Raw genomic sequence first — 1,153,433 nt, forward strand, 5'->3', positions numbered from 1 at the left:
GATTAATTTTATTATTGAACAACAACCATGTTCTCAATGAACCCAAAAAACTCATTAATATCAAAGCTGAATATTTTTGGAAGTAGTTTTTAGTTTGTTTTTAGTTTTAGCTATGTTAGGGGGATAGCTGTGTATGCAGGTGACTATTACTGTGCATAATTATTAGGCAACTTAACAAAAAAAATATATACCCATTTCAATTATTTATTATTACCAGTGAAACCAATATAACATCTCAACATTCACAAATATACATTTCTGACATTCAAAAACAAAACAAAAACAAATCAGTGACCAATATAGCCACCTTTCTTTGCAAGGACACTCAAAAGCCTGCCATCCATGGATTCTGTCAGTGTTTTGATCTGTTCACCATCAACATTGCGTGCAGCAGCAACCACAGCTTCCCAGACACTGTTCAGAGAGGTGTACTGTTTTCCCTCCTTGTAAATCTCACATTTGATGATGGACCACAGGTTCTCAATGGGGTTCAGATCAGGTGAACAAGGAGGCCATGTCATTAGATTTCCTTCTTTTATACCCTTTCTTGCCAGCCACGCTGTGGAGTACTTGGACGCGTGTGATGGAGCATTGTCCTGCATGAAAATCATGTTTTTCTTGAAGGATGCAGACTTCTTCCTGTACCACTGCTTGAAGAAGGTGTCTTCCAGGAACTGGCAGTAGGACTGGGAGTTGAGCTTGACTCCATCCTCAACCCGAAAAGGCCCCACAAGCTCATCTTTGATGATACCAGCCCAAACCAGTACTCCATCTCCACCTTGCTGGCGTCTGAGTCGGACTGGAGCTCTCTGCCCTTTACCAATCCAGCCACGGGCCCATCCATCTGGCCCATCAAGACTCACTCTCATTTCATCAGTCCATAAAACCTTAGAAAAATCAGTCTTGAGATATTTCTTGGCCCAGTCTTGACGTTTCAGCTTGTGTGTCTTGTTCAGTGGTGGTCGTCTTTCAGCCTTTCTTACCTTGGCCATGTCTCTGAGTATTGCACACCTTGTGCTTTTGGGCACTCCAGTGATGTTGCAGCTCTGAAATATGGCCAAACTGGTGGCAAGTGGCATCGTGGCAGCTGCACGCTTGACTTTTCTCAGTTCATGGGCAGTTATTTTGCGCCTTGGTTTTTCCACACGCTTCTTGCGACCCTGTTGACTATTTTGAATGAAACGCTTGATTGTTCGATGTTCACGCTTCAGAAGCTTTGCAATTTTAAGAGTGCTGCATCCCTCTGCAGGATATCTCACTATTTTTGACTTTTCTGAGCCTGTCAAGTCCTTCTTTTGACCCATTTTGCCAAAGGAAAGGAAGTTGCCTAATAATTATGCACACCTGATATAGGGTGTTGATGTCATTAGACCACACACCTTCTCATTACAGAGATGCACATCACCTAATATGCTTAATTGGTAGTAGGCTTTCGAGCCTATACAGCTTGGAGTAAGACAACATGCATAAAGAGGATGATGTGGTCAAAATACTCATTTGCCTAATAATTCTGCACTCCCTGTAGGGCATTTCTCAAATAGACGTCTTTTTTACACACTGTCTTACATTTGGAAGGAATAAAATATAGAGAAAGACAAGGGGTAATTACACTTGTTCTTCCATTCTGAGTTCCCCCAAGTCTCCAGATAAAAATGGTACCTGACTTGAGTGGGTAGGCCCAATGCCCGCAACAGGAAACGCAACATGGACACATCACATTTTTACATTGAAATCTGACGTGTTTTTTGGAAAGTGCGGAGCTGTGCATTTTGGCCTTTAGCTCAGCTGGCACCTAGGGAAACCTACCAAACCTGTGCATTTTTTAAAACTAGACAGCTAGGGGAATCCAGGATGGGTTGACTTGTGGGGCTCTCACCAGGTTCTGTTACCCAGAATCCTTTGCAACCCTCAAAATGTGGCAAAAAAACACTTTTTCCTCACATTATGGTTATAGAACTTTCTGGAATCTGAGAGGAGCCACACATTTCTTTCACCCAGCATTCTCCCAAGTCTCCCGATAAAAGTGGTACCTCACTTGTATGGGCATGCTTACTTCTCGCAGCAGGAAATGCCCCAAAACACATTGTGGACACGTCAAATTTTCCTAAAGAAAACTTATCTGTTTTTTGCAAAGTGCTTAGCTGTGGATTTTGGCTTCTAGCTCATCCGGCACTTAGGAAAACCTAGCAAACCTGGACATTTCTGAAAACTAGGCACATAGGGGAATCCAGTGTGGGGTGATTTGTGGCTCTCTGACTAGGTTCTGTTACCCAGAATCCGTAGCAAACCTCAAAATGTGGTAAAAAATATATTTTCTTCACATTTCGGTGCTGCAAAGTTCTAAAATCTGAGAGAAGCCACAAACTTCCTTCCACCCCAGCGTTCCCCGAGGTCTCCCGATAAAAATGGTACCTCACTTATGTGGGTAGACCTAGTGTCCGTGCCAGGAAATTCCCCAAAACACTACGTGGACACATCAAAATGATCAAATACAAAACTACCTGTTTTTGCGGGGGCACCTGTGTTTGTGGTCCTGGGCTCAGCAGCCATCTAAGGAAACCTACCAAACCCAGACATTTCTGAAAACTAGACACCCAGGGGAAACCAGGGAGGTGTGACTTGTGTAGATCCCCCAGTGTTTTCTTACCCAGAATCCTCAGCAAACCTCAAATTAGCTAAAAAACCTTATTTTTCCCACATTTCTGTGTGGCAACACTGCACCGGCACAAATTTCCTACCACCCAACGTTCCTCTCAGTCTCCAAATAAAAATGATACCTCACTTGTGTAGATGAGCCAAGGGTCTGTGACAGGTAAGAGCAAAAACATGTTGAAATTGATGGGGAACCAAAGCGGGTCCATAAGGGCAGTTTGGAAAAAAAAATGTTTTTAGGCCGACTTTTTATCAGTATAGATGCGACAATGCTGGGTGGTAGGAATTTTGGGGATTCCTGCTGATTCCGGAAGGTTCCATCACAAAAATATGGGAAAAATGTGTGATTTCAAGCAAAGTAGTGGTGTGTAAGGCATTGTAGGTAAGAAAATGTTACGGGTGCATATGAAGCAAACCACCCTAGACTCACACAGACGTTTAATTTTCAGATGTGTCTACGTCTCGTCAATTTTTCTACTGCTATGGCAGCGTCCAAAAAGTGCAGCCCTCACCATTCCAAGTGGGACGATTTTGAGCGTTAGACAAGCTCCCATGGCCCAAATGTAAAACCAAAACCCAAACTAATCAAATGTCCTCTTGCTTGCCATTGGGATAAGATATTTTAGTGTGTGTGGGGAGTCCTGAAAGACTGTTACCCTCATCAGTTGGTGTGGGGGCATAACCATGCCCATACTGGTTGGTAGCTATCACCCCACGTTTTTTTTATTTTTTATTCCCTGGCATCTAGTAGGCTTTCTGCTTGCCCCCCCGGGGAATGGATCGGGGTAATTGCCCCATCTGCCCACCGGTGGGCAGAACAACTTTGTCCGCATTTATTGGGGGTGGGGATATGGCCATACCCCTACCCTCTTTAAAAAAAAAAAAAAACTTCCCTGATGTCTGGTGGGCTTTCTGCCCTCCTGGGGGGGCAGATGAGCCTTACAAAAATAAGCCAATCTGCCCCTAAGGGGGCAGAAGTGCCCTAAATTAAATTTGCCTCCCAGGGGAGTGACCCTTGCCTAAGAGGTCGCTCCCCTTTGGTGAAATTGGCGCAAATAAAAATGAATTAATTAATATACGCTGGGCAGAGAAGGCCTAATAAAAAAATTGCCACCTGGGGAGCGACCCTTGCCTAAGAGGTTGCTCCCCTTTTCAGTGTAAAAAAAAACAAAAAAAATCCCTGCTATCTAGCGGCTTCTACCCACCATGGGCAGATCGTCCTAATTAATAAAGGCCAATCTGCTCCCGGTGGGACAGAAAAGTCCTAATAAAAAAATTGCCTTGCCTATGGGGTCCCTCCCCTCATTATTGTTAAGGTTAACGCTGACTAGCGCCATTTTGTAACGCAACCCAGGTGTCATATTTATACTATGTCGCTGGGTGGCACTAAAAATAGGTTAGAGTAATTTTTTCCAAAGTTAACCATTGCACCTTGTTGTAAGGCAAAATGATGATAAGGGAGGAAAAATTAATCTAATCAGGTTCACATGTTGCAAAACGGAAATGAGTCATTTTTGCCCACAATAGCATAAAAAACAGACGCTAACGTAGAAAACAGTGCAAAGGAGAGGCACAATGGAGCCATGAATCCAGGAGAGACCACAGGGAGACCTTATTCAACCAGGAACCAGCCAGGAGGACACATACAAGACCCAGGGGAGGGAGAAGAAAAAAGAGGAAGTGTTGTTTCAGTGCACAGGGGGCATGAAATACTGGTGAGAGATGTGAAGGAGCATAAAAATTAACTCTTCGTCACCTCTATATTGCAAATTGGAAGGAGAGAGGAAATCTGGCTGCAGATACTAGATAAGATCATTAGTGTGGCAGAGGTCAGGAGAACTGTAACTGAGTGCAAGAAAGCTGGCATGACTGCAAGCGAAGGACAAAGGAAAAAATGGCATGGAACAGGAAGGCAGCACTGCAATCTGGAGGCAGGAGTCCTGCACCACAAGAGGACGTGGACGAGATGGAGGAGATGGTTGCAGGGGTCATCCCGGAGGAAATTGTCATAGGAATCGCAGGACAGAACAGCACAGACTACCAGGAAACACCACAAATGCAGGGTAAGTTGCATGGGGTAAATTTATGCTAAAATGTCAAGTGCAAGAAGGGAGAGGCACATAGGACTCACATAATGCATGTCAAAGGAGCGCAGAGGGACACAATGCACATGAAGCAAGTTACACCATGCCGATGTAATCTACACATGTACCTATACCTTAGTAGTGCCATGAACCATGTCACATACACAACCTGGACATATGTTGAACACCAGGCCTGAATACCTACGTGTATATATACAGCACATGGGATGGATGCCATGTATAATCACTGCATGTAGTCATATCAACACCACCAACATGACCAAGACCTCAGAGACCAGGTAGTCAGTCAATACCCTTCCTGGGGTTACATCCTTGCAGTAGCACCTTGCAACTGCCTCGCCTCATTGCCCAAACACATGTGTGCTACATCTCACAGCACACAAGTCATTGCAACTGTCTCATCAGTACCCAGGCATGTGCACCACCACACCGCACATAGACAATACATCCCCATGAGGCAGCCATCCCTACAGAATGCAGTCAGGGTGTCCCCTGGGAGCATGGAATAATGAACTGAACAGGCACTGGGGGCATAGCAGACTGGACTCTGTATCATTGGTAACATGCCACTACCCAGACCAATCAAACTGAAGTAGTGTTGAACCACACATCTTGATGCTGAACTGAAATGTGCCACTACAGTAAATGTGTACAATAGATAGCAAACAGTAGGTCACAACAGTCACAGGCTGAGGCCAGAACTCCTCTGACACAACCATCTCAGACACAAGGGAATGGGGAAATAAACACACACATACAACACATGGGGTGACTGTGAACATAATGGTTGATAATTCCACATGGACGGGCGGGGGTGGTGCATGGGCAAGTCCGGTGTTGGAAAAACTGCCAGTGCAGTGTACCCTTGGTGCTTGGGAGTGTGAGTCACACGTTGGGATGGTGGCTGGAAATCTGTCTGCTCATGGTAGCTCTGTGGGGCACTTAGCACAACATCCTTGATAGATCAAATAGACTTCATGCCACTCAGGCAGTGGAAAGGGGAAAGGGCCAGCGCATGGGACACCCTGCACTGCCCATGCCAAGTGCATGGGCTGTGCAGGAGCAACCAGGGCCACACCACATAACCAACAACAATTTCGCTTTCAGTGATGCTCCAGTGATGCTCCAGTGGCGCTAAGCACTGCGCCGTATTGTCAAGGTGGCGTTAAGCCACTTTTTGTGGCTTAACGACACCGTGTAAATACGGCCCGTTCCCATGCATCACTGTGCGTGAATGAGGCATGCAATGAGTGTTGCTGTGTGCGTGCCACAGCAACACTCATTTCATTTTGATGCTACCTCAGATAAATTGAATTTTATCAACCTGAGGCAGCGCCAAAATGTTAGGGGTGACGTTAGCAGAGTGCAGCAAGGAGAAATACACTTATCATACCTCCTCGTTTTTTGCTTTTCCAATGTGTGCTGCATTCTGCAGCATTCATAGGAAGAGCAAAATGCAAAAAATGGTTGTTTATGTGTGGGAAGGTGTCCCTTTCCGCACATAAACAATCATATGAAAATGAAGCTTTGCCACTTCTGTCTGTGCTGCATTCCACAGCTCACACAGAAGTGCCAAAGCGCCACTATTGATTGTTATTGTGCAGGAAAGGACACCTTCACGCACATACACAATCACACCCCTCAATGCATACATCCTTGCATGATGGTGCAAGGATGCCTGCGTTGGCGATGGGAGCTGAATTTTGCGCCAGTGCGGGGGATAACACATGGTGCGCTGTATATACTTACATAGGGCGCATTCTTGTGATACCAAAGTGGTGCAGCGCGGCGCTGCCAATTTTTGTGATGCACGCGCTGCACCACTTTTCCATATATCTGGCCCTAAGATGACAATGAGCCTCAAATATCAAGTCAGTGACATGACATATCAACTGCCACAACAGAGATAGACTGATTTTACACCATCTCATTGCAGAGGATTATGGCTCTCCTGCGGATCTACCTGTCCTGGAGTACCCTCATGACCTGGATGATCAGCTGGCAGCTATCAGCCAGGAGACCCTCCCATAAGTCCTTATGAACCTCCAGACACCACCTCCAGTGGCAAGGAGGAGTATTGATGTAACAGACGTCCCACAGGCCCCACTTAGCACCCCGATAGTATGACCTGCCAGCACCGACACAACTGAGGACTGCGAGGACCCAGGGACCAGCTTTGAGAGGACAGTGGTAAGAGTCCAGCGAGAGCTGTCCAAGGAGGAGGGTGCGGGGATTCAAACTATGGCAGCCAGCCTGTAGGGGATGCGGACATGCATAGTTACGGCTACTGATCAGACTGCAGCCAACCCACGCACACACTCCCCAATGCGTGGAGTCCAGGAGTGTCTGAGGGACATAGCTTCTGCCATGAGGGAGAGGCCCCAAGAACTGCCCTCCCAAACTGGCATCAGCGTGCTTGAAGACAAGATGGACTCCATGCACTGGGAAATGGTCTACCCCAAGGCAGACATGGCTGCCTACCACTGGGATGTTGCTGCTATACTAAAAAATCAGCAGCTCCTCCTTGATGCAGTGATGCCATATGTAGTTCCACAGAATTGGGAAGTCCACATCCCCAACCACTGAAGTGTGTGTGGCCACTCTACCCCCTCACTACCACCATCAAGGGTAAAGGAGGCACCACACACATCAGAGGATAAAGATGTGGAACCCGTAGGAGTTCCTGGTAGCACCAGCCCATGTCACATGGGCAGTGTTTTCCTTTGTCCTGTGCTTGATATCATGTGAGTGTTAGCATTGTTGCAGATATGCACTCTTCATTGACATACTGTTGGCCTTTCTGCTATGGACTGCAATTGTCTCTAACTTTTCAATTGGCAATTTATGTTCCCCTGCAATGAAAGACCCTTTACCCAAGCATGTCCTATGACATGTCCGTCAACCCTGGACTTGTGCTGTGTCACAATTGGATGGTGTCACACACCTGGACATTGTAAATATTGCACTACAACACTTGTTATTAAACACCACCTACACAACCAGCATGTCTTTTTGTGTTGTGACACATCTACTTACGCTTAGGAATTGTCTTTAGTCACAGAGTGTCAGTACAAGAGTGCACGAATATGCGGGCACATATCAATGCACATGGTACCTACATGATGAATGTCAATGCTGGTCTCATCCCCTACAAGCAATTCACTGAATATGTAAAAAATGTTGAACACATGTATGCTGCAGCCACTACATATGGCAGGAACGGCTGAGAAACAGTTCTTGGGCAATGTTGTCAGCTGGAAGCACCAGTAGAACACATTGGTGTGAAACAGAGGGACTCAACCTCATCTGTAATTGCCACTGGTCACTTTAGCAGGTTAGGAATGAAGTGCAGGCTGTTGTCAGATGTTCCACAGTGCCCAACTATCTGACACAGGACCCACACAATGACAGCCGAATTACCACACCTACCTGTCCTATACCTGGTCACCATAGTCAGCTTGAGTGGTGGGTACACTGGATGGCAGATGCACAGACAAGTAGATGTGTTGTAGCTGCCAACGTGACAGCTCAGTTGTAAGAAGGTGATGAACATGTCAAGAGAGGGACCGGAGGCAGGACAAAATCCCTAGGACAACACTCAATTTGCACTGTACACCCATGGAAAGACTCTGAGACCCAAACATAAGACACATGAAGTAAGGAAATATCCAAACAAATTTTATTAGAATTTAACTAAACCAAAAAGAATTAAGAAAACCTATCCTAACCTAACCTATCCTAACTATACAAAACAAACAACAGACCCTAACTACTCTATGCTAAACTTACCTAAAAACATTTAGGGCCAGATGTATCAAAGATCCGTTTTGCATTTCTTAAATAGCTAATTTAAAGAAATTGCTATTGAAGAAATGCAAAGTGGGATGTATGAAATTTGCGATTCGGTAATAGTGATTTCTTAAAATTCGCAATCGCTATTACAGAATCACAATTAGTGAATGGGACTCCATTCATCCCTATGGGCCTGTCGCCCCATAGGTGTGAATGGTTTTGCATTTCCCAATTTGCGAATTCCAGTTAGGAATTCGCAAATTAGGTAAGGCAAACCCCAGGGTGTAGGGCCTAAGGCCCCCTTCGATGCACCCGAAAAAAATATTTGCGGACATGTGAAGCACACACATGCCTTAGGGGCCTGTGTGCGCTACATGTCATTTTAAAAAATGCATTTTTTAATGCATTTTATTTAAAATGGCACATGCTTACCGTCAAATTGGATTTGGTGGTAATTGCATTTCCTAAATGCCCAATTTGCATTTAGGAAATGCTTGATACATGTGCTTTGGAAATTGCAAATCGGAATTCCCTATTTGCGATTTCCTATTTAGAGAATCGCAATTTGCGATCCTCTAAATTGGGTCGCAATTTTAAGGAATCGCTATTTTAGCGATTCCTTAAAATTGCACAGCAAATGCCTTTCATACACCTTGAAATGCATTTTTGCATTCACAAATGGCTGAATTTTGCGATTTGCACCATTTGCGAATGCAAAATTGCTTGATACAGCTGGCCCGATATGACACACTCTAATCATTGGCCCCCCAGCCCCCTTAAAACATGAGACACTTGTAGGACAACATATACTAAACTGCACTTATACTGCCTATTACTAAACAAATATATATTTTTTTGGCATATTTTTTATTTTTTTATATACATATATATTTTTTATATAACACATAAAAGACCCAACATCACCCCATCCACCAACCCACATAGTAAAACGTAAAAAGTAGAAAACCCACCCCAAAAACCTAATTATCCTAACTAAACTACTAACTTAATCTAACCTGACACTAACCCCCTAAAACCCACTAAAAAACATTAAAATAAATGAGGGAGGGGACTGAGATGGGGATGAGAGTCATTATGCCTTTCACAGATTGGCCCTCTTGAGTTTCCTCTTGATGAATTTTAGTCTTTTTGTATCCTTCTCCACCTCCTTCTCAAGAGTGTCCAACTTTCTGAGGACTAGTGTGACATCCCTCTGTAGGTCCCTAATAGCACTCATGTCTATGGCAGCAGGTGTGGTTGGCTGTGGCACGGGTGTTGAGGGTGCAGTGGCTGGGGCTTTTGTGGTGGTGGCAGCTGTGGCCCCCTGCACAGCTGTGGTGCATGGTCCTTCCTGTGTTGGCAGTATGGGTCCCCCTTGGGGAATTCCCGCCACTTACCGGTGGATCGCTCCGTGCTATATCGGCGTGCCGTCCTCTGGAACCCAGATTCCACTGCCAGTATCTGCTAATAGCAGACTGCCCTCTTCTGAAAGGCACGCAGCTCTTCGTTGTTCATGTTGGCAGCTGTTAAAATGAGACAGACAACCATCATTGTAAGCATTGTGTGGAGTATGTACAGATTATTAGCTTACACTCTACATAGAATTGCACATGCACTCCAATTTACATACCGGATTATACAATGGCCCTGATGGATGAAACGACAATGCTATCTTTGCATCATTTCAATGACACTATGGCCACTCACAACAAGATTAGGAAGCAAACAAAATTAGATGTGCATTGATTTTGTGCCATGTGTAACAATGCAAAGGCAGCGTCAACTTCACATAGATCAGGGCCACTATTCCTCATCATCTGTTTCAATTTTTGACCATACATCACCAGTAACTTGTATCTGTTATTGGGAGTACGGGATGCAGTTGGTAACCTTAAGGGGTCAATGTTGATAGATACACATACAAGCCTGATCAAAATGACTGTCACCTACACTTTAGGCATCACATCTACCTACAATTGTGTTGTTCCTCACCCTCTTTGCCTCAGGGTGGATGGCCATGCAATTTATCATCTCAACTGTCCAGGTCACCCACCAAGGCATGCCCACTCTTACATGGAGTCAGGGGGTGGACCATATGTTAGGAGTGCTGACAACTAGGAAACTGGTAATCATAGGTCTTTCACATCTACATTTATGTGTCCAGTTGTAGACACCCATCAATACCTGATCAGCCAGTACCATTCCTTACACACCCATATCCATGCCAGCACACATTTGGACTTGACCTCCATGCACGCCTATTACATTCCATATAAGTGTCACGGAAGTGGGGTACAATATATGGCACCATCCTGGGGTAAATTGCCCACCCAGTCCTACTTGTGCATTACAGTACAGGGATGCACCAATTTGTGTACAAAATGGTGCACCACTGTGTTGTGAGAATGAATGTGTGTCCCAGTGCCAGTATATTTTCACAACGGTGCACATCTAAGTCACATATGGGCCTACATGTGGCTTGTCATCTCCTTATTTACATGATGCTGCCCATTTAGTGCCACAAGCCTCACAAGATGTGACTCTCTGCTTGTGCATGGGGAACCCTTAAATGGGACACAGTGTCACCATCCAGCCTACTTTGATATCTGATCATTTGACAGCTCATCACTTCTAGCTTTGGGTGCAACACTCATGACTCACTAACACACTACACAGGACAGACATAATAACACTTACTGGATACATCTGTGTCCTCAAATCTTGCCACTTCGCCTATGGTGTAAGGGGCAGGTCCACCTGTAAGGTATGGATGGAAAACCATGGTTAGTATCATATCACTGTCACTACTAGTGGACAACATATTACAGTGTGTACTATTTTAGAGGAGTAAGCTAATTATCCATGTTGAGGACAGTGCAACAGACACACCACTGCAAACACATGATGACACTGACACTCTGGTGAGTGAGAGCCACACATCTGCACCCTTACACTGGGCCTGAGACTCATGTAGTGCTACACCCTGCAACAACCATACGTGGGCAATCTGTAGAAGATGGAACTGCGTGGTATGAGGGGGAGTTGGGTGACAGATACATGACAGTACCCTGGTGCTCTGCAAGACAACTGACTCAGGTATTCTGGCTTGTCCTGCAATGCACACAGAGGCACTTTGTAAAGGACAAGCGGCTCAATTTTCATTCTGCAATGCTCATGCATTGAGTAGTCCATGACTGATGTGTCAAAGTTGTCTGATGGTATCAAATACCCCATTGCCAGTGGCCCCTATGGCAGGGATGATGTATGTGAAATTATGACAATGTAGTGCCATGCATGGATTGCCCTACTTTGTTACCACAATCCAGTTACATATGGTATGCTGGTGGTGTCTTGGCAAATCATACATGACACAATGCTGGGGCACAGATGTTGCCATGGCCCCTGAAATGTGTGACTTAGTGATAGTTGTGCATGACTCACCAAACATCTGAATTGCATTGGTAAAATGGTAGGATATGTGAACTCTATGTCTATACTGGCGCAGTGAAACTTCATTCTGGTTGCATGCCACCTGTCCAAAAGCATTGCAATGCGCACGCCAACAGTTCTGCTACTGTCATTAAAATGCGGTGAACAGTAAATAGTTTGCTAATGAGAGACTCACTAACAGGGCCATCGATCACCACACCAAGATAGTCTAGTAGATCCTGCTCCCTGGCCACCAGATCTGCCCAGCAATGCTTCATCTGGTGGTCATTGTGGCTACTGTGGTACACCCTCTTCAGGTGGTGGCGCACCTTGCCCCACTGCAGCCGTCTCGCCTCCGTTCGGTAGCCCTGTATCACACGGCCCCCCATCACCAACATTAATGGGAGGTAGTAGGCTACCAACCACACAAAGCCTCCCAGCTCCTCCTCCCCCATCCTAGCCAGCCTTATCCAACCAGACATATCTCTGGGGTACAGGTTGACAAAAAATATAAAACTAATTAAGTAAAGGAAACTTAAGCCCCACAAATAAAATTCCCAAATAACCCAACTTAAGAACTATCCCAGACAGACACCCCACAGTACAAATACAATGAAAGATACAAAAAACACAAATTCACTAGCACTGGGATAAAGTACATTCAAATACACAGAAAACACAACAGGTGGGACACCACAAGATACAATACAGAGCAATAACACACCACCAACTCCAAGACACAACCACACAGTCAAAAGGGGCACAGACTGTAAAGAGAAAGTGAAAGTACACCCACTGTATCATGCCTGTAAACAGGATTTCCTATTACATCACTTCCTGTCCCCGTGCATCACATTTTCTGTAATGCGTGTATTTATTTGACGCATCTCAGATTTGCGTGAGTATTTCTGACGCATGATCTAGGCACATCTTTTTTTTATTGACGCATTACTTTTACGCGTCGATTTAAAAGTAAATCAGCATTGAGATGAGTGCGAAGGTGGAATTCACGCTAATCGGCATTTGTGTCATTTTGTTTTACTCTATTCCTGATTGCGTGATTTTGTCCATTGTCAATGGATGCACCCTGTATCAACATACACATGGAATGGGCTGTGCTGCAGTGTGGCATTTTGTGTATGGCCACATGTGGTACTTCATACAGCAATGTGATTTGGGTGTGATTGGTCAGTTACACCAATGTGTGTGTTACAGTTTTGACAGCATGCAATTGTACTCACGTCATGCATATGTATGTATTTGTGACAACAGTGTATCCACATATGCATGGCAGTCAGTACTATGCAACAGTTATGGAATGTGATTGTGAAATGTGTTTACCTATGTGCGTAGTTGTCTTACAGAGCATTAAGTTTCAGACGACATACACAGCTCGGGCATTGTTGATGATGACTGACACATGCTATCTAGCAAATGTTACCCGACAACTGTCTCCATATGTTGATCTTGAGTACATGGTGACTTGTGTGTGGACTACACATTTGTCTGACGTGTACATATTTAGTAAATACAGCAATGGACACACTCTGCCTACATTCCAACCGTATCATGTTTCGAACACAATAGTCAGATCAAAGTCATTACATTTAGTAGTGTTAAATTAATTTTTCAGATATGCATTCCACAGATGTGTCTGTCCAAAGTGTGAGTTCATGTGTACCCAGTGTCAGGATTGGGCCCCATGGTAGCGGCAGGACTGATTTCCATGGATGTACTGCACAGGCTCAATTTCTCACACTGCTTGTCATACCTGGGTTAATCATTATGACCATCGTCACCAATGATGTCCCACCCTTGTCATACATGCTCCATGCAGCCATTGCAACTTACCCACTGAGTTGTGTCAGTGGTCTGTTCAAACATTACAGTCTCACCATGATTTGACATCCACTGCCTCATGTGTGGGCCCCTTGTTTGCCTCCTATTTGGACATGTAGTTGTGTGTGATGAGCTATTGTTGTACAAGTTGTCAATGTGGATGTAATTAATATGTTGTGGTCCATAGATTGTGTCCTTCAGTTGTCACATTCAAGTGATGAGGCTATCTGTGATATGTGTTATGGTAGCAGTTCAATCTTACGCATCAAATGTGATGTTGCTACTGAACTCATCAGATTAGTGTTTGTGACATGCTCACTGAGATTAGACTCACAATCCTGTGGTATATGTTCTGTAGTTTGAAGAGACCAAAGCCAGATTTTGTGAATAAGTAAGGTGTTTATTGACAAAATGTACAAGGTGAGTTATGTGATTATTAAGTGAAGAGGTTTTCAATGATGTGCAGTCCGTGGCAGCTGTGTTGTGCTGTTCCCACTCATTTTCTTCTCCACCATCCTCCTCCTCCTCCTCAGGCAGGTCATCTACCTGCTCATGTAAGGGGACATTCATCTGCACACATATGTTGCGCAGGATGGCACATGGCATGATTATCTAACAGACAATGTGTGGGGCATATAGGAGGCTGCCTCCTGTGATGTCCAGACACCTGCATCTGGATTTCAGGGTGCCAAATGTCCCCTCCACAATAGTCCTGTGTCCTCCGATGTCCCTCATTTTATGCACGCTCTGCTGCTGTGCTTGGGTTGGGAAATGGGCTCATTATCCATGGCTGTATGCCATAAACCTGATCCGCTGCAAAAGATTAAAGGAGTAAGTTGTGGTTAGGGCTTGCAACAGGAATGTAATGTTGCATGGCAGTTGATATTTTGAGCTGTTTGTGACTCATGTATTTGTGGTATGTTGTGAGTTCCTATCCTTGTGTAATGTCTCCTCAGCACTAGGTTGTTGGACATGACAATCTTGTGTTTAACTCAAGGACCTGGGACATATGATTTGGATTCCACACTGATGGCCATTATGCATGTACCATGCACTGTGTAGTGCACCTGTGTCTCAGTGTTCTATCAATAGAGGGGACATGACATATCCTCACAACACAATGGTGTCAGATGTGGTGGCAACATGGTATCACTACAGAGCCTGGACATCCCATCCCTTTTGTCATGTGTCATTGCAGATGATGTGTGACACTTAGGGCCTTTGAAATTGGTAAGTGAGAATGCACAACATGTCTCCAAAATTGGCTGCACTGTCCTGCAGCATTTCGTCTATGCAAGAATGCCCCATGTGTGATATGTTACTTGGCAACCCTTTGTTGTCCCCTACACCAGTTGCTCATGTGCAACCTTGCACGGACACAATCTACTCTGCACCAGGGTACTTGGCTTGCTGCCTTGTGGAGGTGGATGTATCTGTGCAGGAAGGTACACCAACCTATGCTTATGCTGTTTTGATGGCTAATTGGCTCTTTCTGTGTGTGCAGCAGTCTGGAGCATGCATTGGTGGCAAAATCATCTGAGTTCAAAGCGCAGTATACTTCCTTATTGCAACCTGCATGCAGCACCCCGGGGTGGTGTTTGTTGTTGGCACTTCCTCAGGTTTTAGGTGAAAGCTACACATGAGACAGCATCATCATGATATGTATCTCATGGTGACAGACCTGCAGCAACACACATTGCACACCCTTTCCACACTACATATAGCATGGGGGGGGGGTGGCCAATTTACAATGTGGCTTCAAGTCATTAGTAAATATTCATCTGCCAAGTACATACAGTGCAGGACATGCCAGTGGAACTGTGGGCTATTACATAAGTCCCTTGGTGATCCAGAGTGGCAGTTAATGTTTGTGGCAACCATGAGGTGTCCAAGGGTGTGTATCCCATTGTCGCAGGATGATCAACATAACTACCAGTGTCTCTCCTGTCTTCTAAAATATTAATGTGCATTTATACTGTCGACACATGCACAGTGAAGGCTATGGGATGGAGCTCAGCTACTTAGCAAATGTGTCCCTTGCCACAGTGCATGTGAGGTCAGTGATGTCCTGTTTTCTCCTACTCGGTACCACTATAACATCCATGATCTCCACTGTCTGACAGTGAGTCCGCCCCATGTTATATGGTACAGACATGATGGTGTGTGAGTCAGTGAGTGTTGCATGTGAGGTGACATTACAGTAGGGGTGGTACCACTTATCACACATCTGGCACATGGTATGTGATGGGCATTGATCTTGTATTCCTAAGTGTGTGAGCCAATGCGTCAGGCAGATGTCTCTGCACACTACAGGTAAGTCAGGTATGTGTTGATGAAATGCTGTTGATAGAGGTGCAAGTTGTCTGGTATTTGATATTTGTTCTGGCAGTGATTTGCACTGCATGACTTGAGGGATCTGTACCTATTTGGAACTTACATGACATGGGCATGGTGTATGCCATTGACATATTTGTGCTATTCTTTGTTTGGTGTACTGTGTGTAAAGGGTACATAGTAGGAAACCTATGGGAACTTGTAGTGGTCGGTCTGTCTAGTTCTTTTGTTAGCAAAGGGTACACGTCTGCACTTGTCATTCACGTGGTGTGCCTGTCAAGATGTGGGTGTGTTACATACATGTGGGTGTATGTATTTGTGTCGTGCACTGATTGTGCTGTACTGCAGCATTGTGCATATGTGTTATCACCTGCACATGTGTGTTACCCTGGCCATGTATTACTGTAGTGGTGTCTTGTGTGTCGGACAGGGTTGGTGTGTTGTGTGTATATTGCTAGATCTGTTGACTGACCCACAAGTAGGCCATTTCCAAATTGTCCATCCTGGAACTGTTCATTGATCCTGCAGTGCCGGAATATGTAGGCGTCATGGACACTCCCAGGATACTTGGCCAAAATGTTTCTGAAAAGTCCCCGGTGGTCCACTATGCCCTGCACATTAATGGAATGCATGTGCTTGCGATTCTGGTATAAGTGTTCTGATGCTGCAGGTGATACAAGCCGGACATGGGGAGCAGTCAATTGCACCAAGCACATGCGGGAAGACATGGATTTGATAGAACTCCTGTAGTTCTCCTTCTGCTTTTGCTGGGTGTTGGGGAAGCTGATGTGGCGGGTGTCAGGAAGATGATAGCATCTAACAGCTTTGTCAGGAATGCAGAGAACGATGGCTGTGAGACACCAGCAACCAGTGCACCCATTGTTTGCCAGCATGTGCAGGACAGCAAGCAACTTTGTTACAGGTGATATGTTGTGTGGGGTCTACAGGCTGGCTGTAATTTGTGGATCAATGTGGTGCAGCAGGTGTAGTAAAGCTTACCGGTTCAGTCTGTAGGTCCTAATAATGTCCAGGTCCCTGAGGTCGAGGAGGGTTGTACTAGTTCTGAAGACCCTCTCCTGCCTTCTGTGTTGCCTTTGTGGTCTGCGTTGTCATGCTGGTGATTGCTGGACTTGTTGCTGTCTTCTGTGCCATCTAGCAAGCTGGATCATTATCACCTCCGTCTTCTACTATGGGCTGGTAATATTGCTTCTGTGTGTTCTCCTTAAGTAGTGTTGTGTTTGCCTCATTTTAATGCCTGCTCTGGGCCAGGTGTTAAATTTTGACGCAAATCGGTGTTAACGTAATTTTTTTGGGTCCGCCTCCCACCCGTGCATCTTTTTTGCCCAGGTGGATACATATGGTGCTAGGGTATTTGAGTCATTTTTTGGATGGGAACGCCTACCTTGCATCTCATTGACGCAAGGAGGTTTCGCACATCTGAAAAATGGCGTTAACACTAATATTTTGAAGCTAGACTGGTCTAGCGTCAAAATATAAATATGGCGTTGAGTTTTCACTGAATTAGCATAAAAAATGATGCTAATTTAGCTCAAACAGAGTAGAAATATGTCCCTTAGCGCCCGTGACTTAATGAGACTCTCACTGCAGTGAAAAAGCACTGTAAAACTCTGGAGCCTTCCTGGAGGAAGACCTACCACCCCTCCTTGAAGGCTTAGTATAGGTCTGCTATTAAGGACTATCATAAAATGATTTAAAAAAATAAGCCAATTATTTTTCTGAAACTATTAAAAATAGTTCCAATCCTACTATGGAAATCTTTAAGGAGTTAAATGGCTTACTAAACCCTCACCTTCTGCTGACCCGATCTTTTCCTCTGACATCCATTGTGAAAAATTTGCGGAATACTTTGTCAATAAAATACTTCACATTTATGCTACATTTCCCTCTAGCTCTGCCAACAGTACAGCTTTAGAACCACTGAACTCTAAGCCAGTGCTTAGTTCCTTTCCTCTTCTGGACCTAGAACTGTTGTTGGCTATATGTCAGACCCACTGAAATCTGTATTTTCTGTAAGTTGGCTGCCTCCCTTCTGCCTCTTTGCCTGCAAATGATTACCTCTTCTCTGTCATCTGCTCAGGTGCCCAGCATGTGGAAACACGCTAAAGTCATTCCTCTGCTGAAAAAAACGTCCCTGGATCCAACTCTGAGAATTTTCGCTCTCTTACCATTTTTAGCTAAGGTCACTGAGAAGCATGTAAACAATGCTTTGGTAAACGTTTTAGATGACAATCACATACTTGACATTTCCCAGAATGGTTTTAAACCAAGGTACAGTACGGAAACAGCATTACTTGCAGTCTCTGAGCAGCTTTGCTGGACCTTGGATGACGGATGTACTTCAATGTTAATTCTGTTAGACCTGAGCGCTGCTTTTGAGACAGTGTCTCATGAGATCATAATCCAGCGGTTGCAGAGCATTGGCATCAGTGGGTCAGCTTTGAGCTGGCTCGCGTCCTTTTTATCAGAATGCTCCTTTCAGGTCATTGCCCCTCCCTTCAAGTCCAAAAGTCATAGTGAACAGCCTTGAGCCCCACTTTGTTTAATGTTCACGTTCAGACACTTGCTCAGGTTGTAGAACCTAATGAAATGACCTTAATATCATATGCAGATGATACTCAGTTAGTGCTTTCTTTTGCAGATAATCCTGCAATTACCTGCGACCATCCCTCTTATATGATTTTCGTTACGTGCTTCCTAATAAACATTATTACGGGTCGAACCATTTTGCAATGAGGAACACCTTCCCCCCCTAAAACCCCTCCCCCCACCAGAACCCTACCCCCATCCTTCTCTACTCCCTCTCCAATCCCCTCCCTCTCGCCTCCCTGGCGAATCCCCCCATCTTCTTGGCTGTTAAGCCATTTGGCGCTGCTAGAACCCCACCACCTATATTCAGAAAAAAAACAAAAGTAAGGGAGCAAGTCTTGAAAAAGTGAGCAGGTAGCCCAGCTTAATTTTAGTTGCTCGTAAATTTCTCGAGTAGAGAATCTGCTTCATGGACATCCCGTAGGTTATACATCCAGTTTTCTCTCATCACTCTCAAAGTCGCTGGGAATTTTTATTGGACCGTGGCCCCCAACTTCCTAAAATCCTCCATCCTCCTGCCGAGTTCCCATTGTCGGTTGGAGGTCACCCGAGATACATCGGATCTTATTTCAAAGGAGGAAGTCACTTGCATCCAATGTTCTGATTTTCAATATTCGAGAGAGGATTTTTTCCTTAATACCATATGTGAGAAAATTCACCAGTATCCTCCTTGGCTTGACTGCGTTTGGTGATTTTCGAAAGGGATCCCTATGAACCCTCTGTAAGTCTTGGGATAATAAGTCCTCAGGTCCCTCCCAAACCCTGCCTTGTTTCAGGAGACCTACCACAAACATTTTAATATTATCTCCCTCAGCCCCTTCTGGGACATTCATTATTTTAAGGTTATTCCTCCTAGCATTGTTTTCCAGCACTTCCAGCCGCTCAGCATTCTGGTTTCCCATAGTCTTTAATACTTCGATTTCACTGGTATGCTTCTCCACCGTTTCATTAAGTTGAACATCTTGGTTTTCCAGGATCTGAGTTTGTTGTGCTAATATATCCATCTTAGTCACCAAAGCTTCACAAACCTCTTGAATCCCCTTCTGATTAGTCTGTGATACCAGGAAGCCCTGCCTGATTTCATTAGATAAGGAGTGCAACAGGGATTCTATAGATGGCTGAGTAGGCACTAAGTTTGTCACCACTAGTGGGTCCTGTTGAGATTCCAGAGGGTCTTCTGTTATCACCTCTGAAGTGATATTCCTTTGTTGCAGGGGAGTGTCTTCTCCTATATCGGGAGGATCCTGCTCCTGCGTTGGCATACCTATGCCTGATGTTCCACCCTCCTTTTCACTTAAAAGGGGCGAATATGAGGGTGAAAGATTTTTCCTAGGCAAGTCTACTTGCTCTCCCTCCTCATATTCAGACCAAAAGGTCTCATTTGGAGTTGTACCTAAGGAGGCGGGGCAGATGTATTGGAGACGGTCATGATGTTGTCAGAATTCTTGGCCTTGAAATATGCCCTTAATGAGGGGGTTATTCTCCATTGGGGGGGGGGAGGGCTACCTATTCCTTCTCACAGATTTCTTCTTTTGCTGCGGGAACGTTACCCCCTTCCTCACCATAGGAGCATCAACAGAGCCTTCCGCTGCACTCACTGTGTCTTTGTCTGCTTGACAAGGCCTTATACAAAAAGGACCCCCCCCCATTAAATTATTAACCTCCTCAGGATCTATGCATCCTCCCCCCTCTCCCGGTACCTGATTTACGTCGTCCGTGAAGATTTGATGTAAGCTGGGAGCTCCCGGTGCTAGAGGGAGAGAAAAAGAGTCCTTCCTGCTCCTGTTGGGCAGCAACTCTTTAACCATGCCTTCCATGCCGCCTCGCCGTCTTGTGCTGCCCCTGCCTATCTCACTGCTGGTCGCGATTCTCAGCGCGACCCTAGAGGTGAGGGCACGTACTCTCCTGACCTCGAGAGCGGCGCGCTCCCAATTGCCGCCACTCTCCCTTGCAGCAGTTCCTGTTGTTGGCATCCCGACTCGTGCCAGGACGCGATCGCACAACCTCTGTGGCGGCATACCGCCTTTCAGGTAAGAGGATCCCCCCGACCGAAGATACGGGGGAATTCCTATCTCTTGTTCCCCATCTTCTGTGCCGGTCGGGTCCGAGCAGCGCTGCGGCTGTTCTAGCAGCGCAAGCGCTCCTGACCTTCAACCGCCATGTTCCCCTCCACTCCGACCGCTCCTGCAACAGTTTTGTTGCCCATCATGTTAGATGTTTGTGGAAAAAGGATGAGATAGATGGAAGAACAAATGCATGAAATCCACACACAGCATTAAAGAATATGTTGCCTTCATGTCCAAAAATACTCTATTCTTGAAAAAGGCTAACACACAGTTGGATATCTTGAAGATGAAGTCTTCGTTCTTTGGTGTTCAAGATGTATACTGCCAGAAAAAGTATCACTGCTAGAACTGCCTTTGACAGCATAACTTGAACTCTAGGACCTTATTCCGAGGACTGGGATAGAACGTTTCCTGATCTGGATTGCTGAGATATTTGAACTAACTATGTTTGACAGCCAGCTGCTTGTTGGGGAAATATGTGCCTTTAAAGACTTTGGTCCCATAAAATTGAGATGTTTCATGACCAGAAGAGTCCGTTGACCAGTTCACTGAATCCCAGTTAGCCTGTATGATCTCATGGAGACTGTACTCAACTTGGCCAGTGATTTATCGATCACTCTTTGAGTCATTATTCTCTAGAAGCATCCTGCTGTGTTTTTAATCTCACCAACAATCACCACCAATACACAGGAGATTGATTATGTGATTTTAGACTCTCTGTAGTACAACTGGATCCAGATTTTATCCAGATTAACTTTATCTCTGCACTCCCTCCAAGTTCTCTTAACAACGAGGTTGAATCCATCCAGGTGGTACTATCGTACCTGGATGGGGTAGGTGGTCATATGATGAGGCATGACACTATATAGTGTGTGACACCACCTAGTCCGTAAGGAGAAATTCCCCTCAGCCTTTTCTGATAACCACATTCAGCACACATATAGGTCCCGAAGTCCAGGAGATACAGACGGTCTAGTAAAATTTAACTTTATTTTGTACCTACATGAAACCCCATACACTTTGTGTTATTTATTCCTGTGCTCAGCCTTCATCACTCAAAAAGACCCCCTAAAATAGGATTCAAAGAAACCTGGGAAAGCGAAGGCCAGTCCACAGTACAGAGCTTAAAAAAAAAAAGTTGTTTTTATTGCTTGGTTTTTTGGGGGGAATAATCACTGATGTGCAGGACAAAAGTTCCATATCAACAACTTTGAGGATACTCACTTGCAGGATAATTATCCATATGGCCATGGTCTTGTTCCACTCTTCACCTTGTTATGTTATTTCATGTCATGTCTTCATGTCATATCATGCAATGTTATGTCATGTCAAATAATGTTATGTTATGCTGCTATGTTATGCTATGTTTGTACCATTTGGCAGAGAGAGCTTTGGGACCAGCAGCTGTTTTTCCTACTCCTGGCCACATACACCTGTCATTTTGGGATGGTATACATTCTAGGGGCCAGGAATGCACATTAAGGCACATGAGAAAAGGAAGCCAACAGTGCGTACGCACCACTGATGTGCCAGACACACCAAGGGCAAACCTTTCTATGCCCATCTGCTCCTGGCCAATTCCTGCCACTAGAACCCCTACTCCTTGGCCTCTAGATCCTGGGACAAGGCTTAAATATTCCAGTAAGGAACTTGCCTTGTTTCAGTGGCAGGCTCAAACAGTCTTATAAACACATGCCGGTTACACTTGTAGAGATGTTCTACTGTATCACGTGCCAATTTTCCTGTTTGGCAGCCTTTCCCCCTCCTGGGGATACGGAGACAAGTTGTGGCTTAAGCTATCGCACTCTACGGTGTTGGGTAAGGGGACCAATTCATATCATGGTAAAGGAGGGTCGACAGTTAGGGAGGTTTGATCCTCTTACTCCTAGGGAGGTTCAGGAGTTAATACTTAAGGTTAAGGCTATATGCAGTTCCTGTTTTAGTATTTTTTGTCTGCTCATGAAAGTTTTTCCCTAGCTTCCTCTTAACGGTAGAACATCCATCACACAGGATTTTATAACCAGCTGTCTGGACTACAGAAATAGGCTCTAGGTTGCCATGAATTAGTCTTTTTTGTCACAAATGCAGGTGATTAAAAATACAGCTGCCTGACTGGTCTGTCATCTTCTGTCGGGCTTCCCTTTGGGTTCATTCCTAAGGCCATAGGTCTTAGATCATCGAACACTGCACTTGTGTTTCCCCGTTTCACTTGAACAGCTCGTAACGGGTGCCACACTTTTTCTTAGCTGGCTCCACATCATTGGAATATTCTGCTGACCCAGATTTGTACTTGTTAAAACATACTCATTTTAATATTTTAAAGAAGGGATAACAGCCAGCAGTCCTGTAAGTTCAAAACGTTATTGCCTGGACATTCCTGTAGAAGTGGGCTCTTAGTGCTATAATAAATTGCTTTAACAGGGTCACAAGTTCAGGCTGTCAATGATGGAGCACAAACACCTGCTAAAACTCAGTCCTCCTTTGTGATACTGTCTGAGAGGAATACTTAAAGGCCAACTGCCAACTACTCCTGGTCATGTGACCCAGGAAACTGGCTGCAAGTGCCAAATGGTTAGGATCAGAAAATGGCAACTTTCAAAAAGTGGCATTTTCAGAATTGCAACATAAAACCCAACTTTTACATTAAAGAGGATTTTAAATTACAATTTCTTTGAGACTAAAGTTGACTTTCCACCTGTTCCCAATCACAAGTAGCCACTTTGTAAATAATAAAGTAAACCAAAGTTATCCTATGGGATAGGTAGGCCTTTCAGTGGTGAAAAAACACTTTTTCATTACCAGGACATATAAAATTTAAAAGTACATGTCCAATTTTTTTAAAAATAATGCACCCTGCCCGCTGGGCTGTTTAGGGCCTACCATAGGCGGGATTTGCACATATTAATTTTTTTTATTATTGGCTAAGGTTTATATTGTCAGGCCAAAATGGCAGTTTAAAACTGCACATATGCTGTAATGGCAGACCTGAGACATGTGTAAAAAGGCTACTTATTGGCACAAACATTCTGTACCACTTTACTAGGGAGTTATAAGTAAATTAAAAGCGCCATTTGGGTGGAAGCCAATTTTACTACATTTAGAGGAGCATGCACAAACACTTTATCACTCTTTAGCAGTGATAAATTGTGCAGAGTTGTAATGCCAACAAAAATGAATTCAGCAAAACAGACGGAGTGAAGGCAAAATGTTAGGGAAAAATCACACCAAGGATGTAAGGTCTAACAGCTTGTTTCACATTCTTGGTCCTTTTGTCATGTGAATTTTCCAGAGAGGATTGGCACTTACTTCTGTTATTCTAAGATCCTCTATGAATAGGTGAGTGTGCCTCCAATGAACAATCAACTAATCAATATAAAGTGCCTATAAGTTATGCATTAGATTTTGAAGGATATCTGTGCATCAACAGGTAGCCAGTAGACTAATCAAGAGTGAGTGACACGACCAGACACATAGGTACTTATGACGAAAGAGTGTAGCGGATAGCTGTTTAACAAGGTCAATGCAGACCTGTGGACACTGACAAAAGGAACCCTTCACAAAGTAGCTGCAGTTGGCCTACCACTGTCCCCAATGGCCAAATAGGTTGGGTCAAAGTGAAAATATAATTACTGCTTTCTGACTATTATTTATGAGGATGCTCATTAATAAAATGTCACCACAATGTCATGACAAAACTAAGGGGCAGGGATACAGTGGGTCAGTGGAGCTAGAGTAATACATTCACAGAAGATAACTAAACTGGAAAGAAAGGAAATATACAAAGAGAGAGAGAGAAAGCGAGAAAGTGAATTTGACTGAGAGAGTGAGAATATAAGAGCAAGAGAAAAAAGACAGAAAGGGAGAAAGATGGAGAGAGAGAGAGAGAAAGTAAAAGTTATAAGATGCAAGTAAAAAGAGATAGCATGAGTGAGACAGGAAGTAAATTAAAAATAGGAAGCTGAGAAAACGAAAAAAGCAGGGAAGAAATAAAAAGGGGAAAGTATCAAAATGAAAGAAAGAAGGGAGGACATCTTAACACCTGGGCAGTAGGTGAAACTTAGCACTTTGGTAGAACTTTAGTTTTTTGGATCATTTCGTGGCTGCCCTTCCAGAGCCATTTTTGCTTTTTGGGCAGTAAATCCTTAAAAAATTAAGCTTTAAGATGGATTGTTATTCGCCCTTTTCTCAGAAGAAAAACATTCCTAGAAGCATGACACTTCCTTAGCACCAACAACTTAAAACTAGAGGGATGGTTGGACTCACTCAATCTGCACACAACTGCCTTATAATTATGTTCAAAGTGGAAGGGGGGTATTTTAATTTCTGCTACTCCCGTGTGCGAACACGTCATAGGTTGGCATTATCTTCATCTATGTTTGTGATGTCATCGACCTACACAACAGTTCATAAATCCTCGCCTTTGTCTCTAGGAGGCAAAGTTAGAAAAGTAAAGGTGGGTGAAACTTGCAGAGTTTTACTGTGCGGAATTCTGCAGAGTTACCTAAAAACGCTGCAAGATTCCGCAGAGTTTCACAAGCTATAGAATTCCGGTTCATCATGCTGCAGGGAGCTTCTCCCACGCTGTAAAATCTTTGCAAACTGCACGTTGTTGCAAGCCAAAAGGTGCTGTTTCTTTCTGCCGCTTGAGTAGATTTTATAACCGAGCGTCAGCTTTTGCAATGTGAATAGCAACTTATTCAATTTGAGCGGTACCAACCTGCTGCGACTGCCCACATTGAGAAATCTCACCAGGAGGCTGTTTAGCGCTAATTTTCTCTCGTTCACCAATATAACACTGGCAAGCCTTGGGAGAGAAAAACTTCGCCACGTGGCGGTGGGTGGAATTTTTGCCAAACTCCACACGCTAAGCGGAGGGCAGAGTGGGCAAAACTCTGCGAACTGCGGCAGAGTGGAGGTTACCAACCACCCTTAGAAAAAAGGAGATTTTGACATTCTGGTAATGGTAAGGTTCAGCAATATTTATCATCTAGATTGAAACTAAGAGATTTCACCTGTGTCAAAGAAGAGATTTTAAGGAGAGACACTCTTTCTAGCCTGAGCTGACCTTGATTAAGATTCGTGTATGAAAGGCAGAAAATTACAAATGTCACAAAGGTGAAGCACAGAAGGATAATAAGAACAAAAGACGAGTTTTCCCACCCAGACTAATATGATCCTAGGAAATGCTGAGAGCACAGAACAGGGAAGGTGGAGAGCTCAACATCCCAACTCGAAACATGACGAAAACCCTAGTGCATATAATATTTGGTAACAGTATGTGAATTAACTCTCATCAGATATGCTTCCACTGGCTTGTTTTGCGCTTATATTTTGCCTGTATATTTGGGACACATTTCTTGTGGCAGGGAAGGTGTATCAGTGCTATTTATAAATAAAGTAACAATATCAAAGGTTACAAATATCAAACAGAGTCATCAATAGTTACATCACAGTTTATGGAATGAAGTACAAAGACGGTATCAAATAACTGTGATTTGAACTCAGAAATATGCAGTGCAATTTCAGCAGCAGCCATGTTCACCAGTCAACAATGGCTGAGATATTTACAAAGAGATCCGAGATCGAATCATAGCCCCAAATTGAAAGAGACAAGGAGGCGGCAGAACACGGCTCAGGTCAGCAAGTTGACAGTAAAACATATTTCTGAATGGTATTAAAACAGTACTTAATTGGTGCCGGTGTTTGCCAGTCCTGCGCACAGGAAATGATTTCTAAACAGCAGCACTTTTCTTTAGCAGAACTCCTGAACAACTAATTCAATACACTTGAGAAAAGATGCAACAGGTCTAGGCCATATTTACACTGTTTGGTAAACCTGGGATACACATAATGTCACACTCATATTGTGTTAAGGTTAGTGTTTAGCAGTGCTGGCAGAGATAGTGGGCACTGCCAAACACGGAGCCCTCCTGAGAAATAATTCGGGCCCTGGCACTTAAATGTTTACACTGCGTGAAAACTACTTTCAAAAGAATGAACATTCTTGACAGAAGAGAAGATGCTACCAGAATAGTTCAAATGAGATATTCCAAGAACATTTACATTATCTACGGTACAGAAAACATCAGAGCTTGCATGCCACTTTACAATTGAAAAGTAAGCGGTACGATTGACTGAAAATGCAAATCACTTCAAAGCAACAATGCCATGTTTGCATTTTTTGCAGAAAGAGAAAGTCCACTGATCACTTCTAGTGGTTACCATCTTCTGCAATACACATTAACAACATTCTGTTCCTCACTGAGTTGTCTGTGAAATACTCTGCCGCGTTTAGCCACAAATCTCTACATAAGTGCAATTAAAGCAATGAGCCCTGATGAGCACCCAAAGGATAAGTGCAGTAATTGAGCAATAAGGCTTCTGTGGGATCCCACCCAGTTCCCAGTAAAACAATGACTTTGTTTATCATTAAGAACTTACACTGTGCACTGCATGTATTATGCGCAAGGGATGGTGCCTCGGTACTTACTTCACCACATAAAAGAGTTCCCATGCTCTTGGCAGGGCATCTGCGCAAGATAGTTCATATGGCTTGATCTTATAAACATGAGATATAATAGTATATCCAGTGTCACTTGTCCCAATGGCACATCAAATATTTAGCCCTTGTGATTGGACACACTGGGCCAGATTCACAAAAAGCCTCCGCACTCGTGGCGGAGGCTCCACAGACGTGACGGCGTCTCCACAATCGTGGCGGAATCTCTCCAATGAGAATTCTCATTGCAGAGATTCTGCCACGATTGAGGAGACTCCACCACAAGTGTGGAGGCTGTTTGTGAATCTGGCCCTGTGACTCTAAGGGGTAATGATGAGAGCACTGTCTGTGTTCTGAAATAGGAGAATAGAGCTAGAGATGATGGGAAACTGAAGAACAGGTATGTGCCATACTGAAATCACAGACTCGTGACACCAATAGTGTTGCACTAGGCACAGCCAAAAAATGCTGTAGTGAGGTCCGGGGCAGTGCCTTGCACTGGGCAGACCTGGTTCACCAAAATGTAACCAAGTGGACTAAAAATCCAGATGACTAATTTTAGTAAAATAAAACTAAACTCGAATGTTGTATCCCTCATGGCAGGAAATAAAGTGTAGTCCTGCAATAAACCTTTAGTTATTTAGGTGCAATGTGCTGTTTAAGGGGCAAGGGGGTTCTAGATCACAAATGCACATAGCCACTAGCACATGTTAGAATGCAAGGGGCAAATCCATGTCTGTGCATTGCAAATAAACTGGGAGACCTTCCCGCTAAAGGCAAACAACCACATAGGCTAATTATTAATTTTAATATGAACCACTACGCAGCCCTAACAATTACACATGATGTAGGAGACATTACATCAAATTCTAATTCAATCTAAATCATTGCCCACAGCTGCAGCCATTTTTAGCTGTTAATTGCTCACTCTGCAAATATGGGCCAAGACGAGATACAAGGGAGGATGGACAACTAACAATGACTGGCATCCAATAGCATGAAGGCAAGAAGATTATTAGACCCCCCCATCAAGGTCACTGTCTCACACACATTCATAAACACACTTTTTCACCAGCTTCTTATTCTTTCTACACGCTTCCATGAACTGAGTATTCTGATTGGCTGAGCCAATGCCATCACAACTTAGAATCAGGGGATGTGACATTTTGAATTTTCAACATTAATTCGTTCAGCAGTCACAGATTGCAGAATTATTCAGCAAACAAGAATATCACTTTCAAGAGATGCTGTTTAAGGTGAATCGTGTGAAAGCTTTGCATATTAGCGGGAAAGTATCTCTTTTTGCAAGACCCATGTTTTATCGTAGACAAGCCATGGCACAGGACAAGTAGTCCATTTAAAGTCAGAGTTGTGTGTCAGGCACATGGTCGAAGGCTGAGTAAATGTGGCAGGTACCCTTTCATCCAGTGCCATAACATGACATATACAACATGTCCTGGACCAAACTCAACACAAGCACTCTCAAATGTCCCTAAAACAACATTAATCCCTCCAAACATCAGTTTATGTAAATTGTCATTTTTCCTATCAGCAAAAATAGATTTTTTTCAAATCCAGCTGTCCATCTTTGGGCTAATGGACAGACTCTGCTCCAGGTTTTCTTGTTTAACCCCTGTCCATGTAAGTGGTTCAATTTAGATGTGCTGTGTGTACATGCATTAGGTGTGGATATCCTGAAGGTCTAGGTTAACTGGTCCTCATGGACCAATGTCAGTTTCCACTGCTTCAAGCACTGTGAAGACTAGCTCCTCATTGGTTCATTCCATGTCACATTTGTTAAGCAGGCAGCTTTATCAGACTGATGCCACTGATCTCTGTGTCCTTCGTGCCAGACATTTAGTGCCCACTAACAAAAATAAGCATTTGTGGACCTGAGTCACACGGCCATAAAACTTAATTGAACTATTGTGCTTCCAAGACTCCCTCTGAGTCCAGCTTTCTACAAATCAGTGTTGACAGTCTGTACGTTGGTGGTGGAGCGGATGCTCTGAGAGGACGGCCCTTGCTTTAGACTCGCTTGCTCTATCCAAGCTTCTCTGTAGGGTAGGTTGACAGCTGGGAGTGTATCATCCTGGGATTGAGGCACTCTCCTGCACATGCGCAGCAAGGACTTCAACTCCAGGCGAAAGCTCTCATTGAGCCAGCAGTAGATGAATGGGTTGTAGCAGGTGCTGCTCATAGCAAACCAGTGCAAAGCAAAATAAAGGGCATTTTTGGTTTGAATGTTCAAGCTAGAGACAAGCAGCACATAGCAGTTCAAGGGGAACCAGCAGACGGCAAAGACCACCACAACCAGCACCAGCATTTTAATGCTCTTCTTCTTGTTCTTGCGGTGGGTGATGAACTGCTCGGTGGTAATGTCCCCAATAGCATTGCGCATCCACAACTTCTTGGCCAGGCGGGTGTAGGCAATGGTGATGATGACAAGGGGTAATAGGTACAGAAGTAAGAAGGTGCAAAGGTCAAGGTATTTCCAGAACAGTTTGGAAGGTTCCGGAAAGTCTGGTGTGCAAAGGCTCCGCACTGTAGTTTCACTAAAAATGAAGAAAACAGACATGTCAACTACAGTTTACAACTGCATTATACAGAACAGTTTTTCATTAACTCTCATTATTTTTTACACATTAACCCTTAATGTTGGACTTTTGAACGATTTATTTGATTTGGGCAAGTACAAGTGTAACTCTCACATTAGCAACCCATTTCAGAACTTCAGCTTATGCTTAAAACTCAACCACATATATTAAGTCTCTGTGCCACTGTGAACGCAAGGGCAATATGGCTGCCCAACCCATGTAGGGTGTTTGGGTGTTTCCTTCCCCTCATGTTTTAATAAGTAACTTTTTGTTGAAGTGATTCACATCAATATAGATAAAACATGCATGACCACCAAATCCGATATTTGTCTCCTATTTCTGAATATTTTGCCATAATGTACACTGTCTGAAAGTTTAAAAGAAAGGAAATGTACACGGATGAACCAAACTATGTGCCAGATTTACAATAATGTAAAATGCAGTACACACAGAAATAGGAAAATATGAGGAGAAATAATCATGGAGGTGTAGCAGTTTTGGAGCATTTTTAATGTATACCACTCATGGTAAATCTGAAAATGCAACAAAACCCATTGGTGCTGTGCCAGAACACCCATGCTGCACCCATGGAATGCCTCCTCAGGGAAGAGTAACGCAACACATCGATTTGCGCAATGTTACTCTGGATTTATCAAGCCACACAAGGTGCCTTGTGTGTTTTGATAAATACTGCTTAAGGGTTGCGTCAATTTTGCGCCCCATTGCATGATGCTAAAGCAGTGCAACCATTTGATAAGTCTGACCCTCTTTTTTAAAACTCTACTGCAAAGAAATTGGTGACAAGCAGAAATGTGACAGTAAATTTGTTCTGCTTAACTGGTTGTGAAGTCTTCTTTTAAAAATATCTTATGGGTTTAAAGCAGTGCCTAATTTGTAAATAAAAAGGTGCTGGTGCACAAAGACCTCCTCTTAAACACGCGCGGCCGCTGCAGTTAAATGTGTGAACATGGAATATTGAGGCGGACTAATCCTGAAGCCATCTCAGGCCTCTTCTATCCATAGAAAGCCACTCCCTGCCCCATCAGCTCTCTCCAGCAGCTTTCTACTTTCTTCCTTTGTGACGCTTTTTCGTTTTTCCCTTTTTCTGTCTTTCCCATGTGTATCTTTTGCTAGCAGCAAATGCTTGAGGCAGAAGAATAACCCCTGGCACTCAAAAATAAATGCTGGTGCTCAGCACCGGAAACAACAAGCACAAATTAAGCACTGGTTTAAAGCACCTTGTAACACTCACTGTCTTATGTAACACACCCTTTACATTGATTTACAAACATATGATTTATTCTCAATGTATAATGTGTACATGTAATATAAAGCGCTCTGCCATCTGACATCCTGCATTTGGATGAGTAGCGCCATAAAAGAAATAAAAGAAAATAGTGGTAGTTGAATTTTTATTTGTGTAAATACTGAGGGAGACCAGCACTTCTGACATTTCTACAGTGCATGCATATCTCTTATATAAATGGGGTGACCAAACTCAAAAGCATGCTTCTCCTAAGTATCTATTAAGGGATAACAAGATGTGTCCATTTGTTTACCCTCCATTGCATTTGCATCTAGATGGGAGGATCCACATAGCTCTCCTGGCTAGGCCACTGGAATAAAAGGATGTCTGATGTCCCCTTAAATTTGGCCATGGCTTTGAGCCCAGCTGAAAATTACACAGGAACCTGCAAGAGCAAGATAAAGGGTGTATGAAGTGTCTGGCAGTGAAGTGAAGAGGGATCAGTTGGATTCAAGACTACGCTGCCACCGAAAGTTATTCTTTTACAAATAAAGCACTGCCCGGCTGTCCCTGGAGGACAGGATATTTGATGGGGCAGAGCAGGAGACAAGTTAGGGTGGAAGAGTAGAGAGCCATAGTGGTCAGGACCCATGAAGACGGTGCGAAGAGGGGGTAGCCAGAATTTGTAAAGGAGACCTTAACCTGGAGGCAATAGTGCCTGAAAATATGGGATTGTATGAGGGACTGAAGTGGGGTAGGAAACATACCTGGTTTGGGGCACCAAATGGGGACAGGTGGCAAAGACTACCAGGGGATGAAAAAGAGATTTGCGCTTCAGAATGTGAGACTTACACAACTTGGAGTATATCACACATAAAAAATTAAAACAAATAATAACAAATTACACCACATAGGGAGCAGTGTCAGATAATTTATAGCAATTGCAGTTTCTAGACCCATTTCACAAAAGTTAATCATTGCAAACCAATCCGAGATCTCCTTGAGGATTACTTCAGACAAACATTTCACTTCCCAAAAATGTCCTTCTCCAAAATTCAGCTAATCGGACTCAGTTCCTGCATATTTCAAAGTATCGTACGTGGGTGAGCTCAGTCTCAAGAAAGCATCTGGCCCTTCCATACCTTTGCTGGACACCCCTGTTATGAGACAAGGCTTAAGTAACACAACTGTGCCCTGAGCTAACATAGTCATGCAAGACATTATTCGAACTCCATTTTAATTTGGATAGAGAGCAGTTTCCCATTTACCCTTGGTCTCTTCTCTACAAAGAGGCGACATGTCAGCATTAAAATCTGTTTTTGATCCGGGTAGCCTAATAACAGATCATGGGCTGCGTTGAACAACCTTCTGATAAGTACTGATTTGTTACAACCTGTTTTTAAAGTAATTATTATTCCAAGCACCAAACTCAGAAATTGTGACTCTTCTATAAGAGGTGAAGCCTCAAAAAGACCGCCCCCTTTGTAGCTGGCAGTAAAATACTCATAACAGAGCTGGGGAAATCAACTATTTTACTTTGGAAAATATGCTTTTATCTTTTTTTAGTTGTAGTGTTTCGAGAATGGATAAGTTTTTCACGTTAAAAAAGCTTAAAGGAAATAATAATAAAACGAGTACTGACAAACCAGTGAGTTTGTCTGTAACCTGCTAACACGTCAACAGCATTTGTACATTTCCGAGCCTATGTTTGCACATTAAAGCCAGACCTACTGACTTTGCCAGTGCTTGTTTGCTTCTCAGAACAAAGGTTCTGACAGACAGCTAAGCCTGCACAGTCGTAGGATGTGGACAGGGTTGCTAAACAGGAGTTTGTCTTATGCAAAAACTTTCCTACAGCCTGGTGTTAGCCACTGTACTAATTAACTGGGTACAAGGGAAATGGAGGGATATTCTTTAAATGACACTGAAAGCAAAGGAAAGACTTGATGTTCTCTAAGTTGACACTCTAGTTATTTTAAGACCACTTTTGTAAGGGTGTCCCAGCCACTTCTTCCCCACCCTGCAGTTCTTCTTCTCCTTTCACTGCTCATGCTGGAGACAAGAATCTGGTTCTTCCATGCTGAAGAAACCACCAAATGGGAAGCCCCAACTTGCTGCAGGGACTAGGGACCATATTTATGGGCTTTTGGCGTAGGGCAGCGCAGCGTCATCTTGTTGAGCTCGCTGCGTCAAAGGCAAAGGGGAGGAATGTACCGCATCTACGGCATATGGCCCATTCCTGTTCTTTCCCTCTGCACTGGTGCTGTTTCAGCAGGTTAGTGCCGACACAGGCATTCTTGCACCATAAGGCAAGGGTGCCTGCATTCCATGCAGGATTGTTTTAGTGCAGGAAGGGAGACCATCCTGCACAATAACAATCCTGGGAGCCTTTCTCCTCTTTCTATATGTGCTGCAGAATATAGCACACATAAAAAGAGGAAAAAACAAGGAGAATTACAGATATTGGGGAGGCGTAAAGTTTTGGCACATCCCCAGGATTACAAGGTTGGGTAAATCTGGGGATGCGTCAAAATCTATTGGTGTTGTGTGGGAACACCAACCACAACACCCATGGAATGCGTCCCTAATGCAGAGTAAGCAAGTGCAGTGATTTGCACTGCCTTGCCTTATTACTTATCTATGAGGCCATTCAAAGCCACGCTAAATGGCTTTGCATGGCCGCACAGAGATGATTTAAAGGTTTGCATTGCCATTGCATCACAAAAAGCAACACAACAGCAGTGCAAGGGGCTCGTAAATATGCCCATAGTTCTTTTACTGTGGTTAGAGGTACTGCTCCCTCTTATCACCCCTTCGTCTCTGTTCACCTGCACCTTAATCCCTATCTCCAGCCACCTCAACTCTAGTCAGTTGTCATATGATACAGACCACCTCATACATCTGTCCCCAGGACACCACCACTTCCCCAGCAAAGGTCTGTAAATTATTCGGCAGCTGGTACATTGGTTGTTCTTTAGTTGCAGAACTTCCAACTGCACCAGCAGACCCAGAATCCACAGCACTGGCTGCGGATGCGTAATTTTTGGACTCACTGCCCCCACCTTGTATGTCAGAGTATAGAGGACAAAAACATTGAGAAGGTAAGTATTCATACATAAGTATAGATTTTGGTGTTCTTAAATCCACACCAACTCACCTTGAAGTTATATATTGTCATGTATATGAAATTAAAAATAGCAAATCTATACTTAGGTGTGTATACACACCTTCACAATATTGTGGTAGTCAACACTGTGGCCACAATACTTAGATTGGTTAATATTAAAAAAAGCTCCACTTGTTGTACAAAGTCTGTAGTTAAAGAATAACACCACGAGAACAAGCACTAGATATCACCATGGATATATATATATATATATATATATATATATATATATATATATATATATATATTTCCAACCAATTGCCACTAATTACTGCTGATCTTTCAGTATGAGTGCTTATGTCACAATTGTGGCCATCACGTGATAAATTCCAAAAGAAAGCCCCAAAACAGAGAAGAACAGAGCACTCAGCGGACTCCAGCCATAGCGTTTATTCATCTAATGCGTTTCGACGTACAAGTCTTTTTCAATGTTGGTGATTAACAAAATGCCACAGCATAGATCTTTAAATGCTGCAAAGTTCAATCCTATTGGATGAAAGGCCACATTTAGCAGATAGCAAAAGAGGAATGCTCTTTTCATGTATCTTAAGTAGATGTTATTCCACATTGGTGCACCCAGTCAGCAGCATTGGGGACTGTCGGCACCCAGGTCACATGGCTGGGCCCCGGGGATGGGGTCCCTGGGGCCAAGATCGCCACATTCTCCCAACCCCACCTAAAAAAACAACTAGGCCACGCCCTGAGAGATGGGCTCCCAGGGGCCGAGATCAGCCTGGGGAAGGGGGCCGCACAGCCCATTCCCCAAAAGAATGAAATGTTTAGGCCAGACCCCGGGATAGGTTCCCCTGGGCTGAGATCAGCTTGGGAAGGGGCACGCAGCCCCACTCCCAACCAAAAACAAAACTGTATGCTGGGGCCCTGCGGATGGGGTCTCCGGGGACGATATCGGCTTGAGGAGGGAGGGCCATGCGTTAAAAAAACATAGAAATTCACTAAAGAAACAAAGGTTACACGGTCGTTTTAGTTAGGAAATAGAAATTTTAAAAAACATAGAAATTCACTCAAAAATCCAAAGGTTACAGGGACGTTATAATTAGGCTCCCATTTTGAACATGCAAAACCATATATATATATATATATATACATATACATATACATATATATATATACATATATTTATATATATATATATATATGTATATATATATATATATATTACTTTACATATTATTATTACCATGGATATTAAATATACTGTTGCATAAATGGAAAGCAAAAACATATTAAATTACCTTTATCCCTTTTCAGTCATATTCTAAGAAAAACATGACTCCGTTGCAGAAAAACCTCAGGTGTTCCTCTGGTATTCCTTAGAGTTAAACAGATTGTAGGTTTATCAAAGTTACCTGAGTTTTTTCTTGTTACATATTAGGCGCAAACACTTTGGCCCATATTTATACTTTTGTAGCGCTTTGTTTGCATCATTTTTTGATGCAAAAGTGGCGCAAACTTACAAAACATAATTGTAAAATTGAAAAAGTGGCGCTAAGAAAAGTATAAATATGGGCCTTTGTTGGTGGCAGGTTCAGCTAAGAGGGCAGCAATTAAAGCCACCTTGATTTGTTTATGTTGTCATCTTCTTAAACATATGAAGCCCAAATCACAAAGGTAAACATATTCTTTTGGTCTAAGTCTAAGATTACAACTTTTGGGTATTCACAAAGGTAAGTTATAAGTAGTATCTTTATGTCCGCATTTGGGGTGGAATCTCTGCCCTCAGGGTGCAATCTCTGCACTAGGGTCGGAGATCCATCCAAAGTGTAGAGATTCCACTTCCGATGCGGAGAGTTCACTCCAGGTGCTTAGATTACAATCCGGGTGCAGACGTAAAAATACTACTCATAACTTACCTTTGTAAATTGCGAAAAGTTATAAATTTTGGGGCTTTTTTAAGAGCCCCCAGCGCCATTCGAATGCCATATTAGCATAATTTTTTTACACTAATGTGGCGTTAGAAGCCCAAAAATGGCGTGCCATATATACAAAGTGGCGCAAAGCATGCATTGCGCCACTTTGTAATCTTTGCGGCAGGCATTATGTATGCAAAGGGGGCGTTCCCCCATTAAGGGGGGGGGGCAAAAAAAATGGTGCGAGGAAATCTAAGAGATTTCCTTGTGCCATTTTTTTCAATTGCTTACAGTGGGCCTCCAGTGTTTTGCAGGATTAGCGTCAGAATTTTTTACATTAATCCTGCAAAGCGCCAGAGTAGCGTAACAAATTCTGATATGGTGCGCCATATTTTAAATACGGTGCACACATGGTGGCGTTAGGGGGGGTGGGCTAGTGCAGCACCACTTTTCTTAAATATGCCCCTTCGAATTTTGGCCTAAACAAAAACCCGATGTTTAATTTTGTGAATCGGGCCATTGTTTACAAAGAAGCGATAGATGGAATGCTTGAACTAAACTCAGCCACTGGTAATTACTCGGGCCGCATCCCAGTCCATCACTATTTTGCACACTATGCTACCTCAATTTGGACCCAGTGATATGCAAATCAGCCTTGACCATGCTCCAACAGGAACAGTCCAGCCCAAACAGCGAAGCCAGGTACTCCCCAAGTGCAGACCTAAGATACTAATGGTAAATGCTGTTTCTGAATTCCCAAAGTTGTAAACTTAGACGTGTGGTCTACGTTTAGATCAAATGTCTAAGTTTACCTTTGTGAATCGAGCCCAAGAAACACAGTAATTACCAGTATCTGAGATTAATTCAAGTTTTCTCTTCATCACTTTTTGTATACTTTAGGGTTTAAAGAACTGACATATTTTATATTAAAATTAGGTTGCACAAATAAGCTGATTAAAAAGCAGCCTGCCTGTCCAGGGCCTAGTAAATGAAATGAATGAGTCATGCATGCTCGCGTCCCCGGAAAATAATTTCTCTCCAGAGTCGTTTGCTATCTCAGCCTTTTCCAACTGCTTTAAAACCTGCTTAACTCGACTAAAGACAGGCGGTGGGGTTCATCTGGCAGCACTCACCTTTAACTACAAGATGTATTTATAAATTTAATTTGCAAGCGGCGGCGTGACCTTTCTCGAGCGACTGCCATAGCTACTTACTTATCTTTTTTAACTTAATGTCATGGACCAAGATGTTGCTTCTTAAAGTAACACTTCTTGTTACAGCAAGCACAAACCTACATACTTGAAATAAGAAGAGAAGCAAGCATTTGCACTGCAATGGGTCTCGCATTTGCTCGAGTTAGAGCTATTAGCGTTGTAAACTCCTAACCAGACTTTTCTTGCCACATAAACTGAAAATGAAAAGTAAAACAGTGTCACAAGAAGCGAGCCGACGGCCGCCATGAGCGCAAAGCAGACACACCAAAGGAAAGAGAAGTTCACTTGCAGTGAAACGTATCAGCAAAAGTTCACTTATCCATGTAACAGGCAAAAGTGCAATTATCCAGGTAACAGGGTTGATATCATGCAAAGAGCTCGACTACTGCCCAGAGAGATCGTGCTGCCTACGAAATAAAGAGAAAAAGTAGTCCATAAACCATATGGAAAACATGGAGCCTCGTCTGTTTTCAGTAGTTGGCCAGTGCTCTCGAGAAGGGCTAAACTCAGGAAAAGGCATGACGTATGCATGCCTTTCACTATTGAAATCAAGTAAATTTAAAAAGGCAAGCCTACGAACCAACCAAACTGATGGGCGTGACATGGGCGTGGTTACAACAGGGACAGAGCGCTTTCTGCGCTCGACCCTTAAAAATGAACCAAGACTTAGATTAAATGAAAGATGGGCTGATAAAATGAACACACAATAATGCAATCTTCCTTTTGTATCACTAAGCTGCAGTATTTAGGAAGTAGGGCACACTGCACACATGAACACATCCGGAATCCCTCAACAGAAAGTAGGGACAGAATGACATCACCTCCTGCTTACAATGAACCCTCTTTATCAAGGTGATGTAGAGCTCCAGCCTCCAATGCTTCTTGGTCGGCACAATGGATGCTTTACTGACGTGTCTATTGCATGTGCCCCATCAGTTCTTAGTGGTAAATCGTAGACCGTCAACTAAGGAGGCTGCGATTATAATAATCTTGGATCTCACTGTGTTGTGTGGACCGGAGGGAGAGAGAAAGAGGGAGGGAAAGAGATAGAGAGTGCACACTGACTACATCTACAGACCGCTCTCGCCTTATCCAATCATATCTCTCAAAGGGACTGTGCCAATTAAGGGGAGGCTTTTCAGGACAGTCATCAGCCGCAACCTTAAGCGCTGATGGTAAGATGACCAAGATGGCGCCTGTAAAAACCCTGCCACCATTTTGCACCATATTTCCCAATGGGACAGAGACTACATATATTTGAAACTATGCCACCAGCACCCCAATCCTCGTGCCTAAAGGTGATGTTGAGTAAGGAACGAGCATGGCACAGCAGGCTGCTTCAAAGTGAAGCCACTTCAACCAGAACATTTTTGTTCACTCAGCTTTCTGACAGCTGAGACGGGAAACCTTCAAGCAACTCCTGACTCTGTCAGAGTAATTTATTGTGCACAGTGCAGACACCACAGGTAGCCAGACATGTAGACATACAGGCAGGGCCTCCTCCGTGCTAAGCATGCATACATTTACCCAAATAAACAAAGCTCATTGGCAGCAATAGTGGGGTCTCGAGCTGAGCTAAAAATAAACAGATGCCAGGAAAGCAAGCTTTTGAGGTTTATGAAATGAACACCACGAAATCAGGATAATACAGTTAATACTGCAAGTACCTGACATCCATTCTTATATATTGCATGGTGTTATTGAACACACAGTAGTAGTTTCAAAGCCAATTACAGAGGGGGGATATATCCCACCTGTACAATTCATTCCATAGTTTATCGGAAATACATCATTTAAATGAGCCGATGGCCGCAAAGCAAACACGTAAAAGGAAACAAGAGATAGCTCGCAGTTAAACTATCAAAGTGCACTTATCCATGTTATAGGCAAAACTGCAATTATCTATGTAAGAGGGTCAATGTCTTGCAAACCGTTCAACTACTGCCCAGCGAAATCGCGCCGGATAAAATAAAGAGAAAAAGTAATGCAGAAACCATACGGAAAACATGGAGCCTCGTATGTTTTCAGTAGTTGGCCAGTGCGCTCGAGGTGGGATAAACACCCGAAAAGGCCTGACATATGCATGACTTCCACTAATGAAAGCAAGCAAATTTTAAAAGGCAAGCCCTCGAACCAACCAAACTCATGGGCGTGGTTATAAACCTGTAGAGAGAAAGCAACAGAGACAGAGCCCTTTGCGTGCTGGACCTAAAACATTATGCAGTAACACTTCTACGTGGCTGTCATCTTTACACTTCGAGGTGGCTGTTATCTTTACATCATCTTTTATCATTTCATGAAGGATAGTTTCTGGGGCCCCCTGTGTAATGATTGAGGAAATATGCAGCCTGATTTAGAGTTCTGTTCAATGGATAACAAAGGTGTCATATGTAATGCAAGCAAGAAAAATGGACCCACCACACCTTATCATCCGCTTTAGTAGTAACAGAAATATAAAATTAGGATGCAGTTGGTCTTCTTGGACTCCCACACCCCGGTGTCACTGCACCTGCTGCACTGTTGTTATCTACCTCCCTGGCTAGCTTCTGATGATTGCTGGAGCACATGCTAAAGTCGGTGGGGCATCCACCGATCTCATTTGTGCAAGCGTCCCCTATATTCCTGGGTCTGCCCTTTCTTTATTTAGGGAATGTCATTACAATCGTTAGTTGGTGTTTCGTTCTCGTCTTTTGACTGAGCCGTGTTTTATGCCCTGTTGTGATGTGCGGTCTCTGCTGCTGCACCCGCAGGGATTTCAGCGTGAACATCTCTGAAGGAAAGAAGCATTTTTGTCGATTTGTACATATGGTAGAGCAGCTGCTGCTGAAGGTGTTAATTACTTGCATCCCCAAACGGACCCTCATTCGTATCCTATTTTTCTGGTTATGGATGTAATTTTATTACAGCAATCATAAGTGTGTGTAGAAAACCAGACATACCAGCTAAAATGGATGCCAGCATCATCATGCTGACTTGTCAGGGACAATTTAAAGACATGTACTTTAAGTCTCCTTTCAGCAGTGCTTAATTTGTGCTTGTTGTTTTCGGTGTTGAGCACCGGCACTTATTTTTGAGGGCCATTTGCTGGGAGCAAAAGACACATATGGGAAAGACAGAGGAAGGGAAAAACGAAAAAGTGCCACAAAGGGAAGAAAGTAGAAAGCTGCAAGAGTGATCTGAAAGGGCAGGGAGTGGCTGTAAATGGCTTAAAGAGGCCTGCAATGGCTTCAGGATTACGCTGCCTCAGTATTCCGTGTTTGCACATTTAATTGCCGCAGCCGCATGTTTCAGTGGAGAGCTCTGGGCACCGGCACCTTTTTATTGACAAATTAAGCACTGCCTTTCTGAGTAACCTTTGCTTCCTAATGCTCATATAAAACAGGTCAAAGCAGGAAGGACTCTACCACAAGTCTCGGGTTCCAAATAAACTATATTATTTAGCATTGCTTAGGTCTATAAAGGTAAACACGGATCGGTGATGCGGACACAAGACAATGAAATGGTTAAGCAAGAAGGAAGGGGCAGAAAGAAAGAGTGTGAAAGCTGTGTGCCATCTGTTCTTTCAGTAAAGAAGAAAGGTGGAAACTGAGAAGGAACATGGAAAGGGGAAATAACATAGAAATGAATGAAGGAAGGGACGTGAGGGGGAGATAGAAAAATAGGAAAAGAAAGATCGGGTGAGAAAAGAGGAACGCGTGGAAGGTGGAGTGTGAAGGCAAGAGAGAAGGAGTGAAGGGAACAAGGATGCTAGAGAGGGACAGTGAAGAAAGGAAAGATGAAAGAAAGGGAAGAAAAAAATGAAGAAAGGAAGGGAGATGAAGAAAGGATTGTAGAAGGAAGAGCTTTGAAAGAGAATGAAGGGATGGAGGGAATTGGAGGGGGAGATGAAAGAAAGAATGAAAGAAAGAGAGAAAGGAAGAAAGAAAGTGTTGGAAAATGATGATTATGGAAGGGAAGGAGGTGAGGAAAAAAGTAGGGATGGAAGAATGAAAAGCAGGACGGAAGAAAGGAAGGGAGCAATGTAGGAAGGAAGGAGATAAGAAAGGGAATACATAATTGTGAAAGTATTGAAGGCAGGAAAGAATGGAAAAATGAAGGGAAAAGGGAAGCTGGGAAGTAACATAAAAAGAAAGAATAATGAAAGGAAGGATGGAAGAAAGAAAGAGGACAGACAAGCAGGACGATGAGGAAGTGGTCAAGGGTAAGAAGAAAGTAGATAGCAAGAACGAAAAGAAGGAAAGGATGGAGAAAATAGGAAGGACAATGGAAGGAAGGACATGAGGTTAGAAGGAATGAAGGAGGGAAGGAAAGAACGAAGGCAGAGACAGAAGGAGTAGGGGAGGGAAGGAAGGAAGTGATAGACTGGACTAAAGAGGGACACATTGGCCCTCATTCTGACCCTGGCGGTCGGTGATAAAGCGGCGGCCAACCCGCCAACAGGCCGGCGGTCCAAAATATGCAATTCTGACCCTGGCGGGAACCGCCAACACAGCCCGCCGCATTAACACTCCGCCCGCCACGGCGGAACAAACAAACAGCGCGGCGGTCCCCGCCAACAGCCAGGCGGCAGACAATGTACCGCCCACCCTATCATGACCCACCAATCCGCCACCTTTTCCGGGGCGGGAGCACCGCCGACAAAAACACGGCGGAAACAGACTACGAACGGGAAAACGCTCACCTCCACACACCCACCCACCCACACCCACTACAACACACACATCAATGCATTCCCACAGATCACTGTCACAACCCACAAACCCCCCCCTCCGAAATAATGCAAAGACCAAAAGAAGAGATCTTAAACGGGCAGATATATTGAAAAATGGACAGCAGTAATCCAAATAAATAAATAAACTATGTACACAATATATACATCTACTATATGTAGTCCAACCACTGTCCGTGGACCATAGGGGTCCTGAGCAAAGGGGCAAGGCCCAGTCCCACGACAAGAACTCCACGGAGAGAACACTGCAGGGGCATCAGAAAGAAAAAAGGACAGGCACCTCAGGGGGAAGGGAAGGGGGGGCACCTCAGCCACTTGAGTACACGACGCCAGATCCACGAGGGGACTCCATGACCACTGGCCCATCCTGGGGAGAGCAAAGCCACAGCCCATACAGTCCATACAGTGGGTGGCCTGCCCACTGGGCCATCCTGGGGAGAGCAAAGCCACAGTCCATACAGTCCATACAGTGGGTGGCCTGCCCACTGGGCCATCCTGGGGAAAGCAAAGCCACAGTCCATACAGTCCATACAGTGGGTGGCCTGCCCACTGGGCCATCCTGGGGAGAGCAAAGCCACAGTCCATACAGTCCATACAGTGGGTGGCCTGCCCACTGGGCCATCCTGGGGAGTGCAAAGCCACAGTCCATACAGTGGTTGGCCTGCCCACTGGGCCATCCTGGGGAGAGCAAAGCCACAGTCCATACAGTCCATACAGTCCATACAGTGGGTGGCCTGCCCACTGGGCCATCCTGGGGAGAGCAAAGCCACAGTCCATACAGTCCATACAGTGGGTGGCCTGCCCACTGGGCCATCCTGGGGAGTGCAAAGCCACAGTCCATACAGTCCATACAGTGGTTGGCCTGCCCACTGGGCCATCCTGGGGAGAGCAAAGCCACAGTCCATACAGTCCATACAGTGGGTGGCCTGCCCACTGGGCCATCCTGGGGAGTGCAAAGCCACAGTCCATACAGTGGTTGGCCTGCCCACTGGGCCATCCTGGGGAGTGCAAAGCCACAGTCCAAACAGTCCATAACAGACTCCACTGCCACTGGAGGAGGCATGTTGGCCAGAGGACATCCTGCAGCCCTGCCCGAGACAGATCCTGCCCTGCCACGTCTGCCAAAGGGCCATCGGTTCTTGCCTGGAAGGGCCCAGTTCAGCGGTTCTTGGGACGGCGGTCCCCAGCGGAGCGGTGCTGGAGACGGCGGGGCCCAGTTCAGCGGTTCTTGCCTGGAAGGGCCCAGTTCAGCGGTTCTTGCCTTGAAGGGCCCAGTTCAGCGGTTCTTGCCTTGAAGGGCCCAGTTCAGCGGTTCTTGAGACGGCGGTCCCCAGTGGAGCGGTGCTGGAGACGGCGGGGCCCAGTTCAGCGGTTCTTGCCTGGAAGGGCCCAGTTCAGCGGTTCTTGCCTTGAAGGGCCCAGTTCAGCGGTTCTTGCCTTGAAGGGCCCAGTCCAGCGGTTCTTGAGACGGCGGTCCCCAGCGGAGCGGTGCTGGAGACGGCGGGGCCCAGTTCAGCGGTTCTTGCCTGGAAGGGCCCAGTTCAGCGGTTCTTGCCTTGAAGGGCCCAGTTCAGCGGTTCTTGAGACGGCGGTCCCCAGCGGAGCGGTGCTGGAGACGGCGGGGCCCAGTTCAGCGGTTCTTGCCTTGAAGGGCCCAGTTCAGCGGTTCCTGAGACGGCGGTCCCCAGCGGAGCGGTGCTGGAGACGGCGGGGCCCAGTTCAGCGGTTCTTGAGACGGCGGTCCCCAGCGGAGCGGTGCTGGAGACGGCGGCCATTCTATGGCCAACTGCTCATTGCCTGGTGGTGCCCTCCTGGGCAGCGGGGATGGTGCTCCTTCAATGCCCACCTGGGCTGTGGGTGGTGGGGCCCTCCTGGCCAGCTGGGCTGGGTCCTCCCTGGGCAGCGGCTATGGGGGTGGTGGGCTCTCCCGGGGCAGCTGTGCCGGTTCCTCCCTGGGCAGCGGCTATGGGGGTTGCGGGCTCCTCCTGGGCAGCTGTGACGGGTCCTCCATGGGCAGCAGGCCTGCTGCCTGACTTCTCCGCCTTGCTGCCCTTGCCCTCCTTAGTCAGGAGTCTGTGGCCCTTTCCTCCCTTTGGAGCTGTGGCTGTTGACGGTGGCTGGCTAGTGTCCTGGGGGGATATAGAACCCGGGCTCCTGCGGCGCCCCTTCCGCCTTCTGCTCCTCTTCCCAGGGGGTGGGCTGGCTGTCCCCTTGCTTCTGGGCGAAGATCCAGACCTGCGGGCTGGTGGGCTCCAATACCCCTGCACCCTTGTCAAGGGGGCTGCAGGGCTGGTGGTGGCTGAGGTGCTCTTCTTACCCCGACGAGAAGGAGGGGGGGGCTCAGGGTCAGGAAAGAAGGTAGCAGTAGAGAGATAGATTTTCCTGGGACAATGGATAGTGGTAGGTACAGTGGGTATGGGAGTGGAGGGAGAGGATGTGGTTGTAGGCGAGACAAGTTTGCTGTCTTTGGGTGCAGGTGCAGGAGCGGGAGGCTGTCGTGAGGTGGATGGCTGTTGGGTGGGTGGGTGGCTGCGTTTGTGTGGTGTGGAAGAGGGGGTGACAGACACAGTGGGAGAGGACACAGGGGACGTGTAAATGGCAGTGGGGGTGGTGACTGCACGTGTGCGGACTGTACTGGAGGGTGTGCTGGTGATGGTAACACTGGCTGATGGTGAGGTGAATGAAGGTGTGAGTGTAGACGTCACAGGGAGGGAGGAGGGAGACGAGGAGGTGGGGGTCACAGAGGTGGTAGTGACTGTTGGCATGTCTGCATCGGAATGTTGCTTGTGTGAATGTCTGCGTGATCTGTGGTGCTTATGTTTGGATGAGCTGCTCTTGGGTGTTGAGGTGTGTGCAGGCTGGTCTGATGGTGTGGGTGGGACAGGCAGAGGAACAGGAGACTAGGAAGAGGGAGTTAGTAGAGGGAGGCAGGAGACAGGGACAATGGCTGCCGTCAGTGCTGAGGCCAGAGCCTGGAACGATCGCTGATGGGCAGCCTGACCCGAATGAATGCCCTCCAGGTACGCATTGCTGCGATGAACCTCCCTCTCCACCCCCTGGATGGCATTCAAAAGGGTAGTCTGCCCAACAATGAGCGTTCGGAGGAGGTCAATGACCTCCTCACTGAGGGCAGCGGGGGTAACAGGGGCAGGGCCTGAGGTGCCTGGGGCGAAGGAGATGCCCGGCTTCCTGGCAGAGCGGGCACGGGGCGAACGCTGAGGGGCTGCTGGGAGGGCGGAGATGGTGCGCTGGGTGGCGGCTGTACCTGTAATGGCGGGGGGCACGGATGGTGCCACCCCCGCAAGGGAGCTCCCTTCCGAGGACGTGTCCGTGTCGCTGCAGGGTCCAGTCGTCCCCGTTGTGGAGCTCCCCTCGCCCTCCGTCTCAGTGGTCCAGTCAGACTCTGTGGCATGGCCCTCCTGGGCCATGTGAGATGCAGCTCCCTCCTGCCCCGATGCCACTTCTCCTCCGCCTGATGATGCTGATGCACACAAACACAGAAAGACAAACAAAAAGGGGGGGGAGAGAGAAATAAAGAGATTTTGAGTACATGGATCACCGGTACAGTTAGCGGTAATGACAGACACAGATGCCCCCTGCACTAAGTTGCGCACTTGGGGTCCCCTACGCATTCCGTGGAACATGCCCTACACGCCCAGAGTTGACAACTGCACCCATGGATGACACGGCCCAGGGATGGCTGTACTGGCACACTACTGAGGGTGGTGGCTGGGGACACAGGGGCTTACGGGGGTGCCCAGCCTACAGATATGGCCCTGGCCTAGGGGGACCCACAGCCCTCCTCCCCCACCCAGACACCTCCACTGCGCGACAACAGAGTAGATTATGCTTGTACTCACCCCCTTGTGTCTGCTGTGCTGCCCTCACGCGCCCATCCAAATCAGGGTAGGCCACCGCCAGGATCCGGAACATCAGGGGGGTCAGTTGACGGCAGGCACCCCGCCTACGTTGGGAGGCCATCCCCAGCAGAGACTCAGCGGTCTTCTTGGTCCCGCGGCGGATGTCCTCCCACCTCTTGCGGCAGTGGGTGCCCCGTCGATGGTGGACCCCCAGGATCCGGACTTCCTTGGCGATGGCACGCCAAATCCCGATCTTCTCATGGGCGCGGACCTATGTGACACGTACAGGGAGGGAGAAATACCACGTTCAAGTTTGTCTGCATTATCGTTGCCAGTGGCCCAACGCCCCCCATCCCCGCCAGGCCCCCCGCCAGGCCCCCCGCCAGGCCCAACATGCCCCCCATCCCCGCCAGGCCCCCCGCCAGGCCCAACATGCCCCCCATCCCCGCCAGGCCCCCCGCTAGGCCCCCCTCCAGGCCCAACATGCCCCCCATCCCCGCCAGGCCCAACATGCCCCCCATCCCCGCCAGGCCCCCCGCCAGGCCCCCAAGCCAGCCAGCGGCCCCAAATCCATATTGAATTAAACTCACTTGTTGGTCTGGAGGACCGTAGAGTAGCGCATACTGGGGGAGGACCCCATCCACAAGTTTCTCCAACTCTTCTCCAGTGAAGGCAGGGGCCCTTTCCCCAGGCGCAGCAGCCATTATCCCTTCCAGACCGAGGTCACAGCAACACTTGCAGTATAGGTCCTCTCCTGTGAAGGTTCAAGTCGCAAGTGAATAAGTAGATAGAAAATGGCGGTCACGTCCGCGGCGGTGCGTACCGCGGCGGTGCGTACCACCACCGCCGGCGCCCTTCGCCATTGGCTCCTGAAACCCATAGGCTTCAATGTTAACCAATCCGGCTTCGCGCCGCGGTCTTCGACCGTCCAACCGCCACGGTGTGCCACGCCAGCGCATTGACCTCACATCCCATTGTCACACTTCACAGGCCAGGCAGCCGCCATTTCGAGGGTCCACATGGCTCAATTTCAACTGCGTCACACAGGCCTAGGCCTTGCATAGCCACTCAGACACGCCATTTACTGCATAGAGAATCGTTTACTGTGCAAGCTGTGAGTACGTACCTGTGGGTTGCTTGACTGTGTGCTCCATGTTGTCTTTCCTAGGCACCGTCCGCTGGGTTTGGCGAGGAGACGGATGAATCCTCCCGTGTACAGGCCGCTGGTGGACCTGTCGACAATGGAAGCACGCCACATTATCCTGACCTACCGGCTTGACCGTGCCACTATACATGAACTGTGTGCCCAGCTGGAGCCCGACCTGATGTCCCCCATCCGCCAACCCACAGGGATTCCCCCTCTGGTGCAGGTCCTGTCAGTACTCCACTTCTTGGCAAGTGGGTCATTTCAGACAACAGTGGGAATTGCTTCTGGGATGTCTCAGCCCATGTTTTCGAAGGTGTTATCCAGAGTGTTGTCGGCCCTGATGAAATACATGAGGAGCTACATCCTTTTCCCTGAGGTGGGCGAATTGGCTGCAGTGAAGGGTGATTTCTATGCCCTTAGACATATTCCCAACGTCATTGGTGCCATTGATGGGACCCATGTGGCTTTGGTTCCCCCAAGAGACAGGGAGCAGGTGTACAGGAACAGAAAAAGTTACCATTCCATGAACATCCAGGTGGTGTGTTTGGCTGACCAGTACATCTTGCATGTAAATGCCAAATTCCCTGGGTCAGTGCATGACGCCTACATCCTAAGGAATAGCAGCATCCCTTACGTGATGGAACAGCTAGAGAGACACCGTGTATGGCTATTGGGGGACTCTGGGTACCCCAACCTGTCGTGGCTACTGACCCCAGTAAGGAATCCCCGGACCAGGGCAGAGGAACGGTACAATGAGGCCCATGGGCGTACTAGGAGGGTGATCGAACGCACCTTCGGCCTCCTAAAGGCCAGGTTTCGGTGCCTGCATATGACAGGTGGATCCCTAATGTACTCACCTAAGAAGGTGTGTCACATCATCGTGGCCTGCTGCATGCTTCACAACCTTGCTTTGCGCCGCCAGGTGCCTTTCCTGCAGGAGGATGGTCCAGATGGTGGTGTTGTGGCAGCTGTGGAACCTGTGGAGAGTGAAGAGGAGGAAGACGACGGGGATGAAACAGACAACAGGGACAGAATCATTGCACAGTACTTCCAATAGGACACAGGTAACAATTCAAACATAATTTTGTTAATGTAAACTACTCTCCTGCATCTCTGCTGCCTGTCTATTTGCCCCAGTGTATGATGACTGAGTTGTGGCTTTTCCCTCCCTATTTCAGATCTGGGGTCCCCACTACGAGTCATGTGCTTCGTTTCCCCATGGACTACAGCTTTGTGGCAGCTGTTTGTTGACTTCACTATGTACAAGGACATATTTGCACTGTCATGTCAATTACAATATTTTGAATTCACAGCCAGACTCCAGATAGTTTTGTGCAAAATAGGTGTTTATTTCAGTGCTCAAAATGGGATGGGTGGTTTCAAGTGGGTGGGGGCTATGGTGAAGGAATGTCCATGGCAGAGTCCAGAGTAACAGTCACACAGGTGCATTGTCCATAGGCCTGTGGAGAGATGGAGCATGGGCAGTTCAAGGATGGACAGGGTGACAATGTGGGACAGTGGGATGACATCAGGTGGTATCCTTTGCTGGCGGGGGTCTTGACATCCTACTCTGTCTTCTTGCGAGATCTCAGGGCCCTCTTGCGGGGTGGTTCTTCTCCTGCAGGAGGTGGGGGTCTGGTGGGCTGCTGTTGTGCGGGGGCCTCCTGTCCACTAGCGCCGGCGGAGGTGGTTGGCTGTTCTTGGTCCAGGCTAGTGGCAGGGGCCCTTTGTTGTTGTTGAGTGTCCGTCCTGGTGTTGATGAGTTCCTGCAGCAGCCCTACCATGGTAACCAGGGTGGAGGTGAGGGCTCTGATGTCCTCCCTGTACCCCCAATAGTGTTCCTCCTGCAGTACCTGGATCTCCTGGAACCGGGCCAGTACCGTCGCCATCGTCTCCTGGGAGCGGTTGTATGCTCCCATGATGGTGGTGAGGGCCTCGTGGAGAGTGGGTTCCCTGGGCCCGTCCCCCCCCTGTCGCACAGCTGCCCTCCGAGTTGCCCTGTTTCCCTGGGCCTCTGCCCCCTGGCCGGTGTGCCCACTACCACTGCCCCCAGGTCCCTGTTGTTGTTGGGGTGGTGGGTTATACTGGGTGCCCTGTAGTGGTAGACACACCGCAGATTGACGCGCCCTGGAGACAGAGGCATGGGCCCGCTGGGTGGGAGCTGTGCTGGTGTTCCCAGAGGGGTTTGGGTCTGTAGTGGCCTGTGCCTGTGTGAGGGGAACCGACTGTCCAGAGGTCCCCGATGGTCCGGGCTGGTCATCAGTGTCCAGGTCGACAGAGCTGCTGTCATCGCTGACGCCTCTTGGGTGGGGGGTGTGGAGAATTCTGGGCCCTCCGTGGCGGTGTGTTGGCGGTCGGGTCCTGCAGGGGTATAGAGGTATGGTTATAGTTTCAATGTGTGCCATATGGGTGTATCTGTGGGTTCCCGTGTCCCCAAGTGCTGGCATTCGTGTGTGGGGGCTTTGGTGAGGGTGGCTTGTGGGGGGGATGTGTATATGCATTGGGCATGCTTTGATGATGGGTGTCCATGCTTAGTGGACGCATGCAGGCCTAGGTTTTGGGATGTGTGGGTTGTGATGGTGAGTCATTGGCAGGGAATAGGTGTGCTGGGGGTGGGGGTGAGGATGGTGGTGGGGGTGAGGATGGTGGTGGGGGTGAGGGTGGGGGTGAGGATGGGGGTGGGGGTGAGGGTGGGGCTCGAGGATGGGGGTGAGGGTTGGGGTATGATTTGGCATGCAGGTGGGGGGGAAGCAGTAGTGAAGCTTCAACTTACCAGAATCCATTCCTCCGCCGACTCCTGCGAGGCCGTCAGGATGCAGGATGTTCAAGACTTCCTCCTCCCATGTTGTAAATTGTGGGGGTTGAGGTGGGGGTCCTCCGCCAGTCTTCTGCACGGCGATGTTGTGCCTGGATACCATGGAACGCACCTTCCCCCGTAGGTCGTTCCATCGCTTCCTGATGTCTTCCCGATTTCTGGGGTGCTGTCCCACAGCGTTGACCCTGTCGACAATCCTCTGCCATAGCTCCGACCTCCGGGCAATGCTGGTGTATTGGATCTGTGTGCCGAAGAGCTGGGGCTCTACCCGAACGATTTCCTCCACCATGACCCTGAGTTCTTCGTCTGAGAAGCGGGGGTGTCTTTGGGGTGCCATGGAGTGGTGTGTATGATGTGTGGGGTGGAGTATGTGTAGTTAAGTGTGTTGAGTGTGGTGGTGTGTGTTGTTTTGTGTGTGGATATTGTGTGGGTGATGGTGTAGTGTGCCTCTGTGTGATGGTGTTCTGTGATCGCTGCTGTGTCTCTCAGTGCTTCTTTTTGGATTTTGGTCGAAGGGGTTTGTGGGTGATGTGGGTGTGTGTTTTATATTGTATTGTGTGTGTGGGAGTGGTGTGTGTATGTGTATCAGGTGTGTGGAATTCAAATCAGCCAATGTGGCTGAGTTTTGTTCGTTTGTGTGTATTCTGACCGCGGCGGGGTTTACCGCCAATGGAAAACCGCGTTTGAAAGACCGCCGCGTGGATTCGTGGGTCGTAATGGCATGGGCGTATTTCTGTTGGCGTGACGGTGGAGGTTTTGTCACCTCCACTTTTCCGCCGACCGCTGGTCTGGCGGTCTGTTGTGGCTGTCGGATTTTCGGAGGTTTGGCTGCTGCGGGTCAGAATGACCGTGGCGGGTTACCGCGGCGGAATTATGGAGGATTTCTGACCGGCGGTAGGCGCCTTTTACCGCCGAGGTCAGAATGACCACCATAGTCAAGAGAGAAAGAAAGAGTTGGCAAAGAAAGTGACACAACAGAAACACCTGACACGGAGATAAGGATGAGCCCAATTGAGCAGCAGGAATGGAGAGAACAGCTAGAGATTAAAATGATTTTTTTCACTAGCAACTTTCTCTCCTACATTTTTAGCTTAATGCTCATAGCTTCCTGTTAGAAATGGGGTTTCTAGATGGCTAGGGTATGCACCTGAGCCAGGCAGAACCCACCCGCTCTAGTCAGGGCAAGGGAGTTACACGTCCAAGATAACCCCTGCTCACCCCCTTGGTAGCTTGGCATGAGCAGTCGGGCCTAACCCGGAGGCAATGTGTACAGCATTTGCACAACACACACAGCACATGTGAGGCAAAATGTACACCACAAAGTAATCACAACACTGAGCTATGTAAAAATAAACTGTATTGCACAAAACATAATTAGACAAACATTACACATTAGTAATACCCTGCTACCTTAGCAGTTGTCAGAACGTTACACAAGTTACTAATACTCTGACGCAGTTGTCACATTAGAACACGTAAGTACTCAGGTTTCTGCAACATAAGCAGTAGTCAGGAATTACAGTAAGAATTCTATGCACTTGTCATGAATACCTCATAAATACCCATAAAAGGAACATTAGAGAACATATCACAAATCATAAAAAATACATATCAGCATGTCATGCCCATAAAAGGAACATCAGCACATATATGTAATATGTAATGGGAGGAAAGCAGGTAGGAAACCTGTAAACCCCCCAAGGTCTATGCTAGGCTCCTGGAGCCAATATCTCCTAGAAAGTGCCTGGTGTCCTGAAGAAGAGGCACTCCCTGTGCCTAATGGAGGAGCCTAGGGGGCCCCCTGCGCTCCTGTGCGCACAACGGGGCCACACGGTGCTCCTGGGGAAGCGGGCGGTTGGCACCCTCTCCTCATGATAAACAGGCCCCACTGGGGGCCCACGATCTTGGTGGGAGCCTACCTCAGCCTCCTCACACCCTGTCCGTGGGGTGGGGGCTAGACGAGGCCCAACAAACAATTATTGGGGCGAGAGGAAGGGGGCCTCCATCAAGGTCTCCCTTCCCCATTTTCAAAAAGAGAGGAGCGTCCTGCTCCTAGGGCAGAGACCGGGGGAAGGGGCGTTTCCCTCCCCTTCCCCTAGTCCTGCGGTTCCGATTCTTGAAGCTCGGACCCCTCCAGGGCCCGAGAAGACACTCAAGTGTATAAAGCTGTTCTCAGGCCGACGCAGTGATTCCTTCAGAGCCAAAGGCGGCAGGTGCCCCGGGGGCGCTCCCAGGAGCGGACTGTGCCCCAGGGGTGCCAACAGGAGCATGCTTGCTCCGCTTTGCTTGTGCTCGTGCCCCGGTGGAACTGGAAGGGGTGCGATCTTCGCGCTGGGGGATAATCCGATGCCCGGGTTGTGGCGGTGATTTAGGGGCATAAACAGAGCACTTTTCAAAGTGCTAAGGCCAAATCTGCAACCCGGGCTGCAGCGCTGATATTCTTCAGCAGGCAAAGCGCACTTTTGAGAAGCGCTTTACGGTCACAAAGTAGAGCTCTGGAAGGGCTATGCAGCTACAGCAGCACTCCTGGTGCTGGAAGAAGTTTACAGAGATCAGGGGCCACAGCATTCTGCCTATGGAGACTACAGATGAAGAAGGGGGCACAGGGCTGGCAAACCCAGCAGGTCAGCACAGCAGCAGCAGTCTAAGGTGGTCCTGGTGAGTCCTTTCAACAGCGTCCTGTTCAGCTCCAGGGAAGGTTCATGGAGTTCCCAGAATGTCCAAAGTGATGTCTCCAAATGATGTCTAAATTGTGGGGGAAATTCCCCTGTATTTATACTGAGTTTACAGTGTGTTTTGCAATGGGGAGAGAGGGGGTTCCAACCAGTTACAACTGGTTCTGGGAGTGCCCTTTCTCTCCTCCAGCACAGGCTCCAAACATCAGTTGGGGGTAAACAACCCTATTGTGCGAGGCCAGGGCACAACCTTTACAAATGCAAGTGTGCCCCGCCTCTCTCTTCTCTCAGCCCAGGAACGCTTTACAATATGTAGATGCACCTCTGTGACACCTCCACCCTCCCTGTGTTCAGGCTGTCTGAAAAGTATACACAAAGCCCCAACTGTCAGTTTGCCCAGACGTGGATCGGAGTCAAGCTGCAAAACACCAAAGTCATAAGCACAGATAAATGCGCACTTTCTAGAAGTGGCATTTCTGTAATAGTAATAAAAAATACACCTTCACCAGTAAGCAGCATTTCTTATCACTATCACAACCATACCAAACATGCCTATGCTACCCTTCATAAATCAGACAATACCCCTTACACATGAGGCAGGGCATTTCTAATGCAATCCTACGAGAAGGCAGCACTCACAGCAGTGAGACACCAGGTTAGTCTGTTTGTCACTACCAGGACAGGCCACGCAACCTGGCACAATTCCTACCTTCTACATACATGGCACCCTGCCCATAGGGCTAGCCAGGGCGTACCCTAGAGGTGACTTACATGTACTAAAAGGGGAGTTCTGGGCCTGGCAAATAAATTTAGATGCCAGGTCACTATGGCATAAAACTGCGCACCCAGGCCCTGCGCTAGCAGGCCTTAGATAGGTTTGACAGGCTACTTCAGTGGGTGGCGCAAGCCGCGCTGCAGGCCCACCCACTAGTAGCATTTAATTTACAGGCCCTGGGTATAGGGATACCACTTTACAAGGGACTTATAGGTAAATTAAATATGCCAATTCGGTATAGGCCAATCATTCCAATATTGTAAGGGAGAGCGCATGCACTTTAGTACTGGTTAGCAGTGAAAAAGTGCTCAGAGTCAAAACGTCAGCCAACAAAGGTCAGAAAAATAAGGAGGCAAACGGCAAAAAATCTGGTAAATGACCCTGTAAAAGGGCCAGGTTCAACAGTTCCCAGCAAAGAGATAAATAGGGGCAAGCACTTCTATGTGTGTGGTGGTATTTATGTAGTGGTTACCTAGATGGGAAGCAAGGCAAGGGTGTTCAAGCAGTGCTTCATTTGTAAATAAAAAGGTGCTGGTGCCCAAACTCCTAAACACGGGGTGTTGCAATTTTAATGTGCAAACACGGAATACTGATGCAGCGTAATCCTAAAGCCATCTCAGGGCTCTTTAATCCATTTACACCCACTCCCTGCCCCTTCAGCTCACTCTTGCAGCTTTTTGCTTTCTCCCTTTGTGAACCTTTTTCCATTTTCTCTTCCTCCGTCTTTACCGTATATGTCTTTTGCTCGCAATAAATGCTTGAGGCAAAAAAATAAATGCCGCCCTCAAAAATAAGTGTTGGTGCTCTGCACCGGAAACAAGCACAAATTAAGCACTGCCCACCCTACAAAGATGGTGGGAAAGGAGTCACACACTGTAACTGTTAGCTATAGAGGGCCTCATTAGGAGCCCCATGTTAATTCTCACCAGCGATACCATGTATAACCTCAGAGTGAGGTGTTTACTACATGCAAGAAATATATCCTATTTCAACTTTTTAACTTGCAAATGAGGCATAACATGCAGAATCGGGATTTAACACACCAAAGTGTGCATGTTATGTCTTTATTACAGACCTTTTCCCCCGTTATATTTCAGCAGGTTTAACCTACCGGAATCTATAAGGGGAAAACTGTGAGGGTGTGCTAATTATCACACAACTTGTAATTCTGATTTGTGTCCAAACAAGCACTTGTACAGGGATCAGAACATAGACCTGAACCTGTAATAAGGTCCAAAGAGTCCCCCCTGGAACTAGTGAAACCCACAGTATGAGGAAAATTCAGAGAGGATACAGGGCTGTTTTCTAGCCCACTCGATATGAGCTCTGAGTGCAAGACAGGCAAGGAGCAGTACACTACATTAAAAGGGAAGACTTTAAATGTGAGCCATGTGTGCAGACAGTAACTGTACTCATTAGAGAATTAATAAAGATAGTAGGTGTTAAGTTAATCAGAGATCCATTAGCTTCTGTGTTAGATAGTTAATAGTAAATTACTAAGTCATTTGGAAGTTAATTAAATAGTGATTGTTCCAATAGTACAAGGATTTCTAATTACTCAGGGATTCATAATATAGGTAATTAGTCAATATTAAAGTAGCAAGCAATTAGGCAGTTAATTAAATAGTGAATACCTTCTGCAGATGCCCATTCCTGTCAGGCCAGTTTATGCAACGCACGAAATCACAGGGGCTACTGAGTTCTCCTAAAGAGAGAAAGCTAAGGGTCGCTAGTAACCTTTGCTCAAGATACAATGCGTACGATTTATCAAGGTTTCACGCAACGCAGAAAGACACCTTTCTGTGATGTCTGAAATGGAGCAGGCAGGAATACACCATATTTAACTTTTTATGGTGCATTCCTGACCTCTGCTTGCTGCGCTGCTTTATGCCAACGCAGACATCCTTGTGCCATGGTGCAAAGTGCCTTCCATGTAGGCAGGATTGTGCAGGCAACTACCTGCTAAAAAAAAATACTAAGAGGCATTTTCTTCTTTTTAAGTGTGCTGCATTCTGGAAACAACGAGGAGAAATAATAATATTTCTCCTTGATGCGCCTCGCATGAGAAGACATAGCATTTTGAAGCATTCCCAAGTTTACCTGTCTTGGTAAATCTGGGAATGCGGCAGAATCCATGGGACACATGGGAAAAGCCACGCTGCACCCATCGAATGCCTTCCCAGGGCAGAGCAACAGAAGGCAGCAACTTATGCTGCCTTGTCTTACTCTGGATTTACCAAGCTACACAGTGCGATGCAAAGTGTTCTTGCGTGGTTGGATAAATCTCATTCTAGGTTTTGCATTGCCCTGCATTGCCTAGTGTGACGCACGGGTCATGCAAAACCATGATAATTCTAGTCTGCAACAGAAAGTGGGCTTCACGTAAGCTTCCATGACTTTCAGGAGACGTAGGCTAGCAGCTAAGGCTTAACTCAAGGGGGGGAGTGGAGGTAGTCCATGGACATGACAACCATCACCACCAGCTGCATATGTAGTAAATATTTTTACAGTGTAAACAAAATCCAGAAAATAGAAAGCACACACTAAACAAAAGAAATGCATAATCATGCAATGAAACTTGTAATCTCACAATGAGAGTAGCAGTGTCACATAAAAACCAGTAATCAGATAAAGAATATGTTAATGAAACCAGTCATACACATTAAATAGTGTTTGAAAAAATTCTAGCATTCCGGTAGCAATGATGTTTACAATGCTTGCGAAGCTCAGAACATTTCTATAATAGGCGGAACACAGAGCCAATTTAAGTACAGAATTGGTGGCACAAGCTTCTCAAATGGCTAATTTGTGCAAACCTTTAAAAGAAAGCTATAGCCAATTTTCCTTTCAAAACCTGTTATTGTGCATAATTTCAGTATTGATAAAGGTTCCTACACCAAACAGCAGGGGAAATACATCGGCAACTGCAGTGTTCATGGTACCTGTGAATGAATGAAGCCATGTCTCGAATTTCATATGTGCACATGCTTATAGCCACATAGGAGGTATACCGACCTCGAGGGGTGGAGATAAGAATGGGCTACAAGCCCCACAGTGCATGGTGCTCACAGCAGACTATGAGGGGTCCATGCATCCAGCAATCTTTCTAGTCAACAGCGTGCTTGAAGACCACATTCAGAAAGTCAAGTGAGTACCACTTAAAATAATACAAGTCAGTCAGAGGAGGGAGGGATTCCTTTGCTATATAATTTGCCTGCAGTAGCCCTTGATATCTGAGGCAGTCAGTCTCTTCCTCTCATATGGGACTCGAGGGGCTCAGTGGATGTTTGTAAACGCTAGCAATTGTTTGGCTTGTTTCTTCAACAACATGCCTCTGGTCTTGATGTAAGTGGTCTTTCTAGAGTGAAGACAACCGCCTTCAGACTTAGGCCCTAATTTAGAGTTTGGTAGACAGGGTACTCCATCACAATGGCAACGGAGTACCCTCTCTGCCAAACTGAAGTTCTGCCCCCCTCATTTAGAGTCGGGCAGAACTTAATGATATCAACAAAGGAGAATACTCCATCCTCATTGCTGACATACTCCTCCGATGGCCCAAAGGGATAAGGGTCTCTGGAGATTTGGGCCCTCATTACAACCCTGGCGGATGGGGGAGAAGTGGCGGTAATACCGCCAACAGGCCGGCGAAAAAAAAAATTGAATTATGACCATGGCGGTTACCGCCATGGTCATCCGCCACTTCTCCACTCCAAACGCCAGGGCGGTGACAACCGCTGGGCTGGAGACTTCGGTCTCCAGCCCCGCGGCCGTCACCAGACCACCGGCGGTATCAGGACCCTGCATACCGCCATGGATTTTGGGTCGCTTGGAACCGCCACGAAATCCATGGCGGTAGGCACTATCAGTGCCAGGGAATTCTTTCCCTGGCACTGATAGGGGTCTGCCTCCCCCCCATCCCCCACCCCGAGTCCTCCACCCCCCCCACCGCCCAGCCACTCCCCAAAGGTGGCAGGACCCCCCTCCCCAACCCCAACATGCACATACACACATCCCCTCCCCACCCCCACCCCCAACATGCACATACACACATTCCTACACGCACACATACACTACAACAGATACCTGCACACATACAAACAGACATGCACACAGACCGACCCGCACACATTTCCCATACACACAACACACTCCCCGCATGCATACACGCACTCACACACCTCCTCTACATAATCACACGCACACCCCCATGCACGCACACAACACACAACATCCCCCCCACCACCCTCCCCTAACGGACGATCAACTTACCTTGTCCGTTGATCCTCCGGGAGGGTACGGGATCCATGGGGGCTGCTCGCCGCCAGCACCCCATCACCAGAACACCGCCACACCGAATCATGGGACGTGATTCGGTGTGGTGGTGTTCTGATGACGGGCGGTGGAGGTGGAGCAACCTCCACTTCCCCGCCGACCGCCAGTATGGGTGCTGGCGGCTCTCCGTCCAAAAAAGGACGGAGGGCTGCCAGCAGTCATAATACGCTGCGCGGAAAACCACCTGCACTGGCGATCTTTAGCATGGCGGTACCTCTGCGGTCTTGAAAAAAGACCACTGAGGTCGAAATGAGGGCCTTGGCCTTTTGACCACCCGCCCGACTTAGATAGAGCAGCCAATAGCTAGTTTTCACTGTTCATCACCACCGGGTGAAACATCGCAGTAATGGGCTGTGAAAACTACAAAATGTCTACCACACCTTGGAAGACAACTCCCATAGTGTGAGGGGGTGCCATTCTTTTTTTGTTTTCAAAAACAAAATCCTGTTTTTATATTTTGGGGCATATTTACATTCTGTTTGTGCAGGATTTGCATTTTATTTTTACACAAATCCAGCGCAAACCTAATTCCATAATTATATTTTGACGCTAGACCCGTCTAGCGTCAAAGTATTGGAGTTAACGTATTTTTTTACTGTGAAAACCTACCTTGTGTCAATGAGTTGCAGGGTAGGCGTTAACAGGCAAAAAATGACTCTAAGGACTTAGCGCCTTATTTATCCTCCCGTGCAAAAATCACACACGAGAGGAATAATGGGTCTAAGCTTGCTTAGCAGCATTAATTAACGCCTGGGTCAGGGAAGGCTTTAGGGGACCTCTGGGCTCATTTCCATAGTCAGAGACCATGGAAGCAGCCCACAAGTGCCCTTCCCTACCCCCAGGGACACCCCCACCCACACCTGGAGGACACCTAAGGATGGGAGGACCCATCCCAGGTAAGTTTTTTTTTTTTTAAGTGCCATGGGGGGCCTACCCTGGGTCCCTCTACATGGCATTGTGCCCAGTGGCCATGCCTAGGGAACATAAGTCCTGCCTATTTAGGAAGATGCCCGCTGGGCTGGTAGACATCTCTAGAGTTGGAGTATGGGTACTCCATCAGAAAGATGAAATATTTTACTCCGTACCTGGGATGGAGTAAAGACAGACCTCTGCTGCTTAAATTAGCCCCTTAGTGGGCAGCATGTGAAAAGCATTTAGCTGCCTGTAAACACTGGCTTGAATCCAAATGATACTCAGTGAGCTGAGGAGCAGCTCTTGCTCATGTGCACACAGGCAAGCAGTTGGCAGAAGCCAATTGCCATTCATAGTTAGTGCATTTATCAGTGTAGAATTTTCAGCCAATCAGGCAATAGCAAAGTTGCCATTCTCAGAGAAGTGTCTGCAGTATATTCTTTCCACAGAATACTTCATGAAGAAGAACAAGAAGGAGATGATGAACAATTGGGGGTGGACACTTATCTTTCACCTTGTGCAAATTATGTTCTTATAATTTTTAATGTTTGTGAAGGTTTGGTGCAATATTTCCAAACACTACATTGATTCAAAACAACAAACGAGAGAGGGCCCAGATTTGCCTCAAGCCACTGGACTTCAATTTACAAATAGAAGCCAATAAGAAACTCACCCCAGTGCCCTGGGCACCCAAAAGCCATAGTCAACTGACCTTGTCCAGGACATAAGGACAGAGGTCAGGGGAACCATCCTCTTGATTTTGCTATAAAGGCAAACAACTGGTGGTTCACCCATGTCTCCGCATACTTCTAGCGTATCAATGCCAATTTGAGGGCTGTTTAAAGCAATAAAGCAAGAATCCAGGGGATCATCTATGAACAACGGAAGATGTGTGTGATTGACAGAGCCCCTATGGTGGTTCTGGACTTTTGTCCTACTAGTGTGCAGCACAGCTAAAAGTTCCAAAAAGAAAAAATATATATTTTGTGATTTGATTGGCGCACAAGACATGCACCAGGGAGGGAATACAACAGCACAGTCATGATGGACAAAGAAAGAGTACTTGATGGAGGAATCATGGTGCGAAACTCACAAGTCTCTGCTGATGTATTTTATTTACCACAAATGAGCCTTGAAAAAGCGCCCCAGGCAAAACTGCACTATGTCTCTGGAGCACTCCTTATCCCCGTCAAAACAGACATTTTTGGAGCCCTGTTTTCAGTTATATGGCATCACCTCATGTTGCACATTTAGGCTTCTACCTTTCATATATTACCAGCGTATCAGCACTGCCTTAAACACCTTCAAACCTCAGCTCTTTCACAACGGTTTCTCCATCTTTCCACCTTGCACATTGTTGCTCTACAACATGTCTACTAACAATGGCAATTTTTTCTCACCTTAGGGAGAGTGGTTCATCATCCGGCCTCTCCTCACTCTGGTCTGGTGAAGGAGGTCAACCTAACCAAAAATGTAACTATGCCGTAGTAATCAGTTTAATTTTGGTAATTTTGTGTTCTGCTTTTTACGTGAAATTTCCAGAAATTACGCAATTACTCTTGTTTGCATAATTATGGGTAATTTGGCACAAAGATTGTACCACAGAAGCACAGGAACAACAAATTTAGGGGAATATTAATGCAGCGCCACTTTTCTTCCACCCCTTAGCACACACCCTAACGCCCCCATGTGTGCACTGTATTTAAAATACAGCTCACCATGGTGGTAGTCAGGGGTACTAGCATCATCATTTTTTTCACTAGTCCAGCGCTTTGCAGGATGAGCGTCAAAAATATTGAAGCTAGTCCTACAAAACACCCAGAGGCCCAATGAAAGCAATGGGAGTCTCCCTTTAACGCCTGCTCTTAGCAAAAAATGACGCTAATGTGGCATTGGAATGGCGATAGGGCTCTTAAATCTGGGCCTTAGTGAGCTGGAGCAGCTGCTTGCTGCCATTTGGCTTTTCTTGTTCTGCTTCATTGACCTTTACTTTCTTAGTGCAAAATGCATCCTCTGGCCCCTTTTGGATGCAAGGGTGCATTTTTAGCTAATGAAATAGCGCTAAATGCTATGTTACACTTCTTGGCAATTTTGCGTAATCACACTTAATGTTGCTGTAATTTGGCATCATTATGCAGCTGCAAATTACACCCACCCCTACAAGAATGGTGTCTTGAAGCAGACCTGTGAAAGGCTTTGGGGACAGCAAGATGTAGATTAGAATAGAGATTTGGATTGCACAAACTGCTTAAGACATTCATTTTACCTAAGCATCGGGAAGGTCAGAAGATGAATTGATTAATTAGACAGCCTTCTTCATCCATTTGTAATCTGAGAATTCCCTTATCAAATACAATATCAGTAGTTTAGTGCACTACTTATCAGCAAAATACTTCAACCTTTTCAAGAGCTTTAAGGGGGGCCTACTGTGGATCTCACTGAGAACCATAGTGTGCAGGGACCCAATGATGACGCATGCCCATCTTGTGGATGGGGTTCATAGTCCATTTTAGGGAACACATAATCCTATTGACACATTTAATTACACTCCTCACCCTCGTTCAAGACATTGAACCCACTGTATTCCCTGTTGGTGTCATAGTATATGTTTGATACACAACGTCCTTCAACTGTAACACGGCCAATGCACAATCATCTTTTGAGAATGGTTGGTGGTTGCTAACATCCCAAAATCCCGGGGCCTGCGGGAGAGTGTGGGTGCTTGAGTGCCACAGGAAGTTCCTTATGCCAATGCTTTAAAATGCCCTTTTCGGAATTAAAAAGTTGAGGGAAAGACTCTGGGCCTCATTATGACCCTGGCGGTAGAGAACCGCCAGGGCCAACGGGGGCGGGAGCACCGCCAACAGGCCGGCGGTGCTCCCTTGGGCATTCTGACCGCGGCGCTTTGGCCGCGGTCAGAAAGGGAAAACCGGCGGTCTCCCGCCGGTTTTCCACTGCCCCTAAGAATCCTCCAAGGCGGCGCAGCTCGCTGCGCCGCCGAGGGGATTCTGACAATCCTTACCGCCATCCTGTTCCTGGCGGCTCGCCCGCCAGGAACAGGATGGCGGTAAGGATTGTCGTGGGGCCCCCGTAAGAGGGCCCGCTAGTATTTCACTGTCTGCGTAGCAGACAGTGAAATAAGCGACGGGTGCAGTAGCACCCGTCGCACCTTCCCACACCGCCGGCTCGATTACGAGCCGGCTTCATGGTGGGAAGGTCGTTTTCCCCTGGGCTGGCGGGCGGCCTTTTGGCGGCCGCCCGCCAGTCCAGGGGAAAACTTGGAATACCCTCCGCGGTCTCTGGACCGCGGAGCGGTACTTTGGAGGGGGGAAGTCTGGCGGGCGGCCTCCGCCGCCCGCCAGACTCAGAATGAGGGCCTCTATGTGCACCTGTACTGGCCCAGCAAAGGCCTGCCTATATTTAGCATAGTTTCCTCCTATTTTGTTCTATAGTATAGAGTTGTCCAGCTGCGGTATCATGCTTGTGGAAACGATGCAAGATAGCATAAAGTGATACCTAGGTCAAGTGTAGGTATTTTGCTACAGTGCTATTGAATTTTAGCATCCTCCATGTTATATTCACCTGAGGAATTTTTCTGTTGCATGGGCTTCTCTGCATACCAGACATAGTACTACTTCCCAGTGCATGTTGGTGGCAAGTACACACTGTCAGTGATATGGCATGGTGGCAACTCTTCCAATGTCTTCCTTATGGTGATGCAAGATTGTCAGTATTTTTAATGAGATACCCTCATAATTATTCATGTAATGGGAACAAATATTTGTCCATGTGTTCATTTGTATGCATTATTAGACTAAGATCAGGTTTATTGGCTTTGCCAAAGCTTGTTTTCTTTGAAATGGTGTTGTCCATACTGCTGAGTCTGCCAAGCCCTCAGTTATAGACCTAATTGTCCTTATTACCTTCTCTGTATGGCTGTGGAATATGGCACAGAAAGTACACAACTGGTGTGCATGTTAAATGTGTTATGCGGGCTGCAGCATGAATCTAATATTTGCTCTGGCTGGGATGCAGTTAAAAAATACTGCAGTTGCACGTGGCAAGGAAAAGCGTCTTTGCCTTATATACATTTATCTAAATAACCCCTAAAATGTGTCTTGCAAGGCTACAGGTCTGGGTGCTTAATATGTACAATGAGTACGTAAGAGTTACAAAATGTTGTTTGCACTGTGCAGAGGAAGCTGTATTTTCTATGAACAGGTCTAGTTACAAAGAAAATACATTTTCCTATCTTGGAATTGGAAAATCGTTTAGCAGTCTATTAAAGTTATTTTCCACTTAATTTGAAAAAACTAATTCAATAGTGTAAATAGAGTTTTGACAACTTTAGTGGAAAAGTAGTTTTAGAACAATGTACTTGTACTGCCTGAGAAAAAATCGGTTTACAACTAGTTTAACTCCCAACTCTGCTCCAATGACTGAATAAACACAGCTAGCAGGCTTTTCAAAACAATTCTACTGAAAGACAATGACTTGGCCTCTGGCAACAGGAATGTGAGCACTTAGCATATTTTAGAGCTGTAAATATTACATATCAGCATTTGTTTGTCTGTTGTGCTTCATTATTGATGTAATATTAATATATCATAACCATTGATTGTTGTTGCAATTGACTCATTCCCACATGGAATTCCTATTCTCTATATGTGTTATATGGCCACAGGTTCCAGGAGCATTTTTTGTACATGCAGCTCGAGTTTTTGTTGAGTTCTGACAACATAAATTCACATGTGGTGCTAACAGAAGCATTTAACAGGGATTAGCCATCTGAGAGGTGTGCAGGAACATTGGACAACACCAAGGGCAACTTCCCTTTGAACTGGAAATCACAAATGGAGCTGTCAGAAACTACAACCATTGGTTCTCAAAGCCAGCCTAGGATTTCTCTCTGACTCCCCAGTCGATCGATAAACCATTTCTAGCACTGACAGGGAAGGGAACCTCTAGAAGGCTAAATGATAGGGTGAAATCCCCTGCAACCGAAAAAGAGCTAGGGCCCTCTTAGCTTAGGGATTCCTAAGAAGTTTGCAGTGAAGTGAAAAAGTAAGTGCTGAGAAATAAGGTGGGAATTCTGTGAAAAAATGACCTAGATTGGGCCTAGGGAATTCTTCAGTCATTGGCTAAGACTGGCACTGAACAATCTCCTCCTCTGAACATTCCTGGACCTGGGAAAAAATCATTTTAAAGATGGAAGATTCTGCCTGACTGCTGAAGAAAGGCCCAAGGACTACTAATTTCTGCTAGCATCCTGGGACAGGAACTGCTCTTCAAGAGTCAAGTGGTTGGCCTTCGGTTGCTGCTTCAAGGACATAAAACAGAAGAACTCTTGACCTTAAGAAGGGCCAGCTGGCTACTGGGGAATGGACCCAGAAAGGGGTCCTGGCTAGAGTAAACCTTGTGCTTAGAAGTGTGCCCTGAAGACCTGCAAGCTGCAGGAGTGACTGAGAGTGAATTAGTAATTTCTTCCACCTCTACAGAACTGGAATTGAGTGCAGAGGCTTCTTAGGGTAAGGAGAACACTTAAAGGGCAAGTAATACAGGTTTGCCCTACTCTGAACTTTTTACCAAAACAAAAAAAGGTTCAATGGGATCTTTCACTGAAGGTACCTGCCCGTGGAAATCTGCCCAACTACAGTACTCAGCCTTACCACAATGGTTTAATCTGAGAACCAAAAATTTCACTACGTCTGAAAGTAAAACCTTGGAGAAGAGTGAGGTTGCAAACCTACCCAGCGGAGAAGTGACATTGATGGCTGAGGAATTCTACTTTATACCTGGCCGTGCCTAGAGCCAGTCTGTCCTCAATAGCACAACAGTGGGCGAAATCTTGGATGGTGGGTAGTTGAGCGTTCTTAGGTAATCTCTCAGCATTGACGCAACTTGATCACCACTATATAATGAGGCATTGTGCACCGTCACCATAGATAGATGTAAGTAATGCTATTGGACATGGGTTTGCCAGAATTATTTTGCTAGATATTTTTTGTGCTTTTAGACTCTGGTGGTCATTCTGACCTCGGCGGTAAAAGGCGCCTACCGCCGGTCAGAAATCCTCCATAATCCCGCCGCGGTCGCGGAAACCCGCCACGGTCATTCTGACCCGCAGAAGGCAAACCTCAGAAAATCCGACAGCCACAACAGACCGCCAGACCAGCGGTCGGCGGAAAAGTGGAGGTGACAAAACCTCCACCGTCACGCCAACAGAAATACGCCCATGCCATTACGACCCACGAATCCACGCGGCGGTCATTCAAACGCGGTATTCCATTGGCGGGACACACCGCCGCGGTCAGAATACACACAAACGAACAAAACTCAGCCACATTGGACGATTTGAATCCCACACACCTGATACACATACACACACCACTCCCACACACACAATACAATATAAAACACACACCCACATCACCCACAAACCCCTACGCCAAAAAATTCTGAAAGAAGGCCAGAGCGAGACACCACCATCCACAAACTAGCAGCCACAGCCACTCCACACCATCACCCACACACTATCCACACACAAAACAACACACACCACCACACTCAACACACTTAACTACACATACTCCACCCCACACATCATACACACCACCCCATGGCACCCCAAAGACACCCCCGCTTCACCGACGAAGAACTCAGGGTCATGGTGGAGGAAATCGTTCGGGTAGAGCCCCAGCTGTTCGGCACACAGATACAATACACCAGCATTGCCCGGAGGACGGAGCTATGGCAGCGGATTGTCGACAGGGTCAACGCTGTGGGACAGCACCCCAGAAATCGGGAAGACATCAGGAAGCGATGGAACGACCTACGGGGGAAGGTGCGTTCCATGGTATCCAGGCACAACATCGCCGTGCAGAAGACTGGCGGAGGACCCCCACCTCAACCCCCACAATTTACATCATGGGAGGAGGAAGTCTTGAACATCCTGCATCCTGACGGCCTCGCAGGAGTCGGCGGAGGAATGGATACTGGTAAGTTGAAGCTTCACTACTGCTTCCCCCCCACCTGCATGCCAAATCATACCCCAACCCTCACCCCCATCCTCGAACCCCACCCTCACCCCCACCCCCATCCTCACCCCCACCCTCACCCCCACCACCATCCTCACCCCCACCCCCAGCACACCTATTCCCTGCCAATGTCTCACCATCACAACCCACACATCCCAAAACCTAGGCCTGCATGCGTCCACTAAGCATGGACACCCATCACCAAAGCATGCCCAATGCATATGCACATCCCCCCCACAAGCCACCCTAACCAAAGCCCCCACACACGAATGCCAGCACTTGGGGACACGGGAACCCACAGATACACCCATATGCCACACATTGAAACTATAACCATACCTCTATACCCCTGCAGGACCCGACCGTCAACACACCGCCGCGGAGGGCCCAGAATTCTCCACACCCCCCACCCAAGAGGCCGTCAGCGATGACAGCAGCTCTGTCGACCTGGACACCGATGACCAGCCCGGACCATCGGGGACCTCTGGACAGTCGGTTCCCCTCACACAGGCCCAGGCCACTACAGACCCCAACCCCTCTGGGAACACCAGCACAGCTCCCACCCAGCGGGCCCATGCCTCTGTCTCCAGGGCGCATCAATCTGCGGTGTGTCTACCACTACAGGGCACCCAGGATAACCCACCACCCCAACAACAACAGGGACCTGGGGGCAGTGGTAGTGGGCACACCGGCCAGGGGGCAGAGGCCCAGGGAAACAGGGCAACTCGGAGGGCAGCTGTGCGACAGGGGGGGACGGGCCCAGGGAACCCACTCTCCAGGGAACCCACTCTCCTCTACCACCATCATGGGAGCATACAACCGCTCCCAGGAGACGATGGCGACGGTACTGGCCCGGTTCCAGGAGATCCAGGTACTGCAGGAGGAACACTATCGGGGGTACAGGGAGGACATCAGAGCCCTCACCTCCACCCTGGTTACCATGGTAGGGCTGCTGCAGGACCTCGTCAACACCAGGACGGACACTCAACAACACCCAAGGGCCCCTGCCACTAGCCTGGACCAAGAACAGCCAACCACCTCCGCCGGCGCTAGTGGACAGGAGGCCCCCGCACAGCAGCAGCCCACCAGACCCCCCCCTCCTGCAGGAGAAGAACCAGCCCGCAAGAGGGCCCTGAGATCTCGCAAGAAGACAGAGTAGGATGTCAAGACCCCCGCCAGCAATGGATACCACCTGATGTCATCCCACTGTCCCACATTGTCACCCTGTCCATCCTTGAACTGCCCATGCTCCATCTCTCCACAGGCCTCTGGACAATGCACCTGTGTGACTGTTACTCTGGACTCTGCCATGGACATTCCTTCACCATAGCCCCCACCCACTTGAAACCCCCCATCCCATTTTGAGCACTGAAATAAACACCTATTTTGCACAAAACTATCTGGAGTCTGGCTGTGATTTCAATATATTTTAATTGACATGACAGTGCAAATATGTCCTTGTACATGGTGAAGTCAACAAACAGCTGCCACAAAGCTGTAGTCCATGGGGAAACGAAGCACAGGACTCGTAGTGGGGACCCCAGATCTGAAATAGGGAGGGAAAAGCCACAACTCAGTCATCATACACTGGGGCAAATAGACAGGCAGCAGAGATGCAGGAGAGTAGTTCACATTTACTAAATTATCTTTGAATTGTTACCTGTGTCCTATTGGAAGTACTGTTCAATGATTCTGTCCCTGTTGTCTGTTTCAGCCCCGTCGTCTTCCTCCTCGTCACTCTCCTCAGGTTCCACCGCTGCCACAACACCACCGTCTCGACCATCCTCCTGCAGGAAAGGCACCTGGCGTCGCAAAGCCAGGTTGTGAAGCATGCAGCAGGCCACGATGATGTGACACACCTTCTTAGGTGAGTACATTAGGGATCCACCTGTCATATGCAGGCACCGAAACCTGGCCTTTAGGAGGCCAAAGGTGCGTTCGATCACCCTCCTAGTACGCCCATGGGCCTCATTGTACCGTTCCTCTGCCCTGGTCCGGGGATTCCTTACTGGGGTGAGTAGCCACGACAGGTTGGGGTACCCAGAGTCCCCCACTAGCCATACACGGTGTCTCTCTAGCTGTTCCATCACGTAAGGGATGCTGCTATTCCTCAGGATGTAGGCGTCATGCACTGACCCAGGGAACTTGGCATTTACATGCGAGATGTACTGGTCAGCCAAACACACCACCTGGATGTTCATGGAATGGTAACTTTTTCTGTTCCTGTACACCTGCTCCCTGTCTCTTGGGGGAACCAAAGCCACATGGGTCCCATCAATGGCACCAATGACGTTGGGAATATGTCCAAGGGCATAGAAATCACCCTTCACTGTAGCCAATTCGCCCACCTCAGGGAAAATGATGTAGCTCCTCACGTATTTCATCAGGGCAGACAACACTCTGGATAACACCTTCGAAAACATGGGCTGAGACATCCCAGAAGCAATTCCCACTGTTGTCTGAAATGAACCACTTGCCAAGAAATGGAGTACTGACAGGACCTGCACCAGAGGGGGAATCCCTGTGGGTTGGCGGATGGGGGACATCAGGTCGGGCTCCAGCTGGGCACACAGTTCATGTATAGTGGCACGGTTAAGACGGTAGGTCAGGATAATGTGGCGTTCTTCCATTGTCGACAGGTCCACCAGCGGTCGGTACACGGGAGGATTCATCCGTCTCCTCGCCAAACCCAGCGGACGGTGCCTAGGAAGGACAACATGGAGCACACAGTCAAGCAACCCACAGCTACGTACTCACAGCTAGCACAGTATACGATTCTCTATGCAGTGAATGGCGTGTCTGAGTGGCTATGCAAGGCCTAGGCCTGTGTGACGCAGTTGAAATTGAGCCATGTGGGCCCTGGAAATGGCGGCTGCCTGACCTGTGAAGTGTGACAATGGGATGTGAGGTCAATGAGCTGGCGTGGCACACCGCGGCGGGCGGCGGGCGAAGACCGCGGCGCGAAGCCGCATTGGTTAACATTGAAGCCTATGGGTTTCAGGAGCCAATGGCGAAGGGCGCCGGCGGTGGCGGGACGCACCGCCGCGGTACGCACCGCCGCGGACGTGACCGCCATTTTCTATCTACTTATCCACTTGCGACTTGAACTTTCACAGGAGAGGACCTATACTGCAAGTGTTGCTGTGACCTCGGTCTGGAAGGGACAATGGCTGCTGCGCCTGGGGAAAGGGCCCCTGCCTTCACTGGAGAGGAGTTGGAGAAACTTGTGGATGGGGTCCTCCCCCAGTATGCGCTACTCTACGGTCCTCCAGACCAACAAGTGAGTTTAATTCAATCTGGATTTGGGGCCACTGGCTGGCTTGGGGGCCTGGCGGGGGGCCTGGCGGGGATGGGGGGCATGTTGGGCCTGGCGGGGGGCATGGCGGGGGGCATGGCGGGGATGGGGGGGCATGTTGGGGCTGGCGGGGGGCCTGGCGGGGATGGGGGGGCATGTTGGGGCTGGCGGGGGGCCTGGCGGGGATGGGGGGGCATGCTGGGGCTGGCGGGGGGCCTGGCGGGGATGGGGGGCATGTTGGGGCTGGCGGGGGGCCTGGCGGGGATGGGGGGGCATGTTGGGGCTGGCTGGGGGCCTGGCGGGGATGGGGGGGCATGTTGGGGCTGGCGGGGGGCCTGGCAGGGATGGGGGGCATGTTGGGCCTGGCGGGGGGCATGGCGGGGGCATGGCGGGGGCATGGCGGGGGGCCTGGCGGGGATAGGGGGCGTTGGGCCACTGGCAAGGAAAATGCAGACAAACTTGAACGTGGTATTTCTCCCTCCCTGTACGTGTCACATAGGTCCGCGCCCATGAGAAGATCGGGATTTGGCGTGCCATCGCCAAGGAAGTCCGGACCCTGGGGGTCCACCATCGACGGGGCACCCACTGCCGCAAGAGGTGGGAGGACATCCGCCGCGGGACCAAGAAGACCGCCGAGTCTCTGCTGGGGATGGCCTCCCAACGTAGGCGGGGTGCCTGCCGTCAACTGACCCCCCTGATGTCCCGGATCCTGGCGGTGGCCTACCCTGATTTGGATGGGCGCGTGAGGGCAGCACAGCAGACACAAGGGGGTGAGTACAAGCATTATCTACTCTGTTGTCGCGCAGTGGAGGTGTCTGGGTGGGGGAGGAGGGCTGTGGGTCCCCCTAGGCCAGGGCGATATCTGTAGGCTGGGCACCCCCGTAAGCCCCTGTGTCCCCAGCCACCACCCTCAGTAGTTTGTCAGTACAGCCATCCCTGGGCCGTGTCATCCATGGGTGCAGTTGTCAACTCTAGGCGTGTAGGGCATGTTCCACGGAATGCGTAGCGGACCCCAAGTGCGCAACTTAGTGCAGGGGGCATCTGTGTCTGTCATGTCCGCTAACTGTACCGGAGATCCATGTACTCAATATCCCTTTATTTCTCTCTCCCCCCCCCCTTTTTGTTTGTCTTTCTGTGCTTGTGTGCATCAGCATCATCAGGCGGAGGAGAAGTGGCATCGGGGCAGGAGGGAGCTGCATCTCACATGGCCCAGGAGGGCCATGCTACAGAGTCAGACTGGACCAGTGAGACGGAGGGCGAGGGGAGCTCCACGACGGGGACGACTGGACCCTGCAGCGACACGGACACGTCCTCGGAAGGGAGCTCCCTTGCGGGGGTGGCACCATCCGTGCCCCCCGCCATTACAGGTACAGCCGCCACCCAGCGCACCATCTCCGCCCTCCCAGCAGCCCCTCAGCGTTCGCCCCGTGCCCGCTCTGCCAGGAAGCCGGGCATCTCCTTCGCCCCAGGCACCTCAGGCCCTGCCCCTGTTACCCCCGCTGCCCTCAGTGAGGAGGTCATTGACCTCCTCCGAACGCTCATTGTTGGGCAGACTACCCTTTTGAATGCCATCCAGGGGGTGGAGAGGGAGGTTCATCGCAGCAATGCGTACCTGGAGGGCATTCATTCGGGTCAGGCTGCCCATCAGCGATCGTTCCAGGCTCTGGCCTCAGCACTGACGGCAGCCATTGTCCCTGTCTCCTGCCTCCCTCTACTAACTCCCTCCTCCCAGTCTCCTGTTCCTCTGCCTGTCCCACCCACACCATCAGACCAGCCTGCACACACCTCAACACCCAAGAGAAGCTCATCCAAACATAAGCACCACAGATCACGCAGACATTCACACACGCAACATTCCGATGCAGACATGCCAACAGTCACTACCACCTCTGTGACCCCCACCTCCTCGTCTCCCTCCTCCCTCCCTGTGACGTCTACACTCACACCTCCATTCACCTCACCATCAGCCAGTGTTTCCATCACCAGCACACCCTCCACTCCAGTCCGCACACGTGCAGTCACCACCCCCACTGCCATTTACACGTCCCCTGTGTCCTCTCCCACTGTGTCTGTCACCCCCTCTTCCACACCACACAAACGCAGCCACCCACCCAACAGCCATCCACCTCACGACAGCCTATCCCTCCTGCACCTGCACCCAAAGACAGCAAACGTGACTCACCTACAACCACATCCTCTCCCTCCACTCCCATTCCCACTGTACCTACCACTCTCCATTGTCCCAAGAAACTCTTCCTCGCCACTGCTAACTTCTTTCCTGACCCTGAGCCCCCCCCCTCCTTCTCGTCGGGGTAAGAAGAGCACCTCAGCCACCACCAGCCCTGCAGCCCCCTTGACAAGGGTGCTGGGGTATTGGAGCCCACCAGCCCGCATGTCTGGATCTTCGCCCAGCAGCAAGGGGACAGCCAGCCCACCCCCTGGGAAGAGGAGCAGAAGGCGGAAGGGGCGCCGCAGGAGCCCGGCTTCTACATCCCCCCCGGACACCACCCAGAGACAGTCACCAGCCACAGCTCCAAAGGGAGGAAAGGGCCACAGACTCCCGACTAAGGAGGGCAAGGGCAGCAAGTCGGAGAGGTCAGGCAGCAGGCCTGCTGCCCAGGAGGAGCCCACCACCCCCATAGCCGCTGCCCAGGGAGGACCCAGCCCAGCTGGCCAGGAGGGCCCCACCACCCACAGCCCAGGTGGGCATTGAAGGAGCACCATCCCCGCTGCCCAGGAGGGCACCACCAGCCAATGAGCAGTTGGCCATAGACCGGCCGCCGTCTCAAGAACCGCTGAACTGGGCCCCGCCGTCTCAAGCACTGCTCCGCTGGGCCCCGCCGTCTCAAGCACCGCTCCGCTGGGCCCCGCCGTCTCAAGAACCGCTCCGCTGGGCCCCGCCGTCTCAAGCACCGCTGAACTGGGCCCCGCCGTCTCAAGAACCGCTGAACTGGGCCCCGCCGTCTCAAGCACCGCTCCGCTGGGCCCCGCCGTCTCAAGCACCGCTCCGCTGGGCCCCGCCATCTCAAGAACCGCTGAACTGGGCCCCGCCGTCTCAAGAACCGCTGAACTGGGCCCCGCCGTCTCAAGAACCGCTGAACTGGGCCCCGCCGTCTCAAGCACCGCTCCGCTGGGCCCCGCCGTCTCAAGCACCGCTCCGCTGGGCCCCGCCGTCTCAAGAACCGCTGAACTGGGCACTTCAAGGCAAGACCCGCTGAACTGGGCCCTTCAAGGCAAGAGGCGCTGAACTGGGCCCTTCCAGGCAAGAACCGCTGGCCCTTTGGCAGACGTGGCAGGGCAGGATCTGTCTCGAAAGGGCTGCAGGATGTCCTCTGGCCAACATGCCTCCTCCAGTGGCAGTGGGGTCTGTTATGGACTGTTTGGACTGTGGCTTTGCACTCCCCAGGATGGCCCAGTGGGCAGGCCACCCACTGTATGGACTGTATGGACTGTGGCTTTGCACTCCCCAGGATGGCCCAGTGGGCAGGCCACCCACTGTATGGACTGTATGGACTGTGGCTTTGCACTCCCCAGGATGGCCCAGTGGGCAGGCCACCCACTGTATGGACTGTATGGACTGTGGCTTTGCACTCCCCAGGATGGGCCAGTGGTCATGGAGTCCCCTCGTGGATCTGGCGTCGTGTACTCAAGTGGCTGAGGTGCCCCCCCTTCCCTTCCCCCTGAGGTGCCTGTCCTATTTTCTTTCTGATGCCCCTGCAGTGTTCTCTCCGTGGAGTTCTTGTCGTGGGACTGGGCCATGCCCCTTTGCACAGGACCCCTGTGGTCCACGGACAGTGGTTGGACTACATTTAGTAGCTGTATATATTTTGTACATAGTTTATTTATTTATTGGGATTACTGGTGTCCATATTTCAATATATCTGCCCGTTTATGATCTCTTCTTTTGGTCTTTGCATTATTTCGGGGGGGGGGGTTGTGGGTTGTGACAGTGATCTGTGGGAATGCATTGATGTGTGTGTTGTAGTGGGTGTGGGTGGGTGGGTGTGTGCTGGTAATCTTTTCCCTCCCCTGTGTCGTAGGTGCAGTACTCACCGATGTCTTCCGCGCCGCCGGGCGTGCTCCTGGTATATGAGCAGGTATAGGAGTGCGGGGATGACCTGCAGCTCGGGTTCCATACTGCCGGAATCTCGCGTGGAGTGCGTAGAGGTGAGCGTTTTCCCGTTCGTAGTCTGTTTCCGCCGTGTTTTTATCGGCGGTGCTCCCGCCCCGGAAAAGGTGGCGGATTGGTGGGTCGTGATAGGGTGGGCGGTACATTGTCTGCCGCCTGGCTGTTGGCGGGGACCGCCGCGCTGTTTGTTTGTTCCGCCGTGGCGGGCGGAGTGTTAATGCGGCGGGCTGTGTTGGCGGTTCCCGCCAGGGTCAGAATTGCATATTTTGGCCCGCCGGCCTGTTGGCGGCTTGGCCGCCGCATTATCACCGACCGCCAGGGTCAGAATGAGGGCCTCTGTCTCTATGTGATTTGTGCTCTGATTTGTTAAAGACATCAGATTTAAACGCTGCGGCATACTCGTTTACATCTCGCACGATATGCACTTTATTTACTTGAGGTATTTTCTTCCATTCTGATGTTTTGGGCAGCTATAGGGGGACCTATTGAGGCATTTGGTTCGAGTATTGCTCTCGAAGGCGTGTTAGTAATTGCTTCCAGTCTGCCCTTGATAGCACAACAGAGGATGCCATCTGTTTGGTCGGCAGTCCAGCTTTCCTAGGTAGTCTCTCAGCATTGATGTGATCCGACCACCACTATATAATGAGGCCTTGCGCGTGGCCACGCCACTGATGTGCAGAAGTTGCGCCAGGGGAGAGCCCGTCGGTGCCTGTCTGCGGCCTGCAGGGACCCCGGACCAGAAACCCTGGTCCATCCACAAGAGGCAGGATACGGTACACATCAGAGGAACTTAAACACGTCAAACAGGAATCTTTGGAAGTGTGCTTGCACTCCCTAGACCCAGTAGCCATCCCAGGTAAATACCGGCAGTGTGGCCAGTTATCTGATTATAACCTCGTCACCACATCCCAGGAGGTGGTCGTGGCGGGTCACAGCTAGTTGCAACAGCAATGAAACAGGTATCACAGGACTGGCACATGCTTCTGATGAATTGTAGGTCTCTTCCTAAACATAAATTTGAGATGTTTACTTTATTGGAAGAGCTAAACCCAGATTTACTTTACTTTTTTTATGGAAACATGGCTGGGGGAAGATAGTTGGGCAGATATTGCAGTAGCTCTGTCACCCCGTTATGCAATTAGCAGAAAAGATCTGCTGGGGAGGAAAGGGGTAGCCATTATTTTTGAGAGAACACTTTCAGTGTAAATCCTCTTCCGTAGTTACTACGAGGCTGTGAAAGCCTGTATTTTTCATAACACTGTCCCTGTTGTTTACCTTTTCAGGTATGCTTTTATAGCAGCAAAAAGTATACAGGAGTTACCTGAAATTGTAGCTGTACATAGTCTTGAGTCAGATAATTTTACGCTGTTAGGGATTTTAACATTAATTTTGAAGCTAGCCTGTGCACATCAGCTAATGTGATCACACAAGATCTATTAGCTTTACAGCTTACACAGTTAGTGAACCATTCCACTCTCTGTAAAGGACATCTCTTTATATTTTCAAATATCGTATCCAGGAAATTCTCCACCCCTCCACCAGTACTATCCTGGAGAAGATCTTTAATGTTTTCTCTCAAACTTCTTGGAAACTAATAATTTGCTGCATCACACACAAACTGGCTTTCGCTGAGGATGTAGCAGTGAGACAGCCCTTTTGTTGGCCACACAGGACATAAAAAGGATGCTGGCTAAGGGAGGGTCTGCTGTGCTCATCCTTTTGGATTTGAGCACAGCTTTTGATACTGTGTCACACACAGTCCTGAGGGACAGGATGAAAGCATTAGGGATTACAGGGGCAGCCTTAGAATGGTTATCACCCTTTGTAACTAATAGAAGCTTTCAAGTGAGTGAAGGACCTTTTTTGTCAAGCATGCATACATTTGACTGTGGAGTGCCCCAGGGTTTTTCTTTTAGCCCGACACTCTTCAACATATATGTTCGACCACTTTTGCACATTATCTTCTCTAATGGATTCACAGTGGTATCTTATGCAGATGATACTCAGGTTGTGGTCTCTCTAGCACCAGATACTACTTCCTCCTCCAAGGAGCTGACTACATGCATCGAACAAGTGGCGTGCTGGATGGCAGCTAGTTGCATAAACTGAATGGGGATAAAACTTAGGTGTTTGTGGTTGGAAACAAGTCATTGTGGGACCAATATCTATTCCTCCCCCCCCCCGTTTGGGAAATCCTCCTATCCCCAAACTTGAAGTAAAAAGCCTTGGTGTTATCCTGGATAAGGATTTAACCATGACTTCTCAGGCTAATAAAGTGTCAGGTATTTGCTTTCGGTTAATAAGATCCCTCTGGAAAATACTAACGTGGCTCCCTCTACAATGTAGGAGGATAGTGGTCCAAGGACTTACCCTGTTGCGTCTAGACTATGGGAATTCTTTGTACCTGGGAAGCCCAACATATGTTACAAAAAGGCTGCAGGTGATCCAAAAAACGCTGCAGCGTGAGCATTACTATGTCTGCCGAGAAGAAATTCTGCCAGCTCAGCATTAGCGGATCTACATTGGCTACCAATTCAGAAAATAATAAAATGTAAAGCTTTATGTATTATTCACTGGTTGAAGTCTCCAGCATACCATTACTCAACACGTAGCTCAGAGAGTGCTAAGGTCAAATGCTCTCTCCTTTCTCGAGGTTCCTAGAATTAAGAGAGAAAGATGAGGAGGTTGATCATTTGCATATTGTGCCGCCAAACTGTGGAACACTCGCCCAGTTCAGGTCAGAGGGAATAGTTATCTCTTAAGGGCTGGGAAGCCCCTTGTTGTGTAGTTGTTATTGCTTTATGAGATGAGATAACATAACATAACGTGTCCTGCTCAGAGCTTTTGGTGCCAGAATGTAATATTTCAGTACAAACTCAACACCCAAGTATCTAACTTTGAGGGGCCATAACTGGCTGCAGTTTCCCACCATGTCTTGCTACAGAAACTGGTGCTACAAAATGTAGAGTAAGCCAGATGGCTAAATATTTTACCACTGTGACCCACTCAGCCTACCCGACCGCTATTCCTTTGCTGTCAAAATGAAATCATGGATAGGTCCTGGTTAACCGTGAACTATAACTTCTTTAATAATGTCCTGATTGGCGTTCTGTATTTTCTTTGTGCCTTTTGCCTCAAGATTTTGAAAATTCATATCTCTGGTTCCCTCTATCTGATTATGAACTTTTTGCTCATTACAGTTTTCAAAATTGATTTGAGAATGTTCTTATATTGTTTTCTTTCCTTTTTAATATGTTTTTTTTAGGCTTTTTAGATATAGTCAACAGTCATGATATAAGGCTATTAACAGTCAGAGCAGACAAACAATATTATCGGGTCCGTTACAGTAACCAGAGACTTTCTTACTCGCATATCCTTGATGGGGACAGGAACAGTAGGTTAGAACTTCATGCAGCCCTACAGCTAATATTGTCGGCCTCAAGAGTTCCTCCAGACTTACTCTAGTCCATCACACAGTCGCCCCTCTCCCCAAGTGCTTGCGTACGCTCAACAAATTAGGTCAATGCATCTCTCCCATCTGTTGGTGCAGCCAAATCCCGTATTATTGAGGCTCATGCCTGGCAATCCTCCTCTTCATTTTCATCTGTCCTGACCTCTTGCATATGTCTTTTTCTCCGCCAGTTCCCATTCTGTAATGTCTCTGGCCCTCATACATAATGTAGGAGCCACCAGAGATAACCACCCAGTGGCCACCCTGCGCTTTGCCAAAACTAACTGCCAGTTTGTATTTCATCCTCCTATTTTTACATGTGATGAAAGTCAGCCCCCCATTCCGCATCCGGGGCATGCATCAGAACTACTTTAGTGTATGCGGTTCAATACAAAGAATTGCACCACCTTGGTCCTGGCATTGCTCAGCAACGCACATGCCACACTCCACTCCTTATCCGTCAGTGGCTCCAACAGGTCTCCATCCCACTTTTGTCTCACTAGCAACTCCTTTCACTGTCTCTCTTGCATGAAGGCTGTGAGCAATCGATACAACAGGTGTCTAAGGGAGTGCGTCCCATATCGATGAAGTATCCGGATTGTCCGGCAAGAACAGACATATTTCGCTGACTTACACCTTTTTAATATCCAAAACATCCAAAGCAGCATTTAAGTCTGTGCCCCGAATTGAGTGCATGATGAGTGTAAGCCGGCAGATATGTATAAGCGTACTCCAACCTGGCATAAACCCACATCAATGTTCATGTATCAAGGGGGATGTAGCTATCTTTAGCCAGTTAGCCAGTACTTTTGATAACACTTTCATGTCAGTATTAATAATTGAGAGCGGGGGGGGGTCAGAACCCAGCCACACAAGGTTTCTGTCCAGCTTGGGAAGCATTCCTATGATTGGATTGCCTCTTGCATAGACCGCGAGAACTCCCCCTATGCCCAGGACTCGGTAAAAACCTCAATTAACTTGACAGCCAATAACTCTGCATATTTATAATAGAATTCAGATGGAAGACCATCAGTCGTAGGTGTTTTCTTCCTGAGTAGCTCCTTAGCCACCAAAAGTAACTCTTCCATAGCCAAGAATATCTCCAGTTCTGTGAAGTGTTCATTAGTAACCTCTGGCAGCTATAGCATGTTCAGGAAGATTCCTAACACTGTATCTTCCAATGCCTTTGGCCATAACCGTTGCATAACCACCTTCAAAGCTTCCTACTCATTAGCTCTTGTAATGAAGGTATCCCAGTTAGACTCTTTATTGCTCTAGCACTGTCTGCAGATCTGTTTGCAAACCCGGGTCCTTCATGGCCTCGGATCGAAGTCACCAAGTGCGGATTGGGGTAGGCTTTTGGGCCCAGGCGTACTCCAGCAATACTGATGAGTGGTCAGATAAGAAGCGACCTAAATCCCTTACCCCTGCATATATCTGCTCTCTGACCCCAACACTAGAATCCTATCCAGCCTACTATACATGTTGTGAGTAAGTGAATGAAAGGTGTACTTTCGGCCTCCAGGGTGGAGTGCTCTCCATAAATCCACATAGTCTAGTCATACCATTAACTCAGCAAGGGCACTTGTCATGTCAAGCTTAGTTTGAAGCTTTGGCGCACATCAAGGGCTCACCCACATGCAGAATTAACACCTCTAGCACCCTCTCAAAACATTTTATCATCACATTTGGGAGTGCACAGATTCATGAGGCTAACTACCCCACCATCCAGCACACCAAAGATCAATAGGAAGCATCTCTCCACATCTGCATGTGCTTGACAGAAGTGGACAGGGCTCCCTGATGCCTTCCAGATGGCCACCACCATACATAAGCTGGGTACATTGATACATAAAGCAGTCCCCTCCATTTCTTCCATGTTCAGTGTCTCCTGAAGGAATGCTTTTCCCACCCTGTGTCTTCAGAAGAGCATGTGGATCTTGTAGCACTTAGTATAATCCTGTAGACCCTGGATGTTCCACAATGTTACTCTTACATCACCCCACTGTTCATTATTTAATGAAGGCGGTGCAGGGTGCCTGCCTCGGGGGAACCTCCAGCTGTCCATCTTGTGTCTGTAGCCTGTGAGGTCCACCTGGTGCTCTACCCATGCCACCACCCCGCTACATCCCTCCACCAATTGCGCCCCTCCCATGTTTCCTGCCCACACCCTCAAAGCCCTGCAAACCAAAACTTGAGAGGTAAACTAAATCACAAACAGTCCTTGCCCCCCATCCGCAGTGTAAGCACCCTGAATGTTGATGTGTGTGATGTTTCCACATGTATTACCTACTGAGTGATACTTTTGGTCCCCTCACTTCTCATAGCACACCTTCTCACGTCAGATCATCAATTACAAGCAGGTAAATTGTGCAAACAAGCCTGTTTGCAATATCTATTATCCCTATTGTAAGCTTCAGTAAATATGCCAGAAGAGCTCCCAATCCCTACGGGCTGGAGTGTGAAAGACCATCCACCCCCACATTAATCATCTTTATATGATGTGCTGTTTGGTTCCATGGGCAAGGACCCTGTGCTAACTCACATAATACCTGCAAAGCATGCTCATGGCAAACACAATGCTATGCTGCATCTCTATATCCATCAGTGACAAATCTGGGCACCAACTAACAGTTTAGTGACTATTCAAGCCCCCCTAGGTCAATTATTAACAACCTGTGTATGTAGGCCATCACTGTCTAAATGTTATAGTCATTCATTAGTCCCTAGCCCACCAGAGATGGAGCCCCCAGCCTCCTCTATATATGCCGGGCCCATAGTGCTCGAAAGTTCCAACAGATTGATTTCCAATGCCGGCTCTATCAGCTTCGATCTCCATCTTCACATTCAATTAGGCAGCATGGTGGACTATGCTTCTCTGTCTCTGTGGTCCACCATGATATTATGGCTGAGTGCGATGGTGCAATATCCGGGGCTAGGGAGAAAAGGACACCTGCAGCCAGTCCAAACGTTCCATTTTTGTGCACTTCAACCCAAGGGATGGTCTGGTTCACCTCCATGCCCCACCTTTGCCTTTCTGCTGACCTGCTAGGCCTAGGCCGCATTCCTCCATTCCTGCCAATTCTTTCTACACCTCGATGTGGGGCAGCATCCTGGTTCTGTTCCAACAATCCCAAATCTCTTCTGGTCTGTGAAAGAAATATGAGCGGCCCCCATTCACCATCCATAGTTTTTGCTGGAAGTAAAAGGAGCATGTATTTGATATTCAGGGTGCACAATTTCTGTTTTACAGTGAGGAATGATTTTGTGGACTCAGATGATTCCACTAGTGGACAGTCAGCACTCCCTGACCGTCACACAGTCAAACTGCTGCTCCCAGCAAACTGGTCAATCCTGGGTTGCTGTGAACTTCTGGTGCTCTAATCCCACCCTATGGCATGTGATGTAGTTGCAGGCTCACTATTTGGGGTTCAGGTACACTCAGAGGTTTGTGAAGTAGTCAGTTTAATCACAAGGAATAGTTCATTCTAATCCTGCACCACCAGGGATGGGAAAAATGCTCCTCCTGAGGGATCACACATTCATGATTGTTAGACCTGACAGCCTTAGGGTGGTCACCCCAAACTTTTTGCGTGCCTCCCTACACTTTTTGGACACTGTTTTTGCTGGATTTTAGCACCAGAGTGTCCAAAAAGGTAACTGGGGGGGACACCCACAAAGGTGGTCAGGGTTCCCAACAGAAGAAAGAGGGGGAGATAAACTTACAGATAAGGAACTCTCCAAAGGCCCCCAAAAGAATTCCCAGGGAGGGGGTGGCAACCATTCCTTTTCCAGATTTGGGAAAAAGCCAGGGACTTATGATAAATCAGGGAGATCCAACCCCAAATGCTTAGAGTGCTACCAATATGGTCACTATAAAGGCGACCCCCAGTGCTCCAAGAGGGCACCGTCCACTACTGGACAGACACCTGGGTTGACTAGTGTAGTGCTCGGGAGGGGAGATGGACCCAGATAGCTTTGGGGAGCAGGTAGAGATTTCCCTAGTGTCCCTGGGAGAAGGAGAAATGGTGCCCAAAGCCCACATGCCCCAAAATACTTCCAAGTACAGGCAGTGGGTTACCATTGATGGGAAAAAGGTGGAGGCTCAGCGTGACACAGGAGCCAGTATGACTACTATCAAGAGTCAGCTGGTGTCAACAGAGCAGATAGTCCCTAATACATTCCACCAGGTCATAGTCGCTGACAATTGTGAGAGTCACCTACCGGTGGCTCTGGTTCCCTTTGAGTGGGTGGGGTGGTCTCTGGTACTCTGAAAGCAGCTGTGAGTCCTGCCATGTCTGTTAGGCAATGATCTTGAGCATACTGCTTGGAAAGAAGTAGAGCTCAGATCTCACCTGGAGATGTTAGGGTTACCTGAGTGGGTCTGCATGACCTCACTGTCCATGGCTGACCGAGAGGGAAGTCAAGGGTGTCTGGAGCCTGGAACAATGGCCCAGAGAACTGCCAAGAGGAGGGGCAAGGGGCACGGGAGACCGGTCCCAGAAGTTCCCGCAGTAGTTGACGGGACTCCTGAGGAGGAGGCTCCCGAACCAACTGGGGAAGACATTGCCACCCTAGGTGATCTACCTGAGCTTGCTGGCTGGCAAGTTGAGGGTGGACCCACCACGGAGGAATTCTGCAAGGCGCAGAAAGAATGTCCCATTCTAGAGTATCTGAGGAAGCAAGCCTCAACCCAGGCAGCAGGTGAAACCTCTGGCGATCACCACATATATTGGGAGAACGATCACCTCTACAGTGAGCCTAAGGTTCCGGCCATTGGGTTAGCGTGTGCGCTGGTGGTCCCCCAGTGTTACTGAACCTTCCTACTGGGTCTGGCTCACGACATTCCCCTGGCAGGACATTTGGGGCAAGACAAGACCTTTGCCAGTCACCCACTTTTATTGGCCCAGAATAAGGACAAACTCAGATACGTTCTGTAGATCTTGTCCTACCTGCCAGGGCAGTGGTAAAACAGGAAAAAGGGTTAAGACCCCCCTGATTTCACTTCCTGTCGTTGGCACCCCCTTTTAAAGGGTGGGCATCGACGTTGTTGGTCCTTTGGACCCCAAAACTGCCCTAGGCAACAGGTTCATCCTGGTTTTGGTGGACCATGCCACCCGTTACCCAGAGGCAATCCCTCTGAGGACCATAACTCCACCGGTGGTGACCAGAACTCTGATGGAGATATTTACCCGTGTGGGATTCCCAAAGGAGGTAGTGTCTGACAGAGGCACTAACTTCATGTCTGCATACATGAAGGCTATGTGGGATGCATGTGGTGTAACCTACAAGTTCACCACACCCTATCACCCCAATCTAATGGTCTTGTGGAGAGATTCAACAAGACCTTGAAAGGAATGATTGGTGGCTTCCCTGAGGCCCTGAGGCGTAAGTGGGACGTCCTCTTACCATGCCTTCTCTTTGCTTACAGAGAGGTACCCCAGGAAGGGGGTAGGGTTCAGTCCCTTTGAGCTTCTCTATGGGTACCCTGTCAGGGGACCCTTAAGCATTGTCAAGGAGGGGTTGGAGAAAGCTCCAAAGGCACCCCTCTCAGGATGTGGTCAGCTACATGTTGGCCCTCCGCAACCAGATGACCCGCTTCTGGAAAGAGACCAAAAGTAACCTTGAGGCCAGTCAAGAGGTAATGAAATGCTGGTATGACCAGAAGGCCACCCTGGTAGAGTTTCAACCTGGAGACAAAGTGTGGGTAATGGAGCCAGTAGAGCCTAGAGCTCTCCAGGACCACTGGACTGGCCCATTTGAAGTAAAGGAGCGAAAAGGGGAGGCCACTTACCTAGTGGACCTCCAAACCCCTAGGTACCCCCTAAGGGTGCTCCATGTCAACCGACTGAAGCCTAATTTTGAGAGGTCTGAAATCAACATGCTTCTGGTCACAGACGAAAGAATGGAAGAGGAGAGTGAACCTCTCCCCGACCTCCTCTCTGCCCAAGAAGGTGATGGGTCAGTGAAAGGTGTAATTCTCTCTGACTCCCTGACTCTAAACCAGAGAGGAGACTGCTATGAGCTGTTGGAGCAGTTCTCCCCCCTGTTCGCCCTTACTCCTGGACTGACCCACCTCTGTGTTCATGACATTGACACAGGTGACAGTCTCCCTGTGAAGAACATAATTTACAGGTTATCGGATAAGGTGAAAGCCAGCATCAAGGAGGAGGTCTCCAAGATGTTAGCTTTAAGGGTTATCGAGAAATCCAGTAGTCCCTGGGCCAGCCCGGTGGTGTAGGTCCCTAAGGCTACTGCCCCAGGTGCGAAGCCAGAACTCCGGTTCTGTGTGGACTACTGGGGTCTCAACTCAGTCACACAGACTGATGCTCACCCCATCCCCGAGCTGATGAGCTCGTTGACAGACTGGGCGCTGCCAAGTTCCTGAGTACGTTTGATCTTACTTCAGGGTACTGGCAGATTGCCCTGACTGAGGGGGCTAAAGAGAGATCTGCATTTTCCACACCTGATGACCATTACCAGTCCCTGGTGATGCCATTTGGGTTGAAAAATGCCCCCGCTACCTTCCAATGGTTGGTTAACGGGGTCCTAGCTGGCAAGGATGCCTTCTGTGCAGCCTACCTGGACGACATAGCTGTCTACAGTTCCAGCTGGGAGGAACACCTGCTCCACCTCAAGGAGGTGCTTCAGGCCCTGCAAAAGGCAGGCCTGACCATCAAGGCTAGTAAGTGCCAGATTGGGCAGGGTTCCGTGGTGCACTTGGGACACCTAGTGGGTGGTGGCAAGGTGCAGCCACTCCAGGCCAAGATTGAAACTATCAAGGCCTGGCAACCACCTACAACACAGACTGAGGTGAGAGCCTTTTTAGGCCTCACAGGATACTACCGCAGATTTGTCAAGGGCTATTGTACCATTGTGTCACCCTTGACAGAACTCACTTCCAAGAAACAACCTAGGTTGGTGAATTGGACAGAGGCTTGTCAGAAAACCTTTGACTCTCTAAAGGAAGCCATGTGCATGGCCCTGTGCTCAAGGCCCCTGACTACTCCCAGGAATTTATCGTGCAGACAGACGCTTCAGAGCATGGCATAGGGGCGGTCCTAGCACAGCTAAATGAGGAGGGCCTAGACCAACCAGTAGTCTTTATTAGCAGAAGGCTATTACCACGGGAACAGAGTGGAGTGCTATTGAGAGAGCAGCTTTTGCTGTGGTCTGGGCACTGAAGAAGCTGAGGCCATACCTGTTTGGGACTCACTTCCGGGTTCACACAGACCACAGGCCCCTCAGATGGCTCATGCAGATGAGGGGTGAAAATCCTAAACTCTTGATGTGGTCCATTTCCCTACAGGGGATGGAGTTTACGGTGGAGCATCGCCCAGGGGTTGACCACGCCAATGCTGATGGCCTCTCCAGATACTTCTGCCTTAGCGATGAGAGCTCCTAGGAGGTCGGGTAGCTCTCCCCACTTTCAGCTGGGGTGGACGCATGTTAGACCGGACAGCCTTAGGGTGGTCACCCCTAACTTTTTGCCTGCCTCCCTCCACTTTTTGGACACTGTTTTTGCTGGCTTTTAGACTCTGCGCACTTTATCACTGCTAACCAGTGCTAAAGTGCATATGCTCTCTCCCTTTAAACATGGTAACCTTGGATCATACCTGATTGGACTAGTTAATTTACTTATAAGTCCCTAGTAATGTGCACTATATGTGCCTAGGGCCTGTAGATTAAATGCTACTAGTGGGCCTGCAGCACTGGTTGTGCTACCCACTCAAGTAGCCCCTTTACCTTGTCTCAGGCCTGCCATTGCAAGGCCTGTGTGTGCAGTTTCACTGTCACCTCGACTTGGCATTTAAAAGTACTTGCCAAGCCTAAACCTCCCCTTTCTCCACATATAAGTCACCCCTAATGTGTGCCCTAGGTAACCCCTAGAGCAGGGTGCTGTGTGGGTGAAAGGCAAGACATGTACCTGTGTAGTTTACATGTCCTGGTAGTGTAAAACTCCTAAATTCGTTTTGCACTACTGTGAGGCCTGCTCTCTTCATAGGCTAACATTGGGGCTGCCCGCATACAGTATTGAAGTGGTAGCTGATGATCTGAAAGGAGTAGGAAGGTCATATTTAGTATGTCCAGAATGGTAATACCAAATCCTGCTGACTGGTGAAGTTGGATTTATTATTACTATTCTTAAATCTTTCTGTGCCTTACAATCCACGCCTGGCTGGGCTTAGTTGACAGCTCCTTGTGCATTCACTCAGACACATCCCAAACACAGGGTACTCAGCCTCACTTGCATACATCTGCATTTTGAATGGGTCTTCCTGGGCTGGGAGGGTGGAGGGCCTGCTCTCACACAAAGGACTTCCACACACCCTACTGGGACCCTGGCAGACAGGATTGAACTGAAAGGGGACCTGGTGCACTTCTTAGCCACTCTTTGAAATCTCCCCCACTTCAAAGGCACATTTGGGTATAAAACAGGGCCTCTGCGCTACCTCATCAGACACTTGCTGGAGAAGAAACCTGAACCAGAACCTGCATCCTGCCAAGAAGAACTGCCTGGCTGCCTAAACGACTCACCTGACTGCTTTCTACAAAGGACTGCTGCCTTGCTGTTGCCCTGATGCCTTGCAGAACTATTGTCTGGCTGTAAAAGTGCTCTCCAAGGGCTTGGATAAAGCTTGCCTCCTGTTCCCTGAAGTCTCAGGACCAAAAAGACTTCTGTTTTCATTTGGACTCTTAGTGCGCTGAAAATTTCGACGCACAGCTTGCTCCGCGGCAAGAAAAACGCCACACACCGACGCTGATCGACGCAACGCCTTCGGGACGACCGGAACTTCGATGCACGGCCTCACAAAGACAACGCCGCCCAACTTCCAGAGGGGAAATCGACGCAACGCCTGCCGTGAGAGCGAAACTTCGACGCACAGCCCCGCGGAACGACGCGCAGCCGGAAAACAAGCAGGAGAATTCACCCCCAACCCTGGGACATTTGGTAATCCCGCGACCCACAGAAAGAGACTGTCCGCACGCCGGAAAATGACGCACGACTTCCCCGCGTGAAAAATAATGACGCAAGTCCGTGTGTGCAGGGGAGAAATCGACGCACACACCATTTTTCCACGTATCTCTTCTTCTGCGGCCCTTTGCGGAGATTTTCCACTTTAAACCAGGTACTTTGTGCTTGAAAGAGACTTTGGGGGTTATTCTAACTTTGGAGGAGGTGTTAATCCGTCCCAAAAGTGACGGAAAAGTGACGGATTTACCACCAGCCGTATTACGAGTCCATTATATCCTATGGAACTCGTAATACGGCTGGTGGTATATCCGTCACTTTACCGTCACTTTTGGGACGGATTAACACTCCTCCAAAGTTAGAATAACCCCCTTTGTTTGCTTTTTAAAGACTTAAGACACTTTATATCACTTTTCAGTGATATCTCTACAATTTCACATTGCATCTTTATTCGTTTTGACCTACAATTATCCTGATAAATATTATATATTTTTCTAAACACTGTGTGGTGTATTTTTGTGGTACTATATTGTGTTATTGTATGATTTATTGCACAAATACTTTACACATTGCCTTCTAAGTTAATCCTGACTGCTCGTGCCAAGCTACCAGAGTGTGGGCACAGGATAATTTTGGATTGTGTCTGACTTACCCGGACTAGAGTGAGGGTTCTTGCTTGGACAGAGGGTAACCTGACTGCCAACCAAAAACCCAATTTCTAACAATGATGGTCTTGATGCCCCCAGGGGAACTCACCTCCACAAAGTGGTGCCTCCAGACAGTCTCAAAGGCAGAGTACCCTTAGGGGGTGATTCTGACCTCGGCGGTAAAATGCCCTTACCGCCGGTCAGAAGACCGCCATAACACCGCCGCGGTCAACCGCCACGGTCATTCTGACCCATAACGGCCAAACCTCCAAAAATCCGTCCTCCACTGCAGCCCGCCACATCGGCGGGCAGCGATAAACTGGAGATGACCAAACCTCAACCGTCACGCCAACAGAAATACGCCCATGCCATTACGGCCCACCAATCCACACGGCGGTCATTCAAACGCGGTATTCCATTGGCGCTACACACCGCCGTGGTCAGAATACACACACATCACCAAAACACAGCCACATTGGACAATTTGAAAAACACACACCTGATACACATACACACACCACTCCCACACAATCAACCAACTATAAAACACACACCCACATCACCCACAAACCCCTGCGACCCCAAATACTGAGAGAAGGAGAGAGAGACACAGCAGACAATCAAAAGCAAGACACACTGAGGCACACTACACCATCACACACACCACATAGTAGCACAAAGCACCACTCACCAACACACTCCTCATCACATACACCACCCCACACCTCACCCACACCACCCCATGGCACCCCAAAGGCATCCACGCTTTTCGGACCAAGAACTCCGGGTCATGGTGGAGGAAATCCTAAGAGTGGAACCCCAGCTCTTCGGCTCGCAGGTGCAGCACACCAGTATAGCCAGGAAGGCGGAGCTATGGCAGCGGATCGTGGACAGGGTCAACGCGGTGGGACAGCATCCCAGGAATAGGGAGGACATCCGCAAAAGATGGAACGACCTACGGGGGAAGGTCCGGTCGATGGTCTCGAGGCACAACATCGCGGTCCAGAAGACTGGCGGCGGACCCACACCCACCCCTCCCGAATTTACATCGTGGGAACAAGAGGTCTTGACCATCCTGCATCCTCAGGGCCTCGCAGGAGTAGCCGGAGGAATGGACTCTGGTAAGTCCCATCTCAACTACTATATCCCCCACACCCCACCAGCATGCCAACCCACACCCCCACCCTCACCCCCAACCCCCCAGCACACATCCTTCCTGACAATGTCTCACCAGCACAACCCACCCATCCCAACACCAACTCCTGCATGCCAACACAAACCATGGGCACCCATCACCTAAGCATGACCACTGCACTAACCCCTCCCCCCCACTAAATACCCTCACAACACCTCCCTCCAGGGAATGCCTGCACTGGGGGACAAGGGCACCCACAACACGCATGCTATTGCACACACAGAAACAATAACCAAACTCTCTTACCCCATGCAGGACCCGAACGACAACACACCAGCCAGGAGGGTCCAGAAGTGTCCATCCCACCCCCGGAACAGGCCCACACTGAGGATAGCAGCTCTGTCGACAGTGAACCTGATGACCAGCCCGGACCATCGGGGACCTCTGGGCAGTCGGTTCCCCTCACCCAGACACAGGCCACACCAGACCCGACCCCCTCTGCCGACACCAGCACAGCTCCCACCCAGCGGGCCCATGCCTCTGTCTCTAGGACAGCTCAATCAGCGGTGTGTCTGCCACTACAGGGCACCCAGGCTAACCCGACACCCCAACAACAACAGGGACCTGGGGGCAGTGGGAGCGGGCACACCGGCCAGGGGACAGAGGCCGGGGGAAACCGGGCAGCTCGGAGGGCTGCTGTGCGACAGGGGGGGGAGGAGAGGCCCAGGGAACCCACTCTCCAAGAGGCCCTCACCACCCTCATGGGGGCCTACCACCACTCCCAAGAAACGATGGCAACGGTACTGGCCAGGTTCACTGAGATCCAGGCACAGCAGGAGGAACGCTACATGGGCTTCAGGGAGGAGCTGAGAATCATTGGGACCGCAATGGGGACCATCGTCCTGGCCCTCCACAGGATAGAGGACGCGTTGCGGGACCATAGTGCACCACACAGGGCCCCTGTCACTAGGCCGGACCAGGAACAGCCTACCACCTCCGCCGGCGCTAGTGGACAGGAGGTCCCAACACCTCGACAGCCCCCCAGAACCCCACCTCCTGCTGAAGAACAACCACCCCGTAAGAGGAGCCTGAGACCAAAGAAAAAGACAGAGTAGGATGTCAAGACCCCCGCCAGCAGGACATACCCCCTCAAGTCTTCCCACTGTCCCACATTGCCACCCTGTCCAACCATGAACTGCCTATGCTCCATCCTTCCACAGGCAAAAGAACAATGCACCTGTTAGACTGAGAACTGGACTCTGCCATGGATATTCCTCCACCCCCACCCATCACCCTTAGAATTACATGTACCGGTATCTAGCACTGTTAATAAATCACATTTTGCACACAAACCTGTTTTGAGTCATGCTGTATTATTAACAAAGGGATAACATATTACTGTTCAATTTCTGTTCTGTCAATTAGTCATGACAACATACCAATGTCAATACGCTGTATTTCATGGGCGAACCAAGCAGAAGTCAGGTACTGAGTCAGACAGCACTGAGGAGGGAAGGGAAAGGCATAAATTAATAAAAAACATCTGTGGGGAACTACAGAAAGTATAGATGCAGGAGGCCAGAAGCAATTGTGAAATGGCGTGGGTGATTCTTACCTGGGTGTTACTGGAAATACTGTTGTATCACTCTGTCCCTATTGTCTGTGTCGTCCTCAGAGTCTTCCTCCTCTTCACTCTCCACAGGCTCCACGGCTTCTACAACACCACCATCTGGACCATCCTCCTGCAGGAAAGGCACCTGGCGTCGCAAAGCCAGGTTGTGAAGCATACAGCACGCCACGATGATATGGCACACCTTCTTTGGTGAGTACATTAGGGATCCACCAGTCATATGCAGGCACCTAAACCTGGCCTTCAGGAGGCCAAAGGTTCGCTCAATCACCCTCCTTGTACGCCCATGGGCCTCATTGTAGCGTTCCTCTGCCCTTGTCCGGGGATTCCTTACTGGGGTCAGTAGCCACGGCAGGTTGGGGTAACCAGAGTCACCTATTAGCCACACACGTTGTCTCTGTAGCTGCTCCATCACATAGGGGATGCTGCTATTTCGCATCACATACGCGTCATGCACTGACCCTGGGAACTTGGCATTTACATGGGAGATGTACTGGTCAGCCAAACAGACCACCTGGACATTCATCGAATGATAATTTTTTCTGTTTCGGTACACCTGCTCATCGTCTTTTGGGGGTACCAAAGCCACATGGGTCCCATCAATGGCACCAATGATGTTGGGGATATGTCCAAGGGCATAGAAATCACCCTTCACTGTGGGCAAGTCACCCTCCTCGGGGAAAATGATGTAGCTCCGCATGAGTTTCATCAGGGCAGACAACACTCTGCTCAAAATCTTATAAAACATAGGCTGAGACATTCCAGATGACATGGCCACTGTGGTCTGGAATGACCCACTGGCCAAAAAATGGAGGACTGACAAAACCTGCACCAGAGGGGGAATCCCTGTGGGTTGGCGGATGGGGGACATCAGGGCTGGCTCCAGCTGGGCACACAGTTCATGGATAGTGGCACGGTCAAGTCGGTATCGAAGGATTATATGGCGTTCTTCCATTGTCGACAGGTCCACCAGCGGTCGGTACACGCGAGGATTCCTCCTTCTCATCCCAAGTCCCAGCGGACGGTGCCTAGGAAGGACAACATGGAGCACAGAGTCAGCCAAACCACAGGTACGTACAGACAGCTTGCACAGTTAAAGAATGGCAATTGGTTGAAAGGCGTGTATGTGTGGCAATGCAAGGCCTAGGCCTGTGTGTCGCAGTCAAAATTAAGCCATGTGGGCCCTTGAAATGGCGGCTGCCTGACCTGTGAAGTGGGACAATGGGATGTGAGGTCACTGCGCTGGCGGGGCACACCGTGGCGGTAGGCGGTCGAAGACTGCGGCGCAAAGCCGCATTGGTTAACATTGAAGCCTATGGGTTTCAGGAGCCAATAACGAAGTGCGCCGGCGGTCGCGGTACGCACCGCCGCGGTACGCACCGCCGCGTACGTGACCGCCATTTTCTATCTGCTTAATCACTCGAGACCTGATCATCCACAGGAGAGGACCTATACGGCAAGTGCTGCTGTGACCTCGGTCTGGAAGATACAATGGCTGCTGTGACTGGGGAAAGGGCCCCTGCCTTCACGTCTGAAGAATTGGACAAGCTCGTGGATGGGGTCCTCCCCCAGTATGCGCTACTCTACGGTCCTCCAGACCAACAAGTGAGTACCCCGGGTGCTAATGGAATGGGCTATGCCTGTGTGGATTGGGGTGGATGTAAGTTGGTGGGGTGGGGTGGGGGGCGAATGAGGAGTGCAACGCCCGACAGATGAGAGCATGTGCCATATGGCAAAGTGGGTGGGGGGGGCCAATTACATCTAACATGCAGGCCATTGATGATCTCCTCCTTTCCACCCTGTACATGTCTAATAGGTCAGCGCCCATCAGAAGATCGATATTTGGCGTGCCATCGCCAAGGAAGTCCGGACCTTGGGGGTCCACAACAGACGGGGCACCCACTGCCGCAAGAGGTGGGAGGACATCCGCCGCGGAACAAGGAAGACCGCAGAAACACTGCTGGGGATGGCCTCCCAACCTAGGAGGGGTGCCAGTCGCACCATGACCCCCCTGATGTCCCGGATCCTGGCGGTGGCCTACCCTGAATTGGATGGGCGCTTTAAGACATCACAGCAGACACAAGGGGGTGAGTATCATCACATTCTCCTATCTTTCTGCGCAGTGGAGGCGTCTGGGTGGGGGAGGAGGGCTGTGGGTGACATTAGGCCAGGGCGCTTTCTGTAGTGTAGTCCTCTCCCTTAGGCATGGCCCTGTGCCCCCGGCCCCCACCTCTGTAGGGTGACAAGTACAGCCATTGAAGGTCCAGCATCTCCCATGTGCGCGTTTGACGTCTCTTGGCCTGTTGTCTTAGTCAGTAGTACTGAGTAGTGTACCCCGAATGCGCGGCTTAGTGCATTAGGCACCTGTGTCTGTCCTCTCCGCCAACGGTGTTGACATTGCATGCACTCAACCTGGTCTTCTTTTTTCTCCCCCCACCCTTTCTCTTCATCTTCTTGTGCATGTGTGCATTAGCATCATCAGGCGGAGGAGATATGGCATCGGAGCACGAGGGAGCTGCAGGACACAAGGCCCCGGTGGGCCCAGGAACAGACACCGAGGGCACCAGTGATCCGGAGGGCGAGGGGAGCACCACGACGGGGACCGCTGGTGAGAGCAGCGAAAGCGACACGTCCTCGGATGGGAGCTCCCTAGGGGTGGCGGCAACATCCGTGCCCCCCGCCTCTACAGGTACAGCCGCCACCCAGCGCACCAGCCCCGCCCTCCCAGCAGCCCCTCAGTCTTCGCTCCATGCCGCTTCGCCCAGGAAGGCGCGCGTCTCCTTCGCCCCAGGCACCTCAGCCCCTGCCCCTGTTGCCCCTGCTGCCCCTGCTGCCCTCAGAGCGGAGCTCATTGACCTGGTAAGGACGCTCATTGTTGGGCAGACGACCCTTCTGAATGCCATCCAGGGTGTGCAAAGGGAGGTGCAACAGAGCAATGCGTACCTGGAGGGCATTCATTCGGGTCAGGCTGCCCATCAACGAGCGTTCACTGCTCTGGCCTCAGCACTGACGGCAGCCATTGTCCCTGTTTCCAGCCTCCCTCTTCTGACTGCCTCCAGCCTGTCTCTGTCTCCTGTTCCTCAGCCTATCCCATCCACACCATCAGACCAGCCTGCACACACCTCAACACCCAAGAGCAGCTCATCCAAACACAAGCACCACAGATCCCGCAAACACTCACCCGAGCAACACCCAGATGCAGACATGCCAACAGCCACTGCCACCCCTGTGTCCCCCTCCTCCTCGTCTCCCTCCTCCCTCCCTGTGACGTCTACACTCACACCTGCATGCACCCCAACATCAGCCAGTGCTTCCATCACCACCTCACCCTCCAGTACAGTCCACACTCGTGCAGTCACCACCCCCACTGCCATGTACACGTCCCCTGTGTCCTCTCCCACTGTGTCTGTCACCCCCTCTTCCAAGACACACAAACGCAGGCAGCCACCCACCCAACAGCCATCCACCTCACGACAGCCTACAGCACCAGCACCTTCAACCAATGACAGCACACCTGACTCTCCTACAACCACCTCCTCTACCTCCACTTCCATCTCCACTTCTCCTACCCTTTACCTTGGCCCTAAAAAACTTTACCTGGCTAACCTTAACCTCTTTCCCCCCGATGACCTCCCCCATCCATCTTCAAAGAGTCCCAAGAGCACCGCAGCCACCACCAGCCCAGCTTCGGGTGTCACTGTTGTGCCTGGGTTCTGGAGCCCACCCTTTGCCAGCAGTGACACATCGAGCTGCAGCAAGGACACGTCCAGCCCCCCCCCCGGCAAGAGGACCCGCAAAACCAAGGACCGCCGTGCGAGGACCGACAGGGCTGCCCCCAAGGAGCAATGTGCGTCCACTTCACCACCCACACCATCTGGGGGAGGCAAGGGCCCGAGAGCCCCATCAAAGGAGCGGAAGGGCAGCAGGAGCGCGGAGAAGGTGGACCCCACATGCCACATCCCAGCTGGGAAGGAGGACACTAAGGAGGCCAGGAGTCCGTCCCCGAAGGGTCCAGATACGTCACGGTCCGAGGGCGACTGAACAGGGAGTCCAGGCCAGGTCTGGCTCCCTTGACCTGCTGGATGGGCACCGCTGAACAGGGCCCGCGGTGCAGAAGAGCACCGCTGAACAGGGCCCCGCCGTGGAGATAGGCACCGCTGAACAGGGCCCGCGGTGCAGAAGAGCACCGCTGAACAGGGCCCCGCCGTGGAGATAGGCACCGCTGAACAGGGCCCCGCCGTCTCAAGCACCGCTCCGCTGGGCCCTTCCTCTCAAGCACCGCTCCGCTGGGCCCTTCCTCTCAAGCACCGCTCCGCTGGGCCCCGCCGTCTCAAGCACCTCTCCGCTGGGCCCTTCCTCTCAAGCACCGCTCCGCTGGGCCCCGCCGTCTCAAGCACCGCTCCGCTGGGCCCTTCCTCTCAAGCACCGCTCCGCTGGGCCCTTCCTCTCAAGCACCGCTCCGCTGGGCCCCGCCGTCTCAAGCACCGCTCCGCTGGGCCCTTCCCCTCAAGCACCGCTCCGCTGGGCCCCGCCGTCTCAAGCACCGCTCCGCTGGGCCCTTCCTCTCAAGCACCGCTCCGCTGGGCCCTTCCTCTCAAGCACCGCTCTGCTGGGCCCCGCCGTCTCAAGCACCGCTCCGCTGGGCCCTTCCTCTCAAGCACCGCTCCGCTGGGCCCTTCCTCTCAAGCACCGCTCCGCTGGGCCCCGCCGTCTCAAGCACCGCTCCGCTGGGCCCTTCCTCTCAAGCACCGCTCCGCTGGGCCCTTCCTCTCAAGCACCGCTCCGCTGGGCCCCGCCGTCTCAAGCACCGCTCCGCTGGGCCCTTCCTCTCAAGCACCGCTCCGCTGGGCCCTTCCTCTCAAGCACCGCTCCGCTGGGCCCTTCCTCTCAAGCACCGCTCCGCTGGGCCCCGCCGTCTCAAGCACCGCTCCGCTGGGCCCTTCCTCTCAAGCACCGCTCCGCTGGGCCCTTCCTCTCAAGCACCGCTCCGCTGGGCCCCGCCGTCTCAAGCACCGCTCCGCTGGGCCCTTCCTCTCAAGCACCGCTCCGCTGGGCCCTTCCTCTCAAGCACCGCTCCGCTGGGCCCTTCCTCTCAAGCACCGCTCCGCTGGGCCCTTCCTCTCAAGCACCGCTCCGCTGGGCCCTGCCGTCTCAAGCACCGCTCCGCTGGGCCCTTCCTCTCAAGCACCGCTCCGCTGGGCCCTTCCTCTCAAGCACCGCTCCGCTGGGCCCTTCCTCTCAAGCACCGCTCCGCTGGGCCCTTCCTCTCAAGCACCGCTCCGCTGGGCCCCGCCGTCTCAAGCACCGCTCCGCTGGGCCCTTCCTCTCAAGCACCGCTCCGCTGGGCCCTTCCTCTCAAGCACCGCTCCGCTGGGCCCTTCCTCTCAAGCACCGCTCCGCTGGGCCCCGCCGTCTCAAGCACCGCTCCGCTGGGCCCTTCCTCTCAAGCACCGCTCCGCTGGGCCCTTCCTCTCAAGCACCGCTCCGCTGGGCCCCGCCGTCTCAAGCACCGCTCCGCTGGGCCCTTCCTCTCAAGCACCGCTCCGCTGGGCCCTTCCTCTCAAGCACCGCTCCGCTGGGCCCTTCCTCTCAAGCACCGCTCCGCTGGGCCCTTCCTCTCAAGCACCGCTCCGCTGGGCCCCGCCGTCTCAAGCACCGCTCCGCTGGGCCCTTCCTCTCAAGCACCGCTCCGCTGGGCCCTTCCTCTCAAGCACCGCTCCGCTGGGCCCCGCCGTCTCAAGCACCGCTCCGCTGGGCCCTTCCTCTCAAGCACCGCTCCGCTGGGCCCTTCCTCTCAAGCACCGCTCCGCTGGGCCCTTCCTCTCAAGCACCGCTCCGCTGGGCCCCGCCGTCTCAAGCACCGCTCCGCTGGGCCCTTCCTCTCAAGCACCGCTCCGCTGGGCCCTTCCTCTCAAGCACCGCTCCGCTGGGCCCTTCCTCTCAAGCACCGCTCCGCTGGGCCCTTCCTCTCAAGCACCGCTCCGCTGGGCCCTTCCTCTCAAGCACCGCTCCGCTGGGCCCCGCCGTCTCAAGCACCGCTCCGCTGGGCCCTTCCTCTCAAGCACCGCTCCGCTGGGCCCTTCCTCTCAAGCACCGCTCCGCTGGGCCCTTCCTCTCAAGCACCGCTCCGCTGGGCCCCGCCGTCTCAAGCACCGCTGAACAGGGCACCGCCGTCTCAAGCACCGTTGATGGTTCATTGTGCCCACCATGCCTCCTCCTTGACCAGTGGAGACTGTCATCCACATGATGGACTGTGGCTTTGCACTCCCCAGGATGGTCCAGTGGGCAATCCACCCACTGCAGAGACATTGAGAGACTGTGGCTTTGCACTCCCCAGGTTGGTCCAGTGGGCAGCCCACCCACTGTAGAGACATTGAGAGACTGTGGCTTTGCACTCCCCAGGTTGGTCCAGTGGGCAGCCCACCCACTGTAGAGACATTGAGAGACTGTGGCTTTGCACTCCCCAGGATTGAACAGTGGGCATGGTGGCTCCTCGTGGATCTGGCGTCGTGGACTCATGTGGCTGTGGTGCCCTCCCCTTCCCTTCCCCCTGAGGTGCCTGTAGTTTTTACATCTGATGCCCCTGCAGTGTTCTCTCCAAAGGACTCAGGTCTCCTGTGTGGGCTTTGCCCTTGTTTCTCAAGACTTTGGCCCACGGACATGCTGAATTCGTAGGATGTGCAGGACTTGGTACTTCAGTTATACACTGATGTGTATGTCATTTGTTTTGTTGTGGATATCTTTCATGGTTGTACGCTAATTTTCTGGAGCTTTTTGGTACATAAATATTTATTCCAAATATTATTATGTCCTAGCATTTTTCAGGGGTGTTTGGGTGGTGTCACTGTGACTTGGTGCTCTGCATTGGTGAGTACATGATTGGGGGGGGGGGGCGCATATGTGTGTGCCCGTAACCTTTCGTCCTCCCCCTCCCGTGTGTCGTAGGTGCAGTACTCACCGTTGTCGTCTGCGCCGGACTTCGTACTCGTGGTAGATGAGAAGGTAGACGAGAGCAGGTATGATGTTCAATTCGGGTTCCATGCTGTCCTCCGTCCTCGTGGAGTGCGTAGAGGTGAGCGTTTTCCCGTTCGTAGTCTGTTTCCGCCGTGTTTTTATCGGCGGTGCTCCCGCCCCGGAAAAGGTGGCGGATTGGTGAGTTATGATAGTGTGGGCGGTACATTGTCTGCCGCCTGCCTGTTGGCGGTGACCGCCGCGCTGTTTGTCTGTACCGCCGCGGCGGTCGGAGTGTTAAGTTGGCGGGTTGTGTTGGCGGTTCCCGCCAGGGTCAGAATTCCATTTTTTGGACCGCCAGCCTGTTGGCGGGTTGGCCGCCACTTTAACACCGACCGCCAGGGTTAGAATCATCCCCTTAGTCTGTAATAGGAGGGTACCCCCGTACCTTTCTCTTTGCTCAGAGTTCCCCTCCTTCAAGCTGCACTTGACTGGGGTTTGCAGTCGACCAGTGCTGCAGAGACATGCTCACATCCGCACCCTTCCTTCACTTTGACCACCATCACCACTGCTCTTCCAAATGTCAGGTTCTGCTTGTCCCTCAAGGATCGTCTGTGCCTTGGCCCTCTGGCCTCTGTGCTCAGTCAGGCCTAGTGTCTCGAGACAATGCCAGTTCCCCAACTCTCTATCCCTTGGCACCACGGTCTCCCCAGCCCCCATAGGCCCCCATGCCAGCCTCCACTGTTGCCTCACCAAGGAGATCCCTCAGGATCGATCCACCATTACAAACTCCACTCTGCAGCAGCTTAGCTCTTTGCTCCTTTAGCTACTGGAGCACCGTGCACTGACGATCTTACCTAACCATTGCTGTCTTTCTTCAGTCTGCAGGGCAAATACATGCTACTGTGCAGGATTCCAGATGACTCACGGAAGCCCCCAGGCCTTGCAGTCGATTATCTGCCACCCATGGTCAGAATCGGGCAGCAGGGGCACAGGATACTGCAGGATACTGTAGGGGTGTTCTGGGCCCTGAGGCTAGTGCATGTAGTCAGCCATCTTGCTCGGCCATGAACCCTATTTTCTTGACTTTAAAATTGTTTAGTACTGCAAGAAATTAACATGCATTTCCTTGTGGATTTTTGTCTCCTCTCTGTGCTACTCCTGTGAGGGTTTGAGTTGAGACTATTTTAGAAATGCGTTGTGACCTAAACAGATCATGTTTATTAATTTGGTAGGGGGAACCTTTTCCCAGGCTAATAGCCAAATTACTGACAACTAGAAATCTGCTGGGTGCTAAATTTGCATATGTTATATCTGGCACGGACATAATGTAGTGCAAAGGGTTACAAAGTGGTGCAAAGCATGCATTGCGCCACTTTGTAAATATGGTGCAGCATTTTTGGCCTTTTAACGCCACGTTAGCATCAAAAACTGATGCTAATGTTGTGTTGGAATGGCACTATAGGCTCTTAAATATGCCCCAATATTTGTACATCTCAAAGTGAACAAATGAGTTTGGGTCATTGTTCTACTCTCAAACCACAGGCACCATGTGTGCATATGGTCTTGTGTGTGACGTATGCTTGCATGTTGGAGACTATGCACAGTCCTTTATGCATGAGAAAATTTTGATATTAGCATTTTGGTGGGTATGAGATGCAAGCAGCAGCTTATCTTTTGTATGAAATAAATAGAGTTCATAAAAGATACTGGACAGAAGCACTTTAGAGGCTATCACATCTATCACAGGATGCAAAACACATTGAGGGGCTTATTTACAGGCCCGTGGTGCAGGGCAGTGCAGCAATTGCCCTTGCTGAGCTACCCTGCGCCACAGAAAAAGGGCGGAAATGCACTCTATCCCCAACGATACAACACATTTTTGTCCTTTCGCCCTGCGCTGGTGCACAATGGGCTGCTCAGCGCTCGCTGATGCGGGCACACTTGCATCATGGATCAAGAATGTCTGCGTCAAAGACAGGATTGTTTCAGTGCAATAAGGGACACCTTCCTATACAAAAACAATCCTGGGAGACTTTTCCCTCTTTCTATGTGTGCTGTAGAATGCGGCACATATAGAAAGAGTTAAAATTGATGAGAAATAAAGATGTTTCTTCTCATTGCACCTCCCCTGGGAAGGCACCAGATTTTGACTCATTCCCATGTTTACAGATTCTTGTAGATCTGGAAATGTGTCAGAACCCATGGGGGATGCGTGGGAAAACCCACTGCAACGCCCTTGGAATGCCTCCCTTGTGCATTGGAAGATAACTCATTGACTTGCGCTGCTTTGCCTTACACCATATCTACACGACCATAAAAAGCCATGTAAAGTTGCTTTGCCCAGCCTTGTAGATATGGCCCTGAACTATGCGCTGCTGGTGAGTCATAAAAATAAGCCATGCTTATTCAGAAGAAAAGTAGCTACATTTTGTCATTCATTGTGACTGCCACTACAGCCACAGAAATTCTGTACTGTGGGCTCATCCAAAATGTGAATGACAATACCAACAAATCAGTGACTGTAATAATGTGACATACTGTCCCACACTATATATGATGTCCTTTGTGCTTATCCAACAAAGGAGTACTTAAAGGGGACTGACCCAAGGACCTTCGCTATGTATTATTTTTTAAATGTTTAAATCTTCATTAGAGCTGACACTGTGAAACCAAACCTACAAAGGAAATATGGAGATTACATATTAAAATAATCTAACATTAATCCAATGTAATGTCCGGAAGACTCCCTTAAAGAATGTTCAGGATAATTATTGCCGTTAAATTAACACACTTTGAAATAGATTTGTAATAAAGAATACTATCATTTAGAATCATAATTCGAGAATGAGTCACATTCCTATGATAGACACCAACAATGGATCTACTATCATGTTATATTAACAATTATTCAATCAACTATGTCATAACAAATATTTTATGAAACTTTACACTGATTTTTATTTGCAAAAAATGAAAGAGTATGCTTCAATATGGCATAATATTCACAAAAAGTTGCACGAATCACAAAAACAGTGTGGAATTTTATTGAAAAAGGCATGTAAGCTTTCTGCAAATTCCATATTTGCTGCGTTTTGAAGTAAACTTAAGATACCAGTGAATTTAATTCATTCTATTCATATATGATACTAAGGTTTTTAACTGAGAAGCTATTATGAGTGCCTTGGTCTCTTTTGTGAGGCCTTTTCTTCATTTGTGAAGGATACTAAAGAGATACAGGGTCATCTTTTGAAAAGACATTCTATTTGGGCTTGATAATAATATTATTTTTACCCTGATGTGAACGCTCAAACATGTTTTTTTCTTGTGCATCTTGGTTTTCGCTCCCACTACTGAGTAATACTTGAATATCACCGCATTAGCTCCCACATGTTAAAGGGCTTTGTGCTTGTGTCAAGTGCATCTACCTTGAGTTGTCTGTTACACATTACCTACAAAACTGGATTAGTCAAATATTATGAGTCATTACTTAGAATAGCCTTTTCTCAAGTAAGGTTTCTTTCTCTTTTAACAAGGTATAAACGTATTGCTCTGTCACTTTCCAATTTAATTATGTTCAAGGTTTGAATTCAATGGAGCTGCTAAGAGGCACTGTTGAGGTACATTTTTGTGGATGTTTTCTCCGTAATCATATTTGGCATGTCATTTTACATCATTGCCAGAAAAAAAGAAGGACCAGTGCCTTGCAGGGAAGGGGGAAAAAGTTCCTCTTGCATTGCGAGGCGACGCCCTGCTGGCGCTGGACCATTGGATTAAAATAGCAATAGAAATAACTCCTCCAGATGGGAAGCTGCTGGCAGACCAGGAGAGTCACTGGATACACTGACCAGCACCAGTGACCTCAACCCCTCTTTCGGGAGTGCCCACGACACCACCTGTCCCCTGGCCGGAGATAACCACACCGACAGCCCACAACAGGATCAGTGACCACAACCCCCACCCCTTCAGAGAGTGACCACCCACCCACCTGTGTCTTGGACACAGACAACCACACAGAAATCACCCAACAGGATCAGTGACCACCCTCTGCCCCCTTCAGAGAGTTCCCACCAAACCATATCCCTGGACACAGACAACCAGACAGAAAGCACCCAACAGCACAGCAAACACACCCACTCCTTTCTACCCCTCTTGCTGAGCGACTAAAGGGCAGATTTATGGAAAGTGGCGCTACACTGAGTACCCCCACCATGTGTGTGCCGTATTTAAAATACGGTGTACCATGGCGCAGGGTAGGGACCAATAGCGTCATTTTTCATGACGCTATTGAAATGCTCTGTAGGAGGAACACCAAAATATTGGTGCTACTCCTGCAGAGTACATAGGGGCTCATTATAAATAATGAAGCCCCCTTTTAATGCCTGCTCTGAGCAGGTGTTAAAAGTGCCTTAAAAAATGGCGCAAGGAAATCTCATAGGTTTCCTTGTGCTTTTTTTGTCACCCCCCACGGGGTAACTCCCCCTTTCCATACATTATGCCTGGTGCAGGCATAATATAGTGCAAATTGCACCACTCTGTAAATATGGCGTAGGGATTTCATCCTCATTGGGCCACATTAACATGACAAATAACTACGCTAATGTGGTGCAAGGTGGCGCTAGGGGATTATAAATATGCCCCCAAGTATTAATCAGCCCAACCCATCCCATGCACTTCCCAGGAGTTCCAACAACAGAGCAGATGCATGATGCACACTAGTTACTAAAGATGCGCTTTAGATATTAGTTCATCATTGTCAAACAAGTATTGTTTAAATGTGTCTGCAAAAAATTGTTGCTAACTTCAGTTTAGTTGTTGCAAAAGCAACATGTTTAAAAACATGCAATAGGTTGCAACAGGGGTTAGCTCACGCGTGCGTTTATTTACAGTGAGCTGATTCCTTTATAACAAAAACAACTTATTTGCAAAATTCAAAACAAAGTACAATCATTTTTACTGAGTCATTTTGTCTGAAGGAACAATATATATATTCCATTAATGTACAGTAGAGATACAACCAAATATACATTTGGGTTACAGCTAACATGTGTTTTGAAATATGGGAGGCTAACCTCGGGAATTCTGAAGGCTGGAATGGTATTATGCTTGTTATACATGATGAAGGTAATGCTTATACAACACCAGCTATCGTCTGAGTAAGCCATAGTCTCCTTGGATGCAGCAAACCTACGACATGACACTCACTAAAATTATATTTTCTCATTTCGGAGCAACTTGAGTTTTGTGAATCAAATGTGATGTCACTCCTAGAACAAAGTAAAATAGTTTTTGAGGTGCAGTTCGTGTTTTGTTCACACACACACACACACCCATACACACACACACTTTTATTAGTGTTAGGTAGGGTAATGGCCATTGATAGAACTTTGTAACTAGGATGCTTTGAACTCTAAGTCAGTCTGTAATAAACAAAAAATGTAATAATAAAAGGATCCGGGCAGAAGCAACAAAAGAAGTAGCCGGATGATGCGGTTTCCATTTCATGGTGTGGCATCAATTTCATTGCTGACTACAAAATAGAGGTATGGTCAAAACTCGTTAAAAACATTTTCCTGAATCAACAGTGTAGCCAGCGTGCCCAGTGTGTGGTGACTGTATAAAATCTTGTAGCTGTCGATAAGGAGGTGTGCCTGGCATAAGGTGGGTTGTTGAACTGGAAGTAAATCAAGTCAAAAAGATTCAACTGAAATCTCATAATGACAGGTAACACTGGTCGAAAGCAAAGGATCATGATACGGAAACACACCCAATATTTGGCGCCATCACAAAGAGGATACGGTCCTACAATTGTAACTTGACCAACTGTATGTCTGAAAACCCAAAACGGATACATCCTTGCAAATGTCCGGGTATTGGAGAGGGGCAGCTAACCTCTACATCCATCCAACTATTATGTCTAATGGACTGCTCGGTGGATATTACTGTATTGTCCAGACTACATGGTGGGGTTTTCGCTTGGAAGTGAGGCTCTGCTTAGTGCAGCATGTTAGTCTGCACGTAGGAAATGTTCAACCTGCGCCTGTTGACTTCATAAAGCGAATTTGTCATTAAAGTCTGAGCCAAGCATTAGCATGTAACATACAGCTGGTCAGAGTATGCTTGTATCTTCAGAATACATTCGGCATACAAACATATGATGGGGTGCCTGGGCCTTTTTCTCACCATTCCTCTTGCGATAGATCTTTTTAGGATGTCAGAGAGGTAAAAGAGAGCTAGTTCAATCCACAATTCAATTAATTGTGCAACCCATTAAGTCACCCATTAGGAACCAAGAGCCAGTACATAGAGTTAAATAAGTTTACAAAAAATGTAGGACCAGACTAATGTGAATGAATCTCAAAAACATGCTGGGCTGTACATAAGCACAAAAGCACCAAGGGTGAACCAAAGCGTCAAATAAGTTTAAATCACAATGACATATGGACTACAAAGATTTCAGTTAAAGCAATGCAAAAGATAAGAAATAGGATCTGATGATCAGTGTACTTCTTGATCCCTTGTTGTTAGAAATGGGGTCTCTAGTTGGCAGAAGTATACACTCTTGTCCAAGTAGGGACCCGAATCCTAGACAGGGTAAGTCACACACAATCCAAATTATACTGTGCCCACCCTCTGGTAGCTTGGCACTGAGCAGTCAGGCTTAACTTAGAAGGCAATGTGTAAAGTACTTGTGCAATAAATCATGCAATAACACAGTGAAATCACCACAAAAATACACCACACAAGTTTAGAAAAATATAGGATATTTATCTGAGTGAAATAAGGTCAAAGCAATCAAGATTTGATAAGTACAAGTTGAAATATCACTTTGGTAAAGATAAGAAGAGTCTTAAGTCTTTATGAAGTGATAAGTGTCTATTGCAAGAACAAAGTACCTGGTATGCGTCACAATTATACACACGGAGACTGCAGAAGAGGGTATGCGAGGAAAACAAAAGGTGTGCGTCGGATCTCCGGGCGCACACAGACAATGCATTGATTATTTTCCACGCAGCAAGGACTTTACATCAAATTTTGGTGTGCAGGCATGAATCCTCTGTGCGATGCAGGGTCTTTTGATGTCCAGGGACGATGAAAGGAAATCCTGGGCATGCAGGACGAAGTCACAGGTGCTGTGTCTATCCGGTGGGCGATGTATCGGAGTTTCTGTCGCATGGCAGGCCCTGTTTCGATTCCTTCCGCAGGAAGTCAGGCTGTGTCATTTCGGCTTGGCAATGCGTCGATCCAGTGGGCTGTGCGTCAAAGTTCCTGTCGCAGCCTTGGTTCTGGTTCAGCGATGCTATGTTTCTTTGCATCGATTCCGGCAGGCAGTGTGTCAATTGTTGCCACTCAAGGAGTTCCTTTGCAGAAATGAAGTCTTTTTTTGCCCTGAGACTTCAGGAAATAGGGTCCAAGCCTCTGGAGAGCACTACTCAGCAGAGCCAGAGGCCAGAAATGCAGCAGGACAACAGCAAGGCAGCATTCCTTCAGAGCAAAGCAGTCTAGATGAGTCCTTTGAGCAGCCAGGCAGCTCCTCTTGGCAGGTTGCAGGGTCGGGTTCAGAGTATCTGTCCCAGGAAGTGTCTAAGTTGGTATGGACCTAGTTTATATTCCCAAAAATGCCTTTGAAGCGCGGAGACTTCAAAGAGTGGTTTTGAAGTGCACATGGTCCCCTTTCAGTAAAACCCTGTCTGCCAGGGTCCCAGTAGGGAGTTTGGCAGTCCATTGTGTCAGGGCAGGCCACTGTCCTTTGAAATGTAAGTGTTAGGCCCACTGCCCTTCCAGCCCTGGAAGACCCATTCAGTATGCAGATGTGTGCAGGTGTGACTGAGCATCCTGTGTTTGTGGTTGTCTGGGTGAAATGCACAAGGGAGCAGTCAACCAGCCCAGCCCAGATGTGGATTGGAGTCAGGCTGTAATACACAGAAAGATTTTAAGTGCAGAGAAATGCTCACTTTCTAGAAGTGGCATTTCTAAAATAGTAATATAAGATCCAACCTCACCAGTCACCAGGATGTTGTATTACCATTCTGGCCATACTAAATATGACCTCTCTACCCCTTTGTGATCAGAACCTACCTCTCAAACAGTATATGAGGGTAGCCCTAATGTTAGCCTATGAAAGGAGCAGGCCTCACAGCAGTGGAAAACGAACACTACCAGGACATATAAAACACACAGTTGTATGCCCTGCCTTTTACCTACATAGCACCCTGCCCTGTGGGTTATCCAGGGCCTCTATTAGGTGTGACTTATATGTAGAAAAAGGGGAGTTGCAGGCTTGGCAAGTACTTTTAAATGCCAAGTCGAAGTGGCAGTGAAACTGCACACACAGGCCTTGCAATGGCAGGCCTGAGATATGGTAAGGGGCTACTTATGTGGGCAGCACAATCAGTGCCACAGGCCCACTAGTAACATTTAATTTACATGCCCTGGGCACATGTAGTGCACTTTACTAGGGACTTACAAGTAAACTAAATATGCCAATTGGGTATGAGTCAACGTCACCATGTTTTAAGAGGGAGAGCATATGCACTTTAGCTCTGGTTAGCAGTGGTAAAGTGCGCAGAGTCCTAAAACCAGCAAAACAGTGTCAAAAGGTGGAGGGAGGCAGGCAAAAAGTTGGGGGTGACCACCCTTAGGCTGTCAGGTCTAACACTTGTCTATGTATGAATGAATCTAAAATAGTATAAACTAATCCTAAACTAAGTTAAATTCAGGAAACCCTAGTTAATTCAGGGAAAATAGTAAGGTGTCAGCATAGAGGAGACCTCAGTAGAAGTTCTCCATTTTAGATGTTGAATAGCATAAAGTCACACAAAAGAATAGGGGCAGAGAGGTCTGTATCCGTCAGATTCCAAGGAAAATCTACTCTCTTGACTAACAGTGTGACTATCAAATAAACCCACAGAACCTTTGAGACATCAACGGCATCAACACCACTAGTTTTTGTCATCCCACAGTTGAAGTTGGCAACTCCCTTTTGATTCTCTACTCCCATGGTTCAAACGTCAGGACACCCTTGAGAGTCTCTATTGGCCTGATACAGTGTGAACAGAAGCTCTTTCTTCTTAGTTCATTAGCGCCTCTCATCCTTGCTGAAGTATCCTCCTGGACCTCACTGTCTCTAATTCATAATATGCCTTTCACTAACTATAGAACTACATGAGCACACCTGCAAAGGAAGGAACCTAGCAGCGCAAGTAAAATTTCACGTTAAAGGTTAAACACAAGAAACCGAGGGACAGATATAAGAGCCCCTCGCGCCTCCTTGCACCACATTAGGGTAAGTTTAATGCTAATGTGGCCCAACAAGGCCAAAACCGCTGCGCCAAATTTACAGTGGCGCAATGCATGCATTGAGCAACTTTGTAACCCTTTGCGCTACATTATAACTGTGCCAAGAATAATGTATGTGAAGGGGGTGTTCCCCGTTGGGGGGGTGGCGAAAAAATGGCACAAAGAAATCTAAGAGATTTCTTTGCATTATTTTTTTCGCCACTTTAAACGCCTGCTTAGAACAGGCGTTAAAAGGAGGCACACCATTGTTTTCAATGGGCTTTGCAGGATTACCATCAACATTTTTGACGCTCATACTGCAAAGCTCCGAACTAACATCATAACTTTTGACACTAGTTCCCTAACTACCGCCATGGTGCGCCTTATCTTAGATAGGGCGCACACATGGAGGGGTTGGGGGGGGCAGTAAGGGGCACAAGGAAAGTGGTGCTGCACTGAGAGCAACACCACTTTCCTTAAATCAGGCCCCAAATGCTTAAGGCCTTTGGTCACACTAACTTAGTTAAACAACCAATGCACATTCAGACTATATGATTGTAAATGCATCTTTATGAATACAGAAGAAAAATAGACATTTATAAATGAAACATGAGTATATAACTTGACATGCACAAGTGTATATGTGAATGAGAACTACAAACTTTCATGTTAGTCTAGAAATTAGAAGCATATATGAATCTCTGTCCCTCACTATTAATAATATGTTTTGGTGCTTCACTTTCCATTAATAATGTTAAGGCACAGTGTATATATAATGTTGGGCACATGTTTATATGATTTCTGTAGCATACAAGGGTGGAATCAAAACTAGGCTTCTCCACATACAGCTGGCCAGAGTATGGCTATAGATTCAGAAAACATCCCCTGCCGCCTCATATGAAGTAGAGGGTCCACACTGCCCATAAAAGGTGAGTCAACCGTCAGGCTTTATGGACCAGCTCTTTGGAGCCACTAAGCAAAATCTACCATCCACCATGGAAACTCAGCTACTATTTGCTAACACTTCTACATTCACTATCTCCATCAAATACTATAATGATGGTCTTTTTTTAAATTATTTTAAGTCAGGATGCCCTAAATTGACTGTGTCAGAAACGTATTAGCTAAATTGGGATCACTTTCATCTTGAAACAAATATGTAAATATTTCTTTGAGTATTTTCTAGAGGTAAAAGAGACTGCAATTAAAAGATTGATTTGAATTTCAAGTTTAAAGCTAATATGAATATAGGCGCGTGTTTGAGGGGAAAAACAATGTTCTTAACGTCTTGCTCAATAAGAATGACCAGTATTGTTCATTATTTTCTTAAATTATGAGTTACTTTTAATGAAAGTGATACAATGGCCCTCATTCTGACCCTGGCGGTCTTTGACCGCCAGGGCGGAGGACCGCGGGAGCACCGCGACAGGCCGGCGGTGCTCCAATGGGGATTCCGACCGCGGCGGTAAAGCCGCGGTCGGACCGGCACCACTGGCGGGGTCCCGCCAGTGTACCGCGGCCCCATTGAATCCTCCGCGGCGGCGCAGCTTGCTGCACCGCCGCGGGGATTCCGACCCCCCCTACCGCCATCCAGATCCCGGCGGTCGGACCGCCGAGATCCGGATGGCGGTAGGGGGGGGTCGCGGGGCCCCTGGGGGCCCCTGCAGTGCCCATGCCACTGGCATGGGCATTGCAGGGGCCCCCGTAAGAGGGCCCCTACATGTATTTCACTGTCTGCTGCGCAGACAGTGAAATACGCGACGGGTGCAACTGCACCCGTCGCACAGCTTCCACTCCGCCGGCTCGATTCCGAGCCGGCTTCATCGTGGAAGCCTCTTTCCCGCTGGGCTGGCTGGCGGTCTGAAGGCGACCGCCCGCCAGCCCAGCGGGAAAGTCAGAATTACCGCCGCGGTCTTTCGACCGCGGAACGGTAACCTGACGGCGGGACTTTGGCGGGCGGCCTCCGCCGCCCGCCAAGGTCAGAATGAGGGCCAATGTGTGCAACATGTCAAATAATCTTGCGCCATGCTTATGAGAATAATCTTCCCAAACGCTACAGTATATTAATTGGAACACTATTAAAAGCAATGCCGATGTAAGCAGGTTAATAAAGTGGTACTAATACAGCACGGTAAAAAAAGAAAAAAGTCACAAAAATAAAATGTATGTAAGGCAAGGAGGCCTGCGTCTAGTCTGTTAACTGGTAACAGATGATAGGAGTGACTGCCTCCACCTCATTCCCACACAACACCGCTCCATCACAGAATGGGACAAAATGTGTCATCACTTGCCCTCTAATATAAAGCAGGAGTAGGGCACAGAGCAAAGAGCTGTTTGTCCCTCCATCACCCACACACAGAGAAGCCTCGGACCACTTCAGCGGGGGAAGCAAAGTACAAATGCCAGGGCCATGGATTAATGCGTCCGGATATGACGTCTGAGCAGCTGCTCCTTCCCATACCGCCATAGAAAGGGTGAGTGAGGCAGTGAAATAGCACCTTTTCAAACCACATTATGCCCCTTACGGGCCCAGCCACGTTTTAACAAGGGGAATGTTAGGACATGCTTGCCTGACATGTTGGTTTCGCTATTAAAATGTGTAACATGTTAAATGTGTATGTTTCTAACATGTACGAATACTTTTTAAATTCTCATTTCTTATATTGTCTTTTTATGGAGAATATTGTAATGGTTTTACTCATACAAAGGAAGATATACATCACACAAAAGCTGAAAATGTCACACTAAGGTGGTCATTCTGACCCTGGCGGTCTTTGACCGCCAGGGCGGAGGACCGCGGGAGCACCGCCGACAGGCCGGCGGTGCTCCAATGGGGATTCCGACCGCGGCGGTAAAGCCGCGGTCGGACCGGCACCACTGGCGGGGTCCCGCCAGTGTACCGCGGCCCCATTGAATCCTCCGCGGCGGCGCAGCTTGCTGCACCGCCGCGGGGATTCCGACCCCCCCTACCGCCATCCAGATCCCGGCGGTCGGACCGCCGAGATCCGGATGGCGGTAGGGGGGGTCGCGGGGCCCCTGGGGGCCCCTGCAGTGCCCATGCCACTGGCATGGGCATTGCAGGGGCCCCCGTAAGAGGGCCCCTACATGTATTTCACTGTCTGCTGCGCAGACAGTGAAATACGCGACGGGTGCAACTGCACCCGTCGCACAGCTTTCACTCCGCCGGCTCGATTCCGAGCCGGCTTCATCGTGGAAGCCTCTTTCCCGCTGGGCTGGCTGGCGGTCTGAAGGCGACCGCCCGCCAGCCCAGCGGGAAAGTCAGAATTACCGCCGCGGTCTTTCGACCGCGGAACGGTAACCTGACGGCGGGACTTTGGCGGGCGGCCTCCGCCGCCCGCCAAGGTCAGAATGAGGGCCTAAGGCTCTTATTACAAGTGGCAGAAATTTTTATGAGTTAATTACGTTTGGGTAACACCTGACATCAAACCATTCTGATTTTATCGGATGCAATATTATCACATATTCAAAGTTTTTAGGGAATAATAAAATTGGATTGGTCACTGCACAAAAATCCGCATGTCCCGGTGAAAGCAAAGCCTTTTCCCCTTGTGAAATTCAATGAAATTTAATGAAATGTGAAGAATTGTACGATCTTTGTTTCACCTGGGCTTTACCAGGTGCAGTAAACGTTGCAAAACGTGTAAATGAGATTCATGCACGAGCAAATGTTTGTAAATGAATCACAATTTAATAGGCCACTCGTAATGTCGGCCATAGTCTTTGAGGTGCCTGGGAGGCACCTCCTTCTGGAAGCTGCCTCACAGGCCATCTTCCTTCTGAAACTTCCCAGCTGTTTGTGCCATGTCAACATCCTAGAGATGATTGCCAACATTGACCAACGTATGGCTTACTTGAGATAGCAAACACTGATCAAATGAGGAATCCTCCAACGAGTTATCATCTGTTTCAAACTGAAGATCCCAATAATGTCCACATTACCTTTTTCCTCCACAAACATGTGATCCTTTCCTATTTGTTCGCTTTGAAAAGTTTGCTGAGATTCCACCAGGTCTTATTTTCCAGTTTGGCTGAAGATGTACCCACATATACCACTTTACAAATACATGAGCAAGTACTAAGACACCCCTTTGATCACATGTTTAGGGTTCTCGAATTTGACTCAATTACCCTTACCAGTTGTTCTGTACTTAGCTTCTTTTCTACAATCACTTAACAGTTTACTCTCAAATTGTTTAGACAAAGCATTGTCCATTGCATTCCAATGCGGATTAGTATCACAGCTAATAGATAGGAGATGTGTAAGCCAAATGGACACATGTCAGAGTGAGTTACTCATTTTGTTTTAACATTTCAAAAGGTGAAAAATGGTTGTTGTGTGTGGTGAATGATGATATGCACTTTTTTTCTCATTAAAACCCATTGCAAGCCATTAACAAGGGCCATTTGTGCTCTATCTACTAATATTTTATTAACCCTCTTAGCAAGAGCATTACTATTAAGAAAATAAAGGGGAGTGTAGTTATGGACTATGCCATTGGCTTGAAGAAAAGTTGACATTGTGTGTGAAGTTAACTGTGCTCCATTATCTATGGTAAGAGACAAATGAAAACGTTACCTCATAAGCAGTCTTTCAGAAAAGACAATGCCACTTCCATATTGGAATCTTTGGCAAACCTCCACTTCACTCATTTGGAAAAATAATCCACTAACATTAAAATGGATCTGCATGAAGCAGATAACATCTGAAGAATCAGAGACGCAGCAATAAAGACAAAGCAGAAAGAAAGAAGGGCAGTACCTCCTTGTGCTTCCACTGAACAGCTCATTTTAACTATTGATTTTACTTAGTTGGCCTCATGTTGTCTTCCCATTCATACCTGGGTATGGCTTTCTCTTTCACAAAATAGGTGACATAATCATATAAATGCAAGCACCCAATATCATTCAGACAATATCATTGTTTTAGAGCACTCACAGGCAATAGCTTACATACATTTCCAAATTAATTATCGTACAGTATGTTTAACAGTTTACTCAATAGTCCCACTAGTATTTCAATTCTTGTACATCAATAGCGAAGGGAGCAGCCAACATGTGCATCACCCCTCACTAGTGCTCAGACCTGATGCTTTTTTAAAGACCTAGGAAAGGGTTCTCTGACAGAAAGTGAGCTTGATTTTGAACGTGTTACCCATGATATCATCAGCAGAAAATTGGATCTATTGAGTCTCAACAAAATGAAGAATCAATCGTCAGAGACAAAATTGTGTGATATTGAAGAATACGGTGGTTCTTCTAGAGAAGAATGTAATGTGTGTAATGCTGAGTGTGCAAGCATCCATACTTGAATGTTTCTTGATTTCAGACCTGAATTTGAACTTGATCTTGGGAGTAGCCAGGGCACTCATTGCCCCACCCGCCCTCCGAGTACCTAGTATAGAACTTGTGACTCTGCACAAGACTATGTGGATCATCTTTGAAGTGTAAATGTCAATCTGTCAACTGCTTCTATAAAGTTACTGTAGTCACCAGCTGTCGTGTCTACTGGAGCTGTGTATCTAGGTAAGTAACACATTTTGCAACTATCTTCCCAGTAGATTTAATAGTAATGCTTTCTACTTAAGGACAGGATCTGTCATTAATAGCAATTAAATAATTGTTGGAAAGGTCAAACCATGTTTCCCATTCACATACATGCAAATAGACCCTATTTATATACCCAAAACCATGAGGAAGGGCCCTTGTAATCCCACTATACCTGAGCTAGCTAATGAAACTAATATATAAGTGGTATAGAGCAGGGAAAGATGCACAAGTATTCTACATCACAGTGAAGACATTAAATAATCACTGGAAAATGTGTTATTTTTTGCACTCACACTTTATGTGCACACGTTTATATTCTTCTCACTTTATCTCACTCCTCCTCCTAAAAAAACACATATAGTATATAGTGTTGACACAATGCACGACACTGTAACATAAATATACATTACATCACAACAAAAATATATACATCACAATTTCCAGACAAAAGGTACTGAGTGCATAAGCACTCAAAACATCCAATGTAATTCGGAAAGGTGAGGTGCCAAACAATTTTTCAAGGCAGTCCTCTAGTCGAGGTAGTGATAATCTATACCGTCACTAGTTGCAAATTGTTCATACTGAGTAGGTGTGGTATAAATATGTATGAGCAAGACCATCCGAAATTCTTCCAAAACATATATCAATGTAAGCACCGGGCACCTCCACTATGGTTCATGTCATGACTTGAACATCAAAGGCTTTTTGTGGAAACCTTTTTGTACACATTGGAATGAACCAGGTTATCCCATGTGTGGTTTATGGTTATGCCTTTAGCTATTATAAAATCCTGAGTATAACACAAAAAAGAAAGATTTCTTAAGACAAAGTAAAAGAATATAAACTTTGCACATAAAGTGTGAGTGCTAACAATAAAAAAAAGCCCGGTGATTAATTAATGTCTTTCCTTGTACCTTTGTTTCTGCACTATTAACGCCTGCTTAGAGCAGGCATTAGAAGGAGGCTTCGATTGGTTCAATGGGCCTCTCGGTGCTTCGCAGGATAGCGTCAACATTTTTTATGCTAATCCTGCAAAGCGTCAGACTAGCATAAAAAATTATGAAGCCAGTACCCCTGACTACCGGCATGGGGCGCTATAACTTAAATACGGCCCACACATGGTGGCATTAAAGGGATGCAAAAGGGTGCAAGAAAAGTGGCACTGCACTAGGTGCTGTGCCACTTTTTATAAGTCTTCCCCTTATTGTCTAACATATACCTGTTAAAATCTCTCCAAAGCAATTTATCCTGATAGGGATTCTAGGAATTGGGTTCCAGTAGTACACTTATAATCAATATCATGTATGTAGTAAAGACATACATAGTGAGAACTTATATGTAAATCAAAGGAGCAGTAAATGGGAGTTTTTGCAGGGGTCGTTTTCAGCAAATTGTATTTTTGCAGATTTTTCCTCTGGTTTTATTTTTGAAAAAAACACATGGAGTTTGTGAGGGAAATCTTTTTTAACTTTGCAAACATCTATGAAACCTCATGCATTGCACAGGTTTACTTGCTTTTCCCTCAGAATATTTATTCGACTGTAAAACCTCAGTCATTTTTATGCAAACGAATGCTTTAAAACTGGACAATCAACATCTTGGTCATATGGTCAAGACTGGCTGCCTCTCAAGAACAAGCAGTTGACCTCTGAAGATGGCACCTGTGAGGCTTTGAAAGCTAATTTACTAAACCATCTCTTCAAAATCATTTCAGCAAACTATAATATAATCCACAGAAAACACAATGCTTTTTAGACTGGCCAGGGATTACTGACACAATATTGTGGTGAAAAATATACTTGACAAAAATATTGTGTCAAAAATATTGGTTACCACAATACTGTGCTCCTGTACTAATAATGGTATCTATATATATCTAGTGTAACATAATTAATAAAAAAATGTATTTTAAATCATGAATATATATAGAAGTATTCTGAAATGAAAACACTCGCTCACGACACGTTTCTGTAAAATGAACTTTACTACCCCAAGCTCATGACTCGTTTTGAATGACTAAAGATCTTGCTCACCTTACCTGAACATGTCCTGAATTTTGGGTGTTACATTTCTGCCGTTGTGCTCCTCCAGCACTCTGCTCCACCCCTCATGGGTCCCAGGCTCCAGGGGGAGCAGCAGCTTGCCTGCTGCCCGGGAAAGAAGGATCTGGACTCCGTAGTACAGTAATATTTAATACAAGATTACAGGACTACAAGATGTGGGAGCTTGTAATTCTGTAACCTTGTATCAAATATTACTTTGGCAGTACTACGGAGTTCGGATCCTTCTTTCAACTAAGGAGTTTACATGCGTACAGATTGGATTACCAGAACCCAATCCAGACCACCCCATCACAGCCTCCATACTCTGGGCTTATATATATATATATATATATATATATATATATATATATATATATAATACATTGAACATATGGACATATTAATATAATCAACCTATTAATGCAAAATTGATACATTTGATTAGTTATGATTATTAATTATATATATATATATATATATATATATATATATATATATATATATATATATATATGTAATATATATATACATATATATATATATATATATTTTACCTATTTATATATATATAATTACCTAGTGGTGGTCTCCACTATAGTTAGGACCTAGTTCCTATAGAAAAGCGTTTTTTGTTTTGCTAATAACTTTGGCGCTGTTTGATGAATCTCCACAAAAGGTTTTGAGGTGATTCGTCTAGCAGGGGCCAAGAAAAAAGGGGGTCCCAAAACGCTTTTTTACCCTATGCATTTTTCCATAGGGATTTTGAACAGGAATAGCAGGTGAACCCCTTGACAGATTTACACCACACTTGGCAGAAAGCTAGCTGTTGGTCCAGAAAGCACCCTTTTTGTTATTTGCTGTAAATTGATTCATGTAAATTCAGTCAGTAGTTTTTCAGATATTGAAGAAAATTTAATTTTGTATATATGGGGATGCAAAGGCTCTGCAAACCCTCCCATATTGAGATTTGATAGGCTGCCAACACTTCAACCTGGAAGTATTGGCAGCCATCTTGTGACTCGGCTTCAGCCGAGTGCCAGAAAAAATGATTAGAAAAACAGAAAAGGCGCCGGGGTAGGGACACACTGACCCCTTAGCTCTGGTGCTGGAGTCCCAGAGGGAACTCCAAGTACAAAAACATTTATTTAAAAAACGTTTTGGTGGGTGGCGCAGTAGTTTCACCAAAAATGCAAAACAAAAAAAACAAGCGCGGGCTCCTGCGCTTGATTACATGAAGCCCCCAGGTGGGCCAGGTCCTGGGGGTATGTTAAAAATAAGGAGGGGGCACATGGGGCCCCACTCTTTGGCTTACTGAAGCCTGAGGACCGCCGCCTACCTGGGGTTATTATTACATTGCATGAAGCAATTTTCAATGAAGTGTGAGGGGGTAGTACCCACCCGGAGCCCAGGGACCTCCACCTCCCCAGGGGTTTTAAACTAAATGAATGGGGGGGACCCCAGATCCCCTGCAGACCCAGGGACCGTCACCTTCCTGGGGCTTTAAACTAAATGAATGTGGGGAAGGCACCCAGATCCCCTGCAGCCCCGTGGACCGCCACCTCCCCAGGCCTGGATTTAATTAAGATAGGGGTTCTGTTGGGGGCTTCCTACCCCGGGGACCACCATCTCCCTTGTGCAAATTCTAATGGTGGCCCCTCTCATGGAGCCAATAATGGCCCTGAAGACCATCAGCCCCCAGGGCCAGCTCTTTCTATGTCCTGGGGTGCCCACCCTCGTGACATAGCTGTTTGTTCTGACTTAGCAAGAACTTTGACAGCTCCCACCAAGTCAGAGCAAACATTCCGGTTGCAGCAAGTGAGAGCTGAAAATGTTTAGGTCCGGTCCTGGAGAATGGAGTCCCTGGGGACGAGATCGGCCCAGTGAGGGGGAGCCACACGGCCTCCCTCCACAAACAAATATATTAATGCCGGGCCCTGGGGGATGGGTACTCCAGGGCTGAAACTGCCAAGGGGAGGAGGGCCACATGGCCTAACTATAATGTCCCTGTAACCTTTGTTTTTTCAGTGAAAGTATATATTCACCACACTCCACAGGTTCCTGCATATCACTTTAATTACAAGCAGTCAGTAACCACCAACGCTTTTGAACTTACAACAAGTTTTGTTCATGGCTAAGGAGTCCTTTTACTATTTTCTTTATATAGTAAAATTCTAACCTGCTCAACATGATGCATTCTGGACATCGTAGTCACCAAATACGAAAGTTACATTAAAAAAATCCACAAAAATGAACAAAAAATTGCAAAATGTACTGTTATACATATTAATATAGACTATGATGGACACTCAGACATAAATTCACATATTTTATGAGAGACTTATGAAAATATCCTAATTTAGAGGATGCAGGATGTTATGCCTCATTATTGACATGTTATGTTGTTTGACAATATATAACAGCTAAGTTCCTATGCTCTAAATTAGGCCTCAACATAAATTAGCGTAATTCATAAACTGGACTGTACACCACTGTAATACTGGCTAAGTGCGTACTGCTTGCATGGTATGTGCCTATGTCAGGCAAATCACCCTAAACTATGAAACGCTCCACTTCCCACATCTTATTTCGTATTTCTCACATAAAATGTTGGTATCATCAGTCATATAATGTCTCTAATAATATTAGATATTTTCAGCTTCCACCTCAATGTTCAATGTCAACTCCTATAAATGTACAAAAAGCTCCTCATCAACACTGAGTCGATAAGGAATTTTAGATCGGAGTTAAATGACGAATTTACTCTCGAGTTGGTGTAATTTCAATGTCCTGTTGCCTCCCCTGACCCTGGCCAGACCAAAGAACTTAATACTTCTCCAATCCATAGTATGTTGTCTGTTATGGTGTTTGGCTAAAGCATAGCTGTGGTCACAGCGCTGGTGTGTTCCAATATCCGCTTTTTCAGTGGGCAAATTGTACTTCACACATACTGTAATCTACATTCACACTCAATTACATAGACCACATATTGACTATTGCATGTTATTCTTTGTAAAATCTTGACTTCTTTTTCTCTATAACCTGTAAAGGTTTTCATATTTTTAGCCACTTGACATGCCTTACAATTGTTACATTTGTGGAAACCAGTTGATTCCTTATTTTGCCAGGTTTTCATTGGCTGTGGAGTGTAATGACTTCTCACCAAAAGATCTTTAATTGAACTTGATTTCCTATAGGTAATCTGCGGTCTGGTACCAACTGTTCGCATAATATCCTGGTCACTCCTCAGTATCCTCCAGTGTTTCTTAAAAATGTTCACAATTGCTTTGTTTTCCTTACTATGCATAAGTATCAATCATGGACATCCATTATCCTCTTTTGGAATGTCTATTGACGTGTTTGAGGTAGAGTCACCCTGATCCCTTAGCTCTGGTGTTGGGTTCCCAAAGAGACCTCCCTCGAGCTAAAAAACATTCTGGGGCATATGTAAGAGACCCTAGTGCCACTGAGCTTTACTTTTCGCTAAGCACTGTTCCACATTTACAAAGAGGTGTAATGCCACTTTTTTAGCGTTACACCTCAGTTTTCTGCGTCAGAGGGGAGTGCAGTGGGTGTTGTGGTGGGCGTTCCACCGTAACAGCCACTGCTTTTGATGCTGCCTCAGATTTACGAGTTGTAAACCTGAGGCAGCGCCAGAAACTAAAGCCACCCCAGGGGTTTTGTTAGCATGATGAAACAAGGAGGAATGCTTTTATGCATCCTCGGTTTTTGATTTTTCTATATGTGCTGTATTCTGCAGCACACATAGAAGAAGCAAAATGCCATGGACGATTGTTCCGTGCAGGAAGGTGTCCCTTCCTGCAGATAAACAATCATTCAAAATTATACTTTGGTACTTCTATGTGTGCTGCATTTTGCAGCACACATAGAAGTGCCACATCACCATTATAGATTGTTTGTGTGCAGGAAGGGACACCTTCCTGCACATAAACAATCTATCCTGTCAATGCAGACACAATTGCACTATGGTGAAAGGATGCCTGCGTTGGTGCTAGGCAGCTTAATTCAGCACAAAAAATGTAGGGGTGCCCCTTATTCCTCTACATATGGTGCACCTCTGTGTTTCTAAAGTGGCACAGCACTGCTCCGCTATTTTTAGCGCAACACCACGCTGCACCACTTTTACATACATCTGGGCATTTGTTTTTACATTTTTGCAGCAATTTGCAGCGGATCATTAAATTTAAAAAGAAAAGCAAGTGCGGGCTCCTGTGCTTGTTTAACTATAGACCCTGGGTCAGCTAAGTCCTGGGGGCATTCATGTTTTAATGCAGGGGGCTGTCTGGCCTCCTCCGCAGCCCTGGGGAAATGGTGGTCAAGTTTAATGTGGGGGACGACAGTTGCCACCATCAGAAAGCAGAGTTTTCATCTGTCTTCCATGCGCGCAAATATGTGTGCAGGGAAGACAGATGAAAACGTTGCTTCCTCCTGTAGGGAGCTGCTACTTAAGGCAGCTCCCTGCTTGCGGCAGCAGTGCCGGCTCTCACACGATGTGGGGAGCTGGCTAGGACAGCAGGGGTCTTGAGGCTCCCCCCTCAGTCCTGTCACTCTCTGAGAGAGAGATAGTCATTACAATGGTCTCGCTAAGCAATGACTACAGTAAGTAGGTACCTGTGGCATAATGTTCAATGTCGCAGACCCTCACACTGAAAGTTGAGGCTTCTAGTCCAGGTGTGTCTGTGGTCATTTCCCTCCTTTAATTTCTTTTAAACTTTAAAAGTTTAAGGTTCATATTGAAATGTGATCTCACTCTTTTTAATTGATAAATTCATTTTTCTTTTCAATTTGTCCAGAAATATCTCATTCTAAGTATATCATCCATCTAAGCTTAAAAATCTCTCTATCTCTCTCCCTCTCTTTCTCACTCTCTCTCTCTCAATTTCTCTTTTTCAATCTCTTTCACCAACTCACAAACTCACTCAGACCCTTACGCACTCGAAGCCTTACGCAGGGTGGGAGTCTCCCTGCTGCCCTCAATGAGGAGGCTGTTGACTGCCTGAGGTCCATCTCTGTGGGGCAGACAACCATTGTGAAAGCGATCCAGGGACTGTCATCTCAGATGCAGCAATCCAATGTGTTCCTGGAAGGCATTCATGGTGCCTTGTCTGGCCTACAGAGATCGTTTCAGGCTCTGGTCTCTACGTTGACGGCAGCCAGTGCCTCTTCATCTTCTGTCCCCTCTCCACCTACCTGTTCCCAATCCACAACCCCTTTCCCGTCTGAAGCACACCTACAGACCAGCATACACCCACTACAACAGACAAGGTGCACAAAGACAGACATAGGCATCATACACATTCCCACAGGCATGCACACACAACACACATCTGCATACACAACAACAGACACTTCCCCCTCCTTCTCCTCCCTTACCGTGACATCTGCACTCACACCTGCCATCACTGCATCATCATACACTGGTCCTGCTAGCATTCCTGTCATACCCTCAATCACCACCACAGCACACTCACAGACACACACCCCACACACCACATCCGCACTCACCATGACTACTGTCTCTGCCATCTGCAGCACATCCACCTCACTTGCACACACCACTGCAACATCTCCCATTCCCTCTCCCTGCATCTCTACCCACCTCCTCCTTATGAATGCACATGCACCCCCTCACCCACCCAGCATTCACCCACCACACACATGCACACATTCCACACACCAGTATCCACTTACAGCACACCAACTCCTCAGACGAGCACTCCTTCTACCTCCACTCCCAACCCTCAATCATGTGACCGCCCCTGTGTTGATAAGAAAGTTTTCCTTGCCACCTTTGACCTCTTCCCTACTCCTCTCCCACCCTGTGTTCCCCATAAACTTCATGTCGCCCTGCCCCTCCCAGGCCCTTATACCTCTCATTCCTCTGGTGGCCCCTCTGGTGGTTCCCCTGCTCCTCTACTCAGCAAAAAATCTATCCCGCCCAGTGGCAACGTCACCCCTCCCAAGCCGAAACCGAAACATGCTCCTTCCAAGTGCAAGCCACCCCCATCACCCCACCATGCCTGAGGTGCCTGCCTGTCCCATTGATGACCCTATGATGTGGAGGCCTATTTGTTGTCAGGAGTCAACTTGGGAGCATGATATACGGACAATGTGTCCTGCATTTCTGGACATTGGACTTGCCATTTGGCACATATTGTATATAGATTATGTTTATATTTTGTTGTACAATACAACTGCCCACAAGTTGAGATGCTTGTCCTGGTTTCCTTCTTCATGGTGGTGTGACATCTGTGTGCAACGGTGTGTGAGGTCTGTGTATGGATTCTGTCTGTGTTGTTGCATGCGCTGGGGGGATGGGTTTTGCCATGGGCATGTTGTAATGTGTCTGACTGCTTGCCTGTGGGATTGTATGGGGTCTTGGTGTGCGTCTGTGTGTATGGTGCTGCATGTGTGGATTTCCTTGATTGTTGGTTGTACGTGGTGTGTCACCTGTGTCATTGTTTGGATTTGTGTCATTGCTACATACAGTTCATGGTGTGTGTGGGTGTGTATGTGTGGTGTTGCACAACGTGCCTGTCTATGCCTGTGTTGAGGTGTTTGTGGTCTAGTTGTCATTGTGTGGCTATGGGGTGTGTTGGTGGTGTTGGTGTGCGTTGTGCTGTATGTTTGGCACGTATCTACTTGGCTTTTTGTGTGTATTGGGTACTTGGCACTGACGTATTTTGTGTGTGCCTGTGTGTGGCCTTCGCTGTCTGTGCGAGGAATGCATGCTATGTGGAGGAGTGTATCACTTCCATTTCCTTCACTCTGTGCTAGGCATACTTACGGTTGTTGTCTTCGTTGCTGTCGGTGGCCCTGAAGGTGTATGGCGAGATACAGCATTGGGAGGACTAGCAGTTCTTTGCCATAGCGGCCGCGGCCGCGGCCGCGTCTCTGTGCCTGGAGGTGGGTGTCTCCTTTTGTACTTTCTGTTTCCGCCAGGTTTTTCATCCCGGCCAGCATACCCCAGATATTCTGGTGGTGTGGTGACTCGGAATATGGTAGGAAGGACATTGGCTTTTGCAGCCTGAAGTTGGCTTCCTTTCCGGATGCTGCTCGTCGGCGGAGGCGGTGCTGGCCGTGAGTTGTCTGTGTTGCATTGGGTTCACTGCCTTACTCGTTATATGGGGGTCTGCACTGCCACCCAGGCGGCGGTCACAACCCCGCCATCGGTGTGGCTGTCAGGTTACCGCCAAACTTGGAATTAGGATCTCAGTCACATCTGCATTTATCTCCATACTGAATGGGTCTTCCTGGGCAGGAAGGGTGGAGGGGCTCACACTTACATTTCAAAGGCCAGTGGCCTGCACTCACACAAATAACTAGTAATCCCCCACGGGGACCTGGCTGACAGGATTGGGCTGAAAGGAAAACTTGTGCATTTCATAACCACTCTTTGAAGTTTCCCCCACTTGGAATGCATTTTTGGGTATATAAACAGGTTCTCTGACCCCAACAAATCAGGCACTTCTGGACCTACACTTGCCAGAGGAACTGCCTGCCTGCCCAAAGGACTCATCTGGACTGCCTTGCTCAGAAGGACTGATACCCTTCTTGTTGCCCTGCTGCCCTGCTGCCTTCCCCCTGAAGTGCTCTCCAAGTGCTTCGATTGAGTGTATATCCTGTTTCTGAAGTCTCAGGGCCAATAAATACTTCACTTCTTCAAAGAAACTCCTTGTGCACCAAAAATCGATGCAACACCTGCAGAAATCGCCACAAAGTCTGCATTGTGGCTGAGAAATCGCTGCACTGTCGACCGGAATGACACAGCACCGACTTCCCGAATCGAAATTTGATGCAGTGCCTGCCTTATGACAGAAAATTTGACGCATCGCCTATCGGATCGAAGCAGCGCCTGCTCCTTCTACCAGCGCATCAAGGATTTTTAACACATCATCCCTGTGCATCATAATAACCTCACATCGCACTGAGGAACCAAGACTGCAAACCGGAAAAAAACAAAGCAAACACTTGCAGCGTGGAAAGAAACAACACGTCTGTGCCGTACTGGAAAATTAGACGCAACACCTTATTTTTCCAAGCATCCCCTCCTCTGAGGTCTTTGTGCGTCCTTATTTTGGACACATGCCAGGTACTGTATGTAACAAAGAAACAACTTTTAATTTCTAAGGATTGAGACTCTTTTAAACTTTTTAAAAGTGATATTTCAACTTGTGCTTATTGGATCTTTGATGTTTTAATCTTACTTTATTCAGATAAATATTATCTATTTTCTAAAGCTGTGTGGTGTATTTTTGTGGTGTTTTCACTATGTTACTGTATGTTTTGTAGCACAAATACTTTACACATTGCCTTCTAAATTAAGCCTGACTGCTCAGTGCCAAGCTACCAGAGAGTGGGCACAGGATAATTTGGATTGTGTTGTGACTTACCCTGAATTGGACTGTGGTCACTACTTGGATAAGGGTGTATACCTCTGGCAACTAGAGATTTCCACAATATGGCCTTGAGCTACTGGCGTGCTTCAGGGCGGCGCTGGCGTGGGGCTGAGCCGACTGCCCATTGATTAACTTTGCACACAAAATTACACCGCACTCCATAAACTCCAAATTTCCCAATTTATTTCTCACAACAATAATTCCTTCACCAACACGTTTTGACCACTACCGGTATTTCTCATAGTAGGTGAGTGTTCCATCTTGGAGGTATTTATTCATGTCCCACTTAAGCCCATTAACAGGCATTGTGGGATCTAAAGGTCAGATTACAATGATAAAAAAATGTGAACAATAGTGAATTAAAAAACATTGCACACTTATATTCCACACAATTCATGGATAATGATCAATACTTTGTATCACATTATTGAGATATTTCATTGCTGCATTCTTTTGGTTACATTGGTGCTATGTTTCTCGCTATCAATTAATTGTTTCCACTTTGTTTGTTCACCACCCCCTCAGTATAGTACTGAAATGCTATATTGTTATCTGTGTACTTAGTTCATATTATATATCAATTATTTTCCAGATATGAAAAATCGGGTCTCACACTTGACAGAACCGTTATATTCTGGAACAGTGCTATTTAATCATTATCTTGAATTAATATATACAGGTAATTCCCTATGAAATGAGCTTCAATCATTACTGCATTCTATGAAGCACCAAACTGCAAAATTCTATCTATGCAATAGCCTCACTGGTTCAAATGTAATTAATGCAGCTTTTTACACATATGATTCTTTCAAATGATCTTAAGTGTACATAAATGTCTTCATCATTATTGGGCCCGTAGAGGCTCTTGGTTTTTATTTGAATAATATATTTTGATTCCAATTTGTTAGAAATGGGGTTTCTGGTTGGCTAGGGTATGCACCTAACCCAGGTAGAACCCACCCACTCTAGTCAGGGCAAGGGAGTTACACGTCCATGGTAACCCCTGCTCACCCCCTTGGTAGCTTGGCACGAGCAGTCAGGCCTAACCCGGAGGCAAGGTGTAAAGCGTTTGCACAACACATGTGACAAAGTATATACTCCACAAAGTAAACACAACACTGAGCTATGTAAAAATAAACTGTATTGCACAAAACATAATTAGACCAAACAATACATGTCAGTAATACCCTGCTACTTTCAGAATGTTACACAGGTTACTAATATTCTGCAAGAATAAGCAGTAGTCACATTAGAACACACAAATACTCAGAATTCTGCAACATAAGCAGTAGTCAAGAATTACATTACAGAAATGCACTTGTCATAAACATCTCATAAATCCATAAAAGGAACATTAAAGAACATATGGCAAGTCATAAAAGAATATCAGCGTATCATGCCTATAAAAGGAACATCAGCCTATATATGTCACACCATTAAAACAGGATGGCATAACAATTCCAGCCAGTCCATAATAGGAACATGAGAATTATGTTATGTCTTTGAAAAAGTACCTGTTTTAGGATGAAAAAGGCACTTTGAGTGCCAAGAAGATCAATATAGGGGCCCCCGATGCTCCTATGCACGAAACAGGGGCCACGGGTTGATCCTGACAAAGGGGGTGGTACGTTCTTCCTCTCGTTCTCTGATCGGGCCCCTCCTGGGACCTGCAATTCTGTGGATTCCCTCCCGGGCCACAATGGGCCCTCTGACCGGGGGGGGGGGGGGCAGAATGAAACCCCTGCCAAAAAGGAAGAGGAAAGGGGAGACCATACGGTGTGGGGGCCTCCGATGAGGCTTCCGCCTGCCCATGGTCGCAGGGGCCAAAGAGGGGGACAGGGAGCCTCACTTGAGGACTCCCCTCCATAGCTCACTCTCCTCACTGGGGCCGGAGGCCTGGTGGAGCGGGATCCTCCGACGAGGCTTCCCACCCGCTCTACAGTTGCACCCGATGCAGTGCACTGGCCCGTCCTCAGTCCTTTCTCTGGGCCGCAGCTGTGACAAGGCTCACAAGCAGGAGCCCTGGGGGTGTCCCAGGGGCACTTCTCCGAGTGAAGCGTGCTTCGGTCGGGCTGAACCAGCCCGGGTCGCGGTGGTGAGTTTTCTTCCACAACGTGCTTGCCAAGGCACTAAGGGCAATTAAGACCCCATGATGCAGAGGTGATTCCAGGCATCAGCAACACACTATTTCAAGTGCAAAGGACACTTTAATGAGCTCCGGGTTGCGGCAGTGAATTTTCTGCACAGCAAGGCGCTGCGAGTGCAGGGGGGCACAGCAAAGCACTCTCCAGGTGCTGTATACGAGAAACAAAAAACAGCACTCCTTGTGTTGGATAGTTGCAGGGGTCAGGGGTCAGGGGCCAGGGCACCCTGCCCCTGGAGACAGAAGAGGGAAGCACAGGGATAGCAGGCACAACAACAGGCCAGCACAAGGATGCATATGGTGGCATTTCCTCCTAGTGGCACAGCAGGTCACAGTTCAGCACAGCAGCAGCAGTCCAAGGTGTGTTCAGGCAAGTCCATTCAGAAGCATCCTGTGTCCAATTCCGAAGAGTCTCTGAGTCCCAAGAATGTCTAAATTGTGGGGAAAAATCCCCTGTACGTATACTTAGTTTACGTTGTGTTTCACAAAGAGAGGGGAGAGGAGGTTCCAACCAGTTACAACTGGTTCTGGGTGTGTGTAGGAGGCTGGACTGGCTTGTAGTGAGTACCAAGGGGTACTTGCACCTTGCACCAGGCCCAGTTATCCCTTATTAGTGTATAGGGTGTCTAGCAGCTTAGGCTGATAGATAATGGTAGCTTAGCAGAGCAGCTTAGGCTGAACTAGGAGACGTGTGAAGCTACTACAGTACCACTTAGTGTCATATGCACAATATCATAAGAAAACACAATACACAGTTATACTAAAAATAAAGGTACTTTATTTTTATGACAATATGCCAAAGTATCTTAGAGTGTACCCTCAGTGAGAGGATAGGAAATATACACAAGATATATATACACAATAGCAAAAATATGCAGTATAGTCTTAGAAAACAGTGCAAACAATGTATAGTTACAATAGGATGCAATGGGGACACATAGGGATAGGGGCAACAAAAACCATATACTCCAAAAGTGGAATGCGAACGACGAATGGACCCCAAACCTATGTGACCTTGTAGAGGGTCGCTGGGACTATTAGAAAATAGTGAGAGTTAGAAAAATAACCCTCCCCAAGACCCTGAAAAGTGAGTGCAAAGTGCACTAAAGTTCCCCTAAGGATAAAGAAGTCGTGTTAGAGGAATAATACAGGAAAGACACAAACCAACAATGCAACAATGATGAATTTCCAATCTTGGGTACCTGTGGAACAAGGGGACCAAGTCCAAAAGTCACAAGCAAGTCGGAGATGGGCAGATGCCCAGGAAATGCCAGCTGTGGGTGCAAAGAAGCTTCTACTGGACAGAAGAAGCTAAGGTTTCTGCAGGAACGAAAAGGGCTAGAGACTTCCCCTTTGGTGGACGGATCCCTCTTGACGTGGAGAGTCGTGCAGAAGTGTTTTCCGCCAAAAGAACGCCAACAAGCCTTGCTTGCTGCATATCGTGCGGTTAGCGTTTTTGGACGCTGCTGTGGCCCAGGAGGGACCAGGAGGTCGCAAATTGGACCAGGAGGTAGAGGGGATGTCGAGCAAGACAAGGAGCCCTCTTAGCAGCAGGTAGCACCCGGAGAAGTGCCAGAAACAGGCACTACAAGGATGCGTGAAACGGTGCTCACCCGAAGTCGCACAAAAAAGTCCCACGTCGCCGGAGAACAACTTAGGAGGTCGTGCAATGCAGGTTAGAGTGCCGTGGACCCAGGATGGACTGTGCACAAAGGATTTCCGCTGGAAGTGCACGGAGGCCGGAGTAGCTGCAAAAGTTGCGGTTCCCAGCAATGCAGTCTAGCGAGGTGAGGCAAGGACTTACCTCCACCAAACTTGGACTGAAGAGTCACTGGACTGTGGGGGCCACTTGGACAGAGTTGCTGGATTCGAGGGACCTCGCTCGTCGTGCTGAGAGGAGACCCAAGGGACCGGTAATGCAGCTTTTTGGTGCCTGCGGTTGCGGGGGGAAGATTCCGTCGACCCACAGGAGATTTCTTCGGAGCTTCTAGTGCAGAGAGGAGGCAGACTACCCCCACAGCATGCACCACCAGGAAAACAGTGGAGAAGGCAGCAGGATCAGCGTTACAGAGTTGCAGTAGTTGTCTTTGCTACTTTGTTGCAGTGTTGCAGGCTTCAAGCGCGGTCAGCAGTCGATTCCTTGGCAGAAGGTGAAGAGAGAGATGCAGAGGAACTCGGATGAACTCTTGCATTCGTTATCTAAAGTTTCCCCAGAGACAGAGACCCTAAATAGCCAGAAAAGAGGGTTTGGCTACTTAGGAGAGAGGATAGGCTAGCAACACCTGAAGGAGCCTATCACAAGGAGTCTCTGACGTCACCTGGTGGCACTGGCCACTCAGAGCAGTCCAGTGTGCCAGCAGCACCTCTGTTTCCAAGATGGCAGAGGTCTGGAGCACACTGGAGGAGCTCTGGACACCTCCCAGGGGAGGTGCAGGTCAGGGGAGTGGTCACTCCCCTTTCCTTTGTCCAGTTTCGCGCCAGAGCAGGGCTAAGGGGTCCCCTGAACCGGTGTAGACTGGCTTATGCAGAATTGGGCACATCTGTGCCCAAGAAAGCATTTCCAGAGGCTGGGGGAGGATACTCCTCCCCTGCCTTCACACCATTTTCCAAAGGGAGAGGGTGTAACACCCTCTCTCAGAGGAAGTCCTTTGTTCTGCCATCCTGGGCCAGGCCTGGCTGGACCCCAGGAGGGCAGATGCCTGTCTGAGGGGTTGGGAGCAGCAGCAGCTGCAGTGAAACCCCAGGAAGGGCAGTTTGGCAGTACCAGGGTCTGTGCTACAGACCACTGGTATCATGGGATTGTGCCAACTATGCCAGGATGGTATAGAGGGGGCAATTCCATGATCATAGACATGTTACATGGCCATATTCGGAGTTACCATTGTGAAGCTACATATAGGTAATGACCTATATGTAGTGCACGCGTGTAATGGTGTCCCCGCACTCACAAAGTCCGGGGAATTGGCCCTGAACAATGTGGGGGCACCTTGGCTAGTGCCAGGGCGCCCTCACACTAAGTAACTTTGCACCTAACCTTTACCAGGTAAAGGTTAGACATATAGGTGACTTATAAGTTACTTAAGTGCAGTGTAAAATGGCTGTGAAATAACGTGGACGTTATTTCACTCAGGCTGCAGTGGCAGGCCTGTGTAAGAATTGTCAGAGCTCCCTATGGGTGGCAAAAGAAATGCTGCAGCCCATAGGGATCTCCTGGAACCCCAATACCCTGGGTACCTCAGTACCATATACTAGGGAATTATAAGGGTGTTCCAGTAAGCCAATGTAAATTGGTAAAATTGGTCACTAGCATGTTAGTGACAATTTGGAAAGAAATGAGAGAGCATAACCACTGAGGTTCTGATTAGCAGAGCCTCAGTGAGACAGTTAGTCACTACACAGGTAACACATTCAGGCACACTTATGAGCACTGGGGCCCTGGGTTACCAGGGTCCCAGTGACACATACAACTAAAACAACATATATACAGTGAAAAATGGGGGTAACATGCCAGTCAAGATGGTACTTTCCTACACAACCCCCCCCAAACGAAGGACAATAAGACTAGCCATGACCTGATGAGTCTTCATTGTCTAAGTGGAAATATCTGGAGAGTCCATCTGCATTGGAGTGGCTACTCCCAGGTCTATGTTCCACTGTATAGTCCATTCCCTGTAGGGAGATGGACCACCTCAACAATTTAGGATTTTCACCTTTCATTTGTTTTAGCCAAAGTAGAGGTTTGTGGTCTGTCTGAACAATGAAGTGAGTGCCAAATAGGTATGGCCTCAACTTCTTCAGAGCCCAGACCACAGCAAAGGCCTCCCTCTCTATGGCAGACCAACGCTTTTCTCTAGGGGTCAACCTCCTACTAATAAAAGCAACAGGTTGATCCTGGCCCTCAGAATTAAGTTGTGATAGGACTGCCCCTACTCCTAATTCAGATGCATCAGTTTGGACATAGAATTTGTTAGAGTAACAAGGGCTTTTCAGGACAGGTGCAGAGCACATGGCCTGCTTCAGCTCCTCAAAAGCTTTCTGACAGTTTGCTGTCCATAATACCTTTTTAGGCATTTTCTTGGATGTGAGGTCATTAAGAGGGGCTGCAATGGAGCCATAGTTCTTAATGAACCTCCTGTAATACCCAGTGAGGCCTAGGAAGGCTCTCACCTGAGTCTGAGTGGTTGGGGGAACCCAATCAATAATTGTTTGGATTTTCCCCTGCAGTGGTGCAATCTGTTCCCCACCAACAAGGTGTCCCAGATAAACCACCTTACCCTGCCCTATCTGGCACTTTGAAGCCTTGATAGTGAGGCCTGCCTTTTGCAGGGCCTCCAAAACTTTCCATAGGTGGACCAGGTGATCATCCCAGCTGGAGCTAAAGACAGCTATATCGTCCAAATATGCTGCACTGAAAGCCTCCAGCCCTTGCAGGACTGTGTTCACCAACCTTTGAAAAGTGGCAGGTGCATTTTTCAAACCAAAAGGCATTACAGTAAACTGGTAATGGCCTCCAATGGTTGAAAATGCAGTTTTAGGTTTAGCATCTTCTGAAAATTTGATCTGCCAATACCCTGCAGTCAAATCAAAAGTGCTTAGATACTTGGCAGATGCCAGTGTATCTATGAGCTCATCTGCCCTGGGTATAGGGTGAGCATCAGTTTTGGTTACCAGGTTGAGACCTCTATAGTCTACACAAAACCGCATTTCCTTCTTTCCATCTTTGGAATGGGGTTTTGGTACAAGTACCACAGGAGAAGCCCATGGACTTTCAGAGTGCTCAACCACTCCTAGTTCTAACATTTTCTGCACCTCTTGCTTTATGCAGTCCCTGACATGGTCAGGCTGCCTATAGATCTTACTTTTGACAGGTAAACTGTCTCCAGTATCTATAGTGTGCTCACACCAAGAAGTGGTACCCGGCACAGTAGAGAAGAGTTCAGAGAATTGATCTAGGAGATTTATGCAATGGTCTTTCTCCCCCGCAGTAAGACAATCAGCCAAAACTACACCTTCCACAAGAGCATCTTGTTCTGTGGAAGAGAAGAGATCAGGTAGAGGATCACTGTCTTCTTCCTGTCCCTCATCAGTTGCCATGAGCAGGGTGAGATCAGCCCTGTCATAGTAGGGTTTCAGGCGGTTTACATGGAGTACCCTAAGGGGACTCCTTGCAGTGCCTAAGTCAACTAAATAGGTGACTTCACCCTTTTTCTCAACAATTGTGTGGGGTCCACTCCATTTATCTTGGAGTGCTCTTGGGGCCACAGGCTCCAAGACCCACACTTTCTGCCCTGGTTTGTACTGAACCAAAACAGCCTTCTGATCATGCCATTGCTTCTGGAGCTCTTGGCTGGCCTGAAGGTTTTTACTGGCCTTTTTCATATACTCAGCCATCCTTGATCTGAGGCCAAGTACATAATCCACAATATCTTGCTTTGGAGCTTTTAAAGGTTGTTCCCAACCCTCCTTGACAAGTGTTAGTGGACCCCTAACAGGGTGACCAAAGAGGAGTTCAAAGGGGCTGAAGCCCACTCCTTTCTGGGGTACCTCCCTGTAGGCAAAAAGGAGGCATGGTAACAGGATATCCCATCTCCTGCGGAGTTTTTCAGGGAGACCCATAATCATGCCTTTGAGAGTTTTGTTAAATCTCTCCACCAGTCCATTTGTTTGTGGATGATAGGGTGTAGTGAATTTATAAGTTATACCACACTCCTTCCACATGGCCTTTAAGTATGCAATCATGAAATTGCTTCCTCTGTCTGATACTACTTCCTTTGGGAAGCCCACCCTAGAAAATATTCCTAGGAGGGCCTTTGCCACTGCAGGTGCTGTAGTGGTCCTTAAAGGAATTGCTTCAGGGTATCTTGTGGCATGGTCCGCTACCACCAAGATAAACCTATTGCCTGAAGCAGTAGGAGGGTCAAGGGGGCCAACTATGTCAACCCCTACCCTTTCAAAGGGAACCCCAACCACAGGCAGTGGGATAAGGGGTGCCTTTGGAGTGCCACCTGTCTTGCCACTGGCTTGACAGGTTTCACAGGACTTACAAAATTCATTTGTGTCCTCAGACATCCTAGGCCAATGAAACAAGGGGACAAGTCTGTCCCAAGTTTTCATTTGTCCCAGGTGTCCAGCTAGGGGAATGTCGTGGGCTAGAGTTAGGAGGAACTTTCTGTACTCCTGAGGAATCACTAATCTCCTGGCAGCTCCAGGTTTAGGATCCCTATGCTCAGTGTACAAGAGGTTGTCCTCCCAGTAAACTCTGTGAGAGTCACTGACATCCCCATTAGCCTGTTTGACAGCTTGCTGTCTTAGACCCTCTAATGTGGGACAGGTTTGCTGTGCCACACTCAGCTCCTCCCTGGCAGGCCCCCCTTCACCCAAAAGCTCAGCAGTGTCTGCTTCAAGCTCCTCTGGTGTAGGTTCTGCACAGGGAGGGAATTCTTCTTCCTCAGAAGTTGAATCCACTGTAGAGGGAGGGATAGTAGGAAGTGGTTTGCTTCTACTAGCCCTAGCTTTAGGGAGCACTTGGTCCATTGTTCCAGGATCCAAGCTTCCCTGTCCTTTTTGCTTTTTGGCCTGAGCCCTTGTCAAAGCAGAAATATGCCCTGGGATGCCCAGCATTGCTGCATGGGCCTCCAACTCCATATCTGACCAAGCTGATGTCTCCAAATCATTTCCTAGTAGACAGTCTACAGGTAAATCTGTAGCTACCACAACTTTCTTTGGACCAGTAACCCCCGCCACGTGAGATTAACAACAGCCATGGGGTGGCTAAGTGTGTTGTTGTGAGCATCAGTTACTTGGTACTGGTGACCAAGTAGGTGTTGTTCAGGGTGGACCAGTTTCTCTATGACCATAGTCACACTGGCTCCAGTGTCCCTGTAGGCCTGAACCTCAACACCATTTATTAATGCTCCTTGTACTTATCCATATTAAGGGGACAAGCAACTAAGGTGGCTAAATCAATAGCCCCCTCAGAGACTAACACAGCCTCTGTGGCCTCCCTAACAAGGCCAACCCCAACTAAGTTACCAATAGTGAGCCCAGCTACTCCCTTGGATTGGCTATTAGTAGGTTTGCTCCCACCACCACTGCTATTAGTAGGGACACTAGGGGTAGCAGTAGGGGTTGTAGTGGTAGGAGGCTTGGTGCTTTTCTTTGGACAACTGGGATCTGTTGTCCAATGGCCTTTTACTTTACATAAATAGCACCATGGTTTCTTTTCTTTGTTTTGATTAAAGGAGGATTTGGACCCACCACCCCCACCAGAGTGTTTTTGTGGGCCTGATGAAGACTCATTTTTAGATTTGTCCCCACCCTTGTCAGAAGACTTACCATCCTTCTTTTTGTTGCCATCTTTGTCACCCCCTGTATGAACTTTTCTGTTCACCCTTGTTCTGACCCATTTGTCTGCCTCCTTTCCCAATTCTTGGGGAGAGGTCAGATCAGAGTCCACCAAGTACTGGTGCAACAAATCAGACACACAATTATTAAGAATATGCTCTCTCAGGATCAAGTTATACAGGCTGTCATAATCAGTAACTTTACTGCCATGTAACCACCCCTCCAAGGCCTTCACTGAATGGTCAATGAAATCAACCCAGTCTTGTGAAGACTCCTTTTTGGTCTCTCTGAACTTTATCCTGTACTGTTCAGTGGTTAAGCCATAACCATCCAGGAGTGCATTCTTAAGAACTGTAAAATTATTGGCATCACTTTCTTTCACAGTAAGGAGCCTATCCCTACCTTTTCCGCTAAATGATAGCCATAGGATAGCAGCCCACTGTCTTTGAGGGACATCCTGTACAACACAGGCCCTCTCAAGTGCAGCAAACCACTTGTTAATGTCATCCCCCTCTTAGAAGGGGGAACTATCTTATGCAGATTCCTGGAATCATGCTCTTTTGCAGGATGACTATGGGGAATACTGCTGCTGCCACCATGGGTTTCTAAACCCAACTTCTGTCTTTCCTTCTCTAATTCTAAAGACTGTCTATCCAAATCCAGCTGTTGCTTCTTAAGCTTCAGTCTGGTTTGTTCCACCCTCAACTTATTGAGTTCCCTTTCTAACAATCTGTCATCAGGGTTGGTGGGAGGGACATTTCTAGATACAGAGTTATGATGGGAATGAACAGAAGGAGACCTCTCCCTTACAGAGGGCACCCTAACAGCTTGGCTGACAGTGTAATGTGAGAGCACATCATCTGTATGATGTGACTCCACCTCAGTACCAACTATGCTAGACTGTCTTGTAATGGGAAGGCTAAGAAGTTTCTTTCCTGAACCTTTTCCTGGGGGAGTCCCTGGATCAGATTGAGAACCATTAGCTACTTTTTCAACAGATGGGGCACTTTTAGCCTTATCTTGTTCTCTAAGCATGTTAAGTAACAGTTCCAAGGAAGGATTCTTCCCTACACTCAAACCTCTCTCTATGCAGAGACTCCTTGCTCCTTTCCAGCTAAGGTGATCATATGCAATCTTAGACAGGTCAACATTTTGGCCTGTGCCAGACATTTTTAGAGAGAGTTAAAGTGATAGAAAAAGAGAAAAAAGTTTGTCGGAGCTTTTAGAAAGACAGAGAAAAAAACTTTTTAAACTTTTTAGAACTTTTTAGAAAGTTTAGAAGTACTTTTCAGCACTTAGAAAAGAGTGAAAAGAGGAAATGCAAAACCTTTTGGCTATGTGTACATACACTGACCTTGTTTTGTATATTTTTCTCTTATGAAAAGTACAATGACAAGAGTGGTAAGTAGTCTCAAAGCACTTATCCCACCGCTGCACAACCAATGTAGGAGGCTGGACTGGCTTGTAGTGAGTACCAAGGGGTACTTGCACCTTGCACCAGGCCCAGTTATCCCTTATTAGTGTATAGGGTGTCTAGCAGCTTAGGCTGATAGATAATGGTAGCTTAGCAGAGCAGCTTAGGCTGAACTAGGAGACGTGTGAAGCTACTACAGTACCACTTAGTGTAATATGCACAATATCATAAGAAAACACAATACACAGTTATACTAAAAATAAAGGTACTTTGGGCCATATTTATACTTTTTGACGCTAAACTGCGCTAACGCAGTTTAGCGTAAAAAAAATTCGCGCCGTCTAACGCCATTCTGAAGCGCCATGCGGGCGCCGTATTTATAGAATGGCGTTAGCCGGCGTTAGCCGACCGGCGCTGCCTGGTGTGCGTGGAAAAAAACCACGTACACCAGGCAGCGCCGGCGTTGGGGAAAATGGCGTATGGGCGTCTCAAAATGGGGCAAGTCAGGTTGAGTCATAAAAATCGCCTTAACCTGATTTGCGCCATTTTTTTACGACGCCCATCCCCCATTAACATGACTCCTGTTATAGCAAAGACAGGAGTCATGCCCCCTTGCCCATGACTTATGTCCCCTGGGCATGGTCATTGGGCATAGTGGCATGTAGGGGGGCACAAATCAGGCCCCCCTATGCCACAAAAAAAAAAAAAATACTTACCACAACTTACCTTTTCTTCCCTGGGATGGGTCCCTCCATCCTGGGGTGGGCAAGGGTGGCAGGGGGTGTCCCTGGGGGCAGGGGAGGGCACCTCTGGGCTCATTCTGAGCCCACAGGTCCCTTAACGCCTGCCCTGACCCAGGCGTTAAATTCAGGCGCAAATGCGGGGTTTTTTGCCCCGCCCACTCCCGGGCGTGATTTTTGCCCGGGAGTATAAATACCACGCACATGCCTGGGAGTCATTTTTTAAGACGGGAACGCCTACCTTGCATCTCATTAACGCAAGGAAGGTGTTCACGCCAAAAAATGACGCTAACTCCATGAACTTTGGCGCTAGACGCGTCTAACGCCAAAGTATAAATATGGCGTTAGTTTTGCGTCGAATTTGCGTCGGAAAAAACGACGCAATTTCGGCGCAAACGGAGTATAAATATGCCCCTTTATTTTTATGACAATATGCCAAAGTATCTTAGAGTGTACCCTCAGTGAGAGGATAGGAAATATACACAAGATATATATACACAATAGCAAAAATATGCAGTATAGTCTTAGAAAACAGTGCAAACAATGTATAGTTACAATAGGATGCAATGGGGACACATAGGGATAGGGGCAACACAAACCATATGCTCCAAAAGTGGAATGCGAACCACGAATGGACCCCAAACCTATGTGACCTTGTAGAGGGTCGCTGGGACTATTAGAAAATAGTGAGAGTTAGAAAAATAACCCTCCCCAAGACCCTGAAAAGTGAGTGCAAAGTGCACTAAAGTTCCCCTAAGGATAAAGAAGTCGTGTTAGAGGAATAATGCAGGAAAGACACAAACCAACAATGCAACAACAATGAATTTCCAATCTTGGGTACCTGTGGAACAAGGGGACCAAGTCCAAAAGTCACAAGCAAGTCGGAGATGGGCAGATGCCCAGGAAATGCCAGCTGTGGGTGCAAAGAAGCTTCTACTGGACAGAAGAAGCTAAGGTTTCTGCAGGAACGAAAAGGGCTAGAGACTTTCCCTTTGGTGGACGGATCCCTCTCGCCGTGGAGAGTCGTGCAGAAGTGATTTTCCGCCGAAAGAACGCCAACAAGCCTTGCTATCTGCAAATCGTGCGGTTAGCGTTTTTGGACGCTGCTGTGGCCCAGGAGGGACCAGGAGGTCGCAAATTGGACCAGGAGGTAGAAGGGACGTCGAGCAAGACAAGGAGCCCTCTTAGCAGGAGGTAGCACCCGGAGAAGTGCCAGAAACAGGCACTACCAGGATGCGTGAAACGGTGCTCACCCGAAGTCGCACAAAGAAGTCCCACGTCGCCGGAGAACAACTTAGGAGGTCGTGCAATGCAGGTTAGAGTGCCGTGGACCCAGGCTGGACTGTGCACAAAGGATTTCCGCCGGAAGTGCACGGAGGCCGGAGTAGCTGCAAAAGTCGCGGTTCCCAGCAATGCAGTCTAGCGAGGTGAGGCAAGGACTTACCTCCACCAAACTTGGACTGAAGAGTCACTGGACTGTGGCGGCCACTTGGACAGAGTTGCTGGATTCGAGGGACCTTGCTCGTCGTGCTGAGAGGAGACCCAAAGGACCGGTAATGCAGCTTTTTGGTGCCTGCGGTTGCAGGGGGAAGATTCCGTCGACCCACGGGAGATTTCTTCGGAGCTTCTAGTGCAGAGAGGAGGCAGACTACCCCCACAGCATGCACCACCAGGAAAACAGTCGAGAAGGTGGCAGGATCAGCGTTACAGAGTTGCAGTAGTCGTCTTTGCTACTGTGTTGCAGTGTTGCAGGCTTCCAGCGCGGTCAGCAGTCGATTCCTTGGCAGAAGGTGAAGAGAGAGATGCAGAGGAACTCAGATGAGCTCTTGCATTCGTTATCTAAAGTTTCCCCAGAGACAGAGACCCTAAATAGCCAGAAAAGAGGGTTTGGCTACTTAGGAGAGAGGATAGGCTAGCAACACCTGAAGGAGCCTATCACAAGGAATCTCTGACGTCACCTGGTGGCACTGGCCACTCAGAGCAGTCCAGTGTGCCAGCAGCACCTCTGTTTCCAAGATGGCAGAGGTCTGGAGCACACTGGAGGAGCTCTGGACACCTCCCAGGGGAGGTGCAGGTCAGGGGAGTGGTCACTCCCCTTTCCTTTGTCCAGTTTCGCGCCAGAGCAGGGCTAAGGGGTCCCCTGAACCGGTGTAGACTGGCTTATGCAGAATTGGGCACATCTGTGCCCAAGAAAGCATTTCCAGAGGCTGGGGGAGGCTACTCCTCCCCTGCCTTCACACCATTTTCCAAAGGGAGAGGGTGTAACACCCTCTCTCAGAGGAAGTCCTTTGTTCTGCCATCCTGGGCCAGGCCTGGCTGGACCCCAGGAGGGCAGCTGCCTGTCTGAGGGGTTGGCAGCAGCAGCAGCTGCAGTGAAACCCCAGGAAGGGCAGTTTGGCAGTACCAGGGTCTGTGCTACAGACCACTGGGATCATGGGATTGTGCCAACTATGCCAGGATGGTATAGAGGGGGCAATTCCATGATCATAGACATGTTACATGGCCATATTCGGAGTTACCATTGTGAAGCTACATTTAGGTAGTGACCTATATGTAGTGCACGCGTGTAATGGTGTCCCCGCACTCACAAAGTCCGGGGAATTGGCCCTGAACAATGTGGGGGCACCTTGGCTAGTGCCAGGGTGCCCTCACACTAAGTAACTTTGCACCTAACCTTTACCAGGTAAAGGTTAGACATATAGGTGACTTATAAGTTACTTAAGTGCAGTGTAAAATGGCTGTGAAATAACGTGGACGTTATTTCACTCAGGCTGCAGTGGCAGGCCTGTGTAAGAATTGTCAGAGCTCCCTATGGGTGGCAAAAGAAATGCTGCAGCCCATAGGGATCTCCTGGAACCCCAATACCCTGGGTACCTCAGTACCATATACTAGGGAATTATAAGGGTGTTCCAGTAAGCCAATGTAAATTGGTAAAATTGGTCACTAGCATGTTAGTGACAATTTGGAAAGAAATGAGAGAGCATAACCACTGAGGTTCTGATTAGCAGAGCCTCAGTGAGACAGTTAGTCACTACACAGGTAACACATTCAGGCACACTTATGAGCACTGGGGCCCTGGGTTACCAGGGTCCCAGTGACACATACAACTAAAACAACATATATACAGTGAAAAATGGGGGTAACATGCCAGGCAAGATGGTACTTTCCTACAGTGTGCCCCCTCTCTCCTCCAGCACAGGCTCCAAACATCAGTTGGGGTCAACTACCCTATTGTGTGAGGCCAAGGCACAGCCTTTATAAATGCAGGTGTGCCCCGCTTCTCCCTTGTCTCAGCCCAGGAAGACTATTCAGCATGCATATGCACCTCTGTGACACCTCCACCCTCCCTGTGTACAGGCTGTCTGAAACGTATGCACAAAGCCCAACTGTCACTCTGCCCAGACGTGGATTGGAGTCAAGCTGCAAAACACCAGAGTCATAAGCACAGAGAAATGGTCACTTTCTAGAAGTGGCATTTTTGTAATGATAATAAAAAATCCACATTTCCAATGCAATCCTATGAGAAGGCAGCACTCACAGCAGTGAGAAACCAAGTAGGCTGTTTGTCACTACCTGGACTGGCCACGCTACTAGGCACATGTCCTGCCTTGTACATACATGACACCCTGCCCATAGGGCTAGCTAGGGCCTACCTTAGGTGTGACTTACATGTAGTAAAAAGGGAGTTCGGGCCTGGCAAGTAAATTTAGATGCCAGGTCCCTGTGGCAGAAAAATGCACACGCAGGCCCTGCGCTAGCAGACCTGAGGAAGGTTTGACAGGCTACTTCTGTGGGTGGTTCAAGCTGCGCTGCAGGCCCACTAGTAGCATTTGATTAACAAGCCCTGGGTATGGAGATACCACTTTACAAGGGACTTACAGTTAAATTAAATTTGCCAATTAGGTATAAGCCAATCATACCAAGTTTACAAGGGAGAGCACATGCACTCTAGCACTAATTAGCAGTGGTAAAGTGCCCAGACTCATAACATCAACCAAAAAGGGTCTGAAAAATAAGGAGGAAAAGGCAAAAAGTTTGGGGAATGACCCTGTAAAAAGGACCATGTCCAACACAATTGTCTCAATTTATTGATTCTGTTCCCTCCTCGGTTATGTGGAGGAACCATATCCAGTCCATACTAACGTGATATCCCCCTGTTGTGTTCCTGTCGTTGTGCAACATTGTTTGCCGTGGCATATGCAGGATTTCTATTCATTATAGCTCTTATATGTTCTAATGTATGCTTTTTGAGCATACAAATTGTACTTCGTACATAAAGTAATCCACAAGTACATTCAATAATATATATATTACATTTTTAGTGCTACATGTAATTTTATGTCTGATATGAATCTTATTTTTGTCCCTATCTTTTATAAATTGCCAATTTTGCATGGTTTGCAATTGTTACATTTTGTGAATACTTTTTGCACGCACTCCAACCAATTGCTAGTCCGATATTTCTGGAAATGGCTCCTTACCAATTGATCTTTCAATGAATGAGTTTTTCTGTAAGTCACTAGAGGGTGATCACCTAAAAGAGTGCCAATATCTGGATCCTTGGATACAAGATATCAATGTTTCTGGATTAAACTGACAATCTTTTTGCTTTCTTTACTATATGTCAATATCAATCTGGGTGGAGTTTGGTCTTGATGGGACTCCTAATTGATTCTCTTTTCATGTAATTAATGTTTCTGCTTGAGCCTTCTTTCTCACTCTTTCTAAACTTCTTGTTAGTTCCCATTGTTGATATCCTCTTTGTTTTAATCTCAATGTTGTCAATGTTGTTATTATTAATGGAAGGACGAGTATAAGAGCACTGAGCATAAATAATACAGAGCCTGTGATGACCTCTCATAGTTTGTTTGTTTTTTAAATTAGCTAACCGCAGATGTTTGTCTGATTAGCCACAGTGAAATAAGGACTCTGAAAGCGGCACTTTGAATTACAACTCCCAGAATGCCCTTGTGATTATAAAAGACAAATAAATGAGAACCATGTGTGCATACAAACTGAAACCACCTGAGGAAGACAAAATGTTGAAACACATTGTGGTGTTTGATGTGCTGCTCTGTGAATAAATGGAATCTGCTAATCCATACCTCTGGGAGTGCAGCAGTTCTTGTTGGATTATTTTGTGAGGGTCGTGGTTTCAACCCTATGCTTGCACCGGAGGTAAGAGCCCTCCACTTTTTAGACCATTTGATATATTTATATGAATATATAAATATCTCCAACAGATTGTCCGAGTACGGAGGCTGTAACTGGGCAGTCCGGATCAAACCCCATCCATATAAACAATACCTTCTTAATGGAAAGAAGAATCTGGACTTCGTGGTGCGGCAAAAATGCTATTTAATATGAAATCACAGGATTACAGGCTCCCACACCAACCTGTTTCAGACGTAGCCTTGTACACAGTCGGGCAATTCAATCATTAGTTGCCAATTAATTCTTAACAATTAAATATTACTTAATGAACTTCTCGTCCTATGCCCTACAAACCTAACAGCCTGCAAATAACATATACTGAAAAAAAATTGTATTTCTTAAATTATGTAATACGTATAAATCATAAATGAAATGTATTCAATATTCCTCAATTAACTTCCAACCCTATCCCGCTACAACCAGCTACACCACTATCAATTACGATTAAAAGTTAATTAAAAAAAATTAAATCACTTAAAATTACAAGTTATATTTTAAAAACAATAACATTTATATGAACAATAGTAGCACATAGAATTAATATATACACTAAATTACACTAAATTAATAAACAATACTTTTAACAATTATACTAGTGAAAACGATATTACAATATAATTATTATTTAAAAGGATATTACTTACCTCAAAAAGTGATATTCTTGTTAATGATATTTGTGCATCATGATATTTGTGTGACATAATATTCAATTTCCAATATTTCTGTCTCCTGGTATTTTTAAATCTATATTTTTCCTAAACACCTCAAACAGTGCTAAGACCACACTCCCCTTTTCTCAGATCCCCTGATTTATTTAATTATTTATTTTTAATTTTATTTCTAACATTTGTACAGCATGACTGTCACCGAAACTGATATCCTGGCACTGAGAGCTTATATACGGTACCACACCACAGAAGCATTAGGGAAGTAGGGGCAAAATTATTGGGGGGAAAGCCAGGTCTTAAACGCTTTCCTGAATTGTAACAAATCTGTAGATGTCCCAACAGTGGGTGGCAATTTGTTCCACAACTGGGCCACCTTAACTGTGAAGGCCTGACCACCTCGTGTTATTTTGCGGAACATGTTTATGTAAACAAGGGTTGCAGAGCACGAGCGAAGATATCTCCTGGGAGCAGTGCTTAATTTGTAAATAAAAACGTTCAGGTGCCCAAAGCCCTCCTCTTGAGCATGTGGCTGCTGCAATTAAATATGGAAACACAGAATACTGAGGCAGCGTAATCCTGAAGCCATCTCGGGCCTCTTCAATCCATATAAAGCCACTCCCTGCCCCTTCAGCCTACTCCTGCAGCTTTTTACTTTCTCCCTTTGTAACGCTATTTCATTTTTCCCTTCTTCCGTCTTTTCCATATGAGTCTTTTGCTTGCAGCAAAAGCTTGAGGCGGAAACAACATGCACTAATTGAGCACTGCCTGGGAGTATAAACGCTCAGTTTTTGCTGTAGACACACCGGATCCTTGCCTTGCCTTAAATACAATACACATGGCTTTAAAGGTGATCCTCTTCTTCACTGGAAGCCAGTGCAATTCCTTCAGTGCATTGAATGCTGAGGGTCTACGGAGTCTATTTAAGGAAGTTTAGCTGCTGTCACCTGGACCCTGTGTGGTCTTTGATCAAATAGGCAGGAGCTCCAAGTAATGGTGCATTGCAATTGTTATAGCTCTTAGCCCTGCTCTGTAGGGTGAGATGACTTTTGTAGTGTAAATGTCCATTAGGCAGAGCAGATTCTTGCAGGTTTTGTCAATTTCAAATTTCTGAAGAATCCTGAAAACACACCTATTCTGTTCTGCACGTGCTGGGACTCCCCAAACGGCAGCTACAATTATGCCCTGCTTCCTGCTCCAGTTTTAGTCATGCTGTATGGCCACTCAGACCTAAGAATAGTAAGTCAGCCGTAAAACTCACCTTAACAGTTTTCTGATCATTGAAAATATTCTTAAGACTTTTCCTCATAGAAATGATTTGGGTATTTTTGTTATCAATGCCACCTCTATTCCATATCCATTGAAGCAGCAGATTATCTCTCTTCAACTTTTTTCTCCCTCTGCATCATTCTTTGATGGAAATTTGACATTTATGTGCTTTACAAAAAATGGAAATTAATAAATAAATGCATAAATATTGGTGAGGATAATGATGGTGGTGAATGAGGATTTGTTGTGTAACTGAATGCCATTGAGATAGGCTCTGGGGTGCCATTTCCAAAAGCATCAGTGATGGTTTCCACAGGGCAAATTCCTGTAAGCCAAAAGAGATGGTCCCTTAGGAGGGATTCTAAATTACATTGTAAACTTGTGCAAACTACATTTATGGCCCAATTTACAATGAAAAGTCAGACATGTGCAGCATAGATTTCCTCGAGCTTTTAGAAGACTTTCATGCATGAAGTACTCCACAGATCTCCAAAAATGCTCCTCTGCACTATAGCAGGAAGAAAATCATTCTAACTATTTACAAAATGTTTTTAATCCACATGTAAAGTGCATTCCTCTGCCGAAAATGCCTTAGCCTAAAAGTTCATGCAATGTGGGCGTATTTCTGTCCCATTCTCACCATGAAAAAAACTGTTAAACAATCTTATTCATTGCAATCACATCATCTACTTTAATGTAACCTGATACACAGAATCCAAAATTGCCTTTAATATCAAATATGCACTATTTATATGCACAGAAATGGTTGTGAGTGGGCCCTAAAAATAAAGACTGCCACGAATGGACACTGCTTCATTAGGGAGCTCTAAAATACATTGGGGTAGCATAGACAGTGCTTCATGTCTGAAAACCCATGTATTTATCCACCCACACCAATCTAATCCAACTATCCTGTAGTTATTCAGATCACCGACCATTCTCCACCCCCCTTTCTTTAATATTTAAGGATCACAGATACCGTTGTTCCTGCATCCTCCTTTACCCCTACCAAACACGAATAGAGAGAGTAGAAAGACTGCTGGAACTGTTATTGGGTACATCAGAATGTCACTCACAAAAACATAGCCTGACAGTGTGTCTAAAATATTGTTTACAGAAATGTTGCCTCCTTGAATGGAGATTTTTTACTATTAACTCCAATGGAGCAATATTTTTGTAAAATAGTTTTGGATCTATCATATTTTTGTTAGATATTTAATCCACTGTATTGTGGTACCATTCAACTGTTACAAAAGGGGGAGATAATCTTTTCACTACCTCTATTACAGTAATTCCTTGAATATTTTAAAAGCACAGAATTCTTAAAACAATAAACCTCCAAACTCTCTGATACCCTCCCCAGAAGACGTCCCTTCATGAAGGATCTAATTTCCTGTTTCTCATTTCAGTAAAAGGTTATGCTCCTTAAGTTATCAGTGCTATGCTTCTGTTGGTATAGATCCAATGTCTGTTTCCTCCTAATGTTTCTCCCACCTTTTACCTTCACAATCCACTCAATACCTATGTCTGCTGCATTTTCATCGTCTTGGTCATAAATGAGCCCCTTAAATCTTTTTGTCGGTCTCTGGCTGATTGTAGAACACTTTGTAAACCCCCCTTTTCCCCTCCTCCCCCCATTCTCCTAATTTCTGTTACCACTTTGGCCTTAGTAATGAGTAGCTATGATTTCCCCAGGTAAGCCCACCTCCAGGAATCACCACGACCAGGGATAATAGTAATTCCAAATAGTGTGGGGTGTTGTTTATACAGATTACAGAACGAACCTTAAGCTTCCAATGAGAAATGAAGAATACTGGGGGAATCCGTAATCCCTTATACAACTGCCTGATAATTCCTGTTCCTCTGTTACTTCCTCATCTTCCCCTAAAGTTTCTCCTGGCTTGTCTCACCTTCTTTGGGTGCATCCCCTGCTGTACTCAGCTGGGTACACCTGCTTCTTTTTCATTACTTTTTAAATCTGTGACATTCTGTCTCACAAATGTTAACACATTATTACGTTTTGCTCTTTTGTACAGTCTTTTGAAATGCGATTTGGGAAGAATGCACCATGAATGCTCAATGCGACATCACTTGTAATTTATACTACATACAATTAAAGTGGATCATTTAAACTGGCAATTTAAGTTACTTGAGGCTTTTGAATTTGCTTTTCAGCCAAATAACCCGAAGAATCTAATTCTAATGATCTAATTTATGAGACTACAGAGTCTGCTAAATTTACATGTTCCCGAAATATTTAGATGCATTCAGATTGTTTTGCATGTTAATAAACTGAGGTCTCAGTTCGAAGGAAGACGTGTGTGCCCTCGCATGTGTTTTGTAAGCATCTGCCACCGAAGGCAATGGAGCAGGCCTGGTAATCTCTTCTGCAGAGAGAAGCAAGCTGTTCAGGGTAGAGGTTCACTCATACTGAGCACAACACAATTCAGATTCGAAAATTGTACTCGCAAATGTGGCAAGAAAACATGTAACTTGCAAACGTGCATAATATGTCTGATTTAGACATGTAAACCAGGCCCATATTCAGGAGTAGATGCTATGGGGGCCATGGTCCCAAGGAAGAGCTATTGTATAAGATGGGTCTCAAAGTTACATAAGGGTGTCTACCTCAACATCTTTTAAATTAGGAACAATATGGTGACATTTTAAAGACTGCAACATATTTTAATCATATTCAGTGCATTGTCGTTGTGCTACCTTTACAACTGTTTGAGATAATGAGTAGGAAAATGTGGCATTCAAAGCACAGACAGGAACATTGAGAATGCTCAGGGCAGTGACATTGATGAAAACTGAATAGAATATAAGTGAAATCATGCATGGCATTGTGCCTTCTGCCTTAAGACACCTTTGGGAAATTACACCATATTTGTATGCATATTTCACTAACAACCATACATAATAATCAAAAGGGCAGTTGTAAACAAAGTGAGTATACAGGCTGGGGGAAATGCACCCTCCACCCCTGTGAGCTTGCACTGCCGGATAGACTCTGAGTGAACAGCTAGCAGGACAGACAGGCAAAATAGGCATAGGCTGTTGGAAACCATGAACACAGCTCATGGGGTGATTGTGGCAATGGATCCACTTCCATAAGTCACAGGAGCAACACCTAGCAGAACGCTATGCATTAATTGTTCAATATCTAATTTTTCGAGGTGGTGGCCACCAATACACATTTTTAGGGACCCAGACTTACTTCGATCTGTACCAAAAGAATGAAAAGAAAAAGTAAGAGGAAGAGAAATATATGAAAACAGAGATAAAGAAATGAAGAAGAACCTGTAAGAGAAAGAGACATGAAGTGTATGATAGGAGAGGAAGAGGGTTGCAGTGTAATCAAAACTAGGGCACCTCGGTATTCTGCAATCCTGGAATTCAGTAGTACTGCCAGTGGGAGCCTAGGAAAAACATTGGGGCCCAAGTCACTGACAGTGAGTGGCAGTGATTCAGTTAGGGTCCAGAAGCTTACTCTATACTTGCCCCTTTTTTAGGTTTTGCCTGCACAGCGCTTGGGCTGTTCTCATTAGGTATTGCCTGCACAGAACTTGCTCTGTGCTAGTGAAATCTATAGAATTTAATATAAATCTTTAAAAGGTGTTACATCCCGCACCCTTGCTTTCCTTGCTTTTCATTGGTTCCTGTGCTTGCCACTTACATTTCCTCCAGTTCTATTGGCTGTAGCATTATTTCCTGCATTTACTAATGCTTGTTTCTTGTGTGTTTGGTCTTATCATTGTCCAGAGACCCAAGTACTTTGTTCATCCGCTTTGGTTTCGGAACACCTTTTCTTAATTGATTTGCTACTTTACACGTAGTGTGAACCCCAAAGAAGATATTGGAGTGCTTCACAGGCACTGGATGTTGTCCCTCACACCGAGGCACGAACCCTGATCACAACTGCACTCTCCAATCCCCTATAGGCCACGCCCACTCACCAGTCCCCCTGGGGTGAAGCAGGCACCCACTCTAGTGCTCCCTTTAGTTGCAGAGGCAGGCGCTTGTTACTGTTTGCTTTCTTCTCAGCAGTCTCTGATCACCTTCTGTCTCTGTGCTCTTTCTCATCTGCAGTTTCAGCTTGTTCACCATTTCCCATGCATGTTGTCCTTTTCTTAACCATGCGTGTTCTCTGGTTTTCTGTGTCCCTGTTTGCATTCTCTACTGTCTTCTTTCACTCCATTTCTCTGTCTAGCTTTTTAAATGTTGCATCCTCTGCTCTCCCTAATTCTTCCAGATGTTCACCGCTCTTTCCCCTCAGCAGTTTTTTACACTCCAAATTTTCTCCCGACTGCCTCACATTCTCCTCAGTGTTGTCCGCTCCACATCATTTGTATAAAATTGGGGGGGGGGGTAAAGCACCACTCACACATGTGGCCAGGAGATGGTGCCTGATGGCGCCTAATGATGCTCTAAACTTAGGATCCCCAATTTGAGAAGGTATTTTCAAACAAAGTAGTTATGCGTTCACTTGATTATTTCAAACTGCTGGATGGGATACTGGGCTAAAAAGTAAAAGAAAAAAAGGCATGTGGCAGTACTGGAGCAGAGGTTGGAGCGAGGAATACATGGAGTAAGAATGGCTTCTTAGGGTGCTGGATTGACAAAGCTCAGATGTCATGCAAATCTAGGTCATTTTTACCTTTTCTCCTTTTGTTAAGCTCTATGCATGCCCCCATGTTAGGCAGAATTATTTTCTTTATATCCATTTAGGTGGACAACAAAGATGGAAAACTGGAAACTTTATTTCTAATTGCTATGTGTGGGGATGGTGTAAATGTACAAAAAAAGAAACATTCAGCTCATTTAGCCTCTAGATTGCATTAGATTGCTACTCTAAATCCATTTACCTCTACTCTGCCACAGAGAACGTCTGCTCAAACAGTAACGAGCCTCATTAGTAGTCTATTTCAAGCAATGCCATCATTATCACCAGTGTCCCCTTTGATTTTATTTATTTTTATTTCATTGCTTTCAATGCATGTTTTTTCTCTTAAAGAGAGACACAAGATCTTCAATCCAAATTGTATCATATTGCACAACTGCTCACAAAGCAACAACTTACAACTAGAAACGGCTTATTATTAATCAAATAGGCAAAACCTATTGAATTTACCAATGCTTGTTCTCTATGGCTACCTTCACAGTGCTTCGAAATTGACTGAGCATGTGGAAGCTAGTGCAATTAAAATTATGAAGAAGGCTCAACGAACAAGTGCAAGAAGCACCCATCTCCTCCCCTCAATATTAGCAGTTCAAGCCTGATTAAAGTCCCCTTATTTCTGCAAGTGGCATCACAAATGTATGGCTGTCTCCCAGTGACTTTTTCCCAGAAATAAAAAAAGTAATATTCTGGCTACTGATATTAATTGGGGTTATTTTAGGCAGGACTAAGGAGTTATTGTAAATGAGAAATGATAGGAAGTCTTATTATTCCGAGGATAAAGGTCAAGGAATGTTGTTGATCAGCAGCATTTGCCCACAGTATGCCCTATTCTTGCTGAGTGCTGTTAAAGAACATTGTCATTTAGTTGAGACCACATTCTAACTTGTTCTTATGTCAATAGTCTGAGTGTTCATGGTCTCCTCATCAGTCTCTTTCACCTTGTCTGTATGTCCACACATTAGTATCCACGTGTCTACCTGTGGCAGTGTCAATGAGCTTGTGAAAATACCCACCCCTGTGTCTGTCTTACAGTATCATTCTCTATGCCAGTTTTAATGTCCATTTATAAGTGTCCCTATATCAGTGTCTTAGGGTCTGTGTCCCCATGTTGACACATATCCCTCTGTCAGTTTCAATGTCCCTGAATCAGCAGCTGAATGTCAATACTCCCAGCTCAAAACCTGTGGCATTGTTGCAGTGACACTACTCCAATGCCAGTCTCCCTATGTTAGTGTTAATGCCCCAGTGTAAGTGTCTCAATTCATCTGTGATTATGTCTCAGTGGATTAAATGGACTTTGCAGTGTCTTTGTTAGCGTTCACGTGTTGCCTTTGATATCCCTGTTTCCCAATGTCAATTTATCCATTATCCATTTAAGTCTTCTATCAGTTTCAGTATCCAAGTGTCAGTATCCCCCATCATTATTCAGGTGCTAGTGTTTGATGCCCCAGTGTCTGTGTTCCCCTTGTCAGTTTTCCTGTGTCTGTGTTGTGGATCTAACACTAGCAACCCAGTGCCAGCGACTGGGTGCCCTTGCATTGTGTCACACTATTTGTCATAGAATTCCTGACCGTGCCATTATACTGGTTCCTTTGTGTCAGTGTCTCAGCATAAGTGTTTGTAGACTCATCAGTGCATCCATGTTAGTGTTATTACATATGTACCAGTGCCCGTCTGCTTGTTTCACCATCAATGCTCCAGCATCATTGTCAATATTCCTATTTTCCTATTTACACATGTCCTTGTGCCAGTGGCCTAGTGTGAGTGCCTAAGAGTCAACATCCTCATACCACTTCTTCTATATAATTTCCCCCATTGCAATCTCAGCATCCCTGTGTCAATGTCCCCATGTTATTTTCAGAGTATCTGTATCAGGGTCTGTAAGAAAGTGAATTATAAAATGTGATGGTAATTGGTGGTCCATCACAGGTAATAAGGTGATAAATGTGTTAAGTCCAACACAAGGTTTCAATAGTTTAAACCTGAGCTCAACCCTTGGTAGCTACAAGCTTCACTCAGAGAAAATATGTAAAGCACGTAGAAGTAACAAAACAGTTAAAACGTCACAACAAAGAAAAATCCAACTTAAATTTATAAAAATAGAGACAAATATATTCAACGCAGATTCGTCCTGCTTAAAGACTTTGCCGTGTGGCTTAGGATCTGATTAGAGTTCGGAGGATGGGCTACTCCATCACAAATGTGAAAGATATCCTGTCCACCTTATTACAAGTGCATTATACACATTAGCACTTGGAATGAGCAGATCAGTCCACCAAACTCTAAACCAGGCCCTTAGGTGGTCATTCTAACCCTGGTGGTAAAAACCGCGGTAGCACTGCCAACAGGCTGGCGGTGCACCGCTGGGCATTCTGACCGCGGCGGTTCAGCCGCGGCCAGAAACGGAAAGTCGGCGGTGTACCGCCGACTTTCCGCTGCCCTTGAGAATCCTCCATGGCGGCGGAGCGCGCTCCGCCGCCATGGGGATTCTGACACCCCCTACCGCCATCCTGTTCCTGGCGGGTCTCCCGCCAGGAACAGGATGGCGGTAGGGGGTGCCGCGGGGCATGGGCACTGCAGGGGCCCCCGTAAGAGGGCCCTAAAAAGAATTTCAGTGTCTGCCTAGCAGACACTGAAATTCGCGACGGGTGCTACTGCACCCGTCTCACTCCAGCAACTCCGCCGGCTCCGTTCGGAGCCGGCTTCATCGTTGCTGGCTCTTTCCCGCTGTGCTGGCGGGCGGCCTTTTGGCGGTCGCCTGCCAGCACAGCGGGAAAGCCAGAATGGCCGCCGCGGTCTTGTGACCGCGGTGAGGTCATTTGGCGGTAACCGCATGGCGGGCGGCGACCGCCGCCCGCCGCGGTTAGAATCACCGCCTTAGTCTCTGAAATGGAAGTCACAATCCTCCCACAGGGAAGGGCTTTAGTCTGTATCTGGCAAACCCCCTTCAAAATCCGTTAAGCATTGAGTTGGGTCCCCCGAAGCTGTTGATTTTGGTGGAACAATCTCAAAGCAAGAAAAGTAAAATTTCACACCCAGGGAAGTTCCATCATCGGCAGGATAGTTTTGGCACCTCTTCATAGTCACGATTTCTACCTTTGAACCTACTGTATTTTCTAGAGCTTGAATTCTTTCACAAGGGTGGGGCAGCAAGCGGTACTGGATTTTCAGGCAGCAAAAAGCTCCATGCCTTCAGAACAGTTTTCATGCTTCATTAAGGTCAAGCACTGGCTAGGGTAGCTACTGGACGACTAATACACATTAGCTTTCAGGAGTTTCAGGCACCAAAAAGGTAACTTGCTAAAAGTTATTTTCTTAAGTATGCATTAAGCATGTACGTACACCATTAAATTGGATTTTTATAAATATTAAAATTAGTGACTGAACAATTTCTCCAGCATGACCCAAACTAGAGTTAGAATAATGAATATATTAATCTGCACTCTAGTCTCCGTCATTGACCAGCCAGAGCCTTCCATAGTGAAGAAAGCTTTTGAAAGCTTCTCACTGTAGGAACATGCCTACATTAAGGCCCTCATTATGACTTTGATGGGCATCAGAGGCCACCCGCCAAAGTCCCGTGTTGGGATAACCGTATATGCGGGCGTCCCTCCGCGGTACCTATTATGAGTTTACTTCCGGGCCGGCCCAGCGGGAAACACACCACAACATTGACGCCGGCTTGAAATCGAGCTGGTGGCAATGTTGCGGTGCGTCGGGTGTGACAGCACCTGTCGCGCTTTTCGCTGCCCGTAATTCGGGCAGTGAAAAGCGCAACGGGGCTGTCCATGGGGGCCATGCCAAGTGCATGGGCAATGCAGGGGCACCCATGGGGCCCCCGGCACCCCAGTTCAGCCAGCCTTTGTATGCAGTGGGACCGCCATGCAAAGTCTGGCGGAAACGCGGGTTGCGGGTCCGGAGGGCAGCGCTGCCCTGGTGGATTTAGGCCGCCGGCACCGCCAGGCCATCGGCTGGCAGCAACCTGGCGGTTCCGGCAGTTAGACCATGGCGACTCCACCACGATCATAATATAGCGGTCAGACCACCCCTGTCAGCAGTGGTCCAAGTGCCACAGCAAGTCTGGCGGTCAGTGGACTGCCAGACTTATACTGGTACCCTCAATGTTTACAAGTCCCACATTTAGATACTAGGCATCGTACCTTGTGGGCTACAGGCCTACTTAGGAGTAACCTATGACTATTTAAAAGGAAGGTTTTACTCTTGTTTAAAGGGCCATTTTGATTATTCAGAGTGCAGGTTTAAATTGCAGCAGTTAGGCTACATTGCCTCGTTTTCCTTGTCATTCTAGTGGATTGCACAATATGTGCCAGGTTTTCCTTGTCACACCAGAGGATGGCACACTAAGTGCTGTAGTCCACAGGTGCCATTTAAATTCTATTGTCATGCGTGCCATTTCTATATCATATGCTACGGCCTTCCAGGAGAGTTCATTCTGCCAATCAGGGATTAGCCAATTTTTACATGTTTTAGGGGCCAGAGCACATGCACTGGACACTGGACAGAAATGCCTTAGTGTGCAGAGTCCAAAAACTAGGAATAAAGTTCAGCAAAAAAATGGGGGTGATCATGCAAAAAGGGGCATTATCTCAAAGTGTCCTCTTGTCCCAGTGTCTGTTTATCCAGGCAACATTGCTGAGACAGTAACCCTTGGCGGTGTTGCAGTGCCCAAATGTCCATTATAGTGTTTCAATGTCAGTGTCAATGACTGTGTCCCAATATGAGTATCCTTGTGTCACTACCCCAATGCTACGTCCCCTAGTCACTGCCTTTTTAATAATGTTGATGTATTGTGTCACTGCCCTGGTGTTGTGTCCAAACATCAGTTTCTTAGCATCAGTACCCTATTTTCCATGTTTCAGAAACCCTGGGGCACTACCAAATTCCACTGACCGAACATCAGTGTTTGTGCTTGCTGTCAGCATTCCAGAGTCACTTTGCCCAGTTTAATGTCCCCACATCAGTTCTTTTCTGCTTCTGTGTCTGTATTCCAGTATCTGAGACTCATTGGTAGGGTCTCAATATCAGTACCCTTGGGCTGGTGTCACATAGTGATTGATGGTGCAACTGTGTCAGTGTCCTACTGTTGGTGTTATGCCCTGGTGCCAGTGTCCTGGTGTCTGACCAATGACAACATTCTAGAACTCCTATCCACATTCCAGTGTTGTTTTTTTATGTCAGTGCTCTACTGTACGTGTCCCAAGGGCAGTATTCCAGTGTTTATTTATCAGCACCCTTGTCAGTGCTCTCCATAATGTCCCACTTGATATCACTTATAACATCCTACGCCCACCGAAACATGAAGGGAATGAAAGAGCTCTGCAGGTTGAGCGTAAACAATAACAAGAGATTTGGTGATTTTTTAAGGCAAGATATGATAACTTGAAAAAAAGTGTGAGAAATATTTTTGTTACAGAGGCACACCTCAAAATGGGAGTTGACAAGTAACAAATGCATTTCACTAATGTATACATTACAGTGACTCAAGTAGAATTAAGATTTTTCCCCATTTATGTCAAGTTTTGTAGACTGCCTTGCATTAGACGCTTCACTGATCATTTGAAAATTAAATAAATAATTTGAAGTTTGCTTCACATTGCAGCTAAGGTATTTATTTTTAGCTAACATTCTGAACACATTCAAATGTTAAGCAAGTGTTTTGAAAGTAATTTGTTGACCACCCAGCCCTTCATGCTGCCAGTTGAATTTAGGAGGCCAGTTATTCAATAGGGTGTCTGACTCTGCTAGCACCTACCTCCTACTCTCCATTATCCACCCTTTCCTGTGGGCTGGAAAGTGTGAGATTTGCAGGCTGAAAAACTTTGTTCAGTCCATGACTAACTTTAACAACTTAAAGGAGCAGTCCTCAGAGTACATGTAAAATGCCAAAAAATCTAGGATGATTCATTCTAGGTGAAAAACTCAATCTATAAACCTTTATAAAATCAATGACAAAGGAGCTCAATATTAGCTGAGATTCATCAAATCATTAAATAGATGTGTTGCCAACGATGAACGCAAACAGTTTGTACAGTGGTTTGTGATCTCAAGGCTAATATAAACTACTTCCTCACTATCCTCCCCACCTTCTGGATTACCCCTCTGAAACCCATCCTTCATGCTACTGTAAGACAGATCATTAACACCAGGATGTTTGACTCTATCATACCAACACTTACTTAAATCCAATGGCTCTTGTTCGAAGCCTGCTGCACATTCAGACCTTCCTGCATTGTCCCCAGAGCAGTGAGGTTGAACACCCCTCACTAAGTACAAAACAAAGTAATGCTATTAGGAAGTTGAAAACACTCCTGCAGCAACAAACAACCTCTATCTGGAAGCAATTTACTGCAAGAAAATCTTCACAGGATCTCAGTTCTTCTCTGGTTTTGTCCCTATGGTTTAAAACAACATATATTGGGTATCAAACAAGACCCATCCTTAACACTCTTCAAAGAGGGACTGAAAAATCACTTGTTGCTGAAATGACGATACCTCCTGATAGACACCTGTCTATCCTACGCTTGACCTTTTACCTACATGATCTACTAATCCCCTTTGCAGACAAAGGGGGTCATTCTGACCCCGGCCGGCGGCGGAAGCCGCCGGCCTGGCTGGAACCGCCAGAATACCGCTGCGCGGTCAAAAGACCACCGCGGGTATTCTGGGTTTCCTGCTGGGCTGGCGGGCGACTGCCAGAAGGCCGCCCGCCAGCCCAGCGGGAAACACCCTTCCATGAGGATGCCGGCTCCGAATGGAGCCGGCGGAGTGGAAGGGGTGCGACGGGTGCAGTTGCACCCGTCGCGATTTTCAGTGTCTGCATGGCAGACACTGAAAATCTTTGTGGGGCCCTGTTACGGGGGGCCCTGCAGTGCCCATGCCCCCAGGCGCCCCACGACACCCCATACCGCCATTCTGTTCCTGGCGGCCAAAACCGCCAGGAACAGGATGGCGGTATGGGGGTCGGAATCCCCATGGCGGCGCAGCAAGTTGCGCCGCCATGGAGGATTCCCCAGGGCAGCGGGAAACCGGCGGTACACCGCCGGTTTTCCGTTTCTGACCGCGGCTGTACCGCCGCGGTCAGAATGCCCATGGGAGCACCGCCAGCCTGTTGGCGGTGCTCCGGCAGGTCGTTGGCCCTGGCGGATTTTACCGCCAGGGTCAGAATGACCCCCAAAATGGCTACAACACAGGCCAGATCAAATACATCATACATTGCAAATTTCTACCTCTTCAGAATCATTGGCTTGTGTCCACCTTGCTCACTAGAGGACACCCCAGTATTTAATCTACAACATGCCTTGTAGTTTGTGTTCTTACACCAGCAACTTACCCTTCTTTGTGACTATTATATTTATGCACTTTTGAGTGTTTCTTCAATGTCCTATACCTGTACTTTTGCAGTACCTGTAACTCATGTTATTATCTAATATCTTCTATCTGTATCCTATAATCTCTAAATTATCACTATACATTGTGCACTGTTTATCATTCTCTTACCAACTTCCAAAGTGTTCTAATATCTTTCTTGGATTATCCCTGCACTACAGAAAATTCCCCAAATATTATCAGCTTGGCCATTAACAACATAGTCATGCCCTAGCCTGTTTAGAAAAGGCTGTGATTTTTATGTGGTATTTGCTCCTTGAGCATTTTTGGAATGATTACCAAAGGGGTTCTATATGGGGGAATGCAGTTCCTCTCTCTCTGTCCAAAGCTATTGGTGATGGTTATAATATCCAGGATACATATCTTCATGAACAGCCAACCACAGTGCCAGTGTGTAGCATAGGCTTGTTGGTGACAAGAGTGCATTCTCTCTGTAGGAGTGATGTTTAAATCATCATGAAGAATCAAGACGGGCCTCCTGGGGGCAGTGGGGGTTTACAGGTATGATTCCCAAGGCTCAAGGAGCACCAGGGGCTACTGGCAGGTTGGACGCCACAGAAATGAACTGCACCACCACAGGTTAAAAAAAAAAACAGTTTGAGAGATGGTAACAGCTGTAGGTCACATATCTAAATTTTGTGTCGTTCCAACCAGCAAAGGGTGAGTTAGGATAAAGGGAAATGAACGGTAGAGGGACATTAGTGGTTCAGCTAGAGGGATTTCTAAATGGGGTGGTTTTATGCATATTTGGGAGCTCTGGGCCAGATCCAAAGTGTGGGAAAGGCCACAGATTGCAAAGGTGCGTGCTCAAAACCAACCTTTTATGATGGCAAAATGCTCCTTTTAGCTTTTGACGTAATGGTGTAATGATGTAATGGCATGCAATACCATAAAGCCAATATAGTGATGATGGCATTGAGATGGATCCCTTGGTATTAGCAGCTCCATCCAGCCACTGCTCTACCAAGTAGTGCACATATCTGCCTGCTGTCATCAGATCAATGGTTACACCTACAATGTGGTCACTCTATTTGGATGTACAAACTTCAAATCATAGAAGATTCTGATGCACATCCATCTCTGCAGTACAGTAGTACCTGCATGCCACCCTACAATGAAAAACATTTTGGCCATTCTATGGTGGTGAGGGCCAGCTCCTACAATGTCTGTCTTGAAGTAAAACCAGGGAAGCAGGCAGGTGTACAGGGACCTGAGTGGAGCCAGCCTGTGTGCATGTGCCATGCACATATGACAAGAAGTTTAGTCCCTGTCATGTGAGTAAATGAGCCTCCATTCATCAATAGCATCTGGCCACACATCAGTTTGGTTAAGAGACCACGGTCCCCAGTGAAGTCTTTGTGTGACATTTCCGATCTATGCAGGATGCCAATAGTTATGTTCCAATCACCCACTATTGTTGTTTTCCAGTAGCACTGTAGACAATGTTGAGAAAAATGGGTGCTTGATATCATTCAGGAAGTCGATTTAAACTACCATCAGCATTGTCTTCTGTATGGACATTTTTATCAACTTTCATCGTCCACCCAGGTTTTCAACAGTGAGGCCGATAAGGACATTTCAAGGGGAATGACCAATAATGCTGAGTGAAATTATACCTAGTGCTTTATAGCATGTGTAAGGAAATCTTTTATGGTTTCCAACTAATTGTGCATGGGCAGATGGAATAGGAATGGATCAATAAAGCAAGACAGAGGCTGCTCCCTGAGAGATTCGGTCATTGAGCAGACTGGTGTATGGGAGATGTTAGCCATTGGGTTGTTGGTTGACTGGTTTTATGAGCCCTGGTCAAGCAGCAACCACAATCCTAGTCAGGCTAGGGTATAGGCAAACCATAAATTAATGTTTCCTCACCCTCTGGTAGCTTTGGCAGAGATCAATCAGACTTCACTTAGAGGTAGTGTGTTAGGTATTTGTGCAACACTTCAAACAGTAAAACAGTAGTAAATAAACACAAAAAGGTTCCACAATAAGTTAGTATCAGGAATTGAGTCTCTAGTTGGCAATGGTATACACCCTTGTCCAAGTAGGGACCACAATCCTAGTCAGGGTAAGTCACAACGCAATCCAAATTATCCTGTGCTCACCCTCTGGTAGCTTGGCTCAGAGCAGGCAGCCTTAACTTAGAAGGCAATGTGTAAAGTATCTGTGCACTAACTCATACAGTAACACAGTAGAAATACCGCAAACGTACACCACACCAGTTTAGAAAAATAGCTAATCTTTATCTGAATAAAATAAGGTCAAAATGTAAAAAATCCAATGTCTACAAGCTGAGAATATGAATTTTTAAAGATTAAGGCGGTCATTATGAACATGGCAGTAAAGACAGCCGACCGCAGTGGCGGCGGTAAACAGAATCCCGCCAGCGGCGGCGAATGGAAACTCACCATATAATGAACAAAAAACCCAAGCCCGCCAAACATTCCCACACCACCACTCCCCGCGAGGACCCTGTCGGCAGGAATCACAGCCCACAATCCCTTTCAAGGAAACCAGGACCGGAAGATGGAGAGCAACAGAGCCAGACAGAGAATGCCAGCAGACAGGAAACGCATAGCGAGCCACGCAGGAGCACCCAAACACCGCCCCCAGTCCTGATGCCATCCACCACCCTCAACATGTCCCCCCCCAAAAATCCACGCTTCACCGAAAGGGAGCTAAGGACCATGGTGGACGAGATCCTAAAAGTGGAGCCACAAATATTCGGCTCCGAGGTGCAGCACACACCCATCGCCCGGAAAATGGAGCTGTGGCAGACCATCGTCAACAGGGTAAATGCAGTGGGACACCATCCACGCACCAGGGATGACATCCATAAGAGATGGAACGACCTGCGGGGGAAGGTCCGGGCCATGGCATCCAGGCACCATATCGCAGTGCAGAAGACTGGGGGAGGGCCGCCACCAACACCACACAACTACACCAACTGGGAGGAGAAGGTACTCGCCATCCTGCACCCAGAGGGACTCACTGGACTCTCTGAAGGAATGGACTCGGGTAAGTCATCTACATTTACCCCATATACACCATACCTGTAATGCATGCACCACCCCACCCCACCCACACCCACCAAGACCCACACCCCTCCCAGCCATTACCGACCACATCCACCACCCTGCATCACCCACAACTCACTACCATGCTCACATCACTCCCGCTGTGCACAGCCACCCACCCCTGCAGGTTCCCACAATGGAATAATAACCCCCACCACAATGTAACGCCACCACTGCCACTAGATGCTATGTCTACCTCACAAAGTCACCCCTGAAGGCCTCTAAAAAGCACACCGGCACTAAATTGTACAGTACTGCCCACCTCAGACCCTCCTGCATATGTAACAAACACTTCTATGTCCCCCAACAGGCACCACCACCCACACAACCTTAATGGAGGGGACAAGGAGTGCCACAGCATTCCAGGGAGACAGAGGCACATCACAGGACAATGGTGATGGATCCCTGGATGCTGATGAGCAGGCAGGCCCCTCACACAGCCCTGGATGCTCACCATGCAGCAGCCCCACCTAGGAAAATACTGACACCCCTAACAACCAGTCAAGACCAGAAGGCCAGGGGAGGTGTGCCCACACCAATTGACCCAGGGCACAAATAGGTGGACCACAACATCAGAGGCCACAGTCTCCCACCCCTAACATGCAGGAAGACGAGTGCCCCAGTACTAGTGGCACGCCCAGACCTGTGCAGGGTACACAGGCACAGGGGGCCAGGGCAAGGTCAAGTGCCCCAGTGGGTCAGGGGGTAGGGCACTGGATAAATTCAGCAGCCCAGGACATCATTGCAGAGGTATTGGGGCATACCAACATACCCAAGACAAGTTGGCACAGAATGTTCCCACCCTGGAGCAAAGTCAGAGGCTGCAGTTGGAACACCACCAACAGGCCATGGAGCACTGGAAAGAACACAATGCCACAATTGGCACCATTGCTGGAGCACTGCTGCAGTTGGGCAACAAACCTTCAGACACCCACACTGGACAAGAGGCCCCCACAACAGCCCTGGACAAACATCAACAGTTGTCCCAAGCAGCTGAAACAGCACAGGAAAAACCCTCCCAGGAATCACAAGGGCCGACCATGTCACCCCAAGTAGCTTCACAGCAGGCACCCAAATTTAGTCTCATGCCAAGATATGGCACTGGAAACCCAGCAAAGAAAAAGCCCCCTACAAACAATTAACACTGCTGCTACTGCCAAGCAACCAACCCACCCATTCACAAACTGCACTTAGCTGAGGGCTAAATGATGTACAGAACTACAAATAGGACCCACCTATGAAATCAAACAGACCTGCCACCATGTGGGTTTTGAGGACAACCAACTATACCGACTTCCATCACTGCACATAGCACATTTCACTGTATTCCACCAATAAACAACATATTTCACCTGTAACACTGTCCTCTGTTTTCAATGTTGAACAAAGTGGAGTAATGATGTAACAGGCAGGGATAAACTTTATTGTCAAATTGTGCATGCTGCTGGTACAGTGTGTTTCTAAAAAGTAAAGAAGGGAATGTTTATGTTGTCTGTCTGTACCATGCTGAAGAGGTCCATGACTCGCATATCATGACCAATTCCCCCTAGTTGACATGGCACACTTACAGTATCAGTCACTAACCACATATACAGGCTGAAGTCCCAGACAGTTATTGGAAATAGAGTTGTATCAGTTGGTTCCTGGAATTTACATCTTCCCCTTCCTCATCCTCACCATCACTCTCCTCACCTCTCTGAGGTAACAGATCAGGAACTATAGCACCCTCCACCTCCAAAAGGGGGATTGAATGTCGCCATATTGTGCAGCATGCAGCAGGTCACCACTATCCTACACGCCCATAGGCCAGGGAACCCCCAGAGATATGTAGGCACCGAAATCTAGCCTTCAGGAGACCTATAGTACGCTCTATCACCCTCCTAGTACGTCCATGGGCCTCATTGTATTTCCTCTCTGCATCCGTCCTGGGATTCCTCACGGGTGTCAGGAGCCAACGCAAGTTTGGATAGCCAAAATCACCTAGAGATATGGTCAATACAGGGTCGTCATTGGAATGTCCTTAGTCTGACAAGCTGTTTTTCAGCAATGTGTCAGTTAGTGACAGACACACTTACCTATGATCCACTCTCTGTCGTCTTGGAGTTGTTCCATCTTTCGTGGCACACTACTGTTCCTCAAAACAAATGAATCATGGACTGAACTAGGAAACATTGCATTCACATGGGATATGTACTGGTCTGCTGTACATACCAATTAGATGTTCATGGAGTGAAAGTTCTTCCTGTTTCTGTACACCTGTTCACTCACTCTTGGGGGGGATGATGGGCATGTGGGTCCCATCGATGGCACCAATAACATGGGGAATGTTTGCAAAGGCATAGAAGTCTGACTTGATGGCAGGGAGCTCAGCACTTTGGGGGAATTGCACGTAGGATTGCAGATGTTGTACAAATGCATTTAGAAATCTTGTAAGTACCTGGCTGAACATTGGCTGTGAGAAACCAGCACCCATGCCCACTGTCACTTGAAATGAGCCTGTGGCCAGGAAATGGAGTGTGGAGAGCACCTGCACCTCAGTTGGAATGGCATGCTGATTACGATTTCCGGGAGTCAGTGCAGGATCCAGTAATGCACAAAGGTCCTGAATAGTTGCAAGTGTGAGTCTGTAAGTGATAATGATCTGACGCTCAACCATGGTCCCCATATCCACAAGTGGTCTGTACACAGAAGGTGCCCTTCCTCGCCACAATGGTCTGTACCTGTGAGGGGTAAGAACAAGGAGTCATGTGCACACATACACAGGCATATTTGCTAAACACATTCACAACATTCTTCATAGTAGTGTCTGTAAAATAACTGCAACCTGACAGATGTACATTGTCATCACTAAGAGGTAACGGAGTAAATCATGTGTGATAATATACTCTATGGATAGAGACATATGTGATTCATATGGCTAGTAGGCCCAGCATTGTGACTAAATTGAATTTCAAGATGCGTAGATAATGGCAAAATGTCTGCCCACTGTAGTTCTGCCCCTTGGTTGTGGAAGTGACCTAAGACCGCTTGCGGTTGACGTCACAGCGTTTGGCGGTGTTTACCGCTGTTCGCACCCTCATTGGATAACATGGATGCCAATGGGGAATCTTGGCATATCATGATCGCCGCCGGCAGTGACAGTGCATTCCGCCGCAGAATGTACGCGCGTTCGTTATCGTGTGCTCACTTGACTCCCTGATCTTGTGCGGACAAGTACTCCACTCCGTGTACTGCTGTGGCCTGCCTCTGGCTATGGATGTTCCACATGGTGCAGGGGAAAGGGCCCTGGCCTTCACCCAGGAAGAACTGGAGAAACTGGTGGAAGGGGTCCTGCCCCTGTACGGCAGACTCTACGGCCGGCCAGAGGTACAGGTGAGTCCGGGTTTGGGGGGCACTGTGTGTGTAATGGATGGAGTGGATTGCTCTGATGGGCATTCCTGTGAGCCAGGATGGGGCTTGGTGCATGGAATGCTGCGTGCCACTGTCCTGCATGTCTGGGAGTACTGTCTGTCCTATGTCTTACAATCAGCCAGCCATTGCCATCGTGCAGGTGCCTGACCTCTGTGTTTCTTCTCTGTGTCTCCCTTCTAGGTCAGCGCCCCCTGGAAGAGGGCACATTGGCATGCCATCACCAAGGAGGTATGGACCCTGGGGGTCTACAACCGGCAGAGCACCCACTGACGGAAGAGGTGGGAGGACCTGCGGCGCTGGGCTCGGAAGATCAGTGAGGCCCAGCTGGGGAAGTCCTCTCAACGTGGTAGGGGTGCCCGTCGGGCACTGACCCCCTTAATGCGAAGGATCCTGGGGGTGGCGTACCCAGACCTGGATGGGCGCTTGAAGGCTGCACAGCAGTCACAAGGGAGTGAGTACTCACAACCCATACTTCAGCCTGGAAGGATGAGTGTGTGGGAGCGATAGGGCTCGTGGGGCTTAGAGCAGCGTTTTGACTGGTGTCCAGCTTTTGTCTGCTCCCCAAAGAGTGTAGGGGTGTCCCTGTCAGGTTTCACCTACCTCAGCTTCAATGTAATGACAGGATATGGGTGTAGGTCACTATACTGCTCAGTAGTCAGGGCCATGGTCATGGGCCTAGTGCACTGTGATGCCTGTTGGGTGTGTCTGCTGGGTAGGTGTATGTCTGGCCATTGTGTATCAGCATTCAGCTACTCACAAGTGTCTCTCCTGTTTTGTCTCCCCATCCCTGTTCTCTTTTGTGTGTCTGGTACAGCATCAACATCAGGAGAGGGAGCTGAGGCACCGGCTAGTGGGTAGACAGCGGCCCACGGATCCCCAGAGGCAGAGACAACAGATGCCCAGGGGACCAGTGGGTGTGAGGGCGAGGGGACTTCCACGGGGGAGGCTACTACCACCGGTGGAAGTGACTCTGAAACGTCCTCCGACGGGGGTCCTCCGGCGGTGGCGGACACTAGTGGACAAATCACAACCGTGCCCTCCCTTCTGCTCCCCACCGAGTTGGCTGTGCCCGCCCACTCAGAAAGGTGGGCGTCTCCTTCGCCCCAGGCACCTCCTCTCCTGCCCCAGTCAGCCCTGCTGCCCTCACAGAGGAGGCTATTGACCTCCTGAGAACCATCTCTGTAGGGCAGACAACCATTGTCAATGCCATCCAGGGGCTAGCATCAGAGGTGCAGCAGACTAATGCCTATCTGGATGGCATTCCTGGTGCCGTGTCTGCCCTACAGAGATCTTTTCAGGCTCTGGCCTTCTCTTGGACAGCAGTCAGTTTCCCTGGCCATTCCGTCCCCCCTCCAACCTCCTCTACCCCACCCAGCACCCCACTCCCTTCACCCGTCGAAGGCACACATTCAGACACGCAGTCAAGCACTTCAACACACAAAAAACACACTTCCAAACACAAGCACCATACCTCCCACCACAAGCATTCACACAGCCAACATACACCTGCACACACAACAACGTCCACTTCCCCCAGTGTGCCTGCCTCTTCCGCCTCCCTGTCTGTCCCCTCTACATGCACACTCTCATGCACTGCACTGTCACTCACTGTTACTGCTCCTCTTCCTGCACTCCACAATAGCAGAGAGCCACACATGCACCCCATACACCACTCCTGCACTCACCACCTCCACTGTAGTTGACACATGCAGCACACTCACCCGACTTGCAGACACCCACCCAACATACATCCACACTAGCTGACTGTCTTCTCCCACTGTGTCCACCCCCCCACCTCCCAAAACACTCAAACACAGCAAGACACCCACCCATCAGACATCCACCACACCACAGCATACTGAGCAGTCGCAGTCACGCACTACACGCACACCTACCCCCCATACATCAACTCCCTCTGCCTCCACTCCCACGCCCTCAACCACGCCCACCCCAATTGCTCCCAAGAAACTTTTCCTCTCCCGCGTAGACCTGTTTGAACCCACTGGCCCACCCCATCTTGTCCCGAAACTTGCCCACCTCCTTGCCCTTTCCGCTCCGTCCACATCGCAGCCCACCCCAGTCCAGGTTTCCCATTCCCGTGCCCCTTCTCCACTTAAGAAGAAGGCCCGCTCTGAGCCTAAGGCAACCAGCTCCGCCTGTGCCAAACAGCCCCCACCCCTTCTAAGGAGAAGCCCACCCCCCCTCCAACCTCCTCACGTAAGTCAAAGTCCCCCCCATCGTAAATCCCCACCCCCATCACCCCTGCCCCCATTCCGTGAGGTGCCTGGTTCCCCCTATAGTGCCCTGTTGAGTGGAGTACCCAGCACTTGTGGGAGTCAGGTGTGGCCAGTTGTGGCCAAGGAAAATTTACTTTTTATCGACACGCCATTGGCCCTGTTTTCATCATTTCGCACAGTGAGCTTCATAATAAAGTTTCGGTGTGGCCTGTGTTTGGGCTGCACGCAGTTCCACCCTGGTGTTTGTTTAAATAATTTATGGCTGTGGTGCTATTGTATGTCCTATGGCCAAGTTGCAGTGGCCTTCAGTCGGGTACGTCCCTCTTGGTGTGGGGTGTCTGACTATTGCTGCTGGGTAGGGTTGGGGGGGCTTTGCGGGGTGGGTGGAGTGGGTGGGTATGTAACTTTGCCCTTTCCTCCCTTGTTTTGTATGTTGCGGTACTTACCCTCGTCGTCTTCGTCGGCGGTCTCGGTCTTGTAGATATATGGCAAGGAACAAGGCTGGCATGATCTGCAGCTCTCTGTCCATGGCTGCAGCTGCACGTTTTGTTGAGCTCCGGTGAGTGTTTCCTTCTATTTTTTTCATTTCCGCCTGGCTTTGTGTGGAGGTGGTTCCCGCCCCAGTACTAACGGCGGAATGGTGGTTCATAATTTGATGGGCGGGTTGGGCCTTTCCGACGGCCTATGGGCGGCCTCTGCCGTAGTTAGCGGGAATCCTTTCCTGGCAGTGGGTGGTGCGCGAGATGTGTGAGTTTTGTTTGGTTCATTATTTGGCAGTCTGGACCCCTCCTCTGTTGACGGTTTCTGCCGCCACCGCCGGCAGTGCGGAACGGATCGCCATATTCATAATGAGGACCTAAATCCCAATAATGCGCTTAGAAGCGCAGTAGCTCCAATTGGGGCCATCACAAAGTTGTTGACGGAGTCGTTCCCAATAGTCCAACTTCACTGGCACTGGTCACAGAGTCGCATGAACCCCCAGGTACAGTACCTTTGAAAAATGAAGAAACAAAGATGTTGCATGGAGTTGGGGAGGAGAGGTGTCGCTGGAGCCGGTGCTGCTTCTGTCCCTTACGGCATCTGATGAGGTGAGGCATCGGTTCTGCAGTGCGAGGCAGGGGAGGTGAGGCGTTGGTTCCATCTGCTTGCAGGAGAGCTGATGCAGCGCCTATGGCGAGGTGTCAATTCCTTGTGACCCGGCGGGATCGATTAATTCAGTCATTCAGGACGTGATGTGTCGACTTCGCAGTGTTGTGATCACACGGTAGGACGTCAACAGCATTGCAGCGATGTCAGACTTGCGGCCGCAGTTGTTGCAGCAGTGAGGACTACTGCAGTGGTGCGGCGTCAGGCAGTGGCGTCAGTGCTAGAGTCGATCAAGTTGGTGTACTGGCTAGAAGCTAGTAGATGAAATCTTTGTTGGCCTTGAGACTTCAGAACAGGAGGCAAGCTCAATCCAAGCCCTTGAAGAGCACTTGTGGGGAAGGAAGAGTCCTTCTAGCAGAGTCAGAAGGCAGCAGGCACAGGGCAACAAGCCGGGCAGCAGTCCTTCCAAGCAAAGTAGTCCAGATGAGTCCTTTGATCAGCCAGGCAGTCCCTCTGACAGAGCCCAGTTGTCTTATTTGGTGGGGCCAGAGACCCAGTATATACACCCAAAATGTATTTGAAGAGCGGGAAACTTCAAAGAGTGATTTTGAAGTGCACACGTTCCCCTTTCAACCCAGCCATGTCTGCCAGGATCCCTGTGGGGGGTTATCAGTCCTTTGTGTGAGCACAGGCCACGGGCCTTTGAAGTCCAAGAGAGAGCCCCTCCACCCTTCCTGCCCATTCAGTATGCAAATGAATGCAGATGTCGGTGAGCGGCCTATATTTATTGCTGTCTGGGTGGAATGCACAAGGGGAGCTGTCAACCAGCACAGCCCAGGCGTGGATTGGATACAGGCTGTAAGAAACAGATGGCAGTAAGGGCAGAGAAATTCCCACTTTCTAAAAGTGGTATTTCTAAAATAGTAATATTAAATCCAACTTTACCAGTAAGCAGGATTTTCTATTATCATTCTGGCCATACTAAACATGGTAGAGCTACTCCTTTCAGAGCAGAATATACCACTTTAAAGAATATGAGGGCAGTTCTAGGCTGGCCTATGAGGGGAGCAAACCTCAAAGTAGTGGAAAACAAATTTGTGAGTTTTCTACTACCAGGACATGTAAAACACTTAAGTTCATGTCCTGCCTTTTACTTACATAGCACACTGCCCTATGGGTAACCTAGGGCCTACCTTAGGGGTGACCTATGTAGAAAAAGGGGGGTTTTAAGGCTTGGCAAGTAGTTTTAGATGCCAAGTCAAAGTGACAGTGAAACTGCACACACAGGTTTTACGTTGGCAGGCCTGAGACATGGTTAAGGAGCTACTTGTGTAGGTGGCTCAATCAGTGCTGCAGGCCCACTAGTAGCCTTCATTGTACAGGCCCTAGGCACATGTAGTGCACTTTACTATGGACTTACAAGGAAATTACAAGTAAATTAAATATGCCAATTGGGTATGAGCCAATGTTACCATATTTCTGGGGAGAGAGCACTGGTTAGCACTAGTAAAGTGTCCAGACTCCCAAAGCCAACAAAATGAAGTCAGAAAAAGAGAATGAGGAAGGCAAAATGTTTGGGGTGACCCTTCAGAGAGTGCCATTCCCCACCAGTTAGGAAAGTAGATAAAGATTTAATAAATAAAACAAAACCAAAAGCAGAAAATATCCAATGAGTAGACCTGGAGAAATTGAACTTCAAGTTTTTTTAGTAAAATAGCACTAAGTAGCATATAGAGTTAACTATGGACATCTAGTCAGGCCAGACTGGGACAACGTCAAAAGCAAGGCTTCGGTGCAAGGTTCTTTTGCGTCGACATCTAGGATCCTGTCGATGGGGCTTGTGATGCGAAGGACGGTGTTGAGGATGTGTTGCGCAGCCGAGGTGATGTGTCATTTCCCATTAGCAATGAAGCTGCAATGCGGAGTTTTGGCATAATCGTCAGGAGGTGCAAGGAACTGTCTCCAGGTGGTTTAGAAGGCGATGCGTCGGTCCCAAATTGAGGGATGTGTCAGTGATGAGAGTCTTTTGCAAAGGTTCCAGGTTGGCACCCCTTGGCATGACAGAGTCACAGATGGCAGAGTCCAAGTACAGGAGCAGGGTGGTTGGAAGTTTTTTATGTCCCTGACACTTCCAATCAGGAATCCAGCCAGTTAACCCTCAGAGCGACTCTGAGTTCAAGTGATGTCGGTCCGGTCATTCTCACCCAGGCAAGGAAGCAGCAGGCATGAGGGCAGCAGAGCAAGGCAGGAGGTATAGGCCACCCTCATGTGAATTGATGGAAGAGACCCTGCCAACCAAGAGGAAGAGAGGTCGGATCATACTAGAGGGATACTAATAAACCAGTTATTCCACTTCTACCATCAACAGAGGTCTCTGTGTCACATATCTAATCCAGGCAACAAGGATGTACTAAAGGCTAAAACAGCAACATAGTGACATAAAGACTTAACATCAGCTGGATGCAGCATACTAATCTCATTCTTACAGCCAGCCCCATGACGGTATCCAACAACATTGTAGATGATCACCTCTGTCTTCCCATCATCTTAGGGGTAATACAGTGATCTGAACTTATCTATATTTTTGTCCTTGAACTGGAATTACTCAGACAAATCATTTTTGCCAGACTAGTGGCCTATGAGACTCCAGCCTATTCCTTTCCTCCATCACACCAGAAGAAGAGGTTCCCGAGATGGTGCAGAGTTCCACAGGCAAAGCTAGCAGCAACATCTGTTTTGCAGTCGCCTGCTTAGAAGTATTCATAGCTCCAACTTCCATGTTCTCCAGGAAAGTGTCCACATCCTCCGGAAGTACTCTATTGTTTCCATCAATTCTGGTATACATAGTAACTGGTTCTAACAAGTCATAAAGGAAGTCCCATTTTGCAGTTGTTCATGTAGTGTCAAGAATTATTTCTCTTGATTGTTGATTCATGGGAGAAGTCCACCAAAATGGATTTTCTATGGCTGCTATCCCCAAAAAGTCCTTTCTTCCATCTTGCAGCTTACAAGATATGCCTGACAGGTTGATGTTGAGGTAGATGAGAGTCAGGTGCAAGCCTGAGTTACATCCTATATGGCCTCTGAAACTGCAAAAGGGGATTAGGGTGATCTCGCTGGGAAGAAGTCGAGCTCTTTGCATGACATCGACCCTGTTACATGGATAATTGCACTTTTGCTGGTTACATGGATAATTGCACTTTTGCCGCTAACGTGGATAATTGCACTTTTGCCAATGAGTTTCACTGCGAGCGAACTTCTGTTTCCTTTTCTGTGTCTTCTTCACACTCATGGCGACCATCAGCTCACATATGTGAAACTGTTTTACTTTTCATTATTAGTTTATGTGGCAAGAAAAGTCCAGTTAGGAGTTTACAAAGCTAATAGCTCTGACACGAGCAAACGAGAGACCCGTTGCATTACAAATTCTTGTTTAGATAATTGGTTTAACAATACGTATTTGGAAATTATATTAATTGTAAACAACAAACCCCAATGCATATGTTTTGCCACATATTGTTTGTAGTCCTTGGAAGTAATCACTGGAAGGCAGAATGTGGACTCCATCATTGTTCCAGTGGTCCTGATGTTTGGTATTATTATGTGACTGTCGGTCTTTTTCCATGTTGTCCTCTGGTATCATGTGGATGGTGTTTGCAAGAAGGTGATAGTTTGACTTTCATATAGAAAATGCTTACAATGAAACTCATAATATGTTTTTCTTATTGACTACATCTTGCTTTGTTGGTGTTTTTGAATGCCTCTGTGTGATGAGGTTTATGGATGCGTTTAAAAACTTTAAATGAAAAGCTTTATTTTCATTTTTTTTGAGTGGGCAGTGGTGTGTGGGGCCACTGACTGCTCTGAAAAATTCTGGTGCCCCTATTCACTAAGAGGAAGGGGTCCCCAGGGCCCTCTTTCCCATTTGTGAATGGATTACTGCATCCTTCAAGGAGTCAGTAAAGGATGAATGTTTTGCAACTGCATTACCAGCCACAAAACATTCATACATACCAGTGCAAATTGCTACTAGGAAGGGAGGCCTTTTACATGTCCCTTCCTAATAGTGACCCGCAAGCCCTATTTTGTGAGCCTGTAATAGCTACCACCTAACATAATAGGGTTGGTAAGTAGGGAAATGCATTTTACCGGTCACAAATGGCCCAATGGACCATTTGCGACTCCTAAAGCGCGTCATACATCTGGCCCATAGATTGAGGACTGGTGACTGTACCCTGTGAGAAGCACACACAAGAGATCAGCAGCAGTGATGAAAGGCCTTCTTATTTATTAAGAAAACAATGAAATAGAAGAGATAACGATAAAGGGGCAGAATATGAGATATGAAGGTAGGGGAAATGTGAACACTGGAAAACAGGCCCTTAAAAGATAAAAGAGAGTTGGTTCAGGATTACTGGATGGGGCAGGGAATGTGTATTTGCGCAACCCTCCCCCAAAAGGGAGGAGGGTAAAGGAGATTTGAAGATATGCTGAGATGGGAAAAGAAGAATGACTAAAAGAGCATAAGCCCAAGACAATCTACAAGGGTATATGTCAACAGAAGAGAGGAAGAGATGGTTTTATGCAGGAGAAAGCAATAAGGGCACATCAATATAAGATAGAGAAATGGATATATAATGATTTGGTTGAAGAGATGATAATATAGTTGTAGGAAAGTCCTTTTTTTTGCCTGATCACCCCCACTCTTTCTGGATAGGTACTGGTGGTTACTGACTCTTGGCTGTGCCCTGGGTACTGCTTACCAGTCCCAGGGCCAGTGCTCTGTGTAAAATGGATATGCAAATTAGGCTAATTATAATTGGCTAAGTTAACCTACCTATAAGTCCCTAGTATATGGTAGGGCATGTAGGTTTAGGGACCACAGCATAGGTGGTGCACACCTAGGTGCATTGCTGAGGTGCCCAGTGTCATTTTAAAAGCAAGCCTGCCTTGCTGGCTGCTTTTAAATTAAAGTTATATGCAAATTCGACTTTGGAATTAAAGGTACTTCCAAAGTTTTAAACTACCTTATTTTTACATATAAGTCACCCCTAAGGTGTGCCCTATGTGCCCCTAGGGCTGGGTGCCATGTAACTATAAGCAGGGACTTTATAAAAATAGATTTATAAGCCCTGGTGAGGTAAAAACAGCCAAATTCGTTTTTCCCTCATTGAAGTAAATGGCCTTCATAGGCTAGAATGGGCAGACTTTATTTTAAATTTTAAAGTATCCTTAAATGTTACATACCAAGAATTTGGTATCAAATTGATTGTTATAATAAATCCCACAACTTCCAGTTGTTGGATTTAATATAACTAGTGCAGGTAAAAAGTTTAGACTTTACCTAAAAAGTTGCCAATTTCAGCTCTGCATTGTTTTTGCTGCTGTGCTCTGATTGGCCAGCCTGCAGCAGCTTCTGCCAGGCCACTTTAATGAGGTGTGAAGTGGCCTGGCTTTACACAAAGGAATGTGCTTGGGGGAGAGAATCTCCCCTCAGCAGATGGGGAAGCAGGAAGGGGGAGGGCTGCCAAACTGGTCTTCAAAGGCAGAGAAGGACATTTGGAGCACCCAGCAACACCCCCACATCCTGCAACCCCAGACAATTAGGTGCCCCCTTGATTAGATTAGGAGAGGGCAGGAGAGGGGTGTGTTTATGATTTTTAGCCACACCAGTGGGTGGGCTCAGCCAGATCTCTCCTCCAAAAATCAGATTCATCCATTTTGGATTTTTAGAGACTGTTGCCTTCTGGGATGGATTTTTGCCACACTTCCCAGGAAGTGGTCATCACAGGGGGACGACCCTGTCCCTGATTGGAGAACCAGGGCCCCCCTGCTTTTCACCCAGGAGCAAGGATAAAACTGGCCGACCTGCACCCACGCCTCAGATCCCCACCAAATTTCAAGAAGAAAGAACTACAAGGAGAAGAAGGACTGCCCTGCTGGACCCCTGGCCTGCACCTGGACCCTGCACTCACAAAGACTGCACCAGCTGCACACTTGGGCTTCACCACAAGAAGGACTTTGCCTGGCTTCCACTGGTTCAAGGAGGGACTCCCTGTTTGCTACAGGTGAAAAATTGCTAACCAGAGTCCCCTGCACCAACTCCTGAAAGAGTGACCAGCTGACCACTGTCCAGTGGCCAAAAAGGAGTTTGCGCCAGGTGTATTCTGGGAGTTGAAGTCCGCACTTCCCAAGGACCATCACAGAACTTCTGGACCCTTGGGGTGAGCTGTGGACCCCAAAAGAACCTTAAAAGAACATCTGGGTGAAGCCCCAGAAGTTTGGAAAAGATTGGAGAAATTTTAGAAAAAAGCTCCATAAAGTGACCGACTCGACGCAGAAATTCTAGCCGGCTTGCCTCAACCGCGACCCGGCCTGACTTCGTGGTTCGTCCCGGTCAAGAAAAACATCCGAAAAAGAGACTAAGTCCGAACGTAAAAAGTTGACCGGGACCTTCCAGCCATCGTATCCGAGAAGGGCTCCACGGACGTCGGATCAAGATCCAGGTTTACCCCGGTCGAAGGATTTTCATCTCGAAAAAACGACTAAGTCCGAAGGTAGAAATCACCACCGAGGAAACCGACTTCGCGTATCCGGACAAGGGCTCCAGGAGGTCGGATCCAACTGGCAGGTTCGTCCCGGTGAAGAAAAACTTCAAAATAAAGACTAAGTCAGAAGGTAACTTTTTAACCGAGGCCTCCCGCGACCTGTAGCCGAGCAGGGCTCCATCGCGGTCGGCCTGAAAGTTTGACTTTGTCCCGGTCCTGGTGCAACCAGATGACCCGATTGGCGCTTTTTGTTTCTATGCGCTAGAAAATAATCATACTTTAAAAATTCATATCTCCGGTTCCCCTGAACCGATTTTAATCGTTTTTGTGTCATTTTAAAGATAAAAATATAAGCTATTTTTATAAATTGGTTTTGGATTTTTAAACTGTTTCCTGTGTTTTATTTAATTACTGTTTTGTGATATTTGAATGCTTTACACTTTGTCTCCTAAGTTAAGCCTTGACGCTCGATGCTAAGCTACCAAGGGTAGAGCTGGGATTAATTTACTGAGACCTAACTGTACTTTTGTGGAGGTTTGTGGCTTGTTGCTAGGTGTAGGTACCTACCTGCCCTATCAATAACCCATTTTCCAACATAATTGGAAGCAGCAACGGGATCCTGTACTTGTGTTCAATATCACGTTACAGTTTTAGATAAAACAAATTAAAAATCCTTTAAATTGTCCTAGTGCAAAAATTGTTTTTAATTTTTAATTTTAATTTTTTTTAAATTAATTTGGATTAATTTCAATTATTGAATTTTTGTAATTTTTCTAAATTCTTGTTTCCAATTTTTGCAAAAAGCTTTTGTTGACACAAAACTAGGGAACCATGGAGCTTGATCTGGCTAGCCTACCCACACTGACAGTAGTCCAGCTTAGGGGGTTGTGTATTGAGAGGGGGTTGCCTGCAACCACTAATCTCAGGAAGGAAATCCTGATTAAATCCCTGACAGCATGGGCTGAGGCCCAAGAGGTAGAGACAGAGGAAGCTCCAGAGGAGGAACCAAAAGAAGATGATGCTAACTCTAACCACTCAGGGGAGGAAAGGCATCAGACCCCAAGTGAGGAAGAGGAGGAACGGTCCTCACTGGACACAGTCACTAGGGGCAGACCCAAAGCTAGTGGTAGGAAGAGGGTCCTTTCAGGAGGAGAGAACCCATCCATCAGGGAGAGAGAGCTGGAAGCCCAGCTAGCCTACATAGCTTTGGAGGCAGATAAGCTTGCCCTAGAAAAAAAGAAGTGGGCAAGCAAAGAAAAAAAAGATGGAAGCAGCGAGAAAGAAACTGAGGTGTCCCTGGGTGGGGGTTTTGCCCCCAGATTACCCAAAGGGGTGGTTCCTGCCTATGTAGAGGGGGATGACATCGATAAGTGGCTGGGGGCCTTTGAGAGGGCCCTCCAGATGAGGAAAGTCAAGCCTCAGTACTGGGGTTCACTCCTTTGGGAGTTAGTTCCCAACTCTGGGAGGGATAGGCTCCTAACCATGAGTGGGGAGGATGCAGACTCATACCCCAGTATGAAGAGTTGCTTGACTAAAAAGTTTGGTCTAACCCCAGAGCAGTATAGGCTTAAGTTTAGGGACACCCAAAAGACAAGCACCCAGTCCTGGGTGGACTTTGTGGACATTTCAGTAAAAGCACTGGAGGGCTGGATACAGGGCAACAGGGTAAGTACCTTTGAGGGGCTGTACAATTTGATTATGAGGGAGCACCTTCTAACTAATTGTGTCCAAGAGAGGCTCCGCCAGTATCTAGTAGACTCTAGGTTGACCAACCCCAGAGAGCTGGGGGAGGCAGCAGATGACTGGTTAAGAACTAGGGTTAACCAGAGACCCCCAGGGGGTGATCAGAAAAAGGGAGGACATGGTTCTTCTCAGGGGAAGAACCAGGGGAAAGATGACAAAAAACCCAAAGAGTCCTCACAAGAGTCCCCAAAAACTTCTCAGGGAGGGGGAGCCCCGAGCCAATTCACTTTTAAAGGGAAAGGGTATCAGGGAAAGAATTTTGATCCTGCTAAAGCAGGAAAGTTTCAGGAGCTTGCTAAGGCCGGCAAGTGTTTTGACTGTTATCAGCCAGGACATAAAAGAGGAGATGCTATCTGCACCAAGAAGCCCCCCACTGGTGGGCAATCCCAAGGGATTGCTAGTGTAGGGTTGGGGGTGGAAGTTGGCCCAGGGGTGGAATCAGGGTACACTGAAGTCACCTTAGTATCCGTGGGTGGGGTGGACATTGCAACTATGGCCACCTTACCTCCCATCATGCAGAGGTATAGGCAGAGGCCTAAAGTCAATGGGACTGAAGTGGAAGCTCTGAGAGATACAGGAGCCAGTGTGACAATGGTCACAGAAAAGCTGGTTTCTCCAGAGCAGGTCTTACCTGCTGTCTTCCACCAGGTGACTTATGCAGATAGCAGAACCAAACTCCATCCCATGGCTATGGTGAGTCTGGAATGGGGAGGTGTGACTGGCCCTAAAAAAGTAGCTGTAGCTCCTGCCCTCCCAGTAGAGTGTCTGCTGGGAAATGATCTTGAAGCATCTGAATGGTCAGAAGTGGAGAGAAGGGTCCATGCAAAGATGCTGGATCTCCCTGAATGGGTGTGTGCTGTGACCAGGTCACAGGCAGCACAACAGGGAAATGCTGGACACTTGGACCCTGGAACAATGGGCCAAGCCTCCAAGAAGAAGAGAAAGGGCACTGGGTCTGGCTTACCAGCCCCAACAAGTACAGAGGGTCAGGAAGAATCCAACCCTGAGGGGGAGGATCTGAACTCTGAGGGAGGGACACCTTCCCTGCAAACTCTGCCTGACTTGGCAGAACTGCAAGGGGCAGGTGGGCCCACCAGAGAAGATTTGTGCCAGGGACAAAGAGAGTGTCCCACTCTTGAGGGCCTGAGGCAGACTGCTGCCAGGCAAGAACAAGGGGATACCAGTGGTACCCACAAGGTTTACTGGGAGGATGGAGTTCTCTACACTGAGGCTAGGACCCTCAAAGAAGGGGCTACTAGGAGAGTAGTGGTCCCCCAAAAGTATAGAGAATTCCTCCTTACCTTAAGCCATGATATCCCCTTAGCTGGTCATTTGGGACAGACCAAGACCTGGAACAGGCTGGTCAACCATTTTTTTTGGCCAGAAATGTCAGAAAAAGTCAGGGAGTTTTGCAGCTCCTGTGTCACCTGTCAAGCCAGTGGCAAGACAGGGGGCAAGCCAAAGGCTCCCTTAATTCCACTGCCAGTGGTTGGGACTCCCTTTGAGAGGGTGGGGATTGACATTGTTGGTCCCCTAGACCCACCAACTGCTTCAGGTAACAGGTACATTGTGGTGGTAGTGGACCATGCCACCAGGTACCCTGAGGCAATACCCCTCCGGACAATCACTGCACCCACAGTGGCTAGGGCCCTACTTGGTGTGTTCACCAGAGTGGGATTCCCAAAGGAGGTGGTCTCAGATAGGGGCACAAACTTTATGTCAGCCTATCTGAAAGCCATGTGGGAGGAGTGTGGTGTTACTTATAAGTTCAGCACACCCTACCATCCACAGACCAATGGTCTAGTGGAAAGATTCAATAAGACCCTGAAGGGCATGATCATGGGTTTGTCTGACAAACTCAGGAGGAGATGGGATGTCCTCCTCCCGTGCCTGCTGTTTGCCTACAGGGAGGTGCCACAGAAGGGGGTTGGATTCAGCCCCTTTGAGTTACTGTTTGGGCACCCTGCAAGAGGCCCATTGTGCTTGGGGAGAGAGTCTTGGGAAAAGCCTCTCAAGGAAGCCAAGGAGAATGTGCTGGATTATGTACTAGGCCTGCGGTCTCGCATGGCTGAGTATATGAAGAAGGCAAGCAGGAACCTGGAGGCCAGTCAGGAGCTCATGAAGCTCTGGCATGATCAAAAGGCTACCATGCCTGAGTATCACCCAGGACAGCTGGTGTGGGTTTTGGAGCCCATGGCTCCTAGGGCACTACAGGCCAAATGGACTGGGCCCTATCCAATCCTAGAGAAAAAAGGTGAGGTCACCTACTTGGTGGACCTTGGCACCCCCAGGAATCCTCACAGGATCCTGCATGTTAATAGGATGAAACCCCACCAGGACAGGGCAGACATGACCATGCTGATGGTCACTGATGAAGGGAAGGAGGAGGAGGGTGAACCTCTGCCAGACCTCCTGTCCTCAAAGGAAAAAGATGGGTCAGTGGAGGGAGTGGTACTCTCTCCCAAACTGACAGATCAGCAACAACAAGACTGTAAGCAAGTCTTGGGACAGTTTGCTAGTCTGTTCTCCCTGACCCCTGGACTCACCAATTGGTGTGTCCATGATGTTGACACTGGTGACAGCTTGCCTGTCAAGAACAAGCTATACAGGCTGTCTGACCAGGTCAAGGCCAACATCAAAGCTGAAGTGGCTAAGATGTTGGACCTGAAGGTAATTGAGCCCTCTGATAGTCCTTGGTCCAGTCCAGTGGTACTGGTACCCAAAGCTAATCCCCAAGGTGGGAAGAAAGAATTAAGATTCTGTGTGGACTACAGAGGTCTAAATGCAGTCACTAGGACTGATGCTCACCCCATACCTAGAGCTGATGAGCTCATTGACAGGTTGGGGGCTGCCAAATTCCTGAGCACATTTGATCTGACCTCAGGATATTGGCAGATTGCCTTAAGTCCAAGAGCTAAGGAGAGGTCAGCATTTTCCACACCAGAGGGCCACTTTCAGTTCAAGGTGATGCCCTTTGGGATGAAAAATGCTCCTGCCACCTTCCAACGGTTGGTGAATAGAGTCCTATCTGGGTTGGAATCTTTTAGTGCAGCTTATCTGGATGATATAGCTGTATTTAGTTCCACCTGGAGGGACCACCTGGTCCACCTGAAGGAAGTGCTTCAGGCCCTGCTTCAAGCAGGCCTGACTATCAAGGCAAGCAAGTGCCAGATAGGGCAAAGTTCTGTTGTGTACCTGGGCCACCTTGTTGGTGGAGGCCATGTACAACCTCTCCAGCCCAAGATCCAGACTATCCTGGATTGGGAGGCTCCAAAAACCCAGACTCAGGTCAGGGCCTTTCTTGGCCTGACTGGGTATTACAGGAGGTTTGTTCAGAATTTTGGGACCATAGTGGCCCCTCTGACTGAGCTTACCTCCAAGAAACAACCCAAGAAGGTCATTTGGACCCCAGAGTGTCAGAAAGCTTTTGACACCCTAAAACAGGCTATGTGTTCAGCACCAGTGTTACTGGCCCCTGACTATAGCAAGGAATTTGTAGTGCAAACAGATGCTTCAGAGGAAGGGATTGGGGCAGTGTTAGCACAAGTTAATGAAGAGGGCCATGATCACCCAGTTGCCTTCATCAGCAGGCGACTACTCCCCAGAGAGAAAAAATGGAGTGCCATTGAGAGGGAGGCCTTTGCTGTGGTTTGGTCCCTGAAGAAGTTGAGGCCTTACTTGTTTGGCACTCACTTCCGTGTACAAACTGACCACAGACCTCTCAGATGGTTGATGCAGATGAGGGGGGAGAACCCAAAACTGTTAAGGTGGTCCATTTCCCTACAGGGGATGGACTTCACAGTGGAGCACAGACCTGGGACTGCTCATGCCAATGCAGATGGCCTTTCCAGGTTTTTCCACTTAGCTGATGAGGACTACCAGGGTGTAGGTTAGTACCCATCACCTTTCATCTGGGGGGGGGCAGTGTAGGAAAGTCCTTTTTTTTGCCTGATCACCCCCACTCTTTCTGGATAGGTACTGGTGGTTACTGACTCTTGGCTGTGCCCTGGGTACTGCTTACCAGTCCCAGGGCCAGTGCTCTGTGTAAAATGGATATGCAAATTAGGCTAATTATAATTGGCTAAGTTAACCTACCTATAAGTCCCTAGTATATGGTAGGGCATGTAGGTTTAGGGACCACAGCATAGGTGGTGCACACCTAGGTGCATTGCTGAGGTGCCCAGTGTCATTTTAAAAGCAAGCCTGCCTTGCTGGCTGCTTTTAAATTAAAGTTATATGCAAATTCGACTTTGGAATTAAAGGTACTTCCAAAGTTTTAAACTACCTTATTTTTACATATAAGTCACCCCTAAGGTGTGCCCTATGTGCCCCTAGGGCTGGGTGCCATGTAACTATAAGCAGGGACTTTATAAAAATAGATTTATAAGCCCTGGTGAGGTAAAAACAGCCAAATTCGTTTTTCCCTCATTGAAGTAAATGGCCTTCATAGGCTAGAATGGGCAGACTTTATTTTAAATTTTAAAGTCTCCTTAAATGTTACATACCAAGAATTTGGTATCAAATTGATTGTTATAATAAATCCCACAACTTCCAGTTGTTGGATTTAATATAACTAGTGCAGGTAAAAAGTTTAGACTTTACCTAAAAAGTTGCCAATTTCAGCTCTGCATTGTTTTTGCTGCTGTGCTCTGATTGGCCAGCCTGCAGCAGCTTCTGCCAGGCCACTTTAATGAGGTGTGAAGTGGCCTGGCTTTACACAAAGGAATGTGCTTGGGGGAGAGAATCTCCCCTCAGCAGATGGGGAAGCAGGAAGGGGGAGGGCTGCCAAACTGGTCTTCAAAGGCAGAGAAGGACATCTGGAGCACCCAGCAACACCCCCACATCCTGCAACCCCAGACAGCTAGGTGCCCCCTTGATTAGATTAGGAGAGGGCAGGAGAGGGGTGTGTTTATGATTTTTAGCCACACCAGTGGGTGGGCTCAGCCAGATCTCTCCTCCAAAAATCAGATTCATCCATTTTGGATTTTTAGAGACTGTTGCCTTCTGGGATGGATTTTTGCCACACTTCCCAGGAAGTGGTCATCACAGGGGGACGACCCTGTCCCTGATTGGAGAACCAGGGCCCCCCTGCTTTTCACCCAGGAGCAAGGATAAAACTGGCCGACCTGCACCCACGCCTCAGATCCCCACCAAATTTCAAGAAGAAAGAACTACAAGGAGAAGAAGGACTGCCCTGCTGGACCCCTGGCCTGCACCTGGACCCTGCACTCAGAAAGACTGCACCAGCTGCACACTTGGGCTTCACCACAAGAAGGACTTTGCCTGGCTTCCACTGGTTCAAGGAGGGACTCCCTGTTTGCTACAGGTGAAAAATTGCTAACCAGAGTCCCCTGCACCAACTCCTGAAAGAGTGACCAGCTGACCACTGTCCAGTGGCCAAAAAGGAGTTTGCGCCAGGTGTATTCTGGGAGTTGAAGTCCGCACTTCCCAAGGACCATCACAGAACTTCTGGACCCTTGGGGTGAGCTGTGGACCCCAAAATAACCTTAAAAGAACATCTGGGTGAAGCCCCAGAAGTTTGGAAAAGATTGGAGAAATTTTAGAAAAAAGCTCCATAAAGTGACCGACTCGACGCGGAAATTCTAGCCGGCTTGCCTCAACCGCGACCCGGCCTGACTTCGTGGTTCGTCCCGGTCAAGAAAAACATCCGAAAAAGAGACTAAGTCCGAACGTAAAAAGTTGACCGGGACCTTCCAGCCATCGTATCCGAGAAGGGCTCCACGGACGTCGGATCAAGATCCAGGTTTACCCCGGTCGAAGGATTTTCATCTCGAAAAAACGACTAAGTCCGAAGGTAGAAATCACCACCGAGGAAACCGACTTCGCGTATCCGGACAAGGGCTCCAGGAGGTCGGATCCAACTGGCAGGTTCGTCCCGGTGAAGAAAAACTTCAAAATAAAGACTAAGTCAGAAGGTAACTTTTTAACCGAGGCCTCCCGCGACCTGTAGCCGAGCAGGGCTCCATCGCGGTCGGCCTGAAAGTTTGACTTTGTCCCGGTCCTGGTGCAACCAGATGACCCGATTGGCGCTTTTTGTTTCTATGCGCTAGAAAATAATAATACTTTAAAAATTCATATCTCCGGTTCCCCTGAACCGATTTTAATCGTTTTTGTGTCATTTTAAAGATAAAAATATAAGCTATTTTTATAAATTGGTTTTGGATTTTTAAACTGTTTCCTGTGTTTTATTTAATTACTGTTTTGTGATATTTGAATGCTTTACACTTTGTCTCCTAAGTTAAGCCTTGACGCTCGATGCTAAGCTACCAAGGGTAGAGCTGGGATTAATTTACTGAGACCTAACTGTACTTTTGTGGAGGTTTGTGGCTTGTTGCTAGGTGTAGGTACCTACCTGCCCTATCAATAACCCATTTTCCAACAATAGTGGAACACCGCATTGCTTGGTGACAAGTGTGAGAACAAAGAAGCAAAGTTGCAGAGAGATCCTCATGCAAGGCAAATAGTTCTCAGAATTACTTGGGAAAAAGAAACAACAAACAGACAAATCAATCAACTATCAGAAGGTACTAAGGAAGACGTGGGATAAAAAGAGATAACCATGTAAATAATATGTTAAAAAGGCTGTACATGGTAAACCCAGAACAATTTTAGAACTAGGCAAATAAAGTTAGTAGGAAAGCTAGTGTTCTGGTCCAAAGCCCAAGGGGTGTGAGGCAGTACTAGATAGGGAACATGTAGAAATACAATGAGTATATGGAGGCAAAAACAGTAGATTGCAGACAGGATTAGAGATATGTTTAGTATGCTATGCAGTGGCCTAGACAGAAAGATGGATTATGAGCTTGAAGTATGCCACAGTAAGAAAAGACCAACCAGTGGAAGGAAAGGAAGCAGTAGAAGAAAGGAGAATTATGTAAAATTAAAGCTCATGCAATCCCAACTCTTGCCAGATTGGAAATTGACATATCTTATCAGGGATCAGAAGCAATGTCTGGTGACTGTTATCAATGTAGACAATCTGCCAAAAGAATGAAAATGGCAATGGTCACACAAAAGATGTAACTAATGCCTAAACTCTCTCTCATCTGGGTTACTTTTAACTATCAAATATGTAATGAGTTTAGGAGGTTTGTCAAGGACTGGGGGAGTTAGCCACTGAGGAGACTGCTTGACTTAGTGGGGCATGAATGAGGACTCAAGGCTCTCAGAAAGAAGAAAGATGTGACAAGAACCAGAGCTTGGGAATTTGTGGCTGACAGAAATAGGAACTATGATAGTGCAGGGCAGGTGCACGATATAGTATGAGGATGAAAAATGCTTGAATTAATGGTTTAGGATATATTCTTGTGGCCTGTTCTTCTCAGAGGATGGCAGTGAATGAATGTTAATGGATTAGGATAAAGCAGGAAAATAATTTGTGGCAATCCAGGGCTCACAATGGGATTCGGGTGAGAAGCTGATATTTTGTAGTGAAAATGGGTTTTGGAGGAGTCTATCACTAGGACATAGTGGTCATGCGTCCATTGTTTGACATGAGAAATTTCAACGTTCACACAATGATTCCATTGACCTGGAATGACAGACAATTAGGAAGGGGAAGAAATAATACCCTCTCAGGAAGATTTTCGAATGCGAGAAAATCTGCTTATTAAGAAAACCTAACTTGAAATTGGGTCTTTTTAAGGTTACCGACTTAGGCAAATATAGTAAGATCTCTGAGATAAGCTAACTTTGGCCCAGGTACAGACAAAGCCACTGGAGGAATGGTAGGTGCAGGAAGACTGTGCAGGAGATAAGAAAAATTCTATAAGATATCAGTGACATCAAACAAACCTGGTCTGGAGCATGAACCAGGGCACATTAAGGAAATAGGAAGGAAGTGGCTGGTAGGCCAGTCAGGTGACTGGTAAGTTCGGAATGATAGGGAAAGTTTTAGAAAGCAGAGAATTTTGAAATGTAGGGGACCTGGATCCAAGAAAGGTATCTTTAGGAGCAGAAGGTATTCAACGGATGGCTGTGTATCTTGGGGGAAATCTTACTGGTGGTGTAAATATGATAGTTCAACTAAAGTAAGAGACACTGTTACTGAAAGTGAAAATTGCAATATAATTCAAACACCGGTGCTCACTACATTTTTATATCTTTTCCATACTATTCGGTTGTATATATTTGCCAAACTACTAAATCAGAAGTGGCTGGGCCTTACCAGATGTCAAATTTTATCAGTAGGCGGCCATGAAAAAAAATATGGATTTTTGATAACATAACAGTCCTTGGAGAGGATCTCCACCTAATACAATCTTACCCTTAGGGAGGAAGCTGCAGCCTAATACAACCTTACCCTCAGGGAGGAAGCCGCAGGGTATTTTCTAGAGGTGTACGAAATTCACATAAATTGCTTTGACGTAATTACGCAAAATTTAGGAACAAATACAAGCATTTATACATAGTTATGTGAAATGCAAATCCATCATTTAGTGCTATATCTTAGTCTGAAATGCTCCCTTGCATCAAATTTTCATGCAAGGATGCATTTTGCACTAAAAAAGTAGCGAGAAAAGCATAAATGCTGCAAACAGCAGTCGCTTGCATTCTGGTTGTTTGTGTTGTTACTGTGAACCTGTGCTATACGTTTGCTGGTAACATCACGTTAATTATGTAATGTACCATAATAGTATAATTTTGGGAATTTTGCATCAGAAGTGTGACACAAAATTAATACAATTACCCAAATTATGCCCACTTAATTTATATTTCTCTCAAGCCTACCATTTTCTCTGTTTTATGAAGTCTACCTATTATAAGAAAGTACATTTTAAGATAGTGAGGTCGGCGCTTGGCTTCGGGATAGCATGGCAACACAATTTTAAAACAGCCTAATAGATATCCACCTCTTTCCAAGAATAACACAAATATTAGAATTTAAACCTTTTTAACTATCTTTAATGAAGCCCAGATTCATGATGTAAAGGATCAAAGTAAGCTACTGGTGTGTTTAGTTAAATAAGGATAAGGGGGCTAATATTAATATGTTAATCTCTTGGTTTGAGGTCTTCAATTTGTTAATTATTACAAGATACTTTTTCATATGTGCTATACTCCAGATGGGGCTATTTAAGAAGGACTATCATAGCGGATCTAAATGCCTGAGGTGTTGGAAGGGGGTGTTGACCTTATCCAAATGTTTCCTGTAAGCTTTGCCAAACAAATATTATGGAGGCAAGTTTTGATAAATTAAGGGCCTGATTTAGATTTCATCGGACGGGTTACTCTGTCACAACGGTGACAGGTATCCCATCCGCTGAAATATAAATCTCAATTATTTCCTATGGGATTCATATTTTGGCAGATGGGATATCGTCATCTTAGTAATGGAGTAACCTGTCTGCAAAAATCTACATCAGGCCCTAAATTGTATATTGCACAACCATATATTTCCATGTGATCAATCAATTATTGTGTGTTTTTTCCTGTCTATTCTTTGCGATTTACAGAAGGAGATGATGGGACTTATGCATAACTGTAACAATGATACAACTTTCCAGAAGAGTTCATACTCATGGGGTCATCACATATGTAAAAAGATCAAAGCTGCTCACTTCATTACTCCCTACAACTTCCCTAGGTGTGACATTTACAAAATTATGCTTACATTTTGGCACATTCTGACTCTAGATAACACCTTACAAACAATTGTCTCTCACAAACCATAAGTAGCCTATATACCAGGCAACCCTTACAAGACAGACTGTGTCACAGCTTTTTACAAAAAAAAAGCTTCTGGCAGGCAGGTCGCTCCATACACTGATGCCCCGTGCCGCCTCCACTCAGCTGCCACTGTTCTTGCCTGGTCTCCTGAGCGCTTCCTGAGCACTTCCAAGCAACCTGCCACTGAGCCCCGCGGCCCCGCCCCCCTCCCTCCTCCTCGAATCTCTATCCATTTTGCCCATTCCCGCCGCTGAGCCCTGCAGCCCGCCCCCTCTTCCTCCTCGAATCTCTGTCCATATTGCCCATTCCCGCCGCTGAGCCCCGCGGCCCCGCTCCCCTCACCTTCCCATTCGCCGATCCCTACCTCCTCCAAGCTGCCACTACTTCCACCTCCCCTCTTATGGCATCCGCGGCGCGGATGCGCCGCTAGCGCGGCAAAGGCAAGCCCGTCTGCGTCTGGACCGCGCCCAGTACCTCCCCCCTGGCCCGCAAGGCCCCCACACCTCCCCGTGCCGCTATACTGCCAGTCACCTCCACACCCTCAATCCAGGACGCCCCCCCCATCTGTTTTCAGTCCTCCCCAAAGAACACCAAGGGAACTTTCTCCTGCCAAGCCTGCCGCTTCACCTGCACCCTAAAGCACCGAGACAGACTTGCCAACAACCACCTCAGCTGCATCCTACTCAGCACCCGCTCCATCCACAAACACGCAAATTAACTATGGGACCTACTAACCTCAACCTCACCGGACATTGCCTTCCTCACCGAAACCTGGACAAACTCAGCCTCAGAACCCAACATAGCCATAGCCATCCCTGAAGGCTACAAAATCACCAGAAGAGACCGCATCAACAAACCAGGAGGAGGAATTGCCATAGTCCACAAAAGCACCATCAAAGTCTAGAGCAGCACCCATGACACCCTCAACCTCGCCGAGCACCTCCACTTCAAAATCTACATCAACGCCAACACCACCCTCAAAGGAACTCTGATCTACGGACCCCCAGGCCCCCGTTCTCAATTCTGCGACGCCATTGCTGACATCGTAAGTGCCAACACCCTCAACTCCACAGAATACATCCTCCTCGGTGACCTGAACTTCCACCTAGAAAACAACAACGACACCAACACCACCAACCTGCTGGACAACCTCACCAACCTCGGCCTCAAACAGCTCGTCACCTCACCCACCCACTCCGCAGGCCACACACTCGATCCTGTCTTCTCAACCAGCAACCACATCTCCTTCAGCCACACCACCGAACTCAGCTGGACAGACCACCGCTACATCCACTTCTCCAACCAGAAACCAGTCACTCACCACTACCGCACACAACCCCCCGACACAACTGAAGCAAAATATCAACTGATTTCCACCCTCACCCAGGCTCCACCCCCTGGGACCCCGGACCCTAACACAGCCGCCACCAACCTGCATCGCTGGATAGAAGACTGCGCCAAAACCCTTGCACCGCTCCAAAAAAAAAAAAACACCCTCCACAGAATCAAGGCCAGCTGTTTCACCCCAGACCTACAGGAATACAAACGGCTATGTCGCAGAATGGAAAAAACCTGGCACGTTGAACCTACCAACTCCAACCACATCGCTTTCAAGGATGCCATACCAAACATCACCAACTGATCCGCACCACCAAAAAGACCCACGTCAAAAACCACATTGACACCAACGCTCACAACAGTAAAGAGCTCTTCAGCATCATCAAAGAGCTCTACACTCCCAGGACCTTCTCCAACGAACCCCGCCAGGAGTTCTGCAACTCGCTCACAACCCACTTCCGTCAACAGATAGAAGAAATCCACAACAGCTTCAACCCCCAGACCCATCAGCTGACTACAAACACCCACGAACCCAACGCCCCAAGCAACACCCACCTCCTCCACACATGGACCCCCGTCAACATAGAAGACACCGCCAAACCATGGCCTCCATTCACTCCGGATCACCATCGGACCCTTGCCCTCACAATATCTTCAATAAAGCAAAGATCATCATCGCTCCCCACCTCTGCAACACCATCAACAGCTCCTTCGAGTCAGCCACCTTCCCAGAAAGACGGAAGCATGCAGAAGTCAACGCCCTGCTGAAGAAGCCAAAGGCAGACCCAGACGACCCCAAGAACTACCGCTCGATCTCCCTCCTCCCCTACCCAGCCAAGGTCATCGAAAAAATAGTGAACAGCCAATTATCCTGGTTCCTGGAAGACAGCAAGGCGCTCGACACCTCCCAATCCAGGTTCTGCAAAAACCACAGCACCGAGACCGCACTCATTGCTGCCACAAACGACATCAGGACCAGGCTCGATGAAGGAGAAACAACAGCACTCATCCTCCTGGACCTCTCTGCAGCCTTCAACACGGTATGCCATCACACTCTCCGCACACGCCTCCACAACGCTGGAATCCACGACAAGGCACTCGACTGGATCTCGTCATTTCTTGCAGGCAGAACCCAGAGAGTCCGCCTCCCACAGTTCCTGTCAAAAGCCTCCAGAATCATCTGTGGCATCCCCCAAGGATCATCACTCAGCCCCACGCTCTTCAACGTTTACATGGCCCCAATCGCCAACATCGCACAAACCCACTACATCAACATAGTTTCCTACGCAGAGGACACTCAGCTCATCCTCTCCCTCACGAAAGCCCCTACAACTGCAAAGAACAACCTTCACAACGGACTTCACGCCATCGCCAGCTGGATGGAATCAAGCCGCCTCAAGTTAGACACGTACAAGACAAAAATCCTCATCTTTGGCACCAACCCCTCAGCATGGAACGACTCCTGGTGGCCCACCTCCCTAGGATCCGCACCCTCACCCACCACCCACACACCAACCTGGGATTCATCTTGGATTCCACACTTAGCATGACTCAGCAGGTCAATGCCATCTCCTCTTCCTGCTACAGCTCTCTCTGCATGCCCGCAAGATCTTCAAGTGGATCCCCGTCGAAACCAGGAAAACCGTCACCCACGCCCTGGTCAGCAGCCGGTTGGACTACGGAAATGCCCTATATGCAGGAACAACAACCAAACTCCAAACAAAGCTGCAAAGAATCCAGAACGCATCCGCCCGCCTCATTCTTGAAGTCCCACGCCGCAACCACATCTCTCCCCACCACAGAGACCTACACTGGCTACCAGTATCAAAAAGGATCACCTTCAAACTCCTCATCCACACACACAAAGCCCTCCATGACACAGGTCCAGCCTACCTCAATGAAAGACTCACCTTCCACATCCCCACCCGCAATCTTCGCTCCGCCAGCCTCGCCCTCGCCTTAGTCCCCCGCATCCGCCGCACCACTGCTGGAGGAAGATCCTTCTCTCACCTAGCCGCCAAGACCTGGAACTCCCTACCGCTCCACCTTTGCCAGACCGAAGACCTCTTGACATTTAGGAAACGCCTCAAGAGATGGCTTTACGGCCAGTAGGTCCCCCCCCAGCGCCTTGAGACCCTAATGGGTGAGTAGTGCGCTTTATAAATCCTTTGATTGATTGATTGAACATTAACACAAGACCTATCTCTGGGTTACTGGTGAGACCCACAGGCTTCTATAAGTGTGACAACTGTTACGTGTGCTATTAGGCTATGGACAAAAAGTGGATAAGAATTGGCAATACAAAATGAAAATTATTGGATTTCAATAACTATAACACCAAGATTGTGATCTATATTATTACCTGCATTGTTCACTAATCAATGTAGGTAGCACTTTAAGGAGTACCAAAGAGCGTAAACAAGAAGATGTCAGAGCTAATGCAATCACGCTGAGTCTTACCCATTAGCAAGTCATTATAACACACTTTCTCTTGACAGCATCTCATCAAATGCAGTCCCAAGGGTAGCAAAAAAACACTAACACTCCACAAGAGCAAAGCTGGGTTGATCATTTGACTATGTAGTAGACAAGGGCCTCAACCATAATTGGGAACTACCTAATTTTCTAATATCCGAATCATCAATCATATATGTAATTTTGCCTAATTCTACCAAAATCTTCACCAGAGCCTTATGATAGTTAGTTGGATGGTCAGATATTTCAGGTACACATCTGAAGTGCCACATTCACCCATACATGTTCAACAACATTTGTCTCCCTTTTGTTTGTGCTGTAATATCTACTCTCAAACCTTCACAATGTTTACTGATGATGATTACAGATTGCACAGCCCATTGTTGAATGTAATAGATTCATGTGCGACATCTTGAATACAATGTCATTTAGTAATAAATGGGGATCTCTCAAAACATGTCAATGATTACTGACTGTCTAAAATTATTTATAATTACTATGCTGGTTACAACACGGATATGGATACTATTTCTAAAGAGCGAATCAGGAACAACTACAATCATTGTTGTGATCTTAATGCACATATTCCTTTTACACTCTATCTCATTTATACTTTTGTATCCCTTGTCTTACTAAATATTTCTTACCTCTCTCTCCAATATGACGTGACTCTATTTCTCTTCCTAGGTTAGTGTAGCCAGCCTTGTCACCTTCCTTTTACAGAACACAAGATGGAGACATTTACTCAGCATCGCTCTCTAACATAGGTATGACCAATATGTCTCAAATTTTCCCTTTTTCTGTACCCTTTCAATTCTGTCTTACAAGCATTAGAAATCACTTGTTCATCCTCCTCCTAACTTCTTTTCCAATATGGTGAAGCCATTTCTTGTACCAACATAACTGTTTAATCCTCTCTTTATTTTCATCACAAGACGCTTTGTACAGGTTCTGAAAACCACACCACTTTGACATTTACTGACTCCGTGGTGCCATACATCACAGCCTGCTCTGAATAGTAAGAACTTCTTGTGCCAACATCAACTTCACGATCACGGCTGCTCCTATCTGTATACCATCTGGAATATAGCCTATATAATATAAAGGGTGCCGCAGCTAGGAAAAAAGGCTTCAAAATTTGGGTACGTCTCGTCTCATGGCTCCAGGGCTCAGAGAGTGGGCTGGTTAAAAAATTAATATGTTTTTATTCTGTATATGACAATGATGGTAATATCTGATTTTTGAGATTCATGTATGAATTACGACGACCTTTCCATGATGACATTTTTCGTACTGTGTGTGTCCATAAAATAAAAAAATTAAAAAAAATCACGATCACGGATAGTGCTATGTTTGCTGGACTATGTCACCATCACTTTTGCAATGCTTTATCATATACACCAGCTCCAGCAGATCTGCAATAATTTACTTTGTTCTTATCGCCCCCATGTTTTCCCCTTATATTGGTTAAGTCAACATCTTATTGTCCAAAAGTTCCACTGGTGCGTTATAGGTAGCTATGTTATCTCTTACATACATCAGAATCTATCTTTTGGTGCACTTTTCCAGCTGATCTTAAAAATGCTTTTAATTTTGGGCGCAACCCATCAATTGCAACCATCAGTTTACTGTACCTTAATCTGTTGGTGCATGGTGGACTGTCCTATCACTTGCAGATGTCTTTCAAACCAGTATGATTATCATCACATGGTGCACTTTAACTTAACTGACCTTTGCGGGCAATTTCTTAATCGCCTTCTTATGCTCATTTCTGACCGCTCTTTTCTCTTTTTTTTCTTCCTTCTCATTTTTTCTTCATTTAACGAAGCCATTATATTGATTCTTTAGTTGTGGCCTTTTCAACTCTTCTACATCCCTGAAAACTCATATTGACGAAACACTTGTCGGCTGTGCTTTTAATACCTATCATGATTGCGATACAATACTGCTGGTCCCATATGACAAGGATTCCTACGTATACCTTAGAAGATCACTGTACGCTTACATTTGAAAATCTTTTACAGCTTCGATTATAGACTAATGTTTTACCACATCCTTCTATGAATGCAACATTGGATTAAGTTCTACCCTATGTATGGAATACATAGGACCTCTGGTCAATTATGTGATCCTGAACTGATTCTTTGCATATTTTCTGGTACTCTGATCGATGATCCTTTGTGTGCTCCTGACAATTTCTTTGCATTTTGAGTGTGGAATTTTTCCCCAGTTCGAAAAGCACCTTTTTGGTAGCATAGTGCTGCGTTACGAAGTCCTCGTTGACGTCAACATCTGTATTGCTGATATATTGTGCTCATTTACATGTAACCACAATTTGCTGGTGATGTGTGGATAATCAAACCCGCTGCTACCATTGCAGAGTTGATTTCCTCAGGGATGTGCCTGGTTCAGCATTGGTGTGAATGCCAGTTCTAGACTGTGCATTGCTAAGGAAGGGCTCACCCAGATCCTCTGGGTGGATGGCATTGGTGGGCAAAATATATGGCTTGTCTTTACCTGAAGGCTCCGCTCTATTGTTCAAATGGAAGTTTGAATCGTAATAAGTGTCAAAAGATCTGGGGACCCTTAGCTGAAAGGATAAGACTTAAGTTGAAAGATGACCCAATGACTTTTAATCGTCACAATGGTTTTGTTAAACGGGAAAACGCAATTCAGGAGACAACATGTAACATCAGTTTATTGGTAAAATATTTTACGATTTTATGAAGATGACATTTTGTTCGTATTTTTTTTTTACGTTTTCCCTTTCATGAAAATAAATATATGAAAAAAAGGTATTTCTCGTCAAGTGTGGCTGCGTAGCGCAAATAACCTGAGAAAGCGGGCATAAAGCGGGAGGAGGAAGGGACCCCGGCCGTCCTCGCCGCTAATCTTCCGACACACTCCTTCAGCCTGCTGCGTCGGCGACGGCGCCCGGACGCGACGAGGCCTGCGGGAGGGACGGAACTCCGGAGCAGACTGAGCTCACCACAAGAATGAAATTCGGAATGAATTAGGATGTGGATGCGCCTGGAACGACAACCGTGAAATTAGGAGCGAGGTGTGGCGGTGAAATGCGATTTCACGCCTTTCAGGTGCCCTCGGTGTGTCCGCATTGAGAGAGGAGGTAGCAGGCCAGAGACGACGCAGGAGATCTGCGCTGCGGCGCGACCGCGAGACAGTAGAAGAGGGCGCAGGGGTGGCACGGTTGCGGAGGGCTGACCGGAGCTGTCTCGTTTTGGCTCTCGGTGGGGCCTTGGCTCCCGACCCCCTTTCCCCTCCCGTCACTTCACTCCCTCCCGACGACGTATGCCGCGGGCAACCGATACCGCCCTCGACTGCGGGAGGCTCTCCCGGGCGGCTTGCAGTAGCACGTAGCACAGCGACAGCTGGAGAAGGAAGACATCGGCGACCCTTGAGCAGAGGTGGGGACTTTTCACCGGGGGCAGTGCGAGTCACATGGCCCGAAGTCTTTCCTGTGGAATACCACCTTAGAGAGCAGTGGGAGCACCCACCTGCCTGCTCCTCTGAGGTAGGGAAACTAGCGCTGAACACATGCTCCCATGAAAAATCCAGCACTTGCCAGGCTTTAACACAGGACACCTGTAATAACACCTCCGCCGCCGCCGTCTCTCCCTCCGCCTCGGCCGCAGCTCTTTGTTTATTTCGCGTTGCGCGAATACCAGCTCGGCGGCGGCCATCTTGGGTAAGGATCTGCGCCATATTGAGTCGGGACGTCAGATGTGCCCTGCAGTGAAAGCCGCCATTTTAGATGAGGGAGCAGCGAACGCGCCCACTCCGTACCTGGCGTCTGAACGGGTAACCGGAGGAGCCATTTTCCCACAGGGTCACAACCGTCGCCAGTGAGGTCGTACGCCATCTTGGTGATGACACGCTCCCTCTCCAGTGGAGACATCTGCATTAGGGGCAATCCGTATCTATACGTATGAGGCGGCCGTCTTGGAAAAGGACGAACTCCGTCTAGAGTGAAGACTGCGCCATCTTGGATAAGGACGTACTCCGTCTAGAGTGAAGACTGCGCCATCTTAGATAAGGACGTATTCCGTCTAGAGTGAAGACTGCGCCATCTTGGAAAAGGACGTACTCCGTCTTTTGTGAGGACTGCGCCATCTTGAATAAGGACGTACCCCGTCTTCTGTGAGGACTGCGCCATCTTGGATAAGGACGTACCCCGTCTTTTGTGACGACTGCGCCATCTTGGATAAGGACGTACCCCGTCTTCTGTGACGACTGCGCCATCCCGGGGACTACGGAGCCCGTAAAATAGACGAGTCCCCAGGGAGGACCCGAAGCGGCTGGCCCCACTCCGCTGAGCTGAGCCGTGCTTGCCTCTGACACCCTGCGGAGAGAAGGAAAGCGGAACACCGGTGACCTGATCGGGGTCAAGGAACAAAACTGGCGAGGCCCTTTGACTTGGGGCCCCTGGAAAACTAACTCTAGAGACCCCTACTCGGAGGTCCGACAGAGCACCACTGGGGGCACCTGAAGACAAGATTGTACAAACGCAGCATTAAGGGGAGAGCCTCTGGGAATATAATGGAAACACCCCTGGTCCTGGGAATCACCTGGCGAGTTGAATTGAACCAGATCCCAGCAGGGACTATTTCCAAGACTCTGCACTAAGAGGGGGGTTTCAAGACCAAAGCAAGAGTAAAAGCGATCCACCCAGTTTCTTTCTGACCCCAACTATGGATTGTGGGCTCTGAGAGTAACTCCACACCTTGCCCCATCACTCGAGCAAACTACAACGATCTGTAGGGAAACCACCTACATTTGGGACATGCACATCACCGCAAAATGGGTAAAACGGGCCAACGCCGTGCAGTACAGTCCTCTAGACTCTTAGGGCATTTGGAGGTAGTTCTGTCTGAGGTAGGAGTGAGATGCACTCCTTGCACCATTTCTTCACAGCTGTGCAGCACGTAGTGCCAGTTGCAACGTTTAGGTTTGCGCAAGTACGCACGCTGGTCTTTCGCTGTATTGGCAGCAGCCCCAACATTCTGGACACAGGGCATTTGAGCCCCTTTGGGATGGCCAGCTGACTAGGGGTTCCTGGTGGTTTGTAGGGCGCCAGGCCCCATTGTGTATCTGTGGTAATAGGAAATGTATTTCTGGTAGTTTGTTTTTCAGACCCTGTTCTGGCTACCTCTAAATTGTGTTTTATGATTTTGAGGTTCTGGCATACTTTGGGTGATGCTAGTGTAATTATGTTCCACCCTGTGCTTTTTGCCCATAATGATGCCGATACTTAGGAGATAAGTATCTAATATGAGACTGTTGAGATTTGGGGCGTACAATGTCTTTGATACCTATTGTGATGCTGTGCTTTATGTGGTTTATATCTCAGGAGGATAAGTACAGTGACTTTCCCCTTACACCACTCCATCTCCTATCCTATCTTGTTGAATCAGCCCTGTTCTGAAGTAACAACCTATCCCTAATCGCCTCACTTTCCTGTCTCCACTATAACTCAGGTTCCTTCACCCGATGTCTGGATTACGTGCCCCCTTCTTGCCCTCATACTTCTCCTCACCGCCACCGTCCTAGTAACACCCTTCCCTTTTCCCCACCACCCTCCTCCTCCACAATTTCCCAACATGGCCACCGCTCGAATTAAGTCTGGAATTAATTGCTACAAAATGATCTACCCTTCTAACCTGTCTAAAGCTGCAACAAAACGTTTCAAGCATAACACCATTGAATATTTCCCCGATTCCCTTTTTGTCGATCAGTTTTACAATGGTCGATATGGGGGGCTCAAAAACGATCTAATTTTTTTCACGCACGACATACCCTCTTGGTCTACCAGCTTTTACAATTCCTTTAACGTCACCTCCTCCTCCTCTATCCCCCATGGGAAACAGCTAAAAATTTCCCCCTCTGCGTGTTTTAACGGCTCCCTCACTATCTCACTCTATAACAACGGTACTGTTATGATCCAAGCCAAAGACTCCTGTCTCTCTCTCTTTGACCGCCTCTTCCCTTCCCTACTCCCCTCCCCTGCTACCGGGCTATCCCTTGACTCTCCATCTAGCTCCACCAATTACTCCCTTTCTCCTCCCCTGACCCCCCCACTCTCCAACAGGCTGCACCCTGGGGAGGCACCGGTCGACCCTCTTCTCTCCCCTCGGACCTCCCCTCGCATTCTTCCCCCCTCACAGTGTGCCCCTCCCCTCTTCACTTCAGCGTTACCTCTAGCTAACACGCTCCTCGTCCATTCCGCACCGTCCCGGCACTCCATTCTCATCTCCTCCCCCCTATCGCTTCCGGCCACCCCCCTCCTTAGACCACCTCTCCTCCAGCCCTCTCCCCCTGTCTATGTTCCCTACACTCCCCTTGTTCCCTCCTCCGCTCTTCTTTTCCGCCCACTCCTCCCCTCACTATGTACCCCGATTTCCCCGCAAATACATTCCATCTCTCTCCCTCCCCACTCTCCTCCAGCACTGCTGTGCTACCCCCTTTCCTCCCCTGGTAACCCCTTCCCTCCCTCGGACCGAGCAGAATCACTTCCTTTCTTCAACTTCCCTTTCTCCCAATCCCCCCCATTCTGCCCGATACCCGCTCCATCACAGCCACCTCACTCAGCTGCCAGGACCTATCCAACTCTATCCAACTCCCCCCCCTTCCTTTCATACCTCCCTAATCCCTACGACTCCTCACACTCCTCCCCTCTCCTATCGCCCCACCGCCCCACTCCTCTACTATCGCCCCCTAGTTCTGCCCTTAATTCCTATCCTTCTTGCAACGCCAACAACAACAACTCTCCTTTCACCCCTGGTGCACCAACTCCTGCTCTCACCCTAAACCTTTCCCCACCTCTGAACCCTATACCCCTACTCCCCTCCCGTTCCCCCACCTCTTCCTGCCGTACACTGCCTAGTGCACCCCCTCCTGTTTCCATCGAGCCACCCATTACACCGTGCTTTTCCTTACTCTCTCTGGAAAAAAAGCTAGGCTCTCTAATCACCGCCATCTCCCAACTTGAAGCTACCATTTTAGTTTTAAGCTCCAAGATCTCGACTTTTCCACACACCTCAATTCCTTTGGCTAACACTCACCCTTCCACGAGATGCACCTCACCACCTCACCCCACTATAGCTAAACATAGCCAGTCGTCTGCAAATCCACACAAGCACTCGAACGCCACCCTTCCTTCACTTCCACTTCCCAGTAACCCTGTAATCTACACTATTCCGACCATCTCCTCTGTCAGAACCACTCGCCCACCTAAATCCTCCCGAGCGCCCTCATATAAGCACAATATCCCTATCACCCCTCATAGCCCAAGTGCCCCCGTCACCAAAACAGTTGCGTCAGAGCTGCGCTGTCTGCTCCACAACTGCAGATCTGCAATAAAACACAAACTTGAAATCTCCGATACCATCAACCAGCACAATATTGACATGATCTTCCTCACAGAGACCTGGTTCAACGATACCTCTCACTCTATGTTTGATCTCCTTGTACCCACAGGCTATTCTATACTCAGAAATGACAGAATTGACAAAGTGGGGGGAGGTGTTGCGGTCATCTTTAGAAACTCCCTTCAACTTAAGGCTCTTCCTAACAGCTCCTGCCACACTTTTGAATGCCTATCACTTGAGCTTCAATTGCACCACCGCTCACCTCTCAGATTCCATGCTATTTACCACCCGCCTGGTAGCAGCCCTTCGTTTATGGAGGAACTCACGGACTGCATCAGCGACCAATTCACGCAAAGTGACAATCAGATCTTTGTGGGTGACTTCAATGTCCACTGGGGCTCGCCTCAAGACACAAATGCGAATTTGCTGGCCACCTTCCTCTCTGCAAACGATCTTATCCAACACTGCACAGAAACAACACACTCTAAAGGCTCAATCCTAGACCTTGTCATTTCTAAAGCAGGCTTGCTGACTATCGCTACCCCTATTCATGTAGACTGGTCGGACCACCTCCTCATCCCATTCTCTCTTCACCTATCACACTCTATAACTCTGGGCCAGCCTAAGAGGGCTACTTCCTGGTTCCGTGACACTAAAAATATTGACCTCAGTACCCTCTGTAATTCTGCCTTGCTATCACTTCCAAGGCTAGACCCGGACCTAGATGTCAACGAACTCACCTCCCAATGCCTCACAGTCCTTGCAGTCGAAATCAATAATGTCGCTCCTCTCCAAAGCAAAAAGAAAAGGCCCACTCCCTCAGCACCTTGGTTCAACAAATCCCTCTATGAAGAAAGGAAGTTCATAAGAGCCCTTGAGAAACAATGGAGACAAGCACCCTCCACTGAAAATTTGGCCACGCTTCGTTCAGCAAGATCCAAGTACCACAATCTCATCTTCCTTGGAAAAGCGTCGCACTACAAATCCCTCCTTGACTCAGCCAAAAATAGACCCAAAAAACTATTCGACCTCATCAAGAACCCTAACAGCTCTCCCCCAACCTCCAAATTGGAAGATTCCACAAAGAAAGCAGCGGAATTCGCTATATTCTTTGACGAAAAGGTAAAATCACTTGTAGATCAGGTCATTCATCCTACCCCCACAGAGGAGTGCAAATCCTTAACCATTTGGCAAAACTTTGACCCCATCTCTGACGATGCTCTCCTCAAATGCATCCTCGATACAAAGCCCTCTAACCATTCTCTTGACCCCATCCCTAGTGCCATTGCCATTGACTTCTATACTAATTCTCTTTCCTACTGGACCACTCTGGTCAACCTCTCCCTCAGTCAAGGCTCCCTTCCTGTGTCCTTCAAAACTGGGCAGGTCACCCCTCTGCTAAAAAAAACCACTGCTGATGCGAACGACCTCAACAACTACCGTCCCATCACTAACCTACCCTTTCTTGCGAAAATCACAGAAAAATGTGTAGCGAAACAACTCTCTCGCCATATCAAGGAAAATGATCTTCTTGACAATTTCCAGTCTGGCTTCATTCAAAACCGCAGCACTGAAACAGCCCTGCTGCTAGTGATTGATGACGCGCTGCGGATACTCGATTCAGGGGAGTCTTGTCTTCTAATTCTTCTTGACCTTTCTGCAGCCTTTGACACTGTCAATCACAACACTCTCCTTAACACTCTTCAACAGAGAATGGGCATGGAGGGCACTGTGCTCAAATGGTTTGCCTCCTTCCTCTCTGATAGATCCCAAATGATCAAAATAGCGAACAGTCTTTCAGCTCCTGTAGCAGTCAGTCAAGGTGTTCCTCAAGGCTCCATACTTGCGCCCACACTGTTCAATCTCTATTTAGAACCGTTGGGAAATCTGCTGAGTAAATCCGGGATCCACTATCATCTATATGCGGATGACACTCAGATTTACCTTAAGGTGGCCTCCAATCACGATCTCTCCTTCCTTAGCTCTACCCTCGACTCCATTCAAAACTGGATGGTAACTCATCAACTGATCCTGAATCCCTCCAAAACAGAATTCCTCCTCCTTTCCTCCTCCCTTTCTCATCCCCCAGTGCAAACATGGATGGATCAGATCAATCTAATGAACAATAAGCCCATCATTGTCGAGAGCGCAAAATCCCTTGGTGTCATTCTTGACAAAAAACGTAATCTACTCTCCCACATTAACTCCATTGCAAAGTCTGCTCGACACCAACTGCGCCTTCTTTGGGGGATTCGTCGCTTCTTCCCGGAGTACGACCTTAAAACCCTGGTCCAAGCGCTGGTTCTCTCCAGATTGGACTACTGTAACTCTCTTCTTACTGGCCTTCCCAAATCCCACCTTTCCCCCCTGAAGTCTATTCTCCATTCAGCAGCTCGTTTCATATATGGGGCCAAAAGAAGCGACCACATCACACCCATTTTATCCACCCTCCGTTGGCTTCCCATAGAGGCAAGATCTATCTACAAAACTGCATGTATCACCCACAAAGCCTTGCACTCCTCCTCCCCTCGCTACCTGGTGAATAAACTGAAACTCTCTGGGGGCTCCAGACCATCACGTAATGCAGAAAAGTTATTGCTTGAACCCCCCATTTTCAAGAAGGAAAGATTGATGGCCCAATCCTTTTCAGGCAACGCGGTGAGAATCTGGAACTCACTTCCGCCTCAGCTTCGGACCACCACCTCTTCCCAGGCCTTCAAAACTGACCTCAAAGCTCTCCTCCTTCAAAGACACTTCCAAAGTTAATGCAAGCCCTCTGTTTTCAGAAGGAAGTCCTTCCATTATAGGATATTCTGTTCTCCATGCCTGTAGAAGTGCCTTCCCAGGGTGTTTTTGTGTTTTGAGTGTCTGCCATTTAGTGCAGTATTTTACCTCTACCTGTATCTTGTACTCGTTTGTAACATGCACACTGCACCTTTCCTTTTCAACGTATCATTTGCTACCTCTTATATCTTGTTTGCTTTTGATACATGCACAACGGCCACCACTGCCTCATGTAACATAACTATTGTTTTAGTGTTTCGAGTGTCTTCCATTGATTGCAACTTTTTTTACCTCTATTCGTACTTTATTTACTCTTGTAACCTGCACACGTCACTTTTTCCTCTCATAACGTATCGTTTGCTACCTCGTTCATTTTTTGCTCTTGATACGTGCACAATTATCACGATTGCCTCTTGTAATGTAACGCTTGTTTTTGTAACAGGCTCACTTGTAATTTTTCTCCTCTTGTATCTTTACTTTACCTATTGTGAAGCGCTCTGACACCTTCGGGTAAAGTCCGCGCTATATAAAAACGCATTAAATAAAAAAATAAAAAAATAAAAAAAAATGCGTTCTCTGAGGATGTGTTAGCTGCTCGACAATAAAGCGACCATTTGTCAAGCTGGCTAGACAGAGAGTTTGCGAAAAACGTACACAAATTAAAGCATTAAACATTTGCTTTTTCTGATTCAGACCTATGGCAATCACTGCATTTTCCGCCGACCTTCATTACAAGAGGTATTTTGTATGATTTAAAATGACAAACACTGGTGGAATGCACACAAAGGAAAAAGCCAAGATGCGGGGGCGCACGCTAGCAGTTGCTCAAATCAGCAGTAACCGAGCCCTAAGAAAGAAGCATTATAAAGAGCCACACGAGCTCACTGACATTTTGGAAAGATTCAAATGTCTTTCTTTCAAGGATGCATTTTACATATTCATTTGCTCTTGCAGCGATGTGAAAAAAACATATATTTTTCATATTTGAAGGTCACAAATGTCTCTAAGTTGTCAACGATCACCACGCCGCTTAAAATACACATCTTAAAAAACAACTCACAATGCCATTCTGAATGCATATCGCTTTACATTTAGGTCTGGCTACAGACAGTATAGCTAGCTGGCAAACCATTATTTCAGCCTAAAGCACAAAATGCATGCAACGCACCACAATACTAAACACAAAACATACAACCAGAGAAAGGATAGAAAGGGACTTTCGCTCAGCCTTCTTAAGCCATTAGGTTTTTTGGGTGACTTTCTTTTGGGCATTCCTTCCCTGGGTTTTTTGTCGCATTCTGGGGCCTGTCCACGCCATATTGAGGATGCTTGCAATACCCCACTTACACTTTCTACTGTGACACAGGAAAAAAAGCATTTGTTTGGCTCCTCCTGTGGTTTCTGGCATTATCTGTCCATTCCACCCAAACAATCAATCAATCAATCAGGAATGTGTAAAGCACACTACACACCCATGAGGGTCTCAAGGAGCTGAGGTCGGAGGGGGGGGATGCAGCTATTGCTCGAACAGCCAAGTCTTGAGAAGTCTCCTGAAGGTAAGGAGGTCTTTGGTCTGACGCAGGGGGGTGGGAAGAGTTTTCCACGTCTTGGCAGCGAAGTGCAAGAATGATATGTCGCCGGATGAAGTTCTGCGAATGCGTGGGGCGGTTGCGAGGTCGGCGGAGTGGAGTAGCCAGGTCGGGGTGTAGAAGGAGAGCCGTCTGTTGAGGTATTCTGGTCTGGTGTTGTGCAGTGTTTTGTGAGCGTGGGTGAGGAGTTTGCAGGTGATTCTCTTGTTGACCGGGAGTCAGTGCAGGTCTCTCAGATGGCCTTTGATGTGGCAGTGGCGGGGATTGTCCAGGATGAGGTGTGCAGAGGCATTCTAGATGCTTTGCAGCCTCTTCTGAAGTTTAGCCGTGGTTCCTGCGTAGAGGGCATTGTCGTAGTCCAGTTTGCTGCTTACGAGGGCTTGAGTGACTGTTCTTTTGGTTTCGGTGGGGATCCATTTGTAGATCTTTCGGAGCATGCGGAGGGTGTTGAAGCAGGAGGAGGAGATGGTGTTGACTTGCTAGGTCATGGATAATGAGGGGTCCAAGATGAATCCTAGGTTGTGTACGTGGTCGGTGGGAGTCGGAGCGGATCCGAGAGTGGCAAGCCACCGGGATTCATCCCATGTGGAGGGGGTGGAGTCGAAGATGAGGACTTCCGTCTTGTTGGAATTGAGTTTGAGGCAGCTGTTCTTAATCCATTCGGCGATGGCCTTCATTCTTTTGTGGAGGTTAATCTTGGCGGTGTTGTTGTCGTTGGTGTTCTCAAGGTGGAAGTTTAAGTCCCCAAGGAGTATGTTTTTAGTGGATGCAAGAGTGTGTGTGCTGATGACGTCGGTGATGGAGTCGCTGAACTGCTGTCGGGGGCCGGGTCGCCGGTAGACGAGGGTCTCTCAGAGGGTAGTGTTTGGATCTGGAAGTGCAGGTGTTCGACGGTGATGAGGGTGTCTTCGGTGCTGGTCGTGATCCTAAGGGTGTTCTTATGGATCGCGGCAATGCCTCCTCCTGGTTTGTTGGAGCAGTCCCTGCGAGTGATCTTGTAGCTGTCCAGAATGGCTATGGCGATGTCAGGCGCTGAGGAGGGGTTCATCCAGGTCTAGGTCAGAAAGGGGAAGCAGAGTGAGTAGATTCCAAAGCTCTACTGCATGTTTGTCGACAGAGCGGGTGTTCAGGAGGATACATCTGACATGGTCGGGTCCTGCCTTGGTGGGTGGTTGGCGTGGAGGCTGGTGAAGGTGCAGTTCCGGCAGTAAAAGGGTCCACAGGTAGTCTGCGGGGAAGCTTGAAGGCAGGTGGTAGAGCGGCCGTGAGGAGGGCGCGGAGGGTGACCTCGTCATAATGAGGGCAGTGGGGGGACGAGAGCCTGGGGTTCTGGTGCGGGGCACGGTCCAGGCGCAGACGGGCTTGCCTTTGGCGCGCGCCCACCATTTAGTAGGGAGGTGGGGGGAGGAGAGGACAGCTGGGAGGCGGGAGAGGGGGTGAAAAACAGCGCGAAAAAGGGGGCAGCCTACGGGGCATCAGTGGCGGGAGTGCAGCTCTGGAGAGAGGAGGTGACGGGGTCCACAAGGGCAGCAGCAGCGGGGGAAAGAGATGGGAGGAGAGCGAAAGTGAGAGAGAGAGAGAGCAGAGTGAGGGGAGAGAAAAACAAGGAAGAGTGTAACGCAGAAGCAAAAGGAGCACAAAAGGGACAGACACTGAAGAGAAAGTAGAACAGAGAGCAAAGCAGAAAAAAGGAGGAGAGAGGCAGAGGGCAGCCTAGTAGGAAAGTAGAGCTCTCTCACTAGACACCAGGGATGAGGCACAGACAGAAGCCTGCGGGTGGAGGAGGGCCTCGAACTCCTGACAGGGACTAGGAGTTCAGAGGAGCAAGGGATGAGAGCTCTCCTTACCAGGTAGAGCCAGGGGAGGCAGAGTAGTGCCTCCCTTGACTCCACTTGGTAAGGTGGCTCCATCTGGTCATTCTGTCCTCGCCATCACTTCCACTGCCTGTCCTGTGCACTCTCTTTCACTTCATGGCAAGGCTGTGTATGGCAGATGAGCAGCATCTGCATGACTGTATCACCACACCCTGTGGTATTACTGTTACATCAGGAGGATGCGGGCAAGCATTGACCAAGGAATCACAGTGCAGATGCAGCTGCTGCATGCAGGCCCTCTGCCTCTTCAGCGTCCTACTACCACAGTGGGGACAAGGGAAAGAGGTGCAAATCTACACACCACACTGTAACCCTTCCTTCTGCACATTATTCTGTGCAAGCCCCCTTCTCCCCTTTTATCTATCATGAAACAGAAATAGTGTACAATCAGAATTCTTGTAAACAAAGGCCCAAAGAGAAAAATAAAGCATTGTTGTATTGAATTGTATAATTTAAACAGACACACAAAGTACTTGACATAAGTGATTCCTGCCAGTTGCCACTCAGGTTAATTCCTCAAGTTTGAACTAGTCACTTCTGGCATGGAAGTGCATCTGTGCTGGAGGAAGGAGGGGGTGCAGGAAGAATGTTGCCTAAACCACCGGCTATAAATGGCAGCGGCAAACCTGTGGCTGGGAAGGCTGCGGTGCTGGCACTTTCACAGGATCTGCGACCCTGCTCTGCCTGTGGCCCATGTCAGCAAATGTTCAGCATCACTTGCTTCCACACTCAGGTGCAGGGATCCTGAGCACACCATAGGGAGGCCATCACTATCTCCCCCAGTGCAAGGCTCTTCCACAGGCTTAGTGACCCATACCAACAACTGTCCAGCATCACTTGCTTCCAGACTCAGGTGCAGGAGGGTCCTGAGTGCACCATAGGAAGTCCATCACTATCTCCCCCAGTGCAAGGCTCTTCCATAGGCTAAGTGACCCCACTTGTGGCCCATATCAACAACTTTCCAGCATTGCGTGCTTCCAGACTCAGGTGCAGATGATCTTGAGAGCACCTACTGGGAGCCCCTCTTATCTTCCTCAGTGCAAGCCCATTCCTGCCTGATCATCGCTCCAGCATTTGTGCTACAACAGTTGTGTGCTTCATTGGGCCTACCCTGTATACCCTAATGGGAGCCCAGCTGCACCTGCTCTCTGCAAGACTGGTACTGAGTACCACAGCAAGACCCTGCCTCCCTGTCCCCAATACATGGGCCTTTCCTCTTCAAGGACCTTTTCACTAATACTGGTCTCCGAGGACTACCCTGTAATACATGGCACCCCCTGCACCCCAATGCGAGATCTTCCAATTCTGCCACCAGTGCATACCGACTGGGGAGGCGGCACTCAGAGAAGGGTCAAGAGTACTGCACTTACATTTTACTGTTTCTATGTTGCTATCTCATGCAAAACCCAATAAACAGTGTTATAAAAAAGTGCCACCAGTGCAAGGCATGTCACCGATTGTGCATACCGTTTCATTATTATATTAATGCTTCTCAAACCAGGCCACTTGACTTACTGGGAGCATCCAGCTGGAAGGTGCACAGAATGGATGTAAAATGGTTCTGAAAACCGACCGTGGATATATGAGATTGCCACTGCTCTGAAAATTCACCAGAATCATTCCTTGAAAGGAAAAACTGCTAATGCCCCATCTCAAACTTAAACAATAACTGGGCATACGTGGGCACAGCAGAGTCCACAACCACAATAACACAGTAGTTACAGATTACCAAACTTTCGACCATGCTTTCCCCATGCTTCTTTCACTGTTGTGGATAGGCGTACGGAGCATCTGTTCATCCATTCCCTGGAGGGGGTATGTTGATGCTGAGAATATGCAACAACGGGGATCATTCTGATGGGTGCAGTCTGGTGGACAGCATCCTGATGTGTGAACTATACTCCTAACCACATATAGGGATTGTAGTTGAAAGATAAACTTGTTGCGTACACACACATGCATGATTTAAGGCTGGTGACACTTCTACCGTGATAGAGTCAGCGAAGGTCATATGTCGGGGTCATCAGGGAGCCCTGTTTACAACACTGATCTATCATGCCTACTGAAGAGGTAGCAAGGCCCAGAAGTGTGAGTCCGCACCAGCCATCTGTGGCAGACATTGGTGCGATCCACTGGTCCAGTGGCTGGTGGTGCTGCCAATAATTGCTTGAGACTTAGGGGCATATTTACATGCCCCTACCGCAAACGGAGCGTCACTTTTTGTATGGGTGCGGTGGCACTGTGCACTGCGCCGTATTTACAAGGCAGCGTTAAGACACTTTTTTTGTGACTTAACGCCACCTTGTAAATACAACCCCTTCACTTGCAGCACTTTGTGTGAAAAGTGTGTGCAATGGGTGTTGCTGTGAACGTTGCATTGCATTTTGATGCTGACCCAGATTTACGAGATTTCTTAAACGTGAGACAGTGCCAAAATCTAATGCCACCCCAGGGATGGTGTTAGCATGGCGCAATGAGGAGAAATGCTTTGATTTCTCCTCTTTTTTTGCTCTTTCTATGTGTGCTGCATTTTGCAGCCGAAACAGAAAGAGCAAGTCGTCATTGAAGACCACCAAGGGTGACTGCATTGGTGCACAGCAGCTAATTTAGCATGGGGGAAACAAAGGGATGCGCCATATTCTAGTAAATATGGAGCATCCCTGCATTTTAGAAGTGATGGAGCTGCACTGCCAATTATGGCCCAGCAGATACGCTGCACCACTTCTTGTGAATATGCCCCTTAGGCTGCTAATCAGTCCGCAATAGCAGATGAAAAGCTAATAAAAATGAAAGGATCCATTGAAAACCCTACTGCCTTAAACCACAGTCAGAAACAAGTGCTAATTTTGCGGACCTATTGCTGCCACCTGTCACCCCTCCTGTTTTTGGAGGGGAGTGAGGGAGGCATGCATCAATCACTGCAAGAAAATCACCATAACCCCACCCCCTCACTTCAAAAGAGCCGACACTGAGGATCCCGCGCAGGGACAGCTGGGTATCTCAAACCTTTCAGATACAGCAACAGATGTAGTGGGCAGACTGGGCAGAGCTGTTATATTATAAATGCATGACTCGATGGATAAATAAGGGCCAGATGTACGAAAGGATTTTACCCATTCTGTGCCTATGGGAAAAAGCTTTCGTACATACGGCCCTAACTTCTGTATATCTAACCATGCCATGACTAGTGAGGGTAAGAGAAAAGGAAATGTAAAAAAATAAATCCCTGGTTGCAAACTCCCAGCCGGTCATGTGAGGCTCCTCCACTGTGGATGTCTCCGGAGGGAGTGCGCGGTGAGAAGGCTGCAGTCATTCACCCGCTGGTCATGTCCAGGATATATACCGAGGGCAGTGAATATTTCATAGCCTTATCTTCAAGATTCGTTGAACGTGCACCTTTCTGTAGCTACTTAAATGTTCTTATTCACGGGGAAGAACATAGGTAGAGAGTTACAGCTGGAATTTTAATTTCTGTGTCATGGTCAGGTACAGCCCTAGTGGTGCCCAGTGCGAAAATCTTTGTAGGTTCCCCCACCCCATGACCTTTTCCATGGATTCCCACACTAACGCCCTCCAGCAGTGCCCCTCATCTTTCCATAGCCTCACACTCAAATATTTATTTGTTAAATAGCGCTACTCATACCAGTGCAGGGTGTCAGAGCACTTTACATCACATACGCTATACTGTGACAATGAATCATATGTGTGTAAATCAGTCTATGGGGTTTGTTACATAAGACAATGGGGACTACAAGGTGTAGGAGTCACACGTCATCCATGCTGGTAGGCTGTATATTTTAAGTGAGCTTGGACTGGAGAAACACACACTCAGGAATTTAAATGTAACACAGCAGTTGGGTTTTGCTTTACTGATAAGAATTTATTTCTATCCAGACAAACCCTTTCCAACAACAGTGGGATAATGAAAGACCAGGAAAAAAACAATGTTCTAAAAAATCCATTACAGTTTGCATGCAGGTGTTTGATGTCAGTTCATAGCTCACTGTGCTATATTAGGACTGCAACTTGAGAAGTGCAAGTAACAGAATGATATAATAATATATAAGGCATATTAATCCTCTGTGCATCTTTATTATAAGTCAAAACTGCCTCTAGTCCAAATTCCAATTTCTCTTCACCAGGTATATTAATCAACAGATTATCTTGACATTTTTATTGTTGCTTGAAAACTGCTGGACACAAAAGGAGCTCTGAGGCAAGTGCTTTTAATCCCATAAAATATTTCAAAGCACAGCTCCCCTTCACACCCCTTGGCCACCTGAGCTCAGTGCCCAGTGCAGTGCCACTGGTCGCATCAACCAAAAGCCTCCCTGGTCCATGTAAAAGAAAACACAAGCACACAGGACAGCGTATAGAAGTATAACATACGTTTGATGCAAAAATGGTCAGCAAGCATTAAAAATAAAAAAGGCTACTGCCATTTCACCAGACCAGAGTAATGCTTAATTCATATATTGTGGTGCTACAGTTATACATGTCTCCACAATTCAAGTGAATAGAATCAACAACAACAATGAAGCTTACAAACAGACACCAATGGGCACATGCCACCATTTTCATGCCTAAAAAATACACATTGTGGAGACTCAGAAATATTTCCAGCACATCACACAAGAGGATTGAGGAAACACATATGAATGCCAAAGTTGAAAAGTGGAATTGGGTGCAAGCACATACACACACTGCATGTGTATGGTGATCCCTGATTGTGTGCAAATTCATGTTTGTCTGGCTAGAAACAATGGCCCATATTTATACTTTTTGACGCTAAACTGCGCTAACGCAGTTTAGCGTCAAAAAGTTTTGCGCCGTCTAACGCCATTCTGAAGCGCCATGCGGGCGCCGTATTTATGGAATGGCGTTAGACGGCGCAATCAGACCGGCGCTGCCTGCTTTGCGTGGGAAAAAACCACGTAGACCTGACAGCGCCGGCGTAGGGGGAAAATGGCGCATGGGCGTCTTAAAATGGGGCAAGTCAGGTTACGTCGAAAAAATCGTCTTAACCCGACTTGCGCCATTTATTTTCGACGCCCATCCCCCATCAACATGACTCCTATCATTGTAAAGATAGGAGTCATGCCCCCTTGCCCAATGGCCATGCCCAGGGGACTTCTGTCCCCTGGGCATGGTCATTGGGCATAGTGGCATGTAGGGGGGCACAAATAAGGCCCCCCTATGCCACCAAAAAAATATATAAAAAAAAAAAAATTATACTTACCTGAACTTACCTGAATGTCCCTGGGGTGGGTCCCTCCATCCTTGGGTGTCCTCCTGGGGTGGGCAAGGGTGGCAGGGGGGGTCCCTGGGGGCATGGGAGGGCACCTGTGGGCTCATTTTGAGCCCACAGGCCCCTTAACGCCTGCTCTGAGCAGGCGTTAAAAAGTGGCGCAAATGCGCCGTTTTTAGCCACGCCAACTCCCGGGCGTCTCTTTTGCCCGGGAGTATAAATACCACGTAAACTCCTGGGAGTCATTTTTTAGACGGGAACGCCTCCCTTGCATATCATTAACGCAAGGAAGGGGTTCACGCTAAAAAATGACGCACATTCCGGGAACTTTGGCGCTATTCGCCTCTAACGCCATAGTATAAATATGGCGTTAGTTGGCGTTAGTTTTGCGTCGAAATTGCGTCAAAAAAAACGACGCAATTTCGGCGCAAACGGAGTATAAATATGGCCCAATATTTTTGTAACCTGGGTGTGGATCACCTGCATTGCACCTGTGGATTTTAGTCAGTGTTTTCACTCTGGTGAGCAGGAAATTGAGCCCAGCCAACACCTGTAAAATGACATTTACATAGTTAAAAGAACCACCTGATAATGACATTTGCAGTGATCATTTACTGCAAAAGAAGATTAGAATACACAGTTCCAGCAGCTGTGACTAAAACAGAACCCCAGCACACTCTTGATTAGTGACCTAATCAACACATAGGGCCTCATTTACGAGGTAATGTCAAAGCGTAGAGCTGTGCCAAATTTGGCAGTACCGTGCTCCAACATTTCAAAAACACAGGGATGTTCCGTATTTACAACAATACTGTGCACCCCTGTGTTTTCCCTAGAGCTGGCTCTAAAATTAGCTGCCTAGAACCAACACACCAACACAAGGGTGCCTGCATTGCAGGGAATGATTGCTTATGTGCAGGAAGTTGTCTCTTCCTTCACATAAACAATAAATACTGGAGATTTGTTACTTCTATGTGTGCTGCAGAATGCAGCACACATAGAAGTAGTAAATTGTCACTATTTAATGATTGTTTATGTGCAGGAAAGGACACCTTCCTGCACATAAACAATCATTAATGGTGTTTTGCTCTTTCTATGTGTGCTGTAGATTGCAGCACACGCTGAAAAAGCAAAAAAATGGAGAAATAAAAGTATTTCTCTTGGTTGTGCCATGCTAACAACACCCCTGGGGTGGTGGTAGTTTTTGGCGGTGCCTCAGGTTTACGATTTTTCATAAATTTGGGGCAGGATCGAAATGCAATAGGTGTTGTGATGGAATGCCCACAGCAGCGCCCACTGCAAGCGCCTTTCACACTAAGTGATGTGGGCAAAGGGGCCATATTTACAAGGCGGTGTTAAGCCACAAAAAGTGGTTTAACGCTGCTTTGTAAATATGGAGCCGGGCATTGAGCCAATGGAGTGTCATTGTAAGTGAGGCTTCAGTGGTGCTCGGGGCTTGTAAGTGAGCCCCTTAGTCTCCTTCCTGGTACTCAGCTGCTACCGGAACTGCTGCCACCTTGTGCACAGAAAAGCAATTAATCCAAATTTGAAAGTGAGCACACCCCAAGTGCAATGAAAAGACAGAAGTTCAAACATCCATTTAAAACGCCTCATTTATATTCAACAAATCAAACAACCAACCAACACATTTCGTTCTTTGAAATAATGGAACATCTTCAAGGCTGTAAAGTGAAATAAACATAAAAGACGATTTACACAAAAGACAAATTTTTTGATTTCCTTGAGAATGAAAACAAATTAAAATTAGATGCACGGAAATTCGCCTCAAATGACCGTGAAATGAGAAATAAGATTTCTGAGATAAACAACATCAATTGAAACAATCCCCATCATTTTTTTAAAATTGTACTTTATTGGCATTTACAGGTTTAGACAACAGTAAACACAGAAAATATGCATAAGAAGTCTCAACTGGTTCACATTGTTCTGTGGTCAACTAAACAATCTCATTTACATGATGTCAGGCTGCAAGGTTGCTGGAGTGGTGTTAGTGGGCATGGGTAGGCCATGGCTCCCTCAGTCAACCAAAGTACTAGGTAAGCATTAGAAGTGACGGCAGGTCAGGATATCCCTCCCTCTGTTTTATTAACCCATGGGTGAATCTGAAGCACTCAAATCATTGGCAATGTAGAAGTATACGTGGTATAGTCTGGTCAGCCTAATTGCGCATGGAGGGGAATGGGGACAGGGTGCAGGGATCCATACTGGATAGTGTTTATGTAATGATGTCACATTTGTTCTGGAGCCTAAGTACATAGATGTCCCACAATGGCACAATGACTGTGGTAGAGTCACTGGCCCCTCTCACTCTGCTGTCCCGCACTATGGCGTCAGTCTCAGCCATTGCTCAGCAGAGTGTGACCTGAGCCAGCTATCAATTATGGATGGCTGTCTGGCCTTCCCCGACCTGGCTATCAGACGCTGAAAGAGGGTCATTGCCAGAACAGCAAATTTTAGTGTGGATTTAGTGTGCTACAAGCACTTAGGCCCATATTTATACTCTGTTTGCACCGGATTTGCATAATTTCTTTTACGCAAATCTGGTGCAAACTTAACTCCACATTTATTTTTTGGTGCTAGACATATCTAGCGCCAAAATCTAAGAGTTAACTAAAAAGAATTTCCTGCGGAAAACTAGCTTGCGTCAATGAGATGCTAGGTAGGCGTTCCCGGGCAGAAAAAGGCCTCAAAGGCCCTGGTGCCTTATTTATCCTCCAGTGCAAAAATCCCGCACTGGAGGAGGAAGGCCTTAAATAATGGCCCTAAGCCTGCTTAGTGCCATTATTTAACACCTGGGTATGGGCAGGCGTCAGGGGACCTGTAGGCAGAGTTCCATGGTTGGAGACCATGGAAATTGCCCACAGGTGCCCTTCCCTGTCCCCAGGGACACCCCCACTCATCCCTGCCCACACCAGGAGGTCACCCATGGATGGGGGACCCATCCGAAGGTAAGTCTGGGTAGGTAATTTGTTTCTGTTCAATGCCGCTTGGGGGCCCTGAATTGGGGCCCCCTGCATGGCGCTGCCCCCAGTGGCCATGCCCAGGGGACATTTGTCCTCTAGGCATGGCCATTGTGGTTGTTGGCATGGCTCCTGTCTTTTCTAAGACAGGAGCCATGTCCATGGGGCTTGTGTGCTAGAAAATGGCACTACACTGTTTAGAGTCAGTTTTCTGTTAATGCAGGTTTGCGGCAAAAAGTATAAACCTGCCCCTTATTGACCCCAAGCAAGCAGAACAGAGGGTCTGGGGGCCCGGCATTTCCATTATCTCTGATATGAGCTCCATGACCTGCACCTGATTCTGTGCCAATGGGGGACATTCCCATACCACATGGAGGAAGGTCACATCCTGGTGGCCGTATCTGGGGCCTGTTGTGGATACTCCTAGCAATATCTTGTTTCATCGATGGGTGTGAGGTATGGGCAGGGTAGATAATTGAATTGGGTAAATTTCAGTCTCATAGTACTGGACATATGTTTCACTTGTTCGAGTGCTATCTCCCAATGTTTGTCAGATATGATCATGCCTAGGCGTTCCTCTCACCTGGGTTTACCCACCTACGAGAGAGCTGCACCCTTAGCTTGCAAAGCTGTGTATATGATTGTGACCTCTTTGCGGCCTAATCCGTGGTTCAGCACATACTGAAGTCCATGATGTAGGGACGGTGCGTCCTGGCCCACTCCCCATGGTTGTCTGAGTTCCAGCACTAGGGCATTATATGTCAAAAACTGGCCAGTCCACAGGCCATTGATGTCCTCCAGGTCTTGGAAGAAGTGCAGGGTGTCATCTTGATACAGGTCTACTAGAGGTAACAATTCCGCCTCTCGTCAAGGCCCCGGGTCATAAGTCCCCAAGTCTAGGCATACTCCTGATCGGAGTTGAGGGGCATATGGTGGTGCTGCTGCCGCAGCTGAATATATCTGTTCCAACAAATCTTGCCGACCCGTGCCAATTGGCTCAGGGTGGATTGCCAGGGGATACTAGCCAATCAATCAATCTCATGTTTCCTAACTCTTCACTCACTGCCGTCCCCTATCCCATCCCATCGACTGACAAGCAGTGCATTGGCCACTGCAGCTGCACTTCTGAGAAATACGATTCTAGATCAGGAACACCCAGGCCGCCTTCAATCAGTGGCCGATGCAATGTATGGACAGACACTCGCTGGCATGCCCCCTCCCCATATGAAGTCAGAAATCAAGCTCCACAGATCTCTAATAGAAGCCCTTGTGGTGACCACAGGCACTGCCGCTAAGAGATAGAGACACAAAAGCATTAACATCTTTGGGATGGATACATGACACATGGGCAACCTGGGTAGGTGCGGCCAAAAGCCCAGGGACCGCCTTGCCGCAATGTGGGCTCTGTCATGATTACCATCTAGGCGAGCTCGGTCCATGTGGTAAATATGAAATCAAAGGTAGCAAAACGTGTCTAGCTGCCAAGGCAAATGGTTCGTAACAATTTGCTCCTCATTTACGTGCCCCAGTTTTCCCAAAGGATAAAGGCAAGACTTTCCCCAGTTCACCTTTAGGCCCAGCATAGCAAAAAGGGCTGGGAGCTTCCTCTCCGGACTGTGCATGTACCCCAAGACGTCATCCCCTAAAGTGATATGATGTGCCAATAGGGACCCATTGCTATGCCCCATCTAGGTCCTTCAACTCTCAGTAGAGTGGCCAAAGGTTCCATAGTCAGTGCAAAGATCACCGGTGATAGTGAGAAACCCTGATATGTACCTCTGATGATGTGAAATTGACAAGAAATCTGGCACCCCATCTGCACCCTTGCCCAGAGTGTCATATATAACAGTCAAACACAACCTAGGACTTCAGGACCTATCCCAAAGGCCTCGAGGACAGCCATCCAAGAGTGTCAAAGGCCTTTTCGAAGTCCAGGGGGATTGCCGCTGGGACGCCCCAGATTGTTCAACCGCACCCATGATCAGTGGCAAAGAATGATATTAGTGATGAAAAAGGATCTGAAAGAGTGAAATTGAGGGCCAAGGAGTGTCTGAAGGTGGATTAAAGACGCATGAGGTGGGATTAAGACTAAGCAGTCTTGGTATTCAGCACTCCTGACATTCAGTGGTGCTGGCCGTGGGCCTCTGAGCAAACCTTTGGGCCCCTACACTTTCTTTTTTGCAAAGTAAATACCTGATCCTTAACATAAGATGTATATCTGCATCCAGAACTTGGGCAGAAGTTTAAGAAGGCATACATCTGCATGTGTGGAAATTACTGCTCACAGATTTATGCTTTCAAATTGGGCTCTTTCTCTTCTAAAACTACAACAAAGCAGATTTAATTAGAAAGACAATCTGGTTCGTGGAGGTTGAGAAATAGGTAGCAACCAGATAGTGGATGCTAAAATCTGTAGAGGTTCCTCCAGATCTGATCAATGTTCTAATTTGATTACAGTTGTAACTTTGCCAATATAAATTAGGATCCTAACAGGGAATTAACTGAACTGTCCTTTAAACCGAGACATGTGGGCTGTGTTCCCTTTTTGGTACACACTGTATTTAATCAGGTTGTGGGAGTTCAGGGTAGAAACAAATTTCTGACCCTATTATTTGATGATAACACATGAATAATTATTTGATGATAACACATTAATAATCTCATATTCATCTATAGGTCTTTAAAATAATTTAAACAGGTTCTCAGATTTGTAGGTCTTGGCTAGACAGCGCATGCGAAGTCTCTTTGAGACATGCTGTTTACAGTTAGTGGGCATACCCATAGGCTTACCATTTGGTCACTTCAATGTCACTCTCACAGCCTTCGTTCCTATTTGCCATGACATGCATGGGTCATGTCTCTTCTTGTGTTTTGCCCTCCCCTAGAGCATTGACCAAATCCGTGTGGCGATCCACTGCTTTCTTTTTTGGGGCTACCTTTTAAATAACTTTTAAGCTCTCCATATGAGTGCTTGTGTTTTCATTCGCTCCTTCCAGAACCCCCGCCACAACATTACTCTCTTCCCTAAATTCTCCCACCCCATCCTAGCCCTCCTCCCACCCTCTGTGCTTTATTGCTCCCAATAACCCCCACAGGAAGTGCTTGGGTGTTTTGTTTGTGACTGCATTTAAACTCGGAATTCGCTGTGAAAGTAAGCCAGTGGGCTATTGACAGACGATGCAAGGCGTTTTTCTTTCTACAGGACAGGCCTCCCCTTGAAAAGAATATTCACTTTCCTGCAGGCAAGCAGCCACTGTGGGATGGAAAGGGTGTAGGCAATGAACTGGTCCAAGGCACAGAGGCACTCACAAGCCACCTGCCTCTGCCAGTGGCAGGTCTACCCTGGTCAATAAATGTTTTACAGAAATCGTAATAGGAGATAAGAGACTGCTGCTGGCATTTTCAATAGAAAAATACACCATTAGCCTGGCTTCACAGCGAAATGTGTCTTTGGCAATCCTTTTTTAATGAAATAAGAAAAACGATCTGCCAATCTCCGCTCCAATGCAATTTCAAAACTGCCCGATGCCTGTAAAGTGGAAGCCTCTTATCACGTTTTTTTTTTTGATGTATTTGAACTTTCCGTTCGTGACTTGAATGTGGTGTCTAACTGTTAAGGCCCCAGATTGAACCTTGTGTTTGATTTTTTTTCTTTTCACATTAGTTTGGCTATTACCGGTTTGAGGAGTGGGTGTACTTGGCTTCGTCCTCCCCTCACAGGAACAGTACTTTGGATACATGAGTGCTGGGCTGAGGGCTCTATGTGCCTATGGTGCAGACTGTAAACATTCCTGTAATGCTGGTGCCATACTGCAAATAGGTGTTTTCTGTTTGTTGCTGTGCTGTTCATCAGTCTAGTGAGATTGTGGGTATTGGATGTCTTCTAATATGAATTTCAGCTTCTGCTTGACTTGTTGATTGTCTTTGGACAAGACTTTCAGCTTCACATGCACTCCATGTGCAACATGTCTAAAAAAACATTGACAAAGCCAATAGATGTTGCATAGGCAAAACCTGTTGGTTTCCAATGCTTATTCCCATTGTCAGTGTTGGAGAGTCCGGTAGAAAAAAAGCTGGATGCCATTATGCTCTGTGTCTCACTGCACAGGTATCCAGTACTCCACCCTGCTCCTCTACTTTCTTCCAAGGTCAAGGTCCAGTGACAACTCTCTAAACAATCTTCACTTCCATTCCTGGTAAGCTCTGTAGGTGAGCCACTTAACATTTACCGGGTCTCCACTGTGAACTAGAAATACACTCCAGAACTAAAGCACTCCTTTGCACATCCCTCTAGGTCACTCAGTATCCGTGTCACCTTTATTTATGGTTCCCATATCCAGAAGCCATGAAGAATCCTCCAGGGTTGCAAGGTTTACGTGATGCCCGATGCCCAGCTTAGCCACACCCAGCCTTGAGTTCTTCTTAAAAAAAATCAGGATATTAGGGGGCAGATTTAAGAGCCCCAGAGCCCCTCCTATTTAGCTCGGAGCAGGCATTAAAAGGAGGTATGCCATTGTTTTCAGTGGGCCTCAAGGGGATTTGCAGGATTAGCGTCAAAAGTGTTTATGTTAATCTTGCAAAGCTCCGAACTAGCGTCAAAACTTTTGATGCTAGTTCCCCTAACTACTGCCATGATGCACCGTATCTTAGATACGGAGCACGCATGGTGACGTTAGGGGGGCGCTAAGGGACGCAAGAAAAGTGGCACTTCAATGGGTGCAGCGCCATTTTTCTTAAATCAGAGCCTAAGTATGCTCACTCAGAACAAGATAGTTGCTCTTCTGGGGGAAACAGATTCTATCACTCTGATCCTATTTTTGAACTTTGTAACGTCCTTTCAATCAAAACACTCAGGCTTGCTCCTCTCCCTCAATACCAGGTGTACGTAGGAAGATTATCTGCTAGTATTGGTGGGAAAGACTTACAAGATCCATAGTGCTCACACTAGTAGAATGACTATGTATTTACTGCTCATTGATTTACTGTGGGCACTGAAGCGTTTTCAGAAAGGATCATGATTTTCAGCATGATCAGAAAATGCTGTACATCACAATATGTGGATGTATTGAAGTGTTGTGAAACACACAAAGCCATGACGAGCATAGGTGCTGGTCTATGTATGTAGATGGTGAAGACAGACAGTGGAATGAAATATGTAATTTACTATGCGGACCCTGCATTTTGCAAAATTAATGCAAAATTAGTTGTGAAGGTCGTGCCTCTTACATTTATGGTCCTGAATGAAAACTCTGTAAGACGTTTCATGAATTTGTGTTGCTTCTTTTTCCCATCCTCCTGTCCCCCCATCCTTCTTTCTTCTTTTCTATCTCACCCCCCCACCCCTGTCTATTTCTTCATTACCTCCTCACTACCCCGCCCATGCCCTCGCCGGGTTCAGCCTTTTTTTTATGGGAATGGGGAGACTAAAGGCCTGATTTAGATTGTTGACGAACAATTTACTCCGTCACTGTGGTGATGGACATCTGGTTTGCTGAAATATAAATCCCATAGAATATCATGGGATTTATATTTTGGTGGACGGGAAATCAGCCACTGTTGGGATGGAGTAACTCGTCTGCGAAGATCTGAATCAGGCCCTAAGTGATTTGCCCAGAATCACATGATGTTGAACTGTCACCGAGACTGGAACCTGGTTCCCCAGTTTCAAAGTCGGCAGATCTGGTCACACCCTCTCAGTTCACTTATTACATGTAGTTCGAGGACACCCAGAAACATATGTTTCAATATATTTTACTAAGGCTAAGGATGAACAGATCTTCAGAATCAAAGACGACGGTTGCTCACAGACATTGCAGTAATACTACAACCTCATGTTAATTATAGCCCTGTTTTTCAGCATTTTGGGGGTGGTGCTTGTTTTTTACTTCTTTTGGTAGTGTGCAGGCTGTTTTTTGCCTTGTTTTTCAGTGAAAGTAAGGAGTGGGATTTCCGACCTTATGTTTGCTTCTGTGTTTTAGCAAGTGACCCTTTGGATTAAAGCAGCTGGTTGACCCCTTTTGGTCCGGGTTCAACATGGCTAAAAGACATTCACACTGACATTACCAATAGCTCTGGCATTGCCAAGACCTATTGGCTTTGCCAGTGCTTGTCGTAAAATGAGTGACCTGTCCATAAACATGAAAGTGCCAAATTCTTAGCAACAAAAACGAAAAGTCATTTAAAACAATGAAGATAATTGCTTTTTACAAGTGGTTACTGATAATGATTACCTGGTACCATGATAGGATCTGACATATAGACGATCAAACAGCTCATTAGCTAACGTGGGAGTGCCACCTTGAGTGTTTCTACGTGATTGTGAGGTGGCGCAATGTCCACGGCCCTTAAAGATAACAAGACACAAGCACAATAAGCAGACACATATGTGTCAGACATTTCGAAGATTGAAGTTGTCTGCATGTTGGGCGTGTATAAAAACAATTTCTGAAAAAGTGAAGTTGTCAGAGTACATTTACTATTCATTTGTACATGGAATTGTGTTTCAGAAATATTGACTCCATACTGCTATTTGAGTCCATTATTACATTGAGTTTTAATATGGTATTATGTTATGTTTGGAATAATTGTATAGTAAGCATCTCACATGGGAGAGTATCTGTGTGCTAGAAAGAAGGGGCTGTGCTAGCTTTGTTTGGAGCCTAATCGGAAACCCAAGTTTTCCATTTCTTGTGAAAATCAAGGATTGAGCTGGTGGCTCCGATGTGCAAGGGTAGGTAGTTCCATGCTTTAGGAGCCAGTCATAAGAAAGTGCTGCTACCAGCTCTGGCTCTTCGGATGCAGGGGATGTGCGTCTTTTAAGGTATATGGGTCCTAGATTCTGTAGGGCTTTGTATGTCAAAGAAGCCTGACGAGTGTGCATTTGTGGATGGAGAGCCAGTGGAGATCTTTGAGATGTGTTGAGATGTGCGTGAGGGATGGGAGTTTGAGCATGACCCCACATACAAGGGAGTCTGGGCCTCTTTGTGCATCTTCTGGCACTATCCTGGTGACCCTGGCTCAGATCAAACCAGGAACACAGACATGTTTTCTTTCTATTGTTCCAACTCTTGTCTCAGATAATTTTTCATGATAATGTCACTGATGGGTTTCTTTTTTATGATTTTGTAAGTTTCCACATGTGAGATAATGTAGGAAACTGATATTGGTTGAAGAGGGACAAAGCCCCAGTCAGGCAGCAACCACATCCTTGTTAGAGTGAACCACAAGAGTCACTAAAATAACCTATGCTCAAGCTTCTGGTAGCATGCCACAAAGCAGTCAGCTTAACTTAGAGGCAAAACGTAAAGTATTAGCGCTGCACACAAACAGTAATCAAGTTATAACGCAACAAAAGAAAATCCCAAACCAATTCAGGAAAATTAAATGAATTTTAATAAAAATAATACCAGAGCCAGGTATTCTGTTTTAAGGTTTTTTAGTGAAAATAGCACCTAAAAACAGAAATCACTGATCATGGTTATCTGGTTGCACTAGATCATTGGAAAGTCACATGTTCCGGCTAACCACGTTGGAGTGTGGTCCATAAATAGGGATCAGGGTACACCTGTTGAAAATTTACCTTCTAAGTCTGGCGCAAAGAGTTCTTCTGATGTTGGAGGAGGCTTTCAGGAGCATAATGAGTGGTGTGGGTGATCATAGCTGTAGAATGAAGAGCAGGTCGGAAGTAATGGATAGTTGTCGATGTAGCACGACGAGCCGGTCAAGCGTGATGGACAGTTGATGCTGTAGCTTTGTGTTGGCAGTCATCCAGGGCTGCCATTGCTCTGTCTCAAAGCGCAGGTCCCTCGTTGTCAGTCACCACAGACTTGCATAATCGGGGCAAAGAACAGGTTTCACCAAAGCGTTGCTTTGTTGGTCGTTATGGGTGGCAATGATTCAGCATGATCAAGAGGCTCACGATCTTCACGATTTTCACTTTTTCTATGGGAGGAGTACACTCTGATGCCAGCGAATGGTCCAGAACCTGGAGAAGCAGTTCTTGGAGATCAGGCACTCGCTCTAGTTTAGGCGGCCAGCAGGGCTCAGGCACATCCAGTTGCAGGTCCAGGCAGCTCCACTTGCAGTACGTCTGCTTATAAATTGCAGGGACGCCTCTGAAGCTTGCTGTGATCCTGTAGCTCAAATGAGTCAGCCAATTGACCTTTTGAGTAACTCTGGTTAGCCTAGGCTTAGGGCATTCAGATCTAGTCTTCCCTCTCAGACAGCAAGGCAGTCGTTCAAGAAGCAGGGTAGACCTCTGGCAGCACAACTTCCACATATCCACCAGTGTTTAGATGAGTATATCTGAAGGTCCAATATTTATACCTGGTGCCAGCCTTTGTCTGGGGGGAACATCCTGTTTGACCTCCAAATCTGATTCTGCAAAGTTCTTCCTCTTATTCCTCCCCTTTCAGGGCTCCTAATTGTCTGGAGGTATCAGATTTCTTTGTGTGTGCAGGATGCAAAGGCTCTCAAAGTGTAAGTGGGGCTGTTAACAGTCCCTTCCCAGGCAGGAAGGCCCATCCTGTCCACACCTAAGACCCCTTTGTGTTAGTCTGGAAGTAATAAACACCCCCAACAGCAGAACCATTTGCAGTCATGTCAACCAGAACACTGCCAGAAGGTACAAACTGTTCAAGTAAATTACAACATTCTAAAAGTGCAATTTTTCTGTATTCTAACTTAAACCTCAACTTTACCACTAAAGAAGATTTTAAACTACAAATCATCTAAGTCTAAATAGCGCATCTCTATCTGCTCCCAAACCAAAGTTAGCACATAGTAAGTGTAATAAGATAACCCAGTGTTAGTCATTGGGAGCGATAGGAATTGCATCAGTGAAAAATGACTTTAGGAGTTTTCACTGCCAGCAAATGCCAACCTTGAGTACACATATCCTACTTTTTAAATACAATGTACCCTGCCATATTAGCCTTTAGAGTCTAACCAAGGGGGTGACTTATAAGTATTAAGAAGGAAGGCTTAGGCCTGCCAGATGTTTTATTTTGCCCAGCCAAAATGGCAGTTCAAAACTGAACTACAGGTTGCAGTGGCAGAGCCTTTAGTAGCATTTAATTTACAGGCCGTGGGTACATGTAGTACCATTTATTAGGGGTGCACAAGTTAATTAAATGTTCCAATTATGTGTAGACTAATTTAACCATGTTGGAAGGAGAGAGCACAAGCACTTTAATACTGATTAGGAGTGGTGATGTGCACAGAATCCTTTTGCCAACGAAAATGGGTTCAGCAAAAATCAGAGGTTGAATGGAAATAGCTTATGGGTGACCCTGCAAAAAGACAGGTCCAACAGATACTTTAAAAAATGGAACAACATCTGCAATGTAATTGTAAAGACTCGCTGAGACAAGAGGAGCAGCAGCAATCCAACAAGATGAAATGCTGGGGCATTTTAACATCATTTGAAGGTATGTGTAGTTGAAAGCACAGACATAATGCAGATCCTTGCAGCACAGGATGCCCCACCTTTCATGGGCGCCCCTCACAGCTCAAGGCCACTAAATATATGTGAGATATGGGAGTGTCAGGGGCCCCTCACCACATTTTGCAGTGAGGTCCCATCATTTTTCTTCACACTACTGGTTTTAAAGGACAGCACAAGCCACGAAGTGCATGTGGACGTGAATCACCCAGCAACAGGACACCTGAGCCAATTATCGAGTTTTCATGCAAGACAAAAACAGCTGCAGTGTAAGCTTACTGGTGCTAAAGGACTGAAATCCTCCCACAAGATTCTGCATCTTAGCATAATAAAGATGCTTTATAATCCCTGTATGATAACACTAAAATCTCTTGAAGGTCAGAGAGCTTTTATGTTTCAGGTTTGATTTACAATGTGTGATTTGAAAAAATGTATTAAAGGTGCCCAGGCAAGATTTCCAAAACTAAGGCCCGTATTTATACTCCGTTTGCGCCGAATTTGCGTCGTTTTTTTCGACGCAAATTCGGCGCAAAACTAACGCCATATTTATACTTTGGCGTTAGACGCGTCTAGCGCCAAAGTATTGGCAAATAGCGTCATTTTTTTGCGTGAACGCCTTCCTTGCGTTAATGAGATGCAAGGAAGGCGTTCCCGTCTAAAAAAATTACGGCGACGCAAATGCGTCGTATTTATACTCCCGGGCAAAAATCACGCCCGGGAGTTGGCGGGTCAAAAAACCCCGCATTTGCGCCACTATTTAACGCCTGGGTCAGGGTAGGCGTTAAGGGGCCTGTGGGCTCAAAATGAGCCCACAGGTGCCCTCCCCTGCCCCCAGGGACCCCCCCTGCCACCCCTGCCCACCCCAGGAGGACACCCAAGGATGGAGGGACCCACCCCAGGGACATTCAGGTAAGTTCAGGTAAGTATTATTTTTTATATTTTTTTACTTTTTTTTGGGTGGCATAGGGGGGCCTTATTTGTGCCCCCCTACATGCCACTATGCCCAATGACCATGCCCAGGGGACACAAGTCCCCTGGGCATGGCCATTGGGCAAGGGGGCATGACTCCTGTCTTTACTAAGACAGGAGTCATGAAATGGCGTCTGGGCGTCGTAAAAAAATGGCGCAAATCGGGTTGAGGCGATTTTTTTGCCTCAACCTGACTTGCCCCATTTTAAGACGCCCTAACGTCATTTTTGCCCAACGCCGGCGCTGCCTGGTCTACGTGGTTTTTTTCCACGCACACCAGGCAGCGCCCGTCTGCTTGCGCCGGCTAACACCATTCCATAAATACGGCGCCCGCATGGCGCTTCAGAATGGCGTTAGACGGCGCTAAATTTTTTGACGCTAAACTGCGTTAGCGCAGTTTAGCGTCAAAAAGTATAAATATGGGCCTAAATTTCCTTTTGCTGAGGGGAAATTCTAAATGTGCCACACGCATGCAGTGTAATACTTAACTGCACACCATCTCCAAAGTATACTGACTTTGAATCCACTGTGTCAGCCTTTTGTGTGAATGTGGTCTGTAAATCCTATATGCATCAAAGTCGAAAACCAGCAGGTTTAAAAGAACTGATTACTGGGTAGTTTGCGAGGTGGGGTTGCAAGTGAAAAGTCCAGAGTGTAAGACGGAGGTCTTCTCAGTTTTACCACAGAGGGAAAAATTACACAGCTACTTTAAAGAACACTGTTGAATTCTGCTCCCATGTATCAAAGAAAGTATTTCCCAAAAAACTGCTCTTTTGTAATGGATCACTTTGATGGAAGAGCATATATGCTACTCAGAGGTTTCTGGAGCTGAGGTTCAGTGTTGTACACCCAGAACTGTGATGTGTTGATCATCTGGTAACTCAACTCAGGGTGGATATCCAGAACAGAGAGGACTGCTCTTATATCTGGCAATGTGTCTTATAACTTCCCCTATCACTAAGGGCCACATGTACAAAAGTCACAGAATCAGCCCGTTTGTGACTAGAAAAATGTTTTTGGGGATGTACAAAGCCCAAATTGCGATTCGGTACCTTGTTACTGAATTGAAATTTGGGCTTTGCGATTCGGTATTAGGAAGGGGCTTGTTCAGGGCGTCCCTTCCTAATACCGAAAATGAATGGCATGTATGATTGATTTGCCACCGTGTATGCGGTCAAAACAGTCTCAGTTAACACAAATTTCAATCAAATTAGTGTTAACCCATTCGTAAGGGACCTCTTCCCCTTTGTGAATGGAAGCAATTATTTTTTTCATCGCAGGTAGTGGTCTCACGGACCACTGCCTACCTGAAAAAATGAAAAGAAAACGTTTTATTTTTTGTTTCAAATGCATCCCGTTTTCCTCAGAGGAAAGCGGACTGCTCTTAAAAGAAAAAATCTTTATTTAAAAAGCAGCCACAGACATGGTGGTCTGCTGTCCCCAGCAGGCCACCATCCCGTTGGATGCAGACATTCCCAATGGGGACGCAAATTGTGACCTACCTCATGAATATTGATGAGGTAGGTCATTTGCGATTCCATTGGAAATCTCAAACAGTGTACTTAACACTGTTGTACATTTTGTTTTGCGACTCGCAATTTGTGATTCCTAAATGGATAACAAATTGCAAATCGCAAAAAAAAGATCATACATCTGCCCCTTAATTTCTTAAATCTTGAGCGGACGTGGCATTACGGCCACATATGCTACCTTTGAAACTAAGGAACTAAGTTTGAGTTTCAGCATTGACTGAACATCATGTGATTCTGGGCAATTTACTTGTTATGTTATGTAACTCTTATTTTTGAAGTGCACGTACACTGAAAGGTTTCAAGGCGCTGGTGAAACAGAAACATTGCAGGCAACATACAGTGTAATCACACGGTAGTTTGAAAAGCCAAGTCTTCAAGAGTTTCCTTAATTTAGAAAAACAGTGGGCGGACCTAATATCAGGTGGATGGGGTGTTCCAAATGCGAGGGGCAAGTATGGAGAATCTGGAGCAGCCAAGTGGCTTTTTTTAAATTGAGGAAATGGTGAGAAGGTTCATGTGTTAGAGTTTTCATCCTTGGCGTGGTCTCCCCTAACTTTTTGCCTCTGTTTCTGAGGTTGTTGATGTGTGCTGGACTCTGATTTTGCTGTTTTTGTTACTCTGGGCACGTTTCCACTGCTAACCAGTGCTCAAAAAGTGCAAGAGCTCCTTTACAAAATGTGCATGTAATTGGCTTATCCATGATTGCCATATTTGATGTATTAGTAAGTCCCTAGTACAGTGCACTAGAGGTGCCAGGGCCTGTAAATCAAATGCTACTAGTGGGCCTGCAGCACTGGTTGTGCCACCCACATAAGTAGCTCTGTAATCATGTCTCAGACCTGCCACTGCAGTGTCTGTGTGTGCAGTTTCAACTGTAAATTTGACTTGGCAAGTGTATCCACTTGCCAGGCCTAAACCTTCCCTTTTCTTACATGTCAGACACCCCTAAGGTAGGCCCTAGGTAGTCCCACGGGCAGGGTGCACTGTATGGTTAAGATAGGACATATAGTAATGTCTTTTATATGTCCTGACAGTGAAATATTGCTAAATTCGTTTTTCACTGTTGCAAGGCCTGTCCCTCTCAGAGGTTAACATGGGGGCTACCTTTACATCTGATTAAAGTGTAGATTCCCTTTGGGAGCCGATGGACATGTGGAGTTTGGGGTCTCTGAGCTCACAATTTAAAAATACATCTTTTAGTAAATTTGATTTTTAGATTGTGTGTTAGAAAATGCCACTTTTAGAAAGTGAGCATTTTCTTGCTTATACTATTTCTGTGACTTTGCCTGTTTGTGGATTCCCTGTCTGGGTCAGTTTCACAGTTGGGCTGGTTGCAGCTCACACTACACAGTGACACAAAGGGAGCTGGGGTGTAGCCTGCATATCCTGATGAGCCATCTGTGCTAGGAGGGAGGAAAGGAGTGGTCACTCACACCTGAAAGGGCTGTGCCTGCCCCCACACAATGCAGTCTCCAACCCACTGGTGAGTGTCTGGGGCCTGGCCTGGGCAAGGCAGGATTTTGCATTCAAAAGAGACTTTACTTTGAAGTAAGTTTACTTCAAAGGAGAAACTGGGTATAAGAAGGGCACCCAAAACCACAGACTTTAGAACACTTCTGGAAACAAGATGAACCTCTGCCTGAAGAGCTGAGGAAGAAGAGCTGCCCTGCCTGTGACTGTGCTTTGTGGAGCTATCCTGCAGTTGCAGTTTCTGCCAGAGTAAGAGAGCAAAGACTGGACTAGGTGTGCCTTCCATCTTGAGAAGAAATCTCCAAGGGCTTGATTTAGAGCTTGCCTCCTGTTGTTTGAAGTCTCAGGGACAGCAAAGACTTCTTTCTGCCAGCACCTGGAGTCTAAGGAGAGACTCCTACACTGCCCTGTGGTGCCTATCCAGTCCCTGGGACCCTGAAAGGAGAAGCTGTCAGCCTATAGACAAGGAAATCCATGCACAGAGCACAGTGCGGGGAAAAGATCGACACAACTCTGATCTGCGGCTGAAGAAACGACGTGCCGCCGGTTCAGCAGCTGAGAATCCTCACTAGACGGAAATGTGACCAAAGAATCGATGCACGGAGCAGGAGAAATGACACCCAGCAATGCTGATGGAGGCTGGGAGATCACAACCCGCACTGCGGGGTTTTTGTATCATCATGCAGCTGGATTTCCGACTCAAATACCGCTGGGCGTGTAAAAACAACGCAAGGCCTGCCCGGAATGACGCGCCCGACCTGGCGAAAGGAGGAACGCCGCAAGGTCCCGCTCGTGAGTGGAAGCAACACATTGCAAACCCTTTTTGATGCGCACTCCCCCGTGCGGGGTTATTTTTGACGCACCCAAGGTACATTTTCACGCTAACAGTGTTAGTGTGTGTTTGAAACTACTTAAGGACTCTTTTTGATTTTAATTGATAACTAGACTTGTGTAATGTGGATTTTTGTCATTTTGGTCTTGTTTTGTTTAGATAAATATTTCAAATTTTTCTAAACTGGTGTTGTGTCATTTTGTAGTGTTTTCATTAAGTTACTGTGTGTGTTGGTACAAATACTTTACACCTAGCACTCTGGTAGAGTGCTACAATACTTTAAACCTAGCAGTTTGGAAAGAAGTAATACTATGGAGGGCAGTAACTGGTAGCCTGTCGAGTGTAATAATCTCCGCTCCTTAGAGGTGTAGTTAAGATTTTGGGCATTTTGGGCACAGTAACTGACCCCTAGCCCTGGTTGGACGTGGATGGGTGCAGAAAGGATTGCCTTTGGTGGCCGGTGGTGCGTCCGCGCTACAGCTGCCATTTAGAGGGCTTGGAGCTCTAACTGACTCCTCCCCCTACTTCCTAACCAGTTCTACCCAAACCAACTGAGCAAAGTATGACAAGTCCAAGATGACGAGTTGTTTAAGCAGAATATGGCGATTTAAAACATATGTCAGTGCAAATAGCAGTAAGTTAAAACCAAAGTGTAAAGTACCAAAATGACAAGCGCTGTTTCTGTATTGAGCACGTCCATACTACAGCTTGCATTTAAATGGCTTACATCCCTGTACCTAAAACATGAATGTGACATTTTGTAATGTACCTGGTGCTCAAATAAAGCTCTCCAATACCTTGGGGTCGTGTTTGTGATATAATACAAAACTCCCAAAAAGGTATATCATGAATGCCTCTACTGTGTAAACGTCACTCTGATTCCAAACTTGTGTCTTCCATACACATGCAGAGCCCAACTCACAGACAGCGTCCACATTCATGGCGGAATCTCTGCAATGAGAAACTGCAGTGTGCAACTTTCGTCACGTGTGGAGACTCTGCCACAACTGCGGAGCCTCTGTCATGGCTGCGGAGGCTCTTTGTGGAACAGGCCTGAAGTGATCAGTACTTGTGATATTGTTTTTTCTGTTTTTTTACCATTTCTTGAGTAGCTAATAATCCCTTCCATAAGACTGTGCTCCGATGTTTGGAACCCTATACAATAGATGTCAATCTTATTATTTCCTGTGTCTGATAGATGTGGAATTGTCACTACAAAGCTCAGTAGAAGGCTCAGATAGGTCTGTTTATATCCCTCGTTTGGGGGCCTCTTGCTCCTGCTTGTGCACACATAGCCTGATGTGCTGCATGTGTGCCCTGTGGGCAGGGTGTGCTAGCTATCGCTCCTTTCTCATGGACTTTCAGATTTTCTTTTGCCCTACTATGCCCCTTTTCAACTGGTAGTTAATTAGCTGTTGCAATATGTACAAATCAGCCTGTAAGGACTGCCAGCATTTGAAATAGTTTGGGGCCCTCCTGAGGTAGCCTCCTTTTCTGCACAAGTTACCCATGCTCCACTAACTGCCAAATCCATTTCCCAGTTTTTCCACATACAGGATCAGTCTTAGCTCGCTTCTCAGGCGCTCTTCTGTTCTTTGGGACAATACTTTTTCAGCTTTCATTTATTTTTTATTTTTTATTTTTTCAAAGCATATTTTATTGTTTTAATAAACAACATCGGGATACTCACATTTGCTAACATGGGTAGCAAAATGCGTCAGGTTCACAGTGTACACCTCTTTGTGTTTCTGGCATATCCCGTCCCAGTTTCCCTGTTCCCCCTCCCTTCCCTTATCCCGCCCCTTTTTTTATACTACCCCCCCTTAACTGTGCAGTGTTACCTTCGATAAAACACGCCCACGTGTCTAGCCCCAAGCCTTGCCCCATACTTACTTCTCATGCATATTCTGCCCCGCCCCAGTACCTCCTTTCACCCCTCCTCATTGTGCCCAATCAGGGGGTACCCGATGGCGAGTTAGTTGTTGGCCTTGTCAAGTGTCTGAGTTCTTCCACTAATTAGAACCATCCCCTGACCCTCTCTGTTGGGCAACCTTGCTTCTGCACCTTGAGTGCCAGTACTGCTCCTTCAGAAGGTGTATACTTTTTATGCTACTGCCAAGACTACATTAAAAGAACTTGCCTTCTTCTGCTGTATGCTTGATTGAGACTAGCTTCAGACAGTTCATTGGCTGTGACAATCAATTCTCGGTGTCTTGCTCACAAAAATTCTGAATTTTGAGCACTGGCACGTGCCAGCTGGTGAATTTTTGATTCTTCTGAACAGGAAGCATCTGAGGTACTGAAGAGATGTTGCCTTTACATGTCCTTGAATGGGCCGCTTCATGTGGAGACCCTGACCTCTGTGGGGCAGAGGCTGTTGCATCTATCAAACATGTCAGGCTCAAAAGCAGTATCAGTGAAGTTGCTGAGAAACTGATTGCTTTCCCTGTCACGTTGCTACCAAGCCACAGCCATCAGCGGGCGCAGGGCTACAAACTCTGGTATCCGGATCCCTTAATCTCATATCCTTAGCCAACGTCAGGCTGATTTATTTATTTTTTATAGTTAAGCGATAATGTAACATGTTGTTGATGTATTGCATTTTTAAGTGGATGTATTTTTTTTAGCACTGTGCAAAATGATGACGGCTCAGTTTAACCAAGCATATGGTGGCGTTTCACTGTGATTATTTTGAAATTGGCAATATGGTCTGTAAATGAAGCATTGTCATGCATGTTTTAAATGGTCATTTGCACACTAGAATGCCCCTAGTAAACAATACAACATGCTTGGACCATTTTATTGTGCGTTTTCCTAAAATGACTTGCAAGTTGTATAATTAGCTCATGCTATGCATTATAAGAGGAAATATGTACGTAGGTCCTCTAAAAGTGAAGTGTTGGGAACAGGACCAACTACTTACAACGAGTCGCGGCTCGCTGGTGAAAAAGGGCAGGGCAGCGCAACGAGTGGTGGGAGGAGACCAAACAAAGAAAAACTGTTTTTTTAAAACTTACTTTCCTCACCGCCAGGCAGATCCTCGGTCCTCACACAGCAGGCACAGGCTCTGAGCCTGCCCTGCGTACAATCCTAAGACTGCTTTCATGCTGCTGGCAGGATGAAAGCAGCACTAGGATTGGATGGAGCTCTGAGGCAGTGTGGGAGCCCCTGCCTTCTCTCTCCAACTCGGCAACACAGTGCCGGGTTGGAGAGAGCCCTATGCGCATGTGTGTTTGGCCATCCCATGACTGTACTCTCCCCCTCCGCCCCTGTCATTGCCCATGGCCCAGCCTGTTTTGGAATAAAACCATAATAAACATAGTTAATTATGGTTTTATTGTAAAGGTTTTGCAGCTGCTGCTGCTGGTTGGGGGACTGGGGTGGGGTGTGTGGGGGGGGTGATGCCACTGCTTACAATATGTTCACAACCCTCCAAATGAAGTCAATGTGGATGTCTTCTGCTTGCTACGATGCACTATGCATTTGTTAAATTTGGCCACATCATGCATGCATGTATGAAGGCATTTTATCAAGATACTGCACAATTCAGTGACACAAGAGCAGCCACTGTGTCCTGTTCATTAAGGTAGGTGGATGTCCTGCTCCTGCATCTAGGAGGATCAGCATTATCTGGTAGTCATTAAACAGAGGACCCGAAACCTCAGTTGTTCATAGTGAACACTTTAACATATGCACTTTCTTAACCAGAGTTTATTGGGGAAACTTTGATCAAATGACTTCTTGTCACTTTACTGGAGATTTTATGAAAGTTGTGTAATGTGTGCTTCCCTTTTGGAGGCATTATTAGAGGACTGTATATAAGTCTTCCATCAAATCAGGGTGACTTGGTGTGAACTCATCCTGTTTTCAAAAAGTTTTTTATTTTTTATTTTGACTTACATTTAGTAGATAGGCACACTGGTCATTTGAATGTCCATACTATTTGTCAGGCTTAGCCTCCCTCTGGGTTACTTGTGTATAATTTAGTATTAGGGTTGGTGGTTGTAGGAAAGTACCATCTTCCTTGGCATGTGTTGGACTTTTTGCCTTATCTGCATAGTCTTTTTGCCTCCTTCCTCCTGGTTTTTCTGACCTCTCGCTGTTGGCTCTAGGACTCTGAGCACTTTATCAGTGCTGACCAGTGCTAAAGTGCAGGTGCCCTCCCATCTAAAGTAGGTATGATTGGCTTATACCTAATTGGCATATTTAATTTACCTATAAGTCCCTTGTACAGTGGTATCTCTATACCCAGGGCCTGTAAATTAAATACTACTAGTGGGCCTGCAGCGCTGCTTGCGCCACCCACTGAAGTAGGCTTTCAAACCTGTCTCAGGACTGCTAGCGCAGGGCCTGTGTGCGCAATTTTCTGCCACAGGGACCTGGCATCTAAACTTAATTGCCAGGCCTAGAACTCCCCTTTTACTACATGTAAGTCACCCCTAAGGTACGCCCTAGCTAGCCCTATGGGCAGGGTGCCATGGATGTAGAAAGGCAGGACATGTGCCAAGTTGCGTGGCCTGTCCTGGTAGTGACAAACAGCCTAACTGGAAATGCCCTGCCTTATGTGTAAAGGTATTGTCTGAGTTATGAGGGGTAGCGTAGGCGTGTTTGGTATGGTTGTGATGGGGATAATAAAAACTGCTTACTGATGTGGGTGTATTTTTTATTACTATCACAGAAATGCCACTTCTAGAAAGTGCGCATTTATCTGTACTTATGACTCTGGTGTTTTGCAGCTTGACTCTAATCCACGTCTGGACAGAGTGACAGTTGGGGCTTTGTGTATACTTGTCAGACAGCCTGTACACAGGGAGGGTGGAGGTGTCACAGAGGTGCTTCTGAATATTGAATAGTCTTCCTGGGCTGAGAAAAGGGAGAGGCGGGGCACACCTGCATTTGTAAAGACTGTGCCCTGGCCTCACACAATAGGGTCGTTAACCCCCCACTGATGTTTGGAGCCTGTGCTGAAAGGAGAGAGGGGGCACTCCCAGAACCAGTTGTAACTGGCTGGAACCTCCTCTCCCTACCATTGTAAAACACTGTAAGAACTGACTATAAGTACAGGGGAATTTTCCCCACAATTTGGAGACTCTTGGAATCATCTTGGAACTGGACACCAAAGGCTGAAGGGACTCACCAGGAACTGCCACGGACTGCTGCTGCTGTGCTGACCTGTGACCTGCCTGGTCACTGTGAAGGACTTGCCACTTGCTGCCTTTCCCTTGTGCTGGCCTGTAGCTGGGCCCTCCACCTGAGGACCTTGTCTTAAGATTCTGCTCCCCAGGGGCAGGGTGCTGTGGCCCCTGACCCCTGCATCCATTTCTTCATGAGGGGTGCTTCACCGTGGTTGCGGATGCCATAGCGCTGATTGCAGCGAGCTTATGGAGCCTTGGGAGCTTATAGGCTCCTTGCTGCATTGTGCCCCTTTAAATAAGATCACCGCAGCGGCCCGGGAAGTTGGAAGAACACTTGCGCACCGCATCAGGTGCAGGCAAGTGTCTGCTCGGGCCCCAGGAGGGGTCCGATCTTCTTGTGGCTTCATGGCAGGACCAGGGGAAGGTGCGGGGAGTGCCCCCTTCCCCCTGGCCTCTGCGTTAGGAGCAGGACGCTCCTTTTCTGCTGTTAGGTAAAAAGGGCTTTATTGTGGCCCCCCCCTTCGTGGAAGGGCCAGTGGAAGCCCGGGGGGGCCCCCAGAGATCGCGGGTCCCGGGAGGGGCCTGTCATTAAACCAGAGGGGGTGCATGGTGCCCCCCTCCTGCCCTAAGTTGTTTTTGCTGGCTTTGGCCCCCTCGTGAGGGCCGGTTGAGGCCCTGGGGGGCCCCCAGTAATCACGGTCCCCAGAGGGGCCTGTCTATAAAAGAGAGGAGGTGCATGTTGCCCTCCTCTGACCCCAGAGTATAAGGGAGGCCCCTGTTTTGCGCATAGGAGCGCTGGGGGCCCCATCGTTCGCCTTCTAGGCACTGGAGGTGCCTTCATCCAACCAGGTACTGTTTAAAGGACCAATATAGTTGCAATCCAAAGATCTTTCTACAGACTTTTGTTTGATTCATATATTACCTACCTGCGTTTGATGTTTTTACATATGTGTATGCAAATGTTCCTTTTATGGACATGCTTGCTAATATGTTTTTCTAACTTGCCATATGTTTTCTAATGTTCCTACTATGGGCATTTTATGATATTCTTATGACAAGTGCTGTGATGTAATAACGTGTTTTCCTGACTACTGCTTATGTTGCAGAATACTGAGTAACCTGTGTGTTATGTGTGACTACTGCTAGTTTGCAGAGTAACTAAAGTGTAACGTTCTGACAACTGCTAAGGTAGCAGGATAGTACTGATAGGTGATGTTTGGTCTGATAATTGCGTTGTGTACAATACAGTATATTTTCATATAATCTGGTGTTGTGTTTCCTTTGTGGTAGTGATATTGCGTCACATCTGTTGTGTGTGTTGTGCAAATGCTTTACACATTGCCTCCGGGTTAAGCCTGACTGCTCGTGCCAAGCTACCAAGGGGGTGAGCAGGGGTTATCTTGGACGTGTAACTCCCTTGCCCTGACTAGAGTGGGTAAGTTCTGCCTGGCTGAGGTGCATACCCTAGCCAACCAGAAACCCCATTTCTAACAGCATGTTACCCCCATTTTTACCTGTATGTCAGTATGTTTTTGCCTATATCACTGGGATCCTGCTGGTCAGGACCCCAGTGCTCATAGTTTATGGCCTAATGTGTGTGTCTGTGTAGTGCTTAACTGTGTCACTGAGGCTGTGCTAATCAGAACCTCAGTGCTTATGCTCTCCTTGCTTTTAAATTTGCCACTGTAGGCTAGTGACTTCATTTACCAATTTCAATTAGCACACTGCCCCCCCCTTATAAGTCCCTAGTATATGGTACCTAGGTACCCTGGGCATTTTGGTTCCAGAAGATCCATATGGGCTGCAGCATTTCTTTTGCCACCAATAGGGAGCTCTGACAAACCCTTGCACAGGCCTGCCATTGCAGCCTGCATGAAATAAGGCACATGTTATTTCACAGCCATTTTCACTGCACTTAAGTAACTTATAAGTCACCTATATGTCTAACTTTCACTTGCTGAAGGTTAGGTGCAAAGTTACTAAGTGTGAGGGCACCCTTGCACTAGCAAAGGTGCCCCCACATAGTTCAGGGCCATTTCCCCGGGCTTTGTGAGTGCAGGTACACCATTACACGCGTGCACTCCATATAGATTAATACATATATGTAGCTGCACAATGGTAACTCCGAATATGGCCATGTAACATGTCTAAGATCATGGCATTGTCCCCCCATTCCAAATCTGGTATTTGGGAGCCAATTCCATGCATCCTGGGGGCTCCACCATGGACCCCCAGTACTGCCAAAACCAGCTATCTGAGGCTTGCACTGCAGCTACAGCTGCTGCCACCTCACAGTCAGGGTTTTGCCCTCCTGGGGTCTGGGCAGCCCAGTCCCAGGAAGGCAGAACAAATAATTTCCTCTGAGAGCAGGGTGTTACACCCTCTCCTTTTGTAAATAGGTGTTACAGGATGGGGAGGGGTAGCCTTCCCCAGCCTCTGGAACTGCTTTGAAGGGCCCAGATGGTGCCCTCCTTGCATAAGCCAGTCTACACTGGTTCAGGGACCTCTTGTCCCCTGCTCTGGCGCGAAACTGGACAAAAGAAAGGGGAGTGACTACCCCCCTGTCCATCAACACCCTAGGGGTGGTGTCCAGAGCTCCTCCAGTGTGTCCCAGACTTCAGCCATCTTGCTTTGCAAGGTGTGGGGGCACTCTGGAGGGATCTGAGTGGCCAGTGCCAGCAGGTGACGTCAGAGACCCCCCTGATAGGTCCATAACTGATAAGGTAGCCAATCCCCCTCTGAAGGCTATTTAGGGTCTCTTTTGTGGGTTCTCTTCAGATTCTGCTTGAAACAATTTCATCATCCTCTGACCTCAGATCAACCACAGCCTACTCCAGGAACCGCTGTAACTGCAACAAAGTATCCACAAGGGATACTTTTCTCTGCAACCTCAGCAACTGCAACAGTTTCCATGGTGTGCACGCTCTAGGGGCTCCCTGTCTTCATCCTGCACCAGAAGGACCGAAGAAATCTCCTGTGGGGTGACGGAGTCACTCCCCTGCTCCAGCAGGCACCTTCCAAGATGATGACCGGTACCCTTGGACTCCTCTCACAGCGACGAGCGTGCTCCTAAGGACACAGAGGGTAGACATCACCAACATAGACTGTCCTGAGGTCCTGCTGCCGCAATTTGGAGGAGGTAAGACCTTGCCTTCCTAGCGAGCAATGGTACCCCTATGTACTGCATCTTCTTCACCTCCTGAGGCCTCTGTGCACTATTTGCAAAATTCCTTCGTACACAGCCTGACCCAGATCCCCAGCACTCCATCCTGTGACGCTCAACTCGCTGAGTTGTTCTCTGCGGCGTGGGACCTTTCTTTGTTGTGCTGCATCAACCACATTTTGCACCTCCTTTGTTCCGATGTCCTGGGATCTTTGGGGGTGCTGGCTGGCATCCTGAGGGCTCTCAAAAGTGCTGAGAGCCCCCTCTTCCTTCTCACACAGAGTTGAGGCCCCCAGGTCCCTCCTGGGTCCATCTAGCGCCATATTGATGCAAAATACACTTTGTTGTAGCCAAGGCTTGTTGGCGACTTCCAACACGAAATTACATCTGCAACAATCTTCACGTCGTGGGACATCCTTTGCATCATGCAATAACCCATTGCATCTTCCTAGGGTGCATTTCTGCAGCCTTCGACTAACTGTGGACTCTTCTTTTGCACCCTCTTCTGGTTTGGCAGGGGCTCCTGTCCCCCCTTTTGACTTCTGGACTTGGTCCCCTTCTTTTGCAGGCCTTCAGGTCCAGGAATCCAACAGTTGTTGTTTGCAGACTTGGTTGGTTACTGCATAATCCCAATCAAGAGGTGTAGCGTGTCCTAAGGAAACTTGCAGTACTTTACTCCTGCTTTTCTGGGCTCTGGGGTGGGGTAATTTACTTACCTTTACTGTATTCTTACTCTCCCAGTGATTCTGCACACACTACACTTGTCGGTGGAGGAATTTGTGATTCACATTCCACTTTCTTAGTATATAGTTTGTGTTGCCCCTAGACCTATTTTCTAGCATTGCATTCTATAGCATTTCCTATTGTGTGCATTGTTCTATGACTATTTACCTGTCTAATTTTGGTGTATAGTGTATATATTGTGTATAATACTTACCTCCAGAAGGAGTATTGTCTGTAAGATATTTTTGGTTCTGTGTCACCCAAATAAATACCTTTATGTTTGGTAACACTGGGTATTCTCTTTACTTGTGTATAAGTACTATGTAACTATAAGTGGTATGGCATGAGCTTTGCATGTCTCCTAGTTCAGCCTAAGCTGCTCTGCTATAGCTACCTCTATCAGCCTAAGCTCTAGAACACTCCTACATTTCACTAATAAGGGATAACTGGACCTGGTATAAGGTGTTAGTACCCAAGGTACCCACTACAAACGAGGCCAGCCTCCTACAGTGGTGCCTGGGTGGTGGGGGAGAGGGAACATTTTAAAAAAAACAAAAAAACGTACTTGCACACCGCTTTGCCGCTGATCCTCCATCTCCTCAGCAGCAGGAAGCCACAGGCTCCCAGCCTGCCCTGCGGCAAATCCTGACGCTGCTCAGAACAGCATTAGGATTGGCTAGGAGGGCCCAGCCAGGGCTCTCCCAGGCAGACTGGGAGCCTGTGTCTGCTCTCTGTAGTCCGGCAACACAGTGTTGGGCTTGAGAGAGCACAGTGCGCATGTGTGTTTGGCCGGCCCGAGACAGCCAGCCAAACACACATGCAGACTGAGGGGAGTGTACAGTGCACTTTCCTCATCTCAGTCATCCCACATGGCCCTGCAGCTTTCACAAAAAAAGGATAATAAACACAGTTTATTATCCTTTCGCTGTAAAAGGTTTGGAGCTTCTGCTGATGGTGGTGCTGCTGGCACAATTGAACAGGACAGCTGACACCAATTGGTAGGAACTAGAGGGACCTATATGCAATAACAAACCTGTCACGGCATTAAAGTTGTAAAACAAGAAACCTACGCTGTTTACTAGCTAACTGATCATTGATCGTATCACTAATACTAAATAGGTGAGATACAGGAAAAGCCTTTGCTGCCCACAATGTGTTTTGGGAGGGGACACTGAATGATCTAGCTCCCTCAACGAGAACATCTATAATGGCATTTTTTCTTAATACCTGTTGGGTGATGTTGAGGGACTAAAGATGAAAAATAATTCCTAGTTAGTGAAAATGCTACAACTTATTCTAGACAACAATTACATCAAACCCTTCACACAGTTTTACAGATCTGGAAATATTTCAATTACCAGGGGATGCCACTTGAAAAAAGAGTACATCATCACCTGTGTAGCAGATGTCAGTTTATACTATTTCACTAATACACTTACTCTTTTTTGTAATTGACAGCACTGTCCAGGTATATCCACGGGAAAACTATATACATCAGCCCTAACACTATGACTGTGTGTTGTTCACACACCAGGAAATTTGCAGACATAGAAGGAGCATCAATGTACAACTGCAAATTCAGAGCCTCATTTACAAGAAATGACACATCGCTGCTGCAAAAACAGAGAGGCATAAAAAATATTAGCGCCGAGGTATGACAGATCCTAATGGCATGCTGAGGTGACAAAGCATCAACACAATCTATTTGCCACCTCGAAATTGCCATTAGAGAGGAAAGAGGCCATATGGCAGTCTATTGTGGACAAAGTCAATAGTGTGGCAGAAGTCAAGAGGACAGTGATCGATTGTAAAAAGCACTGACACGTTTGCAAGTGCAGGACAAATGAGATACTAGCCAGTAATCACAAGGCAGCATTGTAGATCAGAGGTGTAAGTCTGATGCCCCAGGAATAGCTGGATGAGTTGGAGGAGATGGTGGCAGCCATCATACCCAAGGAGTTGGTGACCGGCATCCCGGCACAGGATACTGCGGCCTATGATAAACAACAAAAACCATAGGGTATGTTGCACGGAGGGGCATTGTGGCAACTAGGTCATGTCGTAAGATCCAGGCATCTATTTCCCAGTGCTACAACGTACTGTCAGTAGGCCAAAGGGTAGTGTGCTGGCACATCTATGGTTAAACAGCAAAGAAATGTAACGTCCACTGACCACTCATAATTTGCACAGCCCAGTACAGATCTGTCACCTTACTACCTACAGTGTATGAAGTGTAGCACCAGCTCACTTTACTTTTCTTTGTATTCTGATATATGCAGTGCGATGTAAAATAGTACTCACCACAACTACAACTCTCAGACCTCACAGCAAAAAACATGGACTGGAACAATACACCAAGCATGTACACTGCTACCCTGTGCAACCTGACTTTGACAATACAGGCCCCCTTGCACCACGTAGCTACTCTGTCCTACTTGGACCCACGCACACTAATCTAGAATGTAAATCCTCCAAATGGAAGGCTGTGTCACAGGAGAAACAACTCACCTGAGAGGCAGGCCAGGTGTGGGTAATTGGAGGTATCCAAACATAGGGGCATGGCAAGAGACAAGTCTATAGTACCATGCATGAAACTATATTGCACCCAGCAGACCTGGCATGCAGAATGAGTACACACAGGTGTCGGCCTCCATTGAATGGACCACAGGAACCCCTCACAGCAAATCAATCGGAGTGGGTGTGGGGGGAATGCAAGAGATGCACACCACAGGACCATGGGTGTACAAACTAATGATGATGTGTGGACCTTGGGGGCCACTGCTACTGCTGTGCATCATAGGTGCTGACTGCGCATGTCAAACTGCTCTTCGGTCTGAATGGATATACTGTGCATACTTGGGAGGTGGGAATAAACATATGTCCTGCAATGTAGGCACACAAATACACATGCACTGCTGGATCTGACTTGCAATGTTTGTGTCACACCTGGGGAGGGATGGCAGGGAACAAGCCATTGGGGGACTACAACCTACATGTCGTGTGGACCTGGGGGGACATGAAGCACACGCCGGGAGGGAGTGTGGTGCAACACTGTCTCATGGTGCCACATGGAAAATTCAGAGGATGTCAAACAGGAATCTGACAAGGGATACCAATAACCACTTAGCCATTACAAATAGCAGGAGTCATTGAAATACCAAGGCTAAAGTGGGTGGGACTAGTGATGTGGAAATCATATGTAGGTACGTCCAGCTATTTACAACACTACTACCATTTGGGGTGATGCCAGACCCATAGCTTTCCATAACAGAGCAACATGTAGCACCATTGGATATGGTCACACATAATCCATGAATGAATGTATGATCTGGATAGCATCACTGTGTGACACTAACCCATGCACCAGGACCCAAAAGTGGCTGATCAGAGGATGCATGTACACATACAAGGGCTAGTGCCTGAGTCACATGACATATGACATTCTGCATTAACTACTCTGAGTGTGATGAAATGGGGGGAATGTCAGTGATTGTCAACTATCCTGAGAGACAGGGCCCATCCACACAGAGTATGGACACAGTGCTTTTGAGAACAATGAAGAGATACTGCCATCATCAACTGAAATACTGTGACATTTGGCATCAATACCCATGCCTAACAGGTGTACTACACATCATTGTAGAAATGGAAGTGCTACATCAGAAACCTTGAATGTCAACCTGATAATTCATGTTGACATCTAAAAAAAGAGCACCATTAAGCTTTCTCCAAAGTGGCACCAGCAAGGTTGCCAACTAGCTGGGCGCAATCAGAAGTGTCTTGGAGTCCATGGAACGGAAGCAGGACTCCCTCATTGCCACTATGGGTGCCTACCACCATGACGTTGCTGCTGTGTTGTAAAACCTGCAGATCGTCCTTGCTGCTGTGCTGTCTTATGTGGTGCCACAGATGAAAGCTGCTGTGAACAAGGGATCTACATCTTCAGCCTCTGATGTCTGTGTGCCTTCCTCTACTTTGATACCTACAACACCCCTTTCATAGGAGGCACCTCATACATCAGAGAAAGAAGAATTTAAGTGGACCGCACATCTTTTTCCAGAAAAAGTGTTCAGTAGCATTTCTCAGTAGCACATACCCACTTTCCTCTTTGCCCCTTGCTTAATAACATGCCAGTGTCAAAACAACTGGCACTATCGTCAATTTAACTTTCCCTCTGTTGACCCCACACATTTGTGAACTGTTATAGTGACCAATCTACCCTAATGGAAATGTGGCCTTCCTCCTCACTGGAGCACTCCTCTTCTACACATATCCCATGACATGTTCTCCCCGTGGACTCTGTTGTCTGGGTATCCACTGGCTTGCAACATCTGTTGGGGTTGCTGTCTCATGAATTGTCCTTCTGAACAACATATCATTTTTCACTTGTAAATAAATGCACTAACTACAACCTGTGTGTTATATGTGTGCCAGAAGCAGGACTAATTTTAAAATATTGCCTTGTGTGACACTGACTACCTGCTAAAGGAACATGCTTTACTCTTTTCTTCACATGTACATGACTATGCTATATACATCAAAAGTTCATTTAACGGATACTGGAATCTGTCAGAGCTGCATAGTCATAGACATCAAACATAAATGTCTTGTGCATCCCCAAAACTCAATGTTTTAAAATCTGACACACACATGTGTGAAATATATATTCAGATGTATGACAGTTCATATGTCAGACTTATGTACAGAGTTACATATATCAGGCCTCATTAACATGAGACATGATCAACTGGAATGTCACAAAGTAGAACAGCTCCTGAAACAGCACGTCCCCGAGGGCAGCACAAATTAGAACATTTATTTGCAGCATTCCAAAGGTGCACATATCCCCAGGTAGCGCACACCACATCTGTTAACATGTGCCCCGTGGTGCTAACAGAGCAAGTGGACACCAGGTATGCTAGGGTCGCTGCTCAGCATAGGTGCATGACAGCCAGGTATTCTGAAGCCTCTGTGCCACTCTTTGTCTATCAAAGATGTTTTGTGGGGTGATAGCATTTGTGCGCTAACATATATGACCCACTGACACTATAGGCCCCATTTACCAGCCCTAGCAGCTCACTACACCACCGGAGCATCATTTTCTTGACCTTCTGGTGCCACAGTGTGCTATCCCATATTCACAAGGCTGGGAATGCATCAGATTCCTACAACACCTCAGGGGTGGTGTCACAGTGGCACAAAGGTGAGAAATTGCATTCTTTCTGCCCATATTTTCCTCTTCCTATGTGTGTTGCATCTACAGCACAGATAGACATAGTAAAATGTCACTAATGATTGTTTATGTGCAGAAAAGTTTTACTTCCTGCACATAAACAGTCATCCCTGTAAACCAGGAACCCTTGCACCATGGCGCAAAGGTTGATTGATTTTCACTCATGCTGATGGTGGAATGGTACAACACCATGCATGCCTTTAGTGACCTTTGACATGGTAAGGACAGCAAAGCAGCGTATGTCACAACATTACTACACTCTGCAGTGGTGTTGCTTATGTGTAGGAGAGGGAGTGCACATGCAATGCCCATGCAGTTTGATACTGTGACAGGCAATGAGAATTACATGGACCACGCCATGTCCCAAACTTGCCAGACATCCCCAGACAAGGATGGATCAATTGATGTGACTTTGGCACATCTGTTTCCATGGGCTTTGCATTCTTTTGCTCACATTGGCCATAATGTGCCATAGATGGTTCATGTACATGAAGATGTTGAGTGAACTGTAATGCAAATTGAAAGCAGATTGGGTGGATTTGTGAGCCTTTTCTAAAGCCCCATGTTGGCATCCACATGTTTACAGTGGTCTTCCAGATTATCCATGTTATTTGTCCAGCACTGATGCACCAGCAAGGTACCTGTAACACTTGGGGTGTGTTCAATTTCATCATAGCTATGACTCCAGGATGATTCACACAACTGGACTTTGCTTAGCCTCATGGATATTGTTGAGAGGCTTGTTCCACTAGATGGGCCGTGAGAAGGATGACACCAGCGTCATTGGCCTGTGGTACCTAGGTTCTTACCTGTCTAACTTTATAAATTGCCATCCTAGGATGCCTTGTGATTGCAGTACAGCCAATCAGGCAGTAACCGACCTTGTGTGTTGCAAACACTTTACAGTGTAATTGACATGCAGTTGACAAACTAGCTCTCTACATTTGCAATGTATTTGTGGTATCATTATTGACCCATGGTGATATGTGCAAACCATTTGTGAGCAGAGAGCCTTCAGAAACCCACATCATTATATGTTATACACCACACACATCGACTAGAGGGCTTGTGTTTTGGAGGATATGTGTTTCACATTCACATGGAAGCAGCTCCTTCTCTTTTCCCACAGGTGTACTCCTGAATTTGTGTATCACAAAGGTACCGTCTCTATACACAACTAGTCAGGTGCAGTGCAATTATGTATATGTTTGCCATTGGCACCCATCATAGTATGTGTCTGAAATATGTGATTACTTGAATTTGTGTGATGGGTGTGCATTCAGACATGGGCCCTCCTTATGACATTGGCAGAAAATCCTGCTTACTGCCACAGTGATGGCCGCCAACATACCGCTGCGGTGACGAATGTCCGTTCGCCATATAATGATACACATACACCAATCTGCCAGCCCAAAGGTCAGTGGTAAACTGTTGGTACCAACACCCATACCGTTACGCCAACAAAACAACGCCCACTACATCATGACCCACAAATCACCACAGAGGATATTCAGTGGTGGTAAGCCATTGGCGGTACACACCGGCGCGCTCAGAATGGACACCCAAATACTAAACCACACAACCTGACACTCATACATACACCACACCCACCCATCCACAACACTATAAAACACACACCCACATTACCTACAAACCTTTACGAATACAAATTATTGCCATCAGACTGACACCAAGACCACTGTACAACTAGACAAACACACCACAAACACCCTATTTGAAATGGGGTCTTTGGTTGACAGTCAGGTTAGCCCCTGTTCAAGCAAGGACCCTCACTCTAGTCAGGGTGAAAGAGAATCACCCTCAGCTAACCCCTGCTTACCACCTTGGTAGCTTGGCAGAGCAGTAGGCTTAACTTCAGAGTGCTAGGTGTAAAGTATTTGTACCAACACACACAGTAACTTAAAGAAAACACTACAAAATGACACAACACCAGTTTAGAAACATAGGAAATATTTATCTAAGCAAAACAAGACCAAAACAACAAAAATCCACAATATACAAGTCTAGTTATCAATTAAAAATCAAAAAGAGTCCTAAAGTAGTTTCAAACACACACTAACACTATTAGTGTGAAAATGTACCTTGGGTGCGTCAAAAATAACCCAGCACGGGTGAGTGCGCGTCAAAAAGGGTTTGAAATGCGTTGATTCCACTCACGAGCGGGAGCTTGCGTCGTGTCTCCTTTCGCTGGGTCGGGGCACGTCATTCCTTCTCTCCGCATGAGAGCGATGCGTCGATCCGGTCAGCACTCTCGGGTCCGGGCAGGCCTTGCGTTGTTTTTACACGCCCAGCGGTACTTGAGTCGGAAATCCAGCCGCACGATGATCCAAAAACCCTGCAGTGCGGGTTGCGATCTCCCAGCCTCCGTCAGCGATGCTGCGCGTCATTTCTCCTGCTCTGTGCGTCGATTCTTTGGTCACGTTTCCGGCGAGCGTTGATTCTCAGCTGCTGAACCGACGGCACGTCGTTTCTTCAGCCGCAGATCAGAGTTGCGTCAATCTTTTCCCCGCACGGCGCTCGGTGCGTGGATTTCCTTGTCTATAGGCTGCCAGCTTCTCCTTTCAGGGTCCCAGGAACTGGATGGGCACCACAGGGCAGTGTAGGAGTGGCTCCAGAGACTCCAGGTGCTAGCAGACCCTGAGACTTCAAACAACAGGAGGCAAGCTCTAAATCAAGCCCTTGGAGATTTCTTCTCAAGATGGAAGGCACACAAAGTCCAGTCTTTGCCCTCTTACTCTGGCAGAAGCAGCAACTGCAGGATAGCTCCACAAAGCACAGTCACAGGCAGGGCAGCTCTTCTTCCTCAACTCTTCAGGCAGAGGTTCCTCTTGTTTCTAGGAGGGTTTCTCAAGTCTGTGGTTTTGGGTGCCCTTCTTAAACCCAATTTCTCCTTTGAAGCAGGCCTACTTCAAAGTAAAGTCTATTTTGAATGTGAAATCCTGCCTTGCCCAGGCCAGGCCCCAGACACTCACCAGGGGGTTGGAGACTTCATTGTGTGAGGGCAGACACAGCCCTTTCAGGTGTGAGTGACCACTCCTCCCCTCCCTCCTAGCACAGATGGCTCATCTGGATATGCAGGCTACACCCCAGCTCCCTTTGTGTCACTGTCTAGTGTGAGGTGCAACCAGCTCAACTGTCAAACTGACCCAGATAGGGAATCCACAAACAGGCAGAGTCACATAAATGGTATAAGCAAGAAAATGCTCACTTTTCAAAAGTGGCATTTTCAAACACACAATCTTAAAATCAACTTTACTAAAAGATGTATTTTAAAATTGTGAGCTCAGAGACCCCAAACTCCACATGTCCATTCACTCCCAAAGGGAATCTACACTTTAATCAGATGTAGAGGTAGCCCCCATGTTAACCTATGAGAGGGACATGCCTTGCAACAGTGAAAAACGAATTTAGCAATATTTCACTGTCAGGACATATAAAATCCATTACTATATGTCCTACCTTAACTATACACTGCACCCTTTCCTTGGGGCTACCTACGGCCTACCTTAGGGGTGTCTGACATGTAAGAAAAGGGAAGGTTTAGGCCTGGCAAGTGGGTACACTTGGCAAGTCAAATTTACAGTTAAAACTGCACGCATAGACACTGCAGTGGCAGGTCTGACACATGATTTCAGAGCTACTTATGTGGGTGGCACAACCAGTGCTGCAGGCCCACTAGTAGCATTTGATTTGCAGGCCCTGGCACCTCTAGTGCACTTTACTAGGGACTTACTAGTAAACCAAATATGCCAATCATGGATAAGCCAATTACATACACATTCTGTAAAGGAGCACTTGCACTTTAGCACTGGTTAGCAGTGGTAAAATGCCCAGAGTAACAAAAACAGCAAAATCAGAGTCCAGCACACATCAGCAACCTGGGGAGCAGAGGCAAAAAGTTAAGGGAGACCGTGCCAAGGATGAAAAGTCTAACACACCCATACATCCATCACTCACCCCACTACGCACACCCAACCACAGTTCCCAGCACCAACACTCCTACACACACCAGAAAACACCCATGTCCCCACAAAGGCTCCCCTGTTTCACAGATGATGAGTTGTGGGTCATGGTGGAGGAATTAATCAGGGGAGAGCCATAGCTGTTTGGAGCACAGGTACAGCAAATCTCCATTGCCAGGAAGATGGAGCTATGGAGGAGAATCGTGGACCGGATGAACGCCATGGGACAGCATCCAAGAACAAGGGATGACATCAGGAAGAGGTGGAACGACCTACAGAGGAAGGTACGTTCCATAGCATAATGCACCAACTTGCCATACAGAGGACTGGCGGTGGACCCTCACCTTCTCCCCCACAGCTCACTGCATGGAAGAAGCAAGTCTTGTCATTACTGCATCATGAGGGACTCATTGAGATGCCAGAGGACTGGACACTGGAGAGTCAACATTTACTACTTATCACCCCCTATACCTGCATGCCATCTCACCCCCTCACCCTGACTTCCATCACTCCACTCCACTCCATCCCACACACTGCACATCTCACATATGATTAACCCCAATGCCAAGCCCTGCATGCTATACCAATGCATGGACAGCCATCCCAGCCCTGCATGGACACCCATCACTAAAGCATGGACAGCATAGGGGAACTAACAATCTAACAATTCATCAACACACACAATACCAAGGTGGCAGGGCAACAGCAACGATTGAGGGGAAGCTAGGGATGTACAATATGTCACAGGCATGAAGCATAATACATTACTTACATCCCCGCAGGTGCCCCAGCCAACATTAGCGGAGAGGAGGTGCCACAACAAACCAGTCCCCCAACAGAAGATGCCCCAAGTGATGACAGTAACTCTAGACTTAAGGATCTGGATCAACAACCTTGCCCATCAGGGACCACTGGACAGTCGGTCACCCAAGGCCACTCACAGTCCACCACAGAGCCTCCCCCATCAGTATCCAACACCACATCACCCACGCAGCATCCCCACACCTCTGTCCCCAGGACACATCAATCAGCAGTGTGCCCACCTGTACAGGGATGCCAGTCCTCACCTCACCCCCAAGACAATCAGGGACCTGGGGTCAGTGGCAGTGGGCACACCATTCAGGGGACAGGGGCACAGGGGAACAGGGACACTGGGAGGACCACTGTGCGCCAGGGGGAGGACAGGCCCAGGCAACCGACTCTCCAGGAGGCACTCACCAAGATCCTGGGGGCCTACCAACAATCCCAGGACACGATGGGCCAGATCCTTGACAACATGCAGGAGGAACACCATCAGGAGATCAGGGAAGACTTGCAGGCCCTTAACACCACCATGATCTCCATAGCATGGGTGCTGGCAGACATGGCCAACATCATGCGGGAATGGACAGCACACCAGCGGGCCCCTACCACTAGCCAGTCTATTGACCAGCCCACCACTTCCGCTGCAGCTAATGGGCAGGAGGCCCCGCCCCATGACCCACAGGCCATCAGCACCCCTCCCCTTGCAGAAGGTCTGAACACTGTGATAGCATACAATTAATGACCTGTAACTGTCTGTTGTAATCACATCAGGACACTGTTGTCATGTCACCAACATCTGTAAAATGACAAGCCATAGTTGACAGTAGGATGAGATGCAAAGGAAGTGAATGCCATCATACTACTGTCAACATCAGGATAGTGCGCGCTCTACGGGCGACGTTAATGCAAAAACCCAGTCCTTATGCAGAGGCATATTTCATGCATTGTGTTTCTATGCAGTACGTTAACCTTTTGCATTGCAGAGCTTTCACCTTGAAAAGTCATTAATGCTGTTTGTGATTCATTGTTCATTTGCAAGGCTTGTTTGCAGGACTACAGGGTGTGGTCCTTTATTTTAAGACTTTCTAGAAGCCTTTCTTTCAGCATGGTTGGGTGTGGCTCATGGGCGGGGCTTGGCTCTATATGAGGGAGCCAGCCCAGCTCCACGTGCTCACTATTCAGAAGTCCCGGAGCAGAGCAGCAACAGCATTTTCAAAAGCTCCTGTCCCAGAGGCCTATCCAGTCATTTCCAGACCTGCACTTGCTTATTTGGTGATCTTCAGGCAGGGCGGTAAGGCGGAGGTCGGGTTAGGCCCCTGATTCCTTTTTCGCAGTGACATTCGAGTTTTGGGCCTAAACTTGAAATCGCGTGTGCACGATCATTTCATGGCATTTGCATTGTGAATTCCGAATCGGCAACAATGTGCACGATTCTTTCCAGGCATTTATTTCTTGGCATTCAGATCGACAGTGTGCACGATCATTTCATGGCCTTGGAATCGTGTACTCCGAATCAGCAACAGTGTGCGTGATTCCCTCCAGGCATTTACTTCTTGGTATTCAGATCGGCAGTGTGCGCGATCATTTCATGGCATTTACATTGTGAATTCCGAATCGACAACAGTGTGCGCGATTCCTTCCAGGCATTTACTTCTTGGTGTTCAGATCGGCAGTGTGCACGATCATTTCATGGCATTTACATTGTGAATTCCGAATCGGCAACAGTGTGCGCAATTCTTTCCAGGTATTTATTTTGTGGCATTCAGATCGGCAATGTGCGCGATCATTTCATGGCATTTGCATTGTGAATTCCGAATCGGCAATAGTGTGCGCGATTCTTTCCTGGCATTTATTTCTTGGCATTCAGATCGGCATTGTGCACGATCATTTCATGGCCTTTGACTCGTGAACTCCGAATCAGCAACAGTGTGCGCGATTCCTTCCAGGCATTTACTTCTTGGTATTCAGATCGGCAGTGTGCGCGATCATTTCAGGGCATTTACATTGTGAATTCTGAATCGGCAACAGTATGTGCGATTCCTTCCGGGCATTTACTTCATGGCATTCAGATCGGCAGTGTGCATGATCATTTCATGACATTTGTATCGTGAATTCTGAATTGGCACCGGTGTACGCGATTCTTTCCCTGTATTTAAATCTTGAATCATAGATCGGCGTTGTGCGCAATCATTTCATTGCATAAAAGTCTAGATGTTCGAATCGTCAACAGAGTGTGCGATTCTTTCCTGTGGTTTAACTTTTGAAATACAGATCGGCGGAGTGCGCGACCATTTCTAGACATTGAAACTTAGATGCGCAGTTTTGATTAAAGTGCATAATATTCCGTGAACATTTAAGTCTTGAAACTCTTAATCAGAGAGTGACTTAGAAGTGTTATTCATGGTATTTGTACAGTTAATTTATGTAGAGAAAAAACCATGTGCTCTTTGATTCCTTCTACAATGCAGAGATTGTTCTAAGCAGTATTTTGGGGAGAGTTTATTGTTCAAAATATAATATGCTAAGTCTGGAATGTTCATGTGAAAACTTTGCATAACCTTTCTTGTTTTCCAGGTACCTAGATCCTTAAGGCCTAGTGTTAGAAATGGGGTCTTTGGATGACAGTCAGGTTACCCCCTGTTCAAGCAAGGACCCTCACTCTATTCGGGGTAAAAGAGAATCACCCTCAGCTAACCCCTGCTTACACCTTTGGTAGCTTGGCAGAGCAGTAGGCTAACTTTAGAGCGCTAGGTGTAAAGTATTTGTACCAACACACACAGCAACTTAATGGAAACACTACAAAATGATACAACACCGGTTTAGAAAAATAGGAAATATTTATCTAAACAGAACAAGACCAAAACGACAAAAATCCGACATACACAAGTCACGTTATGAATTTTTAAAGATTAAACTTAAAAATAGCGCTCAGAAACAAAAATGCTTTGATGAGATGTTAACACGGCGTCGTGACGGAGTCGTTCCCAACAAGCCGACACCAGCGGCGCCGGACACGGAGTCGTGTAGACCCCCGAGTACAGTACCTTTGGTGAAGAGTGAAAACAAGCCGATGCGCGAAGTCGGGGATCGTGGCGTCTGTGCGAAACGTTGAATCTGTGCACTTCAAGCGGCGTCGGTCACGACGTGTTGCGGTGACTTCCACGGAGTCGCTGACTTCTGCGGGGCTGTAGCGGCGTCGGGCCTGCGAAGAGCGTCGCGTTCCAGCGAAGGTCCCGGCGTCGGGTGCAGGCGGCGTTATCGGATTCAGCAGCGGCGTCGGTCCGGAGTCGTCCAAAGTCGATTTCCTTGGACTTCCACCAGCTTTCCTTTCAAGGGCCCAGGAACTGGATAGGGCACCACTTGTCAGAGCAGGAGTCTCTCCAGAGACTCCAGGTGCTGGCAGAGAGAAGTCTTTGCTGTCCCTGAGACTTCAAACAACAGGAGGCAAGCTCTAAAATCAAGCACTTGGAGATTTCTTCACAAGATGGAAGGCACACAAAGTCCAGTCTTTGCCCTCTTACTCTGGCAGAAGCAGCACTGCAGGAAAGCTCCACAAAGCACAGTCACAGGCAGGGCAGCACTTCTTCCTCAGCTATCAGCTCTTCTCCAGGCAGAGGTTCCTCTTGGTTCCAGAAGTGTTTCTAAAGTCTGTAGATTTGGGTGTCCTTCTTATACCCATTTTAGTCTTTGAAGTCACCTTTCTTCAAAGGGGACTCACACCTACTTGTGAAATCCTGCCTTGCCCAGGCAAGGCCTCAGACACACACCAGGGGGTTGGAGCCGGCATTGTCAGAGGCAGGCACAGTCCTTTCAGATGAGAGTGACCACTCCACCCCTCCCTCCTAGCTTGAGATGGCTAATCAGGAAATGCAGGTTACACCCCAGCCCCCTTTGTGTCACTGTCTAGTGCGAGGTGAAAAACAACCCAACTGTCAAACTGACCCAGACAGGGAATCCACAAACAAGGCAGAGTCACAGAATGGTTTAAGCAAGAAAATGCTCACTTTCTAAAAGTGGCATTTTCAAACACACAATCTTAAAATCAACTTTACTAAAAGATGTATTTTTAAATTGTGAGTTCAGGGACCCCAAACTCCACATGTCCATCTACTCTCTAGGGGAATCTACACTTTAATCATATTTAAAGGTAGTCCCCATGTTATCCTATGAGAGAGACAGGCCTTGCAACAGTGAAAAACGAAGTTGGTAGTATTTCATTGCCAGGACATATAAACCACATTACTATATGTCCTACCTTATCCATACACTGCACCCTGCCCTTGGGGCTACCTAGGGCCTACCTTAGGGGTGCCTTACATGTAAGAAAAGAGAAGGTTTAAGCCTGGCAAGTGGGTACACTTGCCAAGTCGAATTTACAGTGTAAAAATACACACACAGACACTGCAGTGGCAGGTCTGAGACATGATTACAGGGTTACTTGTGTGGGTGGCACAACCAGTGCTGCAGGCCCACTAGTAACATTTGGTTTACAGGCCCTGGGCACCTCTAGTGCACTTTACTAGGGACTTAACAGTAAAACAAATATGCCAATCATGGAGAACCAATTACGCACACATTTTAAACAGGAGCACTTGCACTTTAGCACTGGTTAGCAGCGGTAAAGTGCCCAGAGTAACAAAAACAGTAAAATCAGAGTCCAACACACATCATCAACCTGGGGAACAGAGGCAAAAAGTTAAGGGAGACCACACCAAGGATGAAAAGTCTAACACCTAGTTATAGTGAAGCCTTTAGCCATTCATGTTTTATTTGAAACAAAACTTATTGAAAGTCATTGTGATTAATCTTGCAATTTTGTTAACTCTTGCTTCCACAGGTCTCCTTCCCCGCTGTTCCCAACCCAAAACCTATTCCCCCACTTGGTCATTCTTTAACTCTGTGCTATATAACTGGTGGAGTTTGGAGCTGCCAAGAGGTGGACATGTTGGGAATGTGCACAAGCCCTGAGGATCTGGTCTCCTTGACACTACAGTAACACAGAGTAAATCAATAGAGCAATGATCAGTTCCACTGTCTCACCTGTGTGTCATTGGAGGTATTGACGTATAACTGATGTTCTGTTGTCCACATCCTCATGCTCTGCCTCCTCATCCTCACTGTCCTCAGGGTCCACTGCTGTCACAAGGGCATCTCCAGTCTCCTCCTCCTGCAGAAAAGGTGCATGTCATCTGAGGAACAGGTTGTGCAACATGCAGCATGCCACTACTGTCTAGCAGAACCCCCGGGTGAGTAGCACAGGGATCCACCTGTCAGATGGAGGCACCTGAACCTGGCCTTTAGGAGGCCAAAAGTCTTTTCGATTATTCTTCTGGTTTGCCCATGTGCCTCATTATAATGGTCCTCAGCCCCTGTCCCGGCATTCCTCACAGGGGTCAGGAGCCAAGATAGGTTTCGGTAGCCAGAGTCACCTGCAGGTATTGAGGGACAAACATTAGTCTAACACAATGCTATGGGGATAATACCTGAAGGCATACACTGACATACAGTGGGTGGGGACTCTGGCTCACAAACTCAGTGTACATACAGCATCAATATGATGGGACAGTGAGAATGGCAATGTATGTGCAATTCTAGGCAATGATGCAGTTATGGTTAATCTGATTGTTGTCCACCACCACAAAATGTCGTCTGCCTGTCCTGTATGTAGGGACAGGTGGAAGTGAGGTAACTCTGCCGACGTTGGGCATTGTGGCGGAGGGCAGTCTTGCACCGCCGTGCAATTGCTCGTTGGCTAATATGGGGCTCTATGGAATACAGTGGCTAATGGATATCAGCACCAGCGGTGATGGTGTACATCGCCGTCAATGTGACCGCCATTTTCAATCTAAATCCTCACTTATTTCCTGACTTTCCACAGAACAACACCTACAATGCATGTGCTGCTGTGACCTGTGTCTGGAACCTACCATGGCCCGTGTGACCGGGGAAAGGGCCCCTGCCTTCACTTCAGAGGACATAAAGCGACTGGTGGGGGGGGGTCCTACCCAGTATGGACTGCTGTATGGGCATCCAGACCAACAGGTGAATACACCTTGGGCACGATGCATATGGGAAGGTTGCATGGAGATGTGTATGCAGGCATCATGTAATTTGGGGGGAATGTCTGTTGGTAGTGTGTAGGAGGCTGGGCTGGCTTGTAATGAGTACCTAGGGGTACTTGCACCTTGCACCAGGCCCAGTTATCCCTTATTAGTGTATAGGGTGTCTAGCAGCTTAGGCTGATAGATAATGGTAGCTTAGCAGAGCAGCTTAGGCTGAACTAGGAGACGTGTGAAGCTCATACAGTACCACTAGTGTCATATGCACAATATCATAAGAAAACACAATACACAGATATACTAAAAATAAAGGTACTTTATTTTTATGACAATATGCCAAAAAGTATCTCAGTGGGTACCCTCAGTATGAGGATAGCAAACATACACAAGATATATGTACACAATACCAAAAATATGCAGTATAGTATTAGAAAACAGTGCAAACAATGTATAGTTACAATAGGATGCAATGGGGACACATAGGGATAGGGGCAACACAAACCATATACTCCAAAAGTGGAATGCGAACCACGAATGGACCCCAAACCTATGTGACCTTGTAGAGGGTCGCTGGGACTGTAAGGAAACAGTGAGGGTTAGAAAAATAGCCCACCCCAAGACCCTGAAAAGTGAGTGCAAAGTGCACTAAAGTTCCCCAAAGGACATAGAAGTCATGATAGGGGAATTCTGCAGGAAAGACACAAACCAGCAATGCAACAACGATGGATTTCCAGTCGAGGGTACCTGTGGAACAAGGGGACCAAGTCCAAAAGTCACAAGCAAGTCGGAGATGGGCAGATGCCCAGGAAATGCCAGCTGTGGGTGCAAAGAAGCTGCTACTGGACAGTAGAAGCTGAGGTTTCTGCAGGAACAACAAGGGCTAGGAACTTCCCCTTTGGAGGACGGATTCCTCACACCATGGAGAGTCGTGCAGAAGTGTCTTCCTGAAGAAAGACCGCCAACAAGCCTTGTTAGCTGCAAGTCATGCGGTTAGCGCTTTTGGATGCTGCTGTGGCCCAGGAGGGACCAGGATGTTGCCAATTGCGTCTGGGGACAGAGGGGGCATCGAGCAAGACAAGGAGCCCTCTCAGAAGCAGGCAGCACCCGCATAAGTGCCAGAACAGGCACTACGAAGAGGAGTGAAACGGTGCTCACCCGAAGTCGCACAAAGGAGTCCCACGTCGCCGGAGGACAACTTAGAAAGTCGTGCAATGCAGGTTAGAGTGCCGTGGACCCAGGCTTGGCTGTGCACAAAGGATTTCCACCGGAAGTTCACAGAGGCCGGAGTATCTGCAAAAGTCGTGGTTCCCAGCAATGCAGTCTGGCGTGGGGAGGCAAGGACTTACCTCCACCAAACTTGGACTGAAGAGTCACTAGACTGTGGGAGTCACTTGGACAGAGTTGCTGGATTCAAGGGACCTCGCTCGTCGTGCTGAGAGGAGACCCAGGGTACCGGTGATGCAGTTCTTTGGTGCCTGCGGTAGCAGGGGGACGATTCCATCGACCCACAGGAGATTTCTTCGGAGCTTCTAGTGCAGAGAGGAGGCAGACTACCCCCACAGCATGCACCACCAGGAAAGCAGTCGAGAAGGCGGCAGGATCAGCGTTACAGAGTTGCAGTAGTCGTCTTCGCTACTTTGTTGCAGTTTTGCAGGCTTCCAGCGCAGTCAGCACTCGATTCCTTGGCAGAAGGTGAAGAGAGAGATGCAGAGGAACTCGGATGAGCTCTTGCATTCGTTATCTAAGGAAATCCCCAAAGCAGAGACCCTAAATAGCCAGAAAAGAGGGTTTGGCTACTTAGGAGAGAGGATAGGCTAGCAACACCTGAAGGAGCCTATCAGAAGGACGTCACCTGCTGGCCCTGGCCACTCAGAGCAGTCCAGTGTGCCAGCAACACCTCTGTTTCCAAGATGGCAGAGGTCTGGAGCACACTGGAGGAGCTCTGGGCACCTCCCAGGGGAGGTGCTGGTCAGGGGAGTGATCACTCCCCTTCCCTTTGTCCAGTTTCGTGCCAGAGCAGGGCTGAGGGCTCCCTGAACCGGTGTAGACTGGCTTATGCAGAAATGGGCAACATGTGTGCCCATGAAAGCATTTCCAGAGGCTGGGGGAGGCTACTCCTCCCCTGCCTTCACACCATTTTCCAAAGGGAGAGGGTGTAACACCCTCTCTCAGAGGAAGTCCTTTGTTCTGCCATCCTGGGCCAGGCCTGGCTGGACCCCAGGAGGGCAGAAACCTGTCTGAGGGGTTGGCAGCAGCAGCAGCTGCAGTGAAACCCCGGGAAAGGCAGTTTGGCAGTGCCAGGGTCTGTGCTAGAGACCCGTGGGATCATGGGATTGCACCAACAATGCCAGGATGGCATAGAAGGGGCAATTCCATGATCTTAGACATGTTACATGGCCATATTCGGAGTTACCATTGTGAAGCTACACATAGGTAGTGACCTATATGTAGTGCACACGTGTAATGGTGTCCCCGCACTCACAAAGTCCGGGGAATTGGCCCTGAACAATGTGGGGGCACCTTGGCTAGTGCCACGGTGCCCACACACTAAGTAACTTATCACCCAACCTTTACCAGGTAAAGGTTAGACATATAGGTGACTTATAAGTTACTTAAGTGCAGTGTAAAATGGCTGTGAAATAACGTGGACGTTATTTCACTCAGGCTGCAGTGGTAGGCCTGTGTAAGAATTGTCAGAGCTCCCTATGAGTGGCAAAAGAAATGCTGCAGCCCATAGGGATCTCCTGGAACCCCAATACCCTGGGTACCTTAGTACCATATACTAGGGAATTATAAGGGTGTTCCAGTAAGCCAATGTAAATTGGTAAAATTGGTCACTAGCCTGTTAGTGACAATTTGAAAGAAATGAGAGAGCATAAGCACTGAGGTTCTGATTAGCAGAGCCTCGGTGAGACAGTTAGTCATAACACAGGTAACACATTCAGTCACACTTATGAGCACTGGGGCCCTGGCTAGCAGGGTCCCAGTGACACATACAACTAAAACAACATATATACAGTGAAAAATGGGGGTAACATGCCAGGCAAGATGGTACTTTCCTACACAGTGTACATGGCGGGCGCCAGGGGATGTGTGTGCCAATGGTGATGGAAACGGGATTGGTGGGCCATATCTGTGACAGGCTGGATTGTATGTGAAATATTGTCCTCCTGTCTGTATCGCCTCTGCAGGTCAGCGCTCATCAAAAGGGATTGTAGAGTGCCATCGCCAAGGACATGCGGACCCTGAGGGTGTATAGCAGGCGGAGCACCCACTATCGGAAAAGGTGGGAGGACCTGAAATGCTGGGCACGGAAGACCGAGGAGGCCAAGCTGGGGATGGCCTCCCAATGAGGAAGGGGTGCCCGTCAAACCCTGCCCCCGCCAGATGGCCCGCATACTGGTGGTGGCCTACCCAGAGCTGGATGGGCACTTGAGGACATCACAGCAGCCACAAGGGGGTGAGTACAGTGGGCGTTACAACAATAATTGGTAGGTAGAATGGGATCCGGGTGATGGGTGTGAGTTAGTGGGTGTCTCTTTTAGACTACATGTCACCCACTTTGTGAAACGTGCTGTTGGACCCTAAAAATGCTAAAGAAAGTCTTCCCCTACCTTCAAAGGGAATGGAAAATTACAGTAACCTTGGCACTGGTGATGTCCAAAATGGACTACTGCAATGCCCTGTTAATTAATATGGACAAATCCTCTCTGAACAAGCTACAGCTGATCCGGAATACGGCTGCTAGAGCTATCCTGTACCTCCCTCGCTCAGCTTCGGCTGGTGAAAGTTTAAAACAACTGCACTGCGCTCCAGTGGCCCAGCGTATTATTTTCAAAACTTTATTACTGACTCACAAAGCAGTTCATGGAATCGGCTCCAATTATCTGATTTCTAAACTTTGCTGGCATAGACCCAAGCGGCCTCTTCGTTCATCAGTAGCCTACAGAATTCAGGCCCCCGCACTAACAAAGCAAAATGGGGAGATAAAGCCTTTACAGTGGCCGCAGCAAAATGTGGAATTTGCTTCCCTTGACAACCAGGAAGGAAAATAATCTCTTAACTTTTAGGAAGTTTGTCAAAACTTGGCTATTTCCGCGCTAAGTGCCGCCTTCTTTCTCTCCCTCCCAGCGAATGCATGTCTTACCTTTTTGCTAGCGCTTCGATGCCTCGGCCGGAATGGGCTTTACAAATACAAATACAAATACCTTAATGCAAGGACAGACATTGCAACGTAATTCAGCTCAAAGATAATGGTTGTATGGCAAATCCAAGTAACCTAGCTAGGTTGCATTCCATGTCAGACAGGGCTTAGTGGGTCCCAGGAGGGGTGCAGTCGGCGGTGGTTGGCCCTCATCTTGCTGTGGTATCTAGCCAATTGAATGCCAGTGCAATGCATAATGCTCAATCCTGATCCCTGTGTGTAACGGTAATGTGTATGCCAACTGTGGTGTTGGTGCTGTAATTGACTCAGTGCTCCCTTCCTCGTCCTCCACCTCCTTTCTCCTTCTGTCATCCTGTTCATGTCTGCATTAGCATAATCTGGCAAAGGAGCAGGTGCACCGGCAACAGAGGGACCTGCATCCGACAGTACCCAAGAGGCAGAGTCCACCAATGCTGAGGGAACCAGAGGGACGGAGGGCGAGGGGACAACCACAGCAGAGACAGGAAGTGGCACCACTGACACCTCCTCCAATGGAAGCTCCCTGGTGGTGGCGGACACCTCTGTGACCACCCTAGCTGCAGGTACAGCTGCCACCTCCCATACCAGCACTGCCCTCCCAGTAGCCCCTCAGCAAGTTGCCTGTGCCCGCTCACCCAGGAGGGTGGGCATCTCCTTCACCCCAGGTACCTCAGGCCCTGCCCAAGTGAGCCCTGCTGCCCTGAGTGAGGAGGCTACTGACCTCCTGAGATCCATCTCTGTAGGGCAGTCAACCATTGTGACTGCCATCCAGGGGTTAGCATCCCAGATTCAGCAATTCAATGCATTCCTCGAGAGCATCCACAGTGGATTGGCGGCCCAGATTGAATCAGGCTCTGACCGCCTCTCTGATGCCAGCCATTGTCCCTGTTCCTTCCGTCCCCCTTCCAACTACCGCTACCCAGTCCCAGTCTCCTCAACCCCAACCCATCCCTTGCACACATACAGATGAGCATGCACACACGACATCACACACGAGTGGCACAGTCAAACACAGGCACCACACTTCAATCCACAAACACTCACGCAAACACCAGACAATGGCACACACAACCACATCCACTGCCTACACTGTCTCCCCACCCTCCTGCTCAGCCTCCCACACAGTCACATCCACACTCACACACCTGCATGCACTGCTTCAACATCCACCACCAGCAGCACCATACCAAGCAGCACACACACCTCATTAGCAGACACATCCACAACCTCCATCCACGCGTTCCGTGTGTCCTCTCCAGGTCTATCTGTCCCCCCTCCTAAAGGACACAAATGCAGGCACTCAGACACACAACAGCCATCCACCTCACATCAGCACACTGCCCATGCACCTGCACCCAAGTCCAGCAGACATACTCCTATAACAACCACTCCTTGAGCCTCCACTCCGTTCCCTCCTCCCTCATCCCACCCCACCGTCCCTAAAAAGCTTTTCCTTGCCCTCTTCCTTCCCTCTCCCTCCCTCAATCCTGCCTGTAAGAGCAGGGTCCAAACGACCCAGCCCAGCACCTCAGCCAAACAATCCACGGGAACAGTGGAGGCACCTCTTAGTCGTGGAGGCAAGATAGTGAAGGATCCCACTCCACCAGCCAGGAAGGGTAAGGATCCCACTCCGCCAGCCAGGAAGGGGAAGGATCCCACCCCACCAGCCAGGAAGGGGAAGGATCTCACTACACCAGCCAGGACGGGGAAGGAACCCTCCACTGCCAGGTAAGGGAAGGAACCCTCACTTTTCAGGTAAGGGAAGGAACCCTCACCTCCTGCCAGGAAAGAGAAGAAGCCCTTACCTCCTGCCATGAAAGGGAAGAAGCCCTCACCTCCTGCCATGAAAGGGAAGAAGCCCTTGCCTCCTGCCATGAAAGGGAATAGGGCCTCACCTCCTGACATGAAAGGGAAGAAACTCTCACCACCAGCCGTCCCCTTCAACAGAGGCTGCCCAGTAGGCCGTTCACCAGCTGAGACACTGAAGCCCTCACCTCCAGCAAAGGCTGGCAGGGTGCCAACACCACCACCAGTGGTCACAGAGACCTTACCTCCAGCTGAGACAGTGGATCCCTCACCTCCAGCAGAGGGCATGTAGGACACCCTCCAGGGACTGCTGTACAAGGAGCCCCCTCGATAACCAGTGGGCAAGTTCCCCACCTGAGAGACTGTGACCTGGCACTCCCCAGCAAAAGATAATGGGCATGGAGCCCCCTCCAGAACCAGTGGGCAAGTTCCCGACTTCGGCTGACGTTCCCCACCCCTCTTTCCCCTGAGGTTCCTACCCACTTAAAAAATGATGCCCCTGCACAGTTTTGTGCTGATGTTGTCAGGAAACAAGTTGGGCCTTGGACTGTACCCTGTGGCCATGTGGGCCCTTAGTACTTTGGACTGGGCATTGGCCCTTTGTGGACAATTGTACATATCTCTTTGTTAACCAATTGGTTCATTTGGTGGCTGTTCCCATTCAATAAATTCTCATTACTGCCTTATTTTGCATTATTGTGATGTGTGTTGTGTGCCATTGTTTTCTATCTGCAGCTGGTTGTGTGTATGGTGTGTGTGTGTGTGTCTGGTGTGTGTTGTGCGTGTGTGTGTCACTATCCTTTTCTTCCCTCCCTCCCTTGTGTGCTAGGCGGCTGCACTGACCATCGTTGTCTTCGTCGGCGTTGGTGTTCAAGTTAGAGCATGGTGTAGAAGAGCATTGGTAAGACTTGCAGTTCTGGTTCCATGGCCGTGTTATTCTTCTCTGTGTCTCTGATGGTGAGTCTTTGGTCTTCTGTGCAGTGTTTCCACCAGGCTTTTGATGGCGTTGGTACTGCCCGGGAAATTATGGCGGATTGCAGTGTCATGATATGGTAGGCGGTACCTTGTCTTCTGCCTGGCTGTTGATGGCTATGGCTGTGGTGCATGGTGTGGTACATTGTCTTTCTATGGGAGTTCTCACTGCCATGGTCTTAATTTGGCGGTAATTACCTCCAGCCTTGTGGTGGTATTTCCGCCACTTTATCACTCACCGCCAATGTCATACTGACCACCATGATGTTCACCTATGAAGTGTCCATCACATCCAATAAACATATCTTGCAATGAATCAGTGCTTGGCACCTTGGGTGGATGTACCTTGCCATTTGTGATTTGTAATGGGAAATTGCTTCATACTAATATTCTTGGTGTTGTGTATTCACATTTGCACTAAGGGGAGTGTAGCCAACATTTTTATCAGAGTGCAACACACCAACATGGTAGGCTACATCACTGCTTTTTCCATTGACATTGTGGCTTAGTGGGGCAAATCTGTGTACATTGTTACTAGTTAAGCACTCTTTGTAGGAGGCTGGCCTGGCTTGTAGTGGGTACCCGAGGTATTTACACCTTGTGCCAGGTCCAGTTATCCCTTATTAGTGTAGAAGAGGTGTTTCTAGCAGCATAGACTGATAGACGGTACCTATGGCAAAGCAGCTTAGGCTGAACTAGGAGACATGTAAAGCTCCTACTATACCACTTATATCATATGCACAATATCATAAGAAAACACAATATACAGAGTTACTAAAAATAAAGGTACTTTATTTTTATGACAATATGCCAAAAGTATCTCAGTGAGTACCCTCAGTAAGAAGGTAAGTACTATACACAAGATATATGTACACAAACCAAAATTAGGTAAGAAATAGCTAGAAAAGTAATGCAAACAGTGTAGGATTACAATAGGTTGCAATAGGCAAGCATAGGTATAGGGGCAACACAAACCATATACTCCAAAAGTGGAATACGAACCACGAATGGACACCAGACCTACGTGAGCTTGTAGAGGGTCGCTGGGACTGTAAGAAAATAGTGAGGGTTAGAAAAATACCCCACCACAAGACCCTGAAAAGTAGGAGTAAAGTGCACCTACTACCCCCAGAGAGCACAGAAGTTGTGATAGGGGGATTCGGCAGGAAGAACACACACCAGCAGTGCACTGACAATGGATTTATGGACCTGAGTATCTGTAAGACAAGGGGACCAAGTCCAATAGTCGCGACAGTGTCCAGGGGGGCAGGAGCCCAGGAAACCCCAGCTGAAGGTGCCAGGAATCAGCCACTGGTTAGAAGAAGCTTGGAGTTCTGCAAGAAGGTAGAGGACTAGGAACTTCTCCTTTGGAAGACGGATGTCCCACATCGCGATGAAGCTTGCAGAGCTGTTCCCACTCAGAAAGACCGCAAACAAGCCTTGTTAGCTGCAAGGGTCGTGGTAGAGGTTTTTGGGTGCTGCTGAGGACCAGGAAGGACCAGGATGTCGTCTTTTGGAGGAGGAGACAGAGGGGGCGCTCAGCAACTCAGAGAGCCCTCACAGAAGTAGGCAGCACCCGCAGACGTACCCCAACAGGCACCGGAGTCCATGTGAAGTTACAAAAGGGGGTCCCACGACATCGGAGGACAACTCAGAAGGTTGTGCACTGCAGGACGGAGTGCTGGGGACCCAGGCTAGGCTGTGCACGTAGGAAATCCTGGAAGAGTGCACAGGAGTAGCTGCAAATCACGTGGTACACAGCTTTGCAGTCTAGCATGGGGAGGCAAGGACTTATCTCCACCAAACTTGGACTGAAGAGTCACTGGACTGTGGGAGTCACTTGAACAGAGTTGCTGTGTTCCAGGGACCACGCTCGTCAGGATGAGAGGGGACCCAGAGGACCAGTGATGCTGTCTTTTGGTGCCTGCGTTAGCAGGGGGAAGATTCTGTCGACCCACAGGAGATTTCTTCGGAGCTTCTGGTCCAGGGTGCAGGCAGGCTACCCCCAGAGCATGCACCACCTGGAAACAGTCGAGAAAGCCGGCAGGATTAGGCGCTACAATGTTGCTGGTAGTCGTCTTGCTACTTTGTTGCTGTTTTGCAGGCGTCCTGGAGCAGTCATCGGTCGATCCTTTGGTAGAAGGTGAAGAGGGAGATGCAGAGGAACTCTGGTGAGCTCTTGCATTCGTTATCTGAAGAACTCCCCAAAGCAGAGACCCTAAATAGCCGGAAAAGGAGGTTTGGCTACCAAGTTAGGAGGATTGGCTACCAAGAGAGGTAAGAGCCTATCAGAAGGTGCCTCTGAAGTCACCTGCTGGCACTGGCCACTCAGAGCAGTCCAGTGTGCCCCAACACCTCTGTTTCAAAGATTGCAGACTTCTGGGTCACACTGGAGGAGCTCTGGGCACCTCCCCTGGGAGGTACTGGTCAGGGGAGTGGTCACTCCCCTTTCCTTTGTCCAGTTTCGCACCAGAGCAGGGCTGGGGGATCCCTGAACCGGTGTAGACTGGCTTATGCAGAGATGGGCACCATCTGTGCCCATCAAAGCATTTCCAGAGGCTGGGGGAGGCTACTCCTCCCCAGCCCTTCACACCTATTTCCAAAGGGAGAGGGTGTAACACCCTCTCTCAGAGGAAATCCTTTGTTCTGCCTTCCTGGGCCAGGGCTGCCTGAACCCCAGGAGGGCAGAAACCTGTCTGAGGGGTTGGCAGCAGCTGCAGTGGAGACCACGGAAAGGCAGTTTGGCAGTACCCGGGTTCTGTGCTAGAGACCCAGGGATCATGGAATTGTCACCCCAATACCAGAATGGTATTGGGGTGACAATTCCATGATCTTAGACATGTTACATGGCCATGTTCGGAGTTACCATTGTGACGCTATACATAGGTAGTGACGTATGTATAGTGCACGCGTGTAATGGTGTCCCCGCACTGACAAGGTCTGGGGAATTTGCCCTGAACGATGTGGGGGCACCTTGGCTAGTGCCAGGGTGCCCACACACTAAGGGCCACATGTAGCAAAGTCCGATATTGCGACTCGGAAATTGCGAGTCGGTGCGACTCGCAATTTCCGAGTCGCAATATCGGATGCAGAACGGTGTCTCAGACACCGTCTGCGACTCGCTATGGGGTCACAAAGACCCACCTCATGAATATTAATGAGGTGGGTCGCATTTTGCGACCCCATAGCGAGTCCCTGCACTCACAGGGATGGTGGCCTGCTGAAGTCAGCAGACCTCCATGTCTGTGACTGCTTTTTAAATAAAGCAGTTTTTTTTTTCATTTTGCAGCCCGTTTTCCTTAAAGGAAAACGAGTTGCAAAATGAAAAAAATTACGAAACCATTTGGTTTCGTTTTTTCAGTGTAGGCAGTGGTCCATTGGACCACTGCCTGCTCTGAAAACCCCTTTTTGCCCACATTCACAAAGGGGAAGGGGTCCCATGGGGACCCCTTCCCTTTTGAGAATGAGTTACTACAAGTGTGACACTGGTGGTAACTGTGAATTGCGATGCGAGTCGCACATAGGAAGGGAACACCCCTTCCTATTTGCGAGTCGGTAACCGACTCGCAAATTGTGAATGAGCATCGCGTTAGGCTGTTTGCATGGCGCAAACTGCGATCTTCGCAGTTTGCACCATGCAAATGGCTTCCTACATCTGGTCCTAAGTAACTTTGCACCCAACCTTCACCAGGTGAAGGTTAGACATATAGGTGACTTATAAGTTACTTATGTGCAGTGGTAAATGGCTGTGAAATAACGTGGACATTATTTCACGCAGGCTGCAGTGGCAGGCCTGTGTAAAAATTGTCAGAGCTCCCTATGGGTGGGAAAAGAAATGCTGCAGCCCGTAGGGATCTCCTGGAACCCCAATACCCTGGGTACCCCAGTACCATATACAAGGGAATTATATGGGTGTACCAGTATGCCAATGTGAATTGGTAAATTTAGTCACTAGCCTGCAGTGACAAATTTGGAAAGCAGAGAGAGCATAACCACTGAGGTTCTGGTTAGCAGAGCCTCAGTGAGACAGTTAGGCACCACACAGGGAACACATATAGGCCACAAACTTATGAGCACTGGGGACCTGGCTAGCAGGATCCCAGTGACACATAACAAACACACTGACAACATAGGGTTTGCAGTATGAGCACTGGGCCCTGGCTAGCAGGATCCCAGTGAGACAGTGAAAACACCCTGACATTTACTCACAAACAGGCTAGAAAGAGGCTACTTTCCTACACTCTTGCACTGGCAAATTTAATATTTGGACTTTGTATGTATGATATCAGATCTCCTAATGGTTCTGATGTGTGGTTGCAGATTTGTATGTTGCATAGTTAGACTGTAGGTGTTGCTCTGTGTTCCCATGCATATACTATGTGGGTCACGTCTCAGTCATGATACTATGATTTGACTTTACTTTCCTCCACAGCTATGAGGCCATCCAAAGCATTAGCTGTACAAGGGACACATACAGTAATTGCACACTATCTACATTAGTATACCATGTTCATTGTGTTTGACAATGGAGGACTTATTGGTAAAGGTCTTTTGCCATGCATACTATTGTAGGTGTACCAGATGTTCCATAGCACTGTTTGTCACACGTAGCTACATTGGTGTCCTGTGTGGCAAGTACGAGCAGATGTGATGTGAGTGTTCTGATGTTTACTGTGACTATGCAGGTAACTTGCCTACACACTGGTTATGCTGATATGTGTTGTTTTACATAGATGTGCAAATTAATTTAGTCATAAAGTGGTGACATCGTGGAAGTCATTCATGCATGTGGCAAACAAAAGTTCTAGTATATGGAACATCACCCATGATACTGCTACTGATGGTACATTTTGGACTTGCTTCTCATCTTCCTCATCCTCATCGTCCAATCCTTCCTGCTCCTAATTGTCACTGGGCCATGGGACATTTATCCATGCACAAATATTCTGCAATATTTATTACTTAGGAAACCATCGTTGGCGAGCAGTGTTTTTGACCCCCAAACATATCCTGATTCCTGAAGTAGTACTTGTGGGTTTTATGACAGAACCATGCATGGCAGAACTACGCATGGCTTAACAACGTGGTCAGAACCACAACTGTGTCTTTACCACGCATGCCTTTACCGTGCATGCCTTTACAACAAATTTGTATTGTAAAAGCATGCTTAGTAAAGGATTATGTGGTAACGTCATGCGTTATTGTGTGAAACAACCCCCTGACCCCTTGCCCCGCCTCAAAGACTACCCTGACCCCCTGCCCTAAACCCTAAAACCAACCCTGTCCTAAAAACTGCCCCACACTGTCCTAAAACTACCGACCCCCTGCCCCACACCAAACCCTAAAACCTACCCTGCCCTGTCCTATAAATTACCCCTAACCCTGCCCTAAACCCCAAAAGCTACCCTGGCCTGTCCTAAAATCTATCCCGCCCTGTTCTAAAAACCACCCGACCCCTGCCCTAAACCCTAAAACCGACCCTCTCCTAAAAACTACCCCACCCTGTCCAAAAAACTATCCTAACCCCCCAAAACCATAAATCCTACCCTGTCCTAAAAACTACCCCGACCCCCACCCTAAACCCTAAAGCCTACACTCTCCTAAAAACTACCCACTTTGTCCTAATAACTAACCAACCCCCAACCCCCTAAAACTATAAAACCTACTGTGCCCTGTCCTAAAAACTACCCTGACCCCTGCTCCGCCCTAAACCCTTAAAACCTACCCCACGCTGTCCTAAAAACTACCCCATTCTGTCTTAAAAACGACACCAACCCCTGACTCCACCATGAACCCTAAAACCTACCCCTTTCTGTCCTAAAAACTACCCGACCCCCACCTTGAACCCTAAAACCTACCTTGTTCTAAAAACGACCCCGCCCTGTCCTAAAAACTACCCTGACCCCTCTTCCCCACCCTGAACCCTAAAACCTAGCCAGCCCTGTCCTAAAAGCTACCCCGACTCCCCGCCCTAAACCTTAAAGCCTGCCCTGTCCTAAAAACTACCCTGACCCCCCGCCCTGAACCCTAAAAACTATCCTATCCTAAAAACTACCCCAACCTGTCTTAAAAACTACCCACCCCCTGCCCTGAACGCTAAAACTTTCCTCGCCATGCCCTAAAAATTATCCCCACCCCAACCCTAAAAGCTACCCTGTACTAAAAACTACCTTGACCCCGTCACCGCCCTAAACCCTAAAACCTACCCCAACCTGTCCTAAAAACTACCCTAACCCCCTGCCCTGAACCCTAAAACCTACCCAACCCTGTCCTAAATACTACCCCAACCCCCCACGCCATCCGGAACTCTCGAACCTACCCAGCTCTGTCCTTAAAAATCCCCTCACCTGCCCAGCCTCTCTTACCAGGCGGCGATGGTCCTCCCCTGGCTGTTCCTGCTTTCTGCCTGAACCATCCATATGCATTGTGTCTTAATCACGCATTTGCATGGTTCAGGCAACTGGGTGGTTCAGGCAAGTGTGACAATGCGTGTGTGGCTAGACTACGTTTCCTGTACTTGTGTACACTGGAAGTCCTGTCCACAATGTGCAAAGTCCTGTTTAAGACATGAATGTGGGTCTACTTGGCTTTCGTATGGGTGTGTTTATGACAATTGCTCACCCACAGCTGTAGACTATACCCTTTGTCAGCTGCACAGTTAGTAGGGGTGTATTTGGCCTTGACAGCTGACCATTGCATAGTCACATATCTCGCACTGATCTATTGTCTCGGTTTATGACCACTATTTTCCTACATTAGCATCAAGATCGGGCCTAATGCATCACGTAGAGTTCAGAACTGTCTGTTTTTCTTTTTTACCAGTACATACTTGTCTGATATGTGTGTTTTCAGTACAACATGATTGTTCAACAGGCAATGCAAACATTACACACCACACTTTTCAGAAATCAGTACATTGCGTCTGGCACTCTGTTGATGATGACAGGGTTCTCCCTTGATTGATGACTGTTGTAGCCTACTTGTGTTTTCCTGGATGTGGGTGAGTTGTTTTTACTGGAACTGTGACATAAACTCCAAGACATATGCTACATTTTATCATTTATTTAAATTTTAAAGCACTAGCATACATTCACAGACGTACTCATGCGAAGAAATTGTGCTTAATATGTGGGTGTCTGCGAGCACCTGCAGCTGTGTTTTGTATGTTGCCATCATGAGCTGGCTCTTCCTCCTCCTCCTCTCTTGAGTCCTTGGTTGCTCATCTCCATCCCAGGGGACATTTGTGCACAGACAGATGTTGTACAGTATGGCACAGACCACACTAATTTTGCAGACTGGGGGTGGGGATATTAGAGTCTACCACCAGAAATATCCAGGCAGTAGAACCGGGCCTTAAGCAGGCCAAAAGTTGGCACCACAGCATTATGTGTCCGGATGTGGGCCTGGTTGTATGCCTTCTCCGGCTCGGTCTATGGGTTTGAATATGGGGGCATTACCCACTGCAGTATCCCATATTCTTGGTCAGCTGAAATGTAAAAAATAGACTGTGTTGCTAATGTCCTGCCCATCTGTGTTAGGTGTAGTGGTATTGTCATGTACTTCTCCCAGTATTGATCACATGATATGTTAATCATGCCAGTGTCATGACATTTAGAAGGGTGTGTTCAATCAATCTATGTGATGTCAAATGCAGTGCATGAGCAGATACATCTTATAATTCAACATCCTGAGTGTCATATTTCTGGAGCAGATTTTGGTTGTGGCTATTTCCCATTGCTCTAGTCCACTCAATGTTGTGTGTTCACACTACATGTGTGAAGAGACACAGGCCCTCATTACAACCTTGGCGGTCAGTGATAAAGTTGCAGTAATACCGCCAACAGGCTGGCGGTAATTACAGCCAAATTATGACCATAGTGGAAAGATCTCCGAAAGACAGCCAATGTACCACACCCACCGCCCACAGCCAGGCGGAAGTCACCATATTACAACAACACAATCCGCCACCTTGTCTGGGGCGGTACTAACAACATCAAAAGCCTGGCGGAAACTGAGCTCCGAAGGGAAAGGACTCACCATTGAAGACACAGGGAAGAACCACGCCGCCATGAAATCCGAACTGCATGTATTTCCGATCATATTCTGTGTTCTGCTCCACCACGAACACCAACGCCGGTGAAGACAACGACGGTGAGTACAGCTGCCTAGCACACAAGGAAGGGGGGAAGGAAAAAGAGAGTGACACACGCACCATACACACCCCAGAAACAAACACCATACACACAACTAGCTGCATAAGAGAACAAGTTAAACCCCCTAATTTGGCTGAATAATGCAAGGACAAAACAAATTTACTAAAGTGATTGTAATAATATCAACACATTAAAAAAAAAATAAGTTAGCCAATGTAGCAGCTATTTACAAATGAACAGAACAAGGAACACTGCCCAGTCCTGAGTTCACCTGGGCCACATGGCCACAGACCAAAGTCCAAGGCCCCACTTGTCACCTGCATCAACACGGAGAGAACACTGCAGGGGCATCAGTTGGCAAGTAGGCAGGCACCTCGAGGGGGCACCTCAGCCGGTACTGGAAACAAGACCACTGGTTCTGGAGGGGGCAACATGCTCTGTGCTTGGTCCTGGGGAGATCAAGGCCACAGTCTCTTGAGTGGGTGAATACCCCACTGGTTCTGGAGGGGGCCACATGCCCTGTGCTTGGTCCTAGGGATTGATAGGCCACAGTCTCTCAAGTGGGTGTCTTGCCCACTGGTTCTGGAGGGGGCAACATGCCCTGTGCTTGGTCCTGGGGAGTACACGGCCACAGTTTCTGGAGTGGGTCACTTGCCAACTGGTTCTGGAGGGGGCAACTTGCCCTGTGCTTGGTCCTGGAGATTGATAGGCCACAGTCTCTCGAGTGGGTGTCTTGTCCACTGATTCTGTAGGGGGCAACATGCCCTGTGCTTCGTCCTGGGGATTGATAGGCCACAGTTTCAGGAGTGGGTGTCTTGCTCACTGGTTCTGGAGGGGGAAACATGCCATGTGCTGGGTCCTGGGGATTGATAGGCCGCAGTCTCTGGAGTTGATGTCTTGCCCACTGGTTCTGGAGGGGGCAACATGTCCTGTGCTTGGTCCTGGGGAGTGATAGGCCACAGTCTATGGAGTGGGTGACTTGCACACTGCTTCTGGTGGGGGAAGGCTGTACAGTAGCCCATGGAGGCAGGATTACATTGTGTCCACTGGCGGTGACGGCGGCACTGTGGTGGTGCTGGTGGGAGGCTCCTGAACAACCCCTGCACCCTCGGATGGATGCACTGTGGTGCTGCTGGTAGTGGTGGGAGGCTCCTTCACATCCCCTGCACTCTCAGATGGATGCACTGTGGTGTTGCTGGTGGTGGTGGGAGGCTCCTGCACATCCCCTGCACCCTCGGATGGATGCACTGTGGTGCTGCTGGTGGTGGTGGGAGGCTCTTGCACATCCCCTGCACTCTCAGATGGATGCACTGTGGTGCTGCTGGTGGTGGTGGTGGGAGGCTCCTGCACATCCCCTGCACCCTCAGATGGATGCACTGTGGTGCTTCTGCTGGTTGTAGGCTCCTGCACATCCCCTGCACCCTTGGATGGATGCACTGTGGTGGTGGTGGTGGGATGCTCCTGCACATCCCCCTGCACACTCGGATGGATACACTGTGGGGGAGCTGGTGGCGGTGGAAGGCTCCTGCACATCCCCTGAACCCTCAGACGGATGCATAAACATGGTAGGTGGTGGGGGCTCCGTGACAGCTGCTGGTGCAGGCTTCTGGCTTTTCTTGCTTGCTGGTGCAGGCTCCTTCCCCTTTTTGTTGGCAAGTGTAGGCTCCTTTCCCTTCTTGCCTGCTGGTGCATGCTCCTGGCCCTTTTTGCCTGCCGGTGCAGGCTCCTTCCCCTTCCGTGAATGTGGCCTGGATTTCCTTCCACCACGAGTAGGTGCGGATGGAACTGGGCCCGTGGACTGTGTGGCTGAGGTGCTTGGCTGGGTTCCTACCCTGGCCATACGTGCAGGACGGGGGGAGGGGGAGGGAAGAGGTAAATGGTGGATAGGAAAAGTTTCTTAGGGACATTGGGGTGGGAAGAGGGAGAAGGAATGGGAGTGAAGGATGAGGGAGTGGTTGTTGGAGGTGTCTATCTGCTGGATTTGGATGCAGGTGCATGGACTGTATGCTGATGTGAGGTGGATGGCTGTTGGGTGTCCGAGTGCTTGCATTTGTGTTCTTTAGGAGGGGTGGACAGACATAGTGGGAGAGGACACAGGGGACGTGTGCATGGCTGATGTGGAATTGTCGGCCAGTGAGGTGTGTGTTCTGCTTGGAGTGGTGATGATGCTGGTAGTGAATGATGATGTAGTGCATGCAGATGTAAGTGTGGACATGGCTGGGAGTGAGGCAGTGGAGGGGGAGCATGGGAAGACAGTTTAAATAGTTGATGTTGTAGTGTCTGCGAATGAATGGTGTTTGTGTGAGTGCCTGTTGGATGAAGTGTGGTGCTTGTGTTTGCCTGCGCCACTCTTGTGTGTTGTCTTGTGTGGATGCTCATCTGTATTTGTGCCTGGGATGGGTTTGATTTGAGGAGAATGGGTCTGGGAAGTGGAAGTTGGAGGAGGGATGGTAGAAACAGGGACAATGGCTGCCATCAGAGAGAAGGCCAGAGTCAGAATCGATCTCTGTTCGGTCGCCAATCCAGTGTGAATGCCCTCCAGGAATGCATTATGTTGTTGCATCTTGGCTGTCAGCCCCTGGATGGCATTCACAATGATTGACTGCCCTACAGAGATGGATCTCAGGAGGTGTGAGAAAGTAGCCTCTTTCTAGCCTTGTTACCCCCACTTTTGGCCTGTTTGTGAGTATATGTCAAGTGTTTTCACTGTCTCACTGGGATCCTGCTAGCCAGCACCCAGTGCTCATAGTGAAAGCCCTATGTTTCCAGTATGTTTGTTATGTGTCACTGGGACCCTGCTAGCCAGGACCCCAGTGCTCATAAGTTTGTGGCCTATATGTATGTGTTCCCTGTGTGATGCCTAACTGTCTCACTGAGGCTCTGCTAACCAGAACCTCAGTGGTTATGCTCTCTCTGTACAAATGGTCACTAACAGGCTAGTGACCAATTTCACCAATTCACATTGGCATACTGAAACACCCTTATAATTCCCTAGTATATGGTACTGAGGTACCCAGGGTATTGGGGTTCCAGGAGATCCCTATGGGCTGCAGCATTTCTTTTGCCACCCATAAGGAGCTCTGACAATTCTTACACAGGCCTGCCACTGCAGCCTGAGTGAAATAACGTGCACATTATTTCACAGCCATTTACCACTGCACTTAAGTAACTTATAAGTCAACTATATGTCTAACCTTTACCTGGTAAAGGTTGGGTGCTAAGTTACTTAGTGTGTGGGCACCCTTGCACTAGCCAAGGTGCCCCCACATTGTTCAGGGCAAATTCCCTGGACTTTGTGAGGGCGGGGACACCATTACACGCGTGCACTATACATAGGTCACTACCTATGTATAGCGTCACAATGGTAACTCCGAACATGGCCATGTAACATGTCTAAGATCATGGAATTGTCACCCCAATACCATTCTGACATTGGGGAGACAATTCCATGATCCCCCAAGTCTCTAGCACAGACCCGGGTACTGCCAAACTACCTTTACCGGGGTTTCACTGCAGCTGCTGCTGCTGCCAACCCCTCAGACAGGTTTCTGCCCTCCTCGGGTCCAGCCAGGCTTGGCCCAGGAAGGCAGAACAAAGGACTTCCTCAGAGAGAGGGTGTTACACCCTCTCCCTTTGGAAAAAGGTGTCAGGGCTGGGGAGGAGTGGCCTCCCCCAGCCTCTGGAAATGCTTTGATGGGCACAGATGGTGCCCATCTCTGCATAAGCCAGTCTACACCGGTTCAGGGATCCCCCAGCCCTGCTCTGGCGCGAAACTGGACAATGAAAAGGGGAGTGACCACTCCCCTGACCTGCACCTCCCCTGGGAGGTGCCCAGAGCTCCACCAGTGTGCTCCAGACCTCTGCCATCTTGGAAACAGAGGTGCTCTGGCACACTGGACTGCTCTGAGTGGCAGTGCAAGCAGGTGACGTCAGAGACTCCTTCTGATAGGCTCTTACCTGTGTTGCTAGCCTATCCTCCTTCCTAGGTAGCCAAACCTCCTTTTCTGGCTATTTAGGGTCTCTGCTTTGGGGAATTCTTTAGATAACGAATGCAAGAGCTCATCAGAGTTCCTCTGCATCTCTCTCTTCACCTTCTGCCATGGAATCGACCGCTGACTGCTCAGGAACACTGCAACACCGCAACAAAGTAGCAAAGACGACTACTGCAACCTTGTATCACTGATCCTGCCGCCTTCTCGACTGCTTTCCTGGTGGTGCATGCTGTGGGGGTAGTCTGCCTCCTCTCTGCACTAGAAGCTCTGAAGAAATCTCCTGTGGGTCAACGGAATCTTCCCCCTGCAACCGCAGGCACCAAAAGACTGCATCACTGGTCCTCTGGGTCCCCTCTCAGCATGACGAGCGTGGTCCCTGGAACTCAGCAACTCTGTCCAAGTGACTCCCACAGTCCAGTGACTCTTCAGTCCAAGTTTGGTGGAGGTAAGTCCTTGCCTCCCCACGCTAGACTGCATTGCTGGGTACCGCGTGATTTGCAGCTGCTCCAGCTCCTGTGCACTCTTCCAGGATTTCCTCTGTGCACAGCCAAGCCTGGGTCCCCGAAACTCTAACCTGCAGTGCACAACCTCCCGAGTTGTCCTCCGGCGTCGTGGGATCTTCTTTTGTGACTTCGTGGGAGCTCCAGTTCACTCTTCTTTGTAGTGCCTGTTCCGGCACTTCTGTGGGTGGTGCCTGCTTCTAAGGGGGCTCCTTGTCTTGCTGGGTGCCCCCTCTGTCCCCTCACGCAAATGGCGACATCCTGGTCCCTCCTGGGCCACAGCAGCATCCAAAAACCCTAACCGTGACCCTTGCAGCTAACAAGGCTTGTTTGCAGTCTTTTTGCGTGGGAATACCTCTGCAAGCTTCTTCACGACGTGGTACATCCATCCTCCAAAGGGGAAGTTCCTAGTCCTCTTCGTTCTTGCAGAATCCACAGCTTCTACCATCCAGTGGCAGCTTCTTTGCACCCTCAGCTGGCATTTCCTGGGCATCTGCCCAATCTCGACTTTGTCGCGACTCTTGGACTTAGTCCCCTTGTTCCACAGGTACTCTCATCTGGAAATCCTTTGTTGTTGCATTGCTGGTGTTGGTCTTCCTTGCAGAATTCCCCTATCACGACTTCTGTGTTCTTTGGGGAACTTAGGTGCACTTTACAACTACTTTTCAGGGTCTTGGGGTGGGCTATTTTTCTAACCCTCACTGTTTTCTTACAGTCCCAGCGACCCTCTACAAGCTCACATAGGTTTGGGGTCCATACGTTATTCGCATTCCACTTTTGGAGTATATGGTTTGTGTTGCCCCTATACCTATGTGCTCTCATTGCAATCTATTGTGACTGTACATTGCTTGCATTGCTTTCTATTGCTATTACTGCATATTTTTGGTATTGTGTACATATATCTTGTGTATATTTACTATCCTCATACTGAGGGTACTCACTGAGATACTTTTGGCATATTGTCATAAAAATAAAGTACCTTTATTTTTAGTATATCTGTGTATTGTGTTTTCTTATGATATTGTGCATATGACACTAGTGGTATAGTGGGAGCTTTGCATGTCTCCTAGTTCAGCCTAAGCTGCTCTGCTAAGCTACCCTTTTATATCAGCCAAAGCTGCTAGACACCTCTTCTACACTAATAAGGGATACCTGGACCTGGTGCAGAGTGTAAGTACCCCTTGGTACCCACTACAAACCAGGCCAGCCTCCTACAGGAGGTCAATAGCCTCCTCACTTAGGGCAGCAGGGCTAACTGGGGCAGGGCCTGAGGTGCCTGGAGCGAAGGAAATGCCCACCCTCCTTGGTGAGCAGGCACGGGCAACTCACTGAGGTGCTGCTGGGAGGGCGGTCCTGGTACAGGGATTGGCGGCTGTACCTGAAGCTGGGGTGGTCACAGAAGTGTCCGCCACCACCAGGGAGCTTCCATCAGAGGAGGTTTCTGAGTCTGAATTGTCCCCTCCATTCTCCGCCATGGTGCTCCCCTCGTCCTCCGTCTCACTGGTGCCCTCGGCTTCGGGGGACTCTGCCTCCTGGGTCCTGAGGATGCAGCTCCCTCCATTGCCGGTGCCTCTGCTTCTCCGCGAGATGATGCTAATGCACATAAGGACAGGATGACAAAACAAAAGGGGGGAAAGAGAAACAAAGGATACACTGGGTCAATGGCTGCACCAACACCACAGTTGGCGTACACAGCACCCTCACACACGGAGAGTAGGCCTATGCACTATGCATTGCACCACAACTGATCTCACTATCGACCAAGGCATGAGGAGGGGGGCACACACCGCCAACTGCAGCACACCTGGGACCCACGCGTCCCTGACCAGTAGTGGATGCTTACAAGCTAGGTAGGCAGGGTAATCCCTTCAGAACCCTAGCCCCCAGAGGACCTATGCTGTTTTGTAAGGCCTGGCCTAGGGGTGCCCACTGACACACATCCACCACCCTGATACTACCCCACCAGGCGCAAGTTGCAATGATGGGCACTGTACTCACCCCCTTGTGGCTACTGTGATGCCCTCAAGCGCCAATCCAGCTGTGGGTAGGCCACCGCTAGTAGGCAGGCCATGAGGGGGGTCAGGGTTCGATGGGCACACCTTCCTCGTTGGGAGGCCATCCCCAGCTGGCCCTCCGTGGTCTTCCGTGCCCAGCATCTCAGGTCCTCCCACCGTTTGCGACAGTGGGTGCTCTGCCTGCCATTGACTCCCAGGGTCCACACCTCCTTGGCGATGGCACACCATATACCCTTCTTTTGATGGGTGCTGAACAGCAGAGGCAATATACACAGGAAAATACCATTAGACAAACAGTCCAGCCTGTTACACATATGGCCCACCATACCCCTTCCCATCACCATTGGCACACACATAGCCCAGCTCACAAGCTGAACGCCGCAAAGAGGACATCCACCCACCCCCCTTACATGAGGCCTTCACACACAACACTCCAAGCCACATACATCGTGCCCACAGTGTACTCCCCTGTTGGCCTGGAGGCCCATACAGCAGTCCATACTGGGGTCGGGCCCCATCCACCAGTCTCTCCAACTCCTCTGAAGTGAAGGCTGGGGCCCTTTCCCCGGTCACACGGGCCATGGTAGGTTCCAGACACAGCACATGCAGTGTAGGTCCTCTCCTATGGAAGGTCAGGTATCAAGTGAGTAATCAGATAGAAAATGGCAGTCACATCCGCGGCGGTGCATACTGTCACCACCGGCGTAGATCACCATTGGCCACTGTAACCCATAGGGCCCAATATTAACCAATGAGGAGCTGCACAGCGGTTCCCTCCCACCTCCCACCACGGCGCACAACGTCAGCAAAATTATCTCACTTCCACATGTCCCTCCACACAGGACAGGCGGATGCCATTTCAGGGGAGGCGGGCAGCCCTATGGATTCTTGCTGTGTCACAGGAGAAATAGGCACATACTGGACAAATCACACTGACCCATTACAAGTTTACAGACTGCAAACTCCTGTTGTGGCTCCAATGTTCAGTTTGTGACAGCCTCCCCACTCTTTTGTCCCTTAGATACCTACCACTGCAGATGAATAGGAGATGGAGACATACCCCCATGTACAGACCCCTGGTGGACTTGGCAACACTGGAGGACAGGCACATTATCCTCACCTATAGACTTGACAGGGCCACTATCACAGAGCTGTGTGCCCAATTGGAGACTGAAATGATATCTGCTATCCATCACCCCACAGGGATCCCCCCTCTTCTGCAAGTGCTATCTGTACTCCATTTCCTAGTAACTGGTTCTTTCCAAATGACAGTGGGCTTGGCAGCAGGAGTTTCACAGCCAATGTTTTCAAACGTTCTGACAAGTGTTGTCTGCCCTGATAAAACACATGTACAGCTACATTGGTTTCCCCCATGTTGAGGATTTGGCCACAGTGAAGGACGAATTTTATGCAATGGGACAAATCCCCAATATAATTAGGTCGATTGATAGCACTCATATTGCATTTGTTCCCCCCCTGCCAGAATTAACAGGTGTTCTGGAATTGTAAGAGTTTCCACTCATGAATGTTCAGATGGTGTGGTTGGAGGACCAGTACATCTCCGACATCAATGCTAAGTATTCTGATGCCTTTGTCCTGAGGAATAGCAGCATCCCAAATGTGATGGCCCAACTACAGAGGCACAGGGTATGGCTAATACGTGAGCCCTTGTTCCCACCCAGTATATGTTGGTGTGTGGGTATGGTGTTGGCCATATAGGATAGTGTGTGGCTAAATGTTGTCCCTCAATTTTTGCAGATGACTCTGGTTACCCAAGCCTATCATGGCTGCTGACCCCTGTGAGGAATGCCAGGGCAAGGGCAGACGTACATTATAATGAGGCACATGAGCGAACCAGAAGGATAACTGAAAGAACCTTTGGCCTCCTGAAGGCCAGGTTCCGGTGCTTTCCATCTAACAGGTGGACCCCAGTGCAACTCACCCAAGAAGGTCTGCTAGATAGTAGTGGCATGCCGCATGTTGCACAACCTGGCCCTCAGACGATATTGTCCCTTTTCTGCAGGAGTAGGAGACGACTGGAGATGCTAGTGTGGCAGCAGAAGACCCTGTTGACAGTGAGGATGAGGAGGCAGAGGATGAGGACCACAGAACATCAGTTATTCGACAATATTTCCAATGACACACAGGTAGGACAGTGTTACTTTACATTTAAATGATTTTGGTTGTAATCTGTGTGGCAATGGCATGCTGATATTTTCCGCTTCTATGCCCACTTACTGTTCCTTCTAGCAATTCATTTTGCAGATGTTGGTGACTTGACATATACTCCTGGTGTGATCACTACAGCCAGCTACAGGTCATTTATCTATACTCATTCTATGTACATTTCATTTTCTATGTTTGTACCTGTTTCAATCAATACATATTTGATATACATGACATACTCCAAATGGATTTTTTTCAAAGGGTGTTTATTGAAGTGCTACGATATAGAGGGGCAAGTGCAATGGGATTGGGTGATGATGGAGGAAAATCCATGGTATTGTTCCAGTCTGTTTGTAGCACAGGTGCATTGTCCAAGGGGACATAGGAAGGGGAGCAATGGCAGTTCAAGGTGGACAGGGTGACTGAGTTGGACACAAGGGGGACAATCAGGAGAGTCTCATTTCTGGGTGGGGGTCTTGGCAAGTGCCTCTGCTTTCTGTCTGGATCGCAGGTAACGTTTGCGGGGTGGTTCACCTTCTGCAGGGGAAGGGGTGCTGGTGGCCTGTGAGTACTGTGGCGGGGCCTCCTGGCCACTAGCGGCAGTGGAGGTGGAAGGCTGTTCAGATGCCTGGCTAGTGGCCTTCTGGTGTGAAACTGCCTCCCTCATAATGTTGGCCATGTCTGCCAGCACCGCTGCTATGGAGATCAGGGTGTTGCTGATGGCCTGCAAGTCCTCCCTGATCCCCTGGTACTGTCCATCCTGCAGCCGCCTGTTCTCTTGCAGGTTGTCCAGGATCTGGCCCATCATGTCCTGGGAATGTTGGTAGGCTCCCAGGATCTCAGAGAGTGCCTCCTGGAGATTCGGTTCCCTGGGCCTGCCCACCCCCCACACACAGCAGTCCTCCCAGTTTCCCTGTTGGCCTGTGCCTCCGTCCCTTGAACAGTGTGCCCACTGCCATTGAGCCCAGGTCCCGGATTGTCTTGTGTGCGAGGTGTGGCCTGGGGTCTCTGTGGTGGTGGACACACTGCTGATTGACGTGTCATGGGGACAGAGGTGTGGGTACCATGGGTGGGTGCTGTGGTGGTGTTTCCAGATGGGAGAGGCTCGGTGGTAGTGTCTGACTGGGCCTGGGTAACCGGCTATCCAGTGGTCCCTGATGGGCCAGGTAGGTCATCCAGATCCTGAAGTCCAGAGTTGCTGTCATCACTGTGTGCCTCTTCAGTTGGGGGACTGGATAGTGCTGGCACCTCTTCTCCGCTGACATTGGCTGGGGTACCTGTGGGAATGTAAATGATGTGTTATGGTTTATGTGTCTGACATATTGTACATTTGTGGCTTCCCATCTATGGTTGGATTTGCCCTGCCAGCTTTCACTTGTGTATGTTAGAGTATGGTGGGATTGTTAGTTCTCTCTGCTTTGCATGATTTAGTGATGAGTGTCCATGGAGGGCTGTGAGGGGTGTCCATGCAATGGTAGAGCGTGCAGGGCTTGGCATTGGGATGAGTGAGATGTGATGGCGGGATGTGTGGGATGGAGTGGAGTGATGGGAGTGAGGGTGAGGGTATGTGAATGCATGCAGGTAGGGGGTGAAAATAGTAGAGAGTTGACTTACCAGAGTCCAGACCTCCTCCAACTCCAGCCAGGTCCTCAGGATGCAGTATTGCCAAGACTGGCTCCTCCCATGCTGTGGTTTGTGGGGGAGGAGTCCACCGCCAGTCCTCTGTACAGCTAGCTGGTGTCTTGCTGCTATGGAACGTACCTTCCCCCGTAGGTCGTTCCACCTCTTCCTGATGTCATCCCTAGTTCTTGGATGCTGTACCACGCCGTTCACCCTGTCCACAATTCTCCGCCATAGCTCCATCTTCCTGGCTATTGATATTTGTGCACCTGTGCTCCAAATAGCTGTAGCTCTAACCCGACAACTTCCTCCACCATGACCCTTAGCTCCTCCTCTGTGAAACGGGGGTGTTTTTGTGGTGCCATGGGTGTTATGTGAGGTGTGTTGGTGACGGTGTGTTAGGTAATGTGTTGAAGTGTATGATGTGGAGTGCGTGAGTGGTGTATAGGTGTGAGTAGTGTGTAGCTCTGGTTGTGTCAGTGGTCTTGGTACCTGTCTGGTGGCAATGCTTTGTAGTCGTAAAGGGTTGTGGGTAACGTGGGCGGTTGTTTTATAGCGGTGTGGGTGTGGTGTGTGTTGCTGTCCGTGGCTGAATACTGTATGATTGGTGTGTGTATTATAATATGGTGAACGGATATCCGCTGCGGTAAGTTGGTAGCCGTCAGTGGGATTTACAGCCAATGTCATAATGAGGGCCACAATGTGGATGGGAATAATTTTTGTAGGTCCTCCCAAGGTAGGTAGTAACATATCAGACATGGTTGACACAGACACTTTCATGGGTTCATGGTCATCCCTAGATGTTGGTGTTGCATAACATTACATTGGCACAGGCATTTGAGAGTACAATATTTTGCAGGGCAGTTGACATAATGCTATCCACACAGTATGCACTAACACATACCAACTGAGTGACATGGTGTCACACCTGCCATGTCCCGATCCATAGTTGCATGTCACAATGGGGGAACATTGTGTAGATGTGTGACAGCATTGTGCCCAATTTGTATACATGACACATGGATTTTGAAGCTTTGGGAGTGGTCCTCTGCAGTCCAGCTACACAACTCCCTGCACTGTACAACGTCTCTGAGAAGGGGAATTAGTACACAATATTTTGGGCCTCTTGCAGTTTATGGTTCCTTACAAATAGACTTGCACACAAGTTGCCTAGCAAGCACACAGTCACACTTGATCCTTCTCCTACCTAGCAGCCTGGACATGGAACACACTTCCCCTGAAGCTCAGGCAGACCGCATCACTGAAGCAGTTCAGGAAGGACCTGAGGACCTGGCTCTTAAACTGAGTTGCAAGCCTTCATTCAATGCTTTCAGACGTATGGGTGATTAGCCGCGCTTTACAAGTCCTGATTGATTGATCCACTTGCATCAGGGACTATAGGGGTTCTTCAGGATTGTATTTGTGTGAGCAGCTCTACCTTCTAGCCAAGGCTGATGCCTCAGAGGCATGGTGAGCGATGAATGTCTGTAGAATTACACATCACATATGCAACAATGGGAACCTTGCACCTAGTTCCCGATGGGGAGCCATGACAAGGTTGATGGACAATGTGTGTTGTATGGGAACACACCCCCAGTGGACATGATTCACCTCCCTTTCACCGAGTAATGTTGGCCAGATTTTCTGCCTGCCATGTATTGTTCTGTGCCTTTACATCATGTAACCTCTGCAAAACCAGCTTGCAGTGCATTCACAGGGGAATTTGCATTGCATTTGTAACATGAAGCATGGTGCATGTATGAGGTACAGTCCTCATCCTGAATTCCCTATTTGTGTAGGCAGACAGTGAGCTGTGTATTGTGTCCCCCATTTCTATTTGTTATTGTGTCTGTTAGGTACTTGCTGTCTGCTTACCTACAAGCACACCATTCCCATATTGTGCATCCTGGAATTGTTGATTGAGTGCCAGAATATATATGCATCATGCACACAGCAGAGGTATTTTGCCAGCACATTAGTGATCAACCCATGATGGTCAACAATGGCTTGGACATTGATGGAGTGTGTGAGTTTCCTGTTGCGGTAGAGATCGGTAGGTGAAGAAGGGGGAACAAGTTGCAAATGTGTGAAGCTCATGACATCCAGCACATGTGGGAAGCCAATAATGGCATGAACTCCTTGTTTGGACTCTGTTAGAAATAGGGTCTTTGGTTGACAGTCAGGTTGTCCCTGTCCAAGCAAGGATTCTCACTCTAGTTCGGGTAAAGGAGAAACATGCTCAGTTAACCCTCGGTCACCTCCTTCATAGCTTTGCACGAGCAGGAAGGCTTAACCCAGAGGCAATGTATAAAGTATTTGTACCAACACACACAGTAATACAGTGAAACACTACAAAATGGATACCAAACAGGTTTAGAAAAAATAGTAATATTTATCTAAATAAAACAAGACCAAATATGATAAAAATCCACCATACATGTGTAAAAATATGACTTTAGCAACTAAAAACAGCGGCATCGGGACAGAGTCATTTCCCACAATGTAATGCACAATGCAATGCCACTGGAACCATTTACGGAGTCACATGGACCCCCAGGTACAGTACCTTAGCAAAGTGTCTGGAAAACAGGCCAGTGCATGGAGTCGGGGAGCGAGGTGTTCTAGATCCAATGCAGCGTCCGTTCCTTTGCTGCAAGGCAAAGGAGTGGAGGTGTCACGATAGGACGTCGGGACCTTTTTGCAGAGCAGTGGAGGTGAGGGGGCATCAGTTGTGAAGAGCCGGTTCCTTGGCACCTCCAGCAAAGTTAAAGTCCAGCAAAGTCATATGGCTGTAGGGCGGCCTCACGGGGTCGCAATCACATCACAGGGTCACAGGCGCTGTGACGGGCCGAGTGTCACGAACATCAGGTGTGTGAAACTCCAACTTATGAGTTTGTGCGGAACTCAGCAGCTGTATCGACGTTGGGCCTACATTGATGACGGGGTCGTCACGCCTCAGACAAGTCCATGGATCCAAGTGTAATTGCATTGCAGGCTTTGTGCAGTGGCGTCCTTAACGAGGTCGCACCGAGTCGTCCAGCATCGTCCAGTGTCGTTTCACAGGATTTTCACCAGAAATTCACTTCTATGGCCCAGGAACTGAAATGGCACCCTCTAGTAGGCTACAGTCCTCAGCAGGCAGGCTCAGAGACTGGTTGGTGAAGCCTTTGCTGTCCCTGAGGCTTCAAAAACAGGAGGCAAGCTCAGTCCAAGCTCTTGGAGATACCTCTCAAGCAGGAATGCACAACAAAGTCCAGTCTACGTCCCCTCACACAAGCAGAACCAGCAACTGCAGGTTAGCTCTACAAAGAAGAGTAACAGGCAGATGCTCTTCAGCTCTTCTCCGGCCGTCTTGAATCCTTGAAGTAATCTGAATTTTGTGTTTTAGGTCTAACAATCATGTCCCTTTCTGCCTTTGTACTTGCCCAACTTCAAAGAAAAGGCTCTGCTATTTACAGGATCCTGCCTTGCCCAGACCTGGCTCCAGACACATACCAGGGGGTTGAAGATTGCTTTGTGTGAGGGCAGGCACTACCCTTTCAGATGTAAGTGACCACTCCTCCCTCCAGCCTAACCCAGATGGCCCATCAGGATAAGCAGGTTACACCCCAGCACCCTTTGTGTCACTGTCTAGTGGAGATACACAAATAGTCCAACTGTCAGTCTGACCCAGACAAGGAATCCACAAACAGGCAGAGTCACAGAATGGGTTAAGCAAGAAAATGCATACTTTCTAAAAGTGGCATTTTCAAACTAGCAATCTAAAAGTCACCTTCAATAAAATATCTTTTTTTGTGAGTTCAGAGACATCAAACTCCATATTTCAATTTGCTCTCAAAGGGAAACTTCACATTAAGAATATTTAAAGGCAGCCACCATGTTAACCTATGAGAGCGATAGGCCTTGCAACAACGAAAGACCAATTTGGCAGTATTTCACTGTCAGGACATGTAAAACAGATTAATACATGGCCTACCTTTAACATACACTGCGCCCTGCCCATGGGTCCAGCTAGGGCCTACCTAAGGGGTGCCTTATATGTATAAAAAGGGAAGGTTTAGGCTTGGCAAGTGGGTGCACTTGCGAAGTGGAATTGGCAGTTTAAAAACCACACACACAGACACTACAGTGGCAGGTCTGAGCCATGGTTACAGGGCTACTCATGTGGGTGGCACAATCAGTGCTGCAATCCCACTAGTAGGATTTGATTTACAGGCCCTGGGCACCTCTAGAGCACTTTATTAGGGACTGACTAGTAAATAAAATATGCCAATTATGGAAAAGCCAATTACACATACAATTTCACATAGGGAGCACCTGCCCTTTAGCGCTGGTCAGCAGTGGTAAAGTGCCCAGAGTAACAAAACCAGCAAAAACAGAGTCCAGCACACAGGAACAACCTGGAAAGTGGAGGCAAAATGTTAGGAAAGTGGAGGCAAAACATCAAGGAAGCCAGGTCTAACAGTCTCCTACTGCAGTTTCTTGGTTGCTGGGAAAGAGGATGCAGTGGCGTTTCAGCTGGATAATGGCATCAGGACAGATGGTAGAAATGAGGAGAATGATGGATGAGAGATTCTGGCCACTCGGATGCTGTTGCCTTGAAGGACCCCGAGGCCAGCAGGTTTAGCACAGCCATGGGTTTTGTCTGTGGAGGGATTTTGGTAACCCTGTTGACTGTTGTCTGTAGTCTTGGCCAATGAGGTGGGAACTGTACGACGGGCTCCCTTCTCAGGCGGTAATGGGTGATTCTCTCTTCCTCCCTGAGTCTAATTAGTGAGGTACACTGTTTATATATGTGCTCCCTTCTCCTGCACTGCCTCAGGTGGTGGTGATGGTGGTGGGTGTGGTGGTCTTCCTGGTGCACCAAACTGCATTAGGAGTCGGTCCATGGTGTCCTAGAGCTTGCCAGAGTGATTTGGGAATGTTCTCCTTATGTACCTGTGTCAATACATAATTTTTACGCCTAGTCTGTGCAGGCGTTATTTTTAAGACCCATTGGAGACTCTACACGACTTTTGCACAAGGAGCGTTATTTTCCAAAAAGCTTGTAATACGGCTGTGTTAGTACTGTGTGTTTTTAAAGGAAGAATGCCTACCTTGCATAATATTGTCGGAATCTGATACAGCCGTATCTGACGCTAGGAGAAAATGACGCACAAGGGGGAAAAGTGACGGTAGAGGCCACTAGTGTCACATCCTAAACATGGAGTTAAACTTGCCCCCCCCTGCAGTGTAAAAAAAATTACGCAGCGGAGCAAGTTCCTTGTAAATGAGGCCTTCATTTTTTTTAACTTTTCATTGCCACATAGAAAAAAAAAAAAATCACTGTACTCCCAGGATTAATGGGGATGTTCCATTCCCCTTCCCACCTCAACTGATTCTCTTGTGTTTAACTTTTTAAAGTGGTTAGCGTGGGGCATAGTTTGAAAATATTGTTGAATTACCCTCAAGACTAGGACATGGGCATTCCTAATGTGCAATTCCTTTGACTTCACCTTCCCCCCAAGGAATAGCCATGTTTTCAACACTAACCCTTACATATAACAGTGGAAAATTAAATTAATTTGGTACATCCTTTGGTAACTTCATTGAGAGTTATCCTCTTAGTCTTGCACAAATCCTGATCCTGTTAAACAGTTTTGTTATATATGATGACAAATGCATCTTTGCCCATGTCTTATGTTCCCTTAGGTGCACAGAATTCTGTGTCACCCATCCTCCTCACCAGAAAGAAGCCTGATATCAGATGCTGGTCATTGTACTTGCTGTTAAGTTACATAGGCTGGTACTCTTCGGACGTCTTTGCTAAGACAGGAGTCATTTCAATGGGGGTTGTGCTTCAAAAATGGCGCAAGTCCTGACTTGCACCATATTTTGACGTACAACCCCCATTTTCCCCTACGCCGGTGCTGCCTGGTTTGAGTCTTTTTTTTTTTTTACTCTGACCAGTCCGCAGCGCCGGCTAATGTAATTCCTTAAATAAGGCGCCCGCATGGCGCGTAGAAATTACGTTAGCCGGCGGTAAAATTTTTGATGCAAACCAGCGCCGGTGCTGGTTTGCGTCAAAAAGTATAAATATGGGCCTAGGTTTAAATTTTTTGTTAGAAGGGAAGCCTAACAAATATTTTTGAGAAGGAAGAGACTGCCAGTAGCTGGAAGTAACTGAAGCGGTCAGAAAAAGAAAGAATGGGAATAATAAATCACTGCAGTGGAATACATGCCCAAACTAAAGAAATACTTGAAGGAAGTGCATTAAGAGACACTCCTCAAACCGCCAAAACTAAATCAAAATAACAAATTGTTTAAAACTAGCAAAAGTACATTCACCTGAACCCTAGAAAACATATCAAACGTAGGCCGAAATCAGGCTAACTACACCAAAATACACCAAAAAGCAACCCTTTGTACACGAATCCGAGCAGCAGCCCTGTATCCGAAATCCACATCCTGCAGACCTGCCCCAGAAACTTAAAAGCACAAACTAAAACTGCAGCATCAACTCAGAAATGGATTAGGTAGACAAAAACTATTTAAACAGATGAATAATACACCTTCTGCTCTACTATCCCTTGAGCTAGCCCTTCCCTTTCGGTCTAACAAGTCCTGTCCATGCCAGTAGCCCTTTACCCTCAGTCCCAGAAACCCTGGCCATCGTCCTAGCCCTTTCCTCATGGCAGCCCTCATAGCTAGCCCTGAACTGCATGTCACCCGAGAACCCTGAAGAGCTAGGTGAAAGCATGAGTGCCAAAATACACCCAGCCACACCCCTAGACCATACCACCCTTAATCACAACTCTGATCTAGTTACTGTAGGAAAGTACCATCTTGCCTGGCATGTTACCCCCATTTTTCACTGTATATATGTTGTTTTAGTTGTATGTGTCACTGGGACCCTGGTAACCCAGGGCCCCAGTGCTCATAAGTGTGCCTGAATGTGTTACCTGTGTAGTGACTAACTGTCTCACTGAGGCTCTGCTAATCAGAACCTCAGTGGTTATGCTCTCTCATTTCTTTCCAAATTGTCACTAACAGGCTAGTGACCATTTTTACCAATTTACATTGGCTTACTGGAACACCCTTATAATTCCCTAGTATATGGTACTGAGGTACCCAGGGTATTGGGGTTCCAGGAGATCCCTATGGGCTGCAGCATTTCTTTTGCCACCCATAGGGAGCTCTGACAATTCTTACACAGGCCTGCCACTGCAGCCTGAGTGAAATAACGTCCACGTTATTTCACAGCCATTTTTACACTGCACTTAAGTAACTTATAAGTCACCTATATGCCTAACCTTTACGTGGTAAAGGTTAGGTGCAAAGTTACTTAGTGTGAGGGCACCCTGGCACTAGCCAAGGTGCCCCCACATTGTTCAGAGCCAATTCACTGAACTTTGTGAGTGCGGGGACACCATTACACGCGTGCACTACATATAAGTCACTACCTATATGTAGCTTCACCATGGTAACTCCGAATATGGCCATGTAACATGTCTATGATCATGGAATTGCCCCCTCTATGCCATCCTAGCATTATTGGTACAATTCCATGATCCCAGTGGTCTGTAGCACAGACCCTGGTACTGCCAGACTGCCCTTCCTGGGGTTTCTCTGCAGCTGCTGCTGCTGCTGCCAACCCCTCAGACAGGCAGCTGCCCTCCTGGGGTCCAGCCAGGCCTGGCCCAGGATGGCAGAACAAAGAACTTCCTCTGAGAGAGGGTGTGACACCCTCTCCCTTTGGAAAATGGTGTGAAGGCAGGGGAGGAGTAGCCTCCCCCAGCCTCTGGAAATGCTTTGTTGGGCACAGATGTGCCCAATTCTGCATAAGCCAGTCTACACCGGTTCAGGGACCCCTTAGCCCCTGCTCTGGCGCGAAACTGGACAAAGGAAAGGGGAGTGACCACTCCCCTGACCTGCACCTCCCCTGGGAGGTGTCCAGAGCTCCTCCAGTGTGCTCCAGACCTCTGCCATCTTGGAAACAGAGGTGCTGCTGGCACACTGGACTGCTCTGAGTGGCCAGTGCCACCAGGTGACGTCAGAGACTCCTTGTGATAGGCTCCTTCAGGTGTTAGTAGCCTTTCCTCTCTCCTAGGTAGCCAAACCCTCTTTTCTGGCTATTTAGGGTCTCTGTCTCTGGGGAAACTTTAGATAACGAATGCATGAGCTCAGCAGAGTTCCTCTGCATCTCCCTCTTCACCTTCTGATAAGGAATCGACCGCTGACCGCGCTGGAAGCCTGCAAACCTGCAACATAGTAGCAAAGACGACTACTGCAACTCTGTAACGCTGATCCTGCCGCCTTCTCGACTGTTTTCCTGCTTGTGCATGCTGTGGGGGTAGTCTGCCTCCTCTCTGCACCAGAAGCTCCGAAGAAATCTCCCGTGGGTCGACGGAATCTTCCCCCTGCAACCGCAGGCACCAAAAAGCTGCATTACCGGTCCCTTGGGTCTCCTCTCAGCACGACGAGCGAGGTCCCTCGAATCCAGCGACACCGTCCAAGTGACCCCCACAGTCCAGTGACTCTTCAGCCCAAGTTTGGTGGAGGTAAGTCCTTGCCTCACCTCGCTGGGCTGCATTGCTGGGAACCGCAACTTTGCAAGCTACTCCGGCCCCTGTGCACTTCCGGCGGAAATCCTTCGTGCACAGCCAAGCCTGGGTCCACGGCACTCTAACCTGCATTGCACGACTTTCTAAGTTGGTCTCCGGCGACGTGGGACTCCTTTGTGCAACTTCGGCAAGCACCGTTTCACGCATCCTCGTAGTGCCTGTTTCTGGCACTTCTCCGGGTGCTACCTGCTTCAGTGAGGGCTCTTTGTCTTGCTCGACGTCCCCTCTCTCTGCAGGTCCAATTTGCGACCTCCTGGTCCCTCCTGGGCCCCAGCAGCATCAAAAAACGCCAAACGCACGATTTGCGTGTAGCAAGGCTTGTTGGCGTCCATCCGGCGGGAAAACACTTCTGCACGACTTTCCAAGGCGTGGGGGATCCATCCTCCAAAGGGGAAGTCTCTAGCCCTTGTCGTCCCTGCAGTATTCACAGTTCTTCAGCCTAGAAAGAGCTTCTTTGCACCAACCGCTGGCATTTCTTGGGCATCTGCCCATCTCCGAGTTGCTTGTGACTTTTGGACTTGGTCCCCTTGTTCCACAGGTACCCTCAGTCAGGAATCCATCGTTGTTGCATTGCTGATTTGTGTTTTCCTTGCATTTTCCCTCTAACACGACTATTTTGTCCTTAGGGGAACTTTAGTGCACTTTGCACTCACTTTCCAGGGTTATTTTGCTAACTCTCACTATTTTCTAATAGTCCCAGCGACCCTCTACAAGGTCACATAGGTTTGGGGTCCATTCGTGGTTCACATTCCACTTTTGGAGTATATGGTTTGTGTTGCCCCTATCCCTATGTTTCCCCATTGCATCCTATTGTAACTATACATTGTTTGCACTGTTTTCTAAGACTATACTGCAGATTTTTGCTATTGTGTATATATATCTTGTGTATATTTCCTATCCTCTCACTGAGGGTACACTCTAAGATACTTTGGCATATTGTTATAAAAATAAAGTACCTTTATTTTTAGTATAACTGTGTATTGTGTTTTCTTATGATATTGTGCATATGACACTAAGTGGTACTGTAGTAGCTTCACACGTCTCCTAGTTCAGCCTAAGCTGCTCTGCTAAGCTACCATTATCTATCAGCCTAAGCTGCTAGACACCCTATACACTAATAAGGGATAACTGGGCCTGGTGCAAGGTGCAAGTACCCCTTGGTACTCACTACAAGCCAGTCCAGCCTCCTACAGTTACAACTAGCAATACGACAACCCTCTAAGCTTCTACACACCAAAAACACCTAGGCCGAATACCCTCTGACTAGAAGTATCAGGGGCATATTTACAAGAAATGCATCGCCCTGCGCCCCCTAACGACACCATGTGTGTGCCGTATTTACAATACGGCGCACCATGGTGAACGTTAGGACAATAGCGTCAAAACTTTTGATGCTATTGTGGCACTTTGCAAGATTATCACCATCATTTTTGCTGGTTATCTGGCAAAGTCAAGGGAGGCCCATTGAAAACAATGGCAGCGTCACTTTAACGACTACCTCAAACAGGCATTAAAAATTACGCAAAAAATGGCGCAGTGAAAGTTTGTAAATTTCATTGCGCCATTTGTAGGGGCCTACCCATGGGGGAATGCCTCCCTTGCGTACATTATGCCTGGCGCAGGCAAAATGTGGCACAATGGGTTACAAAGTGGCGCAATGCATGGATTGCGCCACTTTGTAAATATGGCTTGGGGAAATGGCCTCCTCAACGCCACATTAGCATAACAAAATGACGCTAGTGTGGCGCAAGGAGGAACTAAGGGCATGTAAATATGCTCCTAAATCTTCCTTTTTTACCAAACTAAAAGACTGACCTTTAAGCCCTCATCAACCATTAGCAACTTAACAAAGTCACACTTACTATCACAAACAGACCAAACAAATAAAGACAACAGAAAAGGCGTACAGGAATAATAGGAACTGTGTTTAATCCATGTTCCTTACATTAATTTCGCCCTGTTGTCGACCTTGACATTTTATTTTATTTTGTCCTGCTTGGAAATAGTTTTCGATGCAAAGCAATACGTGTAAACCTTTTGTACAGTTACAATTAAATGTATTATTTTCAGTTAAAGGCACATACGTCAACGACGAAATTCTGCATATAGATGTTTTTTGACATGTAGGTGGAGATAACTTTGACAAATGTGGATAACTTGTTTTGTGTAACTAAATGTCATTGTGACTAAATTACATCTTTTGGGACATACTTAATAGTACTTTATAACATTTCCATGGTAACTCCTGCAGACTTCAGATGGCTGTTCCTGATAAGCAGTGTTTCAGTCTACCAAAGACAAAGTTCAGTAAGAGGCTATATGGATTGGGTTATCTACAGTGGTATCCCTAATTCTTATAGGCTATCTAAGGAGATTGGCCTCACTCTATCCCACAGTAAGATATTTCGAAACTTAAGTGCATATTTATGAGAGGCTTGCACCACCGGCGCATCAGTTTTTTTTACTCTCCAGAGGCGCAAGCATCTCAACCATATTTATGAGGCCACGTAAATCCATTTTGCGTGGCTTTGAATGGCCTCATAGATATGGAGTAAGACAAAGTAGCGCAACTCACTGCGTTGCCTTACTCTTTGACAGGGAGACGTGCCATGAGAGCACACATGGATTTTGACGCTGCCCCAGATTTACTTATTGACGTAATCCTGGGTCAATGCCAAAACCTTACGTCTCCCCAGAGGAGGTGCGACATCGAGAAATATTTGTAGATCTCCTCATTTTTTCTCTTTCCATGTGTGCTGTATTCTGCAGCACACATGGAAAGAGGAATATACCTCTCTGAATTGTTTTAGTGCAGGAAGGTGCACCTTCCTGCACAAAATCAATCCTGCATGCAATGCAGGCACCCTTGCACGATGGTGCAAGGGTATTTGCGTTGGCGCTAGGCAGCAAATTGTGTGCCAATGAAGGGGGAAAGGACAGGAGTACACCATATTTCAGAAATACAGTGCATTCCTGCCCTTTCATATTAGAGTAGGGCAGTGCAGCAAGAAGACTTGTGGGGCTGTCCTACACATATTCCCTATAAATTGGGCCATAGGTTCTGTGAAAGGGGGTTCCACAGCTTTAGGCCGTGCAGCAGAATGGATCTTCTCCAAGGCAGGTGATAGAACAGTTTGCGTGGAGACAGAGATAAAACATTTCTAGGGGACATTTCCAGGGGACTGGTAGGCATTCAATTGTCCAAAAGTGTTAATCAAATTGTGTTGTGTTGAGTTGAGGTTAGGTCCTGGACTGTCTTGTGCCCAAAATGTATGTTTTAGCACCTTTATCGCAACATTTTGTTATATAGGAAGCCCCAGCCCAGGCTTCATGCCTGAGAAATTGTGGTTGGAGGATCTCATGCAACATCAAGTACTGAGCAATTTATGAGGAGCATTACCATAACAAGGGTTAGAACAAACCACCTTAGGTGTAGCAGAGGAAGGCGAGTATGGATTGAGAGAAGTTTCACTTTAGACACTGCTGATAAAAACCTACAGTGGTAGAAGGTGTAGGAAAGGAGCATTCCTTATAAATCTACCTGCCAAACGGGAGGAGAACTAGCTTCACTTGACCCAGAAGAAAGATTTTTGCCATTGCCACAAAGATCAGGTCTACTGCATGTCAGGCAATGTGTGACATAGTGGTGCGCACTACACTCGTAATTTAAAAAAAGTCTGGGTATTGTCGAAGTCCAGTTTAGCTAATCCTCTAGTTTTTCACTTTTCACTGATGTTTACACTTATCTGATAAAAAATAATACATGTCTATATTTCATGCTTGAAAATTAAAAATACTCTAGTAGATTCTCCATTGGCTGTCTTTCCATGGTTTCCAGCATAGCCATCAGTTGAATACGCTGCGTGTACTGAAAGCATATGGCAGTAAGGAACTGAACAAGGTGTTTTAATGAAGCTTGAAAAGTACAGTTCCTAAATAAGGTGACAATTAAAATAAAAGGAAGGAAACAGAAAAATAAAAGGAGATACTGGATATATGTTTTTTTAAACAAAAAACATAAGTAAAAGGAAAAGAGCTATTCAGTTCAGTTACTTTTATGAATTGCTTTTATTAATGTTATAGTCCGAATCTTTTGTTTTTCTAATTCTATTTTATTATTGTTCTTGTTGCTAAGATTTTAATTAATCATGCAAATAAATAAATAAAAGAGCTATATGAGGCAAGTGGGATTAGAAAAGGCACACAGAAAAAGACAAATAAAAACAAGTTAAGAAAAATGTAAAAACCGGAGGGCACAATTGTTAGGAGAGATCTCCTCCCCTAATGTTAAGAAGAAAAAAAACACCTGTATTAAAACAGATTTCCCACCTGAAAAATGCACTGCATTTTTTAATCAAAAAAACAGTACTCTGACATTATTCACCCCGAGATTAATTTCCTGAGTTTAACTCGAATTGATAAATGGTTCTAAGACAATCATAGGTGTCAGTACCAATGTGCGGTACTACAATGTGGTGTCTTCAGGTCAGTGTGTTGTTCTATTCATGTTGCTACTGAGCGCAGTAATACTTAGTGTGAAAGACGTCAAATGGGGGTGGTGAGCTGCTTTTGTAGAAAAACAAAAAAGAGAACCAAAAATACATATGGATAAATAGCCAATAAAACAATGAACATTTAATTTGGATAAATACAGATGGAAATGTGCAGAAGAAAATACATCAATTGTGAGCCTTGTGTAAAACATGAAAAGGTAAACCAAAGTTTCTTCAGTACCCATAAAGCCTGTGGTTGCCAAGACCAAAATCTTCAAAAACATAATGTTTTACCCCTGTTTGATTCTTACAGCATCACTGCATTTGGTTGGTAATTGCATTAATTTACCAAAAGCATTTTAAAAGTAAAATGGGATGAATGAGAAACATAACCCTTTGGAGATGCTTCTGAAAAAAAACTAATACACTGTAGGCAGTGTGAAAGATAAATGAGCCTGAAATTTAATTCATTAGATAGACATGTTTATTCCTTTTTAGCATTCTGCTGAGATGCAAAACTCAGCAAGTGCCATACTGTCATTTTTTAGTTCTCTTGTAAGATTTTAATTAGAAGTCTTGGTAATTTCAGTATCAGTATAAGCAGGAAACATCTGTTGAAATATAATATAAGCCTAGGAAAGGGGAGGACAGACAGACTAGGAGGGATGGAATTGTACTGTATGTCTGGTTTCCAGAGCACCTTGCATGACATTTTATTCTTGGCTCAATGACTTTATACTTAGGTCAACCAGGCATGACTATGTAGGTTCTTGACTTCCCACAAAGTAGCAACAACCAACTAAACAGTGCCAGCCTGTCAGAATGGACTGCCCCGCAATGCATACGTGCAACTCATGTTTCATTCTCAACAACCCCTCACAAACCCCTCACAAAGTGCCACCACATTTACATAGAACTTTGGAGATTCCCAGTTCTATGCAGGTGTAGGCCATTCTGTCATGTTTTGTCTTTGGGGTTTGTTACTTCTAGTCATATTCATCCCATCTTAAATTCAGGACTACAGGTAACAAAATGCAAAGAAGAAACAGCACTGATGGGATTTGTGTACATGAAACGGGGAAACGCAAATGTTTTGTGAATAACTGCATGGGACAGTAGTCCTTATGTGGTGCCATGCCAGGCATGAACAGATTTTACAACTCTAATTTTTGCCCTTGCATTCTACCACTCTAGGTTTGCTACTCATACTATCAGTGCAGGACATGTCTCAAATATCTTGGATATAAGTGTGAAGAAGCAGTCATTCTGTCACCAGTGTGGAGGGACAGTGAGAAATCAGATGTATGCAAGTAAATGTCTTAAAAACGTGTAACCAGATAGTCAGATATTTTCTAAATTCACTCCATCAGAAACTCCAGATTGGAGTCTCACAGAATCCTACTGATGCTTTATGCTGCTTCCAGCACTGCCTGCCCATTCCATCCATGAGCAGCGACTGAACCTCACGCTGTGTCAATGGTCTGCTGAATCATTACGGTGCTTCTCTAGCTGATGGCAATGCCTAGGTTGCTAATAGAGGGATAAAATGCACTGTAATTAATCTAAAGTAGCTCTGTGCCCTATCCTGCCATGGTGACAGCAGCTTGAGGGCCACACATAGACACGCTGCTCCGGGCTCGATATGGAATTGTTCCAAAATCTGGCCTGGAATTGGATGAAGGACTATTGATGCAGTACTTTAATTACATATTTAAAGTATTTGTAAGAGTCTACAATTACCTGAAGGTGTCCTGGAACTGAGAATAATCAGAGAAGTGACTGAAGCTACTGGGGAATTTAATGACCACTAACTAATCAGATTTTAAGACATTTTCTGAAGTTCAACAGATTTGTTTGGGCTCTTAGGTTTAGAGGAAGAAATTTCTAAATAACTGCAGGCTGCTATGCAAAAGAACTGTAGCAGTCGCCTGGGAATACCGTACTTGTAGTGGTAATCTGTGGATCTTTAGTACTGACTGCCATTTAGACTCTGACTAACTGCCAACTAATGCATTCTGGCATCACATTATGAGATCAGGCACAGAGTGCCAGTTTGGCTGCAGCAACCATTCATTGGGTTACATCAGTGCATGAAAGGCCAGTGCACCGAATTAAACAAAATGGACCAACTGCACCACAGTCTAGAGCTTCCCTACACTGGGGAGAGTGTTGCCGTGGAAGACACAGCGGGCGTTTCAAAGCGCTCCACCTCATTCAATGCATTTTTCAATGCCGGTGGCAGACAGCAGTAATTTTGAAGAGAAGGATCAGGGTCCTACCACATCTGGATGCAACATCCATGTTGAGGCCAATGATAACCTATGACAGAATTACAGCTCGACCACCTCAGTATTGCCTCACCACAACAGGGGCATAGTCATATCAATACCTAGTATGCATACTGTAACGGATGGAAAAACAAGAAAAAGGGGAATTCAATAGCACTAAAAGTAAATTCAACTACAAAATTGCTGGGTTCAAGAGACATGCAAATGTATCAGGACTTAAAGCTGATCAGACACTGTGCATGGGATGAGTTAATATGCAATCATAATAAGGGACAGTACTTTAAATCATGTGGGAAGGGGAGTAACCACTAGTTCCTGGGGCCATCAGTCTTACTGCAAGGAGCACATGAGTTGCACACATCTCATATATCATTGCCAACAGCCAGGCCCATTCTTCCAGCGCTATCATTTACAATGCGGAGATAATGGCACTCAAACTTGAGCCACATCATGGCGCCTACGCTCCTCCTAATTTGAGTCTTCAGCACAACTTCCTCATATTTAGCCGATCTCTTGACTTCATTGTACTACCTACCAACATTAGGACTAGGTCAAACTCTTCCAATGCATTGCTATCTATCGCCTGCCTAGCCTGCACAAACAATAGGTCAAGGAACCTGGTTATCACCTTTTTATTCCTGGTTCTTGCAAAAGAAGCCCAGCAGACATACTTACAGAGTAGTTGGGATTATTCTATTTATGGACGCTTTGATAATGTATAACACGACATTCCAATATATACGTAGTTCAGGACAGGTCCAGCTCCACATCATGTGGAAATAAAGCAGTCTCCAGAGTATTGCATCTAGGACAGCCAACATTTACCTAGGGAAACTTGATTTTTTTTTTCTCTTAGCGGTAATACATACCAGGTAGTAATATTGAGTTAATTTTAATCTAGAGTTCAGTAATATTTTTGGAATGTAGTACAATATGTATAATACAGTCAAAACAATTTTAGCTTGAAATAGCAACCTGTACAGAAGGGGTATCGCTCTAAGTTTATGTATAAATTACCCAAAGAGGGATGTTTGCAGGCTCCGATGAAACCATTCTCAACCATTTACAGAATGTAGTAAATACAGCTGTATGCATCAAAAACAGCCCATTTGGGATTTTATATTCTTTACTTCAATCTCTAAACCCAATAATGCTGCCCCCACTCATAATTGTCTAAGAGAGTAAGGGCCAGATGTACAAATCATTTTTCAAGTCGCAAAGGAGCCGATTAGCAGAATCGGCGCGCTTATGACTCGAAAAGTCCTTTTTGGGATGTACAGAGCCCAAACTGTGATTCAGCAACTTGTTACCGAATCGCAGTTTGGGTTTTGAGATTCGGTATTAGGAAGGGGCGTGTCAAGGGTGTACCTTCCTAATACCGAATCCAATGGTATGTATGATTGTTTTGTGACTGCGAATGCAGTCGCAAAAAAATCGAAGTTAGCACCAGTTTCAAACTGGTGCTAACCCATTCGCAAACGGGAACCCCTTCCTCTTTGTGAATGGCAGCGAAAATATTTTTTCAGAGCAGACAGTGGTCCCAGCGACCACTGCCTGCTCTGAAAAAATGAAAAGAAAACTTTTTATGTTTGATTTTGAAATGCATCTCGTTTTCCTTTAAGGAAAACGGGCTACATTTAAAAAAAAAAAAAAGATTTATTTAAAAGCAGTCACAGACATGGGGCCAGATGTAGCAAAGAAACATTTTGCGACTTGCAAATAGCGAGGCATAGCGACTCGCTATTTGCAACTCGCAAAATGTTATGCAGAACGGTGTCTCAGACACCGTCTGCGAGTCGGTATGGGGTCGCAATGACCCACCTCATTAATATTAATGAGGTGGGTCGCAAATTGCGGCCCCATACCGACTATGGGCACTCGCAAACATGGAGGCCTGCTGTAGTCAGCAGACCTCCATGTTCGTGACTGCTTTTGAATAAAGCAGTTTTTTTTTTTTTTTAAGTGTAGCCCGTTTTCTTAAAGGAAAACGAGCTGCACTTAAAAAAATCCGAAACCTTTAGTTTCGGTATTTTTTCAGGGTAGGTAGTGGTCCTTTGGACCACTACCTGCCCTGAAAAAATAATTTGGGGTCCATTCACAAAGAGGAAGGGGTCCCATGGGGACCCCTTCCAATTTGCGAGTGGGTTACCATCCACTTGAAGTGGATGGTAACTGCGACACCATTTGCGACCGCATATGCGGTCGCAAATGGTATTGCATACCACTAGGAATCGCAAATAGGAAGGGAACACCCATTCCTATTTGCGATTCTGAAATGCATTTTGCGAGTCGGTCCCGACTCGCAGAATGCATTTCTGCATAGGAAAATGCGATTTGCGACTCGCAAACGGCAGTTTTTGCCGTTTGCGACTCGCAAATCCTTTCCTACATCTGGCCCATGGTGGTTTGCTATCTCCAGCAGGCCACCATCCCTGTGATGGAGGCCATTCCCAATGGGATCGCAAATTGCTACCTACCTCATGAATATTCATGAGGTAGGTAATTTGCGACCCCCATTGGGAATCTCAAACAGTGTAAAATACACTGTTTTACCTCTGGTTTTGTGACTCACAAATTGCGAGTCTCTAAGACTCGCAGTTTGCAATTCGCAAAACCGGATCTTTTTACATGTGGCCCCTAATCCTTTGTGCTCATATCCCCTGATGTGGCAGCATATTTAACAGTGTTCAAGGGATCTCCAGCTTATAGGGGAGTTTAGTGTGTGTCCTTTGACCTTTTGGTTGAAGTTGACACACTTGGAAGATTTATTATGGGCCAGATGTAGCAAAATTGCAAATTGCGACTTGCAATTTGCGAGTCCTTCCGACTCGCAAATTGCAAGTCGCAATTTGAAATGCAGAACGGTGTCTCAGACACCGTCTGCGAGTCGGTATGTGGTCGCAAAGACCCACCTCATTAATATTAATGAGGTGGGTCGCAAATTGCGGCCCCATACCGACTATGGGCACTCGCAAACATGGAGGCCTGCTGTAGTCAGCAGACCTCCATGTTCGTGACTGCTTTTAAATGAAGCAGTTTTTTTTTTTAAGTGTAGCCTGTTTTCCTTAAAGGAAAACGAGCTGCACTTAAAAAAAAATCCGAAACCTTTAGTTTCAGTATTTTTTCAGGGCAGGTAGTGGTCCCTTGGACCACTACCTACCCTGAAAAAATAATTTGTGGTCCATTCACAAAGGGGAAGGGGTCCCATGGGGACCCCTTCCAATTTGCGAGTGGGTTACCATCCACTTCAAGTGGATGGTAACTGCGACTCCATTTGCGACCGCATATGCGGTCGCAAATGGTATTGCATACCACTGCGAATCGCAAATAGGAAGGGAACACCCCTTCCTATTTGCGATTCGGAAATGCATTTTGCGAGTCGGTCCCGACTCGCAAAATGCATTTCTGCATAGGAAAATGCGATTTGCGACTCGCAAATGGCAATTTTTGCCGTTTGCGACTCGCAAATCCTTTCCTACATCTGGCCCTATGTCTTTCATTTATCCCGCCTTATTCATATGTTCCGGATTCTTGTCATCACCTTCCGCCTCAGCCTTTGTCAGGGCAACCTAATTATAAGGTTCAAGAAATTTGTGATTCTCAGACGTTTATCCTCTTAGTGGGCATTCTTGGGAGGATAGTCCCTCAGCTCTTGCTTCATTGTTACATTGCCATTTCACAGCGCCCTGATAACCCCGGAGCTTCAGGAAGGTGGCACACTATTACGTCCGTTCTGAGGTCTGTGCTGGGAGCAGTATTTGGCAGTAGCAACATTTTACGAAAGGCTTTACAAATTCAGAGACAGAAGGAGCACCATACATGCTGTCGGACAGCATGGTTTTTGGTTGCAGTCCTGCTCTTAACACTGTGGATTCTGCAGGTGCACCACACCTGAAGTTACCCAGGGCTGTATTCTGCAAGACACTTGGTACATATCGGGCATCCCTGCGAATGCAGAATCTAGCATGGCATGAGGGATGTCAAACGGGGTCTTATTTGCTTGTCAGACAAATGGTGTGAATTCCAGGAAAGGGTTGTGGAACACAGGGTGACAGTTGGAATGGGATTGCAAAATTCACTGAGGCACGCTTGATGTCAAATGTGGTCTCCTTCTTTGCTTGTAAAACCAATTATATGAGTTGAAGGGAAGAGGAGTGGTCAGACCTTATAAAGAGCCCTTCTTCAGATTGTGGTTTGTCCATACGTTATCTGAAGTTCCTAATCTACAGAGTTGTAAATGTAATATATAAGAAGACAATCGTGCGAGGAATATGTGTTGCAACACATTTGTTCCCTGAGTTTTTATCTAATTCTTTACCTACTGCTACAATGTTTGTCCCCGAATTTTGCTCCTAGTAGTTGGTTGGTCTTTTGGATTCTTCTTCTGGTTATAATGCCTAGCTGCTCTTCTTCCTGGTGTCAGGGAAGCTTGGTGTGTTGCTGATCACTTAATTTACAAACAAATGTTACAAGATTGTCAAAAGAGTTTTTTGCCCTTTGTGTTTTTTTGCTCCTAAATGGGATTATCCTAGGTAGACATTTTCATCGATGCTGTTCTGTACAAGGGTAGATCTATGCTACTGGGAAGAATTACCTATGCCTCAGGCAGTCAAGTAGGGAACTCATAAGAGCTTCTAAGCATCCAGTGCTTGACAGTTATCCGAGCTTTGAGGTCTTGGCACTGACTTCCAGCTCAGAAACGTGTTGAGATCAAAATCTTGTTCATTGCAGATGTAAAGCTCCCTCAACCGTTTGCGCTCCAATTGCAAGAGACCAGATGCCTATGGTTGTGTGCTAAAAATAAAATAATTCTCAGCAGACAATCATGCAATGTGGTGCAAGAGCGACGCAACGCAAAAATCAAATTTATGAAGCCACGCAGGGCCACCTTGCATGTCCATGAATTGCTTCATTAATCTTGAGTAAAGAAACGCAGCACAAATTACTGTGCTGCTTATTCTGCACCATGGAGAAGTTCCATGAGTGTTGTGCAGGTGTTTCCACACAACATCCATGGATTTTAATGCCTTCTCATAATTACCAGAAGTGTCACAGCTGGGAATGCGCTAAAACCCTACGCCTCTTTGGTCAAGGTTTTTTACTCTTTCTACGTGTGCTGCACTTTCCAGTAGAAACAGGAAAAAGCCTTAGGGGATTGCTTTTGTGCAGGAAGGTCATCCTTCCTGCACAAAACAATCTTACATGCAATGGAGGCATCCTTGCACCATGGTGCAAGGGTGCCTGCATTGGCACTAAGCAGTACATTGTGTGCCAGTGCTGGGGAAAGGACAGGAATGCTCTATATTAGGATAAATACAGCCCATTCCTGGCCTCTCCCTGTGACGCAGCTCAGCAAGGTAATTTGCTGCTCTGCCCCACTTGGCCATAAACATGGCCCTAAGTGTAAAAATAAAAAGTAGTACAGCAGGCCTTTTCCATCTAAGCACTCAGAATCAACATACCCGTATCTATTGGTACCACAGCAAATCTACTCTAATTTAGAAAAAAGTTGATGACTCACCCCTTTGTAGAAAACGACATCACAATCCATTAACAACCCATATGTCAGCTACCTCTTCTATCACTCACTGACTTTATGCATGTCTTTGGCCCTGTACTACCATGATTTGTACAATGTCTGACCTTTTATCGCTGTGCTGCTAATGCATCTCCCACATTACTTATTCTACTTAGTTCCACAGAGAGTATGGAGAGCAGGGCTGCTTTCTGCCTCAGTTGTGAGCAACGTCTGTGGAAGTTTAATACAGGTGAGACATTTACCTGTGGAATATTTACCTAAACAATAGCAAATGTATGCAAAAAATTTATTTTTTCATGTTCACCTCTTTAAGTTAATAACCTGACACTTTTCACCTAGTTTACAAGCTTTACAATTCAAACACTTTTAATAATTAGACAATTGTTTTTAAACGTATTTTGCGCATTACAAACTTTAGAGTTTGGCAGATAGGGCATTGCGTCACCTATGTGATGGAACACCTTGCTTATCTTGCCCACAAACCCCACTCATATAGTGATCGGAGGACCTTAAGAATTTCCTTAATTTACTGTTGGTTAAGCCAATGGAGTATTTCCTTCAGTAAAAGCCTGGTGTTGAGGGACAAGAAAAAATATTGACCCACACACCCTGGGAGAAGCCTCCAGGCTGTTAGTCATTAGCTGTTTTAAAAAAAAAAAAAAACTCCAGTTTGAGGAGTTTTCTAAATAAAAAAAACAGTTTGACAAATGGCTGCCAAAACTGATGGTGGCACAATGAAAGGAACTGCTGGGATGGCAGTTCATTTTAATGTACAGAGAAGCCCACTGGGCTGATGGTCATCTCTCAATTGGGCATATTGTAGTGGATCAGGGTGCTCCTTTGCCACCCTGATTGACTATACTCTGTCCACCAAACCTTAAATATGGATTTACATCTAACTTTTAGAAAATATCTAAAGAAAAGCTTCCAACTAATTTCAAACTTCCAAAAGTACCAAAATCATTTACAAATGGGTGCCTCTCTGTCTCTCAAATTTATTAAACACAGGCATCACTATTAAAAATGTGCAATCCTATGAAAATGCAACACACTTCTAAAAGAACTGGCTCACAATCTGTTAGCATAAAAATATCTGTTAGACAGAAGGGAATGTTGTGTCAAACACAATTTTAGCAATTGATATCAATCAAGAAATTGTTTGTTCATCTCCAACTTCATGAAATTAAAATAAATTACAGAATTATTTTAGACTATAAAAATATAGTGGTTGAATACAAAACAATGCATAAGGCTGATGTAGTGGTTGGTGTCTGGCATTCTGAAGATTCTCTAACTTGAAGAATGCAAAGTTGGAAAATTAAGGCTTCTCAGAAAACTGTTAGACCTGACAGCCTTTAGGCTAGTCTTACCCCAAATGTTTTTCCTACTCACCTCCTGTTGCTGAAATTATTTTTTGTTGGTTTTAGGGCTCTATGCACTTTACCACTGTTAACCAGTGCTAAAGTGCTTGTGCTTACTCCTTAAAACATGGTAAGATCTGCCTACACCTGATTGACACATTTGATTGACATGTAAATCCCTAGTAAAGTTATACAAGGCATGTAGATTAAATGCAATGCAAAGTAAAAAAAGACAGACATGTACTTTTCACTTTCAGATGTCCTGGTAGTGGAAAACCCATAGAATTGTTTTCACTATTTTGAAGCCTACCCCTCCCATAGGCTGATATTGGGTTGCCTTATTACAGTTAATAAGTGATAGCTTTTGATTGGGAGTTGATAGGAGTGTTGTGTTTACACTCAAATGAATTGTAATGTAAAGCCTTCTTTAATGATAAAGTTGGATTTTAAGTCACAATTCTGAAAATGCCACTTTTAAAAAGTTGCCATTGTCTTGGGTCACATGACTTGGTGTAGGTGGCAGTTGGTCTTTGTGTGATAGCGATACAAAGGGGTACTAGGGAAATCCATAACCAATTTTAGGGGGTTAGGAGGGAGTCTAGAAGTTTCTCCCACTTCAAAGGTGGTTACCAAGTATAAATATTGGACCCTCAGACCAACTCTTCAGTACAGTCCTGGACCCGTGGAAGACTTCAGAAGGACTGTCTTTTATTTCAGAAGGCTGCCCTGCTGCTTGAGGCCTGCCTTGTTTCTCAGAGAACTGCCCTGCTGCTTGAGGTCTGAATTGCTGTTTGAAGGAGAGGACCCTCTCATTGATTCCACGATAACCTGGTTGACTCCAAGGGTCAGTTGGCTGACTTCCTGTTTTCAGCTACAGGGACATGACAAGCTCCAGAGGCCTCCCTGGAATTGCCAAGGTGACTTCCTGCTCTAGACCTGCCGGGATCTGCAACTGGACTTGCATGAGCCCTGCTGGCCTCTGCTGGAGTGAGTCCCTGATCCCCAAGAAGTGCCTCCCCAGGTCCTTGATTCTTAGCTGGCATAATAGAGAACTTTCCCTTGCCTAACTGAAGGTTCCATCACATCTGTCACAAAGCAATGTGAAGCTCCGCAAGGCCTTGCAGAGTCTCACCACACACCTGATAGCTTCATTGGAGCCAACGCATGGTGACGCAAAGCACCACAAAGCCTTGGTGCACAGGTCAGAGCTTCATCAGAACTGACGCCAAGCAGTGCAAAACACCTCAAAGCCCCGCAGCACAGCTGAAAGCTTCATTGGAATTGCTAAGTGCTGCAAAGCATGGAAAAACCTTGCCACACAGCTGCAAGCCTCAAGAACTGATGCCAAGCGGTGCGAAGCCTCACAGAGGAACTTCATGCAGACATCACACCAAGACATAAGGTCAAACTCCTAGTGGGACAAACGTGGTCCTTTGCCCTAACAGTGCTCCATCGTGGTCAGTCTGAACTTGTGACTTTGTCCCAGTCCAGCGCGAGCAGATAACCACTGTTAGTGATTTCTGCTACATGGCGTTATTTTTACTTAAAGCTTTGAAATTGCATAGTACACCATGGTCCAGTATAGAAAACCTTCATTGTTAAACAGTGCGCTCAGACTGAATGTGTGTGCTGAATGTATGTGTACTTGTAATAGTAAAATGCATGAAGGTAACAATGCTGGACAATTAGTATGCTGTGAAAGAGTGTCTGCAATGGTACTTTACATTGAGGACCTTGGGTTCCATTTTGGGAAGTCCAGGCCTGTCTGGTGAAGTCAGGAGGAGTAGATCAATCTCCCCAGACAGATTTGTGTATTGCTGCATTTTTGTGATCTGGGAGGGGCTCCCTTTACACTTGTTTACTCTTTTATTCAGTGATAATTTAGAAGGAAAGGGCCTGACCACCTAATGTGTAGGGCTAGGAGCCTGGAATTAACCGTTTGATGCACACATCGCTCTGGTTGACATCCAGGTGTGAACTCTGGTCACTCCCATGAATTTTGTTGTGGGACAATCAGTGTTGGAGTCTTGCCTGCTCTGAAAGGCAGCGTTTCATGAGGAAAGAAGGAAAAAGAGAAGTGCCCACCTCAAAAGAAGCAGACCCCCATCATAAAACCTTTTTGGTGACTGGAAATGGACTATAAGAAGGAAAGGTTGAGACCCCAAACTTTTTCATCTGCCAAGAAGCCAGATGGGCTGTGGAAGGCGGGGAAGTTCTGCAAGACTTCTGCCTGTGACCAAGACTGGGGACAAAGGCCAGCTTCTCGGTGAGGGGACATCACCCAAAAACAGAGATCACCGTCACTAGAAACTGGACCACCAGTGCCTGCCTGCTTGCCAAGAACAGTGTGCCCTGTAAGGATGAGGAGAGCATTGGACGGAACAAAGTTCCCCTCAGGGCTCCAGTCGGGAGCTGAGGAAAGGATTTATTCCCCGCTGTTAATCATTTTAAAAATTGATGAACTGGTAAAAAAGTAAACATGTATCTGCTATTCAGCCCTAAAATCTAGGCAGTGAAAACAACAATACACCAATAATTCCTAGATTTAAAATGCGTATGTTTAGGAAAACAATCATGAGATTGAACAAGAAAAGAAAGTTGCAGTAGTATTTTCTCTTTTCTACTGCCAATCCCACGAAAGCAGCATGAAGGGACAAAGCAGGAGCTAATGAGCCGCTGAAGCAGCTAAGATGGAAACAGTAGAAGTGTGAAAGGGCGAGAGGGGGTAGGACTGGGAAGAATAATGGATGGGTGGGGTGGAGCGGAGAAGAATGTTCCATTAAAAGAGGAGAGTGAGGGGAAGGTAGAAGGGTATCAGAAGAGGCTGAAAAGAAGAGGGAGGAGAAAAGGACGCAATGCGGAGGGGCTGTTAGGGAATCTCACCCTACCCCTCTTTAGAAGGCAGGGAAGAGTGACCAGGGAGAAGAAAAGTGGAGTTACAGATGGTATCCTGTTGTCATTGTCTATGGTAGTCATTCAAGCTCTTCTTGCACCACCCACTTCCTGTCATGTTGTTTAAGTTTAGCTGCATTTGGACCAGTGTGGAGCAAGCAATACATAGAAATATACCTTTTAGAAGCATGTACAATGCTACACATTTTAATCAGATTATTTTTTGTTGCATCTTGGATGTTTTCTTGAATGAGCATTGTACTCTCTCCCCTTCTGCATTTCTGGTATTTTTAACTGCTGTATCCCAAAGCCTTTACCACCACCCCACATTACCATATAATTTGCATTAGGTCTGCATGTTCATCCGCACATTTTGTTCAACCCTCTGGTCTATGTGGTAAATTTTAGGCATAAGCACTGGTGTGTAGTAAATTCTATGCATGTATTTCAGCTGTGTAATCTTACATCTGGCATACATTCTGTGGTATAAACAAACACTCTCTTCCAGTCTACCTCAGACACGTCCTCCCTCCAGTCACCATCCCGTTGGTCTCATACTAGTGTAGGGTGTCAAAGCACTTAGGGGCATATTTATACTCTGTTTGCACCGAATGTGCGTATAAAATGTTGACGCACATTCGGCGCAAGCCTTGCACCATATTTATACTATGACGACAGACCCTGCGAATGTCAAAATTCCTCTGTGTGTGTCATTTTCTGGATGCGGGAAACCGCCTTGTGTTAATGACATGCAAGGTAGGCGTTCCCATCCAAAAAAATGACTTTGAGGCCTGTGTGTCTTATTTACACTCCTGCGTCATTTTAACGCACAGGAGGGGGCGGGCCTTAAAAAATGGCGCCCAGCCTGATGTGCACCGTTTTTAACGCCTTGGTGAGGGCAGGCGTTAAGGGACCTGTGGGCTCATTTCCATGGTCTCTGACCATGGAAGCAGTCCACAGGTGCTCTTCCCTGCCATCCCCACCCACCCCTGGAGGACATCCGTCTGTGAGAATAGTGAATATTGGTGCACTTTCTCATACTTAGTTCCCCAAACTCAGATGGATGTGAGAAATACATTGCAAAGTTTTGTGAAAACCCTGGAAGTTAAAAGTGTGCATGTTCATCTCATTTGGATTACATTTTACTCAGCATCTAATAATGGAGAAAATCTGCATGAGTAGCTGGTGACCTGAGTAAGTGACATCCATGTATGTAAAATAGGCTTACAGATTTCAATTCATGTTTCAAGTTGGTCTTTTGAAAATGGATTTAGGAAGTCCTTGTGCCACGGGCCCAGCTGCACGTGATTACAGTTACTGTGCAATAACACTAAGCAATCTCTTAAAGTATCAGGCTATTTCCATAACAGGCTACGATACATCAGTCAATCAGTGAAGTATTTATTTCCATAGTTTATAACTTCATGCTACAAGAAACTGCATTAAATGACAATGTCTCATATTAAAGTGCAAGATTGATGCAATCCTTACCAGATATTGGGGCATATTTATACTCGGTTTGCGCTGAATTAGCATTATTTTTTTTACACTAATTCAGCGCAAACCTAACTCCATATTTATACTTTGGCACTAGACACATCTAGCGCCTAAGTTATGGAGTTAAAGTCATTTTTTGGACGTGGAAACCTTCCTTGCATCAATGAGATGCAAGGTAGGCATTCCCGTGCTAAAAATGACGATGTGGACCCTAGCACCATATTTATCCTCCCGTGCTAAAATCAAGCACAGGGGATGGGAGCCTTAAATATTGGCGCCAAGCTTGCTTAGCGCCATTACTTAACACCTGGGTATGGGCAGGCGTTAGGAAACCTGTGGGCATATTTCCATAGTCGGAGACCCTGGAAAGAGCCCACAGGTGCCCTTCCCTGGCCCCAGGACCACCCCACCCACACCAGGAGGAAAGCTAAGGACAGGGAACCCCATCCCAGGTAAGTAGTGGTAAGTAGTTTTTTACATTTTTTGTAGTGCTACAGGGGGGCATAACGTGGGCCCCCCTACATGGCACTTGGCCCAATGACATATGTCCCCGGGCATGGCCATTGGGTTGGTGGGCATGACTCCTGTCTTAAATAAGACAGCAATCATGTCCATGAGGTTTTGACGTCAGAAAATGATGCTAGTCTGGTTAGAGGCATTTTTTATTCAACTGACATCGAGGGTCCCTGCAATGATATAGTAGCTACTCCAGGGAGACAAACTGCATTTAAAAATCTGTATATAGCTACCACTGATTCTTTCTGTATATATTTACATGTAGAGACAATATTGAAAGATATATTTGTTGTGAATATAACAAGAAAATGTCTCGCAAACCCAGTGTTATTAATTTATATGTAAGGCAACCTACACTTCAGTGAATTAATGACACATCTAATGTCATTTTAACTCTGCCTTGTTCATTAATCACTTTTCATATATATATATATATATATATATATATATATATATATACATACAATTTCACTGGACAAACATGCCTTTATTTCCAATCTTTTATATGTATTTAATCTGTATTATATTTTCAAATACTAAGGCCCATATTTATACTTTTTGATGCAAATCAGCACTAGCGCAAATTAGCATCAAAAAGTTTACCGCCGGCTAACGCCATTTCAACGCACCAGCGGGCCGCCTTATTTATGGAATGACGTTAGCCAGTGCTGGGGCCTGGTTAGTGTCAAAATAAATGACTAACATAGCAGCGGAGGCGTAGGGAAGAATGGGGGTTGTGCGTCAAAGAATGGTGCAAGTCAGGTTAGAGTCAAAAATATTGACTCAAACCTGACTAGCCTCATTTTTTGATGCACAACCCCCATGGAAATGACTCTCCTGTCTTAGTAAAGAAAGGAGTAATGCCCCCTGCCCAATGGCCATGCACAATGGCATGTAGGGGGGCCAATTTAGGCCCCCCTATGCCACTTTAAAAAACAAAAAAAGACTTACCTCTACTTACCTTGGGTCCCCCATCCATGGGTGTCCTCTAGGGGTGGGCGAGGGTGGCAGGGGGTGTCCCTGGCGGCAGAGAAGGGCACCTGTGGACTGCTTCCATGGTCAGAGACCGTGGAAATGAGCCCACAGGTCCCTTAACGCCTGCCCTGACCCAGGCGCTAACAAATGACTCTAAACTGATTTAGAGTCATTTTTTAAGGCCCTCCCTCTCCCGTGCGTTATTTCTGCACGGGAGTGTAAATAAGGCGCAAAGGCCTTAGAGTCATTTTTTGTCCTGGAACACCTATCTTGCATCTCATTAACGCAAGGTAGGTTTCCCCGGTAAAAAATGACTCAAACTCCATAAATTTGGCACTAGACAGGTAAAGCCCCAAAGTATAAATATGGAGTTAAGTTTGCACCGGATTTGTGTAAAAAAAATGACGCAAATCTGGTGCAAAAAGAGTACAAATATGCCCCTAAGTGTGAGACCTGACAGCCTTAGGGTGCCCACCCCTAACCTTTTGCCTGCCTCCCTCCACTTTTGAGATACTTTTGTTGCTGGTTTTTAGACTCTGTGCACTTTACCACTGCTACCCAGTGCTCACTCCCTTTAAACATGGTAACATTGGATCACACCCAATTGGACTATTTAATTTACTTGTAAATCCTGGTAGTATAAAACTCCTAAATTAGTTTTTACACTACTGTGAGGCCTGCTCCCTTCATAGGTTAACATTGGAGCTACCCTCATACATTGTTTGAGTGGTAGCTGCTGATCTGAAAGGAGTAGGAAGGTCATATTTAGTATGGGTAGAATAGTAGTACAAAATCCTGCTGACTGGTGAAGTTGGATTTAATATTACTATTTTAGAAATGTCACTTTTAGAAAGTGAGCATTTCTCTGTACTTAAATCGTTCTGTGCCTTACAATCCACATCTGGTTGGGTTTAGTTGACAGCTTCTTGTGCATTCACTCAGACACACCCCAAACACATGGTACTCAGCCTCACTTGCATACATCTGCACTTTGAATGGGTCATCCAGGGCTGGGAGGATGGAGGGCCTGCTCTCATACATACGACTGCCACACCCCCTACCGGGACCCTGGCAGTCAAGATTGATCTGAAAGGGGACCTGGTGCACTTCTAAGCCACTCTTTGAAGTTTCCCCCACTTCAAAGGCACATTTGGGTATAAAAACAGGGTCTCTGCCCTACCAAGACAGACACTTCCTGGAGAAGATACCTGAACCAGAACCTGCACCTTGAGAAGAAGAACTGCCTGGCTGCCCAAAGGACTCACCTGACTGCTTTCTGAAGAAGACTACTGTCTTGCTGTTGCCCTTCTGTCTTGCTACTCTCTTGCTGTGCTGCAGAGGTGCTCTCCAAGGGCTAGGATAGAGCTTGCCTCCTGTTCCCCGAAGTCTCAGGAACAATAAGACTTCTCTCCTGCAGCTGAAATCACCGTGCAGTGAAAATTCGATGCACCGCCTGCCAAGAACAGTGCAACAGCTTGCTCACGGTGAAAAATTCACAGCACGCCAAGACCTTGACACAGCACCAGCGACGCGACTGGAACTTCAACGCACGGCCCTACTGGATCAACGCAAGCTGACTCAGAACGACGCTGCCCGACTTCCTGAGAGGAATTGATGCAGTGCCTGCTGTGCGGAAGAAAATTCCATGCATCGCCTACCGGAATCGACGCAGGCCCTGGGACTTCGCTCTGCAAGCCCAGGATTCCATGCATCATCCCTGGGGCATCTGGAAACCCTGCAACTCGAAGAGGATCGAAGTCCGTGCAACAGAAATTGACGCAATGTCTTCCCCATGTGGAAAATAACGACGCAAGTCCATGAGCGAAGAAGCGAAACAGACGCACACTCACCGTTTTCCACGCACCCCCTCCTCTGAGGTCCCTTGCGAGGATTTTTCCGCGCAAACCAGGTACTTGGCCCTCTGCAAGAGACACTTGTTGTTTCTAGGAGAACTTAAGACACTTTTTTATTGCTTTTACAGTAATATTTCAACTCTAAGACACTTGATACCACTTTTAGTGACATCCCTACATTTGCTTATTTCATCTTTAATCGTTTTGACCTGCATTTATCCAGATAAATATTATATATTTTTCTAAACACTGTGTGGTGTATTTTTGTGGTGTTATATTATGGTATTGTATGATTTATTGCACAAATACTTTACACATTGCCTTCTAAGTTAAGCCTGACTGCTCAGTGCCAAGCTACCAGACGGTGGGCACAGGATAATTTTGATTGTGTGTGACTTACCATGACTAGAGTGAGGGTCCTTGCTTGGACAGGGGGTAACCTGACTGCCAACCAAAAACCCCATTTCTAACACCTGGCAAGTAGGTACACTTGCCAAGTCGAATTAACAGTTAAACCTGAACACACAGACACTGCAGTGGCAGGTCTGAGACATGATTACAGAGCTACTTATGTGGGTGGCACAATCAGTGCTCAGGCCCACTAGTAGCATTTGATTTACAGGCCCTGGCACCTCTAGTGCACTTTAATAGGGACTTACTAGTAAATCAAATATGCCAATCATGGATAAACCAATTACATACAATTTACACAGAGAGCATATGCACTTTAGCACTGGTTAGCCGTGGTAAAGTGCTCAGTGTTCAGAAGCCAACGACAACAGGTCAAATAAATAGGAGGCAGGAGGCAAAAAGATTGGGATGACCCTGCATAAGCAAAAAAGTCCAACATGGGCCAACAAATAGGCAGAGCTGAATCTAAGCTAATTGAATCATTGATGACAGTTATACTTAGAGTAGGTTGTCATTCGACCAAATCATGTCTAAAATGCCAATAGTTTTATGCAACCTGTGTCCCTAATATTCAGTAAACAAATTCTTGAGGTAGAAAATATTTTTCTTCTTGGTTAGTGGGAGTGGGTATGCGTAATCGCACAAATTGACACAACAATTGATGTTTAGTGTAGGCTAGAGCGCTCTGTAGATGTTACACTTTTAGGATATCTGCATAAGATACATTTGCATACACTGAATCAGAATGTTAGTAATTTATGTAGTCAGTGGTTAACCTGAAAGCCAGGAATGGATCCACCCCGAATGCTAGACATGTTTAGCAGAATATTACCAACGACTGTGATAAGGCCTCAAAGGGAGACTGTGAATAGGGCCACTATACATCACATGAATACAGTAACTTAAATAGGGAAAAACCGGCTTGGTGGATGTTGACGAAAGGCTGGAAAACTAAGCAAGAATAAGAGTGAATGCAATAGAAAGGAACGTGGGAGCATCAGGGACAGTGAGGAATGGATATATTGTTGCAACTCACCTGTAGTTGAATTGGAAAAGTTTCTGGTAAATGGCATGCGGGAGGGAGAAGCATGTTGCCATCACCCAGATAATTGAAATACTCAGGACACCTTTTGTGAGTGACATTCGCGGCTTCAGCGGGTTCAGGATAACCTATAATGCAAAGAATAGACATTTTCAAAGTGCACGTCTATTTTTCCACCTGGCGCATGCAACAGCAACACAGTGGAAACACTCCTGTGCAGTAATTGTAGGCAAGCGTGATAGTAGGTGTTAATGTCAAGGCTGTTATTAAATGACAAGAACATTTTGCACTTACCCAGCATCCCCTCTGGGGGTGCAGATTTGGAAAGCCTTCAAATGGAGCAAGCAGACTGACAAAATCAGATTTATTCAAAATCAAAAAGTTCTCTGATTCAGTTACAAAAAACCATAACAAGTTGGTGGATGAAAAGAATTGGCTGTTTCGGCAAACTCAGCTGAACCCACAATGCATCATAAAACGAATCTCGCACCAAAACGTGCACTCTAACACATACATGTAGCACGTACGCAAGTAATATTCTACTTAATTGCATCCGTGACTAAAAAGAGGCCTATTATAAACATTGTTTTGCTTGTTGCAGGGCTATGTTGACAAATGAGGTGGGAGTGTGCTGTTTTGGGGGATTCTCCATATCCACAGCAGTTCAAGTAGGTCAATGAAGTGGCCACCTTTTCTGGGCCTGCCAGCTACATAGAGCTAATGATCACATCCTGGGGTTTTCAGGCTCAATGTGCACAATTAATTATATGCACTCATCCAAAATAATATTTGTAGGAAAATGGCAGTTACCCTCCCCACCCCACGTTTTGCCTGATATTGATGCTGACTTGACTGAGAGTGTGCTGGGACCCTGCTATCCAGGCCCCAGCACCAGTGTTCTTTCACTAAAGATGTACCATTGTTTCCACAATTGGCACACCCCTAGAACACAGATAAGTCCCTTGTAAAAGGTACCAGTGGTACCCAGGGCCCTGTGAGCAGGGAAGCTCCCTAGGGGCTGCAGAATGTGTTGTGCCACCGTCAGGGACCCCTCACCTAACACATGCGCACTGCCATTCCAGATTGTGTGTGTTGGTGGGGAGAAAAAGGCAAAGCCGACATGGCATCCCCATCAGGGTGCCATGCACACAAAACACTGCCTGAGGCATAGGCAAGTCACCCCTCTAGCAGACCATAAAGCCCTAAGGCAGGGTGCACTATACCACAAGTAGAGAGGGCATAGCTGCATGAGTAATATGCCCCTTCAGTGTCTAAGTTAATTCTTAAACATTGTAAGTATATGTTTTGGGAGTTTGTCAAAACGAACTCCACAGTCCCATAATGGCTACACTAAATACTGGGAAGTTTGGTATCAAACTTCTCAGAATAATAAACCCACACTGATGCCAGTGTTGGATTTAAAAAAAACAAAAGGCACACAGAGGGCATCTTAGAGATGCCCCCTGTATTTTACCCAATCCTTCAGTGCAGGATTGACTGGTCTGTGCCAGTTTGCCACTGAGAGATGGGTTTCTGACCCCTTGGAGTGGGGGCCAGAAACAAAGCCTGCACTGGGTGGAGGTGCTTCACACCTCCCCCCTGTAGAAACTGTAACACCTAGCAGTGAGCCTCAATGGCTCAGGCTTCGTGTTACAATGCCCCAGGGCACTCCAGCTAGTGGAGATGCCCAGTCCTCCGGACAAAGCCCCACTTTTGGCAGAAAGTCCAGAGGAATAATTAGGAAAAACAAGGAGGAGTCACCACCTCAGCCAGAACCACCCCTAAGGTGTCCAGAGCTGAAGTGACCCCCTCTTGCAGAATCCTCCACGTGGTTTGGAGAACAGGGACCAATAGGGATAGGAATGTGGCCCCTCCCCCAAAGGGAGTGGACACAAGGTGGGTGTGACCACCCTCAGCAACAGTAGCCATTGGCTACTGCCCTCTGACCCCTGAAATGCCCCTAAATCTTGCATTTGAGGGCTCCCTGAACAAGCTAGTCAGATTCCTGACGACCTCACAAGAAGAAGGACTGCTTAGCATAAACCCCAGCAGAGAAGGAAAGGAGACAACAACTGACTTTGGCCCAGCCCTACCGGCCAGTCTCCTGCTTCAAAGAAACTGCAGAAGAAAAGCAACTTGTCCTGCAGGCCTAGCAACCTCTGAAAAACCTCCAGAGGACTGCGTGCATCACAGAGGATCAAGAACTCCTGCGGACATCGGCCATGCCCAAAGAACAGAAGAAGAAACCACTTCTGAAGGAGTCCTAACCACTCTGCACCCAACACCCATGGCCCGAGTCCAGGTGGCCCAACCAACCAGAGAGGATCCCCGGACGACGGCGACCAAGTGCCTACCCTGGGTGGACATCTCCACCCCTCCACGATGACGCCTGCAGAGGGAATCCTGAGGACCCCCTGACTGCGACTGCACTGGACGAAGATAACCGACCCCAAAAGACACACTGCACCCGCAGCCCCCAGGCCTTGGAGAAATCGACACCCCTGCAGCAATGATCAACAGGCAGCCCTGTTTGCACCCTGCACCCAGCCGCCCCAGTGCCTCTGAGGGTGCAGGATTGGTGCCTACTTAGGGCCCCTCCAGTGCCACTCTGAACCCCACTGGTCTGCCCTGAGAGCCACGGGTACTTACCTGCTGGTGGAATTAGACCTGTCTGACTTAGAGAGGTCTTCCTGCAAACCATTTGCCTTCTCCCCTGTTTTTTTGCCAAATTCATGTTGGCCTTATTACTCTATGTATTTTACCACTGCTAACCAATAGGTATATTGTATTTAGTTATAGGTTCCGAGCAAAGTGGTATACCACATACCCAGGACCAGTAAATTAAATGCTAATAGTGGGTCTGCAGCACCTATTATGCCACAGACATAAGTAGCCCCTTAAAACATGTCTCAGTCCTGCCACTGTAGCCTGTGTGCAGTTCAACTACCAATCAACTTTGCAGGCCTAAAGATCCCTTTTTAATACATATGTTTTGCCCATAACGAAGGCATTAGACATGTGCTTTAAAGTTTTACATGTCCTGGTAGTGACAAACTCACAAATTCATTTTTCACTACTGAGATGCCTGCCTCTCCCATAGGATAACATTGGGTTACCTTATTACATGTACAACTTTTGTGTGGGTGCAGGTTGCAACTCTGAGTTATAATGGTAAAATTAGGACCCTCCGACTCAATCTTCAGTTCACTTCTGGACCTGTAGAGGACTCTCAGAGAACTGCTCTGCTGCCTGTGGCCTGCTGTGTACTTCAGGGGTTGTACTTCTGCCCAGAGAGGAATGTTCTGCTGCCTGTAGCCTGCATTGTGTCCTCAGAGGACCTCACTGCTGCTTCAGACCTTTCTTTCTGCTTGAACCCAGTAACACAAGAGTGACTCCAAGGGCTAGTTGGCTGGCCTCCTGATCAGAGCCTCAGGGACGGAAAAGGCTCCACCCATCTTGAACCCACACCTGGAACTAGCCTGAGTGAGCCCTGATCCTCCAAATAGTGCCCCTCCAGGTCTGGACCCTTGGAAGTGGTTCCAATGGAGCCCAGATAGCACATATCCAAAGTTTGGGACGTAAAAAAGTTCAGTCAAAACGTGCTCTGAGAACCACAAGGAGACAGGTATCTACTTGCTCAGAGATCCAACCATGATGCATCACCAGTTATCCAGACTTTGCTGTAGCTCCTGCTACTTTCTTCACTGTAGCATGTCTCATGGCTCCTCGGAGAAGGGGAGTCCCTCCTCCTGGAGCCCACATCAGACATAGCCTGCAAACTTGTCCCCCTGGAGTTTTTCTACTTCCAAAAAAAAACTAAGAAGTCCTATCATGAAAATTTTCATTACAACTTCGTCCAAAGGTTTGATGATGATGATGCCTTCTCCACGGACACTCTGAGCTGCCTTGCTCCGTAGAGCTTTACCTTCTCAGACAATTTTCGACTAAATTCAAAGGTAACTGGAGACATGGCCCAACCCACTTTTTGCTTCTGAACCACGCTCCACAGCTGTTGTCCATAACTTTCGCCTTTGCCACAGTCTTGTGCAACTAGATGTCCGCGGTTGGTGCTTTGATCTTTAGGGCGCTATTTTCTTACTTCAAACTTTAAAAATGTGTAACTCCATTTCTACTGATTGGATTTTTGTCATTTTGGTGTCAAATCATTTTTTTATTTTATTTTACTCTATTTCTTCTAATTAGTATGGGATTTTTGTTGTGTTCTGTTTTCACTTAAGTACTCTTAAGTGCTGCATAAATACTTTACACATTAAGCCTGACTGCTTTAGTTTCAAACTATAAGAGGGTTAAGCACTGTTAATTTAGTGACTTTCTATCGTTCAGCCTGACAAGGAGTATGGCTGTTGCTTGAGAAGGGCAACCAACAACCCAATTTCATACACTAGGGTACCTGTAGATATGGTTGAATGTATAATTTGCAAATGGATTATCCAGATGAGTTAATCCTATACAAAGTGTTAGCTGATCTCTGCATTTTCTGGGTGTTTGTTGGTTTTTCTGAGTTTGTGCACCTGCTAGAAAATATTCTCACTCCCTAAAGTTGGGAGGGAGCAATATTGTGACAGTCCCTCTATTGTCACAGGCGGTAATGACAATTACCACCCTGTCATCCAAAGGTCTGATAGGAGGAAGGTTGCAGAGGAGGGTTGGAGAAAATATAGCTTTTGGTTAAAGGTTGGTTTGGAGCTACTTGTGTGCAGCCTCTTATCTCAACATGTGAACGTTTACTATCAAGTTAAATCTTTCACGTCTTCCATAATATGAATTTCAAATGTCTTTTGAAACTGATATACTGACTGCAACTGCATTGACAGTCGAGGCTTAATCACAGTGATCCCAATACATGATTGCAGGTGATGCACATTCACAGGGCATGTGCCCACTCTTCTCTTATGCATTTGTTTGTATAGACACGTGATAATGCTTAGATTTACGGTTTTACTTTTAGGACAAGGGTAATGGTATAAATATGTACCACACTGCTCATGTGTTTCTGGTAGTTTGTTTCTGTGAATGGCATGGTCGTCTACCCAGTATTAGAACACAGGAATGTTGAGCGCTCTATCATAGACAATGGAGTGCTCCGGGCTTCTAATGGCTGGTAAAAGCCTGGAGCATCAACATTCCAATGTTTGTTTTTCAACAAAGGCCTCATGGAGCCCAAGGGGATTTTGACCCCTTCAGTCTCCCTGACGCCTTTGTTTTACTACTTAAAACATTCCACCCCATAGGGCAGAATGTTCTATTAGCCTTACAGGCCACTGTAGCTGGGCTGTACCAGCCATTAAAGGTCTGCTCTCTTGTTAAAGACCTCTCCTTCGGCTCGGGCCTTTAACCCTGGAGCGGATATTTAATGGCTGGTATAACCCGCAATGGCAGGCTAGAAGGCTATATTACATTTTGTGTCAGCAGAAGCTCTTTGGTGTTCAGTCCACCAGCTCGCTTGAGTAGCAGAGGCTCTACTTCTCTATGACAGGCTACCTACTATATTCTTAGCTCCCAGCCACTTTGGCACAGTATCCAAAGAAAGGGATCTAAACAACCTGCTTAGCAGTTCGGCTACATGGATCTATTTCATAATATATAATGACTGTTTTTTATACATTATTTCCTGTTTTTGGAGGTAGAAGTTTGGCTCCAGGAACCATGTGGTTTTTCAAATTCCATATATTAGAGCAACAGCACTGTGCCCTCAGCCCTCGTTGAGGAAGTCTTTTTCCAGGCTCCAGCCACCTGAGGCTATCACTTTCACGCTTTCTGTGGAGAAAAACAGGTCATTCCAGAGGTTGATGTAATAAAGGAACTGAAAAATTAAGGGGATGTGTGAAGAGAGTGCATATATTATTGTTCAAGAAATATGAAATCCCATATCAACTGGCCACACCCAAAAATGCTTATTCCATTTCAGTTAGGTAATCCAGTCGTCCCACACATCTTCTTGAAAGAGTGGTGGGTCTCTCAAGGAACCTCGGGCCAGATGCAGGAAACGTTTAGCGAGTCGCAAACGGCAAAAATTGCCGTTTGCGACTCGCTAAACGCATTTCCCTATGCAGAAATGCATATTGCGAGTCGAGACCGACTCGCAATATGCATTCCAGAATCGCAAATAGGAAGGGGTGTTCCCTTCCTATTTGCGATTCGGAGTAGAATGCAATACCATTTGCGACCGCATATGCGGTCGCAAAGGGTATCGCAGTTACCATCCACTTCAAGTGGATGGTAACCAACTCGCAAATTGGAAGGGGTCCCCATGGGACCCCTTCCACTTTGTGAATGGACCCAAAATTATTTTTTCAGGGCAGGTAGTGGTCCAAGGGACCCCTACCTGCCCTGAAAAAATACCGAAACTAAAGGTTTCTTTTTTTTTTTTTTTAAGTGCAGCTCGTTTTCCTTTAAGGAAAACGGGCTACACTTAAAAAAAAAAACCTGCTTTATTGATAAAGCAGTCACAAACATGGAGGTCTGCTGACGACAGCAGGCCTCCATGTTTGCGAGTGCCTAGACTCGCTATGGGGTCGCAAATTAAGACCCACCTCATGAATATTCATGAGGTGGGTCATTGCGACCCCATAGCGAGTCGCAGACGGTGTCTGAGACACCGTACTGCATACCAATTTGCGACTTGCAATTTGCAAGTCGCAAATTGGTTATTTGCTACATCTGGCCCCTCGAGTCATACCTACCAGCTGTTTTATATAGCATACATATCAAGCAAATTAACTAATGCTGGATAAAGCAGCAACAGCCACTTCATGACTTAAAGTGCAAGCACAAATTAAGCACTGCCTTTGCAACATCAAAAACCTGTAACTGGAGGTATTATATGAATGAGATATAGTTTGCAATTTTCCGGGACATGGTGTACTTTATGGACCCCTCACAAGCCAAGGTGCCATATTTGAAATGAGCAGGAGAAAACGAGAGAGAGAGAGAGAGAGAGAGAGAGAAAGAGAGAGAGCTAGGGCACGAGTTATAGTTCAGGGCATGAGTTCTAGTTATTGAGATAACTAGAACTGGTGAATTTCAGTAGTTTTGACATTTCCTCTAACTATAACATCCCTTTAACCTTAGTTTTTTCTGTGAATTTCTAAAGTTTTTTTTAAAATGGAAAGTAAGATATTGCCATTCCTAACTATACTGTCACTTTAACTTTTGTGTTTACCAGTAAACCTCTAGGGGTTTTGTTGGACATTGCTTTTCTTAGGGGATTTTTCTAAAACCTTTAGCTTTTTCCTCCTGGTGTTTTTGCTGACTCTCTTTGCTTGGCCTTAAGACCCTGGGCACTTTCCCTGTATACTGCAGTTGGAAAGTGTGTGTGCCCTTCCTGCACATGCCATGAAAGGGCAATTATGTGATTGGTTTAGGTGCTGTATCCCGGAGTGCCTTGTAAAAAAGTACACCACATAACCGAGGCGGGTACGGCCCTGGATAGTGGTAGGACGCAGCACTAAGTGTGCCCACCACCAGAATAGCCTGTTAAACATGTATCAGGCCTGCCATTGCAGGCCTATGGAGGTACAGTTGCGCTTGTACTTAGAGTGGCATCACTTACTCCTTAGCCAGCCCTGAGTGGGCCTTTCACTACCCCTCGAGCACCCTCTGAAGGGCAGAGCAAGTGGTAGATAAATGGCTGAGCAGGTACACATGGATGTTCCATGACCTAGTAGTGAAGAACCCCCACATGCGTTTTTCCTACATAAGAGATCAGTTCTTCTCATAGGTTTGGCTGATTTTCTTTTAGTGGCCTTAGGGCTCTGGGCACTTTCCCACTGTAAGTACAGTGTGAAAGTGCATGCGCCCTTCCTACATTTGTTAGGAAGAGTTGCTTACAAGTGTGTACGCACTTAGATCAAGGTTGTTTTCAAACCGGTGCTAAGCCTGCCATTGCAGGCCTGAGTGTGCATGCTTGCACCATGGTGTAGTAAACAGGTGTCAAGCTTGCCATTACAGGCCAGTGTGTGCACACTTGCACCAAGAGTGTTTTTAAACATGTGCCCAGCCTGCCATTGCCGTCATGTGTGAGCACTATTGGATGCATACTCGGGTTGGCCTTTCTAAATCCCCAGTCAACCCTGAGGAGACCTTTCACTACCAATAGGGCACCCCTAGGGTAAGTCCTAAAAGGATGAAGTGAGTGGTAGGTGATAGGTAGGGCAGGTACACAGAGGTGTTCTCTGCCTAGGTAGCGAAAAATACCTATGTGTGTTTTCCCTATCTCTGAAGGTTGCTCTTCTCATAAGGGTAACATGGAGGACTGATTAAAATCACTGCAAACTGCAAACATGGATTGCAGTGGAGCAGCCTCATAATGTTTCCTATCATTGGATTCGCAGTGACAAACCCATTACTGTGGTAAAGGTGGTTTTATCATTACTAGCTTAGAAATGCCACTTCTTGAAAGTGGACAGTTCTCTGTTCTAAAATTGGTTGTGTGCCTTTCTACTTGGCCTAATCCACATTGGAGGCTGTGGTACACATTTGTGCATTCCCCAGCAACAGCTATAAACATTAGGAGTGCAATTAGAACAACAGACCTCTGCCATTGAGGACCTGGCTGGATAAACTGGCGGGAAAGGTTTTTACACTTGCCCTCTGGGAGCCAGATCATGGCTCCACTAAAGATTAAGATCTGCATTCCACGGCCCCATGGCAAACAGGTCTGAAATTTAGAGGAGACATCTGTGGTTCAAAGAGAGAACCTCTGAACCAACCCCACCTTCAGAGGCACACTACAGTATAACTACTAGAGTAGAGCAGCAGAGGCTCTACTTTTCCACAACAGGCTACCTTCTATATTTTTAGCTCCCTGCAACTTTGGCACAGTATCCAATGAAGGGATCTAAATAATCTGCTTAGTAGTTTGCCTACATGGATTTATTTAATACAAAATAATGACTGCTTTTTAAACATTAGTTCCTACATTTGGAGGTGGGATTTTGGCTCCAGGAACCATGTGTTTTTTTAAATTCCATGTATTCAAACTGAGATACACTCGTGGGGATGTGGGACTGGAGCACATGATCCACACAGACCACTCTGCCAGAGGAATCTCATGTGCACGAGAAGGATTACTGCCATTAGAAGGGACCACACACCCTCCCTCAATAGTGATTAGCCTGGGCTGGCTAACCTGCTCCTGTGTGGCACCTTAAAGTGTGCTCTCAAAAGGCTTGTTGGCTTGTCCCTTGTTCTCTTGTGGAAGTCTCAGGGACATCAAGGACCTCCTGTGAGGGATTCCCACTGAATACTTCTGACTCCTGAAGAGAAGTGCCCTCATAAGTGCCCACATCATCTACTGAATACTGTTAGAAATTGGGTTTTTGGCTGGCAGTCAGGTTATCCTCTGTCCAAGCAAGAACCCTCACTCTAGTCAGGGTAAGTCACACACAATCCAAATTATCCTGTGCCCACCCTCTGGTAGCTTGGCACGAGCAGTCAGGCTTAACTTAGAAGGCAATGTGTAAGGTATCATACAATAACACAATATAGCACCACAAAAATACACCACACAGTGTTTAGAAAAATATAGAATATTTATGTGGATATTTGTAGATTAACACAGTCAAAGATGCAATAAGAATTTGTAGAAATATCACTGAAAGGTGATATAAAGTGTCTTAAAAAAGCAAACAAAGTTTCTTTCAAGCACAAAGTACCTGGTTTGGAGTGGAAAATCTCCGCAGAGGGCCGCAGAAGAGGAGATGCGTGGAAAAATGGTGTGTGCGTCGGTTACGCCTCTTCACACACGGACTTGCGTCGTTATTTTTCATGCGGGGAGACGTGCGTCGTTCTACGGGAGGAAAAATGGTGTGTGCGTCGGTTTCGCACCTTCACACACGGACTTGCGTCGTTATTTTTCACTCGGGAAAGACGTGCGTCGTTTTCCGGCACGCGGACCGTCACCTTCTATGGATCGAGGGATTACCAGATGTCCCAGGGTCTGTGCGTGGATTCCTCGGCTTGTTATCCGGCTGCACGTCGTTCCGGGAGGCTGTGCGTGGAATTTTCTTTCTCACGGCAGGCGTTGCGTCGATTTCCCCTCTGGAAGTCAGGCGGCGTTGTCCATGCGAGGCCGTGCGTCAAAGTTTCCGGTGGCATTGCAGGCGTCGCGTCAAGCATCGTCTTTCTGGATCACCGCGGAACAAGCTGTGCGTCCAAAATTTGGGTGCACGAAGAGTCCAAATGAAAAAGAGAAGTCTTTTTGGTCCTGAGACTTCAGGGAACAGGAGGCAAGCTCTATCAAAGCCCTTGGAGAGCACTTTTGTAGCCAGACAAGAGTTCAGCAAGGCAGCAGGCCAACAGCAAGACAGCAGTCCTTTGTAGAAAGCAGACAGGTGAGTCCTTTGAGCAGCCAGGCAGTTCTTCTTGGCAGGATGTAGGTTCTGGTTCAGGTTTCTTCTCCAGCAAGTGTCTCAGGTGGTACGGCAGAGGCCCTGTTTTATACTAAATTGTGCCTTTGAAGTGGGGGTGACTTCAAAGAGTGGCTAAGAAGTGCACCAGGTCCCCTTTCAGTTCAACCCTGTCTGCCAGGGTCCCAGTAGGGGGTGTGGCAGTCCTTTGAGTGAGGGCAGGCCCTCCACCCTCCCAGCCCAGGAAGACCCATTCAAAATGCAGATGTATGCAAGTGAGGCTGAGTACCCTGTATTTGGGGTGTGTCTGAGTGAATGCACAAGGAGCTGTCAACTAAACCTAGCCAGACGTGGATTGTAAGGCACAGAAATATTTAAGTGCAAAGAAATGCTCACTTTCTAAAAGTGGTATTTCTAGAATAGTAATATTAAATCCGACTTCACCAGTCAGCAGGATTTTGTACTACCATTCTGGCCATACTAAATATGGCCTTCCTGCTCCTTTCAGATCAGCAGCTGCCACTTCAACAATGTATGAGGACCGCCCCAATGTCAGCCTATGAAGGGAGCAGGACTCACAGTAGTGTGAAAACGAATTTAGGAGTTTTACACTACCAGGTCATATAAACTACACAGGTACATGTCCTGCCTTTTACCCACACAGCACCTTTCTCTAGGGGATACCTAGGGCACACATTAGGGGTGACTTATATGTAGAAAAGGGGAGTTTTAGGATTGGCAAGTACTTTTAAACACCAAGTCAAAGTGGCAGTGAAACTGCACACACAGGCCTTGCAATGGCAGGCCTGAGACAAGTTTAAGGGGCTACTGAAGTGGGTGGCACAACCAGTGCTGCAGGCCCACTAGTAGCATCTAATCTACAGGCCCTAGGCACATATAGTGCACTCTATTAGGGTCTTAAAAGTAAATTAAATAGCCAATCATGGATAAACCAATCAACAGTACAATTTACACAGAGAGCATATGCACTTTAGCACTGGTTAGCAGTGGTAAAGTGCCCAGAGTTCAAAAGCCTACAACAACAGGTCAGAAAAAATAGGAGGAAGGAGGCAAAAAGTTTGGGGATGACCCTGTCAAAAAGCCAGGTCCAACAAATACCAACTGGTACCACGGCATGAGCGTGGAACAAAGAACTGTGCCTGGAGAACGGATTATCTGGTGCATTGCCTGCATCTAAGGAGCATGCCCCCCACATCATGGGGCCTCTACAATCATAAATGTCTTGTTGGTGGTGAATGGATTCACCGATTGCGGGACCCCGCATGTGTCATTTTGTTGAACTTGCAGCTTCTTTCTTGTGCGACATGCGGTCTGCACGCTCATTGCATGCGGTGTCCGATTCACAGGGGTGACCCTCGGAGGTGAGGGCCCACCCTTAGTAGTGCCTCATTCCCCTTCATGTGGCACTGCTGAACTTGTGCCTCTGTGTGTGACTGCTACTATCTGTTGCAACCAGTACCAACTTGCACTGGGCGTTGTGCCTCATTTCCACAGACACACGGAATTTGCGTCTTTGTTGTGTGTTATCAGAACTGTCTGGTGCGACCCATATCAACATGCACCAAGCACTGTGCCTTGTTTCAAGGCTGAGATGGCCAACCTGTAATTATTAACAGATCTGTAGGACCTACCTGAAGCTGCCAAACGAGATAAGAAATTTAGGATCATAGAACAAACAGCAGCTGGCATTGGATTTGATCACAATCTCCGGAGACGAGCCAAAGATCACTATGCCATTTCAAGCATCCATGTGATTGAGCCACCATTGGGTCTCGGTCCTGGCCTTGGATGAGAGGGAAACTAGGGCACAATAGCTGAGGCCCTTTTGGATATGGGAGATCTTCAGACATTGAAGGGCCCAATAATGGAGGGGACTCAGAAATATAGCATGAATGGATGAGGAAAGGAGGTCCACCATCTGTGCTAGGTATTGCAGAGATACCATCTGTTTGGACAACATAGTCCTCAACTCCTTATTTACGTTGTGGACTGTAAGAATGACCAGCAGGGTTCGACACTTGTGGAGGTTAAATAGAAAGCAAGTTTATTCTGAAAATAAGTTGTATGACAGGTCCTACACCATCCACGTCCTTATCTCTTCATGCCGTCTCTCCCTCTCATTCTCAACGGCCTCTTCACTCACGCCTCCCACATTCCATTTACCAACATTCCACATTCTCCTTATTCTTATGCTCGTTCTTACTCTGACATTCTTAAGCTCGTGCCAGAGCAACCCACATAGAGGATACCACACCATCTTCCTCATATCAACTCGAAAAGGAATAAATAAGTAAATAAGTAAACAGCATATTAACGGAACTACACATTAACAACACTTAAAAATTAATAACGCTTGAGTAACAAGTAGATTATGTTACATGCAAACCAACACAAGCCGCCTAAAGTTAGCATCACAACATCCACGAAGAAAGTGCAAAGCTCAATGTTCACGTTACATAGTCTTTGAACCATAACGGTGTTGATGCATTTCTCTTCGGCCGAGTTTCAGTTGGATCTCGTATGCTAGGAACACTTAAAGCATTTCGAGCCTCTCGAGCAGTAACATCTGAGAACATGCTTTGACCTACAACAGGCCCCAAACATTTGGCCACTCTGTTCAAGTTCCAAATCCTGTGATCATCCGTTTTCACAGCATTTTTGAACAATTTTATGACTTTAAAAGGACCTTTGAATTTAGATGATTTCCCTTCCTTTCTAGGAGACTTTATTTTAACATAATCACCTTCACAGAACACTGTTCTCTTTACAGCTTTAAGCTGATCATACCACGACTTTCTTTTCGCTTTCACCTCTCTCTCTCTCTCTCTCTCCAACCTTCAATGTTACCCACTTGATCATTGACTTCCTTTCTTTTCTCCGTTACCCAACTAGGTTCCATCTCACTGTAAGGTGCCCTACCCTTAAACAATTGAAAAGGAGTGACCCCTGTGGTGGAGTGTGGCGTTAATCGATATTCTCGAACTTTTCTTTTTACATCACCCTCCCACTCAACACCATTAACTAGCGCTAATTGCATGCATTGCTTCAACACCTTAATAAAGCGCTCAACAACTCCATTGGACTCTGGGTGATAAAGAGCTGTTCTCTTATGTACTACATTTCTTTCTTTCAAGAAGGACTCCGTTGCTTCAGAAACAAATTGCACTCCATTGTCAGTTAACAAAGTACAGGGGAAACCCTCCCTTTCAAATAGATCATCTAAAAAATTAATAATGTCCTTTGATTCAACAGAATTCACGAATCTGACTTCTGGCCAACGTGAAAACATATCAATGCAGACTAATATATAACGGTCAATTGAATTCAGTCTTATTGGACCTAAAATGTCCAAAGCTATATCAACCCAGGGACCGGAGGACTCCTCACGCATGACCATAGGTTGAATCCTACACTTCAATACTTTATCAGAACACCCGCACTCTTGACAATTCCTCACTGCCCTTTCTACCATCATGTCCATGGCAGGCCACCAGTAGGCATTCCTTAATCTCTCCTTTGTTTTGGATATGCCCATGTGACTAGAGTGAGCACAATTTACAAGTTCCATTCTCAAGTTAGTTGGGGGAACCAACTTGCTGCCTCTCATTAAAAGCCCTTTTACCACAGATAATTCATTTTTAACCTGCCAGTAACCTGACAATTCTCCATCTATTTTTCCTTTGACACCCCAACCATTAATGACCTTATCCAGCACTAGCTGCAACGTGGTATCTTTAGACAATTCATCCATCCATGTTGGTTCTGAAATCACTCCCTCTGTAACTAAACAAACTTTTATCTCCTCATCAGCCACTATGTCTGCAAAACACCCTCCTTCAAAAATCTCATCTTCTTTTCCTGTGTTTATACAAAGTCTCGAAAGACAATCCGCCTGAATATTTAATGTGCCAGGCATGTAGGAGATCACAAAAATAAATTCTTGCAGTGCCACTACCCACTTTCTGATCCTATGAGAAATCATCTCTATTCCTTTTTTAGAAAACACCTCTATGAGAGGCTTATGGTCCGTCACAATCTGAAATTTATGTCCCCACAAAATTTTTCTCAGTTTCCTCACTGCCCAAAAGACGCTAAGCGCCTCTTTTTCAACCACAGAATAGTTGAATTCTGCTTCCTTCAAACATCTGGACACAAAAAGAATCGTTCTCACTTGACCTTGTTTTCTTTGCAATAAAACCGCACCAAGCCCTTTTGAGCTAGCGTCAGTCATCAGAATGATATCATCACGTGCATCAAAACTTCCTAAATCTTCTGCTTTATCTAGGCTAGCTTTGATATCTTGATACTCTCTTTCACATGCCTGATCCCACTTAAATTCCGCTCTTTTCCTTAATAACTGTCTCATGTTATACGTTCTTTCTGCAAAGCATGGGACAAATTTATTATAAAACTCCGCCATCCCTAAAAACTTCATAAATTCTTCCTTATTTTGTGGACTTGGTAAATTTTTGATAGTATTGACTAAACTCGTCTTCGGACGAATTCCCCTTGCCGAAATTTCATGACCCAAGTATTCAATGTTGGGAATGTTTATCTTGCACTTCTCAGCCTTGAGTGTCAGACCATTGTTGCGTAGCTTCTCTAAGACCATTCTCATTCTCGTATTGTGTTCAACTAGATTGGTCCCTGTGACAAGTAAGTCATCCTGATATACTTTCACCCCTTCCATGCCTCCCAAAATTCTTTCCATGACCCTCTGAAAGACTGATGCCGCTGAAATTAACCCAAACGGCATTCTTAGGAACTTAAAGGTACCAAATGGTGTGATAAAAGTGGTCAGTTCCTGAGAAGACCTATGCAAATTAATCTGATGGTAAGCAGAGGTTAAATCTAGGGTAGAGAAGTGCTTTGCCCCACAAAGTGAACACAACAACTCAGTAATATTTGGGAGTGGATAGTGATCTATTATGACATTCTTGTTAAGATCTCTAAGGTCAACACAGAGCCTAGCGTCACCATTGGCTTTCCTTGCCATCACCACTGGTGCCACCCATTCTGAAGCTTCCACCTCCTGAATAATTCCACTCGTAATGAGTTTGTCTATCTCAGCTTTCATTTTTTCCCTTACCAACAAGGGAACATTCCTTACTTTCGCTGCCCTCGGCTGTGCTCCTGGTTTCAGTCTGATTCTATGTATATAGTTCTTTAGACAACCTAAACTCTTGCTAAATACATCTGGAAACTCCTCCACCCAACCACATAGGTCTTCTGACACAGATTGAACCGTGTGATATTCCTTAAGTCTTACTGGGGGATCTTCATTTGGATCAAGCAAAATTCGAAGATCACGTTGATGAAACCAACTAATTAAAGAGTCTCCTATTTCAGAAATATATATCTTTGCAGGAATTAAGCGTTCTTTAAATTCTATACTTCCCCAAAAGTAACCCAACAGTTTTATTGGCTCACCACCATATCCCTTGGGTATCACGTCTGGTTTAAATAACTTAACCGACCCTTTTAAATTCTGATCATAAAATGTTTTTGGTACTAATGTGATTTTTGCCCCAGAGTCAAAGAGAATTTTCAGGGATTTACCGTTAACCAAGATTGACTCTACGGGACCACCAAAAGACCCAACACCCATCTGCAAAACCTGGACAACATTCACCGCTTCCGTACCATCTGTGTTACTATCACACCACACTTCTCTTATTTTTTTTACATTATTGTTCATCCTGCAACACTTTGCCAAATGTCCAACTCTACCGCAACTTCTGCAGAGCATTTTTAGGGCAGGACAATCTTTGTTATTGGCCATATGGCCAATATTCCCACACCTAAAACACTTCCCAGTAAAAGTTTTCTTCGTCAATGTCATTGCTGATTCTCCAGCACCTTTATTGTCATTATTGTTGCATCGTATCACTTTCACAGAGGCTCCTTCTTCTCTTGTTGTGTCCGATACAATGGAGTCTTTGCGAAGAACCTCAACACATTTCTTGGAGTGTTCACAGGTTCTGGCCAATGTTAGGACTTCATCTAGGGATGGATTATCTTTCTGCCACATGCTCTCCTTTGCTTTTTCCAAGGAGCACCCTAGCATGAATTGATCCCTTAAACGTTCTTCAGAAGTACCTCCAAACGCACAAGTGGAAGCAAGTCTTCTGAGTTCTGTTATATACTGTTCCATTGTCTCCCCTTGACGTTGCATCCTCTTCCCAAACTGGTACCTTTCTAGAACAGTACTCACTTTTGGTAAAAAATGTAAATCCAGTTTTTTTAACGAAATTTCAAACTCATTGAGACCATTTGAATCTCCATCAGTGAGCTCCGGAAGATGTTCAAAGACTTCTTGGCCCTCAGTCCCTAAACAGTGCATTAACAGTGATGTCTTCCTTTCTGCACTCAGAGAAGTACCACACACCCTAGCATAATTGTTAAAAACTTTTTTCCACTTCTGCCATGGAATAGGTGGATCCCCTGGAGAGGTTAAAAAAAACGGTGCAGCGGGTACGTTCTGCATGACTTTTGGAATAGAAAACAAGTGGGTAGATGCAGTTACTCTAGCCTCAAGACAAATAAGTTAATAATGGAAGACTTGTCTTTTCGTTCTGAACTGAATCTCCATTAGTGAGCTCCGAGATGTTCAAAGACACAGCATTCCCAAAGATAAAATTCAGAATCCCAGTGAAAAACGCGTTGATTCAAAAAAAATGTTACAACATTTTCCTGGAAAAAAAAACACAGTTGCTTGAACTGAATCCATTTAATTTCGTGCTTCTGATAAGACGCGACGGCTCAGCGCGTCCTAGTTACTGTTGCCAAGTGCGAGGTTCGTGGTTACGGCACGAAGGCCCAACGCGTGATGGTTACCGTTGCTATGCGCGAGACGTGTGCTTCCTGAAAGACGCGTTGGTAAGCGTCGTCAGGGCCGCGCATAAAAACACTTGCGCTGTAACAATTTACGGCCGAAGAGCGAAAATAATAATAATGTCTCACGGATCGTGTTGTCAGGACCGCCGATACCTGTTCTTCACCGTAGGAATTTGCCTGCATCCGATCTCACTTCATTTTCTCGGTGGATCCTCGTCGCCAAATGTAAGAATGACCAGCAGGGTTCGACACTTGTGGAGGTTAAATAGAAAGCAAGTTTATTCTGAAAATAAGTTGTATGACAGGTCCTACACCATCCACGTCCTTATCTCTTCATGCCGTCTCTCCCTCTCATTCTCAACGGCCTCTTCACTCACGCCTCCCACATTCCATTTACCAACATTCCACATTCTCCTTATTCTTACGCTCGTTCTTACTCTGACATTCTTACGCTCGTGCCAGAGCAACCCACATAGAGGATACCACATGGACCTTGGAGGGGGGGAAGGATCAATTGAGCTAGGACGGAGTCCATGTGTAAGTCCAGAAACTCCAGCTTCTGGGAAGGAACCAGGATGGACTTCTGACTTTTGATGATGAAACCCAAGTCCTAAAGGAGAGATATCACCCACTCTAGATGGGTCAGTATAACAAGAGGACATTGAGAAATTATGATAAGGTCATCGAGATATTTGAACCCTTTGGCCCGAATGTGTCCTGCAATCAGGCACATCACCTTTGTGAAGCCCCAAGGTGCTGAAGACAGTCCGAAAGAAAGAACCTTGTATTCGTAACGGCCCTGCCACAGAAACTGAAGAAATCTCAGATGACGAGGAAAAATAGGAATGGCCAGGTAAGCATCTTTTAAGTCTATGCGGACCATCCAATCTTTTTCTCTTAAAAAGTCCCTTAGTAAGAGTATGCCCTCCATCTTGAAATGGCAGTAAATAATCTAGCCATTGAAATCCTTTAGATTTAGGACCAACCGTGGACCTTCACCCTTGTTTTCTACTAGAAAAATGGGACTGAGGAAACCGTGAGGGTGAGGAGAGGAGTCCACTATGGCCTCTTTGGCTAGGAGAGCCGTGACTTCAAGGAGATTAACTCCCGTTCTTGTAGGGAAAAAAACATTTCCGGAGGAGATACCCTCTGTACCGGGGAACCGTAAAATTCCACTTTGGAACCCTGGATAGACTCCAGGACCCAGGGATCCTGACTGATATTTTGCCAATTGTGAACAAATAAAGCTGTCCGGCCCCCCAGAAACACTTCCGAAATTAAATAAGTCTCATATGTAGGGTTGGGCCCCTGATAAGAGGTGTACCATCCCTTGGAATTCCGATCTCCTAGGGGTGTGGTAGAAGGTGGAGGTGGGGTCCTGGTATCGTCCTCTGGGATGTTGGTAGGGACCATGTGGTGTGCCTTGATAGTAATTGCGGCCGAAGGCTCGCCCTCTGTAGCGTCCGACCCTGGTAAAAAGGGGGCAAAGAACCTTTTTTATGGATCCCTGAGCCTTGTCTAGGTTGGCATAAGTGGAGGCAAACTCGGAAAGTTCTTTGAGGAAAGGAGATCCAAAAAGTAGACCCTGAACCAAAGGGGCCTGATTCAGATGAGGCCATATGTGTCAGTTTGGGATCCATCTTGATTAGAATGGAGCAGCGCCTCTCAATAGAGATGGCACAGTTTGCGTTTCCCAGAAAGCATAAGGCTATCTGGGCCCAACCAACCAAAACCTCTTGTTTAACCGGAACACCTGATTCCTTAGCCTGAAAACCCAGTTCCAGGATATTAGTAAGAGGACCCGAGACATCCAGAAGTTAATCCTGACAACCCCGCCAGGAACAATCAATGCACTTTTTAGGATCCTTGGAAACGTTTTTGAGAAAGGTTACCAGGATGGGGTCTATCTCTGGGGTCTCAGTGACCTTTGAGGGGAAATCAGGTCTGGGACATTCTAACCTCAGCCGAGATCAGACATCTTTGTTGAAACTATGGCGAATGTGTGCCTGAACTTATTCGGCCACCTAAGAAGGCGGAGTCCAGGAGGAAGATCTAGGATGGTGATATCTTCCTGTTCGAAAGTGAGTACTTTCAGGGACTGAGAAGGCACTTGTGCATGCCGAAGTTTGGCCTTCTGTTTATGTGGAGGAGAATCAGTGTCCTTTTCCGGATTTTGGCAAGAAACTGAGGAATCAGAGTCCTTTTTACTCTCAACTCCTGGATGAAGTGATTGTGATGATGAATAATCATGATCCGTAGCCAAGGATTTTATCAGTTGTTCAAAGTCAGCTTGATGAGGATTTGCATTGGAGACTGAGCTGGAGGGATCTTGCGAAAAGGGCAGCTCTTCCTGGCTGGGAGAATGTGGCATCCAGCCCTGCAGCTCAGCGAAACCCAATAAGTGATGGTTAATTGGCTGTATAGCTTGGGCCAAGGCCACATTAACAGTGTGTCTAACACCAGCATCGAGGGCATAGACAAGTCTTGCTCAAACTACCCCATAGGATCATCATAAAAAGTACCTCTCCCAGAGTCTCCTTCATAACCAGCCATGGTGGACAATACCAGGTCCCAAAAAGTGAGAATTTAAAAGGCAGCCAATAATAGCTTCCAATGAAGTGGGGAGGAGTTGCTGACAGTCATCAAAGCAGACTTACAGTGCTCAGAAAAAATCCCAAGCCGGATGTAAAGTGTGGAGGGAGGCCTGCTTAAAATGAGAGGAAACACAGAAAAATCCACCAACAAAGTGGTATTTCAGTAAGGCAGAGCCCAATTATAATTATTACAGCTCAACAGCCCACAGTGCTGGTTAAAAGTGTTGGCATTATCTGTCTGTACACATTTCTGATATTGCTGTGACCTGGGGTGCACCCTAAAGTGTGTGGTATTGCATTATAATAACTGCTTCACAGGTGTCACAAGTCTCTTTTGTACGCTTGTCTGTTTATTGTTTGAGTGCTGTGTCAATGCTTTACACATTTCCTCTGTGTGAGAAGGTAGCCTCTTTCTAGCCTTGTTACCCCCACTTTTGGCCTGTTTGTGAGTGTATGTCAGGGTGTTTGTCACTGTTTTCACTGTCTCACTGGGATCCTGATAGCCAGGCCTCAGTGCTCATAGTGAAAACACTATGGCCCTCATTCTGACCCTGGCGGTCGGCGGAGAGACGGCGGTCGGACCGCGAACAGACCGGCGGTATTAAAAATGGCATTCTGACCGCGGCGGTCCCCGCCGCGACCGACCGCTACTTCTCCACTCCGACCGCCACGGCGGTCATGACCGCGGGGCTGGAGTTTGCGCACTCCGGCCCGGCGGTCGTCCCAAGACCGCCAAGGGTATTATGACCCTGCCTACCGCCGCGGTTTCTTGCGAGCGGGAACCGCCGTGCGAACCATGGCGGTAAGCACTATCGGGGCCAGGGAATTCCTTCCCTGGCACTGATAGGGGTCTCCCCCACCCCCCACTACCCACCCGAGTCCTCCCCCCACACCCTCCACCCCCCTGCCACCCCCCAGAGGTGGTACGAACCCCCTCCCCACCCCCACCCCGACATGCACACACCCCCAACATGCACATATACACCCCCCCTACACACACATACACAACGGGGACACATACCCGCACACATACATGCCGACATGCGCACCTGCCGAACAGCACACATTACCCATAGACACAGCAGCACCCCCCGCCCGCATACACGCACTCACACACCCCCTCTACACACTCACACGCACACCCCCATGCACGCCCACATCACACAACACCCCCCCACCCCCTCCCCTCACGGACGATCAACTTACCTTGTGCGTTGGTCCTCCGGGAGGCGACGGGAGCCATAGGGACGTGACCGCCAACAGAAGACCGCCACACAGAAATGTGGGTCGTAATTCTGTGGGCGGTGTTCTGCTGGCGTGGCGGTGGAGGTTGACCAGTCTCCACTTTCCCGCCGACCGCCAGTGTGGCTGCTGGCGGTTTTCCGGCGGAACGCTCCCAGCGGTCAGAATGCGCACAGCGGCACACCGCCGCGGTCGGCGGTCTTCACCGCGGCGGTAACTCAGCGGTCTTGCGAAAAGACCGCCAAGGTCAGAATGAGGGCCTATGTTTTCAGTATGGTTGTTATGTGTCACTGGGATCCTGCTAGTCAGGACCCCAGTGCTCATAGGTTTGTGGCCTATATGTATGTGTCACTGGGACCCTGTCACACAGGGCCCCAGTGCTCATAGGTGTGCATGTATATGTTCCCTGTGTGGTGCCTAACTGTCTCACTGAGGCTCTGCTAACCAGAACCTCAGTGGTTATGCTCTCTCATTACTTTCAAATTGTCACTAACAGGCTAGTGACCAATTTTACCAATTTACATTGGCTTACTGGAACACCCTTATAATTCCCTAGTATATGGTACTAAGGTACCCAGGGTATTGGGGTTCCAGGAGATCCCTATGGGCTGCAGCATTTCTTTTGCCACCCATAGGGAGCTCTGACAATTCTTACACAGGCCTGCCACTGCAGCCTGAGTGAAATAACGTCCACGTTATTTCACAGCCATTTTACACTGCACTTAAGTAACTTATAAGTCACCTATATGTCTAACCTTTACCTGGTAAAGGTTAGGTGCAAAGTTACTTAGTGTGTGGGCACCCTGGCACTAGCCAAGGTGCCCCCACATTGTTCAGAGCCAATTCACTGAACTTTGTGAGTGCGGGGACACCATTACACGCGTGCACTACATATAGGTCACTACCTATATGTAGCTTCACAATGGTAACTCCGAATATGGCCATGTAACATGTCTATGATCATGGAATTGCCCCCTCTATGCCATCCTGGCATAGTTGGCACAATCCCATGATCCCAGTGGTCTGTAGCACAGACCCTGGTACTGCCAAACTGCCCTTCCGGGGGTTTCACTGCAGCTGCTGCCAACCCCTCAGACAGGCAGCTGCCCTCCTGGGGTCCAGCCAGGCCTGGCCCAGGATGGCAGAACAAAGAACTTCCTCTGAGAGAGGGTGTGACACCCTCTCCCTTTGGAAAATGGTGTGAAGGCAGGGGAGGAGTAGCCTCCCCCAGCCTCTGGAAATGCTTTGTTGGGCACAGAGGTGCCCAATTCTGCATAAGCCAGTCTACACCGGTTCAGGGACCCCTTAGCCCCTGCTCTGGCGCGAAACTGGACAAAGGAAAGGGGAGTGACCACTCCCCTGACCTGCACCTCCCCTGGGAGGTGTCCAGAGCTCCTCCAGTGTGCTCCAGACCTCTGCCATCTTGGAAACAGAGGTGCTGCTGGCACACTGGACTGCTCTGAGTGGCCAGTGCCACCAGGTGACGTCAGAGACTCCTGCTGATAGGCTCCTTCAGGTGTTAGTAGCCTTTCCTCTCTCCTAGGTAGCCAAACCCTCTTTTCTGGCTATTTAGGGTCTCTGTCTCTGGGGAAACTTTAGATAACGAATGCATGAGCTCAGCCGAGTTCCTCTGCATCTCCCTCTTCACCTTCTGATAAGGAATCGACCGCTGACCGCGCTGGAAGCCTGCAAACCTGCAACATAGTAGCAAAGACGACTACTGCAACTCTGTAACGCTGATCCTGCCGCCTTCTCGACTGTTTTCCTGCTTGTGCATGCTGTGGGGGTAGTCTGCCTCCTCTCTGCACCAGAAGCTCCGAAGAAATCTCCCGTGGGTCGACGGAATCTTCCCCCTGCAACCGCAGGCACCAAAAAGCTGCATTACCGGTCCCTTGGGTCTCCTCTCAGCACGACGAGCGAGGTCCCTCGAATCCAGCGACACCGTCCAAGTGACCCCCACAGTCCAGTGACTCTTCAGCCCAAGTTTGGTGGAGGTAAGTCCTTGCCTCACCTCGCTGGGCTGCATTGCTGGGAACCGCGACTTTGCAAGCTACTCCGGCCCCTGTGCACTTCCGGCGGAAATCCTTCGTGCACAGCCAAGCCTGGGTCCACGGCACTCTAACCTGCATTGCACGACTTTCTAAGTTGGTCTCCGGCGACGTGGTACTCCTTTGTGCAACTTCGGCGAGCACCGTTTCACGCATCCTCGTAGTGCCTGTTTCTGGCACTTCTCCGGGTGCTACCTGCTTCAGTGAGGGCTCTTTGTCTTGCTCGACGTCCCCTCTCTCTGCAGGTCCAATTTGCGACCTCCTGGTCCCTCCTGGGCCCCAGCAGCGTCCAAAAACGCCAAACGCACGATTTGCGTGTAGCAAGGCTTGTTGGCGTCCATCCGGCGGGAAAACACTTCTGCACGACTCTCCAAGGCGTGGGGGATCCATCCTCCAAAGGGGAAGTCTCTAGCCCTTGTCGTTCCTGCAGTATTCACAGTTCTTCAGCCTAGTAAGAGCTTCTTTGCACCAACCGCTGGCATTTCTTGGGCATCTGCCCATCTCCGAGTTGCTTGTGACTTTTGGACTTGGTCCCCTTGTTCCACAGGTACCCTCAGTCAGGAATCCATCGTTGTTGCATGGCTGATTTGTGTTTTCCTTGCATTTTCCCTCTAACACGACTATTTTGTCCTTAGGGGAACTTTGGTGCACTTTGCACTCACTTTTCAGGGTCTTGGGGAGGGTTATTTTGCTAACTCTCACTATTTTCTAATAGTCCCAGCGACCCTCTAGAAGGTCACATAGGTTTGGGGTCCATTCGTGGTTCGCATTCCACTTCTGGAGTATATGGTTTGTGTTGCCCCTATCCCTATGTTTCCCCATTGCATCCTATTGTAACTATACATTGTTTGCACTGTTTTCTAAGACTATACTGCATATTTTTGCTATTGTGTATATATATCTTGTGTATATTTCCTATCCTCTCACTGAGGGTACACTCTAAGATACTTTGGCATATTGTCATAAAAATAAAGTACCTTTATTTTTAGTATAACTGTGTATTGTGTTTTCTTATGATATTGTGCATATGACACTAAGTGGTACTGTAGTAGCTTCACACGTCTCCTAGTTCAGCCTGAGCTGCTTTGCTAAGCTACCATTATCTATCAGCCTAAGCTGCTAGACACCCTATACACTAATAAGGGATAACTGGGCCTGGTGCAAGGTGCAAGTACCCCTTGGTACTCACTACAAGCCAGTCCAGCCTCCTACATTGGTTGTGCAGTGGTGGGATAAGTGCTTGAGACTACTTACCACTCTTGTCATTGTACTTTTCATAAGAGAAAAATATACAAAACAAGGTCAGTGTATATACACATAGCCAAAAAGTTTTGCATTTCCTCTTTTCACTCTTTTCAAAGTGCTGAAAAGTACTTCTAAACTTTCAAAAAGTTCTTAAAAGTTAAAAAAGTTTTTTTCTGTCTTTCCAAAAAGTTCTGAAAACTTTTTTCTCTTTTTCTATTACTTCAACTCTCTCTAAAAAATGTCTGGCACAGGAAAAAATGTTGAACTGTCCAAACTTGCCTATGATCACCTTAGCTGGAAAGGAGCAAGGAGTCTCTGCATAGAGAGAGGTTTGAGTGTAGGGAAGAATCCTTCTTTAGAACTGTTAATTAATATGCTTAGAGTACAGGATAAGGCCATAAGTGCCCAATCTGTAGAAAAAGTAGCTAATGGTTCTCAATCTGATCCAGGGACTCCCCCAGGAAAAGGTTCAGGAAAGAAACTTCTCAGCCTGCCCATTACTAGACAGTCTAGCATAGTTGGTACAGAGGTTGAATCACACCATACTAATGGTGTGCTCTCACATTATACTGGTAGCCAAGCTGTTAGGGTGCCCTCTGTAAGGGACAGGTCTCCTTCTGTTCATTCCCATCATACCTCTGTATCTAGAAATGTCCCTCCCACCCACCCTGATGACAGATTGTTAGAAAGGGAGCTCAATAGATTGAGAGTGGAACAAACCAGACTGAAGCTCAAGAAGCAACAGCTGGATTTGGATAGACAGTCTTTAGAAGTAGAGAGGGAAAGACAGAAGTTGGGTTTAGAAACCCATGGTGGCAGCAGCAGTATTCCCCATAGTCATCCTGCAAAAGAGCATGATTCCAGGAATCTGCACAAGATAGTTCCCCCTTATAAGGAGGGGGATGACATTAACAAGTGGTTTGCTGCACTTGAGAGGGCCTGTGCTGTACAGGATGTCCCTCAAAAGCAGTGGGCTGCTATCCTATGGCTATAATTTACTGGAAAAGGTAGGGATAGGCTCCTTACTGTAAAAGAAAATGATGCTAATAATTTCCAAGTTCTTAAGAATGCACTCCTGGATGGTTATGGCTTAACCACTGAACAGTACAGGATAAAGTTCAGAGAGACCAAAAAGGAGTCTTCACAAGACTGGGTTGATTTCATTGACCAGGCAGTGAAGGCCTTGGAGGGGTGGTTACATGGCAGTAAAGTTACTGATTATGAAAGCCTGTATAACACAATCCTGAGAGAGCATATACTTAATAATTGTGTGTCTGATTTGTTGCACCAGTACCTGGTAGACTCTGATCAGACCTCTCCCCAAGAATTGGGAAAGAAGGCAGACAAATGGGTCAGAACAAGGGTGAACAGAAAAGTTCATACAGGGGGTGACAAAGATGGCAATAAGAAGAAAGATGGTGAAAAATCTCAAGATAAGCATGGGGATAAGGGTAAAACCAAAGATCCCACTTCAAATCTTAAACACTCTTCAGAGGGTGGGGATAAAACAAATTCTTCCTCTTCTTCCCAACCTGCACACATTAAAAAGCCTTGGTGCTTTGTGTGTAAAAACAGAGGCCATAGGCCAGGGGATAAGTCCTGTCCAGGTAAACCCCCTGAGCCTACCACCACTAATACATCAAGCTCTAGTGCCCCTAGCAGTAGTGGTACTAGTGGTGGGACTGCTGGCAACAGTCAAGCAAAGGGTGTAGTTGGGTTCACTTATGGGTCCATAGTGGAAACTGATGTAATCAGTCCCAAGACAGTTTCTGTCACACCTAGTGGCACTGGCCTTGCCACACTGGCTGCTTGTCCCCTTACAATGGATAAGTACAGGCAGACAGTTTCAATAAATGGTGTTGAGGCCTTGGCCTACAGGGACACAGGTGCCAGTTTCACTTTGGTGACTGAAAACCTAGTGCCTCCTGAACAACACATCATTGGACAACAGTATAAGATTATTGATGTCCATAACTCCACTAAGTTTCTTCCCTTAGCTATAATTCAGTTTAGTTGGGGTGGAGTTACTGGCCCTAAGCAGGTGGTGGTATCACCTAGCTTACCTGTAGACTGTCTCTTAGGTAATGACCTAGAGGCCTCAGGTTGGGCTGATGTAGAGTTTTATGCCCATGCAGCCATGCTGGGCATCCCTGAGGAATTGTTCCCTCTCATTTCAAGTGAAATGAAAAAGCAAAGGAGAGAAGGCCTGAAAACTCAGGATCCCTCTCCATCAACAGGTAAAAAGGGTATCACAGTATCCCCTAACCACCCTACCATTCAGGATACTATTCCTGTGGTGGGAGAAACCTCTCCTGGGGTGGCACCTGTTCCAAGGGAATCATCAGCTAGCAAAGCTGGACTCCCTGAGGTGGAAGTACCTCTCTGTGGGATAACTAACATTGGTGAGAAAAAGAGCACCATTTTAGTTAACATGGAGCATCCCTCCAACCCTCCCAGAGAAACTTTAGTGCAGAAAATCTGCACTGCCTCACAACACTTAGGACAGCATCCCTGCCCTAGTGTGGAGCTGATAGGACAGCATCCCTGCCCTGCTCCAACTCAAGAGAAACAGCATCCCTGTTCTCTCTTCCAGCCAGATGGACAAAGTTTTTGCCCAGCTATGGCTTTTCTGAGACAGCATCCCTGTCTGGCATTTCCATCACTACAAATAGGTTCAGTGGACAATTCCCACTGCTCTAAACTAAAACTTACTGATAGAAACTCTGAAAATACATCTTCACAGTGTTGCTTAGCTAAAAAAACTTCAAACAGGGTGGTTTACATCCCCACAGGGAAGTAACCATATAGTGGATGATAAAGGGAGTAACCAGTCTATTGCAGAGCTACTCTCTACTTATCACCACTTAGACAATAAAGTCTCAACTGGCCAAGGTTAGCCTTATTGTCCTTTGTTTGGGGGGGGGGTTGTGTGAGAAGGTAGCCTCTTTCTAGCCTTGTTACCCCCACTTTTGGCCTGTTTGTGAGTGTTGGTCACTGTTTTCACTGTCTCACTGGGATCCTGATAGCCAGGCCTCAGTGCTCATAGTGAAAACACTATGTTTTCAGTATGGTTGCTATGTGTCACTGGGATCCTGCTAGTCAGGACCCCAGTGCTCATAGGTTTGTGGCCTATATGTATGTGTCACTGGGACCCTGTCACACAGGGCCCCAGTGCTCATAGGTGTGCATGTATATGTTCCCTGTGTGGTGCCTAACTGTCTCACTGAGGCTCTGCTAACCAGAACCTCAGTGGTTATGCTCTCTCATTACTTTCAAATTGTCACTAACAGGCTAGTGACCAATTTTACCAATTTACATTGGCTTACTGGAACACCCTTATAATTCCCTAGTACAGTGGTTCCCAAACTTTTTCGATCCCCGGCTCCTTTGACGTATTGGCCGTGTTGGCCACGGCTCCCCATTATGTTACTTTTTTTTGGCGGGTGGGGGAACATAATCCCAGCCTGTACCTGTACCTACACTATTTACAGTTTGACTTCTTAATTCTCTCGTTCAGGTTCCTGAAAACCATTTATTTTAAATGGTTTCTTTTCTTTTGTCATAGGGATATTATTAATGGTACTCTGGCGTCCTCCGCTGGTCACAATAATTAATGCAGGGGGTTTTGTTTCCAAAACCACGGTGAAAAGCTACCGATTAAAAGCACCTCCGAGTGGTTTCCAGACTGTGTGCGGCGCCCCTGGCTAATTTTGACGGCGCACCAAGGAGCCGCGGCGCACAGTTTGGGAACCACTGCCCTAGTATATGGTACTAAGGTACCCAGGGTATTGGGGTTCCAGGAGATCCCTATGGGCTGCAGCATTTCTTTTGCCACCCATAGGGAGCTCTGACAATTCTTACACAGGCCTGCCACTGCAGCCTGAGTGAAATAACGTCCACGTTATTTCACAGCCATTTTACACTGCACTTAAGTAACTTATAAGTCACCTATATGTCTAACCTTTACCTGGTAAAGGTTAGGTGCAAAGTTACTTAGTGTGTGGGCACCCTGGCACTAGCCAAGGTGCCCCCACATTGTTCAGAGCCAATTCACTGAACTTTGTGAGTGCGGGGACACCATTACACGCGTGCACTACATATAGGTCACTACCTATATGTAGCTTCACAATGGTAACTCCGAATATGGCCATGTAACATGTCTATGATCATAGAATTGCCCCCTCTATGCCATCCTGGCATAGTTGGCACAATCCCATGATCCCAGTGGTCTGTAGCACAGACCCTGGTACTGCCAAACTGCCCTTCCGGGGGTTTCACTGCAGCTGCTGCTGCTGCCAACCCCTCAGACAGGCAGCTGCCCTCCTGGGGTCCAGCCAGGCCTGGCCCAGGATGGCAGAACAAAGAACTTCCTCTGAGAGAGGGTGTGACACCCTCTCCCTTTGGAAAATGGTGTGAAGGCAGGGGAGGAGTAGCCTCCCCCAGCCTCTGGAAATGTTTTGTTGGGCACAGAGGTGCCCAATTCTGCATAAGCCAGTCTACACCGGTTCAGGGACCCCTTAGCCCCTGCTCTGGCGCGAAACTGGACAAAGGAAAGGGGAGTGACCACTCCCCTGACCTGCACCTCCCCTGGGAGGTGTCCAGAGCTCCTCCAGTGTGCTCCAGACCTCTGCCATCTTGGAAACAGAGGTGCTGCTGGCACACTGGACTGCTCTGAGTGGCCAGTGCCACCAGGTGACGTCAGAGACTCCTGCTGATAGGCTCCTTCAGGTGTTAGTAGCCTTTCCTCTCTCCTAGGTAGCCAAACCCTCTTTTCTGGCTATTTAGGGTCTCTGTCTCTGGGGAAACTTTAGATAACGAATGCATGAGCTCAGCCGAGTTCCTCTGCATCTCCCTCTTCACCTTCTGATAAGGAATCGACCGCTGACCGCGCTGGAAGCCTGCAAACCTGCAACATAGTAGCAAAGACGACTACTGCAACTCTGTAACGCTGATCCTGCCGCCTTCTCGACTGTTTTCCTGCTTGTGCATGCTGTGGGGGTAGTCTGCCTCCTCTCTGCACCAGAAGCTCCGAAGAAATCTCCCGTGGGTCGACGGAATCTTCCCCCTGCAACCGCAGGCACCAAAAAGCTGCATTACCGGTCCCTTGGGTCTCCTCTCAGCACGACGAGCGAGGTCCCTCGAATCCAGCGACACCGTCCAAGTGACCCCCACAGTCCAGTGACTCTTCAGCCCAAGTTTGGTGGAGGTAAGTCCTTGCCTCACCTCGCTGGGCTGCATTGCTGGGAACCGCGACTTTGCAAGCTACTCCGGCCCCTGTGCACTTCCGGCGGAAATCCTTCATGCACAGCCAAGCCTGGGTCCACGGCACTCTAACCTGCATTGCACGACTTTCTAAGTTGGTCTCCTGCGACGTGGGACTCCTTTGTGCAACTTCGGCGAGCACCGTTTCACACATCCTCGTAGTGCCTGTTTCTGGCACTTCTCTGGGTGCTACCTGCTTCAGTGAGGGCTCTTTGTCTTGCTCGACGTCCCCTCTCTCTGCAGGTCCAATTTGCGACCTCCTGGTCCCTCCTGGGCCCCAGCAGCGTCCAAAAACGCCAAACGCACGATTTGCGTGTAGCAACGCTTGTTGGCGTCCATCCGGCGGGAAAACACTTCTGCACGACTCTCCAAGGCGTGGGGGATCCATCCTCCAAAGGGGAAGTCTCTAGCCCTTGTCGTTCCTGCAGTATTCACAGTTCTTCAGCCTAGTAAGAGCTTCTTTGCACCAACCGCTGGCATTTCTTGGGCATCTGCCCATCTCCGAGTTGCTTGTGACTTTTGGACTTGGTCCCCTTGTTCCACAGGTACCCTCAGTCAGGAATCCATCGTTGTTGCATTGCTGATTTGTGTTTTCCTTGCATTTTCCCTCTAACACGACTATTTTGTCCTTAGGGGAACTTTGGTGCACTTTGCACTCACTTTTCAGGGTCTTGGGGAGGGTTATTTTGCTAACTCTCACTATTTTCTAATAGTCCCAGCGACCCTCTAGAAGGTCACATAGGTTTGGGGTCCATTCGTGGTTCGCATTCCACTTCTGGAGTATATGGTTTGTGTTGCCCCTATCCCTATGTTTCCCCATTGCATCCTATTGTAACTATACATTGTTTGCACTGTTTTCTAAGACTATACTGCATATTTTTGCTATTGTGTATATATATCTTGTGTATATTTCCTATCCTCTCACTGAGGGTACACTCTAAGATACTTTGGCATATTGTCATAAAAATAAAGTACCTTTATTTTTAGTATAACTGTGTATTGTGTTTTCTTATGATATTGTGCATATGACACTAAGTGGTACTGTAGTAGCTTCACACGTCTCCTAGTTCAGCCTGAGCTGCTTTGCTAAGCTACCATTATCTATCAGCCTAAGCTGATAGACACCCTATACACTAATAAGGGATAACTGGGCCTGGTGCAAGGTGCAAGTACCCCTTGGTACTCACTACAAGCCAGTCCAGCCTCCTACACTCTGTGATAAGCCTGACTGCTCAGTGCCAAGCTATCAAGGGTGAGCGCAGGTTATGCAGTGAGTGTAATCCCCCACCCCTAACGGGAGTGGTAGGTTTTTCTGGCTGAGGTAGTACAACAGCCACCCACAACAGGCCGCTTCCAACAGGTTTTTTAATGTATAGTAATATATTTTCACCATAAGTAATGCCAACCCACACCAAGCACAGCCAGGCCATGTGTCCAACTCATCCGGGCAGCCAGTCCTACACCAGACACTGCCTTTGGCCACTGAGCACAAGCAAACAATTATTAAAGCTTTACTATAAAAGCATTGACATGTCTTTGAGTTTTTTTGCAATATTTTTCAAGCTGCTTAGTGCACCCATGGAACAGACCACAAGGAGCCTCAGCACTCCTGCTGAAGAGCACAGAGTTAAAGCTAGAAGTGCCTTAAAAAATATGGTAATCTCTCCTAGGGTCTTTTATTCAGTGACTCAGAAGACTTGGGTCCTGAAAGGAAAGTTGTGGTCGCCAATTTGGTTCTTGGCTGGGCCCTTGGGTAGAGAACATTTATAAACATAAACATGAGGAAATTCAGCAGTTATAGTTAGTTAGTTCAAGTAGCTATAACTTGTGACCTAAAGTAACTACAACTCACACCCATGCCAAGCACAATTTATTTTTCAATAATTTGACTTCTAATTTTTTATTGATATTTTCATTGACGTTATAAAAGTTGTCATGAGCGCTGTAATATCTGTGGTAATTAGCAGTGCATGGCGAGGGCATGCGTTTTAGTTGCCTTAGGCACTGCGTTATAGTTACTTGAAATACCTGCACCTATAACTAAGGATTTTCTCTGGTTTTATATGAGTAAATTCAGAACCTAACTCTATCATCCCTGTAACCTTTGTTTTTTTAAGTGAATTTCTATGGGTTTTTAAACTCTGTTTCCTAACTATAATGTTCTTGTAACTTTTGTTTTGTTTCAGTGAATGTCTATGTTTTTTTCAATGTAAATTAATTTTCATTACTGTATATTAATCCAATCACTGCCTTCAGCCAGCCCCTGTAGCCAACCCACCTAACCACCCAACCCTGCGGTGCACATGGCCACTGGCCATGTGTAGCGGAAGTTGGCCGTTGGGCCTGTCTCTCTGGGTGTGAGAATAGGTGTGAGAGGGTGTCTCCAGGTATGAAAGTTGGTGTGGGAGGGTCTGTGTGAGAGTGAGTGTCAGAGGATTCATATGGATGTGAGAGTGGGTATGAGAGTGTCTGATTGCGCTCCAATAGATGAAAGATGCATTTATCCCCACGAAGGATTTCAGATCGTTTTTCAATATGCAATCGCAGAGTAAACACACTTTCTTTGCCTTCATCAAGCCCAGGAGTTAGGATCATTTTTCCTTTCCAGAAGTGGAGCTTTAACTAGGACACCTGTTCCGATTATATTTGTAAGTGCTTCCTGTTCAGGTTTAATTTCTGTGAAATGGGCATCATGACCAGAACGGAAGCTCACCTGCTTGTTTATCCAACAAAAGTCCTCAGTTTTGCACAAACTGTTTATCCAACTGGGGTACTTTCTTCTGGTTAGTTAGTAAGTGCTACATCATTGGATGAGTGGCCAGTGTTGGGGAGGAGGGCTGTGCGGACTCCTCCCCCAGGCTGATTTCAGCCCCGGGGACCTCATCCATTGGGACCTGACCATCTCTCCTGGGTGCCCCCCAGTGTGCAACGGGACCACAGTGGGGGCCCGAGTGCCCATCAATCCCAGCCAGCTCCCCGCCTCTTGTAGGAGCAGGCAGTGCTGTCACAGACAGGGAGCTGCTAAACATGTATGTCTGCAAGCAGGGAAACAGAGGAAACATCCGCTCCCAGAAAGCAAGAGCCGTTTGACAGCTCTCGCTTGCTGGGAGCTGAGTTGTGTCAAAGCTCCCACTAAGTCAGAGCAAACAGCTATGTCCCGGGGGTGGGCACCATGGGACATAGCAGGAGCTGGTTCTGGGGGACGGTGGTCCCCAGGGCCATTATTGGCTCCTTTAATGGGGGCCATGCAGCTCCCCTCCAACCTTAAACTTTGCTCTGGGGAGACGGTGATCCCCAGGACCAGGGGTCTGCAATAAGCCCTCTCCATTATCATATTTCAGCCCCGGTGAAGCGGCGGTCCCTGGTGCTGCAGGGGGGTTGCGTGGCCCCCACTTAATTGTACTTACTTGCCCGGGGAGATGGCAGCCCACATCAACTTGTTATTTAGCCCCTTGGAGGTGCGGTCCCCGGGGCTTTGGGGAAGGCCATACAGGCCTCTCCCATATAAAATAAAGATTTTGCCCCAGGGAGTTGGTGGTTCCTGGGGTGCAGAGGGGACCACCACACATTTTTTCTAATCACCCCAGGGAGGTGGTGGTCCCGGGGCTAATATAAGCCAAAGGAGGGGCCCCCAACCGCTTCACTCCTTTCTAAATGCACCCGGGTCCTGGCCCACCTAGGGGTCACATTTTTTAAAAAGGGTGGGAGACACCCCTTTTTAAAAAAAACAAATCTTGCAAAAATCCACAGATTTTTCCTAGATAAAAGAAAATGCTTTTTAGTCTTGGCAGTGTCTGGAAGGGACCCCTAGACCAAAGTTAGGTGCTCAGGGTGACCTTACTCTGGCCCTTTTCTTTTGTTTCATTTTTATTCTGGGACTCAGCTGAAGCTGAGTCCCATGATGGCTGTCAACACTTCCTTGTTGTAGTGTTGACAGCCAATCAAATATCAGCACGGAGATAGTTGACTCAGCAGAGGATCTACATCCATAGAAATCTATGTTTTTTGCCCTTTAATAACTCTAAAACCACTGAACGGATATACACCAAATTACAAAAAACGTGCTTTCTGGACCAAGACCTAGCTTTCTGCCACATTTGGTGTCATTCCGTTCAGCTGTTCAGGCTGTGGTCGTGTTCAAAATCTCTATTGGAAAGTGAATTGGGAAACATGTTTTGGGACCCCCTGCATCCCCTTTTTCTAAGCGCCCACTTGACAGAAACTTCTCAAGACTGCAGCTGGAGCCAATAGAGTATTTGTTTTAAAAAGTTTGTGAAGATTCATCAAGAGGTGCAAAAGTTATTGGCAAAACAAAAAACTGTCTTCCTCTGGAAACTAGGTCCTAATTATAACGGGAAACATCCTGAACAACTAGGTCTAAACCACTACTTGCCTGAACCACTACTGCTAAACAACTAAAAAGTCTCTACAACTAAGTACTGAACAACTACTGTCTAAACAACAATTGTGCCTGAATAACAATTGCCTGAACAATTAATTTTAAGGTAAGGTTTTCCTTTTGTTTTTTTATGGTTTATTAGTTGTTTAGAATATATATATATATATTAGTTGTTCAGGCAATTGTTATTCAGACACAATAGTTGTTCAGACAGTAGTTGTTCAGTACTTAGTTGTAGAGACTTTTTAGTTGTTTAGCAGTAGTGGTTTAGGCTATAGTTGTTTAGGACCTAGTTGTTCTGTCACATATTCAATTATAACTACCTACTTGCGACCGCCACACTGCAGACCACCACTGGCGACATACACACACACTATTACTTGAATAATATTTTACAGCGTCTACTGGGAGTGAAATAAGTCAAAAGCATTAAATGGATTAAAAGCTTTTTCCACACTGATAAAAGGTTTATTTGTAACTCTACTGTACCTGATGCCTGTCGAGTGCTATGGCAGTCAGGGTCAATGTGGAGACGTGAAGGGAACAATATTGCACAAAGCGGCTGACGTGACACATGGCTTTTCCGAACATCCAGGTACTATTCACAAAACGAACCTAGTGGGTTACAAATAAACTTTAGATTTTACATGTTCAAAAAGTGGCACATTATATATGTGTACCAATGAGACAGAGAAAGGAGAGGCCACTAGTAGATGTAAAATGATAGCTTTGCATTGCCTGTAATTGACATTCACATTCAATCAGAAAGAACAAATAATTGCATAGTACTTACTGGCACATTCTTTCAGCATGAAAAATGCATTTAACAAGATACACATTTTAACAACCTTAGAAGAACAAGCGGCTGAATGTAGCAGGTTAGTAATGCTGGGAAAGGGTTCCCATTAGCAAGTAAAAGGGACTATTTTATGAGGGTCAAACACGACATATTACAATTGCCAGGTCAGTGACACACATTGGCTTATGTCAGCTGTGGTAGTTCATATAGTAAATGCATTTTATTTTTTTATTTTAAAGTATGATGAAGCGAAACCCTCCTCATACTATCATGTCTGACGTATTGTACATCTCTCTAATACTCAAGCAATGATTACTTACAGTGTGCTAATGTTACCTATTTGTTTCTCTTCAATACGTCTTCTGTTGATTCTTCTAAATTAGTATTTTACTTCTGTTTTTGTACATCTTTCTGAATGTTTTTCACTGTGTGCTTCTCCAATTCATACAGCACCTTGAAAAGTGCCCAGAAACGAAGAAAAGTGGATTCTGCACAAATACCTCATGAGATTCATGGACCTTGCCCTTGTCTTGGTAAAGATGGTGTATATTGAGGGCATGAAAGCCTCCTAGAATCCCTGAGATGTGTCTGTGACTGGGGCATCTGCTGAGGTGGGCTAAGGCTGAGGTCAACACTCTTGCCACCTTGTAGAGACGATATGGAGAAGGACAGGCTGTTATGCAATGGAACACATTAGTGCTGGGACTGGTAGCTAGACCAGACGTCCTCCCCCCCCCTTGAAATATCACTCAAAGTCTCCAAATACAACTGATAAATTGAACTGAAGACAGGATTGTCATGAAACTCCTCACCATCTTAGTCTATTATTTATAAGCAGCTCTGAGCCTTGGTTTGAGTACATAGATCAGGGCTGAAGGATAATCCATATTTTCCCAGTCTTGGGGAAATGATTGGGATTAGATTTGCATTAAATACTGAGAAGTATAGGTGAGAGGTCAGCTCCGGCGCTGCTGACCCGTGAGCCTTCAAAATTACAGAGGTTATTGTGGAGCCGGTGCTGGGATGCTGGAGCGACCCAATCAGAGCCTGACCCCAGTGGAAGTTACTAGGGTGAAGGATGGAGTCCTGCTGATGCTCCCCCATCGAATGGAGAGCAGCACTTCCATGCTGGGACAAGCTGGGGCCAACCTCCTCTTAGCTGCTGGACACAAGGAGGCAGCTGAACTCTTCTGGATCTGGGGCCTTGTCTGTAGTGCTACCAGGGGCAACGTAGGCAGGCACTAGAGAGGTGGCACCGGTTAGCTGCTTGTAATGCCACCCCAGCAAGTTGGCCAATCCTCAACAAGTCAGAGCAGGGTCACCTGAACAATGGAAAGAGATGAAGCTTTCAAACTACCCCCCACCTCTCAGCCTTGGATAGACCAGTTAAAAAAATCAGCCGGGTGCCACCGGCGGTCACACCGCACCTGCAGGCACAGCCACAGTTGAGGGGCTAGGCACAATCCGGCAGGCCATACAGTCCTCTCAGAGCACCCTGGAGGCTAAGATCGGGGAAGTGCAAGAAGACGGCCTCCTGCGACAAGATCTCCGGAAGGCAGTGGGTCGCATTACAGAAGTGGAGGGGAGGGTGTCCACCATAGAAGATGATGTCTCGGATCTCAAGGCCAGGGTGGCCCAGCTGCAGACCTAGATGGGTGACCTCTATCGGTGAGCAGAAGATGCAGAGAATAGGTCGAGGCACAACAACCTGCAATTTGCGGGGTTTCCGGAAGGAGTTGAAAATACACACCCTGCTAAATTCTTGGAACAGTGGCTCAGGTCATGGATGCCTGCAGAATAGTTGTCCCAGTGGTTTGTGATCAAACATGCGCACAGGGGGCAAGAGGCTTCCCCAAATAGTGCACTTCCTTAACTTCAAAGACTGGGATCACATCCTTAGAGAAGTGCAAACGTAATCCAATCTTTGTTATCAGAATGATAAAGTGCTTATCTTCCCAGACTATACACACGAGGTCCAAGGTAAGCGTCGCCCCTATGAGACAGTCAAAAACTCAGAGCACTAAATAGGTCCTACATGCATATGTTCCCTGTGCAGCTTAAAGTGCTCATGGATGGCAAATCCTTCTTCTTTGACACCCCAGAGTCTGCCTGGGAGTGGCATACCGAGATGCCCTGGTTCCGCAGAGTGACCCCTCCCCCCGGAGGGATCGGCGCCTGACAGGGACCCCTCCCCAGGATCGTTGCCGCAAGAGAGGCTGGACCGAGTCGTGCAAAAGGAAGCACTGTAGCGCCTCCTCATCCCCAATCCTCGACACAATACAGCCTTCAGCATCTCAGAAACTGGACTCGTCTGCACATGATCTGCGCGATCTTTCCCTGGTGGCCCTGTGAAGGAGAGGCTAAGCCAGACCCCTCAAATCTCGTAGTTGGGGGGAACTGCCAACCAATGAAACTTTACATACTAGAGCCTTGAGGACCGTTGACTGACCACCTGAGGGGAGGCAGACACTTTATTGCATGAATCCGATCTAGAGGAGGGGTCCACCACTTCATTCCCATTGCAGATTGTTGGGGAGTTGGGGTATAAGGTTCAGGGTGACAGATGCTTCAACGGGGAAATATGGGGTGGGGGGAATGAGATGGTTGGTTGATACAAATTTTATTCATGTTTATATCCCTGTGTATTCTAACAGTTGTAGTGAATTCTACACAGTACTTTAATTGACATTGTTCAGAAGAAAAATTATCTCAATTGAAAAACACATTTTACATTTTGTATGTGAACATAAAGAAACATATACAGTTAAGGGTTGTTCCATGCATGGAATTGTTATATGTTGACAATGCCAAGTGTCCTAGAGGTTGGTGTTGCTAAGGGTCCTCCTGATCCAGCAGCTCTAGAGAGAATAACAACGCTCAAGGGTTACTAAGTGTATTCTAAAACACTTTTTTTTACAGATAGTCACCCACCTGGTCCTGAGGCCCCTGGTGTCGGGCACACACAAGGGCTAAAGCTTGCTGGTGGCGCACACAAAGGCCAAAGCTTGCTGATGGCTCATACCAATGACTCCCGCTGCCCTCCGGGACACCCTTATACCATAATTTTATGGAAAATGAACGGCTTGCTGGATAAGATTAAGCTCTCACGGTCCTTGGCAGTGTACCTCATTCCTCTCCCTCCATATTGATGCTGAAGGAGACACACTTGCTGGGCTCCCAGTGTAACATTCTTGCGTGTTACTGTTTTGACAGAGTGTACCGTGCTGGGTTCAGTAGGGATGCCAGGGGGATAGCAATACTACTCCACAGAATGTTTCCCTTGACAGAGATCACAACGAGGTCTGACCCTAAAGTTTGATTCATTGCCTTGACAGGGGTACGAGAAGGTCAAACGCTTAATAGTCTATGTATATACGCTCCCCAGTTGCATTGGAGGAGTTCCTAGTCACCTTCCAGGACGAGATGGTACATTTTCCATCCGGTTTCACCCTGGTAGGCGGAGACTTCAACTCCGTTCTCAACCCCTAAGCCGATTCCACTGCTCCCCCGGCCGTGAGATGTAGCAGAGCCAATCTGCTGAGTTACTGGGCTAACCGAATCCTGCCCTATGAGCCTTTTGGGACTACCTTAGGGGAGACTTAAAAGTAATAAAAGGAAGGTTTAGGCCTGGAAAAGGGTTTTTTTTTCAAGCTCGAAATGGCAGTTTAAAACCGCACCACAGGCTGCAGTGCCAGGCCTGAGGCATGTTTTACAAGGATACTTTAGTGGGTGACACAATGAGTGCTGCAGGCTCACCAGCAGTATTTAATTTGCAGGCTCTGAATACATCTAGTACAATTGACTAGGGACTTACTAGTACATTATAGGCCCTGGACACACCTGGTACCATTGACTAGGGATTTACAAGTAATTCAATTGTGCCATTCATGTGTAAGCTTTTATCACTGTTCAGCATCGAAAACGTCCATAGAGTCTTAATGCCAGCAAAGATGGGTTCAGTAACAGAAGGCAAAAATCTAGGTGGGACCCTTCAAAAAGGGCAGGGTCCAACAGTAACCATGGATTGCGGCCTACTCCCCAAGCCTGAAAAGGTCCACCAGGGCTGTATTATTTTTAAAGGGGTGTGGGGCATGTGATGCCCCTTCGAGACCTACTACAGGCCCTGGGGACTGCATCTCAATTTTTTTATTGAGCTTTAATACATCTTTTTATAGTAATCACTTTTAATAAACAGTGACTGTGTGAATTATTAAAATATACATTTAGTTGTAATTATTGATCATATTTTAACAGAGACAATCCATTTGCTTAATATATGTTGATATCCTTATTTCTTCATAAATCCAATAGACCAGGCACTGCAACCAACCCTACACTGCACACGTCCAAAGACTGTTACACATGGAAATAAAATATTACTTTACCTAACAAAACTCTAGAAAATCACTGAAAAAAACAAAGTCACATTATAGTTGCGTATGATAATAGTATCTTACTTTACATCAACAGAAACATAGAAATTCACTGAAAAAAACAAAGGCTAAAGTAACACTATAGTTAGGTGAAAATTTCAGTGACAATGTAATGCTATAAAAAAGACTGAAACTCACCAGTTATAGTTATTGCAAGTAACTATAATTCGTGCCCTGAGGGAACTATAACACAAGTCTACTAATTACCTCTTATATTACATCACTCATGGCATGTTCTATGACATCACTGACCATGTCACAGCAACATCTGAAATTACATAATTGATGACAACTCTGTGCATGGTGGGGGCACGAGTTATAGTTACTTTTGGGCAGAAGTTACAATTACTTAAGATGACTCCTACAACTGCTGAAGTTCCGTGTTTTTCAGAGTAAAACATGTTGTCACTGAAAAATTCACCTAACTATAACATTACTGTTATCGGGTTACTGGTTGACAGTGTCAAAACCTACTTAAGCAGGATCCAGAAATCTCAAATTAGCCTGTGCTTAACCCTCTGGTAGCTTGGCACAAAGGCAGTTAGACTTAACTTAGAGGCAATGTGTGAAGTATTTGTGCAGTGCTTGAAATTGTAATAAAAAAATACAACACAAGAAAAGTCCCACACCAATTTAGAAAAATAGAGTGAAATTTAATAAAATACTTGAACCAAAACAACAAAAATCCAATCAGTGGAACCGGACATATTCAGTTTTAAAGATTTAAGTTAAGTAAAAAGAGTGCCTAGAAACACAAAGCGCCAGCAGTAGCTAGCTAGTCACACTGAGCAGGGACAAAGTCACAGTTTCAGGCCAAATGAAATGGAACATGGTCGGATATCGGGACAAGCTAAGTCCACTGAACAAGAGTATCCTAAATTCTGGTTGTGGAGTGTTGCAAGATCCAGCATCGAGGATGTGTCGTGCAGTGGCAGTTCTGAGGAGATGTGAGGCTGCGTTGTGAGGTCTTGCGTCATCACTGAGGATGCTGTCAATGGGGGCTTGCGATTGGAAGTCCTGCATCAAAGATGTGTTGCACTCCCGCTGCTCCGAAGAAGCTGAGGAGCTGCAATGCGGAATCCTGCATCATCGTTGAGGATGCTTTCGACAAGGGGCTTGTGGTGTGGAGATCTGCGTCAAGGATGCACTGCGCATTGGCAGTTCTGAGGAGTCTGCAGGCTGCAATATATAACCCTGCATCAGGGATGCATTGTGCAGCTTCAGTTCTGAAGCGGATCTGCAAGGAAATGCAGAGCTCTGCATCGGTGGTGCCCATAGGACCACAGATACATTGGAATGATACCTTCAGGCCCACTTACAAGGTTCCAGGAATGGGGTGTCACCACCTGGGGGGCAAGACTCACAGCAGACAGAGTGCTGGTGCTGGTTCAAGGTGATTGGAGCCTTTTTTGTCCCAGGGGCTTCTGATCAGAAGGCTAGTCACTGGGTTCAAGATGCAGGTCCCATCCTCCTCACTCAGGCAGCTGGGCAACAGAGTTGCAGTCCTTATGGCAGAGCAGCACAGCAGTCCTTCTGGGTCTGACAGTTAGGTCTGAGTGTCCAATATCTATATCTGTACTCAGGTTTAAGGAAGGAGAAGGTTCTGGATTTTAACACCCCTAGAGGTGTTTGGAATTTCCTGCCTCCCTGCTCGGGCCCCAGCTTGTCTGGGGTTATAAAACACTAGAGTCAAACCCTTTGTGAGTGTCTCAAAGAAGAGCCTTTATGATATGCAAGTGTGATAGGTGACAGCTCTTCCCCTTCATCAAATCAGTCCTGCTATTACCTACTGCCCTTTGCTTCACTGTGTAGGAACAATACACAAAGACCAACTACCAAATGCATCTATTGATTTGACCATGATACAGGCTGCAAGAGCCAGGCTATTTGGTTATTTGATTCTAAAAGAAGGTCACTGGTCAAAGGGTTCGACACATCTGAGGAAGATAATGAGGATGATAAGCTTTTGAAGCACATATCCTTAAGGCTAACATTCAGGTGTGAATTTCTAGTCACTTCCCTGGTGTGTGTTTAGGGCTATTAGGATGGGAGTCCTGCTTTCGAACACTGCTCCCTGAAGGAAGAGCACAACAAAGAGTTGCTACTTCAAAGTGTGCAATCCTGGAAACTTAAACTTCAAAGCCGAGACACTAAATCTCAAGTGCATCTGGAAATGGATTATAAAAAGGGGATACTGAGACCCTCAAGTCATCAAACGGAAGCTGTGCATCAGCGTAGAGGAGCCCAGCATAACAGCTGCCTGTTGTGACCAGGAATGGGGACTCTGGGTGTGCTAGTGTCCCATGCTGACAGCACACAGGAGGATGAAGAACACTCACCTGGAGATTGTAGCACCAGTCTCGGCCTGACCAAAGACCAGTAAAGGAGATTGACAGGAGGGAGAGAGGTCTAGTGGGGATCCTATTTTGTGGATCACGGAACAGGAGTGTGAGATTCTGCACTGATCAGGTTGGCAGCAACCCCCATGCCAGGATGGGGCCTTGGTGAAGAATAAAGGTAACTTTCTAAGGTGATACGCTTTGGAAGATGGAGGACTGTTGCCTGATAAAGCGCAGTGACCTGCAGGGGTCCATCATCCTGTTTCTGCCGCCCAGATTTCCTGTATTCTAGGGGAGAGCCATGATGAAGAGAAAGAACCATCACTCTCTTTGCGTCTGCAGTGACCCTACATAAATGTTAGGAGTAAGAAACTGTGAAGGAGGAAGCAGATCATTGGTTGAAATGGAGAAGATGCAAATGGCTGTGACCCTTGGAGAGGTACAGCAACTATTTCAGCTCCCTATCAGATACCTGCCACCAGACTCCAGTAGAGACTTACTGCATTAGAAGAGCAGGAAGGACAGAGGCCATACTGACTACTGCTTTCTGCTATGTGAACACCACCCACTGGCCCAAGTGTGCCGAGGGACATTGAATCACCACTCTGCAAGAGAGGGCAGGACTGACAAATGGGCTGCAGAGCCCTGGGAGAACCTGTGCTGAATTAACAAGCTCCATCGTAGGGATTCAGATATCTTGCCAAAGAGCCCCATACAACTTCTGAAACTCAAACACATTAGCAGACCTAGCTTGAATGCTACCATATATGAATGAGGACTAACCATCAGCCATAAATGGGGAAGTGTGACTGGAAAGCTGACTCCATTAACCCTAGTGGGCTTGCCTCAAGAAGGCTGTGTATATTATTGCAGTGTGTTGTATTGTGCTTTGTGTTAGTAGATCAATACTTCTTTTTATATAAATGCAAGTACTTAACTGGACAATCAGTTATTGTGGTTGCTGGATGTGTTTTGAGTTGTGAGTCTGTGCTTACTTTACACCTACCTCCTCGTTGAGAATCCTACTACTGGAATTGCGCTACCACTGACAGTTAGGTGCGGAAGAGGTACTTGGCCCAGTTGTCGGAGCCCAGGGCAGGCCGGGCTCCAGGTCATCAGCAATGAAACCGACTTAGCCATCACTGTTGGATCCCAGTAATAAAGTAAGATATTATCATACCTAACTAGAATACTACTTTCAACGTTGGTTTTCATTGCATTTCCGGGTTGTTTTCAATATAAAATAACATTTTACTGCCTACCCCCAATCCCTCATAGGTGGTCACCCACGTCGTCTAAGGTCAACACACCACAGACACCAATACCCACGTTGTTACAAATAATGGTTCCCATTGGACTCTTGCAGGAGACAGAGTGGGTTCCTGTGCTCCAGCAGGACTCTCACAAGAGTAAGTGGCTAATGCAAGCTCCTGTGGATTTTGGCAGGAACCCAAAAATGTCAATTGTTTGTATTTTGACCCAGGTGTCCTTCTGGTACCCTCCCACAATGGCTAGGGGATTAGGGTACGCCAACCCTGCCCCGTTATACGTCTTCCTTTTACTTCCAGGACACAGGACCGAATCCCCATGTGCTGTAATGAGGCCACAACATTTCATTTTGCAGCCAGCCAATCAGCGCATGAGATCCTTCAGGACTTGCAGAAACCTGTTGCTCCCACAGGAGCAGGGCGCTGACAGGAAAAAAAGCCCCCCTAAGTCGATCAGATGGCTCTATTATTTGAAGTTGCATGCCTGCCGGTTCCCTGCGTGACTCCCGCATAACCAACCATCCAAATTTCTTACAATTTTGAAACTTAATTTCTCAACAATGACTAGACACACCAACACCAAATCAAAAAAATCACAAATATGGGGTAAAGATCTAGCTTTCAGCCAAATGTGGTATAATTCAGTTCAGCAGTAATGGTTGTAGCATTTTTAAAAACCTTGTGAAGATTTGTCAGGCGGCACCAAAGTTATTAGCAGGGAACTACATCCTAACTATAACTACACAGGGGTGCCATTTGCAGAATCTCAACAAAACTTTCCAAATAAGTGCTTTTTTTCACTAGTTTGTGAATGTAACATTTTGTGGTGATCTGTCAAGCGGTGGCTGAAACAAAGGGGGCTAAGGGGTTCTCTAAATGGGTTTTCCCCATTCATTTTTCCATAGGAACTTTAGACACCGCTCCAGTCCAGACCGCTAAATGGATGTACATAAATTTGTGAGAAAGCTAGATCTTGGGCCACAAAGAGTGCTTTTTGTGTTTTTGTCTCAATCCGTTGAGTAGTTGTGGAGAAGTTAAAGTTAGAAAAAGTGTATATATATCACACCAAGGAGGATCCACAGATCTGATGCTGAGATATGATTGGCTGCTACCACATCAACCACGAAGTGGTGGCAGCCATGTTGGTACTCAGAACCTAGTCCAGAGTCCTAAGATAATAGCAAAAAAGACATAGGGGCCTGGGTACGGATATCCTGGCACACTAGGCCTGCTGATGGGGTGGCAGAGAGACCATGTCTGAGGCCAAAACTGCTTTTTTTAAAGCGATGCTGGGAATTTGTGAAGGATCTGCAAATCCACTGTAAAATTAACCCCTTCGCTGCCAGACCCTTTCCCCCTCCTGTGCCGAGCCTTTTTTTGGCTATTTGGGGCAGTTCGCACTTAGGCCCTCATAACTTTTTGTTCACATAAGCTACCCACGCCAAACTTGCGCCTTTTTTTTCAACATCCTAGGGATTCTAGAGGTACCCAGACTTAGTGGGTTCCCTTGAAGGAGGCCAAGAAATTAGCCAAAATACAGTGAAAATTTCGTTTTTTTCAAACAAAAGGGAAAAAGTGGCTGCAGAAGAAGGCTTGTGGTTTTTTCCCTGAAAATGGCATCAACAAAGTGTTTGCGGTGCTACAATCACCAGCTTCCCAGCTTTCAGGAACAGGCAGACTTGAATAAGAAAACCCAATTTTTCAACACAAATTTGGCATTTTACTGGGACATATCCCATTTTTACAATTTTTTGTGCTTTCAGCCTCCTTCCAGTCAGTGACAAAAATGGGCATGAAACAAATGCTGGATCCCAGATACCTAAACATTTCTGAAAACTAGACAAAATTCTGAATTCATCAAGGGGTCATTTGTGTAGATGCTACAAGGGTTTCCTACAGAAAATAACAACTGAAAAAGAAAAATATTGAAATTGAGGTAAAAAAAAACATAAATTTTCTTTACGTTTTACTCTGTAACTTTTTCCAGCAATGTCAGATTTTTGAAAGCAATGTACCATTACGTCTGCTGGGCTCCTCTGGTTCGGGGGATATATAGAGCTTACAGGTTCGTCAAGAACCCTAGGTACCCAGAGCCAATAAATGAGCTGCACCCTGCAGTGCATTTTCATTCTATACCGTGTATACAGCAATTCATTTGCTGAAATATAAAGAGTGAAAAATAGCTATCTAGAAACCCTTTGTATTTCCAAAAAGGCCACAAGATAAGGTGTTGAGGAGCAGTGGTTATTTGCACATCTCTGAATTCCGGGGTGACCATACTAGCATGTGAATTACAGGGCATTTATTAAATAGATGTCTTTTTTACACACTCTTATATTCGGAAGGAAAAAAATGTAGAGAAAGACAAGGGGCAATAACACTTGTTTTGCTAATCTATGTTCCCCCAAGTCTCCCAATAAAAATTATACCTCACTTGTGTGGGTAGGCCTAGCGCCTGCGACAGGAAATGCCCCAAAACGCAACGTGGACACATCACATTTTTTTAAAGAAAACAGAGGTGTTTTTTGCAAAGTGCCTACCTGTAGATTTTGGCCTGTAGCTCAGCCGGCACCTAGGCCTACCAAACCTGTACAATTTTGAAAACTAGAGACCTAGGGGAATCCAAGATGGGGTGACTTGTGGGGCTCTGACCAGGTTCTGTTACCCAGAATCCTTTGCAAACCTCAAAATTTGGCTAAAAAAACACATTTTCCTCACATTTCGGTGCCAGAAAGTTCTGGAATCTGAGAGGAGCCACAAATTTCCTTCCACCCAGCGTTCCCAAGTCTCCTGATAAAAATGATACCTCACTTGTGTGGTTAGGCCTAGCGCCCGCGACAGGAAATGCCCCAAAACACAACGTGGACACATCACATTTTTATAAATAAAACAGAGGTGTTTTTTGTAAAGTGCCTACCTGTAGATTTTGACCTCTAGCTCAGCCGACACCTAGGGAAACCTACCAAACCTGTGCATTTTTGATAACTAGAGACCTAGGAGAATCCAAGATGGGGTGACTTGTGGGGCTCCGACCAGGTTCTGTTACCCAGAATCCTTAGCAAACCTCAAAATGTGGCTAAAAAAAACACATTTTCCTCACATTTCGGTGACAGAAAGTTCTGGAATCTGAGAGGAGCCACAAATTTCCTTCCTCCCAGCGTTCCCTCAAGTCTCCCGATAAAAATGATACCTCACTTGTGTGGGTAGGCCTAGCGCCCGCGACAGGAAATGGCCCAAAACACAAAGTGGACACATCAAATTTTTTCATAGAAAACAGTGCTTACCTGTGGATTTTGGCCTCTAGCTCAGCCGGCCCCAGGGGGGGCAGAAATGGCCTAAAATAATTTTTTCCTCTACCCCCCAACCCCCCCCCCGGGAGCGACCCTAGCCTAAGCAGTCACTCCCCCTGCTTGACATTAGTGCCAAAACTAAAATCCCCAGTGCATAGTGGTTTCTGCCCCCTTGGGGGCAGATTGACCTAAAATCGGCCAATCTGCCCCCAAGGGGGGCAGAAATGGTCTAAATACAATTTGCCCCCCAGGGGAGCGACCCTTGCCTACGGGGTCGCTCCCCCTGCGTGACATTGCCGCCAAAAAAAAAATCCCCGGTGCCTAGTGGTTTCTGACCCCTTGGGGGAAGATTGACCTAAAATCAGCCAATGGGCAGAAATGGTCTAAATACAATTTGACCCCCAGGGGAGCGACCCTTGCCTAATAGGTCGCTACCCATCTCTAAAAAAACAAACAAACAAAAAAAAAAACACCAACATTTTTTTTTGCCCTGGCGCCTAGAGGTGTCTGCCCCCCCTGGGGGCAGATCGGCCTAATAACAAATGGCCTAAAATAAATTTGCCCCCCCCACACCCCCCTGGGGAGCGACCATTGCCTACGGGGTCGCTCCCCCTGCGTGACATTGGAGCCAAAAAAAAAATCCCCAGTGCCTAGTGGTTTCTGCCCCCTTTGGGGCAGATTGACCTAAAATCGGCCAATCTGCCCCAAGGGGGGCAAAAATGGTCTAAATCCAATTTGCCCCCCAGGGGAGCGACCCTTGCCTAATGGGTTGCTCCCCACCTCTAAAAAAACAAACAAACAAAAAAAAACACAAAAAAAAATTGCCATGCTGCCTAGAGGTTTCTGCCCCCCCGGGGGGCAGATTGGCCTAATAACAATAGGCTGACCTGCCCCCGGGGGGGCAGAAATGGGCTAAAATAAATTTGCCTCCAACCTCCCCCCGGGAGAGCGACCCTTGCCTACGGGATCGCTCCTCCTGCGTGACATTGGCGCAAAAAAAATTCCCCGGTGCCTAGTGGTTTCTGCCCCCATTGACCTAAAATCGGCCAATCTGCACCCAAGGGGGGCAGAAATGGTCTAAATACAATTTGCCCCCAGGGGAGCGACCCTTGCCTATTGGGTCGCTCCCCATCTCTAAAAAAACAAACAAACAAAAAAAACAACAAAAAAAACAAATTGCCGTGGCGCCTAGAGGTTGGGGGCAGATCGGCCTAAGAACAATAGGCCGATCTGCCCCCAGGGGGGGCAGAAATGGCCTAAAATAAATTTGCCCCCATGGGAGCGACCCTTGCCTAAAGGGTCGCTTCCCCTGCGTGACATTGCCGCCAAAAAAAAAATCCCCGGTGCCTCGTGGTTTCTGCTTGGTGTAGCAAAAATTGGCCGATCTGCCCCCAAAGGGTGCAGAAATGGCCTAAATACAATTTTCCCCTCCAGGGGAGCGACCATTGTCCAAGGTGTCGCTCCATATCAGTAAAACAAAAAAATCCCCGGTGCCTAGTGGTTTCTGCCCCCTTGGGGGCAGATCGGCCTAATCAAAATAGGCCAATCTGCCCCCAAGGGGGGCAGAAATGGCCTAAATATAATTTGCCCCCTAGGGGAGCGACCCTTGCCTAAGGGGTCGCTCCCCACCTAAAAAAGAACCAAAACAATACAAAAAAAAAATGATCCCTGGTGCCTAGAGGTTTCTGTCCCCCCCTCCCCCCGGGGGAAGATCAGCCTAATAATAGGCCGATCTGCCCCCGGGGGGGGCAGAAAAGGCCTTCCCAAAAAAATGCCCCCCCTGGGAGCGACCCTTGCCCATGTGCTGCAGTCCAGGTGTGACATTTACCTTCGCATGCCAGTGTTTATTTTGCTGCACCATATACCATGATCTTACTGAAAATGTGGATATGCCACTTAGACATTTGCCACTTTCATTATGCTTCAGGAGTCAGGGAACACACAATGGGGACTGGACAGCAGTGCAGTGTTACCAAACTAGCAGCATCAGCACACAACACATGGGAATGACCACACAAAAAAAAAAATTCTCCCATCAGTATTATGCTAAAATATACAGCACCCGGCCATGTATGCTCTCTATACAGCAATAATTATCGCCATTCTTCCAGGACCAACTTAGATGCCAACAATATACAAGGAAATTACCAACATTGTCCCATGATAGACATTAAACAAGAGTACTGCGCATTTGTGCAATAGCAAAAAATCACCCCCATAATGGCTGAGACTCCATTATGCAAATATGCAAAATATGCAGGTATTCCCACTGTTCTAGCGGGACCAATATACAGTCTTTCAATAAATCAGGATGTATTACAATTGATCAGTATTTAGTTTTATTTTTCTTTCTTATATAGTGAACTACCACACTTGGGCATTTGTTTTTTGCAGATTTCTTTATTAACGTTCACAAAGGACTAATATTACGCAGTTAACAGTATAGCATTCATATATATATATGTCAGACAATATGTCAGTTTCCTGATATAAACTGTCAATTCATCAGTGCGCACTAAGTTATATAGATGTAGCACGTATATAGTTAGAGTAATCAATTATATTTGTTCCTTTAAAGAAAGAAATGCATTCATTTTTATAATCGGTCTGCAAAGGGGGCTCTTTTGTGCTGTGTGATGTGGGAATTGTGTTTTGTATTCAAAAGGAGACTACGCCTATATAAAGGACAAGACTAGAGAGAGAGGGAGAGGGAAGAGTTTAATAACGTTAAAAGGTCCAGTTTATGAGACTTCCACAACTTCCTGAGGGCAACTCCAAGTTTGAGGAACTCACAGAAGCTCAAATTAGTAAAACTGTGTTCTTTTGTATTTCTGAAAATATCTTGGGGTTTCTTCGGAGCCTAGGTGCCAGATTTATTAAAGGATTGTGTTGTCCTTGCGTTTCACAGGATGTTGCATGGGTAAATTAACGCTTATGTCAAATTTAGCCAGCCGCACAAGGCCATCTTTCTTTCTTGGCCATGCATTGCTTAGTATATCTGGAGAAAGGGAAGGCAGTGCAAGCCACTAGCTTGTGTTACTCTGCACCTGTAAGGCATTACATGGGTGGAGCATGGCTGTTCCCACAAACCTTCCCAGGCTTTGTGGTGCATTCTCAGATTTACCAAGGCAATGGTAATGCATTCCGCAGCTCACTTAGAAAGAGTAAAATGCAATCCTGCCTGTACCATGGTGTAAGGCTGCATGCTTTGGCACTGGGCAGCACATAATGCACCAGTCCAGTAAGAGTAAACATGGCACATCCTTGCCCGCTTCATTTAATGCAGCTCAGCGAGTTGTCTTGCCACCTTGTGCTGTATCAAAAAATGGTAACTCAGCCCCCCAGATTCTTAGGAATCCCTGCCAATTCACATAACGGTATGAGTGGCATTGTATAAAACGGTGGCTCTTCAGCGGTTCCTATGCACCCTACAAAACCACCCATTTGTTATCCTGCTGCAAACATAAATTCATTCTAATTTCATACAACTCCAATTGCTGTTGAGAAGTAAATCGTTGTGGTCCCATACTACCTACTGGATGCACTATCCAGATCTGCATCATGGCACACCTGGTGTAAACTGGAACAGTGTACTACATTACAATGAATGTGACATTCCCTGAGTCAGTATAAACTCTCTAATCTGCTGGGGACAGGGCACTAGTGAAAGGTGGGCGTGTTGTTTGCAGCCACCTGTCCACGTTTAACTGTGCAGACGGCATCCAAGCCCGAGTTTTAGAGGGTAAAAAGACCCCCCCCAGGGATATTCGTGATGGGAGACCACTTCTGCCTACATGGAGGATGCCTGGAAGATCACGAGGGCTCCATCCCTGTACTCCCCTTTCAAGGGGCTCTCACGGGCGAGTACTGACCTTACACCCCCTGTACGTGGCCTTTGGGAATGCTCCTCCTGATTGTCTCTTTAGCTTTGTGTCCATGTGTGTGATACAACACGGGCACAAAGACAGAATGCACCGCAACCTGTACAAATGAGACACACGCTTGATATTTTGACAGTAAACTTTGTGTTGGCACAACCGGCAGAATAGACTACGTAATTGGCTGTATACCCTTATGTAACACCAAAGTGACCCAGTGCGAAAAAAGCAGGCTTACCGGCCCAGTGTGTCTCTGGGGCACTTTCTGTAACGCCCCCAGCAAAGCTGCTTGTAAAACCAGGGCGTCCTTTGCCACACAGTACAAATGTTCATCTCTGCTTTGGGACAAAACAGATCATCGTGCCCAAGTCATAAAGCAGCATTTAAGTACGTGCTGTGTTTATCTCTTCTCACTGGTTGCACTATTAATTGCCTCATTTAATCCCAAAATGTGGGTCATAGTTATTTCTCTAAATTTGTTAAGTCATTTTAGTTTACTATTGATTCGCCATGCACCAATAATTGCAATGAATGATTTATAACAGAGCCCATGATGAGACCGCCAGCCCACAAATTTACATATATTACATATGTTACTGATTGATGCTATTATGTTCAGGTAACTGGGTATCAAAGGGACCTCCTGTGCCATGCATCAGAGGTTCATTTATAACAAATCTCTTTTGTTCTCAGATTGTTGCATAATGTATTGAGACATCATGATCTTACACTTTGGCAATGCAGTTGTTTAGGGACATGTTAGCTGCTCAGCAGAGCTCTTCTTGAAATGAGAGCATCACTGATGCGTCGGCTCTGTACAAACAGATTATGCACTGTGTGAGTCCCATCGCATGTATAATAAACAGGTGGGGATTTACCTGGCACTACACTGTAGCCAGGCACAATAGGCTCTTTCAATTGGACTTAAATTGAGTGTTTACTTCTATCTTGCCACATTTAAGCATCTGGGGGCTATCCATCTTGCTACTTTAATTTCTATTCCATGGAGAATAATTACAATGCAGATTGGATTACGTGTTTTGGGTAAATTAGAAAAGTTAGAACAGTTTCCTAAACAGCAAGTCAGGGTTGAACAACCAGAATTCATGAGGTACACCAAACACGGGCTGGCCCAGAAAAACGAAACAATCAGGAAAAAGAAGAGCACATGCCGAACTGTACAGTTTGGGGGAAGACAATTCATGTGAAGGGCCTTGTCCCTACCCATACGGACATGATATGTAACCCATCCTGGATCTGGAAAAATAAAACATCTGGATTTTGTTGTGGACTGTGAGTTACTAATTGAACTACTCCACTAGTCAAGTCACAGGTGCAAAAGTTAAGGCAGTGGGAAACCCTTTTTTAATGCTCATCTAACATTTGAGCCTCAAGCTACTTTGGTGGTTGCGCAACATTAAAAGTTTAGGGCCTGATTTAGGTCTTGGAGGTAATGGTCCAGCCATAGGGTTCCCATAAGAAATCCTGTCTACCACCTTGGTGGGCCATCTGCCCGATTTAGATGTTGTGGGTCCCATAGGCGATAGACTGCCCGAGTCCTGCTGACTCCGCCACAAAACTCCTGCATCAACAGCAGCATTGGAAATAGTGGCTGTTGGCGGGACTCCAGCACATCTTCCCACCGAGGAGATTATGAAGGGCCTTGCTGCCAAGGCACCTGTGGGGGTATTACCTCCGTACCTCAGTTGGGGTATTGGAAGGGAAATCTGGGCTACTACAGACAAATACATGTCACATTGATATTTAAAAAAAATACTTGTGGCATTCATATGTCTGTGGAACATCTGTGTCAGTAATTGATGGGGACATACTGGTAAATGACACAAATAGGTCAGATGCACAACTGTTATTTTGGTGTAAGAATTCAATACCAAATGAATGCTGGCGCCAAAATAATGATCACACTTGTTTGCTACGTCCATGTGTGCACATTGCAATAGGACCTGTATGTTGGACCTGGCTTTTTGACAGGGACATCCCCAAACTTTTTGCCTCCTTCCTCCTATTTTTTCTGACCTGCTGTTGTTGGCTTTTGACCTCTGAGCACTTTACCACTGCTAACCAGTGCTAAAGTGCATATGCTCTCTGTGTAAATTGTACTATTGATTGGTTTATCCATGATTGACTATTTAATCTACCTGTAAGTCCCTATTAGAGTGCACTACATGTGCCTAGGGCCTGTAGATTAAATGCTACTAGTGGGCCTGCAGCACTGGTTGTGCCACCCACCTCAGTAGCCCCTTAACCTTGTCTCAGGCCTGCCATTGCAAGGCCTGTGTGTGCAGTTTCACTGCCACTTCGACTTGGCATTTAAAAGTACTTGCCAAGCCTAGAACTCCCCTCTGTCTACATATAAGTCATCCCTAATGTGTGCCCTAGGTAACCCCTAGAGCAGGGTGCTGTGTAGTTAAAAGGCAGGACATGTACCTGTGTAGTTATATGTCCTGGTAGTGTAAAACTCCTAAATTCGTTTTTACACTACTGGGAGGCCTGCTCCCTTCATAGGCTAACATTGGGGCTGCCCTCATACACTGTTGAAGTGGCAGCTGCTGATCTGAAAGGAGCAGGAAGGTCATATTTAGTATGGCCAGAATGGTAATCTAAAATCCTGCTGACTGGTGAAGTCGGATTTAATATTACTATTCTAGAAATGCCACTTTTAGAAAGTGAGCATTTCTTTGCACTAAAAACTTGTTGTGCCCTTCAATCCACGTCTGGCTAGGTTTAGTTGACAGCTCCTTGTGCATTCACTCAGACACACCCCAAACACAGGGTACTCAGCCTCACTTGCATACATCTGCATTTTGAATGGGTCTTCCTGGGCTGGGAGGGTGGAGGGCCTGCCCTCACACAAAGGACTGCCACACCCCCTACTGGGACTCTGGCAGACAGGATTGAGCTGAAAGGGAACTTGGTGCATTTCTTAGAGACTCTTTGAAATCACCCCCACTTCAAAGGCACAACTTAGTATAAAACAGGGCCTCTGCCCTACCTCATCAGACACTTGCTGGAGAAGAAACCTGAACCAAAAACTACATCCTGCCAAGAAGAACTGCCTGGCTGCTCAAAGGACTCACCTGTCTGCTTTCTCCAAAGGACTGCTGTCTTGCTGTTGCCCTGCTGCCTTGCTGAACTCTTGTCTGGCTGTGAAAGTGCTCTCCAAGGGCTTGGATAGAGCTTGCCTCCTGTTCCTTGAAGTCTCAGGACCAAAAAGACTTCTTCCTTTCACGTGGACGCTCCGTGCGCCGAAAATTTCGACGCACAGCTTGTTTCGCGGCGAGAAAAACGCCGCACACCGACGCTGATCAACGCGACACCCTCGGGACGATCGAGACTTCGACGCACAACCTCGCAAGGACAAAGCCGCCCGACTTCCAAGGAGAAATCGACGCGACGCCTACCGTGAGTGCGAAACTTTGACGCACGGCCTCGCAAGGACAACGCCGCCCGACTTCCAAGGAGAAATCGACGCGACGCCTGCCGTGAGACCAAAATTTCGACGCACGGCCTCGCAAGGTCAACGCCGCCCGACTTCCAAGGAGAAATCGACGCGACGCCTACCGTGAGATCGAAACTTCGACGCGCAGCCCCGCAAAACGACGCGCAGCCTGAAAATAAGCAGGAGAATCCACGCACAGACCCGGGACATCTGGTAATCCCCGCGATCCACAAAAAGAGACTGTCTGCGCGCCGGAAAACGACGCCCGACTTCCCCGCGTGGAAAAGAACGACGCAAGTCTGTGTGTGCTGAGCGGAAAACGACGCACACACCCCTTTTTCCACGCATCTCTTCTCCTGTGGCCCTCTGAGGAGATTTCCCACCAGAAACCAGGTACTCTGTGCTTGAAAGACACTTTATTGCTTTTTAAAGACTTAAAGACTCTTAATATCACTTTTCAGTGATATCTTTACAAATTCGTATTGCAACTTTGATCGTTTTGACCTACAAGTACCCAGATAAATATTCTATATTTTTCTAAACACTGTGTGGTGTATTTTTGTGGTGTTATACTATGGTGTTGTATGATTTATTGCACAAATGCTTTACACATGGCCTTCTAAGTTAAGCCTGACTGCTCGTGCCAAGCTACCGGAGGGTGAGCACAGGCTGATTTTGGATTGTGTGTGACTTACCCTGACTAGAGTGAGGGTTCTTGCTTGGACAGAGGGCAACCTAACTGCCAACCAAAAACCCCATTTCTAACATTGGTGATCAGCGGTGAGGATAGGACTTGTGTTTGTGCAGTGACATACAGTAGCTAAGTATTTCACTACCTACCCACAGTTGAAGGTCAACTTGATTTTTCATCTTTTTTGGCTTTTTGTTCTCTGATGTCCTCCTGGATATACTAGTGATATTTTGGACTTTGGATTTTGGTTTTTGCGGATAAGTTCTTATCAGAATGGGATTGCTTACCAACTCATGCTTTGTTCGTACTGACCACCTCACTAAGGCTGACCTAAGGAAGCTTTGCAGACAATGGGGCCTTCCTGTAGCAAGGAGATCTACTAAAGCGGAGATGCTCCATCACTACATAGTCTGGGGGGAGGAAAGATGGGCAGAGAGAGAGGCAGCAAGAAACCAAATGACTAAGTACCCCTCAGATGAGGAGGAAGACTACTCAGATGAGGAGGAGGGCTACTCAGAGTTGGACAGTGACCCAGAAATAGATGAATGGCTCCGAAGTCAAAGGCGACAGGAGCAACAATTAGAGGAGTATCTTGCAGGGGTTGAGGCAAAAAGACTTTTAGCCCTGGAAAAAGAAAAGATTGCAGCTCAAGAGCTGAGCGGTAAAGAGCTGAAACTGGAGGCCGGAAGGGCTGAGTCCAGTTCAGATGGTGGCAGCAAAAATCTTGCATCCAGTACTGCTGAAGAAGGGCACAAGCCCAGAGATGTGGTGCCCAACTTGAAGAAGGGAGTTGACACACCCCAGGTAGTTCAAGGGTATGAGGTAGTTCCCGTTATGCACAGGGTCCCTGAGAAGGATTGGGGAACTGGCACAGGGAGTCATATTCCTACTGGGGGGAGGGACACTTTACTGACTCTAGCAGAGAGTGACAGAGAAAAGGGTTCCCCCCTGGTGGACGTCCTGGATATAGAGTGTAGAGACATCCCAGAAGAGTATGGGTTGAGTGTCAGGGACAGGCAGATACTGTCTCACCAGTCTCAAGAGGGTGATATAGAGTGCTTTTCCAAGGCTGAGTTACTGGGTGGTTGGGTGAAGGGTACTGGGGTTAATACATGTGAAGGGCAGAGTGATGTAATTGCTGGAGAGCATATGTCTGGTCCTTATTTTCCAGAGCTACGCCAACACCAGGTGGAGTGTGAGTTCTCTGACCCCAGGGAACTTACAGTGGAGGCAGACTTTTGGGTGAGTACCAGAGAGTCTGAAGAGGCATTTGGGGGTGCTCCTGAAGGGAGTGGTCTAGGTGATTCCCGACCAAGTGAGGGGGGAGAGGATTGTAGTGTCCCAGGTAGGTCTCAGAGCCTAACCTGTACCGTAGGGCCACCTTTTGAGGGAAGCCCTGCAGTGTCAGAAGAACGTGGGGGGGATGACTGTAGACAGCATCCCAACAGTTCTGGTGTCTGGCAGTACCACTCCTAGTGGGGGGGTGCAGAAGTCCAGACATAGGGTTGAGAGGGGGTGGCAGACCCCAGTGGAGGATCTTGAAAGTCAGGGGTCAGCTCTGAGAGCAGAGCCCCCCAGGAATGACCCAGGTGAGACCGTTTCTGGTTTGGGGGAAACCCAGACTCTGCCGGATGGGCAGAGGTCGGGAGACCTGCGCCAACCAGACTCTTGTGTGGCCCTTGGGGACGGCGTGTCCCTTGTGGGGGGTGAGAGTGCCCCCCAGGAAGTCCTGGCATGCCAGGCAAAGATTCAACCTCAGGGTGGTGACTCTGGGTTGGATAACCGGGTTCAGAGGTTAAACTTTGACCTGGTGGGGGGTAGATGTGCCCCCCAGAAAGTCCTGGGATGCCAGGCGATGGCTCAACCTCAGGGTGGTGACTCTGGGTTGGCTTACCAGGTGAAGAGGTCAAACTCTGACCTGGTGGGGGGTAGGTGTGCCCCCCAGAAAGTCCTGGCGTGCCAGGCAGTTGTCCAACCTCAGGGTGTCGACTCTGGGTTGGATGGCCAGGTTCAGAGGTCAAACTCTGACCTGGTGGGAGGTAGGTGTGCCTCCCAGAAAGTCCTGGGGTGCCAGGCAATTGCCCAACCTCCGGGTGATGACTCTGGGTTGGCTAACCCGGTTCAGAGGTCAAACTCTGACCTGGTGGGGGGTAGGTGTGCCCCCCAGAAAGTCCTGGTATACCAGGCAATGGTTCAACCTCAGGGTGGTGACCCTGGGTTGGAGAACCAGGCTCAGAGGTTAAACTCTGACCTGGTGGGAGGTAGGTGTGCCTCCCTGAAAGTCCTGGCCTGCCAGGCAATGGTTTAACCTCAGGGTGGTGACTCTGGGTTGGATATCCAGGTTCAGAGGTTAACCTCTGACCTGGTGGGGGGTAGGTGTGCCCCCCAGAAAGCCCTGGTGTACCAGGCAGTTGTCCAACCTCAGGATGGTGACCCTAGGTTGGAAAACCAGGTTCAGAGGTTAAACTCTGACCTGGTGGAGGGTCAGTGTGCCCTCCAGGAAGTCCTGGCGTGCCAGGCGATTGTTCTACTTCAGGGTGGTAACTCTGAGTTGAATGGCCCAGTTCAGAGGTTAAACTCTGACCTGGTGGAGGGTCAGTGTGCCCTCCAGAAAGTCCTGGCGTGCCAGGCAATTGTTCAACCTCAGAGTGCTGACTCTGGGTTGGATACCCAGGTTCAGAGGTTAAACTCTGACCTGGTGGGAGGTAGGTGTGCCTCCCAAGAAGCCCTGCTGTGCCAGGCAATTGTCCAACCTCAGGGTGTTGACTCTGGGTTGGATGACCAGGTTCAGAGGTTAAACTCTGACCTGGTGGGGGGTAGGTATGCCCCCCAGAAAGTCCTGGCGTGCCAGGCAATTGCCCAACCTCAGGGTGGTGACCCTGGGTTGGGGAACCAGGCTCAGAGGTTAAACTCTGACCTGGTGGGAGGTAGGTGTGCCTCCCAGAAAGTCCTGGTGCGCCAGGCAACGGTTCAACTTCAGGGTGGTGACTCTGAGTTGAATGGTCAGGTGCAGGGGTTAAACTCTGACCTGGTGGAGGGTCAGTGTGCCCTCCAGGAAGTCCTGGTGTGCCAGGCAATTGTTCAACTTCAGGGTGGTGACTCTGAGTTGAATGGTCAGGTGCAGAGGTTAAACTCTGACCTGGTGGAGGGTCAGTGTGCCCTCCAGGAAGTCCTGGCGTGCCAGGCAATTGTTCAACTTCAGGGTGGTGACTCTGAGTTGAATGGGCAGGTGCAGAGGTTAAACTCTGACCTGGTGGGGGGTAGGTGTGCCTCCCAGGAAGTCCTGGTTTGCCAGGCGGTGATCCAGTCTGAGGGTACAGACCCTGGGCTGGAAGACCAGGTTCAGGGTGTCCCCCCGGACCTGGAGGGAGGGGCTACTGATAACAGTGCCCCTACCATGTTGTCTTCTGAGGAGGCCACTCCTAGTTGGAGGGTGCTGGACCCCAGAAGGGAGGGCAGGGGGAGGGAAGCCTCACCCCGGGCCCTAGTCCAACCTGAAGGTACAGACCCCAGGTTGGAGGGCCAGTGGCAGGTTAACAGCCCTGCACTGGTGGAGGAATGGTACAGGGCGACTTCTGTAAGCCCCCTGGCCATGTTGGACTCTGGGGGTACCGCTCCAGGAGGGAGGGTACAAAGCCCCAGAGGGGAGGACCAGGTTCAGGCTGTCATCCCTGACCTGGTGGAAGGGAGAGTGGTTAAAGGGTGCCCAGCACCTGGGGCTACCGCCCCCCACTCTCCACAGCCACAGTGGTTGGAGAGCTTTGAGAGGCCTGGGGCCTGGCTCTCATCCCTGGCAGCTGTCAGTAATCACTGTGGCTTGCTGTCCGGGTGGACAGAGTTATCCCTGGGGAGAGGACAAGTGTCCCACCCCGGGGATAGAATGGGCAACACCACTGTGTTGGTCCTGGTGGTACTATCCTGCTCCTGGGATACATCTGTGAGCAATGTAAGGTTAGGTGCTGCACAGATGGGGTCCACAGGAAAGGAGAAAGGTTCCCCATGGATGGGCTTAGTGGGCCCTGAGAGTATGGACAGAGGGATCCAATTGGAGTCAGGAAGGCGAAGAACTGGAGCATGCCCCTGCTGTTGTGGGCCTGGGTCCTTGTTCTGTCGCCTCAAACAGGGAAGTACATCAGGATAGTGATTGTTCTCCCCTGGCTTTAGGCTGGTGGGGGGTCATGTTGGACCTGGCTTTTTGACAGGGACATCCCCAAACTTTTTGCCTCCTTCCTCCTATTTTTTCTGACCTGCTGTTGTTGGCTTTTGACCTCTGAGCACTTTACCACTGCTAACCAGTGCTAAAGTGCATATGCTCTCTGTGTAAATTGTACTATTGATTGGTTTATCCATGATTGACTATTTAATCTACCTGTAAGTCCCTATTAGAGTGCACTACATGTGCCTAGGGCCTGTAGATTAAATGCTACTAGTGGGCCTGCAGCACTGGTTGTGCCACCCACCTCAGTAGCCCCTTAACCTTGTCTCAGGCCTGCCATTGCAAGGCCTGTGTGTGCAGTTTCACTGCCACTTCGACTTGGCATTTAAAAGTACTTGCCAAGCCTAGAACTCCCCTCTTTCTACATATAAGTCATCCCTAATGTGTGCCCTAGGTAACCCCTAGAGCAGGGTGCTGTGTAGGTAAAAGGCAGGACATGTACCTGTGTAGTTATATGTCCTGGTAGTGTAAAACTCCTAAATTCGTTTTTACACTACTGTGAGGCCTGCTCCCTTCATAGGCTAACATTGGGGCTGCCCTCATACACTGTTGAAGTGGCAGCTGCTGATCTGAAAGGAGCAGGAAGGTCATATTTAGTATGGCCAGAATGGTAATCTAAAATCCTGCTGACTGGTGAAGTCGGATTTAATATTACTATTCTAGAAATGCCACTTTTAGAAAGTGAGCATTTCTTTGCACTAAAAACTTGTTGTGCCCTTCAATCCACGTCTGGCTAGGTTTAGTTGACAGCTCCTTGTGCATTCACTCAGACACACCCCAAACACAGGGTACTCAGCCTCACTTGCATACATCTGCATTTTGAATGGGTCTTCCTGGGCTGGGAGGGTGGAGGGCCTGCCCTCACACAAAGGACTGCCACACCCCCTACTGGGACTCTGGCAGACAGGATTGAGCTGAAAGGGAACTTGGTGCATTTCTTAGAGACTCTTTGAAATCACCCCCACTTCAAAGGCACAACTTAGTATAAAACAGGGCCTCTGCCCTACCTCATCAGACACTTGCTGGAGAAGAAACCTGAACCAGAAACTACATCCTGCCAAGAAGAACTGCCTGGCTGCTCAAAGGACTCACCTGTCTGCTTTCTCCAAAGGACTGCTGTCTTGCTGTTGCCCTGCTGCCTTGCTGAACTCTTGTCTGGCTGTGAAAGTGCTCTCCAAGGGCTTGGATAGAGCTTGCCTCCTGTTCCTTGAAGTCTCAGGACCAAAAAGACTTCTTCCTTTCACGTGGACGCTCCGTGCGCCGAAAATTTCGACGCACAGCTTGTTTTGCGGCGAGAAAAACGCCGCACACCGACGCTGATCAACGCGACACCCTCGGGACGATCGAGACTTCGACGCACAACCTCGCAAGGACAAAGCCGCCCGACTTCCAAGGAGAAATCGACGCGACGCCTACCGTGAGTGCGAAACTTTGACGCACGGCCTCGCAAGGACAACGCCGCCCGACTTCCAAGGAGAAATCGACGCGACGCCTGCCGTGAGACCAAAATTTCGACGCACGGCCTCGCAAGGTCAACGCCGCCCGACTTCCAAGGAGAAATCGACGCGACGCCTACCGTGAGATCGAAACTTCGACGCGCAGCCCCGCAGAACGACGCGCAGCCGGAAAATAAGCAGGAGAATCCACGCACAGACCCGGGACATCTGGTAATCCCCGCGATCCACAAAAAGAGACTGTCTGCGCGCCGGAAAACGACGCCCGACTTCCCCGCGTGGAAAAGAACGACGCAAGTCTGTGTGTGCTGAGCGGAAAACGACGCACACACCCCTTTTTCCACGCATCTCTTCTCCTGTGGCCCTCTGAGGAGATTTCCCACCAGAAACCAGGTACTCTGTGCTTGAAAGACACTTTATTGCTTTTTAAAGACTTAAAGACTCTTAATATCACTTTTCAGTGATATCTTTACAAATTCGTATTGCAACTTTGATCGTTTTGACCTACAAGTACCCAGATAAATATTCTATATTTTTCTAAACACTGTGTGGTGTATTTTTGTGGTGTTATACTATGGTGTTGTATGATTTATTGCACAAATGCTTTACACATGGCCTTCTAAGTTAAGCCTGACTGCTCGTGCCAAGCTACCGGAGGGTGAGCACAGGCTGATTTTGGATTGTGTGTGACTTACCCTGACTAGAGTGAGGGTTCTTGCTTGGACAGAGGGCAACCTAACTGCCAACCAAAAACCCCATTTCTAACACTGTACATATAATATTGTGCTTCCAGTTTTGTATTTATGTGGGTGTGAGTGGATTGGCTGTATGAGGTAAAGGGAGCTGGAGTGGGTTATGTGGTTGTGTAACTCAAATGCTCCTAGTGGGCATGTAGCACTGGTTGTGCCACCCACATAAGTAGCCCTGTAACCATGGCTCAGACCTGCCCCTGCAGTGTCTCCACAATGCCAGCATCCAAGACAAGGCACTAGAATGAATCACTTCCTTCCTCTCCGACAGGACCCAAAAAGTCAGACTCTCCCCTTCTACTCAGAGGCCACCAAGATCATATGCAGCGTCCTGCAAGGCTCCTCTCTGAGCCCCACTCTCTTCAACCTCTACATGGCCCCTCTAGCCACCATCGCCAGACACCACGCACTCAACATCGTCTCATACGCCGACAATACTCAGATAATCATCTCCCTCACCAATGACCTGCACACAGCCAAAGCCAACTTCCACATCAGAATGAGGGCAGTTGTGCCTGGATGAAGGAGTGCTGCCTCCAGCTAAATACCCCAAAAATAGAAGTCCTCGTCATTGGCAACAACTCCTCAGCCCGAGACATCTCCTGGTGGCCCACTGCTCCCAGAAGCACTCCGGCCCCCACCGACCATGCCCGCAACCTCAGATTCATCCTGGACTCAGCACTCTTGATGAACCGCCAAGTCAGAGCAGTCTCCTCCGCCTCTTTCAAAACCAAGCGCATGCTCCGAAAGATCATCAAATGGATCCCAACCGAATCCAAAAAAAAGGTCACCCAGGCCCTTGTCAGCAGCGCCTGGACTATGGCAACACACTCTACGCCCGAACCACCACCAAGGTACAGAAAAGACTGCAACGCATCCGGAACGCCTCCGCCCGTCTCATCAAGAATACCCCAAAATACAGACACACCTCTGCAATACTGGGAGACCTGCACTGGCTCCCAATACACAAGAGAATTACATTCAAACTTCTCACGCACGCATACAAAGCCATCCTACACGCCCACCAGGCAGTTCCGCTCTGCCGACCTCACCCTCGCCGTCATCCCACACGTCCGGAAGGCAACAGCCAGAGGAAGGTCATTCTCCCACCACTCCGCCAAGACCTGGAACGCCCCATCCCATCCACCTCAGAAGATCTCCCACTCCATGGCAATTCAGAAAAGACCTCAAAACTTGGCTCTTCACCTGATCTCCTCTATTCTTTGATGACCACTCACTTACTGCCCCCCAGCGCCTTGAGACCCTAGCAGGTGACTAGCCGCACTTTACAAGAATACTGATTGATTGATTGAAGGGGTCATCATCCTCAATGAGTCCGGCTTTGTAGGTTCCACTGGTATGCCTCTTGTCGTGCGCTGTTGTGCAACAATGCATATGTGGCCACGATTTTGCAGGTGGTTTCCAGACTGTATTGCAGTGTGCCCCCACTCTTGTGCAGACATCGTAAACAACTCTTCAGCAGGCCGAAGGTCCTCTCAATCACGCTACATGTCCTCCTGTGTGCAGCATTGTATCTACTTTCACGTGACGTGGCAGGATTGAGATAGGGTGTCAAGATGAACGACCGCACTGCATATGCACTATCTCCTAGAACTAGAATAACAGGAGAGTTGAATGAGTCATTGCTATCTGTGACATCACATAGTCCTTATGCAACATTTTTCACCGTTACATTACCAAGTAGGAATCCTTCGCCAAACTCCTCAAGAAGACGTCTTGTGTGTATTCTACTGTGCCTGAAGATGTATGAATCATGTGTGCTACCTGGCTATCTGGCCACAAGATCAGTTATTATGTTGGCGGCATTGCATATGACCTGGATGTTCATAGAATGTGTACTCCTCCTATTCCTATATATATATACTCTGTGGCAGATGGTGGACAGATTGCTACATGTGTCCCATCAATGCAGCCAATAACGTTTGGTAATTGGGCTTCCTGGTAGAAATCAAATTTAGTTTGTTTGTAAACCCTGTGGGGTGCTGGGGATTTTTATTTGCAGATGGATTTTGGTTAACATAGCATTAGGAATTAATTAATGAAGCGTGAAAGTGCACTTTGAGATACACCTCCCGCTGCTTTTATGACCCCTTGATAGCTTCCTGAGGCTAAGAGGTGCAGGGAGCATAATACCTGAGTGAGTATGGCATTGGTTCTGTGAGTGTGTGTGTCACTGCAGTAGGGGTTGTAAATCAGCTGTTAATTCAAGTATTATGGCGGAGTTCAACCTGTACTTGTCAAAAATCTCTATCTCTGTCTGTTCTAAAAATGCGTTCCTATCTCCTCCTCCCTCTCCTCAAACCTGCCAGGATCCTCATTCTCCTCGCCATGACTTAGAGTGCAGCTATTGCTGAAAAGAGCTGATGCTTTCTGGGCCTCTTTATATAGGTTGCACCTGTTTACCACCTGATTTCAATTTGTGGTAAATTGCACATGCAAAAATTCATCTTGCGACTAATTGTAATTTGTGAATGCTTGATACATTGAATTGCGATTCGGTATTTGCGAATCCCAGTCTGCAATTCGCAAACTCTAGTCGCAATTTTAAGAAATCGCTATTTTAGACATTCCTTAATATTGCACTGCGAATGCCTTTCATACATCGTGAAAGGCAATTTTGCATTCACAAACAGTGGAATTTACCAATTCAACCGTTTGCGAATGCACAATAGTTTGGTACATCTGTCCCAAACCATCTGTGTTAATTTTCTCTAGCACAAAAATGAAAAGCAAAGTCTGTTTCAACTTTTAGAGCACAACTGATGTGTAAAATTTAGACAGTTAATAGCTGTGCTTCATGTGAGAGTACTGTGGAGAGGAAGTGCTGGGGCACGGGAAGGCCATCACATACGCCTTCCATACTGGCATTTTGAGCCCACTCTTGGAAGGCAAACTACAAAGGCCAGAATGCAACTTGATTGTAACAGTAGAAATAAGTTGGCAAAAAGTATCCCACTTAACGCAGGCAAATTACAAACATGGGAGTGTGCAGCATACCTGCTATGCCTTTTGTTATTGCTAACAAGGTGTCTTCAAACTATTTTGCTACAGAAGACAGAATATATATTGAAATTAGTGCATGTTAGCAAATGGTTGTAATAGTTATTTTATGTGTGCTACAATAAATAAGCACTTTCGTTTCAGGTTTCCTTCACTACTAAAATAGATATATTAAGCTGCCAACATTTTTAAGGGCAGTATTAAAGAAAGGCAGGAACAAATAAAAACACTGTTACATTGATGCACACAGAAAATAAGTAATACAAATATGTGTCCATATGCTCTGTTTTCACTTGAAATTAAACCTTCAAACCAAAAGGCATACCTGAAACAAAAAAACACACAGCATTTTCAGTGGCAGTAAAGCACTTCAGTAAACCTCTAGACCTACATAAAATATGGAAAAGAAAGCCACACTGCTTTGTATATAGCATTAAATTGCTTTTCAATCTAAAAATACATAATTTGAAAATAGTGCTGCGTTTAATTTCCACAAATGTAATTTTTACACATAATTGAGAAAGAACTAAGTAAATAAATTGTAGGCACCAACACGAGCTCCCCACTCCAAAAAAAATAAAGCAACACCAGTTTGTCTAAAGAAGCTTTGAATTGTTAAAAAAAAATAATGTTGCCTTTAGGCTGCGTGTACACTATAAACTAATTGGAAGGTATTCACACTTCTTTATGAGACCCAGGACGTCCTAACCGCAAGACCCAGGACCTCCTAACCTTCAGAAAGCACCTTAAAACACAACTTTTTGAGCAGTAACCGGCAACCCCCCACTCTCCCAGCGCCTTGAGACCCTAACGGGTGAGTAGTGCGCTTAAGAAATGTTTTGATTTGATTTGATTCTTTAAAAAAGAAGGAAGGGTAGTGTGATACATTAGAATTTTTTGTATCAATGTGTTGCAAAAGCAAACAGAGGATAATCAGGTTTAAATGAGGCTTGTCAAATCGTTATCTTTGTCTCTGCAGTGTTGGACCTGGCTTTTTGACAGGTTTATCCCCAAACTTTTTGCCTCCTTCCTCCTATTTTTTCTGACCTGTTGTTGTTGGCTTTTGAACTCTGGGCACTTTACCACTGCTAACCAGGGCTAAAGTGCATATGCTCTTTGTGTAAATTGTACTGTTGATTGGTTTATCCATGATTGGCTATTTGATTTACTTGTAAGACCCTAGTAGAGTGCACTATATGTGCCTAGGGCCTGTAGATTAAATGCTACTAGTGGGCCTGCAGCACTGATTGTGCCACCCACTTAAGTAGCCCCTTAACCTTGTCTTAGGCCTACCAATGCAAGGCCTATGTGTGCAGTTTCACTGCCACTTCGACTTCTCATTTAAAAATACTTGCCAAGCCTACAAATCCCCTTTTCTCTACATATAAGTCACCCCTAATGTTGCCCTAGGTAGCCCATAGAGCAGGGTGCTGTGTGGGTAAAAGGCAGGACATGTACCTGTGTAGTTTATATGTCCTGGTAGTGTAAAACCCCTAAATTCGTTTTTGCACTACTGTGAGGCCTGCTCCCTTCATAGGCTAACATTGGGGCTGCCCTCATACATTGTTGAAGTGGCAGCTGCTGATCTGAAAGGAGCAGGAAGGCCATATTTAGTATGGTCAGAATGGTAATACAAAATCCTGCTGACTGGTGAAGTCGGATTTAATATTACTATTCTAGAAATGCCACTTTTAGAAAGTGAGCATTTCTTTGCACTTAAATCTTTCTGTGCCTTACAATCCACGTCTGGCTAGGTTTAGTCAACAGCTCCTTGTGCATTCACTCAGACACACCCCAAACACAGGGTACTCAGCCTCACTAGCATACATCTGCTTTTTGAATGGTACTTCCTGGGCTGAGAGGGTGGAGGGCCTGCCCTCACACAAAGGACTGCCACACCCCCTACTGGGACCCTGGCTGACAGGATTAAACTGAAAGGGGACCTGGTGCACTTCTTAGCCACTCTTTGAAGTCACCCCCACTTCAAAGGCACAATGTAGTATAAAACAGGGCCTCTGCCCTACCACCTCAGACACTTGCTGGAGAAGAAACCTGAACCAGAACCTGCATCCTGCCAAGAAGAACTGCCTGGCTGCTCAAAGGACACCTGACTGCTTTCTACAAAGGACTGCTGCCTTGCTGAACTCTTGACTGGCTGTAAAAGTGCTCTCCAAGGGCTTGGATAGAGCTTGCCTCCTGTTCTCTGAAGTCTCAGGACCAAAAAGACTTCTCTTTTTCAATTGGACTCCTCATGCGCAGAAAAATTCGACTCACAGCTTGCTTTGCGGTGAAAAATTCACTGCACGCCGATCCAGAAAGACGCCGCTCGACGCAACGCCTGCGGTGCGACCGGAACTTCGAAGCACGGCCTCGCATGGACAACGCCGCCCGACTTCCAGAGAGGAAATTGACGCGACGCCTGCCGTGAAAAAGAAAATTCCACGCACAGCCCCCCGTAACGACCCGCAGCCGGATAACAAGCCGAGGAATCCACGCACAGACCCTGGGACATCTGGTAATCCCGCGATCCACAGAAGGAGATGGTCCGCGTGCCGGAAAACGACGTACGTCTTCCCCGAGTGAAAAATAACAACGCAAGTCTGTGTTCTGAAGGGGCGAAACCGACGCACACACCATTTTTCCTCCTGTAGAACGACGCAAGTCTCCCCGTGTGAAAAATAACGACGCAAGTCCGTGTGTGAAGGGGCGTAACTGACGCACACACCATTTTTCTACGCATCTCCTCTTCTGCGGCCCTCTGCTGAGTTTTTCCACTCCAAACCAGGTACTTTGTGCTTGAAAGAGACTTTATTTACTTTTTAAAGACTTAAGACACTTCAGATCACTTTTCAGTGATATCTTTACAAATTCATGTTGCATCTTTGATCGTTTTGACCTGCAAATACCCAGATAAATATTATATATTTTTCTAAACACTGTGTGGTGTATGTTTGTGATGCTATGTTGTGTTATTGTATGATTTATTGCACAAATGATTTACACATTGCCTTCTAAGTTAAGCCTGACTGCTCGTGCTAAGCTACCAGAGGATGGGCACAGGATAATTTGGATTGTGTGTGACTTACCCTGACTAGAGTGAGGGTTCTTGCTTGGACAGAGTGAAACCTGACTGCCAACCAAAAACCCCATTTCTAACATTGGTGATCAGCGGTGAGGATAGGACTTGTATTTGTGCAGTGACATACAGTAGCTAAGTATTTCACTACCAACCCACAGTTGAGGGTTAACTTGATTTTTCATCCTTTTGCTTTTGGTTCTCTGATGTCCTCCTGTATATATTATTGATATTTTGGACTTTGGATTTTGGTTTTGATACCTTGTCAGATTGGGAATGGGTACCTACCTGGTGTCATTCTTTGTGCCTACTGAATCCCTGACCAAGGCTGACCTAAGGAGGCTTTGCAGAAAATGGGGACTTCCTATGTCAAGGAGATCCACTATGATGGAACTGCTAGATATCTACATAGCCTGGGGGGAAGAAAGATAGGCAGAGGAAGAGGCAGCAAAAAACCAAATGACTGAGAACTCCTCAGATGAGAAGGAGGACTGCTCAGATGAGAAGGAGGACTGCTCAGATGAGGAGGAAGACTACTCAGATGAGGAAAGAGAACCAGTGAGATATGAATGGCTCCTAGAGGCAGAGCGGTGGAGAGAGGAGCTAGATGACTTTATCAAAAGGGCTGAGGTGGCAAGAGACTTAGCCCTGGAAAAAGAAAGGATTGCAGCTCAGGAGCTGAGCTGTGAAGAGCTGAAACTGGAAGCCGGAAGGGCTGAGTCCAGTTCAGATGGTGGCAGCAAAAATCTTGCATCCAGTACTGCTGAAGAAGGGCACAGAAGAAGGGCACAAGCCCAGAGATGTGGTGCCCAAATTGAAGAAGGGAGTTGACACACCCCAGGCGGTTCAAAAGTATGAGGTAGTTCCTGTTATGCACAGGGTCCGTGAGAAGGATTGGGGAACTGGCACAGGGAGTCATATTCCTAATTGGGGGAGGGACACTTTACTGGCTCTAGAAGAGAGTGAAAGGGAAAAGGGTTCCCCCCTGGTGGACGTCCTGGATATAGAGTGTGGAGACATCCCAGAAGAGTATGGGTTGAGTGTCAGGGACTGTCAGATACTGTCTCACCAGTCTCAGGAGGGTGATGTAGAGTGCTTTTTCAAGGCTGAGTCACTGGATGGTTGGGTGAAGGGTACTGTGGTTAATACATGTGAAGGGCAGAGTGATGTATTTGCTGGAGAGCATATGTCTGGTCCTTATTTTCCAGAACTATGCCAACACCAGGTGGAGTGTGAGTTCTCTGACTCCTGGGAGCTTACATTGGAGGCAGACTTCTGGGTGAGTACCAGAGAGTCTGAAGAGGCATTTGGGGGTGCTCCTGAAGGGAGTGGTCTAGGTGTTTCCCAACCAAGTGAGGTGGGAGAGGATTGTAGTGTCCCAGATAGGTCCCAGGTCCTAGAGGGTTCCATGAGGGAACGCCAGGAGGGAAGCCTAGCCTGTACACTAGGGACACCTGTTGAGGGAGGCCCGCAGTGTCAGAAGAACTTGGGGGGGTGACTGTAGCCAGCATCCCACCAGTTCTGGTGTCTGGCAGTACCACTCCTAGGGAGGGGGTGCAGAAGTCCAGACAGAGGGTTGAGAGGGTGTTGCGGACCCCAGTGGAGGTCCTGGAGAGTCAGGGGTCAGCTCTGAGAGCAGAGCCCCCCAGGCGTGACCCAGGTGAAACCGTTTCTGGTTTGGGAGAGATCCAGACTCTGCCAGATGGGCAGAGGTCAGGAGACCTGCGCCAGCCAGACTCTTGGGGACCGTGTTCCTTGTGGGGGTGAGCGTGCCCCCCCAGGAAGTCCTGGCGTGCCAGGCAATTGTTCAACCTCAGGGTGGTGACTCTGGGTTGGATGACCAGGTTCAGGGGTTAAACTCTGGCCTGGTGGGGGGGTCAGTGTGCCCGCCAGGAAGTCCTGGCGTGGCAGGCAATTATTCAACCTCAGGGTGGTGACTCTGGGTTGGATGACCAGATTCAGGGGTTAAACTCTGGCCTGGTGGGGGGGTCAGTGTGCCCCCCCAAGAGGTCCTGGTGTGCCAGGCAATTGTTCAACCTCAGGGTGGTGACTCTGGGTTGGATGGCCAGGTCCAGAGGTTAAACTCTGACCTGGTGGGGGGTAGGTGTGCCCCCCAGAAAGTCCTGGTTTGCCAGGCAGTGATCCAGTCTGAGGGTACAGACCCTGGGCTGGAAGACCAGGTAAGGGGTGTCCCCCCGGAACTGGAGGGAGGGGCTACTGATAACAGTGCCCCTTCCATGTTGTCTTCTGAGGAGGCCACTCCCAGTTGGAGGGTGCTGGACCCCAGAAGGGAGGGCAGGGGGAGGGAAGCCTCACCCCAAGCCCTAGTCCAACCTTAAGGTACAGACCCCAGGTTGGTGGGACAGTTGCAGGTTAACAGCCCTGCACTCGTGGAGGAATGGTGCAGGGCGGCTTCTATAAGCACCCTGACCATGTTGGACTCTGGGGGTACCGCTCCAGGAGGGAGGGTACAGAGCCCCAGAGGGGAGGACCAGGTTCAGGCTGTCATCCCTGACCTGGTGGAAGGGAGAGTGGTTAAAGGGTGCCCAGCACCTGGGGCTCCCCCCCCCACTCTCCACAGCCACAGTGGTTGGAGAGCTTTGAGAGACCTGGGGCCTGGCTCTCATCCCTGACAGCTGTCAGTAACCACTGTGGCTTGCTGCCCGGTTGGACAGAGTTATCCCTGGGGAGGAGACAAGTGTCACACCCCGGGGGTAGAGTGGGCAACACCAATGCATTGGTCCTGGTGGTACTATCCTGCTCCTGGGATACGTCTGTGAGCAAAGTAAGGTTAGGTGCTGCACAGATGGTATCCGCAGGTAAGGAAAAAGGTTCCCCATGGGTTGGCTTAGTGGGCCCTGAGAGTATGGACAGACGGATCCAATTGGAGTCAGGAAGGCGAAGAACTGGAGCATGCCCCTGCTGGTGTGGGCCTGGGTCCTTGTTCTATCACCTCAAACAGGGAAGTACATCAGGATAGTGATTGTTCTCCCCTGGTTTTAGGCTGGTGGGGGGTCATGTTGGACTTGGCTTTTTGACAGGTTTACCCCCAAACTTTTTGCCTCCTTCCTCCTATTTTTTCTGACCTGTTGTTGTTGGATTTTGAACTCTGGGCACTTTACCACTGCTAACCAGTGCTAAAGTGCATATGCTCTCTGTGTAAATTGTACTGTTGATTGGTTTATCCATGATTGGCTATTTGATTTACTTGTAAGACCCTAGTAGAGTGCACTATATGTGCTTAGGGCCTGTAGATTAAATGCTACTAGTGGGCCTGCAGCACTGATTGTGCCACCCACTTAAGTAGCCCCTTAACCTTGTCTCAGGCCTGCCAATCCAAGGCCTGTGTGTGCAGTTTCACTGCCACTTCGACTTGTCATTTAAAAATACTTGCCAAGCGTAAAACTCCCCTTTTTTCTACATATAAGTCACCCCTAATTTTGCCCTAGGTAGCCCCTAAAGCAGGGTGCTGTGTGGGTAAAAGGCATGACATTTACCTGTGTAGTTTATATGTCCTGGTAGTGTAAAACTCCTACATTCATTTTTGCACTACTGTGAGGCCTTCTCCCTTCATAGGCTAACATTGGGGCTGCCCTATTACATTGTTGAAGTGGCAGCTGCTTATCTGAAAGGAGCAGGAAGGTCATATTTAGTATGGCCAGAATGGTAATACAAAATCCTGCTGACTGGTGAAGTCGGATTTAATATTACTATTCTAGAAATGCCACTTTTAGAAAGTGAGCCTTTCTTTGCACTTAAATCTTTCTGTGCCTTACAATCCATGTCTGGCTAGGTTTAGTTGACAGCTCCTTGTGCATTCACTCAGACACACCCCAAACACAGGGTACTCAGCCTCACTTGCATATATCTGCATTTTGAATGGGTCTTCCTGGGCTGGGAGGGTGGAGGGCCTGCCCTCACACAAAGGACTGCCACACCCCCTACTGGGACCCTGGCTGACAGGATTGAACTGAAAGGGGACCTGGTGCACTTCTTAGCCACTCTTTGAAGTCACCCCCACTTCAAAGGCACAATTTAGTATAAAACAGGGCCTCTGCCGTACCACCTCAGACACTTGCTGGAGAAGAAACCTGAACCAGAACCTACACCCTGCCAAGAAGAACTGCCTGGCTGCTCAAAGGCCTCACCTGACTGCTTTCTACAAAGGACTGCTGCCTTGCTGTTGGCCTGCTGCCTTGCTGAACTCTTTTCTGGCTGTAAAAGTGCTCTCCAAGGGCTTGGATAGAGCTTGCCTCCTGTTCCCTGAAGTCTCAGGACAAAAAAGACTTCTCTTTTTCAATTGGACTCCTCGTGTGCCGAACAATTTGACGCACAGCTTGCTCCGCGGTGAATAATTCACTGCACGCCGATCCAGAAAGACGCTGCTCAACGCTACGCCTTCGGTGCGGCCGGAACTTCGACGCACGGGCTCGCATGGACAACGCCGCCCGACTTCCAAAGAGGAAATCGACGCTATGATTGCTGTGAGAAAGAAAATTCCACGCACAGCCCCCGGAACGACGCGCAGCCGGATAGCAAGCCGAGGAATCCACGCACAGACCCTGGGACATCTGGTAATCCCGCGATCCACAGAAGGAGATGGTCCGTGTGCCGGAAAACGACGCACGTCTTCCCCGAGTGAAAAACAACTACGCAAGTCCGTGTGTGAAGGGACGAAACCGACGCATACACCATTTTTCCTCTTGTAGAACGACGCACTTCTCCCCGCATGAAAAATAACGACGCAAGTCCGTGTGTGAAGGGGCGTAACCGACGCACACACCATTTTTCTACACATCTCCTCTTCTGCAGCCCTCTGCAAACCAGGTACTTTGTGCTTGAAAGAGACTTTATTGACTTTTTAAAGACTTAAGACACTTCATATCACTTTTCAGTGATGTCTTTACAAATTCATGTTGCATCTTTGATCGTTTTGACCTGCAAATACCCAGATAAATATTATATATTTTTCTAAACACTGTGTGGTGTATTTTTGTGGTGCTATGTTGTGTTATTGTATGATTTATTGCACAAATGCTTTACACATTGCCTTCTAAGTTAAGCCTGACTGCTCGTGCCAAGCTTGCAGAGGGTGGGCACAGGATAATTTGGATTGTGTGTGACTTACCCTGACTCGAGTCAGGGTTCTTGCTTGGACAGAGGGTAACCTGACTGCCAACCAAAAACCCCATTTCTAACATGCAGCATATATGGAAAACAATTGACTCAGCTGCCAAAAAACGCAGAATGTGAAACTTCCCAAACAGACTTATGTAAGTCACTGCTGAACCTGCCAAGCCATATAGAAAGGACATTACATATACTACAGTCAATGAAAAACTGAAAACATAAACTGAACTGACATTTTCACTAAACTTCAAAATGAGATAAAAAAGCTCATTAGTAGGCAAAAAGGTTTTAAATCGGGTATTACAGCCACAAAAAACTGCTCTGGAAGGCTGAACTCATATCCAAAACAGTGTATAGTAGCTATTTGTTTAACTCATTATTGTATATATGCTACATTGTCGTAGGGCTTTCTTTTCAGGTTGCCCTCACATCCAATATCAATATGTTAATAAAGCGCTGCTACATTGTAGCACACTTAAAGTAACTTGTAAAAATAAGTACCCACACGCTCTGTCCAATAATAAAGAGTGAAAACTACTATTAATTACCAATCCAGCCCCACTTACAATTTCAACAGTACAGTAAAATTAAGAAACAAAGCTGCACGCTAACAGAAACAGAAAGTAAAAAAAATAAACCAACACAGCAAATACCAAGAAGATGGCCAAAAAAAAACTTTTGTTGCTGCTATTAAGGAACTAAACATATAAATAAATCGGCAAATATTAACCAACATGCTCTATTTCAACATAAAAACAAGCATTTGCAATGCAATAGGTCTTGCATTTGGGAGAGTTAGAGCTATTAATTGGACTTTTCTTGCCATATAAATTGTTCAACCCTGCCTCATGATTTGGTCCTTTCCTGCCACATTATTCCAGTGGGCCTACATGTACCTAAAGCGCTTCCATTTACCTTCTTCCTCTATCTGCAGCAAAAAATGAAAATGTTGCCATTTAAAATCCTAATTTAAATCTTCCCTGCTAATTACAAAAGAATACCACATTCACTACCGCACCATCAGAGTTGCTGGCTGGCTAACACAATTCCCAAAATTACAGTGCATATGGATGGACCAAAAAAAAAGAAAGAAATGGATTGCTAATCCACCAAATATTAAACTTGAATCCAACTTTCAGAACACCCACTCTAAATATGCATGACATGAACTGATGCATAATTGATTTCAATGGAGATTACTTGCATTTTTGTTAATCTTTTTGAAAATACTACTAGATTTGATTCCGTGGGAACAAGATCCAATTGCAAGGTATAGAAATTCTACAAAACAGTTTGTGTTAAGATGTTGTTTAAGACAGATACGTGTGTTCACATAAATAACACCACACCACACCTTCTCCTCAAGGTTTCCATGCTTTCTCATAAAGAAATAGTGTGATATTTAAGCCTCCAGCATACAAGGTTATATATTTTATCTTTTAAAAAGTGTGCACAACATGGCATGTATCAAACTGCTTCCAAGCACATGTGGTCTTCAAGTGAAAGGCCAATGAAGAAAGTTACAGATCGGCAGTACACAAAGCGTGTGATGTGACTAAGGGCCAGATGTAGCAAGCAGTTTTGCCCATTCTGTGTCTATGGGAAAATGTGTTCGTACATATGGCCCCTAATTCCTGACAGCTAACTGGCACAGCTACCAATTAATGCCCATTAACACGAACCTGACATGAACAGCTCTAAATATTGTTATCACGAATACCAAGAAAACAAGCAGTGTTGTCGGAGTGGTGAGGGGGACGGCACGGGGAGAGTAACTGAACTGCGAAGCTGAAGAGCCATCTGGTAACGAAGGCTGACCACAGGAACTGTGTAACAGATAAGTGAAAACAGTCAAAATGCAAAATCTGCTTAAGCTATACAGTGTGCAATCCAAACAGAGCATTACGGAGAGAGCAAAAAATAATAGTAATGGCCCGTTTAAACCATATTAGGATCAGTACAGAGTTATTTATTGAAACCTTACTTTTATTCAGTAGCAATGTGAGGCAAATGGTGCTCATGCAAAGTGCACCAATACCTCTGACCCAGTTTGCTTGCCTGTCGGGAAAGGGAGTGGGTGGCACTGATGGCACCTGTGAGTTCTGAGTTGCACATAGATGTAACTGAAGTGGTCGCATTGACTTTTGAGGTGCACATTGACAACGCACAGAGGTTGGGTGTAATTCTGATACAGTCTGAGGGTTTTGTGATGCTCACTTATGATGCACAGATATGGGGTGTCGCACTCACAGTGCACAGATGTAGGTGAACTCCATGTGCAGTTCCTGTGTTTTTTTACAGATGCGTGCTTGGAACAAGCACTCCCCTCGCTTCCCAGGGCCCCTTTGTGGTGAAGCCTTTTTCTGTGTTGTTTCTTCGGATGGTTGCTCTGGTGCCATTCTGGTGTGCACAGATTCAGTGCCTTTAAAATGAATGTTTGAGGATCTGGTTGCCTGTGTTGCTCGGAGTTTGCATACTGCGGTGTTGGGCGCTAGGTAGAAGCAAGTTATGAGTGAATGCTCAGAATAGAGTATGAAGTGTTTTGAATTCCCCTTGCCTCCAGGGCATTTTGGGTGGGAGTCCCTCAGACAGCAGCAGTGCTGATATAGACGTGGGGGGCGCTCGGGTGTGGCTGCACTCCTTACAACCTTCCAGTAAACCCTGCACTCACTGTGCACGAGGGACCCATTTGTGAATTAGGGCATGCTTATGTTACACGCAGCCGTGTGGAAACCCAAGCGGAAAGAGAAGACGGAAGGCAAGCTTTGCCGAGGCTTGATTACTAAGAAAGGAAAAACAAAGAAAAAGTGCTTGTGTTGCCAAAAGAAGCCCAGAACAAACCCAACACTACATAACGTAAACAAGTTATTAAAAAATATTCATGCAACAAAAGCAGATATAAACGAGCATATTAATCGTCTTTAATGTAAACTTTAAAACAAGGCTGCAGAAAGGGGGAAGGATGGTACTGAAAGCAGATGCCAAGTCCTAGGAGTGTTGTGGGCTTTAGAACACTGATCCGACCTCAGAATGGAAGGGTGGGTAGTGGGGAAGGGCACGCAAGAGCAGGAAACAAAACAAGATGAAAGCATGCCTGTAGCCCCTGAAAATACGTTTTCATGTGTGAAGTGCAGGAGAAAAAAAGGTTCCTGAGCAGAACATAAAATAGAAAAAAGCGGAAGCTGAGAAGTCATGTGGCGATGCTCCAGGCGAGTGAACAAATTACAAAAAGCATCTGGAATGCAATAGTCTTGTGTTTGCTCGAGTTAGAGCTCATAGCGTTGTAAATTAGACTAGACTTTTATTGCCACACAGACTGAAAATAACAAGAGGAAGAGAGCGAGGGTGAGCTGGCCCTGGAAAATCCCCCCTCTGATGTTGGTTTATGTTTACAGAGGGAGCTGGTGGGGAGGAGGGACTGAACACACACCCACAGTGCACGGCAAATAGACCAATACTGAAAGAAAAAGTCCCCTTCAAAAGAGGTAAATAGGACATAGCGTAATTACACAGTGCTTTGTGCTGCCCCCAAAGTGAAAAAAGGCCGGACAAAGAGGCAGAACTGACCACTAGCAAGCAAGGACTTTTGAAGGACACTGCATTTAACAAATCAAAACCCTGAAACTCACTCTATTGTATACTTTAGTATACAGCAGGCAGAACGCTAACGCTCGACCTAAACAGTACCTTACCTAGGTTAAATCAGTTTAAATGCGCAAAAAGAATTAAAAAAATAAAAAACAATGTTGAAAAACATAGAAATGATTCCATGGAGCAAAATACAAAAGCAATTCAAAAGAATAAGCCACCATACTCCGTAATATTTGCAAAAAAAGGCCTTTCGTTATGCACCAATTCATCAAAATATAAACACTTTCCTTCCACCTAAAAAGTATTTGCAAGGCATAAAGAAATGTTCAGATTCAGACCCAAGCCAAAATAAACTGCATGCACATTTAACAAATTATTGAAAATACACTGCAATATAAGAGCGCTCTCTTTTGAAGTTCCCTTTAATGTATCTACTTATCCATCCTCTTCACTTTGCAAAAACAATTACCAATTCAGCATCTCTTCAATTTCCACATTACAGTCAAATTAAGGAATAAAGCTATGGACCAAATAAGCAAAAATAAGCGGCATGCATTTTTAACAAATTATTTTAAATAAGCTACAAAATCAAAGCACTCTCTTTTAAAGTTTCCTTCAATGTACCGACTTCTCCAGTACACTCTAATATATTTTTTAAAAACAGCCTTTCATTACGCTCCAATTATTCAAAATACAAACATGTTCCTTTCACCCAAAAAATATTGGCAGTGCAAAACACATTTTCATTTCCAAACCCAACCAGAAAAAGCTGCAACATAAGCACGCAAAATGAAAAAATTGGTTCCAAACCAAGTACTTCAACACACCAGTGGAAAGCTTACTGTTGTTAGGCAGTGCTGGGTAGGCCTTACCAAACAACTAAAAGGAGGGACGAAACCCCAAATTAACCACAACAAAGGAAGAGACAAATGGGTGGACTGTCAACCCACATACTGATTGCTAAATGTCTCAAATAGACAGCGCATGCTGCCTACGCTCGACCTAAAAAGGATCCCAGATGCTTGATAATTTATGTTCCAAAAATGTATTGTGTAGCCCAGCGTAGGATATAACACATTCATGTGCAACAATTGTTTGCATATCCCCTTAAGCAAAAGAACCATCCAGTGTACATTCTTAGACAAACTACTGCTCCATCTTCCTATTATATGACCAGAAAAGAGAGTGAGAATGAGAGAGAAATGGGAGACACGAAAGAACTAAAATAAAGGCTTAACAACAAATGAAATCTCGGTGTTCAAACCATCATCACACAATCCAAGCCTAAAGAACTAAAGACAGAAATCTGTCTAGAATGGAGTGGGAGAATCTCATCATACCCACACTGAACTGGGAGATAACAAACAGTAAGGGTGTATTCAGGCATGACTCCTCAGTCTTATCTGTGGCCAAAGGCACAAATGGCACCTTAGAGTGCCCCAACTTGACTCCTGACTGCAAAATGACTTCTATATGGTAGGGGCATCAAGGGGACATGCAGCCACCTCAGGGATTGGGGGGGTTAGGCTTGGGTTTGGGAGGGGGGTCTTTAGCCTTGGATTTCGGCGGGGGGTCCTGGGACCTGTGCTTGCGAAGGGAAGACTTCTTGGTAGGGGGAGGGGCATGGGCACTAGCGGGGAGCAGGGGAGGACTTGGAGGTGGAAGGACTGGACGTTGGGAGAGAGGAAGAATGCTTGGTGGTATCATGGGGTGGGAGAGGAGTAGGGAACAAGGAAAACTCTGCTACGAAATGCTTTTTTGACACACGGGGCGGTCATGGCAAAAGGTTTTGGGAATGGAGGGACAGGGAGTGGTTGTAAGATGTATTGGTTTGGATGTCTTAGGTACAAGTGCATGCGTGGAATGATTGTGGGTGCTGGGTGTCTGTTGGGTGGGTGAGTGCGGGCGTTTAGGTGTCTTGGGAGGAGGTGCAGGGGGATGCCATGCTAGATGGGTCACTGTCTGCTGGGGTGGTGTAGAAGGTATGGTAGATGTGAAGCATGTGGGGGTGTCTGTGGTTGTGGTGGGTGCGGATGTGGTGACTGGTGTGGATGTCTGCGGGTCTGATATTGTGGTGACTGTGGGAAAGACAGGTATTGTGGATTGATCCATGAATGATGGTGTGGTGGCTGCAGGTGTGTCAGGTGCAGTGTCTGTGAAGGAGAGGGTGGTGGGGGAGTTTGTGTAGATAGTGGATGTTGGTGTGTCTGCAGGTGGGTGTTGTTTGTGTTCATGCCAGTGGTGGGTCCTGTGGTGCTTGTGCTTGTTTATTTTGGTACCGTTGTCTGTTGAGCTGGATACATGCCTGTGTGCTTTGGATGTGGTGGAGAGAGGGGTTTGGGAATGGGAAGAGGTAGGTGGAGGGGGGGCGGTAGACAAAGCCAGACTGTCTGCTGTCAGTGAAGAGGCCAGCCAGGGAACTGTGAATGCTTTCCAGGAACGCATTGCTCCATTGGTCTTGAGCCGCCAGTCCCTGGATGGCATTCACGATTGTGGACAGACCCACAGAGATGGACCTCAGGAAGTCAATAGCCTGCTCACTGAGGGCAGCAGGGCTGACTGGGGCAGAGGTACCTGTGCAAAGGAGATGCCCCCCTTCCTGGGTGACCGGGCACGGTCAACTGAGTGGGGAGCTGCAAGGAGGACAGTGTTAGTAAGGGGGGTGGCAGACAAAGATGGTGCTGTGGTGGTCCCAGATGGGTCTGCCACCACCAGGGAGGGTCCACTGGAGGAGCATTCCGAAGAAAAGGTTGTAAATCCTGTCTCCCCTGTGGCACTCCCCTCGCTCTCCATCCCACTGTGTCCCTTGCTCTCGCTGGTTTCAGCTTCCTGGGTCCCGTGGGCGGCTGCTTCCCCATTTGCCTGTGCCCCTTCTCCTTTGCCTGACAATGCTGATGCACACAAATAGAGCGAGAGGGAGAAACAGAGAGATATAGGGTGAAAATGGGTTAAAATATAGCTCTAATACACTCGGTTTAACAAGCACTTCTGTGACAATACTTATCCTGGTGAGCCCATCGCAGGTGCCAATATACATTACCTACATCATGTCACAACATGTCCCTACTACCCACCCCTGTATTGCCACCCTCACACCTACATCAATATTTAAGTTGGAGCACAACAGGAGTCATCCACATGATGACTACCAAAGCCATGTATGCTGGCACAGCATGCCTGGAATGCAATATCAATTGTATGCCTGAATACACATCGTACCTCTCCATGACCCTATCACCCATTGGATGTCCAGCTGACTCAACAAAACATTTCTGGCCACTACAGTAACCACACATGATCAGACCATACCCTCTATAACATACCCATAACATTGAAGACAACTCCACTTATAGATCACACAGCACGTGCCCGCCACATTACATTCCAGACAAAAACAATCTATACAGTGATGCCAATATGGAAATCAACACTGATGTGGCCATTACAAGTCAGACACCCAAACATCTGATGTGTAAAATAAGAATCCGTGGTATAGCCATTTGAATAGTCTGATCCAATCAGAGAGCCAGATTAGCAGACACCAAACACATATATATCACAACTGATCATACTTCTAAGTACCATATATCACATATGATACATCCATACTCAGATGTACTTCAGGAACACACATATTACATCATGGTCCACTTACAATGCAACCACCCATGCAGTCACACCCGTCAGACTGGGCAACATGACAACTCCACCCTCAAACAGCTTTCTAGAAATGACAATGCCTGTCACAGAGGCCAGACAATAGACACCTCAGATAGTAAATGTCAGGATGCATTAGGCACATACGGACCAACATCACTGCATGTACACCACTTACACATCCCACTACTACATGAGCCAGCAAGGGGAGACTAAATGCAATATTAGAGTCACATCTTCATGTTATGTGACATGCAATAGGCCTAACTCTCCTACTCTGCCACTTCAGTTTGCCCATGGCAATCGGAAAAGTCCCAGCCAATCAGATGTGCCCCCAGCTTACCATTAGGACATGATGTAGGCAGTAACTCTGCAATGTAGCATATCAATTGCTAGGCCATTTTCATATAACCCACATATATACCATGGTGACATATACGTGACCTGTCAAGGCACTTACCACCTCTAGTACCATTTCATTGGTTTAACAGTAACATCCCCACAAGTATTGCACCTAGAAATCCACAGTGACTGCAGCCCGACCTCTTCAATTGTACATGTATCAGTATCCCAGTTGGCCTAATTTCACATACCCTACAGTCAGCATATCACCTCTATTTGACAATACAGCTTTTAGATCAATGGTCCAGTCCAATGAAGGCCATATCTGCAGTGGAACTGTGATGGCAGCCCCACATTCAGTCAATAATATTATCAGTACATGATGTATTCAGTCCCTGTGATAAAACTAGAGTTACACATTAGCGTATACAGGTATGCTACAAAGATGGAAGTGTACTGACACCTTAGAGCCACAAATGCAGATGGATGGAGCTGGTCAGACTCAGTGCTTAGGGTGATACTAATGCTCACATCCGTTGCATAGGCAGGATGGCTGCACACATGTGGCTATGTCATTTGACCATCTCCACATTCCAGACATGGAGAGGTCTAGTAATGGGAGATGTACATCCACTGACAGTAAAGCATGCCTACACATCTACTATCTATACTCAGCCAGGGTGCATGATACCCATTTCCAATAGACGATACACAGGATATCATTAAAACAATGTCACTTTGCCTGCAGTGAGGCATATTATCCTTAGTAAGCCCCGCCAAGTGCCAGGATTCAGTCAATACTCATCCCCTTGTGGCTGCTGTGCTTTCCTCAAATGCCCATCCCCCTCAGGGTAGGCCTCACCAAAATGTGGTCCGTTAGGGGGGTCAGGGTCCAACGGGGCCCCCTCCCTCATTGGGAGGCCATCCTCAGCTGGGCCTCCGCGGTCTTCCAGGTCCAACATCTCAGGTCCTCCCACTGTTTTCTGTAGTGGGTGCTCCACCGGGTGTAGACTCCCAGGGTCTGGACTTGCTTGGTGATGGCACGCCCGATTCCTTTCTTCTGATGGGCGTTCACCTGCATGGATGACCCAGACAGAAAAAGAAAGTTAGGTACACATGCCCCATACCAACAGCAGTGGACAATACACATCTGACTCACCAAGGGCCCACACATGCCCTTCCTTTTGGCTCACATGCCTCAACTCCATGCCCTCTACATGCATGCACTCCCTCCCCACTACACTTACCCCTTACACTACCACACACCCCTATCACACATGACTATGGAATTGGGCTCACCTGTTCCTCTGGTGCCCCATACAGCTGTTCATACAGGGGTAGGAGGTCATCCACGAGCTTCACCAATTCTTCTGTCATGACGGCTGTGGCCTTGCTTGCAGGTGTGTCAGAAGTCAAGTGAGCAAGGCAGCAGAAACTGGTGGTCACAACATTCATGTTCACAGTGCGGAGTAGCACTATGTTGTGTCATCATAGTTTTGCCAATACATGTGACATGCTTGTCACTGTGATGCTTCTGTTTGCCCATAATGGTATGTGTCAGCAGTGCGACACATATCTACAGTGTTAGGTGTGTGCGAAGATGACTTGTTCTGCTTACATGTGTGATGTACTTATCACTTAGTACATTTTCTACTCTCTATCCTAGATACCCTGGCATGAGGAGAATGAGACATGCACCAGTGTACCAACCACTAGTTGACCTTGCAACCACGGAGGACAGGCATGTCATCCAGACCCGTCGTCTGAATCATCAGACCATCATGGATCTATGTGCCCAGTTGGAGCCTAATCTATTGCTTACCATTGCAATCCCTATGCCATCCCTCCCACAGTTCAAGTCCTGTCAGTGCTACACTTTCTTGCCACTGGGTCCTTTCAGAATACAGTTGGCTTGACAGCAGGGATGCCACAGCCCATGTTCAGTCTTGAGTTGAAGGATGTACTGTGTGCTTTAATGAGATATCTGGACAGCTACATCAGTTTCCCACAACGTTGAGATTTGGCCTATGTGAAGGCAGACTTCTATGATGTGGGACACATCCCTCATATGATAGGGCCATAGATGACACACATATAGCCTTGGTCCCTCCCAGCGCCAATGAACAGGTATACAGGAACAGGAAGAACCTCTGAGCCTGCCACTTTGAGCTTGCTGCAGCCTGCGCTCAGTATAGGCTGGGGAGACCCCCTTCCTCATCCAGCGCCGCCCGGCCAAACGGAAGGAGGCACCGGAAGGACCTGAACACCCCTGCCACAGGCCGGAGAGGCTGAAGGAGCAGGCCCTGCCCGAGGTCGAAGAAGCCAGGGGAACGCAGGCCTGAGGCCTGGCACCATACGCCCCAGCACTCGGAGCATGGGCCTGGAGTAACCATGTTGCTGAGGATCTGTGGGCTGTAGAAACACACCGCCACCATGGCCATGGCACACTCCCCTGTGGTAGTGCAGGTGCCTGGGATACAAGCCCGTAGCTCCGAAGAGATTCTGTGCCCGCCCCAGAGCCCAACACCCAGCTGCCAGAGAAATTGCAGACAAGGAAGTAAGAGCAAGCATAGGATTTATTAGTGCATAGGGAGCTGAGACTGGAAGGAGCCCGATTATTGCCACATTGTTGTGTGTGCTGCTCTTCATGTAGTAATTAAGCCATGGGCAACCTGAGTGTGGGGGAACCAGGGTGTGGGGGCAGCTCTGGAGCCTCACAGAACTTGGATGGAACTTAGACGTCAGTGCTGCCATCACCAGTCCAGCAGCTGGCTGGACATTCATGCTCTTCACCCCCTAAAAGGGACATTAAAAAACAAAAAAGAAATGTGAAAGCAGATTTTACACAAGGGAGGGTATTCCCAGAGAACCAAGAAGTTTTTTTTTACTAAGTGCTTCAATTTGTCATAGGTCATGTCTCAGGCCACATTCAAGCATGGCGTTTACTGTTGCATTCTCCTAGCATTAAAGTCACAGAGAAGCACTGTTACGAATAATAATATTGAAATAAATCTTGAAAAACGGAGGCGGGGGAAAACAAAGGAAGCTCAGAGACTGTGGAGACGGACGGACCACAACCCCTAGGCTGCCCTGCATTGACGGCTGCATCATACGGAGCCGCACTGACTCGCAGGGCGGGAAGCCCATCATCGACCGGAAGAGGCTGGGCAGAACCAACCCCCTGGGAAGCACCAAAATGAGCCTTTTGGTCCTTAAAAAGATATTTGTTTACTCACTTAAGAATGTGGTGTTAGATCTTGTACGGCTGGCTGTGAAGGGATATCTTCTGTTATTGAGCTATGCCTAGAGGCAAGATTTGCATACACCAATCCTGCACCAAAGCTGCCCCTGGCCCCCTTGGGCCTGATGACCTTACGGGCTCACGCAAACTGTGTATGGATAGTTTAATAACACAGGCTGTTGGTATTATCGACAAAGAAATTGAGTCGGAAGAGCGCCGGCTCTCTGTTGCTTCACAGCATTCTCCTACCAGAGAAGTACTGGGGGCTCCAACATCCTGTCCTGTCGAAGATGGGGAGCTGCTATGGCAAGGCCGAGGTCTATTAGAGCTGACCTTTGCAGATGTAGGTTCAGCAGGGAGCTTATGGTTACTACAGAGCCAGCCCAGGAGCCAATGCAGGCACTTGTTCCACTGGAGTCAATAGTTGCAGTAGCAGCCCCTGAATACAGGACAGAAGAAGAACAGTTGCTGGCAGGGAACAGGAAAAGGAAACACCCAGAGATCGTCAGAACACAAAAACGCCAGAGGACTGGAAATAACCAGTCTGTTACTTAGTTTCCTAGCCAAGGAAACTAGGCAAGCAGTTGACTTGATCAGTGTGTGACGATAGACCAGTTGGAAACCATGCTACATACTGCTCTGGATCAAAAACTGAAACCCATATTTGAGTGTTTAGACTCCATTGAACAGATTAGAACTGCCCGCATCAGCGGATCATATCCCCCAAGCTCTGCAAAACGTACTGACCACATGAGTAGGATGCATCATGCAACACCTGAAGCCCAGGCACTTTGCTCAACCAGGGCTTCTGTTGGTCTGTCTGGGCAGCGTGCTTCGCACCCAGAGAATAGATCCCTGGCAGACAAAGGGCCCAACGAGGGTATTTCCCAAATCAGCTAGAGGCAAGGCGAACTTGGGGGTCTTCCTCACCTAGCCCTGATATTTCTGATGTTAGACCCCGTTTACCACTGGAATGCACTCCATACGTCATCGTTCTCAAGAAGGTCCAATGATTATCTATAGAGAAGTGAGAATCCCATGACTCATTGTTAAAACAAAGTTGCTCATTGGTTAAGTGAACACTCGGGCTGGTCACATGATCTCCGCAGCAAAATTATTACCACTTGGAGGGTCTCATGGGTGGGTTCCATGCCAAAAACTACAGAGGGTGACCGTGTAATTGTGAATTTTAAAGCACCACATTTTGCCCAATCTTTGCCACATCGCCTTAGGCAAAATGGTCAAGGAACAAAGATTTTAGAGCCCATCCCCTGGGGTTCTTTTATCCCCCTGGAGTGATAGGCACGAGTTCCACTGCTCAAGCTACCTTACAGAGTCTGCATCAAAACTGGGTCACTCACAGTGCTAATATGGTATTCCCACTCACAATAGATTTTCACCTCTTGCCTCACTAGACCAACAGGACTAACTACATCAGCCAGGACATAAATCAGCAACCAGAAGAACATATTCGGTCGAAGCTGCAGTACTAGGGCTGAAACCAGTTGACCCCGCCAAAGGGGTCCTTTGCCACCTTGCAGATGTAGTGCAAAGGAATCTCCTCTACAGCAGTGATTAACTCTAGGGCAGATCTTCACTTACTCTCTTGGAATGTGGCAGGAATAAATTCAAAGATGATTGATGAGGACTGGATTTCCCTTATAGGGAGGTTTGATGTTTACTTGTTTCAAGAAACCTGGGATGTGAATGTGGTTTATGTAAATGGATTTACCACCTACAGTGTTAGAAATAACATTGCTTGTGAGCAAGAATTACTCAAGACAGATTTGCCCGATGTAATGTGAATTAAGTTGACGTTCCCCAGAGGTTTGGTACGGACCATGTTGAATGTATATGCTTGCGCTATGCCAGCAAAAAATGAGTCTCCTGTCCTGGATATGATAGATAGTAGAGATCAACAAACAGTACTCCAGAGTAATAGTGGCTGGAGATTTTAACACCTTGTTTGAACCATGTAATGTTCTAAGACTGGTGACTAAGGAAGAGGACATGTTTTGGGGTGTCCCACAGCTGGCAGGCAATTCACAGAGCTACATTGCTAAGACTGCTCTACAAGTAGCCGCTTTAGTGGTAGCACATGGGCTCCGAGTGTGCAATGGGTGAACTCGTTCAGATCAGGCCAAGGTGTTTACATTTAGAAGAGGAGGCTAAAGGAGTGTTATTGACTATGTGCTATTGGATGTCTGGCTGTGGCCGGACCTTTGTGACATGGACATGTTGGACACCACCAATAGTGATCATAATCCCTTGGCCACCTCTTTGGAGGGGAATCAATACTTGAGGTTGCCTAGCTCGGAACAAGCATCATTGCCAGAGCCCAGTGTAATAAATAACAGTCGTAAAGTAGAATGACCTAGAGTAGTGGCAGACCAGGATATTTATACAGAGATCTATCAAATATTTGTCCATCATATGTCAGAATTTGATGGCTCGATTGTTGATCCTAAACTCATGCTAAATACTCACACCCTACTTTTTGACAAACTTTAATCTACTTTTGTCGGGGTCTGCTGGAGCAGGCTTACAATGCTCAGGAAAGTCCTCAGATGGTTCAACCAGGATTGTAGGTTGGCTAAATGTCTTCTGTTAACAAAGATAAGGGAGTGCAATAGGGAAGTTATTAAATGTGCTTGTGGCAGTTATAAGAGGGCACTTAAAGGGGCTAAGAAAAAATGGGACGAGGACAAATGGCAAGAATTATTTCATTCCCTGAAAGTGAGAGATAATTACAGCTTTTGGCCACTAGTAGCAGGTTGGACTAGAGAGCATTGAAAACATAGGTACTCTCATATCTCCCCAGATAAGTGGGAGGATCATTTTGGTGCATTATACTCTGAGAGTCATAACAGCATGTGCCACCCGGAAGCAGGGGAGGCGGTGATGCCTATTGGCACTCCACTCTCTATTTATATATGTGCATGTTTTTATTGAATCTTAATGTAATGGAAGTTGTAATGCTGTTTACATTTTTTTGTGCTTTTATGGCCATAGGTGCCCGAAATAAAGAATTATAGGAACAGGAAGAACTAAAACGTAATCAATGTTCAGGTGGTGTGTCTGGCAGACCAGTATATCACACAGGTGATAGCCAAGTTTCCAGGATCTGTGCGTGACTCCTACATTCGGAGGAACAGCAATGTCCTACACACGATGGCACGACTACCCACAGAGAGGGCTTGGCTCATTGGTATGTATACATTTGGATGTGTGTCTCTGCTATGGCATGTCATCACAATCTTCCCTGTGGTTGTACCTGTATTGTAACAGGTCCTACCTTTATGCACACAGGTGACTCTGGCTATCCTAACATTCCCTGGTTGTTGGCACCAGTGAGGTACCCTGCCACGGAAAGGGAACTCGGTTTCAATGAAGCCCATGGCAGGACGAGGCGTGTAATTGAAAGGACATTTTGGCCTTCTGAAAGCCAGGTTCAGGTGCCTGGACGTCTCTGAGGTGCCCTCCTCTACACTCCCCAAAAGGTATGCCAGATCATAGTTTCTTGCTGCATGCTCCACAATCTTGTCCTGAGACATCAGATACTATTGCTCACTGATGGCGATGAGGCAGCTGGACCAGTGACTAGTGATGCAGACATGGAAAGTGATGATGAGGCAGATGAGGATGGTGCAGCTGACTGTAGGACTGAGCTCATCAATCATTACCTCCAGTGAGATACATGTATGCTGACTGTGTATTTACAGGTGATGTGCATCCACATTGATTAGTGATAATAGTCCTCTGATTAGTTCCATCAGTGGTGTTGTAATGTGTTCCTATCCCAATGTGTCAGTTGGGGGAGTGCTTAAATGTAATGTGCAGAGTTTACATGTATCTTTTCTTACATGTGTACTAACTGCAGGTTGCTAGATTGACATCTCCTATGGACAGACCTATGTTGAGCTATGTGTCCTGCATTCGCCTGTCCTCATGTTATTCCAACCACTGACTGTGTTAGGTAAATCACTGCCTCTGCTACCTATAGCTTTAGGCATTAATGCTCATTATCTGTTGCCAATTGTATACAGAATAGTGTATAGCACATGAACAATGGCAGTTACTGTGAATTGGCATGCATTTCCTGTGACTGGGGATGTAGGAATGTTATCTGTTTTGCCCTGCTTCGGTGGTAATCCACACTGCGCTTGACAAGTATGTACTGCATATGTGCTTTGTGAGGCCCCATGCCTTCTATCCTGATGTAACTCTGAGTCGTGGTCTCTTTTGCAGGTTGGATGAGTGAATTTACTGTAGTATGTGCCTGGACTAATGACAACCTGACATCTGCCCTGGGACATATATGTTGTACTGTGTCTCCTGCAGAAGATGCCTCCCTCTGCTGTCCATTATACTGCCTATTGGTTTAGGGGGCATACATACATCACATTTTACAGACAAAACATTTGTACATGTTCAAATAAAGACACATCTGCTGTTGCTGTGATCAATAGTGTTTATTGGGCATTCAGGGGAAATGTGAACAAACAATGCATGGTGCATACAGTGACAAACAGGTGATGAGTGGGGACATGGTAGTTGTAATCATCAGAGTAGGTGGCACAGCTGCAGGCAGCACAGGTCCAGTGTCCAAGGGCCATGGGAAAATGGAGTAATGTCATTGAAGAGTCAACAGGAGGTCTCAGTGGCGCAAAAGGGAGAGACATCAGGAGAGTTTCACTTCCTGGTAGTGGGTTTGGTCTTGGAATCTTCTCCAGCTGGATGTCTAGATGGACATCCACGTTTGCAGGGGAAGGGGTTCATCAGCTACAGAGGGAGGGGTGCCAGAGGCCTGTGGTTTCCCTGGCAGGACCTCCATTCCACTAGCTGCCACAGATGTGGAAGGCTCAGATGTGATGTGACTAGTGGAAATGGCCTGCTGGTGGGTGGTGGAAGCAGGCAGGGTGGTGTTGAGTTCCCTGAGCACCTCTGCAATGGAGCCCATGGTGGCATTGTGGGCCTGCCACTGCAGCATGACCTTCTAGTAGTATTCCCTCTGCATTCTTTGGTTTTCCCCTAAAATGGAAATTATCTGGCCCATCCTGTCCTGGGATTGTTGCCATGCTCCCAGGACTTAGGAGATGGTTTGCTGGTCAGTTGACTCCCTTGGGTGCCCCGTCGTCTGGCCCACAGGTTGCCTCGCACGCCCCCATGTGCCTATGCCCCTGTCACGGTGTGCCCACTCCCAGTGTCACCAGGACCTTCATTGTCTTCGATGTGAGGGTTCGACTGAGGTCCCTGTACTGTGGGGCACACTATTGATTGAACTGTCCTTGGGACACAGGTTTGGGGCTGAAGGGTTGGCTGTACTGTTGATGCCACAGGGCGTGGGGGTGTTTGATGTGGGCAGGGTGAGGCAGGAAGTGGTGGATTGACCGGGTGTCCCAGATAGGCCAGGTAAGTCGTTAATGTCCAGACATCCAGATGCATTGTCCTCACTGGGGCCTTCATCCTGAGGAGGCTGGTGGTCTCTGGCATCCTCTCCATGGCGGCAGTGGCAGTGGTACCTGTGGATGGGGTGGGAGAGAGATAAATGGTGGACGTGTGATCAGTTATCTCTTTGTCCGATGCATACAGTGGCTTGACATGATTCCCAGCAATGACAGATGCAGCACTGCAGACATTGTTTGTGGACAGTGGATTGTGACATGTGTGCCATGCTTCATTGAACATTGGTGTCAATCAGGCTAGGTAACGTTTGGTGGGTGGGTTCAGGTCCTGTGTGACGGTTGACATGACAGGTGTGGCCTGTTTGCTCGTGGTGAATCAGGCTTGCTAGATGTAAGTGGGGATGGCTGTACACTGCAGCATGGTGTCCAAGTGGGAGGAGGGTATGTGTATATGCATGGTAACTTGTCCTGTCTTTGCATTTGGTGCATGGGGTTTGCCTTCTTACTTTCTAGCCCATGCTCAGTCCATTTCAGGCTTGTTAATCTTGATAAGTGGCCATTATGTTTGGTGACAGTGCTGTGGCTGTGTTTGGCTTTGTTTGACATTGTGTAGTGCCATTGGATTGGTGTCATTGCCCTGTAGTGGTCCGCTGGCGAATCATCCAGTTGGTGTAGCAATATTCAAAAATGCAAGCAATTTGCTGTGGAGTGTACATAGCAGGTTTTGATATAGATGAGCTAGTGCATTGTGGGGGTCGTAGTGATTGTTGTTGGCACTGGTAACCGTGCACTTGCCAGGGACTGTGTGGGCACTGGCGGTGGCTGGTGATGTGGCATGCAGGAGAGGGCCATTACGTGATTAAATATCAGGTGTAGTGGGAGATTGAGTGAACTGGGCAGTGTTTGGGTGGTATTGAAGCACGCTGGACACAACAAAAGTGTGCCAGAGGAGTGGTAGTTACTTACCAGAGTCCAGTCCTCCAGGTATCCAGTCCGGGTCTCTGGGTGCAGGATGTCCAAGACCTTCTCCTCCCATGATGTGAACTCTGGGGAAGGAGGTGGAGCCCCACCACCAGTCTTCTGTACGGCAATCTGATGGCCTGTGCTCCCAAAAGTTATGGCTCTACCCTGACAATTTCATCGACCATGACCCTCAACTCATCATCTGTGAAGCGTGGGTGCTTTTGTCGGGACATGGTGGTTGTGCTGTGGGTGGGGGTAGGTTTTGTGTGTGCAAGGGTGCAGTGTAGGGTGCTTGGTGGGGTAGGGGTCTTTAGTTGTATGTAATGGTCCGTTGTGGTGTTTGTGTGTATTCGTTATGTGTGTATTGTGTTGTTTATGCAGTTGTATCATGTGTCCTGAGTGAGATGTGTTATATGTGCCTAAGTTGTAAAGGTGGCGTATGTAGATTTTTGCCTGCTCCCTGTGTATGTGATTGCTGTTTTGGTGGCAAAGGATTGTGAGTTGTGTGGGGGCATGTTTTATAGTGCAGTGGGTAGGTGTGCCTGCTGTGTGTATGTTTGTCAGTTGTGGGGTTTTCGAACTGGCCAATGTGGTGTTGTATTCTGTCTGAGGTGAGTTTTAGTGTGTGGCGGTTCGCACCGCCAATAGTTTTCTGCATGGTAGTACAGCTGTGCTGATTTGTGTGTTGTAATCTTGTGGGTGGTAAGTTGTCAGGCTGGTGGTGCTGGTGGTGGAACCACCTCTTTCCTGCCCACCTGTGTCCTTGCTCTGTCAGATTTGTGGCTGTTTGGTGGTGGTCTTCATTGAGTGACTTAATGCGGTGGTCGGATGACCACCAACATGGCGGTCTTTTGGAGGCCACCATTGCTGAGGTCTTCCAAATAGACTACCAAAATTGTAATGAGGCCCATAATTATGGCACTCCCTTGGAGAGTTAAAGTTCTCCTTCTATTAGCAGCAAAGATCAACTCTCTATCAATAAGGCCACATTGATCAGCTATGACAGTACCTTTAATCAGGGAGAACTCCCCTTGATTGTTTTGTAATAACATTTACGTACCGGTATTCATTGTGAAAACTCTGAAACAAAACCAACATTTCTAAAGCCTCTAAATCATTTGCCTGAAAGGACCAATATCAGTTGTCAGGATGTGTACCACATTTCATTTGCATTCCCAACTAATTCTAGGCCAAAACAATGCAGGCCTTAAACTTGTGTTGTTACTTGAGGCTAAATGTAGGTCTGCTACAGCATCCTCTATGCACATGATCCAATTTACAGTCTACTAGAGCTCACCTTCCACTTCGAAAAACCTCTAATCCATATATATGCAAAAGTGGCATCAATTGAAATAATCTTTGTCTCAATGCCCGTTTAAGATTCTAGTCACCTGTCATATTCCTTATTTATAGTCATCTCCTCTTCCCCAGTTCTCATGTATAATTTAGGGTTGAAGAAGTCATTCATATGCCTCTTCTCCTTATTAAAGCTCACCTTTCTTTAAAGAGGGGCATTATGTTTACCTCAACTTCAAAACTCTGATTTTGGTTGCCCTGCATGCTCCTTGCCCCAGATGCATCAATCCAGAGAGGCGTACTGCAGGTGCTACCTAGGCCTCTGCAAAATCTTAACTACGCCAGAGCAATCAGAGTAATTTCAGTAATTGCACTTGTGATGGGAAATTAAGGAAATTACACGAGTATGCCAACTTGAGAATTTAAGAATCATTTGAGGCACAAATTCTACTGCAGGAGCACTAGAACAACAAACTAAAAGAGAGCAAGTGTATGCTGGCTTCTGCTGTCTTGTAGCATTTAGTGCTGGTTTCTTAATGCATTTAATGCATCCCCTGGCCCTATTTGGATGCAAGGGTGCATTTTGCACTGGGAAAATAGCACTAAATGCTAGATTTTGCTTTTTATGTAAGTATGCATAATTACAAGTAATTTTGTAGTAATAGCGAGTAATTATGCTAGAGAGATTTACGTCAGGTACATTCACACCTACTGCTATCATTGTGGGTAAAGGAATGTAGACCACCACACTTGCCACAGTGCTGTCATCTCTTATTATCTTTTGCCACAGGCTCCATTAGCACAAGGTAGCTGTAGGGACATAGATCTGAGCCACCGCCTTGTCTTCTTGACGTTACATGCTGCTCAACATTTGTTTGTCCACTCCGTGATTGCCTAGCAGCACTGCACAGCCACTCAACTCCATGTCTGCTATGCCCTGTAGGCTTACCACCATAATCGTGATCTCAGTTTTCACATCAGGGTATGTCGCTCCTGTATGTTTAGCCTGCGGCACAGAGGCATGGCTTTTCAGGCCTCCAAGCCGCAAGGTGAGACCTTCTACAGTAGCAGGCACTCTACTGGGCTGAAACTCGGGTCCCAAATGCTGCTTGAAACTCACAGGGAGGACAGTGCAGCAGCTCCAAAGGAGTTTGAGCACTCCAGAGCCTGGCAAACCGCACCCCCTGAAGATGATTTAAACCATTAATGAATAACACTGTTGCCTAAAATTGATTAAAAGTGCTACAAAAATCAAACATTTCTATGATACAATTATTCCATGGAATTTCTCTGCATAGACCTTCATTAGGTTGTTCATACAAATGTATGAAATGCTATTCTTATCAGCAGCCACAAAACTTTGTCACCAGTTATGGAAAAAGTTAAACTATTTACTCAGGTTTTATTGTATTGTGACCACCATCAATTGTGATTGTGTAAATCAACTGTAACTTCAGCAATATATACTTGTACAAGCTTTGCCATAGCCAATAGTTGTCACCTTGGGGGCCTTGTAAGTGCTTAGCCATGCAGCACATTATCCTGGGTGCTGTTCCGTCAGGGATTTTAATTTATCCTTGAGAACAGGGCAACTTTTTCATTTTCCTTCCTAAGTGTCTGCCAATGAAAGACTCATTTTGGTATGCATTGGAGACAGAGTTATTATGCAGTCCCATCACAAAGGTTACAGTATTTTTGTTTATTAAGGAAATTAACTCTGACCCGGATGTAAAATTCCACAGAAGAGAGCACTGTGTCCAAAAAAATTGGATTCTGAATGTGATTTCAATGAGAAGTAATTACATTTGGTGACAATTCTAAAATGCAATTTATAGTTTGTTGATGATTACGAAGGGACCTGTCAGTAAGGTAACTTGAACTGTGTAGCAGAAGATACTGTTCAAAGTCTTTCATAACTAAGATTGGAGTGTACTTGGGTGAATTTAGTTTGTCACTACAAAGCCAGCTACAAGTCAAAACACCAATAACAAAGACATACAGCGCATAACAAGGGTAGTGGCACACCAGTCCATGGTTAGATTCATTCTTAAACAGGTTCTATGTGCAATACAAGAGCGGACTTAGTGTAAAATATACTGCTTCCAACTCCAGATCAGAGGACACTGGCAGCAACATTGAGCGCTGCTAATAAAAGAAGTCACAAGTGCCAATTACGTGTCCTCCCCACTCCATGGCACCATGGGGCTGTGGTACATATAGGGAGTACGATGTACATGCTAGGTGTATCATGTTCCAGCAAGGATTCATGGACAATGTGGTCCACATATAGGATGCACCACAGTTATGTGAGGAATGTCTGAAAGCAAGCTTCTACAGCGTTTGCACAAATAGGGATTACAGGCGAAGAAAACAGCCAATGATGCTAAGAAGAATGGTATTAACTATCACAAATATGCTGCAGCAAGGATCTATCGGAAGTGTAGTAAGCATGCCACAAGATAAGTGGGAACCGTGTTGTTATCGGGGAATGAAAACGAGCAGCAGAAGTCACAAAAAAAGCTAGACAGGATAAGTGCGAAGGCCATTGTTTTCGAGGAACAAAAATGAGCAGCCGTGAATAATAAACAAGATAAGCAAGAAATGCGTTCTTGTCGGGGAATGAAAATGAGGAGCGACAAGCCACAAAAAATAGAGTGCAACAGTAAGAGTAATAGCCATGGCTGAATGCGGTCAGAATGCCAATAAACACAAGAATCCCAAATAACATGCAGAGGCTAAAGGAAAACAGCATTTCGTGTATGATGCAAATCGTGCTGTTTGTCTTACTGACAACATGTTTTGCAGCCCTCGACTGAGTGCATTCAGAAAAGCCATGGCTGAGCATGTTCGAAAAGTCAATAAACCCAAGATTCTTAAACCACAAGCCGAAGAAAATGCAAAAGGTAGTGCGTCAAAACTAATGTAAAAGGCCAATCGTGAAATGATCTATGTAACAGGACAAGTCTCCAGGGCGTGACAAAAAGAACAAAAGGAGGACAAATGTAGATTATTCACCAAAGAAAACAAACTAAATTCAAAATGCACATGAAGGAACCGATCAAAAGCGATGGGGGTTTTGAAAGCCTACAGAGTGAATACAGCATGCCTCGAAGACAGCGCGTGCGCGCTGCCTAAGCTCGACTTAAAAATGATAGAAAGCACAACACAAAGCAAACAACATACAACTATATCTAGAGACCAGTTTTGCAGCTTATATGTCACGTATAAAGAGGTACCCTGCAGAATGGCAGCTTTGAGCCAGTGGCACAATCAGTGCTGGGCTCAAGAATGATGTGGATACCAGATTTGGATTGAAAACTGGAGTAAGACAAGGTGCATTCAACTTTCTTTTATTAGGTGATGCTTGTGAGGGTTAGGTGGGTATATGTGTAAATAGTGCTTCAGAAGAGACATTTTCGAAACTGTATCTTCTAATGGGCACACCAATCCTCACAAAGACAAATGTGAGACACAATAGTCCAAACAGGGCAAAAGAATAAGAATACTACCGTAAGACTATCAGTCTTAAAGTAATTCAGAAGGTGTGCGGTGTATGGGGACATATGATGGCAGCTGCAACAGAACATTGTTGTTCGCATTATTTAATTAAACCATCTGGTAGGGGACAGCATAAGACTGATGTGGAAGGGTACAGGATACTGTGATTAGCTTCAAGTGGCCAAATAAATTCAAGGCGGGACAATGCCTGGAGAATTCAGGTTCAATCCACTTTGCTGTTTGCCTATGATAGAAAGTGGTTACTGTTCAAACAGATCAGAATTACAAAGAGCACTACTGGAATCATGCAGCATTGGCCGAGGTGATTACTGTCCAAAGGCTGCCTTTGGGCTACCACAGGGTCCAGTTCCTTTTATTGGATTAGCACTGAGCCCATTTGTCTTGGATGACAAGGCACTTTGGATGTCCACTGTGGGACTGTACTGCTTAATAACATAAGGTGTACTTGATAAGGTCGTGTTCACAGTTATGCCTCTTTGTGCTGACATAACAGATATTTATTGCTACCCAGTTCTATGGTATGCATTTTATGGAACTAAAAAAAATGAAAGGCCGTGTAGATCAGATGGGATTCCGAATTGTGACCTTAATGCCAAACACAGATCCCTGGAGTGGAGGCATTGTTCCCTCGGCTACCAATCTGGATGCCTCTGCCAAGTCATACAGGCAACACAGTCAAGATGGATCGCAGTCAAGCTGTGCTGGAGGCTGCATAAATACACCCGTGATGAAAGCAGGTTGAATGTTAATGGTCTAGCTGTTGCTAAGGCATGCCAAGGATGCTTCTTGATTTTATCAGAGTAGTGCTGTTTTTTTGACTCCTGTAAGGTTGAGACAATCTAGATGGTGATGATAATGATGTACGTATTAGTGAAAATGCAAGATGATATTGTCATCAGTTCAGTACATTCATGCACAAAATGGATGTCTGGATATAATCCACATTAGACAGACATTCAGTTTGTTAGGAAACTCCCAGAATTTTGAAGTCATAGATGAGATATAACAGTTATACCTCTTAAGAATTGGAAATGTAATTTTAACTGTAACTCTAATTTCTTGGCTGTCAACAACTTATCATGTACACATGCGGAAGACGCCAGGAGCCAACAGGAGACTCGTTTTCTTGAGACAAAGGACTTATCATGGTCCCGTGAACTTCTACCTCTGTTATATACTGTTGAAGTTTTGGAACTTATTTGCCTTGTTGACATGGTAGAGGAGACAGATTTTGGGATTATTTGAAATTACTGAAGTCTATATTTTACAACAGGCACAGCTTTCGCATATATTACTGACCTACATCATCTATGGACTCATCATTTCTTACGTTTCTGCCTTGAAAAAGTCACTTTGTGATGAAACAGGTTTTGGCTGTTGATAAATGAATTACCTATGAAGGACTATCGCTGACGATGGTTAATGGATGAATAAATTATTGTTGACATGAATAAACCACAAGTTTGCAACAAAGAAGATCATTGTTTTCTTTAAGGACTGGTTCTAAATCTCTATAACTTTTTTAGCAAGGTTATATGTTCTGGTGATCCCCTTGATGAATGGGACCATGCATCTGTGATTGACAGACCATTAAGAATGACATAACTCTCTAGTTTTGTGCTTGCTCATGTGTGACATTTTTATGTTTTCAGTGCACTTATGTGTGAAATTTCAGTGCCTTCTGTATGATACTATGTGTGGCATTGAAAGAAGAGCAAAGCAGCTGTCTAGAAATAAGGGGCTGTGGGAAGAGGGCCCTCGGTGGAAGTGGAGGAGATTCAACTGGCTTTGACCCATGGAGAGGTAGAGCAACTATTTCAACTCCCCATACGAAAGCATCAGAGACCTGCCACTGGACTACAGGAGAGACAATGCATTAAAGGAGCTGCAAGTTTAGGTGTTGTGTGGCCATTTTAGCTATGATTTTACATACCTTATGTTAGCAAACTAGGTCTGCCACTGTGCACTTTAACCTAGATATATGTTTGTTTTATTTTATTAACATTAGCCACATTTGCGGTTTTGTTTTATTTTCTCTATCTAGCTGTTCTTCACCTAGTTCAGCACTGCGTTCTTAAACAAGACATTTCTTTCACTCTGTGCTTTTCTCAAGGCTACAGTAAGACAGGTTGCTGCCAATAGTGGTAAGCTTTGTCTCCAGTGTTCATAGAAACATACACACTCTTACATGGGAATCCTTTCTTGGAACATCAGCTGTTTTATTATAAAAACACTACTTCACCCTATACACGTTGGAGGGAGATTCCAGCCAGATGACCACAACTGTATGCTGATTGATTCGCTACAGCTGCTTGTGTAGACTACCTGTTTCTGGCCCATAGGGGAACGGTGTCTATCTAGACTACAGGCCTCCAGCCCAGGTATGGGGGATGATGTCTTCCCAGGGGTAATCTGCAAGGCAGAATTAGAGCCTAACTTGCTGTGCTCTAACATAGCTTAGGTAGGAACTACCTCTTTAAAGTAGTCTGGTAGGGTTATTCTTGTGTTTTACTCTCCTTGTCACAATTTTAATCGTATTGTGCTTCATCATTCTAGTTGTTACAATACATGCTTTACTATCTAAGATGCAGTTACTTCAAAATTACTTCAATAAAACCGTATTGAACTATACTCTGCTTCTGATTTTCTTTGCATATGTGAGACTAACGTAACTGAGAGAAACGTATGAGATCTGAGTGACCACGATTCCCCTGAGGAGTCATATATGTCACGCACCCGGTTGCCCTATTCATCCCTGCTCTTGGGTGGCGATGAGGCACTGCTAGTTAGCCGGAACAAACTTGGATTAGGCCAACAGGCTTCACATGGTGCAGGATTCGATTCAGTCCCCCGCAGTACAGGTGATTCTGTCACCCGATGTCAGGGGCAAGGTATTGCGCGGACTAGGGCCCGCCAGTGTTTCCACTGCGGCCATTCACAGTTCCCATATGGAGCCTCCAGCAGTAATCCTTTCTTGTGCTAAGTCATGCTCCCTACACCCCCCATGTGGCAGAGCGCATTGGGCTGCGGATGTTGGTCGATGGTGGTTCCGTTGCAACTTTCACTGTCATGTTCCTAGCAGAAGGTGGGGGCTTATGAGAAGACTACAATTCCCAGTATCACATTGGCGTCGGCCATCTTGGGGTGTGGCTGCTCTATAAATACCAGCTACACCCTACTGGGCTCGCTCACTATCCTGCAGTCTTCCTTGGACCAAGATCGGGTTCGTATCTTTGTTACCTGCTGTCCTGTCTGAGTTTAATGAGTAGGTCTTACTTGTGCAGGTGAGTCCATTATAGGAGCTTGTCACTCGCTCTTGGATGCTTTGTATCCGTTAGTCTCCTACAACCGGAATTCCTCAGCAGATACTGTTGCATTCGCTCTCAGAGACAAAGGTGAGAGGTTGTCGTTTCAAAGCCTCTTTCATTGCAGTCACGGCTCATTTTGTTACTGATTCCCAAGAGACAGACCTTGAACATTGTATCCAAGTTTATTTCCCTTCTTGTGTGAAAGACTTTAACCTTGTTCCAGTGTTGTTATCGGGGGGCACGGTTTCTGGCGCTTTCCCTGGCTACAGTATTCTACCGATTAGAACAGAGGCCGCTTTGGTCTAGCTCAGATTGTTTTACGAGATTAGATATTGCGGCATATTTGACTATAGGCTTTGGTTGTTATTATACTCTTTGTGAGGAAAACGCTATAACCTTTCCAGCGATATCGCATGAGTCTTGTTGGTTGTGTTTGAAGTTTTCTAGCTTTTCCTGAGCTACACGATTTATCGATGATAAATGATAAAGACATTATTTTAAATGAGTGATAATCGTTATGCCATTATAGTTGTGTTTGCATTAACCTTTTGTCTTCCAGATCTCCCACCTGCTGTTCCCCTTCCTGATTCCCCTTCCCCTCGCCTGGCGCCTCCAACACTCAGCGCTATTAAAGCATTCTGAATTGGTGTTGCCAGGAGGTGGGCCCCTTTGTTCAGCGACGCCCGGATTCCGAGGAAAGGGCGAACTTGACACCGAAATCCAGTAGTCTCATTAGGATAATGAGAACCTATGCAACACAGGGGCCGCCATGGTGTCAAAGTCTGATTTCCTCTGGATTTGTGTGTTTGTTTTCTGTTATTATTCTACAAAATGGAAAAGTCTTTTCACAAGCATGAGAAATAAATACAAGGACATTAAACAATTATTCAGTATTTATTAGTCAATAAGTTCGTAAGCATGTAAGATAAGTCTACATTATACCAAAGCTCCTAAATAACTATAAACCTTTTTAAATCTATTACGCACATATAACATTTTTCTTTTCAAAGCACACAATGAAATACAAATGATAAGCCTTTTTTAACTCTGAGCGCGTGTGTGTAAATATATTCCTTTTTCTAACAAAACAATGAAATCTGAAATAAACCTTTCTTTAAAACCGAGCGCACGTATGCAAATGTTCTCCCTTTAAACAAACATAGAATTCTAAATAAACATTTCTTGAAGCCGAGCGCGCATGTATAACTGTTCTCCTTTTAACAAAACATAGAATTCTAAATAAACATTTCTTGCAGCCGAGCGCGCGTGTATAAATGTTTTCCTTTTAAAACAAACATAGAATTCTAAAACATTTCTTGAAGCCGAGCGCGCATGTACAAATGTTGTCCTTCTCAACAAACAGAGAATTCTAACTAAACCTTTCTCAAAGTCGAGCGCGCGAGCACTAATGTTTCCTTTTAAAACAAACAAGGAATTCAAATAATCGTCTTTCTAAACTAAACGCGCGTGTGCAAACATTTCCTGTCCCTACATACACAAACTATTAACAAGCACGCAAAATGTAACAGTTCGCTATTTTTCAAAAGCACTCTAATTATTAAAGAATAACATTTACTTTAAAATAATTAAATCCTTCCAAGAAATGGTCAATTCAAGAACGAACTAACAACTGAAGCAATTAAAAATTACTTAGTCTCCATGGGAAACTTGGAGCGGCAATAAAATAGCACACAGCTTTTATTTGTTCTAAATAAACAATGTTGCTAGAATCCTGAGAAAACACTCTCACCACAGCGAGTCCATCCACTCGCTTCAACAAGAACTCCAGATGACGGCAGACTGAACAAGAACTGCATGCAAGATCCCACCTGGGCAAAACTTCAAAATAGTAAGCACTGGAAGCTGGGTGCGGTCGGTTTTTATAGAGGAGCCACACCCTCAATCATGGCTGTTCTGGAAGAATGCTGGGAATTGTAGTTCCATCCTTGCAAACATCGTGGATTTGAACAGTTAAGCCACCATCGACCACTCCTGTTATATAGATGCATTTTACCACATGAATAATGAGAAGAATATGATTTAAGAGAACAAAGTGCGTGGAATGGACTTACTAAATGAGAACTTTTGTTAGGAGAGGCCAAATCAGTACTTTGCTTAGAAGTATGCCAAAGTCTGACACATGGCCGGCATGACGGTTGCTTCCTGCGATGTGGACACCACCGGGTAGCCCAGGTGTGCAGAGGGTCATTGAACCACCACTCCACAAGAGTGGGTAATAGTGACAAATGAGCTGCAGAGCCCTGGGAGAACATACAATGAATTAACACGCTCCAGTGCAAGAATTCAGGTATTTTGCCAAAGAGCCCCATAGAACTTCTGATGCACAAATGCATTAGCGGGCCTAGACTGGATGCCGCCACATATGAATGAGGACTAACTATCAGCCATAGGTGGGGAAGTGGGGCTGGAAAGCTGACTCTGTAACCCTAATGGGCTTGCCTCAAAAAGGCTGGGTATATTATTGCAGTATGTTGTATTGTGCTTTGTAGTAGTAGATGGATACTTTTTTGTACATAAAAGCAAATATTTAACTGGACAGTCAATTATTGGGGCTGTGGGATGTGTTTTGAGTTATGACCCTGTGCTTACACCTACCTCCTCGCCAAGAAGACTTCTGCTATTGGACTTGCACTATCACTGAGAGTCAAGTGTGAAAGGGGTACTTGGCCCAGTTGCTGGAGCCCATGGTAGGGCTGGCTCCAGGTCATCAGAAATAAAAAAAGCTCAGTCACCACTGTTGGGTCCCAGTAATTCCCAGTAATAAAGTAAGATATTATTACCATAGCTATCTATAACATTATTTTAAACTTTGGTTTTCAGTGAATTTCAAGAGCTTTTTTCATTGTAAAGTAACATTTTACTACCTGCTTCAAATCCCTTGTAGGTGGTCACCACCCCCATCGTCTATGTTGAACACATCAAAGACACTCATACCTACTTTAAAAAGAAATGTACTCTTGCATGAGCCAGAGTGGGTCCCTGTGCTCAAGTGGGACACTCACATCTGGAGGTGGGTAACACAGGCTCCTTCGGGACTGAAGCAGCCCAAAAATCCCGGATCCTTCTAGGACCGTCCCACAATGTACAGGGGATTAGGGTACGCCAACCCTGCCCCTTTATACGTTATTTCTTTTAATTTCTAGGACACGGGGACCAAGTCCTCAGGTACTGTAATTCAGCCACAAAATTTCTCTTCATGTTGCAGCCAGCCAATCAGAGTGTGAGCTCCTGTGGGACCCACAGAAATCTGTTGCTCCCATGGGAGCAAGGTGGCTGATGGGGAAGAAAACCCTTAGTCAATCAATAGCTCTGTTATTTGAAGTTTCAAGCCTGCCGGTCGCCTGTGGGACTCCTGCATAACCAACCATCCAAATATCTTCAAATTTGTAACCTTAATTTCCCAACAATGACTGGACAGATATACACCCATTTACAAAAACCACAATACTTTGATAAAGATCTAGCTCACTGCCAAATCTGGTGTAATGCCTTTACCTTGGACAGATCACCACTTTATCGAGTTCACAGTGGAAAAAGTGTCAGCAAGAGAGTCCACTAATCTTGATGTAATTGGGGTAAACTTTCCCTAAAGGACTGATGGTGGCTTTAAAAGTTATGTCACCATTATTAGGAGACAATCGAGACGAAGCCTATAAATGCTGGGAGAACTAGATTGTACATGCTTTAGACGAATGTATTCCATTCACTGCAACAGTTAATAAAGGACAAGTTAAATCCTATCCGTGGTTTAATTCTCACCCAGCCTCACTGAAGACAAAATGTCAAAGACTGGCGAGGAACTGGAGGTAACTACCCGGGCGCAATAAAAAAATGACTGCAAAGCATCAATCAGGCACTATCATAGCGAAATCAAAAAGACTCATGCAACTTACCATGAGGAGAACATTTCTCAGGCCTCAAATTCCCCAAGGGAATTATTTAAGATTGCTAAGTCATTCATCACATTCAAGCCAGGCAATGTCTTCCTTGCGTCCACAATAGCTAGATATAATGATTTAGCTATCTTTTTTCAGGAAAAGGTATTGAATATCTATAACTCACTATGAGATACTCTTAAACACCACCCTCATCAAACACCCAGTTACAAGCTACCAGCAATTTAATCGCATTTGGCAGTTATCCCAGGGGGTTGATGAGCAGAAGGTCCAGGACACCATGAGAAAGGCGAAAGCAGGCTCCCCACTTGATCTAGACACTCCACATATCCTCAACAAAAGCATACAAATACTACTCCCAACCATAAAAGAAATTCTCAATATGTCACTGGAGGCAGGGATAGTCCCTAAAGATGGAAGCATGCCATCATCAGATTTCAAGTGAAGAAATCTTCTTTACATCCATTAGTTTGAGCAACTATCGGCCTATCTCACTCCTTCCTGCAAAGGGGAAGATTTTAGAGAAACATGTCAACCATAAATTACTTAGTTGTCTTGAAGATAACCATCTCCTACATCCCTTGCAAATGGGATTCCGGGCTCAACATAGCACAGAATCAGCACTGATGACAGTTACGGAGGAGCCCAAATGTATTTTAGATCAGGGAGGTGCAGCCGTGATCATCTTATTAGACCTAAGTGCGGCTTTTGACACTGTGGATCATAAGATTCTGATTCAGAGACTCAAAGAAGTAGGAGTCTAAGGTAAGTGTAGGAAAGTCCTTTTTTTTTGCCTGATCACCCCCACTCTTTCTGGATAGGTACTGGTGGTTACTGACTCTTGGCTGTGCCCTGGGTACTGCTTACCAGTCCCAGGGCCAGTGCTCTGTGTAAAATGGATATGCAAATTAGGCTAATTATAATTGGCTAAGTTAACCTACCTATAAGTCCCTAGTATATGGTAGGGCATGTAGGTTTAGGGACCACAGCATAGGTGGTGCACACCTAGGTGCATTGCTGAGGTGCCCAGTGTCATTTTAAAAGCAAGCCTGCCTTGCTGGCTGCTTTTAAATTAAAGTTATATGCAAATTCGACTTTGGAATTAAAGGTACTTCCAAAGTCTTAAACTACCTTATTTTTACATATAAGTCACCCCTAAGGTGTGCCCTATGTGCCCCTAGGGCTGGGTGCCATGTAACTATAAGCAGGGACTTTATAAAAATAGATTTATAAGCCCTGGTGAGGTAAAAACAGCCAAATTCGTTTTTCCCTCATTGAAGTAAATGGCCTTCATAGGCTAGAATGGGCAGACTTTATTTTAAATTTTAAAGTCTCCTTAAATGTTACATACCAAGAATTTGGTATCAAATTGATTGTTATAATAAATCCCACAACTTCCAGTTGTTGGATTTAATATAACTAGTGCAGGTAAAAAGTTTAGACTTTACCTAAAAAGTTGCCAATTTCAGCTCTGCATTGTTTTTGCTGCTGTGCTCTGATAGGCCAGCCTGCAGCAGCTTCTGCCAGGCTACTTTAATGAGGTGTGAAGTGGCCTGGCTTCACACAAAGGAATGTGCTTGGGGGAGAGAATCTCCCCTCAGCAGATGGTGAGGCAGGAAGGGGGAGGGCTGCCAAACTGGTCTTCAAAGGCAGAGAAGGACATCTGGAGCACCCAGCAACACCCCCACATCCTGCAACCCCAGACAGCTAGGTGCCCCCTTGATTAGATTAGGAGAGGGCAGGAGAGGGGTGTGTTTATGATTTTTAGCCACACCAGTGGGTGGGCTCAGCCAGATCTCTCCTCCAAAAATCAGATTCATCCATTTTGGATTTTTAGAGACTATTGCCTTCTGGGATGGATTTTTGCCACACTTCCCAGGAAGTGGTCATCACAGGGGGACGACCCTGTCCCTGATTGGAGGACCAGGGCCCCCCTGCTTTTCACCCAGGAGCAAGGATAAAACTGGCAGACCTGCACCCACGCCTCAGATCCCCACCAAATTTCAAGAAGAAGGAACTACAAGAAGAAGAAGGACTGCCCTGCTGGACCCCTGGCCTGCACCTGGAACCTGCACTCAGAAGGACTGCACCAGCTGCACACTTGGGCTTCACCACAAGAAGGACTTTGCCTGGCTTCAACTGGTTCAAGGAGGGACTCCCTGTTTGCTACAGGTGAAAAATTGCTAACCAGAGTCCCCTGCACCAACTCCTGAAAAAGTGACCAGCTGACCACTGTCCAGTGGCCAAAAAGGAGTTTGCGCCAGGTGCATTCTGGGAGTTGAAGTCCGCACTTCCCAAGGACCATCACAGAACTTCTGGACCCTTGGGGTGAGCTGTGGACCCCAAAAGAACCTTAAAAGAACATCTGGGTGAAGCCCCAGAAGTTTGGAAAAGATTGGAGAATTTTTGAAAAAAAGCTCCATAAAGTGACCGACCCGACGCGGAAATTCTAGCCGGCTTGCCTCAACCGCGACCCGGCCTGACTTTGTGGTTCGTCCCGGTAAAGAAAAACATCCAAAAAAGAGACTAAGGCCCTCATTCTGACCCTGGCGGTCGGCGGAGAGGCGGCGGTCGGACCGCGAACAGACCGGCGGTATTAAAAATGGCATTCTGACCCTGGCGGGAACCGCCAACACAGCCCGCCAACTTAACACTCCGACCGCCACAGCGGTACAAACAAACAGCGCGGCGGTTCCCGCCAACAGCCCGGCGGCAGACAAAGTACCGCCCACCCTATTACGACCCACCAATCTGCCACCTTTTCCGGGGCGGGAGCACCGCCGATAAGAACACGGCGGAAACAGACTACGAACGGGAAAACGCTCACCTCTACGCACTCCACGCGAGATTCCGGCAGTATGGAACCAGAGTTGCAGGTCATCCCCGCACTCCTATTCCTCCTCATATACCAGGAGCACGCCCGGCGGCGCGGAAGACATCGGTGAGTACTGCACCTACGACACAGGGGAGGGAAAAGATTACCGGCACACACCCACCCACCCACACCCACTACAACACACACATCAATGCATTCCCACAGATCACTGTCACAACCCACAAACCATCCCCCTCCGAAATAATGCAAAGACCAAAAGAAGAGATCATAAACGGCCAGATATATTGAAATATGGACACCAGTAATCCAAATAAATAAATAAACTATGTACAAAATATATACAGCTACTAAATGTAGTCCAACCACTGTCCGTGGATCACAGGGGTCCTGTGCAAAGGGGCAAGGCCCAGTCCCACGACAAGAACTCCACGGAGAGAACACTGCAGGGGCATCAGAAAGAAAATAGGACAGGCACCTCAGGGGGAAGGGAAGGGGGGGCACCTCAGCCACTTGAGTACACGACGCCAGATCCACGAGGGGACTCCATGACCACTGGCCCATCCTGGGGAGTGCAAAGCCACAGTCCATACAGTCCATACAGTGGGTGGCCTGCCCACTGGGCCATCCTGGGGAGAGCAAAGCCACAGTCCATACAGTCCATACAGTGGGTGGCCTGCCCACTGGGCCATCCTGGGGAGAGCAAAGCCACAGTCCATACAGTCCATACAGTGGGTGGCCTGCCCACTGGGCCATCCTGGGGAGAGCAAAGCCACAGTCCATACAGTCCATACAGTGGGTGGCCTGCCCACTGGGCCATCCTGGGGAGAGCAAAGCCACAGTCCATACAGTCCATACAGTGGGTGGCCTGCCCACTGGGCCATCCTGGGGAGAGCAAAGCCACAGTCCATACAGTCCATAACAGACCCCACTGCCACTGGAGGAGGCAAGTTGGCCAGAGGACATCCTGCAGCCCTGCCCGAGATAGATCCTGCCCTGCCACGTCTGCCAAAGGGCCAGCGGTTCTTGCCCTGAAGGGCCCAGTTCAGCGGTTCTTGAGACGGCGGGGCCCAGTTCAGCGGTTCTTGCCCTGAAGGGCCCAGTTCAGCGGTTCTTGAGACGGCGGGGCCCAGTTCAGCGGTTCTTGCCCTGAAGGGCCCAGTTCAGCGGTTCTTGAGACGGCGGGGCCCAGTTCAGCGGTTCTGGAGACGGCGGGGCCCAGTTCAGCGGTTCTTGCCTTGAAGGGCCCAGTTCAGCGGTTCTTGAGACGGCGGGGCCCAGTTCAGCGGTTCTGGAGACGGCGGGGCCCAGTTCAGCGGTTCTTGCCTTGAAGGGCCCAGTTCAGCGGTTCTTGAGACGGCGGGGCCCAGTTCAGCGGTTCTTGAGACGGCGGGGCCCAGTTCAGCGGTTCTTGAGACGGCGGGGCCCAGTTCAGCGGTTCTTGAGACGGCGGGGCCCAGTTCAGCGGTTCTTGCCTTGAAGGGCCCAGTTCAGCGGTTCTTGAGACGGCGGGGCCCAGTTCAGCGGTTCTTGCCTTGAAGGGCCCAGTTCAGCGGTTCTTGCCTTGAAGGGCCCAGTTCAGCGGTTCTTGCCTTGAAGGGCCCAGTTCAGCGGTTCTTGAGACGGCGGGCCCAGTTCAGCGGTTCTTGCCTTGAAGGGCCCAGTTCAGCGGTTCTTGAGACGGCGGGGCCCAGTTCAACGGTTCTTGCCCTGAAGGGCCCAGTTCAGCGGTTCTTGAGACGGCGGGGCCCAGTTCAGCGGTTCTTGCCCTGAAGGGCCCAGTTCAGCGGTTCTTGAGACGGCGGGGCCCAGTTCAGCGGTTCTGGAGACGGCGGGGCCCAGTTCAGCGGTTCTTGCCTTGAAGGGCCCAGTTCAGCGGTTCTTGAGACGGCGGGGCCCAGTTCAGCGGTTCTTGAGACGGCGGGGCCCAGTTCAGCGGTTCTTGAGACGGCGGGGCCCAGTTCAGCGGTTCTTGAGACGGCGGGGCCCAGTTCAGCGGTTCTTGCCTTGAAGGGCCCAGTTCAGCGGTTCTTGAGACGGCGGGGCCCAGTTCAGCGGTTCTTGCCTTGAAGGGCCCAGTTCAGCGGTTCTTGCCTTGAAGGGCCCAGTTCAGCGGTTCTTGCCTTGAAGGGCCCAGTTCAGCGGTTCTTGAGACGGCGGGCCCAGTTCAGCGGTTCTTGCCTTGAAGGGCCCAGTTCAGCGGTTCTTGAGACGGCGGGGCCCAGTTCAGCGGTTCTTGCCCTGAAGGGCCCAGTTCAGCGGTTCTTGAGACGGCGGGGCCCAGTTCAGCGGTTCTTGCCCTGAAGGGCCCAGTTCAGCGGTTCTTGAGACGGCGGGGCCCAGTTCAGCGGTTCTGGAGACGGCGGGGCCCAGTTCAGCGGTTCTTGCCTTGAAGGGCCCAGTTCAGCGGTTCTTGAGACGGCGGGGCCCAGTTCAGCGGTTCTTGAGACGGCGGGGCCCAGTTCAGCGGTTCTTGCCTTGAAGGGCCCAGTTCAGCGGTTCTTGCCTTGAAGGGCCCAGTTCAGCGGTTCTTGAGACGGCGGGGCCCAGTTCAGCGGTTCTTGAGACGGCGGGGCCCAGTTCAGCGGTTCTTGCCTTGAAGGGCCCAGTTCAGCGGTTCTTGAGACGGCGGGGCCCAGTTCAGCGGTTCTTGAGACGGCGGGGCCCAGTTCAGCGGTTCTTGAGACGGCGGGGCCCAGTTCAGCGGTTCTTGAGACGGCGGGGCCCAGTTCAGCGGTTCTTGCCTTGAAGGGCCCAGTTCAGCGGTTCTTGCCTTGAAGGGCCCAGTTCAGCGGTTCTTGAGACGGCGGGGCCCAGTTCAGCGGTTCTTGCCTTGAAGGGCCCAGTTCAGCGGTTCTTGAGACGGCGGGGCCCAGTTCAGCGGTTCTTGAGACGGCGGGGCCCAGTTCAGCGGTTCTTGAGACGGCGGACGGTCTATGGCCAACTGCTAATTGCCTGGTGGTGCCCTCCTAGGCAGCGGGGATGGTGCTCCTTCACTGCCCACCTGGGCTGTGGGTGGTGGGGCCCTCCTGGCCAGCTGGGCTGGGTCCTCCCTGGGCAGCGGCTATGGGGGTGGTGGGCTCTCCCGGGGCAGCTGTGCCGGTTCCTCCCGGGGCAGCGGCTATGGGGGTTGTGGGCTCCTCCTGGGCAGCAGGCCTGCTGCCTGACCTCTCCAACTTGCTGCCCTTGCCCTCCTTAGTCGTCGGCCTGTGGCCCTTGCCTCCCTTTGGAGCTGTGGCTGGTGACTGTCTCTGGGTGGTGTCCGGGGGGGATGTAGAAGGCGGGCTCCTGCGGCGCCCCTTCCGCCTTCTGCTCCTCTTCCCAGGGGGTGGGCTGGCTGTCCCCTTGCTGCTGGGCGAAGATCCAGACATGCGGGCTGGCGGGCTCCAATACCCCTGCACCCTTGTCAAGGGGGCTGCAGGGCTGGTGGTGGCTGAGGTGCTCTTCTTACCCCGACGAGAAGGAGGGGGGGGCTCAGGGTCAGGAAAGAAGTTAGTAGTGGCGAGGAAGAGCTTCTTGGGACAATGGAGAGTGGTAGGTACAGTGGGAATGGGAGTGGAGGGAGAGGATGTGGTTGTAGGTGAGTCACGTTTGCTGTCTTTGGGTGCAGGTGCAGGAGGGATAGGCTGTCGTGAGGTGGATGGCTGTTGGGTGGGTGGGTGGCTGCGTTTGTGTGGTGTGGAAGAGGGGGTGACAGACACAGTGGGAGAGGACACAGGGGACGTGTAAATGGCAGTGGGGATGGTGACTGCACGTGTGCGGACTGGAGTGGAGGGTGTGCTGGTGATGGAAACACTGGCTGATGGTGAGGTAAATGGAGGTGTGAGTGTAGACGTCACAGGGAGGGAGGAGGGAGACGAGGAGGTGGGGGTCACAGAGGTGGTAGTGACTGTTGGCATGTCTGCATCGGAATGTTGCGTGTGTGAATGTCTGGGTGATCTGTGGTGCTTATGTTTGGATGAGCTTCTCTTGGGTGTTGAGGTGTGTGCAGGCTGGTCTGATGGTGTGGGTGGGACAGGCAGAGGAACAGGAGACTGGGAGGAGGGAGTTAGTAGAGGCAGGCAGGAGACAGGGACAATGGCTGCCGTCAGTGCTGAGGCCAGAGCCTGGAACGATCGCTGATGGGCAGCCTGACCCGAATGAATGCCCTCCAGGTACGCATTGCTGCGATGAACCTCCCTCTCCACCCCCTGGATGGCATTCAAAAGGGTAGTCTGCCCAACAATGAGCGTTCGGAGGAGGTCAATGACCTCCTCACTGAGGGCAGCGGGGGTAACAGGGGCAGGGCCTGAGGTGCCTGGGGCGAAGGAGATGCCCGGCTTCCTGGCAGAGCGGGCACGGGGCGAACGCGGAGGGGCTGCTGGGAGGGCGGAGATGGTGCGCTGGGTGGCGGCTGTACCTGTAATGGCGGGGGGCACGGATGGTGCCACCCCCGCAAGGGAGCCCCCTTCCGAGGACGTGTCCGTGTCGCTGCAGGCTCCAGTCGTCCCCGTCGTGGAGCTCCCCTCGCCCTCCGTCTCACTGGTCCAGTCTGACTCTGTGGCATGGCCCTCCTGGGCCATGTGAGATGCAGCTCCCTCCTGCCCCGATGCCACTTCTCCTCCGCCTGATGATGCTGATGCACACAAGCACAGAAAGACAAACAAAAAGGGGGGGGGAGAGAGAAATAAAGGGATATTGAGTACATGGATATCCGGTACAGTTAGCGGACATGACAGACACAGATGCCCCCTGCACTAAGTTGCGCACTTGGGGTCCGCTACGCATTCCGTGGAACATGCCCTACACGCCTAGAGTTGTCAACTGCACCCATGGATGACACGGCCCAGGGATGGCTGTACTGACACACTACTGAGGGTGGTGGCTGGGGACACAGGGGCTTACAGGGGTGCCCAGCCTACAGATATCGCCCTGGCCTAGGGGGACCCCCAGCCCTCCTCCCCCACCCAGACACCTCCACTGCACGACAACAGAGTAGATGATGCTTGTACTCACCCCCTTGTGTCTGCTGTGCTGCCCTCACGCGCCCATCCAAATCAGGGTAGGCCACCGCCAGGATCCGGAACATCAGGGGGCTCAGTTGACGGCAGGCACCCCGCCTACGTTGGGAGGCCATCCCCAGCAGAGACTCGGCGGTCTTCTTGGTCCCGCGGCGGATGTCCTCCCACCTCTTGCGGCAGTGGGTGCCCCGTCGATGGTGGACCCCCAGGCCCCGGACTTCCTTGGCGATGGCACGCCAAATCCCGATCTTCTCATGGGCGCGGACCTATGTGACACGTACAGGGAGGGAGAAATACCACGTTCAAGTTACTCAGCATTTTCCTTTCCAGTGGCCCAACGCCCCCCATCCCCGCCAGGCCCCCCGCCAGGCCCCCCGCCATGCCCAACATGCCCCCCATCCCCGCCAGGCCCCCCGCCAGGCCCCCCGCCATGCCCAACATGCCCCCCATCCCCGCCAGGCCCCCCGCCAGGCCCCCCGCCATGCCCAACATGCACCCCATCCCCGCCAGGCCCCCCGCCATGCCCAACATGCCCCCCATCCCCGCCAGGCCCCCCGCCAGGCCCCCGCCATGCCCAACATGCCCCCCATCCCCGCCAGGCCCCCCGCCAGGCCCCCCGCCATGCCCAACATGCCCCCCATCCCCGCCAGGCCCCCCGCCAGGCCCCCCGCCATGCCCAACATGCCCCCCATCCCCGCCAGGCCCCCCGCCAGGCCCCCCGCCAGCCCCAACATGCACCCCATCCCCGCCAGGCCCCCCGCCAGGCCCCCCGCCATGCCCAACATGCCCCCCATCCCCGCCAGGCCCCCCGCCAGGCCCCCCGCCATGCCCAACATGCCCCCCATCCCCGCCAGGCCCCCCGCCAGGCCCCTCGCCAGGCCCCCCGCCATGCCCAACATGCCCCCCATCCCCGCCAGGCCCCCCGCCAGGCCCCCCGCCATGCCCAACATGCACCCCATCCCCGCCAGGCCCCCGCCAGCCCCAACATGCCCCCCATCCCCGCCAGGCCCCCAAGCCAGCCAGTGGCCCCAAATCCAGATAGAATTAAACTCACTTGTTGGTCTGGAGGACCGTAGAGTAGCGCATACTGGGGGAGGACCCCATCCACAAGTTTCTCCAACTCCTCTCCAGTGAAGGCAGGGGCCCTTTCCCCAGTCGCAGCAGCCATTGTCCCTTCCAGACCGAGGTCACAGCAACACTTGCAGTATAGGTCCTCTCCTGTGAAAGTTCAAGTCGCAAGTGGATAAGTAGATAGAAAATGGCGGTCACGTCCGCGGCGGTGCGTACCGCGGCGGTGCGTCCCGCCACCGCCGGCGCCCTTCGCCATTGGCTCCTGAAACCCATAGGCTTCAATGTTAACCAATGCGGCTTCGCGCCGCGGTCTTGGCCCGCCGCCCGCCGCGGTGTGCCACGCCAGCGCATTGACCTCACATCCCATTGTCACACTTCACAGGTCAGGCAGCCGCCATTTCCAGGGCCCACATGGCTCAATTTCAACTGCGTCACACAGGCCTAGGCCTTGCATAGCCACTCATACACGCCATTCACTGCATAGAGAATCGTATACTGTGCTAGCTGTGAGTACGTACCTGTGGGTTGCCTGACTGTGTGCTCCATGTTGTCCTTCCTAGGCACCGTCCGCTGGGTTGGGCGAGGAGACGGATGAATCCTCCCGTGTACCGACCGCTGGTGGACCTGTCGACAATGGAAGAACGCCACATTATCCTGACCTACCGTCTTAACCGTGCCACTATCCATGAACTGTGTGCCCGGCTGGAGCCCGACCTGATGTCCCCCATCCGCCAACCCACAGGGATTCCCCCTCTGGTGCAGGTCATGTCAGTACTCCATTTCTTGGCAAGTGGGTCATTTCAGACAACCGTGGGAATTGCTTCTGGGATGTCTCAGCCCATGTTTTCAAAGGTGTTATCCAGAGTGTTGTCTGCCCTGATGAAATCCGTGAGGAACTACATCATTTTCCCTGAGGTGGGCGAACTGGCTACAGTGAAGGGTGATTTCTACGCCCTTGGACATATTCCCAACGTAATTGGTGCCATTGATGGGACCCATGTGGCTTTGGTTCCCCCAAGAGACAGGGAGCAGGTGTACAGGAACAGAAAAAGTTACCATTCAATGAACATCCAGGTGGTGTGTTTGGCTGACCAGTACATCTCGCATGTAAATGCCAAATTCCCAGGGTCAGTGCATGACGCCTACATCCTCAGGAATAGCAGCATCCCTTACGTGATGGAACAGCTACAGAGACACCGTGTATGGCTAGTGGGGGACTCTGGGTACCCCAACCTGTCGTGGCTACTGACCCCAGTAAGGAATCCCCGGACCAGGGCAGAGGAACGGTACAATGAGGCCCATGGGCGTACTAGGAGGGTGATCGAACGCACCTTTGGCCTCCTAAAGGCCAGGTTTCGCTGCCTGCATATGACCGGTGGATCCCTAATGTACTCACCTAAGAAGGTGTGTCACATCATCGTGGCCTGCTGCATGCTTCACAACCTGGCTTTGCGCCGCCAAGTGCCTTTCCTGCAGGAGGATGGTCGAGACGGTGGTGTTGTGGCAGCGGTGGAACCTGAGGAGAGTGACGAGGAGGAAGACGACGGGGCTGAAACAGACAACAGGGACAGAATCATTGAACAGTACTTCCAATAGGACACAGGTAACATTTCAAAGATAATTTAGTAAAAGTTAACTACTCTGCAGCATCTCTGCTGCCTGTCTATTTGCCCCAGTGTATGATGACTGAGTTTTGGCTTTTCCCTCCCTATTTCAGATCTGGGGTCCCCACTACGAGTCCTGTGCTTCGTTTCCCCATGGACTACAGCTTTGTGGCAGCTGTTTGTTGACTTCACCATGTACAAGGACATATTTGCACTGTCATGTCAATTACAATCTATTGAAATCACAGCCAGACTCCTGATATTTTGGTGCAAAATAGGTGTTTATTGAAGTGCTCAAAATGGGATGGGTGGTTTCAAGTGGGTGGGGGCTATGGTGAAGGAATGTCCATGGCAGAGTCCAGAGTAACAGTCACACAGGTGCATTGTCCAGAGGCCTGTGGAGAGATGGAGCATGGGCAGTTCGAGGATGGACAGGGTGACAATGTGGGACAGTGGGATGACATCAGGTGGTATCCATTGCTGGCGGGGGTCTTGACATCCTACTCTGTCTTGCGAGATCTCAGGGCCCTCTTGCGGGGTGGTTCTTCTCCTGCAGGAGGTGGGGGTCTGGTGGGCTGCTGCTGTGCGGGGGCCTCCTGTCCACTAGCGCCGGCGGAGGTGGATGGCTGTTCTTGGTCCCGGCTAGTGGCAGGGGCCCTTGGGTGTTGTTCAGTGTCCGCCCTGCTGTTTACGAGGTCCTGCAGCAGCCCTACCATGGTAACCAGGGTGGTGTTGATGGCTCGGATGTCCTCCCTGTACCCCCGATAGTGTTCCTCCTGCAGCACCTGGATCTCCTGGAACCGGGCCAGTACCGTCGCCATCGTCTCCTGGGAGCGGTTGTATGCTCCCATGATGGTGGTGAGGACCTCGTGGAGAGTGGGTTCCCTGGGCCTCTCCTCCCCCCCCTGTCGCACAGCTGCCCGCCGAGTTGCCCTGTTTCCCTGGGCCTCTGCCCCCTGGCCGGTGTGCCCACTACCACTGCCCCCAGGTCCCTGTTGTTGTTGGGGTGGTGGGTTATCCTGGGTGCCCTGTAGTGGTAGACACACCGCAGATTGACGCGCCCTGGAGACAGAGGCATGGGCCCGCTGGGTGGGAGCTGTGCTGGTGTTCCCAGAGGGGTTAGGGTCTATAGTGGCCTGTGCCTGTGTGAGGGGAACCGACTGTCCAGAGGTCCCCGATGGTCCGGGCTGGTCATCGGTGTCCAGATCGACAGAGCTGCTGTCATCGCTGACGGCCTCTTGGGTGGGGGGTGTGGATAATTCTGGCCCCTCCGCCGCGGTGTGTTGACGGTCGGGTCCTGCAGGGGTATAGAGGTATGGTTATAGTTTCAATGTGTGGCATATGGGTGTATCTGTGGGTTCCCGTGTCCCCAAGTGCTGGCATTCGTGTGTGGGGGCTTTGGTGAGGGTGGCTTGTGGGGGGGATGTGTATATGCATTGGGCATGCTTTGGTGATGGGTGTCCATGCTTAGTGGACGCATGCAGGCCTAGGTTTTGGGATGTGTGGGTTGTGATGGTGAGACATTGGCGGGGAATAGGTGTGCTGGGGGTGGGGGTGGGGGTGAGGATGGTGGTGGGGGTGAGGATGGTGGTGGGGGTGAGGGTGGGGGTGAGGATGGTGGTGGGGGTGAGGGTGGGGGTGAGGATGGGGGTGGGGGTGAGGGTGGGGTTCGAGGATGGGGGTGAGGGTTGGGGTCTGATTTGGCATGCAGGTGGGGGGTAAGCAGTATTGAAGCTTCAACTTACCAGTATCCATTCCTCCGCCGACTCCTGCGAGGCCGTCAGGATGCAGGATGTTCAAGACTTCCTCCTCCCATGATGTGAATTGTGGGGGTTGAGGTGGGGGTCCTCCGCCAGTCTTCTGCACGGCGATGTTGTGCCTGGATACCATGGAACGCACCTTCCCCCGTAGGTCGTTCCATCGCTTCCTGATGTCTTCCCGATTTCTGGGGTGCTGTCCCACTGCGTTCACCCTGTCGACAATCCTCTGCCATAGCTCCGTCCTCCGGGCAATGCTGGTGTATTGGACCTGTGTGCCGAACAGCTGGGGCTCTACACGAACGATTTCCTCCACCATAACCCTGAGTTCTTCGTCTGTGAAGCGGGGTTGTCTTTGGGGTGCCATGGGGTGGTGTGTATGATGTGTGGGGTGGAGTATGTGTATTTAAGTGAGTTGAGTGTGGTGGTGTGTGTTGTTTTGTGTGTGGATAGTGTGTGGGTGATGGTGTTGAGTGGCTGTGGCTGTTATGTTTTGGATGCTGGTGTCTCGCTCTTGCCTTCTTTACGATTTTGTAAGCGTAGGGGTTTGTGGGTGATGTGGGTGGGTGTTTTATATTGTATTGTGTGTGTGGGAGTGGTGTGTGTATGTGTATCAGGTGTGTGGGATTCAAATCGTCCAATGTGGGTGAGTTTTGTTCGTTGGTGGGTATTCTGACCGCGCCGGTGTGTCCCGCCAATGGAATACCGCGTTTGAATGACCGCCGCGTGGATTCGTGGGTCGTAATGGGATGGGCGTATTTCTGTTGGCGTGGCGGTGGAGGTTTGGTCACCTCCACCTTTCCGCCGACCGCTGGTCTGGCGGTCTGTTGTGGCGGTCGGATTTTCGGAGGTTTGCCTTCTGCGGGTCAGAATGACCGTGGCGGGTTTCCGCGACCGCGGCGGGATTATGGAGGATTTCTGACCGGCGGTAGGCGCCTTTTACCGCCGAGGTCAGAATGACCCCCTAAGTCCGAACGTAAAAAGTTGACCGGGACCTTCCAGCCATCGTATCCGAGAAGGGCTCCACGGACGTCGGATCAAGATCCAGGTTTACCCCGTTCGAAGGATTTTCATCTTGAAAAAACGACTAAGTCCGAAGGTAAAAATCACCACCGAGGAAACCGACTTCGCGTATCCGGACAAAGGCTCCAGGAGGTCGGATCCAACTGGCAGGTTCGTCCCGGGGAAGAAAAACATCAAAAAATAGACTAAGTCAGAAGGTAACTTTTTAACCGAGGCCTCCCGCGACTTGTAGCCGAGCAGGGCTCCATCGCGGTCGGCCTGAAAGTTTGACTTTGCCCCGGTCCTGGTGCAACCAGATGACCCGATTGGCGCTTTTTGTTTCTAAGCGCTAGAAAATAATAATACTTTAAAAATTCATATCTCCGGTTCCCCTGAACCGATTTTAATCGTTTTTGTGTCATTTTAAAGATAAAAATATAAGCTATTTTTATAAATTGGTTTTGGATTTTTAAACTGTTTCCTGTGTTTTATTTAATTACTGTTTTGTGATATCTGAATGCTTTACACTTTGTCTCCTAAGTTAAGCCTTGACGCTCGATGCCAAGCTACCAAGGGTAGAGCTGGGATTAATTTACTGAGACCTAACTGTACTTTTGTGGAGGTTTGTGGCTTGTTGCTAGGTGTAGGTACCTACCTGCCCTACCAATAACCCATTTTCCAACATAATTGGAAGCAGCGACGGGATCCTGTACTTGTGTTCAATATCACGTTACAGTTTTAGATAAAACAAATTAAAAATCCTTTAAATTGTCCTAGTGCAAAAATTGTTTTTAATTTTTAATTTAATTTTTTTTTTTTTTTAAACTAATTTGGATTAATTTCAATTATTTAATTTTTGTAATTTTTTGTAAATTCTTGTTTCCAATTTTTGCAAAAAGTTTTTGTTGACACAAAACTAGGGAACCATGGAGCTTGATCTGGCTAGCCTACCCACACTGACAGTAGTCCAGCTTAGGGGGTTGTGTATTGAGAGGGGGTTGCCTGCAACCCCTGATCTCAGGAAGCAAATCCTGATTAAATCCCTGACAGCATGGGCTGAGGCCCAAGAGGTAGAGACAGAGGAAGCTCCAGAGGAGGAAGAAAAAGAGGAAGATGCTAACTCTAACCACTCAGGGGAGGGAAGGCATCAGACCCCAAGTGAGGAAGAGGAGGAACGGTCCTCACTGGACACAGTCACTAGGGCCAGACCCAAAGCTAGTGGTAGGAAGAGGGTCCTTTCAGGAGGAGAGAACCCATCCATCAGGGAGAGAGAGCTGGAAGCCCAGCTAGCCTACATAGCTTTGGAAGCAGATAAGCTTGCCCTAGAAAAGAAAAAGTGGGCAAGCAAAGAAAAAAAAGATGGAAGCAGCGAGAAAGAAACTGAGGTGTCCCTGGGTGGGGGTTTTGCCCCCAGATTACCCAAAGGGGTGGTTCCTGCCTATGTAGAGGGGGATGACATAGATAAGTGGCTGGGGGCCTTTGAGAGGGCCCTCCAGATGAGGAAAGTCAAGCCTCAGTACTGGGGTTCACTCCTTTGGGAGTTAGTTCCCAACTCTGGGAGGGATAGGCTCCTAACCATGAGTGGGGAGGATGCAGACTCATACCCCAGTATGAAGAGTTGCTTGACTAAAAAGTTTGGTCTAACCCCAGAGCAGTATAGGCTTAAGTTTAGGGACACCCAAAAGACAAGCACCCAGTCCTGGGTGGACTTTGTGGACATTTCAGTAAAAGCACTGGAGGGCTGGATACAGGGCAACAGGGTAAGTACCTTTGAGGGGCTGTACAATTTGATTATGAGGGAGCATCTTCTAACTAATTGTGTCCAAGAGAGGCTCCGCCAGTATCTAGTAGACTCTAGGTTGACCAACCCCAGAGAGCTGGGGGAGGCAGCAGATGACTGGTTAAGAACTAGAGTTAACCAGAGACCCCCAGGGGGTGATCAGAAAAAGGGAGGACATGGTTCTTCTCAGGGGAAGAACCAAGGGAAAGATGACAAAAAACCCAAAGAGTCCTCACAAGAGTCCCCAAAAACTTCTCAGGGAGGGGGAGCCCCGAGCCAATTCACTTTTAAAGGGAAAGGGTATCAGGGAAAGAATTTTGATCCTGCTAAAGCAGGAAAGTTTCAGGAGCTTGCTAAGGCCGGCAAGTGTTTTGACTGTTATCAGCCAGGACATAAAAGAGGAGATGCTATCTGCACCAAGAAGCCCCCCACTGGTGGGCAATCCCAGGGGATTGCTAGTGTAGGGTTGGGGGTGGAAGTTGGCCCAGGGGTGGAATCAGGGTACACTGAAGTCACCTTAGTATCCGTGGGTGGGGTGGACATTGCAACTATGGCCACCTTACCTCCCATCATGCAGAGGTATAGGCAGAGGCCTAAAGTCAATGGGACTGAAGTGGAAGCTCTGAGAGATAGAGGAGCCAGTGTGACAATGGTTGCAGAAAAGCTGGTTTCTCCAGAGCAGGTCTTACCTGGTGTCTTCCACCAGGTGACTTATGCAGATACCAGAACCAAACTCCATCCCATGGCTATGGTGAGTCAGGAATGGGGAGGTGTGACTGGCCCTAAAAAAGTAGCTGTAGCTCCTGCCCTCCCAGTAGAGTGTCTGCTGGGAAATGATCTTGAAGCATCTGAATGGTCAGAAGTGGAGAGAAGGGTCCATGCACAGATGCTGGACCTCCCTGAATGGGTGTGTGCTGTGACCAGGTCACAGGCAGCACAACAGGGAAATGCTGGACACTTGGACCCTGGAACAATGGGCCAAGCCTCCAAGAAAAAGAGAAAGAGCACTGGGTCTGGCTTGCCAGCCCCAACAAGTACAGAGGGTCAGGAAGAATCCAACCCTGAGGGGGAGGATCTGAACTCTGAGGGAGGGACACCTTCCCTGCAAACTCTGCCTGACTTGGCAGAACTGCAAGGGGCAGGTGGGCCCACCAGAGAAGATTTGTGCCAGGGACAAAGAGAGTGTCCCACTCTTGAGGGCCTGAGGCAGACTGCTGCCAGGCAAGAACAAGGGGATACCAGTGGTACCCACAAGGTTTACTGGGAGGATGGAGTTCTCTACACTGAGGCTAGGACCCTTAAAGAAGGGGCTACTAGGAGAGTAGTGGTCCCCCAAAAGTATAGAGAATTCCTCCTTACCTTAAGCCATGATATCCCCTTAGCTGGTCATTTGGGACAGACCAAGACCTGGAGCAGGCTGGTCAACCATTTTTTTTGGCCCGAAATGTCAGAAAAAGTCAGGGAGTTTTGCAGCTCCTGTGTCACCTGTCAAGCCAGTGGCAAGACAGGGGGCAAGCCAAAGGCTCCCTTAATTCCACTGCCAGTGGTTGGGACTCCCTTTGAGAGGGTGGGGATTGACATTGTTGGTCCCCTAGACCCACCAACTGCTTCAGGTAACAGGTACATTGTGGTGGTAGTGGACCATTCCACCAGGTACCCTGAGGCAATACCCCTCCGGACAGTCACTGCTCCCACAGTGGCTAGGGCCCTACTTGGTGTGTTCACCAGAGTGGGATTCCCAAAGGAGGTGGTCTCAGATAGGGGCACAGACTTTATGTCAGCCTATCTGAAAGCCATGTGGGAGGAGTGTGGTGTTACTTATAAGTTCAGCACACCCTACCATCCACAGACCAATGGTCTGGTGGAAAGATTCAATAAGACCCTGAAGGGCATGATCATGGGTTTGTCTGACAAACTCAGGAGGAGATGGGATGTCCTCCTCCCATGCCTGCTGTTTGCCTACAGGGAGGTGCCACAGAAGGGGGTTGGATTCAGCCCCTTTGAGTTACTGTTTGGGCACCCTGTAAGAGGCCCATTGTGCTTGGTGAGAGAGTCTTGGGAAAAGCCTCTCAAGGAATCCAAGGAGAATGTGCTGGATTATGTACTAGGCCTGCGGTCTCGCATGGCTGAGTATATGAAGAAGGCAAGCAGAAACCTGGAGGCCAGTCAGGAGCTCATGAAGCTCTGCCATGATCAAAAGGCTACCATGCCTGAGTATCACCCAGGACAGCTGGTGTGGGTTTTGGAGCCCATGGCTCCTAGGGCACTACAGGCCAAATGGACTGGGCCCTATCCAATTCTGGAAAAAAAAGGTGAGGTCACCTACTTGGTGGACCTTGGCACCCCCAGGAATCCTCACAGGATCCTGCATGTAAACAGGATGAAACCCCACCAGGACAGGGCAGACATGACCATGCTGATGGTCACTGATGAAGGGAAGGAGGAGGAGGGTGAACCTCTGCCAGACCTCCTGTCCTCAAAGGAAAAAGATGGGTCAGTGGAGGGAGTGGTACTCTCTCCCAAATTGACAGTTCAGCAACAACAAGACTGTAAGCAAGTCTTGGGACAGTTTGCTAGTCTGTTCTCCCTCACCCCTGGACTCACCAATTGGTGTGTCCATGATGTTGACACTGGTGACAGCTTGCCTGTCAAGAACAAGCTGTACAGGCTGTCTGACCAGGTCAAGGCCAACATCAAAGCTGAAGTGGCTAAGATGTTGGACCTGAAGGTAATTGAGCCCTCTGATAGTCCTTGGTCCAGTCCAGTGGTACTGGTGCCCAAAGCTAATCCCCAAGGTGGGAAGAAAGAATTAAGATTCTGTGTGGACTACAGAGGTCTAAATGCAGTCACTAGGACTGATGCTCACCCCATACCTAGAGCTGATGAGCTCATTGACAGGTTGGGGGCTGCCAAATTCCTGAGCACATTTGATCTGACCTCAGGATATTGGCAGATTGCCTTAAGTCCAAGAGCTAAGGAGAGGTCAGCATTTTCCACACCAGAGGGCCACTTTCAGTTCAAGGTGATGCCCTTTGGCATGAAAAATGCTCCTGCCACCTTCCAACGGTTGGTGAATAGAGTCCTATCTGGGTTGGAATCTTTTAGTGCAGCTTATCTGGATGATATAGCTGTATTTAGTTCCACCTGGAGGGACCACCTGGTCCACCTGAAGGAAGTGCTTCAGGCCCTGCTTCAAGCAGGCCTGACTATCAAGGCAAGCAAGTGCCAGATAGGGCAAAGTTCTGTTGTGTACCTGGGCCACCTTGTTGGTGGAGGCCATGTACAACCTCTCCAGCCCAAGATCCAGACTATCCTGGATTGGGAGGCTCCAAAAACCCAGACTCAGGTCAGGGCCTTTCTTGGCCTGACTGGGTATTACAGGAGGTTTGTTCAAAATTTTGGGACCATAGTGGCCCCTCTAACTGAGCTTACCTCCAAGAAACAACCCAAGAAGGTCATTTGGACCCCAGAGTGTCAAAAAGCTTTTGACACCCTAAAACAGGCTATGTGTTCAGCACCAGTGTTACTGGCCCCTGACTATAGCAAGGAATTTGTAGTGCAAACAGATGCTTCAGAGGAAGGGATTGGGGCAGTGTTAGCACAAGTTAATGAAGAGGGCCATGATCACCCAGTTGCCTTCATCAGCAGGCGACTACTCCCCAGAGAGAAAAAATGGAGTGCCATTGAGAGGGAGGCCTTTGCTGTGGTTTGGTCCCTGAAGAAGTTGAGGCCTTACTTGTTTGGCACTCACTTCCGTGTACAAACTGACCACAGACCTCTCAGATGGTTGATGCAGATGAGGGGGGAGAACCCTAAACTGTTAAGGTGGTCCATTTCCCTACAGGGGATGGACTTCACAGTGGAGCACAGACCTGGGACTGCTCATGCCAATGCAGATGGCCTTTCCAGGTTTTTCCACTTAGCTGATGAGGACTACCAGGGTGTAGGTTAGTACCCATCACCTTTCATCTGGGGGGGGGCAGTGTAGGAAAGTCCTTTTTTTTTGCCTGATCACCCCCACTCTTTCTGGATAGGTACTGGTGGTTACTGACTCTTGGCTGTGCCCTGGGTACTGCTTACCAGTCCCAGGGCCAGTGCTCTGTGTAAAATGGATATGCAAATTAGGCTAATTATAATTGGCTAAGTTAACCTACCTATAAGTCCCTAGTATATGGTAGGGCATGTAGGTTTAGGGACCACAGCATAGGTGGTGCACACCTAGGTGCATTGCTGAGGTGCCCAGTGTCATTTTAAAAGCAAGCCTGCCTTGCTGGCTGCTTTTAAATTAAAGTTATATGCAAATTCGACTTTGGAATTAAAGGTACTTCCAAAGTCTTAAACTACCTTATTTTTACATATAAGTCACCCCTAAGGTGTGCCCTATGTGCCCCTATGGCTGGGTGCCATGTAACTATAAGCAGGGACTTTATAAAAATAGATTTATAAGCCCTGGTGAGGTAAAAACAGCCAAATTCGTTTTTCCCTCATTGAAGTAAATGGCCTTCATAGGCTAGAATGGGCAGACTTTATTTTAAATTTTAAAGTCTCCTTAAATGTTACATACCAAGAATTTGGTATCAAATTGATTGTTATAATAAATCCCACAACTTCCAGTTGTTGGATTTAATATAACTAGTGCAGGTAAAAAGTTTAGACTTTACCTAAAAAGTTGCCAATTTCAGCTCTGCATTGTTTTTGCTGCTGTGCTCTGATAGGCCAGCCTGCAGCAGCTTCTGCCAGGCTACTTTAATGAGGTGTGAAGTGGCCTGGCTTCACACAAAGGAATGTGCTTGGGGGAGAGAATCTCCCCTCAGCAGATGGTGAGGCAGGAAGGGGGAGGGCTGCCAAACTGGTCTTCAAAGGCAGAGAAGGACATCTGGAGCACCCAGCAACACCCCCACATCCTGCAACCCCAGACAGCTAGGTGCCCCCTTGATTAGATTAGGAGAGGGCAGGAGAGGGGTGTGTTTATGATTTTTAGCCACACCAGTGGGTGGGCTCAGCCAGATCTCTCCTCCAAAAATCAGATTCATCCATTTTGGATTTTTAGAGACTATTGCCTTCTGGGATGGATTTTTGCCACACTTCCCAGGAAGTGGTCATCACAGGGGGACGACCCTGTCCCTGATTGGAGGACCAGGGCCCCCCTGCTTTTCACCCAGGAGCAAGGATAAAACTGGCAGACCTGCACCCACGCCTCAGATCCCCACCAAATTTCAAGAAGAAGGAACTACAAGAAGAAGAAGGACTGCCCTGCTGGACCCCTGGCCTGCACCTGGAACCTGCACTCAGAAGGACTGCACCAGCTGCACACTTGGGCTTCACCACAAGAAGGACTTTGCCTGGCTTCAACTGGTTCAAGGAGGGACTCCCTGTTTGCTACAGGTGAAAAATTGCTAACCAGAGTCCCCTGCACCAACTCCTGAAAAAGTGACCAGCTGACCACTGTCCAGTGGCCAAAAAGGAGTTTGCGCCAGGTGCATTCTGGGAGTTGAAGTCCGCACTTCCCAAGGACCATCACAGAACTTCTGGACCCTTGGGGTGAGCTGTGGACCCCAAAAGAACCTTAAAAGAACATCTGGGTGAAGCCCCAGAAGTTTGGAAAAGATTGGAGAATTTTTGAAAAAAAGCTCCATAAAGTGACCGACCCGACGCGGAAATTCTAGCCGGCTTGCCTCAACCGCCACCCGGCCTGACTTCGTGGTTCGTCCCGGTAAAGAAAAACATCCAAAAAAGAGACTAAGTCCGAACGTAAAAAGTTGACCGGGACCTTCCAGCCATCGTATCCGAGAAGGGCTCCACGGACGTCGGATCAAGATCCAGGTTTACCCCGGTCGAAGGATTTTCATCTCGAAAAAACGACTAAGTCCGAAGGTAAAAATCACCACCGAGGAAACCGACTTCGCGTATCCGGACAAGGGCTCCAGGAGGTCGGATCCAACTGGCAGGTTCGTCCCGGGGAAGAAAAACATCAAAAAAGAGACTAAGTCAGAAGGTAACTTTTTAACCGAGGCCTCCCGCGACTTGTAGCCGAGCAGGGCTCCATCGCGGTCGGCCTGAAAGTTTGACTTTGCCCCGGTCCTGGTGCAACCAGATGACCCGATTGGCGCTTTTTGTTTCTAAGCGCTAGAAAATAATAATACTTTAAAAATTCATATCTCCGGTTCCCCTGAACCGATTTTAATCGTTTTTGTGTCATTTTAAAGATAAAAATATAAGCTATTTTTATAAATTGGTTTTGGATTTTTAAACTGTTTCCTGTGTTTTATTTAATTACTGTTTTGTGATATCTGAATGCTTTACACTTTGTCTCCTAAGTTAAGCCTTGACGCTCGATGCCAAGCTACCAAGGGTAGAGCTGGGATTAATTTACTGAGACCTAACTGTACTTTTGTGGAGGTTTGTGGCTTGTTGCTAGGTGTAGGTACCTACCTGCCCTACCAATAACCCATTTTCCAACAGTAAGGCATTGGATTGGATGTACTATTTTGTAAAGGACTGAATCTTCCAGTCATGGAGTAATCACACCTCTCAGATATTATGATTTCCAAGTGTGGGGTAACACAGGGCTCAGCCCTCAGCACTACTTTTTTTAATGTGACACTACAGGCAAATATTGTATTGTAGCATGGTCTATCTATAATATCTTATGCAGTTCTCACATAACTAGTAGTGTCCCTAATGAAGGGACAGAACGTGGAATAGGAGCAATTGGCTCCATTCTTGAAAAAAGTCACCAGATGGATGGCAAACTGCTGCCTAAAACTAAATGGTGATTAAACAGAGGTATGTTCGTAGAGAACAACTTAGCTCCAATGATAGGGTTAGCCTGGCCAGCCTGTCTGGGGAATCCCCCCATTCCTAAATCCCCTATAAAAACTTGGGAATGTGGTTAGACAGAGCTCTCAGTATGGATTCACGGGCAACTAAAGTAGCCTCCACTTGCTTTGGTTTATTAAGGACCATCTGCAGAATCATGAAGCTTTTCCCAGAACACTCCAGACAAACAGTGGTTCAGTCCTTAGTGATATCCTATCTGAACTATGGCAACTACCTGCACTTAGGATTGCCAAAATATGCAATTAAAAACAACAGGTAGTGCAGAATGCGGCAGCTAAAATACCTTTGAAAATTACCAGATCAGAGTCAGCAAAAGAGGTCTTGAGAACGTTGCTTTGACTGCCCAGTGAAACTAGAATTAAATTTAAAACAATATGCCCGGCAAACAAAGTCCAACATTCAAAGGGCCCCCACAAGTTGAAAGGGCTGTTATCACCTTACATCCTTTCCAGGCCTTTCAAATCCCACAGGGCCACCTTCTAAAGATCCCAAACATTTGAAAAGCCAGATGGGGAGGTGTCTCTTTCACCTACCTGTCTCCCAAACTATGCAATGCCTTGCACTATGAGCTAACACACTTGAAAGAGGAACCAAGGTTCAGGAAGGTGCCTAAAGCTTGGCTTTTCCCACAGCCTCTCTGATATACCAATATGTACTACTTTCCCAATACTGCCCAGTGATCCCGCCCAGGCCGTACATTTTCTCACCTAGCATTTGGAGGGCTTAGGGCAGCCATATGCTTTATAAATTCTCAAAAATAAACATAAACATAATTCCCTTCAGCAGCTTTGGATATAGCATTGTTCAAAGATCATGTGAAGAGTTGTCAAATACCACCAAAGTTATTAGCAAACCAAACAGTATGTTTCATATGGGAACTAGGTCCTAACTATAGTACACAGTGGCACCATTTGATGAATATTAACAAAACTTTCCAAAAAATAGTTTTTTTTCTACTAGTTTGTTCATGTACCGTTTTTGGGTGACCTGTCACGCAGTGGTTGAGGAAAAAGAGGGGGGGGGGAGCTTCCCAAAACACATTTTCCACATAAATGTTTCCATAGGAACTTAAGACACAGCTGCAGCCCAAATTGTTGAATAAATTTACACCAAATATCTCAGAAAGCTAGATCTTGGATCGCAAAGAGTGCTTTATGTGTTTTTGTGCAAATCCGCTAAGTAGTTGTGGAGAAATTAAGATTAACAAAATTGTATATATCACGCCTCAAAGGATCTTCATGGCCGATAGATCTGATGGTGAAATCTGATTGGCTGCTACCACATCAACCAAAAAGTGATGGCAGCCATGTTAGGACTTGGGACCTAGTTCCAAGTCCTAAGGAAATAGCAAAAAAAAGATGTAGGGTCCTGGGTACAGATACCCTGAGACCCTATGCCTGCAGGTGGGGTCCTAAAGGGACCCTGCCTGAAGCCAAAAATCATTTTTTTAACTTTTTTGTTGGGAATTTGTGAAGGATCCGCAAAACCACTGTAAAATTAAAATTAAAAGAAAAAAAACAAGTGTTGGCTCTGTGCTTGTTTTTTTAACCCCCTTGAAGTGGACCAGGGCTCGGGCTGGGGTTTTTGAGCAGGGGGCATGTGGCCCCACAGCCTGCTCAGTGACTTTATCCCTGGCATCCCATCCCAGGGGTACAATAGTTTCCCTGCCTGCCCCGGTGCGGGCAGGGAAACATGTGTTGGCTCTCACCTGGCAGGAGCATTTTTAAATCTCCCTCCAAACAGGAGCAAACATGAGAGTCTGCTCCCAGTGGGCGGGAAATCTAACAATATACCAACCTGTTGGAAGTGCGAGCAGGGAAACAAAACCACCAGAAGTGAGCAAGCATAGATAGCTGCTCTCTTCATGCAGCAGCAACGACGGCTCTCAAGTCATGCCAGGAGCCGGCTGGGGCCATTTGGGCCCTACGATTCCTCCTGTGGCCCCCACATGTTGGTTGTTAATGAAGGTTGAGCAGTTTTCGTAGCCTCTTTAAGGGGAAACACTGACAGGACCAGCTGCATGCAGGCTAATACTAATTAGCCCACTTGAGGTTGAGGCAGACAGAGTATAACATTTTAAAAGTTAATTTTTGTCAATATTTATCAAAATTGCAGCTTCTCCACAGAGTTGTATTTTTAATAAATATTAAAAACAGTTGTTGATTATTTTTTGGAGTTTATCTCAAACCTTAGTTAGCAAAAATAGTAGTCTAAATCTACTTTAGTTTTCTTCATAGAATCACGTACAGCTATGTGCAGTGAAGTTAACTTTTTAGAGATAGTCACTGAGGAACATGCCAGCACTAAATTCTTGCATGTATTGTATCACTTTGATGTACTAGGCACCCTACCTTGAGGTCTACAAGGCCCATTTAGGAGTGACGTCTTCAATATGTGGAGTGATTTCCTGTCATAAAAGATTTTAAAGCTGAAGCTGTCAGGCTACACATGCAGCCACATGTGTGCTGCAGTCCACAGGTGACATTTCCTTCGCATGCCATTGGTTTATTTTGCTGCACCATATACCATGATCCTACTGAAAAGTTGAATTTGCCAATTAGATATTTGCCACTTTGACTGTGCTTTAGGAGTCAGGAAACACACAATGGGGACTGGACAGCAGTGCAGAGTTACAAAACCAGCAGCATCAATACTCAAAACATGGGAATGACCACACAAACAGATACTTTCTCAAATCAATATTAAGCTGGAATGTAGAATATCCGGCCATGTGTGCTCTCAATCTACCATGAATTATCGCCATTCTGCCAGGACCAACTTAGATGCCAACAATACACAAGTAAATTGCTAACATTGTCCCATGACAGACATTAAACAAGGTACTGCGCCATTGTGCAATGGCAAACAATTACCACCATAATGCCTGAGACACCATTATGCAAATATGCAAAATATGCAGGTATTCCCACTGTTCCTGCGGGACCAATATACATGTTTTCATTATACCAGGATGTACTATAGTTGATCAGTATTCAGTTTTACTTATTTTCCTTTCTTATATAGTGAAGTACCACACTTATGCATTTTTTTATTGCTGATTTTTTATTAACTTTCATAATGGAATGATATTACGCAATTGATAGGATAGTATGAGATATCACACAATGGGGGTCATTCTGACCCCGGCCGGCGGCGGAAGCCGCCGGCCTGGCTGGGACCGCCAGAATACCGCTGCGCGGTCAAAAGACCGCTGCAGGTATTCTGGGTTTCCCGCTGGGCTGGCGGGCGACCGCCAGAAGGCCGCCTGCCAGCCCAGTGGGAAACACCCTTCCATGAGGATGCCGGCTCCGAATGGAGCCGGCGGAGTGGAAGCGGTGCGACGGGTGCAGTTGCACCCGTCGCGATTTTCGGTGTCTGCATGGCAGACACTGAAAATCTTGGTGGGGCCCTGTTACGGGGGCCCCTGCAGTGCCCATGCCATTGGCATGCCATTGGCATGGGCACTGCAGGGGCCCCACGACACCCCATACCGCCATCCTCTGCCTGGCGGCCAAAACCGCCAGGAACAGGATGGCGGTATGGGGGTCGGAATCCCCATGGCGGCGCAGCAAGCTGCGCCGCCATGGAGGATTCCCCAGGGCAGTGGAAAACCGGCGGTACACCGCCGGTTTTTCGTTTCTGACCGCGGCTGTACCGCCGCAGTCAGAATGCCCAAGGGAGCACCGCCAGCCTGTTGGCGGTGCTCCTGCGGTCGTTGGCCCTGGCGGATTTTACCGCCAGGGTCAGAATGACCCCCAATATGTCAGTTTACTGACATTAACTGTCAATTCATCAGTGCACACTATGTTATACAGATGTAGAGGGTGTATAAGTAGGGTAATAAATCATATGTGATCCTTTAAAGAAAGAAAGGCAGCCATTTCATAATCGTTCAGATTTGCTTTAAAATGACAAAGGTGGCTCTTTTGAGCTGGGTGATATAGGAATGAAGAATGTTGTTCTGTATTCAAAAAGAAAATAAGCTGAGGTAAAGGACAGGACTGGAGAGTGAGACAGGGAGACTGAAGAGTTTAATAACATTAAAAGGTACAGCTTGAGCTTTCCACAACTTTCTGAAGGCAACACCAAGTTTCAGGAGCTCACAGAAGCCCAAATTAATAAGACAGTGTTCCGTATGTAATTCTGAAAATATCTTGGGGCTGTCCTTGGAGCTTAGGGGCCAGATTTATTAAAGACTTGTGTTATCCTTGTGTTACGCAGGGTGTTGCAGGGAGAACGTAATGCTTATGTAAAATGTAGCGTGCCACTTAAGGCCACCTTTAATGGCCATGCATTGCTTAGTATATCTGGAGAAGCGCAAGATAGTGCAATTACTCTGCACTGGGAAGGCATTACATGTGTAGAACATGGGTGTTCCCACGCACCCACCTCTGCTTTTTGCGCATTCTCAGATTTACCAAGACGGTAAACTTGGGAATGAATCAACATGGTATGCGTTCCTGATAGAGGCACAACAAGGGGAAATATCTTTGTTTCTCCTCATTGTTTCTTCCTTATAAGTGTGCTAATTTTGCAGCACACTTAAAAAGAGGAAATGGCTCTAAAGATTGTTTTTGTGGAGGAAGGTGTCCCTTACCGCACAAAAGCAATCCTGCCTGTACCACTCGGCAAGGGTGCATGCATTGGCACTAGGCAGCACATAATGCACCAGTCCAGTAAGCGTAAACATGGTGCATCCCTGTCCTCTTCATTTGACGCAGTGCAGCAAGTTGTCTTGCTGCCTTGTGCTGTATCAAAAAATTATAAATCTGCTGTCCAGATTCTTGGGAATCCTTGCCACTTAACATGATGGGAAGGGTGGGTTTTTATAAAATGGTGGTTCTCCAGCGGTTCCTATGCACCCTACAAAACCACCCATTTGTTGTCCTGCCTCTATTCTTCCAGGACCTCCACACTTTGCTGACCTGCTTCGCCTGGGTATGCAAAACACCCATAGTCTTTTTTGCAAGTGCATGTTGCCAAAACTCATAGAAGGCCTGAGACTCTCAGACGTCCACCTTTAATAATGGGCATCCCAAATGGTATTGAAAGGGGGCAGGTGGTTTAGAGACCAACAAGACTCCTCTTGTCATCTAGACCTGACTACCCTACAGAGACCTGGGTCAGTGAATCTATTGCATGGGGGCTTCTACCTGCGCTCACTTCCCCAGGTCACTAGGCTTCCTTCCAATAGCTGGTGTGCAGCACTCATCAACATTTAATAGGCTGAGAAACTCATCGCACATATGCCCTTATAGGCAGGGAAGTGGTTGAAATGAGTTGCATGCCTACAGGGATTCTACCAGTAGGACCTTATGGGCTACCCCCATCTGGGAGATGTATGGGACCATGATCATAGCCATACATATTTACAGTTCACAGCGGAGTTTGAATTCCACAATCCCAAATTCTTCAGGACCTCCAGCTGCATCAAACCCTAGACATGTACTGCGACAATCTACAAGATGTACAAGGCTACAATATCCTAGAGAAAAAAAATGACTGTTGAGGCTTTAGGCAACAAGGGCATATCAAGACTATGGCCCTCATATAGAACAACGCTGGATGCCCCGGCGATAACTGTGCAGACGGTCAATGGAAGACCGCCAGTGGCAGCGGCAGGCATCCTGCCATATTATGATACCTGGAGCCTCACCACCATCAACGGCCGCCATGCGCCATGCTGGCAGTCGGTGGCACGGGTGGATGCTGCTCCACCCTCACTGCCACATCAGTCCAGACACCGCCATGCCTTTAATGATGCAGTCATAGGTGTGGCAGTGTATGGAGACATGGTGATGCCGGCAGAGCAGCATCCTAGGAGCTCGGCCCTCCCGGAGCAGCGCTAGGGAACAGGTAAGTGCAGCTCAAGATGGAAGGGGGGAGGGAGGTGTGTGTTGAATGAGTAAGTGCGTGCATTGGGGTGTGCGTGTGTGTCTGTGTGTATGAATGTGTGTGTGTATGTCTATGTATGCATGCATGTGTATTTGGAAGTTGGGTGGGGCCTAAACGGAGGTGGAGGGGTGGGGGTTGGGTTTGGGGAAGGCTTACAGGGGGATCGGGGGTGGAGTGATAGGGTGGAGGATTACGGGGTTTGGGGGTGGGGGATGTCTGGGGATTTGGGGGGTATTTGGGGGTTGTGGCAGTGGGGGGGGGGCTAGTGTGTCACATACTGGTGACAGGAATAAGTATTCCTGTCACCAGTATGCTTTCCGCCAGGGATTACCTGGTGAGGTATCCCGCCCGGAAATTCCTGGTGGAGATGGGATCATTATCCCACCGGCGTTCCAGGCTCCACCGCTGGGTCGAAAGTGGCTACCGTCAGCACGGTGGTCGATTCAGGTCTGGCAATGGTTAGTAGTGAACTGGCTGCATTGCTGCCAGTTCACTACTGTTATCTTTATATGGTGGTCTGGACAGCCATGCCGTTGGTGGTAATTACCACTACCGACGGCCGTGTAGTCATTACCGCCATGTTCTAAATGAGGGCCAATGTCAGCCCCTTTTGGCTGCCCTGTTGAAGGTAGGCGGGAGGCCTGGGAAAGAGAACTTGAAAAGATGGATGACGATGAACAGCAGGAGGCCCAGATGACGGCCAGGACACAGGCTGTCCCCTAGTAACTGATCCAATGTATTTATTTTCATAGTGACTACTATAGTCCCAACAGACTGGTGAAAATGGAGAGGGCTGCAATCAAGAGTGTGTAAGGTGGTATGCCCCAGAAGGGTCACTATAACATAGGATCTGGTCCTGCCCGGCTACAGAACTTTACTGGTGGAAGTCTGCAACTCCCTTGCTGAGATTTCTCAGTTCCACATGGTCCTGCATACCAAGGTTGTCGTACAAGGGATGCTGAAGGACTGGTTAGAGACAAGGGCTCAACAAACTTGGGTAGATGGGGGCTTTCTTGTAGCCATGTGGGACACTGCCAGATATTGGTAGCAGGGGAGCCTCTATCACTGCAGGAATAGGTGAGGGGTATGAACTTTTGTGCAAGGGCCGAAATGTTGGTTTACCAATGGAGGGGCTGCAAACATCAATTTGATAAGGTGTGGGGTTGTGGATTTCACAAGAGAACATGAGATAGAGACTCTGACCACATTCCGTCATGTATGTTCGTTTACACAATCTTTAGGTTCTACATTCTCTGAATGCTCAGAAATTTGGACAGTCTGCTGTGTTTGATCCCATAGCTCAGGGTTCGTTTTTTGCATTGTGCTCACATCCTTCTCTAAAACAACGAAAATTAGTTTCAAAAAATCGAATATTCTATAGTATGTAGGAAACAGCGCAGAAGAAAAGATTTAGAACGAAATGGGAGAGCACCATGGGAATTAAATAATCAGGCAAGATGTGGGGGAACACATATAAAGATTTCTAATGGGTCATTAGATATACAAATGATGATGACTGGTTTCAAGATACTTCGCCACTGACAATTTGACCCCAGAGAATGTGCAAAATGTTCAAGCCCTCATGTGGACTATTCCCTAGAAATAATAGAGACAGATGAATTGTTTATCAACATGTGGTGGACATGTCAGAGAGTGTACTCATTTTTATTCCAGGTTTTGGGCTGGATTAAGGATGTCACAGGGATGACTCTTTTACAGGATCAATTCTTAATAAGTTTAAAATTCCCACTGTAGATACGGAGGGCAGAAGACTTTCTGGAAGGATCTAAACCAGTGGTTCCCAAACTTTTGACTTCTGTGGATCCCTTTTGACTTTATCATTACTGGAACCTGGGGACTCCCACTGAATCATTATTGGAATCCAGGGATCCCCCACAAAGTCATTACTTAAAGCTGGGGACCTAATCTGTTAAGATTATTCAATTTTCTAAGCAGTTGCAGACCCTCTGAGAAGGCTTTGCAGACCCCCAGAGGACCCCTGACCACAGGTTGGGAACCACTGATCTACACCTTTGGAGCAAAAAGATTGACCATAAAACATAGGTGAAAGAGCAGGTAACAGAAGAGAAAAAAAATTGAATGGGGGTACAGAGAAAGGGGTAAAGGAAGAGCAATGTAAGCAGGAAATGGACAAGTAGGAGAACAACAACAAATCACATGGAAATTGAGCTTTACCTAGGGAGGTATCTGAGTTCTGTATCAGCAATTTTGGTTTATATGCTAGCAATAATTTGTGATATACTGAAAACTCATATGACAATAGCTCTGCTACATCCTACTATTATATTTACACCTGATTTAAAGTCCAATCCTAACTCCGGCCAGAACCACTTCTCACTTATCAAGTCATTTACTATTAGGAGTCCAGTCAATGCTGGAGAAAGACAATGGAAATTTAAAGACAGGGATAAGTTGTGAAGGTTCATTAGTAAACGTGCTTGACATACAAAGGCTATATGGACATATGGACAATGAGATATTGAAATTAATGAAGCAATATGCAGTTAAATTACTGTGGGACAATACATATAGTTGTAGGCTATTGTGTGCCTTACATACTGAGTAGGGAGTAATATTGATACTGGCATGCTAGAGCCCCTCAGCTATTTGATGATAGCCAATTTCACTTGAAGGATAGCTCTATTCCCTGAGGTCTGACTCTGTTTAATGGGTAAGGAACACTCTGTACTTGTCCTTGTCCTTGAACTGTGGGTTAAAGCCCTAGGATCAGGAAAACATAAATAACATCCAAATCAGTCCTCATATTGTACACCTCGTAGACCTTTAGTATGATAAGCAGGCTTGTTACAACGTAAGAGATTGTATATTGAGCATCACTCTGGCATCTTTGAGCATCACTCTTTACAGACTGCCACAGTTAATATGCTAATATTTGCATCACCGTGAACCAACATTTTTTTTGCAAACTTATGCAGTTTAGTTGTTAAAATCTAACAATATTCAAGCAAAAATGTTATATATTAGAAATGTTCACTAGTACATTTTAACATCACACTGGCTTCAATGCTCAAGAAACCTTATATTCTGGCGTACAGATGCTGATGGTTTATTGTTATTCCTGAGAGCCTTAGGGTGGTCTTCCACCAAACATTTTGCCTACCTCCTCCACTTTTCTGACCTCATTGTTGCTGTCCTTTGGACTCTGTGCACTTTACTCCTGGTAGCCAGTGCTGAAGTGAGTGTCCTCTCTCCCCTTAACATGGTAACATTGCTCTATCCGCAATTGGAATATTTAATGTACGTATAAACCCCTAGTAAATTGCACTACATGTTCCAAGGGCCTGTAAACTAAATTATACTTGTGGGCCAGCAGCACCGATTGTGCGACCTACTTAAGTAGCCATTTAAACATGTCTCAGGTCTGCCACTGCCGAGCCTGTGTGTGCAGTTTTACACTGCTATGTCGACCTAGCAAAATCACCCTTTTGCCAATCCCAAACCTTCCCTTTTTATATATATAACACACCCACTAAGGTAGGCCCTGGACAACCCACGAGCAGGATGCAATGTATTTAAAAGGCAGGGCCTGTACTTTTTGTTTTAAATGTCCTTGCAGGGAAAAACTCCAAAAGTCATTTTTACTACAGCAAGGCCTATCTCTCCCATTAGATAACATTGGGATTACCTTATTACATGTTATAAGTGTGATTTGCAATCTGGAAGAGATAAACATTTGAAATGGTGTCTCTCGAATCACAATTTAAAATCAAAATTTATGAAGAAGCCCAATTTTATATTGTCATTCTGAAAATGCCACTTTTAGGCGGTTGCCATTTTCTTACTTATCCATTTGGTGCCTTTTGCCTGTCTGTGATTACTTGTCTGCTGTGGGTGACAACTGGGTTTTGTGTATTCCTCCTAGACAGTCACACACAACGGGAGCTTAATTGCGACTTGCGGTGAGACTCCCAACATCTACGACCTGCTTCGGTCGATGTACGGTGTATACAGGACCATAGCAAGGACCAAGGACTGGCAGTCATCCTTGCAAAAAAAATTCAGCCTGTGTCAGACCGTGCAAAGATATTAAAGTGCTAGGTACCCAGTAATATTTTCTCATTGGAGTCTTGGAAGTATGGTGACAAGACCACTCTTTTCTCGATGACTTGTTATCAATCTATCACTTTGAAAAGAAAGAACAACACTACTTACCCTTCATCATTTTACTCCTTAGATATAATGGTTTATCTCTAAGAATAGCTTCAAAAAAGTCCTAAATTTGGATATAACTTGTGTTGGCTGAATCATCTGCAGAATACCGTGATTAGGTGTGACTTGATGGGCCGTAATCGGCCATCATGGCAGGATGGAAGGGAGGACCTGACATCAGCCTCACTTACACCTGAGTAGTCTGCGTCCTGTCCCCACACAAAGGGCTGCATAACCACCTGTAGTGGGTCTGTAGCCTAGGCAGGAAGGGCAGGGCCTCTGCACACTTCAAAGGTCTGTCTTTGAAACCTCCCCCAGTTCCAAGGCCCAACTGGGTATAAGTACTGGACCTCTGACACAACCAAATCAGTAAATTTCTGGACCTGCAGATACTCAGCCAGGAAAAAGGACTGCTGTGCTGCTGAAGGACTGCTTCTCTGCTGAACTGCTGCTTTGCTGGACTCCTGCCCTGCTGTTCTGCCCTGCTACCTGCTGTTCCCTTTCTTGGATCAGAAGTACTGGACCTGAATCACTTGAACTCAAAGTGACTCTAAGGGCTAGCTGACTGGCCTCCTGATCCAAAGTCCCAGGGACATAAAAGACTTCCAACCACCCTACTCCTTCATGTGGACTCTGCCAACTGTGAATCTGCTCCGCCAAGTGATGTCCCCCTGAAACTTGGACCATTGGAAGGGAACCTAAGGTGTTTGCCCCAGAGGAACCAACCCATCCTCTGCTGCGATAGCAGAATCAACACACCGCTGCTGTTTTGTGGAACAAAGCCGGTGAATCACATTTGAAACCGCCATTGCAATACTTTTCCCAGCACAAAGTCCTCACAACCATATCAATGGAGTCCTGACATCGATGCCAAAAGTCTGCATCGCAGCTTCTGCGCTCATTGGAACTGATGCATCCTCTTGACTGAACAACGCATCCTCAACCCTGGTCTTTGTTTCACTTACCTAATAAATACTTGCCATTTCATTGTAATGGGATGCATGGTAAAGGCAATGTGTGGTACATGCATTTCATGGTATAGGATGTGTGGTAAAGGCATATGTTGCAATTTCATACCACCCAATTGCTGTTTAGAAGTAAATGGTTGTGGGCCCATACTACCAATAGGACACAGTATCCTGGTCTACATCACAACACACCTCTAACTGGGTGCGCCAGCTGTAGACTAAAACAGTGTACTATATTACAGTGAATGCAATATTCCCACCGTCAGCATAAACTCTCACCTCTACTGGGGGCAAGAGTTTTAAAAGAATAAAAAGACCCCACCTCAGAGACATATGTGGTGGGAGACCACATCTCCCTACATGGAGGACGCCTGGAAGATCAGTAGGACTCCATCCCTCTACCCCCCCTCCCAAGGGGCTCTCACGGACAAGTACTGACTGCACACCCCCTCTATGTGGTCCTGTGGCAATGCTCCTCCTGATTGTCTCTTTGAGTTTGTGCCCATGTGTGTGCTACAACACGGGCACAAGGCACAATGGACCGCAACCTATACAAATGAAACACACTTGAAATTCTGACGGCAAACTTTTAATGTTGGCACAACCTACGTAATGGACTATGTAAGTGTCTGTGGCCCCTTCTGTAACGCCAAAGTGCCCCAAGGTGCTAAAATCAGGCTCACTGTCCCAGCTGCGTTCTGGGTCACTTTCTGTAATCCCTCCCTCTGCAAAGATGCTTGTAAAAGCAGGGCTTCCTTTGCTACACAGTTCAAATGTTCATGTCTGCATTGGGTCGAAACAGATCATCGTGCCCTAGTCGTAAAACAGCATTTAAATAATGTGCTGTGTGTTTATCTCTTCTCACTGATTGCACTATTAATTGCCTATTTATTGCCTCATTTAATCTTGAAATTTGGGTCATAGTTATTTCCCTGAATTCGTTAAGTCGTTTTTAATTTACTATTGATTCTACATGCACCGATAATTGTAACGAATAATTTATAGCTAAGCCCATGATGAGACATCAACACCAGCGTTAAATGCCACAAATTTACATACGTTACTGATTGATGCTACTAACGTTCAGGTAACTGTGTATCAAAAGGACTTGCTGTGCCATGCATCAGAGGTTCATTTTGAACAAATCTCTCTTGTTCTTAACTGTTGCATAAAGAGCTCTTGTTGAAATGAGAGCATCATTGATGCATGGGCTTTGTACAAACAGATCACGTACTGTGTGTGGGTCCCATCGCATGTATAATAAACAGGTGGGGATTTATCTGGCCCTACACTCTAGCCAGGCACAACAGTCTTTTTCAATTGGATTTAAATTGGGTGTTTACTTCCATCCTGTCAAATTTAAGCATCCAGGGACTATGCATCTTTCTACTTTAATTTCTATTCAATGGACAATATTTGCAATGTAGATTGGCTTGTTTTGGGTAGATTAGCAAAAGTTGGAACAGTTCCCTAAACAGGAAGTCAGGGTTGAACGACCAGAATTAATTAGGTGCATCAAACGCAAGGCTGGTCCCAGAAAATGAAACAATAAGGAAAAAGAAAAGCACATGCCAAACTGTACAGTTTTGGGGACAGAGAATTCAGGAGACGTGCATCGTCGCGCCCATATGGACATGGCATGTAATCTACCCTGGATCTGGAAAATGGAAACATCTGAATTTGGACTGTGAGTCATTAATTGAACTACGCCAATAGCCAAGTCACATCCGGCAACCAGTTGACGCGCTGTGAAACCCCTTTTGATGATCATCAGACATTTAAGCCTCACCTGCCAATGATGGGTACCTGGCATTAAAAAAGTTGTAATTGTATGGAGCAGCTCTCAGTAAAGTTTGATACAAGCAAAACTAGGAAGCAGATCTCCATACTTCAAGGCAACATATCTAAATATGTAAAAAAAGTATCTTCAGAAGCTGAAGAAAGCACAAAAGGGTACCATATACTGTACACACTGTCAGGAAAATGTGCCCAGTTGGCTTACCTGCCATTTGACTACCACAGTAAAAACTACTACTATATCGTATGTTGTTGGCAAGGCATAATTCACCATCCGTGAACCTACAAGACTAATACAATTTCATCTATTTGGATCCGCTTCAACAATTGAATTTAATTTAGCTATCAATCCTTAAAGATGTCTAGGACACAGATATCTACCTATCTATTGGATATATTGATAGCTTAATTAAATTATATATATATATATATATATATATATATATATATATATATATATATATATATATTCACGACCCCTAGCATGTCCTCTGCGACCCCTGGCACTTCCTTTGCCATCATCTCTGGCCTCTGAGGTGACAAAACCAGTGCCAAGAACACAAGGGTGACTTTGGGCTCCTTATTGTCTGTGCATTTGTCGTAATACTAAAAGTTAATAATATAATGTAATATTCAATTATTCACTATTAGTGTAGTAACAAATAGAGCACAATTACCTGGAATGAACCTTTGATGGCAGCAAAGGTAAGTAAAAAATGCACCTATATGTATGTTGTTTGTGTGCTTATAGGTGAGAGTATATTTATGTCAGCGACAGTGTGTGTAAGTGAGTGAATTTAAATCAGTGTGAGAATTTGGTGTTATGATTGCAAATATTTCTTGCTTGTATAGTAAGGGTAATTCTTGTGTTATAAAGACAGCCTGTGGTTTGAAGAATGGTGCTGGAATACCTGAGGGAATTTGTTGCCTGACAAACCCCTGTGACAAAATACAGATGGCACATTGGAGGTAATTCTTGGAATAAAGAGCACCCACTGTAAAATATTGTTAGTGGCATACTAGAAGTAATGCTGGTCATGTGCATTGGGGGTATTTCTTGCCACAAATGAGGACAGTCTGGCATATGGGAGAAAAGCAACTAGGCCAAATGCTAGCTGGCCATGACAAACTAAGGTAATTTTTGACAAAATATGATATATTGATGGCATAAATGGAAACATTCTGGCACTGGAATTTGGGGGGCTCGCCTGGCATATGATGAATCCATTGCAAAATGCTGTCCCTGGTATAATGGAGCCAATTTCAAAGCTCAAAGCAACATAGGTTGAATCTCAAATAGATGTTTGTTATGGCATCATGCTTAAGGTCATATGACGAGTTCTTTGAAAATAAAATCAGGATCAAGGATCATATGACTTCACGTCCTGTGATCTCATTAGGGCCAAATGGCATGTGATGTTACTTCTGCTACACCTGGCATTTTGATGAATTGATGCCCATGGTTCCTCAAGCACCACACATGCCACCATGTAGCCATCCCATATTACCTTTTCCCACAAGCTCCAATAGCACAAGGTAGCTGTAGGAACATAGATTTGGGCCACTGCCTGGCCTTCTTGCCATTGCATGCTTTTCAACTTTTGTGTGTCCTCTCCGCTATTGCCTAGCAGCACTTCACAGTTTCCCAAATTCAGATCTTTTCAGGCCCCTAAGACACAAGGTGGGACTTTCCGCAGTAGCAAGCACCCTACTGAGCTGAAACTCAGGGTTGAAAGGCTGCTACATACTCACAGGGAACCCAATGCAGAAGTTCCAAAGGAGTGTGAGCACTCCAGATCCCAGCAAACGAACCCTTTAATGAAGAACACTTCAAAAGTGTTGATTAAAGGTGCTACAAAAATTAAACATTTCTATGATACAAATATGCCACAGAATTTTTCTGCACACACCTTCATAAGGTTGTTTACAAAAGTATGAAACACTATTCTTATCAGCAATTAGAAAACATTGTCATCAGATTTGGAAAACGTTTAAACTATTTACTCCAGTAATATTGTGTTGTGACCACATCAATTGAGATTGTGTGAATCAGCTGTAAATTCAGCAAAACATACTTAAACAAGCAATGGCATAGCCAATAGGTCTGGCCTTAGGGACCTTACAAGTGCTTAGCCATGCAGCACATTATCCTGGGCGCTGTGCCCCCAGGAATCTAAATTTACTCTTGAGAACAATGCAGCTTGTTTTTTTTTTACTTCATATGTGTTGTATCGTAGTGGTGTTCGTTTAGATTCTATGAGTGCTTAGCAACCTATGGAATGTGGAATAGAATGTGAGGCGGACTCAGTTGGTTGCTGTGATCTGCCAGGGTTGGATGTATACATCTGGACTGGAATAAAGAAGATATATTAAAGAAATTCTACGTGTTGGCTCCTTTAGGGGGGGAGATATGTTGTATTGTAGTGGTGTTCGTTTAGATTCTATGAGTGCTTAGCAACCTGTGGAATGTGGAATAGAATGTGAGGCGGACTCAGTTGGTTGCTGTGATCTGCCAGGGTTGGATGTATACATCTGGACTGGAATAAAGAAGATATATTTAAGGAATACTACGTTGTTGGCTCCTTTAGTGGCGACGAGGATGGGATGTCATGTATAAGGATCAACCCTGACAAAGCATTTGGTTTTGAAGGATGTCGTGGTTTTTTTCCTTCTGCTTATTTTGCTGAACGTGTTCAGTGAGCTTTTGGATTTTTTTTTAATGCTACTTAATGGAATATTCATGGCATGGAATTGGGTTTCGACAGTGCAAAGTCCTGAAATGATTGGAGGCAGTGGACAAGCTTGGTGAGGAGCGGAAGGAGCTGTTTGGGCGGCCGTTGTGAGGAAAGCAGAGGAGATTGTGACGGAGATTGTTGACACTATCCATATGTGATTGACGCGATATTTTCTGAAAACGCGTTGTGTGGAAATGTATTCATTTTAACCTTTAAGCTCGCGCGTTTAAGCCTGCGCGTTTGCCGTTACAGAGCTCACGCGCATTGGCAGTTAACGAGTCGTGCGTCTTTCGCGTATCTCTTACCTCGCGTGTTGACTCATCGGGTCCGCGTGGGAAGTGCAGATCGGTGAGGCTGTCGTCACAACGCTGCGTGGGGGAACAATCAAGGGAAACCGCCCATAGAAACAGACCTATTGGTTTGTTTTCTTACAAAGACATGGATTGGTTGTTCTAAGTGGAAGAGCACTGTTTTTTTTTTTTGCGATACGGTTTAAAATTATTTTATGCTGATCGCGCATTGAACTACAAGACTTGGGTGTTTTTGAACATTTATTTGATTACAGTTTCATGTGGATTTATCGAGAGACAACGGTGACTACATTTTTTATGTTAGTTTGTTGTTTTGTGTATACTTGGTTAAGTCATTAAATTCATCACTTTACATTACATACTTCATAATATAATATACTGTATAAGTATGAAACATGCAGTCTATTGCACCTCCACCTGTATTTTTAGGTGCTCCTGGTGAACCAAGCATGTCATGGGAGGATTGGAGGAAGACTTTTAAAACTTATTTGGAGGCATTAGGAGGGGCGATTTTCACTGATAAGAGGAAGCTTGCTTTATTAAAACACAACTTGGGGGTGGAAGGTAGGAACATTTTGAAAACATTACCTTCTGCAAGTTTATCAACTGGAGAAGGTAGGGGTTCAGATGAGGATGAGAATAGTGATGTTGATGATGTGTAAACTAGGGCATTGGAAGCTTTAGAAGAACATTTTGGTAGGAAATTGAACATTGTTGTTGAGCGACATCATTTTTTTTCCAGAACTCAAGCTGCGCATGAATCTGTGGATCAGTTCGTAAGTGCATTGCGCACATTAGCGAATACATGTAAATTCAGAGATTTACATGAGGAAATCATTAGAGATAAATTGATTAATCGTACAAAGTGTTCAAAGATTCAGGAAAAGTTATTACATTTGAAGAATCCATCTTTGGATGAGACAATAAGGGTTGCAAAACGGGTAGAGAGTACATCGAAGTATGTAAGAGAATTGAATATGAAAGATGATGGGGATGCATTAATACACGCTGTGAATTTTGTTAAAATTTCTAGAAATCTGAATAAGTTGGATGGAAAAAAAAGATGTTATAAATGTGGAAGCACAAGACATTTAGCTTCTTCAACAACTTGTCCTGCAAAAGATGTCAAGTGTTTCTCAAGCGACAAGAAGGGGCATTTTTCAAAGATGTGCAATCAAAAGAAAGGGTTAGCCAAAAAAAGAAGTGTGAATTATCTATATGATAGTACACGAACAAAATGTGAACATGGAAGTTCTAGCAGTGGTGAGGAGTTAAAAGAATTGTTGTGTAGATAGTCAGTGCTATAGTGTCTTAATTTTGTTGTTATTGTAAGGGGGGAGAAACCCCACCAACAAGCAAGAGCCTCTCTCTCTACAGCCGAGTACGTTACCTCAGCTCCCTTCAGCGTACGTGAAGCAAAAACTATCACACGCTCTTTCCCATCATACACTTGTTTCAACACAGCACCTAGTCCATACATGCTAGCATCAGTTGCTACAATCGTGTGGTAATGTGACACAAATGGATTTAATTCAACAGCATCCACAATGTTTTTTTTCAATTTGGCAAATGCTTGCTGACAATCCTCAGACCACACATACCTTTGATTTTTTTTCATCAACATCCTCAAAGGTTGTGCAATATCGGCAAAGTTCCTTACAAACTTGGCATAGTATTCAGCCAGATCAAGGAATGACCTTAGTTGATCTTTATTTGTCGGCCTAGGTGCTCTTTCAATTGCTTCCATTAAGCTGACCTTAGGCTTAACACCTTTTCCAGAAATCGTATGTCCTAAATATTCCACGCTCTGACGTGCAAATTTACATTTGTCAGGTTCGACTGTTAAACCAGCATCCTCTAAAACACGACATACCTTGTTCATGACGCGATCATGCTCATACAAATTTTCTGCCCAAACTCCATATTTATATTTTGATGCTGGACTAGTCTAACGTCACAATATTGGAGTTAAAGTAATTTTTGGGATGCGTTAATTCACCTTGCGTCAATGAGATGCAAGGTAGGCGTTCCCATCCAAAAAATGACTCTAAGCCCCTTATTTATCCTCCTGTGCAAAACTGGTGCACGGGAGGGAGGCGTGCCTAAATAATGGCGCTTAGCCTGCTTATCGCCATTATTTAACGCCTGGGTCTGGTCAGTAGGGGACCTGTGGACCCATTTCAATGGTCAAACACCATGGAAAGAACCCACAGGTGCCCTCCCCAATTCCCCAGGAACACCCCCACCCACACCAGAGGGACACCAGAGGATGGGGACCCTGTCCCATATAAGTATAGGTAAGTAGAGGTAAGTATTTACATTTTTTTAAAGTGCCATTGGGGTCACTATCCACCAAAGAAAATAACAAATTTCAAAAGGCACATGAAGGAACCATTGAAAAGTGATGGACGTTTTGAAAGCTTCCAGAGTGAATTCAGTGTGTCTTGAAGACGGTGCATGCGTGCATCTAGGCTTGACCTAAAAACAATAGGAAAAACAATACAAAAAACAAACAACATGCAACTCTATCTAGATACCAGTTTTGCAGCTTAAATGTCACATATTAAGAGCTACCCTGCAGAATGGCAGCATTGAGTCTGTGGCACCGTCAGTGCTGGGCTCAAGAATGACTTGGATGCCAGATTTGGATTGTAAACTGATGAGAGAACATGTCCACCCAACTCTCTGTTATTAGCATGGTCACCTCATCCGATGATGCATGTGATTGTTAGGTGTGTGCATGTGTAAACAGTAGCGCTTCAGAAGAGGCATTTGTTAACTGAATCTCCTAATGGACATACCAATCCTCAAAAAGACATATGTGAGGCATGATATTCCAAACAGGGCAAACAATTGAGAATAATACTATCAGTCTTAAAGTCTTTCAGAAGCTTTGTGGCGGATGCTGGTCAAATGATGCCAGCTGCAACAGGATATCATTGCTTGAGTTTATTCATTAAACTGTCTGGTGGGTGACAACTTCAGACTGATGTGGACGGGTACAGGATACTGAGATTGTATTCAGGTGGCCACAGAAATTCCAGGCGTTCGATACAGTTTGCCGTTGTCTATAGTAAAAAGTGATTATTGTTCAAACAGATGAGAAGTACCAAGAGAAATGTTGAATTATGCAACATTGGCCGAGGTGATTACTGTCCAAAGGATGCCTTCGGGCCACCGCAGAGTCCAGTTCCTTTCATCAGATTAGCACTTGTTAAGGTCATGTTCACAGTTGGGCCTCATGTTGCTGAGATAATAGATATTTGTATCTACCAAATACAATGGTACACATTTTATAGAACTAAGAAGGATTCAAAGGCTGTGTGGATCAGCTCGGATTCGGAATTGTGACCATAATGTCAAGCACAGATCCCTGGAGTGGATGCATTTATTCCCTCGGCTACCAATACGGATGCCTCTGCCAAGTCACACATGCAATACATTCAATATGGATCACAGTCAAGCTGTGCAGGAGACCACATAAGGACACCAGTGGTGGAAGCAGGTTTAACGTTGATGGACTTCTCTGAGGTTGAGACACGGTAGGTGGTGATGATAATGATGCACTTCTTAGTCTAAGTGGCAGGATGATGTTGTCATCAGTTCAGTCATTCATGCACGAAATGTATGTCTAGATTTACTCTACATTAGAAATATTTTCAGTTTGTTAGGAGACACCCAGTATTGTGAAGTCATAGTTGAGATGTAATAACTGTACCTCTTAAAAACTGGAAATGTGATTTTAACTGTAACTAACTTCTTGGCTTTCAACAGCTAATCACAGATTCATGATGTGTTGGATCTTGTTACTGAGTGTTAGGACTGCAGTGAACTCAGGGTGACTGCATTGCCAGTACTTGATGAGAAACACTCTCCCGGACAGGACCAGGGGGGTTGGCATTGTGCCCAACATCAAGGATCAGGCCACGGAAGGGCTGGCACCAAGTAGCAGCATAAGGCATTCACCCCGTTCTGCCTACTATGTTTTGACCAATGGTGGAAGTGCCACGTGTACTTTGTACTGCCCAAGTCCTGAGGAGGCTCAAAGCACAAATGGGGCTGACACACGTCTACACGTTTTGATTGGAGGAGTCAATTGAAAGTTCAAGAATGCAAAAACTATATGGACTCATATTGAAAATTGTTAGGGGCTAAAAACTGTCTACATATAGGTGACACTACGTAAGGACTAGCTCCCAGGTGGATTAGGGATAAAATAAGGAGCTTAACTGCATCATGTTTAATATTGTTGGACAATTTAAGACAAGTATGAATGCGTTTTAAATTGTTACTTTAGAGTTGAATAATTATTGTGATTTTTGTTCAGTCCTTCCTTTCCATATTGTTTTATTTTCCTTGTTTATGTGTTACCAAAATACAGTCCCGGTACTACTGTAGTTGAGAAGAGAGTATAACTACATGAAAGCTAAGAAAATATATTGTTGCATATACATCTTACTAATATCCCAGTGGCAAATTAATGTTTCATTGTAGAATAAAGTAATGTATGATCTATCTATACAATAGACCACTTTTAAGTTTACTGCAGGGTGACTGCACTGGCAGGTTCTTGAGGGGGAGTGGCAGCTTAGGAGCAGCAAATGGGGTCCCTAACATCATTCTCGTGGTTATACCCAGTTGAGCCTTTTACCCATCACCAGCATAGTTGTCTGTGGAGCTGGCTGCAATTCACATGAGGATTACAAGAGCAGCAGAGGTAGATGATAAACTGTGTGTTCAACTCCATTGTTTAGCAATGTTATATGATCTGGTGATGCCCTTTACAGACTATTAGGAATGACGTAGTTATCTAGTTTAGTACATGCTCACGTGTGACATTTTTATATTTTCAGTGCACTTATGTGTGAAATTTCTGGGCCTTCTGTGTGACACTATGGGCCAGATTTACAAGCGCTACCTCCTCCTCGCACTAATGTGGGTCAAGGAGGCAATTTTTGCCGTGCCATATTAACAAAGTGGTACAATGCATGCATTGCTCCACTTTCCACCCCCTTGTGCCACATTATGCCTGCGTCAGGCCTCATGTATGCAATGGATGTGTTTCAGCTTTAGGACGCTCGCAAGAATGGCACAGTGAAACCTACAAAATTTCACTGCTCCATTTTTTGCCTAATTCTTAAAGTGAAAGTGACGCAATGATTGTAATCAATGGGCCTCCATGTACTTTGCTGCACTAGTGTCAACATTTTTGACGCTAGTGTAGCAAAGCGTCACAATACAGTCAAAAATGTTAACATTTGCAAATACGGCGCACCCTTGGCGTCGTTAGGTGGCGGTAGGAGCATGCAAGAAAAGTGGCACATAGGGACCGATGCGCCACCTTCTTGTAAATCTGGCCCTATGAGTGCCACTTTATTGAAGGAAGAGCAAAGCAGTTACATCTCGTTAATAAGTTGAACTACAGAAATGGTCCCGTAATGTAATGGGCTAGGACAGCACCAGTATCCATCAGTTCTTATTTAAGGGAACTACCTTATTTTGCATTTCCAACATGATCGGGGTGGATTTTTAAAAGGGGGGTCGGTCTCCGATCCAAACAAATTTGTGTTGTTGATAAATCAAACTTGGATTTGTTTACCTTCACCCAGGAAATTCAACATCCTGTACACATAGAGAAACATAAAATCAAAGGTAATATGAAGTACATTTATTTACCAGCATCAGCTGTTTGCATTGCACCTAGTCTACCTTTCCCCACTCTCTGTCTGCTTTCCAGCCTCTTTTTCTCTTAACTCTTTTCTTGCTCTTTTTTCTCACACTCTTCTCGCTGTTTTTCCTCCTTCGCTTCCCTTTTTCCCCTTCCCTTTCTTCCTGATCCATTCACTCACCATTTGCACACTCCCCTATCTGTCCACTTTCCCTCTTTCTTTTTTCTTCTCGCCCCATCATTCTCTTTTTACTTTTCCTTTACCCATTTTATGCGTGCTCCTTCTCACTAGCTTTCCCTTATCTCTCTGTTGGTCACCCTGCTCTCTCCATCATTGCTCTCCTTTTACTATCTGCCTTTCCTTCTCTCCCTCTATGATTCCTGGGTCCATGCTCCCCCCTGATCTGCCTTTCCTTCTTGAGCATCATTCTTCCACTTTCTGTCTGCACCAGTCAAGGCATCTGCACATGTTAGTCATGGACAGTCCTGGTAGGTCCCTGTATGCACCACTTAAAAAAAGTGGTGAGACACAGGTAAATGAAAGGGTACAGCAGATCACTGCCCTTTGAGACCAGCACAAAGATATGGGAGCATATTTATACTCCGTTTGCGCCGAAATTCGATGCAAAACTAACTCCATATTTATACTTTGGCGTTAGACGCGTCTAGCGCCAAAGTTCATGGAGTCAGCGTCTTTTTTTTGCGTGAACACCTTCCTTGCGTTAATGATATGCAAGGTAGGCGTTCCCGTCTATAAAAATGACTCCGATGCTATTGCGTCGGATTTATACTCCCGGGCAAAAATGATGCCCGGGAGTGGGCGGGACTAAAAAACCAGAATTTGCGCCGGATTTTAGCGCTTGGGTCAGGGCAGGCGTTAAGGGACCTGTGGCCTCAGAATGAGCCCAGAGGTGCCCTCCCAAGCCCCCAGGGACACCCCCTGCCAGCCTTGCCCACCCCAGGAGGACACCCAAGGATGGAGGGACCCACCCCAGGGAAGAAAAGGTAAGTTGTGGTAAGTATTTTTTTTTTTTCTTTTTGGCATAGGGGGGCCTGATTTGTGCCCCCCTACATGCCACTATGCCCAATGACCATGCCCAGGGGACAGAAGTCCCCTGGGCATGGCCATTGGGCAAGGGGGCATGACTCCTGTCTTTGCTAAGACAGGAGTCATGTTAATGGCGTCTGGGCGCCCAAAAAAAATGGCGCAAATCGGGTTAAGACGTTTTTTTTGCCTCAGCCTGACTTGCCCCATTTTTGGACGCCCGAACGCCATTTTTCCCTACTCCGGCGCTGCCTGGTGTACGTGGTTTTTTTTCACGCACACCAGGCAGTGCCGGTCGGCTAACGCCGGCTAACGCCATTCAATAAATATGGCGCCCGCATGGCGCTTCAGAATGGCGTTAGCCGGCGCTAATTTTTTGGGCGCAAAACTGCGTTAGCGCAGTTTTGCGTCAAAAAGTATAAATATGGCCCATGGAGTTTAGACAAACAATTAAACTCACCCTGTGCTGAGAGGTCATCTTGCTCCCTCGATATTCCACAAGCTTAAATGGAATATGTTGCTATACCGAAAGCCTCTGAGCAAACTTAGTAAGGCATAATTTAAAGTCAATGTATTGAGCAGATAATTATCTCACTGGTTACTAATTCCGTTTTTGGAATACACTAATAATAATGGGTAAAATACCCACAATCAGTACATGTGCGAGGTGATCATTTCAAGCAAGAACTATTGTTAAATGCCTTAACTCTAGCAGCATTGGTAAATTCAGTGTCCCTGCTCTGTCACAAACACATCATTGAACCATTTGTTTATATTTTATCAGCCTTGAACTGTTAGAGGAGGGAAGAGGGAGCCATAATCTACACAGCTTTCACATTTCATTACTTTTTCAAAGGTCACTGCGCTTTGCTCTGACCTCATCATCAAGTGTATGCTCGGAAAATGGAAAGCCGAATCCAGGTTCTGTTGGTCTCAGCTTGTTTATGTTTGATGAATGGTGACACCGCGGGTCCACGTGCCCTGGAGCAGCTTAATTTGTTTTTTGGAAGAATGTTTGTTGATGTTACAAAGTAAAAACTTGTAAGCGGGCTAGGACCGGACGCGTGTTCATGCTCGAGGCAGCAGTGTTTAGCAAGCCCAATCGCTGATTTGTTTTCATGCTGCCATAGAAATTCCTGCAGCGCCTCGTCCTGCTGCTAGGAGCTAGTAACGTCTGACTAACGCATTTTAGTACGGCGGGGGGTGTACAGGGGGGACACAAGCACTGTAATCATTTTTTTCAGAGAGAGTCCTGTTCTCGGATCTGTGTAATCGTTCTTTTTTTATAGAGAGTGCAGCTCTCCTCGCCATCTCTGCAGGGTCATTCCAGAACGTTTTGCCTTTTTCCTCCACTTAGTGCTGAATTTGTTTTTCTTGGCCTTAGGACTTTACCATCGCTAACCAGTGCTAAAAGACTTGGGCACACTTTACTAAATGTGGTTTGACTAGCTATTACTCAATTGCCTTATTTAGTTTACTTGTAAGTCCCTTGTAGAGTGGTATACCATATACACATGGCATGCAATTTAAATGCTACCACTAGGCCTGCAGCACTTATAGTACCTTAAACATGTCCCACGCCTGTCACTGCAGCCTGACTGTAATTTTAAACTGCCATGTTGACTTGGCATTAAACCCCCTTGCCAAGCCCTAGTTTCCCATAATATTACATATGTCACCCCCTGAAAACCCGGAAAAGGTGTTAAAAATGACGCCAAAAATGGTGCAGTGAAATCTAGTAGATTTCTCTGCACCATTTTTGCAGGCCTCCTAATGCTGGAACGCCCTCCTTGCATACATTATGCCTGTCACAGGCATAATGTGGCGCAAGAGGTTGCAAAGTCAATCCAACCAGCAATACACCTCAGCGGATAGGCGAGCAGTTACTCTGTGACAAATTTGACAGATATCCTGTCTGCTTTTTTACAAGTGAATTATAATCTATGCCACTTATAATAAAGTAGGCAGGATGCCCGTCACATTAGTTTAGGTACAGTGTGGTCAATAGTATCTATAATAGATTTAATTGTTTTGCTGCAGCACTATTTTAATGTGGTCAATTTGTGTACAAGGTGGCGTTTTAGATATTGAGTTGTGAAGTGCTTAGAGGATGGGCCCATTGGTATAGAGAAGCTGATTTGGTGGCTAATTTGTATTTAAAAGAGATGATTTGCAACAGAATACGAAAGTGGTCAGACCAATCTATATGGATGAGTGGGAAACAGATGATGTCCTAATGAGGTGCAAAGATGAGATCTAGGGCCAGATGTAGGAAAAAAGCAAATTGCGACTTGCAATTTGCGAGTCTGTGCGACTCGCAAATTGCAAGTCGCAATTTGCTATGCAGAAAGGTGTCTCAGACACCTTCTGCAACTCGCAATGGGGTCGCAAAGACCCACCTCATAAATATTTATGAGGTGGGTCGCAGTTTGCGACCCCATTGCGAGTATGGGCACTCACGGGGATGGTGGCCTGCTGGAGACAGCAGACCACCATGTCCGTGACTGCTTTTTAATAAAGCAGTTTTTTTTTTTCTATCTGCAGCCCGTTTTCCTTAAAGGAAAACGAGCTGCACTTAGAAAAAAACCCGAAACCTTTTGTTTCAGTATTTTTCAGAGCAGGCAGTGGTCCATAGGACCACTGCCTGCTCTGAAAAATAGTTTTTGTGATCATTCACAAAGGGGAAGAGGTCCCATGGGGACCCCTTCCCGTTTGCGAATGGGTTACCATCCACTTCAAGTGGATGGTAACAGCGATTTCATTTGCGACCGCTTTCGCGGGCGCAAATGAAATTGCATAGCATTGCGAGTCGCAAATAGGAAGGGAACACCCCTTCCTATTTGCGATTCGGAAATGCATTTTGCGAGTCGGTCCCGACTCGCAAAATGCATTTCTGCATAGGAATCACGCATTTGCGAGTCGCAAACGGCAAATTTTGCCATTTGCGACTCGCAAAGTGCTTCCTACATCTGGCCCCTAGTATTTGTCCTTTAGTATGTGATGAGTAGATGAAGTATTGGTGTAGGTTATTTAGTGATGTTAGGCCTGATTCACAAAGGAAAAATGTTTGCAATTCACAAAGGAATTTTATGAGTAGTATCTTTATGACTGCCTGTCTTTTTATGTGTGGAGTCTCCGCCACAAGTGCTGACACTCCACAGTCATAAAGATATTACTAGTAAAATTCCTTTGTAAATAAAAAAAAATTGTAAACTCACACCAAAATGTAAGTTTACTGTTGTGGGTATTCAAGTTGTGGGCCTGGTCTGAGGTATTGTTTAAGACACAACTCTTTAATTTGTAAAGACAACTGAGTTTCTTTTTATTGATTTTCAAGAGTCTTTAAATTAAATCCTTTCTTTTGCTTTTCTCTTCTTTATCTTTCCTCTTTATTCCTTCTTCCTCTCTTATTGGGTGTCTTCTTCTCTAGTCTTTCCTTGATTGTCTTAATCTCTCTCTTCTAGGGGGACCTCGGTTCCAGAGAACGACATCCCTCTGAGGGTGGCGAGAGTGAAAACAGAGGAACAACAGGTAAGAATTTGTTTTTGAGTTCTTGCTTTCTTTTCTTCTGGTCAAGGGGGGGTGAGGGGGAGAGTACCTACAAGTGTAAGAACAGTGAACCAGTGTTTAGTCTTGGTGCAAAAAGAGTGTATTAGTGATTATGTGCTGGCAATCAATGTAATAAACTTCGTTTTCTGGTTTGTTTTCTTTCGTGCATAGAATCAAACGGAGTTAGTTGGAAGCATTCACCTTTATCTCCCTCCCTATTCACTCCTTTCCCTCCTCCTCCCCCCTCTCACTTTCTCTCTTAAAACTATAGGCCCTCATTACAACCTTGTCGGGCGGCCCGCCGCAAACCCACCTGCCACATTACAACATCCCCGCTGGGCCGGCGGGGATATCGGCCGTAACATTGCAGCCGGCTCTTAATGGAGCCGGCGGTGTTGCGTCCGTGCGACGGGAGCAACAGCTGCACAGGGTGCTGTGCAGACAGTGAAAAGCAGGGTGGGGCTGTGCCTGGGAGCCCCTGCACTGCCTATGCCAAGTGCATGGGCAGTGCAGGGGCCCCCATGGGCACCGCGACTCCCCTTCCCGCCATCCTTTCCATAGCGGTCTCTACCGCCATGGACAGGCTAGTGGGAAGGGGAGTCATAATCCCCAGGGCAGCGCTGCAAGCAGCACTGCCCTGGCAGATTATAACCGCCGGGACAGCGATGGCGGGAAACCGCCAGTCCCAGCAGTGCGACGCGGCACTACCACCGCAGTCAAAAAATGGGAAATCGTACCGCCAGCCTGTTGGCGATACGATCGACAAAACAACCCTAGCGGTCTTTGACCGCCAGGGTTGTAATGAGGGCCATAGTTAGCAGGTCTCAGTATACAGGAACATACCCGCATTAGCCACGTCCCTCCTGGGACGTGGAGGGTTGTTTCTGCTTCTTTCAGTGGTTCTTTTCCTCTTTGGTCTGAACCCATGATGTCTGGTCTTCTTGACTCTGTGTCCCTTTTTCCTTTTCCCGTGCTCTCGTCCCTTTCTGCATTTTCTCTCCCTCGCTCGCTTTTGGCGTTTCCTCTCCTTCGCTCGCTTTAGGCGTATCCTCTCCCTCCTGAACTTCTGGGTCGGGATGTGTATTACTGAACGTTGGGCTCTCTCAAGTACCCCCGGGGTATGCCCCTGTCGGTCCGACCTATATAGTGTCATCCATAACGGTGGGGACTCTATTACATATGCCCTGATAGAGCTGATCGAGTCCCGTCTCTATAGGGTTTCAGGACAAATAGTCTGCAGGGACTAAATGGTTTCCTGGGAAATGCTGAATCTGAAACATAAAAGGTTGTAGTTCCATGAAGTACCGCAACCGAAGATTCTGGGGTTAGTATCCTTATTCCAGGCTAACCAAGAGAGAGGAGCATGGTCTGTAGTTAATATGAAATGATGTCCCAACAAGTAATATTGTAAACTTTTGACAGCCCATTTTATTGCCAAACATTCCTTCTCAATCACAGGATAGTGTTTTTCCCTTGGTAGTAACTTCCTGCTTAAATAAACTACGGGATGTGTTATTTAATTTTCGTCTTTTTGTGACAACACTGCTCCTCTTCCCACATCGGATGCGTTTGTTTGTAAATAAAAAGGTTTTGTAAAGTCGGGGCAGCATAAAACTTGTTTAGTTGTCAAATAGTGTTTGAGGGTTTCGTAGCTATTGGTTTGATGTGGAGTTAATTCCTTGAGTTTCGTAGGCTGTTTTTTTTTTTTAAAAGGTTAGCTAAAGGGGTTGCAATGGTGGAATAATTAGGGATGAAGCAACGATAATAACCAACCATCCCTAAAAATGATCGCACTTCCTTCTGTGTTTGAGGGGGAGGTATCTTGAGGATAGTTTCGACTTTGTCTAGTTGAGGCCGTATTTGCCCTTTTTCTATATGATAACTGTTAAAAATGGGGTTTCTGGTTGGCCAGGGTATGCACCTTAGCCAGGCAGAACTTACCCACTCTAGTCAGGGCAAGGGAGTTACATGTCCAAGATAACCCCTGCTCACCCCCTTGGTAGCTTGGCACGAGCAGTCAGACTTAACCCGGAGGCAATGTGTAAAGCATTTGCACAACACACACAACACATGTGACGCAATATCCCCACCACAAAGGAAACACAACACCAGATTATATGAAAATATACTGTATTGTACACAACGCAATTATCAGACCAAACATCACATATCAGTACTATCCTGCTACCTTAGCAGTTGTCAGAACGTTACACATTAGTTATTCTGCAAACTAGCAGTAGTCACACATAACAAACAGGTTACTCAGTATTCTGCAACATAAGCAGTAGTCAGGAAAACACGTTATTACATCACAGCACTTGTCATAAGAATATCATAAAATGCCCATAGTAGGAACATTAGAAAACATATGGCAAGTTAGAAAAACATATTAGCAAGCATGTCCATAAAAGGAACATTTGCATACACATATGTAAAAACATCAAATGCAGGTAGGTAATATATGAATCAAACAAAAGTCTGTAGAAAGAACTTTGGGATTGCAACTATATTGGTCCTTTAAACAGTACCTGGTTGGATGAAGGCACCTCCAGTGCCTAGAAGGCGAGCAATGGGGCCCCCGGCGCTCCTATGTGCAAAACGGGGGCCTCCCTTATAGTCTGGAGTCAGAGGAGGGCGACATGCACCTCCTCTCTTTTATAGACAGGCCCCTCCGGGGATTGTGATTACTGAGGGCCCACCAGGGCCTCAACCGGCCCTCACAAGGGGGGCCAAAGCCACCAAAAACAATTTAGGGCAGGAGGGGGGCACCACGCACCCCCTACGGTTTAATGACAGGCCCCTCCCGGGAGCTTGCGATCTCTGGGGGCCCCCCCGGGCCTCCACTGGCCCTTCCACCAAGGGGGGGGGCCCACAATAATGCCGTTTTACCTAACAGCAGAAAAGGAGCGTCCTGCTCCTAACGCAGAGGCCAGGGGGAAGGGGGCACTCCCCGCGCCTTCCCCTGGTCCTGCCGTGAAGCCACAAGAAGATCGGACCCCTCCTAGAGCCCGAGCAGACACTCGCCTGCACCGATGCGGTGCGCGAGTGTTCTTCCAGCTTCCCGGGCCGCTGCGGTGATCTTATTTAAAGGGGCACAATGCAGCAAGGAGCCTACGAGCTCCCAAGGCTCCATAAGCGTGCTGCAATCAGCACCATGGCAGCCGCAACCACGGAGAAGCACCCCTCGTGAAGAAATGGATGCAGGGGTCAGGGGCCACAGCATCCTGCCCCTGGGGAGCAGAATCTTAAGACAAGGTCCTCAGGTGGAGTGCCCAGCTACAGGACAGCACAAGGGAAAGGCAGCAAGTGGCAAGTCCTTCACAGTGACCAGGCAGGTCACAGATCAGCACAGCAGCAGCAGTCCATGGCGGTTCCTGGTGAGTCCTTTCAGCCTTTGGTGTCCAGTTCCAAGATGATTCCAAGAGTCTCCAAATTGTGGGAAAAATTCCCCTGTACTTATAGTCAGTTCTTACAGTGTTTTACAATGGTAGGGAGAGGAGGTTCCAGCCAGTTACAACTGATTCTGGGAGTGCCCCCTCTCTCCTTTCAGCACAGGCTCCAAACATCAGTGGGGGGTTAACGACCCTATTGTGTGCGGCCAGGGCACAGTCTTTACAAATGCAGGTGTGCCCCGCCTCTCCCTTCTCTCAGCCCAGGAAGACTATTCAGTATGCAGATGCACCTCTGTGACACCTCCACCCTCCCTGTGTACAGGCTGTCTGAAAAGTATGCACAAAGCCCCAACTGTCACTCTGCCCAGACGTGGATTGGAGTCAATCTGCAAAACACCAGAGTCATAAGCACAGATAAATGCGCACTTTCTAGAAGTGGCATTTCTGTGATAGTAATAAAAAATACACCCACACCAGTAAGCAGCATTTATTATCACCATCACAACCATACCAAACACGCCTACGCTACCCCTCATAAATCAGACAATACCCCTTACACATAAGGCAGGGCATTTCTAATGCAATCCTATGAGAAGGCAGCACTCACAGCAGTGAGACACCAGTTAGGCTGTTTGTCACTACCAGGAGAGGCCATGCAATATGGCACATGTCCTGCCTTTCTACGTACATGGCACCCTGCCAATAGGGCTAGCTAGGGCTTACCTTAGAGGTGACTTACATGTACTAAAAGGGGAGTTCTGGGCCTGGCAAGTAAGTATGGATGTCAGGTCCCTGTGACAGAAATCTGCGCACACAGGCCCTGCGCTAGCAGGCCTGAGACAGGTTTGAAAGTCTACTTCAGTGGGTGGCGCAAGCAGCGCTGCAGGCCCACTAGTAGTATTTAATTTACAGGCCCTGGGTATAGAGACACCACTGTACAAGGGACTTATAGGTAAATTAAATATGCCAATTAGGTATAAGCCAATCATACCAACTTTAGATGGGAGAGCACCTGCACTTTAGCACTGGTCAGCAGTGATAAAGTGCTCAGAGTCCTAGAGCCAACAGCGAGAAGTCAGAAAAACCAGGAGGAACCAGGAGGAAGGAGGCAAAAAGACTGGGGATGACCCTGCGTAAGGCAAAAAGTCCAACAATAACCTTGATAAGCAATGGAGTCCCTTGCTATATTACATTTATCTGGATTGGGGTTAAACCTGCTTCTATTACCGTATGGAAAATCTTAGAGAGATGGCACAAATATTGTCTCCAGGTTTCACTGTAAATAACAATATCATCGAGGTATGCAGCAGCATACCCCACATGGGTTTGTAGTAGTCTATCCATCAACTGTTAGAAAGTGCCAAGGGCCCCATGGAGACCGAAAGTAAATTGATATAAACCCAAAGAGGTAGAGAAAAACGTTTTCTCCTTATCTTGGGGGTTTAAGGATATTTGCCAGTACCCTTTCGTAAGGTCTAACGTGGACAGGTATTGGGCTTTCCCTAATTGTTCGATCAACTCATCCACTCTTGGTATTGGATAAGTATCAAAATCAGATAAGTTGTTTAATTGTCGAAAGTCGATACAGAAGCGGACTGTTCCATTAGGTTTCGGAACCCAAACTACTGGGGAACACCACAGACTTATTGAGGGCTGAATTATACCCATTTTCAACATGTTCTGTACCTCTTGTTCAACCACTTTCCTACGGGCTTCATGTATACAATGGGGTCTAAGACAGACAACTTTCCCTTATTAGGTGTTAATCTTATGTTGTATCAAGGAGCTTTTCCCAGGGGTTAATGAAAAAAGTCTCAGATTCTGGTGCAATATTGTTAATAGTTGTGTTCGGTGGTTGTTAGGTAGATCAGGATTAATCAGGGGGAGTCTTTCACATGAATTATCAGGTTGAGGACATAAACTCTACTTCCAGTGGTTTTACCTTATACACAAAAGACCCAGTCTCTAGCTTCTGGGATTGGAGATCATTTTCTTCCCATTTTTTTTAGTAAATTAATATGATAGATTTGTGTTTTCTTTGGTGTTTCTGATATTAATAACCGGTAGGTAACAGGGTTTTGTTTTTCTAGTATCTCGTATGGTCCTTGCCATTTGGCTAACAATTTATTCTCAGAACTGGGCAACAACACTAATACTTTGTCCCCTGTTCTTAGATCCCATAAGGTAGTACCTCGATTATAATATTTCTTTTGTTTCACTTGAGCTTCTTCTAAATGGATTCGGACATCATCCCATACCGTTTGTATGTGATCTTTTAGCTGTTGATTGTATTCAAGTATATTTTTATTGTCTGTCTCTTTCTCCTCCCACTTCTCAGCTGCCATATCTAATAGGGTTCGGAGTTGGCGTCTAAAAACCAATTCAAAGGGGCTATGTCCGGTTGAGGCCTGAACATGTGTACGTATAGCATATAGAACTAAATGTAACTTTTTGTCTTTTTTAACAGTGTTTTGATGGGCCGATTATATCTCTCTACCAATCCATCTGTCTGTGGGAGATAAACAGATGTATAAATATGTTTTAACCCTAATATTTGACATATTTGAGTCATTAGTCAGGACATACAGGGAGTGCCTTGATCTGTTAACAGTTCTTTCGGGAAACCTACCCAAGAAAAAAAAAAACTATCATGGCATGTGCCACACTTTTGGTAGTCATACTTGTAAGAGGGATGGCTTTGGGGTACTGTGTGGCATAATCTACAAGAGCAAGAATATACATATACCCTCTAGAAGAAGGGGTTAAGGGTCCCACCAGGTCCATACCAACCCTAGAAAAAGGAATGTCAATAACTTGTAATGGGTAAAGGGGAGCTCTCCTAACGGCTCCTAGGTTAATGACTTATCACTTTGGGCATTGTGCACAGAATCTACGAATATCTGAAAATACCCCAGGCCAATAGAAGCGCCGGAGTAGGTATTTCTCTATTTTTTCTCTCCCAAAGTGTCCTCCTCCTACTTTACCATGAGCTAAATGTAATACTTGGGTGCGATATGGATTGGGTACCACTAATTGGGTCTTCTCCTGATTATTATGTTTTACAACCCTATATAGTAGAACGTTTTCGGTTAGGAAATATGGACCCACGTGCCCTGTTTTTTTCGGTAACCGTGGAGGCCCAAGCATGTTGTAATGCAGGATCATCTCTTTGACTTACTCGGAAAGGTGGTAGTGTCGCCAAGATAGGTTTTTCTGGGCACGATCAACATAGGCATCAGGCATCTATTGCTTAAACATGGTCCCAATACATGTTGGCACACACATGGGACATTGAGGGGCCTCCACACACATGAAGGTAAGATTATACAATTATCAACCACTTGAAGATATAGCACTCCATTGTTTAAGAATGTTACTATTGTTATTTGTTGTTAACTCCAGAACCAGCACTTATATGTGTATCTCTGAAAAAGTGCATAGCCCTTTGCGTAAAGGCTAGGGGGTTTGCCGTGGCATCTATTGCTCTGTCTTTCCAGAGACCCAATCCTTCCTTGCATGGATCATCCATACTAGATGAAGGCTTACCCTAATGAAAGTAAGATCTAGCAAAGCATGCTTGAGAACACCATTCAGAGCTCTGATTGTCATCATTAAGTATGTCTTGATATCTGCTGTTCATTCTTATAACTACGCAGTATGCCTAACAATTATGAATGTCTGCTGTATTAATGTTGATGTAAAGTCAAAACGTTATGATATAGCTGAAACAACAATAAAAAGATTTTGGAAAAGATAGGTTTCTCTGTCTGGGTTAAATGAAAAGAATCAGAAGGTTTAGTTATATGGTATAATCTTTTCTGTTATCTTTTTTCTCTTCTTCTTAATTTTCTTTTTTCCTTACCTAGACTAACGGGGTTTGAGCAAACAGGGCTTCCTTCAACCAGGTGTTTGTTATATAACTTTCACGAACACTGTCCAATAGTTCGGGAAAATCAGCCTAGTCAGTTCCTATCATGATATCTTCAACCAGATGTGGTTTAATCCCCACTGTGAGGGTTTCTCTTCATCCCCTCCACTCTATGTGGATTTCAGCTATTTGGTAGTGTCTCGTATCTCCATGGATAAAGCATATAGAGACAAATTCATCTTGCCTGATTTGCTCTTGGGTTACTGATTCTGCTTTATTCACTGACTGGCTGCACCCGGAGTCAATTAACACCCAAGTGGGTTTATTGTTTACTAACTAATTTTTTTCGTACACTGTGATACCCTTTGGGCTGTACAAAATACTCTGCCTCTGGTAATCCCTATTTCCATGGGCTCGGGTTTAGGTAGTTTGTGGGGACAATTACGAGCGATGTGTCCCCTCTCTGCACAATGGTAGCATTTGGGTGATTGATTCGGTTCTTTGTCTGGTAGCCAGGCATTAGGACTGTCCTCGGAGCTTTTTATCAGTCGTGGTCTGGAAGAGGGGATAGTTGGTTTTCCTCCCAGGGTCTGTCCTTTTATGGGAGGTAATCTGAAATTAGGTGCTCTGTGAAACGCACATGCCAAGGCTATAGAGGATGCTGTGGTGATATTAGGGTGCTGTTTAATCCAGTTATGAGTATGTAGGGGTAGAGCCTCTAAAAATTGTTCTAATGATATTATCTGTATTACTTCTTCTATATTTGTGCCGATTAGACCCAACCATTTTAACCCTAAATCTTGTATTCTGTAGTATAGCGCCCGGGGGCTCTCCTTGGGGATCCCTTTCATCTTCCTAAATTTGAAACGATAATACTCTGTATCAAAGCCTACCCTTTCAAGAATGGCTTTCTTTATCTCCGTATAGGGTGTTGTTCCGCCTGGATTTACTGCTTGGTAGGCGGCTTGAAATGTTCCTGTCGAAAGGGGTGTCACATACTGTCCCCATTTGTCTTGAGGCCAGTTTGCGGATATTGCGACCCTTTCTAAATTTGTGAAGAAAGCATCCCTCCCTCTTGAAACTTTTGTAATACAGAGATAGGTACATTGGGATGAACTCTGGTGCTGGCTATAGTGTCAGTTAGCTTTTGAAGAGTTGTTTCGTGAACCAATTGGTTATTTGCAATGATCGTGGCTTGACTTTTTAAAGCATTCTGTAGCGTTTCCCTGTCATTCCGGGCTTCTCTTAGTTGTTCCTCCCATACCATCTGTAAATGTCGTTGTCCTTTGGCAAGTTGATTAATCATATCTTCAAAGGAGGGTTTTACCTCCAAATTCCCTTTCTATTTGTAGGGAATATGATCCCACTTCTGACACCAACATGTTGTGGGTTTTCAAGTTGTGGGCTTGGTCAGATGTATTGTTTAAGACACAACTTAATTTGTAAAGACAACTGAGTTTCTTTTTATTGATTTTCACAAGTCTTTAAATTAAATTCTTTCTTTTGCTTTCTTCTTCTTTATCTTTCCTCTTTATTCCTTCTTCCTCTCTTATAGGGTGTCTTCTTCTCTAGTCTTTTCTTGACTGTCTTAATCTCTGTCTTCTAGGAGGACCTTGGTTCCAGAGAACGACGTTCCTCAGAGGGTGGCGTGAGTGGAAACAGAGGAACAAAAGGTAAGTATTTTGTTTTTGTGTTCTTGCTTTCTTTTCTCCTGGTCAAGGTGGGTGACGGGGGAATTGCGGAAGAGTGCCTACAGGTGTAAACACAGTGAACCAGTGTTTGGTCTTGATGAAAAAAGAGTGTATTAGTGATTATGTGCCGGCAATCAATGTAATAAACGCCGTTATCTGGTTTGTTTTCTTTTATGCAAAGAATCAAACAGAGTTAGTTGGAAGCACTCACCTTTATCTCCCTCCCTATTCACTCCTTTCCCTCCTCCTCCCCCCTCTTGCTTTCTCTCTTAATAATATAGTTAGCTGGTCCCAGTATACAGGAACGTACCTGCATTAGTACGTTCCTCCTGGGACAGGGCGGGTTGTTTCTGCTTCTTTCGGTGGTTCTTTTACTCTTCAGTCCGAACCCACAATGTCTGGTCTTCTTGACTCCGTGTCCCTTTTTCCTTTTCCCACGCTTTCGTCCATTTCGACATCTTCTCTCCCTCGCTCGCTTTCGGCATCTCCTCTCCCTCGCTTTCGGAATCTCCTCTCCCTCCTGAACTTACTGGTCGGGATGCGTGTTACTGAACATGGGGCTCTCCCAAGTACCCCCGGGTATGCCCCTTTCAGCCCGACCTGTATACTGTTGTCCGTAATGGCGGTGACTCTATTACATTTACCTTTGTGAATCAGGCCTGTAATGTTTTCCAGATGCCCAGATACGTTTGCAGGTACGGTTTCTACAATCATCATTGAAATCTCCTAAAAAATTAAATGGTTCAGAGACATCATGAGAGTCAAACTTAGATATTCAGAGAATCACTCTTTAAAATTCACCTTAAGTTTGGGAGGTGTGAGGTTAAATAATAGTGTTTGGTGAGGTTGAAATTGTTAAATCTAGGCATGAATCATGCATATATAACAGTTAAGCAACTGTCAACTTTTATATTTTCGATCTAGTCTCATCATTTGGGGCCTGATTACGACCTTGGTGGAGGGGATTACTCCATCCCAAATGTGATGAATATTCCACCCGCTGAATTACAAGTTCCATTATATCCTATGGAACTTGTAACACAGCAGAGAAGCTATCCGTCACATTTGGGACGGAGTAATCCCCTCCGCCAAGGTCGTAATCAGTCCCTTGGTGAATTTGTATGACCAGTACATCTCATATATCTTGAGAGATCACAGTTGTAGGTTTCAGGTCAAGATTGTTTGTGCAACAGTAAATTAAACAGGGAGGTCTGGACAACTGTTGTTTCTTTCAAGTTCCATGCCTATCTTGAGACTGGTGCTCTGTTTCTGAATTCCATATTTTAGAAAAATAAACATGATCCCACTTGATATTCTTGGTTAGGGTGGTTAAAATTCATCCACAACTCCCATGTCACAAGTCCATGCATGTCCAATATTTTTCTTTGTGCTTTTTTAAACTCCTTCAAAAGATCTGGACTACTAATTGCAGAATGCAAAGCAAGATCATGACCAGGATGAACTACTTATGCATGGGCCTAGGAAACTTGAGAGCAGTAGTCACTCCTTCAGATAGATGGGGTTTGTTCTTCCACGTCCAATCTGTTCTTATTGGAAACTCTCTTCCTACGAATCTTCAAGAGGAGGTTTGTGAGTTAATATTGCCCAGGGCTTTGAAAAGATGGATTGTCAACAGGAAATATTTAGGTCTCACTTTCAGTCAGCCCACTTTTGTTTTTATAGAGACTGCCAGAAAAACTGTGATGTGCAAGTACCCCATAAAGGAAAAGCATGTAGGGGCTCTTTGATAAATAAAGGTGTGACACATCTGATAATTCCATATTAAATGTATTGCACCTCACACTTCACTCTTTCTTTTTTTCCCCCAATCAGTAAGTGTTTAGTGCTGGTTTTGTTTTTCTCTTTAGTGCGGTAACAAAATGAACTACAGGTGCTGCTGGTAGATTAATATTTAATTATTGAGACTGTGGGAAGAGTGAAAGCAGTTGACCCCAAAACTTTCTGTCCCTCTCTAATTCCCACACTGCACTGGACAGTACTGTATTGGAGAATTTATATACCACTTACTTCCCTTGTATGAGGCGCACGGGCTACATGGATAGCATGGATGGCATGAAATACACAGTGCAGGGTTTGTGGTTGTTACCATCCTATGTGGGAAGTGTTTCCATGTTGGGCGTGATGACCACCAAGGTGAAGTGATCTACTTATGGGACACAGCACTTAGCACTGTGATGGATAAAGAAGTCTGAGGTGCAGATTCATACAGGTTATGGTTTTAGTAACCTGGTGGCTTTGATTAGCTCTAAAGGTTCCCTTATGGTGTTTCTTATGATCATAACCCACTAAGCTGTTTTCCACGCTGGGTTGTCTATGCTGTGAAGTGTAAAGTTAATGGTCCTGAGCAAGCATCCGATGGAAGGAGAGATGGTGGGGAGATCTGCTGAGATAGTGGGGATATCTGCTGAGATGGTCTATGTTGCTATCATCCTATATAGTACTGTCATTGTGAGATGTCAAGAAGTGGTCATAGTACATACCTAATTGGGACCTTCTGTGATTAACTAAATCTGATTCCTTTGTTGACCTACAGTATGTGGTAGACCCTCTTAATCACTCCATTCCAGTTCAGTTGGTGATGGTGGATAGGTGAGTGGATCAAACCAAGAAAGGGAATGAAACAGAACAAGAATAAAGGAAAAGGAGGAGAAACAAAAATAAAGATGGCAAAATGTATCTCTCTAGGATATGTGAACACTGGTGAAGCAACTATGGTTTACATGCAAGCGGTTGTATGTGTGTATGTGTGCATGGTGGTTGTATGTGTGTATGTGTGTATGTGTGCATGGCAGAGAAACAAATCTAAAGATGGCAATAGATCTTTATCTCTCTAGAATATTTGAACACTGGTGAAGCAACTATGATTTACATGCAGGCGGTTGTATGTGTGTATGGTACCGGGTCGTGTGCAAGCACGGGCCCATAGTATTCATAACCGGTGCAATTTCTCCAGGCGTAGAGTTTACAATTCTCATTTTTCTATTGGACTTCTATGCAACCAACACTCACTGCTTCCTAGGTGGCACATGTATATTTTCTTCTGTGCCCAAAGTGGTTTATAGCAGCCACCCAGTTTCTTGGAGGCGAACTCCAAATGCCCAAACACATAAAGTAAGGCTCGCTCTCTGCACTTATAGTGTAGTACAGGAGCACTGAAACCAAGGCATGGCTCCCTGAGTGGGGTGGTAAAGAATGTATGCTAGGCCTGCCAGCCTTAGGGTGGTCTTCCCCCAACTTTTTTTGCCCTCCTCCCTTCATTTTTTTGGTCTCTTTTTTACTGGTTTTAGGACTCTGCTCACTTTAACACTGCTGACCAGTGCTAAAGTGCTTGTTCTCTCTAAAATTGTAACATTCGCTCATACCCAATTGGCATATTTAATTTACCTATAAGTCCCTATTAAAGTGCACTAGATGTGCCCAGGGCCTGTAAATTAAATACTACTAGTGGGCCTGCAGCACTGATTGTGCCACGAACATAAGTAGTCCCTTAAGCATGCCTAAGGTCTGCAATTGCTAGACCTGTGTGTGGAGTTTCACTGCAACTTCGACTTGTCATTTGAAATTACTTGCCAAGCCTTAAAGGTCCCTGTTTCTTCCATCTAAGTCACCCCTAAGGCAGGTCCTGGGTGACCTATAGGGCAGGGTGCTATGTAAGAAAAAGGCAGGACATGTACTTATAGGTTTTACATGTCCTGGTAGTGAAAAACTCCCAAAGTCATTTTTCACTACTGTGAAGCCTGCTCCTCTCATAAGCAAGCATTAGAAATCCCCTTTTATGCTTTTAAGTGATAACTTCTGATCTGAGAGGAATAGAGTTGTCATATTTGATATGGTTTGAATGGTAGTATGAAATCCTACTTACTGGTGAAGTTTGATTTTACATTACTATTTCAGAGATGCCACTTTTAGAAAGTAGGCATTTCTGTGCACTTATTGCCATCTGTGCCTTACAGACTGTCTCCAATCCACATCTGGTCTGTGCTGGTTGACAGCTCCCCTTGTGCATTCCAACCAGACAGCCATAAACACAGGACACTCAGCTGCATCTACATTCATCTGCATACAGATGGGCGTCTCTGGGCAGGAAGGGTGGAGGAGCTCTCTCTTGCACTTCAAGGGCCAGTGGCCTGCCTCACACAAAGGACAGGGTTTCTGGCATACAGGGCTGGGTTGAAAGGAGAACTCCTGCACTCCAAAACCACTCTTTGAAGTTTCCTCCACTTCAAAGACATTTTTGGGTATATATACCAGATCTGTGACCCCACCAAATCAGACACTTCTGGACTTGCAACTGGACTCTGTTAGAGGGACCGGCTAGCAGCTGAAAGACTTATTTGGACTACTTTGCTGAAAGGACTGCTCTCCTGCTTGTTGCCCTGCTGCCTGCTGGCCTCTGACAGTGCTCTCCAAGGGCTTGGATTGAGCTTGCCTTCTGTTTTGAAGTCTCAGGGCCAACAAAGACGTCACCAAAGAGATTGATGCAGCGCCTGCCTCACAGCTGGAAAATCGCGACATCACCTACTGGATCGACGCAGCGCCTGCTCCTTCCTATCAGCGCGTTCTGGATTTTCCAAGCATCGTCCCAGGGTGTCAAAATATCTCCGCATTGCAGCGAGGAAATGAGCTCACACTTCTGGAAACTGATGCATCACCTTGCAACGTGGAAAGAAATGACGTATTGCCTTGCAGCGTGGAAAGAAACAACACATCATCCTTTGCCACGCTCGAAAAACTGATGCAATGCTTTACTTTTCAATGCAACTCCTCCTCTATGGCCCTCTGTGTTGTTATTTTTGATGCATCCCATGTACTGTAAGTTAAAAGGATACAACCCCTTATTCTTAAGGATTGAGACTCATTTAAACCTTTAAAAAGTGATATCTTGACGTGTGCATTTTGGATTTTTTTTTGTTTTGTTCTTATTTTATTCAGATAAATATTATCTATTGGAGTACTTTTGGAGTACTTTTTGTGGTGTTTCCACAGTGTTACTGTATGAGTTATTGCACACAAACTTTACACATTGCCTTCTAAATTAAGCCAGCCTACTCTGTGCCAAGCTACCGGAGGGTGGGCACAAGGGTAATTTAGGTTGTGTGGTGACTTACTCTGACTAGGATTGTCCCTAGGATGCATACCTCTGCCAACTAGAGACCCAATTTCTAACAATGTATAAATATAATTGTTTGTATTAAATAGAAATATGTTGTGAGAACCTCTTTTTGTGATTGGTCAAGAAAATATGTCACAATTGTGTCACAAATCTACTTTGCATATAGTTATTTGCTGCCCAAGGGGCATTCCCTTTGTTTTTGGAACTAGGGGTGTGGTGGGCACCGCAGCACCTTCAGGACTGGAGGCAATTCAGAAGGATCAGAGAAAAACAATGTGCTCATTCCACCAGTTTTCTTTTCACTCCAGCATTCACTGTTTGTTCACATGCAATGAGATGTCAGTAGTAATTAAGGGGAGCCCCAGAACAACTTTTAACAAAACACAGCACATTTTTTGTCGGCATTTGCTAACAAACTTTTTTCCCCCTGATCGGTCCTGTGGAGGCTGAAGGAAGTGGAAGGTACTAAACTAATATAAAACAAAAGCATCACTTTAATAGTTTAGCGATGTTAAAATTGTGGCTCATTCGGCGCTTGTCTACGTGAAATGTTTAGACTGGCGCGTTTCAAAGCATGGTGAGAAAATAAACCGGTGCACTTTCATTTTACACTTGTGCGCTCGCCCGGTTAGAACCACGTTTACAATGTATTTATTAATGGCCTCTGTTGGAAAATGGGTTATTGGTAGGGCAGGTAGGTACCTACACCTAGCAACAAGCCACAAACCTCCACAAAAGTACAGTTAGGTCTCAGTAAATTAATCCCAGCTCTACCCTTGGTAGCTTGGCATCGAGCGTCAAGGCTTAACTTAGGAGACAAAGTGTAAAGCATTCAAATATCACACAACAGTAATTAAATAAAACACAGGAAACAGTTTAAAAATCCAAAACCAATTTATAAAAATAGCTTATATTTTTATCTTTAAAATGACACAAAAACGATTAAAATCGGTTCAGGGGAACCGGAGATATGAATTTTTAAAGTATTATTATTTTCTAGCGCATAGAAACAAAAAGCGCCAATCGGGTCATCTGGTTGCACCAGGACCGGGACAAAGTCAAACTTTCAGGCCGACCGCGATGGAGCCCTGCTCGGCTACAGGTCGCGGAAAGCCTCGGTTAAAAAGTTACCTTCTGACTTAGTCTTTATTTTGAAGTTTTTCTTCACCGGGACGAACCTGCCAGTTGGATCCGACCTCCTGGAGCCCTTGTCCGGATACGCGAAGTCGGTTTCCTCGGTGGTGATTTTTACCTTCGGACTTAGTCGTTTTTTCGAGATGAAAATCCTTCGACCGGGGTAAACCTGGATCTTGATCCGACGTCCGTGGAGCCCTTCTCGGATACGATGGCTGGAAGGTCCCGGTCAACTTTTTACGTTCGGACTTAGTCTCTTTTTTGGATGTTTTTCTTTACCGGGACGAACCACGAAGTCAGGCCGGGTCGCGGTTGAGGCAAGCCGGCTAGAATTTCCGCGTCGGGTCGGTCACTTTATGGAGCTTTTTTCCAAAATTTCTCCAATCTTTTCCAAACTTCTGGGGCTTCACCCAGATGTTCTTTTAAGGTTCTTTTGGGGTCCACAGCTCACCTCAAGGGTCCAGAAGTTCTGTGATGGTCCTTGGGAAGTGCGGACTTCAACTCCCAGAATGCACCTGGCGCAAACTCCTTTTTGGCCACTGGACAGTGGTCAGCTGGTCACTTTTTCAGGAGTTGGTGCAGGGGACTCTGGTTAGCAATTTTTCACCTGTAGCAAACAGGGAGTCCCTCCTTGAACCAGTGGAAGCCAGGCAAAGTCCTTCTTGTGGTGAAGCCCAAGTGTGCAGCTGGTGCAGTCTTTCTGAGTGCAGGGTCCAGGTGCAGGCTAGGGGTCCAGCAGGGCAGTCCTTCTTCTTCTTGTAGTTCTTTCTTCTTGAAATTTGGTGGGGATCTGAGGCGTGGGTGCAGGTCTGCCAGTTTTATCCTTGCTCCTGGGTGAAAAGCAGGGGGGCCCTGGTTCTCCAATCAGGGACAGGGTCGTCCCCCTGTGATGACCACTTCCTGGGAAGTGTGGCAAAAAATCCATCCCAGAAGGCAACAGTCTCCAAAAATCCAAAATGGATGAATCTGATTTTTGGAGGAGAGATCTGGCTGAACCCACCCACTGGTGTGGCTAAAAATCATAAACACACCCCTCTCCTGCCCTCTCCTAATCTAATCAAGGGGGCACCTAGCTGTCTGGGGTTGCAGGATGTGGGGGTGTTGCTGGGTGCTCCAGATGTCCTTCTTTGCCTTTGAAGACCAGTTTGGCAGCCCTCCCCCTTCCTGCTTCCCCATCTGCTGAGGGGAGATTCTCTCCCCCAAGCACATTCCTTTGTGTGAAGTCAGGCCACTTCACACCTCATTAAAGTAGCCTGGCAGAAGCTGCTGCAGGCTGGCCAATCAGAGCACAGGAGCAAAAACAATGCAGAGCTGAAATTGGCAACTTTTTAGGTAAAGTCTAAACTTTTTACCTGCACTAGTTATATTAAATCCAACAACTGGAAGTTGTGGGATTTATTATAACAATCAATTTGATACCAAATTCTTGGTATGTAACATTTAAGGAGACTTTAAAATTTAAAATAAAGTCTGCCCATTCTAGCCTATGAAGGCCATTTACTTCAATGAGGGAAAAACGAATTTGGCTGTTTTTACCTCACCAGGGCTTATAAATCTATTTTTATAAAGTCCCTGCTTATAGTTACATGGCACCCAGCCCTAGGGGCACATAGGGCACACCTTAGGGGTGACTTATATGTAAAAATAAGGTAGTTTAAGACTTTGGAAGTACCTTTAATTCCAAAGTCGAATTTGCATATAACTTTAATTTAAAAGCAGGCAGCAAGGCAGGCTTGCTTTTAAAATGACACTGGGCACCTCAGCAATGCACCTAGGTGTGCACCACCTATGCTGTGGTCGCTAAACCTACATGCCCTACCATATACTAGGGACTTATAGGTAGGTTAACTTAGCCAATTATAATTAGCCTACTTTGCATATCCATTTTACACAGAGCACAGGCCCTGGGACTGGTTAGCAGTACCCAGGGCACCATCAGAGTCAGGAAAACACCAGCATAAAGTGGAAAATGGGGGCAAAAAGTTAGGGGGCCTCTGCAATCAGCCCCAGTTTCTCACAGCCTCTTTTAGTAACCCTTTTTGAATTAAGATTGACACAGTTTGTCCATGTACGTAAAAGCGCGGCCCCCTATTACTCCATTGTGCCACATTTTAACAAGAAATGTTTCTGACACCCATCTTCTTCCAAGGCACACCCACACTCCACACAGAAACATTTTTGCCCAGTTGCAACACTCTCCCATCCAATAATACAAGGAGTTTTTAAAAACCCTGTCCTTTTAGTGAGAAGATGCCCCTAGCCAGCACCAACCCAAGTCAGAAAACTTTTCATCACCACTGATGTGGGGAGCAGGGATCATATTCTTTGTACTTGGGATTCTGGCGGCCAAGGTCCTCACATCACAGTCTACTGTGCTAAGAAACCTTCCATGGTGTTTTCCACATGCCATTAAATTGCATGTCCTCACTGTAGTACGTCTGCCTTTAATTAAATCGGTTCATCTGATAATTCAGGCACTGTACAAGGCCTGTGCATTTATTTATTTATTTGTTAGCTTCCCACAATATCCCAGGCATTTTCCCATGCATGTGTTTTATAGCTTTTGGTTTGGCATTGTTATTGCACACATTGATACTGCAAAGGAAAAATGTACACTTAGCATTGACACTCTGGGATATCAAAAACCAACATCAGCTGTCGAAAATGTTAGGAAATTGTTAGGGAAAATGCTGGGCGATGCCTTTAATGTTCAGACATTTGTGGAATTAAAGTTCTTGCTGTTCTGACGCAGCTGCTGCTCATGTTGTACAGGATATTTAATTTCCTTTTTCTTCTGTTCTCATATTTGTACATTAATTCTGGGGGCATCATGTGCTCAGCTTAGCCACTAAGACTTAGAGTACTTCAGAGAGTTGGCAGGTGTTCAGAAGAGATACTCTTGAAAGAGGCAGATTGTTCTTTGAGTCGCACTGAAAACATGATCAGCAGGTCCCCAGTGAGCGGTGTGTTGGCCTCGACTCTGGACGAGCCTACAGGTGTGTTTAATGACCATTCAACTGAGTGTTTCAACCTGCCAAATGTAGGCATCCGGAGATTATGACTCTACCTACTTCAAGGCAATTTACATACTAGTTTGCATAATTAGGAGGAAGATTTACCTCTGTTTTGCATAGAATAGCAATGGTTGGAACTGTTTCTAAAACAGCAGGACGGATCTCTCTGGTCATTATACACGAGATATTGCAGAGAGGCATGGATTGCTGGCAGTACAGAAACATAAATACAGGGCAAAAGCACATGCCAGCTTACTGCCAGGGCTTAATTTGAGATGGAAACTGAGGTGAACGGGGGGGACTCAGTTTTACACTTATGTTCCTTATTTCCACTTACTTTCCTCATCAAATGGTGACCTAGAGCAAGAGAAACTCAAATACACAAGGAGAAATAAAAAAAAAAGAGGAACACATATTGATGCGATAAAGGGAAAAAGCAGTGATGAAACGAAATTTGCAAGAGTGAGATAAAGTGACAAGGAGTGCCTGGTGGTGGATTTGAGGGGCATGAAGTAGAATCAGGGCTACGCAGCCTGGTATTCGGCACTCCGATTTAAGCTAGTGTCTGCCGTGGGTTACAAAGCAAAAGATTGGGTCCTGGCGCTTTTTCTTTTACAAATTAAGCATTGCTTTTTCCCCAATTCTGTCTTACAATTGGGATATATAATAGAAGGGTTCAAGTTAGATTTATTAACTCATTCATGTACATCTCTACAGACCCTAAAAAATAAAGTGTTGGAATGGAAAAGTCATCTGCATGGTTAAAGACATGTACCCATGACCTGAGTGCCCAACTGTACTTTTGCCTGGATCCTTAATGCAGATTTTTTGTCATAGCTGAACATGGATCATGTGTGTGTGCTATGACATGGGCCTGTCTCATGAATTGCAGTCTTTTTTGTATCGAGATGGGTGCCCAAAGCGCTACACTCACAGTCGTGAAAGGTTACTACACTCACCAAGGTTAAGCAGCAAATGTGCAGTAATGGCAGCATACCGTATAGAAATCAGTAGTAGTGAACAGGTCCTTTTCACCCTGCATCACCAGAGTGAGGCCTACAGGCTCACTCACCTTTTTAAATGTTCTGCTGCTCAGTGCTTAACTCATCCTTTGCCCACATCAGGTAGATATGGAAGTGCTGCACAGCAAAGGATTAGTGACTCTGCTGGTTGTACACGTGCCTGGAAATGGTACAGTAAAGAGTTAGAGCAGTAATTTGCAGTGTCTGTGTGGTTAGTGCATGTACTGACTGTATGTATGCCTGTTGGGGATACAGTCCATGAGAGATGTAGGGCTGCACAGTTTCATGCGTAGGGAAAGCATGTGGTGGATGTATTCTTGCATGAAATCTAATACATGAAGGGTGAAGTGTTGTGCAGCATGCACATGGTAAGTGTGTGTGCTGGCAGTGTATGTGTTTGCAAATAGCACACACTGGTACATTACCAAAAAAAACATAAGTGCTGAACAGTGTGCACAGATTGAATGTGTATGCTGGCATGCATGTGTGTCTGTTGTGATACAATGCACGGACGTAACAGTGCTGGACAGGAAGTGTGTGTGAATGTACATTGAGTGCAAGTGTGCCTGCAATGTTACATTACATTGAGGACCTTGAGTTCCATTTTTGGGAAGCCCAGGCCTGCCTGGTGAAAACATAAAGAGTAAAGGAATCCCATGATACAGATGTGTGTTGTATTGCTGCATTCCTGTGGGCTAAGTAAAACACACACTGGAGGAAGGGAGGCACCTGTCACTGAGCCTGACATGCAGGTGTGAAAGGGTCACTTCCATAAATTGAGTTGCGGGTCAATAAGCTTTCGAGTCATGCCTGCTGTGACAGACATGCTTTTAGAGGAAAGAAGTCCACTTCAGAGGCAACATGACCCTGATATAAAACTTGAAAGACTCATGAACCTAAATTACATTTTGGTGTCTGCAAATGGATGATAGGAAGGGGAGGTTGAGACTCCAAACTTGGTCATTTGCCAAGAAGCCAGATTAGCTGTGCAACTATGGTAAAATCTACAAGGCTTCATGACTTGTTCTGTATCAGTCTCCTCTGAGTTGTCTGGCAAACAAACTTTTATTGCAAATGATTTTTTAAAGTGACCATGTGACTGTGTATTTTTGATGGTTTTTGTCTCTTAGTTCTTTGTTGCACGTTGAAACAGGATTGTCTGGAGAACTTGTTTGATGTTTTTGTCTTGTGCTTTTATTGTTCCTCTTCTAGCTGACATAAAGGTTTTTGACTGACTGTTTTGACAGACTTTAGCCTGTGGCCAGGACTTGGGGCAAAGGCTTGCTAGTCTCCCTGCTGGATGTGGGAACATTACCTAGGACACTAAGACCACATGCGCTGGAGCCTAGAGCACCACAACCTGCCTGTGTGTCAAGACTAGTGTGCCCCAAGTAGAGGAGGAAAGTGTTGGAGGGAGCAAGGTCCAGTGGGGAACCCTGCAAGAGTGAGGTGTGAGGAAATAGCTGTACCCCAGTCGGGTCATTGCCAATGTGCTGTGTAGTGTCTTGTTGGAAAATGGGTTATTGGTAAGGGCAGGTAAGTACCTATACTTAGCAATAGGCCACTAACCTCCACTTAGGTCCAGATACGCCTCAGTAAATTAAACCTAGTTCAACCCTTGGTAGCTTGTCAACAACAAGGCTTAACTTAGGAGACAAAGCGTAAAGCATTCAAATGTCACAAAACAGTAATTAAATAAAACACAGGAAACAGTTGAAAAATCCAAAACCAACTTATAAAAATAGATTATGGGGCATATTTATACTCTGTTTGCGCCGAATTTGCTTCGTTTTTTTCGACGCAAATTCGACGCAAAACTAACTCCATATTTATACTTTGGCGTTAGACGCGTCTAGCGCCAAAGTTCATGGAGTTAGCGTCATTTTTTGGCGTGAACACCTTCCTTGCGTTAATGAGATGCAAGGTAGGCGTTCCCGTCTTAAAAAATGACTCCCAGGCATGTGCGTGGTATTTATACTCCCGGGCAAAAATGACGCCCGGGAGTGGGCGGGGCAAAAAACCCCGCATTTGCGCCTCTTTTTAACGCCTGGGTCAGGGCAGGCGTTAAGGGACCTGTGGGCTCAGAATGAGCCCAGAGGTGCCCTCCCCTGCCCCCAGGGACACCCCCTGCCACCCTTGCCCACCCCAGGAGGACACCCGAGGATGGAGGGACCCATCCCAGGGAAGAAAAGGTAAGTTGTGGTAAGTATTTAAAAAAAAAAAAATTGTGGCATAGGGGGGCCTGATTTGTGCCCCCCTACATGCCACTATGCCCAATGACCATGCCCAGGGGACATAAGTCCCCTGGGCATGGCCATTGGGCAAGGGGGCATGACTCCTGTCTTTGCTAAGACAGAAGTCATTTCAATGGGGTTGGGAGTGAAAAAAAAATGGCGGAAATCGGGTTGAGGCGATTTTTTTGCCTCAGCCTGACTTGCACCATTTTTGGACGCCCATACTCCATTTTCCCCCTACGCAGGCGCTGCCTGGTGTACGTCGTTTTTTTTAACGCACACCAGACGGCGCCGGCAGCTAACGCCGGCTAAGGTCATTCAATAAATACGGCGCCCGCATGGTGCTTCAGAATGGCGTTAGCCGACGCAAATTTTTTTGACGCAAAACTGCGTTAGCGCAGTTTTGCGTCAAAAAGTATAAATATGGCCCTATATTTTTATCTTTAAAATGACACCAAAACGAATAAAATCGGATAAGGGGAACTTGAGATATATATTTTTAAAGAATTAATGCTTTCTAGCGCATAGAAGCAACTAGCGCTCAAAGGGTTAAAAAAGGTCACACTGGAAAGGAACCAAGTCCAGAGTTCAGGCTACCCACGAGGTAATACTGTCACACTTACTTTCAGGAGGGTTTGATTCAGTAAAGTGGTCCACAGCACCAGCCAAGGGTTCAGAGGCTCTGGTGTGCCTCTTGGGGTCTAGGACTACAACTCCCACAATGCACCTCTTCAACTTATGGAGTTGCTCCAAACGTCTCCAAACTTCTGGATCTTCTTCCAGAGGTGCTTTTTGTGTCCTTGAAGTGTCCACAACTTGATCCAAGGTTCCAGAAGCTCTGAGTTGCTCCTTGGTAGTTGGGACTACAATTCCCAGAATGCACCTGGTCAGAATCCTCAAATGGCCACTGGAAGCTGGTCAGCTGGGCTCTGCTTGCAGGACATGATGCAGGGGACTCTGGGCAGCTCCTTTGTACCGGTAGCAAACAGGGAGTCCCTTCTTGAAGCAGTAGAAGACAGGTAAAGTCCTTTTAGTGGTGAAGCCCAAGTGTGCAGCTGGTGCAGTCCTCCAGAGTGCAGTGTCCAGGTGCAGGTCAGGGGTCCAGCAGGGCAGTCCTTTTTCTCCTATAGTTCTGCCTTGTTGGACTATGATAGGGATCTGAGGTGTGGGTGCAGGTCTGCCAGTTTTATCCTTGCTCCTGGGTGAAAAACAGGGGGTCCCTTCCCCCTCTGATGATCACTTCCTGGGAAGTGTGGCAAAAATCAGTCCCAGCGAGCAACATTCCTCAAAAATCCATCATGGCTGAAAGTGATTTTTTGGAGGTTACATCTGGCTGAGCCCACCCACTGGTGTGGCTAAAAATCTTAAACACACCCCTCTCCTGATCTAATCACGGGGGCACCTAATTGTCTGGGTTTGCAGGATGTGAGAGTGTTGCTGAGTTGCTCCAAATGTCCTTCCCTGCCTTTAAAGACCAGTTTGGCAGCCCTCCCCCTTCCTGCTTCACCATCTGCTGAGGGGAGATCTCCTCTCCCAGGCAGATCTCTTTTGTGGAGCCAGGCCACTTCACACCTCACCAAGGCATCCTGGCCAGGCTGCCAGAGGTGGGCCAATCAGAGCACAGCAGCAAAAACACTGCAGGGCTGAAGTTGGCAACTTTTCATGTAAAGTTTAAAACTCTTTACCTGAACAAGTTATATTAAATCCAACAATTAGAAGTTGTGGGATTTATGATAACAATTAATTTGATACCAAACTTCTGGTATCTGTTACTTAAGGGGACTTTTAAAATTAAAATAAAGTCTCCCTATTGAAGCCTATGGAGGCCATTCACTACAATGAGGGAAAAACAAATTTGGCTGTTTTACCTCACCAGGGCTTATAAAACTATTTTTATAAGGTCCCTGCTTATAGTTACATGGCACCGGGCCCTAGGAGCACATAGGGCACACCTTAGGGATGGCTTATATGTACAAATAAGGTAGTTTAAGACTTTGGAACTACTTTTAATTCCAAAGTCGAATTTGCATATAACTTTAATTTAAAAGCAGCCGGCAAGGCAGGCCAGCCTTTAGAATGACAACAAGCACCTCAGCAGTGCACCTATGGGGGCACTACCTATGCTGGGGTTCCTAAACCTCCATGCCCTTCCATATACTAGGGACTTATACTGTAGGTAGGTTAATTTTGCCAAATATAATCGGCCTAATTTGCATACTGATTTTATACAGAGCACAGGCCCTGGGACTGGTTAGCAGAACCCAGGGCACATCAGAGTCAGGAAAACACCAGCAAAAAGTGGAAAATGGGGGCAAAAAGTTAGAGAGCCTCTGCAATCAGCCCTGTTCTCTCACACTTGTGATTTAGGAATGACTGGACCTTTTTGGTTCCTGATGGACTCCGTAGAACTGTGATGTAAGTGTTCGGGTGTGTTGAACAGATTTCATTTTAGAATGTTGAGTTCGCAGTTACATGAAGAACAATAAAGAGTTGTAAGACCAAGCTCTGTGTGTGGTATAGTCATTTATGAGTACCCAGGCTGGGGAGGATTCTACATGCTCTAGTGTCAGTTTGATGACCCCAGTATGCCAGTAGAGTGGTGCCAGAAACGAAGCCATGAGCAAGGTGCTGTGTGGGCCTAGACCAACAGGTCTATTATTTTGTGAAGACCCCGTGTGCCAGAGAGGGCCACTGGTAAAGTTACTAGTGCTGTATCGCTGAGACCTGTGACCACCTGGTGTGGATGATTGCGCCAAAATAATCTGCACCTGTGTTATTCAAGTAATGGGCAACCCTGTATGCCAGGAGGGACTGCTGTTATCAATGTACCAACGGATTCAGGTCACTACCTGAAGGAGAGACTGAGGCTACGTTCTGCTGTGTAAACCATCACTTTGAGGGAGCTGTACCCAACTGACCTCTGAGGACTGCCAAAGGACAGCGCCACACCCTCACTGGGCTCCAGTCGAGAGCTGAACAAAGGGCCTCCACTGGATAAAGCCAACTTACTGCATCTTCACGACCTGAGACCAGCTCTGACAACAGAGAAGGAATCTGGCAGCTCCATCCAGAATCGAGGGTTTGTGCAATTGCGAGCAGCCCAACTTCTCTGAACTGAACAGGATTTGAGGGCGCTAGCACAGAAAGGACCTGCTGCATCGCTCTACTCTTCTGAGCTGCAGGAGTTGGTAAGGCATGAAGTAGGCTAGCTGGGCCCCACAGGGCTTGCTGCTATTGGTGCTGTTGCACCATAGACACTTTTAATTAAATCCTGAAGAGTCAAAGGGAGACTCTTGAGTACAGCCTAATAAGTTTGCATTCCCTTGAAGTTAGCTCTCACCTTAATTTCCACAGGAGCACTATGTAATTCCTGATGTGAGTTCCCAACTTCCCACACTACCCGAGTTAGCCCAACAAAGTCAAAGCCAATCAAGGATGATTGGGGGAATAGGGGATGGAATGGAAAAAAAATAAAGGCCCCACAAAGGTGGTGCAGATAAATGCATGTGCCCCGCTGAGTCCAGTACGCCTTCTTGAGTGAAATAGAAAGGACAGAAAGAGTGAAAAAATGTCCACTAGAAAGATGTAGTATAACATGTTTAAAAATGTAGCAACAGAGATGCCCATTTCTAATACATCAGTGAAACCCTTCTTCTCTCGTGTGGTAGACAATAGGTTGCATAAGATAAAATGTGAAACCTGGAAAAATATAACAGAGAGTAAGTACTATATAATAACAGACTGAAGAAACCAGCCCCTCTCTCTAAACTCATGAGAGGATTCTACACACTTTATAAAATCTCAGTACTTGGCAATAATAAATGTCAAAAGAAAAAGAAAATCAAACAAAAGTCTTTCTTAGAGTTCATAGTACTATGTCCTTTGAGTCCAGAATCTGCACTTATGTATCTTGTTAAAATCCACAGGTATTTTACTTCACCACCAAGATAACAAAGGTCCCAGATGCAGGATGCCAATATCAGCTAAATACTTAACAAAATGTAATCATGCAAGCGCATAGTGTGTTACCGCCTTTTAATGAAATTCCTTTGGTTTTCTTACATACGTATACGTATACGTAGCCTGCAGGAGAGGCTATAACTGAGAATCCTGGGATCCCGAAACGGGAGAAAAAGAGAGGAAGAAATCACAGACAACATCACCATGGTGTGCTGTGTTCAGGAAATGGCTCCCGAAATGGAAAGAAAGTGCCTGACAGCAGGAACTGCAGATGAGTAGCAGAACGCTAAGCAGTTTCCTGCTGGGCGAGAGCAGTTTTAATGCTGCCCAGCTCCACCTCGGCTGCATCCACTAAGTAGATCGCAACAGGCACAACACTGGATGTGGGCACCTATGAATGGTGAATAACCCTAAACAGGTTACTCACAGGAGGGTGGGGCAGAGATTTGCTTGACAACTACTAAAGCCCCTACCTCAAAAGGGGTTGTGTTGATCCTTATGAATTTTGTATTACCTTTGAATGTGTAGAGTTAGAAATAATCTACATCTTTTTTATATAAAAGCAGGTATTTGACAGGACATTGATTTATTGTTGAAGTCCACTGACTTGTATCCACACACTCCCCGGAGGGGCCCTTGACTGGCGACCACAGCTACCATTGAAAGTCAAGGGGTACTTGGCCCCGTTGCTCAGGATCCATAGTAGGTTGGGCCCTGGGACCACAGGAATAAAAGGCCTCAAGCACCACAGTTTGGCCCAGTAACCACCTTCATGCCTGTGCCCCTCTGAAAGTGGTTCAAACATAAATATGTAGGCAACACATCAGATGTCAGCACAGTAGTGAGGAGGAACACACATGTATGCTGCATATTAACATCAGTTGCTCATTCAGCATACTGTTGCACCTGGCCCTCTCTACAGGGTCACCCCAGATGTTTGCCTTCTTCTGCCTTCCTTTGCTGAACCTGTTTTTGTTGGCTTTTAGAACTGATAACAAGTGCTTGGGCTCTCTCCCTAAAACATGGTACAACTGACCCACACCTGATTGGTACGGTTAAGTCCCTAGTAAATGGGACTAAATGTACCTAGTGTCTGCAACTGAAATGCTTCTAGTGGGCTCCAGCACTCATTGTGCCACCCAATAATGTAGTCTGTTACTGTAGTGTAGCCATTTTTATGTAGCTTTTGCGCGCTTGCTTCAGGCGTTAGGCCTTTGTGTGCTTTGCCCTAGATGCATTTTATTTCTTTGCTCGCAGCATCGAGCCTCTGTGCACTTTGCTCTAGATGCATTTTATTCAGCTTCGTACTGTTATTTTTTAATAACCAGTTCTACAGTCTTGTTTTATTCTTTATATCACACTGTTTAGCCTACTTCAGCATCGGAGTTTTCAATAACACATTCTTGCTCACTCTGTGCTTCAGTCAAGGGTACAGTCTGGTACATTGCCGATAGACGTGGTAGGAGTTTTGTCTTTGGTTTGTAGACGATACACACTCTTGCGTAAGACGTTTTGTTACCACATCGACATGTTAGTTATAAAAACACTTCCTTGTCCTAATACAAACGAGAGGGAGATTCCGACCAGGGAACCACAACTATACACTGACTGCCCTGTTGCAGATGCTGATCCAGATAACAGGCCTTTGCTCAGGTATGAGGGTTGATGTCTACCCTGGGAATCTGAAAGGCAAGCTTAGAGCTTAACATGCTGTGCTCGAAATAGAACAGAACTAGAGGGAACGTAGTTGTAAACACTATGATAGCGTAATTCCTATGTTTCACTCTCTTGGTTACTATTTTAATCCTACTGTGTTGTATGGTTTTGGTTTTTGCGGCTCACGCCTTATTATCTAGAATGCAGTTGTTTTATTAAATCAATCTATAAAACTTAAACTGTTTCTGTCATTTGTATATGAGATCATACTGTAAATGAGAGAGCTGGTTGGGACCTGAGCGACCACGACTTCCCTGAGAAGTTCTAAGATGTCATGCGCTCGGCTGCCAAATCATCCCCTCCCCTTGGGAGAGATGAGGCACTGCTAGTTAGCCGGAGGAAAACCGGATTGAAGGTGACAGGTGTCCTTCTTAGTGGGTCAGACTTAGTCCCCCACACCAGGAACGACTCTGACACCAAGAAATCCAGGAGTCTCATTTAGGATAATGAGAGCCAACGCGACATTACATGTCTCAGGCTTGCACTGAAGGCTGTAGTGTAGTGTCAAACACCCATTTTGGCCTGGCAAAATACACCTTTTGCCAGGCCTAAACCTTTGTTTAATGCTTATAAGTCCCCCCTAGGGTAGTCCCTAAAAGGTTCATAGGTCAGGGTGCATTCTATTTACAAATTAGGATAGTGGTTCCCAACCTGTGGTCCGGGGACACCTGGGGGTCCGCGAAGCCTCCTCAGGGGGTCCGCGACTGCTTAGAAAATTAAATATTAGGAACAGATTAGGTCCTCAGCTTTCATTAATGAAATAGTGGTGGGGTCCCTAGATTCCAATAAAGATTCAGTGGGGGTTCTCAGTCTCCAGTAATGACGATGTGGGGGTCCACAGAAGTCAAAAGGTTGGGAACCACTGAAGTAGGAGATGTGTGTTTTACATGTCCAGACAGTCAACAACTCCTAAAGTTATTTTACATTGTTGTAAGGGTTATCTCTCCCATAGACTAACACAGGTTATTTTATTAGGCTAACAAAAGTGCTAACTTCACTTTGGGACCAAACAGAGACATGCTGTTTATACTCAAATGAATCATAATTCAAAATCCTCTTTATTGGTAAAGTCATGTTTTTAGTTACTTTTCGGAAACTGGCACTTTTAGAAATTTGGCATTATTCTGCCTAAACCAAATGTGCCTTTCTTCCTGTGTCCAGGGTCACATGATCTTGGAAATGGCCCTTCAGTGTTGTTTTGAGTATTGCTTCCAGACAAAGGAAAATATAAGGCCTAAGTGTGATGGGAGTGGGTCTTTCTCACAGGAAACTGGGAGGAGCTGTGCCTGCTCTGATTGCAATTCAGGGACCCTGCCTGCAGCACATACGTAGGAACCTGGCTCCAGGCCTTTGTCACACTAGATAGTTTGGAGACAACCCCATGGGAAGAGGAATAACTGACCAGAAAAAGTTTTGGGGGGAGGTTAGGGAATTTCCCACACAAAGGATGGCACCAGGTATAAATGTTGCATCTTAGAACACCTCATCAGAAGACGGAACTCATCAGGACCTGTGAGAGGGTCAGAAGAAGGACTGCCCTGCTGCCTGAAGAAGAGGGATTGCCCTGCTGACTAAGAATGGAAGTTTGACTCTGCTTGCCTTGAACTCAGTCGACCAAGAGTGGCTTCAGGGGTTAGTTGACTGACCTCCTGTTTAAGCTACAAAGATGCAACAAACTCTAGAGGCCTCCTTGCAACTAACTAGCTGCCTAGCACTAACTGAACCTGCCTTAACCTTGCTGTTGGCCTCGGCTGGAGCAAACCCTAATCCCCAAAAGGTGCCCCTCAGATCCTGCATCCTTGGCCAGCATCAATGTGAACTGCTCCTGAAGAAAAGGTGAAGATGTAGAGGTTTTGGGCTCCTTATGACTGCAAAATGACTCGCACCAAAAGGCAAGCCAAAAGACGAGCAGTCACATTCATGATGAACTTGAGAAGGTGACTCATTAGCGGGATGTACCAGGCCCCTGTATCTGACCCATGCTCCGTCATAGTCAACCTGAACTTCTTACTTTTCCCAGATCTAGCAGACCACATAACCATAAGTGGCGCTTTGTGCTTCTTTGTGCTATTTCCACCTAACAATTAAAAAACTCTTACCTCCCGGTCTACTGATAGGATTTTTGTCGTTTGGGTGACATTTCATTTATTAAAAATTGTTCTAGATTTCTAAATTGGTTTGGAATTGTTTTCTTGTGTTTTCACTTTATTATTGTATGTGTCCTGCATTAATAATAAATAGTATGGACATATGATAGAAGGGATCAACGTCCATAGGAATTTTCATAAAAGAAATATATACTAAGTAACTGCAACAGAAAGTTTAAGAAAAAATGAATTGAAAACTAATGAAACAGAAGTCTCACCTCTTGTAGCTGATAGCTAGAGAGTTATCCCTTAAAATGGAAGTTCATAGAAATGAATGATATCTCTCGGCAATGGTAGCACAGCTAGTAATTCAGTTAAGTAAAGTGTAGAGTCCCGTAGAAACTCCAAGGACCTCCGCCAATGTGGCGGTCCGACCACCACATTACGACTGCGGCTGTAGCGATGCGGTCGGACTGCCAGCATCGCCACTTTACCACACAGGACGGACTGGCAGTGCTGGCGGTCCTAATCTGCCAGGGCAGCACTGTTAGCAGTGCTGCCCTGAAGATTACGATTCCCAGCTCCACTAGTGGTTTCATGACGGTTGCACCGCCATGAAACAGCTGGTGGAGCCGGGGTGTAGACGGGCCCAGGGGGGCCTGTGCACTGCCCATGCACTTGACATGGGCAGTCAAGCCCTCCCCACCAGCCCCGTCACTAAGTTCACTATCTGCCTTCCTGACAGTGAACTTTGCGATGGGTGCTGGTGCACCCTACCCACAGCAGCATTGCCACCGGCTCTATCACGAGCCAGCGACAATGCTGTAGGCCATTTCCCTCTGGGCCAGTGGGCAGAAACTCTGTTTCCGCCCGCTGACCCAGTGGGAAACTCGTAATGGGGCCGACGGAGAGGCGGCCACACTGGCAGCAACCTACCCATCTGGACTTCGTCGGACGGCGTTTTCCGTCCGCTGAAGTTGTAATCAACCCCACAGTTTGGTCCACTTCTGAGTCCTGCAGTCAGACATAGCTAATGGGTGCCCCAATGATTAAAGTTATGTTTACAGATCGACATTTTAAGTAGTTCTGTCTCTTGCAATATTAGTCACCTCCAGGCATCATATAATCAAGTCTCTATAAAGTTGTATGCGCTGATCATGAGACCTCAATATTCAAGCATAAGCCTCAGACAAAAGCTTGAATCTGTGGAAAGTGCCCCTTGGTGGCCAATGTTGGACCTCATCAGAAAAGTTCATCCTAGTCAGGTTCTGTGGAGATAGGATCTCACAGTAATTGCTCTTTTACATTTTGGCTCTGGCAAAAAGTGTGTTTTCAAAGACTGTGCCCCAAACAAAAAGGACCTGTACTGGAAGTTCACCTTTATGAACAGCATCTTGGTTAAACGGCATCTTGATCAGTGAATGGCAATGATTCTCACTCTTTCTGTACCAGCAAGGAGTTAAAAAGGCAAAGAAAGTGAATAATAGATATATGGTCATTTAGAACTCTGCTTCAATTGGAGCAATGTTGGTTCATCCGGATACTTAGGTATCACATTCAGACTGACAAACATACACCTTACAAATAATACAATTATTTTTACGTTTACAGGAGGAACTCCTAAACCGTGACTTTAATCCTAACAGCAGGCTATCACTGATGTCAAAAATATGGATATATCAAAACAAAAGTATGGGTGTTTTTTTAAGTAGATAGGATGCTTAAATCAAGATTATATTACGGCTAATGAGTCAAAAGTTGATGCAAAGGAAAACATAAGAGTAGGGCTGGCCTTTTAGGACTGCTTTTAATTCTTACAATACATATAATTTGACTGCTTGAGATCCTCTGTTTCACTACGAACACAATCTAAAAATGAGTAGATAGTATTACTTTGGTGGCAATAGCTACAGTGTAGTTGTGGTTAGATCAGAGCTTCCATAGGAAGGTTATTTATAAACATTGATTCCATTTTATGAATCTTCACAAAATGTCTTTTAAAAAAGCACAACAACTTTGGATTCTTTATGGTAACTTTTGCGCCTATCGATTAAGCAGGGGCCAAGAAAAAGAGGGGTCTAAAACACGACCTTTCGCATTCCATTTCCAATACGATTTTGCCATACAATTCTTTGCTCTTCAAAAGAGGAAAAATAGCAGAATGAAATTTCAACAAATTTGGCACGAAGGCAGAACTTTAATGAAGGAATGCCCTTTTGTTGGTTTGATAGAGACCAGTTCAGCAATTTTTGAAAAATGTGTTTATAGAAAGGAATCGGGTTGGGGCGATAAGGACAGTTAACATGGGACTTTACCACAGTATTGCAGATCAACAGTGGATTTGTAACTCTATTATAAAAAAACATAAAGGCAACCCATTGGACTCAAAAATGTTTCCGCCTTTCTGCACTGGCGATTTTTGAAAAAGCTACAATTTGTGAATCCACTGTGGTATGACTGGCTGGTCATCACAGAAACATTTCTGTTGCCACCACCATTGCCCACCATAGTGCCCTTAGAACATCCTGGTAAAAAGAAGAAAAATTGGCATACTGGGTAAGATGAATTTACCATGACTCCTAGGCTCAGGACTCTTCTGCTATAAAACAAAACACTTTGTTCTATCTGTTGAATCCAGGTTCAAATTGAATCTCCTGCTACCTCTAATAATTTGCACTGGGGCAAAGGTACTGTGTACCTACGGAACAAAGCACCCCTCTAGGCCCCAACCAATGTCTGCCTATCAGACCATTCAAAGTTTATGCAAGAGTGTAGGGTCCTGACTTTGTAGTGCCCCTGTTTTTTAAAATTTGATGGTCCGTATGTTAGACTTTTACTGTGCGAGTACACTACCTGAGTCTCACACACAGTAAATTCAAGGTATTTGGATTGACAGTGCTAACTACCAGTGTCCGCCTTTCAAGATAAGGCTTCTTCTGCACAGCTAGAGTAAGAGGCTCTGGGCTGATTACACATGAACATGTGAACACATGCGTCAATGTGTGGCCTCCACATGTGCAACAACCATCTTGTGCAAACTGGTATCTGTGCACACGTAGCCTGCTACAAAAAAGGACACTCCATGGATCGACCCTGACCTGGAGTTAGCCTTCTAATGTGAGCGGGACTTCATTGTGTACACCTGCTATGCCTACTGAAGTTTTGTGGTGTTTGCACAGAATTACACATTATAGGCAAAATCTGCCCTAAAGTCCCACTTAGGCCTGCAGGGTGAAATGGGGTACCAAAGCCGACATAACCTTGCACCCCGGATTTAGGTTTACAGTCCCTAACATCAAATACACACTCCATAGATTTAAAATTTGTCATATTTCTCTCAGCTCAGAATCAGCTTCCAGGCTTTTGTCCCCTCTACTGGGACACGTTAATCACTCTGCTCCCCAGACAACATGTCACCTTGCTGATACTTCCTCAAAATACACTGGGGTGGAGCAGGGTCTCTGAGTCGGAGCAGTGTTCCTTTTCTCTCTTTCTATCTTTCCTACCTGAAGCAGAGGCGGTTGTTGTAGTTTGAAAATGGTGGGGCATAAAATGCATAAAAAGCGAGAGTAGGGAACAAGCACAACTGTGCTGAGGGTGGTTCTGTGGTGCAAATAAGTATATATATATAGAATAATAATTGTTGGGTTTTCTGCTTGGCATTGAACACATAGAAACAACTCTACTCCACAGGCTGACCTATGAATAATAATTGAGTGATATAGTCGGGATCTCTGGGGCGTTATGGTGATGTGGTGCTGTTTTATAACCCCCAAATGGTTCTTTGAATTTTGTTTTTTAAAACATTAACTTTTTGCCCTTGAAAAAGTGATCCTGGCACATCAGTCAATGAGGCAACTAGCATTATGGTGCTAAATCACTTCTGTGCTACTTTGCTCAACTTCTTTCTTACAGGGATCCATTTAACTTACTAATTCCTAATTTTATTGATAAAGTTAAAATGAGCAGCGATTTTTCTTTCTTAAACCACCACTCGCTCTCAGCAGAGTAGTAAACGAGGCTGCCTTTTATCAATCACTTCTCATTTAAATACGAGCATCATTATTTCCAGTCCCCTTTTGAGTTTCTTGAATATAAGCTGTGTCTGTTCCAAGCAGTGCACAGTCACAGGACACAGCGTGACTGAGCACACTCCAAGGCCGGAAAGACAGCAGCTGTGGAAAGTGAACAGAGCACTTTGAACTCATAGCACTTCAATTCACCTTCACAAAAAGATAAACACTTGAGAGACCGACCTCTCACTAGGTGTAGCTCACCTGCTTGGTTTTACTCTGCAGTTCACACTCCTCTGCAGCATCTATCCATTCAGGGAAAGGCACAGTGCTCACAGCACAGAGCGAGAAGCTCTGCACTAGAGTGTGCACAGTGTAGAAAGCTTGCCCTGGCACACTACGCATTCTCCAGTGCTCAGCTTTCTGTCTGCGCCCTCAAGACCCACCCAGGCCAGTGAGGCTAGCTGACCCCACACCTCCCTGTAACAGACCTGAATGCGTGGCATGGCTGAGACTCCACTCCCTGATTGACTGAAGCCCCTGGAGCTGCAGGGCTTCATGCTTATGCGCCCAGGGCTATCTGCATTACAGCTTCTTTAGGAGGTGGAGCTAATGGGTTTGCCGTGCTGATGACATCACAGGCCTCAGGGCTGGGTGACGTATCAGCCCAGCAAATGTATGAATAACTGAGATAGGTGGACATGCGCTTCTGTGCCTAACACTACGGAGCGCAGTATACATATGGAAGCAGGTATGGCTGAGGATGATGCCAGCTTGTATCTGTATTTTTTAATCATTTTGTTTTTTAAATATAAAGTTTTTAATTTTGGGAGAAAAAAATGAAGGGGCGGATCTCTAACACGTATCAAAGGGAACCGCCCATGCCTGCAGGGGGGATTTGAGTAAGATGTGTTGCTCCCGCCAGAATGAGAGCACTAGAAAGTGGGCTGGCTCCCATATAGCACCGCAAGGACGGGACCTGTGCGCAGGGAGCCAACTGGTGCTGCTGGGGTCTTGGAGCTCCCCAATTCTCCTAACAGGAGCTGGGGATCTTTAGGAGCCAGCCTTGGCCGATGTGCCCCAGTGACTGTGAACTCACCTATCCTCCTAAATTCCATAAGCAATCTCCTTCTCCCATCCTCATCTTTTCTGTAAAGACCTGAGTTGGACTTTAAAGCTTCGCAAAACCTTCATTGGCAATATCTTCGTTTGTGACTGTTCCCTCTTCCCTGCCAGAGTCACCTGCACAGTCCTGGCATCCACTGTAGAATTTGCAGTTGATCTTGATAGGGCGCGTTGTTCAACGCAAATTCTTGTACAAATTCACTCTCTTTCTGATGACTCTTTAGTTCTGATCAAAGGTGACAATACAAATTCAATGCATTTCAATAGCATGAAGCATATTTGGCTGCACTAAAAAGACACAGAATACGTTTTTATGAAAGATTTTCAAAGTTATATCTCAAATCATCAGAGTTAATTGTAATTCAAAAGCAAACACGTGGATGTATTAGTTAATATACTATAAGCCATCCAGAATAATAAGAACAAAAACAAACTGTTATACAGTTGTCTTGATTAGAGTAAAGCAAATCACTTCTCCCATAAAGGGAGCACTCTACTCTGCTAAGCTAGGTAAAGGTCGGAGAAATTTGGAAAGCTGTCACAATAAAGTGATTCTTTTAGAAAGCCTTTAAAAGGTAATAGCAAGCATCTGCTCACAAGAAATGGAAAAGGGAGTTTTACTTCTTAACTGCTCTGCATTAGTTAGCTTAAATCACACATTTCTAACATTTTGTTACACCTACACATGATTCCCATGAGGAGAACCAATCAGTGTAAGGTACAAACAGATAAAACAAATTCATTACTTTCTCAAGCTAAAGCACAATGACGTCTCTCTAAATGTCCTTTCGATTGTCAGTTATCTGGAACATAATGAGACACATTGGGTCCAAGCTGTTCTCTACAGGTGCTCTTTAATGCTTCTTACAAGGCTAGCATAAAAGTTAACATTCACATGAGAACACAAAACAGCAGGGCCCGTATTTATTCTTTTTTTGAGCCGCATTTGCGTCGTTTTTTGACGCAAAAACGGCGCAAACTTGCAAAATACCATTGTATTTTGTAGGTTTGCGCCGTTTTGCGTCAAAAAGCGGCGCAAATGCGGCGCTAAAAAAAGTATAAATACGGGCCCAGGTACGTTATTTGAAATAGCTAATTCAGCTTCTCCTGAAACAAAGGGAAGTACATAACATGGGAGAAATGGTAAACAGATAATAGCCATCTTAAAAAGAGGCTTACATTAGCTATGGTTAACTCAAACTTGAAATTCACACGTAAATACATTTGCATGTGCACATCTGCGTGTAGATAATGAAGCAAAACTTTTAATTATAAAAAAAGAAATATCATCAGTCTCACCAGGTATAACCCTAGCTCCATCTGCGTACAACAATCAGACATAGAGAAAGAAATCCTCATAGTACATTCATGATGAACAAAGTTCCTTTCTAGTGGTTCTCAGTGTAATTTAGTGAATCACTTAATCCTTACTTCTATTGAAATGTATTAACATTATTTGGCTCATGGATTTGTTGTTGGTAATTTCTATTCCTGTAGACCATGGTCATATTAGTTACATTTTGTTCAATGGGAGTTTGCATGCTACACTTCCTTGAGGATGCATGTTGGGATTGTCCTGAGTTAGGATGAACATTAACTTAACCAAAGGACTTTTAACAAAGATCGTTTGTTACCTGGTGTAAGTTTCCTAAAATGTCAGTCCATCTCATATTTGTCTTTCTTACTTTTTCAGTGTATAATTTCCTGACTCGTCATGCATTGCCCTAGTTGGTAATGGAGAGTTGCTGCCTATATCCCTTATTTGACACCCACATTCCTATGGTCTCTCCAAGTTAAATCTGGTGACCTTTGTGACACCTACTGGCTTCCCCAGAAATGTTTGTCCCATTAATCACATTATTTTCATTACCATGAAAGGCACTTTGATCTCACATTATTTATTGGGTCTTCATCTTGGACTCTGTTTTTTTTCATTAAGGTCTGCATGTGCCTCATTTTAAGCCCTAATGATAACACAATGACAAATGTTGGTCGCTTGCTTTACACAGAATGCAAGGGATCCTTAACAGGCGTACAAGACAAACTTGCGGAACATACTTCTACCCCTTACAATTGTTTTAGTAAAATCTAATGATCCAGTAATGTTGAGTAGCACACCACCAGACTCCCTGCCTAAAAGCTAAAGTGTGTCTACAACCCTCGGTGTCATCGGTCAGCCCAGATTGCAGACAGGCTGAGAATGGTCTTCCAGGGTGTGTCAGAGATAAATGGTGCCTGTGCCCAGGACTCCATGGCCTTCCATTCCTCAGACCCTGCACCCCTGACATGGTGGTAACGATTTTCTAATACAGTGTTGTTTTTCCTGCCTTCCCAATAAAGTGCATGTTGTCATGCAAACATGCTGCAAGGTATTTGGAATGCTGACTATTGAACGTTCGCTAGTTTGTTGCATTTACCACAGTTCGTAGATGGGTGGATGAGCTCTCTTCTAGGGCAGGTCTGCAGCAAGTGGTTGTCAGATCTATGACTCTGAGACGGCACTGGAAACACTGCACCCCACACTGGCTTTAAAGACAGTTTAATCTTGATATTACTTTATTATTATTTTTTCGACTTTTTCTCTATTTTTTCTTCTCTTTATTTTTTCTATACAAAATATAATACTGCCTATCTTACCTTATCTTACCTGTTACTTAGTTGTCTGATCTATTGTTGCTTACTGAAAGTCATTTGTAAACCCCGCCATTGTAGATACTTCTGTGGTTGCATTTTTATTAATAGTGCTCGTTATATTGTGATAAATTATTCTCATAAGCTAGGGGGTTGTAATTTTAAGTTCTATGTTATAAAGTTGTAAACTACAGAAATGAAACATGACATACCAGTGGGAAAAATCATAATGGAAAAGGGCTAATTATTTAGAAAGGGAATTTAGTGGTGTTGGGCAGCTGTAGCATGGACTAATGAGAAAATACTTTTAAATGAGATACGCAGATCACACTTTCTACTCTCAGCAGTCTAATTCTGTTTTTATCTTTCTCAGGGAGTACCACAAAATTGCATAATAGTAGCAGGCTTTTTTTACAGTTAGAAGTGTGATGCAGTTTGCAAAAAAATTCTTATAGTATGCAAAATACTTCTTATTCAGAGGTTGTGTCAGTTAGGCGCAAAGCATGTTAGTTACATAGGCCGAGGGGTCTGATCTGCGAAATACTGCTCACAAAAAACTAGCTGTAATTTGCCACCAGTATCTTTGCAACCAGTTAAAAATGTTACAAACTGACCAATGTACTAATCGGTCAGTTTGCAAAATTCTGATTCAGAGTGGGTCATCATCCAATCTGTATCATAAATAGTAATGCGGTAGGTTCCAGATAGTGGCTTCCTGTGATAAGTGGACATTGCAGTGATGTTACCTTCCTGGTGTCAGTAGTGCATGATGTCTATGATCGCATTTAACTAAAGTAAACTTTCTTTAAATACAGCCCATTTTCAGTCGTGGCTGGTGGCTGGGCAAAGTTTCGGGTGTGGGTGGGGGGAATAAAAGAACAAAAAACTTCCCTGAAGCTCACTACCGCACCGCCGCTCTTCTCCGCACTCCAGGCACAGGCTCCCAGCCTGCCCTGGGGCCAATCCTGATGCTACTCAGAGTAGCATCATGATTGGCTGGAGCGCCCTGGCTGGACACTTCAAGGCAGACGGGGAGCCTGGGCCTGCTATCTCCAACCTGGCAACACAGTTCCGGGCTGGAGAGAGCCCTGTGCGCATGTGTGTTTGACCGGCCCAAGAAGGCCAGCCAAACATACATGCACACTGAGGGGAGTGGTCTGTCCACTCCACTCCATGGCTGTCACCCACCCATTGCCCCGCCCCTTTAAAAATAAAACAATGATAAACATAATTTATTAGTGTTTTATGTTATAGTGATTGGTGAGGGGTGGGGGTTGACACCCCCCGCCATAGCGGAGGAGCCGCTCCTGCCCATTTTCCTTTAAGGAATCCAGGCTGTGAAAAAAGTTTTCTTTTTTCAAACGTTTTTGGAGTTTGGTCCTCTGAACCACTACCTGCTTGCCAACAAACGTATCTTTTTTCATAACAAAGGTGAGTGGGTCTCAAAGACACTGTTTCCCTTTTGCAAATAAGCTACTACCCCAATTCGGAAGTCTGTAACTTTTGATGTTTTGCGACATAATTTTTTTTCCAAAATAAGATGTACCTCATGCTGATCCGCTATTTGGAAGGAATGCTTAAAACACCCCCTTCTAAATAGCGATTCATTGTGTGGTTCCCAATCACATTTTTAGAGTCGGTAAAAGTTTACTATTCATAAAATGTCATTCACATATAGACATTTTTTTTTTCTGGTTGCAAAATTCGAGTTCGTACATTTGGCCGTTAATTCTCAAATAAATTAGTGGTTGCCGGCAATTTTTATAGCTTAGCTAATTTTGGGGGGGTTTACAATTATCAACAAGATATCTAAGTATGCATCGAACTGTACAAAAATGTTTAATTTCAGGAATATACATGTTTCCTATAAACCTACACCTGTGGAAGGCCTCAAGTGGGCAATGCTTAACTTATGGTTTTGAGAAATAGGCATTTGCACAATAATAACCGTGTTGTTCTGAAAATGAAAAACATACAAAACTTTTTTGTGTCTCAACCACAGACAATTTTAGCTGTATGTTGACAGATCTACTGCATCCAATACATATATATTTAAAGTGGACTTTGTCTTGAACCCTTGCTCATGGTTGGATGGCATTATTGTTTATTTCAGTTGCCTGTTCTTAACTCAATGGCCTACCTCCCTGTTTTTATTCTTGATCCAACCCGAATTCTTTTGGTCACACACTCTTCTGGCTGGATGTGCGGTAGCCTTCCACTGCTGATTTGAAAAGACACATTTTTATGGGCGAGCACAAAGTGCTCCGTCCATTCTATAATCTCTCTTTGGGCTTGAAACCACGCTCATGCCACGTCAGTCACTTACATTGGTTTGTGGGCTTGCCTTTTAAAATCCGCTTTCTTTCATTTGTGAAAGGCATGCATACGTCATGCCTTTTCCAGTGTTTAGCCCACCTACACAGCACCGGCAAAGTACCAAAAACATACGAGGCTCGATGTGTTCAGCCTGGAGTCCGGACTACTTCTTTATCTATTTATTTTCCAGGCAGCGCGATTGCGCTGCATTTTACATAGCACGTTTTTTTTTTTGCTTTACAACTCTAATAGCTCTAACTCGAACAAATGCGAGACCCGTTGCATTGAAAATGCTTGTTAATTTTGCAGTGAGCACTCCATGCATGAGTTCACTCTCTATTCCGACATAGCTGCCAAGGTTTCAATTTGCTAAGTGTGACATTTTCTTAATTTCAGTGTAATTATGACTGACATATCAACAACTATGAGTGACATTTTCTCATGAGCAAAATCAAGCAATTAAAATGAATGAACCATATAGATATCAGAAATTACATCCATTTAAGCTACGAGAAACTCTAAGAAGATCTTAAAACTGCTGCACCTAGGTCACAGCATGACCACAGGGCCCGGCTGCTGTATCACCTCAAAATTAGAAGACATGGTTCAAATATTGTTTACTTTTAACAATGCGTCATAAGTTGCGGCAGGCGCATGGCTAAGGTAAAGTGTTTATACTTTTAACAACTTGTGTCATAAATTAAAGTAGCGGCGCTCACATCCATGGCTCAGTGAAAGGTTTACTGTAATGTCTAATAAATTGTGTCAATCTATGGTTCAGTGTGTGGCACAGGGAGAGTACCAGAACTTGTACTTGACATTGAAGCAATTGACTGATCCTTGGCACCTGGGGTGCCCGGCTGCCGGTGCCGCACCTGCTACGGTGATGCACGCTGACTGCCTCATGGTGACTCCAGCGGCTGTGGTGGCCTGCGGCGGCCCCGCTCCAGTCTCTCATGGATAGTGGGATACATTAGATTGAAACTTCTTAGCGGCAGTGTGAGCAGCTCCGCCTGGGTTTTCCCTGAACGTCTGGTTGCCCAGCACAGCAGAAACCATGGGCGAGAGAATCACTCCAACGTCATATCTGCGTCAGGGCCCACCGGCAAGCGAGGTCGCAGGACTCTCAGACTCAGAGAGGACTCAGCTGTTACACAGAGCCGCACATGAACGTAATCATGCCGCCAAATGCAAAAACTTAAAATGCAGTCCCCGCTCGCACCTTGGGCGGCGCTGGAGGCAGAACGCGGACCCCGTGACTTAGTCACTCACACCCCTAACCTATTAACCCCTTAGCTGCTGGGCTGTTTCCCCCCCCCCCAGTGCTGAGCCCTTTTTTGGCTATTTGGGGTAGTTCGCGCTTAGGCCTTCATAACTTTTTGTGCACATAAGCTATCCACGCCAAATTTGCGTCCTTTTTTTCCAACATCCTAGGGATTCTAATGGTACCCAGAGTTTGTGGTTTCCCCTGTAAGAGACCAAGAAATTAGCCAAAATACAGTGAAAATTTCGTTTTTTCCAAAAAAATGGGAAGAAAGGGCTGCCGAAGAAGGCTTGTGGTTTTTTCCCTGAAAATGCCATCAACAAAGGGTTTCTGGTGCTGAAATCACCATCTTCCCACCTTTCAGGAACGGGCAGACTTGAATCAGAAAACCATTTTTACTATTTTTGGTGCTTTCTGCCTCCTTCCAGTTAGTGACAGTAATGGGTGTGAAACCAATGCTGGATCACGGAAAGCTAAACATTTCTGAAAACTAGACAAAATTCTGAATTCAGCAAGGGGTCATATGTGTAGATCCTACAAGGTTTTCCTACAGAAAATAACAGCTGAAATAACAAAATATTTAAATTGAGCTGAAAACAACAGCCATTTTTCTTTATGTTTTACTCTGTAACTTTTTCCTGCGATGTCAAATTTCTGAAAGCAATATACCGTTTTCTTCTGGTTGCGGGGATATAAAGGGCTTGTAGGTTCATCAAGAACCCTAGGTACCCAGAGCCAATAAATGAGCTGCACCCTGCAGTTGGTTTTCATTCTATACTGGGTATACAGCAATTCATTTGCTGAAATATGAAGATTGAAAAATAGGTATCAAGAAAACCTTTGCATTTCCAAAATGGGCTCAAGATAAGGTTTTGAGGAGCAGTGGTTATTTGCACATCTCTGAATTCCGGGGTGCCCATACTAGTATGTGAATTGCAGGGCATTTCTCAAATAGACGTCTTTTTTACACACTCTCTTATATTTGGAAGGAAAAAATGTAGAGAAAGATAAGGGGCAATAACACTTGTTTTGCTATTCTATGTTACCCCAAGTCTCCTGATACAAATGATACCTCACTTGTGTGGGTAGGCCTAGCGCCCGCGACAGGAAATGCCCCAAAACACAACGTGGACACATCCCATTTTTTTGACAGAAAACAGAGCTGTTTTTTGCAAAGTGCCTAGCTGTGGATTTTGGCCTCTAGCTCAGCCGGCACCTAGGGAAACCTACCAAACCTGTGCATTTTTTAAAACCAGAGACCTAGGGGAATCCAAGATGGGGTGACTTGTGGTGCTCTGACCAGGTTCTGTTACCCAGAATCCTTTGCAAACCTCAAAATGTGGCTAAAAAAAACCATTTTCCTTTCATTTTGGTGACAGAAAGTTATATATAGATCTATTTGTTTTTGTTGTTGTATGGTTTCCAGGGAAACCCTACAACATCTAAAAAAAATATTGCCCCCACAGGGGGTCGCCCTGTCCACGGGCGACCCCCTGTACATTTATTTTTATTTTAATTTTATTTTTAAATCCCCTGGGGGGAGGCGCAACCGTTTTCCGAGGGGGCCGACCCCCCCAAGTGAAATCCCTGGCGTCTAGTGGTGTTTCCTGGCCCCCGATCGCAGCACAGCTGCGATCTGGGGCCAGGAAACACTTTCAGAAGGCCTCGTAAGAAAGGGGAGACTCTCCCCTTTCTTACGAGGCCTTCTGAAACTGTTGCCTGGCCCCCGATCGCAGCACAGCTGCGACCGGGGGCCAGGAAACACTTTCAGGAAGGCCTCGTAAGAAAGGGGATACTCTCCCCTTTCTTACGAGGCCTTCCCGAACGTGGGGAAGGCCGTTTTCCCCATCGGAACAGGAAGCTTCCTGATCCGATGGGGAAATCAACTTTGTAACGTCAGTGTGCCGTCACAAAGGGGCGGGTGGGGGGCAGAGGGGAGACACGGAAGCATCCGTGTCTCCCGGGGTTATTAAAAAAAATAATAATAATCCTCGGGTGCGACGCACCCGAGGATTTATTAACCCCCTCCCTGGTTTCGGCCACTGGTCATGACCCGCACCAGGGAGGGAGTGTGGGAGTCGGCCTGTGGCCGACGCCCGCAGCCAACAGGTTAAACTGTGTAATTTAGAGTACTTCTTACTAAACTGTCAGGCTATTGGACACTCACTGGCGGTACGCTAGTAAAGTTCTGGGCATGTGTCGGGGGTGTCAGACATCTGTATTTGTTAAGTTAGATACACTGCAGCTACCTGAGCCAGCACCCCAACCCTTAGCCTACCTGAAGCAGGCTGCGCACAGCGCTGAAAGCCCCATTCCAGTGCAGCTCACCTGATCCATGCATTATAGCGCTCAGCTTGACAGCTGAGGAGCCGCTATTAATTTGTGATTTTCCATTTCAGTGCGGTGATGCAGACCACGACACTGAAATGTGTTAGAGTAACTCCTGATGCTTGATACTTGGAAGGGCTGTTCTTGTACCTCTGTGCTAGCGCCATGTACTTTTTCTCTCCCCATCCCCAATGGCCCTTTCCATTTTGTCCCCTGTCCCCCTCCTTCTTGTACTTAAAAAAATATATATATATTTATGTATGTTTAGGGGGCCTTGTAACTGCAAAGTGTTAATGGATCCCACTTTCTGTTTTTGTACTGGTGCCTTCGTGTTCTTTCACTTTTTTCCAGATTGTGGTTTACTGTTCTGACATGGCCGTTTCCCATGTTAGAACAATAAATTAAAAACGCCCATGATGAGTCAACACACATGCACCTGTGTCATGTCACAAATGCACGGACATTTCACAAAGCATGCGTGCACGCTTCATGACTTACTTGTGTGCATGCATCAAGTCACAGTCATGTGCATCAGAGGCCCTCTTGGATTGGGGTTTCCTTAATAGAAAAATTATTGCCAGATTGCTGGTCATGATGTACATGAGTCATAAAGCATTCAAAGACATTCAAATTCCCAAAAGCTTTTGAGACTCAAGGCTAATTGGCGTAGCGAATGCGTGTATAGATGTTATTAGGTGCTCATCTATGATAGGATCTCTCATTAACCACATCAAGAATACCACTGGTTCTGAAGCAATCTGTCTTTGCATGCCTGGGGTACATTTTGTCAACATCTATGATTACCTTGTGTGTAGACAGAGTTTTGAGACAAAGGCCCGCAGCGACTACATTTGAATATGTTGATTACGGATAAGTAGATTGCTTATTAAAGAAAACATGTTATGACTTACATTTTCATGACAAGAAAAATCAGACATGATTTTGAGACAGAAATAACACAGGGTCCTTGTGTCATGGTTAATCAAAACACCTCACTGATTTTAGAGATGATTGAGTCTTACAGTAAGAGGTGCCTGTGGGCTGCACTTTAATATATATGTAAATCATATTTAATCTTGATGTATCTTACAATTATCATCACTACTTGATAAATTATTTTACACTACTAGGATGTCGATGAGTTTATTTTCTAACAAAGCGCATAGGCAGAGAAAAGACAGGACATTTGTAATTTGACACTTTAATCCTAATGATATTGGTGGCTAATATTAACTCATGTTTATGCATTTGGAAGTATATGAATAAGTCTATTTAAGTCAGATGTGGGCTGTTCTTATGTGTGGCCAGTCTGAACAATCATGGGTGATTAAATAAATAATATTAAACATATTTAAATAAGAGTGCAATAACAGTGGTGCTAATGAAATCTCGTGATGTTCTTTTCCTCTTTATTTTGCAAAGTATCAGATTGAAATGGTAACTTGTTTAATAAGCAGTTCATACTACAAATGGGTCAGCAGCGGGAGAGATGAAACCCCTGTGGTAAAGTATTGTCCATTTAGGATTTAAGTGATATGATCCTTATTGCAATTTGATGTGGTTCATTGTGTACATGCCCTATGTACTTATAGTTTCTCCTTACTGTTATAAAACACTCTGATTGTTCATAAATAATTTTTTTGACAATTTGATGTGCATCTGGAAAATTGATGACACAGGTAAATTTGGATGTTAACGTACATTCATGACCACATTTGCCTCTTTTATTCCAGCAAGAAATTCAAACGAACATTTGCAATGCAATGGGTCTCGCATTTGCGCGAGTTAGAGCTATTAGCGTTGGGGGAATAACACGCCATAGTACTGATACTCGCAGGTCTCTAAAACAGTAAACCTCGAGGAAACAGAAGTTTGCTTGGAGTCAAACGTAACAGCAAAAGTACAATTATCTATGTAACAGGGTCGATGTCATGCAAAGCGCTCGATTACTGCCCTGCGAGATCCCGCTGCATAGACAATACAAAGAAAAAGTAGTCCAGAAACCATACGAAAGACACGGAGCCTCGTATGTTTTCAGTACTTTACCAGTGCGCTCAAGGAGGGCTAAACAGCAGAAAATACACAACGTATGCATGCTTTTCACTAATGAACTCAAGCGAATTTTGAAAGGCTAGTCCACAAACCAAGGAAAGTGATGGGCATGACATGGGTGTGATTAAAAGCCCACAGAGAGTTTACAGCATGGTAGAGTGCTTGCATGCGCTTGACCCTAAAAAGGGATTCTAGCCAGGAATAATCCCATTGATTAGGATGAAGATCTTTGCCAGATGTGTAGTGATCTGTGCAATTAAAAATGTCACTCATGGGGTTGCAAAGCATGATTTGTAGGAATGTGGGCATTCCAAAAACTTTAATCCAAACTTTACAACTCAGAAATTGTTCAGAGATTTACTCCAACACAGGGCTGGAGTAATGTCGCATCCAGAGTGGGAAGATGAAGGTTCATACCCAGATATGGTGCGTTTGTAGGAGATCTTCAATTCCCAAAGGAAAATATTCTCCCTGAGGAAAAAAACCAAAAAAGTGCCTTTCCACATCAGATTCTAGTTCTTTTCTGCACTGTTCTTATCTATGGATAATTAAGGGCTCTCACTTCAAGTTATACTCAGATAGTGCACTGGAATACAAGTGACTGTTTTAGCTTGTTAACTGTTGATTTAAATCTCCCTTTTGAAGAGACAAGAGTGATTACGCAATGTCACCCAGACGTATTTCCATCAACTTGTGTATATTTGTTAATTGTTGCTTAGCATTGATTAGAATGTGTGTGATAAATGTGCTTTTTCCTTTTTCAAAAGGAAAAGCACAGACGGGACAATCATTTATTGAGTGTTATCATTGTGTTCTTGTGAATGGTGATTACTAGCCTGCACCAGCTTCCTTGAGTAGGCCTTTGACTGCTCTACTTTGTTACCCTGTTAGAGTCAAGCACTTCAATAGGGTGTTTGGTTCCTAGTGTAGGACAAATGTGGACCCATCACTTATGGAGGGAACACAACTAATGACCCATTTTATAACAGCTGGAAGTTCTGCTTTCAAGTATAATATTTGCATGCACACTAATTCCCTCCTTACTTTTCTCACACTCATTACTAAGACACATTCAAATTTGGCTAATCAACAGCAAGCTTTGCAAAGATCTCCTGTGAAGACCACAGTCAATAAAAGTTGGGTTCATATGAACTCTTCTCTTCAGCATTTCATGAGCTATCATTTTCCCTTCCATTGGGATCATATCCAAATCCCTACCCCGCACAGCCCGGGAGTTTCCACCAGGTCTGAGGAACTCCCTTGGTAATGCACCAAGCATGTAACTCACTCCCTGACATAACTTATTTTAACTATCAATGAGCTTTTATTCTGCGTGGTTTCTGTGTAATGGAACATGATTAAGGATGTAGATTCCTTTGCTATTAACCAATTAGTTAACAAACTGACTTATAGAGGACTATACCTGCAATTTACTATTCTTCTTGAGACTAAAATTCCTTCTGCTTTAAATTTAACAACTTTATCGAGGGACCACTATTTAATCAAATTTTTCAATGATAAAGAACAGCAAACTATGCCACAAAAGTTCACCCTCATTGGCAAAGTCTACTCATGGCACAGCCTGAGACCTTTAATCAATTGCTCCTTGAAACACTGGATCCTCATCTATTAACTTCGGATGACATTCTAGCCCACCTGGATGCTACACTAACCAGAGTTTTGGACACCTCGGCTCCAATCTCCACATGGAAACACCGCCACTTGAAGAATAATAAAGGATACACTGAAAAACTTCTCTAATAGAAACATCAAGTCGCGGCACAAGAAAAAGATGCAGGAACCAAATTAAATTATCATTTGTTCGTGTGGCCAGCCATGCCCTCTCCACAGGCTATAAATCTATTTGTGCTGAAACAAAGAAAGAAAACACCTATGCCCTCATTGCCAAATCTTTGAAATATTAGAAATAATTTCTGCATATCTTTAAGTAGATGGTGTCCCCACCTTTACCTTTAGCATGCATGATCCCTCATCACAACTCTGTGACAATCGTCACAGAATACAGCACACATAGAAAGAGGTTGAAAGGAGGAAAACTAGAGATATATCTCCTTGTCATGCCTCCCCTGGGGAGGTGTAAGATTTTGGCACATCCCCAGGTTTACAATTTTTTGCAAATCTGGGAATGCATAAAAACCAATGGGAGTTGGGTGTGAACACCCATGCAAGGCCCATGGAAAGCCTCCCTAGTGCAGAGTAAGGCAATGCAGTGATTTGTACTGCATTGCCTTACTCCTATTTTGGCTGCCACTCAGAGCCACGCAAAGTGTCTCTGCGTGGCTTCACAAATCTGACAGGGTTTGTGTCGCTCTTGCACCACTTTGTGTGGTGCAAGACTATCACAAACCCGGTCATAAATATGGCCCTGCTTTCTCTGAACCAGTGTTCACATCTGCGCACTCTATCCATCTGCCACATTTGACCTCTTTGGTAACCAAGTACTAATCAAAAAACAGTCTATACCAGCTGATCTAAATGGTTTAGCTTTATCATAGTTTGCACCCTCCCTGCACACTTGAGAAGTTAAAGTAGTTCAATTCTTATCCACAATAGCCATTGTGAAATGTGGCATACCTCTGGCTCTGTCCTATCTCCTGTGCTGTTTAACATTTACATGCCCCCTCGTCTGATATCTCAGGCTCCTACTAAATAGAATACTACATGTACATGGATGACACAAAATTCTACTACAAGCTTGAAGACAATCCTGCCAACTTTCTCAACAATGCTTATTATTAGACCTGATAGCCTTAGGGTGGTCACCCCAAACTTTTTGCCTACCTCCCTCCACTTTGTGGACACTGTTTTGCTGGTTTTTAGACTCTGCGCACTTTACCACTGCTAACCAGTGCTAAAGTGCATATGCTCTCTCCCTTTAAACATAGTATCCTTGGATCATACCCAATTGGACTATTTAATTTGCTTATAAGTCACTAGTAGAGTGCACTATATGTGCCCAGGGCCTGTAGATTAAATGCTACTAGTGGGCCTGCAGCCCTGGTTGTGCCACCCACTTAAGTAGCCCCTTAAATCTTGTCTCAGGCCTGCCATTGCAAGGCCTGTGTGTGCAGTTTCACTGCCAATTCAACATGGCATTTCTACTTATAAGACACCCCTAAGGTATTCCCTAGGTAACCCATAAGGCAGGGTGCTGTGTAAGCAAAGGCAGGACATGTACCTATGTAGTTTACATGTCCTGGTAGTGTAAAACTCCCAAATTCGTTTTTACACTGCTGTGAGGCCTGCTCCCATTGTAGGCTAACATTGGGGCTGCCCTCATACATTGTTTGAATGGTAGCTGCTGATCTGAAAAGAGTAGAGAGGTCATATTTAGTACCGTCAGAATGGTGATATAAAGTCCTGCTGACTAGTGAAGTTGTATGTAATATTACTATTTTAGAAATGCCACTTTTAGAAAGTGAGCATTTCTCTGCACTTAAATCTTTCTGTGCCTTACAATCCACGTCTGGCTGGGTTTAGTTGACAGCTCCTTGTGCATTCACTCAGACACACCCCAAACACAGGATACTCAGCCTCACTTGCATACATCTGCATGTTGAATGGGTCTTCCTGGGCTTGGAGGGTGGAGGGCCTGCTCTCACACAAAGGACTGTCACACCCCCTACTTGGACCCTGGCAGACAGGATTGAACTGAAAGGTGACCTGGTGCACTTCTAAGCCACTCTTTGAAGTCTCCCCCACTTCAAAGGCACATTTGGGTATAAAAACAGGGCCTCTGCCCCTTCCAACTCAGACACTTCCTGGAGAATATAACTGGAACCAGAACCTGCATCCTGCCAAGAAGAATTGCCTGGCTGCCCAAAGGACTCACCTGACTGCTTTCTGTGAAGGACTGCTGCCTTGCTTTTGGCCTGCTGCCTTGCTGCTCTCTGGCTGTGGTGAAGAAGTGCTCTCCAAGGTCTTGGATTGAGCTTTCCTCCTGTTACCTGAAGTCTCAGGACCAAAAAGACTTCTCTCTTGCAACTGGACTCCTTGTGTGTCAAAATTTTGATGCACAGCTTGCTAAAACCGACGCACAGCCTGCCCTGCGGTGAGAAATTCACCACACGCAGAACCTGTACGACACAGCGCAACTTCACACGCAAAGATCGATGCAGCGCCTGCGTTGTGACCAGAACTTCGACGAATGGCCCACCGGATCGGCGCACAGCTGACCTGGGACGATGCAGCCGACTTGTGGGTGAAACTTCCACACAACACCCACCGGAATGGCACAGCGCTTGTGACTTTGCTCCGCAAGCCCAGGATTCCCCGCTCAGAGTCTGAAAACCCCACAACCTGAAGAGGATCCACGACCGACAACCGGAAATTGATGCACAGCCATCCCTGCATGGAAACTAAATGACGCATCACCGTGTGTTTCCACGCTCCTCCTCCTCTGCGGCCCTTTGCAGAGATTTTTCACGTCAACCAGGTATTTTGTGCTTGAAAGATACTTTTTTCCTTTAAAAAGACTTAAGACACCTTATACCACTTTTCAGTGATATCTCTACATTTACTTATTGCATCTTTGATCGCTTTAGACCTGCAAAAATCCAGATAAATATATATTTTTCTAAACACTGTGGTGTATTTTTGTGGTGCTATATTGTGTTATTGTATGATTTATTGCACACATACTTTACACATTGCCTTGTAAGCTAAGTCTGACTGCTCAGTGCCAAGCTACCAGAGGGTGGGCACAGGATAATGTGGATTGGGTGTGACTTACCCTAACTAGAGTGAGGGTCCTTGATGGACAGGGGGTAACCTGACTGCCAACCAAAGACTCAATTTCTAACACTTATTGATTTCCCCATGTACATCGGGGAGTGCAAATTAGTTGTCTCTTCTTGAGAAGTGAAGAACTGAAATCATGTTCATGGGCCCTTTCAGCCCTAACCTCTTCCTTTACCCAATGAACTTAGTATTCCCAGGATTTCTGCTCCACTGCTCTAACTCAAAGAAGGCTGCCATAATCCATGCTGTGGTCATGTCTGAACTACTGCAAAAGTCTACATACTTTTTTTTACCTGAACCTCTCTCTCTCAAAACACTAGAGAATTCAGACTATGGAGCTTGTGAAGTGTTTGGGATAAAATGGCATGGTCATATTGCATGGACCCATAAATCCTTTCACTGGCTGCAAGTAGAAGAGTATCATTTTAAAGACTTTGCATAGTACAAAAGACACTTCATGAAACCTTAGGTCTGCCACACACATATTGGTCTGCCACATACATGGTATATCACACACATATTGTTTATCAGACTGTTCAGACACAGGAGATATAATAGTAAATCTCTCTAGGTACAATGCTACTCCTTGAGGAAGATCCAAATGTTTTCCTTCTACAGTGGTAGCACCTAACAGGGAGCTATCTTATTTAGGGTCAAGTAAAAGTAAATGGATTAAGTTAAGAAGTCAGACTTGTTTTAGTCGCCAGATGAGTGTCTCGATCAGATGGTCAGGTCTAATTGGAGTTCTATAGAAGTAACCTCACTGGAGAGCCGGTCGTGACAGGCTACTCCTTCTATAAATTAGAGCTAATCTCTTGTAAACTTTGGGTAATTTCAGTACATTCTAGATATTCTTGCATCAGAGATAAGTACTGCTAAGGATCCACAATGCTATTAAAGATAGCTTGGCCTCTCTGATACCTACGTCACTGCAGGGGCATAATAGTGAACATTCAAAGCCGACAGATGTCATACATTGACGGGCTGTTTCCGTATGGGGATGGTGAAAGGTTCTCAAGACAACTCCCATCAACTCATGGGTTATTCTTTACTCACAATGTGTAGAATCTTGCTAGAAAATCAGAAAGAACACACCCTTCATTCGTACAACATTAAGTATAAACAATTTTCAAGATTCTAACTTTGAACATTCATTTACAAGGGGTCTGTATTCAGTCACTTACCAGAGTAAAAGGCGTGTTCAGGAGGGTGATCATGATATCTGAAACTGCCAGGTTGACAATGAAAAGGCTGGTGGCAGAGTGCATTCTCTTGTTCTTCATCACAACATGGCAGACCAACACATTTCCAAAGAGTGACATCACAATAATAAACGAGTAGGCCACAATCAACAGGGCTTTGACCGTGGGTTTCTGCGATTCAGGTTCATATTTAGCCAGCTCTGCAAACTTCTCCCACTCCTTGATTTTGCTCTCTGACCAGTTGAATGGCATTCTATTCATAGTCCCAATTTTAGACATTAGGCTGAAAAATGATGAGTTAATGTCTATCTCATCTATGGCTCCTGGGAACTTGGGAAAGTAGGAGAGTGACTGAAGGAGAGTGTGGGACATTTTGAGTGCAGATGGTTTCTTTATATATATTGATCAAGTCCACCTCATGAGCACACACAAAGGAATGCCCTGGCTGAAGGCACAATTGGCTTTGTCAAAAGGAATATTATAGAATTTGCTAACAGCAAAAGGGATTGACTTTGGCTGTCATTCATGGTAATTGTCAAGCTGCTTGAGATTTTCATTCTCTGTGTAATCTAATCCTGGAGGTTTGAATCATATATATGTTTTATACATGAAAAAGAAAATATAAAACAGTATGATTCTTGGGGGCAAAATCACTGATCCCACCTAATTTGGTTATCATTTCAGTCACTTTTTTGATTAAATTGCCTCCAAATGCTCAATTGTTTTTGGAACTCTTTATAGATTTATCCTGAAAGATTGATTACATATGCTTCCTCCTGTCTTCTTCCTGGTTCTTCTTTAGCAGGGATGCACATCTGCTGTTCATGTCCACATGTCGCCATCGGACTTGCATAGATGTGCAATATCCCTAGGAATAACATAGAAACAGGTTACCCTTGTGTCAAGAAATGAACACTGAAACTGTAAGTGTAATGACGTTTTGTATAAAATATAATTTTAAAGTACTGAAGCCTTGAAGGTTCCATTGAAGGATGAAATGTGCTAACTGGATTAAATATTTTAATGTTTACGTTTTATGGCGCATTTCAACGGCGCAATCTATGACTTGCCCTTTGATTGATTAATAAAAAACACAAAATTCATAGTTAAAAATATATATCACAGGAAAAGAATGTGGTCGAAAGCAGTAGGTAACGACAAATAAACCTTTATACACATGATGAACTAATATAGAAATAAAATATTATAAACTGGTCAATTCATATGTATCACATTACGGTCCAAATAGACTTAATTATACTGAGCTACTGGCCTGACAACCGAACTGTCTTAAAGAGCCACTGGCGAGTTTTGGGTCATTCCACTTCAGACATTATTTTTCAGGGTCAGCCCCATTCATCCCTGGCTTTTAGAGTTTGGTAGTCACACTTTAGATCAGCCGAGAAGAGTATACATCTAACATCTCACGCTATTGGCTGATTTATATATTATTCTGCCTCCTCTAAAGTGGTTCTATTGCAATGCATCAGTCACTGAAAAAGCAAATGCTATCATCCCACTTTTTGCCACATTCAGTTCTTCATCTCGTGCACATGCAAAGAAAGCAGTAATGTTTGTCACTTTTTAATGCTTTTGTCAGACCTCGGGTGCAAGTCTTACTCTATCATGGCCGCCCTGTTGGCTTTTCTTTTATGATCATCAGTAGGGCGATTGTGAGCTGAGTTCATCCCAGCAAAGCAATTTTATAGTTAAACAATGTTAGAAATGGGGTTTTTGGTTGGCAGTCAGGTTGCCCTCTGTCCAAGCAAGAACCCTCACTCTAGTCAGGGTAAGTCACACACAATCAAAAATCAGCCTGTGCTCACCCTCCGGTAGCTTGGCACGAGCAGTCAGGCTTAACTTAGAAGGCAATGTGTAAAGCATTTGTGCAATAAATCATACAACACCATAGCATAACACCACAAAAATACACCACACAGTGTTTAGAAAAATATATAATATTTATCTGGGTATCTTCAGGTCAAAACGATCAAAGTTGCAATACGAATTTGTAAAGATATCACTGAAAAGTGATAGAGAGTGTCGTAAGTCTTTAGAAAGTAAACAAAGTCTCTTTCAAACACAAAGTACCTGGTTTCTGGTGGAAAATCTCCTCAGAAGGCCACAGGAGAAGAGGTGCGTGGAAAACTGGTGTGTGCGTCGATTTCTCCTCAGCACACACGGACTTGCGTCGTTATTTTCCACGCGGGGAAGTCGGCGTCGTTTTCCGGCACGTGGACAGTCTCTTTCTGTGGATCGCGGGGATTACCAGATGTCCCGGGTCTGTGCGTGGATTCTCCTGCTTATTTTCCGGACTGCGCGTCGTTCTGCGGGACTGCGCGTCGAAGTTTCGATCTCACGGTAGGCGTCGCGTCGATTTCTCCTTGGAAGTCGGGCGGCGTTGTCCTTGCGAGGCCGTGCGTCGGAATTTTGGTCTCACGGCAGGCGTCGCGTCGATTTCTCCTTGGAAGTCGGGCGGCGTTGTCTTTGCGAGGCCGTGCGTCAAAGTTTCGCGCTCACGGTAGGCGTCGCGTCGATTTCTCCTGGAAAGTCGGGCGGCTTTGTCCTTGCGAGGTTGTGCGTCGAAGTCTCGATCGTCCCGAGGGCGTCGCGTTGATCAGCGTCGGTGTGCGGCGTTTTTCTCGCCGCGAAACAAGCTGTGCGTAGAAATTTTCGGCGCACGGAGCGTCCAAGTGAAAGGAAGAAGTCTTTTTGGTCCTGAGACTTCAAGGAACAGGAGGCAAGCTCTATCCAAGCCCTTGGAGAGCACTTTCACAGCCAGACAAGAGTTCAGCAAGGCAGCAGGGCAACAGCAAGACAGCAGTCCTTTGTAGAAAGCAGACAGGTGAGTCCTTTGAGCAGCCAGGCAGTTCTTCTTGGCAGGATGTAGTTTCTGGTTCAGGTTTCTTCTCCAGCAAGTGTCTCATGAGGTAGGGCAGAGGCCTTGTTTTATACTAAGTTGTGCCTTTGAAGTGGGGGTGACTTCAAAGAGTCTCTAAGAAATGCACCAAGCCCCCTTTCAGCTCAATCCTGTCTGCCAGAGTCCCAGTAGGGGGTGTGACAGTCCTTTGTGTGAGGGCAGGCCCTCCACCCTCCCAGCCCAGGAAGACCCATTCAAAATGCAGATGTATGCAAGTGAGGCTGAGTACCCTGTGTTTGGGGTGTGTCTGAGTGAATGCACAAGGAGCTGTCAACTAAACCTAGCCAGACGTGGATTGAAGGGCACAACAAGATTTTAGTGCAAAGAAATGCTCACTTTCTAAAAGTGGCATTTCTAGAATAGTAATATTAAATCCGACTTCACCATTCAGCAGGATTTTATATTACCATTCTGGCCATACTAAATATGACCTTCCTGCTCCTTTCAGATCAGCAGCTGCCACTTCAACAATGTATGAGAGCAGCCCCAATGTTAGCCTATGAAGGGAGCAGGCCTCACAGTAGTGTGAAAACGAATTTAGGAGTTTTACACTACCAGGACATATAACCACACAAGTACATGTCCTGCCTTTTACCCACACAGCACCCTGCTCTAGGGGTTACCTAGGGCACACATTAGGGGTGACTTATGTATAGAAAAAGGGGAGTTCTAGGCTTGGCAAATACCTTTAAATGCCAAGTCGAAGTGGCAGTGAAACTGCACACACAGGCCTTGCAATGGCAGGCCTGAGACAAGGTTAAGGGGCTACTGAGGTGGGTGGCACAACCAGTGCTGCAGGCCCACTAGTAGCATTTGATCTACCTGCCCTAGGCACATGTAGTGCACTCTACCAGGGACTTACAAGTAAATTAAATAGTCAATCATGGATAAACCAATCAGTAGTACAATTTACACAGAGAGCATATGCACTTTAGCACTGGTTAGCAGTGGAAAAGTGCCCAGAGGTCAAAAACCAACAACAACAGGTCAGGAAAAATAGGAGGAAGGAGGCAAAAAGTTTGGGGATGTCCCTGTCAAAAAGCCAGGTCCAACAAACAATTACTGCAGAGTATAATGAGTCACTTAACTAGTACATCACTAAAAAGCTGAGCCAGTTTAACATTTGGAAGTAAGGTTCTATTTCATATCAAATCATCCTCTACACTTTCATTTCAAGCACTTAAAATAAATGATTATACAGATATACATGTAATGCTGCATGATTGAGATTATGTGGTTTGGCAGTCACAATTCATTTTTAAAATCTTCTTTGGAGTCTCTGTCTACTATGCCATTGTGATAAAATACTCAACAGCCTCTCAAATCATTTCATCTGCCTGATGCTGAGCTTTGTTGCAGTGATGTGGTATTTTAGCCATAAGTACACTTAGGCCCTCCACAATCCTGGTGGACCAAAGGTCACGGTATACCTTGTCCTAGAGCCTCCATTTTATTTTATCTTCTTTTTCTACGAGCCTAGGAGCATCTTATTAGCTCCTAGTCAGTCTTCTCTTTCACATCCCTCCCCTTCTGTGGGCTAGTCTCTCCTCTTTTAGTAAGAGACAGAAGTGCACCAGCTGCCACGTGACTGTACGCTGTGCCAAGCTTCATGGATGTGCTGTGGGTACTACAGGTTTACAAAATTTTAATACAACACAGTGCATCAACCATAATTGCTGTGCTGTGTTGTACAAGGGAGACACCTTAGCAGAAAGCTGTATCTAGCACGATCGACCTGCTACTGGCTGTCTTCACCTAGTGCTCTTAAAGGCTGATTCAACATGATGCACAGCCTTGTAGATGTGCATGTATGCTGTCTAGCATAGGATTTGTACTGGAAGCATACACCTAGGGCCTTATTATGACCTTGATGGAGGGATTTTCCCCCATCACAAAGTGGCGGATATCCCGTCCATCGTATTACGATCCCATTATATTCAATGGAGATTGCAATGCATCGGACGGGATATCCTTCACATTTGTGATGGAAGAAACCCCTCCTCAAGGTCATAATAAGGCCCTTAAAGTCCAAAGTCCTCTGTCTTTACAAACATAGAATGATCACATGCATTGAATTTTTGCTGTTCACTTCAGCACACATGCCATGCATATGTTATTTTTAGGAAATCAAACATTTCTTCTTCGTTTTTTATTGCAAAACGTTGTTTGACTCTTTTAGTGGATCAAACTTGCATCAAAAACTGTGGGTGTTGGCACTGTAACAACTCAGTAACATCCCCTTGACTTTAAGCGACCTAACAGCACAAGATGTTTTTTATGCTGCAAAACGTGCAACCATGACAATACATTGCTTTTTACCCAGGAGCTGAGCCTTCTAAAAGGCGGAGGAGCATCGCTCCTGCCATTTTATTATTCTGTGTGATGCAGTGCCGCTCCCTGTAAGGGTGGGGGCGGGGCTCTTATAGCAGCATGATAACTTCTGCCTGGGAGCATTGTGGGATAGGCCAGCTGTCTACCGATACCCTTTCTGACATGCACACTGTATACACAGCACTCCCAGGGCTTTGGAACAGCCAGGGGATAGCCGGCACAGGCTCTAAGCCTCAAAATGAGCACTGAGTTAGCCTGCTCCACCCAATCCTGGAACTGCATTTGTGCTGAAAACAGCATAAGAGCATCTCCAGGATTGGTTGTTGGCACAACAGGAAGTTGTCAACCACCTTCCTGTTCCTGCTTGTCACCCGGGACTCGGAGGAGGAGAGACATGCAGCACGGGTGAGCCTTTTCGGCATTGCTCCGCAACCCGCCCCACCATTTTTAAACGTCTGTTTATACCACTTTGACTGACTTTGTGTCACATTGCCACAAAGTAAAGTGTTAGGAAATCTTGGCCTAAATCCACTTAAGTAATCTTATTTTACGCATGTGTCAACTTGTCACCTTTTATTATTTTAATTCCTGAAACAAATGTAGTAAAGGCAGTAACCATGATTCAGCTACCCAAATTTGCAGATAAACTTGAAGCAAATATGGTAATTTCAGCAAGAGCAGCTCATAAATATTCTGAGCAGCATATAGGACTATGTAATAGAGGATAGTCTCAATCCGTTGAGGTAGAATAGAAGGTGGTTTATTCCAGTATGTAGGGAGAAACAGCTCAGCCATCCATCTCGCAGTTATTTCTCAGTTCTGTCCCATCCACCAAGGAATCCCACGACCCATACCATTCTACGATGATGTCAAAGATGACATCAGTATACAATACTACATACCCCTTTCCTTTCAATACAGATTTAAAGGTATCCTTCACTGTGAGAACTAAAACAATACTTTATATACACTAGGCATAAGCAAGAGAATTAACCTGAAAACTGGGATTGGAAACAGAAAAAAAAATACAAAAAAACTAAACATAGTCTTTTAAGTAAGCAGGACTTTGCACCTTTCTGTCAGACCTTCTTGGCGATACACCATCTCTCTTATTGATGGAGACATTGTCTTCCACTTTCCGTGAGTTAACCTTGTCCTTTATTGCGGTATGTTGCAAGACTTTGCCTTTAGACAAGACCACTCTGTTGAGGTTCCACACACGATAATAACCAGTTCTAATGGCATTAGTGAAAACCTTGATAACTTTCATTGGTTTTGACAGTTTGTTTCCGCACACCTGTAAACCAGGACATTTTATCATAACCAAATCACCTACATTTACCTTAGTCACCTAAACAGAATGTTTTCGATCAAAATGAAACTTACTATTACTTATTTTAGAGGATTCTCTCATCCTCCACAGTTTGGCTTCAGCGGTTGGCTTATTTCTCCGTAGAAATGTATTCACCCAAGAAGGTTCTAGCACTGTGTTGGGATGTCTTCCACGAAACAACAAAAAAGGCGACATGCTCGTGGTTGTATGAGGTGTGAACTTGTATACTCCAACTCTTTTGATGACTTCCTCCCGCCAATTTCCGTTGTTATTCTTAGCTAAGGCAATGGTCTCTTTCAGTACCCGATTAAATCTTTCTACCATTCCATTGGATTGAGGATGATATAGTGCACACTTTTTTGTGTATAATATGACAATCATGAAGAAACTTCTCCATTTCCTTAGAAATTAGTTGCACTCCATTGTCCGTAAATAATGTTTCAGGGATACCTTCTCATATAAAAAGATCCTTTAGAAAATGTATAATATGCAGTGTTTCTATGCCTCTGGAGAAGCATATTTCAGGCCAATGGGAGGATATATCCATTGCTACTATGACATAACTTTCCTGACCATCTCCTAAAATATCTAAAGCAATATCTTTCCACAGTTTATCTGGTTGATTCCTAATTATCATAGGTTGAGTTCTTGGTTTCAAGGTTTTCTCACTTAAAGCACATTGCATACATTCCCTCACCAGACGTTCAATTTGTGTGTCCATCCCTGGCCACCAATAACTGGATCGTAACCTGTCCTTGGTTCTAGAGATGCCGAAATGACACCTATGAGCAAGATTCATTCATTCTTCTCTTAATTTGACCGGAGGGATTAATCTAGTGCCACGTAACGGCAAACCGATCCTTGACCAACCAAAAATCCTTACACTGTTCCCCACCCGGACGTTTGAATTTCCAGTCATGACTAATGAGATCTATCACCTTTTGCAAGGTTGGATCTTCCTTTACTTCCTCACGCCACTTGTTTTCTGATATTATTTCATAAACAGGTTCACAAACAAAATCTGTATAGTTATCGATAGAATCACTATCTTGATTGGTCGTGTCCTCATGCACTAACCTAGACAAAGTATCTCCAATCACATTTTCCACCCCAGGGATGTACTTTACATTGAAGCTATAGTCCTGTAAGCGAACCACCCATTTAGAAATTTTAGATGAAATTGAGTCAATACCCTTTCTATTGAATACTTCACACAAAGGTTTTGATCTGTTTTTACAGTAAATGTAGTACCCCACAAAAATGTCTTGAACGGTTTAATAGCCCAGTGTACAGCAAGGGCTTCTCTTTCAATCACAGAGTATTTGCATTCTGAACCTTTGAGACTTCTCGATAAAAACATAATGGCATTTTCTGGACCATACACTCCCTGCTGTAAGACTGCCCCAAGACCTTTGAGACTGGCATCTGTGGTAATGATAAAACATTTTTTTGTGTCAAAATTCTTAAGTCTGGGAGCCTGAGCTAACTTACATTTGATGGCATCAAATTCTTTTCCACAGTCATTATTCCATACAAAATTTCTACCTTTCTACAGGAGACTCCTCATGTTGTATGTAACTTCAGCAAAGTTCTTAACAAATTTGTGGTATTACTCTACCATTCCCAGAAAGCACATGAGTTCTTCTTTAGTAGTGGGGGGAACTATTTCTTGAATAGTATTTACAAGATCAGCCTTCGATTAACACCCTCACCTGTTATAGTGTGGCCCAAATAATCAGTGGTGTATGTGCCTAATTTGCTTTTTTCTAACTTCACAGTAAGATTATGATCACACAACCTACTTAAAACTTGTCTGACTCTCGAATCATGTTCAGCTTTATCTTTTCCATACACCAAAATGTCATCCTTATATACACAGACTCCTTCCAAAGCTGTCACTACTTTCTCTGTAACCCTTTGAAAAACAGATGCAGCCGATATGAAACCAAAAGGAAATCTGGTATATCTGAATGTTCCAAATGGTGTTATGAATGCAGTAAGATCCATGGACCTTTCATTTTACTGTATCTGATGATAGGCTGAGGCAAGGGCAATGGTACTGAATACCTTTGCATCTCCTGTCATCATCAGCAATTCAGCAATTTTGGGTAACGGATATCTATCTACCACAACGCATTAATTCAATTGTCTGAGGTCAATGCATAATCTTAGAGATCCATTGGATTTTCTGGCAGCAACAACAGGGGCCAACCAAGCAGTACTATCAACCTCCTCAATTATTCCTTGATCCTTAAGTTTGTGCAATGTATTTTGTTTCTCTTCTCTCATGTTCATAGGAACACCTCTTACTTTACTACAAAAGGGGACTGAATTGGGAATAATGGTAATTTTGTGCTGATAACCCCTTAAACAACCCAATCCATTCATGAAGACACTTGGAAACTCACAATATAACATTTGTTGTAGATCTGTATCTGCCTCGGTAAACTCCTGTATTACCGTATTGATTGAACTAGTGCTTTCCAACACAATGGGGTTTTCACTAGTTGGATCTAACATGACACCTAGGGCCAGATGTAGGTACTTTGCAAATTGCGACTTGCAATTTGTGAGTCCAAGCGACTCGCAAATTGCAACTCGCAATTTGCAATGCAGAACGGTGTCTCAGACACCGTCTGCGAGTCGCTATGGGGTCGCAAAGACCCACCTCATTAATATTATTGAGGTGGGTCGCAAATTGCGGCCCCATAGCGACTATGGGCACCCACTGACATGGAGGCCTGCTGTAGTCAGCAGACCTCCATGTCCGTGACTGCTTGTTAATAAAGCAGTTTTTTTTTTCAAGTGTAGCCCGTTTTCCTTAAAGGAAAACGAGCTGCAATTTAAAAAAAATCCGAAACCTTTTGTTTCGGAATTTTTTCTGCCCTGAAAAAATATTTTGGGGTCCATTCACAAAGGGGAAGGGGTCCCATGGGGACCACTTCCAATTTGCGAGTGGGTTACCATCCACTTCAAGTGGATGGTAACTGCGACTAATGGAATTGCATACCACTGCGAGTCGCAAATAGGAAGGGAACACCCCTTCCTATTTGCGAGACGGAAATCGATTTTGCGAGTCGGTCCCGACTCGCAAAATGCATTTCTGCATAGCAAACTCCGGTTTGTGACTCGCAAACGGCAATTTTTGCCGTTTGCGGGTCGCAAACTGGTTGCTACATCTGGCCCCTAGATCCTTTGGATGCCACCAGCTTATAATACTATCACCCTTCTTGGATACATATATCTTGCCAGAAGTATAGCAATCTTTGTATTCAATTAATCCTACAAAATATCCATGTAGATCTATCAAATCGCCACCATAGGCACATGGTCTGATGTCAGGTTTAAGTAAAGTTACAGTACCCTTCAGCTGATCACTAAAGAAGTTGTTAGATATAATTGTAATCTTAACACCAGAATCAAACAGAACCTTGGTTCTTTTCCCTTCAAACTGAATGAAGTCTAAAGGACCAACACTGTTACCAATTCCCTAGTTGTAAAACAATTTGCCCACAATCAAAATCGGAAGTGTATGAATTTTCATTATCACTTACATGAACCTCGTAAATTTTCTGTTTTGATTTCCTACATACTGAGAAAAAAATGTCCTTGTTTCTTACAGTACGGACACACAGCTTTTATAGCAGGACAGTTTCTGACACTAGCAAAATGTCCTGACCTATAACATCCTAAAACATCTCTTCTCTAGCTTAGATTGACCTTTACTGACTGTAATTTATTGGTACTCCTTCCTCTGTGTACCCACAAACGTATTCATATCACTAACAACAGTTCACACCTGATTGGACAAATCATTCTTCATCATTTCTACACATTTCAGGGAATATTATATCTTTTTAGCAATAGTTAATACTCCCTCAAGAGTGGCTTCATCTCTGAGCCATAATGCTTCACAAACTTTCTCAATGTGACCTCTTAGCATGAACTGATCTCTTATCCTCTAATCTGCGAGTGTGCCAAATTTACAAGAGGATGACAATCGCCTGAGATCTGTCACATAATTTTCTATAGATTCTCCTTCTTTTTGTATTCTCTTCCCAAAATAATAATGTTCCAAAATGGTGCTTACCTTGGGAAGATAGTGTATGTCTAATTTGCGTATGCAAGTTTCATACTCATTAAGGTATACCCCTTCACTAGCCGGTACATCTGGGAGATGATCAAATACTTCTTGACCTTCAGAGCCCAGACAGTGAAGTAATAATGCAGTCCTCCTTTCAGCACTTAAAGAGGTTCCACACACCTTTGCATAACGTTCAAATACTTTTTTTCCATTTAGCCCATTTGATAGGGGGATCGCTAGGGTTTGACAAATAAAATGGAGGTGCTGTGACATTCTGCATACTGTATTTTATGTGTAAGCTAGATAGTTTTACACTGAGCAAAAACAAACTACAAAGAATAAAACTTTTAATCCAAAATAGGTGAAATAGGACTATATGCTGTACACATTAAAGTGCTAACCAAATAGTGACTAGGCTGTCAAAATAATTAATTATTAGGGGCAGCACACATATCTGTGCTAATACAGATAACCAATATCTGAAAGCTGTGCACATCAGCGATGTGCCTTTAATATGGGAGCTTATTATTGATGAAGATATGTACAGAAACAATTTGTTATTTCTGAAGATACATTTTGAAAAGCACCTGAATGCTTGTTGAAGAAAGTACAAACAAGCTTTGAATGAAGAAAGAAAACACTTGTTTTCCTAGATATCGCGGAAAAAAATCAGATTCGGCAACTGGAAAATCAGCAACAAAAGACGTTTCTAGGTAATGGTGATTTCATTGAGGAGATGCTGACGCTGAGATGAGTCCACAGAAATGAAAAGCGTCTTTAGAAACAACAGCATATCCAAGCAAAACGTGCAGGGCATGTCAGCGTGGTGATATCCACAAAAGAACACTCCAAGCAACGGTGAGGTCAAACGAAAGAGATGCTGACGCTGCGATGGCTCCTCAGCGATCAGAGAGCCTCCCTAACAACACAGACGTATCCAATCCAAACGTGTGGGCATACCAAAGTAGCAACATCCCAAGAATAAACAAAGAAGTATGCACAAGGGAAAATCTTCATGACCCCAACGGATAAATGGAATACACAAAGCGGGGCCAAAATGTTTTGGTCCCACCAATAATATTTATCCAGCGAGTTTCTAAGCAACGAATACTAGAGAAATGTTCCTTTTTTTTCCCGATGAGGAAGACTCACCAAAATGGCTTGCTCTCTATTAACGTCCGGCAGCAGTTCAAGGATGTTGAGCTGTGACACTTTCCCAGTCGCCGTGTGAAACTTCCCCAGTCAACGCCAGTGTAATAAAGGATAGTCTCAATCCGTTAAGGTAGAAGAGAAGGTGGTTTATTCCAGTATGTAGGGTGAAACAGCTCAGCCATCCATCTCTCAGTTCTTTCCCTGTTCTGTCCCAACCACTAGGGAACCCCATGACCCTTACCATTCTATGCTGATGTCAAGGATGACATCAGTATAGAATACTACAGACTGGCTTTATAATTTTTGCTCACATAAAGCTCACAACCAATGATATTTCTTTTTCATTCCATAATATTACACATTTGCAATCCTAATGATAAAACAAAATTCAAGACTATTAGACTTGACATCCTTGGTGTGATATTTACCAAGACTTCTTGCCTTCACTCCCTCATTGCTTTGTTGACATTAGAACTCAGTGCACTCGACCCCTGCTAGCCAGGGGCAAAGTGCTTGTTCTCTCACCTTTAAACATGGTAAAATTGTCATACACCCAATTGGTACATTTCATTTACTTCCAGGTCCCTTGTAAATGGTACTAAATGTGCCCAGGCTCTGTAAGTGGGCTGCAGCACACATGTGCCAGCCACTAAAGTAGGACTGCAAAATATGTCAAAGGCCTGCCACTGCATCCTGCATAGAAGTTTAAAACTGCCATTTCAACCTGGCAAAATAAATCTTCTGTCAGGCCTAGTCCTTCCTTTTTAATACTTATAACTTACCCTTAAGGTAGACCCTAACCACTTCTAAGGCTTGGTGCATGGTAATAACAAAGTAGGACGTGTATTTGGGTTTTACATCTCCTGACAATGAAAAGCTTCCAGGTTTGTTTTTCACTGTTCTAGGGCTATCTCTCCCATATACCAATACTGGGTTACCGCATCACACTAATAAGTGATAATTTCAGTTTGGAAACAATTAGAGAAATGCTTCATCCAGTAAAATTAATTGTAATCTAAAATACACTTTAATGGTGAAATCAGATTTTAAGTTACTATTCTGAAAATATTGCATTTTTCTGCCTAAACAAAATGTGCCTTTCTGCCAGCGTCCAGGCTCACATGACTGTGAGTGGCTCTTCTGTGGTGTTTTTCATATTTCTTTCGGACCTGGGGACAAAAGGGCTTTGGGTGTGGAGTAGGGCGCTGCCCTCGTGAGCAGGATGTCCTGGGGGTTATACTTAGCCTTTCCTGAGCTCCAAAATGTAGTCTCAGGGCTCGCCCACCCCCTTCCTGACTTCTAAGGGCTGCCTGCCCTGCCACTAACAAACACAGCTCACATTTAGGCCTGCATACCCTTCGTTATCCTAGACAGTTTGGATCCAGACACAGGAAAGAGGAAGGCTAGCAATGGGAATATTAGTAGCACCTTAAGAAACTCTCATTAGAACACTCAGCGAGCTGTGGAAGATTCAGAAGGAGGACTGCTCTGTTGTCTGAAGAAGGAAGATTGGAATTGCTTGCTTTGTACCCAGGCTCCCCTGAATTGACACCAATGGTCACTTGCCTGATATCTTGGTTGAACTACAGGGACACAACAATCTTCCAAAGGCCTGCCCTGGAAGTGCTCAGCTAATCAGCACCAACTGGATTTGCCTGGATTTTACTTAGTCCTGCTGTTGACCTCTTCTTGAGAAGAATCTGAATCTGAATCTGGAGGGCCAGATAGCATTTACAGATGTAACCCTAAAGGTCCCTTTAGAAAATAGAAATCAGCAGGGAAAACATTAATTCAGTCCTGATTCACCTGATAATTCCTCATTTTGTTTCGACCTTGTCAGAATCGGGCATTGATTCTCCCTTTCTTTCAGTGGTGCTGGAATAATATTCGGAGTGGGGGTGATTCCATCAAACTGAGGGGGCCTGGTGTACAAAATAACAATGGACTAAGATGTGGCCTGAGTTATTAACAATATTTGACATTATTTCAAGCATTCAATCTATCACTTTTTTGTATAAATTAGTGAAGACAAAGTGACTGTGAAAAATTCAAGCATCACAGAAACTGCAGAAATTGTATCACACCTATTCAGCAAGTGAGTGTTAGAGGTGTGGTAAGTAGCCAGTGGTAGATGTTAGATCTACTGTCGCAGATATAGTAGAAAAGCAGTTTTCTTTTTTTTTACCACAGACAGTGGTTTGTGTGATCAATGCCTGCTCTCAAAAAACATTTTTGCTATCATTCACAAAGGGGAAGTGGTCCTTTGGGGACCCCTTTCCATTAGCGAATGGGTTACCTCCTACTTGAAGCAGGTGGTAAAATGTGAATGTTTTGGGACCCCATTTCGGTCACAAAACATTCCTACATACCACTGCGATTCAGTATTAGGAAGGGACGCTTTTGACACCGATTCGGTATCTATGCCCAATTCCAAATTTCGATTAAGTAACATGTTACTGAATCACACATTGAAATTCATACATACCATAATGCATTTTGGCAGTCACAAACAGCCTGATTGGGCTGTTTGCGACTGCAAAAATGCATGATACATATGGCCCATGGTGCGGTACACCATTTATAGACAGTTCATTGGGCCACATGTAATAAAGTTTGAAACTGCAAGTTCTTTTTAGAGATTTCATGCAAATCACAATTAGTGAATTGCAATTTCAAATGTATGAAACTATTTTGAGTTTCTTTTGCACTTCCTAGTGGGTCACAAAAGGACCTACCTCATGAATATTAATGAGGTAGGTCGCAATTTGTGACCCATTAGGAATTGCAGCCATCAAATGGATGTGGCCTGCTGGGCTCAGCTGACCGCCATGTATGTGATTGCTTTGAAATAAAGGTTTCTTTTTTTTTAATGCAGCCCATTTACCTAAAAGGACAATGTAGTGCATTTAAAAAGAAAAAAATGAAAAGTTTAAGTTTCATTTTGCAGGAGTAGGTCACTGCCTGCTCTTCAAAAATATTTTTCCCACCAATCTGAAAGGGGAAGAGGTTTCCTTCCCATTTGCAAATGGGTTAGCACCAGCTTTCTATTGCCAGTAAACAGCAAATGTTTTGCAATTGCAAACCGCTCACAAAACATTTGTAAATACCTTTCCCAATTGGTATTAGGAATGGACGCCCTCAAAACACCCCTTCCTAATACCGAATGGCAAAACCCAAATGGCCTAAGTTACCAAATTGTAATTTGGGCTTTGAACATCCCCAAAAACAATTTCTAGTCGCAAACGGGGCAGTTCTGTGAATTGGCCAGTTTGCGACTAGAACAATGCTTTGTACATGTGGCCCATTCTCCCTTGAAAGTGCCACAAAATTTGTACAGCCACTTTTTACTGATAAGCTATAAAGAGCTCACGATTATGTGTATGAATCGGGTTTCAGTGAATATTTGGCATTTGCACATCAGCAAGCGGTTCATCTTGATTTGATTTGATCTTACTAGAATTTTTGCTAGCATTTCACTTTTGAATTACAAAAATGTGCCAATTTTGCCCTTTATAAGTACTGATATATTTTGAAATATTTATTTTGAGATATTGGTACAGTTTATAGGTATTTAAATGTTGTGTGTTTGGAAAAACGACATCCTACAGTCAACCCTTCCACATCAGCAACATTGTCACATTCACTTTACAAAATCCTGGCATTTTGAAGTCAAAGAAAGAATAGTAAACCCCAGCCTCCATGTTAAGAGAATAAGCAGCAATCTGTCTGAAGACCACTATCTCTGAAGGTGCAGCGAATATAAGGTAAAAATGAAATGTAAAGGCATCTTTAATGTTCACTCACCTTGGAACTCCAGTGTGGTGATGCAGAACCCACCCTTCCACCACCCTTACTTTTAGCACCTTTGCTTTCATTTGAAGTGCATTTCTGCCTTTTACACCCTTAATTATAGCAAGCTAAAGGAAACATTTCTAACTAGGCTCGTGCAGCGCCCGTATTTGCAATGAGAAGATCACTAAGGCAGGCAACTGTGGGCTTTGTGTTAGTTCTTGACATAGCACATTCTACTGCGTGTGGGGGCACATCACAAAAAAAGTGATTTTGCGCTGCACAGAAACATTTGGAAAGATTACATTATATTAACAGTCACTGTCAAATATGGAAGTCAGAAATAGATGGGCCTAACTAACAATGTCTAGGTTGGACAAGAAGATACAAGGGATGATTTGAATTTTAAAGATTGTAGATGATACAGATATTATAGGACACAGTCACAGTGAGCTACAGGGGGTATTGGATGGTAACAGATAAGAGAAACAGGGTGGGGGCGGCTAAACGCTGGTGTTAAGCCAGCAAATATAAAAAAAAAAAATGCAGTGCTTAATTTGAGGTGGTGGTTGCCGATGGGGCCTCACAGCACTCATTTTTGGATAGTGGCACTTATTTTGTCCTCATTGGAAATTTCCTGAGACCAAGGCAAGGATAAACTAACAAAGGGAAAAGAAGGAGAAAGAGAAAGACAGAAAAAAATATCACGAAGGGAGAAAGCAGGAACCTGCAGGAGTGAGATAAAGGTGCAGGGTGTGGCTGGTCATCGGAGGCATGAAGTGGATTTCAGACTATGCACCATGGTATTTGGCACTCTGACTTGTAATAGCCCCAGCTGTAGGCTTCTCAGTAGAGTTTCAGCACCGATACTCATTACTTTACAAATTAGTCACGGATGTTTTTTTCACAGGACTCTAACTATTGGAACAAGACTGCTGGATTTGGGGCGGCAACACTACTGCTTGTGGGTGACTGAGTCAATCCCACAGTATCTAGCAGCTGTTGGCCCAACCCTTTCAGCTAACTAGCAGCAACTCACCCAAACATAGAAAACAAAGTTGATTTGTGGCAGCCTGATGCATGACACTCTGTGACCCCTCATGGAAGAAGTGGTCGACAAATCTTACCCCTTTCTCGTTAGCAAATGTTTCATGCAAACATGTAGGCAAAAGAAAAGATGCAAGATCGTTTTTCAATACATTGACATATACTGCAATGTACGATAAACTATATGAGCTGCAATTATTAGGAAAATTAGATTTAGCAAAACTATGTTTGTTGCGATCAGTGAAAAGAAAAATAAACAACCCAAGCATATTGGAATAAACATGTGCATAGGAATCCTACCTAACTTCTAGGGAGAGCTTTGCAGTGATAGCCCAATCTCTCCATCCATGGAAGGAGCACCAACCTCTATTATCTGATGACAGGTGACTGCCCGCCACCTCCTTGGCCGGTTGTAGAAACAAGACTGAAGTCATCAGTGAAATAGTATACAGGGAAAATGGGTATCCTGGCCAGAATTACCCCTCATACTTTCTTTGGCCCGTGTGATGCTTTTATAAGAGAGCATGTTTGTGTTCTGTGTAGTAGGCCTGACGTGAGAATATGCCTGTGTTGGAGTGTTTGCGCATTCTTATGGCAGAAATACTAGATAGATCATCTAGATGTTCTTGTCAGCCTTGGGCAGAAGTGCATGATGAAATGTCATGCACAAAATTAATAACACTTTGTGCAGAATAACAGCTGATTTAAAAAAATAAAACTTCCCAGCTGAAAAGCAGGCTGGACTAAAATGAATGAATGAAATCAGACCATACATCTAGATAAAAGGGCACAGGCCGCAGGCCTAAGGTGAGCTAAAATATATGTGCCTGAGCAAGGATCTAAAATTAACCCACAACCGCTTTAAAGCCTTTCCTCAGTGATTTGATCAAAAAGGCACTTCTAATGTGGGCTGAAATATAATTCCAAACCTTGATTGCATTACCTTAGAAAGAACAGTTGAATGTAAAGATTTTTCAAAAGCTTTGGACTGTGTTACATAAAGTGAGCAGTAAGTCAAAACACAGCTGATTTAGCTAGGTTACTATGTCACAAAAGCAACAGATATCCTGTCTGCCCAACTACAAGAGCATTATGTCCTATGGCACCTGTAATAAGGCAGATAGGATATGGATAGGATATGGTGGATTAATCCATCCATCAAATCCGTAATCAGATCCACAGTTTCTGCCACAGTTTTGCACTAAGTGGTGTCTTAAATAGTTGAGGAGCTGGAGCAGGGCTGTTTAACGACCTTAGACAATGGTAAATTGTGGCTCTTCACTGGAGCTTGCCTGGAAATGTAGCAGCATTTGTTGACATATCTAAAGTAAGCAATAAAACATAACACAATAGCATAGACAGTTCATCATAACAACACAATTAAAGCACAACAGGGCATCACAATTTAATAGTGAAAACAGAACCCACCAATCACACAACAACACGAGATAATGTTTCTATGTTATGTTATGTTGTTATGTTATGGTATGTTATGTTATGTTATGTTATGTTATGTTATGTTAGATGTTATATGTTATATGTTATGTTATGTCATATTGTATTCCATGTTATGTTATGCTATGTTATGTTATGCTATGCTATGGTTTCTTATGTGGAGTGCGGCTTGTCACCCATGAGGGTATCCAGGTGCTGAACCAGTGCAAAGTGGTGCAAGAAGTGTAAGTTGAACAACTATCAAACACAAAAACATTGCAACACATTGCCATGATTTTTCATCTTCAAAAACCTGGTTTCAAAATACTGTGGTATAAGGTGTTTGTACTGAACACTACCACAACTTACCATCAGGGCATGAGATAGTGCCAGTCAAAAATGTTTGGGATCCTGCCCATGGACCATCAGTCTTGATCAGGGTATGACTTCTTAAGACATAGGGGTAGATTTAGAGTTTGGTGGACAGGATAATATGTCACAAACAGAGTGCCCCGTTATAGAAAATGCCTTTTTTTGCATGATCACCCCTATTTTGCTTGGACTGATGCTAAAAGAGCACAATGCACTGTGACCCCGAAAACATGTTGAAATTTGGCACATTTACTTACATGTACGTCCCTACTGTATGGTATGTATTGTACCCAGGGCCTGTAAGTTAAATGTCACTAGTGGACAGCAGAACACATTGTGCCATCAGAAGATTGACAGTACAGAGCACAACTGTAAGCCTACCACTATAGATTGTCTGTGCAGTTTCAAAAATGCAAATTTAACCCATAAAAATAATCCCTTTTGACAGCCATACATCCTCCAATAAGTGACTCCAAAATAGGCCTTAAATGCCAATGAGGCAGATTCGTAGCATTTAAATGTAGAAAATGTAAGGTTTAATGTAAAACCTGTCCTTACAGAGACAATGCCCTGTTGGACCTGACATCCTTGGTGTGCTTTTCCCCCAACATCTTGCCTTCCATCCTCCTAGTTCTGTTGACTTCGTTTTTGCTGTCTGATTTACTCTGTACACTTTACCACTGCTGACCAGTGTTAAAATGCTTGTGCCCTCCACTGGTGGGCCTGCGGCACTACTTCTGCAATCCATCGAGGAGCCTTTTAAACATTTCTCAGGCCTGACATTGCAGCCTGGGTGTGCAGTCTTCAACTGCCTTTGTAACCTAGCAAAAGATACCCTTTGCCAGGCCCTTTCTTGTTAATACATACAAGACAGCCCCAGGGTAGGCCCTAACTAGCCCATAGGGCAGGGTGCAGTATATTTAAAAAGTTTGACAGTTAATTTTAACTTTTAGATGTCCTTGTAGTGAATAGCGAGGCCTACCTCTCACATGGGATAACATTGGCTTACTAACTTTCAGTTGGGAGCACGCAGGAAAGTTGTGTTTGGTGTCTAAAGATTTGTCATTTAAAACCCTCTTTAATCGTAAAGTCAGATTTTTAGTTGCAGTTCCGAAAATGCCACTTTTACAAGTTTGTTATTTTTTTCTCCTTACCATTTGGTGCCTGCAGCTTTTATCTTGGGTCACACGACTAGTTGTAGCTGGCATTTGGTCTTTGTGTATTTGCTCCCAGACAGTGAGACAAAGAGTGAATGGATGTTGGCAGGATGAGCCATCTTTGACTTGAAGAAGGGGGGTTGTCACCTTCCACACTTGTACATCACAAAGCCCCTGCCTGAGCACACTCATAAAGGGTTGGACACTATTTTTGTGTGACTTCAAATGAGCTGACTCCAGGGCAGGGAGGCAAGAAATTCCAAGCACCTCTGAGGTGGAAACCTCCAGAACCTTCTCCATCTTCAAAGTAGGTATCACGTATAAACATGGACCATCAGACCCAACACTTCAGTACACTTCTGAACCTATGGAAGCCTCAGGACGACTGCTGTACTATTCTGCAAGAAGGATTGCTACTCTGTTAGCTTGATGCCCTGCTCCCTGAGTGAAAAGGACTGGTCCTACATATTATACCTAGGACCACCAGTGTGACTCCAAGGGCAAGTTCGCTGGCTTCCTGATCAGAGCCTCAGGGACAAAAAAGGCTCCAACCACCATGAACCCAGTACCTAGACTCTGTCTGCTGTGACTCCTACCCCTCCCCCAGGTGGTGCAATTCCAGTCGTGGACCCTTGGAATGCGGGTCTGAATGGGCTCTTCCAGCGCAGTTGTTGTACAACATCCTAATGGCCCATTCTGAGCAGGATGGGTGGGAGGAGCTGAAACGTCTGAAAAGGCAGTGTCCTGCTTCAGCACAAAAGGCTGCATAACCCCCTGTAGTGGGTCTGGAGCCAAGGCAGGAAAAAAGGATGTCTGTGCGCTTCAAAAACCCTTCCTAGGAGTCACCTCCACTTCCAAGTTGCAGCTTGGTATAAGCACTGGACCTCTGGCCCTAACAAACCAGTACACTTCTGGACTTGTGGATACTGTGGCAGGAAGAAGGACTGCTGTGCTGCTGAAGGAATGCTACACTTCTATACTACTCCTCTGGAAGAACTGATTTTCTACTATGCTGACCTGCCTGCTGCCTGCTGCCCTCTCTGCCTAGGGGAGAAGGACGGGACCTACACTAGTTAAACTCAGAGTGAGCTTGTCTGCCTGTCTCTAGTTCTGAAGTCTCAGGGACATTAAAGACTACCAGCAACCCCACAACAGCACTTGAAATCGGCCATCTGTCCTACCCTGCCAAGCAGTGCCATTCCAGTCCTGGGCCCTTCGAAATTGGTTTCCCTGTGCTGAACCAGAAAAATCCCTACATCACTGCTGTTGCGTTGGTCAGAACCAACACATCCCCATTGATGCTGAAGCATCACTGCTCATGGACTTTGCATTGCTGGTGCACAGCATTGCATTGCCTTCATCTCAAAGGGTTCACTGACAACACATCTCAGACTGCAATGATTGAAACTGACATATTGCCTGCATCCAAAAGGAACCTCGCCGAAACATCGTCTCCTCTGGTCCGTGCATCAAGTCTTCAGCTTCGACTTCAACAGATCTTCCATCCTAAAGTACTTTTTCACTGGGACAAGGTTGGTCCCAGTGTCTGAATCAAGCTCCATCGTGGTTGGTCTGAACTTCCAGACTTGACCCAGTGAAGTGCAACCAGATTGCTCCGGTTGGCTCATTAAGTTTCTAATTACTATATTTGTGGATGTTCTAAAAAAAACTTTTTTCCACTGCAACTTATTGGATTTTTGTTGTTTTGGTCTTGTTGCACTGAAGCTCTATTTTTCTAACCAGGTGTGGTGTCTTTTTGTGGTATTCTCACTGTTTTTCTGTTTCACAGTTGCACAGATCCTTTACACATCTCCTCCTAAATTAGGCATGCCTGCTCTGTGGCAAGATACCGAAGGGTGAGCACAGGTTGATTTATGGAATGTAAATGACTTACCCTTACTAGGATTGTAGTCCTTACTTGGCCAGGGTGCATACCTCTGCCAACTAGAGACCCAGTGTCTCATTTACAAGGCATTTGCACCACTGCTGCATAATTTTTTTTATGCAGCAGTGGCAGTAAGCAGTGCTTTACACTGCTCTAGATTTTCAAACTGACACTTTGGGCCCAGTCAGTTTGTAAAGCCTTGCATCACATTATATCTGTGCCATGTATAATGTATGCAAGGTATGCGTTCCCGGGCAAAAAGCCACACAGAACTGATGCAGTGAAATTTACAACATTTCACTGTGTCATTCTGTGACTTCACTACATCAAAACTGTAATGTCTGCTCAGAGCAGGCATTAAAATGATGCAGGGCTTTTGTCTATGGAAGCCCTCCTCACATTGCTGGAGTAGCGTCATGTTTTTTACACTGGTCCAGCAATGTCCAGCAATGTCCAGCAATGCGTGTGTTTAGAGCCACAGTTGCACTAGAATTTCTGACACATCTGTGAAAACATGTGCCAATGAGCTTTGTATAAGAAGTACAACGCATCCATGCTGTTGTTAGGGAATCATTCGGCAGCGCAAGAAATCTGGCACATCAGAGATGATGCATCAGTGTCTTGTAAATGAGGCCACAAGTTTCTAACAAGAAGGGAAACTTTGAACCAGAAGGAACTTGATTTCTGTATCCAATCCACCTCCATTAAGGTTGGTCTGAAAGTGCACCTTGATACCGGTCAAGCTCAACCAGAGAGCCAAGGTTGGTACTTACAGCTTTTTAGCGCTATCATTATTTAAAACTTTAAAAAAACATATATTGGAATTTTGTGATTTTAGAGACATTTTGTTTAATAATTTATTATCCATGGTTATAATTTGGAGTGGGATTTTTATATGTTGTGTTATCAATTTTGCAACTGTTTTAGTACTTCTAAATGCTTTACACATTTTCTTTAGTTAAGCCTGCCTGCTCTGTCCCATAGCTACCAGGATCTTAGCTCAGGTTAAAATGACTGGAAACTTTACTGGACCTAATAAAAAGAGTGACACTATCACTTGTGGTGTACTAACATTTGTCCCAAATAATAGCCCACTTTCTCACACCTGTGCGCCAAACTGAGGGTCCATTTGCCCTATTTCAAGTCAGAAGGTCTGCCAGCTTTCTGTCAATGGGGTACCAGTTGTGTTAATGGAGTAGCCCCCATCAGAGGAAAGGCATTACTCAGTGTGCCCTATTTAGCTGGTGATATGGGACAGAAAAAAACAAATAATGACCTCAAATCCTGGGGGGAAACATCCTTGGGAAATGAACAACGTGGAGTAGGATCCATTAGCTATTTGTTTGGGAGTTTGCTTTTAAAATCAGATGTTTGATGAATGCTCATCAAAACCGAAGATGGCAATTCACCAAACATTTTGTACCTTGGCAGCAACCACTAAAATGCAGTTCCTATCAAAGAAAAGATGTCACTACTGAGCCAGCAGTGATCTTTATATATGGTGGACCTTACTCTGTCAGGATAGTGGAAATAATGTTCCCCACCACCCTGACAGACCGTACTCCGTCCGCGAAATTGTGGAGCAGGCCCTCTGTCTTTACAAGAGGTTTAAATATTAAGAAGTAGGTCGTCATTACTGTGGATTGAGGCTTGGGAAGCCACAAACAGTTGTGATATGCTCAAGTCTGAGTTCTATTGAGGAAACAGGATGCAAAATGAAGTTTAGCTTTGAAAGGTACAACATAAAATGTTATCAAGGGTTAAGTGAATGGAAAAAATAAGGGGGCAACTGTGAATCCATTCCTCTGTTCATAAGTGATAAGATGAAAGCTGTAGCACCATTCACTGTTGTTTTCCTTTTCTGGAAAACTGAGAAAACCCTAAGCACTGTGCAGCAGTATGCTCTCTCAGGACAGGCAAGTAACATGTATGATTTAGGCTTACAGATTTTGCGTACATTTCTTTTTATTCTAGTGTGACATACTCATGCTCTTGCAAACACCTTCAGCATGACTTAAGGTTTAGCCAAACTCCTGACCTAGTTTGGCCAGGTAGCACACTCCCCACGAGCACAGCACCACCAAGCTGTGCCCGTGTCTCCCCCTCCCCGCCCTCGCTGCTTCTAGGGATGGAGGCCCTCCGGTACCCGATCCACTAGAGTGTCTCTCTGGTTCTCCGATCTTCCTCTGCTCTCTCTGCCTTTTTTACTCTTTGCCACTTCTGCTGCCTCTTTACTCTTTGGCACTCTTTCTGCTGCTTTACTCTTTGCCTGCCTCGTTTCTGCCTCTTTACTCTTTGCCTCGTTTCAGCCATTTGCTCTTTGCCTCGTTTCTGCCTTTTGCTCTTTGCCTCGTTTCTGCCTTTTTGCTCTTTGCCTTGTTTCTGCCTTTTGCCCTTTGCCTTTTTCTCAGCCTTTACTCCTTTTGCCTCTTTTTCCAACTTAAATTCTCGGGCCTTTTTTGCCCTCTTTTATTTTTTTTCCCGCTCCTTTGCCCGCTCCCCCGCACCCCCCTGCGCCCCCATTCGCCGGCTCCTCCCGCCTCCCAGCTGCTCCTCCCTCCCCCCTCCCTTCTTAATGGCGGTCGATGTGTGACTGCGCCACTGGTGCACCGGAGGCGTGCCAGAGGCAAGGCCGTCTTCGCCTGTCCGCGCCTGGACCGCGCCCAGCGCCAGACCCCCTGGACCTCGCAACAATCACGTCCACAGCCTCCACTACGACGCTGACACACTCAACACCGCCAGAGACACCACCTGTTTCCAGGCTTCTCCGAAGAGCACGCACGGACCTTTCTCCTGCCACAACTGCAGCACAAACCTCCTAGGACCAAAACAAACCACCTCCGCTGCATACTCCTCAACACCCGCTCAGCACGCAAGCACGCCGTCGAACTCTGGGACCCGCTCGACTCCACCACCCCGGATGTGGCCTTTCTAACCAAAACCTGGTGGAATTACTCCTCAGCACCCGACATCGCCATAGCCATCCCGGATGGGTAGAAGGTCTCTCGCAGAGACCGCACCAAAAGAACCGGAGGAAGCATAGCCATCGTCCACAAAGCCAACCTCGAAGTCAAGACCCTCCTGGACGACTCCTTCAGCTCCGCCGAACTCCTACACTTTCAAGTCCTCACCGACCCCAACACCATGCTCAGAGGAACACTCATTTATAGACCTCCAGGACCCAGGGCACCATTCAGCAACGCCATCGCCGACCTTGCCAGCACCCACGCACTCGCCTCCACAGACTACATCGTCTTCGGGGACCTGAATTTTCACCTCAAAAACAACAATGACACCAACTCCACCACCCTGACTGACAACCTCGCCAACCTTGGCTTCATACAGCTCGTCAACACACCCACCCACACAACCGGTCACACTCTTGACCCCATCTTCTCCACAAGCAAACACGTCACCTTCAATCATACCACCGAACTCTACTGGACCGACCACCACTGCATCCATTTCACCTTCAAGAAACAAACAGAACACCATCTCACCAAACAACCACCCCGGCGACGCTTGGGCAAAGTCAGCGAAGATCAACTAACCAACGCCCTAGCCCAGAAAACTCCCGCCAACCCCGCCGAGCCTGACACCGCCACACCCAACCTCAAGCTATGGATCGACGACTGCGCCAACCGCCTTGCTCCACTCAGGAAACCCTCCAACAACCAAGTAAAAAAAAAAGCCACCTGGTTCACCAACAACCTCCAAGCCTCCAAACGCCTATGCCGGAAACTCAAGCAAATTTGGCTTCTTGAACGCACTCCAAACAACCACACGGCACACAAAGATGCTACACGCAAACATCATCAACTCATCAGGCTAGCAAAAAGATCCTCCTTCAAAACCCGCCTAGAAAACAACGCCCACGACTACAAAAAACTTTTTAACATCGTAAAAGAACTCTCCAGCCCAAGCGCCACTGTCAATGACATCACCCCCTCCCAAGAACTATGCGACGCCCTAGCCACCGAAAAATCACTGACATCCACGACAGCTTCAACACACTTCACACCTCAGACACTCCCACTCCACCCTGTACGAACTCCACCCGCTCCAACCGACTGACCTCCTGGACCAGCGTCAATGGCGACGAAACTCGCAAGAGCATGAATTCCATCCACTCCGGATCACCATCAGACCCCTGCTCACACCACGTTTTCAACAGAGCAGACACAGCCATCGCACCACACCTACGGAAGGTCATCAACATCTCCTTCGAAACTGCAAGATTCCCGGAAAGCTGGAAACACGCCGAAATCAACGCCCTTCTCAAAAAACCAAAGGCAGACCCCAAGGACCTGAAGAACTTCCGGCCCATCTCCCTGCTCCCTTTCCCGGCAAAGGTCATTGGGAAAATTGTCAACACACAGCTCACTCGGTACCTCGAAGACAACAACATCCTCGACCCCTCCCAGTCCGGCTTCAGACGAAACCCCAGCACCCAAACCGCCCTCATCGCCGCCACAGACGACATCAGTAGCCACCTCGACAATGGAGAAACATCAGCCCTCATCGTCCTAGACCTATCGGCCGCCTCGAAGCAGGAATCCAAGACCAGGCCCTCGAATGGACTGCATCCTTCCTCGTCGGCAGAACCCAAAGAGTCCACCTCCCCCTGTTCCAATCCAAGGCCTACAACATCATCTGCGGTGTACCCCAGGGATCATCCCTCAGCCCGACGCTGTTCAAAATCTACATGGCCCCCCTCGCACAAGTGGCCTGTCATCACAACCTCAACATCATCTCCTACGCCGACAGCACCCAACTCATCCTCTCCCTCACTAAGGACCCACACACCGCCAAAACAAACCTCCACGAGGGACTGAAAGCCATTGCCGACTGGATGAGAGGCAGCCGGCTCAAACTGAACTTGGACAAAACAGAGGTTCTCATCCTTGGGCCCACCCCCTCCGCCAGGGACGACTCATGGTGGCCGGCCTCGCTGGGTTCCCCCTGACACCCACCGACAGCGCACAAAACCTCAGCTTCATTCTCGACTCATCCCTCTCCATGTCAAAACAGGTCAACGCCTTCTCCTCCTCCTGCTACAACACCCTCCGCATGCTTCGCAGAGTCTGCAAATGGATCCCAACCGAAACAAGAAAAACAGTAACCCGGCCCTTGTCAGCAGCAGACTCGACTACGGCAACGTCCTCCACGCCGGCATCCCATCCAAACACCTACAACGCCTCCAACGCATCCAAAACACCTCCGCCCGACTCATCCTCAACATCCCTCGCCACAGCCACATCACCCCCCACCTAAGAGACCTTCACTGGCTCCCGGTCGACAAGAGGATCACCTTCAAGCTCCTCACCCACGCACACAAAGCACTCCACAACACCGGACCGACCTACCTGAACAGCAGACTCAGCTTCTACACCCCCACCCGGAATCTCCGCTCCGCCAACCTCGCCCTAGCCTCCATCCCCCACATCCAGCACAGATTCCCCAGTGGCAGATCGTTCTCTTATCTCACCGCCAAGACCTGGAACACCCTCCCGTCTGACCTGAGACGGACCCAGGACCTGCTTTCCTTCAGAAGACTCCTCAAGACCTGGCTCTTCGAGCAGTAGCAGCACCCACCCCAGCGCCTTGAAACCCTCACGGGTATGTAGCGCGCTTTACAAATAGATTGATTGATTGACTGATTGTGGTGACAAACTACTCCTGTTTTTTACATCTCAGTATATGTTTTCATCTGTTTGAAATATAGGTCTTTCAATCAATCAATCAATCAGAGTATTTTTAAAGCGCACTACTCACTGGTGAGGGTCTCAAGGCACTGAGGGGAGGTGGGGGGCTGCTACTGCTCGAACAGCCATGTCTTGAGATGTCTCCTGAAGGTCAGTAGGTCCGGTGTCTGAGCCAGGTGGGTAGGAAGAGTGTTCCACGTCTTGGCAGCGAGGTGGAAGAACGATCTGCCACTGGCGGTCATTCTGTGGATGCGTGGGACGGTGGCGAGGGTAAGGTCGGTGGAGTGAAGCTGTTGGGTCGGGGTATAGAAGGAGAGCCCTCTGTTGAGGTATTCTGGTCTGGTGTTGTGCAGTGCCTTGTGAGCGTGGGTGAGGAGTTTGAACGTGATTCTCTTGTTGACGGGGAGCCAGTGTAGGTCTCTCAGGTGGGCTGTGATGTGACACTGGTGGGGGATGTCCAGGATGAGGCGTGCAAAGGTGTTCTGTATGCGTTGCAGTTTTTTCTGGAGCTTGGCCATGGTTCCTGTGTAGAGGGCATTGCCGTAGTCCAATTTGCTGCTTACGAGGGCTTGGGTGACCGTCCGTCTGGTTTCAGTGGGGATCCATTTGTAGATCTTCTGAAGCATGCAGAGGGTGTTGAAGCAGGAGGAGGAGATGGCATTAACTTGCTGGGTCATTGATAGTGATGAGTCCAGGATGAATCCCAGGTTGCGTACGTGGTCGGTGGGTGTTGGTGCGGTCCCCATTGTGGCAGGCCACCAGGAGTCGTCCCATGCGGAGGGGTGAAGCCGAAGATGAGGACCTCAGTCTTGTCAGACTTCAGTTTCAGGCAGCTGTTCTTCATCCTTTTGGCGATGGCCTTCATTCCTTCGTGGAGGTTGGTCTTGGCGATGGCGGGGTCCTTTGTGAGGGAGAGGATCAGCTGGGTGTCATCGGCGTATGAGACGATGTTGAGGTTGTGTGATCGGGAGATGTTAGTGAGCGGAGCCATGTAGGCATTAAAGAGGGTCGAGCTAAGGGACGATCCCTGGGGTGCACCGCAGATGATTCTGGTGGCTTCAGAGTGGAATGGAGGGAGGCAGACTCTCTGAGTTCTGCCAGTGAGGAAGGAGGTAATCCAATCCAGGGCTCTGTCGCGGATTCCTGCGTCATTGAGGCGTGTGAATAGGGTGTGGTGGCAGACGGTGTCAAACGTGGCTGAGAGGTCCAGGAGGATGAGGGCCGCGGCTTTGCCACTGTCAAGTATGGTCCTGATGTCATCAGTGGCGGTGAGGAGGGCGATTTCGGCACTGTGGTTGCTGCGGAATCCGGATTGGAATGGATCCAGAGTGTTGATCTCCTCTAGGAAACGGGTCAGTTGTTTGTTGATAATTTTCTCTATGACCTTTGCCAGGAAGGGGAGCAGGGAGATGGGCCAGAAGTTCTTGAGGTCCTTTGGGTCCGCCTTGGGTTTCTTGACGAGGGTGTTCTTTTCCGCGTGTTTCCAACTCTCCGGGAAGGTGACGGTCTCGAAGGAATTGTTGATGATCTTCAGCAGTTGGGGCGCGATGATGGAGCTTGCTTTGTTGAAGATATGGTGAGGGCAGGTGTTGACTGTTGATCCGGAGTAGATGGTGTTCATGATTTAGATGGTGTTGTTGACGTGGGTCCAGGAGAGTAGGAAGCTGGTGGGTGGTGAGTCTATGGTGTCGGTGGTTGGCGGGGGGTCTGAGTACTGAAGCTGTCATGGATGTCTACGATCTTGCGGTAGAAGAAGGTGGCTAGGGAGTCGCAGAGGTCTTGTGATGGCGGGATGTCGTTGATGTGGGAGCCCAAGTTGGAGAGCTCCTTCACAATGTTGAAGAGCTCATTGTAGCTGTGTGCATTGTTGTTGATTCGCTCTTCGAAGGTGGTCTTTAGTTATTTCTTTGTAAATTAAAAATGTTTATATAATTCTTAATGCTGAGCTTTTTCCCAGTCACACCCTTTGAGAAAATCATAGCAACCTGCCATGTTATTTACATAACATTTTGATATTTTCAAAAATCCTAAAAGATTTTGGAAATTAACTCTAACTTTCTATGCATATCGCAAATTACTTCTCAAATTATTTAAGAAACACTCCTAATTGTTAAAAATATCACGATGAACAATTACTCAACAATCCTAGCATTCATAAACATAACAAAAATATTTTTAAAATGTGCATTAACAATTTTTAAAAACATATATAGTACAATGTTAATGAATTGAGATGCTATTTAGACTCTGAAACATAAACTATTCATTAAAATAAACCCAAAAAACTACTTCACCAATTACCTCATTTAAATAAATCCTATTCTGGCCATTTTTAACTAATCATTCCAGCTTCTTAAAATGCATTGAAAATTCTATCTTTGTTGAAAAATTGGTAAAAGTACCATGGAACTGTTAGATTTTTTTTAGCAACAATTTCTATATTTCAAAGATTAGCATCCTAACAGATATTTTACTGACATCTCAATAATTACCAATCTTAAATGAATTCTCATTCAACGTGTGGCAGGTTGTACTCATTAATTGTGCTCTTACAGTAGGATATTTTCCTCCAACTTACTATTAATTATGAGAGGAGGCATAATGCCATTACTATCTGTAATTTGGCATCAAAAAGTAATACTGAAATTACTCTGATTACTCCAATCTGATTACACCAGGCCTAACAGTAGGTCTAGGAAGAAGAACTTTGGGCCATATATAGAGAATTTAGGGACTGTGATTTCCTAATTGTGATTCTTACTGAATTAGAAAGTACTAATTCCTAATGTACTAAATCATACATGTTTTAAATAGTGATCTCTAGTGGGTCGCAAATTGACCTACCACATGAATATTAAAGAGGTAGGTCGCATTTTGCGACCCATTATGATTTGCATCCATCAAAGGGCTGGTGGCCTGTTGGGGTCAGCAGGCCACCGTCTCTGTGATTGCTTTTCAATAAAGTCATCTTTTTCTTTTAAATACAGCCCGTTTTCGTTAAGGGAAAAGGGAATGTGTTTCACAAAATAAAATTAAACTTTTAGTTTCAGTTTTTAAGAGAAGGCAATGGTCTATGGGATCATTGCCTGCTCTTAAAAAATATTTGTTTCATCATTTACAAAGTGGAAAGGGTCTCTTAGGAGATGAGGAGTGAATTATGGTGCACGTCTGCCTAAACCCTATATTCTGAGCGGCAATATGACTTGTATTATTACAACATCTGTTCCCAGAATTAAAGGACAACCCTGGATAAATGTGTCCTCATGCAGAGGACCAGATGTATGAAATAACACATAGGGCCTCATTACGACCCTGGTGGTCTGAAGACCGCAAGGGTTGCTGTGGTGGTCCAGCCACCACATTCTGACCGTGGCGGTAGCACCATGGTCGGACCGCCAGCACTGGCAGTTTTTCTCCATAGGAGGGACTGGCGCTGCTGGCAGTCCTAATCCGCCAGGGCGCTGCCTGGGGATCACGACTCCCTTCTCCACCAGCGGTTACATGGCGGTAGCACTGCCATGTAACTGCTGGCAGAGACAGGATGCAGGGCCCCCCTGGCCAGCCCCGTTGAGATGTTCATTGTCTGCTTTCCAGACAGCGAACATCTCGACGGGTGCTGATGCACCCTACGTACTTCAGCATTGCTGCCTTCAATGTTGTAGGCCATTCCCAGCTAGGCCAGCGGGTGGAAACACTGTTTTCGCCCACTGACCCATTGGGGAACTCTTAATAGGCCCCCCTGGAAGGTGACCGCACTGGCGGCAACCTGACTGTCTGGACTTTGGTGGACAGTGTAAACTGCCCGCAAAAGTCATAATGATCCCTATAGTAATCCATGTAGTAACAAAGGTTTCCGCATTATTCCTCATGGCATATCAGGGTTTAAACGTGATTACTTGCAATCCTGCAGTAATTTTGTATCACAAAATCACTGCAACTCAATTACCGTGGCAGTCATAATGGAGGTCTAAGTATCAGTTGGACTGCGAAGCATCCCAGCACTTTGGAGTACCTTGTGGAGCTACCACTATTATTTTAACATCATAATAGCAGGTTGCTCTGAGCGTTTGATTATATGTGCAAGGTCAGGCTACTCATATCTACTAGGGTTTACAAGGAAACCGCCTAATAGATAATAGAAGCCTATAGAACTGTTGCTTGTGTAGAGCAAAGTGATGCTCATCCCTGGATCCACCCAGTCACCCAGCTGCGCAACAGGACCCTCGCTTTCCATGTTCTCCAGCAACCAGTGTATAGGGAGCACTGTGTCTACGGTACCACATCTGACTACTGTTTCCAGTTCACAGCCACTAGCCAGCTTCCTTTTCCAGCTCAGTTGGCTAGTCCCATATTCATTCTGATTTCTGTCATTTTATTGTTTGTCATTACCAGGGTGGTATTGTTGCATCAAAGATTACATGTTTTTAGGTCTGGGGTTAGCCAAGACCTTTGTTTTTCTTTTAAAATTATATGTATAATACACTTATTTAAGGGGTCTCCCTGCCAGCTGTATGTGTCTAATGGCCTGTTGGTGTGTCATTCACATTTTTACTTCCGCCCACTATACAATACATCCTGGGGCAGGGGTCAGCCCACTTCAGCCACTGAATAAATTCATTTTCAGTAACTGTATTTTGCTCTTTGGCAGGGAGCACATTCTCACACAATGCAGTTCTTTTCATTGCTGGTGTTTTTGTTTTTACTTTATTGCTTTGGTATTGCATTAGTGTTTAGAGTCTGATGTGGTAGCAGGACTTTTCCCCAAGCTCTTCCATGATGAACAAAGGGCACATTCCAGCTTTATAAGGTCCTATCTCATGATAACGGTATTGTAAATTTCTTTGGGAGTGCCCTGTTTTTCTGACTGCTGCAATTTCATAGAATATCAAATCGTACCCTTGTGAATCGGTTCTTCATGAAGTTGTCATTTTTTCAAGTATGCAAACAATGAAGTACATTTATAACTCCACTCCTGTATGTCATGCGTATGTTTCATTTGAAGACTGTAGTTATATTTGTAAACCAATTTTGTCTGTATGTCCTGCTTGCATGGCTTTCTAATGTGCTTTCATTGCCTTTGCAGGTATTGCTGATATAGACATTTAACTATTATATTAGTAATTTTAGCATTATCTATCTATCTATCTATCTATCTATCTATCTATCTATCTATCTATCTATCTATCTATCTATCTATCTATCTATCTATATATCTATCTATCTATCTATCACTCTCTATCTTTGCAATACGATCTTTGCAACCCTTTGTATCTATCTGTCTGTTTTTGCAACAGTAAGGGCCAGATCTACATGGTTCTAGCGCCTCCTTGCACCATACTAGCATCATTTCAAAACTAGGCTTTAAAGTGACACAATCATTGTAATCAATGGGCCTCCTTGTACTGTGCCTCACTAGCGTCAAGATTGTTGACACTAGTGCAGCAAAGCTCCACAATAGCGTCACAAATGTTGACGCAATTGGCCTAACGTGTGCCATGGTGTACCAAACTGTAAATTTGGTGCACCTATGTTGTTGTTATGTGGGACAGGAGTGGCGCGAGAAAACTGGCGCATCAGCACTGATGCGCCAGTTTCATTTAAATATGCACTTCTGTTTCTATACAACCCTCTTTTTCTGTCTTTGCAACAGAATCAATTTATAAAATCCTCTCTATCGTTCTTTAAAATTCTCTCTATCTGTTTATACAAATCTATCTATCTATCTATCTATCTATCTATCTATCTATCTATCTATCTATCTATCTATCTATCTATCTATCTACCTATCTATCCAACCCTCTCCATCTAGCTATCTAGCTATTTGTCTTTGCCACTTTATCTATCTATACAACCCTCTCTATTTATCTGTCTGCCTTTGCAATATCTATCTTTGCAAGCCTCGCTATCTATCTGTCTTTGCAACACCAACTATCTATTTTTGCAAACCTCTCTATCTATTTGTAGGAAAGTTTTCCAAAAATATTACAAAAAACATTAGCAAAGGCAAGAGGCTGGCAGCCAAGGCTGGACCGTAGCGTATACTACAATTATGGGTGTATTATCAGGGATGGCTGTAGGTTGGTGCAACCAGTGCCACCACATCGGGTGCTGACTTCGAGTTGGGGCACCGTGCTTCCAGCTATATTATGGTTTAAAAGCATCTTTCACATCTTTCTTGCCTCCAGCAATTTTTAGGCAATAACATATATGTCAAGATAACTCTGGTGATTAATGTACTTGCTGGAGAGAGATCAGAGTTTTCTCTAGTAGAAGTTTTAAAGGAGTGCAGAGGGTTGATATGCCTGCTGCAAAAAACGTGTACAATGCAGATCACAAAGTGCATGTAATGTACATAGATCAGCGGGTTACTACCTACGTCAGAGAGGTCATTGTTACTGTTTATAAGTTAAAATCCTAATACCAGTAAGCTATTAACTCTCATCAAAGAACTGCATGCATTCCGCAAGGTATAGTTTAGAACGTTATGATTTTTTCTCCAGCCCTTCATTCTCCTAATTTTGCAAAAAGGTTTCATTTGGATTGAAATCTATTCCTATTAAAGAGAGCCCCCAAATTAATTCTTATTGGTAAAGAAAACCCAGAACTATAGTGGTACTTTTTAAATTCTGAGTTTGTGCTTTTCCAGACCAAGCACTCAAACTATACTGCCTACAGTATGGATGACATGTGACTCTTACACCTTGTAGTCCTCTGCCTTATGTAACATTTCCTTTTCACTGATTTACATATGTATTATCGATTTGCCTTTGTTTGATGTGTTTGTGATGTTAAGTGCTCTGATAAGCTACCCTGGTATGAGTGGTATAAAACTAATTAAATGCATCTGATAGAGAGTGTTTATGGAGACTTGAGGGGCACTGTTAAAGGATGGTAGTGAGGGAATCCGGTGCGGAGGTGGTCACTGGGCGGCACCAACAAACATTATCGCACAGGGCTAAGGCCGGCCCTTTATATCATAGTTACTTATAGAGGTTTTCAGCAGTGGCTTCATCCATTAGTCTATTGCTCTGTCATTCACATTTTTCTTGCAGACACTGCAGACTGTATCATGGGGCACTGGGTTAGCATGCTTCCCTTTTACAAGGAGCACATCCATGCAAAGTAGTCCCCTTCAGCATCAGCGACAACTATGGTAATGTGTGCTCTTTTGAAAAAAAAAAAATGTTTTACTTTAGCCAATACTTTTTTCAGATTTACGATGCCCCGACTGCCTCCACAACAGTACGTTTTTGCATTATCATGAAAGAATAAACCAAATATTGCCAGAACCCAAAGACTGGCAGCCAATTCCAGACATATTGGCTTTGCCAATGCTTGTTTTCCATGCAGCTGCACCTCTGCCTCATCCATCACAGCCACCCTGTACCCTCGGCGAAGGCTGCCCGTGCTCTTTCCTTCATAAAACAACTGCCATTTAGTGTCAGCAGAATCAGGTTGTTTTTCTGTGCCTCCCCATCACCGTTATACGGTTCCTGCAAATATAGAAGGACTGCGTATTAGATCAACATGAACTTCACAATATAGAGAGTCAGTCTGCATATGCCATCAGTAAGTGTTTTTGTATCTTGGCTAGCTCACATACCACATTCACCCCCTGAACAGTACAGGGAATGATGTTGGCAACCTTGAACATGGCACTCTAATCCCTGAGGAATCCGTGGAAACAGACCTAACCAATTTGTTAGTTACACTTTCATGCCCAAGATAAACACAAAAAAGATCTGAAACGCATTTTCAAAACATTTGTTGAAATTATGATATTCTTGCATGAAAAGCGCGTGTTGCCATTATTAGCAAGACAAGACATTGTTGAAATTGTGAATAGGATGACACAGTTCAATCATGGCAAAGGTTGCTAAATGCTAATGTTTGTGCTCTCCTCTTTGTATCTAATACTATTCTAAAGAGAGCGTAGTGGGAGTAGCCTCTGCCAGGTCGGTTGGGATGGTCTAAACTCCATATCTTGGTGTTAGGTGTCTGGAAGTCAGTATAGGTTATCCACCTTGGCAGGATGCAAGTCGGAGTCAGCAGGGCTGCATCTCAGTCACACCTTGTAAAGGTTTTGTGATAGTCCCAGCACAGAAGTGTTCATCTCAACAACTAATAGCATGGAAGCTATTTATATAATAAAATGTCACTCATCACACTGTGGGAGAGACACAGAGCAGCCTATTCATTCCGGCTGGCTGAAATGAGTTGTCTTCTAATGAGTACACCATCAAAGCAAAGAAGAGACATTGTGTTCTCAAATGTGCGACCCTGGAATTAGCTGTTCAGACTTCTGGGTGTCAGTGCCTATCGGAGATGCACATTCATGCACTAAAATGTGGCAAGGGTTACCGAAAGGAGAAAGGAGATGTCAGCTTTGAGGAGCTGAATCTAAAATGGCAATGGCATGCAAGCTATGAGACACCACCACTTATTTGTATAGTACTTCATTCTCCTGACGAGTCTCCATAGTGCATTTACAAATGATTATCACACTACTTCCTGGGAGCGCTTGGATGGAAACATGCGTGTCTGTGATTCAGCCCATTTGATCACTGTTTTATGTTGTGAATGGCATCCAGGGTTGTTATTGTATTGTATCGCAATGCATTCTAATTGTATCACTGTTGCAGAGTGCATCATGAAGCAAAATGAGTGGAAGTCAGGACTCTTAGAAAGTAGTGTAAAGATAGAGAGAAAGTGTGTGAATGCAGTGTGGTCTAGGTAAGAACTGTTTCTTGTTGTCCACATTTGGCAGAGTCTGCCCACATTTTGTCATTGTGAACATGTAGCTTTGTTTATGTGAGGAGTGGCGCAACGGTGTAGTGGATCCTATTCAGTTTTATTAGGACTCAGGAGTTTAGCTTAGCCTTTTGGCTTGCAGGCTCGTGCCCCCATAATCTAGTTACTTTTAACCTACTTAGCCTGCTCTGTTTTAGCTCATTTATTTTATTCTTTCTTTTAAGATGGCTGCCATTGTTTATAGTTAGAGAATGTTTTGAATTTGTGTTATCAGTTCCACTCTGTGAAAGCGTCACTATCAGCGTCATAGTCAAGTGATGTACGTAGGTATTCACATTATGTCCCCTTTTCACTTGCAGATGACAGAAACATAATGTACACTTGTCGGGATTGTTTATATAATTGCCGCCACAAGTATGCCTTCTTATCCATTGTTTTGGAACATGCCTGCATCAGGGGTCCTACATGGCCTGTATAAATACACCTCATACAGTCAAGGTTGTCAAAGGGATTCCTACTAGATCCCATCAACGCCATGTATGCTGCACGTCACCTTGCTGCAGAGTTCAGCCTTCGTGTCACCACAGAGTCTGACCTAAAGACCTCATTCCAAGGTAAAGAGGGTTGAGGATACTTCTAATGGACACGGTACTGGCAGATTAGGCTTATCACAGCTAGCTCACATTGGGTTAAAGATTTGGTTCTCCAAGCTAGTGTTTTTACATCTCATGTTATTGTAAGATGGTGCAGGTCTTTGTAGTCACAACTCTCATCTTTGCAATTATGCTTCTTCTATTATTCATTATCCTAATCATTGCAGCTCATGCATTTTACTGTAGATTGCAGTCATTTCAATATATTGAAAACTTTCCTGGATCTCCTTCATTGCCTGTGTGCGACTGAGACTTGTTGCTAATAAGAGAATCCCTAAACCAGCAGTCTCGCCTAGGAGCGAGAGCCCAATTACGACAATGGATATGAGGAGATAGTTAAACATGTGGCTCTGCATACCATTTTCAAGTTTTGGGTGCTCATGATTCAAGTTCTCTATTGTACAACCCACCTAGTAATAAAAAATGGTGTTACTCCTCAGCCTTTGAGAGATTACTTTGGGTACTGCTAAGAGCCCCATGTACAAAGACTTGATATTGTTAAAATGGTTAAAAATTGTGCAACGACTTTTAACAAATTGTTTTTAGGTCAAGCGAGCAAGCGCTTTTGACCTGTTGTCTTTCTGTTTGGGCTTTTAACCGCGCCCATGCCACGCCCATCACTTTCATTCATTTGTTGGTTTACCTTTTAAAATTCTTTCATTTCATTTGTGAAAGGCATGCATAGGTCATGCCTTTTCCGGTGTTTCACCCTCCTCAAGTGCACTGGCCAGTTCCTAAAAACATACGCAACTCCATGTTTTCCACCTGGTTTCGTGACTACTTTTTATTTCCTACACAGCACAATCTCGCTGGGCAGTAATCAAGTGCTTTGCATGACTACCAGTTACGTCTATTGTTTATCCAAGCACTCCTTGGCGAATTCAAAGTTTTACACAGTGTGATTGTGCTTGTTTTTTTTTATTGTTTTTTTAATTTTCCCCCATCCCCGTCCCTATCCCCACCCCCGCCTGCCCCTCCTCTTGAGATTTGCGGTGGCCACCGGTGCACATACGCATTGCCACACATCCTCTAGTTTACCCTACTTGTTTGTTTTTGTTGTATCCAGTTACTTGCTGCTGTGTGCCAGACTTCCATGTTGTCATGAAAACACTGATGTTTACCAGATGCACTGGTGATTATTTTGCATGTGCGAAACATGACAAGGTGTTTTTCAGTTCAACATATTTGAAAGACACTTTATACGCACATGTATACAACCCAGAACCCCATCGTAGTTCATTATGAACAGTGTTTATGGAAACGCTCCTGCTACCTTTAAAGTTTTGGACTATTTGAATGTAGTTGGTGGTGTTATGTGGTACCACGGCTCCCATTTTGTTCTGTGGCTCTAAAGCGGGCAGATCAGGTAGCACAGATCAGATCATATGCCCCTATAAATAGCATAAGTAATCCAGCTCTTCCTCTTCTCATCCCACATCAAAAGGCTGCTCATTTTCTTCCAGGGCTGCAAATGTCACCAGGGCAATAGTTATCCGAGAACGTGCCGGCGCAGGCCAACCAGAACAATGCAAATTAAATAATGCAGGGTGCTAATTTTGCCTCTCCTGCTTTCCATAAAGCATGTGGGAGCTGATAGGGAGAAATCAAGGCGAGGGTTCTATTTGTTGCTTTGAATAATGGTTTAGGACATGCACATAATTGTTAGGCAACAGTGGGTTAAATTACGTTTTATCAGTGATGCATTGAGAGTACCACAGTGTCATGGGATACACAACAAGGTTCCTGACTTCCTGGTCGCTTCTTCAGTTTATACGACTTTCACATTTTGGACAGGATCGTGCGTGCAAAGTTTTCACTGGCTAAAGAGCCTGGTATTTGTGCGCATGCGCGATTCCTCATCCATGCTTGTGCTGCATTGGGAAATATTGCAAATAACCACATTGTCCATAGCTGCCAAGGTTTCAGAATGCTTATGTGTGACATTCTGATGGTTCATTGTAGATACGACTGACAATTCTATGCCAAATGTTTGATTTTTTGGCGTGACATTTATAACAAGTGAAACTAAACAATCAATGCCATGTATTGAGATAAATATTAAAAACTAGGCCCTTGTGTGCATGTGAGCTATACAGAGGTCTACACGGCTTATAACTGCTCCTAAAATGGAAGTTCAATATCAAATAATTTGTGTAACAAAGTTTTCAAATACACCAGTTTTTAAACTCCCACCCGTGCCCTTATTTGAAATGATATGATCTAACTGTAAATGAATATAGTGAAAATAGTGAGAGAATAAAACATTTTTGTCGGTTTCAGCCACAGCAGTCCATATAGCAGTTTTATGTAGGGCCACTGGAATTATGTGCAGAAAGGACCAAAATATGTGGCAGGGTCGACCAATTAATGTGGCAAAAAAGTCCAGTTATGCATTTACAAAGCCTATAGCTCCAACTCAAGTAAATGCGAGACCTATTGCATTGCAAATGCCTGTTTGATTTTGTGAACCAACCTATGTTTTACTAGGGCAGTACACACAATAATGATTCGTACTGGTTTGCAGTTGGACATATCTCACCAATATTCATGATGTAGGTCACAAATTGGACATACTACAATTGACAAGAATCACATGGGAGTCAACAGACCAGCATATTTGTGATTGTTTTTAAGCAAAGCAATAGTTTTTTTTTTAACATGAAAAAAAATAAAAGTTACACAACTCTTTTTTAGGAGAAGGATTTTATCCCATTGACCACTGCCTCCTCCTGAAAATCACTTTGTCATTGTTTACAAAAGGGAAGTGGTCCCTTGGTTTAGGAATGGGTTGTTACATCCTTTGGTAGTAAAATATTAATGTTTTGCAAGCAAATTTTGGTTCCAAAACATTAACACATGCCATAAGGAATCATAAGGTATTTGAAAAGGGATGCCCTAAGCACACCCTGATACCGATTCCTTACTGTTTCCTAAACTCATTTAACGATTAAAAAAAACATTCCCAAAAGTGTTTTAATGGATGCAAACCATTACTTTTACTGAATTTGAGGGTTTGCGACATCTAAAACGTGCTGTACATGAAGCCTTTAGTCTTAACTAACGTCTTGAATTCTAGTTGGTCTTGGATGTTTCCAGTGGCGGCTGCTGCCGGGAAGGGGTCGGGGGCAGGAGGGCAGGGGGCAGCGTTTGGATTGGGGGATCATGAGGTGCGGGCAGTAAAAAAAAACGTACCTGCCGCCTCCGTGTTACACCGCTTCAGTTGCCTTTCATCTTCTTCATCCCTCCCCACCAATCCAGACGCTTCTCTTATGCTGTTACACAGCATGAAAGAAGTGCCGGGATTGGGCTGAGCGGACAGGAATGCCACTCAGGGAGGGAGTGAGACAGCTAGGTGGAGAGTTCTAAGAGTGTATGTCAGTTTGGCGACCTCAGCCGGCCGGCTAAACTGACATACACACTTAGAAGCGCACCACCACTCCTCCTCCACTTGCCAAAGTGGAGGATGGTGGCCCAGCCCTGCCCTACGAAAGCGGAAAAATAAAGGGATAAGAAAATATTTGTATTATCCCTTTATTTTTCTGCTTTCAGCAGCGGAGCGACTCTCCTCTGCCATAGCGGAGGGGCCACCCTTGGATGTTTCTTGTCTTTGCCCAGAGAGAGTGGTATGAAGAAAGAATTTTCACTGTTTCTGCTCCTAGTAAAGGATAACCAACTGGGGGTGCCATCTAGAGCAGAGGTTTCTCTTCAGTGAATATGTCCGCAGCTTTAGGGGTCTTTCTTGTAGATGTACCTGTGGTTGAGGTAGAGAGTCTTGAAGACCAGTGTCTGGCAGCGTGACTCTATTAGAGCATTTGCCACACAAATGCAGTCTGTATTTCTGTACAAAAATTTTTTGATTCAAAGAATAAACGTTGTTCATAGAGTTGTGTTCCCTCTAATGCATTACTTAATGAAAAGGGAGAGAACAGAAAAAAGCATTACTTAAAGACAATACTAAATGCTTTTAGGCAAGAAATGCTAATTTCCTCTTTTGAAAGCTAAATTGCAATGCTTCTCTGACCAGAATACATAATTGTGTCTGGACTCCAGTGTATTTATTTTGAACGCACTCATGCGTCTCCGCTCCAGCCTTGACTTGCAGACCAGTAATGAAAATAATACTGGAGTCCAGCTACTGATCTTCACTCCACGGCCAATGTCGTGCCTAGACACAACTCAGTTTCTACAGTGTGCTTAATGAATGGTCACTGTTCGAGTGTCATCACTGCCACAGCCTTATTTCCATTTGTGCCTTTGGAAAGCTGGGACAGACTGCACCTCACCTGCTCCCTGTGACTCAATCCTTTCATCCACAGGAACAAGTAAGGTCCAGATATGTGGAAAAGCCCATGAACCGGATCAGGGAATATTTTTGACTGGTGCTGTTTCAGGTCCTTGGTAGTAAGGTAAGGCAGTGCTTGGTGCAAACACCTTTTACTACCATATCATGAAAGCAGGTATCTGGCGGTGGTATTGTGTGGCAAGGGTGGGTGTGCATATTTGCTGTGTGTAATTATGTTGTGGTGGTGATGTGTTCTGTTGTTTTATGTGCTTTGGTGTTTTTGTGCTGCATTACAGCAGCAATGTGATGTTAGGGTGTTGTGTGATGGTTGTTGTGTTTTATTCTGTTTTAACTGCTTTCGTTTATTGTGGTCTGTTATTATTTGAGCTGTAATGCTCCTTTCTTCGTGTTAATGTGTTTTGTTCTGTCACATATTTTACATATTTCATGTCGTTCTTATGAGTTAAGGAAGTGGTTGCTCTAAAAACCTTTTATTGCTGTATTATTTAAAGAGGATTCTGGAGGGGGTAATGTGTGCTCAAGAAAGTTTGTACACATTTTCTGTGTGGCATTCTGTTATGTTTGTGATGTATTCTGTCCTGCGATTTGTTTCTTTTGCATTATTGCAATGTGATTTTGTTTTGTTATGCTGCAGTTTTTGTGTTGCATTCTATTTTGAGTGTTTCTTGTGATGTGGCATGCTGTTTTAATTGTGAAAGTATGTTACTTTATCTAATTTATTATGTCATGTTTAGTTTTTTACTTGTCAACAGCAGATGCTACATTTCCAGCCAAAAGCAACACAGCCTTATATATTTCTGTGACAAGCAATTACTTGCCACGTTTTGCAGCGGTAAAATGGTTCTTTTCAAGCTCTTCAACCACTTAAGGCAACAGATAGCCCCAACTGTACATGCCACCATATATTAGGACCCTGAGTCTAAACTGATCATTCACTGTATGTGCTCTATGTGGCACAGCCATGGGTTTTGAATTAGCCTTAAAGTAGTACTTCCCGTGTTCACTTTATGTGACGCAACTGATCATCCTCACAATTTTGAGCTGACTGGTGTCATAAGCAGTTGAAGAGTCTTAGGCACTCATTACTTAATTGCAACATGTGTTTTCACTACTGTTACCACATATATCACATTTATGAAATTTGTGATAAATATTGGCAGGGTAAAAATGCACAGTAATTACTGAAACATGCTCATTTTGGTGTAATAGGCACCAGAAATTGACATTTCGTTCCCCCAAAAACTCTTAATTGGATGGTGTTTTTCACAATCCGATTTTATAGATGGGGTAAATATCAACCTAATTAAAGTACACTCAGAATAGGGGCGTAAGACTGTGGTAAATGGTTGTTTATCACTAGAACTGTAGAAGAATGTGCTGCTTTTGGCTGAAAATATAGCTGTATCTATTGACAACTCTAAATCAACTACAAAGCACAACAAAAAAGACACAATTACATAACTTCAAGCAATATAAGAACATAACTATAACATATCAAGTCCCAGCAACACCAACACTGAAAACAGAACACACCACAACAAACACACTGTAACTAAATTAATCAATACAATAAAATAATGGAGAACAAAAATACAAAAGCACAAAAAACTCCATAACACATCAGCACAACAAAATGTAAAACATCAAACATGCACAAATGTTCTTGTACACGTTACCTCCTCCACAAACGTGGTAAAATGTGTTTGCTCCAAGCACTGCATTACATACTAACAAGAACATTTAATCGCACCAGTCAAAAGTAGTCTGTGACCAGGCCCCCTAGCTTTAAGTCGGAAGGCCTAAACCTGGGCATTTAAATGCAGTCTTAAGCAAGTGATTCAATATCTACTGCCATGCAGGGATGAAAACTTAGGGCCATAGGTGCGAAAGGATTCAGCATTTCTTAACAAACCAAATTTCAATTTCGGTCCATTAAGAAATGCTAAATTGCCTTTCAATGTGAACAAAGGCAAATAGGGAATCTCAAATAGGTCTTTCCTATTTGCAATTTCCTAAACACATGTACAAAGCATTTCCTAAATGCGGAATGGGCATTTAGAAGATCTTATTACCATTGATATCAAGTTGATGGTAACCATGTGCAATTTTACAAAATGCACCCACAAATATTTTTTTTAAGTGCCATGTAGTGCGCACATGTCCCTAGGGCAGTTGTGTTATTTACATGTACACCACTTTTTTGGGGTGCATTTCTTAATTTGCGATTTCCTATTAGAAAACTGCACATTTGAAAATCAAAACTATCCATACCTATGGGGCCTTTGGCCCATAAGAACAAATGGTGTAGCATTTCCTTTAATAGCGATTTCCCAATAGCGATTCCTACTCTGTTGAATCGCTATTATGAAATCTCTATTTTTGTACATTCCATTTTGCATTTCTTAAATTGTGATTTCTTAGGATTCACTATTTAGGAAATGCAAAAAACAAAATTTCATACATATGGCCCTTTGAGAGCTGAGCTCTTACCCAATGACCAAATGACTTTCAAAGAAGGAACAATCCTTACTATCTTTCTTTCACAGGACCATGTGTATGCTGTCTTGAAGGCCCTACCTCCACTTGGAGAAGAAAATCATAATCATACAACATACAATAAGATACTCTGAAAAAACAGATTTGCACCACCCAAACTGTGATCTTTTCTATCCACAAAAAGATCTAAGCTTGTGGTTTGCCTTGTGAAAATCTAATAATTTATTTCTAATTACATTATGCTTTTGTATTCTTATGCATTACAGTACTGTTATTCTTACATATAGGACCAGAAATGTATGATAGTTTATAATCATCATGAATGCTGTAATTTTGCATTTGGTTCACAAAACATTCAGTATCTCTGAATCTGCTTGATAATTTTCATAATTCAAGAGGACCCGGAAGCCATTTTAGTGAGGATTGGAAATTTACACATTTCCAAGAAGTGGCACTTTGCTTTTAAACCTGGCAAATGGAAGCAGGATTTTACAAGAATAATGAGTCCAGTACTGCATTTGTGAATGGTTTTTCCTCCTCAAGAATGTTTTGTGCTTCCTCAGGGAGAAGAACCTGCTAAAAGTAACAGGTTTCTTTTGTGTGATCAAGGGCCAGATGTAGCAAGTTCCGATTTTGCGAAACGGCTCGCAATTTCCGATTCGCGAAATCGGATGCAGAACGGTGTCTCAGACACCGTCTGCGATTCGCTATGGGGTCGCAAAGACCCACCTCATTAATATTAATGAGGTGGGTCTCATTTTGCGACCCCATAGCGAGTCCATGCACTCACAGGGATGGTGGCCTGCTGAAGACAGCAGACCTCCATGTCTGTGACAGCTTTTTAAATAAAGCAGTTTTTTTTATTTTATTAAAGGAAACGAGTTGCAAAATAAAAAACATAACAAAACCATTTGGTTTCGTTTTTTCAGAGTAGGCAGTGGTCCATAGGACCACTGCCTGCTCTGAAAAAACCTTTTTGGCAACATTCACAAAGGGGAAGGGGTCCCATGGGGACCCCTTCCCTTTTGGGAATGGGTTACCACCAGTGTGACACTGGTGGTAACTGCGACTTGCTTTGCGACCGCATTCGCGGTCACAAAGCAATGTAGCATCGCGATGCGAGTCGCAAATAGGAAAGGGACACCCCTTCCTATTTGGGGTCCCATTCACAATTTGCGAGTCGGTACTGACTCGCAAATTGTGAATGAGCATCGCATTGAGCATTTTGCATGGCGCAAACTGCGATTTTCGCAGTCTGCACCACGCAAAATGCTTCCTACATCTGGCCCTAAGTGTCATAGACTTGCACTAAAAACATGTATATACTGATCTAAACTTTATGTATTTAGGATTATCCTCCAACTGACTTTTTCTGCAAATACAACTGTCTGTAATCATTTTTCTGTGCTGCTTGCTGTTTTGCATTAATAACTACTTGGACTTTGGTGTTCCCGACACGTTGTGTATTATTTTAAACAGAATGTAAAGAGAAAAATAAAACAGAATTTTGCAGCTGCAACACAGCACAAATCAATTAAAAAATGAATGGAACAAAAGTGGTCCATAATTCAACATGGTGTATACTGCAAGTTTACAGCTTACTAAATTGTTTCCCTCTGATTATCCGATCCACCATCATTTAGGTTCCTAGGACTTCCCACAGAGTGCAAACTGCCTCTTGAACTCATGCAAACTCATTCATAAAATGTGACACAATACGAAAATAACCTTACTACAGGAGTATTTTCAACATGGCCTCATGTAAGGGTGTGCAAAGATGACTCTGCGATGTACAAAGCTTGCAAAGTTTAAAACAACTGCTGCTTTTGTGTGCTTTTTGCAGCACAAACTGTTCCTGCTGCTGCTCTGGACAGTAGGTGAACAGTGCTGGACTGGTCTGTGTGGACCCCTATCCTTCAACTGAACAGGAGGCAGTTAGGGTAGATAGTGAGAATGGGTTAAAGAGGTGGATCTGGAAGCAGCATATGGATATAAGAGATTGAAAAGATAGGAAGAGGAACGTTGGGTGACAGTCTGAGAAAACAGTATTGATAGGAACAGCCAGAAGGTGAGGGGACATGAGGAGTGGGAAGCAGTCTAGGGAAATGGTAAGAATGAGCAGATAACACAAGTACAGAATGGGAGGAAGCCTACAGAGATGCAAAGATTAGAGGAGATGGAAAGTGCGGGAGCAGAGAGCGGAGGCTGTGAAAATATATCTCATATTGCTATTGGTGAGTATAGGGTGTGGGACTGGGCCTTATTTGAAGCATGGTTTCGAGTTCTGCTGGCCTCATACAGAGTAGTCCAGTCGCAAGCAGTGTCAAAAGACAATCTGCTTTCATTTGGAGGTTGACTAATTTTTGGGAGAATCATTTTTAGTAGATATGAGATATTAGGTTCTTACTTTAGATGTGGGTGAAACATTCCTCCAGCATCAGCCACAATACTTGTCAAGGTCAACCACAAAAGTCACTAATTTAACCTGTGCCTAACCCTCCGGTAGCTTGGCACAAAAGAAGTCAGGCTTAACTTAGAGGCAATGTGTAAAATCTTCATCCAGCACTTAAATAGTAATAAAGTGAAAACACAACACTAGAAAAATCCCAGACCAATTTAGAAAAATAGAGTACATTTTTATAAATTATTTATCACTAAAATAACAAATATCTAATCAATTGAAGAAGAGTTATGAATTTTAAAACTTGAAAGTGAAAAATAGTGCCTGAAAGATAAAAGCACCAACTGCGGACATCTAGCTGCAGGAAACCGAGGCAAAGTCAAAGTTTATTACCAACCACAATGGAGCGTAGTTCGGATAAATAAAGTTGATTGGGTCTGGTCTCCTTTTACCTTCAAATTTTAAAGCTTTTTCAAGAAAAATGCCTGAAAAGGTAAAGTCCATCAAGGCAAGGCAGCTCAAGGAGGAGGCGTCATCATTGGAGACCTGATGGTTGAAGTTGTGGTGAAGGTTTCTATTTTCAAATTTAGGGACTGATTGATATTTTGGAGTACAAATGACTCCATCACAATGACCGATATCCCATCCACCAAAATATAAACTCCAAACTCTTATATCCTATGGGATTTATACTTAGGTGAACGGGATATCTGTCAACATTGTGACAGAATACCCCCCCCCCCACTGAAATGTAAATCAGGCCTTTAGCCTCTTGTTTTGAAATTGAAAATCTCCAGCGGTACGAAGTTGCAGACTCTAGCTGATGAGAGCTCCACAAGGTCGGATAACCCTCTGTGATCAGCAAGTGAACAAGATTTGTTGCTACGTAGATGAACATAGCTGGAGTTGCCATAAAGTAAGGCCAACCAGAGATGCACCTTGTGTGGATCAGCGACAAAGGAGATTCCTGTTGGAAATGACCCTTTCTACAGGGTCACCCCCAAACATTTTGCCCTTGTCCCCTAAACCCCTCTCCCACCCTTTTTGGCTGGATTCATTTTTGTTGTCTTTTGGACTTTGGGCACATTACCACTGCTAACCAGTGCCAAAGTGCATGTACTCTGCTTGAAACATGATAACAATGTCAAATACCAAGATGGCATATTTCATTTACGTATAAGACCCTATTAAAGTGTACTATGTGTACCCAGGACCTGTAAATTAAATGCTACTAGTGTGCCAACAGCACTGATTGTGCCACTCACTTAAGTAGCCCTTTAACCATGTCTATGACCTGCCACAGCAGAGCCAGTGTGCTCAGTTGTAAACCAACATGTCGACTTTGCAAAGTAAACTTCTTACCAGACTCAAACACTCCTTTTTAATTTGTATACGTCATCCCTAAGTTAGGCCCTAGACAGCCCCAAGGGCAGGGTGCAGTGTATTTAAAAAGTTAGACATTCACTTTTACATTTTCCATGTCCTTTAGTGATAAACTCTTAAATTAATTTATCACTACTGCAAGGCCTATCTCTCCCATAGGATAACACTGGAGTTAACTTATTAGTTCTTATAGGTGTAATTTCCAAATGGCAAGAGATAACCTCTCGAGTTTTGTGTCTCTGAAATTACAATTTAAAATTCTGAATTATAGTGAAGCTGGATTTTAAATTGAGATTCTAAAAAAGCCACTTTAAAAAAGTTGCTATTTTTGGTGCCTGCGGCATGTCTCTGATCACTTGTCTGGGGTGGGTTACAGCTGGGCTTTGTATATTCTCCCTAAACAGCCACACACCATGGGAGCTTAGGTATGACTTGATAGACCTTGATGAGCCATCCTGAGCATGATGGGAGGGAGGAGCTGGACACAGCCACACTTACACCTGAATAGGATGTGTCCTGTCCACACACAAAGGGCTGCATACTCCCTGTTGTACGACAGGAGCCACGGCAGGACTTCTGGCATGTCTTTGAAGTCTCCCTCACATCAAAAGCACCCATGGGTATAAGTACTGGACCTCTCAGACCACTAATTCAGTGCACATATGGACCTGTGAATACTCTGGCAGGAATTAGGACTGCTGTGCTGCTGAAGGACTGGCACTCTGGTGGACCTTTACTATGCAGAAGTCCTGCCTTGCGGTGCTGCCCTGTTGCCTGTTGTTTTCCTTCTTGGTTGAGAATGATTTGACCTGCATTACTTTACCCCAGTGTGACTCCAATGGCTAGTTGGCAGGGCTCCTGATCTGAAGTCTCGGGGACATAATGGATTTCCAACCACACTGCTACTGCACCTGGGCTCTGCCATCTGTGAGGCTGTCCTGCCAAGTATTGTCATCGCAGTCCTGGATCCTTGGAAGTGGGCCAAAGGTGCTTGTACCGGCATTACCAATGCATCCTCTTTTGTGGGAGCAGAATCACTACATCGCCTCTGTTCCATGCAAAGAATATTGTAATTACCTTGGATGCATAGGTTAAAACCTTGCAACCAGGATCACATTACCACTGTACCTTGCATTTTGAAGCCAGCGCATCACCCTCGGAACCGGCACTGCAGCGTTTTTTTATCAGTACAAGGTCCTCAATCCCCCTGATGTTGTTTATTTAGGGTCTACCCTTGGATTGACATACATGTATTTAAAATTGAGTTTTAGGCTTGGCAAAAGGTAAATTTTTCGAAATAGAATTGGCAGTTAAAAACTGTTCACAGGTTGCAATGGCAGTCCCGAGGCCTGTTTTAAAGTGCTACCTAAGTTAGTAGCACCATAAATGCTGCAGGCCACTAGTAGCATTTAATTTACAGGTCCTGGCTACCACTTGTATTGCTATACTGGGGGCTTAAAAGTAAATTAAATGTGCTAGTTAGGTGTGGGGTGATTTTATCCATGCTTTAGGGAAAGAGCACAATGCCTTTAGCCCTGGTTATCAATGGTAAAGTGCCTAGAGTCCTAAGGTCGACAGAATTGATTTTAGCAAAACAAGAAGGGAGAAGGCAAAAGGTGCGGGGGTTACCCTGCAGACGGCCCCATGTCCACAGCTCTTGCCTTCCAGATTAACACCTTCCACTTCCATAATTCATAACTCCCTGTTGCATACCTCCCGGCTCCATACCTGATAGCAGCACACCTCATAACTATACACCTCATATCTCTGCATTTCCCTTTTTCTCTTCTCTTTTAGCCACACAACACTCACCATATAACATATCTTCTTGCGCACAGCTTCCATGTCCCAGCATCATTTCATCTAGCTCCACACCTCAAACCTCACTTGTTTGTGCCCAAGACTAAGACTGAAATCAGAGAATATGGGAATGTATGCAGTGGAAGGAGAAAAGATATCCTTTGCATTTCTGTCTAACACACTGCTACAAGCCACACCATGTTAAAGCAGGGCCCTTCATGTGAGTTGATTCACTCCAGGATCTCCTCTGCTACAGGCAAAAAGATGGGTCTTATTTCAGTAGCAGATGGCATTGAGAACAGAAGATGGTGACAGGCATTAAAAAATACATGATGTGTGGAATATCAGACATGGCCTACTTTGTGGAATTACAGACACACTGAGTTCCCTTTAACTGTGAACTTTTTCCATATTGAATGTCCAATTCAAGATGGTGGTGACTTGGTGACTCCATTGGAAGCTGTGGGAACTTTACAATCCAAGATGTTTTCAGAGCATTTTCCTATGTGATCAGTTCCTTTTAAGGCACAAAAAAGGTGGTACTAGCAAGGCCAGGACACATCATAATATTTTTGTTCCCTGATTTTCCGTTGTGCAGTTTGACCCCTTGCTATATATTTTTGTCCTTGATTTTTTCTCAGCAGATTATATATTTTCCCATGAATTATCCTGTTTATCTTTTGCCTTCTTTAGCATTGCTGTCAGTGTCGGCTACTTAATACGGGTGTGGCGTTACACCCCTCTCATATTATCTACTTCATATACTTCTAAATTAAACAAATTCTGTCACTCTAACCCTCACTTTGTACGAAGGTCAGGCAGAGTCAGGCCAAAGTTTGACAGGCACATGCACTAGTAAGGCAAGCAAGGAGAAAGGGATTGTGAGGAAAAGGGACAAGGAGGATAATTAAAGGCCAAAGTGAGATGTAGAAAATTAATAGCTACAGAGATGCGTAAGAAATGGAAGGATCTGTCAGAAAGAAGGGAGGGAGAAACAAGTTGTGACAAATCAAGTGCGAGTGGTTTATATGCTATAGTTTTTTTCTTCACATTTAGGAGTTTGTAGTTTTGCAGTGTACACATAAATGCCCTGCTGCAAATAAATAACTTGAAATCTTTGAGGAATGAAATAGAGAAGAAAGGCTGGTGTAGAAAATACCTCTTTTTGTCTAATCACTAATGCTGCTGTTTTGTGACTCTGAGAGTCGAGACTCTGCTAACCAGACCCTGATGCATGCGCTCTGAGACATAATTCATGTCAAAATTGAAGTGTCATATTCACTTTGACAGGCCACAACCATAATTTTCAATCTTTTTAAGTCACCAGTAAGTAAGTCTTAAAGTCCAATAAGGCATGGTGTATGGTATTTGAAATTAAGACATTTAAAAGTTTAAATGTAAAACATGTCCTTAGAGAGGAAAGGCCCCAAAAGCTATTTTCACTATAGCAGGGTTAATAATACATTTAAATAAAGTTATGTCCACTTAAGAAACAGCTTAAAAGTTGATTCTTGGACTTTCTAAAATATGTATTACAAATTGAATTAATCAGTAAATTCAGAGTAATACTAAATATTGTACAAAAGATACATTTAAAACGTTTTTGCTTGCCTAAAGCCTCTGGAGGCCCAACTGTGTGGGCTTCCAACAATCACCCAGGAGCTGCCTGAGTCCTGCCCTGTGTGCTCTGGAGACTGTCCTGCAGCTTGAGAACTCTCTTCCATGAAACCAGGACTTCCAAAGTGACTGTTTATCTGACAGGATGACCATCTAGAATGTGCCCAGAAATGTAATTATTTTTTAAAGAGGCCTACCCACTCACCTTAGATGTAGCTGACACCCAGGCCGGTCCCATCCTCTTTCCTTCTAGCAAGCCAGGCACCAGTCCCAGTGAGAGACAAGCTGTCTCAAGAATCTGTTTTGATTGACCACAGATGAGGAGTTGCTCATTTCCCTGGCCACACCTTTAGGGAAGAGACAGGAGCTTTGCACAGGGGAAGAAAGGTTCTGCCAACTTGGTGTTAGGTAGAGGAGGGCTCTGTGGTATTGCTACAGAAATGAGTAGGAATACCTCAGGGAACCATTTACCTCCCCATTTTCTGATAGCTTTGGAAGGGACCAGGAGTCATCACCCACCCACAGGCTTGTGCCTGGCATAAATGTGGTACCTCTAGGCACCCTTTTCAAAACACTACCGGACCTGTGGATGACAGAAGAAGGACTGCATCTACTTTTGAGATCTGTGAGTAGCACCCTAAGGGCTAGGCATGCTCCCACTTGTACCCAGTGCACTTGTATCCAAGGGTTAGTTCGCTGACCTCTTGATAAGCACACAAAAGCCACAAGAAGCCCTGTTTCCTTGAAGAGCTCAGCTGACCTGTTTCAACTGGACCTGCCCTGGACTCTGGACCCTTGTGGTGACTTTTATTGAAGTAATTCCTCATCCCCAAGTGCTGCTTACGAGTTCCTGGAACACTGGACTGGTGTCAAAGTGTACTCATCCTGCCTAAACCTAGAAACCTGTGACTTAGAAACTTTTTGCTAACGTTTTGCCTGGAGAGACCAGGACCAACCTACAAGCTGATCCAACAAGGGTGCATCACGGATGGACCTGACTTTGCCACATGCTTCTCCATTGTAGCAAATCTGTTTCATGTGGTCTCACACTGTCCAACATCCAACGATGATGTCAAACTGTCTTCATCTATGGTTTGCAGCCCTGCCCCTCTGGTGAAATCCAACTCCCAGGAAAGAGTCTATTTCTAAAGGTAGAAATCTTCATCGGTCCTGATGCCAAGCAGAGTCTAATTAACATTGATGACTTCCTTGGCACAAATTCTGGATTTTTACCACTCAGAACTTTCCTGCCTTTATTTACAGCTTCCCTGCCACTAGTCCTTTGTCAATCCATCATCGATCATCAATCCAGCCTGTCTTCAGATTCAGCCTGCAGCCTTGCCCCATGGAGGACTCAACCTTCAAAATGTTCTATAATGTGAAGGTAATTTTCGACCAGGACCAATTTGACCTGTCTGTCTAACCTGTGCTCCTTTGTGGTTGGCCTTAAATCTTACCCTTGTTCCGGCCTTGCACTTTTTGGTGCTACTTTTATTTAAAAAAAAATAAATTCATATCTCTGGTTCCCCTTTACTGGACTTTAGTTGTTTTAGTGTCATTTTGTTCAATAGAATAGTCTGTATTTCGATACATTTCTAGTCTGTTGTGTTTTTTATTCTGTAACTGTTTTGGTACTTCAATGTGCTTTACACATTTTCTTAAGTTAAGTCTCTTGGCTCTGTGGCATAGCTTCCATGGGTTAAGCTCATTATTACTTCTGATGGACAACTATTCACCTCCAACTAATAATCCACTCTCTCAAAACCAGCGAAGGGAAGGTATGAAGGAATTGATGGGAGCGGGGGCATACTGGGCATGGCAAATGAAGGAGGAAACATGGAAGGAAGGGAAAGGGATGTGGAGGGAGAGGAAAAGTAATGGAATTATCTAATCGGGAGAAGTACTTGATATAGAAAGAGAGGTTTATAGGAAGAGAATGAATGAAAGAGATAAGCACAGAGTGAAGGTGAAGATGGGCCTGTCTTCTAGACCCTTTACAGCCACACCAGTATCAATACCCTACTTCATTTCTCCTTGTATTGCCCATGTCTATCTGTACCTATCTGCCATGTCAGTCATTGAATGGCATGGCAGGTGGAATGTCACTGTATGACAGTGGGGCAACATAATTGGCCACTGACTCATGCATGGCACTGTAGGCAGAAAAGGCATGGCAGGGGATTTTTGATCAATTTATTTTAGAAATTGTGAGAAACATGCACAACTTTATGCCATTTTGTTTCAAAAACAATACTCAGTGGGAGATTCTCCAAGAACCTTCCTTTTGAAAATCCTGCTTGCTTGCTGTGCTTGCTCACAAAGTGTAATTCAGGACCCAACCACTTTCAAAGTTCACCAGATGCCACGGTTTTGGGGTAAAGCAATGTGATGCTAGATGGTGTGGTGCACTGTGAGATGGTATTATGTGGTATTTAGACTTAAAGGGTTACATTTGCCACAGTTTGGAGAGACCTACCTCCCACATTCAGTGTGACAGTCACCAGGTTTGACTGGGCATTTGTATCACTCTGTACATGTGACATTGCACTTACCATTGGTGGAAAGCATTAACGTAAGGCTCATTTGCAGGTCAGATTCCTCACAGCTCAGCCACTTCAGCCCATATGTGCTTAATATTCAAATTGTGCATGTATGTGTTGCAGAACTGGGCCTCATAAACATCAAAGTTTGGTTGCTGTGTTCCTACTTTTATTTTGATTGGAACTTAGGGCCTGACTTAGAACTCAGTGGACGGGTTACTCCGTCACAACAGTGACAGATATCCCATCCCCCAAAATCTAAATTCCATTGTCTTCTATGCGATTTAAATTTCAGTAGACAGGATATCCGTCACTGTTGTGTCAGAGTAACCTGTCAGCCGAGTTCTAAATCAGGCCCTTAATCTCCTCATTTAATGAGCTTGGGAGGTGGTTGGGGATCTGAAGTTCTGAATGCAAAGATGTAATTAATCTCAACCACTGGTAATTACTCAGGGCTGATATCAGTCCATTGTTGTTTGACTTGCCATGCCACTTCAGATTGCACATCACCATATGTAAAATAACCTCAGTCCAGCTCCAATAGTAGCAATTCAGCCAGAACCACTGGCTCAGAGTCTTTGAACCTTCCAACTGGTTTCAGCCTATTCGTGTGTTTTTAGCAGGTTGGGTTTTGTGGCATAATGGACACAGGATCCACATCTGGGAAAACCAAAACTAATTACCAGTGGCAGAGATTAATTCAAGCATTTCCCCCATCACGTTGTGTGTACCTCAGTGCTACATCCTACTTTTGATGGGTATGCCCAGACGTGGGTCCCTTGCTCACTGTGCTGTCGGTCTGAAACTACGCCTAACTGAAGAGGCCAAAATAGACTAACTGCCTGCTTTAGGGTTTGGCAGAGGTGTTTACTCTGTCACAAATTTGACAGACATCTGTCCTCTGTATTGCAAATACCATTAAGGCCTATGGAACTTGTTATACACTGGAAGGGATTGCTGTCACGTTTGTGAAGTAGTAACTCCTCCGCCAAAGTCTAAATCAGGCCCTAAAACCAGTCTTGAGTTGCTTGTGTTCCCATTCAGAGGAAACCTGGCCTGGTAGTTCAGGTTGAATTGTTCTTATTGGAGCAAAATAAGATTGACTTGCTTATGGCTGGTTCCTGTCTGAGGTGGCATGGAGGGCAAAGAACAACAGAGTGGAATGCAGCTCGAGTAATTGCAATGGCTACAATTCCCATCATTTTTTGTGTATCTCAGTGCAACTTCTGTGACGGGTACACCCATATGTGGGTCCCGTGCTCACTGTGGCAAAGTACCAGGGATGAACTGGCCTGTAGAGCAACCAGGAAGTGCCTGATGGGCTAATCTGACAGGTCAGTGTCTGGGCTGGGTTTCTGGCTATTTGTGGGCCTGTTCTATAGTCTGTGGGCCAGTTGTTTCCTGATAATAAAACAAACATTGCCTGTAGCAAGCTCAAATCTATGCATTCTTCCATACCTTGCAAGACACGTATGCAGCATATCTTTACAAGTTAAAAACTTCCCCAGTTTGCAAACATGGGACAGTTTTGAGCTATCTCATTCACTAATGGGGTCTACATTAATTTTGGTACCTGGGCCCATTTTCTTTCCTAGTACAACCCTGCATAGGACTCAAGCTACACCGGAAGAGGCCCAAATAGACTACACCTGACTGAAAAGACCCAAATAGGGTTTCATGTGCTCCCATTTAGGGGACACTAGCCTGGCAGTACACGCTGGACTGTTTCTACATGAGCAAGGCAAACGGTGGACTGGAATGGTCCCAAGTAATTATCAGTGGTTGAGATTAATTCAAGCATTCCATCCATCACGTTTTTTATGTACCTCACTATGACCAATTAGGCACTACAGGTGGACTACCACCAATCAGCAGTAGTACCGACCCATCTGCTCCAAATCAAGGGGCTGGGGAAATGTTTCAAATCCTGCGCTCAATTTGTCCGCTCTCTACTCTTTGAAGAACTACTCCCTGCTTCCTAGGCTGGCTGGCCCAACCCCTGAAACTTCTATATCTTGGGTATCCTGCATTTTGAACCCTTGACTGTCTACCACTTTTTGTTTTTTTTTATGTTCCTGGATGAGTGTGATGGGAGTTGGAAGCTGCTGTGATTATGTACTGCAAGATGCCCAGCAGGGATCAGATGGGGCATGGATGGATAGCGCCTAAATCGAAGTTTTGATGCTTCATCACCCTTCACTTTGGATGACATTTTGAAACTTCACCTGATTTGCGTATGAACTCAACAGCTTATCCAACAACCATTTAAAACTTCATAGCTGTCAAGGTTCCCAGATCCATGTGTGATGTGCTGCTCCAGGCCAGGTTTTTTTTCCTTTGAATTCTGGGACTTGTGGTATTGTTTTACAATAGAATGAACAAAACTACATGTCCTAGAATTTAAAGAAAAAACCTGGACTGGAGCAGAACATCGCGCATGGAACAGGGAAACTTGGCAAGGCTGATAGATATGTCATCCAACTGCTAGCCCACAAACATTTGATCAAACACCCTGACAGGTGTACCCTCTCACACCCCTGTCCAGACTGTCACCATGCCAGCAGTGATGAGCTACTCATGATTGAGAGGGCTCCTATCTTTTCAAAAGAAATCTGTTGAAGACTCCTGGGGGAGAGAAGGTAAGTACTGAAATATTATATTTCACATCTTCTAAACTAGTCAGACTCACAATTCCAAATGAAAGTGTAAATACAAATATCTACATCAATTCCTCATGTACACATACCCGAGGATCCAGGTAGAATGCAATGAGTCCTATTTCTGTATGATTAACTTCCTTCACAAAAGCCCATTCAGTGAGTGTTGCCATGAAAGAACATTTGCGCACTGCATTTTTCTATCAAAACCAAATAATCATGTAATTAAAAGAAATAAACCTCGTCTGTAGAGCTGCGTAAGATGTAATTTATTGGTAAAACAAAAAGTAGAAAGTACGCAAAGCACGTTTATTGGAAAAACTAGTGTGAACGCAATTAAGGAGGAAATGCTAATTTCGTCCTTTGAATCTAAATTGCCATGTGTCTATGCCAGGCACATATTCCTGTGCCTGGATGCCGAACATGTTTATTTTGAAAGCAGTGCATGCAGTTTGTTTAGCACCAGAATTACTGGATCATGCTGTATTTTAACTGCAACAAACAAGTACAGATCTGTACTTCATCACCAGTGTCGTGCCTAGTGATAATTTCGTGTATGCAGTGCGCTCTGTGAATAGTCCCTGCCCCTTTGTTATCCATACCGCCTTTCACTCTGTGCTCTCAGCTATCAGGCCCTACAGGCAAGCTATCGCTGCTATTTTTCTTTTAATGGCATTTAGGTTTACTGGGTACATGACCTGCCTGGAAAAAAATCCAAAACAGGCCATTAGTGCCCAAACAAAGTATCCCTGGCTGGATCAGATAATCTGGAACAGGGGAAAGGGGTTTGCCAAAGGATGGCAGACAGAAAGCAGCTAAGTGCATCCTACGACCGCCCCCACCGCCCCTAAAAACAAAAAAATCCTGAGTGATGGGGAAAGGAAGGGAGTTATAATAACAGCCTGAGCCTCGAACGATGCCAACTAAACTCAGGCCCATATTTATACTTTTTAAGCCCCACATTTGCATAATTTTTTTACGCAAAAGCAGCGTAAACTTACAAAATACAATTGTAATTTGTAAGTTTGCGCCACTTTCGCGTCAAAAAACTGTGCAAATGCGGCGCTAAAAAAATATAAATATGAGCCATGATTGGATTTTGTAAGTTTGCGCCGCTTTTGTGTCCAAAAATGATGCAAATGCGGCGCTAAAAAAGTATAAATATGGGCCTTAGGGCTCTCAAAATCATTCTATCGTCTCACTTCAGAAACAAATAAAATGCTTTGGAAGGCCTGGTGACCCCAAGGGAATCAAACTACTGAGCTCAAACGACCTGAAGATCTACGGTAAACAGCACTTTATTTCCTTTCAGCTGTTTCTTTTTTCTTGCTGATGTAGTTCCTTGAAAAGAGGTGGAATTTTAGTGCAAATCGGATGTGAGAATCACACAGTGAGGGTTTTTTTAATCCCGAATGGCTAGAGATATCAAATGTATCTCCTATGCCTGAAGAGGTATACATGGACACATGCACCACCGTGATGGCAGTCTTCTCATTGCCTTTCTTTTACTGGATATTATTTCGCAGCAATGAAGGTAGCTGACATTCATCCATCGTCAATTACTGGTTCACTATTGTCCTTCCATGTTCAACTCCTACTTCAAACGGGAGCACAATCATAACTGACAATATGGCAGGCTTTAAATGAGCAAATCTGACAACTGATATATATTAATGATCTTTCCAGTAGTGTACTTTCTTGTAGCATTTAAGAGAGAGCGAAAGACAAAGTGTGTGCATGTGTGTTGACGTGTATGTGGGCGTGTGTTTTGTAAGAGAACTCTAACACTCAGAATTGTAATTTCTACTTAAATAGCAAAGCAATGTCTGATGAGCAAATGTGAGACATTGGAAACAATGATACAGAAGTTATACGTGTGTGTGTGTGTGTTACAGCGATCCATGTGATAGTAAGTAAGCAATACAATACAGCAATGACATTTTTGCCATGGGATTGGAGAATTAGAGGGTGAGTTAAGATGCACTGCCACATGATTGGAAAATGGAAGTATATCAGCTGGTTCAGTGAAAATGCACTGGTATGTGACTGAATGTTTGGTTCTTACATGATGTAAAGTCCGGCATCGAGAATACGCCGTGCAGTCGAGGTGAGGAGTCAATTCTGAGGAGCTGCTCGGTTGAGATGCAGAGTGCGTCATCATCGACAAGGCTGCTGTCAACTAGTGGTGGGCTAAGAATTCTACTCCACCGGTGGAGTTCGCAAAGTTTTCCCCACTCTGCGTGGTGTGGAGTTCTGAAAAACTCCACAAAGTGAAGCATTAAGTTGGTGAGCGTGAGAGAAATCACTAAATTGGTGAGCGCGAGCGAGATTTCTGAATGCAAGCGGTCGTGGTAGGCCGCGACCGCTCGCTATGAGAATGCTACCGCTCAAGTAGAAAATCTACTTGCATGACAAAAAGAAATTAGCGCCCCCTGGCGCTCCGGGTAGTGTCATTTGCACTGATTTTACAGTGCAGGAGAAACTCCTACGCTGAAAATCAGTGCAAACAGCGTGCCTTAACCCAACTCCACTGCTTGCGGAACTCCGCGTAGCGAGAATAGCAGAACTCCACAAACTCTGCCCAGGCCTACTGTCAACAAGGGATGTAAGTACCTGTGCCGAGAATCCATCATATATTGGCGGTTTCGACAATGCTGTGGACTGTGATGCTGTGCCCGTCTTTGTGGTGGGGTGATCCACGCAACAGTGGTGATGGGTCAGCTCTCCTTGTGTTTGTGCAGTGCAGCAGACAAGCTGGGTCAGTTCCGCTGGATCCACAGAGGCTGGCAGAGCACCTTAGGGCCCACTTCCATGAGTCCACGACAGTTAATTCATCACTTGACAAGGTAGAGTCACATATAGCAGAGCCCAGATGGAGTGTTCAGGTTGTTAGAGCCTTCTGTCCCTGAATCGTACGTTAGGAGGCCAGCCAGCTAGCCCTTGGAGTTACTCTGGTGATTCTGGGTTCAAGATAGAGGCTGCAGGTTCAGGGCCCCTTCCCCAGGCAAGAGGGAAGCAGGGCAGGAATCCTTCAGGGCAGCAGTCAAGCAGAGTGGCAGTCTTAAAGTGGGAGAATCTTCTAGAGGTGTCCCTTTGAAGTCCCCAGGCTCTCTTCCCTGCCCTGGTTCCAGACTAAAGCCAGGGAGAATGTAGTCATTTACGTGGAGGCAGGACACAGCCTATTCAAATGTAAGTAGGTCTGTGCCCAGCTTCACCATCCAATCCTGCCAGTGATGGCCCATCCAGGCCCACATAAGCTCTCTATTGTGTGTGGCTACCTAGGGGGAACACGCAAAACCCAACTGTCAACTACACCCAGTCATGTGACCAAGAGCAGGCTGCAGACACTAAATAGCTACGGCAGAAAACTCTCAACTATCTAAAAGTCTCATTTTCAGAATTGTAACTAAAAATCCAACTTAAGTATAAGATAAGATTTTTAATAATTGTTAGAAATGGGGTCTTTGGTTGGCAGTCAGGTTACCCCCTGTCCAAGCAAAGACCCTCACTCTAGTGAGGGCAAAGGAGAAACCCACCTGGTTAACCCCCACTTACCCCCCTCGTAGCTTGGCAGGCAGCAGAAAAGCTTAACTCAGAAGCAATGTGTAAAGTATTTGTAGCAACACACACAGTAATACAGTGAAAACACCTAGAAATGGACATCACACCAGTTTAGAAAAGTAGGTAATATTTATCTAAATCATACAAGACCAAAATGACAGGAATCCAACATACACGAGTTAAGATATGAATTTTTAAAATAATGAGTCTTACCACATAGAAAACAATGGAAACGTTATTGTTACACAAAGTGCTGGGTTTGCGTAAAAAATAAAGCTGCACGGGCGAGCGAGTGCCAGAAAAGTCAGCAATGCATCGACTCATTACCCGCAATTGAGGCCGTGCGTCATTTCTTCTCCGGTTGGGTCGGCAGTGCATTGTTTTTCTCTCCCACAAGAGAGCAATACGTTGATTTCCGGGCAGGAACCTCGGATCCGCCAGGCTTGCTTTGATTCTTGATGCCCAGCGATGATGCGGTCAAAATCCGGTCTCACGGTGTCAGAAAACTGCACTGCGTAGGGTTTGTGTCATTATCATTATCAGCAGCCACAAGCGAGTGTTGCATTGTTTCTCCAGCCATGATGCGTTGATCTCCCAGCTGCGATGCGTGGAGTGCTGATTGCGTGGTGTGCGAAAATTTCCCCGCACATCGGTCTGTGCATGGATTTCTGTCCTTTTCCACCAGCTTCACCTTTCAAGAGTCCAGAGACAGGTTAGGGCAGGTTAGGGCACCACTTGGCAGGGCAGGAGTCTCAGCAGAAAGTCCAGGTGCTGGAAAAGGAGAAGTCTTTAATGGCCCTGAGACTTCAACAACAGGAGGCAAGCTCAGTTCAAGCCCTTGGAGATTCTTCACCAGTGGGAAATCACACAAAAGTCAGTCTTTGTCCCTCTCAGGCAGAAGCAGCTGCTGCAGGCCAACCCAGCAGAGCACAGTCACAGGGAAAGGGGTCAGTACTCCTCCTTCAGTTCTTCAGCTCTTCTCCTTGGCAGAGGTTCCTCTTGGTTCCAGAAGTAATCTTGAATAAATCTAAAGTCTGGGGTTTTGGGTCCACTACTTATACCCCTTTCTGCCTTTGAAGTAGGTAATCTTCAAAGGAAAGTCTCTGTTGTTCACAAGATGCTGCCTTGCCAAGACCTGGCCTCAGACACAGACCAGGTGGTTGGAGACTGCATAGTGAGAGGGCAGGCACAGCCCATTCAGGTGTAAGTGACCACTCCTCCCTTCACTCTAGCCCAGATGGCTCATCAGGATGTGCAGGCTACACACAGCTCCCTTTGTGTCACTGTCTAGAGGGGATTCACAATCAGCCGAACTGTCAGCCTGACCCAGACAGAGAATCGTCAAGAAATATATAATACACTGTTCCAACCAGAAAGAACGGAAACTAATGGCGGGGGTCCTAAATTCTAGGAGCAAGAAACCTCACACATCCATAGGATGTCATGCTTCATCATCGGAACTGCTCCTCGTCAGACCGGCACTGCAATGTCTGACGGGCACCACCCCTGGTAGGGGGGCTCTTTGCCGGAGATCTTTTTCAATGATGGTGCCGTGACCCCAAAGGTGAATAAGTGACATAGAAGATTGAAAAAAATCGTGGTTAAAATTGGCTCTCAAAACCGCCACTGGGTCAATAGTTTTATTAGACCAGATGGACGGTCAGGACCAAGATTAAAAAGTATAGTCATAAGAGTGAACCAGAGATAATGATCAATCACTCTATAGTAAAAGTAGCAAAGGGAGGAATTGGGGATTTTCCAAAGCCAACCCTATCATGGGTCAACATGTTTCGCATCCTGGTGGTCCATACGGATTCAGTGATGCTTCATCAGGACCTAGATGACTATGTGTATCTCCTAATTATATGGGCCACATATGTTTCCTAAGTCAAGTGTACAGATTACTGAAAACCAGAGAGGTATCTTGGAGAAGTAACAGTCACTTACATAAATACGGAACCAATAATTCCTAACTGTCGCCCTGTGAATGAAAGTACACAAGTTAATCAGGAGTAAAGGCGAGTCATAACCAAATTACTAGAGGTTGAAAAAACATATATATATCGTGGGAAAAGAAGGCAACCGTGCTATGCAGTGAAAGTGTCAACTCGTGAAAAACACGCATGCATTTACACATTGTACAGGCTTACCGTCCTAAATTAGAGAACGAGCTTCCTAGGAACACATAGACCAATGATCCAGCGCAAATAAAGTTTAAGGAAGAGATATGAGAAAATTAAACAAAAGAGATAAAATACCAATTAGGTAAGTAACGAGTATGGTAGCATGGAAATGTGGACCTACTATGTAGGAGCAAAAGTTAAAGTTCCTATTAAGAGGGTCACAGGGAGGTGCACAACGTTGTTAAGTCAAACATAAAGGACCAGTAAGTAGTGAAGGTATCAACAATAAAGTCCTTCGACAGTAGACTGGCAGTCAATCAGTTAACAAAACAGAGAATAATATATACAGACTCCTAAGGATCAATGCAGATAGCAGAAATCAAGTACTGTTCTAACAAATGGGCAGAAAGACCGGTGAGTCAAAAAACAGAAAGTATGCTAGAAAGAGGTATACTCGATAGAATATTATGCGTGGGCCCCTATAGGAAGTGAAAAAGGTCCCATTGTATTAATTGAAATCCCAATGGATTTCCAGGTTCCACGATAAAAATTAGTCATAAATAACTGGCTGGGAAACTCCTAGCGAGTTGCGTCGGATAAAGATTAGGGATAGAAGAGGTAACTCCGTTCCAAGCCGAGTCCCGGGGCAGGGGGGCCCGGATCATCTGTGTGCTCAAATGGGTGCACTTACTTGGTAGAGCTGCTGAAGCCAGGCGAGAACCTACCCAGGTCCGTGGTTCCTGAAAAGTAAAAGGAACGCCGGCCGGGTCGGTATTAAGCTCGGCATCCCGGAAACAACGAATAAGTGTTTCCGGTAACGTAAAGGTCAGGCAGCCAGGCTGCGCCAGTGCGTTAGTCTAGATTTCATAAAAAGTGACAAAGGACTCCGACTCGAGTCCATGGGAGCCAAAAGAAATAGAAGGCGGACTCATGTAGTAAAAAGAGTCAGCCTCGAAGGAAATGGGAAAGTAAAGGGAAACTGGTGGCCATTAATGTAGTAAGATAGTCCCATAATTGAGAGATATCTCGGCAGAGATAACAATCCAACCAAATCAGTCAAAAGAACCAGGGTAAAGGAGCCAACTCATGAAGTAAGAAATACTGGAAATTTAATATAAAACATGGCATAGTAAGAAATCAGGAATTATACCTAAACTCATATAAAGATCAAAGATGGGATTACTTAGTTAGACTAATCCATGGAATATCATCATTCAATCCTTTCACATGAGTGTGTAGTTTGAACATCCATCGTTGTTCTAACTCAAATAGGGAGTTTGATGTATTACGTGAGTCAATTTGAAGGACAACCCACCACATGTCATCAGGGCTATGTCTACTCTCAAGGAAGTGTAGGGCCAATTTTGTTGTGGCTCGACCACATCTAATGTTGCTGCGGTGTTCGTTGATTCTAAGTTTCACTGCTCTTGTGGTCATCCCTATATATTGTAAATTACATGGGCAGGTGATCATATAAACACAATTCTTTGTGTTGCAGTTAATGTGTTTAACTAGTTGCCATGTACCTATGGAATCAAATTCAATGGATTTTAACCGTTTGGTGAGGGCGCATGCGTTGCAGGTACCACAAGGGAAGTGACCAGCCACAGGTGGAATACCCCACAGAGATTGTAGTCGAGGTGGTGGATGGGCAGGGCGAGGTCTGGTATGGACTAATAAATCCTTAACATTTGTGGTGCGTTTAAAAGCAAACAGAGGTTTGGGAATCTGTTCACCACCACTGCATAGAATCGACCATCCATTATTCACAATTTTTTTAATGGAGTTGGAGAGAGGGGTAAAAGTCGATACACAGGTAAGTTTGGTGTCTGTGCTATGGGGAGTGGTAGACAGCAAATTATCTCTGTTGCAAGATTTTGCCCGTTTATAGGCTGCCCTCACCACCGTGTCTGGATAATGGCGATTGCCAAGTTTATTGGACAGGTCATTAGCTAGAGAATTAAACGTGTGTACGGTACTACAGTTCCGTCGAAGTCGGAGGAACTGACCGTAGGGTAGATTGTCTCTCAGTGTCTTCGGGTGGTGACTCTCATATAAGAGGAGATTGTTGCGATCTGTGGTTTTTTGGTAGGTATGAGTGTGTAATTTCCCACCCTCTCTGCAGATCATGAGGTCCAGAAAAGGTATCTGACTGTCAGAAACGGAGGATGTGAATTTCAAAAAGGGATTCAGTGTATTAATCCAAGCAGTGAATGATTGTACCTCCGAAAGAGAGCCCTGCCACACGATCAAGATGTCATCAATATACCTGCGCCAGAGTTTAATGTTGGCCTGAAAAGGATTCGTGTCAGGAAGTATGAACCGTGATTCAAAGTCAAACATATATAGGCAAGCGAGACTAGGGGCAAAGGTGCTACCCATAGATGTGCCGCGAGTCTGATGAAAAAGGAGATCCTCAAACTGGAAGAAATTTTCTTTCAAGGCGAGGGATGCACAATGCATGATAAAATGTGCCGGAGTAGTCAGTTTTTGACTAGCAGAACAAAGAGCAGTTTCCACAACTTCTAGGGTAGCCTCTTGTGGGATGTTTGTATATAGGGCTTCGACATCCAGAGTGATAAGCGCGTGAACTTGAGTAGTTAAGCTGATAGTTTCAATCAAATTGAGGACGTCTTTAGTATCCTTTAGATACGTTGTAGATGCCTGGACAATGGGTTGTAAAAATTTGTCACAAAAGGTGGAAAGCGGTTCCAAAACGGAACCTGTACCAGAGACTATTGGACGCCCTGGAGGAGGAATCTTGCCCTTGTGAATCTTAGGGAGGCAGTAGAAGTAGGGAGTACGTGGATTAATAGTGTCCAGGAATTCTGCCTCTTTGCGTGAGATCCATCCGTTTCCTAAGGCTTCCTCTATCATGCCTCGTATTTCGGTTTGTAGTCTCTTAGTCGGATCAGTATTGATCTGCATGTAGTAGGTAGAGTCCCCCAATAGACGAAGGCATTCCTGTCTGTAGTCAGACTGAGAATCCACAAGCAGGCTGAGGCACAGAATGGTAAATCAAGAAAATGCCTACTTTCTAAAAGTGGCATCTTCAAACTAACAATCTAAAAACCAACTTTACCAAAAGATCTATTTTTAAATTGTGAGTTCAGAGACACCTAACCAAATATTTCTATCAGCTCTCAAAGGGAATCTGCGCTTTAAAAATATTTAAAGGCAGCCCCCATGTTAACCTATGAGAGAAATAGGCCTTGCAACAGTGAAACTCGAATTTGGAAGTATTTCACTGTCAGGACATGTACAACACAACAGTACATGTCCCACCTTTAACATACACTGCACCATGCCCATGGGGCTAACTAGGGCCTACCTTAGGGGTGCCTTACACATATAAAAAGGGAAGGTTTAGGCCTGGCAAGTGGGTGCACTTGCCAGGACGAATTGGCAGTTTAAAACTGCACACACAGACACTGCAGTGGCAGGTCTGAGCCATGATTACAGGGCTACTTACGTGGGTGGCACAATCAGTGCTGCAGGCCCACTAATAGCATTTGATTTACAGGCCCTGGGCACCTCTAGTGCACTTTACTATGGCCTTACTAGTAAATCAAATATGCCAATCATGGATAAACCAATCACCAATACAATTTACACAGAGAGCATATGCGCTTTAGCACTGGTTAGCAGTGGTAAATTGCCCAGAATCATAAAGCCAACAAAAGCAGGTCAGAAAAGTATGAGGAAGGGGGCAAAAAGATTGGGGATGACGCTGCAAAAAGGACCAGATCCAACAATAACAATTCCAAAAGCACCAAACATAAACTGGTTTCCTGCTCCCTTTGAAAATTACAGCTTATTAAATGTAATAAGGTACCTCCAATGTAATCCCATTGAAAAGGTAGGAATTACAGTAGTGTAAAACAATTTTAAGAGTTTTTCACTACCAAGACATGTAAAATAAAATTAAAAGTGCATGCCCTACTTTTCAAACACATTCCAGGAGCTACCCTAGCGGTGGCATACGTATTAAAAAATAAAAAGGAAGGTTTGGGTCTGGCAAAAGGTATTTTTGCCAGGGCGACATAGCAATTTAAAAACTGCACACACAGGCTTTTAATGGCAGACCTGAGGCATGTTTAGACAGGTGGTGTCACTTTACTATGGACCTACAAGTGAATTAAATATGCCATTTGGGTATGAGTCTATCCTACCAAGTTTTTGGGATAGACCACAAGCACTTTAGCACAGGTTAGATTGGCAAAGTGTGCAGAGTTCTAAAGACAGTAAAAACAAAGTCAGCAAGTCAGGAGGTTTGAAGGCATAAAGTTAGGATGTACACCACTGAAAAAGGCCCAGTCTCACACTTATGTTATGTGGTTAAGTAATGATTTTCAGGTATGGAATTGAAGAATTTGACTGTCATGTGGCACAGTGAAGATGCACTATCTTGTGATAATTGCCTTTCTGCGAATCCTGTCTTCTCTCATCTATAAGTTGTGCTTGTTCTTAGTATTTAAACTCACTAATGAGAGTATATGGATAGAACAAAGACCCATATAGTATGCAGGTAATATGAAATAAGCTGCATTGATGGGGGAGCACTAGTGATCACAGTGGGGTTTTCTAATATCACAGAAATTCCTCCTCCAGTATGGTGGTGGTGTTTCATCCCGCTCACTGGTGGGCTGAACGGCATCTCATGAAACTCGTAATGAGACCCATTGATTCTTCTCCACCCTGACACTGTTGATGCACCTACTTGCCTACTTGTCCTTAACTGCCTCAGGAGACCATTTGTCATGTTATCCTCAAATTATTGAGGTCACACCAGGCAGCTGCTATTAGCCCAATATGGTAAATACAACTTTTTCTTTGAAAAGGAGAATTGGCAGATACCTCTGCTTCCAGCCCTACTGAGTTAATCTCTAGTGGATGGGAGTGTTAGGAACAGGCACCTGCCAGAAAACGTCTCATTTCACATAAGAGATGTACCCCCCTGCACTTCAGTATCAGTATGTGCACACAACTTTTAGTATAGCACTATATGAAGATTTAATATTTACTATTTACAGAAGTCGTGTAGATTACTTGCCAACCAGTGGTATAACAAAAACTTAGGGGGCACCCCTTCAAGGTACAGTGAAGGGGCTCACCCACATACAATCACCTTACAACCTTACACAATAGGTGCTGCAGTCCACTAGGGGAATTCACATTCTAGTCCCTGGGTCTACCTCTGTACCATACACGAGTGATTATAGGTAAATTAAATACACCAATTATGAGTAAGCCAAGTTGACCATGTGCAAAGGGGAGCACAGGCATATTACTTCTGGTTAGCAGGGGCAATGTGAGCATAGTGTAAGCACAGCAAAAATATAGGATTCAGCAAAAAGTGAAAAATATGGGGTGACCCAACAAAAGATACAGATTTCCAACACCCTCCCACTTCAATCTCTCATTTTCACCTATCGTCTGCACATCTCTCATTCTTTATTTCAACTTAGGCTCTTCTATTGTATTGACCACTAATTACGCCTCTAATTTTCCTCTTACAGGTTTATCCTTCTCATTCGGCAGCCATCATTACTCAATGCCATTTTCAACTTTATCTCTACCCCTGTAATCGTCTCACTTTTTTACTCCCACAGTTTCATAACTTTCTTTGTCTTTACTTCTCAGTTTTTAGATGCCTGACACTTTGTTTTCCTTTACATCTACCTCTCTTTAATATATGTATTTTCCAAACTGTTCTTTAAGACTGCCACTTTAATATCCTCTTGTTTTTCTCCTACTTTTAATCCTCCAAAATTTACCTTCCAGCCACTAAGGTTTCTCATCATGACTCACCTTATATTCCCATGTTTTACATCTATCTCCCACCACTATGTCATCCATTTTGCCCGTCCTATCTCTCCACTCAGCTTGTTACATCCTTGACCACTACGTCTTAGACATCTTGCACTAGATAGCTCAGAACCTCTCCTTTTATAGGTTTCCCATCCTACTCTTCCTTGTTTTCCCACTCTTTTCCACATTATTTATCCTTCCTCCTGCACACTTCCTCTGCCACTTCTCTTTCATGTGTTGGTCTTCCACTCTTATTTCTTTTGAGCCATAAAACTCCTTTTGCATTCTGTCACTAGCTTTCTTTCTTTCCTGGAAATGACAACAGAATTGAAAAGCACGGGATTTATAAACAAAAGCAAACACAATTCTCTCTCAAGGAAACGATATAGGGCTGAGCAAGTAACTCACACAAAAAACAGTACTGCATACTAATACCACTGCAAGCTTCACTCCCACACAACAGGCACTGCACATGTTGCAGCTATGCAATCTTCAAATACACACAAAACTGACACAAAATGAGACGAAGAGCAGGTGCCTCACAGGTATCACCAGTAAGTGTTTACTTTACACAGAACAAGAGTAGCTGGTAGAGCTGCACTTAAAGGTTTCCTAATGTAAAGCCTACAAAGTGCAGGCAGTAGCTGTGCATATTTCCACCCACACACAGAATACACACAGCAGGAGCAGCAGCAGGTCAGGTATTTTCTCATAAAGAAGTGGTGGTTGGGCCAGTAGCTGTGAAAAAAACACACATGCAAACAGTAAAACTCAGTCAACAGCATTCAAAGCCTGTCTACCTAAACAACAGAGCGTGGGCAGCGTCTGTGCAGGCTTATCTTGTATAGCAGTGGTTCCCAACCTGTCGTCTGGGGACCCCGGGGAGGTCCGCGAAGCCTTCCTAAGGTGGTCCGCGACTGCTTGGAAATTTAAATAATATTAACAGATTAAGTCTCCAGCTTTCAGTAATGACTCAGTGTGGGGTCCCGGGATTCCACTAATGATTCAGCGGGGCCCCGAGTTCCAGTAATGATAAAGTGGGGGTCCACAGAAGCCAAAAGGTTGGGAACCACTGTTGTGCAGAACAGAAAATTATTGGCAGCAGATGTGGAAGCCGCTCTCACAAAAGAGATTCCACAATAACACATGGAGCAAAGCAAGCCTTCTATAAATAAACACAGCTAGCATAAGCAAGTTCTTTGCAATCCTCTCTCTTAAAACAGATCCACAACAGTTTATCGGAAACACAAATGTTATGTGCACAGAATAATGTGTCAAAAATATTGAGGACCAAAATATCGAGAAGGTAAGTGCAAATAGGTAAGTATAGCTTTACTATTCTTAATTCCGCATCTACGTGTATATGTATATATATATATATAGATAGATATGGATATAGTCTATGTACATATATAAGGGTTTATATATGGTAAAACTTTGCTTACTTTTAGAAACTTACCTTCACAATATTTTTATCCTCAATATTATTTTTGTTTTTCTTAATCTCTTTTATTGGGTTTTCATACCAAGGTTAGATTAGTTACAACGAGCTATGGTAATTAATGCACTCATAACTATCAATACAGAGTTATAACATGGTATAGCAGACAGTTGATCACATGCATATCAACTATGAATAAGTCACTGGTGCTATCTCATGTGCTTTCGGTCTACACAAAATGGAGCTGGGGTAGCTTAGATGAGCTGTTGAGTGTTTTACCAAAGGAACTGGGGTGGGAAGCATGGGGGGAAACAGTGCTGGAACCCGGGAGTGGGGGTGTGGCTAGGTACCACACACCTAGTGTGTTAAGGTGGGGACACAATAGTTGTGTGGATAAGTTGAATATGTCACTGCTGAGCAAAAAGGGGGGATGGAAGGCCAGAATGTGACCTACCGGGATTGGGTGTGCGTTGCGATGGGGAAGGTTCAATGGCAGTATATTGTAGAAACTGTGATAGAAGTGTGACCCATTGCGGAGAGACTGGCTGTTTACGGAAGCCCCGTAATTCCACATATCGGAGGGAGTCACCTGCTCTCCGTTTCCGGACTGCTCCATGCAAGGCAGTCAGTGAGGAAGGTGTTGAAGAGTGCCAATGCAGGGTACGTATGTGTTTAGCAAGGAGCAGCACAAGAAAGGCAAGTCAGGTGCGTATCTTGTGTTGTTAGTGGCGTTTGAAGATGCCAAGTGAGCATGCCTCCCATGTGTGCATATCAGTGAGTTCTTTGAGATGTTCAGTCTTTCGTGTACTTTCTGCCAATAAAGGTGGAGAGCCAAATCATATTTTATGATGCAAATCTGTGTCTGGGGATCCACAGCATGGACACTGTGCCCCTGTGAGAAGGAAAATGATCCAGGCTGGAGTGAGGCATGCATGATGTATCATGAATAATTTAAGGTTTTTGAAGCAGGAGTTGCAAGACACCTGTTGTGGGAATTCTAGGGCAGTGGCCCATTCTTTATCGTGCAATGGACACCCAAATTCTTCCTCCCATGTACGTCAGAGTTGAGCTAAGGAAGGCATTGCTAATGTGCGTATGGCTTTATATAGCCAAGTGATAAGGACCGGGACCCACCGTTAGTATTGTCTGCAGTACAAGGTGAGATATCGGTTCCAGTGCTCTCACATCCAGAGAGTATAGAATGTATGAACAAATTGTCAGTGGGTGAGGAATTGTCCAGAAGGGAGGCCATAATCTGAGTGCAGTTGGGCAAAGGAGAGGAGCTGACTATTTTGGAAAAGGTCACCAGCTGTGGTGATCAACTATTCCATCAAGGGGGCCAGCTCTTGGTGTGTGTGTATAGGATACAGGGAACCTAGGGAGGCCTACAAGCGACATCGTGGGTGCGTACGTGTGTGTGTCTCGGGCTATGAGGTAGATTCTAGACATGCATTTGCATGCTACAGCTACTTGTATGGGCATTAGGGGGGGCGTCTGGGTCTCCGGGAGAAGGAGACAGTGGATTGCTTGGAAAACATTATGCGCCTATGTTGCAAGTCTCCCTAACATGCCTCCCATCTGTCTAACGACATAGTCATTGAAGCTGTGCCACTAAATAGAAAGCTTCAAATTATATGGCTCTAAGCCCCCCATGATCCATCAGAAATTGGAGTTTATGGAGAGCCATGCGGCGTCTGCCATTGCACCAGATTAAGTCACCTGGCAGTGAGTCAAGCTCTTTGAAGACGGAGCTGGGAGGGTGTACGTTAGTGAAGTAATGAATTAGATGTGGTAGTATGATCATTTTTGTGAGCTCTATCCTGCTGAATGGGGCCAGGAGGATTGAACACCAGAAATGCATTTGTGCTTTGATGCCCGCCAAGGCCATTCGTAGGTTGCCTTCAAGCATGTCTAATGGGGTACGAGACAATAGAATACCCAGATAATGGGTGGCTGGTCCTTGCCATTGAGGGGGAGTTGTGCCTAGGAATACTGAATAGGGTGGCTGATCAGGGTGGAGGGGGTAGACTGTGAATTTATCCCAGTTCACCTGGAGTCCAGTGGCCTTAGCAAAGTCATCTAAGGTTTATCCTCAATATTCTTTTTTTTAAAAAAATTTTTTTAATTGATTTTATCATATCAAATATATAACAGAAGAACAACAATCCCTGCAGAGCAGCATATCTAAAGAGCAATAGCCGCCCACTGCAATATTAACATACATTCCGTACAGGAGAAATCAGACAGGTACACATTGATCATTACAATCCAGTTTGTTCTTCTAAATTTCCCATCCATTAATTGGGGACAAGATCTGTACGGAATTACCATGGGGCAATTTCTGCCAGAGATGCAGTAGTGATAACATACAGTTGGATACGGGATATCAACAGATATAAACAAAAGGGGCAGGTGGGGAATACAACCAGACAACAACAGCCATTCACCTTCCTGACATAGATGCCAGCGTACAGAGGGGTCAGTAATTCGTCCGGGCTTCTTTGGTTATATCACTCATTCGTCTTGGGCCGCTAAGAAATTATTCAGTGGGGTCCAAATATCTTTGGGTCTAGACCTTTCAGGCATCAGGCTCGAGAAGACTATAAGCTGATCATGACAAAAAGCAGCATCTCTGAACCATTCAGAGCGGCGCGGCGCTCTCGTCCCGCCCCAGCACATGGCCACTCTACGCTTGGCTAACAGCAATAGTAGGCCCACTAAGCGTCTGTGTGTTGCCCTGATGTCCTCCACGCACCCAAGCAGCACGATTCTAGGAGTGGCAGGAATTTCTAGTTCGACCATTTCAGAGATTGCATTGAAAACTGCCACCCAGAAGGCGTAAACATCTGCACATTCCCACGCCAAATGTAAAAAACTAGCCTCCGGCGCCCGGCAGCGCGCACAGCACGCATCTTCGCGCAACCCCAAGGAGTGCATCCGCACTGGGGTATAGTATGGTCTGTGCAAAAATTTAAAATGCAGCAATCTAAACCTGTAATTTGGCGTCAACGCTCTCATATGCGCACAGCAGGGACGCCACAGAGCCTCCGAGATGGGTTCTCCCAGATCCGCCTCCCACGCTAGTCTAGACGACTCCCGGAGATTATTCCTCGGTTCCTGCATACAGTTATATAATTTGGTGACCAGCCTATTAGGCGACCGCGCGCAGCAGAGAGACTCCAGAGCGCGGAACTCCACCGGGGCCTCATCCGAACTCCACAAGCGGTTCCGCAAAAAAGAACGAACTCAGATCACATACATACGCTGAAGCGCCGTGCACTCGCGACCAGCCAGTATCTCAGATACATCAAGCAAGCGATCATCCATCATCCAATCTCTCAACTCAGTTAGGCCAGCATCTCGGAGAAACCCACGTACTCCACCGTCACGATACAACTGCTCGTCAGCTATCGCCATTACCGGTAAGGAAGGAGCGAACGGGACCGAAACCCCGGACCGCCGCATCCACATACCCCACGCCCGCATCGTACATGCCATCGTGTCAATCCCCCGCACCCGGGACGGTACACATCCTCCGAATGCTCTCGCCAGGTCGTCCGGCCACATAGAGTCGCTCTCAGGCACCAGGTGCGGCAGATAACGGATAGGATTCAGCCAGTAATACGCATAGTGCGCCTGAGCACATAGATAATACAGCTCCATATCGGGCGCAGCGAGCCCACCTAGTTCGAATGGCAACGTCAGCCTCTCCCATGAAATACACGTGCGTCGGCCCGCCCATACTAGGCAGATCAGTGCTGAGCGCAGACGCCTCAGGTAACTTCTCGGAAGCGGGAGAGGGAGATTCACAAATAGGTACAAAAATTTCGGTAGAACTACCATCTTTGCAATAGCAATACGTCCTATCAATGACAGCGGGAGGGTTCGCCAGGACTCTACCTTCCCCTTCAGCCACGTCAGAGCAGTGCCATAGTTAGCCAGCCACAACTCCTCCACATCACAACTCAGCTGTATACCCAAATACCGCACCGGTCCATCCGCCCACACCAGAGGGTATCGAGAGTCATACCGCGGCACCCTGGGGGTCAAAGGCAGCACCACTGATTTAGACCAATTAATATTAATACCTGAAAAGGTACCAAAAGGCACAATCTCATCAAGTAGTGCATCCAGATTCTGGTCGGGATTCCTTACATATAATGCAATATCATCTGCATACAGAGATATCAATATTGGTCGCTGCCGGAATTGCAATCCTCTGTCGTTATAATTCTGTCGGAGCCGGGCCACCAGGGGCTCCATTGCCGCAGCAAAAAGGAGAGGGTATAGGGGGCAACCCTGGAGTGTGCCGCGCGCAACGGGGAACGGGGCAGATACATTCCCATTAAGGCGCAATCTAGCAGAGGGCAATGTATACAGCAATCTAATCCAGCGGAGGAAGCGCGCACTAATTCCCACCCGACCCAACAGAGCGAACATACAGTCCCATGTCAAGGAATCAAATGCTTTAGCTGCGTCCAGGAAAACAGCTGCCGCATTGTCATCTTCTACCAGTGTTCCAGCTACCACGAAAAAGGTGCGCAAATTGTGGCCCGTAGACCTTCCTGGGACAAAACCCGACTGATCCGGGAGCACCAAACTGGGGAGAAGAGGCTGTAGCCTCGCCACAATCATCTTCGCTAGGATTTTGTTGTCAATATTTATCATGCAAAGCGGGCGGTACGAGTCGCATCGGGTCGGATCCTTTCCAGGCTTCAGGATTGTCACTATCAGTGCCTCCCGGAGCGAGGTCGGGAGCGACCCAGTCTCCAGGGCTTCTGCATAGACCTCCAATAGTCGAGGGGCTAATATATCCACATACTCTTTATAAAACGCAGAGGTTAGGCCATCCAGTCCAGGTGACTTCTCTCCAGGTAAGCCGCGTATGGCCGCAGTCACCTCCTCCACTGTGAATGGTTCATCTAAGTATTTCCTATGCACCTCATCAAACCATATTAACGCAATATCCTCAAAGGGCATCTGTGCATCAGTCACACCAGCTCCCGTCGGAGCTGCATAGAGCCCAGCATAAAACTCAGTGAACACCTGCATAATTCCTCCCGATCCCGTCACACTCTCACCCCCTCCATCCAAGACCTCAGAGACATAGTCATTGGCCCAAGGTTTACGAAGTAAAGCTGCCAATGTACATCCAGCCCTTTCACCCTCCCCATACTGACGTGCACGAGCCTCCCTCCCGAGGAAGCAAATTTCCCTAAGAGAAACCTCCTCATACAGCGATATCTCTTGGCGGATCTCCGCAAGGACTTCATTAGACCAGTTAGATTCCAGTCGTCTTTCCAGCTCAGCAAGCCGTGACTCAATTTCAGCCATCTCTCGTCTCAGTGTTTTAACTATACCGTGTTGTTTCGAGATACAGACCCCTTTGATAACAACTTTAAATGCCTCCCAAAGGGTTCCTGGGGACTCCACCGATCCCTGATTCTCTGCAAAGTAAATTTTTATCGCCACCCGCAGTTCCTCACGGAAGGCCGCATCGCGAAGAGCCCCCCTAGGCAGCCGCCACATAATAGATCTACGTAGTTCAGTCGGTATCTCCAATTCAAGACACACCGGCGACTGATCTGACAGCGTACGAGGAAGATGTTCAACCGCTCTAGTCCAGGCCAGCATGTCCCTGGAACCCAGCCAGCGGTCAATACGAGACCAGCTACCATGCACATAATTCAGACATGTACCCTCTCTCGCCACTCCATGCCGCTGCCGCCACAAGTCAACTAGCGCACCATCACGCATCACGGCCTCCAAGGCCCTAGCCGCCGCAACATGTTGCATCCTGGCCTTACTCTCCCTGTCCAGCTTGGCATCAAGTACGACATTAAAATCTCCCCCCCAAAGCACCGCACCTGGCCCTAACGACTCCATCAGGCGCCACAGCTCCATGAAGAAACCTGGATCATCAACATTCAGCCCATACACAGCGACTAGGCGGCACGGCTTGTCCAGTAACACACCACTCATCAGTACATATCTGCCATTGGGATCTACCAGAACTTTTTTCGTTCGCCACTGCAGACCCTTGCGAATAAGGACTGTGACTCCACGGGAGTAACCCGAGTATGTTGAGCAATGCATCTCACCTACCCACCCAGATTTTAGTCTGTGTGTTGTGGACTTCACTAAGTGTGTCTCCTGAAGCATACATACATCAATTGCATGTCTCTTAACATATGCAGCCACAAGTCGAGCTTTCCTACTATCATTAAGCCCTCGTACATTCCAAGTCAAACACCTGATCCCAGATACTTCCTCACCTCTCGGCCCCATCCACAGTCAGCCAGTCTTGCACGCAAAGGCCAATCCCCACCTGCCATAAAGTTTGCAAGGAAACAAATAGAACATTCATACATAAATGAAGGGACAATACCCCACTAACATGTGAGAAACCCCCCACCCCCCACCTACTCAGGCCCCCCAATCAGACCCAACTAATAACCCACCCATCTTGGCCCCAAAACCCTCCTCGAAAACAAGAACAGTGAATAATAGGACTCATCCCAGGGGCTATGACCGGCCTAGTATCTCTCCACCCAGATGGCATCGGGAGAAAGGGCCCATGGGCCAATCACCAGTCACTTAGCAGCCGGGACCAGGCAAGGAGCAGCCGGCGCGCCCCAGCAGTTCCAACAATGGGTGTCAGGTCGATCAGAGCATATTAGTCATTGTCACTTAGGGCAGCGCCGTCACTGCCACGGTGCTCTGCGGTCTCCCGCTCCCTCGGCAGCTGTCGAGCAAACTTGGTCGCTTGGTTCAAGTCCGTGAAATAGTGCATCTTACCCTCATGTCGCACCCTCAGCTTGGCAGGATATAACAGGGCAAAGCACACTCCCGCCTGAGACAGCAGTCGCTTAACCGGCAGAATGGCACGTCTCTGGGACTGCACACCAAGTGTATAGTCTGGGAAGAAATTTATTTTGGAGTTCTTATAAAGTAACGGACGTCTCTCCCTTGCCAGACGGAGTACAGCGTCACGATCACAATAGTTTAATAGACGTGCAATAATTGGACGTGGGGGAGTCCCCGGAGGGGGTCGGGGTCCCAAAGATCTGTGAGCTCTCTCAACCACCAACATCCGAGAGAGCTCACTGGCGAACAACTCAGACAACATCTGTTCAATAAAGTCTTCCATTCGCCCCATATCGGTCGCCTCCGGCAGTCCCACAATTCGAATGTTATAGCGCCGTGATCTTGATTCCAAGTCCTCGTTCTTGTTACGTATGACCTCAAGGATTCGGCCCATACGTGCGATCTGTTCCCTGTCACCCCGGCGTGCATCCTCTATCTCAGATGTACGTGACTCCAAGGCCTCAAGCCTGGTGTCGTGATCGTCTACGCGCGCCCTAATGCGGTCAAGCTGTTCGGTGACATGATCCAGTTTGGTGTCAATGCCCGCCAGGCTGGCCTTAAGTTCCAAAAACATGTTTTCACCGATACCTCAGGGCTATCCTCTCCGTTCGGCTCCTCACAGGGCTGGGAGCTAGCAGCAGCGTTCTTTTTTTCCCCCCCTTCGAAGGTAAGTTTGGCCTGATGTTGATCAGCCTTACCCATAGTTCCACCCTGCTTCAACACCTCCGTCCAGGTCCAGGTAAGTAGCACCAAGCAAAGGGAGGCCCAGACCCCAGCAACCTCTCCAGTTAATGCAGAGCTCACCGCGGGCTCCTGCTTCAGCAGCTGGGCTCGTCAAGTAACGGGATCTCAGAACATCGGCTTATCCCCACAGACCCAATCAGCCCGCACTGCTCATCCGGGTAGTCGCCACTCGTACACCCTCCTTGGGCCACCGCAGTCACAGCCTTCACCGCCCTCCGCCGGGCCTCACTTCGTATCCCTGAGTTAGCGGCCCGAGGGGCCCGCCCGAATGATCAGTCCGATCTTCCCAGATACCAAGTAAATGAAGCTACGAACCTCGAGGGCCCCTTCAAGGCTTTGCCTCGACGGCTTGTCTCCTTACGGGCCTCCTCCTCACCCGTTTAAGCCGCCGGGCCCAGAGATAGCTTCAGGGCCCGTCAGAGCCTCCTCTGCGTTAGCGCCACCAGGGCCAAGCTTATTGCAGGGCCGTGACATGACCACGTCGCCCGATCACATACCTCCGGGAGCAGTCGCGGGCCTCAAGTCCACCCGCACTCTATGCACCTTGCGTAGCTCCGCGCACGGCCACACTCCTCAGAAGCTGCCGCAGGCCTCCACGCTCGTCCGCTCGCACCATGTTCTATCCGCGTGAGCGCGGCCGTCAGCAGGCCCACCCGCGTTCCTTCACCGCTGCTCCGACCGCTCCGCTGCTCCTGAGCCGCCGGAGGCAGCCCAGGGGCTTCTCTGAGCATAGCACGCCAGGCTCACGCCCGCCAGCACCGTCGGATATGATAATAGTCGGATAAACGGCCCCAGGCCAGGCAGAGCCTCACAAAGTGACGGCCATCTTGCCCGGCAGTCAGGCCACGCCCTATCCTCAATATTCTTGTCATGATATTTTGTCCCACAATATACTTAGTTCTAATATTCTATTCAAACACTCTAACATACATGCAGTGGGTGTAGTGCAAGCCGTCTTCACAAAAGAGATGCAGAACAGGAAGCACAAACAATACAAGTCTCTTGCAAAATGCAGATGGCATAAGGAACAATTGTGCAAATCTCTCTATCATGAAAAACAGATACAACATGGGGAGCAAGAACCAGTGCCTGCCCCTGACAGAAAAAGAGACTACATCTTCTCTTCTACCAGTCCTTCACTGGCTCCTTGTAGCTACAAAATGTGCTGTCAGAATGCTCTGTTTTACCCACAAGGCAATAAACACACAGGTACTAGTATTTGCAAACAGGTGCACAGTGCTTAATTTGTAAATAAAAACATGACGCTGCCCAAAGCTCTCCTCAGAAAAATATGGCTGCTGCATTTAAATGTGCGAGCAGAGAATACTGAGGCAGCGTAATCCTAAAGCCATCTCGGACCTCTTTAATCCATTTACAGCCACTCACTGCCCCTTCAGCTCACTCTTGCAGCTTTCTGCTTTCTCCCTTTGTGATGCTTTTTCGTTTTTCTCTTCCCCTGTTTTTCCCATTAGTGTCTTTTGGCCACATCACTTGTTTGATGACGAAAAATAAGTGTCAGCCCTTAAAAACAGGTGCCCTGCACTGGACACCACCGGCTCAAATTAAGCACTGGAGGTGCAGTTTAAAAGATACTCTTAGAAAAGGTCATTGTGTTTCAGATTAACACCTCATCTAATCAAGCCATGTTAAGAGAAAAAAACATGGGTGGTACCTCTTTATTAATCCAAGCCATCTTACTATGGAATTCACTTCCATCAAGCAGACGAGTCACAGATAATCACATGGAATTTAGGGGAATGGTGACTGTGTTTTTTATGTCCTAAACTTAGTGGAGATGGACGGACAGCTACTAGCCTATCTCGGCTGCCATTGGGCACCTCCCATTGGATCCAACTAGCCATATGTAGAAACAACCAAACTTTATACCATTACCACCCAATGCAAAGAACAAAGGAAGTTCAATGTGACTAATCACAAAACATTGCCATACACTGCAGATGTGAAATAGCCATGGGGTAAATAATCTTTACCACATTAAGCAAACCCTGTACAGCTCTACATGTCTAATGCATGGAAGGTACAGCTAGCAAAAGCAAGGCTTAGCATGATCCAAAATCACGCTAAGTTCCCTATATCTCTAACCTTCCAGCATTATGACCTTCTCATTAATCTGCAAGACAAATTATAATTTAAACCATATCTAAACCACTTGGCTACCAGGAATAGCATATCACCTATCTAAACAAGCACTTCAGTGCCTCATAAGGGGTAGTAAATGCTGTGTAATTGCTGATACCATCCTACATCATGCAACACGGGAAACAAGGTGCTGTGGAAGCTCCCTCTCAAACCTCACATAGCATGGAAAGCAGATGTGCATACCTCTTGTTCACATCATGTGAGGCTGAACAATGAATTTTAAACCCTATGCATTTGAGGAAGATCCAGGCTCTGGCCTTTTGATGGTTCTCAGACCACCCGTGCTATGCAGGCCTCGCCCCACAAAATAGGCACAGCAGCACTGTAACCCTAACAAACATGGGTAGCTGTGAAGGATAGGTTTGCACAGCTGCAAACTGGCACCAAATCATGCTATTTTGGTTGATCACTATGAGAAATTGAGTTACTGGTTGACTGGGGTGTGACCAAGTTCAGCAGCAACCACAGACCTTCTCAGGGTCAGACACAAGCAAACCCTAAATTAACCTGACTCAACCCCCTGATAGCATGACATAGAGAAGTCAGGCTTACCAAAGAGGCAATGTGTAAAGTCTTTGTGTAACACTTCAAACAGTAACACAGTGAAAACACCACACAAAAAGGATCCCTCACAAGGTTAGAAACATAGAGACAAACTTAATAAATAAAACACCACCAAAACTAAAAAAAAATCCAATCAATGGAACCGGAGAAATACATTTTTATAGAATTGAGTGAAAATAGCGTCAAAAAGCACCAACTCTGACTATCTGGCCACACTGGATCAGGTCAAAATCACAAGTTCAGGCTGACCGCAATGGAGCACAGGTTGGTGACAGTCCCCAGATTAATCTGACTGAAGTTGTACCTTCTGACAGAGGCAGGTGTCCCATTTACGTTGGAGAGGGCCACAAGGAAAGCATCCCGAGACGCTGTTGGCGTAGCTTAAAGAGCAGGCTGGGCATTGCGAATGGGCAGACTGGAGGTTCAGGTTGGTGGTTTCCTGCAAGTGGTCGATGTTGAAGTGTGAAGAGCCAAGCTGGGAGACACTTTGTATAGAAGCCTGTGTAATGGGTGAGGTCTCGGCGCTAATGGGCCTGTTCGTGCTAGCAAACCCAAAAGCTTGATTTAGGCTCACTGAGTCACACCACAGGTCCAGGACCTGAGGGGTACTACTTGGGTTTCAGGAACTCACTGCAGCTGGGTCCAGGGGTTTGTACATGGTGTTGGGAAGGCTTTTATGTCCCTGATGCTCAAGTCAGAAGACTAGTCCTTTGACTCACTCTGGTGCCCCGAGTTCAAGATGAAGTTGCAGGTCCAGGTCTCCTTCCATAGACAAGAGGGCAGCAGATCAGCACAGTTGGGCAGAAGTTACTTCAGAGTAGCAGTCCAGCAGAGTGGCAGTCCATTCAACAGCATAGCAGTTCTTCTTCCTGGCAGAGTATTCACAGGTCCAGAAGTGTAGTAAAGAGTTGATGTCTGAGGGCCAGTATTTATACACAACTGTGCTTTGAAGTGAGGAGAAGCTTCTGCCTTTGAAGTGTACAGGTGCCTTGCCTTCCTTGCCCTGGCTGCAGTCTAGCTACAGGAGGAATGTAGCTCTTTCTGTGGCGGCAGGACACAGCCTATTCAAGTGTAAGTGGGGTTGGCTTCAGCTCCTGCCTCCCACCCTGTTAGTGATGACCCATCCAGTTATATCTGTGCTCCCCATTGTGTGTGGCTGTCTAGGAAGAATACACAAAGCTTAACTGTCAGCTACATCCAGTCATGTGACCCAGAGACAGGCAGCAGGCACCAAATGGCTAAGGCAAGAAAATGCCAACTATCTAAAAGTGGCCCTTTCAAAAAAGTGATTTACAATCCGACTTCACCATAAATTAGAATTTTAAGCTACAGATCTAGAGACACCAAACATACATTGGTTAACTGTTCATATTTGGGAATTACAGTTATAAAATGTAATTACTAGAGATAGACCTTTGGTACAGAGATATAAAAACTTAAATGTTCATGTCCTACATTTTAAATACATTGCACCCTGTCCTCTGGGCTATCCAGGTCCTACCCTACGGGTGACCTATACATATTAAAAAGGGAGGTTTGGCAGATTTATTTTGCCAGGTCAAAAAGGCAGTTTGAAAACTGCACACACAGGCTGCACTGGCACCCCTGAGATGTTTTAAAGGGCTACTTAAGTGGGTGGCACAGCCAAACCCACCAGTAACATTTAATTTACAGGTCCTGGGCACACGTAGTGCTACTTCACTAGGGACTTTAAGTAAATTAAATATTTCAGTTTGGTTTAAACCAATGTCACCATGTTTTAAGGAGAGAGCACTCGTTAACAGTGGCAAAGTGTTCAGAGTACTAAGGCCCACAAAACAAATTCAGCAAAAATAGGAGGAGTTAGGCAAAAGGTTTGGGGATTACCCTGCAGAAAGGGCAAAGTCCAACATCCACAATCTAAAACAAAAGCACTGTCCAAACAGGAATTTCTAGTCAGTCTTAGAAATTCAAAAACTAAACGTCCATCCCCAGAATGCAGAGTAATATTGACTAAAAAGCTAAGACTGGCATAAATTGTCCTATATGATTTGGGATCACTTTACAGTCTCCCACCTTACCATGCAACAACTCTGGGTAAGACCCCAGGAGGATCAATGCTGAAACATCGCCTCCATGTGTCGGATCCTTGATGTCGACAAATCCGTCCATCCAAGGTACTTTTTCAGTGTGACAAGGTTGGTCCCTGTATGCGACCTGCACTCCTTCACGATCAGCCTGACTTTTCAGATTTCACCTGGTCTAGCTTGACCAGATAGCGCTTTATGCTTTTAAGCACTTTATTTGCAAATATTTTTCAGAAAATCATATCTTGACTTCGCCTTATTGGACTTTTCTAATTTTGGTCTTGTTTTGTTTATTAGTTTAAGCTGTGTTTTCTGGGGTGGATTGTTTTTATGTGGTGTTTTCACTGTTATACTGTTTTAAGCGTTGCACAAATACAATACACATTGCCTCCTAAATTATTCCTGCCGGCTCTGTGCTAAGCTACCAGAGAGTGAGCACATTTTAATCTATGGTGTGTGACTGACTGACCCTTACTAGGAGTGGGTCCTTATGTGGACAGGATGCATACCTGTGCCAACTAGAGACCCCATTTCTAACACCAGTCAATCCGTTTGACCCTGCCCCTGTACCAACACCTTATACACCTTTTTAAGCATGGTGCTCAAAGGAGCAACAAGGGGCGGCTCATGTTCAGCTCGTGTATCATTGCACAGAATATGCAAACAACCCTTCTTGTTCTAAAATGTGCACGCAGAAACTTACTGCTAATTTCCTTCCTTCTTCTTACAGGATGGAACACACAGGATCATCTAATCTTGTCGCTGTATCTCTTGAAAATAAAGCATGTACCGAAGGATGAAAATGGCAATCCAAACACTGACTAATCGGCTGTAATGCTACATGCAGTCAGGCCTATGCTGTATGCAATATCAAAACAAGCATTTGCAAAGCAATGGGTCTCGCGTTTGCTCCAGTTAGAGCTATTAGCGTTGTAAATTCCTAACTGGACTTTTCTTGCCACATATATTGAAAATAAAAAGTAAAACAGTTGAAATAAGCAAGCCAATTCAAAGCACCACGGCTGCCATGAACATGAGCACGAAGGAGAGACACAAAAGGAAAAAGAAGTTCGGTCGCAGTCAAATGTATCGGCAGCCGTGCAATTATCCACGTAACAGGGTCGATGGCCAAGGCTGTAACAAAACTGCCCCAAGGAGGGACAAATGTAAAGCATTTACCAATGATAACAAAGAATTTTTGAAAGGCAAGCCCATGAACGATTGATAGGGATGGGCGTGCGGTGGGCGTGGTTAAAAGTCCACAGAGATTACAAAGCGTCATAGTGCTTGCGCGCTCAAACTAAACATACAGAGAATGCGCTGAACATGTTACTTTGGAGCTGCTAACTTGCCTGCTGCTCCATGGATAGATTTATTTGCCTGCCTTGTTTCCTCTTGCATTGCTGCCTAACCCGCCCGCTGCCAGAGTTGGGGTATGCCCAGCCTCCAAAGAAGAGAAACGTAACCCTGCATACCCGCTTTTAGGGCTGTCAGGAAGAAGAGATGTGGCTATTTGGTGTTAGAATCTGATCTGGTAAGGGTGCATGCTTTGAACGTAAAATGTGCATTTCCACAAAAAAACACTTATTGCAACCTTATATTTTGTATTCAAAGAACAGAGAAATGAACAACTTGGTATGTCTATTTAATAAAGCCCTGAAATCGCACATCAGATGTTCAGCGGTGTATCAGTCAAAAACGATTCATTTCAATCATTATTTGCAGAAATATTTGCTCAGTAGTTTAATTTTCTAAGGATACTGTACAGCAAACAAAAAGAAAAAAAAAATGTTCTGTTACTAGCTGTGCTGTTTCCCCAAAAAGTGTGTGTTTCCAGGAAATATGCTTTACGTCTCTGGGTTCCTATGAAACTAACATTTCAAAACCAGCTAATAATGTGCCTTCTAGTACTGGGCCCCTAGTATCCTGCTCCTGCCCATCTCATTCTGCTTTTTGTAATCTGGACTCAGCTGTGGGAGGGCACATTTTTTATCATTGCCACAAAGTTTTTTGAGCTTCTGCAATATTTGCCTTTGGAAGAATTTCCCAACTGGGCTTTTCCCATGCAATATATTTGCCCTGTACTAACCTGTATGATGAACAATTATTCTCTACACAGACTGGCTGGAAGTCATTCTATCACATGTGCAGTCAACCATGCCACCCTCATCAACATCCTGGAGTTTTGAATGCGATTCACTGGCACTGTCCTGCACTGGTTCTACCACTACCTTTCCAAGTCATACAAGGCACCTTTAGATGCCAAAAGATCACTATCCACCTGTGGAATCCACAGGCTTCCATAATGTGGCATGTCATCCTCAACCTCTACATGGAGTTCCATGTTTATGATACAAAACTCTACTTGATAGTATCCTCCTTTCCATATATCCAGCTCCTCAAACACCTACCTGCATGCCATCTTGACTTGGATGTCCACCATGTACCTGAAGCTGAAACCCACCACATAAGAATTTGTGTGATTTGTCAATATTAACGAGCAAAAAGTAGTACCAATTTGACTCAATGACATGAACCTTGACCACTTCAAACCCCAGTCACTTGGATTGACACTGGATACTAATCTCACTGTCAAAGAAGACTTTGCCAAAAAAGGCAGAGGTGGCCTGATACCAACTCTCTCTTCTAATGAAACTGATTCCATTTCTTCCAGAAAGTGACTTAAGAACTCCTGTTCAAACTTTTACACTCATACATCTACATGGCTGTTGGACTTTTGCATATGCAGGGTCATCCTGAATCTTTTTGCCTCCTGCCTCCTATTTTTTTCTGACCTGTCGCTGTTGGCTTTTGAACTCTGAGCACTTTCCCACTGCTAACCAGTGCTAAAGTGCATATGCTCTCCGTGTAAATTGTACGTAATTGGTTCTCCATGATTGGCATATTTGTTTTACTGATAAGTCCCTAGTAAAGTGCACTAGAGGTGCCCAGGGCCTGTAAATCAAATGTTACTAGTGGGCCTGCAGCACTGGTTGTGCCACCCACACAAGTAACCCTGTAATCATGTCTCGGACCTGCCACTGCAGTGTCTGTAAGTGTATTTTTACACTGTAAATTCGACTTGGCAAGTGTACCCACTTGCCAGGTCTAAACTTTCCCTTTTCTTACATGTAAGGCACCCCTAAGGTAGGCCCTAGGTAGCCCCAAGGGCAGGGTGCAGTGTATGGATAAGGTAGGACATATAGTAATGTGATTTATATGTCCTGACAGTGCAATACTGACAACTTCGTTTTTCACTGTTGCAAGGCCTGTCTCTCTCATAGGATAATATGGGGGCTACCTTTAAATATGATTAAAGTGTAGATTCCCCTAGAGAGTAGATGGACATGTGGAGTTTGGGGTCCCTGAACTCACAATTTAAAAATACATCTTTTAGTAAAGTTGATTTTAAGATTGTGCGTTTAAAAATGCCACTTTTAGAAAGTGAGCATTTTCTTGCTTAAACCATTCTGTGACTCTGCCTTGTTTGTGGATTCCCTGTCTGGGTCAGTTTGACAGTTGGGTTGTTTTTCACCTCGCACTAGACAGTGACACAAAGGGGGCTGGGTTGTAACCTGCATTTCCTGATTAGCCATCTCTGCTAGCAGGGAGGGGTGGAGTGGTCACTCTCCTCTGAAAGGACTGTGCCTGCCTCTGACAATGCCGGCTCCAACCCCCTGGTGTGTGTCTGAGGCCTTGCCTGGGCAAGGCAGGATTTCACAAGTAGGTGTGAGTCCCCTTTGAAGAAAGGTGACTTCAAAGACTAAAATGGGTATAAGAAGGGCACCCAAATCTACAGACTTTAGAAACACTTCTGGAACCAAGAGGAACCTCTGCCTGGAGAAGAGCTGATAGCTGAGGAAGAAGTGCTGCCCTGCCTGTGACTGGACTTTGTGTGCCTTCCATCTTGTGAAGAAATCTCCAAGGGCTTGAGTTAGAGCTTGCCTCCTGTTGTTTGAAGTCTCAGGGATAGCAAAGACTTCTCTCTGCCAGCACCTGGAGTCTCTGGAGAGACTCCTGCTCTGACAAGTGGTGCCCTATCCAGTTCCTGGGCCCTTGAAAGGAAAGCTGTTGGAAATCCAAGGAAATCCACTTCGGAAGGACTCCGGACCGGCACCGCTGCTGAATCCGGTGACGCCGCCTGCACCCGACACCGTAACCTTCGCTGGAACGCGACGCTCTTCGCAGGCCCGACGCCGTGGCAGCCCCACTGAAGTCCGCGACTCCGTGGAAGTCGCTGCACCACGTCGTGACCAACGCCGCTCAAAGTGCGTGGATTCAACGTTTCGCACAGACGCCGCGATCCCCGACTACGCGCATCGGCTTGTTTTCACTCTTCACCAAAGGTACTGTCCTTGGGGGTCTACACGACTCCGTGTCCGGCGGCGCTGGTGTTGGCTTGTTGGGAACGACTCCGTCACGACGCCGTGTTAACATCTCATCGAAGCATTTTTGTTTCTAAGCGCTATTTTTGAGTTTAATCTTTAAAAATTCATAACTTGACTTGTGTATGTCGGATTATTGTCGTTTTGGTCTTGTTTTGTTTAGATAAATATTTCCTATTTTCCTAAACTGGTTTTGTGTCATTTTGTAGTGTTTTCATTAAGTTACTGGGTGTGTTGGTACAAATACTTTACACCTAGCACTCTGAAGTTAATCCTACTGCTCTGCCAAGCAACCAAGTGAGTAAGCAGGGGTTAGCTGAGGGTGATTCTCTTTTACCCTGACTAGAGTGAGGGTCCTTGCTTGAACAGGGGGTAACCTGACTGTCAACCAAAGACCCCATTTCTAACATTGGTGATCAGTGGTTGGGATTTGGACTTGTATTTGTACTTGACATACAGTGATTAAGTGTACACTACTGTTTGAGTTCAGACCACTACGGGACCACATACTACTTGTTTGGTGATCTGTTGCTTTTTCTCTTAAGGACTCCTTTTTGTTCTACTTCCATGATTTGGTGATCCCTTGACAGATTCTTATTACTTCATTGGGAACTTATTTTCTGCCTTTGGAACTTTGCACTTGTGACCACCATGTCTCAATCTGGAGATGCAACAGCTGGAGCTGTGTTTGAAATAGAGAAACTGAAGGAGTATTCAGTTGCTCAATTTAAACAGTTCCTTAAAGATCTTGACTGTCCCACTGAGAGCTCCACCAGGGAGGGGGAGCTGCAAAAGGCACAGAGGGCCTGGGTGACAATCAAGAAGGCTAGAGGGCACACAGAGGAGGAGAATGTGGGTGGGGAAGTGCAGAGGATACACAGTGGTGTAGTGGAGGTACCTGTTACGCCTGGGGGGAGGGTCCCCAGGAGGGGTAGCAGGGTGTCATCCAAGGGTCTGACTCCTGAAGAGTTACAGGACAGACAGGCAGAGAGGGCTCGCTGGTTCAAGGAGTTGAGGATGCAAAGGGAGAAAGAGTTGGAAGAAAGGAGCAGGGACTTAGAGATCAAAAAGAGGATTTGGGCTTATGAGCTCAAAATGAAGGAGCTGGAAGTCATGAGGGCTGAATCCAGCTGGAATGGTGGCAGCAACAATTTTATATCCAGTGCTGCTGAAGAAGTGCACATGCCCAGAGATGTGGTGCCCTACTTGAAGGAGGGAGTTAACACACGCCAGGAGGTTCAGGGGTATGAGGTAGCTCCAGTGATGCACAGGGTCCCTGAGGTAGATTGGGGAACTGGCATGGGGAGTCATATTCCTACTGGTGGGAGGGACACTCTACTGACTCTAGGTGAGAGTGACAGGGAGAGGGGTTCCCCCCAGGTAGAAGTCCTGGTTATGGAGTGTGAAGACATCCCAGAAGAGTGGGGGTTGAGTGTCAGGGACAGTCGGGTACTGTCTCACCAGTCTCAGGAGGGTGATGTGGGGTGCTTTTTCAAAGCAGAGTCACTGGATGGTTGGGTGAAGGGTACTTTGGTTAATTCATGTAAGGGGCTGAGTGATGTAATTGCTGGAGAGCATATGTCTAGTCCTTATTTTCCAGAGCTACGCCAACACCAGGTGGAGTGTGAGTTCTCTGACCCCAGGGAGCTTACAATGGAGGCAGACCTCTTGGTGAGTACCAGAGAGTCTGAAGAGGCATTTGGGGGGGCTCCTGAGAGGAGTGGTCTAGGTATTTCCCAACCAGGTGAGGTAGGGAAGGATTGTAGTGTCCCAGGAAGGTCCCAGTGTAGTGGGATGGGTGAGGGACCCCATGTCCAGTCTCTGAGGAGAGGGAATGGGGATGGGCTGAGGTCCAAGGTGCCCGAGATCCGGTCCCAGGTCCTGGAGGGTTCCATGAGGGAACAGCAGGAGGGGAGCCTAGCCTGTACCATAGGGCCATCTGTTGAGTGAGATCCCACAGTGTCAGGAGACCTTTGGGGGGGGCGGCTGTAGCCAGCGTCCCACCAGTTCTGGTGTCTGGCAGTACCACTCCTAGTGAGGGGGTGCAGAAGTCCAGACAGGGGTTGAGAGGGGGTTGCGGACCCCAGTGGAGAACCTGGAGGGTCAGGGGTCAGCTCTGAGAGCAGAGCCCCCCATGAATGACCTTGGTGAGACCATTTCTGGGTTGGGGGGAATCCAGACTCTGTCAGATGGGCAGAGGTCAGGAGACCTGCGACAGCCAGACTCTTGTGTGGCCCTTCGGGACAGTGTGTCCCTTGAGGGGGGTAAGTGTGCCCCCCTGGAAGTCCTGGTGTGCCAGGCAATGGTTCAACCGCAGGGTAGTGACCCTGGGTTGGATGACCAGGTTCAGAGGGTAAACTCTGACCTGGTGGGGGGTAGGTATGCCCCCCAGGAATTCCTGTGTTGCCCGGCAGTGGTCCAGTCTGTGGGTACAGACCCTGGACTGGAGGATCAGGTGCAGGGGATAAACCCTGACCTGAAGGGGGGGGCGGTTTGCCTATCACCCCCCCGGTGTGATTTCAAGGGGTACTCTCCCTGAGGGGTGGGTGCAGAACCCTGAGAGTAGGGGAAGGGGAGAGAAAGACTCACCCCTGACCCCAGAGCAATCTAAGGGTACAGACCCTGGATTGGAAAGCCAGGTTCAGGGTGTCCCCCCTGACCTGGAGGAAGGGGCTACTGCTAACAGTGCCCCTACCATGTTGTCTTCTGGGGGGGCCACTCCTAGTTGGGTGCTTCAGGACCCCAGAAGAGAGGGTAGGGGGAGGGAAGCCTCACCCCTGGCCCTGGTCCAACCTGAAGGTACAGACCCCAGGTTGGAGGATCAGTTGCAGGTTAACATCCCTGCACTGGTGGAAGAATTGCGCAGGACTGCTTCTACAAGCACCCTGACAATTTTTTACTCTGGGGGTGCCGCTCCTGGAGGGAGGGTTCAGAGCCCCAGAGGGGAGGACCAGGGTCAGGTTATCTTCTGGAAGGTAGAGTGGTGGAAGGTAGAGTGGTCAAAGGGTGTCAGGCACCTGGGGCTACCGCCCCCCACTCTCCACAGTCACAGTGGTTGGAGAGGCCTGAGGTCAGGCTCTCATCCCTGACAGTTGTCAGGGGTCACTGTGGCTTGCTGTCCTGGTGGACAGAGCTGCCCCTGGGGGGGGAACGAGAGTCACACCCCAGGGGTGGAGTGGGCAACACCACTGTGTTGGCCCTGGTGGTACTATCTGCCCATTGCAATACATCTGTGAGCAAAGTAAAGTTAGGCGCTGCACAGATGGTGTCTCCAGATGTGGAAAAGGGTTCCCCATGGGTTAGCTTAGTGGGCCCTGAGAGTATGGACAGAGGGATCCAACTGGAGTCAGGAAGGCATAGAACTGGAACATGCCCCTGTTGTTGTGGGCCTGGGTCCTTGTTCTATCGCCCCCATCAGGGAAGTAGATCAAGGTATTGATTGTTCTCCCCTGGCTTTAGGCTGGTAGGGGGTCGTGTTGGACTTTTGCTTATGCAGGGTCATCCTGAATCTTTTTGCCTCCTGTCTCCTATTTTTTTCTGACCTGTCGCTGTTGGCTTTTGAACTCTGAGCACTTTCCCACTGCTAACCAGTGCTTAAGTGCATATGCTCTCCGTGTAAATTGTACATAATTGGTTCTCCATGATTGGCATATTTGTTTGACTGTTAAGTCCCTAGTAAAGTGCACTAGAGGGGCCCAGGGCCTGTAAATCAAATGTTACTAGTGGGCCTGCAGCACTGGTTGTGCCACCCACACAAGTAACCCTGTAATCATGTCTCAGACCTGCCACTGCAGTGTCTGTAAGTGTATTTTTACACTGTAAATTCGACTTGGCAAGTGTACCCACTTGCCAGGCCTAAACCTTCCCTTTTCTTACATGTAAGGCACCCCTAAGGTAGGCCCTAGGTAGCCCCAAGGGCAGGGTGCAGTGTATGGATAAGGTAGGACATATAGTAATGTGATTTATATGTCCTGACAGTGAAATACTGCCAACTTCGCTTTTCACTGTTGCAAGGCCTGTCTCTCTCATAGGATAATATGGGGGCTACCTTTAAATATGATTAAAGTGTAGTTTCGTTGAGGGTAGATGGGCATGTGGAGTTTGGGGTCCCTGAACTCAAAATTTAAAAATACATCTTTTAGTAAAGTTTATTTTAAGATTGTGCGTTTGAAAATGCCACTTTTAGAAAGTGAGCATTTTCTTGCTTAAACCATTCTGTGACTCTGCCTTGTTTGTGGATTCCCTGTCTGGGTCAGTTTGACAGTTGGGTTGTTTTTCACCTCGCACTAGACAGTGACACAAAGGGGGCTGGGGTGTAACCTGCATTTCCTGATTAGCCATCTCTGCTAGGAGGGAGGGATGGAGTGGTCACTCTCATCTGAAAGGACCTTGCCTGCCTCTGACAATGCCGGCTCCAACCCCCTGGTGTGTGTCTGAGGCCTTGCCTGGGCATGGCAGGATTTCACAAGTAGGTGTGAGTCCCCTTTGAAGAAAGGTGACTTCAAAGACTAAAATGGGTATAAGAAGGGCACCCAAATCTACAGACTTTAGAAACACTTCTGGAACCAAGAGGAACCTCTGCCTGGAGAAGAGCTGATAGCTGAGGAAGAAGTGCTGCCCTGCCTGTGACTGTGCTTTGTGGAGCTTTCCTGCAGTGCTGCTTCTGCCAGAGTAAGAGGGCAAAGACTGGACTTTTTGTGCCTTCCATCTTGTGAAGAAATCTCCAAGGGCTTGAGTTAGAGCTTGCCTCCTGTTGTTTGAAGTCCTAGGGACAGCAAAGACTTCTCTCTGCCAGCACCTGGAGTCTCTGGAGAGACTCCTACTCTGACAAGTGGTGCCCTATCCAGTTCCTGGGCCCTTGAAAGGAAAGCTGGTGGAAATCCAAGGAAATCGACTTCGGAGGACTCCGGACCGACGCTGCTGCTGAATCCGGTGACGCCGCCTGCACCCAACGCCATTACCTTCGCTGGAACGCGACGCTCTTCGCAGGCCCGACGCCACGGCAGCCCCGCTGAAGTCCGCGACTCCATGGAAGTCGCCACACCACGTCGTGACCAACGCCGCTCGAAGTGCGTGGATTCAACGTTTCGCACAGACGCCGTGATCCCCGACTTCGCGCATCAGCTTGTTTTCACTCTTCACCAAAGGTACTGTACTTGGGGGTCTACACGACTCCGTGTCCGGCGCCGCTGGTGTCGGCTTGTTGGGAACGACTCCGTCATGATGCTGTGTTAACACCTCATCGAAGCATTTTTGTTTCTAAGAGCTAATTTTGAGTTTAATCTTAAAAAATTAATAACTTGACTTGTGTATGTCGGATTTGTGTCGTTATGGACTTGTTTTGTTTAGATAAATAATTCCTATTTTTCTAAACTGGTGTTGTGTCATTTTGTAGTGTTTTCATTAAGTTACTATGTGTGTTGGTACAAATACTTTACAGATAGCACTCTGAAGTTAAGCCTACTGCTCTGCCAAGCTACCAAGGGGGTAAGCAGGGGTTAGCTGAGGGTGATTCTCTTTTACCCTGACTAGAGTGAGGGTCCTTGCTTGAATAGGGGGTAACCTGACTGTCAACCAAAGACCCCATTTCTAACAATGGCGATATAGCCCTGTATCATGACCTGCCAGATTACACATTGCCCGTCCCCCCGAAGGCATCCGACATGTCACAGCACTTCTCACCCAGGCCCTGAAGAAATTTCATCACATCACCCACGTTCTGATGGAATTCTTTTGGCTCCCACTGCCGTCTGCTCCATCTTCAAAATCAGCTACATCATTTACAAAACCACCATGACTAGCACTTACAGACAAGCTTACCACCACTAAAGGGTTTCTGGCAACAGCAGACTGGACAATAAGAAGTGTAAAACAAAAAGTTTAAAAGAATGCATCAGACTTTTTCATACATGCACTAGGATCTGAAACAATATCTATATATCCATTACAACTGCCCCAATGTTGTTCCAATTTAGAGAAGAGTTATTGGTAGGCATGCAGGTAGGTGCTGGCAAAAATGGTGGCTCACCCTTAGCTCTCCTGAGGAGTGTGAGGTTGCCCACTCTACATCCATCTTTTGCCAAACCTACATCACGCCAATCTGCACGCTGGACCCTTGGAAGTACGCTGGGGTAGCCCAGACTGATGTTTTGTGGCAGTGAGAGGGGTTTTGGCCTCCATATCTAGGTGAGGGAATGTAGCTGGGGGTGACGTGGTGAGCAAAATAACGATGGATTAAACCCAGGTCTGTGACTGGGGTGAGTGTTTGAAAAGTTCAACACTCCAGCCCTCATTTTATTTTGTAGTGTTGTTATGTGCATCCTAAGTGACTAGGGTATGCACAGACATGGGTCCCTTGCTTGCTGCGCCACTGGATTCAAGCTAGCTTGGCTGATATGGGGAGCTGCCCCAAAACCGGTCTCATGATGCTTGTTTCTAGTCAAGGGTGGACCTGGCTTGGTAATTTGGGCTGGACTGTTCCCATGGGGAGCAGGGTCAAGACTGATTTGTATCTGGCTAGGTCCAAACCTGGGTGACATGGTGAGCAAAATAATGATGAATTAAACCCAGATCAGGGACTGGGGGTGAGCATTTGAAAAGTTTAACTCTCTTTCTATAATTTTATTTTGTGATGTTGCTACGTGTACCCTAAGTGACTAGGGTGTGCTTAGACATGGGTTGGTGGCATGATGCACCACTGTGTTCAAGTTAGTCTGGCTGATGAGTTCCAGAGTACTGGCTCAAGGATGCTTATTTCTGGTCCAGGCAAGACCTGGCTTGATAGTTCGGGTTGGACTGTTGCAATGGAGAGCAGGGTCAAGACTGATTTGTATATTGCTGGGTCCAATCTGGGGTGACATTGTGAACAAAATAACGATCGATTAAACACAAATCTGTGACTGGGGGTGAGTGTTTGAAAAGTTTTAGCTTTCCCTCCATTATTTTATTTTGTGCTGTTGCTATGGTCACACTAAGTGACTAAGGTATGCCTAAATGTGTGTCCCTTGCTTGCTGTGCCACTAGATTCAAGATAGCCTGACTGGTGAGGGGTGATACTTTGAAACTGGTCCCAAGATGCTTGTTTCTACTCCAAGGAGGACCTGGCTTTTTATTTCGGGCTGAACTGTTCCCATGGGAAGCAAGGTCAAGAATGATTTGCATATATCTGGATCCAAACTGGGGCGACATGGTGAGCAAAATAACTATGTATTAAACACAGATCTGTGACTGGGGGTGAGTGTTTGAAAACTTTCAACACTCCGTCCATCAGCTTATTTTGTAGTGTGGCTTCCACATTGCTCCATGGTGCTGGATTCTTGAGACGGCACCTATGTGGCACAGTGAGTACATGCTCAACCCCCAACTGGCTCAGAGACCTACCACATTAATGCACCCGGGTTGACCTAATCCTACTGCTGGACCCACGGCAGACAGCAGAGAATGCTTACCCCACCCAGCGGCAGCCATCTTGCCAAAGATCATGGTCCCTGAGGCTTCAGGCCCACAGCAGCACCTGTAGCAGCCAGAGGGACAGTGGAGCCGCACACTCTGCTCTGGAGCTCCAGAATCCCTCATTGACTATTGCAAAGAAGGCAGGGTGCTTCACCATCCCTGCTGCTGACATCAAGAGTTGTCATACCATCCACACCATGCCACCACACTCATGCAGACCCAACAGTGAGACAGGGCCCACAGAATGTCATTGACCTGGATGACCGCAGTAGTCGGGATAACAAACGGATCATCGACCTCCTGAAAAAGGTTGAGATATGTTTTAATTTCTGGGCACAAAAATCCCCACTCTTGTGAACTTTACATTTACCCCCTCAATTCAAATTCAATAGAGCATACAGAGTTCTCTCTAGTCAACTGTGTGAGGCACCAACATGCACAACAAATCTTCCAATAACCTAAGTAGCACGGTCCTTACCGCTATGAGAGCACTCAAATCATGTTTGTGGTAGATTTTTTGGCGCCTACTAACACCAACCTGCAGCAATTTCTGGATGTACACCCTGGACTCAAGAAGAAGGACATTAAATACGGCCTACTGGAGCCAGCAACCACAATCTGAGGAAGTTGAAATAATTTTTGAATGTGGTAGACACCACCACCATGGACACCGGTCAAGTTAAGGACAATTCCATCCCTCCATCAACAAGCCACCAGCACACAACTCCAGCACACACATTTACCTAAGATGAACTGCAACAATGGTCCCAGCTCAGCACAACACAGTCTGGGAAGACTTCCCAGCCTAGAGACAAATCAATGTTGCCCATTCAAATTCTGACAAAGGCCAGCTTCCCCAATGTGACTGGCATCTACTGTGTCATATGACTGTGCTTTACCCCCATTTCTCCTCATCCCTTGTATGTATTGTATTATTAGGGATTGACTAGAAAACGGTGGTTTGTTGTCATGTGGGAGGGAGAGAGGTGAAAGGCCAGACTGTTCTTATAGGCCTACTAACTGGCCCCAAAGGCCCTGGCACACCCATCATCCACCCACAGAGGTGACCCTCCAACACTTAGGCCCAGATTTAGGTGGACCTAGTGCCATTCCAACACCACATTAGTGTAATTTTGTTTATGCTAATGTGGTGTTGGAAGGCCAAATACTCTGTGCCATATTTACAAAGTGGCATAATGCATGTATTGCGCCACTTTGTAACCCCTTGCTCCAAATTATGCCTGTGCCAGGCATAATGTATGCAAGGGGGTCATTCTGGCGCTAGGGAGACTCTAACAGAGTTCTCTGATTCATTTTTATCAGCATTTTTTAACACCTGCTGAGAGCAGTCGTTAAAAAGAGGCTCCCATTGTGTTCAATGGGCCTCTGGGTGCCTTGCAGGAATAGCTATATCATTTTTTACGCAAATACTGCAAAGCGCCAGACTTGCATAAAAAATTATGACGCTAGTCCCCCTGTCTACCTCCATGGTGTGCCGTATTTTAAATAGGGCGCACACATGGTGCCGTTAGGGGGAGCTAAGGGGTGCAAGAAAATTGCCGCTGCAGTAGGTGCAGCACCACTTAATCTGCCCCTCAGTATCTTGAGCCAGCTCCTTTCGTTCTCACCACTCCTAACCCCTCCAGACCAGATGTCTTACCACTCAACCAGATGACCACACTTTATGTTGCGTCGGCCTCCACTGCTCCAGGCACCATAGCCTCCTCCTGTACCCCGCCCAGAGGCTCAGGGCCTGGGTCTATCGGAGCCTCCTGGACCACCTGTTTCTGCCACATCTGGTCCTCAGAAGAACTTCCCCTGCAGGTTGGTACCTGGCATTGCAGCAACGATCCCACACTATGACACCTTTGAAAGTTGCAATACTCAAGGTTTATAGTCTGATGCACTTCATTAAGTGAAATAAAATCCTTACCTTTTTGAGCCAGAATAAATATGACATATCCCTCCTCCAGGAGACCCACCTTTCCCCTGTGGAAAGAGTCAGTCTCCAAAGGGACAGGATGGGGGGCATCACACATGCTAACACCTCACCTACAAAGTGGAGCCAGACAGGGGTAGTTTATTTACCCACAAAGTGTGCAGTTGCCATCCTTATCCACAAGCACTTTCTGTTCCGACTACCCCAAACTTGGACAAATCCCAAAGGAAGATATGTTTTCATGAAACTCTTGATAGAAGGGACGCATATTATAGTAGGCTCCAACTTTAAATCATTGGCTGCTAAGACTGAGTTTCTCTCTCTCGAATCTGCAGGTAACTCACTTCTTTTAGTACATTATTACAAGTTATCATTGGATTAGTCTGGAATGTGATGTTAGACCCACTTTTGGGCAAATCGAGTAGACCAGATGTACACTGTGACCATGGCAGAGGTGCCTTGTGAGACCTGATGCAGGACCATCCCCTCTATGATCCCTGCAGACTGTTGCAGACCTGAGACAGAGAGTACACTTCACCTCATGCCCTCAATGCCTCCTCACTCAAATTGAATGCTTTCTCTGTACCCCCCTCATGACTCAATGTCTGGAAAATGTAATTATACCCCTTGTGGAATCTCAATTTGCAGCCTCATAGCCCTATATCTGACGTGGGCTGTGGCAGCCTTTGTGAGGCCCTTGATGCCTAAACACCTCTCATTACCAAAACCTGAAGGCAAAACACCACCTCGCAAAATATGTGGAGAAGTACTTAGAAGATAATAAAGACTCAGTCACCTCATCACAGACACGGTAGGGGGCCAGAAAGGCTGTTGTAGGAGGCCTGTTAATGAGGGACTAGGTTTTGGCTAAACAGAAGCACACAGAGTTGAATCACTAGGTGGATTTCCAGGCCAGATCCTTGGCCTTCACTTACTCCTCATCCCCAAACCAGGTGCTCCTTAGGAAGATCCTATTGACTAAATACCAATTGAATACCCTTTGTACATGGGAGGCAGAAAAACGCCTTTTATGCATCCAACAGAGGCACAATGAATGGGGAGAAAAAGTGGGCCGGCGACTGGCCTACCAACTCCATCAACAGGATTCCTCCAAGGTGATCTCCGCAATTTGTGCTCATGACAGCTACTTCTTGGCACACCCAACAACTATAGTGGAAGAGTCATAGAATTACTAAGATCTATACTGCTGGAATTCTACCAAATCCAGATGCTGAAACCTCATTTGTTTGGCCCCTCAAGCTGCCAAAGCTGACCACTACCCAGTCTGCATGATTGGAGGGAGCAATTAAGGCACAGGAAGTTGCCTTGGTGATCAAAGCTATGCTCAACTGGAAGGCCATATGAGAATACAAGGAGTGCAAGATAGTGGACATATTTCCCTTGATTTCCTCACAGTCATAATATCTGTAATTTCTAGACCTGTGAAGGACTTTCTATAATGCCGCAGTTATTGTCAAATACCATTGATAAACACAAATGTTAAAGTACTGGCCAAGATCTTAACGATGTGCCTAATAGAAGCCATCATGGCCGTGATATACCGTTAACAGGTGAGCTATTGCCACTCCTCCACCATCCAGATGCACACTCTTTCCCATGTACTCCAGCAGGTGAGAGATGATATGGATGAAACATGTCCTCCTCTCTTTGGATACTGAAAAGGCCCTTGATTAAGTTGACTGAGGCTCCCTTTTTCGGATCAGGCACAGGATGGGAATAGGTCACAACTTTCTTACCCTTAACAAGGGCATGTATCACAACCCCACTGAGTCTGGCTCTTGTGGAGGGTTTCTCTCATTATGTTTTAACATACATCATGATACTTGATAGGGGCGTCCTTTATCCCTGTTATTATTCCAATTGGCACTAGAGCCACTGGCAGTCACCATAGTCTCTAACAACACTAAGGGAATGAATATGGCAGCAGGGCAGGACAGGCCCTTCTATTATGTGGATGACATTTTCCCTATATTAATGCGTACTTTGGGATCAGCATCCTTCTTCATGTCCCAAATAAATTCCCTTTTCCAGTTTTCTAGATATAAAATAAATTAGTCTAAATGCAAGGATCTGCCCGTAACACTCACCACAAGAGCTTCTTTAGATATCCTACCATTTATTGACTACAGAGCAAGCTGAAATACCTTGGGGTGTACATCAAATGGGACCTGCAGGACATGGTCCCGGACAATTTTCAAGCAATCAGAGATAGCATGGAACTTTCAGAGGTGGTCTCTCCTGAACTGGTCTCAGTGTGGAAGAGTTCAAGTCATCAAGATGAATGACATCCCCAAATTCAACTACATGTTCGGCATGCTGCGTGTTTTTTAAGCCACCATCCTGACTCCAGGGCATTACACAATCTAGTTCCCAATTCATCAGGGGCTTGGACATACTGAGGCTAAAAAGAGCCAAGTTCCACTCCTCTATGGCAAGGTGTGGGCTGCGTCTCCCCCACCTGGAGGGCTAATGGTTGGTGCAACAATTGGACCATTTGGTTTATCTGCTGCCCACATTCAGGGCAACACCAACCTGCGTGCTGCTGGAACATCACATACTACAGACACCTGGTGACCTCGCCATGTATAATACTTCGCAACCACCCATTACCCATTCACCAACCCCATCATTCATGCCTTACCACATGCATGCCATAGGTAGCATAGAATGACCAATGTCCCAGGCCGTATTCACTACAAAGCACACTATTGTGCAATGCAGCCATGACAATGCGGGGAATTCACTGGTCCATTTGGATTGAACATGGCTTTCATCATATCGATGAGCTGGTCTCTAAAGGTTCCATTAAGACATTTCCCAACTTGAGACGTAAATTTGACATCCTCCACTCGCAGCTTTGGAAATATAATCAACTGCCCGATGCCCAGTCCCACATCCTGGAGAGAATGCATATTCTTATACCCAGCCCCCCCATTACTCAATACATCCATACCTGGAAAAAAATTCGAGGCTTTATGGCAGTATCATACTCTATACTGATTGACCACTGTTTCTTCTTTACAGCATCAAGAGCGATACGCACTTGGCGGGAAACACATCTCAGCACAAATTCCTGGAGGATGATTGGGAAACCCTCCTGGCCGATGATAATAAGAGGCTGCGAGAGGTGCATCTCAAGTACAGTTATTTTGAAATCGTCCATTGCTAGCATTGGTCCACTGTGAAATTATGCAGTGCCCACCTCAGCACAAACTCTTGCTGCTGGAGAGAGGGACTGTGCCATAGTCCACGTACTATTGTAAGGCACCAGGTTGAGTGGATTCTGGACACCGATAGGGGACCACCTGAAGAGGAAGCTATGGATTACAAGGTCATTAACTGCCCGACTAGTCCTCCTAGACAACACATCTAACCTCCCCTCCATACCCAATAGGCCAAATTTAACAGAAAATGATGGTGTGTGCGCTGCCCCATATTTGGCAGCTGTTGGACCTGGCCCTTGTGGCAAGTTCACCCCCTGACTTTTTGCCTGATTCCTCCTATTTTTTCTGACCTCTCGCTGTTGGCTCTATACCTAATTTGCATATTTAATTTACCTATAAATCCCTTGTACAGTGGTATCTCTATACCCAGGGCCTGTAAATTAAATGCTACTAGTGGGCCTGCAGTGCTGCTTGCGCCACCCACTGAAGTAGACTTTCAAACCTGTCTCATGCCTGCTAGCGCAGGGCCTGTGTGTGCAGTTTTCTGCCACAGGGACCTGGCACCTAAATTTACTTGCCGGGCCCAGAACTCCCCTTTTACTACATGTATGTCACCCCTAAGGTAGGCCCTAGCTAGCCCTATGGGCAGGGTGCTATGTATGTAGAAGGCAGGACATGTGCCAGGTTGCGTGACCTGTCCTGGCAGTGACAAACAGCCTAACTTGGTGTCTCACTGCTGTGAGTGCTGCCTTCTCATAGGATTGCATTAGAAATGCCCTGCTCTATGTGTAAGGGGTATTGTCTGATTTATGAGGGGTAGCAGAGGCATGTTTGGTATGGTTGTAATGACGATAATAAATGCGGCTTACTGGTGTAGGTGTATTTTTTATTGCTATTACAGAATTGCCACTTCTAGAAAGTGCGCATTTCTCTGTGCTTATGACTCTGGCGTTTTGCAGCTTGACTCCAATCCACGTCTGGGCAGAGTGACAGTTGGAGCTTTGTGCATACTTTTCAGACAGCCTGTACACAGGGAGGGTGGAGGTGTCACAGAGGTGCATCTGCATACTGAATAGTCTTCCTGGGCTGAGAGAAGTAGCGACGGGGCACACCTACATTTCTAAAGGCTGTGCCCTGGCCTCACACAATAGGGTTGTTTTCCCCCCACTGATGTTTGGAGCCTGTGCTGGAGGAGAGAGGGGGCACTCCTAGAACCAGTTGTAACAGGTTGGAACCTCCTCTCCCCTTCCATTGTAAAACACTGTAAGGACTGAGTATAAGTACAGGGGAGTTTTCCCCAGGAGACTCTCTGAGACATCTTGGAACTGGACACAGAAATGCTGTAAGGACTCACCAGAGACCGCCATGGACTGCTGCTGCTGTGCTGACCTGTGACCTGCTTGGTCACTGTAAGGACTTGCCACTTGCATGCATCCTCTTTGTGCTGGCCTGTTGCTGGGCCCCTCCACCTGTGGGCCTTTTCCTCGGACTCTTGTCCCCCAGGTGCAGGGTGCTGTGGCCACTGACCATTGCAACAATCTAAACCACGAGGAGTGCTTCATTCCACCTCCTAGTGCCGGGAAAGTGATCCGCTGAAATTTGTGAGAGCACTGGGAGGAGTGCTCTGCTGTGCTTTGCATCAAGCTCCTGGAGAGCGCTTTCATGTTCTGGCGCTGGGAAGCGTCTTATTTGGTGGCGCGCTTGGAAAAGTGTGTTGTCCCCGCCTAGATCACCACAGTGACCCGGGCGTATTAAAAAACAGAGCGCGTCGAGAGCGCACTCTCGGAGGTGCCCCCGGAGTATGATTCAGGCTAAGGAAGGAGCGAGCACGCTCCTATCGTGTCCCTGGGAGAAGCGCGCTCGGCGGAGCGACCCCGGGGCACAAGCAGGCACCTACTTTGGTACCCGCTGCTCGTTATGGCCATTCTGAGCTGGGCGGGGGACGGAGGCCTCAACAGAGGCTCCACCGCCTCACCGGGCCCCTGTTCTTGGTTCCAGGAAAGGCAGGGGAGAAGGAAGTCCCTCCCTGCCCCACCGGAGCCCGAGGCCATTGCTGCAGGACCGCGAACAGGACAGAAGCCTCATCAGAGGCCTCCTGTGCTACCGGTCCCATTTTTGTCTCCCCTTGTGGGCCGGTGCTAGTAAGTTGGCCCCCCTCGTTGGAGGGCCAGTGAAGTCCCAGGGAAGGCCCAGCATTAAAGCGGAGAGGGTGCGTGGCGCCCCCTCCTTTCTGAAATCAATTGCTGACCTTGCCCCCCCTCGTGAGGGCTGGTGGGGGCATGGGGCGGCCCTCCAGAGATCGCGGGCCCCAGGAGGGGCCCGTTATTAATGCAGAGGGGGTGCGTGTTGCCCCCCTGTACCCTAGAGCTCTCAGGTGGGCCCTATTTTGCGCAGAGGGGCGCCAGAGGCCCCTTCTTTGTTCTTTTGGCACTGGAGGTGTCTCCATCTTTGACAGGTACTATTAAAAGACCATATATACAAAAAAAGGTATTTTTAAATATTTTATTGACTTATATGTTGCCTACCTGTTTGATGATGTTTTCATATGTGTATGCAAATGTTTCTTTTAAGGGCATACCATGCTAATGTGTTTCTCTGACTTGCTGTATGTGTTATAATGTTCCTAATAGGGCGTTTATGATATTCTTATGACAAGTGCTTTGGTGTAATAACGAGTTTCATGTCTACTGCTTATGTTGCAGAATAATAAGTAACCTGTGTGTTATATGTGACTACTGCTAGTTTGCAGAGTAACTAATGTGTAAAGTTCTGAAAACTACTAAGGTAGCAGGATATTACTGATATGTGATGTTTGGTCTAATAATTGGGTTGTGTACAATACAGTATATTTTTTCATATAACTTGGTGTTGTGTTTCCTTTGTGGTGGGGGATAGTGTGTCACATGTGTTGTGTGTGTTGTGCAACTGCTTTACACATTGCCTCCGGGTTAGGCCTGACTGCTCATGCCAAGCTACCAAGGGGGTGAGCAGGGGCTATCTTGGATGTGTAACTCCCTTGCCCTGACTAGACTGGGTGGGTTCTGCCTGGCTTAGTTGAATACCCTAGCCAACCAGAAATCCCATTTCTAACAGCAGCGTTTGGCGCCGCATTTTTCAAAACGCAGGTATGTGCTGTATTTAAAAGAATACGCCACACCCCTGTGTTTCCCCCCTGCGCCGGCGCTAAATGTGCTGCCATGCCCCAACGCAGCAACCCTTGCAATGGCTGCGTTGAGGGGGAGATTGTTTTCGTGCAGGAAGGAATACCTTCCTTCACAAAAACAATCTTAAATGGTGATTTGCTTTTTCTGTGTGTGCTGGAGAATGCAGCACTCATAGAAAGAGCAAAAACGAGGAGAAATTAAAGCATTTCCCCTCGTTGTGGTGGCAATAGATTTTGGCGCTGCATCAGTGTTAGAAATGGGGTTTCTGGTTGGCTAGGGTATGCACCTCAGCCAGGCAGAACTTACCCACTCTAGTCAGGGCAAGGGAGTTACACGTCCAAGATAACCCCTGCTCACCCCCTTGGTAGCTTGGCACGAGCAGTCAGGCTTAACCCGGAGGCAATGCGTAAAGCGTTTGCACAACACACACATACATGTGACGCAATATTCCCACCACCAAGGAAACACAACACTAGATTATATGAAAATATCCTGTATTGTACACAACGTAATTATCAGACAAACATCACATAACAGTACTATCCTGCTACCTTAGCAGTTGTCAGAACGTTACACATTAGTTACTCTGCAAACTAGCAGTAGTCACACATAACACACAGGTTACTCAGTATTCTGCAACATAAGCAGTAGTCAGGAAACACGTTATCACATTAGAACACTTGTCATAAGCATATCATAAAACGCCCATAGTAGGAACATTAAAAAACCTATGGCAAGTTAGGGAAACATATTAGCAAGTCATGCCCATAAAAGGAACATGTGCACACATATGTCAACACATCAAAGAACAGGTAGGCAATATAACAGAATGAATAAAGTCTGTAGAAAGAACTTTAACTCTTAATCATATTGGTCCATTTTAAAAAGTACCTGTAAATGATGAAAAGGCACCTCCAGTGCCTAAAACGAATAATGGGGCCCCCTGCGCTCCTTTGCGCAAAAACGGGGGCCTCCAAAACATTGCAGATAGAGAGGGGCGGCACGCACCCTCTCTGACTCCTTATCGGGCCCCTTCTGGGACCCGTGATCACCGGGGGCCCCCCGGGCCTCCACCGGCCCTCCTGTGGGGGGCCCAGGTCACCCAAAGCTCAAAGAGGGGAGGGGGGCGCCTCGCACCCCCTCCTTGTAAAAAGGCGGGCCCCTCCGGGGGTCCCGCTACCGTCGGGGGTCTCCCTGGGCCTCCGTGGCCCTTTCCTGAAGGGAGACCCCTAAATCAGGGACTTCTGGCCCGCGAGGGGGGCCAACCAGAGAGCCAGGGGCCAGGGCGAGCCTCCGGTGAGGCTGCGCCCGGCCCGGCAGCACAGAGGAGTCCTCCGGGACTCCGACGCGCGAGGGAGAGGCGTCCTCCTCTCCCTCGCCGGTCAGAATGACGTTGCGGCCCAGGATGGGCCGGCTGGTGCCCCGGGGGCGCCCTGAGAAGGGCGCGTCCCCCGGGAGCACGCGAGGAGCAGGCTTGCTCCGATTTCTTAAAAAATGATCCTCCCTGTGCCCCGGGGGCACAGAGCTGAGCGCGCTCCTCGCGCTCAGCAACGAAGAAAGAACCCGGCTGCGGCGGTGATATTTAATCGGCGAAGAAGCGCTTCACAAAGCGCTAGGGCACAGTTTAAAGCCCGGGCTGCGGCGGTGATTTCTTTTAGGGAAAAGAAAAGCGCTTTCAAAGCGCAATGGCCCCTCAGCAGCCTCATTCATTAAAATAATGCCTTGTTCCTCGTAAAAGCATTCTGCCAAAGGGTGGAAGGATCGTAGCAGGGGTCAGGGGCCACAGCACCCTGCCCCTGGGAACAATTAAACAAGAAGGAGCACAGGGCTGGTGGGCCCAGCTACAGGCCAGCACAAGGGGTGCAGGTGGTGGCAGGTCCTCCTAGTGACCAGGCAGGTCACAGGTCAGCACAGCAGCAGCAGTCCATGGCGGTTTCCTGGTGAGTCCATTCATCAGCGTTCTGTGTCCAGTTTCAAGTTCCAAGAATGTTCAAGTTGTGGGGAAAATTCCCCTGTACTTATAGTCCTTTTTTTACAGTGTTTTACAATGACAGGGAGAGGAGGTTCCAGCCAGTTACAACTGGTTCTGGGAGTGCCCCCTCTCTCCTTTCAGCACAGGCTCCAAACATCAGTGGGGGGTTAACGACCCTATTGTGTGAGGCCAGGGCACAGCCTTTACAAATGTAGGTGTGCCCCGCCTCTCCCTTCTCTCAGCCCAGGGAGACTATTCAGTATGTAGATGCACCTCAGTGACACCTCCACCCTCCCTGTGTACAGGCTGTCTGAAAAGTATGCACAAAGCCCCAACTGTCACTCTGCCCAGACGTGGATTGGAGTCAAGCTGCAAAACACCAGAATCATAAGCACAGATAAATGCGCACTTTCTAGAAGTGGCATTTCTGTGATAGTAATAAAAAATACACCCACACCAGTAAGCAGTATTTATTATCACCATCACAACCATACCAAACACGCCTACGCTAGCCCTCATAAATCAGACAATACCCCTACACATAAGGCAGGGCATTTCTAATGCAATCCTATGAGAAGGCAGCACTCACAGCAGTGAGACACCAAGTTAGGCTGTTTGTCACTACCAGGACAGGCCATGCAATATGGCACATGTCCTGCCTTTCTACATACATGGCACCCTGCCCACAGGGCGTACTTTAGGGGTGACTTACATGTAGTAAAAGGGGAGTCCTGGGCCTGGCAAGTAAATTTAGATGCCAGGTCCCTGTGGCAGAAAACTGCGCACACAGGCCCTGCGCTAGCAGGCCTGAGACAGGTTTGAAAGTCTACTTCAGTGGGTGGCGCAAGCAGCGCTGCAGGCCCACTAGTAGTATTTAATTTACAGGCCCTGGGTATAGAGATACCACTGTACAAGGGACTTATAGGTAAATTAAATATGCCAATCAGGTATAAGCCAATCATACCAACTTTAGATGGGAGAGCACCTGCACTTTAACACTGGTCAGCAGTGATAAAGTGCTCAGAGTCCTAGAGCCAACAGCGAAAGGTCAGAAAAACCAGGAGGAAGGAGGCAAAAAGACTAGGGATGACCATGCGTATGGCCAAAAGTCCAACACAACCCCCTACCAGCCAAAATCCAGGGGAGAACAATCAATACCTTGATGTACTTTCCTGATTGGGGCGATAGAACAAGGACCCAGGCCCACAACAGCAGGGGCATGTTCCAGTTCTACGCCTTCCTGACTCCACTGGGATCTCTCTGTCAATGCGTCCCAGGCAGCCTAGACCAACCCACGGGGATTCTCTAGCTGCCAATGGCCAGAACCAGGCCCCAGGCCATCTAGGAGCCTCTGGTCTCTGAAACCATAATGAGTGGGGGGCGGTAGCCCCAGGTGCAAAGCAACCTGTCTCCACTCTATTTCCGATCAGTTCAGGGGCTCTACCCTGCCACTGATCCACCAACCTAGGGTCCGCACCCATAGGTTCTACAGGGGCTAGAGGCGAGGCTCTCCTCCCTCTACCCCTCCTTCTAGGATCCCGCCCTCCTCTCCTAGGAGGGGTATCACCAGAATCCACACTTGCCAGGGTGCTGGGTACAGCAGCCCTGCACAACTTTCTCGCCAGCCCAGGATCACTACCTGGCGACTGACCACCCAACCTAGGGACGACACCCTTGGGTTGCACCGGGGTCCAGGGCGGGCTTCCCCCTCCCTGACCCCCACTTCCAGAGTCCTGCATCTCCCCACCTCGGGAGAAGCCACCAGAAGTTTCACACAGGGGGGTGAGCACACTAACCGCCCCCCCAACCAGGTCAGAGTTTACCCCCTGAACCTGTCTATCTAGTCCAGGGACGACACCCTTAGACTGGACCATTGCCCAGCGAACCAGGACTTCCTTGGGAGCACACCTACCCCCTACCAGATCAGAGCTTACCCCCTGAATCTGGCAATCCAACCCAGAGTCACTACCCTGCGGTTGAACCACTGCCTGGCGCACCAGGACTTCCTTGGGAGCACACGTACTCCCCATCAGGTCAGAGTTTACCCCCTGAACCTGATCATCCAACCCAGAGTCACCACCCTGCGGTTGAATCCTTGCCTGGCGCACCAGGACTTCCTGGGGGGCACACCTACCCCCCACCAGGGAAACACTTTCCCCAAGGGCCACACAAGAGTCTGGCTGGCGCAGGTCTCCTGACCTCTGCCCATCGGACAGAGTCTGGATTCCCCCCAGCCCAGAAATGGTCTCACCAAGGTCATTCCCGGGGGGCTCTGCACTCAGAGCTGACCCCTGACCCTCCAGGTTCTCCACTGGGGCCCGCAGCCCCCTCTCAACCCTATGCCTGGATTTCCGCCTCCTCCGCTGTAGAGCGAGACTACCAGACACCAGGACCGGCGGAACGCTATCACCAGCCACCCGCCTAAGTCCTAATGAAAAAATGGGATCCTTCTGAACAGCTGGCCCTACGGCACAGGTTAGGCTCACCTCCTGGCGTTCACTCATGGAACCTTCAGGGGCCTGGGACGGTATCTTGGGCACCTTGGGCCTCAGCCCAGCCCCATTCCCTCTCCTCAGAGACGGGACATGGGGTCCCTCACCCATCCCAGTCCACTGGGACCTACCTGGGACACTCCATTCCTTTCCCACCACACCTTGTTGGGAAACACCTAGACCACTCTCATTAGGAACACCCCCTAATGTCACACCAGACCCTCTGGTACGCAACCAGAAGTCTGCCTCCTTTGCAAGCTCCCTGGGGTCAGAGAGCTCACACACTGACAAGTGTTGGCGTAACTCTGAAAAACAACAACGAAACAGGTGCTCTCTGAGAATCAGATTAAACAGCCCTTCAAAATTGTTTACTGTGCTACCCTTCACCCATCCATCTAGTGCAATGCAGCAATCCTCCACAAACTCCTCCCAAGACTGGTGGGACAGTTTCTTACCACCCCTAAACCTTTTTCTGTATTCCTCAGGGGAAAAACCATACTTCACAATCAGTGCGTTCTTCACAGCGGAGTACCCCTCCCTGTCACTCTCTTCTAGAGTCAGTAGGGCATCCCTCCCCTCCTCAGGAATAAAACTCCCTAGGCCAGTTCCCCAATCCTTCTCAGGGATCCTGCGCTCTACCAGAGCCTTCTCATATTCCTTTAACCACTGACGTATGTCACCCCCCTCTTGGAACCTAGGTACCAGATCTATGGGTATGTGAGGAACATCTTTGCTACAGCACTGTACATTGCTGCCACCACTGGACTCCACCTGCCGCGCTGGTGAGTCCAGAACCTTCAGACTGCGCTCTAGAGCGAGTCTTTCTCTGGCAAAGGCCCTCTCTGCCTCTGCCATTCTCTCCTGTACTAAGGCCTTCTCTACCTCAGCCCTTCTCTCCTCAACAGCTAGGCGCGCTAACTGCAACTTCAGGTCCCTCTCTTCCCGCCTATCTCTTAGCTCATCAGGCGTCAAGGAATGAGAGGTAGCCCTGCTTCTTACACTGGACCCAGCAAGGGACTCCCTATCACTGGGGCCTTCCCTGTCAACTGGCGTCCCCAACCGGTCATTCTCACCCTCCCGATCAGTCTCTCTACCACTCTCTAGGGATGAGGTCTGGGAGCCCTCCCATTGGGAACCCTCGCTACACTCAGGATCCTCTGGGTACCCCCTACGCACACTCCCTCCCTGGGTAAATGTCACAAACCTTTCAAAGAAATTCAGAGATCTCCTGAGGTCCCCTTCTACAGGCAGCCCTCTCTCTCTACAGAACCCCTCTAATTCCCCCTGCGTGTAAAACGGCAGGTCCTCTAAATCAAAGGTAAGCCCCATCTTGAAAAGGTACAAATAACTCAACTGTGACAACCACAATACCCAAGCGTGAGAACTGAAAACAGGAAAAATGACCAAAGAGAGAAAGTTAAGAGAAGCCAAACATGTGATGGTCTAAACGCAATCCTTGTAGTGAAATAATGAGTCACAATGGTATTGTGCAAGCGCAAGTCCTATCCTCACCGCTGACTTCCAATGTTAGAAATGGGGTTTCTGGTTGGCTAGGGTATGCACCTCAGCCAGGCAGAACTTACCCACTCTAGTCAGGGCAAGGGAGTTACACGTCCAAGATAACCCCTGCTCACCCCCTTGGTAGCTTGGCACGAGCAGTCAGGCTTAACCCGGAGGCAATGCGTAAAGCGTTTGCACAACACACACATACATGTGACGCAATATTCCCACCACCAAGGAAACACAACACTAGATTATATGAAAATATCCTGTATTGTACACAACGTAATTATCAGACAAACATCACATAACAGTACTATCCTGCTACCTTAGCAGTTGTCAGAACGTTACACATTAGTTACTCTGCAAACTAGCAGTAGTCACACATAACACACAGGTTACTCAGTATTCTGCAACATAAGCAGTAGTCAGGAAACACGTTATCACATTAGAACACTTGTCATAAGCATATCATAAAACGCCCATAGTAGGAACATTAAAAAACCTATGGCAAGTTAGGGAAACATATTAGCAAGTCATGCCCATAAAAGGAACATGTGCACACATATGTCAACACATCAAAGAACAGGTAGGCAATATAACAGAATGAATAAAGTCTGTAGAAAGAACTTTAACTCTTAATCATATTGGTCCATTTTAAAAAGTACCTGTAAATGATGAAAAGGCACCTCCAGTGCCTAAAACGAATAATGGGGCCCCCTGCGCTCCTTTGCGCAAAAACGGGGGCCTCCAAAACATTGCAGATAGAGAGGGGCGGCACGCACCCTCTCTGACTCCTTATCGGGCCCCTTCTGGGACCCGTGATCACCGGGGGCCCCCCGGGCCTCCACCGGCCCTCCTGTGGGGGGCCCAGGTCACCCAAAGCTCAAAGAGGGGAGGGGGGCGCCTCGCACCCCCTCCTTGTAAAAAGGCGGGCCCCTCCGGGGGTCCCGCTACCGTCGGGGGTCTCCCTGGGCCTCCGTGGCCCTTTCCTGAAGGGAGACCCCTAAATCAGGGACTTCTGGCCCGCGAGGGGGGCCAACCAGAGAGCCAGGGGCCAGGGCGAGCCTCCGGTGAGGCTGCGCCCGGCCCGGCAGCACAGAGGAGTCCTCCGGGACTCCGACGCGCGAGGGAGAGGCGTCCTCCTCTCCCTCGCCGGTCAGAATGACGTTGCGGCCCAGGATGGGCCGGCTGGTGCCCCGGGGGCGCCCTGAGAAGGGCGCGTCCCCCGGGAGCACGCGAGGAGCAGGCTTGCTCCGATTTCTTAAAAAATGATCCTCCCTGTGCCCCGGGGGCACAGAGCTGAGCGCGCTCCTCGCGCTCAGCAACGAAGAAAGAACCCGGCTGCGGCGGTGATATTTAATCGGCGAAGAAGCGCTTCACAAAGCGCTAGGGCACAGTTTAAAGCCCGGGCTGCGGCGGTGATTTCTTTTAGGGAAAAGAAAAGCGCTTTCAAAGCGCAATGGCCCCTCAGCAGCCTCATTCATTAAAATAATGCCTTGTTCCTCGTAAAAGCATTCTGCCAAAGGGTGGAAGGATCGTAGCAGGGGTCAGGGGCCACAGCACCCTGCCCCTGGGAACAATTAAACAAGAAGGAGCACAGGGCTGGTGGGCCCAGCTACAGGCCAGCACAAGGGGTGCAGGTGGTGGCAGGTCCTCCTAGTGACCAGGCAGGTCACAGGTCAGCACAGCAGCAGCAGTCCATGGCGGTTTCCTGGTGAGTCCATTCATCAGCGTTCTGTGTCCAGTTTCAAGTTCCAAGAATGTTCAAGTTGTGGGGAAAATTCCCCTGTACTTATAGTCCTTTTTTTACAGTGTTTTACAATGACAGGGAGAGGAGGTTCCAGCCAGTTACAACTGGTTCTGGGAGTGCCCCCTCTCTCCTTTCAGCACAGGCTCCAAACATCAGTGGGGGGTTAACGACCCTATTGTGTGAGGCCAGGGCACAGCCTTTACAAATGTAGGTGTGCCCCGCCTCTCCCTTCTCTCAGCCCAGGGAGACTATTCAGTATGTAGATGCACCTCAGTGACACCTCCACCCTCCCTGTGTACAGGCTGTCTGAAAAGTATGCACAAAGCCCCAACTGTCACTCTGCCCAGACGTGGATTGGAGTCAAGCTGCAAAACACCAGAATCATAAGCACAGATAAATGCGCACTTTCTAGAAGTGGCATTTCTGTGATAGTAATAAAAAATACACCCACACCAGTAAGCAGTATTTATTATCACCATCACAACCATACCAAACACGCCTACGCTAGCCCTCATAAATCAGACAATACCCCTACACATAAGGCAGGGCATTTCTAATGCAATCCTATGAGAAGGCAGCACTCACAGCAGTGAGACACCAAGTTAGGCTGTTTGTCACTACCAGGACAGGCCATGCAATATGGCACATGTCCTGCCTTTCTACATACATGGCACCCTGCCCACAGGGCGTACTTTAGGGGTGACTTACATGTAGTAAAAGGGGAGTCCTGGGCCTGGCAAGTAAATTTAGATGCCAGGTCCCTGTGGCAGAAAACTGCGCACACAGGCCCTGCGCTAGCAGGCCTGAGACAGGTTTGAAAGTCTACTTCAGTGGGTGGCGCAAGCAGCGCTGCAGGCCCACTAGTAGTATTTAATTTACAGGCCCTGGGTATAGAGATACCACTGTACAAGGGACTTATAGGTAAATTAAATATGCCAATCAGGTATAAGCCAATCATACCAACTTTAGATGGGAGAGCACCTGCACTTTAACACTGGTCAGCAGTGATAAAGTGCTCAGAGTCCTAGAGCCAACAGCGAAAGGTCAGAAAAACCAGGAGGAAGGAGGCAAAAAGACTAGGGATGACCATGCGTATGGCCAAAAGTCCAACAATCAGGTTTACGAAAACTCGTAAATTCAAGGCAGTGTCAAAATGCAATGGATGCTGCTGTGGCACGCCCACAGCAAAACCCAATGCACGCTCCTTCCACGGAAAGTGCTGCTTGTGAAGGGGCCGTTTTTACAAGGTGGCCTTAAGCCACAAGAAGTGGCTTAAAGCCACCTTGTAAAGACGGCGCAGGGCATTGCTCCACCAGAGCGTCACCAAAAGTGACGCTCCGGTGGCACTAGGGGCTCTTAAATATGTCCCAATATGTTAATAGATGGCTCTCTACAGCCCTATGTAGCCAAACCAGCATTACTGTGTGTAAGAAATAGGGTTGTTGGTTGACTGGCATGTGAGCCCTGGCCAAGCAACAGCCCAAATCCCTTGCAGGTTGAACCACAAAATGTTGCTAAATTAACCTGTTGGGTCCTCCTGGATAGGATGGTACAAAAAGCAGTCAGACGTGACTTAGAGGCAATGTGTAAAGTCATTGTAGCATACCAAACAGTAATAAAGTGATAACACAACACAAGAAATATCCCAAACCAATTTAGAAAAATAGAGTAAATGCTCATTAATTATTTAACACGAAAGGGACAAGAATCTAATCAGTAAAACCAGAGTTATGAATTCTTATACTTTTGAGTGAGAACAATCAAAGTGCAATCCACGGACATCTCGTCAGGCGAGACCTGGTCAAGGTTGGAAAATATGGCCGATTGCAATGGACTGCGGTTCTAATGCTAGAAGTGAATTGGGCCGCATCAATGCTTACCTTCAGACTTAGAAAAATTCTTGAGAAAATTGTTTTGAGAAGATAAAGTTCAGTGGGGCACGGGAGCATCGTCATCGGATGGCCCTGAGTCAAAGCAACAGTGAATATTTCTACATTTGGACTTAGTCACCGAAATAGAAGATGAAAATCTAAAGTAGGTCAAAGTAGAGGGCTGTAGCAGAAGTCTGTTCCACATGGTTGGATACCCCTTTAGTGAAGGACAGATGAAAAGGATTTCCTGCTGCGGAGAAGAACCTAGTGAGAGAAGTTGTGAAGTCCATTTGACCAGCGATGCACCTCAGGAGGGTAGGTGAGCCAGTTGGTCCTGTCTTGGACGGTCAGGACTCACTTAGGCTGGGTCCAGGTGTGGATACAAGACGGAGGAAACCTTTTGTGTCCCTGTGGCTCTGAACAGGAGGCCAACAAAATAGCGCTTGTGAGTCACTCTGTAGGTCCTAGGACAGTTGAAGATCCAGTCCTTGTCCCCAGACAGAAGATAGCAGAGCAGCAGGACAATCAGGTCAGCAATTCATCACAGCAGCAGTTCTTCAGAGAAGCAGTACAGCAGAGTGGCAGTCCTTCTAGCAGCACAGCAGTCCTTCTTACTGGCAGAGTATCCACAGATCTAGATTACTGAAGAGTTGATGTCTGAGGTCCTACTTTTATACTGTTTTGCCCTTCTTCTGGAAAGGGGGGAGAAGCTTCTGCAAAGAGTCTTGACAGTGCAGTGGCAAGGTGGGGTTGCTAGCTGCTTTGTGTGATACAGAGCTCAGTTGCTAGTGGGGTGTGCCCAACTCTGCCACTCCCATCCTCCAAGCAGATGGACCATTGAGGGACATCTAATCCCTCTACTGTATGACTGTTTGGGAGGACTTCACAAGCTGAAGGCACAAATGGCTGAGGACAGGAAAATGCCAACTTTCTAAAAGTGGCATTTTCAAAATTGTAATGAAAAATCCAACTTTACAATTAAAAAGGGGTTATCATTGCAATTTAATAGATATCAAACATGACATAACCACCTGCTCCCAACAGGAATTACAGCTTGTTAAATGTAGTAGGTAATCCCTATGGGAGGGGTAGGCCTTACAGTAGTGAATAATGAAGGAGTTTTTCACCACCAAGACATGTAGAACTTAAAAGTGCTCATTCTACCTGTTAATTATACAGCACCCTGCCCTACGGGTAACCTAGAGCCTTTCCTTAGCAGTGACTTATATGTAATAAAAGGAGAGTTTACGGCTTGGCAAGGGAATTTTAATGCCAAGTAAACATGGTAGTTTAAAACTGCATTCAGCTGCTATGGCAGTCCGTGAACATGTTTTAAGGTGCTACTGAAGTGGGAGGCACAATATGTGCTGCAGCTCCACTTGCAGCATTTAATTTACAGGCACTGGGCATATCGTATACCATTGTACAAGGGCTTTTATAAGTAAATTAAGTATGGCAATTAGGTGTAGGACAATCAAACTATGTTTAGGAGAGTGAAAACAAACACTTTAGCACTGGCTATCAAGGGTAAAGTGCACAGATTCGTAGGGCCAACAAAAATATTTTCTGCAGAAATTGGAGATAAATAGGCAAAAGGTTTTGGCAGAAGACCACCCTAAGGCTGACAGATCTACCATTGTGCCATTGTAAAACAACCCACATCCCCTCCTTCCAGGCCTGGCTGGACACCATGTATGACATGACACTCTTTGAGACAACTATCTACAAGTTAAATGAGAGGTTACAGACCTTTGAAAAAGTTTTGAGCACGCTCCTTAAGGGATGATGATACCTGTAAATCCACCCAATCTGGGGGTACACTATATCCATAGTTCTATGCCTGATACCTAGGTGATTCCCCAGTTACCATCCTCATCTCCCTGGTGGCTCACTAGATACTAACCCAAAGCATTCTTTAGCCCCACTGAACAGACATCCTCTGCTCCATGTCCCATTTTATATGGCTCACCTGGAAAGGTCCTCAAGGTATCAGGTCCTGCCAGCAGACCTGCTAATGTCTGCGTGCAAATTGGATCTGGGTGGACCAGAAGGTAGCATTGCCCTTATCTTTGTTTCCCATTGAGACTACTCTCACTTCTATTAGAGTTCCCTCTTCCTCACTTATTCATCCATTTTACACTTTCATTGTTCTTACATTTTGTTGCTTACTGATCTACTTTTCATCATCATACACTCCTCCGGGGTGTTGTGGCATGTCTCTTGAACAGAGGTTTGGGGTTTACATTTTGTAATTGTCGAATGTATCACCTTTTATACTGACCACTACGTAAATTCTGTGTTTTCTCTTTGGATCTGTCATGATAAACTTAATAATCAATTGAAATACAAGAAGATGCACCTCTTTAAAGAATGTACACTTCTGCTCCCACAATCGAGCCATGTTACCTATCACTCATTGACTGTATGCTTGTCTTTAACCCTGTAAAGTGCTCCACTGCCTTTGGTTCACATACTTACGTGTAGAACCATTTCCTCTGCTTGCCAGACACTTTCACAATGAAGCTACGTGTGCAAAGCATCTTCTCACTAGTGTTAATATGCTGTATTTTCACAAGTTTATGGTGCCTCTGATACTTGTACACATAAGGTTCGTCAATTTGCATGCAAAAGAAATGCAGGCTTTCAGCATCTCCAAAGCCAAAAACTATTTGCCGCAATGCTTTTCAGATGACGAGAAGATTTTCTTGGTGAAAGTTGGGAGTATGTGACTCAGAAAGCATGGCAGCAGTCCTTATCTTCACAGTTAAGGTACCTAAACGTGAAGAACTTCAAGACCTTCTTGCATTTTTTCACATGGGACAAATACGTACATGTTGTCAAAATATAGTCTGCAAACTCATACACCCCCATTTTATGCAGGAACACAAATCACATTGTTTCACCTACAGCATCCCCTATCTGCAAAATACATATGATTAATCCACAAGCTACTTCATAAATGTAAAATTAGGGTGTGGGCATGGTTTCGGTGCCAATCAAGGTGGCGAAGCCACTCTGAGCACCGGTGGGTGCGAGAGCAGTTTTCTTCCGCAAGGTCGCTTCTACGTCTGTCTGATTAGAGAAACAGGCATTACTTTTTCCCCAAGTTCTTGGTGAGTCGCTGAGCCAAATTTGAGCTCTGACAACATTGTTTTTCATCTGCAGACTTCCTCACAGAATGAAAGGTCGCACCCCCCATTTTGGAGCAGTGGGCGCGTTTTCCTCACAAGCACTGCTCCATTTTCAAATTGCTATATTTATCAATAGCTATTAGCGGTGCATATTTCAAGATACCCACAGCCTGGCCCGCACTTAATTAGCCTTTTTATTGGGCAATTCAGTTTCTACTTCTTTCAATGCTTTCAATGATTGCCATACCATAATCCTCTTAATATACTTTTCTCACAAATATCTGAGATCGTACATGCCCTTATCAGTTCTTTGACACTTTAACTTGCTCTCTTAAAGAAACCAGCTTCATTATAAAGGTTAACTGACTATAATGTATACTCAAAATTATTTCAGTCATAAATGTTTTTGTTTCCGGGTTTCAATTCATAAGAACCACCTCAAGTGTTCTACAAACTGTGGAAATGTCATAGCTTCCCGGATTTACTCCTTTTTTCATAGCCTCTTCACTCTTTGTGGGGAAAATAACAAATCTTAAACTTTCTAACACTTAAAACACTGTTATTTTGTCATATTCAGATTCTACGCACAACAACATGGATGATGCTACATCACAAAAAATCTAATTCAGGTTGCATCCCCAAAACTTCCTCCTTAAGCAAACTACTGATGGGATGACACAAAAGATCCTCCATCTCCAGTAAAATCCATACTAGCATCCATGGATGTGTTTTTTAAGGAAATTCAAGCATTGAAACCTTTTAGGATGAAACCACTAAAATGTTACAATATCTAGATGAAAAATGGTCTTCCCTAGAATCACTAGAATCACAAGTTTCAAAAGTGGACTAAAAAGCTGAATATTTTCAGATAAGAACTTGACATACCTCTCTTTGAATCCAACTATCTATTTTCAGTCTTTTCTGCCAAAGCTTCAAGATACAAGGGACACATAGACTCGTTCCGAGAGTGACCACAAAACCGCAAGGATTCATTTTGTTCTTCCTGCAATTTATTGACTCATTACAACGCATGTCAGCTGTCGAATCCAAAAAGAAAGTTCTCTGGGCTGGCCATAGCCTGTCCTATCAAGATGGTGCCAAGGTCACTGCAGACCGTCGTAAACAATTCTTGGACATGCGCCCCTTAGTTAAGAGGCATGAACGCTAGATTTGGACTTATTCATCTTTGCTTATTTAAAGTGACGTATAAAGACAAAGCCACTACTTATGAAGTTCCGGCTGCTCTTCCGAGTTTTCTCTAACAACACAGAGCGGATTACATGGACACTTCAAGAATTACTTGAATCTCATTTGATGGCTACTGCCTGTTTCCATTCCCATTCACTAGTTATTTAGCAATCACTTTGTTTATACTTAATTGTTATGATGCCTTTTCTTGCACTAGTATGAGTTTTAACATTTAATTGTTTTCTTACCATCTTGTCCAGTGATATATCCTCTTTTGTTTACTAATGCACTTGAACCTTTTCTAACCAAAATAAGACAAGACGCTGTAGTGAATCCTAGTTTGTTTTAACGGGGTAACAGGAGTTAGCTTAGCCGTAGGCTTGTAAACTCGTGCCCCCGTCACCTAGTGACTTTTAACCTACTTAGCTTGCTCTGTCTTAGCCCATTTAATTATTTATTTCCTCTAAGATGGCTGCCTTGTTTATAGTTAGGCCACATGTTATGGGTAACATTATCAGTGTCACTGCGCCAAGGCGTCAAGATCAAGCACCAAAGACAAACAAACAGTAGGTGTTCACACTTAGGGATTTTCCCTCTCTATACTTTCGAGGGATTGTTGATATTAATTGCCGTCCCAAGCATGCCTGTTATCTATTGTTTTGGAATACACCTACGTCAGGGGACCTTGTAGATCTGTATAAATACATCACACTTTAGACAGATAATCAGAGGGATTCCGACCAGAGGGCATCACCACCATCGCTGATGCCGATGCTGCAGTCGTCTTGACGCTGACCCAGTCTTCGTGTCCCTACGGAGTCTGAGATAGAGACCTCCTTCCAAGGTAACGAGGGTTGGGGGCTCCTCTCATGGGCACGGCTTTGGCAGATTAGGTTTAGAGAACCAAGCTCTCCTTTAGGTAGGAGGTTAGGGCTATTCACATGAGGGTAATAGGGCACATTCCATCTTATATATCTTTTTCATGTATTGTAAAATGGTGGGGGTCTTCATAACAATGGCTCTCTTCTTCAAAATACTGTTACTAGCTATATTCATTATCCTAATCATTGCAGTCCATGCAACTTATCGCAAATTGCAGTTATGTTAAATAAAAATCTATTATAACTTTACTGCATCTGTGTCATTGCCTGTGTTTGTATGAGACATAATATATCTGTGAGAAAAGGGTAATCTCCTTCCAGCCACGACATACCCTGAGATATCTTACTTTGAGTCCATGCATAAGCGACTGCCATAAATCACCTTTTACTATTGTGTTTCTGGTGAGGTGCTGCTAGGGAGCCGGTAAGGTTGGGACAACAGTTGCGACTTGTTGTACGAAAGACTCAGTCGCCTACAAACAAAAGTACTGTTATCCTTAAACCAGCAGTCTTGCTCAGAGCAAGAGTCCAAACTATGATAACGAATGCACTTCAAGCTTTCAAATAGGTCCTCAGTAAATTAAGATGTAAGTTTATGCAGATGACATTCCTCTATATTGCTCCAACACTATGGCTTCTCTCCCTCCACTCCTTGAGCAATTTTCCTACTTTTCTCATTTATCGGGTTAAAGCTTAATGCTGATAAATGTGAAATATTACCTTTAAGCATCTTATATAATAAACAAATGTTTGAGCAATCAGGTTTTGCTAGGCAACCGTCCAAAATGAAGTATTTGGGATTGAGGTTTTCTCAAGTAATTAAAGAGACTTTAAAACTAAATTTTGAATACATCAACAGAATATTGAATGATAATATTGCCTGATGGTATCCACTCTTTCGTCCTTGGTGGGGAAGAATTGACTCTACTAAAATGATGTTGACTTTCCTTAAACTATATGTTATTGCTATGATCCCCGTTCATATAGCTGATTATTATTCTAAGAAAATAGATTTGATTTTATCAAAATGTCTCTCAAAAAGGCACATCTCTTCATGTAGCCTTATCCTCATTATGAAAAGATAAATCAAATGGAGGCCTTAAGTTCCCAGATTTAAAAAAATATCATTATGCTATCTCTTGAAAACAAGCGGCCAGGTGGCTTTATAAAGATCTTCTCCTATGCCCTCCCGTGTGGCTGCAGAGGGAGGAATCCTTAACCATTCCTTTCAAATTTAATGAAATCCTTGCTTTCACAACCCCTATTTCTCATCTACGCTCTCCCATTATTTCTCATCCCTGCAAACTTGTGAGGCCTCTCTTTCCATCAACATATCCTTCATTTGATAAATATCAGCAACAACCTATTTTGTACAATAAGTCTTTGTGAATCAAGAATTTCAGTGTATTGGAAAACCGGTAGAGAGAAAGGTTTGTGCCGAATATCACAACTCTTCATAAATGATCAGCTTGCATCCTTTAATAAGCTTTAAGCACAATTCTCTTTACCATCCTCATTCCAAATACAATATCAACTCTGATGTATCTCTGTTAATCACTACATTTCACAACTGCCATCTACATATTCCCCTCTTTCCATATCCACTGTTCTCTTTCCATTAATACGCACAAACCCAGAAACCTTACACATTCATGCAATTAACTAACACAGAGAAAAATCAAAAACTTAACTAATTTGGGAAAAAGATTTAACAGAATGTTGGAATGCTATTATTTGTGACAAGTAATGGCTTAAACTACAGAAAACAATGAGAGCTGCAAATACTACTCAAACCCATAACTCTATTTATCACTGTCTTTTATTTACCCCACTGGCACTAAAATCCTCCTCTTCTACTGCAGATTGTTCTTGTTGGTCTTGTCCATGGCCAACTGCTGATTTAAAATATATGCTATTTGATTACCCTCCTATTCACCAATTTTGGAAATTGGCCTGATGACAAATGAATAAGATTTTAAAACTTTCATTCTCTTTTCCTATCTGATATTTTCTTGGGTAGTTTAACGCCTCAATGGTCTCACATATCCCCACGTCATATATTGATAGATATGCTATTTGCTGTTGCTTTTCACTTAATCACATCAAACTGGAAACAAGCTCAAATGTAACTTTCAAATCCTGGTGGAACGTCATTTGCTTTCATCATAGACTAGGCACTAAACACGTTGCTCCTATATTTTAGCTCTAAAGAGAGATCTTTTATGGATTCCACTGACAACATATTTATCTCACTCTGCCTACCCTGTTAATAAAATTACTACAAGATCAAATGAAATAAGAAAACCACAGTGAATTCACCTTACTTATTTAACTCTAATATCAAACATTGCTTATCATTCATAAACTTATTTATATGATGTTTTAATTTTTCTTTCTTTTTATAATGTCTGCAGTTCTGCAATGTTATCATTTGTTTTCTAAATTTACAAAATTCAGGTCCTCTTTACGAGTGTGGTGCTCTACTGACCTCCACACTCGCGGTGGCGGTCAAGACCGCCGCTGTTGTGGTGGTCTGACCACTACATTAAAACCCTGGCAGCCAGACTACCAGGGAACCGCCAGCACCACCAAGATCCATGATCCCTGGGGCCTGACAGTGGTGGAGATCATAACCAGCCAGGGCAGTGCTGCAGGCAGCGGTACCATGCGTATTACAACCTTGTTTTCTGCCAGCCTTTTCATGGCGGTACCACTGCCATGAAAAGGCTGGCGGAGGACAGATGCCGGAGTAAACAGGGGGGCCCCTGCCCAGCACCCTCACAATGTTCACTGTATGCTGTATGCTGCTACTTGCTAGGCTGGCGGACGGAAAATGAGGTTTCCGCCCACTGACCTAGAGGGAAACACTTAATAACTCCGGCGGAGAGGTCGCCACAAAGGCGGCAGCCACCCTTTCGGGAGTTTGGCTGATGGGCTTTCCCGTCTGTCAAACTCGTAATAGGGCCCTTAGGGCCTGATTCCGAGTGAGGCGGGCGGCGGTAGCCGCCCTCCTCGCGGGAACCGCCATATGGCCGCTCGACCGCGGAGGCCATTCAGGCTTTCCCGCTGGGCTGGCGGGCGACCGCCAGAAGGCCGCCCGCCAGCCCAGCGGGAAACCCCTCCCCACGAGGAAGCCGGCTCCGAATGGAGCCGGCGGAGTGGGTATGTGCGACGGGTGCAGTTTGCACCCGTCGCGTATTTCAGTGTCTGCATTGCAGACACTGAAATACACAGTGGGGCCCTCTTACGGGAGCCCCTGCAGTGCCCATGCCATTGGCATGGGCACTGCAGGGGCCCCCAGGGGCCCCGCGGCACCCCCTACTGCCATCCTGTTCCTGGCGGGAGACCCGCCAGGAACAGGATGGCAGTAGGGGGTGTCAGAATCCCCATGGCGGCGGAGCGTGCTCTGCCGCCATGGAGGATTCTCCCGAGCAGTGGAAAGTCGGCGGGAGACCGCCGACTTTCCGTTTCTGACCGCGGCTGAACCGCCGCGGTCAGAATGCTCGACGGAGCACCGCCAGCCTGTTGGCGGTGCTCCCGTGGTCGGTGACCGCCAGGGGTCAGAATGACCCCCTTAGTCTTTACAATTCCCTTCAATTTGCTTAGTCCCCTATATTTTCTATGTATTTATAAAATATTTCTTGCAGTTTTCAATATTCTTCTATGCATGTATGTATTTTCAGCAACATTATTATCTTAAATTTACGTTCTATGCTATTGTCTTTGATGATTTAATTTAAATTACTTTCTGTTAGACCTGACAGCCTAAGGGTGGTCACTCTTAACTTTTTACCTGCCTCCCTCCACTTTTTGGACACTGTCTTTGCGGGCTTTAAGACTCTGCACACTTTATCACTGCTAACCAGTGCTAAAGTGCATATGCTCTCTCCCTTTAAACATGGTAACCTTGGATCATACCTGATTGGACTATTTAATCTACTCCCTAGTAATGTGCACTATATGTGCCTAGGGCCTGTAGATTAAATGCTACTAGTGGGCCTGCCGCACTGGTTGTGCTACCCACTTAAGTAGCCCCTTTACCTTGTCTCAGGCCTACCATTGCAAGGCCTGTGTGTGCAGTTTCACTGTCACCTCGACTTGGCATTTAAAAGTACTTGCCAAGCCTAAACCTCCCCTTTCCCACACATAAGTCACCTCTAATGTGTGCCATAGGTAACCCCTAGAGCAGGGTGCTGTGTGGGTGAAAGGCAGGACATGTACCTGTGTAGTTTACATGTCCTGGTAGTGTAAAACTCCTAAATTTGTTTTTACACTACTGTTAGGCCTGCTCCCTTCATAGGCTAAAATTGGGGCTGCCCTCATACAGTATTGAAGTGGTAGGTGCTGATCTGAAAGGAGTAGGAAGGTCATATTTAGTATGGCCAGAGTGGTAATACCAAATCCTGCTGACTGGTGAAGTTGGATTTGATATTACTATTCTAGAAATGCCACTTTTAGAAAGTGAGCATTTCTTTGCACTTAAATCTTTCTGTGCCTTACAATCCACGTCTGGCTGGGCTTGGTTGACAGCTTCTTGTGCATTCACTCAGACACACCCCAAACACAGGGTACTCAGCCTCACTTGCATACATCTGCATTTTGAATGGGTCTTCCTGGGCTGGGAGGGTGGAGGGCCTGCTCTCACACAAAGGATTGCCACACCCCCTACTGGGACCCTGGCAGACAGGATTGAACTGAAAGGGGACCTGGTGCACTTTTTAGCCACTCTTTGAAGTCTCCCCCACTTCAAAGGCACATTTGGGTATAAAACAGGGCCTATGCCCTACCTCATCAGACACTTGCTGGAGAAGAAACCTGAACCAGAACCTGCATCCTGCCAAGAAGAACTGCCTGGCTGCCTAAAGGATTCACCTGACTGCTTTCTACAAAGGACTGCTACCTTGCTGTTGCCCTGCTGCCTTGCTGAACTCTTGTCTGGCTGCAAAAGTGCTCTCCAAGGGCTTGGATAGAGCTTGCCTCCTGTTCCCTGAAGTCTCTGGACCAAAAAGACTTCTCTTTTTCATTTGGACTCTTCGCGCGGTGATAATTTCAACGCACAGCTTGCTCCGCGGCGAGAAAAACGCTGTACACCGATGCGACGCCTTTGGGGCGACCGGAACTTCAACGCACGGCCTTGCCAGGACAACGCCACCCGACTTCCAGAGAGGAAATCGATGCAACGCCTGCCGTAAGAGCCAAAACTTCGACGCACAGCCCCGCGGAACGACGCGCAGCCGGAAAACAAGCAGGAGAATCCACGCACAGACCCCAGGACATCTGGTAATCCCGCAACCCACAGAAAGAGACTGTCCGTGCGCCGGAAAACGACGCCTGACTTCCCCGCGTGAAAAATAACGACGCAAGTCCGTGTGTGCATGGGAGAAATCGACGCACACACCATTTTTCTACGTATCTCTTCTTCTGCGGCCCTTTGCAGAGATTTTCCACTTTAAACCAGGTACTTTGTGCTTGAAAGAGACTTTGTTTGCTTTTTTAAGACTTAGGACACTTTATATCACTTTTCAGTGATATCTCTACAATTTCACATTGCATCTTTATTCGTTTTGACCTGCAATTATCTAGATAAATATTATCTATTTTTCTAAACACTGTGTGGTGTATTTTTGTGGTGCTATATGGTGTTATTGTATGATTTATTGCACAAATACTTTACACATTGCCTTCTAAGTTAAGCCTGACGGCTCGTGCCAAGCTACCAGAGGTGGGCACAGGATAATTTTGGATTGTTTGTGACTTACCCTGACTAGAGTGGCTGGAGAAACGATGCAATACTCGCTTGAGGCTGCTGATAATGACACAAACCCTATGCAGTGCAGTTTTCTGACACCGTGAGACCAGATTTTGACCGCATCATCGATGGGCATCAAGAATCAACGCAAGCCTGGCGGATCCGAGGTTCCTGCCCGGAAATCAATGTATTGCTCTCTTGTGGGAGAGAAAAACGATGCACTACCGACCCAACCGGAGAAGAAGTGACGCACAGTCTCAATTGCGGGTAATGAATCGATGCATTGCTGACTTTTCTGACACTCGCTCGCCCATGCGGCTTTATTTTTGACGCAAACCAGGCACTTTGTTTAACAACAACATTTCCATTGTTTGCTATGTGGTAAGACTCTTATTATTTTAAAAATTCATATCTTAACTCGTGTATGTTGGATTTCTGTCATTTTGGTCTTGTATGATTTAGCTAAATATTACCTACTTTTCTAAACTGTTGTGATGTCCATTTCTAGGTGTTTTCACTTTATTACTTTGTGTGTTGGTACAAATACTTTACACATTGCTTCTGAGTTAAGCTTTTCTGCTTGTGCCAAGCTACGAGGTGGGTATGCGGGGGTTAACCAGGTGTGTTTCTCCTTTGCCCTGACTAGAGTGAGGGTATTTGCTTGGACAGGGGGTAACCTGACTGCCAACCAAAAACCCCATTTCTAACATTGGTGATCAGCGGTGAGGATAGGACTTGTATTTGTGCAGTGACATACAGTAGCTAAGTATTTCACTACCTACCCACAGTTGAAGGTCAACTTGATTTTTATCTCTTGTTTTGCAAATTCGTTTTCCTGACAATTTTCAAAAACTAAATCCTCACTCAACATGTCTCTGACTGGGTCTCAAGTAGGAGACTTTGACCTAGCCCTGTTGGATACATATACGGTCAAACAGCTAAGAGGGTTCTGCAGGGTGATGAGAGTACCCACCCAAGGGGCCTCCAAAAACGAGGACTTTCAAGTGGCGCTGAGTGCCTGGTTAGAAGCCCATTTAGAGGAGGATGATGAGGAAGAGGAGCCAGAAAATGTCCCCTCAGAGGATTTGTTGCTATCAGTGGATGATGTTACCACTGCAATTGTGCCCCCTTCCACACCAGGGAGCAGTGTCTCTGTGCAAAGCCAGACCGCAGAGGAAAGGAGAGAAGAAAGGGAGTTCCAATTGCAAATGGCAAAACTGAAAATTGAGGCCCAACAGGAAGACAAGAGGGCAGAGAGAAAAGCAAAACAAGCTGAGGCTGAGAGAGAAGCCAAACAAGCTGAGGATGAAAGAGCAGCCAAACAGGTTGACGCTGAAAGAGCTTTGGCTGAAAATAAACTATTGTTGGCTCATGAACTGAGTCTCTAGGAGCTGGAGACCAAGGCGAGACAGTCTGAATCCAGCAATAATGGTGGCAGCATACAGATAGGACCTGCTGGAGAAAAGAAGGTTTGTATACCAAAAAATGTGGTGCCCAGTTTTGTGGTGGGAGATGAGATAGATAAATGGTTAGCTGCTTATAAAGTTGCACTAAGGGCTCATGAGGTTCCTGAAGGGCAATGGGGGGTAGCTATGTGGGGTTATGTGCCGCCATTGGGGAGGGACACACTTCTCACATTGGATCAAACTGATCAAAACACATAGCCACTTCAGAAAGCCACTTTACTTGTCAAGTTTGGGCTGACCCCTGAGGGATACCGTCAGAAGTTCAGGGACAACACCAAACAGACCACACAAACATGGGTAGATTTCTTTGACTTTTCCAGTAAGGCACTGAATGGATGGGTGCGGGGCAACAAAGTAGATAATTATGAAGGGCTATATGACTTGATTCTGAGAGAGCATATGCTCAATACTACTTATACAGAGTTGTGCCAGCACTTGGTAGATAGTAAGCTGACTGATCCCAGGAAGCTTGCTGAGGAGGCGGACCTCTGGGTTAGCACCAGAGTGTCCAAAAAGGTACCTGGGGGGGACACCCACAAAGGTGGCCAGGGTTCCCAACAGAAGAAAGAGGGGGGAGATAAACTTACAGGTAAGGAACTCTACAAAGGCCCCCAAAAGAATTCCCAGAGAGGGGGTGGCAACCATTCCTTTTCCAGATTTGGGAAAAAGCCAGGGACCTATGATAAATCAGGGAGATCCAACCCCAAATGCTTAGAGTCCAATATGGTCACTATAAAGGCGACTCCCAGTGCTCCAAGAGGGCACCGTCCACTACTGGACAGACACCTGGGTCGACTAGTGCAGCGCTGGGGGGGGGAGATGGACTCAGATAGCTTTGGGGAGCAGGTAGAGATTTCCCTAGTGTCCCTGGGAGAAGGAGAAATGGTGCCCAGAACCCACATGCCCCAAAATACTTCCAAGTACAGGCAGTGAGTTACCATTGATGGGAAAAAGGTGGAGGTTCTGCGTGACACAGGAGCCAGTATGACTACTATCAAGAATAAGCTGGTGTCAACAGAGCAGATAGTCCCTAATACATTCCACCAGGTCATAGTCACTGACAATCGTGAGAGTCACCTACCGGTGGCTCTGGTTCCCTTCGAGTGGGGGGGGGTCTCTGGTACTCTGAAAGTAGCTGTGAGTCCTGCCATGCCTGTAGATTGTCTGTTAGGCAATGATCTTGAGCATACTGCTTGGAAAGAAGTAGAGCTCAGTTCTCACCTGGAGATGTTAGGGTTACCTGAGTGGGTTTGCATGACCACACAGTCCATGGCTGACCGAGAGGGAAGTCAAGGGCGTCTGGAGCCTGGAACAATGGCCCAGAGAACTGCCAAGAGGAGGGGCAAGGGGCGCGGGAAACCGGTCCCAGAAGTTTCCGCAGTGGTTGACGGGGCTCCTGAGGAGGAGGCTCCCGAACCAACTGGGGAAGACATTGCCACCCTAGGTGATCTACCTGAGCTTGCTGGCTGGCAAGTTGAGGGTGGACCCACCAGGGAGGAATTCTGCAAGGCGCAGAAAGAATGACCCACTCTAGAGGGTCTGAGGAAGCAAGCCTCAACCCAGGCAGCAGGTGAAGCCTCAGGCGATCACCACATCTATTGGGAGAATGATCTCCTCTACAGTGAGCCTAAGGTTCCGGCCATTGGGGCAGCGCGTGCGCTGGTGGTCCCCCAGTGTTACCGAGCCTTCCTACTGGGTCTGGCTCACAACATTCCCCTGGCAGGACATTTGGGGCAAGACAAGACCTTTGCCAGGCTTGTCACCCACTTTTATTGGCCAAGAATGAGGACAAACTCAGATACGTTCTGTAGATCTTGTCCTATCTGCCAGGCCAGTGGTAAAACAGGAAAAAGGGTTAAGACCCCCCTGATTCCACTTCCTGTCATTGGCACCCCATTTGAAAGGGTGGGCATTGACGCTGTTGGTCCATTGGACCCCAAAACTGCCCTAGGCAACAGGTTCATCCTGGTTTTGGTGGACCATGGCACCTGTTACCCAGAGGCAATCCCTCTGAGGACCGTAACTGCACTGGTGGTGACCAGAACTCTGATGGGGATATTTACCCGTGTGGGATTCCCAAAGGAGATAGTGTCTGACAGAGGGACTAACTTCATGTCTGCATACATGAAGGCTATGTGGGATGCGTGTGGTGTAACCTACAAGTTCACCACACCCTATCACCCCCAATCTAATGGTCTTGTGGAGAGATTCAACAAGACCTTGAAAGGCATGATTGGTGGCCTCCCTGAGTCCCTGAAGCGTAAGTGGGACGTCCTCTTACCATGCCTTCTCTTTGCTTACAGAGAGGTACACCAGAAGAGGGTAGGGGTTCAGTCCCTTTGAGCTTCTCTATGGGTACCCTGTCAGGGGACCCTTAAGCATTGTCAAGGAGGGGTTGGAGAAAGCTCCAAAGGCACCCCCTCAGGATGTGGTCAGCTGCATGTTGGCCCTCCGCAACCAGATGACCCGCTTCTGGAAAGAGGCCAAAAGTAACCTTGAGGCCAGTCAAGAGGTAATGAAACACTGGTATGACCAGAAGGCCACCCTAGTAGAGTTTCAACCTGGAGACAAAGTGTGGGTAATGGAGCCAGTAGAGCCTAGAGCTCTCTAGGACCGCTGGTCTGGACCATTTGAAGTAAAGGAGCGGAAAGGGGAGGCCCCTTACCTAGTGGACCTCCAAACCCCTTGGAACCCCCTAAGGGTGCTCCATGTCAACCGACTGAAGCCTCATTTTGAGAGGTCTGAAATCAACATGCTTCTGGTCACAGATGAAGGAATGGAAGAGGAGAGTGAACCTCTCCCCGACCTCCTCTCTGCCCAAGAAGGTGATGGCTCAGTGAAAGGTGTCATTCTCTCTGACTCCCTGACTCTAAACCAGAGAGGAGACTGCTATGAGCTGTTGGAGCAGTTCTTCCCCCTGTTCTCCCTTACTCCTGGACTGACCCACCTCTGTGTTCATGACATTGACACAGGTGACAGTCTCCCTGTGAAGAACAAAATTTACAGGTTATCGGATAAGGTGAAGGCCAGCATTGAGGAGGAGATCTCCAAGATGTTAGCTTTAAGAGTTAGTGAGAAATCCAGTAGTCCCTGGGCCAGCCCTGTTGTGTTGGTCCCTAAGGCTACTGCCCTAGGTGCGAAGCCAGAACTCCGGTTCTGTGTGGACTACCGGGGTCTCTACTCAATCACACGGACTGATGCTCACCCCATCCCCCGAGCTGATAGGCTCATTGACAGACTGGGCACGGCCAAGTTCCTGAGTACGTTTGATCTTACTTCAGGGTACTGGCAGATCGCCCTGACTGGGGGGGCTAAAGAGAGATCCGCATTTTCCACACCTGATGGCCATTACCAGTCCAGGTGATGCCATTTAGGTTGAAAAATGCCCCCGCTACCTTCCAACGGTTGGTTAACGGGGTCCTAGCTGGCAAGGATGCCTTCTGTGCAGCCTACCTGGACGACATAGCTGTCTACAGTTCCAGCTGGGAGGAACATCTGCTCCACCTCAAGGAGGTGCTTCAGGTCCTGCAACAGGCAGGCCTGACCATCAAGGCTAGTAAGTGCCAGATTGGGCAGGGTTCCGTGGTGTACTGGGGACACCTAGTGGGTGGTGGCAAGGTGCAGCCACTCCAGGCCAAGATTGAAACTATCAAGGCCTGGCAACCACCTACAACACAGACTGAGGTGAGGGCCTTTTTAGGCCTCACAGGATACTACCGCAGATTTGTCAAGGGCTATGGTACCATTGTGTCACCCTTTTCAGAACTCACTTCCAAGAAACAACCTAGGTTGGTGAATTGGACAGAGGCTTGTCAGAAAGCCTTTGACTCTCTGAAGGAAGCCATGTGCTCGGCCCCCGTGCTCAAGGCCCCTGACTACTCCCAGGAATTTATCGTGCAGACAGACGCTTCAGAGCATGGCATAGGGGCAGTCCTAGCACAGCTAAATGAGGAGGGCCTAGACCAACCAGTAGTCTTTATTACCAGAAGGCTATTACCACGGGAACAGAGGTGGAGTGCTATTGAGAGAGAAGCTTTTGCTGTCGTCTGTGCACTGAAGAAGCTGAGGCCATACCTGTTTGGGACTCACTTCCGGGTTCAGACAGACCACAGGCGTCTCAGATGGCTCATGCAGATGAGGGGTGAAAATCCTAAACTCTTGAGGTGGTCCATTTCCCTACAGGGGATGGACTTTACGGTGGAGCATCACCCAGGGGTTGACCACGCCAATGCTGATGGTCTCTCCAGATACTTCCGCCTTAGCGATGAGAGCTCCCAGGAGGTCGGGTAGCTCTACCCACTTTCAGCTGGGGGGGGACACATGTTAGACCTGACAGCCTTAGAGTGGTCACCCCTTAACTTTTTGCCTGCCTCCCTCCACTTTTTGGACACTGTTTTTGCTGGCTTTTATACTCTGTGCACTTTATCACTGCTAACCAGTGCTAAAGTGCATATGCTCTCTCCCTTTAAACATGGTAACCTTGGATCATACCTGATTGGACTATTCAATCTACTTATAAGTCCCTAGTAATGTGCACTATATGTGCCTAGGGCCTGTAGATTAAATGCTACTAGTGGGCCTGCGGCACTGGTTGTGCCACCCACTTAAGTAGCCCCTTTACCTTGTCTCAGGCCTACCATTGCAAGTCCTGTCTGTGCAGTTTCACTGTCACCTCGACTTGGCATTTGAAAGTACTTGCCAAGCCTAAACCTCCCCTTTTTCCACATATAAGTCACCCATAATGTGTGCCCTAGGTAACTCCTAGAGCAGGGTGCTGTGTGGGTGAAAGGCAGGACATGTACCTGTGTAGTTTACATGTCCTGGTAGTGTAAAACTCCTAAATTTGTTTTTGCACTACTGTGAGGCCTGCTCCCTTCATAGGCTAACATTGGGGCTGCCCTCATACAGTATTGAAGTGGTAGCTGCTGATCTGAAAGGAGTAGGAAGGTCAAATTTAGTATGGCCAGAATGGTAATACCAAATCCTGCTGACTGGTTAAGTTGGATTTGATATTACTATTCTAGAAATGCCACTTTTAGAAAGTGAGCATTTCTTTGCACTTAAATCTTTCTGTGTCTTACAATCCCCAACTTGCTGGGCTTGGTTGACAGCTTCTTGTGCATTCACTCAGGCACACCCCAAACACAGGGTACTCAGCCTCACTTGCATACATCTGCATTTTGAATGGGTCTTCCTGGGCTGGGAGAGTGGAGGGCCTGCTCTCACACAAAGGACTGCCACACCCCCTACTGGGACCCTGGCAGACAGGATTGAACTGAAAGGGGACCTGGTGCAATTCTTAGCCACTCTTTGAAGTCTCCCCCACTTCAAAGGCACATTTGGGTATAAAACAGGGCCTCTGCCCTACCTCATCAGAGACTTGCTGGAGAAGAAACCAGAACCTGCATCCTGCCAAGAAGAACTGCCTGGCTGCCTAAAGGACTCACCTGACTGCTTTCTACAAAGGACTGCTACCTTTCTGTTTCCCTGCTGCCTTGCTGAACTCTTGTCTGGCTGTAAAAGTGCTCTCCAAGGGCTCGGATAAAGCTTGCCTCATGTTCCCTGAAGTCTTAGGACCAAAAAGACTTCTCTTTTTCATTTGGACTCTTCGTGCGCCGAAAATTTCGACGCACAGCTTGCTCTGCAGTGAGAAAAACGCTGCACACCGACGCTGATCGACGCGACGCCTCCGGGGCGACCGGAACTTCGACGCACGGCCTTGCAAGGACAACGCCGCCCGGCTTCCAGAGAGGAAATCGACACGACGCCTGCCGTGAGAGCGAAACTTCGACGCACAGCCCAGCGGAACGACGCACAGCCGGAAAACAAGCAGCAGAATCCACGCACAGACCACAGGACATCTGATAATCCGGCGACCCACAGAAAGAGACTGTCCATGCGCCGGAAAACTACGCCCGACTTCCCCGCGTGAAAAATAACGACGCAAGTCCGTGTGTGCAAGGGAGAAATTGACGCACACAACATTTTTCCACGTATATCTTCTTCTGCGGCCCTTTGTGGAGATTTTCCACTTTAAACCAGGTACTTTGTGCTTGAAAGAGACTTTGTTTGCTTTTTAAAGACTTAAGACACTTTGGGGGTCATTCTGACCCTGGCGGTCGGTGACCGCCAGGGTCACCGACCACGGGAGCACCGCCAACAGGCTGGCGGTGCTCCGTCGAGCATTCTGACCGCGGCGGTTCAGCCACGGTCAGAAGCGGCAAGTCGGCGGGCTCCCGCCGACTTACCGCTGCTCGGGGGAATCCTTCATGGCGGCGGAGCGCGCTCCGCCGCCATGAGGATTCTGACACCCCCTACCGCCATCCTGTTCCTGGCGGGTCTCCCGCCAGGAACAGGATGGCGGTAGGGGGTGCCGCGGGGCCCCTGGGGGCCCCTGCAGTGCCCATGCCAATGGCATGGGCACTGCAGGGGCCCCCGTAAGAGGGCCCCACTGTGTATTTCAGTGTCTGCAATGCAGACACTGAAATACGCGACGGGTGCAAACTGCACCCGTCGCACATACCCACTCCGCCGGCTCCATTCGGAGCCGGCTTCCTCGTGGGGAGGGGTTTCCTGCTGGGCTGGCGGGCGGCCTTCTGGCGGTCGCCCGCCAGCCCAGCGGGAAAGCCTGAATGGCCTCCAGGCCCTTTATATCACTTTTCAGTGATATCTCTACAATTTCACATTGCATATTTATTCGTTTTGACCTGCAATTATCCAGATAAATATTATCTATTTTTCTAAACACTGTGTGGTGTATTTCTGTGGTGCGATATGGTGTTATTGTATGATTTATTGCACAAATACTTTACACATTGCCTTCTAAGTTAAGCCTGACTGCTCGTGCCAAGCTACCAGAGGGTGGGCACAGGATAATTTTGGATTGTTTGTGACTTACCCTGACTAGAGTGAGGGCTCTGGCTTGGACAGAGGGTAACCTGACTGCCAACCAAAAACCCCATTTCTAACACTTTCATTAACTAAAGTTTCGCTGTTTTAAATTGCTGTTTTCAATAAACTCAAACTTAAAAAAATACATGTAAAGTTAGTATATTTTCAAGTTCTGAGCATTTGTTTACCAAAATATGTATTATGTAAAGCAGCGCTTTCATAGCATTTGATCCCAGCAGTGTTTGGCTGATGAAATCATTGTCATTCAGGAGATTAGTTGTAAAGCCACACAAAATCCAGGCATGGTGCCAAGCAAATATCTGCATTCTCATTCACTATCCAGATCTCCCTGTTCCCTTCTGTTACAAATACATGAAAACAAAAACCCTGGTGAACTTCAAGCTTGTGAAAAATACAAGTACCTTGATGAGGAAAACTGCTGTGGGCAAGATTGGATGACTAAAGTCAATGTAATGGCTTAAAAATAAAAGGCAAATCTTTGAATTAGCTAGTCAAACTGATGACGGTGTTTGCTTTGCTTCTCTCCAGCTGGCAAGCCAGTGTGACAGCTCAGAGGGCTGAGTTATTGCCTAAATTCCTCCAGGGGATGTTACCATGTTTTAAGGGAGAGAGCATATGCACTTTAGCACTGGTTAGCAGTGGTAAAGTGTGCAGAGTCCTAAAACCAGCACAAACAGTGTCAAAAAGTGGAGGGAGTCCTGGGTTGGCTAGCGTAGTGCTTGGGGAGGAGGTAGTCCCAGATGGCTTTGGGGAACAACCCTAGTGTCCCTGGGAGATAAGGAAATGGTGCCAAAAGCCCAAATGCCTGCCAATACTTCCAAGTATAGGCAGTGGGTCACTATTAATGGGAAAAGGGTGGAGACTCTGCGCCACACAGGAGCCAGCATGACTGCTGTCAGGGGTCAGCTGGTGTCATCAGAGCAGATAGTCCCTAATACATTCCACCAGGTCATAGTCACTGACAACCGTGAGAGTCACGTACCGGTGGCTCTTGTTCCCTTTGAGTGAGGGGGGCTCTGGTACTCTAAAAGTAGCTGTGAGTCCTCCCATGCCTGTAGATTGTCTGTTAGGCAACAACTTGAGCATACTGCCTGGAAAGAGGTAGAGCTGAGGTCTTACCTGGAGATGTTAGGTTTGCCTTAGTGGGTCTGCATGACCACAAGGTCCCTGGCTGCCCAGGAGGGGAGTCAAGGGCATCTGGAGCCTGGAACAATAGCCCAGACAGCTACAAAGAAGAGGGGCAAGGGCTGTGGGATACTGGCCCCAGAATTTCCCACGGTGATTGATGGGGCCCCAGAGGAGGAGGCCCCAGAGCCAACTGGGGAGGACATTACCGCCCTGGGTAACCTGCCTAAGCTTTCTGGTTGGCAAGTTGAGGGTAGGCCAACCAGGGAGGAGTTCTGCAAAGCACAGAAAGAGTGCCCCACTCTTGAGGGTTTGAAGTGACAAGCCTCAGCCCAGGCAGCAGCTGAAGCCTCTGGCAATCACCATACCTATTGGGAGAATGATCTCTTTTACAGTGAGCCCAAGGTGCCAGAAGCTGGGCAGCATGTGTGCTAGTGGTCCCCCAGTGCTACTGGGCCTTCCTACTGGGTTTGGCTCACAACATCCCCTTGTGGGACATTTGGGGCAAGACAAGACCTTTGCCAGGCTTGTCACCCACTTTTATTGGCCCTGAATGCGGGTGGCCTCAGATACGTTCTGTAGTTCCTGCCTAACCTGCCAGGCTAGTGTGGAAGACAGGGATAAGGCTCATGGCCTCCCTGATCCCACTCCCCGTCACTGGCACCCCTTTTGAAAGGGTGGGCATCTACGTCATTGGTGCCTTGGACCCCAAAACTGCCCTAGGCACCATGTTTATCCTGGTTTTGGTGGACAATGCCACCTGTATTCAGACGCAATCCCACTAAGGACAGTGACCAGAGCTCTAATGGGGATATTTACCCATGTGGGATTCCCAAAAGAGGTTGTGTCTGACAGAGGCACAAACTTCATGTCTGCATACTTGAAGTCCATGTGGGATGCGAGTGGGGTGACCTACCTGTTCACTACCCCTTACCATCCTCAATCCAGTGGGCTTGTGGGAAGGTTCAACAAGACCCTAAAAGGCATGATCACCGGCCTACCTGAGGTCATGAGGCGTAAGTGGGACATCCTTTTGCCATGCCTTTTCTGTGCTTATAAAGAGGCCCCACAGAAAGGGGTGTGGTTGAGCCCCTTTGAACTTCTCTATGGGTACCCTGTCAGGGGACCTCAAAGCATAGTGAAAGAGAGGGGGGAGAAAGCTCCCCAGAAAACCCCCCAGGATGTGGTTAATTACATGCTGGCCTCTGCAACCAAATGCAAAGCTTCTGGAAACAGGCCAAGAGCAAGTTTGAGGCCAGTCAAGAGGTGATGAAGCAATGGTATGACCAGAAGGCCACCCTGGTAGAATTCTCACCTGGAGACAAAGGGCCTGATTTTAACCTTGGCGGACGGCGGAGGCCGTCCGCCAAGGTTCCGCCGCCAAATGACCGCACCGCGGTCACAAGACCGCGGCGGCCATTCTAACATTTCCTCTGGGCCGGCGGGCGCTCTCCAAAAGAGCGCCCGCCGGCCCAGAGGAAATGCCCCTGCAACGAGGCAGGCGAATTGCGAATTGAGCCGGCGTAGTTGCAGGGGTGCGACGGGTGCAGTTTGCACCCGTCGCGTATTTCAGTGTCTGCCTGGCAGACACTGAAATACTTTGCGGGGCCCTCTTACGGGGGCCCCTGCCGTGCCCATGCCATTGGCATGGGCACGGCAGGGGCCCCCAGGGGCCCCGCGGCACCCCCTACCGCCATCCTGTTCATGGCGGGTTTCCCGCCATGAACAGGATGGCGGTAGGGCCTGTCAGAATCCTCATGGCGGCGGAGCGCGCTCCGCCACCATGAAGGATTCCCCCGAGCAGCGGTAAGTCGGCGGGAGCCCGCCGACTTGCCGCTTCTGACCGTGGCTGAACCGCCGCGGTCAGAATGCTCGTGGGAGCACCGCCAGCCTGTTGGCGGTGCTCCCGTGGTCGGTGGTGGCCGCCAGGGTCAGAATGACCCCCAAAGTATGGGTAATGGAGCTAGTAGAGCCTAGAGCTCTCCAGGACCACTGGACTGGCCCATTCGAGGTCAAGGGGCGAAAGGGTGAGGCCACTTACTGAGTGGACCTCAAGTCTTCTAGAAGGCCCTTAAGGGTGCTCCATCAGAACAGACTGAAGCCTCAGTTTGAGAGGTCTGAAGTCAGCATGCTTCTGGTGACAGATGAGGGTATAGAAGAGGTACGTGAGCCTCTCCCCGACCTCCTTTCTGCCAAGAAAGGTGATGGGTCAGTGGAGGATGTCAATTTATCTGACTCCCTGACCCTAGATCAGAGAGGAGACTGCTATGAGTTACTGGAGTAATTCTCTTCCCTGTTTTCCCTCACCCCTGGACTCACACACTTGTGTGCCATGATATTGACACCGGAGACAGTCCTCCTGTAAAGAACAACATTTACGGAGTGTTAGATAAGGTGAGGTCCAGCATCAAGGAGGAAGTTGCCAAGATGCTGACTCTTGGGGTGATTGAGAAGTTCAGCAGTCCCTGGTCCAACCCAGTGGTGTTGGTTCCCAAGGCTGCCACTCCCCATGCTAAGCCTGAGCTTAGGTTTTGCGTGGATGTGAGAAAGTAGCCTCTTTCTAGCCTTGTTACCCCCACTTTTGGCCTGTTTGTGAGTGTATGTCAGGGTGTTTTCACTGTCTCACTGGGATCCTGCTCGCCAGGGCCCAGTGCTCATAGTGAAAACCCTATGTTTTCAGTATGTTTGTTATGTGTCACTGGGACCCTGCTAGCCAGGACCCCAGTGCTCATAAGTTTGTGACCTATATGTATGTGTTCCCTGTGTGGTGCCTAACTGCCTCACTGAGGCTCTGCTAATCAGAACCTCAGTGGTTATGCTCTCTCTGTACAAATTGTCACTAACAGGCTAGTGACCAATTTCACCAATTTACATTGGCATATTTGAACACCCTTATAATTCCCTAGTATAAGGTACTGAGGTACCCAGGGTATTGGGGTTCCAGGAGATCCATATGGGCTGCAGCATTTCTTTTGCCACCCATAGGGAGCTCTCACAATTCTTACACAGGCCTGCCACTGCAGCCTGAGTGAAATAACGTCCACGTTATTTCACAGCCATTTACCACTGCACTTAAGTAACTTATAAGTCACCTATATGTCTAACCTTTACCTGGTAAAGGTTGGGTGCTAAGTTACTTAGTGTGTGGGCACCCTGGCACTAGCAAAGGTGCCCCCACATGGTTCAGGGCAAATTCCCCAGACTTTGTGAGTGCGGGGACACCATTACACGCGTGCACTACACATAGGTCACTACCTATGTGTAGCTTCACAATGGTAACTCCGAATATGGCCATGTAACATGTCTATGATCATGGAATTGCCCCCTCAATGCCATCCTGGCATTGTTGGCACAATCCCATGATCCCGCGGGTCTCTAGCACAGACCTGGGTACTGCCAAACTGCCTTTTCAGGGGTTTCACTGCAGCTGCTGCTGCTGCCAACCCCTCAGACAGGTTTCTGCCCTCCTGGGGTCCAGCCAGGCTTGGCCCAGGAAGGCAGAACAAAGGACTTCCTCAGAGAGAGGGTGTTACACCCTCTCCCTTTGGAAAAAGGTGTTAAGGCAGGGGAGTAGTAGCCTCCCCCAGCCTCTGGAAATGCTTTCATGGGCACAGATGGTGCCCATTTCTGCATAAGCCAGTCTACACCGGTTCAGGGATCCCTCAGCCCTGCTCTGGCACGAAACTGGACAAAGGAAAGGGGAGTGACCACTCCCCTGACCTGCACCTCCCCTGGGAGGTGCCCAGAGCTCCTCCAGTGTGCTCCAGACCTCTGCCATCTTGGAGACAAAGGTGCTGCTGGCACACTGGACTGCTCTGAGTGGCCAGGGCCAGCAGGTGACGTCAGAGACTCCTTCTGATAGGCTCCTTCAGGTGTTGCTAGCCTATCCTCTCTCCTAAGTAGCCAAACCCTCTTTTCTGGCTATTTAGGGTCTCTGCTTTGGGGAATTCCTTAGATAACGAATGCAAGAGCTCATCAGAGTTCCTCTGCATCTCTCTCTTCACCTTCTGCCAAGGAATCGACTGCTGACTGCGCTGGAAGCCTGCAAAACTGCAACAAAGTAGCAAAGACGACTACTGCGACCTTGTAACGCTGATCCTGCCGCCTTCTCGACTGTTTTCCTGGTGGTGCATGCTGTGGGGGTAGTCTGCCTCCTCTCTGCACTAGAAGCTCCGAAGAAATCTCCTGTGGGTCGACGGAATCTTCCCCCTGCAACCGCAGGCACCAAAGAACTGCTTCACCGGTCCTCTGGGTCTCCTCTCAGCATGACGAGCGAGGTCCCTTGAACCCAGCAACTCTGTCCAAGTGACTCCCACAGTCCAGTGACTCCTCAGTCCACGTTTGGTGGAGGTAAGTCCTTGCCTCCCCACGCCAGACTGCTTTGCTGGGAACCACGTGTTTTGCAGCTACTCCGGCTCCTGTGCACTTTTCGAGGGAAACCTTTGTGCACAGCCAAGCCTGGGTCCACGGCACTCTAACCTGAATTGCACAACCTCCTGAGTTGTCCTCCGGCGGCGTGGGACTCTCTTGTGTAACTTTGGGTTGAGCACCATTTCACTCCACTTTGTAGTGCCTTTTCCGGCAGTTCTCCGGGTGCTGCTGGCTTCTGAGTGGGCTCCTTCTCTTGCTGGATGCCCCCTCTGTCCCCTCACGCAATTGGTGACATCCTGGTCCCTCCTGGGCCACAGCAGCATCCAAAAACCCTAACCGTGAGCTTTGCAGCTAGCAAGGCTTGTTTGTGGTCTTTCGGCGGGAAAACACTTCTGCACGACTCTTCACAACGTGGGACATCCATCCTCCAAAGGGGAAGTTTCTAGCCCTCGTCGTTCCTGCAGAATCCTCAGCTTCTACCATCCAGTGGCAGCTTCTTTGCACCCACAGCTGGCATTTCCTGGGCATCTGCCCACTTTCGACTTGATCGTGACTTTTGGACTTGGTCCCCTTGTTCCACAGGTACTCTCGTCTGGAAACCCATCGTTGTTGCATTGCTGGTGTTGGTCTTCCCTGCAGAATTCCCCTATCACGACTTCTGTGCTCTTTGGGGAACTTCAGTGCACTTTGCACTCACTTTTCAGGGTCTTGGGGTGGGCTATTTTTCTAACCCTCACTGTTTTCTTACAGTCCCAGCGACCCTCTACAAGGTCACATAGGTTTGGGGTCCATTCGTGGTTCGCATTCCACTTCTAGAGTATATGGTTTGTGTTGCCCCTATCCCTATGTGCCCCCATTGCATTCTATTGTGACTATACATTGTTTGCACTGTTTTCTATTGCTATTACTGCATATTTTGGTATGGTGTACATATATCTTGTGTATATTTGCTATCCTCATACTGAGGGTACTCACTGAGATACTTTGGCATATTGTCATAAAAATAAAGTACCTTTATTTTTAGGAAATCTGTGTATTGTGTTTTCTTATGATATTGTGCAAGTGACACTAGTGGTACTGTAGGAGCTTTGCATGTCTCCTAGTTCAGCCTAAGCTGCTCTGCTAAGCTACCATTTTCTATCAGCCTAAGCTGCTATACACCCCTATACACTAATAAGGGATACCTGGGCCTGGTGCAAGGTGTAAGTACCCCTTGGTACTCACTACAAGCCAGTCCAGCCTCCTACAGTGGACTACTGAGCTCTCAACTCTGTCACAAAGACTGATGCTCACCCCATCCCCGAGCTGATGAGCTTGTAGACAGGCTAGGCGCTTCCAAGTTCCTCAGTACCTTTGACCTCACATCAGGGTAGTGGCAGATCGCCTTGACAGAGGGGGCAAAGAGAAATCCAATTTTTTTACTCCTGAGGTCCGGGCCATGCCCTTTGAACTGAAAAACACCCCCTCTACCTTCCAAAGGTTGGCTAACGGGATCCTAGCTGGAAAGGATGCCTTTTCCACAGCCTATCTAGACGACATCGCTGTCTATAGTTCCAACTGGGAGGAACACCTGCTCTACCTCAAGGAGGTGCTTCAGTCCCTGCAACAGGCAGGCCTGACCATCAAGGCCAGTAAGTGCCAGATTGGCCAGGGTTCCGTGGTCTACCTGGGACACCTAGTAAGTGGTGGCAGGGTGCAGCCCCTCCAGGTCAAGATTGAAACAATCAATGCCTGGCAACCACCTAGAAATCAGACAGAGGTGAGAGCCTTCTTAGGTCTTACTGGATACTACCAAAGATTTGTTAAGGGTTATGGCACCATAGTGGCCCCCTTAACAGAACTCACATCCAAAAAGCAACCTAGGTAGGTGAATTGGAGGGAGGCTTGTCAGAAAGCCTTTGACTCCCTGAAGGAAGCTATGTGCACGGCCCCCGTGCTCAAGGCCCCTGACTACTCCAAAGAGTTCATCGTGCAGACAGACACTTCAGAGCATGGCATGGAGACGGTCCTAACACAGCTGAATGAGGAGGGCCTAGACTAACCAGTAGTCTTTATTAGCAAAAGGCTATTATCACAGGAACAGAGGTGGAGTGCTATTGAAAGAGAAGCATTTGCTGTGGCCTGGCACTGAAGGAGCTAACACCATACATGTTTGGGATTCACTTACAGGTTCAGACAGACCAAAGGCCACTCAGATGGCTCATGCAGATGAGGGGTGAAAATCCTAAACTCTTGGGGTGGTTCATATCCTTACAGTGGATGGACTTTACGGTGGAGCATTGCCCGGGGATTGACCACTCCAGTGCTGATGGTCTATCCAGATACTTCCGCCTTAGCAATGAGAGTTCCCAAGGGGTTGGGTAGCTCTCCCCACTTTCAGCTGAGGGAGACACATGTAAGACCTGACAGCCTTAGGTCTGTTCCTGCATTGGACACTGGGAGTCGCCCTCGTAGTGACCAAACTTGGTGCACTCTCAGCATTTGGATACAAACGTCCCTTTCTTCTTGTCAAAGAACCCTGGCTTCTTTTCAGAATTAGGCTGGGACTGGTTACCAACACCCCACTGGGAATTATTTTGGGGGCCTTTTGAGAACTCCTTATTTATAAGTTTTTCTCCACCCTCTTTCGTCTGATGGGAGCCCTGACCACCTTTGTGGGTGTCCTCCCCAGATACCTTTTTGGAGACTCTGGTGCTATCCCAAAGGTCTGCCTCCTCAGCAAGCTTCCAAGGATCAGTCAGCTTACTGTCAATCAAGTGCTGGCACAACTCTGTAAAGCAAACACTGAATATATGGCCTCTCAGGATCAAATTATACAACCCCACATAATCATTTACTTTACTTCCCCACACCCATCCATTGAGTGCCTTACTAGAGAAATCAAAAATGTCTACCCAAGTTTGTGTGGAAAGCTTGGTGCTGTCCCTGAACCTCTGACTGTACTTCTCAGGGGTCAGCTCAAACTTGGCAATCAAAATGGCTTTCATGGGTGAGTATGTGTTCTGATCTTTTGGGTCTAGTGAAAGGAGTGTGTCCCTCCCCACAACTGGAACATGTTTCCATAGCCCCCCCCTTTCGTCTTCAGAAACCCATAGGCCCTTAGTGCAACTTCATAGGCAGCAAACCATTTATCAATGACATCTCCTACCACATAACCAAGCACTCTTTTTTTGGACATACAAACCTTCCTTTCTTCCAGCAGGTCCTGCATGTATGCTGCCACCATCAGTGCTGGCCTCAGACTGCTTAGACTTGAGGTCCAGCTCTTTGAGACTCAGTTCGTGAGCCAGAAGAAGTGTCTCGTCAGCCAAGGGTCTCAGCTGCAGCCTCAGCTCTCCTCTCCTCTGCCTCTCTCTGAGCTTTCCTTTTCTCTGCCTCCATGTTTAACCTTGCCATTTGCAATTGAAATTTTGTCTCCTCCCTCTTTTTCTCTGCGGTCAGGCCGTGGTTAGAGATTCTGCTCCCTGGTTTAGCAGGGGGCACAATTCCAGGGGTAACTTCCCTCACTGCTGGTGGAAAATCCTTTGTGGGGCCATCCTCTGGATTCTCCACCTCATCCTCCTCTTGTGAACAGGCTTCTGCCCAGGCCCTTAGCGCCTTTTGGTACTCCTCCTTTCTGGAGGCACCCCGGGTAGGTACTCCATCCCATTGCAGAACCCTTTCAGCTGGCTGACAGTGTATGTCTCCAGCTTGGCTAGGTCAAACCCTTAAGCTCCTACTTGAGAACCAGCAGAGACATGTTGTTTGGGGATTGGGTTAAAATGTCAAGCAGAAAAACGAAATTGCAGAAAAAGAGAAAAAAATCAAGATGACCTTTAACTGTGGGCAGGTAGTGTACACATAGCTATTGTATGTTACTGCACAAATACATGTCCTATCATCACCGCTCATCAGCAATGTTAGAAATGGGGTCTCTAGTTGGCAGAGGTATACACTCTTGTCCATGTAGGGACCACCATCCTAGTCAAGGTAAGTCACACACAATCCAAATTATCTTGTTTCCACCCTCTGGTAGCTTGGCACTGACCAGACAGGCTTAACTTAGAAGGCAATGTGTAAAGTATTTGTGCAATAAATCATGCAATCACAGTGAAACAACGCAAAAGTACACTGCACAGGTTTAGAAAAATGTAAGATATTTATCTGAATGAATTAAGGTCAAAACGATCAAGATTTGATAAGGACAAGTTGAAATATCACTTTTGTAATGATAAGAATAGTCTTATATCTTTAAAAAGCAACAATTGTCTCTTGTGTGCACAAAGTACCTGGTATGCGTCAAAATTACATGCACGGAGACCACAGAGGAGGTGATGTGTGGAAAATGAAGGGTGTGCATTGGATTTCCAGGTGCACACAAATGATGCGTTGATTCTCCCACACAGCAAGGACTTTGCGTTGAATTCCGGCATGCAGGATTGAATCCTCTTTGCCATGTGGGGTCTTTTGACTCCCAGGGACGATGCGTGGAAATCCTGGGTGTGCAGGATGAAGTCACAGGTGCTGCATCGGTCTGGTGGGCGATGCAGAAGAGTTTATGTTGCACAGCAGGCACTGCATCGACTCCTCATGCAGGAAGTCGGTCTGTGTCATCCCGGCTCGGCGATGCACTGATCCGGGGGGTTGTGTATCGAAGTTCCGGTCGCAACGCTGGGCTGAGTCATTCCAGAGCGGCGATGCAGTGATTCCTTCACCGCTAGGCAGGGTGTGCGTCAATTCCAGCAGGCTGTGCATCGATTTTCACAGCAGAGGGAGTTCCTTTGAAGAGAAGAAGTCTTTTCGTCCCTGAGACTTCAGGAAACAGGAGGTAAAATCAATCCAAGCCCTTGAAGAGCACTTCTCAGCAGAGCCAAAGGCCAGCAAGGAAGCAGGGCAACAGCAAGGCAGCAGTCTTTTACAGCAAAGCAGTCTAGGTGAGTCCTCCGGGCAGCCAGGGAGCTCCAATCGGCAGGTTGAAGGATCTGGTTCAGAAAATCTGTCCCAGGAAGTGTCTGAGTTGATAGGATTGGGGACCCAGTTTATATACAAAAAAGTGCCTTTGAAGTGGGGGAGACTTCAAAATGTGGTTTTGAAGCGCACAAGGTCCCCTTTCAGTACAACCCTGTATGCCAGGGTCCCAGTAGGGGGTTTGGCAGTTCATTGTGTGAGGGCAGGCCACTGTCCTTTGAAATGTGACCCTTCCAGCCCAGGAAGACCCATTCAGTATGCAGATTTGTGCAGGTGTGACTGAGCATCCTGTGTTTGTGGTTGTCTGGGTGAAATGCATAAGGGAGCAAACAGCCCAGCCCAGACATGGATTGGAGATAGACTGTAAGGCACAGAAGGATTTTAAGTGCAGAGAAATGCTCACTTTCTTAAAATAGCATTTCTAGAATAGTAATATAAAATCCAACCTCATGGGTCAGCAGGATTTTGTATTACTATTCTGGCCATACTAAATATGACATGTCTTCTCCTTTCTGATCAGAATCTACCACTAAAATAGTATATGAGGGTAGCCCTAATGTTAGCCTATAAGAGGAGCAGACCTCACAGCAGTGGAGAACGAATTTAGGAGTTTTCCCCTACCAGGACATAAAAAACACACAGGTATATGTCCTGTCTTTTACCTACACAGCACCCTCCCCTAGGGTTTACTAGGGCCCACCTTAGGGGTGACTTATATGTCAAAAGAGGATTAAGGCTTGGCAAGTACTTTTAAATGGCAAGTAGAAGTGGCAGTGAAACTGCACACACAGGCCTTGCAATGGCAGACCTGAGACATGGTTAAGGGGCAACTTATGTGGGTGGCACAACCAGTGCTACAAGCCCACTAGTAGTATTCAGTCTAAAGGCCATGGGTACATATAGTGCACTTTACTAGGGACTTACAAGTAGATCAAATATGCCAGATGGGTATGAACCAATGTTATCATGTTTTAAGGGAGAGAGGATATGTACTTTAGCACTGGTTAGCAGTAGTAAAGGGTGTAGAGTCCTAAAACCAGCAAAAAAGAGTGTCAAAAAGTGGAAGGAGGAGGGCAAAAAAGTTGGGGGTGACCACCCTAAGGCTGTCAGGTTTAACAGCTATGCTTTATTTCTTAGTGAAAAGGTGGAATGGGCACTATTTAACACGTTCAGTAAATACCTCAATTTAAGGTGGCTGCTTTTACCAGGTGTGGTTAATAGGTCAGCCCAACCCAGTCCAACTGAAAGCAGGGCCCTAATCCTTGATTATCAATAGCTCTTAAACTCCAATCCCACAACAAACAGTTGTTTCCGCAGAGATTAGAATTCTAAATTAACATAATTATTACATCTCTTTCCCTTGAGATTATTCCTTTAGGTAACCCTGCCAAAATGTATCATGGGAAACTGCTGGTTAAATTCAAACCTAATTATTTCAGTGCCTTAATGCAATGTACCTAGATTTAGTGCAACAGTAAAAGGGCCCGACCTCAGGTTATGAAGTATTTACTGAACTCAGAAACAATTGGGGTATTAGTATTCACAAAAGGCATTCCTCTCCGAACTCCATTCTGCCATCCCCATATTCAGGGCATTCGATAACAATAAAAAAACACTAGGAAGCACTACATCTCACAATGTAGGTATTTGTAAGCATCTATGGTTTAATGTATGTATGTATGTATTGTGACAGGAAGTAGACACTGGATAGCTCATGGAAGTCTACCACATGTTCGATGCTAAATAGGCAACAGGCATCAAAATAAGCAAAATGTCATATCTATGGACTAGAGCTTCACCACATGGTCAGTTGGCGCATGTAATGCAATGCTCCAAATGTTCCAATTACATAAATCTCAGTTTGGTGCTGCATATATGTACTTTTTAGGGCTGAGCCTGCGACTGCTTGTGCTAGCGTATGTGTCTCACTTGCGAGAACATGTTGTACACTTGGAGCACTCCCATGCTTACCATTTGTGTGCTGCAAACTCTTCCAACATCCCTAATTGGCTAATTCAGCTGAAATGTCTATTCCAGTGCTTCCAGTGGAGCGACAACCAAGCAGAGATTTTGGCTGATGTTCATGCATAGCTGATGTTTGCAACCAGTGTTGCTGCTTTCCCCTCTCACACACTGTTTCTCTGTGTGCTGTCCCCTTCGCACCACCTTCTACCCCATCCTCATTACAGAATAGTCATTCCGAGTACCCTGCTCTGGGCTCGGTCCCGTCCACCGCCGTCACAACAGAGTGCCACTTCTCTGTCCAGGCCGACTGATCTTCTACTTCTACAATCCACCTTGAGTCAGCATCACCAGATCCACCTCAAGGCCACCATGAGGGTTGTATGTGTTACTGCAGTAATGTTTGGGCGTTCCATTTGTTTCATTTTTGCTGTCATGGACTATACTGTCCCAGCCACCGCACCCACCTCTGCACAGGGCAGACCTGCTCCCCAGCTCTTCCCTTACCCCACGTTGACAATAGTCAGATTTAAATATTTGTGAGTTACCAAACAGGACAAGGTCTCTGGCTGCTGTGTCCTGCTGCCTGCCTCTGGCTTGATTGTGATTTTGCTTTATCCCCCACCCTAAGCCTCCTCAAAGCAAACACAGAGTGGGGCCCCAGGCAGGCACTCAGGAAAGAGTCTTAATTCAGAGGTGACTAGTCCATTAACGCTTTTATCATTCAAGCCCTCGACCTGGATTACTCACAGATCTCTACAGAAAGCACCCTTAACAACTGGTGTATTTACAAGTGTTGGGATCTGAGAGCTGCTGTGTCTCCGCAGCTAACACTGTAACCCACTGAGATGCTTTACTAGTGGACACTATTGTCCGCCAGCTATAGATGTGACAGATAATCTCTGTGGGTTTATACTCGTAATGAGGGCACTTTTGGCCAGCTCCCCTTTTCTTCCCTCTGAAGTGTATAAAATGAGTTTTGCAAAGTTGTAAACTGCAAGTGCATGTCTGTGTGTGCTTCGGTGTGTGTGTCCATGTGTGCTTGAGTGTGTCTCTGTGTGTGCATGTGTGCTTTAGTGTGTGTGTACGTGTGCTTGTGTGTGTGTGCTGATTAGCAACATGTTTAGGTCATAAACAATAACAATGATTACAGAATAAACCCGGCTGCAGGAAGGAGCTGCCGTTTTTTTGAGCCCTGGTGTTGCCTTTTGTACTGGACACACACCGGGTGCCACCTGCTAGTACAGGGAGGTAGCTCCTGCGCGTGCTCAGCAAATGAGTGACAGACAAAGAAACACAGGACAAAAGCAACGAGGCTTTTGTTCCCAAACAATGCTACGTGAGTTTGGAATTACCAAATAAATCAAAAAGCAATCAAAGGTGCACAGATTACTATGCTCTTTTTAAAGATATCTAACAATAATGTGACTTGCCTCCTTCAAAAATACGTTTTAGTGTGATTCTATGGAACTGTGCTTAATGCACCTTAACCCCCCATCTGGAATGAATGCTGCCTCTTTCTGTTCCAGAATTCTGGCTGCTCTGTGCTGCTGCCTGCCTCTGGCTGGTTTGTGACTTTGCTTTATTACCCACCCTAGACCGCCTCACAGCAAACACAGAGCGGGCCCCATGGAGGCACTCGCAAAAGAGTCGAAACAGATGCTTCAGAGGTGAGCAGACCATTAACTTTTAGATCATTAAAACCCCGTGACCTGGATTACTCACAGATCTCTACAGAAAGGACCCTTAGCAACTGGTGTATTTATGTGTATTGGGATCTGAGAACTGCTGTGTCTCCGCAGCAAACACAGGGCCGTAGCTATAGGGGGGCCCACCGGGGCTAGGCCAGCCTATATTTTGTAGCGCCCCCCGCCCTACACGGGTTTGTAGCGCCCCCCGCCCTACACGGGAACGGTTTTGTTCTAGCTATTTGCTCTGCACACCAGATTGCTGTCTGTGAATGCAGCTGGGAGAGGACTAATCTGCAAGGAGATTGAGGAGGATCCAGGTGGGTTGTTGGAGTCATGCAGGCTTCAATTTGGGCCTAGACTGGAAAATAAAGTATCAAGAGAGGCAGAGGAGGGGCTGCCTTGAATCTTCCAGCCCACAATGAAATTGTCATCCTGGAAAAGCAGGAGGATTTCTAGGCAGTGTAGGACCCGGAAGTAGTGCTGCTTTTAAGGCTTGGAGTTGTGTACCATGCAGCGGCTACGAGTAGAGTGGGGCAGAGTGCAGTGGCAGAGAGTAGACTGTTTCAGAGTAGAGTGAGGTGGTGTAGAGTGGAGTTATGCAGTTTAGACTGCAATTGTATAGGTTGCTATGAAGTGTAATGACTTAGAATAAAGTGGTTTAGAGCACAGCGGCATAGAGCGGAGTGGTCAGAGTAGATTAAAGTGGCATACAGTGGATTGGCTTAGAGTGCAGGGGCTTAAAGTTGAGTGTTACCGAGTAAAGTGATTTGGCCTAAAGCGTAGTGTGATAGAGTAGCGTAGAGTACAGTGGTGTAGTGTGCAGTTGTGCAGAGTAGACTGGTTTGGCCTGGACTGGAGTGGTGTAGAGTGCAGTGGTGTACAGTGGAGTGGCACAAAGTGCAGTGGAGATGGAGTGGTATAAAGTGCATCAGTGCATAGTAGAGAGGAGTATTCATGGTGTGGTAGCATGCTGCTATTACAGATAACACATTTTCAATTGAAATGACCATTACATTTGCACAGACATACAGTTTTACTATTAAAACTATACAGTGCACACACAAAAAAGTGTGGAAACTGTATTGCTTAGTGTAATGATTTGTTTTGTTCATATTAAAGTATTTGTTCACAACACACTTCAGAGATGACAAAAATGTGCTTCATTTTGTGTTCCTAATTCTGATATATTCTGAAATACTTACACAGTTCATTTAAATGATGTTGTGTGCTAGAAAAAAAAACTCTTTCCTATCCCAGTATCCAGCAAGATTGTCACATAAATCCTCTCAGTTTTAAGCCAGAGAAGGAAATGTAAACGCACCCTCAGAAGACAGTACCTGACATTTGACCTCCGTCTTTGAATGCACAGCAAATGAGACAAGATAAGAACAAGATTTACAGGCCGTCCCTTGCCTAATGTTTAGGCAAGGGAAAGTACGATCTCAAGCTGGGCAGCCTAAAACAAATAAAGCCAGCAAATGGAAAGCAAGAAAATGTGTCACTAACCACAAAGCCATAGGCAAGCAAAATGTGGAATGCATTCCCAGGTCACCTTTCTGAATGTCCTCAAGATGCTTTCACCAAACCAGACAAATACAATGTCTGGTAGGCTGTGACCTAAAAATGGTAGCTTTTCAACTTCAATTAGAAAAACATTACTGCCAACCTCCCAGATGGCAGAGCCATTATTGAAAAGAAGAAAATCCTTTGTTACATGTGCCCTAAATGATTATAAGTGAAACACTATTATTGCCTATTTAAATCAAACACAATATGTTTTTGTACAGTACACGCCCTAAACTCACATATTTGAAGGTATTGATTCTCATACGTGATCATGAAGAAAAAGGAGGCACTGGAAAATAAAATATTTGCCTAGGATCACACAACTTGATCAGGCAGGGAAGCGGGATTAATCCCATGTTTTATAGTTTCACATTATGGGATTTAGTCACTAGATGAAAATCTCATCTGTCTGTTTTACAACATTGGTTAATGCTTTGACTTTAATTCATAATTTCGGAATGCAAAAGCCTTTTACTTTAACATATCAGTTTCCATCACTGCATTCAGAGGCATTTATTAAAACTGGTTTTAAACTTCAACTTAAAAATATGCCTGCCCTCATCCACACACCAATGCCATTAGTTAACACCAAGAGGCAAGTCTGTTGTCATGTGTACCCCCATGTTCTTATTATACATGGAGCAAAATTATAGCCTATTAAATCAAACACAATAGGACCCATATTTATACTTTTTTTGCTCCAAATTTGCATAATTATTTGACGCAAAAGCGGTACAAACATACAAAATACAATTATATTTTGTAAGTTTGCACCGCTTTTGCAACAAAAAATTACTCAAATGCGGCACAAAAAAGTATAAATATGGGCCTATGTCTTTCCAGCACACAACCTGAGCTCGCCTATGTGAAAGTGGTGTTCTCATATGTTTTAATTCCTTGGGTGCCAAGGACCTAATAGTCACGTCTGGTGGCATGGCGCTCGTGTGCCACGGACATAACCATTGCATCCTGCACCCAGGCCACCCCCGGGGGAGGGCATAACCATTGTGCTGCAGGAATGCCCACTAAACATCAGGGACTTTGCTTACATTAGGTAAATACATGAGGGGAGGGGACCCTTTGGAGAGGGTCGCTTTCCAAGTGGGGCATTTTCATTTTTTTTAAGGCCATTTCTGCCCCCCTTGGGGGCAGATCGGCTTATTTGAATTAGGCCCATCTGCCCCCAAGGGGGGCAGAAACCTCTAGACACCAGGGACATTTTCTTTTTACACAGGATTGGAGCAGCCCATTAGTCAAGGGTCACTCCCTTGGGGGGCAATAGTATTTTAGACCATTTCTGCCTTGGGAGCAGATCAGTCTATTTGTATTAGGCCAATCTGCCAGCAAGGTGGGCAGAAACCACTAGACACCAGGATTTTCATTTTTTTACATTTTACATAAGGGGAGCGACCCCTTAGGCAAGGGAAGCTCCCCAGAGGAGCATAATATATTAGGCCATTTCTGCCCCCCTGGGGGGCAGATCGGCCTCCTTTTATTACGCCAATCTGCCCCCAAGAGGGGCAGAAACCTCTAGACACTGGGATGTAAAAAAAAATGTTTACATAAGGGGAGAGCCCCGTTGGGCAAGGGCTGTTTTCCATATGGGAATATTATTTTAGGCCTTTCTGCTTCCCTTGGAGGCAGATAGGCGTATTTCTGTTAGGGCCATCTGCCCCATAGGGAGGCAGAAACCATTTATGCACTAGGGATCTGTGTGTGTGTGTGTGTGTGTGTGTGTGTGTTTAGTTTGTGGGGGGTGGCCCCTTGTGCAAGTATCGCTCCCCATTGGGGTTCATTACTGATGGGCATTTCTGCCCTCCTGGTGGCAGATCAGACCATTTTTGTAAGGCCCATCTGCCTCCAAGGGGGGAGTAGGTTCACTAGACACCCACCCCACATAAATGGGGACAAAGTTGTTCTGGTCACCGGTGGTCAGATGGGGTAATTACCCCCAATCCTATTAGATGCCAGTGCCAGAAAGCCTATTAGATGCCAGTGAATTAAAAAACATAGAGGGGTGAGGGCTACCAACCAGTATGGGCATGGTTATGCCCCCCACCCCAACTGAAGGGGGTAACAGTCTTTCAGCCCGCACTGCAAACTAAAGGATCTTATCCCAATGGCTAGCAAGAGGACATTTGATTATTTTGGGTTTTGACATTTGGGCCAAGAGAGATTGCCTAACTCCCAATATCGCCCCATTTGGAATGGTGAGGAGCTGCACTTTTTGGACTTTGGAAAGCTGCCACCTAGAAAAATCTACCAGACCTAGGCACATCTGAAAACTAAATATCTGGGTGAGTCCAGGGTGGTGTGCTTCACATGCACCCCACACCATTTTCTTACCCACAATGTCCTGCAAAGCTCCAATTTTGCTTGAAATCTTGCATTTTCCTTACATACATTTTTATGATGGAACCTTACGAAATCTGCAGGAATCCACAAAATACCTACCACTCAGCATTGTCGCACCTATACCAACAAAAATTGTGCCCCACTTTTTTTTCAAACTGCCCATTCGGACCCGCTCTGGTTCCCTCTCAATTTCAGGATGTTTTTGGCCTTTTCCTGTTACAGGTACTTGGCCTACCTACACAGGTGAGGTATCATTTTTATCGGGAGACCGAGGGGAACGTTGGGTGGTAGGAAATTTGTGCCAGTGCGGTGATCCCATACAGAAAATGTGATTTTTTTTACCCCAATTTGAGATTTGCAGGGGATTCTGGGTAAGAAACCCAGGGAAGAGTGAGAAAACACTAGGGCATCCGCGCAAGTCACACCTACCTGGACTCCCTCTGGTTTTCAGAAATGCCTGGGTTTGGTAGGATTTCCTAAATGGCTGCAGAGCCTAGGAGTAAAAACGCAGGTACCCCCCCTTTACATAAATAGGTAGTTTTGTAATAGATACTTTTGATGTGTCCATGTTGTGTTGTGGACCCTTCCCTGTCGCAGGCACTAGGCCTACCCACACAAGTGAGGTACCATTTTTATTGGGAGATGTGGGGGAGTGCTGGGTGGAAAGAAGTTTGTGGCTCCCCTCAGATTCCAGAACTTTGCAGCCCCGAAATGTGAGGATTTTTTTTTTTTGTAGCTACATTTTGAGGTTTGAAAAGGATTCTGGGTGCCAGAACTTGATGAGAGCCCCATAAGTCACCCCATTCTGAATTTCCCTAGGTGTCTAGTTTTTAAAAATGCACAGGTTTGCTAGGTTTCTCCTCGGTACCGACTGAGCTAGAGGCCAAAATCCATAACCAGGCACTTTGCAAAAAGCAGGTCAGTTTTCATTAGAAAAATGTGATGAGCTCATGTTGTGTTTTGGGGCATTTCCTGCCACTTTGCCTACCAACACAAGTGAGGTACCATTTTTATCGGGAGACTTGGGGGAATGTTGGGTGGGAGGAAGTTTGTGGCTCCTCTCAGATTCTAGACCTTTGCAGCACCGAAATGTAAGGGAAAGGTGTTTTTTAGACAGATTTTGGGGTTTGCAAAGGATTCTGGGTGCCAGAATCTGATAAGAGCCCCACAAGTCACCACATTCTAAATTCACCTAGGTGTCTAGTTTTCGAAAATGTGTAGGTTTGCTACGGTTCCCTAGGTGCCGGCTGAGCTAGAGGCAAAAATCCACAGCTCTGCACTTTGTAAAAAGCAGGTCAGTTTTCATTAGAAAAATGTGAAGTACCTACGTTGTGTTTTGGGGAATTTCCTGTCATGGGTATCTTGGGGAATTTCCTGTCATGGACACTAGGCCTACCCACACAATTGAGGTACCATTTGTATCGGGAGACTTGGGGGAATGCTGGGTTGAAGGAAGTTCGTGGCTCCCCTGAGATTTCAGAACTTTCCATCACCGAAATGTAAGGAGAAAGTGTTTTTTTTGCCAAATTTAGAGGTTGGCAAAGGATTCTGGGTAACATAACCTGGTGAGAGCCCCACAGATCACCCCATCCTGGATTCCCCTAGGTGTCTAGTTTTAAAAAATGCACAGGTTTGCTAGGTTTCAGTAGGTGCCGGCTGAGCTAGAGGCCAAACTCCACAGTGAGGAACTTTCCAAAAAACACGTCAGATTTCAATGTAAAAGTGTGACGTGTCCATGTCACGTTTTGGGGTGCTTCCTGTCGCAGGCACTAGGCCTACCCGCACAAGTGAGGTACCATTTTTATTGGGAGAAGACAGATTAGAAGAACAAGTGTTATTCACACTGACACACAGACACGCATTCACATTTTCATTCATACACGCATTCTCACACATGCACACACACACACACAAACAACACTACACACACACATTCGCATTCATGCACACACTCACACATTCATGCACACACCCCCACACAAAACAACCCCAACCGTCTCCCCTGTCAGAAACCCAACATACCTGCATACAGGGGGTCTTTTGGCAGGGAACGGGGCGCTGCTACCTCAAGCAGCGCCCGCAAGCAGAACACCGTCAGCCTGTATTATTTTTCATAATACCTCTGGCGGCAGTCTACTGCTGGTGGTAGCAGAGCCACCTTAACACCATCCACCAGTATGGCCACAGCTGGATTTCCGCCCTTCTTGTGGCAAAAATCTGGCTGTGGTCATAATTTGGCAGACGAATGTTAGCCGTGGCAACGGTCTTTTGGCGCCCGTCGCGGCGGCGGTAGGCGGCACTTACCACCAATGTCTTAATGTGCTCCAATGTGTATATATGGTCATCAATAGGTAAAGATGGACAGGTTGGTTTATAGAAATAGGCAGGTAGCTAGATATAGATACAGGTGCCCAATAAAATGTAAAGCTATAGACAAAGCTAACTAGAGATGCAGATATATGTTTAAGTATATAAATTATAGGTAGTTGTATAGGAAGATAACAATAGAGACAGATTCAGATGTATCTTCGTGTTTCTCCCCTGTCTCTCCCTCTTGTTAGCGTTCCATGACCTTCTCTGTCTATATCTTTTTGCCTCTCCATCCGTCATGTTCTCTCTCCCTCTCTCACATTCTGTTTCCCTGACTACGCCTCTTTCTTCTGTCTCTTCTTGTCTTTCCTTGCCTCTCCTCGTTTTCTCTTCTTCTCATTTGTTTATATCCGTATTCCCCTGTCTGTCTTTCTTACCTTTGTCATTTGTCTAATCTTGCTTCTCACTGTCTTTCTATATCGCTCCCTGTCTTCCTGACATTTAGGTCTCCTTTATTTCTCTCCTCCCCTTATCGTGCTCTTTCTTCCCCTTTCTCTATCTCTCCCTATTTTATCTTGGTTTACTTGTCTTTCTCTGGCTCTTTTCTTCACTCTCTTGCTGTCTTTCTCTTTCTCAGTTTGTTTCTGTTTATTTTTTTGTCTCTGTCAGTCCATGTCTCTCCTCGTGTATATCTCCATCTCCTTGTCTTTATATTCTTGTTTCTCTCTTGTGCTCTCTATCTTTATTTTCTAGTCTCTCCCTATCTTTATCTGACTTTGTTTCTCTCCATCTTTCTCTTCTCCTGGATTATTGTCCCTCTCTTTCTTATTGTCTTTCCCAGTCAATTTCTGTTTCCTTTTCATAGGCCAGTGGTTCTTAAAATAAATCACTACTGAAGTCAGGGGAACCCTGCCAAAGCAATATCTACAATTGGAACCTTAAATCAATACATAAGAATAGAGAAACGTGTGTAGATCACACAAGGTATGAAATATTGCTATTGCATTCACAAAAAAATATATACAAAATGTAATTTTGGCAGGAATATTGGAGCTTTTTTTCAAAATGTGATTTTAGTCAAAGCAATATGGCAAATGCTAGTATACGACTTTGTATTTTTTTGCTCCAAATGCATGCTCTCTTTTTGTTGGCACATACCATTGCTTCAGTTAAGGACACCAATAATTAATATCAGATTTTTTTTTCTGAACTTGTGCTGCTCCTCCAAATCAAGCTAAGGATACCAACTTATTTTTTAGGTTTCAAGTTCTAGTTCAGCTTTAATTAAAAGCACAATTTACAAGACACTTTGATAAATATAAAGATAAAAAGCAACAAGAATGAAATCCTCTAGCTAATAATTTCAAACGTCCAAGTTAACACTATGGTGGTCATTACAACCTCGGCGGTCTTTTTCCAAGACTGCCGAGGGACCGCCGTGCGGGAGACCGCCAGTGGTGGCGGTTTGCGGCTCCACCTATTATGACTGTTGGCAGCTCTCCGTCCTTTTACGGACGGAGAGCCGCCAACAGCCATACTGGCGGGAGGTGGGGAAGTGGAGGTTGCTCCACTTCCACCGCCACGCCAACAGAACAACGCCCAGCGAATCATGTCCTGTGATTCGCTGTGGCGGTGTTCTGTTGGCGGTGTGGTGTTGGCGGAGCTGCCCCCATGGCTCCCGTCCCCTCCTGGAGGATCGACGGAACAGGTAAGTCGATCGTCCGTTAGGGGAGGGGGGTGGGGGGGTGTTGTGTGTTGTGTGGGTGCATGGGGGTGTGCGTCTATGTATGTAGAGGGGGTGTGTGAGTGCGTGTATGCTTGCGGGGTGTTGCGTGTTTTGGGAATGAGTGCGTGTATGTCTGTGGGTATGTCTGTATGGATGTGTGCGTGTATGTTTGTATGTGGGTGTGCGTGTCTGACTGTGTGTGTGGATGTAGGCATGTATGTCGGCGTGTGTGCGTGTAAGTGTGTAGGTGGTGCCTGCGTGCGTGTCGTGTGGGAATGGGTGATGTGATGTTGGGGGTCGGGTGGGGTGGGGGGCCCTGCCACCTTTGGGGGGTGGCAGGGGTGGTGGGTGGTGTAGGGGAGGGAGTCGGGGTGGGGGTGGGGGAGACCCCTATCAGTGCCAGGGAAGGAATTCCCTGGCACTGATAGTGCTTACCACCATGGATTTCATGGCAGTTCAAACCGCAGGAAATCCACGGCGGTAAGCCGGGTCCAAATAGCGCCGGCGGTGTAGTGACGGCCGCCGGGCTGGAGACCCAGGTCTCCAGCCCGGCAGTCGTCTCCGCCATGGCGGGCGGAACGGAGAACCGGCGGATGACCATGGCGGTAACCGCCATGGTCATAATACAAAAAAAAAGACGGCCAGCCTGTTGGCGGTCTTACCGCCGCTTCTCCGCCTTCCGCCAGGGTCATAATGACCCCCTAGGTACCATAAGCAGGATCTAAAACAGGAGTAAAAACATGGAGAAAGAAATACAGTATAATATATATATAAGTTTCAGTTTATAACCAAATATTAAGATCATAGCCACGTGAAGGAGACAAGTATCTTATTCTCAGTTTAATACTTCACGTTCATAAATTTATCTATAAAAAAAGCTAAACTATTGGGCTGCGACTCTGCTCTCAATACTCAATTTTGATACAATACATTATAAGTTGCCCCTCAGAGCTTTTGCTTTAATATGCCAGATTGCCTCTAAAAAATTTGCCAATGCACATGCTACAGTCCCATGAGGGTTTGTTTTGCAGATCCTATGGGCCAGAAGCTGGTTCCTAAGAACCATGGATCTGCAGAGTGGTATAATCCAATGAGCCCTCTGCTTTGAATAGGCGGGACAATGAAATAAGAAATGGGCAGTGCACTAGGCAATTTCACATCCCATTGGACATAAGTCTGAGTGTCCTTTATATTGGGTCCATCTGCAAGGGAAAGTGTGTAGTGATAGAGATCCTAATCTAAATCTGATATAAAGTGCACGTGTTAGGGGAGATATAATCAAATCCATATAATTCTCAAATTCATAATGGCACTTAACTGATGTAAAACTATCTGTCATACTAAAAGAAAGCACCTCTGCTAACTTTTCTACTTGTAAGCTTAGCCAACACGCATCATTTACAACCTGCATGTCATTTTTTGGAAGATGGGAAGGGTCTGACCAGTAGTCACCCAACCCAAGTTTAGTAAAAGTATTTTCAACATAGCTGCACCACATAATTTTTTTGGTTGAAGAAGTACTCAGCAACTCAGCAAGGCGCTCAACCATGTTCTATACAGGATGAGGATATCCGTAGACCAGATCCTGATCCAATACAGCAGTGGCCTTAAAGCAGCTATATGTGAGATGCAATGTAGATTTAAATCCATCCGGATAGGCAATGTGGGGGAGCCAATAGTTGGGACTGTCATTTATGTAAGTCCTCCAATCTGTCTCCCAGGTAGTCAAATTTAGACACTCTTTCTAGAGATTCACCATCCAAAAGTATCTGTTTCCTCGCTTTATGTTTTATGTCACCAAAAACCATGTATTTGGTTTTGGAGGTATTTATTTTTAGGCCATGGTCCCTACAGAAGCCCATAAACTTCTCAAGTAGATTAGCAAGTCCAGAAGCAGTTTGTGATAGTAATAGAGTGTCATCGGCAAACAACAGACATGGGGATTTTACCCCGCCTAATTTGTGTGTGTCATTAACACAATCCAATCAATGAGGAATACAGCATTGATAAACAATAGGAAGAGTGTGGGGGCCAACACACAACCCTGTCTCACCCCCCAATGAATTGGGATCTCTCTCGTTAATTCACCATTTGTTCCCCATCGGATTCTGGCTTAGGTCTCAGAATGCAAATCTTTAATCAGGTTTAGTTGAGGTCCTGGGACTCCGGCTCTGTCCAGGACCTCCCCCAATTTACAGTGCAGGACCAAATCAAAGCGGACTTAAGGTCCACAAAAGCAACAAAGAGTTTCCCTACCTCTAAGTCCACCGTCTTCCATTTAATCGTAAGGAAGCAAAAGACCTAGTCAACTGTGCTTATTTTCTGCCTAAAACCCACCTGGAAGTGACTAAGGACTTCACTTTCCTCTATCCATTCCTTGAGCCTACTCAGGACCTGATAACAAAATATGTTTTGGAGGTTACCTAAAAGACTAATTGGTCTGTAATTTCCCGGGACAGTCCTGTCCCCTTTTTTATGAATGGGAACAATAATTGCTCCCTTCCAAGACCGAGGGTAGTTGCCACATACCAGGACGGCATATGACACCCTATTAACATAGGGACCTCAATAATCAAGATCAGATTTAAACAAGTCGGAAGGTATACCATCCAAGCCAAGTGCCTTTCCTGATTTTTTACCTTTAATGGCTATCTCAGTTTCCTTGAGAGTGAAAGGTATAACACTGTCTACAGAGGAAGAAACATATATTGTTTCACTATAGTTGGCAGTGGAAGAAACAGACTCATAGCTATACAATTCAGTAAAGTGTCCAATCCAATTTTCGGGGGGAACATGGCAGTCAGGTCTAGGATTCTCATTTCATCCATTTTTGGCCACCAAAGACCAAAAGTGTTTAGGATTACTATCCTTTGGTGCTAGTAGTGATTCCTGTCATGATATCTCTTTCCAATGGTTTTTGCTGGTCTTCAATACAGATGCATACTCACACCTTGCAGAAATTTCACCCATCCATCTTTTGATTTTATTGCTTTTAAAAGGCTACTCTTACCTTGTCTACATGCCTTACCAAACCTCCTATGGTGCTATCCTACTTTTGATTGTTTTTTCTCCCTAGCAGTTCTAAAAAATAGCTCTGTCAAGGAAGAAAAAAGGCCTCCATGCAAGGCCATAACCTCATTCGGGGTATATGAACAGATAATTGATGGGTTGATACTAGGACACCCATTTTTGCCGATAATTTGTTTGAGTTTGTAAAGGAATTCTAATTTAAGGCTTGCTTATTGGATGACACCACAAGGGAAGCGGTGCCCCCATAGTTTTGTTTTACATCTCTTTTAGTAAAAAACAACCCATCAAATGTTACCAAAATTGGAGCGTGATCACTATTATATTGTTTACCCACCCTAATGTCTTTAATGGCATGCCAAATCCTCACATCAATAACCACAAGATCAAGTAAACTGCTATAAGACCCTCTAGAAAATGAGGGTTTTGCTGGAGTGTCCAAAGGAAAACGCCCCTTTCCTGGGCGAAGACCGTGAGTTATCATAAAATCTATGACCTGCAAAGCCCTGATCATGGATTTAGGCTGTTTTCTCTGAGACGAAAAAGGAGGAATTCTCCACATTGAGTCCTCTATCTGCGTGATCTCAGAGAAAGCAGAATTCGGCTCAATGGACACATTAAAATCACCAGCTATAATAATAAAATGTGAAGAGAGAAATCCAACACAAGGGCATTCAACAACCCAATAGATTTGGAATTTGGTTCAAAGGGCCTGGTCTATTGTAGGCATTGACACACAAAAGCAAAAAACCCTACTTTAACTGTATTGATAGGGCCAATATATCGACCAAATCCACATACACTTCCTTATTTTTGCCCACCTCGGAGATTATTATCCATGTAATGAGATCCCACCTGCTCTTCCAGCAAGGGACGGGCTAGCCTCCTTGCAGAAGGAGCTATACCCCTGTCTATAAACATTTGAAGTGGCCCAGGTTTCCTGAAACAAACAGATATTAAATTTATCAATGTACTCCCCCCAATCAGCATCATGTAGTTTGTTTCGAATTCCGGCTACATTCCATGTCAAGAATTCTGGGGTTGGGGTCTTGAAACCCATAGAATCCTTCTGGGGAAGCTCTTAAGTGCGAGTTCTTGCAGGGCCTAGTGGGTTTTACCATATTTGAATTGCACGCTAAAGGCAGGTTCCTAGGGGGATATAGTTCTAAATCTACATCACTGACTGGCCACAAGTTAGCCACAAGGGGGAGTACAGTGTTAGTCCGGAAGGCTGAAGAAAAAGGCAGTCAATCAATATCTCCAGTGAATTGATTCTCTCAATCGAGCTCACATGCTCCTTCTTAGGGGCCATAAAGGGCAGCATTCCAAATAGGGCTAAGACCCCAGTTCCATCATTTTGTCATCTATTGCTCGAAGTAGTGGAAATTCCCTTCAGCAAGGCACTAATCACAGGCCAACAGCTTTGGAGACAAATATTTGAATCATTTTGCAAGGGATTGCGAGCCTCCAGGGATAACAAGCCCTTTACCAACCTGGGACTGGATAACGTTAGCTTGATAGTATCCCAATGTCCTGCCTTCTCAGTGAAACGTTCGCAGATAGTATACCTGAGTGGATAATAGAATCACATTGTCTGGTATGCCTTATCCAATGAATGGGATTGTTTATTAATGATGATCTATCTTTATGTATATTGGAGGATAATGAAGGTATCTTGCACATATAGATTGGATAGCCACTATTGGGAGGTTTAAAAGGAATTTGCCCAATAGTAGATTCCCACGCCCATTTTACACGAAGATGAGAAGCAGGTAAGACACAAGAATGACCCTTGGTTCCAGATGGAATAGTGGGACTAGCCTGGGATCCTCTGTCACCATGGACCGACCTGACTAGAGGGACCCTCATTTCTCGCAATTCCTTGTTTTGAGGGTGTGAGGGTAGTGGAAATGAGCTTTTCCTTGTGAATAGGTACGATATCCTTCGTCAAGCTGATGGAACGAAGAGTATTTGATACTTTCACCATTATTTGCTTCAGCTCCTTCACTTCTTCTTTTAAGCCAATAATAAGAGAAACCACTTCCTCCTGGGAGAGGGCTGTGATGGATTGTTGACTTAAGAGTCGTGGACTTAGGATAGATCTTCCTTGTTCGAAAAAGTGAACCTGAATCCCGAGTGGCGAGAAACGATTTGTGCAGGGAATATCGTGAACAATCACGCTGGTTGATGGGGCGTTCTCTGCAATTAGGTGTGGAGGACTGGTTCCCATAGCCTTTGGATTTAAACCTTCAGCCTGAGCCGCCGGTATCATCAAAGCGACGCCATTTGAAGGAGTATTTTCTTTGCTAGGGAATTTAGCCTTCAAGAAGGGAGAAAGGGGGCGGTTTGCCGGCCCTTTCCGACGATACTAATCCTTTTTCTTCAGAAAGGATTCTACCTCTTCTGTCAGAGTGTCTAATTCATTGGTTGCGCAGTTTGAAAGAGTATGTGGCATTTGATGGAGCTTAGGAATTTTTGTTTGCACTAAGCCCACTGTTGGACTTCCTTATGCCTAACGCTTCCCCATTCTTTCTCTACAGAATTATCTACAACACAAGAGTGTCAATGCCAAACAAACACTTATCTCAGGAGCAGTTCTTACCTCAGGGCAAGAGGGGTGGCCCAGCACGGCCTCAGTCGGTCTCAGATGGGTGTGGACGCGCCTGCCCCTGGCCCGGGGTTTGTCCGGGCGTGGCCCGCACGCATCCCGAGCTGCGGGAATCTAAGGCTCTATTTAGCGTCAGCTGCAGCCTCCAGTGCTGTAAGCGCTGCCCATGTGTCCCTGGGGGCAGTGTAACGAGTGTCTGGCATTCCCAGGATTCAGTTTCATATTTCTTCAATTTTACAGAGCGTTAAAACATTTTTCATTTTACATTTTCCTTTTTATACATACATACTTCATAAATCTTTTAATATTATTTAATTTTTTAAAGCATCAAAGACCTCCTGAGTATGCTCTGCAGACCTCCCAAGGTTCTGCAGACCATTGGTTAAGAACCACTGTCCTTTGCCTTTCTTAATGTTATGGTATGGGTGTCTTTTGTAGCCTGGTAACTAGGTGGACCTCAGGGAAGGCATGTCTATTATTATGGGGGTCATTCTGACCCTGGCGGTCATGGACCGCCGGGGCCAGGGTTGGAGGGAGCACCGCCAACAGGCTGGCGGTGCTCCACAGGGTATTCTGACCGCGGCGGTTCAGCCGCGGCCAGAAAGGGAAAACCGGCGGTCTCCTGCCGGTTTTCCGCTGCCCTGTAGAATCCTCCATGGCGGCGCAGCTCGCTGCGCCGCCATGGGGATTCTGACACCCCATACCGCCATCCTGTTCCTGGCGGCAGAGCCGCCAGGAACAGGATGGCGGTATGGGGTGTCGTGGGGGCCCTGGGGGCCCCTGCAGTGCCCATGCCAATGGCATGGGCACTGCAGGGGCCCCCGTAAGAGGGCCCCACTTTGTATTTCAGTGTCTGCTTTGCAGACACTTAAATACGCGACGAGTGCCACTGCACCCGTCGCACCTTCCCACTCCGCCGGCTCAATTCTGAGCCGGCGTCCTCGTGGGAAGGCCGTTTGGTACTGGGCTGGCGGGCGGCCTTTTGGCCGTCGCCCGCCAGCCCAGTGCAAAACCCAAAATACCCTCAGCGGTCTTTCGACCGCGGAGCGGTATTTTGGAGGGGGGAACTCTGGCGGGCGGCCTCCGCCGCCCGCCAGGGTGAGAATCACCCCCTATATGTCTTAACAAAGCCAGGATGCAAATGACAGAAATCTATGATTTCTTGATGTACAACATTGTCAAGGTTTTGATTGCTTAAAACTTTCCTTTGGAATTTGTGAAGTATTGTCTCTTATTGAAGAAAGAAAGTAAAAATAAAAAGAGAACACTAGTTATGTGATTGCCCTCTTGTAGGAAGTTGGCTCTGTATATACTATTTCAAAGTAAGAAATAGCGTGCACAGAGTCCAAGGGTTCCCCTTAGAGGTAAGATAGTGGCAAAAAGAGATAATTCTAATGCTCTATTTTGTGGTAGTGTGGTCGAGCAGTAGGCTTATCAGAGGGTAGTGTTAAGCATTTGTTGTACACACACAGGCAATAAATGAGGAACACACACTCAAAGACAATTCCAGGCCAATAGGTTTTTATATAGAAAAATACCTTTCTTAGTTTATTTTAAGAACCACAGGTTCAAGATTTACAAACAATACTTTCAATGAAAGGAATGTCACTCAGGTATCTTAGGAACTTTGAATAATCACAATAGCATGTACAGTTTTGGCAAAAATGGCAATAAGCTATTTTAAAAGTGGACACAGTGCAAAAAATCAACAGTTCCTGGGGGAGGTAAGTAAAGGTTAAGTTCACAGGTAAGTAAAACACTTACAGGGTTCAAAGTTGGGTCCAAGGTAGCCCACTGTTGGGGGTTTAAGGCAACCCCAAAGTTATCACACCAGCAGCTCAGGGCTGGTCAGGTGCAGAGGTCAAAATGGTGCCCAAAACATGTAGGCTTCAATTGAAATAGGGGTTCCCCGGTTCCATTCTGCCAGCAGGTAAGTACCCGTGACTTCGGAAGGCAGACCAGGGGTTTTTTGAAGGGCACCGGGGGAACACAAGCAGGCACAGAAGGTACACCCTCAGCGGCACAGGGGCGGCCGGGTGCAGAGTGCAAACAGGTGTTGGGTTTTCAATGGGGAGACCCGGGGGTCTCTTCAACAATGCAGGCAGGCACAGGGGGTGCTCCTCGGGGTAGCCACCACCTGGGCTAGGCAGAGGGTCGCCTGGGGGTCACTCCTGCACTGGAGTTCGGTTCCTTCAGGTCCTGTGGGCTGCGGGTGCAGTGTGGTTTTCAGGCGTCGGATTCCTTGAAGCAGGCAGTCACAGTCGGGGGGAGCCTCTGGATTTCCTCTGCAGGCGTCGCTGTGGGGGTTCATGGGGGTCAACTCTGGCTACTCACGGGCTTGCAGTCACTGAGGAGTCCTCCCTGTAGAGTTAGTTTTCCGCAGGTCAAGCCGGGTGTGTCAGGTGTAGAGTGGAAAGTCTCACGCTTCCGGCGGGAAACGTGTGGCCTTTAAAAGTTGCTTCTGTTGCAAAGTTGCAGGTTTGTTGAACAGGGCCGCTGTTCTTGGGAGCTTCTTGGTCCTTTTAGATGCAGCGTAGTCCTCTGAGGCTTCATAGGTCGCTGGACCCTGTGGGATGCGTCGTTGTTGCAGTTTTTCTCGAAGGGGGAGACAGGCCGGTAGGGCTGGGGCCAAAGCAGTTGTCGTCTCCGTCTTCTCTGCAGGGCTTCAGGTCAGCAGTCCTTCTTCTTCTTAGGTTGCAGGAATCTATCTTCCAAGGTTCTGGGAGCCCCCTAAATACTCGATTTAGGGGTGTGTTTAGGTGTGGGAGGATAGTAGCCAATGGCTACTAGCCCTGAGGGTGGCTACTCCCTCTTTGTTCCTCCTCCCTGTGGGGAGGGGTGCACATTCCTAATCCTATCGGGGGAATCCTCCATCTGCAAGATGGAGGATTTCTAAAAGTCAGAGTCACCTCAGCTCTGGACACCTTACGGGCTGTCCTGACTGGGGAGTGAATCCTCCTTGTTTTTCTCATTATCTCCTCCAGCCTTGCTGCCAAAAGTGGGGGAAGTGGCCGGAGGGGGCAGGCATCTCCACTAGCTGGGATGCCCTGTGGCGCTGTAGCAAAGGGGGTGAGCCTTTGAGGCTCACCGCCAGGTGTTACAGTTCCTGCAGGGGGAGGTGAGAAGCACCTCCACCCAGTACAGGCTTTGTTCCTGGCCACAGAGTGACAAAGGCACTCTTCCCATGTGGCCAGCAACATGTCTGGGTTGTGGCAGGCTGGCAAAACTAGTCAGCCCACACTGGAAGTCGGGTGTGTTTTCAGGGGGCATCTCTAAGATGCCCTCTGGGTGTATTTTTACAATAAAGTGCACACTGTCATCAGTGTGCATTTATCATGCTGAGAAGTTTGACACCAAACTTCCCAGTTTTCAGTGTAGCCATTATGGTGCTGTGGAGTTCGTGTATGACAGACTCCCAGACCATATACTCTTATGGCTACCCTGCACTTACAAAGTCTAAGGTTTTGCTTAGACACTGTAGGGGCATAGTGCTCATGCACCTATGCCCTCACCTGTGGTATAGTGCACCCTGCCTTAGGGCTGTAAGGCCTGCTAGAGGGGTGACTTATCTATGCCATAGGCAGTATGAGGTTGGCATGGCACTCTGAGGGGAGTGCCATGTCGACTTAGTCATTTTCTCCCCACCAGCACACACAAGCTGGCAAGCAGTGTGTATGTGCTGAGTGAGGGGTCCCCAGGGTGGCATAAGACATGCTGCAGCCCTTAGAGACCTTCCCTGGCATCAGGGCCCTTGGTACCAGGGGTACCAGTTACAAGGGACTTACCTCAGTGCCAGGGTTGTGCCAATTGTGGAGACAAAGGTACAGTTTAGGGAAAGAACACTGGTGCTGGGGCCTGGTTAGCAGGGTCCCAGCACAATTTCAAATCATAACTTGGCATCAGCAAAAGCAAAAGGTCAGGGGGTAACCATGCCAAGGAGGCATTTCCTTACACCTCTGATCTGTAAATGCTCAATGATTTGAGCTAATTCATACCTTCATACATATCCCTAGACTTTTGACTACCTTTTATTTTCAGGCAATGCTTAGTATTCAGCAGCATTTTGAACATATCATTCAGACTTACCTGAATTCTCTTCTTTCGGTTGCCAGGTCATTTGTATGTGCTCATCTCAATTAGTTAATGTATTTTTGGTCATGGCATTTTTTAAGTTGTTTCTATTAATTAAAACATGCCTTTAGGAGTTGGATTGTCCATGAAGCTTCTACTAAATATTGCTCATCTTGACAATTGTGCGCCGTGGATCTAAAACCTCAATCACATGAGAGGCGGAGTGAGAGTGCAGCACTAAAGACTGAACATGAATAGGTTCCAGGAGTCAAGATATTCAACAAATTTCAAATATATCTACATTACCCTAATTTCTTTCATACAGTTATAGGAGTCCATTTTTAAGGATTCATCTTTGTTGTACTGTACAGGTTCACCATCATCATTAAGGACACAAGTATAGTAGACAGTTCATTACTATATTTTTTAACCATTAATGCTATGTGTTAGCAGAGCCTCCCACCTATTGCAGCCAGTCTCCTTTCTTTATTCCCCTTCCTGTAAAATGGTATTTATTGGGATCCCTTAGAATGCTACAACATTTAGGTCATTGGTATGAATTCTTGACAAAGCCAACTCAGTCTTTCATCCTTCTGTAGATGAAAACGGGAATATGTTTAAAATGGGTATACCAGATATTTATAACAGTTTGAATTTGGAACTTTAAAATGGCTGACATTTTCACCAAAAGTTCTTAAGAAAGAATTTACTATAATCAAAAAATGCCAATAAACATCTGTCATCTGCCTTGAAATCACATTCATATAGAAGATTTTTTTCCAAAACTTTAAGGCAGTACAGCCTGGTTGGAACTTTCTCTTGATGTTGTCATTACAGGGGCCATGCTCTCCAAAACAAATATTGCTTGCTGCGGACCTGAGGAAGCACTGTAACCCACTGAGATGCTAGTGGATACTATTGTCTGCCAAATATAGATGTGGTAATCTTTCTGAGCTCTAACTCATACTAGTAATGAGGGCACTTTTGGCCAGCTCTGCTTTTCTTCCCTCTGAACTGTGCAAAATGAGCTTGGCAGAGTTGTAAACTGCAGCTATATGAGTGTGTGTGCTTGGGCCTGTATCTGTGTGTGCATGTACTTGTGTGCTTGAGTGTGTCTCTATGTATGCATGTGCTTGTGTGTGTATCTGTGCTTGTGTGCTTGAGTGTGTCTGTGTGTGTGCTGGAATGTGTCCCTGTGTGTGTGTGTGTGTCTCCTGGAATGTGTCCTGTGTGTGTGTGTGTGCTTGAGTGTGTCTGTGTGTGCGTATGCTTGTGTGTGTCTGTGTGTGTGCGTGTGCTTGTGTGCCTGAGTGAATGTCTGTATGTACTTGTTATAAATTTTGAGTGGTTCTCCACCCTATTCCACCCCACTCCCAGCCACTCTGCAACACTGCACTCTCAGACACTGCAGTTTAAGACAATCTCTGCAATTGAACTCTGTTCCCCCATACTCAACTCTACTACCCCTACTCCACTTTACTCCAATAAATACAGTCTATGACAATCTTCTCCTCCCACTCCACTCTGGGACACTGGCAACTGCCAAATAGCAACCATCCACATAAATAAACTCCACATCATGCACATAATTTCACTCAGCGCTACACAGTTCCATGCAACACAATTCCACCCCACACATTTCTATTCCAAACCACGTAATTCGGCAACAAACCCACATGATTCAACTCCTCAAAACTTTTACACAACACACCACATATGCCCAATCCATACAACAGAATGCCACATTATGCCCCAAAATTCAATAGCACACAACATAATTAAAGTCCACAACATACCACTACACAACACAAAATGCCATTCCACATAATTGCACTCAATGACACACAATCACACTCCAAATAGTTCCAGTACACTCAAAACCACATAATTACTAACCACATAATTCCATGCACACCAAGCCACATAATTCCACTTCGCAAATCAAATTCACACAGTTGCATGCCACACAATTCCACAACTAGCTATTCCATTCCAACCCACATAATTTCACTCCAACCACATACATCCACTGTACTCCATAACACATGGGGAAAAGACATTGGTGGTCATTTTGACATTGGCAGTCTTTTACGCAGCCCGTCAATGTCTCACCCGCCAAATGACCGCTAGTGTTGGCAGTCTTCAGACTGCCATGTTATGGCTGCTGGCTGCTCTCCGCTACTATTAGGCGGGGAAGCATCCAGCAGCCATACTGGCGGTCTAGTGGAGGTTGCTCCACCGCCACATCACCACAACACCGTCCCCGCTGTATGACATCACTGTAAACGGCATGGCGGTGTTGTGGTGATGGGGCACTGGCGACGGAGCATGCACCATAAGCCCCTTTTCCTCCCAGACGACCACCCCGACCACCAGGTGAGGTGATCGACCGACGGGGGGGATGTTGAGTGTTGTGTGCGTGAATGGGGGTGGGTGTTTGTGTGAATGGAGGGGGGTGGGGGTGTTGTGTGTGTTTGTGTGCATATGTATGCAAGTGTATGTGTGCTTGTGTGAATGCGTGTATGCGGGGTGGGGGGATTCTCGTGGCCGTGTGTGCATTTGTGTGTGAATGAGTGTGTGTGTATGTGTGCGTGTATGTATGTGTGATGTGTTCCTGGGTGGATGTATGGGGACTGGGGGTTCAGAATGGAGATCGGCAGTGCAGGGGTTCGGAATGGGGATCGGGGGCAGGGGGGTCAGAATGGGGATCAGGGGAGAGGGGTTTCACTGCTTGGGGGGTGAGGGGCTTCTGACGGGGGCAGGGGTGGGGGGAGGGTCCTACATGGAAGGGAGGTTGGGGAGTCCTGCAGTGGTGACAGGAATGAGTATTCCTGTCACCAGTATCATCACAGCCAGGGATTCGATGGCGGGGCTGCCGCCACGGAATCCCTAGTGGTAAGGGTGCTCAAAATACCTTAGGCGGTATTAGGTGGACCTCCAGGTCGAAGGTAGTCAACCTTTGGCCAGGTGGTCCTATCCCCTGGAGGTACAGGTGGTGATCTGGCTGCAATGCAGCCAGTTCACTTCCGTTGTCATAATTGGGTGGTCCTGCAATGCCATGCTGTCGGCGGTCTGGCTGCCACCGCCGGCGTGGCGGAGCAGGGCCGCCAGGGTCATAATGACCCCGTTGTCATTTATAACAGCAGGAGCTCTGCCTCTCACAAATGTGAGGCCTATTGTCATTGTAACCACATAGAAGAAAGAAAGTGCAATAAATAGGCATTAATGAGCAGATGACAAGGTCTTATTGAGGGAAGAGTGTGAAAAGACATTGAAAGTTAGATACAGTATTCTCTAGTAAAACTGACGACTTCATCAGTTTCTGAAGCTCTTGCTTCATTGTACCAATTTCAGAACAAGACTATGCTTAATAGGACAACTAAGCTACTATGTACGATGTACAACACAGGATAGCATTGTGGTAGCACAATTAACGTATATGTAAATGTGCAATAATGCTAAGGCTTTACTGGGCTTCAAGCAGGTATAAAAATAAAATCTAAGTATTTTCATTCAGAGTGGTTTATATATTTATTATGTTCCCAGTATGTATGAACGTGGTATGTTTATAGTGCCAACCTAGCGAAAAAGCATTTCAGAACTGTATAGGGTTAAAGGTAAATATACAGTCAATGATTGGTTGGACGGGAATCTTGGTTCTAAGAGTGGACTGTGAAGAAGTGTTCTTTAAAGAGGTATGCCTTCAGGTATTCCCTATATTGGAGTAGAGTGGGTAGAGTTCTGATGGCTACAGAGATGTCGTTCCAGATCTTGCATCCATAAATGCCTTGTTTTTTTTCTTTTTTGCATTTCTTTCCCTCTGTTGTGCGACTGTATGAGAGGAATTAACAAAGTCTAAATGTCTGCTACACACAGTCATGCGATTCCACACATGCTGAAGGCATAAACAGCTATGGGATGCAAAATGCCAACTTTCTAAAAGTGTCATTGTCAAAATTGTAATTAGAAATCCGACTTTACTATTGAGGAGGGTTAATCAATACAATTTCATAGATACCAAACATGACCTAGATATGTGCTCCATCCTGGAAATTACAGCTTGTTAAATGAGGTTGTTAAAAGTAATAAGGAATCACCAATATTATCATCTTGGAGGTGTAGATATTTGAGTTTTGGGGTTTGCATTTTGTTATTGTCAAATGTATCGCCTTTGTAATGACACTATGTAAATTCTGTGTTGTATTTTTGGATTGGTCATGATAAACTTAATAAAGAATTGACATACAAGTAGATGTACCTTCCTTTCTGCAGGGCTATCCCCAAACTTTTTGCTTTTCTCCTCCTATTTTTCTAATCCTCCCTTTGTTGGCTTTAGGACTCTGGGCACTTTACCACTGCTAACCAGTGCGTGCATGTGCACTCTTCCCTAAAGCTTGGCATAATTGGCTTACACCTATTTGGCATATTTAATAAGTCCTTTTTAAAGTAGTATACCATGGGCCGTATTTATACTTTTTGACGCTAAACTGCGCTAACGCAGTTTAGCGTCAAAAAGTTTAGCGCCGGCTAACGCCATTCTGAAGCGCCATGCGGGCGCCGTATTTATTGAATGGCGTTAGCCGACGCTAGCAGACCGGCGCTGCCTGGTGTGCGTGGAAAAAAAACACGTACACCAGGCAGCGCCGGCGTTGGGGAAAATGGCGTTAGGGCGTCTTAAAAATGGTGCAAGTCAGGTTGACGCTAAAAAATCGCCTCCACCCGATTTGCGCCATTTTTAACGACGCCCAGACGCCATTTACATGACTCCTGTCTTAGTAAAGACAGGAGTCATGCCCCCTTGCCCAATGGCCATGCCCAGGGGACTTATGTCCCCTGGGCATGGTCATTGGGCATTGTGGCATGTAGGGGGGCACAAATCAGGCCCCCCTATGCCAAAAAAAATATATAAAAAAAAAAACAAATTATACTTACCTGAACTTACCTGAATGTCCCTGGGGTGGGTCCCTCCATCCTTGGGTGTCCTCCTGGGGTGGGCAAGGGTGGCAGGGGGGGTCCATGGGGGCATGGGAGGGCAGCTGTGGGCTCATTTTGAGCCCACAGGTCCCTTAACGCCTGCCCTGACCCAGGGGTTAAAAAGAGGCGCAAATGCGGGGTTTTTTGACCCGACCACTCCCGGGTGTGATTTTTGCCCGGGAGTATAAATACGACGCATTTGCGTCGCAGTCATTTTTTTAGACGGGAACGCCTACCTTGCATCTCATTAACGCAAGGAAGGCGTTCACGCAAAAAAATGACGCTCTTTACTCATACTTTGGCGCTAGACGCGTCTAATGCCAAAGTATAAATATGGAGTTAGTTTTGCGTCGAATTTGCGTCGAAAAAAACGACGCAAATTCAGCGCAAACGGAGTATAAATATGCCCCCATATACCCAGGGCCTGTAAACTAAATACTACTAGTGGGCCTACAGCACTGATTGAGGCACCCACAGAAATAGGCTTTCAATCTTGTCTTAGGCTGCCATTGCACTGCATGGATGTACAGGTTACTGCCACATTGACTTGGCAAATCAAACTACTTGCAAAGGCCTAAATTCCCTTTTTACTAGACCTATGCCACCCCTAAGGTAGGCCCTAGATAGCCTAATTGGGATTGCACTCCATATGTGAAAGGTAGGACATATACTTTTATGTGTTACATGCCTTTTTAGTGACAAAAAGCCTATTTTGTTTTTCACTATTGTGAGTGCTGCTTCTTTCATGGGTTTGCATTGGAAATTCCCTTATAAAGGTCTAAGTGGTAATTTCTGATCTGTGAGGAGTAACGTGGGCATGTTTGGTATGTTTGGAATGGTAGTGAGAAAGAAATCCTGCTTACTGGGTTAGGTGGATTTTACATTACTATTTCGGAAGTGTCATTTTTAGAAAGAGGGCATTTTTCTCTGCTTATAACTCTAGTGCTTTGCAGCCTGACTCAAATCCACATCTGGAGCAGAGTGACAGCTATATGTGGTGCATACTTTCTAGACAGCAATCACACAGGAGGAGCTGGGTGTGACAGAAGAGGCATCTGCATACCGATAGTCTTCCTGGGCTGGGGAGAGCGAGGGTCATTCACACCTTGCATGCTAATACGCTGTGTCCTATCCTCACACAATTGGCTGGTTACACCCTACTGATGTCTGGAGACAGGGCTGGCTTAAAAGGAGGTTGTGTTTCACTTGAAAGGGTTCTTCAGAAGTCACTCCCTGAACAAAGGCATTTTGGAGTATAAGTACAGGGGTTCTACCCCCATAATGTTTAGAGCACGTTTTGGAGCTGCGACTGAACTCCTGTTAGATGGACTGCTGGCCTGCAAAAGGACTCATCTGGACTCCTCTTCTGTTGTTGCCATGCTACAAGCTTCTGTCTGGGTAACATAAAGGACCCACTGGATTGCTTTGCCGCTTTTTCCCCGTCTGCCAGCTGCCCCTGACCTGTTCTATAAGGACAATGCAGTGCTGCCTGAAGAGATCACTAATAGGACTGTTGGACTGGTTGTGGCGGTCCACCTGCCTACTGCTGCCTGCCTTGTGTTACCCTTTCCCACAGTGCTCTCCCAGGAAGCCAATTGCTGGAGGCAGGGGGGTTGCTCCTGGCCTCTCTACAAATATAGCACCTGAGGAGCGCTTCATTATTTTTTGGGTTGGCACCCGGTGCCAGGAGAGTACTTCATTCCCTGCATAAAGGCCATGAGCGCAAAGTGAACCTTTCTATCGTCCTGCCAGTGCATGCAGATTGAACTCTATTGCTGAGGAGGAATTCTCCATTAGAGTCTCCTTCAGTGTGCCCTCCCCCAGAAAGGAAATCATTACTAGCCGTGGGAGGGAGTGAATCTCACCAGGACCGGCATGTTCCGAACAGGCGCAAGCCTGTGAACCTCTGTGAACAGTGAGATTTCAACCAAGGAGGGTGTCACGAAGGCAGTGCAGCTCCGTCCCCAACTCCACCTCCTCTTATGGATCTGTGAAAGGACATCGCTTGTCAGTCAAGAAATCCCACTAGCAGGGCCCTTTCGCTATGAGTGTGGCTTTGAGCCCTCCCCTGTAATCTCCGGAGAGAATCAGGGGGTCATTGCTACCCCGGCGGCCGGCGTTAATATGGGGATAAGTACCACCAACAGGCTGGCGGTATGTATTGCCATATTATGACATTGGTGGGTTGGTTGAAGCCAACTCTCCAATGTACCTCTCCGACCGTAATGGCGGTAACAGCCGCCGGGCTGGAGATATACATCTCCAGTCTAGCGGCAGTTACTGTTCCACCTGCGGGATTATGACCCCACCTACCGCCATGGTTTCCGTGCTGTTCGTAACACCACGAAAACCATGGTGGTAGGCCATGGTTTTCGACAGGGAATTCCTTCTCTGTCACTGATGGGGGTCTCCCCTATTCCTCTCCAGGTACCCCCTCCCCCACCACCTACCTCTCCCAATCCCCCGATCTCCCATACATTCATGGCCCCTTCACACACACACACGCATACACACACCCATTCCCACATGCTTCCACGCATGCATACATCCATTCACACACACATCTGCACACACTTTCAAACATACATGCAGACACGCATTCACATAACACATGCACACACCCCCACACACACACACAACACCGGTGTGACGTTGCTGGTGGGAGCAGCGCCACCTTACCGCCATCCGCCGGCATGGCCACAGCCGGATTTCCGCCATTCTTGTGACGGAAATCCAGCTGTGGTCATGATACGACAGACGGCTGGTAGCCGTGGCGACGGTCTTTTGGCGGCTGTTGCCGCAGCGGTTTTTACCACCAATGTCAAAATGAGGGCCTTAGTCTGTCAGAATAGGGAGGAGGCAGATGTCCTGTGCTGCCTGTGAGTACACTGATTTCCCAGAGGCCCACCTCACCCACTTGTAAGCATGGAGAGTGGGAGTTCAGGGCCTTGGGTCCTGCAGAAGACTCCTTGCTCCCCATTGTGGAAACTAGTATCCCAATAGTTGCCTAGTGCATTCGTGGTCTGCTATACTATGATTGCTGCATGTGTGGGCCCTGCCATGCCCCACACCTCCACAAAGGTGATTTAACCCTCTGGCCCCAGAGGACTGTGGGTCCCCCAGATCTTAGGAGGAGAGTGTAAGTGAACTGGTAGTTTACATAGATTTGTACCCTTTCCTCACTACTACCGGTTGGCTCGCACTCTTAGCCCACTCTGCTTAGTAACCTATGAGACTTATGTTAGGTCAGCCCCATTTGCAGAGTAATTATTGATACAAGTGGTTGTTACCCTGCATTTTCTAGGGTGATGAGGGTTATCACAGCCTCATACCCTCCCTCACCGCAACTGAGGAAAAGTCACAGAAGCCACCTGGACCACCATCCTTTAAAAACGCCAAACCACTCCTGGTGGATACCCTTGAACACCAATAACAAAAGCTCTCCAACTGGCTCACCACCAGTAGCTCCTCTGAAAAGATTTTCAAGCAGGTGACCCACCAAGCAAGCCACCTGGTTCATCCCCGAACTCTGTGCACTTAAGCGGCAATGCAGAAGACTATAAAGACACTGGTGCTCCAACAAGACCCCGCCAACTTCTACCCCTTGAAGTCCACCCTCAAGAACTACCACTCCAGACTCAGGGACACCAAGAAACAAGCACCGAACTCCCGCATCGAAGCCAGCTCCAGCCACCCCAGACAACTCTTCAACATTGTCAGAGAATTCTCCTGCCCCGTCGCCATAGCGAACACCATCCACCCCTCCCAGTCCCTCTGCAACAAGCTCCCAGACTACTTTCACCAAAAACTCATTGACATCTACAGCAAATTTGAGACCCATCTCCCCATCCCTGACTCCCCTTGCACCCTAACAAACACGACCTAAACTCTCCAAATAGAAGCAGCTATCCACGGAAGACACCACCAACCTCATGGTGTCTCCACTCCAGATCTCCCGCCGACCCCTGCCACCACAACCTCTACAACCTGGGCCACAAAGAATTGGCATCCACCCTCCTAGAGGTCTTCAACCCCTCCATCACCACTGCCACCTTCCCCAACATCTGGAAACACCCAGAGATCAAACCTCTAGTAAAGAAATCCTCAGCCGACCCCAGCAAACTCAAGAATAGCCACCTGATCTCGCTCCCCTGTTTCCTGCCAAAGCCCTGGAAAAAGCAATCAAAGGTCAGCTCACCCACCACCTCAAACTCAACCACCTTCTGGACCCATCACAATCTGGTTTCTGAACCAGCCACAGCACGGAGACACCACTCATAGCAGCTACCGACGACATCAGGAACATCTTAGACTTTGGCTGCACAGTGGCCCTTATCCTCCTAGACTTCTCAGCAGCCTTCGACACCGTCTCCCACCACACCCTGATCATCAGATTTTGCGCAATCGGAATCAAAGACAAGGCATTCAACTGGATCTCCTCCTTCCTCGCTGGCCGAACACAAAGGATCCTCCTGCCTCCTTTCACCTCTGCCCAAAAGACATCATCTGCAGCATTCCACAGGACTCCTCCCTCAGCCCAACCCGCTAGCTGACCTTGCCCGCATTCATGGCCTCAACATCATCTCCTACACCGACGACACCCAGCTCGTCCGCGCCTTCGCTAACAACACCACCACCACCAAACCAACTTTCAGACAACATGACAGATATCACCGCCTGGATGAAACACAACTGCCTCAAGCTCAACTCGGACAAAAAAGAGATCTTCATCTTTGGACACAAGCCCTCCCCCTGGGATAACATATGGTGACCCACTGCCTTTGGTCCCCTTCCTACCACTTCAGACCACACTTGCAACCTCGGATCATTCTGGACACCCACCTCACCATAAAGAAAAACATCAATGCAATCTCATCAGCCTGCTTCAACACCCGCCACATGCTGTGCAAAATCTTCCACTGAATACCCCTCTCGACCAGGAAAACGGTCACCCAGCACCTCATAACCAGCTGCCTGGACTATGGCAAATCTCTCTATGTCAGAACCACCAAACAACTGCTAGGACGCCTCCAGGTCATCCAAAACTCTGCAGGCAGACTCATCCTCGAACTCCCCCGAAAAACCACTCCCCACCTCAGAGCCCTCCACTGGCTCCCCGTACAACAAAGATGCCTCTTCAAGCTTCTCACACATACTTGCAGAGCCCTCCATGACACCAGACCCACCTACATCAACCAATGCCACCAACCGACCAGAGAGCTTCGCTTTGCTTCCCTCTCCCTTGCCCAAGTCCCCTGCATCGGAAGGAAACGCCTAGGGGGACGCTCCTTCTCCCACCTCACCACTAGATCCTGGAAGGAGCTACCCCCACCTCTGGACCTCCCCCTCCCTGAAGGACTTCAAACAGCAGCTCAAGACCTGGCTTTTCAACCATCACTTCTGCCAGATGAACCAACACAGCAGCATCCAACCAGCGTCTGGAGACCCCCGGAAGCCTGCGTTCTACAAGTACCTCCTGAATGATTGATTGAATGATTCCTCCATATCATGCAACTAATTATGATTATTGCCTAGTTGGGTACTACCTGTGCCACAAGAATACTCCTAATTGGCATTACAAAGGTATTGCTCTTTTTGAGGATTCCTTTAATGTATTTACCCGCCTTGCAGGTGTGGTGACAGGTTGATATATATATGTTGGGGTGACACTGCGATGATTCATATGATTTACCGCTGCATGTCCTGATGATACCATGTCAGACAACATGATGTCTGGACAGTCAGGACAGCGAGTAATGATTATTTCAAAATTGCACAGTATGCGCAATATGTATGACCTATGACGTTCTGGTCTTTGATCACCTATAATACATAAGATAACGTTATATAACCCTGAGTGGAATCTCATGTGTATTGTATTTATCGAATCACTGGTGCAAGTGTGTTTTGTAGACCCTTTACCTATGATCTCTGAGGATAAGCCTGACTGCTCCGTGCCAGGCTACCGGGGGAAGTGAACACAGGTTATCTTTGGTGTGTAACTTACTCAATCTGACTAGAGTGTTAGGTTCTGCCTGACTGAGGTGTATACCCTAGCCAACCGGAAACCCCATTTCCAATATACTTATTTAGAGAATTTACACTTCGGCTCCCACAATCGAGCCATGTTCCCTATGAGTCGTAACTCTGTGCTTGCCTTTGAACCGGTAGGTTTGCATAAGTTGTAGAACCATTTCCTCTGTTTGCCAGATGTTTTCATGATGAAACTAGATGTGCGAAGTGTCTCCTTACTAGAGTTAATATGGTGTTTTTCCACGAGTTGATGGTGTCTAGGGTACTCGTAACAGCATGGTTCGCTAATTTGCATACCTAAGAAACACACGTTTTTAGCATCATCAAAGCCAACAACTGTTTGCTGCAAAGTTTTTCAGATGACGGGAAAGTTTTCTTGGTGAAAATTAGGAGTGTGAGATTTAGAAAGCATGCCAACAGTCCTTATCGTCACACTGAAGACACCAAACGTGAATAACTTGGAGACCTTTTTGTATTTTTTCACATGGGGGAAATACATACATTTTGTCCTAAAATACTTTGCAGCCTCACAACCCCTAGTCTATACAGGAACACAGGCCACACTGTTTTACCTACAGCATCCCCAATCTACGACATACCTGATACAATTAAAATACATATGATACTTACACGAGCCACTTCTTTATAACTATAAAATTAGCATATTTTCATCTTCTGAACATTTGTTTACCAAAATATTTTTTGTATAAAGCGACAGTTTCATTGCATGTGGTACCAGCTGCGTTTGGCCGATGAAATCCTTGATATTCAGGAGATTAGTTGCAAAGCCACACAAAATCTAGGCGTGGTGCCAAGCAAATGTCTGCTTTCCCATTTACTATCCAGCATTTCCTTGCTCCCTTCTGTTACAAATACATGAAAGCAAAAACCCTGGTGAACTTCAAGCTAGTGGAAAATGCAATTACCTTTATGAGGAAAAGAGCTGTGGGCGAGATTGGATGACTAAAGTCAATGTAATGGCTTAAAAATAAAAGCCAACTCCTTGAATTCGCTGGTCAAACTGATGACGGTGTTTAATTAGCTTCTCTCCAGCTGGCAAGCCAGTGTGAAAGCTCAGAGGGCTGAGTAAATGTCAAAAAACCTTACCTTGAACAGTATCACTGCTCCAGGAAAATACAAATGGTTTGTATTATCCAGACTTCGGATGAAAAGCTTGACCTGGGAACACTGAACCTGGTGAAACCTTGACTGGGGACAGTGGACAGAGGCGCACCTGGTCCTCACTGGCTCCCTTCTCACAGCAGCAGGGGAGGAATTTCAAGGAGTTTGGGGTGTTACACCCCCCTAATAAATGTACTTTCTGCTGAATAGTTGGGTACAGGTGCTTTTGGTCAGGAATGGGGAGGTGTCTGTCGGATTTTATCAGGGATTTTTACATATACACAGACAAAAACGCATCCACACTCCCCCCCTCTTTCTTTTGAAAGCCTTAAAAATATTGGTTAGTTTGCAAAATATTGTGTTTTCTCTCACTTCGTACTCCTACCAATGTGCAATCCTCTCCCTTTCCACTCCCCCTTAAGCCCCTCTCAAGCACGCTGCTTGTCCTATAACGTATTTACAGCAGTGGCTCCTCCACTATAGCGGAGGAGCGTCGCCCCCACTGCCTGCAGCTGCAAAACTTAAAAAATAAAATTATACTAAAGCATGTTCATTATCGTTTAATTTTTCTCCTTACGTTGAGTGTAGGGGGTGGGCTATGGAGATGACAGACACAAGGGGGGTGATAGGTGCAGTGTTGTCAGTGTGCATGTGGGTTTGTCCGGCCATCTCAGGACGACCAAACCGACATGAGCACTGAGCTGTCTCCAACCCGAGCTGCATTGCCAGGTTGGAGACTGCAGGCACAGGCTCCCAGTCTGTCTGGGAGCGCAAATCGAAGGTGCTCAGGCCAAACCTGATGGTGCTCTCATGCTGCTAGAGAGCATGAGAGCAGCTTTAGGATTGGCAGTAGGGCAGTCTGGGAGCATGTGAGTGCAGGGAAGCCAGAAGAGTGGTGATGCGGCAGGAATTCAGATTCTTTTGTTGTTTTTTTCTTTTGCCCAAACACCCTGTCACTTTGCCCCGACACCAGTCGTTCTCCATTCTGGTTAGGATGACATGATGGCTTTTATTTTCCAGGGAGGACTGGTTAGTATTGGAAATTCTGCCGCCAGCAACACAGTACCAAATTACGGGCAACTTGTAAGGCGGAGCTAGGAGCAGAAGCCTTGATTCAATGAGCTAAGTGCTTGTTGCAGGTATTTGGTGGGAGCTGCAGGTAATAAGCTAATTAACACCAATCTGTGTAAAAATAACACCTGTTATTGACATTACCTGGGTGTTGATTATGAGCTAAGGGTTAAATTCTGATCCCTGTCAATCCTGCTGACATTTATCAAATGAAAAGGCATAAAAAGTGAACAATTTGATGCTTGAAATATCAATTACCTCTGCTAAGCTTTATTTCCTAGTGAAAAACGTGGAATGGGCACTATTTAACGCATTCAGTAAATACCTCAATTTGAGGTGGCGGCTTTTACCAGGTGTGGCAAATAGGACATCCCAACCCGGTCCAATTGAAAGCAGGGCCCTAATCCATGATTATCAACGGGTTTTAAACTCCAATCCCAAAACAAACAGTCGTCTGCACAGAGATTAGAATTCTAAATTATGTGTAATTATTACATCTCTTTCCCTTGAGGGATTACGCTAGGAACCCCTGGCAAAATGTTTCTTGGGAAACTGCAGAAAAATTGCATCACATACATATTTCAGTGTAATATGCAACGAACCTGCATTTTATGCATCAGTAAAAGGGTCCAACCTCAGAACAGGACGTATTTAATGAACACAGAAACCACTGGGGTATTGGTATTCACCAAAGGCATTAATCTCTCCACCCAATTCTGCTTTACGGAAGAATCAGGGCCCTAAAAACACAAAACAAACGTAGGAAGCACTACATCCGTCTAAGTATTTATAAGTGTGTATGGTTTAATGTATGCATGTATGTAGGCATTGTAAAAGTAAATAGGCACTCTGGATAGCTCATATAAGTCTACCACATGTTTAATGCAAATACCTAGTCAACAAGTATCAAAATAAGCACAGTCATACATACTTTATACTTTATTTCGACCATTGTTAATAAAAGTTACACATAGAAAAAGAAAGTGCATTCATTGGCATTGTGCTCTCTCAGTGACTTAAAATAAAATTTTGAATAAAAAATAACCTTTCTAAAACCTTCAAATACTAACAATACAATGTCAATCGTAGGCAAGAACCTGCTGTAATCCACCGTTGCTCCCAATACATAACTTAATATTTAGATTCCAGGGTTTCTAAAACATCAGTATCAAAATGAGAGAATAATATAATTATTGAAAAACTATTAAAATAGTTAAAAGATAGTTACAGATTCAAATTTCCCGACTAATACCATCATCAAAGTAAAAACCAGACAGCCCAACCCAAGATTTAAAAAGCTAGGTTAATGTTATAAAGTGACACAGTTTCGTAATAGTTTAAAAAACATGCTTTGACAAAAAGAACCTTTTCCCTACACGATCGTGGAAACTGATTTTGGATGCGGACAAGTCATTAGGGGCACATGCACGGGGAAAAACACAGTCAACTGACCAGAGCTTCTCCCTGTGGTCAGCCGGAGCATGTAACGCAATGCTGCAAATGTTCAAATTACGGAAATTTCATTTGGGTGCCACCTTTGTGGGCTTTTTTTTAAAGCAACCAAATGAAAGAAAGTGCGACAAATAGGCACTAATGAGCACATGCCAGGGTCTTGTAGTGGGAAGAGTGAGAAAAGACCTTGAAAGTTACATACAGTCTTCTCTAGTAAAACTGATGACTTCACCAGTTTCCGAAGTTCTTGCTTCATTGTACGAATTTCAGAACAAAACTATGCTCAATGGAGCAGTTAAGCTCAAATGTGCAATGTACCACAGAGGATAGCATAGTAGTAGTGCAATTAAAACGTGTGTAAATGTACAATAATGCTAAACCTTTACTGGGCTTCAAACAGGTATAAAAACAAAATCACCGTTTTTCATTGTGTTTTACCTATTTTTTATGTTCCCGGTATTTATATATGTGGTATTTTTATAGCACCAACCTAGCCAACAAAGCATTTGAGAACCGTATAGGGTCAAAGGTAAATTTACAGTCAATGAGTAGTTGGAGCGGAAGCTGGATTCTAAGAATGGATTGATGTGGTGCTCTTTAAAGAGGTGTGCCTTTAGCAATTTTCTACATAGAAGGGTTGGGGAGTACTGATGGATACAGAGATGTTGTTCCAGATTTTGCATCCATAAATGCCCTGTTTTTTTATTTTTGCATTTATTTGTCTCCAGTCTGATAATACCTGACTGCATGTGTGCCAAGAGGTTAGTCAGCCAAATAGGTGGGGTGCCGGTCATGATAGCTTTGCAGAAGATACAACTTTTTTTTAGAAGACCATGTGGTTTGGAAATGGGTGCTAGTGTAGTTTCATCACAATGAGGGTGATGTGGTCAAATTTCTTCAGGGCCATGATGAGGCATGATATGATGTGTAGGATGCCCTCGAGGGCAAGGCCACTGCAAAGTATGGCAATCCATAGAACATTGTGTTACAACAGATGTGAGTACCAGGTCCTGGAGTCACTTTCTTGGAGGAGTGTCTCCCTTTCTTCAATAGATTATTACCAGGCTATATTTGTTTTCTTGTTGTCTTTCTGCAACTTGAAAGCAAGGTCAGTGTCCAGAATAAATCACAGTGACTTGGCAGTGGGTCAAAGTTGCTGTTCAAATCCATCCTGGTTCATATCTGTGAGCCAAGCCTGGACTAGTTGTTGTATGGTACAGAGTATTATTATGAGACTTTATATTACATGCTTTATATAAGTCATCATTACTATCCTCATCAAAAGACTTTGATGAGTTTTTTATGATGGTTTAGCTGCATATGACCTGCACTTCATCATCAGCATCAGTATCATGATACCACTTGCATAGCACTGCTAACTCAGGGGCGTACAGGTGCTAAGTAGGTCAGAGGAACAAGATTTTGATTAAGCAATAGCTTTTCAAATTCCAGTCTCTACTTTTCTATCAACTGAGGGCTAATCCTAAGAAGTAGCTTGATGTGATATTGGCATCCCTATCGCATATTAGAACACTAAAATGTTGGGAGCTCCATTGCAGACAATGGAGTGCTCTGGGCTTTTACTGTCTGGTAAAGTGTCAATATTCCAATGTTCTCTTTGCTCACAGCAACAGCTGTGAACAAAGGCCTCACGGAGTCCAAGGAGATTTTATCCCCCTCGGGCTCCGTTAGGACTTAGTTTCATTTATTAGAAGATTCTGCCCTCTAGTGGCAGAATGTTCTAATAGCCTTAGAGCCCACCGTAGGGGGCTCTACCGGCAATTAACGGCCTGCTCCCTTGTTAAACACTGGAGATGGCCTTCAATGGCAGGTAGAGACACTACAGCGTGCTCCAAGGCTATAATAAACAATTGCAGTGAAGCCAATAGCTGCCTACACTAGAACTGAAAGGACTGAATTTGAAAGCACTGGTCAGAATAAGAGACTAGCATTAGAACTTCACAGCTGAACAGTCCAGACTTAAGTAGCAGTTTGGCCGCAGGAAGAAAACTGCTGCTGGTACAGTACAATATATAGAGCAGTCATCATCCTGAAACCCACAATATCTGTGCAAAGTGAATCACTTTACAAAAGATCCAAGAGACACATTTTTATGTGACATGCTAACTCTATTCTGACATTGTAATATTTAGATAATGCAGAGATTGAAATGGAAGTAGATATATAGTGAATCGAAACACAGATTTACAATAAAGGAAAAAAAACAAAGCAGAAGGATTTTTCAGTGCCAAGACATCTCCGGGCTTTCAAGCCCTTTACAAAACCAATTGGCATAACATATGTGGAGGAATTAGGCATGTATGCCATCAACCCAAACCAGCCAGTTTAGACCCTGCCTACTATTCCAGAACCAAGGACCTAATAGGAAAACCTGTTGTGAATCTTCCAGATCTGAGTACTATTTGTGTGGCAGTGGTCCATGTACCCAAGACTGACCAAGCAGTCCAAAACCTATCTACCACTGTCACTACAAGAATAAATAAAAAAAAGCATTTGCAAAGCCCTTAGGTCTCCTTCAAAAAGACAGAAAATAGACAATACTTCTAAACAACACATCACAAAGTATGTAATGGGAAATTAAATGAGTCTGAAATACAAAATCATTACTGCCTTTTCCTGGGCACGATTTGAACGAACAAACAAAGACTGTAAAGTAAAGACTCTCAAGGGTGGAGAAGAGCAGATAATTCGAGAAGATTTCTGGTGCTAATCAAGTAAACAAATCAGCAACTACACATGATTATTACTATGCAACCACTACCATAGGATGAACTACAACATCTGTAAGAGTTCAAGCCAATGACAATGAGAGTCACAGAAGAGACACTACAACCCAGAGAAGGATAGATAGGTATTAACTTTAAAATGAAAAGTATATATTTGTGTGTATGTATATATATGAAAGCTCCTCATCTACATGAAATATATATATATGTATATTATATATATATATATATATATATATATATATATATATATATATATATATATATATATATATGTATAAAGTACCTCCCTGGGGCAAGATATTATTCTAATAGGGGGAGCCATACGGACCCCCCGGGGACCTACACCTCCCTGGGGAAATATTTTAAAAGAAATAAGCAAGGGGGCTGCGCACACACCCTGTGCCCGGGGGACCACCACCTCCCTGGGGGAAAATACATCTACAATCATAGTGCCCCAGGGACCACCACCTCCCAAGGCTAACTTTTGATACTATCTGGGTGGCCACATGGCCCTCCCATGTGACCTGGAAGCCACCACCTCCCGTGGGGGAAAATTCTATTTAGCCTCCCCAGGGCTTAAATAACTTTAAAGGTGGGGGTCTGTCACAGATCCCTGCCCCAGGGACCACCACCTCCCTGGGACAAAATTGAAATGTTGGAGGGAGGCCACGCAGACCCCATGTGGAGCCATACATGGCCCTGGAAACTGCCACCCCCCATGGCCATCTCCTGCTATCTCCTGAGATGCCCATCCTCGAGAGGTAGCTGTTTGCTTTTGCTTGGCTTGGTTAGCCCCGGGGAGGTGGTAGTCTCCTGGGGCAAGGGGAGGTCTGTAAAGCCCTCACATATTTTTTTATGTTGTCCCCAGGGCTGGTGGTCCCTGGGAGGGGTCTGCATGGCAGTCCTATTTTTTTATTTATTATGTAGTTCTAGGGAAGTGTTGGTCCCTGTGGCCCAGGGGCCCATGTGGCTCACCTAAATATATATATTTAATGTTGCCCCTTTAAGCTCCAAGCCCCTTCGGCCATGTGTAGCGCAGGGTTTGAAGCTTAAAGGAGGTTGACCGCAGGCCGTGTGGCCAATCCCTGCTACGCATGGCTGAAGGCCATGTGTGGCTGGTGTGGTTATATGGTGTTGACTACAGACAACCTCCACCATGCACAGCCAAAGGCCATGTGGGGCGCGGGGTTGGGTGGTTATAGGGGGTTGGCTGCAAGGCCTGGCAACTAACCAGGCCCTGCAGCCATGCCCACGCCACGCACAGCTGAAGGCCAACGATGGGGTGGGGCTGGGTGGTTGGGTGGTTTTAGGGGTCCGCACTGCCCCCCACATAATTTTTAGGGAGGTGGTGGCACCTGGGGCACAAGGGGTCCATGTGCCCCCCCTTGTATATTTTTATGTTGTACCGGAGAGGTGGTGACCCCCAGGACCCAGGGAGGTCTGTGTGGCCGCCCTAAGATTTTTTATTATGTAGGGGGATTGGCTGCAGGCCAGGCCCTGCAGCCAACACCTGCCATGTATGGTGTGCAGTTGGTTTTCGGAGGTTGGTTGGGTGGTTATAGGGGTCCGCGCAGCCCCCCTTTTTTTTCAAAATATAGTACCGGGGAGGTGGTGTCCCCAGGGCCCAGGGGGTCTGTGTGGCCTCCCTAATGTTTGTTGTTATGTAGTCTTGGGAAGGTGGTGGTCCCTGGGGCCTGGAGATCCATGCATCCCCACTAAATATATTTGTTTAATGTTGCCCCCTTTAAGCTTGAAAACCCCTTCGGCTGTGCATGGTACAGGGGTTGGAGCTTAAAGGGGTCCAATCACTGCCACACATGGCTGAAAGCTGTGTGTGGCTGGTGTGGCTATAGGGGGTTGGCCGCAGAGTCTAGCAGCAGGCCAGGCCCTGGGGCCAACTCCCGTCATGCATGGCTGAAGGCTATAGGAGGAGTTAGCTGCAGGGCCTTGCCGCAGGCCAAGCGAGGCAGCCAACCATTTCACGCATGGTGCGGAGTTGGATGGTTATAGGGGGTTAGTGGCAGGGCCTGGCCGCAGACCAACCCCCGCCACGTACAGCCAAAGGCCATGCACGAAGGTGGTTGGATTAACACATCGGGGCATATTTACAAGAAACTGGCGCATCAACTCTGATGCACCAGTTTTCTTGCGTCACCCCTGCCCCACCTAACAACACCATGGGTGGCCGTATTTACAATATGGCACACCTTGGCGCATGTTAGGCCATTAGCATCATCGTTTTTGATGCTATTGTGGCACTTTGCTGCAATAGCATTAAAAGAATTGACTCTATTGCAGCAAAGTGCAAGGAGGCCCATTGATTAAAATGGGTGAGTCACTTTAATGCCTGCTTTACGCAGGCATTAAAAAACGACACCAAAAATAGCGCAGTGAAACCTTGTAGATTTTGCTCCGCCATTTTTGAGGGCCTCCCAACACCAGAACGCCCCACTTGCATACATTATGCCTGACACATAATGTGGCACAATGGGTCGCAAAGTGGCACAATGAATGCACTGCGCCACTTTGTAAATATGGCGCAGCGAAAATTGCAATAGCATTAAAGTGCAGCGAAATCTTCAACCAACATCCTCTCATATTAGTAAATACTGTTTTATAAAATCCCAAGTCGTTTACAATTAAGTTAATACTTAAAAGATACTGTAATTCTGCAAAGGAAACTATGCGGGGAACCAGAGTCCGCGATGATCCTCAGAATTTCATGACTCATGACCAACAAAGACTATTAATTTCAAAGGTTTTACATAGTTAAGTGGTAGAGCCAGTTTACTTACGTTTGCTAAAAAGGTTCCCCCTAATAATTAACAGTGGTGTGCAAAATATAATATTTTTTGGTTTATTGCCTAAATACTTGTCACATGTCTATCTCTCCGACCAGCCTCATAAACTTGGAGTCATAGGTCAACATCTATCAACATAAGTCATTTTTAAGCAGCAGCTTGTTTTATTATGTCCTGTTTCTGAGCATATATTAATTATTGTTTATGTCAAACGTAAAATCTTTGTTAGTCTAGCATTCAAAATATTATCAGATGGTTTAAAGCAGGCGATCACCACTTTTCTACATGACTGTATGCCCCTCTGATAAAAGGCTGCCTTCAATAGCGTTCTGCACTCATTCGATAAACCATTACAGGTACAGTTCAGATGGATGTCTTCTTCCATCCCACAACCACACAGCTGGGGGATTGAAGTGGGCACCACCTGGAATAAGGCCGAATCGATATTTAATAAATAAGTCTTTATCAACTTTTGACAACCTGGCCTCCAAATATGGCTGATATTTTAGGGTTTTATATTCATTCATTGCCATCCATGAATGTGATCTGACTGCTAACAAATTCTTATCCATGACTACTGATTTCCTCTTCACTATGCGAATTAAAAAATGTTTAAAAGCATAATAGGAGAGACTTTGGTCCAACAGTTCCCATACCTCCAGATCTCCCAGGGGCTGGTCAAAATACTGTCTAGATTTGGATGTGGGATTCAAACTTATCTGCTTCTAGAATGCCTGACAAAGATGATTCCCCCCTGTTAACTGAAGGTGTTTCCAGATTTTTAAGTAACTGCACTTTCTGGCTATATCTTAATTTAAAAACCCAAACTGTAGCTTAATTTGAGCTTGGGAAGAGTTTCCTGGTAGTTGGGTTAAGGACCTAAACTTTCCCAATAATTCTATTTAAAATGCTGACATTTCTTCCTCACAAAGCTTCACTCCCATACCCTATGGTTGATGATAATTTGGTGGCTAGTACTTGTAACAAAGGATGGTAGCTAAGGTCATCAAGCGACCTTTTCAAACTACGTAATACAAGCAATAGAGCATTTCCTTTCCTCTCTAAATCCTGCTTCTGAGGAAGAAAGGAGCCCCACTTATCAAATAATACTCCCAAGTATCTGTAATGTTTAACTTGTTCTAATTCTTTCCCTTGTAGATATCACTTTCTGTCTCTAAAAATGTTTTTACTAACTTCCATCACTTTGTTTTTTTCCTGATTTATCATCATTCCATTTTGCTCGGCAAATTCAGTTAAATAAACAGTGAGCAGACGTAATCTTACTTTAGTTTGACTTAGAAGGACTACATTGTCAGCATATAACAGATTATAAATGGGCATATCACCAATCCTAAGGGGGATGAGAATTCACCTTGTTTAGCTTAGCTGTCAAATACGATAGAAAAAGATTAAAAAGATATGGAGCTAATACACAGCCCTGTTACAATCCTTGCTTTGTCTCACTTTTTCTTGATAGAAAGGATCCATCCCCTATCTTTACTCTAACCCATGTATCTGTGTATAACAACTGTATGGCTTTCAGTAATTGCTCAGGTATGCCCCAGGTGGCTAACTTTTCCCATAAGTGTCTTTGCTGTACCAAGTCGAAGGCTGATTTAAAATCTACAAAACACAAATACAGATGTTGATTTTTTTTGCTTACATTTGTCAGTAATGATGGAAAGAGTTAAAATGTTAATAGCTGTTCTGGGGCCCTTTACAAAGCCTGACTGATTGTGAGGTGAAATATTATTCTCAGTCGCCCAGGTACGAAGGTGCTCCAGTAATGAAACAGCATAATATTTGGCCTCTGAGTCCATTAAGGTAAACAGTTGATAATTCTCTGGGTGAAATCGGTTACCTTCTTTAAATATTGGATGGATTATTGCGCCTCTGCAGGAGCTTGGACTGCTTTCCAGTTCTATAGAATAGTTAGATTGAGACCAATTTTTCTGCCCAGAAAGCTGAGTTTGATTTAAATAGTGCATTTAGGATCCCATTTGGGCCTGGGGCCCCTACGCTTCTGCTGTTATTTATTAGCCTAGTAACCTCCGCCACCAAGAAGGTTAATGTAAAGGAATCTTTTTGGACAATGGGGGGCATATTTATACCCCCTCCTGAGATTGACTCACTAGGTACCACTCCCGAGATATTAGTGTCTCTTTTGTTTTAACTACATCCATTGAAGTGATGAGCTAAATAATCAATCCATGAGGATTCTGAAATGTTTAAGCTAATTATGTAGTTTTTTTGCAAAAACATTTTCTTTAGAAGTTGAGGTTAAAGATATTACATACAATTACAGAGTATACATCTGAAGGTACCTTACCCTTTTTATTACTTTTCCTTTACACTCTTTATTGATCTTCTACTCACATCCCAGCACACTTCACATCCCCCATTTTGTTCACTACTAGAATTACTTTTTTCTACAGTTAAAGGCACGGGTACTGTATCACACTTTGGAGACACGTCAATGACAATCTCACCTCGCATGATGTTGCCTATATATCCCACTCTAGGTTGACTTGGTTGCCTTCTTTTTCTTAAACGTGATTTGATCGGTTACCTATGAGACCCTTTGAGGTATTCTTACCTTATTTCTGTCTTCACATCCACTATGCGCATCCCTTTGTATAATTCACATTACACTATTGCACCTTCTCTCGGGTTGTCTTTTTCACCTCTTTACAAAGGATTTAGATGTTTAATTACACCTTGTACAATTCCACTTTACCGACCTATATGTATTGTTCATCTATGTTTTCACAGCCTTGACAAAGTCTTGAAGACGAAACACGTGTTGGCTGTTTTGCTGTATGGACTTATTGTTACATTTGATTATCCTATTGTAACTCTGACCATTGATCATCATCTGGCTGTTCTGGATACATGGTCATTTTGTACAACGCAGTCTTTGTGATTGAGACTTCTACTTGCATCTATAATAAATTCCTACACATCATCTTCCAAGAACGGACTTTCAATCAATTCTTGAACATTATCAGGATCCATGATACTGGTGTGCCCTGGCCACTCTTCTTATAATGAATACAGATTGATTGTTCCACTTAAATGAAAAGACATTGGAAGACTTTGGTCCTGATTACGAGTTTGGTGTTTGGAAAACTCGACTGCCAGACCATGGTGAGGTGACCGCCGTGGAGCTGGCAGTCTCCCCACAAGCCCCATTATGAGTTTTCCACCAAGGTTTCCGCCGGTCAGCCCAGAGGAAAACATGCGGTGGCATTGGACTCAGCTCCACGTGGAGCAAGTCCAATGATGTTGCACAGGGCCCCCCCAGTACCCTGGGAATACACAGAGTCTGCACAAGTGACAGTACTCATGTTCTCTACCAGCCTTTTCATGGCAGTTGAATCACTATAATAAGGCTGGTGTAGAACAGGGTTGTAATCAACACGGCAGCGCTAACTTTAGCACCGCCGTGGCTGATAACAACCACGACCGCGTCATCCTGTCGGGATCAGAGATCGTGGTGGAGACGGAGGTCTTTTGCCTGCACCAACTGCCAATCACAGTCACGGCGGTCCGACCTCCACTACAGTCTTTAAACCGTCATACTCGCAATCGGGCCCTTTAAGACTTATTTTGTCTTTGACAGGTAGTCTGTTAGTCTGCCTGGACAGGAGAGGCATTTACTGTCCTGCCCTTGCGGATGACTAAGGCCCTCATTCCGACCCTGGCGGTCCAAGACCGCCAGGGCCGCGGGCAACGGAAGCACTGCCAACAGGCTGGCGGTGCTTCATTGCCCATTCTGACCGCGGCGGTAAAGCTGCGGTCAGAAAAGGGGATCCGGCGGTTTCCCGACGGATTTCCCCTGGCTGGGCTGAACCTCCATGGAGGCGCTGCAAGCAGCGCCGCCATGGGGATTCCGACCCCCTTCCCGCCACCCTGTTTCTGGTGGTTTTTACCGGCAGGAACCGGATGGCGGGAACGGGTGTCGTGGGGGCCCCTGCACTGCCCATGCAACCGGCATGGGCATGCAGGGGCCCCCTAACAGGGCCCCAGCATGATTTTCACTGTCTGCATAGCAGACAGTGAAAATCGCGACGGGTGCTACTGCACCCGTCGCACACCTGCAACACCGCCAGCTCCATTCGGAGCCGGCTTCTGTGTTGCAGGCCCTTTCCTGCTGGGCCGGCGGGCGCTCCCTTGGCGGGCGCCCGCCGGCCCAGCGGGAAAGTCAGAATGGCCCCGCGGTCTTTTGACCGCGGGGCGGCCATTTGCCGGTTCCCGCCAGGCGGGCGGCGACCACCACCCGCCCAGGTCAGAATGACCCTCAAAATGCCATAGTTAGAACTCCCTGCCAATCAGGTGGAGATCTTGAAGCCTAAGTCAGAGATGCTGCAATGCTCTGTTGAAGACATTGACAGTTTTCTGAACTGACACATTTTTAATGTGGTCACTCTGCAAAGTTTTTTGTTCTTCAAAAATAAATTCCCAGAGTAGGAATCTGCTTTTAAAAAACCAAACATAAACTTCCCACCCATGGTACTCCATCCAGGGGCAGAGTTCTGCAAGGCAGTCACTTGCAGTGCTTTGAGTTACTCCATATTTACCATGCACTGCAGGGCCATACAAAGTGGATCTGTGTGGCTTAGTAAATCTGACTTTAGTATTGCATTGTAAATATGCAATACCTCGTGTGACAAGATGGCAATGCAACACCTACTAAAGTCTAATTATCGCTCATTTACCTGATATGGTTAGTAGTTTATTAATCTGTCCACAGCTACCTAATAAGTATTTCTGTGTCATACTCAAAGTTGTGAGGAATCAGCATATGCCAGGATTTAGTCTACTTATGAATGCCTTCGGTTCATTATTTAAAAGCATTTTATAACCACTTTAAAAAACATATTTTGCTTTTAAAATATCAACAAATTGCTATAAAAAAAGTGTGAGTTTCAATGCAAACTATTTAAGAATGTAATTTGTACAAGCTCGCCACTACCATTTAGATTATGGCAATTTAATAGTTAATTCGGTGTATTACATTTTTACATGGGTCTGTAGGCATTCACTGGAAACAGATCATTTTTTCTAATACACTTTTAAATGTAGCAGCTCTCATTCAACAACCATCTTACAAGAGTGCACTTTATATAAAACGAAGTTCTTTTGTACACACAACTGCAGGCTGGCTCCTATTAACAGTGTTTTGTGCACGAGAATGGGTTGAGCCTTGACACAGAAGCTTCTATGATCTGTAGCAAACTCGGGTCTCAGACCTGTGTACTCCAAACACCAGGGTATAAGACAGTCGAAGGGATTCAGGACCTTCAGTAGTGCAGATGGCATTCCCTACTGGTGTGTGTGGGTACTTACAGTAAGGCAGTCAGCATCCGACCAAAAATTCTACTTGCATAGCATGACCTAGGTGTGTCTATACTTCAGTTGAGGAAAGTTCTGTAAAAAGATATTGGTTAATCATTCTGATGATAGACAAGGGGGGTGTAAAACACTGGTTCACCAGTAGAAAGATAGTCAATTTACCCTAACTGTGTCCACGATCAGCTGAAGACATCACAATATACTTCACCCTCAGCATCCTCAAAACTCTTCCTTGCACATCCATCAACATATTCTCCGTAGGCAGCCACAGGCACGGTTCAAGTCACTTTAGCACATATCTATGTGTATACACATTAACACACTCATGGAACTCCTCCAGCGCATCACAGAGGACAACAAAGAGATGCTGGAAACAACGAGGGACATCTGTGAATTATTTTCTTCAGTTCTGAGCACTGACTCTTTTTCTTCTACTTGCTTTGTTTCCTGCCTTCTGCGTGAACTACTGTGTTTAAAAATAGTTCCACCTTATATTATGTAAATCTGCAGAATCGAAACCCTCATCCATCCCTTGAAAGTTAGTCATAGCCCAAGGTAATCAGCTTGGTCCTGTCTCTGAGGCCACTGCACTCTGTTCTACTTCCAGGTCGCGCATCCGGCAGAGTGCACACGCCTCCACCTGAGCAGGTCTAGCAGAATCGCATCAAAGGTGTAAATCTGCACTCAGCTGCCTTGGTCTCCCAGTCTGTTCTGTCAGGTGATGGAATGTGGGAGCAAGAGAGTAGGATCTGTGTGAACCCCTCGTGGCCATGAAGAACACATGTTATCTACTGACGTCACTCACACTGTACGCTCGCCAGACAGAGCATCACAGGCCCTTCCTCACCTAGGTTTTTCTGTTACATGGCTAGGCTAAGTTCCCTTATTTTTTCCTTTTTAGGATCGAGCGCAAAGCGCTCTGTCCCTGATGTAATCTCTCTGTGAGCTTTTAACCATGCCCACCAGTTTGGTTGGTTCGTGGGCTTGCCTTTTAAAATTCATTTAATTAGTGAAAGGCATGCATATGTCATGCCTTTTCTGGTGTTTAGCCCACCTCAAGCGCACCAGCCAACTACTGAAAACATACGAGGCTCCATGTGTTTTGTATGGTTTCTGGACTAGTTTTTCTTTTTAATACGTAGGCAGCGCGATCTCGCTGGGCAGTAGTTAAGCACTTTGCATGACATTGACCCTGTTACATGGATATTTGCACTGTTGCCGGTTACATGGGTAATTACACTTTTGCCGATACATTTCACTGCTAGCGAACATCTGTTTCCTTATGTGTGTGTGCTTTGCGCTCGAAGCGGCCGTCGGCTTGCTTCTGTGAAACTGTTTTACTTTTTATTTTCAGTTTATGTGGAAAGAAAAGTCTGGTTAGTAATGTGAAACTGTTTTACTTTTCATTTTGAGTTTCTGTGGCAAGAAAAGTCCGGTTAGGAGTTTACAGCGCTAAACTCCAGCAAACGCGAAACCTATTGCATTGCAAATGCTTGTTAAACATTATTTCTAAGGTAAAATGCATTAAATGCCCATATTCTTTCCTCCCCAGGCAGATTTGGGTAATTTATGCAAAATTACTTTAGAGAAAGGGTGTAATGCGGAAATCTTCTCTAAAGCTGCATGGCGATGTAATTAAACAGCATAGAATTTTCTGTTGAAATTTATACTTTGGAGATTATTAGGATATTACCAATGTCTTTGACAATTATGATTTAACAACCTTCTCTGAACCAGGCATTTCGGTGCCTCAGATTGTAGGACCTAAAGGTGTCCAGGTTTATTACCACTTTTTGGGTTTGCATTAAGTTTTTGTAATACAAACACAAAGCAAAGTGAAATGGTGGAATTTACAATCCAATGGTGTTAGAAATGGGGTCTTTGGTTGACAGTCAGGTTACCCCCTGTTCAAGCAAGGACCCTCACTCTAGTTAGGATAAAAGAGAATCACCCTCAGCTAACCCCTGCTTACCCCCTTGGTAGCTTGGCAGAGCAGTAGGCTTAACCTCAGAGTGCTGGGCGTAAAGTATTTGTACCAACACACACAGTAACTTAATGAAAACACTACAAAATGACACAACACCAGTTTAGAAAAATAGGAAATATTTATCTAGACAAAACAAGACCAAAACGACAAAAATCCAACATACACAAGTCAAGTTATGATTTTTAAAGGTTTAAAATAAAAAGAGTCTTTAGGTAGTTGTAACACCACACTAGCGCTGCTAGCGTGAAAATGTACCTGGTTTGCGTCAAAAATAACCCCGCACGGGCGGTGTGCGTCGAAAATAACCCTGCACGGTTATATGCGTCGAGAACAAGTCGGCACGGCGATGCGCGTCGAAAAAGCCAGCCACGCGACGGTCCGAAATTCCCGCGGCACAGGTTGCGATCTCTCAGCCTTCGTCAGCGATGCTGCGCGTCGTTTCTCCTGCTCCGGGCGTCGATTCTCCGGTCGCGTTTCCTGCGGCGTCGTTTCTCAGCTGCGGAGCCGGCGTCGCGTCGTTTTCTCAGCCGCGATCGGATTCGCGTCGATCTTTTCTCCGCACGGCGCTCGGTGCGTGTATTTTTGTCCTTAGGCTGCCAGCCTCTCCTTTCAGGGTCCCAGGAACTGGAAGGGCACCACAGAGCCGAGTAGGGGTCTCTCCAGAGACTCCAGGTGCTGGCAGGAAGAAGTCTTTGCTATCCCTGAGACTTCAACAACAGGAGGCAAGCTCTACATCAAGCCCTTGGAGATTTCTTCTTCAAGATGGAAGGCACACAAAGTCCAGTCTTTGCCCTCTTACTCTGGCAGAAGCAGCACTGCAGGAAAGCTCCACAAAGCACAGTCACAGGCAGGGCAGCACGTTTTCCTCAGCTATCAGCTCTTCTCCAGGCAGAGGTTCCTCTTGGTTCCAGAAGTGTTTCTAAAGTTTGTAAGTTTGGGTGCCCTTCTTATACCCATTTTAGTCTTTGAAGTCACCTTCCTTCAAAGGGGACTCACACCTTCTTGTGAAATCCTGCCTTGCCCAGGCAAGGCCTCAGACACACACCAGGGGGCTGGAGACAGCATTGTCAGAGGCAGGCACAGTCCTTTCAGATGAGAGTGACCACTCCACCCCTCCCTCCTAGCAGAGATGGCTAATCAGGAAATGCAGATCACACCCCAGCTCCCTTTGTGTCACTGTCTGGTGTGAGGTGAAAAACAACCCAACTGTCAAACTGACCAAGACAGGGAATCCACAAACAAGGCAGAGTCACAGAATGGTTTAAGCAAGAAAATGCTCACTTTCTAAAAGTGGCATTTCCAAACTCACAATCTTAAAATCAACTTTACTAAAAGATGTATTTTTAAATTGTGAGTTCAGGGATCCCAAACTCCACATGTCCATCTACTCTCTAGGGGAATCTACACTTTAATCATATTTAAAGGTAGCCCCCATATTATCCTATGAGAGAGAGACAGACCTTGCAACAGTGAAAACGAAATTGGCAGTATTTCACTGTCAGGACATATAAACCACATTACTATATGTCCTACCTTATCCATACACTGCACCCTGCCCTTGGGGCTACCTAGGGCCTACCTTAGGGGTGCCTTACATGTAAGGAAAGGGAAGGTTTAGACCTGGCAAGTGGGTACACTTGCCAAGTCGAATTTACAGTGTAAAATTACACATACAGACACTGCAGTGGCAGGTCTGAGACATGATTACAGAGCTACTTATGTGGGTGGCACAACCAGTGCTGCAGGCCCACTAGTAGCATTTGATTTACAGGCCCTGGCACCTCTAGTGCACCTTACTAGGGACTTACTAGTAATTCAAATATGCCAATCATGGATAAACCACTTACATACAATTTAAACAGGAGAGCATATGCACTTTAGCACTGGTTAGCAGTGGGAAAGTGCTCAGAGTTCAAAAGCCAACAGCGACAGGTCAGAAAAAAAATAGGAGGCAGGAGGCAAAAAGACTGGGGATGACCCTGCATAAGCAAAAGTCCAACACGACCCCCTACCAGCCTAAAGCCAGGGGAGAACAATCAATACCTTGATGTACTTCCCTGATTGGGGCGATAGAACAAGGACCCAGGCCCACAACAGCAGGGGCATGTTCCAGTTCTACGCCTTCCTGACTCCAGTTGGATCCCTCTGTCCATACTCTCAGGGCCCACTAAGCTAACCCATGGGGAACCCTTCTCCACATCTACAGACACCATCTGTGCAACACCTAACTTTACTTTGCTCACAGATGTATTGCAATGGGCAGATAGTACCACCAGGGCCAACACAGTGGTGTTGCCCACTCCACCCCCGGGGTATGACTGTCGTCCTCCCCCCCCCAGGGGCAACTCTGCCCACCAGGACAGCAAGCCACAGTGGCCCCAGACAACTGTCAGGGATGAGAGCCCGACCTCAGGCCTCTCTAACCACTGTGACTGTGGAGAGTGGGGGGTGGTAGCCCCAGGTGCCTGGCACCCTTTGACCACTCTCTCTTCCACCAGGTCAGGGATGACAACCTGACCCTGGTCCTCCCCTCTGGGGCTCTGTACCCTCCCTGCAGAAGCGGCACCCCCAGAGTCAACAACTGTCAGGGTGCTTGTAGAAGCAGTCCTGCACAATTCTTCCATCAGTGCAGGGATGTTAACCTGCAACTGATCCTCCAACCTGGGGTCTGTACCTTCAGGTTGGACCAGGGCCAGGGGTGAGGCTTCCCTCCCCCTGCCCTCTCTTCTGGGGTCCTGAACCACCCAACTAGGAGTGACCCCCCCAGAAGACAACATGGTAGGGGCACTGTTAGCGGTAGCCCCTTCCTCCAGGTCAGGGGGGACACCCTTAACCTGGCCTCCCAATCCAGGGTCTGTACCCACAGACTGGATCACTGCCTGGCAAACCAGGGCTTCCTGGGGGGCATACCTACCCCCCACCAGGTCAGAGTTTACCCTCTGAACCTGGTCATCCAACCCAGGGTCACCACCCTGCGGTTGAACCACTGCCTGGCACACCAGGACTTCCTTGGGAGCACACTTACCCCCCTCAAGGGACACACTGTCCCGAAGGGCCACACAAGAGTCTGGCGGGCGCAGGTCCCCTGACCTCTGCCCATCTGACAGAGTCTGGATTCCCCCCAACCCAGAAATGGTCTCACCAAGGTCATTCATGGGGGGCTCTGCTCTCAGAGCTGACCCCTGACCCTCCAGGTTCTCCACTGGGGTCCGCAACCCCCTCTCAACCCTCTGTCTGGACTTCTGCACCCCCTCACTAGGAGTGGTACTGCCAGACACCAGAACTGGTGGGACGCTGGCTACAGCCGCCCCCCCAAGTTCTCCTGACACTGGGGGGTCTCCCTCAACAGATGGCCCTATGGTACAGGCTAGGCTCCCCTCCTGGTGTTCCCGCAGGGAACCCTCCAGGACCTGGGACCGGATCTCGGGCACCTTGGGCCTCAACCCATCCCCATTCCCTCTCCTCTGAGACTGGACATGGGGTCCCTCACCCATCCCACTACACTGGGACCTACCTGGGACACTACAATCCTTCCCTACCTCACCTGGTTGGGAACTACCTAGACCACTCCTCTCAGGAGCACCCCCAAATGCCTCTTCAGACTCTCTGGTACTCACCCAGAAGTCTGCCTCCATTGTAAGCTCCCTGGGGTCAGAGAACTCACACTCCACCTGGTGTTGGCATAGCTCTGGAAAATAAGGACTAGACATATGCTCTCCAGCAATTACATCACTCAGCCCCTCACATGAATTAACCAAAGTACCCTTCACCCAACCATCCAGTGACTCTGCTTTGACAAAGCACCCCACATCACCCTCCTGAGACTGGTGAGACAGTACCTGACTGTCCCTGACACTCAACCCACACTCTTCTGGGATGTCTTCACACTCCATAACCAGGACTTCTACCTGGGGGGAATCCCTCTCCCTGTCACTCTCAACTAGAGTCAGTAGAGTGTCCCTCCCACCAGTAGGAATATGACTCCCCATGCCAGTTCCCCAATCCACCTCAGGGACCCTGTGCATCACTGGAGCTACCTCATACCCCTGAACCTCCTGGCGTGTGTTAACTCCCTCCTTCAAGTAGGGCACCACCTCTCTGGGCATGTGCACTTCTGCAGCATCACTGGATATACAATTGTTGCTGCCACCATTCCAGCTGGACTCAGCCCTCATGACTTCCAGCTCTTTCAATTTAAGCTCGTAAGCATAAATCATTTTTTTAATCTCTAAGTTCCTCCTCCTTTCTTCCAACTCCCAATCGAGCTTTTTCAGCTCCCATTGGTACTCCCTCTGTGCCTGTCTGTCCTGTAACTCTTCAGGAGTCAGACCCTTGGGTGACAGCCTGCCATCCCTCCTGGGGACCCTCCCCCCAGGCGTAACAGGTTCCTCCACTACACCACTGTGTATCCTCTGCACTTCCCCCCCCATATTCTCCTCCTCTGTGTGCCTTCCAGCCTTCTTGATTGTCACCCAGGCCCTCTGTGCCTGTTGCAGCTCCCCCTCCCTGGTGGAGCTCTCAGTGGGACAGTCAAGATCTTTAAGGAACTGTTTCAATTGAGCAACTGAGTACTCCTTCAGTTTCTCCACTTCAAACACAGCTCCAGCTGTTGCATCTCCAGATTGAGACATGATGGTCACAAGTGCAAAGTTCCAAAAGGCAGAAAAAAATAATTTCCCAATGAAGTAAAAAGAATCAGTCAAGGGATCAGCAAAATCATGGAAGTAGAATAAAAAGAGTCCTTAAGAGAAAAATCAAAAGATCACCAAACAAGTAGTATGTGGTCACGTAGTGGTCTGAGATCAAAACAGTAGTGTACACTTAATTACTGTATGTCAAGTACAAATACAAGTCCAATCCCGACCGCTGGTCACCAATGTTAGAAATGGGGTCTTTGGTTGACAGTCAGGTTACCCCCTGTTCAAGCAAGGACCCTCACTCTAGTTAGGATAAAAGAGAATCACCCTCAGCTAACCCCTGCTTACCCCCTTGGTAGCTTGGCAGAGCAGTAGGCTTAACCTCAGAGTGCTGGGCGTAAAGTATTTGTACCAACACACACAGTAACTTAATGAAAACACTACAAAATGACACAACACCAGTTTAGAAAAATAGGAAATATTTATCTAGACAAAACAAGACCAAAACGACAAAAATCCAACATACACAAGTCAAGTTATGATTTGTAAAGGTTTAAAATAAAAAGAGTCTTTAGGTAGTTGTAACACCACACTAGCGCTGCTAGCGTGAAAATGTACCTGGTTTGCATCAAAAATAACCCCGCACGGGCGGTGTGCGTCGAAAATAACCCTGCACGGTTATATGCGTCGAGAACAAGTCGGCACGGCGATGCGCGTCGAAAAAGCCAGCCACGCGACGGTCCGAAAGTCCCGCGGCGCAGGTTGCGATCTCTCAGCCTTCGTCAGCGATGCTGCGCGTCGTTTCTCCTGCTCCGGGCGTCGATTCTCCGGTCGCGTTTCCTGCGGCGTCGTTTCTCAGCTGCGGAGCCGGCGTCGCGTCGTTTTCTCAGCCGCGATCGGATTCGCGTCGATCTTTTCTCCGCACGGCGCTCGGTGCGTGTATTTTTGTCCTTAGGCTGCCAGCCTCTCCTTTCAGGGTCCCAGGAACTGGAAGGGCACCACAGAGCCGAGTAGGGGTCTCTCCAGAGACTCCAGGTGCTGGCAGGAAGAAGTCTTTGCTATCCCTGAGACTTCAACAACAGGAGGCAAGCTCTACATCAAGCCCTTGGAGATTTCTTCTTCAAGATGGAAGGCACACAAAGTCCAGTCTTTGCCCTCTTACTCTGGCAGAAGCAGCACTGCAGGAAAGCTCCACAAAGCACAGTCACAGGCAGGGCAGCACGTTTTCCTCAGCTATCAGCTCTTCTCCAGGCAGAGGTTCCTCTTGGTTCCAGAAGTGTTTCTAAAGTTTGTAAGTTTGGGTGCCCTTCTTATACCCATTTTAGTCTTTGAAGTCACCTTCCTTCAAAGGGGACTCACACCTTCTTGTGAAATCCTGCCTTGCCCAGGCAAGGCCTCAGACACACACCAGGGGGCTGGAGACAGCATTGTCAGAGGCAGGCACAGTCCTTTCAGATGAGAGTGACCACTCCACCCCTCCCTCCTAGCAGAGATGGCTAATCAGGAAATGCAGATCACACCCCAGCTCCCTTTGTGTCACTGTCTGGTGTGAGGTGAAAAACAACCCAACTGTCAAACTGACCAAGACAGGGAATCCACAAACAAGGCAGAGTCACAGAATGGTTTAAGCAAGAAAATGCTCACTTTCTAAAAGTGGCATTTCCAAACTCACAATCTTAAAATCAACTTTACTAAAAGATGTATTTTTAAATTGTGAGTTCAGGGATCCCAAACTCCACATGTCCATCTACTCTCTAGGGGAATCTACACTTTAATCATATTTAAAGGTAGCCCCCATATTATCCTATGAGAGAGAGACAGACCTTGCAACAGTGAAAACGAAATTGGCAGTATTTCACTGTCAGGACATATAAACCACATTACTATATGTCCTACCTTATCCATACACTGCACCCTGCCCTTGGGGCTATCTAGGGCCTACCTTAGGGGTGCCTTACATGTAAGGAAAGGGAAGGTTTAGACCTGGCAAGTGGGTACACTTGCCAAGTCGAATTTACAGTGTAAAATTACACATACAGACACTGCAGTGGCAGGTCTGAGACATGATTACAGAGCTACTTATGTGGGTGGCACAACCAGTGCTGCAGGCCCACTAGTAGCATTTGATTTACAGGCCCTGGCACCTCTAGTGCACCTTACTAGGGACTTACTAGTAATTCAAATATGCCAATCATGGATAAACCACTTACATACAATTTAAACAGGAGAGCATATGCACTTTAGCACTGGTTAGCAGTGGGAAAGTGCTCAGAGTTCAAAAGCCAACAGCGACAGGTCAGAAAAAAAATAGGAGGCAGGAGGCAAAAAGACTGGGGATGACCCTGCATAAGCAAAAGTCCAACAAATGGAAATTGCAATTTTAATTTTATTCCATGGTGTTTGACCGTGGAAATGGGTCACCAGGTCCCCTAACGCCTGGTCTGTCCAAGCCATTAAATAATGGCGCTAAGCAAGCTTAGTGCCAATATTTGGGGCCGCATCCCACCCGTGCGTCATTTTTGCACGGGGGATAAATATGGCGCTAAGGGGATAGCGCCATTTTTTGGATGGGAACTCCTACCATGCATCTCATTGATGCAAGGTAGGTTCATGCATCCAAAAGGTGGTGCAAACTCCTATATTTTGATGCTAGACGTGTCTATCTTCAAAATATTAATATGGAGGTATGTTTGCACCGAATTTGCGTAAAAAACATGATGCAAATTTGGTGCAAACAGAGTATAAATATGCCCCATAATGTCTGAGATGTCTGTGATGTCTGTGAGGTTAACTCATCCATACATGCTTTAGTCTAGCCACAGCCCTGGCAAATTTCAATAGTTGGTTTATGGATATTCATTTAACAAAGTGCAAAGGGCAACAGAAGGGACATCATGCATGCTTTGACCAGTGTTTAATTTGCAAAACAAAACGAGACGGTGCCCAAAGCTCTGCTTAGAAGCCTGCGGCCAGCTCTATTAAATGTCAGAGGGCCTAATACCGTTTTGATCTACTACCAGACTGTCCCAGCCCCTTTATCTCACCCTTGCAGGTTCCTGCTTTCTCTCTTTGTGACAGTTTTTACATCTTTCTCTTCCTCTATTTGTTTTGTGTGTTTTTCCCTCTCTTGCTCTCTTTACAAATCTGAATTGGGAAAATAAGTGCCAATGACCAAAAAGGTGCGTGCCAGTGGCTTCCACAGGTCAGCCTCGGCTCAAATTAAGCACTGATTGTGACCTGCGGTTGCCCATCCTTATCTCCTCATCAGCCCCCTGTTTACTGCAGAGGGACAGGAGAAGGGAAGACGAGGAAGCTGCAGAAAATGAATATGTCTGCTTCCTCTCTGGTCCTGCCACTGATTTCATAACTCTTAAAGTCAGTCCCAAGTGACATCTATGAATATGGATGACTGTATCAATGCCTCAGTGAAGGGAAGTCTTGCTGCATATGTTTTATTTGGGATCCAGCTCTGAAGAGTGGGTGAATGGCTTGAAAAAACTATGCAGTACTGCTCTGACCATTTCCTCTGGTTCTCCAAGGCAACTCCTTCATTCTTAGATTTGTGGTTTTAACTCCCCAAAACGAATCTAAGTTTCAGAATCAGGATCTGATGATCTTTCAATTTTCATATCCACCTACGAACAAATGCTTTTGTTCTGTTTGAGTACTGATGTTTTGTGACGGTGACATGAGTGGTAAAAGGGAGAGCCATTGAGATAGGTGAAGAACACGAAAAAACTTTTAAGTTTGAGGATATTCAGAGTAGTGTTTCATCCAATTTGAGTACTTAATGTCCATGCTAAACCATGTTGGAGTAAATGTCCAATTTATGGTTTGGTGTATGCCTTTGAATTCTGTGATTGTTGTGCATTTCTATACATATACGTCAGGACCTTTGAGAAAACAAGTAATGATTATTGCCCACAATTCAAAAAGACCCTTAGTTTTCTATGAAAGAGGATCAGTATGAATTTGCTATTTATGTTCAACATTTTATATATACATGTGTAGTGTACACTAGGAGCTTCAAAGCACTTGGGAACATGACACAAATCAAGATAAGGTCCTAGCTAACAATGATAGAGCTAGGTCTTTAAAGCTTTCCTAAACTGGTGGGACTTTGCCTCTTTCATTGCTCTGCTGGTGGCATTTCCTAAACTAGACTGTCTTGGCCAAGAGAGCTCTTCCCTCTGTCATGGCCTATTACCTGCCTGTACTGTCAGTAGCAGAGGTCAACTGCAATAACACAGCACGAGAGGGTGAAGAGAGCCATTTTACACCAGTGAGGTGTCCTCTCTTATGGGCATGACATGTCAAGCAACGGAGAGCACCAAGGATGATGCGTTTTCCACAAGTCAGATACAGGAGAGTTCACTAAAGTCTGTACTTTTCCAGTACTATCCTGTAACATAAATATGAATGTCAATAACTAAATAAATGTGCATTTTGTAAAAATGCACAAAAGCATTCAGTCAAACCATGTCAGCTAAGCTAAAAATATCATTAAATCGAATGCTTTGAACCTAATTTGAAAAGAGGAATTTGAAAGTAGAAATGGGCACAGCATTAGTTTCTTCCTATGCTTTGGCATTATATGGAGGATTCACAAAAAACACACAAATCTATGCAACCTGTGGAGCCTGTGCACATTCAACCATATTTGATTCTTAGATTGATACAGGATTTACCCTCAATTAGAGGTATCTAGAGTTTGTGATTGTGTGAGTTTTTTCACTTTGATCAGCTCCTGCCTCAACAGTAGGAGCTGCTACATTAACAAAGAACAGTGGAGGCCACTCCATCATGGCATAGTTCAAAGATTGTTTTCACAACACAATTGGGCTTTTAGTTTACTTCTCTGTAATACCAAATGTCCTCCAAAATTAAAAAAAGAAGCAAATGTTCTTGTACCAGAAAATCTTCAATCTTCATAGCCAGGACCTAGCTACTACAGCATTTTCTCACAATATTCTAGAAGGCACGCCATCGAACTTTGTTATTTTGTAGGTAAGGGTAAGCCAGCCACTAACTGCTCACAACCCCTTTCTTAACGGCATGATGTAGAAAAGGTTTGGGTTTCTTGGCAGGACTAAGATGAAGATTAGTTCAACCCTACATGTATGAGGCACACAAACACATAAAGGCTCCGCTTTTTAATTATCCAGATGTCCAGCACACCCTTCAAACTTAGAAGGAACAGCTCATTTCAAAGTAATTGGGGAAATTTACTGGATTCTCACCTCAGCACAGTGGTACTATTTTTTGTAATATATGTATTATGCCTGGTTAATTTACACAATTTTACCCCTCCCAGATTTAAAACCACTTCTATAAAGGATAATCAAGTTCTGATATCTGATCTGGATATCTCAAGCAAATTACAAAAATCTACAAAATAGAAACTATGTAGATTAACCAGGCCTTAGAAACACGTATGACACCAATATATATATTTTCTTTATTTATACTGTAGATCTGGAGCTGCGGGATCTGGGGGTTTAGATCAGTGGATTCACACTGAGGCACTCTACAGATCTCCAGCTTTGGAGAAAATGAAGCTTCTCCACAGACCCATAACTTAACACCGTGGTTATGGGTCAACAGTGGCTATGGGAATTTCAATCATTCTGTGGTAGTTAAACATATTTATAACCTCACAGTGACTACCAGGTGCCCTCACTAATGTCAAAACAGGTTTCTTGTTACAAGGGATGCCCCACAAACCAATTCCAATAGACATTGTTTTAAGTTCAAGCAGTACCAACAGTTTTACAGTAAAGGACACAACACAATCAAATCCCAAAGGCTTCAGGATCATTAAAGTAGGTCATGGGGAACCATAGATATGAATTCTAAAAGTGCTAAGGCAAAAACACAAAAAAAGATAAAGAACCAATCAAAAGTCACTGTTCGGGATTAACCAGAAGCTAGGAGTGATTTTGTAAGCAAACCATGATGGAGTAGTCAACATTTTTACCTTTAGACTCTGTCTCAGAAATGGAAGTCAAAATCTTCCGGAGGGGCGAAGTACAAGTATCAGGCCAGCCAGGTCCCCTCAAGGTTGGGTATATTGTTGTTGTGCTACTACCAAAAATATTGGTCTTGGTACCAAAAGCTCTGAGCCAGACAACCCTGGATTTTGTAGCCACTGAGGTTAATTCACTGGTTAAAAAGATTTACTGCATTTCATGACTTTTTAGTAATTAAAAATAATCCAGTGGGGCAATATTGGATGCTGTAGACAGGCAGGGCTCAACAAGGCTGAATACCTTCACCGTGAGTTCTTGCTGAACCAGCTTTTGGTGCACAAAAAGCCCAGAGTGGACAAACCTAGTTTACATGCCCATCTTGGTGAGACCCCCTGCACAAGTCTTAGCACTTTGTTCTGAGGAAGTTCTTCCTAGTCTGTCTTGCCGCTCCTTGCTTCTAATAGTAGGTGTCTATGCACCAGGTCCCTGCCCATTAAGATCTACGTCATGGTCAAGTCCTCAGTGGTCGGCTAAGCCCGCTTTGAGTCATAAGTCATTCTGCTTTTTGTATCCTTGAAGTAAGCAACCAGGAGACCAACCACTTCACCCTTGGAGAGCAGTTGCAGTCCTGGGGTGCCAGCAGAATTCAGGAGTCCTGGTGTCTTTAATTGAGTCATCTTCTTACAGCAGGAGTCAGGATCCGTCGTTAAGCAGGGCCTTCTTATCTAGGTGGAGTTTTATCAGGTCCGGAAATGTTCTGATGAGGTAATGGTTAAGGTGAAGATCAGACCCTCAAGTCTTTTTACAGCACTTCCTTTTCGCTTTACTGTAACATTGCTGAGCAGCTCCTGTGTCAAGATGGCAGAAGCTATCTGCCACCAGACAGGCCTGCTCCAGCTCCTTAGCCACACCACAATTCAGATTAGCTCTCCTCCCATTTCACAGGAGTCCAATTTGACTGGAGACTATCTGTCTAGGATGGTCCTAGGGATGAATAGGAAAAGCACTCCTTGGCATCTCAGAGTCAAAAGAGGAAGCACTAAAGTTGCTCCTTGTTCTGCCGACTGTTCCTGTCTACTTCCAGATAGCTTACCACTGCTAAGATATCAGTGGGTTAGCATTACAAAAGTGACACAAATCACCACAAAATATTTTTTTCCTAATTTACTTTCCAGTGCAAAACTTGTTTTGCCCTGGAAGGCACCCTACAACTAACGCAAAGCAGCATGAAACACTGCTTTGCATTACTTTGCTCCAAGGGGGCTTTACATGGGTGTTACATGGGTGTTCCCATGTAATCACCCATGCCTTTTGACACAAACCCTATTTGTAAACAATGGTAGACAGGGTTTTGCGGCAAAAGTTAACGGCATTTGAAAGTAGGCGTTAAAAGGAGAAATGTTTTATTTCCCTTTTTTTAAATATGTTGGAGGCTGGTTAATAGTAGAGGTAAGTACACTCTTACTTTACTACTAGCAATAATGTCCCCGACAGTGTTAGGCCCAGTCAAGGTCTGAAAACATTAGCCCCTGGCTCAACCCCTGGTAGCTTGGCAACAAGCAGGCAAGCTTAAATTAGGAGACAGGTATGTAAACATTTACATAAACCAATACAGTAAATAAGTAAGACACAACACACAATAAAAATCCCACACCAATTTATAAACATAGGGAATATTTTTTATCTTTAAAATGATGCCTAAATAACAAAAATCTAATATAGGGAACCAGAGATATGAATTTTCAAAGATTAAAAGTAAAACTAGCGCTTACAAGCAAATAGCGTTCGAAAGGTTGAAAATAACGGTTGCACTGGACTGGGACAGTGTCAGTGATTCGTCCGCAATGTAACACTTTTACACTTACTTCCAGAAGTGTTTCTTGATGCAGGAAAGTAGGCCACAACTCAAATTGAAGTTTCCAGAATCTCTGAGTTGCTCCTTGGGACATTGTGACATCAGTTCCCACAATGCACCTGGCCAAATCCTTAAAAGTCCACTTCTGGCAGGAGCTGATGCAGGTGACGATTGGTAGCTTCTTTATATCTGTCGTTTACAGGACGTCCACTCCCGAATCCTTTAGAAGCCAGGCAAGTCCTCTTTTGTGAAGCTCAGACTGTGCAGTAGATGCAGTCCTTGTGAATGTATTCATTCTTGGTGCAGACCAGGGGTTCAGCAGGTCAGTCCCTCTTCTTCTTGTTTCCAGGCAGGGATCTTTGGGCTTCCACAACACCAATCCAAGGGTCTGGAAGATGTGAGATGGTCCTTGAGATTTTGGGACACAATTCCCACAAAGCACATGGCCAAATCCATGAATGTCCACTTGAGACACTCTAAGCTGGGGATGTTTTTGAAAGTTGGTGCAGGCAAGCTTTATTAACCTGTTGCTTTCAGGGAGTCCATTCCTGAGTCCTTTTTTCAAGCAAAGCAAAGTAACTAGGGCTGTTGTTCCAGTGTGCAACAGGAGCAGTACTTCTGAGTGCAGTCCTCTCGGTTGCAAACCAGGGTTCAAGCAGATTAATCCTTCTTCTTCGTGTGGTTTCAGGCAGCTGATCTGTATTGCAAATGAAGATCACTCACTTTTATTCAATCATCTTGGGGAACAGGCATGGGACACTCTGGTCCAATGAGCTGCAGGGTGCCACCCAGAAGCACAACAGCTTCCTCCAAAGTGTGGCATCTTCTTATCCCATAAAGCACTGCACTTAAACATTCCAAGATAGATGATTTTCCTCCAGAGGAACAAGGCCTAGCTAAAACAACCCACTGGTGTAGTTCATTTCCATTAACCTTCCCTTTGGACATCTGCAACATCCTTTCCTAAGTCCACTATCTATCTGTGGGAATGGATACAGGGTGAGAGGGCAGTAATGGCTGCATTCCATTCTGACTTGCTTCCTTTTGAAATCCCAGCTTGATTTACCCAGACCCTTTCCTGGCCTGGCCTGGCCTCAGCATCTGCCAACCTCCCCTGTCAGATAACCTCTGCTCAGAGCAGGCCACTTATCGCCTCATCAAGGCAGCCTGGCTAATCCTGTTACAGCTGACCAATTAGGCGAGACCAGTAGCAGGCAGGAATTTGACTTACTGAAAAAAAAGGTTTTATAGATTCTTTTCTGCATTAGTTATGATAAAAGCGACAATGGAAAGTTGTTGAATTTATCATTACCATGCATTTGAGTCTTTTTGTGCTATTTTTAGCTTTTTCCTAGCAATGCTTAAGCCTATGAAAAATATTTCCATTCAGCTTGTAGAGCTAACTTTCTACAATAGGGGAAATGAAAGGTGCAGTTTTTCCCTCACCAGGTGTTATATAACATATTTTATAATGTCCCTGCTTATAGTTAGATGGCATTCCGCCCTTGGGGCATCTAGGTGAGACCTTGGAAGTGACCTCTAGGTAGCAATGGGGTAGCTGAACACATGGGAAATACCTTAAATCCCAAAGTTGAATTTTCACACATTTTACTTTTTAAAGGCAGTCTGCAAGGTAGGGCTGCCTTTGAAAATGACAGTAAGCAACACAGGAGTGCCCACTCCAGTTCAGGAAGTCTACTGGGCCTCTAACCCTCCCTGCCCTGTTCTATACTAGGGAAATATAGGTAGTTTAAATCCCATTTGCCCTATTATCTACTAGGGGTTTACAGGGTCTGTCATTGCCAATTGTAATAGTGACAATTTACCATATACCTTTTATTCAGAGCACTGGCCTTGGGCTTGTTTAGCAGAGCCCTGGGCACAGTCAGAGTCATTTACCACCAGTATCAGTCAGAAACATTGGGGTGAATATGCTAAAAGGATGACTTTCTCATACCGACTTTGCATGCGTGCTGCACTGTACAGCACGCATACAATGTAGGAAAAGTTTAAGTCTAAGCATTTTGTTTTGTACTGGAAGGTACCCTTCTGGTGCAAAACCTATGGTAGACACACACACGCTTGCACTGTGGCACAAAGCTGTATGCGTGGCACACAGCAGCTAAAATCAACGTCGGCGCTATGGAGAGGGGAGGAAAGAGCCACATCTCTGCAGACATAGTGCTGTCCTGTGATAACGCGTCTAGTCCTTATAAATTACCTGTACCTGGACACGTTGGAGATCGGTGAATCTTTTAGCCGAGTCAGGCTCTCCTCATCCTAGAATAGTCGGGTCACTCAGATCAATAACTAATAACTATTGCAATCGGTAATCAATACTCAATTAATAGATCAAAATAACACATCAGAAATCAATAACAGTTGGTATTTTGGCGCACCATGAACTTTCAGTCATGAATAACCACACCAGTTTATTAAAAGTTAATGAATTTATTTCCCTATATTAACAAAGCTAGCACGATATATGTAAGTCTCAAAACCAAATGATATATGTATACGAACATTACTAGCTGTCCATTGCGGCGGAAGAAACGCAACCTATGCAAAATCTGAATTATGATACATTCAGTTATGGCAATGCAAATCACTAATATGAGTAACTGTATTTGACTAATTTCGTACATTGGTCAGCATAACAAGATTTTAAATTAGCATGGTACATCGAATGAATACCTCGACTAACCTCTAATTAGCATTGGCATGTGGGGCTTCATGCAAAACGATTTTAGTCAACACAAATTTGGAAAAACTTCTAGCTTGGGCCCTATCAAAATAGCAGTTGGTACCTAAAAGGAAAAAAACACAATGCATAATACAATTATCCTTTCATATTTACCAAATACAATCAGCATTCAAGAAAAGTCTTCGTCCCTCAGGTACCGGTTTGAGCAGCATGGGGTGGGTTTCAAAGGGGCAAAGATAAGGGCAAGCTTCCTTGCGGCGGCAAGGAGAATGGGGCAAAGTTGCTTCATGGGCAAGACGGGGCAAATCAAAGTTAAAGTCTCTAGGGTGAGAATTCTTAAAGTCTCTTTCTCTGGAATAGAGAAAAGGGCATCAGGGTGTCATCCAAAATGGAGTCTGGCATCTGGCTTCAAATTGGCATCAAGGAAAAATGGCTGACTTCTCATTGTCCAGTAGGTTTAAATAAGAAACATTACAAATTCTGCAGTGTCTTCCATTGGAGGGTTCATAGGTTGGCTTCAAATTGTCCAATGAAAAATGTCTTTCTAGTAGTACTCATTTATGCATACATTGTCCTTGGAGCCTTGGAACACAAGTTGCAACATGGCTTGCCAATTATTTTAGTATCTGTACCTTCATTGTCCGCACCTGCAGAGACTGACCTTGTATCAAAGGGGATGAAACCGGCCTAGTACGAAACCTTGGAGATAAGTGTATTAGTCATCTTTAATGGAAAAATACAACTTCAAGCAAGAATATATGTTTCATTAGTTCAAGAAAAAGTTATGCAGTTAGAATTTGAGACCAGGCAACTAGGCCAAAGCCTCTACTAAATTTAAGCTAAGCAAAACTGTTTCAAATAAGAAATCATGGCATACATTTGCAATTATGACGGATTACTACATTTTTCAATTCTTCATGATTAATAAAGCTCATTTATAATGATGGCGAACTACCCTGAGGGCACAATTTCCCTCGTACATTATTTTCTTTACTAAAATCACACCACATTATACGATTTTGGTTACATGATATATGAATATATGTTGGACCCTCTTTTTCTGCGTCATCACCTGCTACCTCCCTGTCACGCAACGCAGTGCTGCATTTTTGGGTGCTGCGCTGCGTTGCCTGGCAGCTTTGTAAACCTGTGCCTGAGTGGCACATTGGCACCTGCTGTTTGAAATGATTTTGCATCCTTTAAAGAGACATCCTCACCAGCAACCATTAGCATTCTAGAATGGCTACACAAGCCAATCGGGCTACTCGGGGGAGGTAAGTACTTCAAAGTATGGAAAGTAAGTGAGACAACGGATGAGGCTAAACTTTTTGAAGGAACATTTCAAACAAAAATGATTCTCTTGAGAATGTTTGCAAAGATTGATGGAAAAGGACACTTAAATGGAATTAGAAAATGAACAGCCCAAATTACTCAATGACACGGTTGTCAATTAATTAAAGCGATGCAATTAACAAATCAAGAACGCTTTTTAAAGTGTAAAAGAAAAAGAAGAATCTGATTAAGTCCGTCCAAGCATAGATTGTTTTCAAAAAATGAATTGCTGTTCAATGAGGTTCAATTTATTAAACGATTTCAATGAACTTACAAAATGACCGTGACAACTTTGTGTTAATACAGAGTTGGCTGTTCGCCTCGTAAAGAAAACCCTGGTGAATCGACAGTTTTGTACACGCATTGCCACTGATTGGACAGTTTACAATGTAATCCTCAGTCAGTGTACAGTGAGTTCTTGTGTTCATTGGTTAAGTGCAAATGCAATTTTGCTTTGGTCAACTAGTGCAAATTCTGATCTAAAGCTTCTCAACTGCTTGTGCAAAATTTCTCAGACACCAGTGCAATACATGTAACCTGGCCCCTGAGTTAAGACAGGTAGTTATAGAAAAGGTGAAAATATATCATAGCGTAATATTATGTGACTGAATCAAGAGAGGTTAGTCTCAGGTGTGTTGGAAGAACTGGGCAGAGCATACTTGTAACTTGTTTTTATAATAACAGCGCACAACCATACGTTTCCTAGTATTTACTCTCCGGCTGATGGTGATGGCTAGTGGCGTGAGATACAGAGGGGCAGATTTACAAGAAAGTGGTGCATCACTCCTGAAGCGACACTTGTTTTGCGTTGCCCTGCTCCACTCACAACACCATGTGTGGGCTGTATTGTATACACGGAGCACTATGCCGCAAGTTAGAACAATACAATCAGAAATGTTGATGCCAATGTGACGATTTGCACGATTGGAGCCAAAAATTATGGCACTAACCCTGCAAAGTAAAGAGAGGCCCATCGACTAATATGGGCGTTATTTTAACGCCTACCTTAGGCAGGCATTAAAAATGATGCAAAAAATGGTTCAGTGAAATCTTGTAAATTTTACTGCATCATTTTTTAGAGACTCCCAATGTCAGAACGCTCCCCTTGGATACATTATGCCTGGCTCAGGCATAATGTGGTGCAAGGGTTTACAAAGTGGCGCATGCAAATATGGCGTGTCGGAAATGCCTACCTAGCACCACTTTAGCGTACAAAAAATTACACTAATCTGGTGCAAGGAGGTGCAAGGGGCTTGTAAATATGCCCAAGGGTGTTTTAAACTTTCCATACACACAAGATACTGCAGGTACTACTTAGCCAACTATTATTCACATTTCAAGTAGGAATGAAATACTTAGCCGGAAATCTCCTTCCCAGAGTTAGTGGCCTAGTACTGCGGGGTATTCTGAGTATACCCAGAACAATAGGAAAACCCTTCAAAGGTTCCACACCAATTTCTTTTGGTTTTTCCGAAATATCACATTTATCCTAGTCATTTGTCCAGGGGCTAAAATGGTGTTTGGTGTTCACAATAAGCTTTTAATACTCATTTGGCCATTACCTTATGCTATAGTCCTCAGGTAGTATGTTACTGTACTAATCAAAATTTACTCCCCACTCATAATTGGGTCCTAAACAGGAATCCCTTTCATTGCTCTCAGCTGGTTGAAAACTGAGACCAATGAATGATGATCAAGAAATAAATGAACTGATTCTAATATATTTTTGCAACAAATATTTAACAACTTTGATGTGTTTAATTTTGCATTAGAGTTTCTGTTTTTATTCTTCATGTTTATAAAAATACTCTCTCTTTCCTAGAAAGCAGCTATACACCAAGGTCCATATTTATAGGAAAATGATAGATCACTATGCTGCGCCAAAATCTGAAAATAGAAGCCTTGCTTATTTGATCTTCTTCTATTACAACAGCAAGGGTTCAGCTCACTGAGCAATCCTGCCTGATTTCTTTTTTAATCTGTTTTTATTGACTGTAACTTTTAGGGTTGACTATACAGTAAGAGAGTGTACATAATGGCATCTGCTGGTTAATAACATCTTTGACAAGATACATACATTATAATGATCGAGATTGTGCACAATGCTGTGTAGAAGATGCATTGTTGCACCCTTGATTAGAGCAGTGTTTTACATGTACAGTTGTATACAGTGCTGCTTTGTTTATCAATCAACACGTGTGTGTCATCAGTGAACAGATAAATAATTTATATTATAACTTACTAAAAAGGAAGACAAAATTCAACTAGCCAGTTCTGATGGAATATACTATCTGCCACACGTGAAGGTTTGTGACAACATTAGCCATAAGACAACAGACTTTCTGAGTCATCTGTGAGATGAACAGAGGGAGGTCCTAGAATTCTAGTTCCATTAATTTAGCACATTGACTGCCATGTAAAGTAGGGCGGTGTTCATTCATGTTATCTAATACCACATTCGTCACCTCTCTGTCTGGTTATGTGGGCATGGGTGGGAGCTCTCTTAGCTCAGATGGGTTGTTTATCAAAGCATCTGATCCTCCTGCTATTGTGCCTATGAGAGGCGTATGCAGTTCTGCTAGTATTGTGTCCCACTGGGTTGCTATAGGATATTTGTGGAGGCCCAGAGCATCTTCTCAGTGGAGCGCTATGCTCTCTGCTTGTGCCCATACCATCATGGACTGGAACCAGGCCTCGTAACAGGGCGCCTCAGGTCTCTTCCACCTTCGGGTGATTAATCATTTGACTAGTTTAAATCCCAAGTCTTGAAACCTGGAGATGACAAGATAATGGTTGGTTCTATGGTAAAGTCCCAATATACATTATTGTCCTGTGCTAGTGATTGAGTGGCTCATGAAATGTAGCATCCGGTCCACCACAACTCTCCAATGCCCCGCTGGACCACAACATGTGTAAAATGTCTGCATCCAGCAAGTAACATTGGTAACAATCTACATCTGCTCTGTGAAAGAAGTACTTAATTTGCTGTGGTGTCAGGTAAGGGTGGTGAATAATATAATAGAATAATATAATATTGGATGAGGCAAAATCTAGCATTACGCTACATTTGCAGTGGGCTCTCCAATACATGAGTCCATTATTTATCCATGTTTGGTGTACCTTTATGGGCCTCCTAGTTTTCCCTTAGCGTGAGTAGAGGAGAGGTGTGGTGACTCAGGGATCCCGCCAGCCAGTGCACCAGATGTGATCCCGCACCAAGCACATGCAAATATTGTAGTGTCAAGTGTGCGGACGGCTCATGTGCTATGTTCCCCCAATCCTGTTGCAGCACTCCAGTAAGGGAGCGATGTAAGAGGAAGCCCCCAGGAGGTATATTAATGTCTTCCCGTAGAGTGTCAAATGTAAGGAGAACGTGGCTATCATACAGGTCCGCAAGTGTATGGATTCCAGCTGTATTCTAAGCGGTTAGTTCTGCTGTGGATGTGGTGTGTGCCCAGCACTGCATTCCCACCAGTTCCATCACCGGTGCATAAGAGATTACTTCCTTAGTAAGATAATGAATGCTGGGCCTGGACATGCTGGGCCACATGGAGCCGTCGTCAATGCCGCAGTGCGGCGGGTGCAGCAGCACCTGTCACGCAAATCACTGCCTGTAAATCGGGCAGTGAGCTGTGCGATGAGGCTGTGCACAGTGCATGGGCAGTGCAGGGGCCCTCGGGGGGGCCCGGAGCTCCCCTTCTTCTGGCGGAACATGGGCTCTTTATCCGGAGGGCAGCGCTGCCCTTTCGGATGAAGAATTCCGCCATCGTCAGGCTGCCTGGCAGCGGTAGCCTGGCGGTGGTGGAGGGCGGCCTGTGGCGGTCCCCACTGTGTTCATTATGTGGCGGTTGAGACCGCCATGCCGGTGGCGGACATTTCCGCCGCCGCCGGCATGGCAGTCTCGACTGCCAAGTTCATAATGACCCCCAAAGATTCCAGCGATAACATCGATACACGATCAAGTAGCAGTGGGGTCTCGGGTTCGGGGTGTTTTGTACTTGGGTGGAATAAGTGGAGTAAATCAGGAAGTGTCCATGCCGGGGTTAGGGTGGCTGTGTCCGTCAGTCTCCGGCTGGCCAGCCAATGCAACACCCATTGTAGTTGGGCAGCATGGTAGTATGGTTCGAAGTTAGGAAGAGGCAACCCTCCCTGCTCAGTGGCACTGTAAAGATAAGTGAGGGCTATCCAGCAACAAGAGCCATGCCATAGGAATTCCTGAATTATGCGTTCTAGTACTTGAAAGTATAATGCCGGGATTATATTGGGAGATTTGCAAAATAATATAATAGGTGGGACAATGCAACCATTTTTATTAGTGCAACCCTACCCGTCATGAAGAGCGGGATGATCAACCCTGCCTGATATCCAATACACTTTGACCATGATTTCACTGGGCTTACCCCTTACCCTAGATTTAACTTTGTAATACCCTTTTACTAGCTGAAGGGCCAGGGGAAGGGTGCCCAAGGAAGGGCTTGATAATTTTGGATTTTTTATTGACTATGTAAATGAGTTCAATTTAAATTAATTGTATGTGATGTATGTCATACGTCTGGCTTAAACACCCCTTGCTCTGGACCAACGTTTGATACCCCTGTCTAAGAGAAACCCATAAAAGTGGGAGAAGAGAGTTAGGGCATTGCCTTGGGTGCTCTAGTGCGAGTCAAGTCAAGAAATAGCAACTATTGGACACCCCCAGTTGACTTTCATGCAATGATGGAATGTTTAGATTCAGAATACAAGTTGAACATTAGTGATGAGGTTCAAACTAGGCAACTGTAATTACAGGAACTATGTTGTAATACCCAACTAGTACAAGATGAACTCATGGAGGGTAGTTACCTGAATCTGGTTTTATCAGGAGAAATCCCAATAGAATCCTCAGTGGTGGGGCTTAGTGCTCACATTTACCACCTAGTGTAAGCAGATCACAAATGGGAGCAGGGATCCTTTTTAGTGCAGAGGGGAACAAGGAGGGCAGGGTGCCTGGGAAGTGGTCAGGTTGTGGGTTGACATGGGGCAGCAATGAGAGTCGGAGGGTCGGTGGGTGGTGGACCGCAGTTTTGCCTGCAGTTCCTGCTCGATCCTTATGTGATTTTGCAGACCAGGTTTGGTAAAATCAAGCTTGGTGTGTCCATATCCAGCAAATATGGGTGTCAGAACACCAAGTCAGATGTGATCGGTCGAACATTTACCCCACAAGTGTACTTATACCGCTCCAGGTTCTTAGAATACAATCTGCAGATATGTTTCTGAAAGAAGACTGTGCCTAGCAGATGATGACACAGCAGACAGAAATTCTGTTTTTGAGGCGCAGTTGGATACTTGGCAACAAATTTTTTATGGGTTCTTTCTGAAATATGTGGTTTGTAGTTACCAGTAATGATTTGTGTTTTTCTTCCTTGAGGAACTTTTAGTAGGGCCTCAGTACAAGACATGAAATTATAAAGCTCCTTTCTCTGGCTGGATAAAAGCCGTACTCTAATCAGGCTTATTTGGAGTATAAAATCAACAAAGTGACAAACTAAGAATTAAACTGTGTGTGCCTTGAGGAACTTTAACTTTTTTTCAACAAATAGCGCTTCATAGTGTACTTCTGTCATTTCTAAGATGTATAAATGACATATTTGACTATTCCTCTATATCTATCATCCTTTTTGCCCTGATCACCCCCATTTGTTTGACTGATACTGGTGGTTACTGTCTCTGAAAGTGCCCTAGGCTCTGATAACCAAGCCTAGGGGCCATGTTCCGTCCTTAAAAGGAATATGGTAGTTGGTGTAATTCTAATTGACCAAGACAACTTACCATTACGTCCCTAGTATATGGTAGAGCATGTATGTTTAGAGACCCCATTGTACTTAATGCACTTAAGTGGGCACTACTTGGTGTCTAGGGTCATTCTAAAGCCAAACCTGACCTTGCAGGCTGGCTTTACAATGAAACAAATTCGACTTTGGAATAAAAAGAAAAATTCAAAAGTCAAAAACTATTTTTTATGACATTTAAGTCACCTCTAAGGTCTTACCTATGTTTTACATGTACTGGTGTTAGTAAGCATATTTCCGCTATTAGCAAAATATCGTATATAACGTTGTGGTCTGTGCTTTCCAGAAAGTGAAGAAAAATATGTGACAGTTGGACAGACCAATTCTTAAATGTTTTGATTAAGATCCTAGTTCACAAACTTTCTTAGACGTCTGAGGCCTTCACCATTGGTTGCAGAATTTCATCTAATTGTGTGATGCTATTGATTAAGTTTGACCAATGACTTTGTGTTTCACCACTGCGCATATTAGTTGCTCAATGTTCACCAGTAGCACATTGTATGTTTTGTTCAGCCTAGCCGCCTATTGGCTTTGACATGGCATTAGCCATTATTTTCTGTATTTAGTTTAGCCGCCTATTGGCTTTGACTTTGCATTAGCCATTACATTCTGTACTCTGCCTATTGGCTTTGACATGCTGTATTCAGTTTAGCTGCCTATCGGCTTTGACATTGCATTAGCCATTACATTCTGTATTCTGCCTATTGGCTTTGACATGCTGTATTCAGTTTAGTTGCCTATTGGCTTTGACATGATATTATACATTACATTTTGTATTCAGCTCAGCTGCCTATTGGCTTTGACATGATATTATATATTACATTTTGTATTCAGCTCAGCTGCCTATTGGCTTTGACATGACATTAGACATTACATTTGATATTTAGGTTAGCTGCCTATTGCCTTTAACGTGGAGTTAGACATTGCAGTTGAGAATCCAAGCTGTATTTTTCCAAGCTGTGTTTTTCCACAAGATGAACCAAGCTGTTTTCTTCGCACAGTAGACTAGACCTGATAAGAGAGGGTACATTTGGTGTTTTTCCTTTCTGCTCAAGCTTGGGAAGAGGAGCAGTCTAGGAGATCTGGCCAGTCTCCAAAGGCTTGCGTAGTTTTCCCAGGTCTGAGAGGAGGGGGCACTCTTTTGTAACGGATGGCTCGGAGCTTCAGAGAATTAGATTATTTTCTGCCTGACTTCGGACTGGAACTTGGCGCCAGTTGCCAGTCTCCCGTGTGGGTAGATGATCTCTTTCTCGCAGTTGACCGGAGTCATCAACTTGCAGACCCCAGAAAGATGAAGCTGTAAACAGTTTCTCACACGGTGAAGTATTTGTTTTGCTTTGCGTTCAATATCTTATCAATATCTTATATATATATATAACCTGCTGTGTACATTGAAACTGAGATCTATTTTGTTTTAATGCTGTGACTACTTTTGTGCTTGAAATCTAATAATTTGTCTCTCACGAACTTGTGGGTGGGGAAGAATTAACAACAATAAAAGTCTTCTTTGAACTCAGAAGTGCATTCTTGATATGTTCTGTAAGCTCTGATTATGAGATAAGAAGGAAAGCAGAAAATTTTTGTACCAGAAGTGGGGTTAGGGTCGAATTATAGATTTCTACGTGCACAATTTAAAAGTGTAATTGTTTTTTGTTGTTTGGAGAATTACAGAAGCAGGGCAGACCATGTTTGAAAATGCATGTGTAGTTAAACTGCCTGACGGTGCTTTGAGGAACATGTTTTGTAGTGATGAAGCATATTTAGAAAATGTGCCTTTTGAGAGCAATGTGGTTCCTTTTGTTTTTGACAGAAGGGTTTGGATACTTTTATCTGCTTATAGAGAAATGCAGGAGAAATGTAGGCAGTTGGAACATGAAAATGAGAATTTACGTGAGCAAATTAGCCAGAATACATTAATTCAAGATAATGCTGAAAGTTATAAAAATGCTGTTTTAGAAGAATCTTTCTTTTCCCATTCCAGTAATGAGGGGGTTAAGACAGCTTCGAGCTGCTCTGAGCCTCCGTGTGAGCCAGGTTTTTTGGCAGTCAAAGTGCATTCCTTAACTGATAACACAGAGAGCGATGCTCAGAATGTGATTTACGAGTTACTGTTGCAAAATGAAGTAAAACGAAAGATTTTAAAGTTTCTTACTGTTTGCACTAAGCAAGAGACACCGAGTTTCATTAGCTTGTTTGATTTTTGGAAACAGAATAGCCCTCATCTGAGTGAAATCCTAACACTTTGGTATATGGTCACTGGGAAAAATTATATGCAGCTGCGCGCTTGTGATTTGGCAAAGGAAATAATGCAGACTTTAGGTTTCTGCGCAGTGCAAGAGGGAAACACTGATTTACATGTAATTCAAGAACAAGGGAAGAAAAGAGTGCCCCTAGCTAGGATCATACACTGGATCTGGTCCTTGCAAGACAGGGCTAGAGTACCACAGGTAAAAGAGTCACCAGTGAAATTGAGTGCACCATTTGAATTTGTGTCCACTGAGGATAAAAAGCATGTTTGTTTGACTAATGATTTATTGACTGAAATGTTATTTTCTGGCACAGGAGAAGGAACAGCGTTGTACAATGTGTGTCAGATTTTAAAGCAAGAGCTACGTGAGATGTGTCATTTTTACGCTGATTCTTGGTTCATTGCCAATGGTTTGGCCTTTTGGTTTTTCACATGGCTTGCACCTAACTGGTTCAATTCCCTTTCAGATGTTAAAGAGAAAATTTCAGAGAGAGAAGTGTACACCCAGAATTCTGCCTTAGTGGGGATGGCTAAGTGGGTGCCCCAGAAATGTGAACAGCTGAGAGAAAAAGACACGTACAGGTGGGCAGAGATGAGAGGGATGCACATTCCCCTAGATTTGATAATAACTGTGCAGCACGCACAAGAGCAATCTGTCCCACAAGCAGTCACAGAGCAGTTGGGGAGAGAAAAGTTACCAGAACAGAAATGGCAAATTGATCAGGTTTTAGGGCAAGTGATTGCTGCAAATTACCAAGGAGAAATCAAAATTATGCTGATAACTAGAAAAGAATCTGATTCATTCATACAAATTGGAGACAGAATGGCCCAACTTGTCAAAAATGCAGTGAATGGAGGTTTGGTAAAGAAGGAGTCTGCCCCAGCCCTTCTGATAGTGCAAGAAAAGGGAAGCTGTGGTGCAGCAGATAAAAACCTCTGTGCTGAGGTGTGGGTTGAAGCCCCAAGTGACCCTCCAGAACCTTCAGAAAATATAATAAAGGGCCCCAAAAACGTCCTGCTGATTATAAAACAGGGAAAGAAAGAGGAAGGGTACATTTCAAATGACAAATGTTATTTGCAAGAAAAGTCATACTTGTTTCTTTTGCAGATCCTACCACGTTTTGCCACTGTCCCTGAGTGTGCTGTGTGGTCCCGCTCCGGGTGTGTGCGTGTGGGGTCAGGGAAGGGACCGAACCCCCAACCTGAACCTGGCTGAGTAAAGTGCAAGCACCATGAATCCATTTTGCGCAAACTGCGCCTTCAGTTCAAGTTCAACTTGTTTGATTGCGTTCTTCCACTGGAACTAAGCAACCTTAACAGTTAACTGTCTGTGTTTTTTTCGTATGGAACTCTGACTTTCGGTTATCTTCCAGCATACCTTTCAGGTGGACCGTGCACCTTTACATGAGTAGTACTCATGCTACATCAAATGCTATTTTAGAGACACTATTATCTCATTCAGAGTATAAAAGTTTCAGTCCTTTCTGTGTAGATGTATCTGATGTGAAAGGTTATAAGTTCAATATGTTAATCCACTTCCATTGCTTTACAGTGATTGCTTCGATCATTCAAATCTGACTTGCTGATAATGTTTTTTTTTTTTGTGCTGATGTGTTTTTTTTTGTTTTGTTTGAAACAAGAGATATGTGAAACAAAAATCCATTGGTCATAGGGTGGAATGTGATGCTATTGATTAAGTTTGACCAATGACTTTGTGTTTCACCACTGCGCATATTAGTTGCTCAATGTTCACCAGTAGCACATTGTATGTTTTGTTCAGCCTAGCCGCCTATTGGCTTTGACATGGCATTAGCCATTATTTTCTGTATTTAGTTTAGCCGCCTATTGGCTTTGACATTGCATTAGCCATTACATTCTGTACTCTGCCTATTGGCTTTGACATGCTGTATTCAGTTTAGCTGCCTATCGGCTTTGACATTGCATTAGCCATTACATTCTGTATTCTGCCTATTGGCTTTGACATGCTGTATTCAGTTTAGTTGCCTATTGGCTTTGACATGATATTATACATTACATTTTGTATTCAGCTCAGCTGCCTATTGGCTTTGACATGATATTATATATTACATTTTGTATTCAGCTCAGCTGCCTATTGGCTTTGACATGACATTAGACATTACATTTGATATTTAGGTTAGCTGCCTATTGCCTTTAACATGGAGTTAGACATTGCAGTTGAGAATCCAAGCTGTATTTTTCCAAGCTGTGTTTTTCCACAAGATGAACCAAGCTGTTTTCTTCGCACAGTAGACTAGACCTGATAAGAGAGGGTACATTTGGTGTTTTTCCTTTCTGCTCAAGCTTGGGAAGAGGAGCAGTCTAGGAGATCTGGCCAGTCTCCAAAGGCTTGCGTAGTTTTCCCAGGTCTGAGAGGAGGGGGCACGCTTTTGTAACGGATGGCTCAGGGCTTCAGAGAATTAGATTCTTTTCTGCCTGACTTCGGACTGGAACTTGGCACCAGTTGCCAGCCTCCCGTGTGGGTAGATGATCTCTTTCTCGCAGTTGACCGGAGTCATCAACTTGCAGACCCCAGAAAGATGAAGCTGTAAACAGTTTCTCACACAGTGAAGTATTTGTTTTGCTTTGCATTCAATATCTTATCAATATCTTATATATATATAACCTGCTGTGTACATTGCAACTGAGATCTATTTTGTTTTAATGCTGTGACTTCTTTTGTGCTTGAAATCTAATAATTCGTCTCTCACGAACTTGTGGGTGGGGAAGAATTAACAACAATAAAAGTCTTCTTTGAACTCAGAAGTGCATTCTTGATATGTTCTGTAAGCTCTGATTATGAGATAAGAAGGAAAGCAGAACAAATTGATAACTCATTGTGGATTTCGCCACCCACAGTTCTCCAGTGCTAGAATAACCAGCTATGAAACTCACATCTGGAAAGACGTGACCATTTTCCAGAGAGCAATGGTTGTGTCAATAGTGCAGCCAAGCCACCGCCTGACCCCTGTAGATGCTTAGGGGAGCAGATATTTCTTCTTTAGGAAAAGTTTCAATCTTTCAGAATTTAGTAAGCTTGGGCAGAGTTCATAGAGTTCTGCTATGGGGAACTACGTAAAGTGCTGAAAAAATTATTGTGCCCTATGCGTAGTTCCGCATGCAGCGGAGTTTGGGTATGTCACGCTGTTCGCTCTAATTTTCAGTGCCAGGAGTTTCTTCTGTGCTGTAAAACCAGCGCAAACGGCATCACACGGTGCTCCACAGGGTGCTAACCTCTTTCTAATGCTCAAGGGGATTTTCTACTCAAGCAGCAGCTTCCTCAACGCGAGTGGCAGCTTTCTCATCGCAAGTGATTGCGGCCTTCTGCAACCGCTCGCGGTCAGAAATCTTGCTTGCGCGATTTCTCTCACTCACACTCACCAACTTCATGTTGGCGAGCTAGAGAAAAAACTCTGTTCCGTGTCACTTCATGGAGCTTTTTGGAACTCCATGCCCCGTGTAGAATGGGGAAAACTCTGCATACCCACCCCTAGATTTTAGTGCTTGGAAACAAGTCTGAATCGGAGATTACGGTCCTCTGGTCTACCTGCACCAAAAACCTGCATGCTTGTAATGAGGGCCTAAATGTCTCTTGGCAATGAAAAAAGTTAAAACAAGTATCAGTAAATGCCAAATCGTGATTCCTAGTAAAACAGCAGAAATTCCACTTGCTTATATTTGTGTAGGGTTCTTCCTCATGAGTAAGTCTGTGGTAAGGGGTAAAGCGGGCTATAAATGATAGTATAGGCAGGTCTGAAGCTATGGAAATGCCTCTTAATGCCTACAAAGTATAATCTTTTTGGCTGTAAAATGAAAGCTACCAACAACTTGTGCAACTAATATCATTGTTTTCGTGTTAGGTTAATGACAGCTTCAGCTCTAGAGTTTTCATTAAGATTACAATATATACTGAACTCTAAATACAATGCTTCTGACCTCACCCCTAATTAAACAGATGTAATTACAAACGTAAATCATCTTTCAGATTACAATTACCACCTTATCAGAGAAAACTATGAATGTAGTATCATTAATCAGTTTGACTTTCTGAGACTCTTTAATTATGTTTTGCTTTTGTGTGTTGTTTATTGGTATTGTTATAAATACTGTAAGGTCATAAGCATTGCATTTGATATGTGAGTTATGACTTGCATGGCTGTTGTGTGATTTATGGATTGAGGGCATAACCATAATTTATGAATTTCAGTGATTTTGAGTTTTAGTTTAGTTTGTAACATAACTGGACTTTACCCACCTGAGTTTTTAGGTGAAATTATGAGGCTTTAAAAAAAAAAAATGATAATGTGTAATAAAAATGCCAACTATAACTGTTTATTCAGTGATTGCTTTTTTAAAAAAATGCCACCTACATGAGTTCCATGTGCCCAACACCACCTCGCCACCAATCACCGGGTCTGGCTTCTGGCCAGGAATTTTACCCAGCTCTTTGTGCACAGCCAACCCTGCTGCACATGGCCTGCCAGTAGTGGTAGATCAAATGGTGTTATCTATGCCCAGACCATTCTTTCTCTCCTCAAAATGTTTTTGGGATCTGCATTTCTAAAATGAGATTCAGAGATTCAGGGTAAGCTTTTCTCCACTGGGCCATGTACCCATGCAAGATTCACTTTCCAGTGTTGGGTCAGCAGACTCAGATTTGCCCAAATCCCAATGGGTATGAGTACTTTGGGAATTGGCTTAAGAGACTGGTGAGAGGCCACCATCAAAACACCTGTCCTGCACCAAACTCACTTGGATGGCCAACCTCCACTGCATATGGCCAAAGGCCTTGCACAGTGTGGGTTGGCTGCTAAGCCCTACACTCAAACCTTGAATGGTGGCCAACCCTCCTACCCAATGACCAAACCTTTCCATGGATCCAAAATAGCATCAGCGGATCCAGAGCAAGTGCTACTCCTTGGTGCTGTGGAACTAAGCAAGCTTGCAGGATTTAAGGATCCTCAAATCCACAGAGTATCCTCAAATCCACATGACGGCTCAATGCAATTATAAGAGCCGTTGAAGATCGAAAAATCCTTCAGAAATATCTACAGATTAATTTTTAATTCTACATAAAGAGGAGGAGTCCCTTTGGCTACCCACCCGCCCAACTCCAGCCTCAGTTTCAACATCACTTGGTGTGGTGTCCAGTTTCCTCACAAATGGCTCCTCTTGCCTATCAGGTCACTAGTCTTCAGAGCCTTCCCTGTCTATCTGCCCCTCAAGGTCTACTCTGCCCACATCCAGCTTGCCTTCCAATTTCAACTTACTCCAATCAGTGCTCTAGCCTCTCTGTGCCGCCCATCCCCTTATCTTGGATCCCATGCAGCACTCTCGACATTGGATCATAATCCACTCAGGAAATGGCCCAGGTGCTGGAGGCACTCACTCTTCTGCAGGTGTCCAGCCCCAAAACTATAATTAGGACACTAAATTTGTCTTTTACTCACCAATTAAAGTGATTTTCAAAAGGAGATTGTTCTCCTTCCATAGCTCCAAATGTATGCGGCATGGTGACTTTTTTAGTAATTTTTGTGTCTTTTCTTGACTTCGTGAACATTTCTTTAGTCATTTTGGAGATGAATAGCAAGATGTAAAGTTCTGAGGCATATCTTAAAGTTTGTATACTTTCTAAAAGCTTTGCAATCATCTTACTGCGCATGTTTAGAACTTCACACACACATTGTGTAATATATAATGGCATATGTTCACATCAAAAACTGAATTTAAATTCAGTGTAGGTCCTCAGGGGCACCTACACCTTGGCAGAACTTAAGCAAGTCATCTAAGAAACATAAGAGATGTTGGGACATGTGGATCTAACAACACGTATTTAGCATCATTTTTAATGTTCATAAACAGTAGTGGAAAGTACACATATGGGTCTGACAGACAGCACGCAAATCAGCATGGCAGTGGTGGATTTTGAATAGGCACAACAGAGTGGAACATATGCAGTTTAAATATCCAAAGAAGCACTTTATAACAATTATTTGTCGCAAACACTTTACTTATTTGAAAGAGACATATAGATACAGACATGCACACACAAAACCGACACATCACATGCCCCTCCGTCGAGACAAATCCCACACACACCTGAAACCACAGTGCAACAGTAGGAGTGAAATTTACATATACGAACCTTGCACCATTTTTTTGTTTGATCACAAACATTTAAATGAAATAACTATTTTACACATAGACACACACAAACTACATTCAACTTACACCCCAAATCAGCATGCCATTTTGCAAGCATGGGCAAATAACTCACAGAAGACACAGATAAGTACACACACTAAACCATAGACCCAGAAATTTGCAGTGATATTTTCTTGTGTATTGAACATTAATTGAACAATACTCACAACAGAGACTCATTGAGGTTAATTCATTCTAACAAACATACAGGTATCCACAAACGCTAAACCATACAAAAAATTGACCCTAATCTTCATTTTTTTAAGCAGTCTGGTGGCCCAGAAAGACATGGAGTGTTAGGGGGTCAGGTAGAAGACGGCTTTGTAAAAGGTCTCCTTCACTCATTGTAGTTACTTGTGGAGCATAAGATGGTCATCTTTAGAACCTGATCAGAGTGTAGCTTGGTCACTGTTGCAGCCTACAGGTGCAGTTACATTTGGGTGCCGAAGCACCTTTCACCAAGCTCCAGCCAGCTCTGGGATGCTATATAAGTGGAAAAGCTAATACCATATCCAACCACTTCTCTTAATAAGTCTATTGCTGACACCGGTGCACAGATATTGGTATCCACTGCCTATTATGCACTACAAAACCTGTGAATGAATACATTGCAGCTCAGTTGGTTGCCTAAATAGTGTTGAGATACGAAAGTCTCCTTTTTCCTCACCACAGGCACTGAAAGCAACATATTCTACCAGTAACCTTTATTTGCTCATGGTGTGAAATGCCATCATACATATGAGTCTTCAAACTGGGGTGACAAAAAAAAGCTCCTGCAGCTTCCACAGTACTGTCTGCAGCCACAGATGCACCAGGTCTATCCTTATCACCACTTTAGTTTCTCTGTAACGAATACTGCATCGTGATGCAGTGACAGTCCTCAAACCAGCTTTCCCTCCTGTCACATTTTAAGTATGTCTATGCCTTTGGATAGGCTTGCACTATACGAATACCTCATACATATGTACATACATACTTGTCCCGTGGACTCAGTCATAATGCAAGGTGTGGAATCGCATTTTACAGTTCTTAGGTATGCTATGCCTGGTGGCCCCTGTGATACACAATGACAATCTCTGCACAGGCCTATCATTAAGTAAAGAGGCCTACAAATGTAATTCGCTACTGCTAGGAAAGCATTATGTTGCAAGGCTTGCCCTCTGAACAGACATCATGAAAGATCCTCGTCATTATATGCTAGCTGAAGCAATCTCCCTTCTGGAAAGTACCAGTCTGAGTACGTGATGTTCTCGAGTTATGTCACAAGATGGACCATGTGATATTAGGCACGTAGGCCACCTTGTGTAAAATCCTTTTCTATGCTTTTTGTTACTATATATAGTATGATAGGAAAAACGACCTCAGCCATAATGGAGAAGTAGTCATGCGTCAATCATACGTCAAAGCCAAAGAACCAATAAGACGTTGAATTATGTTTGTGGTTTAATACTATAAAAGATCATGTATTACTTCCTTGTATTAGGCTGCTCGAGTGTACACTAGTACAGAGCATCCTCCATGTACATGTCTTTCTATTCTATCCCTAATAAATTGATATTATGTTTATCTAGAAGAGCTGGCTAACGGTCGTTTGTATCCTGAATGGGTGCTGAATAATTAGGCTTCTACATTTGGTGGAGAATGGAAGAATTGCGGTCTCGTTCAGCGAATAGTTTCCTTCAGCCCGGCTCCTGTTTCGGTTGGGGCGACAGCTGACCCATTGGACAGGGCCCCTCCTGCGACGGAGTCTGGAGCTGTCGTGAGTATCTATTGCTGCTTCGTGGTCCTGCTCTCGCTGTTTGCTCTACTGTTTTTCCGGTGTAAATATTGCGAAACAGGGAGGTAACTGGGGTGTTTCGTTAATATGTTTCCTGCATACAGTGGTTATGCATTTATGGTTAATATTTCTATTTTGCCGTACCCCTTAGCCAGCTTTTTGTAATGATATTTGTTTTTATTTCTCTGTCTCCGGTGGCATGCCAAGGGCATTTCTTCCTCTGTTGTCCTCTGTTGCGGGCTCCGATAATGCACCTCGTGAAAACATTCAGATAGTTAACTATAACCATCCGCGGGCTGCTAGCATTCTGTGTTAATTTGGTTCTTCCATTGTATTACACCATTTCCTTCCTCCCTGCGCTGCAGCTGTATACTTAGAATAGCTTCCTGTATTTCATGTAGCTTGTTACTGTTAAAAAAAAAAAGATGTCCGAGGAATAGAGGCAACTAGCGGTGTTGCTTCAGAACACAGTGCGAGTCGCTGTTTGAGGTCCCCAGCCGGAGGGGCTGGGGCGGATAACTCTGGTCAGAGAGGGTGTTGTAAAAGGGCGTTGCCCAGATATGGGATGGTAGTAGTCCGTTCCAGGTTCTATGTGTACATTTAAGAGGAACTGGCATGTGATTTCAGCTTCCTTGTGTTTATAGGAGTGATAGTGTTTCATTCCAGTAACTGGATGATTGTGGTTCATTCCAGTGGAGCAGGCAGGCTCTGTTTGTTGTGTTAAAAAAAATTGTTATGTTATCTGTTTCCTGTAATATTGCAGCTCTTTGAACAATGCTTATGGCATATTGAACTATCGGCTACTCATGTGAAATGGTGTAAACTGTAGAAGTGGTTTTTGAGGTATAAATGAATGTGTGTGTAAAAGTGGTTTTTGAGGTATAAATCCGTGTGTGTGCGAAAGTGGTTTTTGAGGTATAAATCCATGTGTGTGTAAAAGTGGTTTTTGAGTTATAAATCCGTGTGTGTGCGAAAGTGGTTTTTGAGTTATAAATTTGTGTGTGTGCGAAAGTGGTTTTTGAGGTATAAATCCATGTGTGTGCAAAAGTGGTTTTTGAGGTATAAATACGTGTGTGTGTCTGAAAGTGGTTTTTGAGATATAAATACGTGTGTGTGCGAAAGTGGTTTTTGATTGATGAAGGAAGGGTTGACAACAAGAAACCCACTAAAAAACATCTGATTTCCTTATGCATCCTAAGTGCTAAAAGTCAGCAAAGATTTCTACAAATCCTGAATATTCAATACTTTAAATAACATGCGTTTAAAGCTGCAAAATGTTTAAATATGGACATATGTCTGTCCTTAGGCAAATAACAGCTTTAGAAATACAATTAGGGTTGGGCGTAACATGCATAATTTACTGTAGCCTAATTAGACAAAATTAAATCAAAATTGCATGAGATTAGGTAGAGTTACGTGTGGAGTGTAACACTGCATTTAGTGCTATTTTCATACATACACCCTCATGTTCAAAATTAACCTGAAGATGCATTTTGCACCAAGAAAATAGCTCTCAATGCAACAGAATGCAAACAGCACCAGCCAGCAGCAGCCATTGGTGCTCTGTGTCAGCACTCTTGCAGTAGGCAATTTTGCCTCAAATTAAGGGGCAGATTTAAGGAAAATGGCATTGCACCCAGTGCAGCACCAATTCCTTTCTCCCCTTATCGCTCCCTACCGCCACCATGTGTGCGCCATATTTAAAATATGGCGTACCATGGCGCAGGCTAGGGGGCAAATTTGTCACTTATTTTACGCTATTGATGTACTCTGCAGGAATAGTTTTGTAGAGCTATTTTAGTCAGATTTTAGACACGTTGTTTTAGCTAACTAGGCCTGCCCCTGTGCACTTTCACCCTATTACATTTTATACAGCATTGCTTTATTTTTCTAGCAATAGCTTCATTTACAGTGCTGTTTTATTTTCTTTCTATCTTATTCTCCTTTTGTCTAGGAAAGCATTGTGTTCTTCATAGGTCATGTAGTTCACTTTGTGCTTCCTTCAAGGCTACAGTCAGATAGGGTTCCCAACAAACGATGTATTCTGTGTCTCCAGCATTCATAGAAAAACACACACTCAGACGTGGGGACTGTTTCTTAGGATGTCAGCTGTTTTATTATGTAAACACCACTTACTCCCCGACACATTAGAGGGAGATTCCAGCCAGACGACCACAACTGTATGCTGATTGCTGCAAGCTTCGCTACAGCTACTTGTTTAGACGGCTGAGCCCTGAACCAGATGGGGCCTGTGCCTCTTTAGACCTCAGGCCTTTTATCCAGGTATGAGGGATGATGTTCTCTAAGGGGGAAACCCGAAGAGCAGATTAGGCTTAGCATGCTGTGCTCATACTTAGCGTAGGAGGGGCTGTAGATCCACTCCTCCGTTTAGACAGCATGGTAGGACTGTTTTTGTGTCTTACACTTTTAGTCACATGACTGTTTCTATTGTTTTCTATCATTCTCGTTTTTGCTATGCATATGCTTCTATTTAAGATGCAGTTCTTTTAATAAATGCTTATTAAGATATATTCTGCATCCGTTGTCTTTGCCTAAGTAAGATCTTGGAAAGAGATCGGATCTGATGTACCACGGTTCCATGGGGAGTCTATTTTACCATGAGCTCGGTTTCCACAATTATCTTGGTCAGAGATAGGACGCTGCTAATCAGCAGGAAACCCCGGATTAGGCCGACAGGTGTCACCTGGTGTGGAATTGTACACAGTACCTACAATCCAGGAGATCCTACCACCCAAATCCAGTAGCCTCATTACCCTAATGAGAACCTACACAACAATGGCACCAAAATGTTGGCATTACTCCTGCAGAGTACATAGGGGCCCATCATAATTAATGGTATGCCCCATTTTAACACCTGCTCTGAGCAGGCGTTAAAAGTGTTGAAAACATTATGCAAGGAAATCTGCTAGATTTCCTTGCTCCATTTTTTTCGGCCTCTCCCCCTCTCATGCAGGCATAATGTAGCGCAAGGGTTACAAAGTAGTGCAATGCATGCACTGTAAATATAGAGCTGTGTTTTTGGCCTTCTAACGCCACATTAGTGTAAACAAATGGCGCTAATGTGGCATTAGAATGGCGCTAGGGTCTCAGTAACACAAAATTATTGAAATTAATCTGATTGCTCTGGCATATTTAAAATTTCAGCCAGACCTAAACAATTTATACAAGTTCAAGAAAGCTGTTTAGATGAACTAATCAGCTTTCTTGAACTTGATTAGAAATGAAACACTGAAGCAAAAAAGTGGCATTTTTGAAGAGGAAACATAGGGCCTGATTTAAGAGGCCCTATCCCACCTTAGCACCGCCATAGCATCATTTCATTTAATGTTAAGGTGGCGCTTTTGTGGCTTTTTACATGTGCCATATTTACAAAGAGGCGCAATGCATGCATCATACCGCTTTCTAAACCCTTGCGCCACATTATGCCTGCGCCACGCATAATGTGTGCAAGGAGGGGGGCGTTCCCCCATTAGGGGGGTCGAAAAAATGGCGCAAGGAAATCTAGCAGTTTTGAGCCTGCCCAGAGTAGGCGTTAAAAGGGAGCATGCCATTGAATACAATTGGCCCTTTTCTACTCTGTAGGAGTAGAGCCAAAATTTCTGCTCTACTCCTGCAGAGTACATCAATAGCGTCAGGAATTCTGACGCTATTGTTCCCTACCCTGCAACATGGTGCATGGTATTTTAAATATGGTGCACACATAGTGGCAGTAGAGGGGCGCTAAGGGGCGCTAGGAAAGTGCTGCTGTGCTGGGTGCAGAACCACTTTTCTTAAATTAGCCCAATAGTATCACAGAAGAAATTGAGTTAACTTTGATTCTGGAAAAGCTAACATTAGAAAGCAGTAACAGCTGGTGAGGCTTGAAAGTGAAGGGGCCTTAGACCAAATCTTGATTTTTCCAGTTCTTACATGCACAGCAGTAGAGCACTTAAGGAGAACTCTGGGGTCTATGACAAATATTTGTTTTACTAATGGTGTAAAATTATGCATTTTCAAGTACAATTTCTAGATCAAATTGGCCAAAAAGTAATAGATTGTACAGATATCTCTGTATGAACACTCCTGTTTTGCCAAGTAAGCTGATGTACACATTATGATAATTTTCTGGAATGTTTCCTCATATAATCCTTGTTCTATTTACATCCTACATATATTCTGGTCTGCCAATTCAATTCTTCTTTAATGGTCACTTCATACTTTTGTTAACACCTTGCCTAATTGCCTAATTGCCATCTCACCCCTTCCTTAACTATCTCATCTTTTGCAGTTTCTTTAGTAGTTGTTTCTTGATTGTTACCTCGCCCTTTCTTGAATGTCACCTCATCCACTCCGTGATTATCTTCTCATCCATCCATTAGCTGACCTTTGCTTCTTCCTTAATTGTCTTGGCATACATTTGCTGTCTCTTCATGCCTTCTTTACAATCTCCTCAATACTTTCTGATCATCATCTCACTTCTTCCTTCAGTGCATTCTCTTTCTTTTCTTCATACCGCTTCCTTTCCTGATTGTCTCCTTGTGCCCTCATCTCTTCTCTGACTGTCTCTTTGCTCCTTTATCGATTGTTGCCTCGCTCTTGATTCTTTCCCCCTCCTGTCCTTGAATATGTTCATAACCTCCCTTAACTGTCTCAACATCATATTCTCTTCATTCCTTCCTTGACAATCTCTTCACTTCTTCCATGTTACCTCTTTCTTGATTGCCTCATCATACCTTCCTTTAATGTCTCCACTTCCTTTCCTTGACTGTGTCCTTTCTCAATTATGTTAACTCACTTTTGTGTGTCCTATTATCCCTTTCCTTGATTGTAAACTAATTGACTCATTTAAAGTTTCCTCTTCCATTCCTCACTGTTTTTTGTTACCTTACCCTTTCTAGATTTTCATCTCATCCATTTCTTGTATCATCGTCTCCATCTTTATTGTCTCCTTGCTCCTTCTTCTTCTCGTCATACATTCATTCACTGTCTCCTCTTCTCTTCCTTAACTGTCACCTCAACCCTTGCCTAGTTATAACCTCATCTGCCCCTTTTCATTACGTTCATCTCTCCCATTGCTCATCTTTCTCTTTTCTCCATCCTCCTCCCTCATCTGTATTCTCCTCTTTCCTGTTTATAACCATCGCCTTCCAAGTCCATTCTGAGTCCCTTTTCATCATTTTCCCCTTCACAATTCTCATTTGTACCATTTTCTCCGCCTCCTTGATGCTGAATGAAAGCAGAGCTCACACAACCAGTGGTAACCAGTATAATCTCAAAAATGAGAGGCACCGAGATTGCTGTTTCATCAGCTGCACAAAGGGGAATTGGTAAGCTGGGGCTGCCCACAACAGTCATTGATAAAGGAGTTGGCCTGCAGCCATGGGTACTGCTGCCACAAAATAGGAACAGCAGGGCCAAAACCTGCACTGAAGTCCTGTGTCCTGTGGGGATACGTTCTTCGTTCAGACTTAGAATATATGCATGCAGGGGTCCTGTACTAACATACTTGGTTTAGGAGGAGCTCATCCCCACAATTCTTGTACTGATACGCCCTGCACCCACAGGTCCTGTACACACAGGTCATGCACTGGAGGTCCCTCTGGTGATTCCTGTATGTCACTGTATACATTTGTTGTTATGAATGTTGTGCCCTGTTGTTCTGTTTGTGGCAACTATTCATCCCTAACCATGGCTGCTGTTGGTCACTGTGGTGTGTCTACACTCATACTGATGGTGTGTTAATCATAGGACAATAAACAGCCCCAATCTCAAGTAATAGCTATGTCAAGTCCTTTGACATGCTTCCTACAAAAGGAGCAAGGGAAGAATTTTGCGACAAACGTGTTTTAGAGGGATACCTTCTGCACAAAGAACTCTCCCAGATCCTCCCTGTATGTAGGTATGTCTCTGGTTCCTCTGTGCATATGGCCTGTGCTGGGACATCTCTGCTTCACGCAGAGTGGGAGTCGGACCTAAACCTGCCAAACCACAGCATTTGTCAATGCTGTGAGAGAGCCGGGATCTGTAGTACTTGGAAAAAATTTAGCACTCCACAGAACTCTATGTGGTCTCATGTTCCCTTTTCCATATGTGGGTGTTTTTCTTTGCTTTCTGGGATTCTTAGTTCTGTGGATCCTATTAGAAAATTAGGATTACAGGTCCCACAATGCAAAAAAAAAAAAACACAGTCTAAATGAGCTATTTACACAAGGACCTTTAAAACTTTAGAGCTCTGTTTCAATTACTGTACAGGGCAGTGCTATTTGTAAATAGAGAGGTGCCGGTGCCCAAAGCCCTTCTCTTAAACATGCGGCTGCTGCAATTAGATGTGTGAACACGGAATGCTGAGGCGCCGTAATCCTGAAGCCATCTCGGGCCTCTTCAATCCAGTTAAAGCTACTCCCTGCCCCTTCAGCTCACTCCTGCAGCTTTTTACTTTCTTCCTCTGTAATGCTTTTTCTTTTTTCTGGTCCTTCGTTTTCCCCATATGTGTCTTTTGCTCGCAGCAAATGCTTGAGGCAGAAGACTAAGCCCCGGCCCTCAAAAATAAGTGCCGGTGCTCAGCACCGGAAACAACAAGCACAAATTAAGCACTGGTACAGGGTCTGTGTTTCCTCCATCACTTCTCCCCTAGCCCACTCCCCTCCAACCCAAATTAAAATGCTATTCAAATACAAAACATGTTTATATCTGTGCTCGGTTCACCTCCCCTCTCCACATACATAACCAAGATGTATTGAATATACTCTGCTCCCATAGGATTAACTGAGCAGCAATGTGATACTGAAAAGTGTGCATTTTAAATCACCTGGGCTCTTTCTTTCTTTCACCTCCCAGTTCTCTGCTCAACAATTGCACTTCTCGTTCCATTGTTCACATATCAGTGGGTGCACAGTTTGAAACCCATACAGTTCCCAACGCATCACTGGGCCGTCTGGGGTTTGTGAGGCTTACCCAACCCCACCCTTCCGTGTGAGGAGGCTGAAAAGGTGTAACCTCACTGACTGAATGATGGACAGCCTCATGAAACACAGGTTGAAGCCTAGGGTGCCCGGTTCAGTGAGCACGGATTCATTACGTCATGAAGGGTTATGGATCTACACTGCAGGAGACCACAGTGAGTCAGGGTTGAAAACACACAAGCCCTGCAACATGCACCAGCTGGCAAATGTGCACTAGAGCATGTGCCTTTCAAACGTGCCTGATGGTCTGATACTCAGGAAGAACCAGGACCAGACAAACATGAACAACACCATATCTGAGTGACTGCAGTAAAATAAAAGAAATATGAGCATGGAAAAGTAGGAGAGTGGTGCTCAAATGCTCCAATTAACCCACTGACTCTCTTGGAAAGGAAAGCATTCAAGGTATTCCTAAAAACATTTTTACAAATCAATTTCAGACACAAATTTACAATATTATTTGGAAAATATTAAGATGAAGCATCATTTTATATATGAGTATTGTTGGACATGGCTCTTCTGATAGAATTTTCATGAAACATTTTGCTTTTTTTCTCCCAGTCTTTGCTGTGTCTCTGCGCATGACCTTAGGACTTAGGGCACTTCCCCCCTGTCTGACAGAGGAAAAGTGGCTGCGTCCGTCCTACCTATAATAGGGAGGGGCAGGTGGGGACATAGTTGAGGTTCTGTACCCAGTAGAGCCCTGTGAAATAGGTCTACCAGATAGCCAGGGTGGGTACGGCCCTGGCTACTAGGGGTACGGACGCTGGGTATGCCCCACTAGAAGACTCCTTTAACCATGCCCTAGGTCTATGGAAGAGGCCTGCAGTCACGATGGGATCTTATACCTTCCCTGGAGGGCCCCGACAGGGGGTGGGGGTAGGCGAAGGCCAGGGCAGGTATACAGAGGTGTATCCTGTCTGGGCAGTGGAGCAGCATTTGGATGTCCCCTACCTAAAGGGGAGGTCGGCCGCATCCATAAGTGTGCTGGTCCTCTACTAAGTCGCCATGGGCCAAGGACATTGTCCCCCTGGATGGGCAGGGGGGAGTGCGCGCATATGTCCTCCCCCGGAAGGGGGATGGCACTGACTAATGTGTGTGGGCCGTGGGGCCTTCAGAGGTCCTGAGCCTGGCATACAAAGCCAGTGGGTGCACACTTACACGATGGGGGATTTCATGTATGTTTCATCTGGCACAGCTTGCCAACAGGGGCACTCTTGTCAAGGGGCACCAGATCATATAGTTAGCCACCCCCAGGGAGCCTCGCCATGCCCATGTGCACATGGGAGTTCATATATATGGGGACCGTGGCAAAGCTGGCCTCAAGGTGCCTACTTGCAGCAAGGCGCCATAAGATCAAATGAGACTGGCGCAACTTGCTAGTGTGCGCATACTTACCCACGGGTGTTGCCATGTGTGAGTGGCGACTAGTAACACTCGCCCGTGTGTGCATATTACATGCATTTGGTTTTCCTATATAGGTTTTGTAGCTGGCTTTACTGACCAGGGTGTGCACATTTGCGCACATGTGGTCTAAGATAGGAACTGAGCCTAATAGAACAGGCCAGTATTGGCGCACTTGCAGCTTTGTGGTGGCTTTAATGAAAGCATCCCACATTCCCCAGAAATCATGGGTATGCACCAGGGAGTGCTAAATACCCATGCGTGTTTGCGCTACCAATGAGTTCTGGCCTACCCATAAGGTAACATGGGAGAATGAGTCTAATTAAATATGGCTATAATAGTGGATTGTAGGGGACGGCCTCAAGATGTTTAGTATCATTGGATACAAAATGACAAAGTGGGCATTTCTAGGTGCTGAAATGGTTCTGGTGCCTTGTAAATTAAGGTCACGTGGGTAGAGCAAATCTGTGCATCCCCCAGGTGACTGCTATAAAACTCAGGCATCCAGAACGACAGATATCTGCCACTGGTGGCCTGGATAGATTGGAGAGAGAGGTTTATGACCCTTGGCCTCTCAAAGCCAGGGCATGGCCCCACTAAAGATAAAGATCTACATTCCAGAGCCTCAGGGCGGACAGGAAGTAAATTTAGGGAAGACATCTGTGGTTCAAAGGAGAACCCTTTGAACTACCCCCAACTTCAAAGGAACCACCTATTATAACCAGGGGTACTCAACGTCTGCAAGGCAGTGTAACCTTTACAGTGATGCAAGACTGGTGCTGCTGGACCTCATGGGCACACAGCCAGAGGAATATGTTGTGCCCAAAAGGATAATTGTCCAAGGAGGGGAGGTGGTCTCCCCTTCCTGCTTATAGACTGGCCTGAGGCTAGTTGCCTGCCGCTGTGTAGCATCCTGAACGGTAGCACTCCAAGGCATGGTGGCTTGCCCCCTCTCTCTCATGAGGTCTCAAGGGCATCAAAGACCTCCTGAGAGAGACTAACATCGGTGACCGGTTATATTTGGGGAACAGTGTCCTCTGCTGTGTCTGCATTGTATGCTGGACTTCACCTGACAGCAGCAGAGTGAGTGTGGCTTAAGTATTGTGTCTGGAGACTGGTATTGCCTGGTGAAGAGCTTGCCAAACACTGTCCACACTTCAGATGATTTGCCCTTTGTAGGAGGCTGGACTGGCTTGTAGTGAGTACCAAGGGGTACTTGCACCTTGCACCAGGCCCAGTTATCCCTTATTAGTGTATAGGGTGTCTAGCAGCTTAGGCTGATAGATAATGGTAGCTTAGCAGAGCAGCTTAGGCTGAACTAGGAGACGTGTGAAGCTACTACAGTACCACAAGTGTCACTTGCACAATATCATAAGAAAACACAATACACAGTTATACTAAAAATAAAGGTACTTTATTTTTATGACAATATGTCACAGTATCTCAGAGTGTACCCTCAGAGTGAGGATAGCAAATATACACAAGTTATATGTACACAGTACTAAAAATATGCAGTATAGTCTTAGAAAACAGTGCAAACAATGTATAGTTACAATAGGATGCAATGGAGACACATAGGGATAGGGGCAACACAAACCATATACTCCAAAAGTGGAATGCGAACCACGAATGGACCCCAAACCTATGTGACCTTGTAGAGGGTCGCTGGGACTATTAGAAAATAGTGAGAGTTAGAAAAATAACCCTCCCCAAGACCCTGAAAAGTGAGTGCAAAGTGCACTAAGGTTCCCCTAAGGACAAAGAAGTCGTGTTAGAGGAATAATGCAGTAAAGACACAAACCAACAATGCAACAACGATGGATTTCCAATCTAGGGTACCTGTGGAACAAGGGGACCAAGTCCAAAAGTCACAAGCAAGTCGGAGATGGGCAGATGCCCAGGAAATGCCAGCTGTGTGTGCAAAGAAGCTTCTACTGGACAGAAGAAGCTGAGGTTTCTGCAGGAACGAAAAGGGCTAGAGACTTACCCTTTGGTGGACGGATCCCACTCGCCGTGGAGAGTCGTGCAGAAGTATTTTCCAGCCGAAAGAACGCCAACAAGCCTTGCTAGCTGCAAATCGTGTGGTTAGCGTTTTTGGATGCTGCTGTGGCCCAGGAGGGACCAGGAGGTCGCAAATTGGACCAGGAGGTAGAGGGGATGTTGAGCAAGACAAGGAGCCCTCTTAGCAGCAGGTAGCACCCGGAGAAGTGCCAGAAACAGGGACTACAAGGATACGTGAAACGGTGCTCACCCGAAGTTACACAAAGGAGTCCCACTTCGCCGGAGACCAACTTAGAAAGTCGTGCAATGCAGGTTAGAGTGCCGTGGACCCAGGCTTGGCTGTGCACAAAGGATTTCCGCCGGAAGTGCACAGGGGCCGGAGTAGCTGCAAAAGTCGCAGTTCCCAGCAATGCAGTCTAGCGAGGTGAGGCAAGGACTTACCTCCACCAAACTTGGACTGAAGAGTCACTGGACTGTGGGGGTCACTTGAACAGAGTTGCTGGATTCGAGGGACCTCGCTCGTCGTGCTGAGAGGAGACCCAAGGGACCGGTAATGCAGCTTTTTGGTGCCTGCGGTTGCAGGGGGAAGATTCCGTCGACCCACGGGAGATTTCTTCGGAGCTTCTAGTGCAGAGAGGAGGCAGACTACCCCCACAGCATGCACCACCAGGAAAACAGTCGAGAAGGCAGCAGGATCAGCGTTACAGAGTTGCAGTAGTCGTCTTTGCTACTATGTTGCAGTTTTGCAGGCTTCCAGCGCGGTCAGCAGTCGATTCCTTGGCAGAAGGTGAAGAGAGAGATGCAGAGGAACTCGGCTGAGCTCTTGCATTCGTTATCTAAAGTTTCCCCAGAGACAGAGACCCTAAATAGCCAGAAAAGAGGGTTTGGCTACCTAGGAGAGAGGATAGGCTAGCAACACCTGAAGGAGCCTATCAGAAGGAGTCTCTGACGTCACCTTGTGGCACTGGCCACTCAGAGCAGTCCAGTGTGCCAGCAGCACCTCTGTTTCCAAGATGGCAGAGGTCTGGAGCACAATGGAGGAGCTCTGGACACCTCCCAGGGGAGGTGCAGGTCAGGGGAGTGGTCACTCCCCTTTCCTTTGTCCAGTTTCGCGCCAGAGCAGGGCTAAGGGGTCCCCTGAACCGGTGTAGACTGGCTTATGCAGAATTGGGCACATCTGTGCCCAAGAAAGCATTTCCAGAGGCTGGGGGAGGCTACTCCTCCCCTGCCTTCACACCATTTTCCAAAGGGAGAGGGTGTAACACCCTCTCTCAGAGGAAGTCCTTTGTTCTGCCATCCTGGGCCAGGCCTGGCTGGACCCCAGGAGGGCAGATGCCTGTCTGAGGGGTTGGCAGCAGCAGCAGCTGCAGTGAAACCCCAGGAAGGGCAGTTTGGCAGTACAAGGGTCTGTGCTACAGACCACTGGGATCATGGGATTGTGCCAACTATGCCAGGATGGCATAGAGGGGGCAATTCCATGATCATAGACATGTTACATGGCCATATTCGGAGTTACCATTGTGAAGCTACATATAGGTAGTGACCTATATGTAGTGCACGCGTGTAATGGTGTCCCCGCACTCACAAAGTCAGGGAAATTGGCCCCGAACAATGTGGGGGCACCTTGGCTAGTGCCAGGGTGCCCTCACACTAAGTAACGTTGCACCTAACCTTTACCAGGTAAAGGTTAGACATATAGGTGACTTATAAGTTACTTAAGTGCAGTGTAAAATGGCTGTGAAATAACGTGGACGTTATTTCACTCAGGCTGCAGTGGCAGGCCTGTGTAAGAATTGTCAGAGCTCCCTATGGGTGGCAAAAGAAATGCTGCAGCCCATAGGGATCTCCTGGAACCCCAATACCCTGGGTACCTCAGTACCATATACTAGGGAATTATAAGGGTGTTCCAGTAAGCCAATGTAAATTGGTAAAATTAGTCACTAGCCTGTTAGTGACAATTTGGAAAGAAATGAGAGAGCATAACCACTGAGGTTCTGATTAGCAGAGCCTCAGTGAGACAGTTAGTCACTACACAGGTAACACATTCAGGCACACTTATGAGCACTGGGGCCCTGGTGAACAGGGTCCCAGTGACACATACAACTAAAACAACATATATACAGTGAAAAATGGGGGTAACATGCCAGGCAAGATGGTACTTTCCTACACCCTTCATCATGTGCACCATTGTACACCAAAACGTCTTGTTGGTGTGACAGGATCACCCGGTGTGAGACCCGTGGGGCCCTCTATTGTTGCGTGTGTTGTATTTCTCTTGTGTGAGCCTTGACTGCATGCTCATTGTGTGTGCTGCCCTGTACATTGGTTGCAACCCTCGGAGTTGGGGGTGCAACCTGAGGAGTGCTGTATTTGGTCTTGGATGGCATGGCTGAACTTGCTTCGAAGTGTGTGACCGGGGACTCTGGAGGTACCACAAGTCATTGTGTACTAGACAGTGTGCCTCATTCCAGAGAGATATGGAAACCAAGTTCTGAGTGTGACCAGATAGTCGAGAGTGACTCAAGTCATTGTATGCTAGATGCTGTGCTCCCTAGAGTGGTGTGGGATTTACACCCTTTATGGGAGAGTCTGGGAGTGTCTGATACGCTTCAAGTAATGTAATCACGCACCAGACTGGTGCCTCTGTCGGAGGAGGTGCCATCTTGGGAATTGTCTGTGAATCAACTTATGGTCAAGGTGACCCAGATGAGTGGACCCCTGACGTTGTGCCTCCTTTTTGTGGGGGTACAACACTGCGAACATTTCACATGGGATAGTGACTATCTAGGGTCACTTGAGTCTCAGTACCCCAGACACTGCATCTCATGGTAAAGGAGGTGTGGGCCTAGTAACTTGTTGTGTGCAAACTGGAAGTGTTGAGGGCAACTCACATCAACAAGTCCAGACAGCACCTCTCCGTTCTGGACGTGCTGATATTGGTAACTATTTGATCAAATTTAACTGTCTGGCTGGGCTGGGTGCCTCAGTGTCTAACAGCAGCCCCAGTTACCCTCCACCTGTGTTTTGCAGACCTCTAAGTGAATCTCCTGTGGGGAGCCCAAATGTCTCCTCCTTAATTGCTTACCGGCTGTTGTCCTTCCTTCTCTCGACCTTGACCCAGAAACCCTGAGAATTGTGACATAGCCGCAAGAGGCCCAGTAACCAGGGAAAAGTTAATGCAATCTTTGGCTCATGGAGGGGGCATGAGAGCCAAAGATTGTAGGTGACTGAAGGGCAGTTTTGAACCTAGGGTGCTTGCAAACACAGTGGCATCCACTATCTAGATATCAGGACACTGCATTAGGGTGGCGAGAGCGAATGCATGCGAGTGAGTGTGTGCACATGCCGACTGATACTTGTGGCACTGCACTACAGTGCAGAGTGGATGAGCAGGAGTGAGTGCAGGTGAACATAAAGGCAGTACTGTGTTGCAGCTGATCATGTTTATCCTGTCAGGGAGTTCTTACAGTTGGAATTACATCTTACTAGTGCAGTTTTGGCTGCAGAGCTATGCAAAAGTGTTGTAAACCGTGTATGTACATTTTGCAGCTAACCTTGGGAACTAGGGTGCACCCTAAACTTATGTGTTACACTGATTGTGGGGAATTCTAGGGTGGGTCTTGTGCTGACCACATTTGGCACCTTATGTGAGAGTGGGGAGGGAAAGTACAGTTTTCCTCATGTGTACATACAGTAGTTAATTTTTAACACAGCTTCATATTGGGACTTCCATTGCTAATTAGGGCATAGGCTCATAGTTACATTATAATCATACTATATTGACAAATGTGTGTGTTGAATACAATCTTTTTATATGTACACTGTGTGTGAAGACTCCTTTCTGCCTTGCAGTGTGTTTGTGGAGGGGAAGTGCTGTGTCTTTGTTTTACACATTTCCTCTATGATAAGCCTGACTGCTCTGGACCAAGCTACCCAAGGGTGAGCACAGGTTATACAGTACGTGTAATCACCCACCCGTGATGGGAGTGGTGGCTTTTGCCTGGCTGGGGGCCTGCTTTAGCCAACCAGAATGTGCTTCATCCACCAAGTAATGCTTTGAGAAAACACTTTTTTCAACTTACATTTTTGTAAAAAGAGATGACACTCCAGTTTTGAACAATGTTATAATTTTTAAAACATATAACATTGTAGTGTAAATCTTCACACATGTATGTGTAGTAAATGTGAGAGGAATCCCGGGGTAGTGGAAAAATTGGGAGTATCTACTACTAAATGGGAGGGGTTTAGGGATATTTAAGTAGGCTTTCAGGAGTGACATGCTAATAGAACATACATTGTCAGATACTGTTCAGCGCCCACAAGACAAGCAGTGGCTACTGGGTCTCAACCGTAGAGACTTGCGTTGTTTAACTCAGATGTCACAGGGTCTGTCCTACAATGGCTCTGCAAAACTGGACTAAGTACAACCCCTTCAGAACTTAACTCTCACTGATAGCACTTTCATGAAGAAATACTTTAATCAACACTAGAACTAAATACTACACACACACTATAGGAAAGATTGAATTTTGTCTGCTATTGTTGGCTGCACTTATACTTGCTATCTTTCTCTGGTTTCCTCATTTCTGGTCTAGGGATTTCTGCTAAATCTTTTTCTGGGCTATGGTCACCTGCACTGTGGTTAGCAAGGTTGCTGCTCACAGACAGCATTCATGCTAATCGGAGCAGTGGTCTTTGCAGACATGGGGTCACCCTTTCAATCAGTCACAGGTGTTCAGTGTTTAGGGTGGCCCCACCTATGCCAGTATTGATGTGCCAATCACAGGTGATCTTCAAGGGCAGCAAGACCACTCACAGGCCCACTTCTCTCAAGATGGCAGTCAAGGACATTTGTGTTTTGGCCCAGTGTTGTAGTTCTACCACACTTTTCTTCTTGTCACAGAATTGCAGGTTAAACCACAATATTTTTTCTAATCACAGTGGAGCAGGTCAAGCCGCTACTACTTCCTGGTCACAGAAGCACAGGTCAACCCATGTCCTTCATGGTTCTAGCTTCAGCTTAGAACTGTGAGCAGAGACTCTGACACCCAACAATACCGGGGGTACTGAAATTGCTTTCCTCTATCCACCTGCTCTGACACCTGGCTCCATCTGGACAGACAGTCCCCTTGCAGTGTTGGCAAGGTCCTTCCTTTTCTCAGCAGGCAGACTGGATTCTGGGCACTTCAGGTCAGCTGAACAACTCGTTCCAGCAAGGGTTAGGCTCAGAGATGTCTCTTCTCTTCTGGAAAGTTGGCTGACAGGGTATTATCAACTCTGGTTGCACATCAGTCCTCTGAGTACTCTACTCTGCACTGCACTCCCTTACTTGGTCAAAGCAGCGAGGAAATGTGCATCCATTCTGCCCACCTTCAGAACTGGTTTAGGGTGGTTCCCTTTTCAAGTGACCTAAAGAGAAGTAAGCTTTCTGTATCTGACCGTCTTCAGCCACTCTGAAGACTGATCAAGAGAAAGGCAAAAGCTGGCTTTACCCAAGGGCCCCTTTCACCTTGAAAAGCAGAAAAAGCTGCTCCGCTCTTCACCAACATCATCTACCAAGTGGGAGTGATACAGGAAGAGTAATCAGCAGCCCTTCTCAGCAAAAGACCTAATTGAATTTCTAAAGGAGGTTTTTCTCATTTCTACCCACCTGTAGATTCAGAATATTATTAATACACTTCCTGTAGGTGACATTGGATAAGGAAGCTTTTACTCCTGTCATCCATTCTGGGTCTGGGGACCAAACGTTCTAATTAGCTGCTGCAAAAGAACGTTTTCAGTTGCATCTGGTATTATAGGAAGTGGGGCCTATGTCCTTTACAAAAATTAAGAAAAAACAAAGGGAGCAGTGATAACTTTTCCTGACTGACTGGCTCATGTGGAGAGGGACTAAAGGGACCACTAAATATATTAACATATTAACTTTTAAAAAAACTTCAAAAAGTATTTTTTGCCATGGACTTTGCAAAGCCTGGTCCTGGCTTTTCATACTTCAACCATCTACTCATGAAAGGTAATCATAACCTAAATAGTCTTATTTCAATCACTGCCCATTGTTAGAAGAGAAGATTACAGTTTCAAAAATGTTTCCATTCAACAAACTACATATGTTTTTGCAACACAAAAGCTATCTTAGGTTGTCTTTAACAAATCTACATTTGAATTAATTAAGGGCCCCTGGCAGCTTGAACAGGGGAGCTGCAAGTCTCCCCTCCCCATATGTATAGGTTTCAGCCAGAGGGTGGGTTCCCTGGGGCCATTGGAAGCTTGCTGAGGGGGCCACGCAGCCCTATAAATTATAAACCAAGGGGTTGGCTCTTTGGGCATAAATGCGACCCAGGTCAGGGTATCCCTACCCTGCCCCCATATATATTTTTTTTTTTACAACTTCAGGACAGGGGACTAAGTCCTGTAACAGCTTCTAGCAACATTTTTCTCATGTTGCTGGCAGTCAGTAAGAGCTAGATGGCCGAAGGGAAATAAAGCTTCCTAGGCCAATCAGAATGCTATATCTTTAAACTGACACTCCAGGAAGAGTCTCTCAAAACTCCTGTGAGTGCTTTGCCAAAATATACAATAATATTTTACCCTTAATTTCTCAAAAATTATTGATGAGATTTACACCAAATCACAACAAGCTTAATCTGTGGACCAAGATCTAGCTTCTTGCCGAATTTGGTGTAATTCTGTTTAGCAGTTTTTGCTGTAGTCCGTCTTTGAAAAGTCTATGGAAAATGCATGGAAATTTTGGATTTGAGAACCCCTTTTTTTGTTGGCCCTCACTTGACAGATCACCCTGAAACTTTCCAGGAAAGAGCTGAGGTGGATGAACTTTGTTTTTGAAAGGTTTTGTAAAGATTTATAAAACAGGGCCAAAGTTATTAGCAAACCAAAAAATACATTTTCTATGAAAAAGCAGACTTAACTATAATTACCCAGTGGTGATCACCACTAGGTAATGTGTGTGTGTGTGGTGAGTTTTGTGTGTGTATATATATATATATATATATATATATATGTATATATATATATATATATATATATGTAGATATATATATATATATATATATATACACATATAGACCTGTTGTGAGTTCAGGACAACTCTATTTGGTACAAATTTAACGGCCTATCCAGCCGTGAAGGCAGCACCATTGCATAAAGGAACAGTTCTATGTGTGACTTTAAGGATGATCACTTTCAGAGCAGCAGGTTGGAACATTGGCAGCAAAAACGATTTTCTTACTTTGAATTTGCCCAGTGGGGTAATGAACTATGTTTTATTATTTTGTTTGGCTTCAGCAACCCACTTGGGATATCATTTTAAAATGTGCAGGACTACCCTTACCAGGATGCACTTTGCAACTCACTTGAGGTCCACTGGGACAGAACTGGTATCTAACTGAATGATCAGGTGCCTGCAATTAAATCTGCTGAGCAGCCAGGCAGTTGACCTTTGAAAAAGGAAAGAAATGTTTGTTCTCTGCTGATGAAGGGATGAACCTAGAAACACGTGTTCAGAGATGCTTCTTGAAAATATAAGGCCTGAAATAATGAAAATGCCAAAGAATTCTCTGTAAATTGCTGACTTTGCTACATTCCATAATGACCTGTTGTGAGTGCACTTTCGTTCAGGACAACTCTTTTTGGTAAATACATACATATATATATATATATATATATATATATATATATATATATATATATATATATAGAGAGAGAGAGAGAGAGAGAGATACACACACATACATTTATGCAAAAAAGAAGCAGAGAACTCTGGGTAGATCCCAAGTTTCGATAGAGAGCAGCTCCTGTACAGAGCACCTTATAACACCATCAACACTTTGAATCTGCTCACTTCAAATGTCTGTTTTTTCTAGCAACATTTTTTAGAACAGGATAAGCACAGTGCCATCCATGCTCACCTGGAAAGGAACAAAGTCCCTCATTACAACATTGGTGGTATATATCGCCTACCGCCGCAGCGACGGCTGCCAGAAAGATGGTGGAATTCCGGCTGCGGCCATGGTGGCAGATGGTCGTAAGGTGGTAAGGTGGCGCTGCTGCCAGCAGCGCCACACCAGTAGACCGTTGCAGAAGGTATCATGACACATGATGCGGCCTGGCGGTGTTTTCCTGGAGGATACTATTGCTGGCAGCAGCACCCAGTCCCGTCTCCTGCCGGAGGACCCCCTGACATCAGGTAAGTTGTGTGCTCCGGCAGGGGAGGGGGTGGTGGTGTTGTGTTTGGGGGGGATGTGGGGGTTGTGGGGGGGGGTGTCTGTCTGTGTGTGCATGTGTGTATGCGGGTGTGAGATGCGTGTTGTCAGTTTGTACGTGTAAGGATGTTTTGCATGCATGTATTTTGTGTTGTGTGCATGCGTGTGTGCATGTATGTATGTCTGTGTGTGTGGATGTGTGTGTGAATGGGTGTATGCATGCATGTATGAATGTGGGTATGAGTGTGTATATGCGTGTGTTAGATGGAGCGTGAAGGTGCGTGTATGTTGTGGGGAGGGTCTAGAGTGGGAGGGCAGGTGGGGGGACACCATAGGAGGGCGAGGGGAGCAGGGAAGACGACTATCTGTGACAGGGAAGGAATTTCCTGTCACTGGTAGTGCCTACTGCCATGGTTTTCGTAGAGGTAAGGAAGCCACGAAAACCATGGAGGTAGGCGGGGTCATAATCCCGCAGGCGGGCTAGTGACGGCCGGCTGGCTTGAGACTGCAGTGGCATGGTGGACGGTGTGGTATATTGGCGGTTTTGCTTGAACCAAACCTCCAATGTCATAATATGGAGAAACATACCGCCAGCCTGTTGGCAGTACTTTTCTCCATTTTACCGCCGTCCGCCAGGGTTGTAATGAGGGCCAAAGTCTTTTCCATTTCTACAGCAAAGTCTTTAAGCATATGATTAGCAGAGTGCCATCCTCACCCAGCTGCAAAATGACAAAACAATCTTACAACTCCAGACACAGTATTACAGCATTGGATTGGTAAAGTACCATCCAAGCCAACCTGAAATGAGTAAAAGCAAGACAAGCCAACCCCTATCACCAGCCAAACGCTATAACCACCCAACCCCGTACTCCGAAGAGCCTTTGGCTGACTGCAGTGGGGGTTGGCTACTGCGGCCAACACTCCTAACCACTTAAAAGGTCCTATAGGAATTAAAAAGGAAATGCACATTTTTTGACCCACCCTCTTTCTCGGCCCCCCACTTAACAGATCACCCTGCTCAACAAGAATCAGCGGGCCACATTTTGTTGACAACTTTGTGAAGATTTGTCAAACTGTGCCGAAGATATAGCAAGTAAAAAAAAATTATATGGAAACATGGTCCTAACTGTAGGAAGTTGGCTCTGTATTTACTATTTCAAAGTAAGAAATAGTGTGCACAGAGTCCAAGGGTTCCCCTTAGAGGTAAGATAGTGGCACAATTAGATCATTCTAATGCTCTATTTTGTGGTAGTGTGGTCGAGCAGTAGGCTTATCAGAGGGTAGTGTTAAGCATTTGTTGTAAAAACACAGGCAATAAATGAGGAACACACACTCAAAGACTTACTCCACGCCATTAGATTTTTATATTGAAAAATATATTTTCTTAGTTTATTTTAAGAACCACAGGTTCAAGATTTACATTAAACACTTTAAATGTAAGGTACTTCACTTAGATACTTTAGGAACTTTGAATAAAAATAATATCATATATAGTCTTTGTAAAAATGGCAATAAGCTATTTTTTAAGTGGCCACTGTGCAAAAATCAACAGTTCCTGGGGGAGGTAAGTAAAAGTTAGATTAGGAGGTAAGTAAATCACTTACAAGTCTCAGTTCTGGGGCATAGGCGGCCCACCGTTGGGGGTTCAAGGCAACTCCAAAGTTACCACACCAGCAGCTCAGAGCCGGTCAGGTGCAGAGGTCAAAGAGGTGCCCAAAACACATAGGCGCCTATGAGGAAAAGGGGTGCTCCGGTTCCAGTCTGCCAGCAGGTAAGTACCTGCGTCCTCGGGGAGCAGACCAGGGGGGTTTCGGGTTTCAGGTAGAAAAAAATGGAGGGACCTGGGGGTCACCCTTACGGTGCAGGCAGGCACAGGGGGGGCTTCTCGGGACAGCCACCACCTGGGCTATGCAGAGGATCGCTTGGGGGTCACTCCTACGCAGAGGTTCAGTTCCTTCAGGTCCTGGGGGCTGCGGGTGCAGTGCTGGTTCCATGTGTTGGATCCCTTGTGACAGGCAGTCGCGGTCAGGGGGAGCCTCTGGATTCTCTCTGCAGGAGTCGCTGTGAGGGTCCAGGGGGGTCGTCTCTGGCTACTCACGGGCTCGCAGTCACCGGGGAGTCCTCCCTGTGGGGTTGGTTTTCTGCAGCTCGAGCCGGGGGCGTCGGGTGCAGAGTGTAGAGTCTCATGCTTCCGGCGGGAAACGTGAAGTCTTTGGAAGTTGCTTCTTTGTTGCAAATAAGTTGCTGGTTTTGAGCAGGGCTGCTTCTCACAGGAGTTTCTTGGTCCTTTAGTCCAGGGCAGTCCTCTGAGGCTTCAGAGGTCGCCGGTCCCTGTCGGATGCGTCGCTGGTTGCAGGTTTTTTAAGTTGAAGACAGGCTGGTAGGGCTGGGGCCAAGGCAGTTGTTGTTGTCCGTCTTCTCTGCAAGCTTGTAGATCAGCAGTCCTTCTTGTTTCTTCAGGTTGCAAGAATCTGATTTCCTGGGTTCTGGGGTGCCCCTAAATACTAGATTTAGGGGTGTGTTTAAGTCTGGGAGGGCAGTTGTCAATGGCTACTGTCCTGGAGGGTGGCTACACCCTCTTTGTGCCTCCTCCCTGTGGGGAGGGGGGCACATCCCTAATCCTATTGGGGGAATCCTCCAAAACTAAGATGGAGGATTTCTAAAGGCAGGGGTCGCCTCAGCTCAGGACACCTTAGGGCTGTCCTGACTGGTGGGTGACTCCTCCTTGTTTTTCTCATTATCTTCCCTGGACTTGCCGCCAAAAGTGGGGGCTATGTCCGGGGGCGGGCATCTCCACTAGCTGGAGTGCCCTGGGGCATTGTAACACGAAGCCTGAGCCTTTGAGGCTCACTGCTAGGTGTTACAGTTCCTGCAGGGGGAGGTGTTAAGCACCTCCACCCAGTGCAGGCTTTGTTTCTGTCCTCAGAGAGCACAAAAGCTCTCACTCCAGGAGGGCAAAAACCCGTCTCAGTGGCAGGCTGGCACTGACCAGTCAGTCCTGCACTGAAGGATTGGGTAAATTACAGGGGGCATCTCTAAGATACCCTTCTGTGTGCATTTTTTTAATAAATCCAACACTGTTATCAGTGTGGGTTTATTGTTCTGAGACGTTTGATACCAAACTTCCCAGTACTCAGTGTAGCCATTATGGAGCTGTGGAGTTTGTTTTTGACAAACTCCCAGACCATATACTTAATATGGCCACACTGTATTTACAATGCTTAAGAATGGACTTAGGCACTGTAGAGGCATATTGCTCATGCAGCTATGCCCTCACCTGTGGTATAGTGCACCCTGCCTTTGGGCTGTGAGCCTGCTAGAGGGGTGACTTACCTATGCCACAGGCAGTATTTTGTGTGCATGGCACCCTGAGGGGGATGCCATGTCGACTTTGCCTTTTTCTCCACACCAACACACGCAATCTGCACTGGCAGTGTGCCTGTGTTAGGTGAGGGGTCCCTAAGGGTGACACAACACATGCTGCAGCCCTTAGAGACCTTCCCTGGTCACAGGGCCCTTGGTACCACTGGTACCTTTTACAAGGGACTTATCTGTGTGCCAGGGGTGTGCCAATTGTGGAAACAATGGTACATTTTAAGTGAAAGAACACTGGTGCTGGGGCCTGGTTAGCAGGGTCCCAGCACACTTCTCAGTCAAGTCAGAATCAGCATCAGGCAAAAAGTGGGGGGTAACTGCAACAGGGAGCCATTTTTCTACACTAACTATAACTACCTAGTGGTGACTGCCACTATGCCACTCAAAAGACATATACTGCAAACACTTTATATAAGAAACCAGCAGGACCTTTGATCCTGACAAGGTTTTTAATTGTCGTAGTTTGGCACTTCACAGATTTTACTTCTGGCACTGTTGTTAACTACATATGCTTAAAATGTATAACTATTGGTGAAGCCCGAATTACATAAAACATATATAGAGAGTCTAGTTGTCAGTAGGTAAATCAGTATAAAAGTCCTGCCACTGGCCATCCTTTATTTCTGATGAACCCGGTGGAGTTTGTAGAGTAACGGTGCCACAACCCACAAGGGGATACAGAATTAGAAGTGTCCCAGGCTTAGCTTGTTTTTTGCTCAAGATTCTGCAAAGCTTTGGGACATGCCAGAGCCAGGCATCTGCCTTGAACCAGACTTGAGCCTTCATAGGCTGTCTGACCTTTACTGGAGGCACTCAGTCATTGGTATTCTAGTCATTACCATTGTTGAAGGAAGGGAGGGGCACTGTGATCAACTTGAGGATTCACTTCTCAAGAGTCATAATCCCTCGCCGCGCTCAGAAATTGGTAATAAATATGGTTAGACGAAATATTCCGGTCCCCCATTGGAACTTGAAGAAATTTGGCCATTCCACAGAGTTCTAGTTAAATTCTGCCAATCGCCCAGCAGCACAATTTTTCTCCTGTGAGGATCTAGAATATGCGAGCTGGCAGGATTTGGCATCTCCTAGTGAATTCTTCTAATGCAGGAAGTTGAGGCATTCACAATCAGTTGTGGTCAGAGTGATGCCATTTGAATAGATTTGCTGCTATTCAAGTAGGCTTTGTACTTGAGTAGCAGCAAAATCAACTAGGATGGGTTCACCCTCTTGTGCGACGGATGGTGCTGTTCATGCTGATCTTTATCTCTGCTCATGCTACAGGCGCTAAATTGCAGTGTGAGCTGCATATTTTCCACATATTGGCAGAATTTTGCGGAATCTCACTGAGTTTTTCTGTAACTTTGTGTAACTCCGCAGAGTGAAACTCCACAAGTTATGCCCACCCCATTAATAAGTAGCATTTTGTACTGTGTGCATCTGCATATATATTAGGTGCTCTAAAAAAGATTTCTAAATGTTACATACGCATCTGGAGTTCATGTCCACCATTTTCTTTGTAGTTCTATAATCTTTCAGGACTACACACTTAACCAGAATATGGCCCTCATTATGACCCTGGCAGTCCATGGACAACATTCACCTCCATAGACACGTATACATACCCATAGACATCACATATGCACGCATACAGCCTCTTTACCCCACCCTCTTTCTTTAACTACATACACACACCTGCACGCACTTACACACCCTCTTACCCCTTACACATTCACCCATGCACACACCCCCACCCCCGGTCCACATGCATACACACACGCATCACCATGGCCACATTTACACACAGGCACACACACACCCACAGACATTCCGCTCCCTCCCCCCCATTCATGACACACATACAGACACTCACACATTCACAACCCCTACCCCCCGATCCCCCTCGCCTTGTGGACAGCACTTACCTCATCTGACAAGGTGCTCCTCCGTTAGGGGACGGGACCTGTGCTCCCACCGCCGGCATCACCACGCCACCAGAAGACCGCCATACAGAATTACTGATTGTAATTCTGTGGACGGTCTTTTTCCACATATTTACTATTTTGCCACTTTTGCTGCACAATCTATCATCTGTTGCATAATTATGGATTCTAAAAACAAAATATGTTTCTAGTTCAAAGGGATCAAAGTTACTTAAAAACTTGTTGTGCACTGGAAGTCACTTTGCAAAAGTTGACTTGTCACCTATAAGCTCCTTATTGCTGTGTTTGTGTGTTAAACTTGTACTAATAAGGTAAAACATCTGCCTACCTAGTGTTAATAAGTGCAAAAATTACAAAATAATGAAGTAATTCTATCCAAAATATGTCATAGTACACAAATTAATTTGCCCGCTTTCAACATAAACCTGACACATAATTGAATCTTCCACTGTCCCATAATTCCAGTGGTCTATGTAGGGGCATATTGACGGTGACAGTTAAGCAGTGCAGCATATCTTGTCACCTTGCTGTGCTGCACTGTATGATAGTGAAAGGGCAGGAATGTACCGTATTTCAAAGAATAAGGCACATTCCCTCCATTTTCCCTGCACTGCCGCCATTTATGCTGTCTAGCACCAACACAGGTACCCTTACACCATGGTGCAAGGGTGCCTGCATTGCATGCAGGATTTTGTTGTGCAGGAAGGAGCACCTTTCTGCACTAAAACATTGCTGATAGGTGTTTTCCCCTTTGCAGCACACACAGAGAGAGGTAAAAACGAGGAGCGATAAAGATATTCTTCCTCGTTATGTGCCATCTGGGGAGGCATAGGTTTTTGACACATTCCCAGGTCTACTACTTCTGGTAGATCAGGAAATGCATCAAATCTGAGGCTGTTGCTTGTGAACACCCAGATAACACCTATAGAGTCACCTCCCTAGTGCGAGTAATGCAATGCAGCGCTTTGCGCTGTGTTGAATTTCTCAAGATTCATGAAGCCACTCAGGCCGTGCAAGGCGGCCTTACGTGACTTAATAAATCTCAATTAAGTTTTGTGTCATGCATGTTCCACATTGCGTGGTGCAAACGTGATGCAAACCAGGTCATAAATATGGCCAGCAGTGTGACCGCAGGGGGTGGGTAGAGCATGGATATATTGGTGGTGGTGCTCACCAAACACTATTTACCTAAGCATGTGTTTTCTGTGCCCGGTGATGATGTTTCAGTAGTTGGAGGAATGAAGAACAAGCCCTGCCCCCTCAGCACAGAGTGAGATGTCAGCTCCACTGAGCTGGATTCCATCTGAAAAGACAAGAGCACGTCCAACATCCCTCTGGCTTGCGAGCAATGCCGTCTGCAGAGACCTGTGTTGCACGCTGCTCTCTGCCAGCAGGGCCAGCATGTTAGTGAGTTTCAGCACCCATGCCTTCTGGATTCTCTGAACAATGAGTCAGCAGAAACCGTGGAAATGAAAATGAGTTACTTCAGTGGCAGTGACAGAGGACACCGTCACCAAAGAGGAGAGTTAAAGACTATGCATTGTGGTTTATTTGTCTTCTTTTTTTTCAAACTGAAGCCTAAACAGAGTATGCATTATCACAAAGGATGCATTTTAAGGCAGTTTAGAGAATTAAGGAACTTGCTGCACAGGTCTGTAATGAGGGTTTAATGGCAAAATTGCCTGACAGATGTGTAGAACTCATAAGTTTCACTTAATAGTAAGGTAATGTCAAGTTCACAAACAATTCGTTTTTTTATGTTTGTGTGTGTTATACAAAAGGCTTTCAGTGCTATCACATGGGCACACACACACACACATGTATTATTTGTACAAAACACTACTATCGTCCCAAGGCATACATGTTTTAATTAAAATGTCATTTTTAGGGTCAAGCCTGTGAGGGCATGCGCTAGTGCATACATCTTGCTTGTAAGACTCTTGTGTACAGTAAAGGGCTTGGAGCCTGCCTGTTACTCACCATTTGTTGGTTTGCAAGGCACTCTTCTTTACAGCTTTGTAATTTGTGAAGGCAAGACTGGCATCCATTCTGTTCCTCTGTGTGGAGTAGGGACCAAGCACTGATTGATTCAACTTAATTGGTGCGCATTCCATGCTCCTGGCGTGATTGAGGTACTATCGTTTTTTTTTTACTTTTTTATTTCTAGTGCCCAGCAAACAGAAGGCTTGCGACTGGTAAAAACGTCCAGCAGGACAAACAAAATTGCTGAGTTTTTTAAAGCCAACTTTCTTTTTCGTAAAGCTAACTTTTTTTACGCTAACTTTCTTTTATTTTGCCAAGTCATCTTTCCTCACTTTCCACTCATGTTTTTTTGTGTTTTCTTGTGGGTGCTTTTCTCAAAAGAAGAGGATCAACTTGTTTGAAATATTGCAAAGCAACATAGTTTCTTTATTATGAGTACTTTCTGAAATGATGCTTTAACATATAATCGTGCAGTACACCCCAATCGACCTCACTCCAATCTGCCCCACTACAATCCACCCAAGTCTACCCCACTTTACCCCACACCAATCCACCCTACTGCAATCCAAACCACTCACCCCAATCAAATCCACTTCACTCCAACCCACACTGTCCCAATCCCCCCAACCTACCCCAATATAATACGCCCTACTCCAATTCACCCCACACTAATCAAAAGCAATCTGCACCACTCCAAACCAATCCTCCCTGCTCACGTCCAAACCAATATGCCCCACTCTAATCTAAACCAATCTGCCCCACTCCAATCCAAAACAATCTCCCCCTCCACTCTGCCCCAATTCAATCCAAACTGACCTGCCCCCATCAGTCAAAAACAATCTACCCACTGCAGTCCACCTTCTCTTTAATCTTCCTCACTTTGTTTTGGATAAAAGTGGGCAGATTAGAGTTCAGTGAAATGGAGTGGTGCATATTGTTTTGGATTAGTTTGCCCCACTCCAATTTTCCCCACTCCAATCTGCCCCTCTCAGTATGCCACACTCCAATCGAAACCATTCGGAACCACTGTAATCTGCCCCACCTCAATCCTAAACAATCCGCCCCTTTTAGTCTGCCCCACTCCAATCCAAAACAATCTGCCCCACTTCAATCCAAAAGAGCCTGACACACTCCAATCCATTTCAATCCACCCTTTCCAATCTGCTCCGCTTTAATCCAAAACATCCTGCTCCACCACAGTTCCAAACAACCCACTCCCTTCCAAAACAATCTGCAACACTCCAAGCAATTCACCTCACCTCACTCCAACCCAATCCGCCCCACTGTATCCCAATTCACCCCACTCCAATCTACCCCACTACAATTCATTCCACCCTACACCAATCCAGTCCACCCCACACCTGTCCACTCCACCCCAATCCACCCCAGTTCAATCTACCCTACTCTAATCCAATACACTTCACGCCAATCCAGTACACCCCACCCAATCCACTACTCTCTGATCTTGATCCACCCCACTCCCGTCTGATACACCCCACTCCAGTTTGTTCCACCCTACTCCAATCCAATCCACCCTATTCCAATCCAATCCACTCCACTCCACTCCACTCCAATCAAGTCCACTGTCACCCAATCCACCTCAATCCAATACAGTCTGCCCTACTCCAATACAATCCACTTTAATTCAACCTACTCCAGTGCAATTCAATCTACATTAATCCACCCTACTCCAGTCTAATCCATCCCACTCCAAACCACCCTAATCTAGCCCAATTCTATCCAGTACACCATTCTCCAATCCAATCCACACCACTCTAATCCAATCCACTTTACTCCAACCCATTCCACCACATACACTTCAGTGCAATCCAGCACATCCATTCCAGTCCAGTCCACCACAATCCACTCCATCCCACTTGAATCTAACTCACCCCACTCCAAATCCACCACACTCTCATCCACTCAGTCTACCCTACTCCAATTCACCCCACCCAAATCCAATCCACCATACTCCATCTAATCCATCCCACCCTAATCCACCCCACCAAATTCAATCCACCCCACTCAGTCGAATCCACCTCATTCAATCTGCTCCACTCCACCCCAGTCTGATATACCCCGTTCTAATACACCTCAATACGTCACACCCCACTCTGATATACCCCACTCTAGTCCAGTTCACCCCATGCCGATCCAGTCCACCTCAACTCAATACAGTCCACCCCAGTCTACCCTACCCCACTCCAATCCCATCCACCACAACCCAACCCACCCCAACCCACCCAATCCCATTTTAGTCCACCCCACTGTACCCCAATCCACTCTACCACACTCCTTCCAATCCATCCCACCCTAATCCACCCCACCAAATTCAATCCACCCCACTCAGTTGAATCCACCTTATTCAATCCACTCCACTCCACTGCAGTCTGATATACCTCATTCTGATACACCTCAATCCGTCACACCCCACTCTGATATACCCCACTCCAGTCCAGTTCACCCCATGCCAATCCAGACCACCTCAACTCAATACAGTCCACCCCAGTCTACCCTACCCCACTCCAATCCCATCCACCACAACTCAACCCACCCCAATCCACCCCACCCCATTTCAGTCCACCCCACTCTACCCCAATACACTCCACCCCATCCCAGTTCAGACCACCACAATCCAATCCATCCAGTCTATCCTACTCCAATTCAACCCAACTCTAATCCACCCCATTCCACTTCAGTCCACCCCACTTAAATTCATCCACCCGCAGCACTCAGATCCACCCCACCTCAATGCAATCCACCCCACTCCAATCCACCCTAATCCAATCCAACACACCCACCCCAATCCAATTCACAAAATTGTAGCCCACCACATCCGATCCAATCCATCCCACCATATTTCATTCCAATCCACCCCACTCACTCCAATTCACCACACTCACTCCAATCCACCACTCTCTACTCCAGTGCATTCACTCTATCCCAATCCAATCCACCCACCCCATCCCAGTTCAGTCCACCCCATTCCAATTCATCCAATCAACCCCACTCCAATTCTATCCACCCTAATCTGATCCATCCCACTCCAGCCCAATCTAATCAATCCCATTCCAAATCTATCCATCCCACCCCAGCCCTATCACTCCAATCCAAACCACCTAATCCCATCTAATCCACCCGATCAAATCCACTCCAATCACATCCTCCTCACCCCCATTTAATCCAATCACCGGCACACCAATCCACTCCATTCCACTCAATCCAACCTACGCTACTCCAATCTAATCCACCACACTATCTCAATACACTCCAATACACTCCACCATATTCCACCCCACTCCACGACACTCTCTGCCACTGACCTCAACTCCCCTTTACTCAACTCTGTGACATTCTACTCCTCCCACACCACTCTAAGAGATTCCAACAAATCCACTATACTCCCTTACCTCACTCTGACACTCAGTGCTGAGTTTGAGCCAGTGGTTTCTGGTACTCAACACTGGTACTTAATTGTCAACACCAGTGCTTTTGATAGTCTGCCCCCTGGTACCACTGTTTGTCTTATTTGGATGAAAGCACAACAGTTGTCTATTAATTCAAGAATCCTTAAAATGACTAATACCTGCCTCCCAAGTCATTCTTATGGATGTGGGGGCCTGGAATAGTCTGAAATGTCACACTTGTAGTAGTGTGATGTTTAATAGTTGTGCTGATTTTGTCATTGGCAGCGCTGGCATGGGCACTGTGTGGTGCAAGCTGCAGTTTCCTCCTGGCAAGGGCCTCGGCACCTATTTTTTCACAAATTAAGCACTGCTGACACTTTGCAACTCTAACTTTTAGCCATGCTGGACAGCAGCCACACTGGTGTACACCATTGCAAAACACGCTGAGAAAGCCAATCGCTCTTGTATAGGTGAGACCTATTGGCCTTGCCAATGCTTGTTTTCTCTTGGAAACTTGTGAAGTAACATGCAGTGTCTCTTTCGTTACTGAGTAAGACATCAAAGTGTGGGGCTGCCGCTGTGCTCGGTCTGACCTCCAACTACACCCAGAAAGGGCACCACTGTGCAAAAGGAATTGAGGACTGTTTAGTGAGGCATTTGCACCTGAGATGCGCCGTAGAATGCCGCTGTGTTTCGGTGCCAGCAGATTGCCCTAGGCCACAATCAGCGTGATTAGACAGGTCACGAGATACCCTGGTAAAAAGGCTACTGGAACAGAATCCGCCTGGTAGCACTTAGAAGCCACATAAAATCGTGCATGTAGCTTTCGACAGACGGTATTTCTGGACTTTACCTTGGCACAATTTGTACATCTGAAAAGTCAATTTACAGCTGCCCTATCCAGAGGTTTCATCCGGGGCAGCAGTGATGGAAGCTGCCTCAACCTCGGAGGTGGAGGGAGCGCGTACACAAATGGCTGATGAGTGCACAGAAGGCAAAAATTGCCAATTGCCATTGAAAAGTGGGCGAGTAGATCATCCCGGCTTCCAAATTAAACAGTGTGATCCTGGGCAAACAACTTTACCGCGCGTAGCTTATTCGCCTGATTTGCAGAACAGGATCTACAAAACCGGAAATGATAGCTATGTAGCTGCTAAACTACTCTTTTAAATACGTTGCACGTATGGTACTGTATACTAAACTTCGGTACATGAGTTTGCTTTGACACATCAGATGCAGATAGTACAGGTAAAATCATATTTCTGGAAATCAGCGCACAGGGCGGAGTTTAAAAGCTGCTGCACATTCTCCCCGCACCACTCACCTGTGAGAAGGTGCAGAGATCCGGCCGGAGGATCGGGTCACCGCAGCTCTACAGATCGCCAAGCCGGGCAGGGCGCCCTGACCACCGCCCGAGCCTGCTGTAGATCCGAGGTATACGAGCCCAATCCAGAGGTGCTTCAATCCGGTGATCTGCCGAGCCCTGGGCTGGCTGCTGGCTGCTTCCTGGAGCGAGGTCAGGTGCAGTGATAATATTTCCGTGTCTTGATCCGGTACATGGTTTTGTTAAGGTTTGAGATCTGGCGAAGTTACGAATCTCCTGGCCCTAGATCTCATGCCTTATTAACCTACTACTATCCTAGTTTGGTACTGTACTGGCCTGGTATCACCTGGATCCTGGCTATAGTGCTTCTGAGACTGTTCTGGATTTGGCGCTGTATTGACTTGTTGCAGCCCGGATCCTGGTTCAAGTGCTGTATGGATACGGTGGTGCCCTGTTCTGAATTTGGTGCGGTATTTGCTGGGTTCTAGTGCTGGTCGGGTGATGTCCTGGATTTGATGCTGTACTGGTTTGGATCTGGTGGTGTATTCGCCTGGCTCTGTTCTGGATCTCACATTTTATAGACCTGTTGCTATCTTGATTCTGAATTAGGTGCTGTGTCACACAGTGCTGTCTAGATCTTGGATGCTCTGCTGTATTTGTTTTATGGTGTCCTGACTCTGGTTCTAGTGTTAACCTGATGCTGTTTTGCATGTAGTTGTGCTCTAGGCCCTGTTGATGATTCCCCAAACTACTGCTTCCTTGAACTGGTTCCTTTCTAGTGCTGCAGCGATCGGCATCGCTGGTGCGTTGATGATGTGCTATATGAATCTAGTGCTGTTGTGATCGTGTAGTTTCTTTAACCTGAGTGAAGTGCTGCAGGGATTCTATGCTACATTGGCGCTGTAGGTGTCTGGTAGTGTAAGTATCTGGTGCTGTATGAATCTGGTGCGATAAAGATCCAGCGCTGTATGAATCAGATGCTACCGGGATCTATCTCTTCATTCTGGATCCCAGTCCTGGTTTTCTATATATTTCACTATCGATCTCTAGGTATAGGAATGAAGTGCTGATTTGACCTGCCACCGTTCGTATTCGGTGCTGTATGGATCTGTGCTGCATGGATCCGGTGATCTATTTATTTGGTACTAAACCCAATACGGTGTCAGTCTGGTTTTCATCTGTCGTTATGTACACTCGGTGCTGTATGGTTCTGTGCTGCATGGCTTCAGAGATCTGGACCTATGTGGATCCAGTCTTCAGCTGATCTAGTGCTGCAAGCATTTGGAACTGAGCGGATCTGGTGCTCCACGAATCTAGTGCTGCAAGGATTTGGCACTGTGGGGATCTGGTGCCCCAGGGATCTAGCGCTGCACGGACTTGGCGCTGTGCGACTCTGGCGCTGGAGCTGCGCTGGTGGGGGATGCCGCGCGTGTGACTCCTGGACGTGCTGTTGCCGCGGCTCTGGTGCAGTCCATACCTGGGTACCAACTCTATCCCATGTCGCCTCGCTCTGGTCCTTCTATTCTGAACATCGTACTATGAAGGCTCCTTCCGACGAACCTCCTGCAGGAAGAACCCAGTGACGTCATCCGTCGAATCACCGTCTTCCCGGGGCGCTGACAGACTCAGCCCATTCACAAAAATCCATCCCAATCCGAGGAGCCATCCGCGTACAAGGTGACAGGACGGCCGGTGTGTGTTTGCAGCAGCAACGAGACCCTGGGAGGAGTTCTGGACATGCCACACGCATAGAATAGAACACTCAACGTCCGCTTCAGGCACCTTTATATTGGGAATTATCAATACTTGTTATTTATAGTGCCTAGAAAGGGCATACGTGCAGTTGAGAAGCTCTAATAACAAGTTGTTAAATGATGTAACATACAATGAACATCAACGTAATACTAAGATTTTACTATGGTTGATTTTTACATAATTATACTTGACACAACATGTATCTGGTGCACTGGTTTCGTCATACTCAAGGATGGTTTTGTTCTCTACATCTTGTTAATAAGAAATGACCCCATTAAAGATAACAGTAAAACAATGGGCTGCTTTGTGCAAATGCAGTCAAAAAAGTGAGGAACATCTGAAGGAAAATGCCTCTTCTTCAAAGATCATTCCTATATTGAATTTTAACAGTACGGAGTTGTCGTATTCATTAATTGAAGACTGGATCATATGTACGCATGCTATATCTAAATAATTCCTCTAGGAGCATTTTTAAGTGAGACTTTGTAAATATAGCATGTGGAAAAGCCCACCTTAGTGTGCCTTAGCGTAAATAAATTACGCTAAGGCAGAGCTAAAGTGGCGCAAGAGGGCTCCTAAATCTGCCCCAAAGTTGATTTCTAAGTTAACGAACCTAAAATACAGGCACCTCAAGGCCAGACATCTCTTCTTGGACTACACAAATATAATACACTATAGCAGGTCAAAGCATATCCACTTTTATTCATATGCCCCAAAATGCTGGCACATTGTACAGCCTTAGCGTACTACCTCTAGTTACCCAATTAAATAACTGGAGGCCTGAAATAAGGAAAGAAAGTACCCACTCAAGATACCATGCCCTTGACTGCACAGGCCAGGGTCTAGACGCAATGCACACAACACAAAACAAACACACACATACTTCCGAACAGATGAGGCAAGAGGTGGGGAGGCATCAATCCGATGAGCAGCCGGAGACCTCAGTGGCCAGCAGTGGTGTGGTCCTTGCTCTCATCCTTAGGGGTGCTGCTGTCCGAGTCCTGAGAGCTGTTGCGAGCACCCCTGTTGCTGATGTGGGGATGTTGAAGGAAGACTGGGCACATTAGCCTGGTGAGGTCCCACCTGACCCCCTTTGCCCACCACCATGGTGCTTTGTCGTTTGAGGGCATGCTGGGAGATGGCGAATGCCTTCGCGAAAGGGGTCACCCAGGTGCCCTCCTGCAGGGGTGCACCTGTTGCATACACCAGCTGGCCTGATGCTGAGTAAGGCCCTGCATTAGCTGGTGCTCATGTGATTCCAGCAGGACGGTGGGTCCCATTGCTGCTGAAGGGATTATCAGAGCCTGAGTATACACTGTTGCTGCCATCTGAGGTGGGCACACTCTCTGTTTACAGCCCATGTCCCTGCGCCTCACTTTCTAATTTCACACTGCAACCCTGCAGGGCCCTGTGTGCACAGTCCATGCACTCTCTCTCCTCCAAGTCAAGGCTCCCATCGGATCAAGTGCCGCTTTGTTGGAGAAAACATTAGTTCCAGGGTGCATTCCCAATATTCCACATTCCTACAAAGGCACTTACCAAGGATCGCCTACAGGCCACGCAATGAGCCAGTAGTCCTGTTTCCTAAAAGGTATGCTGTCCTCTTGTCTGGCCCCCATGGCTGGTCACCTGCCATCCTTTGGACAGCATGGCCAGCTGCCACACCGTTCAGGCAATCCTCCAAAATGTGATGAATACATTCCTGTGACATGACCCACCCAGGGGACCGCACTCTTTTTAAAAAAATGTTTTTGCCACAGTGGATGCCCTGTGAATTTGCAGCAACATTTAAAAAAAAAAACATTTTTGTGCCCCCGGTTTGGTCCCTGTGGGACCCCGCCTCTAGGCCTAGGGGGTCATGGCATTCCTACCCTCTCCTCTCTGTTATTTCTCACTTTTTTCTTGGGACTCTGCTGAGTCTGTGTCCCAAGATGGCTGACAATACTTTCTGGTTGAAGTATTGGCAGCCAATCAGATCTCACCATGAGATCTGTGCAGAGGTGCCACCCAAAGATCCATTTTTATTTTTTATTTAATAACTCCATGTTGGAGGCGGCACATTCTGGTTGGCTGTGGCAAGGGTCCAGCCAGGCAGAATCTCGCCACTCTCATCAGTGATATAACATGCGCTCACCCTTGGGTAGCTTGGCACAGAGCAGTCAGACTTATCACAGAGGCAGAGGCAACGTGTAAAGCAAAGGCACAGCATGTTGCCATCACAGCCATGCTGAGCTGCACAAATGAGACTTCACACACCGTGTAGGCATATAAAAAATGTATTCATAATCCACATTGTCAACACATGTAGATCTGGGCATAAAACATGTTTAGCAATAGAGTTCACAATATTCTGGCCAATTGTGCGTAACACCAATGACAGTATGTGCAAGTGAGGAAACAAAACATTCCCTCCCTGCACCCTCATACGATGCCAAACGATGTCAGCACAAGACCCACCCTTGAGTTTACCAACTTTGATGTAACACTTACATTCAGGATTCACCCCAGTTCCCAACGCTAGCAGCAATGAGTACATACAAAGGTTGTAACACTCCACATAGCTTCACTGCCACACTGGTAAATCATAACGACCACCTTAGGAATTCCCTGGCAGAAGAACGTGACCAGAAACACCACGGTGCTGCCCTCACATTCACCCGCACTCAGTCCCATGCATTAACTCTGCACCATCAGGTGGGGCCACGGGTATCAGTCGGCTCATGTGCACACACACACTCATATGCACAGGCTCCCAGCCCCCTAATGCAGTGCCCTGATCTCCAGCTAGTGGATGCCACTGTGTTTGCAGGTACCCTGGGTCCCAAACCACCCTCCACTCACCACCCAACTTTGGCTATCCCGTCCCACCACAAACCATAGATTGAGTCAACCTTGCCCCTGGATACTAGGCCTCTCGCGGCCCTAGTCACACTATGCAGGATCCAAGGGAGAAGATCGGAGGGTGGAAGGAAAGACAACAGCCGATCTGGCAACAATTAGCAAGGAGAAGGTTGGGCTCCCAGTAGGAGGTTCACTCAGAGGTCTGTAACTTCACTGGGGCCGCCCGTTAGCCACTGTGGCACTCAGCCCTGCCAGACAGTCAGCGTTACAATATAGTTACCAATTTTGGCACCCACGGAACGCAGGTGCACCGTCAGGGTGTGTTGACTTGAGTTGCCCTTGACAATTTTTGTTGCACACGACAAGGCACTAGGTCCGCACCCCTTTACAAGGAGTTGCTGCATCTGCTGCACGGTGACTTGAGTTGTACCTGACGTTTATGCTCCTACATGAAAAGTGCTCAGTGCTATACCTCCACAAAAATGAGGCACATCATCAGGGCCCGATGACCTGAACCCCCCCAACCATACGATCACTCCAAAGGCAATTCCCAATGTACTACCTTCTCAGGAGGAGCACTAGTCTGGTGCATGATGACTTGAACCTCACCAGACAATGCCAGATGCTCCCACAAAGAACGTTAATCCTGCACCTTTCTGGAATGAGGCACAACGTTTAGCACTCGATGACTTGAGTCAGTCTAGATTATCCAGCCACACAAGGAACTTCGTTTCTGTACTTCCCTGGAATGAGGCAAAACATATGGTGCACGATGACTTTAGCCACACCAGATTGCCCAATCACACTCTTCGACGAAAGTCCAGTCGTACCATACAAGGCAGTGTATAGCATGGCTTTGATTGCACCCCCACCTCTGAGTGTCACAACCTATGAATGGGGCACAGCATGCAATACGCATGCCACCGAGGGTCACACAAGAGAAATGCAAACAGCATGCTATGTGGGGTCCCACAACGAGTGATCCCACTCACACTACAAGACGTCTCTGCATGCAGTGTCCCCACAATGAAGGGCCACTCACCTGAAGTGTGGGCAGTACTTGGAGGCCCTGCACCAGGTAATTCTGGTCCCCAGACACAATACTTAATCCACGCTCATGCTGCTGCTGCCCGGTGGAGTTCAGCATACGATGTATGCGCAGAAAAGGGCACCGCTCTCCAGATGTTACTGGCAGACAATGTAAATCCCTCGCATGAGATCTTGGTGTCCCTGAGACCTTCCCAGAGAACAGGGGGCAGCCAACCTGCCCTTGGAGAGCAGACCTAGGGTTACGACACAGAAACAGCCAGTTGGCTCAGGACAGCCACAATACAGGAAGTGTGCATGGGTCCCGTCCTCACACAGATTCCTCTGGCATTGTGCACCACACCATCCCGGAGCACCCGTCCTGCGTCACCGTAGATGCAACTCAGCCTTGCTGAAGGATAGTTCCCCTAGTTATACTAAAGTGCACCTTTGAAGTTAGGGGTGGTTCAAAGGGTTCTCCTTGGAACCACAGATGTCTCCCCTAAATTTGCTCCCCATCCACCCGAGGACATGGAATGTAGATCTTCATCTTTAGTGGAGCCATGCTCTGGCTCTGAGAGGCTAAGTGTCAGAAATCTCTCCCTCTAATAAATCTACCCCGGCCTTGAATGACAGGGGTCAGTCATTCTAGATGCCCACATTTTATAGCTGTTTCTTGGGTAATGCACTCAGCGGAATGAAGCTGAATTTACGGGACACAAAAATCATTTTAGAATTTAGAAATGTCCAGTTCCTAGAAGTGGCATTTCTAGGTCATTAATAATAAAACCACCTTTACCATTAGAGGGGGTTTGTCACTCTGAATCCAATGATACCAAACATCGTGAGGCTGCTCCTCTGCAATCCACTATTGCAGCCAGACTTTTTTCTCCCATTTTACCTTATAGGCAGAGCAGCTCTCATGGACAGTGCGAATATGCATGAGTGTTCCGCACTCCCTGGGCACATGTGCCCTGGTGCACACTCAAGAATGGAGAATTAGGTTACATCCACTACAAGGGGCAAGTGCGCCTATACTGGCCTGTGCTGTCAGACTCAGTCCCTAAGTTAGAAAACCCTCATGCAAGTGTGCACATTTTGACATGTGATGCCAGAAACAATATCTATAAAGAAAACCACCCGTGTGCCAGTATGTGTACACGGGTTAGTGCCCAACTTACTATAGGTGTGACACCCCTGTGCAAGTTGGCACCTAAAGGCCAGCTACGCCAGCCTCAATACATATATAAACCCACATCACACAGGTGGGCACACCCTGGCCTATCAGGCCTGGCTCCGACCTCAAAAGGTCCTCTGGCACAAGTGCACACCCCAGGACCTGCCATGGTTGGTCCTGCCCATGTCGGTCATGCCACCTCTTACCCACTAGAGGACATGCACACGCACCTCCTCCACCTACAGAGGACAGTGCCCAGGGCCCCCAGGCCACTTCTATGGGACCGGCCCATCCCATGGGCATGGCAAACCTCCCTAGGCAGGGGACACTCACATGGAGATCTTCCCTACCATAGCTTAGTACTCTTCTTATACATGCCCTGACATAGTTCTACCACCTGACCTGTATTTGAGGAACCCCAAGAGAGGTGTAATGGTGGCTTAGGGTTGGGCCCCACATAGAGACTGCCACCCTGAGTGCAGGTGCACTAGCACCCCCGCCGGCCCATCCAATCGGACCTAAGACATGGTTGACAGGGTCTTTTAGATGGTGCCACGCACAGTGCGACGTCCCCCTAGTAGCCAGGGCCGTACCTGTCCCAGGTATGTGGGGTACCTTTATTATAAGGTCCTTCTGGGTACAGCACCTCAACCATGCCCATATCCGCCCCTCCCCAGCATAGGTAGGAAGGGCATGTGCACTTTCCCACTGCCGTACAGTGAAGAAGTGCTCAGAGTCCGAAGGTAAATCACACGGGAAGCCAGCAAAGACTGGAAGAAAGAAAGCTAAATATTTTAGGAAAATTCCCCAAGAAGTGTCATGTCTAACACTCCAAAACTACTGAATGGAATTACACCAAATTACAGAAAGGGCTCTTTCTGGACAAAGAGCTAGCTTTCTACCAAATATGGGGTAATTCTGTCCAGCAGTTCGGGCTTTAGTCGTGTCTAAACGTCCCACGGGAACTTGTAGGGGGAAAATGCATTTTGGCATCCCCCTTTTTCTCGGATACCTCTTGACGAATCAACCCAAAACTTTCAAGACAGTGGCCTAAGTGATTGGCGTACTACTTATGAAAATTTTGTGAAGATTTGTTAAACAAATCAAATCAAATCATTAACATTTATAAAGCACGCTACTCACCCGTGCGGGTCTCAAGGCGCTAGGGGAAAGGGGGGGGGGTTACTGCTGCTCGAAAAGCCAGGTTTTTAGGAGTCTCCGGAATGCGGAGTGGTCCTGGGTGGTCCTGAGGCTGGTGGGGATGGAGTTCCAGGTCTCGGCTGCCACGAAGGAGAAAGACCTCCCACCCGCCGTGGAGTGGCGGATGCGAGGGACGGCAGCGAGTGCGAGGCCAGAGGAACGGAGGAGGCGGGTGGGGACGTAGAAGCTGAGGCGTCGGTTGAGGTATTCCGGTCCCTTGTTGTGGAGGGCTTTGTGTGCGTGGGTGAGAAGTCGAAAGGTGATCCTTTTGCTGACTGGGAGCCAATGCAGGTGTCTCAGGTGTGTGGAGATGTGGCTGTTGCGGGGTACGTCGAGGATGAGGCGGGCCGAGGCATTTTGAATGTGTTGCAGGCGATTTTGGAGTTTGGCGGTGGTCTCAGCGTAGAGGGTGTTGCCGTAGTCCAGGCGGCTCGTGACGAGGGCGTGGGTCACGGTTTTTCTAGTGTCGGCGGGGATCCAGCGGAAGATCTTGTGGAGCATGCGGAGGGTGAGGAAGCAGGCGGAGGACACGGCGTTGACTTGCTTGGTCATGGTGAGAAGGGGGTCCAAGATGAAGCCGAGGTTGCGGGCGTGGTCTGTGGGGGTCGGTGCGGTGCCGAGGGCCGTGGGCCACCAGGAGTCGTCCCAGGCGGACGGGGTGTTGCCGAGGATGAGGACTTCCGTTTTGTCAGAGTTCAGCTTTAGGCGGCTGAGCCTCATCCAATCTGCGACGTCCTTCATACCCTCTTGTAGGTTGGTCTTGGCACTGGCGGGGTCCTTGGTGAGGGAGAGTATAAGTTGGGTGTCGTCGGCGTAGGAGGTGATGATGATGTCGTGCTTGCGTACGATGTTGGCGAGGGGGCTCATGCAGACATTGAAGAGTGTTGGGCTGAGTGATGAGCCTTGAGGTACTCCGCAGTGCCAAACAGTGCCAAATGCTTTGACTATGGAAACTAGGTCCTAACTATAACCAACTACTGGCAACTGTAAGTACATTTTATACATATATCTGTATGTGTGTGTGTGTGTAGTGAATCCTTGTTTGTTTTAATGGGATAACAGGAGTTAGCTTAGCCTCTGGCTTGCAGACTCGTGCCCCCGTCACCAATGACTTTTAACCTACTTAGCTTGCTCTGTCTTAGCCCATTTAACTATTTAATTCTTCTAAGATCGCTGAATTGTTTATAGTTAGGCCACTTGTTAAGAGTTACATTATCAGTGTCACCGCACTAAGGCGTCAAGATCAAGCAACAAAGACAAACAAACAGTAGGTGTTCACACTTAAGAATTTTCCCTCGCTATACTTTTGAGGGATTGCTTATATTAATTGCCGTCCCAAGCATGTCTGTTATCTATTGTTTGGGAACACACCTACGTCAGGGGTCCTTGTAGATCTGTATAAATACTTTGCACTTTAGACAGATAATCAGAGAGATTCCGACCAGAGGGCATCGCCACCTTCGCTGATATCGATGCTGCACTCCGTCTTGACGCTGACCCAGTCTTCGTGTCCCTGCGGAGTCTGAGATAGAGACCTCATTCCAAGGTAATGAGGGTTGGGGGCTCCTCTCAAGGACATGGCATTGGCAGACTAAGTTTAGCAAACCCAGCTCTCCTTTAGGTAGGAGGTTAGGCCTTTCACATTAGGGTATTAGGACATATTACATCTCGTATGTCTTTTCTATGCATTGCAAGATGGTGGGGGTCTTCGTAATAATGACTCTCGTCTTCACAATACTGTTTCTTGCATTATTCATTATCCTAATCATTGCAGCCCATGCAACTTATTGCAAATTTCAGTTATGTTGAATAAAAACTATTGAAACTTTACTGCATCTTTGTCATTGCCTGTGTTTGTATGAGACATGATATATCTGTGAGAAAGGGGTAATCTCCATTTAACCACAACACTCCCTGAGATGCCTTATTCTCGAGTCCATGCGTAAAGGCTGCCACAAATCCCCTTTTACTATTGTGTTTCTGGTGAGGTGCTGCTAGTGAGCCGGTAAGATTGGGACAACAGTTGCGACTTGTTGTGGGAAAGGCGTAGTCGATTACAAGCAAAAGTACTGTCATCCTTTAACCAGCAGTCTTGCCCAGAGCAAGAGTCCAAACTACGAAATGGCGCCACCAACGATGGTGTTTAGGCACTAATTTACGGATACCCCGACTATCACTGTCTCACAGACAACAGGTACCCTAAGTACAATTGTACGGAGACGTCCGTGGTATTTTGGGATATTCCTCCTCAGATGAAAAGGTAACACCTGATTAAGCTGTAGGTTGTTCGAGCTCGAACTCATAAAAGGACTTTATTCCCCATTTTGGTGTTCCGTTTTTCTAAGCAAATACGGCTAACGCCATTGACATTCCTGAAAATGCTAGACAAGCACTAACACATCATTTATTAATGCATGGCCTTACAGATGAGGGTGGGATGTTGCTCTTATAATAGAAGCTAAAGAACCATACCAAACAGAAATATTTTACTGTTGGGTCACCTTTCCTGAAGTCGACCAAAGAACACATACGTTCCACACATATGAAATTGCGAACGTACCTCATTGGTACCGAGCATGCCAGTATCATGAAATATCGCTCACATACCAAGAGCATCAGAACTAGTTCGAAGGCGCCCTACCACATGTACTACAAAGAGTGAGGTTAGGTCCATTGAGTAATGACGGACCAACATGCCCTATGTTTGGCACCTACTCGCCTCACCCAGGCATACAGAATATGCAAATAGCAGATCTGCGAGATTTATATAATGAATTAGTGACATTATATAGAAGATTAGTTCAGTTCATAATGCAAACATTGAACACAACACCAGCACGTCCAGCACCCCCAGCACCTGGTGGTTATCAATTGGCTACTAGGATTAATCCACAAACAGTGCATACTATTAGGGGTAAAGTGCCTGTGGAACGGGAAAAAATACCATTGTGGATTGCCCAGAAAACAAATCAGCTGGAAGCTGTGTTTCCCCATACAGGGACCACAGGAAAAACATAGACTGATCACTATGTGCTTGCCTTTTGGGATGGTTCCCTCGGTGGATGACTGTGCCACATGGGGTACAGTCTTCGCTGCCATATACACTACCACACATGATACCCCGACAATTGCCAATTTACCGGAAGTGTTAAAACAAATACAAAATGTGCATGGGGCTGCACCAGCCCTGGATTTGGGGATGAAATTAATGCGTAACTTTGATGCTGTATCCTTAATAATACTCAGTAACATTAAAGGGGAAGCTGTAGTACTGGCAATTCGCCAGCATCTCCGGGAAACTCCACACCAGGAACAAGAGAGACAGGTACCGAAAATAATTTCCGACACCTATACTAGTATAGGCCGGGATAGTTTGGGAGCCAAACCAAAGAAATTGGAGCTACCCCAATAGGGTTTATGATTTAAAAATTCAGATAGAGGGAGACGTGGAGCGCACTATTAGTGTGATATTTTGGGATGAACTTACTAGTGATATCCTATTAGCCGAAAGAGACTGGCCACCTGAATACGTCCGAAAGCTCCCACATGGGGAAGATGTCATTTTGCCTTCTTTCTCCGATCAGGCACCTGCGTTATATCGCAATCATGTAGGTTGGGACAAGGAGTTTCCTTGTCATGTAATTCCCGTTAGGTCTACACCCCAACCGTAGCCACAATATCCTGTTAAACATGAAGCAAAAGCTCTGGTGAGGGAGATCCTCGCCCAACTTGATTACCAGGGAGTGATGGAGCCCTGTACATCTGCAATGAATAATCCGTTATTTCCCGTTGCAAAGCCAGACCATTCATACAGAATAGTCATTGATTATAGACATTTAAATAGTCATACGCGCACATATGCTATACAAAATTCACGCAGCGCGGCACTAATAAACAATATAGTGCGTAAAAAATATAAAACAACATTAGACATTCCTAATGGATTCTTCTGCCAGAATTTAGCACATGAAAGTCGGGACCTGAGTGCATTCTCATTTGGCTCTCAGAAACGCTTTTGTCATTTACCTCAAGGCTATAACAATAGCCCAGGGCTATTTTCAGCCTGTGTAACATCAATATTACATGATATTGATTCTGAGGCGTTATCCTACGTGGATGACATATATCTCACAGACGACGTCCTTGACATTCATCTTACAAGGGTCGATCGAATCATTCTGAGGTTTGCAGACTTGGGTTACAAATTAAATTTTAAGAAAAGCCAAATAGCCTTTCTCAGTGTAATATTCCTGGGATATGAGCTATCAAACGAGGGAAAGAGCCTGGCCCTGCTTTTTCTAGAAAAAAGTACTAAACTGCACCCTCCTAACACACTTAAGAAAGTTCATTCATCACTAGGTTTCTTTAGCTTTGGCAGAACATACATTCCGGATTATGCACAACGGATCAAGCCACTTTATGACTTGGTTCAGCCCAATTTTTCTAGCAGACACTGGACAATTGAACACACACGCATCCTTAGGGAAATGCAACAGGACATGCTAGTAGCTAAACACTTCCACACACGTGACAATAAAACAAATTTGGTCATCAGAATAATTACTGGTGCCATTGGATTTACTTATGTCACCTTCAATAAGGGTGACACGGTACCAATAGCGTATAAATCACATTTATACTCCAATGCTGAATAGCGTTTTGCACCTACAGAAAAGATTCTGACGGCAGTTCAGATGGCCGTCATAGAAGAGAGGTCACTTACCCAGGAGAAACGTATTATTGTTGTCTCCCCAGTGCTGGCCTTAGAGGCTGTCACCAAAGCAAGCATTCCTAACGCTAAAGCATTACATCCACGTTGGATTCAATGGGCAACGTCTCTGACCGCCACTGATGTCGATTACATATTTGATCCAAAACTTCAGACACAAGAGTTTCTCTAGTACAAACAAGAGTACCCCGCTCCTCTAAATATCTTGCCACTAGACAACAAGCATACTGTCATATACACTGCTGGTTCAGCACAACCGGCTGTAGGTACTAAACATCAATACTCTGTAGCTTGCGCAGCCGTGAACAGAGTGATGGAAGATGGAGTTTTCCCCCCTCACAATACCTACATGCAGCCCTTAGGGGACTGCACAGCCCAGTTGGCTGAGCTTAAAGCTCTTATTCTAGCGCTCGAAAATACTGAGCCAGGATGGCAGACTTTAATAGTCTGTGACTCTTATTACTGCGTCCAGTCATACAATGACTATCTCAATCATTGGAAACTGAACAGGTTTAGAGATTCTAAAAGGAACACCATTAAACACAAACTACTGTGGGGGAGGGTGGCTGATCTTATGGATAAGCTGCCGTGTGTCCATGTGGTACATACATTGGGTCACCAACTTGTCGGAGTACACGTTACTGGTAATACATTGGCCGGTGAAGCGGCCAGAGCAGCAGTAGCTAAGGCTTCTGTAGCTGCAGTGACTCGTTCTCAGACGAGATTGGATAATGAAATGTTGACTGGTGTTAAAGCTTTGGCTGCAGGCAAGTCCCTTCGAAAAGGATACCCTACAAACTACACTTACGAAATCAGTGCTCAGAATGTTGCTTACACAACAATTCCTGGGGTTGGAGATCGAGTGATCCCCAATGAAGACCAGAGATTAGACCTAATTAAAGCAGTGCAGGAGGGTGTCGCTTCTGCACATGCTGGTATTTCGGCCACGATAACAGCCCTACAGAAACGCTTCTGGTGGCCTGGACTATGCAGACGAACAAAACAGTATGTCCTTTCCTGTGACATTTGCCAGCAGATCAAGGGCTCTAATATCAAACGCCCACTGCAGACATCCCTCTTAGTGTCCAACAGGCCACTACAGTGTGTGTACCTGGACCATTGTGGTCCCTTACAGCCTGATTGTGCATACAAATACATTTTAGTCACTGTAGATTCTTGTACTAGATTCCTGTGGGTATGGCCACAGCGGTCGGCTGACGCCCGGTCTGTTATAAAAGACTTGCTGATCTTTATCAGTACATGTGCGGTTGCAGCATTCCATTCGGACCAGGGCCCTGCATTTGCCTCTAAGGCATTCAGGGACACCATGGGGACGATGGGTGTTGAACTCCATTACTCCTCACCATACCATCCCAAGGGAAATTCGGTCGTGGAGAGGCGGAATCGTGATCTAAAGCAGTCCTTAACAGCTTGAGTATTAGGTTCAGGTCTCAGTTGGTTACATCACCTCTATGGGGTCCAGAAAGCACTGAATAATCTGCCAAGACGGTCCTTGGGGGGACACACTCCATATGAGGTTCTCTTTGGGATACCTGTGTATGTCCCCGATCTTGATGCCCCTGGGATGGTGGCAGCAGAAACACCATTTGACATAAATGAACGTCTCACTGTTTTACAGGAGCTTCAGCAATTTCGTGATGATAAATCATCTGCAAGTGCTGCCACCTTAGGAATAAGGGATTTAGCGAGAACTTCGACTGGCTGGATTCCTAAAGTTGGGGATCTGGTTCGTGAGAAGATCGCAGTAAAGAAGGAGTTTGGTCCATCATACAGAGCACCTGTACCGGTCTTGGGAATTCAAGGCACCAGGACCGTCATCTTACCACCATTGTCTGGTTCTAAAATGAACAGATTCATCTCCATTGATGACATCAAACTACACCATGTGGCTGATCCTTCACAGTAGACCAAGAGGTCCCTTGGGTGGTTCCCGATCCCCTCTCACTACCCAACAGGACATACATCTACATAGTAGGATGAACATCACCACTAAAGATTATGCAACAATGTCGAATGCTGTTTTGGAGTGTAGCTTTTATAATAAAAAATTAACATGAACTGCTTGCAAAATAATGCGTAATGAAGCTGCATAGAAAATGCATTAATATATTTCTAATGTACGTGTTTGAAATGTGCCCACGGGGTGTGGCCATCAATGTATACGATGATTAATGAAATTGACTAATAATGATTTATTAATGTACTAATGTATGATTTTGTTTTAGCATAAAGAGTATATGTTAAAGTTTTGTTGAATAAATCATTAGGCCTTAGTTAGCAAGGGCCTAGCTGCCTGGTCTCATAGTAAGTGTGTTTTTCTAACGTGCGATGTGCTGTCTTCCTAAGGACGAGTAGCTGTACTTTTCCAGAAGCTGGATATGTGTGTGTAACCGTAGTAAATTCTTTCTCATGGGACCCGACTTGCTCAAGGAGACATTCTTGTTGAATGCAACAGTGTAATTCGCAACAGGTACAAGGTCGCCTGAACTGCTAAAGACAATGGAGCTACTGACTGAAGCTGTGCGTGTAACTTTTCTTACCTGCCATCTCACCCGATGAAGACGTAAGTCACAGGAGCCAATGAACTGTATGTGAACTGTCTTAGGTGAAAATTCTAGCAAAGTGACCACTCAACCATTGGACAAGAGATAGTGGTGCACCAAATACTGACCAATGGGAAATTAGAGACTTGTCTGGCGAATTCAATTTAACGTCGTGTCACAAGGAGACATCAGCCATTAGAGGGACACCCCTGCTGTTACTCTGGCATTCCGTCTTCACCTTTGCTGCTTTGATTCTTCAAAACCCATCCTCACCTTGTCTTGCCCGATATCTATTTCTTCTCCTCCTTAAGAGGGAAGAACTTTCTGCCCCGTTAGCTGAGACTTTGCTGTTCTATCCTGGCTGATGGCGGATCGACTACTGTCCTGAGGACGAAGACTGATTCTGTATGCTGACCCATTATGGAGGGTAACTATATGATAATGAAATTGTAATTGTCTGTTTGCCTTTCCTTTCTAGGTACCAACTGCTTTTGACAGAGACCATAGTTAGATGTTTTACAAATTTGTGTTACCAAATTGTTTTGCATGAAGCCCAACATGCTGATGCTAATTCGAGGTTAGTTAAGGAGTTCACTAATATTGGGTGCAGATAGACAAAATTACTGAATCTTTGCTGTGTTGAATAGATGCGCAAAGGATACTCTGCTAAATAGATCCATGTTGACGCTGTGTTTTGTTCTAATGTTTATCATCTTTGCTTTGCTTAAATCTTACTCATGTTGCTATATCTTGACATTGATGTGTTTCCTGGTGTTGAGACTAATAAACTTGCTAGTAAATTGTAATCAATAGGGAATAAATCTCATAAACCTTACTAAAGTTTTGTGTGGTTATTCGTGGCTGAAAGGTCATTGGTGAGTTTGGATCCTTATTAATGTCATTAATTAATTTGATTAATTTGCCATTGTGAATAGTGATGAGGTTATTGATCTATCGATGGTTATGCTGATTAGTTATCTCATCTTAAGGTGCCTCCAATCAGGGTCAAAAGATTAATTGGCCTTAAATGAGCCCCAGAGTAAGTAAATTACCTAGGGCGGGACACGTTATCAGTTCTGGTAGCATAGGACGGTTTAGGCCCTTTGGGCCCTAGGACGCGGGACCATTGTTTTAGGATTGTTTTTGAGACAATGCAAATTGGAGAGATGATGTTCCCCTAAGCCCCAAATGACTTTCCCAGGACCCCAGAGCTTGCTGAAGTCAGTTGTGTATGTTTTCAGCGTTCTTGTGATGGTATGAGTGAAGTAGAATTTGCGCTTGCACAGCTTATGCATATCGCAGGTGAATTGTGAAGTCCGTGAGAGTTTTAGGCCAGGTGATGTTTTAGTAGGAGTGGGCGTACTCCGCAGTATGAGAGTAGGGAAGTCGGCGAACTTCATGTGAGTGTGGCGCTTTGTGCTAAAAAATTGTCCACGTGGTTGTTGATGATGTACGGACCCTGCGTGGTCTAAGACTCTGAAGTATATTGATAAGTGTATGAGACACTTGGGTTTATGTTGTAATTTGCGCAGTTTAATAGGTCAATCGGGCGTGATTGACGAGTCGAGTTCAAGTCAAAGTGAGTGAATGAAAACCTTCGATGAAGATTTGGTAAGTTCTAAAGTGCACTAGGACGAGCCATTGACAAGTCGAGAGTAGAATTTGCGGGTCTAATTCTGCTTGCGAGTGCGGGAGCTGAGAAGGAGAGAGTAGCAACCGAGGCTTCAATTGAAATCTCTGTAAAGTTCTGAAGTGATTGTGTTAACCTTCCTGTAGTAAACCGGCAAATTTGAGTTTGTTGTTAAAGTGCTCGCAATATATTGCATTAGTTTTGCGTGAATAGAGAGTGAGGAAGACAAGCCGTAGGACTTTGTCAGCCGCAGTGAGTGTGAGTGTGACGTCATTGGAGCCGCGCTGGGATAGGTCAGTTAGTGAGAAGGGTCGCACACGGATTGGCAGCCGTCCGTGAGAGACAATTGGTTAAGGAGGTAGGTAAAAGGGTGTTCTGGGAATTAACGTCACTTCCTGATTCAGTTATAAACGAAATAAGAGACACAAAAATGAAGTTCTTCAAGGCTCTAAAGAGCACTTTGAGGGGAGATGTGTACATTACCGCGAGTGTGGGGGAGCCTACGCCGCCAGAGGATACTCCGGCTTATGCAGTAATGGAGGAGATGGGAGTCGCGCCATGTCTTCGGCTAAAGCAATGGTGCAAATTAACAGAGAAAGATGGGTGTTTGGCGTTTCCAGAGAATGGGACGTTCAACATAGGTGTTCTAGAGAATTTGCGGAAGGCGTTAAATGAGCAGAAGCCGCCTCCAAGGCCAGCACAGTTTGAGGCATTAGCAATTTGGGAATTAATGGCCATACGACAAAGGCAGCGAAAGTTTGAGAGGAGAATGAGAAAAGCAGAAAAGACGCTAGCGGAGGCTAGGTGGGATAGCGAGACCAGGATGTGGAGAATAGAAATAATAGATGGAGTCAGGATGTTTCCCGCAATAATTCAAGAAACCGACACACAAGGAAGAAAGGCCACTTGTAAAACAGACAAGGGTTCGAGTAGAGGGAAAAAGAATAACAGGTCTTGGGCAGACGCAGATGACTCCGATGATGACGAGTTCCTTAATCAGTTGTTACAGGATCGTCCACTGCCATATGTCATGAATGACAACAGACCAAGTACTAGTGCAGGTCTTGTGAATTCCATACAGAATCAGGGAACAGCGCATACAGCTCAGGTAAATGCAGTTGCGACAACAGCTCCAGTGCAGAATAGTGTCAGTGTATCCACTGCGCCAGAGATGCAGACACAGTGGCAGCCACCACCGGTTCGGAGGCTCTACCCTGATGTTCCAGTATTAAAGACCACTACGAATTTGACGGTGCCTCCTGATCAAGCATATATAAGATCAAAATTGGTACAAATGGAGCCAACTCCACTTCTGCTGCCCCAGCCGCAGCAACAGATGGTTCCGAATTACACTTCGGTCACAGGACCGCAGTCAGTCACAGCACCCATAATGAATCAGACTATGGGAGCTAATGCTCCCCAGGGTCTGGGAGACAGGCAGACGCCAGCTGCTATATCTTTGCCGATTACAGTCGGTCCAACCGTACCTTTGTATGCACAGGAAAAGCCTAGTGTATGTGACCAAGGGGTAATGACTCAAGAGGTGCTAAGAGGAGGTGTTTGCAGGAAGTTCCCAAGGGATGACATCAGGAGAACAGATAGCAGAGAGATATAGGTCCTTGTTGGATTTCAGTCCAATTGGGGTTCCTCTAGAAACAATGAGACAGTCTGGGTTGGGACGATTAACTCCACAGATACCCAGTACGAACATAATGCAACCACCAATGATGCAGGCTGGAAATATCTTGTTGCAAGGTCTGACTGCACAACAACTGAATGAATGGCTAGACAAGCTGAATTCACCACAGACTACTCCTGCGACAGCAGAGTGGTCGGAGAGAGAGGAATACCTGAATTTTGTGAGGTTGGGCGTGGTAGAAGCTGAATTAGTTGAAGGGAGCATGGGAGTGAATAGGCCAGAGTCATACACTGAAGTAGAATTGAGGTATCTGTGTCCAAAAATAACCAAAGAAGTAAGCAAGGTGCACCAAAGTTTGGCGAATCTAGCAGACAAATATGGCATAGACTTAGACAATACTAAGCATCTAAAGAGGAGTTACAGATTGGACTTCGAACCCAAAGATTTTGATCACATGAGGTCTACTGGGATGAAAGCACACCTTAAAGAAATTTTACAGAGCGCGCAGGTTTGGGGGGCCTTAGAGAAGTGGGAAGGTAGATGGGCGAAGAAGAGAGACAAAAGGAAAAGTGATTGCTTGGAGCAGCAGCAGCAGGCAAAACCAGTGCCAGATACCAGTACCAAAAAGATGCTACCCATGAGAGAAACAGCTGGAGGGGTTCTTGTCCACGTACCGTGGTCCTGAGGTGACATTCTGTCCTTCACGAATGACTTCCCCAGGCTGAGAGAAAAGCCGATAGAGTGGTATCAGCAGACAGACAGATTTGTGAAGCTCGTGAAGTGTCTTTGGGAAGACTTGAATACATTGTTTGAGATCATTGTTCCTACTGATTTGTGGCTCGAGTGCAAGAGAAGTGTCGACTGGCCGACTGCAGAACCGGCAAGGGATAGGGCTACCGGAGCACCCTCTCCGGAGGTAATGAAGTATTACTATAAGGTAATTGAGTTCTTAAAGCAGAAAGTGTTGCAGAAGAATATTGATTGGCAAAAGATTAAACGAATGGCACAAGAGGGCAAAGAGTCGATACATGCTTACTATGAGAGTTTGTTAAAAGCATTCAAGCATTACAGTGGCACGGAAGTCATAGAGCCGAAAGATATGAATCACCTTGTGTTCAGGTTCGTTGAAGGGCTGAGAGCAGAAATTAGCCAGATGATTAAGAATCATTTTATCTGTTGGCAAGCGAAGCCCATTGATGAGGTACTGCAGTATGCAAAATACTGTAGTGATGAAATTGAATTAAAGCAGAGAAAGTTAAAGGAGAAAGTGATGGTGATGCAAATTAAGGCAGCGCAAGCAGGGATGCAGGGAAACGGAGCACAACAGATGGTGCAACAGCCGCAGGGAAATTGAATGTTTCAACCGCAAACGAGAGGCAGAGGTCGATGAGGTTTTGTCCACCGTGGTCCAGATTTGAATACCGTTGTGGTACAAAATGACGTGCAAGGGATGAAGAAGGTGTTACCATGCCATGCGTGCGGGGGCGTGGGACATTGGAAGCGGGAGTGCCCAATGATGGTGCAGGAGGGTGTTGTTCAACAAAGCAATGATGTCAGTGCCTTTCAAAATGTTAAAGGACCAAGAATGAGGGGTCCTAATCCCAATTTTCAGAATCACATGGTTCAAATGCAGGGTCTTCAACCCATGCAACATGTGCAGATGCCACGTATGCAACCAGTGCAGATGCAGCAAGTGCAACAGCAGATTCCAGTGGTACTTAGACAGCAAATGCAGTTGCCCTTAGCGCCAATGGGACAGCAACAGGTGATGCTTCCTTAACAGGTCACAAGTCAAGGAGTGGGTCAAAATAACACAGTACAACAGTTCCCATTGTGTGGTGAGAATGGAATAAACGATGAATGGTCAGATGATAGTTCAGATAGTGAGGAGTGCAGGCTTGCAGCGTCCCTAGAAGTAGATTAGAGGGGACCCTATGTGCAAGGGAAGGTGATGGGTCACAAGGTCTCATTTTTGGTTGACACAGGAGCTACACGCTCTACAGTCAGGAGTGCAGAGGTTCCGAAATTGCCCCTTTCAGGACGCACAATAAAAGTTGTGGGGGTGGCAAACCAGCTCCTAACCAACCCGATCACAGATCCTGTTCATGTCGAAATTGGTACCTTTCAGGGATTGCACAGGTTTGTAGTCTGTGATTCAAGACCTGTGTCCCTACTGGGAAGAGACTTACTGTGTAAGACGAGGTGTTCTATCACTTTTTCAAATGAGGGAATAGAGGTGCAGACAAACAGTGATGACGAGGGAGATGATGGTCAGATTTCAGAGCCAGAAACAGAGACAACAGATGAAGAGTACCCCTTGATAAGCTTCTTCCCGATGTTCACAATGATTGAATTGCCCGCAGACCTGCAGGGGACAGTAACAGAGAAGGTGTGGGACTTGACAGGAAAGGAAGTAGGACTGATAAAAGGAGTAGAACCAGTCAAAGTCGATGTGAAGCCAAATGCTGTGTTTCCCCAGGTACTGCAGTACCACATGGCACAAGATGTTCTCATACAGGTGAAGCAGATAATTGCAGACTTTGTGAAGCAGGGAGTTCTGAAGGAAGTGATGAGCAGCCCATGTAACTCACCTATAATGGGTCTGAGAAAGCCCTGTGGGAAAGTCCAAATTGTTCAAGACTTACGAAAGATTAATGACATAGTGGTGAAGTGTTGCCCAATAGTGCCAAATCCAGCTGTGATCATGTTTCAAGTTCCATGCTACCCAGAATGGTTCTCAGTCGTTGACTTGTCCCAAGCGTTCTTTTCTGTGCCTCTTCATGTGGACAGCCAATTTCTCTTCAGTTTCAAATTCCTGGACAAGGTTTACAGTTGGTGTTGAATCCCTCAGGGGCTTTCGGAGTCACCATCTATCTTCAACCAAATACCGAAGAAAGATTTCGAGTCATTGGAACTGCCTTTCCAATCGACTCTAGTACAGTACATTGATGATTTATTGATTGCCTCCAAAACAAGAGATGATTGCAAGTACGATACCATTGCCTTAATGAATCACTTGGGAAAGAATGGACACAAGGTGTCCCCAAAGAAGCTGCAATACTGTCAGAAAGAGGTGAAATATTTAGGTCATTTGATTGAGAAAGGGTCGAGGAAGATATCTAAGGAAAGAGTGACTGCAATATTACAGATAAACCCCGACATCCTGGAAAGATGTCAGGATGTTTCTGGGAATGGTCGCTACTGTCGTCAGTGGATCCCGAATTTCTCCATTATCTCTAAGCCCTTGGTGAGACTGACAGCTAAGGAGGTTAAGGATGGCCCAGATACCCTAACTATGTCCGAGAAAGATATGAGGGCATTAATTTTGTTGAGGGAGTGTATGTGCAGGGCTCCAGCTTTAGGTATGCCTCATTACACAAAGCCTTTTGTCCTGTTTTGTCATGAACGTGATGCTTGTTCTTTGTCTGTCCTGACCCAGGTCCATGGAGGTGGAAACCGACCAGTAGCATATTTTTCAGCTACTTTGGACCCAGTCGCAGCAGCCTTACCGGGTTGTCTGCGTGCAGTTGCAGCAGTTGGTCAAAGCCTCACTCAGTGTGAAGGCATAGTGATGGGACATCCCTTAACAGTAATGGTCCCACATTCAGTTGAAATGCTATTGCCCCGAACTAAGACCCAGCACATGACAAATGCTAGATTGACCAAGTACGAGACAATTATATTGGGGTCACCAAATGTGTCATTAAAACGTTGTACTGTATTAAACCCAGCAACTCTGCTTCCCTTTGAAAATACAGATGATGCTGAAGAGGTAGAACATGACTGTCTTGAGGTAACTGAACTGTGCACCAAACCGAGTCCTGACATTAAGGATACCCAATTGGAAGAAAATGACTACATTATCTTTGTTGATGGCTCATGTCTGAGAGACTCAGTAGGAGTACTGAGAGGTGGATATGCTGTATGTAGAATCACTGGTATTCTAGAAGCATCTTGGCTTGAAAGAGTATACTCTGCTCAGGTGGCTGAATTGATTTCTCTTACTAGGGCATGCCATGCCGCTGACAAATTGAAAGTGACTATCTATACTGATAGCAGATACGGATTTGGAATTGTCCATGATTTTGGCCAGCTATGGTCCCAGATGGGTTTCATGAGCTCCTCCTGTTCTCCAGTGAAAAATGGTGAAAGAATTAAGGAATTGTTGCACGCGATTCAGTTACCTCTTGAAATTGCCCTGGTGAAATGCAATGCTCATGTGAAATCACAAGATTTTGTGTCAATGGGAAATGGATATGCAGGTCAAGTCGCAATGTTTTGCGCATTGAATTGTATATTGTTCAAGGATCAGTGGGAATTGTTACCTGAAACAGAAAACGAGACTTGCACAGGTTACGCAATGAGGGTGGTTGACACAATGGAAGAATTAAAATTACTACAGGGTCATGCCAGCAGGGAGGAGAAACGCTCTTGGCTCAAAAAGCAGTGTGTACAAAGACCAGATGATTTGTGGGTTTCAGATTAGGGGAAAATGGTTTTCCCAAACAGTCTTTTGTCTCAGTTTGCAAGGTTTTACCATGGGCAAGCACATATTGGGAGAGACACCATGATCAGATTGTTCAAAATTGATTGGTTCAATCCAAAATTCTGACAAGCCGCAGAAGTGATCTGTCACCTGTGCATCATCTGTCAGCAGATGAATGCGGAGAAAGTGACAGTGGTGAATTTGAGCCACAGTGGGAGAGCTGGAGGTCCATTTAGCAGGATGCAATTGGATTTTATCGAGATGCCTGTGTGTGGAGGTCTGAGATACGGGTTGTTGATTGTGTGCATTTTTAGTCACTGGATTGAAGCTTACCCTACACGTAGGAATGACAGTCTCACAGTAGCGAAGTTGCTGCTTAGGGAATTGATACCACGTTTCAGGTTTCTGATCTATTTAGAATCAGATAGAGGAAGTCACTTCAACAATGAGGTGGTTAAGCTCTTGTGCTGCGTTGAACATTGAACAGAAGTTGCATTGCAGTTACCGCCCTGAAGCATCAGGACTAGTGGAACAAGTGAATGGTACTCTGAAGATCAGGATGGCAACAATGTGTGCAGCTACAAATTTGAAATGGCCGAAGGCATTGCCCTTAGTGTTGATGTCAATGAGAAACACACCCAACAAGAAAACAGGACTGTCTCCTCATGAAATTCTCATGGGCCGAGCTATGCGATTGCCCGCAGTACCTGCAAATGCTCTTGTGAATATCACAGATGATATGGTGTTGGACTACTGCAAGGGTCTGGCTGACGTTGTCCGCTCTGTCTCTCACCAGGTGGAAGCAACCACACTGCCACCGATAAATGATCCAGGTCACAGTCTGAAAGCTGGTGACTGGGTTGTTGTCAAGAAACATGTAAGGAAGTCGTGTTTGGAGCCACATTGGAAGGGGCCGTACCAAGTTATATTAACAACTACCACTGCTGTGAAATGTGTGGGAATTCCTAACTGGCTCCATGCCAGTCACACAAAGAAGGTGAAGTGTACAACTGATGAGGAAATTGAATTATCGAAAATAACAGCTACAGAAAAGGAAGTCTCAGGGCCGGAGAGTAATCAAAGGGGAACTGAGACTGGAGGAGAGCCTGTTGAGGATGGCCTGGTCACTCAAACAGTAAACGAGATCCAGAGGGGTGACGGTGGGCCTATCTCAACTGAGGCACCAGGAGAACCGACCCAAAGAGAGGTTCTCCCAGAAGCAGGCGGATACAGGTTTGAAGTTGAACCATTGACAGATCCAGAAGGCGAAGGAGTTCAGATAGAAGGAGGTCCGTGTATCCAGACTCCTCCTGAGCCACTTGCAGGTCCAGCAAGAGAAAACACCATAGCATAAGAGGAGGGCATTGAACAGTAACCAGAAAGGGCGAACGATAAAGGGACACTTAAAGGAGATAAGTGGCCAGAGTCGCGAGTAGCAAAAGGAAAAGTGGTCATTGATGAAACAATTGAGGAGGAGATAGATACAACAAGAAAGGAGGACCTGAGCGAAGGAGAATTGCACGGTGACCGCAAATTGAAAAGAAAGAGAGTAGCAAACAGAAGATACGCAGGTCCTGAATGGGCATATGCAACTTCAACAGAGTGGCAACAAGAGTTCTTGGCATTTTTTTTTGATCGAGAAGTTCCAGGTCAGTACTATAGTACCTGAGTTCAGCCACGAGATAAAGAGACTGTGTTAGGCTGAAATTGAATTAAAGAAACTTGAAAACAGAGACTGATAAATTACCGGATGTGTCGCTATTAACCTGAAGTGACTTTTGAAAACTGATTGTGATAAGCTGCTAACTGGATTCACAAAGGACCCTGGGAGCGAATGAAGAAGCTGTAAATACTTGCTAAAGAGAGACTTTGCTTAGCCTTGCCTTAAAAGAAAAGAAAAAAAAAGCTGTAAAAGAAAAGAAAAAAAAGCTAAAAAAGCTTTAGCCATCCTCTGTTGATTGTCGTTTACATTTGTAGTACTTCACTTCTGATTCTTTACAGATCATGCCTAGTATGGGAGATGATAGTTAGGGGAGTAGGCGTTGTAAATATTTGGGTGTTGCTTTGGGTGTTGTGTGCGTGATATTCATTATAGCTTTGTTTGTGGAGATGCGATTGGTGGATGAGAATGAAGCTAACAATGCTACAGTTTCTGAGACTGCTACATTAACACCTTGGGAGAAGTTTGAGCAAGATACAAAGTATCTGCATGACAACACTAATGCCAAAGGGGAACTGTCTACTAACGTTTTCTATTGCTTGCTGAGTGAGTATGTTGACACTATGGATGCTATGGATGCAAAGGCTTGTTATGCGTGTACACAAATTCCTCTTTCAGTTCAAGAGGGAGCTACATATCACGGCTTGCCACTAACCTATGGGATTAATTGTAGTCTGCTACTAACGCGTTTCTATAACCAAGAGGAAGTGCAATATTTTTACTCTAACTATGACCTCGTATTCTCTAATGTGCCTATCATAGAAGATCTGAATAGTGTAGCTAAATACTATGCCATAAAATCGATTAAAGGGTTCTTTGAACCTAGAGTAGCGATCAGTACATCATATGCACACAGCAATAATTTGACATGCTTGCTTACACCCGTAGAGAAAAGCTTTCTAGATCACACTGAAGATAGAAGGAGGGTTTTAAAAGGGAAATTAGAAAGGGCTTGCAGCAACGATCATTTCTTAATAATGGTAATTACAATGGGATTAGGGAACAAAGGAAGCTAGCTTTAGATGCGAAAATGTAGGTAGGCTTTGTATAACACAGCTGAAGTCATATTATGACAATGTGTTTGTGGGAAGGAGTGAGTGTAAGTATGTGTTTTTGTTTCAAATTAAATGGACCTTTATGCTAAATGGAATGGATAAAGCGATCCCAGGGGTTTACTATATTTGTGGACTTGATGCTTATTACCGCCTTCCAAAGGGATGGTATGGGACATGTTACTTGGGAATAGTTTTCCCAAAGATTTACCAGCTAGAGGACTTAAAGAAATTTCCGAAAGTGACAGTATTACTTTGTGCTAGACAAAAGAGAGAAACTGCTGCTGATGTAGTAGGAGACATATTTGGAGCAATAATTCCTTCAGTAGGGGTTGTCTTAAACTCCGTAAAGATTCAAAAGTTGTCTACTATTGTGGATAACATGTTGACAAACTTCACAGGCTATACTCCTGATGGATACTGAACTGGCTGCGGAGAGGGCTATGACTCTTCAGAACAGGCTTGCTTTAGACATTCTTTTAGCGAAAAGTGGCGGGGTCTGTAAGATGCTTAATGAGCGTCACTGCTGTGCCTACATACCTGACAATAGTAATGAGATTAGAAGTATGCTTACTAACCTAACAAGAGATAGTGCAGATTTGAAGGAACTGAAGGAACCCGGAGATTGGGAAAAGGTTGGAAAAGGACTTGCTAATGTGGGAAGTTGTTTTAGTAGTATTTGGCATGGGATAATGGGAAAATTAATACAGGGAATAGTGATTATTCTGGCTTGTTTATTTGGACTATGGTTATCATGCAAAATTAGCAAAAGGATTAAAGCAAAATTGGCAAAACATAAAGCAAGGAGGGAAGAAAAGAAAAGGGAGAAAATGTTCAGAGCACAATATGAAAAGGCAAAACAAAAGGAAGAAATTGAGATGAAGGAGATCAAGAAATGAAAAGATTGTTAAAGGAAGGAATTGTGTGATGACAAGAGTCATCAGAGGAGGGATTGTTGGAGTGTAGCTTTTATAATAAAAAATTAACATGAACTGCTTGCAAAATAATATATAATGAAGCTGCATAGAAAACGCATTAATATATTTCTAATGTACGCGTTTGAATAGTGCCCACGGGGTGTGGCCACCAATGTATACGATGATTAATGAAATTGACTAATAATGAATTATTAATGTACTAATGTATGATTTTGTTTTAGCATTAAGAGTATATGTTAAAGTTTTGTTGAATAAATCATTAGGCCTTAGTTAGCAAGAGTCTAGGCCTAGCTGCCTGGTCTCATATTAAGTGTGTTTTTCTAACGTGCGATGTGCTGTCTTCCTAAGGACGAGTAGCTGTACTTTTCCAGAAGCTGGATATGTGTGTGTAACCGTAGTAAATTCTTTCTCATTGGACCCAACTTGCTCAAGGAGACATTCTTGTTGAATGCAACAGTGTAATTCGCAACAGGTACAAGGTCGCCTGAACTGGTAAAGACAATGGAGCTACTGACTGAAGCCGTGCATGTAACATTTCTTACCTGCCATCTCACCTGATGAAGATGTAAGTCACAGGAGCCAATGAACTGTATGAGAACTGTCTTAGGTGAAAATTCTAGTAAGGTGACCACTCAACCATTGGACAAGAGATAGTGGTGCACCAAATACTGACCAATGGGAAATTAGAGACTTATCTGGCGAATTCAATTTAACGTCGTGTCACAAGGAGACATCAGCCATTAGAGGGACACCCCTGCTGTTACTCTGGCATTCCGTCTTCACCTTTGCTGCTTTGATTCTTCAAAACCCATCCTCACCTTGTCTTGCCCAATATCTATTTCTTCTCCTCCTTAAGAGGGAAGAACTTTCTGCCCTGTTAGCTGAGACTTTGCTGTTCTATCCTGGCTGATGGCGGATCGACTACTGTCCTGAGGACGAAGACTGACTCTGTATGCTGACCCATTACGGAGGGTAACTATATGATAATGAAATTGTAATTGTCTGTTTGCCTTTCCTTTCTAGGTACCAACTGCTTTTGACAGAGACCATAGTTAGATGTTTTCCAAATTTGTGTTACCAAATTGTTTTGCATGAAGCCCAACATGCTGATGCTAATTCGAGGTTAGTTAAGGAGTTCACTAATATTGGGTGCAAATAGACAAAATGACTGAATCTTTGCTGTGTTGAATAGATGCACAAAGGATACTCTGCTAAATAGATCCATGTTGACGCTGTGTTTTGTTCTAATGTTTATCATCTTTGCTTTGCTTAAATCTTACTCAAGTTGCCATATCATGACATTATTGATGTGTTTGCTGGTGTTGAGACTAATAAACTTGCTAGCAGATTGTAATCAATAGGAAATAAATCTCAGAAACCTTACTAAAGTTTTGTGTGGTTATTCGTGGCTGAAAGGTCACTGGTGAGTTTGGATCCTTATTAATGTCATTAATTAATTTGATTAATTTGCTGTTGTGAATATTGATGAGGTTATTGATCTATCAATGGTTATGCTGATTAGTTATCTCGTCTTAAGGTGCCTCCACTCAGGGTCAAAATGTTCATTGGCCTTAAACGAGTCCCAGAGTAAGTAAATTACCTAGGGCGGGACGCGTTATCAGCTGTTACAGACACAAATGAACTCTTGCTAGTTCCTGTCAATTCTTCAGTGACCACCCCGGTTCGAGATCTAGCTTTTTTTTACACAAACACATCACAGACTAATGACACTATCTACCAAGAGCCCCCACGTGAAGTGGACCAAAGTACAGATGGGGCACCGGCTCCTGTGTTTGCAGAGACTGCCTCTGGCTATTTCATTGACAATGATGATTTTTCTTCAGATTCATCCACTACTGTGATTGACAATGTTTAAAAAAGAAGTAAGTTGTATCAATGGCTTAAAAAGAACTATTTGAAATACCCATGGAACTATTTATGGTTCTGTTTGACATTTTTTGCATTATTTTTATGGATTGGGTTTGTGACTGTTTTCTTTTTGCTTATAAACGGTCACTATATTCTTGATTGCTCCCCTGTGTAGCCTGTTGATAAGGTTTTAACTCCATATCATTCTTCACATAAGGTCCGAAGAGACTTGTCCCCTGTAAATGTTACAGCTATACCGATTTCTGATGGGATTGTGTGGGACAAAATTCCATTTGGTATATACGGGCCTACAGAAATTATTCAAATACCATACGTGTTCAAAATTTCAATGACTGATGTAATTACACCTGATGTTGTCTCTGATGATTGGGATGTCCAAACAGTTGATTCCATGCTAACTGAAATGAAGGACTATTCCGCTTTTGAAAGTGATGATGTATATGAAAATACAATGAATTATGGGGAAATGTTCTGCTATAACAATTGGGGACATGCCTACCTACACCATGCCACTAGATATAGGCCAGTATTAAACTACACACAGTGGGAACACTGTTCTACACCACCACTGGGGAGCCCAAAGTACTACAGTGATAAATGTACATACTTTTCTGGCATGACACAAAAAGAGCACAGTCGTATTATTTTAAAATACCTCCGGCACAAATTAGGAAGATTTTGCTAACTGATACAAAAATGATTTATTCATATCCCTTTGTTTCCCGGCTCGCAGTTGAAGGTTACGAATTCTGGAAGAGCACTATTGATTTGAAAAGTGTATGGGGAACACAAGATTGGCAGATACAGGGTAGGGAGGCTTTATTTCGAGCATGCCTGATTCCTGTGCAAATGATTTTCTTAAATAACACTATTCAGCAGACATCCTATCTAGGGTTAGCAAAAATTAAAGACTTGAACACGCCCAGTATCCCCACTCCGGCAAGGTTTAAAGATTGGCAATACTTCCTTAATATCACCGAGGACAGGCTAGATGCAATGGTCCAGGCTGGTACCTATGATTCTTCACTTTCCAGTCCTGGTGGGTGGTTAATATGGCCCACTGACACTAATGAGTGTCAAGCGCGTTTTTTTAACTCTTCAGGGTTTTTTTCAATTAACAAGCCAGACCCTCGCTTTGTATCAGGTCAACATACAGGTATAGTTACAACATACAGTGTGGGTAAGCTGTGTCAGCAATGGGTACAGACCAACACGTTAGCCGCAGTTAAGCAACACCTGAACACCCTTTCCAAAGATATAGACTTGCAGGATTTTCTGCTGGGTCCTAGAAAAAAACGCTTGAGAAGGTTTTTAGATGCTATGTACAATGAAATTTGAAAACTTTCCCAGATTGAGGCTGCTGCGCATTTAAGGCAATTGGATAAAGAAAATTTAAAAAAAGGCATTAGCTGTTGTTGACAACGGCATGAATATACTGTCCAACAGGATTTATTCATTATCAAATATAGTGTTGTCTGCTATTGATATCACTCAGACAGATTTACATCATGGGCAAACACAGCAACGTTCCATCATGCAGCTGGGTTTGACTTTACAGACACTGAAAAATGGCCGCCTCCCATGGAAGTACAGTATATTAACAGGAGTAAATTCTTCACTGCTTTAAATTTTTCCAAGGAACAACAGACAATGGCTAAGAGGGAGGCTACTTTCACCATGCTTCACGTAGAAAAGTTAGATAAGTTGCCCTTCACAGTGGCAGAGAGTCCTTCAACTATCTGGCTCATACATGGCGTAATTAATTTACCCATTTCGACCTTTCGTTTCTCAAACTGCCTGAAACATCTTGCAGTAGGCAGGTACAAGCAGCTAGGAGATAGCTATATTAAGGAAGAGTGGGAGTTGCCCTTTGACTACAAATGTCTGAACGGCGAAACAGAGGTCTTTCTTAGCGGAAGCGAATGTGAGACTGCTGTTAGTCATTCCATGATATGTAAGCAGGTGTCCCTTCACGGTCTTTGCAATGTGGGGGTCGCGAATTTGGCCTGTTTGCTGAAGGGTACTCCCGTCCCTTTGATTCGCCTGGTATTTCATGTACTTTCCAATGGACGTTATGTGGTACTGAACGATCAAAGTTGTTGCGGCATGCGACCAGGAATTGCCTACGCAATCTCAGTCTCGAAGGTCGTTACGTGTTGTGGACATGTTTTGTTTCCCCCCACACGAGAGATAAAAGTATCTGACATGTGGCCCCACATAGATACTATTAATGTGAAGTATGACAAGCTGAGTAGGCTAAAGGCGATATTGTTTCAAAAACAGGTCGCCTTGACATCCGCAAAGGAGACGTATGCTCTCCTGATTGCGAGATCATCAGCCGAGAAACAATCCCTATTAAATACCAACTTCCCCAAGCACTTTGGAGAACTGGTATCCAGAATATTCAATGCTTCGAGCACCACTGGTATTGTTCATTTTTTTAAGGCTGTCGGGTCTGATTTTGTGTCCATCTTCCAGACTGTCTTTGGAGTCATCCCGTCAGCCATCCATTCGCTCTTTTCAAGTGTGTTTGGTTGCTTTCCAATTAATTTGGCTTTGATTGGCGGACTACTACTGCTATTTCTTCTGATTCGCAGTGGTTGTTTCTTTCCAGCTACGCAGAGCAATGGAGCCGCTCCCACCAACTTCACTGTGCCGTAAGCGCATGGTTCGGATCTTCGGTGCACCCTTGCTGGTGGAATTGGAGCATGACTGGTCGTTGTCATTTCGACCCCTTCTTTGGTGCGTACAACTAGTCTTCCGTTGCATATGGTGCCTCTTTGAACATCTGCCTATGGTCTGTCTTGCTGTTGCACCGACATCTCCTGTGGACCACGAACTGCTGATGTCCCCGATGAGGGTTCATACATGGTCATGCTCCTTGAGACTGTGGTTGCACCGCGAGGCCACCTATGAGCCTTCTGTTTTGAGATCTACTGTGGGTGAAGACACTGCAACGGATAATGTTACACCAGAAAGTACTGCTCACTACTGCTCTGTGGATCCGTTTGTCCGCCCAGCACTCGATTTAACATCAGATGATGTTGACTCATTTTTTAGGTCATTGGTTGGTGACTTCAATGACACTCTTCAAGATCATGCGTACAGCAAATAATTTGATGAATTGACTTGCCATTCTCAATTCAAAATTATGCATTTAAATTAACATTGCTTTGGCACGCTGTGGTTGTCATGGTTGACATTAACATCTCTGTATGTGTTTTAGCAGATTTGTTTTTAATATCTTTTTTAACACATTTTTTAAAGATTTTTTAGCTGATTTTATGCTTTTAGCTTTTTAGTTCAGAGCAATTTTAGCGTTTGGGTTCCTGTACCTTCGTCATACCTGTCACGGCAATGGGGAGGGTTTAGTGAATCCTAGTTTGTTTTAATGGGATAACAGGAGTTAGCTTAGCCTCTGGCTTGCAGACTCGTGCCCCCGTCACCTAGTGACTTTTAACCTACTTAGCTTGCTCTGTCTTATTTTATTCTTCTAAGATGGCTGCCTTGTTTATAGTTAGGCCACTTTTTATGAGTTACATTATCAGTGTCACCGTGCTAAGGCGTCAAGATCAAGCAACAAAGACAAACAGACAGTAGGTGTTCACACTTAGGGATTTTCCCTCTCTATACTTTCGAGGGATTGTTTATATTAATTGCCGTCCCAAGCATGTCTGTTATCTATTGTTTGGGAACACACCTACATCAGGGGTCCTTGTAGATCTGTATAAATACATCGCACTTTAGACAGATAATCAGAGGGATTCCGACCAGAGGGCATCGCCACCATCGATGATACCGATGCTGCAGGTCATCTTGACACTGACCTAGTCTTCGTGTCCCTGCGGAGTCTGAGATAGAGACCTCATTCCAAGGTAACAAGGGTTTTGGGGCTCCTCTCATGGACATGGCATTGGCAGATTAGGTTTAGCAAACCCAGCTCTCCTTTAGGTAGGAGGTTAGGCCTTTCACATTAGGGTATTAGGACATATTACATCTCGTATGTCTATTCTATGCATTGCAAGATGGTGGGGGTCTTCGTAATAATGACTCTCGTCTTCACAATTCTGTTTCTTGCATTATTCATTATCCTAATCATTATAGCCCGTGCAACTTATCGCAAATTGCAGTTATGTTGAATAAAAACTATTGAAACTTTACTGCATCTTTGTCATTGCCTGTGTTTGTATGAGACATGATATATCTGTGAGCAAGGGGAAATCTCCGTTTAACCATGACACTCCCTGAGATGTCTTATTCTCGAGTCCATGCGTAAAGGCTGCCACAAATCACCTTTTACTATTGTGTTTCTGGTGAGGTGCTGCTAGTGAGCCGGTAAGGTTGGGACAACAGTTGCGACTTGTTGTAGGAAAGGCGTAGTCGCCTACAAACAAAAGTACTGTCATCCTTTAAGCAGAGCAAGAGTCCAAACTATGTGTGTGTGTTTATATATATATATATATATATATATATATATATATATATATATATATATATTCCACACTCTCTTCCCAAAATCCAGACGTATGGCACTCCACGAGCATTGAGTATGATGGTTTATTTACACACAGTGTTTCGGCGTCAATGCATTCTCAACCTTTTGGTCGCCATCTTGGCTGACCTTATATATCATGTGATCACGTAAAAAATCACTAAGTACAATTTTGACAGACTCTTTTCAAATAAACACCAAAAAATTATATCATAAATCTTAATATTTCCTGCTGAATGTAATACATATATATCCACCCAACCTATAATCCTTCTACACAAGACTTTTCTTTAAAGGGTCTGAGTCAAAACATAACCATGGTTATAGACATAAAATAAAATAAAAATTGCCAGCAACTGCAATAAGTTGAAATACATAATCATTTCATGCGGGAATACTTATCTCATCAATCATGTTTGTCCATAAATAATACATGTAGAATCCATATTTTTTTCTTAACTTGTCAGATATTACAACACGAAACATCTTACCATTATTTACATATATAGTACACATTAATGTACCATGTTATATATCAAAATATATTCTTGGGAGCTCAAAGGGATCATTAGTCCATAATTAATTAGAACTCAAGGACATGAATCACTAGTGTTAAATTCTCATCTGCTTTTTGTACAGCTTAATGAAGATGAATGTATAATTCTTCACTGCTATTCAACCCATTCAGTTCCTTCATGTTCAATGTATCTTGACTCCAACTTACACAGTTTCTTTTCTCTATCACCCCCTCTGATATCTTTGGCTATCCCACCTATCACACTGTAACTCTGTTCTTCCACTTTGCCTCCATGAATATCACGCATATGCCGGCAACTGGATAGGTGTCATCTTTGTTTTGAATAGCCCTCAGATGCTGAAGAATCTGTTTATGAACCTGTAGTTTAGTGCTGCCTACATAGATTTCCAGACAACTACATCTTTGGATATATATCACAAAGTTTCCTATGCAATTTAGATTTTGCAGACTGGATATCCATCATCGTTGGGATGGAGTAACCCATTCACTGAGCTTCAAATAAGACCCATAATTATATATTGTGGTGGAAAAATAAGTTTTGGGACCCCCCCTTTGATATTTTCTCCCCATTAACCAATAACTGTGGACCTTTCTAACCTTTGCCAATGTAGAACAAGATATAAGTCTGGAACGTTTTGTGGAAATTGGTCAAATGGGGCAAAGTTATTAATGCAGGAAAAATCTGAGGTATTCCTATACGTGGGAATCCTCACTACAGCTACTGAGTGGCTCTCATTACTTTGTGTCACTAGTCTCCACTAGGGAGTTATAGCTTGGATCACGTTTCTTTACTAAAAGCATTTTTTTACTTGCCTATATCTTTGGCACAGCTTGACGAATTTTCACGAAACTTTCCAAAGAAAATTGCCAGTTCCGTCAGCTGCTGCCTGGAAAGTTTTGGGTTGATCCTTGCAGGGAGACCAAGAAGAAAGGGGGTCCCAAAACACGTTTTCCCGATTAAGTTTTTCATAGAGATCTTGAACAGTGATAGCGTAAAAACTACTAGACGGAATTACACCAAATTTGGCAAGAAGGTAGGTCCTAGTCCAGAAAGAGTGCTTTTTTTTTTTGTTTTGGTGTAACTCCATTCAATATTTTTTTTTAAATTAAGGGGAAAACAAATGTGTGTATCTAGGGACGCGAAGGATTCACGACTCCGAACGATCTCATCCTGAGATGTGATTGGCTGATAACAGCAGAAACTGTTGACGTTTTGTTGGCATCCTAGGACTCGGCTTCAGCTGAGACCCAAAGTAAAAGTAAAAAACAAAACAAAAGAGGCCAGAGTATGATTTTACGAGCGAAGATGTAGTGAATCTGCAAATACACTTGTAAAATCAAAAAACAAACAAACAAAGCACGGGCTCCTACGCTTCGTTAGTCTAATGCTCCCGGGTGGCTGAGGCCTCCTGGCCCCCTCCCATTGCCCTGGGGACCACCACCCCAGGGCGATCTTGTAACTAATGAGGGGGTGCCCTGTGCCCCCCCCCGCCCCGGGGACCACCACCTCCCGGGGCAAGACTACAGTTGGAGTGGGGGCTGCATGGCCCCCCTGCACCCTGGGGTCCACCACCCCCGGGGCAAATGTTTTAAAAAATAAAGGGTGTCCGCTTCAGACCCCACACCACAGGGACCACCACCCCCTTGGGCTATTCCTGTTGGAGGGGGCATTATGGCCCCCTAGAGGAGCCTCTGATGGCCCTGGGAACCACCACCCTTCAATGCCGGCTCCTGCTATCAGTCACAGCTAGCGACAACCAGAAGGTGTGAGGCAGCATTCGGAGAGGGGGGTGGGGTTAAATAAAAATGTAATTAAAAAATAATAAAAACAAAAACACTTACCTCCTCCGCTGTGCCGCACCTCTGTCCCTCATAGCTCCAGGCTGCAGGCACAGGCTCCCAGCCTGCCCTGTGGCCAATCCTGATGCTGCTCAAAGGGTACCTCCAGACAGACTGGGAGCCTGTACAGACTCTTTCCAGCCTGGCAACTGTGTGGGCTGGAGAAAGCCTACTGAGCATGTGTTTGGCCAGCCCAGGACGGCCAGCCAAACACACATGCACTCTGAGGGGAGTGCTCTGTGCACTCCCCTCAAGGGATCGTCACCCCCAATGCCCCACCCCTTTTCAAGAAAAAGATAATAAACCCAGTTTATTATCGTTTTCTTAAAAAGGGTTTTCAGCTGCCGCTGCTGGTGGGGCTGCAGCACTCCTCTGCCTTAATGGAGACATAGCCTCTGACTGCTATGTGGGACATATCTGTGTGCTGTGGCTTGGCTGCAGTGCTGCAGGTCCTGCTGTCAGAACTAAAAGTTTAATCTCTGTCCTCTACACATGTGCAGGGGACAGAGATGAAATGCTTCTGCAAGCAGGGAGCTGCTGTCAAAGAAGCACCCTGCTTGCTGAAGCATTGGCACTGCAAGAGAAGCCCTAAGGCTTCCCCTGCAGTGCCAGATAGCCCGTAAGGGCAATGTTTTAAAAATAAAAAAAGTAAAGTAAAGCCCTTGAAGGCTTCCTCGTGATCCCCCATAGCACGAAAAGGAATTTATCATATAAAGTATTTTTTTTTATTAAATAAAAATAAAACACTGAGGACCGCATGAGGGTCCGTGAGGGCTCCCCACATTGTCCCTATTTTTGCTATTTATTTTGTTTTCACACAAAGCCCAGAAAGGGCTAAAAAAAAAAAAAAAAAAGAAAAGCCTCATAACTCATTGTGAAGAACTTCACACTGAGCTATGGGGGATTCGAGTCGAGCTTAACATGTTTATATATATATATTTTTTTTTTTTTTACTTTTTTCAATATATTAAATACATGAAATCTAACAAAAATATCTCATTCTAAGTATATGAGATATTAAAGCCTGAGAAAACTCTCTTTCTCTCTCACTTTCTTTCTCTCTTACTGTCTCTCTTTCAATCAATTTCTCCCACTCACACACATTATGGGAGCACCAGTTATAGTTAGCTGAGGTAGCTACAACTGCTGAATTTCTATGGATTTGTACGAGTAAATTCAGAACTTAACTATAACGTCCATGATAATTATATATATATATATATATATATATATATATATATATATATATATATATATACATATATATATATTATCCCCTTGGTTGGGTCAGGTCCTGGGGCATTTAATATTTTAATGTGGGGGCTATTCTGCACCCTCACAGCCCCGGGGACCCCAGCCCCGAGGACCCCCACCTCCCCGGGGCTCTAATTACATTAAATACAGGGGCACCAAGCCTCCCCGTCACAGTCCTAGAGGCCGCCACCTCCCAAAGCCATTTTTGTTATTATGAGTGGGGGCATGTGCTCCCCCCCAGCCCCTCCCCAAAAGGAATAATAAATAATTAGTCCACTCCCTGGCGGTTGGGGTCCCTGAGGCTGAGATCGCCCTTGGGAGGAGGGACCACGTGGCCCCCCCCACCTAAAACAATATTTAGGCTGCACCCTGGGGTGTGGGGTCCCAGGGCCAAGATTGGCGTGGGCTTGGGGGCAAAGCTGCCCCACCTCTCCCCAAAAAGTTAATTAAATGTTTAGGCCAAGGCCCAGGGGAGGGAATCCCCTGGGCCGAGACCAACCTTTAGAGGGGGCCATGTGGCCCTCTTCCCCCAAAATAAAATTAATATTTAGGCTGGGCTCTGGGAATAGGGTGCCCCCAGGCCGAGAGTCGCCTGGGGAGGGGGTGCATGCAGGGTTGTGTTGTTATATGGGTTGGCCGCAGGGACTGGCCTCATGCCAGGCCCTGCGGCCAACCCCACTGCACACGGCTGAAGGCCGTGCGCAGTGCGGGGTTGGGTTGTTATAGGGATTGATTGCAGGGGTTGGCCACAGGCCCTTCGGCCAAACGCCACTGCGCATGGCCAAACCATGAAAATTCACTGAGAAAACCAAAGGTTACTGGGACATTATATTTAGGAAATAGAATTTAAAAAAACTTAGAAATTCACTGAAATAACAAAGGTTACAGGGACATTATAGTAAGGCTCTGAATTTACTTGAATGAAACCATAGAAATTCATCAATTACAGTTAGAGTTCTTTCAAGTAACTATAACTCACGCCCGAAGGTAACTATAACTCGCACCCTCCACATGCACTACTAATTACCCAGATATTACAGCTGTCATGACAACTTCTATAATGTCCTTAAAACTGTAAATGAAACATGAGCAGTGACATTTTTGAAGAAAAAGCTGTGCATGGCGAGGGCGCGAGTTATTGTTACCTTAGGGTGTGAGTTATAGTTATTTAAAAGAACTCTAAGTATAACTGCTGAATTTCTATGGTTTCGCACAAGTAAATTCAGAACCTAACTATAACGTCCCGGTAACCTTTGTTTTATTCAGTGAATATATACCTTCCTACCCCTATACACTAGCCATCCTTGAACCCTAAAAACTTCAAACTATCTCTGAAACATCCCATCACTGAACCTTAAAATTCCCTTATCACGCTTAAAACCTAAACTTTAAATTTTAATTTTCAACAATGAACAGCATATACCTATAGTTTTAAATAAATACTGAAAACATAACATTAATCTATAGCTATTAATAACATTTCCTCATCATTATGTATCTGTAAATTTGTATGTGTATACAATCATATATATATATATATATATATATATATACAGACATATTACATATACATATATGTATATATATAGATATAGTCGAAAACATATATAAGCATGTACACACATCTAATATCAATAAATATGCAAATATAGTGACTTTAACTATTAAAAAATATACTTGTCAGTAGAGGGAAGTAATGAAAAATCTACCTGCTTTGTAAAGACCCCTTTGCCCTTACCTGCAGTGTAAAGTCCCACAAAGTGCAAACTGTGATATAGTGGTGACATAGCGTCAGAGCGTAACTTTCATTGGCCTCCCTCAAGTCGCAGCCAAAACACTACTGAAGAAATTAAACTGAGTATTGTCTGTGAAGTGAAGCATTTGCGCCTGGGGTGCAGCAGAATGGTGAGGCGCACACTGAGTGTGTGATTGGTGTCAGAACACTACACTGGCACACAGTTGGCATGATTAGATATTGAATCAGAGGGAAACTTACTCTTAAGCAAGGTGTGGAACCAGAATCTGCCGGGTACCCACCAAATTCCAGCACTGGTTATCGGTGGAATCAGACAGGCAAGGGAGGAGAGGCAATCTAACTTCTAGATTAAGGTTCCCACACAAGACCAAACTGTGATTTAGGACAAACTGCTATATCTACTCGTAACTGAAACCTAACATCCTCGACGTACCCCGCAACAGCCACATCTCCGCACACCTGAGACACCTGCATTGGCTCCCAGTCAGCAAAAGGATCACCTTCCGTCTTCTCACCCACGCACACAAAGCCCTCCACAACAAGGGACTGGAATACCTCAACAGACGCCTCAGCTTCTACGTCCCCACCCGCCCCCTCCGCTCCGCTGGCCTCGCACTTGCTGCCGTCCCTCGCACCCGCCGCTCCACGGCGGGTGGGAGATCTTTCTCCTTCCTGGCGGCCAAGACCTGGAACTCCCTCCCCACCAGCCTCAGGACCACCCAGGACCACTCCGCTTTCCGGAGACTCCTAAAGACTTGGCTGTTCGAGCAGCGATAACCCCCCCTTTCCCCCCTAGCGCCTTGAGACCCGCACGGGTGAGTAGCGCGCTTTATAAATGTTAATGATTTGATTTGATTTGAATATCTGTTATTAATTGGGACTTCTTAGAAACATCTTTAATATATGAATCACTAACTTTAGTACATATTATAATTGGTCTTTTGTGTGGCACAATTTGCACATGCAGAAGAGTCTAAGGGCCAGATATGTCAAGAATCCATTTTGCGATTCTCTAACAGCGATTTTTAAGATTCTGACCCCATTCGCTCCCATATTTGCTATTTTTTTGCATTTCCCAAATTGTGAATTCCTAACTGGAATGCTGGTGCTGGGCGCCTAAGGCCCCCTCTGCTGCACCCAAAAAAATATTTTAGGACATTTAAGGTGCACACATGCCAAAGGGACATGTGTGCGTTACAAGTCAATTTTAACAATGCATTTTTAATGCATTTTTAATATTTGCACATGGTTACCACCAAGTTGTATTTGGTGGTAATTGCGATTCCTCAATGCCCAATTCGCATTAAGGAAAAGCTTGATACATGTGCTTAAGAAATCGCAAATAAGTATTCCTTATTTGCGATTTCTTATTCTCTAAACAGGGTCGCAATTTTAAGGAATCGTTATTTTAGCGATTCCTTCAAATTGCATAGCGAATGCCTTTCATACATACTGAAAGGCATTTTTGCATTTGCAAACGACCATTCGCACCGTTTGCGAATGCAAAAACGCTTGATACATCTGGTCCTAAGTGCGAGTGCCCCATCTGGAGGTTTTACCCTGGCGAGCAGCCATGGAAGCCTCACCCTCGGAGATAAGAAATGACTGAGGGTCCTCGTTAAGGGTGCCCTTTTAACTCCAATGGATCTGATAACGGGAGTTAATTCTGGCTTCCAGGCTAAAACCAAAGGTGTGATCCTGGACAAATCACTATTTCTGGAGATCAAATAACATAGCGGATTTTAAAAGCTGCTGCACATTCTCGCCGCGCCTCTCACCTGTGAGGGGCAGAGATCCGGCCGGAGGGTCGGGTCACCGCTGCTCTGCAGAATGCCAGGGCGGTCAGGGCACCCCGGGCACCGGCGGAGCCCGCTGCAGATCCGAGGTATGCGCACCCTCGCCTCGCTAGCTGCGGAGCGAGGTCCGGTGCGGTGATGATATTGTAAGGTCGTGACGCGGCACGGAGTTATGTTATGGTCAGAGATCTGGCGAGGTCAGTGGCTCACAAACAAGGATTTCCTTCTCTGAACTCGGTTGTTTTATTAACCTTGCTGTTTTTCTCGGAGCTGTATTGAGCCGGTGCAGCGCGGATCCTGGCTGTAGCGCTGTGTGGATCTGATGCTGTCCTGTCCTGGATTTGGTGCTGTATTGACCTGGTGCAGCGCGGATCCTGGCTGTAGCGCTGTGTGGATCTGATGCTGTCCTCGATTTGGTGCTGTAATTTACTTGGTTCTAGTGGTATGCTGGTCTTGTGCCGTCCTTGACTACATGTTGTATTTGTTTGGAGTACTGGCCGGGTGCTGTCCTGGATTGGGTGCTGTATTGGTCTGTTCCTGGTAGTGTGTTTGTTTGGGGCTGTTCTGTGTTTCACACTTTATAGACCTGTTGCTATCTTGAGTCTGAATTGGGTGCTGTATTGCACTAGTGCTGTCTAGATTCTGGATGTTGTGCTGTATTTTGTGGTTTTCTGATCCAGGGTCTAGTTTGTGCATTGATCTGGTGCTGTTGTTGATTCAGTGCTGTAGTGATCCCGTTCCCTCTACTTAATCCCGAATCTACTGCTCTGTAGATGTGGTGCTTTATAGGTCTAGTGCTGCATAAATCGGCATCGATGGCGGATTAATGCTGCGATATTTGAACCCAGTGCTGTTTTGAACTGGCAATTTGTGTTTCCTTCGAGTAGTGCTGCAATGTTTCTATGCTATATTAATCTGGTGCTGTAGTGTTGCTGCACGGGTCAGGCGTTCTATAGATCTAGTGCAGTACGGATCCAGTGCGCTATGGATCTGTGTTTTTTTAGTGAGCTGCTCTTATTTATATCTGTTCTGGTGCTGCAGGGATCATCATCTGGCACTGTGTGGATCTGATGTCCCAGGGATCTAGCGCTGCAAGCATTTGGCGCTGTCTTCTGGCGCTGTTAGAAGTCCTGGCACTGGAGCTGCACTAGTGGGGAGATGATGCCACGTGCTGTTGCCGCGGCTCTGGTGCAGTCTAGACTGAGGCACCGACTCTCTCCCCGCTCCTCTCTTTCTGGTCCTTCTGCTCTGAACATCGGACGCCGCAGGGCTTAGTCCGCGCGAATCTCCTGCAGGTAGAACCCCGGTGACGTCATCCGACGAATCACAGACTCCCCGGGCTCTGACAGACTCAGCCCATTCACAAAAATCCATCCCAATCCGAGGAGCCATCCACATGCAAGCTGCCAGGGCGTCCGATGTGTGTCTGCAGCAGCAGCAGAGACCCTGGGAGGAGTTCTGGACATGCCACACACAGTTTGTATGTATTAGCAACAATTGTTATTTACAGTGCTCAGAAAGGGCAGAAGTGCATTAGAAACAATGCATAAAACACGTTGTTATATGATTTAAACCGTAGCAAAAAAAAACTGAAGGATATGGTACTAAGAATTTCCCACAGAATATTAGTTAAATAATTGCACTAATAATGATACTGGCCGAATTAAACTAAATATCTGATTTTTGTCACAGCATGCTTCTGTTTTACATCCTGCGCTGTTTCTTAGTACTGCGTGCTAGATAGGGTGACCACCTGTCATTGAGGCAAATTCTGGACAGGACTGTAAAAAATTCAGGACAAAGGGTCAAAATTCAGGAAAAAAAATCAGGACAAAGGGTCAAAATTCAGGACAAAAATTCAAGAACGAACGTCAGTTTTACAGACACATGCAAGAGAGGCCATGCCTCACTACATAGCACTATTTATTCACTGTGGTCTTTTTGTGATTGCCTCCTGGTATGCTAAATTCAGGTGTCACATTACCTTCTTGTTCAGTAGTAAATTAATGCCCTTCAGTACTGTGGCAAGGCCATCACCCCTATCCAAATCTACCCAATCTTTCTTGAAGAGAAAGTAACAGCAACATTTTGATTATGTTTCTGAACATTTTTAAACCCCTGGCAAACAGTTTGGGAAACATTAAGGTAATTAACCTTATGCTAGTTTAAGAAAATTGAACAAAAACACCTGGCTTACCCCAACCACCCATAGACTTTCACCCTAAAACAAAAATTAAAGAGGCAGGGCAGATGGTGTGGGCGACAGTCTCACACCTAATGTCAGGATGTGAGGTACCCACAATTTGTCTGTAGTCTCAAAGCACTCAAGTGTGTGTCTGGGACTCTACATTTATCTAAAAAATGGAAGCCTGGACTACCAATCAAAGATCATAAAAGATAATGAATTTCCACACATCATCATCTGTGCACAGTATAGTTTGATTTGAAAAACTGTATATCTGTGCAAATGTAATGGTCATTTCAATCAAAAATGTGTTGTCTATATTGGCAGTGTGTTACCACACCATGCATACTCCACTCCACTTTGCTCTGCACCACTCCACACCACTGCACCCTACTATGTATCACTCCACTTTACGCCACTCCATGCAACTGCACTGCACTCTTCTCCATTCTGAACCACTCCACATTATTCCTCTGCACTCTATGCTACTTCTCCCTATGCCTCTCTGTAGGAGGCTGGCCTGGCTTATAGTGGGTACCTGATGGTACTTACTCCTTGTGCCAGGTCCAGTTATCCCTTATTAGTAGATTAGTAGTGTTCTAGCAGCTTAGGCTGATCGAGGTAGCTAAAGCAGAGCAGCTTAGGCTGAACTAGGAGACATGCTAAGCTCCTACTATACCACTTATGTCATATAGCACTATATCATGAGATACACAATACTCAGAGTTACTAAAAATAAGGTACTTTATTTTAGTGACAGTTTGCCAAAAATATCTCAGAGGATATACTCCCTTAGGAGGTAAGTAAAATACACAAAAAAGATACACACAAACCAAAATCAGGTAAGTAAAACAGTTAAAACAGTTAGAAAATAGTGCAAACACTGTAGAACACAATAGGATGCAACAGGCCTAAGGGCAACACAAACCATATACTAAGAAAGTGGAATGCGAACCACGACTGGACCCCTAGGCTAGTGTAGTATGTAGAGAGTTGCTGAGAGTGTAAGAAAACACTAAGGGTGTCCAAGATACCCCACCCCAAGACCTTGAAAAGTAGGAGTACAGTGCTACCACTTCCCCAGAAACACACTACACTCGTGATAGAGGATTCTGCAAAGACCACAGCAGACTGCAAAGCATTGAAGACGGATTCCTGGACCTGTGGACCTCAAAAGGAAGGGGACCAAGTCCAAGAGTCGTGAAAGTGTCCAGGGGGGGCAGGAGCCCACTAAACCCCGGATGAAGGTACAAAATGGCCGCCTCTGGATGGAAGAAGCTGACGATTCTGCAACAACAAAAGGTGCTAGGAACTCCTTTGTGCAGAAGATGTCCCACGGAGTGCTGGAGGATGCAGAGCTGTTTCTTTGGAGAAAGACCGCAAACAAGCCTTGCTAGCTGCAAAGGTTGCAGTTGAAGAAAAAGGGTGCTGCCCGGGCCCAGGAAGGACCACAATGTCGCCACTTGGGAGAGGAAACAGGGGGGGGGGGCTCAGCAACACAGAGAGCCCACGCACAAGAAGGCAGCACCTGCAGAAGTCCTTGAACATGGGTTCAAGAAGACTGAGCACAGCAGCCATCTCAACACTAGAAAAGAGAGTCCCACGAAGCCGAAAGTCAACTTAGCGAGTTGAGCAATGCAGGACTGTATGCCACTGCCCTTTACTTTGCACCACTGTCCTCTATGCCACTGTTTTCTGTAACACTCTACACCACTGCACTGACACTCTACTCTGCAACACTGCATGCTACACCACCCTACTCTGTACTACTGCATTCTATGCCACTGCACTTTATGCCACTGCACTGTGCATCACTGCACTCTCCACCACTGCACTCTAGGCACTATATTCTACTCTGCACTGCACCACTCTACAATACTCCACTCTACGCCACTGCAGTCCATGCCATATGAGTCTACTCTGCACTCTGACACTGCACCACTCTGCATTACTGAACTCTCTGCCACTCTATTGTATGCAACTCTACTCCACTCCACTCTATTGTATGCAACTCTACTCCACTGCTACTCTATTCCATGCCACTCTATGCCACTGCACTCTGCGCCAATGGACTTTAAACAACTGCACTGTATGCCACTGCCCTCTACTCTGCACCACTGTACTCTATGCCACTGCTCTGTGCCACTCTACTCTACTCCGCTCTACATCACTGCACTGATGCTCTACTCTGCAACATTGCACTCTCCGCCACTGTACTGTACACCAATCTACTCTGTACTTCTGTATTGTACGCCACTGCATTCTATGCCACTCTACTCTGTATCACTCCACGCGACTGCACTCTACAGCACTATATTATACTCTGCACTGCACCATTCTACACTATGCCACTGCACACTCTGCCACTAGAGTCTACTCTGTCACTGCACCACTCTACACTACTGCACTCTCTGCCACTCTATTGTATGCCGCTCTACTCCACTGCACTCTATGCCACGCTACTCTGCCCCATGCCACTGCACTCTAAACCACTGCACTCAATCCCAATGCACTCTAAACAACTGCACTGTACCCCACTGCACTGTACTCTGCACCACTGGGCTCTACGCCACTGCTCCTAGGCCACTCTTCTCCACCTCACACCACTGTGCCACTAACTTTTAGCCATGCTGAACAGCAGCCACTCTGGTGTATAACATGGCTAAAACACATTGGCAAAGCCAATAACTCTTGCGTAGATGAGACCTATTGGCTTTGCCAATGTTTGGTAGTACTATGAGGTACCGAGGTCCCTGAAAGAATTGTGAATGTGTAAGTCTTATTTTAAACATGCATCTGACGCCTCATCAGGGGTAGTAAGCGCTATATAAATACAATTACATCATGATATAGGCTGCTACAAAATGCGCCAATACATTTCAGTTAAATAAAAAAAGTGCTTCTCAAACACAGATTTGAATAATATACAGTTTATACCTAGTACTAAAAACTTTTCTAACAGTCCATTAAAACCTCACACTTCACAGCTCACCTTGGAACACCATTACAGTACCTCTCTAAAAGAAAATATCTTTGCCATCAGAAAGGTCAAGTGACTTCTTTAGTTAAGGTCAATGCAGGTTTTCAAGCTCCTTTGTATTTGCAGATGTACCAGTTGGGCACATTTGCATTTCTTTAGGGAAGGAGACACCCTGGCAAGAAGGCCTTTTCTTATCTGTCTGCCCCTCCTTCCCTCTCACTCCCAGCACAGGAGACTCCTTGCCCTTCTATCCAGTTTGGGAAACAGATCTGCCCGTAATTTCGCCCTATCATCCGTTGTCCTTTTGGGGAAAGGCTAAAATTACGGACAAATGCCGTCCATTAAGCCTTTCATCACGGACAACGGACGGAAGGGCGAAATTACGGGCAGTCCGTGAAATTTACGGACAGGTGGTCACCCTAGTGCTAGAGAGCTTGCCTCCCTATATCTTGCTATTTAAAAATACAGATAGCCCTTCTCACCACATGCATTTCTAAGAACTTCTAATTGACTCCATGAAATTGAAACAATATGCTTTGGAATTTGTGGGGAACCTATTGAAAGATCATAGCTTCCGGCCATCTAGCAGGGTCACCCCTCACCAGCCACAAGTACGTGGGCAGGTGGGGCGTCTAGGAGGACTGCAGGCCCCAGGATGAGTCAGCGAAATGAGTAGCCAGCCAGTCTGGGAGGCTACAAGGGACTTGCCCAGCCACATGTTGGCACAATGGGCATAACCATAGCAAGCAGGCAAGCCAGGATTGTCCGACAGGTGAAATAAATCACGGACCACAGATGCAGGCACGGAAACTGCTTCAGGCATACCAATGGCTGAGGCAGGTTAGAAGCCAGCGAAAGCATAAAAACTGAAAACGGCTCGTCACGTAGGACCCAGGCAAGGCGGCAAGCAAACTGCCCTTCTCATCAGCACCAGGAACCTTCCCAGGTGGGGTGCGTGCCTTACAACTACACATGGCATGACATGTATATGTAGAATGTATGAGGATTTTGACCAACTGTTAGAAATGGGGTTTTTGGTTGGCACTCAGGTTGCCCTCTGTCCAAGCAAGAACCCTCACTCTAGTCAGGGTAAGTCACACACAATCCAAAATCAGCCTGTGCCCACCCTCTGGTAGCTTGGCACGAGCAGTCAGACTTAACTTAGAAGGCAATGTGAAAAGCATTTGTGCAATAAATCATACAATACCATAGTATAACACCACAAAAATACACCACACAGTGTTTAGAAAAATATATAATATTTATCTGGGTATTTGCAGGTCAAAACGATCAAAGATGCAATATGAATTTGTAAAGATATCACTGAAAAGTGATATAAAGTGTCTTAAGTCTTTAAAAAAACAAACAAAGTCTCTTTCAAGCACAAAGTACCTGGTTTGGAGTGGAAAATCTCTGCAAAGGGCCGCAGAAGAAGAGATACGTGGAAAAATAGTGTGTGCGTCGATTTCTCCCCAGAACACACAGACTTGCGTCATTATTTTTCATGCGGGGAAGTCGTGCGTCGTTTTCTGGCGTGCGGACAGTCTCTTTCTATGGGTCGCGGGGATTACCAGATGTCCCGGGTCTGTGCGTGGATTCTCCTGCTTGTTTTACGGCTGCGAGTCGTTCCGCGGGGCTGTGTGCCGAAGTTTCGATCTCACGGCAGGCGTCGCGCCGATTTCTCCTCTGGAAGTCAGGCGGCGTTGTCCTTGCGAGGCCGTGCGTCGAAGTTCCGGTTGTCCCGAAGGCGTCGCGTCGATCAGTGTCGGTGTGCGGCGTTTTTCTCGCCGCGGAACAAGCTGTGCGTCGAAAATTTCGGCGCACAAAGCGTCCAAGTGAAAAAGAGAAGTCTTTTTGGTCCTGAGACTTCAGGGAACAGGAGGCAAGCTCTATCCAAGCCCTTGGAGAGCACTTTTACAGCTAGACAAGATTTCAGCAAGGCAGCAGGCCAACATCAAGGCAGCATTCCTTTGTAGAAAAGCAGACAAGTGAGTCCTTTGAGCAGCCAGGCAGTTCTTCTTGGCAGGATGTAGTTTCTGGTTCAGGTTTCTTCTCCAGCAAGTGTCTGATGAAGTAGGGCAGAGGCCCTGTTTTATACTAAGTTGTGCCTTTGAAGTGGGGGTGACTTCAAAGAGTGTCTAAGAAATGCACCAAGCCCTCTTTCAGTTCAACCCTGTCTGCCAGAGTCCCAGTAGGGGGTGTGGCAGTCCTTTGTGTGAGGGCAGGCCCTCCACCCTCCCAGCCCAGGAAGACCCATTCAAAATGCAGATGTATGCAAGTGAGGCTGAGTACCCTGTGTTTGGGGTGTGTCTGAGTGAATGCACAAGGAGCTGTCAACTAAACCTAGCCAGATGTGGATTGAAGGGCACAGAAATATTTAATTGCAAATAAATGCTCACTTTCTAAAAGTGGCATTTCTAGAATAGTAATATTAAATCCAACTTCACCAGTCAGCAGAATTTTATATTACCATTCTGGCCATACTAAATATGACCTTCCTGTTCCTTTCAGATCAGCAGCTGCTACTTCAACAGTGTATGAGGGCAGCCCCAATGTTAGCCTATGAAGGGAGCAGGCCTCACAGTAGTGTAAAAACGAATTTAGGAGTTTTACACTACCAGAACATATAACTACACAGGTACATGTCCTGCCTTTTACCCACACAGCACCCTGCTCTAGGGGTTACCTAGGGCACACATTAGGGGTGACTTATATGTAGAAAAAGGGGAGTTCTAGGCTTGACAAGTACTTTTAAATGCCAAGTCGAAGTGGCAGTGAAACTGCACACACAGGCCTTGCAATGGCAGGCCTGAGACAAGGTTAAGGGGCTACTGAAGTGGGTGGCACAACCAGTGCTGCAGGCCCACTAGTAGCATTTAATCTACAGGCCCTAGGCACATATAGCGCACTCTACTAGGGACTTATATGTAAATTAAATAGCCAATCATGGAAAAACCAATCAATAGTACAATTTACACAGAGAGCATATGCACTTTAGCAGTGGTAAAGTGCCCAGAGGTCAAAAGCCAACAACAACAGGTCAGAAAAAATAGGAGGAAGGAGGCAAAAAGTTTGGGGATGACCCTGTCAAAAAGACAGGTCCAACACCAACAGACACAACTTCCACCTAACTTACGACTAGTCCCCTGTACTATGGACACACTCTGAAGGCTGCCATGAATCGGTCGCTCTTGTCACGACTACAGGTGCTTGGCGACAGAGCAGCAGGCTTGGTCTGCCATCTTCCATCAGGTCTCGTGCTGGAGTCATTGTGTTTCCTTCCGGTCAGAAAACGCGGTATTTTTAAGCTTCTTTGCCTGATGCGTACAGCCCTGTATGGAGGAGGCCCACTTTATCATTGTCCATCATTAATTGTTACTATCCTGCTAGGATTCTTAGATCAACTGACACACTTGCTACTCCTCCCGCATTAGGACAACTTCAAACAAAGGTCATTTCTCTAATGATCTTGCCCCACTCTATTAGAACAAGCTGCACTTTCAGATTCGTACATAAAATAAATAGATAAGCTCAGGACATGCTGACTAATCTCAGGGCACAATAGTAGTCTTGTTGTGGGTTCACAATAGTAGCTAGGGGGGCTCCCTTATTTTAGCTGTAGGCTGCAGTTGGTGCCTTTTCACATGCGTACACGTTTTTATACATTTTATTAGTTTGATTATGTTTTAGCGCAGCTTGCATTTTAGCTTCTTGCTTTCATATTTTAATCTGTAGCATTTCTGAGAATGCATATTTGTTCGAATTACATATTTTATTAGCCCTATGTGCACATTTCACTCTGTGCTCTGCTCGAGACTGTCATGTTTTCATGCACAATTGTTTCCTCGGTATTGTCACTCCAAGAGTGACTGAGTCAACCCTCAGCAATAGACACATCATCACATCAGGCCTGTTCTCAGAACACAACATCATTTATTTTATAAACGTCAGATAGGCCAAAGGGGGCCAGAGGACATACCAGCTCTGGCCATTAGGCGACGTACATCATTCCATTGGCAGCTATGCTGATCTTGGTCCTGAATCTTCAGCCACCAGGGAGGATTGCCAGAATACAACAGGTAGACCCTTGTCCGTTTTCAGGTATAGGGTCGTGGGTCTTCCCATAGACCGGGACAAACAGAGAGGCGAAAACTGCTATGCTTTCAGGATTAGACATTAGGGTGTAGGTAGAAATCTTTATAATCATACTAGAATGGTGGGATTGTTCTATTCTTTACCCGGCTGGTAACTATAATCACTGTATTATGCTTTATCTGCCTAATTATCACAGCACCAGCTCTATATACTCAAATGCAATTATTTCAACAAATATAATGAAACCTATCTGGCCTTTCTTTGTTTGCCTTAGCATGCATGAACCTTTGTACAACTGAGAGAAAAGCTATGATCTGCCCACCAAGACTTCCCTCGGGAATCAGAGTCACATTTCTAGGCTGCCACAAATCACCTTCACTTTCTAGGTTTAGGTGAGGTGCTGCGAGCTAGCCGACAAAGTCAGGCCGACAGCTTCCAGATAGCCTGGGACCGACTCAGTCACTCACACTTAGTAGTGCCCCCGCCCTAAACTACACAGTTTTACCCCCAAGGTAAGAGTTCTACGACAGTCTCTAATTTGGATCATTTAAAGCTAAGCTGAGAGTAGGTCTCTGAGGCCATGCTGAAAGTGTCTATGGTCACCCCAAAAGTCTCCTAGGGAACAGCAATGCAGTGTATAAGGGACAGGCTAATAGCCTGCTGTGTGTCTCTGAGGGTCAGTCAGAAGCAAATTAAAATGGTCTGTGCACTAAAGTAGAGTGACAGTGACCACTTTCTGTCTGAAGGTCTCCGAATGCCTCATGGGATTATCTGAAGGCATGCTCAGGGTCCCTGATGGACATATAATTGGATCTATTAACTAGCTGCTTCCTAAAGCTGGGACAAGGGCTTGCCAAGGTATTAAATGACCTAGGCAGGGTCTTTGACAGATGACTGAGGCTTAAGATCTCTGGGTGATGTTGAGAAACAGGGCTTTGGTGTGTTAAAGCAGACATAACATTTTGATATCCTGGCTGATGGCCCCTGAAGGCTTACAGGTGGCATCTCAGTCCATATCACAGGTATCTGTGTCCCATCTGTGGGTGCTAAATTACCAGGTAAGGTTGTCTGATAGAAAGCTATAGGCCAAGAGGGTAACATAACACTCTTGGAATCTCTTTGCTTGTGGCCAGGAATAATACAGAGTTCTCTGAACCCTCCTTGAGGACATTGGAGTGTACCTATAGACCAGTTATGACTGCCAGAGAGCTAATGAAGGACAATAAAGGCTTGTTATTTGTGTCTGAATGTGAGTTAAGAATTTTCAATAGATAGCAAGTGGGGCATGTGTGCCAGATGAGTGTCTGCCTGAGGTGCCAACCAGGAAGCTACAAGCAACTGTTAGGGGAGAATAAGGACCAGCTGTGGGTAAATGATGGCAGGCTGATGGTCTCCAAGGGCATGCTGGTGGCCTCATTGGGGGAAGCAGGGTGAAGGATTCCACAGGAACACAAAGAGTCTTGAGGGCACGCCAGGGTTTTTAGTGACATTTGTGGTTAACTGAAGGTAAGGTGAAGGTCTCTGGTGATGTGTAGAGGGTCTGTGAGGGCCAATTGAGGGTGTCTAAAGGGAGGCCAGCAGTTACCAACTGTGTTTGAGGATCAGTCTGGGTTACTTTCAGATAGGCTGAGGGTTTCAGGTATAGTGTATGGACCATCTGGATTAGTTGAAAGTGGACATATGGTCAGCTGAGGGTATGTACTGATCAACTGTGTTAGCTGCCATTTGAGAGTCCCTGGGGTCTGCTAGCAGTGATTGAAGGTATCTTGGGAGTCTCTGAAGGATAGTTGACTATGTGGGACTGTTTTAATGAGGATTGAAGGCTGGCTGAGAAATGTAATGAACAAATGTCTTTTAAGTCTCTCAGGGCAGAAAGAGCATCTCTAAGAGCTGACCTAGAATGTGTAAGGGTGATCCACAGGTGTTCTGGGGCCTATAAAGGCAGATAAAGGGAGGTATATCACAAGAAGAGAGCACTGGAAGTTAATTTAGGACATGGCCTGTGGGCAGACAGGTGTCAATAGAGGGAGAAGTGAAGCAACATTATTTTATCTCCTTAGACAGTGGTAAATGATTGTCCCTAGGCTTAAAAGTAGAGTGATACGTATGGCTGAAAATAACAACAACATATAAATGTAGCAGGGCAACGTAACAAAACAGTCAAAACAGAAAGAAATACCACAAACACAGCACAATACAACATGAAGGAAAAATACAACATGTTGGAAAATAGGTTATTGGTAAGGGCAGGTAGGTACCTACACCTAGCAACAAGCCACTAACCTCCACTTAGGTCCAGTTAGGTCTCAGTAAATTAACCCCAGCTCAACCCTTGGTAGCTTGGCAACGAGCATCAAGGCTTAACTTAGGAGACAGTGTGTAAAGCATTCAAATATCATAAAACAGTAATTAAATAAAACACAGGAAACAGTTTAAAAATCCAAAACCGATTTATAAAAATAGTTTATATTTTTATCTTTAAAATGACACAAAAACGAATAAAATCGGATAAAGGGAACCGGAGATATGAATTTTTAAAGAATTATTATTTTTCTAGCGCTTAGAAACAAAAAGAGCCAATCGGGTCATCTGGTTGCACCTCGACTGGGGCAAAGTCAAAGTTTCAGGCCGACCGCGATGGAGCCCTGCTCGGCTACAGGTCGCGGGAGGCCTCGGTTAAAAGTTTACCTTCACACTTAGAGGGTCATTCTGACCCTGGCGGCCGGTGGCCGCCAGGGCCACCGACCACGGGAGCACCGCCGACAGGCTGGCGGTGCTCCAATGAGCATTCTGACCGCGGCGGTTCAGCCGCGGTCAGAAGCGGAAAGTCAGCGGTCTCCCGCTGACTTTCTGCTGCTCATTGGAATCCTCCATGGCTGCGGAGCGCGCTCCGCAGCCATGAGGATTCTGACCCCCCCTACCGCCATCCAGTTCATGGCGGGAAAGCCGCCATGAACAGGATGGCGGTAGGGGGGGTCGCGGGGCCCCTGGGGGCCCCTGCCATGCCCATGCCAATGGCATGGGCACGGCAGGGGCCCCCGTAAGAGGGCCCCAAAATGTATTTCACTGTCTGCCTTGCAGACAGTGAAATACGCGACGGGTGCAGTAGCACCCGTCGCACCTTCCCACTCCGCCGGCTCGATTACGAGCCGGCATCCTCGTGGGAAGGTCGTTTTCCCCTGGGCTGGCGGGCGGTTTAACTGGAACCGCCCGCCAGCCCAGGGGAAAACTCGTAATACCCGCCGCGGTCTTTTGACCGCGGCGCGGTAATTTGGAGGGCGGGATCCTGGCGGGCGGCCTCCGCCGCCCGCCAGGGTCATAATGAGGCCCTTAGTCTTTATTTTGAAGATTTTCTTCAGCGGGACGAACCTGCCAGTCCTATCCGACCTCCTGGAGCCCTTCTCCGGATACGCGATGCTGGAATCCTCTGTGGAGATTTTTACCTTCGGACTTAGTCGTTTTTTCGAGGTGAAAATCCTGTGACCGGGGTAAACCTGGATCTTGATCCGACGTCCATGGAGCCCTTCTCGGATACTATGGCTGGGAGGTCCCGGTCAACTTTTTACCTTCGGACTTAGGTGGTCATTACGACCCAGGCGGATTACTTCCGCCAGGGCAGCGGGACGCGGTGGCACCGCCGACAGGCCGGCGGTGCCCCGCGGGGCATTCTGACCGCGGCGGCTTAGCCGCGGTCAGAGAAGGGAAACCGGCGGTCTCCCGCCGGTTTCCCGCTGCCCCCAAGGAATCCTCCAAGCCGGCGCAGCTTGCTGCGCCGGCTTGGGGATTCCGACTCCCCCTCCCGCCATCCAGTTCCTGGCGGTTCTCCCGCCGGGAACCGGATGGCGGGAGGGGGAGTCGCGGGGCCCCTGGGGGCCCCTGCCGTGCACATGCCAACGGCATGGGCACGGCAGGGGCCCCCGTAAGAGGGCCCCAAAATGTATTTCACTGTCTTCCTTGCAGACAGTGAAATACGCGACGGGTGCAACAGCACCCGTCGCACCTTCCCACTCCGCCGGCTCTATTACGAGCCGGCATCCTCGTGGGAAGGGAGTTTTTCCCTGGGCTGGCGGGCGGTCTTTTGGAGACCGCCCGCCAGCCCAGGGAAAAACTCATAATACCCTCCGCGGTCTTCTGACCGCGGAGCGGTATTATGGAGGGCGGAATTCTGGCGGGCGGCCTCCGCCGCCCGTCGGAATCGTAATCAGGCCCTTAGTCTCTTTTTCGGAGATTTTTCTTTACTGGGACGAACCACCAAATCAGGCCGGGTCGCGGTTGAGGCAAGCCGGCTAGAGTTGCCGCGGCGGGTCGGTCCCTCTATGGAGCTTTTTTACACAAAATCTCCAAACTTCTCCAAACTTCTGGGGCTTCACCCAGATGTCCTTTTAAGGTTCTTTTGGGGTCCACAGCTCACCCCAAGGGTCCAGAAGTTCTGTGATGGTCCTTGGGGGGTGCAGACTACAACTCCCAGAATGCTCCTGGCGTAAACTCCTTTTTGGCCACTTGACAGTGGTCAGCTGGTCACTTTCTTCAGGAGTTGGTGCAGGGGAATCTGGTTAGCAATTTTTCACCTGTAGCAAACAGGGAGTCCCTCCTTGAACCAGTTGAAGCCAGGCAAAGTCCTTCTTGTGGTGAAGCCCAAGTGTGCAGCTGGTGCAGTCCTTCTGAGTGCAGGTTCCAGGTGCAGGCCAGGGGTCCAGCAGGGCAGTCCTTCTTCTCCTTTAGTTCTTCCTTGTTGGAATCTGATGGGGATCTGAGTCGTGGGTGCAGGTCTGCCAGTTTTATCCTTGCTCCTGGGTGAAAAGCAGGGGGGTCCTGGTTCTCCAATCAGGTACAGGGTCGTCCCCCTGTGATGACCACTTCCTGGGAAGTGTGGCAAAAATCCATCCCAGAAGGCAACATTCTCTAAAAATCCATCATGGCTGAATCTGATTTTTGGAGGTTACATCTGGCTGAGCCCACCCACTGGTGTGGCTAAAAATCATAAACACACCCCTCTCCTGCCCTCTCCTAATCTAATCAAGGGGGCACCTAGTTGTCTGGGGTTGCAGGATGTGGGGGTGTTGCTGGGTGCTCCAAATGTCCTTCTCTGCCTTTGAAGACCAGTTTGGCAGCCCTCCCCCTTCCTGCCTCACCATCTGCTGAGGGGAGATTCTCTCCCACAGGCACATTCCTTTGTGTGAAGTCAGGCCACTTCACACCTCATCAAGGCAGCTTGGCTAAGCTGCTGCAGGCTGGCCAATCAGAGCACAGCAGCAAAAACAATGCAGGGCTGAAATTGGCAACTTTTTAGGTAAAGTCTAAAACTCTTTACCTGAACAAGTTATATTAAATCCAACAACTGGAAGTTGTGGGATTTATTACAACAATTAATTTGATACCAAATTCTTGGTATGCAACATTTAAGGAGACTTTACAATTTAACCCCTTCGCTGCCAGGCCTTTTCCCCCTCCTGTGCCGAGCCTTTTTTTGGCTATTTGGAGCAGTTCGCGCTTAGGCCCTCATAACTTTTTGTTCACATAAGCTACCCATGCCAAATTTGCGTCCTTTTTTTCCAACATCCTAGGGATTCTAGAGGTACCCAGACTTTGTGGGTTCCCCAGAAGGAGGCCAAGAAATTAGCCAAAAAACAGTGAAAATTTCATTTTTTTAAAAAAATTTGGAAAAATGGGCTGCAGAAGAAGGCTTGTGGTTTTTTCCCTGAAAAGGGCATCAACAAAGGGTTTGCGGTGATAAAATCACCAGCTTCCCAGCTTTCAGGAACAGGCAGACTTGAATCAGAAAACCCAATTTTTCAACCCAATTTTGGCATTTTTACGGGGACATACCCCATTTTTACGATTTTTTGTGCTTTTAGCCTCCTTCCAGTCAGTGACAGAAATGGGCATAAAACCAACGCTGCAACATTTCTGAAAAGTAGACAAAATTCTGAATTCAGCAAGGGGTAATTTGTGTAGATCCTACAAGGGTTTCCTACAGAAAATAGCAACTGAAAAAGAAAAATATTGAAATTGAGGTGAAAAAAACATCAATTTTTCTCTAAGTTTTACTCTGTAACTTTTTCCTGCAATGTCAGATTTTCGAAAGCAATATACCGTTACGTCTGCTGGACTCTTCTGGTTGCGGGGATATATAGGGCTTGTAGGTTCATCAAGAACTCTAGGTACCCAGAGCCAATAAATGACCTGCACCCTGCAGTGGGTTTTCATTCTATGCCGGGTATACAGCAATTCATTTGCTGAAATATAAAGTAAAAAAAAAATAGCTATCAAGAAAACCTTTGTATTTCCAAAATGGGCACAAGATAAGGTGTTGAGAAGCAGTGGTTATTTGCACATCTCTGAATTCCGGGGTGCCCATACTAGCATGTGAATTACAGGGCATTTCTCAAATAGACGTCTTTTTTACACACTGTCTTACATTTGGAAGGGAAAAATGTAGAGAAAGACAAGGGGCAATAACACTTGTTTTGCTATTCTATGTTCCCCCAAGTCTCCCGATAAAAATGATACCTCACTTGTGTGGGTAGGCCTAGCGCCCGCGACAGGAAACGCACCAAAGCGCAACGTGGACACATCACAGAAAACAGACCTGTTTTTAGCAAAGTGCCTACCTGTAGATTGTGGCCTCTAGCTCAGCCGCCACCTAGGGAAACCTACCAAACCTGTGCATTTCTGAAAACTAGAGACCTAGGGGAATCCAAGATGGGGTGATTTGTGTGGCTCGGACCAGGTTCTGTTACCCAGAATCCTTTGCAAACCTCAAAATTTGGCTAAAAAAACACATGTTCCTCACATTTCTGTAGCAGAAAGTTCTGGAATCTGAGAGGAGCCACAAATTTCCTTCCACCCAGCGTTCCCCCACGTCTCCCGATAAAAATGATACCTCACTTGTGTGGGTAGGCCTAGCGCCCGCGACAGGAAACACCCCAAAGCGCAATGTGGACACATCACAGAAAACAGACCTGTTTTTAGCAAAGTGCCTACCTGTAGATTTTGGCCTCTAGCTCAGCCGCCACCTAGGGAAACCTACCAAACCTGTGCATTTCTGAAAACTAGAGACCTAGGGGAATCCAAGATGGGGTGATTTGTGTGGCTCGGACCAGGTTCTGTTACCCAGAATCCTTTGCAAAGCTCAAAAATTGGCTAAAAAAACACATGTTCCTCACATTTCTGTGGCAGAAAGTGCTGGAATCTGAGAGGAGCCACAAATGTCCTTCCACCCAGCGTTCCCCCATGTCTCCCGATAAAAATGATACCTCACTTGTGTGGGTAGGCCTAGCGCCCGCGACAGGAAACGCCCCAAAGCGCAACGTGGACACATCACAGAAAACAGACCTGTTTTTAGCAAAGTGCCTACCTGTAGATTTTGGCCTCTAGCTCAGCCGCCACCTAGGGAAACCTACCAAACCTGTGCATTTCTGAAAACTAGAGACCTAGGGGAATCCAAGATGGGGTGATTTGTGTGGCTCGGACCAGGTTCTGTTACCCAGAATCCTTTGCAAACCTCAAAATTTGGCTAAAAAAACACATGTTCCTCACATTTCTGTGGCAGAAAGTTCTGGAATCTGAGAGGACCCACAAATTTCCTTCCACCCAGCGTTCCCCCACGTCTCCCGATAAAAATGATACCTCACTTGTGTGGGTAGGCCTAGCGCCCGCGACAGGAAACACCCCAAAGCGCAATGTGGACACATCACAGAAAACAGACTTGTTTTTAGTAAAGTGCCTACCTGTAGATTTTGGCCTCTAGCTCAGCCGCCACCTAGGGAAACCTACCAAACCTGTGCATTTCTGAAAACTAGAGACCTAGGGGAATCCAAGATGGGGTGATTTGTGTGGCTCGGACCAGGTTCTGTTACCCAGAATCCTTTGCAAACCTCAAAATTTGGCTAAAAAAACACATGTTCCTCACATTTCTGTGGCAGAAAGTTCTGGAATCTGAGAGGAGCTACAAATTTCCTTCCACCCAGCGTTCCCCCACGTCTCCCGATAAAAATGATACCTCACTTGTGTGGGTAGGCCTAGCGCCCGCGACAGGAAACACCCCAAAGCGCAATGTGGACACATCACAGAAAACAGACCTGTTTTTAGCAAAGTGCCTACCTGTAGATTTTGGCCTCTAGCTCAGCCGCCACCTAGGGAAACCTACCAAACCTGTGCATTTCTGAAAACTAGAGACCTAGGGGAATCCAAGATGGGGTGATTTGTGTGGCTCGGACCAGGTTCTGTTACCCAGAATCCTTTGCAAAGCTCAAAAATTGGCTAAAAAAACACATGTTCGTCACATTTCTGTGGCAGAAAGTTCTGGAATCTGAGAGGAGCCACAAATTTCCTTCCACCCAGCGTTCCCCCACGTCTCCCGATAAAAATGATACCTCACTTGTGTGGGTAGGCCTAGCGCCCGCGACAGGAAACGCCCCAAAGCGCAACGTGGACACCACCAAAATTTTGGAAGAAAACAGAGGTGTTTTTTGCGAAGTGACTACCTGTAGATTTTGGCCTCTAGCTCAGCCGCCACCTAGGGAAACCTACCAAACCTGTACATTTCTGAAAACTAGAGACCTAGGGGAATCCAAGGAGGGGTGACTGGCGGGGCTCGGACCAGGTTCTGTTACCCAGAATCCTTTGCAAAGCTCAAAAATTGGCTAAAAAAACACATGTTCCTCACATTTCTGTGGCAGAAAGTTCTGGAATCTGGGAGGAGCCACAAATTTCCTTCCATCCAGCGTTCCCCCAAGTCTCTCGATAAAAATGATACCTCACTTGCGTGGGTAGGCCTAGCGCCCGCGACAGGAAACGCCCCAAAGCGCAACGTGGACACCACCAAAATTTTGGAAGAAAACAGAGGTGTTTTTTGCGAAGTGACTACCTGTAGATTTTGGCCTCTAGCTCAGCCGGCACCTAGGGAAACCTACCAAACCTGTACATTTCTGAAAACTAGAGACCTAGGGGAATCCAAGGAGGGGTGACTGGCGGGGCTCGGACCAGGTTCTGTTACCCAGAATCCTTTGCAAAGCTCAAAAATTGGCTAAAAAAACACATGTTCCTCACATTTCTGTGGCAGAAAGTTCTGGAATCCGAGAGGAGCCACAAATTTCCTTCCACCCAGCGTTCCCCCACGTCTCCCGATAAAAATGATACCTCACTTGTGTGGGTAGGCCTAGCGCCCGCGACAGGAAACGCCCCAAAGCGCAACGTGGACACATCACAGAAAACAGACCTGTTTTTAGCAAAGTGCCTACCTGTAGATTTTGGCCTCTAGCTCAGCCGCCACCTAGGGAAACCTACCAAACCTGTGCATTTCTGAAAACTAGAGACCTAGGGGAATCCAAGGAGGGGTGACTGGCGGGGCTCGGACCAGGTTCTGTTACCCAGAATCCTTTGCAAACCTCATATTTTGGCTAAAAAAACGCATTTTCCTCACATTTGAGTGACAGAAAGTTCTGGAATCTGAGAGGAGCCACAAATTTCCTTCCACCCAGCGTTCCCCCAAGTCTCCCGATAAAAATGATACCTCACTTGCGTGGGTAGGCCTAGCGCCCGCGACAGGAAACGCCCCAAAGCGCAACGTGGACACCACCAAAATTTTGGAAGAAAACAGAGGTGTTTTTTGCGAAGTGACTACCTGTAGATTTTGGCCTCTAGCTCAGCCGGCACCTATGGAAACCTACCAAACCTGTACATTTCTGAAAACTAGAGACCTAGGGGAATCCAAGGAGGGGTGACTGGCGGGGCTCGGACCAGGTTCTGTTACCCAGAATCCTTTGCAAAGCTCAAAAATTGGCTAAAAAAACACATGTTCCTCACATTTCTGTGGCAGAAAGTTCTGGAATCTGAGAGGAGCCACAAATTTCCTTTCACCCAGCGTTCCCCCACGTCTCCCGATAAAAATGATACCTCACTTGTGTGGGTAGGCCTAGCGCCCGCAACAGGAAACGCCCCAAAGCGCAACGTGGACACATCACAGAAAACAGACCTGTTTTTAGCAAAGTGCCTACCTGTAGATTTTGGCCTCTAGCTCAGCCGCCACCTAGGGAAACCTACCAAACCTGTGCATTTCTGAAAACTAGAGACCTAGGGGAATCCAAGGAGGGGTGACTGGCGGGGCTCGGACCAGGTTCTGTTACCCAGAATCCTTTGCAAAGCTCAAAAATTGGCTAAAAAAACACATGTTCCTCACATTTCTGTGGCAGAAAGTTCTGGAATCTGGGAGGAGCCACAAATTTCCTTCCACCCAGCGTTCCCCCAAGTCTCCCGATAAAAATGATACCTCACTTGCGTGGGTAGGCCTAGCGCCCGCGACAGGAAACGCCCCAAAGCGCAACGTGGACACCACCAAAATTTTGGAACAAAACAGACCTGTTTTTAGTGAAGTGCCTACCTGTAGATTTTGGCCTGTAGCTCAGCCGCCACCTAGGGAAACCTACCAAACCTGTGCATTTCTGAAAACTAGAGACCTAGGGGAATCCAAGGAGGGGTGACTGGCGGGGCTCGGACCAGGTTCTGTTACCCAGAATCCTTTGCAAAGCTCAAAAATTGGCTAAAAAAACACATGTTCCTCACATTTCTGTGGCAGAAAGTTCTGGAATCTGGGAGGAGCCACAAATTTCCTTCCACCCAGCGTTCCCCCAAGTCTCCCGATAAAAATGATACCTCACTTGCGTGGGTAGGCCTAGCGCCCGCGACAGGAAACGCCCCAAAGCGCAACGTGGACACCACCAAAATTTTGGAAGAAAACAGACCTGTTTTTAGCGAAGTGCCTACCTGTAGATTTTGGCCTGTAGCTCAGCCGCCACCTAGGGAAACCTACCAAACCTGTGCATTTCTGAAAACTAGAGACCTAGGGGAATCCAAGGAGGGGTGACTGGCGGGGCTCGGACCAGGTTCTGTTACCCAGAATCCTTTGCAAAGCTCAAAAATTGGCTAAAAAAACACATGTTCCTCACATTTCTGTGGCAGAAAGTTCTGGAATCTGGGAGGAGCCACAAATTTCCTTCCACCCAGCGTTCCCCCAAGTCTCCCGATAAGAATGATACCTCACTTGCGTGGGTAGGCCTAGCGCCCGCGACAGGAAACGCCCCAAAGCGCAACGTGGACACCACCAAAATTTTGGAAGAAAACAGACCTGTTTTTAGCGAAGTGCCTACCTGTAGATTTTGGCCTGTAGCTCAGCCGCCACCTAGGGAAACCTACCAAACCTGTGCATTTCTGAAAACTAGAGACCTAGGGGAATCCAAGGAGGGGTGACTGGCAGGGCTCGGACTAGGTTCTGTTACCCAGAATCCTTTGCAAAGCTCAAAAATTGGCTAAAAAAACACATGTTCCTCACATTTCTGTGGCAGAAAGTTCTGGAATCTGAGAGGAGCCACAAATTTCCTTCCACCCAGCGTTCCCCCACGTCTCCCGATAAAAATGATACCTCACTTGTGTGGGTAGGCCTAGCGCCCGCGACAGGAAACGCCCCAAAGCGCAACGTGGACACATCACAGAAAACAGACCTGTTTTTAGCAAAGTGCCTACCTGTAGATTTTGGCCTGTAGCTCAGCCGCCACCTAGGGAAACCTACCAAACCTGTGCATTTCTGAAAACTAGAGACCTAGGGGAATCCAAGGAGGGGTGACTGGCGGGGCTCGGACCAGGTTCTGTTACCCAGAATCCTTTGCAAATCTCAAAAATTGGCTAAAAAAACACATGTTCCTCACATTTCTGTGGCAGAAAGTTCTGGAATCTGGGAGGAGCCACAAATTTCCTTCCACCCAGCGTTCCCCCACGTCTCCCGATAAAAATGATACCTCACTTGTGTGGGTAGGCCTAGCGCCCGCGACAGGAAACGCCCCAAAGCGCAACGTGGACACATCACAGAAAACAGACCTGTTTTTAGCAAAGTGCCTACCTGTAGATTTGGGCCTGTAGCTCAGCCGCCACCTAGGGAAACCTACCAAACCTGTGCATTTCTGAAAACTAGAGACCTAGGGGAATCCAAGGAGGGGTGACTGGCGGGGCTCGGACCAGGTTCTGTTACCCAGAATCCTTTGCAAAGCTCAAAAATTGGCTAAAAAAACACATGTTCCTCACATTTCTGTGGCAGAAAGTTCTGGAATCTAGGAGGAGCCACAAATTTCCTTCCACCCAGCGTTCCCCCAAGTCTCCCGATAAAAATGATACCTCACTTGCGTGGGTAGGCCTAGCACCCGCGACAGGAAACGCCCCAAAGCGCAACGTGGACACCACCAAAATTTTGGAAGAAAACAGAGGTGTTTTTTGCGAAGTGACTACCTGTAGATTTTGGCCTCTAGCTCAGCCGGCACCTAGGGAAACCTACCAAACCTGTACATTTCTTAAAACTAGAGACCTAGGGGAATCCAAGGAGGGGTGACTGGCGGGGCTCGGACCAGGTTCTGTTACCCAGAATCCTTTGCAAAGCTCAAAAATTGGTTAAAAAAACACATGTTCCTCACATTTCTGTGGCAGAAAGTTCTGGAATCTGAGAGGAGCCACAAATTTCCTTCCACCCAGCGTTCCCCCACGTCTCCCGATAAAAATGATACCTCACTTGTGTGGGTAGGCCTAGCGCCCGCGACAGGAAACGCCCCAAAGCGCAACGTGGACACATCACAGAAAACAGACCTGTTTTTAGCAAAGTGCCTACCTGTAGATTTTGGCCTGTAGCTCAGCCGCCACCTAGGGAAACCTACCAAACCTGTGCATTTCTGAAAACTAGAGACCTAGGGGAATCCAAGATGGGGTGATTTGTGTGGCTCGGACCAGGTTCTGTTACCCAGAATCCTTTGCAAACCTCAAAATTTGGCTAAAAAAACACATGTTCCTCACATTTCTGTGGCAGAAAGTTCTGGAATCTGAGAGGGGCCACAAATTTCCTTCCACCCAGCGTTCCCCCACGTCTCCCGATAAAAATGATACCTCACTTGTGTGGGTAGGCCTAGCGCCCGCGACAGGAAACACCCCAAAGCGCAGCGTGGACACATCACATTTTTTCATTGAAAACAGTGCCTACCTGTAGTTTTTGGCCTGTAGCTCAGCCAGCACCTAGGGAAACCTACCAAACCTGTGCATTTCTGAAAACTAGAGACCTAGGGGAATCCAAGATGGGGTGACTTGAGGGGCTCTGACCAGGTTCTGTTACCCAGAATCCTTTCCAAACCTCAAATATTGGCTAAAAAAACGTATTTTTCACACATTTCGGTGACAGAAAGTTCTGGAATCTGAGTGGAGCCACAAATTTCCTTCCACCCAGCGTTCCCCCAAGTCTCCCGATAAAAATGATACCTCAGTTGTGTGGGTGGGCCAGGTGCCTCCAACAGAATAAGGCCCAAAACTTGTAGAGATACAGGGGATAGTACTGCGAGTTTATAAGGACATATTCTTTTATACATCTTTAGACTGACTCTGCTTTGGGGACCCACATACGTGAGGTGTCATTTTATTTGGGAGACTGAGGGGAACACTGGGGAGTAGGAATTTTGTGCTGGAGTGGTGATCGTACGAAGAAAAGTCAGGAAAATATGCTTTTTTTAAGCACATTTTGAGGTTTACAGAGGAGTCTGGGTAAGAAAATGTTGGGGGATCCACGCAAGCCACTCCTCCCTAGACTCCTTGGGGTGTCTAGTTTTAAAAAATGTCTGGGTTTGGTAGGTTTCCCTAGATGAAGGCCGCACACAGGACCAAAAACATAGGTGCCCTCTCCCCCCCCAAACACAGGTAGTTTTGTAATATATCGTTTTGATGTGCCCACATACGTCCGTGATGTGCCAAACACTAAAATTTTGAAAAGAAACACACTTAGGTTATGTGAAAAAGACCCCTCACCCACCAACCAAGTTGGTGGCATGCTTCATCATCGGGGTCCCACCTGAGGCACCTAGCGTGTCATAGGTGTGCTGCGACGCCTGATTACAGCGGAGCAGGTTTGGTCATTTTTACCACACATACTGGTTGGATTTGGCACGAGGGTGAGTGATGGTTCAGTGGATCAAATTTTACTAACAAGAGCTTTCACAAAAATGAAAAGCACTGTTAGTAACTGAAAGGCAAAAAACTGAACCAATGACTCACAGCTCGTGAGCTGTAAAGCCGCGACAAGGCACCAACCGTTTTACAGTCCATTCACACAACTTTCATACATGACACACACAAGGCCATTCACACCGCCAGCCACGGGCCCAGCACATTACAACACTCACATCGACAGACAGCGCCACTCAAGGGCCCATCACTTACATACGCCCACATGCCTGATACAACAATCACACCAGCTGATGGGAGTGTGTGGACTGGTGTTTGGCTTGCAGTGTGTTGCAGTAGCCAACATCAAGTCAATATGTACAGTCTCAGCCAAGCCCCACTCCACACACAATGGCATCATATTTTTTTTTTTTTTAACAGAGGAACCCCTAACTAAGTAGAAAGAATTACAAAACAACAAACACAAAAGCTCTAACTAACAACATGACAGAAATGCTAACCATGAAACTAAACACATGAAAATACAAAACAGACATGAGTTTACACTCATTGTTGTTCCCAGAAATTCTTCTGGGTGTGGTAATTCTTAAAACAAGCACCGACACACAGCCCAGGCTTTGAAGGACAATCTGGGCAGTACATTCGAGTCTCCCTCCGGATACCTCTTCGAAAACACACTCTACATTTCTTAGCTGGAAAGTCTTTTTTGGGTGTGGGAGGAATGTGCTCAGCAAAGTGGCGATCTTTCAATCTAGCCACATCCTCCACCACTGCTTCTCTAGGAACTCTGGCCTGTTCCACCACAATAAGGCTCTCTATCACTGACTCCTGAAATTTCACAAATGTCATCTTTGAGTCTGGAGACCTATCCCTAAACACAATAAAAGCATTGAAGGTTGCTAAGTGGAAGAGGTGAAGTGCTAACTTCTTATACCAAACATAAGACTTACGAATAGCAGTATAAGGTTCCAACCTCTGGTCAACTCTATCTACACCTCCCATGTGCTTATTATAATCTAAAATGCACACAGGTTTGCGCACTTCAGCAACCTGGCCCCAAACAGTCACAGGGGAAGTACTCTCATCATGGATGGTACTTAGCATGTAGACATCCCTCTTGTCTGAAAATTTCAAAGCTAGCAGCTCCTCGTTCCGCAAGGCACAGCACTGTCCCCTCTCAAGTTTTTTACAGACAAGCTCCCTTGGATAGCCTTTCCGGTTAGAACGGATTGTGCCACAAGCAACTGTGTCCACTCTAAACAATTCCTTGAACAACTGCACACCAGTGTAGAAGTTATCTACATACAAATGGTGACCTTTGTTGAACAGTCGTCTACCAAGATCCCACACTATTTTCTCAGTAACTCCAAAAGTGGGAGGACAACCAGGGGGGTCAATATTGGAATCCCTACCAGTGTACACACGGAAACTATACACATATCCTGTCCTACTTTCAGACAGCATATACAATTTAATTCCATATCGTGCCCTTTTGCTAGGAATGTACTGCCTAAAAACCAAACGACCCTTGAAGAGGACCAAAGACTCGTCCACACTTATCTCTTTGCCTGGAACATAGACCTCCGAAAACCGATCTACAAAATGATCAAGGACAGGCCTAATCTTAAAAAGACGGTCAGAATCTGGGTGATCTCGTGGCAAGGCTAATGCATTGTCAACAAAATGCAGCATCCTAAGAAGAAGCAAATACCGATTACGACTCATGGTAGCTGGAAATATAGCTGTTGCCATCAAGGGACTAGTAGACCAATAAGAAGCCAGTGACGGCTTCCTTATCAACCCCATCAAAAAAGTCAAACCCAAAAACTTTTTTAGCTCCTCCAAATTTGTGGGAATCCACTGGGCAGCTCTAGAGTGTGGCCTAAGTCTAGCAGCGTTGTCCCTCAAATGCTGCTCCGCATACAAATTAGTCTGCTCAACAATCTCTTCCAAAAACACATCATCCATGAATAACTCAAAGAAATTGATAGGCATAAAGTTCTCTGTATTGGCGTTACACCCCGGGAGACCAGTAAAGGCAGGCAACTCTGGCTGCTCCATGTTTGGGGCAACCCAGACATCAGGTCTTCTAACGGGAAACCTTTCAGCCCCAGGTTGCTGCACTATTGGCACATCAATGTCCTCCTCTAAAACAGAACCTTCATCTGCACTGAGTGTGGCTTCATCATCAGAAGATTCCCCTCCAACAGAAACATCACTGCCAGAATCTCTGACTTCCTCCTCTGCCTCAGATGCAGAGTCCGTCTCATAGTCATGATCAGACTGTGACTCAAAAAGCATACCAACCACCTGCTGAGCGGTCATCCTGCGGCTAGCCATGATCTCTCCTGCTAAAATTAACTGGACAAATTCACCACCAACAACCAGCACTGTGTAAGACAAGTAACAAAGTGTAGCTTTGTTAGTAAGAGTTACAAACTCAAAAACTATACCGCTCACTTGCCTGAAAAAGCTTGATTCACCAGCAACTACACAGCAATCACCAATGATATCCCACTAAAAAGAAAGAAAGAAAGGCAAATTAGAAATAAGACAAAACAAATATCATTGTGCACAAACCTAAGGACAATTTCACACACAATCCTGCATTTAGTACACCCCCTACAAACATGTCATTCATGCATGGCAACAATACTCCTTTGGAGTAAATTGTTTTTACTTACCTAAAACATGCAACTGTGCAAACTGCAGGTCAACCACCGCCAAAACCGCAAGGAGCCACAGCAAATAAAGCAAAAGCTTTGAACTAGAACAAAAAGGAGGAATTTTTTTTTTATCACAAATGCAAAGACTTCTTCAGTTGACAAACACCCCACCATCAAACATTTTAGAAATTGGTGCCTAAGTGGATTCTGTCATAGGGGCAGATGGGCCTACAAAAAAAATAGGCCTGTCTGCCCCAAGGAAGCCAGAAAATACCTTTAGTACTGTGTCCCCATGGAGAGCGACCCTTGCCAAAGGGGACAGCCCTCAAACAAAAAAAAACAAAAAAAACACACACAACACTATCCCTGGTGCCTAAGTGGCTTCTGCCCCCTTGGGGGCAGGTGGGCCTAAGAAAATAGGCCCATCTGCCCCCAGGGGGTGTAGAAATGGCCAACAGGTCAATGCCCCCCTTGGGGGGGCGCCCCGTGACCAAGGGGACGCCCCCCCACAAAAATAAACAAATAAAAAAAAATCCCTGGCGTTCTAGTGGTTTCTGCCCCCCTTGGGGGCAGATCAGCCTAAAAATAATAGGCTGATCTGTCTCCAAGGGGTGCAGAAATGGCCTGGGTACATGTGCCCCCAAAGTGGGGGGCGACCCTTGCCCAAGCCCCCCCCCATCCACTAACACACACACACACTATCCCTGGTGTCTACGTGGCTTCTGCCCCCCTTGGGGGCAGGTGGGTCTAGAAAAATAGGCCCATCTGCCCCCAGGGGGGGAAGAAATGGCCAACAGGTCAATGCCCCCCTTGAGGGGGGCACCCCGTGCCCAAGGGGACGCCCCCCCACAAAAATAAACACATAAAAAAAAATCCCTGGCGTTCTAGTGGTTTCTGCCCCCCTTGGGGGCAGATCAGCCTAAAAATAATAGGCTGATCTGTCTCCAAGGGGTGCAGAAATGGCCTGGGTACATGTGCCCCCAAAGTGGGGGGCGACCCTTGCCCAAGCCCCCCCCCATCCACTAACACACACACACACACACACACTATCCCTGGTGTCTACGTGGCTTCTGCCCCCCTTGGGGGCAGGTGGGTCTAGAAAAATAGGCCCATCTGCCCCCAGGGGGGGCAGAAATGGCCAACAAGTCAATGCCCCCCTTGGGGGGGCGCCCCGTGCCCAAGGGGACACCCCCCCACAAAAATAAACACATAAAAAAAAATCCCTGGCGTTCTAGTGGTTTCTGCCCCCCTTGGGGGCAGATCAGCCTAAAAATAATAGGCTGATCTGTCTCCAAGGGGTGCAGAAATGGCCTGGGTACATGTGCCCCCAAAGTGGGGGGCGACCCTTGCCCAAGCCCCCCCCCATCCACTAACACACACACACACACACACTATCCCTGGTGTCTACGTGGCTTCTGCCCCCCTTGGGGGCAGGTGGGTCTAGAAAAATAGGCCCATCTGCCCCCAGGGGGGGCAGAAATGGCCAACAGGTCAATGCCCCCCTTGGGGGGGCGCCCCGTGCCCGAGGGGACGCCCCCCCACAAAAATAAACACATAAAAAAAAATCCCTGGCGTTCTAGTGGTTTCTGCCCCCCTTGGGGGCAGATCAGCCTAAAAATAATAGGCTGATCTGTCTCCAAGGGGTGCAGAAATGGCCTGGGTACATGTGCCCCCAAAGTGGGGGGCGACCCTTGCCCAAGCCCCCCCCCATCCACTAACACACACACACACACACACTATCCCTGGTGTCTACGTGGCTTCTGCCCCCCTTGGGGGCAGGTGGGTCTAGAAAAATAGGCCCATCTGCCCCCAGGGGGGGCAGAAATGGCCAACAGGTCAATGCCCCCCTTGGGGGGGGCGCCCCGTGCCCAAGGGGACACCCCCCCACAAAAATAAACACATAAAAAAAAATCCCTGGCGTTCTAGTGGTTTCTGCCCCCCTTGGGGGCAGATCAGCCTAAAAATAATAGGCTGATCTGTCTCCAAGGGGTGCAGAAATGGCCTGGGTACATGTGCCCCCAAAGTGGGGGGCGACCCTTGCCCAAGCCCCCCCCCATCCACTAACACACACACACACACACACACTATCCCTGGTGTCTACGTGGCTTCTGCCCCCCTTGGGGGCAGGTGGGTCTAGAAAAATAGGCCCATCTGCCCCCAGGGGGGGCAGAAATGGCCAACAAGTCAATGTCCCCCTTGGGGGGGCGCCCCGTGCCCAAGGGGACACCCCCCCACAAAAATAAACACATAAAAAAAAATCCCTGGCGTTCTAGTGGTTTCTGCCCCCCTTGGGGGCAGATCAGCCTAAAAATAATAGGCTGATCTGTCTCCAAGGGGTGCAGAAATGGCCTGGGTACATGTGCCCCCAAAGTGGGGGGCGACCCTTGCCCAAGCCCCCCCCCATCCACTAACACACACACACACACACACTATCCCTGGTGTCTACGTGGCTTCTGCCCCCCTTGGGGGCAGGTGGGTCTAGAAAAATAGGCCCATCTGCCCCCAGGGGGGGCAGAAATGGCCAACAGGTCAATGCCCCCCTTGGGGGGGCGCCCCGTGCCCGAGGGGACGCCCCCCCACAAAAATAAACAGATAAAAAAAAATCCCTGGCGTTCTAGTGGTTTCTGCCCCCCTTGGGGGCAGATCAGCCTAAAAATAATAGGCTGATCTGTCTCCAAGGGGTGCAGAAATGGCCTGGGTACATGTGCCCCCAAAGTGGGGGGCGACCCTTGCCCAAGCCCCCCCCCATCCACTAACACACACACACACACACACACTATCCCTGGTGTCTACGTGGCTTCTGCCCCCCTTGGGGGCAGGTGGGTCTAGAAAAATAGGCCCATCTGCCCCCAGGGGGGGCAGAAATGGCCAACAGGTCAATGCCCCCCTTGGGGGGGCGCCCCGTGCCCGAGGGGACGCCCCCCCACAAAAATAAACACATAAAAAAAAATCCCTGGCGTTCTAGTGGTTTCTGCCCCCCTTGGGGGCAGATCAGCCTAAAAATAATAGGCTGATCTGTCTCCAAGGGGTGCAGAAATGGCCTGGGTACATGTGCCCCCAAAGTGGGGGGCGACCCTTGCCCAAGCCCCCCCCCATCCACTAACACACACACACACACACACTATCCCTGGTGTCTACGTGGCTTCTGCCCCCCTTGGGGGCAGGTGGGTCTAGAAAAATAGGCCCATCTGCCCCCAGGGGGGGCAGAAATGGCCAACAGGTCAATGCCCCCCTTGGGGGGGCGCCCCGTGCCCAAGGGGACACCCCCCCACAAAAATAAACACATAAAAAAAATCCCTGGCGTTCTAGTGGTTTCTGCCCCCCTTGGGGGCAGATCAGCCTAAAAATAATAGGCTGATCTGTCTCCAAGGGGTGCAGAAATGGCCTGGGTACATGTGCCCCCAAAGTGGGGGGCGACCCTTGCCCAAGCCCCCCCCCATCCACTAACACACACACACACACACACACTATCCCTGGTGTCTACGTGGCTTCTGCCCCCCTTGGGGGCAGGTGGGTGTAGAAAAATAGGCCCATCTGCCCCCAGGGGGGGCAGAAATGGCCAACAGGTCAATGCCCCCCTTGGGGGGGCGCCCCGTGCCCAAGGGGACGCCCCCCCACAAAAATAAACACATAAAAAAACATCCCTGGCGTTCTAGTGGTTTCTGCCCCCCTTGGGGCAGATCAACCTAAAAATAATAGGCTGATCTGCCCTCAAGGGGGGCAGAAATGGCCCTAAAAGACATGCCCCCCAAAGGGGAGCGACCCTTGCCCAAGGGGGCGCCCCCCCCATCCACTACACACACAATCCCTGGTGCCTAAGTGGCTTCTGCCCCCCTTGGGGGCAGATGGACCTAAAAAAAATAGGCCGATCTGCCCCCAAGGGGGGCAGAAATGGCCAGCAGTTCTCTGCCCCCTTGGGGGGGGCGCCCCTTGCCCAAGGGGGCACCCCCTCCCAACATACCTGCACAGAAAATATAAATCCCTGGTGATCCAGTGGTTTCTGCCCCCCTTGGGGGCAGATCCGCCTAAAAAGTAGGCCAATCTGCCCCCAAGGGGGGGCAGAAATGGCCGTAACTAATTGCCCCCACAAGGGGAGCGACCCTTGCCCAAGGGGCCGCTCCCCGCCAGCAAGAAACACGAGCAAACAACAAAAAAAAGAAATCCCTGGTGTCTAGTGGGCATTCCTGCTGCCCGATCGCAATGCGATCGGGCAGCAGGAATGCTCAAAGAGACACCGGGGGAAAGGAAAAGCCTTTCCTTTCCCCCGGTGCCTCTTTAGCCCAAACCCCCCACCCACCGGGAAGAGGAACTCACCTCTTTCCTCGTCGCCGCACAGGAAGCAAATGGCTTCCTGTGCGGCGAAATCCCCATAATGAAGTCAGCGCGCGATCGCGCGCTGACGTCATTATGGGGGGGTGGGGGGGTCGGGGGTGGAAGGGGAAGGGCTTCCCCTTCCATCCCTGACTTTGGGGGGGTGGGGGGAAGCACACAGAGGGAGCGAGAGCGCTCCCTCTGGGCTGTGTGCCGAGGACGTAGTGGTTACGTCCTCGGCACAGCAGCACTGTGCCGCGTGACGTAACCACTACGTCCGCGGCACAGAAGGGGTTAAAATAAAGTCTCCCCATTCTAGCCTATGAAGGCCATTTACTTCAATGAGGGAAAAACGAATTTGGCTGTTTTTACCTCACCAGGGTTTATAAATCTATTTTTATAAAGTCCCTGCTTATAGTTACATGGCACCCAGCCCTAGGGGCACATAGGGCACACCTTAGGGGTGACTTATATGTAAAAATTAGGTAGTTTAAGACTTTGGAACTACTTTTAATTCCAAAGTCGAATTTGCATATAACTTTAATTTAAAAGCAGCCAGCAAGGCAGGCCTGCCTTTAAAATGACACTGGGCACCTCAGCAGTGCACCTATGGGTGCACTACCTATGCTGTGGTCCCTAAACCTACATGCCCTACCATATACTAGGGACTTATAGGTAGGTTAACTTAGCCAATTATAATTAGCCTAATTTGCATATCCATTTTACACAGAGCACAGGCCCTGGGACTGGTTAGCAGTACCCAGGGCACCATCAGAGTCAGGAAAACACCAGCAAAAAGTGGAAAATGGGGGCAAAAAGTTAGGGGGCCTCTGCAATCAGCCCTGTTTTCTCACACAAGCCCCCCCCCAGCCCACACGCCCAGGAGACTCAGCCCAACCCTGGGAGAGTCTTCCTGGCTTGTTAGGCGAGGAAGACAGTGAAGAAAACTGGCTGTCCCTTTGCAGGGCCTACTCTGCCTTACATCCTCCTGTCATGGTCACTCCCTCTGGGTAGTGAAGCCATCCCAACAGTGAAAGGACCCATCTCAAACTGAAACTTCCCTCTAGGGGGTCTTCCTCCTCTCTCTCTGCCAACTTGGGTAGTGAGGTGCCCACCTCCCCTACTCCTAACTTTGCTAGGGCAACACCTAGCTTACCCAAAGAGGTCACCCAACACTTGAGCAACCCCACCATGACCAACAGGGTCAGGGGGCCTACCTTGCTATTGGCCCTGGGGTCTGCCTCCCAGGCCAAGTACAGTGCTGCCAGGAGGGCTAGCACCCAGCAGAGGCTACTGACAGCTGTCAGTACCCAGAACCACACCCTAAGCTCTCCACTGACAGGTGGCTGAGCTGCTTTAGGGGCAACTTTGGGGTCCTGGCACCCCTCTTGCTGTCTAGAGTGGGGGGCTACCACCTCCTGTGGCAGACACCCTCCTTCCACTCTCCCTTCTGTCAGTGCAGGGGCAACACCTTGCATCTGGACAGCTGCCTGACTACTCAGGACTTCCTTGGGGTCAGGGGAGGCCTCACCAGTGCCAACTCTGGGCTCCCCCCCTACTGGGGCAGAAGGCCTTTGGCTCCCTGGAACTCTCTTTAAGAGTGGCCTACCCTTCCTTTTCTTCTTTCCTTTTCTTGGGGACCCCTGTCTCCTAACTGTAGGGACTGACTCCCCAGGACTTTGGGTTGGGGGGCGCCCTGGGCGACCGCCCCATCTGGGACCAGACCCACCTCTGGGAGGTCATTGCCCAGGATACAATCTAGGGGGAGGTCAGCACTGACTACCACCCTAAACCAGTCAAGTATACCCTCCCTCTCTAGGGGCACTATGGCTACAGGTTTGGAGGTGACCTCCCCTGTGGCTATCCTGACTTTCCTGGTCTCTCCTGGGACATACATGTCTGGGGTCACTAACCGGTCACTCACCATAGTGTGACTGGCACAGGTGTCTCTCAGGCCAGTGGTAGGGATCCCATTCACCTGAATGGGGTGGAAGTGCCTACTTCCACCCTCAGGGATCACCAGCTTACCATCTGGTCCTGTCTCCCAGCTCAATGCTAGGAGGACTTCATCATCTGAGGAGTCCTCCTCCATGGCTACACTGGACAGCCCAGTGCTAACCACCTTCTTTGGACAGGCTGCATCTCCTCTGAAGTGACCTGTCTGCTGACAGTCAAAGCAAACCCTACTGTCCAAGAGCTTTTTTAACCCTGGGTCTCCCTGTCTCTGCTTGTCAGAGTGGGAGTGGGATTTACTCTCCTCCTTCTTAGGGTTCTGGGGTACAGAGGGAGTCTCTGTGGTGGGCTTACCACCTCCCTCCTTAGGTTTTTGGGGACCAGACCCCCACTTCTTGGAGTCTCCCCCCTGGGACTTGACAGCCACCCTGGTTCTCAACCACTCATCAGCTGCCTCCCCTAGCTCTCTAGGGTTGGTCTGCTTAGAGTCCACTAGATGCTGGCGTAACCTTTCTTGGGTTCAATTGGTCAAGATGTGCTCTCTCATGATCAGATTGTATAACCCCTCATAAGTATTTACTTTGTTACCAATAATCCAGCCCTCTAGTGCCTTTAGTGAGGTGTCTACAAAGTCAACCCAAGACTGGGTACTGACCTTCTGGGTGCCCCTGAACTTCATTCTATACTGCTCTGGGGTCAGACCAAACTTCTTGGTTAAGCACCTCTTCATACTAGGGTACAAATCTGCCTCCTCCCCGCTTAAGGTCAGAAGCCTATCCCTCCCTGAGTTGGGGACCAACTCCCACAAAAGGGAACCCCAGTATTGAGGCCTAACCCTTCTCATTTGGAGTGCCCTCTCAAAGGCCTCCAACCACTTGTCTATATCATCCCCCTCTACATAAGCAGGAACCACCCCCTTGGGTAATCTGGGGCAAACTCCCCCACCCATGGACACCTCAACTTCTCTGTCGCTGCCACCATCTCTTTTTTCTTTCCTTGCCCACTTTTTCTTTTCTAGGGCCAGCTTGTCTGCTTCCAAAGCTATGTATGCTAGCTGGGCCTCCAGCTCTCTTTCTCTGATGGATGGGTTCTCTCCTCCTGAAGGGACCCCCTTCCCACCACTAGCTTTGGGTCTGCCCCTAGTGACTGTATGTACTGAGGACCGGTCTTCCTCATCCTCACTTAGGCTCAGATGCCCTCCCTCCCCTGAGTGGTTAGAGCTAGCATCCTCCCCTGTTTCTCCCTCCTCTGGAGCTTCCCCTGGGTCTACCTCTTGGGCCTCATCCCATGCTGTCAGGGATTTGATCAGGACTTGCTTCCTGAGGTCAGTGGTTGCAGGCAACCCTCTTTCAGTACACAACCCCCTAAGCTGGACTACTGTCAGTGTGGGTAGGCTAGCCAGATCAAGCTCCATGGTTCCCTAGTTTTGTGTCAACAAAAACTTTTTGCAAAAATTGGAAACAATGATTTAGAAAAATTACAAAAATTCAATAATAGAAATTAATCCAAATTAAAAATGTTAAATTTTTTTTTTTTGAAAAAAAAAAAAAAAAATTTTTTTGCACTAAGACAATTTAAAGGATTTTTAATTTGTTTTACTTAAAACTGTAACGTGATACTGAACACAAGTACAGGATCCCATCGCTGCTTCCAAAAATGTTGGAAAATGGGTTATTGGTAAGGGCAGGTAGGTACCTACACCTAGCAACAAGCCACTAACCTCCACTTAAGTCCAGTTAGGTCTCAGTAAATTAACCCCAGCTCAACCCTTGGTAGCTTGGTAACGAGCGTCAAGGCTTAACTTAGGAGACAGTGTGTAAAGCATTCAAATATCACAAAACAGTAATTAAATAAAACACAGGAAACAGTTTAAAAATCCAAAACCGATTTATAAAAATAGTTTATATTTTTATCTTTAAAATGACACAAAAACTAATAAAATCGGATAAAGGGAACCGGAGATATGAATTTTTAAAGAATTATTATTTTTCTAGCGCTTAGAAACAAAAAGCGCCAATCGGGTCATCTGGTTGCACCTCGACCGGGGCAAAGTCAAAGTTTCAGGCCGACCGCGATGGAGCCCTGCTCGGCTACAGGTCGCGGGAGGCCTCGGTTAAAAGTTTACCTTCACACTTAGGTGGTCATTCTGACCCTGGCGGTCTTTGACCGCCAGGGCGGAGGACCGCGGGAGCACCGCCGACAGGCCGGCGGTGCTCCAATGGGGATTCCGACCGCGGCGGTAAAGCCGCGGTCGGACCGGCACCACTGGCGGGGTCCCGCCAGTGTACCGCCGCCCCATTGAATCCTCCGCGGCGGCGCAGCTTGCTGCACCGCCGCGGGGATTCCGACCCCCCCTACCGCCATCCAGATCCCGGCGGTCGGACCGCCGAGATCCGGATGGCGTTAGGGGGGGTCGCGGGGCCCCTGGGGGCCCCTGCAGTGCCCATGCCACTGGCATGGGCATTGCAGGGGCCCCCGTAAGAGGGCCCCTACATGTATTTCACTGTCTGCTGTGCAGACAGTGAAATACGCGACGGGTGCAACTGCACCCGTCGCACAGCTTCCACTCCGCCGGCTCGATTCCGAGCCGGCTTCATCGTGGAAGCCTCTTTCCCGCTGGGCTGGCTGGCGGTCTGAAGGCGACCGCCCGCCAGCCCAGCGGGAAAGTCAGAATTACCGCCGCGGTCTTTCGACCGCGGAACGGTAACCTGACGGCGGGACTTTGGCGGGCGGCCTCCGCCGCCCGCCAAGGTCAGAATGAGGGCCTTAGTCTTTATTTTGAAGATTTTCTTCAGCGGGACGAACCTGCCAGTCCTATCCGACCTCCTGGAGCCCTTCTCCGGATACGCAATGCTGGAATCCTCGGTGGAGATTTTTACCTTCAGACTTAGTCGTTTTTTCGAGGTGAAAATCCTTCGACCGGGGTAAACCTGGATCTTGATCCGACGTCCATGGAGCCCTTCTCAGATACGATGGCTGGGAGGTCCCGGTCAACTTTTTACCTTCGGACTTAGTCTCTTTTTTGGAGATTTTTCTTTACCGGGACGAACCACCAAATCAGGCCGGGTCGCGGTTGAGGCAAGCCGGCTAGAGTTGCCGCGGCGGGTCGGTCCCTCTATGGAGCTTTTTTACAAAAAATCTCCAAACTTCTCCAAACTTCTGGGGCTTCACCCAGATGTCCTTTTAAGGTTCTTTTGGGGTCCACAGCTCACCCCAAGGGTCCAGAAGTTCTGCGATTGTCCTTGGGGGGTGCGGACTACAACTCCCAGAATGCTCCTGGCGCAAACTCCTTTTTGGCCACTTGACAGTGGTCAGCTGGTCACTTTCTTCAGGAGTTGGTGCAGGGGACTCTGGTTAGCAATTTTTCACCTGTAGCAAACAGGGAGTCCCTCCTTGAACCAGTTGAAGCCAGGCAAAGTCCTTCTTGTGGTGAAGCCCAAGTGTGCAGCTGGTGCAGTCCTTCTGAGTGCAGGTTCCAGGTGCAGGCCAGGGGTCCAGCAGGGCAGTCCTTCTTCTCCTTTAGTTCTTCCTTGTTGGAATCTGATGGGGATCTGAGGTGTGGGTGCAGGTCTGCCAGTTTTATCCTTGCTCCTGGGTGAAAAGCAGGGGGGTCCTGGTTCTCCAATCAGGTACAGGGTCGTCCCCCTGTGATGACGACTTCCTGGGAAGTGTGGCAAAAATCCATCCCAGAAGGCAACATTCTCTAAAAATCCATCATGGCTGAATCTGATTTTTGGAGGTTACATCTGGCTGAGCCCACCCACTGGTGTGGCTAAAAATCATAAACACACCCCTCTCCTGCCCTCTCCTAATCTAATCAAGGGGGCACCTAGTTGTCTGGGGTTGCAGGATGTGGGGGTGTTGCTGGGTGCTCCAAATGTCCTTCTCTGCCTTTGAAGACCAGTTTGGCAGCCCTCCCCCTTCCTGCCTCACCATCTGCTGAGGGGAGATTCTCTCCCACAGGCACATTCCTTTGTGTGAAGCCAGGCCACTTCACACCTCATCAAGGCAGCTTGGCTAAGCTGCTGCAGGCTGGCCAATCAGAGCACAGCAGCAAAAACAATGCAGGGCTGAAATTGGCAACTTTTTAGGTAAAGTCTAAAACTCTTTACCTGAACAAGTTATATTAAATCCAACAACTGGAAGTTGCGGGATTTATTACAACAATTAATTTGATACCAAATTCTTGGTATGCAACATTTAAGGAGACTTTAAAATTTAAAATAAAGTCTCCCCATTCTAGCCTATGAAGGCCATTTACTTCAATGAGGGAAAAACGAATTTGGCTGTTTTTACCTCACCAGGGTTTATAAATCTATTTTTATAAAGTCCCTGCTTATAGTTACATGGCACCCAGCCCTAAGGGCACATAGGGCACACCTTAGGGGTGACTTATATGTAAAAATAAGGTAGTTTAAGACTTTGCAACTACTTTTAATTCCAAAGTCGAATTTGCATATAACTTTAATTTAAAAGCAGCCGGCAAGGCAGGCCTGCCTTTAAAATGACACTGGGCACCTCAGCAGTGCACCTATGGGTGCACTACCTATGCTGTGGTCCCTAAACCTACATGCCCTACCATATACTAGGGACTTATAGGTAGGTTAACTTAGCCAATTATAATTAGCCTAATTTGCATATCCATTTTACACAGAGCACAGGCCCTGGGACTGGTTAGCAGTACCCAGGGCACCATCAGAGTCAGGAAAACACCAGCAAAAAGTGGAAAATGGGGGCAAAAAGTTAGGGGGCCTCTGCAATCAGCCCTGTTTTCTCACACAACACAAACACATAACAAAGAAAAACAACACAGCAATAGCCACTACAAAGAAAGCAACACAACATATATGCACAAATACTGTTATCATATATTACCACCTACACAAATCTGCTTTCAACACACAGGGGTTAAAGGTGTTTGCAGCAAGCGCTACCTTGCTTACCTCCAAGGACATGTAATAATGCCAGGAAAAACATTTTTGTGATCCAGACAAAAGTCTTTTGGGCACGGCTGTGGGCTCTCCGGAGGCCTTCTGGACTATTTGAGTACATGCCATGGGGCTTAGAGCCAAAGTGTCATGGGATAGTAAAGGACGAGCTATGTGTGTCTGATAAGCTGCTAGGCACCCTTGATAGTGGTATATATTTGGGTGTTTGAGAACCATTTGCTTTTTAAACATCACTGAGGGTCTGCCTGTGACGTTTAAGGACCAGCAGCTGGTGTCTAAAGCAGGGCCATTAGAGGAAGAGCAGGCAGATCATTTTTCTTTATTTCCAGCGCCTTTGATGTCCTGAGGTCTACGAACAATTTCCAGAATCAGAAGGACAGCAAGAGGTTAAGAAACGTAAAGCCCCTATTTCTCAATGCCTGGTACAGTGCTGGTAAGGCTAGGGTTATAAAATAAAAATTGCTGTTTATAATGCATCTCTGAGCTCCACTCTGATTAAGCCATTTGCTCTTCACTTTCTACTCAGAGCTACATGGATGGCTTGCTGCCTGGAAGTCCCACAGCGACTTCTATAAGGCATGTTTTAATTTTCCATCAAATGCATTCCTTGCTTATGCCTCATTTCATTTTTAAAAGAGGATTATGCCAGAGAGGACACAGCTAGTTCATCTGCAACTTAGTTGTGTATTTCACATTTAATTTTTGTGTGCAGTTTAAAACATCTCATGTGCACCCATTTTTTCTGTCTTTCATAATTTAATCATGATTATGATTTTGATTATGTCTTCTCTTTTTCTAATGGTTCTTTTGGCTTTCGGTTTATCATAACTTATACATGCAAGCCCTCCCAATCGAGGTTGAAGACTTCCTATTCTTTAGGCTAGAAAAGTATTACTTTAGCGTTCTTCCTATAGAAACACCCTAGAAGGAATAAAAAGGGAAATTAAGTCGCACCCTTTCACTCTAAATCTCCAGATTAGGTGATCCTAAATGGTAGCAAAGTTACCAAATGTTTAATGGGTAGTAAAGACCTGAACTGCTTTGATTTGTGCCCAGCATATGTTGATTTTCTTTCAAAAGCTGTGCACACAAACTAACTGTATGCAGGGCACAGTTCTACTTGTCAGGAGCGCATATACATGTGTGATGCATTCAGCCTGTTCTGCCTCTTTTTCATCCAAACCACTTTGCAGGCTATTATTGTTAGGCTATACCTGAAACGCCACGGTTACTGCATTATTTACTGAAATGGAACTCGTGTGTCTTTGCTGGAACTAGTCTGCAGACGTCCTTCATATCTGGATATATGTCTGTCTGTTTTTGTCTGCTGTGCCATGCTGCTTGGGTATTGATATGCCAGCTGAAATCAATATGATAGGCCAGAAGAGAGAGATGTACTTGTGCAGAGGGCATCACAATGTTTGCCTTGTATTTCCCTGACTCTATGGTGTTGTTTAGATGCCGTTTTATGTTGGCGTTGTGAAAATTGGTAAATTTATATAATGTGTGTTGGACCTGGCCCTTTTTGCAGGGCCATCCCTAAACTTTTTGCCTCCTTCCTATTTTTTCTGACCAGTTTGTGTTGGCTTTAGGACTCTGGACACTTTACCTCTGCTAACCAGTGATAAAGTACATATGCCTCTGTGTAAATTGCATTGTTGATTGGTTTATCCATGATTGGAATAAGTGATTTGCTAGTATTTCCCTAGTAAAGTTAGCTAGAGGTGCCCAGGGCCTGTAAATCAAATGCTACTAGTAGGCCTGCAGCAATGGTTGTGCCAACCACATTCGTAGCCCTGTAAACATGGCTCAGTCCTGCCACTGCAGTGTCTGTGTGTGCAGTTTTAACCTGCCAATTCGACCTGGCAAGTGTACCCACTTGCCAGGCCTAAACCTTCCCTTTTCATACATGTAAGGCACCCTTAAGGTAGGCCCTAGGTAGCCCCCTGGGCAGGGTGCAGTCTATGTTTAATGTGGGATATGTACTGATGTGTGTTACATGTCCTAACAGTTGAATACTGCTCAATTCAGTTTTCACTGTTGCAAGGCCTATCTCTGTCATAGGTTAACATGGGGGCTGCCATTAAATATAATTAAAGTGCAGATTCCCTTTGAGAGCAGATAGAAATGCATCTTTTAGTGAAGTTGGTTTTTAGGTTGTTAATTTGAAAATTCCACTTTTGTGACTCTGCCTGTTTGTGGATTCCCTGTCTGGGTCAGCTTGACAGTTGGGCTGTTTGTGAATCACCTCTAGACAGTGAGAAAAAGGGAGCTGGGGTGTAACCTGCATATTCTGAGGAGGCATCTGTGCTAGAGTGGAGGGAGGAGTGGTCACTTACACTTGAATGGACTGTGAATGCCCTCTCACAATGCAGTCGCCAACCGCCTGGTGTGTGTCTGGGGCCTGGCCTGGGAAAGGCAGGATCTTGCAAACAAGAGAGACTGCCTGTTAGACTTTTTATCCTTGGCGTGGTCTCCCTTAACTCTTTGCCTCTGTTCCCCAGGTTGTTGATGTGTGCTGGACTCTGATTTTACTGTTTTTGTTACTCTGGACACTTTACCACTGCTAACCAGTGCTAAAGTGCAAGTGCTCCTTTACAAAATGTGTATGTGATTGGCTTATTCATGATTGGCATATTTGATTTACTAGTAAGTCCCTAGTAAAGTGCACTAGAAGTGTCAGGGCCTGTAAATCAAATGCTACTAGTGGGCCTGCAGCACTGGTTGTGCCACCCACATAAGTAGCTCTGTAATCATGTCTCAGACCTGCCACTGCAGTGTCTGTGTATGCTGTTTTAACTATAAATTCGACTTGGCAAGTGTACCAACTTGCCAGGCCTAAACCTTCCCTTTTCTTACATGTCATTCACCCCTAAGGTAGGAAAACAACCAAAAGAGGGCTAATATATCGGGAGTGTTTTGAGAATAACTGGTCCTGTGTATGGTTCTCTCATCAAACTTAAAAAAAGACAAAGGTACATAGTTCCAAACAATGGGTTCTGTTCAGCTTCAAAAAGTAAACAATGGATCCTAAGAATCAATTTGATTTAGAACAAGAGCCCTCACTCACCAAATGGTGACATGCTTCATCATCAGGCTTTTGCTCCTCGTCAGGCCGGCTGTGCAAGGCCTGACTGGCCCCTCGTGCGGGCTCTTTGCCTGAGATCTTTTGAATATAGAAATGCCGGTTGGTGAGTGTCGGAATATGGGATTGGTATATAAGTGTGTGAGGATAAAAATGGCTAGAGGTCTAGAGAGATTATTTTTAATTAAACATCAACCTCTGTCATGATTAAAAACCAAGTGTGGGTAATAATTAGAAATGATGTCTAATCCACCCTCAAAAAACAAAAATTAAGGGAGAGTCAGCAATCCCTAGGTTTAGGGAAAGCAAAGAGTAAGTACAGAAATCACTATACTACTTCCATAATTGTCAACATGTTTCTCGCAAATAATGCCAATTAAGATCGGTGCGATTCGTCAGGACCAAAACGTACCTAATCCACATGTTATAACCTAATTTGGAATCTACTCATGTCATCATTTCTAATTATATATTAAAAATAATCTCTCTAGACCTCTAGCCATTTTTATCCTCACACACTTATATACCAATCCCATATTCCGACACTCACCAACCGGCATTTCTATATTCAAAAGATCTCTGGCAAAGAGCCCCCACGAGGGGCCCGTCAGGCATTGCAGTGCCGGCCTGACGAGGAGCAAACGCCCGATCGTTAGACCTGACAGCCTTAGGGTGGTCACCCCTAACTTTTTGCCTGCCTCCCTCTACTTTTTGGACACTGTTTTTGCTGGCTTTTAGACTCTGCGCACTTTACCACTGCTAACCAGTGCTAAAGTGCATATGCTCTCTCCCTTAAAACATGGTAACCTTGAATCATACCTGATTGGACTATTAATTTACTTATAAGTCCCTAGTAATGTGCACTCTATGTGCATAGGGCCGGTAGATTAAATGCTACTAGTGGGCCTGCAGCACTGGTTGTTCCACCCACTTAAGTAGCCCCTTTCCCTTGTCACAGGCCTGTCATTGCAAGGCCTGTGTGTGCAGTTTCACTGTCACCTCGACTTGGCATTTAAAAGTACTTGCCAAGCCTAAAACCTCCCCTTTCTCCACATATAACTCACCTCTAATGTGTGCCCTAGGTAACCCCTAGAGCAGGGTGCTGTGTGGGTGAAGGGCAGGACATGTACCTGTGTAGTTTACATGTCCTGGTAGTGTAAAACTCCTAAATTTGTTTTTGCACTACTGTGAGGCCTGCTCCCTTCATAGGCTAACATTGGGGCTGCCCTTATACAGTATTGAAGTGGTAGCTGCTGATCTCAAAGGAGTAGGAAGGTCATATTTAGTATGGCCAGAATGGTAATACCAAATCCTGCTGACTGGTGAAGTTGGATTTAATATTACTATTCTAGAAATGCCACTTTTAGAAAGTGAGCATTTCTTTGCACTTAAATCTTTCTGTGCCTTACAATCCACGTCTGGCTGGGCTTAGTTGACAGCTCCTTGTGCATTCACTCAGACACACCCCAAACACAGGGTACTCAGCCTCACTTGCATACATCTGCATTTTGAATGGGTCTTCCTGGGCTGGGAGGGTGGAGGGCCTGCTCTCACACAAAGGACTGCCACACCCCCTACTGGGACCCTGGCAGACAGGATTGAACTGAAAGGGGACCTGGTGCACTTCTTAGCCACTCTTTGAAGTCTCCCCCACTTCAAAGGCACATTTGGGTATAAAACAGGGCCTCTGCCCTACCTCATCAGACACTTGCTGGAGAAGAAACCTGAACCAGAAACCACATCCTGCCAAGAAGAACTGCCTGGCTGCTCAAAGGACTCACCTGTCTGCTTTCTACAAAGGACTGCTGCCTTGCTGTTGGCCTGCTGCCTTGCTGAACTCTTGTCTGGCTGTGAAAGTGCTCTCCAAGGGCTTGGATAGAGCTTGCCTCCTGTTCCCTGAAGTCTCAGGACCAAAAAGACTTCTCTTTTTCACTTGGATGCTCCGTGCGCCGAAAGTTTAGACGCACAGCTTGTTCCGCGGCGAGAAAAACACCGCACACCGATGCTGATCGACGCGACGCCTTCGGGACGACCGGAACTTCGACGCACAGCTTCGCAAGGACAACGCCGCCCGACCTCCAGAGGAGAAATCGACGTGACGCCTGCAGTGAGATCGAAATTTCGACACGCAGCCCCGCAGAACGACACGCAGCCGGAAAACAAGCAGGAAAGTCCACGCACAGACCCGGGACATCTGGTAATCCCCGCGATCCACAGAAAGAGACTGTCCGTGCGCCGGAAAACGACGCACGACTTCCCTGTGAAAATAACGATGCAAGTCCGTGTGTGCTGGGGAGAAATCGACGCACACACCCTTTTTCCTTGTATCTCTTCTTCTGTGGGCCTCCAAGGAGATTTTCAACTTCAAACCAGGTACTTTGTGCTTGAAAGAGACTTTGTTTGCTTTTTAAAGACTTAAGACACTTTATATCACTTTTCAGTGATATCTCTACAAATTCACATTGCAACTTTATTCGTTTTTGACCTACAATTATCCTGATAAATATTATATATTTTTCTAAACACTGTGTGGTGTATTTTTGTGGTGCTATATGGTGGTATTGTATGATTTATTGCACAAATACTTTACACATTGCCTTCTAAGTTAAGCCTGACTGCTCGTGCCAAGCTACCAGAGGGTGGGCACAGGATAATCTTGGATTGTGTGTGACTTACCCTGACTAGAGTGAGGGCTTTTGCTTGGACAGGGGGTACCCTGACTGCCAACCAAAAACCCAATTTCTAACATTGGTGATCAGCGGTGAGGATAGGACTTGTATTTGTGCAGTGACATACAGTAGCTAAGTATTTCACTACCTACCCACAGTTGAAGGTCAACTTGATTTTTATCTCGTTTTGCAAATTCGTTTTTTCCTGACAATTTTAAAAGACTAAGGCGGTCATTCTGACCCTGGCGGTCAAAGACCGCCAGGGCGGAGGACCGCGGGAGCACCGCCGACAGGCCGGCGGTGCTCCAATGGGGATTCCGACCGCGGCGGTAAAGCCGCGGTCGGACCGGCAACACTGGCGGGCTCCCGCCAGTGTACCGCCGCCCCATTGAATCCTCAAAGGCGGCGCAGCTTGCTGCGCCGCCGAGGGGATTCCGACCCCCCCTACCGCCATCCAGATCCCGGCGGTCCGACCGCTGGGATCCGGATGGCGGTAGGGGGGGGTCACGGGGCCCCTGGGGGCCCCTGCAGTGCCCATGCCACTGGCATGGGCATTGCAGGGGCCCCCGTAAGAGGGCCCCTAAATGTATTTCACTGTCTGCTGCGCAGACAGTGAAATACGCGACGGGTGCAACTGCACCCGTCGCACAGCTTCCACTCCGCCGGCTCGATTCTGAGCCGGCTTCATCGTGGAAGCCTCTTTCCCGCTGGGCTGGCGGGCGGCCTGAAGGCGACCGCCCGCCAGCCCAGCGGGAAAGTCAGAATTACCGCTGCGGTCTTTCGACCGCGGAACGGTAACCTGACGGCGGGACTTTGGCGGGCGGCCTCCGCCACCCGCCAAGGTCAGAATGAGGGCCTAAATCCTCACTCAACATGTCTCTGACTGGGTCTCAGATAGGAGACTTTGACCTAGTCCTGTTCGATACATATACAGTCAAACAACTAAAAGGATTCTGCAGGGCAATGAGGGTACCCACCCAAGGGGCCTCCAAAAAGGAGGACTTTCAAGTGGCGCTGAGGGCCTGGGCAGAAGCCCATTTAGAAGAGGATGATGAGGACGAGGAGCCAGAAAATGGCCCCTCAGAGGATTTGTTACTATCTGTGTATGGTGTTACCACTGCAATTGTGCCCCCTTCCAGACCAGGGAGCAGTGTCTCTGTGCAAAGCCTGACCGCAGAGGAAAGGAGAGAGGAAAGGGAGTTCCAATTGCAAATGGCAAAACTGAAAATTGAGGCTCAACAGGAGGAAAGAAGGGCAGAGAGAGAAGCCAAGCAAGCTGAGGCTGAAAGAGCAGCCAAACAGATTGAAGCTGAAAGAGCTGAAGCTGCAGCTGAGAGAGCCTTGGCTGAAAAGAAACTGTTATTGGCTCATGAACTGAGTCTCAAGGAGCTGGATCTCAAGGCAAAGCAGTCTGAATCCAGCAATAATGGTGGCAGCATACTGACAGGATCTGCTGGAGACAAGAAGGTTCGTATACCCAAAAATGTGGTGCCCAGTTTTGTGGTCGGAGATGACATAGATAAATGGTTAGCTGCTTATGAAGTTGCACTAAGGGCTCATGAGGTTCCTGAAGGGCAATGGGGGGTAGCTATGTGGGGTTATGTACCGCCATTGGGGAGGGACACACTTTCCACATTGGATCAACCTGATCAAAACACATACCCACTTCAGAAAGCCACTTTACTTGCCAAGTTTGGGCTGACCCCTGAGGGATACCGTCAGAGGTTCAGGGACAGCACCAAACAAACCACACAAACATGGGTAGATTTCTTTGACTTCTCCAGTAAGGCACTGAATGGATGGGTGCGGGGCAACAAAGTAGATGATTAGAAAGGTTTATATGTCTTGATTCTGAGAGAGCATATGCTTAATTCTACTTTTACAGAGTTGAGCCAGCACTTAGTGGATAGTAAGCTGACTGATCCCAGGAAGCTTGCTGAGGAGGCGGACCTCTGGGTTAGCACCAGAGTGTCCAAGAAGGTACCTGGGGGGGACACCCACAAAGGTGGTCAGGGTTCCCAACAGAAGAAAGAGGGGGGAGATAAACTTACAGATAAGGAACTCTCCAAAGGCCCCCAAAACAATTCCCAGGGAGGGGGTGGCAACCATTCCTTTTCCAGGTTTGGGAAAAAGCCAGGGACATATGATAGGTCAGGAAAATCCAACCCCAAATGCATGGAGTGTTACCAGTATGGTCACTATAAAGGTGACCCCCAGTGCTCCAAGAGAGCACCGTCCCCTACCGGACAGACACCTGGGTTGACTAGTGTAGCGCTCGGGGGGGAGATGGACCCAGATAGCTTTGGGGAACAGGTAGAGATTTCCCTAGTGTCCCTGGGGGAAGGAGAAATGGTGCCCAAAGCCCACATGCCCCAAAATGCTTCCAAGTACAGGCAGTGGGTCACCATTGATGGGCAAAAGGTGGAGGCTCTGTGTGACACAGGAGCCAGTATGACTACTATCAAGAGTCAGCTGGTGTCAACAGAGCAGATAGTCCCTAATACATTCCACCAGGTCATAGTCGCTGACAATCGTGAGAGTCACCTACCGGTGGCTCTGGTTCCCTTTGAGTGGGGGGGGGGTCTCTGGTACTCTGAAAGTAGCTGTGAGTCCTGCCATGCCTGTAGATTGTCTGTTAGGCAATGATCTTGAGCATACTGCTTGGAAAGAAGTGGAGCTCGGATCTCACCTGGAGATGTTAGGGTTACCTGAGTGGGTCTGCATGACCACACGGTCCATGGCTGACCGAGAGGGAAGTCAAGGGCGTCTGGAGCCTGGAACAATGGCCCAGAGAGCTGCAAAGAGGAGGGGCAAGGGGTGCGGGAAACCGGCCCCAGAAGTTCCCGCAGTGGCTGACGGGGCTCCTGAGGAGGAGGCTCCCGAGCCAACTGGGGAAGACATTGCCACCCTAGGTGACTTAGCTGAGCTTGCTGGCTGGCAAGTCGAGGGTGGACCCACCAGGGAGGAATTCTGCAAGGCGCAGAAAGAATGTCCCACTCTGGAGGGTCTGAGGAAGCAAGCCTCAGACCAGGCGGCAGGTGAAGCCTCTGGCGATCACCATATTTATTGGGAGAATGATCTCCTCTACAGTGAGCCTAAGGTTCCGGCCTTTGGGGCAGCGCGTACGCTGGTGGTCCCCCAGTGTTACCGAACCTTCCTACGGGGTCTGGCTCACGACATTCCCCTGGCAGGACATTTGGGGCAAGGCAAGACCTTTGACAGGCTTGTCACCCACTTTTATTGGCCCAGAATGAGGACAAACTCAGATAAGTTCTGCAGATCTTGTCCTACCTGCCAGGCCAGTGGTAAAGCAGGAAAAAGGGTTAAAACCCCTCTGATTCCACTTCCTGTCATTGGCACCCCCTATGAAAGGGTGGGCATCGACATTGTTGGACCATTGGACCCCAAAACTGCCTTAGGCAACAGGTTCATCCTGGTTTTGGTGGACCATGCCACCCGTTACCCAGAGGCAATCCCTCTGAGGACCGTAACTGCACCGGTGGTGACCAGAACTCTGATGGGGATATTTACCCATGTGGGATTCCCAAAGGAGATAGTGTCTGACAGAGGCACTAACTTCATGTCTGCATACATGAAGTCTCTGTGGGATGCGTGTGGTGTAACCTACAAGTTCACCACACCCTATCACCCCCAGTCTAATGGTCTTGTGGAGAGATTCAACAAGACCTTGAAAGGCATGATTGGTGGCCTCCCTGAGGCCATGAGGCGTAAGTCGGACGTCCTCTTACCATGCCTTCTCTTTGCTTACAGAGAGGTTCCCCAGAGAGGGGTGGGGTTCAGTCCCTTTGAACTTCTCTATAGTTACCCTATCAGGGGACCCTTAAGCATTGTCAAGGAGGGGTTGGAGAAAGCTCCAAAGGCACCCCCTCAGGATGTGGTCAGCTACATGTTGGCCCTCCGCAACCAGATGACCCGCTTCTGGAAAGAGGCCCAAAGTAACCTTGAGGCCAGTCAAGAGGTAATGAAACGCTGGTATGACCAGAAGGCCACCCTGGTAGAGTTTCAACCTGGAGACAAAGTGTGGGTAATGGAGCCAGTAGAGCCTAGAGCTCTCCAGGACCGCTGGTCGGGCCCATTTGAAGTAAAGGAGCGGAAAGGGGAGGCCACTTACCTAGTGGACCTCCAAACCCCTAGGAACCCCCTAAGGGTGCTCCATGTTAACCGACTAAAGGCTCATTTTGAGAGGTCTGAGGTCAACATGCTTCTGGTCACAGATGAAGGAATGGAAGAGGAGAGTGAACCTCTCCCCGACCTCCTCTCTGCCCAAGAAAGTGATGGGTCAGTGAAAGGGGTCATTCTTTCTGACTCCTTGACTCTAAACCAGAAAGGAGACTGCTATGAGCTGTTGGAGCAGTTCTCCCCTCTGTTCTCCCTTACTCCTGGACTGACCCACCTCTGAGTTCATGACATTGACACCGGTGACAGTCTCCCTGTGAAGAACAAAATTTACAGGTTATCGGATAAGGTGAAGGCCAGCATTAAGGAGGAGGTCTCCAAGATGTTAGCTCTAAGGGTTATCGAGAAATCCAGTAGTCCCTGGGCCAGCCCAGTGGTGTTGGTCCCTAAGGCTACTGCCCCAGGTGCGAAGCCAGAACTCCGCTTCTGTGTGGACTACCGGGGTCTCAACTCAGTCACACGGACTGATGCTCACCCCATCCCCGAGCTGATGAGCTCGTTGACAGGCTGGGTGCTGCCAAGTTCCTGAATACGTTTGATCTTACTTCAGGGTACTGGCAGATCGCCCTGACTGAGGGGGCTAAAGAAAGATCCGCATTTTCAACCCCTGATGGCCATTACCAGTTCCGGGTAATGTCGTTTGGATTGAAAAATGCCCCCGCTACCTTCCAACGGTTGGTTAACGGGGTCCTAGCTGGCAAGGATGCCTTCTGTGCAGCCTACCTGGATGACATACCTGTCTACAGTTCCAGCTAGGAGGAACACCTGCTCCACCTCAAGGAGGTGCTTCAGGCCCTGCAACAGGCAGGCCTGACCATCAAGGTTAGTAAGTGCCAGATTGGGCAGGGTTCCGTGGTGTACTTGGGACACCTAGTGAGTGGTGGCAAGGTGCAGCCACTCCAGGCCAAGATTGAAACGATCAAGGCCTGGCAACCACCTAGAACTCAGACTGAGGTGAGAGCCTTTTTAGGCCTCACAGGATACTACCGCAGATTTGTCAAGGGCTATGGTACCATTGTGTCACCCTTGACAGAACTCACTTCCAAGAAACAACCTAGGTTGGTGAATTGGACAGAGGCTTGTCAGAAAGCCTTTGACTTCAAGAAGGAAGCCATGTGCACGGCCCCCGTGCTCAAGGCCCCTGACTACTCCCAGGAATTTATCGTGCAGACAGATGCTTCAGACCATGGCTTAGGGGCAGTCCTAGCACAGCTAAATGAGGAGGGCCTAGACCAACCAGTAGTCTTTATTAGCAGAAGGCTATTACCACGGGAACAGAGGTGGAGTGCTATTGAGAGAGAAGCTTTTGCTGTGGTCTGGGCACTGAAGAAGCTAAGACCCTACCTGTTTGGGACTCACTTCCGGGTTCAGACAGACCACAGGCCCCTCAGATGGCTCATGCAGATGAGGGGTGAGAATCCAAAACTCTTGAGGTGGTCCATTTCCCTACAGGGGATGGACTTTACGGTGGAACATCGCCCAGGTGTTGACCACGCCAATGCTGATGGTCTCTTCAGATACTTCCGCCTTAGCGATGAGAGCTCCCAGGAGGTCGGGTAGCTCTCCCCACTTTCAGCTGGGGGGGACACATGTTACACCTGACAGCCTTAGGGTGGTCACCCCTAATTTTTTGCCTGCCTCCCTCCACTTTTTGGACACTGTTTTTGCTGGCTTTTAGACTCTGCGCACTTTACCACTGCTAACCAGTGCTAAAGTGCATATGCTCTCTCCCTTAAAACATGGTAACCTTGAATCATACCTGATTGGACTATTAATTTACTTATAAGTCCCTAGTAATGTGCACTCTATGTGCATAGGGCCGGTAGATTAAATGCTACTAGTGGGCCTGCAGCACTGGTTGTGCCACCCACTTAAGTAGCCCCTTTCCCTTGTCTCAGGCCTGCCATTGCAAGGCCTGTGTGTGCAGTTTCACTGTCACCTCGACTTGGCATTTAAAAGTACTTGCCAAGCCTAAAACCTCCCCTTTCTCCACATATAAGTCACCTCTAATGTGTGCCCTAGGTAACCCCTAGAGCAGGGTGCTGTGTGGGTGAAGGGCAGGACATGTAGCTGTGTAGTTTACAAGTCCTGGTAGTGTAAAACTCCTAAATTCGTTTTTGCACTACTGTGAGGCCTGCTCCCTTCATAGGCTAACATTGGGGCTGCCCTCATACAGTATTGAAGTGGTAGCTGCTGATCTGAAAGGAGTAGGAAGGTCATATTTAGTATGGCCAGAATGGTAATATAAAATCCTGCTGACTGGTGAAGTTGGAATTATTATTACTATTCTAGAAATGCCACTTTTAGAAAGTGAGCATTTCTTTGCACTTAAATCTTTCTGTGCCTTACAATCCACGTCTGGCTGGGCTTAGTTGACAGCTCCTTGTGCATTCACTCAGACACACCCCAAACACAGGGTACTCAGCCTCTCTTGCATACATCTGCATTTTGAATGGGTCTTCCTGGGCTGGGAGGGTGGAGGGCCCTCTCTCACACAAAGGACTGCCACACCCCCTACTGGGACCCTGGCAGACAGGATTGAACTGAAAGGGGACCTGGTGCACTTCTTAGCCACTCTTTGAAGTCTCCCCCACTTCAAAGGCACATTTGGGTATAAAACAGGGCCTCTGCCCTACCTCATCAGACACTTGCTGGAGAAGAAACCTGAACCAGAAACTACATCCTGCCAAGAAGAACTGCCTGGCTGCACAAAGGACTCACCTGTCTGCTTTCTACAAAGGACTGCTGCCTTGCTGTTGGCCTGCTGCCTTGCTGAACTCTTGTCTGGCTGTGAAAGTGCTCTCCAAGGGCATGGATAGAGCTTGCCTCCTGTTCCCTGAAGTCTCAGGACCAAAAAGACTTCTCTTTTTCACTTGGACGCTCCGTGCGCCTAAATTTTTGACGCACAGCTTGTTCCGCGGCGAGAAAAACGCCGCACACCGAGGCAGATCGACGCGACGCCTTCGGGACGACCGGAACTTTGACGCACTGCTTCGCAAGGACAACGCCGCCCGACCTCCAGAGGAGAAATCGGCACGACGCCTGCTGTGAGATCGAAATTTCGACACGCAGCCCCGCAGAACGACGTGCAGCCCCGCAGAACGATGCGCAGCTGGAAAACAAGCATGAAAGTCCACTCACAGACCCGGGACATCTGGTAATCCCCGCGATCCACAGAAAGAGACTGTCCGCGCGCCGGAAAACGACGCACGACTTCCCTGCGAAAATAACGACGCAAGTCCGTGTGTGCTGGGGAGAAATCGACGCACACACCCTTTTTCCACATATCTCTTCTTCTGTGGCCCTCCGAGGAGATTTTCAACTTCAAACCAGGTACTTTGTGCTTGAAAGAGACTTTGTTTGCTTTTTAAAGACTTAAGACACTTTATATCACTTTTCAGTGATATCTCTACAAATTCACATTGCAACTTTATTCGTTTTTGACCTACAATTATCCTGATAAATATTAAATATTTTTCTAAACACTGTGTGGTGTATTTTTGTGGTGCTATATGGTGGTATTGTATGATTTATTGCACAAATACTTTACACATTGCCTTCTAAGTTAAGCCTGACTGCTCGTGCCAAGCTACCAGAGGGTGGGCACAGGATAATCTTGGATTGTGTGTGACTTACCCTGACTAGAGTGAGGGCTTTTGCTTGGACAGGGGGTAACCTGACTGCCAACCAAAAACCCCATTTCTAACACCGATGATGAAGCATGTCACCATTTGGTGAGTGAGGGCTCTTGTTCTAAATCAAATTGATTCTTAGGATCCATCGTTTAGTTTTTGAAGCTGTACCGAACTCATTGTTTGGAACTGTGTACCTTTGTCTTTTTTTAAGTTTGATGGGACCCCTAAGGTAGGCCCTAAGTAACCCCAAGGATAGGGTGCAGTGTATGGTTAAGGTAGGACGTATAATAATGTGCTTTACATGTCCTGACAGTGAAATATTGCTAAATTTGTTTTTCACTGTTGCAAGGCCTGTCCCTCTCATAGGTTAACATGGGGGCTACCTTTAAATCTGCTTAAAGTGTAGATTCCCTTTGGGAGTGGATGGACATGTGGAGTTTGGGGTCTCTGAGCTCACAATTTTAAAATACATCTTTTAGTAAAGTTGATTTTAAGATTGTGTGTTTGAAGATGCCACTTTTAGAAAGTGAGCATTTTCTTGCTTATACCATTTCTGTGACTCTGCCTGTTTGTGGATTCCCTGTCTGGATCAGTTTGACAGATGGGCTGGTTGCACCTCACACTAGACAGTGACACAAAGGGAGCTGGGGTGTAGTCTGCATTTCCTGATGAGCCATCTGTGCTAGGCGGGAGGGGAGGAGTGGTCACTTACACCTGAAAGGGCTGTGCCTGTCCTCACACAATGCAGTCTCCGACTCCCTGGTGAGTGTCTGGGGCCTGGCCTGGGCAAAGCAGGATTTCACGTTCAATAGAGACTTTACTTTAAAATAGGCCTAATTCAAAGGAGAAATTGGGTATAAGAAGGGCACCAAAAAACCACAGAATTGAGAAACACTTCTGGAAACAAGAGGAACCTCTACCTGGAGAAGAGCTGAAGAGCTGAGGAAGAAGAACTGCCCTGTCTGTGACTGCGCTTTGTGGAGCTATCCTGCAGTTGCTGCTTCTGCCAGAGTAAGAGGGCAAAGACTGGACTTTGTGTGCCTTCCATCTTGAGAAGAATTCTCCAAGGGCTTGATCTAGAGCTTGTCTCATGTTGTTTGAAGTCTCAGGGACAGCAAAGACTTTTCTCTGCCAGCACCTGGAGTCTCTGGAGAGACTCCTTCTCTGCCCTGTGGTGCCCATCCAGTACCTGGGACCCTGAAAGGAGAAGCTGGCAGCCTAAAGACAAGGAAATCCATGCACAGAGCGCCGTGCGGGGAAAAGATCGACGCAACTCCAATCTGCCGCTGAAGAAACGATGCACCGCCAGCTCCACAGCTGAGAGATGACGCTCGCAGAAAACACGACCGAAGAATCGACGAACGGAGCAGGAGAAACGACGCGCAGCATCTCTGATGTTAGCTGGGTGATCACAACCCACGCTGCAGGGTTTTCGGATCATCATGCGGCTGGATTTCCGACTCAAGTACCTCTGTGCGTGTAAAAACAAAGCAAGGGCTGCCCGGACCCGAGAGTGCTGACCGGATCGACGCATCGCTCTCCTGCGGAGAGAAGAAACGACACGCCCGACTTGGCGAAAGGAAAAACAATGCACGGTCCCGCTCGTGAGTGGAATCAACGCATCAAAAGCCCTTTTTGACACGCACTCGCCCGTGCAGGTTTTTTTTTTACGCGCCCAAGGTACTTTTTCGCGCTGACACCGTTAGTGTGCGTTTAAAACTACTTAAAGACTCTTTTTGAATTTTTTATTGATAACTTGACTTGTGTATTGTGGATGTTTGTCGTTTTGGTCTTGTTTTGTTAAGATAAATATTTCCTATTTTTCTAAACTGGTGTTGTGTCATTTTGTAGTGTTTTCATTAAATTACTGTGTGTGTTGGTACAAATACTTTACACCTAGCACTTTGAAGTTAAGCCTACTGCTCTGCCAAGCTACCAAGGGGGCAAGCAGGGGGTTAGCTGAGGGTGATTCTCTTTTACCCTGACTAGAGTGAGGGTCCTTGCTTGAACAGGGGGTAACCTGACTTTCAACCAAAGACCCCATTTCTAACACTGCCCTTTGAAGTTTACCAACTTCAAAGTCAGAAAGGGGCATAAGTATTTGACCCAAACCCCTGAAGATTAGATCACTTCTGGATTTAAGAGGAACCTCTGCCAAGGAGAAGAGCTGAAGAGCTGAGAAGCAGTGCCGCCCCTGCCTGTTACTGTGCTTTGTTGGGCTATCCTGCAGTAGCTGCTTCTGCCTGTGAAAGGGGTCAAAGACTGGACTTTGTTGTGCATTCCTGCTTGAGAAGAATCTCCAAGGGCTTGAACTGAGCTTGCCTCCTGTTTTGAAGTCTCAGGGCTATCAAAGACTTCCGCTGCCAGCACCTGGACTCTCTGCTGTGACTCCTGCCCTGCTAAGTGGTGCCATATCCAGTTCCTGGGCCCTTGAAAGGCGAAGATGGTGGAACAAGGACTTAAATCCACACATAGAATGCCGTGTGGGGACATTTTTGACGCACCATCTGCAACACTGCTGATAAACGATGCGATGCCAGCTTCGGGGCTGAATTCAGCACTCCACCTGCATCTCAGCTGGGAAATCGATGCACCGCGGCTGGAGAAACAATGCGCAAAACCCGCTTGCAGCTGCTGATAATAACGCAAACACCATGCAGCGAGGTTTTCTAACTCTGTGCGACCAGATTTTCCATGCATTGTCCCCCGTTGTCAAAGTCATCCAGACTCTGCATGGATCCAAGTTGCCCCTTCTGGAAATCGATGCATCGTTCTCTTACGAGGGACGAAAACAATGCATCGCCGACCCGATCGGAGAAGAAACGACTCACGGCTTCCCTTGCGAGTAAGGAACGGACACATCACTGACTTTTCCGATGCACGCACACCTGTGCAACTTTATTTTTGACACAAACCAGGTACTTTGTGCAAAATCATCGTTTCCATTGTTTTCTATGGAGTAAGACTCTTATTCTTTTGAAAATTCATATTTTAACTTGTGTATGTTGGATCTTTGTCATTTTGGTCTTGTTTGATTTAGATAAATATTGCCTGTTTGTCTAAACTGGTGTAGCGTCCATTTTGTAGTATTTTCACTGTATTACTGTGTGAGTTGGTACAAATACTTTACACATTGCTTCTGAGTTAAACCTGCATGCTCGTGTCAAGCTACCAAGGGGGTGAGTGGAGGTTAACCAGGTGTGTTTCTCCTTTGCCCTGAGTAGATTGAGGGTCCTTGCTTGGACAGGGAGTAACCTGACTGCCAACCAAAGACCCCATTTGTAACAATGTGTATATACATTGTGCATGTGTTTCATGATGATAATCAGATTCAACACATTATACATGTTGAAGGTCCCACTTTATAGTGCAGATGATGGATAAAATTCAGTAATGCAAGGAAGTACTATTTATTTTGCTGTTGGTTTAAGATGCTAGATTCAAGTATGGTACCTTCATAGGTCTTGGAAAGGATATCACCATATGATGCGCTCTTTAGGGCATCCAAACAAGAGAACAGTCAAACAAAATATGTTCTTGGTAGGTGGGGAGTGCCCCAGCAGAAAAATGCTATTTTTGGAGCATCAATACTTCTTACACAGTTACACAGGGACTCAGATAATTATGGTCAAACAGAATGTGTGTGGAATCAGATGTTGAGGTCATTTTAAAAAGTAAGCAGCCAGAGAGTCCCCAAATTACTTGTCAGGTTGTTCAAAGTTCCTGTTTTCCTTCCGATTGTATCAGGCTGAACAAGCACTTCCTCCCTTCTCAGTTTGTCATTTAACAAACTGTAGGCCGCTTTTTCACATTGAAGATTTGCAGCTATTAGCAGATGAGCCAGGTTGTGGCAGAATCTTCCAAGCCTGTGGTGTTGTGGTGATGGAGGTACATTAATGTCATTGCTTTTATTCTTCTATTTTTAGCATACACTTGCATGGTAAATATTAATGCAAGATTATTTGTTTGAATATGTTTAAGGTTTGGATTTTTTTTTAACTTGGTTGTTATAGAAAATACTTTGGTGTTTCAGTTATACTCTGTATGTTCTGTTGTTGTATAGTGTTATGCTCTAGTTGTTGTAACTAGAATGTTATCTAGGTCATAGATTATGCCCCAATGAAGCTGCCTCTTGGAAGGGTTGTTGATATGTTACTACTTATCCAATAAATATATATTTTTTTGCTTTATTCGTCGCATCATCTTAACATTGTTGGCGATGCAAGACTTCAGTACCAACAACCCTCCACTTGAACCTGTGCATTTATTCTTTTTTTTTTTTAACAAGCTGCCGAACATACCTTCATCCACATGTTTTGACTGTTCGGGAAGTTCTTTGCTGAAATCTGTACCGGAGTGGTGACAGCAAGCAGCACATCTTAAAATTGTCCCTTGAGTGTGATGAAGCAGAAATGAAGGTTTTACATTTATTAGCGCATAAACATAGAGTGAAATAATCATGTGTGACTTTAACCGAACTAATAAAGATTGTACGGGGACAAAATGTGCCCTCAGAGTAGTTTGCCAACAGTTATAAGCGTGCTTTATATAACGTGGTGTATTAGAATTGCACTAATCAGACATAATCATAAACGTGTGCTACGAATTGCTTGTTTTGAAATGTTTTAGCTTAGCATAACTTTAGCGGAGGCTTCGGCCTAGTTGCCCGGTCTCACGGTTTAGATGCTCGTATTTTTTTCCAATGTGCTATTAAACGTGTATTTCTGCTTGAAGCTGTACTTTTCCACTGAGATCGTTCACATGCTTATCTTAAGGTTTCGTGCCAGCCTGGCATTTTTCTCTTTGCTCCAAGGTCAATCTGCAGGTGCGGACAATGGAAGCTCTGAAAGTGAGTTAATTGGTATAAAATTTTGCAACTTGCGTACCCGTCTCCAAGGATAATGTATGCTTAAGTAAAAGCTTGAGAACTGTTGTTTTTGATTGGACAATTTGAAGCCAACCTATGAACCCTCCAATGGAAGACCCTACTGGATTTGAACTGTTGTCTATTTAAACCAGGTGTACGAGAAGAAATTAGCCATTACCAGCTATTACCCAACATTGCGCCATTCCGTAGCTAATATGGCCCACTTCGCTGCGACGCCATTTTGAAAGCGACTTTGATGCTTTCTCTAATCGAGAGAAAGAGACTTTAAATGATTCTTGCCCTAGAGACTTTAACTTTGATCCCTTGCATGAAGTAGTAGTTTTATCTTGCCGCCGTGAGGCAATTGCCCCGTCCACCTTGCCCCCTTGCCCCGTCCCATGCTGATCGAGAAACGGTACCTGTGAGACGAAGACTTCCTTGAATGCTGATTGTAATTGGTAAATATGAAAGGAAATTGTAAAATTGCATTGTGTTTCTTTTAGGTAACCAACTGCTGATTTTTGATAAGAGCCCTAGCTAGGAGTTTTTCTAAATTAATGTTGCTAAATTGTTTTTGCATGAAGTCCCACATGCCGATGCTAATTTGAGGTTAGATGAGGATTCCTTTTGTTGCACGATGCAATTTGAGACCTTGTTATGCTGACTAAATGTATGCAATTAGTTCATTACAGATTATAGTATTAGTGATTTGCATTGCTATTATCGAATGCCTCGTTATTCAAATGCTGCATAGATTACACCTGTTTCGCCGTTATGGACAGCTATTAATGTTCATTTACGTATATCATTTGGTGTTGAGACACATCTATATTGTGCTAGCTTTGTTAATATAGGGAAATAAATTCACTAATTTTGAATAAACTGGTGTGGTTATTCCTGACTGAAAGGTCAGGGTTCGCCGAAATGTATTCTGGATTAATTGTTAAGTGTTACGTTGATCAGGGTATTGCTTATGTTCGTTATTGATTATTGGTTTAATTAAATTGACTGATTCCGGGTGGAGAGGGTCCCACTTAGCCAAAAGATTCATCGGCCAAAAGAGCGTCCAAAGTATAGGTAAATTACTAGTACGGAACGCTCTATCAGTAGATGGTAGCATTGGACGGTTTCGCCTTTTGGGACCCCGTACTCTTAAAGTACATGGTGTTGAATTAACGGTTACACCTTTTGAGACCCCACTCGAGAAGTTGAATTAGATTTTTCTTGGATAAAACAGATTGAGAGAATGATGAGGGGCTAAGTCTACCGCGACTTTCCCGGGATCTCGGAGCTTGCGGATGGAGAGAATGGAGGTGTGAGATCGGCGTTGGTGGTACTAGTGACGGTATGAGTGAAGTTAGGATTTTGCGCTTGCACAGCTTATTGCCGCAGATTGTGTGAAAAGGTCGCGAGGATTTTAGAGAATAGCGGAGGTGCGACTCCGAGTGTAGAAGTAGAAAAGTCGTCGAACTTCATAGAGAATAGCGGAGGTGCGACTCCGAGTGTGAGAGTAGGGAAGTCGTCGAACTTCATGTGCATGTGGCGCTTTGTGCAGAAAAAGGTCCACGTGGTTGTTGTTGTTGAGACGGGCCCTGCGAGGTCAAGAGACTCCGGAGTATGTTGTTTTATGTTGTGGTCTGGGCGGTTTAGTAGGTTGATCGGGCGTGGTCAACGAGTCGGTACGTGTGTTAAGGGAGTGAAAGAAAACTTCGACTTCGGGCTTTGACAAAATTCTAAGTGCACTAGAATAGATCATTGACAAGTTGAGAGTAGGTCTGCGGGTCAGATTTGCTTGCGAACGTGGGGACCGAGAAAGATGGAATAACTGCTGAGGCTAGTGAAAAATCCCTAAGGTCCTGAAGCGATTGTGTTACCCTTCCTGTAGTAAACCAACAGATCTGTTTTATTATTAAATTTTGGTAGCTCGCGATACATGCAAGAAGTTGTTACGAGAGAAGCTGAGTGAAGGAGGACTAGCCGCAAGGCTTTGTCAGCCGCAGTGGGTGTGAGTGTGACGTCACTAGGAGCCGCGCTGGGATAGGTTGGTTGCAGAGAAGGGTCGCGCACGGATTGGACGCAGTCCGTGGGGCTCGATTGGAAGGGGAAAGGCAAGCGAAGAGTATTCCGGGAATTAAAGTCACCTATTGATTACAAACTTTGTGAAATAAAAGACGAGAAAATGAAATATTTTAAAGCATTTAGGAGTGCGATGAAGGGGGAGTCTTACATTAAAGTGAGCGTAGGAGAGGAGACGCCGCCCGAAGGCACACCAGCTTACATTGTAATGGAGGAAAAGGGGGTAGCTCCGTGCCTTTGGCTAAAGCAATGGCACAAGCTGACAGAGAAACATGGGAGCGTAGCATTCCCGATCCATGGGACATTCAATATAAGGATCCTAGAGAATTTGAGATTCGCGATGTACGACATGAAGGTACCTCCAAGGCCAGCACAGTTTGAGGCTCTAGCAATTTGGGAACTGATGGCTAGACAGCAACAGCAAAATAAGTTCGAGACCAGGATAAGAAAAGTAGAAAAGACTCTAGGTGGGATAATGCACAGAAGGTGTGGAGGTCAGATGTATTGCAGGGGATAAAATTGTTTCCCGCAATTACTAAGGAAGAAGAGGAGACAGGTAAGAAAGCTACCTGTAAGACAAACAGGAGGTGTTCCAAGGATAGAGAGGACGAGGAAAAGTTGAGAAGAGAAGAGGAGTTAGAGGATGAGGAGTTAATCATGCAATTGCTGAACGACCGTCCACCACCTTATGCAGAGAGTGGACAAGGTCCAAGTACCAGTTCTGCCCCTCCGGCACCGGTACAGAACAGCGAAACTCAGAGTTCAGGAGCATCATCGGGGTTTAAGGACCCGAGTTTGCTGTTCACCCCGCAGATACCGCAGGTTAGGAGAATATATCCGGATGTGCCCATGTTGAAACCAGCAGAAAATTATCAGCCGCAGGTCCCAAGGTACTACAGCAGTGATAACAGTACGGGAATGGTTCTAGATCCAACCGCAATGGGAGGACAAAATGGTCACAACCCAACCCTGGCACAAGCTGAATCAACACAGTTTTTGATGCCTCAAAAACAGATGCAGGGGGGGACAGCACATGCTCAGATGACGGGTAGTCAGATGGGCATGCCGGCAATGATGACCCATAGTGTGGGAATGAACATGTCTCAGAACATGGGAAATGGACAGAACCTAGACGCGATATCATTACCCATTACTGTAGGTCCACCGGTACCTTTGTACAGTCAGCCTAACTTAGGTATGAGCGGTCAGGGATCAATGCTGCAGAGTGGGACAGAGAGGAGGTGCATAGAAAACACTCCAGGGATAACTCCGATAGCGGCTCAGCCAACTGGATCCGGGTCCTTGATGGAGTTTAGTCCCATATGCGCTCAGTCAACACTGGTGAGGTCGAGTCCCCCACTGATAATACCTCTAACATCGAACACTGAAAAGTTGCCGCAACCATCAATGGCAGTCGATGTGAATGCTACACTGATGGGGTTGAATGCGCAACAGCTGACACAGTGGTTCAACAGTCTGAATTCCACACAAAGCTCAGCCAGTGCGAAGGGAGAAGACTATCTGAATAGGGTCAGGTTGAACATGGAAGCACAAGAATTGGTGGAAGGGACCATGGGTGTGAATAGGTTAGAGTCCTACTCGGAAGAAGAGTTGAGGTATCTATGTCCAAGGATTACGAAAGAAGTGAACAAGGTACATAAAAGCTTGCAGGAAATAGCTGACAAAAACGGGGTTGACATAGACAAGACAAAACACTTGAGCAGGAGCTACAGGTTGGATTTCGGGACCACAGATTTTGAACACATGAGGTCAGCAGGCATGAAGGCGCACCTTAGAGAATTGTTGCAGAGTGCACAAGTGTGGAGGTGCTTAGACAAATGGGAAAGCAGATGGGTAAAGAGAAAGGAAAAGAGGAAAGACAGTGTCCCAGAGCCCAACAAGAAAAGACCACAGAGTAGTGATGCAGTAACCATGTTACCAATGAGGGACACAGCAGGGGGAAAATTAATACATGTACCATGGCATAGAAGCGACATTCAGTCTTTTACGGATGATTTTCCCAAACTGAGAGAGAAACCGATTGAATGGTATCAACAGACTGACAGGTTTGTGAAGCTTGCAAAATGTCTCTGGGAAGACCTGAACACTCTCTTTGAGATTGTGGTTCCGGCAGATTTGTGGGAGGATTGCAAACGAGCTGTGGGTTGGCCGACAAGTGAACCAGAGAGAGACAGGGATACGGGTGCACCATCACCTATGGTGATGAGCTTGTACTACAAGGTGATTGAGCATTTGAAGACGAAGGTTGCCGCGAAAAAGGTGGATTGGCAGAAGATCGATCGAACTGCCCAAGAGGCTAAAGAGTCGATTCATAGTTACTATGAGAGGTTGTTGAAGGCGTTCAAGAACTACAGTGGCACGGAAACAATAGAGGTGAAGGACATGCTTCATTTTGTGTTTAGATTTGTGGAAGGGCTGAGACCAGAGATAAGTCAGATGATAAAGTCGCATTTGATTTGTTGGCAGTCGAAACCTATTGATGAGGTGCTGAATTATGCGAAATACTGTAGCGACGAAATCGAAGTGAAACAGAAAAGGTTGAAAGAGAAAGTGATGATGATGCAACTTAAAGCAGCTCAGACAGGTCTGCAAGGTTTGCAAGGGTTGCAAGGGTTTCAACAGCAGGTACCGCAACCGCAGCCGCAGTTGCAGGGAAATATGGCGTTTCAGCCACAGGCAAGAGGCAGAGGCAGAGGAGGTTTTGTGAATAATGGTCCGGATTTGAACACTGTTGTGACACAGAATGGTGTGCAGGCATTGAAAAAGGTGATGCCGTGTCACGTGTGCGCGATTGTCGGTCATTGGAAACGCGAGTGCCCGATGGTGGTGCAGGAAGGTGCAGGTGTCGGTCAGCAAAACAATGATGTCAATGCATTTCAGACAATGAGGGGACTGAAAATGAGAGGTCCAAACCCAAACTTTCAGACCATAAATCAGCTACAGGGATTACAGCCTATGCAGCCGCAGCAAATGCAGATGCCCCGTATGCAGATGACGCAAATGCAGCCAATGCAACAGCAGTTTCCCATGGTACCTAATCAGCAAATGCAAATACCTTTGGCACCAATGAGTCAGCAGCAAGTGATGGTTCCTCCACAGGTCTCGGGTCAGGTAATGAATACAAATGGCACTGTGCAACAGTTCCCATTACACAGTGAGAGTGGAATAAACAATGTATGGGAGAGTGAAAGTTCAGGAGAGGAAGGAGATTGTGTGCTTGCAGCATCCTTGGAAGTTGATCAAAAGGGTCCGTACGTGGAAGGAAGAGTAATGGGTCATCGTGTCTCATTCCTGGTTGACACAGGAGCCACACGTTCAACTGTTAAGAGCATTGAAGTACCAAATTTGCCACTCTCAGGGAGAACAGTTGAAGTGGTGGGAGTAGCAAACAGGCACCTGACGAACCCAATAACAGATCCAGTACCAGTCAGCATCGGTAACTATCAAGGGTTACATCAGTTTGTGGTATGTGACTCAAGCCCGATAGCACTGTTAGGGAGAGACCTATTGTGCAAATTGGGTTGTTCGATTATGTGTTCGAACGAGGGAATAAAAATTCAGACGAGCAGTGATGGGGAAGAAGAGGACAGTGTAGAGGGGGATGAGATGGAAACTGTCGATGAAGAGTATCCTCTGATTTGTCTTTTCCCGATGATAACTGAAGAAGATATTCCAACTGAATTACGGGAAACAGTCGGAAAGGAGGTGTGGGATATGACAGGGAAAGAGGTGGGATTGATGAAAGGAGTGGAACCAGTGAAAGTGACTGTAAAGCCCAATGCAACCTTTCCCCAGACCCCACAATACCACATGGCACAAGACACCCTCATGAAAGTTGCCCAACTCATTGACGAATTTGTAAAGCAGGGAGTACTGAAAGAAGCGTTAAGCAGTCCATGTAATTCACCAATCATGGGACTAATAAAGCCGAGTGGAAAGGTCCGAATTGTACAGGACTTGAGGAAAATAAATGACATCATAGTCAAATGCTGCCCTGTCGTACCAAATCCAGCTGTGATAATGTTTCAAGTCCCTTGCGATGCCGAGTGGTTCTCAGTCATCGACTTGTCACAAGCATTCTTTTCGGTGCCTCTTCATGAGGACAGTCAATTTCTCTTTTGTTTCAAATTCTTAGACAGAGTGTACAGTTGGTGTCGAATTCCTCAAGGGTTTTCTGAGTCACCGTCAATATTCAATCAAATTCTAAAGAAAGACTTGGAAGCATTAGAATTGCCATTCGAATCAACCCTAGTACAGTACATTGATGACTTACTGGTTGCATCAAAGACCGAAAGTGGCTGCACAGCCGATACCATTGCTCTGTTGAACCATTTGGGAAGGAATGGACACAAGGTGTCTCCTTCCAAATTGCAGTTCTGTCAGAAGAAAGTGAAATACTTGGGTCACCAGATAGAGAAAGGGTCAAGGAGAATAATGAAGGAAAGAATAACGAGTGTACTTCAAATGAGTCCACCAAAGACAAGGAGGGAGGTGAGGAAGTTTTTGGGAATGGTGGGCTACTGTCGTCAGTGGATTCCCAACTTCTCAACTCTAGCAAAGCCTTTACTGAAGCTGACCCAGAAGGACGCCTTGGATCAAATTGAGCTGAAAGGAGATGAGATGGATGCTTTTATTGAATTGAAAGAATGCATGTGCAGGGCTCCAGCTTTAGGTATGCCTGATTACACAAAGCCTTTCACATTGTTTTGTCATGAACGTGATGCATGTTCTTTGTCTGTCTTGACTCAAGCCCATGGTGGCATAAACAGACCAGTAGCGTATTTTTCAGCTACTTTGGATCCGGTCGCAGCAGCACTTCCAGGGTGTTTGCGCGCCGTAGCAGCAGTTGGTATCAGCCTCACTCAGAGTGAAGGAATAGTGATGGGACACCCAGTAACAGTCATGGTCCCTCACTCAGTTGAGATACTTTTGACCCGCTCCCGAACGCAACACATGACTGGAGCAAGACTCACAAGGTATGAAACGATAATCCTGGGCTCACCGAATGTGCAGCTGAAAAGGTGCACTACGTTGAATCCAGCAACCTTGCTTCCTGGTGAAAATGCTGAAATTGAGAACGCTGAGGACGTCGAACATGACTGCCTTCAGGTGACTGAATTTTGCACAAAACCTCGACCTGACATTAAGGATACTAAGCTTGATGAAAATGACCAAATTGTTTTCGTTGATGGTTCATGTCTAAGAGATGGGATGGGAATTTTGAAAGCAGGATATGCTGTATGTACTGTAACAGGTGTCTTGGAAGCGTCCTGGCTTCAAGGAGTCTATTCTGCACAAGTAGCAGAACTTGTAGCCCTTACAAGAGCATGTCAACTGTCTGCATTGATGAAAGTCACCATTTACACTGATAGTCAGTACGGGTTTGGGATTGTGCACGACTTTGGACAACTATGGTCACAGAGAGGTTTCCTGAATTCTTCAGGATCCCCAGTGAAAAACGGAGAAAGAATAAGGGAATTGTTACACGCCATTCAAATGCCAGCCGAAGTTGCAGTGGTAAAGTGTAGTGCTCATACAAAAGGACAGGACTATGTTTCTCTGGGAAATGCATATGCGGATCAAGTCGCAAGATTTTGTGCCTTGAACTGTATATTACTCAGAGATGAATGGAATTCGATAAGTGAACCAGAACTCGAACCAGCTGAAGCATTTGCCTTGAAGGTCGTAGATACAATAGATGAATTAAAAGCATTACAGAATAACGTCAGGGAGGATGAAAGAGACTCCTGGATTAAATCACAATGTATAAAGAGACCAGACGAGTTATGGGTTTCAAATGAGGGAAAATTTGTTTTGCCAAATAGTCTCTTATCACAGCTTGCGCGGTTCTATCATGGGCAAGCTCACCTAGGGAGAGATGCCATGATAAGATTGTTCAAAACTGATTGGTTTAACCCCAGATTTCGTCAAGCTGCAGAAGCAGTTTGCCATCAATGTGTCACTTGCCAACAGATGAACCCAGGAAAGGGAACAGTTGTGAACGCGAGCCACATTGGCAGGGCCAGTGGCCCATTTAGTAGGATGCAGATGGACTTCATTGAGATGCCTGTGCATGGAGGTCTGAAGTATGTATTGGTGATTGTGTGCATTTTTAGTCACTGGATTGAAGCATACCCCACACGTAGAAATGACAGCCTTACAGTTGCAAAACTATTGTTGAGGGAGTTAATACCACGTTTCGGATTCCCGATCTCTTTAGAATCAGATAGGGGAAGTCACTTCAATAATGAGGTGATAAAGTTACTTTGCGAAGCGCTGAACATTGAGCAAAAACTGCATTGTAGCTATCGCCCTGAAGCCTCAGGACTGGTGGAGCAAATGAATGGTACACTGAAATCAAGAATGGCGAAAATATGTGCATCGACAAATTTGAAATGGCCTGACGCATTGCCCTTGGTGCTAATGTCAATGAGAAACACTCCTGATAGAAAGACTGGATTGTCTCCGCACAAAATTCTCATGGGCAGGGCTATGAGACTTCCTGCAGTTCCCGCAAACGCGCTTTTGAATATTACAGATGATATGGTGTTAGACTACTGCAAGGGTCTGGCTGACGTGGTTCGCTCTTTCTCTCACCAGGTGGAAGCAACCACCTTGCCACCGATCCAAGGTCCAGGACACGCACTGAAAGCAGGTGACTGGGTCGTGGTAAAGAAGCACGTGAGGAAGTCGTGTCTGGAACCCCGTTGGAAAGGCCCTTTCCAAGTGATCCTGACAACAACTACCGCTGTGAAGTGCGCGGGAGTTCCCAACTGGATTCACGCCAGTCACACAAAGAAAGTGTTGTGTCCCACAGATGAGGAAGTTGAAGCGCTGAAACTGCCAGTGCCTGATAAAACAGTGCTGAGTGCTGAGACAGAGTAAAACCGAACTAAAAGCGAACAAGCAGGAACAGAAGAGAGGGAAACATTCTCTGAGGACGAAGCAACAGACTCACCTGGGGAAGACCAAGGAGAAACCTCAGACAGCGACGAAGCAGCTGAAGGTGACAAAGAACCTGAAGCAGCTGAGGGTAGTAAAGAGCCTGAAGCAGCTGAAGGTGACAAAGAACCTGAAGCAGCTGAAAGTGATAAAGAGCCTGACGAAAGTAACAGTGACGAAGGGCTCGAAAAAGGTGAAAAAGCAGGAGAGCCTGATCAGAGGAGGGCTTTCCCAGAAGCAGACGATACAGAAAAAGAAAAAGAGAACGTGATTGATTCCCCAGAAGGAGGGGACAAGGTAGAACAGAACGAAACAGTTCAAGCTTCCACAGAAAAGATCGCAGGTCCATCAAATGGACATGGTGCAAAGAGAAGACTAAGTATATCACCAATAAAACAAAGAACTAAAGAAAGTTTGAACGACGGAGAAAGGCCAAAAGTGAAAGAGAAAAGAAAGGAAGTGTCTGTCGTGGTACCATCCTCGAGTGAAGAAAAAGACTTGACAAAAGTGGAAAGTACCAGTGAGGCAGAGTCAAAAAGGGATGCAAAATTGAAAAGGAAAAGGATACCGAACAGAAGATATTCCGGTCCTGAATGGGCATATGTAGTTCATGACGATTGGACTGACGAGTTTGTATCTCTAAGCCTCGAGAACGAAGAAGAAGAGATACCAACCGAAAAGAAAAGTTTTATGGACTCTGTTGATTGAAAGGGTAATAAATGATATTGCTTGCTACAATCCAACGTGATACAAACAACCAGATGAGACATTGCTAAACCGGATGAGACTTTTGCTGAACTGATAAAAGACTGAGTATTGCCGAATTGAGACAAATGCTGCTAACCGATAAGTGACTGGCCTCCTGAAGAAGACGGTGTGAACATTGCGCTCGTTCAGCTTTGTAACTGAATTGCCAAATAGTTTCTTATAGGTGCTTCTAGCTCTCTGATTCTATACACATCATGACGCAAAACAGTAGAAAGAAATATTGTAAATACGTGTGTATAGGCTTGGTAATTGCATGTGTACTAATAATAATGGCAATCGTACTTGGAATGCATGGTAAGGGTGAGAATGAGAAAATTGACGCTTCTACCTTTGCTCCTGTTACTGTCACTGAACTAACTGCACTGAAAAGACTAGAATTAGATGAGAGACACTTGCATGATAAGAAAGAACTTTCGTATAATGTTTTCTATCGCTTGCTAACAGAATACGTTGAGACTATGGATGCGAAAGATTGTTATGTGTGTACACAGATACCGACATCAGTAAAGGAAGGGGTGACTTATCACCACATGCCTCTTACATACGGGATCACATGTAGTATAGTAATGTCTAGATTTTATGGTCAAACTAACATACAGTATTTTTACTCGAATTATGATGTTACCTTTGCATATGTTCCTATAATAGCGCAGCTAAGCCAGATTGCTAAAGATTGGGATGCTAAAATAATGAGAGAATTTTTTGAGCCAATGCAACCTTTTGAAACGGCTCACGCTCATAGGGAAAACCTTACCTGCTCGCTCTCTGCAGTAGAAATAAGCTTTTTAGATCGCACAGATGATAGAAGGGCACAAATGAATGCGAAATTAGAAAAAGAGCTACATAAGAGGACTTCAGTAGATAATTATGATTTTGCTGCAATAAAAACACAAGGGAGAATAGCTTTAGATGCTTGGCATGTAGGGAACTTTTGTATATATCGAGGTGAATCTTATTATGACAACATTTTTGTAGGAGCGAGTGAGTGTAAACATACGTTTATCTTTAAGGCCAAATGGACATTCATGATGAACGGACTTGACCCTGTCATACCAGGTGTATATTACATTTGTGGGTATAATGCCTATTATCGTCTTCCAAAGGGATGGTGGGGGAGATGTTATTTGGGTATAGTGTTCCCAAAGGTTTATCAACTGGACGACCTATTGATGATTCCAAAGACATCTGGATCCCATCGTATCCAGAAAAGAGAGACCGCAGCTGCTGTGGTTGGAGATATATTTGGAGCCATGATCCCTTCATTTGGAGTCGTGCTGAATTCCATCAAAATAAGAAAGTTGTCTACTATAGTGGATAACATGTTGACAAAGTTTTCAGGTGCTATAATCCTGATAGATGCTGAACTCGCAGCGGAAAGAGCTATGACTCTTCAAAACCGGCTTGCTTTAGACATTCTTTTAGCAAAGGATGGTGGCGTTTGCAAAATGCTTGGTGCACGACACTGTTGCACGTATATTCCAGATAATAGTGTGAAAATTAAAACTATGCTTGCTAATCTAACAAAAGAGAGTGCAGATTTGAAGGAACTGAAAGAACCAGGAGTGTGGGAGAAGGTTGGAAAAGGACTTGCTTCAGTGGGAAATTGGATTGGGGGAATTTGGAATGGAATATTACTAAAAATAATACAGGGAATATTAATAGTACTGATTTGCATTTTTGGAATTTGGGGAATAAAAAGGGGAATAATAATGATAATGGAAAGAATTAAAAGAAGGAAGGAAGAGAAAATGATGAAAAGAATGGCAGAAGAATACAAAGCAAAAACTAGGGGAATTAAAAGGAAAAGAGAACTGACAGAATTTTAATGGAATAAAATTTGTGGGCATGGTTTGGTGTGATGACAAGTAGTCATCAGAGGAGGGATTGATGAAGCAGAAAGGAAGGTTTTACATTTATTAGCGCATAAACATAGAGTGAAATAATCATGTGTGACTTTAACCGAACTAATAAAGATTGTACGGGGACAAAATGTGCCCTCAGAGTAGTTTGCCAACAGTTATAAGCGTGCTTTATATAACGTGGTGTATTAGAATTGCACTAATCCGACATAATCATAAACATGTGCTACGAATTGCTTGTTTTGAAATGTTTTAGCTTAGCATAACTTTAGCGGAGGCTTCGGCCTAGTTGCCCGGTCTCACGGATTAGATGCTCATATTTTTTTTCCAATGTGCTATTAAACGTGTATTTCTGCTTGAAGCTGTACTTTTCCACTGAGATCGTTCACATGCTTATCTTAAGGTTTCGTGCCAGCCTGGCATTTTTCTCTTTGCTCCAAGGTCAATCTGCAGGTGCGGACAATGGAAGCTCTGAAAGTGAGTTAATTGGTATAAAATGTTGCAACTTGCGTACCCGTCTCCAAGGATAATGTATGCTTAAGTAAAAGCTTGAGAACTGTTGTTTTTGATTGGACAATTTGAAGCCAACCTATGAACCCTCCAATGGAAGACCCTACTGGATTTGAACTGTTGTCTATTTAAACCAGGTGTACGAGAAGAAATTAGCCATTACCAGCTATTACCCGACATTGCGCCATTCCGTAGCTAATATGGCCCACTTCGCTGCGACGCCATTTTGAAAGCGACTTTGATGCTTTCTCTAATCGAGAGAAAGAGACTTTAAATGATTCTTGCCCTAGAGACTTTAACTTTGATCCCTTGCATGAAGTAGTAGTTTTATCTTGCCGCCGTGAGGCAATTGCCCCGTCCACCTTGCCCCCTTGCCCCGTCCCATGCTGATCGAGAAACGGTACCTGTGAGACAAAGACTTCCTTGAATGCTGATTGTAATTGGTAAATATGAAAGGAAATTGTAAAATTGCATTGTGTTTCTTTTAGGTAACCAACCGCTGATTTTTGATAAGAGCCCTAGCTAGGAGTTTTTCTAAATTAATGTTGCTAAATTGTTTTTGCATGAAGTCCCACATGCCGATGCTAATTTGAGGTTAGATGAGGATTCCTTTTGTTGCACGATGCAATTTGAGACCTTGTTATGCTGACTAAATGTATGCAATTAGTTCATTACAGATTATAGTATTAGTGATTTGCATTGCTATTATCGAATGCCTCGTTATTCAAATGCTGCATAGATTACACCTGTTTCGCCGTTATGGACAGCTATTAATGTTCATTTACGTATATCATTTGGTGTTGAGACACATCTATATTGTGCTAGCTTTGTTAATATAGGGAAATAAATTCACTAATTTTGAATAAACTGGTGTGGTTATTCCTGACTGAAAGGTCAGGGTTCCCCGAAATGTATTCTGGATTAATTGTTAAGTGTTACGTTGATCAGGGTATTGCTTATGTTCGTTATTGATTATTGGTTTAATTAAATTGACTGATTCCGGGTGGAGAGGGTCCCACTTAGCCAAAAGATTCATCGGCCAAAAGAGCGTCCAAAGTATAGGTAAATTACTAGTACGGAACGCTCTATCAAGTGTTTGTTGAGGGAGGCCAGTTATGGATGCCTTAGACTGTTGCTTGAAGAGCAGAGTTCCTTTTGCTGGGGCAACTTCTCACTGTCTTGTGACAGCACACCAAGAGGGAGGAGTATGGTGATCACAGTGCTTACTTTGTGCTAATTGTTTCCGGTGCTGAGCACCAGCACTTATTTTTTAGGGCCGGGCCTTATTCTTCTGCCTAAAGGATTTGCTGCGAGCAAAACACATCTGGGAAAGCCGGAGGAAGAGAATAAGGAAAAAGCGTCATTATGGTAGAAAGCAGAAAGCTGCCAAAGTCAGGTGAAGGGTCAGGGAGTGGCTTTTAATAGATTGAAGAGGCCCGAGATGGCTTCAGGATTACGCTGCCTCAGTATTCCACGCTCGCACACTTAAATGCAGCAGCTGTGTGTTTAAGAGGAGAGTTTTGGGCACCGGCACGTTTTTATTTACAAATTAAGCACTGGGTGATCATCTGTGCTGCATCATTCCATGACAGTGAAACATGCATTCACATCAGGAAGCGTGCTGAGGCACATCGTGTCAGCTGTACAGACGGAGTCCTTCCTTGAGCGTCAATGTGAAACTGTCATTGGCGTGTTTCCCAAGTGCAATTTGGAGCTTTCCTGTGTGGGTCAGCGATTCAGGAAACATCCTCGGTGATGCACACACTATTTTAATCCAACTCAATTTTAAAAGAATAAATTATTGTTTCATTTAGCTTCCGAGAAACTCTGGTGAATGCATTCTACCTTCAAAACGATGGCAGCAAATATTAGACTCTTATTTACTCGCAATTAGAGGAGAAACATTTTCTGCTGTACGCAAACAAGCTACATTGTTGCATAATCTGGGGATTAAGGTCAGAAATGTGCATGAACGTCTGGATGAGATTGCTTTGGGATAGGGTGAAGGTGAACAAAATCATCTGTTTGATATGCCTGTGATAATGTTGTAAAATGATTTTGGCTCACAGATCAACATAGCACTAGAGAGACACAATTCTTTTTAAAAGAGTGCAAGAAAAACAGGGAAAAGTGGGTAGTTATGTTGCAGCCTTGAAAACTCTTGCACACATGTGATTTTGTGCAACCCACAGACTCTTTGGTTGGAGACCAGATTGTTAGGTGTACTAACAATATCAAATTTCAGGAGAAGCTTCTCACTAAGAATCCAGATTTGAAAGATGCTCTTGCTGTTATCGAGGGTATGGAAAATACTACTATGTGGGTGTGGGAGATGCGTGAAGAAAAAGAAAGAGATGTTCCTAGAGTAGGCGAAGCAGTTAATGAAATCAAATAATCAGACAAGAATGTGAGAAAGCTCAGATACCGGGATAAAGAGATAGACAGAAAATTACAAGGAGACCGTAAAAAAAAACTAGGTAATTACATTTTCCGTTGTGGGAGTGAAGGTCTTCTTTCTAATAGTCTGGAATGTTTTATGAGATTCACCACGTGCAAGGTCATTATGCCTTTGTGTGTAGAGTCACAGGGTGTGAACTGTGTGGAGTTGGAGGAAAAGTTTGTGTTCAGTGTGCAAAATTATGGAATAGTGGATGTTGATCCCATTGAAATGCTACAATGTGAAATTACAGTTGGAGGAAAAATATTTTGGTGCTTCTGATTCAGGTACACTATATACCATGATTGGAGATAAAAAGTGGGAGATATCATTTGGAAATGAAAAAATCACAATAATGGCACCAGATATAATTCCTGTTGGATATGGCAGCATAAAAATAGATGTGTTCGGATATACGGTGATGAAAGTTCAATTCTCAGATCCTGAGACTGTGAGAAACGTTTACATGGCAAAGAGGGGGTAAAATCTCTTAGGATGGAGGCATCAAAAATATGGGCATAACCTTGAATCCTAGTACACAACAAAAAGTACAATTGTTGACATTACAGGATTTGCCTGATGATAGTCAATCAACATTTCCAGATGTGTTTGGTAATCAATTGAGTTTACTTAAAAACTTTGAACGTAAAATTGTGTTAAAGAATGGTGCTTTGCCACATGTGTCAAAGGTAAGGAAAGTTCCCCATCAAATGTTGGTCCTTTGAAACAGGAACTCAATAGGTTGAAAGAGAATGGAGTCATTGAAGAAATAAAGGTGCTCAGAGTGGAGGGCACCTATAGTTGGCACCAAAAGATGGTGGCAAACAATTCAGGATGTGTGTTCATTTGAAGGACTTGAATAAACACATTTGGGTTGACAGATGCAACTCTAGCCCAGCTAAAGGATGCTAAGGTGTTTAGTGACATGGTTTTGTCCTCTGCTTACTACCAGGTATTGCTCCATTTGGAGTCCAGACACTTGACATAGTTTGTGACTCCTTTGGGTGCATTTAGATTCATTAGGATGCCTTTTGAACTGACCTCAGCAGTGGTGTGTTTCCAAAGTGTAACAAAAAATTCTTGAAGTGTTGGACAAAGTGCTATTCTTCCAAGATGATATTTTAAATTATGGCAAAGATGTTCAGGAACATGATGAGATTTTCTTCAAGGTTTTGGGAAGATTGAAAGAGGCAGGATTGGTTATGAAGAAGGTGAAGTGCAAGTTCCGAGTGACATCAGTAATTTATTTGGGCCATACTATTACGGCGGAAGGGATGAGCCCAAAAATTAGTTAGGCCAACAGCATAATAGAGGCTCCAATACCAAAGAACAAATATCAAGGGTCCTATTTAAGTGCCCCTTGCGCCACCTTAGCGCCACCATAGCGTCATTGTTTTTACGCTAAGGCAGTGCTAACGTGGAATTTTCCCTGTGCCATATTTACAATGTGGCATAATGCATGCATTGCACCACTTTGTAAACACTTGCGCCACATTAGGACTGCTCCAGGCATAATGTATGCAAGGGGGGTGTTCCCCCCGTTATAGGGGCCGAAAAAATGGCACATGGCAATCTAAGAGATTTCCTTGCACCATTTTTTGGCACTTTTAACGCCTGCTCAGCGCAGGAGTTAGAAGGGGGCATACCATTATTTATAATGGGCCCCTATGTACTCTGCAGGAGTAGCACCAATATTTTGGCGCTACTCCTGCAGAGTAAATCAATAGCGTAAAAAAATGACGCTATTGCCACCTACCCTGCGCCATGGTGCACTGTATTTTAATTACGGTGCACACATGGTGGCGGCAGTGGGGCTCTAAGAGGTGCAAGGAAAGTGTGGCTGCATTAGGTGCCATGCCATTTTTATTAAATCAAGTGTGCTCTTTTTTGGGATTAGAAGAATTCTGTTCCAAGTTCATTCAGAATTCTGTGAGTGTACCCTTGCCATTAAGGCTAATATTGAGGAATTGTTCCCAATTCAACTGGACCATTGATCGTGAAGCTTTTATTCACATAAAGGCCACTATTGGTAAGTTGCCACATTTGGGTCATTTCGATGCTTGCATAAAGAGAGTGTTGATGACTGATGCCAGCATCAAAGGCCATGGTGCTGTGTTAACACAAATGGTAGATGGAGAATTGAAGGTAATAGCTTTTGCATCTCTGTCATTAAAGGGTGATGAGGAATGGTATTCAGTCATAGAACGGGAAGCGTTGGCTGTCTATTGGGCTATCCTTCATTTAAAAAATTTTAAATGGGGTTTACCATTTACGGTTAAATCTGATCATTGACCTCTTTCAAGGATTTTCAAGTGCAGAAAAATTAAGAATTTGTCTCCCAGAATCAAACAGTGGACAGAAGGGTTGTCCAGTTTCAATTGTCACAGTTGAGTATGTAACTGGATCTATCAGTAGTATTGCAAGTTTGCCTGTTGGTCACAATGGTGATGAGAATTATTATGCTCTAGTAAGTTGGGTGTGTTAAGAAGAATTAGATGACAAGAATTATTGGTTATGAAAGATTTCAGTGTTAAAGGATGGCTGGTTAACAAGGAGATTCCAACAATGAAAGGTTATTTTAATGTTGCAGATTAACTTTGCATGGAAGGTGAGAAGGTGTTCTGAGGAAACGGTGTTATACCTTCAAGGAACTTAAGAAGTAAATTAATCAATTTAGCTCACAAGGGTCATTTGGGTAGAAATGTGACCAAGGCCAGGTTTTGTGAATGTTATTGGTGCCCACAAATGGATTACCAAGTGGAAGATGTGGTGAACGAGTGTTGGCAATGTGCCAACAATGACAAAAGTAAGAAAATACACACTGCACCTTTATCTCCAGTTGGGGTTCCCATAGAACCCTAGATCAAATTAGTTTTAGATGTCGCTGGACCACTTGAGTTGATGTCTCATGATGAATGTTATGCTATGTTATTGGTGGATGTTAGAAATGGGGTCTTTGGTTGACAGTCAGGTTACCCCCTGTCCAAGCAAGGACCTTCACCCTAGTCAGGGTAAAAGAGAATCACCCTCAGCTAACCCCTGCTTACAATCTTGGTAGCTTGGCATGAGCAATAGGCTTAACTTCAGCCCGCTAGGTGTAAAGTATTTGTACCAACACACACAGTAACTTAATGGAAACACCACAAAATTACACAACACAGGTTTAGAAAAATAGGAAATATTTATCTAAACAAAAAAAGACCAAAACGACAAAAATCCACAATACAGAAGTCAAGTTATCAATTAAAAATCAAAAAGAGTCTTTATGTAGTTTTAAACACACAATAACACTGTTAGCGTGAAAATGTACCTTGGGTGTGTCAAAAATAACCGCGCACAGGCGAGTGTGCGTCAAAAAGGGCTTGCAATGTGTCGATTTCACTCACGAGCGAGACTTTGCGTGGTTTCTCCTTTCGTCGGGTCGGGCCGCATCGTTTCTTCTCTCCCCAGGAGAGCGATGTGTCGATCCAGTCAGCACTCTCGGGTCCTGGCAGGCCTTGCGTTGTTTTTACGCGCCCAGTGGTATTTGCGTCGGAAATCCAGCCGCACGCAGCGCGGGTTGCAATCTCACCATTCTCCGTCAGCGATGCTGCGCGTCATTTCTACAGCTCAGTGTGTCGATTATTCGGTTGCGTTGCGGGCGAGCGCTGATTTTCAGTCGCGAACCCGGCGGCGCGTTGATTTTTCAGCCACAGATCGGAGTCACGTCGATCTTTTCCCCACACGGCGTTCTGTGTGTGAATTTCTTCCTCTTACGCTGCCAGCTTCTCCTTTCAGGGTCCCAGGAACTGGATGGGCATCACAGGGCAGAGTAGGAGTCTCTCCAGAGACTCCAGGTGCTGGCACAAAGAAGTCTTTGCTGTCCCTGAGACTTCAAACAACAGGAGGCAAGCTCTAAATCAAGCCCTTGGAGAGTTCTTCTCAAGATGGAAGGCAAACAAAGTCCACTCTTTGCCCTCTTACTCTGGCAGACGCAGCAACTGCAGGATAGCTCCACAAAGCACAGTCACAGGCAGGGCAGCTCTTCTTCCTCAGCTCTTCTCCAGACAGAGGTTCCTCTTTGTTTCCAGAAGTGTTCTAAAGTCTGTGGTTTTGGGTGCCCTTCTCATACCGATTTTCTCCTTTGAAGTAGGCCTACTTCAAAGCAAAGTCTCTCTTGCTAGTGAAATCCTGCCTTGCCCAGGCCAGGCCCCAGACACTCACCAGGGGGTTGGAGACTGCATTTTGTGAGGGCAGGCACAACCCTTTCAGGTATGAGTGACCACTCCTCCCCTCCCTCTTAGCACAGATGGCTCATCAGGAAATGCAGACTACACCCCAGCTCCCTTTGTGTCACTGTCTAGTGAGAGATGCAACCAGCCCAACTGTCAAACTGACCCAGGCAGGGAATCCACGAACAGGCAGTCACAGAAATGGTATAAGCAAGATAATGCTCTCTTTCTTAAAGTGGCATTTCAAACACACAATCTTAAAATCAACTTTACTAAAAGATGTATTTTTAAATTGTGAGCTCAGAGACCCCAAACTACACATGTCTATCCACTCCCAAAGGGAATCTACACTTTAATCAGATTTAAAGGTAGCCCCCATGTTAACCCATGAGAGGGACAGGGAAAAACGAATTTAGTAATATTTCACTGCCAGGACATGTAAAACACATTACTATGGCCCTCATTCTGACCCTGGCGGTCGGCGGAGAGACGGCGGTCGGACCGCGAACAGACCGGCGGTATTAAAAATGGCATTCTGACCGCGGCGGTCCCCGCCGCGACCGACCGCTACTTCTCCACTCCGACCGCCACGGCGGTCATGACCGCGGGGCTGGAGTTTGCGCACTCCGGCCCGGCGGTCGTCCCAAGACCGCCAAGGGTATTATGACCCTGCCTACCGCCGCGGTTTCTTGCGGGCGGGAACCGCCGTGCGAACCATGGCGGTAAGCACTATCGGGGCCAGGGAATTCCTTCCCTGGCACTGATAGGGGTCTCCCCCACCCCCCACTACCCACCCGAGTCCTCCCCCCACACCCTCCACCCCCCTGCCACCCCCCAGAGGTGGTACGAACCCCCTCCCCACCCCCACCCCGACATGCACATACATGTACCCCGACATGCACACACCCCCAACATGCACATATACACGCCCCCTACACACACATACACAACGGGGACACATACCCGCACACATACATGCCGACATGCGCACCTGCCGAACAGCACACATTACCCATAGACACAGCAGCACCCCCCGCCCGCATACACGCACTCACACACCCACTCTACACACTCACACGCACACCCCCATGCACGCCCACATCACACAACACCCCCCCACCCCCTCCCCTCACGGACGATCAACTTACCTTGTGCGTTGGTCCTCCGGGAGGCGACGGGAGCCATAGGGACGTGACCGCCAACAGAAGACCGCCAACAGAAGACCGCCACACAGAAATGTGGGTCGTAATTCTGTGGGCGGTGTTCTGCTGGCGTGGCGGTGGAGGTTGACCAGTCTCCACTTTCCCGCCGACCGCCAGTGTGGCTGCTGGCGGTTTTCCGGCGGAACGCTCCCAGCGGTCAGAATGCGCACAGCGGCACACCGCCGCGGTCGGCGGTCTTCACCGCGGCGGTAACTCAGCGGTCTTGCGAAAAGACCGCCAAGGTCAGAATGAGGGCCTATATGTCCTACCTTAACCATACAATGCACCCTGCCCTTGGGGCTACCAAGGGCCTACCTTAGGGGTGCCTTACATGTAAGAAAAGGGAAGGTTTAGGCCTGGCAAGTGGGTACACTTGCCAAGTCGAATTTACAGTTAAAACTGCATACACAGACACTTCAATGGCAGGTCAGAGACATGATTACAGAGCTACTTATGTGGGTGGCACAACCAGTGCTGCAGGCCCACTAGTAGCATTTGATTTACAGGCCCTGGGCACCTCTATACTTCAAAAGGGTAAGCACCATATGTGTGAGTGCAGTTTATACCGAAACTGTCACTGAATTTCTTAAAGAAGAGTTTTCTAGCGAAGGTATACCAAAATATCTAATTACTGACAATATGGTGCAGTTTGTTTCTCAAGAAATGTGTGAATAATTATTGTGCATTTTAAAACAGCTCTCTATTCACCTCAAGCAAATGATTTGGCGGAAAGCATGAACAAATTGGTGAAAAACTGTGCACAATGTGCGCTCATCACAAAAACCTCTTATAAGCAATAGTGAGAGAAACCTGCTGGGCACATTGTAACACTCCCATCAGTGTAACATTAATGTCGCCTTTTGCTTTGCTAAGAGCTAGAAAATCTCATAGCAAAATTAACCCAGCTTGGTTTTATTTAAACTAAAAAAACATTGTGCGATTGTCAGATTAAGATCTTGCTTCTCAGAGATCCATGCATTAAGAAGAATGTAAAGCTCACTTTGATGTCAAGAAGAGTGTAAAGGAAGGAAGATGGGAGGTATGGGACAAAGTGTTGGTCAAGAGGCCTGGATGGTGCATAAAAGACGTTCAAACTTCATGGGTCCTTTCATTATGGTAAATGTAAAAAAATGTTGTAATATTAGACTCAGATGATGTATGGAGTAAGTCACATTTGGCAAAAGCAAATTTTAAAGCAGGCTTATTGAGCACTGAGCATCATAATGAAATTGATTCAGGTGGTGTCAAGGAGCATACAACCAAAAGACAAAAAGTTACTGGGTTGCGTCAAAGATTATGTGACATAAGAAGATTGTTCTATAAGGGTATTGCTTCATATAGGCCAAGCTATGCAATTCATTTATCAGTATGAACTACTTGGGATTGTTTAAAAAAAAAACAGTAATGGGGGAAGATATGTTGCGGTCTGGTTTTATACTCTTATAGTTGTAAGTAGAATGTTGTCTAGGTCATAGATGGACTAATAGAATTCCATACCATTTGGATTCAAATAGTTGTATTGACAGTTATGCCCTGACGGAGCCGATTCTTCTATTTTTTGCATACACTTAAATATTATTGCAAGATTATTTGTTTGACTAACTTTAAGGTTTGCATTTTATTTTACATGGTTGTTATAGAAAATACTTTGGTGTTTCAGTTGTATTCTGTATGTTCAGCACTGTCAGGAATTGGAAACAAGCTGTTATGGGATATGGAAACATTTGTATGCCACTACTGAAACAAAACTATTGAAAAACACACTCAAAAGAAAGTTATGGGGAAGGCAAGATCTACATTCATTTTTTCACCAAAGGAGGTTTGATTGGAAAAAGATGTGTTGAGAGATAAACTAGGACCCTCAAACACCAGAAATGGTACAGCAGGCCACATTCATGAAGACACAATGGAAACTGTGGCTCTTCTGAAAATGAGCAGGCGAGGCTGAAGGTGTGAGACCAAATTGTGTGAGACTAATAGCACAACAAAAGTCAAAGTTGTGGACTGAAATCATCCAAACAAGCATCAGATTATTCCTGAGGACCATGAAACAAAGTCCCCACATACTGATGAAGCTGAAACTCAACTACTAGGTCCTGCCAACCATAAAATATTATGCACACATTTGTTCAAACAAATTATTTATTTGCAAGATTCCAAAAGAATCAATAATACCGTTCTATTTCTCAGAGCTCAATTTCTTTCAGCGCCATTATGTTTTATGCAGTTTGCTCTTAAGTGTGTTCATTTTCTGCTGTATTAATGAAGAATGTATTAGGCGAACTTAAGCCCCGTTACGATTTCCCTCAAAGAGTCATGGACGCGTGGAGATTACATTCGGTACGACTTTATTTATCTTCAGATCATTGTGTGAAACCACCGCTGTGTCCTCTGCCAGATGCGCTCCAACTGGAACCCTCCAGGCAGAACACGCTGTGACAGAACACCCACAAATAAATTCTACTGTAATAGAATGTGCAAACACAACATATTATCTGTTTTTTTCTTTTTTTTTTTTTCACAAAATCCCACTACAATACCCATTAAAAAAAAATAGCGAATAAGACAGACACACCCTAATGACTAAAAATTAAATAGTAAAGAAGTAATGTTAACACATTGAGGCTGAAGAAGAATAACATACACATGTGAAACCATGAGCACTATACAATAAACCATATAATTTTATCACAACACATTTCGTACAAATATCACAAATGTAAATGTACACCAATATCTGTAACCTTCCTTGAGTTTTCATGGTACACGTTTTTCATGGGTGGACCTCCCTGGATTGTTTTGTTCCATATTTTTAAACATAGGCTTGTTGTTCTCATTTATCACTTGACAGGATAACAAATTTTCTCTGGTTCCAAACCCATTGGAAATGTAATCTCTAACTTTAAAAATGTTCCCAACATTCCACAAATAGCCACCCTCCACCATAACAGCATTGCCACACACCTTCTTCACAGTGATCAGTTCGCCATAACTGGCATCCCCTTTTTTTTAAACAAATATTTGACGTTTAATGTGTACAACATCCCCAGATTGAATTTTTTTTATTCTGGTAGATTCTTTTTAGATCATACCTGTTTTTTATTTTACTCTGTGCTTCCTTTACTCCGCCCAAGATTTTTCTTTGGTCCAACTTATCTGTGAACATACCCTCTACTGCTTTGGCTAACCAAAGTTCAAACGGGATATTTTAGTGAGCGAATGTGGAGTTGTACAATACAACCACAGCATAGACTTCACCACCTTTCCCACAACATGCCTTAGCCCACTTAATACATTCCACCACCACTCTATTCATCCTTTCTACCAAACCATTGGTTTGTGGATGGTAGAGTGAGCTTTTCAGATGCTTCACACCAGATTCCTCCAAGAAAGCTTCCAAACTGGACTCCATTAACAGAGACTGTGGACTCCAGGAACCCTTCCCTCATAAACATTCATCCAAGGTTTCTCAGGCACTGGTATAGGTTGTAAGGGTGGTGTGGTGGTGTCAGCACCTTAAACCCCTTTTCTGCTCTGCTACACACCACAAACCTGCTCATCACCTTTTCCACATCTCTGTCCATAGAAAGCCACCAATAATGAGCTCTCACTCGTCTCTTCGTCATGGTTGACCCTAAATGGCCTTCATGTGCATAGTTAACCAACATAGGATGAATGATATTTGGGGGGACAAATTTATCATTCCTCAATACCACACCATCTTCGATAGATAGTTCTCCACAAATTTTGGAGTAAGGTTGAATCTCGGTACATAAACTCCTTTCCTTGGGCCATCCATTTACAATATACTGCTTATGTCTTCCCAAAACAACATAATTGCTTTCTGTCATTTTCCACACTGATTCAGTGCAAATGTTGCTCTCATCAAGATCCACTGACGCTATAAAACAATCTTTCTCATCCTTTTCCAAATCTGTTGCTTCCTGTTCACAGATAGGTAATCTAGACAAAATGCCTGCTGTGATATTTTCCTTTCCTGGAATATGTTTCACTTGGAAATTATATTGTAACAATTTTGTAGTGAGACGTGCAGTGCGTGACGTGGTGTAATTGACCTTGTCCACAATCAAAATGTACACCAGAGGTTTATGATATGTTTGTATTACATATTTCCTGCCCCACACATAACTGCTGAATTTCTCACTTGCCCAGTAACAAGCTAGAAGTTCCTTTTCAATTACTGAGTAATTCAGCTCAAGTTCACATAGTACTCTTAAAGCATAACTGATGGCAGTTTCATCCTCTCTGGAACTTTGAGTCGGAACTGTACCCAGCCCATACTTACTGACATCCACCGTGATGGTGCAAATTTCCTGGGGTCATATGGACTTAATATTCTAGCATTTATCAATTCCTTTTTAACACTGTCAAGTGTTTTGACACTCTATCCCACACAAAAGAAACCTTGTTTTTTAGCATATTTGACAAAACGTTCATCTTGGTGGCATAATCTGGAATGAATCTAAAATAATATTTGCACATCCCAATAAACAAGCATAATTCCTCCTTGTTTCTGGGATTAGGAGAGTCTATCACTGCCTTAACCAACTGCGGCCTAGGTGCTATTCCGTTGCTTGACACACAGTGTCCCAAAAACTAAATTTCTGTTTTCCAGAATTCACACTTCTCATATTTGACATTCACACCATTCACTCGAAAAATATTGAAAACTGATCTAATAATCTTGTTGTGGTCCTCTAAACACTTAGCATAAAACAGAACATCATCATGAAATTCTAAAACACCTTTAACATTTTCCAACAACTTATGCATTATGCGCTGGAAAACTGAAGCAGCACATGGCAAGCCGAACGGCATCCTGCAAAACTGGAAAGTGCCAAACAGTGAATTGAATGCTGTAAAGTGCCGTGATTCTTCTTCCAAAACCACCTGGTGGTAAACTGATGCCAGATCAATTTTAGAAACCACTCTCCACCTTTGAGTTCCTCTAAAAGATTACTAATCTTGGGTAGAGGATGAGAGTCCACCCAAATTTCTTTGTTTAGACTCCTCAAATCCACACACAAGCACACGTTCCCATTTTGTTTCTGAGCAACAACTAAGGGCGAAAGCCACAAAGTGGATTCAATGGGTTTTATTACACCATTCTTTTGAAGCTTATTCAGTTCACATTTGAGATCATCTCTCAAACTGAACGGAACTGACCTGATTTCTGTTTCACAGGAATGGCACCTTGCTTAATTTTTATCCTATGTTTGAAACCTACAATTTTCTCTAGTCCTTCGGTGAAGACACTGGAGAATGCATCTTCAAACTGAACCAAATTTGTGGAATCCTTAACCATGAGAACTTGTTCTCTATTTCCGGGTTTCAGTATCATACCAAACAGACCTTGGTGGAACCACCCCAAGATATTCAAACCCTTAAATGCTACATATATTTTGTTTTGGATCTTGCACCCTTTGAACTTTAAAATGTCTCCAATAAAACCTTCCAGTTCTATTTTCCTTCCTTCATACGTGCCCTGTCTGGGGAGTACAATTTCCTATCACTCCAGATGTTATGAATTAGTTCTGTTGTAATCATTGTAATATGTACTCCTGAGTCAACCAATAAGTGTAAGATTTTATCTCCCACAGCAATTTCTACATTGGGATCCACACATTCATTTTGGTCTTCACAAACAATCTCACCTTCTATGACTACTACAGTCATGTCCTGAAAAGCTTTTGCCATGAATTGTTCTCTATTTTCATTGTCTTATTCCACTACACTATTTATTTTCATTTGCCTATGTTGTGAAGCCTGGCACACCTTAGCAATGTGACCAATTTTCCACACTTTTTACATGATACATTCTTTGCTGGAAAATCTCTTCCTTCCCTGTTGTGTGGTGCCTTGCCACACCTAAAATATATGTTAGTGCACTTGTTGGAAAATGGGTTATTGGTAAGGGCAGGTAGGTACCTACACCTAGCAACAAGCCACTAACCTCCACTTAGGTCCAGTTAGGTCTCAGTAAATTAACCCCAGCTCAACCCTTGGTAGCTTGGCAACGAGCGTCAAGGCTTAACTTAGGAGACAGTGTGTAAAGCATTCAAATATCACAAAACAGTAATTAAATAAAACACAGGAAACAGTTTAAAAATCCAAAACCAATTTATAAAAATAGTTTATATTTTTATCTTTAAAATGACACAAAAACGAATAAAATCGGATAAAGGGAACCGGAGATATGAATTTTTAAAGAATTATTATTTTTCTAGCGCTTAGAAACAAAAAGCGCCAATCGGGTCATCTGGTTGCACCTCGACCGGGGCAAAGTCAAAGTTTCAGGCCGACCGCGATGGAGCCCTGCTCGGCTACAGGTCGCGGGAGGCCTCGGTTAAAAAGTTACCTTCTGACTTAGTCTTTATTTTGAAGATTTTCTTCACCGGGACGAACCTGCCAGTCCAATCCGACCTCCTGGAGCCCTTCTCGGGATACGCGATGCTGGATTCCTCGGTGGAGATTTTTACCTTCGGACTTAGTCGTTTTTTCGAGGTGAAAATCTTTCGACCGGGGTAAACCTGGATCTTGATCCGACGTCCATGGAGCCCTTCTCGGATACGATGGCTGGAAGGTCCCGGTCAACTTTTTACCTTCGGACTTAGTCTCTTTTTTGGAGATTTTTCTATACCGGGACGAACCACCAAATCAGGCCGGGTCGCGTTGAGGCAAGCCGGCTAGAGTTGCCGCGGCGGGTCGGTCCCTCTATGGAGCTTTTTTACAAAAATTCTCCATACTTCTCCAAACTTCTGGGGCTTCACCCAGATGTGCTTTTAAGGTTCTTTTGGGGTCCACAGCTCACCCCAAGGGTCAAGAAGTTCTGAGATGGTCCTTGGGGGGTGCGGACTACAACTCCCAGAATGCACCTGGTGCAAACTCCTTTTTGACCACTGGGCAGTGGTCAGCTGGTCGCTTTCTTCAGGAGTTGGTGCAGGGGACTCTGGTTAGCAATTTTTCACCTGTAGCAAACAGGGAGTCCCTCCTTGAACCAGTTGAAGCCAGGCAAAGTCCTTCTTGTGGTGAAGCCCAAGTGTGCAGCTGGTGCAGTCCTTCTGAGTGCAGGTTCCAGGTGCAGGCCAGGGGTCCAGCAGGGCAGTCCTTCTTCTCCTTTAGTTCTTTCTTGTTGAAATCTTGTGGGGATCTGAGGTGTGGGTGCAGGTCTGCCAGTTTTATCCTTGCTCCTGGGTGAAAAGCAGGGGGGTCCTGGTTCTCCAATCAGGGGCAGGGTCCTTCCCCCTGCGATGACCACTTCCTGGGAAGTGTGGCAAAAATCCATCCCAGTGGGCAACATTCTCTAAAAATCCAACATGGCTGAATCAGATTTTTGGAGGTTACATCTGGCTGAGCCCACCCACTGGTGTGGCTAAAAATCATAAACACACCCCTCTCCTGCCCTCTCCTAATCTAATCAAGGTGGCACCTAGTTGTCTGGGGTTGCAGGATGTGGGGGTGTTGCTGGGTGCTCCAAATGTCCTTCTCTGCCTTTGAAGACCAGTTTGGCAGCCCTCCCCCTTCCTGCCTCACCATCTGCTGAGGGGAGATTCTCTCCCACAGGCACATTCCTTTGTGTGAAGCCAGGCCACTTCACACCTCATCAAGGCAGCTTGGCTAAGCTGCTGCAGGCTGGCCAATCAGAGCACAGCAGCAAAAACAATGCAGGGCTGAAATTGGCAACTTTTTAGGTAAAGTCTAAAACTTTTTACCTGAACAAGTTATATTAAATCCAACAACTGGAAGTTGTGGGATTTATTACAACAATTAATTTGATACCAAATTCTTGGTATGCAACATTTAAGGAGACTTTAAAATTTAAAATAAAGTCTCCCCATTCTAGCCTATGAAGGCCATTTACTACAATGAGGGAAAAACGAATTTGGCTGTTTTTACCTCACCAGGGCTTATAAAAGTATTTTTATAAAGTCCCTGCTTGTAGTTACATGGCACCCAGCCCTGGGGGCACATAGGGCACACCTTAGGGGTGACCTATATGTAAAAATAAGGTAGTTTAAGACTTTGGAACTACTTTTAATTCCAAAGTCGAATTTGCATATAACTTTAATTTAAAAGCAGCCAGCAAGGCAGGCCTGCCTTTAAAATGACACTTGGCACCTCAGCAGTGCACCAATGTGTGCACCACCTATGCTGTGGTCCCTAAACCTACATGCCCTACCATATACTAGGGACTTATAGGTAGGTTAACTTAGCCAATTATAATTAGCCTAATTTGCATATCCATTTTATACAGAGCACAGGCCCTGGGACTGGTTAGCAGTACCCAGGGCACCATCAGAGTCAGGAAAACACCAGCAAAAAGTGGAAAATGGGGGCAAAAAGTTAGGGGGCCTCTGCAATCAGCCCTGTTTTCTCCCAGCACTTAAAGAAACTTTTCTCAGATTTCTTTTGCTCATTTCTGTTTGTGCCTCCTGACTTTACTACGTTTATATTGAAATAACCATTCTCTTTTACAGCAGGACTTGCACTGAGTTCCGTCAGTGATATTTGTGACAATTCAATACTTTTAGCAACTTTAGTGGCCTCTTCCAATGATGGATTACCCATGCTCAAAAGTTTTTGTTGAATGTGTTTGTCTGAGCAATGAACAGTAAACTGATCCCTTATCAATTGGTCATGGAACTCCCTGAAATCACACTGCGAAGACAACTTCCTAAGTGCACTAATATACACATCGACATCCTTATTTTGTGTTTGTGCACGTTTGAAGAATGTGTGCCTCACTACCACTAGACTGGGTTGCATATCAAACCTCGTAGCTAATTCCTTAGTGGCAAATTGATGGTCATCCAATTCTTCTTCATTTTGTACTAGACCAGGTAGGTGTCTAAAACATGTCTATACCTTCATAGCCCAAAGAATGCATTAGCAGATATGTTTCCTTTCTGGTCTGTGATGTGATGCACCAATAGCACCAAGATATGTTTTAAATCCATCAAACCATTGTTTCCATGGGATGGAGGGTGTTCCAGGTGTCCCTAAAAATGGTGGTTGTGGATTTACCACTGGCATGTCTCACAACGTGGTTCACACTACCATCTACAATCAATGTAATCAGTTGACTGTTCAAATAGTTTTGATGTTACAAACTGTGTGCCTTAAAATGAACAATTTGTCTCAAAATAGATTTATATGTAGAAGATGTGCGTATCACCACTGTGACACACATCTGGACTATCGTTCCATGTCTATCCTGGGTGTTCTTCGTTTGTTTTATGCGTGAAAGAGTTTGCGGTAAACCTGAAATAAACAACACAAAATATAAATCAAGGTGTGCACATCACTGTTGAACTGTAACCTGTGGTGCGCAGGGCATCCCTAATGTACACAGATAGCCAGACTCATCTTATTTTATTTTTGAATCTTTTTAAGTTGTCTTCCGAAATGTAAAATATGTTTCCTTATTTTTATTTTATTAATAGTGTGCACATCACTGTAGTAGTGCACAAGCCTAGCACGTTTTACTCTTTAATCCAGAGATCTGAAGGTTCCCTCAACATGTCCTCACAATAGATGGTAAGCGCGTCTAATGTTGTACGCGTTACAGCTTGTTAGCCAGTTTCAAATGCAATCTCCTCCAAATGGCTGCCGTGCGAGTGTACTGCTGTAAGCGTTTACAACAATCTCAAGATGGTGTCTGTAAACACTCACTCAGTGAGTGTCTGTCGTTGCAACAATGATTGCTGCAACCACGCATGTATTCAACGACCTGTGACATGAGATCCTCCCAAAAAACTGTTAATACTGTCACAATGGCTTCCTTGCCCAACGCGATGTAGCTTTGACCTTTTGGCAGACGTACTGACAACAGTCGCTCTCACCTTATGCACGTCAACGTGTGCAGCTTACTGTGTGGATATCGGACGGTGGTTTCAGCTTGTTGCCAAAAATCTGATGTTACACTCTCCCTCAAAGAGTCATGGAAGTGTGGAGATTACATTCGGTAAGACTTTATTTATCTTCAGATCAATGTATGAAACCACCGCTGTGCCTTCTGCCACACATGCTCCAACTGACATCATTGGAACCCTCCAGGCAAAACACACAGCGACAGAACACCCACAAATGCATTCTACTGTAATGGATCATATGAACATAATACCCCCCTTTTAAGTGGTATGTTTATGCTAGTGAACTAATGTTGCTTTAAAACGAACAACATTCTGTAAATTACCAGTAAATTCTACCACGTCTTCACCAATGTATAGTCACTACATTAGTGCCTTCTATTGCTACATTTGAACTAATGGACACAACTAAGAAAAGTGGCGTTGCACCTAGTGCAGCACCACTTTCCTTGCGCCCTTTAGCGCCCCCCCACCACCACCATGTGTGAGCTATATTTAAAATACAGCTCACCATGGCGCAGGGTAGGGGGCAATAGCATCAGAATTCCTGATGCTATTGTTGTACTCTGCAGGAGTAGTGCCAAAATTTGGCGCTACTCCTGCAGAGTACATATGGGCCCATTGTATTCAATGACATGCCCACTTTTAATGCCTGCTCTGAACAGGGGTTAAAAGTGTAGAAATATGGCACAAGGAAATCTCTTACATTTCTCTTAAACACCCTCTTTGCATACATTACGCCTGGCTCAGGCCTGATGTAGCACAGAGGGTTATAAAGTGGCCCAATGCATTGGTGCCTCGCTGACAATGTTTTGGTACAGGGCAGTGCCACAAGCCTTCTTGCTTTGCTGCCCTGCATCAAAAGAAAAGGGCAGGGATGCATGGTATCTATAAAATATGGCGCATTCCTTTCCTCTTCCACTGCACTGGCGCACAATTGGCTACCAAGCACCAACGCAGGCATCCTTGTACCGTGGCGCAAGGGTGCCTGCATTGTAGGGATGATTGTTTTCATGTAGGTAGGGACACCTTACTGCACAAAAGCAATCAATGGAGGTGATTTCCTCCTACTCTGTGTGACTCAAAATGCAGCACACATAGTAAAAGGGAAAAAATGAGAAGAAATAATGTAATTTCTCCTTGTTGCACCTCCCTTACGCCTGCCTTGGGGAGGCATAGGCTTTTGCCGCATTACCAGGTTTACAGCATGTCGTAGTTCTGGGAATGTGTCAAATGCCATGGGTGTTACATAGGAACACCCACTGTAACGCCCATGTCATTCCTCCCTTGCACAGTGGGAGGCAACACGGAAACTTGCGCTGCGAATATGTCTGTAGTGTACACTGCAGGACTGTTATTAAAAGTGATGTTCCAGCAGGGCAAGGGACTTGTAAATAAGCCCGTAAGTGCTTCTGAAAATGCCCCCCGGGCACCTGGACCACCAAGGACCCAATAGCGCCCACACCGAGCACCCTCACTCTAGCATTGCTGGCTACATCTCTGCCTGCGAGGCTGTGACATATGACTGGCCTCATCAAGGAGCTGCCACTGGAAAAAACGCCATGTCAGGGAATACTGACATAAACAGTGATTGTATTATTCATGGTTGCAAGAAACTTTAGTAAGACATCTACATCTTGCCTGTGGAAAGGGAAGATGTATCCCCAACATTACCGCAGGGCGCGAAGGCCTTGGAGGTTAATTCTGAACTCTCTCATCTGCTGACAGAAAACTCCATTATTGTTTGCTAGCCGGAAACACAAAGACTCAAAGTGAGTCTCTCAAGGGACAGCTAAAAAGAAAAGAACGCATTCTGTTAGGAGCTCCCCAGTGCATGTGCACATATTTTTTAAAGGCACATTGCTGTAGCCTTAAGTGTCCTGCACAATAAAGGGACTGCAGATTTCATATTACCTTTTAAAGTTTATTACTTCCCAGAGTTATTGCATTCAGTTATCTTCTATTTGTGTGCGTTGCAAGACTCCGTTTAGGCTTCCAAAGCCCCTTATGTTACATAACACTGAAACAGAGTTCTGAATTACATGTGTAAACTTTACAGCACTGGCGGCCCTCAACAATTTGCACAGATGCAGCAACGAGGAAGGGTTGACATACCGCTTGAACGCCTGTCTAAAGCATAGCGATTTGGAATGTGTCTCAGCTCCTGGGTGCCTTTCTAAAGCTCAGCTAGTTGGAATGTGGCATAGCACCTGGGTGCTACTTAAAGCATAGTTACTTACAATGTGGCATAGCGCCTGGGTGCCTGCTTAAAGCATATATACTTAGAATAGAATGTGGCATAGCACCTGAGTGCCTGTTTAAAGCATAGGTAGTTGGACTGTGGCATAGCTCCTGAGTGTCTGTCTAAAGAATAGCTACTTAGAATGTGGCGTGGCACCTGGGTGCTGCATAAAGCATAGTTACGTAGAATGTGGCATAGCTCCTGGGTGCCTATCTAAAGCATAGCTAGTTACAATGTGGCATAGCACCTGGGTGCCTGCTTAAAGCATAGTTACTTAAAATGTGGCAGAGCTCTTGTGTGCCTGTCTAAAGCATAGCTAGTTGGAATGTGGCATAACTACAGAGTGCCTTTCTAAAGCATAGGTACTTAGAATGTGGGATAGTGCCTAGGTGCCTCCCTAAAGTATAGCTACTTATAATGTGAGGTAGTACTTAAGTGCCTGTCTGAAGCATAGCTTCTTAAAATGTGACATAGTGCCTGAGTGCCTACCTAAAACATAGCTGCTTAAAATGTGGCATAGCACCTGGGTGCCTGCTTAAAGCATAGTTACTTAAAATGTGGCAGAGCTCTTGTGTGCCTGTCTAAAGCATAGCTAGTTGGAATGTGGCATAACTACAGAGTGCCTTTCTAAAGAATAGGTACTTAGAATGTGGGATAGTGCCTAGGTGCCTGCCTAAAGTATAGCTACTTATAATGTGAGGTAGTACTTAAGTGCCTGTCTGAAACATAGCTTCTTAAAATGTGACATAGTGCCTGGGTGCCTGTCTAAAGCATAGCTACTTAAAATGTGGCATAGCACCTGCTTGCCTGCTTAAAGCACAGTTACTTAGAATGTAAGATAGCTCCTGAGTGGCTGCCTAAAGCATAGCTACTTAGAAAGTGGCATAGCACCTAGGGGCCTGCTTAAAGCATCGATACTTAGAATGTGGCATAGTGCCTGAGTGCCTGTCTAAAGCATAGGTAGTTGGAATGTGACATAGCTCCTGAGCGCCTGTCTAAAGAATAGCTACTTAGAATGTGGCATAGCACCTGGGTGCCTGCTTAAAGCATAGTTACTTAGAATGTGGCATAGCACCTGGGTGCCTGTCTAAAGCATAGCTACTTAGAATGTGGCATAGATCTCAGTGCCAGTCTAAAACATAGCTACTTAGATTGTGGAATAGCACCTGGGTGCCTGCTTAAAGCATAGTTACTTAAAATGTGGCATAGCGCCTGAGTGCCTGTCGAAAGCATAGCCAGCTGAAATGTGGCATAACTCCTGAGTGCCTTTATAAATAATAGCTACTTAGGATGTGGCATAGCGCCTGAGTGCCATTCTTAAAGCACAGCTATTTAGAATGTGGGATAGTGCTTAAGTGCCTGTCTGAAGCATAGCTAATTAGAATTTGACATAGTGCCTGAGTGCCTGCCTAAAGCAAAGCTACTTAGAATGTGGCATAGCACCAGAGCGCCTGTCTAAAGCAAGCTACTTACAATGAGGCATAGCGCCTCAGCGGCTGTCTAAAGCATATCTACTTAGAATGTTGCTGGGCTGCTCCAAATAATGATGACATACCAGATAATGGCTACTTCTAAAAATGTAGAATACCAGAAAATCCACACAAACAGCAGGATTCTGAGTGACAGCAGCCATACCATCATGGTGCATGTTGGACCTGGCCCTTTTCACAGGGTCTCCCCTAAATTTCTGCCTCCTGTTGCTGAAGCCATTTTTGTTGGCATTAGGACTCTGTGCACTTCACCAATGCTAACCATTGGTAAAGTCTTGTGCTCGCTCCGAAAACATGGAATAATTGGCATATAACTGATTGGCACATTTAATTGACTTGTAAATCCTTAGTAAATGGTACTACATGTATGCAGGGCCTATAAATTAAATTATACAAATGGGACTGCGGGCACTCATTGTATTGTGTCATCCAGTAAAGTAGCATTTAAAACATGCCTCAGGCCTGCCACTGCAGCCTGCGTGTGCAGTTTTAAACTGCCATTCCGATATGGCAAAATAAACCTTTTCCCAGGCCTATAATTTTCTTTTTTAATGCATATGTCATGCCTAACGTGAGCCCCAAGGATTCACAGGCCAAGGTGTCTTGTACTTAAAAAGTGGGATCTATGGGTTTAATTCTTACATTTCCTGATAGTGAAAATCTCCTAAAGGCATGTTTCACTACATTTAACGTCATAACCTTTGATTGGGAGCAGATAAAGTCATGCTGTTTAGACTCAAATGAATTGTAACTTAAAATCCTCCTAAATGGCAAAGTTCGATTTTACATCACAATTCTGAAAATGCCAATTTTAGAAAGTTGGCCTTTTGTTGCCCTAACCATTTGTACCTTCTGCCAGCATCCTGGGCACATGGATGTGAATGGCTCTGCTTTTGGGTTTGCGCATTCCTACGAGACAGTGACACAATATGTTGCTAAACAATGGATAACATAACGTAAATTACCACAAAATTCTAACAGGTTCTGACCAATGTATAGTGACTACATTTATGCCTTTTGTCATTACTCTTAAACCAAGTACTTCAGAATATTCTTGCCAGGCTCCCCGACCACCTACAAGCCCAAAAGAGCCAGAATAATTGATAAAATGTGCTTCTCCCCAACCCCATTCTGGCATTGTTGGCTACATCCCTTCCTGGGAAAATGTGACATATGACTGGCCTGATCAAAGATCTGCCACTGGTAAAACCACTATGTCAGGGAGGACTGAGATAAGCAGTATTTGCATTATGCAAGTTTCCAAGAAACGTTAATTAGACATCTACATCATTCATGTGGAAACGGAAGACATACCCCCAACATTACCACCAATCACAAAGGTCTTGGAGGTTAGTTCTGAACTGTCTCATCTGACAGAAAACTCCATTTATTGCTTGCAAACCAAAAGCCCAAATGCTCAAAGTAAGTCTCTCAACAAACAGTTGAAAGGGAGACAACACATTCTCATAAGAGCTCCCTAGTGCATGAGTAGATATTTTAGAAAGGCACATTTCTGTCACCATTGGTGTCCTGAACAATAAAGGGACAGGATAGTCATCCTGTGAGGATGATTGTGGGCGAAGCTGTAACCAATCCCACTTACATTTTAAAAAGCTTTGCCTTCTGCACACACAAAGGAACATGACACTAGCTTTGTGTCTTCCCAAACTTCTTAGAGACAGTGGAAATTATGAGCTTTCCAGAACCAGATGTGGGGGCAGTATAGGGAAACTCCTTACTTCAAAGGCTGGCACCAGCTATAAATGTTGGATCTCCAGAGTGACTCATCAGTACACTCAAGGACTTGTACCCCTTACAGAAGCAGGACTGGCTTGTTCCTCAGAGGGCAGCTTGCCTGCTTGACGACTGCCTTGACCCTCAGAGGACTGCCTGCTGCTAAGAGAGGGCTGCCCTGCTGTGTGAGGACTGCCTTGACCCTTACTTTCTGAGAAGGAAGACTTGATGTGCTCCCATCACCCCAAGCTACCTGATTGACTCCAAGGGTCAGATAGCTGACCTCCTGTCTAAGATACAGGAACACAACAAGCTCCAGCGGCCTCCCTGCAACTGCTCAGCTGACCAGCTGCACTAGACTTGCTTGGATCTGCAAATGGACCTGACTGAGCCTGCTGGCCTCTGCTGGAGTGATTTCCTGATCCCTAAAGGTACCTTCCCAGGACCCTTAGCTGGAATCAGTGGAGCTCCTCTTGTGAAAAAAGGTGAAATTCCGAAGTTTGAGCATTTCATGACCATGAACAGGCTTGTTAAGGCCAAGACTCTGCTGCCCATGACAATGCCAACAAGAACTTCCAGTGATCCCGACTCTTTGCACTACAGCTGACGCCCGTGATGACTGACAATATGGGATCTGCATTTCACACTACAGCAGAGACAGCCTTTGGTCACTCCCAACGTGAAGCTCCAACAACTGCGACGCCGAAACGGACCTTTGATCTACAGTGGTGATCATCCATGGTGCTAGGCCTGCTCACCGATCTACAGCGGCGACCATCGGTGATGCTCTCCCTATTCCTTTTGGCCTCCTCCACAGCACATAGACCTCTTTGCACTGGACTTTCAGAAGGTAATGTTTTCTGCTGGATTAACCTTGTTCTATCTGCTCCACTCACCATCCCATTTGGCCTGAATTTGTGACTTCCCTCCAGTCTAGCATGACCAGATGACCGCGAGTAGCACTTCATGTTTTTATGCACTATACCTACCTTAAATCCTTGAAATTGCATTTCTTCGTTTCTACTGATTGGATTTTTGTCATTTTGATATGATTTGATTTGTCAAAATTAATTATAGTTTTCTATATTAATTTGGGGAGTTTCTTGTGCTGTGTTTTTACTTTATTCCTGCTTGTGTGCTGCATACAAATGTTACTCTTTGCCTCTAGGTTAAGCCTGACTACTCGGTGCCAAGTTACTGGAGTGTTAAACACAGGTTAATTTAGTGACTTTTGTTGTTTTGTTGTTCACCTTGACCAGGTTTTTGGTTGATGCCTGAGTGGGGACTCCACCCCCCAACTAATAACCCAGCTATATCTTCATTTAGTTAGTTAAGCATCTGCCCCAGAGACCTGTCTGGATGTTTTAACTGTACATGTTCTGTGAGTGATGAAAGTATGCTATAATGAAACTGTTCTGCAAGGAATAGAAAATTACGCTTGCTGCCTACTTTGAGATAGAGAAGCTTGCTTTAATACTGCCATGTTGTATCTCTTATGTAAGGAGTCAAAGCTTGCACTGATTCTGCCTGTACAACAGTGATTGATATCCCATCTGCCGAAATATAAATACAGTTTTTTTCTATGGGATTTATATTTCGGTGGATGGGATATCCGTCACTGTTGTGACGAAGTAACCCATCTGTGAAAATCGAACTCAAGTCCTAAGTATGTGAAGTGTCATCTCCTATGTGACTACAGTTATATGTGGTAATTCTAAAAGAGGTTTGGCTACTTCTTTTAGGAGTTTGCTACTTCTTATATGTTTGTGTCTGTTCACATAGAGTATAGCAGTCCTTTACGTCCTCTCATTTCCTCTTTAGTGTGTTAGCTACCAGTGCTGTACTTGAGAATCAAGTGGTATTCCTCCTGATATTGTTAGCTGTCTCTTATTCTTTGTGTTAGTGAAGATTGAGCTGTTGCTGTTAATATTCTACCTTTGCTGTGTTTTGTAGCTTGGTGCAATACTTTCCACTGCAAACAATTCAAAATGATTGGCATTGCTAACATTTGTTTTAATGCATGATACAAATGAAAGATGGAAACCCCACAATATATGTGAGCAGAATTTACTTTTGGATTTGCATATGAAACAAGGAATTTGGAATAGACTTTGTACAATTTTAAAACATAGTTGACAAGAGTCTCCATGTTGTGTTAACACTTTTGATTAATTCTTGCATTTTAGCCAACATTACTTTGCATACTTAAGGTTTTGAACTCATAGTGACAGTTTTACAAACAAAACTCCAACCGCGACATTGGAATTTTCAGCTGAAAAGCCAGGAATGGCCGATTGTATAATATTTCATAGTGCCACTTGGTAGACTTGTAAAGTTCAAAATAAAAGTGAATTCCTGCCTGCCTGCCTTTTTTCTTCTCAGCAATCAAAGCATGAACAATCCAATGGGTGAGAGGGCAGAGATAGCCTTCCAGATTCAGATGCACACATCTTGATGCTAAGGGACTAACATTATCACTGTGATACAGCACATTAGGGCCCATGCTGAGTATCCATTTTAGTTTGCACATTTTAGCTTGACACCTTTTTCTGATGGTTCACATGTTTTTACATTAAGACAATAATGTACTGAAAAGCTAGTGTTTGTGCAAGTTATTCCTAGTAAGGGTTGTCGTTATGTAATCTGTACACTCTGTCCAAAGCTAGGCACGAGGAATGCAATGCCCTTGTATTCTGGTGTCCCTTGGAGACAGTTCTGAGGCTACAGACACACTATTGCATCAGCTCTGCATCGTTGACACAGTGCCATATGAACAGTTCTTTTTGATATAATCAGCCTCTGTGATACATTCAGCAGAGGTGCACTTTGGCTGGGATTATCCTGAAACATGGTGCACTGTGATTGAAACACAGCCTTGCTGACTCTGACCTCTATTCTGCAAAGGACGATCACCTGCTCTACATTAGACCGACTTCCTGGCAAATCACACCCAGGTATGATGGGTTAGGCTGTCCCATTAGATCTGACAGAGGGTACTCCCACTATGTTCTTTATAGTGTGATAGGATCAGATAAGAAGGTAACAACGTAGTAACCTTACCATAGTTTAAATGTTTTTCTTTTTTACCATTCTCATAATGCTGGTTACAATGCTTTGTTTTATCTGCCTAACAATCGCAGCTCATTCTCTCTATGCAAGAATATGATTATTTTGATAAATGTTTGAGAAGCCATTTTGTATTTTGCTTGTGTTAGCCTTGGACATGCAAAGTAACAGCAAAAGAGTAGATCTGTTTCTATGAACTCCTTGGTAATCATGTTTGAGGTTGCTAATACCATATGGTACTCTGGTAAGGTTAAGGTTTCAGATGGAGCACTATGAGTTAGCTAGTAACTGTGTCAACATTTCTTGTTGGTGTAGATGGGATTAGTACCAATTGCCTGAAGTTCATGTTGATCCAAAGTGCAGTTCTTCTTAATTCGTATGAACCATATATGGCACTGCCAAGGTTCTAGGTCAGGTACTTATTTAATGGGTCTCTTGAGTACTTCTTGCATGTGCCCATGGTCCCTTTTTACCTCTATATGGAGACTCTTGTGGTGTCAGGGATTAAATCTCCTCAGACTAATAGGAAACTCCTATATTTTGTCTGAAGTTTGCTCGAGCTTGAACCTTTTAAAGGATCCCCCCACTGTAGTACTTTCCTTTCTTTGAACTCTATTAATTAAAATGGTGAATGCAGTTAATATGCCTCTCACTTGACATGCTGTTACAGTACATTTACTGGCACAAGTGCTCCCTATGACGGTAGGAGATGTTACCTTCGTTGTTGAGACACACAAAATATACAAATGTGAGGTATTTTATTCTTGAGTTGATTTTCCTGCAGCAGATGCCACAACATAGATATTTCATACATATACTGAGGACACAGTACCTAATCAGTACAGGCCTTATGAAGTAGAAATACCATTAACATTTCAGGAACTCCAGAACTGGTTCCAAGGCACCCTTCCACATGCACTACAACATACAAACCCACAGCAATGATGGAGAGACTTGGGCAGTCCTCGCCAGATACAGACGGTACCCATATTTTGCACAATTAAATGTATGAGAACTCTGTATTCTGTATACAGGTCTGGTTAGACTTTATAGATGTTTAAAACTGTTTATTATGCATACAATAACAACTACTCCAGCAAGGATTGTTCCAACTGTGCATCCACAGTTAGTTGTGCCTGCAATTAGTCATGTTACCATCAACGCAATTATGGATAAGGTTCCTGCCAGGCAGGAGGAAATTCCGTTCTAGATTGTGCAATAAGCAAACCAGCTTGAAGCAGTATTTTCCCGTACAGGACCCTGAGGCAAACATAGAATTCTCACAATGTGAATACCATTTTGCATGGTTCCCTCAATAGATGATTGTTCCACATGGCGCACAGTCTTTGCTGCCATAATTAACATAACACATGGTAGAACACCAATTGCGGTTTTTCTTGAATTGATAAAGCAGATTCAAAATGAAAATGTTGATATCCCTGCCTGGTTTTGGGAATTAAATTAATCAGCAACTTTGTCATAGGTTTCTCAATTATTTTAAGTACTATTAAAGGGGAGGTACCAGTGATGGCAGTAGGCCAATACCTCACACAGGTTCCTGCAGTGGACCAAGAGCGCAAATTACCAAAAATGATGGCTGACACCTATACATTTATTGGTTAAGATAAGTAAAATGGTGAATGCAGTTAATATGCCTCTCACTTGACATGCTGTTACAGTACATTTACTGGCACAAGTGCTCCTATGACGGTAGGAGATGTTACCTTCGTTGTTGAGACACACAAAATATACAAATGTGAGGTATTTTATTCTTGAGTTGATTTTCCTGCAGCAGATTCCACAACATAGACATTTCATACATATACTGAGGACACAGTACCTAATCAGTACAGGCCTTATGAAGTAGAAATACCATTAACATTTCAGGAACTCCAGAACTGGTTCCAAGGCACCCTTCCACATGCACTACAACATGCGAACCCACAGCAATGATGGAGAGACTTGGGCAGTCCTCGCCAGATACAGACGGTACCCATATTTTGCACAATTAAATGTATGAGAATTCTTTATTCTGTATACAGGTCTGGTTAGACTTTATAGATGTTTAAAACTGTTTATTATGCATACAATAACAACTACTCCAGCAAGGATTGTTCCAACTGTGCATCCACAGTTAGTTGTGCCTGCAATTAGTCCTGTTACCATCAACGCAATTATGGATAAGGTTCCTGCCAGGCAGGAGGAAATTCTGTTCTAGATTGTGCAATAAACAAACCAGCTTGAAGCAGTATTTTCCCGTACAGGACCCTGAGGCAAACATAGAATTCTCACAATGTGAATACCATTTTGCATGGTTCCCTCGATAGATGATTGTTCCACATGGCGCACAGTCTTTGCTGCCATAAATAACATAACACATGGTAGAACGCCAATTGCTGTTTTTCTTGAAGTGATAAAGCAGATTCAAAATGAAAATGTTGATGTCCCTGCCTGGTTGTGGGAATTAAATTAATCAGCAACTTTGTCATAGGTTTCTCAATTATTTTAAGTATTATTAAAGGGGAGGTACCAGTGATGGCAGTAGGCCAATACCTCACACAGGTTCCTGCAGTGGACCAAGAGCGCAAATTACCAAAAATGATTGCTGACACCTATACATTTATTGGTTAGATAATCTGGGAGCCAGGCCTATTAAGCCACAGCTTAAAGGCAAACCTGAACCAAGTAATACCAAACAAGCACATGAGTCTTCCAAAAACCGCTAGAACAACACAAAAAAAGGTAAAAACTAAAGCAAGTGGGAGATCTCCACAACAGGAGTCCTCTAAAAATGTTATAATTTATGTAACCATGATACACTTAAACAGGCTGGTAGATATCAGAACACTTATACACGTTTTTATAATTCCTTTCAAGACTCACCAGACAGATGCTCTTAGTGAGGAGGATAGACAGAGCGCTGACATGAAGAATATGTGAATCTGAAAATTGACTCATAATGCTCGCCTGACATCATCATAAAAAAGAACTGAAACTTCTACAACAAAAACTCCAATTAAAACAAAAAAGGTGTAAGGTATTACCACTAAGTAAGCCACACATACTGAGAACTCTCCTTCAGAACAAGACGTGAGGATTGACACTGCTGGACAGTGCAGTAGAGATCATGATAGTTTGCCAAAATCTTCAAGAGTTTCTAGTTTAGAGAGCAACTAATAAATTGATTGAAATTGAAACACCAGATCAGCCAGTTAGCCCTTCCAATAGACTTTATGATCTGGACATTCAAATTAAGGGTGACATACCGCGTACTATTAAACAAATTTTCTGGGAAAATGTAACCAGCCTGTATGACATTTTCTTGGCTGAAGTAGATTGTTAGAAAAGTCCTTCAAGGAGAAGATGTGATTATATTTTTCTTCTCGGTTCTTATCCCCGAAGCTGTTAAACAAGAGTATGCCACTGAATGGCTTCTTGCACAAGCCCCGGCTTCATATCGCAACCATGAAGAATGACATAAGGTCTCTCCTTATCATATCATACCTATCCTGTCCAGCCCACAAGTGCAACAACAATATCCAATTAAATATGAAGTTAAAGCCCCAGTGAGAGAGATTCTCTCACAGTTAGAATAGCAAGGTGTAATAGAGCCTTTTATTCCAATGGTCAATAATCCATTATTTCCGGTAGCTAAACTGAATCACTGATATCGTATAGTCTTAGACTATAGACACTTAGGGGCTGATTACGAGTTTGGCAGTCCATGCACCGCCATAGAGGCAGTCTGACTGCCATCGGCTTGGCGGTCGGACTAGTGTATTATGATGCTGGTCTATGGAGCAAAGACCGCTGTGGTCCTGCCGGCACCACCAGACAGCAAAGACCACTGCAATGACGAGGCAGGACGAACAAGCCAGCAGAGCCTGTGTTTATGCCAGACTCATTAGGATGTTGCACAACGCCAATATATCAGTCCAACCATATATGATTCCAACATAACTGCAAGCCACTCCATGATGCATGCCAACAGTTAGGTAATAAACCTTTCCCATTACATATGTGCAATGCACCTTTCCACATGATGTCATTAATGTAATGGAAATGCACATTGTGGGTACAAACTCTAGTCCTGCCTGACATGTCCCTCATTGCTACTGCAGTTGTACATGCCAAATGACATGTGAGGGTACGTGCGGGACAACATTCAATGGTGACACACTCCTGACTATGTGGCACCATATGAAATGTAGTCCCACTGGAAATGTCCCATTGGCGTGCTCATATATGTGAGGGAATACAGAAATATCCCATGAAAACAGGTAGACCATGCATGAAACAGCAGTGCACACATTTTGTCAAAATAGTAAGGAGCACATGCTAACATGTAGGCACAGGAATGTTAGCATGTAGGAATGTTGGCAACAGTGATGGCACATAAATCATGTCAATGGACATTCCCCACTTACCAAGGGAAAGTTCTGATCTGTAGCTGACCCAAAGAACAATGTACGCTCTGTCACATGTATGATTGGCACCTTCACATGACAAACAGTAGTAAGGCACTAGCATTCATCACACACTGAAGACAAGTGGCCTCTGGGGGGCAAATGGCAATTTACTCACTTGACCAGACACATGGCTGAAGACAGTGATCCATTACTTCTTTTTCTTTGACCTGTAACACTGATGAGCAGTGGTCTGTAGTAAGAATTTACACCTACAACAACAACAAACATTACTTGGTTGATCAACGCATGCAGCCCTGGGTTGTCCCTGGAGAGCCATTTTTTTTTGTGAAGTGCACACAGTTGTGTCCTAGGTCCCTGGAACCATATGCACGGCACATCAGTATGCATGACATTACCTGTCTACACTAACAGTTACTCATCTACTGTGTCACATATAGCTCATTCCTAAGCATCAGTGTGAGATGTCAGAACTTAACGCAATAACTTCGCTATGTGACGGGCAGGAATATGCCTTGCACCCACCCCCTTGGAACTGCTGTGTTCCAGTCAAATGCCCATCAAGGTCCAAGTTTGCTACCACCAGTATGCAGGCCATAAGGGGGGTCATGGTCTGACATGTGCCCTTCCCACCTTGGGTGGACAGCTCCAGCTGGACCTTCATGATCTTTCGGGCCCAGCATCTCAGGTCCTCCCATCTCTTGCGACAGTTGGTGCCCCGCTGGCTGTGGACCCCTAGGGTCTGAAATTTCCAGGCAATGGCTCGCCAAATCTCCCTCTTCTGATGGGTATTTTCCTGAATAGATGTAAGAGACAAATCAAGTGATCACAGTCACAAGCATTTGTCCAAATGGTTATGTCACATACATGTCAGAAACGCCAAGCAAAAAATTGCCAATTTGTCAACATACCAAAAGTGTAAAGCACACAAGCTAATAAGTACAGGGACTTGACTACACACTTTTGTATTATCTGCAGTCTAACCCACTACCCTGCTCATGGCTTAAAATGACTAAGCAAGACTACTCACATCAGGTAGCCCAGGCTCTAGTGTCGCGTGGGCTCTCATTATTCTAATGAGACTACTGGATTTTGAGCAGCAAGATCATCCACAGTATGGGAGACTGAGTCTGACCCACGGTGGCTGATCCCTGTCGCTCCAAATCTGGGTTTTGCTCCGGCTAACTAGCAGTGCCTCATCTCTCCCAAAAGGTAGAGATGATTGGGCAGCCAAGCGCATGACATATCATACTTCTCAGGGAAGTCGTGGTCACTCAGGTCACATCCGGTTCTCTCATTCACAATTCGGTCTCATATATAAATGACAATGAAAGCAGTATAAGTTTTAAAGACTGGTTTAATAAAACAACTACATTTTAGATAGCAAAGCGTGAGCTGCAATAACCAGAACGACACAACATAACAATATTAAAATGGTGACGATGAGAGTGAAGCATAAGAATAATGCTTTCATATTGCCACTAAAGTTGATGGACTATTTTCTATCTGAATCATAATTTGAGCATGGCATGTTAAGCTCTAATCCTGCCTTTCAGGTTCCCCCAGGAGGACATCAACCCTCATACCTGAGCAAAGGCCTGTAGTCTGCGTTAGCATCTGCAGCGAAGCATTCAGCATACAGTTGTGGTTCCCTGGCTGGAATCTCCCTCTTAAAGTGTAATGGGACTAGGAAGTGTTTTTATAATAACACAGCTAATGTTCTAAGAAAATGTCCCTAAGTAAGGATGTGTATTTTCTATGAATGTTGGAGACTAAACCTCTACCACATTCACAGGCAATGTACCAAACTGTAGCCTTGTCTGAAGCACAAAGTGACCAAGAATGTATTGTTTGAGAACACAGTGCTGGGCTAAGCAAAACAGTTAGATAAAAGAAGTTAAAACAAGACCGTAAAACTGGTTATTGTAAAAATAACAATGTGAAGCTGAATAAAATATATCTAGGTCAAGGTGCACAGCGGCCTAGTGTATTAAACTAACGTGCGTGGAGCTATAACTAAAATGGCTACACAACACTAGCAACATATACTGTGATGTGAGCCACAATGAAACCCCACACACATATGTGCCTTCTGAAGGGTAAACTCCTTAGACTTGGCTGGACCAACGCATTCACAGTGTGTGAGACTGACTCACTCAATACAGTCCCTACAGGCAACTTATATAGTACAGACTTCACCCTTACACTTGAGTGACAATGAAGGGGATGGCATGAAGGGTACAGAGAGTGTCTTCCCTGTGCATGTGTAGACATGTGGCCTACCAAATGCAGACTCGTGCCACTTCAGGGGGAGGGGTTCTGTAGTATGTATCTGCACCACAGGGCACTCCTTTGGACATATGTGTCCAAAATTCAAAGATGGCATCCAACATACAAAGGTATGCATTGTACAGCTTCTGCTATTTGAACAAGCTACTGAGTCACATATCATGGCCTCCCAGGAATCTACACAGTGTCTGCACTGTAGTTCTGTTATTTGTGAAATAGGGCTGTACAGGACAATTTTGACTTATGTGAGTGTGACAACAGAGCTGTGGGAGTAAGGGACCGGTCATGAGTCAAAGACACCCACTGACAATGATGCAAAATGCACATATGGACTAGTTCATGAATGTACCTCTGTATCCCTTCCTAATCCAGTCAATGGACTGAGGCATTCAGGGCAAGTACTGCCACTAGATCATCCTATTTGCCACATGCCAGGATCTACTGGTGTACAGGGAGTGGGCACAGTGCCACAGTTGTATAGCCACAGTGACTCTCCCAATGACTGGACTATGTTCTATACTAGGAGATACATTTGACAGACCCTGGTCTCTGCAGGCTGAGCATATAAAACCCACATCACACTCACATTTCCATCACTTCTGTGCATGACAGTATATCATGTGCCCCTCAACAATGTGGCTTCTGCTGTGTGCGGCAACCTGAAGGGCAGAGTGAATCACGATATGCCTTCCAAACAACAGTATTGCAAGGCCAGATGTGGGTTGAAAATTCTGTGGCACTATCCACATTGCTTATGAGTACCTAAAACAACTCAGACTGTCGTGCACGTACATTTTGTCTCACATTTACAACCTTCATAAAAAAAGAAATGTCATTTGGTGGCAGTAAAGTCTACTTGCCTAGTTATGCACATCCAACACTAGGAGGATCTAGAACCCCCAAAACACATCACACAACAAAATGTTAATGAACGCAGCATATAGTACTGTTCACCAATATCTGCACAATGTACATGCCATTGATGCCACATAGACTTCAACAACAAGCACACAAGAAGTCTAACTAGCACACAGAGGCACATTGTAGCCTGTGAGGAGAGAAAGGATTGTGGTGATCAGAGTCAATTATTCATATGAAGTACTCTGGTGAGCCATAGAGCTGTCCATACAGGGGAAGGGCCTGATTTACAAGCCACTCCAGCTCCTCTGAAGAGAAGGTAGGGGCCCTATCACCTGCTGGATGTGGCATGATTGCTCCAAGAGGCAGCACACAGCAGCTCTATTAGTGGAGATGTTGCTGGCAGCAGTGTCAGGAGTCAAGTGAGTGAATTTGCACAACATGGTGGTCACGTCCAAGAGTGTATGCAGTCATCACAGTCGACGGACACAGCCATTGGGGGGCTACTGCCACAAGCAGCAATGTTATCCTGTGACTGTGTACACCATGGTTGGAACTGCCTACCACACAAATGACTTTGGCAAGCAGTCACAGGCATTTCCCAATGTCCAGTGGAGTGGGTTAGGCATCCGCCATTTTGCCAAGTGAAAATACTGTATATGGCTGTGTAAACTGCATTAAACATAGATTATCTGTGTAGGATCATCACAAACATCCTCACGCTGTCTTGTTATGTAGGTCCTACTACAAAACACCAGTGTAGTATGTTGCAGGGCACAGATGGCATATGATGGCTGTGCACGGGCCACCACTGCTGACTGTAGTTTTGGGGGGGTCAGAATTTTTGAGGGTATCACAAAAATCCATGTTGTGGACATATGCGTGGACAACTATGGGGCTAACGTGAACCTTGTTTATTTACCAGCTGGGGTGTGTACTGTGTGTCATGTCTATCCAGTCAGAAATGCTTTGTCACATTATATTGTTGGCATGCATCATGTATGTTGCTGTGGACAGACTGACTAATGTTAGAGATCATGTCTTGTCACACATAGGTACCCTGGGAAAGGGAGGATGTGACAACCTCCTGTCTACCGTCCACTGCCAGACCTTCAGACCATGGAAGAAGGCCACATCGTACAGCTGTATTGTCTGAAGAGGCAAACAATAGTGGACTTATGCTGCCAGTTGGATCCAGCTCTGATGCCAGCTAACAGTAATCCAACCTGTACACCACCCATTGTTCAAATCATGTCAGCATTGCACTTCCGGCCACAGGGTCCTTCCTACATATAGTGGCCCTATCCGCTGGTAAGTCCCAATCCCTGTTCAGTCTGAGCAACGTTGAAACTCATTGACAGCTATATCATGTCACCCCAGCGTGAGGATTTAGCCAATGTGAAGGCTGACCTCTCGCATGTGGTGGGGGCCATTGATATCACACATGTTGGCTTGGTGCCACCGCAGGCCACTGAACAAGTCTATCACAACAGAAAGAACCTCCATTCCTTTAACGTACAAGTTGTCTGGCGGACCTTTCTATCTCAAATGTGTGTGCCTGTTATCCTGGATCAGCCCATCATTCTTTCATAATGGGAAACAGCACCATACCCCAGCTGATGTCACAACTGCACCTGGAAATGGCCTGGCTGGTTTGTAAGTCATGTCTGGCATGATTGTATGTGAGCAATGTCAGGTGCTACAATCATGAAGTCAGTGACTCATTATTGCACTAATTTCCCATTCCTTAACAGGAGACTCAGCATATCCAAACCTTTCGTGGTTATTGACGCCTCTGAGGAATCCAACTGTTCCAGAGGAAATTCACTTTGATTAGGTCTATTGAAGAACACAGTGGCCAGTGGAGCTGGCTTTTGGGCTCCTGAAGGCCAGAATCCACTGTCTGGACAGGACTGGTGGGGCCCTCCTCTACTCACCTGGGAAAGTGTGTCAGATCACTGTGGCACGCTGCATGCTCCACAATATCACCCTGTGAAGGAATGTCCCGAACATCCCAGAGGAGGCAAAGCCTGCAGTGCCACGGGGTGAGAATCCTGAAATGCCAAGTGAGGATGACAGTGGTGAAGAAGAAGGAGCTGACTTGCAAGAAAATGTCATCTACAGCCCCTTCTCAAGAGTGTAAGTATGTCATGTGATGTCATGACTGTGACTGTACAATGTACTGTAGCTGTAACAATGCATGGGGTTGAGTGTTTTGGAAACAGCTAGGGTGCTGATATTCTGCAATATTCAGCCAAAGGCTGCCTGATATGATAGCTTTTGACACATCCCCACTTTGATGATGTTGCTTTATTTATGTCAGTTTCCTTGCAATGTAACTTGTTTTCCTGATGCTTGTGACTTGTGGCATATGTATGGTTTTAAGCCTATACTCTTTGTTTTGTAATTTGTACACCATGACATCTTCATGTGGGCATTTCAAAGTTATGACATTATTAGGTATGAGATGCTGTTCTAACATACAAAGTGGACATGGATGGTTCCAGGTAATGTAGGTCGCGGAGTTTGATTGTATGTGACCTGTCCCAAGAAAGTTTGGAAAGTGATGGGTGGAGGTTCAGAAGTGCCCATTGTACGTGTTTTGTGTCCTGTGGTGGGCATGATGCATCATGTATGTCATCATGTGGTCATCACATATGTTGTCCTAGCTTACAACCAAGTCATTGTTCCTTCACATTGGCTAAGTACTTTTTGTATGACCTGTATGTAGCTGTAGGTGTGTTTCATCATTGTAGGCCACAGTGCCTCTGCAACAACACTGACATCTGTTTGTGTCATTCCACCCGATGCATGAGCATTTGATTATGATGGCCCTGTGATCAGGGACTGTTGTACTGCCATCTGTCTGTATCTTTGTTTAGGAATGTTGAATTACTTTGGTGTGGTATGTGATAAGGTTACAGCTGCTGACTAACTACCACATCTATGGTTGCCTATTCTACAGGACAGTGTCTGACAAATCCCTTCTTTTCATGGTCTGGGGTCCGTACCTGTCAATATGTTCATTTACTCAGTATTCATCAATCATTATTTGTTTCCAATAGTTCAGACATGTTGACAGCCTATGTGCGAAACACTGTAATACAAATGTTGGTTTGACCAGACACCTGGATATGTTTGCGTGGAAGTGTTGTAATCACGAGCTGGACACTGTGTGCATGCAACAAATCCCATTTTGAACAATTACCTTGGATCGTCATTGTATGGTTGACATGTTCTGATATATCTACATGGCTAAATATTAAATCAAAATCAGCAGACAGTCAGTGAAGGCAGATATTAATTTGCAGCTATGACTAACATAAAATATACGTGAAATGACTCAACAAAAATTCAAATGTGAAAGGTCAGCCATGGTGAATGAAATCAGTGGAGTAGATACCACACTACTGGGAGTCCAAAGTCCAGAATACTCCTCCCATTGCAAATGGCATGTGGTTCAGGATCAGTCAAGAGTGAATGTGTGACATGCAAAGGAGGTCCTTAGGGAAGAGGCTTATTACTGGCAATGGTGGGTGTCCTGCCATCCACACCTCCTAGATTCTTGGCTGGATGTCCCCAATTGCATGGGGGGGAGGATCTGATGGTACAGAAGCAGGGTTGTTTGGAGCTTGTTGTTCCTCCTGCAGGGCCTCCCTTCCAGTGGCTGGCACATATGTTGATGGTTTTGCTGTTGATGAGCCAAAGGAAGGGGTAGTCCATTGTTGAAAAGCCCTGCTCATGGTGGTGCCCAGCACCCCTGTTAGGGAGGCCATGTTGTTCTTCTTGGCCTTCATTCATTCCCACATGTCCCTATGCATGTCCCTCTATAGCTGCTTGATTTCCCTGAGTTTGACTAACATCTGGCCCATCAAGCCCTGGGACTCCTGATAGACTCCCAAGATGTGGCTGATGGCCAAGAGAAGCCCCAGTGACCTCACCCCGCTGGCCCACAATATCCCTCCCACGCACCCTACTGCCTCTGGCCCGTGCCACAGGGTGCCATCTCCAACTTGGTCCGGGACCCTAATTGTCCGAAGTGTTGCACTGCACCTCGTACAAATTTAAGTTGTAGCTAATCCAATTGTGGCAAGTAACCATGGTATTAGGTATATTGACATGACGTGTGAAGCATGCCACCCCAATTTGACTCAAGCAGCTGCTGAGATATGCAGATCAGTTGCACTTGGGAGGATGGCCTGAAAATGACATCTTGCCACCAGTGCAGGCAAAAGAGTGGCTAGCAAGATATGGCTTTGACCATTTGGAGGCCTAGTTGGTTGTGAAGCAGGCAGACCCAGGACTTTGTTGTATATGTGACTGGAGTCACCCTGTTCACAGTGCTGTGCCAATGTGTCTGCTGCCAATACCAATCTGGTGATGCATCTTGAGGCCACTCTGGCTGAGGTGTCATTCCTGTCCTCAATAATTTGATCTTGGGTTATCAAGTCTGGATGGTTTTATGTCAACAGACACGTCTCGGATTGTGCATGATCTGTGCTCGATCACTCCCAGGTGAGCATACTTCATTTGGGAGTTAACAAACAGGTTGGAAAAGTGACCACTGTGCTGGTGTTTGGAGTTACAGAAACAGAGCCTGCTGGGAGGTGCATTCAGGTCACTCTCTTTACACACTAGACAAAAGTATCCCCCCCAGGTGAGTACAATTCATCTGGGAGATGACAAACAGGGCTCTTTGGACAAGTGAACACTGAGCTGGTGTCTGGCATTAGAGAAACAGGGCCTATTGGGCTTTGCAGTCATTTCACTCCCTCTGCTTCCCAACATTTGACAAATGGTATCCTTCCAGGTGAGTAAGCTTCATTTGAAAGTTAACAAACCGAAGTATGCGGGCAAGTGAACACTGGGTTTGTGGTTAGAGTAACAGAAACAGAGTCTGCTGGGAGTTACAGTCATGTCACTCACTTTATGTCACACACTATACCAATAGTGTCCTCCCAGGTGAGTAAACTTAATTTGAGAGTTACCAAAAGGGGCTCTTTGGAAAAGTGCAGACTGGGCTAGTGTTTGGAGTTACAGACACAAGGCCTGCTGGAAGTTGCAGTCAGACCACTCTCTCTTCTTTACACACTAGGCAAATGTTATTCCCCAGGTCAGTACACTTAATTTTGGAGACAGCAAACAGGGGTCTTTGGATAAGTGAACACTGAGCTGATGTTTGCAGTAACAGAAGCAGGGCCTCCTGGGAGTTACAGTCAGGAAACTATCTCTACTACACACAGTATACAAATCTTGGATATTACATTTCTGTTTGCAGACTGCATTTTGGTTTGGGCACACGTTTACATGTTGAGACATGTCATGAGTCCAGGGATTCGTTTTGTACATTGGAAGACTTACAGACACCATTTGGACATACGGCATGTGATGTTCTTTGGTACTTGTACTGTTGGGTCCAACAATACAGATTGACAGTGTTAATACCAGTGCATAATTGCATAAAAGAGCTCTCCTCTTAAACACGCAGCTGCTGCATTTAAATGTGCGAGCATAGAATACTGAGGCAGAGTAATTTTGAAGCCATCTCGGGCTTCTTTAATCCATTTACAGCCACTCCCTGCCTCTCCAGCTCACCATTGCAGCTCTCTGCTTTCTCCCATTGTGATGCTTTTTCATTTTTGTCTTCCTCCATCTTTTCTATATGTGTCTTTTGCTCGCAGTAAATGCTTGAGACAGAAGAATAAGCACCGGCCCTGAAAAATAAGTGCCGGTGCTCAGCACCGGAAACAGCAAGCACAAATTAAGCACTGGTTACTACTCAGATACTCTGGATATTAAATGCTGGTGGGGTACATGAACAAGACAGTGGCAAAAGGTGAGCTATGAGTGTGCATGAGATTTGATTTTTTTGACATTTTTTGTGTTGTGCTTACCAGACTCCACCTCCTCAAGTGTTCCTGTCAAGCCCTCAGGATGCAGGATGGCCAAGACCTTCTCCCAGGGAAAGAGTATTAATGGGGCACTAGGAGGGCCACTGCCAGTCTTCTTGGCCTGCAGCTGGTGCCTGGACACCAGGGAATGGACCTTGCCCCTGAGGTTGTTTCACCTCTTCTTAATATCCTCCATCGTACCAGAGTGGTTCCTACAGCATTCACTCTGTCAACGATCCTTTCCTACATTTCAATTTTCCTACTGAGAGGAGTATGCTGGACTTGTGCTTCAAACAATTGTGGCTCTACTCTTCTGATTTCATCCACCATGACTCTTAACCCATTTCTGGAATAACGGGGATTTTTTTAACGTGACATGGTGGAACAAAACTACGGGTGACAAGAAAGGACAAAAGTGTGTGCAGGGTGTTCTATGGGATGGTGAAAAAAAAGGGGTGCCTAATCTATGAAGTCTACGGAAAATAAGGTGGTCAGGCTTCTATGTCTTGCAGGTGTGTCCACTGTGCCAATGTGTGCCAGATGCATTATTTTTAAATCCATTCAATGTGCACTTGTCTGTTACTTTGCTGACCGCAAACAGCCATGGTTCAGATCACCATTGGCTGACTGCCACAGCAACTGTGTGATTGCAATGAGCTCAGTGGTTGGCTGCAGTGCTGACGGCGCTGGAGGTCAGACCGCCTAATTCCAGGCCGCCGTGCCTCTGGTCGTCTGTCATTTTTGCTTGGCGGTCAGCGGTCCTGTCTGTAAAACTTGTAATAGTGCTGTCTGGAAGACCACTGGCATGGCTGTCTTTTCGGGACTGCCAACATGGTCATCTGGCGGTCCAACTGCCAAAGTCTTAATGAGGCCCTTAGACAGTCACACAGGCACTTTTGCAATTCAAAGTTCCCACAGTACAACCTTAATTAACAATATTGTCGGTAAAAATATAAAACAACATTTCCAATGGATTTTTCTGCCAAAACATAGGCCCTCATTACAACCCTGGCGGTCGGTGGTAAAGCAGCGGTAAGACTGCCAACAGGCCGGCGGGAAAAAAAATTGAATCACGACCATGGCGGAAACCGCCAACATAGACAGCCACTTTAACACTCCCACCGCCACGGTGGTACAAACAAACAGCATGGCGGTCATTCCAACAGACAGGCAGAAGACAATGTACTGCCCACACCATAATGACAGGCCAATCCGCCACCTTTTCCGGGGCGGATTCAAAGCGAACAAAAACACGGCAAAAACAGGACTTGGAAGGGAAAACGCTCACCTCTACACACCCCACGAGGAACCAGGATGCCATGGAGCCGGAACTCCAAATTGAACGATTGTAATCAGGAAAAATCCATTAGTCAAAAATATATATACACTATTAACAAATTTGTACACCAAGATTTCAAGTCCATGTACTGCACCTACATAGTCCGTGGACCACTGGGCCCAAAATGCATGGGCGAGGCCCACACTCAATACCCAATCCAAACGGAGAGAACACTGCAGGGGCATCAGATCGAAATAAAACAGCCAACTCAGGGGGAAGAGAAGGGGGGCACCTCAGCCGGATGAGTGCACGACGCCAGCTCCACGAGGGGGCTCCATGCCCATTGATGTATCCTGGGGAGTGCAAAGCCAAAGTCTCTCAAGTCTCTCCAGTGGGTGGTTTGCCCATTGATGTATCCTGGGGAGTGCAAAGCCACAGTCTCTCAAGTCTCTCCAGTGGGTGGGTTGCCCACTGCTTCATCCTGGGGAGTGCAAAGCCACAGTCTCTCAAGTCTCTCCAGTGGGTGTGTTGCCCACTGCTTCATCCTGGGGAGTGCAAAGCCACAGTCTCTCAAGTCTCTCCAGTGGGTGGGTTGCCCACTGCTGTATTCTGGGGAGTGCAAAGCCACAGTCTCTCAAGTCTCTCACGTGGGTGGGTTGCCTACTGCTTTATCCTGGGGAGTGCAAAGCCACAGTCTCTCAAGTGGGTGGTTTGCCCACTGCTTCATCCTGGGCAGTGCAAAGCCACAGTCTCTCAAGTCTCTCCAGTGGGTGGTTTGCCCACTGCTTTATCCTGGGGAGTGCAAAGCCACAGTCTCTCAAGTGGATAACAGTCTCGACTGGTTCTGGAGGGGGCTTTGTGCCCAGAGTGATTCATCCTGCCAAGGACTGAGGTAGGGTATGCCTTTCTCCACTGGTTCTGGAGGGGTTTTTTGCCCAGAGTGCTTCATCCTGCCAAGGACTGAGGTAGTGGATGTGATACTTCACTGGTTCTTGAGGGGGCTTTGTGCCCAGAGTGCTTCATCCTGCCAAGGACTGAGGTAGTGGATGTATCTCTCCACTGGTTCTGGAGGGGGCTTTGTGCCCAGAGTGCTTCATCCTGCCAAGAACTGAGGTAGTGGATGTGATACTCCCTTGACGGTGAGCCAATATGGAAGCTCTCCAGGCCCCTGGAAATGACCACCAGCCACGTACGACTGACCACTGTGGATGGCAGCCATGTCTGCGGTGGTGCCACTGGCACAGGATGTGGCATGGCCGCTGGCGGTGCTGGTGGCGGCCTCAGTAGCGGCGGTGCTTGCGGGGCTCATTGGGTAGCGGTGCTGGTGGGTGGCTCAGTGAGCGTGCTGCTGGCGGCGGTGTCCTGGGCAGCAGTGCTGGTGCGTAGCTCAGTGAGAGTGCTGCTGGCGGCGGTGTCCTGCGCAGCAGTGCCCGTGGCGGCGGTGCATGTGGCGGTGCCGGTGGCAGTCTTGTCCGCCATGCAGGTTGGCGGCGACTTCCCTTTCCTTCTCTGGCCCTTCCCCACCTTGGATGGTGGCGCAGCTGTCTTGCCACTCACAACTGTAATCCTGGGAGAGCCCTTGGTGTCAGGTGTTTTGGCCTTCTCCCTCCGGGCTGTGGCCAACTTCTTTAGTTTTTGAGGTGGGGGAATGTCCTTGGGCTGGCTCTTTGGCACACTGGGGGTTATTTCAACTTTGGAGGAGGTGTTAATCCGTCCCAAATGTGACGGATATACCACCAGCCGTATTACAAGTTCCATAGGATATAATGGACTCGTAATACGGCTGGTGGTATATCCGTCACTTTACCGTCACTTTTGGGATGGATTAACACCTCCTCCAAAATTGTAATAACCCCCACTGGCTGCCCTGCTGCTTGGCGCACTCCAGAAGCCGGTTACTGCTGGCACCACTGTTCCCGGTGATGTGGTGGCTGAGGTGCTGGGTTGGGACCTGGAAAGGCGGGCCCTAGGGGACGGAAGGGTTGGGGGAGGTGTAGGGAAGAGGTCAAGGTTTGACAGGAAATGTTTTTTAGACACACTGGGACGGGTAGATGGAGGTGGTTTGGGAGTGGAGGAAGAGGTAGTGGTTGTAGGAGGTGTTCGTTTGCTGACTTTGGGTGAAGGTGCATGGGCTGGAGGCAGTTATGAGGTGGATGGCTGTTGGGTGGGTGTGTGACTGCGTTTGTGTAGTTGGGAGGAGGGCTCACAGACACACTGGGAGAGGACACAAGGGATGTGTGAATGGTAGTGGGGATGGTGAGTGCACGTGAGCGGTGTGTGGTGATGGGCGTTCTGGTGATGGACGTAGTGGCTGAAGATGTAGTGCATGCAGGTGTGAGTGGAGACGTGACAGGGAGGGAGGAGGGAGACGTAGAGGAGGGGGACAGAGTGGAGGCAGTGGCTGTTGGTATGTGTGCATGGGTATGATGCTTATGTGAGTACCTGTGGGATGTGTGGTGCTTATGTTTGCCAGAGCTACCCTTGTGTGTTGAGGTGTTTGCATGCTGGTCTGATGGTGTGCTTGGGATAGAATGAGGTACTGGGGATTGGGTCTGGGTGGAGGAAGTTGGAGGGGGGAGGCTGGACACAGGGACAAAGGCTGCCATCAGTGCTGAGGCCAGAGTCTGAAAAGCTTGTTGTTGGGCTGCCTGACCAGAATGAATGCCCTCCAGGTATGCATTTGTCTGTTGCAACTGCCTCTCTACACCCCGGACGGCATTCAGAATAGTAGACTGCCCAACAGTGAGGGATCTGAGGAGGTCAATGGCCTCCTCACTGATGGCAGCAGGGCTGACAGGGGCAGGGGCTGAGGTGCCTGGGGTGAAGGAGATGCCCATCCACCTGGGTGAGCGGCCACGGGGCATACGCTGAGGGGCTGCTGGGAGGGCGGTGCTAGTGGGGGGGTGGCGGCTGTACCTGTAGATGCGGTGGGCACAGAGGGGCCCGCCACCGCAAGGGAGCTCCCATCGGAGGAGGAGTTGGTGTCGCTGGTCTCAGCTCCTATCCCCGCCATGGAGCGCCCCTCACCCTCCGTCCCACTGGTGAATTCGGAGTCCATAGTCTCGCCCTCCAGGACGATGTGGGATGCAGCTCCTTCCTGCTCCAGCGGCACTGCTCCTCCGCGTGATGATGCTAATGCACACAAGAACAGGGAAACCACAAAAAGGGGGGGAAAGAAAGTAGAAAGACATGTTCAGTGCATGCAGTACCGCTACCGTTGGCAGACACTACAGACACAGCATCCCTCTGCACTACGCCATCCACTTAGAGTTCCCTAATTAATCACAGGGCCATGGGGTACAAGGCCAAGCCCGATTGCTGCACACATGGAAGTCACAGGAGCCTGACTAGGGGTAGATGGCTCTTAACACTGGTGGGGTGGGGTACCACATAGCCTGCCTCACGAAGGCACCTTGCCTGCAAAACTCGCCCTGGCCTGGGGTAACCCACTGTCCACCTCCCCCACCCAGACACCTCCCATGCGCGCTGAATCAGCTGAATGAGAGTGTACTCACCCCCTTGTGGCTGCTGTGATGCCCTCAAGCGCCCATCCAACTCCGGATACGCCACCGCCAGGATCCGGAACATCAGGGGTTTCATGGTGCGACGGGCACCCCTCCCACGTTGGGAGGCCAACCCAGCTGGGCCTCCGCCGTCTTCTTGCTCCAGCGGCGAATGTCCTCCCATCTTTTACAGCAGTGGGTGCTCTGTCTGTGGTGGACCCCCAGGGTCCGGACTTGGCGATGGCATGCCAAATATCCTTCTTCTGGTGGGCGCTGACCTACAGGAATAGTACAGGGGAAAAGGAGAAAATATAACCGCCCGGACCATCAGAGTCATTGGCCCACGTTCCCACCCTTGCCCTGATGCACATACACTCACCTTAGTTTCATGCACACCTCATTCCCCCCCACTATCTCTCATCCACACCACTCAAAACAGGCATTGCCCATACAGCATGCTCAGTGTACTCACCTGTTTGTCTGGAGGATCGTAGAGTAGCGTGTACTGGGGGAGGACCCCATCCACTAGTTTGTCCAACTCCTCCGATGTGAAGGCAGGGGCCCTTTACCCAGACACTGTAGCCATTGTCACTTCCAGACTGAGGTCACAGCAGCACTTGCAGTGTAGGTCCTCTCCTTTCGAAGATCAGGTATCAAGTGAGTGAACAGACAGAAATGACAGTCACGTCCGCAGTGGTGCGTACCGTCACCGCCGGCGTACATCATCATTGGCTCCTGGGACCCACAGGGTCCAATGTTAACCAATGCAGGATTGCGCCGCGGTATTCAACCGCCTACCGCGATGGTGTACAACGCCAGCGCATTTACCTCATTTCCCATTGTCCCATCTTACAGGTCAGGCAGCAGCCATTTCATGGGGCCACATGGCATTAATTTTAAATGCATCACACATATCTAGGCCTTGCATACACACTAAGACAGACACATAGAGGATTGACAAATCTGTGCAATAAAGTTTTGTTTTCGTACCTCAGTGTTGGCTGACCCTCTGCTCGCTGTTCTCATCCATAGAGCACGTCCGCTGGGGCAGGTGAGGAGATGGCGGCATCCTCCGCTGTACAGACCGCTGGTGGACCTGTTGACAATGGAAGACCGACATGTAATAGTGACCTACAGACTTGATCGTGCCACAATCCAGGAACTGTGTGCCCAGTTGGAGCCCGACCTGATGTCAGCTATCCGCCATCCCACAGGTATCCCCCCTCTAGTGCAGGTACGGCCAGTACTCCATTTCCTGGCAAGTGGGTCTTTTCAAACTACAGTGGCCATAGCAGCAGGGATGTCCCAGCCTATGTTCTCAAATGTGTTGTCCAGAGTGCTGTCTGCCCTGCTGAAACACATGCGCAGCTACATCGTGTTCCCTCAGGTGGAGGATTTGCCTACAGTGAAAGTGACTTCTATGCTCTGGGACATATCCCCAACATCATAGGTGCCATTGATGGGACCCATGTGGCTTTGGTCCCCCCCCCCCACAGGAGTGAACAGGTGTTCTCTGTCTTTGTCCAGGATCTCAGGGACCGCTTGCGTGGTGGTTCTCCATCTGCAGGGGGTGGGGTGCTGGTGCGTGGTCCTGTGGCGGTGCCTCCTGTCCACTAGCACCGGCGGAAGTGGTGGGCAGTTTATCATCCAGGCTAGTGTCAGGGGCCCCTTGTTGTGCCACAGTGTCCCTCCTGGTGTTCACGAGTTCCTTCAGCACCCCTACAATGGTGCCCAGGGTGGTATTGATGGATTTGAGTTCCTCCCTGAACCCCAAATACTGTTCCTCCTGCAGCCACTGGGACTCCTGAAACTTGGCCAGTACCGTTGCCATCGTCTCCTGGGAATGATGGTAGGCTCCCATGATGTTGGAGAGGGCCTCGTGGAGAGTGGGTTCCCTGGGCCTGTCCTCCCCCTGTCGCACAGCAGCCCTCCCATTTCCCCTGTTTTCCTGGGCCTCTGTCTCCTGAACCGTGTGCCCACTACCACTGCCCCCAGGTCCCTGCTGTTCTTGGGGTGGTGGGTTAGCCTGGGTTCCCTGTAGTGGTGGACACACTGCTGCTTGACGTGTCCTGGGGACAGAGGTATGGGCCCGCTGGGTGGGTACTGTGCTGGTGTTTCCTAAGGGGGGAGGCTCTGTTGTGGCCTGTGCCAGTGTGAGGGGAACCGACTGTCCTGAGGTCCTAGATGGGCCGGGCTGGTCATCTAGATCCAGTTGGACAGAGCTGCTGTCATGACTGTGGGCCTCTTCTGTGGGTGAAGTGGACATGTCTGGAACCTCCTGTCGGTGACGTTGTGTAGGGGTCCTGCAGGGGTGTAAAGGCATAATTATTGCATCTGTGTGTGCCATGGTGTGCAATGGGTGGGTGACCCTGTACCCCAGTGCTTCCATTCATGTGTAGGACCTTGTGTGCTAATTGTTTAGGGGTCTGTGTGGGTATGTGTACTGGCCATGCATTGGTGATGGGTGTCCATGCTTTGTTGTTGCATGCAGGGCCTGGTGTTGGGTTGTGTGCTTTGTGATAGTGGGACATCTGTGAGGAGTTGGAGTGATGGGGGTGAGGGGGAGGGTGGGCGTATGTGATAGCATGCAGGTAGGGTGGGGGATGTAATAGTTAAGATTTGACTTACCAGAGTCCATTCCTCCTGCTACTCCTGCGAGGCCCTCAGGATGCAGTATAGCCAAGACCTGCTCCTCCCATGTTGTTAGTTGTGGGGGCGGAGGTAGGGGTACGCCGCCAGTCCCCTGAACCACGATGTGGTGTCTTGAGACCACGGAACCCACCTTCCTACGTTGGTCGTTCCACCTCTTCCTTATGTCATCCCGTGTTCTTGGATGCTGTCCCACTGCGTTGAACCTGTCCACGATTCTGCGCCATAGCTCCATCTTCCAAGCTATGGTGGTGTGCTGCACCTGTGATCCGAATAGCTGTGGCTCTACCCGGATGAGTTCCTCCACTATGACCCTGAGCTCCTCCTCTGAAAACCTGGGGTGTCTTTGCGGTGCCATGGGGTGGTGTGGGTGATGTGTGAGGTGGTGTGTGTTATGATGTGTGGGGTGATGTTTAGGGGTGTGTGGTGTTTTGTGCGTGGATGTGTATGTGTGATGGTGTTGTGTGCCTCTGTATGCTGGTGTTGTCTTTGCTGTGCTGTCTCTCTGGCCTTCATCAAAAATTTTGGTAGTAAGGGTTTGTGGGTAATGTGGGTGTGTGTTTTATATTGTATTGGGTGTGTGGGAGTGGTGTGTGTATGTGTATCAGGTGTGTGTATTTGGAATTGTCCAATGTGGTAGTGTTTTGTAGATGTGTGTGTGTTTTGAGCGCGGCAGTGTGTACCGCCAATGGAATACTGCGGTTTAAAGACCGCCGTGTGGATTCGTGGGTCGTGATAGTGTGGGGGTATTCCTGTTGGCATGACGGTATCGGTTTTGTTATCGCCAGTTTATCACTGACCTTTGGTGTGGCGGAGTTGTGTGGGTGTCTAGATTTTGGCAGATTCCGAGCTGTGGGTCGTAATACCTGTGGCGGTATTCTGCGGCCGGGGCGGTATGTTGGCAGTCTTCTGTACGGCGGTAAGCGGCATTTACCACCAATGTTGTAATGAGGGCCATAGTGTCTTAAAGCAGAGATCTGCATTCAGCTATTTAGGAGTTCAGAGAAAAGTCTGCCAATTCCCAAAGGAGTAAAAGAAGAGTCCGGGACTGTTTTCAGCCCGAGTAACAATAGTTTTACAAGAAATTGACTCAGAAGCATTGTCCTACATTGATGACATATACCTCACAGACAATAACTTTAACACACATTTAGCCAGAGAAGATGGCATTGTTTTATGATTTGCTGAATATGGCTACAAATTAAATAAAAAAAAAATACTTTCTTGGTCTCCTGTTTTTGGGATACTGGGTCTCACAAAGGCAAAAGCCTTATGCCACATGTCTTGGAGAAATGTGCTCTCTTGCAACAATCAAACAGCATAAAAAAGCTACAGTTACTTTTAGGGTTTCTGAATTTTGGTAGAACATTCATGCCAGATAATTCACAAAGAGTTAAACCACTGTACAATTTAATTTGTCTTGATTTCTCCACTACACATTGGGCATCAGAACCCACACAAATTCTAAGAACACAGTGATATGCTTGCATCCAGACACTTGCACACTCGTGTCAACACGACTAACTTGGTGAATCCCAAAATTGTGTGGTCCACTGGTAATACATATGTCGTCTTTTATGAGGATAATACTGATTTCATGTAAATTGCATTTATACTCTGATGCTGAAATATGTTTTGCATGAACTGAAAAAAACTCACTGAAGTTCAGACAGCTGTTATAAAGGCTCTGGGGAAACACATAATTGTTGTAATCGCATTCCAGCCTTAGAGGCTGTCACCAAGGCCAGGGTTCCTAATGTGAAAGCCTTACATCCACGATGGATACAACAGAACACCTCCATAATAGCTACTGATGTTGACTGTGTCTTTGACCCCACTTTGCAAACACAATAATTCCTCCAGTACGAACAAGAATACCCTGTGCCTAGTGATATTTTGCCCTTTGATCAGTAGGATATGTACTGATGGTTCTGCTCAGCCTGCAGTTGGCACTAAACGACAATATTCTACCACATGTGCTGCAGTATGTGGTGTCATGAAAGATGGAGTAGCTCATGCACCAATAAAATTACACAATCCTTGGGGGATTATACCGCTCACCTGGCTGAATTGAAAGCTTTAATTCTACCACTGAAGGATATAGATCCTAAATTTCCCACACTCATAGTGTGTGATTCGTATTATTGTCTCTAGTCTTATAATGAAAATATACATTACTGGAGCCTGAATGGATTTAGAGATTCTAAAGGAAATGCTAGCAAGCACCAAGTGCTCTGTGGAAAACTGATGCATCTTAAAGATTGCTTGCCTCAGGCTCATGTAATTCATAAATTGAGCTTCCAATGTGTTGGAGTACACGTTGCAGGGAATTCTTTGGCTGCTGAAGCCACCAAAACAGAAGTTCAGACTGCTATAAAGACTGCAATTACTCATTCACACAGGAGGGATACCATGGCTGCTGTCACTGCTTTGTGCAGTGGCACTCTATTACATAAAAAATATTCGACAAAGTATTAATATCTGTTTAGTGCCCAAAACATTCCTTTTGCTCATACTCCAAGGGTGGGTGATCAAGTGATACCCAAACAGGACCACAGGCTAGGATTAATTATTGCTGCACATTTGTGATCAGCATATGCCCATGCATGTGTCACACCTACAGTGTCCTTTTAACAGAAACGCTATTGGTGGAGTGGTCTGTATCTAGCATGGTCTGTGGTCTTGTGACATTTTTCAGCAAATAAAACTTCTACCCCAGTTCACCCATCACAGGCACCCCTCTTAGTTTCCAATAAACCTCTTCACTGCGTGTATTTGGAACTTTGTGGATCTCTGCATTCAGATGGCGCATTCAAATGTATTCTACTGGCCGTAGATTCATGTTCTAGATTTCTATGGGTGTGGCCACAGCGATCAGCTGATGATTGAACTGGTATTAAAGATTTGCAGGTCTTTTTTGGGACACATGCAGTAGCAGCATTCCATTCGGATGAGGGACGAGCGGTTGCCTCTAAGGCTCAATGAGATACCATGGGAAACTAGGGTGTTGCTGTGCATTACTCCTCTCCCTATCACCCTGAGGGAACAGCTAGAGTATTTGGTTTAGATCGTAGTTGGATCCACATCTGTATGGAGTCAAGAGTGCTTTAAATTTGCTGCCTAGAAGATCTTTGGGTGGCTGGACCCCCTATAAGGTTCTGTTTGGGGGCTCAGATGTATGTTCCAGTGGCAGCAGGTGGCATTTGAAAGTGGTGGGGAGTAAGGGCCAGATGTATCAAACGTTTTTGCATTCGCAAACGGTGCGAATCGCTAAATTTGGCCATTTGTGAATGCAAAAACGTGTTCTGCGATGAATTAAAGGCATTCGCAGACCAAAAATAAGGAATCGCAAAAGAATTGCGATTTTTAGCATTGCAACCTGGTTTTGCGTGTCGCATTTTGCGTCTTGCAATTTGCTACATGAAATACCGAATCGCAATTAGCGATTTGGTATTTCATGTCGCAAATTGCGAGACGCAAAATGCGACACGCAAAACCAATTCGCAATATGATGCACATGCAAAATACCACTAAGTGAAACCAGGTGGTAACCAGGTGCATCCTATATAAAGAGGACCAGAATGCCTTAGCCTCTTTTCCACAATGGCTGCACTCTACGTCATGGCGAGGAGAATGAGGATCTGGGCAGGTTTTTAGGAGAGGGAGGAGGAGATAGGAGCACATTTTCCGAGTGCGCATAACCCTTTTTGACCAGACTGAGGAGGAAATGTTTGAGAAGTACAAGTTGAACTCAGCCATGATACTTGACCTGATAGCTGAGCTACAACCCATACTGCAGCGCACAACACACAGGACAAATAGCATCCCCACCCATGTGCAGGTATTATGCTTCTTCCACCTACTTGCCTCAGGGAGCTATCAAGGGGTCATAGCAGCAGCTGGAGGGGTATCAAAGAGTGCCCTCTCTAGATTTTTCAATGCATTTATCAACGCCATGCTGAGCAGAATACACCAGTACATCCGATTCTCCCACACCCCACAGGAAATACAGCAGACAAAAATTGATTTCTACCAGATAACACAGTTCCCCCACATCCTAGGTGCCATAGATGGGACACATGTTGCATTCTGTCCACCATCAGCCACAGAATATGTGTACCGCAACCGTAAATACCAACATTCCATGAATATACAGGTGATATGCAATGCCTCCTATATCATAACTGATTTCGTGACCAGGTACCCAGGGAGCACACATGATTCGTACATCTTTCGCCACAGCGGGATTCACACAAGACTGCTAGCTGGGGAGTTTGGAGAAGGATATGTACTAGGTATTGACCCTCTGTACAGTGGCGCATTGATGGCGTGGTGACTTCAGATAGCTCATCTACTCATCATACCCTCTGTTCCTTCCAGGAGACAGTGCCTACGCAGTTCACACCTACATGATGACGCCCTACCTCAATCCCACAACACCTGCTAAACGGAGATCCAATGCAGCACACAGGGCAACCCGCAATGTGGTGGAGCGCACCTTTGGGCTGCTGAAGAGTCGCTTCCGGTGCCTCCACAAAAGTGGAGGGGCACTACAGTACAGCCCAGAGACAACATGTAGAATAGTGGCTACTTGTGCAATCTTGCACAACATAGCAACCACCAGGGGCATACCTGTGGAAATATCTGATTCTGAATCTGATGAGGATGATGATCCCATACCACCCCTACAACCAGTAGACAGGACCAGTGCAGCAGAGGGCAGGCAAAGGCGTGCTGACATCATGCACAACCATTTCAGATGTAAGTATGAACAACACAACTCCACTGACATTTGTACTTGTAGTAAGTAAATTTATTACCTTAATGTCAGGTATCATCAGTTTCACTAGCAGCAAAAATAAGTAAATGAAACTAAAAACAAAAGCAGATAACAGTATTTCACTATTCATTCATAGTTTACTGTATGGCACAAAGATTACCAGTCCCCTGTGGCCATTACTCTCATTTCCTACGGCCACGCAAGCCACTTGAGTGCGCAGTCGCCTCACTGGCACCTCTGTTTTCTGCCTCAGTGGCTGTGCTGTGCCTGGCACTGCGACGCCTAGCATCAGTTGTGGGCACAGCTACGCTGCTGAGGCTAGATGTGTCCTCAGTGTCCCCCCGTCCCAGTTCACTGGGTGTGGCGGAGCGGTTACCCTGCATATTGTCAAGCACATTTGTGATCTGCACCACTCCTTGTGCCACATCCCTACTGCTGTGCGCTGCCTCCACCTGTGCGGCCACAGCACGCCGCAATATGAGGGCTGTTGAATTTGCAAGGCGATTGACAGAGCGATAAAAACCACGAAAGATCCCCATAAAACGTCTCTCCTGCCTGCGGTGGCTAACTCTGTCGTGGCGCAGCTCAGTACACAGTTCCCTCACTGCACTTGTCAGCTCACTGGTGTTCTCCGATGCTTGGATCTGTCCCTCATGCAGTTTAGTGAGGTTCGAATTGAGGCACTCCAACTGCTGATGCAGCCCCCCCATGTTTGAATTGTGTGCCTGCATCTGCTTTTGTAAAGCAGAGATTTTCTGGTTTTGCAGGCGCTGCTGCTTCACCAAAGCAGATTCCAGGCCACTGAACACTGATGGTCCCTCACCTGCTTCAAAAGCCTGTGCGCCTGCATACATATGCCTCCTGCAGGGTGTTGTGCTATGCTGGGGCTGGGACTCCTGCATACCAGTGCATCTGCCACTTGGGGAAGGTGTCTGGGAGTCATTTTGCAGGTCATCAAAGTCCTGGATAAGTATGGGTAGCGGTACAGCCCTAGCCCTGCGTCGGATGGGCGCTATATTCTGTGACTCGCTGGTGTTTGAGTCAGATGCAGGGTGGGTTTCAGTATCCCCCACAACAGCACTTGCAGCAGCTGCTGGGCCTGGGCCACCTGCAACGACAATGTGCAGCATGTCAGTTATGTATGTATCACCAAAGGTCACACAATGGTAATAAATGTATAGTTACTTCTCATCACAATGTTGTGGGTGTTGTGTTCTTATGGGTGTCGCTCTGCCTAATTACATTCTATGTGCTACTTTCAGCTCTGGGTTGTGGACTACCACTCCCATAAGGCATTGTTGTGTTGCTTCTAAGATGTGGAATGGACTACTTCTCACAATGCTTTGCCCTACTTGATAATTCCTAAGGGGCATTTGTACATACACATATGGGGTTACATTTCAATATTGCACTTACCTTTACTGGTGCTTGGTGTGCCGTATGTGTCGATGTCAGTGACCCCACTTACTGCTTCTGGTAGGAGTGTCGACTCCACTAGGTCTTCCATCGGGGTGGAGGGTGTCTCTGTGGGTGGGCCGCCTCCTGTGATCCTTGCCTCCTGCAGTCGTCTTGCCACCCTCTCCTTGGCACGGGAACGCAGGTCGTACCACCTCTTCTTTATCTCCTACACAGAGCGCTGCGCAACTCCAACAGTGCAGATTTTGGTCTGAATGTCTGCCCAGAGTCTGCGCTTTTCACTCTCAGGCACCTGGAGTGAGCTTTTACCAAACAAACGGTCATGGCTCCTCACCGCCTCCTCTGTGAGCACCTCCAGTTCTTGCTCACTAAACTTTAGTTTCCTTTTCCTTTCTCCCTTCTCCTTTCCCTGTGCAGAGGTGTCCATGGTGGTTCTGCAGTCCTGCCTTCTTCACAGAGTTGCTCACTGTGGCTGGGCTGTCTCTCTCAGAGTGCTCCTTTGGGTGTGGCACCTGCAAACTGCCTTGGATGACTCACTTCCTGCTTGTGATGTCATCAGGGTCCTCCAGGTGTGCGTTCTCGCAATTTGTGATTTTTTAATTACCGATTCGCAATTTGCGTTCTCGCAAATTGCGATTCGGTAATTGGGCCTCACAAACCACAAATAGCGAATTTTAAGAAATCGCTAATTCCGAATCGCAATAGTGATACATGGCATATTGCGACTCGGAAATAGCGATTTCTTAAAAATCGCTATTTGCGATTCGCAAAGCCCTTTCTTGATACATCTGGCCCTTAATGTTCTAATGAGCACCCTGTGGCAAGCGAGCCTTGCAAGCGGATCCGACTGTCATAAAGGGGATTCGGGGGGGAAATTTTGAAAAAAGAGGGGGCAAACAGTATATTTTCAAGCAAATTTGAAGGTTAATAAAATAAATAAAAGCTTTAATACTGAAATTGTGAGACTGTGAACTAACGGAGGCCTGTGGAATTGGTAGTAGTCTTCAGAGTGTCTCAATCATGCCCGTTAATCTCAGTTTACATTCACCCTTTTCTCTCCACATCTCTTCCATATGCATATCTTATCTTCAGCATCATCCTTTCACTGACTCCTGAATGTACTTCCTTGCATCTATTTCACTTCACTGCCCCCAAACACACAACACACGTACTCACCTGTAAGTACTGCATTTTCATTTACTTCTGCCTTCTTAATATTTTGGCAACTGTTACCTCCTTCAGACAGAGTTGCACAGAATCACTATTGCAACTGGAATAAGTGACCATTGCTCTATTTGTTCAGCAGAGAAGCCAAGGTTTGGATGACCAAGTATTCTAAACACTTTTTTGACCCACTGGCAGGCACTGTGAGGAATGCGCACTGCCTCAGTCTTTCCTCCAGAGCTCTCAATAGTGGCCCGTTATAAAGGCCTGAAGGCGACTCAGTTCAAAGTATGCACTAGACAAGAGAAAAGAGATTGCATGGCAAGCTGAGGTCTGCAACTGACAATTTCTGGCCACAGAAAAACACCATGTTTTTTTAAACGGCTAAACACAAACTTATTATATATGTGAGCTGACATGCATATGCCTATATTTTGGTAAAGCGGGCACCAATCAATGATCAATTTTGAGGGAAAGAGCAGTGATCACTATTTCTTATATTTAAGTTGAATGGTCAGAATTTTGCAGACAGAACTCCTGTTTAATCACATGAGGTCTTTCAGGAGGCATGCGCTGCTGAATTTGATGGTTAGGTATATTTTGACAAACCTGTGTGGTCCCTCGAGTTAGATCCCAGTTAATGGCAGAAGAAACACTTTTTAAAGATGATCGCATGCAAACGGCCTCCACTTGGCTCCTCTCCTGCATTTACTTTTTTCATTTGACACATTTGGTGTGAATAATTTACCTTTTCCTTCCTGCCATATTTTGGCCTCAGCTATAGAAGAGCTGAGTGGATACAGATGGTGGGCAGAGAACATGACCAATAAAGAAAGTCCAGGGCAGCAAACAGGTGCCCACCAGAATAGAAATGAATCAATAAAACAAAGATAATCTATTTCATAGAAAAACAGGTCATGAAGGGCTGTCTCTGCACACAAAATAAGTCAGGCTGCTATAAAATGTGCAAAAATGTTTGAGATAAAAAAGTACTTCCAAAAAATGGATTTTAGTAATACCAAACTGTATGTAGCGCATCCTTTTATAACTTTCTATAACTTTTTATAACTTTCTTTAAAAGCACACACTTCAGAGCTCAGCTGATAACGCCCTAGCTAGCAACACTATTCAAAAAGAATAAATCTGTCATCAGGAAGATTCAAGATATTTCATCAACTAAAGCCAATTCGACTTTCAAGCACCATTAAATTTGTAGATGGACCAGTTGTTTATCTGTCTGCGCCTTCCTCAGTTAAACAGCAAAGCATGCTCCCTGTGCCATGCTTCATCTGAAGCATAGCTGTCGTAATTAACCTTCCTAGGATGATTGTCCCAAAAACAGTATGGGCACGCCACTCAGAAACCACCCATTTCGACCACTGAGTGAGGCACATGAGACACTGTCTGCAGTAATTCCAGGGTCCTTGTTGGCAGTGATCCCAGGCCTAGTATGTAATAATCACGCTGCCCCCATTTGCCATTAGCTCAGTCCCCATCCCTCCTTTGGTAATTTCTATCACACTTACCATTTAAGAAGTTCTACCTTCTCATAACTAGATGACAATGAACACAAAGCATCTAACAAGCATCACAATTTTTAAGTGAAGCTTAAAAAGATCTTAATGTCATCATCAGATTAAAATGTGCAGTTCTTGTGAAGTGCGAGAAAATGCAAATTCTCTTTCAGTTAATTACTCTGACAGAAGCCAGATGCACATTTGCTTTCACAACATGTGTACCCGTCTTAATGAAATCACTTGTTTTCGTAAGATGTCAGCTATTGTGTGCTCTTGAGCGTTAGGGGGCAACCTGCAAGCACCAAATTCATGTTGATTGAAAAGCCCTTACCAAAGAAAGGTAAGTTTACAGTTGGGGTGATAACCCTTTTGTTTTCACTGTAATGCATCAAAGAGCTTGTGGTTCCTGGCTATCCCAAAAGTTGGCTGGGTGTGAGAAAACCAGTGGGAGGGAATAGGAGGCAAATGAGTGCATAAGACGCCCAGATATGCTTTCTTTTTGGAGCAGTGGTTTTGCAGAGTTTTCATTTATAAGGACAAAAAAAACATATATCTGGAAAGTTGCACAGTGTAGTGTGCATGCATGTTCATAAGGGTTTTGTTTCTTTCTGACAACTATGTGGCATATTTATACTCTGTTTGTGCCGGATTTGCATCATTTTTTTACACAAATCCAGCGCAAACTTAACTCCATATTTATATTTTGATGTCAAACCCATCTAGCATCAAAATATTGGAGTTAACGTAATTTTTGTACGTGAAAACCTAAGGATGGGGGGACCCATCCTAGGTAAGTCCAGGTAAGTTTTTTTTAAAAGTGCCCTACATGGCACTGTGCCTAATGACTGTTCACAGGGAACATATGTCCCCTGGGTGCGGCCATTAGGCAGGGGGGCATGACTCATGTCTTTACTAAGACAGGAGTCATTTCAATGGGGATTGTGCGTCAAAAAATTGTGATAGTTAGGTTAGAGTCATTTTTCTCACTCTAACCTGACTAGCGCCATTCTTTGACGCACAACCTCCTGTTTCCCCTACGCCTCCCCCACCTAGTTAGTGTCATTTATTTTGATCTAATCAGGCCTTACAGACTGCTAGCATCATTCCTTAAATATGACTCCCAGCTGGCGTCCAGGAATGGCGCTAGCCGGCGGTAACATTTTTGATGCAAACCTGCACTAACGCAGGTTTGCGTCAAAAAGTATAAATCAGGGCTTATATCTCTTAATAGGACACATTGGATGTTCCCATGATGGCCTTGTGTTAACAACACGGCTGGAATGAACCAGTGCATCAGAAGACAGTGTGGAGACAAGAGCGCGTTCCACATGGGTTGTTCGATCACAATGCCTCTCCTTTCACGCATTGAGAGCCTGCGAACAGGGTTAATGTAATGAGGCTGAGGCGAAGCCACCTCATTCCGTGCAACCTCTCACATCCATCTCTTTAAGCCAGCCTATGGGATGTACTTTGTTGTGCAGAGAAGGCATAGCCACCCACTCTGCCCCCCTTTGCCTTACTACTGTGCATATAGGTACTTAAATGTCTCCGATGAGCTGGTTTTAGCATGCATGTCCCTGCCTTTCATACAAGGCCACGAGCGGACTCACACAGACCGATCATCCCTTAAATGGGATTTCGCACTATGCAACTACCAGAGAAAGCACAAATAAACAAACCTGTCAGGGAAATGTTTTCACATGTTCAGATCAGAGAAGCTTCTAGGTGATGCCAACGCACACCTGCAGTGCTCACCACCGTGTCTGCTCCTGGCTGCGAGGAAAACTCTGGAGCTGGAGCTACAAATGAATGATGACGTCCACTTAGTCTGACTCCTTCAAAAGCAGCACGGGAAGCAGACACCTCGAGTCTGCGCAGTCAGTAATGACAAACTGCGCTGACTTGATTTCTCAGCTTGCTGCCAGCCTGCAGCCTCTACCCCACTGTTTCCCAACGTGTCACAGGACTGGACCCACTCCCCTGTGACGAGTTGGGAAAGGGTGGGGTGACCATCCTCTCCACTCCCTGACTGAAGAAAAGTCCCTGGCACTGCAGAGCTTCAGCCTGAAGCGCCCTTAGGCTAACTTTACCCCCATGTCATTAGGGGGTGGAGACTTGTCCTCAAGGCAATGTGTTTGTTGAGCCGATTACCTCACAGGCCTCAGGACTATAAGCTCGTCAGCCCGGCATTTGCTATAGACTCAGGGCCCGCCCATAGGAGGATGGAATGCATCAGCATCATTGCCAGTGTCATGTGACATAAGATTCATCATTAGTTATGATCACAGCAACAGCAGCCCCAGGTCCGGCCCCAAGCAAAGTGGTGTGTGCATTTTTTCCAGATTATTAAAAGAGTTTTGTTAGAAATGGGGTTTTTGGTTGGCAGTCAGGTTACCCTCTGTCCAAGCAAGAACCCTCACTCTAGTCAGGGTAAGTCACACACAATCCAAATTATCCTGTGCCCACCCTCTGGTAGCTTGGCACGAGCAGTCAGGCTTAACTTAGAAGGCAATGTGTAAAGTATTTGTGCAATAAATCATACAATAACACAATATAGCACCACAAAAATACACCACACAGTGTTTAGAAAAATATATAATATTTATCTGGATATTTGCAGGTCAAAACGAATAGAGATGCAATATGAAATTGTAGAGATATCACTGAAAAGTGATATAAAGTGTCTTAATTCTTTAAAAAGCAAACAAAGGGCCTCATTCTGACCCTGGCGGTCCAAGACTGCCAGGGCCACGGACGACTGAAGCACCGCCAACAGGCTGGCGGTGCTTCATTGCCCATTCCGACCGCGGCTGTAAAGCCGCGGTCGGAAAACCGGGTCAGGCGGTTTCCCGCCGGATTTCCCCCGGCTGGGCGAATCCTCCATGGCGGCGCTGGATTCTGACCCCCTTCCCGCCAGCCTGTTTCTGGCGGTTTTTACCGCCAGGAACAGGCTGGCGGGAACGGGGGTCCTGGGGCCCCTGGGGGTCCCTGCACTGCCCATGCCACTGGCATGGGCAGTGCAGGGGCCCCCTAACAGGGCCCCAGTATGCTTTTCACTGTCTGCCTAGCAGACAGTGAAAAGCGCGACGGGTGCAACTGCACCCGTCGCACACCTGCAACACCGCCGGCTCCATTCGGAGCCGGCTTCAGTGTTGCAGGCCTCTTTCCCGCTGGGCCGGCGGGCGCTATTTTGGCTAGCGCCCGCCGGCCCAGCGGGAAAGTCAGAATGGCCCCAGCGGTCTTTCGACTGCGGAGCGGCCATATGGCGGTTCCAGCCAGGCGGACGGCGACCGCCACCCGCCGCGGTTGGAATGAGGGGCAAAGTCTCTTTCAAGCACAAAGTACCTGGTTTAAAGTGGAAAATCTCCGCAAAGGGCCGAAGAGGACGAGATACGTGGAAAAATGGTGTGTGCGTCGGTTTCGCCCCTTCACACACGGACTTGCGTCGTTATTATTCACGCGGGGAAGTCTTGCGCCGTTTTCCGGCACACGGACAGTCTCCTTCTGTGGTGCGCGGGATTACCAGATGTCCCGGGGTCTGTGCGTGGAATCCTAGGCTTGTTTTCTGGCTGCGCGTAGTTCCGGTGGGCTGTGCGTGGAATTTTCTCCCTCACCGCAGGCGTCGCGTCGATTTCCTTTCTGAAGTCGGGCAGCGTTGTCCAGGCGAGGCCGTGCGTTGAAGTTCCAGTCACACCGCAGGTGTCGCGTCGAACGGAGTCTTTCCCGATCAGTGTGCGGTGAATTTTTCACCGCGGAGCAAGCTGTGCGTCGAATTTTTCGGCACACAAGGCGTCCAAATGAAAAAGAGAAGTCTTTTTGGTCCTGAGACTTCAGGGAACAGGGGGCAAGCTCTATCCAAGCCCTTGGAGAGCACTTCAGCAGCAAGGCAAGAGTTCAGCAAGGCAGCAGGGCAACAGCAAGGCAGCAGTCCTTTGTAGAAAGCAGTCAGATGAGTCCTTTAGGCAGCCAGGCAGTTCTTGGCAGGTTCTGGTTCAGGTTTCTTCTCAACCAAGTGTCTGAGGTGGTAGGGCAGAGGCCCTGTTTTATACCCAAATGTGCCTTTGAAGTGGGGGAGACTTCAAAGAGTTGCTTAGTAGTCAATCAATCAATCAATCAATCATTTCATTTGTAAAGCGCACTATGTACCCGTCAGGGTTTCGAGGCGCTGGGGGGGGGGGGTGAGCTGTTAGCGGTCGAAGAGCCAGGTCTTGAGGAGTCTCCTGAAGGTGAGAAGGTCCTGGGTCTGGAGTAGTGAGGTGGGGAGAGAGTTCCAGGTCTTGGCGGCGAGGAAGGAGAAGGATCTGCCGCCGGAGGTCTTGCGCTGGATCCTGGGGACGATGGCGAGGGCGAGATTGGCAGAGCGGAGTTGACGAGTGGGGGCGTAAAAGTTGAGTCTGGAGTTGAGGTAGGTAGGTCCGGTGTTGTGTAGAGCCTTGTGAGCGTGGGTGAGGAGTTTAAAGGTGATCCTCTTGTCCACGGGGAGCCAGTGGAGGTCCTTCAGGTGAGGGGAGATGTGACATCGGTGGGGTATGTCGAGGATCAGGCGGGCGGATGCATTTTGGATACGCTGGAGTCGTTTGATGTCTTTTGTTGGGATGCCTGTGTAGAGTGCGTTGCCGTAGTCAAGTCTGCTACTGACGAGGGCTTGGGTCACCGTCTTTCTGGTTCCTGTTGGGATCCACTTGAAAATTCTGCGGAGCATTCGAAGGGTGTTGAAGCAGGAAGAGGAGACGGCGCTGACCTGTTTGGACATGGTGAGGGCAGAGTCCAGGATGAAGCCGAGGTTTCTTGCGTGGCTGGCTGGGGTGGGTGGGGGTCCGAAGTCGGTGGGCCACCAGGAGTCGTTCCAGGCCGAAGGGGTGCGCCCGAGGATGAGGACTTCCGTCTTGTCGGAGTTGAGCTTCAGGCGGCTGTCGTTCATCCACTCGGCGATGGCTTTTAGTCCCTCGTGGAGGTTGGTTTTGGCGGTGAGTGGGTCTTTGGTCAGGGAGAGGACGAGCTGGGTGTCGTCGGCGTAGCAGATGATGCTGAGGTGATGTTGGCGGGCCAGTTTAGCGAGGGGGGCCATGTAGACGTTGAACAACGTAGGGCTGAGGGAGGAGCCTTGGGGGACGCCGCAGATGAGGTTGGTGGCTTTGGAGCGGAAAGGGGAGAGTCGGACTCTCTGGGTTCTGTCGGAGAGGAAGGATGAGATCCAGTTGAGGGCTTTATCTTGGATTCCGGCTTCATGGAGGCGGGTCAGTAGGGTGCGGTGGCAGACTGTGTCAAAACCGGCTGATAGGTCGAGGAGGATGAGGGCCGAGGTTTCGCCGTTGTCCATTTGAGTTCTGATGTCATCTGTGGCGGCGAGGAGTGCAGTCTCGGTGCTGTGGTTTCGTCTGAAACCAGATTGAGAGGGGTCTAGGATGGAGTTGTCTTCGAGGAAGTGGGCGAGCTGTGTGTTGACGATCTTCTCGATTACTTTTGCTGGAAAAGGGAGGAGAGAGATCGGTCGGAAGTTTTTGAGGTCGTTGGGGTCAGCCTTGGGTTTCTTGAGGAGGGGTTGGATTTCTGCGTGTTTCCAGCTGTTTGGGAAGGTGGCGGAGTCGAAGGAGAGGTTGATGATCTTGCGGAGTTTGGGGGCGATGATGGCGTTGGCTTTGTTGAACACGTGATGTGGGCATGGGTCCATGGGGGAGCCTGAGTGGATGGTGTTCATGGTTGTTATTGTTTCGGTGTCGTCCACGTGGGTCCAGGCGGTGAGGCGGTGAGGCAGCAGGCGTCTGTGGAGATGTCAGGGGTGGTGTCTGGCGGCGGAGTGGCGTTGAAGCTGTCGTGGATGGTTGTGATTTTCTGGTGGAAGAAGGTGGTGAGGTCGTCGCAGAGTTTCTGGGAGGGCGGGATGTCGTTGGAGTTGGCGTTGGGGTTTGAGAGTTCCTTCACGATGCCGAAGAGTTCTTTGCAGTCGTGGGCGTTGTTGTTGATGCGTTCAGTGAAGTGGGCACGCTTGGCGACTCGGATCCGTTGGTGGTGTTCACGGTTGGCGTCTTTGAGGGAGGCGAGGTTGTCGGGTGTGCGCTCTAAGATCCACTTCTTCTTGAGCTTCTGGCAGAGGCTTTTGGAGGCGGTCAGTTCGTCTGTGAACCAGGCTGGTTTTTTCTTTCCTTGGTTGGCGGTGGGTTTCTTGAGTGGGGCTAAGGTGTTGGCGCAGTCGAGGATCCATTGATGGAGGTTGATGGCGGCAGTGCTTGGGTCGGTTGAGTCGGGTGGTGGGTTTTTGATGAGGGTGCTGGTTAGTTGGTCTTGGGTGATTTTTCCCCAGCGGCGGTGAGGAGGTAGAGGGATGCGGTGGTGTTCGTGATTTTCATATAAGAAAAGTGGACGCAGTGATGGTCGGTCCAGTGGAGTTCGGAGGTGTGGCTGAAAGAGATGTAGTGCACCAGGTCCCCTTTCAGTTCAATCCTGTCTGCCAGGGTCCCAGTAGGGGGTGTGGCAGTCCTTTGTGTGAGGGCAGGCCCTCCACCCTCCCAGCCCAGAAAGACCCATTCAAAATGCAGATGTATGCAAGTGAGGCTGAGTACCCTGTGTTTGGGGTGTGTCCGAGTGAATGCACAAGGAGCTGTCAACTTAACCTAGCCAGACGTGGATTGTAAGGCACAGAAAGATTTAAGTGCAAAGAAATGCTCACTTTCTAAAAGTGGTATTTCTAGAATAGTAATATTAAGTCCGACTTCACCAGTCAGCAGGATTTTGTATTACCATTCTGGCCATACTAAATATGACCTTCCTGCTCCTTTCAGATCAGCAGCTGCCACTTCAGCAATGTATGAGGGCAGCCCCAATGTTAGCCTATGAAGGGAGCAAGCCTCACAGTAGTGTAAAAACAAATTTAGGAGTTTTTACACTACCAGTTATATAAACTACACAGGTACATGTCCTGCCTTTTACCCACACCACACCCTGCTCTAGGGGTTACCTCGGGCACACATTAGGGGTGACTTATATGTAGAAAAAGGGGAGTTTTAGGCTTGGCAAGTACTTTTAAATGCCAAGTCGAAGTGGCAGTGAAACTGCACACACAGGCCTTACAATAGCAGGCCTGAGACAAGGTTAAGGGGCTACTTAAGTGGGTGGCACAACCAGTGCTGCAGGCCCACTAGTAGCATTTAATCTACAGGCCCTAGGCACATACAGTGCACATTACTAGGGAATTATAGGTAAATTAGATAGTCCAATTGGGTATGATCCAATGTTACCATGTTTAAAGGGAGAGAGCATATGCACTTTAGCACTGGTTAGCAGTGGCAAAGTGCGCAGAGTCTAGAAACCAGCAAAAATGAGGTCAGAAAAAGAGAAGGAGGAAGGCAAAAAGTCTGGGGATAACCCTGCAGAAGGGCCAGTTCCAACAAGTTTGTTTTCACTTTTGTAATGGCTGACACTGTGAGGTGAAAGTAAAAGGGGCGGAGCCCCGACGCCTTCACGCAGAAACCACCGCCGGTTTGTACCAGACTTTGATAACCCTAGCACAGTGGCTGCTGACACAACTTTTGACATCAATGAATGTTTTTCTGTCTTACAGAAACTGAAACACTTTCTGGATAAGTGCACAACTTACTTTTCTAAACTTTCTGCCACTGATGAAGTGAAGGAGCAGCCAGCAACTTCAGGCAGGATGCCTAAAGTTGACTATCTAGTTCAGGAAAATATTACCGACTAGAAGGAGTCCAGTCCTTGGCATTCAAGGTATCAGAACTGTGATTTTTCCGCTGTTTGTTGGTTGTAGAAACAAATGAATAAGCTTCTTCAGGTAGTCAGTCCCACACACACAGCAGGCCATGAGGGCTCCTGGGTAGTTCCCTGCCTCCTCTCACTACCTTACAGGAAATCCATCTCCAAGCATTAAGTATGACCAATGTTGCTTCTCCACAGCTGGGGACTTTAGATACTGAACCTCGACTAGTTCCTGCTGCTACTGTCAATGAAGGATACAGATCAGACGCAAGTCTACGGTTTTCTACTGCTGCTTCTAATAATGAAGTTGTTTATTACCAACCACCTTTGGAGGTATCTACTAGTTCTCCATTACCATGTGAGGTCCCTATTTGTGCCCAGAGTGCCTCTCAGTACTTTTGCGACAATGATTACTTTTCTTCAAACTCCTTCATACTTCACTGCATGGTGCACATGCATTTTACTTTGGCTAAAAAAGACTTATCTGATTCCATGGTCATATATTTGGATTGCCATTTCACTGTTTTTCCTCTACATTTGGATTGGAGTTGTTACAGTTTTCTTTGTGATTCTGAATAGACATTACCTTCTAGAACGCTCTTCTCCAGAATTGGTAGGTGAGGCACTGAAGTCTCATTCTTCTAAGCATAAAGCGTGAAGAAACCTGCTCTGTGTAAAGCTTTCTGCATTTCCTGCCTCTGATGGAATTGTTTGGGATAAGGTCCCATTTGATATTTCTGGTTCTATAGAAACATTACAAATTTCTTATGTGTTTAAAGTCGTTATGGATGATATACTTATTTCAGGTGCTATTTTGGATGACTGGGATGTGGAAACTGTAAGAAACATGCTTTCTGAAAAATATGATTTCTGATTAGGAAGTTATACAGTGTTCAAAACTGAAGATTTGTATTTAAATTCTGTTAAATATGGAGAAATGTTTTGTTATCACTATGCTTATCACTATTTACACAGAGCTAGTACTCCATGTACAGTTTTCAAATACACACAAACGGAGCATGATCCAACACCACCTGGGTTGTTCAATAATGTATTTGAGAAAGTTTGCATAAGGGTAATGTTATGCTCTTATAGTTTTTCAATAATTAATATTAGTTGTATTTTTAGCTTTAGGTTATGTACAGACTGTCCCTTTTCTATTTGACATTTAACTTTGTTATGATTTGTTTCCTCAAGAGTGCTGGCTCTGTGTTCTAGAGTGTAGGTAGCGAGCACAGGGAGGCAGTCAAGGAAGGATCAAGGAGAAGATGCTCTGCACGCTGGTGTTCCAACACAAGAATATATGTGTAACTTATTTACATCATATACTGTGGTGAATTTACAGTACAGGTAGGGGTTTAGATGGAGCAGTGTGAGCTTGCTAGGAAGTGTGTCAACATTTCCTGATGGTGTAGATGGACATAGTCCCTGTATCCAGAACCTTTTGTTGACCTAATATGCAGTCCTACTTACCTCATAGAAACTGTATAACAGCATTTCTTGGAAAAACAAACATGCATTTTAACCTTTTAGGTGCGGGCGTCGGCCACTGGCCGACGCCCACACTCCCTCCCTGGTGCGGGTCACGTCCAGTGGCCGACACCAGGGAGGGGGCTAAAAATCCTCCGGTGCAATGCACCGGAGGATTTTATTTTATTTTTTTTCCCCGTGGGAGATGCGGAAGAGCTTCTGCGTCTCCATCCCGCCCCCCTCTCGCCCCCCTTATGACGTCAGCGCGCCGCGAGGCGCGCTGACGTCACAGTTTTTCCCCACCGGAGAAGGAGAGAAGCAGGTAAGCGTTCTCTTTTTCTCCGGTGGGGAAAAAAAGGCCAAAACGGCTTCCCCAGATGCCAGGGAGGCATCAATGAAAAGGGGAGGCTCTCCCCTTTCCATCGATGCCTCCCTGGCACCGTTTTCTGGCCATGGATCGCAGCGCGGCTGCGATCCATGGCCAGGAAACACCCCTAGGCACCAGGGATCTTCTTTGGGGGGTCGGCCCCCTTGTAAAAGGGCCGCCCCCCACCCCGGGGGCAATATTTATTTATTTCTACTGTTTTGGGGGGCGATCGCGCCCCCCACATTATAAAAAAAAGAAGAAAAAAAATGAAAACAAAATGGCGGGGTCGGCCCTTAGAACACGGGCCGACCCCAGGGGGAAAAAAAACGTGTAGTTTTCCCTGGGGGGCCGATCGCCCCCCCAGGGTAAAAAACTGAAGAAAAAAAAAACAAATTGTTGGTGGTCAGGCCTTAGGGTGACCATCAATGGGGCCATTTTTTTTTTATACATGTGTGCTTTGCCAAGGGCAAGCACACATGTATAAAAAAAAGGTTTGTGACATGAGTGTCTTGTTTTCTCTCTCTCTCTCTCTCATATATATGTGTATATATGTATACATATATATATATATATATATATATATATATATTTATAAATATATAGATATAGATATATATATATATATATTTTTATTTTTATTTTTTCAGGATAAGCATTGCAGCGCCCATGTGCTGCTTTTCTGACTTGTTGGTGTGTATCTGGGCTTCTAACAATGCCCACCTCAGGCCCATCACTACCACTCGTTCGTGGGCTTGCCCTTCAAAAATCCTTTGATTACATTGGAAAATGATTTACCTTTGTCCCTCCTTGGGGAGGTTTTGTTACCGCCTTGGCCATCGCCCCTGGTACATGGCTAATTGCACTTTTGCTGTTACGTTTAACTGCGAGCGAACTTCTTTTCCTTTTGTGTATCTCTTCACATGAGGCTCATGGTGGCCGTGGCGCTGTGAATCGGCTCTCTTATGTGAAAGAGTTTAACTTTCAATTATCAATTTATGTGGCAAGAAAAGTTGGGTTAGGAGTTTATAACGCTAATAGCTCTAACTCGAGCAGATGCGAGACCCATTGCATTGTAAATGCTTGTTTTTCTTTTGTGTGTTGTTTTATAATGGTGAACAATTTCACCGCACTCCACGAGGACCGTGATCAAGACTCCTTGGTGAGTTGAAACACGTTGGTGGTTATTGACTGCAATAAAATACACGTTTATTTGTACCTCGTGGAGTGCGGTGAAATTTTTCGGCATTAGATAATTTCTAGATTGGTCTTCTCTGTCACTGGGCACCGGCAGTGGAGTGTGCCGCCCAGCAACCCTTCAACCACTTTGTTTCTAAACATATATATATATATCTATATATATATATATATATATATATATATATATATATATATATATATATGCAACACAAACTGGTTAAAAAGATTGTTGCGCAGCGCACTCCACTGCCGGTGCTCAGTGATGGAGGAGAGCAACCTCAAAAATATTTTGTGAACAAGAATCTCACTGCACTCCACGAGGTTCAAATTGACATGTTTTATTGCAAGTATAAACAATGAAAGAAAAGAGGGACTCATTTACTGTGATCAAGACTCCTTGAGAGTCGAAACGCGTACGTGGCTGTTGCTTGCAATAAAAGATGCCAATTTGAACCTCGTGGAGTGGGGTGAGAATCTTGTTCACACAATATATATATATATATATATATATATATATATATATGCATGTCTTTTCTGTAGTGGCAGTTGCCATAAAGTAGCTGAGTGGATTAGTAAAGGCAAGCGTTACCTGCGCTTTAAAACAAATGTAATGCCAGGGGGACTATGGAGATATGAGTGGCACTTTTGCTGGGTAGTACTGAGGGAATTAGAAGAGGAGGTAATGGGAGGCAGAGCACCAAAAATGACTGTTGCACAGGGTGTGTGGTAAGGTGAAGTACTACATTATTTTTTTGTTTTTTTCAGTGTTTTCAGAGAATCTGCAGAATTGGAGAAGAAGCGAAGTTAAGGTGACGACATTTCCTGTTGTACACAACAAACATACCTACAAGCAATTTTGTGACTATCTGCCTTCTACGTAGGCTAGTAATTTAGAGGGACAGTTTAGCCAGTTGCAGAGATGGCGCCTCGTTGGATGACTACTGATCAAGCCCTAGCTCGGGTTATGGAGGACAGTTCTGATGTAGGCTCAGAGACTGAGACAGCAGACACTGAGACAGCATCTGAGGGAGAGGACAATGGGGCAGATTCTGGGAGTGATTTTTCAGTCGGCGGAGTCCCATCTGACGACACCTCTTCCAGTGAGTCTGAAGGAGACAATGACGACATCCGTGCTGTCCCTTCGCAAGCATATTCTGGGCAGCGGGACCACATTGGGTTAGCCGAACCCAGAGAGCACGTGCTTGCTGCCGCAAGCACAGAGAGAGTGCTCTCTTGGCAGCCCCCCTGTTTGGTTCAGCCCCAAATTCCACCTTTTACTGGTGACGCTGGATGTAAATTCGATACAGCTAACTTTTTGCCAGTCGACTACATCTATCTGTTTTTGGATGTTGACTTTCTTCAGAAAGTTGTGCAGCAACCAAATTTGCGTGCAGACCAATTTCTGAGGGAGTGCGGAGGCACTCTAGGGCCCCGTTCTAGGGCATGCCAGTGGACTCCCACTTCGCTGGCGGAGTTGAAGATATTTTTGGGCCTTACGCTCAAAATGGGGTTAGTGCAGAAACCCACCTTGCAGTCCTACTGGACGACTTGCACGGTTTGGGTAACTCCCATCTTCGCACCATACATGAGCAGAGATTGTTTTTTGCTACTGCAGCGCATGCTGCATTTCAATGACAATTCTGCTGCATTGCCCCGGGACCATCCAGATCATGACAGGTTGTTCAAAATTCGGCCTGTCGTGGAACATTTGTCTGCCAGGTTTCCAGAGATCTATACTCCTGGAAAGAATATAGCAGTTGATGTGTCCTTGATCCTGTACAAAGGACGGCTGCTTTTCAGACAGTACATTGCGAGCAAAAGAGCTTGCTATGGCATAAAGCTGTACATGCTGTGTGAGAGCTTTACTGGCTATATGTACAGCCTGAGAGTGTATACAGGGAAGGATTCTACCCTAAACCCTGTAGGTTGCCCTCCTGCGTTAGGGGTCACAGGTAAGATTGTATGGGAACTTGTCCAGCCACTTCTTCACAAAGGTTATAACCTTTATGTGGACAATTTCTATACAGGAGTAGAGCTGTTCAGTGAGCTCTACAAAGCTGGCACTGTGGCCTGCAGTACAGTTCGCTGTAACCACAAAGGATTCCCGCGGGAGCTTGTTTGCAAGAAGCTCCAGAAATCACAGAGTACTGCATTGCGTTCTAACGAACTGCTCGCAGTCAAGTTCCTAGATAGGCGTGATGTATACGTGCTCACTACAATTCATGATGAGAGCACATCTCCCATCACGGTTTGGGGTCAGATGGCCGAAGTCCACAAGCCCATCTGTATACTCGATTACAATAAGTACATGGGTGGAGTGGACAAGAACGACCAGGTTCTTCAACCATACAATGCGTGTCGTAAAACTCGCACTTGGTACAAGAAACTGTTTACCCACCTGATTCAGATGGCAACATATAATGCGTATGTTGTTTACCGTCAGACAACAACAGGAAGACTCATGACTTTCCTTGACTTCCAGTTGTCTGTAATTGAAAGCCTCACTGCTGTTACAGAAGAAGCAGCAGCCTCCACCTCATATGTTCTGGAGGATGTGGCAAGGCTGCAGGAGCGACACTGCTGATCGCATACCTAAAACACCCAAAAAGGATCATCCATGTCGTCGCTGTAAAGTGTGCTCAAAGCATGGAAAGCGGCAGGAGAGTCGGTATTACTGTCCCCAGTGTCCATCACAACCAGGCCTCTGTATCCCTACTTGCTTTACGTTGTATCATACTAAAGCAAAGTTCTGGGAAATCGACTGAGGTTGAGCTGCTGTTGGGTAATCCTTTCAGTGGCAGTGCATGGATACCGAATGTCCATGGGCCACTGCTTCGTTAGGCAAGGAGCCACAGAATTTTACTTCATCATGGACTTCCTTTTGGCGTGGTCGGTGTTCTGTTCAATTAACATGCATTTTCTTCCCCCTACTGCATATACTAGTAGACAGAACATATGCCACATTGCCACGGAGTACCCTTTCTTCACCTGCATGTCTACCTTACTTTCAACGGTAGATATGCTCTCTCAGTTCGAGGAATCACTTTGTACGGCATACTTGAAAACCCCCAACTTGCTTCCACAAACTAGTATAGGTTCACTTGGCTATTATACAGGATTAGCCAGGACTCTGATGAGAACAGAGACATGGATGGGTAAGGAAAGCTTATGGTAGGAGTGCCTTCACAGGGTTATTGCACAGGTAGAAGGCAGATAGTAAAGGTAGTACAGATGTACATCATCTACACCTATGGATTCAAACCCATTGGTGCCATCCCAGCACTGAAGGAGAATGACTTGTATAGGTCAGTGTTTGACCTGCTTTTCATGTTCATCCTCCATCAGAACTTAGTAGATGTTCAGTTTGCTGTATAAGTGCATTATAGTCACATCACTGCACATAATGTTGGCTGGGACATATGCTACGTTCTCATGGACTCCCCTATGTACCAAACACTACCCTTTTCCATAGCCTATGACCTTCTCTTTAGGGAACATCATGAGAAATCCCCAGCATGTCTCCCTTAGTTTCAAAGGTAGATATGCTCACTCAGTTCGAGGAATCGCTTTGTACGGCATACTCGGACACCCTCAACTTGCATCCACAAACTGGAAGGAGTTGGATTTAGCACAGAGAGTGCGTTAAAGGCGCATGAAAAACATGTCTTCCTGAGCCTCAGGTGGCTGTCACAGGAGTCATTAGTAAAGGTTTGTTACGCATGCATTTGGTAATGTTAAGGAAGAAGGAGGCAGTTAGCCTATAACCTTCTCTTTAGGTAACAGCATGAGAAATCCCCAGCATGTCTCCCTTAGTTTCAAAGGTAGATATGCTCACTCAGTTCGAGGAATCGCTTTGTACGGCATACTCGGACACCCCCAACTTGCATCCACAAACTGGAAGGAGTTGGATTTAGCACAGAGAGCGCGTTAAAGGCGCATGAAAAACATGTCTTCCTGAGCCTCAGGTGGCTGTCACAGGAGTCATTAGTAAAGATTCGTTACGCATGCATTTGGTAATGTTAAGGAAGAAGGAGGCAGTTACTTGACAGGTGGTAAAATGTAGTCAAACTTATTCCGTTCTGTGGCATGTGAATGTGATGGGCCCTTGTCTGGCAGCGATAAGTTAATGTGAGTGCAGTGATTGGTTGGATTGGGCCCGTGGCTGGCGATATGAAAGGGATGTTTGTTGTGCGTGAATGGCGTGTGAATGGACCATAAAGAGGTTGGTGCCTGGACTCGGCTTTATGGCCCACCTTCAGAAGGCTTGGTTTCAATATTCAGATACTTTGATAAGTAATCATGCTTTGAAACCATAATTTCTGGAGGTGCTAAAACCAACCAGTGTGAGTGGTGGGTTAACTTTAACAAACTAGTACCAAGGGAGTCCAAGGGTGCAGGACTTGCATGGCTCTCACCAGTTTTCCTTCACCCAGAATCCCCTTGAAATTACATTATGGGGGTGATTCTGACCGCGGCGGACGGCGGTCGCCGCCCGCCAAGCGGTTCCCGCCGAAAGACCGCTCCGCGGTGAAAAGACCGCGGCGGTCATTCTGGCTTTCCCACTGGGCTGGCGGGCGACCGCCGAAAGTCCGCCCGCCAGCCCAGCGGGAAACACCCTTCCCACGAGGAAGCCGGCTCAGAATGGAGCCGGCGGAGTGGGAAGGTGTGACGGGTGCAGTTGCACCCGTCGCGAATTTCAGTGTCTGCAAAGCAGACACTGAAATTCTTTGTGGGTCCCTCTTACGGGGGCCCCTGCAGTGCCCATGCCATTGGCATGGGCACTGCAGGGACCCCCAGGGGCCCCACGGCACCCCATACCGCCATCCTGTTCATGGCGGGCGAACCGCCAGGAACAGGATGGCGGTAAGCGGTGTCAGAATCCCCATGGCGGCGCAGCAAGCTGCGCCGCCAAGGCGGATTCCCATGGGCAGCGGAAAGTCGGCGGTACCCCGCCGGCTTTCCGCTTCTGGCCGCGGCTGTACCGCCGCGGTCAGAATGCCCGGCGGTGCACCGCCAGCCTGTTGGCGGTGCTACCGCCAACCTCCGCCATGGCGGTAATTACCGCCAGGGTCAGAATGACCCCCTATGTGCTTAAAAAACACATTTTCCTTGCATTCCAATGAGCAGAAGTCCAGGGATCTGCAGGGATCCTCAAAATTCCTACCACCCAGTGTTTCCCCACTTGTCCTGATAAAAACACAACCCCGCTTGTGTGCCTGCGCCTAGTGCCTGCTTCAGGAATTAATCACTCCAGGGTTAACAGTAGACCTGAAGCAAGGACTACCATTGACCCTTGTGTGATCCATTCCTGTCGCGGACGCTAGGCCTACCCACACAAGTGAGGTATCATTTTTATCGGGAGACTTGGGGAATGCTGGGTGGAAGGAAATTTGTGGCTCCTCTCAGATTCCAGAACTTTCTGTCACCGAAATGTGAGGAAAAGTTGTTTTTTTAGCCACTTTTTGAGGTTTGCAAAGGATTCTGGGTAACAGAACCTGGTCAGAGCCCCGCAAGTCACCCCATCTTGGATTCCCCTAGGTCTCTAGTTTTCAAAAATGCACAGGTTTGGTAGGTTTCCCTAGGTGCCGGCTGAGCTAGAGGCCAAAATCTACAGGTAGGCACTTTGCAAAAAACACCTCTATTTTCTTTCAAAATATTTGATGTGTCCACGTTGCGTTTTGGGGCATTTCCTTTCGCGGGCGCTAGGCCTACCCACACAAGTGAGGTATCATTTTTATCGGGAGACTTGGGGGGACGCTGGATGGAAGGAAATTTGTGACTCCTCTCAGATTCCAGAACTTTCTGTCACCGAAATGTGAGGAAAACTTGTTTTTTTAGCCACTTTTTGAGGTTTGCAAAGGATTCTGGGTAACAGAACCTGGTCAGAGCCCCGCAAGTCACCCCATCTTGGATTCCCCTAGGTCTCTAGTTTTCAAAAATGCACAGGTTTGGTAGGTTTCCCTAGGTGCCGGCTGAGCTAGAGGCCAAAATCTACAGGTAGGCACTTTGCAAAAAACACCTCTGTTTTCTTTCCAAAAATTTGATGTGTCCACGTTGCATTTTGGGGCTTTTCCTGTCGCGGGCGCTAGGCCTACCCACACAAGTGAGGTATCATTTTTATCCGGAGACTTGGGGGGACGCTGGGTGGAAGGAAATTTGTGGCTCCTCTCAGATTCCAGAACTTTCTGTCACCGAAATGTGAGGAAAACTTGTTTTTTTAGCCACTTTTTGAGGTTTGCAAAGGATTCTGGGTAACAGAACCTGGTCAGAGCCCCGCAAGTCACCCCATCTTGGATTTCCCTAGGTCTCTAGTTTTCAAAAATGCACAGGTTTTGTAGGTTTCCCTAGGTGCCGGCTGAGCTAGAGGCCAAAATCTACAGGTAGGCACTTTGCAAAAAACACCTCTGTTTTCTTTCCAAAAATTTGATGTGTCGACGTTGCGTTTTGGGGCTTTTCCTGTTGCGGGCGCTAGGCCTACTCACACAAGTGAGGTATCATTTTTATCGGGAGACTTGGGGGGACGCTGGGTGGAAGGAAATTTGTGGCTCCTCTCAGATTCCAGAACTTTCTGTCACCGAAATGTGAGGAAAACTTGTTTTTTAAGCCACTTTTTGAGGTTTGCAAAGGATTCTGGGTAACAGAACCTGGTCAGAGCCCCGCAAGTCACCCCATCTTGGATTCCCCTAGGTCTCTAGTTTTCAAAAATGCACAGGTTTGGTAGGTTTCCCTAGGTGCCGGCTGAGCTAGAGGCCAAAATCTACAGGTAGGCACTTTGCAAAAAACACCTCTGTTTTCTTTCCAAAAATTTGATGTGTCCACGTTGCGTTTTGGGGCTTTTCCTGTCGCGGGCGCTAGGCCTACCCACACAAGTGAGGTATAATTTTTATCGGGAGACTTGGGGGAACGCTGGGTGGAAGGAAATTTGTGGCTCCTCTCAGATTCCAGAACTTTCTGTCACCGAAATGTGAGGAAAACTTGTTTTTTTAGCCACTTTTTGAGGTTTGCAAAGGATTCTGGGTAACAGAACCTGGTCAGAGCCCCGCAAGTCACCCCATCTTGGATTCCCCTAGGTCTCTAGTTTTCAAAAATGCACAGGTTTGGTAGGTTTCCCTAGGTGCCGGCTGAGCTAGAGGCCAAAATCTGCAGGTAGGCACTTTGCAAAAAACACCTCTGTTTTCTTTCCAAAAATTTGATGTGTCGACGTTGCGTTTTGGGGCATTTCCTGTCGCGGGCGCTAGGCCTACCCACACAAGTGAGGTATCATTTTTATCGGGAGACTTGGGGGGACGCTGGGTGGAAGGAAATTTGTGGCTCCTCTCAGATTCCAGAACTTTCTGTCACCGAAACGTGAGGAAAACTTGTTTTTTTAGCCACTTCTTGAGGTTTGCAAAGGATTCTGGGTAACAGAACCTGGTCAGAGCCCCGCAAGTCACCACATCTTGGATTCCCATAGGTCTCTAGTTTTCAAAAATGCACAGGTTTGGTAGGTTTCCCTAGGTGCCGGCTGAGCTAGAGGCCAAAATGTACAGGCAGGCACTTTGCAAAAAACGGCTGTGTTTTCTGTCAAAAAATGGGATGTGTCCACGTTGTGATTTGGGGCATTTCCTGTTGCAGGCGCTAGGCCTACCCACACAAGTGAGGTATCATTATTATCGGGAGACCTGGGGGAACATAGAATAGCAAAACAATTGTTATTGCCCCTTATCTTTCTCTGCATTTTTTCATTCCAAATATAAGAGAGTGTGTAAAAAAATGTCTATTTGAGAAATGCCCTGCAATTCACATGCTAGTATGGGCAGCCCGGAATTCAGAGATGTGCAAAAAACCACTGCTCCTCAAAACCTTATCTTGAGCCAATTTTGGAAATGCAAAGGTTTTCTTGATACCTATTTTTCACTCTTCATATTTCAGCAAATGAATTGCTGTATACCCAGTATAGAATGAAAACCAACTGCAGGGTGCAGCTCATTTATTGGCTCTGGGTACCTAGGGTTCTTGATGAACCTACAAGCCCTTTATATCCCCGCAACCAGAAGAGTCCAGCAGACATAACGGTATATTGCTTTCAAAAATCTGACATCGCAGGACAAAATTACAGAGTAAAACAGAAAGAAAAATGGCTGTTGTTTTCAGCTCAATTTCAATATTCTTTTATTTCAGCTGTTATTTTCTGTAGGATCTACACAAATGACCCCTTGCTGAATTCAGAATTTTGTCTAGTTTTCAGAAACGTTTAGCTTTCCGGGATCCAGCATTGGTTTCATACCCATTCCTGTCACTAACTGGAAGGAGGCTGAAAGCACCAAAAATAGTAAAAATGGGGTATGTCCCAGTAAAATGCCAAATTTGTGTTGAAAAATGTGGTTTTCTGATTCAAGTCTGCCCGTTCCTGAAAGGTGGGAAGATGGTGATTTCAGCACCAGAAACCCTTTGTTGATGGCATTTTCAGGAAAAAAAACACAAGCCTTCTTCGGCGGCCCTTTCTTCCCATTTGTTTGGAAAAAACGAAATTTTCACTGCATTTTGGCTAATTTCTTGGTCTCCTCCAGGGGAAACCACAAACTCTGGGTACCATTAGAATCCCTAGGATGTTGGAAAAAAAGGACGCAAATTTGGCGTGGATAGCTTATGTGCACAAAAAGTTATGAAGGCCTAAGCGCGAACTACCCCAAATAGCCAAAAAAGGTCTCAGCACTGGGGGGGAAACGGCCCAGCAGCTAAGGGGTTAAAAAGCCACGAACTACAGAACAGTGCAATCAGAAGCCTGTAAGGACAATGAGAAACAAAAACAATGTGCTAATAGCTTTCTTTTTTAGCACTTCCTTGACCTAGAGGCTGTTGTGATTTAAGTAGAGCACCTGCAATGCCATTTGTACACACCTTGCCATGAAATGGCACAGTACATGCTGCAGAGACTGCCCCGTGAGGGCGGCCAGAGGTTCACTGGAGAGGTTTTAATTACCTGTATATAAGGTTTTCTGCTTTATTAATTTGGCACTAAGCCGCATGCTCACTTATAAATTGTCCAGTAGTATGCTTTTTGTGAACTCTTAACTTGTCAAAATTAAGTAGGGTTTTAAATATATTTTAGGTTAGGGCATTTTAGCTTTGGCTTAAACCACTTTCTACCGACAAGGGGAGGGTGTAGTGTAGCCATTTTACGTATAGCTCCATGCCCGTTAGTTTAACATACTAGGCCGTGGTGCACTTTGCCCTAGATATATTTTTTATTCAGCTTTGCACTGTTATTTTACAATAACCAGTTTTTACGGTCTTCTTTTAATTTCTTCTATCACACTGTTTAGCTTAGTTCAGTACTGTGTTCCCAAATAATGCATTCTTGATTGCCCTGTGCTTTAGTCAAGGCTACAGTCTGGTACATTGCCGGTAAACGTGGTAGAAGTTTAGTCTCCAGCGTTCATAGAAAATACACATCCTTATGTAGGGACATTTTCTTAGAACATCTGCGTGTTAGTTATGAAAACACTTTCTAGTCCTAGTACACATCAAGAGGATGATTCCAGCCAGGGAACCACAACTATATGCTGAATGCCCTGTTGCAGATGCTGATGCAGATTACAGGCCTTTGCTCAGGTATGAGGGTCGATGTCCTCCCGGGGGAACCTGAAAGGCAGGCTTAGAGCTTAACATGCTGTGCTCGAAATATAACTTAGAGAGAGAATAATCTAGCAGCACTATGATAGCCTTATTCTTGTGCTTCACTCTCATCGGTACTATTTTAATATTATTGTGTTGTGTAGTTCTGGTTGTTGCAGCTCACGCTTTGTTATCTAAAATGCAGTCGTTTTATTAAACCAATGCGTACAACTTATACTGCCTCTATTGTCATTTATATATGAGACCGCACTGTGTATGAGAGAACCGGTTGTGACCTGAGTGACCACGACTTCCCTGAGAAGTACTGAGATGTCATGCGCTCTGCTGCCCAATTGTCTCTACCATTTGGGAGAGATGAGGCACTGCTAGTTAGCCGGAGGAAAACCCGGATTTGGAGTGACAAGCGTCATCTACTGTGGACTAGACTCAGTCCCCCACATCGTGGACGATCTTGTTGCTCAAAATCCAGTAGTCTCATTAAGATAATGAGAGCCTACGTGACAGTAAAATAAGGTTGTTTTATATTTTCACTGTATACAAACTATTCTGTTTATTTAGAATGCTCTGGTCTGAGGTATTGTGTTGCAGGCAGTTTAAGTTTCTTTGCATTTGACCTTTGGGTTTACTTGCAAGATGTGCCACACTCAGAGATTACTACAAACAAGCTAACCTTTCTGTTGCAGGATTCAGAATGCAGTGACATAGAGTGAGGTCAATAGGATATGGGCTCAGGGTCTGCTGCTCCTCAAAGAGGGGCCTGGAATCACTTCTTTGCTTGCTATAGGTGACCAGTGCCAGAATGAGTAAAAAGACCAGAGGTGCCAAGTGACAGAATCAGTGAAAAGAATAGTGGGACCCAGAACCAAACTGGTCATTTTGAGTTAGGTTCACATCCTGACTTTAAGAATTATAGTTAGAGCTGCTTGAAAAACAAGCAGTGAAGGTCTTTGGCTATCCAGTAATGCAAAGTAATGTAATGTAAGGTAATATATGAGACATGCCTTTCTGTAGGCCATGAAGCATGCAACAATATGCATCGATGGACAGGAATCCACAAATGTCCTTGCCTGCATCTAGATTCAGAGGATCTCCAATGAAATATCCATGCATAGATGCTGGCAGAGCTACAGTCTTACCCCAGTTCTCCTGTTTTGCTAATAGGTCATGAGTTTGTGCTAATCAAACCCATACAAAACACATTCACAATAGTTAAATATGTGTATGATTGTTTAGTTTAAAAATGTTTAACATATATTTGCAAGAATAATATTTGTTTAGTTTAGGACTTATTAGGGCGGATGTCATAAACATAAGGAGGCTAATTCACAAAGATATCTCACTCTATTGAGCAATTTACACTTTTGAGTACATTTTCTACTTTTTGGCTATTCACAAAATCTGAGATGTAACGTTACTCAAAAAAGTCTCCACTCCGGAAAAAGGGTATGGAGCCAAGTTTGCAAGTATAGGTTACTACTGCCAAAGTAGTTGCAAGTCCAGCACCACACATAACCAACCAGTGGTACTGCAACACCATAGAAAATAATGGAGAAGAGACTCTAAATAAAACCACAAGGAAATCGTTTTAAATTATTTTAAATAGTTGAAAATATAAATATGTTTAATATAGTGTTAAAAAATATGTAAAAATAGTACCTAGTTATCATTTAACTGTAAATATTTCATACCCTATTTGTAACTAAACTAAATTAATTTTAATTAATTCTACACATCACTTTTACTAGTTAATGAAGCATATTAACACATATTTACTTTTCTTTATAGAGAATTTACTATTTAATTTAAATATCAGAAAAATAATTTTCATATCATTTATTACATGTAAATTAAATTAAAGAATACATGAAAAATAAATCTAATAGTGTTGTAGATTTGTTCATTTTGTTCTACATTTAAACTCAATATATAAAATTATTTGACATTATTATTTTAATAAAATATTTGTAATTTGATATGATCAAGTTAAATAAACGTTTTTATTTTTTCCTCTACTTTACCATATGGAGAGGTCCATCCCAACTGCAGCGTCTCCCTAACTACATTAATTAAAAAAAATCTGTACATCTCTTTTAATAATGATTAAAGCATTATTATTTTTTACTTTAGACAACAAATTATTTAATTTAAATATCACCATTGCGATGGTGCTGGGCGGGGGGGAGCCTGCACTGCCCATGCCAAGTGCATGGACTGTCCAGTGGCTCTCCTGTGTCCTCCTGCACAGTCCATGCCCCCGGCACCTGTTCTCTTCCAGCCTTTTCATGGTGGAGAACGAGGTCGCAATCCCCACTATTAGGATCTCCGCCACCTCCAGACCAACGGGATCCAAGATCCTGGCAGAGCTGACAGTTCCCTGGCAGTCAATGGCATTGTCAGAGGTCCAGACTGCCACCGCTAGTGTGGCAGTTGTAAGACCACCACACTTGTAATGAGGGCCTTAGTCTAACCTGAGACCTTTGGTCTAACTTTACCTGTGGGAATCCGGTTCATAAAGTACAGGAGACCCAGATTTAATATTGAGATCACCTTACACTGTGTTTCACATATAGTGCCATACTTGCAGCCACACACATAGAGAGACTCTTCAAAAAGTCCCATGGCTCTTACACCTTTTGGCATCTGGCTCACTTCAATCCCCTGCAAATACTGCAGGAAAATTATTCAGAGAGCTATCCTAAATTCAATGATGATGTACTGGGAGGTGTTCCATTGGTGGAGCATGGGCCTTACTGTGCACCCACCTATGGATTTCACGCAAGCCTAGTTTTACAACGGTTTGTAAACCCAGGGTTGCGTGAAATCTCTATGCCTCCCAGAGGACAGTATAAAATGGAGAAAAAATGTTTTTTCCTAGTTATTTCCTCCTGCATTTTGCAGCACACATAGAAAGAGGAAATGCCTTGAGGAATTGTTTTTCACAGGAAGGTATGCCTTCCTGCACAAAAAACAATTCCCCTTGTAATGCAGGCACCCCTGCACTGTGGTGCCAGGGTGCCTGCATTGGAACTAGGCTGCACTGTGTGTGCCAGAACAGAGAGAGAGCAGGAATGTGCCATATATGAGTAAATATGGTGCATTCCTGCTCTCCCTATTTACGCAGAGCAGCAATTTGTTTTGCTGCATTGTGCTCTTCCACATAAAAGAAGAATCAGGGCCTTCATGTTCCTCACCTCATTTCTACTCCTAGAGCTTTTAACATAAGGAACGTTGAACCACACAGTTACATCTCTGGAGCTGGACGCAGCAACAAAGGGGTCAATAAGGTCCCTCTTACCCTACTAGACATGTACTCTGCTCTCTACCTGTTTATATGATTTACTGAATAAACTTTGAGGAATACCTAGTAGTTAAGATGATTAATTGAACTTTTCCCAAAAATTTCTAATTTCTTTTTAAGGGGTCTCTAAGGTACCTCTAACCCTATCAGACGTTTACTCTGCTCTCTACCTGTTTATATGATTTACTGAACCAACTTTGAGGAATGCCTAATAGTTTAGATGGTTAATTGACCTTTTTTCCACAAATTGCTAATTTCTTTCTGTCAGTCATGGCTGATGAGTGCTTTGCCTATGGACAGGCTCTTAGGGGGTAATTACGAGATCGGAGGATGGTTTTCACCGTCTGCCTAACTCCCGATGGGGAGGTTGCCGCCACACAGACTACCCCCCCCCCGGCCCTATTAAGAGTTTCCCACTAGGCTGGCTGGCAGAAACCTCGGTTGCTGCCCACCAGCCTAGCTGGAAACAGGCTATAGCATTGTCTCCATCTCATAATCGAGCTGGCAGCAAAGCTGCAGCCCCAGGGGGCACCAGCACCCTCGCAATGATCACTGCATAAAAACAATCTCCCAAGGCATTTTCTCTTTCTATGTGTGCTGCAAAATGCAGCACCCATAACATAAGAAAATAACTAGGAGAAAAATATTTTTCTCCATGTCCGCTGTCCGCTGGGGGCTTAGTGATTTCACGCAATCCTGGGTTTACAAACCATTCTAAATCTAGGATTGTGTGAAAACCATGGGTAGTTGCACGGTAAGGCCCATGCTCCACCTGTAGAGCACCTCCCAGTGCAAAATAAAAAGCAAGGCATCACAAGACACTGCATTGTGTTGCATTTCTTTACAAGGCCATTCAGGGGGTACAAATTGCCACTTACATGGCTTTATAGATATTTATAACAAAAATGGTGCAACAACAATGCAAAATGTAGGTATATCTGGCCCCCATTAAAACAATAAAGCTAGACTAATTGTCTTATTAAGAGTCTGGCAGATGGCATACTCCTTTAAAATGTAACAGATATCTTGCCCATCATATTACAACATACCATAATTTATGTAGAAATCCGGTGGACAGGATATTCACAACATTTGTGAAGGAGTATCCCATCTGCCAAATACTATGAGGCCCTAAGAAATAAGACCTGATACTGGCCCATAGAGTTAAGAGACTAACATGGCATGCATTAAAGGCCACAGAAAATCCAAAGAGATCAAGGTGGTTACACCATCTTGCTAGCATTAAGTTGTTGAAGAGCTGGTGATTAACTATGAGATTGATGTGTAATTGCTAACGATGGTAGGGGCAGCTGACTGTAACTTTTGGAGAGGCACCAGGAGTGTTTTCCTCAAGGCAGTGGAAACGGAACAACTGATAGAAAGACTTCACAGATCCTTTGGAGCCAGGTGCAGAATGTGTGGAGGAGAGTGGTCAAAAAGAAAAGCTGGAAGGGGTATACAGGAGGCAAAAGAAACGTGGATACCTTTATCCTGGGAAAATAATCAGCTCGAGATGCGTATTCTATTCCAGAGGGGAACGTGAAGGCATGCAGCAAGCTGGTTGAAGGAGACATGTGACCACCACAAAGAACTCTTGCGGAATTGGATGCTGTTATAATATTAGAAACAATTAAATTGGTGAAAGCTTTTTTAATCTCCAGGTAGTTTCTAAGAGCAGAGGAATATAGCCACAAAACATACTCAAATCATTTATAGACTGAATAAGACAGGTTTTGTAAACTAGTATTCTCCTAATTATTATTAGAGGTGGGAGGCTACTCTCCTTAGGGAATAAATACAAATGTTGTCTCGGTGAACCCTCAAGGTCACTAAATTAACCTGAGCTCAACCCTCCTGCACAAAATAGACAGGTCTAACCAAGGGCAATGTGTAAAGTATTAACGCACTGCCAGAACAGTAATAAAGTAAAACACCAAACAATAAAATTCCTGAACTGAGTTAGAAACATAGAGTAAAATGTAAGGAGTTAAATGACACCACATTAACAAAAAGCCTATAACCAAATGTCGGGCATGGGGTTGTTGGTTGACTGGGGTGTGAGCCCTGGTCAAGAAACAGCCACAGTGCCTTGCTGGGTGAAACACAAAAAGTCGCTAAATGAAATTAACCTGTGCTTAACCTTGGGTAGCTTAACACAAAAAGCAGGCAGGCTTAACTTGAAGGCAATATGTAAAGTTTTTATGCAGCACACTAACAGTAATAAAGTGAAAACACAACACAAAAAAAATCCCAAACCAATTTAGAAAAATAGAGTTAATTTTATTAAATTATTAGAAACCACAATGACAAAACTGGCTACCTCTCTGCCGGGAAACCACCAATGAAAGGCAGACTTCAGTGCCGCCCTGCGTGATTTCCACCTCTGCCACTGTCAGCCCATCAGGATCACCGATCCCGGCGGATACGGGGGTACCCTGGCAATTTGACCACCAGGGTCGTAATGTGGCAGTCAGAATACCACAGCAGCGGCCAGGTCCTCCCTGGACCGAAAACAGCCACCCCAAGACGGTTTCAGGGTATCACCCCTCATCAGCCAGGCTAGCTTGAATCCAGTGGTGCAGTGAGCACGGGACCTATGTCTTGGTATACCCTTCCCACTTAGGGCAACAAAAGTAAAAAGTGCAGATGATGGACAGAATGCTAAACAATGCAAATATTCACACCCAGTCACAAAGATCTGGGGTTAATACATCATTTGTGCCCACCACACTACCCCAGTTTGGACCCAGGCATATGCAAATCACTCTTGTTCCTGCTCCCCATGGGAACAGTCCAGCCTGAATGCCTTAGTGGCATTTTCAAAATTGTAATGAAAAATCTGACTTTAAATAGGGACCAAACATGACATATCTACCTTCTCCGATGTAGGAAATACAGTTTATTAAATTTAACAATAACTCCCCGAGGTTATCCTAAAGGAAGGATATGCCTCACAGTAGTAAAAAACAAATATTGGAGTTTTTCCCTACAATGATTTGTAAAACTTAAAAGTACATGTCCAACCTTTTAATCACACAGCACCCTGCCCTATGAGCTGGGTAGAACCTACCTTAGGGGAGAGTTATAGGCAATCAAAGGCAAGTTTAAGGCTTGGAAGGGGGTTTAAATATCAAGCGGACATGGCAGTTTAAAACTGCATTCAGGATGCAATGGCAGGCCTGGGACATGTCTTAAGCTTCTACTTAGGTAGGTGGCAAACTACATGCTGCAGGCACATTGGTAGCATTTAATTTACGAATCCTGGGTAGAGGGTATACCAGTCTCCAAGGGACGTTGAAGTGAATTAAATATGCCAATCAAATCATGTTTAGGGGAGTGATCACACAGCACTGCTTAGCAGTGGTAAAGTGCACAGAGTCTTAAGGCCAACAACAACTAATTTCAGCAAAAATGTGGAGGGTAAAGGCAAAAAGTTTAGGGGTGACCCTGCCGAGACAGCCAGGACCAAAACTGAAAATATGAATTTTTAAACTGGATATAGCATGGAAAAGTACGGAGTACCAATTTGTAGTCATTGGCTCTGCAGACTGGGACCTAGGTGTGGTAGACTGGGACCTTACAACGGATATTTGTCCAGGTCCTCTGGAGATCTGGAAGTCCAAATGTTTTCTAAGTTCCAGGCTTTTAGAGGTGGTAGGAGAAGTCCAGTTAGGCACAGCTAAGGGTCCCATGACCTCAAGAACAATGGGGTCACAACTCACTCCAGAAGAGGCCTCCAGCAGAGACCAGGTCCAGTCCAGTTGGTACTGTTAGTTTGGAACTTCAGGAAAAGGCCTCTTTAATCAGTTGGTAAATCTGTAGCCACACAAGAGGTCAGCCAACTGACCCTTCGATTCCAACTCTTTGTCCTGGGTACAAGAGGGAACAGGGACAGTCCTTCAGGGCTCCTCTCATTGAGAGCAGGTCCAGCCCTCTTCTGTTATTCTGCAGGTCCAGAAAGTGTTCTGAAGAGGTGTCTTGATGTGCCACATTTGTGCATAGCACTAGCTAGTGGGAGGGCGTGACTCTTGACCCCTCTCTAACCAATGGGATAAAAGTTTCCATGGTAACCCCATCCACTTTTGCAGCACTTCCTGTTTGCCCCCTCATGCCTAATATCCAAGATGGGAGAACCCTTTTCCCCTTGTGCAGAGCCCGTGGGCCCACCCACGGTATGGCCAAGTTAAAAGTTAAAGGGCAGTCTTCTCCTCTGTGGTCACTTCACACCAGTTATATGAGCTGCCCTCCACTGAGTTTGGTGCCTTCCTGCATGGAAGGACAAAAGCTAGGACTTTTTCAGGTGCCACCTAAACTTTGCTTATGCTGGTGTCGAAGGACTCCCGTTGTAGTAACAAGACTGCTGGATTTAAGGCGGCAGCACCACTGAGTACGGAGGACTGAGTCTGATCCCACAACATGTGACAGCTGTCCACCTAACCCTTCCAGCTAGCTAGCAGCACCTCACGAGTCACAAAGGTAGAAATGATTTGTGGTAGTCTATTGCATGGCACTCAGACTCCTCAGGCAAGTCGTAGTAGAACAGATTGTACCCCTTTTCTCTCTGTTATAAAATTCTCATACATGCAAAGCCAAACAGAAGCAGGATGTGGTTCAAAAGATTTTATTGAAACAACTGTGTTCTATGTCAAAAGGCATGAATTGCGATTATGAGTACAATCAAACACAACACTAACACACCGGTGACCAGGAAAGTGAAACACAGGAAGAGTCCTACCATATTGTTACAGTAGTGTACCTAATATCCCTACCTACACTACTAAGTTTCAACATGAGAGCAAATAGCAGTAGTAGCCCTAATCCTGTGTTAGACGTAAAGAAGAGGTCTGTTAGCCTGCTGGGAGTCTGCCCATGCAGACGAAGAGGAAGCGTGAGGTTTCAGCAGAAACTGTGACAACGTGCAGCATGAAATGGCAGTCTGGGTGGAATGTCCCCTCTGACTAATTTTGGGAAACATGTTTTATAATAAAATATGTTGCTGTTTTGAAAACTGCCCCAATGTGATAATGCGTCTTTTCTGTGTAAGGTAGGCATTGCACTCTCTGGACTGGCAACATCCAGTAAACTATCATGTGCAGTCTTGGAGTGAGCACAGGATGGAATGTTGTGCAGAAAAATGAATAACAAAATTCTGCATCAAAAGGCAGCAGATAAAAATAATAAAACATCACCACTAAAACTGAAACCTTGCAAAAATAATAAAGCAAATAAAATGACATGTGACTAGGTGAGAGGGCCCAGGCCTCAGACCCAAGCTAAAATAAATGTGCCTACAGAAATGCTAAAATAACCTCACAACACCAGGGGAGGCCCCGTTGGAGTAAATTAAGTTTTGGGGTACACCACAACTAGTCTTCCTGCCAGGGAAAGAGGAAACAGCTCTGCACACCTAAGCTATTGTCTCACGCTGGGAGCAGTTTTCACTCCTAATAAAGGCAAATCACCCACTGGGCTACTGCTGGAGAGCTAATTCAGATTAGCCATCAAGAGTTTCACACCGGGAGAAGTAACTTTCCAAAAGGTAAATTTCCTTAACATTTTTTAAACTTCTAACTTCACAACTAAGTTGACCTTCTAATAAATATTAGAAAAATTGATTTAATCATATTGGTAGCTTGCCCAATCCAAAGATAAGCAGAATCAATATTTAATCCTGTTATTATGGACCAGCCACAGACTTCTTACAGTGAAAAAACATATGGGGTGGTAGTCACTGTAAGGACATTGTAACTTTAAATGTCTACATGTCCTACTTTTAAATACCATGCATCCTGCCTTGTGGGCTGCAAGGGCTATAGGGGTGCAACTTATTAATATTTAAAAGGGTGGGCACCCTGAATATTATTCCAGAATATTGATAGGTCACAATATAGAGGACACAATATTGGAAAAAATGTTGGCAGTTAAGTGAGTGTAGATTTTTTTACAACTAACTCTACACCTTTGGGGTACAGATATCTGTAAAGTGCTGTTAAAGTTTTCTTTATGAAGAAATATATGTGCTTAACGATATGAGTCATTTGTAAATTTGTAATCAACACAAAAAAAAAGTGAAATGTAAAACTTATTTTATTTTACTTAACGGTAACTAGGCCTCAACTCCACCTTTATAAATATAGCTGCTGACTTTATGAAAACCATTATGTGTTTTATTTCTCATTGACATTGCATGCGACAAAATGTGCACTGTTTATTTTGTATACCGCATTGTTCTCAAAGAACTCTCTTGAGGAAGCCTTCGTTACTTTCCAAGGCTGTTCCAGTCAGCGCACTGTATTACATTCATTCACTACTCTTTTCTGTTGCTTATGTACTAGTTTGTTCTGTCACCTCCGGATGACATTAGGTGAGAAGGGACAAGTCAATATTGATGTAGCGGGAGAGGTTCAGATGATAGGGCTTTACAGCATTTTAAATAGCTGAAATTAGATTTTTTTGCTCGCAGCATGCTGACATTGCAGTTTCTATTATTTTCTATGGTTAAATTGGCTACATAAACCCTCAAATCATGGCATGAGCGACAGATTTTTGAGATTCTGCTAGGGATTCTGTTCGATTCTCTATCAATTTGCCGCACTTTTGGCCCTTAGGCCCATACTTATGGGCTTTGTGGCACACGGCAGCACAGCAAGTTACCTTGTTGTGCTACTCTGCGTCACAGGGAAAGGGCACCAATTCACTGTATTTATCCAATACAGAGCATTCCGGTCCTTTCGCCCTGTGCTGGCATTCTTTAGGCTGCCAACACATGCACCCTTGCATCATGGTGCAAGGGTGCCTGATTTGGATGCAGGATTGTTTTTGTGAAGGAAGGGACACAAAGACAATCTTGAGAGGTGTTTTCCTTTTTCTATGTGTGTTGCAGAATGCAGCACACATATAAAAAGAAAAAAACAAGGAGAAATGAAGATATTTCTACTTGTTACATCTGTCCCAGTTCGGCGTACATTTTGGCCCATTCCCAGGTTACAAGCCTTTGTAAATCTTTGAATGTGTCAACATATATGGGAGTTGCATTGGAACACCCACCTCAGTGCCTATGGAATGCCTACCCAGTGCAAAGTAAAACAGCGCATCGGTGTGCACTGTGTGGCCTTACTCCATAATTTTGAAGCCACTCAAAATGTGACATTGCGTGGCTTCAATAATATGACTTAGTGGTTTGTGTCAGGCATGTACCATGTTGCGTGGTGCAAGCATGACGCAACCCACTCATTAATATTTGGCCCTTTTCTATTTTTCAGATTTTTCTTAATACTGTATTTTACTTAAACTTTGGGAGCCTTCATGAGGATTGATTTCTATGTATTTTGATTAAACCAGACTGCTGCTTAAATTTTTCTGTGTTGCACTTTAATATTTTAACTAATTTCATAGCTTTCTAAATGACTGATCTCAAACTCACTTTTTAATTCAATCCTCATCATTGACTGCATTTTAAAATGGTGATTTGAATTTTATAGTCAGGGACATATAGCTTCATCTATTCTTGAGGCGAACACCGACCCTGCATCTAGGTGCTATGAGTGTTTTGACTATCATGCCGAATATATAAGGGACAGCACCCAGATTATGTCAATATGTCAAGCTAAGAATAGTAAATCGATACTTCTCTATATGCACTTACCCTTCGATATTTTGTCCCTCAGCAGTCCATCCTTGTTAGAAATGGGGTTTCTCGTTAGCTGGGGTATTCACTCTAGTCAGGGCGAGGGAGGTACACACCCAAGATAACACCTGCTCACCCCCTTGGTAACTTGGCACAAGTAGTCAGGCTTATCCAAGAGGCACTGTGTAAAGTGTTTGCACAACACGCACAATAAATACACCACAAAGGAAACACAACAACAAGTTATATAAAAATACACTGTATTGCATAAAACATCATTAGACCAAACATAACATGTATCAGTAATACCCTACTACAGGAGCAGTTGTCAGAACATTACACAGGTTACTGGTATTCTTCTAAAATAAGCAGTAGTCATATAAACACAGAGATTACTAGTAATACCCTGCAACACAATGAGGGCAGAAAACACGTAGTGGAGAGGCAGCCTTGACAAATGTCACCACAAGCACCTTTCACCTGCAGGTTGCAATGCGCCTGCACTTCTGGTACACAATATACGGTAGGCCCAGGCCCACCTCGCAAGGCACAGAGTCTTCTGGGCTTCTAATAGAAGGAATCCGGTACTCTGACGAGCACCCTGTCCACAAAGAAGCTCATGTGCTATTACTATAAGGAATGTGATCCGTCGGGCTCAGCAGGGATGGGGCCTGTGTTGAGGGGTCCCTCCTGCCCTGAGAGCTGCAAAGTAGATGCCCCTGTACTTGGTAGGCACCTGAGTGAGGAGGTGCTCCTCATGCTGCCTCAGTTATGGTATGAAGCCTTTACAGCACTTTCTCACCTTAGACTATAAAAAACAGCCTTCCGCGTCTCTGGAGACCAAGCATCTCCCCTCCCCCCAGCAATGCGGCCTAGTGGGGGGAGCATCCCGGCTCAGGACCCCACCCTCCAGTCTTCTCGGGCCACAGTAGTGACTTGGCAATCGGAGGTGCAGGTTGTGCCCCAGGGCACCATGGAGAGTGCGAGTCTCATCACGCAAAGCAACTACTGCCGTCGGCAACCACTCCTCCTTCCTGGCCCTAACACGCTGGGGGAAATAACTTGGCTCTCTCAGTGGTACCGCAGGGAGGAAAATGTAGCGCTCACCCAGCGCAATGTGCAGACAATTGTCAGCACTCCCATGGGATCCAATGAAGCCGGATGTGGCGCTCACCTAGCGGTTCATGGAAGGCAAGTTGCAGCAGAATGGGAGGGGGGTGAAGCATACAACATTCGACCCATGGAGTACGACTGGGGAGCAGGCAGATGCAGGGGGGCTAGAAGCAGGCCAGCACATCAGGGCCCCTGTAAGTAGAATGGCAGTCCTCCTTGGTGCCTAGCAGGCCACAGGTCAGCACAGCAGCAGGTCAGTCCTCATGGCGGTTCCCAGCATTACAGTCCCTTCCAACAGCATCCAAGCACAAGTCCACGTAGTGTCTAAAAATGTGGGGGAAAACTCCCTGTACTTATACTCATTTTGCACAGTCTCCACAAAAGGGGGAAGGGGGCTTCCAATCAGCCCTAACCGGTTCCAGGAATGTTTCCTCTCTCCTCCAGCACTAGCTCCAGACAGCAGCAGGGGGTAAATGAGCCCTTTGTGTGAGGCCAGGTCACAGCCTTTACAAATGCAGGTGTGCCCTGTGTCTACCTCTTCCAGTCCAAGAAGACCATTCATTATGCAGATACACTCTTGTGACACCTCCAACCTCCCCGTGTACAGGCTGTCTGAAAAGCATACACAAAGGCCAGCTGTTACATCTGCTACAGACCTGGATTGGAGGCAAGCTGCAAAACACGAGACTCATAAGGACAGAGAAATGCCCACTTTCTAAAAGTGCTATTTCTATAATGGTAATACAAAATCCACCTACACCAGTAAGCAGCATTTCTCACTACCATTCCAACCACACCAAACATGCCTATGCCACCCCTCATAAATCAGACAGTACCACCTAGACCTACGTTATGGCATTTCCAATGCAATCCTATGGGAGAGGCACCTCTCACAGTAGTGAGAAAATAGATAGTCTGCTTGTCACTACCAGGACATGTAGTACATAAATACATATGTCCTACCTTTTATATACACAGCACCCTGCCCATAGGGCTAGCTGGGGCCTACCTTAGTGGTGACGTATGTAGTAAAATGGGAGTTCCAGGCCTGGCAAGTAAATTTAGATGCTAGGTACCTGTGTCAGTAAACTACGCACACAGGCTCTGCAGTGGCAGGACTGAGGTAAGTTCGAAAGGCTACTTCTGTGGGTGGCACAAGCTGCACTGTAAACCCACTATTAGCATTTAATTTACAGACCCTGAGTACAGGGATACCACTGTACAAGGGACTTATAGGTACAAGGGACCTGTAGGTAAATTAAATGTGCCAATCAGGTGTAAGCCAATCATACCAAGTTTAAAAGGGATTTCATATGCACTTTAGCTCCGATCAGTAGTGGTAAAGTGCTTATAGTCCTAACGTCAACAAAAAGGGGTCAGGCAAAATAGGAGGAGGAAGGCAAAAAGTTTGGGAATGACCTTGTAAAAAGGGGCAGGTCCAACAGTTCTCAATATTCTTGTACCACAATGTTCTTGGAGTCGATATTCAGTAGTACAATAATCTAAAAGGAAGGTTTTCTCCTGTGAAAAGGGGTTCTTTTGACAAGTCACAGTGCAGGTTTTACACAGCAGTAATCAGACTACACATAGTAAGCCTGAAGTCAGGTTTGCCCTGCCACTGTAGTGAATGCCGCAATAGGTGCTCCATGCATAAGTGGCATTTACCCGGGCCCTGGGTGCAATTTCTACACCATACAGTAGCGATTTGTAGGCATCTTAAATATGCCAATTAGAAGTAAGCCAATTCGGCCAAGTTTAAAGGCGGAGGACAGGCACTTTACCGCTAGCTGGCAGGCTACATGAAGCAATTTGAGGCAGTGGAGATCCAGAAGTCAGAAGTTGATAAAAAGACAGGCAGGTTCTGATCTGGCAGAAGGCATGTGATGGAAAGAACAGCAGAGCATATCTGATCGTTAATTTTGGAAAGGTGACACAACTATAAGCATACTATTCAAGTTGCACGTAGACAGACAAGAGTTCAGTTGAATGGAGAAAAAATAGTGAATCAACAGTATCAACAACATCATCAGATTATATCAGGAGTAAATGTGCCTAATCTGACAATAAATTAGAAGAAGCCAAAATTAAATCACTAGTGTGACTAGAGTTATGTGCGCCTTCAGAACCTCTTTGGGCAAGACCTATTATCAGAGCCACTGGAATTATGCAGTTGTGCGGCTGCAGCGATTTTCATATTATTAGAGATTTGTCACATTTGCCACATAATCCATCATCTGCTGCATAATCTGCAGATTTTAACCAAAAAATTTGTTTCTAGCTCAAACAGTTCAAAAATTACTAAAATTGCAGCAAAACGTGTTGCTGTTCAGTAAAAGGCCCTTTGCGAAGCTGGACTTGCCAACATTGTGTTGCTTATCGATATATCTGGGTATTAAAACAGTACTAATAAGGTGCAAACAGTGCTCAGACAGTGTTACCAAGTTTTAAAATGATGAAATAATGAAACTATACTATTACAAAATGTGCTGCATTATGCCTCAGAATTTGCCTTTTATTGTTGCATAATTTACTCAATCCTGCTGCATAATTTGTCCCTCTCCTGCTGCAGAATTCAAGTGGCTCTGTCTATGATGGAGCAGCAGTGTAACAAGTTTTGTATCATGCATGTTAGAAATGGGGTCTCTAGTTGGCAGAGGTATACACCCTTGTCCAAGTAGGGACCACAATCCTAGTCAAGATAGGTCACACACAATCCAAATTATCCTGTGCCCACCCTCTGGTAGCTTTGCATTGAGCACTCAGGCGTAATTTAGAAGGCAATATGTAAGGTATTTGTGCAATAAATCATGCAATAACACAGTGAAAAACACCACAAAAATACACCACACAGGTTTAGAAAAATATAGATATTTATCTGAGTGAATTAAGGTAAAAACAATCAGGATTTGATAAGCACTAGTTGAAATATCACTTTTGCAATGATTAGAAGAGTTGTAAGTCTTTAAAAATCAACAAATGTCTCTTGTGTGCACAAAGTACCTGGTATGCGTCAAAATTACACGCACGAAGACCACAGAGGAGGAGATGCGTGGAAAAAGGAAAGTGTGCATCAGATTTCCTGACATGCACAGACGATGCGTGGATTTTTTCCATGCTAAAGGGCTTTGTGTCAATTTCCGGTGCGCAGTCTTGGATCCTCACTGCAATGCGGGGTCTTTTGATGCCCAAGGACGATGCATGGAAAACCTGGGCGTGCAGGACGAAGTCACTGGTGCTGCTTAGATCCAGTGTGGCGATGCATCTGAGTTTCTGTCTCACGGCAGGCGCTGCGCCGATTCCTCATGCAGGAAGTCGGGCTGTGTCATTCCGGTTTGGCGATGCGTTGATCCGGTATGGCTGTGCATCGAAGTTCCGGTTGCAACACAGGCACTGCATCGATCTCCACTCAGGGAGCCAGGCTGCATCATTCAGGTGTGGCAACGAAGTAATTCTTTCACAGCTGGGCAGGCTGTGTATAGATTCCGGCAGGCTATGCGTTCATTTTTGCTGCACAAGGAGTTTCCTTGAAAAGGAGAAGTCTTTTTGACCATGAGACATCAGGAACAGGAGGCAAGCTCAATCTAAGCCCTTGGAGGGCACTTCTCAGCAGAGCCAGAGGCCAGCAATGCAGCAGGGCAACAGCAAGGCAGCAGTCCTTCACAGCAAATCAGTCCAGGTGGGTAATTTGGGCAGCCAGGTAGCTCCTCCTGGCAGGTTGCAGGATCTCGTTCACAGTGTCCCAGGAAGTGTCTGAGTTGGTGGGGTCAGGGCCCAGTTTATATACCCAAAAGTGTCTTTGAAGTGGGAGAGACTTCAAAGAGTGGTTTTGAAGTACACAAAGTCCCCTTTCATTATAGGTCTGTTTGTCAGGGTCCCAGTAGGTGGTTTGACAGTCCATTGTGTGAGGCAGGCCACTGGCCTTTGAAATGTAAGTGTAAGGCCCCTCCACCCTTCCAGCCCAGGAACCCCCATTCAGTGTGCAGATGAGTGCAGGTGTGACTTTGGGTGAAATGCACAAGAGAGCTGGTGGATTAGAGACAGCCTGTAGGGGGCAGATAGATTTTAAGTGCAGAGAAATGCTCACTTTCTTAAAAGTGGCATTTCTAAAATAGTAATATAAAATCCAACCTCACCAATAAGCAGGATTTTGTATTACCATTCTGGCCATACTAAATATGACCCCATCTGATCAGAATCTACCACTAAAACAGTATATGAGGGTAGCCCTAATGTTAGCCTATGAAAGAAGCATGCCTCACAGCAGTGGAAAACGAATTTAGGGTTTTTTCACTACCAGGACATATAAAACACACAGGTATATGTCCTGCCTTTTACCTATCAGCACCCAGACCGATGGGTTACCTAGGGACTACCTTAGTGGTGACTTATATGTAGAAAAAGGGGATTTTAAGGCTTGGCAAGTATTTTTAAATGCCAAGTCGAAGTGGCAGTGAAACTGCACGCACAGGCCTTGCAATGGCAGACCTGAGACATGCTTAAGGGGCTACTTAGGTGGGTGGCACAATCAGTGTTGCAGGCCCACTAGTAGCATTTAATCTACAGGCCCTGGGCACATGTAGTGCACTTTACTAGGGACTTATAAGTAAAGTAAATAAGTTAATTGGGTATAAGCCAATGTCACCATGTTTTAAGGGAGAGAGCATATGCACTTTAGCACTTGTTGGCAGTGGTAAAGTGTGCTGAGTCCAAAAACAGTGTCAAAAAGTGGAGGAAGGCAGGCAAAAAGTTGAGGATGACCATCCTAAGGCTGTCAGGTCTAACGTGTCCCCCCAAGCTGAAAGTGGGAAGAGCTACCCAACCTCCTGGGAGCTCTCATTGATAATGCAGAAGTATCTGGTGAGACCATCCATGTTGACGTGGTCAATCCCCGGCCATGCTCCACCGTAAACTCCATCCCCTGTAAGGAATTGGACCACCTCAAGAGTTTAGGATTTTGTTCCCTCATTCGCATGAGCCATCAGAGGGGCGTGTGGTCTGTCTGAACCCGAAAGTGAGTCCCAAACAGGTATGGTCTCAGCTTCTTCAGTGCCCTTAGTCTGTTTACTTCAATGAACAAACGGGCAGATTTATGAAAAGAGGTACCAAACCTAGTGCAGCGCCACTTCTCTTGCACCCCTTAGCACCCCCACCAACGCCACCATGTGTGCGCAGCATTTAAAATATGGCACACCATGGCGGTAGTCAGGGGGACTAGTGTCATAATTCTTTACGCTAGTCTGGTGCTTTGCAGGATTAGCATCAAAAATGTTGACGCTAATCCTGTGAAGCACCCAGAGGCCCATTGAAAGCAATGGGAGCCTCTTTTTAACGCCTGCTCCACCAAATTCGGACAGAAGGGACACTGGACTGCCGGGGACACTTGGATCCAGCTCCTGTGTTCCAGGGACCACACTCGTCAAGATGAGAGGGGACCCAGAGGACCGGTGATGCAGAAGTTTAGTGCCTGTGTTGGCAGGGGGAAGATTCCGTCGACCCGTGGGAGATTTCTTCTTGGCTTCCAGTGCAGGGTGAAGGCAGACAGCCCTCAGAGCATGCACCACCAGGAAACAGTCAAGAAAGCCGGCAGGATGAGGCGCTACAATGTTGCTGGTAGTCGTCTTGCTACTTTGTTGCGGTTTTGCAGGCGTCCTGGAGCAGTCAGCAGTCGATCCTTGGCAGAAGTCGAAGAGGGAAGTGCAGAGGAACTCTGGTGAGCTCTTACATTCGTTATCTGGTGAGATACCCACAGGAGAGACCCTAAATAGCCCTCAGGGGAGGATTGGCTACAGAGAAAGGTAAGCACCTATCAGGAGGGGTCTCTGATGTCACCTGCTGGCACTGGCCACTCAGAGCTGTCCATTGTGCCCTCACACCTCTGCATCCAAGATGGCCGATGTCTGGAACATACTGGAGGAGCTCTGGGCACCTCCCCTGGGAGGTGCTGGTCAGGGGAGTGGTCACTCCCCTTTCATTTGTCCAGGTTCACGCCAGGGCAGGGCTGAGGGGATCCCTGAACCGGTGTAGACTGGTTTATGCAAGCAGGGCACCATCTTTGCCCTTCAAAGCATTTCCAGAGGCCAGGAGAGGCTACTCCTCCCAGGCCCTTCACACCTATTTCCAAGAGGAAATCCTTTGTTCTGCCTTCCTGGGACTGGGCAGTCCAGGCCCCAGGGGGGCAGAAACCTGTCTGAGGGTTGGCAGCAGCTAGAGCTGCAGAGAAAACCCCAGAGAGTTAGTTTGGCAGTACCCGGGCTCTATGCTGGAGCCCCAGAGCTGCATGGAATTGTCACTCCCCAAAACGAGAATGGTATTGGGGTGACAATCCATGATCCTAGACATGTTACAAGACCATGACCGGAGTTACCATGGTGACGCTACATATAGGTATTGACCTATATGTAGTGCACTTGTGTAATGGTGTCCCTGCACTCACAAAGTCCGGGGAAATAGCCCTGAACAATGTGGGGGCACCTTGGCTAGTGCCAGGGTGCCCTCGCACTAAGTAACGTTACACCTAACCTTCACCAAGTGAAGGATAGACATATAGGTGACTTATAAGTTACTTAAGTGCAGTGTAAGCTGGCTATGAAATAACGTGGCCATGCTGCCTATAAATCTTACTTTTGACAGGTAAACTGTCTCCAGTGTTGATTGTATGTTCACACCAAGTAGTGGTACCTGGTATCAGTGAGAAGAGTTCAGAAAACTGACTTAAAAGATTTATACAGTTATCTTTCTGCTCAGCAGTAAGACAATCTGCAAGTACTACTCCCTCCACTAAGCCATCAGCTTCAGTGGTGGAGAAGAGATCAGGGAGAGGGTCACTTTCTTCTTCCTGTCCCTCATCAGTTGCCATGAGCAGGGTGAGATCAGCCCTGTCATAGTAGGGTTTCAGGCGGTTGACATGGAGCACCCTAAGGGGACTCCTGGCAGTGCCAAGGTCTACCAAATAGGTAACCTCACCCTTTTTCTCAACAATTAAATGGGGTCCACTCCATTTGTCCTTGAGTGCTCTTGGGGCCACAGGGTCCAATACCCACACCTTCTTTCCTGGGTGGTAATGAGTCAGGACAGCCTTCTGGTCATGCCATTGCTTTTGCAGCTCCTGGCTGGCCTGAAGGTTTTTACTGGCCTTTTTCATGTACTCAGCCATTCTTGATCTTAGGCCAAGTACATTATCCACAATGTCCTGTTTAGGAGCTTTTAAAGGTTGTTCCCAAGCCTCCTTAACAAGAGCAAGGGGACCTCTCACAGGGTGCCCAAAGAGGAGTTCAAAGGGGCTAAAGCCCACTCCTTTTTGGGGTACCTCCCTGTAAGCAAAAAGGAGGCAAGGTAACAGGACATCCCATCTCCTTCTGAGTTTTTCAGGGAGTCCCATAATCATACCTTTGAGAGTTTTATTAAACCTCTCAACCAGACCATTTGCTTATGGATGGTAAAGAGTTGTGAACTTGTAAGTTACACCACACTCCTTCCACATTGCCTTAAGGTATGCAGAGATGAAGTTACTACCTCTGTCTGACACAACTTCCTTAGGGAAGCCCACTCTGTAAAAGATTCCCAGGAGGGCCTTTGCCACTGCAGGAGCTATAGTGGTCCTTAAGGGGATGGCTTCAGGGTCCCTTATGGCATGGTCCACTACCACCAGGATAAACGTATTGCCTGAAGCTGTTGGAGGGTCAAGGGGGCCAACTATGTCATCCCCTACCCTTTCAAAGGGCACCCCAACCACAGGAAGTGGAATTAAGGGGGCCTTTGGAGTGCCACCAGTTTTGCCACTGGCTTGGCAGGTCACACAAGAGCGACAAAACTCTTTTGTGTCCTCTTACATATGAGGCCAGTGAAACAGGGGAACAGGCCTGTCCCAAGTTTTACTTTGGTCCAAAGGCCCAGCCAAGGGAATGTCATGTGCTAAGGTAAGAAGAAACTCTCTGTATTGCAAAGGGATGACCAATCTCCTGGCAGCTCCAGATTTGGGGTCCCTTGACTCAGTATACAAGAGGTTGTCTTCCCAATACACCTTATGGCTATCCCCATTCTGCTGTTTGACAGCTTGCTGTCTTAAACCCTCTAGTGTGGGACAGGTCTGCTGTGCCACACTCAGCTCTTCCCTAGCAGGCTCCCCTGCACCCAAAAGCTCAGCAGTGTCTGCTGCCAGCTCATCTGGTGTAGATTCTGCACAGGGAGAGGACTCCTCTTCCTCAAAAGGGGAATCTTCTGGAGAGGGAGGGATACTGGGCAGGGATTTACCCTTCCTACCCCTAGCTTTTGGGAGCACTTGGTCCATTGTTCCAGGATCCGAGTTTCCCTATCCTTTTTGCTTTTTTGGCCTGAGCCCTTGTTAAAGCAAAAATATGCCCAGGATTGCCCAGCATTGCTGCATGAGCCTCCAACTCCACTTCAGCCCAAGCTGATGTCTCCAAATCATTGCCTAGTCATCAATCTACAGGTAATTCAGTGGCTACGACAATTTTCTTTGGAGCAGTAACCCCCCCCAGTAGAGATTCACAACAGCCATGGGGTGGCTAAGTGTGTTATTGTGAGCATCAGTCGCTTGGTGTTGTTGACCAAGTAGCTGTTGATCAGGGTGAGCCAGTTTCTCTATAACCATAGTTACACTGGCTCCTGTGTCCCTGTAGGCCTCAACCTCAACACTGTTAATTAAGGGTAGTTGCTTGTATTTACCCATATTAAGGGGACAAGCAACCAAGATGGCAAAGTCAATGCCACCATCAGAGACTAAAACAGCCTCTGTGCTACACTGCCAATAGTGAGCCCAGCTATACCCTTGGATTGGCTATTTGTAGTAGACTTCCCACCACCACTGCTATTACTAGGGGCACTAGAGGTTGCAGTTGGGGTTGTGGTGGTGGGAGGTTTGGTGTTTTTCTTTGGACAAGTGGAATCACTTGCCCAATGGCCTTTTACTTAACATAAATAACACCAAGGCTTTTTCTGATTGTTAGAAGAGGATTTGGACCAACCACCCCCAGAGGATTTTTGTGGGCCTGATGAAGACTCAGAATGTTTTTTATCTTTGTCCCTACCCTTGTCAGAAGACTTACCATCCTTCTTCTTGCCATCCTTGTCACCCCCTGTATGAACTTTTCTGTTCACTCTTGTACTGACCCATTTGTCTGCCTTCTTTCCCAATTCTCGGTGAGATGTCTGATCTGAGTCTACCAAATACTGGTGCAACAAATCAGACACACAATTGTTCAAAATATGCTCTCTCTGGATTAGATTATGCAGGCTTTCATAGTCAGTCACCTTACTGCCATGTAACCAACCCTCCAAGGCCTTCACTGAACAGTCTACAAAGTCTGTCCAGTCTTGAGAGGACTCTTTTCTGGTGTCTCTGAACTTAATCCTGTACTGTTCAGTGGTTAAGCCAAATCCATCCAAGAGTACATCCTTCAAAACTTTGTAGTTGTTAGCATCACTTTCTCTGACAGTAAGGAGCCTATCCCTACCCTTACCAGTGAAAGATAGCCACAAGATAGCAGCCCACTGACTTTGAGGGACCAACTGTACCATACAGGCCCTCTCAAGTGCAGCAAACCACTTGTTAATGTCATCCCGTCCTTGTAAGGGGGGACGATCATATGCAGGTTTCTGGAATCTTGCTCTCTGAGAGGAGTACTATCAAAAACACTGCTGCTGCCACCATGGGGAACTAACCCCAGTCTCTGCCTTTCCCTCTCTACATCCAGAGATTCCCTGTCTAAGGCCAGCTTCTGTTTAAGCTTCAGCCTGGCCTCTTTCAAACTCAGCTTTCTGAATTCCCTTTCCATTAAGTTATCCTCAGGGTGGGAGGCTGGGGAATTGTGAGGCACAGAGGAAATATAGGAATTGGCAGAGAGAGACCTTTCCCTAACTGGCTGGACCCTAGTAACCTGGCCTTTAGGAGTGAAAGGTGCCCTACTAATGTGTGACCCCTTCCCACTACCAGTGACACTAGGTGGCCTGCTAGCTGGCAGGTCTTTGGAAGAACCCTCTCCAGCATCCTCAGGGGACTCCTCTGAGTCTGGCTGGGTACCCCCTCTTCTACCTCCTGTTCCTGGGATGGGCCAGACTGGTTCTGGTCATTTTCTAGGAGAAGGCTAAAGAGAAAGTCTTTGGTAGGATTCTTGCCAATGCTTATACCTCCTTCTATGCAGAGCCCCCTCAAACTTTTAAAGTTTAATCTCTCATATGTTGCCTGAACACCTGTGGGAGTAAGCTCTATTGCAGACATGATAGAAAAGGTTTAGGACAGAGAGAGAAAAAGTTTTTGGAACTTTAAAAAGAACAGAGAGAAAAAATGTTTTCAAACTTTTGAAAACTTTTAAAAGTTTTCCGAGACTTTTCAGAAACTTTGTTAAAAGTTTTAGAGAAGGAAAGTTAAACTGTTTAGTTAAATGTGTATATCTTGAAGTACTTGGTATATGTTTTTCTCATGAAATGCACCAATGACAAAGTGGTAAAGTAGTTACAAGTACTTATCCCACCGCCGCACCAATGTAGGAGGCTGGCCTAGCTTATAGTGGGTACCTTGTGGTACTTACACCTTGTGCCAGGCCCAGTTATCCCTTATTAGTAGATTGGAGGTGTTCTAGCCGCTTAGGCTGATGGAGGTAGCTATAGCAGAGCAGCTTAGGCTGAACTAGGAGACATGCAAAGCTGCTACTATACCACTTATATCACTTAGTACTATATCACAAGAAAACACAATACTCAGAGTTACTAAAAATAAAGGTACCTTATTTTAGTGACAATGGCCCTCATTACAACATTGGCGGTAAAAGCCGCTTACCGCCGTGCAGAAGACCACCAACACACCTCCGCAGCCGCGGAATTCCGCCACAGCTATTATGACCCACATCTCGGAACCCGCCGAAATTCAGACACCCACACAAGTCCGCCACACCAAAGGTCAGTGATAAACTGCCGATAACAAAACCTCCACCGTCACGCCAACAGAAATACACCCACACTATCACGACACACGAATCCACGCGGCGGTCTTTCAACCTCAATATTCCATTGACGGTACATACCGCCGCGCTCAAAATATACACACTTCTACAAAACATTCCCACATTGGACGATTCAAAATACACACACCTGAGACACATACACACACCACTCCCACACACCCATTACAATATAAAACACACACCCACATCACCCACAAACCCCCACGACAAAAAATTCAGAAAGAAGGCCAGAGAGAGACACCACCAGCAAGTACAACAGCATCCACAGGCACATAACACCATCACCCACACAACTTCCACGCACCTCACACAACACACCACTACATATCACCACACTTATCACCACACACTCCACCCCACACATCACCTACACCACTCCATGGCACGTCAAAGACACCGCAGGTTCTCGGAGGAGGAGCTCAGGGTCATGGTGGAGGAAATCATATGGGTAGAGCTACAGCTATTCGGAGCACAGGTGCAGCACACCTCAATTGCAAGGAAGATGGAGCTATGGTGGACAGGGTCAACGCAGTGGGACAACACCCAAGAAATCGGGAGGACATCAGGAAAAGGTGGAACGACCTACGGGGGAAGGTGCGTTCCGTGGTCTCAAGACACCACCTGGCGGTTCAGCGGACTGGCGGCGGACCCCCACCTCCTCCCCCACAACTAACAACATGGGAGGAGCAGGTCTTGGTGATTCTGCATCCTGAGGGCCCCGCAGGAGTAGGTGGAGGAATGGACTCTGGTAAGTCAAAGCTTTACTATTACATCCCCCACCCTACCTGCATGCTATCACATACCCCCACCCTCGCCCTCACCCCCATCACTCCAACTCCTCACAAATGTCCCAATATCACAAACCACCCATCCCAACACCAAGCCCTGCATGCAACACCAAAGCATGGACACCCATCACCAAAGCATGCCCACTGCACATAGCCATACACCCCCCTAAACCATTATCACAGAAGGTCCCACACAAGAATGGAAGCACTGGGGTACAGGGTGACCCACCCATTGCACACCATGGCACACACAGATGCAATAATCATGCCTTTCCACCCCTGCAGGACCCCTACCCAACGTCACCAGACAGGAGGGTCCAGACATGTCCACTCCATCCACAGAAGAGGCCCACAGTGATGACAGCAGCCCTGTCCAACTGGATCTAGATGACCAGCCCGGACCATCGGGGACCTCTGGACAGTCGGTTCCCCTCACACAGGCACAAGCCACCACAGACCTTCCCCCCCCTGGAAACACCAGCACAGCACCCACCCAGCGGGCCCATATCTCCGTCCCCAGGACACGTCAATCAGCTGTGTGTCCACCACTACAGGGAACCCAGGATAACCCACCACCCCAACAACAACAGGGACCTGGGGGCAGTGGCAGTGGGCACACGGTCCAGGGGACAGAGGCCCAGGAACACAGGGGAACAGAGAGGGCTGCCGTGCGACAGAGGGGCGGACAGGCCAAGGGAACCCACTCTCCACGAGGCCCTCTCCTCCATTATGGGAGCATACCACCACTCCCAGAAGACGATGGCAACGGTACTGGCCAAGTTTCAGGAGACCCAGCACATGCAGGAGGAACAGTATATGGGCTTCATGGAGGAACTCAGAACCATCAGCTCCACCCTGGGCACCATCGTAGGGGTGCTGAAGGAAGTACTCAACACCAGGAGGGACACTGTGGCACTACAAGGGGCCCCTGACACTAGCATGGATGATGAACTGCCCACCACCTCCGCCGGCGCTAGTGGACAGGACGCCCCGCCACAGGACCACCACACCAGCACCCACCCCCTGCAGACGGAGAACCACCCCGCAAACAGTCCCTGAGATCCAGGAACAAGACAGAGAACGATGCCAAGACCCCCGCCAAGAAATGAGACCACCCTGATTGTCATCCTACTGTCCCACTTTGTCACCCTGTCCATAATTAAACTGCCCCAGCTCCACTTCCTATGCCCATATGGGCAATGCACCTGTGAGACTAATAGAGTGGACTCTGCCATGGACACTCCTTCGCCATCACCCCTCACCATTTAACTTCCCCCTCCAATATTTTGCATTTAATTAAACACACTTAAAGCACAAAATGATCTGGAGTCTGTCTGTGATTTCGAAATAGTGTATTTGCAATTACAGTGACAATTTTTTTTTTAAATAGTAATGTCAACATACCTATGTCACACAGCTCTAGTCCATGAGGAATTTAAGCAGATGTCACACAGTGGGACCCACATCTGTGAAACCATAAGGGAAAGTGACAACTCAGTGACCATACACTGGGTGAAAACGACAGACAGTAGAGAGGTAGCAGTGTAAAAGTACATGTAGTAGGCAGGAATGTATTCTCACCTGTGTTTCACTGGAAATATTGCTGGATCACTGAGTCCCTGTTCTGCATGTCTTCTTCCTCTGCTTCATCCTCATCACTGTCCACAGTCTCCACAGCTGCAACAACCCCGCCATCTGGACCCTCCTCCTGCAGAAAAGGCACCCGTCGTCGCAAAGCCAAGTTGTGAAGCATACAGCAGGCCACGATGATCTGGCACACCTTCTTTGGTGAGTAGAATAGGGATCCACCTGTCATGTGGAGGCACCTGAACCTGGCCTTCAGGAGGCCGAAGGTCCGCTCGATCACCCTCCTAGTTCGCCCATGGGCCTCATTGTAGTGTTCCTCTGCCCTGGTCCTGGGATTCCTCACTGGGGTCAGCAGCCATGACAGGTTGGGGTAACCAGAGTCACCTGCAAATGGCGAGGGACAACTGTTAGACACACACTAACCTGTAGGGATATACCCAGACAACCATTCCCACTGTCTTGCTTCCAGGTGCTCACCTAATAGCCACACACGGTGCCTCTGGAGTTGACCCATCACATAAGGGATGCTGCTATTCCGCAGGATGTAGGCGTCATGCACTGAGCCAGGGAACATGGCATTCACATGGGAGATGTACTGGTCTGCCAAACATACCATCTGTACATTCATAGAATGATAACTCTTCCGGTTTCTGTACACCTGTTCACTCCTGTGGGGGGGGGACCAAAACCACATGGGTCCCATCAATGGCACCTATGATGTTGGGGATATGTCCCAGGGCATAGAAATCACCTTTCACTGTAGGCAAATCCTCCACCTGAGGGAAAACGATGTAGCTCCACATGTGTTTCAGAAGGGCAGACAACACTCTGGACAATATGTTGGAAAACATAGGCTGGGACATCCCTGATGCCATGGCCACTGTTGTTTGAAAAGACCCACTTGCAAGGAAATGGAGCACTGACAGCACCTGCACTTGAGGGGGGATTCCTGTGGGATGGCGGATTGCTGACAATAGGTCTGGCTCCAACTGGGTACACAGTTCCTGGATTTTGGCACGGTCAAACCTGTAGGTGATTATCAAATGTCGCTCCTCCATTGTCGACAGGTCCACCAACGGTCGGTACACTGGAGGATGCTGCCATCTCCTCACATGTTCCAGCGGACGGTGCCTATGAAGGACAATAGCGAGCACAGAGTCAAACAACTCAGAGGTACATACCCACAGTCTACACAGAACACCAATTATACACAAAAGGTGGCCTGTATGTGTGTTGAGACTAGGCCTAGGTATGTGTGACGCAGTTGAAAATGAGGCCATGTGGGCCCCTGAAATGGCGGCTGCCTGACCTCTAAAGTGGGACAATGGGATGTGAGGTAACTGCGCTGGCGTTGTACACCGTCGCGGTAGGCGGTCGGAGACCGCGGCACAATGCTGCATTGGTTACCATTGGACCCTATGGGTCCCAGGAGCCAATGACGATGTACGCAAGCCGCGGACGTGACCGCCGTGGACGTGACCGCCATTTTCTATCTGTTCAATCACTCGATACCTGATCTTCGACAGGAGAGGACCTACACTGCAAGTGCTGCTGTGACCTCGGTCTGGAAGAGACAATGGCTCGTGCGCCTGGGGAAAGGGCCCCTGCCTTCACATCGGAGGAGTTGGAGAAGCTTGTGGATGGGGTCCTCCCACAGTACACGCTACTCTACGGTCCTCCAGACAAACAGGTAAGTACACAGGGAGCATGTTGTATGGGCTATGCCTCTGTGGAGAGGGCTGGATGTAAGAAGGAAGGGGGCAGAGTGCTGTGTGCATGAAAGACGGTGTAAGCATGTGCCACATGGCAAGGGTAGGGATGGGGGCCAATCACTTTGACGGTGCAGTTGGTAATGACTTCTCTTCTTCCCCTGTACATTTTATGTAGGTCAGTGCCCACCAGAAGAAAGATATATGGCGTACCATCACCAAGGACTTCCCGACCCTGGGGGTCTACCACAGATGGAAATCCCACTGCCAGAAAAGATGGGAGGACATTCGCCTCTGGAGCAAGAAGACAGTGGAGGCTCAGCTGGGGATGGCCTCCCAACGTGGGAGGGGTGCCCGTCGCACCATGACCCCCCTGATGTTCAGGATCCTGGCGGTGGCCTACCCGGAGTTGGATGGGCGCTTGAGGGCATCACAGCAGACACAAGGGGGTGAGTACACTCTCATTCTGCTGACTTTGCGCGCAGTGGAGTTGTCTGGGTGGGGGAGGAGAGCTGTGGGTTTCCCTAGGCCAGGGCGAGTTCCGTAGGCAAGGCCCCTCCGTATGGCAGGCCATGTGGCACCCCAGCCCACCTCTGTAGAGTGCCAAGCACAGCTATTCATGCCCCTGTATCATCTATGTGTGCAGATGTCGTCCATAGGCTTGTAGGCCATTTCCCAGTAATTGAACAGCCCAAGAGCGCGGCGTAGTGCAGGGGGCTTCTGTGTCTGTCTTGTCCGCCAACGGTAGCGGTAATCCATGCACTCAACATGTCTTTCTTCTGTCGTCGTCCCCCCTTTTTGTGTTCTCCCTGTGCATTAGCATCATCAGGCGGAGGAGCAGTGGCACCGGAGCACGAGGGAGCTGCATCCCACATGGCCCTAGAGGGCGAGACTACTGACTAGGAATTCACCAGTGGAACGGAGGGCGAGGGGAGCTTCACGGCGGGGACAGGAGCTGACACCAGCGACACGGACACGTCCTCTGATGGGAGCTCCCTTGTGGTGGCGGCAACATCTGTGCCTCCCGCATCTACAGGTACAGCCGCCACCCCCCCTACCAGCACCGCCCTCCCAGCAGCCCCTCTGCCTTCGCCCTGTGTCCTCTCACCCAGGAGGGTGGGCATCACCTTCGCCCCAGGCACCTCAGCCCCTGCCCCTGTCACACCTGCTGCCCCCAGTGAGGAGGCCATTTACCTCCTCAGGTCCCTCACTGTTGGGCAGTCTACCATTTTGAATGCCATCCAGGGTGTAGAAAGGCAGTTGCAACAAACTAATGCATTCCTGGAGGGCATTCATTCTGGTCAGGCGGCTCTTCACCGAGCTTTTCAAACTCTGGCCTCAGCACTGATGGCAGCCATTGTCCCCGTCTCTAGCCTCCCCCCTCCAACTTCCTCCACCCAGACCCAATCCCCTGTACCTCTGCCTATCCCAAGCACACCATCAGACCAGCCTGCACACACCTCACCACACAAGGGAAGCTCAGGCAAACATAAGCACCACACATCATGCAGGCACTCACGCAAGCAACACACACATGCAGACACACCAACATCCACTGCCTCCACTGTGTCCCCCTCCTCGTCGTCTCCCTCCTCCCTCCCAGTCTCGTCTACACTCACACCTGCATGCACTACCTCTACAGCCACTACGTCCCTCACCAGCACACCCCGCTCACGTGCAGTCACCACCCCCCCTACCATTCACACATCCCCTGTGTAATCTCCCAGTGTGTCTGTGACGCCCCCTCCCAAGGTACACAAACGCAGCCACACACCCACCCAACAGCCATTCACCTCACAACAGCCTCCAGCGCATGCACCTGCACCTAAAGTCACCAAACGTACACCTCCTACTACCACCACCTCTTCCTCCACTCCCAAACCCCCTCCAGCTACCCATCCCAGTGTGTCCAAGAAAGTTTTCCTGTCCACCATTGACCTCTTTCCCACACCTCCCCCACCCCGTCCATCTCATAGGTCCCGAAGTAGCGCCTCAGCCACAACATCTCCGGGACCAGTGGTGCCTGTAGTCACCGGTATGTGGAGTGCACCTGCCACCAGGACAGCCAGTGTGGCACGGAGCCACAGCACAGCCAGTCCCCCACCTGTGAAGCATCAGAAGTTGGCCAGTGCCCGGCGGGAGAGGGGGAAGACTCCAGCCACCAAAGCCGCTCCCAGGGGTCCCGGTGGGAGTGTGGAGTCAGCTGTGACACCTCCCAAGGTGGGGAAGGACCACAAGAAACCCGGCAAGTCTGTGAAGAGCTGCACGGCGGAGGAGACCGCCATCATCCCTGCTGTCCAGGAGGCCATCGCCAGCCCCAGCCCAGCTGCCCAGGAGGCCACCGCCAGCCCCAGCCCAGCTGCCCAGGAGTCCACCCCCAGCCGAGCTGCCCAGGAGGCCACCACCAGCCACTGCCCAGCTGCCCAGGAGGCCACCGCCAGCCCCAGCCCAGCTGCCCAGGAGGGCACCGCCAGCCCCAGCCCAGCTGCCCAGGAGGCCACCGCCAGCCCCAGCCCAGCTGCCCAGGAGGGCACCGCCAGCCCCAGCCCAGCTGCCCAGGAGGCCACCGCCAGCCCAGCTGCCCAGGAGGCCACTGCCAGCCCCAGCCCAGCTGCCCAGGAGGGCACCGCCAGCCCCAGTCCAGCTGCCCAGGAGGCCACCGCCAGCCCCAGCCCAGCTGATCCGTGAAGGACCTCCAGCACAAGCCCCGCAGGGCCATGACGGACCGCCAACTCAAGCACCGCTGGGCCATGAAGGACCGCCAGCACATGCACCGCTGGGCCATGAAGGACCGCCAACTCAAGCACTGCTGAACAGGGCACCACCAGCACAAGCACCGCTGAACAGGGCACCACCAGCACAAGCACCGCTGAACAGGGCACCGCCAGCACATGCACCGCTGGGCCATGAAGGACCGCCAACTCAAGCACCGCTGAACAGGGCACCGCCAGCACAAGCACCAGCACCGCTGAACAGGGCACCGCCAGCACAAGCACCGCTGAACAGGGCACCGCCAGCACAAGCACCGCTGAACAGGGCACCGCCAGCACAAGCCCCGCTGGGCCATGAAGGACCGCCAGCACATGCACCGCTGGGCCATGAAGGACCGCCAACTCAAGCACCGCTGAACAGGGCACCGCCAGCACAAGCACTGCTGAACAGGGCACCGCCAGCACAAGCACCGCTGAACAGGGCACCGCTAGCACAAGCCCCGCTGGGCCATGAAGGACCGCCAGCTCATTCACCGCTGGGCCATGAAGGACCGCCAACTCAAGCACCGCTGAGCAGGGCACCGCCAGCACAAGCACCGCTAAACAGGGCACCGCCAGCACAAGCACTGCTGAACAGGGCACCACCAGCACAAGCACCGCTGGGCCATGAAGGACGGCCAGCACAAGTACCGCTGGGCCATGAAGGACCGCCAACTCAAGCACTGCTGGGCCATGAAGGACCGCCAACTCAAGCACCACTGAACAGGGCACAAGCACCGCTGAACAGGGCACTGCCAGCACAAGCACCGCTGAACAGGGCACCACCAGCACAAGCCCCGCTGTGCCATGAAGGACTGCCAGCAGATGCACCGCTGGGCCATGAAGGACCGTCAACTCAAGCACCGCTGAACAGGGCACGGCCAGCACAAGCACTGCTGGGCCATGAAGGACCGCCAGCACAAGCAGCGCTGGGCCATGAAGGACCACCTACTCAAGCACTGCTAGCCCATGAGCGGCAGGGGCACTGACGGAACTGGGTCCGTCACGGGGTGAGTGATGCACTCTGGGCACCAGTCCCCCTCCAGAACCAGTGGAGAGATCCATCCACTACCTCTGTCCTTCACAGGATGAAGCACTCTGGGCACCAGTCCCCCTCCAGAACCAGTGGAGACATCCATCCACTACCTCAGTCCTTGGCAGGATGAAGCACTCTGGGCACCAGTCCCCCTCAAGAACCAGTGGAGACTGTTATCCACTTGAGAGACTGTGGCTTTGCACTCCCCAGGATTGAACAGTGGGCAACCCACCCACTGTAGAGACTTGAGAGACTGTGGCTTTGCACTCCCCAGGATTGAACAGTGGGCAACCCACCCACTGTAGAGACTTGAGAGACTGTTGCTTTGCACTCGCCAGGATTGAACAGTGGGCAAACCACCCACTGTAGAGACTTGAGAGACTGTGGCTTTGCACTCCCCAGGATTGAACAGTGGGCAAACCACCCACTGTAGAGACTTGAGAGACTGTGGCTTTGCACTCCCCAGGATTGAACAGTGGGCATTGAGCCCCCTCGTGGATCTGGCGTCGTACACTCATCCGGCTGAGGTGCACCCCCTTCCTTTCCCCCTGAGGTGCCTGTTGTATTTCTATCTGATGCCCCTGCAGTGTTCTCTCTGTTTTGATCGGGTATCAAGTGTGGGCCTCGCCCATGCATTTTGGGCCCAGTGGTCCATGGGCTATAAATGGTGCAATACCTGGACTTGTATTATTGGTGTATATATTTGTTTATGGTGTATATATATTTTGGAGTACTGGATTTTAATAGATTACAATCGTTACAATCATTTCCTTTTGTCTTTGCATTCTTCCGGGGGGTTGTAACTGTAATTTATCAACATGTATTAGTGTGTGTGTTGTAGTGGGTGGGGGTGTTGCGTGCGTGTGTCCCTGTTTTTTCCCTCCCCCCTGCCCCCTCCCCTGTGTCGTAGGTGCAGTACTCACAGTGGTCTTCGCCGCTGGCGTTCGTGCTCCTGGTAGAGGAGCAGGAAGACTATCCCAGGTAGAATTTGGAGTTCCGGTTCCATGGTGTCCTCGTTCCTCGTGGGGTATGTAGAGGTGAGCGTTTTTCCTTCAGGATTCCTGTTTCCACCGTGTTTTTTTATCCGTGGTGAATCCGCCCTGGAAAAGGTGGCGGATTGGCCTGTCATAATAGTGTGGGCGGTACATTGTCTCCCGCCTGTCTGTTGGCGGTGACCGCCGCGCTGTTTGTTTGTACCATCGTGGCGGTCGGAGTGTTAAAGTGGCTGTCTTTGTTGGCGGTTTCCGCCACGCTCGTAATTGCAATTTTTTTACCGCCGGCCTATTGGCGGTCTTACCGCCGCTTTAACACCGTCCGCCAGGGTTGTAATGACCACCAATATGCCAAAAGTATCTAGAGGATATACTCCCTTAGGAGGTAAGTAATATACACAAAATATACAAACCAAATCAGGTAAGTAAACAGTTAGAAAACTAGTGCAAACACTGTAGAACACAATAGAATGCAATAGGAGGAAATAGGCCTAGGGGCAACACAAACCATATACTCCAAAAGTGGAATGCGAACCACGAATGGACCCCAGGCGTGGTGTAATGTGTAGAGGATCGCTGGGAGTGTAAGAAGACACTAAGGGTGTCCAAGATACCCCACCCCAAGACCCGGAAAAGTAGGAGTAAAGTTACCCTACTACCCCAGAAAGACAGTAAAGTCAAGATAGGGGATTCTGCAAGAACAACAACTTACTGCAAAGCACTGAAGACGGATTCCTGGACCTGAGGATCTATAAAGGAAGGGGACCAAGTCCAAGAGTCACGCAAGTGTCCAGGGGGGGCAGGAGCCCACTAAACCCCGGATTAAGGTGCAAAAGGGCTGCCTCCAGGTAGAAGAAGCCAAAGATTCTGCAACAACGGAAGGTGCCAGTAACTTCTCCTTTGGTCAGAAAATGTCCCACAGTGTGCTGGAGGATGCAGGGTTGTTTCCACGCAGAAAGACGGCAAACAAGCCTTGCTAGCTGCAAGAGTCGCAGTTGAAGGTTTTGGGTGCTGCCAGGGTCCAGGAAGGACCAGGAGGTCTTCCCTTGGCGGAGGAGACAGAGGGGGTGCTCAGAAATATGGGGAGTCCACGCAGAAGCAGGCAGCACCCGCAGAAGCACCTGAACAGGCATTCAGAAGTTCTGAGCACGACGATCGACTCAGCACAACAAAAGAGGGTCCCACGAAGTCGGAGTCCAACTCAGTGAGTTGGACAAGGCAGGACAGAGTGCTGGGGACCTGGGCTGTGCTGTGCACAAAGGAAGTCTTGCAAAAGTGCACAGAAGCCAAGCAGCTGCAGTTCACGCACCACACAGTATTACTGTCTGGCGTGGGGAGGCAATGACATACCTCCACCAAATTTGGACAGAAGGGCCACTGGACTGTCGTGGACACTTGGATCCAGCTCCTGTGTTCCAGGGACCACGCTCGTCAAGATGAGAGGGTACCCAGAGGACTGGTGATGCAGAAGTTTGGTGCCTGCGTTGGCAGGGGGAAGATTCTGTCGACCCATGGGAGATTTCTTCTTGACTTCAAGTGGAGGGTGAAGGCAGACAGCCCTCAGAGCATGCACCACCAGGAAACAGTCGAGAAAGCCGTCAGGATGAGGCACTACAATGTTGCTGGTAGTCTTCTTGCTACTTTGTTGCAGTTTTGAAGGCATCCTGGAGCAGTCAGTGGTCGATCCTTGGCAGAAGTCGAAGAGGGAAGTGCAGAGGAACTCTGGTGAGCTCTTGCATCCGTTATCTGGTGAGATACCCACAGGAGAGACCCTAAATAGCCCTCAGAGGAGGATTGGCTACAGAGAACGGTAAGCACCAATCAGGAGGGGTCTCTGATTTCACTTGCTGGCACTGGCCACTCAGAGCTGTCCATTGTGCCCTCACACCTCTGAATCCAGAATGGTATTGGGGTGACAATTCCATGATCCTAGACATGTTACATGACCATGTTCGGAGTTACCATGGTGACTCTACATATAGGTATTGACCTATATGTAGTGCACGCGTGTAATGGTGTATCCGCACTCACAAATTCCGGAGAAATTGCCCTGAACAATGTGGGGGCACCTTGGCTGGTGCCAGGGTGCCCTCACACTAAGTAACTCTGCACCTAACCTTTACTAAGTGAAGGTTAGACATATAGGTGTAGGTACTTACGTGCAGTGTAAAATGGCTGTGAAATAACATGGACATTATTTCACTCAGGCTGCAGTGGCAGTGCTGTGTAAGAATTGTCTGAGCTCCCTATGGGTGGCAAAAGAAATGCTGCAGCCCATAGGGATCTCCTGGAACCCCAATACCCTGGGTACCTAGGTAACATATACTAGGGAATTATAAGGGTGTTCCATTGTGCCAATCAGAATTGGTAAAATTAGTCACTAGCCTGTAGTGACAATTTTAAAAGCAGAGAGAGCATAAACACTGAGGTTCTGGTTAGCAGAGCCTCAGTGATGTAGTTAGTCACCACACAGGAAACACATACAGGGCATACTTTATGAGCACCCAAGTCCTGTCTAGCAGGATCCCAGTGACACAGGCAAAAACAAACATACATACTGTAAAAATGGGGGTAACATGCCAGGCAAGATGGTACTTTCCTACAACCGCTGCTAAAGTGTAAGTGTTCCCTGTATAAATTAGATGTGTAGATTGGATTATCTGTGATTGGCATATTTGATTTACTAGTAAGTCCCCATTAAAGTGCACTAGAAATGCCCAGTGCCTGTAAATCAAATGCTACTAGAGGACCTGTAGCACTGGTTGTGCCACCCACCTTAGTAGCCCTGTAAACATGGCTCAGATCTGCCACTGCAGTGTCTGTGAGTGCAGTTTTAAACTGCCAAATCAACTTGGCAAGTGTACCCACTTGCCAGGCCTAAACCTTCCCTTTTTATACATGTAAGGCACCCCCAAGGTAGGCCCTATGTAGCCCCATGGGCAGGGTGCAGTGTATGTTGAAGGTGTGACATGTACGTATGTTTTTTACATATCCTGACTGTGAAATACTGCCAAATTCGTTTTTCACTGTTGCATTGGCTATCTCTCTCATAGGTTAACATGGAGGCTGCCTTAAATATGATTAAAGTGCAGGTCCCCTTTGGGAGCAGATAGACATGTGGTGTATGGGGTCTCTGAACTCTTACAATTTAAAAATTCATCTTTTAGTAAAGTTGGTTTTTAGATTGTGTGTTTGAAAATGCCACTTTTAGAAAGTAGGCATTTTCTTGCTTAAACCATTCTGTGACTCTGCCTGTGTGTGGATTCTCTGTATGGCTCAGTTTGACAGTTGGTCTGTATGCACCTCTCCTCTAGACAGTGACACAAAGGATGCTGGGTTGTAGCCTGCATATCCTGATGGGCCATCTGTACTGAGGGGAGGAGTGTTCATTTACACCTGAAAGGGCTGTGCCTGCCCTCACACAATGCAGTCTCCAACCCCCTAGTTTCTGTCTGGGGCCAGGTCTGGGCAAGGCAGGATCTTGAAAACAACAAAGACTTCTCATTGAAGTAGGCCTACTTCAAAGGCATGAAGGGTTATAAGAAGAGCACCCAGAGCCCCTGAAAATCAGATTACTTCTGAAACCAAGAGGAACCTCTGCCAAGGAGAAGAGCTGGAGAAGCTGGAGGAAGAGTACTGCCCTTTGTCTGTGCTTTGCTGGGTTGGTCTGCAGTATCTGCTTCTACCTGAGAGAGGACAAAGACTGACTTTTGTGTGACTTCCCACTGGTGAAGAATCTCCAAGGGCTTGAAACTGAGCTTGCCTCCTGTTGTTGAAGTCTCAGGGACAGCAAAGACTTCTCTCTGCCAGCTCGTGGGCTTTCAGCTGAAAGCCCTGCCTGCCAAGTGGTGCCCTAACCTGTCAGCTGGTGGAAAAGAACAGAAATCCACGCAAAGATCACAGTGCATGGAAACTTTCGACACACCACTTGCTTTGCAGCAGAAATTCGACGTGCCGACAGCCTCGCAGCTAAAATTGATGCTCCACCTGCATTGCGGCTGGGAGATCGATGCAATGTGGCTGGAGAAAAGACGCGCAACACCCGCAACGGCTACTGTTAACAACGCAAGCCCCCACGAAGTGCAGTTTCTTGACATCGTGCAACCGGATTTTGACGCAACATCGCTGGGCGCAGAAAATCAATGCAAAGACTGCCCGGACCCGAGGTGCCAGTCTGGATCGACGCATTGCTCTCTTGCGAGAGAGAAGAAACGGTGCACTCCGACCCAACCGGAGGACGAACGATGCACACTCTCTCTTGCGAGTGAGAAATTGATGCATCGCTGGCCTTTTCGACACATGTTCCCCTGTGCAGCTTTATTTTGACATTAACCAGGTACTTTTGTACGCTAACAACATTCTCACTGTTTTCAAAAGGATTTAAGACTCTCTTGCCTTTTAAATTCATAACTTGACTTGTGTATGTTGGATTTGTGTTGTTTTGGTCTTGTTTTGGTTAGATAAATCTTATCTACTTTCCTAAACCTGTGTTGTGTCATTTTGCAGTGTTTTAACTGAGTTACTGTGTGTGATGGTACAAATACTTTACACCTTGCTTCTAAAGTTAAGCTTGCTTGCTCGTGCCCAGCTACCAAGGGTGTGAGCAGGAGTTAACTGAGGGTGATTCTCCTTTAACCTGACTAGAGTGAAGGTCCTTGCTTGGACAGGGGGTAACCTGACTGCCAACCAAAGACCCCATTCCTAACAGTGCTAATGTGGTGTTGAAATGGCGCTAAGCCCTCATTAATCCCAGCCAAAAGGTTTTGGGACCTCTAGCAGAGTTTGGAAGTAGCTAGTATGCAAGAGCGAGCAACATCAGTTGGAATCATGCTCTAGTTGTTTTTAATTTAACTCTCTTTAAACTTCTGGACCAACTATGACATTTCCCAATCCTCTGTGTCAGAACACTGGGGCCTTTACTGGATACTTTACAGGTTCAGTTTGTGGTTTGTTTGGTTGGTGACTCTGAGGCATGTTTTGGAATTTTGTTGTCTTTCAGCATGTCACGGAGATGCACTGCATGTTCCGGTATGTTTGTTGCAATTGATGAAGATATCCTTTGATGATTTTTAGAGTTTGCTTTTGAACTGTGCTCACAGCTTCATTGGTGCAATATCAAAAGTTTACAGAACTTCCTGAATGGTGAGCAAACCAGCATGAGATGAGGTGTATCCGCAAAGCATACACACTCACCCAGAAAATTATCTTGACAATGAAAAACAGATCTTTTTTGTTACCTAAGTGAATGGTACTCATTTTATGAACCTTAAAAAGATGAAAGGCCGAGAGGCTCAGCTGAGCTTCGAACCTGTGACCATGACCTCAAATGCAGATCCTTGCAGTGGTTCCTTTATTCCAATGAGCCACCTGACCCAGCTAAAGTCATTGATCTTGTATCATCATTTATGATTTCAATTAAAGCCAAATTTCGGATTAGAAAATATTGATTGTTCACATGGATTATGAACTAAACTGCTCCAAATGGCTATTGTTCAAATGTGCAAATTAGGAACTCTGCTTCTGTCAGAATCTGTTGCTGAATTTGGATAGAGCAATGGTGGCGAGTAAGATAATTAACAGTTCCTGAATTTTCTTTATTTTATTTTTATATTCTATTTTAAGAAATGTTATACTCGAACTAATTATACTCATAACAGTTCGTAACCCTCTTTTGTTTCAAAACTATCTCTTCCGACAAAAGAGACCAGACAGCCAATGGATATATGGTACTAACAAGTAGCCAGTAGACCTTAAAGAATCATGAAGAGTGTTAAAACAATTGAGGTCAATAAATAAGTAATTGAATAATTTTTTTCTGCCATTCCTAGAGGTAACAACCTGTGGCCAATACTACCTATTGACTCATTGCCACGTCTCTTCTGAGTCCCCTGCCCCCTGGTTTCACTGAAGGTTGGGATCGCTTGAGGAAGAGATGTAAAATCTTGATTGTAATCCATGATACTCCTGCAGTGTAACTGATGAAGCAGAAAAAGAAAGGCTAACAAACATTCATATATCATGTAACAAAATCGTATAAGGCAATGTGATTTTAGCAAAGAAAAATAATGTGTGTAGAAAATGTGCCCCTGAAGTAGGTCGCCATTAGTATAAACAAGCTTGATTAATCATGAAGAATCGACAATGTAGTAATCCGTCATAATTGCAGATGTATTTTATGATTTTCTCGTTAAAACGGTTATATGCTTAGCTTAAATTTAGCAGAGGCTTTGGCCCAGTTGCTTGGCCTCAATTTTAACTGCGTAGTTTTCACTTGTATTAACAAACATGTGTTTAAACTTTAAAAGCTGTATTTTTCCAGTAGAATGACTAATACCCTTATCTCAAGGTTGCGTGCTAGGCAAGTTTCATCCCCTTTGAAGCAAGGTCAGTTTCTAAAGGTGCAGACAATAAAGACACTGATACAGAATTAATTGGCAAACTTTGTCGCTACTTGTGTTCCAAAACTCCAAGGGCACCTTATGCGTAGGTGAGCATTAAGAGAAGGACACTATTCATTGGATAAAGAGAAACCACCCCATGGACCCTCCAATGGAAGACCCTGAAGAATTTGGAACGTTTTCTTACTTAAACCCACCGGACAAAGAGAAGCCATCCATTTTCTTTGATGCCATTTTGAAGCCAGATCTGAGAAGTCATTTTGATGACACTTTGATGCTTTTTCTCTATCCCAGAGACTTTAAAGAATTCTCACCCTAGAGACTTTAACTTTAACTTTACCCCGTCTTGCCCATACGATAACTTTTGCACCAGTTTTCCTTGCTGCAGCAAGGAAAACTTGACTTAAACTTTGCCCATTTGAAATCTGCCCCATGCTGATCTAATCGGTACCTGAAGGACGAAGACTTACCTTGAATGCTGATTGTATTTGGTAATTATGAAAGGAAAAATGTATTATTCATTGTATTTTCCTTCTCAGGTACCAACTGCTTATTTTGACAGAGCCTAAGCTAGGAGTTTTCTAAATTTATGTTGATTAAATTCATTTTCGCATGAAGCCCCACATGCCAATGCTAATCAGAGGTTAGTTGAGGTATACATTTGATGCACCATGCTGAATTGAAATCTTGTTATGCTGACCAATGTATGCAATTAGTCAACTTCAGTTACTTTTATTAGTGATTTGGATTGCTATATCCAAGTGCATTATAATCCAAATTTTGTGTAGATTGCGTTTCTTCCGTCGTTATGGACAGCTAGTAATGTTCGTATACGTATATCATTTGATTTTGAGACTTACTTATATTGTATTAGCTTTGTTAATATAGGGAAATGGTGTGTCTAATTACTGATTTTCTGTCTGACTAATTTGTTGATTGATTATTAATCGAGTATTGGTTATTGGTTACAAATGATTATTGATTATTGATTTGAGGGATCCGACAATTTTTTGGATGAGGAGAGCTCAACCCAGTCAAAAGGTTCACCGACCTCCGGCGTGTCCAAGTATAAGTAAATTATAAGGACTGGACGCGCTATCAGTAGATGGTAGCAGAGTTTGATGATTTGGCCGTTTGGGACCCCATCCGAACGATAGAAGGATTCAAGTCAGAATTTTCTTTGATAAAACAAGTTGGAGAGATGATGATGCCCTAAATCCCCAATGACTTTCCTGGAATTTCGGAGCTTGCGAATGGAGGAAATGGAGGTGTGAGAATATTTTCGGCGTTTCTAGTGACGGTATGAGAGAAGTTAGGGTTTTTGCGCTTGCATAGCTTATGCCGCAGATGAATTGTGAAGTTTGTGAGGATTTTAGGGGGTTACAAACTCCAATAAAATTTTTAGAGGAGTGGTACTCCAAAGTGTGAAAGTAGGGAAGTCTTCGAACTTCATATGTATGTAGCACTTTGTGCAGGAAAAATTGTCTACGTGGTTGTTGATGTTGAGACGGGCCCTGCAAGGCCAAGAGACTCCGGAGTATGTTGAAAAGTGTATGAGACACTTGATTGATGTTGTAATTTGTTCGGTTTAATAGGTTGATCGGGCGTGGTCAGCAAGTCAGTACGAATGTTGAGGAATAAAAGAACATTTTCGACTTTGAGATTTGACTAATTCTAAGGTGCACTAGAATAGTTCATTGATCAATTGAGAGTAAAGTTTGCAGGTCAAATTTTGCTTGCGAAAGTGGGAAACCGAGAAAGATGGAATAACTGCCGAGGCTAGTGAAAAATCCCTAAGGTTTCTGAAGCGATTGTATGACCTTCCTGTAGTAAACCGACAGATTTGTTTTCTTCTTTTTGGTTAGTGCTCGCGATATATTGCAGAAATTAGTTTTGAGTGAAGCTGAATAAAGGAGGACAAGCCGCGAGACTTTGTCAGCCGGAGTGTGTGAGTGTGACGTCACTAGGAGCCGCGCTGGGATAGGTCGGTTGATGAGAAGGGTCGCGCACGGATTGGACACAGTTCGTGAAGCGCAATTGGTGGGGAAAGGCAAGCGAAGAGTATTCTGGGAATTAAAGTCACTTATTGATTACATTTTGAGAAAATAAAGGACGGAAAGATGACATTTTTCAAAGCATTTAAGAGTGCTTTGAGGGAAGATGTGTATATTAAAGCAAATGTAGGAGAAGAAACACCGCCTGAGGGTACACCAGCTTACATCGTAATTGAAGAAAAGGGTGTCGACCATGTCTTTGGTTAAAGCAATGGTGTAAATTAACAGAAAAGCATGGAAGTGTAGCGTTTCCTATCCATGGTACATTTAATTTAAGAATCTTGGAGAATTTAAGATTTGCGCTATATGACATGAAAATACCTCCAAGACCAGCAAAGTTTGAAGCATTAGCAATTTGGGAACAAATGGCTAGAAGGCAACTACAAAAGAAATTTGAGACAAGAGTGAGAAAAGTAGAAAAGACACTAGCGGATGCTAGATGGGATAGTACTCAAAAGGTTTGGAGATCAGACATATTGCAGGGAATTAAATCGTTTCCAGCAATTACTGACGAAGTAGAGATGGAAGGAAAAAAAGCTACTCTTAAAACAAACAGGAGTCAGTCCAGAGATAGAGAAAACAAGAGAAACTCGAAAAGGTCAGACGAATCAGACGATGAGGAGTTCATTCTGCAATTGCTAAATGACCGTCCACCACCATATGTGGAAAGTGAAAATGGCCCAAGCACTAGTACTGCCCCTCCAGTACCAATACAGGGTACTGTAGCCCCGAATTTGAGAATATTGCAGAGGCAAAGGAGTCCCGATATGCCTCTTACACCAGAAATACCACAAGTTCAGAGAATATATCCTGACATGACTAAACTGAATCCTGTTAATGATTATCAGCCACAGGTCCAAAGACGCTAATATGATGAGCATAATTTGGAAATGACTTCTAATTAAATGGTGCAGGGAGGACAGAATAACCAAAGACCAACGCTGATTCAAACCGAATGAACACAAATTTTGATGCCTCAAAAGCAGATGCAAGAAATGCCAAAGTACATTCAAACAACAGAAACGCAGTTAGACATGCCAGCAATGATGAACAATAATGTGGGAATTAACATGCCACAGAATTTGGGTAACAGACAGAATCCGGACGCAATATCTTTGCCTATGTAGGTGCGCTAGTACCATTATTATATATACAAGCAAAGCCAAGTGTATGCGATCAAGCTGTAATGACGCAGAATGAGACAGGAAGAAGATACATAGAAAATACCCAAGAAACGACTCCCGTAGGAACACTGTCAAACAGATCTGGGTCTTTGTTGGAATTTAGTCCAATTACAATTTGTGTTCCGTCAACTGTGGTAAGGTCAAGTCCACCACTAATAGTACAGCTAACTTCAAAAACAGAAATATTACAGAAACCATCAGTAGCAGTAGACGTGGATGCCACATTAATGGGACTAAATGCACAACAGTTAACACAATGGTTGAACAGTCTGAATTCCCCACAGAATACACCCAAGGGGAAAGGAGAAGAATATCTGAATCAAATAAGATTGGGCATGGAAGCAGGTGAACTCGTAGATGGAACAATGGGTTTGAACAGGTTAGAATCATACACAGAAGAAGAGCTGAGATACATTTGCCCTAGAATTACAAGAGAAGTAAGCAGCATACATAAGAGGTTACAAGAAATTGCAGACAGACACAAAATAGACATAAATAAAACCAAGCATTTGAGCAGAAGTTACAGGTTAGGCTTTGAGACAAAAGATTTTGAACACATGAGGCCTGCAGGAATGAAAACACACCTTAAAGAAATATTGCAAAGCGCGCAGGTTTGGAGATGTTTAGACAAGTGGGAGAGTAGGTGGGTTAAGAAAAAGGATAAGAAGAAAGAAAGTACCCCAGATCGGAATGAGAAAGTACAACAGAATGATGATCTTATAACCATGTTACCAATGAGAGAAACAGCAGGGGGAAAATGTATCCATGTACCATGGCACAGGTGTGACATTCAATCTTTTACGGATGATTACCCTAAATTAAGAGAGAAACCGATCGAATGGTATCAACAAACAGATAGATTTGTAAAACTCGCAAAATGTCTTTGGGAAGACCTGAATACTTTGTTCGAAATCCTCGTTCCAGCAGATTTCTGGGAAGATTGTAAAAGGGCCTTAGATTGGCCAACAAGTGAACCGGAAAGAGATAAGGACACAGGTGCACCATCGCCTAGGGGAATGAGCATATACCACAAAGGGATCGAGTATCTCAAAACAAAAGTTGCGTCGAAAAATGTAGATTGGCAGAAAATTGACAGAACAGCACAGCAGGTTAAGGAGTCGATACATGCATACTATGAGAGATTGTTGAAAGCATTTAAAAATTACAGTGGCACGGAAACGATAGAGGCAAAGGACTTGCTCCATTTTGTATTCAGATTTGTGGAAGGATTGAGACCAGAAATTAGCCAGATGATTAAAATGCATTTGATTTGTTGGCAGTCCAAATTGATCGATGAAGTGTTGAACTATGCAAAATACTGCAGTGATGAGATTGAGACAAAGCAGAAAAGGTTGAAAGAAAAAGTGATGGTGATGCAGATTAGAGTAGCTCAGACAGGTTTGCAAGGTTTCCAACAACAGTTGCCGCTGCGGCAAACTAGGATGCTCGATTATGTGCTCACATAATGGAATTAAAATTCAGACAAACAGTGATGAGGAAGAAGAGGACAGTTTAGAAGAAGAAGAAATGGAAACTGTTGATGAAGAGTATCTCCTGATTACTCTTTATCCTATGCTCACTGCAACAGCAGGGAAATGTTATGTTTCAGCCACAGATGAGAGGCAGAGGCCGAGGAGGTTTTGTGAATAATGGTCCTGATTTAAATACTGTCGTGATTCCTAATGGTATACAGGCAATGAAGAAAGTGATGCCATGTCACACGTGCGGAATCGTCGGACATTGGAAACGGGAGTGCCCAATGTTGGTGCAGGAAGGTGTAGGTCAGCAAAACAATGATGTCAATACATTTCAGAATATGAGAGGACCGAAATTGAGAGGGCCAAATCCAAATTTCCAAAATAATGTAAATCAGATGCAGGGTCTACAAACTATACAACAACAGCAGGTGCAAATGCCCCGTGTACAAATGGCACAGTTGCAGCCAATGCAACAGCAGTTTCCTTTGGTACCTAATCAGCAAATACAAGTACCCTTAGCACCAATGAATCAGCAACAAGTAATGCTTCCTCAACAGGTCAAGGAATGAATCAAAGTAACACAGTACACCAATTCCCGTTACACAGTGAGAATGGAATAAACAATGAATGGGAGAATGAAAGTTCAGATGAGGAGGGAAATTGTATGCTTGCAGCATCTTTGGAAGTTGATCAAAAGGGACCATATGTGGAAGGAAAAGTTATGGGTCACAGCGTTTAATTTTTGGTTGACACAGGAGCTACACGCTCTACAGTTAGAAGCATTGAAGTACCAAACTTGCCACTTTCAGGGAGAACAGTTCAAGTAGTGGGAGTAGCAAATAGGTATCTAACCCAATTACAGATCCAGTGCAAGTCAAAATTGGTAACTTTCAAGGGTCACATAAATTTGTGGTGTGTGACTCAAGTCCAATATCCCTATGAGGAAGAGATTTATTATGCAAACTAGGATGCTCGATTATGTGCTCACATAATGGAATTAAAATTCAGACAAACAGTGATGAGGAAGAAGAGGACAGTTTAGAAAACGAAGAAATGGAAACTGTTGATGAAGAGTATCTCCTGATTACTCTTTATCCTATGCTCACTGAAGCAGATATTCCAGCTGATTTGCAAGAAACAGTTGAAAAGGAAGTGTGGGATGTGACAGGGAAAGAAGTAGGATTGGTCAAAGGAGCAGAACCAGTGAAAGTGACTGTAAAACCTAATGTAAATTTTCCTCAGACTCCGCAATACCATATGTCACAAGACACTCTCATGAAAGTCGCCCAACTCATTGACGAGTTTGTGAAACAGGGAGTACTGAAAGAAGTACTAAGTAGTCCATGTAATTCACCAATCATGGGACTAATAAAACCAAGTGGAAAGGTCCGAATTGTTTAAGATTTGAGAAAAATAAATGACATAATAGTCAAATGTTGTCCCGTAGTACCAAATCCAGCTGTAATAATGTTTCAAATTCCCTGTGATGCAGAGTGGTTCTCAGTCATTGATTTGTCACAAGCATTCTTTTCTGTGCCTCTTCATGAGGACAGTCAATTTCTCTTTTGTTTCAAATTCCTGGACAGGGTCTACAGTTGGTGTTGAATTCCTCAAGGGTTTTCGGAGTCACCATCAATTTTCAATCAGGTTCTAAAGAAAAATCTGGAATCATTGGAATTACCTTTTGAATCAACCTTAGTACAGTATATTGACGATTTACTGATAGCATCCAAAACAGAAAATGACTGTACAGTTAACACTATTGCCCTACTGAACCATTTGGGAAGGAATGGACACAAAGGCGGTCATTCTGACCCGCCGCCCGCCAGGCGGGAACCGCCATTTGGCCGCTACACGGTCAAAAGACCGCTGCCGGCATTCCAACCTTCCCGCTGGGCCGGCCGGCGCTACCCATAGTAGCGCCGGCCGGCCCAGCGGGAAGGAGGCCTGCAACACAGAAGCCGGCTCCGAATGGAGCCGGCGGTGTTGCGGGCGTGCGACGGGTGCAGTTGCACCCGTCGCGCTTTTCACTGTCTGCTAGGCAGACAGTGAAAAGCTTCATGGGGCCCTGTTAGGGGGCCCCTGCACTGCCCATGCCAGTGGCATGGGCAGTGCAGGGCCCCCCAGGGGCCCCAAGACACCCGTTCCCGCCAGCCTCTTCCTGGCGGTGACAACCGCCAGAAACAGGCTGGCGGGAAGGGGGTCAGAATCCCCATGGCAGCGCTGCTTACAGCGCTGCCCTGGCGGACTCGCCAGGCGGGGGAAAACCGGCGGGAAACCGCCGGGGGAAAACCGGCGGGAAACCGCGGTCAGAATGGGCATGGAAGCACCGCCAGCCTGTTGGCGGTGCTTCCGTCATTCGCGACCCTGGCGGTCAAAGACCGCCAGGGTCAGAATGACCCCCAAAGTGTCTCCTTCGAAATTGCAATTCTGCCAAAAGAAAGTGAAATATTTGGGTCACCAAATAGAAAAAGGGTCGAGAAAAATAATGAAAGAAAGAATAACGAGTGTACTTCAAATGAGTCCACCCAAAACGAGAAAAGAGGTGAGAAAGTTTTTGGGAATGGTGGGCTACTGTAGCCAGTGGATTCCCAATTTCTCAACTCTAGCCAAACCTTTACTGAAACTGACCCAGAAAGATGCGCAGGATGAAATAATGTTGAAAAGAGATGAAATTGATGCCTTTATTGAATTAAAGGAATGCATGTGCAGAGCTCCAGCTTTAGGTATGCCTGATTACACAAAGCCTTTCACATTGTTTTGTCATGAACGTGATGCATGTTCCTTGTCTGTCTTGACTCAGGCCCATGGTGGCGTAAACAGACCAGTAGCATATTTTTCAGCTACTTTGGATCCAGTCGCAGCAGCCTTACCAGGATGCTTGCGTGCTGTAGCAGCAGTTGGTATGAGCTTAAATCAGAGTGAAGGAATAGTGATACGACATCCTTTAACAGTTATGGTCTCTCACTCAGTCTAAATACTTTTGACACATTCCCGAACACAGCACATGACTGGTGCTAGGCTTACAAGGTACAAGACAATAATTTTGGGATCACCTAATGTGCAGTTAAAAAGATGCACTACGTTAAATCAGGCAACTTTGTTTCCCAGTGAAAATGTTGAAATTGAAAACGTTGATGATATTGAGCATGACTGTCTTCAAGTGACAGAATTTTGTACCAAACCAAGACCTGATATCAAAGATACTCGATTGGAAGAATATGATCAGGTTATTTTTGTTGATGGTTCATGTTTAAGAGATGCACTAGGAATATTAAAAGCAGGATATGCTGTATGTACAATAACTGGTGTTCTAGAAGCATCTTGGCTTCAAGGAGTTTATTCTGCACAGGTAGCGGAACTAGTAGCCCTTACTAGGGCTTGCCAACTTTCCGCATTAATGAAAGTCACCATTTACACTGACAGTCAGTATGGATTTGGAATAGTGCATGACTTTGGACAACTGTGGTCACGAAGAGGTTTTATGACCTCTTCAGGATCACCAGTGAAAAATGGTGAAAGAATAAGAGAATTGTTACATGCTATCCAGTTACCAGGAGAAGTAGCAGTGGTAAAATGCAGTGCTCACTCGAAATCACAAGACTTCGTTTCTTTGGGAAATGGATATGCAGATCAAGTCGCAAGGTTTTGCGCATTGAACTGTATATTGCTCAGAGACGAATGGAATTTGATAAATGAGCCAGAACTTGAACCAAGTGAAGCCTTTGCTCTAAAAGTTGTAGACACAACAGAAGAATTGAAATTCCTACAAAATAATGTTAGTAAGGATGAAAAACTCTCATGGAGTAAATTACAATGCGTAAAAAAACCAGATGATTTATGGGTTTCAAGTGAAGGGAGATTGGTTTTGCCAGAGAGTCTTTTGACGCAAATAGCTAGGCTGTACCATGGACAAGCACACATTGGAAGAGATGCCATGATTAGATTATTCAAAATTGATTGGTTTAATCCCAAGTTTCGCCAAGTTGCTGAAGCAGTTTGCCATTGTTGCGTCATTTGCCAACAAATGAACGCAAGGAAGGGAACCGTAGTGAATTTGAGCTACATTGCAAGAGCAGGTGGGCCATTCAGCAGGATGCAAATGTATTTCATTGAGATGCCTATGCATGCAGGCTTGAAATATGTGTTGGTGATTGTGTGTATTTTTAGTCACTGGATTGAAGCATACCCTACACGCAGAAATGACAGTCTTACAGTTGCAAAACTACTCTTGAGAGAATTAATACCACGTTTCGGATTCCCGATCTCTTTAGAATCAGATAGGGGAAGTCACTTCAATAACGAAGTAATCAAATTGCTATGTGCAGCACTGAACATTGAACAAAAATTGCATTGTAGCTACTGCCCTGAAGCATCAGGACTAGTGGAGCAAATGAATGGCACGCTGCAATCAAGAATGGCGAAAATATGCGCATCCACAAACTTGAAATGGCCTGACGCGTTGCCTTTGGTGTTAATGTCAATGAGAAACACACCTGATAGAAAATCTGGACTATCACCACAAGAAATTCTCATGGGCAGGGCCATGAGACTTCCAGCAGTTCCTGCAAATGCTCTTGTAAATATTACAGATGATATGGTATTGGACTACTGCAAAGGTCTGGCTGATGTGGTCCGCTCTTTTTCTCACCAGGTGGAGGCAACCACCTTGCCACCGATCCAAGGTCCAGGACAAGCCCTGAAAGCAGGAGACTGGGTTGTGATAAAGAAGCACGTGAGAAAGTCGTGTTTGGAACCCCGTTAGAAAGGACCTTTTCAAGTGATTCTGACAACTACCACCGCTGTAAAGTGTGCGGGAGTTCCCAACTGGATTCACGCCAGTCACACGAAAAGGGTGACGTGTCCCACAGAAGAGGAAATTGAAGTACTGAAATCATCAACAGCTGACAGGAAAGTACCAGGCACTGAGACAGAACGAAGAGAGCCTGAAAGCGAACAAGAAGAAATTGAGACAGAAGAAATATTCTCTGAGGAAGACGAAGTCGATCCTTTTGAGGACAACAGAAAAGAAGCCTCAGGAGGTGACAAAGATCCTATCTCAGGTGAAGAAGCAGGAGAGCCTAATAAGAGGAGGGCTTTCCCAGAAGCAGACGATACAGGAAAAGAAGGAGAAGACCTGACTGATCTCCCAGGTGAAGGAGACAAAACAGAGCAAAGTGAAATTGTTCCAATTCTTCCAGAACCGGTTGCAGGTCCATTAGGTGAAAACAACGCGAAACGGAGACAAAGCTTATCAAAGATTAAAGAAACATTGAACGAAAACAAATGGCCAAAACTGAAGGAGAAAAGAAAGGAAGTGTCTATCATAACCACATCGAATGAAGAAAAAGGCACAGCCAAAGAACAAGACATAAGTGAAAGGGAATCGAAAGGAGATGCAAAATTGAAAAGGAAAAGAATACAGAGCAGAAGATATTCTGGTCCAGAATGGGCATACACAGCCGCTAATGATTGGTCAGACGAACTTCTATCTCTTAGTCTTGAAAACGAAGAAGCAGAACGACACTTTGGTACTTGAAAAGTAAATTTCATTAACATTACCGAATGAGACATTGATAACCTGATTGACTTTTGAAACCGATTTTGAGACAAAGCTGCTAAACCAATAAGAGATTAAGCTGCTAAAGAAAACCGTGTGAACTCTGACCTCGTTTATCCTTTATATATATCTGCAAATCTGATTTGAAAAAGTATCTTCAGCTTTCTGATTCTCTATAGATCATGACAGACAATACTACACAAGGACATAAAATGAAATCTTGTAAATACATGTGTATAGGTCTAATAATTGCATGTGTACTAAGAATTATGGCAATAATTCTTGGAATGCATGGAGGGAATCAAAGAGACGCGAATGGTGCTTCTATTTTTAAAACTACTACTGAATTAACTCCTTTGAAGAAACTCGAACAAGACGAAAAATATTTACACGACAAGAAAGAACTTTCTTCTAATGTCTTCTATCGCTTGCTGAATGAATATGTTGAGACAATGGACGTGAAAGATTGTTATGTATGTACACAAATACCTACCTCAGTAATAGAAGGGGTGACAGATCATGGCATGCCTCTTACGTATGGAATAACGTGTAGTCTGTTACTAACCAGATTTTATGGCCAGGAATATATTCAATACTTCTATTCCAATCATGATGTTGTATTTTCATATGTCCCCATAATTGAGTATTTGAGTAAAGTAGCAAGAGATTATTATATAAAATTAGTTAGGGGTTTCTTTGAACCTTTATCACCTTTTTCCACAGTTCACGCTCATAAAGAAAACCTTACATGCTTGCTTTCACCCGTAGAGAAGAGCTTTTTAGATCACACTGAAGATAGAAGGAAAGTGGTAAAGGAAAAATTAGAAAAAGAATTACATAAAAGGACATCTGTAGATAACTATGCTTTTGCCGCAATAAAGAAACAAGGGAAACTAGCTTTAGACGCAATACATATAGGGAAACTTTGTATATATAGACCTAAATCATACTATGACACAATCTTTGTAGGAACGAGTGAATGTTAACATGTGTTTTTATTCCAGAGTAAATGGACGTTCATGCTAAATGGCCTAGATCAAGCTACTCCAGGAGTATACTATATTTGTGGACTTAATGCCTATTATCGTCTTCCAAAGGGATGGTATGGGAGATGTTATTTGGGAATAGTATTTCCAAAGATCTATCAACTAGACGACTTAAAGAAATTTCCAAAGCTGTCTGAATTACATCGTATTCAGAAAAGGGAGACAGCTTCTGGTGTGTTAGGAGACATATTTGGAGCAATAATTCCTTCAGTAGGAGTTATATTGAATTCAATCAAAATACGAAAGTTGTCTACTATTGTGGATAACATGCTGACAAAATTCTCAGGAGCAATGATCCTGATGGATACTGAACTTGCTGCAGAAAGAGCTATGACTCTTCAAAATCGGCTTGCTTTAGACATTCTTTTAGCAAAGAATGGCGGCGTTTGCAAAATGCTTAGTGCACATCACTGTTGTTCATATATACCAGACAACAGTAAACAAATTAGAAATATGCTTACGAATTTAACTAATGATAGTACAGATTTGAAAGAATTGAAAGAACCAGGAGTATGGGAAAAGGTTGGAAAAAAATGTGCTTCCGTGGGAAATTGGCTCAGCAACATTTGGAACGGAATATTACTGAAAATAGTAAAAGGGATATTAATAATATTAATTTGCTTAATAGGTATTTGGGGAATATGGAAAGCTATTCAAATATTAAAATCAAGAAACAAGAGAAGAATAGAAAAGAAAGAACAAAAGTGAATGGTAGAAATTTACAGGGAAAAATCAGGGGAGTGAAGAGAAAAAGGGAAATGACTGAGATGTCAAATTACTAAAACAGAATTTTAATGAAATAAAATTTGTGATGGAAGATTTAATGTGATGACATAATTAGTCATCAGAGGAGGGATTGATGAAGCAGAAAAAGAAAGGCTAACAAACATTCATATATCATGTAACTAAATCGTATAAGGCAATGTGATTTTAGCAAAGAAAAATAATGTGTGTAGAAAATGTGCCCCTGAAGTAGGTCGCCATTAGAATAAACGAGCTTGATTAATCATGAAGAATCGACAATGTAGTAATCCATCATAATTGCAGATGTATTTTATGATTTTTTCGTTAAAACTGTTATATGCTTAGCTTAAATTTAGCAGAGGCTTTGGCCTAGTTGCCTGGCCTCAATTTTAACTGAGTAGTTTTCACTTGTATTAACAAAGATGTGTTTAAACTTTAAAAGCTGTATTTTTCCAGTAGAATGACTAATACCCTTATCTCAAGGTTGCGTGCTAGGCAAGTTTCATCCCCTTTGAAGCAAGGTCAGTTTCTGCAGGTGCAGACAATAAAGACACTGGTACAGAATTAATTGGCAAACTTTGTTGCTACTTGTGTTCCAAAACTCCAAGGACACCTTATGCGTAGGTGAACATTAAGAGAAGGACACTATTCATTGGATAAAGAGAAACCACCCCATGGACCCTCCAATGGAAGACCCTGAAGAATTTGGAACGTTTTCTTACTTAAACCCACCGGACAAAGAGAAGCCATCCATTTTCTTTGATGCCATTTTGAAGCCAGATCTGAGAAGCCATTTTGATGACACTTTGATGCTTTTTCTCTATCCCAGAGACTTTAAAGAATTCTCACCCTAGAGACTTTAACTTTACCTTTACCCCGTCTTGCCCATACGATAACTTTTGCCCCAGTTTTCCTTGCTGCAGCAAGGAAAACTTGACTTAAACTTTGCCCCTTTGAAATCTGCCCCATGCTGATCGAATCGGTACCTGAAGGACGAAGACTTACCTTGAATGCTGATTGTATTTGGTAATTATGAAAGGAAAAATGTATTATTCATTGTATTTTCCTTCTTAGGTACCAACTGCTTATTTTGCCAGAGCCTAAGCTAGGAGTTTCCTAAATTTATGTTGATTAAATTCATTTTCGCATGAAGCCCCACATGCCAATCCTAATCATAGGTTAGTTGAGGTATACATTTGATGCACCATGCTGAATTGAAATCTTGTTATGCTGACCAATGTATGCAATTAGTCAAATTCAGTTACTTTTATTAGTGATTTGCATTGCTATAACCGAGTGCATTATAATCCAAATTTTGCGTAGATTACGTTTCTTCCGTCGTTATGGACAGCTAGTAATGTTTGTATACGTATATCATTTGATTTTGAGACTTACTTATATTGTATTAGCTTTGTTAATATAGGGAAATAAACTCATTAACTTCTAATAAACAGGTGTGGTTATTCATGACTGAAAGGTCATGGTGTGTCTAATTACTGATTTTCTGTCTAACTAATTTGTTGATTGATTATTAATCGAGTATTGGTTATTGGTTACAAATGATTATTGATTATTGATTTGAGGGATCCGACAATTCTTTGGATGAGGAGAGCTCAACCCGGTCAAAAGGTTCACCGACCTCCGGCGTGTCCAAGTATAAGTAATTTATAAGGACTGGACCCGCTATCAGAACTGACAGGCATTGTGACTCCTCCTTTATGGGTTTGGGCATGATGAGAGAAAATAAAGCAGCCCTCATGTCACTGTTGGCTCTACAGCGACCATTGGCTCCAGGCAGTCATGATGTGGCTATGTTGTTTTAGGCCTACAGTGGTCAATGGGTAAAAACATGCAAGACTGGAATTCATGATCATAAACTCTAGTTATAGCGTCAGTGGTCTACACAGTGATGTTATCAGTTTTAGACAAGGACTGATGGGCAATGCACAAACCAGTATGGAACAGTCAAATAAGCATTGCCAATACTGACATGTCTGCCTTATAACGGAAAGCCTCTGCATACTTCCATTCATGCTGTCACTCACTCAACCATCCATGCACTTGATCACTCATCATCGATACAGCCAGTCATACATCCTTGCACTCATACAATTATGTATCTACTCATTGACACACATTTGCATTTACCCAACTGTCTATCTTCTGTACAACACTCACAATTCTCAGCTCTGATATTAGATTGTGAGGGATGTGACAGTGCCTCCTGACGTGTGGCTGCTAATCTGTGAGAAATGTTAACGTGCTGTTCATATTGTGAGATCACTAATCTGTCAAGGATGTGAGAAGACTGCTGGTCAGCAGAGTGGCTGCTGGTCATTGAAGAGTGTGAGAGTGCTGTTGGTAGTGTGAAACTGCCAGTGTGTAAGGGGTGAAAGAGTGCTGTCAGTAGTTTCAGACTAGTACTACTCTGAGAGGGGTATGTGATGTTGGTAGTGTGTGACTACCAATTTGTGAAGGGTGTGAGAGAGCTTCTGGTGGTGAGTGACCTCTACTCTGATGGGTGCGGGAATGCTGTTAGTACTATGAGACTGCTAGTATGAGTGTCACAGGAATGCTGCCAGTAGTCTATGACTGGTACTCTGTAACAGGTGTGGGAGTGCTTGTGGTAGTGTGTGACTGCTAGACTGTGTGGGATACAATTGTGGTGCCAGATATTAGGGTGTATTGCTTTTCCACCAGTTCATTTACAATTCACCTCAGATTTTCTTTGAGGCCATGGCACTATCCACGCTTTGTACTTATTGTTTAATGATGGACGGGTCTCATAAAACAATGTTGGCACAATCATTGCTAGGATGAATCTTCTTCCTCTACATGTGAGCCTTGACATTCTGCTTTCCCTAAAGAAGTCGCCAAAAGATTGGGGTGGGCATTAATGAGCCAGTCCGTCCATTCATTTACTTTGGAGAATCCTTACCCAGTAACATCCTGAAGGTCACCCCGCCCTCTGACCCACTGTATGGATCATTGGTCCCTACATCATGTGCACACCGGGCTGCATTTATTGATGTCACCAAGCACCAGTTAAACCTGCAAACAGTCTCAACACCATTTCCCCATTCTCCCTAATGCTTGCAAGCAGCCAGTGGTCTGATCTGGGACTTTAGGTTGACAAGAATAGTAGTAGTTTGTTGTAGATCTCTGTCTGGCTGATGTCAGTCCCAGTATACCAACGTCAGAGGTAATCCAACATTGATGCATGTTTGCTCACAAAGTGCTCAGGAGAAGTTAAGTGTGTTTCAAGTGAAACCATATGTTTGGTACAATGAGCTCGAAAGAAGCAGCTTGTTTGCCTCCAGGCACGATCATGATACGCATGTGCCAAGGGCAACATACTCTCACATTAGTAAAACAAGCATTTGCAATGCAATAGGTCTCACATTTGCGAGAATAAAAGCTATTGGCGTTGCAAATGACAATGTCTTTTGCATATAAGTTTTGGTTTGGAGTGTAGGGGATGTACGTGGTGTGCAGTGGAATTATGTGGAATGTACTGGAATTTTTAGTTGTGGAATTGTGTGAGGTAGAATTTTGTGGTGTGTAGTGTATTTGTGCAAAGAATTATGTGGCATGTGGAATAGATAGGGGTGAAAGCTGCACAGAATAGATAGAAAGGAAGATAGAGAATGATAGGAAGTTTGTCTATGAAGTGGTGAATGTACTTGAGACTGCACCTATGTTGTAGAGCATTGTGGCTGCATTTCCAAAATATATCTGAAGGTGATATTTGAGTGATAAACCATGTGGCACTGGGGATACTTTTTACAGATGATGCTGTATTGGTACCAGAGGCATTGTAGCTATGGCTGTTATGTATTACCCATGAAGAATCATTCAATATTGACAAAGCCTTTAATAAATAAGTGTACGCAAGCATGCCTGTTGCACTATAGTGATCAGTGCTGGTAGTAACCTGGAATATGATGACCACTAATGTAATCCCATCTGATACAGTCACTATTACAATACCAATAACATTTGGAGCTCTTGATGAGGGTGAGCTTCTCACACTTATGGACCCCGGTGCCCCTAACTAGTGGCAGAACTGATAATTACACCCCAGAACTTGTGCAATGTGCTGGCATTGCAGAATAATGGTTTCCAGAAGCAAAGCACATCTTTAAAGGGGCAGAGGGTGAGAAGGAACATGTAAGCCATTCATGATTTCTGTTGACTGCTTCCCAGCATTCTAGATGTCTTTAGCTGTCACTTGCGGAGTATAAGCTGCCCCATAAGGAAAGCTTTGGAATAAGTTTGAATATATTTCATTGAAAGCCACAAGGGAACGGAGAATGCACCTTTGCCACTTCCTTTGCAACTTACAATGACTCGACAACCCTGGCTTCGGTGATAAAGCGTCGGTAATACCGCCAACAGGCTGGCGGTAAAAAAAATGGAATTTTTACCACGGCAGAAATCGTCAACACAGACAGCCACTTTAACATACCGACCGCCACGGCGGTAGCAGCAAGCACTGCGGCGGTAACAGTCAACAGCAAGGCGGAAGACAATGTATCGCCCACAGTATTACAACAAGCCAATCCACCAGCTTTTCTGGGGCGGTACCAACGCCATCAAATGCACGACAGAAACAGTACACAGAAGGGAAACGACTCACCTCTCGACATTGAAGGAAGAACCACGACATCATGGAGCCCAAACTGCAGATCTTCCCCATGCTGGTATTCCTCATCCTACGCTAGGAACACGAACGGCGGCGAAGACAACCACGTGGAGTACCACACCTAGCACACAAGGGAGGGGCGAGGAAAAAGAGAGTGACACACACACGCAACACGCAACACCCACAACCCCAACCCTAACACCACACACACACAAACAGATGCAACAACATTACGTATCCATCCCGGGCCCCTCAGGAAGAACACAAAGACAAAAGGAAGTGAGTAAAGACAGCATAATAATATATATTTAGAGAAATGCATCCTTAAAGCACAAAACAGTATCTACAATATGTACAAATGGAGGGACAATGCCCAGTCCAAAATGTCCGTGGCCCACGGGGCCATAACACAGAGGCAAAGGCCACACTTGCCTCCTGCCTCAATACGGAGATAACACTGCTGGGGCATCAGGTTGAAAATACAGAGGCACCTCAGGGGGAAAGGGAAGGTGGGGCACCTCAGCCGGAAGATGGTAAAACGCCACTGCTCCTGGAGGGGGTTACATGCCCTCTGCTTGGTCCTGGGGAGTGCAAAGCCACAGTCTCTCTAGTGAGTGGTTTGCCTACTGCTTGGTCCTGGGGAGTGCAAGGCCACAGTCTCGCTAGTGGGTGGTTTGCCCACTGATTGGTCCTGGGGAGTGCAAAGCCAAAGTCTCTCAAGTGGATGGCTTCTCCACTGGTTCTGGAGGGGGATTTGTGCCCAGTGTGCTTCATTCTGGCAAGGAGGGGGTGAGTGGATGCCTTCTTCCACTGGTTCTGGAGGGGGCTTTGTGTCCGGTGTGCTTCATCCTGGCAAGGAGGGGGTGAGTGGATGGCTTCTCCACTGGTTCTGGAGGGGGCCTTGTGCCCAGTGTAGTTCATCCTGGCAAGGAGGGGGTGAGTGGATGGCTTCTCCACTGGTCCTGGAGGGAGCCTTGTGCCCAGTGTGCTTCATCCTGGCAAGGAGGGGGTGAGTGGATCCCTTCTTACACTGGTTCTGGAGGGGCTTTATGCCCAGCGATGCAGATCCTGGATGGTGCAACGTCACAGTCTCTCACCTGGGTGTCACACCTATAGTTGTTGCAGGGGCCAGATCGCACTACAGCCCATGTAGGCACGACTACACACTGCCCGCCAGTGGTGATGGCTGCTTAGTGGTGGCAGTTGCGGGACAGGTGGTGGTGCTGCCAGTGGTGGGGGGAGGCTCCAGCCCTTCCCCTGCAGCCTCGGAAGGCTGCCCACTGGGGCTGCTGGCAGTGTTGCAGGTGGCTGTGCTCTCAGTGGTGGGGGGAGCCTCCAGCCCTTCCCCTATAGCCTCGGAAGGCTTCCCACTGGGGCTGCTGCTGCTGGCAGTGGTGCAGGTGGGGGTGCAGGTGGCAGTGCTGGTGGTGGTGCTGGTGGCGGTGCAGGTGGCGGTGCTGGCGGAGGTGAAGGTGACGGTGCTGTCAGTGGTTGGAGGAGGCTCCAGCCCTTCCCCTGCAGCCTCGGACGGCTGCCCACTGCCCACTGGGGCCGCTGCTGCTGGCAGTGGTGCAGGTGGCGGTACTGGTGGCAGTGTTGGTGGTGGTGCTGTCAGTGGTGGAGGAGGCTCCAGCCCTTCCCCCGCAGCTTCGGACAGCTGAAGTGTCATGGCTGGTGTTGTTTGCCCAGATGCTGCTCCAGCACCAGGCACCAGATCCATTCTGCCTGCGGTGTCTCTGCCTTTTTCCTTACCCTTAGTAGCTGGTGTTCCCTTCCTGCCCTTGGCAGCTGGTGGTGCCTCCTTGCTTTTGCCAGCTGGTGTTCCCTTCCTGCTCTTCTGGAGAAGGGGTACACAGTGGTGGCAGTGGATGTTGGTGTGTCTGCATCTGGATGGTGCTTGTGTGAGTGCCTGTGGGATGAAGTGTGGTGCTTGTGTTTGCCTGAGCCACTTTTGTGTGTTGATTTGGGTGCATGCTGGTCTGAAGGTGTGCTTCAGATAGGCTGGGGTTGAGGGGATTATGAATGGGTAGAGGAAGTTGGAGGGTGAAGGCTAGAGATAGGGACAATGGCTGCCATCAGGGTGTTGGGCAGAGCCTGGAATGATCTCTGTTAGACCGCCACGCCAGAGTGAATGCTCTGCCAGACCCTGGATGGCATTCAGTATGGTTGACTGCCCAACAGAGATGGATCTCAGGAGGTCAATAGCCTCCTCACTGAGGGCAGCACAGCCTGAGGTCCCTGGGGCGAAGGAGATGCCCACCCTCCTGGGTGAGCGGGAACGGGAAACACTCTGAGGGGCTGCTGGGAGGGCGGTGCTGGTACGGGGGTGGCGGCTGTACCTGTAGTTGGGATGGGCACAGAGGTGTCCTCCACAGCCAGGGAGCTTCCATCGGAGGAGGTGTCGCTGTCCGAACTGTCCCCTCCTGTCTTTGCCATGGTGCTCCCCTCGCCCTCCTTCCCACTAGTGCCCTCACCGTCGGCAGATTTGGCCTCATGGGGCATGTGGGATGCAGCTCCCTCCATAGCCGATGCCTCTGCTCCTCCGCCAGATGATGCTAATTCACACAAGGACAGGGTGACAAAACAAAAAGGGGGGGAAGAGACAGAGGATACACTTGGTCAGTGCCAGCAACAACACCACCGTTGGCGTACACAACACATAGGGAACATCCCTATGCACTAGGCCATGCACTACCAGTTACAATGCCATCATGGAACCTACCCTGCCATGTTTGTACTGGCCTGGGGGCACCCACAGACCCACATCCCCCACCCAGATAACACCTCAACATGCGCAGTTTAATGATTCTGAAACTGTGCTCACCCCCTTGTGGCTGCTGTGATGCCTTCAAGCGCCCATCCAACTCCGGATAGGCCACCGCCAAGATGCGGAACATCAGGAGGGTCAGGGTACGACGGGCACCCCTTCCTCGTTGGGAGGCCATCCCCAGCTGGGCCTCCGCTGTCTTCCTTGCCCAGCGGCGCAGGTCCTCCCACCATTTGCGACAGTGGGTGCTCCGCCTGTCAAAGTCCCCCAGGGTCCGCACCTCCTTGGCGATGGCACGCTAAATACCCATTTTCTGATGGGCACTGACCTGCAGAAAAAGATACATAAGAAAAGGTATTTGTCATACCGTCCGGCCTGTTACACTTATGGCCCACCATATCCCTCCCATCCCCTTACGCACAGACATTGCCTACCATACATGCAGCACTCTGCCCAGGACCCCTCAGGCACCCCCCCTACACAAGGCTTACACACACAGCACTCCATACATTCATGCCCTATGCATCGTGCTCACAGAGTACCACCTGTTGGTCTGGAGGACCATAAAGTAAACGGTACTGGGGTAGGACCCTATCCACTAGTCTCTCCAACTCCTCGGAAGTGAAGGCAGGAGCCCTTTCCCCAGACACTCGAGCCATGGTCGCTTCCAGACACAGGTCGCAGCAGCACTTGCAGTGTAGATCCACTCCTGTTGAAGGTCAGGTAGCAAGTGAGTGAACAGATAGAAAATGGCGGTCACGTCTACGGCGGTGCGTACCGTCACCGCTGGCATACCATCACTCCTGGAAACCGTAGGCCCCAATGATCACCAATGAGGCGCACAACGTCAGCGGAATTACCTCATTTCCACTTTTCCCTCCTCACAGGTCAGGCGGACGCCATTTCAGGGGGTAACAGGTCATGGCACCTAACTGCGTCACAGCAGGCATAGGCACATCAACGGACCTAAACATTCACATACTGTTTCTTTAACAAAATGCAAGGCAATTTACTCAGAGGATATCGTTGAATATGACCATCTGTCATTGTTTTTCACCCTTGAGTTTAACCACTGAGGATGAATAGGAGATGAAGACATACCCCGTGTACAGACCCCTGGTAGACCTGGTGACAATGGAGGACAGACACATTATTCTGACCCACAGACTTGATAGGGCCACAATCCAAGAGCTGTGTGCCCAATTGGAGTCAGACCTGATCTCAGCTATCCGCCACCTCACTGGTATCCCCCCTCTTGTGCAGGTCCTGTCAGTGCTCCATTTCTTGGCAAGTGGGTCCTTCCAAGCGACAGTGGCCATGGCAGCAGGGATGTCACAGCCTATGTTCTCAAACGTGCTGACCAGAGTGTCGTCAGATCTGATGAAACACATGAACAGCTACATCATATTCCCCCAGGTGGAGGATTTGGCCACAGTGAATGCTGACGTCTATGCAATGGGACATATCCCCAACTTCATTGGTGCTATTGATGGTACACATATTACCTTTGTTCCCCCACAGTGAAATAAACAGGTGTTCAAAAATCGAAAGCTTTCACTCTCTGAATGTGCAGATAGTGTGCCTGGTGGACCATCACATCTCCTATGTCAATGCAAAGTATCCTGGGTCTGTGCATGATGCCTTTTTTTTTTAGGAATAGCAGCATTCCATATGTGATGTCTCAACTCTAGAGGCACAGGGTGTGGCTAATAGGTGAGTCCATGGTCTCCAGCCAGTGTCTGTTGGTATATGGGTGCGAGGTTGGCCCTAAGGGTGAGGGTCTGGCTAACAGGTATCCCTCGATATTTACAGGTGACTCTGGTTACCCCAACCTCTCCTGGCTATTGACCCCAGTAAGGAATGCCAGGACAAGGGCAGAGGAACATTACAATAAGGCACATGGGCGAACAAGGAGGATCATTGAGAGCACCTTTGGCCTCCTGAAGGCCAGATTCCGGTGCCTCCATCTGACAGGTGGATCCCTGTGGTACTCACCCAAGAAGGTGTGCCAGATCATCGTTGCATGTTTCACAACCTGGTCTTGAGACGCCAGGTGCCTTTTCTGCAGGAGGATGAGGCTGGAGATGGTCATGTGGCAGCGGTGGAGCCTGTGGACAGTGATGAAGAGGAGGTAGAGGAAGAGGATGTGGACAACAGAACAACTATAACTCAACAGTACTTCCAGTGACACACAGGTAAGACACTGTAACTTCACCTTCCATTGCATTTTTGTGTTGGACATTGTTCATGGCAGCTTGTTTTTCAAATTCTATGGCCACTTACTGTACCCCTTGGCATCTCTATTTTCAGATATCTGTGCCCTACTCTGGCTCCTGGTGTGTTTACTGCTGCCCACTACAGGTCATACCTATGTGTACATAACTGTACAGTGAATTGCAATGTTTACAGCTTGTTAAACAAATACATATTTTAATCAATTTACACACTCCATACTTGTATTTTCTCCAAGGGTGTTTATTTATGTGCTAATAAGTGGAGGGGGTATTGCAATGGGCTGGGTTGCTGATAGAGGAAAGTCCAGGATAGAGTCTAGTCTATTGGTATCACAGGTGCATTGTCCAAGGGGGGATAGGAAGTGGAGCAATGGCAGTTCAAGGTGGACAGGGTGACATAGTGGGACACAAGGGTGACATTCAGGCGAGTCTTTTTTCCTGGCGGGGTCTTGGCAATGTTCTCTGGCTTCTGCCTGGATCTCAGGGACCTTTTGCGTGGTGGTTCTCCTTCTGCAGGGGGAGGGGTGCTGATGGCCTGTTGTTCCTGTGGCGGGGCCTCCTATCCACTAGCATCAGCGGAGGTAGAGAGCTGTTCATCGATGTGGCTAGTGCAGGGGCCCGTTGATGTGCAACTGTCTCCCTCATGGTGTTGGCCATGTCTGCCAGCACCCCTGCAATGGTGACCAGGGTGGTGTGGATGTCCCTCAGGTCCTTCCTGATCCCCAGGTACTGTCCCTCCTGCTGCCGCTGGGTCTCCTGCAACTTGGAGAGTATCTGGCACATGGTCTCCTGGGAATTGTGGCATGCTCCCAGGATGTTGGTGAGTGCCTTGTGGAGAGTCGGTTCCCTGGGCCTGTCCACCACCTGTCACACAGCACAGTCCTCCCAGCTTCCCTGCGGTCCTGTGCCTCTGTCCCCTGAACCATGTGCCCACTGCCAATGACCCCAGGTCCCTGATCGTCCTGCATTTGTGGGGTTGCCTGGGGTCCCTGTAGTGGTGGACACACTGCTGATTGACGTGTTCTGGGGACAGAGGGATGGGCCCTCTGGGTGGGTGCTGTGGTGGTGTTTCCTGAGGAGGGACGTTCTGTGGTGGTATGGGACTGTGCCTGGGTCACCGACTGTCCATGTGGGTATGTGAAAGCAGTGTTACTGTTACTGCGTGTGGCATCTTGTGCATGGGTATGTTCCCCCCTATGGTTGTTATTACCAAGGCAGCTTTGGCTTGTGTGAGTTGTGATTTGGCTGGCTAAGTGATTGTCTCTAGTGTGCATGCTGTGGTGATGGGTGTCCATTCAGGGCTGTGAGTGGTGTCCATGCATTGGTGGTGCATGCAGTGCTGGTTACTGGGATGGGTAGGTTGTGATGGTGGGGTATATGTAAAGTGGTGTGGTGATGCGGGTGAGGGTAGGGGGTGAGGGTATGTGATGGCATGCAGGTAGGGGGGTGAAAGTAGAAAAGATTTGACTTAGCAGAGTCCAGTCCTCCTGCTACTCTTGCCAGGCCCTCAGGATGCATGATTGCCACGACTTGCTCCTCTCATGTTTTTAGTTGTGGGGGAGGAGGTGGGGGTCCACCTCCAGTCCTCTGTACAGCTTTCTGGTGTCTTGCAACCGCAGAACGCACCTTCCCCTGTAGGTCGTTCCACATCTTCCTGATGTCATCCCTTGTTCCACGGCGTTGACCCTGTCCACGACTCTCTGCCATAGCTCCATCTTCCTAGCAATGGACGTCTGCTGCTCCTGTGATCCAAATAGCTGTGGCTCTACCCGGATGATTTCCTCCACCATGACCCTTAGCTTCTCCTCTGAGAACTTGGGGTGTCTTTGTGGTGCCAGGGGTGTAGTGTGAGTGGTATGTGTGAGTGTGTGTAGGGTGATGTATTGGGGTGTGTGCTGTGAGGTGTGTGGATGGTGTATGGGTGATGGTGTTCTGTGGCTCTGGTTCTGTGGGTGCTCCTGGCGTGTCTATCTCCCTGTTGTAAATTGTTTGTAGTGGTCAAGGGTTGTGGGTAATGTGGGTGTGTGTTTTATAGTGGTTTGTGGGTGTGTATGTGTGTTAGGTGTGTGTAGTTTGAATTGTCCAATGTGGTGTTGTTTTGTTCGGTTGTGTGTGAATTTTGAGCGCAGAAGTATTTACCGCCAATGGTTTACCACGGTTGAATGTCTGCCGCAGTGATTTGTGGGTCATAATACTGTGGGTGTATTTCTGTTGGCGTAATGGTGTGGGTTTTGGTACTGCGAGTTTATCACAAACCTTTGGGCTGACGGACTTGTGTGTGTGTCTGTATAGTGCGGATTTCTATGTGTGGGTCATAATACACATAGTGGTATACCGCCGCGGTCACGGTATGTTGGCGGCAGTAAGCACGGCGGTAAGCGGCACTTACCGCCAATGTCATAATGAGGGCCTTAATGTGTAAAACTCAATCAATTGGTATATGCAATGCATTTTTGTACACTGCAAAAGCGTTTCCTGCTATTTGAACGTCTGCTATTTTGCACAGCACAGCCATTGCATGGAAAAATGTTTTGCACATCTGGCCCATCAAATCTTTCATGCTTGTACATCTAAGGAATTAAAAGTGTTAACGCTGAATTTATTAACGATTATTCATGTATCCTGAGTGTTGAATTTGTCCAATGAAAAGTTATTAAATTTAGAGAAAAAATAATGCACGCATTTGAAGGTGCACCCACCTGAGTGGCCCCCAATGCTCACAAAGTGTACTTATTAATGACTTATTAATATGAATTGTTGAGCAAATGTTTGATTAATGTCATAATATGTCATATTGAGGGTTATGCATTATGTATTAGCTTTATTAATCGTAGGCCTTAATTTAGCGAGGTCTTGGGCCTAGTTGCATGGCCTCATGTAAAGCTGCATTTCTTAACTGACTTTTAAAATGACTGCTAAGAGAATTAAATTGTGATTTTCCACTGTGCTGACCAAGTGCACGTAGCTAAAATCCATTCTCATGAAAACTGCTTGCTAGAAGATGTTGTACTAGCTAGGGAAACATTGTTTAACATAGTATTTGTGAGAGTGACCTTCCCAGGGGAAGACAATAGATGTACTGACTGAATTATAAGCTGCAACAATATTGTTACCTGGCGAGCGCAATGACGAAAAGGGAAGAGGAGCCAGTCATTGACATGTGAACCATGTATTAGTAGAATTTTTTATTTGAGGCTTTATTTTCATTGAACTAACTGTAAACATGCAATTCTAGCAATAGGGACATGGGAAGTAGTTTTGGGACATCTAACTTACCCAGACTGCCCTGAGCGGAGATGTGCCATTCTCCCGTCCTTCTTGAGAGTTTAACCCACTTTCCGATTATTCTTTTCCGATCGGCATAAAGAGACTTTGCTTTTCTAAACTTTAATGCTGAATCCTGATGTCTTGCTGACCGAACTGATGTCCTATTAACGAAGACTGTCACAGCTTGCTGAACCATATGGAGGAAAGGTATAAAGATAATGTTACTGATTGTTAGGTCTATTTGTTTTTGTTTCTAGGTACCAGCCGCTACTTTGATAGAGCCATAGTTAGATGTTTTCCACATTTGTGTGACTAAATTGTTTAGCATTAAGGCCAAACATGCTATGCTAATCTGATGTTAGTTAGGGAACTCACTGATGAGGTTCGCTACATGTAATAACAGTTGGGGCCAGATTTATACTTTTTGACGCAAAACTGCGCTAACGCAGTTTTGCGTCAAAAAAATTAGCGCCGGCTAACGCCATTCTGAAGCGCCATGCGGGCGCCGTATTTAATCAATGACGTTAGCCGGCGTTAGCCGCCGTTGCTGCCTGGTGTGCGTGGAAAAAAACGACGTACACCAGGCAGCGCCGGCGTAGGGGGATATGGAGCTTGGGCGTCAAAAAATGGGGCAAGTCAGGCTGAGGCAAATTTTTCGCCTCAACCCGATTTGCGCCATTTTTTTCGACTCCCAACCCCCATAGAAATGACTCCTGTCTTAGCAAAGACAGGAGTCATGCCCCCTTGCCCAATGGCCATGCCCAGGGGACTTCTGTCCCCTGGGCATGGTCATTGGGCATAGTGGCATGTAGGGGGGCACAAATCAGGCCCCCCTATGCCACAAAAAAATAAAAATAATAATACTTACCGGAACTTACCTTAATGTCCCTGGGATGGGTCCCTCCAGCCTTGGGTGTCCTCCTGGGGTGGGCAAGGGTGACAGGGGGTGTCCCTGGGGGCATGGGAGGGCACCTCTGGGCTCCTTCCGAGCCCACAGGTCCCTTAACGCCTGCCTTTTCCAGGCGCTAAAAAACAGCGCAAAAACGGGCGTACGTCATTTTTTTTGACCCGCCCACTCCCGGGCGTGAATTTTGCCCGGGAGTGTAAATACGGCGCACATGCCTCGGAGTCAATTTTTTAGACGGGAACGCCTACCTTGCATATCATTAACGCAAAGTAGGTGTCCACGCTAAAAAATGACGCAAACTCCATGGACTTTGGCGCTAGACGCGTCTAACGCCAAAGTATAAATATGGAGTTCGTTTTGCGTCGGAATTGCGTCAAAAAAAAGACGCAATTCCGGCGCAAACGGAGTATAAATATGCCCCTTGATGTCTTTCCTTTGCGGAATCTAAATGTATGTTATTTCATTTGCGCAGTTAATCTTGCTATTCATTTGTAATGTAACCTTAGAATGTGTAGTAGCTCAAGCGTTGATTAGATTGCGATTCTTTGGCCACTTTGGTCAGCCAGTATCATTTCTGTATGTTTATCATTTGATTTTCATTTTGATTTTGAGACTTAGGGCCACATGCATCAAGCTCCCGGTTTGCATTTCTTAAATAGCCAATCTTAAGAAATCGCTATTTTAGAAATGCAAAATGGGATGTATGAAAATTGTGAGTCGGTAATAGCGATTTCTTAAAATTCACAATTACAATTTGTGAGTTGAAAATACCAAATCACAAAAAATAGCGAATTGTTTTTTGCAAATTGCAAATTGCCAAAATGGCAACCTGGAACAGCCTGATGACATCACAACCAGGAAGTGAGCCAGTCCATGCTGCTTCCAGAAGCCCCACGCACAGGAGCAGGCAGAGAGAACTAGCCAAGCACCAGGGAGGCAGTCTTGAGAGCCAGCCAGGACTAAACAGGATTATGGCTACTGATGGGAATGTGAAGGAGAAAGGAGACATGAAGTGCAAACTCAAATTCAGTGAGCAGGAATTGGAGGTGCTCACCGAGGAGATGGTCAGGAACCACGCCAAACTCTTCGGAAAAAACTCACTACAGGTACCTGTTAGAAATGGGGTCTTTGGTTGACTGTCAGGTTACCCCCTGTTCAAGCAAGGACCCTCACTCTAGTCAGGGTAAAAGAGAATCACCCTCAGCTAACCCCTGCCTACCCCTTGGTAGCTTGGCAGAGCAGTAGGCTTAACTTCAGAGTGCTAGGTGTAAAGTATTTGTACCAACACACACAGTACCTTAATGAAAACACTAGAAAACGACACAACACCAGTTTAGAAAAATAGGAAATGTTTGTCTAAACAAAACAAGACCAAAATGACAAAAATCCGACATACACAAGTCAAGTTATGAATTTTTAAAGATTAAACTAAAAAATATTGCTTAGAAACACAAAATGCTTCAATGAGGTGTTAACACAGCGTCTTGACGGAGTCATTCCCAACAATCCGACACCAGCGGCGCCAGACATGGAGTCGCGTAGACCCCCAGGTACAGTACCTTTGGTTAAGAGTGAAAACAAGCCGATGCGTGAAGTCGGGGATCGCGGCGCCTGTGCGAAACGTTGAATCTGTGCACTTCAAGCGGCGTCGGTCATGACGTAGTAAGGCAACTTCCACGGAGTCGCGGACTTCTGTGGGGTAGCAGCGGTTTCAGGCCTGCGAAGGTCGTCGCGTTCCAGCGAAGATCACGGAGTCGTTTGCAAGCGGCGTCACTGGATTCAGCAGAGGCGTCGGTCTGGAGTTGTCCGAAGTCGATTTCCTTGGATTTTCAACAGCTTTTCCCTTCAACAGCCCAGGGACTGGATAGGGCACCACTTGTCAGGGTAGGAGTCTCAGCAGAGAGGCCAGGTGCTGGTAAGGGAAGTCTTTGATGGCCCTGAGACTTCAGAACAGGGGGCAAGCGCAGTCCAAGCCCTTGGAGAGTCCTTCTCAAGCAGGAATATACCACAAAGTCCAGTCTTTGTCCCCTTGCACAGTCAGAAGCAGCAACTGCAGGATAGCTCCACAAAGCACAGTCACAGGCAGGGCAGTACCTCTCCTCAGCTCTTCTCCAGGCAGAGGTTCCTCTTGATGTCCAGAAGTGATCTAAAGTCTGTGGTTTTGGGTGCCCTTCTTATACCAGGCCAGGCCCTAGACACTCACCAGGGGGTTGGAGACAGCATTGTGTGAGGACAGGCACAGTCCTTTCAGGTGTAAGTGACTACTCCTCCCCTCCCTCCTAGCACTGATGGCTCATCGGGATATGCAGGCTACACCCCAGCTCCCTTTGTGTCACTGTCTAATGTGAGGTGCAACCAGCCCAACTGTCAAACTGACCCAGACAGGGAATCCACAAACAGGCAGAGTCACAGAAATGGTATAGGCAAGAAAATGCTCACTTTCTAAAAGTGGCATTTTCAAACACACAATCTTAAAATCAACTTTACTAAAATATGTATTTTTAAATTGTGAGCTCAGAGACCCCAGACTCCACATGTCCATCCGCTCCCAAAGGGAATCTACACTTTAATCACATTTGAAGGTAGCCCCCATGTTAACCTATGAGAGGGACAGGCCTTGCAACAGTGAAAAACGAATTTAGCAATATTTCACTGTCAGGACATATAAAACACATTAATATATGTCCTACCTTAACCATACACTGCACCCTGCCCTTGGGGCTACCTAGGGCCTACCTTAGGGGTGTCTGACATGTACGAAAAGGGAAGGTTTAGGCCTGGCAAGTGCGTACACTTGCCAAGTCGAATTTACAGTTGAAACTGCACACACAGACACTGCAATTGCAGTCTGAGACATGATTATAGAGCTACTTATGTGGGTGGCACAACCAGTGCTACAGGCCCACTAGTAGCATTTGATTCACAGGCCCTGGCACCTCTAGTGCACTTTACTAGGGACTTACTAGTAAATCAAATATGCCAATCTTGGATAAACCAATTACATACAATTTTACACAGAGAGCATATGCACTTTATCACTGGTTAGTAGTGGTAAAGTGCTCAGAGTTCAAAAGCCAACAGCAACAGGTCAGAAAAAATAGGAGACAGGCAAAAAGACTGGGGATGACCCTGCAAAAAGGGCCGTTTCCAACAGTACCTGAAAGTGAGAAGAGGAAACTGTGGTCAGATATCCAGACCAAAATATGCGCAGTGGGTGTTGCAAAGCGCTCCGTTGAGGAGATACGCAAACGTTGGTACGACTTGCATTCACGTGCCAAAGAGAGGGTAGCAAGCAGTCTGAAGGAGTCAAGGAGCATCGGAGGAGGACCACCCACCCAGACAACGTCTACACCAATGGAAGACATGGTGGGGTCCACACTGCTTCCTGAAGCTGTCAGTGGTGTCACTGACTTTGACACCTCAGGCACACCCAGCACCAGCAAAGGTGAGGGCAGGAATGATGTTTCCCCATATGTGCATGTACAAATGCCCCTTAGAAAATAGCAATGGCACTATGCAGTGTGATAAGTAGTCCGTGCCACATCTTACATACAACACAACAATGCCTTATTGGAGTGGTAGTCCACACCCCTAAAGTGCAACTACCACATAAATAGCAAGATAGTGTAAAACCAGAGAAACAACACAAAAGACTCTCAGTGATACTATGCCGATGTAAATGTAATACTATTACGCAACTATTTGAGTACTAATCCAAGAATGACATGCTGCACATTGTTGTTGCAGATGTTCCGGGCCCTGATGCAGCAGAAGGTGGAAATGTGGGGGATAGCGAAACTCAGCCACAGTCCGACTCAAACACCAGTGAGCCCTTCATACAAGCACCAACTAGACACAGGGCAAGAGTGTTACCCCTCCCTGAGTATAACCGGGACTCTGATGAAATGCCAGATGAAGTACCCACACCTTCCCCAGAGGCTAGAAGCACTGACAGACAGCAGTCCCTAACCCAGCGTCAGTCCACTCCTCTCAGGAGCCGTCGCAAAGCAGGCAGTCAGTGAACAGAGGAAGGTGAGGGCTCATCACTGTTTGGTGGCCTTGAGGCTTCCATGCTGAAAGTGCAGTGCCTGCAATGTAAACACATGAGGTCAATGCACAGGCAGTTTGTGTCAATCGAGCATAACATGGGCGCAATGCACAGGCAGTTTGAGTCTAACAATGACAAGATGGGATCAACGCACAAGCAGGTGGATGCACTCAATGAAAACATGGGATAAATGAACAAGCAGTTTGAGTCTCTCAATGAAAACATGAGCTCAATGCATAAGCAGTTCGAGTATCTCAATGAAAACATGTGCAACCTGCATGAGGGACAGCAAACAGCAGCAGAAAACGCAAAGGAGATGACAAACGCCATTAGGGAACTCTGCACTGTGATGCAGCAGGAGCATGTCAGCCACCATAGGCACCATCACCAATTGATGGGCAAGTTGGATGGGCTCTGCAGATCTGTCATTCGGCTCATGACCACAACTGCTTTGGTATCACAACGTGCTGTTGGCATACAAGTAGAGATGGCACATTGCAGTCGGGACGTTGCACAAGGATTGGTACAAATCACCAATGTTTTGGAGACAATACAGAGAGCACGGAGTGCTACAAACAGCGAACTGAGTGGTGGGGATAGTGAGGCACTCTCTATCCTCAGCCATCTCACAGCCCCTGTGATGGATCCTAGGCGTCGCAGTACCAGACACAGTACTGTCTTTGAACCCGCTACAACAGGTGCCACCGAGACCACTGAGCACTCAAGTGGAGTGAGTGGACATAGGAAGTAATGTTGAAAGGTACAGGGGACTTGCATATAATGTAGCAATGCAGTAATACTGTGATGCTAATAATGTGACACTGTTACTCGCACCTGTTTGTGTATAGTGCATACCTATGTCCTAATCACACATATATTTCCTGAAGTCAAGGCAATAAAGATGTTACCTACAGCAATACATAAAATTAGACGTGGTATTGTCATTACTTACATCAGAAATAGTTGCGCATGATCTCAGCACGTCTATGTCTGCCCTCTGCTGCACTACTTCTTTCTGCTGGCTGAAGGGGTGGCAAGGCATCGTCATCCTCATCTGAGTCAGGCTCGGGAGGTTCCACAGGTATGCCCCTCGTTGTTGCAATGTTGTGCAACATTGCACAAGTAGTCACGATTTTGCATGTGGTTTCATGGCAGTATTGTAGCACACCACCACTCTTGTGTAGGCATCTGAAGCGGCTCTTCAGCAGGCTGAAGGTCCTCTCTACAAAGCTGGGGGTTGTCCTGTGAGCAGCTTATACCTCCTTTCGGCTGGTGTTGCAGGATTCCGATAGGGTGTCAGTATGACGGACCGCACGGCATAGGCACTGTCTCATAGAATGACAGGAGAATAAAATGAGTAATTGTTATTCGTGACATCACATATACATCATGAGACATTGTCAACTATAACATTACCAAGTAGGTATGCTTCTCCAAACTCCTCAGCAAGTAGTCTTGTGTATATTGTGCCGAAAGATGTAGGAGTCATGTGTGCTACCTGGGTATCTGGCCACGAGATTTGGTATAATGTTGTAGGCATTGCTAATTACTTGCATGTTCACGGAATGTGTACTTTTACGGTTCGATAAACATACTCTGTGGCCACATTTGATTTGAAGGAGCTGGCTCGGCTGCTTAGTTTCATCATTGAAAGGTGAGAAATATCACAACACGCTTTAGTGCTTCAGTCCAGATAGTCTTGCTCAGCTGTCAGTGAGAGGCAGTAAACGTTGTGGCATCAGAAGAGATGTTAGTAACTTCAAATATTATATTAATGATTACAATGATGTTCACTCTAATCACTGTATTCCTACCAAGTTATAAAAAACATCATAATCATGAGTGAATCATTGCTTAAATAAATTAAGTAAAGAGAGCACACACATACAGCCACATAGTAAAACAAAACAACACTTAAAACAAGAGAGAGCACCCAACTGGAGCAACACCTAGTGTTAATATGTCAGTTGTATATTTTGACCACTATATAGTTAGTTCTTTTTACCATTAGTGTTGAACTGGCTTGCTTTCGCAATCTGGACACCGTCTTCTCATATTTCTTGAATTTCCATTGCCTCTGTGTGGTTTTCATTATCTGCAGTTAATGGAGACTTTAAAGTGCTTAGTAATGCTGTGTGTTCATTGGAAAGTAGAATTAACTGTTTCCTACTAAAGAGTTTTGTGCGATATCAGTTGTATAGATGTGTGCAACAGACGTTTGATTTTTATCATTGAGCTTGGCCATTGGTCATGGTGACCTAGCCTATGCACTTTCTTTTATAGAGAGCACCGCCAAAACAGGTAACTAGCTGTGATGAGGTGTGGTGCCTGTGATGCTGCTATATGTTTAAGCCAGTTTAATCTAAAAAGAGTGATGAGAGTTGCTAGTGTTTTGGCTACTAACTGGTACTGGCGTTGCGTTGTATGTACAAAGGTACTATGGAATCTCTATTGCATGTTCCCTTTGAGAATGGGAAATTATTAGTGGAAATATGTGTTGTAGTGAGTTTCATTGGGTACAAGTAGCATTTTGCCGATATAATAGTAGCCTAAATATGCGGCATACCTCTGCTGTGTTGGATATTGTTAAGATTTCTATCCATTGTGTTTTGTTGGATATTAGTGTGTGCCATTTTGTGGTTGCAAGTGCAGTGTGAGTACTATGATAGCTGCTTGTGTGGCATATCTATGCAGTATTGGGTGTATTCAAAGTGGTCTATCTAATATCTTGTATTGAAAGCTTGTGCAATATGTTCTTACATTTGCTGTAGCAGTCGTCATTGCTTGGTGGCCACACCTGGTGTTTCTCACATGTTTATAAGCATCTACGCAGCGCTAAAATATCTAGATGCGATGGGTATGTTTACAGCTAGAGAGTAATCACAAAAGGCTAGGTTGTCCAGATGACAGCACCTATACCATTTGTTTAACTACTTTAGGAAAAGAATACTACCTTATCAATACCCACAATTCAACTCAACAACACAATTACACAACACACCACACACATCAAGCCACAACTTTAACAGCACAGCACATAATTACACTCCACTACATACCACTTCACAACACAAATACCAATCCACATAATTAGATTACACACAATACCACGTCACATAATTCGACTCCACAAATCCACTCCACATCACACTGTCCAGCCCATACAATTCCACAACTAACAATTCCAATCTAGCCCACATAATTCCACTCTAAACCACATACATCCACTCCACTCCAAACTAAAACACTGGGTAAAAGACATTGGCCCTCATTATGACATTGGCGGTAAGAACTGCTTACCGCCATGGTGACTGCCGCCAACATACCACCGCTACCCATATTATGACACACACATAGCAATCCGTCACTATACAGCCACACACACAAGTCCGCCAGCACTATGGTCGGTGATAAACTGGCAGTAGCAAAAACCACCCAACAGAACTACGCCCACAAAATTATGACCCACGAATCACCACAGCGGACATTTAATGGCAGTAAACCATTGGCAGCATATACCGCCACGCTCAAAATACACACACACATACAAAACAACATTACATTGGCTAATTCAAACAACACGCACCTGACACCCATTCACACACCAGAGCCACACCACTATAAAACACACACCCACATTACCCACAACCCTTTACGACTACAAACAAGCGCCACAAGATAGATAGCAAGACCACAGACAACACCACAGCCACACACCACCATCACCTATACACCATCCACTCACCTTACATCACACACCCCAACACATCACCCTACACACCCTCACCCACACCACTCACACTACACCCATGGCACCACAACGACACCCCAGGTTTTCAGAGGAGGAGCTAATGGTCATGGTGGAGGAAATCATCCGGGTAGAGCCACAGCTATTCAGATCACAGGTGCAGCAGACATCCATTGCAAGGAAGATGGAGCTATGGCGGAGAATTGTAGACAAGGTCAACGCCGTGGGACAGCAGCCCAGACAAGCGACGACATCCGGAAGAGGTGGAACGACCTACGGGGGAAGGTACGTTCCACAGCAGCAAGACACCAACTAGCTGTACAGAGGACTGGCGGTGGACCCCTACCTCCTCCCCCACAACTAACAACATGGGAGGAGCAAGTCTTGGCAATCATACATCCTGAGGGCCTGGCAGGAGTAGGAGGAGGACTGGACTCTGGTAAGTCAAATCTCTATTACTATCATCCCCCCTAACTGCATGCCATCACATACCCCTACCCTTACCCTCACTCTAATCACTCCACCACCTCCCACACAACCCCACCATCACAACCCACCCATCCCAATACCAAGCCTTGCATGCAACCCTAATGCATGGACACCACTCACAGACCTGCATGGACACCTATCACTAAAGCATGCACACTAGAACCCACTAAATAACAACTCACACTAGGCAAATCTGCTAGGGCAAAAACAACCTTAGAGGGCAACACACCCATGCACAAGATGTCACAAGCAGAAACAATAACACTGCATTTACATCTCCAGCAATATCCAGTCCACCCCCCCAGAATAGGCCCACAGTGATGACAGCAGCTCTGGTCACCTGGATCAGAATGACCAACCTGGCCCATCAGGGATCTCCGGACAGTCAGTTACCCAGGTACAGTCCCATACCACCACAGAGCCGCCCCCCTCAGGAAACACCAGCACAGTACCCACCCAACGGAGCCATACCTCTGTCCCCAAGACATGTCAATCAGCAGTGTGTTCACCACTTCAGGGACCCCAGGCCACCCCACAAACACAGGACGATCAGGGACCTGGGGTCAGTGGCAATGGGCACACGGTTCAGGGGACGGAGTCACAGGACAACAGGGAAGCTGGGAGGACTGCTGTGCGACGGGGGAGGGACCCGACTCTCCAGGAGGCACTCACCAAGATCATTGGAGCATACAACCAGTCCCAGGAGACGATGGGCCAGATACTGGACAAAATGAAGGAGAACCAGCGGCTTCAGGAGGGACAGTACCTGGGGATCCAGGAGGACTTGAAGGACATAAACACCACCCTGGTCACCATTGCAAGGGTGCTGGCAGACATGGCCAACACTATGAGGGAGGCAGTGGCATATCACCAGGCCCGTACCCCTTCCCAAACAGCCCTCCATCTCCGCTGCCGCTAGTGGACAGGAGGCTCCGCCACAGGACCAACAGGCCACCAGCACCCCTCCCTCTCCAGAAGGAGAACCACCCCGCAAACGGTCCCTGCGATCCAGGCAGAAGCCAGAGACTATTGCCAAGACCCTCGCCAGGAAATAAGACTATCCTGAATGTCACCCTTGTGTCCCACTCTGTCACCCTGTCCACCTTGAACTGCCATTGCTCCCTTGCCAATGTCCCCTTGGAATATGCACCTGTGATCCACATAGACTGGACTTTCCTCCACCAATCAGCCCAGCCAGTTGCACATCCCCCTCTACTTATTAGCACTTAAATAAACACCCTTTAAAAAAAATACAAGTATGGAGTATGTCAAATGATTTAACTATGTATTCGTTTAAGAAGGTATAAACACTGCAATACAATTGTACAGTAATGTAAACATAGGAATGACCTGTAGTTGGCTGCAGTCAACACACCAGGAACGATAGTGGGGCACAAATATCTGAAAATAGAGATGCCACAGTGTACAGTGAGTGGGCATTGAAGTGGTAAAATCAGCCTGCCAGTGACAATGTCAAACACAAAACTGTCAATTATAAGTGAAGTTACACTGTCTTACCTGTGTGTTATTGAAAGTATTGACAAATTATTGCACTTCTGTTGTCCTCATCCTCATCCTCTGCCTCCTTATCTTCACTGTCCACAGGGTCCACTGCTGCCACACGCCCATCTCCAGCCTCATCCTCCTGCAGAAAAGGCACCTGGTGACGTAAGGCAAGGTTGTGCAACATACAGCATGCTACGATGATCTGGCAGACCTTCTTAGGTGAGTAGCACAGGGAACCACCTGTCAGATGGAGGCAATGAAACCTAGCCTTCAGGAGGCCGAATGTCGTCTCTATAATTCTTCTTGTTTGCCCATGTGCCTCATTATAACATTCCTTTGCCCTTGTCCTGAGATTCCTCACAGGGGTCAGTAGCCATGAGAGGTTGGGGTAAACAGAGTCACCTGCAAACAACATCCACTGGCTGGGAACCAAGGCTCACCTATTAGCCACACCCGGTGCCTCTGGAGTTGAGCCATCACATATGGGATGCTGCTATTCCTCAAGATAAAGGCATCATGCACAGACCCAGGATACTTTGCATTGACATGGGAGATGTGCTGGTCCGCCAGGCACACTATCTGCACATTCATTGAGTGAAAGCTCTTTCAATTTCTGAACACCTGTTCATTTCTCTGGGGGGGGGGGGAACAAATGCAATATGTGTACCATAAATTGACCCAATAATATTGGGGATATGTCCCATTGCATAGAAATCAGCTTTCACTGTGGCCAAATCTTCCACCTGGGGTAAAACGATATAGCTACGCATATGTTTAATCAGGGCAGGCAACACTCTGGTCTGCACTATTGAGAACATTGGCTGTGACATTCCTGCTGCCAAGCTCACTGTTACTTGGAAGGAGCCAGTTGCCAGGAAATGGAGCACTGATCGCACTTGCACAAGAGAGGGGATCCCGGTGGGGTGACAGATAGCAGATATCAGGTCAGGCTCCAATTGGACACACAGCTCTGTGATTGTGGCCCTGTCTAGTCTATAGGTGAGGCTAATGTGCTTGTCCTCCAATGTTGCCAAGTCCACCAGGGGTCTGTACACGGGCGATGCCTCCATCTCCTATTCATCCGCAGCGGTTGCAATCTATAGGGCAAAACGGTGAGCAGCTGGTCAGTATCTCATATTTCCAAACACTATACCTCATTGCATGTTGTGATTGTAACAGTATATTGTTGGATATGTCCAAATGGTGCTTATGTGTACTGTGACGCAGTTAAGTGCCATGGCCTGCCCCCCCCTGAAATGGCGTCCGCCTTTCCTGTATGGAGGGACATGTGGAAATGAGGTAACTTCGCTGACGTTGTGCGTCGTTGCGGGAGGAGGTGGAGAACTGCCATGCAGCTCCTCACTGATTATCATTGGGCCCTATAGGTTTCAGTGGCCAATGGTGATGTACGCCAGCGGTGACGGTATGCACCACCGTGGACGTGACCGTCATATTCTATCTGTTCACTCACTTGCTACCTGACCTTCAACAGGAGAGGACCTACACTGCATGTGCTGCTGTGACCTGTGTCTGGAATCGACGATGGCTGATGTCACTGGGGAAAGGGCCCCTGCCTTCACCGCGGCAGAGTTGGAGAGACTGGTGGATGGGGTCCTACCCCAGTACCGAATGCTGCATGGGCCTCCAGACCAACAGGTGAGTACACTGTGAGCACGATGCATGGAGCATGAATGCATGGAGTGCTGTATGGGAAGGCCTTGTGTAGGTGGGGTTGGTGGAAGGCCCCTGGGCAGTGTGCTGCATGTATGTGTGGCCATGTCTGTGCGTAAGGGGATGTGAAGGGCTATGGTGGGCCATGAGTGTAACAGGCAGGACGGTCGCTTTGTTAATTTCCCTGCAGGTCAGCGCCCATCAGAAAAAGGGTATGTGGCATGCCATCGCCAAGGATGTGCGGACCCTGGGGGTCTACGGCAGGCAGAGCACCCACTGTCGGAAATGGTGGGAGGACCTGAGATGCTGGGCACAGAAGACAGTGGTGGCCCAGCTGGGGATGGCCTCCCAATGAGGAAGGGGTGTCCGTCGAACCCTGACCCCCCGATGGCCCGCATACTGGCAGTGGCCTATCCGGAGCTGAATGGGCGCTTGGGGGCATCACAGCAGTACAGTGCCCCAATATACTACTTGTGCGTGGTGGAGTGGTATCCGGGTGGGAGATGTGGGCCTGTGGGTGCCCTTAGACCAGGCCGGACATTGCAGGGTAGGTCCTATGTTGGGCAGGGTCTGATGTCAACTTCCTCCAACCAAGCTAGTAGGCATCCACTCGTGGGCAGGGGTCTGTGGGTCTCAGGTATGCTGCGGTATGTGTCCATGTCCATGTCCATGGGCTGGTGACTAGCATTGTGACTGGTAGTGCATTGCCTAGTGCGTACGTAAGACTGTTCCCTGTGTGTGTGTGTGTGTATGTATCGTGTTTGCCAACGGTGGTGTTGATGGATCCATTGGCCAAGTGTACCCTTTGTCTCTTCCCCCCCCTTTGTTTTGTCAGACTGTCCTTATGTGCATTAGCATCATCTGGCGGAGGAGCAGAGGCACCAGCGACGGGGGGAGCTGCCTCCCACAGGGCCCAGGAGGCCGAATCCACTGACGGTGAGGGCACCAGTGGGACGGAGGGTGAGATGAGCACCATGGTGCAGACTGGAGTGGACAGTTCGGACAGTGATACCTCCTCCGATGGATGCTCCCTGGTGGTGGCGGACACCTCTGTGCCCACCCCAACTACAGGTACAGCCGCCACCCCCCCTGCTAGCACTGCCCTCCCAGCAGCCCCTCAGCGAGTTTCCTGTGCCCGCTCACCCAGGAGGGTGGGCATCTCCTTCGTCCCAGGCACCTCAGGCCCTGCCTCAGTTAGCCCTGCTGCCCTGAGTGAGGAGGCTATGGACCTCCTGCGATCCATCTCTGTTGGGCAGTCAACCATTGTGAATGCCATCCAGGGGCTGGCAGCCCAAATGCAACAGACCAATGCATTCCTGGAGGGCATTCACACCGGCATGGCGGCCCAACAGAGATCAATTTAGGATCTGGCCTCCTCTCTGATGGCAGCCATTGTCCCTGTTTCTAGCCCCCCCCCCAACTTCCTCTACCCAATCCCATTCCCCTCAACCCCAACCTATCCCAAGCACACAGGCAGACAAGCATGCACACAAGACAACACACAGGAGTGGTTCAGGCAAACACAAGCACCACACATTATCCCACAAGCACTCACACAAACACCATCCAGATGCAGACATATCAACATCCACTTGTCTGCATCTGGATGTGTCTCGCTCCTCCTTGTCGTCCACCTCCCTCCCAGTTGCATCTTCACACTCACACCTGCATGCACTACATCCTCATCCACTCCCACTCCCACCATCACCCTCACGCCTATCACTACACGCCCCTCACTGGCAGTCACCACCCCCACATCCATGTACACGTCCTGTGTCCTCTCCTACTGTGTCTGTGTCCCCTCCCCCACAAATACACAAACGCAAGCACTCAAGACACCCAACAGCCATCCACCTCACAACAGCATCCAGCCCATGCACCAGCACCCAAACACGGCAGACTGACACCTCCTACAACCACTACCTCTTCCTCCACTCCCAAACTTTCACCCTCTTCCCTCCCAAATGTCCTTAAGAAGTTTTTCCTCTCCACCACTGAACCCAGCCAAGCACCTCAGCCTCCCATTCCACGGCCACAGTAGTGTCAACAGCTACTGCAGGTTGGAGATGATTTCGGGCACCAGGCAGTCACACTGAAATGGGGCCTACACCAGGTGCTACAAGGAAGGCTAAGGAAGCACCACCAGCTGTGTCAAGGAAGGGCAAGGAGGCACCCCCAGCTATTACAGGCAAGGAGGCACCCCCATCTGCTACAGGGAACGGCAAGGAGGCACCCCCAGCTGCTACAGGGAAGGGCAAGGAGCAATCCCCGGCTGCTGACAGGAAGGGCAATGGGCCTGCACCAGCAGGCCGGAAGGACAGGAGGCCTGGTGCTGGGACTCATTCGGAGCCCCCACCACCAACCATGGTGATTCAGCTGTCTGAGGCTGCTGGGGAAGGGCTGGAGCCTCCTCCCACCACTGCCAGCACTGCCACCAGCATCACTCCCAGCGGCAGCAGCCCCAGTGGGCAGCTGTCCTAAGCTGCAGGGAAAGGGGTGGAGCCTCCCGCCACCATGACCAGCACCACTGCCAGCAGCAGCAGCCCCAGTGGGCAGCCGTTCGAGGCTGCAGGGGAAGGGCTAGAGCCTCCCCCACCACTGCCAGCACTGCCACCAGCACCACCACCAGCACCACTGCCAGCAGCCCCAGTGGGCAGTCGTCCGAGGCTGCAGGGGAAGGGCTGGAGCCACCCCCCACCGCCACCAGCACCGCCACCAGCACCACTGTCACCACTGAGCAGCCGTCATCGCCGGAAGACAGTGTGCAGTCCTGCATCCATGGGCTGTTGTGCGGCCTGGCCCCTGCAAATCCTGTGGGTCCAACACCCAGGTGAGAGACTTTGACCTTGCACTTCCCAAAATCTGCATCACAGGGCACAATGCCCCCTCCAAAACCAGTGGAAGAAGCCATCCACTCACCCCATCCTCCACAGGATGAAGCACACTGGGCACAATGCCCCATCCAGAACCAGTGGAGAAGCCATCCACTCTCTCCATCCTCCACAGGAGGAAGCTCACTGGGCACATTGCCCCATCCAGAACCAGTGGAAAAGCCATTCACTCTTCCCATCCTCCACAGGATGAAGCACACTAGGCGCAATGCCCCCTCCAGAACTAGTGGAGAAGCCATCCACTCACCCCACCCTCCACAGGATGAAGCTCACTGGGCACAATGCCCCCTCCAGAACCAGCGGAAGAAGCCATCCACTCACCCCATCCTCCACAGGATGAAGCACACTGGGCACAATGCCCCCTCCAGAACCGGTGGAAGTAGCCACCCACTACAGAGACTGTGGCCTTGCACTCCCCAGGACCAAGAAGTGGGTAAACCACCCACTTGAGAGACTGTGGCCTTGCACTCCCCAGCACCAAGCAGTGGGCAAACCACCCACTTCAGAGACTGTGGCCTTGCACTCCCCCACAACAGTGCACAGGGCATGTTGCCCCCCCCAGGACCAGTGGTGTTGTACCACCTTCCGGCTGAGGTGCTCCCCACATTCCCCATCCCCCTGAGGTGCCTGTGTATTTTCGACCTGATGCCCCTGCAGTGTTCTCTCCGTGTTGTTGCAGGAGTGGGGTGGGGCCTTGGCCTATGAGTAGTTGCCCCGTGGCCGACGGACATTGAGGACTGGGCAGTGTCCCTACATTTGTAAATATGTATATACGTTTGGATTTTGATGCACTTCTTCATAGTACTTTATCTTATTACACTCACTTTCTTCAAATCATTTTGTCCTTGCATTAATCCTGAGGGGTACGGGGTAGATATGTTATGTTGCTGCTTCTGGTTGTGTGTATGGTGTTAAGGGTGGGGGGGTGTGTGTTGCGTGTGTGTGTCACTATCTTTTTCCTCCCCCCTGCCTTGTGTGCTAGGTGGAAGTACTCACTGTGGTCATGTTCGCCAGCATTTGCGTTCATAATGTAGCAGAAGGTAGACGAGCATGGGAAATATTTGCAACTCGGGCTTCATGGCATCGTGGTTCTTTGACTTCTGTTTTCTGCCAGGCTTTTGATGTCGTTGGTACCACCCCAGAAAAGGTGGCAGATAGGCCGGTCATAGTAGGGTGGGTGGTACATTGTCTTCCGCCTGGATGTTGGCGGTTACCGCCATGGTGCTTGTTGATTCCGCCCTGGCGGTCGGTTTGTTAAAGTGTCTGTCTGCCTGAGCGGTTTCCGCTGTGGTCATGATTCCATTTTTGTTACCGCCAACCTGTTGGCGGTATTACCGCCGCTTTATCACCGACCGCCAGGGTTGTAATGAGGTCTATTGTCATTTACAACGCCAATAGCTCTATCTCTCACAAACGTGAGACTGATTGCATTGCAAATCCTTGCTTTATATTATACGTCTAGTCCTGTGTGCTTTTAAGGCACATTTTATGGGTGACTTAGCTAAAATATTATAATAGTTTTCTGCATGGCAAAGGGACATTTCCTTGTCATCCATAACAGGCAGTGTTATTTGCGCTACTGTTGATATTCCCTCTTTTACAACAAAATACTGCTATAAACTGATGGAACTTACCGGCCAAAATAAGAACAGGGTTTAAAGTAGGACGTTCCTTTCAGCAGCATTTGTATCAGTATACTTTGGTTATGAACAAGGCCACTGGAATTATGTGGTTGTGTGGATGCATCATTTTTCACATAATTATGGATTTGCCACATCTGCCACATAATCCATCTTCTGCTGCGTAATCAGGAGATTTTAATTTAGACAAATGTGTTTCTAGCTGAAACACTTCAAAAGGTACTAAAACGCAGTGACACGTGTTGCTGCATGAATGTCATTTAGGGGTCGCCAGGGGTCGCAGCTGTGACCCTTGGTGACTTACCCTTTGCTATCCCTGGCACTGCCTTTGCGACCCTTTGCTTCAGAGGTGGCAAATTCAGTGTCAGGAACACGGGGGAGCTTGTCCTTATTGACGTCAGTTGGGACTCCACTCTCATTGTTTTCTGCCAATTTTTTATCATACTAATAGGATATAATAGCATATTATTAATTATTAGTGTAATAAAAATGGAGTACAATTATCCGGAATATGCCCTTCCATGGCTGCTGAGGTAAATAAAAAATGATTTGAAATGTATGGTGTGTGCGTGCTTGAGGGTGAGAGTGTGTTCATGTGAGATTGTATGTAAGTGTGAATCTGTATGGATGTGTAAGATTGTGTGTGTGAGTGAAAGTGGTAGTCAAAGGGCATGCAATATTGTTTTTGCTACTCCCTGACATTTCAATGAATTGATGTCCTTGTGTTGCTGTGCAGTGGAGCGCCCTTTGCAAAGGTTGACTGGTCAACTTTCCTTTCCTTTCCTATTGCTATATGTGGGTGTTGAACTGGTACTAATGGGGGGCAACCCATGCCCATACAGTGTTATCACATGTAAATATTTGAAAATAATGTAGTGAACTTCTCCACCTGAGCTGTCTTAGCTTGATGGAAGCCAGCTCCAACCAATCCTGGTGTGTTTCTCATGCTGCTAACATTATCAGCAGCATGAGAAAAGTATCTGGAGTGGTAGAGGGGTTTGTCTGAGGCGCTGAGTCTCGCGCTGGAGCTTCCATAGAGTAGAACACAAAGGAGGCCTGGGTAAGTAAATATTTTATTATTATTTAATTTTCTGACCCATTGACAGGCATTATAAGAAACTCGCTCTGCCTTCAGCCTCAAGTGTTCAGAGCTCTCAGCCATGGCCCATCATATACAAAACACTATTAAGGAGCCATGATTGGGACTGAAGGAATTTACCACAGTGCCTGTCAGTGGGTTAAACCATCCACTTTGCTCCGCCCCCCTCCAGAATCATATATCACCGCCCACAGGGACGTAGCTTTGAGGGGGAGTGTTTCTTGTGATAAACAGTTACAGTAGCTTTTAGTTGGGTATGGTTAGGTGTCTGTCGGATTTCACCATGAATTTCACACACAAACAAAGACGTACACAAAGGGGGTCATTCTGACCCCGGCGGTCAAGGACCGCCGGGGCCAGGGTCGGCGGGAGCACCGCCAACAGGCTGGCGGTGCTCCGCAGGGCATTCTCACCGCGGCGGTATGGCCGCAGTCAGAACAGGAAAACCGGCGGTCTCCCGCCGGTTTTCCGCTGCCCTGCAGAATCCTCCATGGCGGCGCAGCGGATTCTGACACCCCATACCGCCATCCTGTTCCTGGCGGTTCGCCCGCCAGGAACAGGATGGCGGTATGGGGTGTCGTGGGGCCCCTGGGGGCCCCTGCAGTGCCCATGCCAATGGCATGGGCACTGCAGGGGCCCCCATAAGAGGGCCCCACAAAGAATTTCAGTGTCTGCCTAGCAGACACTGAAATTCGCGACGGGTGCAACTGCACCCGTCGCACCTTTCCACTCCTCCGGCTCCATTCGGAGCCGGCTTCCTCGTGGGAAGGGGTTTCCCGCTGGGCTGGCAGGCGGCCTTCTGGCGGTCGCCCGCCAGCCCAGCGGGAAACACAGACCGCGGAGCGGTGTTCTGTCGAGGGGAACTCTGGCGGGCGGCCTCCGCCGCCCGCCAGAGTTAGAATGACCCCCAAACTCTCTCCCCCACTCTGGGAATACTTAAAAAATGGTGGTTATTTCACAAAATAATGGGATTTCCCTCACTTAGTGCCCCTACCAATCTGCTTAATTTTCCCTTTACGCTACCCCTAAGCCTCTCTAGTGCGCCAACTTGTAGTATAATGTATTTCAACACTATGGGGGTTATTACAACTTTGGAGGAGGTGTTAATCTGTCCCAAAAGTGACGGTAAAGTGACGGATATACCACCAGCCGTATTACGAGTTCCATGGGATATAATGGACTCGTAATACGGCTGGTGGTATATCCGTCACTTTACCGTCACTTTTGGGACGGATTAACACCTCCTCCAAAGTTGTAATAACCCCCTATATGCCAGCGTGATTGTTGGGAAATCTGAAGCTCACCAAGCCCCCCCAAACTTACTGACCAAGCTACTCCCCTGACCACCCTCCACTGCAGCAATTGCTATGCTTCAATTGTCAGGGAACAGTTGGGAGCACAAGAAATGAATGCCACATCATAAACAAGCATTTGCAATGCAATGGGTCTCGCATTTGCTCTTAGAGTTATTAGCCTTGTAAACTTCTAAATGGACTTTTCTTGCCACACAAATTGAAAACGAAAAGTAAAACAGTTCACATAAGCGAGCCAATTCAAAGCACCATGTCATCAGCGTGAAGCAGTACACAAAAGGAGACAGAAGTTCGCTCGCAGTCAAACCTGTTGGCAAAAGTGCAATTAGCCATGTAACAGGTGTGATGCCCAAGGCGGTAACTAAACCGCCCTAAGGAGGGACAAACGTAAAACTTTTACCAACGAAAATAAAGGACTTTTGAAGGGCAAATACAAGAACGAGTGATAGTAATGGGCGAGGTTAAAAGCCCAGATACAAAACAACTTGTCGGAAAAGCAGCGCTTGCCCGCTGCTATGCTCGACCTAAAAAACTGAACGCAAGGTGAAGCCAAACACATGTCAATCAAGTAAAGTTAAATCCAAAGAAGTAAAAAGATACAACACAGGCACTATTTAACATGGGCTCAAACATTCATGCGCGCTTCTCGATCAGACCTTCCCTTTTTCTCTGGGTTTCCAAATCGGATTTTCCTAAAACTCATATCTGTCCCAGTAATTTCATTACTTGATTGACACCATAAAGTTATTGTGCCCTAGGCTCTGTGCTCGACTGAATTCGATTATTATTAAATGTATTATATTTAGGCGCAATTCCTGATTGAATGGGAATCTATTTTATATTTTGAAAATACCTTAGGTGCTTTTTTTTATTAGTAAGGTCTGAATTGTGTAAAGGCGTGCTCGTGTTGTGTTTAAAAAGCTTGCACTAGGAAATGTTGAAATCCTAAATATAAAACGAGCATCTTGGCTTCTAAGCTTGTTGAGATTTGTCAATATTTAACACATTTCAATAATGTGTTTTGTGGGGCCCAAGTGATGCTGTCCGCACTCAGATACACAGCGGTATCTTTCTTGGAATAACTGTTATGTGGAGCCTAAAAACTCAATGATAGTAAACAATTTAATTTGATTTCATGTGTAGCTTTTTGTTCATATGGTTATGACAATATGTGCCTCTCGAAAACAATTATTGTTAATGAAAGACAATTAACAGGTAGTTCATAGTTCTCAGGAGTGCAATTACTTACAAGATGTTAAGTAAACAATACAGGTGATGATAATCACACCACCACTTTAGGTCACGGTGCAAGATGCATAACAAATGCTGAGGGTATCCAGAGGACCAGATGGGTGCTCACTGAAGGTTTCCTCCAGTATATTTCTTTTTCTGTCTGAATTCCACTTCCCCTGTCCACTACCTCGGCGTCCACGCTACGGATTATTTGGCATTTCTCGTGTGCAGGCTCTATGGGCTAGAGTATTAAAGCTGCATTTTTGTGGTGCCTACATCTCTATTGCTTTACCACCCTGGCCACTTCCCCACTGTAAAGGTCAATCTTTACATGGAAGGTGAATGTTTGGTCTGCAGGATAACTGAACTGGCCAGCCAGCTCACCCACCTCCTAAGAACATTCATCCTTTAATGTGCTACAGAGTGTTGTCAGTGCCTCTGTGAAGGCCCACATGCCATATGAGAGGAAATTGTATCTCTCATTGATGAAATGTCACACATCCTGGTACCCTTCTTTGTATACCAATTCCACCAATCCTTAGACTAACGATATGCAAGGCATTTAAGTGGTGGTGTGGCTCAGTCAGAACTGATGTTTCTATGACCCGAAACTGACCTGTTGTTGAAGTACCTGGCTTCTCCTATTTCCGTTTTCTGTTTTTATTCTTCAAAGTCTTCAATTTCTACATCCTAGAGAGTTGGGATGTGTGTAGGAGAATGCAATGCTCATTGCTTGCCTTCACTTTCATTGCAAGTGCAGCGCTACATGTTTGTGATCAATATATGTTAGGAAATAAGTGAAATGAAATTGTTCTGATACGTGATTAAAGTTATTGGAAGAAGATTGGAATTGGTGGTTAGCTTTATACATTGCAGGACATTGATGTGACTATAAGAAACCCATTGCATTTCTACAGTAATAATATCTGCTTACAGTTTTCAAATGGTACCTCTGCACACTTGATTTATGTGCATTTGGACTTTTTTTTATAATAGGGTGCATTTGTTAAATTACTTGTGGCTGTAGGTGGTGGTTCTGATGTATCAATACTGCTCATTCCAGACACTGCCTCAGGGTACAATTAGCTCCTCCTGTGTTATTAGCCAAGCTGCTTGGTCTAGCCACCCTCTCCTTCATCTTGACCATGGTCTTACCAACTAATTCATATATCTTCAGTGGTACAGTGTTTCACACCCACAGTGTTAATCCTCTCTTGTATATGAACTTGAGTTGTCTCTTTTGGCACCACCCTCTTTTTGTGTGTCCTGGCTTGCCATGTTGACATTGTGTGGCTGCTCACCTTCTCTACTGTGGCCTCTTGTGGGTTGTTCTGGGTGTGTGGTAGGGTGCCTCCTTCTTGAGATCTCATTACTTGCTGCCAGAGTGGTAGTCACAGTTTGTGTGTCTCTTTGATCCACAATTAGTTATTCAATATTTTAGAACAGCCAGTCCTCCATTGCACTGTAAAGCAACATAAATTCATAAGCACATATTTGCAATTTGCAGTTAGCTATTTGATATGTGTAGCTAATTTGAATTCCACATTTTCTCCCTATGGTTATTGGATGGTAAGTTAATTCTTGAAGTTCTGGCCTGCAGAACTAGATTCATGTTGCCTGGTGCAGTTTATGTACATATGTTTTTGAGCTGCCCATTTCTGAAACAAATATAGATTACAGTGGTTCAGCTGCTTAGTAAGATTGATGGAAAGGTGGCAATGGTTTCTCCTTTACTAATGTCCTCATATGCAATGTGAGTCTTTCTGACAATTCCGATCCAGGCAGTAGAAGTGATGTGTCAGTTCTGCTTGGGGTTGTGTCCACAGAGGATGGTCAGAGAATCTTAAACCCACTTTCAAGAGTCCAGGACTGACTAGGGTAACACCACTTGACAGGGTAGACTCATAGGTGGTAGTCAAGGTGCAGGGTCAAGGATGTTGGAGCCTTCTGTCCCTGATGTTCAAGACAGGAGGCTAGCAATCTAGCCCTTGTAGTCACTCTGGTATTCTAGGTTCAAGAGATGCAGGTTGAGTCCTTCTCCCCCTAGGCAAAAGGGCAGCAGGTCATCTCAACATGCAGCAGCACAGTAGGGCAGTAGTCCAGCAGGGCAGCAGTGGAGCAGAGTGGCAGCCCTTCAGCAACACAGCAGTTCTTCTTCCTGGCAGAATATCTAAAGGGCCAGAAGTGTACTGAAGTGGTGGTGTCTGAGGTCTGGTATTCTTATCTAGTTGTGTAATTGAATAGAGGAAATAGCTTCTAGAGGTTTCCCTTTGAAGTCCTCAGGCATTCTGCCTTCCCAGTTCTGGCTCTAGCCTAACTACAAGAGGTATGCAGTCCTTTGTGTGGTCAAAGGACACAGCCTATTCAAGGGTAGGTAGAGCTGGGTACAGCTCCACCATCCCAACCTGCCAGTAATGGCCCATCCAAGCACACCTAATTTCTCTATTGTGTGTGATTGTCTACGAGGAATACAAAAAGCCCAACTGTCAGCTGCTACAAGTCATGTGACTAGAGACAGGCTATAGGCACTTAGCAACTAAGGCAGGAAAATGCAACTTTCTAACCGTGGTATTTTCACAATTGTAATTAAAAATACACCACATGAACTGGTTACCTGCTCCCATTTCAAAATTACAACTTATTAAATATAACAAGATAACTCCAATGTTATCTTATGGGGGACATAGGCCTTGCAGTGGTGAAAAATGAAATGAGGAGTTTTTTACTACCAGGACATGTAACAATTTAACGTACATATCCTAATTTTTTTAACACACTGAACCCTGTCCTCTGAGCTGTCCAGGGCCTACCCTAGGTGTTACTTATATGTAATAAAACTAAGGTTTGCACCTGGTTTGGGCCTGGAAAAAGGTTTATTCTTCCAGGTCTAAATGCCAGCATGAAACATGCACACACAGGCTGCAATGGCAGGCCTGATACATGTTTAAAGGAGACTTAAGTGGGTGAGACAATAAGTTCTGCAAGTGCACTAGTAGCATATAATTTACAGGCCTTGGTTACATGTAGTACCACTTTACTAGAGATTTATAAGTAAAATAATATATTAATTGGGATAAGCCTATATTACCACATTTTAGGTAGTGAGCATGTGCACTTCAGCACTGGTTAGCAGTAGTAAAGTGCACAAAGTTCTAAAGTCAGCAAAAATATGATCAGCAAATATGGAGGAGGAAGCAAAGGGTTTGGGGGAAGACCACCCTAAGACTGACAGGTGTAACAATGGGGAGATCAAGGGATTTGTCCAGAATCAAAGGATTGTAAGCCGACGCTGAGAATTGAAGCAAAGTCAGCCACCCCGGCCCTAAAGCCACATCCTCTCAAGCAGTGATTGGTAATATATAAAAGTGGTGGGGCGATCAAAGTACCCCACCGCAACACAAAACACTAAAATAAAACAAGCATGCAAAATAACAACACTTGTATACATGATATTAACATGAAAAATAAAATATATGTACTTACCCAGTTGGCGTCCTCTGTGTCCTTCTCAGTCTGTTGCTCTCACTGGCACAAGCGGAAGAGGAAACTTCCCTAAGTAATCCTGGTGTTGCTCTCATGCTGTTAACCAGCATGAGAGCAGCACCAGGATTGGATGGAGTGAGCTGGCTAGATGCTCTTTCAGACCCTTTAAGCCAGTGCTTGGTCTCCAGCCAGCTGTCCAATGCAGCTGGATGGAGAACTTCAAAGTGCGCATGTCAGTTTGGCCGGTGCAAGCCTGCCGACCAAACTGACATGCGCCCTGTGCAGTGTCTGGCCAGCACTGCTCTAGTCCTCCATTCTGCAGAGGACATGCCCCTGATTTCTCCCGGCTCCGGGCAGGCTGACGCGGCGGGCCTTGTGAAAAATAAAATGGCAATTACATTATTTCATTGATGTTTAATGGTTGACATTAATTTACAGTGGCTCGCAGCAGGCGAAGGGGGGTGCTTTCCGGCCCTCATAGAGCAACTGCTGTTGATCCTCTCTCTGTTAGTTGAGAACATGCCTGACTCTGCTATACTGATGTTCACAAGAGAGATTTTTCTGTAAACAAGCTCAGCAAACCACCTAGGGAGAGATCAAAAGATTGTTACTGACTAGATACATATGATGAAGGGGAAAAATACATATTTTTTTAAAATAGAATAATTGCAATGCTTTTTGCATTGCTTTTCAAATCTCCTTATTCAGTAACAATGGCAGTTTTGCTGAACACATCCAATAAACGAACCTCACAGGAGCTTGTTAAATATGATTAAAGTATTAGATTGCACCTCTGTTTTATATGTATCAGACTCTTCATGTTCAGCAAAACATTTCTCTGAAATTATGAGTGAGCGAAGCTGGAAGATGCTTCCGTATGACTCACAAGCAGATGATGTCCGCATCACTCATCTCCATGCTGCTCCCTCCGCAGATTTAAGTGATAGCCCTAGTCCTGACAGGTGCTCTCATATTTTTTGCATAACATCCAATCCCTTTCAAATTGCCTTTGCCTTTGAATTCTTTCCCTGTGTTTGCCTTTTTCTTTTACATCTCCAGGTGAGCTACGCAGGCATCCGTTGTCGAAAGCACTGTGTCCCCTTTTCATTTATCACTGCCTGCAGTTATGTTTACAGTCCAGTAACAGAAGGAATGGATCACAGGTTCTCCTCGCCAGTTTGCAAAGGAGAGTCCTGAATTTATTAAAGACAAAGGAGGTGAATATTATGCAGTCTCTCTTCTTACTTTTTATGTATTATAGCACACATTTAAAGTAAACTACATACACCATAGTCCTGCTCCCCTGGGTAAGACGTATAAACAAAGTACAAAATGTGGTATTAACAAATAACGATCCCTAATGTGCCCTCTCTTTTCTTGTCAGCTGCCAACAGAGTCTGTAAGAGAAGCATAAAATAAAAACAAGAAGAATATCCAAGAAGGAACCACAGAACTTTCTCCTTCCTTCGATCTTGTCAATAATACCATGTCCTCTGTGCATGGGCAATTGTTCCCTCCCACAAGGATTGGCTTTGTTGTCTAATGATGTTGGTTGAGTAGTTGAGACCAGCACTCAGAGAAATCAAAGAACTTATTATTATTCTTCAATTTAGGGATGGTTTCATCATAAAGGCAGGATTATATTTACCTCATTTGTCTTTAACAAAATCAAGTCTCTCATTCACCAACTGGCTAGGGGAATCTACAATTTTATTATGAAAGGAGGCTCTACCATGCAAGTAGAACCATATAAACCACTGGCATTGCCACACACTGTATTGGTTTACAGTAGAAAGTCTTAATTGCAGTCGCCCCAGACTACAATCAACAGATTTGAGAATGTTTCCTAACTTGACTCCAGTCTAAAAAGGCTTTTGAAGTCTCTCTATTAGAATGAGCTCTCAAACATCTCTATCCACCTCGACCAGGACCATCGCCTCCTCACTCATTGGCTTACAGTGGCCGAAGTTACTGGAGAAAAAAGTTTACTAATAGAAATTAACATCTGAGAGGAGGATATTCTCAAGTTCTTTGGCTCCTTCACATACCGTCTAACACATCTAACCACACGTAGTTCAGGATGAAGAGGAAAAACAGGAAAGTATTCTCAGTACATCCAGAAACGGTAAACTGGACTTCCCTGATATCTGGAACTCTTATAAAAGAAACTAGGCATGCAACATGACAGGTTCACTGGACAAACATTTCCCCTGAGAGGCTATCATTCACTTCATATGAATGAAGAGTTTGCAATACTTTGCTACCATCCCACTGTGTTCAGAATCTAACCCCCTTTAACAATCTACACACCAAGAGGTGCTCTTTAATAGGTTTACCTTAGACTTTCTAGTGCGCGGCTGCAATTATCAATCTATATCCATTAATATTAGATACACTTTCTGCTGGGAAGCCATTGATACCAGGAAATTGAGACAATCCATAACATCTGAAAAATGACTTCAATAGCCCATTCCATATATCTTCCAGTGCTGATGTACAAGACTGACTCAGGCTTCAGTTTTTCCGCGTCGCCTAGACAGCGCTGATGTGCATGTAAACTGATTCCGAAAGAATTGACACGTCTGCAAACTAGGTGTAAAGGTCCCATGCCACCAGGATGTGATTGCCCTGCAGAACAAGATTATGATACTGCCCATACAAATTCTTCAGCAACTTTAGAGAGACAGGTAACATAATAGGACAGTCTGTAGTTAGTTCTAGAAGGGAAAGGTACTAAGGCTGCACCTTCCCTGGTGAACTACCAATAACAATACTAATTGTTGACTGTCTGGCAATATGTGCTAAACACTGATATAATTGGAAAAGGTAGAAAAGAAAGACATTTTCGCCAGAGCATTTTTGAAGGAAATTATCATTTGCCAATGCCTCTGGAACTGGTCTCCAACTGAAGTGCGTCTGCAATTGAGTATTCAGCCTGGTGCCAAATAGCGCTACCGCAAAAGGCCCCCAAACCATGCACAAAAAGGGCTAACCTAGCTCCATCACTCCATGTTAGATGGAAAAAAGAAGAGAACGGTTTTCCTGGATTCCGCCATCCCTTTACTGTCATGTGCTGGTGAGAAAATGCTTTCCCCTTCTCCACCACAGGAAGAACATTGTCAGGGAAAACCATTATTGTTGACGGTAGTCATGGGGTCTGAAGAAGAAAGAACTGCAGGTGAAACAACTCCATATCCACTGGCCCTGGAAGAGACTCAAACACCCTCGCCATGGAGGAGTGAGCTGCACAGAGGGTGGAAAATGCTTGCACATGTCTTCCTACTTCCCTGATGAACTGGTCACCAAACAAGAGAACCTGGTCTTTGAGTCCCACATCACAGCCTGCAAGCCACCCTAGTTAAAGGTTTTAATTTTATCAAAAGACTTTCATTTTTTTCATAAGATAGACCAAAATTCATGTTCCCTAAGAAGCGTTCTGGACTTTGGGCCAAGCTGAAACTTTCTTGTGATATAAGGATTCCCTTGAGTCCTTTGTCTATTCTGCGCGGCACAAAAGTTTTGAAAATTGGACTCAGGGTATCCGAATGTTCATCAAGGTGTGAACCCTGGGCTTTATCCACTTCTCTTCTGAGAACTTTTCCTCCCTTGCTTAGCAAAGTAACAATTTTAGGATCTAAACAGGGGTTAGAGCAGCCTCATTCGCTATGAAGGGTCAAGTACACTGTGTTCCATCTTTGATTTCGCTGTCCTCCCAAAAGAAATTTGAATTATAGCCTTAATATTTATCTATGTACAGAGGAAGGGACCATTGATAGGAATTATGGAGCTGAAACAAGCGTGAGTCAAAAACAGGAATAACCTAAAGTACTGTCTGGTTTGTCATAGATGTTTAGTCCCTGATTTAAGGAAAGTGGCACTGCACCCAGTGCAGCACCACTTTCCTTGCGCCCCTTGGCGTCCCCTAACGCCACCATGTGTGGACCCTATCTAAGATACGGTGGACCATGGCGGCAGTTAGGGAACTATTGTCAAAATTTATGATGCTAGTTCAGAACTTTGCAATGTCGTAGTTGGACTCTTGCTCTAGGCAAGACTGCTGGTTTAAGGATGACAGTACTTATGTTTGTAGGCGACTATGCCAATCCTACAACAAAACGCAACTGTCGTCCCAACCCCTCCGGCTCACAAGCAGTACTTCACCAAAAACCCAAAACAGTCAAAGGTGATTTGTGGCAGCCTTTACGCATGGACTCAAGACTGTGACATCTCAGGGAGCGTGGTGGTTAAACGGAAATTACCCCTTTCTCATATTAACAACATGTCTCAATCACACAGGCAATGAAGAAGATGCAGTAAAGTTTCAATAGGTTTTATTTTAGTAAAACTGCAATCTGCGATAAGTTGCATGAGTTGCAATGATTAGGATAATGAACAATGCAAGAAATAAAATGGTAAAGTCAAGAGACATTAATACAAAGACTCCCACCATCTTGCAATATCATAAAATAACATGAAGTGTGTGATATGTCCTAATACCCTAGCATGTAGGCCTAGCCTCTAACCTAGAAGAGAGCTAGGTATGTTAAACTTCAATCTGCCAATGCCATGTCCTTGAGAAGAGCCCCACCCCTTGTTACCTTGGAATGAGGTCTCTGGCTCAGACTCCGTAGGAACAAGAAGACTGGGTCAGCGTGAAGGCGACGTGCAGCATCGATAGCAGCGATGGCATCTGGTCGGAATCCCTCTGACTATCTGATAAAGTGAGGAGTATATATACAGATCTACTTGGACCCCTGACGTAGGTTTGTTCTGAAACAATAGATAACAAGGTGTGCTTGGGACAGTAATTAATATAAACAATTCCCTTGAAAGCATGAAGAGGGCAAATACCTAAAGTGAACACCTACAGTTTGTTTGTATTTGTCACCTGATCTTGACGCCAGAGCGCGGTGACACTGATAATGCAAACTAAAACATGGGCCTAAGTCATAACAAGGCAGCCATCTTAAAATAACTATTTAAATAAATGCGCTTAAACAGAGCAAGCTAAGTAGGGTAAGTCACTGGGTGACGGGGGCACGAGTCTGCAAGCCACAGGCTAAGCTAACTCCTGTATCCCATTAAAACAAACTAGGATTCACTACAGCAGGATTAGCATAAAAAATGTTGACGCTAATCCTGCAAAGCCCATTGAGGCCCATTGTAAACAATGCTGTGCCTCCTATTAACGCCTGCAGAATTGAACTGCCACCATTATCATCACTCTCCTTATTGTGGAGATTAAAAGGCAACCTGATAAAGTTAGACTTTGGAATTTGTTTCCTAAATTTACTATGTATATTCCCCGTAGATAACATGCTAGAATGATGGGGCATATGGTCTACTGCCACTAGCAGGTGGGATAAGAGTGTCAGATACAGCTTTCCACTGAGATGCCAATATTTTTAAAATATGAAGATACTTTCTTCTGAATAGAACTAGCCACCAAGGCATCTAAGGATTTGCAAAGATGTGTCTTCAAAATCTCATGTTCCTCATTTTCTGCACCTCTGTCCTTGATAGGCCGCCCCACAATCATTTCTTAATGCCTACAAGGGTTAAATGAATATGTCTTAGGAATTTGAATCCCCACAGAAATCACAAGTACCAGAGCAAATCCTTTAAATTGTTCCCTGCAAGAAAGAAAGTCCTAATATCAAGTATAAATGCACTCATGAAAAAAAAACACTTGAATATCCAGACAGGGACTGGGATTTAAGACATGAGAGCCTACCCTCTTCTGTTTGAAGCCTTGAACTATTTGCTCCTGACAATTCAATTTAGCAAAATCAAGCCTTAATTGAAATTATTTAGCAACATTACGGTCTGCCCATAATGTAAGTTAAACAAAAGAACTGATGCAAAGCCAACATTAAGCATTTTACCTCGTGCAGTCAGGCAGTGATAATTGTAATCAACACAAATTTCACAATGAGGTTTTGACTTCAGGCAGCCCTGTAAGGCAATAAATATCAGCCACAAAATCTCAGAGATAACCAGGCTGTGTGTAACCACCTTTCTCAAACAAAGGAGTCACACATAAAATCAATACATTGAAAATAAAGTTAGGAGGCATTCAGATAAATTCAGAACACAAAGCAGACAATACACATGTATCCAGCAAAATACTTGTCAGGCAGCAGCAAAAAGAAGATTAATTAAGGACTGCACCTATTTATGCACTATGTTCTCCTTTAATATTGATTATACCCTCTGCACAGAAACTGGGGGATATACTAAAAAATTTTGGACACAGAGCAGTTCCACAAGCCTTCTTGCTGTGTTACTGTGCACCAAGAAAAGGACAGGATTGTGCAGTATCTGTAAGATACTGCGCATTCCTGTCCTCTTCCAAAGCACTGGTGCACAATTGGCTGCCATGGTGCAAGGGTCTCTGTGTTGTAGGTATGATTGTTTCTGTGCAGGCAGGTGCCCTTTCCTGCACAAAAACAATCAGTGGAGGTGAGTTCCTCTTACAGAAAGCATCACACATAGAAAGACTTAAAAATAGGAGAAATAATGGTATTTCTCCTTGTTGCAACTCCCTTACACCTCCCCTGGGGAGGTGTAGGCTTTTGACGCATTTCCAGGTTTACAGCATGTTGTAAATCTGAGAATGTGTCAAATGCAATGGGTGTTTTGTGGGAACACCCACCATAAAACCAATGGCACACCTCCGTATCACAGGGTGAGGAAAAGCACAGACTTTCACTGGGTTGCCTCACTCCATATCTACAAGGCCATGAAAAGTCACAAATGGTGGCTTTACATGGACTTACATGGCTCTGCAGTGTGCTCCGATGGACCATCATTAAAAGCAATGTACAGCAGCACACAGGGCTTGTAAATAAGCCCCTAGGTCTCTAGTTGGTAGAGGTATGCACCCTACCCAAGAATGGGCCACACTCTTAGTCAAGATAAGTCAGTTACACTCCATAAATTAACTTGTGCTCACCCTCTGGTGGCTTGGCACAGAGCAGTCAAACTTAACTTAAGAGGCAATATGTAAAGTATTTATGCAACACTTAGCTATAGTAACACAATGAAAGACACCACAAAAAGATTTGAAAAAATAGATAATATTTATCTGAGTAAAATAAGACCAAATTAACAGAATTCCAATTAGTAGAAGTGGAGATATGAATATTTAAAGATTAAGGCCCTCATTTGGACATTGGCTGTAAAAAACGCCTACCGCTGCGGCGACGGACGCCAAAAGACCATCACCGTGGCTACTATCCATTCGCCATATTATGACCACAGCTGGATTTCCGCCACAAGAAGGGCGGAAATCCGGCTGTAGCCATACTGGCAGATGTTGGTAAGGTGGTGCTGCTACCACCAGCAGGGCCATGCCAGCAGACCGTCGCCAGCCGTATTATGACAAATAATACGGCCTGGTGGTGTTCTGTTGGTGGGTGCTGCTAGCGATAGCAGCGCCCCGTCCCATCCCCTTCCAGAAGGCTCCCTGGATACAGGTAAGGTGGGTCTCCGACAGGGGAGGGGATGGGGTGTGTTGTGTGTGTTTGGGGGGGGTGTGCATGTATGTGTGAGTGTGTGTGGGAATGCTAGTGTGTGTGTGGTGTTGTTTGCGTGCGTGGATGAATGTGTGTGAGTGCATGGATGAATGTGTGTGAGTGGGTGTATGTATGGTAATGTGTATGCGTGTCGGCATGTATGTTATGATGTGTGTGCGGATGTGTGAGTAAATGAATGTATGCATGCGTGTATGTTTGTGTGGATGAGTGTGTGTATGCATGCATATGTGTGTGCTGTGGAGGGGTGTGGATGTAGGGTGCGGTGGGGGGTGTCTGGGAAGTTGTTGAGGGGGTGGGGGCCTCCTATCAGTGACAGGGAAGGAATTCTTCATAATGACTCCCTAAATGTGAAAACAGTGGTTAGAAGTCAATAGTGACCAAAAGGTTACTTGAGGTCACTAAGGACAGTTGTAAATCCAAAAGCCAGGCCGGCCCCAACGGAGGGAAGACCGATTACAGAACCCGGATCCAGGATATGCTGAAAAAGTACCTTTGACGGAGCAATGCTTGTTCGGCGAGGGCATGATGCCTCGATATTTTTACCACACTCTTTGAACTGCGTCGTCGGCTGTTTCTGTGAAAGCTAATGTGATGCATCATCGGGCCGCACAGAGCGTCTTTGTCGGGCTGCGCAGTCTGTGGATCCCCTGTTGTCAGGTAGCCACTGTGTCACCACTGGTGAGTGATGCCCCAATTTTACTCCTGCCCCCGGGCGATGTATTCCTTTTTGCAGGTTTCGGCAGCACAACCCACTTCTGAGGCCTATGACTGAATGGGGGCACATCAGGCACAGATGGCAGAGTACAGCAGCACCAGGAGAGTTGCAAGAAGTCTTTGATGTCTTTGAGACTGCAGTGAACAGGGGGCAAGCACACAAGCCCTTGGAGATTTCTTGGGTTCAAGGGTGAGGTGTCAGAGCCACCAGATCCTCGGGGTCTGTGCACGTTCCCAACACGTCCACCACTGAACAGCTCCAAGACTCTGATAGATAAATCACAGAGACTGAGAGAGTTCAAGAGGGGAAGAGGGGATTAAGAAGGGAACAGCTGGGAAGGAGACCTGTAGTAAGAAAAAGGTTAGAACACACAATATGAAAATTATATCTCCTGAAATCAATACTAGACTATGATTCTAAGCCTAGTCACTCTGAAAACATGAACAATCTAAGAGTTAAGTTTAAAATGACTAAGTTTCAAGATGGCCGGATACCTGTAAGGGAATCAAGATGAATTAAATGAAACCTTTCTTATTCAAGTACTTTCCTTTACATGAGAATCAGAAAAAACATTCTGACTAAATTTTAAACCAGTCATATAAATCCTGTTTTGAGAATGTATACTAGGACCATGCAATATTGCATCTAGAAACTCTGGCCTTCTGTGTACTCTTAAAATGTTTCAACACAAATTGCGCATATTGCGTATATATATATATATATATATATATATATATATATATATATATTTATAGTATACACCATAAAAGGACTGTGCACCATGAATAACACAATATGGATTCAGGAAACAAATCACATAACTTGTCAACTCGAATATTACATAATAAATATCTTAGAATAGTGGCATACAATAAACAACATGAAATAAACTTGAGGAGAGAATCGTGCGTCTTGCCGATTCGAGTGTCACCATGTAAAATACCAAGAAATGGTAGCACGCAATGAATATGAAAGTCAAATCATCATTAATCGAATCGCGCGTCTTGCCGATTCGTAAAACACGATGTAAATGTCAAGAAATGGTAGCGCGCAATGAAAAACAAAGTTAAATCCTCATGAAACGAGTTGCGCGTCTTGCCAATTCGTAAAACATCATGTAAATGTCAAGAAATAGTAGCGCGCAATGGACAACAATGTTAAAACACCATAAAACAAATTGCGCGTCTTGACGATTCTTAAGCCACCATGCCAGTGTCAAGAAATGGTAGGACGCAATGAATAACAAAGTCAAACCTTTATGAAACAAATCGCGCATCTTGCCTAATTGTAAACTACCATATAAATGTCAAGAAATGGTAGCGTGCAAGTAATCTGTTACTCATTTAAGAATTAAACCAAGAATATGAAAATTCTCAATAACGGGGTCGGAACAGTCCAACCACCGTCTTATTGCCTGAAACAATAATCACCAATGAAGGATGAAGGGCAGAAGACTGGAAGATCCAAATAGGCCGCCAGGACAGGAGCTCAGGAAGAAGCTGCTGCTCTGCACCGGGACCTCTGAAAAGTGAGCACTGGGAGTTGGGCTGGCTCTCTTTTATAGAGTCTTGGCCCAGCACAGAACCACGCCTAGGCATGTTGCAGGGAAAGTCTCTGGAAGGCCCTGGAAAGGTATTTGTAAGCATATTAAAAATAAGTTTTCAGGATTGAACTCTGCAATGCAAAAGGTTAAACCACAACATATCAGCACAATGCATAAATTACGTTGTTTTGAGAGTGCTGGGTTTTTGCATTTTTGTCGCCAATAGAGCGCGTACTGCTCTGGTGTTGACATGAGGAGAGCAACTTCAGCCCTTCTCACTGCAGGTTAAAATTAGCAGACAGAAGGCCAACACAGCAAAGAAAGTAGCAAAGTTTCAGCCCCTCCTACAGCACAGCAAGCAGTCAGCCAACACAAAAATGCAGTTGCAGAGTGGCAATCTCAGCACAGCAGTCCTTCTCATGTCACACTGTCCTTGGTTCCAGTAAAGATCTGATTTGCCGGGATTTGGGGTTCAGTATTTATACCCAAACAAACCTTTGAAGTGGGGGACATGTCAAAGAGTATTTTCAAGATTACAAGGTCATTTCCCTTGCCTTCCTTGGCTCCAGACCCTCTACAGTGAGTTATGCAGCCCTTTGTGTGAGGAGAGGCACATCCTAGTCAGGTGTGTCAGCTCCTCCCTCTTCTCTAGCCCAGGAAGACCCATCAGCCTGGTAATGGACCGTCAGGATGCAAATGCCACACCCAAGCTTTCTTTGTGTGTGACTGTCTAGAGTGAAATCTAAAGCCCAGCTGTTAACAACCACAGATGTGTATTCAGAAACAGACAGAGGCACTGAATGATTAAAGTAGGAAAATGCCAACTTTCCAACAGTGGCATTTTCAGACTTACAATTTAAAATCCTACTTCCTCATAAGTTGTGATTTAACATTTTGAGACCAGAGACACAACCTCAATTTTTCTATCTTTTTCCAGTTAGAAATTACACTTAAAAGTTCAAATTATTCTCAAAGCTATCCCATGGGAGAGATAGGCCTTGCAATATTGAAAAACGTATTTAAGAGTTTTTCATTATCTGGAAACGTTAAACTTAAAAAAACATGCCCACCTTTTTAAATACACTTCAGCCTGACACTGGGGCTAACTAGGGCCTACCTTAAGGGTAACTTACATGTAATAACAAGCATTTGCAATGCAATGGGTCTCGCTTTTGTTCGAGTTAGTGATATTAGGGTTGTGAATTCCTAACTGGACTTTTTTTGCCACATAAATTGAAAATGAAAAGTAAAAATGTTGACATAAGCAAGCTGATTGAAAGCGCCATGGCTACCATGACCATGAGCATGAAGGAAAGACACAAAAGGAAAAAGAAGTTTGCTTCCAGTCAAACTTATCGGCAAACATCCAGTTATCTATGTAACAGGATCAATGACAAAGGCTGCAACAAAACTACCCGAAGGAGGGACAAACGTCAAGCATTTACCAATGAGAACAAAGGATTTTTGGAAGGCAAGCCCATGAATGAGTGATAGTGATGGGCATGTGGTGGGCCTGGTTAAAAGCCCACAGATAGATTACAACAGGCCAGAGAGCTTGCACGCTCGACCTGAAGCAGAAGGTTTGGGCCTGGAAAGTGCGTACACTTGCCAGGTCGAAATGGCAGTTTAAAACTGCACACACAGGCTCTGCAGTAGCAGGCCTGAGACATATTTGAAAGATTATTGTAGCAGGTGGCACAATCAGTGCTGCAGGCCCACCAGTAGCAATCTAGATTACATGCCTCTTGCACATATAATGCAGCTTTCTAGGGACTTACAAGTAAATGAAGCATGCAGACATGCAAATTGTGGTGAAGCCAATGTTTAGAGGACAAAGCACCTGCACTTTAGCACTGGTCAGCAGTGGTAAAGTGCCCAGAATCTTAAAAGCCAGCAGAAATGAGTCAGAAAAAGAAGAGGTCAAAGAGCAAAAAGCTACAACCACATAAGGATGCGAGGTCTAACACATGTCCTCTTCAGCTACAAGTGGGGAGAGCTACCCCTTCACTAAGGGAGTAACCTGGGGAGACCATCAACATTTGCATGATCTGTTCCAGGGAAGTGTTCCACCATTCCCTGTAGGGAGATGGGCCACCTCAACAGTTTGGGATTCTCACCCATCATCTGCATTAACCATCTGAGGGGTCTGTGGTCTGTCTGAACCCGTAAGTCAGTGCTAAACAGGTATGGCTTAGCTTGTTCATCACCCAGAACGCAGCAAAGGCTTCCCATTGAATCGTGCCCCACCTGTGTTTCCTGAGAAGTAGCCTTCTACTGATGAAGGCCCTCTTCATTTAGCTGAGAGAGCATGGCCCCTAAACCATGCTCTGAAGTGTCTGCCTGAACAACAGATTCTTTGGAGAAATCTGGAGCCTTGGGCTCCGGTGCTGTTCACATGGCTTCCTTTAGTGCTTCAAAAACTTTCTGGCATGCCGTTGTCCAGATCACCTAATATGGCTGCTTCTTGGATGTTAACTCTTTCAAGGGGGCAACAATGGTGCCATATCCCTTGTTGATTCTCTTATAATATCCTGTGTGGCCTAGGAAGACTCTCACTTCAGTCAGGGTCTTTGGGTGGTTTCCAAGCCAGAATGGTGTCAATCTTGGGTTGCAAGGGCTACACCTTGCCACCTCCTCCTTGTTGTCCAATTTAGACCACAGAACCCTGCCCTATCTGGCTTTTACTAGCCTTGAAAGTCAGGCCTGCCTTCGCAGAGCCTGAAGCACTTCCCTCAAGTAGCACAGGTGGTCCTACCAGCTAGAACTAAGGGCCACAGTATCATCCAGATAGGCAGCACTGTACTGTAGTTCCCCAGTCCAGTTAGGACATGATTTTCCAAGTTCTGGAAGGTGAAAGGGGCAATCTTTAACCCAAAGGACATAACCCGGAACTGGAAATTCCCTTTTGTGTACAGAATGCCGACCCCTCTTTTGCCCAATAGGTCAAGGCAATCTGCCTTGACCTATGGTTTGTGCCAGTACTGGTGACTGCATTGAGCCCCCGATAGTTCACATAGAATCAGAGTACAGGTGTGATACCTGGCGGAGCAGCCGTGGGAACCAGCACCACTGGCCTGGACCAAGAGCTGTTGGAGGGCTCAACAACCCCTAGTGCCAACATCTTGAAGACCTCTGCCTTGACGATAGCCCTCACCTTATCAGAGAAACTGTAAATGTTACTCTTTATAGGTGGACTGTCCTCAGTTGCACTTTCATTGGTGCACCATGTAGTGAGCCCTGGGGTAATGGAGAACAAAGAGGCAAACTGCCTTAGCATTTCCTGGTTGAAGTGTTGGCAGCCAATTAGTTCTCCTAATCAGATCTCTGGGATCCGCAGAGACTTTGTGTCCCTATATCTATATTTCTTTTTCCTCTAATATCTCTAAAACTACTGAATGAATTTACACTAAATCACAAACAGCATGATTGGTGTACCAAGATCTACCTTCCTGCCACTTTTGGTGTATTTTCCTTCAGCGGTTCAGCTGTAGTTGTGTCTAAAGACACTGAGGGAAAACACATGGGGAAAATGTGATCACCCTAAGACTGACAGGCCTAACAAATGGGAGATTGAGGGATTTGTCCAGAATCCAAGGATAGTGAGCCAACCCCGAGACTCAAAGCAAAGTCAGCCCCTCTGGCCCTAACGCCACATCCTCCTCAGCAGCGTCTGATAATATATAAAAGTGGTGGGGCGAGCAAAGTGCCCACCTCAACACAAAACACTAACATAAAACAAGCATGCAAAATAAAAACATGTGCATGCATTGTATTAAGATGAAAAATAAAATGTGTACTTACCCTGGCTGCGTCCTCTGTGTCCTTCGCAGTCTTTGGCGCTGACCATCATGAGTGAGAGAAGAAACATCCCTAAGCATTCCTGGCACTGCTTTCAGACTGTTAACCAGCATGACAGTAGCACCAGGATTGGATGAAGCAGGCAGGCTAAATGCTCTTTCAGGCCCTTTAGGCCTTTGCTTGGTCTCCACCCAGCTATCCAAGGCAGCTGGGTGGAGAGCTTCAAAGTGCTCATATCAGTTTGGCCGGCGGAAGTCTGCCAGCCAAAGTGGCACAATCTTTCGGTGTCTGGACAGCACTTCTCTACTCCTCCATTCTGCTGAGGACACCCCCCTCATTTCTCTTGGCTCCAGGGAAGGCTGACAGCTGTGGCACACCTTGTGAAAAAAAAAATGGCAATGAAATTATGCCTTTGCTATTTTATTTTTCACATTGATTTAGCATGGCTCGTGGTGGAGGGAGGAGAGGGTGACGCTCCCCCACCCTCAAGGAGAAACCGCTGCTGATCCTCTCTCCATCAGTTAGGAACATGCCTGACTCTGTTATACTGATGTCCGTGAGCGAGATTTTGCAGTTAATAAGCTCAGAAAGCCACCTAGGGAGCAATCAGAAGATTGGTACTGGCTGGTTACATATGAGGAAGGAGAAAACACATTTATAAAAAGATTGAAGTAACTGCAATGCTTCCTGCATCGCTTTTCAAAACTCCTTATTAAGTAACCATAGCAGTTTTGTTGAACACATCCAATAAATGAACCACACAGGAGGTTGTTAAATATGATTAAAGTATTAGATTGCACCTTAGTTTTGAATGTATCAGACACTTAATTTTCAACAAAACATTTCCCAGAAATTATGAGTGACCGAAGCTGGAAGATGCTTCAGTATTACTCACAAGCAGGTGATGGCCACATCACTCAGCGCCATACTGCTCTCTCCGCAGATTTAAGTGATAGCCCTAGTCCTGACAGGTACTCTCATATTGTTGCATAACATGAAACCCCTTTCAAATTGCCTTTGCATATTCATTCTTCCCTGTGTTTGCCTTTCTCTTTTACATCTCCAGGTGAGCTACGCAAGCATCCTTTGTCGGAAGCACTGCAACCTCTTTACATTTACTACTCCCTGCAGTGATGTTTACAGTCCAGTAACAAAAGGAATGGACCACAGGTTCTCCTTGCCAGTTGGCAAAGGAGAGTCCTGATTTTATTAAAGACAAAGGAGGAGGAATATTATGCAATCTCTGTTCTTGCTTTTTATGTAAGGTAGCACCAATTTAAAGTAAACTACATACACCATAGACCTGCTCCCCTGGGTAAGAAGTGCAATATGTTGCCAGCACAGCAGAGTCTGTGAAAGAAGCAGACACATAAAAACAAGAAGAATATTCAAGAAGGAACCACAGAACTTCCAACCTTCCTCTGGTCTTGTCAATAATACCATGTCCTCTCTGCTTGGGCAATTGTTCCCTCCCAAAATGATCAGCTTTGTTGCCTATTGATGTTGTGTGAGTAGTTGAGACCAATCAAAAGAGAAATCAAAGAACTTATTATTACTCTTTCATTTAGGGATGGTTTAATCATAAAAGGCAGGATTAAAGTTACCTCATTTGTCTTTTTAAAAAATCAGGACTCTCATTCACGAACTTGCTAGGAGAATCTACGATTTTATTATGAAATGAGGCTCTACCATGCAAGTAGAACCATATCTACCACTGTCATTGTCACACACTGTGCTGGCTTACAGTAGACAGTTTTAATTGCGGTCACCCCATACTACAATCAGCAGGTTTGTGAATGTTTTCTAACTTGGATCCAGTCTAAAAAGGCTTCTGATGCCTCTCTATTAGAATGAGCTCTCTAAAATCTTTATCCACCCCTATTAGGGACATCTCCTCCTTCACCCATTGGCTTACAGTGGCCAAAGATACTGGAAAAAAAGATTTACCAATATAAATTATCATCTGAAAGGAGGATGTTCTCAAGTTCTTTCGCTCCTTCACATACTGTCTAACATATCTCACCACACATAGGGCCTCATTATAAGTTTGTCGGTCTGACGGTAAGGCTGCCACGGAGGCGGTCGCCAAAAGACCGCCATGTTGGCAGTCATCTGACCACTGTATTAAGAGTCACACAGCTAAGTGGACCAAAAAACATAAAAAATTCTGAATCCGCCAGGACACTAGAGGATGGAAAAGAGGTGGTCAGACCACCAGCACTGCCAGCCTGACAAAAATCATTGATTCAAATTATGATCCACAAATCACAAGAGAGGTTCTTTCATGGCGGAAAACCTTTGGCGGAGTGAACCGAGGTGGTCTGAACTCAAATCAGTCAGAGCACTACTCCACATTGGATAGTTTGAATACCCCACACCTGACACACATTTACACACCTACACACTGCACTATATAACACACCCCTACACAACCCGCTATCCTTTGCAACCAGACCACCACACACAGCCGCAGACAAGCAACATTTTAGAAAGACACCAAAAGCAAGAATAGGCACCCATACACATTTCACTACATATACATCCCACAACTGCACAACAAACACACAATTTACTACCACACACAATACACAACAGCCATCTCCACAGCACCTAAACCTCATCTCTAACATGTTTTCATCCTTTTTTCACTACCACACCGTCTTTACCACCACTACCATGTCCCCACAAAAAAATCTACGTTTCATTGATGATGAGTTAAGGGTCATGGTGGACAAAGTTGTCAGGGTAGAGCCAAACCTATTTGGAGCACAGGTTCAGCAAACATCAATAGCCAGGAAAATGGAGATGTGTCAAATTATAATCAACAGGTTGAATGCTGTAGGCAGTTACCCACGTGCAAGGGAGGACATGAGGAAGAGGTGGAACGACCTCAGGGGGATGGTACGGTCCATGAAATCCAGGCATCAGCTAGAGGTCCTCAAGACTGGCAGTGGGCCCCCACCTCCTTCCCCTACTTTCACATCATGTGAGGAGGAGGTCTTGGACATGCTGCATCCTGAGGGCCTGACAGTAATACCTGGGGAAGTGGAGTCGGGTATGTCACTACAACATTCATGTTACCAAAGATTTTTGTCTTGCATGCTCACTGATCACCTTTCCCTACCCCAATTACAAAACCACCCACCACCCTTCTTTCCAAATCTACAAATATCCTTCTCTGCCATGTCACATGTCAAGGGAACTCACCTTGGGCCACAATGTTTGGGAATGGCATGTGAAGTACTGGGAACTGACAGCACTACAAATCCCAGAATGGCATTGTTCCACCATAAAGAAAACCAGAGCAGTGCACTGAATTTAAAATGCCTTGCATGTGAAACTAACAATCAAAGTAATGACTGCAATGCAATAGCCCAATACCAGTATCATTACAAGGAAATCACAGCCACACCTATGTCCCATACCAAACTGGCCTCTGAGAAAATCTTCCTAATAATGTCATATACTCATCTGGTGGGGGCAACTAAATGGTAAAATGCATGTACTTGCAGTACATCCAGACAGAGGCCCGGGTCAAAAGGTAACTCTTATATTGTATGCCAGTTGTGACACCATTGTACATTGTTCAGCTTTTAGTCGACTCAATGATGCCATACACCTTACTAGGAGAGAAATGTACATTGTCATGTCTTTAATCAGACAAGATATGAGGGTATCAGCAGACATCTAAACACAACATACTCCAAGAGTTTAGAGCCTGCTGTATACAATTGCAAATATATATGTCCCACATTGCTCTAATCCAGATTTAGTAGCAGCTGTCATTGTCATTTTAGGGAATCATGTAAAGGCAGTGGGTGCATCTCACATACTATGTTTATTTGTCAAATTCCTATACATCACATGTTGCATCACTTACTCAAACTGTGTGTTCCACTTCTCCTACTGGTAACCTTGCCATTCCCAACATGGAGATGACACAAGAGACTGACATCTCTGGATAAAGGCCCCAGTGAGGAAAACACCCCTGGATGTTTGGACACTGAGGACAAAGCTACTCATGTCACCCCTGAAAATTATGGTCCTGTCACCAGAGGGAGTGGGCACACCTTGTCAGGGTCACAGATATGTGGGTGTAGGGTGCGTGGGAGGGATGGTGTGGGCCAGAGGATGGGGGCTCCAAGGGGCACAACTGACCAGAAGACCATCTCCCAAGTCTTGGCAGCCTACCAAAATTCCCAAGGCATGATGGGCCAGTTACTTGCAATAATGAGGGAGATCCAAAAGCTGCAAAAGTAATAACCACCAGGAAAATTTGCAGCAGTGGCAGGCCCAAAATGACATCCTGGCTTCCATTGCTGGGGTGCTGAAGGACATGAACACTACCCTGAGTAGGTTTTGCGCCCAACATCAGGCCTCTTCCACTAGCAATGAGACATCGTAGGAAAGTAGCCTCTTTCTAGCATGGTTACCCCCACTTTTGGCCTGTTTGTGAGTGAGTGTCAGTGTGTTTTGCTGTCTCACTGGGATCCTGCTGGTCAGGACCCCAGTGCTCATAGTTTGTGGCCTAATGTGTATGCCTGTGTAGTGCCTAACTGTGTCACTGAGGCTCTGCTAATCAGAACCTCAGTGCTTATGGTCTCTCTGCTTTTAAATTTGTCACTGTAGGCCAGTGACTTAATTTACCAATTTCAACTGGCACACTGGACCCCCCTTATAAGTCTCTAGTATATGGTACCGAGGTACCCAGGGCATTGGGGTTCCAGGAGATCCATATGTGCTGCGGCATTTCTTTTGCCACCCATAGGGAGCTCAGACAAACCCTTACACAGGACTGCCATTGCAGCCTGCATGAAATGGTGCGTACACTATTTCACAGCCATTTTCACTGCACTTAAGTAACTTATAAGTCACCTATATCTCTAACCTTCACTTGCTGAAGGTTAGGTGCAAAGTTACTAAGTGTGAGGGCACCCTTGCACTAGCAAAGGTGCCCCCACATAGTTCAGGGCTATTTCCCAGGACTTTGTGAGTGTGGGGACACCATTACACGCGTGCACTACATATAGATCACTACCTATATGTAGCTTCACAATGGTAACTCCGAATATGGCCATGTAACATGTCTAAGATCATGGAATTATCCCCCCATTCTAAATCTGTTATTGGGGAGCCAATTCCATGCATCCTGAGGCTCCACCATGGACCCCCAGTACTGCCAAACCAGCTCTCTGAGGCTTGCACTGCAGCTACAGCTGCTGCTACCTCACAGACAGGGTTCTGCCCTCTTGGGGTCTGGGCAGCCCAGTCCCAGGAAGGCAGAACAAAGCATTTCCTCTGAGAGCAGGGTGTTACACCCTCTCCCTTTGGAAATAGGTGTTACAGGCTGGGGAGGGGTAGCCTCCCCCAGCCTCTGGAAATGCTTTGAAGGGCACAGATGGTGCCCTCCTTGCATAAACCAGTCTACACCGGTTCAGGGACCCCTTCTCCCCTGCTCTGGTGGGAAAGTGGACAAAGGGAAGGAGAGTGACCACTCCCCTGTCCATCACCAACCTAGGGGTGGTGCCCAGAGCTCCTCCAGTGTGTCCCAGACTTCAGCCATCTTGCTTTGCAAGGTGTGGGGCACCCTGGAGGGCTCTGAGCAGCCAGTGCCAGCAGGTGACGTCAGAGACCCCTCCTGATAGGTCCATACCTGATAAGGTAGCCAATCCCCCTCTCATGGCTACTTAGGGTCTCTCCTGTGGGTTGTCTACAGATTCTGCTTGCAAGTTTCCTCCAGGAATCCTCTGCAACAACTTCAGACTCGTCTGACCTCGGATCCACTGCAGCCTGCTCCAAGAAATGCTGTAACTGGAACAAAGTGTCTACAAGAGACACTTTTCTTAAGCCACCTCAGCTCCAAGTCAGCAACTGCAACAGTTTCCATGGTGTACACGCTCTGAGGACTCCCTGTCTTCATCCTGCACCAGAAGAACCAAATAAATCCCCTGTGGAGTGATGGAGTCACTCCCCTGCTCCAAGCAGGCACCTTCCAAGACGACGACCGGCACCCTGGGACTCCTCTCCCAACAACGAGCGTGCTCCTAAGGACACAGAGGGTGGACATTATCAACATAGACTGTCCTGAGGTCCTGCTGATGCAATTTGGAGGAGGTAAGACCTTGCTTTCCCAGAGAATGAGGGTACCCCTGTGTACTGTGTCTTCTTCACCTCCTGAGGCCTCTGTGCACTCTTTGCAAAATTCCTTCATGCGCAGCCTGGCCCAGGTCCCCAGCACTCCAGCCTGCGACGCTCAACTCACTGAGTTGTTCTCGGGTGGCGTGGGACCTTCTTTTGTTGTGCTGAATCAACTGCATTTTGCACCTCCTTTAAACACATATCCTGCGGCTTCTGGGGGTGCTGGCTGGCATCCTGAGGGATCTCTGGAGTGCTGAGAGCCCCCTCTTCCTTCTTACACAGAGTTGAGGCCCTCAGGTCCCTTCTGGGTCGATCCAGCGCCATTTTGAAAAAAAACACACTTTTGTGGTAGCCAAGGCTTGTTGGTGCCTTCAAACATGAAATCTCATCTGCAACGATCTTCACGCCGTGGGACATCTTTTGCACCATGCAGGAACCCACTGGCATCTTCCTAGGGTGCACTTCTGCAGTCTTTGACTAACCAGGGACTCTTCATTTGCACCCTCTTCTGGGTTGGCAGGGGCTGCTGTCCTTCCTGGAACTTCTTTTGACTTCTGGACTTGGTCCCCTTCCTTTTCAGGTCTTCAGGTCCAATAATCCAGCAGTTGTTCTTTGCAGACTTGGTTAGCTGCTGCAATATCCCAAAAACGATGTGTAGTGTGTCCTAAGGAAACTTGCAGTACTTTACTCCTGCTTTTCTGGGATCTGGTGTGGGGTAATTTACTTACCTTTACTGCATTATTACTCTCCCAGTGATTCTGCACACACTACACTTGTCTAGGGGGGAATTCGTGATTCACATTCCACTTTTTTAGTATATGGTTTGTGTTGCCCCTAGACCTATTTTCTCCCTTTGCATTCTGTAGGATTTCTTACTGTTTGCATTGTTCTATGACTATTTACTTGTCTAATTTTGGTGTCTAGTGTATATGTTGTGTATAATACTTACCTCCAGAAGGAGTATTGTCTCTAAGATATTTTTGGTACTGTGCCACCCAAATAAATACCTTTATTTTTGGTAACACTGAGTATTGTCTTTACTTGTGTATAAGCACTGTGTAACTATAAGTGGTATTGCATGAGCTTTGCATGTCTCCTCGTTCAGCCTAAGCTGCTAGAGCACTAAAACATTCACTAAAGAGAGATGACTGAACCTGGTTTAAGGTGTAAGTATCCAAGGTACCCACTACAAACCAGGCCAGCCTCCTACAGACATCTGAATCTTCTACATCTGTGGCTGTTTGTGGAATTGAGGCCCTGCCAGGGGAAGGGGATGCCTCAGACACCCCACCCTCTGTAGTAGGAGACCCCCCACCAGCACATCCACCCAGATATCCAGGAGGAGCAGATGCAGATGCCAAGACGAAACCTACTGCCAGGAAGTGAACCTCTCCTGATTGGTTCCCCTTGCATTTCACTGATACACCCTGTTGACTGTTCTGAAACCTAACTCCATTTTTCCATGCTGAAAGGACACTGGACGTATGTTTCCAAATGGTGTAGCAGCTACCCTGATGATTTCATCCACCATGCTGAAACCTTCACTGTTCTATTTCTGTTCAAATCGCTCATTTTGTTGTGCACTCCCAATAAATACCACTTAACCACAGACCCTGTGTAAGTGTGATGTATCAACCATATACAACTATCATGTATGACAACTATTGTAAAAAAATGTTCCTCTCCATAGTTAAAACTTTTTTATGCTCATCACACATGTACCGTATAACCAGGACACATATTGCATTGGAATTGTAACATAGACATGACATAATTTACCTGTATTGTACATCTCCACACATTTATTTGGAGAATGGCAATCAGCACATTGTGAAGTCATGCTGGGGAATTCAGTGTTTCAGCTTAGTTGTCATTCACTACCAACCCACAGAATACATAATTTAGGGACATGTCAGTCTTTCGCTATCTCAGGAGGCAGGCAGATTTGTTCAATGTATCATCAGCTAAAGCCTTATCACATACCCATACCTTACCTTCCAAATGACCATGCCACATGAAACAGACAGAGGTCAGTACTAATCTCCCCAGTCATGGAACCTTCTTCTTACCATGGTCTGTAGACTTGCCACTCACCTATGTCAGTCTTCAGACACAAGTGCATTGGTCTGCAAAGAGGAAACACAGTGACAGCTATGCGCAAGTAAGTTCACATACCACATAATGACATGTGTTAGACACATATGGAAACACATTGCACCATTTGAGCCACCTCCAATACCAAACAAGTCTTTTTTGTGGAAAAGGACACTTCCATCCCACAAACATGACAGTCTGGGCATAGAACTCACACACCACAAATCTCATGCTAAACAGTACCTAGTTTCTAAGTCCACTTCTCATGCAAATAACATCTGCCTGTGACACTCTGAGATTACCAAATGAGGATAAACCAAACAGCCAATCTGCAAATCTGTGATTGACAAAGACAAGGTATAGGCCAGATCGGAACACATACATCACATTGTCAATTCACAACTACAAATGTGACTTAGATTGTGCATTTTCTAAACAACAGACTATGGTGGTCATTCTGACCCTGGCGGTCTTTGACCGCCAGGGCGGAGGACCGCGGGAGCACCGCCGACAGGCCGGCGGTGCTCCAATGGGGATTCCGACCGCGGCGGTAAAGCCGCGGTCGGACCGGCACCACTGGCGGGGTCCCGCCAGTGTACCGCGGCCCCATTGAATCCTCCGCGGCGGCGCAGCTTGCTGCGCCGCCGAGGGGATTCCGACCCCCCCTACCGCCATCCGGATCCCGGCGGTCGGACCGCCGAGATCCGGATGGCGGTAGGGGGGGTCGCGGGGCCCCTGGGGGCCCCTGCAGTGCCCATGCCACTGGCATGGGCATTGCAGGGGCCCCCGTAAGAGGGCCCCTACATGTATTTCACTGTCTGCTGTGCAGACAGTGAAATACGCGACGGGTGCAACTGCACCCGTCGCACAGCTTCCACTCCGCCGGCTCGATTCCGAGCCGGCTTCATCGTGGAAGCCTCTTTCCCGCTGGGCTGGCTGGCGGTCTGAAGGCGACCGCCCGCCAGCCCAGCGGGAAAGTCAGAATTACCGCCGCGGTCTTTCGACCGCGGAACGGTAACCTGACGGCGGGACTTTGGCGGGCGGCCTCCGCCGCCCGCCAAGGTCAGAATGAGGGCCTATATATATAACAGTTCTGTACACAACTCCAAGTAACACTTAAGACTTCACTGAATTTGGCAAAAAAAACATTGCATGGCATGCATAACCTCAACAATACCCCATGGAATCTCTATTGTAACATCACATCACATACCATGAGTAAGTTGAAGTACTGATTGATGATATCTGCCCTCATGTCTCCAGCTTCATCCTCATCATGCTCATTCTCTCTTGGCAATTCTGCATTTCCACCCACAGGATCTGCTGACTCCGTCTCATCTGGTATGAATGGTATCTGACAAGGTTGTGGAGCATGCTGCAGGCAACAATAATTTGACATACCTTGTAGGGTGAGTAGTGGAGGGCTCCTTCAGACTTGCCTATGCTGCGAAACCTTGCCTTCAGGAGACCAAATGTCCGCTCCACAAGACGCCTTGTCCTTTTATGGGCCTCATTGAAGCTGACTTCCCCTGCCGTGCTTGGGTGCCTCACTGGTGTCAATAACCAAGGAAGGTTTGGGTGGCCAGAGTCCCCTGTAAGGTATAGTTTCACCAATCCAAACTTTAATCTTGGACATCCATATATATGGTAGCAGGAAAAAAGGTACATACACACATGGCATATATTACTTACCAACCAGCCAGGCCCTCTCAGTGTATAGTCGTGTCATCAGCAGTGGGATATTGCTGTTCCACATGATAAAGTAATCATGGACTGGTCCAGGATACTTTGCACAAACTTGTGAATTGTATAGGTCAGCCAAACAGACCACTTGGACGCTTATGAAGTGGAAGTTTTTCCTGTTCCTATACACCTGTTTATTAGCACTTGGGGAGATCAAGGATACATGGGTATCATGGATGGCTCTAACCACACGTGGAATGTGTCCAAGGCAGAGAAATCTGCCTTCATTTGGGCCAAAGCCTCATGTTGGGGAAATACGATGGAGCTGTCCAGGTGTTTTAACAATGCAGACAGTACAGCCTTCAAAACCAGACTGAGCATGAGCTGAGACATCCCTGCAGTTAGGGCCACTGTATTCTAAAAGGACCCAGTGGCCAGGAAGTGCAGCACTGACATGACTTGAACTATGGGAGGTACGCAATTGGGATTACAAATGGCATAATTGTAGGCCTATCCAGGCGATTTATTTGGATAACATGTCGCTCCTCCATGGTCTTCAGGTCTGCTGTTGGACGTTACTGTCATCAGGCCAGGGTAATTGTTAGAAATGGGGTTTCTGGTTCGCTAGGGTATGCACCTAAGCCAGGTAGAACCCACCCACTCTATTCAGGGGAAGGGAGTTACTCGTCCAAGATAACCCCTGCTCACCCGCTTGGTAGCTTGGCACGAGCAGTCAGGCCTAAACCGGAGGCAATGTGTAAAGCGTTTGCACAACACACCCAACACACGTGATACAATAAATACACCACAAAGGGAACACAACATCAAGTTATATAAAAATAAACTGTATTGTACACAACATCATTAGACCAAACACAACATGTCAGTAATACTCTGCTACCCAAGCAGTTGTCAGAACATAACACAGTACTGTTACTCCACCAAGACCAGCAGTAGTCACATAAAACACATATGTTATTGATTATTCTGCAACCTAATCAGTAGTCAGGAAAACATTACTAAAATAAGGCATGATGTCATGCAGAACAGATACTAGTAAATGCCCATAAAAGGAACCTTTAGCAAATGCCTAGCGAAGTGTAAATGACTCTCACTACATTGTCTGAGATACCCCCTCACTTAGAGTGTCCCAAGGGCAGGAACTCCCATGCAGGAGCTATCCTGCTCCAATGGGTGTCAATCCAAAGAAAAGGTGGTGAGGTCCTCCTTATTCAGGGATCACCTCCCTCCTCTGACCCTCAGCTGGGCGAGAGCTCTCTGGCACGCCGGTGGGGGCACCCGTGCCTTGATCAGCACTCCGTGAAAGGGCAGGGGTGGCGCAGCGGCACATGGGCCTTCGTTGCGGCTCCTACCCCGCCCTCAAGCCTGACAATGAAGATAGGGGCTTAGTGGAACGGGGGGGCCTCCACTGAGGCCTCCACTTCACTTGAGAAGCGGCGTGCATGCCGTTCTTCAGGCCTTCCCAGACCACAGCGATGATCCCTGACAACTGTCAGGGCCGGATGGTGCTCTGGGGTTGCTCTCCGTAGTGCGCTTTGCCCCAGGGCACCACTAGGAGCGCTCTTGCTCGAGGCTTCACTTTCCAGTGCCCCGGGGGCACGAAACACTGTGCGCTCCGGACGCGCATGGAAACACTTGCTGCCCGGGTCGCAGCAGTGCTGTTTTCTTCCAGCGGCAACGAAGGAATGCGTTCTCCAGGTGCGGTGTCCACATAAAGAACGCTCTCCCACAAGGCGATGAGGAAAACAGGACACTGCGCCTTCAAGGCGCTTAGGAAGCAAGTAGTGCACCACTCCCAGTGCTCCAATTAAATGAAGGGGACCAATCTTCAAACCCTCTGCTCCATTACAGGATCCTTTAAGAGCAGCTCTATCTTTGAGCTGGGAAATGAATGATTGTAGGAGACAAGGGCCACAGCACCCAGCCCCTGGAGGACACAAAGTGGAGCACAGTGTGGCAGGGCCCAGCAACAGGCCAGCACAATTGGGATGCAGTCAGTGGCAGATCCACCAAGTGACCCATCAGGTCACAGGACAGCACAGCAGCAGCTGTCCAATGCAGTTCCTGATGAGTCCCTCCAGCAGCATTCTATGTCTAGTTTCGAAGTATGTTTCTTTTCTGTCTTTATGGGGAAAAAAACCCTGTACTTAAAGTCAGTTTTGCAAAGCATTTTCAATGAGGGGGATAGGAGGATCTAACCAGTTATAACTGTTTTCAGGACTGTCCCCTCTCTCTCCCAGCACTGGCTTCTGACATCAGTTGTGGGTAAAGAAGCCCTTTGTGTGAGGCTAGAGCACAGCCTTAACAGATGCAAGTGTGCCCCGCCTCCCCTTCTTTCAGCCCAGGAAGACCATTCAATATGTAGATGCACCTCTGTGACACCTCCACCCTCCCTGTGTACAGGCTGTCTGAAATGTATGCACAAAGCCCACCTGTCACTCTACCCAGACGTGAATTGGAGTCAAGATGCAAAAACACCAGAGTCATAAGCACAGAGAAATGCTCACTTTCCCGAAGTGGCATTTCTATAATGGTAATAAAAAATCCACCTACACCAGTAAGCAGCATTTCTCACTACCATTACAACCATACCAAACATGCCTACGCTACCCCTTATAACTCAGACAATACCCCCTAGACATAAGACAGGGCATTTCTAATGCAATCCTATAAGAAGGCAGCACTCACAGCAGTGAGAAACAGTTGGAAGTTGGGTCATTAGTTGTGTGGCCTACACAAGTAATGGGTCCGCACGCGACCCCCACTACAAACCAAACACACCATTGTAACACTTAACTGTCATAGGAATAGCGTTGCAAAGCAGTCCAAGGCTTACTCAAGGGCGGTTGTGTGGGCTAGTAATCCCCCTTCATGAGCACACACGCATGACACTCAAATGATTGTCCAGTCTGTGCTTTTAATTTTGATAAAGTAAAAGTACATTTATCACACACACACACACATACACACACGCTACTCAATACTATGCAACAATTTACAAATATACACAAAGTGATGGGATTACTGTTGGATGACATTGTGTAATCTCTCATGTCTTCCCTGAGGAGGAATATTGTTAGGGTTTGTACACAGCAAAGAGCATGTCCCCTCTCACTGCACTAGTGGGTTCTGTAATAGCTCCCTTTTAAACTTACTATTCAAAGCCTTTCTTGTTATCTCACCTTCCCCCCCCCCTAGGCTTCTGTGTATGTTGTTTAATGTGCTGTTTTGTTTACACATTGGGCCTTGCTTTTACCAAGGCTTCTTTAAAACACTCCTCCCTAGGCCATGTGTTAATCCAACTCATTTGCATAATAACTGAAACTCTGCACACCTTTCAAGAACATGTGCAGCATGTGAGGACCACACTCAGCTCTTCAAACCACACCCAGCTCTGCACACCTTCCAAGAACATGTGCAGCATGTGAGGACCACACCCAGCCCTTCAAACCACACCCAGCTCTTCGAACCACACCCAGCCCTGTCTATGAAAGGCATCCCCCGAGCCTCACCCAGTGCTTGTGCTCGTCTACCTCCCGCTTACCTGAGAACAGATCCCTCGGCGCTGGCACTCCTGCTCTTTACAGACTTTCTTTGACTTCAATTGGCGCAGCTGCTGGCTCTTCCTTCTTCCGGTTTCCGGTTCCTCCTTGCCTCAGCCTCTCTCCTACGAGTAACCTGCAAAAGAGAAAGAAGACAAGGTTAGACTGATCAGTATCTCTTGCCAGCAACAAGTAAGTGCAAAACTTTTTATTACCTGAGGGAGCTTTGACGGCAATTTCTGGATTTGTGTATAGACAGTTTGAGGCGAAGTGCCTTCCACGAGCATTGTGATTAAGGCTCTTTGTTGCAGGATTATTTTGCAGGACTTTGTGAAGCGGACATTGTTTTTTTTCATGGAACTTTTGGGAATCGAACAGTGGAAACCATTGACAGCAAGGAAAACAGTAAATCAAGGACTTGCACAAATTACATGCTGTATTTTGATGTAAAAGTACAGTATTTGTTTTATAAAAGATTCTGGAAATATGCGAAAAGTGAGTCTGCTATTGGGAATTTAGGCTTTAGTTATATTATGATGAATGTTTGATATTGGTAATTCTGATAACGGTATTCGTTTAATCTTTTAGAAGCTTAACAGTAATAGAAAACACATCCCAGAGCAGTAACACATTCCAAACCTGGAAACTAGAGACCAGGATCCAAGAGGTACTTTTAGAAGAGAATTTCCAATAAATAAAGGGATAGTCAGGAACCTATTTAGGAATAGGTTGCACTTATCTGTTCTTTGTTTATGTTTCATTAGGCACCAGTTTCTACAGAAGTCAGAAAGGGCCGCAGATTTGTGCAGCACTTCAACAGTGGAAACGCAAGAACGGTGTTGTCTCTCTCTTTTTTTTATTTTATCCACTTCCCCCCTTCCCTTGAGCTTCTGTTCTTAGTGCACTGTTTTAAAAACTAGTGTGCTGGAACAAGCAGTTTCAGGGTGGGGTCGGATTGTCTTCAACCTCCATCAGAACTGAACAAGAACTCAGGTGAGCTGGGCTTTGACAGAAGCACAAGCCTTAAAAAATAATTTCAGTTCTGGTGGACGATGAATACCGGGGAAGAAATAGAGGGCATTGACGTCACGGATATGGCGCAGGCCCTAAATGAGGACTTGGCTCATAATGAATCAGTGTCTGGCATCTTGCAACATATGCAAGAGGAAATAGAGAGATTAAAGATGGAGAATACCTCTTTAAAACAGGATTTAAGCAGGTATAAATTTAGGGGATCTCAGTGGAACACAGCTTCTACGCCTTTGTTTAAAACCTCCTCAGAGACAGGGGCGCCATCAAAACATACAACTTTGCCTTCCCCAGTTGAGGTTACTGTTAATGTTCCTAATGTTGTGCCCTTAGCAGCACCTGAACGTTTTCATGGAGATAGTAACAAATTCCATGTTTTTATCAATCAATGTCAATTACACTTCATTTGTAAGCCACAACAGTTCCCTACTGATGATACGAAAGTGGCATTCGTCTTGTCTTATTTGGGTGGCACAGCAGCCAATTGGTCAATTCCTTTCGTGGATAGAGATGATCCCATCCTCCATAATTGGAATCAATTTAAACGTACCATGACCAGCCTTTTTGCAAAACACACTTTCATGCAGGCAAGTGATAATGAGCTTTTAAATCTTAAACAAGGTAACAAGGATTTATTGACCTATCTCACTAGTTTTAATCGTTTACTCACCGAGACACAGTGGCCAGAAGAAAAGCGTGTCTCCCTTTTTTATAAAGGTTTGAGAGACGAGTTAAAAGACGCGCTGGCTCATATCGTTGATTTGCCAAAAGACTATTCAGACTTTGTAGATTTAGTTGTGAAATTAGAACATAGACTAGGAGAAAGAAAGAGAGATAAATATAAACTGGAATCACGGTTAACTTTTATTAGACACGAGAAGAAAGACACAGATAATAAACTCCCTGAACCAGAGCCTATGCAAATAGGGACACTCAGAGGTCCACTCACATCAGAGGAAAAAGAAAGAAGGAGAACATTTCAATTATGTTAATATTGTGGCAGGGCAGGTCACTTTGCCAGAGAATGTCCAGTAAAGCCTAAAACTCCACGAAAGGGTGCTGTTTCCTCCACCTCCTCAACTGAATCGGGAAACGATTAAGCTCGACAAGGGGAGAGGTTACTTGTTCGAGAAAACATCTTAATCAAACCTCTAATGCTGCAGCCTTCAGGGTACCGCACATACCTAGACATTTCATAATTCAGGTCGTTTTAATTGTTACTACCCAAATGAGGCATTCTCTCCCTGTCCTACTGGACTCAGGCGCGACAGGAAATTTTGTGGATAATAAGTTAGCTGAAATCTTAGGACTTCCTATGTGCCTAAAGCCTTGTCCAGAAGCAGTATGTGCAGTGGATGGGTCAGAATTGACCTCTGGATTAATCACAAAACAAACAAGTCCACTTGTTATGGTCTGTCAGAACGGGCACACAGAGGTGATTAGCTTTGATCTGATAGATACTCCTAATTTTGGTTTGATTCTCGGGGTACCCTGGTTAACAACTCATAACCCAAAAATTGATTGGGTGAATAGAACTGTTACTTTGGATTCCTCTTTCTGTAGAACCAATTGCTATCAAGAAGCAGGTACAGAACAGAGCACAGTATTACACTGTGCTAGTGTTACACAAGATGAACCAAGTCTCCCTCCTGAATATTCTGACTTTAAAGACATCTTTGATCCAGTAAAGGCTAGTGTGCTGCCCCCACATCGGTCTTATGACTGCCGTATAGATCTTATCCCAGGGGCCCCTTTACCTAATAACAGAGTATATGCTTTGACTGACGAAGAAACCAAATACTTAAGAACCTACCTAGATGACCTACTACAGTCTGGGTTCATCCGTCATTCCACATCTCCAGTGTCATCTCCACTCTTTTTTATCCCGAAGCCGGATAAATCCCTGCGCGCGTGTATCGATTATAGAGGACTAAATAAGGCTACAATAAAGAATAAATATCCTCTTCCTCTAATACCTGTGTTGTTGGATCAATTAAGACATTCTACTGTATACACTAAACTAGATCTGCGGGGAGCTTACCACCTGGTCCGAGTAAAAGAGGGGGATGAGTGGAAGACAGCTTTCAAGACAAAGTTTGGTTTATTTGAGTACACAGTAATGCCCTTTGGGTTATGTAATGCCCCTGCGGCCTTTCAGTTCTTTATAAATGAGGTCCTACACAAATTCCTGGACGTTTGTGTCATAGTATACATAGACGACATCCTCATTTACTCTAAGAACTCAGAAGAACATACCCAACATGTTCGTGCAGTATTATCAAAGTTAAAAGAAAATCATCTTTTTGCTAAGTTAGAAAAGGTGGACTTTTTAGGATACTGCCTGTCACCTCGAGGAATAACTATGGATGTAAAGAAAATCAGTGCTATTGCTGATTGGCCAGAACCATCCTCTGTAAAAGATATTCAGAAATTTCTGGGTTTCGCCAATTTTTATAGGAGGTTTATTGCACATTTTGCAGACATTGCAGCCCCAATAACTACCTTGTTGCGGAAAGGGCAACGATTTCTTTGGACTGATGAGGCGGCACACGCCTTTCAACTCCTAAAACAAAAGTTCACTTCAGCCCCAATTCTGAAACATCCTGATCCTGACTTGCCCTTTTTTGTTGAAGCGGATGCTTCACAAGTAGCTTTAGGAGGAGTACTCTCTCAACGAGATGCAGTAGATGGCCAGTTACATCCTATAGCCTTCTATTCCAAAAAGTTATTACCAGCTGAACAAAATTACACTGTGGCTGAAAGGGAACTACTAGCTATCAAAGTAGCCTTTTCAGAATGGAGGCACCATTTAATGGGAGCCAAGTACCCAGTTACAATCTTTTCTGACCATAAGAACCTACAGTTTTTTGGATCACTTAAAGCACTAACACCACGTCAGATGCGCTGGTTAATTTTTTTTAGCACATTTGACTTTGTTATAACCTATAGACCAGGTGCACAACAAATTCAATCTGATGTGTTATCTAGATACGGACATACCTCAGACATGAAACAAGATAAAATAGGAGAACCCATTATTCCTCCCCAAAAGTTGTTGGCACCAGTACAACAGAAGGATTTCATCACAGATCTATACAATGCACACATGCAAATAGCACCTCAGGATTGGTTAAAGGATTCCCATAACACAATACAACGAGGTTTATTGTATCACGACAACATGCTGTTAGTGCCCACCTCTGAATTACAAACACAGGTGATAATTTGGCATCACGCCTCACCGTTGGCAGGTCATCCTGGTTGGGTAAAAACCCTGGAAAATGTGCAAAAACACTTTTGGTGGGACACTATAAGAAAGGACATTAAGCAATTTGTCACTACCTGTCCAATTTGTGCAAGACATAAATCTTCTCATAAGGCTCCTGACGGCTTGTTAATACCAATGCCAACACCCAAACAACCTTGGCACACTGTGAGCGTAGACTTTATTGTAGGTTTACCACCTGTAAAATCCTTCACAACAGTGTTGGTTATAGTGGATTTTTTATCTAAAATGGCACATTTTGTACCATTACGGAAATTACCCACGGCGGCAGAATTTGCCAATATTTTTATAAGGGAAATTGTGCGTTTACATGGTTTGCCAAGCAAAGTGGTGTCAGACCGAGGGAGCCAGTTCAACTCCAGATTTTGGAAAAAATTATGTGAAAAACTGAAAATAGATGTGGCCTTATCCACTGCTTTCCACCCAGAGACAGATGGACAGACTGAACGACTGAACCAAACCTTACTTCAAACGCTACGTTGTTTATTGGCTGATTATTCTAGCGAATGGTTGGAAGCTCTTCCTGTAGCAGAGTTTGTTTATAATAATACTGAGCATTCAGCTCTACTTTGCTCACCATTCTATTTCTTGCAGGGGTATCATCCAAGAGCTATACCCATTTTGTTAGAAGATTCCCTGTTGCCTACAGTAACGGATAGACTAACGAGGTTAGGTGACATACAAGACAAAGCCAGGAAACATTTATTAAAGTACAAGGAAAGCATGAAAAGACAAGCAGACAAACACAGGTCTGAGGCCCCAATGTATAAAATTGGTGACAAGGTATGGCTCTCCACAAAAAACCTAAACATAGAGGGATCCCGAAAGCTGCAACCACGTTTCATTGGACCCTTTAGTATAACTGCCATAGTAAACCCGGTAACAGTAAAATTAGATTTACCAAAAGAATATCCAGTACATACTACATTCCATGTGTCCTTGCTTAAGCCGTACAACTCAAAAACCCGACCTGAACCACCACCTCCACCCATACCAATTAAAGGAAATCTGGAATATGAAGTGAAAAGCATAAAAGACTCAAAAAGAATTAGTGGACGTCTGTTTTATTTAGTAGAATGGAAAGGATATGATGAATCTGAGAATTCATGGGAACCAGCATCATATGTACATGCCCCACAGCTGATTAGACGGTTTTATTTAAAAAATCCAGGAAAACCCCGTCCTGTAGGAGGGCCTTTGAGGGGGGGCAACTGTTAGGGTTTGTACACAGCAAAGAGCATGTCCCCTCTCACTGCACTAGTGGGTTCTGTAATAGCTCCCTTTTAAACTTACTATTCAAAGCCTTTCTTGTTATCTCACCTTCCCCCCCCCTAGGCTTCTGTGTATGTTGTTTAATGTGCTGTTTTGTTTACACATTGGGCCTTGCTTTTACCAAGGCTTCTTTAAAACACTCCTCCCTAGGCCATGTGTTAATCCAACTCATTTGCATAATAACTGAAACTCTGCACACCTTTCAAGAACATGTGCAGCATGTGAGGACCACACTCAGCTCTTCAAACCACACCCAGCTCTGCACACCTTCCAAGAACATGTGCAGCATGTGAGGACCACACCCAGCCCTTCAAACCACACCCAGCTCTTCGAACCACACCCAGCCCTGTCTATAAAAGGCATCCCCGAGCCTCACCCAGTGCTTGTGCTCGTCTACCTCCCGCTTACCTGAGAACAGATCCCTCGGCGCTGGCACTCCTGCTCTTTACAGACTTTCTTTGACTTCAATTGGCGCAGCTGCTGGCTCTTCCTTCTTCCGGTTTCTGGTTCCTCCTTGCCTCAGCCTCTCTCCTACGAGTAACCTGCAAAAGAGAAAGAAGACAAGGTTAGACTGATCAGTATCTCTTGCCAGCAACAAGTAAGTGCAAAACTTTTTATTACCTGAGGGAGCTTTGACGGCAATTTCTGGATTCGTGTATAGACAGTTTGAGGCGAAGTGCCTTCCACAAGCATTGTGATTAAGGCTCTTTGTTGCAGGATTATTTTGCAGGACTTTGTGAAGCGGACATTGTTTTTTTTCATGGAACTTTTGGGAATCGAACAGTGGAAACCATTGACAGCAAGGAAAACAGTAAATCAAGGACTTGCACAAATTACATGCTGTATTTTGATGTAAAAGTACAGTATTTGTTTTATAAAAGATTCTGGAAATATGCGAAAAGTGAGTCTGCTATTGGGAATTTAGGCTTTAGTTATATTATGATGAATGTTTGATATTGGTAATTCTGATAACGGTATTTGTTTAATCTTTTAGAAGCTTAACAGTAATAGAAAACACATCCCAGAGCAGTAACACATTCCAAACCTGGAAACTAGAGACCAGGATCCAAGAGGTACTTTTAGAAGAGAATTTCCAATAAATAAAGGGATAGTCAGGAACCCATTTAGGAATAGGTTGCACTTATCTGTTCTTTGTTTATGTTTCATTAGGCACCAGTTTCTACAGAAGTCAGAAAGGGCCGCAGATTTGTGCAGCACTTCAACAGTGGAAACGCAAGAACGGTGTTGTCTCTCTCTTTTTTTTATTTTATCCACTTCCCCCCTTCCCTTGAGCTTCTGTTCATAGTGCACTGTTTTAAAAACTAGTGTGCTGGAACAAGCAGTTTCAGGGTGGGGTCGGATTGTCTTCAACCTCCATCAGAACTGAACAAGAACTCAGGTGAGCTGGGCTTTGACAAATATAATCCTACAACCCACCTGGCAAAACAATAACCGATATCCGAATGCAACATTTGACTGTAATGTAGAATGAGCGTACCTAAATCTACAATTAAGTACCTCTACCTAGCCAAGAGGTGGCTGTCAGTCTGATTACTCAAATAAGCATCAACAAGGAACCTCCAGATACATGCTTAAACAAATTAAAGGTAAGGGTTACTTTTGGATTATTTTCAAATTACTGTTGGTTAACATTCCACAATACCATCCTCCACCCTTAGAGTGCGCAGTGCCAAAAGCCAGAACAAAAGTACAAACAAGTTTATGCTTTCTCTAGCATTGGAAACCCTGGGGGGTTACCATTCTTTTGTCCCACCCTACCTAGGGTGGGGACACAAACTGATTGGGGGAGGCTGCACTGCTCCTGCAGCTCCCTGTAGGAAAGTACCATCTTGCCTGGCATGTTACCCCCATTTTTCACTGTATATATGTTGTTTTAGTTGTATGTGTCACTGGGACCCTGCTAGCCAGGGCCCCAGTGCTCATAAGTGTGCCTGAAAGTGTTACCTGTGTTATGACTCACTGTCTCACTGAGGCTCTGCTATCCAGAACCTCAGTGGTTATGCTCTCTCATTTCTTTCCAAATTGTCAGTAACAGGCTAGTGACCAATTTCATCAATTCACATTGGCATACTGGAGCACCCTTATAATTCCCTAGTATATGGTACTGAGGTACCCAGGGTATTGGGGTTCTAGGAGATCCCTATGGGCTGCAGCATTTCTTTTGCCACCCATAGGGAGCTCTGACAATTCTTACACAGGCCTCCCACTTCAGCCTGAGTGAAATAACGTCCATGTTATTTCACAGCCATTTACCACTGCACTTAAGTAACTTATAAGTCACCTATATGTCTAACCTTTACCTGGTAAAGGTTAGGTGCAAAGTTACTTAGTGTGTGGGCACCCTGGCACTAGCCAAGGTGCCCCCACATTGTTCAGGGCAAATTCCCCGGACTTTGTGAGTGCGGGGACACCATTACACGCGTGCACTACACATAGGTCACTACCTATGTGTAGCTCCACAATGGTAACTCCGAATATGGCCATGTAACATGTCTATGATCATGGAATTGTCCCCTCTATGCCATCCTGGCATAGTTGGCACAATCCCATGATCCCACTGGTCTGTAGCACAGACCCTGGTACTGCCAAACTGCCTTTTCAGGGGTTTCACTGCAGCTGCTGCTGCTACCAACCCCTCAGACAGGTTTCTGCCCTCCTGGGGTCCAGCCAGGCCTGGCCCAGGATGGCAGAACAAAGGACTTCCTCAGAGAGAGGGTGTTACACCCTCTCCCTTTGGAAAAAGGTGTTAAGGCAGGGGAGGAGTAGCCTCCCCCAGCCTCTGGAAATGCTTTCATGGGCACAGATGGTGCCCATTTCTGCATAAGCCAGTCTACACCGGTTCAGGGACCCCTCAGCCCTGCTCTGGCGTGAAACTGGACAAAGGAAAGGGGAGTGACCACTCCCCTGACCTGCACCTCCCCTGGGAGGTGCCCAGAGCTCCTCCAGTGTGCTCCAGACCTCTGCCATCTTGGAAACAGAGGTGCTGCTGGCACACTGGACTGCTCTGAGTGGCCAGGGCCAGCAGGTGACGTCAGAGACTCCTTCTGATAGGCTCCTTCAGCTGTTGCTAGCCTATCTTCCCTCCTAAGTAGCCAAACCCTCTTTTCTGGCTATTTAGGGTCTCTGCTTTGGGGATTTCCTGAGATAACGAATGCAAGAGCTCATCAGAGTTCCTCTGCATCTCTCTCTTCACCTTCTGCCAAGGAATCGACTGCTGACCGCGCTGGAAGCCTGCAAAACTGCAACAAAGTAGCGAAGACGACTACTGCAACTCTGTAACGCTGATCCTGCTGCCTTCTCGACTGTTTTCCTGGTGGTGCATGCTGTGGGGGTAGTCTGCCTCCTCTCTGCACTAGAAGCTCCGAAGAAATCTCCCGTGGGCCGACGGAATCGTCCCCCTGCAACCGCAGGCACCAAAGAACTGCATTACCGGTACCCTGGGTCTCCTCTCAGCACGATGAGCGAGGTACCTTGAATCCAGCAACTCTGTACAAGTGACTCCCACAGTCCAGTGACTCTTCAGTCCAAGTTTGGTGGAGGTAAGTCCTTGCCTCCCCACGTCAGACTGCATTGCTGGGAACCGCGACTTTTGCAGCTACTCTGGCCTCTGTGCACTTCCGGCAGAAATCCTTTGTGCACAGCCAAGCCTGGGTCCACGGCACTCTAACCTGCATTGCACGACTTTCTAAGTTGTCCTCCGGCGGCGTGGGACTCCTTTGTGCAACTTCGGGTGAGCACCGTTTCACTCCTCTTCGTAGTGCCTGTTCCAGCACTTCTGCGGGTGCTGCCTGCTTCTGAGAGGATTCCTTGTCTTGCTCGATGCCCCCTCTGTCCCCTGACGCAACTGGCGACATCCTGGTCCCTCCTGGGCCACAGCAACATCCAAAAATCTTAACCACACGATTTGCAGCTAGCAAGGCTTGTTGGCAGTCTTTCGGTAGGAAAACACTTCTGCACAACTTTCCACGGCATGGGGGATCCATCCTCCAAAGGGGAAGTCTCTAGCCCTTGTCGTTCCTGCAGAATCCTCAGCTTCTACTGTCCAGTAGTAGCTTCTTTGCACCCACAGCTGGCATTTCCTGGGCATCTGCCCATCTCCGACTTTCTTGTAACTTTTGGACTTGGTCCCCTTGTTCCACAGGTATCTTCGACTGGAAATCCATTGTTGTTGCATTGCTGGTTTGTGTCTTACCTGCAGAATTCCCCTATCACGACTTCTATGTCCTTTGGGCAACTTTAGTGCACTTTGCACTCACTTTTCAGGGTCTTGGGGTGGGCTATTTTTCTAACCCTCACTGTTTTCTTACAGTCCCAGCGACCCTCTACAAGGTCACATAGGTTTGGGGTCCATTCGTGGTTCGCATTCCACTTTTGGAGTATATGGTTTGTGTTGCCCCTATCCCTATGTGTCCCCATTGCATCCTATTGTAACTATACATTGTTTGCACTGTTTTCTAAGACTATACTGCATATTTTTGGTATTGTGTACATATATCTTGTGTATATTTGCTATCCTCATACTGAGGGTACTCACTGAGATACTTTTGGCATATTGTCATAAAAATAAAGTACCTTTATCTTTAGTATATCTGTGTATTGTGTTTTCTTATGATATTGTGCAAGTGACACTAGTGGTACTGTAGGAGCTTCACTCGTCTCCTAGTTCAGCCTAAGCTGCTCTGCTAAGCTACCATTATCTATCAGCCTAAGCTGCTAGACACCCTATACACTAACAAGGGATACCTGGGCCTGGTGCAAGGTGTAAGTACCCCTTGGTACTCACTACAAGCCAGTCCAGCCTCCTACATTGGTTGTGCAGCGGTGGGATAAGTGCTTTGTAACTACTTACCACTTTTGTCATTGTACTTTTCATAAGAGAAAAATATACAAAACAAGTTCAGTGTATGTACACCTAACCAAAAACTTTTGCATTTCCTCTTTTCACTCTTTTCTAAGTGCTGAAAAGTACCTCTAAACTTTCTAAAAGTTCTTAAAAAGTTTTAAAAAGTTTTTTTCTGTCTTTCCAAAAGTTCTGAAAAACTTTTTCTTCACTTTTTCTATCACTTAAAACTCTTTCTAAAATGTCTGGCACAGGCCAAAATGTTGATCTGACCAAACTTGCTTATGATGACCTTAGCAGGAAAGAAGCAAGGAGTCTCTGCATAGATAGAGGTTTAAGTGTAAGGAAGAATCCTTCTAGAGAACTGTTGGTTAACATGCTTAAAGAACAAGATAAGGCCAGAAGTGCCCCATCTGTTGAAAAAGTAGCTAATGGTTCCCAATCTGATCCAGGGACTCCCCTAGAAAAAGATTCAGGAAAGAAACTTCCTAGCCTGCCCATTACTAGACAGCCTAGCATAGTTGGTACTGATGTAGACTCACACCATACTGATAGTGTAGTCTCACATCATAGCAAGAGTATTCCTTCTCACCACAGTAGAAGTGATGTTTCTGTTAACCAAGCTGTTAGGATGCCTTCTGTAAGGGATGGGTCTCCTACTGTTCATTCTCACCATACTTCTGTTTCTAGGCATATCCCTCCCACCCACCCTGATGACAGAGTGTTAGAAAGGGAGCTCAATAGATTGAGAGTGGAGGAATCCAGGCTGAAGCTCAAGAAGCAACAGCTGGATTTAGATAGGCAGTCCTTAGAAATTGAAAGAGAAAGACAGAAAATTGGGTTTGAAACCCATGGTGGCAGCAGCAGTATTCCCCATAGTCATATTCTAGGAATCTGCACAAGATCGTTCCCCCTTATAGGGAGGGGATGACATTAACAAGTGGTTTGCTGCACTTGAGAGGGCCTGTGTTGTACAGGATGTCCCTCAAAGGCAGTGGGCTGCTATCCTATGGCTATCATTTAGTGGAAAGGGTAGGGATAGGCTCCTTACTGTGAAAGAAAGTGATGCCAATAATTTTACAGTTCTTAAGAATGCACTCCTGGATGGTTATTGCTTAACCACTGAACAGTACAGGATGAAGTTCAGAGAGACCAAAAAGGAGTCTTCACAAGACTGGGTTGATTTTATTGACCATTCAGTGAAGGCCTTGGAGGGGTGGTTACATGGCAGTAAAGTTACTGATTATGAAAGCCTGTATAACTTGATCCTGAGAGAGCATATTCTTAATAATTGTGTGTCTGATTTGTTGCACCAGTACTTGGTGGACTCTGATCTGACCTCTCCCCAAGAATTGGGAAAGAAGGCAGACAAATGGGTCAGAACAAGGGTGAACAGAAAAGTTCATACAGGGGGTGACAAAGATGGCAATAAGAAGAAGGATGGTAAGTCTTCTGACAAGGGTGGGGACAAATCTAAAAATGAGTCTTCATCAGGCCCACAAAAACACTCTGGTGGGGATGGTGGGCCCAAATCCTCTTCTAATCAAAACAAAGAAAAGAAACCATGGTGCTATTTATGTAAAATAAAAGGCCATTGGACAACAGATCCCAGTTGTCCAAAGAAAAGCACCAAGCCTCCTACCACTACAACCCCTACTGCTACACCTAGTGTCCCTACTAATAGCAGTGGTGGTGGGAGCAAACCTACTAATAGCCAATCCAAGGGTGTAGCTGGGCTCACTATTGGTAACTTAGTTGGGGTTGGTCTAATTAGGGAGACCACAGAGGCTGTGTTAGTCTCTGAGGGGGCTATTGATTTAGCCACCTTGGTTGCTTGTCCCCTTAACATGGATAAGTACAAGCAACTACCCCTAATTAATGGTGTTGAGGTTCAGGCCTACAGGGACACTGGTGCCAGTGTTACAATGGTAATAGAGAAACTGGTCCACCCTAAACAACACCTACTTGGTCACCTGTACCAAGTAACCGATACTCATAACAACACCCTTAGCCACCCCATGGCTGTTGGGAATCTCAACTGGGGGGGGGGGGTTACTGGCCCAAAGAAAGTTGTGGTTGCCTCAGATTTAACTGTAGACTGTCTATTAGGGAATGATTTAGAGACATCAGCTTGGGCAGAAGTGGAGTTGGAGGCTCATGCAGCAATGCTGGGCATTCCAGGGCATATTTTTGCTTTGACCAGGGCTCATGCCAAAAAGCAAAAAGGACAGGGTGACTTCGATCCTGGAAGAATGGACCAAGTGCTCCCTAAAGCTAGGGCTAGTAGAAGTAAAGCACTACCTACTATCCCTCCCTCTACAGTGGATTCTACTTCTGAGGAAGAAGAATTTCCACCCTGTGCAGAACCTACACCAGAGGAGCTGGAAGCAGACACTGCTGAGCTTTTGGGTGAAGGGGGGCCTGCCAGGGAGGAGCTGAGTGTGGCACAGCAGACCTGTCCCACACTAGAGGGTCTAAGGCAGCAAGATGTCAAACAAGCAAATGGGGATGTCAGTGACTCTCACAGAGTTTACTGGGAGGACAATCTTCTGTACACTGAAGCAAGGGATCCAAAACCTGGAGCTGCCAGGAGATTAGTGATTCCTCAGGAGTACAGAAAGTTCCTCCTAACTCTTGCTCACGACATTCCCTTAGCTGGACATTTGGGGCAAATGAAAACTTGGGACAGGCTTGTTCCCTTGTTTCATTGGCCTAGAATGTCAGAGGACACAAAAGATTTTTGTAAGTCCTGTGAAACCTGTCAAGCCAGTGGCAAGACAGGTGGCACCCCAAAGGTACCCCTTATTCCACTGCCTGTGGTTGGGGTTCCCTTTGAAAGGGTAGGGGTTGACATAGTTGGACCCCTTGACCCTCCTACTGCTTCAGGCAATAGGTTTATCTTGGTGGTAGTGGACCATGCCACCAGATATCCTGAAGCAATTTCTCTAAGGACCACTACAGCTCCTGCAGTGGCAAAGGCCCTCCTGGGAATCTTTTCCAGGATGGGCTTCCCAAAGAGGTGGTATCAGACAGGGGAAGCAATTTCATGTCTGCTTACTTAAAGGCCATGTGGAAGGAGTGTGGTGTGACATACAAGTTCACCACACCCTATCATCCACAAACAAATGGACTGGTGGAGAGATTTAACAAAACTCTCAAAGGCATGATTATGGGACTCCCTGAAAAACTCCGCAGGAGATGGGATATCCTTTTACCATGCCTCCTTTTTGCTTACAGGGAGGTACCCCAGAAAGGAGTGGGCTTCAGCCCCTTTGAACTTCTTTTTGGTCACCCTGTGAGAGGTCCCCTAACACTTGTTAAGGAGGGTTGGGAACAACCTTTAAAAGCTCCAAAGCAAGACATAGTGGACTATGTACTTGGCCTCAGATGAAGGATGGCTGAGTACATGAAAAAGGCCAGTAAAAACCTTCAGGCCAGCCAAGAGCTCCAAAAGCAATGGCATGACCAGAAGGCTGTTTTGGATCAGTACCAACCAGGGCAGAAAGTGTGGGTCTTGGAGCCTGTGGCCCCAAGAGCACTCCAAGACAAATGGAGTGGACCCCACACAATTGTTGAGAAAAAGGGTGAAGTCACCTACTTAGTTGACTTAGGCACTGCCAGGAGTCCCCTTAGGGTGCTCCATGTCAATCGCCTGAAACCCTACTATGACAGGGCTGATCTCACCCTGCTCATGGCAACTGATGAGGGACAGGAGGAAGACAGTGATCCTCTCCGTGATCTCTTCTCTTCCACAGAACAAGATGCTCTAGTGGAAGGTGTTGTACTGGCAGATTGTCTTACTGCTGAGCAGAAAGACCACTGCATAAATCTCCTGGGTCAGTTTTCTGAACTCTTCTCTACTGTGCCAGGTACCACTTCTTGGTGTGAGCACACTATAGATACTGGAGACAGCTTGCCTGTCAAAAGTAAGATCTATAGGCAGCCTGACCATGTCAGAGACTGCATAAAGCAAGAGGTGCAGAAAATGTTAGAACTAGGAGTGGTTGAGCACTCTGAAAGTCCATGGGCTTCTCCTGTGGTACTTGTACCAAAACCTCATTCCAAAGATGGAAAGAAGGAAATGCGGTTTTGTGTAGACTAAAGAGGTCTCAACCAGGTAACCAAAACTGACGCTCACCCTATACCCAGGGCAGATGAGCTCATAGATACACTGGCATCTGCCAAGTATCTAAGCACTTTTGACTTGACTGCAGGGTATTGGCAGATCAAATTATCAGAAGATGCAAAAGCTAAAACTGCATTTTCAACCATTGGAGGATATTACCAATTCACAGTAATGCCTTTTGGATTGAAAAATGCACCTGCCACTTTTCAGAGGTTGGTGAACACAGTCCTGCAAGGGCTGGAAGCTTTTAGTGCAGCATATTTGAACGATATAGCTGTCTTTAGCTCCAGCTGGGATGATCACCTGGTCCACCTATGGAAAGTTTTGGAGGCCCTGCAAAAGGCAGGCCTCACTATCAAGGCTTCAAAGTGCCAGATAGGGCAGGGGAAGGTGGTTTATCTGGGACACCTGGTTGGTGGAGAACAGATTGCACCACTTCAGGGGAAAATCCAAACCATTATAGATTGGGTTCCCCCTACTACTCAGACTCAGGTGAGAACCTTTTTAGGCCTCACTGGGTTCTATAGGAGGTTCATAAAGAACTATGGCTCCATTGCAGCCCCTCTTAATGACCTGACTTCAAAGAAAATGCCTAAGAAGGTATTATGGACAGCAAACTGTCAGAAAGCTTTTGAGGAGCTGAAGCAGGCCATGTGCTCTGCACCTGTCCTGAAAAGCCCTTGTTACTCTAAAAAATTCTATGTCCAAACTGATGCATCTGAATTAGGAGTAGGGGCAGTCCTATCACAACTTAATTCTGAGGGCCAGGATCAACCTGTTGCTTTTATTAGTAGGAGGTTGACCCCTAGAGAAAAGCGATGGTCTGCCATAGAGAGGGAGGCCTTTGCTGTGGTCTGGGCACTGAAGAAGTTGAGGCCATACCTGTTTGGCACTCACTTCATTGTTCAGACAGACCACAAACCTCTACTTTGGCTAAAACAAATGAAAGGTGAAAATCCTAAATTGTTGAGGAGGTCCATATCCCTACAGGGAATGGACTATACAGTGGAACATAGACCTGGGAGTACCCACTTCAATGCAGATGGACTCTCCAGATATTTCCACTTGGACAATGAAGACCCATCAGGTAATGACTAGTCTTATTGTCCTTCGTTTGGGGGGGGGTTGTGTAGGAAAGTACCATCTTGCCTGGCATGTTACCCCCATTTTTCACTGTATATATGTTGTTTTAGTTGTATGTGTCACTGGGACTCTGCCAGCGAGGGCCCCAGTGCTCATAAGTGTGCCTGAAAGTGTTACCTGTGTTATGACTAACTGTCTCACTGAGGCTCTGCTATCCAGAACCTCAGTGGTTATGCTCTCTCATTTCTTTCCAAATTGTCACTAACAGGCTAGTGACCAATTTCATCAATTCACATTGGCATACTGGAACACCCTTATAATTCCCTGGTATATGGTACTGAGGTACCCAAGGTATTGGGGTTCTAGGAGATCCCTATGGGCTGCAGCATTTCTTTTGCCACCCATAGGGAGCTCTGACAATTCTTACACAGGCCTGCCACTGCAGCCTGAGTGAAATAACGTCCACGTTATTTCACAGCCATTTACCACTGCACTTAAGTAACTTATAAGTCACCTATATTTCTAACCTTTACCTGGTAAAGGTTAGTTGCAAAGTTACTTAGTGTGTGGGCACCCTGGCACTAGCCAAGGTGCCCCCACATTGTTCAGGGCAAATTCCCCGGACTTTGTGAGTGCGGGGACACCATTACACGCGTGCACTACACATAGGTCAAAACCTATGTGTAGCTCCACAATGGTAACTCCGAATATGGCCATGTAACATGTCTATGATCATGGAATTGCCCCCTCTATGCCATCCTGGCATAGTTGGCACAATCCCATGATCCCACTGGTCTGTAGCACAGACCCTGGTACTGCCAAACTGCCTTTTCAGGGGTTTCACTGCAGCTGCTGCCAACCCCTCAGACAGGTTTCTGCCCTCCTGGGGTCCAGCCAGGCCTGGCCCAGGATGGCAGAACAAAGGACTTCCTCAGAGAGAGGGTGTTACACCCTCTCCCTTTGGAAAAAGGTGTTAAGGCAGGGGAGGAGTAGCCTCCCCCAGCCTCTGGAAATGCTTTCATGGGCACAGATGGTGCCCATTTCTGCATGAGCCAGTCTACACCGGTTCAGGGACCCCTCAGCCCTGCTCTGGCGCGAAACTGGACAAAGGAAAGGGGAGTGACCACTCCCCTGACCTGCACCTCCCCTGGGAGGTGCCCAGAGCTCCTCCAGTGTGCTCCAGACCTCTGCCATCTTGGAAACAGAGGTGCTGCTGGCACACTGGACTGCTCTGAGTGGCCAGGGCCAGCAGGTGACGTCAGAGACTCCTTCTGATAGGCTCCTTCAGGTGTTGCTAGCCTATCTTCCCTCCTAAGTAGCCAATCCCTCTTTTCTGGTTATTTAGGGTCTCTGCTTTGGGGATTTCCTGAGATAACGAATGCAAGAGCTCATCAGAGTTCCTCTGCATCTCTCTCTTCACCTTCTACCAAGGAATCGACTGCTAACCGCGCTGGAAGCCTGCAAAACTGCAACAAAGTAGCGAAGACGACTACTGCAACTCTGTAACGCTGATCCTGCCGCCTTCTCGACTGTTTTCCTGGTGGTGCATGCTGTGGGGGTAGTCTGCCTCCTCTCTGCACTAGAAGCACCGAAGAAATCTCCCGTGGGCCGACGGAATCGTCCCCCTGCAACCGCAGGCACCAAAGAACTGCATTACCGGTACCCTGGGTCTCCTCTCAGCACAATGAGCGAGGTCCCTTGAATCCAGCAACTCTGTCCAAGTTACTTCCACAGTCCAGTGACTCTTCAGTCCAAGTTTGGTGGAGGTAAGTCCTTGCCTCCCCACGCCAGACTGCATTGCTGGGAACAGCAACTTTTGCAGCTACTCCGGCCTCTGTGCACTTCCGGCGGAAATCCTTTGTGCACAGCCAAGCCTGGGTACACGGCACTCTAACCTGCATTGCACGACTTTCTAAGCTGTCCTCCGGCGGCGTGGGACTCCTTTGTGCAACTTCGGGTGAGCACTGTTTCACTCCTATTCGTAGTGCCTCTTCTGGCACTTCTGCAGGTGCTGCCTGCTTCTGAGAGGGCTCCTTGTCTTGCTCGACGCCCCCTCTGTCCCCTGACGCAATTGGCGACATCCTGGTCCCTCCTGGGCCACAGCAGCATCCAAAAACCCTAACCGCACGATTTGCAGCTAGCAAAGCTTGTTGGCGGTCTTTCGGCGGGAAAACACTTCTGCACGACTTTCGACGACGTGGGGGATCCATCTTCCAAAGGGGAAGTCTCTAGCCCTTGTCGTTCTTGCAGAATCCTCAGCTTCTACTGTCCAGTATCAGCTTCTTTGCACCCACAGCTGGCATTTCCTGGGCATCTGCCCATCTCCGACTTGCTTGTGACTTTTGGACTTGGTCCCCTTGTTCCACAGGTATCCTCGACTGGAAATCCATTGTTGTTGCATTGCTGGTTTGTGTCTTTCCTGCAGAATTCCCCTATCACGACTTCTATGTCCTTTGGGGAACTTTAGTGCACTTTGCACTCACTTTTCAGGGTCTTGGGGTGGGCTATTTTTCTAACCCTCACTGTTTTCTTACAGTCCCAGCGACCCTCTACAAGGTCACATAGGTTTGGGGTCCATTCGTGGTTCGCATTCCACTTTTGGAGTATATGGTTTGTGTTGCCCCTATCCCTATGTGTCATCATTGCATCCTATTGTAACTATACATTGTTTGCACTGTTTTCTAAGACTATACTGCATATTTTTGGTATTGTGTACATATATCTTGTGTATATTTGCTATCCTCATACTGAGGGTACTCACTGAGATACTTTTGGCATATTGTCATAAAAATAAAGTACCTTTATTTTTAGTATATCTGTGTATTGTGTATTCTTATGATATTGTGCAAGTGACACTAGTGGTACTGTAGGAGCTTCACTCGTCTCCTAGTTCAGCCTAAGCTGCTCTGCTAAGCTACCATTATCTATCAGCCTAAGCTGCTAGACACCCTATACACTAATAAGGGATACATGGGCCTGGTGCAAGGTGTAAGTACCCCTTGGTACTCACTACAAGCCAGTCCAGCCTCCTACACTCCCCCTGTCAATGGGCACTGGTTTCTTGGTGGCCCCATCTTCTTGGGGCCACCACAAGCTGGTTCGGGCCTAGACCCATGCTGGTGCCCCTCAAGGCATGCCGTGCCAGGCTGCATCTTAAATGAGCGGCTCTCCCGCTGAGCCGGGGACAGCCGCGGTGCAGCCAGAGCTTGTGTTCTGCCTTTGGGGTGCCCTGTTCCACCCGGACACCCCCACACCAGGTAAGTGCTCCCTCTTTGGGGGTGGCCCAGGGAACCCACCCCTGGCTGCCTCCCGCCGCCTCCCCGCACGGCCAGCACCTCTGTGTGCTGCTGTGGGAGCCGGCCTTTTCGTGGTGCCTGCACTCCCCTGTGGGCAGACGCTTGCAGCGCTGCGGCCGGACGGGCCCCCTGGGGGAGTGCAATAGCACCCCCCTCCTCCTCTGCAGCATTGGGGGCCAGGGATGGGATCCAGGGCCCCCCTCATCTACACAGGGAGCATGACAGTGCTCCTCGATGTCCTCCTCCTCATGGGGCCCCAGGATGGGTCTGGGGTCCCTCCTGTGATTTTCACAGGGGGGCACGACAGCGCCCCCTCGACTTGGCTTCTGGTGGTGACCCAGAATGGGGTCCGGGGCCCCAGGTCCAATCTTCATAGGGAGTGCAACAGCGCTCCTCAGTTTCTTCTTTGGCCGCTGGCTCCTTCTACAGCCGGCAGCCATCTTTCAGGGGTGAGCAGCGACCCCCCCCCCCCCACTCATCCTTCTTCACGGGGCACTGGAATGAGGTCCAGGGCCCCTTTCCACCTTGTTCACGGGGAGCACAACAGCGCTCACCCGACTTTACTTCAGGAGCCGGAGGCCCCGGGATGGGGTCCGGGTTCCCTACACACCGGGCAAGGAGGGTGCATGATGGCACCCCCCATCACGTTGAACGGGACAGGCTTCATGGGGCCCCAGGACAGGGTCCAGGGCCCCTTCTTGTTCCATAGGGGGAGCGCGACGTCACTCCTGCGGCTCCTCTTCCTCTTGGGGCAGCCCCTGGGGCCTGGCCCACCCCAGGGGCATAGCTTGGAGCAGTGGTGGAGCCCCACACGCTTCGTCGCTACCTCTGGAAAGGTCAAAAGTCACACTCCTTCTACCCTTAATATCTCAGGACCCCAAGGGCAGATTTTCATGATTCCGGCGTTATTACGCTCCTGGTGACAAGCCCTAGCCACCAGGAGCACTCTCCTTAGGCCTCCTGGCCCAGAGGGATCCCTGGTTATAGGGATCCAGTCCCACTGACTCTCTGCCCCCCAACTAGTCCCTCAAGGGAGGTAAGCGGGTCAGGTTACCTGGCCCTGGCATGCGCCTCGCTGGGCCTGAAGTTCTTCAGGGGCAGACTCCCTGCCCCAGGGGGCAGTTAGGGAGTTCTTCTTTCCAGTTGCCCATGATGCCCTTCTGCAGTCCCAGTGTCCAGCAGTGAAGCACAGCCAAGAGAGAGAGCTCTCCCCTGTGCAGGACCTTTTAAGTGGAGGCGGAAGTATCCAGCAGGTCTGCACCTCTGGCCTATCCAGATGTGCCACATCACTTCCTTGCCCCTGTCCCCTCCTTCCTGCACAGTCTTCTGGGATAGCTCAAAATTGCATCATCCAGGAGTTAGTTGCCTCATGTGCTCTGAACATCTCAGCCCCTCCCAGGGCCTCTCCAGCCTGCTCCTGGCACAGAACGACAGCTGGCTGATTGATGCAAGGCACTGCTCAAGTAGCTGGACAGAACAGTAATTGGCCCTAATCCTGAGCTGAGTCAGACAAAGATGACATCCCTGGATGACCCATAAATTGTGCAACTCTGCTCTTGTAACCTACTGCATTATTCTTTCTGTCAGGTTACGGTCAGTGAACCCCAGAGGACTGGAGTTGCACCTAGGCCATCCTTTCCCATTGACATTTAATGGAGTGTCCCTACCATGCAAATACAGTAAGCATACTGACATTGGCATTTAGTGGAGTGTCCCTACAGTGAAAGACAGTAAGCACACTGACTATCCCTCACATGTGTACACTCATCTCTTGAGGCCAGGTCACCACCCACTCTGCAGAGTCCCTTCTGAATCAAGCTTACCTAAGTGCAGTTCTTGTGCTGCGCACGCGGGGAATCGTTCCCCTCGCAGCCCTCACATGGGTGCACATGCGTGTGCACACATGATCACGTAACCCACCCGGGGCCTCCTACTCTTGCTGCGCCACAGTGGCCATTCCTGAGCAAGGCGGAACCGGCAGTAAACAAGCTCAGTTCATTTTACCATGCGTTTACTGTGCGTGAGTTCCCCCCTAGGAGGCTCCCTTACAGTAAAAGGTAAAAAACCAGGTGGTCAAAAAGCAAAAGATTAGGGGGGACCTGATGGTCAGAACCATCCTATAATAGAAACCAAATAGGCTGTTTGTCACTACCAGGACAGGACACCCTACTAGGCACGTGTCCTGCCTTCTACATACATAGCACCCTGCCCATAGGGCTAACTAGGGCCTGTTTTAGGGGTGACCTACATGTAGTAAAGTGGGAGCTCTGGGCCTGGCAAGTAAATTTAGATGCCAGGTCCTTGTTGCAGTAAACTGCACACACAGGTCCTGCGCTATTAGGCATGGGACAGGTTTGAAAGGCTACTTCTGTGAGTGGCCCAAGCTGTGCTGCAGGCCCACCAGTAACATTTAATTTACAGGCCCTGGGTATAGGGGTACCACTGTACAAGGGACTTACAGGTAAATTTAATGTGGCAATCAGGCGTAAGCCAATCATACCAAGTTTACAAGGGACAGCACATGCACTTTAGCACTGATTAGCAATGATAAAGTGACCAGACTCGTAACGTCAGCCAAAAAGTGTCAGAAAAATTAGGAGGGGAAGGCAAAAAGTTTAGAGAAGACCCTGTAGAAAGGGCCAGGTCCAACAGTAACTATGTGGGACAATACCAGAATGTACGTGAATGACTCAATCTATACATCATAAGTATGATCACACCAACACCACACATATTTCTAAATCATGTCATATGAAACAGTCAATATGTGGTATTCAGCACAAAGATAGGGAAAATATGAATGTTTACTGTATTCAGGTCCCCTAAACCCTGTCATGTTCTTTAAATGGAGATACATGTCACTAACAGTAAAAGTGATTTCAACCTAGTTGGCATGTAACACATATTTGTTGCATCTATACTATGTTCAGATTGTCATTAGTATGGTGACAACATTGTTTCATGTACATAACTCCAAATACCTCCTTTTCACTTCCTCTACTAATGACATGCACATGATACTTGTAAACAGAAAGCCTGCACTTAACACATTATCATAGATATGAGTTTTTAGTAAATGGCGCACCTTTCATCACTTCATCGTCATATATGAGCTCTAAAATGGCAGCTGCCTGACCTACTGTAATTGACATCAGAAAGTGACATTGTTGTAAAGCTATTGTAGCCATGTTTTAGACATGTTGTTTTAACTAACTAGGCCTGCCGCTGTGCACTTTTACCCAGTTACATTTTATTCAGCATTGCTTTATGTTTCTAGCAATAGCCACATCTGCTGTGATGTTTTATTTTCTCTGTCTTATTGTCCTTTCGCCTAAGAAAGCATTACGTTCTTAGTAGGACATTTATTTCTCTTTGTGCTTTCTCCAAGTCTACAGTCAGATAGGGTTGCGACAAACGTGGTATGCTGTGTTTTCTACATTCACAGAAAACAACACACTCATACGTGGGGACCATTTCTTAGAATGTCAGCTGTTTTATTACAAAAAAAAAACTTTGTCCCAAACATGTTAGAGGGAGATTCCAGCCAGATGACCATGACTATGCTGATTGCAGATTGCTTCACTACAGCTACTTGCTCAGATGGCAGAACTGCTGTTCCACATGGGAACGGTGTCTCTCTTGACTACAGGCTTCTTCCTCCAGGTATGAGGGATGATGTACTCCTAGGGGAAAACCAGAAAGGCAGATTAGGCTTATTACACGGTGCTCAAACATAGTTTAGGTAAGAGAGATATAGATCACTCCTAGTGACAGTATGGTAGGACTGTTTTTGTGTTTTACTATTTTAGTCATCTGCTTGTTTTTATTGTGTTTTATCATTCTAGTTATTGCAATACATGCTTTTCTATCTAAGATGCAGTTACTTTAAGAAATCCTTATTGAACTATATTCTGCCTCTGTTGTCTTTGCCTTCATGAAACTTTGGTAACTGAGAGAAAGGGATGAGATCTGATAGACCACGGTACCCCTGAGGAGTCTTCCTTGTCATACGCCTGGTTGCCACAATCATCTCGGCCAGAGATGAGGCAATGCTAGTTATCCAGAAAACCCAGATTAGGCATCATGTAGTGTGGAATCATACTTAGTATCCACAAGCCATGTGATCCTGTTGCCCAAATCCAGTAGCATCATTAGCATAATGAGAACCTATGCTACAACCTGACTCCTCTAGCTGATGTCGTCATGGTGGTAGGCGGTTACAACTGTGATGGACATTGTCATTGAAACATATTGCTGCCTTTGGCAGACTTGGACTAATGGCCATGACTGCCAGCATAGACAGTCCTGTATGTGGTGAATATGACTGCCATCTTCTGCAGAATCCCACACTTGACTTCTGACACTGCTGCCAGCAAGACTTCCATGACCTGAGCAGCTGTGTACTGCCTCTGGGAGCAATCATGCCATGTCCTGCAGGGGACAGGGCCCCAGCCTTCTCTCTAGAAGAGCTTGACAAGCTTGTGGAGGAGGTCCCTTCCCTCTATGGACAGCTATAAGCTGCAGCAAAGAATCAGGTGAGTCCAGTGCAATACCAATGGGTGAAAGGTAGAGTGTATGATGGTGTAGATGAAATGTGCGGGAATGAAGGATTGAGCTGTTATGTGTGGTTGATGGACATGTGCACATATGCATAGAAATATTATTACCCCTGATACATAGTAGATGATGTGTGATGTATGTACTTTAATCCACAAGTATTCATTACAGCATTAACATTAATGTTGGTGTGACAAATAGTTGTTGAGTTATACCTATAAAAGAATATTCTAGTGGTCTGGTCATATGTTTCTAGTCAACACCTGGTACTGATTATGCATTTTGTGTGCCTGACTTCACTTCACACATGGTCTGACTGCAAATGCTAACTTGAAAAAAAGTTTGAAGTGTGATAATGGGTATGTGTGGCTACTTGTACTAACTTAAGTTTTCACTCTACTTGTTTTGGATGTAGCATGTGGACATGAGTTTCTCCTCTTGTCTGTGTCATGTATGCAGGTCAAAGTACATCAGAAAAAGGGGATCTGGTGTGCCTTTGCCAAGATAGTGCGGACCTTCGGGGGCCAGAACCAGCAGAGAACCCACTGTAGAAAGCAGTGGGAGGACCTGAGACCGTGGGGCCAAAGACCACAAAGGACCAGCTGGAGATGTCCTCCCACAGAGGAAGGGGTGCCTATCGGACCTTGACCCCCCTATTGGGATACATATTGGTGGTGGCCTACCCTGAGTTGGATGGGCACAGCAGCCACAAGGGGGTAAGTACTGACTACACTCATTTACATCCCTCCACCAGGTCAGTGCATGATGTGAAAGACCCTAAGCTGTAACAATGTGGTAAGTGCAAAAGGTAAAATATCTCATAGCAACACCTAGATGTACAGTCCTCAACATTGGTACACAGGGGTGCATGTATTGTGTATAGGGACATATTACTCAGCTGTGTTATCCCTTCCGTGCAAAAGCATATGATGAGGCACATGTGACTGTGTCATATGTGTGTACCACTATACTGCTCTTTATACCCTGCTGGTTGACCCTTGCCACCTACAGATCCATACTCCCAATATCCTGATAGTAAGTTGTCCAGGTCTTGCCCTCTGTCCATTTCAATGCCCCTTGATCGGTCTCTATCTGCAACATAGAGTCTGACTTTCTGAGTTTTCAAATGAGTGTCTACTAATTGTGAGGTTGTGATTTCAATCTGACATTTCACATGCCTCTCTTGCTACATTTAGTCAGACCTGTTAGTAGGTGTCTCCATTGGTAATTGAGGACTAGATATTGGCACTTTTAATGTTTCATCAGAATGGGCATCCTGCATGTTGGAAACTATGGTGGTATAACTAGACTCCTAGTGCAACCCATATCATTGATATACGAGCTCAGTATATTAGTACCATGTACATGATCTTTGGATGCTAAGTGGCTACCCAGTAATTTCCTAATCCAATGTATTGTAGGCATGCTAAATAGGCCACAACAACTTTTAATAGGTACAATCCACACAGTTGTTTGCCAACATGTTGTGTACATTGTTAGGTTCTACCATGTATCAACATTGTGATGCAACTTAAACATACTCACTGGTGCTATTGTGGATATGTTTAGAAGGTTTTTTGTATAGAATCCTATTGTTTGTACTGACTTAATTATGTTTCAGGTGTAGTAGTTCACCTTCACATGTTGGTGGAATGGTATGAGTAGTCGGTCATTTGGCTTGCCTTGAGGTGTATGTCTCTCTTATGGTAACCTCAGAAGTGGTTTACAGCATTGTAATTTTCATACACAGATGTAAGATTACTCATGTCTGAAGTGTGGATAGTGATGTTGGCACTTACATAATGGGGTATTGATGTTGTCACTCATCATGATTAGTTGAACTGTATGTGGCCTTCAATCACATGACAGGTGTCCATTGCACTTAAGGTATTGGTATGCTACCTGTGGTTTTCTGTGGGTAAATCCTGTGGGCTAAGTAGGCCCATATAAGTGTACATGACTTTGTTTTCAGGTGGATAATAACTAAGATGAGTAGGTCCACAAAGTCTGTATAATCCTTTTTTAAAACACTATTTGTACATGTGTTGGTGACATGGATTTAGACTCTATCATACTCCAAATTTGGATATGCCAAATAGAGTAGGTGTATGTGAGCCATATCATATGTGAATGTTGTAAACACTGTGACTGGAATGTTTCGGCTTGTTTGCAACATGCTGTCTTGTGTGTATCATTTGATGAGGTTTCTTTCATGGAACATGACATCTTGTCATGTTATGAGTATGTATAGATTTGGTGTCTGTGTTATGTGGAAATCAATGTTACCACTGTTTCCCATATATTGGCTGTTATTTTACAATGTTGCTGTAGATAAGGACCAGAATCATGTTGCCAAGTCAGCTTGTGATAGAAAGGTTAGTGTGACAGCTGTACTGATGGGATGGTATTGTTGTTGTGAGATAGGTGGCTTATGTGGTGTGTTACATAGTTGTTATATAGGAGTGTGGATTGTATGTTGCTGTGCCATGATGTTGGCACCAACCTGCCTCTACCTGAGGGTGTAGTACACCTACATGTAATGTTTGTGATGTGTATAGTTTGATGTAAGTGTACGATAAGAATGTGATGAGCCCATCTCTCTCACTGTTTTCCAGCATCAGTAGGCGAAGGAGACGGGGCACAGCCGAGCAGGGAAGCAGCTGGCCATGGGACCTCCAGTCTTGAGGACACCGATATCGAGTGACCCAGTGGCATGGAGGGCGAGGTAAGTGCCACGGGGGAGACATGATCCACGTCATCATCTTCAAAATCCTCCTCCAGTGGGAACTCCCTGGTGGTGGTGGACCCATCTGGGACCACCCCAGCACAATCTCTGTCCCCCCACCCCCCTTTCTACCACTGCCCTCCCAGTAGATCCCCACCCAGTTGTCCGTGCTCGCTCACCCAAAGAGGGTGGACATCTCCTTTGCCACAGGATCCTCTGCCCCTGTTAGCCCTGCTAACCTCAGTGAGGAAGCTATTGACCCCCTGAGGACCATCTCTGTGGGTCAGTCGACCATCGTGAATGCCATCCAGGGACTGGCATCTCGAATCCAACAGAGTAATGTGTTCTTGGATGGCATTCACAGTGCACCGGCTGGCCTACAGAGAACCTTTCAGGCTCTGTCAGGCCTCCACACTGACGGCAGCCAGTCATCCTTTGTCTACCATTCCCCCTCCACCTTCCTCTTCCCAGTCCCAAACCCCTATTACCAGACCCAGCCAAAGCACACAAACAGACAGACATGCATCCACTTCAACATTCAAGGGTAGCTCAAACATAAGCATCACAAGACACACCACTGGCATGCACACAAGCAACATTCAGATGCACACACGGCAACAGTCACAATCTGCCTGACACCCCCACCACCCCCAGCATCACAGACAGCACAAATGACGCACCTGAAGACACCACACCAACATTCACCGATTGAGCTACTACACCTATCTTACCCACAGACCGCACCACAACAGACACTCAGACATCCACCCCAGTCACCACGTCCGCAGACACCACAACCACTGACCCTCCTACATCCAGCATATCCACCATACCTGCAGTCATCACCCCCAACAGGCAGTCACCCATCCACCATGGCATTCCCCAACACCTCCACCCGCCTCATCCCAAGACACAAAAACGCCTTCATGCAGCCACTTAACAGACACTCACCACCCACAAGCATACCTCCCACAAACATGCACCCAAGCCATTCACATCAACACCTTATACAACCACCCCCTCTCTCTCCACACCCAAATCCTTTTGCTATGACCATCCCTGTGTGTGGGTAAGAAAACTTTCCTTTCAGAGTTTGCCCTTTTCCGTACTCCCCCCTGGAGACCTCTAAACGTTCAGTTTCCCTCTCCAAGTCCGTCCCTTCCACCTCAACGTCCTCCCATACCCTCCTCCAAATACCCATGCCCCTACTCCACCAAGAAGTCTATTCCTCCCAAGAAAACCAACCCTCCACTAAACCTAAACCTAAACCCCCAACCCAAGACAAATCCCAAAGGCCCCCCTCCCAAGCCTTAGCCCAACCCCCCTTTTGCCACCATTCGCCCCCCAGGTAATTCCTGAGGTGCCTGCCTGCCCCCTGGATGCCCCTACCTGTGGAGGTTACATTGCAGCCAGGAGTCAAGTTAGGTACACTCATATGTGCTTTCTATGCACAAAAATCTTAGAACTATGGGCTGGCCAATGGCCTTTGACTTTAACACTGATCATTTCAAAATATATTCTAACCAACCAGTTGTTGGTTTTGAGGTTACATCTTTTTCATGCATTTCTTTTACTAGCGAAGATTCATTCCTGACTGAGACTGGTTGTGTGCCAGTACTTCTGTGTGTGGTGTTTGTGCTACCCGTATTGTCTGGGCAGTATGTGAGGTTGTGTGCAGTGCTTTTGTCCCCCAGTGATAGGCTGTGTCTTGTGTGATGGGGATGTGTCTGTTCGAAACATGTTGTTGTCATGGTATTGAGTGGTGTTTGTGTTGACGTGTTGGGTGCTGTGCTGTGTGGCTTTATGTGCTTTGACTGTGTACATGTGCGTGTTCAGTGCATGGTATAATAGATACGATGTGCTATGTGTGATGTGAATGTTGATTGGTAAGTTGTATGGTTGTGTGATTGTGTGTGTTCATTCCCTGTTGGTTGTAGGGTGTGAGGTATGTTTGATGTGTCCCTGGGTAGTGTCTATTGTGAGTGCTTGCTAAGGTATTGATGATGGTGCAGTTATGGTGTTGTTGTTATGTGTTGTGGTGTTGTGTGGTATTGTGTGTGACTGGGCTTGTGCTGTGTTTCAGTGCGTAATTGTGTGTTTTTGACGTGTGTGTGTGGTGGCCGTAGTGTGCATACTGTGGCTGTATGTGAGTGTATTTATCAGTGTAAAGTTATGTGTGAGAGTCACCCTCGCACCCCCTTCCCGATGGTATGTTGTGTGAGTGTACAAACATTGATAATATACATCATTAACAGGTAAGTGTGTGTGTACTTACGGTTGCTGTTGTCATTGTTGGCAAAGATTCCAAATCTTCGGGAGAGCAGGAGCAGCAGGATGACGTCTCGTTGTGGTTCCATGGCGGCTCCAGATGAGTATGGCTTCCTGAAGGTGAGTGTTTCTTTTTATGCAGTTTATTTCCACCTGGGTTTCTGTGGTGATGCGACAGCGGCAGAAACCTTGTTGGTGTGCTACCTCACAATCTGTCCGGCGGTAACATGGTCTCCGCCACCCTGCAGGTGTCTTCCATCATCCGTTACGGTATGACTGCAGTGTCTGTTGGAAATACCACCATGGTCATAGTTTGTCAGTCTTCTCTGCCAGCCTGTTGGTGGTATAATCACCCTCGCCAACATGGCGGCCCTGAGACCGCCAAAGTAGCAATGAGCTCTATAGTTTAGGATGTAACGAAAAAGCAGAAAACTCTATGGTGGTACAAGTATTCTCAGTACATCTAGAAACAGTCTTCAAAGGGAGAAAAATGAATTGAAGACATATCCAAAACCCTAATGTCTGACCTTTTAAAAGAAACTAGACATAACAACATGACAGGTTTACTGGACAAACATTTTCACTGAGATGCTATCACTGTTTTCATATAAATGAGAAAGTTGTAATACTATGCTAACATCCCACAGTGTTCAGAATCTAATCCCTTTAAACTATCTGCACACCAAGAAGTGCTCTTTAATGGGTTTACCTTAGACTTTATGGTGCGCAGCTGCAATTGCCAATCAATATCCATTAATATTTGGTACAATTTCTGGTGTGAAGCGATTGATACTAGGAAATTAAGACCTTCCATAAAATCCAACCAAATTAGATCAATATCCCATTCCATATACTTTCCAGTCCAAATGTAAAAGGCTGACTCAGGCTTTAGTTGTTCCACGTCGCCTAGAAAGACTTGATATGCTTGTAAACTGATTCCGAAAGAACTAACACGTCTGCAAACTAAGGGGCATATTTAAGAACCCCTAGCACCATTCCAGTGCCACATTAGCATAATTTTTTTACACTAATGTGGCGTTAGAAGGCCAAAAATGCCACGCCATTTTTACAAAGTGGCACAATGCATGCGTGGGCCATTTGTAACACTTTGCGCTACATTATGTCTGCGCCAGGCATAATGGGGGTCATTCTGACCTCGGCGGTAAAAAGCGCTTACCGCCGGTCAGAAGACCGCCATAACACCGCCGCGGCCGCGGTAAACCGCCACGGTCATTCTGACCCGCTACTTGAAAACCGCCAAAAACCCGACATCCACAAAAGTCCGCCACACCAAAGGTCAGCGAAAAAATGGCGATGACCAAACCTCCACCGTCACGCCAACAGAAATACGCCCATGCCATTCCGACCGACGAATCCACGCGGCGGTCTTTCAACCGCGGTATTCCATTGGTGGCACACACCGCCGCGGTCAAAATACACACACCCTTACAAAACACAACCACATAGGACAATTTGAAATACACACACCTGATACACATACACACAACACACCCACAGCCCCAATACAATATAAAACACCCACCCACATCACCCACAAACCCTTACGACCACAATTGCGAATTAAGGACAGAGAGAGACAGCACTGCTTAGAGTAGACCATCACACAGAGGCAAATCACAACATCACCCACACAATTACCACGCACAAAACACCATACACCACCACACACATCACCCTCGACAACACATACAACATCCCTCACCTCATCCACACCACCCCATGGCACCCCAAAGACACCCCAGGTTCTCTGACGCAGAACTCAGGGTCATGGTGGAGGAAATAGTTTGTGTAGAGCCCCAGCTATTCGGGGCACAGGTGCAGCACACCACAATTGCTAGGAAGATGGAGCTATGGCAAAGGATAGTCGACAGGGTCAACGCGGTGGGACAGCATCCACGCAATCGGGATGACATCAGGAAGCGCTGGAACGACCTACGGGGGAAGGTGCGTTCCATGGTATCAAGGCACAACATTGCGGTGCAGAAGACTAGCAACGGACCCCCACCTACTCCCCCAGAATTTACAACATGGGAGGAGCAAGTCTTGCACATCCTGCATCCTGAGGGCCTCGCAGGAGTAGGCGGAGGAATGGACTCTGGTAAGTCAAATCTTAACTACTTCTTCCCACCCCCACCCCACCTGCATGCCAGCACATACCCCCACCCTCACCCCCACCCCCATTACACCATCTCCTTGCAAATGGCTCACCATCACAACCCACCCATCCCAACACCAAGCCCTGCATGCGACCACAAAGCATGGACACCCATCACCAAAGCATGCCCACTGCACATACACATCACCCCCACAAGCCACCCTCACAAAAGCCCCCACAAGGGAATGCCTGCACTTGGGTACACGGCCACCCACCCATCACACGAAATGCCACACACAGAAGCAATAACCATACCCTTATACCCCTGCAGGACCCGAACGCCACCACACCGCCACGGAGGGTCCAGAGATGTCCATCCCACCCCCAGAAGAGGCCCCCAGCGATGACAGCAGCTCTGTCTCCCTGGACCCAGATGACCAGCCCGGCCCATCGGGGACCTCGGGACAGTCGGTTCCCCACAGACAGCCACAGGCTACAGCAGACCTAACCCCCTCTGGGAACACCAGCACAGCTCCCACCCAGCAGGCCCATGCCTCTGTCTCCAGGACACGTCAATCAGCGGTGTGTCTGCCACTACAGGGCACCCAGGTTGACCCACCACCCCAACAACAACAGGGACCCTGGGGCAGTGGTAGTGGGCACACCGTCCAGGGGACAGAGGCCCAGGAACACAGGGGAACTGGGAGGGCTGCTGTGCGACAGGGGGGGGACAGGCTCAGGGAACCCACTCTCCAAGAGGCCCTCTCCTCCATCATGGGAGCATACCACCACTCCCAGGAGACGATGGCGACGGTACTGGCCAGGTTCGAGGAGATCCAGGCACAGCAGGAGGAACGGTCCATGGGGTTCAGAGAGGAACTGAGGAACATTGGTTCCGCAATGGGGACCATCGTCGTGGCCCTTAACCATATAGTCACCACATTGCGGGACCATGTGGCACCCCAAAGGGCCCCTGTCACTAACCCAGACCAGGAACAGCCTACCACCTCCGCCGGCGCTAGTGGACAGGAGGCCCCCACACAACAACAGGCCACCAGAACCCCACCTCCTGCAGAAGAAGAACCACCCCGCAAGCGGAACAAGAGATGTCACAAGAAGACAGAGTAGGATGCCAAGACCCCCGCCAGCATAAGATACCCCCTGATGTCATCCCACTGTCCCACGTTGTCACCCTGTCCAACCTTTAACTGCCCCTGCTCCATCCTTTCACAGGCATATGGACAATGCACCTGTGAGACTGAGAACTGGACTCTGCCATGGACATTACTCCACCCCCACCCATCACCGTTTTACAATCATGTACCTATATGTAGCACTTGAAATAAATCACTTATTGCACTTAAAAAATCAGGAGTCTGCTTGTATTCTTAACAAATGTATTACACATAACGGTGCAATAATGTTCAGTTACATTGTGATGACAACATACCAATGTCAATAAGCTTTAGTCCATGGGCAAACAAAGCTGAAGTCACGCAGTGGGTCATACAGCTCTGAAAAGGGACGGGAAAGTCAAAAATCAGTTAAAAGGAACTGGGGGGAAACACAGACAGTAGAGAGGCATGAGGCCTTAAGTAAATGTAAAATGGCGTGGGGGATTCTTACCTGTGTGCTACTGAAAATATTGTTGTATGACTGTATCCCTGTTGTCCGTGTCGTCCCCGTCGTCTTCCTCCTCTTCACTCTCCACAGGCTCCACAGCTGCTACAACACCACCATCTGGACCATCCTCCTGCAGAAAAGGCACCTGGCGTCGCAAAGCAAGATTGTGAAGCATACAGCAGGCCACGATGATATGGCACACCTTCTTTGGTGAGTACATTAGGGATCCACCTGTCATATGCAGGCACCTAAACCCGGCCTTCAGGAGCCCGAAGGTCCTTTCTATGATCCTCCTAGTTCGCCCATGGGCCTCATTGTACCGTTCCTCTGCCCTGGTCCGGGGATTCCTCACTGGGGTCAGTAGCCACGACAGGTTGGGGTAACCAGAGTCACCTATTAGCCACACACGGTGTCTCTGTAGCTGTTCCATCACATAAGGGATGCTGCTATTTCGCATGACATACGCGTCATGCACTGACCCAGGGAACTTGGCATTTACATGGGAGATGTACTGGTCAGCCAAACAGACCACCTGGACATTCATCGAATGATAACTTTTTCTGTTTCTGTACACCTGCTCAATTTCTTTGGGGGGAACCAAAGCCACATGGGTCCCATCAATGGCACCAATGATGTTGGGGATATGTCCAAGGGCATAGAAATCACCCTTCACTGTAGCCAAATCGCCCACCTCAGGGAACACAATGTAGCTCCGCATGTATTTCATCAGGGCAGACAACACTCTGGACAAAACCTTAGAAAACATAGGCTGAGACATCCCTGATGACATGGCCACTGTTGTCTGAAAAGACCCACTTGCCAAAAAATGGAGTACTGACAGAACCTGCACCAGAGGGGGAATCCCTGTGGGTTGGCGGATGGGGGACATCAGGTCTGGCTCCAGCTGGGCACACAGTTCATGTATAGTGGCTCTGTCAAGCCTGTATCTAAGTATGATATGTCGTTCTTCCATTGTCGACAGGTCCACCAGCGGTCGGTACACGGGAGGATTCATCCTTCTCCTCGCAAGTCCCAGCGGACGGTGCCTAGGAAGGACAAAATGGAGCACAGAGTCAATCAACCCACAGGTACGTTCACACAGCTTGCACAGTACACGATTCTCTATGCATTGAATGGCTTGTATGAGTGGCAATGCAAGGCCTAGGCCTGTGTGACGCAGTAGAAATTAAGCCATGTGGGCCCTTGAAATGGCGGCTGCCTGACCTGTGAAGTGTGACAGTGGGATGTGAGGTCAATGCGCTGGCGTGGCACACCGTGGCGGTAGGCGGTCGAAGACCGCGGTGCAAAGCCGCATTGGTTAACATTGCACCCTATGGGTTTCAGGAGCCAATGACGATGTGTGCCGGCGGTCGCGGTACGCACCGCCACGGGCGTGACCGCCGCGGGCGTGACCGCCATTTTCTATCTGATTAATCGCTCGAGACCTGATCATCCACAGGAGAGGACCTATACTGCAAGTGCTGCTGTGACCTCGGTCTGGGAGATACAATGGCTGCTGCGACTGGGGAAAGGGCCCCTGCCTTCACTTCAGAAGAATTGGAGAAACTTGTTGATGGGGTCCTCCCCCAGTATGCGCTACTCTACGGTCCTCCAGACCAACAGGTTAGTACACAGGGTGCACGTTGTATGGGCTATGCCTGTGTTGAGTGGGGTGGATGTAAGATGGTGGGGAGGTGAGAGAATGAGGAGTGCAACGCACGACAGATGAGAGCATGTGCCACATGGCAAGGTTGGGGAGGGGGGGCCACTCACATTGACCATGCAGATAAGTGACGATATTTCCTTTCCCACCCTGTACATGTCACATAGGTCAGCGCCCATCAGAAGATCGAAATTTGGCGTGCCATTGCCAAGGACGTCCGGGCCCTGGGGGTCCACAACAGACGGGGCACCCACTGCCGAAAGAGGTGGGAGGACATCCGCCGCGGGACCAGAAAGACCGCCGAGGCTCTGCTGGGGATGGCCTCCCAACGTAGGAGGGGTGCCAGCCGCCAATTGACCCCCCTGATGTCCCGGATCCTGGCGGTGGCCTACCCCGATTTGGATGGGCGCGTGAGGACATCACAGCAGACACAAGGGGGTGAGTATCAGCACATTCTGCTATCTTTGCGCGCAGTGGAGGTGTCTGGGTGGGGGAGGAGGGCTGTGGGTATCTCTAGGCCAGGGCGCATTCTGTAGGCTAGGCCCCTCTGTTAGGCATGGCCCTGTGCCCCCGCCCCCCACCTCTGTAGGGTGCCAAGTACAGCTATCCATGGTCCGGCCTCACCCATGTGTGCATTTGTCGCCCATAGAGCTGTAGGCCTAGTCACAATAACTGAGTAGTGTACCCCGATTGCGCGGCCTAGTGCTGGGGGCTTCTGTGTCTGTCCTCTCCGACAACGGTGTTGCCAATGCATGCACTCAACCTGTCTTCATTTCTCCCCCCCCCATTTTCTTTGTCTTCCTGTTCATGTGTGCATTAGCATCATCAGGCGGAGGAGAAGTGGCATCGGCGCACGAGGGAGCTGCATCTCACATGGCCCCGGAGGGCCATGCAACCGACTCCGAGTACACCAGTGAGACGGAGGGCGAGGGGAACTCCACAACGGGGACCCGTGGAGACGTCAGCGACACCGACACGTCCTCGGAAGGGAGCTCCCTTGCGGTGGCGGCAACATCCGTGCCCACCGCCACAACAGGTACAGCCACCACCCAGCGCACCAGCCCCGCCCTCCCAGCAGCCCCTCAGCCTTCACTCCGTGCCCGCTCGGCCAGGAAGCCGGCCATCTCCTTCGCCCCAGGCACCTCAGGCCCGGCACCAGTTACCCCTGCTGCCCTCAGTGAGGAGATCATTGACTTCCTCCAGACGCTCATTGTTGGGCAGTCTACCCTTTTGAATGCCATCCAGGGTGTAGAAAGAGAGGTGCATCGGAGCAATGCATACCTGGAGGGCATTCATTCGGGTCAGGCTGCCCATCAGCGATCGTTCAACGCTCTGGCCTCAGCACTGACGGCAGCCATTGTCCCTGTCTCCAGCCTCCCTCTTCAAACTCCCTCCACCCAGTCCCAGTCTCCTGTTCCTCTGCCTATCCCATCCACACCATCAGACCAGCCTGCACACACCTCAACACCCAAGGGCAGCTCATCCAGACATAAGCACCACAGATCACACAAGCATTCACCCAAGCAACATCCAGATGCAGACATGCCAACAGTCACTACCACCTCTGTGTCCCCCACCTTCTCGTCTCCCTCCTCCCTCCCTGGGACGTCTCCACTCACACCTGCATGCACACCACCATCAGCCAGTACTTCCATCACCAGCACACCCTCCAGTACAGTCCGCACACGTGCAGTCACCACCCCCACTGCCATTTACACATCCCCTGTGTCCTCTCCCAGTGTGTCTGTCACCCCCTCTTCCAAACCACACAAACGCAGGCAGCCACCCACCCAACAGCCATCCACCTCACGACAGCCTCCGTCACAAGCACCTGCACCCAAAGACAGCACACTTGACTCTCCTACAACCACATCCTCTTCCTCCACACCCATACCCACTACACCTACCCGTCCCTGTCTTTCAAAATTGCTTTTCCTTTCCAACCTTGACCTCTTTCCAACCACTGACCCACCCCCTCCATCTGGTAAGAGTCCAAAGAGCACCTCAGCCACCACCAGCCCTGCATCTACTAGGACCATAGTCCAGGGCTATTGGAGTCCACCAGCTCCTAGGGCAGGAACATCGGCCAGCAGCAAGAGGACAGCCAGCCCACCCCCTGGGAAGAGGACCAAAAAAACGAAGTGCCGGCGCGACAAGCCTGAGACGGCTGCCACCAAGGACAGTAGCCTTGCCCCGTCACCTGCCACATCAACAAAGGGAGGCAAGGGCCACAGAGCTTCAGCGAAGGAGGGCAGCAGGGCGGACAAGTCAGGCAGCAGGCGACCTGACCAGGAGGGCCCCACCAGCCCCAATCCGGGTGTGACGGACGACACCCACAGGCCCAGGACTCCATCACAGGAGGGCCCCGCAACCGCAAGGTCGGATGGCGACTGAGCGGGAAGTATTGGCCAGGTCTGGTTCCCTAGAAACACAGGACAAGCACCGCTGAACAGGGGCCGCCGTGACAAGCACCGCTGAACAGGGGCCGCCGTGACAAGCACCGCTGAACAGGGGCCGCCGTGACAAGCACCGCTGAACAGGGGCCGCCGTGACAAGCACCGCTGAACAGGGCCCCGCCGTGACAAGCACCGCTGAACAGGGGCCGCCGTGACAAGCACTGCTGAACAGGGACCCGCCAAGACAAGCACCGCTGAACAGGGGCCGCCATGACAAGCACCGCTGAACAGGGGCCGCCGTGACAAGCACAGCTGAACAGGGCCCCGCCGTGACAAGCACCGCTGAACAGGGGCCGCCGTGACAAGCACCGCTGAACAGGGGCCCCGCCAAGACAAGCACTGCTGAACAGGGGCCGCCGTGACAAGCACCGCTGAACAGGGCCCCGCCAAGACAAGCACCGCTGAACAGGGGCCGCCGTGACAAGCACCGCTGAACAGGGGCCCCCGTGACAAGCACCGCTGAACAGGGCCCGCCAAGACAAGCACCGCTCCGCTGGGCCCTTCCTGTCAAGCACCGCTCCGCTGGGCCCTTCCTGTCAAGCACCGCTCCGCTGGGCCCTTCCTGTCAAGCACCGCTCCGCTGGGCACCGCCGTCTCAAACACCGCTCCGCTGGGCCCTTCCTGTCAAGCACCGCTCCGCTGGGCACCGCCGTCTCAAGCACCGCTCCACCCTTCCTGTCAAGCACCGCTCCGCTGGGCACCGCTGTCTCAAGCACAGCTCTGCTGGGCCCTTCCTGTCAAGCACCGCTCCGCTGGGCACTTCCTGTCAAGCACCGCTCCGCTGGGCCCTTCCTGTCATGCACCGCTCCGCTGGGCCCTTCCAGTCAAGCACCGCTCCGCTGGGCACCGCCGTCTCAAGCACCGCTCCGCTGGGCCCTTCCTGTCAAGCACCGCTCCGCTGGGCCCTTCCTGTCAAGCACCGCTCCGCTGGACACCGCTGTCTCAAGCACTGCTCTGCTGGGCCCTTCCTGTCATGCACCGCTCCGCTGGGCCCTTCCTGTCAAGCACCGCTCCGCTGGGCCCTTCCTGTCAAGCACCGCTCCGCTGGGCCCCTCCTGTCATGCACCGTTCCGCTGGGCCCTTCCTGTCAAGCACCTCTCTGCTGGGCACCGCCGTCTCAAGCACCGCTCCGCTGGGCCCTTCCTGTCAAGCACCGCTCCGCTGGGCAACGCCGTCTCAAGCACCGCTGGCCCATTGACAGTGCCGGTTCTGTGTCGAGCAGGGCTTCACGAAGCACTCTGGGCACCATGCCTCCTCCATTACCAGTGGAGTCGGTAATCCATCTGATGGACTGTGGCTTTGCACTCCCCAGAATGGAACAGTGGGCAAGCCTCCCACTGTAGAGACTTGAGAGACTGTGGCTTTGCACTCCCCACAATGGAACTGTGGGCAACCCACCCACTGTAGAGACTTGTGAGACTGTGGCTTTGCACTCCCCAGGATTATGCAGTGGGCAAGCCACCCACTTGTGAGACTTGAGAGACTGTGGCTTTGCACTTCCCAGGATGGTCCAGTGGGCAACCCACCCACTGTAGAGACTTGTGAGACTGTGGCTTTGCACTCCCCAGGATTATGCAGTGGGCAAGCCACCCACTTGTGAGACTTGAGAGACTGTGGCTTTGCACTTCCCAGGATGGTCCAGTGGGCAACCCACCCACTGTAGAGACTTGAGAGATTGTGGCTTTGCACTCCCCAGGATGGTACAGTGGGCATGGAGGCCCCTCGTGGATCTGGCGTCGTGGACTCATGTGGCTGAGGTGCCCCCCCTTCCCTTCCCCCTGAGGTGCCTGTAGTTTTATCATCTGATGCCCCAGCAGTGTTCTCTCCAATGGTATCTGGTCTCGTGTGTGGGCTTTGCCCATGTGTTTGTGCACATTGGCCCACGGACTATGGAACTTTGACAAAATGTGCAGGACTTATTGCCTATGTATATATTTTTCACTATGTTCATTCTTTAATTTGTATCTTTCATATTGCATATTTCCCATAACTTCAATAGAGCTATAATATACATAAATTTTAAAGATCATTTTAATTATGTCTTTGCATTATTCCGGGGGGTTTGGGGGGTTGTTTCTCTGCATTGGGGTGTAGGTATTTGGGGTGGGGGGGTGGGTGTATCGTGTATGTGTTTGCCCGTAACCTTTCCTCCTCCCCCCTCCCCTGTGTCGTAGGTGCAGTACTCACCGTTGTCATCTGCGCCGGCGTTCGTACTCCTGGTAGATGAGCAGGTAGACAATAGCTGGTAGGATGTTTAATTCGGGTCCATGCTGTCCTCCTTCCTCGTGGAGTGTATAGAGGTGAGCGTTTTCCCGTTCGTAGTCTGTTTCCGCCGTGTTTTTATCGGCGGGGCTCCCGCCCCGGAAAAGGTGGCGGATTGGTGAGTTGTGATAGTGTGGGCGGTACATTGTCTGCCGCCTGCCTGTTGGCGGTGACCGCCGCGCTGTTTGTTTGTCCCGCCGTGGCGGTCGGAGTGTTAAAGTGGCGGGCTGTGTTGGCGGTTCCCGCCAGGGTCAGAATTCAATTTTTTTGACCGCCTGCCTGTTGGCGGGTTGGCCGCCGCTTTAACACCGACCGCCAGGGTTAGAATGACCCCCAATGTATGCAAAGGGGGCATTCCCCTGTTAGGGGGCCCAAAAATGGCTCAAAGAAATCTAAGAGATTTCTTTGTATAAATGTTTTTCGGCAAATTTAGGATCTGCTCAGTGCAGGCGTTAAAATGAGGCTTTCACTGGTTACAATTGACGTCTGGGTTCTTTTCAGGATTAGCGTCAAAATTGACGCTAATCCTGCAAAGCGCCAGACTAGCATCAAACATTCTGATTCTAGTCCCCTAACTACCGCCCTGCTGTGCTGTATTTTAAATATGGTGCACACATGGTGGAGTAAGAGGGGCACAAGAAGAGTGGTGCTTTTCTTAAATATGCCCCAAAGTGTAAAGGACCCGTGCCACCAGGATGCCTTTGAACAAGATTATGTTACTGCCAAACAGATTCTTCTGCAACGTTAGAGAGACAGGTAACAGAATAGGACAATCCTTAGATAGTTCCAGAATGCTGCATCTTCCATAGGGGGGCTACCAAATAACAATAATAATTGCTGACTGTCTGCCAATCTGTGCTAAGCACTCTGATGTTATTAGAACAGGTAGAAAAGCAAGACATTTTCACTGGAACAGTTTTGAAGAAAAGTATTTGTTGCCTATGCCTCTGGATCTGGTCTCCAACTAAAGTGCAATTGCAATTGAGTATTCAGCCTGGTGCCAAATAGGCCCCCTAACCGTGCACAAAAAGGGCTAACCTAACTCCTTCACCCCCTGGAAAGAGGAAAGAAGAGTTTTCCTGGACTCTGCCATCCCCTTCCTGTCCTGTGCTGGTGAGAAAATGCTCTCTCATTCTCCACTACAGGAAGAACATTTACAGGGAAAACCATTATTGTTGACTGTAGTCATAGGGTCTGAAGAAGAAAGAACTGCAGGCGAAAAAAAAAACATATCCGCTGCCCATGGAAGAGACTCAAACACCCTTCCCATGGAGGAGTGAGCTGTATAGAGGGAGGAAAATGCTTGTACATTTCTTCCTATTTCCCTGATGAACTGGTCACCAAACAAGAGATCCTGGTCTTTAAGTCCCACATCAGAGCCTGCAAGCCACCCTTGTTAAGGGTTTATTTTTATCAAAAGACTTTTATTTATTTCATAAGACAGACCAAAATTCATGTTCCCTAAGAAGCGTTCTGTACTTTGGGCCACGCTGAAACTTTCTTGTTATATAAGGATTCTGCAGAGCACAAAAGTTTTGCAATTGGACCCAGGGTATCCAAATGTTCATGAAGGCATGAACCCCAGGTTTTATTCACTTCTCTTCTGAGAACCTTTCCTCCCTTGCTTAAAAAAGTAACACTTCTAGGATCTAGACATGGATTAGAGCAGCCTTGTTCGTTGTAAGGGGTTGAGTACACTCAGCCCCCATCTTTGATTTCGCTGTCCTGTCAACAGGAATTTTAATAATAGCCTTAATATATTTGTTTATGTACAGAGGAGGGAAACATTCATGGGAATTAGGGAGCTGAAAAAAGCCTTAGTCAAACACAGGAATATCCTAAAGAACTGTCTGGTTTGTCAGAAAGGTTTAATTTCTGACAGTAATTCATGAAATTACCATCAACAGTGCAATATGAATCATCAGCTTACGCGTCATCTGAATACTAATTACGTATCTCATTAAAAGCCCTCTTATTTGGCCCTTTAATTGTCAACAGATATAGTGGCTGATTTAAGAGCCCCTAGCGCCATCCTAACGACATATAGGCCTTCATTACAATCCTGGCGGTCGGTGATAAAGTGGCGGTAACTACTGCAAAATTATGACCATGGCGGAAAGATCAAAGACAGACAGCCACTTTACCACACTGACCGCCAGGGCGGAAAACACAGGCACCAGGGCAGTAGCCACCTACAGCTAGGCGGAAGTCAATGTTCTGCACACCATATTATGACCCCTGAAACCGCCACCTTTTCTGGGGTGGTACAAGCGACAGCAAAAGCCTGGCGGAAACACTGCACAGAAGGGAAAGGACTCACCTTTGGAGACACAGGGAACAACCACGACGCCATGGAACACGAGCTGCAAATATTTACGATCATATTTTACGTTCTGCTCCACCACAAACACCAACGACGGCGAAGACGACCACAGTGAGTACAGCCGCCTAGCACACAGGGGAGGAGAGAGGAAAAAGAGAGTGACACACACATGCACAACACACCCCTCCCACCCCTAATACCATACACACAGTCAGATTCAATAATAAAACATAATTATCCCGTACCCCTCAGGAATAATGCAAGGACAACACGAATAGATGAAAGTGAGTGTGATAATATAAATACAGTAAAAATATGAACATTCAATCCAAAAGTATATGCATATGTACAGTTCAAGGGACACTGCCCAGTCCTCAATGTGCGTGGGCCACAGGACCACATGACAAAGTCCAAGGCCCCACCTGTCTCCTGCACCAACACGGCAGGGGCATTGGTTGGAAAATCGGCAGGCACCTCAGGGGGACGGGAACGGGGCAGCTCAGCCGGCAGATGGAACAAATCCACTGGTTCTGGAGGGGGCAACATGCCCTGTGCTTGGTCTTGGGGAGTGCAAGGCCACAGTCTTTCAAGTGGGTGAATACCCCACTGGCTCTGGAGGGGGCAACATGCCCTGTGCTTGGTACTGGGGAGTGCAAGGCCACAGTCTCTCAAGTGGGTGTCATACCCACTGGGTCTGGAGGGGGCATCGTGCCCTGTGCTTCTGATCCTGGAGAGAATGGGGTGAGTGGGTGTCATACCCACCGTTCTGGAGGGGGCATTGTGCCCTGTGCTTCAGATCCTGGGGAGGATGGGGTGAGTGGGTGTCATACCTACTGGTTCTGGAGGGGGCAACATTCCCTGTGCTTCTTCTTTTGGAGAGTGCAAGGTCACAGTCTCTCAGCTGGGTGTCATACCCACGGGATTTGCAGGGGGCAGGCCACAAAACAACCCATGGAGGCAGGTCTACAGACCGTCCGCCGGCAGTGACGGCTGCTCAGTGGTGGTAGTGGTACTGCTGCTGGTGGCGGTTGTGGGGGGAAGATCCTGCCCAACCCCTGCAGCCTCAGATGGCTGCCCACTGTTGGTGGTGATGGTGCTGCTGCTTATGTCATTTGTGGGGGGTAAGCTCCTGCCCATCCCCTGCAGCTTCAGATGGCTACCCACTGCTGGTGGTGGTGGTGGTGGTGCTGCTTCTGCTGCTGGTGGCAGTTGTGGGGGGAAGCTCCTGCCCATCCCCTGCAGCCTCGGACAGATGCCCACTGCTGCTGCTGGTGGTGGTGCTGCTGATGGAGGTTGTGGGGGTAAGCTCCTGCCCATCCCCTGCAGCCTCGGATGGCTGCACAACCATGGTTGGTGGTGGGGGCTCCGACAGAGACCCAGCACCAGGGCCCTTGCCCTTCCTAGCAGCATCTGGGGATTGCTCATTCCTCTTTTTTGCAGCACTTGGGGCAGGCTCCTTGCGTTTCTGGGCAGCACTTGGGGATGGCACCCCTTCCTTGAGGCTGCCTGGGGCCCTGGATCCTTTACCAACACGAGTGGGTGTGAACACTACTATGCCTGTGGACTGGGTGGCTGAGGTGCTTGCCTGGGTTTTTGCCATCTTTGCCAGATGTGAAGGACGGCGGGAGCGGTAGGGAAGAGGTCAATGGTGGAGAGGAAAAGCTTCTTAGGGATACTGAGGCGGGAAGAGGGAGAAGGTTTGGGAGTGGAGTAAGAGGGAGTGGTTGTAGGAGGTGTCTGTCTGCTGTGTTTGGGTGCATGGGCTGGATGCTGTTGTGAGGTGGATGGCTGTTGGGTGTCTGAGTGATTGCTTTTGTGTACTGTAGGAGGGGGGACAGACACAGTGGGAGAGGACACATGGACGTGTGCATGGCTGCTGTAGAGGTGTCTGCCAGTGAGGTGTGTGTTCTGCTAGGTGTGGTGGTGATGCTGGTAGTGGATGAGGATGTAGTGCATGCAGGTGTGTGTGTAGATGCAACTGGGAGGGAGGTGGAGGAGGAGGAGGAGGGGGAGACAGTAGAAATTGTGGATGTTGGTATGTCTGCATCTGGATGGTGTTTGTGTGTGTGCCTGTGGGATGATGTGTGATGCATGTGTTTGCCAGTGCCACTCTTGTGTGTTGTCCTGTGTGCATGCTGTGTGCTTGGGATAGGTTGGGGTTGAGGGGAATGGGATTGGGAAGAGGAAGATGGAGGGTGGAAACAGGGACAATGGCTGCCATCAGAGAGGAGGCCAGAGCCTGGATTGATCTTTTTTGGGCTGCCAAGCCAGTGTGAATGCCCTCCAGAAATGCATTAGTCTGTTGCATTTGGGCTGCCACCCCCTGGATGGCATTCACAATGGTTGACTGCCCAACAGAGATGGATCTCAGGAGGTCAATAGCCTCCTCACTCAGGGCACCAGGGCTCACTGGGGCAGGGCCTGAGGTGCCTGGGGCAAAGGAGATGCCCATCCTCCTGGGTGAGCGGGCACGGGCAACTCAATGAGGGGCAGCTGGGAGGACGGTGCTGGTATGGGGGGTGGCAGATGTACCTGTAGCTGGGGTGGTCACAGAAGTGTCCGCCACCACCAGGTAGCTTCCATCCGAGGAGGTATCTGTGTCTGAGCTATCCCCTCCTGTCTCCACCGTGGTGCTCCCCTCGCCCTCCATCCCACTGGTGCCCTCAGCGTCAGTGGACTCTGCTTCCTGGACCCTGTCGGATGCAGCTCCCTCCGTCACCGGTGCCTCTGCTTCTCCACCAGATGATGCTCATGCACATAAGGACAGGATGACAAAACAAAAAGGGGGGGACACAAAGGATACACCTGGTCAATGGTGCACAACACTACCATTAGCGTACATACCACACTCACACACAGGGAACAGACCCCTGCACTATGCAATTCACTACCAGTACCAATGCTAGCCACCAGGGCATGGGGAGGGACACATACTGCCAATTGCAGCATATCTGGGACCCACACAACCCTGCCCAGTAGAGGATGCCTACAAGCTAGATAGGAGGAATATCACATCAGAAACCCTGCCCAACATGGGACCTACTCTGTAGTATCAGGCCTGGCCTAGGGGCACCCACAGACACACAACCACCACCTGGATACCACCCTACCATGCGTAAGTTGTAATGATGGGCTCTGTACTCACCCCTTTGTGGCTGCTGTGATGCCCTCAATGCCCTCAAGTGCCCATCCAGCTCAGGATAGGCCACCGCCAGTATGCGGGCCATCAGGGGGTCAGGGTTCGACGGGCACCCCCTCCTCATTAGGGCCATCTCCTTCCGTGCCCAGCGTCTCAGGTCCTCCTACCGGTTCTGACAGTGGGTGCTTCGCCTGCCATAGACCCCCAGGGTCCGCAAGTCCTTGGCAATGGCACGCCATATACCCTTCTTCTGCTGGGCGCTGACCTGCATAGAAATACACACAGGGAAAGCTATTAGTCAGACCGTCCTGCCTGTTACAGTTATGGCTCACCATACCCCTTCACATCGCCATTTGCACACACAGGGCCCAGCACACAAGCTGTACACCGCCCAGGGGACATCCACCAACCTCCCCCCCACATGAGGCCTTCACAAACACCACTCCAGTGCATTCATGCCCCATGCATCGTGCTCACAGTGTACTCACCTGTTGATCTGGAGGCCCATACAGCAGTCCGTACTGGGGTAGGACCCCATCCACCAGTCTCTCCAACTCCGCCGAGGTGAAGGCAGGGGCAATTTCCCCAGTCACAGGCGCCATGGTAGGTCCCAGACACAGGTCACAGCAGCACATGCAGTGTAGGTCCTCTCCTGTTGAAAGTCTAGTAACAAGTGAGAGAACAGATAGAAAAGGGCGGTGACGTCGGCGGCGGTGCATACCGTCATCTCCGGAGTACATCACCATTGGCCACTGTACCCCATAGGGGCCAATATTATCCAATGAGGAGGTGTGCAACGGCGCACAACAATAGCAGAATTACCTCACTTCCACCTGTCCCTCCACACAGGACAGGTAGATGACATTTCAGGGGGGGGGGGGAGGCCCTGGATTATAACTGTGTCACACTTCAAAATTGGACATACAGGACAAATGCCACTTATACATTTCAAATTAACATCATGCATTGTACTGTTGTGGCTACAATGTTCAGTTTGTGACCGGCTCCACACTCTTTTTTTCCCTTAGACTGCAACCGCTGCGGATGAATAGGAGGTGGAGACATAGCCCCATGTACAGACCCTGGGTGGACTTGGACACCAAATGGAGGACAGGCACATTATCCTCACCTTCAGACTTGACAGGGCCACAATCACGGAGCTGTGTGCCCAACTGGAGCCTGATCTGATATCTGGTATCTGTCATCCCACTGGGATCCCTCCTCTTGTGCAAGTTCTATCAGTGCTCCATTTCCTGGCAACTGGTTCTTTCCAAGTGACAGTGGGCTTGGCAGCAGGAATGTCCCAGCCAATGTTCCCAATAGTGCTGACCAGAATGTTGTCTGCCGTGATTAAACACATTTGCAGCTACATTGTTTTCCCCCAAGTTGAGGATTTGGCCACAATTAAGGCTGACTTCTATGCAATGGGGCATATTCCCAACATAATTGGGGAAATTGATGGAACATATATTGCATTTGTACCCCCCCCCCTGGCAAAATGAACAGGTATTCCGAAGTCAAAAGAGTTATCATTCCATGAATGTCCAGATGGTGTGCCTGGCAGACCAGTACATCTCCCATGTCAATGCTAAGTATCCTGGGTCTGTGCATGATGCCTTTATCCCGAGGAATAGCAGCATCCCAAATGTGATGGCCCAACTACAGAGGCACAGGGTGTGGCTAATAGGTGAGACCTGGTTCCAACCCAGTAGAAGTTGATGTATGGGTATGGTGTAGGCCATACGGGATGGTGTAAGGCTAAATGTTGTCCCTCCATATTTGAAGGTGATTCAGGTTACCCCTACCTATCATGGCTATTGACCCCTGTGAGGAATCCCAGGACAAGGGCAGAAGAATGTTACAGGGAGGCACATGGGCGTACACAAAGGATAATAGAATGTACCTTTGGCGTCCTGAAGGCCAGGTTTCAGTGCCTCCATCTAACAGGTGGATCCCTGTGCTACTCACCCAAGAAGGTCTGTCAGATCATCGTGGCATGCTGTATGTTGCACAACTTTGCCTTGAGACTCCATGTGCCTTTTCTGCAGGAGGAGGGGGCTGGAGATGGCCGTGTGGCAACAGTGGACCCTGAGGATGAGGAGGCAGAGGATGAAGATAAGGACAACAGAACTGAAGGGATCAGACAATACTTCCAATGACACACAGGTAGGGCAGTGTTACTTCATCTTTCATTGAGATTTTCTTGTTTATCGTTGTCACTGGCATGCTGTTTTTTCCACTTCTATGCCCACTCACTGTACCCTTTGGTAACTCATTTTGCAGATGTTGCTGCCCCACTATCACTCCTGGTGTGATCACTGCAGTCAACTACAGGTCTTGTCAATGTGAACATTACTGTACATTTGAAATGCAATGCTTGAACTTGGTTAAACGAATACATACTTAAATCATTTGACATACTCCATACTTTTTTCAAAGGGTGTTTATTTAAGTGCTAAGGAGTAGAGGGGCAAGTGCATTGGGCTGGGGTGATGATGGAGGAATGTCCAGGGTATATTTCTACTCTATTTGTAGCAGAGGTGCATTGTCCAAGGGGACATGAGCAGGGGAGCAACGGCAGTTTAAGGTGGACAGGGTGACAGAGTGGGACACATGGGTGACAATCAGGAGAGGTCTCATTTCTTAGCAGGGGTCTTGGCAATAGTCTCTGGCTTCTGCCTGGATTGCAGGGAACTTTGCGGGATGGTTCTCCCTCTGCAGGGGGAGGGGTGCTGGTGGCCTGTTGGTCCTGTGGCGAGGCCTCCTGTTCACTAGCAGCAGCGGAAGAGGAAGGCAGTTCAGATGTCTGGCTAGTGGCAGAGGCCCGCTGTTGTGAGGCTGCCTCTCTCATAATGTTGGCCATGTCTCCCAGCACCCCTGCAATGGAGACCAGGCTGGTGTTAATGGCCTGCAAGTCCTCCCTGATTCCCTGGTACTGTCCCTCCTGCAGCCACCTGTTCTCCTGCATGTAGGCCAATCTCTGGCCCAGCGTATCCTGGGAATGTTGGTATGCTCCCAGGATCTCGGTGAGTGCCTCCTGGAGAGTCAGTTCCCTGGGCCTGTCCTCCCCTTGGTGCACAGCACTACTCCCAGTTTCCCTATTGTCCTGTGCCTTTGTCCCCTGAACCGTGTGCCCACTGCCACTGACCCCAGGTCCCTAATTGTCTTGTGGGCGAGTTGTGCCCTGGGGTCCCTGTAGTGGTGGACACACTGCTGATTGAAGTGTCCGGGGGGCAGAGGTATGGGTATGCTGGGTGGGTGCTGTGGTGGTGTTTCCTGAGGGGGGAGGCTCTGTGGTGATGTGTAACTGTGGCTGGGTTACAGACTGTCCAGAGGTCCCTGAAGGGCCAGGTTGGTCATCCTGATCCAGGCGTCCAGAGTCACTGTCATCACTGTGGGCCTCTTCTGTGAGAGGACTGGATATTGCTGGATCTCTTCTCCGGTGACATTGGCTGGAGTACCTGTGGGGATGTGAATGCAGTGTTATTGTTTCTGTGTGTGGCATATTGTGCATCGGTGGATTGCCCTCTTTGGTTGTATTCGCCCTGGCAGCTTTCACTTGTGTACGTTGGTGTATGGAAGGATGATTAGTTCTCTTTAATGTGCATGCTTTAGTGATAGGTGTACATACAGGTCTGTGAGTGGTGTCCATGCATTGGTATGGCATGCAGGGCTTGGCATTGGGATGAGTGAGATGTGATGGTGCGGTGTGTGGCAGTGGTGGAGTGATGGGAGTGAGGGTGAGGGTATGTTTTGGCATGCAGGTAGGGGGGTAGTAGTAGTATAAAGTTGACTTACCAGAGTCAAGTCCTCCTGCTACTCTGGCCATGCCCTCAGTATGCATGTTTGCCAAGACTTTCTCCTCCCATGCTGTTAGTTGTGGGGGAGGAGGTGAGAATCCACCGCCAGTCCTCTGTACAGCGAGTTGGTTTCTTGCTGCAATGGAGCATACCTTCCCCCGTAGGTCGTTCCACCTCTTCCTGATGTCATCCCTGTTTCTTGGGTGCTGTCTCACGGCGTTGACCCTTTCCACGATCCTCTGCCATAGCGCCATCTTCCTAGCAATGGATATCTGCTGCCCCTGTGCTCCAAATAGCTGAGGCTCTACCCGGATGATTTCCTCCACCATGACCCTTAGCTCCTCCTCTGAGAATCGGGGGTGTCTTTGTGGTGCCATGGGTGTTGTGTGAGTAGTGTGGGTGAGGGTGTGTAGGGTGATGTGTTGGGGTGTGTGATGTAAGGTGTGTGGGTTGTGATTAGGTGATGGTGGTGTGTGGGTCTGGTCTTGTCTGTAGTCGTGATGTCAGTCTGTTGGTAATGATTTGTATTTGTAAGGGGTTGTGGGTAATGTGGGTGTGGGTTTTATAGTGGTGTGAGTCTGTGGGTGTGCTGTGTGTATGTGTGTCAGGTGTGTGTTGTTTGAATTGTCCAATGTGGTTTTGTTTTGTATGTGTGTGTGTATTTTGAGCGCGGCGTTGTGTACCGCCAATGGTTTACTACCATTGAATATCTGCCATGGTGATTTGTGGGTCATAATGTGGTGGGCATAGTTCTGTTGGTGTAATGGTGTGGGTTTGGATACTGTCAGTTTATCACTGACCTCTGGTGTGGCGGACTTGTGTCTGAATAGTGACAAATTGGTGTATGTGTGTCTTTATATGGTGAGTGGATGTCCACTGCGGCGGCGGTAGGTTGGCGGCAGTCAGCGTGGCGGTAAGCGGTATTTTCCACCAATGTCATAATGAGGGCCATAGTGTCAATTTTTTTACTCTAATGTGGAGTTAGATGGCCAAAAGCGCTGCATCATATTTACGAAGTGGCACAATGCATGCATTGCGTCACTTTGTACCCCTTAGCACTACATAATGCCTGCGGCAGGCATAATGTATGCAAAGGTCGTGTTTCCCTGCCATTTGTTTCTGGCACTTTTAACGCCTGCTCAAAGCAGGCTTTAATAGGGGGCATGCCATTATATACAGTGGCCCTCTATGTGTTCTGCAGGAGTAGCACCTACATTTTGAGAGTACATCAATAGCATCAGGAATTCTGACATTATTGCCTCCTACCCTGTGCCATGGTGCACCATATTTTAAATAAGGCGCACACATGGTGGCAGTAGGGGGTGCTAAGGGGCGCAAGGAATGTGGTGCTGCACTGGATGCAGCGCCACTTTTCTTAAAAGACTTGCTGTAGTGACCCATTGTCAACATTACCTTGCAGAATTGAACTGCCTCCATTACCATCACTCTCCTTATTGTGGGGATTAACAGAAAACATGATATTGTTAGTTTTTGGAATTTGTTTCACACTTATACTATGTATATTCCCTTTAGATAACATGCTAGAATGATGGGGGATATGGTCTGCTACTACCAGCAGGTGGGATAAGAGTGTCATATATAGCTTTCCACTGAGGTGTAAATATTTCTAAAATATGAAGATTCTGTCTTCTAAATAGAACTAGCCACTGAGGCATCTAAGAAATTGCAAAGATTTGTCTTCAAAATCTCATGCTCCTCATTTTTGGCACCTATGTCCTTAATAGACTGCCTCTCCCACCCCTCAACGCCAACAAGGGATCAATGAATATGTCTTAGGAATTTGAATCCACACAGAAATCACAATTATCAGAGCAAATGTTTTAAATTGTCCCCTGCAAGAAAGAAAGACCTAATGTAGGAAGCTGGCTCTGTATATACTATATCAAAATGAGATACTGGCCCTCATTTTGACAATGGCGGTAAATGCCACCTACCGCCATGGCGACGGGCGCCAAAAGACCGTCACTGCGGCTAACATCCATCTGCCATAATATGACCACAGCCGGATTTCCACCACAAGAAGGGCGGGAATCCGGCTGCGGCCCTGCTGGCAGACAGTGTTCAGGTTGGCGCAGCTGCCACCAGCAGCGCCACGCCAGTAGACCGTGGCCAGCCGTATTATGTCAAATAATACGGCCTGGCGGTGTTCTGCTGGTGGGCACTGCTGGCGGTAGCAGCACCCCATCCCGTCCCCTGCCGGAAAACCCTCAGGATGCAGGTAAGTCTTGTTTCCGACAGGGGAGGGTGGGTGGTGGTGCTGTGTGTGTGTGTGTTGGGGTATGTGCATTAATGTGTGAGTGTGTGCTTGAATGCAAATGAGTGTGTAGTGTTGTTTGTGTGTGTGTGTGTATGTGTGCATGTGTGAGAATGCGTGTCTGAATGAAAATGCGAATGCGTGTCAGTTGGAATGTGTGTACGGATGTGTGTGTGAATAAATGGATGCATGCGTGTATGCCTGAGTGAGTGAGTGTGTGAATGCGTGGCGTGTGCCTGCGAATGTGCATGTATGGGGGGAGGATTGAAAGGGGAGGAGCGTGGATCAAGGGTGGGATGGGGGTTGTCTGGGGAGTGTTGGGGGGGTGGACCTTTTACCAGTGACAGGGTAGGAATTCCCTGTCACTGGTCGGGCCTACCGGCATGGTTTTCATGGTGTTACGAACACTATGAAAACCATGGCGGTAGGCAGGGTCATAATGCCTCAGGAGGTACAGTAGCGGCAGCTGGGTTGGAGACTGTTATCTCCAGCCCGGCGCCTGCTACCGCCATGGCAGTCGGTGTGGCATATTGGCGGGTTAGCTTCAGCCAACCCGCCAATGTCATAATGTGGTGGTATGTACCGCCAGCCTGTTGGAGGTACTACAGCCACATTTATACCGACCGCCGGGTTCATAATGACCCCCATAGTGTGCACATAGTCCAGGGGTTCCCCAAGAGGCTTGACAGAGGCAATAATAGATAATACTAATGCTCTATTTGTGTTGAGCAGTTAGGCTTATCAGAGGGTAGTGTTAAACATTTGTTGTACATACACACGCAATAAAAGAAACACACACTCAATGGCTTAACTCCAGACCAATAGGATTTTATATAGAAAAATATTTTCTTAATTTATTTCTAGAACCACAAGATTCAATTAGCAGGTAAGTACATTAAACGAAAGGTACTTTGCATAGTTTAAATCAGGACTTTGAATGGAATCAAAAATGTACTAATTTTTTCTTAAAATGACAAAAAGCTATTTAAAAATTGGGCACTGCAATTATCAGCAGTTCCTGGGGGAAGAAAGTACAATACAGTTTTGGAGGTAAGTAACTGACCTACAGGTTCAGTCTCCGGGGCATAGGTAGCCCACTGTTGGGGGTTCAAGATAACCCCAAACACCCAGCACCAGCAACACAAGGTCGGTTAGGCGCAGAGGTCAAACAGTAGCCAAAATAACGTGGGCCCCTATGGAGACAGGGGGTACTCCGAGTCCGTTCTGCTTGCAGATAAGTACCCACGTTGTCGGAGGGCAGACCAGGGGGGTTTAGAGGAGCACTGGGGGGGCCTCAAGTAGGCACCAAACACGCACCCTTAGTGGCACAAGGGCGGTCAGGTGCAGAGTGCAAACAGGGCGTCGGGTTCCCAATGGAACTCAATGGGTGGATTACGAGGGTCACTTAGGCGATGCAGGCAAGGCACAGGGGGGCTTCTCGGGCAAGCCACTGACTGGACAGGGAGGAGAGCTGCCTGCTGGTCACTGCTGCACTGGTGGTTGGTTTCTCTCAAGTCTGGGAGCTGCGGTGCATTGCTGCTCCAGGAGTCGGAAATCTTTGTCCTGGGCAGTAGTGGTCGGGGGTCCTCGGGTTTCCCTCTGCAGGCGTTGTTGTGGAGGGGTGGAGAGGTCAGCCCAGGGTGGACACTCGGTCGGAATCGCCTGGGGGTCCTCACTGGATAGTTGGGCCACCTGGACACAAGCCAGGGGCATCGGGTGCAGAGTGGTTTTGGACTCACGCTTCTGAAGTGAGGTGAGAGTCCCTTGGAAAGAGTTTCCTTTTCTTCTTGTTGGGCAGGTCTGTTGTCCACTGGAGTTTCTTGGTTCTCAGTGATGCAGGTAGTCCCCTGGAGGCTTTTCAGGGGTTGCTGGTCCTGTAGTTTCCTTTTGCAGGGTCTTTGAAGCAGGAGACGGCCGGTAGGGCTTGGGCCGAATCAGTTTTTATCTCCTTTTCTTCTCTACGGGGTTTTCAGTTCAGCAGTCCTTTTTCTTTTCTTGAGGTCCTCAGGAATTTTAATCTCTGGGTTCAGGGAGCCCTTAAATACAAGATTTAGGAGTGTTTTTATGGTTAGAGGGCAGTAGCCAATGGCTACTGTCCCTAAGGGTGGCTACACCCTACATGTGCCCATTCCCTTTGGGGAGGGGGCACATTCATATCCCCATTGATCCTCCAAACCAAAATGAAGGATTCTGTAGGGAGAGGGTCACCTCAGCTCTGGACACCTTAGGGGTGGTCCTGGCTGAGGTGGTAACTCCTCCCTGTTTTGAGGCTCTCCATGCTAGGTGTTTAGGTTCCTGCAGGGCGAGGTGTGAAGCACCTCCACCCAGGGCAGGCTTTGTTTCTGACCACAGAGTGCTCGAAGGCACTCACCCCATGTGGTCAGAAACTCATCTGGAAGTGGCAGGCTGGCACAGACAAGTCAGTCCCACAACACCAGGCTGACTGACATACAGGGTGCATCCTCTGTGTGCATTTTTCAATAAAGCCCACCCTGTTATCAGTGTGGGTTTATTGTGCTGAAAAGTTTGATACCAAACATCCCAGTATTCAGTGTAGCCATTACGGTGCTATGGAGTTCATAATGTCAAACTCCCAGACCATATACTCAAAATGGCTACCCTGCACTTACAATGTCTAAGAATTGACTTAGACACTGTAGGGACACATTGTTCATGCAGCTATGCCCTCACTTGTGATATAATTCACCCTGCCTTAGGGCTGTAAAGCCTGCTAAGGGGATGATTTATCTATGCCACAGGCAGTGTTTTATAGGCATGGCACCCTGAGAGGGGTGCCCTGTCGACTTTGCCTTTTTCTCCCCACTAGCACACACAAGCTGCAAGGCAGTGTGCATGGGCTAAGTTAGGAGTCCCCCAGAGTGGCATAGTACATGCTGCAGCCCTTGGGGACCTTCCCTGGCCACAGGGCCCTTGGTATATTGGGTACCTTTTACAAGGGACTTAACTGTGTGCCTGGGCTGTGCCAATTGTGGAAACAAAGGTACAGTTTTAGGGAAAGAACACTGGTGCTGGGGCCTGGTTAGCAGGGTCGCAGCACACTTTCAAAGTTTGCATCAACACAAGGCAAAAAGTGGGGGGCAGCCATGCCAACAGTGGCATTTTCCTACACCTAATATCAAATGTAAATGCACTCATGAAAAAAAAAAACTTTAATATCCAGGCAAGGACTGGGATGTAAAACATGAGAGCCTACTCTCTTCTGTTTGAAGCCTTGAACTATTTGCTCATAGCAATTCAATTTAGCAAAATCAAACCTCAACTTAAAGTATTCAGAAATATTACAGTTTGCTCATAATTGCAAGGTAAACAAAAGAACTAATGCAAAGCCAACATTAAGGCCCATATTTATACTTTTTGACGCAAAACTGCGCTAACGCAGTTTTGCGTCAAAAAAATTAGCGCCGGCTAACGCCATTCTGAAGCACCATGCGGGCGCCGTATTTATTGAATGACGTTAGCCGGCGTTAGCCGCCGGCGCCGTCTGGTGTGCGTTAAAAAAAACGACGTACACCAGGCAGCGCCGGCGTAGGGGGATATGGGGCTTGGGCGTCAAGAAATGGAGCAAGTCAGGTTGAGGCAATTTTTTCACCTCAACCCGATTTTTGCCATTTTTTTTCACTCCCAACCCCCATAGAAATGACTCCTGTCTTAGCAAAGACAGGAGTCATGCCCCCTTGCCCAATGGCCATGCCCAGGGGACTTCTGTCCCCTGGGCATGGTCATTGGGCATAGTGGCATGTAGGGGGGCACAAATCAGGCCCCCCTATGCCACAAAAAAAAAAAAAAAAACACTTTCCTGAACTTACCTTAATGTCCCTGGGATGGGTCCCTCCAGCCTTGGGTGTCCTCCTGGGGTGGGCAAGGGTGACGGGGGTGTCCCTGGGGGCATGGGAGGGCACCTCTGGGCTCCTTCAGAGCCCACAGGTCCCTTAACGCCTGCCTTTTGCAGGCGCTAAAAAACGGCGCAAAAGCGGCCGTACGTCATTTTTTTTGACCCGCCCACTCCCGGGCGTGAATTTTGCCCGGGAGTATAAATCCGACGCACATGCCTCGGAGTCGATTTTTTAGACGGGAACGCCTACCTTGCATATAATTAACGCAAAGTAGGTGTCCACGCTAAAAAATGACGCTAACTCCATGGACTTTGGCGCTAGATGCGTCTAACGCCAAAGTATAAATATGGAGTTAGTTTTGCGTCGGAATTGCGTCAAAAAAAACGACGCAATTCCGGCGCAAACGGAGTATAAATATGTCCCTAAGTATTTTACCTCGGGCGGTCAGACAGTGATAATTGAAATCAATATAAATTTCACAATGAGGGTTTGACAGTCAATATTTATTTGACACAAAGTCTCCGAGAGAACCAGGCGTTGGGTAGCCCGCCTTCCCAAACAAAGGAGTCACAAATAAAAGCAATTGATTGAAAAAAAGAGTAGTGAGACATTCAGATAAACACAAAACACAAAGCAAACAATACACATGTATCCCAGCAAAAAACTTAACTCAGGCAGCAGCAAAAAGGATATTAATTAAGGACTGCACTTATTTATGAACTATGCTGTCCTTTATCATTGAGTCTGCCCTCTGCACAGAAACTGGGGGACATACTTAGAATTTGGCACAGGCCAGCACCACAAGCCTTCTTGATGTGTTGCTCTGCATCAAAAGAAAAGGGCAGGAATGCGCCATATCTGTGAGATACAGCACATTCCTTTCCTCCTTCACAGCACTGGTGCACAATTGGCTGCCATAGTGCAAGTGTGTCTGAATTGTAGGTATGACTGTTTTTGTGCAGGAACAGATACCTTCCTGCACAAAAACAATCAATGGGGGTGGGTTCCTCTTACAGAAAGCATCACACATAGAAAGATTTAAAAATGAGTAGAAATAATGTTATTTCTGCTCTTTGCGCCTCCCTTATGCCTCACCTAGGGAGGTGTATGCTTTTGATGCATTCCCTGCTTTACAACATGTTGTAAATCGGAGAAAGTGGCAAATGCCATGGGTGTTATGTTGGAACACCCACCATAACGCCCATGGCATACCTCCCTATTGCAGTCAATCAATCAATCAGTATTTGTAAAGCGCAGCTACTCACCCCTGAGGGTTTCAAGGCACTGGGGGAGGGGTGGAGCCTCATCCAAAGAGCCACGTCTTGAGGTTCTTCCTGAAGATGGTGAGCGATGGGCTTCGTTTGAGGTGCAGGGGGAGGTTGTTCCAGCTCTTTGCTGCAGGGTAGGTAAAAGATCATCCTCCGGCAGTGGTTTTGTAGATGTGAGGGACGGTGGCCAGGGCCATCTGGGTGGAGCAGAGGGATCTGGGGGGGTGTGGAAGGAGAAACGGTGGTTCAGCTAGGCTGGCCCCGCGTTGTGTATGGCTTTGTACGTGTGGGTGAGAAGCTTGAAAGTGATTCACTTCTCGACCGGTAGCCAGTGGAGGGTCCTCAGATGTTGGGACATGTGTTCTCAGTGAGGAGGTCCAGAATGAGTATGGCAGCGGCGTTCTGGATGAGTTGAACTTTTTTGATGTTCCTAATTGAAGTGCCATCGTAGAGGGCACTGCCGTAGTCAAACTAGCTTGTGACTAAGGCGTGCGTGACTGTTCTGCAACAGTCTGCTGGGATCCATCTGGAGATCTTCCGGAGTTTGCGGAGTGTGTGCCAGCAGGTGGAGGTGACAGAGTTTAACAGAGATGGGGACGAGTTGAGGATGATTCCTAAGTTGCAGGTGTGCTCAGTCGGTGCAGGGGGGTGCTGAGGGATGTGGGCCACCAGGAGTCGTCCCAAGCCGAGGTGGCATTTTAGAAGATGATGAGCTCTGTCTTGTCGGAGTTGAGCTTCAGGCAGCTTTCTCTCATCCAGGTGGCGACGGCTCACCCTCTGGTAGCTTAGCACAGAGCAGTTAAGCTTAACTTAAGAGGCAATGTGTAAAGTATTTGTGCAACACTTAACTACAGAAAAACAGTGAAAGACACCACAAAAAGACTCCATAGATAATATTTATCTAAGTAAAACAAGACCAAAGAACAAAAATCCTATTAGTAGTAGTCGAGATATGAATTTTCAAAGATTAAATGTGAAAACAGTGCTTAGAGGTCAATAGTGATCAAAAGGTTACTTGAGGTCGCGAGAGACAGGTGCAAATCGAAAAGATAGGCCAGCCGCAATGGAGGGTTGACCGGCTAAAGAACCCACATACGTTCTGCTGAAACAGTACCTTTAATGGAGCATTGTGTGGATGGCGAGGGCACGATGCCTCAATATTTTTACTGCAATCGGGGAATTGTGTCGACGGGTTCTGTGGAAGCGAATGTGATGCGTCGTCATCGGCCTGTACAGAGCATCTTTGTCAGGATGCGCAGTTTGTGGAACCACTGCTGTCAGGCAGCCACTGGGTCATCATTGGTGAGTGATGAGTCAATTTTTCTCCTGCTCTCAGGCGATGCATCCCTTTTTGCTGGTTTTGGCTGCAAAGTGCACTTCTGAGGCCCAGGACTGGAAAGGGGTACAGATGGCAGAGTCCAGCAGCACCAAGAGAGTTGCAAGCTGTCTTTGATGTCCTTGAGACTGCAGAAAACAGGGGGCAAGCAAACAAGCCCTTGGAGATTTCCTGGGTTCAAAGATGTAGAGAGCAACTCCAGTCCTTCTCACTGCAGGCAGAAAGCAGCAGGGAGAATGCCAACATAGCAAAGCAAATAGCAAAGTTGCAGTACCTCCTACAGCACAACACGGCATAGTCCAGCACAAAAATGCAATTGCAGAATGGATTTCTCAGCTGGCAGCAAAGCAGTCCTTCTACCTGGCAGTGTCCTTGGTGCTAGTAAACATCTGATTTGCTGGGATTTGGGATCCAGTACATATACCCAAATGAACCTTTAAAGTGGGGGACATTTCAAGTCCTTTGAAGATTACAAGGTCCTTTCCCTTCCTTCCCTGGCTCCAGACACTCTGCAGTGGGTTATGCAGCCCTTTGTGTGAGGTGAGGCACACCCCATTCAGGTGTGTCAGCTCCTCCCTCCTCTCAAGCCCAGGATGACCCATCGAACTGGTGCTGGACTGTCAGGATGCAAATGCAACACCCAAGCTTATTTTGTGTGTGACTCTCTAGAGGGAATGCCAAAGCCCGGTTGTTAATGACCCCAGATGTGTATTCACAAATAGAGGCACAGAATGGTTGCAGTAGCAAAATACCAACTTTCTAAAAGTGGCATTTTCAGACTTACAGTTCAAAATCCTAATTCCCCATAAGTTGTGATTTAACCAACCTCCACATTTCCATCTTTTTCCAATTAGAAATTACACTTAAAAGATGTTTTAAGGTATTCTCACTGCTATCCTATGGGAGAGATAGGCCTTGCAATAGTGAAAAACTAATTTAAGAGGTTTTCATTATCTGTACATTATAAACTCAAAAGAACATGCCCAACATTTTAAATACACTTCACCCTGCCTCCCTTAAGGGTAACTTACATATAATAACAAGCATTTGCAATACAATGGGTCTCACGTTTGCTCGAGTTAGCTATATTAGCATTGTAAATTCCTAACTGGACTTTTCTTGCCACATCAATTGAAAATAAAAAGTAAAACAGTTGACATAAGGAAGACGATTCAAAGTGCCATGGCCGCCATGAGCATGAGTACGAAGGAGAGATACAAAAAAAAAAAGACGTTTTTTCACAGTCAAACGTATTGGGAAATGTGCAATTATCCATGTAACAGGATTGTTTAGCGGGTTGCACAATCAGTGCTGCAGGCCCACTAGTAGCAATCTAGATTACATGCCCTGTGTACATATAAAGCAGTTTGTTAGGGACTTACTCAGGTGAATTAAATAAGCATATGTGCAAATTGTGGTGAAGGCAATGTTTAGAGTACAAAGCACCTGCACTTTAGCACTGGCCAGCAGTGGTAAATTGCCCAGAATCCCAAAAGCCAGCAGAAATGAGTCAGAAAAAGAGGAGGTCAAAGGGCAAAAAGTTTGGGGGAAACCACAGCAAGGATGCATTCCCGGAGCTGCATGTGGGAGAGTTACCCTTCACTAAGGCAGAATAACCTGGGGACACCATCAACATTGGTGTGATCTGTTCCAGGGCAGTGTTCCACCATTCCCTGTAGGGCGATGGGCTACCTCAACAGTTTGGGATTCTCACCCATCATCTGCATTAACCATCTGAGGGGTCTGTGGTCTTTCTGAACCCAGAAATCAGTGCCAAACAAATATGGCCTTAGCTTATTCAGCACCCAGACCATAGCAAAGGCTTCCCTTTCACTCATGCCCCACCTGTAGCCTCCTGCTGATGAAAGCTAGGGTTTTATCTAGGCCCTCTTCATTTAGCTATGAGAGCATGGCCCCTATGCCATGCTCTGAGGTGTCTGCCTGAACAACAAATTATTTGGAGAAATCTGGGGCCTTGGGCACAGGTGCTGTGCACATGGCTTCTTTTAGTGTGTCTAAAGCTTTCTGGCATTCCTCTCTCAGCTCTTTCAAGGGGGCAACAATGGTGCCATATACCTTAGTGAATCTCCTGTAATATCCAGTGAGGCCTATGAAGGCTCTCACTTCAGTCTGGGCCTTGGGGGGTTTCCAATCCAGAATGGAGTCTATCTTGGGTTACAAGGGCTACAACTTGCCACACTCTACTTGCTACTCAAATCAGACCACAGAACTCTGCCCTATCTGGCTCTTACTAGCCTTGAGAGTCAGGACTTCCTCTGCAGAGCCTGAAGCACTTCCTTCGGGTAGCACAGGTGGTCTTACCAGCTAGAACTGAAGTATGTAATATCGTCAAAATAGACAGCACTGTAGTTCCCCATTCCAGTTGGGACCTGATTTCCCAACTTCTGGAAGGTGAAAAGGCCAATCTTTAACCTAAATGACATAAGCCGGAACTGGAAGTTCCCTTCTGGTGTAGAGAATGCCGACCCCTCTTTTGCCCCAAAGGTCAAGGCAGATTGTGTGCCAGTACTGGTGACTGCATTGAGCCTCTGATAGTCCACACAGAACTGGAGTACAGATGTCATCCCTGGTGGGGCAGCCTTTGGGACTAGCACCACCGGCCTGGACCAAAGGCTGTTGGTGGCCTCAATAACCGCTAGTGCCAACATCTTGAAGACCTCGTCCTTGGTGTTAGCCCTCACGTTATCAGACAACCTATAAATTCTACTCTTTACAGGTGGACTATCCTCAGTGTCAATATCATAGGTGCATCATGTAGTGAGCCCTGGGGTAAGGGAGAATAAAGAGGTAAACTGCCTCAACAATTCCTGGTTGAAGTGTTGGCAGCCAATTAGTTCTCCCCATCTGATCTCTGGGATCCGCAGAGGCTCAGATTCCCTATATAGCTGTTTTTCTTTTTCCTTTAATATCTCTAAAACTACTGAACGGATTTACACCAAATCACAAAAAGCAGGATTTGTGTACCAAGATCAACCTTGCTGCTAAATTTGGTGTGATTTCATTCAGCGGTTCAGAATGTGCTTGCGTTTAAAGACCCTGAAGCAAAATGCATGGGAAATCTTGTTTTTGGACTCCCCTTTTTCTTTCCCACTTGACGAATCACCCGAAACATTCACAACTGCAGCTGAAGTGAGTGGTTAACTAGTTTTGAAAATATTGTGAAGATTCAGCAAAAGGCAACAAAGTTATTAGCTAACGAAAAAACGCTTTTACTACGGAAACTAGGTGCAAACTATAATTATTAATATCTTATATATATATGTATATATATATATATACATATATATATATATGTATGTAGAGAGAGAGATAAATATAGATATATAAATATATATATACATGTGTGCCTATATATATATATATATATATATATATATATATATATATATATATATATATATATACACTGTGAGAAAACAGGGCTGATTGCAGAGGCCCCCTAACTTTTTGCCCCCATTTTCCTCTTTTTGCTGGTGTTTTCCTGACTTTGATGGTGCCCTGGGTACTGCTAACCAGTCCCAGGGCCTGTGCTCTGTGTAAAATGGATATGCAAATTAGGCTAATTATAATTGGCTAAGTTAACCTACCTATAAGTCCCTAGTATATGGTAGGGCATGTAGGTTTAGGGACCACAGCATAGGTGGTGCACACCTAGGTGCACTGCTGAGGTGCCCAGTGTCATTTTAAAAGCAAGCCTGCCTTTTTACATATAAGTCACCCCTAAGGTGTGCCCTATGTGCCCCTAGGGCTGGGTGCCATGTAACTATAAGCAGGGACTTTATAAAAATAGATTTATAAGCCCTGGTGAGGTATAAACAGCCAAATGCGTTTTTCCCTCATTGAAGTAAATGGCCTTCATAGGCTAGAATGGGCAGACTTTATTTTAAATTTTAAAGTCTCCTTAAATGTTACATACCAAGAATTTGGTATCAAATTGATTGTTGTAATAAATCCCACAACTTCCAGTTGTTGGATTTAATATAACTTGTCCAGGTAAAAAGTTTAGACTTTACCTAAAAAGTTGCCAATTTCAGCTCTGCATTGTTTTTGCTGCTGTGCTCTGATTGGTCAGCCTGCAGCAGCTTCTGCCAGGCTGCCTTGATGAGGTGTGAAGTGGCCAGGCTTCACACAAAGGAATGTGCTTGGGGGAGAGAATCTCCCCTCAGCAGATGGTGAGGCAGGAAGGGGGAGGGCTGCCAAACTGGTCTTCAAAGGCAGAGAAGGACATTTGCAGCACCCAGCAACACCCCCACATCCTGCAACCCCAGACAATTAGGTGCCCCCTTGATTAGATTAGGAGAGGGCAGGAGAGGGGTGTGTTTATGATTTTTAGCCACACCAGTGGGTGGGCTCAGCCAGATGTAACCTCCAAAAATCAGATTCATCCATGTTGGATTTTTGGAGACTGTTGCCTTCTGGGATGGATTTTTGCCACACTTCCCAGGAAGTGGTCATCACAGGGGGACGACCCTGTCCCTGATTGGAGAACCAGGGCCCCCCTGCTTTTCACCCAGGAGCAAGGATAAAACTGCAGACCTGCACTCACGCCTCAGATCCCCACCAAATTTCAAGAAGAAAGAACTTAAGGAGAAGAAGGACTGCCCTGCTGGACCCCTGGCCTGCACCTGGAACCTGCACTCAGAAGGACTGCACCAGCTGCACACTTGGGCTTCACCAGAAGAAGGACTTTGCCTGGCTTCAACTGGTTCAAGGAGGGACTCCCTGTTTGCTACAGGTGAAAAATTGCTAACCAGAGTGCCCTGCACCAACTCCTGAAGAAAGCGACCAGCTGACCACTGTCCAGTGGCCAAAAAGGAGTTTGCGCCAGGTGTATTCTGGGAGTTGAAGTCCGCACCCCCCAAGGACCATCACAGAACTTCTGGACCCTTGGGGTGAGCTGTGGACCCCAAAAGAACCTTAAAAGAACATCTGGGTGAAGCCCCAGAAGTTTGGAAAAGATTTGAGAATTTTTGGAAAAAAGCTCCAGAGAGGGACCGACCCGCCGCGGAAATTCTAGCCGGCTTGCCTCAACCGCGACCCGGCCTGACTTCGTGGTTCGTCCCGGTAAAGAAAAACATCCGAAAAAGAGACTAAGTCCGAAGGTAAAAAGTTGACCGGGACCTCCCAGCCATCGTATCCGAGAAGGGCTCCATGGACGTCGGATCAAGATCCAGGTTTACCCCGGTCGAAGGATTTTCATCTCGAAAAAACGACTAAGTCCGAAGGTAGAAATCACCACCGAGGAAACCCACATCGCGTATCCGGACAAGGGCTCCAGGAGGTCGGATTCAACTGGCAGGTTCGTCCCGGTGAAGAAAAACTTCAAAATAAAGACTAAGTCAGAAGGTAACTTTTTGACCGAGGCCTCCCGCGACCTGTAGCCGAGCAGGGCTCCATCGCGGTCGGCCTGAAAGTTTGACTTTGCCCCGGTCCTGGTGCAACCAGATGACCCGATTGGCGCTTTTTGTTTCTAAGCGCTAGAAAAATAATAATTCTTTAAAAATTCATATCTCCGGTTCCCCTGAACCGATTTTAATCGTTTTTGTGTCATTTTAAAGATAAAAATATAAACTATTTTTAAAAAATGGTTTGGGATTTTTAAACTGTTTCCTGTGTTTTATTTAATTACTGTTTTGTGATATTTGAATGCTTTACACTTTGTCTCCTAAGTTAAGCCTTGACGCTCGTTGCCAAGCTACCAAGGGTTGAGCTGGGATTAATTTACTGAGACCTAACTGTACCTATGTGGAGGTTAGTGGCTTGTTGCTAGGTGTAGGTACCTACCTGCCCTACCAATAACCCATTTTCCAACATACACACACATACATACACACACCTATATCTCATCAATACTTTTACTGCACATATTACATTGATATTATCAATGATGTTATCAAAGATGTCATTAGTATTGTAATATGTCGGGTAATTAGCAGTGCATGGAAAGGGCGTGAAGGATTTACACCACAAAAAATAAAAAGCATGATCTCCGGGCAAAAAGCTTCCGTTCTGCCAAATTTGGTGTAATTCTGTAAAGTAGTTCAGGCTAAAGACTATGGGAATTAACATGGGAATCACACTTTTGTTGACCCCCCTTTTTCTCAACCCCTGCCTGATAGATCACCCCAAAACTTTCCATGTACAACAAGACCCAACTTGATACCTTTTGAAAATGTTATGAAGATGTTTCAAACTGTGACAGAGACATAGCCAAGTGAAAAAAAACTTTTTCTATGGAAACTAGGTCCTAACTATAACTAATAACTACCTACTGCCCATCATCAGTAGGTAATATGTGTGTGTGTATATATGTGTGTATATGCTTAAAGAGAAAGCGATCTTGGAGAAACTAAGGTAAGCCAGTGATATGATAACAAGTAATTTACTTATTTCAATGTGGATTTTACAATAGAGCAGCTTGATTTGGAAAATTAATACAGTGATGAAGAAGGGAATGTTGATGTTGTCTTATTAACAAAACTTAGATAATTGAATACAGATGAGGAAGTTGGCTCAAAGTTCAATCACAGACCCCCGGAGACAATATAGACACTTTCTCTGCTACCAGGATTTGAGAACATAGACAAATTTGTATTAATTAATTGAAGATGTGTAACAATGGGGATAAGGAATATACAAATGTTACAAAGCAGCAAGGGCTGGATGATATAGAATTATGTAACTCTGATAAACAAGGAAATGTTATGGCCCCCAAAAAATGTATATGTCCGAAGCATGCAAACAATTTTAAGCCATGCTCAGCTAGAAACACGTCCGTTTGTGCATCTTCAAAATAACATTCTCTCCTCACATCAAAGGACAAGGCCAGCACTACAGATGCTGGTTCCATACTTGCTTATTGTATTTGCATGGCAGGAGATTCAATGCATTTCACCTATACTACTCAGCCTTGTTCATGATACAAGGTGCATTTGAAGCTCAGTTACACTATTCCCTAAACCCCACCCCTCACTCTAGCACAACAAAGAACCAATACCATCACAGATATACATGTCGCTCCATCTAAGAAATATTTTCATGCATACTATTTGTGTTCCATTTTCAAGCTTATACCTGAGCTCAGAAAACTCATAGAAACATCCTGCCTTGTTAAATTAAAGTAGATATTTTCATATGTTTTTAGTGATATTGATGTCAACAATATTTTTTTCCAGTATTTTGGGACATACCATTATAGGTAAAGGAACACAATATTATGGTAAAATATATTTGTGACACGAGGGGCTTGGCCAAACAAGATGGCTGGCGGGACGTGCTTCTTGTGAGCTCCCTTTATCCTGGTCTGATCCTGAAGGAATCCTGGGGTACCTAAGTTGTGGGGTGCCCCCCCCACAGCTAGAGGCAGTGCTCTTACCTACATGGTAGGCCAACATCACGCTTTGGGATTTCGGTGACGCCCACTTCGGCAGCACAGGGAGGCTGTGCCTGAGCCGCATGGAGAGAGGCCGGACTGCATACGGAGGATGCCATAGATTGGCCGTCCCAGCTGGACTTTCTTCCCGGCCCAGACCCTGGGCTGGTGCCTGGGTTCCTTGGGGGGCAGATTCTAGGGCCCGTTGGCCCATCTGGTGTGAGCAGCCCTATGACTGGGGGTGATGGAGCCCAGTGTGCCCCACTGCACCGTTTTGGAGGGGGCATGAGTTGCTCTCCCCTGCACTGGTGAATGGCCCGGGATCTGGGCCTGGGGGTGGCATCGGAGGAAGGTGAGAAGCGGGAGCCCGGGTGCCCAGCAGTGAATAGTCAGCTCTGGGCTGCTGCGGAGTGGCAGGAGTCTGCCTGGCAGACTGCAGCACTTACTGGAGGTGAGACGACGGAGGTCGCTGTTTGGAGAATTGGCGTGTGTGTGTGTCCTGCACTGGTGGAATGTTTTCTGCAGCCCGGGTCTGGAGGAGTCTGGAACCTGCAATATATCAAACACGCCTAAGACACGTGAGGTCTGGGCTGGCGGTACACACACATGGACATCATAATGGTCATTTGGGGCCAGGTGATTGACTTGTATTATTTGAAGGGTGTCACAGATCAACGGTGCTTCATCTCTGACCCTCTGAATCAGGTATGGTGGTGATACATCCTCTCATTTCTAAGTTGAAAGTGAAATGGGGCGGCATCGGCAACCTACTGTGTCACAGGGGAACACTATGGAGCAATACACTTTGCCTACCCAATTGCCGCAGCGCCAGACTTGTATGGAAGGGTCTGGAGAGGTCCCAGGCACACCGGCTACTGCGGAGGAACCCTTGCTCGCAGAGGGTTTTGTGGAGCGTTGGATCAGAGATGTATTGCAGCCTGAGGGCTTATCTAATGTATTTGTGGTGGAGTGTGCACACAGGGCTCTGGTTGCACCTCCTAGGCCTGGAGCTCCTCCAAGGGCCATTATTGCATGCCTTTTGAATTCTAAAGATAGGGACTGTATCCTGCGGATTGTTCGTGAAACTGACAAGACCGTGTTTAAGAATTGAAAAATCTCCATTTATCCGGACTATACGTACAAGTTCCAGGCCTCTAGAAAGGGTTTTTTGGAGGTCAAGGCCAAGCTTCATGCCATGAACATCAGATATGTGTTATTTTACCCAGCACGCTTGTAGGAGCTGTCCGGGGGCAAGTCGCATTTTTTTTAACATCCTGAGGAGGTCTGGAGATGGCTGTAGCTGTGGGACAAGGTTGGCCTGGGCCGATCTGGGCGGTCTGGCCTGGGGGCTGCTCGTGCATCTGGTGTGGATGGCACAGACTGGAGAAAGCATGGGGAGAGCCAGATGCAGGTTTCTGTGCAAAGGAGCGTCTATTCTGACAGTAGAATTGAAATTCAGTAGGATGGTACTATGGCTGGCGTGGTTCCTGATCTGGCTGCTGAACTTACTGTGGCATCTGATCAGGGAGTGGAAATTATCTCTGTTGACACTTGATGTTGTTGATCTTTAGTGGATGCTGCTCTCAGAGATACTGCTGGGGGGATCTGTACTCGAGTCTGAGGCGTATGCCTTGCATAGTAAGGGGTATGGAGATTACAATCTATATGGATTTGAATGTGCACTTCATTAATCTGTATTATATGATGGGGGCAGTGCTTTTCTTAGACTATGATTGGTTAGGTTTATAGGCAAAGCATATTTTGTATATGGGGTGGTTACATCCACTGTGGTGGCAGGGTTCTGGGGTGTTGGGGTGTAGGTTGTTGTCCTGGCAGCATTTACACATTTTGATATGTCTGTTTTACTGTTTATTTGTTGCGACATAGGGGTTTGGGGTTACCAAGTTTGTGCAGGTTTGCATGTGTTTGATGTTTATGGCAGCAGTGCACGGTTGTGTGTGGGATATGAAGTAAGGACTTGTTTTGTCTTCTCTTTATGGAAGGAAGGTGGAGGGAGGAGGTGCAAAGGGGACGGAAGATATGAAGTATTAACATGGGTCACCAGATCAATACACTGACGTGGAATGTCCGGGGACTGTAGAGCTACACTGCACGCTATAGGGTGCACTCCTTCCTAAGGCGGCATAAGGTTCATATAGCTTGTCTCCAGGAAACTCACATGAATGAGGAGGAATCACACAAACTGTCTAAGGAGTGGCAGGGTTAGGTGTTCTCCTCGTCCTCTTCCTCGTATGCAAAGGTGATGGTGTGGCTTGCCCCTGGGGTCCCATTTACGCACATCTATAGTGAAGCGGATGTGGAGGGGAGATATGCACTTCTACAGGACATGTTGGATGGGGTGCCCCTTACCATTTTCAACACCTATGCACCCAACATAGATGATGACTCTTTCTATGATAATATACCTGAGGTGCTGGGGGAGGGGGTCGATGCTCCTCTAATATAGGCTGGAGATTACAATTGCATATTGGATGGTGAGAAGGACCAGTATCCGTCTAAATTGGGCACTAAACCATTGATGTCAAGATCTCTCACAGAGGTTATGCTCAATTTGGGGCTCTGGGATGGGTGGAGGGAACTGCACCGGAGGGTAGGGAGTATACCTGTCATTCTAAGATGCATAATAGATATAGTCGGCTGGACCGTTACCTCCTGGGTGGACTGACGTGTTCACAGGTGTTGGATGTTAAGCATCTGGGGAGGTTTTTGTCTGATCATGCACCGGTATTGATGCAAGTGCTGTGGGGATCTGATGCCAGGGTGACATGCAGTTGGCGCATGGCTACGAATTTCCTGATGGATGTTGGCTGTTGTGATAAAATGGTGGTTGCCCTTAAGGACTACATGGACTTGAATTGGGGCACAACCTACTCTAGTGGTATGGAGTGGAAAGCCATGAAGGCTGTACCTAGAGGATTTTGTATAGGCACTGCCTGTGGGGTACACAAACAACTGGAACAGGAACTTACTGATTGGGAGGATGAGCTGGAAGTGTTGCAGCACCAGATGCTGATAACGAGGAAGGTAGAACAAGAGCAGCTCCGATTGTATAAGAAGGTTGGTACCTGCTAGGAAACGTTAGATAAGGTCACACTTAGATCGTATAGACAGCGCCTTCATAGGGAGGGAGATAGGTCTGGTAAATTACTGGTGTAGGTCTTCAAGCAGGAAGTTGAATCTCCTCCCATTTCACATATTAGAAATGCGGATGGTGTGCAGATCACCAATCGGGGGGATATCTTTCGGGTCTTAGTGGAGCATTTGCAGGCCGTGTCCAGTGCTGGTGCACCAGTCCTAGATGTTGACTTAGGAGAGTTTCTGTAGCGGATGCGACTTCCGCGGCTGGAGCTGGAGAGTATGGAGAGTCTAGAGGCTGAGATAACTGTCTAGGAAGTGAGTGCAGTGGTGGGGTCATTGTCAAAGTTGCCGGGCCAGGATGGATTGCCGGTCGAGCTATATCAAACCTTTTCTCTTCATTTATGAGAGAGGCTGTTGGCGGTGTTTGAGGAGGCCTAGGAGTGGGGTATCTTGCCAGAGACCATGCGTCAGGGCGGCGCCTGCTTAATGCTTAATCTAGGGAGTACCCTTGTGACCCCTCCTCTTCTTGCCCTTTCACCATGTTGAATAGTGATGTCAAGATCCTGTGTAAAATATTTGCGACTTGGTTACGTGCAGTGATTTGGGGCTTGGTGCATGATGATCAATGTGGTTTTAGACCTGGTCATAGTACGACTTATAACTTACGTCATTTGGCACATCTTTTGTATGAAACCATGGGGGCTAGGGATGAATTGGTGTTAGTATCTTTGGATTTAGAGAAGGCTTTTGATACAGTGGAGTGGGGCTACTTATTGGTGGTGCTGCGAGGAATGGGATTTGGCCCCAATTTTTGTGCTTGGGTTCGTTTGCTGTACACTGCTCCTTCCGCGCATGTTCGGGCGGGCAGAGAACTTTCGGGCTTCTGGGTGATTGGCAGGGGAACCAGGCAGGGGTGCCCACTGTCACCACTTCTTTTTGCTTTGGCAGTGGAGCCACTGGCTGTCTGGCTTCGTGAGGAGTTGGTGTTCTGGGGCATTCGGGTATTGTCTCTTTATACGTCGATGATGCGTTGATATACCTTCGAGAGCCACGTGTTTCGGTGCCCTTGTTGTTGCGGTTGCTAGAGGACTTTGGGCTATATCTGGTCTTCAGGTCAATAGGAAGAGGTTGCTTCTGTTTCCTTTAGGGTCATTATGTTGTGCCCATTGAAGGATTTGCCGGCGGTGAGCGCTCAGGTGGGAGCTCAAACGTTTTAGATATCTGGGTTAATCCAACTGTGCAGGCGCATGTGACTCATAATGTAAAACGGGTGGTGATTGGTCTGGAGCGCTCGGTTTCGTTTTGGAATAAGCTACCTCTCTCAGTGATGGGGAGGGCGGCTGTGGCCAAGATGGTGTTCTTGCCGTGGTGTCTTTACCTTGTACAGAATTCCTTGTTTCCATTAGCCGCTCGGCTCTTTGATCATCTGGATAGTTTGTTGATTTCATTAGTTTGGGCTGGGTGTCGGTGTAGGGTGGCATTGTCCATGCTGCAGAGGGATATGGTAGACGGAGGATTGGCTATCTCTAAAATTAGACACTATTATTATGCAGCACACTTACAACATGCTGCAAAGTGGATGACTCAGTCGGACAACTGGGAGAAGTGACTATTTACAGGCATGCTGGGAGGTGAGGCACTGATGAATCTAATGATGATGGGTGGTCGGTCAGAGACTGCTGTTCCCTACCTGGTCAAAACTACTGAATGGATTTGGGAGCAAGCCATCAAGAAAGTGATTTGACGCACCCAATTCGATAGGGGATTGAAGATTTGGGACTGTTGGAAAATGGGTTATTGGTTAGGGTTATTGGTAGGGCAGGTAGGTACCTACACCTAGCAACAAGCCACTAACCTCCACATAGGTACAGTTAGGTCTCAGTAAATTAATCCCAGCTCTACCCTTGGTAGCTTGGCATCGAGCGTCAAGGCTTAACTTAGGAGACAAAGTGTAAAGCATTCAAATATCACAAAACAGTAATTAAATAAAACACAGGAAACAGTTTAAAAATCCAAAACCAATTTATAAAAATAGCTTATATTTTTATCTTTAAAATGACACAAAAACGATTAAAATCGGTTCAGGGGAACCGGAGATATGAATTTTTAAAGTATTATTATTTTCTAGCGCTTAGAAACAAAAAGCGCCAATCGGGTCATCTGGTTGCACCAGGACCGGGGCAAAGTCAAACTTTCAAGCCGACCGCGATGGAGCCCTGCTCGGCTACAAGTCGCGGGAGGCCTCGGTTAAAAAGTTACCTTCTGACTTAGGCGGTCATTCAAAGACCGCCAGGGCGGAGGACCGCGGGAGCACCGCCGACAGGCCGGCGGTGCTCCAATGGGGATTCCGACCGCGGCGGTAAAGCCGCGGTCGGACCGGCAACACTGGCGGTCTCCCGCCAGTGTACCGCCGCCCCATAGAATCCTCCAAGGCGGCGCAGCTTGCTGCGCCGCCGAGGGGATTCCGACCCCCCCTACCGCCATCCAGATCCCGGCGGTCCGACCGCCGGGAACCGGATGGCGGTAGGGGGGGGTCGCGGGGCCCCTGGGGGCCCCTGCAGTGCCCATGCCACTGGCATGGGCATTGCAGGGGCCCCCGTAAGAGGGCCCCTACAAGTATTTCACTGTCTGCTTGGCAGACAGTGAAATACGCGACGGGTGCAACTGCACCCGTCGCACAGCTTCCACTCCGCCGGCTCGATTCCGAGCCGGCTTCATCGTGGAAGCCTCTTTCCCGCTGGGCTGGCGGGCGGCCTGAAGGCGGCCGCCCGCCAGCCCAGCGGGAATGTCAGAATTACCGCCGCGGTCTTTCGACCGCGGAACGGTAACCTGACGGCGGGACTTTGGCGGGCGGCCTCCGCCGCCCGCCAAGGTCAGAATGAGGGCCTTAGTCTCTTTTTTGATGTTTTTCTTCCCCGGGACGAACCTGCCAGTTGAATCCGACCTCCTGGAGCCCTTGTCCGGATACGCGAAGTCGGTTTCCTCGGTGGTGATTTTTACCTTCGGACTTAGTCGTTTTTTCGAGATGAAAATCCTTCGACCGGGATAAACCTGGATCTTGATCCGACGTCCGTGGAGCCCTTCTCGGATACGATGGCTGGGAGGTCCCGGTCAACTTTTTACCTTAGGACTTAGTCTCTTTTTTGGATGTTTTTCTTTACCGGGACGAACCACGAAGTCAGGCCGGGTCGCGGTTGAGGCAAGCCGGCTAGAATTTCCGCGTCGGGTCGGTCACTTTATGGAGCTTTTTTTCAAAAATTCTCCAATCTTTTCCAAACTTCTGGGGCTTCACCCAGATGTTCTTTTAAGGTTCTTTTGGGGTCCACAGCTCACCCCAAGGGTCCAGAAGTTCTGTGATGGTCCTTGGGGGGTGCAGACTTCAACTCCCAGAATGCACCTGGCGCAAACTCCTTTTTGGCCACTGGACAGTGGTCAGCTGGTCGCTTTCTTCAGGAGTTGGTGCAGGGGCTCTGGTTAGCAATTTTTCACCTGTAGCACACAGGGAGTCCCTCCTTGAACCAGTTGAAGCCAGGCAAAGTCCTTCTTGTGGTGAAGCCCAAGTGTGCAGCTGGTGCAGTCCTTCTGAGTGCAGGTTCCAGGTGCAGGCCAGGGGTCCAGCAGGGCAGTCCTTCTTCTCCTTTAGTTCCTTTCTTGTTGAATTCTGGAGGGGATCTGAGGCGTGGGTGCAGGTCTGCCAGTTTTATCCTTGCTCCTGGGTGAAAAGCAGGGGGGCCCTGGTTCTCCAATCAGGGACAGGGTCGTCCCCCTGTGATGACCACTTCCTGGGAAGTGTGGCAAAAATCCATCCCAGAAGGCAACAGTCTCTAAAAATCCAACATGGATGAATCTGATTTTTGGAGGTTACATCTGGCTGAGCCCACCCACTGGTGTGGCTAAAAATCATAAACACACCCCTCTCCTGCCCTCTCCTAATCTAATCAAGGGGGCACCTAATTGTCTGGGGTTGCAGGATGTGGGGGTGTTGCTGGGTGCTGCAAATGTCCTTCTCTGCCTTTGAAGAGCAGTTTGGCAGCCCTCCCCCTTCCTGCCTCACCATCTGCTGAGGGGAGATTCTCTCCCCCAAGCACATTCCTTTGTGTGAAGCCTGGCCACTTCACACCTAATCAAGGTAGCCTGGCAGAAGCTGCTGCAGGCTGGCCAATCAGAGCACAGCAGCAAAAACAATGCAGAGCTGAAATTGGCAACTTTTTAGGTAAAGTCTAAACTTTTTACCTGGACAAGTTATATTAAATCCAACAACTGGAAGTTGTGGGATTTATTACAACAATCAATTTGATACCAAATTCTTGGTATGTAACATTTAAGGAGACTTTAAAATTTAAAATAAAGTCTGCCCATTCTAGCCTATGAAGGCCATTTACTGCAATGAGGGAAAAACGAATTTGGCTGTTTTTACCTCACCAGGGCTTATAAATCTATTTTTATAAAGTCCCTGCTTAAAGTTACATGGCACCCAGCCCTAGGGGCACATAGGGCACACCTTAGGGGTGACTTATATGTAAAAATAAGGTAGTTTAAGACTTTGGAAGTACCTTTAATTCCAAAGTCGAATTTGCATATAACTTTAATTTAAAAGCAGCCAGCAAGGCAGGCTTGCTTTTAAAATGACACTGGGCACCTCAGCAATGCACCTAGGTGTGCACCACCTATGCTGTGGTCCCTAAACCTACATGCCCTACCATATACTAGGGACTTATAGGTAGGTTAACTTAGCCAATTATAATTAGCCTAATTTGCATATCCATTTTACACAGAGCACAGGCCCTGGGACTGGTTAGCAGTACCCAGGGCACCATCAGAGTCAGGAAAACACCAGCATAAAGTGGAAAATGGGGGCAAAAAGTTATGGGGCCTCTGCAATCAGCCCTGTTTTCTCACACAACCCCCCCCAGCCCACACGCCCAGGAGACTCAGCCCAACCCTGGGAGAGTCTTCCTGGCTTGTTAGGCGAGGAAGACAGTGAAGAAAACTGGCTGTCCCTTTGCAGGGCCTACTCTGCCTTATATCCTCCTGTCAGGGTCACTCCCTCTGGGTAGTGAAGCCATCCCAACAGTAAAAGGACCCAACTCAAACTGAAACTTCCCTCTAGGGGGGTCTTCCTCCTCTCTCTCTGCCAACTTGGGTAGTGAGGTGCCCACCTCCCCTACTCCTAACTTTGCTAGGGCAACACCTAGCTTACCCAAAGAGGTCACCCAACACTTGAGCAACCCCACCATGACCAATAGGGTCAGGGGGCCTACTTTGCTATTGGCCCTGGGGTCTGCCTCCCAGGCCAAGTACAGTGCTGCCAGGAAGGCTAGCACCCAGCAGAGGCTACTGACAGCTGTCAGTACCCAGAACCACACCCTAAGCTCTCCACTGACAGGTGGCTGAGCTGCTTTAGGGGCAATTGTGAGGTCCTGGCACCCCTCTTGCTGTCTAGAGTGGGGGGCTACCACTTCCTGTGGCAGACACTTTCCTTCCACTCTCCCTTCTGTCAGTGCAGGGGCAACACCCTGCATCTGGACAGCTGCCTGACTACTCAGGACTTCCTTGGGGTCAGGTGAGGCCTCACCAGTGCCAACTCTGGGCTCCCCCCCTACTGGGACAGAAGGCCTTTGGCTCCCTGGAACTCTCTTTAAGAGTGGCCTACCCTTCCTTTTCTTCTTTCCTTTTCTTGGGGACCCCTGTCTCCTAACTGTAGGGACTGACTCCCCAGGACTTTGGGTTGGGGGGGCGCCCTGGGCGACCACCCCATCTGGGACCAGACTCACCTCTGGGAGGTCATTGCCCAGGATACAATCTAGGGGGAGGTCAGCACTGACTACCACCCTAATCCAGTCAAGGATACCCTCCCTCTCTAGGGGCACTATGGCTACAGGTTTGGAGGTGACCTCCCCTGTGGCTATCCTGACTTTCTTTGTCTTTCCTGGGACATACATGCCTGGGGTCACTAACCGGTCACTCACTATAGTGTGACTGGCACAGGTGTCCCTCAGGCCAGTGGTAGGGATCCCATTCACTTGAATGTGGTGGAAGTGCCTACTCCCACCCTCAGGGATCACCAGCTTACCATCTGGTCCTGTCTCCCAGCACAATGCTAGGAGGACTTCATCTTCTGAGGAATCCTCCTCTATGGCTACACTGGACAGCCCAATGCTAACCACCTTCTTTGGACAGGCTGCATCTCCTCTGAAGTGACCTGTCTGCTGACAGTCAAAGCAAGCCCTACTGTCCAAGAGCTTTTTTAACCCTGGGTCTCCCTGTCTCTGCTTGTCAGAGTGGGAGTGGGATTTACTCTCCTCCTTCTTAGGGTTCTGGGGTACAGAGGGAGTCTCTGTGGTGGGCTTACCACCTCCCTCCTTAGGTTTTTGGGGACCTGTCCCCCACCTCTTGGAGTCTCCCCCCTGGGACTTGACAACCACCCTGGTTCTCAACCACTCATCAGCTGCCTCCCCTAGCTCTCTAGGGTTGGTCTGCTTAGAGTCCACTAGATGCTGGCGTAACCTTTCTTGGGTACAATTGGTCAAGATGTGCTCTCTCATGATCAGATTGTATAACCCCTCATAAGTATCTACTTTGTTACCAATAATCCAGCCCTCTAGTGCCTTTAGTGAAATGTCCACAAAGTCAACCCAAGACTGGGTACTGACCTTCTGGGTGTCCCTGAACTTCATTCTATATTGCTCTGGGGTCAGACCAAACTTCTTGGCTAAGCACCTCTTCATACTAGGGTATGAATCTGCCTCCTCACCCCTTAAGGTCAGAAGCCTATCCCTCCCTGAGTTGGGGACCAACTCCCACAAAAGGGAACCCCAGTATTGAGGCCTAACCCTTCTCATTTGGAGTGCCCTCTCAAAGGCCCCCAGCCACTTATCTATGTCATCCCCCTCTACATAGGCAGGAACCACCCCTTTGGGTAATCTGGGGCAAACTCCCCCACCCATGGACACCTCAACTTCTTTATTGCTGCCTCCATCTCTTTTCTCTTTGTATGCCCACTTTTTCTTTTCTAGGGCCAGCTTCTCTGCTTCCAAAGCTATGTATGCTAGCTGGGCCTCCAGCTCTCTTTCTCTGATGGATGGGTTCTCTCCTCCTGAAAGGACCCCCTTCCCACCACTAGCTTTGGATCTGCCCCTAGTGACTGTGTTTACTGAGGACCGTTCTTCCTCATCCTCACTTGGGCTCAGATGCCTTCCCTCCCCTGAGTGGTTAGAGCTTGCATCCTCCCTTCTTTCTCCCTCCTTGGGAGCTTCTTCTGACTCTACCTCTTGGGCCTCAGCCCATGCTGTCAGGGATGTGATCAGGATTTGCTTCCTGAGATCAGTGGTTGCAGGCAACCCTCTTTCAATACACAACCCCCTAAGCTGGACTACTGTCAGTGTGGGTAGGCTAGCCAGATCAAGCTCCATGGTTCCCTAGTTTTGTGTCAACAAACACTTTTTGCAAAAATTGGAAATAATGATTTAGAAAAATTACAAAAATTCAATAATTGAAATTAATCCAAATTAAAAATTTAAAACAATTTTTGCACTAGGACAATTTAAAGGATTTTTAATTTGTTTTACCTAAAACTGTAACGTGATATTGAACACAAGTACAGGATCCCGTCGCTGCTTCCAATTATGTTGCAAAATGTGTTATTGGTAGGGCAGGTAGGTACCTACACCTAGCAACAAGCCACTAACCTCCACATAGTCACAATTAGGTCTCAGTAAATTAATCCCAGCTCTACCCTTGGTAGCTTGGCATCGAGCGTCAAGGCTTAACTTAGGAGACAAAGTGTAAAGCATTCAAATATCACAAAACAGTAATTAAATAAAACACAGGAAACAGTTTAAAAATCCAAAACCAATTTATAAAAATAGCTTATATTTTTATCTTTAAAATGACACAAAAACGATTAAAATCGATTCAGGGGAACCGGAGATATGAATTTTTAAAGTATTATTATTTTCTAGCGCTTAGAAACAAAAAGCGCCAATCGGGTCATCTGGTTGCACCAGGACCGGGGCAAAGTCAAACTTTCAGGCCGACCGCGATGGAGCCCTGCTCGGCTACAAGTCGCGGGAGGCCTCGGTTAAAAAGTTACCTTCTGACTTAGTCTCTTTTTTGATGTTTTTCTTCCCCGGGACGAACCTGCCAGTTGAATCCGACCTCCTGGAGCCCTTGTCCGGATACGCGAAGTCGGTTTCCTCGGTGGTGATTTTTACCTTCGGACTTAGTCGTTTTTTCGAGATGAAAATCCTTCGACCGGGTTAAACCTGGATCTTGATCCGATGTCCGTGGAGCCCTTCTCGGATACGATGGCTGGGAGGTCCCGGTCAACTTTTTACCTTCGGACTTAGTCTCTTTTTTGGATGTTTTTCTTTACCGGGACGAACCACGAAGTCAGGCCGGGTCGTGGTTGAGGCAAGCCGGCTAGAATTTCCGCGTCGGGTCGGTCACTTTATGGAGCTTTTTTTCAAAAATTCTCCAATCTTTTCCAAACTTCTGAGGCTTCACCCAGATGTTCTTTTAAGGTTCTTTTGGGGTCCACAGCTCACCCCAAGGGTCCAGAAGTTCTGTGATGGTCCTTGGGGGGTGCGGACTTCAACTCCCAGAATGCACCTGGCGCAAACTCCTTTTTGGCCACTGGACAGTGGTCAGCTGGTCGCTTTCTTCAGGAGTTGGTGCAGGGGACTCTGGTTAGCAATTTTTCACCTGTAGCACACAGGGAGTCCCTCCTTGAACCAGTTGAAGCCAGGCAAAGTCCTTCTTGTGGTGAAGCCCAAGTGTGCAGCTGGTGCAGTCCTTCTGAGTGCAGGTTCCAGGTGCAGGCCAGGGGTCCAGCAGGGCAGTCCTTCTTCTCCTTTAGTTCCTTTCTTGTTGAATTCTGGAGGGGATCTGAGGCGTGGGTGCAGGTCTGCCAGTTTTATCCTTGCTCCTGGGTGAAAAGCAGGGGGGCCCTGGTTCTCCAATCAGGGACAGGGTCGTCCCCCTGTGATGACCACTTCCTGGGAAGTGTGGCAAAAATCCATCCCAGAAGGCAACAGTCTCTAAAAATCCAACATGGATGAATCTGATTTTTGGAGGTTACATCTGGCTGAGCCCACCCACTGGTGTGGCTAAAAATCATAAACACACCCCTCTCCTGCCCTCTCCTAATCTAATCAAGGGGGCACCTAATTGTCTGGGGTTGCAGGATGTGGGGGTGTTGCTGGGTGCTGCAAATGTCCTTCTCTGCCTTTGAAGACCAGTTTGGCAGCCCTCCCCCTTCCTGCCTCACCATCTGCTGAGGGGAGATTCTCTCCCCCAAGCACATTCCTTTGTGTGAAGCCTGGCCACTTCACACCTAATCAAGGTAGCCTGGCAGAAGCTGCTGCAGGCTGGCCAATCAGAGCACAGCAGCAAAAACAATGCAGAGCTGAAATTGGCAACTTTTTAGGTAAAGTCTAAACTTTTTACCTGGACAAGTTATATTAAATCCAACAACTGGAAGTTGTGGGATTTATTACAACAATCAATTTGATACCAAATTCTTGGTATGTAACATTTAAGGAGACTTTAAAATTTAAAATAAAGTCTGCCCATTCTAGCCTATGAAGGCCATTTACTTCAATGAGGGAAAAACAAATTTGGCTGTTTTTACCTCACCAGGGCTTATAAATCTATTTTTATAAAGTCCCTGCTTATAGTTACATGGCACCCAGCCCTAGGGGCACATAGGGCACACCTTAGGGGTGACATATATGTAACAATAAGGTAGTTTAAGACTTTGGAAGTACCTTTAATTCCAAAGTCGAATTTGCATATAACTTTAATTTAAAAGCAGCCAGCAAGGCAGGCTTGCTTTTAAAATGACACTGGGCACCTCAGCAATGCACCTAGGTGTGCACCACCTATGCTGTGGTCCCTAAACCTACATGCCCTACCATATACTAGGGACTTATAGGTAGGTTAACTTAGCCAATTATAATTAGCCTAATTTGCATATCCATTTTACACAGAGCACAGGCCCTGGGACTGGTTAGCAGTACCCAGGGCACCATCAGAGTCAGGAAAACACCAGCATAAAGTGGAAAATGGGGGCAAAAAGTTATGGGGCCTCTGCAATCAGCCCTGTTTTCTCACAGGGACGTAGCCCTCTTTAGAAATATGGATACTTTAATGTCAATGGATGCTTGAAGAATGGGAGGCTGTCTAGTGGTGGGTGATTTATATCCCAATGAGGAGTTTATCTCCTTTCAGGAGGCACGGAATGCGTTTGGATTAAGTGCTGGTCAGTTTTTGCAGTATGCCAAGATGGAGAGCGTGATTCGAGAAGTCTGGTCTGGATTCTCGGTGGCCCCACCGACATCAAAGGTGTTGAGTGGGCTGATAAATTGGCATGAGGAGTCTCACTTGATTACCCTGTCTTACAAAGCACTTCGGGGGGAATCAACCAGGTATGGTGTGCAGCGTGCAGGGCCTGGGATCGAGAACTGGAAGATCCCTTCGAGTATGTGGACTGGGATATGGCGCTGTCGCTGGTCCGCACGGTCTCTTGTAACAACAAGTTTAAGCTACTGTATTTTAATTTTGTACACCGTGTGTATCTTACACCTGCTCGCTTTAATAAGATTGACCCGACTAGAGAGGTTGGGTGTCCCAGATGTGAGAAGATAAGTGCCTCCTTTCTCCATTTGGCTTGGTCCTGTAGGCAGGTGCAGCAATTTTGGTGGGAGGTGGTTCAAAGGGTAGATAGGATCATGGGTTTCGGGCTCAAAGTGACACCTCTGACCTGCCTTGAGAAGACCATGGGGTAGGTGCATCCCATATAGACTTGCGCAACTCGGTCTGGTGCGGGCTAAGAGTAGGGTGGCTATAGGCTGGATGAGTACTCAGAGCCCATCCATTCCTTACTGAATCTGTGATGTACTGGAATGGGGAGCTGCTGAAGAGAAACATATGAGGATGACACACAAGGAGGAGAGGACACTGACGGACTTAGGGGGTCATTCTGACTTTGGCAGGCGGCGGAGGCCGCCCGCCAAAGTCCCGCCGTCAGAATACCGCTGCGCGGTCAAAAGACCGCTGCGGTTATTCTGAGTTTCCCGCTGGGCTGACGGGCGACCGCCAGAAGGCCGCCCGCCAGCCCAGCGGGAAACCCCCTTCCATGAGGATGCCGGCTCCGAGTGGAGCCGGCGGAGTGGAAGGGGTGCGACGGGTGCAGTTGCACCCGTCGCGATTTTCAGTGTCTGCTTGGCAGACACTGAAAATCATAGTGGGGCCCTGTTAGGGGGCCCCTGCAGTGCCCATGCCATTGGTATGGGCACTGCAGGGGCCCCCAGGGGCCCCACGACACCCGTTACCGCTATCCTGTTCCTGTCGGCGAAAACCGCCAGGAACAGGATGGCGGTAAGGGGGGTTGGAATCCCCATGGCGGCGCTGCAAGCAGCGCCGCCGTGGAGGATTCCCCAGGGCAGCGGGAAACCGGCGCGACATCCATGGGCGGTACAGCCGTGGTCAGAATGCCCATGGATGCACCGCCAGCCTGTCGGCGGTGCATCCGCGGTCCCCGGCCCTGGCGGTCCATGACCGCCAGGGTCGGAATTACCCCCTTAGTTGCCTGGGGAGCACTATTGGAAAGCTTCACAGGCATGGAGGTGGTCTAGTCCTGACTGGAGCACGGATGATGATGGTGACTAATGGAATGTTATGTTGGTTATAAAAGGTGACAACCAACTGTGGGGATGTTGCAATGCTGGTAACCATTGTATATAAATAAATTGGTTACATAAGGATGTCCTTGAGTAGGGGAGGCTGGGGGTATCTACTACTGTAATGCTTGGTTCTGCTTCATATTTCTGTCTGTATATGTCCTTGTCCTCCAATCACAGAATAAACCGATACTGTGATATCTCACAATGATATGCACTGCACTGTGTTTTTTTTGTCATGCATATTAAACTCAATAAAATATATATATTTTTGACGCAATATGTTTTTCAAGATATTTTTGACACAATATTGTATCATTGATTCCTAATCTTGAAGTGGAGCCAAGAAATAATTATAGGGAGACACAAACTTGAAAAAACATGAAAGAAACTACACAGAAATGACTTAGATGATCAAATAACAAAAAAAGCAAAACAGCATAATAATACTAAGAAAAAGAGTCCTATGGTTCTTGAAAACAAAACAAATGCATTCTCATTGATTCAGACAAATTGGGTCACTAGCTCTAAAGGAGATAAAGATTAAGATTAAAACAAAATTATTGATTCCAACATATTTCCAATTTTTAAGGATCAGATGGGATGTCATTGGTTACTAAAAAAGGAGGAGGAACCTCACAAAACAGGAAAAGGACCAGACACAGAAGAAGAGCGATAACTAAAATAAGTTCTTCTAAAATCAGACATCCTAGAGGCTATGAAAATATAGATGGACCAAAAAAAGAATTTAGCATTCATGAAATAAATACCTTGGCAAAGTCTTCCTTCTTTACAGATTCAAAGAAGTTGTTCAGAGCAGGGGGAAAAGAACCAGTAAATAAAATAAAAATCCACAGTTGGAGTTGAATGAGCTGGTAGAAGCTGGAGGACACCACTGAACAATTAAAAAAATCACAGAGGTGGGAAAAATGAGAAACCAAGATCTAAATGAAAGGTCAAAGAGCAAATGTGACAGAAAGGGAGATAAATAATATGGAGGAAGATGAAATAGAAGAGAAAGTCCATACTGGTCATCAAATGATAAAGAGCCTTTCCTCCTAAATCAAACATATCCCCACACTAACCTCAACTTTTTGAGGATATATTTTGTGGATGAATATTGTTGTATCCTGAACTACTTATGTTTATTGAAAACTGAGCACTTAAAATGTAATCGTAGGAAAATCCTAATCTGAGAAAGTTAAGATCTAATAATGAAGAGAAAATGTGCTTTTGGAGAGACATGCATGGATTGGAACAAAATGTTATTCCACTAGAATAACAAGAAATATAAAAATCCATAGATACCATAAGGAAAGTAGGTTTTGATTTATGATCAGCTCAGAATTACCCAAATGGTAAAGGGATAGACAAATATAACAAGAGGATTCCTAACAAAAGCAAATAAAGAAGAGAAATTAATTATCAGTGAAATCATATTTATTAAAAAAATAGTAAAGGAAAGAAGGATCAAATTAAATAAAACAGTAACCCAGAACTAGACCTGGATAGCTGAAACAGTTAATCTAAGGGCTCCTACAGAAAACATTTATGAGGCCTAGCATAAAAATGGAACATTGCATCATAGAAAATAATGGGTTTTACATGCAATAAAATGGGATTAGATTCCCTTATGCAAGCAGATAATGCAAAGATAATAGTTCTTAATGATACATGCTTACAGTAAAAACTAGTATGGAATACCTAGAAATAACCAAGCAATAAAGGCAACAAAATAAGTAGAGAATTAATAATATTGATCACAGTTCTACTGAAAGTGAATATCACACAAATCTACAAAGAGCAAAATTCCTTTCTGATATTATAACTGACAATGCTATGAAATAATATGTAAATGTAGATAGTCTAATAATTCTAAATATCTATGTTCTGCCGGACATTTTTTTATTTATTTAAATAATTGAATGTAATTCTGGAAGATATAGAACTAAAATAATCATAGATAATTCTGCTAATAACAGGAGACTTCAACAGCAAAATCCCTATCCCTAGAAGTGAAAATACAGATATAAGCTGTCAGGAAGGGATGATGGCTATACCTAACCAAGTGCTAAACAAAATAAATATTAATAAAAATGGAAAACCTAGCTCTAATATGAAATATCCATGGCCTCCAAATATTAAATAGAAAATCCAAAAATGATCATCCTGCAGCTAACATCTTTAACAATGGGAAGACAAATTCTCTAATTGATTACACGTGTGTCCTGGAGATATGATTGATAGAAAAAAGCATTTTAGGATCCTGTGTGTAGGACAATCGGTCATAAGTTGTGTGGCCTGCACGAGTTATAGGTCCACACTTGTCCTCCACTGTGAATTGTAGTGTCATGTGAGTTATTAATGACGGAACCCCTTTTGCTCCTGATGGACTTGTAAACATGGTGTAAGTGTTAGACGGCGATAAAGATAATGCAGGTTTAAAACATTGGGTTTGGGGTTACACGCAGATGGCCAGCTCTGTGTGTGGTGTAGTCATCGGCGGGTAAGCAGGCTGAGGAATATGCTAGTGACAAGATAGGGGATAAGTACCCAAAGTTCTGCATGCTCTCCCAGAGAGTTTGCTGTGGTCCAAACAAACTGATCATGCATGCCACGAGTGCCTTCACCAAAGTGTGGAATTGACATTCAACGCATGTGGAGTCAAAGCACAACTATAGCCAGCACCATACTTCCTGGAGAAGCGTGCTCAATTACAACCACCAAGCACCATCAAAAAATCACAATCCTTGTTAGAATTTGCAGAACATACATACGAGATTCTGAGGAAACAGATGGGAGCACCCTGCCTCACACTCCAGCATGCAGTAAGCCCCATTGCATCATGGTAAATGCAGTACAAGTTTGTTTTTACACCATAAGGTAGTAGTTTTTCACCTTAGTCGGTGCAGCTAGTGCTGTATATCTCTGACATGTGTTTCTGGGTTTATCCCTTCATCAGCAGAGAGCAGCTTTGTCTGTGGGGTTGCTGGAAATGCTGCCAAAAGTCCTCTCAGTTTTATGAACCACTCACTGGCACGCAGGTGTTTCAACCATAGGTCGTCAACTCGCTGGCTCAAGGGAGCCTTGTTAAACAGGAAACAGATTGGAGCACCGTCTCACATTCCAATATGCAGTCAGCCCCAATGCATCATGGTAAATGCAGTAAATGTTATTTTTTACTTCATAAAGTAGTCTGTAGTTTTTCACCTTAGTAGGTGCAGCTACTGCTGTATATCTCTGACACGTGTTTCTGGGTTTAGCACTTCATCAGCAGAAAGCAGCTTTGCCTGTGGGGTTGCTAGAAACGCTGCCAAAAGTCCTCTCAGTTTTCTCTACCACTCACTGGTACGCAGGTGCTTCAACCAGAGCTTGTCAACTCGCTGGCTCAAGTGAGCCTTTTTAACCAGGAAACAGATGGGAGCACCATGCCTCACACTCCAGCATGCAGTCAGCCCCATTGCATCATGGTAAATGCAGTACAAGTTTGTTTTTACTCCATAAAGTAGCCTGTAGTTTTTCACCTTAGTAGGTGCAGCTAGTGATGTATATCTCTGACACGTGTTTCTGGGTTTAGCCCTTCATCAGCAGAGAGCAGCTTTGTTTGATGGGTTGCTGATAAGCTACCCAAAGTCCTCTGAAGTTCTCACTACCACTCACTGGCATGCAGGGGCTTCAACCAGAGCTCACAAACTTGTTGGCTAAGTTGAGCTTACTTAAACAGGAAACAGATTGGAGCACCCTGCCTCACACTCCAGCATGCAGTCGGCCCCATTGCATCATGGTAAATGCAGTACAAGTTCGTTTCTACTCCATAAAGTAGTCTGTAGTTTTTCACCTTAGTAGGTGCAGCTAATGCTGTACATCTCTGACACGTGTTTCTGAGTTTAGCCCTTCCTCCGCAGAGAGCAGCTTTGTCTGTTGGGTTGCTGGAAATGCTGCCATAAGTCCTCTCAGGTTTCTGTACCACTCAATGGCACACAGTTGTTTCAACCAGACCTCGTCAACTCACTGACTCAAGGGAGTCTTCTTAAACAGAAAACAGATGGGAGCACCCTGCCTCTCACTCTTGCATGCAGTCAGCCCCATTGCATCATGGTAAATGCAGTACAAGTTGGTTTTTACTCCCTAAGGTATTCTGTTGTTTTTCACCTGTCAGAGATGTTTTTCACATGTCAGAGATATACAGCTAGTGCTGTATATCTCTGACGTGTTTCTGGGTTTACCCTTTGTTAGAAATGGGGTCTTTGGTTGGCAATCAGGTTACCCCCTGTCAATGCAAGGACCATCACTCTGGTCAGGTTAAAGGAGAATTACCCTCAGTTAATCCCTGCTCAACCCCCTTGGTAGCTTTGCACAAGCAGGCAGGCTTAACTTCAGAAGGAAGGTGTAAAGTATTTGTACCAACACACACAGTAACTTAATGAAAACACTACAAACTAACACAACACAGGTTTAGAAAAATATGTAATATTAATCTAAACAACAGAAGACCAAAACAACAAAAATCCGACATACAGAAGTCAACTTATGAATTTTAAAAGAAAAAGAGTCTTAAATCCTTAGAAAACAGTGAGAACGCTGTTATTGCACAAAAGTAGCTGGGTAGCGTCAAAATAAAGCTGCCCGGGCAACTGTGCGTCGAAAAAGGCCAGCGAAGCGTTGATTTTTCACTAACAAGCAAGACCGTGCGCCATTCCTCCTCTAGTCACATCGGTGTGCGTTGTTTCTACTCTCCAGCGAAAGAGTGATGTGTTGATCCCGAATGGGCACCTCTGGTCCGCGCAGGCTTTGCGTTAATTTTCTACACCCAGCGATGTTGTGTTGAAATCCAGTCGCACGGTGTCAAGAAACCGCGCTGCATGGTGGCTTGCATCATTAACAACAGCCGGTGTGAGTGTTATGCGTTGTTTCTCCAGCCGCTTTGCGTTGATCTCCCAGCCGCAATGCAGGTGGAGCATTGATTTTAGCCACGAGGACAGCAGCTCATCGTTTATCAGCCACGAGGTGGGTGGAGCGTCGAAGGTTTCCACACACGGCGGTATTTGTGTGAATTTCTGACCTTTTCCACCAGCTGCACGGGCCCAGAGACAGGTTAGGGCACCACTTGGCAGGCAAGACTCTCAGCAGAAAGCCCAACTGCTGGCAGAGAGAAGTCTTTGTTATCCCTGAGACTTCAACAACAGGAGGCAAGCTCAGCTCAAGCCCTTGGAGATTCTTCACCAATGGGAAGTCACACAAAAGTCAGTCTTTGTCCTCTCTCAGATAGAAGGAGATACTGTCAGGCAACCCAGCACAGCACAGTCACAGGCAAAGGGGAAGTGCTCCTCCTCCAGCTTCTCCAGCTCTTCTCCCAGGAAGAGGTTCCTCTTCGTTCCAGAAATAATCTAATTTTCAGGGGTTTTGGGTGCTCTTCTTGTACCCTTTCTGCCATTGAAGTAGGCCTACTTCAAAGAGAAGTCTCTGTTGTTTTCAAGATCCTGCCTTGCCTAGGCGAAGCCCCAGACACACACCAGGGGGTTGGAAACAGCATTGTGTGAGGGCCGGCACAGCCCTTTCAGGTGTGAGTGACCACTCCTTCCCCTCCCCTCAGCCCAGATGGCCCATCAGGATATGCAGGCTACACCCCAGCTCCCTTTGTGTCACTGTTTAGAGGAGAGGTGCAAACAGCCCAACTGTCAAACTGACCCAGACAGGGAATCCACAAACAAACAGAGTCACATAACAGTTTAAGCAAGAAAATGTCTACTTTCTAAAAGTGGCATTTTCAAACACACAATCTAAAAGCCAACTTCACTAAAAGATGTATTTTTGAATTGTGAGTTCAGAGACCACGTCTATCTGCTCCCAAAGGGAATCTGAGCTTTAATAATATTTAAAGGCAGCCCCCATGTTAACCTGTGAGAGAGATAGGCCTTGCAACAGTGAAAGCTGAATTTGGCAGTGTTTCACTCTCAGGACATGTAAAACACATAAGTACACTGCACTCTGCCCATGGAGCTACCTAGGGCCTACCTTAAGGGTGTCTTACATGTATAAAAAAAAGAAGGGTTTAGGACTAACAGGTGGGTACTCTTGCCAAGTCGAATTGGCAGTTACAACTACACTTCCACACACTGCAGTGTCAGGTCTGAGCCATGTTTACAGGGCTACTAATGTGGATAGCACAACCACAACAGATAAAATGCTACTACCTTCCTAAAACCACCATCACCATTTAATACCGCCATAAATACGAATACTGGTGATAGATGGACAGCTTGGGTACAGGCTTTTGGTGATTTCATTGATGCACTAGAGAAACCAATAACAAGAAGATTATCAAATACCTTAAGAATCTTGCTGGTGAGGGTGGAAGAAAAGTCATAAAGAAAATGCTGTGACCTGTCGAAGATACATGCTATCAAATTAAAGAAGCCTTGAATTTTAAATTCAATTCAGTGCCGATTGTAAACTATTGAAGGTACATTTTCAATCAAGAATGTCAGAGAGCTGGTGAAACCATAGACACATTTGTTGATAAATTGGATATGCTTATCCAACCTTGTCAGTTTAATTAATTTAATGATTAGGAAGAAATTAATCAGAGAGTTATTGAAAGATGCCTGTCAGGTTCATTCAGACCATGAATGCGGAGAGAAGTTCGGAGACTGGAGCGAGTATTCATGGCTGCCAGACCTCAAGAGTGTGCTGAGGTGCTCAGAGTGAGTCAGACATGAACATGAAGAGTAAGCAGAAGCACAAGCCTGAAGGACACAAAGTGATGTCTCTAAGGAAAAATAAGTTGTGTTTCAGGTGTGGATTTTCATTTGCACACAAAGGTAAATGACCTGCCATTCAGCTGATATGCAAAGGATGTGGGGAGAGAAAGCCATTTGTCAGTGGTTTTCAAGGCAAAGGAAAAAGTAAGCGCATCAGGGTCAGAAGACAAAATGACCACTCAAACCTTACGGAAGCGGCATCCGACGAACGCCCACAATGCCAAGCACCACACTAGTTGAGGCAAATAGGCACCAAACAAAGTCAATCTAAATCATTGTCAAAAAATTATTCAGTATCAATATCAAGTGAAATTGAAAAAGCTGATGGTGCCATGTTGATGTTTACCTCGAGAAAATGTGTGCATGTTGGGCTGGCCGCATGTGAAGAAAAATATCAGTCAAAGAAAAGTCAACATGAAAAAATACCAAGGTCATTCAACCATTGTCCGAAGATTACACTGAAAGTAAACAGTTGTTCAGTACCTTTCATTATCGACATTGGTGCATTGATAAACATTATGCCTGAGAAGACAAATAATGAACTATCTCAATTGCCATGACTGACACCATCAAAAACTCGAGTATATACATGGGCTGCATCAATGCCATTGAAAAGTCAAGGTTCATTCATAGCGATAATGAAACACAAGAAGACAAAAGTGCAATTGCCCATTCAACACCCACTAAGCATGTCAGAGTTGCTAAAGCATGTATGGGAAAGAACTGTTGTTGACTTTTTCAGTCCTCTTGACAACAAACATCACCTGATGGTGATTATTGATAAATACTCCTGTTTTCCATTTTTAGAAGATCTGTTGTCTATCATTCAAAAGAGAGTCATCAAGAGATTGGGGCCCTCATTACAACCCTGGCGATCAAAGACCGCCATGGCTGTTCTGACGATTGCACCGCCAACAGGCTGGCAGTGCAATCTTGCTAATTGCGACTGCGGCAGAAGCGCCGTGGTCCCACCGCCGGGACCGGCGGTTTACCGCCAGGTTGGTCCCGGCGGTTTACCGCCAGGTTGGTCCCGGCGGTTTACCGCCAGGTTGGTCCCGGCGGTTGTAATCCCCCAGGGCAACGCTGCTTGCAGCGCTGCCCAGGGGATTACGAGTCCCCCTCCCACCACAGCCCCATGGAGCTTTTCACTGTCTGCATAGGCGGGCGTTGCAGCCCGCCAATGTTGTAATGAGGGCCTAGGTGACATCTTTGTGACACAGGGAATTGCTGCAATCTTAAAACCTGACAATGGCACACCTTTAATCAGATGAGAATTCAGAGACTTTTTCAGACATCTTAATGTGAAGCATCAGAAGACCACACCACTTTGGCTACTAGCCAATGGCCCTGTCGAATGTTTCATGAGTACATTAAGGAAAAAAGCAGTTCAGCGTATTTTATTGGAAAAGCTAAACCTTAAACCTGTCTTGAATTCTACCCTGCAAGCTTCTTGTTTGACTCCTCGCTCAGCCATAGGTGAAAGCCATGCAATTTTGATGTTCAGGAGTGTCATGGTGACCAAGGCACTTCAATGGGCCAACAGTTAGTACTGAGGAAGAAGCCCGTCCTAAAGACTTGGATCATAAAAGAAAAATGAAGGCCTATGCCCTACTAAAGAAACCTACGGCTGACCCGAGCGACCTGAAAAACTTCCGCCCCATCTCTCTCCTGCCTTTCCCAGCCAAGGTAATAGAGAAGATCGTCAACAAGCAGCTGACCACCTTCCTGGAAAACAACAACCTGCTCGACCCTTCACAAACCGGATTCCGAACCAACCACAGCACGGAAACCGCCCTCATCTCAGTCACCGACGACATCAGAACCCTGATGGACAACGGTGAAACAGTCGCCCTCATCCTCCTCGACCTCTCGGCTGCCTTCGACACCGTCTGTCACCGCACCCTAATCACCCGCCTCTGCTCCACCGGGATCCAAGGCCAGGCCCTGGACTGGATCGCCTCCTTCCTTTCAAACCGTTCCCAAAGAGTTTACCTCCCTCCGTTTCGCTCAGACCCCACCGAGATCATCTGCGGCGTACCTCAAGGCTCACCGCTCAGCCCGACACTCTTCAATGTCTACATGAGCCCCCTCGCCAACATCGTACGCAAGCACGACATCATCATCACCTCCTACGCCGACGACACCCAACTTATACTCTCCCTCACCAAAGACCCCACCAGCGCCAAGACCAACCTACAAGAGGGTATGAAGGACGTTGCAGATTGGATGAGGCTCAGCCGCCTAAAGCTGAACTCTGAAAAAACGGAACTCCTCATCCTCGGCAACACCCTGTCCGCCTGGGACAACTCCTGGTGGCCCACGGCCCTCGGCACCGCACCGACCCCCACAGACCACGCCCGCAACCTCGGCTTCATCTTGGACCCTCTTCTCACCATGATCAAGCAAGTCAACGCTGTGTCCTCCGCCTGCTTCCCCACCCTCCGCATGCTCCGCAAGATCTTCCGCTGGATCCCCGCCGACACTAGAAAAACCGTGACCCACGCCCTCGTCACGAGCCGCCTGGACTACGGCAACACCCTCTACGCTGGGACCACAGCCAAACTCGAAAATCGCCTGCAACGCATCCAAAACGCCTCGGCCCGCCTCATCCTCGACGTACCCCGCAACAGCCACATCTCCGCACACCTGAGACACCTGCATTGGCTCCCAGTCAGCAAAAGGATCACCTTTCGACTTCTCACCCACGCACACAAAGCCCTCCACAACAAGGGACCGGAATACCTCAACCGACGCCTCAGCTTCTATGTCCCTACCCGCCTCCTCCGTTCCTCTGGCCTCGCGCTCGCTGCCGTCCCTCGCATCGGCCGCTCCACGGCGGGTTGGAGATCTTTCTCCTTCCTGGCGGCCAAGACCTGGAACTCCCTCCCCACCAGCCTCAGGACCACCCAGGACCACTCCGCATTCCGGAGACTCCTAAAAACCTGGCTTTTCGAGCAGCAGTAACCCCCCCTTTCCCCTAGCGCCTTGAGACCCGCACGGGTGAGTAGCGCGCTTTATAAATGTTAATGATTTGATTTGATTTGATGCAGACAAGGGATGAAGTGCAAAAGACATTATTTTCGCTTTAGGAGATTGAGTGCTTTTTTCGTCAGTTGAGAAAATATAAGTCTGATGTTCCATTCCATGTTGTAACCAGCAAAGGACGCATGACTACCCAATGTCCTAGAAAGTCCGTTATGCAAGTTTCCTCACATTTCCAACATGTAGCTCACCACTCATCAGATACTGATGTCAAAGTAGGGAGTGGTTTTGAAAGAACAATATAAAAACCCCTGACTGCTGTTGCTCTTCCATTGCTAACACAGATCATGGACACTTCTATTGCCAGTTCTCAGTTTCCGAAGACACGATCGGGATGAATAATGAGAGCACCACGAAGGATCATTGAAAAACTGTGATTGTGTATACATGTGAATACATTGCAAGTTTGTATTTCGCAGAGGGGGAGATGTAGTGTAGTGAGAGTTATTAATGATGGGACCCTTTTGGCTCCTGATGGATTCCAAAGAACTGCGACATAAGTGTTAGAATGTGGTGAAGTGAATGGAAGTTTAGAATGTCGAGTTTGCGTTACACGCAGATGAATAAAGAAGTGTAGTACCCAGCTCCATGTGAATTTATGTTGACATACTTCAAGCCAAATAATGCAGCCATAGACTTCCCTCCAGAGGGCACAACACTCCAAGCTGCAGAGCACATGCTCCATCCTGGGGTAGCCTTGGAAAATTTTGGACATCCTTGAGGGGCTATCTCCTCAGAGTCAAACACAACCTAGGGTGGGGACCCTGAAAATTCTTTTGGGGGGAGGTTGCACTGCTCCTGCAGCTCCCCCAGCTCCCTCTCATCCTCCTGGGGCCACCACAAGCTCAAAAACAAGTGGTTTTCTTCTGGAATTCGATCCAGCCCCACAGTCATTTTGGGGAGCTCACACTGTGCATTTTTTTATAACGGCTCTCCCACTCTTTCCCTCAGGGTGTCTGTTCCATGCAATTTTCCTTGTGTAGGAGGCTGGCCCTCTATGTAGTGAACAAAACTAAGTACACTGTGCAGGGGGTCCAGGCAACCACACGTTGGTTTCCAGAGTCAAAAACTAGATCACCTAAAGCTCTAGTTTTCGAGGTAGCTTGGTTAGGCTAATCATGGAGAAGTGCAAAGCATTTATTGTACTCACAGTATCAATCATGGAACTCACACAATTTTTCAAGTTTAAGTAAATGCAGTCTCTCTGTGTGTAATTACGCATCATAAGAATCAATAGAGGACCACCTATAAAAATGCATTTAAATATAAAATTGTACAGTTCAGCTCTGGCAGGTTGGTTGCAGTCGTTGGTGGGCACACTGTACCAGCAGGAGAAGTTCGGGCGGCTCCCGGTTCCGGCGGGAGCAGCCTTGGAAAAACTCTTGGAGCTAGTGCAGGGCCACTGCGAGGGACTGCAGGAGGCTGGCCTGGTGTCTAGTGGGTACCTATGGTACTTACACCTTATACCAGGTCCAGTTATCCCTTAGTAGTGTAGTGTAGTCAGTGTCTAAGGGGGGCATGGATGAGAAGCCAAGGCTTATCTAGGAGACATGCAAAGCTCGTGCAATACCACTGTAGTCACACAGTACTCTCACACATGAAAGAAATCACTCAGTGTTACAAAAATAAAGGTACTTTATTTTGGTGACACAAATACCAAAAATACCATAGAGACTATTCACCCTTAGGAGGTAAGTAATACACAAATTATATATGCTAGTATGCAGAAATATGCATAAAACAGTTAGAAAACAGTGCAATTTGTGAAAATCACAATAGTTAGAACTAGGCCTGGGGAGCACAAACCATATACTAAGAAAGAGGAATGCGAACGTCGATCCCCCACCTAGGCAAGTGTAGTGTGTAAAGGGGAGCTGGGAGCACTAGAAAACCCCAAAGGTAGGTACTAGAACCTACCCCAGTGACCAGGAAAACAGGAGTAAAGCATAGTAACTTTCCCAGGAGACACACAGAAACTAATAGAAGTACTATGCAGACCCCAGAAGAGACTGCAAGACACCAACAGTGGATTCCTGGACCAGAAGCCCTGTGGAAGAAGGGCTCCAAGTCCAAGAAGCACAGAAGAGTCCAGGGAGAACAGGAGCCCCTGCTTACCCGAATGAAAGTGCAAAGGAAGAACCACAGCTGAAGAAGAACAGTCAATACTGCACCCAAGAAGACAAAGTCGGGTTCCTGGAGGGGGCAAATGATGTCTCACGCCGGATGGAGAATTGCAGTTGGGTTTGCGTCGTCGGAGTCCGCCGACAAGCCTTGGCACATGCAAAGCTTGCGATTGGCGGAAAATGACGCTCCCTGGGACCAGGAAGGACCAGATGGACTCTTACCCAGGATGGGAAGCCAGAGGGGCTCCAAACAACTCAGAGAGCCCACAGAAGACCAGGCAGCACACAGAGGAGTCCCACAGCATAGGGACAAGAAAGTTGCAAAAGAAGCCCACGCAGCACTACGACATAGGCTCCCACGCCGCTGGAAAACCACTCAGGAAACTGGGTGACCTATGTCCAGTACATGTGTAAAATGGTGTCCCCACACTCACAAAGTCAGGTAAAATGGTCTTGGAGGTCTTTGGGGCACCTCTGCTAGTGCAGGGGTGCACTCACACACAGGTGCTTTGCACCCTGGCTTCAGGGCTGGAGGGACTGCTATGGTGTGACTTAAAGGCAACCTGGTGCAGTGTAAATGGCAGTGAAAGGGTGCTTGCACCTTTTCACGCAGGCTGCAATGGCAGTCCTGCAGAGGCCTTTGCATGGGCTCCCTATGGGTGGCAAAATATATGCTGCAGCCCCTAGGGATCCCCTGGAGTCCCTATGCCCTGGCTACCCAGATACCATATACTAAGGATGTATGAGGGGGCACCAGTATGCCAAATGAGAGTGAAATACAGAGTTTTGGGAGAGACAGCATAATTACTTGGGTCCTGGTTAGCAGGATCCCAGTCAACACAGTCAAGCACACAGTCAAGCACACCAAGAAAGAGAGTACTTTCCTACAGGGACCAGTTGGAAAAGATCTGCAGGGGAAGATTTAAAGGTGGGACCCCGGGGTCCCCTTGTGGTGTTGAAGTCACAAGGGGTGAGGGACCCTTGGGGCACAGCTGGCTCCTCGTTGCAAGGCGTAGGGCAGCCGGGTACAGGGTGAGTTGTTCATCCAAGGGCTGTGCGCAAAGCTGCCTCTCTGGTCCAGATGCAGTCTTCGGGAGGCTACCCCTCTAAAGCCTGCAACACCTATTTCCAAAGGGAGAGGGTGTAACAGTCCTCACCCAAAGGACATCTCTTGTTCTGCCTTCCTGGGCTTGAGCTTTTCAAGCAGCAGGAGTGTAGAAACCTGTCTGTGAGGTGGCAGCAGCCAGGGCTGCCTCGAAAATCTCAGAAGGCTGGAATGGCAATACTGGGGGTCCTCTAAGGAGACCTCAGAGTTTATAGGATCATACAACCAATGCTTGCAAAAGCATTGGGGTATGATTCCTACATGTTTGATACCAAACATGCCTATGTTCGTAGTTACCATTATGTAGTTGGACATAGGAAGTGACCTATGTTCAGTACATGTGTAAAATGGTGTCCCCACACTCAAAAAGTCTGGGAAAATGGTCTTAGAGGTCTTGGGGGCACCTCTGCTAGTGCAGGGGTGCCCTCACACACAGGTACTTTGCACCCTGGCTTCAGGGCTGGAGGGATTGCTATAGGGGTGACTTATAAGTGACCTGGTGCAGTTTAAATGGCAGTGAAAGGGTGCTTGCACCTTTTCACGCAGGCTGCAATGGCAGTCCTGCAGAAGCCTTTGCATGGGCTCCCTATGGGTGGCAAAATATATGCTGCAGCCCATAGGGATCCCCTGGAGTCCCAATGCCCTGGGTACCCAGATACCATATACTAAGGACTTAAAAGGGGGCACCAGTATGCCAAATGAGAGTGAACTACAGAGTTTTGGGAGAGAGAACATAATTACTGGAATCCTAGTTAACAGGATCCCAGTTAACACAGTCAATCACACTGACATCAGGCAGAAAAAGGGGGTAACCATACCAAGAAAGAGGGTACTTTCCAGCAGGGACCACTTGGAAAAGATCTGCAGGGAAAGATTTAAAGGTGTGGCCCCGGGGTGCCCTTGTGGGCACAGCTGGCTCCTCTTTGCAAGGCATAGGGCGGCCGGGTGCAGGGCGAGTTTTTCATCCAAGGGCTGTGTGCAAAGGTGCCTCTCTGGTCCAGATACAGGTCGCAGTCACTGTCGATTGCAGGACTATGGGGGTACTCTGGGGGGAGGTCCAGGGTGTTCCTGAAGTCCCTCGACTGGTGCTTCCTTCTGATCCAGTTGCAGCTTAAGGGAAGATGTTTTGCTTGGTTACTGATGTCCACTGACCAGTTTCTGGGGTATTGACATGACTTGGTCACTGGAGGATGCAGTGGCACCAAACATGTCACACTTGCGGACTTTGTCCTGGTGGTCGTCGATGTGTATTAGGGTCTGGCTGCAAAGTCTGGTTCAGAAGATATCGGACAGTCAGTGAAGTGACCCTCACTGGCTTGTTGGTTCTTGCTTGGTTGTTGAGTGGTACCTCCACTCAGAAGGGAGAACTGGAGCAATTTGTGAAGCCTAGAGGACCCCCGGGTTTCTTGGAGTCAGTCCAGTGTCCGGCTTCTCCACAGCTGCGATTTTCGTGTCCTGAGTGCAGCAGGCAGGGTTTGGCACGTCGTCTTGATGCAGCTGGTTCACAGTTCTCTTGCTTTGGATCTTCTTTGGTGCTGGTCTTCTTTACCCTTTCAAATCTGATTTGTTGGTCTAAGAGTGCACACTAAATTCTGAATTTAGTGGGTGTTTTAGGGGGAACCTGGTAGTGTCCAATGGGACACTTACCTTTGGGTGGCTACACCCACTATAGTGACCACTTCCTGTGGGAAGGTTCACTTCACCAAACCTCATTGACTATTTTACTCCATTCCAAGATGGAGGAAACTGAATTTGAGGGTCCACCTCACAGGCAACACCTTAGGGGTGGTGCATGCCAGGTGAGGCCACTCCTCCCACATTTTGGTAGGTTTCCCGCCTTTGCTCCTGCCAAAAGTGGGGGTTTGCAAAGGGGGATGCCAGCTGCTGCTAGCAGCAAGCTTGGGGCTCGTGTTTCAAGGACGGTAAGCCCTTTGAAGCTCACCACCACTGCCAGGACAGTGCACATTCCTGAGGGAGGGGGTGTTAGCTCTTCCACCCAGGAAGGGCATTGTTTTACAAACCGGAGAGGCAGGCCTCTCCACCCAGGTTTTTATATTGGCTGTCTGGAGGGGGCAGCTGCATAAGACCAGTCAGCAACCATGCCAAGTTAGTTTAGCTTTTGCAGGGGGCATCTCTAACGTGGCCCCTGGGTACATTTAGAGATAAATCCAATATCGGCACCAGCTTGGATTTATCATTCTGAGTTGTTTGATACCAAACAACCCAGGGTTCAGAGTGGCCATCACGTATCTGGGAAAATTGTATTGGCCAGTGTCCAGAACATGCATTCAAATGTCTGCTCTGTTCACTCACTATGTCCCAGGTTGGGCAAGGACACAGTGGGGGCATATTGCTCATGCTGCTATGCCCTCACATATAATATGGAGCATCCTGCCTTAGGGCTGTAAGGCCTGCCAGAGGGACTAACCCATAGTAAACGCAGTGCATGGTGGACAGGGCACACAGGCAGTGCACACGTCGAGTTTGTATTTTAGGTTTGCACCAGGACACACAGCCTGCAAAGGCAGTGCTTGGTGCATCTGGATGAATGGCCCTAGAGGGTGGCGCAATCAGTGCTGTTGCCCTCAGGGGCCTACCCATAGTACCCTGGTAGACTTGACAGCCTTAGGGTGGTCATCCCCAACTTTTTGCCTGCCTCCCTCCACTTTTTAACTCTGTTTCTGCTGGTTTTAGGACTGTGCGCACTTTACCACTGCTAACCAGTGCTAACGTGCATTTGCCTTCTCCCTTAAATCATGGTAACACAGGTTCATACCCAATTGGCATATTTGATCTACTGGTAAGTCCCTAGTAAAGTGCACTACATGTGCCTAGGGCCAGTAGATTGAATTCTACAATGGGCCTGCAGCACTGGTTGTGCCACCCACATAAGTAGCCCTTTAACCATGTCTCAGGCCTTCCATTGCAAGGTCTGTGTGTGCAGATGCACTGCCACTTCGACTTGGCATTTAAACTACTTGCCACACTTTAAACTCCCCTTTTTCTACATATAGTCAATCCTACGGTAGGCCCTAGGTAACTCAGAGGGCAGGGTGCTCTGTGGGTAAAAGGCAGGACATATATCTGTGTGTTTTATGTGTCCTAGCAGTGGAAAACTCCTAAATTCATCTTCCGCTGCTGTGAGGCCTGCTCCTTTCATCAGCTAACATTAAGGCTACCCTCATAAACAGTTTGAGTGGTAGATTCTGATTACAAAAAGGTAAACAGGTCATATTTAGTATGACCAGAATGGTAATACAAACTCCTGCTGACTGGTGAGGTTGGATTTTATATTACTGTTTCAGAAATGCCACTTTTGGAAAGTGAGCATTTCTCTGCACTTAAATCCTTCTGTGCCTTACAATCTACATCTGGGCTTGGTTGGTTGACAGCTCCCTTGTGTATTTCACCCAGAAAACCACAAACATAGGATGCTCAGTCACCCCTACATACATCTGCATACTGAATGGGTCTTCCTGGGCTGGAAGGGCGGAGGGCCTCACACTTATATTTCAAAGGACATAGGCCTGCCCTCACACAATGGACTGCCAAACCCCCTATTGGGACCTTGGCAGACAGGATTGTACTGAAAAGGGACCTTGTGCACTTCTAAGCCACTCTTTGAAGTCTCCCCCACTTCAAAGGCACATTTGAGTATATAAACTGGGTCCCTGACCCTACCAACTCAGACACTTCCTGGGAAAGAAACTCTGCACCAGAACCTGCAACCTGCCAAGAGAAGCTGCCTGGCTGCCCAAAGGACTCACCTGGACTGCTTTGCTGTAAAGGACTGCAGCCTTGCTGTTACCCTGCTGCCTTGCTGGCCTCTGGCTTTGCAGAGATGTGTTCTCCAAGGGATTGGATTGAACTTGCCTCCTGTTTTCTGAAGTCTCAGGGCCAAAATGACTTCATCTTTGCAAAGAACTCCTTGTGTGGCGAAAAATAGAGCCTGCCGGAAACGACACACAACATGCTTAATGGGGAGTGAATCAGCGCATCGCCGAACCGGAATGACACAGCCTGGCTCCCTGAGTGGAAATTGATGCAGTGCCAGCATTGTGACTGGGACTTCGAGCACAGCCCACTGGATCGAAGCATCGCTGAGCCGAAACAATGCAGCCCGACTTCCTGCGAGAGGAATTGACGCAGCGCCTGCGTGAGACAGAAACTCCAACGCAACACCCACCAAATCAAAACAGCACCTGTGACTTCGTACTGCACGCCCTGGATTTCCACGCATCGTCCCTGTGCATCAAAAGACCCACATCACGAACAGGATTCAAGCCTGTGTGTTGGAATTCGACGTAAAGACCTTGCCACGTAGAAAATAATCAACGCATCATCTGTGTGTGCCTGGAAATCCAACGCACACCTACCTTTTTCAATGCATCTCCTCCTCTGCGGTCTTTGTGCGTGTAATTTTGACGCAAACCAGGTACTTTGTGCTTGCAAGACACCATTGTTGCTATTAAGAACTTAAAACTTATCTTATCATTCTAAAAGAGATATGTCAACGTGTATTTATCAAATCTTAATCGTTTTGACCTTAATCCAATCAGATTAATATTCTATATTTTTCTAAACCAGTGTGGTGTATTTTTGTGGTGTATGCACTGTGTTATTGTATGATTTATTGCACAAATACTTTACACCCTGCCTTCTAAGTTAAGCCTGACTGCTCAGTGCCAAGCTACCAGAGGGTGGGCACTGGATAATTTGTATTGTGTGTGACTTACCCTGACTAGAGTGAGGGTCCTTGCTTGGACAGTGGGTAACCTGACTGCCAACCAAAGACTCCATTTCTAATATACCTAATGCTCCTGGGCACCTAGGTGCCCCTTTACGAGGGACTTATAGTGGTAGCTAAGTGTATATCCAATTGTGTTAATGCATCACAACAGATTTAGGGAAAGAGCTCTGGCTTAGAGAACCTCGTTAGCGTGGGCCCTGGGCACTACAATTTGTAGAACACATTAACATCAGGCAAAATGTGGGGGAGAAACCATGTCAAAAAGAGGCTCTCTCTCAGACTTTGTTTTGGGACAACTCGGGGAGCCTGCCCCTAGCTGCCCCCGCCAGCTCCATGAGTGGCCAGCATTCTGTGGGTAGATGTGTGCTTGGTGGCTGCCCTTCTCGCTCCCCCCAGACATGGATGCAGGGAGGGGAGGCAGCCACACAGGGGGAGTGTAGTTGCACTACCCCCTCCTTTACTTCGGACCCAGGGATGGGGTCCTTGACCCCCTCCCACCTTTGCGGGGGGTAGCACAACGGTGCTCGCTCATCCCAGATGCTTCCCGGGCCCAGGGAAGGGGTCCTAAGCCCCTTCCTGCTTCTTGAGGGGAAAGTGCAACAGCGCTTCCTCACATTTTCCTTTGCTTGGGATCAGCCTCTGGGCTCTGACCCTCTGTGGAGGCAAAACTAATTACTGCAGTAGAGCCCCAAGCTCTTTGTTGCCAACATGGAATTGGGTCAAATGTTGCCAGACCTCACAAGGGCACATCTTGGATCGCGCTGGACCGTTTTGGTTGATTTTTGTCTTGCTAGGGTTCACTAGAGGTGCACTTTCTTCAGGCCTCCGGGCCTCAAAGGTGATGAACTTTGCAGGGAGCAGATTTCACTGACTCCCGGAGCCAGCCTTTCATTTTGCTCTTCCTCTGGGCTTCTCTCCTTCTTGGCACAGAAGCCTAGTCTTTCCCCCAACTGATCCTCAGAGGATGTATGGGGCAAGCTTCCCTGGTCCTGGGGAATGCCCCACTAGTCCTGGGGTCAATCAAAGTCAGATTCCTTAGGCCAGATGGAAGTCAGGGTTGCCTCCTTCCAGTTGTCCATGGCAGCTGCTACCAGTTTCAGTCTCCATCAGAAAAGCACGCCCAGCAGAGAGCTTTGTGCCCTAAGTGGGGCTGGGAGTGTCCAGCAGGGATGCACCTCTGGTCTATCCTAATGTGCCACATCACTTTTATGTTCCTGTCCCAACCTCCCTGCACACGTCTTCTGGGATATTAAGAAATAGCGCCATCAGGAGTCACTTGCCACATCTGCTCTGGGGTCTCAGCTCCACCCCTTGCTGATGTCACAGCCAGGGACTTCCCCAGCAAATCTTCAAAGGAGCCCCCCCCTTAGTTTGGCTCCAGAGGTCTGGGCTTCCTCCTTTGTTTAGTGGGCTTGGACAGGCCTTCCTACTGGCACAGGGTGACAGCTGGCTGATTGAAGCAGAGCTGTTTGCCCCACCCATTTCCTTCCTAGGTTCTGCCTTAGGCACTGTAGACTGCTTCCTTTGTGGAGGGAGGCCTTTGTTCCTGCCACTGGAGAATAAAGTAACTAACCCAGCACAGCAGGGTGACAAAAGGCCTGTGCTCTGATTCCAAGCGAGCCAGAGAAATATCACATTCTTGAATGGTCCATAAGTTGTACAGATATGTCTTTGGACATAACACAACTGTTCTTTTCACACAGGTTACACTGTACATCTGTACGACTCCGGTGTCTGTAAACCAAGGAAAAGTGGAGCTGCACTGTAAGGCAGCTGTCCACATAAGTATATAATAAAGTGTAACTGCAGACAAGACAGTAAACCACGCTGACTTTCCCTATTTGTGTAAACCTACATTAGAAGGCCTATCCCAGTCCAATACCCACCCCTGCAGAGTCCCTTCTGCAACAGGCTACCTGTGCCCAGTTCCAGGGTTGTGCACAACACTTATCTTCCATGCACAGCCTTCACACATATGTACTGGCATCTGCATGTGTTTAGGGGTAACCAGCCAAGTGCCTCTTACCCTTAGTAGCGCCGCAGCAGCCTAATCCTAATAAGCAGACACTGGTGATTGACATGCGCAGTCCATTTGCTTTGAGTTTACTGTGGGTGAATCCAAGGTTATGAGGCTCCACCACAGTAAAAGATCTAAAACCAGGTGATTAAAATCTGAGTGTTTTAGATGGGCAGAACTTACACTCTTGCAATACGGGACCTAGGTAGCGAACCTAAATCTCAGCTACTGACTCAAGCTATCATCGCATACCCATGATACCTGAAACCTAGGTAAAAATTTACAAAGATCAAAAATAAGATAATATAGTACATCAATAATAAAAATCTTTGTGAGGAGAAAATAAAAGAGTTTATTATCTCCCTTTGGGGGAATGATTCAAGAAGACACTTTGAACTCTTATGATACCTTTATGCTAAATATGAAATAATGTTTAGTCATGAGAAGTAATCTTCAAAGGAAAACCTCTACAAAGCAGAAAACAATCACCAATGAAGAACAACTGAAATACATTTTTACAAGCAAATATGTAACACATTCAAATTAAATAAGTTTGAAATTGTAATTGTAAATTGTACTTAAATACAGCTTACTAGCCCTGGTGAAGCGCTGAAGCATTTTTCAGCGAGTAGCACACTACTTAAGAACCCAATATTAGAGTTTAATAGTTGGTAGATTAGCAATAAAGGCTTTCTTTTTTTATTGTGAATTTCTTCTGTTAAGTTTGTGCTTTTTATTTCTTTTCTGTTTTGTAGGGTTTAGAGTAGGGCTAGAATGATGGGAATAAATTTGAAAAGGAAAAGTAGTAGGCTGCTTTTGTAAGTAGTGGTCATGCGTGCCCATTAGTTGGATGAATTGTCTAAAAGGAGGGGAAAGTTTGAGAAGATTATTTGAGAGTTCATAGCAGTCAGAAAGAGTTGGAAACAGTCAAAGAGAGGCAGGACAGGACAAAGGTTGAAGGTAATATATGTTTTTATGTTGTTATAAAACTGAATATAACTCATATATATATACACACATATATATATATATATATATATGTGTGTGTGTGTATATATATATATGAGTTATTATATATATATATATATATATATATATATATATATATATATATGAACACGGCACTGGGTACAAAATTAGGGGAATATTTATACTTTTTGACGCAAAACTGCGTTCCGGCTTGCGCCATTTCAGGACACCAGAAGGGCACCTTATGAATGGAATGGCGCAATCCGACGCAAAGAGTGGGCTAGCGTAAAAAAAAAGTGATGTCAGCTGGGTCGGGGTGGCGGTATGGGCGGTTTTGCAAGACAGGAGTCATGCCTTCACCCCAATGGCCAGCACAGGGGAAAAGGGTCCCCTGGGCATGGCCATTGCACCCTGTGCCATGTAGGGGGGGCCATTTCAGGGCCCCCAATGGCAATTTTAAAAGGACTGTAACATACATACCTTTACGTATCTATGCTTACCTGGGATGGGGTCCCTCATCCTGTGGTG

General features: G+C 46.5%; 1 protein-coding gene across 1 annotated transcript; it reads right to left on the bottom strand.

Annotated features, from left to right (window-relative positions):
- Positions 1–26,262: 26,262 nt before the first annotated feature.
- LOC138261357 (G-protein coupled receptor 83-like) lies at positions 26,263–796,257 on the bottom strand. Its single transcript, XM_069210228.1, has 5 exons — positions 794,816–796,257; positions 501,816–502,701; positions 336,290–336,415; positions 301,777–301,910; positions 26,263–29,878 (listed from the first exon to the last, which is right to left on the bottom strand). The coding sequence occupies exons 2-5, from the start codon at positions 502,203–502,205 to the stop codon at positions 29,284–29,286; spliced, it is 1,245 nt and encodes a 414-aa protein (XP_069066329.1). The 5' UTR covers positions 502,206–502,701; positions 794,816–796,257; the 3' UTR covers positions 26,263–29,283.
- Positions 796,258–1,153,433: the final 357,176 nt, after the last annotated feature.

The sequence above is a fragment of the Pleurodeles waltl genome, chromosome 2_1 (assembly GCF_031143425.1).
Source record: "Pleurodeles waltl isolate 20211129_DDA chromosome 2_1, aPleWal1.hap1.20221129, whole genome shotgun sequence".
Taxonomy (NCBI): Eukaryota; Metazoa; Chordata; class Amphibia; order Caudata; family Salamandridae; genus Pleurodeles; species Pleurodeles waltl.

Coding starts and splice junctions, on each gene's coding strand:
- LOC138261357 (XM_069210228.1), bottom strand. CDS start 502,205: ATGTCCCACACTCTCCTTCAGTCACTCTCCTACTTTCCCAAGTTCCCA. Junction 301,911..336,289: donor TAGCACTCGACAGGCATCAG/GTACAGTAGAGT, acceptor TTTGCATTATAG/GTTATCCTGAACCCGCTGAA. Junction 29,879..301,776: donor CTTTTCCAATTCAACTACAG/GTGAGTTGCAAC, acceptor CTTCATTTTTAG/TGAAACTACAGTGCGGAGCC.